This window comes from Lissotriton helveticus, chromosome 11, assembly GCF_964261635.1.
Source record: "Lissotriton helveticus chromosome 11, aLisHel1.1, whole genome shotgun sequence".
NCBI lineage: Eukaryota > Metazoa > Chordata > Amphibia > Caudata > Salamandridae > Lissotriton > Lissotriton helveticus.
The window spans coordinates 733,003,572-734,157,004 of record NC_136072.1 but is presented as its reverse complement, the minus strand read 5'-3'; the positions used below and the strand labels follow the sequence as shown (position 1 = coordinate 734,157,004).

Here is a 1,153,433-nt window from a genome sequence, read left to right as displayed (position 1 = left end):
TTATCAACATACTTTTCATTCTTGTCCTATTAACATTTTTAAAGTAAAATGATTCTGCATTGGATACATTAAAACCTGAAAAGTATGGAAATGTGCCATAAAATGTTTTTGAGCTACCCTTCGGTGGCGTCGGACAATGTTCCCATTGGTTATACATCAGTACATTTCTATGATTTGCAGATTTGTGCAAGAAATGATGACCATAGGGATTATAACAATACATTTGTTCATAATCTATGAACCTTCTAAGTATTCATGATTTGTAAATACAGCAGACATTTCTAAGTCTGACATCATATTATTACAAGTCTCAAAGTCCCAATCACGAGAAAAGGTACCAGATGAAACAAAGTCATTCAAGGAAATCGTAAACTGGTGTAGAATCTTCAACAGCTCCGCCGGGCCAAAAATGTCATATTCAGTTCTATCCCAAGCTATACCACCAGGTATAGGAACGGCTGTGATGTTCACTGATGACAAGTCTATTTGTTCATGATGAGATGATTTGTGTGGCTTGAGGAATAAGTTGATGTTCTTAATTGCTGTGTCCTTTTTTTACATATCTTCCATTTATCAGCATTCCTAAAGTTATTTCCAGAGTCAACCAAAGTAGAAGAAAAAGTACACCTAACACAATCCAAAATTCAATCCATGGTGAAACCAGATAAGTCTTTTCCAGGTGATGAAAAAGGTCTGTTGCTTGTTCTTTAAAAGTTCTTTTTACTGGTGTTGTTTCAGGTTCGCTGGGATCCTTGGAAAATGTATCAAAGTTAATGAAATAGCCAGAGGCAGTTCTGTCAATTGTAGGGATTGCATCAGGATTCGTTGAAATCGCTAGAACCACTTGATAACTTGTTACATTTGTATAGTCATATGCTATTTCATTGTAGATAGGCGTTTCTTGATGAACTGTTATTTGGGTTTCAAGAGGTAGAAGTTCCACAGCTTTGTTGCTTAGTCCTTCATTTCGCACTGCAGATTCTTCAAAAGTGATGAGTCTTTCAGTTTGAACCTCTTGGATAATAGCCAGATTCGGGCGTCTGCTACATCTTTGGAGTCCACTTGGCCTACTGCTTATGATCGGCCACATGATGTGGATTGACCAGGTCGATGGACACGAACTTGTTCTCCTTTTTACCAGCAAGGGGCGGCAGTAATACTGTTCTCGATCCGTGGATTGCTAGGACAGGTACTGGTTGTCTGTAAGAAGGCCCAAATTCCTTCTTGTCCGTGATCTTCTCTCTGACTAGATCCCCAAGATTAGGAATCCAGACAGGCTTTGACGGGACGGTCGGTTTCTCTTCAGTGGCTGTTGGCTTCAGGAACACGTTACTTTGTTTCGTTCTTACTTCATTTAAGTCCTGCAAAACAGGCAAATGTTCTTTGATATCAAAGGGCTTTTGTTCTACCACTGTAGTCTGACAATTGAGATCCGAAATTCTAATTCTGGTTCCAAAAAGGACTTCATATGGAGTGATACCCCCAAGAGAACTTCTTGGCAGATTGTTAAGACTAAGTTGGACACTTATTACATGTTTGACCCACCCGTCCCCTGAGCCTAATACCCTAGCTGTTATAGATTGCCTTATGTCCCGGTATTTTCTCTCCACAATCAAATTTCCCTCAGGATGGAATGGACTAGAGTACCGCAATGCAACGCTCAATTTGGCCATGGCCTCCTTGTAAGCTGGAGAGCTAAACGCAGGACCCTGGTCAGAATGTAGCATGCCAACTCCGTATGTGCCGATAAAGACTTGCAAATCTTTTATAACAGTTCAAGCGTCAGCCGAGCGCTGAGGCCACATCCAAATGAATCTTTCCTAATATTTGTGGGACAGCATCTGTCGATAGGGACATCTGCGTGTAGATAGCCTAATGCTGTCTAACAATGGTGTCTGTACTGGGCTGGCTACACTGTAGTCATGGCAATTAACTACAAATGTGTGAATGTGGGCATTCATCCCTGGCCACCAGTACGTCTCTTTTAATTCTAGAATAGACTTAGAGATCCCCTGATGTATCAGACCCTCTCCCAAATGTGCTTCGTGTATCAAAGCTACTGTACATTTCCTGTTTGGAATTACTCTATCTCCCACTCCAGGGATTCGAGCAAAAGGAACGGAGTTTGCATCAATTATATATGAGTATTTGAGTGGATAGTTTTGAGGTAACGCCGCTCCGCTGCCTTTGCTTGTTGCATTAACAGATAGCATTATTTCGCCGTCTATTTTAGTTTTTGAACAAATGATTGCAGCTTCAGAAGATGTTTGCACAGCTGCCTTCGCGGCTTCATCAGCCAATGAATTCCCAGCAACGTGAACGCCATCACATTGATGACTCAGGGTATGTATCACGTGATTTATGCTTGATTGTGCCACATTTCGCATCTTTGTAACCGTTTTGAATCCAGTTCTGCAAGTATTCATTGTAAGATTGAACACAATAATACGAATCGCACACTATGAGTGTGGGGAAATCGCGGGCTGTATTTTCATGCACCATCTTGAATGCTTGTAGTTCAGCTCGGTGAGCTGTACAATCTCCTAGAGATTGCGTTTTAGTGACCATTGGTCGGAATTTACCAGTGAGCCAGCAACCTTTAATGATCACGCACGCAGCACTATAGGCTTGTTTACCCCCGTAGCGGTTGGGCTGATCCGTATAAATTATACATTCATACTGCTCCAGAGCCAAATTTCAGTAGGCAGAGGACATTCTTGTTCGTATTGTAGAAATGCTTGTGTCTTCAAATATGGGTAAAAACGTATTCAACGTCTGTTGCAGCAAAAGAATTAACTCATTGTATTCATCTTGGATGTAAAGCTTTAGCATTCGGAATGCTCGCTTTTGTCACTGCCTCTAAGGCAGGTACAGGTTTAACAACCATAATGCGCTTACCCTGTGCGAGGGCTCTCTCTTTTGCTACTGCAGTTTGAACCGATGTCAGAATTTTTTCTGTTGAAGTGAATTTCATTTCTGCTTGTGTGTAGTTTGGTGGCGGGACCGGCGCGGTTGTCCGCGCAGGCTGTGGTTCTCGCAGAGTTCCCGTCTATTTCCATCGATGCCTCCCTAGTGCTTCTGGCCAATCTTAAATCGGGTTCGCCATTAGACCCCTGTCCGGCCAAATTTTTGGCCAAGATGGCGACCGTGGTCAACCCTTTGGTCAACCAACTTGTGAATTTGTCTTTGGGGGAGGGGAAGGTCCCGTCGCCCTGGAAAAGGGCTATGGTGATCCCCCTCCTCAAGAAGCCTGGGTTAGACTCAGAGGTTTTGGCCAACTACAGGCCGATTTCCCTCCTCCCGGCGTTGGCTAAAATCACGGAGAAGCATGTGCATGGCGTTCTTTCCAGCTTTCTTGAATCCAGTGATCTGCTTCACCCTTCACAGTCCGGCTTCCGCCCTAATTTAACTACGGAGACGGCACTGTTGGAGGTGTCAGAGATCATTAGGGAGACACTGGATTCTGGAGGCAGGGCCATGCTTGTCATGCTTGATTTGTCGGCGGCCTTCGACATCGTCCCCCATGAGGTGCTCCTCGCCAGACTTTACGACATCGGTCTGAGGGGGACGGTGCTTAACTGGTTTACATCTTTTCTTGAGGGCCGCCGACAAACGGTCTGGGCCTCTCCGAGCTCCGCCGAGATGCCGCCATTGGGAGTCGGTGTTCCGCAGGGCTCTGTGTTGAGCCCGACTCTCTTTAACATCTTTATGACACCTTTGGCGGCACTGGTGGAGTCTTCTGGGGCCCAGATCGTGTCCTACGCTGATGACACGCAGTTGCTCTTCACGTGTGGGAAAGATCAGGCCTTCGATGGTGAGAATATCCGGGGCTGCCTGGAGTTGGTCTTCAGCTGGTTTCAGTTGAACAGCCTCAAGGCCAATTCCAACAAATCGGAGGTGTTGTTCTTCGGCTGCTCCCTTGATCCCGATTGGCGGGCCTGGTGGCCCACAGATATGTGTCCCCCTGCCCTGACATCGTTGGTGGCAAAAAACCTGGGAGTAAAGATGGATAACAGCTTGACGCTGGCATCCCATGTTGGTGGCCTGACGGGCACCTGCTTTGGGATACTCAAGATGCTCCGGAAGTTCTTGCCTTTGCTCACAGAAGAGCATAGAAAGATTACTGTGCAAGCCTTAGTTGGCTCCAGACTGGACTATGCTAACGTCCTGTATATTGGTCTTCCGGATTATCTTGTTCAGCGGCTGCAGGTTGTGCAGAATTCCGGGGCCCGTGCCATTTTTGGCCTTCACAGGCGAGTAAGAGCCTCCGGTTTGGTGCAGTCGCTTCATTGGCTGCCCATCCGGAAGCGGATCATGTTTAAAGTGCTGACCTTGGCGCATAAAGCGCTCTTTGGCGCGGGAGCAAAGTACTTACAACGTAGGCTTGCTTTCTACCGTCCGGCCAGAACTCTGCGATCAGAATCTTTGTTCTTGGCTGTGGTTCCTCGACTAAGGAAGACACGCACTGGGGGGCGCTCCTTTAGTTTGAGGGCCCCTCAGTTGTGGAACACCCTGCCTCTGGCCTTACGGTCTTCCTCTAATCTGCTCCAGTTTAGGAAGAGCCTGAAGACCTGGCTTTTTAACCTTTAGGATCTTTTTTTCTCTCTTTCTGTCTCTGTTGTTCGCTGTATGGTGTTATGTTTTTTATTTTGAGCTGCCTCGATAAAGCGCCGGGACACTCCTCTGGAGTAGCCGTGCGCTATAGAAATAAACATATAACATAACATAACATAACAAGTGTGATTTGTAAGCTATTGGTACTTTTTCACCTTCGTTAAAAGTTAAGTACGGTAATCCGGTATGTAACGTTTACAACGAAATTTTTACAACGCACTACCATTACAACGCAGGCATTACCACGCATACCATTACAACGCATTGCGCTGGGGGCGCTCTAGGATAGGGAATATGTTTAATTTTCTATCCAACACCTTCCCTAGTGTCCACGGGGACTGGAGTTGGATTAGAAAATTATACTTACCACTATCCAGCACCTCTAAGCGCTATGTGTTGTAATGGTATGCGTGGTAAAAACCGCGTTGTAAAGGTATGCGTGGTAAAAGTATGCGTTGTAACGTCATACATCCCGGTAATCCGCTTTGTCCTGGAATGATTCGGATCACTAAGTTGCGTACGTTTACGCGTGTTTGTAAATGTTTTGTTGGTAACATGTCTGCTTGTAATGAACGCAACATTTCTGTGTGTTTTTGAGTCCAATTAACTGTTTTGAAATCAGGTTTGATTAGTTCGTAGAGAGGTTTAACCCTTTCTGCGTAGTTTAGATTGTAAATTCTTCCGAAATTTAGGAAACTTAGAATCGACTAAGTTTTTCCGCATTTTTGGAGGCTGGAGCAGCGCGCATTTCTCTAGAAAGTTTGCTGCCAGGCTTTTGCCTTCACTTGATAATTCATATCCTAAAATGAGGACGTTTAAATGGGCAATTCTCGATTTCTTAAAATTGAATTGATACCCTTCAGAGGCAAAGCCAAGTATGATGGTGTTCACCCTGTTCAAGTGCCTATCCAAGTCATCGTCTGTTAGATAGATGTCATCGACATATGATAATGCCTCATCATCATAGGTTTGTAGTAACTCTGTTACTCTGGCTGCAAATAACCCTGGACTATTCTTGAATCCCTGTGGGAGACGACAGAAGTGACTCTGTGTCCCCATAATTGAGAAAGAGGTCAAATACCTACTTTCTGGTGGAATGTTTTGACAGAAGAAACTGTTAGACATATCTAACGTGGTTTTATTCTTTTTACGCACAATGTTATTCATTAATGCTGCACTGTGTGCCTTTTGTACTGCAAAAGTTTTGCAACACTAGTTTAGATGTCTGTAATCCAATACTAGTCGATATGTATTGTCTGGTTTGGAGACAGGAAACAAAGGATTGTTCATGGACGAGGTGCTTGTTTCAATCACCCCTTGGTATTCAAGTTGATCTAATATCTCCCTGACCTGTTTTTTAGCTTCTTGCCTAACTGGATACTGCCTTTGTGCAGTTGGATGATTTTTGAGGATTTTATGGTGAGGAGAATCCTCATCCCATCTTACATGATGCAGGAGCCTGGGCAACTGCCCATTTCCTGGCATAAGTATATTTTAAATGAATTGGAATGTGGTCAGAAAAAGCTGGCATAATGATTTCTTCACCATGTGGGCAGTCCATGACAAATTGTGGTGGCCAGTCTTTTTCAGCTAGAAGAATGTCATAACCCTTAGAAAGCACTGGGAAGAGTGCTCTTATTTTTCTTGTTATGTCCCCCTCCATCCGGAGTGTTACTTCATATAACTTATGTGGGACATTTACCCTGGTATCTGCAGTTTCAACTTGAATGAACTCATTCAAGTCCCCTGTCTCTAGATGATCTTTCAAGGTCTTGCGAGCTATGGTGACTTCTGCTGTGCTGTCCAACATCTTTTTAGCCCATTCCCCCTTCTTGAGTTGTGTCCTCAAGATCCTCGGCATGTCTGATTTTTAGGCCTGCGACTTTCTTTTTGGTGAATTGAGTTTTCTTATTTTTCTAAACGTGTTGATCATCTTTGGACTTCATGCGTTCTTCCTTGTGTTCTGACCATCCTCTTCTTTCGGATTTATCTGAGGAAGTCTGAAAGGTACCGGAGGAACGTCTATCAGTATCTTGATACCTATCAGGTTTTCTCAAATTATCCCTATTCCTGAGGTCATACCTCCTTTTAGAGGGCTCTTTTTGAGGAGACCTACCTCGGGATTGAGAACGCTTCTCTTTAGAAGTTTGTTTAGTGTTCTTCCACTTCTTTTTGGGAGAAGCAGGAGTGTTTGAATTAAAGACCTTTAACTGTGTAATTCTACTAATCTTTGTATATTACTTAGTAATTCATCGTCTGACATTGCTTCAACGTCAGGGTCAGGTTAGTAGTTGGCTAAAGCTAGCCATGCTGCTCCTGGTCTACCTAGTAGACAAGCCTGGTAATGTGATTTATATGTTTTAGGGTGCCTTTAAACCAGAGCACATTCTCCTGGTAAGTTAGTGGAATCTCTATATCCTCAAAAGGAATGTATTCCTCTGGTGGTTCATCTTCTTTGTAGAAGTGAAACACGTTTGTTCTTGGATCTGCTTCAGGGAAGACTATCCATGAATAGAATACCTCTGTCTGATGATATTCATGTGCCTCTATCAAGGTCTACAGGTCTCTTGAAGACCTGTAAAGTTTAACGTTTGTACGGCATTGTTGCCTGTAGCTCCACCGGCCTCAGTATTGTTATTGAGGGACATTTTTGTTGACTGAAAGTTTTGCAGAGCTAGTTTCAAGGAAACAAAGATAAGGTGCACAATATTTTGGAACTCTGTATTCTTCAACATTGAATAAACCAAAAACGAATACAAAGGAGGTTTCGTCCTACTCAGCTATGGCGGATATTATCCTTTTACCCACTCCAGACATCTATTGGAGTATTTTACGGAAAAATGGGTCTCTGAGAAAAGCACGACTTAGATACTTTAGTATCTAGCATTAAATTAGCGCCTTACCAAACGTTGGGTGCCATGTAGTGTAGTTCCTATATTCCCAAAAGGCTCTGGGCATTGGAATGATATATCCCATAGATTTGACGCAGGACTTATGTCAATAGGTCTCTATCAAATATACTAAACTTAATTGTGTGTGTGCCAGCTAACTCAGAGGTCACTAGAAACTTTCTTGAATACACAAGAAGGGATTAGTTTCTGACACCGCATAAACATGACAACTTTGTTTCCCAAGAATAAGAATATATCTCTCAGAGTCGTGGAAACAATAGATAACTAGTTCACTCAGTCAATCGTGCATGCTTCATTTCTACAGAGTTGCAGAGAAATAGTGAGACATGCGTTTTCAATAAAAAGGGTTTATTGAACAGTCTTCTTTCTCATGCAAGAGAAGTGAACTGCTACAATCGTTAGGCAGACTGCAAAGTATAATGCGTACAGCTTAAACAGTAATATGAAATAATACTGTAAGCGCATTGTATGGTTTCTAAGCCATATAAAAATACACACATAAATAACATAGACTAAAATACTCAACAGGTGCTTCTAAAATACGCCTATCCCAATGTACCTAACCTAAGTCTAGTATGAGGGTAGAAGTAAGTATGGTCTTCTGCATAGGTTTAGTTTTTGCCAGGAATCTATCAAAGGTTTCTCTAGGTTTTAATCAGCTCCATTGCTTAGAATGAAGGAGGTCTGGTATCTCTGTCTCGGGGACTCGATTTCCCAACACCCTGCAAGGGGAGTCGGAAACACTGGAGCTGGGTTTTCGGCAGGAGAAAGGCAGCTTCCTGATCAATGCGTCAGCTGGAGAGTCTGCTTCCTTCGGCACTTGCTGTAGTGAGCTGAGTTGGGCAAGTAGGTCTTCGAACTGCTCCGAACCACCATATCTTGCTATAGAAAGTGAAGGAATATTTATACCTTGAAGGTGTTTAGGAATGCTATAGTTTGACGTAAAGTCGGGCATATGAACGTCATAAATGAACCCCTGGGGAATAGTTGTTCATTGTAAAGTAACTGAGTTCTTGGCGAAATCAATATTCAAGCAAGGGGAAGTTCCCTAACGACTTAAGCTGGTTTTCCAAGAAATTGTTGTGATGTTTGGTGAACGGATGGAAGTAGCCATGCCTGTATTTGGGTAGCATGGGTTATGTCTAAGTCAGGGCTTGATTTCTATGCCTATATAAGGGCAAACGTAAATTGTACCTATATAAGGGCATGTATCGGGAACATGTAATCAGAGCCTAAAACGCCACACAACACTGCAAGACTTTATATGCCTCTTATTAGCACAGAGAGGTTGTGAGCCTCCGAATACGACAAATATGACATATAGATCAAGTGTATACCTTGCATATGTGCAGTTTATTGCAAGGCATTGGTAATTCTATGCTAAGGCATGTGACTGGTAGCACCAGTTAAGGTAGGGTGCACTCTGCTTCTGCTTCCGAGTTATCCTTTTCTTTTTTCAATTGAGATCTTGTTCAATTTGCATTGCACACCAAGGCACGAGGGTGTATAAACTTGCATGGTTTTATGGTCGTAGATTAAGTAGGTTTTTGTAGAGCCTTCCTCTTGATAAAATCCACATAAAGCTATTAAGCTACAATGCTTAAAACAGTTGTATGTGTTGAACCAATAGTCGTTTTGTGTGAGGCTGGGTCTTTTGGAAGATACCCATTCCTTCAGTGGCACAAACAGTAGTTGTGAGCAGAACTCCATGAGCAGATCCCTGTTTCAGTCGTTGGATGGCCCCCTCATGCACAGGAGTAAGACACTGCCTCTGCCCGCATTTTAGAACTCTAAGCACAATCATCAAGAGGTCGCCATGCTGAGGTTAGGAATCCTGAGTGTATTCATCCTCAAAGGCAGCTGTTAGAATCTTGATTCTACAAAGTTGAGGATACAGGTAGTATCAGTAAAGAGTTTGCCGCAATCAGATTCCTTTGTAAAGTGCATAGCAGCCTCCACATTCTCAGTGCTCATGAATAAAGAGGATTAAACCGCCATGTTAGAGACAGGCAGCCCAAGTGTATATGGCCTTAAAGCTTTCATTCGCTTTTTGAACAACCATGGTGGAGGAAAGTAGTAAGTGGCTCACTTCATTTTATAGCGGTGAGGTCTATTCATCCGCTGTGTTACTGAGTTCTTTGCTGTATCTGGGGTCACATTTTCCACATCGGTGGGTCAGGTAGCGTCCTTACAGGTGGCACCCTTACAGCTGCCCAACCATGCGATTCAGTCCCGAAGTGGGCGTTGCTTGGTCCAGTACTCCAGGCACTGTAGCGAAGGTCTTTTCTTCTCACCTCTCTTCTCCTGCTGTCTGCATGCATTTTTTTTATCTAGCTAAATGGTACAAGCTGCTACTTAGATGGTGTAGGGGAGATTAAAGTGTCCCTTCAAGATGGAGCAGCAAGCTCACACCACCAGCTTACTTTCGCTCCAAGCCATGGCCCCACATTTCATTATTGTTTTAACAATTTCAGGTGTCAACCAAATTTGCAGCATGCTTATGAGAGTCAACCATGTCTTATCCACAAAACTAGACATGGTGATCCATGTAATGTAGTGGTGCAGGCAAATCAGTAATCAGTAATTGTATGGCCTGAGTTGTGTGGCACTTCCACTATGCAACATGGTACATCTGCAATGAAATTCTCTTATGATATATTCTCACCAACCAATGTGCACCTTACATAGCCCTTTGAGTGACCATTAGTTTTGTGTGATGCAATGCAAAAGAAAAAACTGCATTGCCAGAATCAACACCAGAGAGCGGATCCTGGATCGTTCCTTGTGTGCACCCATGTAACTTCTATGGTTTGAGACACATTCTGAGTTGTAGTACAGTAAGGAAACATGGTAATTCACCAATAAGTGCAACTTTCCTGGGAGTGTGGTAACAAGGTGTCATACCGGTGAATCTCATTGTTACTTAGTCTTTCACTGTGTGCTGCATTCTGCAGCGAACATACATGTTGAAATATGCCTCACGTGATATATTGCAGTAAGGCACACCTGCAGGATTTGTCATCCTGGATAACAAATAACTGCCTAATACTTAATGGCAGTAAAACAGAGGTGGGAAAATCTCCCTTCATCTGGACATCAGCTTGGTGGCTACAAACATTGGGTACTACCCCCTACCCAAAGAAACAGGTTAAAAACCTGGGTGTGTGGCTAGACTCCAAACTCTCTTTTGAGGCTCACACCAGAAAGGTGGCTAGAAAGTGCTTTGGAACCCTGAAAGTATTACGGATAATTCTGGATGTACTCCCCACCCCAGCTACGAAAACACTAGTCCACACGTTGGTAACCTCCCAACTGGACTACGGAAATGTCCTCTACCTGGGAGCAACAAATAACTGCCTTCATGGCTTCAAGGCATTCAAAATGCAGTTGCGTGCCTTGTTTTGATGCTGCCCAGAAGAACCTCTACCAGGAAGGTTCTTGCTGACCTACATTGGCTTCCAATCAAGGAGAGACTTCTCTTCAAGACCCTGTGCATTAGCCACCCATACTGCAGGGAAAAGGTCCCAGTTACCTGCACAATTGACTTATTCTCTAAAATCCGTCTCGGCTTCTCAGATCAACGGGAACATATTTGGTGAAGGTTCCTAAAGTTAGAAAAGCCAGAATGGGAGCTTGTTCTTTCGGATATCTGGCTTCCAAGAACTGGAATGCCCTCCCTCTCTTCTTCCATGCTGAACCATCAGAATCTCTTTTTCGGAAGAAACTAAAAACCTGGCTCTTCCATTCATAGGTCTTCATTTCTGATCCATTCCCTCCAACAGTCGAGTTTGTGGCTCAGAGCGGGGACACACGAGTAGGTGTAACCCGGTGCTTTACAAGGTTTCCTATTGTTATTATTATACACCAATACATTCCTGCATGCAAAATAAGTACCTCTGCGGTCGGATTAGCCAGCCAAAACTGCCCTTATGAAGGGGAAAATGAATGAATTCATTGTTCAGAATTAGATGCTGACCATTCCTACCCTTTTGCTTTCACACTTAGTAGTGCAGTAGGGTGACTTCCTGTCTTGCACTGGGTGGCCATGCACATATTATACCCTTCTGTTTACTTTCACAGGACAATCTTTATGCAATACTATAATTCACAAGTTTTTGGTTGATACCTGCATTGTGTCATGCAGCACACACTCTCAGTCACCGCACCTTGAGTGGTGCCACACTCCCTAAAGATTGTACTTGAGTGTGTGAGTATGGGCACACACTACCGGGACACCCACATTTACCACGTGCATATTGCTCCACATTGGGAGCCATGTGCTTTGTATGTCTTGTACAGGCACATGCATTATTTTATAATGCACAAATAATTACAACAACATGATGTTGAGCAGTGTTGACTGTAACACGCATCAACAGTCCGGTAGAAGAGGCGAATGAGCCAGCAGGCCTCACTGCAGTGAACCAGGTCTACATGGTCATGTTCACTACTGCAGTTCACTTAACATCACGCTGCAAACCCCACTTTCGTATTGTCTTAGTCCAGTAACAGTGCATCTACTCTGAGGGCAGGTCTTCTGGTTTAAGAAGACTGAACTACATGACACAGGCCTATGTGATGGGACACACTCAAATGCCATTTTCTCAATGTGATGTAACAGGATGTGTGATCCCCTCAACTATGCACTTGTAAACTCAGGGTAGGGGTTAGCAGCTCTTACTATGCAGAAATAAGTTCATATAATATACCATTGCACCTTGTTATATTAGGTGAGTACGTAAACCTGCATTTGTGTGTTACTTGTGACATGGACACTTCACATTTTTTCAATCTTTATATACTCCAGGTGATGTGATTCCTGCAAGAACAGCCACATTGCATTACTTTTCTCTGTAATACACTTTTTGCAAGGTCATCTGTTCATAGTGTAGTGTTACAGACCTTTGAGCCTCATCGCATTCCTGTGCAATGCATGGTAAATGTGTGATTTGTCAACTGTGGCGTGAAATGGTATATAAGACAGAATGACCAGCAATCGAGTCACAAGTGTTGGGTTTTGAGGATGGCCACACATGTGTGTCTGCCTTCTTAACAAAGGTCATTATCACATATTCCCAAGCTACTAGACCTTTGTGCATGACAACTGTCACTTATGATCTGTGATGGTATCTGCAACAACATTTGTTCCAGCAAAGTGCTGCAACTCTGCATGCTACCGCATTGGAGACACACACTACAAGGAGGGGTTTGACTCATGGAAGGACATATTGTGCGGTTTGTGTGCCAACGCTCACTGACACCATCAGATACACACTTTTCTGCTGTAGAACAGAGGAAGACAGCTAGCTGTGCAACACTGCACTGCTGAAGTGTGTGAGGACAGTAATGGTAAATTTGGATGTAGACATGTGGCACTACATCACAATGTATTTCTGCATTGGTAGTTTCGTTTTTGAGTACCATAGCCCCATGTTGCTGAACGGGTCAGTCAAAAGGATAGTTACATGTTGAGGTCTACTGCTAGATCTGAAAATGTGAGTAACCTGATGTTTACAGTAACTGTGACGTAAACCCCAACACAAATAATGAGATAAAACATATATTTTCATGTTGAAGATTTATGTGAATTGCAGAGATATTGCTAATCACGCAAGCACAAAATTAATTAAAGAAATTATGAACATTGTGGTTGTGATGCCGCTGACCAGCCATTGTGTGTTGGGCCTCTCCTCTACCCTCCTCCTCCTTCCCCACCTCCATTTGCTCATGTTCTTCATGTTTCAAGTGCCATAGGACCTTAATATGCCCCCATTTGTTGTTGAGGATGGGACATACCAGTATTATCTTGCACACCGTAGGGGGTGAGCAAAGCATTTTCCACCCGGACATGTTCAGACATCGGAACTTGGATCTCAGTACTCCAAAAGAACGTTCGACCACATTCTGGCCCTTGACAAGTGCCTGGTTGTACTGTCATTGTTGCTCTGTCTGAGGATGTGCAATTGGTGTCAAGAGCCATCGCTGCAGACCATATCCATGGTCGCCTGAAAGTCAAGTAATAAACATGTGTTAATTAATATGCACACTGTAACAGTCACATTTCTATACATGGGTACTGAGTAACTCATACCCTTTTCTTGCAGTTTTTGACAAAATGTGTAATATATATAGTTGAACATTGGGTTTACACATATCTCTTCCAGTTCACTGTGTATTATCGAATGCTGACGATGCCCTGATACTTTGAACACTTCTACATGCTGGCTTTCATGTTTAGGCAGTACATTACTGTGATTTGTATTTAGAAAAAAAAGAGCACTCTATGTTTTGTGCACTCACTGCATGTGCAAATTGTCAACAGCATGTATCTGATTTTTACCCATATGTTCATCCCTAGGTAGGTTGTGCGGTGCCAACATGTTGGACAGTCACACATAAATATGTCCTTGTGTAACCTCGGCTGTATTTACTTGCCTACATGACATTAACACAGCCTTTGATTTGTTCGCTTACTGTCGATTGTGATTTATCTGCATGCCTGTGTTGAATTTCCAACATTTAGAATGGATAGATGCACTATTTGTTGTCCACCTTTGGGTAATGCTTTTTGCCTGACAAGTTGACATGGTGCACTTGGATTGATACATAGGTCTTGCAATACGGGCCGGGCGGAGACCTCAGCTCCACCTGCAGAATGTGAGGAGATTTGCCTCTGTGTTACGCGTAGAAAGCCGAGGAGGTACATTTCCGCTCACTCCGCAGCAGAGCGGAGCTGACCAGCCCCTGCCTCCACCCCCCTATAGTAACAATTAATTTACATGTTTTAAAATTAAATTAAAACCACTTACCTGGCATGCGGTGTCCCCGGGCTGCCCTCCTCCTCTTCCTCGCCGTCTGGGTAATTCTTTGAGAAAACTGCGCATGCATGCGTATTTCATGCTAGCTTATTTTTGCATTATTTGTGACATTTTCTCTCGTGGGTGCTACAACATCTTTTGTGCCCTCCGCCTCATCTGTCCCAAATGTTGCTTAAATATGTTTTTAAAGAGTTGTGCTCTTTTTTGGAAGTGTGGCCGAATTTCTGGGCGTCCTCTGCAACATTGTGGGCTCCTGATCAGAGGAGAATTAGAGCTTTTTAAATGAAGACGTTTTCGGATCTCTGTTCACACAAGGGATATGGCGACCAGGTTGATGAATATACCTGATCAGACTGTCAGAGGATTCCTAGTAAGAGCAGTATCTGTTATAAATCCAGGGGTCCTTGCAGCATTGACCCATTGGATGGGACAGAGGTGCAGGGTCAATTATCAGTTTTCAAAGCTACAATAAAATGCGGGCATGCTTATTTTTTTTATTTTTGAAGTGGGGAAGGGGTTGATCAGGGCCTCACAGAAATGTCCCAGGGTTCCCCCCGAAATGGGCTAGGGCAGCAAGGAAACATTCAATATCTACCTTAGCTTTTGGAAAAAAAAGCAGAGTGGGTTTATTAGGACCTTTTGGATGCCATCAAAAGCATGACTCCCCTGTGCCGTCCTCTCAGACAGTGACCTGACATCAATAGTGAGAGAACTGCCAGGCGGGGATCCGGTACAGAGTGGTCCAATGTCCACATCATCTGTCCTGATACTTGGAGGTCTTCAAGCACTGGGGTGATGAGCCAAAGTTGATGGGGATATTCTTTATTTGTAGAAGCTACAAGAGATTGACCAAGGCATTGCAGCCATACCCGAGGTAACAGTGTCTCCTCCCATTGGCATGGTTTTAGGACCTTTATCAACTCCCTTCTTAGATTTTGAAAACGGAATAGCGTGGAAGAAGAGATGCAGTTTAAATATAGCGGCAGCTTTTCCAGCACCTAGAATAATAACTTGCAGAACGATGGCAAGGAATAAAACATAGACCCTCGCCTTACAGTGGCATTGAATGGGATATAAAAAATGCAAAATTTACTATTTCTATGTGCACCATCACAGCCTCGTCAGTATCTCTCTGTGGGTTTTCACTAAACTCTTAGCTCCTTGAACAACAGTGTTATCCATGGACATAATTGTTTTCGCCTCTGGACATGACACTACGATAACAGTTGATAACGTTTTGAAACCAAAAAGGACCAATTTAAACTGTAATGTTCAATGGCGTTGGTAATACAAGTTCAGTGGCATTGGTAATGGTAACACGTAAAGATGGCTAGCCTGGCAAAAACAGTGAAAATCATGCACAAGTGGACTTCTGTTGGGGGTTCTCACTGATACTCTTGATGTATTTTAGACCGGTCAGCCTTAGGGCGGTCTTCCACAAACTTTTTGTCTTACTCCTCCTTTTTTGCTGATCTTGTTCTTGTTGGCCTTAGGACTCTGTGCACTTTACTACAGCTAACCAGTACTATATTGCATGTGTTTGATCCCTAAAACATAGTAACATTGGCTTACATCCAATTGGCACATTTAATTTACTTATAAGCCCCTAGTAAAGTGGTACTACCTGTACCCAGGGCTTCTAAATTAAATGCTACTAGTAGGCTATCAGCAGTAATTGTACCACCCACTTACGTAGCCTGTCAAACATGTCTTAGGCCTGTCACTGCAACCTGTGAGTGCAAATTCAAGCTGCTGTTTCGACCCGGCAAACCTTTTGTCAGTGCTGATCCTTCCATTTTTTTGGTCGAGCCTATAGTGGCAGCGCGCATGCGCTGCACGCTTTCCGAGGCAAGCATTAATGGAGTGGAAGCTCTGTGGAAGCTCCGCCCACTCTCCGCCCATGCTTTTAATTGGTTTGTGTCATTGTCTTTGCCGTAAATGCTGCTGTCTGATTGAATATGAGGCTTGTTAGTCCCTCCTTATTATGGCCATGTCGTCATTTGTACCCTTCCATGACTACTGGCCCCTTTACTTCGAGTGTTACACAGTACGGTAGTGTTATTTAGACTGTGAGCACTACTTTTCGCACTCCCGTTGTCCGTGTTTCCCCCCTCTCGTTGTCCGTAATGCAATGCAATAGGTCTTGCATACATGTGAGTCCTATTGCTTTGCAAATGCTTGTTTTTTTGAAGGTACTAAAGTTCTGCAGGGCAAGGGGCCTAAGGAAGTAGGGTTTCAGAGCAGGGTTCATGGGGAGGGGGGCAGGGGGCACATTGATTAAAATAATAAACAAGTGCTGAGTGAGTGAGGGAGATGGGTGCGTGTGGGGATGTCAGTGCAGTGAAACAACGCTGGGCAGGTTTTCAGGGGTTAGGGACGAGTTAAGGCTGAGGTTTGAGCAGGTTCTGTAGTGTGTTTATCTAGGATCCTGAATCGATATTTCTATTCTTTGCCCTTGTCCGGTTATAAATCAATAATATCCCTACAACGGCATAGAAACCCTATTCATAATTCAGTCGTAGCGCATGCTGTCACATTAAGCAAGCCTACTCCTCCAGCCCCCTAGAAAGCACACCGAGTTCTTAAACAAATCCAAGCCTCCAGCAACCTGGGAAATCCCCGCTGCCTTTGTTTTGATTTCGTCCAAGAACTCATGTAAAGCACTGTAAGAACGACCAGTTCTTAGTGACATCTTTATTGACGTCTTATGTCCAGCCTTACGTCAAACCCGGCACCTTTCAGGTATAAATATACCAACGTTGCCTTAAGCAAACACACGGTGGTGATGAATCTGGAGCAGCTACTACTTGCCCGAGAGCCCAGCTGATGCGAGAGCCCACGGATGCTGCCCCTCCCTTTTGACGCGCTGAGAAAGACGCTGTCTTTTCTCCTGCCAAAAAATCCAGCCTCCGCCGTTTCCAGCCCACCCTTGCGGGTGACTGGGATATCGAGTCCTGAGAGAGAGATACCAGCCTTCCTTCCTTCTAAATACCCAGGTACAGAACTGACTAAACCCTTACAGAGAATTCTTGAGTCAGTTTCTTGGCAAAACAAACTTAACTTAAACTGCTACTTACTTACTCCTTCCCACGTATTAGGCTTAGGTCAGGTACACCGGGGTAGGCGTAGTTAGAAGCACCAGTTGAGTACGATTAGTCATTGTATATATGTATGTATCTATTTTATCCATTTTAAAGTATCATATGGCTAAGAAACCATATCAATGTTTTTACAGTATTATTTTATAATCCTGCTTTTACTATATGCACTTTACTTCACTATAAGTATTGCAATTGTAGCGATTCATTTCTCTTGCATGAGGAAGGAGACTGCTCAATAAATAACACCTTTTATTGAAAACGCCCGTCTCTCTTTTCTCTGCCATCTGGTGAAACTAAGTATGCACTTATTGACTGAGTGAAATAGCTGTCTTTTGTTTTCACACGACTCTAGAGATACACTCTTATTCAGGGAGAGCAAAGTTGTCATGTTTTATGGTTGTCAGAAACGAAATCCCTTCTTGTCTATCCAGGGAGGTTAAACTCCTCCTCGCTTATTCGAGAAAGTTTCTAGTGAACTTTGAGCTAGCTGGCAAAAAACTTAAGTCTAATATAGTCAGTAGAGACCTAGATAGTCTCAGTCCTACGTCTACACTACTGAAGATATTATTCCAATGCGCAGAGCCTATTGGGACTATAGGAACTACACTACATGGCGCCCAACGTTTGGTAAGGCGATAAATCTAACGCAAGACGTTAGAGTAACTCAGTCGTGCTTTTTCACACAGACCCTTTCTCCCGTAAATACTCCAAAGACTTCTGGAGTGGGTCAATTGTTAAAATCCGCCGGAACATAGTAGGAAGAGATTTCTATGTATAGTTTTTGGTTTATTCAACGTTGAAGGATACAGTGTTCTAAAATATTGTGCACCTAATCTTTGTTTGTTTGAAACTTGATCTGCAACAAAAACCTTCCTGTCAGTAAAAATGTCAGACGGTGAAGAAGAAAGGGAGACAGCTAGAATAGCAGCTCGCCTCCTAGAGGAAGACAATAGTCTCCTGCAAAGCGACCCGAATGCAATTATCATCCCGGTCAACATAAGAAAAACTATAACACTTAAACTTATAGAAAATGGACTAACATCGAGAGGTGGTATAATCGTATTCGTAATTGAGGCACATGAATATCGGCAGACAGAGGTATTCTATTCATGGATAAACTTTCCAGCAGCAAACACTGTCACACACGAATTCCACTATTACAAAATAGAGGAACCTCCGGATGAGTACACTCCTTTCGAGGAGGTGGATATCCCATTAAAATACCAAGAGCACCTGCTCTGGTTTAAAGGCGCCCTAAAACATAATAATCACATCACCAGGCTCGGTCTACTAGGTAGACCAGGAGCAACGTGGCTGGTTCTAGCCAGCTACACACCACATCCAGACATCGGAAAAATGTCAATACAAGAATTTTTGGTCCACCTAAAAGTACTAATTAAAATACATAGACAATTAGTCCAATATGTAATGCGGACTTCAACAGTCCAACCAGCTATTAACATTCCACAGCTGACCCCTCATCAGGGGAACACAAATAAAATCACACCACAGAACATACAGTCATGTCTAGGTAAAGTACCCATAAAATGGGAACAAATTCCATTCTGGTTAGCACAAAAAATCACTCAAATAGAGGCAGTATTTCCGGATACTACCCCTACTGAGAAACACAGAATTCTGACTATCTGTCTTCCAATGGGGATCGCACCACATGTGGAGGACTGTGACACTTGGGGCACAGTCTTTGCTTCCGTTTACACAAAAACACATGGGGTTCCGTCCATGGCGGTAATACCAGATGTGCTAAAACAGATTCAAAATGAATACGGTCCAGAACCTGCTTTAACTCTGGGTATGAAATTACTGAAAGACTTCAAACAGGTCTCAGCTTTATTGTTATCCAACATAAAAGGAGAAGCAGCATCTGTGGCGATCCGCCAGAAATTGAAAGAAACTGATATAGCAGAACAACCATTTGAACTTGCCAGAATCATAGAGAAATCCTATGAAGAACTAGGAAGAGATAGTTTGGGTGGGAAACCAGTAAAACCCCAACTAACTGAAAATCCTGAAAAGATATTTATTAAAAATAATCTAAACACTCCAAAAAAGAGCTGGGATGAAAATAAACAATCCACTCCCAAAGAAAAAAGATTCCAGTCCAGAGGAAGGTCTCCTCGGCGGAGAGAAAGATCTCCGGAACAAGGACACAAGTCTCCCCAGAGGGAGCCCTCTGAGAAAAGATACAACCTTAGAAATAGAGATAATTTGAAAAAACCTGATAGATATCAAGATATTGATACTCGTCCCTCTCGATCTTTTCAGACTTCCTCGCAAAAATCGGAAAGAAGAGGACGGTCATCACAAAGGGAAGAGCACGTCAAGTCCAAAGACAAGGAACCTGCTCATCAAAGTAAAAAATTAAAATTTCCAAGAAGGTAGCCAGCATTAAAGTAATCAAACATGCCGAGGATCCTGAGGACACAGCTGAAAAACGGAGAGTGGGCTCAGACAATGCTAGACAGCGCAGCAGAAGTGAGCATAGCTCGCAAGATCCTGATGAGTCATCTGGAGACAGTGGACACGAATGAATACATTCAGGCGGAAACTGCAGATACCAGAGTTAGCAAACCTCATAAAATATACGAAATAACATTACGTATAGAGGGAGATAAGACTAGGAAAATAAGGGGTATATTTTGGGATAACCTCTCCAAAGGCTATGACATCCTTTTAGCTGAAAAAGACTGGCCACCAGAGTTTGTCAGGGAGTGCCCTCATGGCGAAGAAATGATTATGCCTGCCTTCTCAAATCACATTTCAATTCATAAAAAAGCTTTATATGCAAGAAAGTGGGCAGTAACCCAAGCTCCTGCATTATATAAAAACCATGTTGGATGGGATGAGGACTCTCCTCTTCACAAAATCCAGATAAAATGTCAACCAACTGCACAGAGGCAGTACCCAATTAAGCAAGAAGCTAAAAAACAAGTCAGGGAGATCTTAGATCAACTTGAATACCAGGGGGTGCTTGAAACTTGCACCTCACAAATGAACAATCCTTTGTTTCCTGTCTCCAAGCCAGACGATTTATATCGTCTAGTTTTGGACTACAGACATCTAAACTCATGTTGCAAAACTTTTGCAGTACAAAACTCACAAAGTGCAGCACTAATGAATACCATAGTGAGCAAAAAATACAAAACAACATTAGACATCTCTAATGGATTCTTTTGTCAAAACATAGCACCTGAAAGCAGATATTTGACCGCTTTCTCAATAATGGGCTCGCATAAAAAATTCTGTTGACTCCCACAGGGTTTCAAGAACAGCCCAGGATTATTCTCAGCAAGAGTAACAGAGTTACTACAAATGTATGATGATGAGGCATTATCTTATGTCGATGACATCTATCTAACAGATGATGACTTGGATACTCACTTGAAAAGAGTGAACACCATAATACTTGGGTTCGCAGCAGAGGGTTACAAATTCAACTTTAAAAAATCAAGAATTGCCCATCTAACTGTCCTGTTTTTAGGATATGAATTATCAAGTGAAGGCAAAAGCCTGGCAGACGATTTCTTAGAGAAATGCGCTGTAATCCAAGCACCAAGAACGCTGAAAAACTTACAATCAATTCTAGGTTTCCTGAATTTCGGAAGAACTTACATTCTAAATTATGCAGAGAGGGTTAAACCTCTCTATGAACTAATAAAACCAGATTTTAAAATAATCAATTGGACACAAAAACACACAGAAATTTTGAGGTCATTGCAAACAGACATCTTAGCTAAAACAAAATTGCAAACACGCGATAACACATGCAACCTTGTAATTCGAGTCATCCCAGGAAGATGGGAATTCACATACCTAACCTCTAATGAGGGAGAAACGGTACCAATAGCATACAAATCACATTTGTACACGGAAGCTGAAAAAACATTCAGTATTAAGGAAAACATTGTACATGGGGTTCAAACAGCTGTAGCAAAAGAAAGAGCCCAAGCCCAAGGCAGACGGATTACTGTTTTAACAGCAGAATCAGCCTTTGAGGCATTAACAAGCCCATGTAATCTAACTACCGTGGCATTAAATCCAAAATGGATACAATGGGAAAATTCTCTTGCTACAGACAAAGTGAAATACTATTTTGGCCCGAACATGAAAAAACAAAAAAATCTAAAATATGAAAGAGAATATCCTCTGCCAATCGACATTCTGCCCATACAACAGTACGCCTGTGTAATATATACAGACGGATATGCACAACCCTCAGTTTGGGGAAAACAAGCCTATAACGCCACGTGCGAGATTGTTAAGTACGTATGGCGCGGAGGTAAATTGAAACCTCTGGTAACAATATCACACTCTGTAGAAGACAATTCAGATCAACAAACTGAAGTAATAGCTTTGAAAATGGCACTAGATAATGCCGATCGCGAATTCCCGACACCAATAGTGTGCGATTGGCATTACTGCGTCAAATCATACAATAACGACTTGCAGAAATGGGTTCAAAACGGTTAAAAAGATGACAAAGGTGCCACAATCAAGCAAAAATCGCTTTGAGAACATGTAGTACTTTTACAAAAAGAACTACAAAAGACTCACGTGATACATTCACTGAGTCATGAACGTGATGGCGTTCACGTTACAGGGAATTCATTGGCTGAGACAGCCACGGCGGAAGCAACTAAACCGGCTTCCGTAGCTACAAAAAAGCATTCAGAAAAATACATAGACGGGGAAACCATGCTGGCGGTAAAAACGTCATCAAAAGGCGACTGTGCAGCGCTACCCGTCAACTATCCACTCAATTATACATACATAATCGATGCAGACTCCGTTCCTTTTGCTCAAATCCCTGGAGTGGGGGATAGGGTAATTCCAAACACGAACAGGAGAGTATTGTTAATAGCAGACGCACACATGGGTGAGGGTCTAAGACACCTTAAGATTAAGGAATCTCTGAAAGAATTACAATCAATATACTGGTGGCCAGGAATGAGCCTGCAACATCACAAATTCGCAATAAACTGCCCAGACTGCAACAGAGATCGCAGTGGCGAACCGGCCGGTGTATTGCCATGGCCCTTCGCTTAGATAGGATAAGGCTATCTATATGCAAAACCCAGTAGGATTAATGCGTCATATTAACATATAATAATAATCCACATTTGTAAAGCGCACAATCACCAGTTAGGGTCTCTAGGCGCTGGGGGCCGTCGGGAAGATTAAGCAAGCTATTGCCCAGAGTCACATGGTGCTGGACTAATCTGCCGCCGGTGCCAGGGATCGAACCGTGATCCCCAGCTTCCGGAGTCAGTCGCCCTGGCCACGGCGCCACACCTCTTCCCTAGTTTCACTTAAAAATGTAGACCCCAGCTCTCGGCTGACGCAAGAACTGTTATAAAAGATTTGCGAGTCTATATCGGCATATACGCAATTGGCATGCTACACTCTGACCAGGGTCCTGCCTTTAGCTCTCGAGCTTATAAGGAGGCCATGACCAGCATGGGCTTTGCATTGCGATAATCTTATCACTTCCTTCCTGAGGGAAACGGGATGGTGGAAAGAAAAAACCGAGACATAAAGCAATCTATAACGGCAAAGGTATTAGGTTCGGGTGATGGGTGGGTCAAACATTTAACAAGTGTCCCACGTAGTCTTAACAATCTGCCAAGAAATTCTCTAAAAGGTTTTAGTCCGTACTAACTATTGTTCGGGACTAGAATGCATATCCAGGACCTCGATAGTCAGACTTCAGTGGTAGAAAGAAAATGCTTTCATATCAAAGATCGTTTGGCTATTTTACAGGACTTAAATGAAACAAGAAAAGACCTGAGCAACATAAAGTTGAAACAGCAGCCAACAGCCACTGAAGAGAAACCACCTGTCCCAGCAAGGCCTGTCTGGATTCCAAAGATTGGGGATCTGGTCAGAGAGAAAATCGCGGTGAAGAAGGAATTTGGGCCTTCTTACAGAAAAGCAGTACCTGTCTTAGCTGTCAACGGAACAAGATCAGTTGTACTACCGCCACTTGCTGGTAAAAAGGAGAACCGAGTTGTATCCATCGACCTGGTTAAACCACAATCATGTGGCCAATAATAAGTAGTAGGCCAAGTGGACTCCCAAGAAATAGCAGAACACCAAAGTTTGCTACAATACAAGAGGTTCAAACTGAGAGACTAATCACATTTGATAAACCTACAGTGAATCATCAAGGACTATGCAACAAAGCCATGGAACTTATGCCTCTAAAAACCCAAATTGCAACAGTACGTCAAGAAACACCTGTCTACAACGATGTAGCCACAGACTATGCTAATGAAACGAAGAAAATTCCAAAAGCAAATAAAAATCCAGAAGCAATTCCAACAATTGACAGAACTGCATCAGGCTACTTCATCAATTTTGATGATTTTTCTGAGGATCTGAGTGAACCTGAAGAACAGCCAACAACAAAGACTTTTAAAGACAAAGCAAAAGAACTCTTTCATCAACTCAAAGAAACATATCTGATTTCTCCATGGATTGAATTTTGGGTGGTGCTAGGTGTACTTTTCCTCCTGCTTTGGCTCATCATGGTACTATGCTTGGGACACTTCATTGAGGAAAAATATATTACAATGGACACAGCAAGTCAGAACATCAATTTGGTCCTAAAGCCACACAAGTCTTCACACATCGAGAAAAGAGTACTATCATCAGTAAATTTCACAGCCAATCCGATACCCGGTGGGGTAGCTTGGGACAAAACTGATTACGAAATATATGGCCCGGTCGAGCTCTTGAAGTAGCCACATCAATTCAAGGTTTCATTAAGTGACTTTGTAAAACCGAGCACATTCTCTGATGATTGGGACTTTGAAAGTATTAATGATATGATGTAAGACTTAGTTATGTCAGCAAAATTTACAGAACATGATTATTTACAGGGTTCATCAAATTATGAACAGATGTACTGCTACAATCACTATGCTAACCATTATTTGCATAAATCTGCTCAACCTAGAAATGTTTTTAATTATAATCAATGGGAACATTGTGCAACTCCACCAAAAGACAGTTCGAAAACATTTTATGATAAATTCCCATACGTCTCAGGGTTTAACACAAGTGATGCAGAAACGTTTTATTTCAAACTGTTAAATAAGACAGGAATGAAAACCATGCTGCCAAATACAAAATTAATCTATTCAGAAACATTTTTTGAAAAAATGAATACATTTGGTTTTGATTTTTGGAAAAATAATATTGAAACGAAAACCATCTGGGGTACCAAAGATTGGCAAGTACAAGGTATAGAATCATTATTCAGAGCCTGCAGGATCCCAGAACAAATTATATTCTTGAATGACACAATTCAACAGACAACCTGTCTTGGCCTAGCCAAAATTAAAGACTTAAATAAACCGTCTATTCCAAAGCCAATACCTGAAAGTAATAGCACTACAGATGTTGAGATAGACGTATCCCATATTTTTAACCAAAACAGAACACATCCTGATTGGAAAAAATGGTTGATCTGGCCCACAGACACAAATAACTGTCAAGATAGATTCCTGAACAAAACACAGGGGTTCAAATTGCCCAGGCCAGACCCTAGATACTCCCAGAGACAACATCCAGGGATAGTAACAACATACAGTGTAGGGAAACTCTGCCTCAAATGGCTACAGACATCCACACTGGCAGAAATTAAGCAACACTTGACTTTACTTAAAGAAGGTGCTGACTTGTGTGATTTCATACTGGGACCACGAAAACAGCGTCACAAACGTTTCATAGCGGCCTCTATATATGCGGCATACAATGAAGCTTGGAATGAAACTCAAATTGAAACAGCAGAAAAAATACGGGAAATTGACCGTATCAATTTGGAAAAATCACTTTCTGTTGTGGACAATGGGTTAATGACTCTGTCTTCCAGAATATATTCACTGGACAGTATTGTATCATCTGCAATTGATATAATAGAACAGGACTTACTAATGTTACAACACGGTCAGTCTCAATTACGTTCTATTGTACAGCTTGGCTGGACGTTACAAAATCTGCGTTCAGGCTACGTGCCCGGGCGTTTAATCAACACAACGTCATTATTCTCTATCTTTAACCTTACTGATGCACAAATCAGCTTGGCACAAAAAGGAGCAGAGTATACAATTCTGAGCATTGAAAAACTCGAAAGATTACCATTGACAATGTCAGAACGACCTGTCATTGAATGGATAATACACAGAATCATAACTATTCCGATAACGACTTTCCAATTTCAATACTGCCAAAAGTATATACAGGCAGGCCAGTGTGAAAGGTTGGGTAAAGGATACATTAAGTCATCATGGAAATTACCTTACACACACACATGTTATAGTGAAAAAGGACAGAGTGTATTTCTTAGTGGTAATAATTGTAAAAGATCACTAAGTGGTATACTTCTGTGCCAGGGTATAAATCTACATGGGGCCTGTGAGGGGACTTCAAATAACCTTTCATGCCACCAGCTTGGCACACCTGCAACTCGAATAGAGCCATTCTTTAGGCGGCTTTCTAACGGGAGCTACATTCTAATAGTGGACCACAGATGTTGTGGCTTGGTGCCAGGAAAAGCTTATCTCGTAAGCGTTTCGTCCATGGTCACTTGCTGTATGCAAGTATTGTATCCGAACGACACTCCAGACAGGGAGGGAATAATTTGACCCATTGTGAATATCTCTTCTATTCTAATTGATACTTTAAGCAGAATAAAGTCTGTTCTTCTACAGACGCCTGTGCCCTTGACGTCATCGAAAGAAACGTATGATCTCCAAGTTGCAAGGACAATGACAGAGATACATGCATTATTATCAACAAATTGCCCCTTATATTTCTTGGAAATGCTAAGCCAAATCTTGAACAAGTCAGGTACGAATGGGATCCCACATGTATTTAAGACAATTTTTTCGGGACTGTTGACACCCTTCAAAGCAGTCCTGGGCATCTTTCCTAATTCTGTCCATTCGGTCTTTGGCGGCCTTCCACTCCTGTTGGGACTCGTAGCAGGCATTTTATTTTTGATCCTCCTGCTTCGTTATGGCAAGCCATGTCACAGACAAGACCCCAGCAACAATGCAAGAAACGATCCTAGCTATACGCTATCGGGACGGCATAACTAAAGTCCTTGGATTAGCCCGGCTAAGAGATCTGAATATGACCTGGTTTCTTTCATTCAGACCCATCTGGCAGAATTGTATCTTACCTGTGCTACGATGTATGCTGTGCGGAGAAGAATGGGTGTTAGATGTCTGTCTTCACTACAATCAGAAGTACCATTGGATACAGATACTTTGCTAAGTCCCGTAAAGGCTCATGCATCGTGTTGTCCCCAGCGGTTACCTATCCTGATGACGGCATTCGTGGAAACTTCACCACTGCGATTAAAGGGTAGTGAAGTGCAAGATGAGAGCAGCATCAACCAGGTACAACCTTCTGTGAGCAGTACTGATCCTGTCATCATTGAAAGCAATCATGCTCAAGACTGCATGATAGCGACGTTTTCAAACTTGGTCGAACTTTCACCTGAAGCGGTAGACTGTTTTTTTGAAAGTCTGTCTGAAATGATGTTCTCCCCTGAACAGAAAGAATAACTTTAAAGCAAACAAGCACACAGCATTCCCTGAACTCTGAATTTGGCCTTCAGCTTTGATAAACAAAAGCTACTAATAATATTTGGAACTATTTTTTTCTTCTTCCCCTGAAAAAGTAATTTTTTTTTTTCTTCCCCGATTCCAAAATATTTACCTTTTTTGGCACTTGTACTCTGCTAAAAGTAGAACTATTCTTAGAGAACAGAGCTTCTATTTTTAGGAACTTTAGAGACAATACATTACCTCAGCCTCTGGCATATTTACAAAATATCTGTGTTTATATATGATGGAATGGTCTCGCACTTTTTTTCTGTATTAAGAGCCATTTCATGTGTAATTTCGCAAAATCATTCCGCTGATATATATGCATCCTATTTTATGAATGATTACTCTGCTTGAAATACGTACTGTACCTATACTAATTTTTCATGTATTTCGCATACGCCATTTCAAATGCAAAAAAATTATTTTGGGGTGGATTGGTATACACATGCACTGTTAGATATGTTTACTATTGCTTAGTTTTAGTTATATGGACATGAATTCGTGGAGTGGGTGTAGTGTGTTTATCTAGGATCCTGAATCGATATTTCTATTCTTTGCCCTTGTCCGGTTATAAATCAATAATATCCCTACAACGGCATAGAAACTCCAGCCCCCTAGAAAGCACACCGAGTTCTTAAACAAATCCAAGCCTCCATCAACCTGGGAAATCCCCGCTGCCTTTGTTTTGATTTCGTCCAAGAACTCATGTAAAGCACTGTTAGAATGACCAGTTCTTAGTGACATCTTTATTGACGTCTTATGTCCAGCCTTACGTCAAACCAGGCACCTTTCAGGTATAAATATACCAACGTTGCCTTAAGCAAACACACGGTGGTGATGAATCTGGAGCAGCTACTACTTGCCCGAGAGCCCAGCTGATGCGAGAGCCCACGGACGCTGCCCCTCCCTTTTGAAGCGCTGAGAAAGACGCTGTCTTTTCTCCTGCCGAGAAATCCAGCCTCCGGCGTTTCCAGCCCACCCTTGCGGGTGACTGGGATATCGAGTCCTGAGAGAGAGATACCAGCCCTCCTGCCTTCTAAATACCCAGGTACTGAACTGACTAAACCCTTACAGAGAATTCTTGAGTCACATTCTTGGCAAAACAAACTTAACTTAAACTGCTACTAACTTACTCCTTCCCACGTATTAGGCTTAGGTCAGGTACACCGGGGTAGGCGTAGTTAGAAGCACCAGTTGAGTACGATTAGTCAATGTATATATGTATGTATCTATTTTATCCATTTTAAAGTATCATATGGCTAAGAAACCATATCAATGCTTTTACAGTATTATTTTATAATCCTGCTTTTACTATATGCACTTTACTTCACTATAAGTATTGCAATTGTAGCGATTCATTTCTCTTGCATGAGGAAGGAGACTGCTCAATAAATAACACCTTTTATTGAAAACGCCCGTCTCTCTTTTCTCTGCAATCTGGTGAAACTAAGTACGCACTTATTGACTGGGCGAAATAGCTGTCTTTTGTTTTCACACGACTCTAGAGATATACTCTTATTCAGGGAATGCAAAGTTGTCATGTTTTATGGTTGTCAGAAACTAAATCCCTTCTTGTCTATCCAGGGAGGTTAAACTCCTCCTCGCTTATTCAAGAAAGTTTCTAGTGAACTCTGAGCTAGCTGGCAAAAAACCTAAGTCTCATATAGTCAGTAGAGACCTAGATAACCTCAGTCCTACGTCTACACTACTGAAGATATTATTCCAATGCGCAGAGCCTATTGGGACTATAGGAACTACACTACAGTTCTTGTTTGATGTCATTCTCTTTCACCCCAGCATCCCTTAGGCAGGTCGTATGAGGGTAAGAGGCCTAAAACTGGCTTGGCCATTACCATGGGAACTAAAATTGGTTTGTGATGAGATCAAGGGCGTGAGCTCCCTACCACCTGATTTTGGTGAACTCTGAATTTTGTGTACCAGCATTTCTGTCAACTTTTGTCGACTGGTCATTCCCCATTACAAGGCCCCAGTGGACTTAGAATAGAAAATTGCGCTGTAATGGATAATGCATTGTAATGGAATGCGTTATAAAGCCCTAAGTTGTAAAAGATTTTGCGGAGTAAAATATGTTGGGTAATGGCATGCGTTGTGAACGCTTGAGGAGCAAAGAGACATATTCGCAGTATATAGCTGCATGTTGATATTTATTTCTGCCTCATGAGCAGGGTGTCTTCTTTTATGCATTAAGGGTGCGCGGTATGGCTTGTACTTTAGAACCAACTGTAGGAAGTTATAGACTCCACATGGGTCGGCTCGGGTGATCACATCTTTTGAAGCTCTGAAACTAGCAGCCTTCTCTTGTCCCATGATACAAAAAAACAAGCATATGCAATGCAATAGGTCTCATTTATGTGAGTTTAAGCTATTGGCATTGTAAATGACAATTCCTTTTATTAGTGTTTTAAAAACAAAAACAAAAATAAAAGGCATTGTTATTTGCAATGTCAATGCATTGCAAAAGCTTGTTAATACATTTAAGACATCCCTATGTTAGGTCCTAAACTGCCCATAGGGCAAGGAGCAGTGTATTTAAAAAACATTTACTTTTACGTTTTACATGTCCTGGGATAAAAAATCTCTTACGTTCCTTTTCCGTACTGAAAGGCCTCCCTCTCCCATAGGAAACATTGGGTTACCGTATTACACTTAGTGAGTGATAACTTTCAATTGGGCGTGGGAATGTTGAGTTTGTGTTTAAAGAATTGTTATATAAAACCATTTTTAATGGTACATTTAAATTGTTAGTCACAATCCTGAAAATGCCACTTCTAGAGAGTTGCCATTTTCTTGTCCCAGACATTTGGTGCCTACAGCCTGTATCCTGGGTCAAATGACTATATTTAGCTGGCAGTTGGTGTTTGTACATTTCTCCAAGACAGTGAGACAAAGGGAGAATAGATGTTGGCAGGAAGGGCCATCTCTGGCTTAATAGAGGGGTGTAGCTGTCACCATCACATTTGCACAAACACTCTGCATCAGAACACTTATAAAGAGTTTCACACCAGTATATTATGCCCCAGACAAGCTGGAGCTAGGACAGGGAGGCAGGAAATTCAAAAACATCTTTGTGGGGTGGATCCCTGTAGAAACCTCTCCTATTTCAAAGGTTCCACCAAGGATAAATAGTGGACCCTCATACCCAACTCTTCAGATCATTTCTGCACCTGTGGACAGTGCAAAGAAGAAGGACTTCCCAGATATGATGTCTGCTGTGCTGAATTGCTTGCTGCCCAAGGACTGCTCTTCTGTCAAGTCTTGCTGTTGCTGAACCAGGGCTCTTCTGTTACTGTAAGCTGCCTGCTGAATGCAGATTGCCTGTGTGCACCCAGAACTCTAGTGAATCTCCAAGTTTTAGGTGGCTGGCCCAGTGTTCAAAACCACATGGACATAACCAGCATCTTTGATGTCAACACATGTTCATGCATCTTGATGCAGTGTGACGCAGCCCCCAATTGGCTCCAGCCCAGGGCGACACAGCACGTCTTCGACACCAATGCATCTCATCTCCAGTCCTCTCAAGCACTGATGACTTTGATGCCAATGTAGCCCGGTGCCAACACGGTCTAGTGCGATGCATCTTGTCCCATGTGCCAATGCATCGCAGCACATGTCTCCTGCAAGTGCGAACTGGCTTCATCGATGACAATGCAGGACCTCGCATCACATGTCCTCTTCGGCGGTCACCGACTTCGCTCCTCCAAAATGCATCTTGATGCCGGACCTCGAATCGCAGGTCCTCGTCAATGGATCCTCGACACCGGCTCTTACATCCCAATGTATGGACTTCGCATCTCAAAGCCCAGACCACATGGTGCTTTCTCAGCGAACTGAACTCAGTCCTGTGTCATGCCTGCGCTTCATCGTGGTCAGCCTGAACTTGTGATTTTGAACCAGTCTACCACGGCCAGATAACTGCATTTAGCTTTTTTTGCTTCATAGCCGCTAGATTTTTTTGTAGTGCAGCAGAAATACTTCACAAATTGCTTCTAAGTTAAGCCTGCCTGCTTTGGTGCCAGCTGTCAGAGGTTTAAGCAGAGGTGATTTTGGGGATACTTGTGACTTCACCCTGACAGGAATTATAATTGCTACTTGAGTAGGGTTTCACCCCTCTCAAGCAGTAACCCAATTTCCCAAAATGTACTAATGGGCAGTGGGCTGCAATCAGGACTGGAAAGGCCGATGGAGGGTACACCCTGAGAGACTGTCATGTAATTGCTTTTCATTCGCACATGGTTTGCTTTTTAGTCAAAATATTTCTTGTGGTTTATGCTTTAAGTAGGCCAGCACTAAACAGCAACCTGTACCCTCAGTGTATTCTATGAGCTTTGGTTTCATTTTGTAGAAAGAACTCTCCCATATTTACCTGGGTATGATTCCAAACAGAGTCAGCCTTTCCTCAAGCAGACTTTTATGGTGCAAAGATATGAAAGAGGGGTTTCTTTCCAAGTAATATGACATCAAACTGAGTATATAATTCAGTGACAGAGCTTGGAAGATTCCTGGGTGCTTCCGTAAGTAGTTAATTCGTTCTACATTTTCACTTTGCATTCTGGGATTTGAACTCTTCATTTAGTAAGGATAGAAACAGGACTAGGTACTATACAATGCACACAAAAAATAGCACAGGGTTACTTACTCATAAATGGACAGTAAAATCCTGAAACCTGTGATTGAAACAATGTTTCTCTGCAGTGTGAATATTGGTATGGTGGGAAAGATATTTTTAATGGTGCCTTGTTTACTGTGTATGTTGACACTACTAATTTTGCAGTGGGTATTTAAGAACCATTCCTGTGTTCTGTCTGGGAGAAGTTATTTTCATATTTTAATCATACACTCACCTGGAGGCATTGGAGTACATTGGGCAACTTGTGGGTAGCTTTTTCATCTACTTAGACTAATGTAATGCATATTCACTTAGTAGCGATTTAGAATATATGTTAATTTTAAATATAGCTTTTATTTATTGATGCTATTCTTTTCACTGGAATCCCTTACTTGGAAGTTGCTTCTCATAGGAGTGCTAAAAAGATTGCCAAGTAGACTAATGATTAAAAGATGTGACTTCACCTGATGTTAACATGTCAACGAATATTGAAATTCGAGACATTTTATACATTGTGCTGTGCAGCAGGCCCTTTAATCCTCTATGCTATTTTACAGACCTCTAATTTCAGGGCATTTGCTGCAACTTAAACCCTCTCCTTGATCAAACGAGATATTTTTTATGCTTATCTCTACACATGGACTTTGGGGCAGATGTATCAACTTCCAGATTTGCGAATATCAAATAGAGATTTTTTAGAAATCGCTATTTGAGATTTGCAAATTGGCATGTATGTAGAAATTCATATTTTTTTGTGATTTCTTAAAATACCTTAATTGCAATTAGCAAATTGCGAATCGCAATTAAGGAATAATTTCCCATTCATTTCTATGGGCCAGGAGGCCCATGTGAATGAATGTGAAGTTATTTTCAATTTGCGATTCGCAATTTGAGAATCACAAATTGAGAATAATTTCAAGGGTGCAAGGGTGTCATAAGGACACCCTGATGCACCCCTGAAATTCACATGTGTGCGCCTCATGGCACCTTCACGAATGCAACAAAGTGCTTTTGTGAAAGAAATCGCAAATTACCACTAACTTGAAGTTGGTGGTAATTTGCGATTTCTTAATGAGAAGTCGCACAACTTGGGTGCTTCATACATTGCATTTAAGGAATCGCAAAATTTGCGATTCCATAAATGCAATTGCAAAATAAGGAATCGCAAATTTGCGATTCCATATTTTGCACTCAAATTTGCTACATACATACCATTTAGCGAAAATGAGTTCGCAAACGCCGAAATTCTGCGAATATCGGCGTTTGCGAACCCATTTGAGCTTCATACATATGGCCCTAAGTTCCTTAGTCTTACTCATGAAAAAGTGTCACTCAAAGTGTCATACATTTAGCAGCAGAGTGTCACTCCTTGGTACACAGAAAGCATAGAAATGCCACACATAAGTATTCTGGAAACTTGGCAGCTGTGAGAGGGAACGAGAACCGTTGTTTAAGGGGCAACACAAGATAAGATTGAGTGAAAATTCATACACGACTGTGCTGGTAGTGGCAGATGCTGCATGTAGTGTGGAGTAGGCAGGTATGATGCAGAAAAAGGGAGGTTTATAGCTGTAGCCTCTGTCCAGATAGCAGCGGATGGCGATTCAAACATCGGTGTCCACTGAACTCTTTATTTTTCCCCCATCTTCACATTTTCCCACAGAGTAAATCTGTACCCGAGCCTTTATTGATCCTAGCAGTGACATATGAGTTTCTAGCGAGGCTTTGAAAAATATACCTCTCTTCCTCATCTTTGCATCCCCTACCGTCTCACTAAATTCAACATGAAATGGCCATGGAAGATAACAAATAAGCCACCAGAACTTTAGTATCGTGTATGTAAATTGCTTCTATGGGTGTAGCTTAGCCAGTAAGATTCAAGGGAAGTGAATCTCACATTTTCGAGCTAAAAATCAGTGGGCTGCAGGGAACCAAGGTTCAGCATGAACTCTTTCCATGAGGAGCAGGGTCAGTATTGATTTGCATTAGGTGGGCCTTTGTCTAGAGTTACAGTGGGTGAAACAGTGATAGGTTGGAAAGCTACCTCAAGCAATTGACACTTGTCAGACTATTTGCAAGCTTTCATTCCATCATCTTTCAGGTGTTTAATTGCCAGTAGTATGTCTGGAAATCTGAGCCTTTTGCAGCTTTAAATGCCAGTTGCTACCAAAGTTTGTAAATTCCAAGATGTCGTAAAATTGCACCCATTTAGAGAGTACTATGGATGCAGATTTACTTTTTCTTTGGTAAACCGGTTACTATATACTTTCAAGCTTCCGCTCCAAAAAATGTACAAGTTAAAAGTTATTTCTGAACTCGGAAAACTGACACAGACAACAAATGTGACTCAGACCCATCTGCCAAGCAAAAAATGCATTTGGGCGGTGTCACACCTCAAACGCCCACTCCCACCGAAGCTATGCACCTGCCCATCCCACCTGGGCCTGGTAGTTTTCCGTGGGAGTTCATGGCTATGGCTATGTGCAACACTACAGCCAGAAGCCCCTACCTTAGGATCACTTATGTTAAATGCATTTTTACTGCATGCACTCTTCTTCATCTCTGCTATGAGAAGAATTGATGGTAGAATTGTCAAATAGATGCATTGAGGCAGGGCACCACGTTTCCAGTCCTCGTATTTTACAAATCATTTTATCAAGTGACTGGTGCCGCCATGTAAAAAGCCCATGTTACAAATAGAGCTGGGCAAACCAGCAAATAATAGGGCAATGCGGAGCCAGAGCCGAGCCAATGTTCTGGCTTGTATCTAAGGCAAACAATGAAAACATTTGACATGTAAATTGTGCGGAAAACTTAACTTTAAAAATATGATAAAATCTCTTACAAATTCGAAAGAAACTATTTCTTCAACATGCTGAAGCTTTCACCTTAAGTATATCAGATTATATCACTGCTTACACAGACAGTTATTAGAAGATTTTGGCTCCCCCCCAACGACAACACAATTAGTGAACTAAAAAATCTGGCAGTAAAAGAGATGTAGTTACTGCCAGCATTGCTTCTCGTAAGCAATGACTGTAAGTTCAAAGTGCGTGTTTACGCACAGCTTGCAGGTTTTCAAAATACATACATAAATGGCATTGTTATTTACAATGCCAATAGCTCAATTGCGCGCAAATACGAGACCTATTACATTGCAAAGGTTTGTTTAATAGTGAGGCTCTGTTCAGACCACCAGGATATAGCGGCATGGATTAGCAAATTTAGCAGCACAAAAATGGATATTTAGCAGTACAAATATGGAAATTTAGCGGCAACTTTGCAGCATTTTATTTGGCCATTTTTCCTACAATAAACACAGATATCCTAGCTTTTTTAGTTATTTAACAACATGAAGTTATGTATATTTCGTTTATTCCCAATGTAGACACTTTTTTCCCTTGAAAAGCAAAAGACTGCCCGTCAGCAGCCCAGGGCAGCAAAACAGCATTACAGGCATCCTGCGTTGCGTGGGGAAAGGCGGCGCTTTATAGCGCGGTGTCAGCGCCTCCCCAATGCAGCAGCTGTGCCCAAAATCTTCAACCATTCTGTATCTAGTTTGCAGGTGTGTGACACGCTTAGTACATACAATAGATCATCCAGCAGCGCAAGTTCTGTAGGCTCGACCTAAAAATGAGGCCAGCACAAGACCTATGTCAGAGAAAGAGGTGGAATGGGAGGGGTTTGAAAAGGCAGCACACACAGTGGACGGCACCAGAGTCGACGGTGGAACGATGCACTGGCAAAAATACTCAAACCAGCCCGCTCCTTTTTCTCCTCTTGCAATCTCTTTCTAGCCTCCCATCCATCATCTCCCTTTTTCTCGCTCTTCCTCCACTACAATTGCTTTACAAGGGCTTTAAATGGGCAGGTACTGTCCTGAGTACCTGCTCTTCTTTAGTTTGAAAGGGACCGTATCTGCACTTCTCAGCACTGCTGCATTACACTTAATGGGAGAGTACCAACACTTCTCAGGAGCAAGCCGGTACACTGTAGAGTGAGTACCAGCACTTCTATATTTCCATTTAAAGCACTATCTACCTCCCACTCTCTTACTCTTGAAGCCTCCCCTTTCCTGTTGCAATTAACCTTGGGAGTTGGGGCAGTGGCAGAGGCACCAGGAGCTGCCCAGGACTTTCAAACAAGTTTCCAAGAGCTCTAGCCCACCAAGGCACTGCCCAGTGAGATACAATGGTTATTACAACCCCCAGGAAGTGAATGGGAATGTAGAGTGGGCTGGGTTACAAACAGAGATTGTGCAACAGTTTACAGCCACAGCGTGTTTTATTATAATCATTAACTAACCCACTGCAAGGAGTGAAACAGGAACAAAGTGAGGCAGAAGTGGCATTAAACCTCTGTGAGAAGACTGTCCATGTATTAATGAAGAGGTATTTGACCATTATGGCGTCACACTTACTCTGAATACATCCAAGACAAGACACCTGCCCTCATTACCCTACTTACAAACAGTACCAGGAGCATCGGAAGAGCCTTAGCTGCATACTTACATTTTCAATAACTTAGTTTAACTATCTTTATGAATGCCTAATGAATTAAAAAATCAATGTTTGATTTGTATTGAATGAAAAGCACCCATGAACTCTGACTCAGCCTGTGGAATGCACGAGTGAGGGGTAGAAGAAAACAGACTCCCAAAAGTTCACATTTGGCATCAGAGAAGACATTGAGGGTACTTTGAGTGCAGCCCATTACTTTGCTTTTACAACTCATGCTACCAGGCATGTCCATTCCGTTAATCGAAGCCTACAATTCCCAAAATGCATTGCATTAGCAAATGACAGACAACGACAAACAACGTTGTGTCCTCGGACACGTAGTGAGCTGCTCACCCAAACAACATCTTCATTGCTTTAAACCTCGTTTTCTCAGCTCCATCCCAATCAGAAGCTACCTCCAAGAGTTGGCATGCAGGGTTTCGTGGCACTTACATTTTCAGGGGTACACATGCAGTTCTCCATGAACGGCCAGTCCCCAAAAGTGTGCATCACGTTGCACAGTCGTTCAGCTACAGGTACTGGTGCAGTACCCCACAGACAAGGAGCAAATGAAACAAGGCATAATGAACAATGGGTGCACGCGCCCTCACTGGAGCTTGTTTAGTACTTAAATGCGATAGCAATAGTTTCCCCTAAAAACAGAATACTTTAGCACTGTGGAAGAGTTTCCTAGAGTTGAATTACTACTCACTCCTTGCCCACGCCACTAGTTCTTGATAGGCGGGAGCATAACGGAGTCCCCCCACCCATTTATGTTGTTGACCATCTCTAATAGTTAGCATATATACGGTCGGCTCTGTGGCACATTCCTTACCTGTATTCTGATCCCCAGCCATGCGCACCGACCCATGAATATCACAAACATGGCGCTTATGAATGATGCCCCCAGGATATAGCGGCATGGTTTCGCTTTTGTAAAAATACCACGATTTTAACAAAAGTGACGATTTCGCAGGCACTTTTGTAAAAATCGCGGCATTTTTATAAAAGTGCCGATTTTGCAGCAAACTGCAAAATCACAAAATCCTGGAGGGTCTGTCTGATGTACTTCGGCTGTTTCTCTGCAGCTGAGGTGTGTGCATGATATTCTGTTAGTGAAACTCTGGTGCATGCAACAGGTTCCTGGCAGTGATGCTCGGCTCTGTGTATAGAGTCTTTTTTAACATTGAGGCTCTACGCTCTGTGTACCGTGTATGCTATAATAACCTGCTGCTGACTCCACCTCTGTGCACACATGAATCGGATGCCTTAGCCCCTCTTCCACCCCATAAAAATCACTCCCCTACACTCAGGATGCCACTTCTGTTCGGCCCATTGTGCTTTCTTACCTCTTATTATTATTTCCACATATTGAGAGAAGCAGAGACTAAAGCATTCTCGCAAATAGACTGCAACTGTGCTTCCTTAGCCCTGAAAGCCAGAGACCCATCCAACATAGGGGGCCGCCATACTTTCAGGTCACGCGATAGAGCTCTAATGGAGCAAGAAGTGGCCATCATTGTCCTGGATTGCTTTGAAAGTGAAAGCGTGCATGGCGCGCTGAACATAAAAAATGAGAAGTGGCAGCCATTGTGAAAGCAGTGTCCCGCGAGTGGGGCAAGAAAAGCAGGCGCCGTTGCAGGAAAGCATGTTGTGCCTGCAGTAGGAGAAACTCATTAAAGAAAATAGTGCTCACAGACTGGTAATAAAACATACTGTGGAACAACAGAAGTAAAATGGCCAGTCCTAATGGGAGGCTACAAATGAAATGTGCAGAAATGTAAGGTGCGAGCGCACTGTCGTGTTAGGTAAAAGTTTATATTTTCAAAAAGTTAATTTCGTCAATTTTGTAGCGTGCAAAAACAGAGTGGCGCCTCTTGTCATAGGCGTCTAATTGAAAGTCACAATGTGGTGCTCCCCATCCAACTATGAGAGCATCCCCTGTTGCACAGCTTCAATCCTTCTGGCTATCCTAGAGTTCCTCCAAATATTCAACCAACAAAATATCATTTACTTCTTCCAAATTTATTTCATTCTTAAGCTTTTCAAAAGTTCATTTTTCTTTCATAAATCATTGTTTTTTATGGATTATAATCACTTTCAATACATTCTTCCAATGCATTTCGGTCATATTTGACCTTAATCAGGGACAATCAGCTGAAACAAGGAGTAAAGATACCAGTCAATGAATAGTTAAATTGTCATTTGCAAGCATCTAGTCAAACAAAACATTGTGTTCAAAATTGTGTTCAAACGTGATAAACCCAGTGCTTCGGTGCTATATAACATGCATAACAAAAATAATGCCCACTTGGCACTCACTTGTGCTCATGTTCATCAATCCTTCAATAACGCATCAACTGAAAGGTATGACATGACTGTAAAGTAAAATAACATTGAACAACTCACTTTCTATCTTAAAGCAATATGCTGCTTTCAAAAACCACTAATTCTGATGTTTCTCAAACTTACATTGCTGACGAAAAAAAACGCCTTTCGTTGTCTTCCTTGACTCAATCCAAATGATGCCGGCATTAGCGGGGCATCTGACCTATAGTGTTACATTTGATAACAACGACTTAGCCTCGACAATTAATAAAATAGAAGGACGGGACAACAATCGTTTTCTCCTCCAAAGGGAAAACAATTGGATGTATCTTCTGAACTCCCATAAGCCATTTGGGCTCAATGATCGTACTGAATTCACGTGCTACTTTTAAACTTAAGACATCATGTCATGTTTTACTCTTTAATTTGTAACTAGAACAAGGCACACTGGTGCTCAGCCTTGTCTATGCGGATGGACGTCTGTACATTTACCCAGTAGCTTATGAGACAAGTCCTTATTTTATTACGTTATCATCCTAGTTAAACTTTTATTTGTGTTAAAGTTTTATTATTGTTTTTTCATTCACTTGGAGACGCGGAAATCTTTATGGTCTACTAAGCGGCAAGACGTTCTCATTGGCCGGTTTTCCGATCATGTGATCGGAGTTCGGGCCAATCAGAACACATCATTCTTTTCGAGGCTATGTCATTGTTATCAAATGTAACACTATAGGTCAGATGCCCCGCTAATGCCGGCATCATTTGGATTGAGTCAAGGAAGACAACGAAAGGCGTTTTTTTTTTTTGTTTTTTTTTCCGTCAGCAATGTAAGTTTGAGAAACATCACAACTAGTGGTTTTTGAAAGGAGCATATTGCTTTAAGATAGAAAGTGAGTTGTTCAATGTTATTTTACTTTACAGTCATGTCATACCTTTCAGTTGATGCGTTATTGAAGGATTGATGAACATGAGCACAAGTGAGTGCCAAGTGGGCATTATTTTTGTTATGCATGTTATATAGCACCTAAGCACTGGGTTTATCACGTTTGAACACAATTTTGAACACAATGTTTTGTTTGACTAGATGCTTGCAAATGACAATTTAACTATTCGTTGACTGGTATCTTTACTCCTTGTTTCAGCTGATTGTCCCTGATGAAGGTCAAATATGACCGAAATGCATTGGACGAATGTATTGAAAGTGATTATAATCCATAAAAAACAATGATTTATGAAAGAAAAATTAACTTTTGAAAAGCTTAAGAATGAAATAAATTCAGAAGAAGTAAATGATATTTTGTTGGTTGAATATTTGGAGGAACTCTGGGATAGCCAGAAGGATTGAAGCTGTGCAACAGGGGATGCTCTCACAGTTGGATGGGGAGCACAACATTGAGGCTACAAATGAAGACAAGGTGGTATTGAGGACGGACTAACAAGCCTATTAATGAATCAGAAGCCAGCATTTACAAAGGACAATCACATAAGCCAATGAAAAATATGGGCGGAACTTTAAGTCCATAGCTCAATATAGCATGCCTTGCAGAACAGCGCATGCCCTGCCCAGGCTCCACCTAAAAGGGAACTGAGGCTTACCACCTCACTGTTGGTGTGTAGACTGTGGTTCATTCGAGAGAGGGCGTGTTCATGGAAGCTGCCATCTTGAGGCCAATGGCACCATAACGGCACACCAGTATTAAGCCTGCATAGTCAAGATTTCACCTTATGCCTCTTCAATCCACCATTGGACACTACCTGCTCCTTTATTTATCTCCTGTATGTTCCTTTTCATGGCTGCTTTCTAATTTTGTCGTTGTTTTTTCCCCATTTTTCTCTTCCTCCTTCCGCCCCTTTTCTGTGCTTTCTCCTTCAAGCTCTGAATAAACTTTTCTGAGGAAATATCTGTGCCATCCCCTAAAACAAGTGTCTGTGGACCCCACCAGCAACCACTGGCTCGCTCAAACTGAGCACTGAAAGCCTAACGCCACAGGTTCACATTTCATCAAGGCAGACTAACCCAGGCATTCTTCTAGGATTGGCTAAATGAGTATCATTGGGTACTTAAAGCTCTACTCAAAGGCAAATTCTGAGATAATTAATTCCGGTAATAATCAATATTGTTCTTGTAATTTGTGTTATTCTGTTATTATGTTGTTGCTATCATCATTATTTGTAGGTCTCGCTAGAGTCAGCGCATGCGCTGCCCTTGCGAGAAATTTAGTAGCTGCTTTGAAAAGTGCTACCCAGGCCAGCCACCAGCTTGCTATTATGCGCACAAGTGCTCGCAACGTGCAGAGCATTTTTTCCCATCACGTGCGCACAACTTGCGTCACCACTCAGGTTTTTAAAAAATTTTTATTCAATTTTGCGGTCGCGCGCCGTTACTTTTACGGCTGCGCGGCCAATGCTTGTTTTTAGAGTCATTAGGCAATCACTCATGTAGCAACTATGTATTTAAATAATTTTGCGGTTTTATAAGTGCAATCAACCACAAGGCATCAGTGCGCTCGCTGTATGTTTCACCGGGATGCATGTCAGTGTTAGAAGTATACATAAACCAACTATTGATTCATCATTCAGGTATGCTTTTCAGGCCAGCACTTATCTTCTTAGGCTACATTTTAAATATTGTTCTGCTAACGTCCATGGGCGAGTGGCTCCGTGTCACTGGTGTCACCTACAGATTGACAATTTTACCGAAAGGCTACACTTGCTGTCATGACAAAGTTATTAAAGAGATCTCTAGAGCAGATCATCGCCAGGCTACTCAAACAAAAAAAGCCCCCGGAGCAGCAGACAATAAACCTTTTCTTACCGGCTGGGCAACTAGGCAGATCCCGCTCTGGGTCACCTAAGGCTGCCAGCAATGAGTACATACAGAAAGCACAGCCGGCTAACAACCAATTAGCGTTAAGGAAACTTTTCAGAATAGTGACGTCTCCTAGTATGCCTCTTCTATTGCATTTCTGTCATGATGCTTCCGTTGATTTAATTAATCATTGAACTAAACACAAAAGAAAGACTAAAAACTGGAGGGAATAACCTAAAAAACAAGTGATGTGCTTTGTGCCTTTTTACGCGATAAAGACCGCTGAGTATTTGATGTAAATGAAGTAGCCATCTTGAATACATTATTTACACAGATATACTGTGAAAAGAGTACTCGCATAGTGATTTTTTATCACTGAAATGTACATTTTTCACGTGCAACTAATATATAATCTTGCTCAAAAAAATTAAGATGCTGCTGCATGGACAGGGCGACTTTCTCCCTGTTTGTGCTTTGTGGTGTGGTGGGGGCTAGTTGTACGTTCAGGGAGGTTGTCTGCTTGTCCTGGGGTGCTTCTCAGTCTCTTTAGGGTAAAAGCTATGACATCTCTCACCTGCTTTCATCCTATTCAGTATCCACTCCCTGCCTTCCTTCCTATCCGGCTCCCGACAAACCAAGAGTCGAAGATAAAAGGACAACCTTCTAATTATTATTTGCGCTTTTCTTAGAATTCACCCGCGATACTTTTTAAATGGCATACTGGCAGAGCGTCTGGCGTATCTGTAACATAACTGGCATGTTAACCACCTGCTGTTGCTATCTGCCTACAGCCTTGGATTACCGGTTCAAATCCCACAAGCAGGGTACACTCAGCCATTCATGTTTTATCGAAAAAGAAATTCAGTCATTTAACTGTTCTTTGCTGACATCTGCGGTTATCTACAAGGTTATCAGTCAGTCAGTCAAATAGGCATTCATTCGATAAAAGCATATCTTTAAAAGCAATACATACAACAGGATAAAAGAGATAAAAAGCCAAACATATAAATACAGTCATGACTTTATGCAAATTGAATGGCAACAATAAATTACCTAAGACGGTCTAACATAATGACCAAAATTAAACAATTTCATTGAGCCTTTTTGACCTGATCACCCATGCCCAACCTAAAAACTTTGCCATGCCACATACAAACAAGGGCCGGGTATCGGACTTCAAGATTCGCAAAGCCACAATATAATTTCTGGTACCCAGCTCCTTGCACAGGGGCTTCAGCCACCTAGATCGGGGAGCTTTATAGGCAGGACATTCAAATAGAAGGTGGGGCTCCGACTCAATCCTAAGTGCACAAAAGGAGCAAAAAGGAGTGGTTTGGGCCGGGATTTTCCAACACGCAGTCAGTTCCCCCACTGGAAGTACTCCTATTCTAAATTTAAAATACAAGGCCCTATCTCTAGGTTTTCGAATTATGTCGAGATAGGGTTCTCGGAGTGCCACGTCCTTCACCAAAATAAATTCGCTGGTGGATCTGCATAGGTTGGGCTCAGTGTTTCTCCTATCCGCTACCCAATTCCAATAGACTCTCTCAGGACAGACTTAGGGGAAGCAGTTCTAGTCTGCCATGCATCCCCGAGTCCCAACTCCCCAAGCAGGAATTTAACGTCCCTCAGCCATCTTATTTTTGACCAACCAGACAACGATAGAACCTCTTTCAGCCCTTCCGCGTAACTGGAAAGTTCAGGGACTCTCCATAGGCGGGCCCAGAGAAGAAGGGGGCGCAATTTTGCCTGATCTTTAATTGTGCGGCAACCCATATCCAAAAGCAGGGGCAATGTGGGGGTGCTCTGTGAGAGGATCATCAGGTCCTTCAGAAATGTATTCTCTGAGCAGGATAGCTAATCAACATTCAGGGAACCCCAAAGCTCTGCCCCATAGAGAGCCGCACTAACGCCTCTTGCCATATAAATATCCAACACAGGGGCGATGGGTTTGAAGGTGGATGACCGCTGTTCTTTAAGGAGAGCCCCCACGACCCTTTTGTGACTCAATACCATCTTTTGGAGATGGGGATTCCACCGCATGGTATCACTAAGACGGATGCCTGAATAGTCAAACTCCTTAACCCTTTCCAGGGGCACCATGTTTAATACAGGCGCCCGTCCAAGCTTTTTCGGGGGGTTCTAAACCAAATATTTGGTCTTTTCTAAATTAATTTTTAACCCCCTGTTCACACAAAAGGATTGGAAACTGTTAAGGAGGTTCTGTAGACCCACCGGGGATTTTGAGATCAAGAGAGTATCATCGGCAAACAGTAAAGTGGGTATTCTCCTGCACGCCAGGGATGGTGAATCAGAAGGATTATTCAGAAGATGCTCCACCACTCCGTTCACATACAATGAGAACAGAGTGGGGGCGAGAACACACCCCTGGCAGACGCCCCTGTTCACTGGGATTCTAGCAGTCTTTTGACCCTGCTTACCCCACCTCACCTGCGCGAAGTTCTCTGAGTGGAGCTTCATCAATAGGGATAGTAAATATGCGGGCATTCCCAAATCAGACAATACCTTCCACAGGCAACCTCAGGGCACTAGGTCAAAAGCAGTCCGTAAATCAATACAAGATTATCTACAAGGACGCGAGCTTGAAAAAACAAGCATTGGCCGGCCGCTAGCTCGCGCACGGCCAATGCTTGTTTTTTCAAGCTCGGGTCCTTGTTTTTTGGAAAGCATTGGCCGCGCGCACACACAACTCCCGCTTCCCCCCCTCCCTCACCACATATCGCGTCTTCTAGCCGCGCGCGCGGCCAATGCTTGTTTATGCTGTATTGTGGATTGAGCCAAGAGTAGTATCTTTAGGGAAAGCATTTCCCTCGATTCTTGTGTAGCTGGTAGGAGACTATAGGTTTCTTAATTATAGTCAACAGGAATGGCATGTGGGTGAATGGACAGTGGTTTCCAGTTTCTAGGCTCTATGGTGGATTTGAGCTTTAGTAATACAAGCTCCCTTTTTGTGGAACGCACATTTACCCAGTTCAACCTATGTACCATTCTCATCTAGAAACATTCTGGCAGATGCATCAACGTAGCCTTTTGCTATTCCTAAATAGCGATTTTTAAGGAATCGCTATTTAGGAATAGCAAAAGCCTATGCATGTAGGAATCGCTATTAAAATAGCGATTCCTAAACATTCCTTAATTGCTACTCGCAAATTGCTAGTCGCAATTAAGGAATGCTGTACCATTCATTCCTATAGGCCTCCAGGCCCATAGGAATGAATTGGAGATTGCATGAGCAATTTCAAGGGTGCAAGGGTGTCAAAATGACACCCTGTTGCACCCCTGCAATTGATCTCTGCACATATGTTGCACACACACATGCCCTAAGGGTATGTGTGTGCGCAACATGAAACTTTGAAAAATGCACAAAAGTGCTTTTTATCAAAGTTTTAGCAAGTTACCATGAAGTCCAACTTCATGGTAATTTGCTACTCCTAATTTCGAATTCGCAATTTTTTTGACTTTCATGCATTGCATTTAAGGAATCTCAATTTGGGATTCCTTAAATGCAATCGCAATTTAAGGAATCTCAATTTAGAGATTCCTTAAATTGCGATTTTTGAATTTGGGATGATGCATCCCAAATGCAAAAATACCGGTCGCAAAGGGGCAGATTCTGAGAATCTGCCCATTTGCGACCGATATTTACTTTGATGCATATACCAGATTGTCACATACGATACCTCCAAGATTACTAAACTGTCTTGGGCCTCATTAAGTCCACCTATCATCCCATAGTGCTCGTAACGGTTCCTGTGCCCGAAAAGCATAACAATACACTTTAATGCAATGAACCTACTTTGATGTCTACTCAGCCACTATAACAGCCTTTTAAAAGCTCAAGCAATGTCTCACTGAAATGGGGAAGTTTAACACACTGTTCTGTGTTCCGTCTGCAAATGGGTTTATGTTATTGTCTATTAGCAGCATAGTACCTTTGAAGTGTGTTGTAAAATATCCCACGGACATTTCATCCTTGTGCTGACAGATGGTCACCAACACCCTGCAAATTGACTACACGAACCATGCTGTCCATCATTCAGCCAACTCACTTCCCAGTTTACATACTAGGCCCAACACTCAACATTTTGCAATTTGTTTAATAGCGTTTTATGGAATAGTGGATTGATTATATAGCGGGATAGCGTGAATGTCTCTAGTCGGCTGTAATATACTTTGGACTGGCCAGTTTGATCAGAGCAGGTCCATGCAACAAACAAGCATTGGCACAGCCAATAGGTCTCGCCTTTGGGAGCTTATAAGTGTTTAGCCATGCAACAGTTAATGTTGTTGCAGTAAGGATATTGTGCTGCATAACTAAATACTTATAAGGTCCCAAAGGCGAGACCTATTGGCTATGCCAATGTTTGTTATATCATGCCTCCATTACTGCCATCTTCTTAGTAAACTTGAATTCATGTTGAAATTGACAGGCTTAGGTTGCAGGAAAGGGGTTGACAGGTGGTTCTGCTGATTGGAGAGACAGTGGATGGCAGCGGACGTTTCCTATCTGTAGCCCAACTATCAACTGCTAAATCGTCATTCCTTCTCTGTGACTGGGCGACTCTTCATCTGAAAAGACATGGCAGTATCAAGCACTTCAGGTCCTCAGGAAAGAGTGTATATATTCAGGTAACGCATCATGCTGTACTTAGGTGCCTCCATGCGCTTGCATCGAGATTATAGATGGGTGGAAAGTGCATAACTCAATACAATTCAATAGAAGCCGGTGCATAAACTGCTTCAGGCAGGTTCTAGACTCAGAGGGACTGAGGGGCATATTACCAACAACTAGCGATAATTTTTGTATCTAACTTGTTTAGAGACAAAAATTATCGCCGCACATCGGCGATTTTTATCGCAGATAAACCTTGCTATTAGCAAGGTTTATCGCAAATGCGATAAAAAACGCCCGCAATGCATGAATATCGCTGAAAAGTCAGCGATATTCATGCATTATCGAGCAAATGCTCTTAGCCATGTTATCCACCTCCCATTGGATAACATGGCTAAGAACTGCTCAGGGCAGGTGTTAGCTTTTGGAGATATTCGCGCTTAGCGCAAATATCTCCAAAAGTTGGTAATAGGAGATAGCGATGTTAGCGACTGTTTCCAGTCGCTAACATCTTGGCACGCCCACTTTGCATATCATTAGTGATAAATATCACTGACATGCAAAGTGGGGCCCATGATGGTCGCTATCTCCTATTAGCTGTCGCTAACTGGTGTTAGCGACAGCTTGGTAATAGGGAGATAATTTTATCTCCGCTTTCTTGGCTTTTAAAGCCAAAAAAGCGGAGATAAAACCCCTTGATAATGTACCCCTGAATTAGTGCTATATGGCTCTATTTAGCGAGCATGTATATCAATAGAGATCGCAATCGTGTGGGGAAAACAAAATAAAAATAGCAAGTACCATCTGCACGTTCTCCTGATAAGTGCAGTCTGTAAATCCCAGTGTAATTGAAGCAATGCAACCTTCTGAGTGCCCCAAGGCTGCCATATTAAACCCTCAGTGAGTGACAAACTGCACACGCTGTTATCGGTGCTATGTGCCAAGAAAAATATCCAAAGCAAATAATGCTGTCTTTGGCGCTCTTGGTGAGGCGCTCGGAGGCCATTAAGGTGCAGAGCATTAAACGTTTCTAAGCGATACTCAGAAGCTTGGTGGCATATTAACAAAAGGATTTATCTCCGCCTTTTTGGCTTTTAAAGCCAAAAAAGCGGAGATAAAATTATCTCCCTATCAACAACAGGGTGCTAACATGCAAAATCGCATGTTAGCACCGTTTTTCTCTACGCTCCCCTTTGCATCTCTAATGAGATGCAAAGGGGGCGTTCCAGAGCAAAATAATAGGAGAAATGTCTCTGAGCGACATTTCTCCTATTATCAAGCTTCACGCTAACCCTCTTAGAGATAAAAAAAAGCTGCGCTAACCACAGTTAACAATGCTTTTTAAAGTCTGCTAATTTTCAGACGTAGGCATACCTGTAATGGGAGGTGGATTATGTGACTGTAATCACAGTCACTATCACCAAGGTTATCAATGTTTTTCATTGAGTATCGCTGGAAATCCACCGTTATTCAATGTAAAAATTGCCATATTCCTGCTATCCCTGTTTTTTTTTATCTCCATGGCGCTCAGTGTAGATTATACTGCGCTACCATGGCGATTATCGCTGGCGATATATATTTTTTAATGCTAACAGCGGTCAGCGATAATTTTCGCTGCCGCTTGTTAATATGCCCCTTGGTTTCTTAAAACACTATGGGGCATATTATCAAGGGATTTATCTCCACTTTTTTGGCTTTAAAAGCCAAGAAAGCGGAGATAAAATGATCTCCCTATTACCTAGCTGTCGCTAACACCAGTTAGCGACAGCTAGTAGGAGATAGCGACCATCTTGGGCCCCACTTTGCATGTCAGTGATATTTATCACTAATGACATGCAAAGTGGGCGTGCCAAGATGTTAGCGACTGGAAACAGTCGCTAACTCGCTATCTCCTATTACCAACTTTTGGAGATATTCGCGCTAAGCGCGAATATCTCCAAAAGCTAACACCTGCCCTGAGTAGTTCTTAGCCATGTTATCCAATGGGAGGTGGATAACATGGCTAAGAGCATTAGCTAGGTAATGCATGAATATCGCTGACTTTACAGCGATATTCATGCATTTCGGCCGATTTTTATCGCTTAGGAGATAAACCTTGATAATAGCAAGGCTCCTAAGCGATAAAAATCGCCGCAACACAGCGGTAAAATTATTGCCGCTAAGCCAACATAGCGATAATTATCGCTAGTTGTTGGTAATATGCCCCTCTTAGTTTGGCAGAAAGGGAAACTTAATAGCTCCATAGAGTAAAGGCCTCAATGAATATTCGTATTTTAGATGCTTATGGACCAAAAACAGGTATGCAGAATTTAGTAAAAAGGTAACAAGTCGTTTATTACTACAGCATATTTATCGTGAATGTAGTGCCGTATATCATGTGCCCTATGGGAGGTGCTGTCTGTGGTAGGTTTCAGTGCCTCTCAGAGCCCTTCCCTCACGAGAGGGCAATGGAGTCTGGACACGTGTGCCTGATGCCAGCAGCACTTGGTACATACGGATGCTGTGGAAAAGGTCTTATCAGCAGCAACTTTGCTGGGAGTTCATCAACCAAGGCACACTGATGAGTGTTTATCAATCAATTTATACTATTTCCCTCCGCCGTTGTGGTAGGAGTGTGCAAAACTGTCTATTTTTTCATGGAATTTCACACAATTTTGCAGGACATATGAAAAATGATGTAACTGGCCGAACATTTTATTTTTTCCGGCATCTCGAGTGAAATTTTCATGCAAGGGCATACCTCAAAAATAAAATTCATGCGGATACTGGCAGAAGATAATTAGAGCAGAAATTCCTCTTGTGTAAAAGGAAATGCTATGAATTTTTCATACTTTGATCATCAATTTCATGAGCATACTCAGGGGCATATTAGCAAGAACCTCGTTAAAATTATCGCCGTTTTAGCAGCAGGAAACTGCCGCTAAAATGTCGATATTGGGCTTGCTAAAATGCGTTATAGAATTCCAATAGAAGCCCAGGTTAGATGTCCTGCACATCTAACCTAGGCTTCTATTGGAATTCTATAATGCATATTAGCAAGCCCATTATCGCCGTTTTAGCGGCAGTTTCCTGCCGCTAAAACGGCAATCATTTTAATGAGGTTCTTGCTAATAAGCCCCTTACAATTATTCATGACCCTACCTAATGTCCTCAGATTCCTCACTTCCCACACACATCTGAAACAAACAAATTAGCTGGAGGATTGAAGTGATATAAGAAGGAAAGCACAAAGCAGTGTAGCTTTTCATCTCCTCCCACTTGCAGCCCAGTGGAGTCAAATCCCCCTGTGAATAGGACAGCTGAGAGGGGTAGTGAAGGGTGGGGTGTGATAACTAGTGACTATTTCTGCTACCGGGAATTTTGTGAGTTTTCAGGCTGACCTGGATTTTCTCAAGCAGCCAAAACAAATTTGTACCCGCTGTAGGCGCTGCGCATTGTTTTTCGCTTCTAAACTCAAGGGGCCTTATTTATGAAGGCCTTGCGCCGCCGGTGCGTCACTTTTCCCCATTTTAAAAGTGACGCACCGGCGTCGCAAGGCCTGCATAAATAAGGCCCAAGGTTTAGGGGAGCACCCGAAGTGTACCCCAATCCAATGTAGGGAATGTGGGAACCCACTCATCATACTATTAACAGACTGACATTTGGAGCAAGTTTACTTAGTCTGTGGAAGTTTAAGCCTTCATATTAATAGCCCATTTGAAAGGAAGTATTGACACCTAACTTACACTCCACCTTGTCGCACTTGACTGGGGCCCTTCACCACCCTGAGTATTTGGTATTTGATTGTATTTCATCTTGTGTGAATGGGCACTTAATTACAGGCGAATGGTAATCTTTTGAAGAACAAAATGATGTAAAACGAAATAAATATTTTCTGCATTTGGTACAAGGCAATTCTGGCTTCCGTGGTGTAGAAAAGGCCTTGACAGCTGCATTTCTAAAACTTTGCATAGTTTCTACAGCGTATACTTTCTGGGCTGAAATATTCATCCTCATGACACTTAGTCCATGAAGACTGCTGGTGCTCAGCACAACACTGTTCTGCCTAGCAATAGCTTGACCCCATTTATGAGTTCTGGCTTGTGTCTTAATGATCCACATCCAAGTGACAATTTGCCACTCCAACCTCCCTCTAGTAAAGAAATCGCACCTAGCAGCATGCAATGATGCTTCCATTCATGGTTGACTCAGCACTGAAAATCTGAAGGCGGCACACATTTTGACTCGCCCTGGTTTTCACTGTGCCCCAGTTTGTCATATGTGCTGGGTCTGATGTCGCGCGGGATTACCAGCTCAGTTTACCATATTCACCTGGGCCCATGAGGTAATCAACCTTTACTACCAATTTTACATTCTGAATTTTATTATCACACATACTTTCACTCCGCATACACATTTATTCCGCAAACTTAAAGCCAGCAATACTATTACTCAGTATTTGTATCTAGATATGATCAGAAGGCTGCAGGATGAAGAAAAAATATTCCGCAGATATAATGCAAGAAATACATCTACTCCGCATTTGACTCTAGTTATGGAATACGGCACAGATTTGGAAAGAAAAAGAGAAGCATCCGAAGGGTGCAGGAGAGAAATTAATTATGTACGGAGGTATTAAAAATTACTTAAACGGGCATTGAAAGAAAAAGAATCGTAGATGTTAAAACTGCAGCAGATTGGGAAACTGATAATTTGGATGGTGCAGGGGGATTGTGGGGCATATTATCAAGGGGGTTTATCTCCGCTTTTTTGGCTTTAAAAGCCAAGAAAGCGGAGATAAAATGATCTCCCTATTACCTAGCTGTCGCTAACACCAGTTAGCGACAGCTAGTAGGAGATAGCGACCATCTTGGGCCCCACTTTGCATGTCAGTGATATTTATCACTAATGACATGCAAAGTGGGCGTGCCAAGATGTTAGCGACTGGAAACAGATGTGAAGTGGCTGATGAATATTAAAAATGGCGAAGCAGTTAAAAAGGTATGTATCGGGTAATGTTGAAATAAATTGTCTCTTTTTTAATAACACTTTTGGAGAAAGAGCTAATTCATAATAACAACAGTTTTACTTTGCAACATGTCTTCAACGGGAACGGATGCATGAGAGAACTTCTGAAAGGTAAGTTAGATTTACTATATTCTTATTGATTGAAATTAAAATCAGGTGCCAGTAATTTAATTACAAAATAAAAAAAAAAAAGCATTTTCAAGACTTTTATTTCCGTTGTGAAAGTATACGTTCTTCCAAAATGCGTGATAAATATAGTTTTATATATTAAAATAGATTTGTAGTTGTAATTGCTTCATTTAAAAAAAATGCGGAATAATGGTATTTGCAGACTTAAAAATGCGTTGTGATGGTATGCGGAGTCATATCATGCGGAATAACGTCATATATTCGGCCCATAAACATTCATACATTGAACCGGTAATCCAGCTTAACTTCCTGCCAATCAGAATTTTGTTCACTTTTTTGGGCTTATACCTGTACACCATGACTTACCAAATCCTTGTCACCTGTACTCAAAGTCCTAAAGATCAAGGGAGTTAGAATAATAGATTATAACATTCACCTTCAGGAAATAACCACAGACTCGGGTAAAATGTAAACACTTTATCAATGCAATTTGTTTTGAGTCGACAGCCACAATAGTGAAACTAAAGAATTTTTTTAGTAAGAAAATATTTATTAAAGCAATAATTCTGCAAGACTTTAAAGTTATAGTTTTAGACATTGGTACCTGGGAAGGGTGAGAAAGGGAAACGGTACAAGGACATACCACACAGATTATATTTACCAGGAATGGTGCGAGGACCAACCTTGGCCACGGACTGGGACAAGAAGAAAGGGCACCCTACTAATCAGGTGCTAACAGGACAGGACACGTGCAGGTCAGGACAGGTATACTCAGCTAAGTTCAACTCCAGTGTCACACTCCTCTATGCGGCTAACACTTGGACCCCGACTGGGTCAATCAATTCTTCTCCTTTCAGCAAAACTCCAGATTCTTCTGTCAGAGTGCTCAACCACCCCTCTGCTCTCGATTCTCATTCAGCATACGTTGGGTCAGAATCAGGCCTGTGACAAGTCGGACAATCTAACTGACGAAGCCTACCTTAGTTATCTATTTTCCAGCGCAATGTACCACCCCCCCCCCAGTGTTGCAAATTTGTGTATTCCATTCATTTGACTGGTCAGAAAGACGAGGAGAGATCATCACACCATACCAGTATGAAATCATTTTCATTCAATAAAGTTGACCATATGTTCCTGCCCATAATTTACTTCCCATGTACTTTTATTCCACCCAGCACTATTATTTCATTATTAATATGCAATGTTAAACAAATTTGCAAGTTGTCTTCCTTTCCCCAGGTCATGGGGTAAGCTTCCCATGCGCATTGCAGGTAAGACAGTCTTTTGGCAGGGTTTCAATGCCATCGCTCGAGGTCTCTCAGTGCTCCCAGCACATGCGCAGAGGTATTTCAATATGGAGATTCAAGTCACCCTTCAGGCCCAAATACGAGCTATTAAAGAAGTCAAAGCGAGACACATTAGAATACGAAAATAAATGCATGCACTGTATATCACTTATTTCTACTCTAACCCCATTACTTTAATTTACTTTTGCATTAATAGTTAAGCAGGACATACAAAGTTTAGTTCAAGCAGAAGCATGTGCATAACTGTGTAAAACGTGAAGCAGCCTTCTTGGCACGGCTTTTTAGGGCATGTGCAAAGTGGGCAATTGCCCAGGGCACCACCTTTTAAGGGCCCCCGGGAAAGTGAACTTTATTCCCTTGACCTCTGTCTATTCTATGGGCCTTATTTATGAAGGCTTTGCGCCGCCGGTGCGTCACTTTTTCCCATGTTAAAAGTGGCGCACCGGCGGCGCAAGGCCTTCATAAATAAGGCCTTATGTGTCTAAATCTATCTCTCTTTGCCTACCTCTATCTCTGCCACAGTAACTTCTCTGGAGGCACTGAGGCTTTGCTGTGAGGGCATCATATTTAGTGTGTCCCAACAAAAAAGTTTATTATTTATTCAAAAACAAACCTGCAAAGTGGGAGTTTGTTCTTGAACAACAAAAAAACTAAATGTTATTGACATGTTGAGAATTTTCAGACAGCATGTGGGGGTGAGTTATTTGTTTTCCTTTTCAGAACTGCCAAGCCACCCTGCCGGTACCAAACAGGAACAAGCATTTTCAATGCAATCGGTCTTACATTTGTGAAAGTTAGAGGTTTTGGCGTTAAAAATTACAATGTTTTTTACTTTTGTTTTTTATGTGCAGTGGAGTAATCCTATTTGTATAGCGCTACTGTCATTTGTATGACCTTGTGGCGCTGAAGAACCAGAAAATTAGAAATTGGTTATGAGGGAGCGGAGACGAGTAATATGCTGCCTGAAAAAAAAGTAAGAACATCCTGGAAAATACAAACACTCATAGGGAATGCAAGATTAAGTAAAGCATGTGAAATGTAAGCAGGAACACCATGGTTAACTTAATACTTTTACACTTATCACAGAAATCAATAAGTGTTTTTCCCTGAAAAGTTAAAGACACAACTACAGGGCCCAGAATGGAACAGTTTCAATGTCCATTGCTTTTATCCTTAAAAAAAAAATCAGTATGGTTTAATAAGACCACGCGGCATATTATCAAGGGCCATATCGCTGCTTCAGCTGGACTTTTTCCCGCTAAAGCGGCAATATTTTTATCGCCCTATTAGCAAGCTGTCGCTAACAGCAGTTAGTGACAGCTTTTAGGCGATAGCGACAGGTTTGTGGCCCGCTTTGCATGTCAGCGATATTTATCGCTAATGACATGCAAAGTGGGCGTACCCAAACTGTTAGCCACTGAAAACAGTAGCTAACACAGCTATCGCCTATTAGAAAGGCAGGCGAAGCGATAAAAAAATGTGTGCTAAGCGCGAATATCGCCAAAACCTAATGCCTGCTCAGACCACTTCTTAACCTGTATATCCAATGAGAGGTGGATATTCAGGTTAAGTCCCCATTAGCGATGATGCCTGAATATCGCTGGATTCCCAGCGATATTCACGCATTTCGCCGGTATCGCCGGATATTTTATCGCTTTGGAGATAAACGTTGCTAATAGCACGTTACCTCTGCGATGATATCCGGCGATAAAAAAATGTGCTAAGCACATTTAGCGATAATTATCGCTATTTGTTGCTAATATGCCCCCACATTCCTAAAAAGATCACCGCAGTACACATTTTATAAAGTAAAATAAGGAAAACAGCTGATAAGAATCACATTAAACGTATTCCACTCTATGCATCAACCAGGTATTGCAGTACGTCCAGGAATGGTGTACTTCCCCACCCACTTCCCCACCCAGGGAAAACAATGTTGTTCAAAGAAAGACGAGAAAACAAAAGTGTTTTACTGGCAAACTGTTTAAAGTGGTGCTAATGTGTGTGGGTGTAAAGAACACCTATGTGGTCATTCATTCATTATCTTTATTTCGGTTAAAAACAAACCATAAAAGAATACAATACAATAGTTTAGGGCATCCATCATAATCAGGTAAATGTCAATACATGGGTAGTAGATTTAATGCATAAAATATGAAATATGAGCTCAATACAGGATTAAATCTAAGGGGCACACAATTTGGAGAGACATTAAAAGTTTTCCAGGCACTATATGAGTTCGTCAACATATTCCAACAAATACAAACATCAGTGGAAAAGGAAATAGTGTTAAAAAAGAAATAAATATCATAAATAGTACTAAAAAGAAGAAAATACCAGGAACTGTTATTTAATAGTTAAAAAAAACAACACATTAAAAAACTATTAGATATTAAGATCGTTGCAATTTATGAGATATTACACACGTTTCATGTTTGAACCGGAATGTATTGATGATACTTCTGTGCAAATCCACCTTACTTAACAATATTTCATTCAGTCAATGAAGTTATGAGATCAAAAGATATCTTGTCAATACTTATCCAGGTATTACTGCTACATTTTTAGGCCATTTCTTTTTCGAACTATCGCCACAGCAAGGAGAAATCGGCTCAAACTAAAAACTATAGTCTGTGACGTATCACCTTTGAGCACTCTTTCCCCTTCCTTAATGTACCGGAAGCCTAAAAGCCGACAGATAGGTTTAATCCACTTTTTCCTGGCTTGAAGGTATGCCAGACTTAAAAATAAAACATGGGCCTCATCCTCCTTAATACCCATATCACACAATTCGCACATTTCAGAAATAATGCTTCCTGTAGGGCCTTTATTACAAGCCCACTTTGATGTACTAGATTTAATTTGTAGAATGCCATAACGGTACTTTAAATACAGTGATTTTGCCATAGTAGGCAAAATGTAATCCATAAAGCATTCAAATTTACTTTCAAATTTTACATCAAAAAACTTAAGGGTCAAAGCTCCAACTTTAGAGTTTTGTAATGAACAGTTATGGGCATATTCCCAATACCTTGTCTTTAACAATTTTTTGGAGGAATAAGTTAGGGAGTCAGGGTCTGCCCAAAAACTGTGTAGACCCAACTTTAAAAACCAATTTTCAATGTGCGTTAACCATGCCAACAGAGTAAAATTCTTTATTTGCATTATTTCCTTTTATGTTTCTCTATAGTCCACTAATTCGTCCGTGGACCACAGACGAACCCAATATAATAGTGGACGTAAGGAGGCATGGTCATCAGAACGGCATAAGTTCAGATCCCAAAAGAGTGGTATTAAAGGGGTGTAGCCTGGGACAGCTAATAGTTGTCTAAAAAGCTGTTTTCCTGTACTGAAAAGGCATTTCTTACTACATGGCCCCACAATTCTGCCCCATATAAGGTGGCCGATTGAGCTTTGTATTTAAATAGCTCAATTGCAGGTGATACAGCTTTAGTAAAGCTATGCTTATGCCTTCTAATAATGGGGGCCTGATTTTGTGTTAAGATTAGTTTGGACTTTTCGATTTGGGGCTTCCAGTTCATTTTAGTATCGAGTGTAATGCCCAGGTACTTAAAATGTTTCACATGTTCAATCTTTTCATTATTGACAGTAAAAACTTTGTTAAAACCCTTATGGGGATTGATCATCATGACCTTAGTTTTAGATTAATTAATTTCAAGGTTTTTATCCAAACAATAAAACTGGAATTTATTAAGCAGGTTCTGTAGTCCTTTTGGGGTCTGGGAGATTAAAATAGTGTCATCCGCAAAAAGTAAGGCCAGAACGGCTTGACCACACAACTTGGGAGAGTCATTCTCGCAGCCCAAGAGGGTGTCCGGAATGTCATGTACATAAAGAGAGAAAAGGGTTGGCGCCAGCACACAACCTTGCCTGACGCCTCTCTTCATATTTATTCTCTCAGTTAGCGCTCCATTAGGTCCCCACCTCACTCTTGCATAGTTTCCCTCATGTAACCTGATAAGTTGTTGGAGAATGTCCCCAGGGACACCCAAGTCCCTTAACGATTTCCATAGTTTCCCCCTGGGGACCAAATAGAAGGCCGCTCTGAGGTCCACAAAAGCCACATATAAATGAGAATTCCATATGTTAATATATTTCCAGGTTAAACATAAAAATCTAAATACTTGGTCTACAGTACTAATTTTAACTGTAAAACCAGCCTGGTATTTTGTTAAAATAAGATTATCCTCAATCCACATATTTAACTTGCTTAATAGTTGACGAGCAAAATCTTTTGAAGGACATCTATCAAACTGATAGGTCTATAGTGCGATGGATTAAGTCTGTCTCCCTTCTTAAAAATAGTCACAATTTCTGCGCCCCGCCAGGTCTCTGGAATTGGAGCACCTCTCGCAATATCGTTGCTAAGCAAATTAATATACGGGGCCCACAGAAGGTTCTCGTGTTTCCAAAGGTCCCCATGTATTTTGTCTGGGCCTGGTGCTTTTCCCTGTTTGACTGCATTAATAGCTGTTACAGTGTCAGTCAAACTAAATGTTAAGGGTGTCTTCCATAAATTTGGTCCTATGTATTCCTTTTTACACTATTCATCGTTTCCATCGCATGAATACAATGCGGAGAAGTGTTTGACCCAAATATTTTCTTCCAGAAACATATCCCTGGATGGTATCCCCTCTTTCTTACCCCTAGTGATGAGGTTCCAGAACAAAGACTGGTCTTTTACTTTACATGCTTGTAACAAATCAGACCAGACTTTTTCGTCCCATCCCTTTTTTGCTAACAAAATCGTTTTTTTGTAATGCTTCATTTTTTCTCTAACAGTAACTATATGATTCCCTTTTACAGCATTTATTAGTTCAGATTTAGCCTGACGACAAGCTTTATCATACCGAAGACCTTCCTTCGGACAGATGTTTTGACCAGGGTTTGCCCATTTGATTCCTTTAGAAAGAATCTCACTAAGCTGCGGTATCAATTTCCCATGGACTTCTGTTAGAGAGATATTCTCAATGTTAGTGTCAACTAACGGTGACATGAGCTTTACATAAAGCTCATACATTTTCTTAATACTACTTGCATTACCCATAACAGCAGGCCATTTTAAGGACCTGCGATTATTAGACTCTAGGGGGTCCTGGGACAAGTTATGATTTCGGGGGACCAATTCCATAGGAAGCTTAAATAATGAACAGAGATGGTCAGAGAAAGAGGGAAGTGGTCACTCTCTATCCGATTATCCACCTTCAAATCCAAAATCATTGGCCATAAAGTTAGGGAGACCATTATATAATCTAAATGGCTAAGACTGCAGCCCCTTCTAAAAGCAGGTTTGCTTGGGCAATCAGATGGTAAACGCCCATTACAGGGGCGTAAACTGTATTCCACTATTATTCTTAACAATTGCAGAGCCCCTTTTGTGCACGCTATTGTAGAACTAGCATCAATGCCAGGGATGTTATTAGCATTGTCTTCCACCTCAAAAACATCTTCTAGGCCTGTAATTGGTTCAAACTTCCTATTGAAGTCTCCTCCTATGATTAACATGGTTTCATGATCTAAGCTAGAGATAATATTATCCAGCTGGGCTATGGTTTCTGATTCTTTACTTGATAATAGAGGTCTGTTATAAATATTAATAATACACACCTCCCTTCCTTTGACATCTTGGAATTTTGTGGCCAAAATGTCAGGGCTATTAAAATCTATCTGTTTCAAATCAATGCCCAGTGTAATCTTTGCCCAGATTTTCAAGCCACCAGAGGGTCTTCCTTTATTTAAGTTAATACCTGGTATGTAGAACGACCTGAAACCTACTTTAAAATAGTTTTCTACTGCCCATGTTTCATGAAACAAAATGAGATCCCCACTATTAATATAATCATGCCACGCGGGGTCACTCATGTTTTTCCTAATTCCAGCAATGTTCCAAGAGATTAATTTAACCTCAGCATGAGCCTTACCACCCAGTTTGTTATATTCCATATGTGTACCTGCTTCAGTTAACGGTATTAGAGGGTTAGTATTTCCCAGTTGTTCCAACACAACCGGGTTGCAGACCTCTGAGGCTACTTTAGTAATATTGTACCTATCCTCGCTCCCTTGAGTGAGTGTTGCCCTTGTGTCACTTATTTCTGTTTCTTGGTTTTCTCTCAGTCAGACAACCTCCTCTAGCCCATATAACTCTGTGAAACGATTTTTAGTGATTAACGGAAAATGAGTATTGAAGCCACCTACCATCTCTTCTTGAGACATAATTTGATGGGGCCGGGATATCCGCATGGCCTTCAAGCTATAAAAATAAGTAAGATCTTTTATTCCAATAGGGCCCCTATCCATGTAATGCTGCTCATTACAAATGAATCTTACTACGTTACTATCCCTAAAGTTTACAATAATTGCGTCTGTATGTCATTTGGTCTTCTGCCTACCCAGTTGACTCTTCTGACGAGCAATACTTCTCCCTTCATGTATCTGGAGATCGGCCTATTCCTATTCAGCCAGAATGTCACTTTATTTTTTAGTTCTTGATGGGATTCTGGTTTTTCACTCTTTAGTTCTGGAACACCAGTCAGTACTATTACGTATGGTAATGACTCTGGCGGTAAATCAACAGTTACCAATGGGCTTTTCGGGTTACTGTCATGGTTGTCTTTTATTTTGTCTGCACCATCAGAGCTAATGACCCTCCCCGTCAGACTATTACCTGCAATAGTAGATTTCCCTTGTGCACTTTTACCAGAAGCTGTTTTAGTCTGTTTGTTACTATTTGGACCGTTTTGAGTCCCAACCTTAAATGTCTGAGCAGTGGCTACACTAGTTGCAGCTCCTGTAACAGTTACAGATTCGCTTGCGGAGGGCACGGTATTCTCCGTTCTCCCTCTGGCTTCAAATGTTATTACATTTTTTAATTGGATGAAATTATCTAAAGTTGACTGTTCAAATCTCTCCAGCTTTTCATTTACCACTTTTATCCTCTCTAGGAGGGGGAGGAACAATGATTTAACAACGTGCTCTATATGGGCAATTGATCCTCCAACTTCCTCGGAGGTAGCGGTAGAAATGATTTCCACACAGTCACTTGGAATGACTTGGTTATCTCCCACTTGGTCGTCAACAGGCCTTAGTAAAGTCTTGCCTACAGGTGACCCTGTTTTAGAATTTGTGGGATCCACAATTTTAGGTGTTTTTGCCTTCCTCCCTTTTTGTATAATTTCTATCCTTTTCCTTTTTGTAATACCTCCAGTGTTTGCTCGCGTTTGGGGATATGGATTGGCCGTTTTTCGAGAAGCGTCATTTATAGAAGCCCCCTGCACTGGAGTTATCTCCTTAGATCTTGAATGACATGCTTCTTCATTAATTAGCGGAATTGGTGGCCTATCTGATACATTTGGAGAATTTACCTGCATTAGGGGCCCCAGAGAAGAGCGCCTGGTATACATAGGTTCCTGTGATAGGCGACGTTCAGTGACAGCGATTTCATATTCAAGGACCGATGCCGCCCGAGTTATAAATTGGTCCAAAGTACCAGTCACTGATCCCCCCACCCCTATTCTCTTACCCTTTGGCATTAAAACTACGTACCAAACAGAAATCACAATCTACAATGAGCAGCTAGGAGCACACAACGAAGATTATGAATGAGGAGACTAACAATACAAAACAAAATGGCTTACAGATCTTCAAATGTTATTGCAATGGCCCAGCCCAGCCCAGCCGTGGACGGCCGTAAATGGCCCGCCCTTTGCCCGGGCTTAGCCCGGCGACGCCCGCATGTGTCCCGTGAAGCGGGGGCTTTCGCTGATTTTTAAATGCCTCCGGGCGGGAAGCAGGCGTGGGCGCCTCCCTGCCGCTAGGGACGCTGGATGTTGTAGTCCCCCCTCGCTGCGGCCGCGCCGAGGTTGTAATAGGCTGCGGCAGCGGGGGGAGACTAGCTTCAGGAAGGAATTGCGGATCCGCAGAGGGAATCAGAAAGTCAGGGAACGCCACAGAAGGGTAAAAAATTGCCGCCAAAGTACAGGTTGGTCCACTGTTCTCAAGAGAGCCCCCGCTCCACCGGGGCTCTAGCTGATTTTTAAATGCCTCCCGGCGGGAATCAGGTGTGGGCGCCTCCCTGCCGCTAGGGACGCTGGATGTTGTAGTCCCCCCCTCGCTGCGGATGGGCCGAGGTTGTAATAGGCTGCGGCGGCGGGGGGAGACTAGCGTCAGGCAGGAATCGCGGGTCCGCAGAGGGAAGCAGAAAGCCAGGGAATGCCACAGAAGAGCCAAAAATTGCCGCCAAAGTACAGGTTGGTCCACTGTTCTCAAGAGAGCCCCCCCTATGTGGTCTGTTTGCAACCACTTTTTCTTGCTTTAATTAGTTTTTTATTTATTTTTTGTATTTTGTACCTTTTTTTCTCTCTCTGCCCGAGGCTGCACTTTAGAATAAAAAAATTTCAGAAAAAGATTGCATTTGCAGCAAGTGGTTTTTTATTTTTTGGTTCCATTTCACAGTCACAAATAAAGGAAAGAAGAGGAAAGACAGGGTAAGAGCTGTTTTTAGGTCACATTTTTCATCAAATGAGGAGGAGCAAGATAGACAGAATGAGAGGAAATTAGAGGAAAAAAAGAGAAGGGGAGGTGGAGCAGCTTCCAGCGACAGATAAGGAGAAGTGAACACTGTTAAGAGCTAGAGGTGTGAGATGAGTGGGATGAGGGGGGGAAGGTAGGGTTCATTATATTGAAAAAGGTCCCCTACACCATGGTGAGTGAGATAAATCCATGAGATCGGTTGGATGTATTGTGAATGGAACTAAGACATGCATTTTGACCAAACATATACAAATAAATAAATCATACTTGCTTGTGGATTTAAGAGTTTCTGCATCTTTTTTTCTGTTAACAAGTTATATGTACATTTTGGGGGGGGGGGCGACAGTGGTTACAGTGCCTGTTTGTTACCAAGGCAATGCCTGAAAAAGAAATCAAATGCTGTAGGAGAGGTGGGGTTAGGGTGGCAGAGGGCATGTGTCCTTATTCTTGCGGTCCTGTTGAAGCAGTGCCTAAAACTCATCTTTGTGTTTCAAAGTGAGGGGATTACCGACTGTATGCAGCATGAGGATGTTCAGGGCTTTAAGCATGTGCAGAACAGCAGGGAACATTAAGCAAGCAGGATGCTGTAACAAGCGTTTAAATTCACTGCAAAATAAAATAGCTGATAAGGATCAAATTAAAAGTTTTCCACTGTACTCATCAACCAGGTATTGCAGTACCTCCAGGAATGGTGCACTTCCCCACCCGGGGAAAACAATATTCTTGAAAGAAAGACTGGAAAACGATAGTAGCAGTTCACTGGCAAACACTGTAAAGTGCTTCTAATGTGTGTGGGACTCACTCCGTCCGTAGGCAGTGCAAGTACCTGCTAGATAATGTGCACTGCATCCTTGTGAAAGGAAACAGAGTGCAGAGTCAGCCGTTACCCACCCGTCCCTGAATGGTTGCTGCGACGGCCAGGCTATAGAGGACGGCAGCACCAGGCACAAGTGAGAGGGGCTGGAATGTATGTTTCAGGTTTTGGAACTTTTTTTATATTATGCGCAACGGCAGAACAGCATTTCAAATAAACAAACGTTGCAGCCCTCACGCATAATATAATTACAAAAAAGGTCTGAAATACTTGACGGACAGGAGGTGGTGGTGGGGAGATGGATGGGAGCCGAAGTTAAACCACACCAAACAGCGAGCAAGAAATGAATATTAACAAGCAAGAGGGAGGAGGATAAGACAGCTGCATCCCAAAGAGAGGGAGTATCGGGGAAGTGCGGTCGGGGAAGTGCGTAGCTGTCATGCTTGCAACTCCAGCTACAATGCAGAAGTCATTAATAAAAGAGTACTCAGAAACTGAAAATAAAGCATACTGATAAAGACACATGCAACGGGGCAGTCCTCATGGGAGGTTGCAACAGTAGAAAAGGAGGGACTATGGAGGGACTACTAAAGATATTAACAACACGTTTTGAAGAGACAGTGCAAGTGCAACCTAGGCAAGACCTTAAAAGGTACATCAACATCCGCCCTAAATAGGCCGGAGGATGTGAGGTATTTGGCCAACATTCCAATATCAGTTGGGCCGTTGGTCAAAGCTTTCCAACAGCAGAGTCAGTTGAGGCTCCACTGGTATACACATGATGGTTCTAAAGAGCATGGTAAACCAGGTGTTTGGAGAAGAGGATGCTCTGCCACATGTTTGTCAGAGTACCTTGTTCAATATTCTCTAAATAAGTCCACTAAAGACTCATTTCACGTACCAGTTATCTCCAAAGATAGATACTGGAGCTGGATTTAACAGGCCTTGACGGTATCTCCCCATGATATAATGAGGATTAGAAGTTTCCCACTGGAAAGGGGTAAAACATACAGGTCCAATACTGGGTCCAATTTTGCATGTTGTATGTCATGCTCCCCTAGCTAACATACAGGAATGGGTGAAGGCTGGGTGCAGCAACCCCCCACAGCCCCCTCATCTCCTAAGAGGTTTCAAAGATCGGGGTCTCTGGAGGTTGAACTATTCTATTTGAAGCTTGAGGACCCTCTAATACCAGCCCGAGAGACACTATACTGAGAGAGCGCCATTTACAGTGAAATTTGTAGGGGTGCAGCATATGTACAAGTAGTCAGCACCCGCATATATAGAGGCCTGTTAATCATAGTTAGATGCAAGATGTGAAAAGTGCTAAAGTGAATTGGTACCAGAAATGTGCAGAGCCAACGTTACAAAGTGCAAACCATGCTTGCTGACATATATAGATGCTTTTAAATGAAACCTTCTCCTAATGCAACGTGTGTTTACAATGCAATAGAACTTGAGATCTGCTTTATCTGAAACGTAACGAATTACATATACATATATATATGATTTGCTTAAAGTAGAAGATGCATTTATTGTTACGGTTTGATGTCTAGTGAACTAAGAGAACAAGTTAATGTAAAACGTTGGGCCTAAAACCCAAGCAGAGGCCTAGTTAATGGAAACAGTGCAGGCCTGTTGAGAAATGTCTTGTTTAAACATTGAGCTGTAGACAGGAGGGATAGATGTGACCTTTAAGAATTGTTGCAATAATCATAGACTGCGAGTTATGTGTGTATTCCTTTGCAGGCGCCTCATCAAGCAGATAGTAGAGTAGAAGGGCCCATTGTGTGAGTATGTTAGAATTCTAGACTCAGACATGGAGGAGTAGACCAGGAATTTACAGAAGCAACTTGAAAGGATGAAGAGCCTGAGACCCAAGGACGGCTGAACGGACAAAGATGAATCCTCGCCATGTGGAATTTTACAGAACTCAATACCTTCTAGAAGGGCGTATCTATAGGCGTGTCATTAACATTGTGGGGTTTTGTATTAGGGACAGCACCCCGAGGGTGGAGGCAGAGCAGATGGCTGAGGAGCTAGAGAGAGCGGTAGCATGGGCAAGGAGCTTAGCAGCAGTGATGGAAATTTAGTCTAAGAGAGAAGGTGGCGAACTTCTTAGGAAGTCTCCACGGCTGACACCTTTGGTTAGGTTGGGCTATTGTTGGGTAGGGATGTCATCTAGCATAGAGTAGGGACAGACTAATCTGAATTTATGTCTTTTATCCTGATGAGTATCAGAACTCAAGTTATAGCTATCCTGTTTAGTTTGATGGTTCTGGAGTTGATTCTCGTTCTTTTCATCAGTCGTTTGTGACTTTTCCGTAGGATTATGTTTGTATTAGTACCTGTTTATCTTCTGAACCTCTTGTTGAGGAGCCTGTACCTTCAGTTTTTTTTGGTTATGTAATAAACCCTTTAAATTCAGTCTTTAGGCAGTGGTTTTTTGGGGAAAGCAATTGGGTATTCTGAAATTGATTTATTTAGTTGTGACTAGATTGCCTAAATTCACTCTATGACAGGTAAAAAGGTCCAGTCGACCCGTGACGGGATTCTGGAGAATGGTAAGCAGACTCTAGAGGTGAAATCCCGCCTTTCCAGTTGGTAGCAGATTAGGATGGTTTATCTTCTGGAGTAAGGGTAATCTAGAAGTAGGTTGAGATTTCCCCGAGGCCCATGGAGAAGAACATGAAGAGTGTCCAGAGAGCCACGGACGGAGGATGGCGTTCCATGGAATCTGACGGAGAGTAACAGTGCGGCGGAAAGCAGCAGGTCGGAAGAGAGTGAGTATGAAAAGGGTCATGTGTTGCTAGATTGCGGTGTTATGTTGTGTCATTGTGTTGTAATGTCTTGCGGAGTTGAATGCCTGTAGTGTGAAAGGAGATCAGGTTGTGAGCGCGCGCAACTGGTGAAAATCTTAAGCTCAAGGAGAGTTTAAGTGGTTTGGGTGTATCGAACATCCACAGTAATTGTCGACTGTTGTGAAAGGGGGTCATGAGGTACCATTGATCGCCCGAAGGAGTGTGGGGGTAACGGACGCTGGTCGGAAGTTACCGGAGACAGTTGAGGTGATTGTCTGTTTTCTCGCGGACACACATTTGCCGGGAAAAGTGACAATTACAGTTAGACTGTAGCCGTACAGTCAAGGAAGTGGTTGCTTGATCGGAAGTATTCATTTCTACTGTGTGATTGGGACGCATGCGTGACCGGTGAGACATCGGAGAAAGGAGGGGAACTGCTGCGAAACGGAGGCGAGTGACGTCAGAAGGAGCCGCGCTGTGATAGGGCGGTTGGTGTGAAGCCGCGCTGTGATAGGGCGGTCGGCGTGAAGCCGCGCTGAGATTGGTGGATTGTCATCAGGAAGTAAACGAGGGTTGTAAACAAGGAAACGTTGTGGGTTTCATCATGAAATGTTTTAAAGTATTGCGGAAATGTTTCAAAGGAGAAAACAAGATAGAACCTCGGGGCGGGGAGGAGGCTCCACCCGAGGATACTCCAGCTTATTACATGGCAACAAATGTTGGGTTGCATACCATATTGTGGCTTGATAATTGGTGTAAGATGACAGATGGAAATGAAGAATTGACCTTTCCTAAATATGGAACGTTTAGACTAGAAGTGTTATACCAGTTGAAAGCAATTATGGCTGCATTGCGACCTTTGCCCAGACCAACACAGTTTGAAGCGCTCAATGCATGGATCAGGGCAGCCCACGACAGGAACAGAGACAGGAGACAGGAAAGAGTGAAGCGATCGGTAAGGGCGGTTCAGGAAGCGAGATGGGATGCCATGGAAAAGAGATGGAGGGTACAGACCATTACAGTAGATAAGTTGTATCCGTTACTGGAAAGTACAGGGGATGGGAAGAAAAAGAGTACAGAAGATGAAGACAGCGAGACAGATGACAGCCTGATAGAGAGGCTGTTGTCAGAAAGGCCACCCCCATACAATCCAGAGCTAGAGGGAACACAACAATCGAGAAAGCACTGGGAAGCCCCAACAGGGGAAGGCGGAGTTCCGATGGGGAACGAATGGGACACCTCAGGGGACAAGTTTACCCCAGATAAGGGAGAAAAGGCACCTCCACCCTCACCGGTAAATAGAGTAGTGGGAAGATTTACAGTACAGAATGTAAGGGTGGAAGAGGGTGTCCATTCTCAGAAACTGCCAGACGCACTTACAGTACCGGTTACTATAGGTCCTATAGTATCAGTGTACAATCCAGAACAGACACATCATGAGAATTTACCCCAGATGGGGAGTGAGAGAAGTGCAAGGGATGGTAGAACTCATGTGGCAGATGGGTGGAAGACATTACCTCGACCTGTAGAACGGAGCACCCCATTGGTAACATCGGCAGACCCTTCGGAAGACAGAGGGGGTTGGAGGGGATCGATGGATCTGAGAGGACCAAGGCCGAAGTCGATGAGGGAGTTGAGGCCAGATTTGAGAACCTGGGAAACAGTTGTGGATACCCAGAGCGATAGGTCGAGGAATGTGTTTGGGTCGGAGAACGAGGAGAATAGAATGGTCTCTCACTGTGCAGCTAGCGAAAGCAGACAAGAATGGGAACGAGAAGGTGTGGGAAGTAGGGGGACGTCCCACCACACCTCTGGAAACAGCAGACAGGAGTGGGACTGCGAGACCTGTGAGGGTAGAAGGGTTCCTCCTAACACACCTGAAGAGAACAGGGGAGGGAGTCAGAATGGCAGCGGGAGGGACTCTAAGGAAACTTCTAGCCAAGGCACGTTGAGAGCGGCAATAAAGGCAAGAAGGTTAGATGTGCTGAGACTAAAGTCAGAAGTAGAGGAGATTGTGGAAGGTACACTGCCACTAGAAAGGATTGAATTATACGAACCAGATGAGCTATTGTTTGTGGCAAAGGATGTCACTCGGAAGGCTAGGACTGCTCATGAGAAACTCTCAGAATTAGCGAACAAGTATGAGGTGGATTTGACAAAAACGAAAGCCCTACAAGGGGGCCATAGGTTACAGTACTCAGATCAAGACCTGGAAGAAAAGAGGGTGATCGGGTTAAAGACCCATATCAGGGAGCTGATCATGGGAATCCGAACATGGTCCAACTTGGAGAGATGGGAGGAAAGGTGGTCAAAGAAAAAGACAGTTAGGCGGAGTGTTATTGGGACACCCCCGGGAGGAGGGTTGATGCATGCTGAAGCGTACCCCTTGCGGGAGGTGGCCCATGGGGGATATGTACATGTACCCTGGAGCAGGGGAGACCTGGCTGCCTTTACTAACACTTTCCCAAAGTTGCGAGAGAGCCCAGTGGAATGGTACAAGCAGGTAGAGAGGTTCGTTAAAATCTCAAAAGTGCTGTGGATTGATTTAAACACACTGTTTGACATTGTGGTTCCAAGTGATTTGTGGATAGCGTGCAAAGTCAGTGTCGAATGGCCCACAGCGGAGCCAGAGCGAGATGAAGCCACAAACGGGCCGTCACCTAGGGTAATGGCAAAGTACGAGCAGGCGGTCACGTGGCTGAAGACTAAAGTACCGCCACAGGACATAGACTGGGTAAAAATAGATCGGACTAGGCAGGAACCAAAAGAGACGGTGCATGAGTACTATGAGAGGCTATTGCTGATTTTTAAACAGTACAGTGGATTAGATGTGATGGATCCGAAGGATTTGGGACAGTTTGTATCCAAGTTTGTGCTGGGATTGAGGCCTGATATCTGCCTCATGATACAGCAACATTTGATCTGTTGGCAAAACAAGCCTTTAGACGAGATTTTGAGGTATGCAAGGTACTGCAGTGATGAGATAGTTTCGAAAACGAAGAAGCTTAAGGACAAACTGATGCTAGTTCAGATGCAAGCAGGAGGACAGGGCCAATCAGGAAATGGCACCTTGGGAAGGAAGTCAGGGGGACAGAAAAGAGACAATGAGGAGGGTCCGAGACCTAGGATAGATATAGCGACCCTGAAAAAGACGACCAAGTGCCATCAGTGTCACGAGGTCGGGCATTGGAAACGCGAGTGCCCCCATAATCCGGACAACCAGGTGCAGGAGGAGGAAGAGGAGGAAGTCGAGGGAGTCGAAGCCCCTCCGAGGCGGAAGGTGACAGTGACTAAGCCCCAAATGACAAAAGGGGGGACATCGGCCCCTAGGGCTCCGGTTCCTCAACCAGCTAAGATTTCAGTAGGGAACAAGGTTTACAAGCAGATGCCCTTCATAGTCGAGGGAGATGAGCATTATTACTTTGATCCAGTGTCAGGACGGTGCCTGAATGGGGAGGAAGACTGTACCCTTGGAGCAGTACTAGAGGTAGATCAGAGGGGACCCTTTGTAGAGGCTGACGTAGATGGACACCCCACCACCTTCTTGGTAGATACTGGTGCTTCCAGGTCTACTGTGCGGTCCGCAGTGGTCCCTAATTTGCCCCTTTCAGGACAGACTATTCAAGTAGTGGGGGTTGCAAACAGAAGAATGACAAATCCCCTGAAAGAGCCTGTTCCGGTAAAGATCGGAAGTTTCAGGGATAGACATCAGTTTGTGGTGTGTGATTCTAGCCCTGTATGTCTGCTAGGAAGAGACCTTTTGTGTAAGCTGAATTGCACCATCTATTGTACCCCCAAGGGAGTAGAGTTGCAGACTAATGATGATGATGCCGATTTTAAGGTTACAAATTCGCATGTGTGCATTGAACTGTACCCTGCCATAACTGTGGAAGAACTTCCCTGGGATTTGAGAGACTCAGTCGCACCGGAAGTGTGGGACTTTACGGGGGAAGAGATAGGACTGATCAAAGGGGTGGAGCCTGTTAGAATACAGATAAAGCCGAACGCTGACTTCCCTAGAACGCCACAGTACAAGCTGACCCCAGAGACACTTGAAGGTATAAAACCTGTGATTGAGTCCATGATTAGACAAGGGATCCTGAAGGAGGTTATGGGCAGCCCCTGTAACTCTCCGATAATGGGCTTGCAGAAGCCAAGCGGGAAGTACAGGATAGTACAGGATTTACGAAAAATTAACAACATAGTTGTCCCATGTTGTCCAGTGGTACCGAATCCAGCAGTAATACTGTTTCAGATACCGTTCCAAGCTGAGTGGTTTTCTGTGATTGATTTGTGTCAAGCTTTCTTTTCCATCCCACTGCATGAGGAAAGCCAATTTCTTTTTGCGTTCAAAATAGAGAGTCGCATATTAACATGGTGCCGTATCCCACAAGGGTATACAGAGAGCCCATCGATCTTTAATCAGTTGCTGAAAAGGAATTTGGAGAGTCTAGTACTGCCACAGAACTCAGTTCTTGTACAGTACATAGACGACCTCCTTGTTGCGTCAGACTCCGAAGACGCTTGTAGGATTGACACCATAGCCTTGTTGAACCATTTGGGAGAGAATGGGCACAAGGTATCACCTAGCAAGTTACAGTACTGCCTGCAAGAAGTGCAGTATCTGGGTCACAGAATAGAGCAGGGAAAGCGGAAAGTGTCACCAGACAGAATAGAAACGATCATGAGAATGACTGTGCCCTCGACCCAGAGAGAGGTTAGAATGTTCTTGGGCATGGTTGGCTACTGCCGACAATGGATTGCAAACTTTTCTCTGAAAGCAAAACCCTTGCAGAAACTGACGCACAAGGATGTAATTGATCCGGTACCATGGGACACAGACTGTATGATGGCTTTTCTCGAGCTGCGAGAGGACTTGTGTCCTGCTCCGGCTCTGGGAATGCCAGATTACCATAAATCATTTGCATTATTCTGCTGCGAAAGGGAAGGATGTGCTTTAGCATTTTTAGTGCAGGATCATGGAGGAGTCCGTAGACCAGTTGCCTACTTTTCGGCTACCTTAGACCCAGTAGCCGCAGCGTTGCCCGGATGTCTCAAATCCATTGCTGCAACAGGTGTCAGCATTGAAAGATGTGAAAGCATTGTAATGGGATATCCACTGACAGTGCATGTACCTCATTCTGTGGAATTGTTGATGACCAGGACCAGGACGCAGCACTTAACCAACAACAGGCTCACACGCTACGAGCAGGTTATACTTGCTGCGGAGAATGTGACCCTCAGGAGGTGCTCTGTCTTGAATGCTGCTACTTTGTTGCCATTACCAAATGATATAGACGATGATTGGGAAGACCATGATTGTCTCGATGTAACTGAACTGTGCACCAAACCAAGGCCGGATATTGTTGATGTGCCGTTGACAGACCCCGATGAAATTTACTTTGTGGACGGCTCATGCATAAGAGACAATACTGGTCAGTTGAGAGCAGCGTTTGCTGTTTGTACTATTTCTGGAATAATTAAAGCAGCCTGCCTGGAAGGAGTACACTCTGCACAGGTGGCTGAGATCATTGCGTTGACGCGTGCCTGTTTGGCAGCCAACGGAATTCGGATTACCATCTACACCGACAGCCAATATGGGTTTGGGGTGGTCCATGACTTTGGTCAGTTGTGGTCTCAGCGGGGTTACATGACATCATCTGGCTCCCCAATCAGGAATGGCGAATTTGTCAGGTTATTGCTGGAGGCCTTGCAGGGTCCTGCAGCGATAGCAGTGGTTAAATGTACAGCACACACCAAAGGCACGGACTTCGTGACTATGGGAAATCGTTATGCAGATGAAGTTGCACGTTACTGTGCAGAGCAGGGATATTCATATACTGAACAGACGATCGAGGGGCCAAAGGAGAGAACTGAGCTAAGCATGATGCTTGAAGTGGCAGATACCTGGGAAGAATTGAGAGACATGCAAGGACAGACGTCAGATTATGAGAAAAAGGTGTGGGAATCGGCTGGTTGTGTCAAGGGAGATCTGGACATGTGGGTTTCAGCAGATGGAAGAGCGGTGTTGCCGAATGAGCTGGTGAGTGCGATGGCACGACAGATACATGGTCCTGTGCATCTGGGAAGAGATGCGATGTTGCGTGTGTTCAGACAGACATGGTATAATCCCAAATTTAGACAGGCTGCGGAAGCAGTATGTCAGAGATGTGTGACATGTCAACAGATAAATGTTGGGAAAAGAACACCAGTTACACTGAGTCACATTGGAAGGTCTGGCGGAACTTTTTACAGGATGCAAATAGATTTCATTGAAATGCCGAGGTGTAATAGCCTTAGGTATGTCTTGGTGATTGTGTGTGTGTTCTCTAGATGGGTTGAGGCATACCCTACTCGCAGGTGCGATACACTCACAGTGGCTAAGCTATTGCTGAGGGAATTGGTGCCACGATTCGGGGTTCCGACCTCTCTGGAATCGGACCGAGGAAAACATTTTAATAGCGAAGTTGTGAAGATGCTTTGCTCTGCTCTGAACATTGATCAAAGACTGCATTGTAGCTACCGTCCAGAGGCTTCTGGCATAGTAGAGCAGATCAATGGGACCCTGAAGGCCCGAATGGCAAAAGTGTGCTCATCCACGTCCCTAAAATGGCCCGATGCACTGCCATTGGTATTAATGAGTATGCGCAGTACCCCAGATAGGCGGACAGGGCTCCCACCTCACGAGATCCTGATGGGGAGGGCTATGAGACTGCCATCTATTCCTACAACTGCCTTGCTGAATATCACAGATGACCTGATTCTTGATTACTGTAGGGGACTATCTGATGTCATCCGTTCTGTGTCCCTTCAGGTGCAGGCTGCTGAAGTTCCGGCTGCTAGCGACCTCTGTCACGACCTGTCCCCAGGTGATTGGGTGTTCGTACGGAAGCACGTGAGGAAGAGCTGCTTGGATGTACGCTGGAGAGGACCTTTCCAGGTGATACTCGTGACCACTACTGCTGTGAAGTGTGGCGGATTGCCGAATTGGGTCCATGCTTCTCACACCCGACGAGCTCCAGCACCTAAAGAAGGAACAGCTCCTCTCGTAGATGAGAACAATAACGACAAAGAGGATCCAGAAGAGGGGACAAGTCAAGCTGTGGGGGAGCTGGTAGAAGTTGGGAACTCCCCTGATCAAGCTGTGTATGATCACGATGACAGTGACACTGAATCCGCCCCAGAAGAAGGAAGTGGTGGAGAAGGTGATCTGAGTGCAGAAGAGGCTGACAGGGAGGATGAACAGGGTGTGCAAATGAGAGGCCGGCGAGCAAGAGGTGCAGAAGCTCATTGGCCCGAAAGGCGGAGGCGAATGAATGTGAGATTGGCTTCCGAAAGAGAACTCGCCCCTGTGTCCGAAGAGTCCGATCTGGAAGGAGGAAACGACGGAGCAGCGCAGAGTGGACCTAGAAGGTCAAGGAGGGTGCGAGTGCCGTGCCAAAGATATGCCACTCCAGAGTGGACCTATCCTTTCACAAATGTTAGGATTACCAATGCCAGGGGTACTGAGGTCCGGGAGGGTGAGGTCAGTGGAAGTGACCAGCACAATCCCCAATGTTAAGCTGCAAGTGGTGCTGTTGATACCTGGACTTGAAATTGAAGGTATCCTGACACTCACCATTCCTAATCCCCCTCTCCTAAGCAAGATACGTGATTTACTCCTGGAAAGACTGATTTTTCCTACCTTCGATCCGGACATGCCAGCCTATGATGTAGTTGTGCTTCGCATGGAACTTTTGGATTATGTGTTGCAGGCAATCGGATCAAGCATAATCATAGACTATTAAGAGCGGTAAAATTGAACTTTGGACTTTTGAAAAGAACTTTGAGCTTTAAAAATGTGTGTTGAAAGACTTTTGAAAAGACTGCTGTGAATAACTGTTAAAACTAACCTAGAGCCGAGTGGAAGAAGAACAAAGTAGGGACTTTCCACAGAGGACGGAGAAGGGTTAGGGCTGTCTGTTGATTGAAGAAAAAGAAGAACTGAAACAGAATATTCAAGTTGCCAGGTGTGGTTCAAAAGACTCAAATAGCAAAGAAAGAGACTTGGGTGCTTTCCGAGCACGAACTGCTTGAGCCGAAACCATGGCACCTGGAAACCCGAATCGTAGAGCCAAGTGCATAGTAGGCACCCTTTTAGCAGGAGTGATTCTCCTTATAGTTATAGTAGTTTCAGTTTCCTATTTTGCACCACATGAAACAGTAGAGAAGGCTGAGGGGACGCAGGCACCTGACACCCCTAGCCAGAAGGAAGAAAGAGAAAGAAGAGAGAAGGCCTTACTGGCTGCAGAAAGTCGTAGGTTACATACTGACCTGTCTAAAGGAAATTTTGGACAGAACGCTTATGCAAAACTGTTGTATGAATACATTGATGCGATGGATGCGAAAGACTGCTATGTGTGTATGCAATTGCCAGCCTCAGTAGATGAGGGTATTAGATATCATCACCTTCCGTTGACATATGGAATTTCCTGTAGTTTATTGATTAGCATATTGTATGGTAGAAATCATTTTGAATATTATTTTTCAAATTATGATGCTGTGTTACCAGAAGTCCCAAATTACAAGCATTTGAATAAGTGGGACTATTATAAATCGGAAGACAGACTGGGATATTTTTTCATTCCCACACAAGAACTAGACACACCGTATGCACACCGACACAATTTGACTTGCTTGTTGTCAGAGGTAGAAAAGAAGTTCATTGAGCAGGTGGAAGATAGGTACACGAAGCAAAAACAGTTGCGAGATTCAGGTCAAGGAAAGGTAGATTGGACCGAAGAAGAGAAGAAGCACAAGTCGAAAGGAAGTTACGGTCCAATAGCTTTAGATGAAGTACAGAAAGGGAAGCTGTGCCTCCATCGACCACAGACTTATTATGAGAATGTGTATGTGGGGCATACCACGTGCGAACACACCTTTACATTAGAGTACTACACGAAGGACTTCTTGAAGAGCGTGGTGCAAGTGATTCCTACTGTATACTTTGTCTGTGGAAAGAATGCGTATGTGAGATTGCCAGAGAAGTGGTATGGAACATGTTATCTAGCAATTATCTTTCCCAAGATTTACCATACTGAGGATTTTGCTCTCTTGGAGGGAGGGTCTCAGAGGAGGGTAAAGTGGGGGGAGAGTGCTGGAGCAGTGATTGGAGATGTGTTTGGAGCAGCGATACCTATGTTAGGAGTCATTTTGAATGACATCAAGATAAGATGGTTAGCAACTGTAGTGGATGAACTGTCAATGAATACAGCCAAGTCATTAGTGTTGGTTGAGGGTGAGATGTTGTCGATAAGGACAATGGTTTTACAAAACCGTCTTGCCCTAGACGTCCTCCTAGCAAAAGAGGGCGGAGTCTGTAAACGGTTGAAGATTCAGGAATGCTGCACTTATATACCAGACAACTCTAAGGATCTGGAGACTTATATAAGCAACATTACTGCGATCCATTATGAGATCGAGGACTTGACCCAAGAGAATACATGGGAGACTGTTGGTAAGGGATTTGGAAAGGTTGGAAGCTGGTTTGCCAACATAGGAAAGGGTTTCCTTGGTTTTGTACTGAAACCCCTTATCATAGCAGTGGCATGTGTGATCGCCTTGTGGGGTTTAGTGAGGTTGTGCAAATGGTACAAGGCGAATAGATTGGCGAGATCAATGAGAGTGCAAGAGATGCGAATGGAAAGACTGCAAGATAATCAATACCGCAGTTTGAGGGCATTGGAGATGCTCAAGAGAGGAAAAATGGCCACAAGCTCTGTTTAGTTCAGTTCTTATCCTGAGGATGATGTGAAGGTGGTGATGACACGGGTCATCAAAGGGGGGAACTGAGAGAGCGCCATTTACAGTGAAATTTGTAGGGGTGCAGCATATGTACAAGTAGTCAGCACCCGCATATATAGAGGCCTGTTAATCATAGTTAGATGCAAGATGTGAAAAGTGCTAAAGTGAATTGGTACCAGAAATGTGCAGAGCCAACGTTACAAAGTGCAAACCATGCTTGCTGACATATATAGATGCTTTTAAATGAAACCTTCTCCTAATGCAACGTGTGTTTAACAATGCAATAGAACTTGAGATCTGCTTTATCTGAAACGTAACGAATTACATATACATATATATATGATTTGCTTAAAGTAGAAGATGCATTTATTGTTACGGTTTGATGTCTAGTGAACTAAGAGAACAAGTTAATGTAAAACGTTGGGCCTAAAACCCAAGCAGAGGCCTAGTTAATGGAAACAGTGCAGGCCTGTTGAGAAATGTCTTGTTTAAACATTGAGCTGTAGACAGGAGGGATAGATGTGACCTTTAAGAAATGTTGCAATAATCATAGACTGCGAGTTATGTGTGTATTCCTTTGCAGGCGCCTCATCAAGCAGATAGTAGAGTAGAAGGGCCCATTGTGTGAGTATGTTAGAATTCTAGACTCAGACATGGAGGAGTAGACCAGGAATTTACAGAAGCAACTTGAAAGGATGAAGAGCCTGAGACCCAAGGACGGCTGAACGGACAAAGATGAATCCTCGCCATGTGGAATTTTACAGAACTCAATACCTTCTAGATGGGCGTATCTATAGGCGTGTCATTAACATTGTGGGGTTTTGTATTAGGGACAGCACCCCGAGGGTGGAGGCAGAGCAGATGGCTGAGGAGCTAGAGAGAGCGGTCGCATGGGCAAGGAGCTTAGCACCAGTGATGGAAATTTAGTCTAAGAGAGAAGGTGGAGAACTTCTTAGGAAGTCTCCACGGCTGACACCTTTGGTTAGGTTGGGCTATTGTTGAGTAGGGATGTCATCTAGCATAGAGTAGGGACAGACTAATCTGAATTTATGTCTTTCATCCTGATGAGTATCAGAACTCAAGTTATAGCTATCCTGTTTAGTTTGATGGTTCTGGAGTTGATTCTCGTTCTTTTCATCAGTCGTTTGAGACTTTTCCGTAGGATTATGTTTGTATTAGTACCTGTTTATCTTCTGAACCTCTTGTTGAGGTGCCTGTACCTTCAGTTATTTTTGGTCATGTAATAAACCCTTTAAATTCAGTCTTTTATGCAGTGGTTTTTTGGGGAAAGCAATTGGGTATTCTGAAATTGATTTATTTAGTTGTGACTAGATTGCCTAAATTCACTCTATGACAGGTAAAAAGGTCCTGTCGACCCGTGACGGGATTCTGGAGAATGGTAAGCAGACTCTAGAGGTGAAATCCCGCCTTTCCAGTACCATTTGTAGTTGTACACTGCAGTATCCCCTATGGAGATATTGCTACAGGTACCTGACAGTAAAGATCTTAGAGTTGTAGCAAAGATGTCATGGGACCTATTGAAAGTAAAAATAATGGCTCCCTTTTTCTCCATTTAGATAGAAAAGATAAACATAATTTAGCTGCCGTAGGCCCCTCACAAACCTTGACCACTATGCCACTACAATGACAATTAAAGAACAAATGGCAGTGGTAATACAGCACAGGTCAGCACCCCCGCACTGTCTTCCAAAGAGTATTTAGGTATATATGTACAGGCGTGCTCAATGTAAAACACTGTGCCACTCACCCAGTGATATCCTGTATAGAGAAAAAATAAATTTTCCCAATACAATGAAAGACAAAACATTGATTACAGAGCTCAACCCTAAATAAGTCAGTCAACCAACCTTGTTGTCGGTTGGTTTTAATAAACGCAGCACCATTCAATATATACTATAGCTTTATAAATGCGAATGAGGAGAATTATGATCATCTGCAGTAAAGCTTCTCGGAAGAATTCAGATAACACCCCAAAATAAGTTAAATGGCCAGTTCCTCTTTTTTTGGCTTGAAGCTGGCTTCCAAACTTTTATTATCAATGAGAGCACTATCAAAAGAGGGCCTGGTATTGACCTCTCTGTTTGTCACGCCAAGCTCAGACCCGGCTGGATCAAATTTACTAGATGAATTGATTGAGTTGAATAGAAGCAAGACTACAACTTGCAGGACACATTAGGTTTTGTAAAGAAATGCTTAGGACAGGAAAATCAGAGCCTTGATATGTATCATCTGCCAACCAGGTCCAACATCTCAAGTGCTGCTGGCCCCTAATAAAATAAAGAGGGCCAGAACTATAACTTTCCTTTTTGATCTTAAACAGTCAAATTATGAGTTTCCAATCTCAAAAAGGATCTAGTCATGTACAAAACCATTTTAGGAGTTAATAAGGTTTTACTGATTCCTAAAATCATATTGAAAATGTATACCACTTTGGTATTTTGACGTCCCTTCCAAAAATATCAATTCAGTACCAGGCCCATCAATGGTTTGAGACAGATATTCCGCTTTCAGATTATTGAAAACTCACTGACTCTTAAATTGAGGTTGCATCTTTGTCGCAAAAGGCAAGGGTTCCCCTCAGGGAGTCCTTCAGCTCTGCAAATTGCGGTCCAGAGATCAACTACAAACTCTCACTGAAACTAAAAAAAACACTTTTTTAAAGCATCCTTGTTTCCTTTCAGAAAACCAGAATGCTTAGAAAAATGTTTTCTTTTTGAACAGCAGTCACAGGTGGGATGCTGACTCTTGCAGGCCATCATCCCAGTGATGTTGGCCAATCAATTGCACCCCGCGCTGATTCCTTATTTTGCAAACCAACCTATTAGGCCTTAGGTCAGTTCACAAATTTAGATTCTGGGACCTGATGAATAAGGTTTTACTAGGTGCTAATCTCATTTTAAGAGTCAGCAAACTTTTACTGACTCCTAAAATGGGGCCGCAAATCTGTATGTAATATATTAATGCTTGAGAGCGTAATCTGGTCATAAAACACTACAAAAGGAATGACTCCTGAGTTGGGTTGGTAATGCATTGCAAAAGAGAAGCGGTCCCCATGGGAGCCCTTTCCCTTTATGAATTAAAAAATCTTTGCTGGGGTGTAGACAGTGATCAAGAGGACTACTGCCAACTCTCAAACAGCCCTTTTCAAAAAATGCAATCTTTTAATTTTAAACACAACCCTGTTTCCCTTGAAAGAAAACAGGCTGCATTTGAAAAAGTTTGGTTTTATTTAAATGCGATCACAGACATGGTGTTCTGCTGACAGCAGGTCACCTTCTCTGTGATAGCATCAAATCAGAATAAGTCGCAATTTGCTACCTCCCTTATTAATATTCATGAGGTAGGTCAAATTGCGAACCCTCAGAATTTTGCAAAAGTGGTTTATTAGTTGGGGTGGATTGAGGTCCCCGAAGTAATAAAATCACTTTCTTGTTAGGTCCAGTTAAAGGTTTCAATACGTTAAACCTGAGCTCGAACCCTGCAAGCTGTGGTACAGAGCAGACAGGCTTCACTTAGAAACACATATTTAAAGCAGTTATTAATACCAAAACAGTTAAAAACTAAAAAACATACACATAATAAAATTCCCTCTCAAATGTATAAAAATAGAGAATAATTTAATGGGCTGAATGACACTAAAATGACAAAAAACAGTAAGGAACCCAGAGATAAGAATACCTAAAGATTTAAGTAAAAATTAAATCGATAAAATTGCCAATGGTGGTCAATGGTTGTGGTATACCACGTCCTAGGCGTAATTTCAGTGCTACTGCAATAGAGTGCAGGTCGGGATACCAACAAGGTATGACCCAGTTGGAGGTTTTTCCTTCGGTCTTACCCTTTCTTTCTGGTAGTTAAAAAATCCATCAGTGGGGCAAGTCAGCAGCAGCCGCGGCCTGTGAAGGGAGTTCCGTTGGGCAGGCAGGCGGGGCAGGGGAGGGGCAGGGTGGGGGTGGTAAATTAAATTAAATTAAATTAAATTAAATAAACAAATTTCGTTGCGCGCCGTGCATCGCAAAATGCGATGCAGGGCGCGCTACGAAATTCGTTTTATTAATGTAATTGTTTACTTACCTGCAATCGTCCATATTCTGGTGTTTACCACCCCCCACCTTTCCCCTCCCCACCCCCCCTGTCTGCCCCACGGAACTCCCTCCACGGGCCGCGGCTGGTCACCAGGCTGCATCTGAGGACGACTACACAACGTCAGATAAGTATTGTATGAGGTCCAAGTGAAGCCGTTTATTTTGACAAGAAAAGCCTTGAGCAGAAAAAGTTGAGTTTTGTGCCCAGGAAAGTTCTCTTGGAGGTCAGGTTTTTTTCGCACCTTCGTCCGGTTAAGATTTTCACCTTCAGACTTAGTCTCTTTTTCAAAACTCAAAATTCTCCAGTAAGGCTAGGTTGCAGGCTGTGTCTGACGAGGGCTTCATGAGGCTGGATACCTTCTCGCCAAGGTCATGCTGAAAAGAATTTGCTGCTGTGGAGAAACTCTGAGCTGGGGAAACCTATTTCTTCAGGCCAGGGAGGTCGCATCTAGGGCAGATCAGCTTGGTACTTTGTACCAGTCCTCTGGAAGTCTTGAATTCCAAACTGTTCTTAGTCCAGGTTTTCAAGGGTGATAGGAGAAGTCCATTTAGCCACAACCAAGGGTCCCAGAACATCAGGAACACCGCTTGGGAGTCAAGATTCACACCAGCAGAGGTCATCAGCAGTGTGCAGATCTGGTCTAGTTTGTACTGATGAGCAGGCAGTTGCAGAAAACAGCCTCTCACAGCTTGTTGTATCGCTGTAGCCACATAGGAGGTCGGCCAAATGAGTTTCGGAGTCCACTTCTTTGTCTTGAGTACAAGTAAGAGCATGTCCATCACTTTGGCCCTAATTCACAAAGGTAAACTTACCTTTCTATATAAGTATACAAATTTTTAGAATTCACAAAGGCATTTTATTAGTAGTATCTTTACGACTACGGAGTCTCAGCCCTTGTAGCAGAAACTCTGCACATAAAAAGTCAGGAAGTCGTAAAGATACTACTTATAAAATTCCTCCATGAATTCCCCAAATTTCTAAACGTGCACAAAAGTGTACATTCACGCTTGTGAATCAGGCCGTTTAGCTCTCTTCACATACCTTGAGCAGCAGGTGCAGTACTTCTTCTGTTTCTTTACTGTCCCATGGTGTTCTCAGGAAGGTGTCTTGAGGTGCCACATTTATGCCTGCCACTAGCCTGTGGGTGGGTGTGACTCCTGGTCCCGCTCGATCAAATAGGTTAAAAGGTTCCAGGGGTAACCCTACCCACATCTGAAGCAATTTCTATTTTCCTTTTTGAAAACAATCTCACAGTGCCTCTCACTCACAAATTCTAAGATGGAGAACCCCTTCTTCCTTTGTGCAGGGTAAATGCACCAACCCTGAGGAATGACAAGGGTAATGAGCAGCGCTTCCTCTGTGGTCACTCCAAACTAGTTCTGAGGGCACCCCTCCATTGAATGTGGTGCCTGCCTGACTCAAAGGACAAAAGCAGCAGCCTGTCCAGGTGTCATCTGATATCTTCTTGTGATGGAGGGGCCTGACAGAGAGGCCCTTTTAAAGTAAATTACGTGCCAGGACCCACAGCCCAACTGGTCTTCCTGCCAGGGGAACAATAACACTTACCCACATCCAGGCCTTTGTGTCTGCTATGGGAGCAGTTTCCACACTTCATATGGGCCTTTCATCAGCTGGGTAGCAGGTGAAGACTATTGCAAAGTAGCATGCAGGAGCTTCAGTCCAGGAAAAATAAACTTTCCAAAAGTCCTTTCCCATTAAGTTGGATCTTTATTAAATATTAAAATAGGCACTTTATATTTTTTCTAGCTAGTTCCTAGGTTGAAATAACAAAATTAAAATGTATTATTGATTTCTATTGTTTTTCTATGGACCAGCCAGCCTTCCTACAGTGGAAATAGCTTTTATGTGCTAATCACTGTATGGGAATGTTAACTTTCAATTTCTACATATGTTATTTTTAAATACGATGCACCCTGCCTTTAGGACTACAAGGCCTACATTGTGGTGGCTTATTAATATTTTTTAATGGAGGTTTATCCTACATAAAAGAGTCAGTTTGACAGGTCATGCTGCAGTTTTAAAACTGCAGAAACCAGGCTTTGGTGATAGAACTGGAGTCATATATGTCTGGTCACACTAGTGGAGGGCATAGCAGTGCTGTAGTCCATGGGCAGAATTTAACTTTCCATGCCATGGATTTTGGGACACCATCTACTATGGCCTTATGGGAACATTACAGCCAATTAGGAGTAAGCCAATTTCAACATATTTTTAGAGGGTCAGAGCGCATGCACTGGAACCTGGTTAGCAGTCGAAAAAACATCAGAATCAGCCCATAAAAATGGGGGTGATCATTAAAAAGAAGGCCCTTTCTCACAGGTTGGTTTTCAAAACTCAATTTGGTCGCAAAAATACTGTTTGCAATTTGTGACAAGTGGTTTATACAGCAGTCACCTGGTGGCAAAAAGACTGGCCACCTAATGTGACCACTTTTTGTAAGCAGAATAGTAGTACACCTCGCCCAGAGCTGGCAAAACATCATCTGTGTGTATGAGAAGGGAAGTACCTTCTGCAGTGTGCCTCTTCACTGTCTTAATATTTTCCTCTCTGCAGTGACGGTCGTTAGGTTGTGACGTGATGAGCCAAGCGCGGCGAGTCAATATTCATGGGCTGCAGGCATGTGTGGCGCTGATAAGTGATGTACTGAAGTGCAAGGCAGTGTTCAGATTTCAGCAGTGAACACGGGCAGGTGATTTTAGTTGCAAAACGCGTGCAGGTGCAGTGGCTCGGAGCCTGCAGAGTTGCAAGAGGCCTTTAAAGCATACGTGGAAAGGTCACAGCATGACATTACCTTTTTCTCAGCTCTGTTCGTCTTTTGGTGCAGAAGAAATGAAACATTTCTCACAGTTTTCGATATTGCGCACAGTCGCAGAGGCCTTTTATAGGGGTATTTTTACCCTAAAACTAACGCAGAAATTGGTCTTGGCTCTTGTCACAATGCATCCAAAACCGTTTGCATTCTGTGAATCCTAGCAGCAACAGGAAGTAATAGAAGCTGTAAGCAGCCTCACGTTAAACGTGACCCTATCAGCCAATACGGATAGCTAACGGAAATGTCCACCAATCACAGTTTTACTTTGTTTTGTTTGGGGTTATTTGTAGAGTGCACTTAAATTAGTAAAGCTAATAGTAAAAAAGTACATTAGTAGAAGTAGTAAAAATGGGAAAAAGAAGACATTCGAAGTGATAAAACACAGAAAGTACAGAGCCCTATGAAACCTCAGTCGGAGGATTCCGCTCATCTTTTGGTTATGACCGTGAGCTCTACGTTATGTTTCCAACTCCTGTCTCATAATGTTTACTGCTGTGGTAACAATGTGCATTTTGTTTCAAAATAAATGGCGTGCGCCGTTTGATCTTCAAACAGCATCTTTCATGTCTTAATATTAGGCTGCATCAGGCTGATAAATGTAAAGTACTCCCATATCAAATGGCCCAAGAGATAGATCAGAGTATGCATCAGCCTAACCATAGACTATCAGGTGGTAACCACTCAGGTGAAGTCATGCAGTTAGCTCTTAACGACCATTCTTAGAATAATTGTAAGAAGAATCCCCTCAGGCTGGACTGAGGCAATATTAAAGGTCTGTTTATGTGGATGTACAATTTTGACAAATTGGCACTAAAATGTTAATTATCCATATAAGAAAATTGACTTGTGATCAGGAATTGAAAACCATTAAAAAGACAGTATCCTCGGCATAGAGCAACACCAACATATGTTTTTCTACGATGTCTGGGTGAATCATTTACAAAACCACTTAGGAGTACATCTAACATAAAGTGGATACAAAACAAACAAACAAGCATTGGCACAGGCAATAGATCTCAGCAATGCCAGTGCTATATGCGTTATCAATGTGAATGTCTTTAAGCTAACGATTTTTCACTGGCTCCTGTTTTGAAAATGTGTGTTACAAACATGGTATGAAAAAATCCTTACACTGGGTGGTATTTATCACACCTGACAAATTCTGACTCAGTGGAGTTATATTTTATCTGGCGTAATAAATATCACACCAATTACAGATCACATGTAGTGAGGGCCTGAATTGTATAACAAAGACCATGTGAAGTCACTTCCTGTGATGTCACTTGGTCAAGGGTCACTGTCTCAGAGACCTATGATGCTGCTGTGCTCAAAGATCTGCTGGTGTGGCTTTCACTCTCCAAGCTGTTCTGAAATGTTGATATTCATGTTATATGCAATGTTCTGTAGGAGGTACATTGACTCTCAATAGCTAATTTATGATGGTTGTTAGAAAGTTAGAACTGTGATTCCTTGTTGGCTGAGGTATGCACCCAGGCCAGGCAGAAACCACCACTCTAGTAAGGATAAGCTAGATACACACTAACAGATAACCTGTGCTCACCCTCTGGTAGCTTGGCTCAGGGCAGTCAGGCTTATCTAAACATGTGTCACAATTGGCCTCACTGGGAACCAAACACCCCATTGTAGTGCTAGACTATTAGAGGGTAGCGAAGCGGAGCACTCCAAGTCCTACTCAAGCGAGGTGGTGTGGGCTAGTAATCTCCAATCATTGTCAGACAATAATAACACCCAATAACTGATTGTCCAATCAGTTACTTTTCTTTAGAAAAAGGAGAAGCACATATATGACACACACGCTGCTAAATACTACGCAACAGTTTACATATATGTACATGGGCAGATGGAACATACCGTAGATGATATTGGGTAATCACTGGTGACCCCAAACATCTCAAGTAAGTTCAATTATTTGTTTTGTATTAAACACATTACTTTTGCAGAAATTATTTTCACTATTGTGGTAACCATTTGCAATTGTTATGGTAATCCCATAAAGCGTTTATCACTATTGTGATAATCAATAAATCATATGCAATAGTTATGGTAATCCCATAAAGCATTTCTCAATAATATACCTTGTGTTTATGTATGCTTTCTCAAGTTTGATACCAAAGCTGCAATACAAAAACAGCCCCTAGAGAACATCACATTGAAAAAGCATTAACTTGCAACCATATAGTCAGTCACCAAAGAGCATAACAACATCAGCCCATAGAGAATGAAAGCCTCCCAGCTGTAGAGCAAAAGCTCCAACCATTGGAGAGCTTGAGAAGACATTGCAATCTAGGGGAGGTAATAATGTTTTAGTACATCCCCAACTTAGGGAAAGTACTCTGAAAGTACCTTTAAAAGAAAGGCTGTGTTGTGCTGACTTGAATGGTGGTGGTTCCACCGTCCTGGGATCGCCACAAACAGAGATATGGGATAAAAAGTATTCAAACAGCAAGGCACCGGGGGGTTGAATATGATATTAGCCTCTCTCCAGCTAAGCTGTGGAGCACCGCATAAGTATTGTTCCTTCGTTTTCCTTTTTTTTAAGCAACCTCATGCCCTGCTTTGTTTAGGGTCAGGTATATGAGAGTCGTTAGCAGATGACACAGTGCCTGCCATTTGATCTCGGTCTTCAGTTGTCATGCACATTGTAAAGCCCAAACGCACTGTACTGGGCGTGGGACACATGTAACGGTGAAAGTGACGAGAGGGGTGGGGCCGGAATACAGGGTGGAGCAATTGTATATGAGAGCAGTAGGCAGATGAGACAGTGCCTGACATTCGATCTCAGTGACTGACTACACGGCAAATGTGGTGAGATAAAAACAAAATGTACAGTACTGTTTACAGCGGAGTGAGGTAAACCACAAGTGCTCACCTCAAGTGCTCCAAATTAAAGAAAAAAGTAGTTCCACTAACAGTGTTAAATGGTAGCTACGGATGGATAGTAGTAATTGGTCCATGCTTTTGGGGAGGGCAAAGTACAGGAAGAGGCATGATGCATACACGCCATGGCAAAATGGGGAGAAAGAATATCAGAGCGAAGATGGAACCAGCAAATTGGAAGCCTATGGGCAGGCTGAAGCCCACAAAGTAGATACAATATGTCTCTTCAAGACAGCTCAACTGCTGTGTAGCCAAAACCTAAAAAAGGAAGGGTAGGAGGAAGAAATGAAGGAGAGTGATAAAGGAAAGAAGCAAAGAAAGCGGAGGAGTAAAAGCCAGGTCACAGGGAAATAAATGAAGAGAAAGAGGAAGGGTGCAAGAAGAAGGTACTTGAATGAGGTTTGAAGGCAGGAGTGGAGAAAAGCAGAGTGAAAATGTAAAAGAGGAAAAGGAAATGAAACGAAGAGTTAAGCAAGGGTCATTGAGTAGAAAGATTTGTAGAAGCATGTTTTATGATGGAAACCATTAGTGTAAGAGGCAGGAAGAAAGTGTTAAGACACATGTAACACAGAAAAAGTAAGAATTTTAGGGACAAGTGAGGAATTAGAGAACTGGAGAATTGCGAGGGGAGAGCAATACAAATAAAGGTGTGTGTGGAGCAGAGGAAGTTAATTAACCACATATTTAAATGCACTAAGACTAGAGAAGGCTGAAGATACAAAGAAAGAAAGAAAGAAAGAATAGGAGAAGGAAGGATGTAAGGAAGGAATGAATAATGATATGAAAGTAAAGATGGTAAAAGTCAATCAAGTAAGGAAGTGAGAGTCGACGTAAGGATGGAAGAAAGAGAACAAGAGGAATGAAGGATGGAAGGAACACAATTCAATATATTGATCAGGTGAAGAGGAGTTTTTACAGATAATAAAAGGATGTATGAGGAGAGCACTTGGAAGAAAAGAAAAGCAGAAGTAAAAGAGGCGTGTAGATCGCATAGGTGTTTCGATTATATGGAACAAGTAAAGAAACACACTACAAGTCCTAGTTTTATCAGATTGTTCATCATTTAGAGTGTCCTGATTATAAGCAAGCTCTGCTTGTTAATCACTGGGGAAACAGTCTACTCTGGAATCTGCGTCCTGCTGGGTGGGCATTACAATAGATGACAAATGGGTACTTGGCAGCGTGCACAAAATTCACAGTTTATCCATTCACATGATAACTGGCATACAGTGCCAGGTCAGAAACATGTTCATTAATTTCAGCTAGACACCTCCAGCTCATTTCACAAAGCAGAAGCGGCCTGGACTATATAGAACCCTCTTGTCTCAAGGTAGTCCAGACATTGCATTTTTGCAACAGTGGACCCACGCAAATAGTAGACAACTTTTGTTGCAAAAAAGGGCTGCTTATCCGACCTAGATGTCCTTCTTGTTTTAGCCACCGAACAAAAAGCTAGCACACCTACATAAATATAGTGACTGCATCTCTAAAATATGGGTGGGCAAAGCAGAGAACACATCTACCTTGCAACTTTCCTAATAGTTTTAAATTTCAAATCTGGCAAAGATAAAAACATAACAAAAAAGCTAATAGGTCTAGCCTAAACAAGAGCTATAAGCTTTGGAAATGTGTTTTTTTGTTGTTGTACACCAGTGTGGCTGCTGTTCAGCATTGCTAAACAGTAGTGGCATGGAGTATCGTAGAGTTAAGCAGTAGATGGTCATAGAGTGCATTGGATTGCAGTAAAGTGGGATGATTGAGTGGAGTGGGGTGGATTGTGTGGAGTTGGGTGGATTGAAATTGGGGTGAGGTGGATTGGAGTGGGTGACTTAGATTGGAATGAGGTGGGTGCATTGGATTTGAGTGATAGGACTAGGGCGGAGTGGATTGGATTGGGGTGGGGTGGATTGGATTGGACTGGAGTGGTTTGGAATTGGGTGAATTAGAGTGGGACTTAGTGGAATGGGGTGGATTAGACTGGACTGGACTGGAGTTGGGTGGATTAGGCTGTGGTGGGGTGGAGTGGAGTGAGGGGGGATGGGCTGTATGGATTGGGGTGGGGTGGTCTGTAGTGTGGTGGGGTGGATTGAGGTATAGTGAGGTGGATTGTAATAGACTGGGGTGGGTTTGGGTGATTTGAGTGAGGTGGGCTGGAGTGTTGTGGATTGGAGTGGGGTGAATTGGAGTGGTGAGGGTGGGTGGATTAGGGAGGGGGAGGAATTGATTTGGACTGAGATGGATTGGAGCAGGGTGCATGGATTGGATTGGAGAGGGAGGATGGATGTGTGTGGTGTGGACTGGATGGGTTGGATTGGGTTAGAGTGTGGTGGACTGAATGAGGTGGGGTGGATTGGATTGGATTATCCAGTGGAGTGGATTGGAGTTGCGTGGGGTGTGGTGTGGTGGATTGGAATAGAGTGTGGTAGATTGGAGTAGAGTGGGGTGGATTGGAGTACAGTGGAATGGATTTGGTTGGATTGAATTGGAGTGGGGTGGATTGTATTGGGGTGAACTGGATGGGTTGGATTGGAGTGGGTTGAAATGAATAGGGTGGCGTGGAGGTGTTGTGGATTGGAGTGAGGTGGATTGAAATAGGGTGGGTGGGATGGGGTGGACTGGAGTGCGGTGGATTGGATTGGAGTGAGGTGGACTGGAGTAGGGTGGGGGATAGCATTGGCGTGGAGTGAGGAGGATTGGGGTGGGGTGGATTGGAGTGGGGTGGATTAGAGTGAGGTGGATTGCACTGAGGTGGGATGGATTCCTTTGGGGTGAGATAAATTGTATTGGAGTGGGGTGAATTGGATTGGAGGTCGGGGTGAGTCAGACTAGAGAGGGTCGGATTTGAGTGGGGTGGATTGGGGTGGAGTGTGGTGGGGAGGATTGCATTTGGGTGAGGTGGATTTGAGTGGGGTATATTGGATTGGACTAGAGTGGGGCAGATTGGGTTGACGTGGGACAGATTGGAGTGGAGTGAAATGGGATGGAGTGGGGTGGTTTGGGATGGAGTGAGGTGGATTGGATTGGGGTGAAGTGGGTTGGATTGGGCGGAGGTGAATTGGGTTGGAGTGGGGCAGATTGGATTGGAGAGGGGTGGATTGGATTGAAGTGGGATGCATTGGAGTGGAGGTAATTGAATTGGAGTGGGACAAATTGGATTGGAGTGGGGCAGATTGTTCTCGATTGGAGTTGGGAAGATTGTTTTGGATTGGGGTGTGGCAGGTTGCTTTAGATTGCAGTGGGGTAGATTGTTTTGAACTGCATTGGGGCAGATTGGAGTGGAAAAGGTTGTTTTGGATTGGAGAGAGGAAGATTGTTTTGGATTGGAGTGGGGCAGGTTGGAGTTGGGCAGATTGTTTTGGACTGGAATGAGAAAAACTGGAGTGAAGCAGACTGAATTTGAGTGGGGGAAAATTGATTGGGCTGGATTGGTCTGGTATAGGGTGGATTGGATGATTGGAGGGGGTGAATTGGAATGCAGTGAGGTGCATTAGATTGGAGTAAGGCGAGGTGTGTTGGATTGGATAGGAGTGGGGCAGATTGAATTGGGCAGATTGTTTTGGATTGAAGAGGGCAGAGTGTAGTGGGACAGATTGCATTGGATAGGAGATGGGCAGATTGTTTGTATTGGAGAGGGGCAGATTGTTTTGGATTGGAGTATGGCAGATTAGAGATGAGTAGATTGGATTGAAGTGGGGTAGATTGAACTGAGTTGAATTGGATTGGAGGAGGTAAACTGGGATAGGGTGAGTTGGATTGGACTGGAGTGAGGTGGGGTGGGTTGGATAGGAGTGGGTTGATTGGAGTGGGCAGATTGTTTGGATTGGACTTGGGCAAATTGTTTTGTAATTGAGTCAGGCAGATTGGAGTTAGGCGGATGGGAGTGAAACAGATGTTTTGGGATTGGATTGGGCAGATTGTTTTGGATTGAAGTGGCGCAAATTGAAGTGGGGCAAATTGTTTGGATTGAATGGGGCAGATTGTTTTTGATTGGAATAGGGTAGGTTATTTTGGATCGGAGTGAGGCAGATTGTTTTGGATTATAGTGAGGCAGATGTTTTTGGATTGGAATGGGCAGATTGTTTTGGATTGGGGTGGGGCAGATTAGAGTAAGGGAGATTGTTTTGGATTGGAGTGGGGCAGATTGTTTTGGATTGGGTGGGGCAGATTGGAGTGGGGCAGATAGCTTCAGATTGAGGTGTGGCAGATCGGAGTAGGGAAGATTGTTTTGTAATGAATGGAGCAGATTATTTTGGATTGGTGTGGGCAGATTGGAGTGTGATGAGGTGCACTGGATTTGAGAGGGTTAGATTGGATTGGGCTGGACTGGATAGGTGTGGGGTTGGTTGGATTGGATTGGAGGGGCAGATTGTTTTAGACTGGAGTAGGGCAGATTGTTTGTATTGAAGTGGAGCAGATTGAATTAGATTGGAGTAGGGCAGGTTGAGTGGGGCAGAATGTTTTGGATTGGAGTAGGGCAGATTGGAGTGGAGCAGATTCTTTTGGCTTGCAGTGGGGCATATTGGTTTGGGATGGAGTGGGACAGGTTGTTTTTCATTGGAGTGGGCAGATTGTTTTGGAATTGAGTGGGGCAGATTTTAGTGGGACAAATCATTTTGAATTGGAGTGGAGCATCTTTTTTCGGATTGGTGTATGTCAGATTGCTCCTATTGGATTAAAGTGTATTGGGATGAAGTGGGGTGGATTGGTGTGGGGTAGATTAGATTGCATTGGTGTGAGGTGGATTGGATTGGAAGGAGGTGCTTTGGGATGGAGTTAGGTGGATTCAACTGGAGTGAGGCAGATTGACTTGGGAGTGATTGGAGAGGGGCAGATTGTTTTAGAGTGGATTGGAGCAGATTATTTGAATGGAAGTGGGGAGATTGTTTTGGATAAGGATAGGGCGGATTGGAGTGGGGAGGATTATTTCCAGTTGTGCACATTTGCAATTAGGGTTCTCACTCCTGCCTGAATCACGTAGCCTCTGTCAGGTGTGTAGCACTTTTCTATCAGGCCCAGGACAGCCCTGTTCAATGTTGTGAACCAGCCCATTCTCCCAGTTTCAGCAGAGAGGGCCGTGCAGTCTTCAAATGAAGTGACCTTGCGGCGAAACTCTGTGATGTGAAAACACCCACTGGAGTGAATCACAGCGCCATGCTTTGAACTATGTGTGCTCTGCTCTAGGAGAAGGTCATTGACACCAGCACCAGCAAGACTAGCACTAAGGGAGGAGAGAAAATGAATGGAGCAGTAAGGGTCAGAAAACCGAGAGATTCTGGGTTCTGCACGGAGAGAGAGGAGGAAACACAGGACTTCAAATGATGCTTAACGTACGTCCAATGTTCTCAACCAGCTGTGAGTAAATCTATCCAGCGGCCTAAGGCTGATCAGACATGCCAATAGAGCAGTGAACCTAAAAGGCCTGTAGGGCTGGGGTAGAGTTAGCCACTGCCAGACTTGATGGTGAAAGGTGGAGTCAGCCCCAGCTCTACCAGCCTAGTGTCAGGAAGTGCTCGCCTGCCCTTGCCCTCCCCTCCTTCCTATAAATCCATGCACCCCCTATGTACGCAGAAGCCCCCCCTCTGTAGATGGTGCTGTAGGCCCCAAAACCCACTGACCGCAGGTCTTTGTACCGGAGGGTCACCTCCTACATCTCTTGTTGATGTCCAGTCGGCAGAAGCCTTTCGTTCTTCCCTTCTCATCTCCTCTCTGTGCCAGCCTCGGTGAGACTGGAGGCATTTTTCAGAGGCAGGCAGGTGAGGTGGGACCCTCCCTGCCCCACCGACAGGTATGTGTGTGTGGGGGGTGGGAAGGGGGGAATCTGTCCAGGCGATAGGACACACTCACGTTTCTTATCAGTGACTGATTTGGAATGTGTGTCAGGGACATCTCTGTGGGAAGGCACACTTGAGGGGGAGCAGCAATGAAGGAGAGGCGAGAGTCAGGAAAGTGAGTAGTAAAAGAAGGGGTCAGAAAGGAGAGAAAGGAGGGCGAGATTAGAGTGAGGGATGAGACAAAGGGAAGAAACAAGGTCAGGGAGGAGAGAGAGGAGGAAGACAGGGTGTCACTGTTCAGCAATGAGAGGGAGGCAGGGGGAATTGAGACGGGGTCGCGGATAAGATGGGGAAGTGGAATACATGTCGGAGGTAGAATATTTAAGAAGGAAGAACAAAAAGACAGACGAGATTTAGGAAGGGGAGAGACAAAGATAAACAAGGGGCACACTGGGATGAGGGCACACAACTGACCTTCTCTCTAGAATCAACCCTGGTTTGAAGAGCCATCATTCTTGATGCTTCTGTCTCCAGAAAATCGCATATATTGAAGAGAATCATTTGAAAAATAACGACGCCAGAGCTTTATTGGTTAACAAAAGGACATTGTAATATCAGTGGTCATATACAAAATTAACGAGAACGCATATTTTTGAAAATAAGGATTTGTACACTGAATATTAATGGGCTTAATGATTCTAAGAAAAGTTTTTTTTATCTAAGCTGATTCACATATTACAAATGGATATACTGTGTTTACAGGAGACACATATTGCATGGGAAAAGAGAGCTTTGTTGAAAAATGTAGGCTTAGATTTAGTGGTCTATTTTTATCCTGAGTGGAAAAGCACCGCTACAAGAATAAATCTCCACCAATCCTAGGAGAGTAATACGTCTTTGAAATGTCCTCTTATAAAGACGCTGAGTCGTGATGTACAAAATTCAATGTTCTTTTAATGATCCATTTATAGACAAGACACCAGCCAACGCGTTTCGTTCTGTCAACCAGAACTTCTTCAGGGCGCAATCAGTATTTCAAGGCGTGTAGAGTTTCAAAAGAATTCCTTTTTCAAAAAAAAAAAATTCCCATGTATTTAAGGGTTTTCTATGTTAGGTTATCCTACTGCAGTGGGACCAAAGGTCTGGGTGCTTCAACTGGTTCCCAGGTTTAGATCTAAATTTCTTGTTAATCTCAAATAAGGCTTTCAACCTTGTATATTTCAAAGGTTTGTTCAACGTAGTCGGAAGGTCCCACCTCCTATTCTTTACAGACAACCATAATAATGTCTCCTTACGGCAATTGCCTGTTCGGTCGATCTGGATATCATCAAGTCGGCGTCTCGGTATTCCGACGCTTAATCGTCTCCAATCCTGGACTTAGATTTAGTGGTCTGTTCGAAACAAACTGGGATTAAAAGGGGGGTTGCTATTCTTGTGAAACGAGGTTTGAGGCCTCATGTAAGGATATCAGCTGACAAATGGGGGAGGTGGGGCATGGCGGAACTTAAGATTGAACAAAATAGGTTTACTATATGTACATTGTACGGTCCGAACTTAGATGATTCTGAGCTTATGAATTTTATTAGCACAGAATTAGCTTCATCGACTCAACCGATAATTATGTGTGGAGATTTAAATATTCATTTGGATGTGAGCTATAATTTGAGAAAAAAAATGTGAGCTATCAGGGCAGGAAATACCGGACTTTTAAGGCTCTACGACAACTAGTCCTGGAAATGGGCTAATTGATGTTTGGAATATGCTCCGTCCAAATAAATTTGATTTTAGTTTTTTTTCTGTCCCACACGAAAAGTTCGTCCGATTGGATTACTTTTTTATTTCTTCACAACTTATAGAGAAAGTTAATATTGAGCTACTACCCAAACTCATATCAGATCATAACCCGCTTATACTCAGCTTAAATTTGTCCTTAAAGGATAAAAAAAAGAGAAAACTGGTCTTTCCAAAGGAACTTATTTTTAGAGGATGATTACTGCCAATATATGGCCAAAATAATTGAGGAATATTTTATAATTAACAAAGGTACAGCTTCTACGGAAATTGTTTGGGATGCTTTTAAATCGATAGTTAGTGGTGAAACCATTAGCTATTCGAATTATCAACGAAGAATTAGACGCTCTAAATTTAAGAAGAAAATGGATATGGTCATGATGGCAGAAATCAAATTAGCTAGAAATATAAAAGGGGGCCAGGATATTGAAACCGCACAACGGGAACTAACAGTTAGAAGGCCTTAGTCTATTCCAAAATAGCTGACCAAATTGCACTCAAATATAGACAAAACAAGGCTGAAAGTTATGAATTCAATGAGCAAACCGGTAGGGTTCTGGCAAAAAGATTGCGGGAAAAAGCTGTATTTAACGACGTCACTAAGATACGAGATCTGAACGATGTTCTGCAAGAATCTAAATTTGGTGTACTAAAAGCATTTAAAAACTTTTACCAATCATTATACAGGGAATCAATTGCTGATGACGGTGGTGAGCACGACATGTCAGAGTATTTCGAGAATTTGGATACAGTAGAACTTACAGAACTTAATAAATCTCTCCTTGCTGCCCCAATTACCTGGGATGAAATTGAAATTGCAATACTAGGATTGGCTACAGGTAAAGCCATGGGGCCTGACAATATACCCCTCGAATTTTTGCGCACGTTTCGAAGAATGCCTAAAGCAGAATTGACAGAATTATTTAAGCAGTCTTTCTTGGGTCATCCCTCTGATTCCTGGTCTATGGCAACAATAGTAGTCTTTAAAAAAAAAGGGAAATCTGATATTGAACTGGGATCTTATAGACCTATTTCGCTGATAAATGCGGATAGTAAGATTTTCTCAAAAATCTTAGCCAACCGCCTTAATGAACTTATGCCTTTCTTAGTCTCACTCAGACAGCATGGATTTACTTCGAATAGAGACACAACTGATCACGTGAAAAGAATCATTTCATTATTGGATTGGGCACAAGCTACGGGATCCCCTGTTGCTGTTACCCTGTTAGACGCTGAAAAAGCGTTTGACAGGGTTTCATGGAGGTTTCTTTGGTTTATTTTAATTCGGATGGGATTCCCCAAAGAGTATATTACTGCAGTACAGGCACTATATAATTCCCCGCGTGCTACAATTCGTATTTCAGGGGACCACTCAGATAGTTTGGAAATCACAAGGGTGACGAGACAAGGTTGTCCTTGTTCCCCCTTGTTATTTGCATTATATATCGAGCCTTTTTTAAAAAGATTGGAAAGAGCAAGGGAAATCAAGCCTGTCAGGATACACCGATTGGACTATAAAGTGTTTGGTTATGCAGACGACATTGCCATCACAACTTCGGATATCAAGTGGGCTCTACCAAAGATAGTCGAATTGGCGCAAGAATATGGGAGATATTCAGGTTATACACTGAATGCTTCCAAAACCCAGTTGATCCACTCAGAAAAAGGTCACCCACCTGATTTAGTTTTTTCTTCAGATGCCCTATATCTTGGTATCAAAATATCTGCTAAAATGGATGACATAGAGGGCTCAATGCGGAACCTATATTGGATTCAGTAAATAGAACACTGCAAAGGCTAAACAATCTTCACTTGTCTCTCTACGGCCGAACTAATGTTCTGAAAATGCTTATATTCCAAAAAATGTTGAATCTATTTTGTACCATTCCTTTACTCTTTCCTATCTCCTTCTTTGTTAAGATAGACAGGATATGCTCCTGGTTTTATGGGGGGTATCATAGAAGCAGGAGAACTTTGAAGTCGTGTGTCCTCCCTGGAGGGAGAGGAGGATGGGGGATCCCAAATTTCAAGTTTTACTATTGGGTTGTTTGGCTAAAATATATGGGTATTTTAATTTTTCAAGACGTAGGCTTAAGAGAATTTGCAAGCCCCACGAATTACGAAATGGTGTTGGGTGAGGAAGCTAGGCAATGTTTATTGAAAGAAATCGAGCCTAGTTACTATAAAAAAGCGAAATTTAAAATTATAATGACAGCTTTTCATATCTGGAAGCAGTTTAAAAAAAAATGTGGTTTGAGCTCGGACTTCAATTACTATACACCTATAACTAAATGTTGTGCTCTCCCGGGAGTCTTTAGAGATCGAGTGATGCTGAGATGGTACTTGGCCGGGGTTCGTATCTTAGGAGATCTATACCAGGGCGACCAAATACTCTCTTTTACCTCTTTGCAGGATAAATATAGTTTGCCGAGGACAGACTTCTTTAAATATCTTCAAATACAAAGCTTTTTGCATCATAAAGGTCTTCATAGTTCATCTGTAACGAGTAGGATTGATATATTGGAAGCTGTTAGATTTGAAAGGAAAATTGGTTTAGTTTATCTAGTGATGCTAAATAGATTGCAAGATGATCTATGTAATGTTGAACGTAAATGGCAGATTACATTTGAAATGCGTAAAATAGATATGACTAGAGTTATAGATTTATCATCTAAAGTTTTGTTTAATTGGTCTTTGAAAAGCCAACATTTCATGTCTATTTTCGATCTTTATTACACTCCTGCCAAATTGGCAAAATGGAACCCTTCAGGCGGTTCTAAGTGCAATCGATGTGGGTGTATAGCGGCTGATGCCGTGCATATGTTTTTCAATTTACTAAATTGTCTCAATTTATTATGAATGTTCAGTTTTTTTTAAATTCTAGTCTTAACATCTGTGTGCAATTATCAGCAGAAATGGTCATCTTAGGAACCCTGACTAACCAAGTTGAAAATAGAACGACAGCAGAGGGAGGCTTTTTATTCATATGTATGTCAATTTATCGACTGTGTATTACCTCGCAATGGTAAGACCCCGATCCGCCACTGTTTAATAATTGGCTGTCTAGATTATTAACTACTTATTATCTGGAGCTCGCTGTATATAAATCGAAGGGGGTTAATAAGAAGAAATTTGGTTAAAAAATGTGGGCTCCTCTACAAAAATGGATTTGAACTTCATAATTTGAACTTTGAGATGATCATGTTGACTTATAATGAAATAATTTATGTATTGTTTTTTTTGGCACTGCCTAATATAAATCAATTTTGGGCCTAGCTGTAATAAAGACTGTTTGGTGATGATAAAGAAATAAATAAAATTTAAAAAAAGATAACGCATGTTTTTGGACCGGTAAGCGAGCAATAACAGCTCATTACATAGACTATGCTGCATGCTTTACAAGTTTAAATTAAGCTTCAAACCTACAGCCATAATGTTAAAGTGAATAGATCGTCAGCAGTAATGTTAATGTAAAGACTGGTAGCCGGCACGTAAATGGCTCAGAGGGATGGTTTCCAAAAGGCGAAATTTCAAGCCCAACGGGGCTGGCTGAAGTATCTTGGATAGATCCAGTAGTGCAAACACCCATAACGTGGGTGGGTTTAAGGATACTTATGGCATAGGCAGCTTTTTGTGGCTAGCTGCACACCTGTGCGTGATCAGGAACCTATTTGGGGAAATCGCCATATTACGCCCAGACCTGTGCTAGTTCAATGCCCCATGCCTGCATGCCAATCAGCCAGCCATTTTGGGTCTGGAAAGCCTTTTTGAACTTGTCTTGTAGCAGAAGTAATTAACGGCTCCAGCCCCAGACTGGAGCTGAATTGCACACCAAGATTTCATGCTGGGGGTGGTGATGGTGGGGGAGTAGGGGGTAGAGGGGGTGAGCAAAGAGGGCAGGTATGGTAAAGGAAGCATGGGCTCCTCTGTAATAGATGAGCGCGGTTTTGCTTCTTAGAGCAGCCTGTCATCTGATGTTAGGGTTTGGTGAGTATTATTTGAAAACACCGATGACCCAAGCAGAGGCCAAATGTTTGGCACCATGAGCGTAGCAATGGTAAGATCAGGATGAGCTGCAGCAGCCCAGCAGAGACATGGTGCTGGGACGATGGGAGGCGGCAGCGGCCAACTGCCTCCACGGTACGAAACAGACCACCGTCCGGGGGGGAGTGGTGGGGGGCACTGGAGGCTGCTGGAAGAGGAAGTGATGGCAGCTGCCCCTAGGGACTCAGCCATGGGGCAACAGGAGCCAGGCAGCAGCATGGGCATGAGATAAGAGAAAAAAAAACAGCGCTCGGAGCAAAGCTCCTGAGGAGAGCGTGTAAACTAAGAAAAATGAAGTTCCTAAATTGGGCATAAAATGAGGGATAGTAGAGGGATAGTGTACCTGGTTCCTGCTCTCGCAGTGGGGCAAACACACGAAGAGGCATGACAAATGTATGCCATGGACACATGGAGAGAAAGAGTGGGAGAGCAACAATGAAGCCAGCAAATGGGAAGCCTTTGGGTGGGCTGATGCCCATAAAGTAGATACAGTATCTCTCTACGAGAGAGCACATGATCTGTCGACAGCCGAAACCTAAATAGTATATAAGGACAGAGCCCTAATGCACTTCCCTCATTGAGTGAAAGGCGTCTGTGCACCCCCATTAGAGCATAACTGATTTACAACAAGTTTGTCATGCAAATGTTATTGAAAAACATTGACAGCTAGATCCATGCCAATATCAGCCATTACAAACCAATGTTTCAAGCGATTGACACAATCAAAAGCTTAATTTTGATCCATAAAGACTAGATGAATTATTTTCTTCTTGACATTAACATATCTGGAGATAACCAAATACAAATTAAGACCCTGTTCAATCATAGCCACCCCTTGTCAAAACCATGTTGTAAATCTGTGATAATCCCTCTGTCCGCTGTCCATACTCTGTTTGAGAAACCAAAATCCTGGTTACAACCTTAATAGTTGAATCAATCAAGGAGACTGGATGGCAATATTTAGATAATTTCTATCTCTCTGTTTAAGTGTAAATATCAGAATAAATAGCTATGTACATGTGTCCAGTAAAAAATGTTGGGGCTTGTTACTTATAACCACAGTTGGAAAGGGACCCAATATTTAAACAATTTACTTCATGAACCCCATGGAAATCTGCCAGTTGCCAAAAGCAATCACTTCTACAACCTCATCTAAAAGAAAAATAAACGGTTCTGATTAAAATACAAACTGTTGACCATGCATGAGTAGTGACCTATACGAATGAAAATAAGCAATGGGAAAGTTAAGATGTCTTGTCTTGGCAAGCTGGTGCAAACGTTAGTTTCTAGTGATTTTATTTGCAAGGAAATACCACAAAAATTAAAAGGAACATAACGAAAATGTGTCCACCATATGCTTGCAAATAAAATTATAATTCTAAAAATCAATTACTCATGTGGCTGTTTTCCCAGTGGTGTTTTTAAGCAACAAGCCATTCAGGTGCCGTGCACTTTTTTTACTATCATTATTTGTGAACATGACTAAAATGAATTTCCACTCACCAATTACTCAAATCGCAGGCAGCTACAATGCTGCAATGTCAGTTAAACATTTTTATATCAAACATTTTACAAATGAGTAACGCAAAAAAAATAGTTGGTATCTATAGTTACAAAATGTAAATACAGCTAAAAAGCACACCTCGAACAGCTTTGCATATGAAGAGAAAGGGACTACTTTTAGGTGGATTCAACAAAGTCCACAGGTTTGTGCAGTTATTCAAAGTGGAGACATCCATTAGTAAGAATAGGCAGGCTCCTTTTCCATGCTTTATGGATGTAGTGGGATGAAGAAAAATGTGAGTGACAGTTCAGGAAACCAATAGGTGAACCTTGCTGACCAACAGCGCCACTATGTAGGTGTACTGTGTACGATTTTTAGAGAAGAACAATAGTCCTACAATGATGCATCCATGTAGCTGGCTGTTTTATTCACATCTAAAAACCTACCTTCATGACAGGAGAAAGGCATTTAATTTACATATTTACAAAATGTCTGGTTCTTTATGCCATGAGGCTTTTATTATTGTTTGTGGGATCCTTTTCGTAGTTCCTTCTTCCTATTTTTAAAACAACTTTATAATGTTTTTTGGCACTATATGCCTCCTCCGGTGTTCTTGGGGAACTTCTCGGAGCACACCTCAAAGTTGCGCTGGCATCATTAAAATGTTCGTGAAACAAATCAGAGATGAAGAAATTGTTTTTTTATTGCACGAGACCATACATGCAGCTGACACAGTCTAAGCCAGATTTGACAAAGAAGAAAGAATCCTCTTGCCATAGAAGTTGGAACTTAGAAAGGTAAAAAAAGAATTGGCGAGCAACCTTTTCTTGATCATTAATGAATCTGTACCTATTTTAATCTCCATCTTCGCGAAGTCCTTTCCTTGTGATTACAGTTGAAGAATCCTGCTGAGGGACGGTGGATTCAAACATAGCTATTAATGAATTCTGATCACTACAAATCACTCCAAGTATCTATTTTAAAATCTAGACTCTTACTGCCACATGCATAAACAGAAGGAATTGCGATTCCTAATTAGCGATTTTTAAGGAATCGCTATTTAGGAATTGCAAAAGCCTATGCATGTAAAAATATAAAAATATAAAAATATAAAAATAGCGATTCCTACACATTCCTTAATTGCTACTCTTGAATTGCTAGTCGAAATTAAGGAATGAATTGGAGATTGCATGAGCAATTTGCGAGTACCAGTAGGTACTCGCAAACTGCTCATGCAATTTCAAGGGTACAAGGGTGTCAAAATGACACCCTGTTGCACCCCTGAAATTGATCTGTACACATATGTTACACACACACATGCCCTAAGGGCATGTGTGTGCGCAACATGACATTTTGAAAAAAGCACAAAAGTGCATTTTTCAAAGTTTTTTGGGCACATGCATCATTGTCAATTGCATTCACAAACGGTGTGAATCTCAATTTTCGGCTGTTTGCGAATGCAATTGACTAAATTGGGATGCATCATGTTTTTCGCAATTTTAGAAATCGCAATTATGTTGCAATTTCTAAAATTGCAATTGCATTTAAGAAATCGCATTTTGCGATTTCTTAAATGTAATGCATGAATATTTTACATTTGCGAATTCGCAAATAGGGAGAGGTAAATTACCATGAAGTTAACCTTCATGGTAATTTGCGAAAAAGTTCAAAAATGCAGAAAAGTGGATTTTTGAAAGTTTCAGTTTACACACACACATGCCCTTGGGGCATGTGTGTGTGAAAAATGCACTTAAAGTTATCTTTCAGGGGTGCAGGGGGGAGTCCTTTGGACCCCCCCCTGCACCCTTGAAATATCATTCTCATTTTGCGATTCCTTAATTGCGATTCGCAAAATGAGAATGGCTTCCCATTCATTCTTATGGGCCTCTAGGCCCATAGGAATGAATGGGAAGGGATTCCTTAATTGCGATTCTCAAATTGAGAATCGCAATTAAGGAATTTTGAGAAATCGCAAAAAAATTGCGATTTCTTGATGCATAGCCGTTTGCGACTTCTTAATTGCGATTCCTTAATTTTCGCAACTAAGAAACCGCAAACGGCAACAATGATGCATGTGGCCGCATGCAAATTACCATGAAGTTCAACTTCATGGTAATTTTCTACTCCTATTAGCCAAATTGCTAATTTTTTAACTTTAATGCATTGCATTTAAGGAATCTCAATTTGGGATTCCTTAAATGCAATCACAATTTAAGGAATCGCAATTTAGAAATTCCTTAAATTGCGATATTTGCATTTGGGATGATGCATCCCAGATGCAAAAATACTGGACGCAAAGGGGCAGATTCTGAGAATCTGCCCGTTTGCGACCGGTTTTTCCTTTGATGCATGTGCCTGTTAGTGAATAAATCTGAGGAAATTAATCATAATCAATAAAAGAGGCTAAACATCTAACAGATCGACCCCCTCTGCTCCTTGGTTTACCGATGAGCTTAGGGACCAGAAACAACTTTGCAGGAACAGGGAGAGGCATTGGCGGAAGTCGTACAACGAGGAAAGCAAAACCCGTTATAAGGAGATGCTAGCCAACTATAAAGTTATGATCGCCGAGGCCAAGAGGAAGTACTTCAGCGAACGGATAGAGCAAGCCAAGAACTCTACAAAACAGCTCTACGACACCACCAAGCATTTAGCCGGATACTCCCCCGACTTAAATCCTCCCCCTCTCAATCCCTTTGGTACGCATTGGGAACCTTTTTTTTCACTAAGGTTAACGATATCTATACTGCATTCTCCGGCAATATTAATACTAATAAATCCTCAACAACCACTTACTCCACACCTCCTGTCTCTCTATTTACACAGTTTAAAGGCATCACAGAGGTTCAAACAGCGGATATTATCTCTTCGATTAAAACCGGTTCAGCCTTAGATCCATGCCCTTTTAAAATTCTTCCTCCAGTAATGGATATCTTATTACCTGCCATCACTCAAATCTGTAATGGCATGTTTAGATCAGGGATCTATCCGGAAATCCTGAAAATAACCCTCCTTAAACCACTGCTAAAAAAGCCACATCTTGACAAGGATGACCTGAAAAATTACCGACCGATAGCCAGCCTTCCATTCTTGGCAAAAGCAGCAGAAAAAGCGATGAATTCACAGTTATCTGACTTCATCGAGGAGCATCACTTACTGGATAATACCCAATTTGGGTTCCGTAAGTTCCATGGTACCAAAACCGCCTTGATCAAAGCGGCGGATGACATCAGAGTCATCCAAGATCAAGGAGGAACAGCAGTATTGGTGCTACTTGATTTATCTGCAGCCTTCGACACGGTCGACCATTCGATCTTGGTCGATCGTGTCGAAAAAATGGGCATCCAACAAGCAGCAAAAGATCTACTGGCCTCCTTATTGTCAGGCAGAACTCAGGCTGTCACTTTGGGATCTTTCCAATCGACTAATCTGCCTCTGCCATGTGGGGTCACTCAAGGCTCATCCCTGAGTCCGACACTTTTTAATATCTATGTGTCGGACCTAGCCAATATCATTCGAGCACACGGGATGAGCCTTACCTCATATGCAGATGATACACAGTTAGTCCTGTCCATTAAAAACAATGGACATAAGATGGCCGAGAGTTTCAAAGAATGTATGTTGGCTATTGGAGACTGGATGGCCTCCAATTGTCTAAAACTCAATTCCGATAAGACGGAGGTAGTCATTTTTGGACAACTCACACCAAGCTGGTCCCCTGATTGGTGGCCCGTGTCTTTCGGAACCCTGCCTAAACCCACCTCCAAGGTAAGGAATTTGGGAGTTGTTTTTGACGACCAGCTCAACTTCGTCGCCCATGCCAACCAAGTAGCATCCTCGGCGTTTCATAAACTACGCTTAATAAGGAAAATCATCCCCTTCCTCCCTGATAGTGCCGGGAAAACTTTGATAAGCTCCCTAGTGCTGTCCACCTTGGACTATTGTAATGGTCTTTTTGCCAATGCCCAGGTCAGGGTATTTGATAAAATGCAAACAATACAAAACGCGACAGCAAGACTACTTGCCAGAATTCCCAAACACAAGTCTGCCACAGATACTATCAGAAAACTTCACTGGCTTCCAATCAGAAGCAGGGTCAAGTTTAAAACTCTCTGTATTGTGTACAAGGCTTTGCATAAATAAGGACCTCAGTACCTCAAAGACCAACTGATCCTCTACCGTCCCCCTAGGGTACTGCGATCTTCTACTCTTAACGACTTAGTGGTGCCTCGTACCAAGACTGTCTCCTGGGGAGACCGCCGGTTCCTGGCTTCGGCCCCAAAATTGTGGAATACCCTACCTCAGTCAATTCGGACCTGCACCTCTCTTTGGTCCTTTCGTAAACAGCTAAAAACCTGGCTGTTTAACCAGTAATATATTAGATCATACACAGACAGTGGAGAATCTGATGCAAATGTCGCAGCGCCGAGACGTCTATGGGCATTTGTTTGCGCTTTATCAAATTTCATAAAATAAAAAAAATCTAGCAGAAAAGGTTGGTGTCACATTCTTCATCGTAAAATGAATGTTAATATCTACCAAGTTAAATGTATCTCCAATATCTAGAAAAAGTCACATTTTGTGTGTTATGAAGCAGGCAGATTGAGCAACCTGTTGCTTGGCAGATCTGCCTAATGCTATGTTGTCCCTGCCTTCTCACTTATTTAGGGCCTGTTTCTTTATTGACTCATGTTAGGCCTGTCTTGGCATCTAGTTTATTCAGGGATTAATTTAGGACCTGGCTTGTCTCTACCCCATATCTGAAGCCACCGCTCAGCTTCCCAGTCCCTTTCCTCCTCTCACACCTTCTGAAATGGCCAATCTGACAACATTTTGCCCTGCCAGAAGTCTTGTGAGATTTCGTGAGACAGCAGCTATCTTGTGCACAATTAATTAAATACCACACCCAAGAGGGCGTGGCTTGCTTGGCTTTGTGTCTTCAATAGATAGAGTATTACTGGCTGAGTGTTCTTTCCTTCGTAATCCAGCTCCCGGGGACGGCAGCTTCCAAGTTCCATCTTCACGGCCCTGGCGCCAAGACGTTAACTTTTTCTACACTTGAAAGAAAGAACATTTTAAGTCTCACTTTCATCAAGATGTGGTTAGACGCATTATCATGTGGTGTCAATCACAAAGAAACACAAGGTGAAATGTTTAGTGCATAAACTAAGCTTTGTAAATGACTCTTATGCTCATCCACCTTTGGGACCTTTTAAACAGTGACTTGGTATCCATCTAATGCTGAAAAAGGAAAGGTGCCAGCTTTCGACAGCACCCACTGTGGGGCTGGATGGGGAGCTGTCTGGGGTCATGGAGGCCTTCAGGCTCTCCCTGTGGCCCCCAATGACTCCTTAGAGTGTGTGTGCCCCAGGTGGGCACTGGGGCATCCACCTAAACAAAAAGTTGCCTGGCTTCCACAACAAGACCCTGCTTGGGAGGAGGGCGCCTTGGTGCTCCCCCTACAATCCGAACAACTTCCTACATTATAGGTGCCTCTGGTGGGCACCAGTTCACCTACCACAGAACGCATGTGTCTTAGTTTCTCATAGAATTGCACAGGCCTCCCGTCTGGCAGATGATACATTTTAATACCTTGCTGCCAATCCACAGAGCCCTGCAAGGTACTGGCCCATGGTACTTGAGAGCAAGAAGCTGTTTCTATGTCCATCACAAAAGTCTGTGCTCAGCCGATCTCTTTTTGGCCAACATTCCTCTGATTCATAAATCCAAAATGAGGTGTAGTTCCTTCTCCTTTTTAGGACCTTCTCTATGGAATAATATTCCTCTGGAATTAGGATGCATCACATTCACCCCTCTGTTTCAAAAGAAGTTAAAACATGGCTTTTCTCAAATAACTGATTCTGATCTCCTCTGCCTCTTGGCTTTCCACTGTCAGTGCAGAGTGCCAGGACACTCCTTGGAATAATAGTTGTGCTGTAGAAATGCCTTTTACATTACATTACGTTATCTTTATTACATAAAAAGTCGGGCTCCGGTGACATAAAGAAGTTGTGGGTGCCCCTGGTGGGCACCGGGTGACCCACCTTATGTGTGCTGGCTAGGAAGTCAGCTGGGCTCACGAGGGCTCTGAGGCTCCCCACAGCTCCAAATAAAATAAAGTATGTGGTTGTCCTAGTTGGGAACTGGGACACTCAAAAAAATGTTTTTTTTAAAGAATAATAAATGACAGTCAGGAAAAAGTTATCTTTCAATTCTCTGTGATGAGGCACCCTATAATGCCCTGCAAGGGGAATTTATATATTGTTTTTATTTGGTGGTGTCTCTACAAGGGGCAGTTGCTCCACCTAGAGAAAAGGCAGCAATTCCTCTGCCGGTCGGCCTTGCCATTTCTTTGTAATAAAGACTCCAGCAGCCATCGGCCCCTTCTGCTAGATGTTAGTGGACACTGTTTCAGCATTTTAAAACTTGCTGCCATATATATTTGTACCCTTTTCTAGATTTTCTTAAAATCCTTCCTTGATTGTTATGTTGTTAAAAGAGCCCGTTCCGTAAAAGACAAATGTATATTCGGTCAATTTTTTATTTCAATTCTCTTTTATCGCAAGATTATTGCACTGTCCTTGCACTAATTGGGTTTTTTTTCCCTTCATTTTAAGCCTTTGTATATGTATTCATGAGTCACATGGTTTTCACATTTTGTTATGGTTTTTAGTAATCAAACAATAAATTTGAATTTGAATTTGAATAAATTCAATAAATCCATGATCCAAGGAGAACTGATCATGTTTTTTAAACTTCTCGTAGCCGGAGCTCTATGCTCTGCAGCTGGAGTGCAAGGCCCTATTGTGGTTGTTTTTATGATTGCATTTCAAAGTCTGGAAAATGTTAAAAGAAAGACACGTTGGTTTTATTTGTTTTTTAAAAGCAGTATGTCTCAGAGTCTTTTTTTTAACAAATTACATCCCTCAAAATACAATATCAAACAATATGTGAAAAGAAAGGCTCATAGACATGTTTTTCGTTATTAAAACTTTATTAAACATTTTTTAAATACTCCTCATTATTAAACTTTTCATTGTGTGAATTACTAGTCTGTACATTAGATTACAAATATTGTTGATTTTTGTAGAAAGGTGATAGATCTCTATTAGATATATATTTACACTTTCACCCATTGAGAAAGCCAGTAGGGTCACTGTTTTGCCTGTCAGCCTTAAGGTGGCCTTCAACAAACTAGGAGCTCACACATGTCGTCAGGCCATATTAGCAGCTATGAACCAAGAAAATACAAAGCTGAATACTCGGATCACCAAATTTGTCATCAGTGGTGCTAAATTGCTGGGGAAAGAGAAGGCAGCAATTCCTCTGCCGGTCGGCCTTGCCATTTCTTTGTAATAAAGACTCCAGCAGCCACCGGCCCCTTCTGCTAGATGTTAGTGGACACTGTTTCAGCATTTTAAAACTTGCTGCCATATTTATTTGTACCCTTTTCTAGATTTTCTTAAAATCATTCCTTGATTGTTATGTTGTTAAAAGAGCCCGTTCCGTAAAAGACAAATGTATATTCGGTCAATTTTTTATTTCAACTCTCTTTTATCACAAGATTATTGCACTGTCCTTGCACTAACTGGGTTTTTTTTTCTTCATTTTAAGCCTTTGTATATGTATTCATGAGTCACATGGTTTGCACATTTTGTCATGGTTTTTAGTAATCAAACAATAAATTTGAAATTGAATTTGAATAAATTCAATAAATCCATGATCCAAGGAGAACTGATCATGTTTTTTAAACTTCTCGTAGCCGGAGCTCTATGCTCTGCAGCTGGAGTGCAAGGCCCTCTTGTGGTTGTTTTTATGATTGCATTTCAAAGTCTGAAAAATGTTAAAAGAAAGACACGTTGGTTTTATTTGTTTTTTAAAAGCAGTATGTCTCAGAGTCTTTTTTTTAACAAATTACATCCCTCAAAATACAATATCAAACAATATGTGAAAAGAAAGGCTCATAGACATGTTTTTCGTTATTAAAACTTTATTAAACATTTTTTAAATACTCCTCATTATTAAACTTTTCATTGTGTGAATTACTAGTCTGTACATTAGATTACAAATATTGTTGATTTTTGTAGAAAGGTGATAGATCTCTATTAGATATATATTTACATTTTCACAAATTGAGAAAGCCAGTAGGGTCACTGTTTTACCTGTCAGCCTTAAGGTGGCCTTCCACCCAAACCTTTTGCCTTTCTCCTCCTTTCTTGCTGATCTCGTGTTTTTTTTGTCCTTAAGGCTCTGTGCACTTTAGCACTGCTGACCAGTGGTACAGTGTGTATGCTGACTCCCTAAAATATGGTTACATTGGCTCACACCCAAGCCACATTTAATTTACTTGAACATCCCTAGTAAAGTGATACTACCTGTATCTAGGACCTGCAAATTACTGCAGCACTTATTGTGCCACCCACCTAAGTAGCCTTTCAAACATGACTCAGGCCTGCCTCTGTAGCCTGTATGTGCTGCTTTCAACTGCCATTTCGACCAGGCAAAATAAATCATTTACCAGGTCTAAACCTTCCTTTTTAATACATACAAGTCACCACTAGGGTAGGCCCAAAACAGCCCCTACGGCATGGTGCAATTTTTTTGGAAAGTTGCATATGTACTTTTAAGTTTTACATGTCTTGGTAGTGAAATGCTCTTAAATTAGTTATCACTACTGCAAGTCCTAGCTTTCCCATAGCAATTTATTGGGTTACCTTATTACATTTAAAAAGTGATAACGTTTATTTGGGAGAAGACAGGCTTATCAAGTTTTGTGTATAACAAATTGTAATTAAAAAACCTCTTTAATGGAAAAGTCGGATTTTAAAACACATGGGTCACATGACTAGGCATAGCTGCCAGTTGGTCTTTATGTATTGCTGACAGACAGTGAGACAAAGGGAGAATGGGTATTGGCAAGTGGCTAGAGGCAAGGTGTAAAGTATTTATGCAGCACCTAAACAGTAATAACTTGAAAACACAACACAAGAAAAAAAACACCAATTTAGAAAAAATACAGTAAAGTGTAATAAATAATTTGAGACCAAAACTATCAAAATCCAATATGCAGAACCACAGAAATGCAATTAAAAGAGTTTAGATAAAAATTGCGCTTAAAAGCACAAAGCGGCAACTGTGGTTATTTGGTCGCTCCGGACCATGACATAGTCACAAGTTCAGGCTGACCGGAATGGGGCACCGGCTGGATGCAGGGACCAAGTTAGGCTCACTGGACACATTTTCTTAAATCCTGGTTGCAGAGCATTGTGAGATCCTGCATGGAGGATGTGTGAGCAGCGCTGTTTCCTGTGATATGCAGTCTGTGATGCAATATCCTGAGTCAAAGATGCATTGCGCAGTGGCTCAGAGTAGTAGTAGAGTAGTATTCACAGAAGGCACTTACTCATCAATGAGTAAGTGCCTTCTGTGAAGACCAAAATGAGTAAGTGCCTTCTGTGAATACCATATTGGTAGTAGGTTTAGGATTTTGTCTTAAGTTAGTTAGTTAAGTGCCTTCACAGCACTTACTAATCAATGAGTAAGTGCCTTCTGTGAATACCAAAATGAGTAAGTGCCTTCAGTGAATACCAGAATGAGTAAATGGTAGTAAGTTTAGGATTTTGTCTTAAATTAGTTCTGTGAATCGGGCCCTATGTCACTCCCCTGTATGATACTCCATTGTACTTCATTACAATGTTCACTATTCCACTTTATGCTACTCCAAGGTTTCAGAGCCCTCTGTGTGCTATTTCAGTATGCGATATTCCAATATATTCTCCTGCAATGTACAATACTGTTTATAGCACTCCACTGTACGCCAGTATAGTGGATGCAAATACACTCTACAAAATAAAAAAAAACACAACTCCACTTTATGTTATCCCACTATATACCACTGTAGTGAATGCCACTACACTCTTTACCACTCCAATACATGCCACTGTGCTGTATCCTAATTCACTCTATGCTACTCCACTGTATGCCATTCTACTGTACGCAACTCCAGTACACCTGATTCCACTTTACTCCACTCCAATATACCACAGTATACTGTACCATAGTAGATTTTACAACACTCTCCTCCAACATATTGAACTGCACTCCATTTAATAACACTCCACTCCACAAATATAAACTGGACGAATATTCCACATTTGTTACTAAGATTAGAAAAGCCATTGAAATTCACAAAAAAACAAAGGTTAAAGATAAGTTATAGTTAGAAAAACTATATTTATGTTTGCAATACAAACCCAACCTAAACTACACAAACATTAGAGATTCTAAGGTTATAACTATATTTTTAATTTATCATTTATGCACCACTTTCAAATTCATATGTCATACTTATAACTCACATTTATACTTTTGCACCATCTTAAAATTCTTAGAGCTCGTGCCCCTCCATACACAGTTTTCTCACCTCACTCTACACAATACATTAGGTATATCTTGCCACTTCTCCATGCACTGCCTATACCCTTGCATATTACAGAAATTAAAGCATGTGAAATGATTGCATTAATAACACTTATGACATCTGAGGTTATATATTATGGCAGAACATAGTGCATGGTACAGTGGTGAGTTATAGTTAATGTAGTGTGGCGTTTAAGGCGTGATGATTATGTACGGAGATATGTATATATATATATATTCACTGAAAAAACCATAGGTTATAGACCATATATAGTTAGGAATTAGCATTTACAAAACCTTGAAAATTCACTGACAAAACCATAGGTTATAGACCATATATAGTTAGGAATTAGCATTTAAAAAACCTTTTTTTACTCACACAAAACCATTGAAATTCCATATATAGTTAGTTAGTTGCACTAACTATATATCGCGCACCCGCAATCCACTGCTGATCATGTCACATATTACATCATTCATGACATGGTCAGTGACATCACTGATGACATCACTGATGACATCTCAAATGACAATGGAAGTATACGTGTCTGGACGAAGGATTTAGTAGGTGCATGACTGAATGTATGAGTGAGTGATTAAATGTGTCTCACTGAGTGCATGGGTTAGTGACTAAACTGTCTTAATTTGTGCATCATTATGTCTGTTGTTCTGTAAACTGCTGCATGTGTTGATCCGTAGCTATATGATTAACTATATGGGTTATTGATTGATTGTCCAAGTATTTGTATGGGAGACTGAGTGTGTGTGTGGCTGGCCGGGAGGTGTGTGACTCTGTGCAGATCAATGTGTACTTGTATCAATGATTGTATAAGAGAGTAAGTATGTGTTAGTATATGTTTGAAAATGTAAGGTGCTCTATGTTTAACTGTATAGACAAGAAAATGGAAGTGTGATTGATTCTTTACAGGACTGACTAGGTGTGTGAGTAACTCCATGGATGAGTGGCAGAGTGTGAGTGTCTGTATAGGTGTATGAGTGCATATGATAGTGTTGTAAAGATGAGTGATGGTATGTATGAATGATTGTATGGGTGAATGAGTGAATGTGTGTGTAGACGTAGGAATCTGTGAGTGCGTATGTAGTAACTAGTATTGGTGTGTCAATGGTTTCAAAAATGATACTCTGTATTTAACACTGGGTGTAACAGAGGTTATATTAAAATGTGAGGAGATGCATTGTATTGTCACATGAATTATATCATCAGTAATGTGGTCATTGATGTCAAATGAGATGTCATCAGTGATGTCATCAGTGATGTCATTTGAGATGTCATCAGTGATGTCATCAGTGATGTCACTGACCATGTCATGAATGATGTAATATGTGACATGATCAGCAGTGGATTGCGGGTGCGCGATATATAGTTAGTGCAACTAACTAACTATATATGTAATTTCAATGGTTTTGTGTGAGTAAAAAAAGGTTTTTTAAATGCGAATTCCTAACTATATATGGTCTATAACCTATGGTTTTTTCAGTGAATTTTCAAGGTTTTGTAAATGCTAATTCCTAACTATATATGGTCTATAACCTATGGTTTTTTCAATGAATTTCATTGGTTTTTTAAAAGCTAATATCTATATCTGTAAAATATATTCTTTATTACGTGACGTATCACGTAGCCACGTGAGACGCCTCATGACGCGTCGCATAACCGTGACGTATCGGCTCTGCAGCGCAAACAAAACCCGTAACGTAAGCGCGCCGGAGCACGCTTACAGATATATATATTTTTTTTAACCTTAATTAGACAAAATTCACACGTGCACATATATTGAGGCCTTGCAAAGGCACATCAAACAAACAGTCCCTACAATTTTTCAAAGTTTTCTTGATAATCTATTCCATTATTTTTTTTTTTACTGTTTCTCTTGTTACGCTTACCGGGACGCTACCCGGTACGCGAACCGGACGCTCCAAAAACACAAGATGGCGGACTCCCGTTACGCTGCCGGTTAGCTGCCCGGTTCGCGTACCGGGAAGCGCCTCTACCGCGAAAAATCGCATTTTTTTTTTTTTTTGCCCCGCGGGGGACTTTAATATCCCCCTCATCAATCCTAGGGGGTCAGGAGGGGTTTACCTTTCCCCCTTTCCTTCATTTCCCCCTTCGTTTTTCACCACATCTTGTCTCTCGAACCTACCGAGAAACAAGATGGCGGCCGCTCCGGACTGTTTACAATGTTGACAGCTACGTTGCCGGTTAGCTGCCCGGTTAGCTGCCCGGTGAGCTGCCCGGTTCGCGTACCGGGACGCGCCTGTACTGCGAAAATTTTTCTTTTTTTATTTTTTCCCCCGCGGGGCACTTTAATATCCCCCTCATCAATCCTAGGGGGTCAGGAGGGGTCTACCTTGCCCCCTTTCCTTCATTCTCCCCTTCGTTTTTCACCACATCTTGTCTCTCGATCCTACTGAGAGACAAGATGGCGGCCGCTCCGGACTGTTTAGAATGTTGACAGACACCGGAGAGCCAATCAGCTTCGCTTCGCGAAGTTCCGTTACGCGTCAGGTACGCGAACCGGGGCGCTGCCCGGAGCGCGCTTACAGATATATATCTTTTTTGGAACGTTAATTTCTCAAAATCCACTGGAGCACATATCTTGAGACCTAGCAAAGGCACATCGGGCTAACAGTCCCTACAATTTTGCCAAGTTTCGTGCAAATCCATTCAGCCGTTCGGGCTAAAAGTGAGGCCAACCGCCCTATGGAAATTAACATGGGAAAAACATGTTTTGGGACCCCCCTTTTTTCTCAGCCCCCCCTTGACAAACCCCCCCCAAATTTTCAGTGGCTGCTCAGAAACAAAATGTTCCATTTTCCTGAAAATTTCAGCCAATTCCGTCCACAAACGCCAAAGTTATTAGACATAGAATTTTCAAAAATCCCATAGAGAAAAAATCCTAACTATATATACCTACTGGCGACTGCCAGTAGGTAATATATATATATATATATATATATATATATATATATATATATATATATATATATATACACTGAAAAAAACATAGGGTTCAGAGACGTTATAGTTAATTAGACATTTCACTTGTACAAAACCAGAGAAATTCAAACGTTGTAGTTAGTAGAGCTAACTATAACTCGCGCCCCCGCAATGCATTTCTTATGATATCACATATTACATCACTCATGACATTGTCAGTGGCATGAGTATTTGTATGGGTGCCTAAGTGTTTGTGTGGGTGGGTGGGCAGTGTGTGACTTTCTGCCTACATGTGTGAATGGATAAATTACTAGGTGTATGGGTTCAATAGTGCATGTGGAAATAGCTGTATAGGTGAGTGAGTGTGTGTATCAGTGTGTTGGTGAGTGGCTGTATGTCTCAGTGGTATATGTGTGAGTAACTACATATGTGAAAGACAGTATTTGTGAGTGTCTGAGTATATAAATGACTATATGTGAGAGTGAGTAATCGTGAGAGTGACTGTATAAATGAGTGTGTTCTTGTGTCAGTGCTTGTATAAGAGAGTAAGTATATGTTAGTATCTGTATGAATAGGTTAGATAGTGAATGTATAACTGTATAGGTGAGTAAATGGCAGTGTTCTTGATCCTTTACATGACAGGCTAGGTGTGTCAATAACTCTATGGATGAGTGATGGTGTATGAGTGTTTGTATAGGTGTATGAGTACATATAATAGTGCTGTATTGATGAGTGACTGCATGTATGAGTAACTGTATGCGTGAATGAATGAATGAATGTGTGTGTACAGCTAGGAATTAGTCAGTGGGTATATACTAACTGCTATTGATTTGTCTATGGTTTCGAAAATGGTAGTCTGTATTTTAGAGTGGGTGTATCAAAGGTTATATTAGGGTGTGAGGAGGTGCATCAGATTTTCACATGAATGATGTCATCAGTGATGTTATCAGTGATGTCATTTGAGATGTCATCAGTGATGTCATCAATAATGTCGCTGAACATGTCATGAAAAAATCGCCACAAATGAGAGCAACAACTAACGCTAATAATATGCAGAGTAGGCGTATTTTCAACAAGCAGCCAAATCTGCAGTGGGATCAAAAAACAGGCGATAAGCTGCGTTAGCAGTAGGAATGTAACATCTGCCTTTTACTGGTGTACAGTAGGACGACTACCTACAGTGTGAAGGGGAGCCGAGCCCAGAATCACATCTGAAGACCAACACATGTCATAGAGCTACTGATCATCCACCTCCGACCCCCAAGAAGGCTACAAAACCCACTGCCACCACCCTCAGGACCTCCCCCCGGACCAGACCCCCCTACAACCACCGAGGCAGCGCACAACATGACAGCTGACCTTCCAAAAACGGCATGGCCCCTCAGCCACACAATAGCTGAATGTTGTGTGATGTGGCAACTAAACATGTGTGAAGGACGCAAGTAACCCACCAATAATAATGCACACAATACCAAGTGCAGCAGTGATGTGCTGGACAGACCTCACTATGCCGAGCACAAACCTCTCCATGTGCACATATACTGCTGGTGCTTGTAGTGTTGTGGACAGTGTATGCAACCAAGTTACCTCAGGCAGTGCGGAAGATCTCGGTCATGTACCTGTGTCGTCGTCCCCTGTAAGCGGAAGCGCAGTGGGCTGGCCCAACGTATGCCACTCCAGTGCAGAAGTGTGAATAAATAGTCCAGGGCTCTGGGCATGGTTCACTTGTGTGAAGGCCAACGCGTCTGCCAGAGCGGCAGCCCTCACCATGCCACGTGGCTGCCCCCATGACCACAGGCCTCCTCGACACAGGCCCCCTGCGAACACAGCGGCACAGCACCGCAGAGTTCTGTCTGTACAGACTACTGCTTTTGATCTACACTTCTGACAGCAGGGCTCACAATTCAGATGGAGTCACGATTGCAGATGACCCAGTCCGGTAGGTAAGACACATTGCTACCAGTAGGGCCCACCAGGACCACGCATCATCTCAGGGTGCGCACACGCTGAATGCTTCAGTTGCCACTAACTCAGTGCACGAAAAGTCATCGCCATTTACCCTCATAAAGGCAGAATTCATTAGACAAAAGACATTGCTACCAGTGCGGCCCGCCCGGACCATGCATCATCGCAGGCTCTGCACACCCTGAATGCTTCTGATGCCACTAACTGTGCAGCTCAAGTCAATGCCACGTGGCTGTGGGCCCTTGCTGACCGCTGCCTCTGGCTTTCACTGCGGTCAGCAGGGCTCACAATTGAAATTGAGGCTTGATTCATTAATTGCAGAGTCCAGTAGGCAACTAACTACAACATCCCTAAAACCTACATAATATCCTTTTAGTATCCTTCCTTCAAGAACTTTTTTGATATTAATTATAGCTTTAGTACAATAAAAAATTCATCTTGCAAGTCCAAAGGAACACTGAATGGCAGTCTACACTGTGGACAGCACATTTTACAGTTCAAATTCAGTTTTGATTTGTTTATTGCAGAGGGAACTGTACTCTATGTCGTTGGATTTTCTCAAGAGGAAGTCACAAAAAACATTCTCCATGTCTGTGCTGACTACTGCCTTCCATCTACTATGTGGACAGCAAGGCTCACAATTCAGATGGAGTCGCGATTGCAGATGATGCAGTCCAGTAGGCAAGAGACATTGCTCCCAGTACGGCCCACCCACACCACGCATCATTGCTGGCTGGGCAGACGCTGAGCACCACACCTAACACAAACTCTATGCAGTTCAAGCCAATGCCACGTGGCTGTGGACCCTTCCTGACCACTGCCTCCGGTCTATAATGCGGTCAGCAGGGCTCACAATTCAAGATTAGTATAGATGCAAATTGTGTAATAGACTATAATCGGTTAAGAAAACCAAATGCTCCCAATCTGTGCAGCTAAAGTCAACGCCACCTGGCTTTGGGCCTTTGCTGACCGCTGCCTCTTGCCTACACTGTGGTCAGCAGGGCTCACAATGAAATTCAGTCTTGGTTCATTAATTTTAGAGTCCAGTAGGCAACTAACTATAACGTCCCCGAAACCTATACATTTCGACAATATATTCCATACATATTTAATCTTTTGTTACCTACACTGCGGTCAGCAGAGCTCACAATTTACATTGAGACATGATTTATTAATTGCAGACAGAATTGTACTCTTTGTCTTCGGATTTTGTCAAGAGGAAGTGACAAAAAGCATTCCTGGATGTCTGTGCTGACTACTGCTTTCCATCTACATTGCGGACTGCAGGGCTCACAATTCCGATCGAGTTGCGATTGTAGATGATGCAGTCCAGTAGGCAACACACATTGCTACCAGTGCTGCCCTCCCGGAGCAAGCATCACCGCTAACTGTGCACACGCGGAATGCTTCTGATGCCCCTACCTTAGTGCACCACAACTCATGGACCCTTTGTGATATAATCTTTTGTGTATAGATCTGCTGCCCCTACCTCAGTGTACCAAAAGTCATGAACCCTTTACAATAGAATCTTTTGTGTATTTATTCACATCTGTGGCCCTAACTTAGTGCAGCACAAGTCATGGATTCTTTATGATTGAATCTCTGTGCGTGATCCAATGATTACTGTTGTACTTGTTGCCAGCACCAACCATTCTCTGAGGGCTGGCTTACACTCACCCCACACGCATCCAGCACAGATGTCTATGGACATGTGACCTTGGAAATAAAAAGGAGTTGAGCGCATGTCCCGTACCAAGTTCCACTATCTCTCTAACTGTGTCCGTGTGTTAATTACGTATGCATGATGCTGCTCCTTGGCCCTACCACATTACATTCTGCTGTGGACAGTGCTCGAAACCATGTTACCTCTGGCAGTGGGGAAAACTTGGTTATGTAACTTTGTCTCGGTCATTGTATAAGTACATAGGTAGAGACTGGATCATTAGAGTACTGCAAGGAGACTGTATAGTGAATTTATAAGGGCTTCGGATCTGGCAGAGTGATTGGATAAGTACATATGTTGGCGGAACCTAACTCCCGAGCACAAGCTTGGCTCTAATTGGCTGCCCTCCATGTGCCAAAAAAAGAAATTTGGGCCTTGCATGGCCCTGTATTGCTACAGCTGCAATACTCTGCTAAATGTGCAATAAACATTCATATCCACACAGATATGTCATGTGCACGATCTTTCATGTGTGGAAGTATCGATGAATTTAGGGTCAGTGATTCCCCCTACCTTCCATGTAGGCCATGTTTTGGGACTTGGGTCACCGGGTGACACATTGGTGCTTGCTGCCTGGGTGGCGGCAGCACTACAACAGGGATACCCGCATCAGTTGATTACTCATACAGTCCAGGAAGGAACCACACCCAGAGCTCCAGAGGCATTGTTCACAGCCTCGCGCAGGACTGGCAGACGCCAGGCCAGCCCACTCCACTTACGCATACAGGGAGGGACAACACTGCTACATGGCCCAGATTTTCATTGTAGTTAGCTACTGCTCACAGGTCTAGTTGTCAGTACGCCACAGCCACTCCCTGACGGCTGGTTTACACCCACACCACACCCATCAAGCACAGGCGTCACAGGACACGTGACCTGCCAATATAAAGGCCTGGGTGTACGTGCTTCACGCCATTACCAATTCAGACTTGGTGGCACTGGATGCAAGAAAGCATTCCATCCTTCCAAGGTCAGTAAGCAAATGGCCTCTGGGTAGAAATAGCAATAATTATTTATAGTAATTAAAACTACACAAAGATGTAATGAAGCACTATATAAAAAGGAACATTTTATAATTATGGAGGTGGTAATGCATGTATATGGATATGTTTCTTATGTGTCCTCTTGTAAGGTCTCATGAATTGTTTTTAGGTCTTTCAGCTGTTTGCTGACGAAGATCTATTGTGAAGTATGGCAATACCTGCAGTGGGCTTTGGACCAGCCTGTTGCTTATAATTGCTTGGCTTTCTTGTCAATCTTATTTTCTTGCTTCCTATTCTATGGCTTCTGTCCTCTTTTTGTATCTTTTCCTCCCTTGAGCATAGCTTGTTTGCCATCCCTTTGATTAAATGACGTGTAGCGTTGTGTGATTATGTGCAGTAGAACCTTTGTGGTCCTTCATAGACTCCCTACAAAGTTATGTAATCAGTTGGGAGGTATTTGGGGTGTGTCTGGGTGTTGTCAATAAAGTCTATGATGCAGTGTGGTCAGTTAACAGTTGCATGCTGAAGAATAAAAACATATTCTAGAGCTCAGTGTGTGGCATAGTCATTTGTATGCCACAGAGCTGGAGTGGATGCAACAACTCATCTCCCCCTTTGTAAAATGAAAAATACGGACAACATATATACATTATAGGTTGTCAATCACTTGTCGAGGTGTTTGCACCAATCTTCCAGGTCAAGTCGCACAAGACTGGATGATTCACTTGGGCACTCAGGTGTACTTTGAACAGTCATCGTATGTTCTTTAATTGTCACAACTCTTAATGGTTCATCATCAAATGGAGCGTCTGTCTTGCATTTCCGTTTTTATATTTGACTAGGACCTGGTCTCCTTCCTTGAAAGCCAAGTCCCAAGTGCATCAGTGCTTATCTGCATAGATCTTCATCTTACGTTTGCAAAAAATGTCTGTGACATGAATTTCATCAGTGTCTATTACTCAGCTTGTGGTCCATTGTTAGTAACTTTGTCCCAATGGATCTCCCAAATGGCAAGGTGGCAGGGCTTTCAATTGTTGTGGGTTGGGGAGTCGATCGATAGTCAAATAGTGCTGGGCATAAGGCTGACCAGAGATCGATTCCTTCAAGTGCAGCACATTGAACTACTTTCTTCAGGATGCTCATAAAAAGCCATTTGTCTGTGGCCAGAGAGGTGTACATTTCTTATGCCTGACATTCAACATTCAAGCGTCTAAGGAAATCCTTGAACTCTCTGCCGTTAAAGGGTTGACCGTTGTCAGACTAAAGAATGGAGGGTACACTCCACGCTGTAAAAATATCATCCAGCCTCTCAATGACTTTGTCATGGGTGGTTGATGATAAATCTTCCACTAACAGAAAACGTGAGTACTCGTCAAAAACTACCATGAGATGATGACCATTGTTTGAGGGTCCGGAGAAATCAACTGCAATTTTTGCCCACGCTCATTTAGGAAAGTCAGACATACTTAGGGGATGCTGTGTGGTCTTGGGAAATAAGAAGTTACACAAAAGACATGCTTTCAGTTTCTTCTCAACTCATTCGTCAAGGTGAGGAAACCACACTCGGTCTCTCAGGGCTCGCTTGGTGGCAACAATGCTTCAATGTACTTTGTATGCGGGTTCAATGGCTTGTTGTTTCAAACTCTCAGGCATAACAATACTTGAACCTTTTTGTATAACACCTTCATAGATGACAGAAAGTTCTTCCTGCACATTTTAGAATTTTTTATATTTAACATCATCTGTGAGAGGTCGGGCATGCTTTCTCCATGTTTGCATTCCAATGATATCTTGGAGTGTGAGCATGTCTCTGTATAGGTAGCATCAATGTTCTGCTCAACTTTCTTAATAGGGCACTCACTGTGAAAAATCACAAATGTACCTGGAACAATAGCTGGCCATGACTAAGAAGGATCACAGCATGGTTACATCTTGCGGGGGACAGGTGGATGACAATGCTTGTACTTTTTAAGGGTCTGGAGTCATTCCCCATTTTGCATTTAATGTTAAACCTATATCAGCGAGCAAATGGCATACTTGCGTAAGAGTTTTGTCATGTTCCTTTGGTATAGACCCAAACACTAACATATCATCACTGTAGTTAGAAGCATGTGTGACAAGTTGAATTACTTGAATGACATCCTGAAATATTTCTGCAGCTGACAACACACCAAATCTGAGGGCCTGATTACGAGTAAGGTGGTCCCAAGGCCACTGTACCCGCGGTGGCAGCCCGTCGACCGCAACCTCAGCAGTCCAACCATCCGATTCCGAGTTTGGCGGTCGGACCACCACCAGCCCGACACAAGACCACTGTCACCGCGGTGGGGAAAGCGGTGATATGCGGAAGCAATACCAATGCCGGCACTGCCGTGAAAATTAAGGCCTGCCTTTCTGACAGGCTGTTCAAGGAGGGTACCCCTCCATGAAAATATCAGCAGAAAGGCAGGGAAAGGGGCTCCAAACAGGGGCCCAGGGTGTTTTAGCCCATGGGGTGTTTGTATGGGAGCACATGTTGTGACCCCATCTGTTTACACTGTCATGTGTGTACTGTATGCCATGCACAACATGGTACATGGCACACAGTGCACTGACGTACTACCAGGAGTTCTCACACAATTGTATCCAAACCCAGGATGGCTCCTAAAGCCTCTAATCACTCCTACTGGTGGTATATGCCGCAGTTACGGAAAGGAAATAATTACCTTTATTGTTTAACCCTCACACACCCTATTGGTGTCATGCTTCAGCAGTTTTGCCAAAACTATAGGGTCTTAGGACCATAACCTCTGATAAGACCCGCTTTTTACTATTTTTTAATATCCACTACATCCCCGCTAATAAAGGGATACCTGGGGCAGTAGTAGGATTTTTAATCTTTAAATCCCCCTTGCCTACATCTCCTAAGAGCTCCCTGAAAGACGATCGAGCCCACCCAGACCTTTAGGAGTCTGGGTGAACCCGATGATGAAGCATGATACCAATAGGGTGTGTGAGGGTTAAACAACAAAAGGTGGGGGGCGTGGCCAAGATGGCGATGGAGTAGGACGTGCTTCTGAGTCCCTCCGGTGCCACGAAACCTTTAGCCTTGTACAGCAACCTCTTGAGGCCCTCATCTGCCCGAGATTTTAGCCTGCCTGTGGTCCTGCTGCTGACCAGGATCGACTGGTGGGGCCATTTTGCTCGCTGACCCGGTGATCCGACGCAACTGGCGGAGTGGCCTGCGGCGCCGGCGTGGGGCCTGGTAACAGGGGCACTCGAGTTGGAGTGTACGGCGTGCGGAGGAGCTGCCCGGACGGGAGCCTGCGGAGTCGGCGCCTCTGGTTGCTGTGGGCGCCGGCGGAACACGCTGAGAGGAGCGGCAGCTGCGACTCCCGTCGTTCGTGCGTGTGGGGCTGTCTGCGGGCGCTGAGCGCGGAGGAGCGAAGGCTCGGGGACGTCACCTACGCAAGACCGGGGCTCTTAAGCCTGTATGGGCCTACCCTCCCAGTGCAGCCCGTGGCCCCCCTGCAGCGCTAGAATTGAGGCCGGCACTCACACGCCCAGCTGGAGTGTGTTGGCGTTTACAGCCCTGGGCCCTGAAGGTACAAGAGCAGCTGCAGAGGTGGGGCACTTAGGAGGGAGCCCCAACCCACCTTGCGACGCCCTGGAATAAGTTTTGGTCAGCGTTGGCCGAGGCGTAGTGGTGGACCCTCCCAGGGTGAGAAGACCCGTCCTGTCCCATCCGGTCGATAGCTGCAGAGGTGAGAAGCGGAGGAGGTAGCCTGACGGCCTGCTGATTGGGGCTGTGGATGGTATCGGGTGGACATTTTGGTGGCGGCCAGCGGAGCGCAGTGGAGCCTGAGGGGAGGTGCCGAAGGCCTGTGAGCTGTGGGGGTGAGTGCGGACCCACCCCCGCGGTGGTCCCATACGGCGGAGGTTGAGAGGCCTGAACCGGTCTGCCAGCCGGGGTCCAGCGTGGGGCCTGGAATTCACAGTCGTGGTTGTGCCTGGCCCTCATGGGACCTGTCCACGGAGGTGAGCGACGACGCATGCGGTGGGGTACGACTGTCTGTGGCGCAGCAAAAGGTGACTGTCTGGTGCCCCCCCCCCCGAGTCCACGAGCTGCACGACGGGTCCTGAGTTGTGGTGCTGTGCAGCAGACTTGACCATTTACCTGCCTCTTGCCGACCCTTCTCTGGTCCACGTGTGATCGTAGAAGCAGCACTGCATGCTGGAGTGGGGGTGCGTGGAGCTGATCGGGTGAACTCTTGCGGGCACTCAGGGCCCTACTCGACCTTGGCGTTCCTGTGGGGTGGGTTTGGTGCCACCGGATCGCTGTGGTGCCTGCCCCCGCACCCCCTATACGACGGAGTTAGGCCTAGCGAACTGTTACGATGTCGGCCACCAGACAGAGAAAGGATAAGCCCGCAAAGGAAGGGTCGTCGAAGGGAACGACGCAGCCTGCATCCCCTGGACCGGACAAGTCCCAGCGGAAGAGTGAGAATGAGGAGCCCGCAACCAAGGCCTTTATGATCGAGCTCTTTGCGGCTATTAAAGAGGACATATCAGAGCTGCGCTCCCAACTGGCTTCTGACTTGCGAGATGTAAGGAGAGATGTGGATGGTGTGGGGGAACGTGTCACAACGCTGGAGGAGCACGACTTAGGGACGGCAGAGGACATACATCAGCTCCAACAGGATGTGATCCGCCTGACGGAGCAGAACTTAGATCTGCAAGCGCATGCCGAGGACATAGAGAATAGATCCCGCCGTAACAACATCAGGATCCGAGCGGTGCCCTGGAAAGGAGAGGGGGCGGACCTGATGGAATACATGGAAGGCCTCTTCAAGCACATCCTCAATGAAGACGACCTAACAGATATCAGGATGGATCGAGCTCACCGGGTTGGTTTGCCGCGGGGTCCCAAGGCTCCTCCGCCGGATATATTGGTGTGCGTCCATGATTTTCAGCTGAAAGAGCGGATCCTCCGTAAGGCCCGCGGCTTCACTCCTCTCCAGTTCCGGACCACCGGCCCTTGTTGTTTCAAGACCTGGCAACCTCTACGTTGCTGAAACGGCGGACATTTAAACCAGTCACCTCCTACCTGCGAGAGCGCAATATACCCTACTCCTGGGGGCATCCGTTTCTGCTCATCTTCAGGTGGCTGTCTAAATTGGTCCAAGTGCGTTCTCTGGAAGTGGCCATGGACATTTTGGGTCTAGAGAGCTCGGAACCATCACCCGGAGGCGATACCTAAACCAGCAGAAGCGGCGACGATCGGCGAACTGGCAGAGAGTAGGAGGGCCCGCGTCTGCAAGGAAACCCGACTTGTCCACAAGCTTACAGGAGAAGGGAGCTGCGGTGGCTTACGTGGCCCTGGTGACTAAGGCAGAACCGTCAGAGAGCGAAGTGGGCACGTGAGGTCCTGAGAGGGTTGATTGCAGGTGTCGGGGGGTCGCCCCTGGGAGGTAACATTTGTGTTATGTCCTTACCAGTGAGTGAGTCCTGTATCAGGAACTGGGACGACGATGACTGGTGCCATGTCCCTTTGCCATTGGGGCCTATCCTACGAACTGTCATTTGTTGCTCTCTCTTTGTCCAATTATGTTTCAGTTGTGGGGCTTTTGTTGTCTGTTCCGGGGTGAGGGGGTAAGGGGGGTAGGGGTGGGACTCCGCATCAGCCATGGGGAGTTGTTTGGTGGGGCTGTGGTACCGAAGCTATCTGCCAGCTACAGTGGGGTGTTGAGTCATGGGTCACAGCGTGCGGTCACCACGAGAGCGCAAGGGGTAGATTTCATCCTCTGGTCGTACCTGTGCTGTACAGTTTTCTTCTGGCTGCGTTGGGGACGTTAGATCGTCTCATCAGTGTATGGTGCAATGCCTAGTGAAATGAAGGTGGTGAGCCTTAATGTTCGTGGGCTCAATAATCCTGTAAAACGAGCTGCAGTTCTGTCCCTTCTTGAGAATACGAATAGCGATGTGTGTCTCCTACAGGAAACCCACCTTCTTACTAAAGATGTACGGCGCATACAGGACAAGCGTTTTCCCCTACAGCTCTGGTCCTCGAGCCCGAATAAGAAAAACGGGGTCGCACTGTTGTTTAGCTGTCGTGTGCGTTGTAAGGTCTTTTTCCAAGTTGCTGATATTAAGGGGAGGTTTCTGGCAGTGCGCTTTCAGTGGGGGGACTCGACATTCACGATTGGATCCCTTTATGCCCCGAATGTCCAGCAGGAACCCTTCCTGCGCACTGCCCTGGTGCAAGTTATGTCGTCCCCCGACAAGGTAATCCTGATGTGAGGAGACTTTAATCTTGTGATGGATGGGGGGTTGGATAGGTTACAACATAGGACGTCCCAAGCAGGTACCTGGATGTGGGAGGGGAAGCAGTGGCTTGATGAAAGGGGGTTCCATGATGTATGGCACGCACACCATCCCCAGGAGCGCGACTTCACTCATTATTCCGCTGCACACACCTCATATGCACGCTTAGATCACTTCCTGGCTACGACTTCCCTACTCCCACACCTTTCTGATGCAGACATCACCCCGCGCTCCCTCTCTGACCATGCACTTATATCGGTGAAGTTCACCTTGGCGGGCGTCCGGCCGCCTCCGGCCGGCTGGCGGCTCCGGGATTCTATGTTACACTCTGCTTCTGTAGTCGAGAAGGTCCGGGACAAAATCACCCACTACCTAACTGAAAACCTAGTTGGGGACACTGCGCTGGCGTCCGTCTGGGAAGCCCTGAAGCTAGTGGTTAGGGGGGACTTTATTGCGCTGGCTGCCACATACTCCAATTGCGCAGGGAGAAGCGGGAGGAACTTGAGGGGGAAGTGCGAGGACTAGAAGTGATCCATAAAAGGACAGGAGTGCATAGGGTCTGGCGAGAGCTAGAAACAAAGAGACGCATGCTCAAACACCAAGACCTGGATAGGGCTGCTTATGCCTTCCTCCGGCTACGACATAAATTTTACCTACGTGGGGACAAAGGGGGTAAGATGTTGGCACATAGATTACGCGCGCAAGCTCAGGCCTATGCCGTCACCGAGATTAAGGACCATCGCGGGACGCCCCTAACTAGCGACGCGGATATAGTTAGCTCCTTCCGCCACTTCTACTGCTCTCTATACTCAAGAGAGAGTGCATCCCCTAAAGATATAGCTCGGTACTTGGCGTCGGCCGATGTCACCCCACTCCTCCCTGAGTCGGCGGAGTCGTTGGATGCGGAGATTCGTGCGGAGGAGGTGATCTCTGCCATCTCCCGGCTCAAGTTAGCCAAATCGCCAGGACCCGATGAGTTTACCGCCATCTTTTATAAAACCTTCTGTAGGGAATTGGCCCCATTTTTAACACGGCTCTTTAACTCCTTTCTCGACACTGGTTCGGTCATCACAGTCATTCTTAAACCCGGGAAAGACCCCACCGAATGCGGGTTCCTATAGACCAATTTCGCTCCTCAACATTGACGCGAAGTTGTTTGCAGGAATACTGGCAGCGCGGCTCAGTCCCCTAATGGATGGGGTGATCGATCCCGATCAGGCGGGTTTTATTCCCACCAGGCAAGGGGGAGATAACTCTAAGCGGCTACTCCATCTGATTGATCTGGTGCATCGCTCTAAGAAGCAGGCTTTTCTACTGTCTATCGATGCAGAGAAAGCATTTGACCACGTGGATTGGGGCTTCCTCTTTGCAGTGTTAAGAGTGTTTGGCTTAGGTGACAACTTTCTGCGCTGGGTCCAGTGCCTTTATGCTGCCCCTACAGCGGTGGTTAGGGTCAATGGCTGTAAGTCGGCTCCCTTCCCCATCACCAGGGGGACGCGGCAGGGGTGTCCCCTCTACCACCACTCCTTTTCGCGCTTTATATGGAGCCTTTTGCGCAGAGGATCAGGTCGCACGCTGGTAATTCGGGTATCCACTTTGGAGCTGATGAGCATAAAATAAAGCCTCTATGCGGACAACGTTATTCTGGCGCTACAGGACCCCTTCACCTCACTGCGACATTTATCTACAGACCTGCGTGCTTTTCATACGGCGGCAGGGTTCAAGGTTAACTTTTCTAAATCTCAAATACTCAACATTTCAATTCCGTCCACGAATGTGGAGGATCCACGGTGGGACTTCGAGTTCCACTGGTCACACTCTGACCTCATGTACCTTGGTATTCGTCTGGCTCCGTCCCTGCCCGGAACGCTCTCCTTGAATTACTCTGTGCTAAAGGAACAGGTCGCTAAGTCCCTCTCGGATTGGTCCCGCCTCAATTTAGCTTTGTTTGGTAGGCTGTCTGCCATTAAAATGACCATCCTCCCTATAATACTCTACCTGTTTCAGATGCTGCCCCTGACGCCGCCCCCAGGCATGTTGAACACCTTCCAGGGCATGCTTAATAAATGCCTGTGGAACAATAAGCGACCACGTGCGCCATTCGCCATTACCACCTCCCCGAAGGTGGCAGGGGGTCTGGGTTTCCCTCAGCTCCTGGCGTACTTCCAGGCGTCCTGTCTCCGACATATAGTGGAGTGGAACAGGCCCATGTCCAGTAAACATTGGCTCTTCGTGGACCAAACGGTTGCTGGCTGTAACATCTGGCGGGAGCTTTGGTTGCCGCATAAAAGTAGATCATGGGGCCTGTACTCCTCCCCGTTTACATCTCCGACGCTGAGGGCCTGGGACCAGCTGGCGCTCCATAAGGGGTGGACCTCCTTCCCTTCTCCAATGACACCAATAGTGGACAACCCTGACTTTCCACCAGGTCGCGCTTCGCCGATTTCTCATCGCTGGAGCAAAAAGGGTTGTAAGAGAGCAGGTACGCTTTTTGACTTGAATGAGCTTATCCCGTTCCCTGTATTGCGGGCAGACTACTTCCCCCTGGATGAGGAGGATGCCTTCTCTCACGCGCAAGTGGCGCACTGGGTGACCCAGCCAGCCAACTTAGCCCGTATGTCGCGACCGCTTACGACTTTTGAACGATGGCTCATCGGCAAGGAGAATGACCAGAGCCTTATATCGGAAATATATGCCATGAAACTGCGCTGCTCCCGGAAGCGGCAGACGAAAGCGCAAGTGCGTTGGGAGACGGAACTGGGTCGTCCCCTCTCGACTAAAGAGTGGGAGCAAGTGTTCTACTGCGCGCATCATACGACCTCTAACACAGCAGGGACAGAATCGGCATACAAACCAGCAACATACTGGTATTACACGCCAGCACGAGTCAAGCAGTGGGATACAGCTAAATCAGGTCTCCTTTGGAGGGGATGTGGCATGTCTGGCAATCTGACGCATCTGCTGTTGCGCTGCCCGAAATTAGAACGCTACTGGTCATTGGTACTTGATGAGTTGGACGCTGCGTTTCAGATCACATTTCCTCGACTCCCTGAACACACCTTACTAGGGCTCCCCCATCCTAAATTCTTTCCCTTGCGTTCGCGCCCTGGCAGGAAACTCGCTTTAGCCTTACATGCAGCGCGGCAGGTGCTTCTGGCGCAGTGGGGCTCCCCGGTGATTCCGGACTTCCGGGACTGGTTTCAGCGTCTATGACACATCCTTGCCATGGAGCGCCTCTCCCTAGGAATGGATCGGAGTATGCTACCCTGTGGGCACCGTTCCTACGGCTCTTGTCTAAAGATCTTTGTGAGGTAACGTGCCCAAAGTATCTACAAATCCTACAACTTATCCCTCTAGCCCCGGTTGGCGCTACGCCACACACCTGAGCATTGGAGGGCTTCTACTTGAGGAGGGGAGTGGTTCTTGGGATTCAGAGGGAGTTAGAGAGTGCTGATGCAGAGTGGGGCAGGGGTGGGGCGTTGGGGTGGGGGGCAGAGGATGGGGGTGGAATGGGAGGGGTCTTATGTTATCTTGTTCGTTGTGGATTTTTTTTCTTACTTAAAATAGCGGGTGCATCGCACTCGGTGAGGCGGCAGGGATGTCATATTAACGCATGGTCGACCTCCGGGTTGTAGAACCAGATGCTGTGTATGGATCTTATAGGCCTACACCCTGCTGGCGATTAGATGTATGCAAAAACAACAATTGCTGGACAGAATGCAGAACAATGTCATACATTCACCCCAGTACAGAGATCTGGGCCTAAATCCATCGTTTTTTTGCACTCCACACCACCCCAGGTCAGACATGGCCATATGCAAATCAGCCCTGACCCTGTGCCTCATGGGAACAGTCCACCCCGAACTGCCAAGTCATGTTTTTCCTGGACCGGAATCAAGCATCCAAGGACCGGTTTCTGGCTATCAGCCTTCATCAGCCTGGATAGCTTGACTCCAGTGGTGTGGAGAGCAGGGGACTCACGTCTGAGCATACCCATCCCACTCGGGGTGACAAATGCAAAAACAACAATTGATGGACAGCATGCAGAACAATGTCATACATTCACCCCGTACAGAGATCTGGGCCTAAATCCATCGTTTTTTTGCACTCCACACCACCCCAGGTCAGACATGGCCATATGCAAATCAGCCTTGACCCTGTGCCTCATGGGAAAAGCCCAGCCCGAACTGCCAAGTCATGTCTTTCCTGGAACGGAATCAAGCATCCAAGGACCGGTTTCTGGCTATCAGCCTTCATTAGCCTGGATAGCTTGACTCCAGTGGTGTGGAGAGCATGGGACTCACGTCTGAGCATACCCATCCCACTCGGGGTGACAAATGCAAAAACAACAATTGATGGCCAGAATGCAGAACAATGTCATACATTCACCCCAGTACAGAGATCTGGGCCTAAATCCATTGATTTTTTGCACTCCACAGCACCCCAGGTCAGACATGGCCATATGCAAATCAGCCTTGACCCTGTGCCTCATGGGAACAGTCCAGCCCGAACTGCCAAGTGATGTCTTTACTGGACCGTAATCAAGCATCCAAGGACCGGTTTCTGGCTATCAGCCTTCATCAGCCTGGATAGCTTGACTCCAGTGGTGTGGAGAGCATGGGACTCACGTCTGAGGATACTCATCCCACTTGGGGTGACAAATGCAAAAACAACAATTGATGGACAGAATGCAGAACAATGTCACACATTCACCCCAGTACAGAGATCTGGGCCTAAATCCATCTTTTTTTTGCACTCCACACCACCCCAGGTCAGACATGGCCATATGCAAATCAGCCTTGACCCTGTGCCTCATGGGAACAGTCCAGCCCGAACTGCCAAGTCATGTCTTTCCTGGACCAGAATCAAGCATCCAAGGACCGGTTTCTGGCTATCAGCCCTCATCAGCCTGGATAGCTTGACTCCAGTGTTGTATGTAGAGCATGGGACTCACGTCTGAGCATACCCATCCCACTCGGGGTGACAAATGCAAAAACAACAATTGATGGACAGAATGCAGAACAATGTCATACATTCACCCCAGTACAGAGATCTGGGCCTAAATCCATTGTTTTGTTGCACTCCACACCACCCCAGGTCAGACATGGCCATATGCAAATCAGCCTTGACCCTGTGCCTCATGGGAACAGTCCAGCCCGAATGATTAGATGTAGGCAGCTGGGCTGTGTATGAAGCTGTGGCAAATACCACCAGTAGGAGTGATTAGAGGCTTGAGGAGTCATCCTGGGTTTGGATACACTTGTGTGAGAAGTCTTACTTGGGAGGAGGTATCCATACATCTACCTTTCTTATACCCTGAGGTACCAGTGGATTTCTCCGCTGTCACCCATTGGTTATAGTGCAACCAGGAGTCCCAAGGCCCGACAGGCCACGTACTTACGGAGATCCGAAGATGAAGCAGCTGCAGAGGGACACATACCAGAGGGTGGCCAGCATCAATACCAACATGGCCTCCCTGGTTGAGGTGCTGCAGTACATCAACACTACCCTCTGCAGAGAATTTCCACCTGCATCTGTCCCTTCCTGTGGTCCAAGTATTTCCAGACCATCAACATCTGTGCCCTTGCCCCTTCCCCAATCAAATGCTCTAATCCCAAGCCTGCCCCAAGCACACACACACATATCCACACACAAACTTCATCAGAAACAAGCATCTCTCACAAACAAAAAACACAAAAAAACACAGGCATGCAGCCACTCACCAGAAACACACACCCCTCATCCCGCAACACACCCATACCTCCACACACCAACAGACACAGAACCAATCACCAATCAATCAATAGACTTGGTTTCGGTCGGATGACCCTAAAAGTGCATCATGCAATACAGTACAATACATAATAAAAATAGATAAAAATAGATATAACCATGCAACATATAAAAATATGTTAAAATACCTAATAAAATACATATGTTACAAAATATAAGAGCAATTATCAAGTATTAAGCTGCTAACAAATAAAAGCCCACACTATCAATACCTCCTCCTAAATAGACAAGTAAATCCAATACCAGCAAGAACCTCTAAAAGAGCCTAATATTTGACTAAAAAGGGCCATTATGGTGCAAATGTTTCCTTCTTTGTACAAGTGCATGTTCCTGATGTGTTTCAGCCAAGCTCAAGTGGCCTATTCTCCATTTAACCTGTTTAATCACGTGATGAACACACACACACTAACTATAGACATGGACAACAGACCACATGTTGTTCAGTTTTTAAGCATTCCTTGAGAAAACAGACTTTTCCCTGCTGTGCTGTCTTTTCGTTCAATTACTGTATTGCATCTGTTTCCTCAACATGCTTCAAACTTAATGGATCTAATGGTATACAGTATATGCAGATACAGAGTTGTATAAGAAGCCTCCCCAAGAGTTCTATCAATTTGGAAGAAATTCCAATACTGGGAATTATGAAATGCCAGGATAGTAGGATTAGAGATTATTATCAGGAATTATTAAAGACTCTTCCAGATGATATGGATACAACTGAATCAAAATGGGTAGAAGAAATAGGTGATGGGGAGGTTGATTTGGACATGGCACTTGAATTAGGGATAAAGATCTTTTTCTCGGCCAACCTAAAAGCTCAACATTATAAAACCCTGTATAATTTGTATTACACATCAGCTAAGCTTTTTGGATGGGGGAAGAGGAAGTCGGATAAAAGTCAGAGATGCCAAGCGGACCGGTGTATATTATCCATATGTTTTATTCTTGTACGAAATTGGCATCTCTAAAAAGTGATATAGAGGACCTCTGGCTACAGACAATGAATAAAGAAATAAAGATCACCCCAGTTATGATGTTACTTGGCTACGATAATAGGGCAAACCTTGATGCATCACATTGAGACTTTGTATTTCTAACACTAGCAGTAGCGCATCTGCTGATAGCTACTGCATGGAAAGATAGAGAGCCCCCTTCATACCATCAATGGCTGCACCGACTACTGAATATCAGTTGGCAGGAATTCTCTTTATATAAATGTAAAGGACGGAAAGCAAGGATAAAGGGAATGAAGATATGGGAGCCCCTGATGTTATGAATGAATACCATAGGAGGATAGGAAAGAGTTAATAAATATGTAAATATAAAATGTTTAAGGCAAAGTATCCTATTGTGACTATTGCTTAAAATATAAATACAATGTAACAGTATTAATTCATGTAACTATGTACATACCTCATTTTCAATAAAAAAAAAAAAGAGGGGCACCCTCGCATACAGACCGCTAGGACCACAAACTGGCCCCAGCAACGCCTTCGCCAAATTTATTACCCCGCTCGCCATTGAATCAAAACTATTCCTGGGAGAACTCAACTTCCTCCTGGATGACAAAACCAACACCAGCTCCACCGACCTCCTGGAAAGAGTGGGCACCATTGAGCTCCAGCAGCTACTCACAGATCCCACACACAAAGCAGGACACAGACACTGGACCCTGTCTTCACATCCAGCAACAGAATCAGATACAGCCACACCTCAGAAGTCACCTGGTTGGACCACTCCATCGTACACTTCTCCATCGCTGGGCCCACCGACCGAAAGGACACAGTGCCCACTTCTGCAGCTGGTCTAAGATCACCCAGCAGCAGTGGACTGAAGCCCTCTGCAGCACACAGCCCAAAAACTCCACCAACCTGAACCTGGCAGTCCATAACTTCAAAGACTGGATCACCAACACTGGCGACTAAGGCGCCCTCACCAAACCAGCCAAAATGCACAGACTACCAACTCATTGCATGGAAACAACTCAGTACATCAGACACATCCAAACTAATGAACAAAATTCTCTCAGGAACACTAACCAATCCTTGCCCTCACCAGCTCTTCAAGATCTGCAATAACAAGATTAGCAGCAAGCTCACCATCATCCTCAATAGCTCGTCAACTCCAGATGCCTGGAAACAGGCTGAGGTCAGACCACTCCTCAAGAAATCCTCTGCAGACCCAAAGAAAGCGCCAAAAATACTGACCCATCTCATTACTCCCCTTCTCCACCAAGGTCCTGGAGAAATTCATCAACCTCCAGCTCCAAACACCTGGAGAAGAACAACCGTCTTGACCCCTCACAGTCAGGCTTCAGAACCAACCACAGCACCAAGACAGCCCTGATCACAGCAATGGACGACATTCTCACCATAATGGACAGAGGAGAATCAGCTGCCCTGATCCTGCTTGACCTCTCTGCAGCCTTCTACACGGTTCCCACCACACTCTTATCAAGTGCCTACTACAGATCGACATAACAGGCGACGTTCTCAAATGGAAAGCATCCTTCCTCGCAGTACGCACCGAGAAAGACCAACTTTCCCTTTTCATATCAAAGGCAAAACATGACATTTGTGGCATACCACAAGGTTCATAGTTTTAGAAAATGGGGACCCCTATATACCTAATTGACTTTGCTATACATAGGGGAATAAATTATTTTTGAGAAAAGGTCTATAGCTAAGTCAGTCACTAACTTGACAAACTCACGAAGATTTAATGTTAGGTGAACACCCAATTACCTAGTAGTGAAATACATTAATAAAAATTGTCACACACTTATTGATGAAAATACATATTTTATAAAAAATGTATTAGTTATTTTTTAGAGTTTAACATCAATGTTTACTTATTTCTTTTTATATTCTAATTAAATTCTTTCAGACATTACAAACAATCAACATAGCAATAGAATTAATGAGGATGGAGGCAAAGCTGTAGATAACAAACTACGCACGTTTCGGCTTGTAGGCCTTCATCAGGTTTACCGTCTATTGCAGTAAAAGAAAGAAACACATTGAACGTTGACCTTGAAAATGGCAATTCTTCCGAGGCCAACAAAGGACTGATAGACTCCGTAGATTAATTACCCGGAATCGATTTGGAGTAACCAAAATAGGCAGGTAAATGTTAAAAAGTTGCAGCTCCTCTGATAAAACAGACGTCACAGCTAAAGGTTCTCTTATCATATGCAAAAAGCATGCGGTGCAGAATTTCGCCCAGATTTGAAGCAATAGTGCAGATGGTCCTCAATAATGAATTAACACGATGGAATCACACACGAAATGAAACCCGATAGAGAGAGAGCCGGCAGGCAGATATATCGATGCTGCCACTCGTCAAATTCGAAAGCGTCACAGATGGAGGTTCTCTTGTCATTTGCGGAAAGTCTACGATATAAGATTTCGCCGGAGCTTGGAGCAGTCGCTCAGATGGCCACCATAATGAAAAAAAATTAATACCACAAGGTTCATCCCTTAGCCCTGCCCTATTCAACAACTACATGACACCACTCGCTGACATCGTCAGATCGCACCACATCAAAATCATCTCCAGATGACGACACCCAGCACGTCCAATCCCTCTCTGCCGACCCCACTTCAGCAAAAAAAAACAGCTTCAACAACTGTATGATCCAAGTGTGGATCCTGCAATTTTCCTATTTTCATTCTGTACCTGCTGGGAGCCTTCAATTTCGGGACCTGTTTTTCCCTTGAGCCGCCTACCGCTGCATCCGGTCTCTCCCCGCCGCCGCAGCCTTTCAACCTGAGCGTGGCCGCAGTGGGGGGGGGACCCAGGGGGCACAAGCAGCACTACAATCTCCAAGTGCCTTTGCGTCTGGAAGCCGCTGCCACTGATTACGCGCCAGGAGGCGCTTTAAATTGAACTCTACCCTCGGTGGAGCGGGGGACTGAGTCCAAGTGTGGATCCTGCAATTTTCCTATTTTTATTCTGTACCTGTTGGGAGCCTTCAATTTCGGGACCCGTTTTGCCCTTGAGCCGCCTACCGCTGCATCCGGTCTCTCCCCGCCGCCGCAGCCTTTCAACCTGAGCGTGCCCGCAGTGGGGGGGGGGACCCAGGGGGCACAAGCAGCACTACAATCTCCAAGTGCCTTTGCGGCCGGAAGCCGCTTCCGCTGATTACGCGCCAGGAGGCGCTTTAAATTGAACTCTACCCTCCACGCCGCAGAAGCGCGTGGGCAGCGCCGGGCTAAGCCCGGGCAAAGGGCGGGCCCTCTTAGGCCCTCAGAGGCCAGAGGAGGCTGGGCTGGGCCCATCCCTTTTTTACCCCTGGATGAGCATTTGCTGACCCCATATAACTGAGGTACTGTTTTCATGGCTAAACCTAACCCTAAAGTGTGTCTAGGCTTCGGAGGGGTGGGGACCCTTGATGCTTACCTAAAAAGAGCAGAATCCGCAGTGGCAAAAGAAATCGGGCTAGTGGAGAGGAGATTGTCTTTGGACCCCCTACGGCAAACAGACTCTTCGCCATCATCTGCGGGGATACCTGCTCTTACTGTTGCCCCATTGGCCGATCTGCAGTCCAATCAAGCTCCCAATGGGTCTGTATTAGAGGTTAGCTTGTCGATTTCCCCTGCCCCGTCATCTGTAACAAGCCCAGTCCCTTCCCCCATGGTGATATGTACTAGACAGCTAAGGGCGAGGATAGGTACAACGGCTACAGGGTGTAAAGCCATACCGGGAAAAAGGCAAGCTAAGAACCACCCCAAAGGGAGTTTCCAACAGGCTAAACAGCCAAGGAACACTAATTTTACATCTGGGCTGGGTTGTAAGAGAATACTTGCCTTCCTTCAGGTTGTTGAGGACAGGGGTGCAGGAAGAACTGATCATATTACTCTAGATGTCGATAAAGAGAGGGGGGGATTGTTGAATTTGAATTTAATTTTAAACATATTTGTATAGCGCACGTATACCAGGGCGGTTTCATGGCGCTGTGGGATGGCTCAAATTCAAATTACACACTCGAAGCCAGCTCAGGCCGGAAATGCCTGCAGGAAAAGAAAAGTTTTAAGTCTCCCTCGAAACTCAATGTAGGAAGCTGAGGAACGAATGGGTAAGGGAAGGGAATTCCAAAAGGATGGGGCAAGGACAGCAAACTTGCATCCTCCCGACCTCTTCCTCCTAAAGCGGGGGACAACCAGAAGAGAGAGGGCGGAGGATCGCAGATGTCTGCTGGGAACATAAGGGTGAATGAGGGAAGTTATGAAAACCGGGGCTGTTCCGGCCAAAGCTTGAAAAGTGAGACAGCCGAGTTTGAACAGAGCTCTCTCCTTAATTGGGAGCCAGTGGAGGGAGCACAGAACGGGGGTAATGTGCTGGGATCTGGGTAAACCAAAGACCAGACGGGCCGCTTGGTTTTGTACAAGCTGGAGTCGGCGCAAAGCATAGTTGGGGACACCATTGTAGAGTGCGTTACCATAATCTAAACGTGAAAGGACCATCGCCATAAGGATAAGTTTGAGGGCTGACGGTGAAAAGAAACGTGAGATTTTGCGGATGGTGCGTAAAATAAAAAAACAGGCCGAAACCTCCGTGCTCACATGAGAATGGAAAGTAAGATGTTGATTCAGAGTGATCCCCAAGGTTTTGACAGAGAAAGAAGGAAAAGGGGGGGCCAAACGAGGAGGGCCAGAAAACAGAAGACCAAGGGTTAAGTTTCCCACCAGTCAGGACAAGCTCGGTCTTGTCAGGGTTAAGTTTTAAATGATTAGAATTCATCCAATCCCTGATGAATACCATCACTGACTGGAAGTTAGAAATAGAAAGAGAGGAGTCAGATAGATTAAAGATAAGCTGGAGGTCATCAGCGTAATTGGACACTGTGACCTCCATCTGCTGTAACGCAAAAATAAGAGGAAAGATATAGAGATTGAAGAGGAGAGGGGATAGAGAAGAGCCCTGGGGAACACCGCATTGTACCTTGTGAGCTGTAGAGGAAAAGTCTGCCAAGTGAACGGCCTGGGTGCGATCATTGAGAAACGATCTAACCCAGGACAGGGCGGAACTCCTGACGCCTGCCGCCTCGACACGGGAAAGAAGGATGGTGTGGTCAACCGTGTCGAAGGCGGCAGAGAGATCGAGAAGGATCAGCGCCTGTGGGAGATTAGAGTCCAGCCCCTCTCTGAGTGTGTCCATCACGGATACCACCACCTTCTCGGTGGAGTGCAGGGGGTGGAAACCAGCCTGAGAAGGGGCTAAGAACTTGCTAGTCTCAACAAAGGTACTCAATGTTTTGGTGATGTGCCGCTCAAGGACCTTGGCCAGGTAGGGGAGAAGGGAGATGGGGCGATAATTGGATAAAACTGTGGGGTCAGCCCCAGGCTTTTTTAAAATGGGGACAATTGTGGCGGATTTATGCGAAGTGGGAACAGTTCCCCTTCTTAAAGAGTCATTGATAAAGGTAAGGGGAGGGAGAGGGCAAGCTTGAAAAATTTTACACAAAATGTGGGCCGGACAGACATCAGCTGGGGATCCAGATTTCACAGTTGGAAGAATGGAAAGAAAAGTGTCTTCAGATATTGGTGTGAATTGATCGAAATGATGGGAATTAGGCGGAGGAGTGATATCAACAAAAGTAGAGGAGGGGGGAGGAATATTAGTTTTGATATCTACAATTTTATTTATAAAAAAATCATTAAGGGAATCGCATAAGGGTTGAGAAGGGACTGGTTTAGCAGAAGTTCTGTCTGAGGTGGCCAGTTCAAATACGGTGGCGAAAATTTCCCTCAATTGGCTCTCCGCTCGAAGGATCTTATCGGAGAAATAGGCGGTCTTGGCCTTAAGGATGGCTCTCTTGTACTCCGCCAGAATGGAGTTGTACGAGAGTTTGGAGGACTCGCTGTAATTACGTCTCCAAGTGCGCTCAGCCTGACGGGCAGCCAACTTTTTCGCCCTAAGTTCAGGGCCGAACCATTTGTTCGCATCGTGGGAGCGCTTCACTTTAACACGCCTGAGGGGGGCCACCAGATCGCATGTTGAGGACAACCAACTGTTGATGGCCACTGCCTGAGACGGGATGGATAAGTTGTCGATGGCAGGGCTCGATGTTAAAAGAGAGGAACACAAAGATGGGATGTCCACTTTTCCCCAATTGCGAGCCCAGGTGTTTTTGAGCGAGGGCAACTTCTTTGCTAAACCCAGATCCAGGGAAAAGGAGATCAAAAAGTGATCAGACCACAGGCAAGGAGTGATAGTGGGAGCAGGAATTGAAATGTTAAGGGACCAAATTTGGTCCAAGGTATGGCCTTGGACATGGGTGGGAGTGTGAATGTGGGAAATGAAATTCAGACTGCCAAGAAAGTCAGTGAAGTCTTTGGAGGATGCATCCTCAGCTGGGTGAAAGGGCCAAAAATTAAAATCCCCCAGTACCAAGACCGAAGAATGGTTAACGGCGAGGGTGGCTATTAGTTCTTGAAAAGCCGGAAGAAAGTGAGCCATATTTTTTGGTGGTCGATACATAAGAACACAGGTAATAGGAGTTGAAAACGATGTTGAACGGGCAACTAAAAAATCTACATCCAGTATTGAGGGAAATGAGAGTAACTGAAACTGGATGCTGGAGCGGACCAACCCCCCTCCCATTTTGCCGGGCCGGTCAGCTCGCAAAGCATAGTACGAAGAGGGCAGAGCTGCCAGTAGGTTAGGCAGTGACTCGGGACGGAACCATGTTTCCGTAAGGAACAATAAATCGGGCTTGTGAGTGTCTAAAAAGATAAACAAGTCCGACTGATGTTGTACAGCCCAGCGAGTGTTCAGCAAAAAAGCAGCGATGGTTGGAGGAGAGGTCCCTGAGGAAGGAGGAGAGAGAATAAGGTCAGTGTGGGGGAAAACCCCAACTGGGCGAGGACTGGGCATAAGGGAGGGTAGACTAGAGGGGAGGGCAAGTGAAGAGGGAGTGCGGGCAATATTCAAATGGCTAATATGCTCCCTAATGGCAGGATCTAGACTCCAGGGGCCTTGAAAGGCACAAAGCTGAGCAGGCAAATAGAAATGAGAGTTGCCATAGTGCCGTGCCCCTGGCCCCGTCAGGCCGCGGACGGGCGCAGACGGGCTTACCTTAGGCGCACCTTCGGCGTGCAAAAGGCGTGCCCGCTGCGCTCGTCCGCTGCGCTTCCGGTTACACATGGGCGTTTTATGGAGGGCAGCCTCGGGCCGCTAGACCGCTGCCTGCGGTGTGCGCGCCCTTCCGGCTACCTCCAATATGGTGCCCACTCTACAGCAGTCCGGCACGAAAGCCGCGCTGATAGAGCTGCCCTCCACGCGATCGGCACTGGGAGCCGCGCGGGACCGGGACAGAGGACGCCTGGACTGAAGGAATCGGTAGGTAAAATATGAGACAGATTTAAAATAAGGCAAAACAACAGAGGCTGATAATTAACTTAGTCAGCATTAGCGTGCGCGCGGTTTAAAAATACTAAACAGTAGTAATCACTGCTAGAGATAAAACAGCACAAAGTCAGCAGAGCTGTAATCCAGCATGGGAGCCCCCAATGAGCCCAGGAGCTGCCACCACCTGAAAGCCCACCAAGAACACCACGCTGTATGCCGCTTGTTGTCTGACTTTATAAAAATCATGGATGAACGGCTCAGACTATTTACCTCCCCACTAATGGATAAATTAGAGAAAATAGATGGCTGACTTAATCTAATTGAAAAACATCTTAAAGACAACAAAGGCCTAACTCTAGGGAGCAATGTACCTGTAGTTGTCTCTTTGAGTGCAGTCGCAACTTCTGTTAATAACCTGTTGGATTCCATGATCACCCCATTTTCCCAACCTGCACCACAAGTTGTAGCCCCGGTCACAATATCTAATATTCCATCTTTAGTCCCAGGAGTCACCGGAGCTACACAGGGTGGGAATCAAGGTCCTCGGGGCCCAGGGGGGAAGTAAAGTACTCGGGCATTGTCCTCTAATAGAGATCTGCCTCTGCATTTACCAGCGGAGGCATGCCCTTATACCATAACCTTGGCTAACGTACCAAAAATTCAGGATGGACAGAACGAATATTGGATTACATTAAAAAACAAAGCCCTTCATTATCTGTCCAATAAAACTGTATTAGGTGACCATCTGTATAACAACTTTAAAATGATAAGAAGGGTGCCTTGGGTGGGTAGAGCCAAGAAAAGTTTGGAAGGTGATTGAGTTGTCATAAGTTTTAGGTCTCCCAGATTGGTTGATGACATATTGAGACAAGCTGGGTCGATTAGAACTCAACATGAGTATGTGAATGTGCTCCCTTTGTTTTTTTTATCCCCCTCACAATAATGGGGTAGTGAATAGAGAACCACTGAATGGGAGAGAACCCTATGAATTCTCTGTACCAGTTTTCAACAGATTTGATACCTTTTCAAATCTAGGTGATATCGAGTGACTAGGTTCACCCGTAGTTTTGCTTACTTCTGCCACTCCTTCTACACCCCCTGGCACAGACCCACCACTAAGTAACATTAGTTCTACAGTCGGGCTGGTCCAACAAGCGACGGGTGCAAGCATAAAGTTTGCAACATGGAATATCGCTGGCCTTAAAAATAAAGTAGATGACCCGATTTAGAGAAAATGTATAGGTGAGTCTGACATCATTGGGCTGCAAGAAACATGGGACACTGGGAATTTTTTTAGCCTAGATGGTTACACCACCCACTTTATCCCTGTGGTAGCATTTAACATGGGGAGGGCGAAGGGTGGATTGGTTACATTAATCTCGACTACCATCCCAGGAACACAATTAGACACAGGATCTTCACACTGCTTGGCAGTCCAAATAGTTTGGAGTGGAGTGGGGAGCATGTTAGTTATTCATTTTTATAATTCATATGACAGAGTCACCACGACCGACCATTTGGCCATGTTAAATATTTTCTTGGCAGATTATAAAGAGGTGATTAATCACCAATGTTTCATCATAGTGTTGGGTGACTTTAACATTCACGGATGCCCGGATAAATGTCAGGCACTAGACCAATTAGGCCCCATAGAGCAAGGGGATACCCATTTTGAGCACTCTGCAAAAGGAGAACTCCTTGAAATAATCTTGGCAGATAATGGTCTAATGCTTCCAACTATGGTGGATGAGGAGATACCTACTTTTAAAGGGAACGGAAGTCATTCAGTGATTGATTATATCTTTATTAGTTCTACGCTGGGGGATAAGATCCATGGCTGCTCAGCGGTCTGGTCGCATTTTAGTGATCATAACCCAGTGGTAGCTAGCATTAAGGACCTGATTAAAAAACCAGAGGCAGGTCACAACAGGACGGATAAGTTTGATATCCGCCCAACAGATCAGGCCCGCAGAATTGAATGGAATAGAGTTATACCTGAAGACTTCTTTAATAACCTCTCATATATAGTAGGGACTGAGCTGCACATATGCATGAACGTGCAAGCTGGGAATGAGGAGGTTTTAGAGGCTTACTCAAAATTTTTTACTCAGATCGCAACCGATCTTAGACGACCATGTAAAGTGAAGTATTCCGCTGGGTTGGGTTGGTTCGATCAAAATTGTTCGTCAGCAAACCAAAAGCTGATGGCCACCCTAAAATGTAAACTAGTGGATAAGGCCTTTGTGGCCTTATTGAGGAAAGCCTATAAAAACACACTGGAAGTCAGAAGACGGGAAATTAGGGAAGCGGCCTGGGAAGAATTAACCTCTATAGATGTCCTTAAGAATAGCTCTAAATTTTGGGCAGTCTTATATAAACCTTTCTTCCAGGATTCCTGTAATGGCCAACTGGATTGTGGTATTCAGGAGCAGGTGTGGTGCTCGCATTTTAAGTCAGTCTATGAAGGGGAAAACTTGGGGGAGATGACTATATCCACCCCCACTTTGTTACCCTATACTTTAGTAGTCACTGTGACAGAGGTGGCAGATGCCATCGGGAAGATGGCAAGTAATAAGGCTCCGGGTCCTGACGGCGTCCCAGCCGACCTCTTTAAATCAGACGTCAAGACATGGTCTAGAGTTTTAGCTAAAGTTTTTAACAGGGTATGTAAAATGGGTATTCCGGGTACCTGGTCTGAATCCGTTATTGTACCCATCTTTAAGAAAGGCGATAGAGGGGACCCAAGTTGTTATCGCCCGATCTCACTTATTGACTCCGCGATGAAAGTGTTAGGTCGGGTGGTTTTAGGTAGACTTACTGATTGGCTGGCTGAAACTAATACCCTCTCGGCCCTACAATATGGGGTTAGGAAAGGTCGAGGGACTATAGATCAGAGTCTTAATCTACAATTATTAATTGGGAAATATACATTCGCCCAACAGGGCACTTTATATTTAGCCTTCATGGACCTTTCCTCGGCCTATGACCGTGTGAATAGGTCCAAATTATGGTGGTTGCTCCTTAAGTTGGGTATGGATAAAAACATTGTATATTTTCTTGCTGATCTGCATAGAGACCTCTCGGCTACAGTCAGATTTGACCGCTTGGGTTACAGTACGGGTAAGATTGGGATCACAAATGGGGTTAGGCAGGGCTGCATTTTAGCCCCCCTACTCTTTACACTCTACATTAACGATCTAGGCACTGTTTTAGCTGAGGTGTGCAAGGATATACCAAGGGCAGGCAAGCGCTACATCCCGGCATTACTTTATGCGGATGATGCCGCACTTATCGCACGCACAGCAGGAGGGCTGCAATGTCTTTTAAACTCCTTCGCTGCTTTTATGAAAACGCTGGATCTCAGTGTAAATTTTACTAAATCGCATGTAATGATTGTGGGCAGTAAACCTAAAAAAATTAAGACCCTGCACTGTGAAGGGAATGTTCTGTCTAGGGTGTCAAGATTTCCATATATAGGGGTTATATTTGATGATAAATCCACATGGTTGCCTCAACTGGTTGCTAAACGTAATGTCTTTGCAAGTTCTATCCTGGCCGTCTTGGGTTTCGCCCGCAAACTGGGGGTAAAGCCGTTGCAAGCGGTGCTAAAGATATACGTTGCCAAATGTATCTCGCTAGCAATGTATAGAGCTGATTTGTGGGGTTTTAAAAACGTAAAGGCCATGCAGGTGGCAGAGGATAAGTTTCTGAAATCCATTGTATCCGTCCCCCAGTCAACTTCTGGCTACATCGCTCATCAAGAGTGCGGTGTAGATTATTTAGAGGATCGTATAGTCATAGCCCCGCTTCTGAAATGGATAACAATTTGGCTGAACCCCGAGTTGGAGTTGAACCATGAGATTCTCAGGGACTGTTTAGCCCTTGAGCATGGCAACTCCATCCCCTGGCTGAACAATGTTAAAAAATTGGCAGCTAAACTGGGACGACCAGAGCTGTTTGACCAGCCAAACAACCTATTGAAGGGGGATGTTAAATGGGTGAAAGACACGCATAAGCTGACAGCATTTCTGGCCAGAGAAGAAAAGGAGCTGGGTAAACCAACAGTAAGGGCTCACCAGTTGCTTATAACTTCAAGTGAGATGGAACCCTACTTAAGAATTGTCAATAATTCTAACCACCGATTCTTATTGACAAAGTTTAGACTGAACAAATTCCATCTACTTCTCACAGAACGCCCGGGTTGGACTAAGGAGATAGATTTGGGGATCTGTTCTTGTGACGGATTCTCCATCATGGACACTATGCACTTTATCTTCTTTTGTGAACACCTTCGCCCCATCCGCAAAAGGTTCATCAGGCCTCTTATTAAAGACAAGGGCTTCAGACAAGTTAAACCCGCCCTTTTGTATCTACAGCTGTTGTGTAATGTTTGGGAGATTTTTAACATAGCAAACTTCCTGACAATAGCCATGAGACTTAAGAGGAAAATTAAGTGGACCCATTGTATATAGCGGTGAACTTATGAATTGTGATCTAGCTCTTTGTCTGTTTTTTAAACTAATTGTTTCTCGCCTTTTAACCAGTCTTTTTATATGATATTTGCAGATGTAATGAAATCCCTTATCTATCTCGTTAGTGTATGCTCTTAAATAGGATAATGTATTGTATGGACTGTATATTCGTATAACCTTTTTACTATTTCTTACGGTGGTCTTGACTTTGATGTGTAGTATACTTTTATGGTTTTTGTTATGAACCGAATAAAGTACTTTTGACTGACTGAACTGTATGAAGAACATCTCAGCCTGGATGATGGAAAACTACCTCAAACTCAACACAGACAAGATGGGAGTCCTCAAAGTCCTCATCCTCAACAAGCACTCTAACCTATGGAACAACTCCTGGTGGCCTTCAGAACACAAACACATCCCATTCTAATAAACCATGCCGCAACCTCAACACTATCCTTGACAGTGAACTCTCCATGAAACAAAACCAAAGGGGACGATGGACAGAATGTTGAACATTCAAAGCACTCACCCCCAGTCAACTGATCTGGGTTTAATCCATCATCATTCTTTAACTCACTCCGCCACCCCAGTGCAGACATGGCCTTCTGCAAATCAGTCTGACCCTGTGCCTCATTGGAACAGTCCAGCCCGAACTGACAAGCCATGTCTTCCCTGGACCGTAAACAAGCATCCTGGGACCGGTTCCTGGCTAATCAGCCGTCATCAGCCAGGCTAGCTTGAATGCAGTGCCAAAGGGAGCAATGGACCCACGTCTGGGCATACCCTGCCAACTTAGGGCGAACAAAGTAAAACCAAAGGGGATGATGGACGGAGTGTTGAACATTGCAAGCACTTTCCCCCAGTCAACTGATCTGGGTTTAATCCATAATCATTCTTTAGCTCACTCCGCCACCCCAGTTCAGACATGGCCTTATGCAAATAAGTCTGACCCTGTGCCTCATGGACACAGTCCAGCCCGAACTGACAAGCCATGTCTTCCCTGGACTTGAAACAAGCATCCTGGGACCGGTTTCCAGCTAATCAGCCGTTATCAGCCAGGCTAGCTTGAATGCAGTGCCAAAGTGAGCAAGGGACCCACATCTGGGCATACCCTGCCAACTTAGGGCGAACAAAGTAAAACCAAAGGGGATGATGGATGGAGTGTTGAACATTGCAAGCACTCACCACCAGTCAACTGATCTGGGTTTAATCCATGATCATTCTTTAGCTCACTCCGCCACCCCAGTTCAGACATGGTCATATGCAAATAAGTCTGACCCTGTGCTTAATGGGAACAGTCCAGCCTGAAATGCCAAGCCATGTCTTCCCTGGACTGGAAACAAGCATCCTGGGACTGGTTTCTGGCTAATCAGCCGTCATGAGCCAGGCTAACTTGAATTCAGTAACAAAGTGAGCAAGGGACCCTCGTCTGGGTATACCCTGCCATATGCTACGGAGTGTAGCATATGGCAGGGTATACCCACACAATCTTCAAGTGGCTTCTCATCAACACCAGGAAAACAGTGTACTAGGGTGGATCCCCCAAATGTTGCATGATATGACCTTCGGGTGAGTGAGGGAGACGCTGTGCCCATTGTAAAGGATATGGATACCTTCAAAGCTATCTCTTGGAACATTGCAGGTCTGACGCAGAAATTGATGGACCCTGATTGAATAAAATACATCACTTCTTTGACTTAGTGTGTCTATAAGACACTTGGATAGTGGGTCCTGTTAATATAGATGTCTATAGGTCATATTATAACCCTGCTATTGACTCGTAGGCAGGAAGGGCGAAGGGTGGGATTGTGACACTTTGAAGAATACATTCAGCATTGAGGTCTTAACTTTTTTCAACAGTTGCCAGTATTTCAATCTCTTACTCCTTAAATGGTCGGATGACAATACTATTTTATTAATTAATTTTTATATGTACAAAGTTTTTGCTACTGTGGAAGAAATTATGAACAAGATAACTGGTTCTTGTAACAGAGACCCAACAGTTCTGTGGGTGGATGATTTTAATGTGCACCCCTGTCCTCTGATGTCAACCTCCATTTGTGTTCTAACACATGAGGATGAAGATGGGATTGTTCATTTTGCCCACAACCAATATGGCAATGCTTTAAACAAACTCATTCTTGTAAAAGATTTGGCGATTTTGAACCCCTGGTCAAAACTTACTGGCCTTCTGTGTGATACCTTTTGCTCTACTCAGCATAGCACAGTAATAGATTTTATAATAGCCTCAGCCACATTGGTAGGAGCTTTTAGCAATATAACTGTTGAATCCTCAGGCTTCAGTGACCATGTACCTTTAACTTGGATTATGAAATGGCGAGGTGTTCACGGTACTAACCTCTTACATATAAAGCCAGTCATATAAAAAAAGAATGGGATAGCACTTAAGTGCGAGGATATTGATAAAACTGCCCTTATTCCCCAGGTTGTATCTAGTAGAATGAAGGAAATAGCTATGTGTTTAGACTCAAATCAGGATTCTCAGCCCACGGTAGAGGCCTTCAAAACTATTCTGTTGGAAGTGAAGAAGAAACTTTAGAAGAGTGGTGGGTCACTTAAATCCATAGGACCTAAATGGTTTGATCATAATTGCACAAAGGCACTTTCTCACTTACATCGATCCCTCAAGTCTGTTCCAAGAAATCCCGCTCTGTTGAAACAGGCCCGGCAGAGTTATTTAAGGCTAGGAAGCACAGGTTAAAGATATTGAAAGAAGAGGCCTGGGATAAATTACTGAAAGCTGCAGTTACAAATAATACGCAGGACTTTTGGCTAATGGTTAATGTGCCATTTTTAAAACAAAGCTCCGATCCTAATCTGGACACACATGTGGACGAGGATTCACGGGTAGAGCATTTTAGCAAAATGTTTAACGGTTTGAGAATGGATCGAGAACCGATGGGAGATGAGCTCGACCATCCATACAATATCCCCCTTACTTTTAATAACACGGAGATAGGGGCAGCCTTAGCACAATGTTCTAGTAATAATGCTGCGGGCATAGACGGTACACCAATAGATTTTTTTTTTACAGATTGCCCAGACCTCTGGGGCCCTTTGCATACTAATACATTTAATGCTATAGCCAAAGAGGTACTCCCGGACTCTTGGCATAAAGCAGTTTTAATCCCAATTCATAAAAAAGGGGACAAACTAGCCCCAGGACCTATAGGCCGATTTCTCTCCTCGACAGCACAGCCAAACTTATGAGAAGAGTGTTACTGAATAGACTGGAGGCATGGGCTTTGGCAACTAACATCCTAATATGGATATAGAAAAGGTAGAGGGACCCAAGATAAGTGTCTGAATTTGAGCTTCTTATAGTGAAGTATACCCAAGCTAAGTGAGGCAATCTCTACCTGGTCTTCATGGACCTTAGCGCAGCATTTGACTGTGTATCTCAATCACATTTATGGAAGATAATGAGGGACATGGGGTTAGATAATGGAATAATTAATTTCATAAGACAACTGTATGTGAGGAGTGAGACTTGTGTGAGATATGGCTCCCAGGGTGAATGCACCAGATGGTTCTCAGTCACGAGAGGCATTCGCCGAGGGTAAATTGGCGCCCCCTTTCTGTTTTCACTTTATACCAATGGGGTGGAGTCCCGACAGCTTGAATCGATTTTAGATGTACTCAGAATAAATAAGACGCGCATTCCAATTTTAATGTATGCGGATGATGCATTTTAATGGCATGCACGGGAAGATCGCTCCAGAAATTGTTGAATAATTGTGTGGAATTCATGAAAAGCCTGGAACTTCATACAAATGAATCTACGTCATTCGTATTAATCACAGGGAAGAAGCAGAATCCCCCCTCTTTTTTTATATTGTACCATAAAGTGGCACAGACAGATTGATTTTCCTATTTTGATTACCAAGCAGCTTGAGGGAACATGGTGGCGAATCGAGGGATGTTGCTGGAAAACAGTACTAATGCAATATGCTCTTTTGAAAAAAAATTGGGAACAAGAAACCCAGCTATTGTAAGGAAAGTCAATGGGGCCAAATCTAGTGCAGTAGCAGCATATAGTGCTGGAGTATAGGGCCATTTTAAAGTAAAGGGCCTACAAGTAATAGAGGACAGTTTCTGGAAATCTATTTTGGGTCTCCCCAGTAGTTGTCCCAATTTTAAACTACATAAAGAGCTAAATATCCCTTATAGAACTGATCAGATCAAGGTAGCCCCTATCCTTCTATGGCACTCAGTATGGTCCAGAGATACTGTTCCCCTCTCCAAACAAATAATAACTGACTGCCTAGCCATGGAACATTCTGAGAATATCCCATGGTTAAAATACGTGAAAAATACCCTATATAACTTATACTCTGGAAGTTTGTTTAAATCACCGGGAAATTGTGTATCTGTTTCAAAAAAGGTTTTTAAATCTTGCTTTTTAGCCTTTTCCAATGATTTGAGAATGAATGCACATTATAATAAACCATAAGGGAATATTTGGCCCACTCCAGGTTGAAGGGATACCCTCCTATATGGAGTTTGTTACAATCCCTCAGCACAGATTTGTTCTGTTACGATTCCGCCTAAATTATATCCCGTGTATGCTGGGCTACCAGGGTGGTATTTACTCTAGTAATGATCTTCCGTGCTGCCCTTGCGATGATCTCTCACTACAAACTGATTTGCACATCTACTTTTTTTTGTAAATTTTATTGCAATCACCGTAAAAGGTTTTTAATTCCTCTTTTACGTAAATCAGATAATGTCGTCATGTGTTACATTTTTTAGAAAAGTTGTCTGATCTTTTCAATTGTTTTAGCGTCACCTCATTTTTATGTGCGTCTTTGAGAACAAGGAAACTGACCAATTGCTGATATGAATTGTCTGGTTTTTAGAAACTTTTATCTGTGATGTATTTCTGTAACTTTTAGGAATAATATTTTATTAATCAAATAAAGTAATTTTGAATTGAATTAAACACCAGGAAAACGGTAACCTAGGCCCTCATCCCCAGCCATCTGACTACGGCAACACACTCTATGCCGGCACCACCATCAAACTCATGCAAAGACTACAGTCGATCCAGAACATAGCAGCCAGACTTATCCTCAACCTGCTCAAAAGAACCCACATCACCCAACACCATAGGAACCTCCTCTGGTTCCCTGTTCAGAAGATATGCCATTTCAAGTTCCTGACTCATGCCTACAAAGCCCTTCATAACCAAAGACTACTCAAACCACCACCTACACTTCTACTGGCCTCACAGGAACCTATAGTCAGCACACCTCACTCGTGCAGAGATTCGATTAATTTATCGCAGCTGCACCGGAGTACGTTCCTACTCCCACTTGGCAGCGAAAAAAAGGAACAACTTACTCCCCACCACCTCCACACTGCACCATCGCTGACCAAGTTTAGGAAGGGACTCAAGTCCTGGCTGTTCGAATAATATCAGCAGCAAGTGCCAGGAGACCCTCTGGGGAGACAAGTAGCGCTCTACAAACCTAACCTGATTGATTGACAGTCTCATCGACCTTATCCGATGTGGTCGGAATTGCCTGGTGGTGGGACCACAGCAGTCTTTTATCTATGTAATCGCATGTCTTGGATTACTGTGGTCGGACTGCCAAGGTTGTGGCGGTCAATCCAGTGCTAATGGCACGGCGGTCTTTGGACCACCAAAATCATAATCAGTCCCTAAGTGCAGCTTGTTGGAGGTGTCTCCATATGCCTTGATTGAAATGGTAGTAAAAGCCTTTTATGGCTGTGCAAGAGTACATTTCTAAAATGGTTTGAATAATGGCTTGTTCAAAGTCTATGACATTTTTTGTGGGTAGTAATAATGTGTTTTATATTTAATGTGGTTAGTGTTCATGGTAAGTGATACTTTGCTTATTTGGTAGAAGGGCATATACAAAATAGATATTTGTGTTTTGATATTCACCATATATGGTGTATAATTTAGTGACACGTTTTGAAGGTCCCATCCATCATCCAGGTTTCACAAGTTTGGCAATGACTTTGTTTTAGTGAGTTATCTGCTATAATAAAAATCTGGATTTGTCTATCATTGTTTAGGTTGTCTTACAACAGGAAGTGTTCCTCATTATGTGCAATTTTTAGGTGTTCAGGTATCTCTATATCTTGGTATCTTCTAAGGACAGGAGGGGTATTGCTGGTGGCTCTTTTAATTTGTTCAATTAAACTTTTAAAAGTGGGTATAGGTGGTAGTTGGCCTGTAATGTGTTTGGGTGCTTAATGGAGTGTATCTTTTGGGATTTTCTTTATGGGCTTCTGGGAGCTAGTGCATGCCTCTCTTATATCCTACCATACCTCCCTTACTTCTATTTTGTCACATTTGGTGGGTGGTTGTGTTCTCTTGCATTAATTACAACAACATCTTTTGTAGTGGCAGTCGCATAGCATGCATTAGAATAATATTTGGTACATTTTGCATCAATGTACTTTCTTGGTTAGTGGTGTACAAAGTGGTGATTGCTTTCCTTTCTGAGATGTTATGTATCTTGCCCTTTCTGTCAATGTAGATCCAACAAGAGCAGTACTGGCTCTACCTGGCTGCACACGAGTTATTTCTGTAGTATAAGTAAAATTACACTCAACCTTCTAATGGTTCTACTGCTCAAAAACCATAAATTCAAATGAAAAATGTATGTGAAAAGGGATGAAGGACAGGAATACAATGTCAGTCAAAAATTCTTATTCTAATCATGCAACTGCTTCTTTCAGGTCCATCCAATGCACAAAAATTGTTTGGGAAGCCAAGAAAGTATTATTTCAAATTTGACTTCATGTAGTGAAGCCAAGGCATGTTATTCCAAAGCAGATGTATTATTTATTCTTTGCAAAATCCAACAGCAGCCCAGTCAACATATTTTGCCCCTAACAAGGACTTCATCAGGAATTAGAAAAATTATTGTTCTTCTCTCTTTTAGTGATGCTTTACTGGAGTGAGATATTCCATAAAAATCTGACTATAAGAATTCCTGTAGATGGGATTGGGCACCATCACGCTTAATGTAGCAGGTCCCGCTGGGGATACATTCACTCTAAGCCTGCATTTTTGCATGGGAATGAAAAAAAGAAAAGGTGAAAATAGCATTTAAAAAGAGAAATTGCTGCACAATCACAATACTCTTGAATTTGCTGTCTTTGTTTTTTTAAAGCAAGCGTGGGCTCATGTGCTTGCTTTTAAATAACTGCTGGGTGGGCTAGGTCCTGGAAGAATTTCATAAAAAAAGGAGGGGGTGCCTAGGGACCCTCTCCTAGGGCTTATGAAAGCCCCAGGGATCGCCACCTCCCCCGGGAAACTTCCTATAATGCATGCGGGCCAGCCACCTTCCAGGGGAAAAGTAATAACAATAATGAGGGCCATGGAGAGCCATCTCCCCGGGGCACTTCACATTATATGTGAGGGCGAGTCCACTGGGCCCACCCCGAGCCCCAGGGACTGTTACTTCCCTGGGGTATATGCAAATGAATGCATGGAGCCCCACACAGCCCCCAGCAGCCCCAGGGACTGCCACCTCCCTAGGGCACATCTTTGAAAACTAATCTTAGGGAGCCTGCATGCCCCATGCAGCCCTGTGGACTGTCACCTCACCAGCGCTGAAGTTAAAATAAATGCGGGGCTGCATGGCCTCCCGCCCAATCCTGGGGACTTCTATCTCCCCGGGGCTATTTATCAAATTAATTCAGGGGGCCCCCATGGGCCCACTGCCTCTCTGGGGATCACCACCTCCCTGGGGCAATTTATAAAAAATAAGGGTGGTCACGCAACCCTGAGGCTGGAATACTTTATTGTAGGGGGACTGTCATGGACCCCCAGCCCTGGGGACCACCACCTCCCGGTCGCTAACTTATATGTTGAAGGGGGCCATGCTGTCCCCCTCATGGAGCCATGGATGGCCCTTGGGACTACCACCGCCCAGGGCAGGCCCCTGCTATGTCCTGGGGTGCCCACCCCTGGGACATAGCTGTTTGATTGGAAGCAAGAGCTGTCAAACAGCTCCGGCCTGCAGAAAGCGGAGTGTTCATCTGTTTCTCTGAAGGCAAATATGAGTGCAGACAAAAACAGATGTTGCTTTGACAGACAGGGTGCTGCCTGTCTGTCAAAGCATTGCCGGCTCCCGCAGGAGGTAGGAAGCTGACAGGGACTAAATGGGCCTTGAGGCTCCCCCTGCGCTTCCGAAACACAGTAATAGAGAGGCCGTGCCCCAGGGAATGGGTCACCAGGCCGAATTCAGCCCTGGTAGTGGGACCGCAAAGCCCCCCCTACCCATCTCTAGGCTCCAGTCCCCTACTAGTAATAATTCTTGGTCGAAAGAGCGGTCCCTGTGGCATAGGATCCCCGGGGCCGAAATCAGCACATGGATTGGGTAGTGCGGTCACCCTTCTCTAGTCCAAAAAGACCTGGCCCTGGGGGTGGGTTCCTTGGGCCAGATTTCAGTCCAGGAAAGGGGGCCACCCGGCCCCCTCCCTTAATAAAACAAAATATTTTATTGAAAATGCTAGCCTGCCAAGTTGCGGAAGCCCCACCCCCTTTTACTACCACTCTGAAAATGCACCTCCTGTCACACTACTAGTTGGGGGATCAAGTCCCCTTGGCTCCTGAGGGCCCTTGGGGGCCAACCCTCCCTCCTGTTACCTCCAGTATGTCCCACACAGTGTGATTGCTGAGAGGTCATCAGAGGCCCCACTCCCTTTCTCCACCACTCAGCAAACACACTTTCTGGTGCACTACAGGTTGGGAAATTAAGATTTTGTGGGTGCTGGGGGACCTTTGGGTCAATAAGCCCTTCTGTTACCTCCAGTGAGTCCCACACAGCAGGATTGATAAGATGTCTTTGGAGGCCATGCCCCCTTTCTCCACCACTCTGCAAACACTCCTCTGTGCACTGCTGTATGCTGGATGATGTCCTCTTGGATGCCGAGGTTTCTTGGGGGCTAAAACTAAGCCTGAGCGGAGTTTGGGGAGTTCCAATATGTGCAAAAAAAACTCCAACGCAAGCAGCAGAGTTTCTTTACATAAATGCTGTTCTCGATAATTTTCAGTGCCAGGTGCTTGTTCGCACTGTGCAATCATTGCGAATGACACCATGCACAGCACAAGCGGGAGTGGCTTCCTTTCTGCCGCTCAAGTAGATTTTTACTCGAGCGACAGCTTTCTCAACATAAACAGATGGTTTCTCATCCCAAGCATACGCGATCACTCACAATGAGAAATTTGACCGCCCGAGTTGAGAAATCTCATCAGGAGTTTGATTTTCCAGGCTTGCGCTCACCAACTTGATGTTGACGATCGCAAACGAGAAAAAATCTCGCCAGGAGGTGGATTTTCCTTGCTCACACTCGCGAACATGTTGTTGATGAATGCGAGAGAGGGAAAAACTCTGTTCTGCATAGTTTTTTGTAACTCTGTGAGCTCTGCGTAACGCGGAGTGCAGAAAACTCTGCAAAGTCCACGAGCGGAGTGGAGTTCACTGCCCGGACTTAGCTAAAACCCCCTACTTTTACCTCCAGTAAGTCCCACACAGTGGGAGTGCTGTGAGGCCCAGTCCCCTTTCCCCAATATTCTGCAAACAGGCCTCTAGGCACACTACTGATTAGGGGGTGATGTTCCTTTGGGTGTCGAGGGTTTTAGGGGGCCAAGAACCACTCCTGTCCAGAAAGTCCCACAAAGTGCGATTGCTGAGAGCTGGTGAGAGGCCCCGTCCCCTTTCTCTACCACTCTGCAAACGTGCCTCCTGGTGTAATACTGGTTGGGTAATGAAGTCCTCCTGGTTGTTGAGGGTCCTAAGGGTCCTTAATAAGCATGAGCATAAAATCCGTTCCGCTCGCGGAATTTGCGGATTTTCGGCAAATTCGTAATCCGCGAACTCTAGCGAATTTGCCGAAAATCTGTAAATTCGCACGCAGCGGATTTTTTTTCTTGGTGATACAATTTTGCGGCGGGCGGCGTTCACTTACCGTCATTCAGCGTTTGCAGAGGTGTTTTTCTCAATATTTTGCGAGTGCTGCGCCATTTTGGATCTTGCTGCGGGATCCCGCGGGAGTTTGTCGACCGCGATTACGTCATCGCGCCTTGCCACCTTGCACAGCACGCATCGCGAGAGTTCGCAATTGCGAACACGTAGGTGCGGCGGGCAGCAACAATCTCGCACTCGCGAAATACAGATTTTGCAATTCTGCACAAGAAATCCACCAGCAAACAGCATAAACCTTCAGAAAATGATGATTTTTATCAGAATCACTCCTCAGGTTGACATTTGCCTGCACTTTTTTTAGCAAGGAGTCCATTTTGGAAGGAAGTGCCCCACAGTCTCCAACTTCCTGTTCCTGTCCAGCAGGCTCCTCCCAGTGCTTTCTTCATGTGCTGGTCACTTTCATTTGGACCTTGACCTGGAAGGATTACTCTTTGTGGATGCTGCTGGATATTTGGATTTAAGGCCTTTTTGACTTTCTTTGGATCACTTTTGGATTAGAAATCAACTTTCACAAGTAAGCTTGTTTGGGGCATTACAGTTGCTGCAACTACAATTTTGGAACTTTTTCAGAACATTAAATAAAATATATTGTGGGTAGCCACAGTATCCAGTAGGACCAGGGTTAGTTATGGGTGCATGATACAACTGTTTTGTTGAATTTAAACATCATTGAGGCCATGGATGGGCTGGAATTGTGCTGAATTTTGTGTTTTTTGTCGATTTATTTGGGGCTGCTGGTGGGCTCTTTTGCCCAGGGGTAGTGAGTGGTGCATGGACTGAGTCTGCCTGTGGGCTCTCACTCTCTTTAATGTAAACATCCTGGATGGCATTGGATTGTGGTGATTTTTGTGTGTTTTTCATTTTTTTGGGGGTGTACTGTTGATGGGGACTGGCCATGTGGGTGGTGGTGGCCATCTTGAGTGCTGGTACAGGCAACATGTGCTTGGGGTGCACCCATTTTGCATAACTTTCATCCATTATGCCCAGGGGTAGTGAGTGGTGCATGGGCCTAGTCTTTCTGTGGGGTGTCTTCTTGAATTTAAACATCATTGAGGGCATGGGTGGGCTGGGATTGTGCTGAATATTGTGTTTTTTGTCGGTTTCTTGGGGGCTGCTGTTGTGACCTTTTGCCCAGGGGTAGTGAGTGGTGCATGGACTGAGTCTGCCTGTGGGGTCTCTTTAATGTAAACATCCTGGATGGCATTGGATTGTGGTGATTTTTGTGTGTTTTTCGTTTTTTTTGGGGTGTTCTGTTGATGTGGACTGGCCATGTGGGTGGTGGTGGCCATTTTGAGTGCTTGTACAGGCAGGCCCTCCACATGGGCTTGGGGTGCAAGGGGCCATTTTGAAGACAGGCAGTGTCTGAGGCCTGCACCCATTTTGCCTAGCTTTCATCCATTAGGCCCAGGGGTAGTGAGTGGTGGATGGGCCTAGTCTTTCTGTGGGGTGTCTTCTTGAATTTAAACATCATTGAGGGCATGGGTGGGCTGGGATTGTGCTGAATTTTGTGTTTTTTGTCGATTTTTTTGGGGCGGCTGGTGGGGCCTTTTGCCCAGGGGTAGTGAGTGGTGCATGGACTGAGTCTGCATGTGGGGTCTCTTTAATGTAAACATCCTGGATGGCATTAGATTGTGGTGATTTATGTGTGTTTTTCGTTTTTTTTGGGTGTACTGTTGATGTGGACTGGCCATGTGGGTGATGGTGGCCATCTTGAGTGCTGGTACAGGCAACATGTGCTTGGGGTGCACCCATTTTGCATAGCTTTCATCCATTATGCCCAGGGATAGTGAGTGGTGCATGGCCCTAGTCTTTCGGTGGGGTGTCTTCTTGAATTTAAACATCATTGAGGGCATGGGTGGGCTGGGATTGTGCTGAATTTTGTGGTTTTTGTCGATTTTTTGGGTTGTATAACTGATGCTCCTCTGTCTTTCATTGCTTTTAGGTGCACAAGAGAACCACCAGTGCCAGGAAGAAGTCCTGCTGTGGTGTGTGCAGCACAACGTCACGTGTGGCCACAGACAACTCTGCAACTTGTGCAACTGCGGTCTGCTGTTCTGAGTGACATCTGAAGAAGATGGCCCCCAAAAAAGTTCCCCGTAGCTCCTCTAGCAAGAAAGATGCAAGAAAGGAGCAGAAGAAGCAAGTTACCAAGCAAACTGGTGTGCCGCCCGCCACATTTTTTGGGAATAAAAAAAAAAGTACGCCTGCAGCAGCAGCAGGATCTGCTGGGGACCAAGCTGGGAGCAGCACCCCCACTCCATTGGGCTCAGTGCCACCACCCCCACGCCAACTTAAGTCCAAGCCCTTGAGTGCTGCAGAGGCAGCCAGTCTACTTGTTCAATCACCATCGACCAGTGATGTTGGCTCATCGCAAGAAAGTAGCAGCAATGTCCCTCAATCAACACAGGTTGTTGTAACTCATCTGACGAGTGTTGAACAACCACAGCCGCAACAACAACCACATGTGCAAGTACAAGCCCAAGTACATGTGGAAGGAGAGGCGGCGCAAGGAGAGGAGCAAGCAGAGGCGCATGGAGGGGCACAACAAGTGCCCACAGTAGTTGTTCCTCCAGAAGTAGGGGCACATCTGGAAATCGACAATCAAGCCGAGGTATCATTCGAGAAAGCCACTCCTCCTGATGATCATTCATTGTCTTCCACATCCCGAGCAAGGAAAAGATCAAGGGTGGTGGTGTCTACATCTTCTTCAAGCCCACCTCCTTCTGATGATATGGATCTTACTTGGGAACCAGCACCACTGCCGTCTGAGAGTGAGGCTGAGGCACACCATGATCTGACAAAGGTAGCTAAGCGTAAAAGGAAGGTCGTCGAAACTCTCATAGTTATGGAGTGTGATGACGCTCAACAAGAAGTGGCGTATACTCCTGCTGCTGAAGACTCTCACGACGACGACGCAGTCATCACTAACGTCACTGAAGCCCCAGCGGGCATGCAGCAAACAGACATTTTGACCCTAGCCCGACAAGCTGCTGAGCGTGATGATGAAGTCGACGAGGAGGCAATGGGAACACCACAATCATTGAAGTTAACTAGTACACCACCACCTACCGCTTCCATATTTCTTCCTCGCCAGAAGGGACCTCCATCCACCTCGACCTCAATTAGTGGTGGGCAAAGTGCACAACGTAGTAAAGTTCAGCAATACGCATCCTCCACTTCATCTGGCATTAGCAGCATGACCACCACCAGTATCGCCTCCTCTGGCCCCCCCAGACATTTCAAGTTCGCAGTTTGGGACTTCTTTAGTATTTGCCCAAAAAAGGAAAACCTAGCCATTTGTAGCATTTGCAAGCTTGCAGTTAGTCGTGGTAAGCTTGGTACCAACTATGGTACCGGAGGCCAGAGAGGTCATCTTAAGAGACAGCCCCTTGTCCAATGGCTTGCGCACCTAAAGAAGATCAAGGAAGCCCGAATTGGAAGTCAAGAAAACGTTGATGTTCCATCTGATGATGACGAGGAGGAAGAAGCGTCACACGCTTCACTTGCACCCAGTACCCCTGTCAGCACACCCCATGTGAGCCACACTAAGAGTGTGGGACAGAGTGAGACACCAATGCGAAAAAGTTCATCAGCGAGCGTAACTCGGTCGAAGAAGTCATCATCATCATCCCGTAAAATGGTCCAGGGCAACATTAGAACCATGTTGTTTTCAGACGCGCCATATGAACGCAACCACCCAACGGCGCGTCTGTATAAGACTAAGCTGGCTAAAATGCTAGCGCTGGATCTTCTCCCTTTTTCTTTTGTAGAAGGGGTTGGTTTTCTAGAATTAGTGGCAGCGCTCTGCCCTAAATGGAAGGTTCCTAGCCGGTTCTATTTTGCCAGAGTTGCGGTTCCAGCACTACATGAAGATGTGCTGGAGGTGATTGGGGCAGCTTTGCAGAAGAGTGCTGTTCACACTATACATCTGACAATAGACATGTGGACCAGTGGCGCAGGCACTGATTACATGTGCATCACTGCACACTGGGTCTCTTTTTCAGCGGTTAAAGCAAAGCTAAACGCAGGTGCTGACCTGGACCAAGTTTTTAAAGCTGCTCGGAAACATGCAACACTAGCCATGTTTGGCTTGGAGAAACGTCATACAGCAGAAAACATTTTGAATGAGTTTAACACAAAGGTCTTTCACTGGCTGTCCCCAAAAAAACGCGAGATTGGTTATGTTTCCACGGATAATGGCGCCAATGTAGTTAAGGCCATGGATCTGGGTAACTATTTCAGAGTGCCGTGTTTGGCGCACTGTATAAACCTGGTTGTTATAAAATTCTTAGATAAAGACAGTCCAGCATGCGAGTTAGTGGTCACCTGCCAAAAAATGTGCAACCGTTTCAGCCATTCTTTTAAGGCCCGGAAGCATCTGAGGCGCCTGCTACATGAACGTCGAATGCCAGTGAAAGCACTCATCCAGGAGGTGCCAACACGTTGGAACTCAACCTTCTACATGCTTGAGCGTCTGTATGAGCAGTTTACGGTACTCGATCAGTATTTCCTTACACTGGGTACAGCTGTGAAGGACCTGAGGTTACATGCGGAGCAATGGGAGCTAGTTAAAAGCCTGACAGACATGCTTCGTCCTTTTGAGGTCTTCACGCGTGCAGTCAGCAGGGAGGACTGTAATTTGGGAAAAGCTATCCCATTGTTGCGCATGCTGGAGCACAAACTGAAGGCGGTGTATTCTAAGTTTCAAAAAGATGAAGAAAAGCAAGAAGCTTTTGTTTTGGCGGAGAAATTATAAGAGCGCCTACTTGGCGATGAACGTCTTCAAAATATCCACTCAGAACAGCATTACATTTGTGCTACTATTCTGCATCCACGCTACAAAAAGGCGCTGGCAGGCAGTGCATTATTTCCTTTTGGTGATGAAGATGTTACAAAGTACAAACATTGGCTAGCCTTGTCAGCCATGAGGTTTGAAAGAGAACGGCAGCAAATTCAAGGAAGAGGCAGTACATCACCATCAGCAGGCCATCCCCAGTCAAAAGACTCCACTTCTGCACCTGTGGCTGTGGCAGAAGTGACCTCTCAGCCGTTAAAGACACCGGCAACCGGATCATCTGCACCAGACACAACAGAAATATTGAGTGAAGAAGAGGATTGGCTAGCTGAGCTTGGGTTTGGTTCTCAAAAGGTCAGAGCAAAACGTAAGCAAAGTGGAGGAAACGTGGAGAACCTTGAGTCGATGGTGCAGGACTATCTGAATGACTCAACAGAGGTCTATGTTAATGCTGAACATTGGCGTATTGGCATGGGAAAAAAGAATTGTGGCCAGAGATCACCAACCAGGCTATACATTACTTGTCTTGCCCACTCGCAAGTGTGTCTTCTGAACATGTTTTCAGTGCTGCTGGTGGCATTGTTACTTGCAAACGGACCTGCCTCTCTCCCAAAAATGTGGAGAGGTTAACAATGATCAAGATGAATGAGCACCTCATACCACCAGATTACAAAGTACCAGATTGCACGACGGAAGAAGACGAGGAGGACAGCAACTTAGATGAGGGAATTTCTTCTGTGTTAGGTGACACTGACCTACTCCTGTCTGAATTCTCAGAGTATGAGGACGAGCTCTTCTTCCCTGACACCGAGCCCTGAAAATGAGCCAATGAATCAAAAAATTTCTTTTTCGTACTTATTCACTTTTATTCCTGTGTTTCTGTCTTTCTTTGTTTTGCACAGTTAATATAATTAAAACTTTAATCACCTGTACTTTTGCTTTTTGGCTGTTTGGGGGTCTTCTACTTGTTTTCGCCTGGGTTGACGGCTCTGGGGCCATTGCTGGGAAGGTCTAATACCGGATAAAACTGGTTTGGACAACATCCATGAGGAAAAAGTTTTTGCATTTTCTGACATTTCGCTCAATGTAGCGTTTTCGGGGGCCTGTTTGGGGGGCTTCCTGGTGTTTGTGGGTGGGTTTCAGGGTCTGGGAGCAACGCTGGGTATGGATAGTTTTGATAGCAAGAGGTTTGAAGGGAATCCATGAAGGCAGAGGGGAGTTAGGGCCTAGCTGCAGAACGCGCACTGAGTGATTTGGGAAATTTTCAGGAAAGTGACAAAGTCCACATTTTTGTACTTTTGCTTTTTGGCTGTTTGGGGGTCTTCTACTTGTTTTCGCCTGGGTTGACGGCTCTGGGGCCATTGCTGGGAAGGTCTAATACCGGATAAAACTGGTTTGGACAACATCCATGAGGAAAAAGTTTTAGCATTTTCTGACATTTTGCTCAATGTAGCGTTTTGGGGGCCTGTTTGGGGGGCATCCTGGTGTTTGTGGGTGGGTTTCGGGGTCTGGGAGCAACGCTGGGTATGGATAGTTTTGATAGCAAGAGGGTTGAAGGGAATCCATGAAGGCAGAGGGGAGTTAGGGCCTAGCTGCAGAGCGCGCACTGTGTGATTCTGAAAATTTTCAGGAAAGTGACAAAGTCCACATTTTTGTACATTTACTTTTGGGCTGTTTGGGGGTCTTCTACTTGTTTTCGCCTGGGTTGACGGCTCTGGGGCCATTGCTGGGAAGGTCTAATACCGGATAAAACTGGTTTGGACAACATCCATGAGGAAAAAGTTTTTGCATTTTCTGACATTTCGCTCAATGTAGCGTTTTCGGGGGCCTGTTTGGGGGGCTTCCTGGTGTTTGTGGGTGGGTTTCGGGGTCTGGGAGCAACGCTGGGTATGGATAGTTTTGATAGCAAGAGGGTTGAAGGGAATCCATGAAGGCAGAGGGGAGTTAGGGCCTAGCTGCAGAGCGCGCACTGAGTGATTTTGGAAATTTTCAGGAAAGTGACAAAGTCCACATTTTTGTACTTTTGCTTTATGGCTGTTTGGGGGTCTTCTACTTGTTTTCGCCTGGGTTGACGGCTCTGGGGCCATTGTTGGGAAGGTCTAATACCGGATAAAACTGGTTTGGACAACATCCATGAGGAAAAGGTTTTTGCATTTTCTGACATTTTGCTCAATGTAGCGTTTTCGGGGGCCTGTTTGGGGGGCTTCCTGGTGTTTGTGGGTGGGTTTCCCACACATGAATGACATACTACTACTAAACTAAAATTATTAGGAGAGGTAGGGAGTGTCCACCGTATTAACCGGAAATATGCTGTGCTTGCAATTGCAATACAAACTACTGCTACTATTCATGGTAGTATTTGGACAACATTACAACTTCTTTTCCTTGCCTTTCCTACACTGGAACGGACGTGCGGGTGCGGTGTTACATGCTCTTCAAAGTAACACTTAGTTCATCCAGTGACCATCTACTCTCTCTAGATACACATATGCTATCTAAGAGTCAGATAGTACCATGATCCAGGCATCCATCCATTCAAAGTATATGCACACATACAGTTTCTGTTTCACCCACCAAGGCTGTTCTCCTTCCACCCATCCTTGCTTCATCATTCACCCAGCCATGCACCATACCATATTCTTTCCTTCCCAGCCACCTCGGGGACCAAGCAAACACATATCATTCTTCTTTGCCAGTCATCATTAAATTTCTCGTCCTTCCACACTTATTTACACCCTTCTTTCGCTTTTCGTTCATCCCATCCATCAAGTTCATCTCAGATCTCATTGGGATTCTTCTCGCCAAAAACTTCACAGCTAAGTCGAAGTACATTTAGAGGAGGTAACTACCTGGTTGATTTATAATACACCCGTGAGAAAGCACACTCTGCAGTCTTCAATCTCAATAAGTAAGGAATATATAGCTTACCTCTGCCCGCCACCACCGTGTGAACCCTCACAGGCACATTGGTGTCGTCCGGCACTTGCTCGCCTCCTCCCCAGAAGTGTCCTCCTCATCCAGTACCACCACCTCCGCGCTGGCCCCGCCACCAGATGTTCCATCTACAAAGTACATTTAAGATTGTTAGAATACAACACTCACTACTATATAATATTTGGTCTAGGAATAAAGAAATGTGGAAAAAAAACAGAAAACAATGTAATAATTTGTGACTGTCTAATCTAAAGTAAAAATGTTCCTTTTTCCAGGGAAGGCTCAGTGCATAGAGCTATTGCTGACTAGAATGGGAGTCCAATGGAATTGCCAAATGTGCAATCTTAGTTAGCTACATAGACAGACTAATAAGAATAATCTAGTAATACCACAGAGAGTCATAGTCGAGGCAGGATAAGAATTTAGATACAGTCTACAAGAAGATCAAAGACGATTTAGAAAAAATCGAATGAGGAACGCTAGGAAAAAATAGGTACTCTATATTAAAATGAAAACTTACTGGGGCCAGCAAAGGAGCCCTCGCCTGGCCGATCCTGGCCTTCTACAGCAGCAGCAGCAACCACCTCCTCCTCTGTCTTCTTGCCCCTTGGGGGAGCTGATGTACAACATGAAAGAAAGAAAGACACGAAAACATGGATGATTGTTGTCAACCAAATCAAACATTAAAAAAGAACAATAACAAAATATTTTGGCAAAATAGCAAATAGACAACTATTCCACGGGATATATTGACCGATCCCATGTGGTCTACTACGTTATTAGTATTGCTTGATTTGCGGACCGTCGACTTGGAAAGTTCTTATGTAACTCACTAAACAAACTACTAAAAAGGTTCGCCTAGGACTGGCAGGCAGCAGTCCGCAGCACGCAAAGTGACATACAAAGTCCATCGTGATTGCAGATCAGCAACAACACTAAAAAGTTTCCTACTACATTAACCAGTCATTAAAATACTCAAACTATCAATCCTCCACCACTATTTCTTCTTATCACCATGTGTACAAAGGAAGGACTGGACTTGAGTCTGATTTAGAAGCCCCTTGCGTCTCTTTTGCTCCATTGTTGCGTGACTTTTGTGACGCAGCGGCAGGACAAAAGAGGCGCCATGGTGCAGCGTATATTAACAACGTGACGCATATGGAAGATGCATCACGTTGTAAAGCCCTGCGCCATCAGGGGGCGTTCCGGTGCAAGGGAGGGCGTTCCTGCGCAGGAACGCATCCTAAAAGTGGCTGAGTGACATCTACAAGATTTTAATCGGTCACTTTGAGGACAATGATGCGTGACTCAAACCCTGCGCCTGCTTGAAGCAGACGTACGGCTTGACCCAGAATTGGGGAGATAGAGCACCCCAGAGCATTGCTGGAGCTGCACCATCGTTGCGACGCAACTCCAGCAATGCGCCGCCTTTACGGCACAGAAGCGTAACGCTTCGGTGACGTTTTGGGCACATGGTGCGCCGCATTGTAAATACGGTGCACCATGGGTGGTGGTGGCGTGGCGCACAATTACTGGCGCATCCCTGCTACTTTGCAGGGATGCGCCGGTAATTAAATATCTGACCCTTAGTGTCTAGCATTACACAGTTCTTTAAACTACACTCATGCATAATTTCACAGGCCAATGAAATGAACACAAAATCGAAAACAAATAAGCATAGTAGCAGCACTACTGAGAAGGAGATCAGTGCACCTGAAATGCACAGAAGATTTTGAAATATAATTTACCTACAATGTAATCAGCAGCATTATTGCTCTTGGTAAAAAACTAAAATTTGCAAGATAATAACACACAGAGCAGGAGAAAACAGAGTAGTAAAGAAATAGCTACTACTACTCACCAAGCCCGGGGATCTCAAGGCCGAGCAGGTCCAGCAGATCGCGTTCCCGGTCCAGGATATCCGTCCAACGGTGGGTGACTTGGTTGTAGGTGCGCCGTACCCGAGATTGTTGGTACATGGACCGGCACACCTTCTCCCACCGCTTCCGGCGCTCCCGGAGCCCGTAACCGCTAGCAATCTTGCCGCCTGCCATGATGGTCCTGGGGAGGCCGCACTGAACATAAAAAACTAGTGCGGCCACCTCCTCTGCGCTGAAGATCTCCCGGGGCGCGACATTCTCCCCCCTCAAATGCCCGCACGGGAGCCGGGCACGGGGTGCAGGACCCTTCACCTTCGCGGGCTGCTCCCGACTCCCTTTACCATGGTCTGGGCAGAAAGGAAGCTAAATAATAAAGAAGAAATAGAATAGGGAAGAAGAAAAGCAAAGAGTTTAAAAAAGTAGTTTAAAATTAACAAAAAGTAGCAGAAAACACAAAAATATAGAGCTAGAAAAATAGAGGGATAGATAATAAGTAAAATAGATTAAAAAAAACTTCAAACAAGCAAAGGATGGCAGAGATTCAGAGAGGATACAGAAAGCATGCCCAGAACCATAGCAATGAATGAGAAACAAGATGACCGCGCCCGTTCACGACCGCGTGGGTAAGTTCGCGCGAGATTTTCCTCGCGATCACACGCGAAATTGTACTAGCAAGCTGCACACTTTGCGAGATTACACATAGCGCCCGGAAACGGAATTACGTCACGCAAACAAGATGGCCGCGCCCATGTACGACCGCTAGGGTAACTTCGCGAACCTGTGATTATGAACCAGACGTAGAAACAACATAGTCGCGGCCGTTGCGAGCCGACAAGTAAGTTCGCAATTGCGAACTGGTACACAAACCTCGCAAACTGGCAGAAACCCTTGCGAACACAAAAAAAAAAAAAAACGCAAATTCGCGGGAGTTTGCGGATTTTGTGGATTGCGAATCCGTAAATACGCAAGTTCGCGGATTGCCAATCCGCAAAATCCGCCCATGCTTAGTCCTTAAGTCCTCCTGTTACCTTCAGTAAGTCCAAATCAGCGGGATTCCTGAGAGCTGGTCAGAGGCCCTCCCCCTTTCTCCACCACTCTGTAAACATGACTACCAGTTAAAAAAATATATACATTCACTTAAACAACCAAAGGTTACAGGAATGTTATAGTTAGGAAATAGAATTTGGAAAACCATAGAAATTTCCTGGAAAAAAACGAAAGTTACAAGGACATTATAGTTAGGCAGATATAGTTACCTAAGCTAACTATAACTTACTCCCCCATGCACTGCTTATGACCTAACATAATATATCACTCATGACATGGTCAGTGATATCACAGATGACATCACTGATGACATCTCAAATGACATCACTGATGACATCTCAAATGACATCACTGATGACATCTAAAATGGCATCACTGATTACATCATCCACAGAACCACTCACACAGCCACTCACACTGCCATGCAACCTCTCATATTCCCACACACATACCTGCACAGCCACTCAAATACCCATTCACAGACCCATACCAGTACTTACACACCCACCCAAAATCATCTGCGGTGTTCCACAGGGATCATCCCTCAGCCCAACACTGTTCAATATCTACATGGCACCACTCGCCCACATCTCATGACAACACAGCCTCAACATCATATCCTATGCCGACGACACCCAGCTGATCATATCCCTCATCGAAGATGCCCACACCGCCAAAGCCAACCTTCACAGAGGAATGAAGGCCGTGGCCGAGTGGATGAAGGACAGCAGGCTGAAGCTGAATTCAGACAAGACGGAGGTCCTCATCCTCTGCCCCACCCCCTCAGCCTGGGACGCCTCCTGGTGGCCAACATCGCTGAGATCATTCCCAGAACCCACCGACCACTCACGCAACCTGGGGGTCATTCTCGACTTCGCCCTCTCCATGACCAAGCAGGTCAACGACGTCTCCGCTTCCTGCTTCAACACCCTCCGAATGCTCCGTAGGATCTTCAAATGGATCCCCTCCAAAACGAGGAAAACCGTCACCCAGGTCCTTGTCACCAGCAGACTGGACTACGGGAACGCCCTCTACGCAGGAACAACAACCAAGCTCCTGAGATGGCTGCAATGCATCCAGAACGCCTCTGCACGACTGATCCTCGACGGCCCGACGCAGCCACATCACACCTCACCTGAGAGGCCTGCACTGGCTCCCCGGAACCAACAGGATAACCTTCAAACTCCTCATCCACGCACACAAAGCCCTACACAACGCCGGACCAGCATACCTCAACGACCGACTCAGCTTCTACACCCCCACCCGAAGCCTCCGCTCTGCCAACCTCGCCCTCGCCACAGTTCCACGCATCTGGAAAACCACCGCCGGTGGCAGATCCTTCTACCTCGCCGGCAAGACCTGGAACACCCTCCCTACCAGCCTACGACAGACCCGGGACCTTCTGGCCTTCAGAAGAATTCTCAAGACCTGGCTCTTCGATCAGTAGCAGTCCCCCCTCCTCCCCCCAGCGCCTTGAGACCCTCACGGGTATGTAGCACGCGTTACAAATGTAATGATTGATTGATTGACCCACTCCTCCATAGAGCCAAAAACACAACCACTCATTCACTAATACAGCCACTCACACAACCATTCACTCACTCATACAGCCCCTTATACAACCAGTCACTCACCCTTACAAACACTCACATAGCTACACACTCACCCTTACAGCTATTTCCACACACACTTATTTACCTACACAGTCACTGACACACCCACTCACTCACCCATACAGCCTCTCAACATAGCCACTCACTCACCCATACAAACACTCACTCACACAATCATGCACACACCAACACAACAATTTACACACCCATTCACACATCCTTACAAACACTCATACATCCTCTCACTCACCCATCCATCCACTTCTATAAACAGTCACTCACTCATACAGCCGTTCAGATACTCACTTACTCACCCAAGCAGTCACTACACACCCACTTACCCACCCATAGAGCCACTCACACTGCCACACACTCAACTCACACACCCATTTATACACCCACACAGCCACTCACACACCCATACACACAAGGATACATACAGTCACACAGCCACCTAAATAATATATGTCAGGAGTAGTATCGCTCTCTGGTGGTGCGCCTAGGTACTAATTTAACTGTTGTAGTATGTTAGCATATATGTTTAATCACTGTTGGAAAATACTTGTACTCACTAAATGATGTCATGAGTGATGCCATCAGTGATGCCGTTTGAGATGTCATGAGTGATGTCACTGACCATGTCATGAGTGATGTAATATGTAAGATCATAAGCAGTGCATTATGGAGGGTGCACATTATAGTTAGCTCAGTTACCTATAGCTGCTGAATTTCTATGGTTTTGTACGAGTGAAATCTGAGTCTAGCAATAACATCCCTGCAACCTATGGTTTTTGGAGTGATATATATATATATATTTTGGAGTGAACAAAAAAAATACAAAATATATATATTTATATAATATATATATATATATATATATACATATATATTACCTACTGGCGGTCGCCAGTAGGTAGTTATAGTTAGGACCTAGTTACCATAGGAAAATGGCAACATTCTATTCCTAATAACTTTGGCGTCAATTGACGAATCTTCGCGAAATTCTCAAAAGTAATTCTTTGTTGATATCAGTTCCTATGTTGAAAGTTTGGGCGTGATTCATTAAGGGGGGGCAAGAAAAAAGGGGGGTCCCACAACGTGTTTTCTCCATGTTAATTTCCTTAGGAAACTTTAGACAAGGCTATAGGTCGAATGGGTGAACGGAATTTCCCCAAATTTGACAGGGGAGAAGGGTCTTGGTCTAGAAAGCACGCTTTTGTTTATTTGGTGTAAATTCGTTCAGTAGTTTTTAGAAATGTAAAAATTTATAGATATCAATATTTGGGAATTCTGCCATCTGATTGGCAGAGACATTACAAGCACGAGCTTGCTGCTGATTGGCTGCGAGCGGTGCGAGCGGTTGCAACTAGGAAGTGTTGGCCGCCATTTTGTGATTCTGTTGAAGCGAGTTAGGGGAAAAAAGGGGGAAAATGTGGGAAATAGGAGGGTAGGAGCACTATAACCTCTGTGGGGTGTTTAGGGGGTGCTATAGAGGGGGTGCAAAGCAGAGTATTCACCCCTACCGGTGTGTAAGTGGTAGGCTACAGAAATTAAGTGAGGTATTGCGTAGAGTCTGATGCGGGTAAGGTGAGCTGGTGCAGGACTCGGGGATTAAAGCGTGAGCCCAAATTGAGTGTCTTATGCTGTGAAGTCATGTGCCGTGGCTGCTGCACTACAGTTGTGGAAGTAGTGTCAGCATGTGTTTATAACTACTAGGACAAACTACTGACCCGTACCGGTCTGAAAGTCATGGGGTACGGAATACATGTGAGGTATTGTCTAGAGTCTCATGCGGCTAAGATGAGCTGCTGCCGGAGTCGGGGATTAAAGCGTGAGCTCAAACTGTGTGTCATATGCTGTGAAGTCCTGTGCTCTGGCCGCTGAGCCACTTCTGTGCCAGTAGCGTCAGTATGTAGTTATAGCTACTTGGATGAACTTTTGTTTCGAACATTGTAGCTTGTGTATGGTGCTTAGGTGGTGTTGTATAGGGAGTGCGAAGGTAAATCAATACGGTATTTGTAAAGCGCAAACTACTCAGCAATATGGTTGAGTAGAGCTGTGGATCAAATTGAGAGGTCTGTGCTGCAAAGTGAGATGGTCTGGCCACTGCGCCACAGTTGTGTGGAGAATAACATTTGACGAGGGTCCGGGAGTTGCCGTTATATGGCCCTTAAATAGCGGGCCTAAGTTGTAAGTTATAGGGTGGCTCTAAAAAGCTAGTTGGAGATACATATAAGTGCGGATGCACAGCTTCAAGTTGTTCAGGAAAACTCGGTTTCCCTGATCTGTGAAGTGTACACCATCACTTCTGTATATATCCGCCATATCAAAACGTATGTTGTTGTTGTAGATGGTGCCCATTCTGTGGTCTCTGAGGTATGCAGATACATCTTTGTTGACTTTTTTCCGAGATTTTTCAATCTGAGGACAAAATTGTTTGGACCATTTCCACTTCTGTCTTTGGCATATATTGGAATATACAAAGACAGTTTGAGGCAAAAGTAACATCAGTTGTCCAAAGGTGTCCTTCATAAACATTTCCAAACCTACCCCATTCAATGTGCCTAGGTCGTTTCCACCACAGTGCACAATCATGAGGTCAGGGTGTTGGAGATGCAAACAGGTTTTAACCAAAGGCAGCAATTGGTGCCACTTCAATCCTCTCTTTCTAAACCATTTAATGTCCACATTTTGTAAACCTAGGTCTAAGTCAATACATCTCTGTTCTGCATCCCTCTTGCACCAGAAAACATAGCTATGTCCTACGAGCCACACTAGCATTTTGAAGGTATGGCTGGAAGGTTTGGAAAGATGTCTGTAGCTCATGCAGTTCCTTCGTAGAATAAGAGATATGTTTAAAGATGGGGAACTAGTTTCTTTTCGCATACAAAAAGGTACCTGATTGGGAGATGAAAAGCATTGTTTTTTAAAAGTAGGGTGCACATTCGTTTTGTGGAAAAGTATCTTTGTGATTGGTTAAGAAAAAGCAGTTTGCATGTGGAGTACATATTATAGGATACAATTTGCTCAACTCAACCACACCTGCTACTTACATTTGAAAGGCACTGTTCGAACTTAAAACAATCGTGAACTTTTAACCTGCATGTGCCGTTAAATGTTCGAGAGAATGTTGCAAAATAGGTTTAAAAAAATGGATGAACTTTTAACCTCCACGTGTTGTAGAATGTTCTAGAAAGTGTGTTGATAGAATACATTGCATTTCTGACTTCGATGTGTACTTGAATATTAAAAAAACGGTATGCACCTGTTACAACGCATTCGTTACTCCGCACTACCATTACAACGCGACTTTTATAACGCATACCATTACAACGCATTGCGCTGGGGGGCGCTATAGGATAGGGAATGGTATAATTTACTATCCAACACCTTCCCTAGGGTCCACGGGGACTGGAGTTAGAATAGTAAATTATACTTACCACTATCCAGCACCCCAAAGCGCTATGCGTTGTAATGGTATGCGTTGTAATGGTCACGTTGTAATGGTAGGTAGTTGTAACGGTATGCGGAGTAACGTCATACATCCTAAAAAAACTGTTTATATGGAAAAGTAGAAAGACAATAATAGAAAGAAGTTTTGAAAGCTAAAAGAATCAAGGAGCTATTGTAATTTGTTCTTTACTACCTACTGGCGGTCTCCAGTAGGCAGTAGGTAGTTATCACTGGTACCGGTCTGAAAGTGTGGTGTTGCTCAGAGTGGCATGGTGCTGATATGATATGGTGCTACACTCGGGTATGAAACCGAGAGTTTAAACCGTGAGGTCATTGCTGTAAAGAGATGTGGTCTGGTGCTTGTAGCATTCGTGTGCAAGTAGTGTTAGTAGGCGTTTATACCATTCAGGGAGTGGGAAGCGAACTACTGACGCCTACTGTGTGTTGATAGTATACCGGAAGTGGGAAGCAAAGTAATTACACCTACCGGTGTGAAGATGTGGGGATGAAACCGAGCTGATTGCTGAAAAGTGATGGGTTCTGGGCGCTGTGGATATTAGCCACTGTAGTATAAGTGTGTAAGTAGTGTTAGTATGCGTTTATAATATATAGGGAGTGGGAAGCGAACTACTCACCCCTACTGGTGTGAAGACTTGGGGATTAAACCGTGAGCCTAAAGTGGGAGCTCATTGCTGTAAAGTGATTTGCTTTGGGTGCTGTAGCATACCTGTGGAAGAAGTGTTAGTTTACGTTTATACAATATAGGGAGTGGGAAGCAAAATACTTCCCCCTACCGGTCTCAAGACTCGTCAATGAAACCATGAGCTCATTGCTGTAAAGTCATGTGCTCTGTGTAGTATTCCAAAGTAAGTCATAGTAAAATGTTAGTATGTAATTCTACTAGAATCTAAGTATGTAATGTTAGAATGTAGGGCTGTCATGAGGGGAACCATGCGGAGTTTGTACACTGTGCTGGATTAGACGGTTGCCTTGCTGTCTGCTCCTGTTAGTGGTTGTTTCAGGTGTCTTGTTTTCTTTAAATAAATCTACTTATTGGATCCACTGCTGTCTGCCTCTTCACTACCTAAATTTGACGACGAGCGGGAGAAGGTAATTAGAAATTACCACTCAGCAATATATCAAAATTGCTTGTGTTGTGCTGAAGACCCGTTTTCTTCGTGCAGCTGTTTTTACTCATGCCAGGGTCGTCGGACTTCTGGTAAGATTTAAATTTTGCGCGTTCTCTGCTTCTTCACTACATTCTGGTCACTGTACTACACATGTGTAAGTAGTGTTAGTATGCGTTTATACTAACAAATGCATCATGGTCCTAGGGAGGGCGACCTCTCAGGCGCAGCTCATACAATATCCTGGGATGTGCATTCGCAGGACATTTGTGTTTGCTATTAGAGGGTGGTGGATGGCTTCCACCCTGTGATAGCAAATACTTGAAGCGAGAGGAGGAAAACCTCGTATTGCTTTAATAGAGGGGATGCGGATGGTAAAAATGGAGAGAAAAGAAGAAACAAACACAAAAAAAGCGGGGTCTCACCCGTTCTTTTAAATGAGGCCTCTGGTGGGTAATGTTCCGTGGCCAATCCAATTATTATATTGCAGAGTCTCTGTAGGACTGGGGATCTTAATGTCACATGTAAATTAGGCGCGGAAGTGCACAGAGACGTTTTGCAGCATAGGGGGGCGACACCTTCCCGGGTATTGTTTACTAATTGTTTGTGGGGTTCAAGGCCAATTGAAGTCCGGGGATCGCCACACTATGGAGCTTTATTTAAATATGCAGGGTGGGCCTCGGCAGTCCCTGAAGCCTCGGTGGTCCTAGGCAGTGCCTTATTTGTTTGGTATTCACAAGGGCAGTACTTATGTTGTTATAAAGTGATACACTCATAGAACTCTTGCAGTTGTACAATTACACAGGCTTCATTTGTCTAATAGTCATTTAGATTATGTTTGGTAGGTGCACTCTAATATTAAATAAGTTTGTCCTTAAAATCTCCTATAAACAGATGATGTTCACAATAAATAATAGACAAATGTTGTCAGAAAAAGACCTATACTCTCAGTTATTTATTTGAAAAAAAGTAACCTTTATTACAACACAAATGAATACAAACATAACTTTAATAGAAGAAACAGTATTATAAAAAATGTGGGGTGGAAGCAGCGTAGGAAACGTGCAAGACAAAATCATAAGTATGTGTGCTATGTGGAAGAGGTAAGGAAAGGTAGTCTGAATGACGGACCTTAGTAATACTGGAAGGGAGGGGGAGTGGGTGGAAGGGAGAAGGGGAGGGAGAGTCAAAAGAAGAGAGGGAGGAGGAGACAGAGCGTTGGCCTACTGCACCCAGACCTTAGTGTTTACCCTCCCGTCACCTGTTTGTCTAGGATGCTGGGGTCCGTGAGAAAGAGTGTGGTTCAGCAAGTCCTTAAAATGAAACACATGAGGCCAGAGATCATGGCCTTATTATCAAGGAACGGCGATAATATTAATGCCGCTTTAGCGACAGGTAACTGCTGCTAAAGCGGCGATAGGGGTTTGATAATATGCCCTTGTGAATTCCCATAGCAGCCCAGGGTCTGGTGTGAACCTGGGCTTCTATGGGAATTCACAAGGGCATATTATCAACCCCTTATCACCGCTTTAGCAGCAGTTTCCTGCCACTAAAGTGGTGATAATGTTATTGCCGTTGTTTGATAATATAGTCCTACATTATTAGGTACGGGAAAATCGCTTGCACGCACCTGTGCACCCAGGGTGCTGCACCCCAGCCCCTTCCCCCCGCACTGTGCTCAATTGTAGGTCTTGCACACTGAGGCTTCACTGCTCACCTGCCACCACTGGTGTGTCCCACAACGTGTTGGTGCAAGCTCCTAGTTCAGTTCGTACGGTAGACCACGTCTCCGGTCGGGGACAGTGTCTTGATACCACAATGGAAGGTGTCAGAATGCCCAGGGCATCAATGCGGGGTCAGCTCCCGTTCTGCCCTTCTTGAGGCAATCAATGGAATGTCTGAAAAGGGAGGAATAATTTAATGGTGGAAACGTCTGAAGGTAAATGAAGGTTTATTTCAAGCTTGATAGAAAATAGAAGTTGAGTGCCTCCTTCGTTTTGAAGTACAATCTACCAACTGTTAGTGGTAATCGTGGTTCAAAAAGGAGATGGAGTGCTTAAGAATTCACAAGGTTAAATAATTATACGTTATACGAAGGTGTTTATAGAAAGAAACAGAGGGCATGCTAGAAGCATAATGTGTGCGTGTAATGCAGGGGCAGGAGCCTGTGCGCATGTACACGTAGTAACAAGCTCACTACAGTGTCCTAAAAGCCAAGGACATGTGTCTGTAGGGCAGCGCTGCCCACTGGCTCAGGCCTACAGTACGGTCCAGAAGGTCCTTAACATGAGACCGATGTGACTGAATGAGGTCAAAGATTACTCAATTACGCACTGCAGCATCGCCCTCAACAGGTGTATGTAGTGCAGCGCTGCCCGTAGGCTCAGGCCTACAGTATGGTACAGCAGGTCTTTAAAATGAGGTAGAGCTGTGACTGAATGAGGTAAGAGATCACATCATTACACATGGCAATATCGCTTATTCCCACGTGCGCACTCTGGCTGATGCATCCAACTCCTCCCACAGCACAGCGCTCAAGAGGTGTCTGTAGGGCAGCGCTGCCCGCTGGCTTAGGCCTACAGTACGGTCCAGCAGTTCTTTAAAATGAGACAGAGATGAGACTGAATGTAGTCGGAGATCACATCATTATGCACGGCAACATCGTTTCTTCGCACCTGCGCAGTCAGGGTGATGCACTCCACCGGTCCCGCTGCACCGCGCTCAATTGGAGACCTTGTGCACCCAGGCCGCTTTGCTTACCTGCTGTCATTATTGTGTGAACAAACCTTTCGTCAACGACAGGAAGTAGGGCTCACAATTTAGAGCCTGTGTTGATTGCCAGGATGGTGTACACCTCATGGATCCATTTTTTTTTATTGCGCATTGTGATATGTGAGAAGAGAGACTTGTGGCGTCGTGGTTATCCTATTGATACGTACGCAAGGTGGGCTTGGCTTGCGTATGCAGGCCAGCGTAGGGGTGTGAATAACTATTTCGGGGACCTGGGAATTGTTCAGTTCCTGTCTGGCCAGGAAGTGTACTTATGTGTGTTTCTTTTGTAGATTTGACCTCGCAGAGTTGCAATTTAGATTAGTGTAGCATGCGTTGGGAGGGTGGAAACTATAGTTAATGAGATGGTGTATGAAAAGATTGAATGGTGAACATTAGATGTTGTTGTCAAGGTTGTGGTTATGCGCAGGCACGCATGTCAATGGTGTGCGGTATTATTGAAAGTGTTGCTATTGCGAAGTGTGCTCGGATGGAGGGAGGATCAGCAGTGAGGCTACGTCGTACACAGTGATAACGCTCATTGCAGTCAAGCAATATATGTCAAACGTGAATCTGAAAGTCTCACATATGACACACTACTATACTTGTAAAGCCTGACAACAGAGCGTACAGCGAAACAAATCTATACATTACTGTTTACTGTTTGTTACATGTTTTCTAGGATGTGCACTCTGCAGTGGCTAATGATACTCCTTAGAGCCTCTAATACTCAGGCCAAAAGGCAGCCCAATATTGTGCATACACACACCAGGGGCATTGTGTAACACATATTTGTTTTTTGATGGAATGTTTGAGATGCATGGCAATCACACGTGGAAGGCTAATGTACAGAGCATGAATATTGATCAAGATGATGGTTGCATGCTGTGTGTAGTACTGTATAAGATATGTGTATACAGGAAAACACTTTCTCAAAAAAGCTTTCTAAGCAGAAGAGGGGTCTCTCATCAAACACTGTAGAGAGAATGAGTAAAATGGGTGAGGTCGTCAACTGTTACAATGGGAAATGTTATGAACCAATCAAATGCCTTTTTAAGGTCAAATGGCAATCGCGCACCGAGCGCACAAGGAGGCCGCACCCGACGCGATTTTGACAAAATATATTTATCCTATTATAAGTGTATTACAGTTAGAAATATATAAATGTTTAAAATATTTTAGATTACCGCTTGCTCTCATATACTGTTTAAAGTTATTTCGATATAGATATACTTTTGAGACAAAAAAAAGGGAATGGCGTGTACTCGCATACACGAAGCGCAGCCGGCGCGACCCCATACGTACATGTCGTAACACGTGGCTTGGTACTGCGGACCCGTCAGATACCAAAGTAGCACCTGGGGTGACTTCAGGCGTATATGATGTTATGCGGGACGCGGTGCCACGAAGTCGTGGGATACGAAATGCGCATCATTCATGAGTTTAGCAATAGGGCGGCTAGGATTTGTGTGGTGATTGAGCTTGGTACGCTACTGGTATGGGAGTGCAGTTTTCTCCCTCCCAAAAAAATATGTACATATTTTTTGGGGAAGATATAAAACATTACAATATTTTTTAAGTAAAAAAAAAGAAGTATAACAGAGTTCCAAAACATTAAAAAATATATTTGAAAAAATAGAGGTTTTAGAAATATTAAAATATGAAATTTTCATGACATCAGTGATGTCATTTGAGATGTCATCAGTGATGTCATCAGTGATGTCACTGACCATGTCATGAATGATGTAATATGTGGCATCATCAGCAGTGCATTGCGGGGCACGAGTTATAGTGAGCTGAACTAACTATAACGGCGGAATTTCTCAGGTTTTGTACGAGTGAACTGTCCAACTAACTATAACGTCCTTGAACCTATGGTTTTTTCAGTGAATTTCAAAGGTTTTTTAAATGCTAATTTCTAACTATAATGTCCCTGAAACCTATGTTTTTTTCAGTGAAGTTCAAATGTTTTTTAAATGCTAATTTCTACCTATAACATAGCAGTAGCATTTGCAGAGTGGTGGAGAAAGGTGAGCGTGCCTCCAAACACCTTTTAGCAATCCCACTGGGTGAGATTTAGCTATGGTAACAGGAGGGATAGTTACCCCCCAACATCAGCCTTGGGGACCAACTACCCTTTTTATTATCTCCAGTAAGTCCTACACAGCAGGATTGCTAACTTGTTATATCAGGCCTTCCCCCTCCCTGAACCACTGGGCAAAGGCGCACATTGTAAGGTGGGGGATTAAGTCTGCTTGAATCTTGAGGGTCCCTGGGGGCCAAGTAGCCCACCAGGTACCTCCGATAACTGCCACAGAGCTGCATTGCAGAGAGGTCTCTATTTACACCTCTCTGCTCTGCTCTGTGGCACTTACTGGAGGTACCTGGTGCGCTAGTTGGCCCCCATGGACCCTCAGGACTCAAGGGAACTTAATCCCCCAACTTATAACATGCCACAGGGCGCATAGTGCTGCAAGGAGGGGCGGGGCGTACGGCATGATGTTGGCTATTTTTAAAAAAACAATTTTTAGAAGGGGGGCTGTGTGGCCCCTTCTTTTACACAATGTGGGGCCCTGGGGACCCCATTCCACAGGGCCTGACCCATTTTTTACTAGAAACAAAAAACAGGAAGGGGCCACGTGGCCCCCCCTGCCTAGGCCAATTCCGACCTGGGGACCCCATCCCCCGGGGCATGGCCCGATATTTATCATTTTAAAAAATATATTTTTTAAGGAGGGGAGCGGCGTGGCCCCCCTCCTGAGGCCTCTATTGGCCCAGAGGACCCCATCCCCTGGGGCTGTGCCTCTTTTTTTAATCTAATGTTATTGAGGGAGGGAGGCTGCGTTGCCCTCCTCCCGGGCCACTACTGGCCCCAGGGACCCCATCCCTTGGAGCTGGCCCTTTGCAGCTCCCCTTGCTCAAAAGCAATCCTGCTGTGCTTCCTTTAAGCGAGTGCAGGTTTCCCTGCTCTTGCTTCAATCAAGCGAAGCAGAGTTTGCAATAGCAAACAGCAATGTCCCGGGGGTGGGCACCCTGGGACATTGCAGGAGCTGGCCCTAGGGGATGGTGGTCCTCAGGGCCATCAAGAGCTCAAGGAGGGGGGCCATGTGGCCTCCCTCCCCATGTTTGCAAAGCCCCGGGGAGGTGGTGATCCCTGGGGCCGGGTGTCCATAACGGACCCCCAAATTTGAATATTTGGTGCCCTTGTAGGTGGTGGTCCCCGTTGAGTGTGGGGGGCTTGAGCTCCCCCACACATATATTTTTTTTTAAAAACTGAGCCCAGCAGAGGTGGCAGTCCCTCCCACCCTTATCATCAAAAAAGCCCCTGGAGGCTATTTTTTTGTTTTAGATATATGTGTTTTTGTTCTAAGTAAAAATCTATATTTTTAACAATGATATTTGTGTTCCCAATATTTGTGGTAAAATTAGCTAAGTATAGGAAGGCAATATTTTTGTACTCTATATTTACTTTCCAATATTTTTGTATTTTCATATTGTTTCTCCCGATATTATGTTAGTGATCCCTATATTTTTTACAGTTCTCTACAAAGAGTATCCCACGTGGACTGATTCTTAAAGACTTAGACTGCTAGAATGAATGATTGAGGGATCAAGTAACAATTATGTCTTGCTCTTGTTCTTAGTTCAAATTTTGTTAACACGAAAAGACATCCTTGGGACAAAAACCTGCCCCAAAAGACTTTTAGGACACGTTTTTGGATTTTATGGTATTTAGGATTTACAAAAGTGGAGTGGTGAGTACCTAAAGGGCTATTGATCAGTGGCTGATACCCCCGCTCTTAATTTTCTAATTTCAAGCCCTGGTAAGGTTGGTCGTTTGCAGCAGTAAGGGCATTTAAGATTATACAAATGATATGTCTAGTAATTCAAATTTAGATGATTTTACAAGTCACTGGTTCATACCCGTCATTAGCACTATTCAGTATCTGCACAATCGCCTTCCCGTAAGTTCATCCATAAATGTATTCAGGTGAGACTCAAATTGCCTTACAGCTGAAAACTGGTTCAGGTAGTTTTGTTGCAAATCACATTAATTTGATGTAAAACTGGATGAGAGAATGCTCCCTCTATCTAAACAGGCCAAACACAGAGATCCTAATGTCTGGACGGACTTTACCAAAGTGCAACCCTTCAGATTGACCTATAAATATGGGCTCACCTATGGTCATACTGCTGTATGTAAAATGCTTGGGATCATTAAATTCAACATTCTGTGGAACATACATAAAGCATAGTGGTGCATAAACCTAGGCTTTTCATGGAAACTTAAATTACATAACACCCAGGCCTGAACTCTTCAGTCAAGGACCTCTATTTTTTAAAGAATTAAAACTTCAAAAAGCTTAACCATGGACAACGAGTCCTTGCAGTATAGGTGCTAAAACCCTAGACAGATCTGAACACTAACAAAAGAGCAGGGCCAAACTACTTGCAATGAATCTAGAACAGTTCAAACTGTCATGCAAATTAAATCATCAAGAAGATGATGGTAGTTGAGAAACACATGAAACAGCACATTTCCTCACAGTCTGCATGAATGTAACTACATTTGTTAACGTCCCAAATCCTGTTGTACCCAAAGCACACTTGGGTTGCTAGAAAGTGGTATAACTCTTCAAAAAACAAATAAACAAGGAAACATTGGGGCAAGATGCACACATTTGTTTTGTAGACATAAAATACAGACTTAAAATGGCTATCAGTGTATCATTAAATAGCATTTCACAGTCTTTCTATTCCCTCAGATGATAACTGTTTTCAATGAAACACACAACGAAATATGAATATAACTTTTATCTCTCTCTCTCTCCCTTTTTCTCCATTCCTATATATCTCTTGTTCTCTCTTTATTTATAGTCACTAATGGAAAGGAGGATCTTGAAATTTCTTTTAGGGTATAATACCACTACTATATTTTGAGCCATCATTTGACAGTCTCTAGTGGTCTAAATGTTAAGGTGTGTGCCTCTCTTTGACTATGGTAGTAGTTTGCTGTGTCCTTAAATGTCTGTCTGATCTTGAGGTGTTTGAACACAATGTCTCTTATTTGAAATATAGCATGAGAGCCCTCCCTGCACCTGTATGACCATGCCTCAGGCAACTTTGTGACATGGTGGTCTGGATAACATAGTACATATTGGGACTTCGTTTATTAATTTTAAGTACAAATCGTCATTAGTGATGTTGGCCTGGAGCATTTTGTACCAACCCTGTAGGCATGGTACATTTTTCAAATGATGTAGGTACGCACACACCTAATTATTTTTTTGCACGGCCCCTGTCTTAATCATCTCAAACTCGGACAATTCACATCACATCAATCTGCTAGGCTACATCCCCTGTAAATGACAACACAAACAATCTTAGGTCTGTATTTCAGAGGGTGCTCTTAGGCTCCCAGGTTATGAGGTCTTTGGTAGACAGACTACAATCATCTAGCACTTGTCTTCAACAAGATCTAGTGAACAAACCTCACTTTGGCAGGATGGTCCAAGAACTCATAGACTTATCTGACGACAACCAGAGAACAGAGAAGTCGAGGCAGTATGGCCATTCAGGTGAATACCTTGAAGAAAGCCAATAAACTCTAAGATTAGCATCCAGAGTTCGGTGTATCACTAGTATCAGTGCCCTACCCAAGTACAGATACCTCCCTGTACTGGTGATGAAAGGACCACTTCTGTGATGGCTATCATTAATTTATCTGTAGCTTTCAATATGGACAATCATTCGGTCTTTGACATTCAGCTTGTGTAGTTCTTGTATCTTTCTTCAATCTGTTGTACCTAGGCCTCTTTTCAAATCCACGGTTTGGAAAAACATTAGATGAGTACCTTACAAATCTCCTCACTCTGTCAGTGGGTGCTTCTCAAAAGCCCAGTGAACAAAAGTCAGATTTGCTTCAGATTTTAAATGTCCTAATCTTTTGGAATCCTCAAAGATTCCAAGTATATATAGTCAGGTAAACCAATGACAATTGTCGATTTGTTTTCGAACTTATCTGCATGAATTTTCCATATGCAGAATTCTAACCTAGGGCCAGATGTACGACCAAGTAAACTGCGCCTCGCAAATTGCAACTCTTTTGCGAGTCGCAATTTGCAAGGCGCAATTTACTATGTACAACAGTGTTTTTCTCACTGTTAGCAATTCCCAATGGGTTCGCAAATAGAGAGGCTCATGAATATTAATCAGCCTCTCGTAATTTGTAACCCCATTGGAAATGGCAGGCTCTCACAGGTATGGTGGCCTGCTGGGCTTAGCAGACCACCATGTCTGAGACTGCTTTTAAATAAAGCAGGGTTTTTTTTCACATGCAGCCACTTTTCCGTAAAGGAAAACGGGATGCATTTAAAAAAAAAATGAAACCTCTTTGTTTGATTTTTTAAGGGCCTTAAAAAAAATGTCCCCTGTGCTTGCAAAGGGGAAGGGGTCCCCTGGAATCCCCTTCCCTTTTGCGACCCCATTACCACCCTCTTGAAGAGGGTGGTAATTTTGCAAGAGTTTTGCGCCCGCAAATACGGACACAAAACATCTGTACATAAGGTTTGCGCACGCTATTAGGAAGGGAACGCCCCTTCTTAATGGCGAGTGGCAAAACTCTATTTTGCGAGTCGCAAAAAATTGCGACAAGCGAAATAGGGTTTGTACATACCCCATGTAGTTTTTGCATGCGCAAATGGGTACATAAGGTTTGCGTACGCTATTAGGAAGGGAACGCCCCTTCTTAATGGCGAGTTGCAAAACTCTATTTTGCGAGTCGCAAAAAATTGCGACTAGCAAAATAGGGATTGTACATACCCCATGTAGTTTTTGCATGCGCAAACGGGTTCGCGAACCCATTTGCGCATGCAAAAACCGCTGTACATCTGGCCCAAAGTTTATAACTGCATTATAAACTCAACACAAATGCCCCTTGCACATTTAAGCTTTTGTTCCTTTGACTGCAAGACAAATATTTTTTTCCTATAGAAAACCCTTTCTCTTACCCAAACAAGAAAAACAGGAAAGTTCTCTTTCTATTGACATCTTTGAATTGCACATGTCCCTCCTTGACTTTAACATCAGCAGGTTTGCCTGTGTCTCCTCCATGAGAAGCTTTCTGAAAATTGTGGATGAAATGAGCATTTTTTTACAGGTGGACCCACCTATGAACGTTCAAGCACCTACACCTGAAACTAAATTTGCTAATGCCAAAATCATCCATGTTGGTGAAATTCCTGTTTACCTAAGCACCTATCACACTTGTAAAAGGATTTGAAATTTCCAAATTCAAAATAAAGATTTGCACACCAAAAGGTGACACTAGAGAGCTAATTACGAGCCAAGTGAAATATAATTACTGTGGGGCATTCCACTCTGTCCAATCACAACTCGCTCAGTGGTACTGCTCCTGTTTTTCCTGAGTGCAGGAACACTGGACGAATCTTACCAGTTAGGCAAATTACTTAAGGGCAGATTTATGAAGGCCTTGCGCCGCCGGTGCGTCACTTTTTCCCATGTTAAAAATGACGCACTGGCGGCGCAAGGCCTTCATAAATCTGCCCCTTAATGCTTCTGCTGTAACATCAGTCAGGCCTCGGTCCCATCCCTGACCGACCTCTTTCTATGTTAAGAGAAGCTTGCAATGCTCGGATCCTCCCTAATCTCCTCAGAATAGCCAATACCACGCACAATTATGCACACTAATTCGATACCCGTACAGTTATTTCCCATTATTGGGGACTAAATTATAAATGTATTGTATTTGCCTGTGTTAGTATGCATTATCAGTAAATACTCGTGTGGAATTTCCACCCTGCGTTTACGGTGCAACACGTCGCAGTAACCTAACTGTTCAAAATGCTTCAAGAAATGGGTCTTCAGTGTGCGTATCTAGGCTTTGCCAATGTGAAGAAAAGGTGGCAACCTACATTGAAGTGGTGTGCTGGATGCCATCTCCCATTGCAAGTATTTTTACCAAGCATATGAGACTGGCCATCCTTTCCAGCACCTTAAAATACAGATGGAATGCGGTTGATGCATTGACAGAAATTGCTCTATTGACGTTCTAGCCAAATAGATTCCAGTTCCCATTTCTCCCACCTTGGTAGGAGCAAAGGGCCATTTGTACAAAGCGTTTTTGCAGTCAGAAATGGCCCAAATGGACCACAAAAACGCTTTTTCAAACGTTCAAAGCAGAAATTACGATTCAGTAACATGTTACCAAATTACAATTTGTGTTTGCGATTCAGTATTAGGCAGGGGTGAGTTTCTGGCGTTTCATTTTATTCTCTTTTTAAACACATCCTGTTTTCCTTTAAAGAAATGTGCTGCCTTTTAAAAAGAAAAGATTGCTTTATTTAAAAGTCATCACAGACATTTCTAGTGGGCTGTAAACTGCCACCTACCTCATTAATATTCATGAGGTAGTTTAATATAGCCTTATAGCCCGTCGTAGCGGGCTATACCGGCTATTAAAGGCCCGCTGAATCGTTAAAGGCCCGAGCCGAAGGCGAGGGACTTTAACGAAACAGCGGGACTTTAATAGCCGTATAGCCCAGCTACAAAGGGCTATAAGGCTATTAGAACATTCTGCCACTAGAGGGCAGAATGTTCTAACAAATTAAACAAGGGGTTCTCGAAGCTCGAGGGGATCCCCTCGAACTTTGAGAAGCCTTTGTAGAACATTGGAATGTTGCTCTGCGGGCCTTTACCGGCCCGTAGAAGCAGGGAGCACTCCATTGTCTGCAATGGAGCTCCCCAACATTCCAATGTTCTAATATGCTACACATTAGAAATCTCTAATATTGGTAAGTTTTCCTAAATTAGGAAAAGTGATTTCCTAATTGTGCATTGATAATCACAATTAGGACTTTGCAATTCCTAAATTTTGTAGTGTGACCCAAAGACTTGTCTAGAGAGGATGCGAATTGTGGATTTCAAATGTTACTTTTTACACATGCTTTAAACAGCTGCCTGTCAGTCTGGCTTCTTTGTAGTTTTATAATTACATTTGCATAAAATCTGAACAGTGCACAGTCTTTCAAGTATTCTGCTGTCAGATGATCAAATATATGCAGGAGGTTGTCCATTTCATGCAGGAGCGTGTTAGATTTCGTTTGTTGTTCTCGATGACTTATTCCTGATGGTAGCTTTTTGAAACAATCAAACCTTTTTCTCCTTGGTTGGTAAGTTAAACCATATTCTTAGAATTGATGACATTAGTATGTTTCTGTCCCTTGATCCTCAGCAGGTAGTCAGATCGATGCAGTTTACGCCGCAGAATTTATTTTTGTTGAATCTGTTGAAAAGCATGTAACTTTATCCAAGCGAATAATTGAATTAGGGTCGCCGAGCCTTCCCTGTGGACAGGAAACTATTTTAGTGGTACAGCACTCAAATCAAATGTAAGTGATTGTGTGTACAGCCAAACACATGTATGGTATATGAATCACATCCATTCTTAGTGATGATGCTATGTGAGGATACCAATAGCGCTTTGAGGCCATAGTGATGACAATTCAGCCCTACACAAGTCACTTTTAACAAAACGAGGAGTGCGTGAAGGAACTTCTTACTCTTATGAGAAGGAAACTTTTTAAAGGAAGCGCAAGGGAGGGTGTTTTCATCCTCCTTGGACGCTTTTATAATATTAATGAGAGCAAATGATGTGCAATCTGCCTGAATATATGATTGTTTATGTATTTTTCGCTTTCCGTAATGAACCTTTTAGCAGTTATGCCCCGGGAGACATGTCAAAAGGTTGGGCTGGATTTAGTGTAATGCAGACTAAAATGAGCAGGTTTGAGCTCATTCGATCATTTTGTTCCATAAGAGTTTTGTTGATACATAGTTTTAAACCTCGCCTCATGAAAAATGACCTCGTAACTTAGGTTATTCACATTCTTCTTGACATCCAAAAAATCAGTATTAGGCACAAAAAAAACACATTTGTTGTGCATGCATTAAAAGCCACTGCATGTATAACTCAGAACTAACTCATATGCCCTGTAACTAGATGCAGAATTACCCTTTCCTCTTTCACACTGCACCATTCCAAATATTTACTCTCGTAACAAAAGGGGGTGCACAGCTTAAAGAGCCCGGTAGGCCAAAGTAAGTAGAAAGGTCACTTCTTTATTAGAAAATATTCCTTATATAGAAAACATTCATATCAAACCATCCAGCCAACGCGTTTCATTCCCTTGTAGGGAACTTCATCAGGGTGGGCACAATATGACATGTAAAAAAATATATATCCACCAAGGTTGTAAAGAACTTATTCGTCTCAAAATGGTTGTCGATCCTTTTTCCGACAGAAAGGAATCCCAAATCTGATCCTCGAAATACTGAGAAAGTAAGAAATCCAACTATAATATGTTGAATTCGTCAGGTCTATTTGGTGATCTGGAGGTAGCTCTAATCTTCACCCCGGCTTCTCCAGGGTAGAAAGATGCTCACGGTCAGTCAAGTGACGTTGAGATCCAAAATTTGGAATCAACAAGAATCTGTGATCATATCCGAGCCACTCCAAGGATGGCGAAGGTATTTGATAAGAAGTGTTTTAAACGGAATGGCGACAAAGTAGTACAGCTCCAATTGACAAATATCTGTAATGCAGACCGAGCCACAACTAAGGCGGAAGATATGGCAATTCAATAAAGCAGAAATGAGGAACAGTATCAATAGTGGATAAGATCTTTTGCAATGTGTTGTGGTCATCAAAGGGAAGGCGATGTGTTTAGTTTGAGGCAAGAGTATTGCATCGTGGTTCACAAAAGCTTGATAAGTAATGTATCACGAATTCCTCAAATCCTGCTGCATGTCTTCCACCAGTCCATCTCCTTTTCTAATTTTCTCACTCTAGAGTATCAGATTTTCCATGATAACATAACTAGGCATACTGTAACTTGGTAGGTGTGGTGTGTTAAGTCCACATGTCAACTGGTGTGTGAACTCAACATGTCAAGAGTGAAGTCCACAAGGTGTACTAGAAAGATAAAACTCCGGATACACAATAGTATCAAAGCTTGTACATAAATTCATGCATAACCTACTAAAGAAAAGTATGTCTTCTGTAAGTCAGCAATTCACATTCAATCACAAATGATCTACTGAGAATTACATTTTCCTGTCATACATTTGCCATCTCTCTATGGTGTGCCCTCATATAATCAACATGCTCAATATCTCCCTCAATCAAAAAGTTTTCCTAGACAATTTCAAAATAGATTCTCGCCTGCTGAAAAAGGATACTTGGACTAAGATGATCTTGCCAACAACCATCCCATCTTTTTTTTAAAGAAAAATCCTAATGAATGCAGCCTCTATCCAGCCCCAAACTCTGATCAAAAACCTGGTCCTGGACTGCTAACCTGGCTTCACACCAAGCAGCAGTGTATAGAGTGCCACCCCTCAATTACCTTTCCTGAGTTTCAACAAGAACATAACCTATCTTCTGGTCCTACTTGTTCTGTGTTTAATACGATCAAATATCAGGCAATGGTTGTCTCATTACGCTTTACCAGTATGATCCCTTGATATTTTTTCTCGTACCTAGCCAAATGACACCAGTTCATCTTGAAGGAAAGTTCAAGATTTGAAAAACTCCCTATAAAAATTGTTTGACATACTGACAACACTGCGGTCTCTATAACTATAATGTAAATAGCTTCATACTGCAAGTTACACCCAGCACTAAAATATGTTCTTTAATTCTTCAATAATTTTTCTTTAAAAAGAAATTCAAAGAAAATCAAGATAAGATACTATCAACTCTCAATCTTGAAGAAATTGGCACACTGCCCTCCTGAAACAGACTTCAGAAGAAGTTGCACATTAACAGAGGCAACATCCTACTCTGTGGCCTCCGTGATGCCATACTGGCATCACTGAAAAGCATAGTGCACTCAGTAGCATATCTAATCAAAGGTGTGAAGAAATTGGACAATTTCGCCCCAACCCTGAAGGAACTTCATTTGGCCCTGCTACAAGGATGCATTATATTCATGATTATTGATTTCAAGCTAAAGGCCACTAGAACCAGTAGCAGTGCATACCTGGTTGAAAAATGAATCACTTTAGGCAGACAATGTCAGAAGAGAAGCGTGGATTGCTTTTATTTTTGTAATAATTTTTAGTCCATCCAATTTCTTGACCTTCCACCTTTGACAGCTTACTTGGGGTCTAGTAAACACTGTAGATCATAAACAAAGTTGTGCTACTTTCTCCACCAAGTATAATGTGTTAAAAGAGGCTTGCTGTGGTTGCCTTATGTCTTCCTCTATTATGTCATCCTTCCATATTGAGGATAATTCGGGGTATTTTTTGTCTCTGACCTCGAGAAAGTCCCAGTACAATATCATCACCTTCTTTTTTAATGGACTGACCTACATTACACGTTCAATCCATTCGTCCTCCCTCTCTTCTGACCACTCCTGAGTTGCCCACCAGGATTGTAGCTGAAAATATTTGAAGCTCGTAATCTGACTATCATCATATAATGCCAAATCTTGCCATTCCAGTAATCTAGATCCAACTTTGAAGTCGGCCCAATAGTTCAGTCCTGCTTTTATTAAAGGGCGGCTTAACTGGTTGTCCAAACATTCTGGTGTACCTGGAGAGTCCCAGATTGGGCCTGAAGACGTGCAATATGAAATGTAAAAACTTTTTCTGAAAACAAAGTTCTTAGTCATGCCTTTAAAACCTTCAGCCTAACCTTTTAAAAATATTATGGTTCTCCATATTTATAGAAAAAAGGACTCTCCCAGGCTTATTAGCATCACCCCATATAATCTACCCATTGAAGAGCGATCTGGTTTGTTAGCCAGTTACTGAAATCTTTTATATTGGAATGCATGACAAATAAACTGAAAATCTGGCATAGCCATCCCTCCGGCTGCCAACTTTCTCCTGAGTCTCTTCCATGCTATTCTAATCCCTTTTGAAATCCAGATGAAGCTACTGATTTTACACTGCAATTTATCAATAGACTCTTTTAAGAATGTAAGAGATATATGATTGAAAAGAAATGTAACTTTAGGGAGTATGATCATCTTTTTTTTTTTTTTTTTTTTTTGTTTTTTTTTTTTTATGAAGGGCTATAATGATGTTCATTATATATTTTAATGTTTGCCCTGAAACATTGCTTCCATCTCTTTTGCAGTATTCTATCTCGAATACAGCATACTCTTGATCAGATAAAATACAGTTTTCGACTTTGGATAGGAGTCTGCAAAATCTATCAGTTGAATTAAGCGTGATTTCAACACTAAAGGCCAGCAAGGGGATACTGAATTCAAATGAGATTTCTTAAGCCGAGGCTGAACCAAGAATGGCATACATATCATGATTGTAATCAAATATTCTTTGGAAAAACTGCTGTCAATTGGAAAACAGACGAGATTTGAATCTTATTATTTTATTATGACTAGGAACAGTTACTTACAGAAAAAACAGACTTCATCGTATAATCGGCACATTGATGGAGTATTCAACGTGTCTTTTCAATTTTTCAACACCGCTTTAAATACATGAATTCCAACAATATACAATAAATTAGGGTAAAAAATATTTTGGACACAAGCCAAACTGCGAGTTACCATTATAATTTTTGGGGGAAAAATGTAATGAAAATGTGATTAACTGGGAGGAAGGGCACATTTTACCACCAGGCATTTGGCTGCTCTTCAATGTTGAGCTGAAAACATGATAGCGCTTAAACGGACTTTCTAGAAATGTAAAATAAAAGGCACAGGACACTGAAAATGTGTCCATTAATACAGTATCGCTATTCTTCAGTGGGTAGTGATTTCTGGTAAGTACAACGTCAATTTCTTAAATAATGAAACTAAAAGCTGCATCCAAAGCATTAGCCAACTGTACAGTGAACAACCACAAGTAAACCAGGTGAGTTTTTGGTCAAGTTCTTCTACACGTATGGTCAGACTATATTCAGAAACAAGAATATTATTCCAGTTCTTTTGCAAAATAACACCGCCACAATTTGCTTCCATCCAATTATTTCCTCTTCTTTTTCTTTTCATCTGCAGCAATCTTTTGTTTGACCTCTTCCTCTGGTAGGGCCCCAAGTTTCTTTTTCTTTGCCTTCTTGACTTTTTCTTTGAAAGCTTCAATGTCTATTTTCGTTTCAGCTGAAGCTTTTTTCGGTTTCATCGCCGGTTTCTCCTTTGGTGGTATAAACGCTTTGTTTCTCTGCTCTTGTTTCCTACTGACTGCTTCTGCTTGCTTTGCCTTTATCTCATCAAGCTTCTTTTTCCTCTTCTGGCTTTCTTTCAAGAAGTATTCACCGCTTGCCAATTCTTTATCCATCTGGCTTTCTGGCTGTGGTGGAGGGAAAGGTGTGTATTCTTTCTTTACATTCTTGTTCTTGGGTTCTTTACGTTTGTTCATATTTTTGTGCTTGAATTTAGGCAGAAATCTTTCCCAGTTTTGCGTTCTCAATTCAGGGTCCTTTGCCAATTCACGTTTGATCATTAAGGTCTTAATGTTATAGATGGGATGAATATTTTTCATTGTGTCCAGGACCACTTTGCGAACCTCCTTCAGTCCACCGAAAGGTCCCAGAGAGGACACAGTGTTCCCCTGAACCATGATGTAGCAGTTAGTTAGCAGTTCGAGAGCCTTCAGAGTGGAACCTTTTGGACCAAGTAGCCTCTGTCTCCTTTTGATAAATCGTTCCTGGTTTCTCACCAAGCTGCCTATTTTAATAATGTCGCATGCCAAGTCATCTTGAAGGATCCGCACAGCCTGCTCAAAAGGAACACTTCTTGCTAACAGCTTAATCAAATCTCTAGCCCGAATGATCACATATGGGTCAAAGGTCTTCTTGGTAGTGCTGACTGTCATGCTGCCTTCGATGAGGTCTAGTGAAGCCTTTACATGCTGCTCATCCAGGGCTTTCTGCACTAATGGCCAACATTCCTTCAAGTAGGCTTCTCTGTATTTTGGAAATAATGTTGCAAAGCTGCTTTCTTCTAGGAGTCCCTTTGGGTTGTCTTCCTTGGTAAAGGTTGGTTCTTTCCATCCATCTGGAACCGTTAAAAGTTCAGAATCTGGAACTGGTGCATTCTCCTGCTTCTTTCCTTGTTTTCTGTTCCTCTTGCCTTCGCCGTTCGCACTTTCGGGATCCATGGAGGACGCCATGCTGCTTGCAAAACGAAACTAGTGTAACCTCTGACCCCACCGGAGTATGATCATCTTGACCAAATTAACTCTACCTTAGATTGTAAGTGGCAAAATGCTCCATTTCCCCAAGAGCTTCTCTATTTCGAGGACTACTTTATTAAAGTTAACTTGAGGAAAACCTTTCAACATCTGGGCTGTGTGGACTCCCAAATACTTCATTTGTGGTTTGTCTACCTAAATAAACCATTCGATATTCCATGATATAACCTCTTTTTGTCCTCATTAACCAGATTTCCTGATATTTTACAAAATTCTTTGGCCCTCTTAATTACTCTAGCTATTGCAAATGTGGGTTATTTGTAAATAGTAAGATTTCATCCACATGCAATGCTAGTTTAACCTCCAACTCTGCAGTCCTGAATGGGGAAAAGAGGACACCCCTGTCTTGTGCCCCTAGTAATCTGAAAACAATCTGATAATTCACCATTTACACAAACTGTGGCAGCTGGTCTTTATCCAAATTGTGCATTGTCTTTATCGTGTTATGGGAAAATTGAAAACTCCTGGGAACTTACCAGAGATAATGATAATGAACCCTGCCAAAGGCTTTGACTGCATCCAGTGCCACTATCGTTAGTGGAGATTTCTGGGTATCCACCAAATCCATAGCACCAATCAACAAATAAGTAAGCTTGTTCAGCTGCCATCCCGGAACAAATCCGGATGTTTAATGCTCCTAATTACTCCTACCATCCTGGAAGCTAATATGCCTAAGAAAATCTTGTAATCTATTTTTAACAGATATAGTGTCTGTATGGTTCAAATTTGGAGGGATCTTAACCTGTTTTCATGACTAAAACCACAATAGCCTCTGGCCAAGAACACACCTTTCTCCCCTTTCAAGTATATTATGTTAAAAAACATCTTCCATACAAGTTTGGATGACCAGTTAAGCCGCCCTTCAATAAAAGCAGGTCTGAACTATTGGGCAGATTTGAAAGTTGGATCTAGATTAGTTGAATGGCAAGATTTGGCATACAGGAATTAGTTCCCCCAAAGTTGCCTTATATAACTCAGATTGAAGTCCATCTGCGCCCGCAGCCTTACCCCATTTTTTTCTTGCAATCTGAGTCTTTATGTTCTCTTCTGAAATCTGTAGGCTCAGAGTTTTGACTTGGGCTCTTGTTAGTCTTCGTAGATCCCTACCCGATAGCCAGGCCTTAATCTTCTCACTTCCTGGATATATATCCTCTTTATACAGCCTGCTCATATATTTCCGGGCTTCCCCTCTAATCTCTTTATTGGTACCGAGGGACTGACCTGCTTCTTAAACAACCCATACACGAATCGTATTCCTGGTTTTATCTGCTCTTGCATTCCAAGCTAAAAGGGAGCTACAGTATTCACCATATGAGAAATACAGCAGCTTACTAGCTTTCCATCTGTCCTGAATTTCTCTAGCCAGCTGACTAGACGTTTGGTTTGTTGAATGGAAACAGGAAATTGCAAAAAGGAAACAGCTAAAAGGCCTGCCTTCTCCATCCTTGACCACTTTATATGAAACATCATTCCCATAAACATCAGAACTGGACAATACTCCTGAAATTCAGAAGGTATCTGACAACTCACCTCTTCAGAGAACATTACATTGCTACGTGATAGGTAATTCCGCTCATGACAATTTGCTGCAAATGATTCAAATATGTTTTTGACCTCATGCCTCTGTTCAGCTCTTTGTTGCTTTATCACTAGGTATTAGCATACTACGAATACCCTGCATGGACGCATACATCCATGTAAATTGAGAAATATTTAGGAGTAGTTGTTTCTGTATTTGCTGTATATTATTATGTATGAAACAGTCAAAATATTGGGTTTTCTGATTTCACTGTTTTTATAAAAAACACACTGATGTCATACTGCAAATCATGCACCTTAACACTTGTACCCTTAATTGCTAAACATAAATGAACCTGAAGAACATACATGTAAGCCAAAATAAAACAATAAACATGTTAATAACAGCAACAAGCCAAACTCTAAACTGAAGTGGAGCACCTGAGCCAACCATAGCTGAATCCCATTTTGACATTTTTCTGACCACCCCAGGTCAAAGGTATAAGAATAACTCCAAACTTACTTAGGGGCCCATTACACATGAGAAGTGCCCACGTGCAAAAAATACATATATATATATATATATTACACTTTGTTGTAACATTGATACTGTTGCATATTCACCATTTCTGAGTTGCTACAAAGTGTAGACTTTTATGTCTGCACTCCCTTAAACCGGAGAATCTGAAAAAACATCAATTACTACAGTAAGTTACACCATCAGTATCTTTACAACTGTATTTTATGTTCTGAATATTTGGCAGATCAAACTATGATAAAGTATAGGGAATTTTATAAAAGCTTATTAAAATAGCAAAGATATTTTATGTTAAATATTAATGTGAATTGATTATATACATTTATTTTAAATGTGGACCAATTTTGTAAAAATGCTACAGCACTATTAACCTAATGCTGGATTTAATATTTTGTTCAAGTATATTGAATTGAATTAAACTTGTTTTTTTAACAATTTTTGTTAAAGCAGTTCCATCTAATGCAAAATGTATATATATATGTATTTCTTATGTATTAAACATTACTAAAAGGTAGCTATAGAATTAAAAAAACGTTATCATTAAAAAAATATAGTTACCAATATTTTTAAATTAATAAGGTTATTTAAATATTTTACAGTAAAATATTACTCTTTTATATTTACTTTTTACATTAAATTAAATGTACACACATTTTTCAAAAGTCTAAATAAATTAATATATTTCAACATTATTTCCTATGGAATTTTATTTTAAGTCCCTGCAGTATCTCTGGTTGACCATGTTTGATTTCTGATTTACTCCAGGTCTGAACTGTAGTACGTTTACTGTTGACTTGGATACCATTTTTATGTAGTAACCATATGTGTTTTTTGTGAATAATAATGATCTTTTGTAGGTGGCTGCATGTCCCTCCCTTAATCATTCCCTAGCTCTCCCTTAATCCCTTCCTGTTCCTTCCTCACCATATTTATTTATTTATTTATTTATATTATTTGAAGAGTTTTGTGTAGCGCTGGCTAGACCCGGAGGTATCAGAGCGCTTTACAGGAGGTTTAAAACAATGTTACAGCATTACATCAGATTCCGTTACATCAGTTACTAGAGCAATTAGAGCGCAGGAAAAACAAGAATAACGGAGCAGAAGGGGTAGATGGTGAAAGAGAAAAGGGGCTTTTTACATGAGGTTAAACTGATTTAAAGATTTTAAAACGTTGCATGAAATTACAGTTACATCTGTTACTGGATGAATTAAATGGTCCATATGGCGGAAGAGAAGCTGACCTAGTGGCTAGGAACAGTCTGGAAGTCAAAGGCAACCGCAAGATGGCGGGACCAGGTCAAGGACCCCCAGGACCACAGAACAAAATGGCGGGGCTTCAGGCGAACACCTCCGTCCAGAAAATCAAAAGTAAAAAAAAAAGGAACACCTACCCCATGGGCAGGGCGCATTGAGGAGGGCAGGTCACCAGATGTAGATGGATTGAAGGCTGGAAGACATTGATCCCTCGTAAGTTATTAGAAGCTGGGGAAGAAGTCAGCACAGGCACCAGCTCTGGAGGGGAAAAAGCAGCTACGGTGTAAGGAGGGAGCGAACAACAGGCAAAAGGGAGAGCAAGCTCGGAGAGAGAAAAACAGGGCACAGGCGTCACGGTCACTCTTGTGGAAGCTCCAACGGCGATCCACATGTCCCCGCTGCAGCCGTAGGGAGGTACCGCTTTGGCCGCCACAAGAGTGGCAGGGTATGCTCAGACGTGAGTCCCTTGCTCACTTTGCCACTGGATTCAAGCAAGCCGGGCTGAAGACAGCTGTAAAGCCAGAAACCGGTCCTCGGAAGCTTGTTTCCGGTCCAGGGAAGGCATGGCTTGGCAGTTCAGTCTGGACTGTTCCCATGAGGCACAGGGTCAGACTGATTTGCATATGGCCATGTCTGAACTGGGGTGGCAGAGTGGGCTTCTAAGAACGGTGATGGATTAAACCCAGATCTTTTGACTGGGTGTGAGTGTTTGATTGGTTCAGATGCTCCGTCCATCACCACCCCCTTTTTTGTACTGCAGCCGTAGGGAGGCACTGCAGGAGCCAGGAAACCACAGCATGGTTCCGGAAGGCACGAGTCAATCGAAGGGACCACCAGAGCCGGAAAGACAGGCATCAGCATCGGACGTCAAACGGGAGGTGAGACCGGAAGGCTGGCAGAAGGGCAAGCAGCAGCAAATGAGCCTGATGGCAGGGGGAAGTCCAAGAGAGAAGAACCTCAGCCCTGCTCACCGACGGCCATCCGGAGAACTCTTAGGCATTGGCATCGTCGAGGATGCCTCAGATGACTCGAGGAATGGCGGAGGAGGAAGAAGACAGGACAAGCAGAGATGCGAGGGGAGCTGTGCCCGATGCCCAGTAGGGTAGGTGATGACCGCGGCGAGAAGCCGGAGCCAAGCTACCCTATAACTGTCAAGCAGTGCCATTGGGCATCAGCCATGACTGCTCGGTCTCCACGGAAGAATAGCACCCTTGACCCTGTCACCAGGCAGGTCGCTCCCCTCGCCACCACACAGCCCCTCCTGTGTGCCCTGAGCCCGCTGCTCGCATTGGTTTGTGCCCCGCTTTTCTTGACTGTTTGATTTCTTGCTCTGTCTCTGCGCTGTCATTTATTAGCACTGTATTAGCATTATTGTGAGTTTTTCCCCTCTGTGTATTGTGTTAGCATTATTGTGTTTTCCCCTCTGTGCCCTCCACTTTGCCTTTTGTAACCCCCGCCCGCCTGCTCCCCGATTCGTTTTTCTCACCACTGCGTCCCCTGCGGCCCCACACCCCTGATCTCCCATTCGCCGACCCGCTCCCGCCTCCCATCTGCTCCTCCCTCTCACTTCCTCTCATATGGAGGCTGCACCGCTGGCGTGCTGCTGGCGCACCTAAGGCAAGCCCGTCTGCCCCGTCCGTGCCTGGACCGCACCAAGCACCAGGACCCCTGGCCCCCGCAAACACCATGACACCCACCTCTGCTACGACTCCAGCACCCTCCATGCACTCAATGCCGGACGATCATGCACCTGCTGCCTGGCCGCCCCGAAGCTCACCCAAGGACCCTTCTCCTGCCGGACCTGCAGCTTCACCAGCATCCGGCCCACCAACCCACCTACCAAAGAACCCAACCACCTCAGCTGCATCCTCCTCAACACCCACTCCACACGCAAACATGCCGTTGAACTCTGGAACCTACTAGACACCAACACCCCAGACGTCGCATTTCTGACAGAAACCTGGCTGAACCCCACATCGGCACCTAACATCGCCATAGCCATCCCAGAAGGCTACAAGATCACCCGCAAGGACCGCACCAACGGAGTAGGAGGAGGAATCACCATCGTCCACAGGAAGACTCTCAAAATCTCGACAAACACCGATGACACCCTCAGCACCGCCGAACACCTGCGCTTCCAGATCCACACTGACCCCAACACCACCCTCAGAGGAACCCTTGTCTACAGAGCCCCTGGACCTCGGCAACAGTTCAGCGACTCCATCGCCGACTTCGTCAGCACACACACCCTCGCCTCCACGGACTACATCCTCCTCGGGGACTTGAACTTCCACCTCGAGAACAACAATGACTCCAACTCCTCCACCCTGATCGCCAACCTCGCCAACCTCGCCAACCTCGCACTCAGACAACTCGTCACAACACCCACCCACTCCAACCCCATCTTCTCAGCAAGCTCCCACATCTTCTTCAACCACACCACAGAACTCCACTGGACCGACCACCGTTGCATCCATTTCACCTTCCAGAAACCCACCACACATCATTGCACCCAACAGATGCCTCGCTGCTGCTGGAGCAAAGTCACAGAAGACCAGCTAACCACCACCCTCGCCCGAAGCCCACCCGCAGACCCAACCGACCCCAACGCCGCAGCCCGCAACCTCCGACAGTGGATCAATGACTGCACCAACACCCTTGCCCTGCTCAAGAAACCCTCCAACAGCCACACCAGAAAGAAAGCGTGCTGGTTCTCCGAAGACCTCCGGACCTCCAAGCAAATCTGCCGAAAGCTATAGAAGAACTGGATCCGTGAACGAATACAGGAAAGCTACGCAGCCCACAAGAACCCCACCCGCAAACACCACCTCATCAGATCCGCCAAAAGGACCTTCTTCAAAGACCGCCTAGACAACAATGCTCACAACAGCAAGGAGCTCTTCAACATCGTGAAGGAACTCTCCAACCCCAGCTCCAACACCAACGACATCCCACCTTTCCAAAACCTGTGCGACTCACTGGCCGTCTTCTTCCACCTCAAGATCACAGACATCAACGACAGCTTCAACACCGCGACCACCCCGGCAACCACCGAGACCTCCACCCCCACGACCACCACCCGCACCAGCTGCCTGATCTCCTGGTCCAACATCAACGATGATGACACCATCAAGATCATGAATTCCGTCCACTCCGGATCCCCGTCTGACCCATGCCACACCACATCTTCAACAAGCCTTCACCACCATTGCACCCCATCTCCGGAAAACCATCAACATCTCCTTCGAAACAGCAACCTTCCTGTAGAGCTGGAAGCACGCCGAGATCAACACCTTACTCAGGAAACCCAAGGCCGGTCCCAAGGACCTCAAGAACTTCCGACACATCTCCCTGCTCCCGTTTCCAGCGAAGGTCATCGAGAAGGCCGTCAACAAACAACTGCTCAGATTCCTCGAGGAGAACAGCATCCTGGAAACATCCCAGTCCAGATCCTGCAGCAACCACAGCACCGAAACTGCCCTCATCACCACCACCGACGACATCAGGCCCCTGCTAGGCAACTGAGAAACTGCGACCCTCATCCCCCTGGACCTGTCAGCCGCCTTCGAAACGTTCTGCAACTGCACACTATGGACACGCCTCCATGACGCCGGGATGCAAGAGAAGGCCCTAGACTGGACCACCTCCTTCCTCTCTGGCAGAACACAGAGCGTCTGCCTCCCCCTTCCACTCCGAAGCCACCAAGATCATCTGCGGTGTACCCCAGGGCTCATTCCTCAACCCAACGCTGTTCAACATCTACATGGCACCGCTCTCCCACGTCACATGACTGTACAACCTCAACATCATCTCCTACGCCGATGACACCCAGCGGATCCTCTCTCTCACCAAAGACCCCCACACCGCCAAAACCAACCTCCACGAGGGAATGAAGGCCGTCGCGGACTGGATGAGAAACAGCCGGCTGAAGCTGAACTTGGACAAGACGGAGGTCCTCATCCTCGAATGCACTCCCTTGGCCTGGGAGGACTCCTGGTGGCCGACTGCACTAGGAACAGCTCCAACACCCTCCGACCACGCACACAACCTAGGGGTCATCTTCGACTCCACCCTATCAATGACGAAGCAGGTCAATGCCGTCTCTTCCTCCTGCTTCAACACCCTCCGCATGCTCCGCAGGATCTACAAGTGAATCACCACCAAAACAAGAAGGACGGTCACCCAGGCCCTCGTCAGCAGCAGACTGGACTATGGAAACGCCCACTACACCGGGGCCTCAGCTAATCTCCTGAAACAGCTCCAACACACACAGAACGCCTCCGCACATCTGATCCTCAACATCCCGCTCCAGCCACATCACACCCCACCTGGGAGACCTGCACTGATTCCCCGTCAACAAGAGGATAACCTTCAAGCTCCTCACCCATGCACACAAAGCACTCCACAAGTCTGGACCAGCGTACCTCAACAGTCGACTCAGCTTCTACACCCCCACCAGTCAGCTCTGCTCAACCGACCACACCCTCGCTACAGTCCCCAGCTTCCGAAGAGTGACCGCCGGCGGCAGATCATTCTCTCACCTCGCCGCCAAGACATGGAACACCCTCCCCATTCACCTACGGCAGCCCCAAGACCTTCTGACCTTCAGAAGACTCCTCAAGACCTGGCTCTTTGAACAGTAGCAGCACTCCCCCCTCCCCCGAGCGCCTTGAGACCCTCACATGTACTATCAAATGTGCTAATGTTGTAATGCAATCACACTGGCCCAATGCATATATGTATCACATTCACACATGGTAATACTCGGTAAAGTCATGATGATTCTTTCTTTATTTCGGATTCATTTTAAAATCCATTAAGCGCAATTTACACAAAACACAGGCATAATAAAATCAAGAGCTAAATGACCGCCTAATTCTCATAGTGGAAGATGAAAAAACATGCAATACAGTAACAAGTGTGAGAATTATTCATCAATTGTAAGAACATCATAGCTGGATGCACTTAAGTAAAATTAAACCTCTTTAAAGGGTAATGATAAAAACTCGTCTCGGCTTGGTATAAAAAGCACAGAATAACAAAAAATGGGTCATATTTTAACAGAGACACGTGGCTGCAGCATCAAGGACATGCATTTTTTGTAAATCAATCCAACCAATGGTTGAGGTTAGTTACTGACGTCAGATAGGATACAGCATGAAGAAAAGTTTTCAGTGGTAAATATGCTGAGACAGAGGGCTTAGGAAATTCCAGATACTCCCTTTCGGCCTGGTTCCAGATCAGGAAAGTTTTCCTTGGCCGGTCATTTTTAACAATTTTATCAGGGTTAACAAATAGATCAAGGTGCCCCAAAGGGGTAAACAATTTATCAATAAGATTTAACAAGGGAATGAGCTGTACCCTAACAAGCAAGATGCAATCCCACAGTATGTCTTAAATCAATTTTGTCTCAAGCCACGACTAAATAGTTATCCAGCTTGATAAGAGACGAAGGGCCAATTCATCCGATAGATAATTAATACCCAACTCTTGATGGATAAGTTATGCTGGTGTAGGTTGTGGAAGTTTCAAAAGACTGAAATGTGTTTTCCAGAGTCTGCAAGATAGTACTGTCAACATAACCCTAAAAGACTCTGCCAAAAGCCAGTAGTGGCTGCTGTCGAATAGTGGAGGTAGGGCGGGGAGCAGGGAGTAGGGCGGAATAAATTAAATATAGCACTTAACTTAATATTGCAGACCGCCAGCTGCCGCCTATTCTCTGTCCTCCTCTCTACAGCAGGAAGCTCCCAGGCTCCCATTCTCTCCCAGCAAATCACAACGCTGCCTTACAGCAGCATTGTGATTGGTCTGAGCACCGTGGTTCAGCACTAAGAAAGGGACTGGGAGGCTCAGCATGTTCTCCACCCAGAGTACATGCAAAGTGCCCATGGCAGTTTGGCCTGCCCGAGATGGCTGGGCAAACCTTCATACGCTCTTAAGGCGCAGTCACCACTCCTCCTCCCTGTGACGTTTAGAGCCCAGCCCTGCCTGCCCTAACCTACCCTGGCTTCAACTGCGAGCTGAAAACAAAAAATGAAATGATAATAAAGGAACATTATTATAATTTTTTGTTGTTGTATTCAGCTTGCAGGTGAAGCAGTGGGGCGGCGCTCCTCCACCTTAGTGGAGGAGCTGCCACTGCCAAAAGCAACTGTGGATAGACATTGTTATGTTATGTTATATAGAGTTTTATTAAGCGCTCAGCTACTCGGACCGAGTGTCCCGGCGCTGTCAGACCCAACACAACACAACCATCACGGCCGAGGGGAGTTAATTGCAGTACAACCACGTCTTCAGCTCCTTCCTAAAAGACAAAAGGGTCCTTTGCAGGCAAATTGTCAGCAAAGCATTAATTCAAAGATTTTTCCCTCCAGTCTTGCAGCAAAGTCAGAGACTGAGACAGTTGTTCGCACAAATAGATTTCCAGCAGAATTTAAAAGGGGGGGTCCAGGTACTTTTAGAAATTAGACTCCCATATAGGTTAAAAAGTTAACTGTGAATAATTCCTGGCAACGGACATGAACAGTTCTTGCCCTGGTTGACTAAGGTCCTACTACCATAACATAGGACTTGCCATACTTATAGTCTAATACAGGCTGTCAACGAATGTCATAAATTAATCCAAGAGCTTTTGCACCCCTAGTGCGCTTCTTGCTAATATGACTGCATCACCTGGACCGGAAGTGGACAATTGCCAACTTTAGGGAAATCCATAATTGACCTATATTCATCCTATTGGAATCCGAGGTCAGATCCTTAAAAGCTACGGGGATCAAATTTGTCAATGATCATTTGCTCCCATTCCTGATCTAAACGTATATTGTACAAATCATTTGTGAAGCCTCGGGACACATGCTGCATGTGCATGCTAACTAACCTAGTGCAACACATGACAAATGAGTCATCTACTTGTCAGCAATTGTGGTACTGCAAGCCAGACACTATACAGATGCGATTCATGCAGGTGAACTCTTAATTTCTCTGTTGGTACTACTTGGCTGCTGTGCACAGACCGCACAGAATCTCAAAAAAAGTATAGCAGAGCATTCATACAAACATATGGTATTATTTGCTGGACATTTAGACTCTTGCACTCATCTTTCAGGGTCTTGAAACACACTAGTGTAATGCTTCTACACTACCTAGAAGTTGTGTACAATATTGTTGGCCGTGTGAAAGAAAATATATAATGGTTTCAACACTGGAATTTTCCCAAACCTAGAACCCCAAACTCTGATATGCAAAAAGGGCCATGCCATCGATGTGAGAAACAGTCTAGATACCATTTCTTTACATGAGTTCCCCAGACATGAAGTCTGCAAGAATATCTGACAATAATGAAAGGTATTCCATGACTGCTACTGCCCAGGTCAATTCAAAGTAGCCAAGCGTTCCCTCACCCAGGTCTACTGGTGCAGAACTACCAAGCAAGTCTTTACCAGCTACAATGATGGCCTGAAGCCAATTTCTTCTTATTTCATTAGTAGATGCAGTCCACAGTTGACTTTTTACTTTCCATGCCATGGATGTAGTTGCTACACCATATACTATGGTTTTATATAAGAGATAACTATGCTGATTGAGAGTTGCCAAATTGTTTGTTTTAGGGGTCAGAACACATACACTGTGCACTGGACAGCAGTGCCCATGTGTGCAGAGTCCAAAACCCAGCATTTTGTAAAAAATGGGGTGATCATTAAAAAAGGGGCATTTTTTCAAAGGTGTAATATAGACTTTTGCTCATGTAATGTAATCTGATTTTCATGTATCATACTCTAATACCCTTGGGACACGAGTGTGCTATATAAAAACTGCAAACAAAAAGACTTATAGTATGAAATAAATGAGCTCATTTAAGAATTTTGAAATGTGAGCAGTACGTTTGGACTGGTAATCCATGGTTGGAACGTGAGTGTTCCATTTGAAATTTATTTTCATTCATGGAATTCAGATAAATCTAGATAATTCAGATATATCGTTTAGGAAGAATTGGTTTGACAGAAGAATTCCTCAGAACTAGGATTAATACAAATGCGTGTCGACTGCATATTATGGTGGAATAGGGGTTTACGCTTACAGCAATAGCCCACAATATATTACGGCAGCTGCACTTAAAATTGCTGATCACACAAAGTGATACAATTAACAACTTAAACATTAAGCCAGGTAATATCAATCATGGTTGCCACTCCATACCCTTACATTATGCTGTTGACATTGATTGATCACCTACTACTTCCCACATTCAATCTTCAGAGCTTTCATCATTCAGGGCCACGACCATGCAAAATGCTTTGTGAAACTGTAAGGAGCGAGGCAGTGAGGCTGCATTTTTTTATATGGAAGCTCTAAGGATCATTGAAGGAAGCAACTAACGGTTGCTCAACTGTCAGTCACCTCTTCACTCCTGTGAACATTTCAGCACCATATCTTGTTTCAACACCTTGTGGTTGATATTTCTTTTTTTTGTATAAACTTTTTTCTCCTTTTAGAAGATCGTTCTGCCATAAACCTTAACGTTCATGTTTTGTTTCCTTTTTCTGTAACTTTGTGGATTCCTGTCAGAATCATGGCCCAGATGTATGCAGATAGCATTTTGCTTCCTAATTGTGAATCATAAGGATTTGCAATTAGGAAATCTCAACATGCAATGTATGAAGGTGTATAGTACACCTTTTGTAATTCCTAGGGGGTCGCAAATTACCTACCTCATGAATATTAATGACCCCCTAGGAATAGCAAAAATCACGGTGATGGTGACCTGCTGAGCTTTTCAATAAAGCAATCTTTTTTTATTGTAAAGCCTTAATGGAAAACAAGATGCTTTACAGGAAAGACATGGCTTGGCAGTTCGGGCTAGACTGTTCCCATGAGGCACAGGGCCAAGACTGATTTGCATATGGCCAAGTCTGAACAGGGGTGGTTTGGTGAGCAAAATAATGATGGATTAAACACAGAACTGTGACTGGGGGTGAATGTTTTGCCATTGTGTAACATTCCGTCCATCATCTTGTGTGTTTTGCTGTTCACCCTATGTGGGAAGAGTATGCTCAGACGTGGGTCCCGTGCTCACTACGCCACTGGAGTCAAGCTATCCTTGCTGAAGATGGCTGATAGCCAGAAACCGGTCCTAGGATGCTTGATTCCGGTCCAGGGAAGACATGGCTTGGCAGTTCGGGCTGGATTGCTCCGGTGAGGCACAGGGCCAAGACTGATTTGCATATGGCCATGTCTGAACTGGGATGGCTTGGTGAGCAAAATAATGATGGATTAAACCCAGATCTGTGACTGGGGTTGAATGTTTTGCAATTGTGCAACATTCCGTCCATCATCTTGTGTGTTTTGCTGTTCACCCTATGTGGGAAGGGTATGCCCAGACGTGGGTTCAATGCTCACTACGCCCCTGGAGTCAAGCTATCCTGGCTGAAGACGGCTGATAGCCAGAAACCGCTCCTAGGATGCTTGATTCCGGTCCAGGGAAGACATGGCTTGGCAGTTCGGGCTGGACTGTTCCCATGAGGCACAGGGCCAAGACTGATTTGCATATGGCCATGTCTGAGCTGGGATGGCTTGGTGACCAAAATAACGATGGATTAAACCCAGATCTGTGACTGGGGGTGAATGTTTTGCCATTGTGCAACATTCCGTCCATCATCTTGTGTGTGTTGCTGTTCACCCTATGTGGGAAGGGTATGCCCAGACGTGGGTCCCGTGCACATTACGCCACTGGAGTCAAGCTATCCTGGCTGAAGACGGCTGATAGCCAGAAACCGGTCCCAGGATGCTTGATTCCGGTCCAGGGAAGACATGGCTTGGCAGTTCGGGCTGGACTGTTCCCATGAGGCACAGGGCCAAGACTGATTTGCATATGGCCATGTCTGAACTGGGGTGGCTTGGTGAGCAAAATAACGATGGATTAAAACCAGATCTGTGACTGGGGTTGAATGTATTGCCTTTGTGCAACATTCCGTCCATCATCTTGTGTGTTTTGCTGTTCACCCTATGTGGGAACGGTATACCCAGACGTGGGTCCTTTCACACTACGTCACTGGAGTCAAGCTATCCTGGCTGAAGATGGCTGATAGCCAGAAACCGGTCACAGGATGCTTGATTCCGCTCCAGGGAAGACATGGCTTGGCAGTTCGGGCTGGACTGTTCCCATGAGGCACAGGGCCAAGACTGATTTGCATATGGCCATGTCTGAACTGGGGTGGCTTGGTGAGCAAAATAACGATGGATTAAACCCAGATCTGTGACTGGGGGTGAATGTTTTGCCATTGTGCAACATTTCGTCCATCATCTTGTGTTGTTGCTGTTCACCCTATGTGGGAAGGGTATGCCCAGACGTGGGTTCAATGCTCACTACGCCCCTGGAGTCAAGCTATCCTGGCTGAAGACGGCTGATAGCCAGAAACCGGTCTTAGGATGCTTATTTCCGGTCCAGGGAAGACATGGCTTGGCAGTGCGGGCTGGATTGCTCCCATGAGGCACAGGACCAAGACTGATTTGCATATGCCCATGTCTGAACTGGAATGGCTTGGTGAGCAAAATAACAATGTATTAAACCCAGATCTGTGACTGGGGGTGAATGTTTTGCCATTGTGCAACATTCCGTCCATCATCTTGTGTGTTTTGCTGTTCACCCTATGTGGGAAGAGTATGCCCAGACGTGGGTCCCGTGCTCACTACAGTAACAGGATACCGAATCACAAAATTCGGTTTGCTGCATCAGAAAAGCAATTTTTGCGAATCTGCCCGTTTGCGAATGCAAAAATGTTTGATACATCTGGCCCCATACATGTTCAGTTTAAAAGATTTCTTCTAGTTCATGCTAAGCTGCAACTGTAGAGTAAGGGAAAAAGCCTGGAAGATCAGGTTGTGTGACAAAACAAGGGTTGACATTATTCGTATATATTTTTTGATTGGGTTTAGATTTATACTAACAACAAGCCTTCCAGTGTCATTCCCTTTAAATTATGATAAATATTGTTCAATGTACCACCTCCTCACAGTGTTTCCTTAAATCGCTTGAGTCTTGAAGTACTGAGAGTGTATTCAGCCCTTGACCTTACTGCTACATTCTTGTGAAGTTTTTAAAAGAGGAAAGATTTTATTTGGTGGGGGGAACATTACCTGATTTTCAGTGCCTGTAGAAAAGTGCAAAGCATTTCCCAGATGGAGGGGAAGCAAACTTTACTATGCAGTCTTTTCCACGCATACCTTTATTTATACAGATGGTTTTCCCATGCATGGTAAGTATACAGATATCTTAATCTATCTATCATTGATAAAAACAAAGATTAAAGTAACGTTATAGTTAGATGAAATGTTCAGTAGCAACATAATATTTTTAACTCTAAAAAACACTAAAACTTACCAGTTTTAGTTATAACTATCTCAAGTAACTATAACTCAAGCCCCCGCCATGCATTAATAATTTTATTACAAGTGTTGAAAAGATATTATTAATGATGTCATAGAACATGTCATGAGTGATGTAATATGTGGGGTAATTAGGAGTGTATGACAAGGGAGCGAGTTATAGTTACCTTAGTACACAAATTACAGTTACTTGAGATAACTATAACTGGTGAACTTCACTGGTAATTTGAGTTTAAAATGTTATTTTGTTACTGAACATTTCACCTAACTATAACATCATCTAAGACTGTGTTTATTTTAGTGAATTTCAAAGTTTTTTAAATGTAAAAAAATAATGTAATTACCATATGTAAGTCCACCTCCCGACTGCAGCCGCCCCCATTGTGTCCACGACCTTTGGCTGTGCGCAGTGGGAGTTTGCCCACAATGCTAGGCCTGGGGCCAGGGCCTGTGACCAACCCCCATAAAGGCCGCCTACCCGCACTGCGCAGGGCTTTAGTCATGCACAGCTGGAGTTAGTAATCTTCCCTATCCTGTGGCCATGCACAGTGGGGGGTCAGCCACAAGGCCTGGCCTGTGGCAAGGACCTGTGGTCAACCCCTTCAAAGACTGCCAACCCCACATTGCGCCCGTCTGCCAGGACCTCTTTTTTTTAATGAGGAAAGGGGCTGCCAGGGAGCAGACTAAGGGCTAGATGTAGGTAGGCTATTACCGCTCGGTAACGTCCAAATTCGGCCATTACCGACCGGTTATAGACTTTTCCTATGTAGGAGGCTTTTTTACAGATTCGGTAAATAACGAATCGGTATTTACCGATTCGGTATTTACCGAATCACCATTTACCGATTCGGTATTTACCGAATCGGTAAATGAGATGTAGGAAGCACTGTAAACAGTGCTTCTGGGCTTTAAGGATTTGTTATTTAAAAATAACGAATTCCTATGTAAATGCAAATATGTGCATTTACACCTGTTCCATGTGACAGACATACATGCCCTTAGGGCATGTATGTGTGCAACATGTGCACACAAGCACTAATCAGGGGTGCAGCAGGGTGTCAAAGTGACACCCTGCCACCCTTTATTTTTTCCCAATTTTACCGAATCGGTATTTACCGATTCGGTAATTGACATTCATTCCTATGGGCCTCCAGGCCAATAGGAATGAATGGCAAATACCGAATCGGTAATTACCGATTCGGTAAATACCGCATCTTACTGATTCGGTATTTTCTACCAAATTTGTATCTACATAGCAATTACCGATTCGAAAATACCGAATCGGTAAAATTCGGTATTTGAGAATCGGTAATTTACAATTACCTACATCTAGCCCTGAGTGTTTACCCCTGCTTGGTGTGAGATTAAAAAATGCTCCAGCCAAGTGTGAGCAAACACAGGCTTCCCTGCCCTCGCCAGAGCGGGAAGGGAAACCGCTATGTCCCAGAGGTGGGTTCACCGGGACATAGCTATTGGAAACTGATGTGGGAGCACACTGCTTGACCTCCCAGCAGGTTCGCCCCTAGGCATCATGGTAGAAGCAGTTTGCCAAGTGTGTATACTTGCAAAGTCTCTCGAGTGTTTCACCAGGTGGGTGCGGAATAGTGGTGGCCATCTCTAGACACGTGTTTCTGGATTATTATCCGTCATCAGAAAAGATTAGGCATAAGATTATTTGTGGTTGCTGAGCAGGATGCCAAAGTATTCTTGGGTCACAGTACCTCTCCGGCGCGCAGGTGCCTCTCCACGAGCTCGTCAGCTCAACCCGGCTCGAAGGAGCCTTTAAACAGGAAACTGATATGGGAGCACACTGCTTCACCTCCCAGCAAGTTCGCCCCTAGGCATCATGGTGGATGCAGTTCGCCAAGTGTGTATACTTGCAAAGTCTCTCGAGTGTTTCACCAGGTGGGTGCAGATTAGTGCTGGCCATCTCTAGACACGTGTTTCTGGATTATTATCCATCATCAGTAGAGATTAGGCATAAGATTATTTGGGGTTGCTGAGCAGGCTGCCAAAGTATTCTTGGGTCACAGTACCTCTCCGGACACGCAGGTGCCTCTCCACGACCTCGTCAGCTCAAAGCAGCTCGAGGGAGCCTTTAAACAGGAAACTGATGTGGGAGCTTCACCTCCCAGAAGGTTCGCCCCTAGGCATCATGGGACATAGCTATTGAGCCAGCCAAGGGGATGGGGTCCCAAGGTCAATTAATTGCTCAGTGAGAGGGGCTGTGCAGCCCCTTTCCTTTTACTTACTTTTATCTCCATGGGGGATAAGGTCCCTGGGGTCTTTAGACTCTTGTGGCCCTCTACCCTTAAAATAATACACCAGGCCCCAAGGGATGGCATCACTGGAGTCAACCCCATCCAGGGAGGCGAGTTATGTACCCCCTCTCCCTCAAAATATCTCCAGTTCCCAGGGAAAGGGATCTCTGGGGCTGAAATCAGCTTGGAGAGGGATGTCCTTGTACCCCTTGCCCCTGATAAAGTTGCCGGCCTGAGGGATGGGGTCCACAGGCAGAAATCGGAGAGTGGAGGGGGACTGCTCAAAAACTAGAGGACGGATTGACACCAAAACACAAAAAGCACTAATTTCTGGAGCTATATCTAGCTTTCTGCTACGTTTGGTGTAAATCTGTTCAGTGGTTTAGATAGTAGCTGTGCCTAACTCACTCATACAACTACTCACAAACTCACTTAAGCACCCATGCAGCCACTCACACACCCACTTACACACACTTACAGCCACTTAGACAAACACTCAGACACTGATACAGTCACACAAACACTCAGATCAAATATGTTAGAAATGGTATCACTCATTAGTAGTACACCTAGTATAATAATCAAACTTTTGTAGTAGGTTAATATACATTTTTAACACTAATAAGCTCTTAGAGAACTTTTACACTGACTTAATGATATCATCAGTGATGCCATCTGAGATGTCCTCAGTGATGTTATGAGTGATGTTACTGACCGTGTCATGAGTGTTGTATTATGTGAGATCATAATTAGTGTAGGTAGTGTAGAGTAGGTGCATGAGTGTCTGAGTGGGTCTGGGAGTGGGTGTGTGAGTGTCTGAGTAGGTATCTGAGTGAGTGTGCAAGGGTCAGAGTGGGTCTGCAAGATGGTGTCACAGTGTCTGGGTGGATTTGTGAATGCTTCCATGAGTGTGTGAGTCATTCTGTGAGTGAAAGTGCATGAGTGTCAAAGTGGGTCAGTACGTGGTTGCTTGAGTCTCTTAGAGGGTCTGTGAGTGGGCACATGAGTGTCTGAATCAGTCTCAATGGCTCTGAGAGTGTCTGAGTTGTTCTTTAAGTGGGTGCATGAGTGCCTAAGTGGGTGTGAGAGTGACTGCGTATGTCTGTGAGTGGGTGCATTAGTGTCCGAGTAGGTCTGTCAGTGGTTATGTATGGGCCAGAGTGTGTGAGTGAGTGTCTAAGTATTTGTGTGTGTGTCAGTAGCTGTGTGAGTGACTGGGCCACTAACCGCACCCGTAACTTAATCCAATAAGACTACACAGTTTTGCACAAAATATCTACTTAAGTGGAGTACTTTCTACTGGTTTATTACAAAGTGCTACCTCCTGGTGGTTCTTGGGGCATGAATAAGCCAGAGGAGGAGGGGTCTGTGCACTCCATCCTTTTCATTATTCTACACATGCCTCTGGGACCTGACCAATCAGGGGGCAATATTACAAGCAAGCGCCGAAGTCCGCACTTATTTTTCTCAATTTACAGTAATATACGTGAATATTCGTGAATTTAGCCATGGGAAAAAAAGCTGTTATTTTTGCCCATCAAGGCTTGGGAGTTAATGTATTCATACCCTACCCACTTTTCTTTTCTGTTTATGTTTTTTTTTTTACTCAGCTGAAACCGAGTCCCAAGATAGCTGCCAACACTTCCTGGATGAAGTGTTGGCAGCCAATCAGAGCTGTGCAGTTCTCTGCACAAGCTCATCATTGTTCAGGAAGGCTTCGTGTGAATCAAAATACAGGTGTCTGTCAAATGCACATGCAAGTTTCCGACAAATCAAGTGAATCACAACCAGACATATAAATATTGCCCACATTCAATTCCGAGCTGGGCAAAAGGTACAACCACACCTTATTTGTCTGCGATGTAGACATCTCCATATATCTTGGAGATAAGATCATAACATCCAAATCCTGTTACAAAGTAATTGAAGGACTTGTTAAGCATTGCATTCCCCGAGTGGGCAAAGAAGATTTTCAAGGTCATGGTATCAGATGAAACGAACAAAGATGGTCCCTGCCCGAAAGCCCGTAGTTCAGTCCCAAGTAAATAACATCCCCACAGTGGGATTACATTTTGCATACAGTAAACATGCTACATGAGGAAAACAAAAAATAAGGTGCACAAAATTGAATAGTTCTTATCTGGGATAGAAGAGATCAAAAACCATAGAAGTAATCCATTGTGAAGAAAAGGGTAGGGAGCCCAAAAGGTGAAACATGAGGTCTGATGGTTCCTTCCTTTCCTCCCGTGAAAAGAACATATAGAGAAAATTCTCATACTGTCTCACCTGTCTGTGATAAGTATATAATGTTGCTATATAAAACTATAAATATGTAAGTATAAATACGAATGCAACCTATGTAAATACATATAGGAAAACAGGGATGTAGGTGAGTACGAAATACTGTAAAAGTAGAAAAAGTATAGAAAGTAGAAGAAGAGGAAGAAGAAAAAGAGGAAGTAGATGGAGGGAGAAGGAAATAAGCAAGCAATGAATAGGAAAGTATTGCTGGTGGATTTCATGTAACATTAAAAACATGAGTAGACTAGACTGGATTATCATTAGACATGCTTGTGGAGAAGTATGGTTAATGAGAGCAAAAAACAATGGGAGAGACACAACACTTGCTCATTATATAGGTGGATTGCCATCTCTTCATCGATGTTGTGTCCCCCGGGATACAGGGTGCCTAGGTCTATGATGTACTTAGACTCCTTTTTCCTCAATTACAATTCTCTGTTACCCCCTGTGTGCCAGTGTGGCACTGTTCTATGACAAAGAACTTGAGCTTGGAGCTTTCAGAATAATGGAATGCTTCTAAATGTCTCGCACTAGGATAATGATGGTCTTTGTTCACTATAGCTCCCATGTGCTCAAAGACTTTTTTCTTAGCCATGTGTTTGGTACTGCCCACCTACCACAGGTCTCACAGGCATTCGAGGACATATACCATATGTGGAACTGAATATTGGAAATTGGTTAGTATGAATATTGATCCCTCAGGTTTTATTGAGGTATTCCTTTCTCCTCATGCTGTTGCGGCAAGCCTTGCAGTAACTGCAGGTCAAAAGTCCCTGCAAAATGATGTTGGGACTGGCATATGTGGTAATATCACTATGTACAAGGGTATCTCTGAGATTGCGTCCCTTGCGATAGGTGATAAGAGGTCTCTCAGAAATAGTACTCTCAATGATAGGATCCTTGGCCAGGATTTCCCAATTTCCTGCCAAGATTTTCTGAACATCATTTACATTGTTGCTGCAGGTGAGGATGACCCTAGTGGTGTCACTATCCTCCTGTGTGAGGGTGGTGGTGGTTGCTTTGTTTTTTTCTTCTAGGGTAGTAATTCTAGAGACCGTTTTGACTTTCTCCACAGCTCTGCGGAGAACCCATTTGGGATATCCTATTTCAGCAAATCTGCTTAACATTACAGCCTGCTCTCGCATAAAGGCTTCCTCGGCACTGAGATTGAATTTAGCCCTTAGAGCTCCCTGTTGGTGATGCTCCATTTGAGGTTTTCTGGGTGGCTACTCAGCGCATGGAGTCAACTGTTACCAGCAGTGCCCTTCCTGAATAGTCTGGTCTGTACATGATTGTTGATAATCTCAACACTGACATCCAAAAACTCAATTGAAACTCTGCTCGTGTTGCCAGTGAGTTTCAAATTGATATTATTGCTGCTGAGTTACTGTATAAACTGGATTGCTTCAGATTCAGTACCATTCCAGACGATGAACAGGTCGTCAATGTATCTTAGCCAAATGACGTTCTCTTCAAAATCTCTGGTAAGGTTGGGTCTACCTCTGATTTCTTCTTCCCATGCCATCAGAAACAAATTCGCTAAACTGGGAGCAAAGCAAGTACCCATGGCTGTCCTAAGGGTCTGCCTGTAGATGTCACCATTGAATAGGAAAAAATTGTTCTGTAAACAATAACAAATCATTTCGAGGAGCATATTGGTATGTTCCAGGAAACATACAGGACGTTTGGATAGATACTTGGCACATGCCTTGATGCCACCTTCATGTTCTATAATAGTATGGAGTGAATTGGCATCCAAGGTGACCAGTAAAAAGGTAGTGTGCCAGGGTATATCCAGTATCTTAGTAAGAAAGACTTTACTATCTTTCATGTAAGAGGGTAAGATGGTAACTTCATCCCTCAAAAAGTTGTCAATTTAACGTTAGACATTTTCTAGTGCACGTCCTCTGGAAGACACGATGGGTCTACCTGGAGGATTAGTAGCGTCCTTGTGGACTTTAGGAAGGAGATATAGGGCTGGGAGTTTAGGGAAATCCTTTTTGAGGAAGCAGAATTCTAACCACTCCAACAGACCCTTGTCCTTCCAATCCACCAGGAGCCTCCAAATGCCTCTGACACTGTTCCTGTAATCGTTTTTGGTCACCTTGGTGTAAAACAAGGGATCATCTAGTTGGCGGGTAGCTTCTCTGATGTACATATCTTTATCGAGTGAGACCACGTTGCCCTCCTTATCAGCAGGTCTAATGACAATGGTATAGTCCTTGGCCAAAGTTTTTATAGCTTCTCTCTGTGTAATAGTAAGGTCTTATTGTGGATGGTGTCCCATTTTATAGCCCGATTTACATCTGAAACTGAGAATCAGGCTATCAAAAGGGACGATACCATTGTCATTAGACCTGCTGACAGTTTTTAATATCTTCCCTGTGCTGCGAATTCCAGAGCGGCGCGGGAGGGGCTAAGGGTGGGCGTGGCGCTCCCGTACTTATGACGGCTAATTAGTCCCATGTGGGAAGAGCGGCAGCGGCATGACGGCTCCACACCATCATGAGCACACGATGCCTGTGACTCTGAGCACTCAATGGGTTAAACATCATTATATATACTATTTAATCATATTGTTATTTAATTAAACTATATCTAGAGCTATTAGACAAACCTTTTGGAGTGGTATGCATGCTATATAGGGGTATTGCGTGGAAAAGTGTATTAATACTCCAGTTTAATACTTGACTATTATTTGCCAAAAACAAATTAATTAAAAATAAATTATGGTAGATAAGAAAAAACATAGTGAAATAAATCTGTAAAATACCTAAAATATTTTTAAGCGATAGAACAATATTAAAAGTAATTTTCAGAGATGAAAAACATTTTTCAATATTTTTTATGTAAAAAACAACAGAACTTGATTAAAATTTTAAATATTTACTTAGAAATAGTCTAGAAATAGCAAAAATATGTTATTAAATAACAAAAAGCATAGCTCATGTTACAAAAATAAAATAAATGTATACAGTGCATAGCATATTTATTTATAATTTTTAAAGTATTTTCCAACACTTTCCACTAGACTTTAATGGGGAATATTGTTCATTTCTACTTTCAGGTTTGATATTCGCGGTTGTGTGTCTATTTCTACAGTCGGTGGGGCGTGGCATTCAAGATTGGAAGGAAGGAAGAGCTCGGGTCAGGTAAGAACAATTTCCTTTGTATTTTAAACATATATGTGGCTTTGTTTATTGTGATAAGACAGGGGGAGGTAGGTAGAATTTACAGAGTATACAAGTGCATGCTTTTGCTGATTTAGGCATTTTAACAATCCCATGCAGGTTGTGTTTGCATGCTCACAACAGGATGGTTGTTTTTTTTTTCAAGGTAGGTTTGAAGTTGCAAATAAAATGCTTCTTACTTTTTTAAACCTATTTGAAAATAAAATGCTGGAGAAACTTGGGATTTGTGGATGGATTACTACTAGATGTTTTCCTGGGGATTTCATTTTGGAGAATGGATTTTCATTTTACTATAGGAGATGGATTTTTTCCCCAAAAAGTATTTTGGAATTTGGAGCTTTCTTTGGATGTAGGCTTACCTTTTTCTATTAACTGGAGTACTGAACACTTGGTGACAGGTGCTTTAAAAATCACCAACAATTGAAGAAAGACGACAGCTACAGGTAGAAACACCAACATTATTTTAATTTGTTAAACAAAAAATCTAAAATATCAGTTTAATTATAAAGTGTTGATCAAACAGACAAGTAATTTTAGAGGATGTTAGTTTATGATAGAAGTTTGGTATGCAAACAATATTGTCCAGGTAGTTTGAAGCTCCCATCAATGTAAATTGATGGATTTTAGCCAATAGTCTCTAAGACATTTCTTTCCTTTCTTCTTAATCACAAGGGTTCTGGCTACCGGGCAATGATTGTGCCATTCTAATTTCTCTGAAACGTTGTTCCTTTTCCAAAAATTTCAAGAAATTATAAAGGTTAGGGAAGAGGTCTGCCAATTGATTTGTTGAAGGAAGTGTGCCGCCCCTATAGGGCATTGTTTGTCTTTGCACTTCCCTCTAAGCACGTTGAGTAAGAGTTCCACCAGTCAAGGGGAAATATTGGCTTCCTCCTGTGAGCCAACCTGCGTAGATCTTAAATGACCAATCCAAGTGTCCTCAGATTAATTTAGAGTGGGGTCAATGTGTCCTTGTTTTAGGTAAAATAGTCTGATTCTCTAATTGATGTGTAGAATTCAGCTACACACTCAGGAGGTATAAAGCACAAACCTGTTAGTTTTGTTAATTCATATTGCAGTTTACTGTTTGACATGTAATCCTCACTTTAGGATGTTTTTTTTAATTTTTCACCAGTATGCCTGAGAAAAGTGAAAAAAACAACCTTGAATTTGGGTGTCAGGACAAATTGTGGTAATAGTATTAATTATTGTTAATCCAAACTCAATTATAATGTTCCTATGACTTTTTTCATAGTTTTTGTATTTTATCACTGCTAAAAACTTCAGTGTACATTGAGGATTGCTTGTCGGAGAGTAAGCTGTAAACAAATAGGATAGTTGTGTCATTTATGTTAGCATGAATAGTGTAAATGTGGCTGCATGGATATGGTGTTGACTTAAAAGTCCAATCCATCCTCCAAATTTCGCTATTCTCAAGTGTTGCCAGGTTATGGCTTGTGCTAAATGTCAGTATTTTTAGAGGGTTTTCGTTGCTATGCAAAAGGAAAGTTTCACTAGTGTAGGAAACTGTTAGTTCAGGGGGATGTTCGTCTCAGAATACATTTGGGGGGTTACTCATTGGGGGTTTCTTGCCTGTTTTTTTCTCTGTACCATTCTTATCAAAATGGGTATTGCTGGCATACTGCTAATTACATGTATGGGTATGTTTGGGATGCTTTCCTGAAAACTGAGCCACCGGTCTCATTGGATGTGGATGCAAGCATTTTTATGTGTTGAACATTCTCAAGCACTCCAATCTCCATTGCAGGGCATAGTGGTTATGCTCTGTGGTCCTTTTCACAGTATTACCCAGAGTAACAGCTCTACCTTTGCAATGGGATGAACAGTTCTGTACACACCTCCAATGGCTCCTGGGCTCAGTTAACCTCTCCTTACAATAAAGACATTCACCATACTTGAGAAGCCTATTCCATCTTCGTCACTGTATGTAGCTTGCATGATTTCTTGAAAAATAAATTATCTGTAGAAAAACAAATTTGTTTGTAAATGTTATGCTAGAACATTGTGTTTGTTTTTAAGCTGCACCGGGAAAGGAGAGTAAGTTTTGCATGATTATTTGAGAAATTGTTGTATTGGGTGAAACAATTATGCTAAAATTGAGAGTAAATTATATTTTAATCTTTGTTGCTTGTGGAAAGAAAGTTGAGAGATGTTGATATGCATTGCTTTTTTACATTTTTTTTACCTGGGAGGGTTTTTATTCTTTAGTAATCTGGATTGTGGCAGTTAGGTTAATTTCCCTCTGGGTTTTGCAGCGGATGATTTGTGAATAGTAAAGTTTAAAAATGTGGTGTAGTTTTTTTTAGCACTATACCTAGTAAGGGAAAATGTTTTTCCATTATTATGTCGGACACTGTATTGATGGGAAAAGCAATTGTATTTTTAGTGTGAAAAACTAGATATATTCAAGACTTAGGTGCCCAATAGGATGGCGGGCGGACTTTGTCCGCTCGCCATCCCGTCGTGTAAATGGACTGCCCGCCATAGAGGCGGGGTCCCGTGGGTGCTATAAGGATGCGCGTGCCACAGTGGTGGGCGCATCCTGCATCCCTAACATTGTGGCGGACGGTGCACTCAGCACAGCCCGCCTCAATGTTAGGGAGGCATGTTGTGCACTTCCATGCACAACATGGCAGGCAACATGGCAGTCAACTGCTGGGGGGTACCGTGAGTACCCCGCATGTGCACCCCCCACCCCCCTGCAGTCCCTGGGGGCCCGCAACGGGCCCCCCTAGCAGACTCCACAAGCCTTTCCGTGGCGGCAATGCCACCACGGAAAGGCATTCCTCAAACCACTTTGTAATATGGTTGGCGGTGTCAAACAGACACCGCCACCATATTTCAGCCTTTTCCGCCCGTTCGCAAGTCGACCAGGGCAGAAATGCGGCATACGGTCTTTCCGTCCGCCGTGGACACCCCAGCCATAATAATAAGGTGGGGGGTCTTTCCTACAGGGATGGCGGGCGGACTGCCCCCGCCGGGCCAACGGTGACCACCGCCGGCCCGGCGGGGTCAATCCGCCTGCCATCCTAATGGGCCCCTAGAGTCGGATTTAGATCTTGATGGTCTTACCGCTGTCTCACTGTGGTGGCGGTCTAAAGTACATTGCCAAATCGATTGTCTTTCACCTGCTGTTTTTATATGCATGCAGGCTGACTTGGCACACCACTGCCGGCACATCAGACTCTAATTCAGGTGAATAGTACTCCATCGCCATCAGGGCAACAGGTTCCCCCTGAGCAGATTTAGATTTCAAAGTTTTTGCTGGCGGTCTCCTATGGGTGGTTACCTGATTGAGGGAGTCCATTGAAGGTACACACTCAACAATCCACCATACCATGGCCATTGGATGATGTCCATTGGCCAAATGGAAACACCTGCATACCACACTATAAAATACACTCCATTTTAGACCATGAACCTTTGCCATTCCACTTACCACAACATTTTCTAGCAGAACCTTTACCAGTTAAGTGAGGTTATTTTGTTCCTTTTCCCTGTTTACTGTCCTTTTATCTTCTATCATTTATTCCCTTGTGGCTCATTTTAAAAAAAAATTATATGTCTTTGCAAAATGCCAGACTCCAAAAATCCATGTTTTGCTGAGGGAGAATTGTCAGTCATGGTGGATGAAATCATAAGAGTTGAGCCACAAATGTTTGAAGCTCAAGTCCACAATACACCCATATCCCAGAAAAGGTAAATGTGGAATAGAATAGTTGACAGAGAGAATTCTGTGGCTAACAACCTGCGCACAAAGGAGGAATTTAGGAAGAGGTGGAGCAACCTGCAGTGGAGGGTGCATTTCCTGGCCTTCAAGCCTCATATGGAGGTCCAGAGGACTGGTGGGGGTTCTCTGAGGCCCCCTTTTCAACTCATTCCCTGGGAGGAGAAGGTTTTGTAGATCCTGCATCCTGAAGGCATGACAAGATAGTGTGGAGTCTGATAAGTTACACTTTACAATTTCTCACTTAACCTCAATGTCCTGTTTGTTCTCAACTGAGCTGTTGACAATGTGTTCTGCGCATCTTTTTATAACATAGAAACCTTAAACTATCTGTATTCGAAAATTTAGATTCTTTGTGCGAATGTAGTGTGTTGCGCCTTAGATTACAGGTGTCAAGCTCCATTACATGTCACATAATGGTATAGTGCCTTTAAGTATTACAACACCAAATAACCCATTACTCATATGTGTGCCATACTGTGTCTGTCCCATTTCAACAGCATCATTTACACAGGTATGATCCACTAGTCATTTTGCAAGTGTTGGGAAGTTGTCTTTAAAAATGATTACAACTTCCATGAAGCCCTGTTTCTGTTTTGTTAAAGGAATATTGCTATAGCATAATGCTCATTCTCTCTTGTCTAACATATATCAACATATAGTAAAGTGTCATGTACTGATCAATCTCTATTCAATGCTTTCTTCTGAAAATGGTAGTGTTGTTTTCTGAATGTTGTCCTGTTCTTCTCAACCAATTGAATCGGTGTCATAAGATTCACAAATCAAAATGTGTTGACCAAATATGTAAGGTATAAAAATGACAATGCTGAATATGAGTGGCAATTGAAAAATGGACTCTACACTCTTCACATTATGACTAATGCCAAATATCCATCCAAGGTGTGTAAATCTCTGTTATGAAGTCAGTTAGGCCTTGGAATGTTAGGTATACTGCTTAATCCCTTTATAAACATTTCAGGACATCTTCTTACCTGCATATTTGAAGTTGTACTGTTTGAAATTGCTAAAGGTTAAGGTATTATGTTCAATACCACTAAAAGCTATCATCATAATAATCTCTACATCTTTTTACTTCTATATATCTACATTTTGTGTCTCAAACAATTTGGATTTGTAATAAACCCTTTTACTAATAAAAATTTTCTCAATTTCTCTATAGGTCCAACTGCCAGAGCATGTGGCCAGAAATCTCAATTAAAGAGACCTCCACTCGAGCCCAGGATCAAGCCTTCAGTGAGGACACTACTCCTGGTAATATGGATGCATAAGGATCCTGGTCCATCTGGTCAGCACGGGCAGATGACTCCAGTGAGTCTCACTGAGTCCACACTGACACCTCTCACCCCAGCCGCAACACCGCAGCTAACTGAAGGCTCCACTTCCTGTGCTTCTACCACTGTAACACCGAGCGTGTGCTCCCCAGTCTTGAGTAATGTTGACACCACAGTACAACCAGCTCCAGCTCACCCAGGATTCACTCATATGGGGCACAGTGGGCCAAAGGAACAGGGCAGTGGGGTTAGAGGTCATGGGAGGGATTTTGAAGGCCAGCATAGTGAGGTCACTGGGGCTACTCTCACCCAGACCACCAGTGGCCAAGTCTTGGGAGCCTATCATCAGTCCCAAGACATGATGGTCCATATTGTCATTGAGCTTCGGGAGATGAAGCAGTTGCAGAGGGAGCTCAATTAACAGATGGAGACTCACATCTAGGGGTGGATGGTAAACTCTGCTCCGTCTGAAGAGTTCATGGAGTTTTGCAACTCAGAGCTTTGCTTGGAGTGTGGAGTTTGGCATAAAATCTCAGTGATTTCCTGTGGCGGATAGGAATAAAGGCCCACTGCTTAGGAGACATTGGATTGTTCCTGCCACGGGACTTAGGATTGCAAAATGCCAGAAGAATCACTACCTTTGCTTCCAAGGACGTTAGTGAGGTTGAGAATACATGCTTCACTGGCAACTTACTCCTGGGATAGGCAGCGTGTGCCGGTAGCATAAAATGTGTGTGCGTCCAGCTTGCAGACACATCAACAACTTCATCCAGTTTCCATGCAAGCAGGATTTAGCCAATGTGAAGGGAGACTTTTAAGGTTTGTGCCACCTACCACATGTGGTTGGAGAACTCGATGGCACACATTATGCCTTAGTGCCAAACACACCAGGGAATAGGTCTACCAGAATTGGAAACACTTCTACTCAATCAACATGCAAGTTATCTGCTTACCGGATTTATACATCACAAGCACCTGTGTACATTTCCCAGGCTCTGCGATGATTCCTTTGCAATACGGAACAGCTCCATACCCCTGAAAATGTCACAACTTGGACCAGAGAGGCCTGTCTTGTTGTTCAGTAACAATCTTTCATAATATTTAGGGGGAATTTCTAGTTGAATAATCTGCAATTGTGTTACATTTTTTGGCATTTTTTTGTCTTTCATCTAGGGGACTCGGCATATCCCAACCGGCCATGGTTATTGGTACCACAGAGGAATCCAACAACACCATGGGAAGTCTGCTTTATGAGGCCCATGTTAGAACACAGCGGCCAGTGGAGCGAGTTTTCGGGATCCAAAAGGCAAGATTTCATTGTCTGGACAAAACTGGTGGAAGGATGCCTGAAGCGGTGATAGCTGAGTTTTCAGGTTAAAAAACAAACCTCAATTAATTATATGTATGCCATGTTCTGTTAGGGGAAGCGCGGGTGTCACAAGGGGAATGGTGGAAGCAGACGACCATGCATTAACATTAACAATGCGCTTACGTGTAGTTTTAGTGCCGCAGTGCAGAGGGCATTATTCTGTTTATTGCTTCTGTTGATGGAGGGGGTGGCTTATTGTTGCACAAGGCTCTGTTCCACTTATCTTTGATGTTTACTGTGATAGCCTGGCTCAACCTGCTGCTAAATTTATGCATGCTTACAAATTGAACCACGTGGGACCTGGTCTCTTAACGTGATGCCGCACCTAAGTCAGCACACATGGGAACTCTTAGCGTGATGGGGTACCTAATGTTGCAGACATGGGATCTCTTAGCATGATAATATTCCTAAGGACGCGCGCATGGGATAACTTATTTTTAAATTGTAGAGGAACTCTGCAAGACAGCAACTCATCCTGAACACCTCTCTGTATGAAAACTGTGTCTCGAAACAAGGGTAAAAAGTGAAGGGCGCATGCAGCCAGATGGGGCTGCCACGGGGGGTTAGACAGGAAGGCACACCTGCCTTGCCTATTGCATGCCAGCAAGGCCTGTGCAAACTGAGTGCAGCACAGCGAGAGAAGGGAGGGCACACTCCTCGCCTCCCTCTGTGCACGGAGGGTAATGCAACAGATTTCCAACAGGTTTAAATGCTGCTTCAGTGACACCAGTGACAAGTTCATAGAAAGGCAGCCCTCCCTCTCCTTCAGCTGTCAGTAGTCTCCCCTTAATGGAAAGCACTAATACACCACATGTAAAATTTGTAAATCATGCCTGCAAAGGAGCTGTGCATGGCTGCACGCAGCTTTAATATTGCACCGCGCCACGTATCATAAATATGATTTGCTGCTTACATCTAATGTCACAAGGCTAATATCTGCAGGTATGTCAGTCTTTCCCTGCGCCATCTTTACCCTCTTTCTCCCCCGGGCTGCGTCAGCCTTTCCCTGCGCCATCTTTACCCTCTTCCTCCCCCGGGCTGCTGCAGCTAGTTATTATCACTTGATAGTCAGAAGAACAAGTGTAGGCTGTTTCTCAGCAAGCCATTAACAGTGGCCTTCCTTGACTACATACTGCAGGAAGTGAAAACGCTCAGGCAATCCCAAATCTCCCCACCACCTCTGAACAGGCCCCTAACCTTCTACCTCACCCTTTGCTGCCAGGATTGCTGCAATGTTTGTGCACTCTGTTCTGGGTAGAACACAGCAGCATTTCACTGAGTTTTTACGTCACTCCATGGAATTTCATGGAGTGATACTCCGTGAGCTCCGTCCACCCCACTCACAAATTTAATAGGGGCTCCTTTACACTTTATACACAGGATCAATCTATATTCCCTTTATACATCAAAGCTGCACCATATACCTGCAAATGTCACATCTCTGAAATGGACAAATGAAGATGACATGGTGAAGGAACCTAAAACATATCCCAAAAAAATTACCAATCAAACATAACACAATAGACACATGACAAAGTAAAACTTTGGAGGATTCAGTTTCACTATATAATCAGAGATAAACTGAACACAGTAGTCAATGTGTCAAGAATTCAATCTACAAACATCTTGGGCCTGAATTTCCCTGAACTTGCCCTTCCTAACATATTACCACCACATACTTCTCTCATCATAACATCAATAGTTAGTGTAATGTGAAAGTGATATCATGTAAAGATGTACTTACACTCATGAGAAAAAAATGTCAATTACATCTGGACATAAGTCAACTCCTTCTTCGTCACTACTATCATCTTCATTTGGCATTTCAGGATCCTCACTAGGCGGCTCTTCATTATCTCCATCCTCTGCGATGTAAAGGATATTCAGTTGCAGGGCGATGTTGTGGAGCATACAGCAGGCCATGGTGATTTGGCACACCTTATTGGGTGAGTATAGGAAGGTTCCACCAGTTTTGTCCAGACAATGAAATCTTGCCTTTTCGATCCCGAAAACTCGCTCCACTGGCCGCTGTGTTCTAACATGGGCCTCATAGAAGCAAACTTCCCATGGTGTTGTTGGATTCCTCTGTGGTACCAATAACCATGGCCGGTTGGGATATGCCGAGTCCCCTAGATGAAAGACAAAAAAATGACAAAAAATGTAACACAATTGCAGATTATTCAACTAGAAATTCCCCCCAAATATTATGAAAGATTGTTACTGAACAACAAGACAGGCCCTCTCTGGTCCAAGTTGTGACATTTTCAGGGGTATGGAGCTGTTCCGTATTGCAAAGGAATCATCGCAGAGCCTGGGAAATGTACACAGGTGCTTGTGATGTATAAATTCGGTAAGCAGATAACTTGCATGTTGATTGAGTAGAAGTGTTTCCAATTCTGGTAGACCTATTCCCTGGTGTGTTTGGCACTAAGGCAATATGTGTGCCATCGAGTTCTCCAACCACATGTGGTAGGTGGCACAAACCTTAAAAGTCTCCCTTCACATTGGCTAAATCCTGCTTGCATGGAAACTGGATGAAGTTGTTGATGTGTCTCATCATTGAAAATATAACTTCTTGGTGCATACCACTGAATGTTGGTTGTGACATTACATCAGGTATTGCCACAGTGTATTGGAAGCACCCTGTGGCCACAAATGAAATACAGCCATGAGCTTGACAATTGGTATAATAGATGTGGAATTTCTGTTCTGAGCCTGATGACATAAATCCAGTATAGTTTGCCTATCCAATTTGATAGTCTTGATTATATCGCTTTCTTCCATGGTGGCAAGGTCTGGAAATGGGTGGTACACCTGAGGTTGTTGTCTGTTCACTATACCAGGGTTCATATCTGCATTGGTAAAAAATTTAAACATTTTTCAAAATGTTCGCAAAAACAAATTTGATGTTTAACACTAAAGTCAGTTGTTTTGAATATTTATGGTTTTACTACATATTTTCATAAAACATTTGCCTTTTGTCCTTTATTCTTCACAAATTACATTTATAGCCTAAAATAAATAAAAAGAAATTTGTAAATAATACATTTCAAATGTATTATATACACATTTTTTTATTTGTTTTAATTTTTCCTCCAAAAATGCCAACAAGGGAGGTGTAAAAAACACGTAATAATATTGCTTCTCAACACAGTAACCCACTACATATAAATGTTTATTTTTGAAACAATCGTCCAAGTTTGAATATGTAACCAAACTAGACTCCATTTTGAGTGGTGTTGACGTACTTAACAGTCACAAACACACTATTTAAAACTTTTAAAATGGTGGGTACCTGACCTCACCAATAGGACATTTGGAATCAGAAACCCATGGTGATGCCACGTAGTGGGTGGTAAACTCCACAGCAGACACAGCCATAGGCTGATGATGGTGAAAGTAACATAGGAAGGCCAATGGCTCTGCCCGTCTCCGATGTTGATTGCGTATTCCATGTACATGTATGCAACGGTTGGAAAAAGAGCCCACTTGCCTCCTAACAGTACTGTCATCAAGACGTCCTCCACTTTTGCTGCTGTTACTTAGCTCTGGAAGCAACAATGGATAGTTGAAAAAGTGAGAGGACCTTGCCTTCTCACCAGAGGTGCTAGACTTGCTGTATGACCAGCTCTATGGCTCAACAGAGGGACAGGTACATGTCAGAAATCTATATGGAAATCTGTCTAACTGGTATTTTTCCATTAACACAGGCTACAATATCCCTTTGAGTTCCTGAGTGAAGTGTAGTTAGTGATGTGAAGTGTCATATAATTTTGTTCCTTACAGAGGACAATGAAGTTGTGGATATCTAAACACTTTACAATGTGAAAAAACAACAACATCAGTATGTGTTGTTTGTTTAAAGCCCTAGATTCCAATGGGTGTGTATGTAAATATATATCTATGTATATGTTTGAATTATTTGTGCTACGTTGAAAACTCACATAATGGAAATTAGACAACACATTATATACTCTCTATAAATGACATAAAAACATTTTCTGCACAAAGCAAATAAAAATGATGATAGCTATGTGCATGTGCCCACAAATCACTCAGCCTAGATCAGGGCTCTCCAAACAGTTTTATGAGAGCTACCAGTAGCTCCAGACACATTCGGAGTAAAATACACCCTTGAAGTCATTTATTAGATGGGCAAAAGGTAGTTTTTTCAAGTAAATGGTATGAAAAGGCTGTCAAGATCATCAGGCTTCAGATGACAAGGCCTGACAATGAGCAGTGAGTGCTCGGTTTCATGAGCCAGTTGTGGACTGAATAACAGAGACAAAGAACGGAAGCACTAAGCTACATCAGATTCTGAGTTGTGCATAAAAATATGCCCCTGAATGTTTTTAAATGGACAACAGTTTAAAGGGAGAGTTACATAACTTCTTAAATTAACATTTCCTTTCATTTTACACCCATTTCAAAGTGTGTCATGTCCAAACTGCAGGGCTCTTACTCACAGTGGCCAGCATTCACTGTGCCATAAGTATTTATGTTTAGCCTTCAGTAGTTCACAATCTTTTGCATGGATCGGAAGTAAGTCACATAACAAAATATATTGAAGCCCCGTGGGCTAGATGAATTCACAGGCTTGGATTAGAGAATTTAGGCCATGAGGGTAGTCAACAGATCACTACAAAAGTGTGTATTAAACTATTTGGTTTGGTCAGCATGTGGAAATACAGAAGTTGTACGCTAACTTATGAGTCATGCTAGTGATAGATGTAAAAACATTTTGATACATCAATACAGAAAAAACAAAGTCACAAAACCATAGTTTTTTCTTTCATTTCTTGCATCCATACACGGCAGTGCCCATCAGAAGCGGGATATTTGGAAGAACATCGCCAGGAAGGCCTGGACCCTCGGGGTCTACAAGCAGCATAGCATCCATTACCACAAGAGGTGAGAGTTTCTACGACAACCTGCCCCCCCCCCACAATTGCCCGCATTCTTGCTGTGGCCTATCCAGAGCTTGTTGGGCAGTTGACGGCCCAATAGCAGCAACAAGGGGGTAAGTTCTTATCAAATGATCATGTTACATGATAAATATCTTGTTTCAGCCATGATTTTTCCCATCAACATTGAAGTGATGTTCTGCCTAATATCCCTTCCATTCTGCTAACTCAGGTGTAGAAAGTTTACCACCACAGGCACGTCAGCGGGAAGGCACATTGTGATTGGGTGGCAGTGAAATTGGTGGACCTCCCTCCAACAGCTGCTTTTGACTATCCCACCATCAATGCAGTTGAGATTTCCTGATGGCGATGGCAGGATCATGGCTGTCTTTGATTTATGGGTCCACTAACATCTAAATAGGACAAGTGGACATCCGAAGACAAAAGAAGACCGCCAAAAAAGCCATTATGGCAGAACGGCCTGTGCAGCTAAGAGCGGTGGGGCCTGGTTGAGGGGGGATTCGACAGACAATCACAAGGGAAAATGAAATAAATAATCTATTTTCCCTCATTGTCTGTCGAAATCCACCCCAACCCGGTCCCACCACTCTTACCTGCACGGGCTGTTGCTGCATAGCGGGACTCGATCCAGCAAGATCTAAATCAGGTCCTTAACCCAACCCTTGTTAAAATGAAAATTGCGACCTATCATAATGCTTAGGTTTTTTTTTTAAATCTACCTGCAATCGTTTTTGTTTTTTTACACACTGTTTGAGTTGTATGATAAATTTTCTTATTTTCTCATGTATTTTCTAAATTTTGGGGGAGACTATAAGGTTAGTTGAATAGAAAAAATGTAAGTAATTTGTGGTGAAACATTAGTAATTGTCCCTCCCATATCCCTGTCCAGCAACTGCCCTGAGGTAAGCAACCAGCAGTGTTAAAATAGTAATTTTGCTCACAGTCACTGTACAGAACCTTCCCTGAGGTAAGTGCCTGGAGGAGTTAGAATAGTAATTTTGCCCCCAGCCACTGTCCAGCACCGGCCCTAAGGTAAGTACCCAGTGAATTTAGACTAGTAAGTTTGCCCCAGGTCACTGTCCAGCACCTGCCCTGAGGTGGGTACCCAGCATAATTAGAATAGTAATCTTGCGCCCCAGTCACTATCCACCACCTGCCCTTAGGCAAGCACCCAGTGGTGTTAGAATTCAAATGTTTCCCCTCAGTCCCTGTCTAGGACCTGCCCCGATGTAAGTATTCATCAGAGCTAGAATAGTAAGTACCCAGCAGAGTTAGAATAGTAATTTTGCCCCTCAATCACTGCCTAGAATCTGCCCTGAGGTAAGTACCTGGAGAGTTAGAAAAGTAATTGTACCCCTGGTCACTGTCCAGCACCTGCCCTGAGGTAAGTACCCCATGGCATTAAAATAGAAATCTTTCCCCCCAATCACTGCCCACCACCTGCTCTGAGGTAGGTATCTGGCAGAGTTAGAATAGTAATGCTGCCCCCCTTTTCACTGCTAACTACCTGCCCTGTGTTCAATACCCAGCAGAATTAGAATAGTAATTTTGCCCCATGACACTGTACAGCACTAGCCCTGAGGTAAGTACCCAGCAGAATAGGAATAGTAATGTTGCCCCTTAGTCACTATCTATCACCTCCCCTGAGGTAAATTATGTACCTCAGTCCGTAACCAACAATGTATATTTTTTAGAAAAAGTGTATATTATAAATATCATTTTTTTCCACTTTAATAATTCAGAAAAAAAAGTTTTCCATAGTGATTCACATTATTACGATTCTAATAAATGTATTCAAAGGAAAGTTTGGAGCTATACTGGATTTTATCTGTGAATTTATAAAAAAAAATTCATTAACAAATGATTTTGGAAATTAGCTGGTTAATACTAAGGGTGTTTAATGTAACTGTTTTACCTACTTGTGAGGGTAGATGGCAGGGTCTGCTGAGCAATGTCTTTTTGGCTTCTTCTCTCTCTGACACATGTAGTCAAGAGCAAAGTCAGTGTACCACTGAGCACAAAATGGGGGACAGCTGAATTTATATATATTGCTTTAGGTATCATAAAATTAAAAATAAATGATGTATTGAAACGTAGTTTTTTAACATGGATTAAAATGTTACTGAATGTGTAATTATTTTGTTTGCTGAAAAGATGTTTATTTGACCTTCCTCGCATATAACAACAGCCTTCTTGGTGGGGGTCAAGCTACACGGACATTGTTAAAATAAAGAAAGGACTACTGTGCAAATGTAAAACATATAAAGGCATTTATCAAAGCGTTAGTTGTATTTCAAAATTATTTCATTAATGTTCTATTTAAAATGTGTGTTTGAAAATATTACTGCTCTGCCTTATTTTACATACTGTTCCAAAATGTAATAGTATTTTTTTTAAATGTAAACGTATATTTTTTAATATATTCAAAAATTGTGATGGAAAGGTATGCATGGTACTGGTATGTGTGCTAATGGTAAACGTGGTAAAGGTACTTATAATGTACCCCTATAAATGTTCGTGGTAGTGACATGCATGGTAAAGATGTGCATTGTATTGGTAGATTCATTGTAGAAACCGCATTGTAAAGGCATGTGTTGTTCAGTCATACAGCCATTTGAATGTGCATGGATGTTTTAAGAAGCTATACTTTTTCCACAATATGCACTGTTCTTAAAAGAGGGAGTTCACTTTCACAGGATGGCATCGCCCATTAGAATATTTATCTCTTGGTGCCAGCACAGACAAATGTTATAACTATTGGCTGATGTTTAAATAAATGGTACATAAATAAGTGGTCCCAGTGTAAGAACCATCAAAGGAAAACAGAAAACACAAACTAATAAACGACAGACAGTATTATAATACATTTAAAGATTCAATGTTAATTAATCACATAGAGTCTGAAAGCAATCCATGATTCATAATTTAAAATAAATAATCAAAAAAGTTTCACAATTTAATGGAGGACCAAGAAAAACCCATACACAGTGCCCCGGGACAGGAAGGGGTGGTGAATCGATTAGTGTAGGTTCAGGGAACGATAGAAGGATAAGTGACATAACACTGGTCTAATAGACCCAAATTGTACACAAATATCAATGCGTGTTGGCTTCTAAATACAGCCACATTCAACATATAAATGTTGTTTTTACATTCAATTGGAAAAAGAGCCACCAAAAATAAAAACATCTAAATCAATATAGCAGTATGGTTAATTGATGGGCAAGGTGGAAGATCGTCGACGTTTCGACCCCTCTGGATCTAGGTAAACGATGGACACCTTAGACTGGGGTCTTCATCAGGACAAACACACAGAGGAAGGGGTCAAAAAGCCTACGGGGAAAGGGACACATATGTAAGTCACTCTTCAACATTACAGTGGTTCATATTTGTCAAACAACTGAGGGCATATCATAGTTACCATGGCAGAAATTTTCAACACGGTTTAGAAAAATTTCATGGTGAATTATGGGCCACAGGCTCCAACCGAAAAAAGAGCACTGCTTCTGAAATATAGTAATACAGATATGCATTAGCTATGTTTAGCCAGATTTAAATTCAAATAACGAATATACACAACCATGTAAGTTATAAGTCTAAGAGCTTACATGGTAGAGGGGTATACTGCAGCTATTTGATGTCTGCCTTTCTCACCCAAATTGGCTGTCACCTGACTTACAATCCGGTCGTAGACACTGTACAGGATTTTTACCACCTTTTTTACAAGATTTTGTCACTCTTTTTCATTTTAACTTTTATTTCTGGCTGATTAATGATAGTTTCCATTTCCTCGCAGGCTGTTTTGGTTTTTATCTAACGCCGACCACTCTTTGGCAGCTCCTCCATTGATTGACGGAGTTATTACCCCTCTACCATGTAAGCGCTTAGACTTATAACTTACATGGTTGTGTATATTCGTTATTTGAATTTATATCTGACGTCGACGATCTTCCACCTTGACCATCAATTAACCATACTGCTATATTGATTTAGATGGTTTTATTTTTGGTGGCTCTTTTTCCAATTGAATGTAAAAACAACATTTATATGTTGAATGTGGCTGTATTTAGAAGCCAACACGCATTGATATTTGTGTGCAATTTGGGTCTATTAGACCAGTGTTATGTCACTTATCCTTCCCTGAACCTACACTAATCCATTCACCACCCCTTCCCGTCCCAGGGCACTGTGTATGTGTTTTTCTTGGTCCTCCATTAAATTGTGGAACTTTTTTGATTATTTATATTAAATTATGAATCATGGATTGCTTTCAGACTCTATGTGATTAATTAACATTGAATCTTTAAATTTATTATAAGACTGTCTGTCGTTTATTAGTTTATGTTTTCTGTTTTCCTTTGATGGTTCTTACACTGGGACCTCTTATTTATGTACCACTGTCAACCCAGGTCCCAGTGACTATTTTGGGTATACCCCCCTTTTTTTTGTAACACGATGTTTAAATAAAAGCACACTCTTGGTCCTAGAAAGCAATTTGCCTAGTACTTTTCCACTGATACACTGCAGCTAGTTTAATTCTACTAGACGGAAGTTAGTAGGAGGGAACGGAGATGGAGAGGAAATTTTCATGTGTTGCTTTTGACATCGTCTACACTGAGTAAGAGAGATACTGTGGAAAATGTATCTTCAGAATGCCAAGAACTTGGAAGACTAACAAGCAAGGTCTGTAAATTGGCATGCAAGACCATGCTGAGAAGATATGAAGATTTACCAACTCAGCTCCACAGTTTTTAAAAAGAGACCGGAAAATCAGGCCCAAGAACCAAGGAACTGTTCATGATGGTGTGAACCCTGGCGGAAGCAAAAAACACGGCGGTAATTCATAGGTGCTAGACCAAATACAGTAATTTGTTATTTGTTTGGTTTCTGCTAAACAGTCCTAAGTTCTCATCAAAAGCTCAAAAACCAAATTTAAAATCACCAAGCAGATTTCAAACTCTTTCTTTGACTGGTTCCAGCTGTCATAAATATCTTATTTTAAGAAATCCGTATTTTTCAAACCTCGTCACAGTTTTCATAGAGCCAAAAAGAAAATATAGTGTTCCGTTCAAAGACTTTATTCGGTTATAAAAAATTGATAACCATAAAAGCACATAAAACACATATTTAAACACAATTTGCACAATGTGAAGCAGTTAAAAAGTATATAGGTTATTAAAACACATAGGCTCAGTACAATTAAAAAGAACAGACTTTAAAACATTGTCGATTTCCTTGAATAAAATGCGTTTCTAAGGAATATAGAGACAGATGCTACCGTGAGTATATCTTCTAGTTTCCGGATTGCCAGAAAGGCTGGGCGGCATTGTCTGAGGTTCATATACTTTAAAATTGGCTTGATCCACCTTTCCCTTGGTACTGAATAAAATTTACAAAAAAATAAAATATGAATATCCGACTGGGTGGATGTACCATCACAGGGGCATTTGCTTATACCATATGACCAGTCATTGTTAGCAGGAAAGCTCAATGTTCTAAAAAGAATCCCAAATCTAAAACGTACCAGCAAAAACCTTTCATGTTCCGTCAGCCGCAGGGTTAGGTAAGGTTGAATAGCCTGCGTGATTAAAGTCAGTTGATGAGACATCACTGTTTTTTTGGTCAACTCAGTTTGATCTCTTAAATTCGCAAGATACATGATACATAGCCTTTTCAGTTCCTTTCTCGGGATTTTCACCATTGACACAGGGTCATCATAAAATTTGGGGTGATTAATATTACCACAGAAGCTTTTAATGTGTCTCAGCGATTTCATTCGATAAACACCCTCCAATTTTAGGGCATCCCCTAGTATGAGACGGTACAAATGACACTCATTAGTAGTCCAGACCCTGTGCCACAGGAGAACCGGCTGGATTCTAATGGTATCCTCAATATATACCATACCAAGTTCAGCGTGACAGTTGTAGGTGGATGTACTCTCAGGCGTGGTTAGGAGATATCTCAAAAAGCTATTCTCTGTCAAATGCAAACTGGTGACATTAGAGATGCCCCAAATTCCCGCACCATAAGTTGCCACTGCTACACAACTAGTTTTATAGATGCGTAAAAGCTCGTTAACTGGTTTCTTTCCCATCTTTTTGCTAAAAAGTTTGAGGGCCATTATAGACTTAGTAAACAACATATTTCTCCCCTTGACTGCAGTATTCCACGGGCCTGTGCAGTCAAACAAAATTCCTAAATAAGGAAAGGTAGAGATATAATCTAATGGCTTAGAATCAATGAACATAGTTTTTTTCCTCTGTTTTGTTTTAACGCCACAATTCATGGCAAAGGTTTTGGTGCAATTCACCTTCAGATCCAAACCGGTCATGAGGGTGGAAAAAGAAGTGATCATAGATTGCATTGCTATGGGGGTCCTTGCCATCAGAACGGCATCATCAGCATAGATAAGTGCCGGTATATGACGTTGTGATGCCGTAGGCATATCTATACAGTCACTCAACAAGATGTCCTCTAGCTCATTGATATAAATTAAGAATAAAAACGGAGCAAGGACACATTCTTGTCTCACTCCCCTCGCAATATTAAACATTCTAGTGCACTCTCCATTTAAGCCATATCTGATTGTTGCCCTAGCCCCATTATACAGCTCCCTTAAAAAGCAAATAATATTATCCTCTACTCCCAATCGTATTAAAATTGACCATAATTTGCTGTGATTAACAGTCAAAGGTGGAAGTCAAGTCCACAAAGGTTAAAAACAACCTCCCGCCCTTTGCCTTAGTATACTTTTCCTGTAGTATGAATAAATTAAGTACTTGGTCTACTGTCCCTACCCCTTCTCTAAAACCATATTGCAGGTCACTAATGATCTTATGCTCCTCTGCCCAAGACTTCAGCTTATCCAAGATAACCCTACCAACAATTTTAACAGTTGAATCGAGCAGGGATATAGGGCGATAACACTTACAGCTTGAGCTGTCGCCCTTTTTAAAGATCGGTACTATAATTGATTCGTACCAAGTATTAGGGAGGCCCACTGTGCAAGCTGCATTAAGAAATCTTGTTAGTAGGGGTGCCCATAGTGTTACGTTGTTTTTAAAAACATCTACCGGTACGCCATCTGGGCCCGGTGCCTTGCCCCCCTGACTCAAACTAATGCCCTTCGTTACCTCGTCCAATGTAAAAGAGAGGTTCAAGCCTTCTATATTTGTTGGTGCTTTGGGCGCATCCTGCTCAGTTGGTTCCCTCAGAGGGTCTGCAGGGCTATAAAGGGACTCAAAATGACTCACCCAGTCATCCTCGGCGATGGCAATCTCGACCCGCGCCTTGGTGTCATCCTTAAAATATGGCGCGTTGACTGCCCGCCAAAATGCTATCATATCCCTCCGTTCAGAGGCTCCTAGTAGATCCTCCCATGCTTCCTTCTTTATTTTAGCCCTTCTATTCTTAATGGCCAATTTATAGGATTTCCGAAGCTCCCTGATCTGTTTGTGATCTTTAAAATGCCCGTTCAGTGCCCGTTTAAGTTTAGAGTGTGCCTTTGTGCACTCTTGATCAAACCATCCCTTCTTTTTGCTAATATTATGTTTTTTTCAGGCTGATCCACAGGCTTTCCTTTATACATGTTACAATTGTTTTAAAATTGTTAAATACTTCAATGTCCTTGGACACCATGTCCAAGCAGGTATTGAAACATGTATTACAGACCTTAATTAAATTACAAAGAAACTCGTCAGGTACAATTTTTGACCACTTTAGGGCGTATCCATTCTGTCTAGAGATAATGATATCTCTTGACTGCAACCTAGGGATGCTATCAAAAATGACACGAGGGTCTACAATTTCCACCGGGCCTGCCACGGCGGTGGGTGACATGCCTGCCACGGCGGTGGGTGACCGGCCTGGGCCGGCGGTGGGTGACCGGCCTGGGCCGGCGGTGGATGACATGCCTGCCACGGCAGTTGTGCACCGGGCCTGCCACGGCCGGTGTACAGTGGATGATGCAACGTGACTGTAAGGGGGGTCATGACCTACCATTTCGATATCCATAATTACAAGTATGTGTTGGACAGCACCTCCCCCGCGGAAGGCGTGCACCGCCATGGTGGCGCCACTGATTGAGCATTGTTGCAAATGATGCAACCGTTGCGGAAGTGCGCACTTGCGGTTGCCGATGTGTGACCGTGACGGTACGTGCACAGGCAGCCAATGGGAAGAGGGAACGTGGGGCGCGTATGCGCCATCGACAATGGCGGAAACAGTGCACCGCCACACCAGGGCCTGTCATTGGGCCTTTTCGAATGAGGCTTCCAGGGGGAACCAATAGCTGGCCATGTGTGCCACTGACATGGGCTCTGGGCCCTATATATGTGTGACTGTCACATGCACACATTCACTGCTTTGATCCAGTGCTGCCTGTGACCATCACCTCAACCTGCTGCTGCTGAGCTGACCAACGGCTGCTGCCTGTGACGATCACCTCGACCTGCTGCTGCTGAGCTGACCAACGGCTGCTGCCTGTGACCATCACCTCGACCTGCTGCTGCTGAGCTGACCAACGGCTGCTGCTGTTGTGCCACTGTCCAGGACCTTGCCATGCAGGGAGTGCGAGAGACCCGGTCGCGTCCCTTCACCGCAGCGGAGCTGGATGTCCTTGTGGACGGTGTGCTCAGCCACTACCAACGGCTCTACGGTGCACCCGGACAGGTGGTAAGTACAGTGGTGTACATGTTGTTGGTCATGAGGTGTTCAGTGGCTCCTGTCTTCTGCAGGCCTGGCGGTGTGCTGTGGGACCTTTACATGTGTAGTGCTGAGCATGGCTGCATGTTGAATCGTGTTACTGCGATGTTTGTGCATGTCATACTGTCCACTTACGTTACCCTCTTGTCTCCCATCATGGCAGGTAAAGCTGCACGTTCGCAAGGCCGTGTGGAGGACGATAGCACGTGATGTACGGGCAGTGGAGGGGTTCAATAGACGACACACACACTGCCACAAGCGCTGGGATGACATCTCCAGGCTTAGCAAGAATGTGGCGGAGATGACACTGGGGATGATTCCAAGATCTACACGTCTGGCCCGCCGCACCATGACCCCTTTTATGCACCGTATCATTGCTGGGACGCATCCTGACCTGTCCGCCCAGCTGAGTGGGGAACAACAGCACACTAGCGGTAAGCAGATTGTATGTGTATGTTACTTGGGCCTGCAATGCATGTATTGCTGCTCGGACACAGTAGTGGCTTCCGTGGTGCGTATGTTTTTCTGAAATACCATGCTGGTGCCATTAGCGGAGTAGGCGTTGGCATCCATGTCCGCCAGGTGGACAGCCCACTTGCTTGGAAGTTGAGGGTTCCAGGACATGCCGTTGAGGTCTGTGGTCCCATGGCATGACATGTGTGCAGATAGTAGGGGTGGGACGTGTGCAGGATGTGTGCTACATGTACAATGTATGTAATGGAATCCTAGATCTGTTGTCCTTCAGTACGTGAGTGTGGCACTTACTCACACCGCGTTTCTCTCTATTTCAGCTTTGGCAGAGGGCACTGACCCACAGACGACGGAGATGAGTGGTGGCAATGCTTCCGAATCAGAGGTCACGCACACGCAGACTGACACTGAAGGGGGCAGCCCCGGAGAGGGGGACAGGACCGTCCCTGAGGACTCGCATGTGGAAACACCATCGCCCTCATCCTCAGAAAGTGTTGGTGAGTCCGCACTGTTGGCACAGACAGGGAGTGGACAATCGACACCTTCAGTCGGGACACAGCACACAGGGCCCACACTGCCACCCACTGCAACATGTACTGCTCGTGTTTGCCAGAGGAGGGGGAGCAGAGTTGCCTTTGGTGCAGGAACCACTGCCCTTGCCCCAGTGACACAAAGTGCACTTTGTGCAGAGGCTGTTGATCTGTTGGGACAGCTGTGTGTAGGGCAGACCAACATGATCAATGCATTCCAAGACCACGATAGGAAGTTGGGGCAGGTGGTGGCATTCATGGAGGGGATGCATGGCGATGTTGCTGGTCTCCACAAAACAGTTCAGTCATTGGCAAACACTGTGTCCTCAGCCATTGTACAGTCGCATAGACAGGGTGCTACTGCTGTACAACCATCCACACCACTTGATGTTACAGGGGAGAGTGAGTCTTCAGACCAGGCCTCTTATTCTGGTTATTACACTAGGAGCAGCCACAGGCAGCAAGGCAGGGCACGGAGGGCACAGACACCCTCCCCTAAGCCTGTGATCTCTTTATCCAAAGACGACGTGTCCAACACTGGAGTTGACAGACAGGATCATGTAGGGGTGTGTATGGAAATGGATTCACATGCTACACAGCCATCCCCCACCAACGTGACTCCCAAGCCAAGGCCACCTCCCAAGAGCAGGGACACTCCCAAGAGCAGGGACACTCCCAAGGACAAGGACAGTACCAAGGAAAGGGCACCTCCCAAGAGCAGGGACACTCCCAAGGACAAGGACAGTACCAAGGAAAGGGCACCTCTCAAGAGCAGGGACACTCCCAAGGACAAGGACAGTACCAAGGAAAGGGCACCTCCCGAGAGCAGGCACACTCCCAAGGACAAGAACAGTACCAAGGAAAGGGCACCTCCCAAGAGCAGGGACACTCCCAAGGACAAGGACAGTACCAAGGTAAGGGCACCTTCCAAGAGCAGGGTAGCTTCAAAGGAGAGGGACACTACAATGGACATGTCTGCACCCAGGGACAGGGCACCGGAAAGGGATCAGGGCAATTCCAGGGACAGGACACCTCCGACGTCCAAGGCACATCCCATGGCCAAGGGTTCTCCCATGGACACGAGCACCATCAAGGACAGGCATATTTCACCCCTGGCTGCACTGAGGATGATGTTTAAGGAACATACACTACATGTATCAGCGGTGGAGTCCCCCCATACCTCTACTCCCATCCACGGCCAACTAAAGCAGAGGAAGGAGTACACTGTTGTTGCATCCCCCATTACACATGATGCGGAGGGCAGAAGGCAGGCACACAGCAAACGGCAGGCAGGGTCCAGCACGTCCCCAGAGAGCAGACCACCACAAGCACATGATACACCTTTGATGTCTGGTGATGCCACTCCACTTACCAGTCCAGGCATGTCCGGGGTGCCCCTACGTTTCACAAAGAAATGGAGACACACACCAGTGAGACCTGAACACCTCAATGTCGCTCCAGTACAGCTGTCCCCAGCTCCCAGAGCCACCCTGCCTCCTGGCCCATACAGCCCTGTGGCTCAACATTTCAGTGGTCCTAGTGGCTCAGCTGCTGTTCACTCACATGTGTCAGGTGCAGGCATGGTATTTGTTGGTCAGTGTACAGGGACATGTCCGGCCAGTGTATCTGTGTCTATGGCACATGTGTCAGTCAGTAGATCGGTGGATGTGTCTCACACTCCTGTTGCTGGTGCTGGCGGTGTGTCTGGGTCTATGGCACTTGTGTCAGTCAATAGATCGGTGGCTGTGTCTCACACTACTGTTGCTGGTGCTGGCGGTGTGTCTGGGTCTATGGCACATGTGTCAGTCAGTAGATCAGTGGCTGTGTCTCACACTCCTGTTGCTGGTGCTGGCGGTGTGTCTGGGTCTATGGCACATGTGTCAGTCAGTAGATCGGTGGCTGTGTCTCACACTCCTGTTTCTGGTGCTGGCGGTGTGTCTGGGTCTATGGCACATGTATCAGTCACCACAGCTGTGGCTGTGTTTCACACTCCTGTTTCTGGTGCTGGCGGCGTGTCTGGGTCTAGGGCTCATGTGTCAGTCAGTAGATCGGTGGCTGTGTCTCACATTCCTGTTGCTGGTGCTGGCGTTGTGTCTGGGTCTATGGCTCATGTGTCAGTCAGTAGATCGGTGGCTGTGTCTCACACTCCTGTTGCTGGTGCTGGCGGTGTATCCGAGGCGAGTTGTTCAAGCAGTCCACCAGATTATGTGGTGTGAGGTCTAGTTGCCATCAGTCACATCTCATTTAAGTTTGTGTGTAGATTGACGTATGTAACCACCTATGTTTTATTAGTCTCCTTGTGACGGGTCGCTTGACACACGTACTTGGCTAGCCAATGATGTACCTGCTCTGTTGGGCACGATGCCCTGTTGCTGTTCTGATAATGCATTCTGCCCTTTCACGTGCTGCCTCTGATGTACCTGCTCTGTTGTCCACAATGCCCTGTTGCTGTTCTGATACTGCATTCTGCTCTCTCATATGCTGCCAATGATGTACCTGCTGTGTTGTCCACACTGCCCTGTTGCTGTTCTGGTACTGCATTCTGCCCTCTCACGTGCTGCCTCTGATGTACCTGCTCTGTTGTCCACAATGCCCTGTTGCTGTTCTGATAATGCATTCTGCCCTCTCATATGCTGCCGATGATGTACCTGCTCTGTTGTCCACAATGCCCTGTTGCTGTTCTGGTACTGCATTCTGCCCTCTCACGTGCTGCCTCTGATGTACCTGCTCTGTTGTCCACAATGCCCTGTTGCTGTTCTGATACTGCATTCTGCCCTCTCACGTGCTGCCAATGATGGACCTGTTCAGTGCAATGGACTGTTGATGCACTTAGTCCCTCTCACGTGCTGCCTCTGATGGACCTGTTCAGTGCAATGGACTGTTGATGCACTTAGCCCCTCTCACGTGCTGTCTCTGATGGACCTGTTCAGTGCAATGAACTGTTGATGCACTTAGCCCCACTCACGTGCTGCCTCTGATGGACCTGTTCAGTGCAATGGACTGTTGATGCACTTAGCCCCTCTCACGTGCTGCCTCTGATGGACCTGTTCAGTGCAATGGACCGTTGATGCACTTACCCCCTCTCACGTGCTGCCTCTGATGTACCTGCTCTGTTGTCCACAATGCCCTGTTGCTGTTCTGATACTGCTTTCTGCCCTCTCACGTGCTGCCAATGATGTACCTGCTCAGTTGTCCACAATGCCCTGTTGCTGTTCTGATACTGCATTCTGCCCTCTCACGTGCTGCCTCTGATGTACCTGCTCTGTTGTCCACAATGCCCATTTGCTGTTCTGATACTGCATTCTGCCCTCTCATGTGCTGCCAATGATGGACCTGTTCAGTGCAATGGACTGTTGATGCACTTAGCCCCTCTCACGTGCTGCCTCTGATGGACCTGTTCAGTGCAATGGACTGTTGATGCACTTAGCCCCTCTCACGTGCTGCCTCTGATGGACCTGTTCAGTGCAATGGACTGTTGATGCACTTACCCCCTCTCACGTGCTGCCTCTGATGTACCTGCTCTGTTGTCCACAAGGCCCTGTTGCTGTTCTGATACTGCTTTCTGCCCTCTCATGTGCTGCCAATGATGTACCTGCTCTGTTGTCCACAATGCCCTGTTGCTGTTCTGATACTGCATTCTGCTCTCTCATATGCTGCCAATGATGTACCTGCTGTGTTGTCCATACTGCCCTGTTGCTGTTCTGATACTGCTTTCTGCCCTCTCATATGCTGCCAATGATGTACCTGCTCTGTTGGGCACGATGCCCTGTTGCTGTTCTGATACTGCATTCTGCCCTCTCATATGCTGCCAATGATGTACCTGCTCTGTTGGTCACAATGCCCATGCTCTTGGATTTTCTGTTATTATGCACCTATTATGTTGAATAAAGCTAATGTATCATTTTAGTGGTTTGTCGCTGTCATTCCTGGTTGTATACTTCAATTGTGTATATTTTGGTGCGTTCGTCAATGTATTTCCTGTGACATGACACTCCCCCTCCCAACGTCACAGCCCTGCCAGGTACTCCCCTTCCGGAAGTAAATGGTGTGTAGCGTACCTGCGTCGTCGTCGATGATGGTCCATGACTTGCTGGTGGAGGATCGCGAAGAGTATCGGAAAAGCGTGTAGCGCTGGGTCTATGTGGGCGAGCTGCTTGTGGTGGGTATCTTCGCAATGTGTGGTTTGTTAGCTGTGGGGAATCCGCCGTGTTCAGGTAGGTTGTTTTTCTTCAGCGGTTTTATGTGTGTTTTCCGCCATCGTGATTTGGGACACGGTCGGAGACGTCATTCCGTACGGCGGTGTCTCTGGATTGGTTACGTCCGCCGCGGGGTCGGGTGTAATTCTGCGGCGGTGCGTTCTCTTCCGCCGCGTACGGAGTTTGGACAGTTTTTCCCATCCTAATATGGCGGTCGGACTGTCCGCGGCAGGCGGACGGAAAAGGGCTTTTTCCGCCTACTCCAGGACGGCGGACGTCCTTCCGTCCGCCATCCTAATGAGCCCCATAGTCAATTACAGATGAAAACCCTCTACCACAAAAAGTTGCAGAGAACGGAACCTCTGGTTGGCATAATTTGTTTGCAAAGCCTAAGTCATTCATATAGAGGATCTCATTCAGGGCGTCGCCCTTTCCATTATGTTCGAAGTGAGTCGATATGGACTCCCTGTCCACAGTTTCCTTTTCCAGCTTTATTGCAGAGGACGCAATTAAAATCACCCCCCCCCATATGGCAGCGAACTCCTTTCGTTCATTGCAAATTATGGAATTTATTTCAGAGCTTAACGTTTTAAATACTGGGACTAAATCAGCCAAGGGAACATTATTGTATAAATTTATAATCAGGATACAGAGAGTATTATTCATATGTAGGCCGACAATGTGGTAATAACAGTTATTAGTAAAGACCTCAATGCTTTTGCATTTAAAACAATCAGAAACATATGTGCAGAGCCCTCCCTTGGCTCTGCCATGTGATGAACCTATGGCCGGGGTAAAAAAAAATTTAAAACCATTCAGGTGGTGCGCATCTTTAGCCCACGTTTCTTGCAGGCATATGACATTATGACCTTCAATTAATTTAGACCAAAGCGGGTTATCCAGCTTGGCCTTAAGTCCAGCAATGTTCCAAAAAGTGATAGTCCAATTGTCCTTAGTCCTATCATGTGTGGCGTATCTCGAGATAATGGTCTTAACTATGTTATTATCTGTTCTTCCCTTTTTCACATTTCGACCCCCCGTTTGTATAGCTTCCAACCTTTCTATATGTATGTTTTCTAAGCTGGCCAGAGTCCGTCCTCCTTGATCTTGGGGTTCCACATTTACTAGACAGGCCTTTACTAGAGGGGAATCGATATTTTCTACACAGGTAACATTGCCTGATCCCGTACTGGTCAATCCACCCCCCCAAACCTGACAGGGAATCAAATCTATTATAGATTGGAACATAAAATAGATTCCCTGCCTGTCGGTAATCGTGGAAGTTATACGGCATGAAACCTCCATACGTCATGTGTGCCCTTGGGGCATTAAATCGACTTCCAGTATGTCGATGCCTTACTTCGTGTCGCGAATTATATGGTTTCTGGCTGCCAACAACAACAAAAGGGGCCGGTGGGTAGAAATAACTTAAATCCAGAGAGAAAATTCCACCAGAGTTGTCATAGTTTGGAAAAACGCTAATAAATTGCACTACTCTTGGATCTCTGAAATTTACAATGATGCAGTCGCCACTAATGTCTTTTACTTTAGGGCCCAACCAGTTCGCTCTACGGACATTAATAATCTCCCCACACAGGTCAGGTCTAAAGGGTCTGTTTTTCCCTAGCCAGTACATGACTTTATTCTTCAATTTGTGTGAAGTTTCCTCCCTCTTGTTATTCCACTCCGGTACCCCTGCAAGCACAATTACATAAGGATAGGAGTCCGGGGGGAGATCAACTCTCCTCCTATGTCCTTTGCTACTGGGTGCCACTATTTTATCTAGTTCTAGTACCGTATTATCTGAGATATTGGTTGCGCTTGTTTTAAGGCTATCTAATTTGGTTTGTTTACCAGCCTTTCCATCCTGCTGAGAATCATTAGCTTTTATCTTTCCACCTTCTGGATTTGACGGGTTTTTACTGCCTTGACCCAGTTTTGCACTAGCTAATGGCTTTTGGCTGTTTTTAGGTGATGCAAATGAATTCTTTGTTGTAGGTTTTATATCCCCCAATTTTTTCAACAGGGCTGAATTATCCCGCGTAATTTTCTCCAGTGTATCTAGCTGTTTGCCTATCCTTCTTGTACGTTCCATCAATGGAAGAATTAAAGACTTAACTAAGCGCTCAATATTATCCAGTGAACATACGGTATTTCTACCATGTGTGGGCGGGCTTTCTATTATTTCAACGTTAGGACTTGTATGTTTTGAGCCAGTATTTTCTTCCTGTGTTAGTGTTTTATTCCTATACATGACCCCCTTATCTTGACGCATGGGGAAAGCAATTTTACTCTTTTTAGTACGCGAGCTTTTTTGCTGATTTCCACCACGCTTACGTTTTAAAGTAAGGGCATTGCCCTCTACTAATTCAGAGTGGATGCGATCTAATGGCGGCTCACTGCTAGGTAGCAAGAGGCTTTGGCGCCGGCCCGGCTCCGCTATTGGACAGGCCATATAGGAGTCTAGGCTTGCGTCAATGCCACTTATGTCGAGTGTAGTTGGAAGTTCATGTTCTTGACAGGATATTTGAACATTCTGGGTCAGTGTTTGTTCGGGGGAAGGTACTGTGGCAATTCTCTCCTATGATGAATTCCTCATGAAAACTGGGTCGAGAGATATACGCCGTTCAGTTAAGGCTATCTCCTTCTCCAGAGTGGAGACTGCCTTAGTGAAGAAAGCGTCTATAGTGCCAATTAGTCCACCTCCAACACCCGTAATAGATGTTTTGTTACCATTAGTGTTTTTTGATGCCATACCTATAATGCCTATGTGTTTGCCCCGCTTCCTATAACTGAATATAAAATATCATATACATCAATTAAAAAGAACTGATTATCATATATAAAATAGGATCTTACTAACAATCGGAACATAAAGGGGGTGGCCCAGTCCAGTCTCAGTCAGTCTCTGACGGGCTCAGACGGGCCCGCCCTTGGCCCGGGCTTCACCCGGCTCGTCCCGCGCGCGTCCCGCGGTGCGCGGGTCCGGTGAGGATTTAAATCACCTGGTCTGCTCTGGGCTGGGCGTGGCGGGAGGTTGACACTATGCCGCAGTGCCTTGTGGGTGGCGTAGTCTTTTTCAGGCTTCACCCCTTGGAGGTTTGGGGTGCGAGCATTTCCCGCGAAGCGGGAAACGCAAGAAGGAGCTTGAAAGTCCTTAGGGGGGTTAGCAAATCAGCGCCAGTCCGTGTCTCCCGCTGCTGCTGATCAACGCGACCACAGTCCACACAACAAAGGTTTCCCGTGGTGGGCGGGTCCGGTGAGGATTTAAATCACCTGGTCTGCTCTGGGCTGGGCGTGGTGGGAGGTTGACACTATGCCGCAGTGCCTTGTGGGCGGCGTAGTCTTTTTCAGGCTTCACCCCTTGGAGGTTTGGGGTGCGAGCATTTCCCGCGAAGCGGGAAACGCAAGAAGGAGCTTGAAAGTCCTTAGGGGGGTTAGCAAATCAGCCCCAGTCTGTGTCTCCCGCTGCTGCTGCTCAACGCGACCACAGTCCACACTACAAAGGTTTCCTTCATAGTGGATTTTTAAATCATTTGTATATGGCAAACTCTTTAAAGTAATTTGTTTCACAATGCCACTGTCAAGAAAACTGCAAAGATTAACTACTGAAGTGGCCATAGGATCTTTAGTTCTATATCAGACTCTTTTGATGCCTACTCCTGCCTGGAGCTGTTTCATCATTTCAAGTGTTCTTCACCACAAGCACCAACCAAGCTGGCCTACTATGCTTGTTTTATGTCAGCGGAGACTTTCTCCAGTTTCAGTAAACGTGGCTACAGAAGAGTTTCTGAATGCAAAGGTAACTTACTTCAGAGAGCCAAATTTCAACCAGATTCTTGCTAGGTCCACATGTGACGGCCTTATTATTGAATCCTGTCTCAATAAAAGTCCCCATAACAACACCTTGACTACTTCTTTAGCTGTTTTATACTATCACAGACTTTATTAGCCCCTTCAAGAACCTTCATCACAGGCCCAAGCTCTTAACTCTTTTGGATGCTTTGGCCCTGATTCAGAGATGATCAGAAAAAAGTGAGGTATTTTCCACACCCGCTAAGTGCTCTTACCTCAGGGTGAAGTATTGATCAGGTGCAGTACATGTCTTTTTTTAGGTCTCGCCTAGCGTTGCAGCGAGCATGCGTTGATCGCTTTGCGAGGCATGCAGTATACACTATAGCGTGGAAGCTTTGTGGAAGTTTGCCCACTCTCCACCTGTTTTTGATTGGCTTAGGTGCTACATGCTGCCTTCCCATTGGTTTTAGCCTTGTTAGTCCCTACTCCTGACCGCCATGTCATCATTTGTTACTTCCATGGCTACTGGCCCCATTACTTTTAAAACTATTTTGTTCCTGTGGCTCCCCCACTCCCTTCCTGCATGCTGTGACATCTTGCCCCACCACCACCCCCCCCCCCATTCTCATTCGCGACTTTTTGCCCACCTGAACTCTTGTTTTACATGCAATAGGACTTGTGTAATTGCGCGTTCTATTGCATTGCAAGTGCTTGTTTTTAAAATAGTGCGCAGTCATTTACATTTGACATGCACGCGGTGCCTGACATCACAGCTATTGCCCATTGCCCTTTCTTCCGCACCACCTCTCTCTTTGCACCGGTATAGCGTCCTCGCAACCTCTATTCCGATGGAAAAGACAGTAAACATATACAAGATGGCAACCATGTTTACTGTCTATTCCAATGGAAAAGATAGTAAACATATACAAGATGGCCACCATGTTTACCACATCAGGAAAACTGCCGTTATTTTAGCTTTCATGGATGCAAGCTAGAACCCAAACCATGTCTTTTCAATGAGGTCCAAAAATGAACAATGTGTAGAGTATTAGCCGATGCAACCACAAATGCAGGAAGGAGCTGGTTACGCCAGGTCTGGTCAGAGGCAGAGCTTTGCTTCGAGTCTCCACCTATTGCAGCGCCGACCTCAGCCTCCACCCAAGCAATCGGTTTCCCTAGTGGGGTATCCGCTGCTGACTCCAGAGAGCTGAGCAGACATGAGTGCGCCTACGTTGTGAGCTTTGGTGGGCTTTGGCAGGGTTATTCCAGCTACATCAGTGAGCTCCCAGCCTATAACTTAAATTTTGCAGTGTATTTGGGTGTGCAGTTGGTTCTGCTTTAGTATTTGCAACTGAAAATTAGGAACTCCTAAAAATTCAAAGCGTGTTTGTGTCGTCTCTTTGTTTTTTTCTCTGACTGCTGTGTTCTTAATCTTGCGATTACTGTATTAAATAACTGAAGACAATCACAGTTTCACTCCTATGAATCTAATTCTCCTGGTGTTATCTGCCTGGTGCGTGGATTGTCGGCATCCCGAAAGGGGTGATTTGACAAGTGCACACCTGTCAGTGGAGGAAGTTGTTTAATGGAAAATTATTCACTTAACCGAAAAAACTGGAGACCTTCTTCAGCTTGGAAATCGGCATCTTTGTTTCATGCTAATCCAATGCCGTCCCAGTGTGCTGTCTGTTCGTACATGTCCCCACTCCCCTTGGTGTTCTTTTGCTCCCCGAACGTTTGTTTACACAATGATATTGGGCATGCTTTAAATTTAATTAATACAATTTGTGACCATCAGCATGCTTTTGTAAGAGCCCACACCGAGATTTGAAACCATTTCCCCAGGCCACATCCCTATAAAACATTCGCACTTGGCAAAGCGCGTAGGCAGAAAGGTGTTTCCTTTGCACACAAGTGCATTGAGGGATCGCACAAGCTTTTTTGTTGCAACGCCCCTTTCTGCGCTCCACCCCTCACTGTTGTCCAGGGCTCCCTTGTTGGCAGGGGCGGATTGGCACTGCGGGCATTCGGGCATCGGCCGAAGGGCCAGTGTCTCCGTGCCCTCTGTGGGCCGTTTTTTTTCTCCCCTTTCCCAGTCCACAGAAAGTGCTCTCTGCTGTCTGCTCTCTGTGGACTGGGAAAGGGGAGAAAAAAAACGGCCCACAGAGGGCACGGAGACAGAGACAGAAATGAAAGCGCTTCACTGTGCGGCCATACAGCGATTATCAGCTGTGGCCTCTACTGCACCCCCTGCCCTGCAAAGCAATCACGCTGAGGCTGGGCTGGGGAGGGGTGATTGTTTACAAGAATCGGCCTCCCAGGGGACCAGGTGTTGCTCAGGCCTTAGAGTCATTTTCACCTCGGCCCCTCAGGGGCCCACGCAGCCAGGGAAACAGTGTTAGTCTTATCACCTCGCCCACAGCCCCTCACATTCAGGGCACAGTGGGCGAGGAAGAATGGGTCTTTCTGTGGGGGCCAGGTGATGTTTTGAAAGCGCACAATATTCACCTTAGCCCCCCCCCTGGCTACTGTGGATGACCCAGCAGCTGTGTTTTGTGCTTCCCTGCCAGGACATTGCCCTGAGGCCTGGAGGGCTGGGGAGGGCTGATTAATTTACAAATTGCAGGGGCCTTACTGCTGTTCATGTGCTCCTGAGCTGAAGGTCTGAGGAGGGCTGAGTATGTTAGTAATAGCAGGGGCTTCGCTGCTTTTCAGGTGCTCCTGTGCTGGAGGGCTCGGATAATTTTGTGATGGAAAGGGCCTTGCTGGTTTTTCAGTTGCACAGCATGTAGGCCATTGTCACCTTTGCCTTGTGTCCTGCGCATGAACAGTATCCTCCCACTTTCATTCCTTGTCTGTACATAGGCATAGGTGGCCTAACGCCAGAGTTGCAGAGATTGGGATTCAAGTTTGAGTCCCAGCGTCTGCTTAACAACCTGTGATTCTGGGCAGATCACTTCATCGCCCAGGCCCTTAAATAAAAAATCAGATCATGTGTACTGTAATTGGTAATCATGAATAGAACTCCAATAGCCTTTGTCTTGGGCTGAATTTACACTATATAAAACTGCCAAATGGTAAAACAACTATAAAAAATAACCATTTGTTCATGCTTTATGATTCTGCACAGGGACCATGATAATTAAAGAGGACACTTTATAAAAACATGTCCATATTTTTTAACACAGCTTTTCTGATGCAAAATGTTTATTTTTATTTAATTCCCCTTAGTGCCTCCCTGTCTGGTTTTCTTATGTTGTGGAGGCTGCACTCTTACCCTTAAGTCATTCTGTACCTCTTACTGGGTGCACCATTCTACTTCTATGTTCTTTTTGTTATTCTGGGCGAGTCTAAGCTTGCACTAAGATAACATTTCATAGTATTCATAATTTCCAGTGACTCGCTCCTCAATGGGGGATCTTGTTCGGTGTTTGTGGCCTTCCTTTCCCTCCCCAGCTCCTGCCTCACCTCCATATGGACACACCCCTTACTCACTGCCTGCATGAGTGGGAAAATAGCAGGCCAATAGGTTTCTGTGATGATTGGAGTCTAGGACATAGCTGGTTGGGAAAGAGTATCTAACGACATTGTGCAGGGCGTTAAGACTGCAAGTAAGTATTCAGTTATCAGAACTGCAGTGCTCCTAGTCTTTACCAATGTTACTTGCTCTGTAAGCTTTAAAATGCTTAATTTACTAAATATTTCTCTACGAATTAGACCTCAAAGAGTAACCAAATAATGTTTCATGAAAGGGCACGCCCCTTGAATGTGGGCCACGCCCCTTTGCATGTAGGCCACGCCCCTTAAATGTAGGCCACGCCCCTTGAATGTGGGCCACTTTTTTCGTCAGTGCCCGGGCCAAATTGTGATCCCAATCCGACCCTGCTTGTTGGGCTTGTAAACTGGCTCTGACTTCATCTCCTGGACTGCCGGTGCCTCCATAACCAGCTACCAAGAATTATAGCCACCAGCATTGGAACAAGGCCGTGCAGGTGAGGCGCTGTAGCCGAAGCAGAGAGAACACTAGCCGCTGCTCAAGTGCGTCACTGACGGACGGGTTATAATCCGACAATGTAATAGGTCTCACAATACTGAAAGTTTGAGCTAATACAAAACGTAATGCAATGCAAATAGCTCATGCTATCAGTAATGCAATGCCTATTGTATTGTACTTGCTATGTCACTGCAGAATCATCACAAGTACATCGACTCCACAAAACGAAGGTTTCACTTTCAATTTTATTCCCTGGGTGCCCCATTCTTGCTGCTTGTGTCTGCCACACTGTCTCGCACAGAATCACAATGTTGCAATATCCATACTCACATGACTACTCTGTACCAGTATGGCAGTCCTGCAGAAAATATGCATGAGTGAGATGGGTACCACCATTGACCGCTTGTCCCCTGTATCCCCGAGTGCATGGTGACATGATAACAGAGGACTGGCAGGGTTAAAAGTCTTTCGGAGATAATAATACCCTACAATCACTTAAAGCATATGCCGCAAGTCTCATCACTTGTCTTTCAGTAACACACACAAGAAACCCCGCAGCAGCACCACTGTACCCCATACCGGAGCATAACGTAATCCGTAAGAAATCCGAGATTCACGATGGAGAGGAAGGTGTACAACGTTTCACCTTTGACTCAGCAAAGGCTGTAGAAGATTTCTAAGTTTGCCTGACTTCACCCGAGGTACAGTAAATCTTTTCTGACACTGCTACAGGACAGATTTTGCTTTCAGTTTTTGTTTCTTGACTCAAGGTGCCCCGTTAGGCGACCTTCTCGTGTGGGTTTGACTAGGTGTGGCAGAGAAGGAGGGAAGGGGCACATGGAAGCAAGGGAGTACTTGGGTCTACTGTGGGCTTGATAACAACAAAAGAGTTGACCGGTTTTAGGCCCAAGGTACCATAAGCGTACAGGTGTTGGGGGTTAGGCGGAGAAAGATCACTTGTATGCAAAAGCCTACGGTGCAGTAAGTAGCCCAGGTGTGGGGTAGTAGGGAACCCTGTAACAAGAAACGAGGGACATGGCTAAATGCTTATAAGGTCCAAAAGGCGAGACCGATTGCATTGCAAATGCTTGTTTTATTTGGAAATGAGCATACCAAGAACAATTGGAATTTAACACAGTTAATTACACATAATTTTCCTTTTCTGGGCTTTTTCCCTCCTAAAGTTCAGAATCAAACATGTGAGCCAATTACCACATAACTAAGTATTCTGATCCCTGCACAAGCTCTAGTTTTCATAAGGGTTGGAATGTAACCATAATCAAGACATTAGCTTAATGTTTAATCTGTTTGTCCTTACCTTCAGAACCAAATTTTTTCATGCAATATTTTTATTCTTTTTATAATGGTCTTTGTCTGCAGCATATTTTTTTTATCTCATAACTCTTGAAGATTGTTTGCTGCTTTCTGCATCACCCACATCTTGTTTATTATAAGTTACATGGAGGCTAAGAAACCAAGGACCCCTTAAAGAAATCCTAGTTTTTTATTCACATAGGTAATCAGATTAGGCACAAAAGCCTTTACTTTCTCTTCGAGCAGGTCTAGCCTGTGACTTCCTCTTACTTCCGCTAGCACTAGGATCCAGAATACCAGTGGGAACTTAATGTAATGGTACGGCTGCCCCACTGACTTTTACCCAGGTAAGGAAAGCAAACTAGAAAGCGAAATGTCAACTCTGATTAAAAAATAAAATGTTTAACGTGTCTAGACCAATTTTCATTGAGGCCCCCCAATTACTTAATAAAGAATATATAGGACTGTATGTTGAAATAGCAACAAATATTGACATTGTGTTACCAAAATATCATGGCCAAAATACAGAGGACCAAAAATATAGAGACCGTAATTGCATATAGGTAGTAGATTTACAATACCTAGCTCCACATCTATGTACAGTGAAGATACATAATTGTATAGAAATGCGACATAGTGCTGCTGCCTACTACCTTTGTGCGACTCGTTGTCCCAGGGTACCTTGCTGTGCTGGAAGGGGAGAGGCATCAACAACATGCTTATAGCACTGCCTCGACCCCCGCGGTACCCGATGCCAGAACCTGTTGCCACACACTGCTGCTGCCTACTACCCTGGTGGGACTTGCTGCCCCAGGGTATCTTGTTGGAGCTGGAAGGAGGGAGGTGCCAACCGTGCTCTTACAGTGCTGACTCGAACCCCATGGCGCAGGATGCCAGAACCTGTTGCCACACTCTGGTGCTGTCTACTAGCCTGGTGAAACTGTTGTTGGAAGGCGCCATCTATGTGCTTATAGTGCTGCTTCAAACCCCGCAGCGTGGGTCAGATGTGGGCCACGCCCGGGTGAAGCCCAGGTCAAGTGCAGACCCGTCCTGCACCTATCCGTGACCGGAGGAGGCCGGGCCATCCCCCTAACATCTGTGTCACCATTAAAACCAGGTGAAACACGTGGCGAGCATCGTATGTAAAAGACTGGTTGTTCAAGTACGAGAAAGCGTAAGTAGTAAGTACCGAAATCGCCCTAATTGAGTGAAGGCTTTCCCTGGCCCAATGGTCGCACCAGACTCAGTCAGTAGATTGCTGAGAATTGAGAATTAATGCTACACCTGGCAATACCAGCAGAGACTCAGTTGCAACTCTTGGAGAGGATCCCAGAAGTAACAGCCCGCTAGATACAAACAGTAGAGGTGAATCGAGCGTTAGCACACTCAAATGCACAGCCTCTAAGGGTATCTCCAACCATTATCCCTCCCCAAAACCAATGACAAAACATAAAAAGACAGCTCCTTGTGCCCCGCGTGGTAAAATGCAACCTGGCAAGACAATGGCAGGGGGGGAAAGGGTGCAGCAGACCCTCTTAATTTATTTAACAGAGTTTTTTATAGCACAAACTTGACCCGAATCGGGTATCAGTGTGCTTTACATAGCACCAGTTGCATTTCATGAGGACACATTTCTTTTTGTTAGGCATGGGGATATTAAGTGATTTGCTCAGAATCGCTGAATGTTCAGCGTAATTGCCGAAACTCGAACCCAGTTCCCCAGATTCGAGGTTGACCGCCCTAGCCGTTAGGCCAACTCCTCTCCCCGATGCTGAGATTATGAGTGTTTTAATGAAAGAGTTATTGGATCAGGGTCCAGTACCTATATTGGAGTGGTTGAGAGCAATTGAGTGGCTTCTAAAGGCAAAACCGCTCTTCTGTCCAACTTATGCCAAGAATATGCATACCCTACCAGGGAATAATACCTGTACTGCCACACTATATAAACCCACATAAGGGAATCAAGATCAGCCCAACACAGTTATATCTGCAAATGTTGCTATCTGAGTTGCTCTTTGGCCTGACATAGTGAGCAAGGAGAGGGTGAGAGCTATTTCTGTAACACAGCATGACAGGGTTGTGATATCTTATGTTCATCTCATAGACCCCCCGCCTCTTGAGCCTCCCCCTCCTCACGACTGAACTATTGTATGAGAGAAGGCTAGTCTGGAAGCTGTAAATGATAACACCGCAATTCTGAATTTACCCCCCAAGTTTTGCCCATTTGGTGTGATATTGGCGAGTTTACCGCCATTGAGGAATTCATAAACTGAATCCTGGGAACAGGCCAAGAATAAAGTAACACTCTGGCTAAAGATGAACAAGCATATAACTGTCATTGAGGCTCAAGACATTATAATAGCCAGGTAGGTTGGGTGGTTTGGGCGTGACCCTAAGGGTTTTCCGGGTGACTGAATGGTTGTAAATTTCAGGCACCCAGTCAATCAATCAATCATTTGTAAAGCGCACTAGATACCCAGGTCTCAAGGCGCTGGGCGGGGGCGTGCTACTGATAGAACAGCCAGGTCTTGAGTATCCTCCTGAAGGACAGCAGGTCTTGGGTCTGTCGTAGACTCAGTGGGAGGGTGTTCCATGTCTTTGTGGCGAGGTGGGAGAAGTGGTTGTTCTTCGGATGCGCGGGACGGTGGCAAGTGAGAGGTCGGAGGAGTGTAGCTGGCAGTTGGGGATGTAGAAGGAGAGCCGTCTGTTGAGGTAGGCTGGGCCGGTCTTGTGGAGTGCCTTGTGTGCGTGGGTGAGGAGCTTGAAGTATATCCTCTTGTTGACGGGGAGCCAGTGCAGGTTTCTCAGGTGGGGGGTGATGTGGCCGTGGATCAGTCGTGCCGAGGCATTTTGGATGCGTTGTAGTCATTTGATGAGCTTGGTCGGGGCTCCTGCGCAGAGGGCTTTTCCGTAGTTGAGTCTGCTGCTGACGAGGGGCTGGGTGACTGTCTTTCTTGTATCTGTCGGGATCCATCTGTAGATCTTGCGGAGCATGCGGAGGGTGTTGAAGCAGGAGGAGGAGACGGCGTTCACTTGCTTGGTAATTGAGAGCGTTGAGTCGACGATGATTCCCAGGTTGCGTGCATGGTCTGTGGGTGTTGGGGCTGCCCCCAGTGCCGTCGGCCACCAGGAGTCGTCCCAGACTGACGGGTTGGAGCAGAGGATGCGGACCTCCATCTTGTCCGAGTTCAGCTTCAGACAGCTGGTCTTCATCCAGTCAGCGACGGCCTTCATTCCTTCGTGGAGGTTGGCTTTGGCAGTGATGGGGTCCTTGGTGAGGGAGAGGATCAACTGAGTATCGTCAGCATAGGAGATTATGTTGAGGTTGTGCTGTCGGGTTACTTGTGTGAGCGGGGCCATTTAAATGTTGAACAGCGTCGGGCTGAGGGAGGATCCCTGGAACGCCGCACAGGATCTCGGAGGCTTTGCAATGGAATTGGGGGAGGCGGACGCTCTGGGTTCTACCGGAGAGGAAGGAGGTGGTCCAATTCAGAGCCTTGTCTCGGATCCCTGCGGCGTGGAGGCGTGCGCATAGTGTGTGGTGGCAGACGGTGTCGAGCGCGGCAGAGAGGTCTAGGAGGATGAGTGCTGCGGTCTCGCCATTGTCCAGCAGGGTCCTGAAGTTATCGGTGGCGGCGATGAGAGTAGTCTCAGTGCTGACTGGGAACGGTCCAGGATTCTTTTTTCTTTGAGGTATCGGGTTAGCTGTCTGTTGGCGATTTTCTCGATGACCTTGGCCGGGAAGGGGAGCAGAGAGATGGGTCGGAAGTTCTTGAGGTCTCTTGGGTCTGCCTTAGGTGTTTTGAGTAGGGTGTTGATATCAATGTTTTTCCAGATCTCTGGGAATGTCGCAGTCTCGAGGGAGAGAATGATGACGTTGCGCAGGTGGGTTGCGATGAAGCTGCTTGCTCTGTTGAAGACGTGGTGCGGGAATGGGTCTGATGGAGAGCCGGAGTGGATTTAGCACATGGACCTCATGGTGTCATCGATGCTCACGCTGGCCCAGGCTAGCAGGGGGTCGTGGTCGATGGTGTGCGGAGGGTCTGTTGTGTTGCTCTCTGTTGGGGCTGTCTGAGTGTTGAAGCTGTTGTTGATGTTTGCTATCTTGCGGTGGAAGAAGGTGGCGAGGGAGTCGCACAGGGCTTGCGATGGCGGGATGTCGTTGGTGTTGGAGCTGGGGTTGGGGAGTTCCTTCACGATGTTGAAGAGCTCCTTGCTATTGTGTGTGTTGTTGTCAAGGCGGTCTTTGAAGGAGGTCCTCTTGGCCGCCCTGATGAGGGGGTGGTGGTTGTGGATGGCGTCTTTGTGTGCTGCATGGCTGTCCGGAGTTTGTTCACTCTGCCATTTCTTCTCTAGTTTCCAGCAGAGTTCCTTGGAGGCTAGGAATTCTGAGGTGAACCATCTGGCCTCTTGCTGTTGTCTCTGTGGGGTGTTTCTTCAGCGGGGCAAGGGTGTTGGCGCAGTCCTCGATCCAGCGTCTTAGGCTGTGGGCAGTGTTATCGGTGTTGGAGGGTTCGGTGGGTGGGCTGAGAGCGAGGTTTCCGTGTAGTTGGTCTTCGGTGATTTTGCTCCAGCAGCGGCGGGGTTATGTTGGGTGCAGTGGTGTGTGGTGGATTTCTGGAAGGCGAAGTGGATGCAGCGGTGGCCAGTCCAGAGGATTTCGGTGGTGTGGCTGGCGGAGACGTGAAGGCTTGAGGAGAAGACGGGGTCGAGCGTGTGGCCGGTAGAGTGGGTGGGCGTTGTGACGAGTTGCTTCAGTGCGAGGTTGGCGAGGTTGTCGATCAGGGTTGTGGAGTTGTTGTTGTTGTTGTTCTCAAGGTGAATGTTCAGGTCTCCGAGGAGGATGTAGTCGGTGGAGGTCAGGGCGTGCATGCTGATCAAGTTGGCGATGGAGTCGCTGAACTGAGGGCGGGGTCCGGGGGGTCGGTAGACAAGGGTGCCTCTGAGTGTGGAGTTAGGGTCTGTGTGGATCTGGATATGCATGTGTTCGGCAGTGCTGAGCGCGTCGTCGGTGCTAGTCGAGGCCCTGATGCTGTTCTTGTGGACAATGGCAATTCCTCCTCCAACTCCTTTGATGCGGTCTCTGTGGTGTGTTTTATGTAGTCAGCTAAATATTGATCTTGGTGATGAAATGTTGAATTCTAAATTAGTTGCGTTACCACTAATATATATTTACAAACCTGCCAACAAGATGAATCATTTTGTTTTGCCTACTCTGTTTAACCAGCCTTGTCCAGGAAGTGCATGTTCCAACAGATATGCTCCCTTGCAGGATTGTAATGAAGCTGATTGACAGAAGAGATTATCAGGGCATATTGGATCAGATAGATCACATAATTGTTGGTACTCAATTGGAAGCCATCATGTGAATCTGGCAACTGATGTGCAGCTAGTTGGCACTTCAATAGTCATGACCCCTCCAGTAGTAGATACCTGTTTTCTTAGTGTAGCAATCCAAAGACCAATAAATGTTACAGCCTCAAAAAATAAAATATCAAATACTCAGTGTCCTCTGAGTATATTGAGCTGAAATTTTGCTGGGCTTCGGAATAGGCTGGTGATACCAGAATAGCAAAAATTAATGATATCCCATCATATATTTTTATTGCAGGAGACCTGGGCGATATATTCTAAAGACAATGAGGGTTTTCTCTGTTTTAATTTACCAGCTGTTCCTTGTTGTGCTGGTAGAGCATCTGGGGGTCTATCCATTTGGATCAACCTTTTACAGAGGCTCTTAATGTCCCAGGAAAAGATTTTCATGTTGTTTTATTTAGGGGTGATCCCCCCTTCATATAATAAACTTTTATAATAATGACTTTTTGAATATCACAAACCAAAGATTCCCAAGACTTTCTTAATATATTGCTTCCCTTGTAGAGATTGCATCTGAAAAGGGGTGTTATGTGTATATCTTCATGAGAGGAGTTTTTAATGCCAAATTGCCAGGAACACAGATCTGAACAATATCAGATGGGTCAGATGCTGGGGATATGAGAGGCAGGGAACTGCAAGGTTTTTTAGCTGCATCTGATATGTTGAATATAGTGGATTGGGTAGGGGCTGATCATTCTGCTTTTCCTACTTTTAGGGGTAAGAATAGTGTTTCTGTAATTGATTGTAAAAAAAATTCTCATTATCTTATACAATTCTTATCACAAAGCAACATATTAATATTAACTTTGGGGATCACAACTTTTGAATTGGAGTTTAATGTTCCTCCTGGAAATAATTTAAGATTGGGACTTTCCCTAAAGATATATACCCATCCAGTGATAATTTTAGGGTATGCAGGAAGTTGTCAGATCCTACATCACTCATGAAAACAGTGATTAAGGAGAACAGGGATCTAGCCCCTATGTGTCTATCTGAAAGGGCTGATGTAGGGCAGTTAGTTAGCTATGTGTTATGCTATTAGAAATCTGCTCGCTAAGCCACTTGCGAAGATGCCCCCTGGTTTACTAAGGAAAGCGCTAGAGCAAACTGTCCACTAAGTAATGCCTAGGTTAGGAAACCTAGATATTGGGCTTTGATTATCACTTTGCGGAAACAGCATAATTTGACATTAAATTATAGGTGTAATGAAATCCTAACACAGCAATGGGAGACATTGAGGCACACTGCATGGACTAAAAATAGTAAAATCTTCTGGGGTGCAGTAAATAATATGCATTCAATTGATCAAAGGTTGTCTCATATTGGCTGTCATATAAACCGCAAGGCCTGGCTAATCCATTTTTCGCAAATGTATTCTGCTCCTGAGGAAAGTGGCATAAGTTACTTGGGGAGACAGATGGCTTGCCCTGAATTAATAAAATGTTCACTGCAGGAGGTGGCTATGCCTAATTCACAGAGTGTCAGGGGTAAAGCCGCAGGACCTGACGGGGTACCGATATATATAATAAAAATTAATATTACCATTTGGGCCCCTCTATTAACAAATGTGTATAACAACGTTACAGAGTCCAACGTGCCGGGCTCCTGGAAAGGTTCAACCTTAGTTTTAATTTTGAAGAAGGAGGATGGCTCTAACCCATAGTGTTATCGATCCATATCATTAATAGACATTTCCACAAAGATTCTGGGAAAGATTTTATATAATAGAATCAGTGATTGGGTAGCCGATAATACCACCGTACATACCAACCAATTTGGTTTTCTTGCTAGAATTGGCACAATAGAGCAGCGCCTGAACCTAAATCTAATAATCAGGAAGTACACAGTGGCCAGACGGGTACCACTTTATTTAGCTTTTGGCATTTGACTGTGATAATCAATCAAAGTTATGGAAATGCCTATTAGAATTGGGGCTCTATAGTTATATTTTTAATATGATAGTTGTCCTGCTTGACAATACGGATGCTTTGATAACGTTTGGTCGGGTGGCGAAGTCACAGATAAGTTTAAGATCGAGCATGGAGTAAGACAAGGCTGTGAGCTCGCCCTCCTGCTTTTTATTCTTCATATTAATGACCTCAGCTCACATTTGATTGGTTGAACACAGGATGTACCGAAGGTCAGCGGCATCTTCCTTCCTGCGTTACTTCATGCGGCTGAGGCTGTTTTAATGGCTCGTACCCCAAAGGCTTTGCGACACCTGGTTAACTCATTTGTGGTTTTTATGGCTGATTTGGATTTGCTGACTAATTTTATGAAATTATATATTATGTCCTGTGATCCAAAAAAGTCACACTTATCTGGCATTACTTTTGGGACATTGAGAATTTTTCATATTTGGGAATCACTATTAGGGCCTCTGGATCCTGGGTTCCTCATGTATCTCAACATAGGTTAAAACTTGTGCAAGCAATAGGTTATTTCCTGAATTGACCTAGCCCTGTGGGGGGAAGGTCTGAGAGCCCCTTGTTCTAGATTTATAAAGCACAGTGTCTACCAATTGCAACCTATGGAGCAGAAATCTAGGGTATCTCAGACTGCTCCATATTGCAAAGTGAGGAAAACAGATTTTGCAGTACAATTTTAGCAGTTCCTTTTTTTAACCCCTCATTATGTTTGCCATAGAGAGCTAGAACTGACCTATTTCAGTGATCTTATTTGCACAAGGCCTTTAATGTTGTGGTTGTCTGTTTGGGAGCCGGAGACATTGACATTCACAAAATATATAATTGTTGATTCCTTGGCATGTGATAAAGGATTACTAATTGCACTGGCGGGAATTGGTATTGATCATGCCTTTTCAGATTCCACCTCATGGATAGGGATTGGGTGCGCTCTTTACTGTTGGCAAAGTTAGAGGAGGCCAGGATAAATGCTGAATTTTTTTAACTAATGGTTGCACCCTGCATGAGGTTAAGTGATGAAGCCAGGACTATGACAAATTATATATGAAAGCCCAGGAGTAACTGGGACTGCTCTTTATTATTTCACTTTAGGGCTGACATGCTTAAATACTTATGATGCTTCCTAGTTAGGTTTCAACACAACCTTGATCTATGGACATGCCAGTGTAAGGGTGCTGTTAGACCTGGTTTATCCAGCGGGTTTATCCCCAGACTTTTTGCTTTTTGGTCTTCTGTTTCAAACCTGATCAGTGCTAAAGTGCATATGCTCTCCATGTAAATTGATATGATGGATTGGTGATTTCGTGATTGGCATATTTGATTTACTAGTAAGTCTCTAGTACAGTGCACTGTGTATGCCCAGGACCGGTAAATCAAATGCTGCTGGTGGGCCTGCAGCACTGATTGTGCCACCCACATGACCAGCCTGTAAATATAACTCAGACCTGTCACCGCACGCAGTGTCTGTGGTCAGTTTGGTACTGCCATGTCGACCTGGCAAGTGCACCCACTTGCCAGGTTCTAACCTTCCCTTATCTTGCATGTAAGTCACCCCTAAGTTAGGTCCAAGGTACACCTGTGGGCAGGGTGCAGTGTCTGTCAAAGTTAGGACATGCCCTGATGTGTGTGGCATGCCTGATAGTGAGATACTGCCAATTTTGTTGTTCACTATTGAAAGGCTATCTGTCCCAAAGGATGTAATGGGAGTTTATTTATAACATCTTATAAATATAACTTCCCATTGGGACAAGATGGAAAGATGGAGTTTACTATGCCTGAACTCAGAATATAAAAATGCATTTTAGTACAGATGATTTTTATATTGTGTGTTTGAAAATACCACTTTTAGAAAGTGCGTATTTTTTTGCAAACTAATCCTGTGTGCCTCTACTGGTTTGTGGATGACTGTCTGGCATTTGAATGACAGGGGCTGGGCATGTGCATTCTCTCAGATGGCCATCGAGGGGGGGTTGATGTGTGTCCTGCCTTTCCTGGATGAGTCAAGGCTGGGTTGAATAAACATGGGCTCCATTTAGAGTAGGGGGAGGACATTTCTTTCACACCTGAATGGGCCTGGTCTACCTGGGGCAAAGCTGTTTCAACCTGCTGCCGGGCAGCTGCACCAGAGAGGACAGAACTGGTTTTGGCTGGGTAAAGAGCTTTTCTGCCACCAGAGAACAAAGGAATTAGTTCTATAAAAAATTGGGCCCAGACCTCTGAACTTTAGATTACTGTTGAGCTAAGAAACCTGCCAGGCAGGAAGAAGAACTAGGAAAGCTGGAGGAGGAGTACTGCACCTGTGCTGTGTGCTGTTGGGGTTAGCCTGCAATGGTTGCTTCTTTCTTAGGCAAGGTAAGGACTGGACTGTGCTTTTATCATCCTGCTGCTAGAGTTTCCTTCAAGGGCTTAAAGTAGAATGTGACTCCTGTTGGAAGTCTCAGTGATAGCAAAGACTTCACAGAACCCTTCTGGGAATCAAGAGGAACCTTTGCCAAGGAGATGAGCTGGAGAAACTGAGGAGGAGTACTGCCCCTTTGCTGTTTGCTGTCTTGGGATGGCCTGCAGTGGCTGTTTCTGCCAAGGAAAGGACAAGGACTTTGCTGTGTGATATGTCCCTTGCATGAGGAAGATCTTCAAGGGCTTGAAATAGAGGTTGCCTCCTGTTAAGAAGTCTCAGGGACAAAAAAGTTTTCCTGCAACTCTGCAGTGGCTGTTTCTGTCAATGAAAGGACAAGGACTTTGCTGTGTGCTATGTCCCCTGCATGAGGAAGATCTCCAAGGGCTTGAAATAGAGGTTGCCTCCTGTTAAGAAGTCTCAGGGACACTAAAGACGTTCTGCAACTCTGCTAGTGCTGCTGGACTATGCCATCTGATCTGTGAGTCCTACCCTTGCCTGAGGTGCCTCATGCAGTCAAAAGGCCTCAGAAGTGGGTTTTGCAGCTGGTCTCTACAAGCCTCTGGGAACTGACGTGGGCGATGCAAAGCCTCACCGCTTAGCCCCCAGCACCGATGCTGGGCAACGCAAAGCGGCGCTGAGTCTCACCAGATGACATTAAGCCTCGCCATGCAGCCCCCAGCACCGACGCCGAATGATGCGAAACCTCGCAAAGGGACGCCTCACCTCCGGTGAGCAACACATCGCACTTGGGCGCCAAGTCTACAAGCACACCTGGGCTGCAGTAAGAAACCGAACTGACATATCACCTCCCCTGCTTGGCAGTAAGGAACCGATGCATCACCTGCCCTGGAGTAAGGAACCGACGCATCACCTTCCCTGGGTGTAGGGAACTGACACATTACCTTTCTTCTAGCTGTTTTTGGTTTGTGGCTGTGACGTATCAAAGGTACTTTGTGTGAAAGTGTTGCATCCATAGATTGTGATGGACATAACTGTTTTTGCCTTCTAAGGTTTACATTTTGATTACTGTATTGTGGATTTTTCCTGTTTTGGTCTTGATGGTTTAGATAAAGAGTACTTATTTTTCTAAATTGGTGTGTTGTCCATTTGTAGTGTTTTCACTTATTACTGTATGTGTACACAAGTGCTTTACACACTGCCTCTGAGATAAGTCTGTCTGCTCGTGCCAAGCTACCAAGGGGGTGAGCAGGGGTTATTTTAGAAGTGTATCCGCCTTACCCCGACTAGGAAGAAGGGTTCCTACTTGGACAAAGGTGCAAAGCATTGCCAAATGGAGACCCCCCTTTCTAATAGGTATCTCAAAACAAACAATGATGCACTTTTATCTGCTTTTTACCAAAAAGTAGTTTGTCACCTTGATGAAGACAAGAAATTTAGACATTGAAGTTGAGCTTGTAATTTCCTTAAACAACTTGAGGATGAAGAGTCCTGTGTGTGCATGGGGCTCTTCCTTTGTGCAGCTGTCCGCTCATCAGAATCAATGATTTATTTATTTTTAAACTTGATTGTCTTATTCAAGTTTAGGCTTGTTTTGCACTAGAATTTTAAATCTGATGGATTAATGTATTTTATTGTACTATTCTGATTGATGTTGCTGTTTATGTGCTTTTGTGGCTGTTCACAGCTGAATAAAGTATAATAAAGAAAAGAAAAGTACGTATAGACGTGTAAAAATATACTTATCTATATAAGCGTACCTTCACAATATTTTGGTTCTCAATATTATGTCCATGATATTCTGGCAGCATGACATTCTGCTAAAACATTTGTATTCCTTAAGTTGCAAACCATCACTATTTAAATCCTGTACTGAGGGTATTTTTCCCCGATTATGAATGTAGGTATTATTCAGTAAGACATGGAGAAGCACACGTCCCCCAGAAGACCACAATTGCTATGAAACAATGTCAACATTTGATAAAAGTAAGATTGAACTGAAAGGCTGGGTTGCTTTGAAAGATTTCATTTGCTTGAGTGAGACACAAAACTTATGCTGTACAATTATTTAAAACATTGATATCATCTTCGCCTTATATTTGATTTACTACTCATGTGGCCAGTTAACACAAAGCTGGAGTTGTGTCGAAAAAACACAATGTATAAGGTTTCTGCGTCTTCATCTTTGCAAAAGAACCGCACAATATAAATATTATTCCAACTCTGCTGGGGTATTGTCCGCGCTTTATTGAACTGCTAATAAATAAATAGCATCTTTCACGTACTGTTTAATATCCTTTACTCGGAAAGTGTAGCATGAAGCTCGAGTAACGTATATAAAATGAGGTACGTTTGTAAATATAGGTAACAAAAATGATTTTTGAACGAAAGCAACACAATAATATTGATTCATGAAATCAATCATATACCTGGGATCAAAAAATACATTATTTGATGGATTTTAGTAGAATCGGTGTTCAGTAGCGTAGCTAGTGCGTCATGGGCCCTAGAGCAGAGAAGACAATGGGTCCCCTGGATGCCGTTTGAACTATAAAATACAGCAATGAACAGGGTTCAGTGGGTCCCTCAGGCCTTTGAGTCCAGGGCCGCTGCACCTGCTGCACCAATCGCAGCCATGCCCCTGCCAGTACCAGGGCCGACTGGCCATAGCGGGCACCGGGTGATCCCCGGGTGTGCCGCACGGGGGGCGGTTTTGGGCCCCTGGGGGCCGATTTTGTTACAGGGCCTTTTTTGCAGCTTAGCTGCAAAATCGGCCCTGCAACAAAATCGGCCGAAAACCGGCCCTGGCAAAGAGCTCGGCGGCACCCACAGTGCTCTGGGGGGAGGGGGGCGGCCGAGCACTTTGCCAGGGCCCGTTTTGGTTCCCAGTCCGGTCCTGGCCAGTACCTAAATATGTACACATGTCTGCTTCGGTTCTTCCCTTCTGCCCTCTGTAGGGTCGCATTACAAAGTCGCCAGTGCAAGCCCTGGTCTGACCATCAGATATCAATACAAGGGGTATCGGTAATTCTGGGTGCATAGAGTTAATAGGAATTATAGTTCTCCATATGAATAAGGGGTCCCCCCCCCCCCCGAATCAGTAATTCTAGGATGAATGCCCCAGTAATTCGTAATTTCCCCCTGAAGTTTCAACCATAGATTGTGAACGCTCTCACCAGTTGAAGACCCAGGGGCAAATGTTCCGTAGACCTGGTGATTCCAATCAGGGCTGTTCACACCGTTCTCGGTTCCATATAGAACTGCTCAGAGCCTTATATGTACCATCCGTATAAGTTATATGTACACCCAGATACTACAGATCTGCCTTACAGCCAAACAGCACGCTTCCTTGAACCATGAATATCTCTAATAAAATTATTCCACAATGTTTAAAATCCGAGGAGGTTATTGATAAATCTAAAATGGTTAGTTATTGAACGGAACCTTTACTTTCATGTTGCAATTAAGCAAGGCAAAAATAGTCAGCTGTCTGGCAATTTTGATAGTTTTAATTAAGGATGCTGCTTCTTACTGTCATGTGGCAGACTGAATTCTCTAGAGGCCTGCTAAAACATAATTAAAAGATTGACACACAAGGAACAGCGTCCCTTCTTTTTCCACTTTGTCTGCTTTGTTTTGTATTCCACATGGGCCGTCCAGACAGGAGTTATGAGATTAGGAGCAGTTATGCAGAAGAAAAATCTACAAAGGAATGATGCGGCACACTCCTCCCTGGGCTCTGCGCATGCACTGACATCTGCAGCAGAACTGGAAATAAAGAATGACGTGCCTGCCTCATTCTGGTATTTTATGGGTCTCGGAGGAGGAAAACAGCATTGTGCACAGAGTCTCGCCAATGTACTTCAGCGACTCCTCGACAGATGTAATAAGCACTGAACAACATAAAGGTCTAGCACTTTGATTGTAGTGGAAAGCTTTGGGCTGAATTTGAGAATGTGTTATGTTTGCTCAAGACTCGTGCTGCGCATTGCAGTTGAACAGTAATGTTGACTACGCTGCTTAGTTATAGGCAGACTCCCTATTAACAGTTGTGACGAGACATTTTAGAACGAAGATGGTAGTTGCCAAAGGAATCAAAACATTTATAAGTATTTAGACATGGGTGCAAATATCAAAGAAGAGTTTGCAACATTTTTGTGGCCATTTTAGCACGTCTATTACATTTTTAAAGAGCGCTCAATCCTACTTTTATGCAGGCACTTATGACGCAACACAGATGCATATATTGATATGCATGTTAGGACTAATTTCGTTTATACGAAGGTAAATATTGCTCCCACTATCAACCACCGCCTGTTGCAAATGTGATTTGCAGCTGCAGTGTAAGTAGGCTATTTTATGAGTAAGAACAAGACAGAGGGCCCGATTCACAGAACTAACTCACGACAAAATCCTAAACTTACCACTTTTGATATTCACAGAAGGCATTTAGTAGTCTTAAATTAGGATTTTGTACTAAATTAGGATTTTGTCTTAAATTAGGATTTTGTCCTAAATTAGGATTTTGTCTTAAATTAGGGTTTTGTCTTAAGTTAAACCTAAGTTTAACTTAAGTTTAACTTAAGACAAAATCCTAATTTAAGACAAAATCCTAATTTAGGACAAAATCCTAATTTAACTCCTTCGACGCTCATGACAAGCTCAGCTCGTCATGAGGCACAGTGGAGCTGTGCTCATGATGAGCTGAGCTCGTCATAATGGCTGCGGACGGCCCACACGGGGATAATTTCCCTTCTGTGCGGGGCGTTCCATTGAGTAGGCGGAGTCGTGCAGCATGATGAGCTGAGCTTGTCACGAGCACCCCGGTGCCACGCGCGGCCCCCCTCCCCCCGCACAGGAGGGGCATTAGCCCCGCGGCGAAGGGGTTAAGACAAAATCCTAATTTAAGACAAAATCCTAATTTAAGACTACTAAATGCCTTCTGTGAATACCAAAAGTAATAATCTTAGGATTTTGTCGTAAGTTAGTCCTGTGAATCGGCCCCAGAGTCAGGGACTAAGCAGTGGTTAAGGTGTTACAGCAAGCAGAAACAAAGCCGCCTAGAGGGGACTCGAGTCCATCATTTACCTTCAGTGCCCATTTCGTCATGTACTTGAAGCATCGACCTGCAACAATATTAAAAATCACAATATGAACTACAACTATTTTAACTGTGTTCATCGCCAAGGTAAGTAGAAGTGGATACATGGAGCTATAAGTTGTAAATTTATACTTCCCTATATAAACTCAACTTGACGATATAGTGGTATATGTTGAATATGTGCATGGTTAATATTGCTGACCTCTATTTTGTAACATACATCTGTTTCACAAGGTTTAGATAAAGAAAACGTTAATTAAGACACATTGTTAGAAATGGGGTCTCTATTTGGCAGAGGTATGCACCCTGTCCAAGCAGGGAACATCACTCTTGTCAGGCTAAGCTAGATACATATGAAAAGATAACCTGTGCTCACCCTCTGGCCTGTTTGTTTGCAGTTATACTGGCTAAGAACCATCGGCCAGGACTTTGCAATGGCTCCACAGAAGGCTAGTACTTCCCAAGAAGTGTTTGGAACATGAGGCACAGTAAATTCTCACATGGAAGTACTCGGTATTCGATTTTTCATCACATAGACGACCCCAACTACTATAAAAGGGTACGTTTTAAAATACTTAAAGATATTATTTGTAACTGGAAGGGGATTTGTAAGAAACATTCTGTTGGTTTACCAACAAAGATACCCCCATACGGGTCAATCCTACTTTTCCCCCTATTTCTTGAGATCCAACCTGTAGAATCTGGGCAGATTGCGGAATTATAACAATGGGTCATTTATTTGATCCAAATGGCTTTAGATCTTTTTTGGATTTCAAGATGCCTTCGGACTCTTCCATCATTCTTTTTAAATACCTTCAACTGAGGGACTATATGCAGATGAGCAGTGAACATGCAAAGGTCATCTACAGCTCAGAGATTTCCTCATGCTATTTTAAGCCTGGTATTAAACCTTCTATAAGTAAAATGTATCAGGCATTTTCGCAATTTGTTATAAAAGACACTCCTTTATTAGCATCAAAATGGAGCAGACTCCTCTCGTCTGAGGTATCGGTTGGAGAAATTCAGATGGTTTTAGATTTGCTTGGCCACAACAGTGGTGTACGCTGTTTCTTTTATACAAATCCCCAAATTTAATCTTAACATCGGGAGCAACTCCCCCAACAGATAGGACAGATAGAAAAAGATGTCCTAAGCATACTCTTTTTTCTGCTGATGTCCTGCACATGTTCGCACTTTGCATCTGTTTTCAAAAATTCAGGGAAAGGGTGATGAACCGTAGGTTGCTAAGTCTGTGCTTCTCTGTACAGTTATCTGTTAAAGAGAAAATGATGGGTGTTAAGTATGAACTTGAACGGGGGTCTCAGAAATTAATTACAATTTTGCTGGTATCTGTCTGACTTTGCATTGAATTTCAAGTAATGCTCCCAAAGATTCGGAATGGTGCTCCCTTACCTATCAGATATATTCACCTTCAATAAACCAACCACGCACCACTGCACCCAACAGCTACCTCGCCGCTGCTGGAGCAAAGTCACCGAAGACCAGCTGATCACCACTCTCGCCCAAAACCCACCCACCGACCCCACCAAACCCAGACACCGCAGCCCGCAACCTCAGACAGTGGATCGACGACTGCGCCAACACCCTCGCCCCACTCAAGAAACCCTCCAACAACCACGCCAGCAAGAGAGCCACCTGGTTCACAGACGAGCTGCAGACCTCCAAACGCGCATGCCGGAAACTGGTGAATATATGGCTCCACGAACGGACTCCAGACAACCACGCAGCCCACAAGGACGCCACCCCCAGACATCACCACCTCATCAGATTAGCCAAGGGATCCTCCTTCAAAGACCGCCTGGAAAACAACGCACACGACAGCAAAGAGCTTTTCAGCATCGTAAACAAACTCTCCAACCCCAGCGCCAACGACATACAGCCCTCACAAGAACTGTGCAACTCACTGGCCATCTTCTTCCACTGCAAGATCACTGACATCCAGGACAGCTTCAACACCATGACTGCCCCGACCATGCCAGACCCTACCTCCCCTGTGAACACCACCAGCGCCAACCGCCTGGTCCAACGTCAACGACGACGAGACACGCAAGGTCATGAACTCCATCCACTCAGGATCGCCGTCAGACCCGTGCCCACACCACGTATTCAACAAAGCAGAAGCTGCCATCGCACCCCAACTACGGAAGGCCATCAACATCTCCTTCGAAACAGCGACAATCCCGGAAAGCTGGAAACACGCCGAAATCAACACCCTCCTCAAGAAGCCCAAGGCGGACCCCAAGGACCTCAAGAACTTCCGGACCATCTCCCTGCTCCCGTTCCCGGCAAAGGTCATCGAGAAAATCATCAACATGCAACTGGCCCGCCACCTGGAAGACAACAACATCTTGGTTCAGACGAAACCACAGCACCGACACAGCCCTCATCGCAGCCACTGATGACATCAGGCGCCAACTAGACAACGGCGAAACATCAGCCCTCATCCTCCTGGACCTGTCAGCCGCCTTTGACATGGTCTGCCATCGCACTCTAAAGACACGCCTCCTAGAAGCTGGAATCCAAGAGAAGGCCCTTGACTGGACCACGTTCTTCCTCTCAGGCAGAACCCAGAGCGTCCGCCTCCCGCCCTTCCGATCCGAGGCCACTAACATCATCTGCGACGTCCCCCAGGGCTCATCCCTCAGCCCGACGCTGTTCAACGTCTACATGGCCCCCCTCGCACAAGTGGCCCGCCAACACGACCTCAATATCATCTCCTACGCTGACGTCACCCAGCTCATCCTCTCCCTCACCAAGAACCCACACACCGCCAAAACCAACCTCTACGAGGGAATGAAGGCCGTCACCGACTGGATGAGAACCAGCCGTCTGAAGCTGAACTCGGACAAGACGAAGGTACTCATCTTCGGACCCACCCCCTCAGCCTGGGACGACTCCTGGTGGCCGACCACACTGGGAACAGCACCGACACCCACTGACCATGCACGCAACCTAGGATTCATCCTCAACTCCTCCCTCTCCATGTCTAAACAGGTCAACGCCGTCTCCTCCTCCTGCTACAACACCCTCTGCATGCTCCGTAGGATCTACAAGTGGATCCTGACCGAAACAAGAAGAACGGTTACACAGGCCCTCGTCAGCAGCAGACTGGACTACGGCAACACACTCTATGCAGGAATCCCAGCCAAACACCTACGACGACTACAACGCATCCAAAACGCTTCCGCCCAACTGATCGTCAACGTCCCCCGCCACAGCCACATCACCCCCCACCTCTGAGACCTACACTGGCTCCCCGTCGACAAGAAGATCACCTTCAAGCTCCTCACCCATGCACACAAAGCACTCCACAATGCCTGATCAGCCTACCTGATCAGCAGACTCAGCTTCTACACCCCCACCCGCCAGCTCCGCTCCGCCAGCCTCACCCTCGCCGCTGTTCCCCGCATCCAACAAACAACCTCGGGCAGCAGATACTTCTCCTACTTCGCCGCCACGACCTGGAACACCCTCCCTACCCAGCTACAGCAGACCCAAGACCTACTCGCCTTCAGAAGATTCCTCAGACCTGGCTCTTCAAGCAGTAGCGGCACCCCCTCCCCATATCGCCTTGAGACCCTCACGGGTAAGTAGCACGCTTTACAAGTAATCTGATTGATTGATTGATTGATTGATATATGAATTAGAGCTCACTTTGGCTAAAGCAAGGGGCTGCTCCTCGCTGCTAAAGTTTGATAAGATCTGGAAACATTTTGGATGGGATTTTATTAATGTTGATAATTATTAATTGAAAATGTAAATGATCTAATTTATATATGTGTAAATCCCTGTGATATAATATAATCTTAGCCAGTCTATTAACGTATCTACGAGTTTTTTTATAAATTAATGAATGACCATCAATTATAATTGCACCTACTTCGACTGCTTCTCCTAGATCTTTACCTTGTATGAATTACTTTTATATATCTGTCTTACACTATAATGAGAAAAAATTCAACAAAAAATATGTTTTTTTTAAAAGAGACATCAGCGTGTTGCTGTGCACGTTGAAAGCAATTTACTAGCTGATGAAGCTGCTAAGGCAACAGTGCGAACTGCTGCCATGGGTGTAATTACTCGTTCTAGCACGAGGATAGACAGATTGATAATGATAGCTGTGAATGCTAAGTGGAACAACAGCTCAACGTTGCCAAAATGTTTTCCACTCAAGTACTCCTACAAGTTAGATGCACAAAACATTCTGAATGCTCATATTCCAGGAGTGGAGGATAGAGTAATACCAAACATGGATCGCAGATTAGGTTTCATTCTAGCTGCGCACCAGGGTCTGGGTTCAGCAGACGCAGGTATTGCTGCAACTATTTCAGTAATAAAGCAAAGTTATTGGTTGCCAGGTCTCACTAGACCAAGGGTTTTGTCCTCAAGCACGACATCTGTCAGCAGATAAAGGGTTCCATCACAAACGCAACTACTGATATCAGACAGACCTCTCATATGTGGCTATTTGGACCACTGCAGATCCTTACAATCTAACAGGGCTTACAGGTACATCCTGGTGGCAGGGAATTCATGCACTAGCTTCCATTGGGTTTCACCTCAGCGCTCGCCTGACACATAAACTGTTGTAAAGGATTTACGAGTCAACATAGGGGCATACGCAATTGGCACATTACATTCTGACCGTGACCCTGCATTTAGCTCACGGGCTTACAAAGAAACCTAGGGAAGTTTGGGTGTTGCATTGTAGTACTCCTCTCCATATCATCCCGGGGGGAATTCAATTGTGGAAAGGAAGAACCGGGACATAAAGAAATCCCTAACAGCCAGGGTATTAGGCTCGGGTGGCAGTTGGGTCAACCACCTATATGAGGTCCAGAGAGAACTTAACAACATGCCAAGAAATTCCTTGGGGGGGCCATACGCCATTCGATGTCCTGTTCAGGATTAGAATGTGGGTACTGGACCTCAACTGTGGCTGCATATTGACGGATGAAAAAACATTTGACATCAATGATGTTTGGCTGTTTTACAGGAGCTCAATAAATTCTGGCCATTACAAAGCACCGTCCAAGTAAAATGCACTGCCACTGGGAAAGTGAAATCTGCTCCGGCACAACTTTTCTGGACCCTGAAAAATGAGGGTCCTGGTCAGAGATAAGAATGTGGACAAAAAATAATTTCGGCCATCTTACAGAGCGCCTGTACCTGTCCTGGTTGTTGAAGGAACACAAACAGTTCTTCTTCCGCCTCTTGTCGGCAAGAAAGAAAGAAATAATTTGTTTCAATTGATCTGATCAATCCACACTATGTGGCCCATACTCAATAGTAGGTTGAAGGGGCTCCTGGGAAGCACCTGATCTCCTCTCACTACAATACAGATAGATTAATAACCTTTGAAGATTCTTCTCTAAGAAGTGAAGGAGTTACCAACAATCGAATGGAACTCGTACCTCTTGAAATTGAACAAAAACAAAGTACAAATGAAACACAGATCTCAATTTGGCCTGATAACGGCATTTATGTGAATATGTCTCGACAGGAGACATCTGCCAGTTCCACAAAACCTGCAAAGCTATGAAAGATAGACCAAGCTGCGTCTGGCTACTTCATCGAAGTTACTTTCTCATTGGATCCAAATGAATCCCAGTTACCGCCACCGCCTGTTTCCCAAAGACAACAAATTTGTGATTTCTACCTTTGGGTGAAAAAGACTTACCTTTTTTCTCCCCGGACACAGCTCTGAATTGCTATAGGTCTATTGTTGCTAATCATCTGGATAGGTGTAGTGACTGTTGTTTTTCCTGCTCCTGAATAGACATTATCTCCCAGAACGCTCTGCACTACAACAAGTGAACTTGCCACTGAAACTGTATACATCATCACACGGTGAACAGAGAGAAATGTCCTTAGTGAACATTTCAGCAGTTCCAGTTCCTGCAGGAATAGTTTGGGACAGGGTTTCACATGCTGTATATGGTCCAACTGAACTTTTAAACATACCACACTTGTTTAAAATGTATTTAAGTGATATCATCACCTCCAGTGCTTTCTCTGATGATTGGGACTTTGAAACTCTAAATACTATGCTGTCTGATTTAGAAAAATCTGCTGCATGTTTTAAATGATGAATTGTATGATGAGACATCTAAGTTTGATAATATGTTTTGTTACCAACACTATGGCTACCATTTCTTACACAAAGCAAGTATTACACTTCATATTTTTTCTTATCGTCAATGGGAGCATTGCCCAACACTATTGAAAGGTAGTTCAGCTACATTTGCACTGAAGTTTGCTTATTTTTCCGGGTTTAACACCTCGGGACCAACCTTCTATTATTATAAGCTTGCACCTACACTTGCAAATAAAAATATGCTCACTATCATGAAACAGATATACTCTGCTTCCTTTATTTCCCAACTGTCTTTACAGGGTTCACACTTTTGGAGGGACACTATTGTCACTAATCTGTCTGGAGTACTAAAGAATGGCAAGTTCAGGGAACTGAGGCCTTATTTAGAGCATGCTTCATACAACATCAGATTATCTTCCTGAACAACACAGTGCAACAAACTCCCTCTCTTGGGTTAGCCAAGATCAAGGACTTGAACACGCCTAGATTCCCTCTTTTATACACTTTGAGGGCTGGAAAAATGACACACAACACAGTGAGGATACATTAGATACTATACTACGAAATGGTTCATACAATTCATCAGACACCAATTGGAAGAAATGGTTGGTTTGGCCATTCGACAGAAATCGGGGTCATTCATGATTCAGGGGTACCACCGAAGGGTTTAGTATCCTTAGGCTTGACTAGCACTATGTATAATTAGAACATACAGGAGTGGTGACATCTTACAGTGTTGGGAAGTTATGCCTAGGGTGGCTAAAAATCTCAACACTGTCCCAGGCGAAACAACACTTATACTTACTCTCAGATGACATGGATCTCAGTGATTTTTTGTTAGGTTCCTAAAAACCACGTCAGAAATGCTTCTTATACGCTATATACAATCAGGTTTAGAAAATCTCTCAACAGTAAGATGCTGAGAGACTACATGAAATTGATAGGGTTAACCTAGAAAAGGCGTTTGCAGTGGTCGACAATGGTATGACCACATTATCATCAAGGATTTATTCACTGGGTACCATTGTGCCTTCTGCAATATATATAATGAAACATGATTTGTCTATATACCAACATTGACAATCGTAATTGCGATCCATTCTATTACTGAGCTGAACGCTACACTCATTGCGTTCTGGTCGCGTGCCCTGGTGATATGTCAACAGTACGACTCTGTTTTCTGTATACAATCAAACAGAAAGACAGACAACAATGGCACAAAGAGATGCAAAATATACAATGCTGCACATTGAAAATTGGACAAATAACATTTTACCATGGTTTCCACAGAATGGTTAATCCATGGCCATATTATAATGCCGGTCACGAACATTCCAATTTCAGAACTGTCTACAGTATCAACAAGTAGAAAGGTATGAAGCATTGGGAAAAGGATACATAAATGAATCTTGGGATTTACCATCAAAGTTTAGATGTAGGAATGGGGACACTGACATTTTTCTCAGTGGTTCAGACTGTGAGAGTTCTTTAAGTGGGTCTCTAATTTGTCAGGATATTTTGCTTCAAGGAGCCTGTAATACTTGGGGTAGAAATCTATTGTGTCACTTGAAAAGATCCCCAGATGCCGTGATTCATCAGGTGTTCAAACTGCTGTCACATAGGAGCTATTTGATGTTTAACAATCAAGGTTTTTGTGGGGTTGTACCAGGCATTGCCTATCTTGTCACAGTAATTTCCAGGGTTACTTGTTGTATGCAAGTATTATTTTCACCGACCCACACAGTTAGGGAGGCAACACTATGGCCTTCGTTGGAGGTTCCATTAAACGGGTTGATTCTCTGAGCAGACTGAAAGCCATGCTTTCACAGAAGGATGTGGGCTTAACCTCAGCCAGAGACATTTGATCTCCAGGTTTCAAGGTATTTGGTGAAGATACTGGTGGTAGTTTGATTGAACTTCCTGATCCATTTAGGAGAAATGGGACATCGTATCTTTAACATGTCTGATACGAGTGGGGTCATGCACCTATTTAAGAGCATAGGTTCTAGACTATTGAGCAATTTTCAGACTCTTCAGAATTATTCCAGCATTTATACACTCCATATTGGGAAGTATTTTTGCAGGGCTTCCGCTGGTCCTACCACTTGTAGCAGATATCCTGGTGTTTTAATTTTCCTCCTATGCAATGGACAGCCCAGTTCCACCAGAGATGGAAAAAGTACTCCTTGTGCAATGTTGCAGTGAATGCATGGTACTCCATCTGGGCACACCTTTGCTTCGGGAGCTAAGTGAGCATAGGTTCCTATTGTTCAGATCAGTCTGGGTTGACTGCATCTTGCCTGCGCTCCGCTGCCTATTCTGCAGATACAAATGCATGTTGCATAGATGTCTAATGCTAACGTTGATGTACTACTGGACCCTTTAAAGGCCCACGTATTACAGTGTCCTCTGTGTATTTCCATGTTGATGACAGCATTCTTAGAGCCTCCACGGGATGCTTGAGCTCCTATCAGAATTGACACCACCTCTACGTCAAGCACACAAGTACCGAGTGTTTCCTTAGCGGCTGAGGTGGAAACTGAAGATGTTCACCTTTGCTCCATTGACCTGATACAAGAGGTGTTACAGGGTCTGTCCTCTGTGAATGCAAGCAACAGTGGTGTTGCATCTCCCACACAGGACACATAAACATTTGACTCTCTGTGTGATGGGAACAATTTGGCCTTTTTTCTAAAACAAACCAAATTGGAATTTGAGAACATTGTTTTGTTTTCTTTTTCTTTCGTACTCTCACTGAGCACAATGGCTTTCAATGTTCTCAGTTAGTCTAACAGTATATTGACTATTTAGAGGACTTATAGAGCATTTTTTACTTTTGCATAGTTTTTTACACAGACCATGTTTTTAGATGTTTTTATACTCGTTTTTATAACAATGTTTTATGCTATTTAGGCAGGTATATTTTAGCATTAGTTAATATTATCGTCCTTCAGGTGAGGATTGGGTGTTATGAGCTCCAATGTACTTGAATGTAGGCCTAGATAGCTACACAATCTTTTACCTACATTCCCCCTACCCTGCTCTGCATAACGGTTCTGGCACTGACCTTTTGAATGTCTGACATAATATCGACAGACAGAATATCGACATACAAAAATATCGACACAAAAATATCGAAATCAAAAATATCGGAGTCATATCTTCATAAAGGTAAGTACAAAAATATCGAAAAATTAATATCGTAGTACAAAAATATCGAAATTAAAAATATCGTTTTTTAAATGATTAAATAATAATGTAAAAATAATTTTAAAATACATATAATTTTACAAATATTAAATAAAAACATTAAAACATAATTAAAAAATTAAAACTAATACATATACATTTAAAATAAATTAAAAACGTAATAATTTAATATATTTTTATTTTTTTTAATTTCATTTAATTGATTTAATTTAAATATAAATTTATTTTATTTTTACCCTGTACGCCTGTACCCCAAAAACCCAAAACTGACCCTGAACCCTAAAAATACCCCTTTACCCAAAAACCCAAAACTGACCCTGAACCCTAAAAATACCCTTTTACCCAAAAACCCAAAACTGACCCTGAACCCTAAAAATACCCCTTTACCCAAAAACCCAAAACTGACCCTGAACCCTAAAAATACCCTTTTACCCAAAAACCCAAAACTGACCCTGAACCCTAAAAATACCCCTATACCCAAAAACTGAAAACTGACCCTGAACCCAAAAAATACCCCTTTACCCAAGAACTAAAAACTGACCCTGAACCCAAAAAATACCCCTTTACCCAAAAACTGAAAACTGACCCTGAACCCTAAAAATACCCCTTTACCCAAAAACTGAAAACTGACCCTGAACCCTAAAAATACCCCTTTACCCAAAAACTGAAAACTGACCCTGAACCCAAAAAATACCACTTTACCCAAAAACTGAAAACTGACCCTGAACCCTAAAAATACCCCTTTACCCAAAAACTGAAAACTGACCCTGAACCCAAGAAATACCCCTTTACCCAAGAACTGAAAACTGACCCTGAACCCTAAAAATACTCCTTTACCCAAAAACTGAAAACTGACCCTGAACCCTAAAAATACCCCTTTACCCAAAAACTGAAAACTGACCCTGAACACTAAAAATACCCTTTTACCCAAGAACTGAAAACTGACCCTGAACCCAAAAAATACTCCTTTACCCAAAAACTGAAAACTGACCCTGAACCCTAAAAATACCCCTTTACCCAAAAACTGAAAACTGACCTTGAACACTAAAAATACACTTTTACCCAAAAACTGAAAACTGACCCTGAACCCTAAAAATACCCCTTAAAAAAACTAAAACATATAAAATTTAAAATATTATTATATACTTACCTATACTTACGTTGTAATGGTATGCATTGTAAAGGTACCTGCGTTGTAAAAACATGCGTTGTAAACACATGCGTTGTAATGGTTTTTGCATTGTAAAAATTTCGTTGTAATGGTAGTGCGTTGTAAAAGTTGCGTTGTAAAGGTTGTTTCCCCGGTGGATAGCGTAGGGGTAAAAATTACTATTCACACTCCAGAGGGTGCAACAGTAGGGAAAGCGTTGGATAGCATGGGGGTAAAAATTACTCCCACTTTAACACACAACACACTACACATATAAAAAAGACAATTAATATAAATTTCAATTAATCAATTAATATTACTAAATTGATGTAATTATAAATGAACTAAATAACACATATTAATTACTAATTAATTAACAATAAATACCAAAGAAAATTACAATCTCTTTAATTAATTACATTTAATTATATCACACCCTATCCCCCTATAAACACACAACCCACTACACAGAAATAAATCATATCATTTATTCACTTAATAATTCTTAATTACCAATTAATTATTATTTAACAATAACAAAAAATTTAATATATTAGCACATTAACTCTAAATAATTTAATTACATAATTAATATTATTTAATTACCAATTAATTATTAATTAACAATAACAACACATTAAATATATTAGCACATTAACTCTAAATAATTTAATTACATAATTAATATTATTTAATTATCAATTAATTATTAATTAACAATAACAATAAAGTAAATATATTAGCACATTAGTTGTAAATAATTTAATTTACTAATTAATATTATTTTTTCCCAATTAATTAATTAACAATAACAAAAATTTTTATATATAAAAAAATTACTCTAATTAATGTAATTAACTAATTAATATTAATTAATTACCAATTAATTATTAATTAAAAATATGTACAAAATTATATTAATTCATTAACTAATTAATATTAATTAATTACCAATTAAGTATTAATAAAAAATATTTACAAACATATATTAATTAATTAATTATTATTAAATTACTTCCCACCCTATTCCCCTATAAGCCCACAACCCGCTCTGATACTAAAACGCAAAATGTAAACAAATTTACAAATTTTCAAACATACCTTACAAAACATGTTTAACCGCTTCCGTGCGGCGCGTTAGCCGCGCCCTGTGCTGGACATTCCAGAACAGGGCGCGGTCGTGACGGAACCGTTCTGTCATCAGCACAGCTCAGCCGTAACTGATGACGGAACGGTTCCGTCACCAGCATCGAAGGGGTTAACAAACATATAAACAACACATTAAAATACATAACACTAAACAAAATTTCGATATTAGTAAAATTCGATATTAGTAACATACATACCTTAAAAAAACGATATTCTGTCTGTCGATATTTTGGACATCGATATTCTATACTATCGAAATTAAAACATCGATATTATTGTATATCGATATTTTAATTTCGATATTTTGTCTCACTACCGACCTTTTACCTGGTTATGTGCTGAATAAATGTTGATTGGTTTTCTCCGAAACTGACATCATTTATTATGCATGAGGATTCCTAGTATCATATCTTAATCCCCCGCCAAAGACAAATACAACAGGATTAGCATCTTCTTGATAATAACTCTGTACAAAATGTCAAATGTCATGGTACTTATAGAGCGCACTGTCACCAGACGGTCACCTTGCGGTGTCGCCTATTCGGCTTCCTGGCGCTGATACTCATACCGCTGTGGAACCCCTCCTGGCTTTCCCTGTGAAGTGTCCACTCCTGGGCACCCCTAGGGTGAAGCCTTAGCGCTGTTGAGGCCGGTGTGGAGGCTAAGCAAGCTATTGCCCAGGGTTGCAGTGTGGGGCCCGTTATTAGAATAGGCACCGAGGTGAGAATTAACAGGTCCGTGGAAATTGAGCCTGAGACCCCGCCGAGGCGGGAATCGAACCCTGGTCCCTGGCCAGAACTCTGCATTAGGGTCAGCCGCTCTAACCATTGAGCCGCACTCCTCCACCGCTACTGTCATCCTTGGATGACAGGTCCACTGTACCTAATGGCAAGCCATTACATATCTAGTAAGAACCCGAAGGTACCTTTTGGGTATAAAAGAACCAACGTTTGCAGGGTAACCAGAGGAGAAGCTACCATGCTGACACAAGATGCTGGAGTCCCTGCTCGTATAAATTTCCAGCATGCAGTGGTCTGACATCCCTTGCGGGGTGTCCAGGTCGAGACTAAGACAGGGTCATTCGTTCTCTCCCATCAGGTAATGGGGTTGGCTTTTTCCTAGGAGATTCTGGGCTTTACACCAATATACATCCAAGGTACACTTAGGTACAGTTAGATAGGGTTTCCATCATAGGAGTACGCTTGGTTACTGCCATGTATTAAGATGCCTGTATATATTTACTGTTTTAGCACCATGGTAGAATTCTACCTTTTATTTACTCGGTTGATGTTTGTAATCTTATATATCTGTTTTTGTCTAATGATTGTCGCAGCAAACATGTGTTATACTAGAATGATGCTTTTTCAATAAATACTTATTGAAAACATACCCACCTTTTATTTTGTGTATCTCTTTGAGACCAAGTGAGCATGAGAGACTGAGCAATAAGTAGTACACTGTTTCCATGATCCCTGAAGGATCGAGGGTTGTCATGTTCGATAGTTGTCAAAAACTGTTCCTTGGTAAAGTTACGGGGCTTATGGTGGCACTGTGAGCTAGCTGGTCTGTATTATTAGGAACTACACGACAATGGTTATCTTCACCAGGCCTGATTTTTTAACCAACAGCTCCATGTATGATGAAACTTGTAATTTGAATGTTCCAATTATAATATTGACCTACACGTTGCAGAATGCTTAGTGCTGTTGGCTTAAAAATCAGAAATGGCTGAAAATCATTTTCATAATGTGGCAGTGGTTGACAATGGATTTTTTTTAATAAACTGCTTTTGTGTGTTTCAGAAGAATAATGAATGTGCATATTGTGCCGTAAAAGTGAGTTTTCTGACATTCAGATTAATTCCTTCAGTTTTCCATTGTAACTAAAGGTTTCTACATTCACTTTAATTGCAAGCCTAATGAAGAGTAAAAAAGACTCCAATTAATATATTTTTTTCCTGGAGATGGTGTACTTTATCTGGCAGGTCACATTAGTTGCACATAAAGACAAAAAAGTGAACACAAGTGAGAGATTGACTTCCTACAGTGTTGACATTTCTTTTATTAATCACGGCAGTGAGTTGTTCCTTTAACCCTTCCAACTCTTGAAGAATCTCCTCCTTAGGAGCTACCCCCGAATTTACAATAATGGTTTCATACTTTCGAATTTCCTGTTCCAAACTCAATACTTCCTGGTAATATATTCTCCTTCTGTTAGCCCCCAAGGTTCCCAATCGCCCCCGGAGAAAAGCCTTAGTAGCCTCCCATACAATGTCCAGTCTGGTTGATCCTATATTGTGTTCAATAAAGACCTCAAGCTCCTGTTGAAGGGACAGCATTGCTTCCTGATCATACAAAACTGTGCGGTCTAATCTCCAAACTGAATCCAAATCACATCTCCCAACTTCCAATTCTAAGAAGACCGCTGAGTGATCGGACAAATGAACCCCTACATGTACAACCTCTTTCACTTTATCCGTTATTCTTGCATCTAATAGAAAAAAATCTATTCTGGATCTATGACTGTATTTTTTATTGTAATATGTGTATCCAAGCCCAGTCCCGGCCAACTTCCTCCAAATGTTGCATAACCCAAACTGCTCTATTACATTTTTGACACTGGAAGCCATTTTGCAATTTCCCAAGGCTCTACTATTCGCAGATCTATCAAGCTTGGCATCTAGTACTGTGTTAAAGTCCCCTGCAAGAACTACGTAACCTGACAGCCCTGTCATCTCTTTTGTTAGTTCTACCAACGGGGTAACATCGTCCTGGTTAGGGCCGTAACATCCAATAATATTATATAATGATCCCGCTATCTTTAGAGTCACAATCAACCACCGGCCTTTCTCATCCGCAGTGCTACTCTCTACCTGGCAATCTAGCCCATTTCTAATTATCACAAGTATTCCTCTAGTAACCCTTGTTTGTGGTGAACTATAAAAGTGCCTTATCCACCGGAGTCGACCCATAAATTGTTTACATTCTTCCTCTGTTAAATGAGTCTCTTGAAGGATCATTATGTTTGCTGAAGTATCTCTTAAGTACTTCAAAATCCTGTCCCTTCTCGCTTTTACCCTTAGACCATTAACATTCCATGACATCCATCTCACCATCTATGTTTTTCCCCTCATACTCTTACCCTCCACCATCATATATTTCTTTCGAACTTTTTAACCTCAAGGTGGTCAATAGCACATGAGAACATTTTTGTTTTTCACCCCCCCCCTTCTGCCTATCCCACCCCCCCCACACCTGTGTCCTAACTGTCCCCCCTCCCCTCCGTACCCCCCCTCCCCAGGATAACCCTACCAGATTCCTAAGGCCCAAAGCCTAGGCCCTTTGAGTGCCGGTCACCAGCGTACGTGCTACCCAAACTTCTATAAATAACCCTTTTTTTTGTTTTTTTTGTTTTTATGTTTTATACTGATTACGCAACCCGTGATTTCGTCCTACATCAATTGACTATGCACCACCACCCTGATAGTGCTCCAGGAAGCTGTCCACGTCTTCCAAAAATCTAAAAGAATACATTTTTTTATTCCACATAACTTTTAAGAAAGCTGGGAATTTTAACTGCACCGTCGCCCCCATTTTCCTTAAAGGCTCAATTCGCTTCCCCAGCTCCCACTGCCTATTTGCGGTAACTACCGACAGATCTGATCTAATCTCAATTTTAGCTTTCCCCACCGTTAGGGAGCCCTTCTTCAATGCTAAGGCAAGGATCTTTTCCTTTAGGCTGTAAGTGAGAAAATTGATCAAGATCCTTCTAGGTTTAGACCGATTTGGATTCAATCTAAAGGGATCGCGATGGAGCCTCTGTATATCAACAGCAATCTCCTCTTCCGACTCTTCTATCTGCAATTCAGATTTTAATAAATGAACCACAAAACCTTTTAAATCCTCTCCCTCCTTTCCCTCTGGAAGCTTCAACACTTTCAGGTTATTCCTTCGCTGCATGTTTTCCAACTTCTCTAACCGGTCCTCGTATGCTCTCTCTCTAAATTTAACCTCTTCTAACTCCTTACAGTTATCTTCCACAGCCGCCTGCATCTCCTTAACCTCCTGCTCAAGTTTTCCTGTCCGTGTATTTAAATCGTCAAACTTAGCCTCCAATAACCCCACTGCCTCCCTGATGCCGTCCTGCTCGACTTTAGATTCCTCAAACCCCCCGTGAACATCTAAATCTAATTTTCTTAGAAGGGCTATCACCACACTGTCCGCATACATCACTCCATCTCCTAAAGTGTCTCCCTCCTCTTCAGACCCTTCAGTCTTACCCCCGTTCTCGCCTGCTCCCCCTCCCACAAGTTTTTCTGGCTCTATCGGACTTTTAAATGGGCCACCTTCTATTGGAGTTGCCGACAAGCTGCCATCCTCAGCCTCCATCTCTCCCACTTCTGCCTCTGGAGCCTCCTCCACCTCCAAAATTTTATATCGGTTCGGGCTCAAATGTTCCACCCAATCTGCCCAGCTGTTGTTCAGCTCAGTTGTTAACTCTTCTTGCTTACAACCTCTGGTGAGAACCAATGACTTGGGAACAGGTTTAAAATAAGAATTTAAAGACGGGTTGGTAGGGATCTTTTTCCCGAGAATTTCTAACCTGCTTGTTTGTTTTGTTATTTATTTTTTTTAATTTAGATTCGACTTGCATAAAGTTTTACTCTTCTGCTGTGAGTTATGAGGACTCCAACCCTCCCCTACAGGCTTCCCTGTATTTTTGTGGGCTTTTTCCTTTCTCCTTCGGGCGAGTAACCACCTCCTTGCAGTTATTTAACTCCTTCACAGCCCTTCCCCCAGCAAGCACCTCTCGCCCTGCTGGGTCATGTAGGAGAGTTTCAGAGCCGGGGTGGTCCCTGCTTTTAAGAGGTGAGGAAGCAGTTGCCTGAGAGCGACTCCCCTCCTGTGCTGTCCCTCTCCCCACAGCCGCACCTGCAGAGAACTGAAACCTCGCCACCGCCCGCCTACCTCTGCCTCTTTCCAAAGCGGCGCGACTCCAACACTCAAAGCCTCCCGGCGAAGACACCTCCGATAACGTTCCTGGTGCTTCCTTCTCAGCTGCCTTCACTGCCACTAGTGCAGTGCAGCTTGCGATGCCCCCGTCTGCGATCTCCATAAGCTAGCGCCGCCTCTGCTTCCCGTTTGCCGGCAGAACCTGTCGGGCTCTCAATCTAACTCGAACTCCGCTATACCGCTATACCGCCTTAAGTTTTTTTACCCTCGCACACCCTTGCTCTCACGGGTTAGCGAACTTCAAAAAACGCCGCTATCCATCGCTTTTCGCCGTCGTTTTTCTTCTTTTTACTCGCTCCTGCACACCGCCTTAGACCGGCACTCCCGACCAGTCCAACTAGCTGGCCGCCATGTTCCCCCTAGGTGAAGGAGAGATGGGAGGCTTCCAGAAAGGATCATTTTGAATACGGGGAAAACACAGGCAAACTGTTAGCTTGGAAGGTTAGGAAAGACAGGGTCAGAAATATGATAAAAGAGATCAAGGTTGGTGTAGAAGAAAAAGTAGCCTCAAACACAAATGAGATAGTGGCAGCATTTTATAATCACTTCGAGGAAGTGTATAATGAGGACTTGCATCCGGATAGGCAGAAGATAGTGGAGTGGGTTAGAGTTCTAAAGCCCTCTACGGAAGAACATCGAAGAGTTCTGAATAGAGAGATTAGGCAGGAAGAGGTAGAGGAAGGTATTAAGCAGGCAAAAAAAGGCAAAGCTCCTGGCCCCGATGGACTTCCTGTAGAAGTATATAAGAGTCTAATGCAGGGGTTGGCACCATTACTAACTAAGGTGTTTAATGAGGTGTTTTCTGAAAGAATGGAGATACCTGCATCATGGGACCAGGCAAACATAATTGTTATACCTAAACCTGGGAAGTCCCCGAAATATATGGATTCATATAGACCTATCTCACTCCTAAACTGTGATTACAAGCTGTTTGCGAAGATCTTGGCTGATAGGCTGGGTAAAGTGATTCCGTACTTTATTCACGAAGACCAAAAAGGGTTTGTAAAAGGTAGACACTTAAATGAACTAACGTTTTCCTTGATAGGTAGTATAGATGTTGCTGTCGAGCAGGAGCTCCCTCTGGCGGTGGTGGCCTTAGATGCTGCTAAAGCTTTTGATCATGTAAACTGGGAGTTTTTGAAAATTTTAATAGAACATCTTCAGCTAGGGGAAAACTTTCTGCAAAGTGTGTCACGACTATATCACACGCCAAATTCCAAGGTATTGGTTAATGGAGTTTTTACAAAATCCATCAGGATCATGCGAGGAACCAGGCAGGGATGCCCTCTATCCCCGCTCTTATTTGACCTTTATATTGAACCGTTGGCCTGCAAAATAAGAGAGACAGAGAATATCCCGCTTTCACGTTTCAGGGCTGGTCAAGAAAGATAGGTTTATATGCGGACGATATTGTAATTTTAACATCGAGTCTGACAAAATCACTGGTCGAAATAGAAAACATTACAAAGAAGTTTGGAGAAGTTTCAGGATATCGACTAAACTCCGATAAAACTGAAATTATGGCTTGGAATATGGCTTTGGAGCCTGGAATCTCAAAAAAACAGATTAGATACCTGGGGATACAAGTTACTCAAGACATAAAACAATTAGCAACGGTAAATCTGGCCAAAACAAGGAAAGACATCTCCGCAATTTTGAGAAATTGGAGTTTGATACAACTAACTATGATTGGCCGGGTAAATTTAGTTAAGATGATGGTGCTTCCTAAGTTGACCTTTTTATTTGATTCTATTCCTCTTATGTTTGAGAAAGAGGGATTAGTTAAGTTACAGAGTGAAATCGGTTCATTTATTTGGGGTTCCAAGGGGTCAAGGCTATCTTGGAAAAAAATTCGGAGAAAATATGCTAAGGGAGGTCTAGCAGCTCCAGACTTTCAAATTTATGCGTGGGCTTTTTTGCTTAAAAATTGTAGAATGCTCCTCGGAAACCCCAATAATTTAGCAATAGGGGATCTTTTTGCTGCCATGTTGAAAGTAGAAAAGTGCCACTCGCGGGGTTTTTTGTATAAGTTTGCAGATCCAAAGTATTTTAAAAAAGTAAGGCTGAAGGTCTTAAGAGATGTAGCTACGGCGTGGTACCGTATTAGGCGAGTGACAAAAATCCCATACTTTAGCGCGGCTGCGCCAATCTGGGAGGCTCCGGGGGCTCCAAGTTGGACAGAGGATGCATTAGCAAGGGCATTAAAAACAGAAGGCCCACAGGTCTGGGGCGAGCTGTTCTGCGAAGGAGTTTTGTTACCGTGGGCGGTCTGCGAGGAACTTTGGGGTCGTAACTTTGCAAAATTTAAGTATCTTCAGATACAGAGCTGGGCGGTAGGGAAAAAAAAGTTAATTGGACGGCACAACGAGTTTGAAGAGAAGCTGGTTTCAAACACACGGATAAAGAAAGAAGTTGCAACATGGTACTGGGCAATAGTCGAAATGGAGGATGGCCCTTTTCAACTACCGGAGGTCCTGTGGGGAGATGGCTTGCCGAGGATCGCTACAGAAGAACAATGGCAAGTAGATATGTTGATTCTTTACAAAGTGGTAAAACCTGCAAATTTAAGGAGGAATCACTTGTTCACTCTCCACAGGGCATATTGGACCCCAAAGAGGCTCGCTAAATTTAAGGATGGGGGCTTGGTGCTATGCCCTAAATGCAAAAGCCCAAATGAAGACGATATTCACATGTTTGTGACATGCCCGGAGATTCAAGATTTTTGGGTAGCTGTAAGTATAAAATTATCAAAAATGATGGAGCTAAATATCAAGGTAAGCCCTGAACAGATCATCTCGGGCAGATTGGACACACAAGGTAAGGGCCTTGATGATAATTCTAAGTTGTTTTTTTACGCCATTTTGATTGCTCGAAGAGAAATATGCAAATTGTGGGTATCGCCAAAGCCTCCGACAGACTTAATGTGGATCAGAGCTATGAGAGGCATAGCCAAGTTGGATATGGCCGGCTAATATAAAAGGAAGCACCAGTTTTGGACTTTATTTTTAAATCACTTTGGGTGAGGGGAATGGGAGCTCTAAATCCTATGACATCAATGATGTGAGAAGAAAAATGGTCCAATGATTAAGTCACTTTTGAAGCTCTTGGAGGTCAATGTAGTCTAAATGCTTTGTTACACTAGGCATGGCTGTGATACTTCCCATCTCCCTCAAGCCTATAAGCCTGTAGTATAAGCAGTAGGAAACAACCTCTCATAGTTGAGTTGAAAACCACCTAAGGGCGCTACAAGAAAAGAAGGGGTGGGAAGTGGCGTATGAGGACTTAAAAAAAAAAACCAAATGTTGACATTTCTTTGTGTTAGTCAAACGTCGGAGAAAGATTACAATCAAGGAAAGAAATACACCAAAGAGTAGTTGACTGGCCTCTAGCTTTTTCTTGTAGTGTGTGGTTGTGGGTACAGTAGAAAGCACTCACTACCAAGGAGTAGCCAGAAAATGAAAGTACCCACCCTTTGACCCGAAGCTCAGATGGCACCAAGCGGTGAAGCAAGTGAGCTCGACTCTACCTGGCAGACCCCCTTTGTCTCTTCCATCCAAGCATCTATCCATTTATCCTTTCCCCTTTCCCTCCTCCTGCTTATATACACCATTTCACCTTTACATTGTCATCCATTCATTCTTTTATCAGCCATTCAGTATTCCAGCAGTTCATCCACCGGGTCATTCCATCCATCCATCTGCTTATATCCACCATTTCGCCATTCCATTCTGTCATCCATTAATTTTTTCAACCTATCACTATTCCATCAATTCACTGGCAATTCGGTCTATCCACTCACACATCCATCTATGCATTCATCCAGCCAGATACCTATCTACCCATACATCCGTCATTTGACTTACACATACTGTGAAGAAAGCCTTTCATCTACCAATTGATCCTTTTATCCATTCATCCAGATTTCCATTTACTTTGCCATCCATTCAACTGTCCATTCACTTAGCCATTCATCCAGCCATGCATCCACCCACTCATCCATCCACATTTATCTACCTTCTTCTACATTCATACTTCCTATCACCCTTCCTTTATCTTTACTTACTTTCAAACTTCCATCCTTCTTTCGTTTTTCTCTCAAACTTTACTTCCTCCTTACCTTAGTTATGAACTTGTGTCTGGCCTTCCCCACTGTAGCTGCAAAAGCAAAAGGGCGGGGAGGGTTCACGATGCCCCAAGCTCAAGAGCAACTGCTCGCTGATAATCCAATCTGTTAAGTTTCCAAAAGCGAATTTCTCACTTTTCCATAAAGCAGACAGCTAGCTGGTCATCGTGGCTCTCGTCTGCTCTTATCAACTGAAAAGTAACAGAGTTTTCTTCTGCAAATACACTGCAGAACAGGCTTAATTGACTGGCTTTTGCAGTCTTTGCACACCTCCCTGATAGGCACCACACTTCTGAGACTAAGTGTGAAGTAGAGGGTGTTGGAGGGAACCCCCAGCTTCCATCCCTCGCAGATCCCCGAGTGGCTCTAGTAACAAACCTGTCTCCCCTGGCTCCTTTTCTTGTCGAGTTCAGGGCTTTTCCTGACAGTGCCACGCAGCCATAGGAACACTAGCTTTAATGCTAAGGTGTCTCTCCTGGTAACTAGATTGGCCTGTGCGCCCCAAAATGATTTTGGGCGCTAGGAGAATGGCGCATACACATGCGAGCGCACAACCTACAGGGAACACATGAGTAGGTCACAATTCTGATGGCTGACTCTCACTATTCAGTCTTTTTGATAGACTCAAACAGGGCATCAATATCCTCCACTTTTCAATAATTGCACAACTGATTCTTCCACATTATACGGAGTATAGCCAGGCATCTTAGTTGTGCTTTAGCTCCCAATTAACGGCGGTCACCCATTTTCCTGGCCAGCTTCCGCTGACCCTGATCTGTTGCCTTACAAATGCCTGACCTCATGGTGAAAGTGAACCCATTACTGGAGTAGGAGTAACCTTAGGCGTGAGAAAAAGCTGTTTTACCGCAGTCAGTCAAAAAATTGTCAGGACCTTCCTAGGCGTTTGCTGTTTAGGACTCCTCCCAAGGGGGTCTCTGTGGGCTCTCTATATCTCAGTCTCAAAATTTACATCGAGTCCATCTTTAAGGACAGTTTCTCTAAGAAACGATATTATAAAACTCTTCATATCCCCCTTTTCCTCTGTTTCTGGAACATTAAACATTCTGATAATATATCTCCTAGAATGGTTATCGAGTCTTTCCATGATTTTGTCTTGCCGGCTGGGTGATATCCATAGAGTTTTTCTGGATATCCTGATTAACCTGGATAATTGCGTCTTCCAATACTTTGGTGTGTTCATTAACTTCACCCAACTTTTAACCAAGGACTTGGCAGGAAGGTTGGATTTCAAACTGATTGGCTTCAGAAACCTCAAACCTGTTTTACATTTCTGCTTTAAGGCCCATCAAAATCAATGCAAGCCACCAGCCTGTCTGCACAAGCCCTTCTGATCTTCCAGTTGTCTCACTAGTATTTTTTGTTGTACCATTACTCCCAACTGTTGTGCTCCTCGAGAGCTAAGCTCACTCCCTCTCTCTCTCTATGAGAGGGATGTGAAGATCTCAAAACTATTGCCTATAATTATCTTGGAAGTGGTTTGATTAATAACTGCCACAGAGGGATCGGCCTGCTTGTTTACTGATGTACCTTGTCAATTCATATTTCTAGCTGAAGTCAAACTCACAGCAGAAAAGGTTTTCTCACTCTGGGCCATAAGTACAATGAAGTGGCGGAACCTGTTGTTAGCCTCCAGGGCTTAACGACATGCTTCACCACTTCGGAAATTCAAGTCTGCACCATATTTACAAGAATGTGATGCAGCCTTGCGATTTAACAACTTCGCGCCAACGCTTAACACTACCTTGTACATAAGGCAGGGCCCCTATCGCCACTGGAAGGTCACAAAAAGTGACGTTACCGTGGCGCTAGGGGCTTGTACATATGCCTCTCTGTTCTCTTAGAGTCCCATTAGGGAGACCTCTCTCTAAATTCTGAGTAGAAGATAAGGCCATGGACTTGAAGAAGGAGTTCAACAACGGGGTCACATCAAGATCAGCAGGGTCTTTCTGTCCCTTCTTTGTCCTCAATTACTAATGGATCTTTTTTATTTTACCAGGCATCTCCCCCTTGCAGGTGATTTAGGTTAAGCTTGCCCTACACCCTTTCCCGAACCAATATCTATTTTTAATATGCTTTCTGAGGCTCTTCGGGAACAATTAAGGTTAATCTCTGGGTGTGTTTTAGTGTCAGCAGTAGGTCTAAGGATATGTGTACACAGTAATTACTTGTAGCGTCGATCTGGTTCCTGGTCTTTTCTCTCCATACGGCCCGGAATAGAACAGGTTGAAGGTTCGGAGTCACTATCGGGTGCGCAACGCCCATTGGACTCAAACGGCTTCAGCCCCCCCCCCGTCGTGCGTGTCAGCCCGGGATGAGACAGCTTCCCGGGCATACACACAGCCGCACCCGAGTACTTCACAGGTCTTTTAAAGACCTTTTGCTTGTTAATGAGGCTTTCATGTTTCCTCCCCCCTGCTTAGGGCCCCTGCAGCTCCACTCTGCCTTTTGCCTGAAGAATCAGCCCCCCCTCAAACAATTCTTAGCTCCCCCAAAAATTGACTCAAGTTGCGCATCTGGTCACTATCCTTTAGACCCGATGAGGGTCCTTCAAAGAAGAAGGCCTAATTAATTCCCTCACCTGCTGTCGGTGGTATCAAATTACCAGAATTCAGGGGAGAGCAAGCTCCTGGACTTCTTGAACCTTTCCTGAGTCCTGCTCTTCTGACGTATGCTGTCCCAGCCACACGGGAAACGTGCAAGCACCTCCTTAGCACCTGCAACTCCTGCGCGTGCTCCTCCCAGCAGGGTAATGAGCAAAAAAAGCAGAGACAGAAAAGAGGGCTCGGGGCATACGTGGAGAATGCGTTGGGGTAAGTTTCTTTTAACTTATTTTCGGGGATACCATAACACGGGGTGGGAAGGTCAAAGGGGGAAGGAGTCAATTGAGAAGAGCCTGGATGTGAGCTTCTCTGGTGGGAGCTTGCGGCCCCCATGTTCCCTTCTCACCTCGCTAAACAAACATTGGCATAGCCAATAGGTCTCGCTTTTGGGACCTTATAAGTATTTAGTTATGCAGCACAATATCATTGGTACAACACCATCAACTGTTGCATGGCTAAACACTTATAAGGTACAAGGTTTAGACATGCAACAGCTGATGTTGTTGCACCAAGGATATTGTGCTGCCAAACTAAATATTTATAAGGTCCCAAAAGCGAGACCTATTGGCTATGCCAATGCTTTTTACTTCATGCTGCCAAACACTGACTGCTTACATGAGCTTTTTCATGTTTTATATTTCACTTTGGAATATTTTCCAGTCCTAGTCGCTTTGCATCTGACCTACGAGTACCTTAATTCCCTGATAACCATTCCCTTCATCAAGAGTCTCAGACTTTACCTCAGTCTTCCTCCCTCATGTCATAGCACTGGGCTGTTATGACTTATATTAAACTTAAAATAGTCAAAAGGTGATGGAAGGAAGGGTTGCAAAAAATCTTCCCTCAATAAACTTAGCTACTGTAAAATGCCCAGTTCTAATTCACTAGCTTCTATTGGCCGTGACTGTCTCAGGCTAGTACCGGTTTCCATAGGGCTCCCTCTAACTTCTCTGTTGAAAGTTCAGCTGCTTCGGACCATATGAATGCAAAATTGTCAGAACAGTGATAATATGGCCTTTTAGGACATTTCTAATGGCATTAGTGATATGGATAACATCTATATAGAGCATTAAATCCCTCAAGTCCACTCCATGGTCACAAAGACACCATGCTGTTTTCTCTACTAGCAAGTGGGGCTATGTTTGTTTCTCTGGACGATGAACACAAATTTGATATTGTGCTCTACTTTAGTGATACACGCTTTTCAAAATGTGTTGGTGGCCCCAAACAAAGATCATTATTGTTTCACAAATTGAAGAATATTTGCAAGTTGGCCAAGTTTATGTCTATTTTGTGTTCCTTCGCTATACCGTTTTGGAAAAGAAAGATACATTAGAGACTATTGGGTATATAATCCATTTGGTTTATGGCCATCAGAAGTTTAAGCAGAATCGTCTATGACTTTCACTGAGCTTCTGGGAACTCAAACATTTAGAGTATGAACAGTAGAGTGGGGTCGGGGAATCTACATTGTATTTATAAAAATGTCATGATCTGTGCAACGCAACTGGTGCTATGTAAAGTGCTCTGATACCCGATACAGGGTCAAGTTTGCGCTATATAAAACTCCATAAAAAAAAACTATGTAGAAATGCTGCTGGCTTATTTTTCTGTAAAAGTATGAATATGTAAATGTGGTTAGTGCAGATCCTGAGTTGCTGAATGTTTGCACAGAACGAACATCCTATTTGCGTTCTGTAAATCTGTGTTCGAAAGGTCACTCAGGCTGCTTGTCTTGGGAGAGAGGCAACATCTGTTATGACGGGTAATAAATGGAATTCCTGCAGCTTGCATTGCTTTTGACAGGGTCAGATAATTGGCAGTTATCAAGGAGCAGCTGGACTGCGCACCTGTCTCGCGTTATTAAATGCAGCGCTAATATTCCAGGCAAAGGACAGCGACCCTGTCGCTAATAACAAGAGACGGCACCGCTGGCACCCGCGACTATATTTGAATGTAGAGGAAGACACAATGCCTACCTGAGAGAATATTTTAATTTAGAGGAAGATTTACGGTGGACCTGACAGAATATTTGAATTTCGAGGAAGATAAAACGCGTACGTGAGAGAATAGTTAAATGTATAGGGAGGCTGAGGACTCAATGCGTGTGGCGTACCTGAGACAATATTTGAATGTACTTAAGGACACAACTCGTAACTGAGACAATTTTTTAATTTGGAGGAAGGTCGTTGAAGTAGACAGCAACGGACACAGCAAAAATAAGTTGAAGGTTTGCTTTTTGCCTTCTAGAAAGAAACCAGAGAACCGCGCGTGAAAGTGAAAGCAGCGCAACAAGGTGGGGGAGGGGAGGGGCGGAGGAGCGTGAAAGCAATCAAGTGAGAGGTAAGAAAGATGGCGCCTGATCGGGTGCTGAAAGCTGGCAGTTGAATGCGTGAACGCAAGAGCTAGGCCAACCAAAGCAGCTTGTGGTAGCACTTTTTAAACCCCTACTAAATGCCTCGCAGGGCAGCGCATGCGCTGGCTCTAGCAAGAACTAAAAAAACTCCAAGAACTGTCTGCAAACAGCATGGTAATAAAGTCCATCCAGCCATCTCGAATAGTAAAAAAAATCATTCCAACATGTCATTGAACTAGTGCATTCATGTATGAAGGCCTTCTTGTTAATATTTATTTTTTAATGCTTTATGAAAAAGCATTATGAGATGGCCGCAATACAATGCATATATCTACATGGCTGTCTTGTAATGTTTTTTCATAAAGCTGAAAAAACATTACAAGGTGGCTACTGTGCATGTGTGTGTGTACTTGGCAGCCATCAGGCGAAAATATGACAAAGCCAAGAAATGGGCAGACATGATTTGCCTTGCAATGCCTGTTTACATTTGCCATTTGACTCATAGGGCCATATTCTCAAGGAAGTGGCGGAGAGAGGCGTTAGCCTTTTTGGCTTAACGCCTCTCTCCGCCACTTCGGAAACGCGTGGCTGCACTCTATTCTCATGGATATGGTGTAGCCTCGCGTTTCCCCCTGTCATGGCGCTAAGTTTGGCAACTTAGTGCCAACGCAGGCACCCTTGCATTAGAGTGCAGGGGTGTCTGCAAGCAGGGAGGTTTGTTTATGTACTGGAAGGTGTCACTTCCTGCACATAAACAAACCTTAAATGCCAGTTTGTAAGTTACAGGTGTGCTGCTTCAGGGAAACTTTCCTGTACATGAACAAACCATGGCATTTTGCTTTTTCCGTGTGTGCTGCACAAGGCATGGAAAAAGCAAAAACAAGGAGAAATAAAGCATTTCTCCTTGTTTCGCCACTTTAAGACCAGATTTTTCCTGGTCTTAAGTCTGGTGCTACCTCCTATTTACGCTGCCCTTGTGAATAGGAGGTAGCTTCAAACTCAATGGGTGTTGTAGTGGAACGCCCACCGCAACACCCACTGCAAGCCCCTGTCACGCTAAAAACAGTGTGAAGGGGCCCTATTCACAAGGCAGGGTTAAGCCGCGTTAAGCCACTTGTGAATAGGGCTACGCCCCTATCGCCACAACAACGTCACTGAAAGTGATGTTATGGTGGTGATGGAGGCTTGAGAATATGCCCTTTAGTTTCTCCATGGGATCCCTGATGTACAAAATCATTTTGTGTTTGCAAACCCTGTAATTCATAAAAATCACATGGTTTGCGAATGCTAACTGTTTTTATTACAATATACTGTACCCATTTTGTTAGCTGGAAATGCATTTCCGACTTGCAAAATGAGTTTACCAACCTATACCAAAACACAATTAGAAAAGAGAGTGAAAGGGGCATTCCTGCCTAACTGTGATTAAGTATGCTATGTCTTAGTGGTTATACAATTGATCAGCTACCAACATCTCAAAGAAAGGGGTAATACATTTGTAAATGAAAAGGGGTCCGCTAAGGAACTCTTCATCTTTCAGAATAGTGTTGGCAGACTCATGGAGAGTGGCCAGTTTTCCAGGGTAAGACTGCCTGTTACCCCTGATGTTTCCAAAACAAGAACATTTATATTTTTTAAAGCAGCATAGTATCTTTAAGGAACACAGGTTGCTTAAAAAAAAATCCCCATTTGAGAATGATGGTCTTTTGTCCCTCACAGGCCACTTACCTTTTGTTTGTAGCCAATCACAGGCGGTCGCAAACTGTGACTTGCCTAATAAATACACATTAGGCCAGTCGTTCTGTGATCCTTTGCAACTAGATATTTTGCAACATGACCCAAAACTACATATTTTGTATTATAAAATTAAAGAGTCGTCACAAAAATTCAGTGAGCAATTTGCACCCACTATGTACAACCGTTTTTAGCGGTCGCAACCCGAAACTCGGGCTGTTTGGGACAGCTAAAAATGGTTGAAGCATATTCAAACCCTATTTTGCGAGTATGTCACCTATTACGACTCGCAAAATAGGGTTTGCGAGTCACTTTTAAGAAGGGGGCGTGCCAAGGGCATCCCTTCCTAATAGCGAGCCGCAGGGGAATGTATGATTGTTTTGCGACAGCAAATATGGTCACAAAACAATCACAGTTACCACCAATTTCAAATTGGAGGTAAGCCAGTCACAAAGAGGAAGGGGTTTAAAAGGGGACCCCCTCCCTGTTATTTTTGGAAGCAAAAATATTGTTTTAAAGCAGGCAGTGGTCCCACAATCCATTGCCTGCCCTTAAAATGTTTTAAAGAAAACCTTTCATTTTTTCTTTTAAACACATCGCGTTTTCCTTTAAGAAAAACGGGCTGTATTGAAAAAAAAGTAGCTTTATTTAAAAAGCAAACACAGGCAATCCCTGTGATTGAAGCCCATTCCCAATGGGGTCGTAAATTGCGACCGGCCTTATTAATATTGACAAGCAGGTAATTTGCGACTCCATTGGGAATCGGTAAATGTGAATGAGACACATTAGTACATTCCGGTTTGCGAGTTGGAAATTGTGAGCAGCAAAAAAATCGCAATTTGCAACCCGAATAAGTAAATGGTCGTACAATTGCCACCTGGTCGCTACTGATTACATGTTTCTGGAGACAAGCTGCTAGAGATCTACTGGCCTTCAGAATTCTTTCTCCCGGTTCTTTATCTATCAGGATACCAACAATGCTTGTGGTTATCTTTGCACACTGTACTCAAATATTTCCAGTACTTTGAATGTAAAAAAAAACGTCAAGCACCAACGACAGAATAAAAAAATAAAGGGTAGGAATCTGCCAAAGGCAGCCGCTGCCACCATGAAGAAAATATTTTGATGTAAAGCATATTAGCAGAAATTTCTTTTTTTAGATCAAAGCATCTGTTCAAATCATGTGAGACTGGGATACGAAAAAGCCCTACCTTATGAGAAATAAATTCCAACAGCGGCGTTATTGCACAAAATTGTACTATTAGCTTGCATGACTTAGCTCCATGAAAACACGTTGAATCAATCGATAAGGCGACGGTCCATGAAAATCAAATAATTCTACCTTTGTGTTTTTCAGTACGATTCAATTTAGTTCCGCGTGGTAAGAAACATGTTGCTGAGAACATTCTTCTCACCGGCCATGTGAAAAGAAAATGACAGAGATAAAGATTAGGCAACTGAGCCACGTTTAAAAATTGGGAATATAATGGACTGTTAGAATTCCTGTCTGCAGCAGAGCAAGACACACAGTGAAATAATGTTCTCGCTCGAAGAAGAGGTATCGCCACTATCAAAAATAGTTAACGATAGATCAAATCAAATCAATAATTCTTTATTCGATGTAGGCAAAGTCAATCATAAAAGTACATAACAAGAAATTCAATGATAACAACTTCCATAAAAATGCAAATTCAGATATTACGGTCCAGAGTGAAAAACTCCTGCTAAAACCTTGATACATGAAAAAAGACTTTAACATTAGATAGACACTGTAAATAGAGCAGTGCTGGCTGGACTTGTTTAAAATCCTTATTTACAAAAACTGGGTGAACATACTTGTGTCATAGGGGTGTATATTTATGACAGATAAAAACTATGGGGCTTATTTACAAGCCCCTTGGGACACTTTTGCACAGTTGTTGTGTCACTTTTTGTGACACGGTGGCGGCATAAACAATGTGCCAGGTTGCTCCCTATTTACAAAGTCACGCATCTAGGCATATGCTTCACCTTGTAAACCCCTGTGCCACATTATACCTGTGTAAGGTATAATATATGCAGTGTGGGAGTTTCCCATGCAAGAAAGCCTCGTAGATTTTCCTGCGCCACTTCTAGATCACCACTGCATCAAAACCTCCAAGCAGGCGTAAGGAATGATGCAATGCAATAAGAATAGGCCTCCCCATGTATTGCTGGAGTTGTGTCATGCTTACAACACAACTTCAGCTATGTGTGGGTTTTGCGCCAACAGGTACGCCAGAATTTCTGATGCATTTGTCAATCCTTCCGCCATGATATGCCATATGGTAAATACGGCGCATCTATGGTGGTGCAAGGAAAATAGCACATTGCTGATTTAATGCAGCACTGCGTCAGTTTCTTGTAAATAAGCCCCTTTGTGTACGGTATCAATTGCAATGTCCGTATCTCATGAGCAAAATGGCAGCTAACCATAGATCTTGAACAATCTGGAGCATTAAACAAGGGGCTACAATACAGCAAGGTTGCCAAACCTCACAAAAACCTTTTAGATTTGCCAGTGCTGGGCAGATCCCATTTCAGCCATTAACACAAGTCACCAGTGCATTCAGAATAACAATTATGCAGTAATCCTGATGTTTTGGATATTTTTCAGGAGACAGTTCATGTAATAACACTAGAAGAGTTTTCTCTAAACAAACGTTCCTGGATTTTGAGAAAAAACAACCGAAATTGCTGCTGTAACACACATTTCCATGTTTATTCTCCATACCAGGCCCCATTGTTCCAAGTATGTATTAATACTACATGTGGTAATTCATATACCGTAGTCCTGTTAAAAACCGAATCACTTCAGTGTTTAGTATATATATATATATACTAGCAGCCCGTCCCGACGTTGTCCGGGCAACAGGCTTCCCCGACCCCCGCCCGCCCCGACATTGTCCTGCAGCCCGGCCTCCACCCTGCCCGTCCCCCGCCTGCCCCGACCACCACCTGCCCCGACCCCCGCCTGCCCCGACATGAGTCCCCTTACCTCAGCCTCCGCTCCTCCCGCCTGTCCGCTGCTCGCACCGCCGCTGGCCTGTCCGCTGCTCCTCATGTCAGCGCTCCTCCTCCGCGCCATGTCCGCCGCTCCCTTACCTCAGCCGCCGCAACTCCAGCCTGTCCATTGCTCGCACCGCCGCTGGCCTGTCCGCTGCTCCTCACGTCACCGCTCCTCCCCTGCGCCATATCCGCTGCTCCTCGTCGCGCTCCTGGACGCCGCTCCTCCCCGCGCTCCTGACTTGAGCACGCACGTCGCGGCCGGCGCTACTTCGGAGGGACTTCTTTTTGTTTTACTGTACATTTTTTAAATAACGTTTTTTTTAAAAATGTAAAATGTATGTATGAGTAAAATGTCCAGCTAACTATAACACCACTAAAACTTATAGTTTTTTGAGTGAATTTCAAAGGTTTTTTAAAAACTAATTCCTAACTATATAACTCCTGAAACCTATGGTTTTTTCAGTGAATTTCAAAGGTTTTTTTAAATGCTAATTCCTAACTATATAAGGCCTGAAACCTATGGTTTTTTCAGTGGATATATATAAACATTCAGTTAATATAGCCAATATTATATTACATTTAGAAAGATCATCAAAGTGCCGTATTCCAACAAAATTGTTTTTTCTTGTCTTTGTTATTGGATTGTATAGAACATTTTTGTTTAAAAACTATAGGTCTTCCTAACTACAGTATTGAAAAAGTTATTAGCCCAATTATTCAGAGGGCAAATTATTTCAGATACCATATGTAGCAGATGCATAATTATTACAAATACAATGTGTTTAGTTTTCTGTTCTTTGCAAGAAGCTTTCAATACAACAGTGTTAAGTGCTCTGAAGCCATATCAAATGGTCTAATACATAGTCTAGGTAACAAAGAGCAAAGTAATACTTTATTTTGGTTGCTGCTGAGATTATTATTATTATTATTAGTAGTAGTAGTATTATTATTATTGTGTTGTTACTATTACTATTATTATTATTGTTACTATTGTTATTGCTGTTGTTGTTAAAAACATTACTAACAAAAAAAATTTGAATTGACTTACAATTATTAATAATACTAATGATTTTAACCATCAAAATAATAATAAGAGCAACCTTGAATTCCTGCAGATTTTGAATGGCCCAAATGTTGGGCGTACGGAACGTTCCAGTGTGAAGTAGGGTCTAAGTAATAGAAGGGCCAGACCTTGGACGGCGCAGAGGAAAACCTTGTGTTGTGTTCTAAAATCTCCATGCTATCCAGCCTACAAAGAGATATCTCAATATAGACCTGGGTGCTCTGCACGTGAAACGCCCATGGATTTACCCAATGTGTGATATGCTGTTACTACGTGCATCCCTGTAATTTTTAACATTTACCACAGTAATATTCCATGTGTGGCATTGTTAGAAGTCTTACTCCACAATGACTCTAGCACAGACGTGAAACAGCATTTACAATGGAGTCATTACCATGCACATAATTACAACACAGGCTTTACAATACATACATCTTTACCATGCATGCCTTTATCACACATATTTTTACAGTGAATATGCGCTTACCACGCATGCGTTTTCAACAAAAATCAAAATATTTTGCAGGTATGTGTAATATATATGCATAGATAGATAGATAGATAGATAGATAGATAGATAGATAGATAGATAGATAGATAGATAGATAGATAGATAGATGGACTTATCAATGTCACTTATACAGTGCTCGGCTGCTTGAGAGAAGTGTCCCAGCGCTTAAAGGAGCAACTGAGAACATGACCGGACAGATAAACTAATTTTGATACAAAAAATAGGTTGTTGTATTCTCTCCTGAAACAATGTTCAGACTTGGCCATGCAAAGTTTGATTGGAAGGGTCTTCCAGAGTTTTGTTTTCAGAACTGAGGAAGACTTGCCACCCTCTCAGACCTTAGCAAAACTGGGGAAACAGATAACTCAGAGGTAGTTTAATCTTAGCGGTCTCTCCTATTGGTAATGACAGAGTCTTTTTCTCATAAATTCCAGACTCTTGCATGCAAGAGCTCTGAATGCCGGGGTCAGAGCCTTGAGCTTGATCCTTTATTCCATGAGAAGCCACCGTAACTGCTTCAGATGTGGCAAAATATAATGGCAGAAAGGGACCAGTTAAATCAACCTAGCGGGTGCGTTCTGTATCATCCGAGTGATTGCAGCAACAGCAGAAGTTCGCACTGTCACATTGGCAGTTTCATCAGCCAGTGAATTCCCTTCAACGTGCACTCCAAGAAGAAATCCATTTGAGATATCTAGTGTTGTTTTGTATTTCTTCCGCACAATATTATTCATTAATATGACACTGTGTGCATTTTGTACTGCAAATGTTTTCATGCATGTGTTCAAATGCCCGTCGTCTAAAACTAGAGAATATGAATTATCAGGTTTCATTGCAGGAAACAAAGGAAAATTCATGAAAGAGGTGCAATTTACAACCACACCTTGGTATTCAAGTTGATCTAAGATCTCTCTAGCCTGTTTCTTTGCGTCATGTTTTATTGCGTACTGCATCTGTGGTGTAGGAGTAGTTTTAACTGGGATTTCCTGTGGAACCATCATACAGTTTAGGAAAAGTACACTGGAGACTTGGTTAGCAGGAGCCCAGCACACTTTCAGTCAAAGTTGCACCACATATCGGCACAGATAGAGGAATCAAACAAATCATAACTGATTTATTGAGACATTCGTATTTTCACTGTATTGGCTGTGTGTACCTACACATGCATTGCTTAATCTTTGAGACAATCATATGCAACTGCAGGATCAACCAGGTAGCCGCACCTGCTGGATGGGATTTGGGAGCCACCTACCCATCCCAGACTTACCTCCGTACCCCTCAGGAGCCTGCTGGGGAAGCCCACCCACCTGGGAGGTAGAGGATTTGCTGTGGGGACAGGTGCTGTCACACGGGCACTGGCAGGCTCGACCATCTCCACGGAAGGGAATGGTAAGCCAAGATGCAGCCTGAGTGAGATGAGGTGGTGCTGGTCTGGATGGCAGGAACACCCAATGGAGTGGTAATTTGAAGGGGCTGCAGGAATGCGATGGGCGGAAGGGGCATGCAGGACCTGGCGCAACCTGACCCCTTCCACTCTGGTCGGATTACTGGTGGGATCAGAGTATACGGCGCGCTGGCTGGGCCTTCCCCTACCAGGCCACCGTGCACTGCCTCTTCTCAGGGAAATGCAAAAAGAACAATGTCATACATTCACCCAAGTACAGAGATCTGGGCATAAAGGCATCCATTTTTTGCTCCCCATGCCATTCCAGTTTGAATGCCAGCCATATGCAAATCAGTCCTGACCCTCCTCCCAATGAGAACAGTCCAGCCCGAACTGCCAGGCCAAGTCCAACCTGGACTGGAAACAAGCATCCTAGGACCGATTTGGGGGTTTCATCCCTCATCAGCCAGGTTAGCTTTACTCCAGTGGCATGGAGAGCACAGGATACACATCTGGGCATTCCCATTCCACTCGGGATAACAAATGCCAAAAGAACAATTGATGGACAGAAGCAGAACAATGTCATACATTCACTAGGGGTGGGCGGAATTTGCAAAATTGACTTTCGCAAATTATCGCAAAATTGTTACAAATCTCTGCGAGTACGCGGAACTTTCGTGAAGATGCGGAGATTGCTTTTCCTGCCCGCTCGCGATGTGTTTTTGCGTGCTAGAGGGGAAATGTATCTCCAACTTGCCCCTGAGGTCATTAATGGGCATGGCCATCTTGCTTGCGATGCGTATTTCCTGTTCCGGGTCAAATGACGTGTTCGCTACCGCAAACTCGTGCGGTTTAGCGCGACTGGCTACCAACAATCTAACATCTCGTGGTGAACGCGAACGGATAGGAAAACTTGTCGGCGAATGCAGGGACCCGGTAAGTCGCTACCATACGCGCGAGAACGCATTTATAAAGCGCAAACAAGAAAATACTTCAGTTTTGCGGCAGATTACCAAAGTTTTGACATTTTCGCGCTCTCCCTGGAACTCGGAAATGTCAAAATATCGTAAAAAATTCCGCGAGTGGAACGAAATTTACCACCTAGGCCTAACATTCACATTACTACAGAAATCTGGGCCTATATCCATAGTTTCTACCTGGCTTGACACGTTGGGCTTGACTGTTCCCATGAGGCACATGGTCAATACTGATTTGCATATAGCTGGGCCTCAACTGGGGTGGCGAAGTAAGTTAAAGAACGATGATGGATTCAACCCAGATCTGTGACTGGGGGTGAGTGTCTGAAAAGTTTCGGCACTCCATCCATCATCTCTGTGTGTTTGCTTTGTTTGCACTAAGTTGGCAGGATATGCCCAAACATGGGTCCCTTGCTCACTTTGCCACTGGATTCAGGCTAGCCTGGTTGGCTTGTGAGGGGTGTTACCCTGAAACAGGTCTCAGGATGCTTGTTTCCGGTCCAGGAAAGAGTTGGCTTGGAGCCTCTGGCTGGACGGTTCCCATGGGGCACAGGGTCACGCCTGATTTGCATATAGTTGGGTCTAAACTGGGGTGGTTAAGTGAGCTAAAGAACGATGATGGATTCAACCCAGATCTGTGACTGTTGGTGAGTGTCTGAAAAGTTTCAGCACTCCGTCCATCATCTCCTTGTGTTTGCTTAGTTCGCCCTAAGTTGGCAGGGTATGCCTAGATGTGGGTCCCTTCCTCACTTTGCCACTGAATTCAAGCTAGCCTAACTGATAAGGGGTGTTACCCCAAAACCGGTCGAGGATGCTTGTTTCTGGTCCAAAGAAGACCTGGTTTGGCAGTTAGGGCTGGACTGTTCCCATGAGGTACATGGTCAAGATTGATTTGCATTTAGCTGGGTCTGAACTGGGGTATGAAGTGAGCTAAAGAACGATGATGGATTCACCCCAGATTTGTGACTGGGGTTGGTCTGAAAAGTTTCAGCACTCCGTCCATCATCTCCTGTTTGCTTTGTTTGACCTAGGTTGGCAGGGTATGCCTAGACATGGGTCCCTTTCTCACTTTGCCACTGGAATCAAGCTAACCTGGCTGATGAGGGGTATTATCCCAAAACCGGTCCCAAGATACTTGTTTCCAGTCTAGAGAAGACCCAGCTTGGCAGTTCGGGCTAGACTGTTCCCATGAGGCACAGGGTCAAGACTAATTTGCATATAGCTGGGTCTGAACTGGGGTGGGGAAGTGAGCTAAAGAACAATGATGGATTCAACCCAAATCCGTGACTGAGGTGAGTGTCTGAAAAGTTTCAGCACTCCGTCCATCATCTCCTTGTGTTTGCTTTGTTCTCCCTCATCTCCTTGTGTTTGCTTTGTTCGCCCTAAGCTGGCAGGGTATGCCTAGATGTGGGTCGCTTGCTCACTTTGCCACTGGATTCGAGCTATCATGGCTAATGAGAGGTGTTACCCCAAAACCGGTCCCAGGATGCTTGTTTACGGTCCAGGGAAGACCTCTCTTGGCAGTTTGGGCTAGATTGTTCCCATGAGGCACAGGGTCAAGACTGATTTGCACATAGCTGGGTCAGAGCAGGGATAGCGAAGTGAGCTAAAGAACAATGATGGATTCAGCCCAGATCTGTAACTGTGATTGAGTGTCTGAAAAGTTTCAGCACTCCGTCCATCATCTCCTTGTGTTTGCTTTGTTCACCCTAAGTTGGCAGGGTATGCCCAGACGTGGGTTCCTAGCTCACTTTGCTACTGGATTCAAGCTAGCCTGGCTGATGAGGGGTGTTACCTCAAAACCAGTCCCAGGATGCTTGTCTCCGGTCAAGGGAAGACCTGGCTTGGCAGTTCGGGCTCGACTGTTCCCATGAGATACATGGTCTAGACTGATTTGCATACATATGGGTCTGAACTGGGATGGCGAAGTGAGCTAAAGAACAATGATGGATTCAACTCAGATCTATGACTGGTGGTGAGTATCTGAAAGTTTCAGCACTCAGTCCATCATCTCCTTGTGTTTGCTTTCCTCTCAGGGAAGGCAGGCTTATAGGTAAGGCCAATCGGGAAGGTCAGGGAGGCAGGCACAGAATCAGCCCTCTGGGGGCCACGCTAGGCTGGCCCAGGACCTGGCGTCACTCAGCTGAGAACCACTGGACCGCTTGGGGGTTTGTAATACCTGACCCAAGTATTTTGAAGGTAGTCCACCCCCTTTCTTGTTTCTTGAAATCTGTGTGCACTGACTGACAAAAGGGGACCAAAGGCGTGAATGCACCTGATCTGCTGGAGCCCTGAGTGGGATTGAGAAAGCAAATTGCCCTCATCGGGCCTTCTATGACAGCTTGGCCAGCTAGATGCCCCATTGGAAAGCACGGCGCATGACCAGATGCTCGAGGGGCTCAGGGCAACCAGATGCCTTACCGAAAGGGCTTTTTCTTCTCCTTGGAGAGGAGGGGGACTCTGTAGCCGGGGTACTGAATCTACTATTCTGTATTCCCCCAGATTTTGGATCATAGCTCAGCCGGCACCTAGGGAAACCTAGCCAACCTGTAAATTTCTGAAAACTAGACACCTAGGAATATCCAGGGTGGGCTAACTAGTGCGGCTCTCACCAAGTTTTATTACATAGAATCCCTTGCAAACCTCAAAGTTTGACTAACAAAACACATTTTCCTCACATTTCTGTGATGGAATGTCCTGCAATATGCAGATAGCTACAAAATTATTTCCACCCGATATTACCCCAAGTCTCCCCATATAAAGTTACCTCACTAGTGAGGGTAGACCTAGTACCTGTGATGGGAAACAGCTCATAATGCAACATGGATGCTGTGCATTATTCCACCGAAAACTGGCCGATTTTTACTAATGAACCGATTGGCTAATTTCACTTTCCCTTTTTATTGCGATGAGGTCAGCGCAGCATGGGTGCCGTTCGACATTACACTAAAAAAAAAAGAAATACCTTGGGCAGCAGAGGGAGTTCTTCCTCTGCTCCAAAGGCTGAAAAATAAAAAAGGAAATCCCTTTGCTGTGAACGGTTCCGTTCTCTGCACACGACCACCATGGTGGAGGACAGAACAGCTCCGTCCTCTGCACGGAAGGGATTAAAGAAACAGACCACACTAATACATACAACAGAAGAAATCTCTACACCAAATTGCAGTCAGAAATTCCCCAAAAATCCCCATATGCTGCTAAACTTCTCCTCTTTTTTCTATGAGTGGAAAGGTTACTCTCTCAGCCAATCTAAGGTTGAATACTTCAAATCACTTCGGTCACATCACCTCAGCCTACCTGCACGCCGGACCATTCATCAGCCTGTCTGCTAGCGCCCAGGGACCATTGAACGGGGACCCAGTGCCTCCTCCACCGCGCCTGCTGCCTGCTGTCTCCTCCCCCCGCTGCAGCCCTCCACCACCGGGCCTGCAGCCGAGCAGGGGGAGTAGAGACTCCAACTCCCAGCAGCCTCCGCGACGCGAGCGGAAGTCGCGTAGAGGCTTGGCGCCCGGAGGCGCTGCTTAAGGGGCCGGCCTTGCTGGGGAGCGGGTGTCGGTCACATCACCTCAGCCTACCTGCACGCCGGACCATTCATCAGCCTGTCTGCTAGCGCCCAGGGACCATTGAACGGGGACCCAGTGCCTCCTCCACCGCGCCTGCTGCCTGCTGTCTCCTCCCCCTGCTGCAGCCCTCCACCACCGGGCCTGCAGCCGAGCAGGGGGAGTAGAGACTCCAACTCCCAGCAGCCTCCGCGACGCGAGCGGAAGTCGCGTAGAGGCTTGGCGCCCGGAGGCGCTGCTTAAGGGGCCGGCCTTGCTGGGGAGCGGGTGTCGGTCACATCACCTCAGCCTACCTGCACGCCGGACCATTCATCAGCCTGTCTGCTAGCGCCCAGGGACCATTGAACGGGGACCCAGTGCCTCCTCCACCGCGCCTGCTGCCTGCTGTCTCCTCCCCCCGCTGCAGCCCTCCACCACCGGGCCTGCAGCCGAGCAGGGGGAGTAGAGACTCCAACTCCCAGCAGCCTCCGCGACGCGAGCGGAAGTCGCGTAGAGGCTTGGCGCCCGGAGGCGCTGCTTAAGGGGCCGGCCTTCCCGCGTCGCGGGACCGCGCGCGGGGCCGTGCCCGGGGCTAAGCCCGGGCAAAGGGCGGGCCCTCTGCGGCCCTCAGAGGCCTGAGGAGGCTGGGCTGGGCACTACCCCCTGGCTAATTTCGCAGAGACCACCAAGGTAATACGTTGTGTGATTTAATACATATTGCAAATGGCTCCAACTGCTTCCAAACCCACCACTAAGACTATGGTTAAAAAAACGCCTATTAATACACGTTCGGTTGCAAGGACCACCGCTCAAACTAAAACACCACTACCTACGCTAACTGCTATTGATCGCATGCTTCAACAGACAATCGTAGTGGTAGCAAATGCCATTGAAAACACTGAGAGACGATTGTCTCTACCACCTAGCGCATGTCTAATTCACCGCACACCACAACCTGTTGACACTGCATATAACATTAACATGACAGCGTTATCAAACGACTCCATTCTGATGCAATCTTACACAGGCCTTCCAGGAACTGTACCCCCACCCACAGAAGATATCCCCATATCCCCCACTACACCCCAAGATAGGGACAGTCGTCTGTCCCTAACCCCCAATCTACAGACCAATGTTATATCACCCGAGGAACTGGGCCCTAGTATTGCGCTTAGTGCATCATTGCTTAACTGCGACAATGCAGACACTATGCAAACAATAGATCTAGTTAATAATAGCAGCGACAATAGTACAACCAACCGGGGCACTGTCCATCGTAGAACCAGACGCACTCATATTAGGAAATTACAGGTCCCATTTAGGGGTTGTATGAAACATAAGGGCAAAAGAAAGAAGATCATTTCATCAACACCCCCCACAGAACAATCTAATGGAAGTGTACAACCGGCGCCAAATCCAGGACCTGCACTTAACATGGAGCCCATACTGGTCCAAATCATGGATGCTATGAAACTCCTCATTGCCCCCCTAAATGACAAACTCGAGCAAATAGGTAAAAAGGTGGAAAACCTGGAAAAACTGGGCCTAGCTAAATTAGATATCCTTGAACACCTAGGCCCACAAATTGCACAAACTACCCAACCCATCCCAAATGTACCAACCGTGAATAAGGCAAATACGACTGGCCATATTGTATTTAAACCACAGGCTCTACCTGTGAGAAATACGAATCCTCCAGCACCTACCGGTAAAACCTCAAATTTACAAAGTGGCGTCACCAACGGCCCATCCTCATCTACCTCTCACAGAGTAAATGGGGAGGTGCCCAAGGTCTATACCCCAGTAAGTAGGAACCCACCGGCGCATAGTTACTATAATAATATTATCCCTGCCGTGATCAATCTTCCACCAGAAAGCAGGCCTTTGGTAGCAATTCTTGCCAATGTACCAAAACTCAAACCCTCCCAATTCGAAAACAGCGAAACCCTCAAAAACAAAATTTTACACTGGCTCGTCCATAATTGTGGTTTCCCCTTAAGTGGTGCAGGCCAGATTATTTCTACCCAAAGGGTAGGGTGGGTGGGCCGTGGGTGGGCCCCAGTAAAAAGGAAATAAACGGGGATTGTGTAATTATAAATTACAAAACTACTGAATGGGCACGAGACTCCATCCTGAACGCGCCCATTCCTTCTAACAATGACTATAACACAACCCTGTTCCCTTTGGATTACTTTTATAGAAATCTGGTGGGGCTTAAGACTCCGGTGCAGAATTTTAAACATCCTAGAGCAATTAATACACCTTATCCACCTGCACAGCAGGCACCCTTACAATTAGCTGGGTATCCTTCGTACCCCTTGACCCCTCATGTTTTTAGCAATCAGCATGTTCCACAACCACCTATGGAACTGTACAGAATGCCTAACCCCAACTACCTCAATTATCACAATACAATCGGGTTGGGAAATAACATCTATGGTCAATTCGCTGTTCCAACATCAAACAGATTCCAGGTGTTCAACTCCCTCGATGAAAACGACTGACTCCCGGATACACTTGTTGGAGAAAGTGAAAGTGAATCTCATATAGACAATCCTGCCCTAAGTCCAAACAATCTAACCATGACAGTCAATATCACTTGCACCTGCCCGGTTGAAATCCCTCCTGTAAATGAACCTCCCATAGAGAACCCCATAATTAGCCCTAATGAACTGTCTATGATAGTTAACAGCACCTGTACTGTTGTAAACCATCTAGGCGACCAAATACCACCGCCAACCACAACAGAAATTATTCCACCTCATGTATCCAGGGAAAGTTCATTGAGGGTTATCACGTGGAACATAGCGGGCCTAGCTTCCAAGGTAAATACACCCGCATGGGATGACTTTCTTAAGCAAGGCTATGACATCATATGCCTACAAGAAACCTGGGACAGAGCTGAAGTATATGTCGAGGGATATACCTCCTTCAGCGTGCTGGCTGTGGCTTCGCAGGCTGGCCGAGCCAAGGGGGGATTAGTGACCCTGCTATCCACAACACTGACCGAGTTCTGGGTCAGTAACCATGCAGTTTTGGGAGACTATGCTTCTGTTTTGCGTGTGGCCCATAACGGACTTAAAGACTTAATAATTGTGAACTTTTATAACAACATTGTTGGCCACAGACAGGGGTTGTTTATCTCTGATATCGAGCAGGCCATCGATGCAATGTTATTAAGCTCCTCCAAACCAGCTGTAATCCTATGGGCCGGAGATTTCAACATCAAAACGTGCACTTACGCACTTAAAGGGGCTTGTGGTCATAGGGAGGAATACTCAGGTAGGGAAACTACATGTGTTTTCAATCATTTTCCGCACAACATCCTAGGCAGTGCCTTGAATAACCTACTGGCTAAATATGATCTGGATCTTCTAGAATGCAACATGAATGCAAACAATGTCAGATGTCCAACATTCCATGGAAGGAATAGCCAATCCTTTATAGACCACATCATCGTATCCGGCTCTGCAACATATATAAATGTTTGGGTAATTGAACAAACGGTCAGTGACCACAACAGTGTATCTGTCGAATTATTGGGCTGGGGGTCAAAAAGGAACTCCTATGGTCAACCTATTCAGAACATCTCCGTAGGAAGGCCAAATGGGATGAGGGTGAAATGGACAAAAGTTGACCCTGCCAAAATTGTCACCAATGTAATTACTAACTGCTATGGAGAAGTGGAGTATTGTCTATCCCCAACACCATGCTCAGAAACTTTGCTGTCTAAATTTCTAATCATTACACAAACCGTCGAGAAATTATTGTCATGCAAATCACGGGAGCCAAGAAAAGTCAAAACAGTGTGGTTTGATGATAATTGTGCCCAGTCACTAAAAAGGCTAAAAATTTCGCTAGATGCCAAACCGAGAGACCCCTGTAAGATAAGGGAAGAGCGTTGCAATTACAAAATCGCACTAGCCACTCGGAAGAGAGAATTACAGGACGAGGCATGGGCTAAATTAGACCAGGCTGCAGAAACAAAAGACCACAAACTCTTCTGGGACACTGTAAACAGCCCGTTCTTAAAGAACGACAACATTCCCGAACTTACTTCGCATGTCAGCTGTCAAGACTGGATTACTCACTTCACTGGGATTTTTAACTCTGATTGTTCTTTCGATTGTACTTTGGTCTTAGATCCTAATGTTTTAACCGTAATGCCAATCAATTTTAAATGGGAGAAATTATTGTTTTCAGTATCTTTAAATGAGGTGCGGGATGCGATAGAGAAAAGCAAGGGGGGGAAAGCCCCGGGCCCAGATGGGGTTCCTGTGGACTTTTTTAAATCCAAGATTGATTTATGGGCCCCTATTTTAACACGCTATTTCAATGCTGCTATTGAGGATGAATTACCTACCTCATGGGGTCAATCTATACTGGTGCCACTTTTTAAAAAAGGTTCAAGGGCTGAAGCACGTAATTATCGCCCAATTTCCCTTTTGGACTTGTCACTAAAAATACTGAGTCGCGTGCTTCTGGGAAGATTAAAGTCCTGGGTCGATGATTATAATGTCCTGTCACCAATCCAGTACGGGTTCCGTAGGGGCATAGGAACCATGGAGCAGTGTGTGAACCTTGAGCTTATTATCGGCAAGTACACAAAAGCAAAGGAAGGGAATTTGTTCATGTGCTTTGCCGATCTAAGCTCAGCATTCGATCTAGTGGAACACACACTGCTCTGGCCAATATTACTTGCTATGGGCGCACCCCCCGAAATCATTCATTTGCTGGCCAGAATGTATAGCAGCTTATCAAGTAAAGTTAGATTCGGACCAAACGGAGAATGCACCCCCTTTTTTAAAATAGGTAGAGGGATTAGGCAAGGGTGCGTTCTCGCACCCTTGCTGTTCTCCCTTTTTATAAACCAGGTCGACCAGTCGCTACAAGAGTCTTTTGCTGATGCCCCTATGATAAATGGTAAACAAATACCCGTCCTCTTATACGCGGACGACGCGGTTCTGATTTCCAGGACCGCGAACGGTCTCCAAAAGCTAATTGATAAATTTAATGTTTTTATTAAGGGAAGAAAACTTAAAATCAATAAGGGCAAGACTATGACTATGACCTGTGGGAAGAAATTAAAGAAAAGTAAGTCATTCTTCCTTGATGGGGATAAACTTGAGTCTGTGCAACATTTTTGTTACTTAGGCATTACCTTCTCAGGGGATGGGAGATGGGTAAACGAGCAATCCTGTATAGGCATGAAGATGATTAGAAATACAAACTGCATCTTCAGATTCGCTTCCAAATTAGGGGGGCGTAGAATAAGGGAGATGATTTCTATTTATAACTCCAGGTGTATGTCCTCTGCTCTATACGGAGCAGGGATATGGGGATATAACTCGCAGATCGCCCTCTCCATTCAGCAGGAAGAAAACAAGTATCTTAAACGCTTATTATGTCTTCCTGCTTCAGCCTCCAACGAAATCATTCATAGGGAGCTGGGCATACACCAAGCCACAGACTTGATTGCACTTCGTCCCCTCTCCCTCTGGCGATCCATTTGGGCCAAAAATGAAACCAAGTTTACCCAGGAAATAATTTTAGACTGCATTAAATTGGACCAGCACTTAAAAATCCCTTGGCTAAAACACATTTTTCACTGGTATAATTCCCTTTTTGGTCAAGATATTTTTAAAGACACCCCAACAGAATCAGTTTTATCGAAGCGTGACCTTAAATCCATCTACATGGATCATGCAAAAGGGATTAGAATGAAGGGGTATGCTACACAAAGTACTTTTAAATTGTATCTGGAACACAATTTAAGCACAGGATTCCCATCATACCTTACATTTGTCAGTATTAACTCCCATCGCTTTGTTCTGGCACGCCTGAGGCTGGGTATAGTCCACCATCTGGTGGCCTTCCCTACTGTAAAGAAGCCGGGGTCTTGCCCGTGCCCATGCGATGGGAAATCGAAACAGAGTATCTGCCACTTTTTACTACTTTTTAATTTTTATACTGGTTTTAGAAAGTTTTACCTAAAGCAACTATTTTTAGAATATAGTACGTGCGATATAAGAGCTGCAATGCAACTGTTGTTTGACCTGTCGTCCCCAAATGTGTGTTACCGTGTAGCCACTTATGTTCTCAAATGCATCGGGCACAGGAAATCAATCATTATATGATCTCCGTTGGGAAAGACACCTATTGACCAACTGTGAGCTATTGCCAAACCTTTTGCATTTCTCTTATACACGAACTTTGGTTATTATTATGTTTTTTTACATCCGGGTATCGATTGTTCCCTTGGTTCTGTACCTCTCTGGACTCATGCTTTTTGTACATAATTGTTGCTAAAATACGTAAGAGATTTTATAGACATTGCACTTTAGTTCCCCTTGCATATTTTTGCACATACTATTGCACTTTATGCTCAGCTTAGGCCTCTCTTTGACTTGTACTACCTCAATTAGCCTGTTTTGCACTAGACTTTAAAATTTCTGCTAAATACAATGTTCAATTTTATGTATATTTTGCACATACTATTGCACTTTATGCCCTGCATAGGCCTTTTGTCTAGTACCATCTTACTTGCATGCTCTGCATCAAACGCTTAAAACGGCTGCTACATATAAATGATTCTATGGTATACTAATGTGATATGCTTTGTACTTATTTGCTCAATTGCTGCTAAAATACTATGTCCAAATTTTGCATTTTGCACATATTACTGCACTTTACGTCCAGCATAGGTTTCTTGTTTAGTACTATCGCCCTTGGCATGCCTTGCACCTTATGTTTAAATTGACGCTACATTTAGTGATTATTTTTATTTTTGGTTTTAACTTGATTGGCTGAATAATGTAATTGTTTTAGCAAGTTTCATCATTCTTTAATCTCTTATAAAAGTAACTTCAATTGTATCCATGAATGTTGCTATATGGTTGTACTTGTACAAACCGAATAAAGCATTTTTTGAAACTTTGAATACTTCAAATATAAATTTCTAGATGTGTTTTTCACTTTCTTATTCACAATATGTTTTCCCCTGTAGTGATTGTCTTATGAGTCCAAAGCTGCCCACAGTGCTTAAAGTGCAATAACTGATTTACTGCAGTATATGTATATAGGTCTCTCAGCCAAGTCGCATTCTAAGTGGCAAAGACATCAAAATTAAACAGCATGCAGCAACTTAACCCTGCAATGATCTGACCATATTATGTGCCTAATTAAGAGTTTCATGGTGTTGGAGAGAGGGTAAATCCCCAAATTAAAATAATGTTACTGTGTGGTAACATCAATCAGAACCAAGCAACTGCAAGCTAAGCCCCAGGAAGACCCAGAAATTGTGGTGTGGGCCTGGAATTGCCAGTCGTAAAACCAAAAGGAATTAACAGTTCTGTGGGCTTTAACAACACATAAATTTACCACCTGGCAACAGCAGGTTATAAATGTATGCTGCAATCTGTGTGTGAGGATGGAGAGGGTGTGGGAAGTAGCAGAAGAAAAGGAAAGCTAGGCTGCTGGTAGCAGTAGTTGCTTCTCCTGTCCGAAATCAAAACAGGAAAATAGGCTTGGCTGCTGCTGCAAACAAAGCTTCGTGAGATTTATCTGGGTGGAATTAAACCTGGTGAAATTGGGTCAAAGCTCTAACACCTGTGAAAAACAGATACAGGATCAACAGCCCACCCAGAATGAGGCATGCAAACAACAATCTGTACACTATTCCTGCTCACCTTCCTCTAAATCAGGGCCGAACTCTGCTATCTTTGACAGTAAGAAACTAAGGAGCATATTCTCAAGGGGGGGCGATAAGCAATTTTCACCCCTTTCGCAGCCGCTTTTGGCCGCCAAGCGGCGATAATACTATTGCCCTATTAGCAAGCTGTCGCTAACAGCAGCTTGGAGGCGATAGCGAGCGGTTTGGGGCCCGCTTTGCATGTCAGCAATATTTATCGCTAATGACATGCTAAGTGGGCGTACTCAACCTGTTAACGACTGAAAGCAGTCGCTAACATCACTATCGCCTATTAGCAACACAGGCGTAGCGATGGAAATATTCGCGCTAAGCGCGAATATCTTCAAAAACAAACACCTGCTCAGACCAGTTCTTAGCCATTATATCCAATGGGAGGTGGATATAATGGCTAAGCCTCTGTTAGCGATAATGCGTGAATATCGCTGTATTCTCAGCGATATTCACGGATTTTGCCGCTATCGCTGGGAATTTTATCGCTTTTGAGATAAACATTGCTTATAGCACGTTATCTCAGCGATAAAATCCTGTGATGTGTGGCGATAAAAAAAATTCCGCTAACCCTACTTAGCAATAATATGCCCCTAGTTTATTAGTTAAGAATGATGTGAGCTATTCAAGAAATGTAATGTGCAACTTCTCTTTAATATATGCAGTCTCAGGGTAGTGAAGTAGATCACTCAAAAGCCTACTCAGGGGTGGTGGTGTGGGTTATCACCCCCAGCTCACTTATATGCCTAAACAACACTCAATAAATCATTGTCTATTCATTGCTTTTACTTACAAAAAGGGCAAGTACTTTAATTACACTCATACAACTAAATATAATGAATTAATTACATATGCACAACATTAGGTTGGTGGAAATAACTTTGGTGACACCCTTATGACACACTAAACACTTGGCAGGTCCTATCCTCTATAAACACAATAGCCGCAACAACACTAGAAGCAATTGCACAATGTGAGAGGGTTTCATTATCAATAAGGCAGGGCTAGTCGCTTTGCCAGAGTGCCAACTCATTGGTAAAATCAGCAAAATGGTATAATCCAACATTGCATTACCATTGAAGTCAGTGGGGATAGTACCAGTATTACCAACATTCAATAATCAAACCTTGCATTATTAATCACTAATATAGATGTTAGACCTTCCACCTTTAGGGTGCTCTTTCCCATCTTTTTGCCTCCTCACCTCCACTTTTTGCTGTATCTTTTTGTTGGACTTAGGGCTCTGAACACTTTACCACTGTTAACTAGTGCTAAAGTGCACGTGCTTCTCGCCTAAACATTATTGTATACCTGGTTGGCATGTTTAGTTTACCTGTAAGTCCCTTGTAAAGTAGTTTACAGTATACAGAGGGCCTGTAATCTAAATGGTACTGGTGGGCCTGCAGCACTGGTTGTGCCACTAATACAAGCAGCCTTTCAAACCTGTCTCGGGCTGCCATCGCAGGGCCTGTGTGTGCAGTTTACTGCCACCTTGAGTTGGCATTTAAAATCACAGCATGAAAGGCAACTATGCTATCATTATATATTTACACTTTCGGTATGTATGTCTTTTTGTTTCCTTTCTTTCTTACAGAAACCCTCTCACTAGTACTATACTGACTGGGGAGTTTGATGCTCACTAACCCCGACCCTCCAGTGGTAAATACTTTTGGCACTACATGTGAAAAGGCTGAGCCCATGTTTAGAAACCCTTTGGTCCTGACAAATGCTATGTACCCTACGGGGACACGTAAGCAGAAACATGTTGACCACATTTAGCATGGTGGAGGGACAATAAATATCATATCACAGCTCACTTCTTTTAATACCATGCATTTGCTCCTTGAATAAAATTAGTTTAGTGACAGATGTGATGGTTTTTAGATCACCTCTCACTAATTCACGGGTCACCACTTAGCTTTAGAAGTGCATCCTTGTCTCCAGGTGTATGTCCGCCCTCTATCAAATGAAGTTTATAGAGGGCTTGAACAGCCTATGATGAAGCATGACACTGGGTGGTGTGTGAGGCCAGTCCGTCACTTTTTATGAGATGCCCCCATTGGTGTAGCATCTTGAGGAAACTCTGTGGGGATCTGCAGGAATCCAAACTAGGGACAGCCCTATTTTGTGTATACATTTAAAATCACTTGCCAAGCTTTAAACTACCCTTCGATTACACATACATCACCCTTGGGGTATGCCATGGGTAGCCATATGGGTAGAATGCCATGCAACTAAAAGGCAGGTGTAGGTACATCAATTGGCATATGTTGGGAATGTTGGTGATAAATCCATTTTAGGGTTATAGTTGGATTTGACATTACCATTTTAGAAATCCCACTGTTAGAAAGTGGACATTTCTCTGCTCTTAACTTTGCTCTGTGTGCCTGCAGCCTGTCTTCAATACACTTCTGGGCTGCAAGAAACCTACACTGTGCATTCTAGACAGCAGCCACAAGCACAGGGAGGGATGGGTGTGGCAGAGGACTTATCTGCCTTCTGATAGCCTTTCTGGGACAGAATAGAGAGAGGGGAGCTCACAAATACACATGAAAAGGCTATGTCCTGTCCCCACACAAAGAATTGAGTGCCCACACAAATAGCCTGGAAGACAGGACAGGGTTCAAAGGCACTTTTAGGTATATGTACTGGGTCTCTGGCCCTACCAGATCAGTATACCACTGGAACAGGGAGGAAGTCGGCTGGAGTAAAGACTGCTGTGCTCTAAGGATTGCCACCTTGCTGTGACTGACCATTCTGAAACTGCTTCTTTGCTTTGCTGAGTTGCCCTGCTGCCTGCTGACATGTGACCTGCTGAGGACAGGGGCTGGGCTCATCTTACTTGAGCCTAAAGTGTCTCCAAGGGCTTGCTGGGGGGCTGCTGTGCTCCCTGCAGCCCCAAAAGGCACTTACAAATGTGCTGGTGGTGCCACAGCCATTCCTAGGGCCCCACAAGCACAACATGGAAATACTTTGCCCTGCCCCAGGGGCTTATGGGGCACTTATAAGGCTGGTGTCACTAATATTGACTAGCTTCATTGCGGAATTCTTGTTTTTTAAAAGACAGTTTTCCAATGCAGCTTAAGTAAAAGTTTTCTTTTTTTACAGCCATATGCCCCTGCTCCTATGATTGTGCAGTAGTTCAGAGACAGTGCGAGGAGCATGTGATGTTTGGCCAGCTCCCATGACCAGCATAGCTGTGCATAGAGACAGCATCCTCCTGGTCCTTTGGCCCCAAGCACAGCAGACTTGGATTGTGCGGCTAGGTGCCACTTCCTCCCCCCCCCCCCAGACATGGGCACAGAGAGTGGAGTATATGGTACACAGCGGATTGGTAGCACAGCTGCACTCCCAGTTCTTTGTTTTTTAACCCAGGGGGATGGAGTCCCCAGTATAGCACCTCATACATCATCCCCCCGGGAATTGAGTCACCAGCCAAAAGAGGCTCTGTGGATGGAGCACAATCCCTATTAATAATCAGTAATGAAGAATGCATCAGTTCTTGAACTTCCCTTGGGTTGCCAAGCTTCTGAGACATGTTTCTCCATCCCATATTGGTAGTGTTGGGCTTGTTTTGGTACTCGGTGTGCGTTTTTGCCACCAGCAGCATTTTCCTCAGGTCTCCTGGGCTCTAACTTTGATTTTTTTGTTGGGGAGCTTGATTTTGCTGCTCCCTTCCCAGACCTGCCGTCTGCCTAGCCTCTTGATGCTCTGTCCTGCGTGAGTTGCATCTTCAACAGCCAGCAAGCAGAACACCCTCCCTACTGCACTCCCCAGGTCTCACAGCTTCATGGCTATTTGAAGGGCACCTTTGAGTCAGCTGAGCCAAATGGCATCCCATAAAAGTATGAGGTGAACCTTCCAGGGTTGCACAGCAGGTCCATTTCCCTAACTGTTCTTCAGGGGCATAAGGGGGGGCGGCATTACTGGCTGTCCAGAAACTAATACTAGTCCTGGTGCTAGCTGAAGTTAAAGTCATAAAGTCCACGTTAGAAATGGGGGTCTCTAGTTGGCAGAGGTAGGTACCTTTGTCCAAATAGGGACCCTTGCTTCTTGTGAGGGTAAAGGGTTACACTTCTAAAATAACCCCTGCTCACCCCCTTGGTAGCTTGGCACGAGCAGACTTGCTTATCTCAGAGGCAGTGTGTAAAGCATTTGTGAACACATACTGTAATACAGTGAAAACACTACAAATGGACACCACATCAATTTAGGAAAATAAGTAATCCTTATCTAAACCAAAACAAGACCAAACAACAACAGTTCACAGTTCAGTATTAAAAATAAGGCTTTCAAATGGTAGAAATAGTTCATTTCAATGCAAGTTGTAAAGGCAACTCTTTTCTCACAAAGTACCTGGGATGCGTCACGCAAAACAAACAAAATGGCAGCAGGAAAGGTGATGCATCTGTTCCTTACGCTCAGGGAAGGTGATGTGTCGATTCCTTACTGCATGGGGAGTTGATGCATCTGTTTCTTACTGCGGCCCCCAACGATGCAACAGTCTTGGCACCTCAATGTGATGCGTCTATCCGGAACGATGCATGGTTTTGTGCAGACGCACAGCAGGCTTGCGTCAGAACTGGTGCGGCTATCTCGGACTTCGGAGATTGTTACACTCGATGCATCATGTTGCGATTTCTCAAACTGCAGCAGGCGCTTTGATGGTTTCTTCGGCGATGCATCAAAAAACAAGTGCAGATGCGGCACGCTTCTTTAGTGTTGCGTCGATTTTCAAGCTCCCAGCAACAAACAGTCTCCAGAGGCCCTAAACAGCAGCAGGCACCTCTTTGCAGTTTGAAATTCCCAGCAAGGAAATCCAGGGGAGCTGGTGGTGAAGTCTTTGTGTCCCTAAGACTTCAGAACTGGAGGCAAGCTCAGTTTCAAACCCTTGGAGAGCTTCCTCAAGATGACAAAGCAAACAGCAAAGTTGTTTTCTCCTTTCTTTGGCAGCAAGCAGCCACTGCAGGCCAACCCCAGACAGCAAACAGCACAGGGGCAGTATTCCTCCTCAGTTTACCCGGCTCTTCTCCATGGCAAAGGTTCCTCTTGATTTCCCAGAAGTAATCTAATAGTCTGGGGTCTGGGCCCCTCTTTTATACACCAAATACTTTATTCTCTGAAGGCAGAGAGTGTCTGTACCCAGCTAAAACCAGTTCTGTGGGGCACTTTGCAAGGGCATAACAACCTCCATTGTCAGTGTGAGCCCTGGCTCCAGACACACCACAGGGGGTGGAGCTATCATTGTGGAAGGCAGGCACAGCCCTATTCAGGTGCAGGTGCTACTCCTCCCACCACTCCAAATTCAGACCAGGCCTATTCAGTCCAGCCCTGACTCATCAGACTTCTGGAGCTGCTGCCCCTCTACAGTCTCTGTCATCCAAAAGCCAGACATGCAATACACAAACCTAGCAGAGGCACACTGGATGGTTAGACAAGAAAATGCCTACTTTCTAAAAGGGGTATATTCAAACATAGAATGTAAAAATCACCCTCACTAAAAGATGCACTTTAACATTCTGAGTTCAGGCATACTAAACTTTACTTTTCTATCTGGGTCCCAGGGTCATTTATGTTTATAAAAGGTTATGAACAAACTCCTCATTCTGGCCTATTGGAACAGGTAGCCTTGCAATAGTGAAAAACGAAATTGGCAATATTTCACTATCAGGACATGCCAACACACATCAGGACATGTCCTACCTTTCACATACAATGCACCCTTCCCACAGGGGTACCTTTGGGCCTACCTTAGGGGGTGACTAATATGTAGAAAAGGGAAGGTTTAGGGACTGGCAAGTGTGTGCACTTGTTAAGTTGACATGGCAGTCCCAGACTGCGCACAGACTCTGCAATGGCATGCCTGAGTCACATTTTACAAGCTGCTTCTGTGGGTGGCACAGTGAGTGCTACAGGCTCACCAGCAGCATTTGATTTACAGGGCCTGGGCACACATAGTGCACTGTACTAGGGTATGACAAGTAAATCAAATAGCCAATCATGGAAACCCTAATCCATAACACAATTTACAAAAGAGAGCATATGCGCTTTAGCACTGATCAACCGTGGTAAAGTGCCCAGAGTCATAAAACCCCTACCAACAGGTCAGAAAAATACAGGAGGTAGGCAAAAAGTCCTGGGATGACCCTGCAAAAAGGGCCATGTCCAACAGTCCAAATTTGCAGAGGTTCAGGGTTCTTCTTCCTTGTAGCTGGGCATTATTTCAGCATCACAGCTCCAGTTGCAGAGTCTTCTTAAGAGCCTCCTCATGCAATGCAAGGGTTTTTAAGTGGGGATGGAATGTTCTAGAAATTAGGCACCCCTGACCAATCCTTGAATGCCACATTTTCACTCCACCCTTGCCCCAAACCTCCACCCGGTGTTCTGGGACATTTAAAGATGGCAAAGTCAATTGGTGAATGAAATGACCTTCCCTGTGAGCCTCAGCTTCACACCAACTCAAGCAGCTGCCCAACTTCTTTTGACCAAAGTTACAATGGGATGTCCCTCCTGTATTTGACTTTGGCAGAATGGCCTTCTTCCGTTGTTTATATGGGCTTAGGCTTTCCATATCCAGGTGCAGTGTGAGGAGTTAATTGGCAGATGCAAATGTACTCCTCACCCCTTCCTTTCCAAGAAACTGTGCCAAGCACTGTTAATGGCTCCTGTGTGGGGAATATCTCTGATCCTCCTGATTTCCAGGAGAGTGATGAACTTTGCCCAGTGCGGGGACAAAGGTCAAGAATCAGATTATGGCTGAGCTAAGGAAACATGACAATTTCTGAAGTGCCACAAATAATGTGCATATGGAGAAAGGCACCGTGGTCCTACACTCAGGATGCATGCTTACTCTAAGATTGATACCTCACTGGCCCTTTTGGCATAAGTGGGGCAAAATTGCATTTTAGATCAGATTCCACCTATAATTTGTAGTTTATTTAATCAACAAACTTTCACTAAGCACAACAGACCTATACTATGAATGCTCCCTCATACTAAGAGCAGTGCTCGGGTACGAGCATGGGAGCAATTTCTGCTCCAAATCTCGCTAACTTTTACATATACTACATTAAACACAAGTTTGCCCTCAATGAAGACAATATCTACTGCTCCAACATCAAAAGTTGGAAGCGGTACATTGACAATATTTTTGTTATCTGGACAGGTACAGATACAGAATTCAACGACTTTGTTATCCATCTTAATACAGCCCAAACACATCTCACATTCACGTCCACGACGCATGAGTCATCCATAGCTTTTCTGGATCTCAACATCAATCACGAGAATGGAGCACTCTACACCTCACTTCACAGAAAAATTACAGAAAGAAACACACTACTTTCTTATCATAGTCACCACCCACGGGCTCTAAGGGACGGCCTTCCCTTCGGGCTGTTCCTCAGAATCTGACGTAACTGCACATACAAAGCTGACTACATGAAAGAAGCAGAGATACCCAGAGTTAAATTAGTCACCAGAGGGTATCCCAACAGACTTGTAAAAAGATCACTTAAACGAGCCTGGCATTGCCCCAGGGATGAACTCCTCAAAACCAAAGAAAAATCAGGCATTGATAAAATAGTATGTGTCACCACTTTTGGCACCCACACTAACCAAGTGCGCAACTTAATCACAAAGAATTGGGGCATCATCAAGAGTATAGACCCCACCCTTTAACCACCGCTTTTTGCGTACAAAAGAGGAAAAAATATCAAGGATCATCTTGTAAGATCAGCCACTGACAAAAAAGTGAACATACCAAATACCCCTATGAATGCATGGGGTTTACCGAGAATCAAAGGACACCATAAATGTGGTAACTGTGTGTCCTGCGATTTCACATTCAATACCACGACCTTCGAGCACGGTAACCTAAAACTCACCCTAGATGGCTTTTGTAACTGCGACACACGAAATGTAGTATACTGCATCTGGTGTCCGTGCAACCTTCTTTACATAGTCCAAACACAACAACCGGTAAAGGCGAGGATCAGTCAACACCGAAGTCGCATTCGCAAGTCGGTCCCCAATGCCCCCCTGGTGGCCCACTACAATTACAAAAACCACACGGCGGACTAACTAAAATGGCAAGTGATAGATACAGCGACCCTACCACAAAGGGGAGGGGATTTAACTAACATACTACAGCGCATTGAGTGTAAATGGATTGACAGAGTTAACTCAATTGAGGAGGGCCTAAATTCATCTGAGGATTGGAGAGGCTATGTCACGACATTACACGGATACCTAACTCTGAAATTTTCCCTGAAAATGTAATCTTGATAACATCAGGTGCGCAATTAGCAGATACTAGCTCTCTCCACCACTCACCGTGCCTTCTAGAATGTGAGCACGAACCGCACACCATTGGCTCGTGACAGAAACCTTGTAAATACCTGTACTTAAAATATATATACATTGACACTGTGCTACAAAATGTCATTATGCATAATACACTTAGAATTTCTCCTAATGTATTATATGTGAATCTCGCCCAATATTGGCAATTACTAATGTGTAGAACCAGCAATTCCATGATTTAATATGTATAGCGGTTTTTCACCTGCCCATATAATACATGAAGCAAACCTGACACTGCACAGATTGCTCCGCATTCCCAGTAATAACACACACAACTAAGGAGATCAGTCACACGCACCCGTAAATGGCATCTACGCCAACAGGCTGGGGCCCGGTTACACTGTTTACGAGATACCGATCGGCCGATCGGACTTGGATACCGGGCTCCACTCGCTTCCCTGCCAAACTTGCAGTGCGGGAAGGCGGGAACCTTGGCTTTTAACACACTCCAAGACGAGCGCTCGGTGTCAACACACCGCAGTTAACAGACCGGACTGCAGCATATTCACTCGCTAGCCTTGCTAGACGCGAAGATCGGTTCGCATACCAGCACCCTAGTAAGTTACTCGTGCTATGCTCCACAGTGTACCATTTCCTCCAGGGCACCACAAAACCCTTTTTAATACACACCTTTGTCTCCTTGCAGCAATTACCACGCAGAATCTTCCGGGGCTGGAAAAGATTACATTCACTGAAAAATATGCTACGGATGGAAGCTTGTTTCCTTTCCAGTAAAGAATTGGCTTGGTAGTTTGGTCTGCCCTGTTCCCATGATGCACTGGGCCAGGGACAGACTAATTTGCATGTAGCCAGGTTCTGAACTGGGATGGTGCAGTGAGCTAAAAAACGGTGATGGATCAAGCCCTGATCTTTTGACTGGGTAGGAGTGTTCTGCTTAATTCAGATGCTCTGTCCATCACCACCCCCCTTATATGAATCACGGCTGTAGCAGGGCATCAAAGGAGCCCGTTGACCTTATCTTTGGGAGACAGTCTTCCTCATCGTGAGGTAAGGCTAATATTGGTAAATCTGTCCATAATCTCAAATAGAAGTTATCACCTGATGTAACCTTTAGGTTTCTTTTCTTTTCTTTTACCTAATCACTGAAGAACCCGGCTGGGTCCTCACGTGAGTTTTTTCCTTCACTTCCCATGGGGCTAATCACGTTCACACAGGCTGCGCCCCTTTCACCATACAGGTAACCTTAACTACCATTCCTTCGATAGAGTTTCTCGCATATGTGCTGGTACAATGGCCCTAATGCTTTCCCCATTTTAATTGTAGATGTCCCTACACTAGGAGTCCTGAAGAGACCCCACATTCACAGAAGGGTCGAAACGCCGTCGACAAGTTTATAGAACAGACCATCACACAGCTAGCGTCACTGTATATCTAGGCTGTAAAAAAGTATATTGATGGGTCATTTCTTGGAATTTATGGAAACCTCTTGTAAACTGTTCATTGTATAAAGTCACTTTTTTGGTTCCATTTCACTTGGGGACACAATGCACAAAGTATTCCGCTTTTTGAATCTAAGAAAGTGTTTATACTATTTACTTTGTGTCTATATAAACATCATATAGCAAAACTGTGTAGAAAGTTTATTTTGTTCTCGGATATTATTAGATCCTTCACAAGCCTATCGCGATTGTGCATATACATTGCTTGAATAATTTTTCCTTATTATCCACTGGAACCGCTGTTTCCTTGTATATAGCTAGTACTCTGGTTCCTTGTGAGTAGAGTTCCCCTGTCTTAAGTTGTGCCCTCACACTTTAAAGCCGAACCCAGGCCAGTATCAATCCTTGAAGGGTCCCTTCTTTAACAAGTTACCTGTCTGCAGATACTGGGTTGTGCAAGATGGTAATCTCACTCACGCAACCCACACATGTGCTCACATGTGCTCCCAAATGTGTCCTAATATAGTTGTGTATAACCAACTTGCAGCCCCTTACCCTAGATGTGCAGCAGCTGTCTGTTTTTATTTTAAAGAGCAGACACTAGTAGTCCATATTCCTAGTCAACTTCAACAGAATTTACCATAAGTGAGCCCCAGTTTGTGAGACTCGCTCATAGCAAAAAGGGATAGTGGAAATCATAATATTTATGAGGGCTACATGGGCAGATTCCATTTCGTATATTTTCCAGTTCAGGAGGTGAATTCAGTTTGATTACTGCATGCACACTGCCTTGGCATTTGGAACTCCTTTCCCTTTAGATGTGAGATCTGAACACGACTTCCTGAGGTTCCAGAGGTGGCAGATAAGCCATCTCTTCAAAATATGATCCAGTCGGGACTCAGGTCTCTCAAAAAACATGGGGGCATATTAGCAAGGGCCATATCGCTGCTTTAGAAGCCCTTTTTGCCCTATCAGCAAGCTGTTGCTAACAGCTGTTAGCGACATCTTTCTGGTGAAAGCGACTGTTTTGGGGGCCGCTTTGCATTTCAGCGATGTTTATCGGTAATGACATGCATAGTAGGCATACCCTCCTAAAAGACCACGAAAACAGCCGCTAACAGACCTAATGCCTATTAGCAATGAGACTCCGGCCCCGGTTAGCGACATAAAAAGTTGCACTAACCGGGGATATCGCAGGAATTTTAACACCTGCTAAAAACCTGACTTAGCCATTATACTCAATGGGAGGTGGATTCTAAGGCTGAATCCACCCCTGCCTATTAGCAAGGTTTACGCTACTGATAACATTTTTATCACTGTTTTACTTGTGTTTTTGATGGATTTCGCTGCTTTCGCTGGATCTTTTATCGCATTGGAGAAAAACGTTGGTAATAACGCTCTATCTCCGGGATAAGATCCAGCGATAGACAGCGATAAAAAATTATGTGCTAAGCGCGATTTGCGATATTTATCACACGCCCTTGCTAATATCCCCCAAGTTTTCCCCAATGCACTCTCTCCCTATTTTCTTCGCCTAGCACTTTGGAGTTAACGAAAAGTAGTCTATTATTGTATAGAATTCCTCAGATAATATATCGCCCTGGATTCCAAATCATTGCACCCACTATATGAACTGTTCTTCCCCTTGTGTACTTGTAAATAATTCTGTGGTAGTGCCCATACCATTTCACCTGCGCAGCATCAAATACCTTGTTCAAAACAATGTGTAGGTGCCTCATGCTCAGTTTTTTCTCTCAATACACTAGTTATCTAAATTATGTAGATAATTCACCGATATGTGTGAAACTAGAAAAACACCCTGATTGAGACCACAAAATTGTAGCACATCTATCAGGTATGCAAGGTTTCATAAACTCCGGTAGGTTGCAGCTGAACTGTAGTAAAGTAAAAACACTTGTATTCAGTGTGCTATACTTGATATCAAATCTACAGCACAGGGCCAGCCTTCCACCCTCTCTAGGCCAGATGATTAGCCCCTCAGGAATGTATTGAATGGTTTTGTACAAACCTGAAAAATACACGGATCTAATGGGTGATAGGTTTTCCAAATTGTATTGAATAGTGATGTCTTCATCGCAGCAAGACAAGCATATACTGTACTGCTGTCCCCTAAAAACATATAGAATGTGACCAATGAAGAGCATTGACTATTTAGAGGGGGTAGGTGGTCATTCCATTTCAAACTTCCTGAAATACGAATTTTAGCTTACCTAACTATTATTAAAAAGATAAAAAGGGACTTTTTTAGGACTTTTTTGCATGTATCCCGACGGACCTGAAGTCAACTTAAAAATCATCTAACAGATCGCTGTGCACTGTGGACTTTGCATTTTGGACTATCACAACCCTTTGCACGGGTTTTCCTGCTACGATATATTTGACACTGGTGCGCCTGCTGTAAGACTTTGTAGGTTTGCTGTATCTAGATCAGCGTTTTAATGACTAACAGGCACATGCATCAAAATAAAAACAGGTCACTAACAGGCAGATTCTCAGAATCTGCCCCTTTGTGACCGGTATTTTTGCTTTTGGGATGCATCATCCCAAATGCAATACATCCCAAAAGCAAAAATCGCAATTGAAGTAATCTCTAAATTGCGATTACTTAAATTGTGATTGCATTTAAGGAATCGCAAATTGAGATTCCTAAAATGCAATGCATTAAAGTAAAACAATTAGCGATTTCGTTAATAGGAGTCGCAAATTACAATCAATTTGTAATTGATGGTAATTTGCAAAAACTTTGAAAAATGCACTAAAGTGTATTTTTCAAAGCTCCATTTTACACATACACACACACACACATGTGTATGTGCAAGATGTACTCATATGCAGATTTCAGGGGTGCAATGGGGTGTCCTTTTGACATCCTTGCACTCTTGAAATTGCATGCGCAATTTGTGACTGCCTATTGGGTACTCGCAAATTGCGAATGCAATTCCTTTTCATTCCTATGGGCCTAGGCCCATAGGAGTGAATGGGAAGACATTCCTCCTTAATTGAGACTCGCAATTTGCGAGTCGCAAGTAAGGAATGTTTAGAAATCGCTATTTTTGGGGGGATTTCTACATGCCTAGGCTTTTGCAATTCCTTAATAATCGCAATTAAGGAATCGCAAAAGCCTACCTTAATGCATGTACCTGATAAGGCCTTATTTAGAGTTGATGAACAGGATACTACATCACAAACGTGGGAAGAAGTCCCGTCCACAGTATTCCTTCATAGCCTAGGATGTATATACCATCAAACAAGGATATGCAACATATTTTGGCAGAGTAGCCCATCTGCTAAACTCTCAATAAAACCATGAGTTACAACAATTTTTTTCAAAACCAGAAAAACATGTTTTCCTTTCCCTTTTTAGTTGAAATAGTACAGATCTAGTGGCATAAAGCAGTTGTTCGTTTAGCAGAAAATAAACACATTCACATAAAGACATATTTGAAACCTGTGTCTCGCAGATAGACAGCGTGATTTCCCTGGAAAAGCATGAATTCTGCCGACGAGGGAAGCATGGACTAAAACTTACTTTTTCTGATTCGTCTGTCATCGTTCTTGCCACCGCATTTCGTTCAGCTCAGCACATAACTAGATGTTTGGAAAACTGGGGCACATTCAGAATGCCGCCACAAGATACACGGCCCAGTAAGGAATAATAGTGTGAGCTCATCAGAAATGGATTTGTCAACAGGCCTACACTCTGCCAATATGCTATTAGCAAAATGGAGAACACAATGACATTAGTCTCGACATTTATTAAATGTATCTTGGGTTTATTGTTTCGCAATCTCATTCTGTTACTGTGGGGCCAGCCGCAAGCTATGATTTGGGAACAATGGTTGAAGCTCTAAATGCGATCTTCTACTGGCGACGGTGTTTTTTCGTGTGTACTTAAGTGCTAAAATGTTCCCACATTAGCAGGATTAACAATTTATGACGCACAGAAGTCTTAACATGATTATTCTGGGAGCTCTTGCATGGTGAATAATTACAAGTCAATTATAAATTGTATAATATATCTCGCTTATTTTGTAAACCTGTAATAAATAAAAAAAACACAAAATGAAAAAAATAACTGAATACAATTTAAGAGTAGGGGCGCGGCTTGTGTGGCAATGTTGGCCATCGCGTAGATGTAAATAAGTTCTGCTCCAGCGACCTGCCCATACATCAACTACGAGCATTACTGACCTGTCAGAAAGTCGACACTGTGTGTACTACCACCAAAACTGAAGCAGAGGAGTAGTAGTTAACATCCATAGAGCTCTTAATTCAAGACAAACACTGGTAGCTAGGGAACTCTATACTGCATTGCCTGTAGTTTCCACAAAGTATTTTCACTTGTTGCCACCTCCATAGGTAAGCGGCCAAATGACCCGACAGCTCTGAATTAGGGTGACCAACTGGCATAGGTGCAAATTCAGGACAGTGTGTGTGAAAATAAAGGACAAAGGGTTAAAATTCAGGACAAAAATTCAGGACAGGAGGTCAAAATTCAGGACAAAAGGTAAGTTTTACAGACACATCAGAGGAGGTTGTGCAATAGTATATAAGTAAGTAAATCGACAATCACATAAGTACATGTGAAAATAAGTTTATATTGGGTTTTGACAGTTGTGCACTTCATAGTCTTTCAGTATGCGTGCATTTTTAAGCAAATGTGCAAGTCTTTTTGTGGTAACAAAACCGCCGGCCCCACACCACCTTTCCAGCTCCCAGAGAAAACACCCGATGCACGGTCCGGCCTTGCTACCACCCTCCAATGGTGCCCCTCATCTTCACATAGACCCTCTCTCATGTGTATTTAATTTCTTTTAAATTGCTACTCATCTCAAGTATGTAAGGCAGAGTGTCGGAGTGCGTTACAACACACACATATTATGTAGAGACAATTAATCATATAAATGTGAAAGTCAATGTATAGGAAATGTTGCTTAAGATAATGGGACTTACAATGAGTAACCATACTTTAATCCATCATTCAGTTTTTCACCATTCATTCTGTCCTTCCATCTGTGTGCCCATCCATGTCCATATTCAACCATCTACAAACCTCATCCATCCTTTTACTCATCCACCCATTATCCATCCATCCATCCTTTCCCTTTCAACCTATCCATCCTTACACTCATCCATCCACTCTTCCACCCATCCATTCATTCACTTATCCATCCAGCCATTTACCTATCCAGCCATCCTTTCACTTACTCATTCATCCACCCAGTCACTCATCCTTCCACTCATTCACCCGTTCATCCATCCATTCACCCATCCTCCCTTTCTCTCTCCACCCCCGTTCAACTTAGCCATCCATCCTTCCATCAACCCACCCATCCATCTACTCCTCCACTCATAAATCCATCCATTGAACTTATCATTCATCCATCCTTTCACTGATCCATCCATCCTTTCTCTCATCCATCCAACCTTTCACTCCTTAACTCATCTATCCATCCTTTTGTCCATCTACCCACCCTTTCACTCACTCATCCAACCTTACATCCACCCTTTCACTCATCCGTCCATCCATTCACCCTTTCACTTATCAGTTCATCAATCCATCCATCAGTTCACTCATCCATCCACCCATTCACTCACCCATCATTCACCCTTTCACTCATCCATCCATCCATCATTTCACTCATCCACCCATCCCTTCACTTACGTACTCATTAACCTTTTCACATTATGACCTGCGCCTTTGTCTGTAGAGTTGCAGACAGAGGAGACCCATCAAGAACCCCACTCTCGCTGTAGTTCCTAAAGCAAGGGGTGGGGTGGGGTAGGGCAGGGTTCACTATGCCCCTGGACTAAGGCAATCTGAAAAAGTAGAAGGCATGAGTCATGCATGATGCACAGTGCCTCGACGTGAGGCGACTGTGACATGGTGTTGTTTCCAGAGCTTTAAGTGGGTTGAAAAAACTAGGGGGTCTCTCCAAAAGGGTGTTTGATGTAATTAAGTGCGTGGCTTAAAACACCTCAGCTAAAAATCTGTGCTTAGCATAATGTGCTGACCGACTGGTATTTTTCTTGCTTCTGTCATTGCATCCAGATATATAATACAACAAGTAACGTTACACCTAGAACAAGTAACGTTACACCTACAACATGCTAGAACTATTGGCTTTGTCAATGGTTGTTAGTTGCATAAAATAAAAAAGCAGCAACCATGGCTTCCTTGAATATAATATTGAAAACTGTTGAGACTCTGAAAGAACTATAATCCTTTCCTTTGAACTTCTTTCACCGCCTTCCTTTGATTAACTGGATTCTCATGTAGCAGCAGCAGGGGCGTTTTTGCACTTCAATGTGACAGAATGCCCTGCCCTAGACTGAGGCTGGAGGAGGCCACCACATGCTGTACCGGCCCAGACTGCCCCATTGTCATTCTGTATGTGACAATCAGCCGCATACAGAATGACAATGGGCGGGGTGGGGCTGCTCTTGCACTCACAGGAGTGCGAGGCGGCCCCATCAGGGAGCTGAGGCCTGTCACAGGGGAACAGATCTGTTCCCTGCAAAGCCTAAAAATACGGACAAAAGGCGTCCGTAAAAGGTATCCTTATGGACACCAGACGTGAGGTCCAATTTACGGACGGTCAGTGAAATTTATGAACAGTTGGTCACCCTACTCTGTATACCGCTTCTGAAGGCAAATCCGGAGGCCGAGAAGAGCTGAGTACAGACAGCTAGAAGAGCGTACCCAGGCAGTGCAATGGTAGTTGACTCCCATGGAAAAACCAGATGAAGGAAATAGACAGGGCCGGACTGGGAACCACAACTAGCCCTGGCAAAGAGCTCGGCCGGCCCCTCCTCCCCACTCGGGGGGGTTGGAGGTGCCGTCGAGCTCTTTGCCGGGGCCGGTTTTCGGCCGATTTTGGTGCATGGCCGATTTTGCAGCTATGCTACAAAAACGGCACTGTAACAAAAATGGCCCTCAGGGGCCCAAAACCGGCCCCCACCCATGCGGCGCACCGGGGGATTGCCCAGTGCCCGCTATGGCCAGTCCGGCCCTGGAAATAGACCTGAGCAGTCTAAGGAGGCTAAACTCAAGCTGGCAACATAGGTGAGAGTGAGCCCAGGGAATGGGAGACAGTTGAACCTTACTAAACAGGTGGGAGTGCACCAAGAGAAGAGAGAGAAGGTAGCAAGAGAGAACAGAGCCGAGGAAAGAGCAAGTGGGCAAAATCTCCCTCGACACAAAGAACTTAGTCAAAGCAAGGCAATTAGAAAATGTGAAACAATTAAAGGATTGTGCAACGTCAAGCTAAAAATTGCAGGTGAAGCCTGACATCTGGCAAGGCAGCGTGGCGCTGTGGACAGACGCTAGGGAAAGCAAGCATTAGCAATGCAATAGGTCATGCATTTGTGAAAGTTAAAGCTATTGGTGTTGCAAATGAGAATGTTTAACTCGCAGATCAGGTTTCGCTGTCCACTGTAATGATGTTGCTTGACAGCACGGGGTCACGAATTGGACTGTTGAATATTCGTTGTGTTTTTTTATACAGATCCAGCATTGGTGTTCTTCTTAACGTGAAAAACATAGCGGATTTTTTAAGGTATGATGGTGTTGGGCACACACATCAGGGTCGGGCAGGTGAACTAAATCATGAGGCTTAATATTTTTTTTTAATTTGTATCTTTTACTATATAATTGAGTGAGCCCGTTCCTGTAAGGATTGCATTTTTTTCTACTCCTTTTTTTTTCGGCAGTGAGTATTGGCAATGTGTTGAATTGTACTACACAGGTAGCATGTTTGGGCTTTATTAGGAAAAATCACAGTGGCGTTTCGGACCACTTTGGTCACTGGCTAACAGATGGATGGTGCAGGGTGCCATGGTGTACAGCACAATGGCAGGGAGTGTGAGCCCTTACCAGTATGAGTAACTATGTGACATGGTCTAGGGTGTGTGAGAGCTTTACAATAGACCCTCGGTCGGCGAGACTGGGAGAGAGTTTCCGGTGGCGCTAGAGAGCGAGCAGAGCGAACACAGCAGCAGCAGCAGTGAGCGCGGCGGTGGCGGCGGCAGCGGCAAGCTAGCAAGCGCCGAGCCCTGAAAAAAAGCCGCAAAAAAAGCTGCAGAACCGAAAGCCCGAAAATCAAAAAAAGCCATGAAGAAGAAGTGAGGGGAGTCGCGGGAGAGCCGCGGAGCCGCAGGCGCCGTGGGAGAGGAATCCAGGCAAATTCGGGCAAACTCTGGAGTATTCGGGAGACACCGGCGCTTTACACCTACGCCAAGCCCGAGCCCGAGCCCGAACACCGCCGTAACCCACTCGAACTGAACCAGGGCTCTACACAAACACCCTAGAGACCCCCCTCCCTTCCTAGGCTGGGGGAGGACGAGTGGCAGTAGCAGCGGCGGTGACGGACCTTCTGGCCTCCCAGGCACCCAGTGAACTAGGCAATCAGACATCCAGCCAACCGGCTCTCATCAGGCAACAGCGATTCCCAGTGTTTCCCAGCCGATGGAGGGAGGAGAGAGGTGAGCCGTGGCAAGTGGGCAGGAAGTGTCGAAAGGAGCAAGGTGAGAGCGCAGCCCCGCGCAATAGTCCGGCCTCACCTGTACTCACCAGTGCCCACCTGCATTCGCCCCGGACTGCTAGCACCACAAACAATGCTGACAGGCTACAGTGGCCCCCTCTAGCAATCCCCAAGCAATAGTAGCCACCCCCAGCATGCCGCAGGACTAAGTGGGGCTTAGAGGGGGGAAGCAAGGTGTCGGTCAAGTCAGCAGGTGGTCGCTACCCTTGCGCTGCCCTTGTGTCGGAGGAGGACAGGGGTGAAGAGGGGTGACGAATAGCGGGAGACAGCCCGCAGCTTAGCGGACTAGCAAAGACAGGCAGATAGTCAGCGAGGAAATCAAATTGAAGAACCAGGCTCAAGGACGAAGACCATCTGCAGGAGGAAGAGGAAGAGGGAGCCAAGCTCTTCCATTAGCTGGCTCATAAACTTATAACCTCGCCGCTCATCCTTCATACACTGCTGTGTTGGTCCGCACTGCACCACGCCAAGACGCCAAGACCCCAGTACCCCTTCATCAAGGTTTAGGGGGGTAAGGAGGGGAAAGGAGCGGGCTCCTAGTCCCAGCCGGTGAAATGAGATCAGGGAAAATGCGACACCCGGTGGAAAGTAAAAAGCCCCAAAAAAAACGTAGAAGCCAAACGCAGAAGACAAACCTACAGGGGCCCAATCAAGTCCAAGGGAGAGGCTGGTCTCAGCACCAACGCCCGAAATTACATCAAATCCCACAAGATAATCGGGGCTCCTGAAATTCTTTTATCTAAAGGACCCTATTGCTGCAATTTATGCACCAACAGCTGAGGCCAGCAATTTGCCAAACCCTATTTCCCCAATTAACGCACCCTCCCCACAGGCTAAAAGCCCGCTCAACAGGACCCATGATCAACAAGGGCCAAATCCTCCACCGCAACCCAAGGGCCCTCTACCCAAGGGAAACTCAGCGTTTATTATCGCACAAGTGCATCACCCAAACCCCTATTTAGGGGGAAAAGACCGCGCTGAAATCTCAAAGGACACCGCGGTTGATCCCATCGCAAAGGATAGCAGTCGGAATATAAACAACAGCACAACACTCACCGATCTGGTTGAAGTAATAGATCTTAAAGGTCCAACAAGTCTCAATGAGGGACCGGCAAGTCACAGCAATTCACTCTCAGTATCCCCTCATGACGGAGATCCATGGCTAAAACCGCTGTTTCTATCAAATGACTCCGAATTGGAGGAACTCACGGAGAGAATATCTATGTACTTAGATACTCAAGGCAGAGCACTACGAACCTATCCGAGTCCCAAAAATCATCACTCGAGTCTAGGTTTGGCGATGTCTACCCCACGCTGCCCAGTGGAAAAAAGAAATCATCATAACCTCACAATAAATGACAGTAACACCATGTCAATATATGACCGTCACTCAAATCAAACCTCACCAATAACTATTTCATCAGGTAGCACGATGGGCCCAGATCCCAAAGATTTAAACAAGACACAAGGAGATCAGCCGTTCACATGGATCAAGACCTTATTAAGCTCCTTAGATCAAGCCATAAAAGTCCTGAACTACCAATCGAATAAAATGGAGGTGCAGATTGACCTCATCACCTTAGTGGCGGGCCATATTGCGGGCGTAAACACAAAATTGGACGCAATTTCGTCACTAGTAACAAACCAGGGGAAACTAGATGCCTACACCGGCTCCAACAAACAACAGTGTAATTGCGGATGTGGACTTATAATTGAAAAATTAGCAAGTTTGTCGGCTATCCTGACGGACATCCTAGGGGAGGTAAAACAATCCCGCAATCCGGTCGAAAAAGTAACCGATCTTATTTCGGAAAAATCGCATTCAGTCAACATGTCGAGCAGGAAGGAGCGCTCAAGTAGCAACCTGCCAAAGGATTTAGAACACATTCCAAGGGAAGTGGGGCCAGAAAGGTCAGCACTAGACCTAGAAACAACACAGCCCACTCAAAAATCCATTAAGGAGGAAAAAATACCAACCAAGAGACAAAAGAAAAAGGCCAGGAAAGCCAGATTAAAGTATAAACAGCAACAAAACACAGATCTAGGCAACTTGTTCCGAATTTTTAAAGCAAATACCCTCCAGGAATCCAATGCCTCTTTACTGATCACGCCGCAAGGTGGCAAGGAGGGACCAATTCAGCTGCCAGACAAACTGGACACCCAAATTCTCTTGAGGGACGGAGAACCAAGTCAGGGAGTCACAACAATACCCTCCAAACAACCCTGTACTAAAAATTCCTCACCATCTACAGCCCATAGTGATCAAAGAGAAATAAGTTCAGTCTTAATGAAAGACCATAACCCAAGGCAAGGAATCACCGACCCTACTTATATTACTGATAACCGAGGCACTGAGCAAATAAAGCCCAGACGAGCTATGGGAGAAAACTCTGGTACACAAAGTCCGTCCAAATTGGTCAACAATCACGGTCCGATTCTCACCAGAATGCAGAACACCCCTGTGAAATTGGGAATATCCTTAAATGAAAAACCAGGAGGAACACCAGGACCAAAGTCGAACAACGTACCTTCTCGCATGTGCGTCACAGTTTCGGAAAATGAGCGCAGCTGCGCGCTATTCCAAATGGGGCCCATTTCTTTGCCAAATCAGCAACACAATTCTGGACAAAATCAAATTACAATAAACTCAATGAAGTCTGTGAAAATGGATCAGGAACGAGAAGCCCCCTCCAAAAGAAGCAATTTTAACGAATCCATGAAGCCCCTATCGACTAAAACAGGCTTTTTACAATTGTCTAAAGAACTCCCTCATCACCCTGAATCTCCATATCGTAAGCTAACTTTTATTCCAGAATATCCATCAAAGGGGCCACAGGATACCCTTAATCGAGGCAACCTGTTAAAACTGTTTCACGAAACACCAGCACTAAGCGAGATAACAACACAGGACCTTCTGGCTGTTGAATTTAAATAAAAACGTTATAATACAGACCCCGAAGACACCGTCACAACTTGGGCCTCAAAGGCCATCGCAGATAAGATATTTTCCACAAAAGACCATTTTGAAACATGGGGTATATCGATCGTACGACACATACGCCCAAGATATCCCTACCCGTTAAAAAACAGCTCTCGCAACGAAACAAAGGGGAACGGAAAAAAAGGTTCTCCCTTCTCCTGTCTACTAGGTGCACGTGCCACCTCACCAGTTGCATCAAGTTCAATGGATGGGGTAACCCTGAAAGAAAACAAGCAATCAACTAGTCAACTAGATAGAATGGATTGGTCCTGGGTTCCCACGGTCTTGAGGAATAAGGGTCCCTAACACGGAGCAAAAACTTTCTATGACATCTTGTAGGAGGGAGGAAATGCAGAGCTTTAAAAAACCAACAAATCTCTCAGTTTGCTCATGGAACGTACATGGCTTCCATGAAATGGAGCTGGACCATGACACACAAGCCTTCTTTTACCAACAAGATGTAATCCTGATTCAGGAGTCATGGAAACTATCGCCCACAGTAATACCAGGATTCAAGGATCACCACATCTTGGCAGAAAGACTCTCAATCTTTGGGCACCCCCGGGGAGGCCTATCAACCTACATAGCCCAAAAATACAACTGGGTATCGGAAGTACTGGACGTAGGACTTAATTGGGTGCAAGTGATTAGAATCACAGAAACTCTGACTGTTGGGCCCGAACAGTGGCAAATCATAATTCTCAACGTCTATATCCACCCGGAACGGAAGTCACATCAAGAAAAACATACAAGCCTAACGTCACTGATAAAACTGATGCAAAACACTTATTCAGGATTTCAACTGTGATCTAATTGGCAAAAAGAGGGCAAAAGGAAACATGCCATCGCCCAGTGGTGGTCCGAGGCTAGCTTCCGACCTAGGAGAACTAGGTCTGACGATTCTGAACGGCAACACGAGGGGGGACAGGCCGGCAGGTATTACATATCTGTGTGGAAGGGCCCACTCTACCATAGATTACACAATAGTAAGCGATGAGCTAGTTCCAGGCATCGAGACATTCCAAATTGCTCAACGGCCAGAAAGCGATCATTTCCCGCAAATAACTAGTCTAAACACCGCGCCCACTCTGGCACCGAATATGTCTTGTCTACTACATCACGCATCTAAATTCAACCTAAAGAAATTAAAATGGCAAGGAGAAGGGTTGGAAAAAATTCAGTCCACCGTCATAGCTCGAAAACTCGAGTTAGGGTCGCAAAAAAGGAAGACCTTGTAAAAAATTGGGAGCAACTGATTCTGGACCTGCTCCATAAGTTTCCAGCAACATCAGGGAAACAGAGTAAGTTTACCTTCAAAAAGGAGCCCTGGTTTAATATGGAATTAAGAACAAAAAAAAGGAGGGTAGCAAAAGACCCAGCACGCCAAAAAAGACTGGGGTTACAGTTAAAAAAGCGAGACCTGATTGAAGCCAGAAGCATTTATAGAAAGTCACTAAGCAAGTGCAGGAAAACATCCTAACAGTCGTGACTTTTGGGGCATTATTAATGATCTAAATAAAGGATCTAAACATCATCAGGAAGCAGGTGGCGGAGTTGACTCTTGGTCCCTACACGTACAAACCCTATATTGCACAACAATAGCAGGTCTCTCAAATGGTTTACGGGCAACAAATATAATTGAGGAGGAACTGATTGGAATTAACAACATAGGTACCGAAGGCTTAGGGACGAAGGGGGTCTTAAAAGAGGAGACTGTATTCCCGGAATTAACCACCAGAGGGGAACTGTGTGAAATCATAACAAGACTAAAGGCAGAAGGCGCAGCAGGCCCGAACGGGCTGCCCAACGCCATCTTCAAACATGACCCGGTGTTCTGGGCAGAAACTCTAACGCCACTTTTCAATCATATTTATAAAGAAGACCAAGTACCCGCATCCTGGAAGGGTAATGTCATTCACCCAATATTTAAACACGGTGACCATCGCAATCCAACAAACTACAGGCTTATATCCTTGATAGATGTGGAGGCAAAGCTCTACGCCTCCTGCATTCTTTTAAAGCTGCAAGACTGGATTGAAGAATCAAACAGAATCCCCTGGTTCCAGACAGGCTTCAGGCGGAAAATGGGAACAACTACCAACTTGACTTGCCTGTCATTATTAATGGATAGAATGGCAGCAAAGGGAGCACGGTTGTACGCCTGTTTTGTCGATATTAAATCGGCATTCGACTGAGTTAACAGAGATCGTTTATGGGGAAAACTACAGACCTGGGGTGTGCTGACCAAACTGTTAAAGGCAATAAAAGCTCTATATCAAAACACCTGGGCAAAAGTGAAATTGGGAAACGGAGCCTATACAACGAGGAGTATACCAACGTACCAAGGCCTAAAACAAGGTTGTGTTTTAGCACCCACTCTTTTTAATCTTTTCCTTTCTGACCTTGCAACTGTGCTGGAGATTGATGAAGTTCACCCACCATCATTGTCTAATCATTGTATTCCTTGCTTGCAATACGCAGACGATATAGTATTGCTGAGTAAAACGCCAATTGCTCTACAAAGAGCACTAAATATACTAGCAGCATACTTAAAACAGGAAGGTCTGGACTTAAACAAAGAAAAAACAAAAGTGGTCCGCCTAGTAGACCCAAAAAAACTAAGGTATACATGGATGGTGAACGGGACAAAGGTGGAAGAACAAGGGTTTTATAAGTACCTTGGAATCACAATATCTCAGGGCGCAAAACAAACGGAGCATAAAATTGCAATGCGCGCAAAAGCCCAAACCTTAATTTTCGCTTACCGTCTGCTAAAAACAAAAAATGGACTGTCCAAATTACAAGCACCTGTTGAAAGTCATGTCGGGCCAAATTTTACCCTCTCTGTCCTATGGTCTGGTCACCTGATGTGGCAAGCAAGCAGATTTACTAAATGATCTCCAAATCAAAATCTATAAAGCTGTTTTTAATCTTCCAAGATGTGCCTCAGCCTCGCAAGTCAGGCTTGAATATGGTCTGCAAAACCAGAAATACAGGAGCATGAGTAGCTTCGTAAAACTGTGTTATAAACTTAGATCTGCAGATCCGGAATCCATGGACTGGCTAAGCTGGAAAGTAATAAAAAATCAAGGGGAGACCGGAACCCCGTGCTCCTGGGGAAAGTACCTGAAAATCTGTGTGAAAGAGCTGGAGTTGGAAGCAGCATGGGAATCCGCTACGGACAAAGCAAGTATAAGTAGATTGGCCAACATGGCAGCAAGGAAGAAATCTTTTCAAGAAGATAAAGGGACATTTATAAAACGGCGACACGGCTGGACCATTATCAACTCCTTCAAAGCAGGATTACCATATGCTTACTTAACTTCCCACTTCAACGAGTACTTAAAAAGAGCTTTAACAGACTATAGGATAGGTATGCACATCTCGAAGGATCTATTACCATCCTGGAACGGTAACCATCAGACTGAGCAATGCAGACTATGCGGTTATAAAACAGAAACTTTAGCACATTTTTTGTGTGTCTGCCCGGCACTTACGGCACAGCGGCAACGACTATTAAAACGCATTTTTAACGAGCTAAATATCCGCTCCTGCAGATAAGCTGTAACATGCTGGTTGGGAGGGAGTTCTATTATTATGGCGTGCCGGGGAACAAAATTCTTGGCAGAAGTGAAAAAACGTTTGAGTCAAGCAGAACAGGGGGAAGGTCAAGAAGCGGGACATCTTGGCCGCCTTGAATCTAAAGACTGAAAAAGTTTGCACCAACATGCAAAAACATTCTGCTAATCCAAGATAGGGGGAGTGTCTCTGGAAGAAACTTTTAAAACATCAATCTACATTATTTTTTAACTAAGGAGGAGATATAATTTTAGTGAAATATATTACATTTTGTATTATTATTTATCATGTGAAAAAGTGTAATAATTTTAATTAATTATGCAATAAACCTTTTGACTTTGCCTACAATAGACCCTAAAGGGGTGGCAGAAAGTTGTTGGTAGTAGATGATGGTTTGAACACAGGTATTGACCCATGATTTGGTTTTACTTTAATTATGTTTCAGAGGCCCCTGAAGAAGGGACCACATGTCCATTAATGCATAGGGCACCATGTGAATAAGACGGAGTGAAATCAAAGAAGAAGATTGTATTTATAATTCATATCATTTTGTGTTTTTGGTTGCTTATTGTGTAGATTGAAGTGAATTTAATGGAATTTTCATGAATGATATATAACTATCATATATGTGAACGAATAATAATGAAAATCCAAAGAATTTGTTTGAATATGTTGTTTAAAATCTGTGCAAACATTGAGTAAAGATTGTGAAAAACTCTAGTTGACATATACAGCTGTGCACACAGTTATTCAGGTACATGCATACTTGAACTTCAGTTATAAATTCAAGAATCGGGGTCTGACAGCCTCCAGATACTTTGTAGCACGCCTAACAATTTTGAGAGAGATTGGTCAAGAGCCTATACATAGAGGACTAATAGTAATTATGGGGTGAGCCATTGAAACCAATGGCCATTTGTTTCATAAGTGCACCCACTTGCCAGGCTGAACCCTTCCCTTTTACTACATGTACATCCCCCCTAAGAGAGGCCCAAAGTAGCCCCATGGGCAAAGTGCAGTGTATGTGAAAGGTAGGACATGTGCTGGTGTGTTTTACAAGTTCTGTTAGTGAAATACTTCTGATTTCCTTTTTCACTATCGCTAGGACGGTCTTTCCATAGGTTATCATTGGAGCTGCCTTGTAACATCTTACAAGTGTAACTTCCTATTGGGAAGGGATATAGAATTGGAATCTGGGGTCCCTGAACACACAATTTAAAAACAACATATGTTAGTGAAGTTGGTTTTTAAATTGTGTGTTTGAAAATGCCACTTTTAGAAAGTGGGATTTTTTTTTTTGCTTTACCTTTCTGTGCCTCTGCCTGCCTGTGGAATCCACTTCGGAGGGAGGGTGACAGCTGGGCTCTTGTGAATATACTCCAGACAGTCACACAAAGGGAGCCGAGGTGTGCCTTGCAAATCCTGACGGGCCATCACCAGGATGATAGGCCTTCCTGAGTTAGAGTGGTGGGAAGAGTTGTCACTGACACCTGAATATCACTGTGCCTGTCCTCACACAAAACTGTTTACACCCCATGTAGTGTGTCTGAAGCCAGATGAGGGAAAGGTAGTGTCTTGTGCACTAAAGACTTTCCTTTGAAGTTTGCCTACTTCAAAGGCAGAAAATGGTATAAGTACTGGAGCATGGACAGCATGACTTCAGAACACTTCGAGACTAAGAGGAGATTCTGTCATGAAGAAGAGCTGGAGAAGTTGTAGGAGGGGAACTGCCACTCTGTTTGTTGCCTTGTTGTGCTGGGGTGCTGCTTGCTGATTGTATCTTGGACAGTGAAAGGACTGGAGTTTTCTTTATTCATCCTGCTTGCCAAGGTTCTACAAGGCCTTGTGTGTGCTTGCCTCCTGTTGGACGTTTCAGGGAGATCAAAGCCTTCATCCACATCTTGTTGCAAGAACTGGGACTCTTTTGCTGTGAGTCCTGTGTTGCCAAGTGGTGGCAAAACAACTTCTGGGCCCTGGAAAGGGATTGGTTGTGCTGTAACTCCAAGAAAAGCCACCCCGATGCCGCCATCGAAGCAGCTGCCTGCACCAAAGCCCTGATTGCTTGTGCCAAGCTACCAAGGGGGTAAGCAGGGGTTATCTTAGCTGCATAATCACTTTACCCTGACTAGAATAATGGTCCCTACTTTGGCAGGGTGTAAACCACTGCCAACTAGAGACCCCCATTTCTATCAAAAGAGTAACTGAATGATAGAGTAAATCAGCACAACACTGGGTATGGCCAATACCTGAAGCTAGTAGAGCACAGCATGAGAGTAGGCACAAGAGAATGTTAGAGTTAAAAGACGTGGCCTGGACATAATAGAATACCAAGCAATAAATGGGGTTACCATAGGGTGATCTGTAGTGACCAGAACCTTTGCAGGCGACTTGCATCGCATAACCAGTGACAAAACAATGGCGATGGCAACAGCAAAGGCCAATAGAATTCTCACTCAATATTAAGGTTATGCAGCCAAACACAAATACAGAAAACCTGTGCAACAAAAAAAGGAAGAAGGGAGCCCTGGTGCAGACAGTAAAATGGAGCAGATGTCTACTAACACTGCTCAAGGAGGCTGTACTTCTGCATATAGACATCAACAATATTGAGATAAAAGAATATTGAGGACAGAATATGAAAAGATATGTGCATGTAGGAACGTGTAGATTTAAAATTCCTAACTCCACATCCATGTATCTTGAAGATATATCTACAGTGTAGGTACATATATTTGGAGTTAGGTATAGAAAATCTAGACATAATTATCTGTCAATAGTTTTGGGGGATAGTTTGTCCTTTATACTCCGTCCGACTTATAATGTGGGTTTCCATATTCGGATGCACATCCCAAACATCAGGTCATGCAAAGCTTCATGGGGCAAGCCTTCACTGGCATTTGTGTTCAAATTTACATCAGCCAAATTACACTTTCGCAAGAGGATGAAAGACACCTGAAAGATATGACAAACAGAGGAAAGGGTCGTCACTCTAAAGAAAAAGGCTGCTGAAAGTGTCTAAGTGTCTTAGACATTAAACACTACAGATCCTTGCTCTGCAGGAGCAATGTGTGGACCTACAAGAAAAGCAGGAGGTTTTGGACAATTGCTTGAGAAGAAACAAGGCCAGGTTCAGAGGAGTGGAACAGAAGGAAAGGACACAAGGGCCGATACACAAAAGCTCTTTGTAGCAGGTAAGGAGGAGCCTTGTGACATTCAAGCTGGGCAGAGTACACAGGACAGATACAACCAGCAACTCTAACTCCCTGTCAAAGGACATACTGGTGGGATTCACTACATTGAAGAGAAGGCTATTCTATGTCCGAACTTGTGAGAAGCAGAGAGCAATTGCACATCTACCAGGACCTTTCCATCATAATGCTGCACAACCGAAAAGCATTGAAACCAGCCACCGACCTCCTCGGGAGCAAAACTATCCAGCACAACTGGCGGCATCTGTTCAAAATCGAATTCTCTTGTTTGGGATCACAACATACAATTAAATCATTCAGAGAATCCTTTCGACTCCTGGGCATCCAGGAAGACTAAAAGATCACCGAGTTGACCATCATGACAAGCACTAACCTTATTGGTAGGACAGTAAAGAGCAAAATTAAGAGGAGAGACCCAAAGATGAGTGAACAATAAGCAGAGAAGACAGAAGCCATGCGTCACCATAAGCACTTCAGAGATAAGCAAGGAAATGATCAGGTAAACACTCACACTGAAAAATGATCAGAGAGAAGACGTATTACATTGCAGCAATATATAATGAAAATAGTGTCAAGGGTTCTCGGAGACCCATCTCCTTAATTGTTCAGTAAGGAAAGGGTTGTGGAAGAGGGAGGTGAGTCGCCATGTTGGAGCTATATGGGGCAAAAGTAATAAAACCATTAGCGAAGAAAGGGCCGGTAACAAGGTCTACAACCCCAAACTATCTCAAAGTCATGTGGGGTAGGTAGGAGGAGGCGAAATCGAACCACCGTCCTGAGAGGGCAGGAGAAAGGAGAGGAATGATGTAAACTTGCATTTTGGTTAAAGGCTTAAAAGTTCAACCCAGGATTGGGGCTCAAGGGAGATAAACTGTTGAGGAAGAGGTGGCGAAGAGGGGATCAACAGTGATTCACTGAGGTTGATGGAACAGACATTGTTTATGGCATATGAATAAAGCTAGACAAATCAGAGCTGAAGTTAAAGGTGGCACACCAAAAGTTAGTCGTGGGGATAGTGTCATAAATTTACTGTTTACAACCGTGGAGGTTGAGTAACCCCACTAGGCTATTAGCAATATTGCCTGCGGATGGAAGATCAGAAGAGACTTAGCTTATACTACTCCCCAAGCAGTATCTGACTTCCGGCATAAAAGAACCAGGAGGTATAGACATATTGATATCCAAACAGTTGCCATGCACTGTCCAAGACATGAAAAGGGTTCCAGTGTGAAGAGGGATACTGTTGAATGGGCAATTATAGGTATTCCCACTGCCCCGTGCATCCATTTATTTTACAAATGTGTGTCAAGAAGGTTTCCTATGTGCTATGCTGCAGAGTGATGAAGGCCACTGGACCACCTGAAATAGGTGGAGATTTCAAAATGGTTATAAATGCACTTAAGCATAAGAATAACCAGAGGAATGGGAGACAAGCACTTATAACAGCACGAGGGAGAGGGGGACGGGTGTAGACACAAGCATCCCATAATGCATGATTATTAACACACACACTAGTAATGCTCTATAAATGATGTGCTACTAGATACACACCTGCCGGGATCTCTGAAGTGGAGCATGGTCTGGTCATTCGGTCTGGCAGTGGTCCAGTTTCAGGCACGCCACAAGCCTGCATAAGATGTTGAACTCAAGAACACAAGATAGAAGCTGAATGATTCTCTGCTCAAAGACCCGGTAACTATTTGGAAAATCAGTAAAGACATCTGAGACTATTTATTACATAGCACCCCAGGAGAGGTCTCTCCTGAAGTGAGATGGCTTGTGCTTGAAGTAGTGCTCTGGGAACTTTTAAAATAGAAGCTGCAAAGACGAAAAGAGAGAAAAAAGCACAAACAAAGTCTATACGGCGAGGTTTATTGACAAAGGAAGAACATCACAAACAAAGCCAACCACAGTGCGTCTGGTGGAAAGTCCTAGGGGTATGAGGCCAGGTCAGACTATTGGACATGGAAAAAGTGGAATAAATTCTTAACCACTTATACTATAAGTATTGTGATGGGCCAGTATGAAAGGGGCACTATTTGCTGGTCAGCGAGGATTTACAATCATATATCTGAAATCGAAGGGGATGTGAGGCACTGGGTAGACTCAGAAGAAAAAAAACTGTAAGAGCTTTCAAACGTCTATCAACTATGATTACATGGTATAGAGACACTACTTGGAAACAACATCCCTAGCTCAGATGAGGACAGATGACTGAAAACCCCAAAACTCAGAAATCAAATAATCTATCATGAAAGAACAAAAATTGTATTATTCATTGAAAAACTCAAACTAAGGAGGTCACTGGGCCGAAATGTGTTAACAGCAGGTTTTTAAACAACATTGACCTAAAGCGTGCTTAAATGGTCCTAAAATTATTCAGTGCCTTAAAATAGATGAGTAAATGCCTAGCACAAGGGATGCCACAATTTAACTTTAGAAGAAGCTAGTGAAAGACCCTGAATCGTGTTCCTTTTATAGACCAATTTCCTGATTGAACATAAACTAGAACATTTTTATTGGGGCCTTCATGGCAGACATGGCATGGGCAGACTCAAAATATCCTGTTCAAATGTATTCCCCTGTACCAGACAGGCTTCATTGAGGGGAGACAAAAGAGTGACGACATGAAAAAAGTCCTTCACCTCATTTATAATTAGGAGAAGCAGTGGACGCAGGTGGTACTGCTTTTTTTTGGACGCTGAAAAAGCTTCCGACAGGGTCAAGTTGGTGTTCATGATTGCAGCACTCCTACAAATGATCTTTAGAGAGGAATTGATATGTTGGATCTTGGTGAGATATATGTCAACACAGGATTCAGATAAGGTGCAATTTACAAAACCTATTAGCATGTGTAGAGGTGTAAACCAGGAGAGACCCTTGTCCTTATTTCTTTTTTTGCATCTATGTAGAACCATTAGCACAAAATATCAATTGCAATGCAGCACTGAGGGAATCAAATTAGGAATAGACACAATTAATCCAGGGCTATTTACAAATTGTTTACTCTTGACCACATAAAAGACCGTTGTATCCACGGTGGATCAGTTACAGGAATTTGGCAGGTTACATTCAGCGGCAGGATTAAAAATGATTCCGACAGAAAAAGAGAGACGGATAGTATCACCAGATAGGAAGCACCTGAACACCTACAGTGAACCATACCATGCAGGTGGCCTCTCTTGCATATACATAACCAAGGCGTTAACATAGTAGCCACAATGTGGAAGAGGGCATGTAGTAATTATAAGACCCTTTGCCCACTCATCAAAGTTACACTCCCCAGCTGAAAACTCATCTGACATTATGGGTAGGGTAGATAGCAGGAGTCAAGATGATGAGGCTCTCCAGGATACTTTACAGCTTCCAAGCATTACCCTGGATATGGCAAACACAGCTCTGTAAAATTCAACAACTACTAGAGAGGTATATCTGGGCAGGAGGGAAGCCAAGAATGATAAAAGCACAAAGAACAGTGTTGTTGAAGGAGTGGGATCCACGCACCTTAAACTTAATTCGCTCCTATGAGGTCACTCGGCTTCATTTTCTGATGGAATCGATCATGGGGAAACAGAGAAGGATTCGGGCATGGTAAATCTCACTTTGGCCGGGAAACCATTGATGGAAGTCCTATGGACACAGAAAATCCAACAAAGTGGGAATCTAAACAAATCACCAATACTGAGCACGCAGAGTGGAAGCATTGGTTTGACCATACCCCTTCATCCTTTAAACCACTTTGCGGAAATTCTGATTTCACCTCTCGGCTGAACAGAGAGGCGGTCAAAAACAGGAGGGTGAAAGAGTGCTTTAAGCAAGGAGATATGTTCCCTGAAGGACAGGTGAAAGGATTTGAAAATCCCAAACAACAACATTGGGTGGCACAAGTGCAACGCTTTAGAAAGATGCAAGTAATGCACCAGCATATCAGCCTGAGGTACAACTGAGCTATCAGAGCCCTTAGTGTTGTAATTTAACAGCGATTAGATTAAGCATTAGCAGAAGACATCTCAGTTTCAGCTATTATCGTGACATTCAGTGGACTCCGTTTTGTATTCATGGCAGCCATTTTGTTTGCTACATACTGCCGCGTGTCGACCATGTGCTTTGTCCTATCTTCCTGTTAACTGCGTTTGAAATCTACCCGGCAATGAGTTATATTAAGCATCCCCCACTTTCGCGCATGCCCAGTAGGGTCTACATCTGTTAGTGATTAGTCCCAGACAGGAATGTGTTTACCAGTTCCCAAAACCGTTAGCTCCTCCCACTGATCGATTGTGCCTTTCTATATTACCTTATATGTACATAAAACTTGCTTCTGTGTTTGTACCGCCTTCTTTTGAGCCCCTGTGTGGGTATAAATGGACCATGCTCTTTTAGTCCGGGGTGCTACTTCTTGCAATACCGAAGGGTACTGTCTGAACCGTAGCACCACCTCATGAGGTGTAATAAATGTTATCTTTTCTATTCCAGTTTCTGTGCCAACTTCTTCCTATTGGTCTGAGGACTTTGTGCAGAGAAGGGCGAACCCCTTGCACTGGTGGGCCTTGCTGAGGCCTGCTACTACATTAGAGAGATAGAAAAGTGCATCAGGGACCAGGAGGACTACGCACACTCAGTCTCTAGGTTTGTGGAAACCATCTTTTAAAGTTGATACCAAATATCTTATTTACAGGCCTGAATGACATTGACACAAACTCATTAGACAAATGCTTGTACTTTTCCATGGCGCAGAAAGAAAGATGCATTGACACAAAATTATTAGACAAATTCTTGTACTTTTCCATAGTGCAGAAAGAAAGATGCTCTCGCAATGCAAGACTTGCTCAAGAATCTAATTAGAACAGTATAGGATTCTAGATTAGGCACAGGTGCTTCAGCATACCATATTTAGAAGTAACAATGCTATGTGCTACATATTGCAATCATTTAAATGGAAAGGTATGCAGGCTGGTACATTTCATCATGCTGGACAGTCCCAAAAGTGTCACGTATTCAGGACACCTAAGCAGCAACAGTATATCTGAGACCTTAAAAGATATCACTTTGCTTAGGTCTCCTCTAATTGGACAAATATTCAATGCTTAGTCTGTATTACATGCATAATGACTTTCTTCCTTCTGTGGTTTGTATCAATAAAAGCTGTCAGAAACCTCCGCTCTTTGGAGACTTAGTGGTTATACTGAATGCATGTATTTTCATTTTCTTGTTGACCTATAATAAATTCTATTCATCTTATGTGCTGACAGAGAGTTGGTATTATTTGTTTATTATTTGTTGTTAGAAAGGGGATCTCTGGTTGGCTAAGGCTTGCGCCAAAGCCAGACAGAGACCACCACTCTAGTCAGGGCAAGGGAGTTACACACCAAAGATAACCCCTGCTCACTCGCTTGTTAGCTTGGCATGAGCAGTCAGGCTTATCCCGAAGTCAATGTGTAAAACCTTGGTGCACGCACACAGCAACAACATCCCAGGCACACTACAAAAGGAACTCCACACAAGGTTACATCAAAAATAGCCTTTGTATTCTCATAACACATTAGAATAGTAAACACATAATAAACATGGTGCCACCTGGCACTGGGTCCTATCTACAACGGATTATATACACCTGACAAGGCCCACTGGACCACTGTCAGAACCATCACAAAGCGAACTTAGTAAAAGTAAAACAGATCATAAACATACAACCAGTAACCACTGGTAATCACTGTACTTAGCATCAGCCTGTAACAAACTACATTATGCACAGTATCACATCAGGCGCAAATTACATTCTGCGCCACCCTCACCAGCATAACCACCTTATGCAATCTACACACAGTGAAACATAATCTCATTAGCATAAACCATATTATGCAAAACAACCTCATAATCAGAAAAAATACATTTAGAGGTATAGAACAGGGTGCTTAAATCCTACTACATACATTACATTTTCTAGCACCACATAATCACATTAAGGCCTGGCGCCCTACAAACCTCCCAGTCCCCCTGGCCACCTGGCCATCTCAAAAAAAGGCTCAAATGCCCTATGTCCCAAGAGTCAGGGCTGCTGCCTATGCAGTGAAAGTCAAGGGTCTGCACTCTGCGCAGGCCTAAACGTTGCAGCTGGCACTAAGTGCTGCGCAGCTAGGAATGCCAGGGGCAAAGAAGTGCATCTCACTCCTAACTCAACATGCCCCTGAAGAAATAATAGCCTAAACAGTGCAGCTGCCCACTACTTGCTGGGCACCTGGGAATACTAAAATGAGGCCTGGCACCACTGTGCCTTCTGGAACATTGTGCGCAAAACGTTGCAGCTGCCCTCTGTCTGGTGGGGCAGCTGCGTATCTAAAAATGAAGCCTGGCACCACTGTGCCCTCCTGAGGCTCATCTCTGGTGTTCTTAAACATACTTGCCCCCAAAGCGCTGCACCTGCCAACTGTCAGGCGGGGCAGCTATAGATGCAAATAGGCCCGGCACTACGTTGCCCTCTGGCCCCAACGGGAGCTTTCAAATAATGTGTGCCAGGTTGTAGCGCTGGAGATTTAAATAAACATGCCCCTGATGGAGCCACACACAGGCTCTAAAAGTAAACAACTCTGTCCCGTGTTGGGGCAGCCCTCTGTCAAGCGGGGCTCCTTAGGAAAGTGGCACCGGCGTGGTGCCTCGACTTTGCTACCCCCATCCAGCTCCACTCACCGGCTCTCCTGGTAGGGACTCCTCTCCTCTTCTCGCTGGTTCCTCTTTACCCGGGCCCCCCCCCTGGGACCCAGGACTCTGCACAGAGGAAGTCTCTCTGCGCGGGGGGACCTGGAAACTCCGATTGTCCTCCCTCACGACAGTTCTCATCTAATGCGGCGGCGGCAGGCACCGACAATGTGCCTCGGGCCCCCTCCGCCGCCGCCACCATACTGCTCATATCTGCGGGGCTCTCCCTCTTCACCCGGGCCCACTCCTGGGACCCAGGGCTTCTCAAAGCGGCTACTCACGGCTTCTCTGGTGGGCGGGACTACCTCTCCCTGCTCGCCGGATGTGGGCAAGGCCGCCTGATTTCCGGGCCGCCATGCTCGATCGCGGCGGCTCTTTAGGAGATTTTCATATGCGGGGTGGGCACCCGCTGAGTAAATAAGCGGGGTGGGCATCCGCCAAACCCCTAACGGCACAAGTACGCGGGGTGGGCACCCGCAGGGCAAAGAACAGGAGAGCGGCGTGGCACCTATCTTGGAAGTAAAACACAAGCGGCCATAACGCGGGGTGGGCACCCGCCACAAAGCAAGTAATAGCAGGGGAATCTCCACGCTGGGGGTTCCCTCCCCAAAACGATTGCAGCCCAGCGCTGCAAGGGGGAAGCAGACGCGCTCCTCCTCAGGACCACAAAGCGCTCTGCAAGCATAGAAATAAAGCGCTCACCAGGCGCTAGGTTTAAGGTCCTTAGAGATGAAGAAATGAGGCAAACGGTCCCAAAATGGAAGGGTCTCCCAGGTCCAGGGGCAAGGCAGGGCCCAGGGAGGTAGCCCCCCTGGGCCCCAGCAGTAGCACTCCCCCGCAGGAACAGCACAAAAGAAAACTGAACACTCATGGGGACACAGCCCCTCTATTTATATTAGCAACTCCCTTTGTGTCACAGCACAGGGTTTAGGGATACCAGTTAGAACTGGTATAGGGGAGCGTTGGAGCACTTTGTTTTGCTCAGCTCCTCTCTCCTTTGTCAGGTGGGGGCTCAAGGATTAGATGCACCACAGGGGGCGGTACCAGCATTGTGGAGGGAAGATCCAGTCCTATTCAGGTCCCAGGCGCAACTCCTCCCTCCCATCTACATGAAGATCTCCCTATTCACCACTGGGCAGACTCCCCCTGTCTCCTGGAGCCGCCCACACCTCTCAGCTCCTGTCAATCACAAGCCAGACATGCAACTCACATCAGGCAGGCAGACACACAGGAAACAAAAATGCCCACTTCTAAAAGTGGTACAAAAGGGGGTGGTGATGGACGGAGCATCTGAACCAATCAAACACTCACACCCAGTCAGCAGATCTGGGTTTAATCCATCACCGTTCTTTAGCCCACTCTGCCACCCCAGTTCAGACATGGCCATATGCAAATCAGTCTGTGCAATGTGCCTCATGGGAACAGTCCAGCCCGAACTGCCAAGCCATGCCTTCCCTGGACCGGAAACAAGCTTCCGAGGACCGGTTTCTGGCATTTCAGCTTGGTTTGCTTGAATCCAGTGGCAAAGTGGGCAAGGGACTCACGTCTGAGCATACCCTGCCAATTTATGGCGAACAAAGTGGTACAAAAGGGGGTGTTTTTTTTTTCTTTGTTCGCCCTAAGTTGGCAGGGTATGCTCAGACGTGAGTCCCTTGCTCACTTTGCCACTGGTTTCAAGCAAGCCCGGCTGAAGATGGCTGGAATGCCAGAAACCGGTCCTGGGAAGCTTGATTCCGGTCCAGGGAAGACATGGCTTGGCAGTTCGGGCTGGACTGTTCCCATGAGGCACAGGGTCAGACTGATTTGCATATGGCCATGTCTGAACTGGGGTGGCGGAGTGATCTAAAGAACGGTGATGGATTAAACCCAGATCAGTTGACTGGGGGTGAGTGTTTGTATTGTCAACGCTCCGTCCATCACCCCCTTTGGTTTTTCTTTCTCACTTCTAAAAGTGGCATTTCTCCACAGGTCACCATAAATCTGCGCACACCATTGCACAGCATTTATCCTCACGAGTTCATACATACTAAACTCGCCCCTGCACTCCTCTCATACCAGGAATTACCATGGACACACATATCCCTAATGCATTCCTATGGGAGGGCAGGCCAATCTCACTACACGCACTCAGAGAGCGCACGCACTTTACACTGAGCCCCAGTGCTAAAGTTCGCAGAGGCCAAAAATCACTACCACTATGTCAGAGCTTAAGGCAAAAAGTTCAGGGGTGAACCTGCCTAAAGAGCCAAGTCCAACATTTGTCTCTAGGCTTCTACAGGTTTTTTAAGGCACTGCAGGCAATCAGACCACAGCATAAGACTTCCTTCCAAATTGCTTGGGGACAAAAGAACCAGGAATCCAATTGGGTGGTTAAACATTGACAAGAAATAGTAATTTGGAACACCAATGTTGCTGGTCATGCACAAGTCAGAGAAGAAATCCTAGATCAATGGCATTTTACACCTGCTAACCTTCACATAATGGGTCCCACGAAATCAGAAGACTGTTGGAGGGTGTGTGGAAACAGGGGAACCTTAATGCATATTCTTTGGGTGTGTCATAAGAGCCACTGGATCATTGCAAAGGTCAAGGGGAGTCAGACAACACAGTGTCCAGATGTGATATTACTAGAGAGCCCGTCAGAGGAAAGTTTCCCTCAACACACCAGAAAGGGTCAACTCAGCACACTTGCTCCTAGCAACAAAGCAAGAACTAGCTGCTAATACCTAAAACAAAAAAGTGGCGTTTTAAAGGTAAGTCCCTGCTGGAGACATATTGATGAAAATTTGGGGTTCCCTGGTTAAATTCTAGGATAAAGATCATAGGGATTTGCATTTGTAAGAAAGAAAGAGAGTTTTCTGTATTACTTATGCATTATCTATGGACAATATCACAGATGAGTCTAGCAACAGGCTTAGGTAAGTCGGGGATGAGGATGAAGAGGGAGTTAGTTGAGACGGTTGATGTTGGTTGATTTTGCATGTATTAATGCCATTGTTTATATCATTGTGTACTTTCGCCAAATTAAATCACTTGATGCCAATTTAAATCACTTGATGCGGAAGATTAGTGCAAATACCTATATTATCAAAACCTCATAAAAATCTATGAAAATGACTGAAAAATAAAACAAAGTGTATTTTCCGTTGGAGACAGTTTCTTGAAATAGCACAGTAGCTGAAAGCCAAAGCTCACACGGTACCACATCCTAGAAAGGTTTGTAATATGAAACTCTCAGACTTCCTTTTTTGTTTGCACTTGACACAGGAATTGGGCAATGGCAATATTGTCCATGCCAGCTGGCATTTTTTTTGCTTCTTCGGCTCACAAAAGACAGCCAATTACATAAGTATTTTCCAGGGACCTCTGTGGACACAACAATAGCACCAAGGTGCTGCACGAAGGGCGGCAAATTCCAGGGCGTGCGTAAGAAGCAACAGACAAGAAATGCCGTTTCCACAGCCATTATGTAAATCAAGGTTTAAAATGCAAAACGGCTTCAGCGAACAGTCTGGAAACGCACAGCATGCTTCAGACAGTTCAGTGACTTAAAATCTCACGTAGGTTGTGTCTTTTCCTCACCCCACTCCTCCCCGCCAGCTCACCCCTCCCAGGATCACTCGGTGCCGTTCAGGAGGATAGATATTTCTTCGACGGCGGACCTACTGCTCGGCTATACCATGAATTACGGTAGACGGCGAGCTCTCCTCTGCAGTCTATGAGAGCAGTAGTAAAGTTGAATCTCGCCGGCGAGGCGCACTGTGCTCCCAGCACCGACAAACTGGCGAGGATGCCTGAGGGCGCAGAAGGGGGCACAGGAAAATACCACCCTGGAACTGTGGTCAAGCGTCAGGACTTACAAAACTTGGATACTGTGGAAAGAAACGATCTTGTGTACTAAGGTTCTCTAAGACGTCTCCCTAACGAAGCCTGATGAACTATGTCGCTCTTCCAGATGCCTGGCGGAAGATTTGGACAATAAATACCAAGGTAAGGACCCTCTGCCGCCAACAAAGAGAAATCGGCTTTTTCAAATTAATTGTTCACCTACCTATTTTCATATAGCGAATGCTATCCGCAAGGAACGCTTCAGATAGTTAGGTGCTTGGATTTTTAGCCTTAATGAGTTTATGATCCTAAGCAAAATATCTATACACGTCTTCTATCAAGTTAGTGTTCTGTGAGTATCTTTTAATACAGTGCAGAAATGCATCTTCATCGTCATTCAAGGATAGTACCCGCTCTTATAAATCTAATTACAATTACAAAAGAATAGAATTGACATCCTGTCAAGCAATGAAACGTGTCCATAAAAATGACATTTTAAAGCATGTTCTAGGTTTTGCGTGTCTGACTTAATAAGAGCATTGGCCGGTTCCGTGCACTCTCAATTTGGTGAAGTGAGAAATTTGAGTCGCAGTGTGGCAAAAAAAAGTGTCCAAGGTCACACAATGTGGTGAAACGGGGAAGCCGTGATTAACTAAACAATCATTTGGTTTCATGGTAACAACGCCAAACCAGGGTTTTATTAATCCCGAAGTTTACGTGTTATTTTAGTGCATATTAGACATATGTGTTTAGTAATAATACATAACCATATGTTTTAATAAAGTTCAAAGTGCAATACGAGGTGTGTAGCAAGTTCTACTGTTTGTACACCATAAAATGAGTTAGGCACTAATGAAAGAAAATCATCATCTGTTGAACATAATTGTTTAAATGGGAGATTTACAGTAATCTGTGTTCTGATGTTGCCAAAGAGACATATTGGACTTGAAACCTCATCGACTGCGCACTTTGACCAAGGGTTGTGTGTTTGTTGGATTTAACCCACAGATGCGCACGTTGGTTCCCCTTCAATACAAATGCGCTGCAGTCCTCCGCGAGGCTTCCCTCGTTATCGGCTGTTAAGACCTAGCCAAGAGAGGGATGCCAATTCCCATGATGCACTGCGAGCGCAGTGCAGGCTTGAAATAGTGTATTACACATCGTGCGTGTTTTCTGGCAAAATGCGGTGAAAATATTGATCCACTCACGGGTGTCCTACCCACGTCTGGTGAGAGGTGACTTCCAAAAAGCATGCGCTGCCCTCCCGTCTCTTTCAACTCAGCTTCCAGGGTTATTGGGACTGTAGCAACCACTGCGGCGTATGCACACGAAGTAGTTTAATCTCAGTATAATGAAACGAGGGCCATGATCTCAGAGAACCGCCTCGTTTTAACACACATTGTGAATGCCGGTGCTTAATTTGTACCGGTGGGCGCAGACAGTGGGCACTAGAACTCCTTTTTGGGGACCAAGACTTTGTTTTCATCCTCGGGTTTCGTCCCAGAACAATGAATTGAGGAATAAAAAGGAGATATAAGGTTTGCTATCTGTGGCAATAGGCTGGACCAGTGCTTGGCTCCTAAGAAAAACTTTAGGGCAAGGCACGTATCTTTTAACAAATTAAGCATTTCGCATGCCCAGTCAACAGAGAGCGCTGTTGTAGACCTGTTTAAATGCCTGGCCTAGAAACTTGTCCTTCATGCTAGCCGTAGTTGTATAGAAAAGGAGCATCTTTTTTATTTCAGTAATTAAGCATCGGTGCACTACCTGAGCCCACCATGGACAGCGTACACACACGGTTACAGTCTGTATATGGAAGTTTTCCCAATCCCAGTGTATGATCGAATCACTCTTAAAATGACGTAGATAAAAACAAGTACAAAAAGTTCGAAAAACGTCCACGCGTGGTCATGTGAACCCTCCTTGTGAATAGTATCAGCCTTGGTAGTTACAAAAGGAGCCCTATATGTAACAGTTCATATTAAGCATGTTTTATGTTAGTCTGACCTTTTTAAATCTGCTTCATCCTAATATCAACACAGATGCAAGGGTTCCTTCCTTCGATGCAACGTGCACGGAAAGGCTTTGTTTTAAGGGAATGTGTGTTTTCTCTACCTGTGGCATAATGGTTCCGGCTGCTCTCTAAATCTAATTTAAATATATCTGTCTTTAAATCCCGTAGGAGGCGCAGCAGTGAGTCCCAGGAGGTTGGCGTGTGTACACAACAGGTACAAATCAAACCCTCCGCCCACCTCCCTTAAGGACCACCGCCGTGTTACAGAAACATAGCTTGGCCCTGAAGGCGGAATGCATCAGTAAGCTGCTGCAACGCCAGGACCTCCGCGCCCCCTGAAAGCTCAATCCAATCCTGCAAGGCACGGAGGACGGAGATCCGCCCGCGCGACCAGCTAACATTTTCTCCAAGCCAGCTTTGCCCCTGGGTCTAAAAAGGGCAAATGCGACGTCGAATCACACATGCCAGGGATCTGCGTCCTGAAAGCAGACACAGCACAGCCAGAAGGGTTGTTCACCTCCTTTTTGCCGACAGAGTAAAGCTGGCAATGCTGTGCAAATATGGTATCTAAGAGGAAAGATACACTATCCCATTCTTTTTGTAAAGCACTGAGCACAGAAAACCTTCAGACCCAGAAACAAAATGTGGGGGCTTGCAGCTTTGTGCACAACTTAACCAGTCCTCCAGCACTATCTAGGTAATGTGTGAATGTCCAGATCTGAGATGCTTCTCCCACAGCCCGCCTGTGTCCAAAAAAGAGAGACGAAAAAAAGAGGAACATTATCTGTACAGTGTTGAAACGCCCTAAATATGAAAATTGCACAATCATTGGAAGTAGCTTGTCCTTATGGTACCTCTTAGTGTGGTCCCTGAACTTCCAGAGAGACGTTTTGGCAAAGCAGCGGGGTCTTTTTAAGATGTTGTTGAGTCCAGTTAGGAGGAAGAAATGAATGTGCTGGCGCAGAACTGGAATTACACAACATCAGCATCGTCCAAGCCAGCTCTGTACAAGACAAAATCCGAAAGCATTACCCACATGACAATGGTTTTGCTTATTGAAAACAGGACATCAGAGATCCACTCTGACTGCATCAACTGCACCGAGGCTGCGGCCGCCATTAACATTTCCAGGGCCATTGTTGTTGGGATTGTTCTTGGGGGCTTTATCTTCTTTGGGGTGCTGGGGAATATTTTGGTCATCCTCTCAGTGGCTTGTCACAGGCACCTTCAGACTGTAACACACTACTTCATCGTCAACCTGGCCGTGGCAGACCTCCTTTTGACCTCGACGGTGTTGCCTTTCTCAGCGACCTTTGAGATTTTAGGGTATTGGGTCTTTGGGAGGATCTTCTGCAACATCTGGGCTGCTGTGGATGTGCTCTGCTGCACAGCTTCGATCATGAGCTTGTGTGCCATATCTATAGATCGCTACATTGGAGTCAGCTACCCTTTGCGTTATCCAACCATAATGACCGACAGGAGAGGTCTTATTGCCTTGGTCTGCATATGGGCCCTATCTCTTGTGATTTCCATTGGACCTTTGTTTGGCTGGAAGGAACCTGCCCCAGACGATGAGACAATTTGTCAAATTACAGAAGAGCCGGGCTACGCCATCTTCTCAGCCTTTGGCTCCTTCTATATCCCATTGACCATCATCCTGGTCATGTACTGTCGGGTGTATATCGTGGCCAAGCGGGAGAGCAAAATCTTGGCATCTGGGATGAAGACAGAAAAGTCAGACTCAGAGCAGGTCACCCTCAGGATCCATCGCAAGTACACTCCAGAAAGCGGAGACTCCTCATCTAGTTCTAAGAACAAGACCGCCTTTTCCGTCAGGCTGCTGAAGTTCTCAAGGGAGAAGAAAGCAGCCAAGACTCTGGGAATCGTGGTTGGCTGCTTTATCCTTTGCTGGCTCCCTTTCTTTCTAGTTATGCCAATTGGTAAGTGTTAAGTTAATTTTTCTTCAAACTCAGGCAAGACTTCTTTCTCTTAACCTATTTTGTGCATGTTTTGAAAAAACGTAATTCATTTTCAGTGTTAACACTTCAGAGGCGCCGAACTGTGGGGTTGGAGATCTATTAAGCATCACCCCAATTCCATTATACTTATTTTCTTCACGTTCCCAGAAGTAATGTTAACTAACCTCAAACTTTTGTCAATCCTTCTTTACTTTGAAACTGTGGACTGTTGGATGTACCTTAAAATGAAGAGAGGAAACTGCTCCACCTCCTTTTGTAATGCTGAAAATCCCCATTCAGCCATGTGCTAATAACTGTATCAAATAAATGTGGTGCCACAAAAATATCATATTACATAACAAAAATATTGATGGCTAAAATAACAACGGTGCTAGCATATATACATAAATATAACAATAGCTTTTGTATACTTCACATATATGTATCTTGAACTTATATATAGCTTATATTTATAAATATATAATAAATTCATTGGAAAAAACAAAGATTAAAGTAACTATAAAGTTAGGGGAATTTGTCAGTGAAAACATTAATGTTTTGGACTAAAAAAACAAAGAAATTCACCAGTTATAGTTAGCAGTGCTAACTATAAATTGTTCCCTGCCATGTACTTCTCATGAGCTCACATATAAAATCACTCAAAACATGCTCTATGACATCATTCATGACATCATTGATAGCATCACTGATTACATCATCCAAGCTTCTGTTGTACACATTTCTCTGTAAACTCGTATACCATTAGAGCTAAGAAAGTAAGTGCAAAATTGCTTAGAATAATATGAAGTGTCATTACTACTATCATACCCCCATAGGTAAAGCAAGCTTGTGTTATTTGCAACATTGGCCTATACCATACACCTAATGGGCAGTTCAGTTTATGTCGACTATGAACCACAGATGAAAGGGTAAACCGTCCTGTACACGATGTTCAACCTGTATACAAATGTTCAGGGAAAATCAAGTTTCTCCAGATACTCAAGCCCTGTTCCATAACTAATGCCCTACTGCAGACTCTATTTATCTGTATCAAACCCATCACAGTCACTGAATCTGCACTGAGAAATGAAGTTGATATAAGTAAAAAAGAGATACTGTAAAAAGTGCTTACCCTATAGAGAGAGTTTACTTTTTGCCACACTGCTTGCAAACAATGAAACTTTCATGAGATAATGAGCGAGATGGCCCAGTGGAAATATAGCTCCCTGGGCCAATCAGAATACTCTATTTTTTAAGACTGCGTTTGAGGGACTTTTGTAAGAGTCCTTTGAACTTAACTCTCCAGATATACAAATATATTTGAATCTTAATTTCTCAAAAACTACCGACAGATTTACACCAAATCACAAACACGGCCATCTGCATGCCAAGGCATAGTTTCCTGACAAATATGGTGTAATTCTGTTCAGCAATTTTTACTGTAGCCTTGCCTAAAGAAGTCATTAAAAAATGCATGGGGAATTGGTTTTGGGAAACCCATTTTTTTCTCAGGCCACGCTTTATGGATCACGCTGCAAAGTTCCATGCACAAACTAGTCGAAATGCAGCAGCTTTTTGGAAAGTTTAGTGGATATTTGTTGAATGGTGCCAAAGTTATTAGCAACACAAAAACACATTTCCTCCTGGAATGTTTATCTAACTATAATGACCCGGTTGCCACTGAGTTTTATATTTATTCATTTATATATTACCCAGTGGCAGTAGTCACTGGTAGTCATAGTTAGGTCAGCACTACAAAAGAAAATGTATATCAATATATATATATATATTTATATATATTTATATATATATATTTTTTTCACTGAAAAATCATAGGTTTCAAACATGTCATATTTAGGAATTAGCATTTAAAAAACCTTAGAAAATCACTGAAAAAAACATAGGTTTTAGGGGTGTTATAGTTAGCTGGACATTTCACTTGTACAAAACCGTTGAAATTCCTCCGTTACAGTTAGTTGTACTAACTATAACTCGCGCGCCCGCAATCCACTGCTGATGATGTTACATATTACATCATTCATGGTATGATCAGTGACATCACTGATGACATCTCAAATTACATCACTGAAGACATCACTGATGACATCATCCAGTGAATGTGGTTTGGTTTGATATTTAAATAAGTATAATATATATATATAGCAATCTGCATTAAAGACTGAGTGTCTGTATAAATGTCTGGATGGAGGATTTAGTAGCACTGTGATTGACTGTATAAGTGACTAATTTAAAGTGTCTCACTAAATATATGGAATAGTGATTAAACTGTGAATATCTGTATCACTTTATCTCTTATTGTGTAAACTAGTACATAAGTTGGTTACTAGCTATGTGAAAGTCTATATTAGTTATTAATTAATTAAGTGAGCATTTGTATGGGATCGTGAATGTGTGTTTGGTTGGGTAGAAGGTGTGTGGCTGTCCAAAGATGTGTAAATATTTAATTTAGTAGGTATATGAGGTTAAGACTGTATGTGGAAACACTTGTTTGAGTGAGTGAATCTGTTTATGGGTGTGGTGATGAGTAAATATATTTCTCAATGATACATGTCCAACAAAGTAGAAATAGAAAAGACAGTGTATGTGACAGTTGTTGTATATAAATAAGTATACATAAAACTCAGTGATTGTATGAGTGACTGTATCGAAAACTGTATACTTGTAATAGTCATTTTATAACACACCTAGGGGTCGATTCCGATTCGGGAAAAAAAAACGTCCGTACGATTTGTATCCGGAGCCCTCTCCATACGAATCGTACCCGTCCATCCGAGTCGCGAAGTACGATCTGTATTCCGTGAATCCGTTCGAATCGTCACGATCCGTACGTATTGCAAGGCTGAAACTGTGAACCGTACGACTCGTACACATACCGTACGACTCGTACACATGCCGTACGACCCGACGAGTACGATCCGGACCGGGGTATGAGGACGCAATTCGTACGGTCCACGTCAGGTAAGGGCGAGTCGTACGGAAAAGCACACAAACACATACACACAGTATGGTCCGTACCCCCCATGATTGCAGGGGTACGTACCGTACCCCTGCGATCATGGGGTGTACGAGCCGTACCCCCATTGTACGATCGGTGTACGAGCCGTACCCCCATTGTACGATCGGTGTACGAGCCGTACCCCCATCGTACAACGGGGTACGGCTAGTACACCCATCGTACATGGGGTACGGCTCGTACACCCATCGTACAATGGGGGTACGGCTCATACACTGATCGTACAATGGGGTACGGCTCATACACCCATCGTACAATGGGGTACGGCTCGTACACCCATCGTACAATGGGGGTACGGCTCGTACACCCCATGATTGCAGGGGTACTGTGGTAAATATTTTAGTAATTTACCTTGATCGGAATTTCTATAATATCAATAAGGTCAAGCATGAAGAGCAGAGTCCGTGGTGGTTAGAATTCAGGGTCTTTATTCAGTGACTCGAGTTAAGGGAGAGCTCCGTCACCTAAGGAGGCTCGGGAATAGTCTCTACTTTAATCAATGACAATACAGTATTTATACAGTTTTGGACATAAAAAAGAGGAAGGAGCTTCCCTTTAATGAATGTACGTTTCTCATGTTGCAATTAAACAGAAGTCATGGCAGAGGAGATGAAACTGTGTCACAATAAAGAGGAAGTCACGGTAGAAGCAGAGTGTTGAGGAATAACCCTAGGCTGGTTCCTTAGATAAGAGAGAGATGGTCGTGGCAGGATGTCTGTTGTCATGTTTCAGCAATCGGGGGCTTTGCTTCTCGGAATTGGTTGTCGTGTCCTAGCAAACGGGGCTTATTTCTTGGAATCGGCCCGACCATAAGTGTGTGTGGCTGTAAATGGGGGGCTTGTTCTTGGAATCGGCCTGACCATAGGAATGTACGGTTGTAATTAGAGGAAGAAGTGCGTTGCGTGCAACCTCACGTTTATGTGCCCGGATTTTCTAGTTACCGACATGATGAGCTCGGGACGTGAAAGAGAGGGTGTATAATGGGACATAAACAACGAAAAATAACCATTTTCCACATTCCCTCCTTGTCCCATAATATTCCCTTTTAAGATTCTTTTTTTTAATCTACCTCTATACTCATTAGGTTGTCCACTTGTTCCTGTAACATGATCCTTTCCTTCTCTTTCTTTCTGGATTGGGGTCTGGGAATGCAGGCAGTGATACAGAAACTACAGAGGCTGGGCCACACTGAATACAGAGGCAACAGGTGAAAAGAATGGCTAGAGCAAGACCTACTATCGTAAGGATCTTCCATCCCCATGAGGACAGGAGGCCCCAGAGCCATCCCGTCAGGGACCAGGCAGCAGTGTCTGCGTCTACTTTCTTGGAAAGTACATGAAGGCGGTAAATAGCAGAATACACCGAGGGTGCATTATCTGGAATATATATGCAGCAGCTGGACCCGATCAGTTCACATATGCCACCACGGTCAGCCAATATAATATCTAGGACCATGCGGTTCTGCAACGTCATGAGTATATCAGCAGCCATCTCAGCTGTGATGTTGCTTAATGCACCAGCTGTTTCGTTTATGGCTCCCTGGACTACACGAGTCAGTTGTCTTATGTGGCGGCTGTTGATCATGGGCCCCCAGAAAGGGATGATTCTTTTGAAGAAATCGCCAGCCTCTTGGTCCGCTGTGTCTTCAGCATCTATGGCCCCCCTTCGCCGTCTATTAATTACGGTCAGAGGGTCACTTAGATGGTAATCTGCTGGGGCGGTGTAGGTAGGGGGGAGGAGAAATGCAATGTAGCACTTCCCTGACCAGCCTTGGGGTAGCCAAGTACGTGCGTGAGGTCCACAAATAAAATAAGTGTTGGGGGCAGTGGTCATCGTTAGGAAGTTCAGATCAGGTAGAGTGTATGTCTTATTACACTCACTGTCTCCCATTTTCTGACCCTTGCCCTTTCCTCTTACACAGAATAGGCCCTTATGGGGCACAGCCCATCCTCCCTGTTCTGTTTGTCTCTTTTGGACTGAAAATGTTTCCCTAAAGGAGGTAGTGTCGTTAAAAAGGGAATAACTGGTATTTTCATTATTATCTGCTCGTCCCCATGTCGCGGTGAAATCTACCATCTTTTGAACAGCGCGTACTGTCTTTGTTTTTATCTCGTTCCAGGTACCAGTGTTTTTGGTCTTGGTCTCAGGAATGTTTCTAACGGAAGCGGAGAATATCATGGAGAGAGCATAGGTAGATCCAGCATAGCCGAAAGGGAGAGGGATAAAAGGCATTCCTCCGTGTACGGAGTGTGGCATTAAACCACAGACCCAACAGTTGGTTTTGTTAATAACCATTTGGTATTGGTGAAGTGTGGAGACGAATGTGTTATTGAGAAATTATTTTCTTCTATTTTCGAGATGTGGAGGGAGATCTACATGTGAGTGCATAGCTGTGTTGTTCAAAAGCGTGGGGGAAGAAGGTGGGAAAGCTAGATGAAGGAACCAACCCAGGCAAGCCGTGATGCAGAAAATAAGAATCATTATAGAGAGGAAGATTGAAACTTTGTTCTGTAATAATCTTGCGCATTTAAACATGTTTTCTATGATCGGCTGCTAGTCTGAGTCAATTATGCATACGTGACCGGACACTTCCCAGCAACCGCTTCACCAAAACTACGTCTTGGACTTATTTAGCCACCGGTAGGTCGAGGTCAGATGCAATGTCTCTAGCTTGTTTCTGATGGGATCGCAGCCGCGATTTGTACTCTTCTTGAGGGGAAAGTTCAGGAAGAGGTGAAATAAAGTCTGTAGTTTCAGTGTCTATATTCTTGAAGTCAGCAGAAATGTCTGAAGGAGTTGGTCCGAAGAATCTTTTGCAGTGACTTGCATGTAGATACCCTTTTCGCCCTTCCACCTTGACTGCAGTCCTCGTCGTGAGCAGTACCAGCTTGGGAGACGTCCACCTTCTTTCCAGGGGACTGGTGCGGTCGAAGTTCCGGACTAGAACCCAGTTCCCAGGTTGGATGGCGTTGTCTTGTCTGGAAAGGCTGCAGCCACCTGTGAACGGCAAGAACGTAGTGCAGACATCAAAGAAGCTAGGTAATCTGTCAGTACATTTGAATCAATATCAGTTCGCTTTTTAGGGGATGGGACACCCCAGATATTCTGAGGTCTCCCATATGTGACCTCATAGGGCGACAGACCCGTCCGGGAATGTGCCACCATTCGCATGTAGAAGAGAGCAACCGCAAGGGCTGTAACCCAGTCTATTTGTTTGTCAGCGCAAATTTTGGCTAGTTTGGTCTTTAGAGTCTGATTATGTCGTTCGACTAGGCCTGCCGCTTGGGGGTGTCGAACACAGTGGAATTTCCAGGTGTATCCTAACAGTAAGGAAACAGCCTCCATTAATTTAGAGGAGAATGGTTGTCCGTTGTCAGAGTAGATGACTCTTGGCAACCCATATCGGGGGAAGAATTCCCTCACCAATTGTTTAGCTGTCATCTGGGCACCGTAGTCTGGGACCGGGTATGCTTCAGTCCATCGGGTTAATGTACAGACTACTATGAGGACATACTTATATCCTTGACATCTTTCCATTTGGATGTAGTCCATTTGGAGGACTTCAAAGGGATAATTTGGAGGATGGAACCTTCCTTGTTCAACTGAGACACTTTTCCTGGGATTGAACTGACAGCAAATCATACAGGTTCGTACCTTTTGTTTGGCCGCTGAGCGCAGATGCTTGTTATGCCATACCAAGTTTAGACTGTCTAACATTCCTTTTTCTCCTAGATGTGAGGGACCATGGGCAGGTTCTATGATTACAGGAACCATTATGTCAGGGAGAAACCATTTGAACTTGTCTTTTGTTATCCAGCCCTGATCTGTGTGGGAACCTCCCTCTTCTTCCCATTTACTCTTTTCGGTCTCTGTAGCTTGGTTTTGGATGTCTACTACATCTTTGGTAGGATAGGTAACTGGAAAAACAGTCCTAATAGTAGTTTCAGTATTTAGTGTTCCTGTCTGAGCAGAGCATGTTTAGCTGTGGCGTCTGCCAGAGCATTACCTCTAGTGACAGAGTCCATGACTTTGGTGTAAGGTTTGCATTTCAATATAGCTACTTCTGCGGGTCTGTGTATTGATTCTATTAGCTGAAGGATAAGATCCCCATGCTGTATTTTAGTTCCATGAGAGGTTAGAAAACCTCTCTCCTTCCACAAGATTACGAAGTTGTGGACTACCCCGAATGCATATTGCGAATCGGTGTAGATATTAACTCGTTTCCCTTTTGACCACTCGCATGCTTGTGTAATTGCTATGAGTTCTGCTGCTTGGGCTGAATGCACGGGTATTCTGGCTGCTAAGAGGACCGTATTTTCTGTAGTGACAGCATAGGCTGCTGAAAGTTAGCCTGTTTGGAGGCGCATACAGGTACCATCTACAAACAGTGTGTATTCTGGTGTACTTAATGGAATATCTACAAGATCAGACCGGGGCTTTGTGACTAGTTCGACTATCTCTAAGCAGTCGTGAGTCTGGTTGTCAACTGGAACAGCAGGCAGCAGCGTAGCTGGGTTGAGGATATTGCATCGTTTGATGATAATGTGGGGTTGGAATAGTGTGACTTCATAACCTGTGAGGCGAGCTATGGTCAAGTGTTGTGTCTGTGTCCTATTCAAAAGTAATTCTACTGCATGTGGGACTTGCACTTCAAGAGGATGTCCTAGCACTATGGAATCACTTTGTCGGATTGCCAGAGCCGTAGCTGCAACGGATTTTAAACAGGCAGGCAAACCTTGTGCAACAGGGTCAAGAGTACTGGAGAAATAAGCACAGGATGATGTTTATTGGCCTGTGTTTGTGTGAGTACTGACAAGGCGGTACCTTCCCGTTCCGTGACAAAGAGTACAAAGGGTTTGGCATAATCAGGTGTAGCTAGGACAGGTTCAGAGCATAATGCTTGTTTAAGGGTGTCAAAAGCAAAAGTATGGTCAGGTGTCCATGGCAATGGAGAAGAGGTGGCAAAATCGGAGGTCGTTAGTTGTATCAGGGGTTTGGCCAAGTAGGCAAACTGGGGAATCCACTGCCTACAATAGGAAGTGAGGCCAATGAAGGCACGGACTTCCTTCTGTGTCTTAGGGACAGGAATGTTAAAAATGAGTTGGATTCTTTCAGGTGTGAGTGCCCTACCCTCCTTTGACAGCAGGTGTCCTAAGTATGCCACCTGCTGTAAACACAATCGCAATTTAGAGGGTGAAACTTTGTGGTCATGTTGTGCAAGAAACATTAGGACAATTTGTGATGCTTGTTCGCATTCCGGTTCGGAACGTGCAGTGATCAGTAAGTCATCGACGTATTATAACAATGTTGTATTGGAGGGCAGAAAAATGTCGTCCAACTGTCTTTTAAGTGCCTGACTGTAAATACTGGGACTTTCTGTGTATCCTTGAGGAGCTCTAGTGAAACAGAAACTACGACCTTGTAGTGAGATTCCAAATAGGTACTGACTGTCTGGGTGAATGGGTATACTAAAGAACGCATTTTTAAGGTCAATAACTGTAAAATGTGTGGCATCAGGATCTATAGCTGTTAGCAGAGTACTGATGTCAGAGACCACAGGGTATTGTGGTACCACACATTTATTGAGTTCTCGTAAGTCTACTATGAGTCTGTAAACTGGTGGTGCACCGTCATCTGTTTTCTTTCGTACTGGCAAAACTGGCGAATTACATATGTTGGAAGGTACTTCTCTGACTACTCCTTTTTGTATCAAGTCATCGATGATATGAATAAGGGCTTGTTCCGCATCTGGAGGTAACTTGTATTTTCAGACACGAGGTAGGACAACACCTTCCTTTAATGTGACTATGTGCGGTGTAATATCCATGAATCCTACCTCAGTTGGATCAGTAGCCTATAATGCAGCAGGCCAAGGTATTCTGCCTTTTGATATTCCTATACAGGCTAGGAGCCCTTGAATTGGATGGTCTAGGCAGCCACTCGGGTTTTTCCAGTAACCTCCCACCAACACAATAGTGCTATAGTCTTTAATAGGTCTTCAGTTTACCCCTCATCTCTATCTATCTTTTGAAAAAACATGTGTTTTTTCGAAAAACTTTGTATATTGGTTCAGGATATACATCATTTTTCGCAAGATGTGCGATTTCTATGCATCCCATGGGAATCTTTGTGGTGGCCAGTGTTGGGTGTGACATCTTGTCTACTATCACACGTCTGTTGGGTTAAATGTGTAGAACCATTGGGTTGGGCACTGTAAAGTTGTGTGCTTACTGTGTCTTTTATTTCTACACTATAGAGCGGGGCCTCAAACTCCCGAGCGGTTGCCGGGTGAGGTGAGGTCTTCACCCACACAAAGCTGGGTGAGTATCACTGAGAGGTAATGCCTCAAAGTGATCAAGCTATTATGCTTTTCAGAATGCAGAATGTAAATTATTCCTGCAGGTGTGTCTGCATGGTCTCTGTGTGTGTACGTCAGGTGGATGTGTGATATTTGGTGTTGTTTGACATATTGTCTTTGTGTTCTTTTGTCTCTTGATAGGAAGAAGACACTTTTCTTTCCCTCCAGTGGACATTTAAGTATACAGGTTCCAAGTATACAGGTTCCTGGTATATGTGTAACTCTGTACGAGTACATTTCTGTTTTCCTTCATTTATACACATCATTTGTAGTTGCAGTAGCCATTATTCTGTCAAAGGTCCTGAAGAAAGCTGGGCTAAATGCTCTTATAGCTGAAACATGTCGACCAAACTGCACAGCGCCACAGAGTAGTCTTACTACTTGGCGTGTTTTTAATCTTTGACACTTGGACTTCTATTGTAATGCTTTTCGGAGTCTCGGCAGTCAATTTTATTTATTATTATTTTTTGAGCACTGCACTGTTTTCATTCACATCACTTTAGGGTGTCACAACAAGACTATGTTCTTTACAACCTTTCCCGCATCGACACTATTTGGTGGATCTTGGGATGGTAAGACTAGTGATTCCCATGTGACGTAAACTCCACCACATGGGTGGTCTGATGGGAATTACTTTAGCCTTATGTGACTAATAGTCTCTATTTTTTGCAACCCTTTGTCTCATACACTCACCACCACTGCCTCACGGTCGCTATTGCAGTTACACACCGTTTTCAGACCTGGTCTGCTCTTTTGTGTGTTTTTTACTTCTCTGACTACTCCTTTTTGTATCAAGTCATCGATAATATGAATAAGGGCTTGTTCCGCATCTGGAGGTAACTTGTATTTTCAGACACGAGGTAGGACAACACCTTCCTTTAATGTGACTATGTGCGGTGTAATATCCATGAATCCTACCTCAGTTGGATCAGTAGACTATAATGCAGCAGGAATGTCCCTTAATCTGACATCTAACTCTCGTGTGGTGAAATGACCTTTGAAATCTCTGAGGAATAGTCGTATTCCTTCCGGGGAACAGCATATCGCAGCACCCAGTTCCTTCAGTGTCTGGATGCCAAGTAAATTTTCGGGACAGGACGTAGTAAGTACCAAATCGGTGGAAGTTGTAAGAGGGCCAACCTGAAGTGATACTGGTTCAGAAACTTTGTTGATGACTGGTGTACCTAAAAAACCCAAGGAAATACTATTCGAGCCAGAGAGGGGTACCTTGGGAACTTCGTTGTGTTGTATTGTCGTCCTACTGGCCCCGGTGTCTATCAGAAATTTTGTTTCTTAACCTAAGAGCTTAGCATGTACATAGGGACCCTTTTGGTCGACCGGGACCGGGATCAGTGGACGACTATCGTGTTCCTCCCAGCTGTCTCATGAAATTGTGGGGAATTCAGGATAGGAAGACACTGGGTACTGATAGAGTTGTGTGGCTAGTTTAGTATCAGCTGGGGAAGCTGATGTGGGAGCAGAGGGTCCAGGGGTATAGGTGCAAGGTTGTGTCTTTACAGTGGCAATATTGTGTTGTAATACTGGACAGTCACGTACAAAGTGGCCAGGCCTTTTGCAATAATTGCAGGTGACCCTTTCTTGTGATGCTGGAGGTTGTTTAGAGGTCTGAGGAATTGTATTAGTCTGTGCTACCAATACCTTCATTTTAGTATCCTTTGTCCTTCTTTTCTCCTGCTCTTGTTCGTCCCTAATTCTGTTTTGATGGTACTGGAGCATCTGAAGTGCTTGTGAAGGGGAACTTGCTTGCCAAGTACTTTCAACTTTTAATACTCTATTTTTGATCACGGGTAAGGCATTTTCTACAAATTTTGAAACAAACAATCAACTATAGGCATCTCCACCTGAGGAGAGACCTCTATTGATGAGAAAACATTTCTCTAATCTGGTATAATAGTCCCCTATATCCTCATCTGGTTTCTGTTTGCATGCAGAGATAGCATCCCAATCTTCCTATTTAGTGGCCAACAACTGGGAGAGTATTTTAGGGAGAAGGCGAGGGAGTTCCAGAACTAGAGATCCCAGGCCTTGTCCAGGATCACGGGTATTTTCTTCTGCCTCCAAAGCAGCCCATGCTACCTTTTTCCCTTCAACCTCCCAATCCTTTCCTTTTAATTTATCGTATGTTCCTTGAGGCAGTAGGACTTTGAGGAGAATGTTGAGATCCTTATAAGTGAAGGAACCCATTTGAAGAATATCCTTGAGTTCCCTATGGAAACCCGTAGGATCTTTTTCGTGAGAAGGGACCATTTTCTTCATTTCTAATATTTCTAATTTTGTCAAGGGAGTGTAGACAAATGTTTGTTGTAGCTTTCCTGCAGAATCCACGACAGGGTGTACTTCTCGGAGGGGAAACTGACCTTGGCCGTAGTGAGGGGGATTTGGGTCATAAACATCAGAAAGGTATTGGACATATCGTTGTCGTAGGTCTAGGAAAAAATTGAGGCATTCTTGTACCCTTGCCACCTACCTCCCTTCTAGATAGTCTGGTAAGAGAGGATGTAACTTATTGGGCGGGTAGCTAGTGTCTTCGTACATTGTAATGAGGTGTTGAACCATATAGATGCTAGCTAGTCTTTGAGATGCCAGAGGGAGCGATAAGAACATTTGAGCGACTATATCAGGGCCATATATAGAGTATTGGGATACCCAATGGTTGCTTGATCGAGCAAGTTCTTTTTCTTGTTTGGTGAGTGGAGGTTCGTCGTCCATCCAATCATCCAGAGCTTCTTGTGTTTGTTGGAATAATCTATCTGAAGAAGCTGACAATTTTTTAGTCTTACTCCTGATTTGTCCGCTACCTTGGGAACAAGGGATACGGGAATGTACTGCTCCTACAAAAACAGTTCATTACTCCCTATCTTCATCTGTACCCTCATTCTCGGTTTCCTGGGTAGGGGCATTTTTCTGGTGTGAGTCGGAAACTTTACTGGTAAAGAGAGGGATGAAGAGGTCTATTTCTTTTATTTTATTATAATTTCCGGTTACCACTGCTTGATCTAGCTGAAGTAGATCATCGGGAACCTTTTTACCAGCACTTGATATCATACGGATAAAACAGGTAATCATAAATCGCGAGAGGCATTTCCTATGAGCGATTGGTCTATTTTTAATAGCCTCTTGTAGGGCTTCTAAATTTTCTCCTGTTCGGAGAGCCTCGTAAATTTTATTCAGACAATTCGTGATATTTGGTACCTCCCGTATGCCTTCTAGGGCTTCTCGTAAGCAATAGGAGACATCTGCTTGTGATCCTTCCCCTGGAATCGGGTCGTACTCACATTCTAACATAGGTGGAACACCACCCGAAGTGTCAGGGATGGGTTCCGTCTGGGTAACTACTCGTCTGGCTGTTATTTGATTAGTATAAGCAGGAGGTGGTTCCATTAAATAGGTGGTAATGAAGTCTTCGGGCACGGAAGGAACCTTAGGACGTGGAGGTGCCGTGGGGATATTAGGGTCTGAACTATCCTCGGACCCTGTCTTTTGCGAGAGGACGGGATATATACCGTCATGGAGGCCGAAACCTCCCTTTTTTTTGTTCAAGATTAATATCATCATTCTGATCCTGTAACTTTTTCATCTTACTTTCTTCTGACATTCTTTTTGCTTTCTCCACTTTCCCTTCTTCTTTCTGTTCCTTTCGATGTGCTTCCTTTTGCCATATTTCTACACTCTCTAACATCGAGGGTCTTGCTTTCTTATCCCAACATTTCTTTTCAACTGCCATGATACAATTTAAATCTCATGTGCCACTCTTTGGCCATCTGATCGAAATGTCTAAATCTTGAGTGTAATCTTCCCAAAGATCTAAGTATAAGATGGCACCCATTCCATATTTCGTATACATGAAGTAACCAGGAGTATCCTTTGGGGGACTGGTACATGTTGTTCCAGTAACCCCTTCCGGGTACCCAGTTTACACAATTTAGAAAACAAAGTCATTGTGTCAATATATAAATACAATTTTACACTTGATAAACTTGATATACCCTGAGTATCAGAGTACAAACATACCGTTTTCTAGAAACCTAGAACCCGTCTTGACCGTGTTCTGAAAATCAGAACCCGTCTTGATACACCCCCAGCAGTACTCACCGAGGTGCAGAGAACTTGAAGACCTTGAAGATCTGGTCACTGGTTATTCATCGCTCTTGATCAGGGACTTGTCAGGGTTCTGAAGACCTACGACTCGGCAACTTCACAAGTTTTCGGGCTCTGGGTCGAGACTTCCGCTGTCGTCCTCACCGCCTCGTGTGATGCTCAGACCTCGGTACAGCCTCTCTTGGACACAAAGGAGTTCATGCAGGAACACCCTGCAGCGTGCACTCTTTGAAGTCCGTCGATGTCTTGGAGAGACAGATTCGGGTCCGCATCGCCGGCGTGTGGGGAGAAAGGGAAGTACCTGTTCGGGCGCCAATTTACTGTGGTAAATATTTTAGTAATTTACCTTGATCCGAATTTCTATAATATCAATAAGGTCAAGCATGAAGAGAAGAGTCCGTGGTGGTTAGAATTCAGGGTCTTTATTCAGTAACTCGAGTTAAGGGAGAGCTCCGTCACCTAAGGAGGCTCGGGAATAGTCTCTACGTTAATCAATGACAATACAGTATTTATACAGTTTTGGACATATAAAAGAGGAAGGAGCTTCCCTTTAATGAATGTACGCTTCTCATGTTGCAATTAAACAGAAGTCATGGCAGAGGAGATGAAACTGTGTCACAATAAAGAGGAAGTCACGGTAGAAGCAGAGTGTTGAGGAATAACCCTAGGCTGGTTCCTTAGATAAGAGAGAGATGGTCGTGACAGGATGTCTGTTGTCATGTTTCAGCAATCAGGGGCTTTGCTTCTCGGAATTGGTTGTCGTGTCTTAGCAAACGGGGCTTATTTCTTGGAATCGGCCCGATCATAAGTGTGTGTGGCTGTAAATGGGGGGCTTGTTCTCGGAATCGGCCTGACCATAGGAATGTACGGTTGTAATTAGAGGAAGAAGTGCGTTGCGTGCAACCTCACGTTTATTTGCCCGGGTTTTCTAGTTACCGACATGATGAGCTCGGGACGTGAAAGACGGGGTGTATAATGGGACATAAACAACGAAAAATAACCATTTTCCACAGTACGGTACGTACCCATGCAATCATGGGGGGTACGCACCGTACCCGGGGGGCCGTTCCGTACCTGTTTCGGCACAAACTCTGTTTTTACGGCTGTTTTCAGCTCCCGTAGAAAAAGGGTCGTACGGTGCGTACCCGACACGTATCGTACTTGCTGGGTCGTAAAAACCAGCCGCAAACCGTACAGATGTCACGTACAGCGGGTTCCAAGGGAGAATCGTACAGAGATTAGAGTCGTACGGTGTCTTGTACGACTCGTACGGAGTACGGCTCCTGGTATGAATCGTACTTCGTCGTACGTATGGGGGACGTTGCAGGGTACGATACGTACGGGAAAAACGCTCTGAACGGCTATTCGGAGCGGTTTTTCCCAAATCAGAATCGACCCTTAAGTATGAGTTACTATCTATATGAATACATAAAGTTGTGTTTGTATAAGTGTGTAGCTTAGTAAATGTAAGTATGAGTACTTGTTTGCATAAGTGAGTAGGATGACTGCATAAGTGAATAGGATGTGTGCTTGTTAGACCTGGCATCTTTGGCGTGGTTTCCCCCTATCTTTTTGCCTCTACCTCCTGTATGTTTGATGCTGTGCTGGATTTTGTTTTTGCTGGTTTAGATGCTTTGGGAACTTTGCCACTGCTGTTTAGTGTCAAAGTGCAAGTGCTCCCTGTGTAAATTGTTATTATGATTGATTATCCATGATTGGCATATTTGTGTCACCGAGATGTCCCTAGTAAAGTGCACTGAGTGTGCCAGGGCTGGTGATAACGGATGCTACTAGTGGGCCTTCAGCACTGATTGTGCCACCCACATGAGTAGCCCTAAAATGGTGTCTCACGCCTGCCACCGCAGTGAACTGCCATGTCCTCCTGGTCAGTGTCCTCACTGGCCAGGTCTAACCCTTCCCTTTATGTACACATTGGTCACCCCTATGGAAGGCTCAAGGTATCCCCTGGGCAGGGTGCAGTGTATGTGAAAGGTAGATTATGTACTTGTGCAGGTGATATGCTCTGGTAGTGAATTGCAGCCATTTTCGTTTTCACTATTGTAAGGCTATCTTGCCCCATAGGCTATCATGGGGGATGCTGACTACAGTGGCTACCAGCATATCTTCCCATAGGAGCAAGATAGGACATAAACATCTGGTATCCCTGACTGCTTGTGCCAAGCTACCAAGGGGGTGAGCAGAGGTTATCTATAGAGTGTTTCCTCCTTACCCTGACTAGAAGCAAGGGTCCCTATTTGGATAATGGTACCTACCTTTGCTAACTAGAGACCCCCAGTTCTAACATTGTTGGTCAGCAGTGGGATTTGAACTTGTATTTGTACTAGCTCCACAGTGATTGGTGTACATCACTAGTGAGTGCAGACCATTACGCCACTGCATACTACTGTTTTTTTTGGTTGGTTCTATTTTTGAGTAACTCTTCTAAGCATCGTGTCTGTGAATGGAAAGGCACCCAGTGTGGAAGCAGAATTGGAATTGGAATTTGTCATTGAGAATTTGTATTCCTACAGAGCAAAAGATCTTAGGAAATTCTGCCACGAGTTTGAGTGCCCCATAAAGAGCAACTGCAGAGAATCTTGAAGGCCCATTGGGAGGCACAAGAGGAAAAATGATGCAAGTACTGGGAATGGTTTTCAAACCACAGATCTGCCTGTGAGCAGAACAGGCTCAAGGCCCGGCAGCAGCCATTTCAGTAGGGGCTTCGCCCAAGAAGAGTTACAAGAAAATCAAAGAGTGAGAGAATATGACTTGGAAGTCATGAGGATGAAAATGAAGCAATTGGAAGTAGAGAGGGAGGCAGAGGAGAGCAAAAATGCCAGTGCCCTGGAGGAAACGAAATTGCTTTTGGCTCATGAGTTGAGCATGAGAGAACTGGATATTAAAGCCAAGGAGGTGGATTCCAGTTCAAATGGTGGCAGCGCACAGCCAGTGCAGGGGGGTAAAGTATATATTGCCAAGAATCTGGTACAGAATTACCATAGGAGTGAGGATATCTATGCCTGGTTTACTTCTTATGAGATTGCATTGAGAATGAATGGTGTGCCTGGGCAACATTGGGGGGGCGGGCCTGTGGAAACATTTTGAGGCTTCTGGGAGATGTCCTCTAGAGCCCTTAGAATTAGCAGGTACCATGACCTACCCCAATATGAAGGAGGCCTTATGTCTCAGGTATGGACATACTCCAGAGTAGTACAGACTGCAGTTTAGGAACTCTAAGAAGAGAGAGTCTGAGACTTGGATGGAGTGTGTGAATTTGTACTCAGGTGCACTGGAAGGTTGGATGAAGGGCAGCAAAGTAACTGATTATAAGGGGTTGTTGCATTTAATTAGTTGGGAGCACTTGAGTAGTCTTTGTGTTCCAGAGCTGCGCCAGCATCTTTTAGACAGTAAGCTGACAGACCGCATTGAGCTTGCTGAGGAGGCGGACCGCTGGACCAGTACCAGGGTCCACAGAGGAATTGTTGGTACCACAGCCAAAGGTGGGCAAGGTCCCCAGCAGAAGAGTGGGGGGGCAAGGGTAACCAAATGGAGTTCTCTCAAGGGCCCCAAAATAGTTTCCAGGGAAAGGAATCCCAACCCCCCAGACCTAGACAGCCATGGCCCTCTAGGGGCAGGTGGGACAATAGAGACAACAGGGACAACAGGGGTCCCCCTACCTGCTATCACTGCAATGAGGTGGGCTACCGTGCTCCTAAATGTCCCAAGAAAAATCCTGCACCCACTGGTGCTCCAGCCCTAGGGTTAGCAAGTGTAGCTTTGGGCTAGGATTTGATTTCCAGTGGGGAGGAGGGACTAGCAGTTATGACCCTTGTCTCTTTAGGAGACCAAGAGATGGTCCAGGAAACCTTGCTGCCCCCTAACACTAAGAAATACGAGCAGAAGGTGACCATCAATGGGAGAGAGATAGAGGCTCTGAGAGACACAGGAGCCAGTGTGACATCCATGAGGTGTCAGTGGGTGTCTGAAGAGCAGCTCATTCCCGATGTACTCTGCCTTGTAGTGGCAGCTGACAGCTCAGTGCGCCTCTGCAAGGTGGCACGTGTTCCCTTTGCATGGGGAGGGGTCTCTAGTCTCTTGGAAGTTGTTGTCAGTGATGCCTTGCCTGTAGACTGTCTGCTAGGTAATGACCTGGAGAGTTCTCCATGGAAGGATGTAGAACACAGAACTCATTTGGAGATGTTGGGATTGCCTGCGTGGATCTGCGTGACCACGCGTGCTATGGCAGCCAGTAGGGGTGATTCAGAAGAACTGGAGCCTGGAACAGTAGCCCAGAGACCTGCCAGGTGAGGAAAGGGCAGGGGGTGTGGTAAACCAGCCCCAGCCATTCCCACGGCCCAGGAAGAAGCAGAGCCTGAGGGGAATGCCCTGGAACCTACAGGGGAACAGGTGGCCAAACTGGGCGACCTGCCTGAGCTGACCCATTGGCAGCAAGAAGGTGGGCCCTCCAGGGAGGAATTCTGTAAGGAACATAAGGAGTGCCCTTTTCTCATTGATGTGCGGAAACAGGCTGCAGACCAGGCAGCAGGTGGAGCGGCCAGAAATCACTTCATCTACTGGGAAGATGATTTGCTATATAGTGAGCCTAAGTTTTCTGAGCCCGGTGCAGCCCGTGTGCTGGTGGTACCCGCGCGCTTCAGGAACTTCCTAATTGGTCTGGCTCATGACGTGCCTCTTGCAGGACATCTGGGGCAAGACAAGACCCACCACAGGCTTGTCACCCACTTCTACGGGCCCCAGATGAAGAAGCACGTTGGTGCCTATTGTAGATCTTGCCAAACATGTCAGGCCAGTGGCAAGACTGGAGTGAAGTGCAAGGCACCCCTCCAACCCTTTCCTGTGGTGAGCACCCCTTTGGAGCGGGTGGGCATCGACATCGTGGAGCCCCTGTACCCCAAGACAGCCTTAGGCAACAGGTTCATCCTGGTCTTGGTGGACCATGCCACCCGGTACCCGGAAGCAGTCCCTCTCAGGACAATCACAGCACCCATGGTGGGCCGTTTATTGATTGGGATCTTTTCCCGTGTGGGGTTCCCCAGAGAGGTGGTCTCCGACCAGGGTACCAACTTCTTCTCTAGGTACATGAAGTCTCTGTGAGAGGAGTGTGGAGTAACCTATAAGTTCACCACTCCTTACCACCCTCAAGGAAATGGGTTGGTTAAAAGGTTCAACCGCACCCTGAAAGGTATGATTATGGGCCTAACCGAGCCCATGAGGCGGAAGTGGGACGTCTTTCTACCATGCCTGTTTGCCTAAAGGGAGGTGCCTCAGAAGTCCTTAGGGATCAGTCCTTTTGAACTCCTGTATGGCCACCCTGTTAGAGGACCTCTCACACTGGTGAAGGAGGGGTGGGAGAAATCCTGTGGGAAAACCGCCCAGGATGTGTTCAGCTATGTGCTGGCCATCTGCAACCAGACACAACACTTCAGGAAGCTCGCTCAGGAGAACCTGGAAGCTAGCCAGGAAGAAATGAAAAGATGGTACGACCAGAATACCACTCTGGTCGAATTTCAACCTGGGCAGAAAGTGTGGGTGATGGCGCCAGTGGAGCCTTGTGGGCTCCAAGACAAGGGGACTGGGCCATATAAGGTGGTGGAGCACAAGAGCAAAGTAACCTACCTGGTTAACTTGAGGACTCCCAGGCAGCCCTGAGAGTCTTGCATGTGAACCGCCTCAAACCCCACTTTGAGAGGTCGGAAGCTTGTGCCAACCTACCAAGGGGGTGAGCAGAGGTTATCTAAAGAGTGCTTCCTCCTTACCTTGACTAGAAGCAAGGGTCCCTATTTGGACAGTGGTACCTACCTCTGCCAACTAGAGACCCCCAGTTCTAACAGTGCTGGTGTGTAATGTTGATGAAGGTGTATAAGTATATTAATTAGTATTCTATTGATCTTTGTTGGCATGTATGAGTGAATCTATAGGTAAGTGTTTAGATGTGTGTGTAGATGTAGGAATCACTGAGTGGGTTTTTAGAAACTTGTATTGGTGTGTCAATGGTCTCAAACATGGTACTCCATATTTTATAATGAGTGTTGAAAGGTTATGCTACTGTATGATGAGGTGTATCAGATTGTCACGTGGATGATGTCATCAGTGATGTCATTTGAGATGTCATCAGTGATGTCATTAGTGATGTCACTGACCATGTCATGAATGATGTAATATGTTACATCATCAGCAGTGGATTGTGGGCGCGCGAGTTATAATTAGTACACCTAACTATAACGGAGGAATTTCAATGGTTTTGTACGAGTGAAATGTCCAGCTAACTATAACACCCCTAAAACCTATGTTTCAGATGAATCACTGATGACAGCACACACTGACACACCCACACTCTCACCTACACAAAAACTCACACACCCACTATCTCATGTATACACTCGCTTATATACCCAGTCACTCTTCTAAACACAACTTACAAACAACTCACTTACCCATACCGGCACTTCCACAGCGAGTTACCTTAGCATATATGTTTAACACTCAGTAACGTTTAGAAAACACTCACAATCACTGGATGCTGGCATCAGTGATTCATCTGAAATGTCAACAGTGATGTTATTTGAGATATTCTCAGTGATGTTATCAGTGATGTCACTGACCATGCCATGAGTGGTGTAATATGTGAGGTCATAAGCAGTGATTTGCGGGCGGTGAGTTATAATAAGCTCAGGTAACTATAACTGCTGAATTTCTCTGGTTTTGTATGAGTGAAATGTGTGGGTAACTATAACGCCCCAGTATTCTTTATATATTACACATACCTAGTGGTGGTTGCCACTACGTAGTTATAGTCAGGTCTGCTTTTCCATAGAAAAAAGCGTTTTTTTGGTTTGCAAATCATTTTGGCCCCTTTTGATAAATGTTCCCAAAACCTTCCCAAAAAAAGATGATCCACTTCAACTCCTTTCTGGGAAGTTTTGGGGTGATCTGTCAAGCGGCGGCTGAGAAGAAAAAAGGTGATCCCAAAACATAAAATACCCATACATTTTCCATATACCTCTTTAAGATGGGCTGCAACAAAACATGCTAAATGGATGTACACCAGATTTGGCAGGAAGGTAGCTCTTGGTCAGCAGATTATGCCTTTTGTGATTTGGTGTGCATTTGTTTTGTAGTTTTTGAGAAATTTGGGGTAAAATAAAATTGTATATTTGGGAAGTTGGGTCTGCAAGAGTCTCCAGAGACTCTCGTGGGAGCTCCAATTTAAAAATGGACTGATCACCCTGAAACTTTCTAGGAAGGAGCTGGGGTGGATGAACTTTTTTTGGGAAAGTTTTGTGAAAATTCATCAAATGGGGCCAAAGTTATAAGCAAACCATAAAACATTCTGTCTATGGGAAAGCAGACGTAACTATAACTACCTGATGTATCTATCTAGCTATCTATCTATCTATCTATCTATCTATCTATCTATCTATCTATCTATCTATCTATCTATCTGTCTGTCTGTCTGTCTGTTTGTCTGTCTATTTAAATTTGCTGAAAAATTACAAAGGTTAAAGTAACATTATAGTTAGATTAAATGTTCAGTAACAATGTAATGTTTATACTCTAAAAACCACAGAAATTCACAAGTTATAGTTATTTCAAATAACTATAACACATGCCTTATGGTAACTATAACTCGTGCCCCAGCCATGAACAATATTCTCATCAATAATTTTATTGCAAATGTTGCAGTGATATTGTTACTGATGTCATAGAAGCTGTCAAGAGTGATGTAATATGTGCCGTACTTAGCAGTGCATATCAAGTGCGCAAGTTATAGTTACCTTAGGGCATGAGTTATAGCTACTTGAGATAACAATAACCAGTGAATTTCTATGTTTTTTAGAGTTCAAAAGATGACTTTTTACTGAATATTTCACCTGACTATAACACTACTAGAACCTTTGTTTTTCAGTGAATTTCTAGGGTTCTGTTTACATAAAGTAATATATTATTATCATACGTAAAGCCAAACATGGTTCACTGACAGAATATTGACACAAAAATAAAGATGTAAAAAATATAGAGGGATAAATATAGAATACAAAAATATTGACTCCCTATACTTTAAAAGGTAAGTACAAAAATATAGAAAAATATGTTGATCACATTAATATAGTTGTATTAAATATCGATTTAAAAATACGTATTATTTCAATTCCCTTACTAATAGCAGTACGGAGCATATTTCCCGTACGAATCGTACCCTTAAACATCCCCGTACGTACGATGAAGTACGATTCGGACCCAAAGCAGATCTCCGTACGAATCGTACGAAAGACCATACGACCACAAAAATCCATATGAATTGCATTCGGAACACGCAGTACGCGACGTCCGTATGGATCGAAGCAGCATTTTCTGACCCAGCAAATACGATTTGTCTCATCAACACTGCGTTCTACGACTCTTTCTATGGGAGCTCAAAACGTCCGGAAAAGCAGATTTCGACTCGAACTGCATACGAAATGGACACCCCCGGGTATGGTGCGTACACCCCGTGATTGCAGGGGTACTGTGCGTAGGGGTACGGTACGCACACCCCATTATTTCAGGGGTACGGTGCGTAGGGGTACGGTACGCACACCCCATGATTTCAGGGGTACGGTGGGTAGGGGTACGGTACATACACCCCATGATTGCAGGGGGTACAGTGCATAGGGGTACGGTGTGTACACCCCTTGATTTCAGGGGATATGGTGCGTAATGGGTACGGTGCATACACCCCATGATTGCAGGGGTACGGTGTGTAGGGGTACGGTGCGTACATCCCATGATTGCAGGGGGTACGGTGCGTAGGGGTACGGTGCATATACCCCATGATTGCAGGGGTACGGTGCGTTTGTGATAGAGTGGCTCTCAGTACGAATCGCTCATACGCGATGTTTTCCGTATGAATCGCGTTCTCATTCCCCGGTCCGGATCGTACTTGTCGGGTCTTACAGCATGTTTACGATTCTTACGGTTCACTGTAAGGGTCCGTGTCGTACAGATTTTCCCTTGCTTTTCATACGGTTCGCAACGATTCAGTCGTATATTTTTCAAACGTATCGTACTACGCGATTCGGACAGAATTGTACGAGTTGTACGGAAAGGGCTACGGATTCGATTCGGTCGTACGATTGGTTTACCGAATCGGAATCGGTCCCTAAATACTTACTTTAATTTATAATTGAAAAATATAATTAAATGTATATTTTACCCAGCACACCAAATAAACATATATATATATATATATATCATTGAGAAACTCCTTACTGCTGCTTCTTTCCCTCGCAGGATGCAGACAAAAGAGCACGAACCACCAAGCTTTGAAATGAATTTAGTTTATTCGCCGGTTCAGTTTTACAAGCAAACGCTGGCAGCCATGAAGCGTTTCGTCCCTACTAGGGGGACTTGATCACATGACGCCCTACTACCAATGGCATTCCTTTATATAGATAATCACTTTTTTCTTTTTTTCATTTTATCGTTTTTTAAACCAACACATGTTTTCATTGGTTAAACAGCTATCACGTGACATTTAAAGTGCAAATATAATGTGCAAGTACGCGGTCCTACACATAAACCATCATAAATATCAGAATTTTCATAATTTTGATCTATGGTTTATAAACATGAGAATTGATGTTAGGTTAAAACATATTAGATTTCCGCATACATGCGCTTAATTGTACGGTAACAGTTAAGAACCTTGCTGCATAAATGGCGATCGCAACAAAATTAAATTTGCTAAAATTTCATCACCAATATATATCATATACAAAAAATTCTCAATGTATAAACCGTCATCGGGGCATAAATGGTCAATGGTCTGGATGTACATATTAGCCTTTAAAACAACCTAATTCAACTGCTGGTATAAATATAATTATAAATAAATAATGGAACATTCCAAAGTTAAATAAATACATAAATATATATAAATATATCTATAAAAATACTTTTCTCATATAAATAGTATCATATATGTACATCTGCATTCTGGTGACTGTATATTTATACATCTATTTTCACGTCATGTTAATAGACGTTAGTATTTAACCATACATTGTCTAAACCACCTGGTGACCACCTGGGTTTGACCCGAAGCGGTCGCTCCCCCACGCTCCCTGACTCAGCGCTTCGCCTCCTTGCTGCCTGTTACCTTGCTGCCTGGATTTTTGATCGCGTGAATTTACATAGCGCCTGGTATCGTAGCCTGCTCATAGCAAATAGTGCTCATTTGCGCAGCATTGCCGAGTCATAATTATCGTAGCCTGCTCTTTTAAAAATTTAAATTGTACCTGCTCATTTGTAATTGTGCAAATTAGCGCTGCATTGTCGTGATAGAATTATCGTAGCCTGCTAATTATTATTCATTGCTTGTCCTTCGGCTGTGCCCCGTTTCGCTTTCTGTTTATCAGCCATTTTGTTGTTGTGTCCACTCCTGGCCCGTCTCTCCTCCCCGCTCCCGCCTCCCAGCTGACCCTCCCTCCCACAGACAGAGAAGGCTCGTCCCTTCCATTCTAACGCTGTGACCACCTGGGCTTGCCCCGAAGCGGTCGCTCCCTCACGCTCCCTGACTCAGCGCTTCGCCTCCTTGCTGCCTGTTACCTTGCTGCCTGGATTTGTGATCGCGTGAATTTACATAGCGCCTGGTATCGTAGCCTGCTCATAGCAAATAGTGCTCATTTGCGCAGCATTGCCGAGTCATAATTATCGTAGCCTGCTCTTTTAAAAATTTAAATTGTACCTGCTCATTTGTAATTATGCACATTAGCGCTGCATTGTCGTGATAGAATTATCGTAGCCTGCTAATTAATATTCATTGCTTGTCCTTCGGCTGTGCCCCGTTTCACTTTCTGTTTATCAGCCATTTTGTTGTTGTGTCCACTCCTGGCCCGTCTCTCCTCCCCGCTCCCGCCTCCCAGCTGACCCTCCCTCCCACAGACAGAGAAGGCTCGTCCCTTCCATTCTAACGCTGTGACCACCTGGGCTTGACCCGAAGCGGTCGCTCCCCCACGCTCCCTGACTCAGCGCTTCGCCTCCTTGCTGCCTGTTACCTTGCTGCCTGGATTTGTGATCGCGTGAATTTACATAGCGCCTGGTATCGTAGCCTGCTCATAGCAAATAGTGCTCATTTGCGCAGCATTGCCAAGTCATAATTATCGTAGCCTGCTCTTTTAAAAATTTAAATTGTACCTGCTCATTTGTAATTGTGCACATTAGCGCTGCATTGTCGTGATAGAATTATCGTAGCCTGCTAATTATTATTCATTGCTTGTCCTTCGGCTGTGCCCCGTTTCACTTTCTGTTTATCAGCCATTTTGTTGTTGTGTCCACTCCTGGCCCGTCTCTCCTCCCCGCTCCCGCCTCCCAGCTGACCCTCCCTCCCACAGACAGAGAAGGCTCGTCCCTTCCATTCTAATGCTGTGACCACCTGGGCTTGACCCGAAGCGGTCGCTCCCCCACGCTCCCTGACTCAGTGCTTCGCCTCCTTGCTGCCTGTTACCTTGCTGCCTGGATTTGTGATCGCGTGAATTTACATAGCGCCTGGTATCGTAGCCTGCTCATAGCAAATAGTGCTCATTTGCGCAGCATTGCCAAGTCATAATTATCGTAGCCTGCTCTTTTAAAAATTTAAATTGTACCTGCTCATTTGTAATTGTGCACATTAGCGCTGCATTGTCGTGATAGAATTATCGTAGCCTTCTAATTATTATTCATTGCTTGTCCTTCGGCTGTGCCCCGTTTCACTTTCTGTTTATCAGCCATTTTGTTGTTGTGTCCACTCCTGGCCCGTCTCTCCTCCCCGCTCCCGCCTCCCAGCTGACCCTCCCTCGCCCCCGCCCCCTCCACTATCCATATATGACAGATGCTTTTGCGCGCAGCATTCACGCGCAGCGGGCGCGCCCCATGCGTGCCGAAGGTGCGCCAAAGTTAAGTCCGTCTACGCCCGTCCGCGCCTGGACCGCACCCAGCGCCAGACCCCCTGGCCACCGCAAACCGCACTATTCCCGCATAACGTATGACGCCGCCACCCTCCTAGCCCTTAACCCCGGACGCACACCACAATGCTACGAAGCTGCCCCAGGACGTACCCACGGTCCCTTCGCCTGCCGCTCCTGCAAGTTCGCCTGCATCAAGACCAACACAAATCCAGTAACTCCAAACATAGCTCCGACTCCAACCAGCTGAAGTGCATCCTGCTGAACACCCACTCGGTCCACAGACACGCCACTGAACTCTGGGACCTACTCAACACTGCTTCACCGGACATCGCCTTCCTTACAGAAACCTGGATGAACGCATCATCAGCACCCGACATCGCCATAGCCATCCCGACCGCTTACAAGATCATCCGAAAAGACCGCACCAACCAAACTGGAGGAGGCATCGCCATCGTCCATAAGAACACCATCAGAATCACGACCAGTTTCGACGATAACCTTGCAACCGCCGAACACCTCCACTTCCAGATCCACACCGACCCCAGGACCACACTTAGAGGCACCCTCATCTACAGACCACCAGGAACCCGTAAACAATTCAGCGAAGACATCACTGACTTCATGAGCCCACACGCCCTCACCTCCGAGAACTACATTCTACTGGGAGACCTCAACTTCCACCTGGAAAAGGAAAACGACAGCAACACCACCACCCTTCTGGACAAGCTGGCCAATCTCGGACTCAAACAACTTGTTGACACCCCCACCCATGTAGCCGGACATACGCTCGACCCAATCTTCACCTCCAGCAAGCACATCTCCTTCGATCACACCACAGCTCTCCATTGGACGGACCACAGCTGTGTTCACTTCAACTACAAAACTACCTCGACCCACAACCCCCCACAACCTATTCCGCGAAGAAACTGGAACAAAATCACCACAGACCAACTCCTCATATCACTCAAACAAAACCCTCCCGCCCTCGCATTGGACCCAAACCAAGCTGCCACAAAACTCAAACAATGGATCACTCACAGCATTGACGAATTAGCACCCTTGAAAAACCACCAAACCAAACAGGGTAGCAAAAAGGCCCCCTGGTTCAACGATGACCTTAAGAAATCCAAGAAACTATGCCGTACTCTCGAGAAAACATGGAGAAAAAACCCAACCACTGACAACCTAACCACCTTCAAAACAGCCACCCGCAAACACCACCAATTGATCCGATCCACCAAGAAATCAGCATTCAAGGATCGACTCGACAACAACGCGCATAACAGCAAGGAACTATTCAACATCGTCAAAGAATTTACCAACCCCACCGCAGCCTCAAACGACATTACTCCCTCCCAAGACCTCTGCGATTCGTTATCCTCTTTCTTCTACAACAAAATAGCCGACATACATAACAGCTTTGAGAACATTTCCAATGAACAGTCCACTCCACCCACATCCGAACCTAAACCGCCCTCCAACAACCTTAGCGCCTGGAACCCAATCACCACTGAAGACACCATCCGCCTAATGAACTCCATCCATTCAGGTTCGCCAACCGACCCCTGTCCCCACCACATCTTCAACAAAGCAGACTCCATCATCGCACCCCATCTCCGTGATGTCATCAACTGCTCCTTCAACTCCGCTACCTTCCCAGAAAGCTGGAAACACGCCGAACTCAGCGCCCTCCTGAAGAAACCCACAGCAGACCCCTCTGAACTTAAGAACTACCACCCCATCTCCCTCCTCCCATTCCCTGCCAAATTCATTGAGAAAGCCGTCAATAGCCAGCTCGCCGCCTTCCTTGAATCCAACAACTCCCTCGACACCTCACAGTCCGGCTTCCGAGCCAAACACAGCACCGAAACCGCCCTCATTGCAGCGACAGACGACATCCGAACGCTTCTGGACAACGAAGAAACAGTTACCCTCATCCTACTCGACCTCTCCGTCGCCTTCGACATAGTCTGCCATAGCACCCTCATACAACGCCTCAGCAACATCGGCATACAAGGAAAAGCCTTGAACTGGATCATCTCGTTCCTCGCCGGGAGAACCCAGAGAGTCCGACTCCCCCCATTCAAATCAGAGGCCACCGAAGTCATCTGCGGAGTACCACAAGGATCATCACTCAGTCCCACCCTCTTCAACGTTTACTTGAGTCCCCTCGCATCCATCGCGCAACAACACAAACTTAACATCATCTCTTACGCTGACGACACCCAGCTGATCCTTTCCCTCACCAAAGACCCTAACACCGCCAAAACCAATCTTCACGAAGGCATGAAAGAAGTAGCCGAATGGATGAAAAACAGCCGCCTAAAACTTAACTCAGTCAAAACGGAAGTCCTCATCCTAGGATCATCCCCCTCTGCCTGGGCACGGCACCCATACCCACAGACCACGCACGTAACCTTGGCTTCATCCTAGATTCCTCCCTCTCGATGACCAGACAAGTCAACGCCGTCTCATCCTCTTGCTTCAACGTACTTCGTATGCTCAAGAAAATCTTTCGTTGGATCCCCACCGAAACAAGAAAGACTGTCACCCACGCACTAGTCACTAGCCGACTAGACTATGGAAACACCCTCTACGCCGGAACCACAGCCAAATTACAGAAAAAACTCCAACGCATCCAAAACGCATCAGCCAGACTCATATTGGACATCCCTCGCCAAGCTCACATTACCGGTCACCTGAAAGACCTCCACTGGCTTCCCGTCAACAAGAGAATAACGTTCCGTATCCTCACCCACGCACACAAGGCCCTTTACAAACTAGGACCCGAATGCCTCAACACACGACTGTCCTTCTACACACCCACCCGCCAACTAAGATCCTCCAATCAAGCCCTCGCTGCAGTTCCGCGCATCCACAGATCCACCATGGGAGGAAGATCCTTCTCCTATTTGGCGGCCAAGACCTGGAATTCTCTCCCCACTCACCTCCGCCTTACACAGAACCACATTTCCTTCAGAAAGGAACTTAAAACCTGGCTATTTGATAAATAATGCACCCCCTCCCCCAAGCGTCTTGAGACCCTCTGGGTGAGTAGTGCGCTATACAAATTCCTGAACTTGAACTTGAACACCAATCCCATGCTCAGGTAATTTCCCTTGCATCAGCTTTGGTCTGTTATGGTGTCTGGACCGCAGAATTCTAAAGTGCTTGTGCTAAACATGAAAAAAAGTGAAAAGTGTCTATTAATGCAAAGTGAGTTAAAAGGTAGTAAAAAATAGAAAGGAAAATGTAGGTACAGGGAGGAGGGGTAGACCAGAGTGATATATACAAAAAATAGTCTAATTCATACTTATTTGGGACAAAGGTTGAGGACAGGCAGAGCATAAATATCCCATTCTCCTAAAATTATTCAGTTAACTTGCAATTCATGATACTCAATAGTGGGCCACTGACAAGGTATTACCTTAATGGTTTTTCATCTCGTCAACCTAGAATGTACTGAACTATGTTGTTGTTTTGTCATAGTAAGCTAGCATGTAATTCCTCTGAGCTGTTAAGCCCATTTGGATTCCTACTGTTCAGGCTGAGAATATAATTCATTTCCAATATTCTAAGGTTTTTCTCTCTGTCTCCACCTCATTTGTTTTTAGCGACAGAGTCAATAAGGTAATATTTGAGGTCCTTAGAATTGCCCTCATGATGTTCATGAAAGTCTCTGGCCACTGGGTATGCTTGATCGTGGTTCTTAATAGCTCTAATGTGTTGGAGTACCCTCTTTTGTCCAGGTAAGGTGGTACTACCTATATATTTTAATCCACACGGGCACTCCAACAAATAGACCACATGATCAGTTTTACAATTTAAACTTTTAGTAATTTCCTTATTCGGTCCCCCAAATGGTGTAGGGAATTGTGTGGTGTTTACTCCATGTTGACAGGCTTTGCAAACCTTACATTTGTAAAACCCTTTCCTCTGTGCAAGCCAAGAGCCCTTGGCTTGTTGTCCACATGGGTCATTCACCATAAGGGTATCCTTCATGGATGCTCCTCGTTTGTAAGTAATCATTGGATTTTTGGGGACAGTCATACCAATTATAGGATCTTTTTTGATGAAATGCCAGTTTTTCCTAATAATCTTTCTGACTGCTAGATGTTCTTTGTTGTAATCTAGGATAAACCTAAATGTATTTGGGGTCTCATTTTTAGTTACACCATCCTTTCTAGTTGAGACCCTTTCCACCTGATTGCATTTAATAAGGGCCTTTTTGAGGCATGTATCACTGTAACCCCTTTCTCTGAATCGGGCTACACATTCACCCTGTGCTATTTGCACCATCTCGCTGTTGCTGCAAATTCTTTTTATGCGCAATAGCTCTCCATAGGGGATGCTATGTACCAGATGGGTCGGGTGGGCACTACTTGCATGGAGAATCGCGTTGCCCGCTGTGGGCTTACGATGTAGTTTTGTTTCTAATCTATCCTGGTCAATATAGATTTCAACATCAAGGAATGTAATTGATGTTGGGCTGATTGTTGCAGCGAAATTCAAATTTAAATCATTCTGATTTAACAATGTAATAAAATGATTTGCCTCCAGTTCACTGCCATGCCGGACCAGAAAAAAGTCACCAATAAATCTCCACCAACTTTTTACATGTTTCACAAATGTCTCCACGTGTCTTGCCATGAGGACCTGCTCCTCCCACCAGCCCATGTGTAAACAGGCATAGCTGGGGAAGAAGCTGGCCCCCATGGCGACACCCCTTAGTTGTTGATAGATAACATCCTGAAACATGAAAATATTGTTGGTTAAACACAGTTCAATCATGTTGATGATCATTTTTACTATGGTCATTGTATATGTGCCCTTTTCTCGCCAAATAGTATTTAATAGCCCTCAGTCCATCACTGTGTTTGATAGATGTATACAGGGACATTACATCTAATGCGATCAGTAGGTATTCTCTGTCCCACTCAAAATCTTTCATCTTAGTTAGAAAGTCACCTTTGTCTCTAATGTAAGAGTCCAAGTTCCGAACAAATTCTTGAAGAAAAAAATCAACCTAAATGGAAGTGTTCTCAAAAATACTATTCCTTGCCGAAATAATCGGCCTACCAGGTGGCTTTGCTCTGTCCTTGTGAACCTTGGGAATAAAGTACAGGATTGTGATTTGGTTTCCATTGAAATTTGAATTCATCAATAGTTAGCATGCCATGTTCCCGCCATGCTATCAACTTAATTCTGTAGGATGTTTGGATATTGTTCCATACTGATTTGTTGCTTTTGCCGTAACAGGCTTCATCACTTAATTGACCTATTCCCTCGAGGAGATAATCTTGCCTCTTCCATAGGACGACGTTTCCGCCCTTGTCAGCATTACGCACTATAATTTCTTTATTGCTCTTAATCTTCTTCATAAGTTGATGGTATTGTAGTGCTTTTTTGTTTTTGCTGTTTGGGATTGCCTTGATAGTTGCCTTTTCAAGGTTTTTCAAATCAGTGATGACCTGTTCCTGGAACATATCAATGTTGTATTTGACCATGAGCAGATAGAACTTTGAAGGTGGTTTAAATGGTGTTGCACATCGAATTTCAGATTGTAATGCATCGCCTTCTGGTCTTTCCCTGGCTGGATTCGACTCATGACCCATTTCAAATAATATTTCCACCAACTCCTGTGTATTAGGGTTTTGACTGTTTCTGCTTCTTTCAGCGAGTGGTGTTTGAATACTTGTGTTCTCTGGCAGTGTCCCGCACGGAACCCTTTTTGTTTGCTTGCGCATGGATTTTCGGAGCTTAAGCTTTCTAACATTCTTGTATACATCAACCCTTGATTTTAGTAGTTGAAGCTACTTTCCGGGCAGAATGATAACCCCCAAGGCCAGCAATTGTGCTTCTGCCGCATTGAGAACCATGTCGGTTAGATTGATAACTGTTTTGGTATTGCTCTCCTGGACATTTGTTGGTATTCTTTTTTCCAAAATGTCTCCTGTTACTTTTTCTTTTGTTGCGGTTTTTTGTTGGACAATCCTCCTTCTGCAGGCTTTTCTTCACTCCTGCCTGCTTTTGTTCCTCCTTTGCTGTCGCCTGTTTGTGGTTTTCTCGGCGTTAATAGGCGCTCCCAACATAAAAAATCCACCTCTTCAGTGAGCGAAAGCTTGCGTCCCCGGGTTTGCTTGGCATTGCTCCGTGTACCAGCCTCAGAGCCGCTTTCCACTGCTGAGCTGTCCCCCGATGCTGACGTCAGGTCATTGAGTGGATTTTCATTTGTTGGCCCCTGTTTAGATGCCCTATTATCTGCTTTTAGGGCATCGAAGCAAAAGTGAAAATTCTCCCTTGTTCGTAATCGCAACGATCACGATGAAATTTGAAATATTTTGCGTTCTCTGATTGTAACCTCTTCTTTTTTGAGGCGTTTTTTTATTTAGTTTTTTAGCTTGGTAATTGCTTCCTGATGTTCCATGGCATCCATTTCTGTAGTTAGGGTATCGATTTCATCTACCAATTTTGCACAGTCTTTTTCTGCATATTTCACTAGTATGAATAACAATTTTCGGGAGGAATCCAAATTAGTCTCCGCCCATTCGCGCATAATTTCGCAATCGGGTGCCTCGTAGCTTCGGGCAATTAGGATTTCTCAGTAGAATGTCTTTAAAAAGGGTTGTTGCAAAAATAAGCCTATTGGTGGTAAATACTACAATTTACTCTCAAAGTACCTTCGATGCGTAACGCAAAACAAACAAAAGGGTCGCAGAAAAGGTGATGTGTTGATTCTTCCTGCGCTCTGGTCATGATGCGACAAGATGGTGCTTTGATGCATTGAGACGATCCGGTGCGATGTGACAAAGGGGCGTCTTTGGTGCGATGCGACAACGTGGAGGTGATATGTGCATGCTCGATGGCCGTGTGGCGAAATCGGTAGTTTCCTGAGCCGCGACAGGCCCTGCGACACGCTACTCTGGTGATGCGACCGCGATCAGTGGCAGCGCCGATACGCTTCCTCAGTGATGCGACGGCCCTGCAACACACTTCTTCAGTGATGTGGTGGCAAACAGCAGCGGCACGCTTCCTCGGCGATGCGACTGTGGCTGCTGCGGTGGCGACACACTTCTCCCTCATTGCATCGCGCTTCCAGCTCCCAACAGCAAGCGCCTCACACACGCTAAAAGGCACCTCCTGGTGAGAACTGTGAATGATGTGGGTGGGTCTGCACACCTCAACTAAATCTGTGTAATCTCAAGTGTAAAGTATTGTAATGTATTTATGTGCGTGCGGTGCATAGGGAGAGGGTACCACCCCCCTGGGTACTATATCAACAATGAGTCCTCGGAAACCGGGGACTATGCAGCGCACAGCTCTAAGGTAATTATACCTCAATCAATTGTAAGTATGATTATCAAAGAAATTCTTTTTTATTTGTTTAAACACAAATTCTTCAGGTATTTCAAATATTCAACATAATATTATAGATGCTGCAGTAATTCATAACTTCCATGAAAATCGTACATGCATCCACCAAACTGTTGTACATATATATTAAATCAATAACAATTTTATAGAACAATAAAACGAAACTCTCAAAAAAGAGTCTTTAAAAAACCGGGGACTGCTTCATCCGAGGAGAGTGTGGCCACTGATCAGGATCTTTTGATGTAAAGACCCAGCGCTATATCTGTCTCACAGAACATGACGAAAACGAGAGATGATACAGAAGCCAGTACATCATCTGGACAGTCTTTTTTAGAGGTGGGCCAAGGGGACAAGATACCTCCCGACAAAGCAATCACAGGCGACGTAGGACCCGCAGGGGACAAAACAAAAAAAGTGACACCAGCAGAAACAGGACGACCGAGGAGAGATCTGAAGAAATAAGTCCTGAGGATTCACTAGTGATTAACATTTCTCACAAAACTTTGAACCACATGGAACTTAAGGTGCTCAACAAAGGGATGACATTTGTCCCTACATACAACTCGAATGAGCTAGAGACAGAGGTGTCCTTGTTTAAATTCATGAGGAAACTACGATTACGCTGTTTTGTTTCAAATCAGCTCTCAGCTGAAACCACATTGATTCCTGAACAAGAATTTAAACCCAAAAGTAAGTTTATATCTCCTATTTCCCACAAAACATTAGATAACTTTGAGGTTTTGGTTAAGAAGGATCTGGAACAAGTGAAGTATACTAAGCCAGCTTGCATCAACTTTTCCATTCAAGAAAGAAGAACTCTCAACAAATTGAGACAGGATCCATCTATCACTTTACAGCCTGCTGACAAGGGAGGAGCCTTGGTGGTTTTGGATACTGATTTTTACCATCACAGTGTCGATACACATGTTATGAACGAGGACACGTACATTCAATTAACTCATGATCCAACACATGAATTTCAACAGATTTTATCAAAAATTTTGGATAAAGGATTGGAAATGGGGGTGATTGATGAAAAAACACGGCAATTCTTGTTTAATTCAACTCCACAAATTCCTTCAATATACATGTTGCCAAAAGTGCACAAATGTAGAGACAATCCTCCATTCCGCCCCATAGTAGCACGGTGCGGTTCGATACATGAAGCACTAGGACGCTATCTGGATTACCATCTCCAGCCTTTAGTACAAGCATGGTTTACTTATGTCAGGGATTCGACAGATTGCTTACTGAAACTAGAGGCAGTCAAAGAACATTTTCATGAGGACATACTGTTATGCACCATAGATGTGGTGGCGTTGTATACGGCCATAGCCCACGGAGAGGGACTAGAAGCTACAGAGTGGAGATTATTATCATCAGATCTCACTGAAGATAAATGTGTGTTCTTATTAGAACTTTTGCATTTCGCCTTATACCATTCATACTTCCACTGGCAAGATCACTTTTATGAGCAAAGAACAGGTACCTCCATGGGTTTTCCGGGGGCACCTGCGTATGCGAATACATACATGGCATACTTTGAACACCAACACATCCTGCATCACCCCACATGGCAAGAACATCTAATTTTGTTCATAAGATACATTGATGACATTTTGGTCATTTGGAAGGGCTCAAGAACGCAATTGGAAGACTGTATCACAGAACTGAACACGTTCAACAGTAGGATGCAATTCACATCAGAGGTAGACAATGAAAGGATACATTTCTTGGATATTGAAATTTTGAAAACAGAGAAGGGCTTAGAAACACGAGTCTACAGAAAGCCAACTGATGTTAACCGTGCTTTACACTTTTCCAGCGCGCATCCTACTTCGCTGAAACAACATTTACCCCTCTCACAGATGATGAGGATCAAGAGGATAACTTCGGATGAACGGACTTGTGAACAAGAGATTGAAGCACCGGCAATACAATACAAAAAGAGAGGGTATCCGGACAGCACATTAAAGGAAGCTAAAAGGACACTGTCCACTAAACGAAGAGAAGATTTGTTGAAAAAACAAACTAAAGTCTCATCTAAGAGAGAGGTGTATATAATAAAACACTCAGCACAAGCACCAAAAATCAAAGCCATCATACGAAAAAGGTGGGAACTCATAGAAAATGAACCAGATTTCTTCAACATTTTCACTCAACCGCCCTTATTTGCGCACACTCGAGCACAAAACCTACGAGAGTTGTTGAAAAAACCTTCCAACTCACAAAGCTCTAAGAACTTCAAGGGCATGCGAAAATGCTATAATTGTGGACAATGCGGCAATGTAATCACAGGAAAAGCTTTTCCACATCCGAGAACTGGGACACTAATACCGTTAAAGCATACTTCTGATTGCACAACTGCAAATGTAATCTATGCAATAAAATGCCCATGTGGGCTAGTGTACATAGGCAGGACGATTCGAAAAATAAAGACCAGGATAGTGGAGCATAAAAGCCGCATCAGGAATAAGAACTTAAACTCATCACTGGCAGCACATTGGGTAAATGCCACACACACTATTCCCCAGCTTCGTTTCACTGTCCTAGAACAGATTACACCACATTCAGGCATGGACATCAACACCACTCTAGCCAGAAAAAAGACTGCATGGATAAACAAGCATTTACAATGCAATAGGTCTCCCAGCATTAAAGTTTGAGCTATTGGCATTGTATATTACAATGTGTTACATTAATTTGTTATCAAACTCTGAATTGTTGTATAAAGATGATTTGCAAACTGTCAAATGTTGCTGAATAGTAAGCAACGTTGTGAATAATATTGTTTGCTAGTCATCCTTGGGTACCAGAGTACTTCACTTGAGGCAGCTCACTACTCTGCACTCACTACTCTGCACTCACTACTCACTACTCTGCACTCACTACTCTGCACTCACTACTCTGCACTCACTACTCTGCACTCACTACTGTGCACTCCCTACTCTGCACTCACTACTCACTACTTTGCACTCACTACTCACTACTCACTACTTTGCACTCACTACTCTGCACTCACTACTCTGCACTCACTACTCTGCACTCACTACTCTGCACTCACTGCTCTGCACTCACTGCTCTGCACTCACTGCTCTGCACTCACTACTCTGCACTCACTACTCACTACTCTGCACTCACTACTCACTACTCTGCACTTACTACTCACTACTCTGCACTCACTACTCTGCACTCACTACTCACTACTTTGCACTCACTACTTTGCAATCACTACTCACTACTCTGCACTCACTACTTTGCACTCACTACTCACTACTCTGCACTCACTACTCACTACTTTGCACTCACTACTCTGCACTCACTACTCACTACTCTGCACTCACTACTCTGCACTCACTACTCTGAACTCACTACTCTGCACTCACTACTCTGCACTCACTACTCACTACTCTGCACTCACTACTCTGCACTCACTACTCTGCACTCACTACTCACTACTTTGCACTCACTACTCACTACTTTGCACTCACTACTCACTACTCTGCACTCACTGCTCACTACTTTGCACTCACTACTCACTACTTTGCACTCACTACTCACTACTTTGCACTCACTACTCTGCACTCACTACTCTGCACTCACTACTCTGCACTCACTACTCTGCACTCACTACTCTGCACTCACTGCTCTGCACTCACTGCTCTGCACTCACTGCTCTGCACTCACTGCTCTGCACTCACTACTCTGCACTCACTACTCACTACTCTGCACTCACTACTCACTACTCTGCACTTACTACTCACCACTCTGCACTCACTACTCTGCACTCACTACTCACTACTTTGCACTCACTACTTTGCAATCACTACTCACTACTCTGCACTCACTACTTTGCACTCACTACTCACTACTCTGCACTCACTACTCACTACTTTGCACTCACTACTCTGCACTCACTACTCACTACTCTGCACTCACTACTCTGCACTCACTACTCTGAACTCACTACTCTGCACTCACTACTCTGCACTCACTACTCACTACTCTGCACTCACTACTCTGCACTCACTACTCTGCACTCACTACTCACTACTTTGCACTCACTACTCACTACTTTGCACTCACTACTCACTACTCTGCACTCACTGCTCACTACTGTGCACTCACTGCTCACTACTCTGCACTCACTGCTCACTACTCTGCACTCACTACTCACTACTCTGCACTCACTACTTTGCACTCACTACTTACTACTCTGCAGTCACTACTTTGCACTCTTTACTCACTACTTTGCACTCACTACTCTGCACTCACTACTCACTACTCTGCACTCACTACTTTGCACTCACTACTCACTACTCTGCACTCACTACTCACTACTATGCACTCACTACTCTGCACTCACTACTCACTACTCTGCACTCACTACTCACTACTCTGCACTCACTACTCTGCACTCACTACTCACTACTCTGCACTCACTACTTTGCACTCACTACTCACTACTCTGCACTCACTACTCACTACTTTGCACTCACTACTCTGCACTCACTACTCACTACTCTGCACTCACTACTCTGCACTCACTACTCTGAACTCACTACTCTGCACTCACTACTCTGCACTCACTACTCACTACTCTGCACTCACTACTCTGCACTCACTACTCTGCACTCACTACTCACTACTTTGCACTCACTACTCACTACTTTGCACTCACTACTCTGCACTCACTGCTCACTACTGTGCACTCACTGCTCACTACTCTGCACTCACTGCTCACTACTCTGCACTCACTACTCACTACTCTGCACTCACTACTTTGCACTCACTACTCACTACTCTGCAGTCACTACTTTGCACTCTTTACTCACTACTTTGCACTCACTACTCTGCACTCACTACTCACTACTCTGCACTCACTACTTTGCACTCACTACTCACTACTCTGCACTCACTACTCACTACTATGCACTCACTACTCTGCACTCACTACTCACTACTCTGCACTCACTACTCACTACTCTGCACTCACTACTCTGCACTCACTACTCACTACTTTCCACTCACTACTCACTACTCTGCACTCACTACTTTGCACTCACTACTCTGCACTCACTACTTTGCACTCACTACTCACTACTTTGCACTCACTACTCACTATCAGCAACCACAATAGTGACAGTGGAAATAACCAGATAGAAAAACTAGGAAACCTCCCACCTGTCATTATGAGACCAGCAACGCAGGGCCAAGTTCCTCGACAATTAGCAGGGACCAGAGCCTTTCAATACCAAAAAACATTAAATATACGCAAATCCCAAATTATATGCAAAGATAAAGCTGGGCAATGTTTGCGCCTAGAAGAACGAATGCTACCAGGTGAAGAAGTGGGTAGCATGGCAGCCAATCAGACACTGGGTAAACGGCAGCAGGCCATTGCACACCTACAGGGCCTGCCTACCTTCAAGAAAGAACACCTCCTCTCATGACAATGTCAAGCCCCAAAACGAGGCTACCTCACTCCTAAACTAAAGTAAGCCTGACACAGGAACGTACTTTAAAAAAGCTTACACTACTACGAACACTATTATTTCCGCATTACACCCAAAACCACCAAAAAGGGTACAAGACTGCCCCAACGCCACAAGGGTTACATGGATTGCACTGTAGCCCCAGTGGTACACACACCTGTTCTTTTAGTAAGCTTTGCACATACTCATCCCTTTGCATTCACCCCAAGCACGAGCTGCCTCTGATCAACTAATGACACCACTGAGAGGTGAAAAAAACCGAGCTTTAAAAAACTCTATAGAGTTAAGGATGATGATGGAGTGAAATTCCCCTATGATTCCTACATTTGACCTGTTGAGTCCAGATAGCACTCCACCCACAGTTGCTGGGGATCACAGTGCTGCAAACATCTGACACTCTATTGGCCCACCTTCATGATGCATTCTCAGGCTGTACATGAGCTATTTAGAAGGAATGAGTTCCAAACTGCCTGTGATCCAACCCACATACCTATGAGCAGGCTTCATCACTGAGTTGAACTGTGGAATGTTAAGAAGACTCATCCGCATGCACCCCTTTCAATCGAACCTGCAGGCAAATCCATGACTAACCCGGAAATCAATGACTAACCTGAGTGGAAAGCTACATCATCCCTGGCGTGAGCTCTAAAATCACCTGTTGGGCGCCACATCTGGACCAGAGGACTAAGAAGGGTGATATGTCGCAGTTGAGTGGTCACTGTGTGAAAAGTGCTGAACGGCACACCCGAGGGGAGATCGAGACTGCGGTGCTGCACGACTTTACAAGTGAAGCTTTCCTCACCTTTGAAACTAGGTTGATCCTAATTCACAGTAGTTTTTATGTGAGTCCGGAAGTTGTAGGGTCGCACTCCTAGCTTAGGTGGGACGCGATCCTGGATTTCTAGGAGCAATAGACATTCACTCACAGAAACAAGCTTGATGAATTGGCAACTTAGTGTGTCACAACGTCTAAGGGATGCCTTGCATATTTTCTTATTGTTTACCCGTGAAGTCACACATTAAAGAGGACGCCTTTATTAAGCTACTAAAAATTCTTATCATGGGCACGGAAGACATCAAAACAATGGTACATCATTTTCTACAAAGAAAGATAGTAGGGGCTGACACTCCAGTGACTCTGGAGGTTGTGCGCATGCGCTACTGCGCGCGCACTCCTAAAAACGAAACCTATGGTGGGGGCGGGACTTCCGTTTTGTGAAGCCCACGGAGTGCCTGGAGGAGCAGTGGTGACGCGGGGCTCCCATGCCCGAGGGAGAGCCCCGCGGTCGGAGGCTGCAACCGTCCGGAGTGCCGGTGAGCGGGGAAGGGGGGGATGCCTGTATGTGTGCGTGTGTGTGTGTCTGTGTGTGCGACGGCGGAGGGGTGGGGGGGATGTCTCTCCGTGCGTGTATGTGTGCTTGTGTATGTGTGTGCGCATGCGTGCAGGGGGAGGTGTGCCTGTGTATGTTTGCGCTTCCCAGGAGACAGCCACGGCGAGCGCGTTCGCACGCGCGTGGCCTGCGCCGATCGCCTTTTGCGAAATGCGCGCGGCCAGGTGCTGTCTCCTGGGAAGCAGAGACAGCAACAAAAGATCTCCTGGCGGACACAGCGGTGACGCGCTGTTAAACGCCGGGAGACCTAAAAAACTGGGGACCATAATCCCGGGGGGTCTGAATGACCATTACGAACTTTTATGTTATTTGTAACCATGCAAATATGATCTAGATTGTAAGGGGTTACTCTGCATTCTGAATAATATGGATCTACATTCATTTTTTTCTCATATTCGATTTATTATTTCATGATTATATTTTTTGATTATTCACTTTATTTTCATTCGCTCACATGTGTTCATTACCTTAAACCTTGGTAAGGGCCTTTTTACAGAACTGATAGACTTTATAGTTCACTAAAACACATAACTCATTTACTTTGAATACACTCGGTGCGCTTTCGCTGATAGGGGCCATCTTGGAATACTAATTCATCACAGTCCGCTTTCTATGGGTGTTACACACCGTCGCGTCTAATCCGAGGCCCTCAACCCGACCGGTAACTCACAGTTCACATCGTGGCGAGATCGGGTGCAAGACAGTTCACCTCACTATACAGGTACGTGTATTTTCAATGCGTCACGATGAAACTGACAAATAATAAAGTTCAGTTCATCTACAATATTGTCATGTGTATTTTCTCCTAGACTTAATCGGAGAAGATACAGGCGGAGGTAGCATTTGGCTATTAGAAGATTGGATATTTTCATTACGTTTGGAGTAAGAAGGAGACGCCGTCCCAGTTTGAGTTTAGATAACGTGACAGTGGTGCATATAGGACACTTACATATATATATATATATTTATTCACACGCCGGTTCCTGGTTTCCCAGCCCTTCGAGCGCTCAGTGTGGGTGCGTTTCCCTACGGCGGAACCTCGCCGTTCCAAATGTCAAAACACCTCCGAATTCACGAAAGTAATGGGCGCACTCGCGCTGTCTCTCCACAATATTTTTATTAATTATTTCAGCATGGAAACAAAGATAAACGATCTTTTATCTTTGTTTCCATGCTGAAATAATTAATAAAAATATTGTGGAGAGACAGCGCGAGTGCGCCCATTACTTTCGTGAATTCGGAGGTGTTTTGACATATATATATATTTCTTTAACCAGGTACATATTACCAGATGATCATTGTAGTGAACTAAAAAAGCGTCAGGATTTATTTCTTGAGTGACGGGTATGTATATTCTACTTACGAGTGTATTCTGGTGCACTAGTCTCATTAGGATTATTTTTTGATCCATTCTTGTTTATTTGTAGAGTGGACTGATTCCTTTAAGCGACCATATTCACTACAGAACGTAGTTGGAGACTATACGGTATTCATAACACTTTAGAGCATGTACATATATTTTTTCACCTGAGTGTTACACAAGGGTTATTCATTACTCTCTGTTTTGTTTCACTGGTTATAATTTTTCACTCTATCTTCTTACACTGAACACAGTTATATGTGTGATAGGAGCATGACTTTTTGTGCCGTTCACATCATTAGCAGCACTTTTTACTTTTTATTTTCTAAAGGAGTTCGGCATGGCACACGGTTATTCTTGGGATATAAATTGGTTATTGGGGAGAATGCAAATAATACCCTGGGGTTACATTGAGCATGATTTTCATGAGCTGCCATTGGTTAATATTTAATATTTGGTTTGAGATACAAGTATACATTGTATATTTTCATGAATTTGAATATCACGCATATTTTGTTGTAGATACGATACCTGAATCATCCCTGTGGATTTTGAACTTTTGAACTTTTTGCACATTGAAAATTTGACCGAACCCCTGAAGAAGGGTCAGGAGGGACCCGAAATGCATTGGGTCATTTTGAGAGTTTTGTTTTATTGTTCTATAAAATTGTTATTGATTTAATATATATGTACAACAGTTTAGTGGATGCATGTACGATTTTCATGGAAGTTATGAATTACTGCAGCATCTATAATATTATGTTGAATATTTGAAATACCTGAAGAATTTGTGTTTAAACAAATAAAAAAGAATTTCTTTGATAATCATACTTACAGTTGATTGAGGTATAATTACCTTAGAGCTGTGCGCTGCATAGTCCCCGGTTTCCGAGGACTCATTGTTGATATAGTACCCAGGGGGGTGGTAACCTCTCCCTATGCACCGCACGCACATAAATACATTACAATACTTTACACTTGAGATTACACAGATTTAGTTGAGGTGTGCAGACCCACCCACATCATTCACAGTTCTCACCTTTGGTACCACACTGTGGTTCTAGCACCCAATAAACATGTGGCAAGATATTTCCAGTATCACAACGAATCAAGCACAAACCAAAGCCTATTCAAATGAAGAAGCAGATACTATTTACGCACTAGTCAAGGAAGTCAGGGAATTTGGTTCAGCAACCGGATCTACAACACAGCAGCTTCGACAATTGGAGTACCTCATGAAAAAAGAAATTAATCAACGTTTGCATGCGACTACTCTCATTGAATATCACAAAGTCAAACGGATCCCGCGAGGACTACGGATTGCCCTTCGACCCATGTTATTTAAGTTCGACAAAGCATTCATGGCGCGTTGGTACGCGATCTTCAACAAATGTTCCCTTGATCTGATATTACTGTTAATTGAAGAAATATCCAGTGTCCTGAAGGAACTTGCATTGGACATAGAGAGACTAAAGGATGAATTATCAAGCAGAACAGAACAAGAAGACTGGACGAAAATCTTGGAAAACATCAACAAGACCTTGGATATTCATGCCCGTGAGGTACATGAACGAAAAACACGAAAATTTAGAAGAGATACAATAGATTACAAGCTGGATGAAGTGTATACGTGGGTGGACAACTATGCCCAAAAAAGAGTCTTTAAAAAACCGGGGACTGCTTCATCCGAGGAGAGTGTGGCCACTGATCAGGATCTTTCGATGCAAAGACCCAGCGCTATATCTGTCTCACAGAACATGACGAAAACGAGAGATGATACAGCAGCCAGTACATCATCTGGACAGTCTTTTTTAGAGGTGTGCCAAGGGGACAAGATACCTCCCGACAAAGCAATCACAGGCGACGTAGGACCCGCAGGGGACAAAACAAAAAAAGTGACACCAGCAGAAACAGGACGACCGAGGAGAGATCTGAAGAAATAAGTCCTGAGGATTCACTAGTGATTAACATTTCTCACAAAACTTTGAACCACATGGAACTTAAGGTGCTCAACAAAGGGATGATATTTGTCCCTACATACAACTCGAATGAGCTAGAGACAGAGGTGTCCTTGTTTAAATTCATGAGGAAACTACGATTACGCTGTTTTTTTTCAAATCAGGTCTCTGCTGAAACCACATTGATTCCTGAACAACAATTTAAACCCAAAAGTAAGTTTATATCTCCTATTTCCCACAAAACATTAGATAACTTTGAGGTTTTGGTTAAGAAGGATCTGGAACAAGTGAAGTATACTAAGCCAGCTTGCATCAACTTTTCCATTCAAGAAAGAAGAACTCTCAACAAATTGAGACAGGATCCATCTATCACTTTACAGCCTGCTGACAAGGGAGGAGCCTTGGTGGTTTTGGATACTGATTTTTACCATCACAGTGTCGATACACATGTTATGAACGAGGACACGTACATTCAATTAACTCATGATCCAACACATGAATTTCAACATATTTTATAAAAAATTTTGGATAAAGGATTGGAAATGGGGGTGATTGATGAAAAAACACGGCAATTCTTGTTTAATTCAACTCCACAAATTCCTTCAATATACATGTTGCCGAAAGTGCACAAATGTAGAGACAATCCTCCATTCCGCCCCATAGTAGCAGGGTGCGGTTCGATACATGAAGCACTAGGACGCTATCTGGATTACCATCTCCAGCCTTTAGTACAAGCATGGTTTACTTATGTCAGGGATTCGACAGATTGCTTACTGAAACTAGAGGCTGTCAAAGAACATTTTCATGAGGACATACTGTTATGCACCATAGATGTGGTGGTGTTGTATACGTCCATAGCCCACGGAGAGGGACTAGAAGCTACAGAGTGGAGATTATTATCATCAGATCTCACTGAAGATAAATGTGTGTTCTTATTAGAACTTTTGCATTTCGCCGTATACCATTCATACTTCCACTGGCAAGATCACTTTTATGTGCAAAGAACAGGTACCTCCATGGGTTTTCCGGGGCACCTGCGTATGCGAATACATACATGGCATACTTTGAACACCAACACATCCTGCATCACCCCACATGGCAAGAACATCTAATTTTGTTCATAAGATACATTGATGACATTTTGGTCATTTGGAAGGGCTCAAGAACGCAATTGGAAGACTGTATTACAGAACTGAACACGTTCAACAGTAGGATACAATTCACATCAGAGGTAGACAATGAAAGGATACATTTCTTGGATATTGAAATTTTGAAAACAGAGAAGGGCTTAGAAACCCGAGTCTACAGAAAGCCAACTGATGTTAACCGTGCTTTACACTTTTCCAGCGCGCATCCTACTTCGCTGAAACAACATTTACCCCTCTCACAGATGATGAGGATCAAGAGGATAACTTCGGATGAACGGACTTGTGAACAAGAGATTGAAGCACAGGCAATACAATACAAAAAGAGAGGGTATCCGGACAGCACATTAAAGGAAGCTAAAAGGACACTGTCCACTAAACGAAGAGAAGATTTGTTGAAAAAACAAACTAAAGTCTCATCTAAGAGAGAGGTGTATGTAATAAAACACTCAGCACAAGCACCAAAAATCAAAGCCATTATACGAAAAAGGTGGGAACTCATAGAAAATGAACCAGATTTCTTCAACATTTTCACTCAACCGCCCTTATTTGCGCACACTCGAGCACAAAACCTACGAGAGTTGTTGAAAAAACCTTCCAACTCACAAAGCTCTAAGAACTTCAAGGGCATGCGAAAATGCTATAATTGTGGACAATGCGGCAATGTAATCACAGGAAAAGCTTTTCCACATCCGAGAACTGGGACACCAATACCGTTAAAGCATACTTCTGATTGCACAACTGCAAATGTAATCTATGCAATAAAATGCCCATGTGGGCTAGTGTACATAGGCAGGACGATTCAAAAAATAAAGACCAGGATAGTGGAGCATAAAAGCCGCATCAGGAATAAGAACTTAAACTCATCACTGGCAGCACATTGGGTAAATGCCACACACACTATTCCCCAGCTTCGTTTCACTGTCCTAGAACAGATTACACCACATTCAGGCATGAACATCAACACCACTCTAGCCAGAAAAGAGACTGCATGGATAAAAAAACTGGGGACCATAATCCCGGGGGGTCTGAATGACCATTACGAACTTTTATGTTATTTGTAACCATGCAAATATGATCTAGATTGTAAGGGGTTACTCTGCATTCTGAATAATATGGATCTACATTCATTTTTTTCTCATATTCGATTTATTTTTTCATGATTATATTTTTTGACTAAAAGCATCCAATACCAGGGCTGGCCAAGATGGCGGATTGACACCGCCGTGCGGAGGAACGCTGCTCGAGAGCGGAGCAGAGCTGATTGAGAGGCACCGTGTCTAACTCCTGAAAACGAGTGAGAAACAATGGGAAAACAAATGGGAAAGCGGAATGATTTAGCCCTTTGAGAGAGTCAGACTCAAAGGCTCTTACTGTGGCTAATTTCTGCACGATACAGCAGCGTGTGGCTGGAGCCGAGGACAGCGAAGGAGAGGCTCACTGTGCGGAACGAGTGGAGATCTGCTGGTTACGATTTCGAAACACAGCTCAGCTGGAACCTGAGGGCGGTACACGGCGTGCTGCGGGAGCAGTGTGTTTAGGAACTAGAGATTGAACGAAACGGATGCTGAGATTACAGCTGCTTGAAACCAGGCTGAAGGGGCTGAAGGGGCTCCTTCGTCTCACACAGCTGCAGCGGCGCTTCCTCCCAGTGGCAGCGAGGGGTCGGCGTGCAATCGACTGGCTCAGCTCTAAAGTGATTTGGCGTTCTGTCTTGCTATCTTCCTCGGAGGCAGCAGCAGAGTGCAGGGAAATGGCACCAAAACCACCGGGGCGGAGCACTCGTCTAACTACAGCTACAGCTACTAAGGTGACGGCGACTATCAGCGGTACTACTCCTGTTCATGCTGGGGCTCCACCAGGAAACACATCAGGAAAATCTGGTAGGCAGGAGAGAATGGAGAAATATGATGTGACTGATAAACTGATCTCTCAAATGCCTGACACTACTAATATTAACGCTAATGCTAACGCTAATGCTAAAAATGCCCCTGCCTCTGCATCAGCTTCAGACTTAAATTCATCGCTTTCAGGGATAAAAAGTAATCTTTTGATTCCACAGCTAAACAGCTGCCCTGAAAATGGATGTAATATTATAAATAATCAAGAAATGCAGCGTGGTGACGGCAATGACATAAATATTTCCACTCCTGCTTCCACTCCTGCTTTTGTAGGAATTACTACCCCTGATGAACCCTCTTTACAAATTGTGACTGAGAGGAACTTGAGCACATGTATTACACAGGTTACATTAATTACACAGCCTAGCACTACTCTGATATCAAGAGAGGAAGTGGTATTAAGCTCTGACCTAGGGGGTTGTAGGGGGAGTATAGGAGTAGAGCATTCTGAATGCCTGGAGCAGTTGGAGCACACGGAGGGAGTAGAAACTGATGAGGAGTATTATAATATCTCTGATATGGGAAATAGCAAAACATCACCTTCTATCAAAGATAAAATTACCAGCATTAAGAAAGGGAGAGGCAAAATTAAGAACAAATTTAAAAAGGTAACAAATAAATCTAAAGCCGCTACCATGAAATCAATCGCAGAAAATAGCCCGATAAGACAATGGGTACAGTCTAAAGGTGGCGTTAAAGCATACTTCTGATTGCACAACTGCAAATGTAATCTATGCAATAAAATGCCCATGTGGGCTAGTGTACATAGGCAGGACGATTCGAAAAATAAAGACCAGGATAGTGGAGCATAAAAGCCGCATCAGGAATAAGAACTTAAACTCATCACTGGCAGCACATTGGGTAAATGCCACACACACTATTCCCCAGCTTCGTTTCACTGTCCTAGAACAGATTACACCACATTCAGGCATGAACATCAACACCACTCTAGCCAGAAAAGAGACTGCATGGATAAAAAAACTGGGGACCATAATCCCGGGGGGTCTGAATGACCATTACGAACTTTTATGTTATTTGTAACCATGCAAATATGATCTGGATTGTAAGGGGTTACTCTGCATTCTGAATAATATGGATCTACATTCATTTTTTTCTCATATTCGATTTATTTTTTCATGATTATATTTTTTGACTAAAAGCATCCAATACCAGGGCTGGCTAAGATGGCGGATTGACACCGCCGTGCGGAGGAACGCTGCTCGAGAGCGGAGCAGAGCTGATTGAGAGGCACCGTGTCTAACTCCTGAAAACGAATGAGAAACAATGGGAAAACAAATGGGAAAGCGGAATGATTTAGCCCTTTGAGAGAGTCAGACTCAAAGGCTCTTACTGTGGCTAACTTCTGCACGATACAGCAGCGTGTGGCTGGAGCCGAGGACGGCGAAGGAGAGGCTCACTGTGCGGAACGAGTGGAGATCTGCTGGTTACGATTTCGAAACACAGCTCAGCTGGAACCTGAGGGCGGTACACGGCGTGCTGCGGGAGCAGTGTGTTTAGGAACTAGAGATTGAACGAAACGGATGCTGAGATTACAGCTGCTTGAAACCAGGCTGAAGGGGCTGAAGGGGCTCCTTCGTCTCACACAGCTGCAGCGGCGCTTCCTCCCAGTGGCAGCGAGGGGTCGGCGTGCAATCGACTGGCTCAGCTCTAAAGTGATTTGGCGTTCTGTCTTGCTATCTTCCTCGGAGGCAGCAGCAGAGTGCAGGGAAATGGCACCAAAACCACCGGGGCGGAGCACTCGTCTAACTACAGCTACAGCTACTAAGGTGACGGCGACTATCAGCGGTACTACTCCTGTTCATGCTGGGGCTCCACCAGGAAACACATCAGGAAAATCTGGTAGGCAGGAGAGAATGGAGAAATATGATGTGACTGATAAACTGATCTCTCAAATGCCTGACACTACTAATATTAACGCTAATGCTAAAGCTAATGCTAAAAATGACCCTGCCTCTGCATCAGCTTCAGACTTAAATTCATCGCTTTCAGGGATAAAAAGTAATCTTTTGATTCCACAGCTAAACAGCTGCACTGAAAATGGATGTAATATTATAAATAATCAAGAAATGCAGCGTGGTGACGGCAATGACATAAATATTTCCACTCCTGCTTCCACTCCTGCTTTTGTAGGAATTACTACCCCTGATGAACCCTCTTTACAAATTGTGACTGAGAGGAACTTGAGCACATGTATTACACAGGTTACATTAATTACACAGCCTAGCACTACTCTGATATCAAGAGAGGAAGTGGTATTAAGCTCTGACCTAGGGGGTTGTAGGGGGAGTATAGGAGTAGAGCATTCTGAATGCCTGGAGCAGTTGGAGGACACGGAGGGAGTAGAAACTGATGAGGAGTATTATGATATCTCTGATATGGGAAATAGCAAAACATCACCTTCTATCAAAGATAAAATTACCAGCATTAAGAAAGGGAGAGGCAAAATTAAGAACAAATTTAAAAAGGTAACAAATAAATCTAAAGCCGCTACCATGAAATCAATCGCAGAAAATAGCCCGATAAGACAATGGGTACAGTCTAAAGGTGGTGTGAAATCAATGGCACTACGACTATCTGGAAACAGCCCAGCTGAGCTAATCAACACTGTAGCTGATACTGATGATTCTAATACTATGATGGATTTGACTATTAATAAGGACTCAGCAGTAGAGATAACGGATGGTAATACTCAAAGTCAGATGGTACAAATCATATCAACTACTCCTTCCTGTGCCTCTGCTGATATTTCGAAGAGGAATATTGAGTTAAATCCACTGGGGGAAACTTCATTCCCTCTTTCTTCTATTTCTAATGAAAAGATTTCAGAGAATCCTAATGTGCCTGCTTCAACCACAGTAGTATTATTTGAGACAGTGGCCAACACAGCACCCAGTATAGGACTCCCAAATGATGCAATGAGTGCTGGAGCCAATGATGCACAGAGTAACGATGATCGACATTTAACTAATGAGCCCCATAACAACGCATCCTCAACAGACTGGATGCCCCAAGGGGAGGTGTCCTCTTCATTTCAGATGATACTGAAACTGTTAAGTGAGCAAAAACAAGAGGCTCAATCTCACTATCAACAGATGAGGGAAGATAGTAATAAGACTCAATCCTCCCTACTGGAAATGTCACGCAAACTTGGAACGATTTCTCAAGAGATGGAAGAGCTACAGCAAAGAGTTGTGCTGACGGAAGAAAAATCAACTCGCTCCGAAATAGCGGTAAATAGACATGAATCTCAGCTATGTCAAATGCAGGCCAAAGTTGAAGATTTGGAAAATCGTCAACGTCGACAAAATTTACGCATATTTGGAATTGCGGAAGGGGCCGAGGGAGCTGATGCTAGGGCATATACTGTCCATTTGCTTCAGAAAGCTTTTCCTGAATTATCTGATTGGGATTGGGATTCACAAATTCAGCGTGCCCATCGACTCCCTCTCTTTCAAAGAAATAAAAATAGTAAATACCCTCGCCCAATCTTGATATACATTGGTAACTTCCTGCTGCGTCAGGCTATCACACTAAAAGCAAGACCAAATAGTCCAGTCACTATCGACTCAACTACTTTTTTTGTAAGATCGGATTTAAGTAAACTTTCTATGGAGCGAAGATGGAAATTGAAGCAATATATAGACCCCATAAAGGAGCTAGGTGGTCAGGCCTATTTGCAAGAACCAGCTAAATTGAAAGTGCTTAAAAACGGTCGAACATATTATTTCATGGAAGAAAATGAAATAGAAAGGGCACTGGCGGAATGGAAAATGGAAAAGAAAGCAGTTACTGAATAACTCTTCTATTTTTCTTAAACTCTCTTTCTTTTTCCCAAAATATATATATATTTTTTTTCCCTTAGGGAAAATCTAGGCGAAAGTAGACATGGTGTGTCAAAAGTTCTATTGATTATTTGAATGCTCAGGCCTCGAGGCGGCTAGCTTCGCACTAAAGCTGCCAACAGAACGGCAGCAGATCAATTGGGGGGGCCCGTAAGTAGGGGGGGCTGGGTTGGGACAGGCTATTCCCTGGTAAGGTCTGGGTGGGGGGGGATCAACGTGGGGGAAAAATTGCATCATGGGGTTAAAAGACTATATTACTTGGAGATACAACAAGATGGATATGATCTTTTTTGCATGTGTTAAGAATGGAGATATATACCTTTTTCAATGCATATGTTAAAATGTTTAGTATGGAATGTGGGGGGCCTAAATAGTAGAAATAAAAGAAATCTAGTATATGAAGAGCTTAGGATGTATAATCCGCAGATTGTGGTTATTACGGAAACTCACATAGCCTATAAAGATAGAAAACTACTAAAACAACTTGGCTATGACACTATGGTCAATACGGAATTTAATGCTGCTATTCGGGGGGTGGCAATATTAAAGCATAGACACTTTAAAGTTGAGATAAATAAAACATTAACGGATAAGGCTGGTAGGTGGGCAATAGCACAAATAACATGGGAAGGTCACAAATTTACTATATGTGGGGTGTATGCATCAAATCAAGACGAGCCATATGTTATAGATCAGGTGAACTTAGAATTATTATCATGGGATGGGAAATATATTGTACTTGGTGATTTTAACTGTATTATGAACTATGATTTAGATACGACGAGAAGAAACTCATTTCAGAGAATGAAAAAAACTAGGGCGGCAATTCGAGATCTAGCTGCTATTCATTTACTCAAAGATGCGTGGAGATTCTTACATCCTAGAGTGCCAGGCTATACTTACTATTCGGCAGCACATAAACTATGCTCAAGAATAGATATGATATGGGTTACAGACTCTATTCTGGAAATCAGTACTATCACTATATGTCCAAGAGTCACCTCGGACCATAATCCAATTATCTTGACTTTTAAAATAGCTACAGAGCGACCACCACCTCGCTCTTTTTCTTTTCCTAGATACCTATGCACAAATGATGATTTTATTAAGCAAGTAAAGGGTCAAATAAAGGAGTTTATAGATATACATTTCTGCTCAGCTTCGCCCTCAATAGTCTGGGATGCTTGCAAGGCCAGCATACGTGGATTTACACAGCAATATATCTGGCGACAAAATAAAGAACTTCAATCTGGAAATGAGCAATTGATCGCCGAAATACTTAATCTTGAACAACAACTCTCCGAAACTTTATTAACAGGGGCAGAAAATTTAGAGACTTTAAATTTCAAATTAATTGAACTAAAGGCAGTGATGAAAAATAAATTTAGGGAAAAAAGCATTATTAAATTAAAAAAATACCAACTTAACCAATATGAAAATGGGGAAAAAATTGGTAAAATATTAGCTTATAGAGTGGCTGAAGATCGTGCTCAAAATGTTATTAAAGAGATTAAAGGGGATAATAATCAGATTTTTCAAGATCCTAAGCTCATACTACAGCAATTTGCATCTTACTATCAAGAGCTCTATACACCAGAAGCTGTAGTTAAGGAAGATAATATTAAAAACTACATAATAATAAATAAAGTTAAATCATTGGAGGTGGAACAATCTGATCAGCTAGGGATGGATATTACAGCAACAGAAATTAGAAATGCAATTAATTCACTTGCAAATGGCAAAGCTGTAGGGGAGGATTGTATCCCACTAGAGCTATACAAAAACTGTATGGAAGGGCTAATTCCATTACTAACTAAGGTTATCCATGCAATCGGTAATGGAGAGCAAGCCCCAAAGTCCTGGAATCTCACCCAAATTATCTTTTTTCTGAAGAAGGGTAAACCACCTCAGGAAAGAGGTTCCTATCGCCCAATCTCGCTTATTAACAGCGATGCCAAAATATATGCAAAAATATTGGCGACTCGACTTGCACCTCTAATGTCCTATATGGTTTCACCTCAACAGCACGGGTTTATACCCAAAAGAGATACTATGGCGCACATTAATATGGCCATCTCTGCATTTGACCTGGCAAAGATTGAATCCACCCCACTCGGTATGATTTTACTAGATGCTGAAAAAGCATTTGATCGAGTGGGGTGGGATTTTATTTGGGCAGTGTTACAAGTATTTGGCATAAAGGGTAAATATTTGAAATGGATCCAATCATTATATGATTTGCCGTTGGGTAAAGTTTCTTATATGGGCAAATACTCTGCTACTTTTATGATTGGAAGAGGGACACGACAGGGGTGCCCTCTTTCACCCTTATTATTTGCTTTAGGTATGGAACCTTTTTTAATTGCTCTTCAAAAACAAGCTCTGATTAAGCCCTTTGTAAATGGTTTGAACTCTTTGGATATTACAGTATATGCGGATGACATTGCTGTCTTTTCTACGAATATACCTGAAACTATGGCAGGTATCTTGGTGGAAGCGGGGAAATATGGTTTAGTATCCGGGTATCGCTTGAATACTAGTAAGACTCAAGTTATTCTGAACCATCAATTACCATCACCGATGACAGGTATATGTGCGGTAGCAACTTACTTAGGGGTAAAAATCTCGTCAAATATAGATGAAATTGTGGCAATAAATTATGAACCACTATTGAAGGAAACTGCTGTAGTATTTAAGAAATGGCATAAACTCCCACTTAGTATTATTGGCCGGATTAACTTAGTTAAAATGAAAATATTACCTAAGTATCTTTATCTTTTTCGTTCTATTCCTTTAAGGGTAAACAATTCTTATTTTAGTAGATTAGAGGGTATTATTAGCAGTTTTATTTGGGGCTATAAAAAAGCACGACAAGCTATTTCTCTTCTTAAAGCTCCTTATGATCAAGGTGGATTGGGTCTTCCAGATATTAAATATTATTATTGGTCCTCCTTTATGACTCGTTTTCGCAGCCTGTTGATCCCTGACAAATGTTTGTATTTTCATAAATTTCTGTTGGGAACAAATGCAACTATGTTTTTTTATAGACTGAACGACCCCAATTACTTCAAACGTGTTAAGTTCAAGACGGTGCGGGATACCACTTATATCTGGCGCTCCATTCTTACTAAGAGTAAGATATCTATGTTTCATGATAAAACTCCACTATGGTCTAATCCTGGTCTCCCGGAAATATTTCAAGATATGATAGGTGGTGTATTTTCTAATTCTGGCATTAATTTACTTGGAGATTTGTATGATCATAGGGGATTACTTTCGTTTGAAAGATTGAAAATCTGCTATAAATTACAAGAAGGGGCAAGATTTAAATACTATCAAATCAGGGATTATCTTCTGAAGAAGATAGAACTTACTAGTCTGACTGAATCTGAAGTATGGAACTGTATATATAAGGAAGAGGATAAAGCAATGATTAGTAGAGGGTATAAATTATTCTCAGGATATAATATCAATGATATACATAAACTGGCTGAAAAATGGACTAATAAGCTTACAACGGAAATAACACCAGACTTTATTACTTCTTCTTTTAACAGTCTTAATCTTGCGGTTCAATCCTCAAATCTTAAGTTACAGTTATTTAAAACCATATGTCATTTATATCATACACCAGATCGGATTCTTAAATGGGCATCGAATAATAATAATTTCAGCGATCGTACAAACTGTCCTAAATGTGACTTGCAAGGAGCTGATATTATTCATATGTTTTTTGGGTGCCCTAATCTTGGCGAATTTTGGAATGGAGTAACTAAAATTATTTCTACGAAACTTGGTATTCCTATCACGTTTTCACTAAGAGATGTATTTGTAGGTATCTCAGGGGTAAATACTGTATTTTGTGATTTATTAAATATCTTAGTTGCTTGCGCACGATTGACTATTGCCAGAGCATGGATTCAACAAAATCCTCCAAAGGTTTTTGAGTGGTGGAGCCTTGTTAAAGAAATATATAATATGGAATATGCTCTGGCAAATACTAGGGGTACACAGGCTAAGCAAAAAGTGGACAAAATATGGGGTCTAATTATGTCATAAAATTGTTTCTCCTTTTTATCTTTTTTTTTCTCCTGTAACTGCTTTTGCTTTTTGTATATTGTCTATATATTGTTGTATAATGTGTTTAATCTACCCCGTTGATGCAAAACAATAAAAAAAAGTTTAAAAAAAATAAATAAATAAAAATATATTTTTTGATTATTCACTTTATTTTCATTCGCTCACATGTGTTCATTACCCTAAACCTTGGTAAGGGCCTTTTTACAGAACTGATAGACTTTATAGTTCACTAAAACACATAACTCATTTACTTTGAATACACTCGGGTGCGCTTTCGCTAATAGGGGCCATCTTGGAATACTAATTCATCACAGTCCGCTTTCTATGGGTGTTACACACCGTCGCGTCTAATCCGAGGCCCTCAACCCGACCGGTAACTCACAGTTCACATCGTGGCGAGATCGGGTGCAAGACAGTTCACCTCACTATACAGGTACGTGTATTTTCAATGCGTCACAATGAAACTGACAAATAATCAAGTTCAGTTCATCTACAATATTGTCATGTGTATTTTCTCCTAGACTTAATCGGAGAAGATACAGGTGGAGGTAGCATTTGGCTATTAGAAGATTGGATATTTTCATTACGTTTGGGGTAAGAAGGAGACGCCGTCCCAGTTTGAGTTTTAGATAACGTGACAGTGGTGCATATCGGACACTTACATATATATATATATTTCTTTAACCAGGTACATATTACCAGATGATCATTGTAGTGAACTAAAAAAGCGTCAGGATTTATTTCTTGAGTGACGGGTATGTACATTCTACTTACGAGTGTATTCTGGTGCACTAGTCTCATTAGGATTATTTTTTGATCCATTCTTGTTTATTTGTAGAGTGGACTGATTCCTTTAAGCGACCATATTCACTACAGAACGTAGTTGGAGACTATACGGTATTCATAACACTTTAGAGCATGTACATATATTTTTTCACCTGAGTGTTACACGAGGGTTATTCATTACTCTCTGTTTAGTTTCACTGGTTATAATTTTTCACTCTATCTTCTTACACTGAACACAGTTATATGTGTGATAGGAGCATGACTTTTTGTGCCGGTCACATCATTAGCAGCACTTTTTACTTTTTATTTTGTAAAGGAGTTCGGCATGGCACACGGTTATTCTTGGGATATAAATTGGTTATTGGGGAGAATGCAAATAATACCCTGAGGTTACATTGAGCATGATTTTCATGAGCTGCCATTGGTTAATATTTAATATTTGGTTTGAGATACAAGTATACATTGTATATTTTCATGAATTTGAATATCACGCATATTTTGTTGTAGATACGATACCTGAATCATCCCTGTGGATTTTGAACTTTTGAACTTTTTGCACATTGAAAATTTGACCGAACCCCTGAAGAAGGGTCAGGAGGGACCCGAAATGCATTGGGTCATTTTGAGAGTTTCGTTTTATTGTTCTATAAAATTGTTATTGATTTAATATATATGTACAACAGTTTGGTGGATGCATGTACGATTTTCATGGAAGTTATGAATTACTGCAGCATCTATAATATTATGTTGAATATTTGAAATACCTGAAGAATTTGTGTTTAAACAAATAAAAAAGAATTTCTTTGATAATCATACTTACAATTGATTGAGGTATAATTACCTTAGAGCTGTGCGCTGCATAGTCCCCGGTTTCCGAGGACTCATTGTTGAAAAGGCACCTCCTGGCAGGTCAGAACTCCCAGCATGGAAGGTCAGGGAAGCTGGGAGTGAAGTCATTTTGGTCTTGGGACTTCAAAAACAAGAGGCCAGCTCTTCTCAGGCCCTTGGAGACTTTTCTTCAGATGGACACAGCACACAGCAAAGTCCTTTTTTTAAGCACGGGACACAGTATACAGCAGATTCCCTTTGTCCTCTCCTCAGTAGAAACAGCAAACTGCAGGTCAGCCCCAGACACACAGCAAGGGCAGTACTTCTCCTCAGTCTCTTCAGCTGTCCTATTTGGCAACAGGTTCCTCTTGATCACAAAGTAGTCTTGGAAACTTTATATCCCTGTGTTTCCACAACAGGAAGCCAGCCCTTCTCAGGCCCTTGGAGACTTTCCTTTCAGGACACAACACACATCAAAGTATTTGTCAAGCAGGGAGACACAGCACACAGCAAAGTCCCTTGTCCTTCCTTTGCCAGAAATAGCAACTGCAGGCCAACCTCAGACACACAGCAAGGGCAGTACTTCTTCAGCTCTTCAGCTTTTCTCCTCAGCAAAGGTTCCTCATTGGTTCCAAAGTAGTATAAAGTTCAGGGGTGTCAGCTCTCATATTTATACCCCAAAAGTCTTTGTTCTCTATGTGTGATGGGTCGTGGACCCAGTCCAAACCAGTTCTGGGTGCACTCTGCCAGTGCAAAACTTCTTCCTTTATCAGTGTGGCCCAGGGTCATCAGACGCACCACAGGAGGTGGAGCCAGCATTGTGGAAGGCTGGCACAGCCCTATTCAGGCCCAGGTGCTACTCCTCCCACCACTCCAGATGCAGATACGTCTATTCAGCCTAGTGCTGACTCACCCAGACTCCTGGAGCCACCCCAACCCCTGTCACTCTCAAACCAGACAGTCAATCCACAAACAGGCAGAGGCACACAGAAAGGTTGAACAAGAAAATAGCCACTTTCTAAAAGCGCTTTTTTCAAACACAGAATTAAAAAACCATCCTTCCTAAAATACGTGTTATTAAATTCTGAGTTCAGGGATACCAGACTCAAATTTTTTATCTCACTCCTATGGGAGGATATGCAGGTAAACATGTTACACAGCATTCCCCATTCTGGCCTATGGGCAAGATAGCCTTTCAATAGTGAAAAACGAAATTGGCAGTATTTCACTATCAGGACCTGTTACCCACACTAGAACATGTTCTACCTTTTACAAAGACTGCACCCTCCCCAGGGGGGTTAGCTTGGGCCTACCATAGGGGTGTCCTAGGTGTAAGAAAAGGAAAGGGTAAGGCCTGGCAAGTGGGTACACTGGCCAGGTCAACATGGCAGTTAGCAAACTGCTCAGAGGCACTGTGACAGCATGCCTTAGACATCTTTTTGGGGCTACTCATGTGGGTGGCACAATCAGTGCTGCAGGCCCACTAGTAGCATTTTATTTACAAGCTCTGACACACTCAGTGCAATTTACCTGGGACCTACTGGTAAGACAAATATGCCAATCATGGATAACCAATCACCATAACAATTTACACCGAAAGCTTTTGCACTTTAGCACTGATCAGCAGTGGTAAAATGCCCAGAGTCCTATAGCCAACAACCACAGGTCAGGAAAAACAAAGGAGGAAGAAGTAAAAAGTTTGGGGAGAACCCTGTAAAAAGGGCCATTTTCAACAATGCCCATTTTTAATAACATTGAGTTCATGCCAGGGCTTCAGACCAATCTTTTCAGTTGCTGGCTCATGGGGGGGGGGTGAGGGGGGGGGGGGTGAGGGGGGGGGGGCTGTAAACAGATTAGATGCATACTTGACCCCAAGGGATCAGTTGACAAACCTAAATCAGACTACAAATTGGAGGAGGTGGATCGCATCCCAATACTACCAGGTCCACCATTGGGTCCTGCATCCCTCTGTCTGGCCCTTTGCGGAGATACCCCTGGCCCCGTTCGAAAAATGGTTAGTCTTGAAAGATAATGATAGGTGAATTATCTTTGAAATATATTCCATTCCTAACAGAGAAGAGGCCACCTCTCACACACCCGCAAAAAGACGGTGGGAGGATGAGATTTGAAGGCCTCTTTCTGATGCAGAGTGGGCAAACATACACTACAGGGCACGCCACACAGCACACAATATCTCCAGCACGGAGACAGCATATAAGATAACATCTTACTGATTTTTTAGTCCAGCTCGATTTGGTGCGTGTCAACCTGTGTGCTGTAAAGGGTGCTGGAGGGGCTGTGGGGGTACAGGCACAATGCTACTCCTTTTATGGCACTGCCCTAAACTTGAATGCTTTTGTGTGCAGGTGCTTGATGACATTGACAAAGCATTTGTGACTTCAATCCATAGCTTTCCAGCCTACACGATCCTAGGGCTCCCCAATCCCTTGACGTTTCCCCTCTATTTACGCAGGGGAGAACACATGGCTTTGACACTAGGGGCGGCTCACCGGTTAATCCTTGCTCTTTGAGAAACCAATAGAAGCCCACAATATATGACTTGGTTAAACAAACTGTAGGCTATCCTGGGAATGGAGAACATTTCACTAACATTAGATCAGAGACCTGAAGACTATGAGACAGAATGGGCTACCCTTTATACACATTCTATGTACGGAATTTAGCGAACTAACTGCCCCTCCTATTTGAAGCTATTACATCTGCTGCCCCTTCCTGCTTCTCCACCGACAAGTCTCTGCTCTCCATCCCTGTGATATAACATTTCCACCAATTTTATTTGTTGTGCTTTATCTTTAACTCACACCACTTTCTTACATTGCCAGAAGGAAACAGGGGTGGGGGGGTTTGTTCTGGGGCTTGTTATCTTTGTCCTTTATAATTGTCACTATTTCAAGAATTGCGGACAGCCTCAGGGTTGTAGGCAAAAGCTGTGTACACCTTTTTTTTTATTTCTGATTTTACAATGTGGGTTATAGGCTCCTGGCTGTGTAACACCTGCCTTTTGTGGCTTGGAAAAATAATAAAAAGAAATGATCCACAAAATATTAATGCTGTCACTGACATTTTCACCTAACTATAAAGTTACTTTTACCTTTGGTTTTTTTCAGTGAATTTCCTAAGTTGTTTTTTTTTAAACAAAAACACATCTTTTTATCACACCTAACTATAATGTTACTTTAACCTTTGCTTTTTTCAATGAAGTTCTAGTTTTTTTTAAAACTTAAAGTAACATGTTATTACCATGCATAAAGAAAACCCCCTGCTGTGCATTGTCTTTGGCAATGCTTTGCAGGAATTTCCTGGAGGCCAGGCCCTGCGTCAAATCTCCCACAGGCAGCCAACCCCAAGCTACGCTTAGCCTTTCGCCACGCACAGCAGGGGTTTGGCAACAGGGCCTTGCCGGAGGCCAAACCATGTGGCCTACCCACCCAGAGGCAGCAGACTCTCTTGCAGACAGCCAACCTCATGCTATGCACAGCCTTTGCTCGTATGTGGTATAGGGTTAGTCACAGGACATGTGTTGTGGCTAGGCCCTGTTTTCAAATCTCCATAGGCAACCAATCCCACACTGAGCACATCCTTTGGTTGTGTGCAGTGTATGGTTGATCACAGGGCATGGTCTGCTGCCAGGCTGTGTGGCCAAACCTATAGCAGGCTGCCAAACCCACACGTTGCACAGCATTCACCAGGCACAGCCTAGGATTGGCCTTGGGCCTGAGGATCCCATCCTCTGGGGCCAAAACATATATATTAAGGGGAGGGTCATGCAGTCCTCTCCCTGACCTTTAATTGGCCCCAGAGAGCCCACCCCCTTTGACTAAACACAATTAAACAGGGGAGGAGGGCATGCAGCCCCCTTCCCTTAATAGGCCCCAGGGACCACATCCTCGGGGCCAAATACAATAAAAAACAGAAAGGGTATCCAACCCTGAGCCTTGTAGGCCCCTGGGGATTCCATCTCTCAGGACCCAAATCTAATGGGAGGGAGGCATGCAGCACTCCTCCCTGAATTGTATTTGATCCTGGGGAATATAATAAAAAGGGGAAGGTGGGGCTACATGGACCCCCCTCCCTGAGCTTTATTAGGCCACTGTTTCCTTGGGTCAAACCAATAAAAAGGGGAGGAGACAGTTTGGCCACCCTCCCTTAGCCGCATTAGGCCCTGGGGACCCCACCCCCCAGGGTGTTATCTATTTTAAAGAGGCCCATCTGGCGTTCCTCCCCTAGCCTCATTAGGTGCCAGGTATACCATTCCTCAGGGCCTTTTTTTTTAAGGGAGCATGTGGCCCCCTCCCTGAGCCTCATTAGACCCCAGGGACCCCATTCCCCAAGGCCTTATGTCATTTAAAGGGGAGGGAGCCACGTGACCCCCACCCTGAGCCTTATTAGGCCCTTGGGATCCCATTCCCTAGTGTCATTTATATGTATAGGTCCTGCATAGGCAGCGCATGCGCATGCGCTGCCTCTATGAGGCATCAAGTAATCAGTATTACAACTGAAACTACACCCATTGCATGTGGCCCCCTCCCTGAGCCTCATTAGACCCCAGGGTCCCCATTCCCCAAGGCCTTATGTCATTTAAAGGGGAGGGAGCCACGTGACCCCCACCCTGAGCCTTATTAGGCCCTTGGGATCCCATTCACTAGTGTCATTTATATGTTTAGGTCCTGCATAGGCAGCGCATGCGCATGCGCTGCCTCTATGAGGCATCAAGTAATCAGTATTACAACTGAAACTACACCCATTGCATGTGTCTTTGGTTTGTCGCTTGCCATTGGTGGAATCTGACATTGCTGTTCTTATCTTGCTCATTGTTGGCTTGTGGTCCGATACATCACTTCCTTTTTCTTCTGTTTCTGGAGGAAGCAGCATCAACCAACTACAGTTAACTTACGCTGCTGGCTGTTATCTTTTTATTTAGGGACTTTTTTTTCTTTGCTGCTCTCATTGCCACATCTGGCAGCTTTCTGCACTTACCTGACCCTGTTAATTTATTTGCATTTAATTTATTGACAATTAAATCACGCTTAAATGATGCAGCCCATGCCGAGGCTCGAACCCTGTTTTCCTGCTCCAAAGTCAGCAGCGTTATTTGTTGAGCCACCTCCTCGCACCGTTTGTAGTACTTGGTTTCAGATGCTACATTTGTCCGTCTCAACTGTGTTTTTTTATTGTATCTGTCTCCCCCTCGAAGTGTATTATTTTTTTCAATTTGTCTCTCCCCACCCCCACTCCTCGATCGCTGTGTTTTTTTAATAATTAAATAATGCAGCCCACACTGAGGCTCGAACCCTGTTCTCCAGCTCCAAAGTCAGCAGCTTCAGCAGCGGGTGCAGCCTGCCATCTGTTTTGGGTCAGGTTACAAATGCTTTCACTTTTGCGGCTTCACTTCCGCGCTTGTCTTTTAGTGGGGTCATAAGCGATTCCAGCACCTGACACCCCCCTTATTTGTTTATCTGACAGCCACAAACACTCATATCTGTTGGACCATATGGGGCAGAGTGCAACCCCGCTGAGACCCTATAATTCACGCTATCACTTCAGCACACAGACCCTGTCAAAAGGAAGTGAGGACAGTAGAGGGTTGGCCGAGTTTATAAAAACAAACTACTGCTATTCGGGTAAAAAAAAAAACAATGAAAACTATAAAATGCTTGTTTAACTTTAATATTTAATAGGAAAGGGAATCGCTTTCCAATATGGTGGACGGGCTGACTATGTTGGTCCACATACGCCATGCACTCATTACGCTCTGAACGGGATTACAGGTGGCTGTACTTACCCATGGCCTCTCTCGCCACAGTGCGTCCATGAACATGTGCTGTGTCATTGGGCTGTTCACTGAGATCTCCATTTGTGGCAATTTAAAAACAGTTCAATGATTAACAGACATTTGAGCACCTGGGTCAGCCCGTATATGATGCACACTCAGCTCAGTCAATTATCTTCACAAGCCTATCACGTCACCATAAATATCTATTTTCTTGAACTCTCTTCTTCCGGTGAACCATTTCTGCTTCAGAAAGTCACCATGCAGCACATGGTTGACACAGGGCCTTATCATGAGTGGGTCCTGGTCTTCACTACTTTGTAATCTCTCTATAAGTATCCATGGAATAGCGAGCATGTACATTATTCCTATATTTTATGTGGTTAAAAAAAACCTCAGTTGATTAATTCTTTATTTATTCTTTATTGTTTAATTAAAAAAGTATACATAGTTAATACATTTCCCTGGTCCATGCTTGATGTTCATTTCCCTGGCGACGATAGGAAAAACTACTCACGGGTCTTCAACTGGCAGGACCTGGTAGCACTTTGGGTGATTGTTCTGAAGCGGAAGTGAGAATGACAAGGAGAGGTGTCCTGGCGGCTTCGGACTGCTTCCGCAGTGGTATCCAGGGAAGCAGCGTGCAAACAGGGACGTCTGGAGAGCACTGGCGGTCCAGAAAGATAGCCGCTTTGTTTGGTGGAACGCAAGGGATAACTAATTAAAAGTGCATTTCATTCCGGGCTTGTCCCTATTGCTTCCTGGTGACAGCTCGTCAAGCCTCAATCTGTTCTGGCTGCCTTAAACCTGGTTTGAGCTCTTCATATCCCACTGCGTATAGAGCATGAAGTGCAAAACTCTGATTAAACACTGTCTGTGCAGGGCAAAGCGTTAGGACTGAAAAGCATCTGCTGGCATTGCACAGCACATGAAGGGCTATATCGAGGCACACTGTAAAGCAAGACAAGCATTTGCAATGCAATAGGTCTCGCATTTACGGGAGTTTAAGCTATTGGCATTGTAAATGACAATGCCTTTTATTTATGTTTTAAAAAGTAAAACAAAAATAAGAGGCATTGTTAGTTGCAATGTCAATAGCTCAAACTCGCGCAAATGCGAGACATTGCACATGCTTGTTTAAAGTGTGGCTGCCCTCACCAAGCCAATTTTGGTCCAGGGGAACCACATTCTCACCGGGCCATCTTTTTAAATAGGTGAGTGCCCTGGTGCCCAACCAGGGCACCCATCATGCAGTCAATGGGGGCCACGGGGGAAGCCCCAGGGACCCCGCGGCCGCTAGCAGTTCCCCAAATGGTGCAAAAGCTGTCATTGCTCCCACCCACAAGAAGCAGCGATTTATGCTGCTCTCAAGGCACGAAGCAATACCTTGATCTGTTTCCCTATCAGCATCAGCGCGGGCAGATTAACAGATGTCAAGTCTGCTCCAACCCAGCAGGAGCATTTATAAATTTCCTACCCGCTGAGAGCAGACCTTTTTTTTGCTTCCATTTGGCAGGAGTCTTAAAAATGCTCCTGTGAGATTGGAGCACACACAGGTTTCCCTACCAACTCTGGTGCAGACACGGAAGCTGCTGTGTTCCAGGGGTGGGCTCCCCGAGAAACAGAAAATGAGCCGGCCTTGGGTAAGGTGTTCCTGGGCCTCCTCCCCATACAATATGTTTTAGGCCCAGACGAATGGAAATACTTGCATACCATAAAAAAAATCTACAAAGAACAGCACACTCTATGCAACAGCTGTCAAAAAAGACACAATTTACTAAAAATAACCATGATCTGAAGGTACTAACATTCTACTACTGGCACCATTCATACTACTCCAGGCTGCTTACAAAACTTAGTATGTAATGTGTCGAATCTTTATCCTGCTGAAAACCTTTTCTACAGTACCAAAATACTTATGTGGAACATAATGAACACAAGTCTACTGTTTCCTGCACACAGGGTTACTCTTGAATATAAAGATTTATAATGTGCCCACTACCTCTACACACCAATGGTGCATTAGGAGCACATGTGTTTTCTATCTACTTACACCCATTAGCTGGTCCAAACTGTAAAACATTAAGTGGACAAGTAATATGGTAGTTATCCACCACACTCTTAACTATAAACCAAACAATTACACTCATTGGATGATGTCATCAGTGATGTCATCAATGATGTCATAAGATGTTATAAATTATGTCATACAACTTTTCATGAGTGAGGTATGTTCGGTCATAAGCAGTGCATGGCGGGGCACAATGTTATAGTTAGCGCTGCTAACTATAACTGGTGAATTTCTGTGTTATTTTTAGTTTAATGCTCTGTTCACATTGACAAATTCACCTAACTATAACATTGCTTTAAGCTTTGTTTTTTTCAGTGAGTATATATGTATATCTTCATGGTATGTAGATGTGGAATTATGAATAGTAAAAACGGGGAACAGCGTTTACAACGCAACTTTTACCACGCAACTTTTACAATGAAAGCGTTACAACGACTTGCGCTGGGGGGCGCTGTAGGATAGGGAATAGTTTAATTTACTATCCAACTCTTTTCCTACTATCCACGGGGACTGGAGTTGAAATAGTAAATTAAACTATTCACTATCCAGCACCCCCCAACGCAAGTCGTTGTAACGACTTGCGTTGTAAAACTTGCGTGGTAAAGGCATGCGTTGTAAAAGCATGCGTAGTAACGACATACATCCGTAAAAACGTACTTAACTCATATATACTTTCCTTGTAGCTGTTTTGATCATCAATAGTTTTGCTATATTTTTGTAACACAATGTTTCATGCTCAGTATTCTGAATTAGTGAGGTCTTATTTTTGATGGGGTGCACTAATACCGAAACAGACACAACTCAACTACTAGGTGCCAGGCTGAAACCTCTATTCATTTCACTTTCCTATATGAAACAGCCACTGACCCTGCATCTCAGTTGTTTATCAGACTTTTGGAAACAGAGATAAAAGCCTCATAATAAAGTGGCAAGTTGTGCTGAGCAACCATTTTTAACTTAAATATAAGTTACATATGACAGTAGGTAAACTCAGCAAAGAAAGGTATCAGCAGCACCAAAAGTATATACTGATCCACAAGTCTGTAGATTAGCTTTGCTCTATTCTGTATTGACCAGTGGATGTGAGTTCTTTCAATACATCTTTTGAATGGGAAGAGATGAGGTTTAGTGATGAGGTTGTTTGAGTGTGAACATGAACATGAGTTGCATTCCCGGCTTCCTAACTTGACAAAATTGTCTGATTCTTGGAAATCATATTATTTTCCCGAGATCCTGTTTCCTTATGTGCACAAATCAAGAGTGTTTATAGACACGGGAGTCCAAGCAATATGTATGATATGCAAAAAAATCAATACTCAGCTTTCCGTACACCAGTAATAATTGCTAAAATGTATAACAATGCGTCTGCTTTTTGTTTCAGACATTGCAATTGTGAACAAGCCAATTGGTCTCACATTATGTCTTGTCCTAAAATTAAGCATTTCTGGGAAGAAATTATTGGTTTTTTAAAGACTTATTGTTTGTTATCTGTCCCATGCAATGCAACAATGTTATTATTTGGATATGACCCTGATTGTATATTTTCCAGTCACCTGGCAAAATTGATTTATATTATAATGGCTGTGGCTAGATCTTTATTACTGCCGAATTGGCTTTCAACCTATATCCCGACGCTGCAGGAATGGTTGGAAAAAATGAAAAGGGTCAGGAAAAGCGAACTTTTATATGCTCAAAGAGTTGGGGGTATTAGAAAATTCGATCAAATTTGGGGATGTTATTTTGAGTAAATTGGTTTAACATTACGTTAAGTTGAAACTAAATGTAATTGTTATTTTTCTGTGTTTTCTTATTTTTTATGTATGCTGTATATAATCTGAATACAACTTCAATAAAAATAATTAAAAAAAAAAATAAATACTCAGCTTTCCAACCAATTAATTTTAGAAGAGAATGGCTAGCACTTTTTCGCAGTGCACACCCTGAGATTTAATACATATTTCCACTGAGGTCCCATTTGATGCATTTATAGCCCCTGACAACTGATAGTATGGAGTATTTATGCACACTTAAATAAAAGCCGAACAGAAGGAAGGTGGAGCTTGCAGACTTGCTGGGTTGGCAAAGAGATAGAAAGACTTTTATCTCTTTGTTACCGGTCTGAATCAGGATTCTCTTGGCAGGGAAAAAAATTCATGACTGAATTGACAATACTCTGGAGGAGACTCCTTACTTGGCCAGATACATTTCTACGATCACCTGGGCAACATTTCATTCTTTGCATTTAATGCTTGTAGACTTCTCCAGCACCTTCAAAGGAAGGATGCAACAAAGAAGATTTTTTTTCCTTTTTCTCCTTCTCATACCACAGTTTTTAGGTTTCGCCTAGGCAGTGCATGCACTACATGCGCTGTCTCTTCAAGACATGCTGTATCTTGAACATGGGCTTGAAGCAACTTCCATATTTGTGTTGCCTCCTGTTAATGCCCTTTGTAAATGGTTGCTTCTGATTAGTGAATATGGTTAATTCGCCTTTTGCTGTTTCGGACCCTCCCAGCAGACTGCCCCTTTTACATGTGTTCTTCCTTTTTTATGTTAGTTTGTAGCACTATTTTCTTTTTTGTTTGCCTCTAGAGCTCACTCCCACCTGAGCAGCAGAGAGCACGCATAGGAGGCTGAAGGGGAGAGCAGGGCAGCTTCGTCAGCTAACAACGCATAATCTGATGCATGAATCTAACTTCAGTTTTCACTTTTGCAGTTCTCATCCGGCCATGGCCACACTATTTTTCATCAGCACCGTACATTTTAGACATGTGTTGTGTCGGGGGCACCATCCATGCCTCAGCTACACAGTACTGAGTGAAAATGCACACCCTGTGTTGCACGAACAGGAGAAAATTCTGCAGCACCATAAAAAACACGTCACTGATGTTATCTGCCACATGTGAAGAGCACTCCGTTACTGGTAAGATGGGTCAGCTCTCTGCCCCTCCCTGGACCTCGTTTTTGCTCTGGTCGAACTTATTTTTAGCACTAAAGAAACCAAGATTTTCCCTTAATGTTTATTTACGTGCCTCTAACAGTTACGGACAATGGCCTGTTTTACATGCACAACAAACTAATTAATTAATGCCACCACTGGCTCCTCCCACACAGATGCCAGGTAGCCTCTTGCCATGTGTGACATGCTTGTGCAGCCATTCCCTGTTTTAAGCCAGAAACGCTTTGCTATCTGGGAAATGTAGTTTTGCTTTTGCATATGGAGGTATCGGCATATGGTTCCATGTATGCCTAGAGCAAGTCCCAGGACTGTCTGAAAGAGACTTGTGTGACATGAGGCCACATACAGCTCTGTTTCTACTTCTTGGCATTAGTATATCGAGGATTGCAAAAATAATAGGACCCAGACGCGCCTCAGGCCTCGTTTATTATCCATAGAGACTCTGCTATGTATGAGTTTAGTGCAGCCTCGGTCTTTGTGCTCAATTTGACCTTAATCCGATTTTAGTAAATGGCTTTGTTTTTTTTTAATTCTCACACCTTATTAACTGTCAACGCGCTCGTGCTCACAGAGAAAAACTATTTCTTGCATCAGTGAAGGGTCAATGAAGGCCTGTCTTTAAACAACAGTTTCCAAAGTGTCACCCCCTTTTTGCTGATCAAGACCACTCTGTGTTGAGATTGTTACTACCCCTCCCCCTCCTGGAAATTTTTCGACTTTGGCTTTGATTTTGTTTAGTCCTTGCAACATTTGTTGTGGGATTTTTTGCCAAAGAAATATTTGCCGTGAAGAAAGCCAAAGCCGCCCACTTCTTTTCTATCACCTTCCACCCCAAACCTCCTTTCATCATTTAGTGTTGTTGGAACTCGTGATTAGTGGGAGGTGGGTTGTGCATGAGGCTGGTAGCTTTATTGCAGCTACCTAGGTCTGTAGTGCGCCTCAAGGAGCTTGGGGGTCGGCAGCAATGCCAAGCTATCTGCCTATGCCTGCTTCTTTTGTGCTATCTTGCCTGCCAGCTTTCACCACCGTAGATCATCTTCGTTGAACCAGTAGTATTTGCATGTTTTGGTGTAAAATGTTTCTAGTGCAGCACACTATGCACGCTTTTAGGGGAGTTGTGGTGTGCACTAACACAAGCCACAACCTACATACTTGCAGATTCGAAACACACAGGGCTTTAGTATCTACTACTTAATACATTCCAGATCTGCATGCTTTACCACCTGCCCTCTCAACCTTGAATGCTGCCAGGCTGGCGGGCATGTGAATTGCACTGCATCTGTGACTGACCCCCTGCTCCCGAGAAATGCATTTCAGATAGTTGCACAACCGTATGCCAGTCAGCACTATTGAACATTTGGGACGGCTGAATTGCACTTTAATAGGCCTTTTTTGCTAAGCAGCATGTAGCTTAATATACATACAAATACCCAATACCCTCCAGAACTGACACAGATGAAGTCAGTAAATAAAACTCTCTGATTTAAACGTTGTGCCGATGTGAGATTTTTCCTTTGTAAGAAGTGGTCAGGGAAATTAGGTGCTTTTCTGTGCAAAAGGTCACCAGAGCACACGCATATGCGTCTTCTATAAAAATGCTTTCATTGATCAGGTTATGAAACAACAGTGTTAAATGCTTGCAAACAAAAAAATAAGTTAAAAAGGTTGTCATTTACAACACCAATAGCTGCAGCTTTCACAAATGCAAGACCGATTGCATTGCAAAATGCTTGTTTCGTTTGGCTTGTACAACGAGAGAGTGCCTTAATTTCAGTGTACTGCTGTGTCCTCTTCACAAGAAATCATAGAAATGGGCTCAAATCAGCTCTCGGTTTACGAATCGATGGAGAGAGGCCGATGATTGGATGAGCAATCTCCGGTGCCTGAAGGGTCTCATCAGGGCCGGCTCTAGGGCGGTGCGATCGGCGCCACCGCACCGGGCGCTGACTTAGGGTGGGGGCGTCATGTTCTTCGTTTTAAAAGCACCTAATGACGTGTACATTGTCCCAGCAATTTTCAGGCATCAAAAAAAAGACAACACCGGTGATAAATGTTCTTCCTGAAGAGAGACCGGAGCTTTGTCTAGTGAACGTTTTGACTCATCATAGCGCAGAGGGTTGATATATGCATGCTGCTAAAAACGTATCCCATTCACAATATTTGGGCGAGCAGCCGTGGTTCCTGCGCACTCATAAGTAGGGGGGTGTCAATCTTTCCTGTGCAGAAGTCTGCCATCATTTTTGTCTCTTTATTTTTTATGAACGTTAAGTAATAACTTCATTTTTACACGATTCAATGTGTATCAATTGGTAGCCCTGACGTTATACAAAACAATGCCCCTTCCACACAGAATGTGTTGAGGGCCCCTGAGACACTTATATGTGTATAGGCAGGGTGGGCCCCTTCTTGCACCACAGGGGTTACAGGAGTCTGCATAGCGTCCCTACTTTGTAGCTGCACTATGCTTAGGTCTGTTTTGTAGTTGCTCTACACTAAGGTCCTGTCAGTATGCAGACATTTGCCAATACCAATAATAAAGGAACTTTATTGTGTGATCAAAAGGAAAATCATTGCAAATACAGAATCTTAAAATTTGTAAAAGATACATTTAAAATACGTTTAAAAAAGGGAGACTGATTTAAGTTAAATCCAATGTGAATAGGGACAGCCGATGGAGCTTACCAGAACTTTAAGCCAACGACGGGTCACTGGCTTTTGGCCCCTCGCGGAGTTTTTTTTCTGCGTGGTCCATGAACCTTACCAAGGCACAGTTTAATTTGGTGTTCCTGGGATCAAACCAGGCCAGAGCTGCTGCTCTGCACGATCTAATCATGTTTGTGTTCCAAAGGTGCTTCAGAAGGAACCGTCTTTCATTCAGCAGTTTGGGACAAAGACATAAGATGTGCGTGATGTCTTCTTTGTGATTCCCGCAGAGTCGACAAAGTTCTCGTCCATGATCACTTTTCCATTTTGGGAAATGGGCCAACAAATTCATAACTCCCAGTCTCAATTTTAGGAATTTTGATTTAGTTTGTGCAGTAAAAGATACAGTTAAATACTGCTGTGGAATCAACAGAACATAGGATTGCTGAGTCAACCACCCATGACTTCTTTTTGCCAGCCGTGCCTTATCTTCCACAATTGACAACTTTTTCGTGCTTAGTTTCGCTAGCCGTTTGAATTCCATTTGGCTTACGTGCATGCTCCAAAGTTCATTTAGGCGTAGGGTTGTTAGGCCTTTATTCCAATAATCGTTCCCTGCTCGCCATAAGTTAATTTCGAGACTAGCCCAAAGGTGGTGTGCTAGACTGCCTTCCTTAGATGATCTCAATTTGTGACAGCACACAAGAAAACTCATAGCTCTAGCATATGGTTGATGGCAGATTCCCAGTTCCAACCTGATTTGTGCCGGTGATGTTTGGATTGGTATTTTGAACACTGTTCTATAGATCTTTGTAATTATTTTGTCCAATTGGCCACTGTCCAGTCCTTTTAGGACTTTGCTGCCGTAGGTTATTGTGGGAATGATTTTTGCCTGAGCGGCCTGTAAGGTAGGTGCAAAAGTTGGGCCTTGTAGTTTCTTGTGAATGGATGCAATTGCGAAGGCAAGTGCTGCACCCTTCCTTTTTTGTTCTTCTAACTGAGATTTATATATGTTATTGTAGTTAAAGATGACTCCAAGGTACTTATGGCACTTAGGGCCAGATGTAGGTCACAAAATACCGGTCGGTAACGGTCAAATTCGGCCGTTACCGACCGGTATTTGATGATTGAGATGTAGGGGCCATTATTTTACAGAATCGGTAAATTTACCGATTCGGTAAATTTACCGATTCTGTAAAATACCGAATCGGTAATTTTACCGGTTCAGTAAATCCATTTGTAGGTGACACTCCTAAGAGTGCCACAGGCCCTTAAGAGTCGGTATTTTACCACACAATCCTATTGGGTGGTAAAATACCGAATTCAGGTGTGCATGCACATCTGTGCATGCACACCTGTGCCATGTGACACACAGACAGGCCCTTAGGGCATGTATGTGTTCCACATGTCACACATGCCTGTACTTGGGGTGCTAGAGGGTGACACCCCCTGCACCCTTGCAAGATTCGGTATTTACCGAATCGGTAAATACCGAATCGGTATTGCCCATTGATTCCTATGGGCTTCAAGGCCCATAGGAATCAATGGGCAATTTACCGATTAGGTAATAACCGAATGTTACCGATTCGGTAATAAAAAAAAAAAAATTACCTACATCTTCCTCCTTCATATTTACCGATTCATAAATACCGAATCGGTAAAATTCGGTATTTATGAGTCGGTAAATAGAAGTTACCTACATCTGGCCCTTAGATTCTACAATGCTTTCCTTATTCAGGGTCCAAGACAGTTTCTTGGCTTTCCCTGGATGAACCGCCAAGATTTTAGTCTTCTTATTGTTGATCTGTAGATTGTTCTTATTAGAGTAATCGGAGGTAGCGTCCAGGAGCCTTTGCATGACGATCTTTGTTTTACTAAGAAGAACCACATCGTCGGCGTATAGTATGTTTGACAGCAAGAGACCGGTTACATTGGGAGCATGTGAATTGACTTTGTTAAGAGCATCAGGAAGGTCGGATAGAAATAAGTTAAAAAGTGTTGGGGCCAGGACACAGCCCTGTTTTAGACCTTTTGTCGTTGGAACACAATCGTGAGCCGTCCCCGATCTTGATCCTGACCCATGTATCCTGATGTAAAAGTTGTATGGCTCTTAGGAGGTCAGTTGGAATGTTGAGACTAGACAGCCTCTGCCAGAGCGTGGCTCTATTCACATTGTCGAAGGCCGCTTGGAAGTCAATGAATCCCATGTAGAGTGGGCAGGAGCTGAATTCAGCCTGATCAATCAGGCAGGAAAGGGTCATAAGGTTGACCGAGGTTCCGGTGTTGTTTGATTTGGAGGAATGATAGAGTTGTCCTCTGCCCATGCCCTAAGTGAGTTGAGCAAGACTCCTGCAAAGTACTTTGCTTCATTGTCAATTAGGGCAATGAGACGGTAGTTCCCAGGGGATTTTTTGTCCTCGCCTTTAAAGATTGGAGCGAGGATTGATCCCCGCCAAGAGGGCGGTTTGATTTTTTTTGCAGAATGGAATTGAATAAAGTGCATAGTTTCCCAGCCCAAAAGGCTACATCCTCCTTAAACAAAGCTTGAGGGACTCCACCTGGACCTGGAGCCCCGTCCTTCCGACCCTTTTTAATCAGTTTTCCAATTTCTTGCTCCTGGACTGTTGCGAGATCTTTGCTGCTCCTAGTCGAAGAGCACTCATTTGGTGATTCTATTTCTTGACCGTCGTTGAAGGATTCCTTCGTTAGGGGATTGGTGATGTTCAAGTCAAGTGTCCAACCATCCACTTTCTGTACAGCATAGTCTTCAAGGGGGACATTCTGATGTAAGGTTTTTGTTTTACGATCATTAAAGTGAAAATTAAGGAAATCAACCTACTCCGACTCCAATATGCAAGAAGAAGCTACTTTAGGTACTTGCCCTGATGTGCTGTTGATAGTTCGCCAAAACCTGGCAGAATTGTTTGATTTAATATCATGCTGAAGTCTAGCCCAGAACGAATTCCCTTGTGTTCTACGTTGCTCTCTTTTGGCTTTTCTAAGGTAGCTGCGGGCCTCTCTCAATTTTGTTATTTTTGTAGAATCCATTGGATCTATTTTTAGCACCCGCCATGCACGATTCATAGATCTTCTTGCAGATTGTATCGCTAGATTTGAGTGGGGCATCTGCTTTTGCCCAGTCAAGATTGCATACTTTATCGGTTTTTCATATCTGTCGATGAGTTTGATTGCAAATGATGCCCAGTTGACTATTTTATCATCCGTGCACTTGCTGTGTCGCTCGATAATTTGTTTGGCCTCTGTTGCTACTTGATGAAAATTACTAAGAGTGTATTTGATTCGTTTTAGGTTGATTGTATAGCTCTCGGATGGCAATCCCCTTTCTTCTTCATGTTGAATTAGACTGGTCCTCGGTGATATTTCTTGGGGGCAGTGGCCACTTTCTGTTCTGCTCCCAAGACGATAGCCTGTTATTAGATGAAAGAGTGGAAGGCTAGCGAAGGTGTAGTCAATTAATGAGGCACCATTTTTCGATAAATAAGAGAAGCGAGGAGGCTTGTCTAAGGAATAGCGCCCATTAAGGGCTCTAAGTCCCAGATTTTCTAGGTTGCCTTGCAGGGAACGACCCTTCGAGTCGTCCTTGTGCCATCCTGGCCGTACCTGCGGTTGTATCTCCCAGATGCTGTCGTGTGATTCAGTGACCTCGTTTTTTTGTAGGTCTGACATTAGCCACATATTAAAATCGCCAGATAAGAGTATTTCTTGATTGAGGGGACCTGTTTTCACTCTTAGTACTTTCGCAATCACTTCTTCTGCAAATGATTGTCTTGATGCTGAGTTTGGGCGAACGTAGGCATTCATTAGGATCAGAGACCAATGCTGGCCTTTTCTAGAAGTATAAGAAATTCCCACACACTGGAGGCAGTATGAAGAGCCTGAAAGGTCCCAGGAGGCGACTGCATTTTTTGTTGATATATAGATAGCTAGGCCCCCGCTCCCTCTTCCTGAACGGTTCAGTTTCTGTGCAGGAATGTGGTGAATTTTAAAGCCTTCTATTTGCTGCGGTTCGAAGAGCCATGTCTCCTGTAATAATAATATATCAAATTCCCTAAAGTAGGAGATTATAGATTTATCCTCCAGTTTGTTTGTCAAACCGCTCGCGTTCCATGAACAGATCTTTAGAGGAGACGTTTCTTGACCATGTTCCATGTGGGGCTGTCATCGTAAAAGTCGAGTAGTGTTCAAAGTGCCTGCCAACCATGACCATGTGCTGACCTCTTCCCGATCCCTAGGTGGGGAGTTCCCATTGTCTCTTGTTATCCTTGGTTTTGGGTTGATGGTGGGGGTTTTGTTGCATGCGCGCCTAAGTACTGAATACACCGCTCCGCTCCTCGCACGTCTGTTATCCTCGCTATTGTTTGCCTGTAGAACGTGGGAGTAACCCACCTCCCTACCGGGGTGTATCAGTATACCCCATTGCTTAAAGGTGTCAGCTTGCCCTAAAATGGTGTTCATTACCTCAACTGAACTCCAGGTGACCTTTGTAGTTTCATTTATGTGTCCTTGACACAGTGCAACAAATTCTATCGATGTGATGTCTCGAGAAGTAATACATTTGACAGTCCTGTTTCACAAATCAACTTTAGGATGTTCCCGTGATTGAGGACATCGTGTCTACCTTTGGACTTGTATTCCGGGTAAAAGAAAGTGAAAAGGGGATCGCCACTCGTCAGTGTTCTGAGTGGCCTTAAGGTTGCCTCTGGTGTTTGCGCGCAAGGCATGTGAACTAATTTTGCCTCTGATGTTTGCACACAAGGCGTGTGAACTACTTTTGTCAGGAGACCAGTGAAATGTACCTCATTCTGCTCACTTTTGGGCCTTTCATTTTTTCCTTGGTCCTCGGCGCCTTTATCACTCGCTGGAATTGCGCCCTGTTGATTATTACCCGGGCTTACAGTGGTTACCTGATCTGCGGTCAAGATGCCATTAAGTTGGTTTTTCGGGTGGCTAAAGGTTTGACACTGTACATTTTCCTTCTGCGTGATAGGTGTTTTTAAAGGAGCCGTGTGAGTAGTTGTGATTTGCACTTTTGTCCCACTGTGCATCTTTTTTCCAGGAGGTGGCACTGCTGAATTTTTTTCAGTTTTGGAAGTGCCGCTCGTCCTTTTATTGCTTTCCTGCTTGATTTAGTTTTCTTCCATTATAGTTATTGATTCAAAGGGGTTTGTTGACTCGTCACACTCTGTAATTGCAGGACCTCTGGCGGTGTTAAACAACGGATAGAGTCTTGGATCTTGTTGGCTCCTACTCCTTTTATTACGTCCTTTCTGCTTCCTTTGTCTTTTCCCCTTTCCGACAGAATCACCCAGCTCTTGTTCAATTGAGGAGGGGAGGGTAGTGTTTGCTCCACTGGAGGTAGGTGATGGTTGCTGTTCGCTCATTTGGCTAGCATACACAGAAGGATCGTGGGATTCTTGGATGTTGGACCCTTCAGCCACTATTGATCTTACATTAGTGGCTGTTTTTACTTGAGAATCTCCACTTAGGTCTCCTAGTTCGACGTCCCTGCTGTTCCTAAGGGAGGACTTTGCATTTGCAATTCCTTTTAGGTCTGCAACAAGCTTTTCCATTATCCCTGGGAGTATGCTAAGTTTCTCCACTATTGGTGTACAGTCACATGCTTGTTGCGGGCGGTCAGCTGCTTCTTGAGCCCGTTTGATTAAGCTGTTTAAGTTTGAGATCGTGTCGTCAATTTTGACTACGTACACAGCAAGTGTATTCAGGAGACTAATTTGAATGTCCATTTTATTTGCTTGGTAGGACATTGCGTCAGCTGACCTCTGAAGTATGTCAAGGGCGATGGCCCATGCCTTCTCTTGTGGGGGGTCCTCGCTTTTCTCCTGCCTTTGTGGAGGTGATAACTGTAGGTGTCCAGGGATAGTGTTCCCATATGAGTGCAGCATTTTTCTCCATTCCTCTGAGTCAAGATACGAGAATTCTTTCTCGACATGCTCTGAATCCTCTGTATTTTCATCGGAGGCGGGAACTCTCACTCTGTGTTGTTTATGTTGGGCCGAGACTGTTTCACTGTCCCCAAAAGAGGTGACCACTCCTTCCATGTTCAAGTCCACGGGGTTATCCTTTTTTGATGCGGTTCGGAGATTTACCATTTTGACTACACGGAATGCTGCAGCTGACTTCATGTAGAATTTGGTTGGAGTCATCTAAATTGCTGATTTCAGCTCCATTTGGTTCAATTTGGAGATCAAGTTTGTTGTATTCAGCGTTGGAACTGGCGACAGAGGTTGGAGCAGAGTTATACCTACGCACTCGCTGGATTGAGGTGGTCTTGATTGATGGGTTTCCCATGGCTTCAATTGAGTCTGACACTACAGGCACAGCAAGTTCAGCAGAAATAGTAGATGACGTATGGCTGCTTTGGGGAGTGCGAGTCACCCCATTTGCGTCATTAGCACCAAAACTCCCCTTGATGATGGTCACCATGGGGCTCAGGGGAGTTGGGAGGCCCGTAATATTCATGTTGCTTGAGAAGACTACTGACCCAACATCTTTTAGGAAGGCAAATTTTGATGTTATCTTTGGTTGGTTACTTAGAAGTTTACAGGCCAACCTGTCAGGACCTTTTAAGGAGTGCTGAGTATTGCTGTCTGTTGTATTTTCGGAGTCACTCAGCAGCAGGTTTAGTGTCTGGTCAGAGTCCAAAGTTGTCTTTGCAGTTTTCCCTCTACTTTTCTTTTTCTTTTGTGGACCTGATATCCTCACCCTGCCAGATCTCATCTCAGGTGGACTGGATAGGGCTTGAAGGCGAGAGAAAAGAAACTAATGTCTGCTGGCAAATGTTGAGAGCTGAAAAGATGATATACTAAGATTTACCAGTTGTTGTGCCGTGGATATTACCTTCCTTGCTCTTCCGACCGCCCTTTACCCTTACGGGAGTGCCTGTAGACTCCTTGACTTCACTGGTTTCACTTCGGTGTGTCGTGCGGTGTTGAGGGTTTGACAGCCCCACAGATTGTAAGTGTAATCCCCTCGCCTCCCCTTGCTTTGCCTCCTGTAGCCAAGGAAGAGCTCAAGAGTAGAAACCACGGTGGCGACCCTATCAGGGGCTATGGCTACCGCTTGGTGGGCTCTGTTGTCCAGTGTCCGGTGTGCAAGAAAGCACGGAAATGCACGGAAGCCCCCCCGCGCCGCGATAGTTTTGGTGGTTGTATTGTTTTGCAGTTGACAGAATTAACCGACTGGATACACGGTTAAAGGCTGAACTCCGCTGTAGGCTGTAGGCTCCTCGCAGCCCCCCCCCCCTTGCCTCTCAAAGACCTCTTGCGGTACTGACGACTTGCACCTAGCGCTGGGAACCTACTAGGTGTGGGTGGGGTAAGACGGGTGTGTGAAACTTGGTGTATGCTGGTGAGAGCCGGTACTTCTCACTGCAGCCGCCACCGCCGTGTGGGACCAACTTTTAAGTTGTTTAAGTTGTTTGTTTTGTTTATATGTTTGAATAAACTGTTTTCTGGGTGCTGCTCGTGGATGCACAACCCAGCCCCACGCCCCCACGCCAGTTGCGAGAACTACCTCTGCTTCTGCCGTGGACTCCCTCGCAGATCAGTTTGACGTTGCTCCTCTCCTCTCCTCACGGCTCTCCTCAGCTCCCGCTCCCGCTGCCGCTCCCGCTCCCGGTCCCGCACTCGTGTCTCGGGTCGCGGCTCCGTCTGCTCCATTTTCTCCGCCGTTTGCCCCGCTGGTATGGGCCGCCACCACTGCACAACGACTCAGCTACTCGACAGCTACTCGACTGGTCCACAAACGGCGGCTCAGTAACTGCGGCTCAGTAACTGCTCAACAGCGCCATTTGAAAAATGTATAGTGCCACAATAACAAGTAAGTGCCATTTAAATAGCTCAACAAATTAGGTTCAGAGAAGGCAAAAGCTGGGTAAATTACCATAATTAACAATTATATTGAGTCATTAATATCCTTGTCTGATTTTATCACTCAAAAATTAAACGATGGATATGTAGACCTAAGTATACATTCTGTCACGTCATTACATGCCATTACTACTAGTCAGAATTCTCAGGATAAGAAGGGGATGGGTATGTGAGCATGTAACAGACAGTACTAAGAGACCACAATGACTAGACTGTGGAAAACGGTGCACATTTGATAGTTATTTTATATATAATGTAAATAGGTCAATGGGTTACAGCTTTTGTTAGAGATACTTATGTTACTTGCAGTGTATAAGTTAAAATCTTAATATAGAGCCTTGAACTATTAACTGCCATCAAAGAGCTGCATGCAAACTCCAAGGAACATATTAGAGCTACATATTTTTTCCCCAGTCTTTCGTTGTCCTAATATTGAAAAAAGGGTTCATCTGGGTAGAAATCAATTCTTCTTTTTATTAAAGAAAACCTCTAATAATGGTGTCACATTTGCATTTCTGTATTTGTAGGCCTCTGTCTTATGTAATATCTCCTATATACTGATCTACACACGTATGATTGTCTCTGTGCAATGTGTGTGTGATGTAAAGTGTTCTTTTTTTCAGTTTAAGAGATTTTTATTTTGTTTTAAGAAAGCACAATACAAGATAATAAAATAGTACATGGGAACCGAGTAAGATATAACATGAGGTATAAAAAGACTATAAAATAACAGTTCATCAGGAAATGAGGAGAGGAGGGAAAAAGAAAAGAGTGGAAAGAGAAGATAGAAAAAGAACAAGAAGGAGGAAAGGAAGAGAGGACAGTACAGGAAGAAAAAGAAAAGGAAGAGAAAATCAGAATCGGAAAACGAAGGAGTAAAAGTAATAGGATAAAAGGGCCCAGCAATCAGTCAGGAGAAGTAGACGAAAGATAATTAGAAAAAGGGAGCCAGAGAAGGTCATATTTAATTTTTAAAGAGACAGAAGAGGAGGAAGCAATAGCAATCCTGTGTTCATCACAAATGAAGTTCCACCACGTAAGAACAGATAATTTGGAGTTATCCTTCCAACAGTAGAGGATCACTTTAAAAGCAATAGCAATGAAAAGATCAAGTAATCTTGCACTAGGAGGAGCAATATCTATATCTTCTGAATCAGAGCCTAAAAATACGTTTAAGAATGATCAAGGAACGGAATACTGAAACATGCGCATGCAAACATTCCAAACAGATTTCCAGAAGAAGAGAACAGAATGGCAATCATATAGTTGATGTATGAGCGTACCGGTATGGGAGGAACATGACCAACAGAGAGTAGTGGAAGAAGGCGAAAATTTAGCAATACTTACAGGAGTGATAACAGCTCTATGATAAATAAAAAATAGCGATTGAGTAATACGAGCCGCTACAGAAACTTTAAACAATTTACACCAAATACAATCCCATACATCAACAGGTAGAGAAACGGATAAATCAGTTTCCCAGGCGATCTCAGTAGCTGATTTAGGTCGATCAACAACATTTGATAGTAGTATTTAATAGACAAGGGCAGCTTTAGGTTGATGAAGGGAGAACAGTGGGTAAAGGGGAGTGGAAGGAGAGAAGGCCGTAGGTCAGCAGAAGGAGGAAAGGTTGACAAGTGAGATGTTATAGCAGTAGTAATAATTGTGTATTCCTGGAGACAAGACGCAGGCAAGTCGTACAAATTTTGCAGTTCAAGAAAAGAGAGAATGGAAGTATTGGAAAAAAATTGATGAACAAATACAATATCCTTTTCCCTCCAATACTTGTAGTAGAAAGACTTGCCTTTATACTTGAGGAATTTGTTATACCATATACAAGAGGATAAAAAACACTGGAGAGGAGATAAATCTTTAGAAAATACATCATGCAGCAAAGATTGTGAATATTTTAACACTGGGTGTTTATCCAAAAATGAACAATTGGACATAAATACGGTATGTTGAAATGAAAAGTCCTTTAACAATGAACGTTCAAAAGCAATCCATTTGGGTAAGGGGGTATCAACAAAATCAAATGCTAAAGAAAAGGATTGCCTAATTAGAAAGGCAGAGTGGTACGTTTTAAAATTTGGGAAACAGACTCCACCTTCATTCTTAGTACGAACGAGCTTTAGTAAAGGCAATGCAGGGGTGCTTATTATTCCACAAAAAATTGGAGCAAATGGAATTTAGGCGTGTAAAATATGAATTTAGAATTTTCATGGGGAGCATCGAAACAGTGTAGAGGACATGTGGCGTAATCATCATTTTAATGGTGTCGAGTCTACCCCACCAGGATAAGAATAGGGGAGACCAGAGTTGGAGGAGGGATTGAATCTTCTGGGTAAGAGAAGCAAAGGTACGTTTGAGAGTGTCAATGAGGGATGATGAAAACCAAATTCCAAGATATTTAATTGTGGAAGGACACCATGCAAAATCAGTTGAGTCAAACATGTATTGATAACAGGTAGAGTTTAAGGGTAAGACTTCCGTTTTAGATAAGTTACGTTTATAGCCTGAGACAGAGGAATATAAGTGGACTTCGTTCAAAAAGGGGGGAAGGGACGTAGTGGGGTTGGCCATATAGACTAAGATATCATCCGCATAAGCAGATACTTTTGTTTCAATGGAGGAGATTTTGAACCCATGTATTTGGGGGTTGGAACGGATACGTTCCAAAAAGGGCTCAAGACAAAGTATAAATAGTAATGGGGAAAGGGGGCAACCTTGTCTCGTACCCCTAGATAGGGGAGAGAATCTAGAAAATTGGTTATTAACAAAAATACTGGCATGGGGGCGGAGTAAAGGAGTTTAACCATGGAAATAAAAGAGGGACCAAACACAAACCATTGCAAAGAACGGAACATAAATTGCCAATTAATACGGTCAAAAGCTTTCTCCGCATCCAGGAACAAGGCTGCGAGAGGGGCTTTGAATTGTTTACTATGAGAAATGATATTGGCAAACATACGTGCATTGTCAGCGGCAAGTCTGCCTTTTACAAAACCAACTTGGTCGGTTTTGATCAAAAGGGGAATAATTGAATCAAGACGGGAGGCGAGAATTTTGGCAAAAATTGTACAATCATAGTTGATTAAGGAAATAGGGCGATAATTTTTACATTGGGAATGATCCTTGTCTGGTTTGGGAATAATTACAATGAGGGCATCCAGAAAAGACCCTGAGGCCTTAGCGTCCGCAATGAAAGAATTAAAAAGATGTAGCAGCCGAGGCACAAAAATGTCATGAAATGTAGAGAAAAACTCTATTGGCAGTCCATCGGGACCAGGAGCCTTTGATTTTTTCAAGGAGTTGATGGCCTTAAGGATCTCCTGAGTAGAAATGTCTTGCTCTAATTGACCAAATTTATCAGCGAGAGGCGGAGGAGGGGAAGATCGTCAAAAAAAGAAGATACATTTTGGGTGGTGGGGTGGGTATCATCAGTGTAAAGAGAACGATAGTAGTTATGGAAGACTTCCGCAATGTCTTCATCGGATGTGACAAGTTTGTTTGTAGAGTCATTTAGGATAGGACCCACAGATTTACGTTCAGATTTGATTTTTAGGTAGTTCGCTAGTATTTTACCAGCCTTATTCTGACCCCCATGGAATTTGGATTTAATTTTCAAGAGAGTGTTACAGGCTTCAACCGTGGCAATTTTATTCAATTCAGACTTTGCTTTAATTAGATTATGGAGGGCATCGGTATCTTTAGAAGAGAAATATGAGTGTTCCAGTTGTTTAATGTTCTTAAGTTGATCTGCATATTTAGATCTGTTGAGTTTCTTCTTTTTAGACACATATGAAATTATGAAGGCTCGCAGAGAAGCTTTAAAGGCATCCCAATTGTTGGAAATAGATATATCATCTGGGTTATTAAAGGTAAAAAACTCAGTCATAAAATTCTGAACCTCTTTTACAAACACAGTATCAGACAAAAGAAATGTGTTAAATTTCCAGCGACTAAACTTGGAAAAGGTAAGGGAAAGGTCAAGGGTCGCGTGCACTGGGGCGTGATCCAAAATAAAAATAGAGCCAATATCGGACTGCTGGAGTGCTAGGAGTAGAGACTTACTTACTAGGATATAGTCTATCCTGGACCGAGTATGATGGACATTCGAAAAGAAAGTATATTCCAGAGTGTCAGGATTGCAGGTTTTCCAAACATCGTATAGGGGGCGGGAGGCAATAGCCGATTGGAAACATTTATGAGTTTTGTCAGGATGGAATTTGCTTGAAAAGGGGTCCATCCATTGGTTAAAATCTCCAGCAATCACAATATTAGGACAATCAATGGGAGAAATAAGAATTTTAACATCCTCCCAAAATTTGGGGTCAGGGCGAACAGGACCATATACATTTAATAAAACCATTGGTTTGTTGTGGATCACAATCTTAGCCAGTACCCAGCGACCCTCAACATCCGATTGAGAAGATAGAATCTGGACAGATAAACTTTTATGAAACAGAATCGCAATACCCCCTTTTTTGGTAACAGCAGGAGAAAACACAACTTGACACACCCATTGCCTCTTGAGCTTAAAAGATTCCACATCCAAACAGTGGGTCTCTTGGAGAAAAACAACCTGTGAATTCAGCTTGGATAAATGGGACAATACCTTTTGACGCTTGACGGGGTGTCCGAGACCACGAACATTCCACGTTACAAAGTTACACACGGTGGAAGGTGAGGAAGGGGGGAAAACACCCGGAGTCAACACACTTCAGGAGAACAAATACAAAAAAGATACAATAAACAAATATATTATGGAAGAATATGATACCTAACATACGCACATTAACACAAATAAGAGCGCCCATGAGCACTGAGATCAACAAGGAAAAGAACAGGAGTCGAGGAATAGGAAAGTGAACTTGAAAGAGAGAACGAAGAAGGCTACAAGAGAAAGAAGGAGAGAAAAATTGGTAGAACAGGAAAGTGCAGACTAAGAAGAAGAGAAAGAAGAGAGAGGGAAAGGAAAAGAAAAATGTAGACAGATCAAGGCAAGAAAGCCAGATCTGAGAGGAAGAAGAACACCAAGACATCGGGAGTGGGGAGACGCTGAGGGGAGTACAGAACCAATGGAGCAGCAGGAGAGCAAAAAGGGGCTGTAGAAAGAAGAGAAGAAAAGAAAAGCCTCATGGACAGGATGACGTGAAGGGAGAAAACACAGTGAAGACCGAGCAGTTAAATTGAGAAAACAAATGTAGGCAATAGGAGAAGAAAAAAGAAAAGTCATCCATTATTAGTGTCCATGCTAGGTGAGGGAACACTTTGGAGGGATTCACGGAGCTTCTGAGGATCTTCAAATGAGCGAGTACGGCCATTATGTGTAATCTTGCAGAAACAGGGATGAAGGATTCCATATTGAATGTTCAGTTGCCTCATTTGCGGGCGAAGATTCAAAAATTCCTTACGTCGGGCGCTGGTTGCATTTGAAAGGTCTTGAGAGATAAAGATATTATGACCAGACCATATGAGGCGACGTGTGAGTCTGGCAGCTTTGAGGACAGTCATTAACTCAGTAAATTCGAGGAAAAGAATAATAATACCACGAGGTTTAGATGGATTGGATGTAAGACGACCCAGGCGATGAGCCCTCTGGATATTAAGGGCATGAGAGGCAGGTTGAAGGTCTAAAAGTTCATGTAGGAATCTACGAATGAAGGCCACCATGTCGGACCCCTCAAGATTCTCTGGAACCCCATAAATACGTAGGTTATTTCTACGATTACGATTTTCAAGGTCCTCAGTATGTAGCTTTAGCTGTTGAATTTCCTTTTCCAGAAAAGGTATTTTAGTAGATATATCTTGAATATCACTAAGGCGTTGCTCCAGATTCAAACCCTTGCCCTCCATAACGAGCCATCTTTCTTCAATTTGTTTGAGCTGTTCATTAGTGGCAGACATGAAGGGTTGGAGACCGCGTACCTAGATGGAGTCCGAAACGGGGTTCGAGGAGGAGTGGATCGGAGAAGGGGGGTCCTTTTTGGGGCGTTTCGGTTTGGTGCCGGTGAGTGAAGACTTCAAGCTGCCTGCGTCCTGAGCCATTGTGTACAGCAAATAAACACACCAGAGAGGTAAGAGGAACGCAGGTTGCAGAAAGAGACCAAAACGTCACCAGTCACAGAAATAATGAATAGGATGTAGAGTAACTATGCCTGAAAACACTAATTCAGAGGCAGGGATCAAGCAGGAGGCACAGCCTTCTCAGGTAAGGTATAAGTAAGGCAGGCGCTTAGACTCTACATTAAAATAGGGTAAGAAGATCCTCAGAGAGGCAAAAAAGAAAAAAATAACTGGCATGACAGCAAAGCGTTCACAAATAGTACTTGAAGGGAGGGCCAGAAATGAAACAGCAGAGCTTGCTACCAAAAAGATATGAGAAAAAATACATTGTTGCGCCAAAATTGTAAAATGGCGGCTATTTTCTCACAGAGTCAGGATAATGGAGGCAGAAGAGGAATATACCCGTGTGGAGGGCATTCTGCAGAGCAATTACGCCATACCTTGACGGACAGCAGTAAATTCAGGACAGCTGGTGGGCAGGAATGTCGCAGGAAGAAAAACCAGAGGAGCGATGGAGACTTGTGAGGGGACGCAGGCTCAGCGGCACAAAATGGCGGCCGCCCGCGTCCTGATGCAGCAGCGAGGATGCAACGCTGGAAAACACCCGAAAATCGGCGTCAAATGCTCCATGGCAGTAAGTGATCAGAGCGGACCATATTCCGCTAGCAGAGCACGTCGAAGGCCGGCCCCAGAAGGAAGAAATCAGAGGCTAAAATCTCCGTAGTAGCCCGCAACTCTCGGGAGCTCACGGGATATCCGCCATTCCACGACGGCGCGTAAGCCACGCCCCTCGATGTAAAGTGTTCTGACATTTTAAACTGGTATGAGTGGTGCTATAAGACTAAATTAATCTATGAGACATTGGTTTTGGAGACTTAAGGGTCACTGTCAAATGGTGGTAGTGAGGGAATCCATGGCGGAGGTGGTCGTTGGGGGCGCCAACAAACATTGTAACACAGGGCGCCACCAGTGCTAACGCCAGCTTTGGGTCTCATCTATATTGTTTGTAATGTGGGTCTACTCACTCCATGGCTGGTTCCAATTCAAGTGAGCGCTATCCCGAGTCTTTCATAAATGACAAATCACTTTATTAAATTCAAATACACATGTACAGTGAATGCAGATACAGAGGTGCTCCATTCAAACATTCAGTTTTGAAAACCAATCCACAAAAATCTTAGAAAAAAGTAATAACTTATTGAATGCATACGTTGCTCCCATGAATGTATGTCAACACTTTTTGCCAGTTCACAGACATTTTCTTGCGTTTGTCACCAACGCATGTATCAGTTATGCATTTCCGAAAAGGAAGACTGGAAAGTGACTTAGCTTGTTTCTGTTTACCAAATACATAATTAAATATAATTTCGGCATTGCATATAATATGCATACTGGGTTTATAGACATCACTTATTTTTACATTTGATTAAGTTGTTTATTTATTTACTTCTGTTTTTTAGAGAGATAAAAGGTTTCCTAATTTACACCACTTCCATCAAAGGTTTTTTAGATTTTTAGATTGATTGGCGAGCTTCCACCCAATTGGCACCAAACGTAACCTGATTTATATACATGTAAGTTGGGTGTGCATCTCTGTGTACTGAGAATACCTTTCAAAGTTTATTTTGGTTCTCTGAAAACTTCAGATTATGGGCGTCGACAAAATATGAAAAGCATCCCCTTCTCTGACAGTCTTTGTCATGGTGATAACCATTCTCACCACTTTTCACTTACTCATCATGCAGGGATGTGTACATTATGTACTCGTTGCATATGGTAACCACCCCTGGCTGACCTGCGTTTGACTTTACATTTTTGGAACTTTAACCTTGCTGCCGTTGTGAAACGCTTTGGAATGATTTCTGTGCAAAGTACGCTTTTTTAATTGCCCAAGTCGTCTGTACACATTGAAAGCCTTTCTCAATCGTGGCCATGGTACTTTATCTAGTTAATCTATAGAAGCCAGACATGACTCGAATCTAACCATAACGTGCAATGTCATATCTATGCTGTATACTAATGCCCAGTGATGCTTCTATGTACATTTAACTGCTGTGCATTTAGAAACAGAGTATAGTCTGTTAAAGTTATAAATTGATGAGTTTATAAAAATGTAAGCAAAAACAAGCATGTATGCATTGTCATTTATAGCAATAGCAGAATTCACAAATATAGACTGTGAATAAGGCACATCAGCCCTGATTCACAACAGTAAACTTACACTTTTGTGCAAGTTTGTGATTGTTTGTTATTCACAAATGGATTTACAAGTCGAATCTTTATGAATGGGGAGTTTATCCAGATAAAAATATAGAAGATTCCTATATTTTATAGGGGGAGACTCAGCACTCGTAAAGATACTGCTCGTAACTCCCTTTGTGAATACCAAACAATCGTAAACTTACACAAATGCGTAAGTTTACTTCGTGAATCAGGCGCGTCGTAGGGGTAGAGTTCCATCGGCAGATACGGAAGAAACTCAAAAATCATTACTGGTAGTTAAATAAGATATGCTTCATATCTTTATGGACCCTCCACGGGATGGGTTTTATTCAGATCATAGGTGAATTGGAGGTCCCCATTTTGGAAGTAGTAACTGTGAAAGATTGAGAAAGTGTCCTAAGTTTTTTGAACATGGGTGTTTCATGGGGATCTGAATTCAGTAGAAAACATAGACTTCCACATAGTCTGTTTTTTGCATCATGTACTTTTGGGCTCCAGTGTGAAGAGCTTTGTGTAAAGTTCAGCCCAACCTAAAAAAGATTACTCCTAGCTTCAACGCGTATTAGCAACTGAAGTGTGGTGCAAACAAAAGGTGACCTGTTTGCGGTGTTTTAGTCCTGCACCAGCTCTACATGCTGCAGCGCTATAAAGGTGCTCCTAGAGGTCCAAGATGAAAATATGGACTAGGAACTTCCCAGAATCAAACCTAGAAAGGACTAAGAATAGGACTACTGTTTTGAAGTCTGTTTGTAGGATTTTTTTACCCACACAAAATATATGCTGGCTATGGGCACTTTTTACCGGGAGTTCATGTGTGCTAGTAAGCAAAAAACAGAGATGATGGGGCACAGTGCCATCACTAATGGAGTACTGTGAATCAACTGAAATCAAATGCATTCCATAAGGAAACTACAAACCTACACGTAAATTGAGAGAAGTAATACAAAGACCTCAGTAAATGTCAGGCTAATTCTTGTCAACAACCAAGTATAACATGTGTTAGTCATTGCTTGACTCTGCTATATAAAGGATAGCAAGATGCCCTACCTAAAACCAATAATATGTACTCTCTACCTCCAACTTAAATGCTAAGTTCCAAGAGTCCTTCCTGTCTCCCACCACCAAGATCATCAATTTACTGATTTGAGCTTTAACCAACTGCTAATCAAGAGCAGAGACATAGGCATAGAGTGATAGCCATGTGCTGGAATTAGAAATTAAAGAAGTTGCATACAAAAGTTAAAAAAGATTGCGGAGGGCAATGAGCCTTGTGTAACTCCACATCCCGTAGAGGACAGAGAAGGTGAAAAAAGTTCCAAGCTCTCCTGCTTATGCAACCTTAAATATAAGTTTGGGTCCTGGCAAAGACATTCCCTGTAATGTAAGGCACCTCTAAACTCGCCGGTATCTTGAACTGGTTGATGGTGTCAAGGGCAGCAGGCACATCTGAGAAGACCAGAGCCCAAACACTGCAGCCATTCATTCTAGCCAAAGGTCATAAATTTGTGTCACCAGGACTCACACCATAACTCAACTATGAAAAGGGTCCCAAGAAACCTGTGTAACCACAGAAACACGAAGAACCTCCAAATGGCACATGCAAACTGGTTCAAATGTATCAAGTGTTCGACCTGTGGTATCTATGATGAGAGTTTCTAGAACATGGCCATTAGCGTCTGTATGGTGCAGACTATTAGGCACCTTCTTTCGGTATTTTGTCTAGGGCAAGAAGTGAATTGTTGTGGCTATAGCTGGAGGAGATGAAAGCTCTTTTGCAATCACAAAAAGGTAATTCTGTTATTCTCTTGCATGTCTGCCTTGCTTGAATACTAATGGTCTCTTTTGGAAAAGAGAGCTTTTTATAAAGGAAAAAGACAACTCCCGAGTGCTTCTATGATCAGCTGTTATAGGTGTCACTCCTCTTACTTCCTGCCTGAATTATTAATTTCTTTAGTATTATAGTCATTATATTGCACATTGTAACCAGTGTTTTTGAGTGGGGCAAGTTGCTCAGTAGCAGAATTGACCAAATGATGGAGCTTTTGGGGTTCAGCTGAGAGGCAGTAGTGCTCTAAAGGTGAATTTAGCTTTTTAAAATCAATCCTTTATCCCCTCAAATCCTATTACACTATAGATGGGAGGAAGGAAGTTAGAGATTCTCCCAAAAGATTGATGGAGAACCCAGCTATTTCATAGTCAGACCAGAGAGTAGGGGATTGTTGTGGGGCTGAGATTAGTTCCATATGTATTGGTCTGGAAAATCTTTTGGCACTGCTAATTGTTCCCAACTCAGCTAGCATAAACAAGAGGGGTGATGAGAATGATGCTTCAGCACTACCTACTAATTCAAATCACATACGCTAAGCATATCAAGGAACCCTAGCAGTGGAAACATTAGCAGCCCGTGGAGGGAGTTCCATGAGGTTGCGTCGGGCGGGCGGTGGGGGAGGGGAAACGTGGGGGGTAGTAAACACCTGAATATGGATGAACGGAGGTAAGTAAACAATTAAATAAATGAAACGAATTTCGTTGTGCGCGCTGCAGTGTGCTCAACAAAATTCGTTTTATTTATTTAATTGTTTACTTACCTCCGTTCATCCATATTCCGATGTTTACTACCCCCCACCCTGCCCCTCCCCCACCCGCCTCACCGCCCCCGGAACTCCCTCCACGGGCCTCTACTGAGTGGGAAGCTTGGTTTAATGTTGCTGAAGCAAAAATTTACAGCATAGATGGAAGGGCATTATATCACCAGGATTACCACAGTACATTAGTAGAGTGCACTGAGCAGTGATTGGCTTTGCCCAGATACAGTAATGGATTGCTCACAGACAGTCACAATCACCTTACAATCACCATAACGTCTTCAGGCAGTTGCCCACTTTTTATGTTATTCCACATATCTGTAAATCTGGTATTATTCTGCTTTCATTGGTCCTGAGTTCTTGCCTAGCCAGCTGTCAATAACTTGTAGACGAACAATTTATTATCAATGACGATGAATAATTTCACTGGTATGCTCAGCTACAGACCACAAACTAACTAACCTCGTGGGAGGGTTAGCTGTATTTGAGGTGGTAGAACTACGAGTGTTACTCAGAAATTTAAGACACTACTTAACATCTGACATTGTATAAGTGGGTAGGTTTTTGTGGAACAATCCCTACTGTACTATTTTATTCAGTGTATGATAACGAGGCTCACCTTTTCTTTCATGTATCGACTGGAGAACACTTTTAACCATCAGAGGTGAATCCTCGCACTGCCCACAGGAAAAGGAGTCTCGAGGTGGAGACTGTGTCACACAGCTTGTTGCTCCCTGTGCTGAAAGCTTGTGTGGATGGGAGCAGGTGGGCTTGCCTTTGACGCACTGGAGAATGCTGGAATTGTGGGGCTTAGATCCTGCGTGCAGCAGGCCAGCTCACAAGGCAGTATATGCTGATTAACACTAAACAGCAAAAGTTACCAGTGGCAATAATTAATTTAATTATTTTTTATATTTATAACATTTGTATAAATATTATGTTATTATTAGTAGTATATTTTCTTTTCTCTTTTCAGTTTGCCTCCCCAGATCCTGTATTTAGATTATGCGTATTCCCAAGTCTTTTGGTATATGTACAAATAATTTTACTTCAAAGAGAAAACTCTTATTTAAAGTGATTCAGAGAATGACAGGTATATGTATTCACTTCAATTTCATAGTACGTACATTGGTTCAAAGTTTTTAACAAAAAAATAAAGGAACCCAGCAAAAGCGAAGTAAGAGTCATTCACTAATGAGTGACAGAAATTCAAATAAACATATAAACTCTCAGTATTAAGGTACTGATATTTTGTTCAGGCACCATCAGTTATGTACATACTGTTGGACCTGGCCCTTTTTGGCAGGTTCACCCCGAAACTTTTTGCTTTTGCCTAGCCTGTTTTTGTAACCTGGTGTTGGTGATTTTAGGCCTCTGCGCACTTTTTCACTGTGGTACAGTGTAAAGTGCGTGAGCTCTCTGTGTATGTGTGGTGAGTGACCTGCCCTCCCATAGGAATGCATGGGGAAAATGTGTGACTATGGTAGTTCCTGATGTGTGGGGAGTGCAGGGTCGAGTTTGGTATGTGCGAACTCGTGAGATTGAATGCTGCGTAATGATGTATGTGGCATGGATGTGTCTAGTGTGGAAGTGCCACTTCTAGACATGGGTGTGCGTGTGTAGTGAGTCTGCCGGCACGTGATTGGCTGGAGCCTGGCTCCAGGAGGGTGCCTGGGCCTGCTTGTGGATTGACTGTCTGGTTTGAGGATGACAGGGGCTGGGGAGCCCCCAGGAGGTTGTCTAAGTCAGCCCTTGGTTGATTGACTGCATCTGCAACTAGAGTGGTGGGAGGAGATATCACCTGGGAGTGAATGGGGCTGTGCCTGCCTGCCACAATGCTGGCTCCACCTCCTGCTGGGCGGCTGTCGCCTCTGCCCCTCACACTGAAAGGAGTTCCCTATAACCAGTTGTAGCTGGTTCTCATATTGCCTGCACCCTTTAGACAAAGGATTTTGGGTATAAAAAGGGTGCTGTGACACTCTGAAAATGTTCTTGTTCTTGACTTGAATCCTGCCAGGGGCGTGCTGCTGCTTGGGCCCCGGGGAAGGCTTGCCTCCCTGGGCCCTGCCCAGCCCCTGGATACCTGATGGCCCTGGATGCTGGATGGACTTTGTTTTAGGGACCCCTCTGCTTTGCTTGGGGGGGCTGAAGGACTTCCTTTTGACCCTCCTGCCCTCTGCTCCTAGGAGGGCCTTGTTGCTGGGTCCCTGGTTTCTGAAGGGGGGCCATTCCTGAGGAGTCTTGTGCTGTCTGTGCCCCTCAGCGCTTAGAAGCGCTGTAATTTGTGCTTTAGCGCTGAGGAGCGCTTTATTCTTGTTCTGGCGCCTGGGAGCACCTTATCTGCCTAGCCGGTGCCTACCCGGCATTATGCCCGTATTTGCGGATATCTATATTATATCGAGGGTGCCCACCCCTCATTCTGCCCCCCTCGTTTCACCACCGCGGCCCGAGCCGTCTTTGATAATGGCCGCTGGAGAGAAGCTTTCTCAAGGCGCCGCGCTGTGATTGGCGGGCCGCGGGAGGCTCGCCGTGGAAAGCTGCGCTGCGATTGGCCCGCGGCTGGTGGCCAACTGAAGGGCTGCGCTGCGATTGGCCAGCGCTCGGGGAGCAGGAAGCAGCCTGCGGTGTCCGGCCCGCGGCCCGTTTGCAGAGGAGTCCGCCCGCAGCTGCAGGTGAGGAGGAGCAGAGACCGGAGCAAGGAGAGAAGATCCCCCGCCCACGGAAGCCGGTGAGTCAAAGTCGGCTGGGGGGGGGGAGAGGGAGTGAGGTGGAGCTCTGCCGGTGCCTTGACCTTGAGCAGCCCCACTTGATAGCGGGCCGCTCCCACGGTTGCGGGGCATTTTTGTTAGTAGAGTCCACGAGAAGGCTCCGGGGGCCATTTTAGTTAGAGGGGGCATCGGGGCACATTGCTGGTGCCCGCCCCCTCCTGCCTGCAAGATAGTTGTTCCTGAGAGCCCTGAGAGGCTCCCTGCCCGCAATATTGTTTAGAGCCCTGAGAGGGCTCCGGGGGCATTTGTTCTTTTGAGTCCCCCGAAGGGGGGTGGCTCCACCGAAGGCACCAGCATTTGTTAGAGAGCCCCGAGAGGCTCTTGAGTGCCACATTTGGTTAGGAGCCCAGAGAGACTCAAGGGGGCATTTCTTTGTTCATAGACTGCGAGGCTCCAACGTTGGCCCCATCACCGTCTTCACAGCTGCCCAGCACTTCGTGGGCAGCTGCCACGTTTAGGCCCCTGACATTGGGACACAGGGCGTCCTAGCCCCAACAAGGCCAGTTGTCCTAGAGACTGCTACAGGTGGTGGCTTATGTAAGTTTTTGCGCAATTGTGTGGTTTTTCCTGCACCTCTGAATGTTTTTAGGCATCATGTGTTTTTGCGCTATTGAGTTGTGTTCTGACACCTCTGAATGTTTTTATGCATCATGTGTCTTCCTTGTTCTTACACCTCTGAGTGTTTTATGCATCATGTGTTTTTCCTTGTTCTTACACCGCTGAATGTATGTTTATGCATCATGTGTTTTCCTTCCCTACACCTCTGAATGTTGTGATGCATCATGTGTAATGTGTTCTTGCTTATACCCCTAAATGTATTTTATTCTTAGGTGGTTGTGTTTTGCCTAGTATAGTTATACTAGAGAGGTTATGTGTCCATACGTGATCTAGGCCTATGGTTATTAGTATTGCGTAGTGTGTACCTACCTTTACCAGTAGTTACTGGTTGTGACCTATAATTGTTCTTTTGTGTTACCCTTATTCTATGATCTACAAAGTGCTATTTCTAAAAGTGTTGATTCCTGACAGTGGTCCAGGTGGCCCTGTCTTGTACATAATCCCTTGTGAATATTGCCCGTGCCAGTTGGCACAATGTACATGTGTGATTACTATCTGATGTGTTTTGACAATACAAAAGTTATTTTTATATAACCTTGTGTGGAGTTCCTTTTGTGGTGTGCCTAGGATGTTGTTGTTGTTGTGTGCTGGCGCAAATGCTTTACACATTGCCTCCGGGATAAGCCTGTCTGCTCGTGCCAAGCTACCAAGGGGGTGAGCAGGGGTTATCTTGGCTTGTGACTCCCTTGCCCTGAGTACAATGGTGGTTTCTGCCTGGCTTTGGCGTCAACCTTAGCCTACCAGAAATCCCAGTTCTAACACATACAATATAACTAAATCACATATTTAACTTGGTATTTGATATTGAATCACAATCAAACCATCAACGGTTCAGTTGTCAAGAGCAATTCATGTGCGGGACCATCATCTGGATCAAAGTTAAATGGGCACAAACAACCAAGTGATAGAAAGGATGTTTGAATTAATTGCAGCCATGGGTCACTACTTAGGCCTCATTCTGACCTGAGGACATTTAAGAAGCAATTGAAAACCTTACTTTTTAATTAGATGGCTTAGCTCCTACTTTTTCTTCCGCTCACCCCCGCATTGGTCTATCGCGCCGGGACACTTTTGGGTAGCTTTGTGCGTTATAAATTTGCAGTAACATAACATAACATTCCAGTCCATTTTGTTTCACCCACAAGGTCACGCTAGACAGTGATAAGCCATATGCAAAACAGTATTGCTCCTTCTCCAATAGGAACAGTCCAACCTGAACTGCTAGGGCCTCTCCAGATGGGAAACCAAGTAATCCGAGATTTGTCCCACTTAGACCTCATCATTGAGGTATATCTTGAGTCCTGTGGTACAGTGAGAATGTTTCACATGCGTGGGCATAGCTGTCACACTTAGGGAGTCTAATGCAATACAAAACATAGTGAAGGACTGAATCCATGAATTAATCTTAGACACTGGTAATCACTCAAGCCACATTCCATTCAATAATTTCTCACCAATCACTGTACCTTAGACAGAGACTAGCTATATCTTACCAGTGCCAAAGATCAATTCAAGCATGCCTTTATCTACTCTCTTGTTTGACTAGATGCCCTGAGTGTGAGGTATGCCCAGGCTTGTATCCTATGCTAACTGTAAAAAATGACCTCATTTGCGAGCATTAACGAGGCCGACAGTGATCTGGGTTGTAGGTGCTTCTGCCAAGAGGGACATTTCATTTTGGCCTGGACTGTCCCTAATGAAGCAGGAACAGGACTGAACTGCATGTGGCTGGTTACTGCCATGAGTTACATAATGGGCAAAAAACGATGACATGGAATGTGGCTTGAACAATCGCCAGTGTCTAATAAAAAATCAAGCATTATTTTAGTGTTAAAAAAGTAAATGACATGATATCCTCAAACCAATATAAAACAAGACCAATATACACAAAACAAACAATTACATTAAAAAATAAATGCATTTTCAAGTATGTCAGCATCACATTTATGTATTCAGTGCAGTGAAGACTCTCCAGATGTTATTGAGAGGACTCTTAGCCTGTGCAACTTTCTTCACAAACAGCCAGAACTTTGATTACAGAATACAGTAAAATAGCCGTAAACAAGTAAAAAAACGTTTTAGTCTCTTTAAAAGATCTTCTATCTCCAAGTGAAGTAGAAGATTATGAGTGCATTGTTCTAGTCTTAAATTCAATCCAATTGGAAGATACATTTTTTGGTGATGACCCACCAAAGCATCCTATTGCCGATATATTGGCCACTATTGAACATTTCAATGAATCTCATATAGAGTTAGATGTAAATTAATTAATTCATTTATTTATTTTTGGAACTTGTATAGCGTGCAGCTACCCCCAGCGGGGGTGTCCTGGCGCGCGGACGGTTGGCAGTTGTAAGTATCATCGAGTGGCTAAGGGTTGGTTTACAGTCAGGTCTTCAAGTTGCGTCGAAATAAACATTAAGATTCTGCATGACACAGGGACAGCGGTAAGCTGTTCCAGGTTTAAGAAGTAATAACTGCGAAAGTTCTGCCCCCCATTCTATCTCAACGAAATAAGTAACTATCTCAAATTCACAATAAAGAAAAGTATTGTGAATGTCAATTTCATTGATCTTAAAGTTATGGCACACTTAGACAAATTGGATACATCACTCTTCTACAATTCAAGGAGCCACAATCCACACAAAATAAAAGGCAGTTTGCCATTTGGACACATTTTTTTTAAAAATAATATTTTTATTGGTATTTACACATTATATAGTGCCAACGGACATATTCAACAATTAACATTTATGTCATAAATATAGTTGTACAAAATATTGTTTATTATAGATATATGCGTCTTTCTCTGCTGAACTAAATACCTCTTACTTACTTGATCAGCGGGCTCGTGGAGATTCTTTTCTTTGATACTCCTTGCAGCGTGATATATATATATTTATATATATATATATATATATATATTACCTACTGGCGGTCGCCAGTAGGTAGTTATAGTTAGGACCCAGTTACCATAGGAAAATCTCAACATTCTATTTCCAATAACTTTGGCGCCGGTCAAAGAATCTTTGCAAAATGTTCAAAACTCGTGGGTGCTCCGGTCTGCTCCTATCTTGTTTCGGAGTGATTCGTCAAGCGAGGGCCGATAAAAAAGGTAGGTCCCAAAACGTGTTTTCCCCATGTAATTTTCCATAGGAAACTTTAGCAGCGGCCACAGCTCGAACTGCTGAACGGAATTAAACCAAATTGGGCAACACGGTAGCCCTTGGTTCAGAAAGAACTCTTTTTGTTAAATGGTGTAAATCCGTTCAGTAGCTGCTGAGAAAATTAAATGTAAAAAAATAGTGATATCTATGGCCGCGCAGGATCCATGCACCCTCCAGATCACAAGCTTTATGCTAATTGGCTGTCAACACTCCAAACCAGGAAGTGTTGGCAGCCATCTTGTGCATCGGTAGTACCGAGGCTCAAGAAAAGAGAGAAACAAATGCCCAAAACACAAAAAGGGGGCAGGGTAGAAACATTTTGACACCCTAGGCCTGCTTAGGGGGTCCCACAAGGACCCCCAGGGCCCCCAAATGTCAATATGTTTTTAAATCGCGCGGAGGATTCGTGGATCTGGTCGCAAAAAAAAAAGAAAACGAAGCGCGGGCTCCCGCGCTTCATTTAATTAAAGCCCCCGGGTGGGCCAGGTCCCGGGGGTATGCGGAAAAAAGTGTGAGGGGTTCAATACCCCCCACACTGCCCCGGGGACCCCCACCCCCCGGGGCAAAGCATGAATATTTGCGGTGGGCACATGGCTACCCCGCAGCCCCGGGGACCGCCACCCCCGGGGCTTGTTCGTTTAAAGTTTGGGGGCCTCAAAGGCCCTCGCAAGCCCAGGGGGACTGCCACCCCCGGGACACTAATTAATTATGATTGCGGGGGGGAATACTGCCCCCCGCAGCCCCGGGGACCGCCACCCCCGGGGATCTTTTTAAAAAAAATTTAACCTGCCCCCACACGCCCCGGGAACCGCCACCTCCCCGGGGCACCAAATATTCAAAATAGGACCACCACCCCAGGGCTTTGCATTAAGTGGGAGCCAATGATGGACCTGAAGACCGCCACCCCCCAGGCTCCTGCAGTGTCCCGGGGTGCCCACCCCTGGGACACTGCTGTTTTCAATGACAGGGCGGGAGCTTCGCGGCTCCCACCCTGTCATTGCAAACTGCTTTGCTACATTGAAGCAAGAGCAGGGAAACCTGCTCTTGTTTCAGTGAAGCAAAGCAGAATTACTTTTCCATAAGGGGAGCTGCATGTCAGCAGCTCCACTTGTGGAAAAGCATTGCTCCCCCGCTTCTTTTAATTAAAGCCCCCGGGTGGGCCAGGTCACGGCGGCATGTGAAAAAAAGTGTGGGGGCGTTCAATCCCCCCCACACTGCCTCGGGGACTGCCACTCCTCGGGGCAAAGCATGAATATTTGCAGGGGGCACACAGCCCCCCCCGCAGCCCCAGGCACCACCACCCCCAGGGCTTGTTCATTTAAAGTTGGGGGGCCTCTAAGGCCCTCCCAAACCCTGGGGACCACCACCCCCGGGGCAATAACTAATTATGATTGCGGGGGGGCACAGTGCCCCCCGCAGCCCTGGGGACCGCCACACCCGGGGCTTTTTAAAAAAAATAAATGTAACCTGCCCTCACAAGCCCCAGGGACCGCCACCTCCCTGGGACACTAAATATTCAAAATAGGGGGTCCGTTATGGACCCCCGAGCCCCGGGGACCACCACGCCCCGGGGCTTTGCATTAAGTGTGAGGGGAATCGCCACCCCCCAGGGCCTGCTCCTGCAGTGTCCCAGGATGCCCACCCCTACGACACTACTGTTTGCAATGACAGGGCGGGAGCCTCGCGGCTCCCACCCTGTCATTGCAAACTGCTTTGTTTCATTGAAGCGAGAGCAGGGAAACCTGCTCTTGCTTCAGTGAAGCAAAGCAGAATTGCTTTTCCTGAAGGGGAGCTGCATGTCAGCAGCTCCACTTGTGGAAAAGCAATGCCGGCTTCCGTATGACGCGGGGAGCCGGCGGAACCGTGGGGGATTGCGGACCCCCCACGGTCCCCAACAGATAGGACTGGCCCCGGGGGATGGGGTCTCCGGGGCCATGATAGGCCTGAAGAGGGGGGCCACGCGACCCCGTCTGAAAAATTAAAAATAAAAAAGCAATGCCCAGGCACTGGGGGATGGGTTCCCCGGGGCCAGAAGTGGCCCGGGAGGGGGGCCACGCGGTCCCCCCTCCCAGACAAAATAAAAATAAAAATAAATTAATAAAGGCCGGCCCCAGGGTATGGGGTCCCCGGGGCCAATAGGGGCCTTAGGAGGGGGGGGCATGCAGCCCCCTCCATAATAAAAAATAAATAAATTTGGCCATGCCCCGGGGATGGGCTGGAATTGTCCACAGGAGGGGGGCCCACGCGGCCCCCCTCCCGTAACATTTTCAATATTTTTGCAATACTCTGCAAACGTGCCCCCTGGGGCGTTGTAAGATTGGGAAGTAATTCCCCTTGAACACTGGGGTTCCCTTGGGACCAACTAGCCCACCAGGAACCTCCAGTATGCGCCAGGGAGCTGCTTTGCAGAGAGGTGTTCAGAGGCCACGCCCGTTTTACACCTCTCTGCTACACAGCTCTGTGGCGCTTACTGGAAGTACCTGGTGGGCTAGTTGGACCCCAGTGACCCTCAGGATTCAAGGGGACTTAACCTCCGACTTAAAACGCGTCATGGGGCGCGTTTGCACAGTGGTGAAGGGAGTGGGCAGGGCCTGAGGTGATATCTGTGCAAACACGCCCTGTGGCATGTTTGAAGTTGGGGAATTAATTCCACGTCAATCCTGAGGGTCCCTGGGGGCCAACTAGCCCACCAGGTACCTCCAGTAAGCATCACAGAGCTTGCAATATGGTGGCGGTGTCTGTTTGACACCGCCAGCCATATTACAATGTGCGCTGGGGAATGCGGAGTCTACCTGCGGGGTCCTGTTGCGGGCCCCCAGGGACTCCAGGGGGTGGGGGGTGCACATGGGGGGTACCTATGGTACCCCCTGCATTTCAAAGAACAACGTGGCAGGCACCGCGCGGTGCCTGTCACGTTGTGCTTTGAAATGCACAACATGTATTCTTAACATTGCGGCGGCCGGTGCTGAAAGCACCGCCCGCCGCAATGTTAAAAATACAGGATGCGCCCGCCACTGTGGCGGCCGCATCCTAATTTTTCCCATGGGACCCCCGCCCTTATGTCGGGCGGTACCTTTCTACGATGGGATGGCGGGCGGACTAAGTCCGCCCGTCATCCTAATGGGTTCCCAAGTGAGAGCCTGATACAGGTATTTATATATTGAAACATTACTCTTTAACCCATGTATTCACTAAGATACTCTTAGTCAGTTATGCAATCAATTTTCAACAAAAAAATCATCCATTTAGACACTGATATACCTATTTATTCTTCCATTGACCTTGAGATATACATATATAAAACATATTTACATTTCAGAAAAACACACATTCACTGAATGATGTCATCAGTGATGTCATCAGTGATGTAATTTGAGATGTCATCAGTGATGTCATGAGTGATGTCACTGACCATGTCATGAGTGATGTAATATGTGACGTCATCAGCAGTGCATTGCGGGCGCGCGAGTTATAGTTAGCTGAACTAACTATAACGGGGGAATTTCAATGGTTTTGTACGAGTGAAATGTCTAACTAACTATAACGCCCCTGAAACCTATGGTTTTTTCAGTGAATATATATATATATACATACACACATATATATATATATATAATATATATAATAAATTAATAAATATTTAATATATTAAAGAATAACAATTGAATTTTTTTATTTAATGTACATTTAACAAATATGAAAGAACAAAATGAAGGAGTACTACCCGATGAGGGTAAATGAAGGCTTTTGTCTAAACTCAGGAAACATTGTTCCTTTGTTAGGAAACCCCTCACTCACCACCTGGTGGTGACTTGCTTCATCATCGGGGCCCACCCAAGTGGCCTAGCGTCACTTGGGTGTGCTTCAACACCTGCAATTGCAGTGGAGCTGGTAGTGAAATGTGGGGTGTAAACAAAAAAGAGTGTAAGTGTTAAAATTGTCCTGGTATTCTTTTATTTAGAGTTTAATAAAAAAGTTACTGGACAAAAGTTAAAAATGAAGTTGAGATAGTAGTAGGGAAGTTACGACCTACTTATCTCTGTTTTATGTGTTGGTCGACATGTTTCTACCATCAGGGGAAAGTCCCCGGTATTCCTCAGGACCATTTGGACCTGAGGAATACCGGGGACTTTCCCCTGATGGTAGAAACATGTCGACCAACACATAAAACAGAGATAAGTAGGTCGTAACTTCCCTACTACTATCTCAACTTCATTTTTAACTTTTGTCCAGTAACTTTTTTATTAAACTCTAAATAAAAGAATACCAGGACAATTTTAACACTTACACTCTTTTTTGTTTACACCCCACATTTCACTACCAGCTCCACTGCAATTGCAGGTGTTGAAGCACACCCAAGTGACGCTAGGCCACTTGGGTGGGCCCCGATGATGAAGCAAGTCACCACCAGGTGGTGAGTGAGGGGTTTCCTAACAAAGGAACAATGTTTCCTGAGTTTAGACAAAAGCCTTCATTTACCCTCATCGGGTAGTACTCCTTCATTTTGTTCTTTCATACCTTGACCAAGGGAATCAGGAGTATTCCCCGTCCGACGACTACGGACGCAACTCCTTACTCTCCTACTTGTTTTCCAACATTTAACAAATATAACAAAGAAACTAAATGTTTTTAAAGTTAAACACACATATATAATATTTAAATATAGATATATATATATTTACTTTAAAACAATTATCAAACTGAATGTATTTTGTCATTTTAAAATTATAGAACAATTTAACAAATAAATATATATATGCATATACCGATAACATAAAACATATTATAAATATATTTTTTTCAAATAAACGAAAACATTAAACTATTTAAAAATATATAAACTTACATTTTCCACCCCAGTCAGTGCAACAGTAGGGAAAGTGTTGGATAGCGAGGGGGTAAAAATTACAATTCCCACTCCAATGAGTGCAACAGTATGGAAAGTGTTGGATAGCGTAGGGGTAAAAATTCCTATTCCCACTCCAGTGAGTGAATAGGGAAAGTCTTAGATAGCAGAGGGATACAATTTACTATTCCCACTCCAGTCAGTGCAACAGTAGGGAACGTGTTGGAAAGTGGAGGGGTAAAAATTGCTATTCCCACTCCAGTGAGTGCAACAGTAGGGAAAGTGTTGGATATTGGACGGGTAAAAAATACTATTCCCTCTCCAATTAGTGCAACAGTTGGGAAAGTGTTGGGTAGCGGAGGGGTAAAAATTACTATTCCCACTCCAGTGATTGCAACAGTAGAGAAAGTGTTGGATAGCAGAGGGATAAAATGTATTATTCCCACTCCAGTGAGTGTATCAGTAAGGAAAGTGTTGGATAGTGGAGGGATAACATTTACTATTCCCACTCCAGTCAGTGCAAAATATAAAAACATATTATAATGTTAAATACATATCACAAATACCTACAACTATTATATTAAATAAAATAAAAATAATAATTGTGAAATAAATACATATTTTTATTTAGACATTACTTATTAACAAAACATTAATTATTACATTGATTTAGTCTATTTACTTCCTAGCCTATACCACCACACAACTCACAACCCACATCGAAAAAAAAATATATTTGCATAATTAACATAATTATGAGTTAAACAAATATTATTAATTAAAAAACAAATTAAAACACATAACATTTAATTATGTTCCCACCTTTTACACCTATAATCCCCACAACCCACACCTAAATGTAAACTCTAAAAAAATGAATTACACAATTAATTATTTTTTAAATTCAATTAAATAACTAATAGTATTTAACAACTAATTACAAAGTGAGTAAAATTAATGTACTCCCACCCTTCACCGCTATAAACCTAAAACCCAAACACACAAAAAATAATTAAACATAAATTACTTACCACCATGTACCCCTAATAACAACTAAAATTAATTACACACTTTCTGAATGGAATCGTCAATTGATTAATTAATATTAATTACAACTATTTATTAATTAATAAAAAATAAAACACTTCCCACCCTTTACTCCTATAAACCCCAAAATCTGCACCTAACAATAATTACACAATTTCGTTAAATAATTTTTGATTAATTAATTAATATTATTTATCAACTAATTATTATTTAATTACAAATAACTTACTGCCCACCATTCACCCTTATAAACCTCACAACCCACATCTTAAATGTACCTAAAATGAATTGACATTATAAAATCCTAAATAAATAAATATTAATAAATAAACAATATTAATTCATTTATTATAATTATATTACTTCCCACCCTACAAACCCACAACAAGCTAAGAAAATAAAAAAACGCAAAATTTAATTAAAATAAAATTAGCAACTACTAAAAATCTAACACATATACTAAAAAACATAAACAATGCATAAACAAAAAAAGACATCACATTCATTTAAAATATATACTAAAATACATAACGCTAATGAAAAATCGATATTTGAAACAACTATATTTTGCAAACGATATTAATGACTTCTATATATTTTTACAATCGATATTTCTTACCTTGAAGTCTATATTCTTTGCCAAAATATTCTTGCAGTCGATATTTGAGGTGTCACAATATTAAAAACTCGATATTTATGAAAGTCAAAATTTCTCTTAGGAAAATATAACTTAATACTTGCCATCTGCTCAATGGAAAGATGTTTGCTCCTCTCAAACCCTTGTTTACCTTCAGAAAGACCAACAATTTTCAGACCCATCTTCTAAAGATATACAGAGAACCCCACCATCTGCTCAATGGAAAGATGTTTGCTCCTCTCAAACCCTTGTTTACCTTCAGAAAGACCAACAATTTTCAGACCCATCTTCTAAAGATATACAGAGAACCCCACAAAATCTATCTGTCATGGAAATGTGGGGCTTTGGATAAATTGATGGAAACTCTAAATGTGGCCATTGTGTTGTGTGCCCAAAAAGCAAAAACTGCAAAACTTTCAAATCTAGGAGTTGGGAATGAATACCGAAGTCCTATACAAACAGCAGTAACAAAATCTCATATACTATATTAAGCCACTGCGACAAGTAGTATGATGGTAAAATCATGCACAATATTAGGCATAGAGTCCCCTGTTGAGAATATTTTTAATTAGAATACACTTTCCTAATCTCCAGATGATGTGCCCTTGCTGTTGGATCGCTAAAAAAACCCTGACACGAGTGGCTCTTGAGCTGGCCAAGTCAGCAGGCAAGTGCGGTTGAAGAAGACACTGGTAAGGGATAGAGGAGAGAGGGCATGCATTGAGGGAAAGGAAACATAAAAGGAAACAATAGGGCAAACAGGACTAAGGCAGAGGAGAAAGAAACATGTGACTATCAGTTAGCGAACAGAACTAAATTGAGTACCAAATGTGGCACTGATAGTGGAAAAAGCACACATACCAAGCTCTAAGGCGTACAGAATGTGACAAAGGCAAAACAATAGGGAGGACAAGAAGGCCTTCAAGCGGCATCTAGTGTTGGTTATGGGGTGTGTTTGTGCCTATGGGTGGGGGCAGCATAAGAAACAGTGGATGAGCTGCAACAATTATATCAGGACATGTTTGTATACAGAAGGTATCAATGTGCTTTCACTGCGCAGACTGGATACTTCTCCATCCATTTGTCGAAAGGGGAACTCTCCTTGTGAGGTAAAAACATAATGCTGAAATCATGCTTGCTTTTGTGTAGTCGTTTCGTTAAAATAACAGTCAACTAATACATACAAATTATGACATTATGTCAAGGAAAGCAAACTATTTTAAAAGGTGGCATGCCCCTGCTAAAAGGGTCCACAGAGTCAGTGACAGACACACAGACTAATTCCCATGGGAAGAATTAATATTACTGGACGCTTTTCCCATCTACAGCAACACCACCACCCTGTTGGACAACCTCGGCAACCTCGGACTCAAGAACTGGTGAACACCCCCACCCACTACGCCGGCCACACGCTTGACTCCGTCTTCTCCTCCAGCAAGCACATCTCCTTCAGCCACTCCACCGGACTTCACTGGACCGATCACAGCTGCGTCCACTTCAGCTTCAGGAGAACCACGACCCACCACCACCCGCAACAGGTTCCACGCAGGAGCTGGAGCAAGATCACCGCCGACCAGCTCACCACCTCCCTCAGCCAGAACCCCCCCGCCAGCGCAACAGACCCCAACAAAGCTGCCCACAACCTCACACAGTGGATCGCCAACTGCGCCGACGACCTCGCACCACTGAAGAACCCTCCCAGCAGACCCAGCAGAAAGAAAGCCACGTGGTTCACCAACGAACTCAAAACATCCAAGAAACACTGCCGCACCCTCGAAAAACCCTGGCTCCACGACCAGACTACAGAAAACATGACTGCCCTCAAGAACGCCACCCGCACACACCACCAGCTGATCCGCACCACCAAAAGGACAACATTCAAAGAACGACTGGACAACAACACCCACAACAGCAAGGAACTCTTCAGCATCGTCAAAGAGCTCTCCAACCCCAGCGCCGGAAACAACGACATCACACCCTCGCAAGACCTCTGCGACTCACTCGCCTCCTTCTTCCACCGCAAGATCACCGACATACACAACAGCTTTGGCGCACCGACCACGCACCCAACCACCAAACCAACGCCACCACCCACCACCACCCTACGCAACTGGACCCCGGTCAGCACCGAAGACACCACCCGCACGATGAACACCATCCACTCCCAATCCCCAACCGACCCCTGCCCCCACCACGTCTTCAACAAGGCCGACTCCATCATCGCCCCCCAACTCCGTGACATCATCAACATCTCCTTCAACACCGCCACCTTCCCGGAGAGTTGGAAGCATGCCGAGCTCAGCGCTCTCCTGAAGAAACCGACAGCGGACCCCACCGACCTCCAGAACTTCAGCCCCATCTTGCTCCTCCCTTTTCCTGCCAAAGTCATTGAGAAGACCGTCAACAAACAGCTCGCTGCCTTCCTCGAAACGAACGGATCCCTCGACCCCTCACAGTCCGGTTTCCGTGCCAACCACAGCACCGAGACCGCCCTCATCGCAGCCACCGACGACATCAGATCCCTGCTTGACAACGAGGAAACAGCTGCCCTCATTCTCCTGGACCTCTCTGCAGCGTTCGACACAGTCTGCCACCGCACCCTAACACAGCGCCTCAGCAACATCGGAATCCAAGAGAAGGCACTGGAATTGATCATCTCGTTCCTCGCCGGAAGAACCCTGAGAGTCCGCCTCCCCCCGTTCAGATCCGCGGCCACCGAAGTCATCTGCGGCGTACCACAAGGATCCTCGCTCAGCCCCACCCTCTTCAAAGTCTACATGAGCCCCCTCGCAGACATCGCACGCCAACACAACCTTAACATCATCTCCTACGCCGACGACACCCAGCTGATCCTCTCCCTCACCAACGACCCTGCCACCGCCAGAGCCAGCCTACACGAGGGAATGAAGGACGTCACCGAATGGATGAAGAACAGCCGCCTGAAGCTGAACTCAGACAAGACGGAAGTCCTCATCCTGGGATCATCCCCCTCCGCCTGGGACGACTCCTAGTGGCCCCCGGCATTGGGCACCACCCCCAAACCAACGGACCACGCACGAAACCTGGGCTTCATCCTGGACTCCTCCCTCTCGATGGCCAGACAAGTCAACGCCGTCTCGTCATCCTGTTGCATCACCCTGCGCATGCTCCGAAAGATCCTCCGATGGATCCCCACCGAAACCAGGAAGACGGTCACCCAGGCACTCGTCACCAGCCGATTGGACTATGGGAACACCCTCTACGCGGGAACCACTGCCAAACTACAGAAAGGACTCCAGCGCATACAGAACGCCTCCGCACGACTCATCCTGAACATCCCCCGCCACAACCACATCTCCGCCCACCTAAGAGACCTGCACTGGCTCCCCATCAGCAAAAGGATCACGTTCAGACTCCTCACCCGCGCACACAAGGCTCTCCACGACCTGGGACCCAAGTACCTCAACAACCGCCTCACCTTCTACACGCCCACCCGCGAGCTACGATCGACCAGCCTCGCCCTCTGCACCGTACCACGCATTTGCAGAACCACCGCCGGAGGAAGATCCTTCTCCTTCCTAGCGGGCCAAGACATGGAACTCCCTCCCCATCCACCTACGGCTGACCCAGGACCATCTCTCCTTCAGGAAGCAACTCAAGACCTGGCTCTTCGAGCAGTAACGGACCCCTCCACCCCAGCGCCTTGAGACCCCAACGGGTGAGTAGCGCGCTATATAATTTGTTTGATTGATTGATCTATGGTGTGGATGGGAGAGGAGGGATCTGGGGCTGGAACTTGGGCATCCACTGAAGGGCTCTAAAACGTCAACTGAACTTCCTCAAACTAAATACTGAAAAGACTGAAACTGTGATTTTCCGCTACCCCCCATCACCACGGGAGTCCACTTTTTGGCAAGCAGTACTCAGATCCACCCCCCTCCTTACAACCCATGACATGAGTCTTGGGATAGTAAGAATTGCAACCACAGCCATTTCACAAGTTCATGGATCCAGCACACCAGGTCGGGTGCTGTATTGGCCTTTCAAGAGATCGCTATCTGTCTCTTAAAAAGTACCAATGTAAGATCAATAAACTTGCAGGTGTGCTTATCAACTTTGTTCTGAGTCTTATAGCTAGAAGCCAGTAGTTGGGGGTAAGGAGTATTGTGCTATCTACTACATCAGATAATAGGCCTTTCAAAAAACACTCCACACCTGGTAAAGTATCTGGTAGTTCCACACCATGTGATAAAAATGAGCAATCTGATGATGACATCTAGTGCACTCCAATGAGGCCCCCAGGAATATCCAATGGATGTGCTTCAATGTCAGGTATGTCTGATGTAGATATTTGAATTGGGTGAAATGGAATCATGGATTCCTTGGTATTTCCTTCATATGTATTTTAGCACTCACCCATTGCTTGTCTGACATGACGATGTCAAGGATAGCTTCCCACTTGACCCTAGCCAGTAGTTCTCTCTTGTAGTATTGTGTATGCAGGGCACTGTATATCACAGTGACAGCCTTGTGTTAGTATAATTTGCAGTGGGAGTGATGTATTTGGTTCTGTGGTCTCCTGACCTCAAAGAGTGGTAAGTGCATGGCAGTTGATGTTAAATTCTAGAAAGCGACCGAACCATATCCCATGTTCATCCCTCAAAGATTGAAATGTCCTTAGCTCACCCATAATTGTATGAATCCTCGATCGGCAATAGCTAGCCTCCCTCCAAGAGCACATGGCACTGCAATCTATAAGATCACTTATCATCGTCATCAGCAACCAATTTGACAATTAGCCAGAGTCCCACTTCGTCACATTTAGCGCCAAGACACCGTAAGGTATTTGTGCGCTTTAGAAATTTTAAAAATAAATAAACATGTGCCATTGCCAGTGTTGAGCACTTACTGATGGGGACCATGGCGTTGACAAGGGCTGAGGCGTCTATTGATCAAGGTAGGGCTGATGATTCGTCTCTACGCCACTCGGTCTGCATTGACTGGGGTTGAGCCGCATGACCCGGGTGGGCCCAGTTGTCTCCGCACCCGGTGTGGCTCTCCTTGCTCGCTGTTCTCTCACTGAATCATTCCTAGTGGCCAGGGACTGGTTGCACCCTTCACCCACACCACACCAGCAGGCCTTGCAAGGCAGCAGACTGCCTCCACACCTCAGCGGCCCCACTGTCACCAAATTGCAGGCTGGCACCGCCAAGCAGTCAGGGGAAGTGTCTCTCACCTGCAAAGCAGGGTCTTCAGGGCATCAGGTGCAGGATGAAGCAGGATTCATTCAGGGCTCAGAGCAGAGCTGAGAAAGACACGTCCACACTGGCCGCCATCTTGGCCACGTCCCTTGATACTGCAATATATAAGAGATATAATGAAAGTTGAAGCTAACACGCCCCCCTGTCTCACTCCTTTATCTACAATTATATTCCCCATGATTTCCCCATCTCACCTGGGCATAATTTTCTGTATAAGGATGCCTAATTTAGAGCTGGGTAAACCCAATTCTCTTAGGACCACCCAAAGTTTTAATCTAGGGTTGAGGTCAAACGCCTACTGTAAATCAATAAAAGGTACATAAAGTTGACCCTGTTGCAAAACCGCATTCTTCCAAAGAATAACTTAAAAACGAAAAAGGTGGCCAACAATGCTCACTTTACATCTAAAACTTGCTTGAAAAAGTCGGGTACAGCTTCCATCCAGTCATGTAATTTACTGCAAATCTGTCTACCAAACATTTATGTAAATTGTTGATGAGACTAATTGGCCTATAATTAGCTGAATCGTCCTTTTAACCTTTTTTTATATATTGGAATGATCACAGCCCCACGACAAGTTTCTGGGATAGCTGTACCCATAACAATACCATTCAACAAAACATCTATACACAGAGCCCAGATCAATGACTTCAGAAGGAACAGGGCCACCAGGATATTATCTAGGGCTTGTGCCTTTTCATAGTTCATTTTACTGATGGCTCTGAGAGTATTATCTAATGTGAATTCCAGATCCAGACATTCTGGGGAAGGTTATATTTCAATCGTCGCTAGTATTGACAACAGCCAGACTGCCAGAATATAACTTTCAAAAGTGATTTACCCACACATAGCTGGATTATGTATCAATGTCTTCATTTGCTCCAGAATTGCAATGGGGCACTATATCTCAGAATTCCCTAATATCAGTGCTTAATTTGAGCAAATGGTTTCTGGTGCTCAGCACAGGCACTTAATCATCACGACCGGCGTTTTTCATGAGCATCAGTTAAAGACACATTCATTTACAGGGAGATTCAGTGACATGCCCTGAATTACAGGATGTTGAGCTGATGCTGAGATTGGGGGCTCATAACGATGACCTAAGTCCGCCCGCCATCGTTGCGGTGGTTGGGACCTCCCACCAGTCATGCGGTGATCCCCCCACTGAAATTACGATGCACCCGCCAGTATGGCTGGTGCATCCCGGAGATTGAACATTGAGGACTGTGCTGCTGGCTGCAGCACCGTTCGCAATGTTAAAATGTCATGCAGTGCATTACCCTGCACTACGTGGCAAGCACCACGCGGTGCCTGCCACGCAATGCAGGGAAATGCAGGGGGGTATCATGGGTACCCCCCAGTGCAGCAACACCTCCCCCAAGACAAGGGGGGCCTGCAACAGGCCCCCAACCCAATCCCCGCCAGCCTTTCCATGGCGGTTTCCCCACCAAGGAAAGCCTGGCTAAGGCCAGCATTGTGATGTGGAGGATGGTGCCTGCTACGTACCGCCACCATTCTCCTCCATCTGTCCGCTCCGCCAGGCAATCGTAATGATTGCCTGTGGTAGAAACGTGGCGGGCTGTCTTTGCACCTGCCACACCATCGTAATGTGGCAGGGGGACATTGCCAGTCAGATGGCGGAGGGCCTGCCACCACACAGCTGGCGGTGGCGGGCCTTTCGCCATCCTAACGAGACCCATGGTTCCCCAGCTACAAAGTCTGCAGCTCGGGCCATTGTGCCATATCCTCTCCTCACTTTCATGGTTATTAGTTGGTTCTGTTTTAGGCGTCTCTAACAGGAGAAATGGGCTGGCGCAAGCTACTTCCTGACGAAAGCCCCAGCACTTATTTTTTTACAAATTAACCACTGCCTAATATAATGGCATTTGAGCACCACCAGCAGGTCACTATAGGTTGAGACCTCCCACTTAATTTCTGATATTAGCCTTTTATAGTTATATCTCACCAGCTGGATGGTGTCCCTTTCTTTACTTTTAATTGCTTGTACAGAAGCAGACTTATTTTCCTACAGTTTCAATCAAACAAAGGCATTTTGTTTCCTATTTTTCGCGTCTTGTTTATTTCTCCTAGGAAAAAAGACTCTGATTTGCTTGAAAAGCCAACAAGCAGTTGCCCAAAACACATGAGGAATTTGTAATTATGTTTTGTATTCCATGCCCCCTTCCAATTCCTTATGAATTATTGCTCGGCTATTGGGGTTAGGTTTAATCCTGGCCCATTTGATAATTATTTTTGTTAATAGACAACCCTATCTGCGCATCAGTTCATCTTGTGGCCAGACCTGGCCAAGACCTAATTGCATCAATCAACAACAGATAAAGAGCATTATGATCACTGTCAGTTAATTTGAGTATTTTAATATCCCCTAAAGCATCTCAAAATCATATGTCAAGCAGTATATAATTGATTCTGCAGCTGTGTTGTGGTCTATTGTAAATATGAGAACCCGCTAAATCCGATTTAGTTCTACCATTAAAAGATCTGAGTAAGATAGCTGTACTACTGTTGCTGTCCTGTATTTAATCACTGGAAGATCAAGTTGGGGAATACTCATCTTATTGTTGTTGATTTCCATTATGCTATTAACTTGATCAAAAGCTGTATTGAAGTCTCCTGCAATTATTGGAAAGCACTCAGCTGGGTTAGATTCTAAGCACATTTCCAAAAGGTATATCTTCTCTGACTCAGTGTTCCTGATTATAGATGTTATAAATCAGTGGTGAGAGGCCATTGTGTGTTATTAATGGTAGTCCTAAAATCTCCTAGAGGTAATGGGTATCTGTTTTATTCTGCAGTCCAGCGCTATTAAAGTCCAAACAGTAGGGCTCCTGATGGCCTCACATGATTCCGATGGGTCGCTTTTATATCATAGCTACATTATCCAATTTTATGAACAGGTGATGTTAGCCAGGTTTCCTGAAATATGCAAACATCAAAATTCTCGATGAAGTCACCCCAACTTGGGTCAGCTAATTTTCCTTTAAGGCTTGCTATATTCCAGAAAATAATATTTAATAAATGTTGACTTCAATTACCTTCCATATATTGGTTGTGCCCCTTTGCTTATCTTCTTTCTGTGGATAGCAGAAGACTCAACGTAATCTATGTGTTGTTCATTTAACTTGCCTGCATCAATGTTTGTACGTATAGTGTGTGCATCCCTTTGGTAACATTCATTCGATACTATGGAAACAAGAACAACATTTCTTGTATGTTGTACATTTGAGTTGTCAATTATTTGACCCATATTAGTCATAAATGTATTGTAAGATGGAATTTTGTTGTATGCTCAGTCACCCATATTTCCGTATTTGCCCTCTGTCAATCTTGTGTATCAAAAACCGACTCACAATGTCCATTAAGTCCTCGTTGAGAAGAAAAGGAGTCTGCCCTAGCCCCTACTGATTCAATGAAGACGGTTGATTTTATTTGAACTGGATGGATGTACCATTCCTAGGAGCGTACAGAGATCCAGCCCAACTATCCATCTGCATACTCTCTTTTTTTAAGACTGAGTTTGATATAATCATAGTTAGCTCCTGGTAATGACAATCACTTAGCCACCAGAATGTCAGAGCAGATTAGTGAGTAACAATGGCAGGAGTGCCTGATCCTATGAGAAACCTCGCTATTTCTGTATATTGTCTCTATGGTATTATATTTAGTAAAAGCTAATAAAAAAAAAGAACCTTGATAATTAAGAATTCTTCCTCCCAAGTGCCAGGATGGAATCTGAGGATTCTGATCATACAACGGTGCCTTCCTTCATAAAGTTCTCTGCTCCATTTCTCACCTGATCTGAGGGGCCTTTGTCCCTTCCTTATTAAAAAATACTGATGAACTCGCCCACTTACTGGATAGTTGCTTTGCTACTTCTTTCATATTATACTGCCTGGCCACTAGATACTAGTGACCAAAGTCGATGCAGCATTCCCCCTTTTTATGGGCTCCAAGGTTCTCTGTACCTCCTTTTGCTTTCAACTTGTCACATTCACTAGAGCCATTTTGAATAACGCATAATGGGGGGTTGTGGTTCTGAGGATTAGGTGGGACACAACAGAGAGAAGGGCCAGTGCAGAACAATTGATTTACACATTTTTTACAAGGTAATTGAGTCAGCCGTTGGACCATAGTTAGTTTTCAATTTAGCGAGCCCAGATCTCAGTACATTAACTAAATTCATTAAAGTATACAAGTGCTCAACAGAGGGGCCAAAAGCTAAAGGATGAGGACCCTCCCGGCTGCCCCACCTGTTAACTCGGGGTTGTTCCATATCAATTAATGGGGAAACCATGTTTGTGAGATTCACCATGGTACTACCTGGAAGACAATCATTGTGGCATGACTCAATTCTAGTATGTGATGTAAATCCAGAGTTAGACATGTCCTTCTTGGGGTTCCGACTTCTCTTTCTACTTTTTTTCCCTTCTTTTTTTTTTTTGAATATTGCCAGGACATTAGTCATTTATTTATGGCCAATTGCATCCGACCTGTGCCTAAGCAAGATCTCAACTTCTTTTATAAATACATCAATATCATCACCAGTGACATTTTCTGAGGCATGTTTGACCACTCTCTTGCTTTTGGATTCCCTTTGTCAGGGGTCTGTTGTCATTGTCTTGCCTATTACAACAGATATTTAGTTTGACAGTTATATATATACACAATGTGCTCTTGAAAACCAACTAAAATCACAACCCAAAACTGCTACACGCAAGAAAATAACAATTTGAAAGATACCAGATGAATGAAGCACTCAAGAAAAAACAAAACTAAGTGATGGGGCCCAGCCTCTTCTGGGTAAACACGAGCCAACCCTTTGCAAAGGCTATGTTCGGGTGTAGGCTGGGCATGTCCCACACAGTAGAAAAGCTGAGGCACTTTCTAACAGAGTGTCAAAGGGAGGGCCCATCTTCCCCGCCCCTCCTGGAAGTTGCTAGGTTTCTTGGGACTTTCAGTCACTTTCAAGAGTTCCTTTGTGTCTCGCACAGTGAGAAAGAGGATGCTGCTTTATAGCACAGTGTCAACAGGACGGCCTACCTCCTCCACTACTCCTGGAACCCTCCCTGGTGATCACACGCTCTACAAATACACATACATCTACAAGTGTAAAACAGAGAAGCAAAATATATATATATAAAAGTATATTAATCAGAAAAAACTAAATGCATACATTTTCAATCTTCAGGGAGTTTAACTTTAAGGTGCAAGTATCACAAGTTAGGTTATTTTATGTTATTGTTATATGTATTTGCATTTTAGGTTATATTTAAAAGCGCAGCAGTGTACCACAACAGGGTGCCCAGGCGCAATCCTAACCATCTAATATCATTTACTTAAATGCCTTGACGGCTCCTTCAAACTGGATGGTCTTCAGTACATTCCTAAAAGAGAGATAATCTTGATTTTATTGCAGGGAGCACGGAAGTACATTCCAATGTTTTGCAGCCACATGTCTATAGGATCGATTGCCACATATAGGGGGGCCTGATTTATCACCTGAATCTGACGGTAGAGAGTGAGATGATATATGCATAGGAAATGTAGTCTGGATTTCAAATCGTCTTTGTTCATTTACCGCCTGAAACACACATGAGGACTTGGGGCCTGATTTAGAGTTTGGCAGATGGGTTACTCCATCACAATTATGGCGGATATCAGGTCCATCTTATTACAAATACATTATATCCTTTGGCACTTTTTACGGTGGACGGGATATCTGTCATGTTTGTGATGGAGTAGCCCTTCTGCTAAACTCTAAATCAGGCCCTCAAACATAACTGTTTTGTTAAGTAGGGAGTCAACTGTGTTGCTGTTTGTAGTGTGAAATATGCACATGTCTCTTTAGATCAAATAGCAAGTGGATGTCCAGATTCTGCAGCAGCTAAAGGTTTTTTATATCGACATTTGGCAGGAACCGGTAGAGACCATTACGTTTAGTTCAGTCTTGACAGTATCAAGGCCTGTGTAACTACTAAGGTGCCTTGCGATAGTAGAAAAGGAAGATTTTCTTAAGGAGTTGATAAAAGGCACTGAAAGTTATCTTATTGATTTGATATTGAAATGTCCTTCACTACTTTCTTTTGATTAGGGGTCGATTGGTCAAGGTTAATTGGACACCAAGGGGCCGATTCTGATCTTGGATTTTTATTTTCATACAAATAGGATTTGTATTTATTTCCATACAAATTGTAAAAGTCCCTTCCAACCCGTCTAGTACGATTTGTACGGGAAAAATACATACAGATCGGCCCGATCCTTACAAATCGGATCGGGAAAAGCTGTAAGACACGGACTTGTAAAAAAGACCATACAATTTGTAAAAAGGCTGTCCAACCCGTGAAGTACGATTCGTACCGGGTTTTCAGCATACGATTTGTATGGAAAATGGCCTGTATACGGGGAATGACTCGTACCGGGCAACTAAGCGAACCCCTATACGCCTCGTACCCTGGTATGACTCGTTCTGGGGGTATGACTCATACCGGGGTACGGGTCGTATAGGGGTATGAGGCGTACAGGGGTCCCCCCACATGCGAGGCGTGTGTATGATGCATACCCCAACATCGCGCATGTACGCACCGTACATACGCGATTTTGGGGTACGGTGCGTACATATGCGATTTTGGGGTACGGTGCATACACAGGGGATTTTGGGGTACGGTGCGTACATACGCGATTTTCCGTGTCATCCATACGCACCGTACCCCTGTAATCATGGGGTGTACGACGCGTACATGGGGGGGGTCTGTCTCGTACTGTTCTCAGGGGTGTACAAGGTTTTTGCGGCACTTTTTGGCTCTTGTAAAAAAAAGAGCCGTACGGAGTGCCGTTTGTACGAATCGTACTTGCCGGGTTGTAAACTGCTGCCGGGAATACATGGGAATGTCGCGTACAGAGCAATCCGAATCGGAATCGCTTGTATATACGAGTTGTATGGTCTTTTTTACAATTTGTATGGAGTGCGTCTATTTGTACGGATCGTACTTTCTATGTTGTAGGGGCCTCCTTACAAGTACAAGTTGTATGGGGAAAACGCTCCATACCACGATTTGTACAGCGTTTTTCCAGGATCGGAATCGGCCCCCAAGTATCAGATTAGATCGAGTTGTCAGCTCCTAAAATCAGGATTTATTTTTTGTCCGTATTTAGCTTTAAGCGGTTACTGCAAAAACAACAATGATGGACAGAATGTGGATCAATGTCACACATTCACCCCAGTCAAAAGATCTGGGCCCAAATCCATCGTTTTTCCACTCCACACCACCCTGGGTTAGACAATGGCGATATGCAAATCAGCGCTGACCCTGTGCCCCATGGGAACAGTCCAGTCCGAACTACAAAAGCCATGTCCTTCCCAGAACGGAAACAAGCATCCGAGGACCGGCCCGGTTTCGAGGTAACACCTCTCATCAGCCCGGCTAGCTTGCTTCCAGTGGTGTGGAGTGCCTGGGACTCACGTCTGAGCATCCCCAGTACACTTAGAGCGGTTACTGCAAAAACAACAATGATGGACAGAATGTGGATCAATGTCACACATTCACCCCAGTCAAAAGATCTGGGCCCAAATCCATCGTTTTTCCACTCCACACCACCCTGGGTTAGACAATGGCGATATGCAAATCAGCGCTGACCCTGTGCCCCATGGGAACAGTCCAGTCCGAACTACAAAAGCCATGTCCTTCCCAGAACGGAAACAAGCATCCGAGGACCGGCCCGGTTTCGAGGTAACACCTCTCATCAGCCCGGCTAGCTTGCTTCCAGTGGTGTGGAGTGCCTGGGACTCACGTCTGAGCATCCCCAGTACACTTAGAGCGGTTACTGCAAAAACAACAATGATGGACAGAATGTGGATCAATGTCACACATTCACCCCAGTCAAAAGATCTGGGCCCAAATCCATCGTTTTTCCACTCCACACCACCCTGGGTTAGACAATGGCGATATGCAAATCAGCGCTGACCCTGTGCCTCATGGGAACAGTCCAGTCCGAACTACAAAAGCCATGTCCTTCCCAGAACGGAAACAAGCATCCGAGGACCGGCCCGGTTTCGAGGTAACACCTCTCATCAGCCCGGCTAGCTTGCTTCCAGTGGTGTGGAGTGCCTGGGACTCACGTCTGGCACTCCACACCACTGGAGTCAAGCTAGCCGGGCTGATGAGAGGTGTTACCTCGAAACCGGGCCGGTCCTCGGATGCTTGATTCCGTTCTGGGAAGGACATGGCTTTTGTAGTTCGGACTGGACTGTTCCCATGGGGCACAGGGTCAGCGCTGATTTGCATATCGCCATTGTCTAACCCAGGGTGGTGTGGAGTGGAAAATCGATGGATTGGGGCCCAGATCTTTGGACTGGGGTGAATGTGTGACATTGATCCACATTCTGTCCATCACTGTTGTGTTTGCAATTACCGTATTTAGCTTTAAAGCATAAGGCTTAATCCAGATAGCTATTTTTTAACTGACCCTAGCACCAGGGCAAGTGACTGCCCGACTATGAGTCAGCGGTCCCACCCAGCCTATTACAATCAGACCACTGAGCAGGCAGTCGGAATGTACCATTTTCCACTGCGGGATTGTGCTGCGGCCCAGGAAAAGGGCTGCAGCACAAACCGCAGTAGAAAAAGGCACTTTGCGCACATCCATGCACTGTGTGCCAGGCACCATGGATGTCACTCGTGCACTACCTACCAGTGGCCCCCTGCTTGGGGCCCCCCAAAGTCCTATTCTGTTTGCCTTTTCATCGGGGTAGGACGCCATGAAAAGGCAGTCGGAAAGAGACCTCCTAATCCCTACAGGGGTGCCTGCAGAGGCACTGCCTCTATTGCAGGGAGAGAATACCGACCAATGCCAATCTTGGATCCAGTCGTAGGGTGGCGGTCTTTCCCTCCAAGTTCTCTGCTCTGACTGCCGGTATTGTAATCTGGCAGTCAGGCCGATGGCCTGGATGTCAGGTGGTCCGTTCACCATGGTAATGAGGCCCTTAGTGTTTTTTCTTCTCTATTTATACACCTAAAGTTAAAACCAAAAAGTCTAAAGAAATGTGATATGTCAGTGGGAAATTACGAACTTATAATAATATCAGTTTTCAGTCAGCAAGTAATTATAAAAACCTACCCCTTTTTGATGTTTCTACTTATTGAGTCTGCTATTTACATAGCGCTTTTATACAAAGCACTTTATATAGAACGTTTTTTATACAATTATTATTAGCCAACCTATTGGAACACATTTTATTGACCTCAGAAGAGTAAAAGGCTGTATCGTAATTTTCAGGATTCAAGCCTGGAGATCACGTGCAGACCTCAACTTGCTGAACTTTCTCTCTTACGATAACAGTTCCATCTTTAGCAGATTCAGCGATATTATCAGACTCATGCTTAGCAAGAAAGATCTTATGCTATTTTTTTTTGGGCATTTGTATAGCGGTCTGTCTGCCTTTGTATTGCCTTTTAGCGTTTTTACACACAAGTGTTGATTGACTTCCAAAGGGAAAAGGCAAAGCAGCAACAGTAATATGTTTCCTTAAATAATCCCCAAAACCCCAATCCCTACTTCCCCCTAGTGGACTTTTTTTAAGCGCTTTTTTGTAGAATAACAAATGCTTAATATTTAGAAGGAAAATATTAAACCTGACAAAATCCCCCATCAACACGAATGAGAAAGGCCTCTCGACGGAGCAGGCAGCGCAACATCAGTGTCAAATCAAAGCAAATATTAAAACTGACAAAATTCCCATCACTATAAATGAGAAAGGCACCTCGAGGCAGCAGTGGATGCAATATCAGTGTTACATCTTAAACAAGCAAATGGCAAATATCAGTTCACAGCTAGAAAATGCCAAAAAATGTCTTCTAAGCATCAGCTGAACCACCTGCCACCTCACTCCCTTCCACATGCATACACCTCAAGCACAAACAATAACAGAGGTAAATCTATCAATCAAATGATCGACAACTCCATAAAACCAACAAAGGGGAACAAATTCATAAACCTGTCGTAAATCCTTGGAGAGGAACTGACACACAATTGCAACCTGCAGTCCTGGAGAGTACTAATACAATACGCTTTTATTTTATACTAAACCATGTCAATGATGTAGGGAGTTCGAAAAAGATCAAAATTAACTGCTGGACGTAATAGAACAGATTCTATTTCCTCGATGATCTGTACATCACCAGTTTTTAAAGTATGCTGTATTGCTGGTGGGTTGGACAGAGGAGAGGCGCACAACATAATTTTTTCGGGCGTAGTACAGATTTTTCAACGTTAGAGTGACCGAGTGCAAGAGAGCGAAAGGCACAAACGGAGGACCGAAGGAGGGGGGTAAAATATAAGAAAACAGTGACAAAGAGAGAAAGCTCATCTGATAATAAGAACCTGCAAGAGCAGGATAAAGAGACTGGAAGTTCAGGGTGCTGTCCGAAAGAGACATGAGGTGGAATCAAGTCTGGGCAGCCTTCACATTTGGTGACACTGACATTGGGCAGCAATGCCACCAGCTGCCAAGAAATATGTTGGGTCCCTGCACATAAAGGCTAAATATGGCAATCGTCGTAAATTGTATAAACACAAGTCAGGACGCCAGTAAATTGCCAATCCAAGTTCCTTTATTGAGGAAGAAGATTCCATCCAACATACAGAAAGCAGCTCCTACTGGCAACAGCCATCCCCTTCAAACAAAAACACATTCTCTCGCCTGAGCACTCCGATCCTGATGACATAATGGAGTTCTGTGCACAGGCACACAACAAGGTTGCTTGGATGCCAGTAAGCGACATGCCTAATTACCCACACACCTCCTTCCCTTACTAAATAATCCAATAAAAGAATAAGTACAACAACATCATGAATGCAACCATAGAGACATGAAACACAAAAACAGAAAGCACACTCTTCACCTGGGGTCATTAAAATAAACTTAAAGATAAAACACCAGAAAGAATTAAACATACTCCTTCAAATATATCAGTCTCTTAACCGCACGTTCAGAGGTTCTAGTCTTCCTATCATGCACCTCGTTTCTCACCATCCCACCAGAATCATCAGTATACTCATCATCTACACAACCAACACCATCACACCTTTTATGGAACACCACACGATTCAGATTCCATATATTGACAGCATTGGTAAATGTTTTGATGACCCCTATGAGCTTATAGAACTTGGTGGAATCACCCTTCCTTGGACTTCTGATCATGATAAAGTCCCCCACACACACCTCTGGTTTCTTTACTGCATTCCTGGCATCAGACTCAGTCCTTCTCAACCTCATTTTATCTTCTTCACATCTATGCCATTCAGTGCCACCCACCCTTCTCCCAAACTGCTAGGCATAAGCCAGTGTGGCAAGCATTGTAAGTTGTATAAACACAAGTCAGGACACCTGTAGATTGCCAATCAATGTTCCTTTATTGAGAAAGAAGATCCCATCCAACATATAGCAAGCAGCTCCCACTGACAACTGTTGTCCCCTTCACACAAACACACATTCTCTCGCCTGAGCACTCCGATCCTGATGACACCACTAATTAAGTGACATACCTAGTTACCACATTAAACATTTCACCTCACATGATCCTTCTGTGCAGAAGAGTAGCTTTCTTTTGTTGCACAGGTGCAGTGGCACCAGGGCCCTGAGGAGCCCACTGAACCATAACCATTGCTATATTTCACAGTTCAAACAGCGGCTAGGGAGCCAATGTCCTTCTTTACACTGGGGCCCATGGTGCACTGCCTATGTCACTACTTCTGTGGTCATTTAAAAGTGGGAGTGAGCGGAACTCACAGTTTCACTACGTTGCATGAAAATTCAATTAGATGCCGAGGAGTTCCACAAATGGGTGGTATTAGGCACTTTGCACTGCTCGCACTGATTTTTAGCACATGGAGAGTGTTCTGTGCCGAAAAATCAGTAGGAAAGGCACCACGCGGCATGCCAGAGGACGCCATCTCTCGAGTTGATTTTGCAGCTGCTTGAGTAAATTTTGTACTTTGAGTGGCAGCTTTCTTTCAGCGTACGGTCGTGACTGCCCACGACTGCCTGCGACCGCCCTCTTTGGGGAAATCTCACCAGGTGCCCACTTAGCAACCAAAAATTGCGCTACGAGACACAAAATTTTGCTCAGTCTCACCAACTTACCGCTGACGAGCCTCATGCGAGAAAAAACTCTGCCACATGGGGGTTGGCAAAATGTAGCCGCTACTTTGCGTTACATGTGTAATGCAGCGGCCAACACTGCTAACTCCGCAGGCAGAGACTATTTATCACCCGCCCCTAGTTAAAAGGGGATTTCCCCTCAAACAGAAGGCAAAGGCTGAGGGTGTGCAACACGCTATGCTCAACGAGAATGCCCTCATATAAACCCTCACAATGCTAGGCCAAGAGTCATTCAATGAAATGAGAGAGCAGGTAGTGGCATAGCAAAGCGTGTATTTTGACACAACTCCTGTGGATATATTTTCATAAAAACGCCGTCTTCTCACAGTGATCTATCTTTCAGCTCTGCCTTGCCAATAGTCATATAAATATTCATGAAACTCTCAAAGAACTCTTAAAGATTTCCACTATAAAGTATTAGTCAATGGAATAAATGATACCACAAAGTGATTTATTATTCTTCGTTTTATATTTATATCTACTGATTATTCTTTACCTCCTTAATATATGGTTGTTTAACACAGTCTGCTTTCTTCGAGAGGCCATGCCAGTCTCCTGGTTGACTATGATATGGTTTCCCTGGTTTCCCAGCTTCCTCATTCAACTGTCTATATTAATGAGGATTCCATTTTATGACACATGCACCTTTCTATAGCATCAATGATGTGAAAATGTATCAGTTGGTTGTCAGGAAACATGTTAGTTACCGGCTGCGCTACTATTCCTATGTGGTTTGACATTTGCAGGCATTGCGGCAATTACACTTACATAATTTATGTTATTCATAATGTCGGCTGCCCCCCATTGGTAAATAAATTAAACTCTGTGTGGTCTCAAGTGCATGACAAGGTGTGTACCTCGTGATGCGACTTGTGTTTTATTTTACTATCTTCCAATTGCAAGACTCAAAGTAATTGTCTAGCTCGAAGCCAAAGAATGAGGGGACAACTTTTTTAACAGTCTTTCACTTTTCTGCTGCTTGCTACTCATATATTGGTCTTGAACCAGAGCACTGTTTTTGCTTTTTTAAATATGTTTACCTTTAGCTTTCCCTAGTTTTACTATCTTTATTCCTTGCTATCAATCACTGTTTATTTACATACACAGGTTTTAAGTGCCGACTATGTTTTTCCCTGTCTACAAGATATGAACTTTTGTGCCCACACTTTCGGCAGTGCTTAATTTGTGGCGGAAGTTAAAGGTTGTGTGTACTGGCTTTAACTTTTGGGACCGGGACAGATTGTTCATTATTAGACTTTGTCCCAGAGCAAATGAAAGAAAGACAGAAAAAGGAGAAATAATAGAGAAGAAAAGGATGGCAAAACTGTGAGAAAGCGGAAAATTAAAGATGTAAAAGAACCTGAAAGAATGAGATAAAAAGACAGGAAATAGGTGGTGGTGAAAAAAAGAAGCAGCATATGGAATCATGGACAAGTAGTCCCGTTATTTGGCAACTCCGGCATTCAGCAGCACTGGCAGCATGCTCTAAAGAAAAACTTTGTGCCCATGTACATATATATATATATATATATATATATATATATAAATATATCATCAAAGAAAGAAGGTAGCCAGACTCATGAACAACGTTAACCGGATATCCAGGACCAAGTAATGTGCCACTCAAATATTTAGTACGGTGCTACAGGACAAAGTTTGGCTACCGTACAACCCCAAGACAGAGTAAATGTAATTTTAAACAAAAACAGAGTCCTGAGCACTCAATAGAGTCAATCATCAGTTTCCAAAGTGTCCATAGTTGAAATATTCTTTATTCTTTGGGTATTCCTATTTCATGATTATTCAGTATTGCAGGTTATGTTGATACAAGGTACAAGCAGCCAGGTACAAACAGCCAACACGTGTTTTGTCATATGTGAAAAATGTTTGTCGACTTCCTCAGGGCTGTAGTACAAAAGTTAAAAACTCTGTGTAAGAAATGCTATAATGTTGTGTCAGAGATACACCAGCACCCACAAGAGAAAGGTGACGGTGCATCCCAAACAGAAAGTGAGAAATCTATTCACCTGAAAGATAAGATTGTCACCAAGAAAAAATTAATTCCATGCAGTCTAATGTGACCCTTAGGCAAAATAAAATGCCATTTCAAATTAAATGGAGAATTTCTGCGAAAGATAGTAGTACTCCTAAGACATACTCCCAAAAACTTTGAATCACACAACCAAGTGCAAAAAGAAAGAAAAGGAGTTGATTTAAAGAGCCATTCTATAATAACCTACAATAAAGAGCCACATTGGAAAGTCCTTTAGAGGCCAACATTATCAATTGTCAAAAACGTCAGTGCCACAAAATTTATGTGGGTACCACGATCAGATCATTATGTGAACGCATGCCTAAATATTTTCGTGCTATTAAACAGAATGATGTAAAATATCCCATAGTGGTACACACACTTGATTGTGACACTCAGGGATGTCCTCAAAAGTTCAAATTTCATGGGATTGACCATATCAGATTGGATCCTAGAGGGGCAATCGAGAACTTCAGCTCAGATGATGTGAGGCTACCTGGATCATGAAACGTAGATCTGTGGAACTAGAGTTAAATATTAATAATGAATTACAGTACTTTCTAGTGATTAGACTAAATGTGAAACTATATACACGCATTAGATTGTATTTGACAATATGATTTAGGTCAGCTTTCCATTTTCTTGAGCACTGGCTATGCTGGAACCTGAGGTGGACATATAATGCATTTTATGAGGATGAGAAGTAAATCTAATTGTGTTATCAGAAATTAACTTGTGAATATATTTTGAATTAGTAATTATACATACTGGTTTGATAGGTATCAATGATTCAGAATTATTGGAATTAGAATAGAAACCCGCTGTGCATTATACTTTCGTTCATAAGGCAAATGCCTCTGTTAAAATGTCTGAGGCTATCACAAGTGTACTATATGAGGATAACAGTCATATGAGACTTAACTGTATTAGAAGGGACATCATACGTGACACATGCAAATCAATTTACAAATAATTTTATTCAACTGTACATATTGGTTTTCATGTAAAATCTATAAGAAATATGATTGCAAATTGGAATATAGGTCTGACTTTCATTGTATAAGGTATGATCTATATGCTCTGATAGAGATACTTCATTTTAAAGATTTGTTAAAGGAAAACATGTTTTACTGTCCAATATATGAGATGTTAAAGGAAAACATGTTTTACTGTCAAATATATGAAACCTTGCCTTACACTGGTTGCTTTGTGTCTCTACTGTTCTCCTATTATTGGGCTAAAGACAATCTTGTCTTTCCTGTCCGTATGCTATGGTTGGTTAGATAAGATTTATCACTCTAAGATGGCAGCCAAAACCAGGCAGTCAGTTTACATCAGTCTGGGAGTTATATTTGTTTTTTTTAACTGGAGACACGTTGAAGGGGGAGGAATGATACTCATAATGCTTGCTGACAGGTTTACATGTTTCTGTCAGGGTGACCTTTAGGGAATTATATGATTGTTGTGATTAGTTTGGTATAGTTTGGATGAAACCTTATGGATTAAACAGTATTTTAAGAGGGCCGCTGGATTTCGGTTCCATTTGTTTTGAGGGTCTATGAAATTGGCATGGCAGTCGAACCATTTCAGGGACTTTTTCTTAGATTTTTGTATTATACCTATTGTGATTGTGCCGATTGGATTGATGATAATATCGGATTATATCCCAATGTAGTCATGGGTTTGGGTCTGATGTGAATTCTGCGGGATAGATTGGATTACATTACAAGATAGCTGCCGTTCTTTCCGATACTGGTCAATTGACCCACGCTGATGAGAGTATATATAGGGTACTCAAGATGGCGCTCGCTGTGCATACTGTAATTTAATGGAGTACTCTCCATCGTGGGCCACAAACGGACGGGTGCGTTTGGGGCTTTACATTTGTAGTGAGTTATTAGTTGGTATACTGGGATAAGTTATAACGTAATGACTAAATGCGTGGAACACCGTATGAGCACACCTTCTGTTCGTGTGGTGTTGGAGGAATTGTCGTATAAAAGTGGTAACCATTAGACCTTGAATTGATTGAGGAAGCACTTAGTGGGATGATGGAATACGGTGTGCTGCCTGGGATACTGCTTTTCCTATTGTATTAAGTGTATTTATACATGGCGAAATTACGGGGTTGTATTGCATAGGAATTTAAAGGCATGTATATGTAGGAGTGGAATGATATATATATTTTGACATGTACACATATCTACAATATTCTCCAACAGGTTGATTTTGGATACGAAAATGATATAAGCAAGACTATCACACTGGGATACTATTATGCAGACCATTATATGATTACAGATTAATCCTTTTGCTATGCATAAATTTGCCAAGGGCCTTGTATTATGTGGCATGCGTTTATGTAAGTCACAGAACAGGTAGTCTGGATTTATATGGAAATGCTCACAGGGAAACACTTTTTAGATTGAGTCTCCTTGGCACTATGTAAGCTATGAATGGTTGGATACTATTACGTAGTTGGAGATACAGAGTTTTGGACTCCTTGAATGAATATATTGTGACATACTACTTGTTTTTAACGTGCTACAGAAACGTGACGTTTTTGACGATTGATCATTTTGGCCTCTAAAGGACTGGGTGCTGGTGTATCTATGACTCAATATTATAGTAGCTCGTACACAGAGTTTTTTAGTTTCGTATCGTAACCCTGAGGAAGTTGACAGGCATATTCTCCTTACAACAAAATATGGATTGGCTGTTTAAGCATGGCCGCTTGTACCTTGTATCAACATAACCTAAAATATGTAAAGATCCTGAAATAAGAATGGCTAAAGAATATTTGAACTATGGACACTTTGGAAACTGATGATCGACTCTATTGAGTGCTCAGGACTCTGTTTTTGCATATACATGCACACATATAAATATATATACACACACACTCACATATATTATATATTACCCACTAACTTCCTGTGCTTTAGTTGGTGGTGAGAAAGTCTATGAATGAATAACGCTTCTGGGAATTTAAATCATAACAGTCGTATTCCAAGTAAATATGACTTCCTCTAAGCTAAAGCCACAATCATAATATCTCCTCGATCAGCCTTCCCAATGTTTTTCAGAAAAGACTTAGCAGCCACAAAATCTTTTACTAAGGGAGAACTCTTCAATTCCAGCTTAACTTTGTCCACTGAGGACGCAGTGACACTAATTGCAGCAAGTATATCATATAGTGCAGCCACCGCTAACATAAACAGTGATTTCCATGTCAATGCAGGCAAGCCTCCCAATCTTCAGATGGCCATGAAATTGATTAACATAATGTATTGGTAAGATTTGATTTTTTACAGTGCTTACCAATAGTGGATGAAATATAAAAGTGAATTATTGTTATAACTGTTTACACTGTAAACATACTTTTTTGATTGAACTATCTTCCTTCAAGCATTTTTTCCACGATTGAAGGTGGTTCCTTGATAAACGTTGATGATAGGGCCCACATATGCAATGAATGGAGTCAAAACACAGTCAGCTTTTCAAAATGGAAATTGCTACCAAGAATTTTATCTCGCTCCTTTACATAAAGGTCACGCTTGCATTTAATTGTGTGAGGACAAGATCAAATCTAATGAAAGGGATAGCCAACAGGGCAAGCTACAGGGTGAGTCAACAGTTCATAACAGAGTTTAAAATCTTTACACAGTATATCCCATTTAGACGAAATCAGAAGCAAATAAAACACATTGTCACCTGCAACCATAAAAATGGACCTTGAGATAAACCTTAGTTGACAATCATCACCTGTTTAAAGTGGAAACCTTCTGCGCCACTGGCACAGTCTCTCTAGGAGGGGCCATCAGCTTGCCATTGAGAACAAAGAAGTGTGTGACCTTGCTATCAATAGATGTCTTAAACAACCATTTCTATTTTCTCATGAAAGCCAACATTAATTTGAACAGCACTCGTCACCCACATCAGTGAGCTTTAACTTTGCAGTACTCCTCACCCTCCTTACCATATGCCTATATGAAGCCAGCTGTGCTGTACTTGGCATAGTCATGCCACACATAGAAACAAAGGGATTTTGATTATCTACGAGTAAAAGTTATCATTTTGCCAGCAGTACTTCTGCACTTTCCCTGTATATTTTATCCACATTAGATGTCCCCCTTCTCCAGCAAGACATGAAATTCTGCACATTAGTAACAAAGGGAGAGGGAGGGTCGATAGATTATTCATTTTAGCAAATGTTATACTTGAAGTCCTTCAGCATCATTGCTCCTTCATTAATATGCATAGAAGATCCATCTCCACAAATCTGTGTGGAACATCCCACTCTTAAAAGGAAGGGGGGACTGAGGAGCTACGAACACAAGCTACTCCCTTTAGTGAGTCTTTCAGTCTCCTCATATAATATATTAGCAGGGTGTCTGTCCACGACAAAATAGAGGTGGATATCTCTCATGAGAAGGGTTGAGAGGGCTGAGGACATAAAAGTTCCTCTCTTTCTTAGAGGTGATCCATCCACTGAAAGGTCAAAAAGTGGCTTTGCATAGAAAGCACTTACTTCTGGGGATTCTTTGATAAAAAGGCAAAACACTTGATTCCAAGTGGGAACAGATCTTTGCTTTATCTCTATGAATGACCGATCCACTGAAAGACCATGGGACCATATTGCTTTCACGTGGGTAAAGATCACTTCAGGACATGGGAAGAGATCACTTCAGGATGGGACTCTGCAAAAATATAGATGAAAAAAGTGGGGGATTTAAAGGTGCATTACCTAGCAGCATAATTAAGAAAAATGTACATGAGATTTTTAGGTCTGATGTTAGCCAAGACCGTTTCAATAAAAAGAATATATATATATATTATATATATATATATATATATATATATATATATATATATATATATATATATTACCTACTGGCGGTCGCCAGTAGGTATATATAGTTAGGACCTAGTTTCCATAGGAAATCCGCAACATTCTATTGGGAATAACTTTGACGCCGGTTGATGAATCTTCGCGAATTTCTCAAAGAAGATGGCCCGCTCCGCTCCTTCCCTGAAAGTTTTGGGGGGATTCGTGAAGTGGGGGCTGAGAAAAAGGGGGGTCCCAAAACGTGTTTTCCGCATGTTAATTTCCATAGGACGATTAGACACGGCTACAGCCCGAACGGCTGAACAGAAGTACAAGAAATTTGGCAAAATGGTAGAGTCTGATTCGCAGATCACGCTTTTGCTTAAATGGTGTAAATCCCTCCAGTAGTTGTTGAGAAAATCAAATGTGAAAACATTTATATATCTGGGCGGAGCCTAACCACACATCTCATCGTGAGATCTGATTGGCTGTCAGCACTTCATCCAAGAAGTGTTGGCAGCCATCTTGGGACCAATATACATGATAGCACCTCATTAATAAGCATTGCAGTTAATAGAAGGTTTTAGGACTGTAGTTACATTATAAATCATTTGTTGATGGTACCATACTAATTTTAGGAATTGTGGTGTGTTCTAAGGTGATTTTACCATGTGAAAAAGCCTTCTGCTGGGATATCATGAATCATGTTTGAAAGAAAACTATTATCTCATGCTTTTCCCACAGTGGTTTGGAAGGGGATCTATAAGCTAAACTGTGTCAGAACTCTTAAATACCTTGCTCTTGGCTCACCGGTTCTTGCACAGGAACAGAGATGTAAGCTCCCAAATCCCTTTCAACAATGCTGGTGGGTCTTATGCAGAACCCTCCATCATTACTTTAAGGGAAGGGGAAAATTGGATAAAATAACAAACAGAGAAGAGACTGGTCCAGCGTAGGGTTTCTCAGTCAGCTGTCTTCTGTTCTGCTATTGCTTCTGAGTGAACCTAAAATAACATCACATATTACAAACCTAGCCTACTGTGAACTGGAAACTACTTCTGTTCAATAATCTCTTCTCACCCACCCTTATACTGCTGGACCTTAGCTCCTCTCCTGATAGTGTTGTGGATGTTCTCCTCTAATTAGTTGTCACTGTGAGAAAAAGGCACAATGTATTAATATTTGTCCTTAAGAAATACCTACACTATAATCTTTTTATGTGTAGTAAGGCACTTACTTCACTAATAGTGGAGCCTCCCTTGTTATATGGGGTTCTGTTTTTAACTGTATGAATTGGTTAAGTTCTTCTGTGTCGCTAACGCTCTTTTCCATATAATGTCCTATTCTGGGTGCTGGGTTGCCTTCTGTTGTCTCTTAGTAAGTGTCTTTATTTACATTTATACATGAGTTACATTCTTCTGGCATTTCTTATTCTTGACAAGCCTTTTTAATCAGTTCGTTATAACTTGTAGTTTTGACTGAAAAGCGACTTGCCACAGGGTAGTTTTCTCAAGATTATCACTGTGCGCTAGATTAACTATTTTCACTTAGCTTTTGTCTTCTCTTTCCTCTGAACTCAGCGCCTCAGCTTTCTCAGCTCGCTTCTGGATTAACTCCTCTCAGATGGATGATGCGCTTTCATTGACGCCTCTCTTAGATACTGAACTTGAACTCGCACGAAGCCTTGCGAGGTGAACTCCAAACTGCAATGACTCTCTCCTCAGACGATACTCGACGGGCTCAGAACTCGCGCTTGACTTAATGCGCCGAGTCCTGAAATATACAGTTCACAAGTCTACCACAAACGATTCCATTTAACTATGACTGGCTCTTCAGATTTCACGACTCTCCTGGAAATGAACTTCACCGGCGGTTTCTTCTTAGTGAAGTGCGCATTCCTCAGGCTGCTCACGCTACATATCGAGTTCAACGCCGCTGTGACTCCAACGACTAGAACGCTCACTGTCACTTCTTTTGGCAACCACGGCGGCCATCTTGTATCTCCAGTTTCGCATTCTCATCACCCACATGTTACCAGCAACAGATCGTCCTGTCAGTGTCGCAGTTGGGCAGCCATAAGTAAGACCCAAAGTCTGGGTCCTGACAGTACCCCCCAACAAAGCGGGTCCTCTCTTTCTTGGCTTGGTTGGGAATCGTTGATGAAATGCTCTGATTAATCTTGGCGCATGAACATCTTTCTCTTGCTCCCAGGATCGCTCTTCTGGGCCATAGCCTTTCCAGTCTATTAGATAGTACAACTTCCCTCTAGATTTCTTGGAGTCCAAAATTTCTTTTATTTCGTATTCTGTACCTGTTTCTAATTGAATTGGCCTTGGAGGTAATTGTCTTCTCAAATTTACAGGTGCCTTCTTTAACAATGGTACATGAAAAACTGGGTGTATCTTTAACCTTGGTGGCAGTCTTAGACGATAAGTTACCTGGTTGATTTGTTCTTCGATTGGATATGGACCGATGAATCGAGGTTGAAACTTCCTGTTTCCTTTTAACCTCAAGTTCCTGGTGCTCAACCAAACTTGATCTCCAGTAGCCAAAGACGGCCCTTCGCGTCTTTTTTTATCAGCATATTTTTTATACTTTTCCTTGGCTACTCGTAGATTTTCAACAGCGTTCTGCTGGATTTGAAGCAGATGCGAAATGACCTCTCTCACAGCGGGCACTGCTGTCTCCATTTGTCGGATGGTGGCATTTGGGTGCCTGCCTTAGTTCAGGAAAAAGGGGGAATACCCTGTCGAGCTATTTTTTGCATTATTGTGGGCAAATTCCGCTGTCCACAAATACTCAGACCAATTCCCTTCTTCTTTTAATAAGACCAACCGTAGATATTGTTCTAGTTCTTGGTTTACTCTTTCAGTCTGTCCATCTGTTTCTGGGTGGTAACTTGTGGAGAACCTAACTTCTGTTCCTAACCCTTCCATAAAGGCCCTCCAAAAGTGGGACAGAAATTGGGAACCTCTATCAGAAATGACAATTTTAGGAATTCCATGTATTTTGACAATCTGGGAGCTAAAATGAGTGGCTAACTGTTTGGCTGAAGGAACCCCTTTTAAAGCTGTAAAGTGGGCCATTTTTTAAAAGGCATCCACTACTACTAGGATGGTGTCATGACCTTGACTAATTGGTAAGTCTGTAATAAGATCTAAGGCAACTGTGTGCCATGGATAGGGAGGTGTTGGTAGGGGCTGCAATAACCCTTTTGGTGCCTGCCATTCAGACTTTCCCTGCGCGCAAATCTCACATGACTTAACATATCTCTCAATATCTGATGCCATCTTAGGCCACCAGTAATGTCTTTTAATTAACTCCTTGGTCTTGACTTCTCCCTTGTGACCTGCCAGCTTGTCATCATGACATTCATGCATTACTTGTTGCTGTAGCTCTGTTGTCGGAAGGTACAAGGCATCCTGGTGATAAGGCATTTGTCGTATGATTTTCCTGCTGGCATCCGCCTCCACCCAACTCTGCATTGCCTCTGGACTCATGGCGTCAGCAATTGACTCTTGCAACTCTATGGAGATTGTAGCTCCTACGATCTTGTCATTGGGGATGATTGGCTGTACGTATGTAGCTGTCTTTTGCAACTCTGTACCAATCCTGGACAGTGCGTCAGCCTTTCCATTTTGAGCTCCAGGACGGAATGTGATCACAAAATCATAGTCCGCGAAATACAAGGACCATCTCAGTTGTCGTGGTGTAAGAGTTCTGGCTGTCTTTAGAAATTTTAAATTACGATGATCCGTAAACACCGTCACTTGGTGCCGGGCTCCCATCAAGTAGTGTCGCCACTCCTGAAAGGCATCCTTAATAGCCAACAGCTCTTTCTCAGTGATTGTATAATTTATCTCTGCTTGGGTCAACTTCCTTGATCGATAAGCGACCGGATGCAGTTGGCCGGTGGTCTTATGCCGCTGTGATAACACTCCTCCCACGGCCTGATCCGATGCATCTGTTTCTACAAAAAAGGGCTCCAACGGATCAGCATGCAACAGAACTGGTGCCGTGGTGAAATCTTTCTTCAAAGATTGAAAGGCCTCCTCAGACTCTTTTGACCACTCAAACTTGGTTCCTTTTCTCAGCAATTTAGTGAGAGGAGGAATCTTTCTTGAGAACTCACAGATAAATCTCCGGTAGAAGTTAGCGAATCCAATGAAGCTCTGGACTTCCTTAACACTCCTTGGAGATTCCCAGCTCGTTACTGCTTCCACCTTGCGTTGATCCATCAGAATTCCCGAGGGGGACAAAACAAAACCCAAGAACTCCACCTGTGTAACATCAAATGCACATTTTTCTAACTTCACAAACAACTTATTCTCCTGTAGTTTCCGCAATACACCTTTCACTTGCTCGTGATGTTTTGTCACCCCAGAAGAATAAATTAGAATATCGTCAATGTACACTATTGCACACTGATCAATGAATTCCTTCAGAATGTCGTTGATGAAGTGCTGGAAGGCTGCTGGGGCATTGCACAGTCCGTAAGGCATCACCTGATATTCGAAGAGTTCAAATCTAGTCCGAAACGCCGTCTTCCACTCATCTCCTTCGCGCATTCGAACTAGGTGATAGGCTTCTCTCAGGTCGAGTTTGGTGTAGATTTGCGCTCCTTTAACTTGGTCTAGGAGCACCGAAATCAAGGGTAAGGGATACCGTTTTTTCTTGGTTATCTTGTTGATGGCTCTATAGTCGATGCACGTCCGCAATTCTCCTTCCTTCTTTGGCACGAAAAATAAGGGAGACGAGACAGGCGACTGGGACGGCCGAATGAATCCGTTGGCAAGATATTTATCTAGATACTCCTTGAGGTGTTGGTGCTCTTTTTCGGTCAAGGCATAGACCCGACTGCATGGCAGGTTGGATCCAGGTTCCAATTCTATCTTGCAGTCATAAACTCGATGTGGTGGTAGATGTTCCGCTTCCACTTCATTAAACACATTCGCATATTCTTTATATTCCTCGGGAATTTCCTGATTGTTGATCACACACACGGATTGCTCAATGGAACACAAGGACATGGCTGGGTTGTTCTTTGCGCGTTCCGTCTCTGGATTATAGCAATTTTCTTGACAATAACTCGAATCCATTACTATAGTTCTGGAGCTCCAATCAATAGTAGGATTATGTTCCGTAAGCCACGGAAGGCCAAGAATCAATTGGAATTGAGGAGCATCTATTAAGTTAAACTGGATTTTCTCCTGATGTCCATCACTAGCTGTCAATTGGATTATTTCTGTGTGGCTCACAATTGGTCCCGACGATAGGTTCGTCCCATCCACTGCACGAACTGGCTCGCTCTTTACTTTTCGGATGGCCTGGATTCCAACTTTAGCAGCGAATCTTAAATCACAGAAATTTCCAGTGGCTCCCGAATCAATCATAACTGATACTTCCGCTAGAGTGGTCTGTCCGAATTTTACTTCCATGGTCTGAACTAAGTGCGGAGCCGCCGACTGTAGGGTATTCGCCACTTGATGATCGTGCGGAGTTATTTTTTGAATCGCACCCACCTGCTCAACTCCTCCCGCAGGTGGTGCTGTTAGTTTTCCTTCGGCTTATAAGTTCCCTTAGGTTTCTTTGGGCACTCTCGAACAAAATGACTCCCTGATCCACAATACATACATTGGTTATTCGCCCTTCTTTTCTCTTTCTCCTCCTTGGTCAGAGGGCCTCTTATTGCTCCAATCTGCATTGGTTCGGGTCCTGAATTCGTCTCTGAAGTTCTTGCCCCCTCCGACCGAACTCGGTCAAATCTTGGAGGAATCGACTTAAAGTCCTTCTTCTTTTCTCCTCGCCTTTCTCCTTGGCGGAAATCTATCTCCAACACCAGATCTATGAGTGCTGAGACCTCAGTTGGTCTGTTAGGAATTTTGGCCAAGGTGTCCTTTAATTCATCTCTCAGCCCACGATAGAACACCGCAGCCCTCTTACTTTCAGGCCAATTCGTCTCCACCACCAACTTATTGAACTGGGCCAGATATGCGATCAATTCTCTGTTTCCTTGTCGTAAATCAAGCAACTCATTATCCACCACTTGGGATGTTCTCCGTCGGTCAAAGATCCGTAAGAATTCTCGCTTGAAATCTTCAAAATTCCTCAACAATGGGTCATCTCGTGTAACTAAGGGCATGGACCACGAGGCCACATCCCCACTCAGATATGAGAGTATGAAAGCCACTCTAGATTGCGCGTCAGGGAAGATCGAAGGACGGCACATGAAGTGTAATGAGCATTGAGAGAGGAATACCTGGGCCTTCTGTGGGTCCCCACTAAATCTCTCTGGGGCCGCTAATGGTATGACTGGGGAGAGCGAATGTATAACTTGTGTGGTTGATCTATTCGTAGTTTCTAAAACTGGGTTCATGGCTTCTCTCTCCAAACTACTAGGTTGACGTAGTCTTAACGCCAACTCGGCAGTTTCTTTTCGGGCGCTAACTACTTCTTGCCTCAAATTTTGATTTTCCTCCCTAACCGCTCCCAATTCCTTCTGTATTGCATCTAGAATTGTACCTAAGGAATGGATATCTATCCCCTCTGCCATCTCTGTTCGGGTGCGAAGGCAACTTGGGCACTTCACTCTGTCAGAACTCTTAAATACCTTGCTCTTGGCTCACCGGTTCTTGCACAGGAACAGAGATGTAAGCTCCCAAATCCCTTTCAACAATGCTGGTGGGTCTTATGCAGAACCCTCCATCATAACTTTAAGGGAAGGGGAAAATTGGATAAAATAACAAACAGAGAAGAGACTGGTCCAGCGTAGGGTTTCTCAGTCAGCTGTCTTCTGTTCTGCTATTGCTTCTGAGTGAACCTAAAATAACATCACATATTACAAACCTAGCCTACTGTGAACTGGAAACTACTTCTGTTCAATAATCTCTTCTCACCCACCCTTATACTGCTGGACCTTAGCTCCTCTCCTGATAGTGTTGTGGATGTTCTCCTCTAATTAGTTGTCACTGTGAGAAAAAGGCACAATGTATTAATATTTGTCCTTAAGAAATACCTACACTATAATCTTTTTATGTGTAGTAAGGCACTTACTTCACTAATAGTGGAGCCTCCCTTGTTATATGGGGTTCTGTTTTTAACTGTATGAATTGGTTAAGTTCTTCTGTGTCGCTAACGCTCTTTTCCATATAATGTCCTATTCTGGGTGCTGGGTTGCCTTCTGTTGTCTCTTAGTAAGTGTCTTTATTTACATTTATACATGAGTTACATTCTTCTGGCATTTCTTATTCTTGACAAGCCTTTTTAATCAGTTCGTTATAACTTGTAGTTTTGACTGAAAAGCGACTTGCCACAGGGTAGTTTTCTCAAGATTATCACTGTGCGCTAGATTAACTATTTTCACTTAGCTTTTGTCTTCTCTTTCCTCTGAACTCAGCGCCTCAGCTTTCTTATCTCGCTTCTGGATTAACTCCTCTCAGATGGATGATGCGCTTTCATTGACGCCTCTCTTAGATACTGAACTTGAACTCGCACGAAGCCTTGCGAGGTGAACTCCAAACTGCAATGACTCTCTCCTCAGACGATACTCGACGGGCTCAGAACTCGCGCTTGACTTAATGCGCCGAGTCCTGAAATATACAGTTCACAAGTCTACCACAAACGATTCCATTTAACTATGACTGGCTCTTCAGATTTCACGACTCTCCTGGAAATGAACTTCACCGGCGGTTTCTTCTTAGTGAAGTGCGCATTCCTCAGGCTGCTCGCGCTACATATCGAGTTCAACGCCGCTGTGACTCCAACGACTAGAACGCTCACTGTCACTTCTTTTGGCAACCACGGCGGCCATCTTGTATCTCCAGTTTCGCATTCTCATCACCCACATGTTACCAGCAACAGATCGTCCTGTCAGTGTCGCAGTTGGGCAGCCATAAGTAAGACCCAAAGTCTGGGTCCTGACAGTACCCCCCAACAAAGCGGGTCCTCTCTTTCTTGGCTTGGTTGGGAATCGTTGATGAAATGCTCTGATTAATCTTGGCGCATGAACATCTTTCTCTTGCTCCCAGGATCGCTCTTCTGGGCCATAGCCTTTCCAGTCTATTAGATAGTACAACTTCCCTCTAGATTTCTTGGAGTCCAAAATTTCTTTTATTTCGTATTCTGTACCTGTTTCTAATTGAATTGGCCTTGGAGGTAATTGTCTTCTCAAATTTACAGGTGCCTTCTTTAACAATGATACATGAAAAACTGGGTGTAGCTTTAACCTTGGTGGCAGTCTTAGACGATAAGTTACCTGGTTGATTTGCTCTTCGATTGGATATGGACCGATGAATCGAGGTTGAAACTTCCTGTTTCCTTTTAACCTCAAGTTCCTGGTGCTCAACCAAACTTGATCTCCAGTAGCCAAAGACGGCCCTTCGCGTCTTTTTTTATCAGCATATTTTTTATACTTTTCCTTGGCTACTCGTAGATTTTCAACAGCGTTCTGCTGGATTTGAAGCAGATGCGAAATGACCTCTCTCACAGCGGGCACTGCTGTCTCCATTTGTCGGAGGGTGGCATTTGGGTGCCTGCCATAGTTCAGGAAAAAGGGGGAATACCCTGTCGAGCTATTTTTTTGCATTATTGTGGGCAAATTCCGCTGTCCACAAATACTCAGACCAATTCCCTTCTTTTAATAAGACCAACCGTAGATATTGTTCTAGTTCTTGGTTTACTCTTTCAGTCTGTCCATCTGTTTCTGGGTGGTAACTTGTGGAGAACCTAACTTCTGTTCCTAACCCTTCCATAAAGGCCCTCCAAAAGTGGGACAGAAATTGGGAACCTCTATCAGAAATGACAATTTTAGGAATTCCATGTATTTTGACAATCTGGGAGCTAAAATGAGTGGCTAACTGTTTGGCTGAAGGAACCCCTTTTAAAGCTGTAAAGTGGGCCATTTTTGAAAAGGCATCCACTACTACTAGGATGGTGTCATGACCTTGACTAATTGGTAAGTCTGTAATAAGATCTAAGGTAACTGTGTGCCATGGATAGGGAGGTGTTGGTAGGGGCTGCAATAACCCTTTTGGTGCCTGCCATTCAGACTTTCCCTGCGCGCAAATCTCACATGACTTAACATATCTCTCAATATCTGATGCCATCTTAGGCCACCAGTAATGTCTTTTAATTAACTCCTTGGTCTTGACTTCTCCCTTTTGACCTGCCAGCTTGTCATCATCACATTCATGCATTACTTGTTGCTGTAGCTCTGTTGTCGGAAGGTACAAGGCATCCTGGTGATAAGGCATTTGTCGTATGATTTTCCTGCTGGCATCCGCCTCCACCCAACTCTGCATTGCCTCTGGACTCATGGCGTCAGCAATCGACTCTTGCAACTCTATGGAGATTGTAGCTCCTACGATCTTGTCATTGGGGATGATTGGCTGTACGTCTGTAACTGTCTTTTGCAACTCTGTACCAATCCTGGACAGTGCGTCAGCCTTTCCATTTTGAGCTCCAGGACGAAATGTGATCACAAAATCATAGTCCGCGAAATACAAGGACCATCTCAGTTGTCGTGGTGTAAGAGTTCTGGCTGTCTTTAGAAATTTTAAATTACGATGATCCGTAAACACCGTCACTTGGTGCCGGGCTCCCATCAAGTAGTGTCGCCACTCCTGAAAGGCGTCCTTAATAGCCAACAGCTCTTTCTCAGTGATTGTATAATTTATCTCTGCTTGGGTCAACTTCCTTGATCGATAAGCGACCGGATGCAGTTGGCCGGTGGTCTTATGCCGCTGTGATAACACTCCTCCCACGGCCTGATCCGATGCATCTGTTTCTACAAAAAAGGGCTCCAACGGATCAGCATGCAACAGAACTGGTGCTGTGGTGAAATCTTTCTTCAAAGATTGAAAGGCCTCCTCAGACTCTTTTGACCACTCAAACTTGGTTCCTTTTCTCAGCAATTTAGTGAGAGGAAGAATCTTTCTTGAGAACTCACAGATAAATCTCCGGTAGAAGTCAGCGAATCCAATGAAGCTCTGGACTTCCTTAACACTCCTTGGAGATTCCCAGCTCGTTACTGCTTCCACCTTGCGTTGATCCATCAGAATTCCCGAGGGGGACAAAACAAAACCCAAGAACTCCACCTGTGTAACATCAAATGCACATTTTTCTAACTTCACAAACAACTTATTCTCCTGTAGTTTCCGCAGTACACCTTTCACTTGCTCGTGATGTTTTGTCACCCCAGAAGAATAAATTAGAATATCGTCAATGTACACTATTGCACACTGATCAATGAATTCCTTCAGGATGTCGTTGATGAAGTGCTGGAAGGCTGCTGGGGCATTGCACAGTCCGTAAGGCATCACCTGATATTCGAAGAGTCCAAATCTAGTCCGAAACGCCGTCTTCCACTCATCTCCTTCGCGCATTCGAACTAGGTGATAGGCTCCTCTCAGGTCGAGTTTGGTGTAGATTTGCGCTCCTTTAACTTGGTCTAGGAGCACCGAAATCAAGGGTAAGGGATACCGGTTTTTCTTGGTTATCTTGTTGATGGCTCTATAGTCGATGCACGTCCGCAATTCTCCTTCCTTCTTTGGCACGAAAAATAAGGGAGACGAGACAGGCGACTGGGACGGCCGAATGAATCCGTTGGCAAGATATTTATCTAGATACTCCTTGAGGTGTTGGTGCTCTTTTTCGGTCAAGGCATAGACCCGACTGCATGGCAGGTTGGATCCAGGTTCCAATTCTATCTTGCAGTCATAAACTCGATGTGGTGGTAGATGTTCCGCTTCCACTTCATTAAACACATTCGCATATTCTTTATATTCCTCGGGAATTTCCTGATTGTTGATCACACACACGGAATGCTCAATGGAACACAAGGACATGGCTGGGTTGTTCTTTGCGCGTTCCGTCTCTGGATTATAGCAATTTTTTTTACAATAACTCGAATCCATTACTATAGTTCTGGAGCTCCAATCAATAGTAGGATTATGTTCCGTAAGCCACGGAAGGCCAAGAATCAATTGGAATTGAGGAGCATCTATTAAGTTAAACTGGATTTTCTCCTGATGTCCATCGCTAGCTGTCAATTGGATTATTTCTGTGTGGCTCACAATTGGTCCCGACGATAGGTTCGTCCCATCCACTGCACGAACTGGCTCGCTCTTTACTTTTCGGATGGCCTGGATTCCAACTTTAGCAGCGAATCTTAAATCACAGAAATTTCCAGTGGCTCCCGAATCAATCATAACTGATACTTCCGCTAGAGTGGTCTGTCCGAATTTTACTTCCATGGTCTGAACTAAGTGCGGAGCCGCCGACTGTAGGGTATTCGCCACTTGATGATCGTGCGGAGTTATTTTTTGAATCGCACCCACCTGCTCAACTCCTCCCGCAGGTGGTGCTGTTAGTTTTCCTTCGGCTTATAAGTTCCCTTAGGTTTCTTTGGGCACTCTCAAACAAAATGACTCCCTGATCCACAATACATACATTGGTTATTCGCCCTTCTTTTCTCTTTCTCCTCCTTGGTCAGAGGGCCTCTTATTGCTCCAATCTGCATTGGTTCGGGTCCTGAATTCGTCTCTGAAGTTCTTGCCCCCTCCGACCGAGCTCGGTCAAATCTTGGAGGAATCGACTTAAAGTCCTTCTTCTTTTCTCCTCGCCTTTCTCCTTGGCGGAAATCTATCTCCAACACCAGATCTATGAGTGCTGAGACCTCAGTTGGTCTGTTAGGAATTTGGGCCAAGGTGTCCTTTAATTCATCTCTCAGCCCACGATAGAACACCGCAGCCCTCTTACTGTCAGGCCAATTCGTCTCCACCACCAACTTATTGAACTGGGCCAGATATGCGATCAATTCTCTGTTTCCTTGTCGTAAATCAAGCAACTCATTATCCACCACTTGGGATGTTCTCCGTCGGTCAAAGATCCGTAAGAATTCTCGCTTGAAATCTTCAAAATTCCTCAACAATGGGTCATCTCATAACTAAGGGCATGGACCACGAGGCGGCATCCCCACTCAGATATGAGAGTATGAAAGCCACTCTAGATTGCGCGTCAGGGAAGATCGAAGGACGGCACATGAAGTGTAATGAGCATTGAGAGAGGAATACCTGGGCCTTCTGTGGGTCCCCACTAAATCTCTCTGGGGCCGCTAATGGTATGACTGGGGAGAGCGAATGTATAACTTGTGTGGTTAATCTATTCGTAGTTTCTAAAACTGGGTTCATGGCTTCTCTCTCCAAACTACTAGGTTGACGTAGTCTTAACGCCAACTCGGCAGTTTCTTTTCGGGCGCTAACTACTTCTTGCCTCAAATTTCGATTTTCCTCCCTAACCGCTCCCAATTCCTTCTGTATTGCATCTAGAATTGTACCTAAGGATTGGATATCTATACCCTCTGCCATCTCTGTTCGGGTGCGAAGGCAACTTGGGCACTTCACTCTGTCAGAACTCTTAAATACCTTGCTCTTGGCTCACCGGTTCTTGCACAGGAACAGAGATGTAAGCTCCCAAATCCCTTACAACAATGCTGGTGGGTCTTATGCAGAACCCTCCATCATTACTTTAAGGGAAGGGGAAAATTGGATAAAATAACAAACAGAGAAGAGACTGGTCCAGCGTAGGGTTTCTCAGTCAGCTGTCTTCTGTTCTGCTATTGCTTCTGAGTGAACCTAAAATAACATCACATATTACAAACCTAGCCTACTGTGAACTGGAAACTACTTCTGTTCAATAATCTCTTCTCACCCACCCTTATACTGCTGGACCTTAGCTCCTCTCCTGATAGTGTTGTGGATGTTCTCCTCTAATTAGTTGTCACTGTGAGAAAAAGGCACAATGTATTAATATTTGTCCTTAAGAAATACCTACACTATAATCTTTTTATGTGTAGTAAGGCACTTACTTCACTAATAGTGGAGCCTCCCTTGTTATATGGGGTTCTGTTTTTAACTGTATGAATTGGTTAAGTTCTTCTGTGTCGCTAACGCTCTTTTCCATATAATGTCCTATGCTGGGTGCTGGGTTGCCTTCTGTTGTCTCTTAGTAAGTGTCTTTATTTACATTTATACATGAGTTACATTCTTCTGGCATTTCTTATTCTTGACAAGCCTTTTTAATCAGTTCGTTATAACTTGTAGTTTTGACTGAAAAGCGACTTGCCACAGGGTAGTTTTCTCAAGATTATCACTGTGCGCTAGATTAACTATTTTCACTTAGCTTTTGTCTTCTCTTTCCTCTGAACTCAGCGCCTCAGCTTTCTCAGCTCGCTTCTGAATTAACTCCTCTCAGATGGATGATGCGCTTTCATTGACGCCTCTCTTAGATACTGAACTTGAACTCGCACGAAGCCTTGCGAGGTGAACTCCAAACTGCAATGACTCTCTCCTCAGACGATACTCGACGGGCTCAGAACTCGCACTTGACTTAATGCGCCGAGTCCTGAAATATACAGTTCACAAGTCTACCACAAACGATTCCATTTAACTATGACTGGCTCTTCAGATTTCACGACTCTCCTGGAAACGAACTTCACCGGCGGTTTCTTCTTAGTGAAGTGCGCATTCCTCAGGCTGCTCGCGCTACATATCGAGTTCAACGCCGCTATGACTCCAACGACTAGAACGCTCACTGTCACTTCTTTTGGCAACCACGGAGGCCATCTTGTATCTCCAGTTTCGCATTCTCATCACCCACATGTTACCAGCAACAGATGGTCCTGTCAGTGTCGCAGTTGGGCAGCCATAAGTAAGACCCAAAGTCTGGGTCCTGACAAACTGAAAGCATATTTTCTGTAAATTCACATTATCTTTCTCAGTCATGTGAGAATGAAGTCTGACATTCTCAGTAAAACATGTACATCCAACAAGGACAGAGACTGTCAGATGATTCCTTTGTGTTCTACTGCAGCTTTCCAGAGTGTTCTATAGAACAACTAGAGCGCTAACAGTCCTACTTATTACAAAGATATGGCACACCTGAAGCCATCTTGATTGGAATAAAGTGGTAACTCTTAAAACATTTAATTTGAAAAGGAACAAAATGAGGGGGTATATTTTGCCACAGAAAGTATGATTAGTGCTGCAGAAAGAAAAATTAGGGCACATTTTGAGTGACTTCTCAAATCCTCTTCTATCCATTAAAAAATTCTGACATGCAGTCTCCCAAGATGGCCACCAGGGACAAAAGAGCCCAAATGTAGCCCAAATATCACCCAGATTTAGCCCAAGTATAGCCCAATGACAGAATGTCCCAGAGTGTTCTAAAGAACAACTAGAGCGCTAACAGTCTTACTTATGACAAAAGTATGGCACACCAGAAGCCATCTTGATTGGAACAAAATGAGGGGGTTCATTTTGCCATGGAAAGTATGATTAGTGCTTCAGAAAGAAAAATTAGGGCACATTTTGACTTCTCAAATCCTCTTCTATTTCATTAAAAAAATTCTGACATGCAGACTGAAACATGCACTTTGAATACCAGCAGCAGACTTCCCTGGTGAGCAGTAGCTTTACTACAGTGATCTAATGAGCAACTAGAGTGCTAACATTCAGAATTTATGGCAAATGTCTGACACATCTGAATGCCTTCTTGATGGAACCAAAGTAAACAAGCATTGAAAATGCAATAGATCTCACCCTCGTTTAAGTTAAAGCCATTCTGTTTGTAATGAGGTGGCTTTTTAGCTTTGCTTTTATTAGTGTTTTTCAAACTTTCATGTAAATAACATGCATATGTATGCATATATGTATATGTATGCATGCATTTATATAGATATGCAGATTAAATATGTTTATATATGTATGTATGTATATATATATATATATATATACACATACATATATATAAATGCATATTCATATATATGCATATATATGTGTATATGTGTGCGTGTAGAGAGAGGTAGAGAGGTAGAGGTAGAGAGGTAGAGGTAGAGAGGTAGAGACTAGTAGAGAGAGAAGTAGAGAGAAGTAGAGAGAGGTAGAGAGTAGAGAGTGAGTAATAGAGAGTAGAGAGTGAGTAGTAGAGAGTAGTAGAGAGCAGTAGAGAGAGTAGCAGAGAGTGAGTAGTAGAGAGTAGTAGAGAGTGAGAAGTAGAGAGTTAGTAGTAGAGAGTAGTAGAGAGTGAGTAGTAGAGAGTAGTAGAGAGTGAGAAGTAGAGAGTGAGTAGTAGAGAGTAGTAGAGAGTGAGTAGTAAAGAGTGAGTAGTAGAGAGAGTAGTAGAGAGTGAGTAGTAGAGAGTAGTAGATAGTGAGTAGTAGGGAGTGAGTAGTAGAGAGAGAGTAGTAGAGAGTAGTAGAGTAGTAGAGAATGAGTAGTAGAGAGTGAGTATTAGAGAGTACTAGAGTAGTAGAGAGTGAGTAGTAGAGATAGTGGAGAATATTCCAAAGTTTGGCACAGCACCACTTGCACAACAAGTCCAATCAAATCATATCACTTAGTGTCCTTTTTGAAGCGCTGAATCTTGGTGTATATTCAAATGCTTTTATTTTCCTTAAGTTTATGTACCACAGCCAGTCTACGCATTTCGTTCTGTACAACAGAACTTCTTCAGGGCGTTCTTATTTCCTTCAAGTTATGTCAGTATCCTGTTGTCATATAACTAGATATTTCTTCCAAATGTTAGACGAGTCGTAAGTACATTCTTATTCAAAGTGACTAGGTATCAATTTTACCCACACAATTCGGGCAGACTTGAGTAATTTATAGCATCCTCAAAGTCAGTCTTTCAAAAATTCCAAAGTATAGGACATGATAATCCAAATCCAAATGTTTCACAAGAAAAGTCATTTTCAATCGTTCTGAATATCGGCGTTTGGGCAGATATGACCCACGGACACGGTTTATAACTTTTCTTGAGAAACATTTGGATTTGATTATCATGTCCTATACTTTGGAATTTTTGAAAGACTGACATTGAGGATGCTATAAATTACTCAAGTCCATGGATGCTGCTGGGAACACCCCCAGCAACACCCATTGCACGCCCCTTTAACGCAGGACACTGCGTTAAAGGGACTGATATTTATCAGGCAGGATTGGCCACAAAAAGTGGCTTAGTCCTGCCTGATAAATATCACTCAGTCTTCTGCGCCACTGGAACGTCACAAAAAGTGACGTTCCGGAGGCGCAAGGGGCTTGTAAATAAGGCCCTATAGGTTTCACACTCGTTATAGTTAGGAATTAGCATTTAAAAAACCTTTGAAATTCACTGAAAAAACCATAGGTTTCACACCAGTTATAGTTAGCTGGACATTTTACTCATACAAAACCATTGAAATTCCCCCGTTATAGTTAGTTGTACTCACTATAACTCGCGCGCCCGCAATCCACTGCTGATGATGTCACGTATTACATCATTGATTACATGGTCAGTGACATCACTGATGACATCAATGATGACATCTCAAATGACATCACTGATGACATCATCCAGTGAATGTGGTTTGCTTTGATATTTAAATATGTATTATATATACACTACTTTTCATTGAAGAATGAGTGGATATATAAATATAAATGAGTGGATGGTGGATTTAGTAACAGTGTCATTGATTGTTTCCTTGACTAATTTGTAGAGTCTCACTATATATAATGTGTAGTTACTAAACTGTGTGAAAGTCTTTATTGCTTTGTCTTAATTGCTATGTTAAAGACTATATTTGTTAATGGTTTCTTAACTGAGTATTTGTATGGGTAAATGAATGTCTATGTGGTTTGCTGGGGGGTGTGTGATAGTCAAGAAATGTGTGAATAGTTCATTCAGTAGGTATATGAGGTTAAGACTACATGTTATAACAGTTCTTTCAGTGAGTGTATATGTTTATGGGTGTGGTGGTGATGAAATATTTCTCTCAATGGTACATCTCCATTAAACTTGAAAAAAAGGCAGTGTATGTGACAGTTATAGCTAATTAAGTGTGCCTAAGACTTAGTGATTGTATGAGTCACTATATGGATAACTGTATACTTGTAATAGTGATTTCATAACACACTAAGTGTGAGTTACTATCTATATAAATAGATGAAGTGGTGTTTGTATAAGTGTGTAGGTGAGTAAATGTAAGTATAATCAATTGTTTGCATAAGTCAGAAGGATGTCTTTATAAGTGAATACAATGTGTGCTGGTGTGTAATGTTGAAATAGGCGTATACGTATAATTGATAGTGTTCTGTTGATTATTCACTGCATATAACACTGAATCTATAGGTAAGTGATTAGATGTGCGTATAGTTCTATGAATAACTGAGTGGGTGTTTAGAAATTTCTATTGGTGTGTCAATGGTTTTAAATATGGCACTTTCTATTTTACAGTGAGTGATGAAAGATTATACTAGTGTGTGATGAGGTGTATTTGATTGTCACATGAATGATGTCATCAGTGATGTAATCAGTGATGTCATCAGTGATGTCATTTGAGATGTCATCAGTGATGTCATCAGTGATGTCACTGACCATGTATAATATGTGATGCACCTCTTCACACCCTAATATAATTTTTGATACACTCACTCTAAAATACAGACCACCATTCTCGAAACCATCCACACACCAATACCAGTTAGTACATACCCACTCACTGATTCATAGATGCACACACATCCACTCATTTACCCATACAGTCGCTCATTCATGCAGTCACTCATCTATACAGCCACTGATATATGCAATCATATACCCATACAGACTCTCACACACTGCCTCTCACTCATAGAGTTAATGATACACCTAGTCGGTCAGGCAAATAATTAATCACATTGCAATTTACTCACCTATACAGTTATAGACACACCACCTCACTTATTCATACAGATACTAATACATATTTACTATCTTATCAATCACTGACTCAAGCACACACTCATCCAAACAGTCACTGTCACAATCATCACTTTCACATATAGTCACTTATATACTCCAGCACTTACATATACTGCCTTTCCCATATGTAGTTGCTCACACATATACCACTGAGATATCCACTCACTCTTGAACACTCACTCATGAACCCATTACCCAGTGATTCGCCCCTCACACATCCATGCAGTGAGTCACACCCCCCCACCCACCCACACAGAAACTCAGGCACCCAATCATTAACACCTATAGACACTCATGTAGCTACTCACCAACACATGCGGCCACTTACACACTACTGACAGACTGATACGGACATTGACACAGATTAGTCATTCACCCATGCATACACTAAGACATGTTCTATCACTCACTTATTTAGTCAGTCCCATACCCACCAAATCATCCATTCAGACACTCATTCAGCCACTCATTCCATTTGGCGGGTCGATGGCGGCATCACAGCGTTGCTGCCATTGTTGGAATGAGGGCAAACTGGAGCCTGTGCAGGGGGAAGCCAGTTCGAAGGTTCCAGTCGACAGAACATAAAGCGGGGCAGGTTCCGCCATGGACATTTGCAAATTTGAAAAGGCTGTGATTTCAAGTTGTTTGGAGGCGCGCCCACTGGGGAAAATACAAGGACACTACATCACCCATAATTCCTTGCAAGAGGCCACGCCTTATGGGCGGGTGATATAATTATCGTGTGTGTCTTTATAAGCGCTTCCAGCCATCTTTGCCAAAAAACGCCACTGAAGAAAGGATCACTCCTGAAACGCGTCTGGCGTTAACTTTTGACTTTTGATTATTGCTGCCCTGATGGTCCCTGCTGGCAGGCTGCCTTCCAATAAAAGTGGACCTTATACTTACCCTTGTGTGGCTCTATTTCAAAGGGGTTCCTGTGAGTGTGGACATATATATATATATCTATATATATATATCTATATATGTATATATATATATATATATATATATATATATATATATATATATATATATATATGTCCACACTCACAGGAACCCCTTTGAAATGGAGCCACACAAGGGTCACATATATATATATGTATATATTACCTACTGGCGTTCGCCAGTAGGTATATATAGTTAGGACCTAGTTTCCATAGGAAATCCGCAACATTCTATTGGGAATAACTTTGGCGCCGGTTGATGAATCTTCACGAATTTCTCAAAGAAGATGGCCCGCTCCTTCCCAGAAAGTTTTGGGGTGATTCGTGAAGTGGGGGCTGAGAATAAAGGGGGGTCCCAAAACGTGTTTTCCCCATGTTATTTTCCATAGGACGATTAGACACGGCTACAGCCCGAACGGCTGAACGGAATTACAAGAAATTTGGCAAAAAGGTAGAGTTTGGTTTGCAAATCGCCCTTTTGCTCAAATGGTGTAAATCCGTTGAGTAGTTGTTGAGAAAATCGAATTCGCAAAAATGTATATATCTATAAGCGCGCACGGTACGCGGACATGTACGCGTACCGTGCGTGCACGGTCCGCGTACCATGCGCGTACATACGCGTACGTATGCAGACTTTTACGAGCACGAGCTGCATGCTGATTGGCTGCCAACTGTCTGTCAACACTCCAAACCTGAAATTGTTGGCAGCCATCTTGTGCCTCGGTAGACTGAGGCACCAAAAAACAGGAAAACAAACGTGTAGAACTCAAAAAGTAGGCAGGGTAGAAGCATCCTGACCCCCTAGGCCTGCTCAGGGGGTCCCACAAGGACCCCCAAGGCCCCAACATTTTTATAATTTTTTTTCCGAAAATCGCAGAGTCCGCGTACGGTAGGCGTACATGCGTGTACGTGGGCGTACGTGCACGTGCACCGTACGCGGACCCCGTGATTTTCGAAAAAAAATACAAATTTTAGGCTTTGGGGTCCTTGTGGGACCCCCTGAGCAGGCCTAGGGGGTCAGTGTGCTTCTACCCTGCCCCCTTTTTGAGTTCTACATGTTTGTTTATCTGCTTTCTTATCCCTCAGTCTACCGAGGCACAAGATGGCTGCCAACAATTTCTGGTTTGGAGTGTTGACAGACAGTTGGCAGCCAATCAGCATGCAGCTCATACTCGGAAAGGCATGCTCATTGGCTGTCAACGCTACAAACCAGGAAGTGTTGGCAACCATTTTCTGGCACAAGAAAGCAGAAAAACAAACGTGTAAAACACAAAAAGGGGGCAGGGTAGAAAACCCTGACCCCCTAGGCCTGCTCAGGGGGTCCCACGAGGACCCCCTAGGCCCCAAAAAGTTTTTAAAACAACCCGGTCTGCTTTTTTTAAAATTAGCCCCCGGGGAGACCAAATCCTGGGGGCATAGTGAAAAAAAAATGTGGGGGCCCCCAATCCCCCCCACACTGCCCCGGGGACCGCCACCCCCCGGGGCAAAGCAACGCAGCCCCCTGGCGCGGATGTATGACGTTACAACGCATACTTTTACATCGCATGCCTTTACAACGCGGTTTTTACATCGCATACCATTACAACGCATAGTGCTTTTAGACGCTGGATAGTGATTTATTTAATTTACTATTCCAACTCCAGTCCCCGTGGATAGTAGGGAAGGTGTTGGATAGTATATTAAATACATTCCCTATCCTAGAGCGCCCCCCAGCGCTATGCGTTGTAATGGTTTGCGTTGTAAAAGTTGCGTCGTAATGGTAGTGCGTTGTAAAAGTTTCGTTGTAAAGGATGTTTCCCCCCTGGCGCATACTGGAGGCTCCTGGTGGGCTACTTGGCCCCCAGGGACACGCAGTATGCAAGGGGAATTAGTTCCCCCTCTGCAAACGCGCCAGGGGGCTGTCTTGCAGAGAGGTGTAAACCCAAACATTTTTGGGGCCTTGGTGGTCCTTGGGGGACCTCCTGAGGAGGCCTAGGGGGTCAGGGTGCTTCTACCCTGCCCCCTTTTTGAGTTCTAAAACTTTCTGATCAGGAGCTGCATGCTCATTGGCTTTCAACACTTCAAACCAGGAAGTGTTGGCAGCCATCTTGTGCTCGGTAGACCGAGGCAAAAGAAAGCAGAAAAACAAATGTGTAGAACACAAAAAGGGGGCAGGGTAGAAACACCCTGACCCCCTGTTTTATTTTTTCAAATTACCCCCGGGGGGACAAAATCATGGGGGAATAGTGATAAAGAAGTGTGGGGGTGCCCCAATTCCCCCCACACTGCCCGGGGATGGCCACCCCCGGGGGAAAAGCAACGCAGCCCCCTGGCGCATAATGGAGGCTCATGGTGGGCTAGTTGGCCTCCAGGGACCCCCAGTATGCAAGGGAACTTAACCCCCCAATTTAGAACACTCTACAGGGCGCGTTTGCACAGTTTAAGTTGGGGAATTAATTCCTGTTCAATCTAGAGGTCCCCTAGAGGGAACTAGTCCAACAGGTATCTCCAGTAAGCGCCATGGAGCTGCGCTGCAGAGTGTTGTAAAAAGGAGGCGTGCCCTCTGAACACCTGCCTGCAAAAATGTAGTAAATCAGTATAAAAAAAATAACAATTAATACATTTAAAAATTGTCATTTAAAAAACCTTCGAAATTCAATGAAAAAACCATAGGTTTCAGGCCTGATATTGTTAGGAATTAGCATTTAAAAAACCATTGAAATTCACTGAAAAAAACATAGGTGGTTCAATGGCTGTCCCCAATAAAATGCAACATTGGTTATGTTTCCACGGATAATGGCGCCAATGTAGTTAAGGCCATGGATATGGGTAACTATTTCAGAGTGCCGTGTTTGGCGCACTGTATAAACCTGGTTGTCAAAAAATTCTTGAGTGAAGAAAGTCCAGTGTGCGAGTTACTGACCACCTGCCGAAGAATGTGCACACATTTCAACCATTCTTTTAAGGCCCGGAAGCATCTGAGGCGCCTGCTATATGATCGTAACCTGCCAGTGAAAGCACTCATCCAGGAGGTGGCAACACGTTGGAACTCAACCTTCTACATGCTTGAGCGTCTGTTTGAGCAGTGTGCGGTAGTCGATCAGTATTTCTTTACACAGGGTGCAGCTATGAAGGACCTGAGGATACATGCAGAGCAATGGAAGCTAGTTCAAAGCGTGACAGACATGCTTCGTCCTTTGGAGGTCTTCACGCGTGCAGTCAGCAGGGAGGACTGTAATTTGGGAAAAGCTATCCCATTGTTGCGCATGCTAGAGCACAAACTGAAGGTGGTGTCTTCTAGGTTTAAAAAAGATGAAGAAAAGCAAGAAGCTTTTGATTTGGCGGAGAAATTATTAGAGCGCCTACTTTGCGATGAACGTCTTCAAAAGATCCACACAGAACAGCATTACATTTGTGCTACTATTCTGGACCCACGGTACAAAAAGGCACTGGCAGGCAGAGTATTCTTTCCTTTTGATGACGCAGAAGTTACAAAGTACAAACATTGGCTAGCTATGTCAGCCACTCGGTTTGAAAGAGAACGGCAGGAAATTGAAGGAAAAGGCAGTACATCAGCATCAGCATCAGCAGGCCATCCGGAGTCAAAAGAAATGGAACCCCCTTCTCCATCTGTGGCTGTGGCAGAATTGAGTGATTTTCCCTCTCAGCCGTTAAAGACACCAGCAACCGGATCATCTGCATCAGACACAACAGTAACATTGTGTTGAGAAGAGGATTGGCTAACTGAGCTTGGGTTTGCTTCTGAAAAGGCCCCAGGAAAAAGTAAGCAAAGTGGGGGAACCGTGGAGAACCTTCAGTCGATGGTGCAGGACTATCTGAATGACTCAACAGAGGTCTCTCTTCATGATGACCCATTGGCGAATTGGCATGGGAAAAAAGAATTGTGGCCAGAGATCACCAACCTGGCTATAAATTATTTGTCTTGCCCACTCGCAAGCGTGTCTTCTGAACGTGTTTTCAGTGCTGCTGGTGGCATTGTAACTTGCAAAAGGACCCGCCTCTCGCCCAAAAATGTGGAGAGGTTAACAATGATCAAGATGAATCAGCACCACATACCACCAGATTACAAAGTACGAGAATACACGCAGGAAGAAGACGAGGAGGACACTAACTTAGATGAGGGAATTTATTCTCTGTTAGGTGACGTACTCCCGCCTGAATTCGCAGAGTATGAGGACGAACTCTTCTTCCCTGACACCGAGCCCTGAAAATGAGCCAATGAATCAATAACTTTCTTTTTTGTCCTTATTCACTTTTATTCCTGTGTGTCTGTCTTTCTTTGTTTTGCTAAATCTAAATTAAAAAAAATGTAATCACCTAATCACAAAAACAAGCCCATCAGCAGAACTGTCTTCACTTATTTGATAATTGATTTGAAGGTGCCGCAGTCTATTCCTCAGGTTCACAAGTTCACAAGAACATGCTCCTCTATCCTCCTCCTCCAGACTCCTATTTCCCTCAAAGCAGATGGCTGGCTTACGCCCAATGAAGAAAGACTCTGCACTTGTGGGGGTGTTCTAATTCTTTGCGGGTGAGTTGACGGGTCTGGGGCATGTTTGGGGGGGTTCCTGGTGTTTGTGGGTGGGTTTTGGGGTCTGGGTGCAACGCTGGCACAGTCTAATGTTGATTGCATTTGTTTTACAGGACATCCATGGTGGAGAATTGAAAGAAGGCCGAAAAATATTCCAAGTATGAGATTTTCCATTTTAGCTTTTTGCCTGTTTGGGGGTGTTGTGCTTTTTTTGCGGGTGGGTTGGCGGGTCTTGGGGCATTGCTGGGAAGGTCTAGTACCGGATAAAAGTGTTTTGGAGAAAATCCATGAGGAAAACACTTTTGCATTTTCTGACATTTCGCTCACTACAGCGTTTTCGGGGGCCTGTTTGGGGGGCTTCCTGGTGTTTGTGGGTGGGTTTTTGGGTCTTTGAGCAACGCTGGGTATGGATACTTTTCGTTGCAAGTGGTTTGAAGAAAATCCGTGGTGGCAAAGGGGAGTTAGGGCCTAGCTGCAGAGCGCGCGTGGAGTGATGTTGGGAATTTGCCAGGAAAATTAATGTCCCCATTTTTGTAGTTTTGCTTTTTGGCTGTTTGGGGTCTTCTACTTGTTTCCGCCTGGGTTGACGGCTCTGGGGCCATTGCTGGGAAGGTCTAATACCGGATAAAAGTGGTTTGGAGAAAATCGGAGCCGAAAAAGTTTTTGCGTTTTTGCTCACTATCATGTTTTCGGTGGCCTGTTTGGGGGGGTTCCTGGTGTTTGGGGGTGGGTTTTGGGGTCTGGGTGCAACGCTGGCACAGTCTAATGTTGATTGCATTTGTTTTACAGGACATCCATGGTGGAAAAGTGGAGTTATGACCTAGCTGCACAGCGCGTTTGGACAGAATTGAAAGAAGGCCGAAAAATATTCTAAGTATGAGATTTTCCATTTTTGCTTTTTGCCTGTTTGGGGGTGTTGTGCTTTTTTGCGGGTGGGTTGGCGGGTCTTGGGGCATTGCTGGGAAGGTCTAATACCGCATAAAAGTGTTTTAGAGAAAATCCATGAGGAAAAGCGTTTTTGCACATTAACTTAGGGCTCGTTGGGGTTAGCACTAGCAGCAGGATTGCATGTGTTTCGGGGTGTTCTAGATTTTTGCAACTGAGTTCTGGGGTCTTAGAGCACTCGTGGGAATGTGTAATTTTGGTTGCAAGTGGTTTGAAGAAAATCCATGGTGGGGAAGGGGGGATTTGGCCTAGTTAAAGAAAGCGTTTGCCACTATTCTTAACTTAGGGCTCGTTAGGGTTAGCAGTATTGTATTGCATGTGTTTTGGCGGAGGGCTGTTTGTGGGGAGGTTTGCGAGTCTTGGAGCGATGCTGGGTATGGATACTTTTGCTTGCTTGCAAGTGGTTTGAATACAATCCACGGTGGGTAAGGGGGGATTTGGGCCTACTTTACTTTCAAAGTACGTTTTGTCACCATTTTCTACTAGGCCTCGTTTTTTGAGATCTGATTGAGGGTCTTCTACATTTTTGCGACTGGCTTTAGTAAGGGTCTGGGAGCACTGCTGGGAAGGTCTAATTTTGTTCTAAAACACAGTTTACAGTACACCTAGCTTGAGGGGAAAGATCCGCTAAATTAATTCGCCCATACTTATTTATCCTTCAAAAGGAGACTCAGACAGAGTACGCACTTTCAAAAATATTGTACCGTCTATTAGGAAACTCAAAGTGTGACTTTTTGCACTACACAGCGTACATACCTTATATTTATTTGTCAGTGGTGTTCTAATATCACTTCGAGTTCCATCAATAATTACAGGCCGGGTTTCAGCCTGTGCAATGGGAAAAGGATAAAGTCAGGCTTCACATTAGCGAGCCGCAATTCAGCATCCGCCAGGCAGGCAGTGGGCAGGGTGTCTTCTGGTCACCAACATTGATGGACGGAGCGTCAGATTGAATGGAGGAGTCCCTCTAATAAGAGGAATGGTTGGATGCATCTTACAACTTCCCAAATTCAACAGGACAACTACAACAACATACAGATACAGTATCCGTTCTTTTCTAATTATCTTTGAAGTAATGTTATTGCTGTGAACTTCTATGAGTGTAACTCTGCATTTCTTTGATCTCTGCTTCTAAATTCATCCCTACAGCCATTGGATAGGTTTTACTTCTGCTATTTTTCAAACCTAATTTAATGTACGAAGTGTTTCTCTGAGTGCAGAGATAGGCAAGTGAAAACGCATAATTATTACTGCAGCCCTGTACTGTTGCATTCTTTCATTCACGGTTGTCGTAAGTACTACTTACTTTTCAGTAACCATGCATGCAGTAGTGCATGCACTTCCTTTATGTCACTTAAAAGATTCATGGTTAGCTTTGTACCCAAAGATTTGTTTATCTTCAATTATTGTTTGTCCATGCTGTGCTTTTTTTTTCTTCTCTCAACAAAACTTTCCCAAAAACCCCCATTTCCATCCATTTTCCAAACCCTAACCCTCTTCCCCCGGGCTGTGTGGTTTTGATTGATGTGTGACTAAATGACAGCAATAATTCCACACACTTGCTGGGGAGGATAAGGTCATAGCAACAGGCTGGTGAAGGAATCCGAGGATATATTATTACTCAGCTTGACACTGAGTCACTATTGGCAAATGAAAGCAGATTTTCATGTGCGCCATCAACTTGATTGGTCATCAAGAACATCCTCCTCCTAGACGTGGCAAATGAAATTATTACGCTGCTGTGTCCTTCACCTTCAGTACTATTTCTTGTAATAGTAGCCAATGTCAAAGAAATTCAACGCAAGTAGTAGTTATACTTTCAATACTTTACCATTTGTTAGGCTACATTGTGGCACTGTTCTAGTGTACTGTCACCTGCTATATTCTCTATCGTACCGTTCTAATGCTACGGTAAGGACAAACAAGGTTTCATTTTCTTTTTTTCCAGATGCTGCAACTGCCACTGTGTAACACCACAAGTACCACCGCAATGATGACATTTCATCCGCCCAGGATTGGCAACCTTAACCGCCATTTCGCGTGCAGCCAGCCCTGTGCCTAGCCCTATTTCCAAACACAAATTACAGGTAAGATAAGCGTTTGGGGGGAGGTAGTATAATGGAGTATTAGGAGAGACGAGAGAGTGACGGTCCTAGGACTATTGAATTTACTTACTCTGTGAGAGGCACTTAGTTTTGAAAACATTTGTGCCATTAGTACTTACACATCTTGAATCAAGATGCCACTTAAGTTTCAGGACTGTTAAACCCCCACCCACCAGCCTCAAAAGCAGTAAAAATCACGTATGCTAAGATTAAGTTTAAAGTATATTTATATATCCGGTAACATAAAAAATCTCCCGCAAGACCCAACCCACCCCCCCTCCCGAACCCCAACGAATGTCCCTGAAAACTAAGTCCAAAAAAGTAGAAAACCCAACTCCCAATTCCCACCCCCAGAAGTCTTTAAAAAAGGGGCAAGGGACAGTCTCCTCCTACTGGCTGCTGTTGACTTTTCGGGCCAGGTCAGCATGCTTCTTGCGGAGGGTCTCGAGCAGGGTTTTGGTGTTGAGGAGCTCCTGCTCGAGGTAGGAAACCCTCAGGGAAAGGCGGTGCATCCTTTTTTTGCAACTGCTGGGGGGGCAACCGATTTCTTTGCTGCTCGGCGGTGTCGGGTGGCTGCGGTACCCCGGCTCCGTACCGCTGGAGACCCGCTGCGCTGACTGGCTGACCCAGGGAGCGCGGAGGAGGATGCAGGTGTCGCCGTGGATGTTGTTGACGTACTCTGCGTGTCCTCCTCCTCCTGGGCCACCAGCCGCCGATATTTGGCGACAGTGGCCTCCAGCCTCCGTTGCCGGGCCCTTTCAGCCAGCTCCTTCCTTGTTGGTTTGGAAGGAGCATCTATATGAAGAAAGAAAGACATAGTCTGTAACCAATGCTCTTTAAGATTAACACAGAATGATTCAGCAGAAAGTTGTGTCACAGTAGAAGTAGCAACTTGCAAGCGCAGTACATAACTATTGTGTCCAGTATCTATCTAACCTCCCACTTCTTCATCCTTGCTCTAACATTAGTGGGAGTTTAAGGAATCAATTCTACGAGCACTATGGACTCACTCCATTAGAGTCGACTATGACAGTACACCAGTCTTATTCTTCTTCATCTCTCTTGTTTAGCAAAATTGATACGTTAACTTCTGCAAGTCGGCATAATACCAGCGCAGTCAACTTGCACCCAAGAAAAACAGACGCCCGCCATGATGAGTGAGACAGACTTGCGTTACTGTACCAGTCCAGTACATGCAGGTGGTGATGCTCTTACTTTTCTATTACGGGTGGCACTGAGAATACTCTGTTACAAGGGCTACTGCTTAATTAATTTAACTTTCACCCTACAGTGCCAATGAATAGATACTAGAAAAGGAAAATGAAGAAGATAAATAATCTGATTATCTATCACTGCACATGGTATGTATTTCCTTACATATGGGATGACTTTAGGTGCTTTGCTGTTTATTGAGTGAACAGTGATACATCCACACAAGAATGACCGAGTTCTACTAAACTTATTAACAGAGGTAGTGAGTGGCCATCGTAATAGCCGGATATATGCTGTGCTTGCAATACAAACTACTGCTACTATTCATGGTAGTATTCGGACAAAATTACAACTTCTTTTCCTTGCCTTTCCTACACTGGGACGGACGTGCGGGTGCGGTGTTACATGCTCTTCAAAGTAACACTTAGTTCATCCAGTGACCGTCTACTCTCTCGAGATACACATATGCTATCTAAGAGTCAGATAGTACCATGATCCAGGCATCCATCCATTCAAACTATATGTCAATCATTCTTCTTCATGTCTCCCATCTGGACAAACCTTACATTTTCTCACGGGGAGGACACTATGCAGTCTGTAATCTCAATAAGTAAGGAATATAAGAGCTTACCACTGCCCGCCACTACCGTGGCAACCCGCACAGCAGTTTGGTCCGGCACTTGCACCGCCTCCTCCCCAGAACTTTCCTCCTCCACTTCCGCGCTGGGCCCAGCACCAGATGTTCCACCTACAAAGTACATTTAAGAATGTTAGATGTCACAGACATACACCAATCACTAGTATTTTGTCTAGGAATGAAGAAATGTGAATACAGAAAACAATCTAATAATTTGTGACTGTCTACTCTAAAGTAAAAATTTCCCTTTTTCCAGGAAAGGGTGTTGTCTTGCTGCACTTTTTGGCACAACTGATGAATGCTTGCTTTTTAACACGCACCATTTGTCTCATAACAGACAGAAGCTTCACTTCTAAGAACAAATCATCATCACTAGAAGGGAGGGACCAACGATTCAGCACCAAAAAGAAAAATTAAAGTTCAAACCAGGTGAGGGCTCGGCTCGCCCACAATAAATGTGTGAAATAAATCACTATAAGCACTTTTCCATTTTTAATCAACCCTTTATGTTTTATGACAAGCTTGATTTTAATAAATATTTTTACTTTTAATAAAGCTTTAAAACTTAAATAGACTCTGTGGTTTTTGGTCATGAGTGAATGAGCAAAAGGTTTTGCAATTTGCAATGCATGAGCCCATGCCTCTGACACTTCTGGACTCTGACTCCGTACTCTTGTCCTGCGTTGGATAATCATCATTGGGGATCCATCATCGATGAATTCGGGAGCTAAATGACTCTGCCACACTATCTAGTCAGTAAGGAGATTGGGGGTTCTTCAAAGTCTGATATCACTGAGGTATGTGGAAAGTCTACCTGCGCCTATTATAATTGATAAACAATGCACTATTTAGTGTCCATAGTTCTGTTTGTACAGATTTGTCCCTGCAACAGTAGTAGTATGGATTGTCCTCCTATCCAAACCAAAAGTAAACTAGTATCTTATTCTTTCTTGGTGGTCATTCACCTTTTTATTGTTGGTAATTGTCAAAGCATAAACATTTAGAAGACTTGAAAAGACATTATGGACATTCCCAGAGGACTGCACTCAGTGCATAGAGCTATTGCTGACTAGAATGGGAGTTTTGTTTTACACCTTTTGCCAAATGTTCAATCTTAGTTAGCTACACAGACAGACTAATAAGAATAATCTAGTAATACCACAGGGAGTCATAGTCGAGGCAGGATACGAATTTAGATACAGTCTACAAGAAGATCAAAGACGATTTAGAAAAAATCGAATGAGGAACGCTAGGAAAAAATAGGTACTCTATATTAAAATTAAAACTTACAGGGGCCAGCAAAGGAGCCCTCGCCTGACCGATCCTGGCCTTGTTCAGCAGCAGCAGCCTCCTCCAATGTCCTCTTGCCCCTGGGGGGAGCTGATGTACAACATGAAAGAAAGAAAGACCCAAAAACATGGATGATTGTTGTCAACCAAATCAAACATTTCAAAAGAACAATAACAAAATCTTTTGGCGAAATAGCAAATAGACAACTATTCAACGGGATATATTGACCTATCTCATGTGGTCTACTACGATATTAGTATTGTTTGATTTGCGGACCGTCGACTTGGAAAGTTATGCAACTCACTAAACAAACTACTAAAAAGGTATGCCTAGAACTGGCAGGCAGCAGTCCGCAGCACGCGAAGTGACAGACAAACTCCATCATGACTGCAGATCCGCGACAACACTAAAAACTTTCCTACTACATTAACCAGTCATTAAAATACTCAAACTATCAATCCACCACCACTATTTCTTCTTATTGCCAGGTGTACAAAGGAAGGACTGGACTTGAGTCTGTAGGGGCAGATTTACAAGCCCCTTGCGGCTCTTTTGCTCCATTGTTGCGTGACTTTTGTGATGCAGAGGCATAACAAAAGAGGCGCCATGGTGCGGCGTATATTAACAACGTGCCGCATATGGGAGATGCATCACGTTGTAAAGCACTGCGTCATCAGGGGGCGTTCCATCGCAAGGGAGGGCGTTCCTGCGCAGGAACGCATCCTAAAAGTGGCTGAGGGAAATCTACAAGATGTCAATCAGTCACTTTTAGGACAATGATGCGTAACTCAAACCCTGCGCCTGCTTGAAGCAGACGTACGGCTTGACGCAGCATTGGGGAGATAGGGCACCCCAGAGCATTGCTGGAGCTGCGCCATCGATGTGACGCAACTCCAGCAATGCGCCGCCTTTACGGCACAGATGCGTAAGGCTTCTGTGACGTTTTGGGCCCATGGTGCGCCGCATTGTAAATACGGCGCACCATGGGTGGTGGTGGCGTGGCGCACAATTACTGGCGCATCCCTGCTACTTTGCAGGGATGCACCGGTAATTGAAAATCTGACCCTTAGTGTCTAGCATTACGCAGTTCTTTACACTACACTCATACATAATTTTTCAGGCCAATGAAATGAACACAAAATAGAAAACAAATAAGCATAGTAGCAAGGCTACTGAGAAGGAGAGCAGTGCACCTGAAATGCACAGAAGATTTTGAAATATAATTTACCTACAATGTAATCGGCAGCCTTATTGCTCTTGGTAAAAAACAAAAATTTGCAATATAATAACACACAGAGCGGGAGAAACAGAGTAGTGATGAAATAGCTAGAAATAGCTACTACTACTCACCAAGCCCGGGGATCTCGATGCCGAGCACGTCCAGCAAGTCGCGTTCCCGGTCCATGAGATCCGTCCAGCGGTGGGTGGCCAGGTTGTTGGTGCGTTGGACCCCAGAGTGTTCAAACATGGCCCGGCACACCTTCTCCCACTGCTTCCGGCGCTCCCGGATCCCGTAGCCGGTAGCGATCTTGCCGCCTCCCATGATGGTCTTGGGGAGGCGGCGCTGGACATGAAAGACTAGTGCGGCCACTTCCTCCGCACTAAAAATCTCCCGAGCTATAACTTGCTCCCCCCTCAAATGCCCGCACGGGAGCCGGGCACGGGGTGCGGGACCCTTCCCCTTGCCTGGCTGCTTCCCCGCTCCCTTTACCATGGTCTGGGCAGAAAGGAAGGTAAATAATAAAGAAGAAATAGAATAGGGAAGAAGAAAAGAAAAGAATAAAAAAAAGTAGTTTAAAATTAACCCAAAGTAGCAGAAAACACAAAAATATAGAGCTAGAAAAATAGAGGAATAGATAATAAGTAAAATAGAACAAAAAAAACTTCAAACAAGCAAAGAATGGCAGAGATTGACAGAGGATACAGAAAGCATGCCCAGAACCATAGCAATGAATGAAAAACAAGATGGCCGCGCCCATTGACGACCACGTGGGTAAGTTCGCGCGAGATTTTCCCCACGATCACACGCGAACATGTACTAGCGAGCCGCACACTTTGCGAGATTACACATAGCGCCCGGAAACTGAATTCCGTCACGCAAACAAGATGGCCGCGCCCATGTACGACCGCTAGGGTAACTTCGCAAACGTTGCGCTACAAGCGGCTTGCGAACACGCAAAAAATCACGCGAACAAACACGCCGCAAAAAAAAGAAATCGTGTATTCGCACGAATTTGCGGCTTCCGAAATCGATCTCGCACGAATTCGCGCCCCGCGAATCGCGCGAAATTGCAGAAAAGCGATTTTTGCAAAACTGAAAGCACTCAGCAGGTGCAAAAGTTCAATCTTAACATTAGTAACCATTCCCTCTAGTGCTTCCTGAGGGGGCCCTCCAGAGTTCAGTTGCCTACTTGCAACTATTCTATGACCCTGCTCTGACCCTCACAGCAGGCTCAGAGAATAGCTACAAGTATGCCAAAGTTCCTGCTAAAAAAAATTAGACTGCAACAGAAAGCAATTACAGATAAGGAAGCAGGTGCCAGACTGGAAGTTCAAATTCAGTGACACATTAAATCAGCCCCTAATTCATTCATGTCAGTTGAGGCAGGGCAGGTGTGCTTTTACCCCCATAATCTACAGTGATGAAACAGAGGGTGGCATGGGTGAGCCAGAGGGTGGCAGTGGTGAAACAGAGGGTGGCAGTGGTGAAAAAGAGGGTGCTGTGATGAACCAGACGTAGAAACAACATGGTCGCGACCGTTGCTACCCGACAAGTAAGTTCGCGTTTGCGAACTGGTAAAAAACCATCGCGAAATGGCAGAAACACCTGCGAACCCCAAAAAAAAAAATTCCGCATAATTCTCAAAAGTTCGCTGATTTTGCGGATTGCGAATCCGTAAATACGCAATTTCGCGGATTGCCAATTCGCAAAATTCGCCCATGCTTATTATATAGTTAGGAATTAGCATTTAAAAAACCTTTGAAATTCACTGAAAAAAACATAGGTTTGAGGCCTTATATAGTTAGGAATTAGCATTTAAAAAAACTTTGAAATTCACTCAAAAAACTATAAGTTTTAGGGGTGTTATAGTTAGCTGGACATTTCACTCATACAAAACCATTGAAATTGCTCCTATATAGTTAGTTGTACTAACTATATTTCGCGCACCCGCAATCCACTGCTGATGATGTCACATATTACATCATTCATGACATGTTCAGTGACATCACTGATGACATCTCAAATGACATCACTGATGACATCACTGATGACATCATCCACGTGACAATCACATACACCTTTTTATACACTAGTAAAATCTTTCATCACTCTATGTAAAATACAGAGTATCATATTTGAATCCATTGACACAGCAATACAAGTATCTAAAAACCCGCTCAGTGATTCCTAGATGTATACACACATCTAATCACTTACCTGTAGATTCACTCATACATGCTGTCAATGAACAATAGAACACTGTTAGACCTGTCTGGATTTTTTGCGCAGTCCCTCCTCATTATTCTTTATTTTGTCCCCTTTTTGCCCCTCATACCCTTACTATTTTTCTGTCTACTATTTTTTTATAGGTGTTGGTCAAGGGGATAGGTGTTCTTTCTTCCCCCCATAGTCTTTTACCTCAGGCCCAGAGGCCTGTTCTGACAGGAAAGTTGGAACCACACAAAATGGTGGCTTCCAACTGCCCCAACTGTCGCACCTAGAACTTGGCCACAGCTTAACATAGGGCATTCCAGAACCTTCTGGTCCATGCTGGACCATTGAAGGGCAGCCTATAAAAGGCGGAATGCGGGGCAGCCATTTTGTCTACCTGTGAGAGTCAGCTGGAGGACAGGCTATCTTGAGAGGTGGGGAGAGATTAGTGAAGGGGTTGGTCTCCTGGACTGGGAAGCAGCCTATTAAATCCACTCCTCTACCCTTCCTTTGGGATCCTTGTCTTGTCCCCGCTGTGAAAGATTTAGGGAGACCCTGGGCGCCTGACCAACCCCTAGCTTAAAGAGAGTGGGGTGACTAAGGAGAAGGAGACTGCAGTGCTGTGTACGCAGTCCTCTGCCCAGAGGAGAGGCTTCTCTTTGAGCCTTATTTGATAAAGGAAGAGTTAATCCTTGCCCCCCCCCCCACGTGCGTGGATATTTGCCTTCTGCATCTGTCTGCCGTGACTTTCTTGTGAGACAGAACCGTTTTCTCTTCTTTCCCCCCCCCCCCGAGTTTATTACCTCCTGATTGGGGCGGAAGCGGAGAAGGGCTGTGCAGAGAAGGCTCCGATTCGTTCTATTGGAGAAGCGCTGGATGGGCGCTGTTATAAATGATGCGGTGAGGGGGTGACAGTCCTGAAGTAATTCCTCAGTCCCAGGGAGAGAGGAGGAAGCGGGCAGGCGCTGACGCGAGTGCGCGATCTCCGTTTGAAGAGACGCTGCTTCTGCGCGCATGCCCAGGAAGTCAGAGATCCTTGGTGCCGGAGGGGCCTAAGTTCGAGCAGGCCCGGGAGGGTAGTGCGCCTTCATCGGAGCGGGAGCAGAGGAATCACCGGCCAGCGCGCTACTGCGCATGCTCGCCGGAGTAGCACCTTTGCCGTCCAGCGCTGAGGAGAGGCGCCGGCAGCTTTTCCCAAGCTGCTGAGTAATCGTCTTGTTCCTCCTGCCCAAGCGCCACACTGAGGAGCTGGCCTGGGCAGGGAGGGAGAGAAACTAGGCCAGCTAAAGGTTTGGGGCTTCGTGGTGTCTGCCCTGATCAGTTTCAGCGCGAGTGTAGCGCGGAGGAGTCGGCCTGAGAGGGAGAGAGAAAGCCTCTTCAGCCTTGGTTCTCTGGGCCCGTGTGCACACATTCTTGTCCTCTGGCACTGAGCTATCTCAATCATCAGCGACGCGTGGAGACTGGGACAGCATCGTCTCCACGCTACAGTAAGGAGGTCATCTGGAGGGGGAAGGGGGCGCTAGAGCCTGCACTCAAATACTTATATATTAAGTGTGTTGGTTTTTCTCCTCTACTACAATACATAAGGTGGGGTGGAACTTGAGGAACCCCTCTTTGACTGTGTGCTAGAAAGAGGAAGTTACTAGAACTGCATATTAACCATATCCAATGACTTCTGGAATTTGATTAAATGCACTGTTAATGTTGCTGATTAATTTAACAAATCTGAAAGTGTATTATTGATTTAGGTGATTTAGGTGCTGTACTTGCCAAATGTTAATGTAATGCTGTGTTTAGAAATGATATAAAATAAGCAGAGCACAGTAAATGCTTAACTGAGTAAAAGGAAGAGTAAGAGCTACCTGCCAGTTTTGAGTAAGTGAACTGTCTTTAGTATAAATGTTAGTAGTTAATATGATCTAGAGCTTAAAGTATTCTTACTAAATTCCAACGAAACTGAAATGTAAAGTTAACAGAGAATTCTAATCGTAAAAATACAGAGATATTATTTTTATAAACCAGTACGTATTTTTACAACAAATTGGTGTAGTGTCCTTTTTAAGTGCTATTGCGTGGTTTTCCTTTTGGGTGGTCTGCAACCTTCGCACTGTGCCTCTAGATTTGCTTGTCTTACCCCTAGGCCAGGCTACCCTAGGTGACCTGGCATCTCAGGTTCTAACATTTGGTGCCTAGCGGTGGGATTACTGACTTGGTTGCAGCTACTCACTAGTAATTCAACGCAATACACTAACCTACACCAGGAGTTTTCTCCCTGCGGCCCTCCTAATTTAAATTTTGTTCTTTCTAAATTTATTTCTGGTGGTGGGTGGAGGTTGACCCCAGGACACTTTTGGTTTCCTCCTGTGTGAAAAGTTTATACTCTAGTAAAAATGGAGATAAATGTGGAAGAGCTGGATAACTATACTGTGACCCAACTAAAGGACTGGTGTCAGCAGCAAAATGTGTTTTTTAAAAAGGGTGCCAGGAAAGGCGAGCTGCTGACAAGCATATGGGCATGGGTGGAGGCTCATTCCGGGGAGGTACCAGAATCAGAGGGGAGTGACAGGGACACTGTCATTGAGACTGCAATGCTGTACCAAGCGGGAGGGGGGAATCTACTGACAGGTCCCAGGACACCTCCCAGGGTGGGCAGCAGCGTCTCGGAGAAGGGTTTAACTGAAGCCGAGCTGGAAGATAGGAGGGAGGAGAGGAGAATGAAGCTGGAATTAGCTAGGATGGATATGGAAAGGGAGGAAAGGAGGTTAGCTCATGAGCGAACCATCAAGGAGATGGACTTACAAGCTCTCAACCGTAGGTCTCCCAATCCAGACAATGGTGGCAGCGAAAAGAAAGTGGACACCAGGGAATCCAGACCCTATTTACCTAAAGATGTCATCGCTAGTTACACCCCAGGTGATGACATTGCCAAATGGTTGGCCGCCTACGAAGTTTCTTTAAGGGCTCACGGGATCCTAGAAACTCACTGGGGAGGTGGGCTGTATAAATACATGCCACCTGCTGGCAGAGACACCTTGTTGGTTCTGGAGCAGGATGAGCAAACCCACTACCCTGTCATGAAGGTGGCACTGGTGAAAAAGTTTGGACTTACCCCTGAAAGGTACAGACAGAAATTCAGGGGAAGTCACAAAATGAGTACCCAGAATTGAATAGACTTTTTAGACTACGCCAAGAAAGCTTTGGAGGGTTGGGTCAAGGGCAGCGAGGTAAAAGACTATGAGGGGCTGTACAATCTATTTTTGAAAGAACACCTCCTCGAGAAATGTTTTCCCGAGTTGCGCCAACACCTGGTGGACAGCAAGCTGACCGATCCCCGGAAGCTTGCAGAGGAGGCGGACACTTGGGCAAGTACCCGGGTGTCCTCCAAGGGGACTGGAGGGGATTCACAAAAAGCCGGACAGGGCGCCCCCCAGAAGAAAGAGGGAGGAGATAAAAAGAAGGAGTTCTCCAAAGGTCCCCAAAATAATTTCCAAGGTAAGGGAGCAGGTTTCACCCCTAGGGCAAACCCGCCCAGAAACCCTAATCCTGGCCAAAGCCAGCAGCCAAGGGTTCTCCACTGTTTTGAATGTGGTGGTGTTGGACATTATAAGGGAGATGTCAGATGCCCAAAGAGACCACCCCCTCCCACCGGAGGAAAGTCACCGGGAGTAGCTAGTGTAGCGCTCGGGGAGGAGTTGCCCTTAGTTAAGGGGGGTGAGTGGGCGGGTGTCACCTTAGTGTCCCTGGGAGAGCGGGAGATGGTACCAAAGATCCAGGTGCCCCCAAATACTACAAAGTATGGGCAATGGGTTACCATCAATGGCCAAAGAGGGGAGGCTCTGAGAGATACAGGAGCCAGTATGACTATGGTGAGAAGTCAACTGGTGTCTCCAGAGCAGGTTGTTCCTAATGTACTCCACCCCGCCGCGATGGCTGACGGCAGAATGGGCCACTATCCAGTGGCTGAGGTTCCCTTTGAGTGGGAAGGGGTTGCAGGTTCACTTCGAGTTGCCGTAAGCCCTGCCGTGCCAGTTGATTGTCTGTTGGGGAATGACATGGAGCACAACACTTGGAGAGAGGTGGAATACCGGACGCATTCTGCGATGCTGGGTACACCTGACTGGGCCTGTGTAAGCACACGGTCTGCGACTGCCCGGAGAGGGAGTTCGCCTGGGTTGGAGCCTGGAACAATGGCCCAACCCGCTGCCAAAAAGGGTCAGAAACGGAGACAGGGACAGCCTGCTCCGGCTTCCACGCCCCATGTGACAGATCGGCCACCTGCGGTGGTAGGCCAGGAGTCCGTGGAGGGGGGAGTAGACTCTCTGGAGGACTTACCCATCCCTGCTGAATGGCACGTGGAGGGAGGTCCTACCAGAGAAGAATTCTGTAAGGGGCAGAGGGAGTGCCCTACCCTTGAGGGACTGAGGCGTCAGGCTGAAGCCCAGGCAGCAGGTGATGCTACGGGACACCACCATATTTACTGGGAGGATGGCCTCCTCTACAGTGAACCCAAGGTACCTCTACCTGGCTCATCAAGGGCCTTGGTGGTCCCGCAGCAATACCGAGCCTTTCTGCTGGAATTGGCTCATGCGATACCACTGGCAGGACACTTAGGCCAGGACAAGACCGTTGCACGGCTTGTCCTCCACTTTTACTGGCCTCAGATGAAAGTGGCGTCCAACACATACTGTAGGACATGTGTATCCTGCCAGGCCAGTGGGAAAACAGGGGTGAAGCTAAAGGCTCCTCTGGAACCACTTCCTGTCGTTAGCACCCCCTTTGAAAGGGTGGGCATCGACATTGTAGGGCCATTGGATCCACCAACAACAGCTGGTCACAGGTTCATCCTGGTTCTGGTGGATCATGCCACACGGTACCCAGAGGCCATCCCTCTGAGGACTGTTACTGCACCTGTGGTAGCTAGGGCCCTGATGGGAATCTTTACTAGGGTAGGATTCCCGAAGGAGGTTGTGTCTGACAGGGGGACTAACTTCCTATCCGCTTACATGCGGACCATGTGGAAGGAGTGTGGGGTGACCTACCGGTTCACCACTCCTTATCACCCCCAGTCCAATGGACTGGTTGAGAGGTTTAATAAGACCCTGAAGGGCATGATAAGAAGTCTGCCAGAGAGCTTACGGAGGAAGTGGGACGTCCTCCTACCTTGCTTGCTGTTCTCCTACAGAGAGGTGCCGCAGAAAGGAGTGGGCTTCAGCCCTTTTGAATTGTTGTATGGGCACCCTGTGCGTGGGCCTCTCAGCCTGGTGAAGGAAGGATGGGAGAAGTCTCCCAGAAAACCTCCCCAGGATGTGGTGAGCTACATGTTGGCTTTCAGAAGCCAGATGGCCAAGTTGTGGAAGCAGGCTGCTGACAACTTAGAGGCCAGTCAGGCAGTCATGAAGGAATGGTACTGTGGTAAATAAATAAATAATACCTCTATTTTTGACTAGATATACAATAACAGATAGCTCAATAAATAAGAGTCAAGATTCGAGGTAGTAGGAGTTTGCAGGTTTAATACAGCATAAAGGACAGGAACAGGACAACCTGTACGGGAATAGGATGGCAGCGCTGCACGGGGCAGGGACAAAGGAATGGAATGGCAACTTTTAATAACAGTGCACAAGTATATATACTTAAACAAAATACATGGTATTCAATACAATAGGCGTAACAGTAGGCAGGGCCTATAGCAGTCGCGAGAGATAAGGCAGAAAGTAGGTGTAACAAGAGGCGTGAACAGGGCGTATACATAGACATGTGATGTAAACGTAACGGAATATGTCACAAATGGGCGGAAACATGGAGGGGGCTACCTAAGGAGCCGGGACCTCTAACCTAGTGGTGCGCGCAAGCTGGCAATGACGTGTTACTAGGGAGAAGCTGGGGGCTATGACTTCTGAGCTAGAAGGAGAGACGAAAGTCTGGAGAGTCAGAGCGACATGTACCTAAACACTATCTAGTATCTGATGTTTAGAGAACATGTTGATAGAATCCAAAAGTTATCAGGGCAAAGGCTAACAGACACTAAGACTGGTGCATGCATTATTCTACATGTAGTGTGTGTTGAGGAATATTAAATGACCATAAATACAGTATTTCTCTTACATGGAGACGTAAAGGCTAGACGATGACTGAAACTATTGATGCGATTCAGTAGCTTAGGAATGCAGAGAAGGAGAGCTGGACTGATAACTAAAATCATAACATACTCTTGGCAGACTGGCAGGCAGAGCCAGGCCGAGCCGGGCACTGTGAGGCAGGAAGTAAGTGAAGGGTCAGGGATACAGGTGGGGGCTGTATCGCTCCTCGGAGAGGGTTCAGGAGACTGGAGCTGAATCTGAGTCCGGGCCCTTTTGAGGCCTAGAAACGGGGACTTTCAATGAAATAACGTGCACACTGAGAAACGTGGCAATGTAGCTTTACATAGGCCTAATACTCGTAGCTTTCACGAGAACTGGAAACTGGCATACTAGAGATGGACACAACTGTAATTGCGTCTTTAATCGATCATGGGGAATACATATGCATATTAATCATGCACATATAGCATAAGATGGGGAACACGTAGGGACACAGAACATGGCAAAATTTACTTTTCCACATTCCCTCCTTGTCACTACGTTTCCATCAGGAAACATCAATATTCATGATACCATCTATCATTTCATACAGTATCATTTGCTTGTCTCGAAATTTCTTGGAACGGGATCTAGGACGGGACTTGGGACTAGGAATACAAGAGGTAGCACAAATGCCGCAAATCGCAGGGCCACATTGTATACAGAGGCAGCAACTGAATATGATCGCTACTGCAATACCTAGAAAGGACAATACTTTCCATCCCCAGGCAGAAATTATACTCCAAAACCAACCGGACCATGTCCAGGTGCCTGGATTCTGGTGTAACTGATGGGCAATTTTATGAAGTCTGGTTATAGCTGAATAAACAGACGGCGCGTTATTAGGAATGAAAATGCAGCAACTAGATCCGATGACTCTACATGCTCCTCCTCTATCGGCCAGTATGACGTCAAGAACGAGACGATTTTGGAGCACGACAAATCTCATAGCAGATTGCTCTTCGGTTAAGTTACCTAGAGCAGAGGCAGTCTCATTCACTACTGCTTCAAGGGTTCTTGTTAACCTACGGATTAACTTACTATTCTGGATAGGTCCTATAAAAAAGAAGAAACCTTTATTGAAATCTGTATACTGTTCTAGAGCAGTTTCAGTTTGATCGACAATCGGGGACTCGATCTCCCTTCTATGTCTAATGTGTACTAGATGTGTGTTTCTGTGATAATCAGATGGGGCTAGAAAAACTGGTGGCAGTAGGAAGGCAATGTAACAGGTTCCCTCCCAATCGAGGGGCAGACGAACATATGCGGTCTGACCACAAACAAAATAAGAATGACGTGAAGCTTTGAAAATAGATTTCCCACTGTCACTATACTCGACAATAGTAGTACAATCACTATGTCCTACATGTACTGAAACATTATTTCGGACACATAATTCGCCTTTGACTGGTAATACTGAAATAGCAGGTAAGTCTGGAGTAGGATCAGACTGAACATTCAGAACCATGAAATTCGAAGAATAATTACCCAAATTATAAACTTCATTTTCTAGATCTAACCCTGTTCTGTGGGGAAGACCTTGCTTGTCTGGAAAACATGTACTGTTCAGAAGGGACATATCAGTTGAGGATGACGTTAACGTGGACCATGCTCCACATGAACCATTATGTGAAAACGGATAAGGAAACAGTGGCAGAACTCCCTTCGGTGTCTGGAAAGGGGGGAGTCGACCACACACCCAACAATTAGTGGCATTGCTGGTCTGGTGTGAATAATGCAACATACGGATAAATGTGTTATTGCGCATAGCAAGACGATAGGATAGTTCGTGAGGAGGCAGATCACTAAATGTGTGCTCTACTGTAGCATTAGAAAACATATTTACATGAGAAATTGGAAAACATAAATGAAATGCATAACTCGTGCAGGTAACCATTAAGCTTAAAAACAATATAAAACTTAGAAAAACGATACATCGGATAGAGTTTTGACTAACTCTCTCACTATGGGGCTCTATCTCATACATGTCAGATACCTGTCTAACCGTTTCACCTAGGGGAGGACTTAGACAATTAAACTGGCTGACTTATTTTACTAGACCGTAGCTTACTTTTATACTCCTGCTGCGGAGTTTTCTCTAACAGGGAGGGCTTGATATCAATGTCATTTGCGGGACAGTCCTTAAGAATAGTATCTTGGCAGTCTTTAAAATCTTGACAATCCTTGGAAATGTTCTTGGAAACAGTTTTTAGTCCGTGAAATTTCTTGACGTGTGACAGGTGCACCCACCCCTTCCTGCCTTCCAACTTGACGGCAGTACGGGTGGTTAGAAGGACTAACTTCGGCTCCTTCCAGCGAGGCTCCAGCGGACTTGAACGATCAAAATTGCGGACGAGGACCAGGGTGCCGGGAAGGATCTCGTGTGGCTTGACTTCAGTATTGTCGGGAAATGCAGCGGCAACCTGTGAACGACAAGAGTGTAGGGCAGACATCAAGGAAGCTAGGTAATCTGTCAGCATATTACTGGAAACATCTGTAATACTTCGGGGTCTAGGTGTACCCCACATCTTCGGGGGCGGCCGAATACGACCTCATAAGGGGACAGACCTGATCTGGAGTGTGCGACCATGTGCATATAAAACAAAGCGACTGGCAGAGCAACTAACCAGTCTACACCTTTTTCTTGACAGATTTTGGCAATGCGGATTTTCAAGGTTTGATTATGTCTCTCTACGAGACCGGCTGCTTCTGGATGGCGTACACAATGGAACTTCCACTGGTACCCTAACAAAAGGGAAACGTGCTTCATTAGTTCAGATGAGAATGGCTGGCCGTTATCAGAATACACGACCCTAGGGAGTCCATAACGGGGGAAGAATTCACGAACCAACTGCTTGGCAGTGGTCGCGGCTGTGTAATCTGGGACTGGATATGCTTCTGTCCACCTGGACAAAGCGCATACAACTACAAGGACATACTTGAAACCTCGACATCGCTCCATCTGAATATAATCCATCTGGAGGACTTCAAAAGGGTGGTCAGGAGGTTGAAATCCACCTTGTTCCACCGGGACACTTTTACCTGGATTGAATTGACAACATATCATACAGGTACGGACTTTCTGCTTGGCTGCAGCTCGTAAATGCTTGTTAAACCAAATGTTCTGGATACTGTCTATCATGGCTTTTTCTCCTAAGTGTGCTGGACTATGTGAGGTATTGATAATGACTTGAACCATAGAGTCGGGGAGAAACCATGTGGCTTTTCCCTTCGTCACCCATCCCTGATCTGTCTGGACCCCTCCTTGTTCGGACCATTTCTTAATTTCTTCAGGAGTAGCATGTGACTGGATATCTATGACATCTTGAGTAGGGTCCTTAACTGTCATACAAGTAGTCTGTTCTAGAGTGGATGTCGGTGTCTTGTTAACTGGTATGTCTGGTGTCTGTGCTGTAAGCTTGGCTGTTCGATCTGCTAGATCATTACCTTGGGAAATAATGTCAGTAACTTTCGTATGTGCTTTGCACTTCATGATAGCGATAGCTGTCGGTAAATGTATTGCATCTAACAGAGCTTGAATAAGGAACCCATGCTGAATCTTGGTTCCATGAGAAGTCATGAAACCTCTCTCTTGCCAGAGCACTCCAAAGTCGTGTACAACTCCGAATGCGTAGCGTGAATCTGTGTAAATATTAACTTTCAGGTTCTTGGCACATATGCAGGCTTGTGTCAGAGCGACTAGCTCTGCTGCTTGAGCAGACAGGGTGTCAATACGGTGTGTTTCAATAACTTCAGTGTCAGTAGTCACTGCATACGCGGCTACTAGTTCTCCTGTACTCGTTCTCATACATGAACCATCCACATAAAGTGTCAGGTCGGGGTCTGGTAATGGAATATCTGTCAGGTCTTGTCTCGGCTTAGTCATAGTGTTAACTACTTCCACACAGTCATGTGTGGCAGGATTTGAAGTAACTGACGGTAACAGTGTAGCAGGATTTAGAACGTTGCAGCGTCTGATTTCTATGTGTGGCTGGAACAGTGTCAGTTCATAACCTGTCAAACGTGCAATTGTCAAGTGCTGAGTCTGTGTTCGGTTTAAAAGAACTTCCACGGAGTGTGGAACTTGTACTGTCAAGGAATGTCCTAATACTATGGAATCACTTTGTCTAATAGCTAGTGCTGTGGCTGCAACTGACTTGAGGCACGCAGGCAGCGCCTGGGCTACTGGATCTAATGTGCTCGAAAAATAAGCACAGGGCTTGTATTGTCCTGCTTGATCTTGTGTGAGAACAGATAATGCTGTACCTTCGCGTTCTGTGACAAAAAGTGTAAAAGGCTTACTGTAGTTCGGTGTTGCTAGAACAGGAGCTTGGCATAAGGCTTTCTTTAATTCATTAAAACTGAGTGTATGTTCAGATGTCCAAGGGAGAACAGTCGATACGGCTGCCTCCTGTGTCGTTAACTGTATCAGTGGCTTGGCTAGAAATGCATACTGAGGAATCCATTGTCTGCAGTAAGAAGTGAGGCCTATAAAAGCACGTACCTCCTTCTGTGTCTTGGGCTGAGGGAGACTCGCTATTAACTGGATACGGTCAGGTGTCAACTGCCTACCCCACTTGGACAGTAAGTGGCCTAAGTAGATCACTTGCTGGACACAGAATTGAAGCTTTGAAGGGGACACCTTGTGCCCCATCTCGGCTAGTAAATACAGAACTGTGAGTGACGCTCGCTCGCAAGTACGTTCAGAACGGGCTGTGATCAGTAGATCATCGACATATTGGAGCAGGGCAGTGTCAGTTGGCATGTGAATATTGTCTAGTTGTCTCTTGAGTGCTTGACTGTAAATACTAGGACTTTCTGTGAAACCTTGAGGAGCTCGTGTGAATTTATAGCTCCTTCCATTTAAACAGAATCCGAAAAGGTACTGGCTGTCTGGATGAATGGGGACACTGAAAAATGCATTCTTGAGGTCGATTACGGTAAAGAATATTGCCTCAGGATCAATAGCTGTCAATAGAGATGAGATATCTGGAACAACTGGGTACTGAGGAATGATACATTTATTGAGTTCTCGAAGGTCAATCACTAATCGATATACTGGGGGTGCATTTGGATCAGTACGTTTCATGACTGGAATGATAGGAGAATTACATACATTGGAGTCAGTTTCTACAACTACTCCTTGAGCCATAAGCTCGTCAATAATTTTGGATAAGGCTGCTACAGCCTCAGGTGGCAATCTGTACTGTCTGATTCGTGGTAACACTACACCTTGCTTGAGAGTCACACGATGGGGTGTGATTCGCATGAAACCAACATCAGTTGGACCTTGCGCCCATAGATGTTGCGGGACATTTGACAATCTCGGATCAAAATCTCGTAATACATAGTGACCCTTGAAGTCACGTAAAAACAAACGTATCACCTCTGGGGAACAGCAAATAACTGCACCTAATTCTTTCAGTGTCTTAATGCCTAACAAATTTTCTGGACATGACTTCGTAAGCAATAGATCAGTAGTTCGGGACAATGGACCAACTTCTAGAGTAACTGGCTTTGATATCTCGTTTACAATAGGCTTTCCTGAAAATCCAAGGGAAACATTTCTAGAGCCTGAGAGCGGAGCCCCTGGAACCTCGTCGTGACTAATGGTAGTCCTACTTGCCCCTGTATCAATCAGAAACTTTCTGTCTTTCCCTAATACTTGACTGTGTACGTAGGGACCTTCTTGATCTACAGGAATCTCGATGAGAGGCAAGCCTACCTCCCTCTCTAGGCTGTTTCATGAATACGCTTGATACTCTGGATACTCGGATTGTGCATACTGGTACATCTGCTGTGTAACATGCTGTGTTGCAGCGATAGGCTGCGGTGCTGGAACTGTCTGTTGTGCATTCTGTGGCTGAGAAGTCTGTGAAACTTGTTCTTGTCTAGGCGGACGTGGTCTTTCTTTAGTTTTACCAGTGGCTATATTGTGTTTCAGAACTGCACACTCGTTTATGAAATGACCTGGCTGTTTACAATAATTGCATGTCCCTTTAACGGGAGCTGCAGGATGACTGGCTTGATTCGGACCCCTCTTCTGACTGTCTTGAGGAACAGATTGTGCAACTAGTACTTTCATTTTCGTGTCTTTCATACGTCTTCTCTCGTGTTCTTGCTCTTCTCTGATTCTATTCTGGTGATACTGGAGCATTTGGAGCATCTGGGACGGGGTACTAGCTTGCCAAGTACTTTCGACTTTCAAAACTCGATTTTTAACTTGTGGACTTGAATTCTCGACTAATTTAGTAACAAAAAGATGAGGGTATGACTCGCTACTCGTCTTCAAACCACTGTTTATTATAAAACATTTCTCAAATCTAGAATAAAAATCACTAGTATCTTCGTCTGGTTTCTGTTTACATGCTGAGATTGCATCCCAGTCTTCCTTTTTCGTGGCTAATAACCTAGGCAAAACTTGTATCAATAATGCTGGTAATTCTTTACATTTGTCTCCAAGACCGGTACCTGGTACACGTATCTTATCTTCAGCTTCTAGAGCTGTCCAATCGATCTTTTTCTCTCCCACCTCCCAATCTTTTTCCTTGAGTTTTTCGTATATGCCCGCAGGCAACAGGACTTTTAACATTTTAATAATATCTGGATACGTGTATTCTCCCATACGGAGCATGTCTTTTAATTCTCGGTGGAACCCTGCTGGATCTTTGTCGTGACAGGGAATTAATTTCTTCATCTCTAAGAGTTCCATCTTGGTAACTGGGGTGTAAACAAATACTCGTTGCATTTCACCACCCGCTGTCCTAACTGGGTGTACTTCTCGTAACGGATGCTGTCTATCTATATAAAACGGTTTACTTTCTTGGGGTGAGACATGAACAAAATGCGGATTTAGGAACGTCCTATATTTGTGGCGCTGTTCTAGAATGACACTAATTAAATCGGTGCCTAAACCTTTCCATCTATACTGGAGTAATTCGTTCAGGACATCATGTAACGGACCTGGATCAGAATGTTGACCCTCATACAGAGTAATGAGGTGTTGGATCATATACATACCCACCAGTCGCTGCTCGGCTGGGGGCAGTTTCAGAAACATTTGTGCCACTATTTCGTCTGGAAAAGTGGTAGAATCAGTAATCCATCGGACTGCTGATCGGGCTAGTTCTTGTTCATGCATGGTACTTAACTCACTATAACCGATTCGTGATTTCAGAATGTGATCGGTAGCTTGAAATACTTGTTCTAGAGAACCTTGTTCTGGTGCTGGAAGAGGAACAGTTTTCTTGTGTTCTAGGCGTAAATGTCGGTCTGGAAATCTAGATTTACCTACATACGCTATTCTGGCGGTGTTCTCGTCGTCTACCTCTTCAGTAGGAGAGTCATTTTCTTTCTCGCTTCCTAGAGCTTCTTTGCGTTGTTCGTGTAACCTTATTATTTCTTTACGTATTTTCTTGTACATACTCTCTATACTATTGAGTGTCTTGTGCTTACCCTCGGCTATATTATCACTCCACTTTGTCAGAATTTTCATTCCGGTCGGATCTTTAGTCGGGGAATCTTGTTCCCTAATTAAACAATTGATCAGAAACTTTAACAGCATGAACTGGATCACAGATTTTCTGTGAGACATGACTTCACCAATACTTTCTGGATCTTGTCCTGTACGAATGAAACGATACATTCTGTCTAGATCTTCTTTCATATTTGGTAGGGTGTCCAAATACTCGGTCACCCGTCTTACACGTAAGGAATATATAACCATACTATCATCACCTGGGACCGGATCATAACGGCATTCGGTAAGAGCTCGTCTGATATCTGCAACAGACTGATGTTTGGGCGTGCGCTGTAACGCACGTTCATGTAACTCGACTGACGTTACACGTTTGTGTGGCGGCGGGGTTCCCGGAGGACCTCCTCCCGCGGCCCCTAAACTGGAATCGTCGACTGATACTCTTCGTGCTGGCAGAGTGACCAGTGTAGCGGGTACTTGTAATGTAGGCTGGACCGGGGGTACCGTAACAGGTGCTGTAACAGGTGCCCCGGTGACTGGAGGAGCAGGATTTACATTATTTACAGGAGCTGGCGGAACAGGATTTGCATATTCTGGGACTGTGTCGTCCAAATAGGACGAGAGAAAAATATCAGCTGCGGTCGGTTTGTGACGTAGCTTGGTCGGAACTAAGGGTGGCGGAAAATTACTGGATGCTTCCGGGGTTGCTTTTGGCAAGCCCTCGGCAAGAAGAGGATACATACCCTTAATAAGGGCATTCCTCTGTCTGTCTGACTGTTCGGTTTTAACTCGTTCACCTATTTCGATTAGTTCCCTTTCTTGGGCTCTTTCTAAGGATTCTCTACTTAATTCTGACTTTCTGATTTCTTTTTCGGTTCTTTTATGAGATTCTTTGCACCATAACTCGATGGCATCTTTCGGTGACTGTCTGGCTTTCTTTTTCCATAATGCTTCTTCTACTCGCATGATGCACTCGGCATCCCATGTACCCGATACGGGCCATCTATACTTTTCTTCTAACTGTTTGGTGTACTCCACCCATAAATCTAGGTATAATATGGCACTTATGCCATGCTTTTGATACATAAAATGACCTGGACTGTCCCTAGGCGGGACAGGAACTGCTTCTTCTAACAGACCTTTTCTAGTTCTTAACTGACGTAACTTTGAAAACAATGGCATGACTGGGCTGGAGTCTAGACACAATTACAATACACAATGAACACGATAATTACTGAGGGTACACCACTTTCATACCACGACATTGAAATACATGAATGACATTTAAAATAACAGTTCGGACAAAATACTACCTGGAATACTGGAAACAGAATACATGAATTTCTCGAGAACAGAACGGACTAGAACAGAAACTAGATGCACTGCTAAAACAGTACGAAACTTACCGGTCTCATAAAGAGACACGTCAGGACCCGCATCCACCTAAGTGGACACTTCGTGTTGGATCTGTGTACCCAAACCCACGGACCAGAGACAATGTAATTGACCCTGTCTAGATACTACCCCAGCAACGGTACTCACCGGGCAGCAAGAACGGAAGGCCTCGGACTGGACTGGACTACTACGACGACGGACGGACGAACTTCGGACTTCAGTTACAGGTGGGCCTCCGGATACCTCGGACCTTGGACTCTCGGCTTGGGCTCTGGTCGGGACTCGCCGCGTTCCTCCACCGCCTCGTCTGGACGCTGGACCGCAACCTCCGTCTCCTCCGTGGGCCTGAGGGATACTTGAAGCAGAAATATCTGCAAGTGGCCGGTATGGTTCCGTCACGGCTGCAGAGGATCAGGGGGCTTGCGTGGCTTCACCGGCGCGTGGGGAAAGGGCAAGTCCCTATTCGGGCGCCATTATGTGGTAAATAAATAAATAATACCTCTATTTTTGACTAGATATACAATAACAGATAGCTCAATAAATAAGAGTCAAGATTCGAGGTAGTAGGAGTTTGCAGGTTTAATACAGCATAAAGGACAGGAACAGGACAACCTGCACGGGAATAGGATGGCAGCGCTGCACGGGGCAGGGACAAAGGAATGGAATGGCAACTTTTAATAACAGTGCACAAGTATATATACTTAAACAAAATACATGGTATTCAATACAATAGGCGTAACAGTAGGCAGGGCCTATAGCAGTCGCGAGAGATAAGGCAGAAAGTAGGTGTAACAAGAGGCGTGAACAGGGCGTATACATAGACATGTGATGTAAACGTAACGGAATATGTCACAAATGGGCGGAAACATGGAGGGGGCTACCTAAGGAGCCGGGACCTCTAACCTAGTGGTGCGCGCAAGCTGGCAATGACGTGTTACTAGGGAGAAGCTGGGGGCTATGACTTCTGAGCTAGAAGGAGAGACGCAAGTCTGGAGAGTCAGAGCGACATGTACCTAAACACTATCTAGTATCTGATGTTTAGAGAACATGTTGATAGAATCCAAAAGTTATCAGGGCAAAGGCTAACAGACACTAAGACTGGTGCATGCATTATTCTACATGTAGTGTGTGTTGAGGAATATTAAATGACCATAAATACAGTATTTCTCTTACATGGAGACGTAAAGGCTAGACGATGACTGAAACTATTGATGCGATTCAGTAGCTTAGGAATGCAGAGAAGGAGAGCTGGACTGATAACTAAAATCATAACATACTCTTGGCAGACTGGCAGGCAGAGCCAGGCCGAGCCGGGCACTGTGAGGCAGGAAGTAAGTGAAGGGTCAGGGATACAGGTGGGGGCTGTATCGCTCCTCGGAGAGGGTTCAGGAGACTGGAGCTGAATCTGAGTCCGGGCCCTTTTGAGGCCTAGAAACGGGGACTTTCAATGAAATAACGTGCACACTGAGAAACGTGGCAATGTAGCTTTACATAGGCCTAATACTCGTAGCTTTCACGAGAACTGGAAACTGGCATACTAGAGATGGACACAACTGTAATTGCGTCTTTAATCGATCATGGGGAATACATATGCATATTAATCATGCACATATAGCATAAGATGGGGAACACGTAGGGACACAGAACATGGCAAAATTTACTTTTCCACAGTACGACCAAAATGCTCACCCGGTGGAGTTGGAGCCTGGCCAGAAAGTCTGGGTGATGGAACCTGGAGAGCTAAGTGCCCTTCAGGATCGTTGGACAGGCCCATTTGAGGTGTTGGAGAAGAAGGGTAAGGCCACTTACTTGGTGGATCTTAAGACCCCACGGCAGCCCCTACGGGTGCTGCATGCCAATCGCCTCAAACCCCACCATGAGAGGCCAGAGGTCATCCTGATGTTGGTGACTGATGGTGCTGAGGAAGCAGAAAGCGAGCCTCTCCCAGACCTCTTTTCATGTCAAGAGAAGGATGGGTCGGTGGAGGGAGTGATTCTCTCCCCGTCTCTCACTCCTGAGCAACGAGAGGATTGCCGACAGGTATTGGGGCAGTACTCTTCACTGTTTTCCCTTGTCCCGGGAAGAACCCACCTGTGTACCCATGATGTGGACACAGGAGACAGCCCCCCAGTGAAATCCAAGACCTATAGGCTGTCGGACAAGGTGAAGGCTAGCATCCATGGCGAAGTTGCCAAGATGTTGGAGCTAGGAGTGATAGAACCGTCCAGCAGCCCTTGGTCCAGTCCGGTGGTGCTAGTCCCAAAAGCCGCCCCACCGGGCACCACACCAGAACTGAGGTTCTGTGTGGATTACCGAGGACTGAACTCAGTTACCAAAACTGATGCTCATCCAATCCCCAGGGCGGATGAGTTAATTGACCGGCTAGGAGCTGCCCAATACCTAAGTACCTTTGACTTCACTTCAGGGTACTGGCAGATCTCCTTGACAGATGGAGCAAAGGAAAGGTCAGCCTTCTCCACGCCTGAGGGACACTTCCAGTTCTGTGTGATGCCCTTTGGGCTCAAGAACGCCCCTGCCACATTTCAGCGACTGGTGAACCAGGTCCTCTCAGGAATGGAGGGTTTCTCGGCTGCTTACCTGGATGACATTGCTGTCTTCAGTAGCAGTTGGGAGGACCACTTGCAACATTTGCAAGCAGTTCTCCAGGCGCTGAAACAAGCTGGATTGACCATCAAAGCCAGCAAATGCCAGATTGGGCAGGGGTCGGTTGTGTACCTTGGACACTTGGTGGGTAGGGGGTCAGTGCAGCCCCTGCAGGCGAAGATTGAGGCAATCATGGCCTGGGAACCCCCCAAGACACAGACTGAGGTCCGAGCTTTCCTGGGCCTCACAGGTTACTACCGTCGCTTTGTGAAGGGGTATGGTACTATTGTAGCGCCCCTCACAGAGCTCACCTCTAGGAAACAACCTCGACGGGTAGTTTGGACAAAGGCTTGTCAGCAAGCCTTTGAAAAGTTGAAGCAGGCAATGTGTGAAGCACCGGTCCTGAAGGCTCCCGATTTCTCCAAGGAGTTCATTGTTCAAACAAATGCATCTGAACATGGCATTGGGGCAGTGTTATCGCAACTAAATTAAGAGGGCCTGGATCAGCCTGTAGTCTTCCTATCCAGGAGACTGCTTCCCCGGGAACAGAAGTGGAGTGCAATTGAGAGGGAAGCTTTTGCGGTGGTGTGGGCTCTGAAGAAGCTGCGGCCATACCTATTTGGCTCGCACTTCCTGGTTCAGACTGACCACCGCCCCCTTCGTTGGCTGATGCAAAGGAAGGGGGAAAATCCCAAGCTGTTGAGGTGGTCCATCTCCCTACAGGGAATGGACTTCCGGGTGGAACATCGGCCTGGAGTGGACCACGCCAATGCAGACGGTCTCTCCAGGTATTTCCGCCTTAGTGAAGAGGACTCCCAAGGGGTTGGGTAGTTCTCCCCACTTTCAGCTGGGGGGGACGCGTGTTAGACCTGTCTGGATTTTTTGCGCAGTCCCTCCTCATTATTCTTTATTTTGTCCCCTTTTTGCCCCTCATACCCTTACTATTTTTCTGTCTACTATTTTTTTTATAGGTGTTGGTCAAGGGGATAGGTGTTCTTTCTTCCCCCCATAGTCTTTTACCTCAGGCCCAGAGGCCTGTTCTGACAGGAAAGTTGGAACCACACAAAATGGTGGCTTCCAACTGCCCCAACTGTCGCACCTAGAACTTGGCCACAGCTTAACATAGGGCATTCCAGAACCTTCTGGTCCATGCTGGACCATTGAAGGGCAGCCTATAAAAGGCGGAATGCGGGGCAGCCATTTTGTCTACCTGTGAGAGTCAGCTGGAGGACAGGCTATCTTGAGAGGTGGGGAGAGATTAGTGAAGGGGTTGGTCTCCTGGACTGGGAAGCAGCCTATTAAATCCACTCCTCTACCCTTCCTTTGGGATCCTTGTCTTGTCCCCGCTGTGAAAGATTTAGGGAGACCCTGGGCGCCTGACCAACCCCTAGCTTAAAGAGAGTGGGGTGACTAAGGAGAAGGAGACTGCAGTGCTGTGTACGCAGTCCTCTGCCCAGAGGAGAGGCTTCTCTTTGAGCCTTATTTGATAAAGGAAGAGTTAATCCTTGCCCCCCCCCACGTGCGTGGACATTTGCCTTCTGCTTCTGTCTGCCGTGACTTTCTTGTGAGACAGAACCGTTTTCTCTTCTTTCCCCCCCCCCCGAGTTTATTACCTCCTGATTGGGGCGGAAGCGGAGAAGGGCTGTGCAGAGAAGGCTCCGATTCGTTCTATTGGAGAAGCGCTGGATGGGCGCTGTTATAAATGATGCGGTGAGGGGGTGACAGTCCTGAAGTAATTCCTCAGTCCCAGGGAGAGAGGAGGAAGCGGGCAGGCGCTGACGCGAGTGCGCGATCTCCGTTTGAAGAGACGCTGCTTCTGCGCGCATGCCCAGGAAGTCAGAGATCCTTGGTGCAGGAGGGGCCTAAGTTCGAGCAGGCCCGGGAGGGTAGTGCGCCTTCATCGGAGCGGGAGCAGAGGAATCACCGGCCAGCGCGCTACTGCGCATGCTCGCCGGAGTAGCACCTTTGCCGTCCAGCGCTGAGGAGAGGCGCCGGCGGCTTTTCCCAAGCTGCTGAGTAATCGTCTTGTTCCTCCTGCCCAAGCGCCACACTGAGGAGCTGGCCTGGGCAGGGAGGGAGAGAAACGAGGCCCGCTAAAGGTTTGGGGCTTCGTGGTGTCTGCCCTGATCAGTTTCAGCGCGAGTGTAGCGCGGAGGAGTCGGCCTGAGAGGGAGAGAGAAAGCCTCTTCAGCCTTGGTTCTCTGGGCCCGTGTGCACACATTCTTGTCCTCTGGCACTGAGCTATCTCAATCATCAGCGACGCGTGGAGACTGGGACAGCATCGTCTCCACGCTACAGTAAGGAGGTCATCTGGAGGGGGAAGGGGGCGCTAGAGCCTGCACTCAAATACTTATATATTAAGTGTGGTGGTTTTTCTCCTCTACTACAATACATAAGGTGGGGTGGAACTTGAGGAACCCCTCTTTGACTGTGTGCTAGGAAGAGGAAGTTACTAGAACTGCATATTAACCATATCCAATGACTTCTGGAATTTGATTAAATGCACTGTTAATGTTGCTGATTAATTTAACAAATCTGAAAGTGTATTATTGATTTAGGTGATTTAGGTGCTGTACTTGCCAAATGTTAATGTAATGCTGTGTTTAGAAATGATATAAAATAAGCAGAGCACAGTAAATGCTTAACTGAGTAAAAGGAAGAGTAAGAGCTACCTGCCAGTTTTGAGTAAGTGAACTGTCTTTAGTATAAATGTTAGTAGTTAATATGATCTAGAGCTTAAAGTATTCTTACTAAATTCCAACGAAACTGAAATGTAAAGTTAACAGAGAATTCTAATCGTAAAAATACAGAGATATTATTTTTATAAACCAGTACGTATTTTTACAACAAATTGGTGTAGTGTCCTTTTTAAGTGCTATTGCGTGGTTTTCCTTTTGGGTGGTCTGCAACCTTCGCACTGTGCCTCTAGATTTGCTTGTCTTACCCCTAGGCCAGGCTACCCTAGGTGACCTGGCATCTCAGGTTCTAACAAACACTATCAAAAATACTTATACACCTATATCGACATTACACACCAGCACACAACCTATTCACATATGAACTTATCCTACTCACTTATGCAAACAATGGATCATACTTACATACTTACTTAGCTACACACTTATACAAACACCGCTTCATAGTAAGTCATACTTAGTGTATTATAAAATCATTATTACAAGTATACAGTTATCCATATAGTCACTCACACAATCATTGAGTCTTATGTATACTTATTTATATACAGCAACTGACACATACACTGCCTTTTATTTTTCTAGTTTGTTGGACATGTACCATTGAGAAATATATTTGCTCATCACCACACCCATAAAGATATTCACTCACCCAAATAACTGTTAGAACATGTAGTTATAACTTCATATATCTACTGAATCAACTATTCACACATCTTTGGGCAGTCATACCCCCCCACCGAACCACACACACATTCACTCTCCCATACAAATACTCAGTTAACTAATCAATAACTAATATAGACTTTAACATAGCTAGTAACCAACTGGAGAACCAGTTTACACAACAACTGACAAAGTGATACAGATATTCACACAGTTTAGTCACTATCCACTATATTTAGTGAGTCACTATAAATTGTTAAAGTAAACAGTCAATTACACTGCTACTAAATCCTCCATGCAAATATTTATTTCTATATATCCACTCATTCTTCAATGCAAATTGCTATATATATATAATGCATATTTAAATAACGAACCTAACCACATTCACTGGATGATGTCATCAGTGATGTCATTTGAGATGTCATCAGTGATGTCACTGACCATGTCATGAATGATGTAATATGTGACATCATCAGCAGTGGATTGCGGGTGCGCGAAATATAGTTATTACAACTAACTATATAGGAGCAATTTCAATGGTTTTGTATGAGTGAAATGTCCAGCTAACTATAACACCCCTAAAACTTATAGGGCCCGATTCACAGAATGAACTTAAGACTAAATCATAAACTTACTACTATTTGGTATTCACAGATTGCACTTACTACTTTCGGGATTCACAGAGTGAACTTACTACTTTCGGGATTCAGAGAATGAACTTACTACTTTCGGTATTCACAGAATAGGTTCAAGAATACTAACTTTACGTCCGAACTTGGGCCAGAAATACCGGCCCGGAGGCGGAGCTTCCGGCTTGAGGGCGGAGCTTGCAGCCCGGAGGCGGAGCTTTTGGCTTGGGGCGCAGCTTGCGGCCCAGAGGTGGAGATTACAGCCATGGCTAAAATCCCCACCTCAGAGCCGGAAGCTCCACCTCCAAGCCGCAAGCTCCGCCTCCGGGCCGCAAGCTCCGCCCCCAAGCCGGAAGCTCTGCCTCCGGGCCGGAATTTCCGGCCCGAGTTTTGACGTAAAGTTAGTAGTCTTAAATCTATTCTGTGAATACCGAAAGTAGTAAGTTTATTCTGTGAATCTCGAATGTAGTAAGTTCACTCTGTGAATCCTGAAAGTAGTAAGTGCATTCTGTGAATACCAAATAGTAGTAAGTTTAGGATTTAGTCTTAAATTCAATCTGTGAATCGGGCCCACTGTTTTTTGAGTGAATGTCAAAGTTTTTTTAAATGCTAATTCCTAACTATATAAGGCCTCACACCTATGGTTTTTTCAGTGAATTTCAAAGGTTTTGTAAATGCTAATTCCTAACTATATTAGGCCTGAAACCTATGGTTTTTTCAGTGAATATATATATATATATATATATATATATATATATATATATATATATATATATATATATATATATATATATTACACTTATTGAAAAGGTCTTTCGGCTAGGTGCCTTCATCCATTGTTCTATTGCTGTGTCATTCCGATTTGGTTCTACCCACTACAGCTTGCAGCATGGGGCAGGAGGACAACCCACTTGAGTCACTGGATAACTTCACTTTGAGTGACGGCATTCCACTCTTTCACAAGAAACACATCCAAACACAAGATAGTTCTCTCTAGTGCTAGTGTTTTAATGTTTACCCTATTACTTTGGTGTTGCCTTTGTGTTTAGAGTCTGATGAGCTAGCAGGATGCTTTGTACCAGCTCACCATGTGAATCACAGGGCGCATTCCATCTTTTTTAGATCCTGTCTCCTACTGCTGATGTTGTAAATTCCTTTTGGAGCGGCCTTGTAATCCGACAGCTGCTATTTCACAATATACCAAATTGTGTCTATTTGAAACTGCTCTTCATTAAGTTGTCGTGTATGTTTTTTTAGTATGCATGCAATGAAGTGCATCTCTAACTGCACTCCTGTTCGTTGTGCTGGTTTGTATTTTAATTGAGGACTAGAGTTATATTTGTAAACCAATTTAGTCTGTATGTCTGCTAATATGGCTTTATAGTTAGCTTTCAGTGCTCTTGTATGTCATTATGGGCCACATGTATCAAGCAATTCTCAGAATCAGCCCGTTTGCAAACACAAAAAATGTGTTTCACATGTGTCAACCCCTATTTTGCGATTAGGGAACCTATTACCAAATCTCAAAATGGGTTTGTGATTAGGTATTTGGAAACGGATGTGTTTAGGGCATCCCTTCCAAGTACTAAATCGTATGTATGAATGTTTTGTGACTGTGAATGTGGTCGCAAAACATTTGCATTTTACCACCAACTTCAAGTTGGTGGTAACCCATTCGCAAACAGGAAGGGGTTCCCAAGAAATCCCTTCCCATTTGGGAATGTATGCAAAAACTTTTTTAAGAGCAGTTAGTGGTCCAACGGACAACTGCATGCTCCTAAAAAGTGAATAGTGAACTATTCATTTTTTTTTCTAAACACAACCCATTTTTCTTTAAGGAAAAGGGGCTGTATTTAAAAAAAAAGATTACTTTATTTAGAAGCAATCACAGACATGGTGGTCTGCTGACCCTAGCAGGCCACCATCTCTGTGCTTTTAGCGATTCCTAGGGGGGGTCGCAAAGTGCGACCTACCTCAGAAATATTAATGAGGTAGGTCGATTTACGGCCCCCTATGAATTGCGCTATGAAACTCTTGAAGTTTCATACATTTGTAATAGCGATTACATAACTGTGATTCGCTGAAAATCACAATTAGGTAATTGTTATTACAAATGTTGGTACATGTGGCCCTTAATTTGTAAACCAATTTAATGTGTAGGTCTTACTTGTATTACTTTCTAGATTGATGTTAGTGCTTTTGTATGTCGTGCGTTTATGGACATTTAACTTTTATATTACTAATTTTTGTTTTGCTGTTTCTATCAATCTATCTATGTATCTATGTATCTATCTATGTATCTATCTATCTATCTATCTATCTATCTATCTATCTATCTATCTATCTATCTATCTATCTATCTATCTATCTATCTATCTATCTATCTATCTATCTATCTATCTATCTATCTATCTATCTATCAATCAATCTATCTATCTATCTATCTATCTATCTATCTATCTATCTGTCTATCTATCTATCTATCTATCCAAATAACTGCCTATCTATCTTTCATCCTATGTATCTGGATGACTATCTCCCTATCTATACAACCCCCTCTATCTGGCTGGCTTTCTATAACCGTCTCTAATCAGTCGTTGAAAGCCTCCCTTTTCACCCATCCTTTCAATGCTTTTTACTTATTTGCAACAAAGTTTTAATAAAATATTTTTTTTTAAAACATAAGCAAAGATGCTGGCAGACAATGCAGAGCAGTTGGCCCTTTCCAGTCTGATGTTATCCAAGACCTTTTGATTTTACGAAACTTATGTGTATAACATAATTAGTTATAGGGCTTTTCAGGTTGACTCTATTCATTAGTCTGTTATTATGCCATTCACAATATTCTACGTACCACCGCAGCATGCATCATGGGTCAATGAGCTGACTTCACTGTGAGTTTCGGAATGCTGTCCTTTCACAAGAAAGGAGGCATCACCTTACCCAATAAAAAACGTTTTGCAAAAACCATAACAGAAAAAACAAGAACTACTAAAGCCAAAAGGCTGGTGACCACCGCCAGACCTCGGCTTTGCCAATGCTTGTTTTTGCATGAGGCATTACCCTAGTAACTATAGATGTGGCCTAATGCACGTGGACAGAAATCTCTGATTGTTATGTTTGCATATAAAACATTAATTTACAGTGGGAATAAATGAAAGCATGATAGTTATTAGTATTTGGTAAATTGTGTAGACAATGGAGGACATGTTCATCCTTCCATATTAACTAATTAGAGTAGATTTTAGAGAGATGAAACCTCGTTGTGCTTACTACTTGTGTAAAATGGTTAGGTTTGCACCAAAAATAAAAATGATGGACACACCAAAAGGGCTATAGCTCCTGGATATGCTACTCTTTCAGTTCCTTCCATTTCTTCCTCAACACATTAAATTGCACTGGTTTCAAAATGATTTTCTAATGTTAATTTTTAAAATGGATATTAGTGGTATTCCTGCCATAGGACGCAGATGCCAGGTGTGCATACAAAATGCTATCTCCATTCATTCTAAGTATGGGTGAATTTTACATTGCGCATGCATGTACAGCTTCGCAAGTGTCACTTGTGAATAACCCAATATGTGCTTGCTGTCTCTGTTTTAATGCAAAGGGGGTTTCGGATCTGATAACACTGCAAGCCTGCATCGCACACTGTGTCACACCGTCAACAGCTTTATCATTACTTTCATAATATTTTAATCTTGGAGACTAGCAATAAACGCTCAATGTATTCCTTTTATTACGGCAAACAATTCTTCCTTTAAGTGCTTATTGTTTGAAAAAATCACACCCGGGCAAATTGAATCAATGTAGCGGTATTATAGAACACGGTAAAAATGACAGGCTGTCTGTTGAAAATCGAACCAACTGTGTTTAATTAAATTAGCGGTACTCTAAAAAGCAAATAAGAAAAACACTAATTGGATTCTGAATGTTGGGGTTTTGAATACATCAACAGTATATTCATGTACTACAGCCTCCTGCCATATGGCCACTTCATACTATGGCACGGATGACAAGCAGTTTGCGAACACCTTGCTGGAACACCACACCTGATACTATCCATACCGCACGGTGTGGTAACTTCCTGGTGAGGTATTACTGCCCAGCTGCGGCCGGTGGAGGGAGTTCCGTAGGGCAGACAGGCGGGGAGGAGGAGGGGCAGGGTGGGGGGGATGGTAAACACCGGAATATGGATGATTGCAGGTAAGTAAACAATGAAATTAATGAAATGAATTTCGTAGCGTGCCCTGCATCGCATTTTGCGATACAGGGTGTGCAACGAAATTCGTTTATTTAATTTAATTGTTTACTTACCTGCAATCATCCATATACCGGTGTTTACCACCCCCCACCCTGCCCCTGCCCCGCCCTACCTGCCTACCCCACGGAACTCCCTCCACGGGCCGCGGCTGTTACTGCCCCATTGCGAGGGTCATCCGGAGGAATGGGAAATACCACAGGAAGTGTATTGGACGGGCACACACACAAGCACACATTGTCTCAGCACAAAGTACCTCAGTAACCCATCTGTCTGGCTTGGGGGTCGTCTCTGCAGTACTCGTGCCTTGGGAGAATCCATTAGCGGTTCCTGCAACCCTCCCCAAATGGACCAGGGAAACACATACAAAATCCTCATGTTGTGGTCTAAAGCCCAGGGCCTGCTTCCAAAATGGTGACAGCTGAGGTGATGGCCAGATACACTGTGGACATAGAAATACAAGAAGGATGGTTCCCTTTCACTCCGACCCCCCTCCCCAAAAAATGTGGAAGGTCTGAAGAAAACAGAGACTACCAACTCTCTATCATGATAGAGAGAGAAGGAGGGAGAGAGAAATGGAGTGAGATGGAGAATGAAAGAGAGGAAGAGCAACATAAAGAGGAAACAAATGAAGTAAAGGGAGCAGAAGAGAGAGCAAAGAGGGAGAAATATATGTTATATTACGTTTTGTTACTTACATTTGCATAGCGTACTAAGCAGCAGTGAGGGTATCCAGGTGCTTGAGCAGGTGTGCAGGTGTGCTGTCTCCATAGAGCTGTTTGAAGAGCCATGTCTCCAGCTTCTTGTGGAACTCCAGAGGTAAGGAGAAGGCTCTGATGTGTTGTGAGAGGTCCTCCCATGTTTTGGGTGATATGTAGGAAAACAAGCGACCAGCTGCCATGCTTTTGTAAATGTGGGGGGTGTACAAGTTAGAGTGAGGCTGAGCATAGTTGTCTGGCAGGCTAGTGAAAGTGTATGTGGCTGTTCAGGTTTGCTGACCCAGTTTTTTGCAAGGCTTTGTATGTGTGTGTGAGGAGGTTGAATTGGCTGTGTTTGTGAATGGGAAACAAGTGGAGCACTCTGAGGTGGGGTGAGGTGTGAGTGAGGCATAGGAGTTTGAGTATGAGTTTTGCAATGATGTTCTGGATAGTCCGGAGTGTGTGGGATCTGCTTGGCGATTCAAGTGTAGAGTTTATTTCCATAGTCAAGTCTGCTCACGATGAGTGATTTTATGAAGGTGTGTTCGGTGTTCTGTGGCAGCCACTTGAAGATCTTTCATACTATATGTAGGATGTGGAAGTAGGCAGTGCTCGCTGTGTTGACTTGTGCCAACAATGTTGAGCTTGTCTTCCAGGATAATCCCCAGTTTTCCAGCGTGGTCAGTGGGTGTTGGTGTTGGTACTAACTCTGTCGGCCAGCTGATGGCGTCACATGGGTAAGCCTTGTTTCCAAAGACCAGTACTTCCATCTTGTCGGAGTTGAACTTCAAGCAGTTGATTCTCATCCATTCTGCTACCATTGTCATGCAATTCATAAAGTTGACTCTGGTGGTGGTTGTCTTGTACGTCAGGGAGAGGATGAGTTGGGTGTTGTCAGGGTAGGAGATGAAGTTGATGCCTTGGGATCAGATGATATTGTGAGTGGTGTCATATAGATGTTGAACAGGGCAGGGTAGAGATACGATCCCTGGGGGACTCCACAGACCAGACTTGGTCTCCAGTGTGAAACGTGGTAATCTGACGTTTTGGGTTCTTCCTGTGAGTAAGGAGTAGATCCATTTGAGTGCAGGTCTTTGGGTGCCAGGCTAGTGGTGTCTTCTGATGAGCGTGTTTTGGTAGACAATGTAATAGAAAATATGTATAAGACGCAAACAAATGCCCATAGGCGCCAAGGCTCTAAACCATGTCAAAAGCCGCTGAGAGGATGGGCAGTATAAGGGCCATTGTTTCTCCTTCAGCCAGGATGGTCTGGATGTCGTCAGTGGCAGCAATGAGTGCTTTTTCAGTGGAGTGTTTTTTTCTGAATCCTGATTCAGTTTTGTCCTGTAGGTGATGTGGTTTGATGTGGGTTGTGAGTTGCTAGTTGATGGCCTTCTCTATCTTTTTAGCTAGTTAGAGAAGCAGAGAGAATGGGCGGAAGTTGCTCAGTTGGCTTGGGTCAGGCAATGGCATCTTGAGGAAGGCATTGATGGCTGCATGCTTCCAGTCTTCCAGGAATGTGGCGGATGTGATGGAGAAAGATCAAAAGAGCAAGTGAGAGAGCTACTTATAGGCTTGCATATAGACTGTCAAAAATCCATATGGAACTTTTTTCTCTACACCAGAAACGTTCTAACATCAAAATGGTTCCTCTGCATTCTCCCTTTACCAGGCGATTAGCCATACTGTCAATAATGCATTTTTCACTTCCTTTCTTCCCATTGCATAGCAGCTGGAAATACAAGTGGTGAAGGTGTGTTTAAAAAACAAAATGAAGGTGTGTGTGCGTTTGATCAAGGTTGAGGGTTGGTATTTGTAGAAAGGTGCTCCTTGAAGGTTAGGGGAAACACTTGCGTCTCTTTGATGCAGCTTCTGCGAGCCCTCAGGGCATGCCACTCATTGTACATCAGCTGTTTTTGTGGCCTTGAACTTGTCTTGAGTGCTAAGTCCTGGTCCAGTCATTTAGAAAATAGAAATTCAAATGACTCAAAGGAGCCCATTCTGTAATGTGGTATTTTGATGTTGTACAACGAGATGAAGTACTAACACAATATTTGTAGTTCAGCCCAACAGAATTCAGTAATGCTTTACCTATTCCTTTATTCTCAGCTTTAAAAGCTCAGAATGATTTGTTTTTCCCCTAAGACGTACCTACTGAAAAGTATGCCTGAAAATCCCATGCATGCTGTGCCTATAGCTAGACTTGGAATCCCAATTCAGAAGCAAATTCCTGTTGGACCTGACTCTTTTTGCCAGACTTTGAGAAGGTAACTTTTCAGTGTGACTAACCTGGTCCCTGTATCCGGCCCGTGGTCCAACACCCCAATCTAGTGCAACCAGTTGACCACAAGTGGCGCTTTGTTATTTTAGGCGCTATACCTACCTAAATCTTTGAAACTGGATATCTCAGGTTCTACTGATTGGATCTTTGTCATTCTGGTAATATTTTATTTATTACCTGTGTCTCTATTGTTCTAAGTTACTATGGGGGGTCTTTCTTTCCAAAATTGGGCTGAGGAGGGGAGCAGGCACACGCACCTTCCCTCACCTGCTGCTGGGGCCCTGACGCTGCTCGTTCCCCCTGCCGCCGTAGTTTCCAGCTCCACTGACGCAGTTGGGGGGAACTACAGCTCCCAGCAAGCCTTGGGTGAAGTTCCGGTCCCGCCCACACATTCACCGGATCAGCGCGCCCGGAGGCGCTCAAATTGAGGAAGCTCCCACGGAGGAGCGGGGGTCTTTCTTTCCAAAATTGGGCTGAGGAGGGGAGCAGGCACACGCACTTTCCCTCACCTGCTGCTGGGGCCCTGACGCTGCTCGTTCCCCCTGCCGCCGTAGTTTCCAGCTCCACGGACGCAGTTGGGGGGGGCTGCAGCTCCCAGCAAGCCTTGGGTGAAGTTCCGGTCCCGCCCACACATCCACCGGATCAGCGCGCCCGGAGGCGCTCAAATTGAGGAAGCTCCCACGGAGGAGCGGGGGTCTTTCTTTCCAAAATTGGGCTGAGGAGGGGAGCAGGCACACGCACTTTCCCTCACCTGCTGCTGGGGCCCTGACGCTGCTCGTTCCCCCTGCCGCCGTAGTTTCCAGCTCCACGGACGCAGTTGGGGGGAACTACAGCTCCCAGCAAGCCTTGGGTGAAGTTCCGGTCCCGCCCACACATCCACCGGATCAGCGCGCCCGGAGGCGCTCAAATTGAGGAAGCTCCCACGGAGGAGCGGGGGTCTTTCTTTCCAAAATTGGGCTGAGGAGGGGAGCAGGCACACGCACTTTCCCTCACCTGCTGCTGGGGCCCTGACGCTGCTCGTTCCCCCTGCCGCCGTAGTTTCCAGCTCCACGGACGCAGTTGGGGGGAACTACAGCTCCCAGCAAGCCTTGGGTGAAGTTCCGGTCCCGCCCACACATCCACCGGATCAGCGCGCCCGGAGGCGCTCAAATTGAGGAAGCTCCCTCCGCGTCGCGGACGCGCGTGGACGCCGGGCTAAGCCCGGGCAAAGGGCGGGCCCTCTGTGGCCCTCAGAGGCCAGCAGAGGACGGGACGGGCCACCCCACTTGGATTCTTTGGACGAGGAGGTACCTATATTTTTAACTTTCCTATAATTCTGCCATTCCATTTGTTCATTGACTCCTATATAGCAGTGTTTTCCACTAGTCATGTCCATCTGGGAGGAGCTGAATGCCCTGTGTGGCACAAAGTATGTACCGGAAGCTTTGACTCCACCTAAATTGGGTACAGACGCTGACCAACTTAATTGCACTCTATTTGACGTACCTTTCTCCCCCAATAAAACTCATGCACAAACCAACACCACGTCCCGGGAATCAACCAGCAAAAGGGAGCATGCTGAGGTCAAAAATAAGGTCAACGAGGATAATCTACCAAATGTTGAGGTGGACGAAATGTGCATTAGCCCCCCATTGTGTCCCTCTGACTCAATTTCACCAACACCGGCTAAGAACTTACTGGCTCAGATTGAGCAACTGTTAATCTCGGCTTTATCACCTTTGATCATAAAAATCAACGATCTAGGGGACAGGTTGACTTTTATTGAAAAAACAATAAAAAAGAACTATTCATCAACCGATAAAATTGATGCACCTATTTGCCCTACTCCCTCTATCAATTATGAAAAGTCCAATCCCACTGCATGCAGAAAAAATCAAACTCTGGAACCCCCCTTCGTTACACTCATTCCAAGAGGCCAGAATGCTACCCTTAATCCCGTACCCGTACCATATAGAGCACCAAGGACTACACCTGACAGAAGGCACTGCATCAATCTACCCCCCGAAGCCGCTCCATTCGTGACTGTTCTCTCCGGGGCCCCTGCTTTGAGTCATGGCAAAATTGAAACTCATCAGGATCTGCTTAACAAAGCGATTTTTTGGTTAAAACAAAACAGACCTTTGCCACCTGCATTAGATGGCGGAATCCTGAGTGTCAGGAGGGTGGGGTGGCTAGGTACGCTGCCCAAAGACATTTCGGGGGACTTGATTTTAATTAAATTTAAGGATAGGAACATTGTCCCCTACCTCCGTTTCTCCCACCCGAAAGAAGGGGATGGTCCCATTTGTATTTGGGATCTGCATGATTTTTATCCCAGCCCCCGGTACAAATCGCTACCAAGACTAATGTCACTGAACAATAATTCTTGGTGAAAGGGGATCCCGGGTACCTTGTCCCATTAATTCTTAACTTTCTTCTTACTTTTTTACTTTTTTTTTTGTTTTAATCCTTGAGCATTCACGTATTTTGATCTGATTAGTTAAATTGTTTCTTGTTCATTTTTATCATTGACTTTTTTTTAATCCTGCTAATGATTTGATGAGTTACCTTTGTATGTATGTATTATTCTTTCTTGTTGCTTTTATGGTTTTAAACTAAAAACCGAATAAAGCTTATTTGATTTGATTACTATGAAGTTTTTATTGTGTTGTGTTTTGCTTCATTACTGTGTATGGGATGCACATAAACTTTGCACATTGTTTCTAAGTTAAGCCAGTTTGACTGTTTTTATACCAAGCTGCCAGAGGGTTGAGAACACGTTAATTTAGTGTTTTTTGTGGTTCAGTCTGACAATCATTGTAGCAATTGCTTGAGTAGAGTTTTTGCCCTCCTCAACCAATAGCCCCATTTCTTACTACTACCATTTGTACTCAAAGTGGGGTTCATGCTAGAGTTGTAACAAGGACCAAAATGTGCGAATTAGAGCTAGCCAGTGGTGGTCCATGTACTGTATCAGTGGTGAGTATTAGAATTGCAATTAAAGACCAAAATAGAGTGTGTTTCTCTGGGAGGCCGAGTGCAAGTGTCTTGGAAATCCTGTTTGTGGCCAAAACTTCAATTTCAGTCCAAAAATAATTACAAGTATCCTAGTATTTCTGGCCATGTAGCCACCTTCAAAAGGTAGGTGAAAATATGCCAAGACAAGGGACCAGAAGGATGGAGAAAATATGCAGAAAGTTTTTTGGTAACACCATTTTTGCAATGTAATTCTACATTTCGATATTGACACTAGATATTGAATTGTAAAGGCACAGTAATGCCAGTTGGTATCAATAAAAACCCTTAGTGGCATCGCTATGATGCATCACCAGGCCTTTTGGATCCAGGCCCTACATAGTGTTGAAACCATAGATGGCGTGGTTTGAATTTAGTGTCCCATTGCCTTGTATGTTAATTCAGCAAACCTCTCCACTACTAAATTCAAGCAAATAACATGCCTTTGAAAAGCCAATAGGTCTGGTGTTCGCTTTCAGCCTTTTGGCTTTGTCACTGATTGTTTTGTGATGGGTTTACAAATCTTTAGTGTTGGAGAAGCTGCCAGGCCCACATAAAATAAAAACGTTGGCTAAAAACAAAAAAAAATTCTGGTCTCCAAAAGCATACACGGGCACAGGTGTCTATGGCACTGAAGTTAATTAGTTTGCATGTGCATATGCTGCTTGGGAAAGAGTAGAATGTTGTCTCTCACAGTGAAGCTAGCTCCTGGCTCAAGTGGGTTGACCCTTACCCCATGCTTTATACTGTGAATGGCACACCATTAGACAAATGCATGAGGACGACTGACTAAAAGTGCTTATAAATAAGTATATTAGAAATATAATTGTAGTAAAACCAATAGGTTTTAGCTAACGCCATACCTAAAAATTAGGAAAAATGTGAACATTAATGCTAGACATATGCTTAATGCACATAGATATGACCTTGACCTTAGAGTATTCACGCGCACTGGGCTCACTGAGCTTCATTTATCTTCTGAAAGGATCAAAGAGAGATGCATACTTTCTGCCACTTGCATGAAGTCAAGCCTATTCGTTTTAAAATGACAGCATTCGCCACTCGTAAGTGCAGTCTGCAATTAATTTACTTTGCTTTTGTTCAATGCATACAGGGGAAAATGAGTCATCAGAAGAATGGGAACCTGTCAAACGGGCAAAGCACTTGCCAAAATTATGTGTGCATTGTTTTTTAGACAACAATAAATGACCGCAGCATAGAAAAATCAGGCAGATTATTAAAGAAAAGAAGCCCTTCTCTAATCCCTCTGCGTTTTAATTAAGTGCAACAAATGCTAGGGAGAGGGAGGAAAGAGACTGCGAGGGAAACATTATTACAATAGTTTGTTTTACATGCCGTTTTCTGTCAATGACTGTGACCTTGCTGGGCATCACAGAATTACTGTTACCAAATTCCAAGGGTGGGGGAAAATTTACATTGCAACTTTTTAGGAAATAGCAAGTTGGAATCATTGTTTCCATTCTGTTCCCCCCACATTTTTGCCAGCAGCTGAAATTACTGAATGAATACTAAGGGCCTGATTCGCAAAGAGCCTCTGCTCTCATGATGGAGGCCTGCAGTCATGGTGGAGTCTCTGCACTCAGGGCAGAATCTCTGCAATGAAAATTCTCACTGTGGAGATTCCACCCCGAGTGCAAAGAGTGTTGAGTCCCTTTGTGAATCAGGCCCTAAATGTTAGACCTGGCATCCTTCGTGTGGTTTCCCCTTAAGGTTTTTTCTTTAGACCTGTTTTTGCTCACTTCACTTTTGCTGGCCATAGGACTCTGCATGCATTATCACTGCTAACCAGTGCTAAAGTGCTTGTGCTGTCCCCTACAAGAGGCTTATACCCAATTGGCATATTTGATTTACTGTTACTTATAAGTCCCTAGTAAAGTGCACAATGTGTGCCCAGGGCATGTAAATTAAATGCTCTTAGTGGGCCTGAAGCAATGATTGTGTCATTCACTTAAGTAGCCCTTTAACCCATTCAGTGCTCGCGCCGGCCAACGGCCAACGAGAGCACTACCTTCTGGGTGCCGCGCACGACCGTTGGCTGACGCAGCCCCGCCCACTCCTTAAACGCCCGTACCATGGCGGAATGTCCACTGCGGTAAACGGGTTAAGCATGTCCCAAGGCTGCCACTGCAGTGTCAAAATAAACCTTTTGCCAGGCCCAAAAAAGTAAGGCATGTACCTTTAAGTTTACATTACCTGGTGGTGAAAAACTCTTAAATCAGTTGTTTTTAGGAACATTACACTCTTGTAGGGGCTTACCCATATTTTAATTTGGCTAGAGCTACCACAGGAATAAAATGCATTACAGTAGGATTGCTCTAGACTTATTTTATCTCACTAACTCAGTGCACTACCCAGCCCTCACACCCGCACACATCCAACGGCTTCTTCAAAAGATCTCCGCCAAAGAGCCCCGTTTAAGTGTGGCCATCGGGCATTGCAGCGCCAGCCAGACGAGAACCAAGACCCAATGATGACGCATGACATCCTCCGGGGTGTGTGAGGGCATCACGATGGAAGTCCTTCCTTTCCCTTCCCCTTTCCCTAGGAACTGCACAACCTTTTTAAACACATTTCACCCTGGAGCTTATTTGCAGGACCTGCTTAAATATAGCTCCTGGTTCCCCCTTTTGTTGTGACATTTTTACAAAGCTGGCAATTTTTTGTCTTAGTCATTTGGTGTCTGCAGCTCATCTCTGGTCACATGACTGGATGTAGTCGGCAGTTGGACTTTGTGTGCTCCTCCTACACAGCCATGCACAATGGGAGCTTAGATGTGACTAGATGGACCATCACTGGCAGAATGGGAGGGAGTAGCTGGACCCCGCCTCACGTACACCTATAGAATAGGCTGTGTCTTGACTCCACACAATGGGGCTGCATGTAGTTAGTCTGGAGCCAGGGCAGGGAAGTCAGGGCATTTCTGCACTTCAAAGGCATTCCTCCTGAAGCCTCTACCCACTTAAAAGGCACAACTGTATATAAAAATACCTCAAACACCACCACTTCAGTACACTTGTGGACCTGTGGATACTCCACCAGGAAGAAGGACAGCTGTGCTGCTACAAGGACTGCCACTCTGCTGGACTGCTACTCTAAAGGAACTGCTGTCCTGCTGTGCTGTCCTGCTGCCCTCTTTCCTGGGGAAGAAGAATTGGACCTGCAACTTCATCGTGAACCCAGGCTCTAGAGTGACTCAAAGGGCTAGTCTCACTCATAAAATGCTCCCCAACAAGCTCATGGACTCAGCTGCAACAGGTCTTAAACTCAAAGTGGTGTATCTCAGGTCCTGGACCCTTGGTGTGGCTCATGAGCTCTTGAAATCAAGCTTTTTGACTCTTTGTGATGGCAAACGGTCCCGTTCGCACTGGCTAACTTGAATCCAGTGGTGCAGTGAGCAAGGGACCCATGTCTAGGCATACCTTCCCCCAATTAGGGCAAGCATGAGCAAGAGAAACAAAAGATGGACAGAATGAGGCTTCCTAGAAGGCTTCCTAGAAGATCTTCCTCCAGGGCAGCGCTCCAGGAGTTGCACTGTCTTCCGGTTAGAAGCAGGGTGGAATTCAAGGCTCTTGCCACATGCCACCGTATTCTGAGAGGAAAAGCCCCCGCCCCGTTACAAAGTCTGGTTACCTGGTATGAGCCCACCAGGAGCTTGTGCTCGTCCTGCACAGGACTTCTGAAAATCCGCAAAATAAAGAAAACACGTATGGGGGGCAGATCATTCAGATACCTGGCCGCTAAGCGGTGGAATGACCTGCCGATAGAACTACGCATGGAGTTTTCGGAATCCTTGTTTAGGCGGAAACTTAAGACCCATCTCTTCAGACGCTAACTACTGTTTAGGCTGTTATACTGTTACCCTACTTACCATAGCGCGGGGACACGCCTCTGGGCGTAAACCAGGCGCTTTATAAAACTCCCTAATAATAATAATAATAATAATGCCTAACAATGAACTAGAGTCAAGTTAGCCTAGCTGATGAGGGGTGAAATCCTGAAACAGGTCCCATGAAGCTTGTTCCAGTCTAGGGAGGTCCTGGCCCGGAAGTTCGGGTTGGACTGTTCCCATGGGGAGCAGGGACAAGACTGCTTTGCATATGCCTGGGTTTAAACTGGAATGTCATAGGGAGCAAAACAAAATATGGATTTAGGCCCAGTTCTCTGTACTGGGGTGAATGTTTGACATTGTTCAACATTCTGTCCATCATTCATTCTTTTTGCATTTGTCGCCATGAGAGGGACAGGATTGCCCAGATGTGGGTCCCGTGCTCTCCATTCCACTGGAGTCAAGCTTACCTGACGGATGAGGGGTGAAACCCTGAACCTGATCCCAGGATGCTTGTTTCCAATCTAGGGAGGACCTTTCCTGACAGTTCGAGCTGGGCTGTTCCAATGGGGAGCAGGGTCAAGATTGATTTGTATATGGCTGGGTTTATACTGGAATGGCATGGGGAGCAATGCAATGATGGATTTAAGCCCAGATCTCTGTAATGGGGTGAATGTTTGACATTCTTTAACATTCTGTCCATCAATTGAGCTTTTTACAGTTGTCAACCTGGGTGTGATGGGTATGCCCAGACGTGGGTCTCATGCTCGCCACACCACTGGAGCAAAGCTACCCTGGCTGATGAGGGGTCAAACCCTGAAACTGATCCCAGAATGCTTGTTTCCAGTCTAGGGATGACCTGGCCTGGCAGTTCGAGCTGTACTGTTCCCATGGGAGCAGGGTCAATACTGATTTGCATATGGCTGGGTTTAAACTGGAATGGCATGGGGAGCAAAAAAACTATGGATTTAGTCCCAGATCCCTGTACAGGGGTAAATGTTAGACATTGTTCAACATTCTGTCCATCAATTGTATTTTTTGCATTAAACAAACCAAGAGCCTTATGACAGATTATGTTCTGAGTTTTTAGGCTGTCAGCCAGTAATATTGAGATGACCCCTCAACACACAACAGAAGAACCTCAGAGTTCTGTTATCACAACTTCTTGCTGTGCCCTATCAGCCAAGAGTAATAATTGTGAAAGCTATGACAAAAATTAAGTTTTTGTATTAAGATACATGCCAATCTGCCAAGAATATACTGCATTTTAAAACCACAGGACAATATCCAGCTAGGAAAGAAAGATTAACAGATTATTGACTTGAAATAGTTATTGCAATACAGGAACACTTAAGATAAGGCTTGAAATGTGCATGTGGGTCAAGGTGCCAAGTAGCCTGCAAAGACAATTGCTGTATGTCGAGATTCCTTTTATGTACTTGCTAGTCAATTAACCCTTTAGTGATAGTTGGGAATTTTGCAATTTCCTTGATGGGTATATCCTGGTGGTCATGTCCTGATTACTCAAACTTGCTTTAATGCATGCGACTTCCATATTGAAGGTCTCTTAGCTTATGTCTGTTTCCATACCAACTACTACTCAACTTTTGAGGTAGCAATACCAAGACATTTCGGAAGGAGAAACATTCCTTCCTAATAGTACAATACGGATGGCACATAGATATTGCTGCTTCTTTCTCCCATGAAAAGAATTAATCTGTACTATATTTGTCAGGTTGAAATAGTAAACAAGTAACTCTTACAATAATCATTAATGTGGTAGGAGATAGAAATAATTTTCCTTTTGATTGGCTACTTTCAAGCCCACCTTGATTCTGTACTCAAATAAAGAAGAGGTGAACATTCCTTTTTCATTTAAAAAATAGCATCTGATTCAAGGTAGCTATGTGAGGCATGTACAGAGGAATCCCAGAAACATGTCAGCCAAAGACTCAAAATGTGGGCATGTGGAGCAATGTATTTTTGCAAAGAAGTTTAGTTGTGAAGATGTAATGTATTAAAGGTGTTGCTCCGGTGTTGCTCCTCCTCCTCAGTTTTCAGTTTAAGGTTCATAACTACTTTGGGCCTCATTACGACTTTGGCGTTGCGTTGCCAAGTCTGGCCAGCATTCACACCACCAAAGCCGTGGACAGACTACGTCCTCCTGTCTGGCGTGCTGGTTTTTGGCTTTCCCAAGACAGTGCTGAAGAAAATGGGTACAACGATGGGAATGCAAAAATAGTTCCTACACGGCATGGACTGAAAAGTCCATGCTGTGCAGTAACTGGTGTGAATGCACATAGGGGGGGGGGGCATAAGGTGTGCCCCCTGTGTGCATCCACATGCTGAGGTGGCGGGGGGGGTCTGCAGGGCCCATTTTGTTTCTTCTCTGCCACAGTGTTCACGGAGTAAGAACCTCCATGACACCACCTGCAGTCTCCCCAAGCAAATTGCGGCTTCCTGACCACCACAACACCGCCAGCGAATGGCAGTTCCCTGGCGGCTGCGGAGGGGCTGTCGCAGTCTGACCACGGTCGGGAGACCACCACCTCCACGCCCCCCCAAATCTGGCCTTAGTCTTCATCTCCACTGTAGTAAAAGATCAAATATAACAAACAAGATATTCTAATATAGTGCCCAGTCTCAAGCAAGCACAGTAAAAGGACGTTTTAGATGAATTAAGTAACAATACTTGCCTCCTTGTACAATTAGGACTTTCCAGTATTATACCTCAAATAGCCCAGAGAAATAATGCATTACAGAGTTGTTTTTATCAAATTCAGTGGCAGTGAAATAACATTTACCTCTATATCTTGGTATGAAGAAAATGTATCTGAACATTTGAGTGTAGTTTGTGAGTTTCTAGGGAGTCATGACCTCTCCACCAAAACACCAATGAGCTGTTGTTTATGAATGCTTCAGAGTGTGAGACCCTTTTCGTTAGCATACTGCCATTCTGACTGTCATTTTCTTTAGCAGATTCCATTCCAAGATCCATAAGGAAAGACCCAGTCAGGGCACATAAGATGGCAATAGCTTTGTACAGCTGTTAAATTGCTATTAGTTGCAAACTTTATTTTTGAATTATGCCAATTGTGTCAACAGAATTCAGATGCAAAAACGACCTTTTTAAAAGCCTCCAGGAAAAAAAGACTGTGCCACATCTCAGATCTGGAAGTGTGCCACCGGTTTTGCCCCCTTGATGGTAGAGGAATATCTTTGAATTATTTAATTCTAGCACAGGCCAATGAACTGGAGCCAAATGTGTGAGTTGTATTCTTGGCTTTTTATAGTCCATTGTGTACCCAAAAGCAACACATTGACATGATCCAGCAGAAACAGCATAGGTCTGCCACTATGGTCTACATTTTAGAAAAAAGTGAGGGATACACAATCAGGTCAAGAAGTGGAATTTGCACTGATGTTGATAGCTCTCATTTTGGTGTGCATTAATACTCTATGCTTTTTCCCTAGTTTTAGATTTTGATATAAGCATGCTAGAAAATGACAGTGCACATTAATTCTCCCTCTCTTTGGGTCTATGATTAGCTTAGAGTGACGTGTGCCAAGTACTTGAAAATGGAAACTCTGATATGATTTTAACTAGACCCACCTTTGTGTTTCAAGAATCCTGGGTTTATGAACATCCACAATAAGTGATGTGGAGTACACAATATGATTTGGAGTTGGCATTGGTGAAGAAAGGATGAGTAGTTTGAAACTTAGGTGAACAACTCAACTGATCAAAGCTTCCTGGAAAATCAGTGTTCTCTGATGAACAATTTCCTTGTACCTGCCGGTCATGTGGAGATTTTCATCTTTAGGAGGGCTTCTAAGGATATGGAAAGTTTGTGAATTAATGGAGCATTCCGTGTAGAAAGAACCTAGTACTTATAGTAGGATGCCTGTATGACATTCAACAAAGGACGCTACCAAACCAAAGTAAGTTCTTTAGTCAATGAAACAGCTGAAGAGTGGAGGCAGACTTTTTCAGGCTGCTCGATGACTCAAAATGGCAAGTGCAGTGATGTTGCCAATTGCTAGGTGGCAGCCCAAAACCCAGTTTGAAAGAAAGAAAGGGAAGATGTGGTTGTCTGGGGTCTGTGCAGCAATGTAAGCTTGGTTGAAAAAGGTTGTTAACACTTTGGCTCAGTCCTCCAGAGCACATTTAAATATGCTGGCTGGAAGGCCATTGAGGCCTGAAGCTCCATAGTTATTCATTACTTTTATGTATTTACAGACCTGGGCCTGGTGGTCAGAACATGACTTTCTCTAGCTGTTTGGTTTACAGTCCCCCAGCTAAGGGCATCGCTTGGCCCTATGGGCAGCCTGGTGTATAGTGCTTTTACATGTTGCACCCAGTGTCCTTCTGGAACCGTGTTGCACCTGGTACATTTGGGAGATCTGAGTTTGTTGACATGATTCCAAAAATGGGCCAGGACTTATTCTTGTAGCATTTGATGTATTTTTAGCCATTCTTTTTGTTCTGAATTTTTCTTTGCCTCCCAAGTTAATTGTTTGTATATTTTGTGAATATTAAAGATATTCTTTGCAGAGTTTGCAGTGGGCTTTAGCTTATGAGCACGTTGCCCTTCCTAATGCTCTTTGTGCTGTAATGATGGCCCTGTTATGCAGCTGTCATGGCTGCTCTTTCACGAGGGTCTTAAAGTAATGTTGAGATTCACCTTGATCCCAGCAGATGGTCCCTTAGCTTATTAATCAGGCCATCCCATCTGTACTATGAATGTCCCAGGGAGTTGATGTTGAACTCTGTAATCACTTTTTTCAGCCACTTGCCCACCTTGGAGGTATCTGACACTTGGCATTTGATTCTCCTCACTGGCTTGAATGCTTCGGCCCGCATAGATACACCCACTTCTGGGAAACTGGTGACCATTGCAGCATTTAGGTCGAGGTACTATTAACCTGACCTATTCTACTAAACGGGTAAGTGCATAATTCACTTACTGTAGTTGCCACAACGTGCATCTACCCTTTTCTGGTCCTGAAGAAAGCCCCTAGATCCTATTGGATCCTATTGGACAACGAGGCTGAAACATCTCGACCATCAATGAACCTAAGTGTGCGTAAGATTGGTAACTTGATCTGCACATGCACCAACACTGTTTTTACGTTTTTTCACACCATTAAAGAATCTTCTTAAATGGTGGTGCAGACAATTTTAAATCACCTCACCCGAGCACTGCACTCACTTTTTTCATTCCTTGACACCACTATAACACCAGTTGGTCTTCTTCCAGGTGGAGGTCAGCATCCCTATGCTAAAAACCCAATGATGATGCTGCCACATCAATAACAGGTGGAGAACCAAGACATACCACCCATAACCTGTGTACGTATATGAGCTTTTGTTTTTTTAAGGAACAGTTGAAAGCCAATAGACCCTGGTTACACAGATACAAGTGGTCCATTCTCCCTCTTGATTTGATAGTACTCCATGGAATCCGAATGGACTATAACTTCCCTCCCGCCCCCCTTTTTGATTTGAAGAGTGGTGTGTAAAGAAGCTAGTGAAACTGAGCAGGGGCTCAGAGGTCCAGAAGAAGGGGGTGCACCTGCCCCTGCCTGAGTCAGGCTGCTGGGGCTGTTTTGGAGCTCTCTGCTTGTGCCAGGGAAACTTCGATCTGGGCTTCCAACGTAGCTAGGAAGCAGTCAGATAGCTTTCCTAGCTCCGTGTCTAATATACTTTCCCTTTTGGTTGTCTTTGTGGGTGTCTGAGTAAGGTTTGTCTCCGTTGTGCTACTATATGGCTGAGTGCCCAGTGGTGCCTCCTGTGATATTGTCACAGAAGTGGTACCGTTTGCATATGTTATCACCTGGGTGGTTATTGATGTTATTGCTTTTACCATATGTGATTTTTGGATGCTCGGCAAGACTCCAGTGCTCCAGGACCTCCCGAGTTGGGAGGTTGATTGCCTGCCTTTGTTTATGGACTTTCAACTACATTTGCCTAGGACAGTGTTACATTGTCAGGGGAGAGGTGGATGAGTGGGAAGAGCTCTGAGTGGCCATGGTCGTCCTATCATTGTTTTGGGCAGGAATGAGGCCTCTCAAGTGTTGGCCCAGCTGGAGGCAAGTTTCTGTTTGTAGTGTTCAATAAATTGTCTAGTGCCAGTGAGTTCAACGGGACCAGTAAGAAGTAAGTAGTAGTGTCTGCCTCTCCTGGGGTGGAACCTTGCTGAAGTATTCATTAATCAGCCCCTGTGATGATCGAGCCCCTTGGTCTCCTGGTGTGGTAGGAGGGAGGGCAATGGGCTCGGACTCATGAGGAGTAGTGGCTGATAGAGGTGAAGAGGGGTCAGCTCAGAGGGGGGCCCTTTCCTACAAGGTAGAGTTTTTCTTTTGGGCATGGTCCTATTCCTTTATATGGGTCCTTACTTGTATGGATTGAGTCGGGTTGAGCTAGCGTGGTAGACATGATGAAGCTGACTATCCCAATCCTGTCCTGTCGGCTTACTCAGAATGAATGAGAAGGGCTCGAGCACGCTACTTTGGCAAGGGGTTCCTGCACTGAGCTGATGGGGGCGTTGTAGGTGTTGTAGGCTGTTGTCCCCCGGCAAGGTGTGGGAAGCTGTTCAGAATAGTTCTGATATAGTTGTGGGTAATTATAGTTGAGAATGGCAGTCAAATGAAATGATAGAGTGCAGTGATAGCCCCATCATTGATTCCCAATGAAAAGCAGGTGCAGGTATGGAGAATCTCCCAGGGGGCTTGCAGATCGCACCTGATCCGGGTGAGGTCATCACTGCTTACCCCTAACTCTACCTCAGGTGACAGGCTGACAGCCCTTAAGCTGATACTTCACTACCTTATGCTGCTTGTTTTCCTGCTGCGAGGGTGCTTTGGCCTGTTTAGAAAGTGGCGAAGGAGCGGTTTCTGCCTTCCAAAAAACAAGGGCCTGTCGTGCTTAACTGTGGTCGCTGTTACTTGTTAGCTGAGTAGAGTCAGGCTGTATTTTGTTGTGTAACCATCTCCTGGTGGTTAACACTATGTCTTGTGGTAGTTTGAGACTGGAGGGACTTCAGCTGCTCCTGCTCCAGTCTGCTGGTGTCCAGTGACAGACCCGTTAGGCTTGTAAGACTCTAGGGGGCATATTAGCAAGAAATAGCGATATTTATCGTTAAATGCGCTTAGCGCATTTTTTTTATCGCTGCCTATCTCTGGATTTGTTAGTGGAGAAAACCTGCTATTTGCTAAATTTTTCTCCATAGTGCTAAAATATCCAACAATAGTGTTGAAATGCTTGAATATCGCTGGAAATCCAGCGATATTCACGCATTAAAGCCAATGGGGACTTAACCTGAAAATCCACCTCCCATTGGATAAACAGGTAAGTCATGTTTTTAGCAGGCGTTAGATTATAGCGATAATCGCGCTTAGCGCAAATTTTTTTATCGCTATGCCTGCCTTGCTAATAGGCGATAGCTGTGTTAGCGACTGCTTTCAGTCGCCAACAGTTTGGGCGCCCACTTTGCATGTCATTAGCGATAAATATCGCTGACATGCAAAGCGGGCCCCAAACCGGTCACTATCGCCTAAAAGCTGTCGCTAACTGCTGTTAGGGACAGCTTGCTGATAGGGAGATAAAAATATCACTGCTTTAGCGGCAAAAACTGCCGCTAAAGGGGCGATTTGGCCCTTGCTAATATGCCTCTAGGATTCCCCAGCTCTGCCCTGTCCTTTGGTGTGGTGCACTGTTGTGTTGCCAGCCTTGGCGCCTCCCTTATATGCTCCTTGAGCGCATGGGTTGAAGGCAGTGATGCAGGGGCACAAGCACACCAGCTCAGTGTTCAGCTGGAGGAGGGTTAAGGCAGCAGGACCCAGGCTGTGGGGCCCACAAGTGACCCGGGATGGGATGGTCAAAGGGTGTCTAAGGCAGCGGGCCCCATGGGAGCCGAGCTGGCAAAGGCGGCGGGGGCTGCTAGTTCCACAGCGAATGGCTTACCATAAACAGAAGGAAGAGGAAGGGTGTGAACATTAAAACACTAATAGAGTCCCGTCCCATTACTATGAGCAGACACATTTTCTTGCTCTCTTCGCTCCTCAGGTGAGAAAGCCTTTGGCAGATCCAAAATTCACAAGATCAGCCAAAGGTGGCTAGACTTTTCAAAGGTCATCCCACTAGGCTGAGCGCCTGCACAGCCCCCAGCTCGACTTAATCAACGTACGGAGGCATTTGGATCCCTCACTGAACTTAATGATCACAGCTTTGCTTCCAGCATTTGTCTTTGGGCTGCACACGTTGATAAACACTTTAGGAACAGACGGGCTTGCCTTCTTTTTAAATATAATTAAAAACTGTGAAATAAAGTCAGTGTATCAAATGCAGCATGATATATTTTACAACTTCTGAGAAACAAAAGCAGTTCTAACATTTTGGATTTACAAATGCGTTTTCCTGGATGAATTGTGAACATCATTAGTGAAGTTTAAAGATTTGGTGAAGGGAAATGTAGATGAATAGTCACATAGTGGAAATAGCAAAACATGTGTTAGAGAAGGCTTGGATAGGGAAATAGCGTATTTCATGTTTTAGGTCGATTATCATGTTCTACTACGAGAAGAATGCCACAGGCTTTTTGGAAATAAACAAAGGATTCTAGTAATGAAAGGCTGTCTTTGTTATTTTAGTACCTTGCAAGACTTTGTCTAGGTAGAAACATAGCTTGCAGCAGTGGCAGCTGCTGGGGCATTAAATTGGCAGGGCAGCGCATGGTAGGCAGCGCGGGGGGGGGCAGCTCAGGGGGGACAGCGCAGGGTGCAGCAGGGGGGAAATATTTTTTAAATTGCTTACCTGCCATCTGCACCGTTGGTGCCCTTCTGGCTTCTGCGCCTTGACTCCCGGTATGCCACAGGCTCACCCACACCAATCCAGATGCTGGTATTACCCAGCATGACAGCAGCACCGTGATTGGTGTGAGGGCCCGAGTTAGGTGCTCACTAAGGGACCACGGAGAAGGCCTTAGAAGGCTGGCCAAACCGTCATGCGCACTTAAAGCACCACCTTTTCCTCCTCCTTCTTGCATCTGTGTCATGTCAGAATGGATGGCCCCGCCTTCGGCTGAGCTGCAGGAAATGAGTGAGGAAAAATAAAATGTTAATAACCTTTGTTATTGTAATTTGATTTTAACATTTTCACTGCTGCAAAGCAGTGAAGCGACACTCGCCGTGTCTGCCTGGCAAAAGAAAGGTAATGATGATTAGATACTTTTGTAGTGCGCTGTAACAAATTAAGGTTTCCTGGCACTAAATGTGTGTAATTCTTTCTACACTGAGTAAAAAAGAATTGAGGCCAAAGTAACGTCGCTGTAAATTTTCGAAGTTTTTAGAGATGTAAGGCTTTCAGCTATGTGAACTTAGGAACAGAAATTAAAGTGAACCAGCAATGCAGTTTTCATTTGAGAAAACCAGGGTCTTGACTCATAAAAGTTGAGATTCCATACTCAGTATAGGCTGACTGCAGTGCACTCATTATTCATCTTTATAAATTATGCAGGAGAATTCTCTTTTCTATATTCGTATTACCTCTGTCACCAGGCCTAGAAATGCTATTTAATAGTACAGGTGCCAATGTACAGGTGCCAATGTCCTGTTCACAGTGCAGACCTTTTACGTTATATTTTAGCATTCTTTCAAAGGAGTGTAAACTGAGGACAGAGAAAGTGTAATTTGTAAACATGAGCAATGGTTACATGCATTGCTGTCAAAACTTGTTCACTCACACTGTTCACAGTTTAGCACACTGCTCACTAAAGTGCACTCACACAAAGGAGGCATTAATAACAAGCATTTACAATGCAATAGGTCTCGCATTTGTGAGAGTTTGAGCTATTGGCGCTTATAGTCGTTGCTTATGAGAAGTAAGGCTGGCAGTAAAAGAGGCGCAGACACTGCCAAACTTGCTTCTCGTAAGCAATGATTATAAGTACAAAGTGCGTGTTTGCCTACCGCTTGCAGGTTTTCAAAACACATAAATAAAAGGCATTGTCATTTACAATGCCAATAGCTCAAACTCTTGCAAATGAGAGACATATTGCATTGCAAATGCTTGTTCTATTGCTGTTATCAGTTTCCATCCGCACAAACACTTCAACTCTCCCCAATGAGGCGGGAGATGTCCTCGTGCACGGTGCTTACCTTCCACTTGTCAATGGTGCATCTATAAAACCCGATTACAGCTGCCTTCGTTTTCGCTCTAAAGGACTTCTAAAGTGAAAGCACTGGCACAGCTATTATACAGATAGTTAAAGTGATTGAGAGACCAAGTTACGATACTACTGGAGGGCTGGCTATACTTCCCCATGAGCTCTGCTATTGGCTTGAGAGAACTAAAATTCCTGACCCTGTGCCAGAAGTGATAGATTCCTCGCTGGTGTCTATAGACGTAAGGGATGATGTCGAGAAAAGTAGGGGCTAGAGTCCAGAGAAGTAGGAGCTGATGTCCAGAGAAGTAGGAGCTGATGTCCAGAGAAGTAGGGGCTGGTGTCCGGTGAAGTAGGGGCGGATGTCCAGAGAAGTAGGGGCTGGTGTCCAGAGACGTATGGGCTGGTGTCTAGAGATGTAGGGGCTGGTGTCCAGAGATGGAGGGGCTGATGTCCAGAGAAGTAGGGGCTAGAGTCCAGAGAAGTAGGGGCTAGAGTCCAAAGAAATAGGAGCTAGAGTCCAGAGAAATAGGAGTTGGTGTCTAGAGAAGGAGGGGCTGGCGTCCAGAGAAGTAGGGACTGGCATCCTGAGAAGTAGGGGCTGGCATCCAGACAAGTAGGGGCTGGCACCCAGAGAAGTAGGGGCTGGCACCCAGAGAAGTAGGGGCTGGTGTCCAGAGAAGTAGGGGCTGGCGTCCAGAGAAGTAGGGGCTGGCGTCCAGAGAAGTAGGGGCTGGCATCCAGAGAAGTAGGGGCTAGAGTCCAGAGAAGTAGGAGCTGTTGTCCAGAGAAGTAGGAGCTGGTGTCCAGAGAAGTAGGAGCTGGTGTCCAGAGAAGTAGGAGCTTGTGTCCAGAGAAGTAGGAGCTTGTGTCCGGAGAAGTAGGAGCTGGTGTCCAGAGAAGTAGGAGCTGGTGTCCAGAGAAGTAGGAGCTGATGTCGAGAGAGGTAGGGGCTGATGTCGAGAGATGTAGGGGATGATGTCCATAAACGTAGGGCCTGATGTTGAGAGAAGTAGGGGGATGGTCTCCACAACTCAATCACCAAAAGTGTTTCTATTCAATACATCTAAAGAGGAAAGGATATTTGCAAATGGACAGATAAATTGCCCTAGACAGGGGTTACTTCTGTCATTGGGGGCGGTTATCTGGGTTCTATGGAAGGGGGCAATGCTAGGACCACGAGAAGGCCTCTAGAAATGGACAAGTGGTCAGGTGCGTCCACACTCATAGCAGTCACCCCTGGGGTGGGGTGGTCAGCGATGACACCTCGTGCTCTGTGTGCCAATCACAGCTCTCCCTGGGGTTCATGAGGCCAAATGGATCAGGGTGCTGGTGCCAGCACCTCTCGTCTCACAGACAGTCTCGACAGCGGCTGCAGCGCGCATCCTGCGCTGTACCGGGGACAGAACTGGACCACGTGTCCCAGGTTAGGGCCTGGCTACAGCAGGGGGCTTCAAAGCCAGCCCGCCGTCAATTTACAGCAGACACAAAAGGGGAAAGGTTTCCAGAGCAGTGCAGCTGAGGGGCGATGCATACATCTCTACTGTCCGGCCTGCGCCAGCAGTAAGAGCCCCTCTACCCCCCGCCTGCTCAGCTTTGTAGCTCCCACAAGAACCACTTAACAGCAACCTCGACTTCTCGGGAAAACCTGGAATATGCCATAAATACCGCCATCCGTTTCAGATGTATAACCCCTGATGTACTCGAACACCCCAGCTCCAGCAATCCTCTGCATAGAGACAGGGAGTTTATCTTCATCATCGTCATTCAATTGGAATGAGATACATAACGCGCCCATTAAGAGGGGCCTTGTTGTATGGTGATTTCTCTATCCTCTCTCTTCCCCTGCTCTCTAGCCTGTCTGTGTGGAATGTTGTATATGTCATGGAAGGTTGGATGGGTGAACTGATTCAGTTGGTGACTGAAGGCTGAGCTGCCAGGAGGACAGCTCCTGGTGGGGCGTATTTACAGAGATACTTACTGCCTTACTTTACATCCTGGCTTCAAAATCATTCCTCTTAAACTTATATTACAATAAATACTTACCTGAAACTACCACCTCTGGACCCTTTTATCATTGTAACAGGCCTCCAAGCGCCTTACGACAGAGACGCTCATAAAACAACGGAACTGGTAGCAACACCTCCTAGTATAACTAACCCGCCTAGTGGAAGATGAGAAGTGCTGCCCATTCTTCCCCCCTCCTCGCCTGCTTAGACTCCAGCTTCACCTATGCTCACTCAGCACTGCTGTTACTCGAAATCTCAGAGGGCATAGCTGCCAAGGTTTTGGATTGCTCATGTGTGACATTTTCCTAATTAAAGAGCAATTATGAGTGACATTCAAAGATTATGAGTGACACTTTCGCGCAAGCAAAATCAAGCACTGAAGATGATGGAAATATATCAATATCAGAAATTACACCCATTGAAGCAACGAGAAACTCTAAGAAGATCTTAAAACTGCTACAAGGCACCAGAAATGGAAGGGTGCTAACCTAGTGCCTTTGCAAAGGGATGCTGCATGGAGGCAGTGCGTTGCTGCAGCCAGGCTCCAGAGTCGGCGTTTGAGGAAAGCAGGAGTTGTGGCAAAGGCTCCCTACATGGGATTGCTACCTGGAGACTGTGTGTCCCTGCAGCCAGGCCTCAGTTTCAGGGGATTTGAGAGAAGTAGAGGGGTGTGAGAGAGTTTCACACACATAGCAGCCAAGTTTGCAGATTGTGTGACATTACCATGGTTTCAGTGCACTTGTGAGTGGCACTCAGCTGCCAAATGTGTGACGTTCTGCGAGTAAAACGAAGCAATGAAGTGCATGGAAATAATTAAATATTACAAATTACACCCTTTTGTCACTGAGAAGCCTTCTAAAATATCTTTCAACTGCTTCGAAACACTGAAATGGAAGGTTAAAATAGTGATACAAAACTATTTGTGTACCAAGAAGATATAAAGGTAAAGTAAACATCATAAATGTCCTACACCCCAATGTCGTTACACTTCATTACATCCTAATAAATAATACGGTTAAGTACGTGCTGCAGAGATCAAATAAACAGAGGGTTGGTATGTTGATGTTCCAGCCAGTACAAGAATAAGCAAAAGGACAGCTGGTACATATTTTTACTGTTTATCTGTATACTTCACAAATATAAATAGAAAGCAGTTAGTTTAAATGTGTTCTATCCATGACTAATACAAACAAACACAGAAATTGTACGTTAAGAATGACTAAAATGTAAAATATGATTTTGTCTCCAGACCAGTTAATATGTCATGGACAAGCTCCAGGCCTTTGAAGACTCTTGAAATAACAAGGAATGACCTGTAATTTTCTCTTGGAAAGGTGTGAACTCTAAGCAGCATGCATGACTCACCCGAGTGCTGCCAGGTCTGCAGTTAGAGCGGTGACCGAGCACACAGGGAGCCACAGGCAGGCAGCTCTCCTCAAGAGTTTCAAGCCGCTGTAGTTTTCAGTCATTCAAAGACCCCGCTTAAAGTTGTTTCCCGGCGCCGTGCGGGCCCGCCTTAAGCAGCATGGATGCCTTCCTGGGGCTAGGCAGGATAAAACAGCAGGGGGTGCCAATCACGCACATCAACCACTGCACTGCCTCCTGATTCATTAAGTGCAGGCCTACCACTGCGAGGTGATTTCTTAACTTAAAAAGAACTTGTGTAGGTTGTTCAGTGCAGCCCTGCCAATCTGTTACAGTCACGTCACGTGAATCTGCCCCGCGTCGTGGTGAGAGTGAGAGACTTGCTTCCGATTGAATGTAGCCAACGGAGATCACATCCCCCTGCGGTGCCTCAGCAGTAAATCACGAAACCACTGAGGGCACACCTCGGTATTGCACAGCGACCATCTTGACCCGGTGACGTCAGGCTTGGGCTGTAGTCTGAGTGACTCAGCCGCGCCAGCGCCACGGGCGGGAATTTCAGTGCAGCAGCCAGCTAGTATTAAGCTACATTTGTAGCAGCAGTGAGGGCACAAGATTAACTCTTACTGATGAGCCTGTGCAGGTGGAAGCGCCCAGGCCAGCAAGGCTGCGGGGAGCAGCAGAGCCGGCACAGGTCACAGGCACGCACACTAGTGCTTCAGTGCTGGTAGAGCAGAGACTCAGCCAGTGGCATTAAAATGCGTGACAATGCATTTCAGTGCGGTGTTGCGGAACACCACACTGAAATGCGTTGGCGTCACACCTGATGCGTGATACTTGGCAGGCCTGTCTCAGGGTTGGTGAATGTAATCAAACTAATAGTTTGATGTGCTTGCACCAGGATACCCGAAACCCTGCGTACACAATAAGACGTTTTCCATTTCTCCTTGCACTGAGCACTCAACACAGTGGGAAGGGGTAGAATGCAGGCGCTGTGACGTATCATTTCAAGTGTTTGATATTGCTAATTGGGGCTTACTTTGTGCCTGTGTGTGCCGGAACCTTCACCGGCACCTGTTTTTAGGAACAGGAACTCTTTTGTTCCCTCCTGCCGAAAGTGTTCCAATGAAAAACTTTGTCGGCCAGCAAGGTGTTCTTTAAAGGAAAAAGATTCCTGTGGTAAATAGTAAACCTGTGACACTGAATAAATGCCCTTCCAGCTATTGGCACGCTCTTATTGTTGTGAGTGCAGGCTAAACAAGCCCGCGAGTGGTGCCCACACCGGAAGTCTTCCAGCCATTAGTATTGCTTATCTGCACACGCCAGATGGGTCCAAGGTCACTTGGTCCGTCTGCCTCAATCTCTGCAAGCAGAGAGGGAGCAATAAAAGCGGCGGTGCCATAATCACACGAGGCCTTTTTCAAGGACGCGTGGTAGTGCGCTATTTGAAGCACACAGGCACTTCAGCTAATTTATTGCAGCCATATTCCCTTTTATTTATAACAGAAGCCGCCTAATGTTAGTTGCTGTGGTGTGCTGTCACGCCCCCATGTCGCTGCCTTGTTTACGCTGCTGCACTCATTCAAGCCAATTTATGCCGGTAGGACAGCGCCATGATTTGCACGATCGCTGCTGAGACGTGCCGTGGTCTGCATCTCACAAGTTCCAGGACCTTCATAGACGGCCCAGTCTTTCAACACTCAGAGGTGGCTAAATCGTGTACCTTTACATTGGCTAATAGTAACGCCTGTCTTTTACAATGCTTAGAAATGGCAAGAATGCGATATAAAGAACTACATAAAAAACAAGATATTATTGCACAAATCATCTCTAAAAATCATTGCACTGACTTCCGTCTACCATGGTATGTATTATTATTCTCTGCTACACACAGAAAGCAAATGGCAACTTGCAAAGGAAGCTGCAAGTGTAAATATCGCTTTATACCGCATTCTTCCAGACGGTGTCACCGTGGCGATACTTCAAGAGTACCTGTAATAAAGGCAGGAACAGGAAGCGTAATAAGAAACAAGCCCGCGAACGGTGCGAGGGGTGCGCCCGCGTCACTGCAACACACGTGACGGCCTATTGGTGTCTATTACGCGCACCAAGCGCGTAATAGACACCAATAGGCCATCGGCGGAGCAATGCACCCGCCTGTAGCCTATTGCGTGCAGTCTTTCATTAAAAGACGCATGCAAAGGCCAATAGCTGCCCACAGAAGGAAAAGCACACGCACAAGCATCTGTGATTCGTAGGGCAGCTTACAAACCCCGTTTTTCGATTACAAAATGCGCTCGCGCTGCAAAGCACTGCGACGCAGTGCAACGCAGGGCGCGAGCCCTAAAAAGGAAGTCAGTGCAAGTAATATTCAACTCCTCGTGCTGCTGGTAACAGGAGTTGCCTCCTGCAACACTGAGGTACGTGTGAACACTGTACTCCTGACACTTTCCTAATGCATATTTGTGCAGGTAAAACCTTCTGACATGTATGCACGGAAAATGGGATGGAATTGGAGGGTAATGCAGAGGAATATGTGTGGAAACACCAAAGCCTGCCATTATTCCCCATTCCTGGTACTACAACTAGTAATAGAGAGGAATTCCGGCACTGTGGCATTATCAATCCCACACTGTGGAAATTTCAGGCCCATTACAGATCCACTTGTGATCTGATCCGTCGTCTTCTCGTTGCTAGGGAATGTGTGAGTGTGTGTCTATTGCAGATGGATTCTACGAGTGTATCTTGGAATGAATTGATGTTGTTAAAAGAAAATCACTGTTTTCCTTGTTTGTTGTGTTGGGATTTGCCTCTGTTCACGGAGGGCATAGTTTATGTTTATTGTGGCTGCTTTGCTGACTTCTCAGGGATAAATATTAACTCAACTTAAATTATTAACTTGCTCAAGCAAATTAAACCAAAGGATCTCAACTTTCAAAGAAACCACGAGTGACGGGTTTATTTTTGAATATCACCCAACTTATTTTACAGGCATGAAAAGAGTGAATATTGCACATATCTTGATGAGGACTGGCCTTTCTTGCCATCGTCTAACCCCATAAATGACTGGCAGGCCATTTTGACATTTAGAAATCTGGTCTTCCAGCTGCGTGACTCTATTAAATGGCTACAGTGTTGGTAGTAAGGTCTCGTAAATGGGCACGGTATGCATCGTTTTTTCCCTACTCAGTTGGAAACAGGAGGTACTGCCTTCAGAGTTCAAATATATTGGTTGCATGTGCTGGTATTTATATAGCGCAAATCTAGATGTGGAGCAAGCGAGCACAATATATCAGTTAAGCATTTAGACATTTGCATTTCACAATTACCTGACAGATATTTACAAATGAAGAACATTTTAGGCATATTTACAGTTTGAAGTACAGGGAGATAAGATGAGCTAGTCACAAGGTTAACATACACCAGTGAGTGATTCACACGTTTAAGTTTCACTTTTACATTTTTGATTAACTTCACTGCTTTTGGCAGTTCACCATTTACGAGTATACAGGGTGTGGAACCAAATCATCCAGTGTACTGCAGTCAAAAAGGAGCAGTGGTACGTTTAGCACCACACATGCCCAACCCCGGATACTGTAACATCCTAAAATTGTAACATCCTAATATTGAAAACTGTGGAGAAAGGGACTTAAAACAGAACCCCATGGGAAATAATGTTAAATTAGAATAAGTTATCATGACTTCGTAAATACATAAAGGCCCAGATGTAGGTAATAGCAAATTACCGAATGGTAAATACCGAATTTTACCGATTCGGTATTCACTATTCGGTAATTGCTATGTAGGTAAATAATTAGGAAAAAATACTGACTTGTTAAGATTCGGTAATTACCGATTCGGTAATTACCGAATCGGTAAATGCCATTGATTCCTATGGGCCTTGAAGCCCATAGGATTCAATAGCAAATACCGATTCGGTAATTACCGAATCGGTAAAATTACCGATTTTACAAGGGGGACAGGGTGTCACTTTGACACCCTGTTGCACCCCTGTTTCTGGCTTGTGTGCCATGTGACACACAGACATGGCCGGACTGGCTACCGGGCAGTTGTGTGTGCTGCTGAGCTAGGGGCTAATTTCTCTGTGGTGGGGGCTTATTTCGTTGATGGGGACCTGCGTGCGATTAGAAATAAAAAAAGCAAAACGAATTTTGTTTTGCACACGCAGGTCCCCATCAACGAAATTAGCCCCCAGCATGGCAGCACACACAACTAACTGCCCGGTAGCCAGTCCGGCCCTGCACACAGACATGCCCTTAGGGCATGTCTGTATGCCACATGGCACAGGTGTACATGCACAGATGTGCATGTACACTGGAATTCGTTATTTACCATGGAATAGTATTCCATGGTAAATAACGATTCGGTAAGGGCCTGTGGCACTGATTACAGTGCCACCTACATCTTGATTTACAGAATCGGTAAATTTACCGATTCGGTATTTTACCGATTCTGTAAATTTACCGAATCGGTAAATATACCGATTCTGTAAATAAAATGCCCCCTACATGCCAAATCACAAATACCGGTCAGTAAAGGCCGAAATCGGCCGTTACCGACCGGTAATAGGCCACCTACATCTGGGCCATAATCTTTAAACCGTTATAACCTATAATAATACCTATGATTTTTAATGCTATTTCCCACTACAACATCCTTTGTTTTTTCAGTGAATGTCCAGGTTTTTTAATGTAAAGTAATAGTTAATTACCATGCGTCAATACCATCGTTAATCCATCACCCCTAGTCACGGCCTTCGGCCAAATCCCGCATACAGCCAACCCCACGCTGCAAACGGTCTCTGCACCCAAGCCCTCTAGCCAACCCCACAAAAGCAGCCAACCTGTGGGCAACCTCCCCGGCCCACTTTTCGGAGGGCCTGGAGTATTTTATAGGGGGAGAGGGCACAAGCACCCTTCCCTGCATTGCTTATGGCCCCAGGGACATACCTGGGGTCTGACACCATATTTAATGGGGAGGGAGACACGTGCCCCCTTTCCCCATGCCAATTTTTGCCCCAGAGAGCCTTTCCTCTAGGGCCCAGCACATTTTGTTGGGGAATGGGGGCACATGCTCTCCTTCCCGGGCCGATTTTGACCCAGAGGACCTCATGCCATGGGGCCTGGTGAATTTGTATTAGGTGAAAGAAGCACGTGGTCCCTTTACCTGGGCTGATTTTTGCCCTGCCATTTACGGGAAAATGGGGCACACAGCCCCCTCTCAAGCCAATTTTAGCCCCAGGACCCATCCCCTAGGTTCCAATGCATTATTAACGGGGAGAGGGCAGTAACACCCCTCCCAAGGTTGCTTTTGACCCCAGGGACCACATCCCCCAGGGCCTAACACTATATTTAATGGGGAGGAGACACATGCCCCCCCCCGAGCTGCTTTTTGGGTCCATGTACCCTTCAACCCCAGGGTCGGCACATTGTTTGGGGGAGGGGGGCACTTTGCCAATTTTGGCCCCAGGGACCCCATTCCTGGGGCTCATCAATATATTTACCAGGGGGGCAAGATGCCCCCTCTCAAGCAGATTTTGGCCCTGGGGACCCAATCCTCTGGAACCCGGCCACACTGCAAAAAGTGGGAGGGGCACACAGCCCCCCTCCTTGGGCTGATTTTGACACCAGGGACTCCGTCCTTCGGGGCCAGCCGTATTGCAATAGGAGCAGGGGGCACAGGCAAGATGGCCGCGGCTGGACGGTGTTGAGCAGTCGCACTCACCCTCTCTCTCACTCCGAAAATGAAATGAGTACGCTGAGATTGTTGAGTATGCCCTGATGTCCCCTGTGATCTGGCTACACGCAAGCCTGCTTACAGGGCTAAAGAGCTACAACACCCTCAAGAAGCAGCTCGCACAGCTTAAGCAGGAATTTATCGTGAACCCAAGCTGGGTAAGGGTGAAAGTGGATGCTCTGATGAGCACAATCGGCCTCTCGAAGAAACAGCAACAAGCGGCTAGGATGCCCCCGCGTCCTCCGAGGCATGAGAAGGGGCAGGATAAAGAGAAGGACCAGGCGGCACAGGCACCAGTAAAAACTATTGCCGCAGCAAGTACAAATAAGGTGGCGATCATTGTGGAAAGCGCGCCACGCTCTTCTGGGGCAATACGGAAGACAACCGCCCCCCCTTTGAGGAAAAAACAGAGCCAAGGGGAAAGGCAAACATGTTTACCGGAGGCGGGCAGTGCAGCCCGGTGGTTTGGAAAAACATGACCGCGGCTAAAGCAAATGATGGTGGCGGTGAGAAACCTAAAAATAAAGAAGCAACACTCCGTCAACCCACTTTGGTGGAGGTGTTCTCTCCGAAGGCTCTAGGACATGCCGATGGAAGTGCGAACTGCAGCGGCGAGGCTGATGCTGGTAAGAGCACCCTCGAGGACGCTGAGGACGCAGTGAACGCAGAGCTCAGGGTTGCTAGGCAACGCTCCAGCCCAGACTCAGTCGGCAACTTTGCTCCACTCGAGGAGGCGCCAACAGTACAGACACGGGCTCACCGCAGAAGAAGCTCAGCTCCAGGCTCAGTTCCAGGCTTGGGTAAGCACAGAAGGAGAGGTTGGGCTGGGCTCTCAGGAGATAGGGAAAGCGGACATGCTGGGAGCCATACTGCTGCTGGAAGCCGAGATGAGGACTGTACAAAAAACCGCCAATACCTGGGGGAGTAATGTTAGTCTGGCTGATAAGAACATACTAATCAGTAGGAAAAATTATGAAGGAACGGTAATGGGAAATGGAGAAGGAGTTTCAACTGAAGGAGAGTTCTTCTCACCTAACTAGGACACAGAATCAGACCAAATTACTTAGGGAAGTTCAGATGAGCACACTAGCTCAGGATTTAGTAGCTCAGGCAAAGACATTACCAGGAAAAAAAAGAAAAGAACATCGAATTTAAGCAGGCAGCATACTGAGTTACCAGGGGGCACTGGGAACCGGCTAACCTGGGATTATTCTGAAAACTTCTCAGACGTATCAGGAGCAGGATAATACAATGGAAGCATCCCCCGGGTCTGCAGCGCAACCTGTCCCTTTTGATATCTTGTTTAATACCCTCAAACAAATGCAAACAGAAGCCAGGTCAGAAAGTCGGAGAGCAAGACAGGCTTCGAAAAAAATCCAGACCACGATGAGGAAAATGAACAAGTTATACGATGAAATAGCCGACAGAGTAACAGAAGTTGAGGAACGCACGGGCAAGCTAGAGGATGACGTCGGGAACTGGTAGACTTTCAAGACAACACAGGAAAAGATATCTGAGGACCTTCAGTGAAAACTGGAAGATTTTGAAAATCGCCAGAGCCGAAACAATGTCAGGCTGCTGGGTGTAGCTGAAGGGCTAGAGGGGCAAGATACAAGGCGTTTCGTTGTTAACTTACTAAGGGGGGCATTCCCGGAGTCTGAGTGGCAGTGGGAGAAGGAGATACAGCGGGCACATAGATTCCCTTTCACGCTGAAGAAGGAGCGAGGAGCAGGGGGGGGTGGCCAGGGGCCTCTGCCCAGGGCAATCCTAGTAAATATAGGGAACTTCCTATTAAGACAAGAAATCATCGACAAAGCTAGACCTGACAGTAGGCGAATATTTGAGGGTACCACCTTCTTCGCCAGGCCAGATTTTTGCCATGCTACAGTGGAAAGAAGGTGGAGGATCAGGCGGATGATTGCACCTTTCCAGGCACAGGGCTCAGAAGCCTATCTCCTCTTTCCAGCTAGGCTCAAAGTAATAACGAAAGGGAAAACCAGATTCTTCATGTCAGAGATTAAAGCCCAGCAGTTCCTAGATGAGCTCAAAAGCCAGAAGGGTGGGTAATGTATCAACGTATTCCTGAGGTCTATATAAGAAATGCTGTTGTTAGTAAGGCTTAAGGGCTATCCTGATTAGGACAAGGGGCAAAAGGGGATTATCATTGTTTGGTAGGATTTCGGGTGGGAGGAGGGTGCGACTGTCACAATCCAAAAGCCGCCACACATAGGTCATTTGTGACCTATTTGCCAGTAATGGGGGGGGGGGCAGAAGGGGTGGGAAGGGTAAGGGGGGTGAAAATGGTTCAAATGTATGATTTTTTTGATTTGTCTCAGCACATTGTATTTGTTACTTAGGTTAGTACACAGGGCATATGGCATATAGAAACAGTAACTGGAAGCATAGATGCAGTAGCTACAGTCCGTATTCATCTAATTTGTTTATCTCTGCAGGTGCTCTTCATGTATTTTAATGACTTGTAGGATTGCTTCGATTAATATATGTGGGCTCAATGATGTTAATAGGAGAGTGAGAGTGGTGGCTCTGCTTAAAACTCTACACTTAGACCTAATATGTCTGCAGGAAACCCACATAGAGGGAACAAACTCATACCTTTTGGGTCAACTAGGCTTTACAGTTTTAGCATATAGCAAGCAAGGGAGTAGAACTAGAGGGGTAGCAGTTTTGGGTGGAAACAAGGATGTAGTGGTTAAAAGGAAGCAGGAGGATCAATGGGGCAGATGGGTGATACTGGAAATTGGGTTTAAAGGTGAGAATCTAACTTTGGCAACAATATATGGTTCTACGGAGGACGATCCGGATGTTTTTCAATTTCTGGATGCAGAACTAGCACAATGGCCCGAGCCCATAGCATGTTGTGGTGATTTTAATATTAATGATCATGATAGCTCATTTGTACAAATACAGAGTAATTATGTTGGTTGGGAGGAAAAAAAAAGTCCACAGAGCACTCAAGGACATGGTGCTACATAATTCTCTGTGCGATCCGTGGGTCAAGTTACATCCCTATCTGGATGGCAGCACTTTTTTTTCGGCCCCTCACAAAACCATGGTTCGGCTGGACTACTTTTTAATCTCCAACTCCCTATTTCCAGGTTCTAGGATAGAGAAACATCCCCGCATTGTTTCGGATCATAGTCCTCTGGTGTTGACACTCAAGATGGGCCAATCGCTTAAAAACACTGCTCAATGGACCTTTGAGAGAGCATTGTTAAAAGATCAGGCATATATAGAACACATGGTAGTATGGATTAAATCATTTTGGGATATTAATAGAGGTACAGCACCCCCCGGGGTGGTCTGGGTTGCCTTTAAGGCCAGGGTTCGGGGAGAGACGCTGAGCTTTGTTTTAGCAAGACAGAAGAAGGAGAAAGCGAGGATAGAGGAAGTACGGCAAAAGTTGTTAAAAGAGGAAGAAGAACTAACTTCTGCTATACTTCAAAATTACCCACTTGAGCCGCATTTACTTAAAATAGTGGCGCTCAAAGCAGAAGCCATAGAAGGTATTGCAAAGAAAGCAGCAGAGAATTATCTGGCTAAAAAAGAAAGCGCCTATGAGTTAAGCGAAAGGGTGGGGCATATTCTTGCTATACAAACCAGGCAGAGAGTGGCTACAGCCGATATTAAAGAAATCTTGGATACACAGGGTAACCTAGTCACCAATCCTGATTTGGTCAGGGAAGTTTTTAGGAACTTTTACACAGACATCTATGCCTCAGAAAGCTTAAGGGGTTTGGCGGGTATAGAAGATTATCTAAGAGAAATTCATCCCCCAACTCTGTCCCAAGATGAAAGAGAGATGTTAGATGCCCCATTACACCTGGAGGAATTTATAGTGGCTTTAAGCAGTCTACCCTCGGGAAAGGCAGCGGGACCAGACCAAATTCCGGTTGAGTTCTATAGAGCATTTAAAGAGGTACTTCTAGTGGATATGTTTAACGTCTTGCTGCAGGCACAACGCGGGGAACCAAGTCCGGAATCATGGGGAGGGGCAGATATTATTGTAATTTTTAAAAAAGGGAAGCCGCAGTCGGCACCCGGCTCCTATAGGCCGATCACCATGATGAACTCAGGCGTGAAAATCTACTCTAAAATGTTAGCAAAGAGGTTGGCGGGGATCATTGAGAACTTGGTCAGGCCATCACAGCACGGGTTTATACCAGGGAAAGGTACAACACAGCCCGTTAGAGTGGTGATCACAATGTTCGATGCAGTAGAGGTGCCAGGAGATCCTATGGCTGCCTTGTTTTTAGAAGCTGAGAAGGCGTTCGATAGGGTCTCCTGGGATTATTTATGGCTAGCTATGAAGTGGTGTGGTTTCGGTGAAGGCTTCATAAAAGCTATTCAGGTTTAATATCATGAACCTACCACCAGGATTAGAGTTAATAGGGGACACTCGGCAGTAGTTAAGATCGGACGAGGAACTAGGCAAAGGATTCGTGGCAAAGGAACGGAAAGGAACGTGGGCAAAGGATTCGTCTGGCCCAGACCTTGTTGAGGCTGTACCAGAGGGATATTTCTTATCCCGGATGGACAGATTAGGGCGGGTTGGAGAAGGACTGGCTATCCTTTATAAGGAAAGTATTCAGTGTCACACCGTACCCTTATCGGACCCGCAGGTCAACTTTCAGGCCCTCTACTTCTCCCTAAAGGGGGTCCACGAATCCCCATTTAATGGGATTCTGATTTATCGTCCTCCTGGCCTTAGAGCTGATTTTGGACAACGGTTACTTCACATCCTTGAACCGTACTTTGGTCACGAAAATCTAACAATTCTGGGTGACCTGAACTTTCATTTGGAGAAGTTGGAGGTTAGTGATACGTTCACCTTGCTGGATGCCCTGTCCTCTTGTGGGTTGGCTCAGCTGGTGAGAGGTGCCACCCATCAAGCAGGTCATACGCTTGATGGGGTCTTCTCCAATGATGACAGGTTTACTGTAAAGGACCCTATTCCTCTCTCCTGGTCGGATCACTTCGCCGTACCGATCGAAGTGTCCTCTCTGATAGTTGACAGGAGAGAAAAGGTCCCGAGCAAAATGGAAACACGGAGAAATTTCAAAAATATTTCTAATATCTCTCTTGCCCCCTGGATTCCTAGTATGTACCCGCCCCAGGAGGCGGATGTCCATCTGGCGGTCTCACAGTTTGACAATTCTGTTATTTTGGCATTTGACGAATTGGCTCCTGCCCGGCTGCGCTACTCGGCGAGACAAAAACCGTCAGCTCCGTGGTTTTCTGAGCACCTTAGACTACTTAGACAAGGAGTCAGGAGACAGGAGCGCCTCTGGCATACCAGCTGGGATCTAAGGGATAAAGAGGTGCATAAGATCTTATTGAGGGGCTATAAGGAGGAGGTTATAAGGGTAAAGCAGGAGTACTTTACTGCTCTTACTGTTTCACTCTCCTCCCCGAAAGAGCTCTTCAGGATTGTCGACTCTCTGACATCCCTGCAGACCCCAGATCCTGTTATTGCCTCTCAGGCACTTTGTGACAACATAGCGCTCTTTTCTCAGAACAAGATCGCGGACATCTCTTCAGCCTTAGAGATACAGAGGTCTATAACCTCTGAACCCTCAGTCCCCCTGGCTCCCGTACCAGTTTCTGCCGAGAATTCCCAATTGGGGCGCCTGGCCTCTTTTCCTCCTCTCTCTTTCCAGGAAGTGGAGCACCTCCTGGACAAAACCAGATCGGGCTCCCCTTTAGACTCCTGCCCGCTTAAGATCCTCAAGCAGTGCAGGGAATCCCTTCTCCCCCCTCTGGTTGAGATCATGAACAGGGCCTTGAGGGACGGCATTTTCCCTCAGCAATGGAAGAAGGCAGTGGTAAAGCCACTGCTCAAGAAACCATCTCTCGACCCTGGGGTGTTAAAGAACTTCCGCCCTATATCACTGCTCCCGGCTCCTGCGAAGATGCTGGAAACCCATCTGAATAAGCATCTTGCAGGCTTCGTGGAAAGCTCAGGTCAGCTGGACCACTCGCAGCACAGTTTCAGGAGGGAACACAGCACCGAGTCTGCCCTCACCATAGTGTTGGATAATATCCGTACACAAGTTGATGGGGGTCAGACCACCCTCCTGATCCTGCTAGATCTCACAGCTGCCTTCGACACCCTTTCTCCCTCAGTTTTAACATCTCGTCTGAGGGAGATTGGGGTTGAGGGGTCTGCCTTACGCTTGCTGACCTCCTTTCTCGACCAGAGGGAGCAGAGGGTGAAGTTGGGGGACTTTCTATCTCCATCCCTGTCTGTGCAATGTGGGGTCCCTCAGGGTTCGGCATTAAGCCCGAGCCTTTTTAACATCTATGTGACCCCACTTGCCAGACTTTTTAGATCTTTTGGGATGGAGGTAGTGTCCTATGCAGACGACACCCAGATCCTCGTCTCTCTCTCCAAGTCGGCCAGCTCGGCTGCCTCCAACTTTAGATCTTACATGGAGGCAGTCGCTCAATGGATGATCCATAATTCATTGAAACTAAATGGGGAGAAGACGGAGGTCATGGTGTTTGGAGGAAAGGAAGAGATATGGTCGGCGGATTGGTGGCCGGACTCACTGGGAGTCTGTCCTGTTCCTGCTTCATCAGCAAAAAACCTAGGAGTCCTGATTGATCCCACCCTTAGTATGCGTCAACAGGTCAATAGGACAGTCTCAACCTGTTGGGGAATTATTCATGTATTAAGGAAGATCAGACACTATCTTTCTCAGCAGGCTAGAAAACAGATAGTAATTGCACTTATTGGTTCCCGTCTGGACTATTGCAATGCGCTGTATGCAGGGCTAAACAAGGGTTTGCTGCAGCGTTTGCAAATGGTCCAGAACGCGGCGGCCAAATTTGTTTTAGACCTGCCCAGATGTACCTCGGCCACATCCGCCAGAAAATCGCTTCACTGGCTCCCCATTGAAGACCGGATCCTCTTTAAAACATTGTGCATGACCTATGGAGCCTTGGCCAGAGGTAGGGCCACTGGGATCGGATCCATTCTGTCTTCCTATTGTCCCCCGAGGAACCTTCGCTCTAGTAACAAATCTCTTTTATTAGTGCCCCGCATCCGTAGAGCTAAGTGGGGTGGCAAAGCCTTCTCCACCCTGGTACCTAAGTGGTGGAACACCCTTCCGGGGGATCTTAAGTCCCTCCCTACCATGCAGTCATTCAGAAGGGCTCTCAAAACTCGGCTTTTTGCGAAGTCATACTCGTAGTTGTGTTCTGTCTTCCTATGTTTTGATCTGTTTTGTTAGGCGCCTTGATGCCTCCGGGTTTTAGTTGCGCACTATACATTTTATTTCATTCATTCATTCATTCAGGCAAGGCTGCCCTTCATCGCCGCTGCTGTTTGCGCTGTATCTAGAGCCTTTTCTGCGTAAACTTGAAAGCAATCCTGGGATTACACCAATGAGGGTAAATGGCTGCATAGTGAAAACCCTGTTTTACGCCAACGATGTGGCTATACTAACTCCTAATCCATCATTGGCCATAGTAAAGGTGGAAGCTGAGGCCCAGCTATTTGGACAGGTTTCTGGATACAGCCTTAATAGACCCAAGACTCAAATAATCCAAAATCAATACTCTAGCTGTAACGATATAAGAGTGGTCAACTCAGCTGTATATCTTGGGGTGGCAATATCAGCAAACTTAGATTTGGTGGTTGAGAATAATATAGCTCCATTATTATCCAGGGTTAAGTCGGATTTGGAAAAAATGAATAACCTACATCTGCCTCTACTGGGTTGTACTAATGTCATAAAAATGATGATCCTGCCTAAGCTTCCTTATTTTTTTAGGTCTATTCCTTTGTTTTTTTTAAACTAAATGGTTTAATGCTTTAGAGAGGATCTTGAATAGATTTATCTGGGCCCATGGTAAGACTCTGAGGGCTTATAGATTCATCTCCCTCCCAAGGGAGAGAGGTGGTTGGGGGGCCCCTGATTTTAGACTTTATTATTTGACTGCAACTATACAATATATGCAGGGATTGATGGGTGGTGGGGGTACCAAGAAAGGAGCTATTGCTACTGAAGTGTATATACCAGTTTTGGCAGCAGAGGCAGAAAACTGCTTCCTAAATAGAATTGAATTTGGGTACTATAAGAGGACTAGATTTAAGACGGTCAACGCAGCAATTAAAATCTGGAATGTCTTCTTGAAAAAATCAGGGTTAGGGAGGTATAATAGGTATATTAGGTTATAGAAGAACAGATCTTTCCCGACTGCAGTTTTCACGGATCTAACAATGGCTGGGTGGGAGGAAAAAGGAATTGTACAGATCGGAGACTTGAGAACTCAGAAGGGATAGTACAATTCACGGATCTGATATCTAACTATGGCATCGATAGAAGGAATTTCTTTAAATATTTGCAAGTTAGGAGCTTCCTAAGCAGTAAGCAGGGTGGTCCAGTAGGATACGACAGCAACGAAATCCTAGAGAAGATCAAGTTAGGCGGGGACTGCACGATCACATCATTTTATGCAGTTATCGTAAAGGGAAAAGCTGACGATATGGTTAAACATAGTGATAAATGGGCGGAGAAACTGGGTGAAGCTTCTGTAAGGTTTGTGGAATCATTAGACCTGGGTCGTACAATCTTGTGCTCAGCTCCTCTCCAGTCCCAGCATTATAAAACCCTCTTTTCACTATATTTTACTCCAGCTAGGATTGCAAAATGGGGGGGTACGACGGGTACTTTCTGTCCTTGTTGTAACTTACTAGAAGCGGATATTATCCATATATTCGCTACCTGTCCTCAACTACATACTTTAATTAAAGACATTGAGCTCTTCTTGCATAGGTCACTAGGTATACAAGCAACCTTAACTCCAGCTTGGATATTGCTAGGGGTAGATCCAGTGGGGAATAGCCCACAGAAAGAATTTATGTTTATGGCTATTGCAGTATATAGGTTGACCATAGCCAGGGCATGGCTAGATAAAACCCCCCCACATATGCGCACTTGGCTTGCGAATTTATTGGCCACTTACAATCTGGAGAAATCTATATATGCACGGAAAGGCAGGAGGGGTAGGCTCCAAGGTCTAAAAATTTGGGAACCTATAGATAGTTGGAAAGAGGCTCTGAGGTAGCATTGATATTGTTCTAAGGCCATAGGCACTGCATAGAGATTAGATTTGTGATAAGACAAAGCTGTCTTGGACCGGATTTTTTTTGTTAGTATTATTTCTTTTTTCTTTTTGTGTTAGTGCTTTTTTTTTTGTTCTCTCCTGCCCCCATTAGAATCTGTTATGTTGTAATTTACTGCATTTACTTGATGGTTTATTTTAAGTATACCAGTAGGAGCATGTACTGTTTATATATAGAATTAATGGTTTTTGTACCTAAAAAGGACACGAATATGATATGAAATGGAAAATGTACAATGTGTGTATTCCGAAAAAAAATAAAAATAATTAAAAAAGGAGCAGGGGGCACACAGCCGCCCTCAAAAGGCCAACATCCGACCGGGGACATTATCCCCTTGGGCCCATCCAATGTCCAAAGTGAAAGCACCCCAGGGACAAAGCATGAGCTGGGCCTGGGAGATGGAGTCCCAAGGGCGATTAATGGCGTGGCACCCTCTAATGTTTGCATGCATTGTTGGGCCCTGGGTCTTCAGGGCTTAAATTGGCTCAGGGAGGAGGGATGCGTGCTCCGCTCCCCATTTTTCAACATGGATGGACCTTGGGGTTCGGTTCTCCAGGGACAAACCTGCCCAGGGAGGGAGCTGCATGGCCAACACTTCTCAATATTGGCTGGATCCTGGGGGATGGGATTGCCAGGGATGAAATCCGCCTGGGCAGGGTGGTCATGCGCGTCCCTTGCCCCCAAATAAATATCAATGTTACTTTTAGACATGGCCCACTCGGGGCTTGATCAAAAACAAGAGCAGGAGACCGTGTTTGTTTTTGTTTTAATTTTGCAGTCGATACTCTGTGAATACGAGTCAAAATAAAAATATTAAAAAACTTTTAGGTCCCAGAGGGACCCCACCACCAGGCCTGGGGGACAGGGTATTCCTCCCCTGCCTCCTTGTGCCTTTTTGCATTTTTCTTGGGACTTGGGAGAAGTCCTGAGTTCCAAGAAGGCTGCCACCAATTCCTAGTTGAAGTGGTGGCAGCCAATCATGGTCTTGCTGGCGGCATGTGGATCACACAGATTTACACCAAATTACAAAAGCGATCTTCCTGGACTGAGTTCTAGTTTCCTGTCAAATTTCATGTAATTCTGTTCAGCGTCTCAGGCTGTAGTCGTGTCGAAAATCTTTACAGGAAATTAAATTGTAAAAATACATTTTGGGCCTCTTCACCTCCTCCCCCCCCCTTTTTATTGGCCCCACATGACAAATCACTTCAAAATTGAAAATTGTGGGAAGATTCGCCGAACAGCACCAAAGTTATTATTAAAACGTCAAATGCTATTGTTATGGAAACTAGGTCCTAACTATAACTGACTACTACATAGATATGTCTATATTAAACTGAATGTTACACATAAGTACAATTTGTAAAAAAAAAAAATTTTTTAAAGATATTGTGAATTAATTGTAATTATTCTATGCAAGGTGTATTGTAAATATTAATACATAATAAGTAAATAGTAACATTTTACTTTAAGTGTTTTTTTATATCAATATTTGAAAATGTGTTTTATTTTAATATATTTAAATTAGTTAAATGGGTCTGTAAAAATAGGTTATTAGTTTAAAGTTACTACTGGTAGCATTTCACATGTAAGCCATCGGTCTTCACCAGCAAGTCGTAGAACTCCCTATGGTAAAGTGTAGAAAATGTTTTAAGGGCTTTTTTAAACTTTAAAAAAATAGTAAAAAATACTTTTTATGTTAAGTATAATGCAAATGAAGTTTATATATTTATTTTAAATGTAGAATATAATAAAATAATGCAACAGAGCTGTTCTCTTTAAATTGAATATATAATTGATTTAATTTAATCAAATCAAATGAAAAATATTTTCTGAACATGTATATTACAAAACAAAATCCCACCTAAAGTATAATGTTATATTTTCCTTTTATTTATTAAAAGTACAAGGAATGATTACTATGGAAGGTGAGGGCCATCTGTGAAGAGTGGGTTGGAGACTGAAAGCGTGGGACCTGAGGGACGCGGAAGAGTAGATTCGGAGCTGTAGTTTCGGGAGAATCAGGGATGGGCTGACTCAGCAGTGGTCTTAAGGGAGTCGTACAAAACAGTGTTGCAGGACAGACCTGTCTGTGGAAGAGGCCTGTAGTCAGTTACTGGCACCACAGCATCACCTCTACAATGCTGGAGATAAGGCAGGCAAGTTGTTGGCCGGCTTAGTGGGCGGAAGGCAGTATCCAGCTGTAACTACAGTATTGTGGGTAGAACCTGTGCCCTCTATGTGTCAGGGTGGCCATAGCGGAAACTTTTACTTACTACTTTGACTCATTTTACCAGGCCTGTCTGCTGGCAGATCCCCCAACAGCCGAATATTTGGCCAGAGTGGATCTGCCGGTGTTAACTCCCGTAGATTGGGAAGAGCTGCTATATTACCATAGAGAAAATTGTGGCAGGTAGTGCCAAATTGAAGTCGGGTAAGACGCCGGGCTCAATGGCCTCCATTTAGAGTTCTTTAAGAGGAATTCAGACCTATTAGCCACAATATGCTTGATCCCTTCAAAGAATCACAAAATCAAGGTGGGCTACCACCGGACCTCCAATGTTCATCAATCGTAGTGATCCACAAACAGGATAAGCCTGACACAGACTGTACCTCATACTGCCCATATCTCTACTGAATATCGAAGTGAAGGTGCCAGCCGCCATCCTTGTCACACAACTCCTAATGGTAATTTTCCTGCTTGCACATCAAGACCGGTCCGGATTCATGGCAACCCAGCCCATGCAGCTTAATCTCCAGCGCCTCTATAACTGAATGCAGATGGTTGCCTTGAGAACCGATCCCCGCTTTTTCTTGACGCTAGACACAGTAAAAGAATGTGATGCCATCCATTGGCCCTTTCTCCATCATAAGTTTGACTTCAGGTCCCATTCTCAACAGTGGATCTCCTTGCTATATCAGGCCCCTACAGCAGCAGTCCGAGAGAACAGGGTCCTCTCCTTGGCTTTCCCTATACAACATGGCATCCGACAGGGGTGGACCTTGTCACCCCTGGTGTTAACCTCCTTGAAAATGGTGAGCTTGTGCCATTGGAATCACTCTGACAGGAATACTCCATGCACACCAACCAATTTCTGAAATATACCCAGCAGCATCATGCCAGATTCCTCTCCACTCGAGGGTCTACTTCTACGAGAGAAGTTGTCTTCCAAAGCAATATCCCCTACATATAAAACCATATAGGATAGGTTCCTAAAGTTGAGGGAGAGGTGAGGTCTGGAGATGGGAGACCTAGAAGATGTTGATTGGGAGGCGTCTTTGATGCACACGAGGGAGGTGGCAATAAAATCTTGCCCACACCTAATACAATTGCAAATCCTGCATCGGGTGCATTGTGAGAGGGTTAGACTACATCACATGGATCGTGCATTGTCCCCGAGCTGCCTCCGATGTGGGGATGAAAGGGGCTCATACATTCACACACTTTGTAGCTGCCCGATCGTCCAGGGATAATGGATGTAGGTGGTGGGAGAACTGACCCTGGTGCTGGGTGAGGCCATCTCCCTTCAGCCCAAGTATGTCCTGTTGGGAATACTGGGAGATGGCGACATTCCTAGGGCCCAGCTCTTTTTTTGCAATTTGCGGTTGGTTGGAGGCTAAGTGCAATATGTCAAGATACTGGGGGGTACCAGAGGCCCCAACATTGATGGAGTGGAAAAGAGGGATGGATCTGTACATGGCAGCCAAGAGGGTCACATTTACGAGCAGGGGATGCCCATGCAAGTTCCACAAGATGTGGGGTAGATGGTTGAGACACTATGGTATTCCTCTTTCATAGGGGGCTGCAACTCCCCGGCATTGACGGTGACATTGTGAAAGAGCGTCATTGTTACCATAACTGTGATCTTTTCGCAATATGAAGATGTGGTGCAATTGTCCTTCTGTGATGATTTGGGGTGAGTATGAATTTGGGTGAGGGCCTCATCTTTTGCTTTATTTGTTGTTGTCAGGGGAATGTTTGGCACCTTAAATAAAGTTTGCTGCAATTTCTATGAAATGCCGTAAACCACAAAATCAATAAAGATATTTTTTTAATGTACAAGGAATGAATGTATAGAGTTAATTTTAATTAATTGAATCTTTTTAAATATAAATTAAAATATTACAAAATGTAATCATAAAATATGATTTGATTTATTTTTTCTTTTGACATACATTTTTAAACATTAAAGTAAATGTTTATATATTTTTAAAATGCCAAAGTATATTATTTTATTGGAACATTACTCCAAGCCCATTTTAATAATGTAATTTCGCACTCACCCAGTGTGATGGGTAAAGAAATTAAATATTTACAGTATGCAGATGATACTATTTTACTCAGTCATACTATAATAGGCTTGAAAAGACTAATACATTCATTTAACATATATGTTACCCAAAATGGTTTAACAATTAACGAGAAAAAAACAAAAATAATGTTAATAGGAAAGGGTAAATTAGGGGTAAAGGATTTGACTATTAATGGTCTAACAATAGACTGTGTAAAATCCTACAAGTATTTGGGAATTACATTTGACGATGGACTGTCATTTAGACAGCATTTTAATAATTTGGAGGCTAAAGGAACTTCTCTTGCCTTTGCCTTTTGAAAACTGCGAGATAAGTTATTATGTCCTAATCATGCTCATTTACTTAAAGTTATGAGAGCAAAGCTCATTCCCTCCCTGGACTATGGATCAATCATTTTTAAGGGTAAGGACGTAAAAATGTTAGAGGACATAGTTATAAGGACCTACAAATCAGTTTTTAGGATACCCAGACAGATCCCGCGTGCTAACCAGATTTTGGTCCGCCAAGCCGCATTTTTAAAAACTTTACTGGTATTATCTCGTGCGAAGGAGGGCACGTTAGCGAGTCTGTGCTGGTGTGAGATCTCGAAGGGCCAATGTTCGAGAAGCTGGCAGGATTACCTATCTGAGTGCCTTTTACGTTTTGAATGCCCAAATCTGGTCGATGAAGTGAGGAGCATCATGGCATATAAAAAGATGTTGAATACAACTGTTGCTCTCCTGTCAGAAATTATGGATAAAGATGAGCTAAGAAAAATAACGCACTTCTGGACTATAGCAAATTCTTTTGAGAAATTGTATGCTCAACCATATTTACTTTTTCATTTAAAACCCTTGCTTGAAAAGAAATTTCTGCTCTTACGGTTCGGAATTTATCCAATCAAAGATGGAACCCCTAAGTGGGAGTACAAATGGTCATCAAACATCTGTAGGCTGTGCGGGCTGTTTGAGGAAACTTTGCTGCACATTGTCACACTATTCCCAAAAATGTGTCAGGAAAGGAAGCTAATTTTAAAACCTATCTTTAAAGAATTAGGAGTTTGAACTTGTAGATCTGCATTAATATCCTGTTTAAGTGGCGTTAATGTCTATAATACACAGCAATTTGTACAATTTATCTTTAAAGCTGAAAAGAAATTATGTAAAGCTGATTCCTAAAGTAATTGATAAATCTGCTGGGTGCGAAGTAATGATTTTATAGTTTTTAGGGAGTATGTGGGCAATTTTAAGGCACTTTCAAAACATTTTAAAACATTCTAAAACCTTGCGATATTTTAATGTTGTTTGGTAACTTTTGTACCTATGATCAATTCAATGATTTTAAATATTTGAGTATGGTGCTATAATGTACAGATGAGTTTTAAAATGTATTAGTAACTATGTCATTGTCAGCACGCAGCACTTTAGTTTTGCCAGTGGAAAATGTATTGTATTCTTTAGTTGCTGCTGAAAGCACAGGCCACCTTAGTATTGATGTCGGGATACTATTGTATCGCTGTTGCTAATAGTTATAGTCATTTTAGAAATCTAGTCATATTGGTTGCTTGTTTTTAGCATTTTAATCTTAATTTTTATTATGTGAGCTCATTGCACTTTAACTGGAAATTATAAGCTGCTATCATATGTACTTATGCACTTTCCCTCCAAAACTGGAAAACGGTTAATCTGATGTTGGGCAAGTTATATTTTAACTGGAAATTATAAGCTGCTATCACATGTACTTAGGCACTTTACCTCCAAAACTGGAAAAGGGTTAATCCGATGTCGGGCATGTTATATCTTGGCATTGTATTTATATTAGTGCAATCAGACTTTGTCCTTGTTATGTATTTTTGTTTTTGTAATGATTTTAATTAATCAACAAATAAAGTACTTCACCCTCTACTCCAATGGAGTGTTATTTTAAGTCCCAACCTCCCTTATCTTCAGCGGGAAGATATTAAAGTAACAGTGGTTGGCCTTGTGTGGTGCTGGACGTAATACAGGTCTGAGCTGCAATACATTTACTACTGTTCTGAGTCCTTTTTGGCTGCAGTAACTTTAGGAGTGCAATTTGTGAATAGCACTGGGCATACTCTGTTGTAGGTTAGTGTCTGTCCATCCCTAAACCCGTACTAAGCCCCCTTTACACCCCTCCTTGCTCCTCCCTAATCCACTTCAGTTTAGTAGTAGGTATTTCCCTTTTCTAACCTCTCCCAATTATTCCTCTCACATTTACTACTAAGGGCCCGATTCTGATCTTGTTTGGAAAGCTACTGACCGAATTGGCTCCGGAATGCTTTCCATTCAACTCAGATCGGGGGAGTCCAACCGACCGAGTACCATCGTATGCATCCGGATACGATTCAGTCGGACTCCCATTGACTTCAATGGGAGCCTGTGTTCCGAACATGAACACAGTCTCCCATGGAAGAAAGGAGTGGTTTGGGAAAATTGTGCACCCTGTGGCGGGCACCCCATGGTGCCTGCCACATGGTGAATGGTTGGAAAGGGGGGTCCCTTGGGTACTCCCAAGTGCCCAATAGTGCCCCGGGTAAAGGGGGGCCAGCTACAGGCCTCCAATGACCGATTCCGGCAGCCATTTTGTTCCGGGCAAACCGAATCGAAAAGACTGTCCAAATCGGTCATTGTACTCGCTCGTTCAGCAACCAAGTCCATAGAGCTGTATGATTTGGCTCCGGAAAGGCTAGACCTGTCCGAATGCCTTTTTTAAACTGACCTAGGTCAGCCCTTATGGTTTCCAGGCATCGTACTTGGTCGATTGAAACTGGGAACAAGTCGGTCGGAAACAAGGGCCCCGGATCAGATTCGGCAAATCCGAATCTGATTCAGAGCTCTTCCGACCGACATCGGAATCGACCGTTTCGTAGTAAACTTCCATGTGAGATTATCACATCATAGAAAAGATAGGAGTGGCAGAGGTGGAGATTTTCACTTGTAGGTGTTTCAGTTGCATTTTGTAGTAAGTAACTAGTACTTCTGTATATACTACAAAATGCAGTGAATTGGGACCCCCGTGATTTGCCCACAATGTGACCATTTTCATTCAGGTGTGGAAGTCGGGATTAGAACCTACTTCCCTAGAGCCCAAAGTCAGCAGCATAGCTACCATACATCTCCTGCACATTTAATAAGTAGCTCACAGAGAGACACTACCCTTTTTTCAGCCTCAAAATTTACACTGAGCAAAGTGAGCTTTTCTTTTCATTTACCCCATAGATATATATTCTGTAATCGCGTGCACTTGGTAATGCTTTTCCTGTATTGCGATTCCAAACACAATAGCATCATAAGTGCATCATAATGTTGCTCTGGGGGTGTTAGCAAACTATACTTGCAGAGAAAAAAGAGAGTGAGAGCACTGAAAACAGTAGAGGGTCACCATGAGAAATGCATAGAGAACATCTGCAGAGGCATGCCTTCTGCTGCGCCTTTTGATTCTATTGTTATCCCTACAAACTGATGTATGAAGGATGTCAGACAATGAGGAATATTTCCATTAAAAATTGCTCAACAGATCTCCAGGTCTGTTTAGGTCAAGTGAGAAACATAAAAAACAAGGGCAGAGAGGTGGACATTTCTATGTAAGAAAAACAGTGGCAGAGTACGTAATTTTTTCAAGACGGCTTTCTAAACCATTGAAATTGTATATATTTATTTTTTAAGTTAATTCATATATGACACAGAATTAAGGAAAACCAAATGTGAAAATTACCACACGGCATTTTGCAAAGTAATGTGTACATCAGCTCCTTATGCCATCCAAAACAATATGAGTGTGATTGGCCTGAGAAATAACAGCACATTATCTCCTCATTTTTTTCTTGTAACAGTCCCTACTACACGAAGACTAAGCACCCCCCTATCAGGCATGTTTATTTATTTATTTATTGCATTTATAGAGCGCACTGTCACCTGTCAGGCATCCTGGCGCTAGAAGTGAATGAGCTGGCCTCCCTCCTTCAGGACCTCAGCAACCCCTAGATCTTAGGGAATAGCCATGTTTTTAGCTTCCTTCTGAATGGCAGGAGATCATTGATTTGTCTCAACTCACCCGGAAGAGTGTTCCAAAGCTTCGTCGCAGCGACCTCAAAGGATCTACCACCAGCTCTGACTTTTTTAAATCTAGGGATTCTTATCAGATTTGCCCCAGAGGAGTGCAATGTTCGAACAGGAGCATACCACTCGAATTTGCGTTGCAAGAAGATCGGACCAATTCCATGCAAGGCCTTGAAAACCAGGCAGAGTGATTTAAACTGGATCCTTTGTTTCACAGGCAACCAGTGCAACTCAGCCAGAGCCAAGGATGCCGTGGACCTCCTGGGCCAGCCTAATGCTAATTTAGCTGCAGTAGACTGTAACCTCTGCATCCTGGCCAGAAGAAACCTTGGGGACTCAAGGAGGAGGGCGTTGCAATAGTCAACTCTGCTAAGTACCGTGCTCCAAACTATCAGGGAGCGCACCAGAGGTGGCAACAGTGGAAGGATCTTTCAAAAGGATCGAATGATAGCCAGACAGCAACCTACTACCTTCGTCACATGCACCTCCAAGGAGAGTTCACGGTCAAATGTCACCCCTAAGTTACGAACTGAATTCACTGGCTGAACCAAATTGAGGGGGTCAGAGGGCCAGAAACTACTGGGCAGCCCAGAGGGGATTCTTTCAGGGGAGCAGTAAAGCAACTCGGTCTTAGACGCATTGAATTGCAGCGAGTGGTCCCTCAGCCACAATTTAGTGTCTTGCATACAGCTGTGAAATTCATCAAGAGAGGTTGACTGAGCTCCCTCCAAAGAAAGAATAACTTGAGTGTCATCCGCATAATTAACGATTTCAATATTATGACGCTTGATGACACTCATCTGAGATTTCAGATAGATATTGAACAAAATGGGGCTGATGGCCGAGCCCTGAGGAACACCATGGGAGACACTAGTAAACTCAGATTAGAAGGAGGAGAGGGAGACTGCCTGCTGCCTGCCTGACAGAAATGATTGAAACCACCTCAGGAAACAGCCCTTCACTCCCACCTCCTCCAGTCGTCTCAACAGGATTCCATGGTTAACCGTATCAAAGGCAGCAGACAGGTCAAGCAGAATAAGTACGGCTGCCTGCCCCCTGTCTGCCCGCCTCCGGAGTTCGTCCATCACGGTAACCAGAGCCGTTTCAGTGCCATGGGCTGGTCTAAATCCAAATTGTTCCACCCCCAGGAGCTTAGCTTGTTCTAGAAATGTAGACAGCGTGTTGCTCACCACGCGTTCAACTATTCTAGCGGGGAAAGGAAGGAGAGAGATGGGTCTGAAATTTTTAGGACACTTAGGATCGAGAGAAGGCTTTTTAAGCACAGGTATCACTAGTGCCTGCTTCCACTGAGAAGGCACCACCCTCTCGGTGAGAGACTGATTGCAAATCAGATGAAGCGTAGGGAACAAGACTGCTCTAAATGCTTTCCAGATCTTACACGGCAGTGGGTCTAGAGGAGAGCCAGACGCGACACCCTCAGCTAGCCTCCAGAATTCCTCAGGTTCCAGGGAAGGAAACTCAGAAAGAGAGACCAAAGTAGCCCCCTCCAAGGTTGAATCTGTGGGCCCCATACGGCTATCCTCCGAAGCAGGGATAGTCGTCCCGGACGGAGAATGTGGGACACCACCCAGATCCATAATAATGCCATTGACTTTGTCATAAAAAACCTAGCAAGGCTGTCACAAAGACTTTGGGAGGGAGAAATCACACTCTTAACACATTCTGGATTGGACAAGCTGTTAAGAATGTTAAACGTGCTTCTTGCGCTGCTGGGGTCATTAAGCATTAAGGTGGCAAAATGGTCAGCTTTAGCCCTATTAATACTCTTCCTGTATTCTACAATTTTTTGTCTCCAGGACAACTTGTCCACATCTTGGTAACCATGCCTCCATTTCCTCTCTGCCCGTTTACATTTATGTTTTAGGACTTTTAACTCTTCACTGAACCAAGGGGCGGAAGGACTACCTCTGTTCCGAAGATTCTTAAAAGGGGCATGAGAGTCAAGGGCCAGGGTAATTTTTCTACAAAAGGCGGAGTAGTTCTTTTCCACCTGAACATCCGGGCAGAAACAGTCCTTCACCATAAACACCGGGTCCTGGGCACTCTGACGCAGAAGAGCCTTCCAGTCCCTACCCAGGAAGACACCCGCCCGGTTGTTGCCCCGCTTATCTAGGTTGACAACATTCATGTAGAACTTGACCAGATAATGATCGGTCCAGTCTATCGGAAGGATCTCCCCAATGTACATCTGTTCATCCTCAGAAAAGATGAGGTCTAGCAGATGCCCTCCAGTGTGGGTGGGCTTAGATACTTGTTGCAGGAGGCCCAGACCCTCACATGACCGAGTGACATTGGTCAAGCAAGTGTCCAAGGGGCCATTTGCCCAAAGATTGATGTCGCCCAGAATCAACAGTCTGCGGTGCGTAGCTGCCATGTTGGTAAACATCTCCAGCAACAAATGTTGCTGTTGCACGCTAAATAGCCCCGGAGGACGGTAACAGATAATCCCAGTAATGGATTGGCCACAAAGACTCTTGATTACAAACCCAAAAATGTCAAAACTCCCCCTCCCCCTTGCTCTAGGTTTATGGAGGATTTTAAAGCCCGGGGGGCAGGCAGAACCAAGATCGACATGGCAGTCTGGCTGCGTCCAGGTTTCTGTCAAGCACAGAACTTCAAGCTCATGTACTTCCATTAGTAGCTGGATTTCAACCCTATGCTTGGTCAGCGATCAACGTTTAGAAGTCCACATGGAAGGATATCCTTAGCCAAGAGGTCGGCCAGTGGAGAGGCGGACTCTGCTAAAAGCAGAGCTCCCCTACAACTAGCCTCTCTGTTGATATGGTGGAGTTCTGCACTGGAATAACCAAGCGAGCAACCTACCTTCTCCAATTCCAAGAGCACCAGGGGAAAGGCAGCATGGCCGACGCTGCGCGTGTCCTTAGTGCGGACGGGCGCAGACGGGCTTACCTTTGGCGCACGGCTGCACCTCTTTTTATCTACCCGGCCGCCGACTAGACCGCTACCTTCCAAAGAGGCGGGACCGCTCGCACGGACGGTCCCCGCCAATCAAAGGAGCGGAAGATGTCACGCGGGAATGCCGAGAGCGGAGGAATCACTTCTGCACCCCAGCTGTCAGCCTCTGCCCCCAGGAGTCCGCCCCAGCAGCCCCTAAGCGTCATGATAGTACTGCTAAAATCAGGTAGGAACACATATTTAAAAACACTGGCGGTTCAGAAGTACTAACACCGCCTGAACAGCTCGAGTAGCCCCATGCAGCGGCAGGCCACACTCACTTGCAAAAACCATTAATGTGCTTGAATTAATTATTATGTTTCTCCACCATTCTAAGGTATTTATTTATGGTTTTTAACTCCTTTGTGTCATATGTAGTTCAGATAGGGACTATATATTTTGAATATTTATGTTTTTATTCAATTGATGTACATTGCTATTCATAGATACCTGCATACTTGTTATTGAATACATTTGTATTTTTTATATTAGGACTACTTTCTGATTACACTGTCTTTTTGTCCATTGTCTTTATATTGGTGTCCTGAGGTTCCTTTTGTAAGTGTGATATGTTGTGTGTGGATTGACCCAAAGGGGCTTTTTATGACCTACATCCTAGGGTTTATCCTGCAACATCTGTGGTGTCTCTTTTTGTATTGGGTGCATCCTAGCTGTTGGTCTAGGCCCTTATTTTTGGCTGAGGGATCATTGATTTTCACTTGCAGCCCTTAATTGTCCCTTTTGTTCTGCATCTCTTAGTCGCTCCCTTCCAGTACCATGCTTAGTTCGATTTGCTCCTGTTTTATTAGCTTTGGTTAGGGTTGTTTGACCCATGAATTACTTGAAAGGACATCACAACCTTTTGGAAGAAAAGGAAAATTGGGACCTGTCTCTCATGCCTTTCCACTGATTTATGTTTGTAGAAGTAGAGGCTTTATGAGTCAGGGAGAACCTGTCAGAAAATCTCTTATGTAGAGTTAATATAATAAAGATAGACCCGACCCCCAAATCGTAAACAGACACTCAAGCATAGACATTTTACACTTATATGATTATTTATTATTTAATATTATACTACAAGAATATGATGAATAATGATTGTAAACATTTTGAACAGTTCAGTAAGCAGTATGCACAAAAGGGCAGAGGTTAGATGCCCCAATCCTATTTTATCCCACATCACTCATCAATTAGTCCTACTTAAGTTATAACTAGCTGAGTTTGAGTGATTATTTGTGCCGAGCCATGAAAAGCTTGTCATGACAACATTCCTGAAGTCAGAACTCCATTGCAACCCTCCAGCAACCAGTCCATGTGTCATACCCCACCCCAGTCATGGTATCCTTTATTCTATATTTGGATATGGTGCTGTTGTAGCAAAGAAGGACTTGCACATAACTCCTGATTTGCTACACAGTACAGTAAGCAATGCCTCTTGTGAGATTATAGGAAGTATCCTGCAGCCTACTGATTTGCTATCTTCTCTATTTCCATGAAGATGGAACTTTCAAGTTAGCCATATTTCAGCTACTGTATAAACTATAGAAATTCAGATGTTGACATTTTTGCTTATCTAGCCAGTGAATGTGAATCTCAGAAAAATATCCCAATTGTGTGGGCGGCCTGTCATTATGGGTGGGGATGCACTGCTTCCTCGATTTTGCAAAGCATGATGGGTGTCTGTGAAGCTGAGCAAAGGTCAGCGTTTCAGATACTCACCATGTCAGGGTCAGGCAGCCAGGAACTAAACCTTAGCCAAGCTTTGCCAGGCTGAAAACTGCACAGCCCTGAGGATGTGACCTCATCAGCCTGGCAAAGTCTTGTGAAACCTTCCCCTCGTGGCGAGGGGTAGAGTCACTGATAGACTCAGACCTTAAACCCTGAAGTGCCCTGGACTATCTGTCTATCAGTAATGCCTAATCACAGAGTCGGGTGGGGTCAGAAACTCTCACTGACTACATCCCACTCTGTGGCGAGTTATGGAAGATCCTCCTCTCCTTGACTGACCAATGACAAGATTAGCCAGTGAGAGTAGACAGCAGTGCCCAACTCCTACAAGTGCCTTTCTGCCTCCCTATCCATCACCCCTAGACCGGTCATTACTACAGAGGCACAAAAAATACTATTTTTATGTGTAGGTTTGTGTGCATGAAATGAAATTAAGTGAAAAATTATATTTCTATAGCGCGTAACTACCCGGAGACCTCGCAGCGCTTTTGACTGATTACTGTGGCGAGCTACAGGGTGGATTAACACGCTTTTGCGAACAGATGGGTTTTCAAAGCCTTTCTGAATGCCATCCGGTTATTATTCTCTCTAAGGGTTGGAGGGAGAGAATTCCAGAGCCTTGTGGCGGTATGGGATTTTGAGCGGCCGCCCCATCGGGCTTTGTTGATTTTAGTTGTGGTTGCTAGATGCAGTGAACTAGAGCGAAGAGCTCTGGACGGGGCATAGGGCACAACTAAGGGGAACAGGATGGCAGGGCCAGTTCGGTGAAAGGATTTGTGCACAATGCACATGGCCTTAAACTGTGCTCTGGCAGCCACTGGGAGCCAATGAAGTTCTTTTAGGGCTTTCTTGGCTGACTGCCAGCGGGGGATGTTGAACAGTAGTCGAGCGGCTCAGTTTTGCGTGACTTGCAGCCTTTGGTCACTGTTGCCGGGGCTCCTAGGTATAGAGCGTTTCCATAATCCAGGCGGGAGAGTATCAGGGCCTGAAACATGATTCTCCTCGCCTGGAATGGAAGCAGAGGGAGCACTTTGCGGAGCATTTTCATTAGCCCGACATATGTGGAGGCTGTTTTGGTGGCTTGGACCGAAAAGTCTAGCGCTTTATCGAGACAAATTCCAAGGCTCTTTATCTGAGGTTTGGGGGGGGGGAGGAGCGCCGAAACATGTGGGCCAGATAGAAGCCAGAGTGGTCGGTGGAGGGTTGCCCAGTAGCATATTCTCCGTCTTCTCCCCGTTAAGCTTGAGACAGGAAGATTGCATCCACTTAGCAACAGCCTCTAGACAGGGACCCAAGGTGTTGGACGACCCCTCAGTATGGTTCAAAGAGACCACCAGTTGGTTATCGTCCGCGTAGGTGACGATACGCACACCGAAGGGATGGACTATCTCTGCTAGAGGTCGCATGTAGGCATTAAAAAGAGTGGGGCTCAGGGAGGAGCCCTGAGGAACCCCACAGCTGAGTGGTTGCTTAGGGGAGACTACCTTGCCCTCGAACACCTGGAAGAAACGCTCATCCAGGAAGGAGGACAGCCATTCCAGGGCCGCGCCCGACACGCCCATGCCTTTCAGACGATGTAATAGTGTGGCATGGTTAAACATGTCGAACGCGGCACTGAGGTTGAGTAGTATGATGGCTGCTTTTCCTCCCCGGTCCAGCACAGCTCTAGCTTCTTCCGTCACTGCTAAGAGGGCGGTCTCGGTTCCGTGCTGGGGGCGGAACCCCGTCTGAGAGGCACATAGCAGATTATTAGATTCTAAATATTCTACTAGGATGTTATTGACGTGCCTCTCAAGCAGTTTGCTCATCCAGGGAAGCAGGGAAATTGGGCGAAAGTTGGCCAAGTTGTTCTGGTCTAGGGTAGGCTTTTTCAGTAGGGCTTTGACTATCGCACACTTCCATGGAGCTGGGACGGAGCTAGAGGTGATGGAGGCGTTAAGGACATCCAGGATGACCGGGCGAATGGCATCAATGAACTTAGTAAGAGTCTGCGGAGGTGCTTGGTCATTAGGAGATCCCGAGGTGACTTTGGGGATCATTCTGTCTAATGTGGTGGAATCAAAGAGTGGGAATTTGTCCAGCGAACAGGGGACGGGAAGGTCTGAATCTATTGTGGTAGTGGATTCCGTGTCATCACTGCCGGTGGTGAATGAGGAATTAATAGCCTGGATCTTCTGGGAGAAGAAGGTGGCTAAATTGTTACAACGGGTTTGTGCGCAGTCAGACGACAGACGCTCGGGGGGGGGGGGAATTAGAGATTTGGCAATTTAAAAAATTTCTTTAGGGGAATTCGCAGCTAGATTAATTCTGGATTCATAAAACTGGGCTTGTGCAGATTTTATTTCATTTTTGTAGAGCTTTATTGCGGCTCTATGCTCTGCCTTCTTCGGTTGTGAGCGTTCTTGTCTCCAGGCTCTCTCTAGTCTGCGGCAGGATTGTTTCATAGTTCTGAGGGCGGAGGAGTACCAGGGGGCGACTTTGGATCTTTTTATCGTGAGCAGGGAATCCTTCGGGAGGACTTGGTCGAGGGTACTAGAGATCCAGTTGTCAAAGTTGACGGTGGCAGTGGTGGGATTAGTCACCTTCTGGGGAGGGTGTTCGGTGAGAGCCAATTTCCATTTGGGGAGCGGAAGCAAGGCCCATTTTCTTCCCCAGTGTTTATTGTGGTTTCGTAAAGTAGGGGGGGTACTTGTGGACCATGTAAAGGGTATTAAAAAGTGATCGGTCCAGGGCAGTGGTATGGGTACCTCGACATTTAGGCTATCTAGATTACTATAAATGTGATCTAGGAGATGTCCCTTGGTGTGTGTCGAGTGAAAACCTTTTTGGAGCAGATCGATGGCCTGGAGATTCGATCGGAGACTGTTGGCTGCAGAATCAAACGGGTCGTCTAGATGCAGATTCAAGTCGCCCAGCAAGGTAAGATTTGCCGAGGTGAGCACTAAGTTGCCAGCTATGTCCGTCATAACAGTGACGAAGTCGCTGAGGGTGGCAGGTGGCCGATAAGCTAAAATACCAAAAAAGGTAATGGTAGGGGAGAATTCGAGAGTGAAGTGAAGGCTCTCACAGGCTGGCGTAGTAGAGGGAGTGACACGGCATCTATAGTTATCTCTATAAATGATGGCCAACCCTCCGCCTCTGCCTGTCTGGCGGTCCAGTCGCTTAAGAGTGTAGCCTTGGGGGGTGGCCCATACTGTAGCAGGAACGATATATAGCTGGAGCCATGCCTCTGTCAGAAAGAGGGCTTCAGGATTGAGCTCCACTATCAGCATGGCCAGTTTTGTGTGGTGCTTCGGCAAAGACCGGCAATTGAGGAGGAACATCCTCCACTTGTGCATTGAGGGATGTTTCCCTGTATTTGGGGTGGACATACCCCAATTACATGTCTTACAACGGGCATTCGAATTGATGGGAAGAACCGAATGTAGGCATAGAGAGTTGACGGTAGGGCGTAGTGCATGCAGGGAGGAAGCGCTGTATAAGAGGCGGTTTCCTACCATAGTGCCGGCTAGGACCGGGAGCATCTGGACGCGGACTGGCGCAGACTGGCTTCTATTAGGCGCCTCTTCGGCGCGTCTACGGCGCTCCCGCTGTGCATCACCGCTGCGCAAGTGGGCAGGTAAATAGGTAGATTGGGGAGGAGGGTAGGCTAGAGCGTCACCCTACAAAGATGGCCGCCCGCCGTGGAACAACCAGGAAGTGAAGGCACTTTTCCTCCCTCCACAACAAACAGCAAGAATTGCTGCGGTGGACCGGGAAGTCAGCGCACAAGTGGTAGGAGTAACAAACAATTTAAAAAAATGAAGAAATTAAAAGCCCTTACAGCAATGCAGTTTACAACCAAGCGCTAGCGCAACGATGTTCGTAATCAACTCTGATCGTGCGCGTCGGCGCTGAGCTCTTATGTAGTCAGGGGAGGAGGTAGGCTAGAGCGTCACCCTACAAAGATGGCCGCCCGCCGTGGAACAACCAGGAAGTGAAGGCACTTTTCCTCCCTCCACAAAAAACAGCAAGAATTGCTGCGGTGGACCGGGGAGTCAGCGCACAAGTGGTAGGAGTAACAAACAATTTTAAAAAATGACGAAGTTAAAAGCCCTTACAGCAATGCAGTTTACAACCAAGCGCTAGCGCAACGATGTTCGTAATCAATTCTGATCACTAATATGAATCACTAATATGTGTATTTGCATGCTTGTGGGTGGGTGTGTGCGTGTATGTTTCTGTGAATGGTGGGTGTGAGTATGTGTGTGTTCCCATACCACTATTGATAATAACTATGAGCCACCACTGCACAATTGGGCACATATTAAGTCTGTACAATTTAAGCGACTCTTGTTAGAAAATAAACAGGTCCATTTTCTAGTACCCATGCTTGAGTTATTTTATGGATGTAAAGTAAAATGTGTTCTTATCAATGGCTGTTGAAAGAAATAAGACACAATATTTGTATATATACAATTATTAAGTGGATTTTTGATGTTGTTGCGGTATACAGGAATGGTCAATATTGCATTAAATCATAGATGATTAAATGTACATTTATATAGTGATAGTGTGTCACTAAGGGTATATTTTAGGTATGTTTTGTGTTCAAAGAAATTATGTCCCCTTTGGAAGTGAAGGGTTGCCTCCTTTTTTGACTTATCTGTTTACACCTCCACGTACATCAAATCCTTTGAAAGGTTCCTAGCAGACAGCTCTTTTCCATGTTCCTGATGAATACCCTGAGAAGATACGATATGCTTCAGGAGTGAGGGTGTTGCTTGAACATGAAATAACTTAAAAAACAAGAGGCGTTTAGCAAAACAGGAGCAGTTCATTAATTAAACATAGCTGCCGGGAGAACAGTTACAGGCACAGCATCTGAGGACTGTCTCAATGTACAATCGATCAGTGACGTATATAAAGTTCATCAGAAGCAATATAATGTTTCCGGCAAACCTTGTATGCTGAGGAATGTAAGTTGCAGCCTTTAGAGTCATAAATTATTTGTCTAACGGATAATGCAGATGCGCCTCAGCCTCGTGTGAACACAATGCAGCCAGTGAGTAACGTGTCCAGATGTCCGGCATGGGAGTAGATGATCACTTCATGTGCTGTGTTCCGTTTGGCTGTATGTCCCTAACTCATGTGGCATCTGATTTTATGATGTTTTAGGAGAGTGCTTATCCCCTCTAGCCATGTGTGCTTTATTGGGGCCAATCTCCCTTGACCATTGTAGTGTCCTTTTGCCTATCTGTGAGATTGATCGAAGGATTCCTGTCCATGCGTTTGTCTGCCGGCTGGGTACCACCACACCTGTGACCTATCAATCAGTAACCTCAGACTTAGGTCTCAGTGCTTGCCTGACTACCTACTTATGAACTGGAGTTCACAACGGGTGAATTCATTAATAAAGACACAATTTCGTTCACATAAATGAATGTATGGTTTTTCATATCTAGTGTACACAAAAATGTACCTGGTATCCTTGTCACTTACACTTCTTTTACTTTCCAACAAACCACGCTATATTCCTTTCATGATTTGGGTTATTTAATCACCCTGTTTTTTCAGATTATCATTATGTAAGGAATCTGGCCTTCACACAGTTAAACAGCCAGTTTAAAGACATATAGCACATACATCTATACATAACACAATTTACATTTATACATACAACCAAAACGTATTCGTACCAATGAATAATACTTTTACAGTACTTTTACAAAACAATCACATAAAAACAATACCAATGTTGAACAAAGAATGAACTCTTTTTTTGTTGCACCAAAAAAAATGAGAAAATGTTATTTTCAAGTTTTTGAACACTGTTGTATATTTATGAGGTATCAATTCTTATTCCTTTCTCTTGATCCTGCTTTTTGGGGGGGACCAGCTAAATTAATCGCTGCACCGACGCCTTTCGAGCCTCACTGTTGTCTCTGTGGGCTCTCATCAGGGCATCTTACTTTCCCACATTTGACTCATCTAAAAACACAAACTTTGTAACAGCCGTCACCTTTTTGCACTATTCTTTTCAGTCTTCTACTGTTATCTTACAGGGGTGGACACATACCTGCCAATATGGTAACAAACTTGTCTCTGTGTTTGAACTATTTCTTTAAGCTCACGAGCAAAAAGCGCATTATGTTTTGCTGATGGACCTGTAATTAATAAAGATCTATTTTATAGCGCCTGTATATGTTACTGTTGGTTCAAGCCACCTGAATGTCAAGTAAATAGCACATACCTGAACTCCTGATTGTTCGTTTTGTGTTTACAATCTGTAATTATGGAGCGTTCTGTTTCTGATAGAAAAGAGGAGCACACGCCTAGTGAGTGCAAACTATTCATGGTGTGTCATTTCACTTAATCAAGGAAGGCATATAAGACACATACCTTTGGCGTTTTGTTATTTAATCCCTGCCTCTGCCCACTCTCATGGATAGTTTTTCTTTACTGAAAACGCGACAAGAACCGTATATCAGAAAAAAATTAACATGTACTCAGTCTTCTTTTACCGTTTAAAAGCTGATGGAGCTCTCTGCTTACCTCCGTGCGTTCTTCTCTGCTCGCCTGCCTCGTTACCGCAGCATGTGATGCGCTTCGCGTGCGCATGACCGAGGAGTACGTATGCTGCTGGGATATGTAGTTTTGCCATTTCGCGTACGGGTGCTTCTATAAATTATGATTAATCTTGCCCCCGTGAAATCGTTTTCTTTTTTCAGTTTCGGAGGAATAAGAAGGAGTGAGTTTGAGCTTCTCAGTGTTCTGGATTGACCTGCTCTTACAAGTTTGTTGTTCAGGTAGTTGGGGGCCAGAGAGTGAAGGGTTTTGTGTGTGATGCAGGCGAGCTTATAAATACGCCTCCCTTCCATGGGAAGCCAGTTGAGGGAGTTGAGAGCTGGAGTGATGTGATCAAATCTTTTTACTCCAGATAGGAGTCGAGCGGCCATGTTCAGCACTGCCCTTAGTGGGACTAGGTGAGCTTTTGGAGTCTCGGTTAGGATGGCATTCCCGTAGTCGGTTTTAGAGAGGACTAGGGATTGGACTACTGTCTTGGGGTCATCATGGGGAAGAAAAGGTTTCAATTTCTTGAGGTGTTTTAGCGAGAAAAGAACACTTTTTGCAGAGTTTTTAATGTGGGCCTCCATTGATAAGTTCTTGTCACGGGTGATGCCTAGAGACTTAACTAGGATGAGGGGGCAGTTTAGGGCAACCAGATTCTTGAGCCACCCTTGGATTGGTCGATGGTTGCTTTTTGGAGAGAATATGATTAGTTCAGTTTTATCTGGGTTGAGGTTTAAGTGGTTAGAGTTGAACCAAGTTTGGATCTCGGTTGGAGTGACATTGAGGTGTTGGGTGTCGCTGGGATACTTGATTTTGAAATCAAGTCTCCACCAGGTAGGTCGCTCCCCCTCCGCACAGCACCGCTTGTTTCTCCCTACCCCAGCTGCTGCCGCTGAGGAAGTTTGAGGCCCTCCACCACCCGCAGGCTACCACCTGCGTCTCATCCCTGGTGGCCAGTAGTAGCCCGTAGGTAGGTTTGGTTATTCTACGCTTTATTGTTTTATTGTATTGCCTGTATTTTCATTGTTGTATCTGTGACTGCTGTTGGCTGTCTTCCCCCGCTGCCTGTACGTGGTCCGTGCCCCTTTTCCTTCCCTCTGTACCCCTCGCTGTCCCCGTGCTCTCTCTGCCCAGTCTTTCCTTCTGTACCCCTCGCTGCCCCAGTGTCTCTGACCGGTTTTCCCTTCTGTTTCCTCGCTGCCCCCGTGCCTCGCTGTCCGTTCTGCCTTCTGTTCTTAGCTGCCCCTGTATTTCTGTGTTCTGTATTTTGCCTCTGTGCCACTCGTTTTTCTGGTATTTTTGTGCCCTTTTGCCTTCTGTGCCACTCGTTTTTTCCTCGTTTTTGTGCCCCTTTTTCCTTCTGTTTCACTTGTTTTTTGTGCCCGTCTGCCTTCTGTGCCACTCGTTTTTCCCTCATTTTTGTGCCTCTTTTGTCTTCTGTTCCACTTGTTTTTTGTGCCTTTCTGCCCTCTGTTCCACTTGTTTTTTTGGGCCCTTCTTCCCTCTGTGCCACTCGTTTTTCCCTCATTTTTGTGCCCTCTGCCTTCTGTGCCACTTGTTTTTCCCTTGTTTTTGTGCCCCTTTTGCCTTCTGTTCCACTCGTTTTTTGCGCCCTTTTGCCTTCTGTGCCACTTGTTTTCCCTCAATTTTGTGCCCCTTTTTTCTTCTGTTACCTTTGTTGTCTCTCACCCCCCTCGCTGCTGCGTCCCCGCCCCCTGGCGGCCCACTGCCCATTCGCTTACCCCGCCTTCCACCTCCCAGCTGCTCCTCCCTTCCACCTCCCCATATATGCCGGCCCCTGCGCAGCCGCGCCACTGGCTCGCCTAAGGCAAGCCCGTCTGCGCCCGTCTGCACCTGGACCGCGCCCAGAGCCAGAACCCCTGGCCCCCGCACCCGCCACAATGACCGCCACCACTATGACGACAGCACTCTGCATGCTCTCAACTCTGGACGGAGCCCCACCTGCTTCAAGGCTGCCCCGAAACGCACACACGGCCCCTTCACCTGCCGGAACTGCAGCTACACCAGCCTCAGAGCCGACGAACCACCTGCCAAGAAAGACCCCAACCACCTCTGATGCCTACTACTGAACACCCGCTCCGCACGCAAGCATGCTGTCGAGCTCTGGGACCTGCTCGACACAACATCCCCGGACATAGCCTTCCTGACAGAGACCTGGTTTAACGACTCCTCCGCACCCGACATCGCCATAGCCATCCCAGACGGATACAAGATCACCCGCAGAGACCGCACCAACGGAGTCGGAGGAAGAATTGTCATCATCCACAAGAACAGCATCAGGGTCTTATCTAGCACCGACAAAGCGCTCAGCACTGCCGAACAAATGCATTTCCAGATCCACACAGAGCCTAACTCCACCCTGAGAGGCACCTTTGTCTACCGACCCTCTGGACCCTGCCCCCAGTTCAGTGACTCTATCGCTGACTTGATCAGCACACACACCCTGACCTCCACTGACTACATCCTCCTCGGAGACCTGAACTTTCACCTTGAGAACAACAACGACAACAACTCCACAACCCTGATCGATAACCTCGCCAACCTCGGACTGAAGCAACTCATCACAACGCCCACCCACTCTACCCGTCTTCTCCTCAAGCCCGCACGTCTCCGCCAGCCACACCACCGAACTTCTCTGGACCGACCACTGCTGCATTCACTTCGCCTTCCAGAAGCCCACCACACACCACCGCACCCAACAAATCCCCCGTCGCTGCTGGAGCAAATGCACCAAAGACCAACTACACGTAAACCTCGCTCTCAGCCCACCCACCGAGCCCTCCAACACCGACAACGCTGCCCACAGCCTCAGATGCTGGATTAAGGAATCTGCCAACACCCTTGCCCCGCTGAAGAAACCCCCCACAGAGACACCAGCAAGAGGGCCAGCTGGTTCACCCCAGAACTCCTAGCCTCTAAGCAAACCTGCCGGAAACTAGAGAAGAAATGGCACAGGGAAAACACTCCGGACAGCAACGCAGCACACAAGGACGCCATCCGCAACCCCACCACCTCGTCAGGGCAGCCAAGAGGGCCTCCTTCAAAGACCGCCTCGACAACAACTCACACAATATCAAGGAGCTCTTCAACATTGTGAAGGAACGCTCCAATCCCAGCTCCAACACCAACGACATCCCGCCGTTGCAGGCCCTGTGCGACTCCCTCACCACCTTCTTCCACCGCAAGATAGCAGACATCCACATCAGCTTCAACACCCAGACAGCCCCAACAGACAGCAACACAACAGACACTCTGCACACCATCGACCACTATCCCCTGCTAGCCTGGGCCATCGATGACACCATCAAGACCATGCGCACAATCCACTCCTGCTCTCCGTCAGACTACATTCCCACACCACGTCTTCAACAGAGCAAGCAGCTCCATCGCGCCCGACCTGCGCAACATCATCGATCTCTCCCTCGAGACCACGACCTTCCCAGGGATCTGGAAACACACCGAGATTAACGCCCTACTCAAAAAACCTAAGGCAGACCCAAGAGATCTCAAGAACTTCCGGCCCATCTCTCTGCACCCCTTTCTGGCCAAGGTCATCGAGAATACCGTCAACAGACAGCTAACCCGATACCTCGAAGAAAACAGAATCCTGGACCCTTCCCAATCAGGTTTCCGCAGCAACCACAGCACCAAGACTGCCATCATCGCCGCCACCGATGACATCAGGACCCTGCTGGACAACGGCAAGACCTCAGCACTCATCCTCCTAGACCTCTCTGCCGCCTTTGACACCGTCTGCCACTGCACACTATGCACATGCCTCCACGTCGCAGGGATCCGAGACAAGGCTCTGGATTGGACCACCTCCTTCCTCTCTGGCAGAACCCAGAGTGTCCCCCTCCCCATTCCATTCCAAAGCCTCTGAGATCATCTGCGGCATACCCCAGGGATCCTCCCTCAGGCCGACGCTGTTCAACATTTACATGGCCCCGCTCGCACACGTAGCCCGACAGCACGATCTCAACATAATCTCCTACGCCGACGACACTCAGCTGATCCTCTCCCTCACCAAGGACCCCATCACCCCGAAAGCCAACCTCCACGAAGGAATGAAGGCCATCGCCGACTGGATGAAGACCAGCCGTCTGAAGCTGAACTCGGACAAGACGGAGGTCCTCATCCTCAGCTCTAACCCTTCAGCTTGGGACGACTCCTGGTGGCTGACGGCACTGGGAGCAGCACCGACACCCACCGACCGCGTACGCAACCTGGGAATCATCCTTGACTCACCGCTCTCAATGACCAAGCAAGCCAACGCCGTCTCCTCCTCCTGCGTCAACACCCTCTGCATGCTTCGCAAGATCTACAGATGGATCCTGACAGATACAAGAAAGACAGTCACCCAGGCCCTCGTCAGCAGCAGACTCGACTACGGAAACACCCTCTAGGCGGGAGCCCTGACCAAGCTCATCAAACGACTACAACGCATCCTGAACGACTTGGCATGACTGATCCTCGACGTACCACGCCATGGCCACATCACCCCCCACCTGAGAAACCTGCACTGGCTTCCCGTCAACAAGAGGATATGTTACGTTATGTTACTGTTTGTTTTGTAGAGCGCTCAGCTGCTCCAAAGAGCGTCCCGGCGCTTAAGATCATCACACCAAATACCAGCAGCAAACAAACAGCCATAACAGAAAATATAACCAGAATTAACCATAACAGCATTACAAAGCAAACAGGTGAGTTTTAAGTCCTTTCCTAAACACCGAGAGATTGGTGCATGCCCGCAGCGTCAGGGGCAGTGTGTTCCAGAGGCGGGGTGCAAGGTAACTAAAGGAGCGACCTCCACAGCGAGCACGCTTCACTGTTGGAACGATAGCCTTGGCCTGGGCAGCAGATCTCAGAGGTCTAGATGGAAGATAAAAATTGACCCTTCTCTGCAGATATTCTTCAAGCTCCTCACCCACGCACACACGGCACTCCACAAGACCAGCCCAGCCTACCTCAACAGACGGCTCTCCTTCTACATCCCCGAACGCCAGCTACGCTCTGCCGACATCTTACTCGCCACCGTCCCGCACATCCAAAGAACAACCACCGGTGGGAGATCCTTTTCCCCCCTCGCCGCCAAGACATGGAAAACCCTCCCACTGAGCCTACGACAGACCCAAGACCTGCTGACCTTCAGGAGGATACTCAAGAACTGGCTGTTCGATCAGTAGCCCCCCCCTAGAGCCTTGAGACCCTCGCGGGTATGTAGTGCGCTTTATAAATGATTGATTGATTGATTGATTGACTGATTGAAATAGATTTGGGTGTCATCAGCTTGAAGGTGGTAATTCACTCCAGCTTTTTTTAAGATGATTGAGAGGGGCTCCATGAAGAGATTGAAGAGGGACGGGGAGAGGATCGAGCCTTGCGGGACCCCAAGTGTGAATTTTGTTGGCTTCGAGAGACAGGAGTTGATTTTAATTTGTTGCGAGCGGTGTTGAAGGAAGGAGGTCAACCATTTTAGTACTGTGCCATTAATGCCAGAGCACTTCGACAAGGTCTCCAGAAGATCTGGATGATTTACTGTGTTGAATGCTGCAGATAGGTCAATAAGGATGAGTAGGCAAGCACCACCTTCATATAAAGACTTGTGATTATCGTCAGAGACGTTGAGCATAGCTGTTTCTGTGCTACAGCCTTTCCTGAATCCTGATTGAAAGGTGTCGATGAGGTTGAACTCAATGTGTTTGTTGAGTTGGTGGAGAACGCAGTTCTCCAATGTTTTTGCAAGGAATGGGAGGTTGGAGATGGGTCTGAGGTTGTTAAGGTCATTAGGGTGTCCCGGGCCCCTGGTTTCTTGAGAATGGGTGTGATTTGTCCTGGTTGAAGGAAGTCTGGGAAAGAGCCTGAGGTGAGACAGGCATTGATGATCTTTGCCCAGAAAGGGGAAATGGTGTGGTTGAGTTCTTTTATAATTGTGGATGGTAGGGGGTCCATAGGTGGCAGGAAGGATTTAAGTTAGAATATATACTGAAGACCTTGTTTTCAGACATTAGCTCAAAGTCGGACCAATGCGCATTGTTTTTTAGCTGGAGGCAGACCTGATTGTCCTTGATAAGAACTCTTTCTGAATGGCCAAGGGTGGTTAAAAGGGGGGCAGGTTAAGAGGGAAGGAGGGGTAGTGGTTTGGATGAAGGATTGATCAATTTTGAGACTTTATTAGTGAAGAAGGTGGCAATTTCTTCACATCGCTCTGGTGGCTTTAATTTATTGAGAGGGAGTGCAGTTTGTATGGCTTTTGACAATGTTGAAGAGTTCTCTCAGTCTGTTTTTCACCAGATCTAGTTGACAGCGGAAGAAAGATGCCTTTTCTCTGAAAATGTGTTTTTTGTATGCCTGCAGAGCAGATCTAAGTTGCGCTAGGTGCAAGGTCGAGGGGTTTAGTCTCCAAGACCTTTCCGTTTTTCTGAGTTGACGCCTTTCATCATTCAGATCCACTTAAACCAGGGTTTAGATTTGGTTTGCTTCAATTGTTTGAGTTTGAGTGGAGTTGCTTGGTCTAAAACCTCTGTCATTTTTTAGTTAAAGTGTGTAGTGAAGTCATCGGCCATCCATGATGAGGGTTGGAGTTGAAGATGGGCATGAATCCTGGATTCAAGTTTAGATAAAGGGACTTCTTTGATGTTTCTGGTCCAGTGTTTAGATTTGTCATCACGAATAAGTTGGTGGCTGATAAGTGCGTCAATCTTGAACAGAATGAGGTGGTGGTCAGACCAGTTAATGGGAGAAATCGCTCTCAGAGAGACCAGTTCATTGTTGGTAATGATTGCATCCAGTGTTACACCTTTGATGTGAGTTGGTTTATTGCAGAGTTATTTGAGGTTATATATTTCAAGTAGGTTGGATAGGTTTGTCATCACGAATACGTTGGTGGCTGATAAGTGTGTCAATCTTGAACAGAATGAGGTGGTGGTCAGACCAGTCAATGGGAGAAATCGCTCTCAGAGAGACCAGTTCATTGTTGGTAATGATCGCATCCAGTGTAACACCTTTGATGTGAGTTGGTTTATTGCAGAGTTATTTGAGGTTATATATTTCAGGTAGGTTAGATAGGTTCTGGACAGTGGAGTCCAGTGGATATTGAGGTCACCCAGGAACACGTCTTTAGTGTCTATCATGAACAACCGTGTTATTAGGTCTGTTAGTTCTTCGGGGAAAAGGGTACGCTCTCCGGGAGGATGGTAGATGGTGTGGGATTTGATGGGTGAGGTGCCCTTGGCAGTGAGTTCGACTCCCAGGTATCCAATCGAAAGGTATTCTGCAGGTTTACGTTTGGTAATCTGTATTCCAGCTTTGTGAATGATGGCTAGTCCCCCCCAGTTTTGATCGGCCTGTCTTGTCTGATGATGTTGTACCCTGGAGGGGTAAGAATGTCAAGAATGGGGGTGGAGTGGACATTGAGCCAGGATTCTGTGAGGAAAGCAATGTCAACTTCTTCAGAGAGTAGAGCTTCAGCAATGTCTGTGGCGTGTTGTACAGCTGATCTGCAGTTTAGGAGCCTGCAAGAGACAGGACGGGGAGCCTCGGTGAGGGGGTGAGTTAGGTGGATAGAGGAGTATTGAGCAGGAGGTCTAGGCAAGTGGACAGTTTTAGGGATTCTGTTTGTGCCAATAATAACAAGGATGAGGAAAGGGGCTGACTTCTGGCTCAAAGTGAGGTATGAGTTGTTGATCTCATGAGGTTTCGGTACCGAAAAGGGTTGGCGATCTCAGTTGGGTCGAAGTGCCAGACTCGCTGACTGACTGGAGGGTCAAGGGGTACTCTGTGGGGCCATGGGAGAGGTATTGAGTGGGGTAGGAGCAAATCTACCCTGGGAGATTGAGCACCGTGGCTTGGTCTTGTTGAGAAGGTCTTGTTGTAAGTGTAGAAAATCGGCAGCAAGGGAGTTTATAAATGGGGATGTCACGGGGGTTGTCAGTGAGGTAAGCGGAGGCAACAGGTTGTGCCTGTGAATGTGGGACATCGGAAGGGGAGTGTGCAGTGGTAGTAGGGGGGCGAGTGACCACTGGATTGGAGAGGACGTTGGACAAGGAGAAAGTAAGGGTCGGGGGAACAGGGTCTGTATAGGAGGAAGGGGTAGATTGTGAGGGAGGGTTCAGATTATCAGGGGTAGATAGGAAAGTATCAATACAACAATAACCCTGTCCTCTGGGTGATTTATATATCAGTTTTGTAATTGCAGAAAGAATATCATATACTTATTTCCTCTGCTATGGCCCCTCACTTCTCATTAATCAGGAGGTGCCAAACTGTATATCACCAAAAATTAAAAATTTCAAAAAAATTCTCATTTTATTTTTATTTTTTATTTTTAATGTAAATAACGTTTCCAAGAGACAGTCCAAAGAACAAATCTCTAAATCACAAGTTGTTACACACATCAACTAGTGAAAAAATGTGAAGGACAAAAATGACCTCTCACTGGCACACCACCTTCGGGGTAACTGGCAGGTACTCACCAGATTAGGCCCCTTTTCTCATCACAGGCAGTCATTTAATTGTCCAGGAAAAGAAAAGAAAGAAACAGTGTCCAAACAGAAAAAAGGATTATGTGAATTATGTGAAGGTGGTGTGCCCGTGAGGGGTCATTTTTGTCCCACACATTTTTTCACTAGTTGATGTGTGTAACAACTTGTAATTTAGACATTTGTTCTTTGGACTGTCTCTTGGAAACGTTATTTACATTCAAAATAAAAAATAAAAATAAGATGAGAATTTTTTGAAATTTTAAATACTGGTGATATACAATTTGCTACCTCCTGATTAATGAGAAGTGAGGGGTCATAGCAGAGGAAATAAGTATATGATATTCTTTCTGCAATTAAAAAACTGATATATAAATCACCCAGAGGACAGGGTTATTGTTGTATTGATGCTTTATGAGTGGAGGGCAACCCTGCCTGTTTTTCTCTCTGTGCTCCTGTTGAAACAGATGTGTAGATAGGGAAGTGCCTGTGGGGTTTTCAGTCACAGGAGGACTAAGGTTAGAGACCAAGCTGTCAAGATCGGCTTCGTGGTGTTTGTCAATTGTGAGTTTGTTGTTCCTGGTGTGATCAGTTGACATGATAATGGTGGGTGTTTGGCGACGGAGAGTAATCATAGGGGTAGTGTAATTGCAGTGAGTGATGGTGGATGTCCATGAGTTGAGGAAAGGTTCTTCAGGGCAGGGAGATTGGATCAGTTCCACGTTATTAGTTAGGGTGGAGAGGGATAGGGGAGATAGGGTTTGATGGCCAAGTTGAGTTAACGGGGAGAGAAGTGTCGGGAAGTGGTGGTTAAAAGTGGTGAGGTACGGGTCGGTGGCCTGTATGAGAATGGTTCCAGTTCTGTAGATGGAAATGGTGAGTTCCCCTTTGAAGGTCGGGGATATGGTAGTGGAGATTTTTTCACCATAGGGAATGATTACTGACTTGGCAACTTGAGGTGAGGAGAGAAGTTGTTTTTCCATTTCATTGGGTGATAAGTGTTAAAAATGAAGTTAGTTTTCGTTTTGCCGTTGGTCGCTGAGTGGTAGTTAGCTACAATGAGTGTTTCCAGGTGTTGTTTCAGAGTACTATGCTTGAAGTTCTTTTTTGCATTACTAGTCATTTTGTTTCAGTAGTTAATGGACCAGGAGTTGGGTCCGTAACGCACGAGATTAGAGTTCCGGGTGGGATAGGCGGGCGCATGGTTGAATGGTAGAAATGCTGAGTCTTAATCAGGAGTCAAGCAGTAGGCTGGGGTGGTAGTTACATACAATTATATGCAGTATATACAATAAATTCTAAAGTGGCATATTAACTATAGTATAAAATATGTATATCAGTATAAGCCCTAGACTCAAAAGAGATCATTTATAGCAGTGTAAGCTCTAGAATCAAAAGAGATCAGGGCCCCACCAATCATGCTTTTACAGTAAACATCATCATTTGGCCCAATCCAGGAGGACACTCCAAGCGCATGGGGTGTATCAGCACTTTTAATTTCTGCCATGTTGGGAGGAGACAGTGTCCACAAGCCAACTCCAATAAAATTCCCATAAGTAGGGGGTGTAGGCAGTCAGCCCTTATCAGATTCTATGGTCTGAGCAGGAAGGCCGTTTCATACAAAAAATCCTCAGAGGGTAGTCAGTTCAGGCAGGCCGTTTCATACAAGGCCATATAGGAAACATTCACCACCCACAATGCGGAAATAGGGCAAACAAAGCATAAAATATAAGTGTAAACACAACTAAAAGTTGCTGTTAATATGCTTGACCATCAGGGCAGTAGGGAACATATCTCTCAGGGCGTCTATATTTGGTAGCTGTATGAATTAAATGCGGCCCGCATGCTTGGTGCATGTTAGCATAATTGCTTAGATGCAAGCTTGGCCACCGCACGTTAGTCTGCTCTCCGATAAGGCTACTCAGCCGACTTTTAATATTAGCTTTTGCTGGATTTATTCCTGCAGTGTTCTTTTCGATGCATTAAATAAATTTCCATGATCCATCCAGCAACGACGGTAACTTTGTTCTAAACCCTTCCTTTTCCTTCTGAACCCATGGCACATATGTGATCTCTGCTGTGTCCCTCTATAGTAACAGGTACATTCTTATTTCAGATTACTCTGCTGGTTTCTCCCTAACATGGTGTTCCCATCTTTTTAGGCATTCCTGCATGTAGGGGAAGTTCCACATGGGATCTCCTCCTCCATGCCAGATGCAGTCCGCCGCTACATCCATGTCCTCTGGCTCAAATGATCCCAAGGTCTATCATATTGTTCTCTTTCCACATTCAGTAGGCTAATAGGTGGCAAAACGGCCGCACAAATATCTCATCTTCCTCTCTAGCTATTATTTCCCTCTTATCTTTGTTGTGTACTCGGGTGGAGCAAGGCACATCATCGCAGCTCCCCGTGTGTGTACTCAACGGTGCCATATTTTTCTTCCTGCATCTTAGTTGTGTTAATACCAGGCTGCCTTGGTCTTTTATTTCCTGGTCAGCCCCTCTCCTTTGTCTTCCGATTGGTGAGGCTTCGATCCCTTCTTTAAGCCTTTCATCTATTTCTGCCTCCGATTCCTCCTCTGAGCGGTGCCCTGTTCCTGTCCTTACTTCCCTCCTGTGAAGAGCGAGCAGCTCTCTTTTTTTGCTGCACTTCTTAGGTGCGTGCTCTTTCTCTCTCAAACCTTAGCTCATGCCTTTCTTCATCATCCCATTTAGTTTGTCTCCTTCTCCCTGAGCTGTGCTCTGTTCTTTTTGGCTGGACTTCACCTTCAAACGCTCTCTCTGTGATCTCCTCGGCTACCTAGAGAAATCCTGCAACCGCACCCTCATAATCAGTTTCCGGTGGAGTGGAATTCCCTTCCTTACCCCCACTCATTGAATCACTATCTAGAACCACCACAAACCTTCCTGTCACTCATGTAGGTTTGCCTGAACCAGTGGGGGTGCGTGCTCAGTTGGAGATTATATGTGTTGGGTATGGTAGACGGGGAGTCGTGCATTTAGGGATCTTCCCAAGGTGCTTGGGCTGGGCTGGAAGCATCTGGATTCACTGGCTATTTGGTTGCGCATGTTTGGGCCTAACTGTCTGTCTTTTGGTGGGGGGACCCATAAACTGCTAATGTTGGTGGATTAGAATACCCTAATGCGGGGGGGGGGAGCTGGTGTGAGCACCTCCACACCTGAATATGATGGGGGAGGTGTTGAGGCCTTACCTGCTGTCGGTATTGTAGGATTATCGCTGTGGGCCTCTTCAAAGATGGCCCTTAGTTCTAATAATTTGTGACCTGTATATTTAATTTTTATATGTGTTTTAGTGTGTTCTATCATGTTAGCGTCAAATGTTCTCCCCTTATGCCAGGAAAATATGCGTGTCTTTGTGTGTTCATGTCATTCTTAGAAAAACTTGTTATGCTTTTTTACCTGTATGGGGAACCAGATTTCCATGTGTTTAAATGGGGAATCCATGATAACTCTTGTGGTTTTGTGTGTGAGAAGTTGGCCTGGTATATGATGCTCACTAGTTCTAGTGATCACCTTGTACCATGCCAAGCAACCCTTATAGTGCAGGTTGTAAAGTCAACCTTATAGACAAGCTATCCTAGGGGTAGCATGGACTAAGCAGTCTTAGGCTAAACTCTGTAAAGGCATGTGAAGCAAGCTGTTTTACCATACACAATCCCCTTGAATACCAAATGAAAGGACACCACACAGATATATATTGAAAATATATATAGATGTATTAACTACAAAGATACCCTATACTCTTTATGAGCACAGAAGCACAAGCGTTAAAACAAAACACAGTTTAAATACACAAAAGTTGCACGAATATGGATGAGCCCTAGGGGCCACCTAAACCATATACTAAAATAGTGGTATAAGAACCACTATGAGGAAAGTGAAGAGGCCTAGGGCCTGGGGAATCGCTGGAGCTGTTCAGGACTAACAGTGATGAAGTCGGGAAAGGCCCGCAGGACTCGGGTGCAGTGCGGAAAGTGCACGCAATACCAATGCAGTGTCAATGGTGCGTAAAAAGTACAAAGTTAGTTAAAAAGGAACCTTCCGAGTGACCTAGAAGGATGAAACTTAAGACACAGGCCCTAGAGGTGTGTACCAGTGTGGGAACACCGGCGGAGCTGAGTTACCTCACCCACAGGAAGCGGGTGCACAGAGTCGAAGTAGTGTCGGGTTTCGTCACGCTGGTCGATGGTGCTTGGAGCTGAAGATGCTGCAGGCGACTCGAGGTGAAGAGTTCCGGTGGATCCAAGGGTGGATCTGAAGTCGTGAAGACCTGAAAGCAGAGGGGACAATGTTCAAAGTCACTAGCCAGTGACTACCGTGGAACCAGAGTGGAACCAGGCGATGTCGGGTGCAAACAGGCGTCTAGGTGTAGTTTCTCTCTGCAGCCACGGGGACACAAGGGGTCGAAGACGTTCAGGAGTCGGTCACGAGCTGTCCCACGCAGGCTTCTCGCTGTTGGCGGTGTCGGCAACCGGATGGAAGCAAACAGGCCTTGGCTAATGCAAGCCACGCAGGAATCAAGAAAGGCTTGTCACTCAGACCAGCAAGGTCAGAGCGGGTGCTCCTTTTCACAGGAGCAAGGGCAAATCTGGAGCAACCAGACCTGCAGTGAAAGTTGTAGATTTCGTCGCCAAGATGGCCACTAGCCGCGTGGCAAGTGGACAGGATGGCGCGTCGAGTGGCACAGTGCAAAAGGGCCCCACGCAGATCGTGGAGATGCTGGGGGGCTGATCTTCGGTGCAAGGGCTGCTCGAGGTTGGGGCTTCTCAAACCCCATAGCACAGCGTCGAGGGTGCCTCTGATGCTGGGCAGTCAGCTTTTCGGGAGTCTTCCAAGATGTCCGGTCCCACGTCTCTCGGTGCCTCCACGGGTCCCTTCTTTGCAGGGACTGTGGATCGGGCGGTGAGAAGTCTGGGAGTCTGGGTCTTGTCAGGCTCTGGGCTCGGGCTCCGGCGGGAGGCGGCGGCAAAGCAGACGTCGAGTTGCTGGTTGGTGCCTGTGTTCATAGGGTGGTCACTCCTTGGCCACAAGGGAGATTCTCTTCCGTCTTCTGTGCAGCAGAATGTCGAAGTCCAGTCTTCTTCTGTATTTGAAGTTGATTCAGGATGATCTGAAGTCTCAGGACACAGCTCCCACTCTTATTCGAATCTGGGGGGCCGGATCACCTACTAGGTCCCTCCTCTGGGTGGAACCAGGAAGGGGAGTGGTTACACCCCCTTTCCTTTGTCCAGTTTCGCGCCAGGACTGGGGCTGGAAGGCCCCAGCACCGGTTTGAACTGGCCTATGCACAGGGACACCTTGTGTGCCCCAGGCATGTCTGATTCTATTCAGCCCTGTCCTACCCAATACACAAAATCCTGTCTGGGGTGGTGCTAGCACCTCCCAAGGCAGGAAACCCTTTGTCCAAGCTGCCCTCACTGGAAGGACTCCCAGCAGCAGGAGGTCAGACTTGTGTCTGTGGTGGCAGCATCCATTTTGTGATGCTGAGGCTCTGTTTAACTTTAACCGGGGTTCAGGCTAGGTACATGTCGTGTCCCTCTAGAAGGGTGGAATGCTACCCCCGTCGCCAGAACTGGTGAGGGGGTAGTATTCCAATTCGTATGACACCTTACTCGACATGTTTTGATAAAGCCAAACCTAAGATAGCATTTAACCGCGAGGATTATAATGCACTTAAGAGTATATGGTATGGCAGTATCATGAAACAGCTAAAGGACATGGTTCCGAAAGCTGCAGATAGGCTCAGCTCATGCCAGAGCACCATCTCACATATTTCCAAGCACTCTGCCTCCAGGATTGATGAGGCCTTCCATAGGAGTGACTGATAGGAACATATGTGTCCATTTTAGGTTAGGTATAGGCATACTACACCTAAGTAAGGGGTGGTTACACCGACTTACCCCAGCTGAGTGATCAGCCAGTTGTGTCAAATATAGAGGCCAGGCCAGGGGTGGCACAATACATGCTGCAGCCCCTGGTAGGCCTTGGAAGCACCTATGCCCTGGGTACCTGGGTACACTGTTACAGGGGCCAATAAGGTGAACCAGTTCCAATTTCGTTATGCACCTAAAGTGCATGGGTTACAATTTAGAGAGAGAACAGCAGGCTGTGGGTCTGATTAGCATGCCCACAGCCACATTAAGTCATAAACCAGTGAAGCAAAAAGCAAAAATTTGGGGTGACCATAGGATAGCAGACCTTACTCTCCTACACAACCCCCCCCCCCCAAACGCAGGGACATTAGACTAACCTTGATCAGTTGTGTCTTCATGTTCTAAGTGGAAGTACCTGGAGAGACCATCTGTGTTGCCATGGTCAGTCCCTGGGCGGTGCTCCACTGTAAAGTCCATCCCCTGTAGGGAAATGGACCACCTGAGCAGTTTGGGGTTTTCACCCTTCATCTGATTAAGCCATAAGAGGGGCTTATGGTCGGTCTGAATCTTGAAGTGAGTGCCAAACAAATATGGTCTCAACTTCTTCAGGGCCCACACCACAGCAAAGGCCTCCCTCTCAATGGCTGACCAACGTTTGTCTCTGGGGGTCAGCCTTCTGCTAATGAAAGCAATGGGCTGGTCTTGACCATCTACATTAAGTTGTGAAAGCACAGCTCCCACTCCCAACTCAGAAGCATCTGTTTGGACAATAAAATCTCTTGAGTAGTCAGGACTCTTCAGGATAGGCGCAGAGCACATGGCCTTCTTCAGGTCATCAAATGCCTTTTGACAGTATTCTGTCCACTGAACCTTTTTGGGCATCTTCTTGGATGTCAGATCATTAAGAGGAGTCACAATGGACCCATAGTTCTTAACAAACTTCCTGTAGTACCCAGTCAGGCCCAAGAAAGCTCTGACCTGAGTCTGGGTAGTTGGAGGAGTCCAGTCCTTTATGGTCTGGATCTTACTCTCCAGAGGTTGAACTTGGCCTCCACCCACAAGGTGGCCCAAGTACACAACCTTACTCTGCCCTATCTGGCACTTGGTTGCCTTGATAGTGAGGCCTGCCTTTTGCAGAGCCTCTAGCACTTCCTTCAGGTGGACCAGGTGATCCTCCCAGGTGGAACTAAAGACAGCAATATCGTCCAGATATGCAGCACAAAAGTTATCCAACCCAGTAAGGACTTGATTCACCAACCTTTGGAAGGTGGCAGGTGCATTTTTCAAACCAAAGGGCATCACCACAAACTGGTAATGCCCACTGGGGGTAGAAAATGCTGTCTTGGCTTTAGACTCCTCAGCTAACCTGATTTGCCAGTAGCCAGCTGTCAAGTCAAATGTGCTCAAATACTTGGCAGAAGCCAATTTGTCTATGAGCTCATCTGCCCTTGGAATAGGGTGTGCATCTGTCCTGGTGACAGCATTGAGTCCTCTGTAATCCACACAGAACCTCATCTCTCTCTTTCCATCTTTGGTGTGAGGTTTGGGGACCAGAACCACTGGGCTAGCCCAGGGGCTCTCTGAAGGCTCAATGACACCTAATTCCAGCATCTTTTGCACCTCAGCCTTGATACAGTCTCTGACATGGTCAGGCTGCCTGTAAATTTTGTTCTTTACAGGGAGACTATCACCAGTGTCCACCACATGGGTACACCAGTTAGTCTGGCTGGGTGTCAGGGAGAACATATGTCGAAATGACTGCAAAACCTGTCTACAGTCATGTTGCTGATGTTCAGTGAGGCTGCCATCTAAGGCCACACCATCAACTGAGCCATCCTCAGGGTTCTGAGTCAGCAGGTCTGGGAGAGGGTCACTCTCTTCCTCCTGCCCCTCATCTGTAGCCATGAGCAAGCCCATGTCTGCCCTGTCAACATATACTTTCAGCCTGTTAACATGGAGCACCCTGTGGGGGCTTCTGGGAGTTCCAAGATCCACCAAGTAGGTGACCTCTCCCTTTTTCTCCATGATTGTATGGGGTCCAGACCATCTGTCTTGGAGTGCTGCTGGGGCCACTGGCTCCAACACCCATACCTTCTGTCCAGGCTGGTACTCAGTCAGGACAGCCTTTTGGTCATGCCAGGCTTTCTGTAAGGCCTGGCTAACCTCAAGGTTTTTGGAGGCCTTCTCCATATACTCAGCCATCCTGGAGCGGAGACCAAGTACATAGTCCACTATGTCTTGCTTGGGCTTTTTGAGAGGTAACTCCCATCCTTCCCTCACCAGACATAGGGGTCCTCTTACAGGATGTCCAAACAACAATTCAAAGGGGCTGAAGCCAACTCCTTTTTGTGGGACCTCTCTGTAAGCAAACAGAAGGCAGGGCAGAAGGATATCCCATCTTCACCTGAGCTTCTCAGGTAATCCTTTGATCATGCCCTTGAGGGTCTTGTTGAATCTCTCAACAAGCCCATTGCATTGTGGATGATAGGGGGTGGTGAACTTATAGTTAACACCACACTCCTTCCACATAGCTGTCAAGTAACCTGACATGAAGTTTGCACCTCTATCAGATACTACCTCCTTAGGAAACCCCACTCTGGAGAAAACTCCAAGTAAGGCCCTGGCCACAACAGGAGCTGTTGTGGTCCTAAGTGGAATTGCCTCTGGGTACCTGGTGGCATGGTCCACCACCACCAGTATGAATCTGTGCCCAGATGCTGTAGGGGGATCCATTGGTCCAACAATGTCAATCCCCACCCTTTCAAAGGGCACCCCCACCACAGGTAGTGGTATCAGGGGGGCCTTTGTGGAACCACCTGCTTTGCCACTTGCTTGGCAGGTTACACAGGAGCGACAAAACTCCTTTGTATCTTCTGACATGTGAGGCCAGTGAAAGTGACAGACAAGTCTGTCCCATGTTTTGTTCTGGCCTAGGTGTCCTGCTAAGGGAATATCATGTGCCAAGGTAAGCAGGAAGCCCCTAAATTGAGAGGTATGACCAACCTCCTGGTTGCACCAGGCTTGGGGTCTCGACCCTCTGAATAAAGGAGCCCATCATCCCAATAGTCCTTATGGGTACCTTGAGCATTCCCAGCAGCCTCAGCAGCAGCCTGCTGTCTGAGGGGTTCAAGAGAAGGACAGGATAACTGAGCCTGTCCCAAGTCTGCCCTAGAAGGTCCCCCTGTCCCCAGAAACTCAACCTGATCAGGTTCAAGCTCTATAGGGACAGTTCCTTCAGGGGTCTCAGAATCATCTTCCTGTGAAGGCTGATCCTCGCTTGTAGGCATTTGGGAAGGCACAGCCTTTACCCTCCTGTTCCTTGTCTTGGAAGGTACTTGGTCCATTGTTCCAGGATCCAAGACCTGAGGTTCAGAGAGGCACTTTTTGGCCTGTGACCTGGTCACAGCAAGGACATGTGTGTAGTGTAGTTCCTATTATCCCAATAGGCTCTGCGCATTGGAATAATACCTTCAATAGTATAGGCCTAGACCAGACGTTAACTAGGTCTTCTACTGTCGATATTAGACTTAAAGTTTTGGGTTTGCCAGCTAGCTCAGAGTTCACTAGAAACTTTCTCGAATAGGCAAGGAGGAGTTGAACCTCCCTGGATAGACAAGAAGGGATTTAGTTTCTGACAACCATAGAACATGACAACTTTGCTCTCCCCTAATCAAGAGTGTATCTCTAGAGTCGTGTGAAAACAAAAGACAACTTATTTTACTCAGTCAGTACGTGCATTCTTAGTCTCACCAGATTGTAGAGAAAAGGAAGAGACGGGCGTGTTCAATAAAAGATGGTATTTATTGATCAGTCTCTTTTCTCATACAAGAGAAATGAATTGATATTATCGCAATACTTATGGTTAAGTAAAGTGCATACAATAAAAGCAGAAGTATAAAATAATACTGTAAAAACATTTATATGGTTTCTAAGCCATAAGGTGGTTTAAAATGGATAAAATAGATACATACACATATACATTTGACTAATCGTACTCAACTGGTGTTTCTAACTACGCCTACCCCAGTGTACCTGACCTAAGCCTAATACGTGGGCGGGAATAGAAAGTAGCAGTTTAAGTTAAGTTTGTTTTGCCAAGTGACTGACTCAAGAATTCTCTGCAAGGGGTTATTCAGTTCTGTACCTGGAATCTAGGATGAATGAGGGATGGTATCTCTCGTCTCTGGTCTCGATATTCCAGGCTGCCTGCGAGGGCTACCCGGAAGCGCCGGAGCTGGATTTCTCGGCAGGAGAAAGCAGCGTCTCGTTCTCAGCGCGTCAGGAAGGCGGGGCTGCGCCAGCGGGGTCTGCTCTGGGCTTCGGCAAGTCTGGCTGCTCCGATCTCGTCACCACCGCGTGTGTTTGCTTAAGGCAATACCGGTAATATTTATACCTGTAAGGTGCAGAGATTGACGTAAGGATGGACATAGATACGTCAATAAGGATGTCATACGAGCTGGTCGTTAGCACATTCTTTTGCTGAAGTTCTCGGTGAAATCAAAACAATGGCCGCAGGGTTTTTCCCAGGTTGTCATAGGTTTGATTTGTTTTGAGAACTCCGTATGCCTTATCAGGGGCTGGAGGAATATCGCTTGTCTAATTAGATTGCAAGCGTTATGACCTAATCAGATAACACGTTCCTGTGCCGTAGTGTGGCTTCATCAGATAACGGTTTCTGCATCATGGGATGGCTGCTAGTTAACTTGTTAACCAGAACAGGGTCAGGAATAGGGGGATCGATACAGAACCTATAGGAATACATCACACCCACTCCACGCTAACTATGGCCATATTTACGAATCTAGGCATAGTAAAAACATACTGTAGAGTATCGTGTATACCTTACCACCCCAAAATACATATAATGCATTTCGAAATTATCTAATATACGGAAAAAGCAGTCACATGTATTATATGCACTCACGCTGTAGAATAATGCTAAAGTAATCACGCATATGTATACACTATTGCTAAGTCGTACATGAGAATTTACACATGAAATGGCTCTTAATACAGAAAAAAAAGTTCGAGACCACTTCATCACAGAATAAAAATAATTATGAACATACCAGCGGGCAGCTAATGTCTATAAAGTTTCTGAAAATAGAAATTTTAGTTCTCTAAGAATAGTTCTTACTTTAAGCAGATGATTAGTGTCCCGAAAAAATCGAAAAAATAATTTGGGGCTGCTGAAAAAATTGCTGTCCGTGAACTGGAGGGGAAATTGTTCATGTAATTTTATCATTAAAGTTGAAGGCCAAATTCAGGGTGTTGGGAACGCCGTGTGCTAGCTTGCTCAAACGTTTTCTGCTCTGGTGAGAACATCATATCATTTAGACTGTCGAAAAAGCTGTCAACAGCTTCCTGGGAGAGTTCCACTAACTCGGAAAAAGGTGTAACCATGCATTCGTGCGCATGATTGTCTCCATTGACGTTTTGATTAGTATTGCTGACAGAAGGTCGTACCTGATCGATGCTGCTTTCATCTTGAACTTCACTACCCCTTAATCATAGTGGTGAAGTTTCCACGAATGCCGTCATCAGGATTGGTAGCCGTTGAGGGCAGCACAAAGCATGAGCCGTTATTGGACTCAACAATGTTTCTGCATCCATTGGCGCATCTGATTGTAGCGTCAGACAGGTGTCCAACACGCATTCTTCTCCGCACAGCAAGCACCTTAATACAGGTAAAACACATCGATGCCACATTGGTCGAAATGAAAGAAACCAAGTCATGTTCAGGTCTCTAAGCCGGGAAAGTCCCAGGATTTTTGATATCCGGTCCCGGTATCCAATGGCTCGGATTGTTTCTTGTGAAACAAAAGAGGTCGCTGTACTGTTCCTATGGGAAATGGGGAGAGTGTTTAGCTGGCATGACCACAGATGTCAGAGTAACATCCTGGGGCATCCATTTTGTTGGATATAATGGCCTCACACACCCCGAAGGATGTCATGCTTCATCATCGGCAGTTGCTCCTCGTCGGGGAGGCGGTGCAATCCCCGACGGGCTCACCTCAAAGAGGGGCTCTTTGGCGGAGATCTTTTTCCAACTGCCTTTTGGTGAGGTGGGGGTGTGTGGACCGGGCTAGGTGTGATGATGTGTGGGGTATTAAAATGTAGCAAGGGGTACCTGTATTCAGTTTATTCTGGCGGTCCCCTGGCTGCAGTTAAAAAGAGGGGTTAGGCTCACTAAGAGTCAACAAGTTAGGTCAGGTGACCCTAGATGAGGCTAAAGGTGATGAAGGTCGACATGTTTCACGCTATGGGTCTATTCACCAGCGATTCATCAGGACCGTGTATATGTGCAGTGTCAAACATGCTAGTGTCATGTATGTCTTATGTTTACCTCTGTGGGTGCTCCTATGCCTAAAGGTTGAGGACTACATGCCACATGAGGGGTCGGCGGGAATAAACATCAGGGAGAGCCCAAGGTTGAAGCTCGTTCCTCCTGTGTCCGCGCTGATAGACCTACCCTTCTCCGCCGAGCTCGAGTAGATTGTTTCTTCCCTTGTCGCAGGTGTTTTGTCTGTGACATGGTTTGCCATAACGAAATATAAGGACTAAGAATAGGATTCCTGCAATTAGTCCCAAAATGAGGGGAAGTCCGCCAAAAATCGAATGGACGAAATCTGGAAAAATACCCAGTATGGCTTTGAATGGTGTTAATGCCATTGAAAATACTGTCTTAAATACTTTTGAGACTCCACTGGTATCAGAAATATTTAAGATTTCATTCAGGATTTCTGCGAAATGTATGGGGGAATTAGTTGATAACAATGAGTGAATCTCTGCAGTCGTCCTTGCGACTAGGAGATCATACGTTTCTTTTGATGACGTGAGTCTGGTCGGCGTCTGAAGAAGCACTGTTTTCATTCTGCTTAAAGTATCTATTCGAATAGAAGTAATTTTCAAGTTAGGCCATGCCCTTGCCTCCCTGTCTGGAAAGGAGCTGGGGAACAATAAGCGTCCACAGCACTTGACCTTCGCAGTCGTAGTTACGAGATAAGGAGTCCCGGGCATAAGACTACAACATCTGCGATCCACAATTAGAATGTAACTCCCATTATAGAGTCTTTGAAAAAATGGTTCTATCTCTGTTGCAGGTGTGCCTAGCTGGTGACATGAAAGGTTATTTGAGTTCCCTTCACAGGCTCCATGCAAACTAATTCCGTTACACAGAAGTGTACCGCTTAGTGACATCGTACAATTATTGCCACTAAGAAACACTTTCTGTCCTTTATTACTGACACATGCATGTGAATAGGGCAATTTCCTTGTTGTTTTAATGTACCCTTTTCCCAGTTTTTCGTACATGCCAGCCTGTATATATGTTTGGCAGTATTGAAACCTGAAGGTTGAAATTGGAATATTAATTATCCCATGTATTATGCATTCACTGACAGGTCGTTCTGACATTGTCACTGGTAATCTCTCGAGTTTCTCAATGCTCAGGATTGTATAATCAGCACCCTTCTGTGCCATACTGATTTGTTTATCAGTAAGGTTAAAGATATTGAATAGTGACGTTGTGTTGATTAAACGCCAAGGCACATAGCCTGAACGCAGATTTTGTAACGTCCAGCCAAGCTGTACAATAGAACGCAATTGAGACTGACCGTGTTGTAACAACAGTAAGTCTTGCGATATTATGTCGATTGCTGAAGACACAATGCTGTCCAAAGAAAAAATTCTGGAGGACAGAGTCATTAACCCATTGTCCACTACAGAAAGTGATTTTTCCAAATTAATACGGTCAATTTCCTGTATACTTTCTGCTGTCTCAATTTGAGCCACCTTCCAGGCCTCGTTGTAAGCTGCATATACAGAGGCTGCTATGAAGCGTTTTTGACGCTGTTTGCGTGGTCCCATAATGAAATCACGCAAGTCAGCACCATCAGTAAGTAAAGTTAGGTGTTGCTTAATTTTTGTCAGTGTGGAAGTTTGTAGCCATTGAAGGCAGAGTTTGCCCACACTGTAGGTGGTTATTATCCCTGGGTGTTGTCTTTGGGAATATCTAGGGTCTGGCCTGGTCAATGTGAACCCCTGTGTTTTGTTCAGGAATCTATCTTGACAGTTATTAGTATCTGTGGGCCAGATTAACCATTGTTTCCAATCAGGATGTGTTCTGTTTTGGTTTAATACATAGTTTACGTCTATCTCTTCATCTGTAGAGCTATTGCTGTTTATAGTTGGCTTTGGAATAGACGGTTTATTTAAGTCTTTGATTTTGGCTAGGCCAAGACAGGTAGTTTGTTGAACAGTGTCATTCAAAAATATAATTTGTTCTGGGATCATGCAGGCTCTAAACAATGATTCTATACCTTGTACTTGCCATTCTTTTGTACCCCAAACACTTTTTACTTCAACATTTTTGTCCCAATAATCAAAACCAAAAGTATTCATTTGTTCAAAAAATTAGTCTGAATATATCAATTTCGTGTTTGTTAGCATGGTGTTTGTCCCTGTCTTATTTGACAATTTGAAATAAAATGTTTCAGCATTACTTGTGTTGAATCCTGAAAAGTATGAATATTTGTCATAAAAGGTTTGTGAGCTTCCTTTTGGAGGGGTTGCACAATGTTCCCATTGATTATAATTTAAAACATTTCTAGGTTGTGCCGATTTATGTAAAAAATGGTTACCATAGTGGTTGTAACAGTACATACTATCATAATTAGTCGAACCCTGCAAATAATCATGTTTGGTAAATTTAGCAGACATCACTAAGTCAGACATCATATTATTTATACTTTCAAAGTCCCAATCATCAGCAAATGAGCTTGGTTTTACAAAGTCACTCAATGAGATCTTGATTTGGTGTGGATATTTCAGGATTTCAACCGGACCATAAATTTCGTAGTCAGTATTGTCCCATGCTACCCCACCCGGTATAGGATTGGCTGTGAAGTTGACTGAAGAAAGTTCTCTTTTCTCGACGTGTGAAGATGTGTGTGGTTTGAGGATCAAGTTGATTTTCTTACTTGCTGTGTCCATTTTAGCATATTTTCCCTCAATGAAGCGTCCCAAAGTTAGTACCATGATGAGCCAAAGTATGAGGATAAATGCACCAAAGCCCACCCAAAATTCAATCCATGGAGAAATTAGATATGTTTCTTTCAGATGTTTCAAAAGTTCTTTAGCTTTATCTTTAAAGGTTTTTGTTGATGGCTGTGTTTTTGATTCACTGAGGTCTTCAGGGGAATCATCGAAGTTTATGAAGTAGCCGGATGCAGTTCTGTCAATTGTTCCAATTGCTTCAGGATTACTGTTTCTTGCATATTCGTTTGTTACTTCATTGTAGGTTGGTGTGTCTCTACTAAATGTTTTTATTTGGGTTTTCAGAGGTTTAAGTTCCATTGCATTGTTGCACAGTCCTTGTTGTTCTTCTGTAGGCGTTTCGAATGTGATTAGCCTCCTAGATTGAACCTCTGTGTTTGTAGCAAATCTTGGTGTTCTACTACTTATCGGGAGTCCACTTGGCCTACTGTTTGTTATCGGCCACATGATTGTGGTTTTACCAGGTCAATGGATACAACTCGGTTCTCCTTTTTACCAGCAAGCGGCGGTAGTACAACCGATCTTGTCCCGTTGATAGACAAGACAGGAACTGCTTTTCTGTAAGAAGGCCCAAATTCCTTCTTTACCGCGATCTTTTCTCTGACTAGATCCCCGACTTTTGGAATCCAGACAGGTCTTGCTGGGACAGGTGGTGGTTCTTCAGTGGTTGTTGGCTGCTGTTTCAACTTTATGTTGCTCAGGTCTTTTCTTGTTTTGTTTAAGTCCTGCAAAATAGCCAAACGATCTTTGATATCAAAGCATTTTTCCTTTACCACTGAAGTCTGACTGTCAAGATCTAAGACTAACATCCTAGTTCCAAACAATAATTCGTACGGACTGAATCCCTTCAGAGAATTTCTTGGCAGGTTGTTTAGACTACGTTGGACACTTATTAGATGTTTAACCCACCCAGCTCCCGAACCTAATATGCTTTCCGTTATAGATAGCTTTATGCCTTGGTTTTTTCTTTACACCATCCCGTATCCCTCAGGAAGGAAGTGAGAAGAATCCCGCTTCGCTATGCTCATTTGGCCGTGCTTTCCCACAAGCTTGAGGGCTAAAGTGAAAACATTGGTCAAACGTAGCATGCTCCTAGCGTATATGCCATTTAGACTCGCAAATCTTTGTATAACAGTCCAGACGTCAGCCGAGTGCTGGGGATCTACATTATAAGTGGAAACTAGCCTGTATATGTTAATCGGACGCTGTGCTTTTTACTGTTGATCCTTTCTGGAGTGAAACGCCACGGTAGTATACCATTTCTCTCGCCACTGCGATCTCTGTTGCAGTTCGGGCAGTTTTTTACAAAAATGGTATGATCCAGGCTCATGCCTGGCCACCAGTATACTGATTGTAATTCTTCCAGAGAATCTTTTAGTTTGAGGTGTCTGAGACCCTCACCCATATGTGCGTCTGCTACTAACAATGTTCTCCTGTCCTTGTTTGGAATTACTCTATCCCCCACTCCAGGGATTCGAGCAAAAGGGACGGAGTTTGCATCGATTATGTATGTATAATTGAGTGGATAATTGATCGGTAGCGCTGAGCAGTCGCCTTTTGATGACGTTTTCACCGCCAGCACTGTTTCACCGTCAATGTATTTCACTGTACCCTTTTTTCTAGCTACGGAAGCCGATTTAGTTGCTACCGCTGTGGCTGTCTCAGCCAATGAATTCCCTGCAACGTGAACGCCATCACGCTGATGACTCAGTGAGTGTATCACGTGAGTCTTTGGTAGTTCTTTTTGTAACAGAACTATTTGTTCCCAAAGCAATTTTTGCTTTATTGTTGCACCTGTGTCATCTTTGTAACCGTTTTGAATCCATGTCTGCAAGTCGTTGTTATATGATTTGACGCAGTAATATGAATCGGACACTATGAGTGTCGGGAATTCGCGATCTGCATTATCTAGCGCCATTTTCAATGCTATTATTTCAGTCTGTTGTTCTGAATTAGTTTCTACTGAGTGTGTTTTTGTTAATAGAGGTCTTAGTTTACCTCCGCACCACACTTCTTTTGTAATCTCACATGTGGGGTTGTATGCTTGTTCTCCCCAAACGGAGGGTTGAGCATGTCCGTCTGTATAGATTACACAGGCGTATTGTTGTAAGGGCAGAATGTCGATTGGCAGAGGGAATGTTCTTTCATATTCTAGATTTTTTAATTCCTTTAGTTCTGGATCAAAGTAGTAGTATACTTTGTCCGTTGTAATTGAATTCACCCATTGTATCCACTTTGGATCCAATACTGTTGTTGGTAAATTACACGGGGTTGTTAATGCCTCAAAGGCTGATTCTGCTGTTCTGACTGTGATACGTCTACCGTCAGCTTTATCTTTTTCTTTAGCTATTGCGGTTTGAACTGCATGAACAATGTTTTCTTTAATGCTGACCTTCTTTTCAGCTTCTGTGTACAAGTGTGTTTTGAATGCAATTGGTACCTTTTCTCCGTCATTAGAGGTCAGGTATGTGAATCCGCATCTTCCTGGGATGACTCGAATCACAAGATTGCGTGTGTTATCACGTGTTTCTAATTTTGTTTTTATTAACATGTCAGTTTGTAAGGATCTCAGAATTTCTGTGTGTGTTTGAGTCCAATTAGTTCTTTTAAAATCTGGTTTTATTAGATCATAAAGGGGCTTGACCCTTTCTGCGTAATTTGCAATGTATGTTCTTCCGAAATTTAGGAAGCCTAGAATTGACTGTAGGTTTTTTAGTGTTCTAGGTGCTTGGAGTACGGCACATTTCTCTAGGAAATTGTCAGCCAGGCTTTTGCCTTCACTTGATAATTCATATCCTAAGAACAGGACTGTTAGATGGGCAATTCTGGATTTTTTAAAGTTGAATTTGTAACCCTCTGCTGCGAACCCAAGTATTATGGTGTTCACTCTCTTCAAGTGAGTATCCAAGTCATCATCTGTTAGGTATATGTCGTCGACATAAGATAATGCTTCGTCATCATATGTTTGTAGTAACTCTGTTACTCTCGCTGAGAATAATCCTGGGCTGTTCTTAAACCCCTGGGGTAACCGACAGAATTGTTTTTGAGTGCCATTTATTGAGAACGCAGACAAGTATCTGCTCTCTGGTGCTATATTTTGACAAAAGAATCCATTAGAGATGTCTAATGTTGTTTTGTATTTTTTGCGCACTATGTTATTCATTAGTGCCGCACTATGCGAGTTTTGCACTGCAAAAGTTTTGCAACATGAGTTAAGGTGTCTGTAATCCAAAACTAGACGATATGAATTGTCTGGTTTGGAGACAGGAAACAAAGGGTTGTTCATTTGTGAGGTGCAAGTTTCAATCACCCCCTGGTATTCTAGTTGATCTAGGATTTCTTTTACCTGTTTTTTAGCTTCTTGCTTAATTGGGTACTGTCTTTGTGCAGTAGGTTGTGTTTTAACTGGATTTTGTGAGGAGGAGAGTCCTCATCCCATCCTACGTGATTTTTATATAAAGCAGGAGCTTGAGCTACTGCCCACTTTCTAGCAAGAGTGTATTTTTTATGAATTGGGATATGATTTGAGAAGGCAGGCATAATTATTTCTTCGCCATGAGGGCAGTCCCTGACAAACTCTGGTGGCCAGTCTTTTTCAGCTAGAAGTATGTCATAGCCCTTGGAGAGATTATCCCAAAATAGTCCCCTTATTTTTCTAGTCTTATCCCCTTCTATACGTAAAGTTATTTCATATATTTTGTGAGGTTTGCTAACTCTGGTGTCTGCAGTTTCCACTTGAAGGTATTCATTCGTGTCCACTGTCTCCAGATGATTCATAAGGACTTTGCGAGCTATGCTCACTTCTGCTGCGCTGTCTAGCATTGTCTGAGCCCATTCTCCGTTTTTCAGTTGTGTCCTCAGTATTCTCGGCATTGTTAACTACTTTAATACTGGCTACCTTCTTTTTTGGAAATTGTAATTTCTTTTTTAGATGAACAGGTTCCTTGTCTTTGGACTTGGCGTGCTCTTCTCTTTGTTCTGATCGTCCTCTTCTTTCCGATTTCTGCGAGGAAGTCTGAAAAGATTGAGAGGGGCGTGTATCAATTTCTTGATATCTATCAGGTTTCTTTATATTATCCCTATTTCTAAGGTTGTATTTTTTCCCAGAGGGCTCACTTTGGGGAGACCTGTGTCCTTGGTTTGGAGATTTTTCTCTCCACCAAGGAGACCTTCCTCTGGACTGGAATTTCTTTTCTTTAGGATTGGATTGTTTGTTTCCATCCCAGCTCTTTTTTTGTGATGTTAAATTATTATTAAAAAATACTTTTTCAGGACTTTCAATCAGTCGGGGTTTTACTGGTATTCCACCTAAACTATCTCTACCTAGTTCCTCATAGGATTTTTCTATAATTCTGGCAATTTCAGCTGGTTGGTCTGCTATATCTGTTTCTTTTAACCTTTGGCGGATCGCCACGTTTGCTGCTTCTCCCTTTATGTTGGCTAATAGTATTGCCGAGACCTGCTTGAAGTCTTTTAGTAATTTCATACCAAGAGTTAAAGCGGGTTCTGGACCGTATTCATCTTGAATTTGTTTTAGCACATCTGGTATTACCGAGATGGATGGAACACCATGCGTTTTTGTGTAAATTGAAGCAAAGGCTGTACCCCAAGTGTCACAGTCCTCCACGTGTGGTGCGATTCCCATTGGAAGACAGATAGTCAGAATCCTGTGTTTTTCCAACGGGGTGGTGTCTGGAAACACCGCCTCTATTTGGGTGATTTTTTGTGCTAACCAGAATGGTATTTGTTCCCGTTTAGCTGGTACTTTACCTAGGCAGGATTGTATGTTCTGTGGTGTAATTTTATTTGTGTTCCCCTGATGAGGGGTCAGCTGTGGAATTTTAATTGCTGGTTGGATTGTTGAAGTCCGCCTTACGTATTGGACTAATTGTCTATGTACTTTTATTAATTGTTTTAGTTGTATTAAAAGGTTTGCTGCAGACATCCCATCGATGTCTGGATGTGGTGTGTATCCGGCTAGGACCGGCCACGTTGCTCCTGGTCTACCTAATGGACCGAGCCTGGTGATGTGATTATTATGTTTTAGGGCGCCATTAAACAAGAGCAGGTGCTCTTGAAATTTAAGTGGTACTTCCACCTCCTCGAAAGGAGTGTACTCAGTAGGAGGTTCCTCTGTTTTGTAATAGTGGAAGACCTTTGTTACAGCGTTTGCTGCTGGAAAGTGTATCCATGAATAGAACACCTCTGTCTGCCGATATTCGTGTGCCTCTATTACGAATATGACTGTGCCACCTCTAGGTGTCAGTCCATTTTCTATAAGTTTTAAAGTTATAGATTTTCTTATGTTGACCGCGATGAGTATTATATTCGGGTCTGTTTCTTGCATAGTAATATCAGCTGCTACGAGTTCAGCTGCTATTCTAGCTGCCTCTCTTTCTCCTTCGCTGTCTGACATTTTACTGTCCAGAAGGTTATTCCGTTTGTTTGCAGATCAGGTTTCTTATGGAGACAAAGATTAGATGTACAATATTTTGGAACAGTGTATCCTTCAACGTTGACTAAACCAAGAACCATATTTAGGAGTTTCCTCCTGCGAGGTTTGGCGGATATGACCTTTCACCCACTCCAGACGTCTTTGGAGTATTATGGGAAAAAACGGGTCTGAGTGAAAAAGCACGACTGAGTTACTCTAATGTCTTGCGTTAGTTTTATCGCCTTTCCAAACGTTTGGGCGCCATGTAGTGTAGTTCCTATCATCCCAATAGGCTCTGCGCATTGGAATAATACCTTCAATAGTATAGGCCTAGACCAGACGTTAACTAGGTCTTCTACTGTCGATATTAGACTTAAAGTTTTGGGTTTGCCAGCTAGCTCAGAGTTCACTAGAAACTTTCTCGAATAGGCAAGGAGGAGTTGAACCTCCCTGGATAGACAAGAAGGGATTTAGTTTCTGACAACCATAGAACATGACAACTTTGCTCTCCCCTAATCAAGAGTGTATCTCTAGAGTCGTGTGAAAACAAAAGACAACTTATTTTACTCAGTCAGTACGTGCATTCTTAGTCTCACCAGATTGTAGAGAAAAGGAAGAGACGGGCGTGTTCAATAAAAGATGGTATTTATTGATCAGTCTCTTTTCTCATACAAGAGAAATGAATTGATATTATCGCAATACTTATGGTTAAGTAAAGTGCATACAATAAAAGCAGAAGTATAAAATAATACTGTAAAAACATTTATATGGTTTCTAAGCCATAAGGTGGTTTAAAATGGATAAAATAGATACATACACATATACATTTGACTAATCGTACTCAACTGGTGTTTCTAACTACGCCTACCCCAGTGTACCTGACCTAAGCCTAATACGTGGGCGGGAATAGAAAGTAGCAGATTAAGTTAAGTTTGTTTTGCCAAGTGACTGACTCAAGAATTCTCTGCAAGGGGTTATTCAGTTCTGTACCTGGAATCTAGGATGAATGAGGGATGGTATCTCTCGTCTCTGGTCTCGATATTCCAGGCTGCCTGCGAGGGCTACCCGGAAGCGCCGGAGCTGGATTTCTTGGCAGGAGAAAGCAGCGTCTCGTTCTCAGCGCGTCAGGAAGGCGGGGCTGCGCCAGCGGGGTCTGCTCTGCTCTGGGCTTCGGCAAGTCTGGCTGCTCCGATCTCGTCACCACCGCGTGTGTTTGCTTAAGGCAATACCGGTAATATTTATACCTGTAAGGTGCCGAGATTGACGTAAGGATGGACATAGATACGTCAATAAGGATGTCATACGAGCTGGTCGTTAGCACATTCTTTTGCTGAAGTTCTCGGTGAAATCAAAACAATGTCCGCAGGGTTTTTCCCAGGTTGTCATAGGTTTGATTTGTTTTGAGAACTCCGTATGCCTTATCAGGGGCTGGAGGAATATCGCTTGTCTAATTAGATTGCAAGCGTTATGACCTAATCAGATAACACGTTCCTGTGCCGTAGTGTGGCTTCATCAGATAACGGTTTCTGCATCATGGGATGGCTGCTAGTTAACTTGTTAACCAGAACAGGGTCAGGAATTGGGGGATCGATACAGAACCTATAGGAAAACATCACATGTGATGATATCCCTAACATCTCTGCATGAGTCCTGTACTCAACTTCTGACCATAGAGAGCTCTCCAGGTCATTGCCCAACAAACACTCTACTGGGAAATCAGCACTAACCACAACTCTTTTTAGGCCAGTTACCCCTCCCCAGGAAAAGTTAACAATTGCCACACTATGGGTAGTAGTGACATTGCTGGCGTTGGTCACCAGGTAATTATCACCTGGTATGTATTGTCCAGGGTCCACAAAGCTAGGCGTCACCATGGTGACACTGGCACATGTGTCCCTGTATGCTTGAGCCACTTTTTCAATAATTAGAGGTGTCTGTCTGTACTTGCCCAAGTTATTGGGACTTATAGTAGGGGAAAAATCAATCTCCCCATCACAAATCAGAACAGCCTGTGTGGGGACTCTGCCTAGGTCAGAATCTCCATCAGTTCCCAAGGTGATACCCACTACCCCCTTAGTCTGTGGACCAACACTGCCAACTGTACTAGTGGGTGCAGGTGCCTTAGGGGCTGCAGTGTTGGGGGCTCCACCCTTTTTACAATCACTTGTCCAGTGAGTGGTGTTTTTGCAAAAGCTACACCAGGGTTTTCTTTGACCTTCTTTCTTCTTCTTCTTGGAAGTTTGGGACCCACCCTCAGTATTAGTTTGGGGCCCTGTTGAAGACTTCTGGTCTTTAGCTTTCTGCTCCCCACCCTTCTGGTCTGTTTTCTTTTGGTCACCCCCCTGGTTCTGGTTCTGGTTCTTTTGCTTAACTCTGGTTCTAACCCATTTGTCTGCCCTCTTTCCCAATTCTTGGGGAGAGGTTAGATCTGAGTCAACCAAATGTTGATGCAACTGCTGGTTCTGACAGTTATTTAAAATCTGTTCTCTCATAAGCAAATTGTACAATCCTTCATAGTCTTTAACCTTACTTCCCAGCAACCAGCCCTCCAGAGCCTTAGTGGCACATTCAACAAATTCAGACCAGTCCTGAGTCTGTGTCTTCTGGGTATCGCTGAACATTAACCTGTACTGTTCAGTGGTTAAGCCTAACCCATCAATCAGAGCACCCTTCAGGACCAGGTAGTTTCTAGAATCCCCATCACTAACTGTGAGGAGTCTGTCTCGGCCTCTACCTTCAAAGGAGAGCCACAAGATTGCTGCCCACTGCTCCTGAGGGACCTGCTGTACTTTGCAAGCTCTCTCAAGTGCAGTCATCCACTTGTGGATATCATCCCCTACCTTGTAGGGGGGCACAATCTTACTCAGGTTTCTATTGTCATAGGACCTGTCTTTATCCTTAGGGATATTGCTGCCACCAGTGGGTTCTAACCCACTCTCTCTAGGCTGCCTTGCTCTAGCAAGTTTCTCTTTGGCCAGGGCGACTTCTAATTCTTGTCTCTGGATCCTAAGTTCAGCCTCTCTCATTTTGGCCTCATGTTCCCTTCTCTGAGGGCTAGTCAACTCCCTTCTGGAGTTGCCATGAGAACCTTTAGAAACATGGGAGGTATTGGATTCACCCGAGTTATTCCTCCTCCTCCTATGCTCCTGGTTAAGTCCATTTGGGGGTCTGAATGGGTTGGACCCACCTTCAGTCCCAAATAAGCTTAAGTTAGCCTGGTGAAGCCTGCTGACTAACACCTGGCTATTTCTACCATCATCAGAATCACTGTCTTCCTCCTCCTCCTCCTCCTCTTCCTCAGGCTGAGTATTCCCAGGGGTCTGGTCTTCCTCATCTATCTGGATGACAGGGGCAGGGGCATCAGGGTTATCATCTTCAGAAGGAGAAACCTCCTCACCAGTCCCTAAGGGGCCTGGTTTGGGGTTCTTTAGAGCTTCAGACTGGTCTAATAGCTCTCTGAGGTGTCCTGCTGTAGGAGTAGGACCTGTTTTGATTCCTCTCATGGAACACAGTTGCCTCAGTTCCTTAAATGGAAAGATAGCAAATTTGGATGGTGCCCTTGGAGGGTCACTCTCAACAGAGATGGGTCCAGTGGATCCCTCTGCTCCAGACATTGCTCTAGTGTGGTGGATGTGTTGCAATCTACCTACACTTGTGTTTTCCTACAAAACCTATCTAGTAGTTGTAGTCAGGGTGTGCTACTCCCTATCCTCTACAACAACTAAGTTCAGTAGAACTTAAGTATATCTAGTCTTGTTTTAGTGTACCTATCAGGTACCTGTATGATCTTTCAAATGATATTTTCAAAGACTGTAATGGTAAAACAACAGCAAGCTCAAATCCCGATCCGCTGCTCACCAATGTGAGAAGTTGGCCTGGTATATGATGCTCACTAGTTCTAGTGATCATCTTGTACCATGCCAAGCAACCCTTATGGTGCAGGTTGTAAAGTCAACCTTATAGACAAGCTATCCTAGGGGTAGCATGGACTAAGCAGTCTTAGGCTAAACTCTGTAAAGGCATGTGAAGCAAGCTGTTTTACCATACACAATCCCCTTGAATACCAAATGAAAGGACACCACACAGATATATATTGAAAATATATATAGATTTATTAACTACAAAGATACCCTATACTCTTTATGAGCACAGAAGCACAAGCGTTAAAACAAAACACAGTTTAAATACACAAAAGTTGCACGAATATGGATGAGCCCTAGGGGCCACCTAAACCATATACTAAAATAGTGGTATAAGAACCACTATGAGGAAAGTGAAGAGGCCTAGGGCCTGGGGAATTGCTGGAGCTGTTCAGGACTAACAGTGATGAAGTCGGGAAAGGCCCGCAGGACTCGGGTGCAGTGCGGAAAGTGCACGCAATACCAATGCAGTGTCAATGGTGCGTAAAAAGTACAAAGTTAGTTAAAAAGGAACCTTCCGAGTGACCTAGAAGGATGAAACTTAAGACACAGGCCCTAGAGGTGTGTACCAGTGTGGGAACACCGGCGGAGCTGAGTTACCTCACCCACAGGAAGCGGGTGCACAGGGTCGAAGTAGTGTCGGGTTTCGTCACGCTGGTCGATGGTGCTTGGAGCTGAAGATGCTGCAGGCGACTCGAGGTGAAGAGTTCCGGTGGATCCAAGGGTGGATCTGAAGTCGTGAAGACCTGAAAGCAGAGGGGACAATGTTCAAAGTCACTAGCCAGTGACTACCGTGGAACCAGAGTGGAACCAGGCGATGTCGGGTGCAAACAGGCGTCTAGGTGTAGCTTCTCTCTGCAGCCACGGGGACACAAGGGGTTGAAGACGTCCAGGAGTCGGTCATGAGCTGTCCCACGCAGGCTTCTCGCTGTTGGCGGTGTCGGCAACCGGATGGAAGCAAACAGGCCTTGGCTAATGCAAGCCACGCAGGATTCAAGAAAGGCTTGTCATTCAGACCAGCAAGGTCAGAGCGGGTGCTCCTTTTCACAGGAGCAAGGGCAAGTCTGGAGCAACCAGACCTGCAGTGAAAGTTGTAGATTTCGTCGCCAAGATGGCCACTAGCCGCGTGGCAAGTGGACGGGTTGGCGCGTCGAGTGGCACAGTGCAAAAGGGCCCCACGCAGATCGTGGAGATGCTGGGGGGCTGATCTTCGGTGCAAGGGCTGCTCAAGGTTGGGGCTTCTTAAACCCCAAAGCACAGCGTCGAGGGTGCCTCTGATGCTGCGCAGTCAGCTTTTCGGGGGTCTTCCAAGATGTCCGGTCCCACGTCTCTCGGTGCCTCCACGGGTCCCTTCTTTGCAGGGACTGTGGATCCGGCAGGGAGAAGTCTGGGAGTCTGGGTCTTGTCAGGCTCTGGGCTCGGGCTCCGGCGGGAGGCGGCGGCAAAGCAGACGTCGAGTTGCTGGTTGGTGCCTGTGTTCACAGGGTGGTCACTCCTTGGCCACAAGGGAGATTCTCTTCCGTCTTCTGTGCAGCAGAATGTCGAAGTCCAGTCTTCTTCTGTATTTCAAGTTGATTCAGGATGATCTGAAGTCTCAGGACACAGCTCCCACTCTTATTCGAATCTGGGGGGCCGGATCACCTACTAGGTCCCTCTTCTGGGTGGAACCAGGAAGGGGAGTGGTTACACCCCCTTTCCTTTGTCCAGTTTCGCGCCAGGACTGGGGCTGGAAGGCCCCAGCACCAGTTTGAACTGGCCTATGCACAGGGACACCTTGTGTGCCCCAGGCATGTCTGATTCTATTCAGCCCTGTCCTACCCAATACACAAAATCCTGTCTGGGGTGGTGCTAGCACCTCCCAAGGCAGGAAACCCTTTGTCCAAGCTGCCCTCGCTGGAAGGACTCCCAGCAGCAGGAGGTCAGACTTGTGTCTGTGGTGGCAGCATCCATTTTGTGATGCTGAGGCTCTGTTTAACTTTAACCGGGGTTCAGGCTAGGTACATGTCGTGTCCCTCTAGAAGGGTGGAATGCTACCCCCGTCACCAGAACTGGCGAGGGGGTAGTATTCCAATTCGTATGACACCTTACTCGACATGTTTTGATAAAGCCAAACCTAAGATAGCATTTAACCGCGAGGATTATAATGCACTTAAGGGTATATGGTATGGCAGTATCATGAAACAGCTAAAGGACATGGTTCCGAAAGCTGCAGATAGGCTCAGCTCATGCCAGAGCACCATCTCACATATTTCCAAGCACTCTGCCTCCAGGATTGATGAGGCCTTCCATAGGAGTGACTGATAGGAACATATGTGTCCATTTTAGGTTAGGTATAGGCATACTACACCTAAGTAAGGGGTGGTTACACCGACTTACCCCAGCTGAGTGATTAGCCAGTTGTGTCAAATATTGAGGCCAGGCCAGGGGTGGCACAATACATGCTGCAGCCCCTGGTAGGCCTTGGAAGCACCTATGCCCTGGGTACCTGGGTAGACTGTTACAGGGGCCAATAAGGTGAACCAGTTCCAATTTCGTTAGGCACCTAAAGTGCATGGGTTACAATTTAGAGAGAGAACAGCAGGCTGTGGGTCTGATTAGCAGGCCCACAGCCACATTAAGTCATAAACCAGTGAAGCAAAAAGCAAAAATTTGGGGTGACCATAGGATAGCAGACCCTACTCTCCTACACAGTGGACAAAATATTACTTAACTCTTTTGGAGGATTTTTGTTTGTTCTAGTCATGGGGAAAACGTAGGTTGCTCACTTATACAATTTTACACCCTACGAGCTCAGCGCTATACACAGATGAATCAAACAATTCAACTTGAACAAAATCAATAAAGACAGATAACAATGCATAAGAAGGGTTACAGCATAGATAAAAAAAAGTGCAATTGTTAAAAACAATATCCGAATGATATCAACTCTTTGTGCCAAATATAGTTTGCAAGAAATAAAAGCACAATCATATGAAGTCTTGAGACATAAGTGAGAAAATGCAATATTTAGGACAATCTCATATGAATTCTTGTACAAGTATAGTTTGCAATAAATACCAGCACCATAGTATCACATGTACTTTGCACCCACTTAACAAAGTTTGACAGAAAAAATTATTGCTTTGTCAAAAATGTCTTAGCCCACTCCTAGCGCATTCTATCCTGTTGATGGGTGAAGCTCTGCACGGTATGCAGTACTAAGTGAGTCTGATAGTCTGACAATATCGGCTCCAGGACAAAGGTAATAGTGATAGATACGAAAAAAGGAATAACTCGGGAACCACATGCCCCTCTTGGCCACATACGTTATACCTAGTTTTCCAGTTCCCAATCTTTTTCCTTAATGTCTGAATCACTCCCTGTGTCAAACCCATGGGTCAAGCATACCGTCTGTGCCACACCCAGGGGGAAAAGCATACCATCTGTGTTACACCCAGCGGTTCAAGTGACTAACATCATACTCCTTCAGATACCACCTGTATTAAGAACCCATTTGTGCTGGGAAAACCTTTTAGACTAAAAAATGAGATTGAGATGTCAACTTCACCCAATTAGGCACAAAAATAGCATCCTGGGAGTTATTAAGGGCTATAAAACAATTATTCAACTTCCCTAGCATGCTGACTATCGAAAAAAAGGTGACTTCTGCTGGATCGTACTATGACTCAGCTAGGACATATAAAATAGGTAATATGCCAGATTCCGTCAGTGATAGGGCACTCTGGTTATCTTTTTACACTTCTCCCTAGTTTAGTATACACCAGATGCATTGAAATTAGGTTCTGATGTAGTCTCTTACTATCTGTGACAGCTGCTTCAGGACGGAAGTCCGCCGAGCGGATTCAGCAGAACTTCCAATCAATTGCGGTGTCTCCTCACCTTCCTTGTTTCATAAATGCGAATCCATCTGGGTGGGGCATCCTTCCTTTGACTGCAGTTGGGTTCAACGTACCAATCAGCTTGGTTGTTGGCTTGCAAACATGTTGCTTGAACATGAAATACCTTGAAAATACTAGAGACAAGAGGCGTTTGGAAAAACATGAACAGTTCTTTTAATTAAACATAGCAGCCAGGGGAACAGTTACAGACACAGGGTCTGAGGACTGTCTCAATTTACAATTGATCTGTGACTTTCTTGCATACAGTTCATCATAGGCATTAAAATGTTTCCGGCAATCCTTTTATGGCGAGGAACGTAAAATGCTGCCTTTGGAGTCATAAATTAATTGCCTAATAGATAATACAGGTGGGCCTCAACCTTACGTGAACACAATGCAGCCAGTGGGTAACGTGTTTGGAAAAACGAGCAAGAGCACCGGGTTCAGTGCAAGAATACACAAATCTATCTATGCATTAGCACTAAAGAGAAACAATTCATCATACAAAATTTAAAAAATATATATTCTTTTTATTATTAGCCTTTTTTTCTTTTCTTTTATCAAAAATATATTTCATAAATAGTCATTTGTTAGACATGTACATATACTAGACACATTCTTGCATCCAATAGTCCAACAGGTGGACAATTTAAGCAGAAAACTGAAGATAATGTACAAAGATGATCGGGAAACAGAAATGACAAAGTAACAGGTAATGAAGTGCAGAACAAATCACCAACTGATGATAATTTACAAGAATGATCAAGAAACAGAAATGACAAAGTCACTTGTAATGTTGTGCAGAACAAATCACCAACTCGTTTCGGCCAATGCCTTCCTCAGGATTTCTGGTTTACCAGTAAATGCTGTCTTGTTTATTCTTGAAGAGTTTGTCATGCGGGTAAATGTAGCAGATTAATTAGATCTGGATGGAAAGGGACCTGATGCCAGAATTTGTATGTGGATTCCTTTTTGTGAATAGGCCTGCCCTTCCATTTGTGAAGATTGCAGGGGATATCTAAACTGATTATTCTGAAAGATGCCAAGAAGCTTTTCTTTGTTTTGTTTATAATGGGGTAGTGGCTGTCTGGATCTGCACTACTATCGCTCTGTATGGATTCTATAAATGCTCGTCTCGGTTTAACTATGAGTATAATTACTGCGTAGTCCAGAATTTAGTCGCCCTAGATCCCTAGGTTCTGTCGCTGGGTCACTGATGGTAGGGGTCAACAGTTCAAACAATCGTCTTCATCGCGTCCCACAAAGAGGGGTAACGTGTCCAGATGTTAAGCATCAGGAGGGCGTGACCACTGCGTGTGCTCTGTTCTGATTTGCTATATGTCCCTAACTCATGTGACATCTGACTTTATGTGATTTAAGAAGCACGTATACCCCCTCTGGCTAGGTGTGCTTTATTTAGGCCAATCGTTGTGCCTATTTGTGGGAATGATCTAAGGTTTCCTGTCTGTGCCTCTATCTGCCGGCAACGTGCCACCCCACCTGTGAACTATCAATCAATAACCTCGGGCCTAGGTCTTGGTGCTTGCCTGACTACGTATTTGCTAGTCAGGTTGGATTTGTTAATAAAGATGCAATTTTGTTCACATAAATCAACGTGTCATTTTTCATAACAGGATAAATGTTTCTGGCAGGATAGCTTGAACTTACAAGATCCAGATGGATTGCAGCAATCTGCCTCTACAGTGGCAACTGACCAGTACATTTTGAGGTCAGCATTAAAAAATGCATGTGCAATACTACATTTTGCAGCTGGAAACACTGCGGTTAGTATATGCACTGCCTTATGCTGATTCTGTTTGCAAATTGTTCCTGTCACTGCATCGTGGAGCCCACATCATGCTTGCTCTACACCGTTGAAGCACCTCTTAGCACTTCTTAGTGTTGTTGTTGTCATGTCAGATTGTTTCAATACAATGGTCTACCATGGAGAGACCTGTCTTTCCATCTACTATCAAACCAATGCTTTCGACCTATTACCTTGCACGATGGGTCAGATTTCCATGTTCCTGACTTCCAATTAATCTTCTCAATCGGTTACTCTGAAGTTGCCCTTGGAAATGTTCTCTCTTTCCTTCATTTCTACTGAAAAATCTGTCTGTCTCTGTGTAGGTTGTGTCTATGAATGTCTCCATGGGGAAGTTATATCTTGCAACCTACACACCAACCTGTTTGGGTGTAATGATGAGTCATACATGTTGATGGTCTAAACTCTAAAGTATGTTGGTGAATGGCAATACATTCCAGGGGTGAGATGCTCAGTGTGTTATTCAATGGAGGTCTATGGAGGTCCTCTGGGGTGAGATGAACTGATTTTGGGTTTTCATATGTCATAGTATTCTGGTCATTGTTGTGATGTTAGATATTGGATTTGTGGTTGGATAGGGCATGGGCCTAAGCCAGGCAGAAAACACCACTCTAGTTAGGGCAAGGGAGTTACACACTGAACATAGCCCCTGCTCATCCCCTTGGTAGCTTGGCACGAGCAGTCAGGCTTATCCCAGAGGGAATCTGTAAAGTGTTTGCGCAACACCCACACGCACAGCAGAGACACACTAGGAAAAGCACAAAAGAAACTTCACACAAGGTTATATGAAAAATAGCCTTTGTATTATCCATAAACACATTAGAACATAATGGACACTGTGCCATCTGGCACTTAGGTATCACTTTACAGGGGATTATATACTTGACAGGGCCAATCGGCCTCCTGTCAGAACCCTTAGATCTCACTAGTAGGGAAATCAAAACAACCAGTAATTACTGACTATAATACACTTAGCATAAACACATTATGCATCAATTACATTAGGCATACACCACATTATGTATCATCACATTAGGCAAGACACCCCAGTAACACTAGTAAGGTGCATTCATCCTCTCAGGGCCATGCGCCCCACAGGTCAGTGTTCCCAAGCCGAGGCCCTGTCCTGGACTTGCCCTGCAATGCCCCCTTAAAGTAAACTTGCCCTCACGAGTCCTTCAAACTGGCCCCCCTGCCTGCTGATGCAGGCACTACAATGTGCACAATGTAAAAGGGGCGAGGTGCAACTCATCCTGGTCTCCTAAAAATGAATGCCGCCACTTTACAGCTGACCGCACTCTGGAGGAGCAGCTGTAAAAATGAGCACTAGCACCAACAGTGACTTGGGAGCCCCGTTCACTGGGCTCCTCCTGGTGCAACGGACATCTCACATAGGCACCTGCAGTGTCCATCCCGGGCCCTAGTCACCGGGGGTTTTCCAGACTTCCCTCTCACTCTCCTACCGTCCTCCAATGATGGTTTGCTGACCTGCGGCTGCCCCCAACCTCGCCGTTCAGGCACTCCAGCCCGAGGACACACAAGGCTCCCTTAGATCGGTCCTAAGAGAAGAACAGGCATGGAGTGAAGCCTCACACCTTGCTGGCCTTACCCTCGGGCAGCAGCAGGGCTCCCTGCTTCCTGGCAGAGCTCCTCCCACAATCAGGCCTTCCACTGCCTGGCTTCCGGCCCTTGCATGGTTCGTCCATCTCTGGAGCGAAGTCTCCTTCTGCTTGGCTCCGTCCCGCTTCTGGGATTTATGACCCGTCCACAACCAGGCAACAGCCGCCTGGCTTCCGGTTCGCGTCGCGGCGGTGCACAACATGAGCTCACGCTAGAGGCTCACATATTGGGAGCACTAAAGGAATCCTGAAGCGTCCCACGCACTTTACTGAAGCGGGGGCTAGCTCCTGTGAGTGGGAGGTTTCTCAGTTCTCTTCAAAGCGCGCATATTAAAAATGGTGAAGCCAACAGGGCTCCGCTCACCCTTAATTTCAGAGGGCACAATCCACAAATTTGCAGCCTGTCCCCCTCCTGAGGACAGCGCTCTTTGCCTCCAAGTACATCAGGGAGGAGGCACCTCTTCTAATGAATCCAGCGCTCTCTTAGCGCTAAACCTGCAGGGCAGGATCCGCCCAAAGTCCAGACGGCAGAGCTGTGCACAGGCAGGCCAGCACGTAGGGACCCCCAGGAAGCAGCAGCTGGGTCCCACTGCGGTCCCTCCTTGCCCAGCTGTCCTTCAGCTTCAAGCTCCAAAACAGGTAATAAAAACATAGTGTCACAGCCCCAATATTTATATTGTATGTCCTCTTTGTCCTGCCCTGGCACAGGGCTTCAGACCCAGTTCCAACTGGTTCTGGGGGTACTCAAGCATTTCTTTACAGTACTCACACCCTCCTTTGTCAGGTTATGCTTTGACCCCAACACACCATAGGGGGGTGGAGACAGCATTGTACAGGGCAGGCACAGACCTATTCAGGGTCAGGGGCTACTCCTCCCCCTACCCCAAATGCAGATCTGACTAGTCAGACTAGCGCTGGCTCACCCAGCCCCTCTGGATCACTGCAGCTCACCAGACCCTGTCACTCCAGAGCCAGACATGCAATACACATCAGGCAGGCACAAAGACACATAGCACACAAAAATGCCAACTTCTAAAAGTGACATTTCTAAAATAGTGCTAATAAATCTGCGCACACCATTACGTAGCATTTATTACCACTATTCCAAACATACCAACTGGACCACGCTGCTCCGCTCATATCAGGAATTACCACAGAAACACTTATCAGTGAATCTCCAATGCATTCCTATGAGACGGCAGCCTCACAGCAGTGAGCTACCAAAATGGATGTTTGTCACTACCAGGACATGCCATACAGTTAAGGCACATGTCCTACCTTTTACCTACAATGTACCCGCCTATAGGGCTAGCTAGGGCCTACCTTAGTGGTGACACCACACTTTATGTGCCATGTCACAGCGGCAGTAAACAGCGAGCGCAAGCCCTGCAATGGCAGAGGCCTGAGACAGGTTTGAAAGGCTACTTTGGTGGGTGGTGCAAGCAGCGCTGCAAGCCAACCAGTATCATTTAATTTCATGACCCTGGGTATATGAGATACCACTTTACGAGGGACTGACAGGTAAATTAAATACGCCAAATAGGTGTAGACCAATCTTACCATGTTTACCCCAGAGAGCACACAACTCTACACTGGGCAGCAGTGTTAAAGTGCCCAGAGTCCTAAAACCACCAACACCAGGTCAGAAAGAAAAGACTAGGAGGAAGGCAAAAAGTTCAGGGATCACCCTGCATAAAGGGCCAAGTCCAACAGTCGTGGAAGATGTTTTACACTGGCCTGGCTTTAGAGAGCGTTTTTGAGTAAACATAAACATTGTCCTTAAGTATCACTGTATGATTAGGTTGGTAGACAGAGCCTGTATGTTTACCTATGTTTGCCGTAAATATGTACATCGTGTGGCTACATTTTTCATGCTGTTGGAGCTGCACTTGCCTGATAGTATGAGGTTGTATTGAACCGAACCCTGCACTACTTACAGAGACGTGACCACAACAATCTACCGGGAACTCCCATAGCCTACAGGTGGCCTATTCGCTGTTTCCATGCCTCATCAATTATGTCAGAGTTTTCGATGGTCTGCGTCGCCCCTTTGCTGTGTTTCAGTAAGGTGTGGTGTTGGTAGTCATGGGAGTGTCCAGGATGTTGTGATACATTGTGTTCCATTCTGTTATCGCATTAGAGAGTGTGGTAAGGTGAGGCATCGTCTGTGTAGCCCTGTGTATAGTGGTGCCACATAGTTGATGCAGTGCAGTGATGCGAAAATGCATTCTGAGACAGAGAGGCGTGATATTGCAGGATGCCCAAATGTGTTTACAAAACCACAAATTTCTCTCTTCGGTTCCCCTACTCTTGATGCAAGCCGCCGCCGAACCCACCCCTCCCCTGCTGGGGTAGCTCTGCCCCGAGAGCACAGGCCTTCAGTCAAGCTGTGTCGACATCACGCCGGCTGTGCTTTTAAAGCCCATCAGCTCACCCCGTCCCCTTCTTCCCAGTTCAGTGTGATTCAGATTTGAGGAGAAGTTGATACTGTATTGAGCGAAAATATGAACAGTGTGCCTGAGGGTGATAGTGTATGGTTGGCGCCTCATCATGTTGGTGTTTAGATGTTCATGTGCACCCTATTTAGAAAAGTGGAAAAAAACACAGCTATTGCAGACATTTCTGCTACAATAAACCACAGTCTTAAAGCAGATCTTGGATAACTAAAACTACAAAGTGCACATTGAAGTCTCATGATCTTTTCTCTGCCCCAAACCTAATCCAAAATCCAGCTCCTGCAAATGTTGTCATTTTCTTGCGTCTCTGTGATAAGAAATCTCACGGCCAGGGGCTACGCGGAGTGAGGGGCATTTAAAATTATCTGTACACCTCCCTAACCTTTGTGTCTTTGGAAGAGAAGACAGAGACAGCGGCGCTTGGGTCTGTCACGCCTTAGCAACGCCTCGGCTCGGAGACACTGCTTCAAACCCTTTAATTAAGGCAGCCAGGAGAGGTGATATCCTGGCAAGGCAAAATTAAAGACGTTTAACGTGGAAGGGAGACCCGTGCGTGCTTGCATTGCCTGAGCAGACTGGTTCTTTACGAGCTATGCCATCCTATCAAGCAGCATAATGTCTGTGAGAGATACATATGTATACAAAATATGAATGCGGGCCCTTGTCACCCACTTACCTGAATTCTCCTAGCACAATAGTCACATACCTGATAATACCTGTGCCTTAGTGAAATGATTTGCTTATCCTGGCCACACACAATAGGTCATACATTTGTGGCCATGTGCAGTGGGTGACTTGTTGTCCAAGGCAGGGTTATGTTGGCATGTTATGTTATGATGATTTGTATGGCATGCTACCCTCCTAAGTAGAAGGCAGCCATGATGGAGACCGTTGGAATAGCCAGATTTTCAATTTCTTGTCAAATTCTAAGATGAAACTGGTGGCTGATTTGTAACGGGGGGGGGGGCTTTCCAAGCTTTAGAAGCCAGGCAGAAAAAGGTGGAGCTTCCGGCTCTGACTCTTCGGATGCAGAGAACGTGGGTAAGCAAGAGGTTGGCCAAGCGGAGGTGTCTCGTCGGTGTGTGGAAGTTGATGCAGCTGTTCCGGTATGCAGGGCGTTGCATTTGAAGTGCTTTGAGGGTGTGTGTGAGGAGCTTGAAGAGGGTGCATTTGTGTATAGGGAACTTGTGGATATTTATGAAATGTATGGATATGTGAGGTTGGAGTGGTAGTTTGAGTCTGGCTGCTGGATTATCAATGACCTGGAGTCTTTGGGAGAGTTGTAAGATGATGCTGGTATGCAGGGCATTTCCGTAGTCCAGTTTGCTGGTGATCAGGACATTAGCGATCTATGTTTGGGTGTTTAGCAGAAGCCTTCTGAAAACTTTCTTAAGGACCTTGATGGTGTGGAAACAGGTAATGGCAACCAAGTTGACCAGGTTTCGCACCCAGATTGTCTTACCCACTGAATATCAAATCAATACTATCAATGGGGCAGAATATCAAGGGCAGAATATTGAACATAAAATATCACCAAGTAAGTTTGCGTATATTTTCTATACCTAACTCCAAATATATGTAGCTATAAAGTTCATATATATTTAATGTATGTAGATGTGGAGTTAGGAATAGTAAATCTATAGTTTCCTATATGCGCTTACTTTTCAATATTATATCTCTCTATATTCTGTCCCCGATATTAGTATGCCACAATATTGTTAGTGTCGATATTCAGTTGTACCATCATCAAGATTTGATTGTGGATCATGATCCCTAGGTTCCTGGCTGACTTTGACAGCCTGGGTGTTGGCTCTAGTTATATGGGCCACCAGCCTGAGGACCGGAGAGAGGTGTCTCTTCCAAAGAGGAACACCTCTGTTTTGTCAGAATTGAGCTTCAAGCAGGTCGTCCTCATTCGATTTGTGAATTCAAACATGCAGTTAATGAACTTTGTCTGAGTGTTTGCGATGTCATCAGAGAGGATTAGTTGGGTGTTGTTGGCATAAGAGATGATGCTGAGACCATAGTCTTGGACGATGCAGGTGCGCAGGGACATATAGACAGTGAAGAGCATAGGGCTGATGGAGGAGCCCTGAAGGGGGCCGCAGATCTGGTTGGAGCATTTGAAGAGTATTTTTGGGTGCATTATGTTAGGAATGAGCTGATCCATCAGAGTGCTGTCCACATATTTTGAATTTGTGGATGCGTTGTATGAGGATGGGGTAAGAGATGGTGTTGAAAGCAGTCAAGAGGTTGAGTAGGATGAATGCCACTATGTTCCCCTCGTCCAAATACACAGATGTCACATGTGCCAGCAAATAGGATGGGCTCTCTGATTTGATTAAGTCTGAATTCAGAATGGGAGGGGTACTGGATGAGGTTGGTGATGAGGTGGTTAGCCAGCTGCTTGTTGATGAGTTTTTCCAAAACTATGGCATTGTTTGATAGGAGGGGGATGGTCTGTAGTTGGCCAGTGTCTTCAGATCTGCTAAGAGTTTTTTAAGGAGTGGCAAAATGGCGGTGTGTGTCCAGGCTTTTGGGAATGTGGCTGTGGTAGGTGAGCTGTTGAGGATTCGAGTGAGTGCTGTGCAGATGGGGTTGAGTCTTTTGGTGAAGATTAAGTGGGGGCAGGCCCCCGAGGGAGCTCACACAAGGATGGAGAACATGGTGGTGGTGGTTTCCAGAGGAGGAGGAGGTTAGGGGCGGTTTCTGGTTTGTTCTTCTCAACGGATTGGAAGATGGTGAGGGTGGAGAGGTCCAGTAGATGCAAAGTTGTTTCAGATGGTATTGATTCTGATGCTGAAGTATTGAGTAAACAGGCCTGAAGAGTTCCTGTGAGGGGGGGATGGTCACGGAGTTGGTGGCTGAGGACATGAATTCCTTAAGTATGGGGAAGAGTTCTTTGAAGTTGGTGGAGCTGGTTTGAATCCATTCAGTGAGTACTGAACACTTAGTGGTTCTGAGATGCTGGTGATAGTCCAGAGTGTTGGTCCCTAAGTGTATCTGTAATTGTTGACATTGATGAGTCGCCATGGGTGTTCTGGTTGTGTGCAGTGGCGCTTGGCGAGTCAGAGGACTTACAAGTACCATATTGCCTGTGACTTTGTCCAAGATGTAGAAATGATTTTGATTGGAACCAGGCTGTCTGCGCAGGAGCTGATCCATGTCTAGAAGTTCAGGACAGAGTGAGTCTTGGCATGGCGGGCATTGAGTCTAGACCTCGGTGTTCCAGATTTTGTCTGGGAACTTGCTCCAGATGTGCTGGGAGGTCTTAGTGAGTACAGTTCTTGGTCAGTTCTGCAGCTGCAGGCCGAATCAGACACTGGAGTGGTCATTCCAGGTGAGAGCGTTGTGCTTGTCCAACATGATGCCAGTGAAACTTAAAAAGACAGGGTTGAGGCGGTGTTTGGCTGAAGGGAAAGGGTTGTGCACTTGTTGGATCAGTTCCATTATGCTCAGATCTTCCAGGAGGTTGGAGGGTGCTGGTGTCGATGTGTTTCTCTAGGTGAGAGTTGAGATCGAAGGCGCTGGAGATGACAATCAGTTGGGCAATTTGGTCTGTAAGGGTGGTTCCAAAGATGGATCCAGGTCCAGAAGGCTTGTAGAGTAGCCCCCACCTACCCAGGCTGATATTAACTGAGGTGCTGAGCTTTAAGCCAACATGCTCACAGTGGCCACTGGAGTTTGCTGATGAAATGGAGCAGTTGATATTTTCATTGCAGATGATGGCGAGTCCAACTTCGGGTTTGTTGATTCGATCCTTTCTTGCAATCTTGTATCTGGGGGGGGAACACTCTTTACGACGCAACTTTTACAACGCAAACCATTACAACGCATTGCACTGGGGGGAGCTCTAGGATAGGGAATAAGATTAATTTACTATCCAACACCTTCCCTAGTGTCCACGGGGACAGGAGTTGGAATAGTAAATTAAACTATTCACTATCCAGCACCCCAAAGCGCTATGCGTTGTAAAGGTTTGCGTTGTAAAAACCGTGTTGTAAAGGCATGCGTGGTAAAAGCATGCGTTGTAATGTCATACATCCAACTGGGGGAGATGGCCACTGTGATGTCCAGGGCAGATGTCAGGTTTAGCCCAGTGTTGATGAGAAAAAATAGGTCCAGGGAGTAGTAGTGTAGGAAGTCCCATAGTTCAATGACATGTTTGATGAGTGAATGGGTGTTGAGGAGAAAACATGTCAGGGGAGGGGTGTTTGTTGTGCATGGTCATGCTTGGTGAGGTTGGTAGTGTGCATGAGATGAGGAGGGGGCCAGGGTATGTGGGTTGGGAGAAACGCAGATGAAACTGCAAGTGGCACAGGAGAATGCACATTTGGTGCTGGTGGAACAATCACGGTGCAGTATTAGAATGATGCTGATAGTAGAAAGGTACAGGTGCAGAGTAGGTATGGACGTAGGTATGGACGTTCAGTCTTCATGGAATGGAGAGCTTCTGCCAAGTAACATCTCAGACTACAGTGTGAGGAGTGGTATGCCAGAGGTACTGGTGCTGGGTATGAGTGGGAGCAAACAGGCCCAGAGTAGCTGGTCTTTTCAGTAATTCTGCACACCAGCGGCGCTCCAGCTACATAGGCTCACTGCGCTTCTACACTGCTGCCACCATTAGGAAGGTCCAGGTGGCAGGAGGAGGTGCAAGGAGTGATGGTTGGGCTAGGTGGGGCAGAAGCAAGTGGAGTGATGGTTGGGCTAGGTGGTGCAGAAGGAAGTGGTGGGAAATAGGAGTTTAGCAGGTCAGAATGTGGCTCAAAAAAGGAGGGAAAGACAACATGAGGCTATAGAGGCACAAAAGAATGAAAAAAGAGGCAAAAATGAAGACAAAAAGAGGAAAAGCGACGATAACAAGGGTCAGAGTGAGGAATGGATGATGAGTGAAATGCGGGGGAAAACAAATGCAAGAAAATCGAAGTAGGGCAAAGTGAAAGGGAAAAGTACAGAGAGAGGCCAGGGTGGAAAGCAGAATGCAAGAAGAGAAGTGATTGGAAGGAGTGAGAAAACAGGGCAAAATGGAGCAAAAGGGGCAGAAGGTGAAAAATGCAGAATGCGTAAAAGAGGCAAAAAATGAGAAAAGTGTTAGAGAGAGGCAAGAATGCATGAATTGAGGGGCAGAGGCTAGGCGGCCTCAATTCATAGGTGCTGAGTGGGAGCCAAAAGGGCCAGGACTGGTCGCAGGATTGGACACAGGCTAGGGGTTTTGGCAGGAACAGGCAATGGCCAGGCAGGGCCAAGCAATACCTTCTTAATGGCTGATTCGCTACCATTAAAAAGGTCTGGGAGAAGGAAGGCGATCCGGGGGTTGGTGGGTGGGGCAGGGCAGAGCTGAGCAAGTGGTGGAAGCAATTGAGCAGCAGGTAAGAGTGTGGCACGAAAAAGGCAGTAAAGACAGCAAAAGGATGCAAAGGCATGCAAGAAGAGGCAAAAAGAAGGCAAAAATGATGGCATGAGGAGTGAAAAGCAGGAAAATTGGCAAAAGTGAGAAAATGGAAGCAGGGTAAAGTGAGAGTCAAAGAAAGAGAGCAGGGTGGAGAGCTGGCAGCAGGAGGCAAAAAGAGGACTTAATGGAAAGAGTAAGAAAACAGGGCAAAAGAGGTAGGAGGCATTACTTAATCTGCAGTATAATAAGTGCCAGAGCCCAATCAGGAGACTGCTGCAGCTTGCACCACCCAGTGCCCCCACCAGCACTGCCGTTGATACTATCAATACAGAGACCAGCCATGTGACCATTCAGGCTATTCCAGACCCTCAAAACTATAGGAAGGCCTTAAGTGGCGGGCATTAATCATTTTGTAATGTACATGGAACCAATAAACAACAGTTTAAATTAGGCCATCGGTGGCACCATGTGGCTGACTGTCATAAGTGCCGGTGCTGACATTTAAGTGCTGGTACCAAGCATTGGAAACCACCACCTCAGATTAAGCACTGGCAGAAGATGAAAAATGCAAAAGGAGCGAAACCTAAAACAAAAAGAACAGAAGAGGCAAAATCCGCAAAAGGTGAGACACAATTGAGGTAGGCAGGGATGCCTGAGTCATATGCAGTGAAGGATGCAAGGGGGACTCAATCCATTGAAGCGGTGTGGAGCAGGGTTTAAGATGGCCAGACCTGGTTAGAAGACAAGGAACATGTAAGGCAGTCAGGCAGGGCTGGGCAGTTTTTTTTAATCGGGGTTCACTGCATGGATTGAGTGGTGGCCAGGACTGCAGCCAATTCCCACTGTGCACGGCCGAAGTCTATGCACAGCGGGGTTGGTTGAAAATGAGAAAAAAAACTGAAATTCACTGAGAGAACAAAGGTTAAAGCGATATTATAGTTATGTATGGTAATAAGATCTTCCTTATGTTACAAAATGCAGATGTTCAATGGAAAAAAACAAGTGTTAAAGTGATAATATAGTTAGGTGTGGTAATAACATCTTAGGTTACAACAGAAAAGCCTAGAAATGCACTGAGAAAAGCACAAAAGTTAAAATAATGTTATTGTTAGATGCTAGAATAAGATAAAAACAGAAGTTTAAAAAACACTGAAATTCACCAGTTATGGTGTACTGAGCTAACTATAACTTGCCTCCCCCATGCACTGCTTATAACCTCACATATTACATCACTCCTGAAATGTTGAATGACATACATTAAAGCATCCTCGATGGCACCTCAAGTAAGTGTTATAGATTATATGTTGCTAGAAATTATGTTAAATTATGCTTTTTTTTTAAACAATTCTTTATTGCAGAAATTACAGCAAATTTCCATATTTTTTTTTTTCATTTGAGAAACAACCACCCCCCACCCTCCGCCCATTCCCCCCATACAGGCTTAATTACACGATATGGATAACCATATCGATAGACAAAAATTAAACTAAATTATGCCTTGTAACATTATTTTATGTACTATATTCTATTAATTAACGGTCCTTCAAGTCACAAGTTATATATGATATGCTAAATAATGTGATGGTTTATTAATATTTATAAAATAGCATACATAAACCATGATGGGTTTCAAAGCGCTGAAAAAGAGTTGGAGATGAATTGTGATGTAGGGTGCTAGTAGTGGTGGTCTAGTGGTCCCAGCAAAGATGATGCTTGTGTTCTGTGCAAGGCTCAGTTTTGATGCCATTGGAATAATAAATATTTCACATTTATGTGCCTTGTAAGGCATACATCTGACTTCTCCACGCCGTAAATAAGTACTTGTGAGGATTTCCCTCAAGAAAAATGAACTGAGTGTAAAGCGTTTTCAGTAAATGATGCCTTTTAAATATGTAGGTGTCTCGGATAGTAGAATTTATTCTCTCTCGGATATGTGTAAACAAGCACTCATCCATTTGGAAATGAAATGAGAAGTCATCGACAGATTCTAAAGAGCAGAACTGAATCTGGCTGCATATTACACTGTGAATAATGCATACCACACAATTGTAAGAATAACTATGCTCTGTGGGGTCACAAAACACCTGTCGTTCTAGCTCACGGCAGCTGCAGCCATTACACCCTGCTGTGGTACTTAGGGCACGGATAACATGGCTGCTACGAATACGGTCATAGCTGCCAAGTTTTTAGCATATTTATGAGTGACATTTCCTTATTTCCAGTTTGCATAAGTGTTATACCTACATTTATTTTGTGCAACACTTTGTTGTGGGTATAGATAAGCAGTCTCTTCGGGGGGGGGGAAAGGCAACTTTAAGGACTAAAATGGCTTCAAAACAGGGTAAATTGTCTACTTCCACATCGATTGTATTCCGTCTTTTCTTTATCACAATGTAAAATTTTCGTGCAACTTTAAATGTACCAATTCACAATACAAGAGAAGGGGACAGTATGAGAACTCATTCATTACCTCCACGCCCCTCCTTCGCTGCCATTCCTTACGTAGTTGAGGTATCCCTGCCTCACCAGACACCCATACCACGTGATTTATCATGTGGGGGCTATAAGTAGCCCCCACCCCCCTCAAACCTCCTGTTTTTCTGTTGTCTCACCTATTGAGACACGCGTACCACGAGCTGGCCGTTTGAGGTGCTGCGGTCTTCTCTGGATATCTTCGTTGGATTTCTTCATTTGGTTCCTTCGTGGGTGGGCCTCTCCCGCGATTTCTTCTGCCTGCGGGGCCTGGCGTTGCCGGCCCGGGCAGCACTGAGCCTTTCCACACTGCATCTGGGGTTGGAGGTGCTCCCTTGGCGGTAGAGCGGGCAGGTCTGGCTGATGGAGTCACCGGCCCTGTGTGGCTGGGGCAGTCTTCTGGGTTGGAGGCCTGAAAGGGAAGCGGCGGCAGTGGGGAATTTCGTCTGGCATCCTCGGCTGGCTGTTTCTGCTCCTCTTTACAGTAAGGGCCTTGTGTGAGGCCGTTTTTTATCATTTCATGGGTGGTTTTCGATTGGATTTCTGTATTTTGCAGGGAGGGTTCCACTTTTCTCTCTTTTTTGTTTGGTTTTCTGGGGTTCCCTCCGAGTTTTTAGTGTCAGTTGGTTGGTCCCTGATACTTGACTGCTCCCTATTTAAACTTCTTCAGCTGTGCTTCTGGTTTTTGGGTCATTATGGCTTCCAAGCGCAGGCATGTTTTGTCCTCCTCCTCCTCTGACGATGATGAGCCCATTCTGGCTCGCCGGACTAGGTCCAAGGGTCGGGGGGATTCCGCGGCCCTGCTTTCTGCTTCTGAGGTCCAGGACATGATTGAGGCGGCTATGGCTCGCGCTCTGGGCTCCAGGGTTCCTGCCAAGCACAAGTCTTCTCGTCTGCGGTGGGTCCAGTGGACTCTGAGCCCTCTACCTCTTCCGGGAAGTTTGTGCGTAGGGAGGAGTTTCCTGCGATTATCCAGCACATTAGGGAGAACTTGGGGTTTTTGCCCTTTTCTGTGCCTGAAGGGTCGGATGACATGTTTCCTCAGTATGTTAAACCCCCTGTTCTCGCAATGCCCTTTTATGGGCGCATCAAGGACTTGATTTCTGGGGAACGGCACGATCTGGAGTGCTCATCGGTTCCTTATTTTTTCAGAAACTGTACTCCTTGGAGAAGGGGGAGGTTTCTCTTCCTCACTCTGTCAAAGTGGATGCCATGTTGGCCACCCTGATTGGTCGTACGGCGAATAATCCTGAGAATTGTTGTCCAGCTTATGCTACTGATAAAAAGGTGGATGGGGCGCTGAAGAAGGCCTTCTCTGCTGTTAACTTCTTAATACGTGCTGGCATTTATTCTGCTTATGCGGCTCAGTCGTTGGTGTCTGACTTTGGGATACTGGCCACAGCTGTCCAGGATGAGTCGGACTGCTCCGGCTTGCTTGTCCACATGGAACAACAGGCCAAGCTCTTGGCTGACGTCTTTACGGATGTGCTTTGTTCTTCTGCCATGGCTTCTGGTTCCTTGGTCCTGTCTCGGAGGAACCTGTGGACGCGTGACTGGAAGACGGATTATTCGGAGGAGTCCTTTCTCCTTAAGATCCCCTTTGATGGCAAAATGCTTTTGGGTGAGCGGCTGGACAGTATGATCACAAAAGCTTTTAAGGACCGTAAGCATGCTCTGCCTTACAACGACTGCATCTCATTCTCGTCGCTTCTGGAATTCAGCTCCTTCCTCTGCCTCGTCTTTCCAGTCTTCCTGGCAGTCCTCAAGGGCCTTTTCGGACCGTCGGCGTAAGTTCCAGCCCAAAAAGGCGGCTCCCGTGGCTGGACCCAAGGGTCTGTCGGATGCTTTCAAGCGGAAGTCCTGGCAACAACGGTGTGGCAGCCTCGAGAACTGTGGGCGGAAGGCTGTTGTTTTTTTGTGAATCTGGGGCAAAGTCTCCTGAAGAAACAAAAAGAGATACTACAAAGGACAGAGGTTTTATCTCCCTTACTGGCAATTGATCACACAGTGAGCTCCGATTATATGCTCTAACTTGCACAGTCCCTGCATGCTGCTCCACAAATCCCACCCTTTAGGGGTACGGTTCAGTCCGAGGTTTGAGATGAGGGGGGCTAATACCTTCCTCATAAAATGGATCTGTATTTGCTGGCAAAACACATAAGAGTTTCTAAGTTTGGCAACCAGTTTTGTCCGAACATTTTGAAAGGGCATCCTGGAAAATTAACTGAGGGGCAAATTTATGAATTTTATGGTGCAGGGCAGCGCTGCAAGTCACCCTGCTGCACTGCCCTGCGTCACAGGGAAAGGGCAGGAATGCGCCGCATTTATCCAGTATGGATCACTGACAGAATATAGAATATCAATTTACCAGAATTTCGAAGTAAAAATATCGAATGACAGAATATCGACTCCCTATCTACAAACAGGTAAGTAAAAAAATATATAATAAAAAATATCGATGTTCAAAATACAGAATGTTAAATATCCATGTTTTTAAATGTCTAATATAACATTAATTAAATGATAAATATAATTAAGTAAAACATACTCAAAATTAAGTAAAAAAGGTCAAAATCAATAAATACAAAATGTAATCTAAAAAAAACATACTTTTTTATATATGTATATGCTTTTAATAATATTAAAAAATAATTATTATTTATAATTTTAAAATGTTAAAAACATATTTTTAGATATAATTACATATATATATATATACAAAAAAACTATAATTTAAATATAAAAATAAATTATATATAAGTTTAAACATTTAAATTCATATTTTACAGTACATTAAATATAACAATAGTGAAAATGTACAGCAGGGAAAGTGTTGGATATCGGGAAAGTAAGAAGTACTATTCCCACTCCAGTGAGTGCAACAGTAGGGAAAGTGTTGGATAGCGGGTGGGTAAAAATTACGATTCCCACTTCAAACATTGCAACAGTAGGGAAAGTGTTGGATAGCGGGTGGGTAAAAATTACTATTCCCACTCCAGTGAGTGCAACAGTAGGGAAAGTGTTGGATAGCGTAAGGGTTAAAAATAACATACTTATAAATTAAAACATTTTTGTAATTAAATAATGAATTATCATAAATTAACAATAAATTAATCAAAAATACCAATAAATAAAAATTTATAATAACTTTAAAAACAATTAATTACTTCCCACGCTATTCCCCAATAAACACACAACCCACTCCACATACAATTTCACATATTTACTATAATTATCAATTAATCAAATACTATAAATTAATTACCAATTAATAATTAAATAACAATAAATTAATTATCAATACCAATAAATAATAAACATTATTTACCAATTCATAATTAATACAATTAATATAATTATAAATTAATTAACTAATAATATATAATTACCAATTAATAATTAACAATAAATAAATTATCAATACCAATACATAAAATGTAATCATTACTTGATTACAATTCAACTACTTCCCACTATATTCCCCTATAAACCCACAACCCTCTCCTAAAAAAGTACACTTTTAACATATTAACAAATGAAATATTAATATTTAATATCAACATAATAAATATGTAATACTTTTGTACACAATAAACATAATTACCAATATATTATTAATCAAATTAAAATTATTAATTAACACAATTAAAAATATACATAATTAAATTCAAAATTATTAACTAAATAATTTATGAATTAATTAATTTAAATTAAATTACTTCCCACCCTATTCCCCTAGAAACCCACAACCAGCTATGGAATAAAATTTCACAAAAATTAATTAACAGATAATTAAGTAATTCAAATAAAATCTTAATTATTATATTATAATTTAATTACTTCCCACCCTATTCCCCTATAAACCCACAAGCCACTACGAAACTAAAATACGCAAAAATAATTTAACATAAAATTCATTACTTTAAATAAATTCCAACATACATTAGAAACATAATATATACTTTTAACACATATAATAGCACTTAAAAAAACAAAAACCAATTTTTATAACAACTATATTATGACTTTCGATATTACTAACTTTGATATTATTAAAAACGATATCTCTTACCTGTATTTCGATATTCTGCACCACTACATTTTTGTAAGTCGATATCTGGGCAATTCTATATTAAAAATTCGATATTTTGGCAACTTGATATTTAAAATTCGATATTTAGACTGTTCACCATCGAATATGGCACATTCCTGTTCTTTCTCTTGCGGTGGCGCCGTTTTGACAGCCTAGCACCAATGCAGGCATCATGGTGCAAGGGTGCCTGTGTTGTAGGGAGGATGAAACAGTTCTGAGTGGCTTTTTCCTTTTTTATATATGTGCTGCAGATTGCATAGAAAAATGGAATAACAAGAAGAAATATAGTTAATTCTCCTCATTATGCCTCACCTGGGGGGCATATTTTCTTATCGTATTCCAAGGTTTACAAGGTCTTTCAAATCTGGGACTGTTTTAAAAACCATAGGAGTTGTGTTGAAACAGCCATGCAACCCCCATAGAATGCCTGCCCAGGGCAGAGTAACGCAATGCAGCATTTTGCGCTGTTTTGTATTAGTCCAGCTTTTTGAAGGTTTACTTCACTCAGAGCGACTCAAACCAGTCATAAATCTGAACTCTCAGTGTTCAGTGGTACATTATTTTATTATTATCTTATTATTACTGTTGCCTCTGCCGGGTAGCAACAGTGGGGCGACTCTCTTCCACCTTAGCAGAGCCGCCCCTGGAAGAGTGGTATTGAAACCTGAGCAGATCGTATGAGCATAGTTGGGAAATTGGAGAAATGGAGACCAAGCAGGTTATTTTTAAGGACAAGAGGTCTGCGTGGTGCCGTCATGTTCCCTTTTGCTCCCCTATGCATGCTTCCCCACAATCTCGTTGTCTTGTTTTGCTTGTGTGAAGTGCTATAATTTTCAGAGACATTGTGAATACTTGGGGGCATATTCTCAATGATTTATTGCAGAGTTAGCAGCACTTTATCACAGTCAAAGTCGCGATAAATATATCACCCCATTCACAAGCTGGTGCTAACAGCCGATATCACCAGTTTACATGCGATATCAGCCGCCAAAAACATCGCCCCAGATCACCCCAGCAACTATCGCTAATGAGATGCAGAGTCGGCGTTCCAGCGCAAAAATCTGCGACACCACCACTCCGCAGCATTCTCACCACACCAGCCAGATCCGCGATAAGATCACAAAACAGGCAATAAGGCATGTTAGCAGCAGGAATTTAACACCTGCTCTGACCTGGTGTAAAGTCGGGCGACAACCTGCACCATAAAAGTGAGTCCAGCCCAAAGCCACACCTGAAGAACAACAGATGCCATGGAGCTAGTAATCATGCAGGCCAGAGTCCCAAGAGGGCAACAACACCCACTGCCACCGCCCCCAGGCCCGCTACCCGTCCCCCCGGATCCCCCATGCCCCTTCCCCCAGACTACCACAGAGGCAGCATAAACCAAGACAGCGGTCCTTCAGAAAACACACTAGCCTCACAGACCCAACACCAGAGGATGTCATTTCCCACTACAGGCTCAAAAGTACAACCTTCCTCCTCATCCTGACCATCATTGCCGACAGGCTGACTGTACCCATACAGCGGACAACTAACATCCGTCCGCAGACAAAGCTGCTGGCTGTGCTGCATCTGTTGGCCTCTGGTACCTTCCAACCAACAATTGCCAGAGTCGGAAGAGTCTTACAGCCAGACTATCAGAGTTGCTCACACCAGTCGTGGGTGCCCTCATCAGCTTGATACCCTGCTCAGCTCTTCAGGTGCCACTAACTCAGTGCACCACAATTCATGGACCATTTCTGATTGAGTTCTGTGTTGTGGACAGCTCACGCAGCAATGTCACCTCAGGCAGTGTGGAAGACCTGGGACAATGATGAGGAAGATGATGCAGGTGTAACACACCCACTGCAGCAGCAGGTATATCCCGAAAGGCCACAATGCTAGACAAATTGTTCACATGAGCACGCTCAGCTCTGGTGCCCCAACCTCAGTGCACTGCAACTCATGGACCCTGCCGATTGCATATTGGGTGACCTAGGTACTTGCTCCGTCTACCATCATAATGCTTCGCAGTTGTTTCTGTTATGCTGGTGTTTTCGGTTTCCACTTTAATTGTGATCACTGTTCAAGTTGTTGCGCGCACCAACCACTTCATGAGAGCTGGCTTACACTCACCCCACAAACATCGAGCACAGGCGTCACTGAACATGTAACCCTAGCAATAAAGGTGCCGGGCGCACATGCCTGTAGCCAGTTCCACAAACTATCTGAGAGTGTCTGTGTGTTCATAATGTATGCATGACGGCCCCGGGCCCTACAACATTACATTGTGCTGTGGACGGCGGACGCAACCATGTCACCGCAGGCAGCAGGTAAGACCTTGGACATGTAGCTTTGTTGTCCCCCACTCAATACGCTAGAGGAGTGGACTGGGCCGGTGTACGCAAGCCCAGCGTGGGGGGTGAAAGATTATCCCGGGGCTATGGGCGTGGTTCAGTAATGTGCAAATGCATGAGTCTATTTCGCAGTGTGGGTCTCCGTTGGGGAGTGTAAGTGGTCCCTGATGGGACTTGGACACCCACGTATCTGATCTAGTTTGGCTTCCATAAGGTCAAACACCACCGCACCTGTTCGGCCACCTCCTTCTGGCAGTCTAACACCTGGCCTTGGAATGCGATGTGTGCTTCGGTGGGGTGCTGGGAGCCAGCTGTGGTGGTGGGTGCTTCCAGCTGTGTGGTCTGTGCAGGGGGTGGGGTCTCCCCGATGCAGCTGGGCTGCCCTGCTCCTGGAGGTGGATTGCCTAAGATGTCTATGAACTGTTGTAGGGCATCGGTGTCGAAGGTGTGGAGGTCCTCTTCAGCATCACTGACGAGTTGTCTAGTCTGCTCTGCTGGAGGTGTTGGGCCCGATTCACAGAACTAACTTAAGACAAAATCCTAAACTTACTACCATTTTGGTATTCACAGAAGGCACTTACTCATTTTAGTATTCACAGAAGGCACTTACTCATTTTGTTATTCACAGAAGGTAGGAGTCCTAACTTTAGGACTCCTAAATGCCTTCTGTGAATACCGAAAGTCTTACAGTTAGGATTTTTCTCTGTTTAGGAGTAGTAAAGTTAGGACTCTAGGGGTCCTAAAGTTAGGAGTCCTAACTTTACTACTCCTAAACTGAGAAAAATCCTAACTTTAAGACTTTCGGTATTCACAGAAAGCATTTAGGAGTCCTAAAGTTAGGACTCCTACCTTCTGTGAATACCGAAATGAGTAAGTGCCTTTTGTGAATACCAAAATGAGTAAGTGCCTTCTGTGAATACCAAAATCGTAGTAAGTTTAGGATTTTGTCTGAAGTTAATTCTGTGAACTGGGCCTGTTGTTTGTCCATCTGTGATGTGAAGGGGAGATGCATTTTGACATTGTGTTAACATGTATGTTGACGCATTATTCACATTACATACAGTCTGCATGAGAATGTACATTGTGACTGTTTTGGAGGAGCGGACTTTTTGATGCGGGACAGTGGAAATTTGGACTTCATCACGAATGTGAGGTTGTACACATACATTTTCATCTCACAGTTTCCTGCTATGTCAGGTGTGATTGGCCAGTTTCTACGCACAAGCGGACCCAGTAGTTTCCTCTGTTCTGCAGTGTAAGTGTTGTACTTTGTACCACATTGTCATCAATGTGCATCTGCTGTTATTGCTGTGTGTGTGTGCTGCATTGTGGGGGAGTCACCCCTGCAGCAGTGATTTTGCTGCCCCTCACCCCTTTGAGGCGGTGTGCCTTTGACTTTTGTGCTTTTACGGTGCTGAGATGTTGGTGACTTGGGTCATTTGTGCTCTTGGACGGTTTTTGTTCTCTTGTGCATTGTTTGTCTGCAGATGTATTGTTAACATCAGGGCTTGTTTGTGCACTTAGATGTGTCAGAGTATGACCTACTCCTTTACGGATGTGGTCCACACTCTGCCACCTCAATGTTGTGGCATGCACAATGTCATGATGATTATACTGCAGCCATGCTGATCGTCATGTAGTGTCACTTGCATTGTCAGTGGGGTTCACAAATACACATCTTTGCTATGTTGCACATGTGTGCATGTTTTGGTTGTGAGATTGGTGATGTGTGGGGTGGGACCCCTTTGGGCACATGGTGGACGGAGGCCTACTTGGTGTTTGTATGTGTGCTGCAGTGTGCCACAGGGATCAGGGACATGATCCAGGGTCATTGTGGTGTGCAGTGTGCTACACATGATTGTGCATGTGTGCAATTGCACCCTGTTGATGGTGTGTCAGGTCATATAGAGCTGTGTCCGGACTCCCAACTCCTTGCACCATCTCAACACTGATGACTGTGGCCACAATTTCCTCCAGCTCCTTTTGTGGCGCAGGACTCCCACCTCCAGTCGCCGTGGCTACCTTCCTGTTGACAGCGGGTTTCTGCTTGATTTGGCTTTTCACATCATGTCAGCGCCTCTTGACCTCTTCCATTGACCTCCTCGACACCCCGACTGCATTCACGTTGTTTACGATTAACTGACATGTTTCCGTTTGTGTTGCAAATGACACAGTGGAGGTGACTAACAGTTGTTGTTAGTGTTCTATCTCCTCCGTGACAAATATCCTTTTTTCCTGCGGACTGAACCCCGTCTTCCTCTTCCTCTTCTCCTACCCCTGGGTTTCTCACTGGTGGTCTGTTGGGCTTGTGGGGTTCGCGTTGGCATCTGCACTTGGTCCGGGTGCATCCATGGTGCTACTCAGTGCATTTTTTTTGTTCTGTTTTTATGGTTCATTTTCCTGCATGACGGGTGGGAATTGCAGGCCAGTCGCTGGTTATCACTGATTTTTGTATCGAGATCGGCCTCATCACTACTATTTTTGCGTTCGTGTTTTTTCGGTGTTAATTTTTACGCGGTCATTTGACGCGTCATCGTGAGACTATCACATGGTACCGCTGTGTTAAGAATACGTTAACACAGCATTATTTTCCTGCGATGTGAAGAGCCGTGTTAAGCTTATTTTGCGATAATTATCACATGTTCTTGAAAATATCCCCCTTGGTGTGACTCTCCTATGAACTAATTTTTGAAAACTTTGGATAATTTCTTTTATAGTCATTGTTAAAGAACTTTGTATTTGTAATGTATTGTTTTATGCTTCCCTTTGTAAAATTATTGTGGAGAAGGTGCACAGGCACACTGTTTATTTTCATTTTTGACAGGAATATGCTTCCTTCTCCAAGATGTGGGCAGGAGAGATCTGTGAAACAAGGGTCATTACTCTGTAGGATTGTGAGTTGAGGCCTGAATTCCCATATGTCTGAATGATCATGACAGAGACTGCCTTCAACATATGCAGTGCTCTAAAGTAGATAGTGCCACTTTTAAGCTAATTAGAGATTCCACCCCTTAATACTAGTTGGTTGGATTTCCTGGTCAATAATTTCGCTCTAGGACAAATTTGGTATCTCACTCTGTGGCTTCATCCAGGGACAACATTTCAACCACATACCGAATCAATTAGGTTTGAATGAGGGTTTATCTGTCAATCGCAATTTCTGCACCAAAATGCCATAGATGTCCCTCTTTGCCCAGTTTCTTTCCAAGTGGCATACCATCATGTTTTACATGGCAAAAACTGCACAGGGAAAAATTGAGGGGCATATTACCAAGCAATAGCGATAATTATCGCTATTGCTTGGTTAGAGACAAAAATTTACCGCTGCGGCGATTTTTATCACAGATAAACCTTGGTATTACCAAGGTTTATCGCAAATGCGATAAAAAACGGCCGCAATGCATGAATATCGCTGAAAAGTCCGCGATATTCATGCATTACCGAGCTAATGCTCTTAGCCATGTTATCCACCTCCCATTGGATAACATGGCTAAGAACTGCTCAGGGCAGGTGTTAGCTTTTGGAGATATTCGCGCTAAGCGCGAATATCTCCAAAAGTTGGTAATAGGAGATAGCGATGTTAGCGACTGTTTCCAGTCGCTAACATCTTGGCACGACCACTTTGCATGTCATTAGTGATAAATATCACTGACATGCAAAGTGGGGCCCAAGATGGTCGCTATCTCCTACTAGCTGTCTCTAACTGGTGTTAGCGACAGCTAGGTAATAGGGAGATAATTTTATCTCCGCTTTCTTGGCTTTTAAAGCCCAAAAAGCGGAGATAAACCCCCTTGATAATATGCCCCTGAGTGTCTGCAGTAGTTTTGTGTTTCTCAGAATACTAGCATCAGACACAAAACTGTCTTCGCCATATCCAGGCATTTCTTTTACAATTCACAATGAAGCTTTTATAAGTGTTTGAGATTATTTGTTAATTATGATTCTCTGCCTTTTTGTTTGGGATAACTTCAAAAAATAGCTTTTTTTTGTTTTCATTAAATGTGTCCTTTATATGTTTTCCAGAAATTCAAGTCTTTTCTCATACTTTCAAAGGGCTTTCTTGCAACTGTTAAGCCATGAACTTCCTAAAAAATATCCATAAGTAAATTGTCACACATCAGTAAATTAGACAGCTATGTTTGTTCAGGCTCTATTATTACAATGGCTAGATCTGTCTAATCATAAAAGGGATATTTTCCGACTGTCACTGCACCACAGGATCCAAGCTATTCCTCACTCATGAAGCCTAACAAGATCGAAAATGGTTTGTGATTAATCGTGGTCCATTCTGGAAAGGGCCTCACCTGGCAATTGAGGGTGAACTGATCTCATGAGGGGGCATGGACTGTACTGTATTTTATTGCATTGCAGCATGTGTAAAGCCCTATAAGGGGCAATAAAGTACTTACCTACCTAGACAGCAAGCCATGCCATGTAGAGTGTTTTAATGGTGTCTGTGATGATCTGTGAGCTGCAATTATCATGTTATGGGACCTAGTGCTTAGTGGTGTTTTAAGTGAAGAAGTGTGTGTGAGAAAGAGAAAGAGAGAGAGCCACGAGGAGAGAGAGAGAGTGAGAGTTGCACAGACAGTTTATACTTTTCAATAAGCTGGCAATTTTGAGCAGTTCTGCAGGTGCATTTCTTATAAGCATTGCCTACTTAGCTGGTTACTGCACTGCGTTGTTGAACCTGATATTTTGTTTAATGTATTTGGTCCTGAGCAGGCATGGTGGTAGAGTGAAATTGTGAAGGAGTTCTGCTGGGATGGCATTCTTACTATATTTTCATACCTTAATATAATTGTAAGATGTAAAGAAAATGTCATAGTGTGTAGCTAGTGGGGACCTGCATTGATGGACTAGATTAGACTACTCCAGTTGGCTAGTAGTAGGTGGCACATCTCTTCAATTACTCCATGGCTGTTCAGATGGTGATGGCTGATTTGTTATCCAGTACAGGGTGAGGACCATAACCTGTTGCATATATGTGTTATGTAATTTTAAAACGATTCGGCTATAGTTGGTGGCCGATCGCTGAGCTTTATGGTATTAGTGTTAGGGTGTGCCGTAAGAGTTATATATGAATTTACATTACTGTACAGTGACAAGATTAAAAATAGGTTCGCCATTCTTAGCATACCTCGATATAGAATTACGGGTCTGGTTTGGTTGTTTCATATCTGTGGGTTGTAAACTGTGATTGAACTTAAAAGTGAGGTTATCTTTCTGGGGTTAGTTCCACAGTTGTGGATGATAATATTTTCTTGGGAATAGCCATGTTTCCAACTGTCTATTTTAAGTGTATATGTTCCTGAATGCTTTGATTCTTGGCTGGTAAAGAGTTTTGGAGATTAGCAGCTTGTACTGAGAAAGCAGTGCCTCCTACAGATTTCCTATGATAAAGTGGTATGATGACTTGTGGTGCAAGCCTAGAGCACAGTCTCCTGTTTTGTTGGTATTGCTTGAATATAGCTTGTAGATATAGTGATTATTTTCCTTGGGAGGCTTTGTAAACAATCCAGAGGGGTTTGAACATTGCCCTTCTAGCTATAGGTAGCCAGTGGAGGGAATGCAGAACTGGAGTTATGCATTCTCTTTAATTAATGTTGTAACAGACTACAGAAGGTTACCTATAAACCTGATAGAGACCAGGGTAAATATTGTCATGTCGGAACCTCGTTGGTTTTCTGTGTTTCCAGCAGACTGAACCCGGCTGCTCCAGTCCACAGCTGGTTGATTCCGGCTGTCACCGCAATCGTCTTCACTCATTTGGACACCTCTCCCAATCCAGCCCTTGAACCTTGAGATCACCGACTGGACTATAGCGGATCCCACCACACAACTTAACTATCCTTATTTCGACTAGAAGCCGATTGCTTGCCGTACACACAAATGACCATCGTAACAGCTCCTCTCTGCCTGTCCTGATACTCACCGCATGTCATGATTCAAACCGAGGCCCATGAGTAGACTGTAATTAGGTTCCTGCATCCATTGGCCTCATGGGATTTGTGACTTTGTACCATGCCCGCCGCCCTGGATGAACTTTTGATCAGTGTCTGGCCGCCTTCCCTGACACATACCATGGCCCACCATTAAAATCAATCCACACTGTTTCCCAATGCTGTAGCCTAGTTCTGATGATGACCTAACATTGTATATAGGCCGAAACGCCGTCAACCCCATCAGCGTAATTCACGGCGCCTTTTCTGTGATTGCCCAGAAGAATTAACTTGTCCGTAAATGTACCGACTGTACGGGCATTATAAATGACCACATTGTATATATAACCTTGTTTGCGCCTCTTTTCCCACTGTACAAATTCATTTACGTGTCACCAGTGCTGTTCACCTCTCACGACCACTTGCGCACAGTATCACAGGTTACATGAAATTTAATGTAACACAGTGAATTTATGATTGGTTGTGTATTTATTTATGTTTTGACCGTTTAATTAAATATATGTGGAAAGTAATTCCTTAAACCTTTTCGCCTCACGTTTTTTTGTTTCCCTGTGCCCTTTCCCCTGTTCTCTGCAATTCATTGTGCACGCTAATTCTTTTCCTACCAAATGATACCCCTTGAGACATAGTCTATGCTATACAATTCTCTTTAATGAAGGTTGAGAGGGAGTTTTGGGGCATCATTTTGGATTAGGTATATTTTGCCTTTGCTTAATCTGGGTGCGCTAAGGCTTGGGTTATTTGCATAGTAACACTTGGAGATTAGAAGAGTGAGAATTCTGTTAGTATCCAAGGTATTGGTAGATTCAATGCAGTGTTCCCATTGTGTTGTAGGTGCTGTTTGTGATGTTGTTGACATTTGGTAAGAAAGAGAGGTCTCGAATCCACAGTTGCCCTAATTTTCTGACTTCTCTTGATGTTGTTGAAGGAGCTCTGAGTTCCTTGGTGGTAGGTTACTATTGTTGTCATTATCTGCAGGTCTTTAGTTCTCGCTTTGCGATCTTGAGGTTTAGGAGATTACTCATCATCCAAATGTTTGTGTCATAAAGACAATCGTCACATTTTGAGTTGTAAAGGTCCTCTGGGCCATCCACTTTTAGAATGACTTGCATGTCATCTGCATAGTTGTAACAAGTGAGGTTGAATTATTTGATTAGGTTTGGTAAGGACATTTGGTAGATGCTGAATAATAGAGGCCGGAAAGATCTAGGGTATGTACAGAAAATACCCAGTAAAATCTGGCACAGATATTATTTATTATAATTGGGCAAGTAGGATGGATGTCGATAGGATAAGTATGACTAAAGTGAAATTCTAGAAGACACCTCATGTAGGCACAAAAGTATGAAAACACGACATATCAGAATCCCTCATTATTAACAGCAGACAATCCAAGTTTAAATGGATAAGGGAGGAGGAAGTGCATGTACAGTACAGTGCATAGAATAGCCAAATTTGAATTTAAGGAAAACTCCTCGCACTTCAACCAGTCTAACAGAGGGTGATGTGTCAAACATCACCTGCGCAATTACTGAATGATAGGTAAATTACAATACAAGCTTCGCTGGAGGAGAAGCCAAGAAATGAAAGGCCAAACTCATAAGGGCTTTTCATATTTCTGCACTAAAAGCAGGTTTGAATGTCAGCCTACACTAGAAGAAACATTGGGACGCAAAGTAGTTTTAAATGCAAACCTCTAACAATTGAGTCATAAAGGTGTCTCTGCCAGTGTTCCTGAATATATGAGAACCAATTTACATTGACTAAGGAACTCTACTTACACTCAAATGCTTTGATGATGTCATCTCACAAGTAGTTCAGAGAACAAAAAGCCTGTGAAGAACACCTTAACAACTCCTTTAGAGTAAAACTTGCAAAACATTCAGGGCCAGATGTACAAAGCATTTTTCCAGTCGTAAATGGCCCATTTGCGATTGGAAAAATGCGTTTTCTAATGTACAAAATGCAAAATGAATTTCAGTAACTTGTTACAGAATCGCAATTTGCATTTGTGATTTGGCATTTGGACAGGGCATGCTTGGGGCGTCCCTTCCAAATGCTGAATCGGTATATAGTAATTTCAAGTCGCAAAACAGTAATACTGTACCACTATTTTAAAAGTCGTGGTAACCCATTTGAAAAATCGGAAGAGGTACCTTCGGGACTCCCTGCCCCATTGAGAATGTTGAAAAAATGTTAAGAGCAGGCAGTGATCCCATGGACCACTGCCTACTCTTAATAAAGGAAACCTCAAATTTTACTTTTTTTATTTTTAAACGTATATTCAGGAAATCACAATTAGGCAATTGCTATACCTATCTTCGTACATCTGCCCCTTAGGGCCTTATTTAGAGTTTTGCGCACGTGAACGTCTGTCAAAATGCAGTGGGTGTCCTGTCCACCATGCCACAAGTGCCGTAGGCTGCAATGCGTTTGTAATAGGATGAAAGTGATATCCGTAATGCCTGTAACAAAACATCCCATCCACAAATCTATAAATAAGGCTCTTAGGGGCATATTACCAACAAGTAGCGATAATTATCGCTAAATAGGCTTAGCAACGATTTTTTTATCGCTGCCTATCGCTGGATATGTTAGCGGAGAAAACATGCTATTAGCAACATTTTTCTCCATTGTGCTAAAATATCCAGTGATAGCGGCGAAATGCATGAATATCGCTGAGAATACAGCGATATTCACGCATTAGCGACGAAATGCTCTTAGCCATGTTATCCACCTCCCATTGGATAACATGACTAAGAACTGGTCTGAGCAGGCGTTAGTTTTTGGCGATAGCGGGAATATTTCCATCGCTACGCCGCTAAACCGGCGATAATTACCTATCGCCACCCTTGGTAATATGCCCCACAGTTTCTTATGTGGACCAGACAACTGCCTTGATCTCTAGTTACTGACTATTGATGCTAAATGGCACACAGTTACAAAAAGGTCGACTTGTGCTATGCAAATGAATTAACATAATGGAAGAGCGTTCACAGACCAATGATAAGTGATTCACTACACTGATAACTTCTTTAGTCTTACTCCAGCTTTCTCCCATTCTAAGTTCATAGGAATAGATTAGCATATGCAAAAATTGTGGGAGGTGAACCTATCAAAACACAGGCACAAGTCACGCGTAAAGTACTCAGTTTGTGATGTGACAGAACATTGCATCACCTCTTGATGAGACATTTACAGAAGACAGCTTACAGGCGAGAGTCTGCTGAAGGCATTCAACATCATTCAAATGGCATCAATGCAACTTTCTCTAGCTCGGATACACCTCTGCAAAGGCATGGTTTGCGAACTTGTATAAGAATGAATGTCCTTCAGTAGTCTCCTTAGACGCACATTAGTGTTAATAGCAGTCAGTGATGCAGGACAATAGTGGTCAGGCAAAGCATGACCTCATAGGAGTTTATTGCTCATCATCGTGGCAGAGAATGTTATCATTGACTTGTCTAAATGAGGTAAGTATTACTGAGGCACAAGAGTTCTGCACGTTTATTTTGACTACCTAGTCACTCAGGCAAATATCATTTGAACATGGTGATTGAGGCACCCAGGGACAGTGCGATACCACAGGATCAGAGCTACCATGATCTGCAAGAACCTAGGAGAGTGCAATTTGTAAAATGCCTATAGTGAGGGAGTCACCCCCAATTTCAAACCGGATTCCTGCTGTAAAGAAGTACCTCAATGGAGAGGAAGAGATGACGTATTCCAATAGAAGGGTAATACGAATTGAAAACAGAAAATATTGACATGTAAAATAAACTAAACTACACAATCGAGAGGCCTTTTGCAAGTGTTGTTGTGGGCATAGACCATTGCCTTAGTAGGTCCCCAGTGAATTGTAGTAGTACCTGTGTTGTAAGAGTCTTTCAGATTTGCATAAGGATGGCCTTTGTCTAGTGTGATAGAGTGGGTGATAAATGATGGGTGTTGACTGTGTAAGCATTCCTGCCATCAATTTGTTTGTATTAAGAAGCGCCACAGGGCCACGGGTATGGCCAGACGTGGTCCCTTGCTTACTGTGCTACAGGATCCAAGTTGAACTTCACATATAAGATCTAACAAGGTTGAAACCAATCTGGGGTTGCTTGTGGACTTTTCTAGAGGGGATCTTGCCTGGTAGTATGGGAAGGACAGTTCCAATGAGAAGCAGGGTCAGTACCTATTTAAAACAAGCATTTGCAATGCAACAGGTCTCGCATCAGGTGAATTTAGAGTTATTGGATTTGTAATTTAATGTTAGTTTTTGGTGTTGTTTTGAGCGAGTGCATGTATTGCATATGTATGTACTGGTATTATGTGTGTAGTAAGTATGTGGATGTATAACTCATGTTGCAGCTTGCGAATGGCAATAGTAGTAAGTAGTTTAGTTTGCAATGTTTGAGTACTGCAATGATTAGTTGCGGAGTTTGTTAAAGCACGTGTAGCATTAGCAAGGGTAGTAAATGTGAATTACATTTTGTTTTAGAGTATTACATGTAGTATTGTGTAGTGTTGTAATAAGTAGTTATGTGATTGTGTATAGCAGTTTAAGTGTAGTATAGGTTTTTGTGTGTTGTAAGCATGAGGTATTTGCATATTAATATATGAAGTACAATTGTTGGTGTTTTAATACTGGTTTATTAGACATATGTCTATTTAGCATATAAACATTTTGCAGTGAATAGTTAGTGAATTATGCCTAGATACATTTTTTTTATAGCAAAGCGTTACATTAAACTTGCTTAAATATTTCTGTAATATATCCATTTGAAAACAGTACATTCAAAGTAATTGGCAAGTGTGGCGTTAAAGCGTTACCAAAGTCATCAATGTCAGTACTTATGTCCAGAAAGTCCATCAGAGTAGAATTATTTATGTCCATTGGCTGGAAAAGTTCTGTGCTTTGGACTTGTACTGTAATAGTGCTTATCTCCTGTTTATTTTTTTCCAGTCCATACAAAGTTACAGGTATATTTTCTTGTGGTGGTTGAATGACTTATGGAGGAAAGGTATTAGTAAAATGGTACATTTGGTAAATTGTTTGTTTGTTTTGTCAAAGTAGTTGAAATTTGGATATGTACTTACTGGAAGTTGTGTATAGCGAATCATATTTAACATTTTTTCTCCATTATATTCATGCACTGTTAAATGAGTGATCTTCACGTAGTTTCCGATTTCAATAGGAAAGTCAATTGCCTCTCTCCATAAAGTTATTTTCACGGAGTCAGTGGTATCATTAAAGGTAATGGATTTTAGTGTAGTTTCCTCTCCTCCAATAAATAGTGTTTTTGTTGCTTCTTCCCGTAATATAATAAATATGTTCTGGGTGTGGTTCATTGCAAAGTATATCTTGTTTGAGTTAGACCTTATGCTTTACTCTTTGGGTTGTTTTTTTTTGGCGTGACAGTTTGAGGTCAGTACAGTTCAGGAATGTATACGGTGCCTCATTATTTATAGGCCATACCCTGCGTAGTACATACAGCCTATTGCATACTAAGAAAGGAGATAGATAATACCACCTGAAGCACATTTCTGTAGACTTTATAACCTGCTGCTCGTTACTGTGCCCCCAAACCCCTCCTCACACAGGTAAACCTACTGCGCTGCATTACTATGGCACACTACACAAAACATCGGAAACATAGTAGCCCTTTCCGCAATAGAACTATACAAACAAGGAGCATAGGCATAGAACAGGACAGTAAGCAATTCCAGTAAAGTACAAGTATAAGCATGTGGCGTAATGGCTAGAGCTGCCAAACGAGAAGCTGAAAAACCCGGTTAGAGTCACGACACTGGCGCACTATCCTGTGTATTTAAGCAAGTTAGTTAATCATACTGCACCTCCCAATAAGCATTGGGTTGTTCTGGAATGTTACTAGTTTTCCTGTAAACCTGCGCAATACATTTTGGTGGTGTTTGCACTACATATAACTGTAAAATAAAAATAATCAAAAAGCAAGTAGCCAGCGTACCAGCTCACCAAGCGTGCTACGCATCCGTTGCATCGCTAGGTGAGACCTAAAAATGGGCCTTTGTCTAGGGTGGCACAGTGGGCGAAAAGTAATGGATTGGAATGCTACTCAAACTAGTGCGATTTGTTAGACTATTTGCAAGGATTCTTTCCATCAATTTGTGTGCATTATATATTCTTAATTTTCCTGCTGTAACAACACAGGAAGTGATCCTTTTTTATCTTGGATTACTAATTTAGATTCCCTAGTATATGAAAACAAAATGTCTATTCCTCTGCTTGACTGCACTGGCTCTCCTAAATACCACAGGTAGCAGTTGACTAGCAGTGGCAAGTCCACTACATTGCCTCATAATTTAATCATGTCAAGTCCACTTCAATCTGGGCAATCATTGGCAAAGTCAATATGTTGGCCCATAACAAGCTTGTGTGATGGCTCCTTTTTTTCCTTTTTACTGCAGGCATATGCCACACAAAAAGAAGAAGAAAACAAAATTGCATATAATTTCACTAGCATGGTATGAGTTTTTCCTAGAAGGCAAGTGCACCTGGAATAGGCATAGTACAATTTTCAGTTTTAATGCACATCACAGGAAAGTATGATTGTTGTTGGCACCAAGAAATGTTGCTATTGGCTGTGAATTACTGAGTCCAAAAGACATAGAAGAGGCACAAGGATGACTAAATACAATTAAGAACAAAGCGTTAAAGAATCAAGTATTAGTGGAGTAAAGTATTGTCCATTATCCCTGGCACAGAAGAGCTCTTCTTTTAAGGCAGATCTGCACATGTGAGGGGGGAGAATTACATTATTCAAGGTGTAAGAGGACCAATGGCTGATATGGATAAGGTATCACCCATTGTCTATGCTGTATATTGCTGTGGGCAGAAGCAAAATAAGATTGATAGTGCAACAGAGTCATAGATGAAGAGAACTCATCCAAATTTCTAATCTGTATGTTGATATATTTTTTTTATATTATACATTTTTGTATATTTTATTTATGATATTTTTTATTACAAAAAGCTGGCAAGACAGATAAGATTTTCTCTAAATCGGACATCAAAAATGAAGAAAGCTACCTGAACCTTCCAAAAATCTGTGTAGATTTCCTTCTACTCAGAAGGTCTGAAATCTCTATCTCAAAGCTTTTATCTAATGAGAACTTTTTCTGATCAAGCAAATGCATCACGAACTACTAATAAATGTTACAGTGGTGACCACATCCTTCAAAATTACAACAGTGAACACCAAATGCAGTAGTGATCACCCCAGTGTGTAAGGAAGGGGTTATTAACTATAATGTCCTGAAAAGCTATGTAAATATGAAATATCACCACATGAATAATGAAAGCAAAATCATAGAAGCAGATGCCTTTTAGTGCGAAGGACATCCAACCTTGATTAAACTATAATTCTAATATTGCCTTTAAATACGTTTAGGAAATGCTACTACTTAGACTACAATTGTCACCAAATCACTTTATGAATGCAAACATGTTTTTCTATCAAACACTTTCATTTTGGATTTTTTTTTACTCAATTTTACTCCAAAGAAAAAAAAGAAATATTCCTTCAAAATACTAGTGTTCATTATTAGTAAATAAGTGATCCCTCAACACCAGCATGTAACTTCCATCAAGTAGGAACATCCACAAAGGACATACATAGGGAGATTTTGTCTCTAATGTCCACTTATCACCATTGCATGCTGTGGATCTGTGCCATAATTGCAAGAATGGCTATAACATGAGAATAATGCCAAAGGTTTGCCAAGGGGACCACGGTGTCAAGGAGGCTAAAATGTGGCATTCAGACCAGTATTATTCCAGGAGACTGCCGTTATGCCAGAGATGGGCACAATTAGGTCACAGATCTTTCCAATTTGCCACAGATTATACAAAGAAATTCTCAAAATGCTAAGTATAACCATTATTATGCAAGTGGAACTGGAACTGGAAGACTGCTCAGACAGACCCATTAAAAAAAAGGCCAATCTGCACCGACGGATCTTGTCAACCTCCAACCTATCTCGCTCCTCGCTCTACTGGGGAAGCTTCTAAAGAAACACATAAGCAAATATCTCATAGGCTATCTGGAGTCAAATAGTTTATTAGATCCTTCTCATTCGAGTTTTAGACCATCACAAAGCACACAGAGATGGCTTTGTTAGCGGACCGATTGCATCAAATGCTCTCTCGATGCAAATGTACCTTCAATGCTGGTGCTGCTCGATTTGTCAGTAGCATTTGATACAGTATCCCATCTTCTGATTCTTGTTAGGCTGCAAGATACTGGTATCCATGGAATAGCTTTACAATGGCTAGCTGACTTCCTTTCAAATATGGCCCAAATGGTCATTCTGGGCCCTTATAAGTCTTGAACCATGACTCTGGATAGAGGAGTACCACAGGGTTGTTGTCTTAACCCCACGCATTCCAACTTTTATGTGGCTCCCATCGCCACATTTGTTAGAGTTTTCAGCTTTGAAATCATATCATATGCGATACACAGCTACTATTTTCCTTTGAGAAAAATCTGACTAAAACTAAAGAATCTTTTTCTGCTGGGATGAAAACCATCGCTACCTGGATGTCTGAAAATAGACGCCAGCTAAACGCCTCAAAAACAGAGATTATGTTGTTTGAGATGGCCCATAAATGTTGGTCACTGAATTGCTAGCCCCCAGAATTGGGTATGACCTCCTAACCCAAACTAGTTGTAAAAATCTGGGAGTCCGGCTGGATCAATCCCTTACTATGAAAGAACAAACCTCGGCCACTACATGCTCCTGCTTTTACATGATGGATTTGCTGAGAAGAGTTTTTTCTCCAATACCACTTTCCACAAGGAACATTTTAGTGCAGGCACAGGTCATCAGCCGTCTAGACAATGGCAATGCAGTTTTGGCTACCACCAATGAGAAGTTGCTATCTAAGCTTCAGGTAGTACAGAACACCGCTGCATGTCTTATTTGTAAGTTCCCTTCTGGAACGGTATCTGCCCCTCTTCTAGAGTTCTTACATTGGCTACCTGTGAAAAGCAAAATAATTTTTAAGATCTGCCGTTTAACTCACAAAGCTCTACATGGTAAAAGGCCTACCTATATATCATCAAAGCTCACTTGCTATACCCCCTTCAGACTCTTAAGATCAAGCGACAAGGCTTTGCGTAAGGTCCCCAGCTTCAGAAAGTCCAGATCAAGATGCAGGTTGTTTACCTTTCTTGCCCTCTACTATTGGAATAACCTTCTACTGCAATTACGTGTCTGTGAGGACCTCTTCCACTTCAGGAAATTACTCAAGACTCACCTATTTTAAATGTAGACCTCTTTACCTGTTGTCTTGGTCTTGCGCTGAGATACCTCTCCGGGGGTGATTGATGTGCATAATAAATCAAAATAACATAACAAGAGCCAAACATTTGCTCTGGCTCCTGCAGTTCCACACTCTAGGGAGTTCACTTTGGCTAGTGCTTGTACCCATTTATTCCTGGCTTAAAGTTCACACACACAAAATGTGACAGTTATAGTATTATTTAATGAACATAGAAATACCAGTCTAGCTTGTTAACAATGGAGTGTTAACAATTGAGTTGTCCCTCCACCATTTAGCATGTACTACTTCATACGGGATAGAGCCATGCTTGTGTTTGACAGAGCTTTTAATTGACCCGATGTAGACTTGGCACAGCGCATTTTCTGGTGGCTTTTCCACAGAGTGGCACTTTGTTTTCCTGCATGGCATGTTTGCGAGCTTTCCAGCATTTAGACACACAGCTTATTTGCTCTGCTGTAATTAGTTACATTAGTAAGTCACTCAGAATTAGGAAACAACTAGATACTTAGGTCCTGTCTGTTTGAGAATTTTGTCTAGGCCTACATTTGCTGTGTTGTCTAATTATCGGTTAAAGTCAGAATATCTTTGGATGAATTTTAATAATATTTTTGATAGTTTTATCCTGTAACTAATTGTATTTCTAACATGTTTTTTTATTTTTTGTTTTCTTTCTTTCTTTTAAATTGTTGATTATATGTGACTACCTTTTTATGGCAATCTGCTGGCTAAAACTCTTTCTTGATGATGATAAATGGTAAAGTGAGTACTGCAACATGACCTATCTCCATGTGACTATCCTAGTTTGAGAGTGTTTGTGATGCAGTTTACATAGAGTGACAGTATGATTGAGTGGGCTACCTGCCACTACAAGAGCCTGAAAATAATCACTGCAGCCTTCTTTAATATGTCCAGATCCTCTAACTAATATGGGGGCATATTATCAAGCAGGGCGTTAAAATTATCGCCGCTTTAGCGGCAGGAAACCTCTGCTAAAGCGGCGGTAATGGGCTTGTTAATATGCCATAGAGAATTCCCATAGAAGCCCATGTTCACACCAGAACTTGGGCTTGTATGGGAATTCACAAGGGCATATTATCAAGCCCATTATCGCCGCTTTAGCTGCAGTTTTTGCCGCTAAAGCGGCAATAATTTTAACGCCGTTTCTTGATAATATGCCCCGTAGTGAGTTAGGCTTCTCTTCTGAGAGCTACTTCTAGAGTGATGGCGAGCTACCAGTAGCTCCTGAGCTACTCATTAAAATTACAATTTGCCCCTTAGAGGGATTACAGCACCTGGCAAATACCATTAATTGGTTGTATTATTATTTCCACATTCATTGCTCCACAGCTGAGAAGGTTTCTAAATTAATAATACCTCTTCTCATGTTTTTCCTGTTTCTAGCTGCATGTCTTATAATATTGAATTTTGTCCCCACACAACAACTTTTAAGATTTGTGTAGTGGGTAAAATTGCAGCACATTCACATTACTTGCAATTTGGTGCAAACTGCTCCTTGTGCTTGAATCAAAATTGCCATTCGCTTGGAAGTGATGATTTTTAAGGTGGTTCCATTAACAGTATCCACCAGAAGACCAAAAAGAAATATTCCGTGGGCGTCCATCATTTCCTGAATCATTTTGCTAATTATTAGTACTGGATTAGACAGGCACATTTGTGTCAGAAATCTTTGACCAAAACATCTACCTGCATATTATCTAGTATGTGCAAGTCAGCTAGATGGTCTCCACTTCAATACAAAGGACTGTCCAACTGGACCAGATTAGGAATCATGTCCAGACTTGGCAAAACTGTTCAAAAAAGCCCCACCTCTAATTGTGCAAGCAGGGCGAGTAAGCAAATCGGATGCTCGTCAGTCGATTTGGAGGTGATGCTCTTCTCAAAGTCATTTTTGAAAGAAGCATTGGCAAAGTTAATATATCTGGTCTATGAGGCAGGAGCTTTGGCTTTGTCAGTGCTTGGCCATGTTGTATAGCAGTGCAGTATGGTTTAAACACAAGAAGCAGAAATGAATACCACACATACCTATTTATGAAAAGTAAGCAAATGATTGAGATAATGAAGCAAAGAAATGGCAAGCAATGGGCGGCCTCTAAGCCCCTTGCAAGTAAACAAAATGTTGTGAACACAAAAGCTCATGTGGGGTCTCAGGAAAAACCTAAAAATGGGTCTACAAGGGTCATAATATGACATAGTTTTTAAAATGCTTTGGCTAAGCTTGTTTAAGGCAGAGTCAATGAGGCCCATCTAGTTATATAAGCAGCTCTCTAGCTTAATGTGAATTGTGAATATCAGTTGTTTTGTGGTAATATATGTGTGTATAATCCTCCTGCCCTTAGAAACACCTTTCTATTCCTGCTCTTACCGCTCGGTTACTCCTGAAAACTCAAATAACATTTTACAACTCTGTACCCTTGTCCATCTCTGAACCCTAAACACCCTTCACTTCCCCCTCCATTTATCCATCCCTGAACCCTAAAACTCTGTACTGCCTTATACCTTTACCCCCCCTTGAACCCTAAAAGCCTCTTTCAACACCTTACCCATCCCTGAACCCTAAAACCCCTCCCTACTCTGTCCCTTACCCATATTTGAATGCTTAAAGCCTGGTATTACCCAATACTACCCCTACTGTTGCCCATCCCTGAACTCTAAAAAAACCTTACATACCCATACCCTCACCCATCCATGCCTCCTAAAAACTCTTACTACCCCACCATTACCCTTCCCTGAACCTTAAAAACCCGTTACAACCTCATACCCTTATCCATTCCTGAACCCTAGATACCTCTTACTACCCCTATCTTACCAGTCCCTAAACCATAAAAACCCTCACAAAGTTGTATCCTTACCCATCTGTGAATCGCTAAATACCCTTTCACCCTTTAAATCACCGCAATTCCATTATTAAAATTTGATTTAAAAAGCACATAGCTGCTTGGTAAAGTCCTGTTTTGTTAATTCTCAGAAAATGACTTGTGTGGTACTTACCTGCACAGTAATGGCCGCTTTGTTAATTAAACGAGTAGGAAAGGCAGTATTGTAAAGGCTGTATGCCTTCTAGCTTGAAGCCAGGCCATAAGCCCCTTCCCTGCTGATGACGAGCTGAGCTCGTCATGGCACACAGTGCTCGTGTGCTGATGACGAGCACAGCTCGTCATCACACCCACCCCCCCGGATATCACTCTGGTGGCCGCACCAGAGGGATTCCCTTTTCTCCCCCAAAGCCTCTGGAGCTGGGGAAGAGCTTCCCCAGGTCCTGAACCCCCCCCCTGGTTTCTCTGAAATGACGATCAGCGCGCACGTCGCGCTGACGTAATTTCAGTGAAACAGAAACTGAAATGAGCCAAGAGGCTCATTTCAGTTTCCCTTTCTACGTGCTCATGGGGCTATCTCAGCCCCCTGAGCACGTAGAAAGGCAGGAGAGGTATAGTTGGAAAGGGGAGAATCTCCGACAGGAGGGCGATCCCCAAGCAGGGATCCACCCACTAGACACCAGGGAGGGGGAGCGGCCCCTTGGGCAAGGGCCTTTGCTCCCCCCAATGTTATTTGGCATAATGTAGTCTTTTTGCCCCCCCGCCCGGGTGGCAGATGGGGGCAGTAGCCCCCAATCTGCCCCCATTCGGGGGGGGGGGGGGCAAAAAGCCCACTAGACACCGGGGATTTTAAAATATATTTAAAATAAGGGTGGGGGCTGCCCAAAACGGGCATACCCATACCCGCACCCACCCCCGCAAACATTACAGTGCATTGGCCCCTAATCTGCCCCTTCCGGGGGGGGCAGAAAGCCCACTAAACACCAGGGATTTGTTTTTTCAAGTTTTTTTTAGGGCGAGGGCTGCCCGAAACGGGCACGCCAATGCCCCCGCCCACCCACCACCATTACAGCCTTTCTGCCCCCCCCCGGGGGATAGATGGGGGCAGTAGCCCCCAATCTGCCCCCCCGGGGGGGCAGAAAGCCCACTTGACGCCAGGGATTTTTTAGGGCGCAATTATTTTTAGGGTGGGGGGCTGTCTGAAACGGGCACACTAATGCCCCACCCCCACCACCATTACAGCCTTTCTGCACCCCCCTGGGGGACAGATGGTGCATTGGCCCCTAATCTGCCCCTTCGGGGGGGCAGAAATCCCACTTGACACCAGTGATTTTTTTGGGGCAAATTTGAATTAGGGTGGGGGCTGCCCAAAACGGGCATTCCCATGCCCCCACCCCCTCACTGCAAAAATTACAGCCTTCCTGCCCTCCCTGGGGGGCAGATGGGGCAGATGCCCCCAATCTGCCCCCAGAGGGGAAAAAAGTACACTAGACACCATGTTTCTTATTAGGCACATTTTAATTAGGGTGGGGGCATTGGCATGCCTATTTTGGGCAGCCCTCACCCTAATTGAAATTTGCTTTAAAACATCCCTGGCGTCTAGTGGGCTTTCTGCCCCCCCCCCTGATGGATAGATGGGGCAGTAGACCCCAATCTACCCCTCAGGGGGGCAAAAAGCTCCCTAGACACCAGGGATTTTTGGGGCACATTTTAACTAGGGTGGGGACATCCTAGTGAAAATTTTCCCCAAAAAATCCCTGGTGTCTAATAGGCTTTCTGCACCTCCTGAGGGGTGGATGGGGGCATTAGCCCCCAATCTGCACCCCTGGGGGGTAAAAAAGATCAGTAGTCGCAAGGTATTTTTTGGGGCAAATTTTAATTAGGGTTGGGGCTGCCCAAAACGGGCATGCCTATGCCCCCACCCCCTCCCCCGCAAAAATGACAACCTTCCTGCCCCCCCCTGGGGGGCAGATGGGGCAGAATCCCCCAATCTGCCACCCACTAGACACCAGGGATTTTTTATGGCATATTTTAATTAGGGTGGGGGCATTGGCATACTATTTTAGACAGCCCCCCACCATAATTAAAATTTGCCCCAAAAAATCCCTGGCGTCTAGTAGGCTTTCTGCACCTCCTGAGGGGCAGATGGGGGCATTAGCCCCAAATCTGCACCCCTGGGAGGGAAAAAAGATCACTAGTCGCCAGGGATTTTTTGGGGGCAAATTTTAATTAGGGTGGGGGCTGCCCAAAACAGGCATGCTGATGCCCCCAACCCCTTCCCTGCAAAAATGACAGCCTTCCTGCACCCCCTCGGGTGCAGATAGGGCAGTAGCCCCCAAAAATGGTGCATTGTGTGGGAGGCGCAGGTACCCGCGACAGGCAAGGGCCCCAAACGTAGTGAGGCGTAATCAAAATTGCTTATCTCAAAACCACTTGGGTTTGCAAGGGGGATCACCTGGGCTTTTGGTCCAGTGCTCGGCGGCCATCTAGGGAAACCTACCAAACCCGCACATTTCTGCAAAGTAGACACGCGGGGGCTTACAGGGAGGTATGGCTTGCGTGGATCCCCCAAAGTTTCCTTACCCAGAATTTCCTGCAAACCTCAATTTCAGCTGAAAAATTCACTTTTTTCACACATTTTTGGTTGGGAAAGTGTGGCTTCACTGGGCTCACACAAATGTCCTACCACCCAGCGTTCCCCCAGGTGTCCCGATAAAAATGGTGCCTCAATTGTGTGGGAGGCCCAAGTACCCGCGACAGGCAAGGGCCCCAAACGTAGTGAGGCAACATCTAAATTGCCTATCACAAAACCACCTGCTTTTGCAAGGGGTTCACCTGGGTTTTTGGGTTTGCAAGGGATTCTGTGTAAGGAAACAGTAGGGGATCCACGCAAGCCATACCTCCTTTGAAGCCCCCTGGTGTCTACTTTTCAGCAATGTGTGGGTTTGGTAGGTTTCCCTATGTGCCGGCAGAGCTATGGTCCAAAAACTACAGCTAGGCACTTTGCAAAAAAAGGGTCATTTTTCACTGCGAAATTGAGGTGTGACCACGTTGCGTTTTGCTCCGTTTCCTGTCGCAGGCACTAGGCCGACCCACACAAGTGAGGTACCATTTTTCACGGAGGACTTGGGGGAACGCGGGGTGGAAGGAAATTTGTGGACCCACGCAGATTCCAGAACTTTCAACCACAGAATTGTTGGGAAAATGTGTTTTTTTTAACAATGTTTTAGGTTTGCAAGGGATTCTGGGTAACAGAACCTGGTGGGAGGCAGTCAAGTCACCCCATCATGGATGTCCCTGTGTGTCTACTTTTAAAAAATGTATAGGTTTGCTAGGTTTCCCTAGGTGCCGGCAGAGCTAGGGTTCAAAGACTACAGCTAGGCACTTTGCAAGAAAAGGTTCATTTATCATTGCGAAATTGAGGTGTGACCACGTTGCGTTTTGCGCCGTTTACTGTCACAGGTACTAGGCCGACCCACGCAAGTGAGGTACAATTTTTCTCTGAATACTTTGGGGAACATGAGGTGGAAGGAAATTTGTGGATACACGCAGATTCCAGAACTTTCCACCACAGAAATGTGGGGAACATTTGTTTTTGTTACAATGTTTTAGGTTTGCAAGGGATTCTGGGTGACAGAACCTGGTGGGAGGCAGTCAAGTCACCCCATTCTACATTCCCCTGAGAGTCTACTTTTCAAAAATGTATAGGTTTGCTAGGTTTCCCTAGGTGCCGGCAGAGCTAGGGTACAAAAACTACAGCTAGACACTTTGCCAAAAAAGGGTCCTTTTTCACTACGAAATTGAGGTGTGACCATGTTGCGTTTTGCACCATTTCCTGTCACGGGCGCTAGGCCGACCCACACAAGTGAAGTACCGTTTTTCTTGTAAGACTTTGGGGAACGCAGGGTGGGTAAAAATGTGTGGATCGACGCAGATTCCAACACTTTCCACCACAGAAATGTGGGGAAAATGTGGCTTTTTTGACAATTGTTAAGGTTTGCAAGGGGGGGATTCTGGGTAACAGAACCTGGCGGCAGGCAGTCAAGTCACCCCATCCTGGTTTCCCCTGGGTGTCTAGTTTTAAAAAATGTATATGTTTGCTAGGTTTCCCTAGGTGCCGGCAGAGCTAGGGTTCAAAAACGACAGCTACACACTTCGCAAAAAAAGGGTACATTTTCATTGTGAAAATGTGGTGTGTTCACGTTAGGTTTTGAGCCCTTTCCGGTCGTGGACACTATGCCTACCCACACAAGTGAGGTACCATTTTTATCAGGAGACTTAGGGTAACTCAGATTTGTAAAGCAACTGTTATTACCTATTGAGCTTTGATGCATGTCTGCCTTCCAAATGAAAGACATTGTGTAAAAAAGAAGTCATTTTGATAAATGATCAATAATTCTCATGCTAGTATGAGTATTCCCAATTTTGAAAATGTGCAAATATGTACTGTTTCTAAACTCTATAATTTGTACTCATTTCAAAAATACATAGGTGTATTTCCTACTGATTTCTCCATGTATACATTTTCACAGAATAATTGCTATATTCCCGGTACATAATAAAAAGTCATTGCAAATTGCTACTCAGTTTTTGACTCTGGGTTCGTCTGGTTCTTGGTGAACCTACAAGTCCTATATATCCCCACAACCAGGAAGGTCCAGCAGATGTAACAGTATATGGCTTTCAAAGAGCTGTCATAATTACAAGAAGTTACAGGTGAAAACGTTGACACAAAAAGGCTATTTTGTTCAACTAATTTTCAATTTTTCCAATATTTAACTGTTAGTTTCTATAAAGAAACCTTGATGGATCTACACAAATGACCCCTTTCTGAATTCAGAATTTTGTTTACATTTCTAAAATGTATAGCTTTCCAGGATCCATTATTGCTTTCATACTCATTTTTACCATTAACTGGAAGGAGGTTGAAAGCACTAAAAATAGCAAAAATAGGCTATATCCCAGAAAAATGCAAAAACTGTGTAAAAAATGTTGGTTTTCTGACAAAAGTCTGTCATTCCCTAAAAGCTAGCAAAATGGTGATTTCAGCCCCACAAACCCTTTTTTGATAACATTTGCAGGGAAAAGCCCAGACGCTTTCATTTGCAGCCCGTTTTTCCCATTTTTAAAAAAAACAACAACATGTTGCTATATTTTGGCTAATTTCTGGGACCCCTCCAGGGGAATCCACAAACCCTGGGCACCTTTCGAATCCCCATGATGTTGGAAGAAAAGGATGCACATTTGGCATGGATACCTTATGTGGTCAAAAAGTTACAGGGACCTAAGCGCGCACTACCCCAAATAGCCAAAAAAAGGCTTAGCAGAGGGGGGGGAAAGGCCTAGCAGCGAAGGGGGTAGGAAAACAGCAGCATGTTAATGCCGGCAGTCCAGCCCTGTATCTAGCTTAACTTGCAGTTCTACAAGAAAGTCTATCTCCAAAAATGTGGGAAGTCACTCCTCTTGAACATCTCAGTTGTAATACACGATCAACCTTTTGAATATCTTCCTCGTGCATCCACTCCCATATACCAAGGGACATCTTAAGGAATTTTTGGGGGCCTTTGGCCAAACATATTTTGGTGGTCCCTGTTTGGAACAGCTTTGAATTAATGATCCAATTTCAGGTCTTCAAGGCACTCTTTCGCCAGGTCACTTAAAGTGCACATGCATACTCGCCCAAATTCTAAATGTGTTTATATTTAATATTCAGGGATAGTGACATTATTTCATTTTTTTTACACAGCAGCAGCTCACTAATATTACTGCAAATAATCTATGTCACACTCTCCTATTTCTCATATGTGAAGTTCTGTCTGGATCTAACTGAATTTTTTTAATGAATGTTGCATAAAACATAAACACAACATTTCCCTACAAAATGTATATAATACACTCACACATCATCCACATTAAATATAAACAGTATTTAAAACAGTATTTAAAACAATCGGTTTAAGAATTATTAAAGGTTATCAGGGCAAAACTCTCCGTAGAACAGAGCTGGGTCTAAAGGGGCCCCCTGAAAGTCTGTGGCAATGGGCCAGAGCCCAATTTGCTCATGCCTTAAAATGTCTATGCAGGAACAACTTCACAGTGCGACTGAGAAGCGACTTTAAGTGACTTCGAAAAACCTGTGAATAAATGTAAGAAATGGGAAATGGTGCAAACGTACTGCCCAACCACCTCTTTGTGGAAAATGAACATTCCTCATTTTGTTCATTTAACCCTACGACCCACCATGTCTTTTTCGTTTTTTCCAGGCTTCTGTACTTTCACATTTCTAAACACAATACCCGAAGCCACGAGATCTAACCTTTTGGAAACAGCAATCTCATTTTCCTTCATGGCCCTTCAGGCAGTTCAAGTAACATCCATTTCTTACACTGCATTGGCTGCTTGACTTCCGTGCAAAGACCTGCTGCGTTGTTCAGTCTTCGCTGCAGGTTGCTGGGTGTTGATAACAGCTGAAAGGATGTTTGCTTCGTGTTGTTGGATATGATGGCATCCGCAGCGCAGTTGGCATGCAGCTGCTGTCTCGGGGATCCATTCTAGGAGAAGCGATAAGTACAACGCCGCTTTGAGCGAGCCTTGGTGTACAAGAAAGAGATAACAAGGGCTATGTGGTGTATACACAACTCACTGTCTAATGAAGTGTCAACTGGCTCTGTACATATTTCCTTAATGCCTTGTCTGCTTATCCAGGTTTATGGTCGATGATTTTGAAGGCACTGTTGCTCTCTCTGGGAAATGATAATGTGTTTTGTATTTCGTTAAGGACTTGTTTATTTTTATGCTTTTGCTTTTCACGCATTTCAAAAAATCACTGGCGCATACATTTATTTAGCAATTATGTTACGTTCTTATCACACAGCATCAACAAAAACATACTCTAACTTTTATCAGTGAATGTGCAGGCTTAATGTAATTTGACTGCCATGCGTGGAACCGGGAGGAATCCGGTGGGGGAGTGTACATCAGAGAGTGAATCCGCACTAGTCATTTATGCGTGCAGTGCTTACGCTTCCATAGACCGCATCAAATCACTGGAGAGCGAACCACTAGACTATTGCAACTCGTTGGTATATTTGGAGACTGTGCTGTAAAATCTTTTGGAGTCAGAATTTAGAATATCCAGCAAAATATTAGGAGGGCAGAAATACATCTAGGGCTAGATGTAGGATGCATTTTTGCATTTGAAAACGCCCCTATTCACAGTTTGCGAACACAAAGATGCTTTTTCTAATGTACAAACAGGCACATGCATCAATGTTGACTTTTGCAATTCCTTAAATGCGATTTTTAAGGAATCGCATTTCAAGAATTGCAAAAGCCTATGCATTTAGAAATCGCTTAAAAAATAGCGATTTCTAAACATTCCTTAATTGCAATTCACAAATTGCGAGCAGCAATTAAGGAATACCTTCTCATTCATTCCTATGGGCCCAGAGGCCCATAGGACTGAATGGGAATACATTCTCAATTTGCGATTCTCAATTAGAAAATCGCAAATTGAGAATGCAATTTCAAGGGTGCCAGGGTGTCAAAAGGACACCCTATTGCACCCCCTGAAATTGATCTGTGCACATATGTTGCGCTGACACATGCCCAGGGCATGTGTGTGTGCAGCATGAAACTTTGAAAAATGCACAAAAGTGCATTTTTCAAAGTTTTTGCAAATTACCATGAAGTTCAACTTCATGGTAATTTTCTCCCCCTATTAGCGAAATCTCTATTTTTTTTACTTTGATGCATTGCATTTAAGGAATCTCAATTTGGGATTCCTTACATGCAATCGCAATTTAAGGAATCTCAATTTAGAGATTCCTGAAATTGCGATTTTTGCATTTGGGATGATGCATCCCAAATGCAAAAATACCGGTCGCAAAGGGGCAGATTCTGAGAAGCTGCCCGTTTGCACCCGGTTTTTAGCTTGATGCATGTGGCTGTCATTCCGTAACATGTTACCGAATCGCAATTTGAGTTTTGTGATTCAGTATTTGAAAAAGGGGCGTGTTGAGGTTGTCCCTCGGTAATACTGAATCGTAGTTATGTTATGTATGAATATTCTGCGACCGAAATGGAGCTGAAAAACATTCACAATTTACAGCTAACTGAAGGTTGATGTTAAAGAATTCACAAATAAGAAAGGGTCCACATGGGATCCCTTCCCCGAAGAGAATGGTTGAATAAATATCCCAGGGACCACTGTCTGCTCTTACATTTTTTTTAACTTAAACGTTTTTTCAAATAAGCAATTAAAAACAAGGAAACTTGTCCATCGGGCTTTGGAAAACCGAAGATTTTACAATAACCTGAGACACTAATATATTCAGTAAGTCTGTGGGGGTGGACTTTCACCGTACGGACAGCAATGGGATGGTTCAATTGAGTTGAATTGCTTTTTCCGTCTCTTTCGCCCACCAGGGATTTATGACAAATATGTTCGGAAATTACCTGATAGGTGGACTTCCGGATTTCTAATTTGTGGGATAGGCGGACTTCACATTTTCTAACTAAGAAGTGAGTATACTTCGAAAATCAATGCTAATTATTGACACCAGGGGACAAATAGGACAGTCTATTAAAAACTCTTGTATTCTGTGTATTTGCTTCTCAGAGTATCGGTCGTATCGTGGTCGCGTCTGGCATTTAACTTTAAAAAACAGAACCTATCACAGAAAATATTCTTCTTTGATAGGTTAGTGTTTCGGAACTCCAATCACTATGGACTCTGAGCACAATGGTTGTTTTGCAAGGATCACTTTGGATTTGTTGTACAATACTTGGTAGTGGGTTACTGTTCTTCTCTTTTTTTAATTTTTCCTTTCAGACATGACCAACACATTTTCAGATCACTTACCATTCTTTGGAAATCTCACTCTATTTTGACTTTGCAGCACTTCTTTCTTGTTCTCATTTTGCACAATTTTAAGTGTAAGACTTTTTAGTTAGCCCCATGGTGAAAATGATCCCCTACGAATGGGGTAATTTCATATATGAGCATGAACAATACATGAGACCATACCATTGTCTTTGCAGCCTTGAGGAAGTCACTGTATGTGACGAAACGCGTGTCAGCTGTTCTGCTTTTGGATCAAGACTGTAGAGCCTCAAACATCTTTTACAATTAGCCTCCCAATTGTTATGCCTTTCGAAGAATAAGGGGTCTTTATGGTCTTGTTTGAAAATTGTGATGCCCTAATGTTTTGCTTAAAAAAACACATCTTTTGTACAAATTCATCTCTGCTTGTTATCAGTGATATATTGGGAAAACTGAATTTATTTTGCTTATAAAGGTTAGACATAAAGGAAAAGGGGTATCACTTTTGAGTGCCGGGGTACTTAAATTGTATATTGTACTACATAGTGACTGTTATACAGGATCTTTGTGTTTATGCACCCAAGGGAGTAGGGTGCATCTGTAATCCTGTGTGGCACCACACTCAATTGTTATTTTTGCCCTTTGCGATTAGGAAAATTAAGAATTTCATATTGACTGCCCAGTCTGATTATACATTGTTTTCTGAGGTGTGATCTGTCAGACACTACTAAGGTTCCTTTGTATTTTGACAAAAACAAGTTTCATGTAACCTATGAAGAAGAAACAAAGGACGGTTGCTGGACTGGCCTTTTGGGCAATCAGGCAGTGCCCGATTGTCTGGTCTATCAGGTCAGTGTGTGGGCCAGTTGTTTGTCTGTTTGTGGGCTGGTTTTATGGTCTGCTGTGCTGGTTTTTACTAGGAGTGGGCGTAGTGGGCGTAGCGGGGCCACCCGGAGTGCCTCGGAGACGGAACCAATCTCCGCACACTCCGCGTAGCTCCAATAATCGCCACCCGCCTCCTGCCTGCCTCCCGCCCGCACTATTAAAACATTAGAAATAAGTATTTAAAAGACCTTACCTTATCGGCGGCGTCCCCGGGCTTCCCTAATTCTCCATTGAGACTTGTTCTGGAAAACTGCGCATGTGCGGGCACCTGCGCATGCGCATTCCTCGTGTGAAATGCGCATGCGTGGGCACCCGCGCATTCATTAGAAATAATGAAGACACACGTGAGTCCCCCATTAATTATCTTTTCATATTGTGCCCAGGGAGACATTTCCTATAACATAGAGAAAGCCACAACATGTGTCTTATCTCAGCCGTCTCCAGGGCAGAACAAATTTCCCCCCCCCCCCATTTCTCTTGCCTCGTTGGGTCATTTTACAAAGGCAAAGTGGCATTATGCTCATGGTGGTGTGCTCCAGCCACCAGAAGTGGTTTTATCAAGCCTCCTGACCTCTAAATTAGTGTTTACAGTCTCAGGGAGTTGAGTTTTTACACTCTCATCTGATCAGGGAGAGGTTGGCACCTCTTCTCCTGCCCTTTTGCTCCTTCCATCGGACATGTCTCCTGTCTGGGCACCAAGCATTTATATTAGGCCTGGGGATTTCATCAACCTCACACCCAGGACCTCAAGGTAGAATGTCCACACTCTTCCTGTCCCACGGCCTCTTTTTGCCACTTGCAGGACACTTCTGTCAGCAGAAGCTAGGGTCCCTCTTTTTGGAGGTCACACATCTGCAGGATCAGTACGTAGAAGATCCAGGGGAATTATCCAGAGTCTGCTAAAACAGGTCTGGCCTCCTCCTGTCAACAAGAGAGTGGAGGGGGCTAGTGGCACTGGCCCTAGATAAACACATCTTAGTCTATGGGTGGCAACTGAAATCAGATGTCCTTGAGTCCATCTTGGCAGTAGGGGGTCAGGTGTCTTCTCTCCTTCAGCTAGGCATTCCACAGATGTCACTTCTCCCAGGTCCAGAATGTTATCTTATCCTCTGTCTCTCCCTTGTGGATGGTTTTTAAGTCAGGGTAGAATGTTTCAGAATGTAGGCATCTCATTCCAACCCTAGGGTTACACATTATCATTCCACCCCCCCCCCCAACCCCTCCTGCCTTACATTTTGGGATTTTACAAGATGGTATCCCCAAGTAGTTTGTTCAAAGACCGTTTCTGAGAGCCTACGTTCAGCCTCTAACTCCCAGAGCTGCCTGATCGCATCCCTCCAGATATTCGAAGCGGAGTCCCTCCTGTGACTGGTACCAGAGATATGACTACCATCTTTTATTTCTGTGTGGTTGACCCTTCCCAGTCCAGGTACTGTGTCAAAAGTAATAAGCACATGAAGATTCAGTTCCCACCATTTCTTCTTCCAGGATCAGTCCTAACTAATGTCAAACGGTCCCTTTGTGCGGGGAGGCCTTTGATCCTGTAGCTGGCCAGCAGGGCGATTCATCATAAATTATGAAGTACCTATAAGGAGTATATGTATGTGGAAATTAGTGTCCAATCTGTATTCAACATGCTTATTAATTATAATAATGGTGTGTCAATCTAGTTTTCAGGTCTAACTATGGGGAGACTGTAGTTTGGGACACATTTCACCCGTAGTGTACTATGCATTGTAGCATACACACCTTGGAGTAATATACTACAAATGTGCATGCTCACACTATGAATACCCACCCGTGTTATAATGGCTGCACATGTTAGCACCAATCGATGAAAGGTCCCCTCTGCACCAGGCCATTTGTGCCCAGATATCTGGCTCAGTGGGACAGTACTTTCACTTGCATAGCCAGTACACAAGTGTGCATTGCTGTACTTGGCCCTTTTCGGCAGGATCATCCCCAAATGTTTTGCATTTTACCCTGCACTTTTTGTTGAATTTGTTTTTGTTGGCTTTGGGACTCTGTGCACTTCACCACTACTAACCTGTGGTAAAGTGTTTGTGCACTCTCCTTAAAACATGGTAGAATGGGCTTATACCCAATTGGCATATTTAATTTACTTGTAGGTCCCTAATAAAATGGCACTACCTGTACCCTGGGCACATATAATAAATGCTACTAATACGCCTGCAGCATAGATTGTGCCACCCATTTAAATAGCACTTCAAACATGATTCAGACCTGCCATTGCGGCCTGTGCATGCAGTCAGCCACGGCCCGTGGAGGGAGTTCGGTGGGGCAGGGAGGAGGTGCGGGGGGCAGGGTGGAGGGTGGTAAACAACAGAATATGGATGATTGCAGGTAAGTAAACAATTTAATAAATAAAACGAATTTCATAGCGCGCGCTGCATTGCATTTTGCGATGCAGGGTGCGCTACAAAATTGGCTGTTTGTTCAGTGATAAATTCTCCTTACGCATTAAAATATTTTTGATCACGTCCAGATACATCAAAACAATGATCTTATCTCATTTCTTCCAATAGAACCAGGAACATCATGGTTGGATCCAGAGTTAAATATACTTTATCCTGGCCTACTTGTCAAATCTGTTCCTCATCTTGTGTAAAATGACTCTGTAACACATCTCTTCCATTTGTCCTTCTGGCTTTCAATCCATGCTAAGTTTCTCTTCAAAATCTAATGTGTAACCCATGACTCATTGCATGGTAAAACTCACTTTTTTCTGCCTGTGAAACAGGTATGTAACTGCTCTTTCCACTTCTGCTGCTCTGCAGATCACATTTTTCTGACCCAGATTCCATGTTTCTAGCCATCATTCTGCTTAAAGAAGGTCTTCAACTCAAAGAGACATCAAAATCTTTGCTATTCCCATTATGGAATTATAGTGTTACTTTGCTCACTGAAAGGTGGTTGGCACACAAAGACCAACATTGGTGATTGTGCGAACTGCAAAATATTGCAACACAATATACTGAAAACCTAGGACAAAGTTGTGTACTCTACTGGGATGTTCTTCTTCTAGACAGAGAGAGCACAATGACCTCTTTTAAAGAAATTCAGTTGTGTATATTTAATCTTTAGATTCACAAGAAGTTATTGTCCAACAATAGTGAACAAATGTCCCTCCCAACCAAAAACCTTATTGTGAATCCAACTTCCTGACAATTTCCTGTCCACCCTGACCCTTAGGCTCTCCTAGCCAAATAAGCTGGTAAGCGGAGCAGTTGCATGGAGGCCTCTGGAAGCTTGTTGTCTCCCTGTAGCTCACACAGGAGGTCAGCCAACTGACCCTTGGAGTCATTCTGGCTAGCCTGAGATAAAAGCAAGCAGGTCCAATATTCCTTTCTCAGACAGAAATGAAGTCCTTCAAGCAGTCCTTCTCCTGAATTTTCCACAGGTCCAGGAGTGTTCTAGCGGTCCAATTTTTATACCTATGCCAGCCTTTGTGTGGGGGACTTCCCTTACCTACCCCCAAAACTGTTTGTAGTCAGTTCTTCCTCTCCCACTGGTCCTGGTTCCAAACTGTCTAGGTTGACAAAGGCAAGGACAGGCATGGTGTAGTGGTGTGGCTCACTGGTGTGGAGTGGTGTGGCTCACTGGTTAGAGGCGGCAGACCCGGGAGCAGAGGACAGCCCGGGACCAGGGTTCAATCCCCGACGCGGCAGGGTCTTGGACCAGGGTCAACGGACTCGATAATTCTCGCCTCGGTGCCTACTCTAACTAGGGATCACACTCGGCAACTCTGGGCATTAGCTTGCCTCATCTCCACAACGGCCCCCTACATACGCCGGGGAGGCCTGGTTTCACCTTGGAGATACCCAGTAGGGACCATCTCACAGGGAAAGCCAGGACGGGTTCCCCAGCGGTCTACAGCGCAGAGATACTCCTTCGGGAGTCGATTCTAGCGCTTTAGAAACCCACAATCAATGGTGGCAGGTTCCTTTGTGTGTCCGGCAGGCATAGCCCCTTGAAATCTAATCAGGGCAAGGTACACTGCCTGCATGTCATCCTGTCAGACAGAGCCTCACCCCTTAATCCTAGGCTTCCTTTGCCTCACTGTCTGGAAGCAATCCTCAAGCTCATCGGCATTCACAGGCATGTGATCCAGGCTCTGGGAGAAAGGCACAGTTGGTTTGAGTAGGGAAGTGCCAAGTTTCTGAAAGTGACATTTTTAAAATTCCAACTTAAAATACTACTTAACCATCACAGAGGATTTTAAATTATGATTCATGTGAGTGTAAACATAATTTCTCTACCTACTCCCAATCTGAAGTTAGCACTTATTAAGTGTACTAATGTAGCCCAATGTTAGTCTTTGGGAGGGGGCGCTAGAGGGCGCACTGCGGGATGGGTGCCTCTTGAGACAGCTCCGCCGGGCAGGTGCTAAATATGTAATTATTAGCATCTAGCGGACATGTAAATGACGAAAAACAACTAAACTGGCAATCGCAAGGTGGCGGTAGTAGGACAAGAGCAACGAAACTGTGTAAAGCCACGACGACAGCTGGGAAAAGGTCAAAGTTGCTGGGAGCGGGTCCTGCGCGGACGAAACTAAGATGGCAGCGCCCTAAGGAACGAGTAGTGCTTGTACAAAAATCGGTGCGGCAGCAGGGCAAAAGGCATCAAACCATAAGGCACCGCGGAGACTAATCCACATGAAAGTAAGAACACAAAGCGACTAACTAGCGGCCTCTTTTTAAGCTAATTGCGGAGCACACAGGCAGCGCTGTTGTTTACGATGGATTACACGGATCTTAAAATGGCGGGCGGACGAGAAAGCAGCAACTGTTGAGCTCTGTATAGCAAGCGGAAAGGTTACCGCGGTGCCGCCTAATACTGCTATGACTGAGAAATAAAATCGTAGGCATGCAAGGAGTGCTAGAGTTTACTGAGTGAGTAGCGACCTAACATAGCCACTGTCATTGTTCCAGCCTGCAGTGTGTGGCTTGTAATGCCTGATATTTCTGTATAACGCAAAGCGGATGCGTGCTAAATATGTAATTCTTAGCGTCTAGCGGACATGTAAATGACGAAAAACAACTAAACTGGCAATCGAAAGGTGGCGGTCGTAGGACAAGAGCAACGAAACTGTGTAAAGCCACGACGACAGTTGGGAAAAGGTAAAAGTTGCTGGGAGCGGGTCCTGCGCGGACGAAACTAAGATGGCAGTGCCCTAATGAATGAGTAGTGCTTGTACGAAAAACGGCATCAAACCGTAAGGCACCGCGGGGACTAATCCACAAGAAAGTAAGATCACAAAGCGACTAACTAGCGGGCTCTTGTTAAGCTAATTGCGGAGCACACAGGCAGCGCTGTTTTTTACGACGGATTACACGGAACTTAAAATGGCGGGCGGACGAGAAAGCAGCAACTCTTGAGCTCTGTATAGCAAGCAGAAAGGTTACCGCGGTGCCGCCTAATACTGCTATGACTGAGAAATAAAATCGTAGGCATGCAAGGAGTTCTAGAGTTTACTGAGTGAGTAGAGACCTAATAAAGCCACTGTCATTGTTCCAGCCTGCTGTGTGTGGCTTGTAATGCTTGATATTACTGTATAACGCTAAGCGGATGCGTTTTGGTGAACACAATGCTACAACTGAAGTACATGCACGCTCACAATGGTAGCATAGATGCCCGGAATAAGAACACGCTACGCTGCACTGCACATGAAAATCTAGAAACTGGCTGTTAACCCACGAAGATAAAACGGATGTAATACCTAGAAGGCAGTTGTACAAGGCTGTGGTGACCTGTGACGACTGAGATGTGAGCCTGTTATGCACGCTGTAGCAGGGAAAACAGCAAAAAAACTTGCATATAAACAGAGCATGCTGGAGGTATAGTGCATAAAATATTATTGAGCACTGCGCTGTCACGATAGAATAAGAAATGGAATCCAAAGAAACACCAGAAAGGTCCGAACACTGCACCCGTACAGACAAAAGTGCGTAAATGCTGGGGACCCAGTGAGGTGAGTGTATAAAGGAGGCAGTGAGGATCTGGAGCACTAGAGTAGAGTAAAGCACGACACCTGTGCTCCGTCAAGTAGGCGTTCTGTCTCTCGGACATATACCTAAACGAACATGGGTAAGCCGGACAAACAACAGTCCAAATTACCCTCTGAAGCAAAAAAGACTACCAGGAATACGGCAACTAATTTGGACACTGTACAAACACTGAGGGTGGTCCTGGTACCAGCATTGAAGGGGTACTACAGGCTATCCAACAAAGTCTACAGGATATAAATGGGAAACTGGATACCATAACTCTAAGGGTTGATAACATGGTGGCTAAATTGGACAAACATGGTGAACGACTGGTGGAGGCTGAAACACGTATATTCGCGGTGGAAGACGAATCACACGGCACAACCAAAAAATGCAAAGAAATGGAAAAGATTCTAGATACCATAAAGAAACAGCGGAAGATTTAGAAGCGCGGTCCTGAAGAAATAACATTAGAATTTCAGGAATTCCAGAATCCACAAACACAGGCCGTATCGAAACATATGTAGAAGACATGATCCACAGTGTGTTTGGTACAGAACATCTCTCGACGGTCTTCCTAATCGAATGTGCGCACAGATCCCTGGCCCCGAGACCTAAGCCAGGCACCGCTGCGCGACCTATAATAGCTCGAGTCCTCAATTATAGACACCGGGATGTGGTCCTACGACTGGCTTGTGAAAAACAGCAGATAAATTATCAAGGTAACAAACTAGAGTTTTACCCAGACTTCACAATGACAGTCCAACTGGCGAGAAAGGAATTCAACCCTATGAAAAAGAAACTACACGAAATGGGAATACAATATGCCATGCTATATCCGGCCAGACTGAGGATCCCACATCAGAGTCGAGCTACAATTTTGCAGACACCGAAGGCAGCGCGGGACTATATCAAGCAACTCAGCAACAGGCGGAAGGAACAATATAGAGTGGAGCGGAACCAGAATTCGGAGTAACAATCTCTAAACTGTCAACACTATATGGGCACGCAATATTTTGGTACGGTAAGATTTAAATATGAACAGGAGTAGCAGGCTATGCCACAGAACAAACTGTATAGAACTGAAGACACGAGAAGTACATAATGGCTGATATATCGGCCACAAGTGACTTTAATTGCTGTATACAGGAATATATAAGCAAGGCTAACTCAGTATGAATCATCAAGATTTGCATATTACTCATTGCATTAACTGATGGTAGCTGTTCAAACTATAAGCAATTGGAGAAATAATATGGAGTCCTTGCCCTCTGTAAATTAATACCACGGTACAAGTCTAGGGTCGAGGAGGTGGATCAAGAGGAGATGTATAACTTTTGTGTTATAGAGACTATTTGCTTTGTGCTGTGAGGACAGATAAATATATGCTGCCATGCTGAGCCTGTTGGCTGAACTTTACTGTGGGCTGCGAGTAATGTATAGTGAGATACAGGGTACTTTGCTATATATGTTATGAGATTTCACTATGCAATATAGCTCAATTGTTAAGAACACCTATAGGTTGCGACACAGATTATGTCTGCAGATATAAGGTATACCTGGCCACATCCACTAAGTTGGATGGAGTTGTGTGAACTCGGTGGATCCCCTAGGCAGGTGTACCCCATTTAAAGTTAAGTTATGTTGTCAGTTCTTGGGGTATCATGTCTTTGGCATAATTGGGATGCTGAAGTGGGTGGGGGGAGGAGGGAGGGCTGTTGGACATTGTTTTGTAGACCAATGCACTTGAGAGACATCGCTGTAATCCAAACAAATACAGTGCAATACTGCAACAAAATATTTTCTCTGGGTAATAAGGAAGAAGAGTACTATAGACACCATGAATCATAATGTAAGCTAACAATGGTTAAGAATGTCTACTGAAAAATTGCAACCAAAAAAATTGAAATTGCTAACTTGGAACATAAAAGGGCTAAACAACCCTAAAAAGATAAGACAGGTATTTGCGTATCTAGATCAACAACAAATAGATATTGCTCTCCTGCAGGAGACACATTTGGCACTGAACGGTAATAGCAATATAGGACGTAGGTGGGCAGAATCAATACATATATCGTCATATTCCTCTTACTCTAGGGGAAATATTACGTTGATTAAGAAAGGAGTACAATTCCACATAGATACTTCTGTCTCTGATGAAATGGGGCGATATGTGATAGTACCAGGCACACTAAGAGGCCGTAGAATCGCCAAATTAATAACTATGGACCAAATATTGATGATCCTGATTTCTACAGAGCATTAGAGAGGAAAATACACGATTTACCAGACATTCCAATAATCTGGGGGGGAGACTATAATATTGCATTACAAGATGACATTGACCGATCAGAGACATCAATGGAACCTCATAAGCGAGCATTGGGTAAATTAAAAGGATGTTATGAGTGTAAACCAACTTACTGACATCTGGCAATCCCGCCATCCTGAGCAATTAGAAGCCACGCACGTATCAGCGGCGAACAATTGCTGGTCGCGTATCGACTACTGGCTGGTTTCTGACAATGTCATGCTATGGGCAAGGTCTGTGAGGAATATGGTTAGGACATTATCAGATCATAATCCGGTCATGCTCACAGTAGAAATACCACATTATACGCCACCACTGTATAGTTGGAGGTTTAATGCGAAAGCACTGCTGGCCCCAGTATACACAGACACCATTAGTCAAACAACAACTGACTGTTTTGATTTTAACCAATTAAGCACTAACGATCCTGGGCTTTTGTGGGAAGCATTTAGGGCCACAATTAGAGGTACATGTATAAGCACCACTGCTGGTATTTTTAAAGATGTAAGGAGACAACTCTCAATGTGCGGAGAACAACTGCGTACGCTATAACACGAATATGAGTGCACAGCTTCTACAAAAACACTAGGGGAAATTAGAGATATTTTGTCAGAATACCAAACATATGCAAGAGATGAGCTTAAATATATAATGAAGAGACAGGTGGCGAGATCTTATGGGGAAGGAGGTAGACCGGGCAGAGCATTAGCTGGAAAAATCTGCTCAGGACATGCACCTCAGATAGAAAAAGCGATTAGGGACATTAGCGGTAACCTGAAATACGACACACAGGAAATACTACAGGAATTTATGTACACATTTGGGAATCTATATGCTGCGCAGCATTCAGTTACCTCAGAGGATATATTAGCCTATCTGGCAGATGTAACCATAGCGTGGTTATCTGATGCACAAAGAGAATACTTGGCGTTACCAATCACAGTAGAGGAGGTGACTGAAGTAATAAAGTAATTGCCTAATGGGAAAGCGCCAGACCCTGACAGCTTTACCTGCGAATTCTATAAAACCTTTGTGGATAAACTGGAGACTCATTTAGTGGAACTATATGGAGATGCGCATGAGAAACAGATACTACCTCCGACAATCAGAGAAGTAGTGTTGATTGCACTTTTGAAACCGAACAAAGATCCAGAATAATGCGAATCATATAGACCACTATGCCTAATAAATGTCGATACCAAAAATCTGGCCAAAATACTCGCCACTAGACTTTAACCACTGATGGCTAACCTAATTTTACAAGACCAATATGGATTTATCCCTCACGCTCTACAGCCCACAACACTAGAACATTATTTGCATTGTCCCACTATCTGATTCCGACTACTAAAGCAGCTGCGATTCTTTTAGATGCTGCTAAAGCATTTTATTCTATTGAATGGGAATATTTACACACGGTATTAATAAGAATGGGCTTCCCCCCAATTTTCCTGCAATGGGTGAAATTACTGTACACAGCTCCAACTACACTTATCAAAGTCAACAAATACATATCTAGTGCCATACCAATTACAAGGGGAACAAGACAGGGTTGTCCACTATCACCCTTACTATTTGCAATCACACTTGAACCATTAGCCTGTAAAATCAGACAGAAACATCATTATACAGCACTACAATTTCCGCAGAGACCCTTGCATATATCACTGTACGCAGATGACATGATGCTGTATGTGCGAGAACCGGAAACTCACTTAAACCCTCTATTGAGAGAATATATCAGGTTTGGGCAGCACTCAGGCCTGAACATAAACTGGTCTAAGTCATTTATTATACCATTAAGGGACACTACATCCCCACATACCACAGACTATCCACTGGAATTGCAAGAGGAACCTGTTAGATATTTGGAAATGTGGTATCACCATGACCCTGAGGTTGTGATCCGCACTAATTATGGTAGAACAATTAGTATATTAGAGGAGAAACTCGAGAGGTCGATTCAGGTGCCATTGACGTTGGCAGACCGGTTAGCCATTGTAAAAATGGTTGTCCTGCCAAAACTGTTATATCTGTTTAACAATATCCCGATCAAACCTCCAGCAGAAGTATTTTGCAGAATATCCACAGTGATGCTTAAATTCATATGGGCAGGTAAGCATGACCGAATTAAGTCACGTAACCTGACACTACCTTACTCGCAAGGGGGGTTTAAGGTACCAGACTTTTTACTAGGTTATCTATGTGCCCAAGCACAATATGCACATTACTGGTATCACACAATCCCCTATCTAGCGCATGTTGCAATTGAGGAAGGAGATGCTGCGCCAATTCCACTAAACGCTATCATAACGCACTGTAGACCCTCGCTGCATAACAGAGACATAAACACAATACACACAACAAACAAAGCGTGGCAAATAATAGGCCACTCTATGCTCCCTCTTTGCCACTACATTATCACCCGTAACTTTCAGTTACCCAGGAAGGAGTGGGTTTGACATTGCTGCACCAGGTGGGCATTGATACAATGGGTGATTTATACAGTAATGTTTTTTTTTAAGACAATGGCGGATTTATCATATATAAGTAATCAAACATTGCTGTTCAAATTTACCTATCATCCGTTACAGGATGCAATAAAAATGCTATACTCAACCTACCCTACAGAACCACCACAGCTAGATACGCTACAACTGCTCATTACCACTCCCAACGTTAAACACATGGTGTCTAAACTATACACTAAATTGCAGGAAGAAATAGCGGATACTGCCAGTGAGACAATGGGGAGGTGGAATGAGTGTTTGGATGAACAACTGCCGGAGGAGGAATGGTATATTACTTGTTCATTGACGGGTATGCTGACGCCTAATGGAAACTTAAGGATGTTACACTATAAATGTTTGCACCAAACCTATTACACCCCAGTGAGGTTATATAGATACGGGATGCGGACTGAATCTAGATGCAAAAGATGCCAGGTGGATAATGCAGATTTTTTTGCATTTAGGATGGTCATGTGCTGCAGTTGCACGCTTTTGGGAAGAAGTGACTAAGATGTTGGGGGACATGTTGGACATTGATGTTAATTGATCTGTGCGTACATGTTTACTAGGACTGGTGCCAAATGTACGAGCAACTAAGAGAACATTTTGTGTAATGGCACTGTTAATAGCTAAACTCAGAATATCACTATGCTGGGGTAGTAAAAAGAACCCAAAGGTTAAACAGTGGTTACCAGATCTAACATACTGTAAATATACCTTGAAGACGTACGAAGAAGAACTGCCCACAGGTTCGAAACCCAGAGATTACTGGAAATTCCTAGTTGCATAGTTACAAAAGCATTAAGTGGACTACATATGAGTAATAGCCAAGTTATACTAGTATATTCCCAGAAGATAAGATATGTACAGAACTGGGTATAGGATGTTGTTGTGCAAAGGTCTATATGTTTCTTACAAAGTGGACATTGTATGTCTTTAAAATGCCAATAAAGAAAAAAAATGGTAGTCTTTGGGAGAGATATCCTTAGAACAGTGAAAAATGACTTTAGGGACGCATTGCAGAACGGACGCTGCACTTGGGACTTTGCTGCTTTTACTCTTTCTCCTCTACTCCTCGCGGTACCCGCTCCGCGGGTCCCGCATCGTGAGGGGAGTCTGACCATCGCCGGGGGCCACTGCTGAGGGACAAGCAGGAGAGGACTGTGCGAGGCGGGGCTGCGAGCGCGGGTGCTGGGACTCTGTTTCCCAGGAGCACCCGCCTGCCTGGATTGTGATCACCTGGGCCGCTCTCCCCGACCCCTCCCCCTCCTAGTCAGTGATTATTATATTTTGAGGCCAGTTCTCCCGCGGCGCGGGAGCGCGCGGGGGGGCGCCGGGTGAAGCCCGGGACAAGGGCAGGACCGTCTGTGGCCGTCCGGGGCCGCAGGAGGCCGGGCCGGGCCCACCCCCCTTGTTCGCGTATTTGATTCCTGGACGCACTTCTGGCCACAATCCCCGGCCAAATAGAACTTTGTATTTGTATAATGCCGTCCCCTGCAAAGGAGAGTACTCCACTGAAGCCGGGAGGAGCTAAAAGCAGGACCTTAGAGAATTATTTCTCGCGGGCGGGGGGGGAGGGGGACAAAGAGTATAACCTGTCTCGATTAAGGGCTGAAAGGAGACACTCAATAGACAATTTGAAAAACACCCCCCTTGGAGATCAATCCACTATGCCCAGGGAGGAGCTGTCCTTAATAGACGATGTCCCACTCCTGTTGAGGGGTTGTATGAACACATCACCAGTTGAAGCTATGAGTATAGTTCCAGTTACCAGTCCCAGCCCCACTAGGGTGACTATTGATTTAGTCTCCCAACCACCCCTAGGTCCTAAGGCTAGTAAAGTTCAACCCATACCTGCCATTGCGCAAGGAGCACTTGGGCCTCCCCCTAATAAACGTAGAAGAAAGTCGAAGGGCGTGCAGGGAAGGAATAAACCAAAAATCTCGCGTTTGGACTTTGGGAAGTCTTCTACTAAACCCCCTGTACTAGTAACAAAGTTACCGGTTGATCCACATCCCAAATCTACTGCCCAGGATAACTTAGCGCCCGCCTCAACAACAATAAACGTGGGAACTAATATCTCTAACCTTCCCCTTTCTGTTGTGCCACTTGGGAACCTGGAATTCTTGCTAAGGTCTCTATATATTACCGATTAGCGAGAGTATAAAAAAGATCGAGATCAGACTAACCATACTGGAGACCACATTAGGTAGTCTGAAAATCCCGGCTGATCACCAGAAAAGGAACTTAGAACACACTCCCATTACTTTAGCCCCCCAACAGCCTGTAAATAGGGCTGCAAATACAGTCCCCTCACAAGCCGCAAATACGGCGGTTTCGCAACATCCTTTAAAAAATAACCCTGTATCAACTAGGCCCCCTAAGTTTAACATCCCCATTCCCCCGTCAGGTCCGGTTAATTCGGCACAGCAGGTAGACAGTACCACACTGATCCCCCTAATGAAACTTCCCCCGAGACCACGTAGGCCCAACCTACCCCCCGAGACTAATGATTTTACTGTAGTCTTGGCAGGTGTTCCCCCACTTGAAATAGGTGAAACTGAGGATTTTTGTGCCTTGAAAAGTAGGGTCATTAAGTGGCTAAACACAAATAGACCCCTCCCGTTACACCTTAATAATGAAATCATAATGGTAAGAAGGGTGCCATGGGTGGGAGAACCCAAAAATCCATTATTGGGGACTGCATACTGGTGAGTTTTAGGGACACAGACACAGTGACCTATATATGTCAAGGGAAAAATAGATCTAGGGAATCCACTATTCAAACCCTTCGGGTGTCTTTCTTCTTTCCCATCACTCCAGTCCCATTGAAGCCGCCACAAATGCAATACAACTGGGAGAGGGTTGGCAGGAGGGGGAGACACCAGGATTCTAACCATAGATCTTCATTTGGCCGACCAGAACCACCCATTCACACCTATAATCGGTTCAATTGTCTGAATGATTTAGAGGGGGTTGATTGACAGATGGATAATGCCCCCCAGGGTCATATGGAAAAGAGTGCCTTAGTAGAGGTGTTGGGAGTGCGGAGCTCTTACGTTCAGCAAACTGAAATTACTGGCGTTGGGAAACCAGGGTGCGTCGAACCCAAGGTTACAGCCACAGAATGTACAGGAGGGGGACATGGGCTGGCCATGCAGGGGCCAACACAGGAGATTTTATCAAACCTACAGGAGGGTTTAGAAGGGAGGGGGGAGGGAATGCGACTGATTTCCTGGAATGTAGCGGGGATAGCGTGTAAATTCACCAACAAGGAATGGGTTGATTTCATTAGGAAATTTCATGTCATATGTGTTCAGGAGACATGGGCCTTGGTGAGCAATTACCACCTACAGGGGTACAAGTGCTTTTTTGTTCCTGCCCGAAAATCCAGATCCGGGAGAGCAATGGGCGGGCTGTCCATTTACATAGATTTAGACCTCCCAGGCACCTGGTCTTCTCCAGATTGGAACTCATATGGGATCCAGGTAGCTCGGTTCCTTGGAAAGGGGCTAAGACTCTCTATCTTTAACATCTATAACACTGAGTCAGCAAACAACCATACCCCGCTACTAGCTGAATTAGACCAGAGGCTGGAACAAGAACTAATATCCCAAAATAAAGGGCAGTCTTATGGGCTGCTATTAATGGGAGATTTTAACTGCCATCTCTGTCCGGCATTGGTCACGGCAAATTCAGATTGGTCACAATGCCCATTGGAAAAGGGGCCGCATTTCTCTCACACACCCACTGGGTCGGCTCTTGGTCTACTTCGGCTGAAGTATGACTTAGAACACACCATTACCATGATTGACCCACAGTTGGATGGTACACTTCCTCCAACTTTTAAGGGCAGGGGCTGCTCATCCATTATAGATTATATTTTGGCTTCGAGATCCCTGATAAACAAAATAGTTAGGGCAGGGATAGAATGGAGCAGCTTTAGCGACCACAACCCTCTCGTTTTGGTGCTCTCATATAGGGTGGGTGCTGGAACTAGACCCCGTGGTATAATTGAGGAGAGGGTCACAGACCAAGGTAGGCGACTGAAATGGTCCAAAATAGATGGGGCAAAGTTTTTTAAAACCCTGGGTGATAAGGGCCTACCGGCCATTAACGATTGTCTAGACTTAGAAGTTCAGGGATCAAGGTTACTAGAAGCATTTGAGCAGATTGCTAACCTGATCGATGGCCTACTTAAGTCCAGTGCGCCCCCTCGTAACCTGGTCAATCCTCGGTGGTTTGACAAAGACTGCTCTAAGGCACTAAGGGAGTTGAAATGCTGCCTAAAGCTAAAACCGAGGGACCCCCAAAAAATTAGGGCGTGCAGAGAGAAATATAATAAAGAGACTAAAAGGAGGAAACTTGCCCTGCAGGCAGAAGCTTGGGCAGACTTAAGAGAGGCAGGGGAAAGAAAGGATCTTGCGGGCTTCTGGAGAATTATTAATAATCCGACTTTTCAAGAAAATGATTCCCCGGACATAGGGGCTAACATCCTACCGGAACAGTGGATCTCACATTTCAGAGGTTTATATAATTATGAGTCCGGTACCTCTGCAGAGCCACCGGGAACCCTAAGTCAGGTTTCTCCGGTGGTATTTACTCTTAAAGAGATCACTGTAGGGATGGAGGGTCTGACTAAAAATAAAGCTCCGGGCCCGGATGGGATCCCCCCTGACCTATTTCTCAGTAATATAGATTTATGGGCCCCTTTGATGACCAGGGTCATAAATACTGCCATCTCTTGTGACCTGCCACCATCCTGGTCAAAAGCAATTATTGTGCCAATTTTTAAGAAGGGCAACAGGGACGACCCTAAGTGCTATCGGCCGATTTCCCTGATTGACGTATCGGCCAAACTCTTGGGTAGGGCAATCCTTAACAGACTGTCCGAGTGGACCGATGAGAATAACATCTTCTCGGACACTCAATACGGGTTCAGGACAGGGAGGTCTACCAGCGACCAATGCCTGAACCTTTACATGCTGACTGCCAAATACACTTTGGCTAGTGATGAACCTATTTATATGGGTTTCATGGATTTGGCAGCAGCATTTGACCACGTCAATAGAGGAAAGCTATGGGACATGATGTCAAGTATGGGGATTGAGAGTGGTTTAATCACCATACTAAGGGAATTACATAGCGACACTACGGCCAGGGTCCGATTTAACAGGGAGGGAGGTTTGTCTGACTCCTTTCCATGCAAGAGCGGAGTAAGACAAGGTTGCATCCTTGCCCCTTTTCTGTTTTCCCTTTACATTAACAACCTGGAGCAGTTTCTTTTGGGTTTAAAGGCAGATTCCCCCAGGGTCGGGCAGAGGCATATCCCTGTCTTGCTTTACGCGGATGACGCGGTTCTGCTCGCGCGTACCCCGCGTAGCCTACAAATCCTGATTGATGGGTTCGTTAACTTCATGAGCACCCTGGATCTATCTGTTAACCTGGGTAAATCTTATGTGCTCCTGGCCGGCAAAAAACCTTCCTCAAAATGTATTTATACAATAGGTACCCATATTTTAGAGGAGGTCAAAATGTTCACTTATCTCGGAGTGACTTTCGATGGCGCTTTACAGTTTAACTCCTTGGTGAAGGAACGTTGTAGCAAAATGATTGCCTCAAATGGGGCTATAGCAGGATACGGCAGGAGGCTAGGTAGATGGAGCCTGGAACAGGTGGTGAATTTGTATTGCTCCGTATCATGCTCCAAAGTAATCTACGGGGCAGAAGTATGGGGCTTTGTGAACACTACTAGAATCCAACAGGAAGAAAACAAATATTTGAAATCTATCCTGAGGGTACCAACTAGCACCGCTGGATTTATAGCTCACAGGGAGCTAGGGAGGCCATACCTGGATGACCTGTTAAAATTTAGGCCAATTGTGGCCTGGTTAAAAATATGGGCTAACCCAGAGGCGCATCTAAGCAGAGAAATTTTATTGGACTGCTTAGATAGGACCAACTGCATGCGTATCCCTTGGCTCAAATATGTGAAAAATACCCTCGAAGACTTAGGTTTTGGAAACCTCTTCACGAACCCCACAACAATTTTAGCCCAGCATAAGAAACAAGTAGGGGAAATTTTCCTAGAGCGGAAAATCCATTACAGAGCTGAGGCAGAAACACTCAAAAAGACTGTGAGGGCGCATAATTTGGTGAAGAGTGAGGAGGGTATGGAGCCTTATCTGTATCTCATGCACAATGCACAGGATAGATTTCTTATGTGCCGTTTTAGACTGAATTTACTTCCTTTTATGTTGGCTTCCCCAGCAGGTTTTTCCACATCAATTGAGCAGAAGGGACCCTGCGGCTGCGACAATAGGTCTCCGCAGGACTCCCTTCATTTTGTTTTGCTCTGTCCCTATTTTTCTATGCCCAGGCGCAGTTTTCTTGTAAATATTTTAAAAAATGCCCATCAGGAACATGCCAGGGATGCACTAGTCTTTTTGCAAAAAGCTTCCGATCCCCTTACCCTGTGTTGTATCATGAATTTTATTAAGGTTGCGGTCCGATTAAGGATGACCAGGGGTTAGGTATGAAAGACTTGGACTCTCTATTGTATGCTTATGGATTTGTATATTGATATCTTTTTATCCATGCTAGCTTTGTATAAGGATCTTGACTAATGTTTAATAACTTTTTATTATTGTATATATGTTTGTGCTTTTATGGTGTTTTTTAATCACCGAATAAAGATTCTTAAATGAAAAATGAAATGACTTTAGGGACTTTTCACTACAAGGACATGTAAAACATGTCCTGTGTGAGCCTTTAGGGTCTACTTAAGGGGTTTTACACTTATCTGAAGGCGGGGTTTTCCTACAATAAGTATCTGTGCATGTTTGCTTCTATAAGATGTCTTGCTGTATTATTCAAAGGATCATGTAGAGTAGAGTCAGAAGGATTACGATTCTTTTCCAAGTTATTTAACGTAGGCTTATCAGTCATCACATTCTGGACCTAAAGTTATGCCAAATATGCATTTACTGTTACTCAACTACTACTTTAAACATATCTGTATGTATATTTATTCTGTGTTCAGACATCTTATACCAGTCACCACTATGGTGGCCATGGTATGTATCTATGCCTTCATATTGTCTGAAGCATTTTTAAGGGTTAGGGTTATTGATTAATAGTAACCTGTAGTAAGGCAGACATATGGTGGTTTCCAATAGAGTTCAGGCAGAACAGCTGTTTAAGACTGTAATCTGTTTAGGAGTTGGCAATAGTCAAATGTATTTGTCTTCCTAATATATCATGCACTCCGTTTGCCTTCCAAAATAAGCAGACTCATTTTTAATTGCATTTGCAGGCAAATAGAATGTGAGAGACATCGGGGATATTTGATTCATGACTATATATACATCAAAAGTATGAGATTGATCGTGCAGTTTGTCACTGGCAGCTCTACAGTTGGTAGTGGTATTGATAATAGAAATTGTGAATAGTAAAAACATATTCTAGCTCTTCAATAGGCATTGACAGAGAGAGTGAATGTCACTTTCCCTATAAAACTGCACCACATGGTGGGACTGTGAATTTGAGTTACTTGGCACTAGATTCTAGTAAAGTTTCTACTTCATCATTCAAGTTAATAATTTCCCCTAACACCGCTTTAAACCCTATTTTGTTGAGAGTTGGGCAACCATGTAGAGATAGCCTTTATATTAAACCAGGAAGATACAAAAGCATTTACTAAGTCAGCACAGGGGCACAGTATAGTGCAACCAAAAAGCGGAACAAGAAAGAGGGGGTAGAAGTGAACTTACCAGATGGCGGTATAGAGGATGGGGTGAGGTCCAATAGCTCAACTGTATTGAAAATTCCAATACGATGATTTAATCAGTCATATTATAATTAACTGAAATGTTCTGTGTTTTGAATATATAGCAAAGTTATGATACAAACGTTGTGAAATATTGTAGCTCCTGATTATTTTGCTTACAGTTTACCAATGTACATGCTATGCAATGGCCAATCCATTGTTAAAACCTGAAATGTAGCTGTAAAAATTGGTCTGCCCAACAAAAACTAATAAAGATCTATAAAAAAACGGACATTTTCATTGAATTTTTTGTGAGTGCTCTGATAGACATGAGACAGATTTCGATTGGGAAAGAAATGTTTCCAGCAAAAACAACTGATAAATTTAATTTCTCTTAGTGTGCTTAGTGCTCCCTACTTTGTCAGAAGAAGGATTAAGACACAGGTAGGGTTTTTCCGGGAACGCACAATTTATTATGAAGTCCATTATAATTCAACCTAGACAATTTTCTTTTCTCCACTTGGCTCTCTTGTGACCCTTCTGACCCATTTGTTGTGCAAATTATTGAACCACCTGCATCCCACATAATTTTATGGCACGACACGGAGGCCATATTATGCAAATCTCCTTTATTACCACAGCTCAGTAGCAACAATAGAATGTAGAACATCAATGAACATTCTTAGTAGGAATAAAGTCCCTTAGAAACCATCTCCCATCCTTCTTTGTTGCTGCTGCTCAGAAAGATAAGTACTCTCCCATATATCTCTAGACTTATTTCCTATTGATGCCTATATGTGGGTAATGATTTGATTCCTGGGTGGCAACTGTACTCTACTATGGAAAATTCTTCCCCCTCTCTATACTCTTGTTAATTTTAACAACTATAACGTTATTTTCTCTCAATTTTTGCCCCCCTTTCTCCCAAGAATGCCTGTGTGTTCACTCTACATGTATGTATCGCGTATGCCTGTGAGTTCACTCTACACGTACGAGCGTGGCTCTTAAAGCGCTAATTAAAAGACTGTCTCCGGACCTATTTCGGGCCGGACCAGAAGCACTGTTTACTTGCAAATAGTCGGCGCGAGATCCGACTCCTGCTCGTAGCCGGCGCGAGATCCGACTCCTGCTCGCTCTTTGCCCCTAACTCGGCGCCCCTCATCACTGCGCTCACCTGCCATATCGAGTACACCTCGCACTCGAGCAGCGCCTTTACCGCGTATGCTCTCCCGTCCCTTTTCCTATTAATACTTCCTCCCCGACATCGCGACGCGGTGGAACAGGGATTAGAGGAACGGGACTAAGGAACGGCCGACGCACGCCCCCTACGTGCGTGGCGGCCATCTTAAACACTTGGGATGCTCCCATTAGTTTATACTAGATAACCACCATTGGCAAATGGGTTCCCTCGCTATACTGCCACTCCCTCAACTCGAGTGTCAGTTACATCGATTCCCTCGTCGGACATCGCGTTTCAAACAGCGTTTCAACCGTTTCTCTCCAGAAATCTCTAATCATAAACAAAAAACCCCTATATTTTACCAATATCGACCCTTATAATAACAGCATCTTCATGATGTCAGAACCTATATCTAACATGGAGGGCCACTTGGAAAAGATGGTGAATAAGGCCTTTGAGAAGGTCCTTGTCTCCATTGATGAAAACATAAATAAAAGGTTTGAGGCCTTAACATCCCCACGCCCATCCACTAGCGGAAATCAATCAAGAGCTAATAAGGCTCCCAAAAAAAGGGCAACAGGAGGATCAGATTACAAGGGTTCAAAGAGACCTAAGATTGCCTCCGCCCCTTCACGCCCTCGGGGTGGTGACAACAATGGTGCCTCGGGCACCCCTTCCGGGCAAATTGAAGGCCCAGAGCCCCCTACCAATATTGATTCCGAAGAGAATTCAGATCAGGAAATAGATCTATCCTACTCATCTGAATTTGACACCGATGAGGATGAGGCACGAAACAGGGGAACAGGGAGCTCTGATGGGACACCTAAGGTCCTAGATAAAAACTCAGCCCTACTAGACCCCTTCGGAGACCCTATGTTTGACCCACTCCTAATTAAACACCCTCTATCCCCCGAATGGGCTCCTTCCCAACACGTAGGAGAATACCTCTCATTCTGGCTACGAAAGGAGATCCCTCAGGAGGTCAGAACAAGACTTAGGTCCGAATGTCCTAGACCATCCCTACCTAACAAAATTACATCTACACCAGAACTTGACCCTAAAGTGGTAGCGTTCATCTCAAAGACGGCTCGCGACCCCAGAAAGGGATTAGATAAGGGCCTTAGGTCCTGCCAAGACCGCCTACTGGACTCCATTGGGCCGATAACCAAAATTTTTGAAATGGCAGAAACAGCGTACTTAGAGGACCGACAGGTCGACCCTAAAGAACTAAGGGAGTGGGTCCAGAGGGCTATATGTCTAATTGGGAATGCCAACACTGCCCTATCTATCGAAAGAAAGAAAGGGATCTTATTCAAGATCGACCCTAAGCTAATAGAACTGGCAAAAAACGACGGGGGCCAAAATACTCAGGGCTTCCTCTTCGGAGAGGAATTCATTAAAGACATGGCAAGGTATGTCGGAGCGTTTAGCTCAATACAAAAATCCCAAAAAGATATTAAAAGAGTCTTCCAAGATCGTGTTTTTACTCGGGCCGGGAGAATGCGGGGTCGCTTTCCCGGCCGAGGAAACTCCAATTCAAGACCCTTCATGTCTCGCGGAGGAGGCAGGTTTAACACCAACAACTCCGGCAACTTCGGACAATTCTACCCCCAAAGACAAAGATCTCGTGGCAGAAACTTCAGAGGGGAGAGAAGACAACGTTCCTTCTCTACAGGTAAGAACCTTGTCAGACCCTTCAGATATCCCTCCAAGGGTGGGAGGGAGACTTCTCCAGTTTGCTGGGAACTGGAATCTAGTGACCAAAGACCCCTGGGTACTCGATACCGTAAAAGGCTACAAAATAGACTTTATAGACTTCCCCTTTCAGATAAGGACACCAAGACAGATCGCCTTCTCTACCAAAGACAAGATGCTAATTTCTCAAGAAGTCCAAGAACTCTTGAACAAAGGCGCAATAGTAAAGGCCTTTTCCCCAGGCTTCCTAAGCAATATTTTCCTGGTGGAAAAGAAAAACAAAGAACAAAGACCTGTGATAAACTTGAAAGAACTAAACCAATGGGTGGTCTACCACCACTTCAAAATGGAGGGAATCCACCTCCTAAGAGATGTTCTAAGGAAAGGAGACTGGCTAACGAGACTCGACCTAAAAGATGCGTATCTGACAATCCCTATCTGGAAACCCCATCAGAGGTTCCTCCAATTCACATGGGAAGGCCATCTGTATCAGTTTTGCAGCCTCCCTTTCGGTCTCTCGTCTTCCCCCTGGTGCTTCACCAAGGTACTCCGACCCGTCGCAGCTTGGCTGAGACAGAGAGGAGTGAGGATGATCATTTACCTAGACGATATCCTCTTAATGGCCCAATCAAAAAACACTGTCTCGTCCCATACGGATCTTACAATACGCCTCCTACAACACCTGGGCTTTGTTATAAATCTAAAAAAGTCATGTACAACTCCTTCCCAACAAACCCAATTCCTAGGCTTTCTAGTAGACACTGTGAAGACAGAACTCCGCCTTCCGAGCGACAAAATAAGGAAAGTGAGGAAAGAATTGAGGAAAACACTTCGTATGGAAGTCTTCCCCCTAAGGTACCTAGCCAAGATCCTGGGCCTTCTTTCCTCCACGATTCAAGCTATATTCCCAGGACCCCTTCACTATCGGGCATTACAAAGACTCAAGTCAAGACACTTGAGATCCAACGGTTCATACTCCCAACTAGTCTCCCTAGACCAAGAGTCCAAAACAGAACTACTCTGGTGGCTCAAAAATTTAGAGGCTTGGAATGGAAGAGCCATCTTCGGAGAATTACCGGATTTAATAATAGAATCAGATGCGAGTTTAGAAGGCTGGGGTGCCAGATGTGGAAACTCGTCAACAGGGGGCCGCTGGACCCAACAAGAAAAAGAGTTACATATCAACTGCTTAGAATTACTAGCAGGTTCATTTGCAGTCCGGTGTTTCCCCCTAGACTCAATGAAATGTTGTGTAACTCTTCGAATGGACAACGTGTCAGCAGTTCGCTATGTCAGCAAACTGGGCGGCCCGCATTCCAAAGATCTGTCAGACTTAGCGAAGGGCCTATGGTACTACTGCTTGAACAAAGGTATTTCAGTTGTCGCGGAACATATTCCCGGACTGAAGAACGAAGTTGCAGATTGGTACTCCAGGAATTTCAGGGACTCCAGCAATTGGAGACTGAACAGAGATGTATTCTTATCCATCCAAACAATCTGGGGCCCATTCACAACCGATCTGTTTGCAGACCGTATAAACACCCACCTGAAAGACTTCTTCAGCTGGAGACCAGACCCTCAGGCCACGAAAGTAGATGCCTTTTTACAAGACTGGACAAACCTAGCACCTTATGCCTTTCCTCCCTTTTCAATGCTCCCTCGACTTCTCCTCCATGCCCGACGTTACAATCAGAGCATGGTCGTGATAGCCCCTCTTTGGAGATCCCAAGCGTGGTTTCCAATTATTCTGGAAATGAGCATAGATTTCCCGATTTTAATTCCCTCTTTCAAGGAAATCCTTCTAGATCCAGAGGGTCATACTCACCCCCTTGTAGACCAGGGCCTTCTAACTCTGACGGCATGGAAGATTTCAGGAGACAATGGAGAGTCCCTGGACTTTCGTCAAATGCTTTCAGACTCATTTCTGAATCGTGGGCACCTGGAACAAGAAAGGCATATAGACTGGCATGGAACAAATGGGTTCGCTGGTGCATTCAACGGCATTACGATCCCGTTTCAACTGATTTAGTCAATGCTATCAATTATCTTTCAGATCTCTTCACTTCAGGGCTCTCTTACAGAACTGTTAATGTTTACAGATCGGCAATCTCAGCCGGTCACTCCTTAATTAATGGTCTTTCTGTTGGACAAAACCTTCTTACTAAAAAGATAATGAGAAGTATGAGGGTTCAAAACCCTCCTGTCCCAAAATATACCACCCTGTGGGACGTCACTCTTGTTCTCAGGACTTTAGATTCATGGGGAGATAACTCTTCTCTATCTCTTAAACGCATTTCCTTCAAGATTACCGTCTTATTGTGTCTGGTGTCTTTTCGTAGAACTTCTGACGTTAAGGCTCTGGACATTTCTAGTAGGGCTTTCCAACCCGAAGGAGTTTGCTTCTTCCTTAAGAAAAGGACAAAGACCTTGTCTTCCTCAATTTTCTATCCCTTCTTCCCTACGAACGATAGACTCTGTGTGGTCAGATGCTTAAAAGAATATGAAAAAAGAACTAAATGTCTTAGAATGAATGATTCACAACTACTGATTTCTTATAGACCTCCTCATAAAGGAGTCTCTTCCCCAACCTTAGCCAGGTGGGTTAAGAACGTTATGCATGAAAGTGGTGTTGATATTTCTATTTTTGGTGCTCATTCTTTGAGAGGTGCTTCAGCCTCTAAAGCCTTCTGCCTAGGAGGAGGGTTACAAGACATCCTTAGGGCTGCAGATTGGTCCAATGATAGTATGTTTAGAGCATGTTATTTCAAACCAATACCTAATGTGATTGACAATGTTCTTAATGCACTTTAAACTTGCATAATATGGCCTCCGTGTCGTGCCATAAAATTTAGATTTTTCACAGCCTGCTGGGCAGAAAATCTGGATTTTATTAAGGACACGGAGGCTAATATTATCCCACCTCCTTGTTATACCCTCCCATTTATGATGTTCACTTTTCTCTTTCAGAATAATGGGATTCTGGATTTTAACTATGGATTTTGGATCTTCAAGTTTTTGGATCCTCCAGTTTGTCTCAAGTTGATCTTTCCTCGCAGTCCTAACAAAGAAGGATGGGAGATGGTTTCTAAGGGACTTTATTCCTACTAAGAATGTTCATTGATGTTCTACATTCTATTGTTGCTACTGAGCTGTGGTAATAAAGGAGATTTGCATAATATTAGCCTCCGTGTCCTTAATAAAATCCAGATTTTCTGCCCAGCAGGCTGTGAAAAATCTAAATTTTCCTCTACTCAACCTCTGTGCCTCTACCATCTCTCCCTGCTATCATCTCCTTCCTAAAGAGGCTGTCCACTGGTCCCTCCACCTCTAAATGACTGCAGCCCCTCATCTTTCTACTCCTACCCATGTTATGTTAATTTAAATTTGTAGAGTGTGGCTGATCACCCCTGAGGGTATCCAGGTACTGAGGAGGGCGGGCCTGAGGAGGGCGGGCCTGAGGAGGGAGGAGGAGACCATGCCTGCTTCGTCTGGAAGAGCCTTATCCTGAGGTTCCATTGGAAGTCCATGAGGGAGGGGGAGGTTCTGAATTGTTTCAGGAGGTTGTTAATCAACTCACTCTAAACGTCTTCCCTAAATTTTTTGTTCTCTCAAATAGTTGGCTCCCACTGAAAGCTCTCCTTCGCAACTGCCCTCATCAGGATATCTACTTCATAACCCCGTCACATCAGAACCAACTATCGTGCATAGCCATCCTTCTTCTGCATTTTTGGTTCAGTTGACTGAAATATTCCTTGTATGTAAAACAACAGGAGAGAGAAAGGGATTTGCACAATGTGGAGGGGAATACTCCTGGTCCCCTTAATGGTCAAATACACAAACAATAGGAGGAGTACCACCACAAGACCTATCAAGGTCTCAGAAATGTGGGGAGAGAAGAGATGCACAAAAAAGAAATTGTCCTTTTTTAAGAAGACCCCTCACTCTCCGACCTAGTTGGTGACATGCTTCATCATCGGGGTCCCACCCGAACAGCCGAATGCCATCCGGGTGTGCTGCGACACCTGACTACAGTGGAGCGGGTTGTTTTTTTTGTGAGTGTAACTGAAAAAGTGAGTTAAAAATTGTCCAGATATAACTTGTTCGAAAATTTTTATTCTGGAGCTACTGGACAATGTTATAAAGGTTCTTAAGATACTTGTATCAGTTTAATTGGCCATTAGTATCTGTAAAAGGTGAGGAAGTAGTGCAAAGGAACGGTCTACATGTTTCAACCTGTATCAGGAATATCCAGGTTTTCATCAGGACCAAATGTGCATCTCTTCTCTCCCCACATTTCTGAGACCTTGATAGGTCTTGTGGTGGTACTCCTCCTATTGTTTGTTTATGAAATATTCCTTGTACACCTGAGCTCCACAAGCACAGCTCTTCTCATTCCTATCCCACTTTGTTGACTGCTCCCAGGAAGCTCATCAGCTGTAAACATTTATTTAGACTATTTATAGAATATTAGGTACTACCTTCCAATTACCTGAGAGCGATAAATGAATTACAGAAAGATGAAGGTTACAGTACAATTAATGAAGGATGGTTGCTGGCATGGCCTGGGTAATTTTTTTTATGTGCCTGTAATATTGTGTTAATCGGGATTATTAGGTTTCCTGTATTTTTCCTAATATTCGTTTTTCTCATGCATTTAATTTTCACGTAGTTTATGCTTGTAGGAGATTGATTAAAGGAGAACCAGTATGTAAAACTGAATTTTTGACCCGGCTACATGCGCTGTGCACACGTGTGACATTCAGTGTATGGCCTTAGAAACTGTATGCAAAATATATTGAACACGTATCTTGTATGACTCTTTTACAGAATGACGTACAATTTTCACAGAGGCAACCACTCAAGTCTATTGATGTAGATTAGGTAATTTTCATGAAAGTTGTGCATATTATCCAGGGGATAAATTCTGTTACATCACCCACCTCTTGTCATGGTCCGGTAAGTGACCTCTCCAAGAATCTTCCCTTTCTGACACTCTCTACTAGCTTGACAGAACTTCCTTCAGAGAATTTATTATCTAATTTAATTTGTCCTGCCACCTCTCTGCTTATCACAGACACATATTTTTTCTCTTTCCCCTGCCTCACAATTTCCTTGCATAGTTATGCAGCAGCACATCTGTGCCAATGTTATGTCAGCCATGAATGTCAGCCAAATGCCCAGCGCTTTTAAGACCCCGCTCACCTGCTAGAACATGTTTTTAAATAATAAAACAGAAGGCGTGACCTATTCCTTTGTGATGCAGCTAACACAGCAAAACCACTAATTAGTGTCAGATGCTGTTTTCTTCTTCCTAGCAAGCACATCTTCTTAATTACGAGCTGGTGCTTAGATCACAAGCCACAAAGAGACCACGAGAATGTTTTGTTCACCAGCCCCATAAACCCTTCTGACATGCCTGCATGTGTAACTCGATATTTCCCAGAGGTAGGTAAGTCACTGAAGGCACTGGCTGAGGATTAGCCAGAAGTTGTCTTTGGCACTGGAGTAAAAAAATAGGATAATTTTCTTGTAGCTTCTGCCTCCCTCTCGCATGCTGTCAAATCATGCTCCAAGCTCACCTGGGTGCATCGGAAGAAGGGCTAGTCAGTGTGCAGCGCTTTTTTATTTAATTTTGGTTACCCACTATGGAGGTGACATCTGCACCACTGCCCACTGATGTTTGTGGGAAAGAAGGAAGCCAGAATACCGAAGTGGTGCCAGACAAGTGTGCAGGTGTTTCCTCAACATCTGAGAATATATAAAGAACAAGTGGCTATGCTAAATGCTTGCACAGCATAAGCAAACGTATTGGGTAGTGAGTGAGCTCCAAGTCTCACAAGTGAGGAAAAAAGGAAGTCCTTTTGGTGGTGCTCGCAAGTGTGACACATCCAGCCACCTAGGGCGCGGATTACTGTACAGTCCGGACAACTTGAAGGGAAAGCACCAAAGCACACACGCTACTGTTTGCGTGAATGCCTTGCTATGTCAATAAAACAAGTGAACAGGTAAGTCAGATTCTTATGTTTATTCGTTAAAAACTTCTGAGGATTGAAAAAGTCCTGCGGATGCACCACGTGTCGGCTGCTTCTATGGTGCAAATGTTCATGCCATGCTCAGAAACCTGTAACCAATAAACAGCAGAATCTGACTTACCCTTCACTTGTTCCATTGACTCATCAAGGAATTCACGGAAACAGTAGAGTGTGTGCTTCGGTGCTTTCCCTCCAAGTTTTCTCAACAACAGTTCAGGTGCCCTAGAGGTGGACGAGCGACCACTGGAGAAGGGCTGTGAGTGAAAAAACAGTGAAACGCGAGACCCTTCTATGTCAAGGTTGCAGAAGCCGTCTCCCACACTGACTCTTTTACCCCCACCACTACACCCTGCCCTCTCTTTCACAACCAGTTTGTGATGCCCCATGGGGCTAATGATGTTTTCCTGATGTGAGAGGGTGGGGCTTGATTATTGTGGTTCTTCTAGTGAAGCCTGTGGTGGGAGTGTTGTGGGGAGATGAGAGCTTGATGCCTGTTAATGGGCTGTCCTGAAGTATTCTCATCTTCAATGCAGGCTTTCAGTCTTGAATAGATGCAGTGATTTGGAACACATATTTATAGAAGAAAACAAAATTTCATATTCGGCAAACATTATTTTGAGAAGGTTTCACTACACCACACTTCAATTTCAATACATAGACCTGCTCACTCGATCACGAACAAACACCAGTGAAATGTATCAGCTCAAACGATTCTCGCTGCCTGCATTCTATCATGAAAGCAGGCGACACGCCTACATTTAATTCTGTCCTATTTAGGCAGCGTTTTACTGGTTAGCCCACTGGAAGGTCCAGCAGACCACATAGAAATGGTATCTGTTGGACACAATTGCTTGTGCACTTTTTATTTTAAATTTAGTGAGCTGCCATTGAGACAATTTAAGTTATTACATTTGTGCCTAGAAACTTATTTTTAGGGCCCAATGTATGCCCTCGTATTTATAGTTAAAAAGTAGAAATTCGATATTTTTTTTCAGATAAACTATAAAGCCCCATGTTTAACCCCCTCCTTAAGCTGCTGCAATTCAATCCAGTAGAAACCATTAGTGACTGGTGAACTGGGTTTTGCAAACATGTGCAAAGAGATTTTGAGGATTCACAAGATTTCTTGCTAGCCCAGGTCATGTTTGATGTTTTGGCTTATAGTTCCAAGCCAGGCCATTGGCTCGGCATCGGCTCAGCTTTTCCCATAAATTCTTTATCTGGCCCTGCTCAAATATATACATACATTCTCAATCTTTCCTACTGCTGAAAAGGCAAGACAAAAACACAGCTGTCCGTCTTCGAGACACACACCTACAGGTTTAACACAATCATGAGGATTGCATTCGGTAAACTCTCTAAGAGCAGATAGATGATGATCAGTGTGCAGATCATTTGCGCCGCTTCCAAGCGATACGTTCAAATGTTCACTTTTTCAGTGCATCCTGATTAAAATCAACGATGCCTTTTTCTGATGTTGCATTCATGCTTTTTTAGGTCTTGAATTAGCCAAGAGATTTGATTTTACTAAAATGATGTACATATACTTACTTATAATGAATTATAGTGGGTGTCAGCCAGATCTCTTCATTTTTCTTCCTCCCACTACAGCGCAGGGCAGTGGGTCAGCCCTCTTCAGCCCCTGGCTCACTTCACTTTGAGTGACCGCATTCTTCCCTTTCACAAGGGAGCACATCCGCATACAAAGAAGTTCCCTTAAGTGCCATCAACTACAATGACAATGTGTGTTTTTGAGACCAAAAAATTACTTTTAGGCAATGTTTTTTTTAATTTTTTTTTTAGATTTACTAGTGCCTCGCTGCTTTCCCAGTAATAACATTTTGTAAAAACTATAACAAAAGAAAACAGCATTAACAAAGTCAAATGGCTAGGGCTCAGACCACACCTTTTGGTTATGCTACTGAGTTTTTAACAAGCATTGGCATAGCCAATAGTTCTTGCCTTTGGGACCTTATAACTGTGTAGCCAGAGCTATTGGCTTTACCAATGTGTTTAAGCGATGGTGTAGAGCAGTGTGGCTGCTGTGCAGCATGTTAAAAAGTTATAATAAAAAAAGTGTTGTAAGTATTTTTACTAGCCTATATATAACCAAGCAGATATCATATACAACAGAAGACCCTATAAAAAAAAGAATTACCATAAAAAATGTCTTCGGTTTTCTATTTGTTTTTGCAGTGCTGGCAAATTCTTCCTGCCTGTTCTAATGTTTGTTATAGCTTTTTTTGTTATAAACAGCGCTGGTAGTGAGGTGGTGCTGCACTGGTGCAGAGCTGGTGCTGCATATGTGCTGAGGTGGTGCTGAGATGGAGCTCCACTCGTGAGGTGGTGCTGCAGTGTGCTGAGGGGAAACATCCTTTACCACGCAACTTTTACCACGCAGTGCTTTTACAATGCAGGTTTTACAACGAAAACCATTACAACGCATTGCACTGGGGGGCGCTCTAGGATAGGGAATAGTTTTCATTTATTATCCAACACCTTCCCTACTATCCACGGGGACTGGAGTTGGAATAGTAAATTAAACTATTCACTATCCAGCACCCCCCAAAGCAAAGCGTCGTAAAGGCTTGCGTTGTAAAACTTCCGTTGTTACAGCATGCGTGGTAAAAGCATGCGTTGTAACAACGTACATCCGTGCTGAGGTGGTGCTGTGGTGGTGCTCAGGTGCTGCCCGTTGATGCTCAGGTGACGCTGCGGTGGTGCTGCTGAGTGATGTAGAAGTGGTGCTGACTGAGTGATGCGGACTGGTGCTGCACTGATGCTGAGGTGGGGCTTAGTTGGTGCTGAGTTGGTGTGACATACAATGTATAAAACGCACACTACCAATTCGCAAATTGATGGGTCAAAAAAGATAATAGCTCGGGACTCCTAACACTTAAATCAAGCTATGACATTCAGCCTATCACTTGTGCTTAACCTCAGACCCAATTATGGACCACGCTGTAGAATGGTCATATTGGAAAAGTTGGATTTAAAGGTAATAGGCATATATGCCTAGAGGAGCAAATTGCTTTAAATGCACTATGTCTTCTGTAAAATAAAAGTACAACTTTCACTAAATACAATGAATCTGCTAACCTGAGCAGAGTCAGATTTCAATGCACACTCCTGTTAGTCTGATTAATGACCAACGTATGATTGTGTCTAGAATTTCATCTTCTTCCAAGGAATAAAAAACTACTTGTTTTGTTGTTATGACTTAAGGTGTTGATACACCATTTGCAGATGAGTACATTTAATAAAATAAGTGTTTGTTTTCAGTAGATATAGCTAATACTTTTCTATCTTTTCGGTCGGTGTATACTTTCCCCAACTTCTAGCCTGTTGCTCTAGCTGCTCTGTCACTGTGTGTATCATGCTAGTTCCTCTTCTATGCCTGTGATGCACGCTGTGTCTGTATATCACTCGCTCAGTGGAGGAAGGATGTATTGAAGCTCAATTTTGATGTGCAAGTCAGTGTTTCCCCAGGGCTCACTGGTGACATGATGGCCAACATTAGCTACGGGGCTGTTCTTCTGTTGAGACCCCATATGTCAATGTAACTAGCCCCAGCTCCATACATGGACGCATGCATGGTGTTGACTCGATGAGTCGTGTATGTGGCACTGCACATGCGCTAGAATTGTTAGGGCGAGATTGTGGATCATTAGTGGTTTAATGTCTGTACAAGATGGGATTTGAATATTGTCATTTTAATTGGCCAATCAACGCATAACACGATAATGCAGTTTGTCTACAGTCAAAAGCTAATGGATTAGTAGTGATGCTGGAATTGGAGGTTGAAAGCCGGTCTGGGGCCACAGTGGGAGGCCTGCCAGTGGATTGAGCTGGGGAGGAGGCCACTGAGTGTGCATCGGGACTCGGGAGTGGCACAGATGGTGCAGTAATGCCACAGACACCGTCAGGTGAATGCATACCTTTTTTGCATCTATGCTGTCAGTTCTAGTAAATCAAAGAGCACAAATTAAAGACCTGCATACATGTTGCCACTGAAATAATGGTGAAAAAAGTCCCTCAGAAGAAAGCAAAAAAAACGGAAGCAGACAAGTCCTGTGGCAATACTCTGGAGCCCACAAAGTACATACAACAGATGATCCTTCAGCTCAAGTGCTGTAGGCTCAAACTAAAAATGTACGAAGTGCAAGTCTTAATCAGCATAGTTATACTAAGAGCAATCTCCCACATGCAAATCTGGTACGCGCTTATTCATTCGACTTGTAATGATGGCCCATTGTGTCTACCAATCAAATGAAAAGCATTCTTACTCATCCCACTACCACTAACTCATATACGTCTGAGATATTTCTTTTTTGCCAGGCAAAATTGTATGCTTTATCATTTGACTTCATGTGTCCTGCAGGTTTGGACAAATGCCCAGAAATCCAGTATTTGTTTAAGACATTTAACCTTCTGAGGTATTTATGGCTCTGGCTAAAATGGCACAGTCAGTATATTCGCATTGCAGAGGGATGATATATTTACTTCTTGTTAGAGCAGCTCCAATAAAACAGCATGAGGTGTGTACATGTCACAAGACCAGACAGCCAATGGAGCTAAAACATAGAAAATCCTCTACGATGATAAACAGATAAGTATTTAACTGACTAATTTGACAACCACAAGAATCCTGCTTAATAAAAATGCTCTGTAGGCATCCATAATGGGTTTAACCAAGGTTTTGCATAATAAGGGACGCTTGAGGCCTGTTGTTTACACAGCCCTAAAGTCTCTAGCTTGTTTAGTGAAACCCCTTAACTAAATCTATTTCCACATTGATTTCTTTGCTGCTCTATTGATTAAAACTCTATTTACCATCCATTATTCTAGTCTCAGTTCTTTTCTAATTAAATTCAAGGCAAGTGTCTATAGCTCTATTGATTTTAACTAATCTATGGAATGTCAGGCCAATAAGTATTGTTGTGTCTCTGGGATCTAGGGAGATGGCCTTCTGCCTTTGATTCCCAGTTCCAAGACCTTTTTCAGCATTCAGGTGAAAAACAAACGTTTTAAATATATTGCCTTCCTAAATATTTGGGACCTCACTAGATACAATGTACTGCAAGTAGTACATTTTTCCCGCAGGCGGAACCACTTGGGCAGACAGCGATTACATAAATTAGTTTTTCTCAGCCAGCTTGGATGTGAAATGTATTTTACACATCAGCGGTTATTGCTTCTTGTTGGTTCTGTGAAATTGTTTCCACTGATAAAGAAATGTCATTTGTTTCTTACCTTCTGGAGGAGTGGTTTATATAGTTATGACATTTTTCTCTTGCAAAATTCCTCCTATTATCACAAATACTGTGATTGCTACGAGTAAGTTCGCAAAATTCTCTGCATATTTTGTTTTAACAAATCAGGACTTTCCCAACCCTTTTAAACTGTTTTGAGAAAAAGGTTTGTCAACGTCCATCTATGTTGAAAGTAGCGAGGAAAAGGGTTTTAAAGTTAACTTGTAAGAAAATGGCACTTTAATTTTCAGCAGCAGCATTTGTGAGGAAATATTTCCCTTTTGCTTAGTAAAACCATGTCAGGACAAACACATAGGAAAATTTAGAAACTTGGTGAACCACGAGTAGACCAATAATGGAGATGTATACTATATTTTCATCACGTAATAAAAACTTTGCACACTCTGTGTTCGACCCGTTGCTCCTTCGGTGGTAGTGGTAGGGGTCCCAAAGGGCCACCCACATCCCAGTTGGGCTATCTGCAACCTGAAGGTGCCAAAGGAGCATAATGCTAATATTTAGACCAGGTTAATGCTGCTGCTCTAAATCTGGGCAGCACTGGCACAGTAGATCTAAACTGATCTTTGCCACGGGAGTTGTGGGCAAATGGGGCAGCCTTTTCACAGGGACAGCCTCAAAAAATGAGACTGTCCACCTGAGGTCATCAGAAGCGAATCCCAGTGGTACTGAGTGCTTACTTACATAATGAAGGTCTATGCTTCATGCTCTTTCAAGTCTTATGACATGAAGACTACTGGAGAAGTCATGTAATCGTGCACCTCTGGCAATGGTTTTCATGTCAGGGTTCTTTCCTGTAGTATCATTCAGGAACTTGACATTGTCTTATCTTGAGGATCACATTTTCTTTCGGTGTCTTAGTTACTTGCTCATAACTGCGGGTGCTATTTGGCGGATAAGCAGGGATGGTGGTGGGGGCGCTAGAGGGCGCACGGCAAGAAGGCCGCACATCGGTGAGGCTCTGCCAGACTAAGCTGAAAATCCGTTATTAATCCGCATAATCTTGCCACTTTCGCTTTCTGCCCCGGTGGATTCTTGTGCTCCATTGCCTGCGGTGCAGATTGAACCCGGTGACGGGGACCCGAGACCCTGATTTGATCATTTTGCAGCCTTCCTGTGCCGGCGCGGTCTTTGCCGCGTGGATTGCACTGGGTCGCTAATATCCGGGCCTGGTCTGCCGTCGGCCGCCGGGGTTCGCCTCGCTGATCTGAGCTGCGTACATTGGGAGCGGAGTGTGAATCGCTGTCCCGGCAGGCTACGGACCGTGACGGCTGAAAGTGTCGAGCCCTGCTGCTGGGGAGTGTTTTGCAGGCACCGACGGACCTGTGCGCTGCCTGGGCTGCCGGCGGCATGTGACCTGGACGGAGAGCAGTACTTGAGGTCGGGCCTGGCGCTGCTCTGGAGGATCCAGCGCGCTGCTGCAGAGGACTTGGGCGCGGCGGACAGAGCCCCTGGTGCCGAGACGGAGCTGTCGGCTGGCGACAGGATCGGGCGTCTGCCCACGTTGGTGGCGGTGAGTGGGGCTGAGGCCTGGTGGTAGCGGTTGCTGCGGAGGCGGGGTTCGGCTACCCTGGGCCTGGCCGCGCGAGCTGAGGCCGGCGGGGGTGGGCTGCTGGCTGGTGCAGGGGGCTGAGGACTGCGGTGTGCTTGTGCTCCCCTGAGGGCTTGTGGGGACTTATAGACTTGGGAGTAGGAGCGCTGCTGACCGATCTGCCCATTGGATAGCGGCGACTGCTGAAGGGTGGTATTGTGGAGGTCAGTGCTACGAGTGAGAAGTGTCCCTAGCTTGTGCTGACTAAGGACGGGAGTGCCTACTCGCTGGGTGTTTCATCCCTGTGAGGGACTGTGTTCGGCCACCCCATCTGGATTGCAGTAGGACATTACCTTTGTTTGCGGCAACCGTCATCTGCACGTGTGACCGTGTTCCTGCTAAGCTGGCACCACCATTTTCTGATACACTGAGATTTCCTAGTAGAGGCCTGTGTGTTGCTGGGGGGAGTGTACTGTATTAACAGGTGCTATGGGTCAGCCTGAGAGGAATCAACCTAAGCTGAACTTTGAAACGCGGAAATCTGCGGCGCCCCCGTCGCAAGGCATGTCAGACATTGAATCAACAGGTGCTGCGGGGGGTACGCCAAATCTGGAGGCCACGCTAATAGCCATGCAGAAAACACTGCAATCCATAGAAGGCACTATGGAGGTGGTAAACCAAAGGTTGGACCATATGTCCACACAATTTGAACGGCAGAACGAGCGAATGGATGAGGTAGAGCAGAGGGTGTCCGCAACGGAGGATAGCCTCACCACAGTGACCGATAAAGTGTTCAGTATGGAAAGGGTGCTGGCGGTAATACAAGCTAAGAATGAGGAGTTGGAGGGGCGGTCCCGGCGCAACAACATCCGCGTCACGGGCTGCCGGAATCCACAAATGTGGGCAGGATGGAGGACTTTATGGAAAGACTCTTTGTGGATATATTTGGATCTGACCAGCTCTCTAAAATGTTTATTGTGGAGCGAGCGCACCGCTCTTTGGCAAAGCGTCCGGTGCCCGTTGCGCCTCCGCGCCTCATAATTGCACGAATTTTGGAATTATAGGGACAGGGATGTTCTGCTGCGCATGGCGAGGGAGAAAGGCACTATAGACTATCAAGGTAGTAAATTGGAGTTTTTCCCTGACTTTACTATGGCTGTGCAAGCGGCGCGGAAGGAATTTGCGGGAGTGAAACAGATTCTTAGGGCAGAAGAAATTCCGTATGCTATGTTGTACCCAGCTCGGCTGCGGATAGGTGCACCTGCGGACAACAAAATCTTTACCTCGCCTAAGGCGGCCATGGATTATGCGAAAAAACAGAAGAAGCGTAAGAGAGACTCAGCTAGGGCGCAGGAAGGAGATGCGGAACTGCTTGAAGATAACTAACTGTCCTCCTGCACATAGGGTGCAAGCATTTGCTTGCTATCGAACTATTGATGCATTGTCAGATGGAGATGGTTCTCCTTTATTGTATTATTAACCTTTCTCATTACAGGAGGCTGCTCTGTTACAGTATTACAGGTCTTCGCGCGTTGGAAGCTTCACGGTCTGAGAATTCACTATTCCTTTTTGGCATATACCCTTGACAGCATGGGACATTGATGCAGCTACTGTGCTCATGGGGTTCAGGATCCGCCTGCCATACTGTTGGAGATGCTGTTTTATGGTTTACATACCTTGCCTTATGTTCCATATGCTATAGCTCTGGCTCCTGTACGTAGTGAAGCGACTGTGGGACCTCTAAAGTCTGAACTGTGTTGAGTAGTTTGGGGTGTGGACTGGCAATTGTCGGTCCCTGCGGGGTTGGCATCTGCCATCTCCTGTACTACAGATGGGCAATTGTTGGAATGACCGAGGTAGGTAGGGGGCGACGGTGGTGGATTGCTTATCCTGATGGCTTAGTCACCTCCTGTTTCTTCTGAAAACAGGAGTTCTGTGCCTCTACGCCCCCACTTATGGGAATACCCCACGCTCTGTTTGCAGTTTGGCAGGGGGGAGGGAGCTGGGGGGGGGCTTGGGTTTGCTTTGGCTGATTGGGGGGGCCGAAGTGGGTGGGGGGAGGGCAGGTTTAGTCCTGGGTAGTTGGGATGGTTTTGGTTTTGCAACTTGGTCTGTCTTTGCATGTGAGACCTCTGTGGGCAGCAGAATGCTAAGGGCGGGGGGTTGGCTTTGGCAGGTTGGGGAAGCTGTCATGGGTTGGGGGGTGGGGTGGATGCGCTGTGGAATCCGATTTTGTTGGACTGCATACACTGAGGATCGCAATAGGGACTATGTACAATATACAGAAGCAGTTAGCTTGTGGGGCTGGGAGACGGGTAGCAAGATCCCTGCTTGTTGGATGAACGGAGAATCACCGGATATTTGGCTGGACATACACCTTGAAGACACCTATGGTTAAGGGAGGGAAAGTCACTTGGCTAACATGGAATGTGCGGGGTATCAACAGGCCACAAAAGACCAGACAGGTGATTGCATATCTGAACAGGCATGATGTGCAGGTAGTCTTCCTACAGGAGACGCATCTTAGCGGGCAGGCAGCGGACACAGTGGCTAGTCGTTGGGCGGGCAAGAGAGTGGCCACCTCGTATTCTTCGTATGCCAGGGGTGTTATGATCTTGATTAAAAAGAATGTCCCCTTTGTATGTTTGCATGAGGAGGTAGACAAAGAAGGCCGCTATATTATTTTACATGGTAAACTATGTGGCACGCTGGTAACGATGGTTAACGTGTATGGGCCGAACATCAATGACCCCGACTTTTATGTCACTTTATGGAATAAGGTATATACTTTGCCCCCCTTCTGCGATCATTTGTGGGGGGGATCTGAATGTGACGTTAGACCGGGCTTTAGATAAAATGGAGGCACGACAGGCTACAGCAAAGCGAGCGAGTGGGGCGGTTCAGGATGGTATGGATGTACTGGGGTTAGTGGATATGTGGCGTCTTGGGCATCCAGGTGTGAGAGAGGGTACCTGTTATACATCTGCACATGATACCTGGTCGCGCTTGGATTACTGGCTGGTGACAAAAGATGTTAGTGGATGGGTAGCGAGGACGGCGCATTTGCCCAGCACGTTGTCTGATCACGCACCTGTGTTGATGGAAGTGTGGATGCCAGCGCATGCGCATGCTCCGTTTACATGGCGAATGCCACCTGGGGTTTTGACTGATCAAGTGGTGCGTGAGCAACTGCGCAAGACGATTGAAGTCTTTTTCGATAAGAATGTTGGTTCGGTGAAAGATGCGTGTATTGTCTGGGAGGCATTCAAAGTGACGATGCGGGGAGCATGTATTGGAATGCAAGCTGGAGTGCTCAAATCGCTTAGGGACTCTATGGATAGATTGGAGCGCGAACTGATGGGTCTGGAGTGACAATGCGAGCAGCGGCCGGCCGATGCTCTGTTGGCTGAGATACGCTCGAAAGTTACTGCGTACAATGACCTGGGAACAGGAAGTAATCTATTTACCCAGGGCACGGTATTATGGTGAAGGAGGTAGACCCGGAAGGGGACTGGCGGATAGAATGAAAGATCATTGGGCTAAACACTGTGGGGTACAAGAAATTAGGGAAAGTGACGGATGTGGATGGTATATTAGAATGTTTTACACAGTACTATACAAACATGTATGCATATAGGGAAACTGCTGACGAGGAAGACATTGCGACATACTTGGAGGATATAGCGTTGGTCTGGCTTTCGACAGGGCAGCAAGACTTCTTAATGCATCACATCACAGAGGGGGAACTTAGGGATGCGATTGCGGCGTTGCCTAATGGTAAAGCTGCTGGTACCGACGGTTTACCGTCCGAATTCTATAAAGAATATGTGGACTTGCTGCTGCCACATTTGGCGATGGTACTGGAGGAGGCGTTTGAACAGGGACAACTTCCAGCGACAATGAGAGAGGCTCTACTAGTGGTTCTCCCGAAACCAGGTAAACCGCATGACCGATGTGAGTCGTATCGTCCCTTGTCCCTGATGAATACGGACGTGAAGATCCTCGCCTAGGTGTTGGCCACACGCTTGCGATTGTTATTGCCCGTTATGGTACTGCCAGATCAGTCAGGCTTTGTACAACTGCGCTCGACGACGCATAACTTGAGAGCGTTGTTTGCGGTCCTTCATTTACTCAAGCCTGAGCTAGCTGCGGTAGCGGTCCTCTTGGACGCTGCCAAGGCGTTTGACTCTGCGGCCTGGAAATATATGATGGCGGTGTTGCATCGCATGGGTGTGCCGTATATTTTTACGTCCTGGATCACCTTACTCTACACCGATCCGGTAGCACGAGTGCGTGTTAATGGTCGAGTGTCAGCGCCTTTTGCTATACAGAGAGGTACGAGGCAGGGATGCCCGCTCTCACCATTATTGTTTGGTATTATTCTGGAACCCCTAGCTTGTATCCTGCGGCAAAGACATGCAGCCTCGTCTTTGCGTTTTCCTCTTCGTTCATTGGCAGTATCTATGTATGCTGATGATATGGTGCATTATATCCGGGAGCCAGATAGATATCTCGAAGGGATGATCAGAGAATATATCAGATTTGAACGCTTCTCTGGATTGGCAATAAATTGGGAAAAATCTATCATACTGCCTTTAACCGATATTACCCTCCCATTTTCGATAGAATTCCCTTTGGAATGGGCCTCGGAGCCGGTTCAGTATCTAGGGATATGGATACACAGAGACGCCCAAGAAATAATCCGTGCTAACTACGGAGTGGTGATTTCAAAGTTAGAAGATCAGGTTGCACGCTGGATACGATTGCCTCTGTCATTTGCGGATCGGGTAGCCCTGATTAAAATGGTGGTGCTCCCCACGTTTTTATATTATTTTGTAAACATTCCACTTGCTTTGACGGCTAACTTTTTTACGACGCTTCGATCCTTGTTAATCACTTTAGCCTGGGGGGGAAAAAACCTCGAGTACAGTGGGACACCCTGACAAAGCCCTATGAGCAGGGCGGGTTTGCAGTGCCGGATATGAGATTGTATTATCTGTGTGCTCAAGCCCACTTTTGCTTCCTATTGGATCTCGGCACCACCGTACACACCGCATGTAGCGATTGAGGCTGTGGCGCACTATCCACTGCCCTTAAAGGCGATGGTTGTGAATCCACATTCGGTGTACGAGAAGGGCGAGGTGGACACGGTACGGTGCACGGCGCAGGCGTGGCGGGACTTAGGGAAACGTGCCGACCGTTTGCCATTGTATGCACGGCCATGCCTTTGTTGCATCATGCGCACATCTCGGTCTCGGACGATGCAGGCGCACTTCGGTAGTTGCAGGGTGCTGGGATACACACCATGGGAGATATTTTCCCGGCTGGCCAATTTATTGGCTTACAGACAATATTGGACCAAGCGGTCAATGGCACTATGGCTACATTCACCTATGTTAGGCTGCGTGCTGCGGTCCGCGATCACTACCCGTCCTTTCCGATAGAGCCACCTACGTTGAATGCCTTGAAGTTGCTGTATACAGCGAACTCCCGAGTGAAGTTGATTTCGCGATTGTACAGGATGTCGCAAGACAATGAAAGTGGTGTGAATGTGCCTGCAAAGGCTAGATGGGACGCATGTTTGCTGGAACCGTTGTCGGATGATGACTGGGCTGAATGTTGTACTATGACTGGCAGTTTTGCTGCTAACGGGAATTTTAGGCTCATACACTATAAATTCTTACAACAATGGTATTACACTCCGGAGAAACTTTTTAAATATGGGCTCCGTGACACACCTGCGTGTTTGCGTTGTGGGGTGGATGTAGCCAATTTTCTAAACTTGGCTTGGGTGTGTCCCTGAGTGTTTGCCTTTTGGACAGATGTAACAGTGGCGCTGACTGAGATGATGTGTGTGACGGTTGATATGGACCAGCGCATTTGTCTGCTGGGCATGGTGTCTAGTGTGCCGCTGGGTGTGAGGCGCTTGGTCGCATTAGCGCTGCAATTAGCAAAGCGCAGAGTGGCAGCCTGCTGGGGAGGGAGGAGGGCGCCTGATGTAAAAACTTGGTTACAGGAAATGGCGTATTGTCGTGATCAGCTGACATGTTATTATGAAGAGCTGCCCTCTGGGTCATGCCCTAGAGATATTTCGGGACCTTATACCACATACATGTTGGCAAAGCTCTCTGATGATGACTGAGCTTGGTCTGTGCTTTTCTCATGACACGCTGCCTTAATCATATAGGCACTGACTCGTGTGTTGCAGACTGCCAGGCGGTTGGTGCTCCTCTGTTCGTACCTCTCTGATGCTAATCAAGACGTGAGCCTGTTGTCCCTCCAGATGCACAACACTCCCGCTGCTGTTCTCGCTTTGTGATGTCCTCCTACATTGGTGCAGGTATTGGATGTTATTAAGCTAAGCTTTAGGTGTAAACCTACTGTGCGTATCTCCATGATGATGTGCTTCTCGCTCGCCTCACTTGCTTATCCTTCTTTACACGTGTGGCTGTCCAACCAGATCCTTAGATTGTTGGGGGGTGGTTGTTTAGTTCATAAAGTTAACTATGATCCATTGAAAATTTAAGGCTACAAGGAGATTTGTCATTGATACTGCAAGCTTGAGTATGGTTTTTCACTGTTTGTTACGCCGCCGGGCCTTTGGCTGTTGGCATCACGGCTGTGTTCTACTAACTGAATGAACGTATGTTTCAAATATTTGCCGCTGGCCCACTGGGTTGTAGGCCAAAAGCTGTGTTCTTGCAGAATGGTGCAATAAAGGTCTTCGCAGAAAAAAAACAAAAGCAGGGGTGGTGGTGGCCGAAGTAAATAAAGGTAAAGTGATTGAGTGATTGAGTGAGTGAGTGAGTGAGTGAGAGAAGAGGCACCTTCCTTCAGTATGGGGCTAGATTGAAAATCTTTTTGCCAAAGATGTTTTGAGCAGAGCACGCACGTTTCTTGTGCAGAGGATGGAAGCAGAGCAGTGTGTAATAAATAACAAGGCCAGATTGTACCTTTAAGCACCCAATGCCAACTACCTTTAGTGCCTTTCTGACTCAGGCCCCCTCATATCTCAGGTGTGCCCAAACCATGAATTAGGCAAGAAGGAAACTGGCCCCGTGTAGGTCCGGATCTGGAATGCTGCTGTATTATCAATTTGCATAAATGATCAGCAGTCTAACAAGAATACTGACTTGGCAGTGATTCACACAATTTTGGAATCAGGGTATGCAAAGTCCTAAATGTTGTGAATCAGAATTGTTTCCCTTGTTTCATGGATTCACTGTTGGTAGCGGCAGGGAATAACAGTCAGTCATATTTGGCCAACACCCTCACCTCTCAGAACTCCTGCAGCTAATTTTTGATAATATTTTGTTTCTTCTTTACTTTCCACCTCTCCAGCATTCTCATACTTAAAATTGTGTGCTTGGACTGATGCTCTACAACCTGCATCTAAAGGCAGTTGCTAGCACTGGGTGCAGAGCTCTGGTTAGTCCTGAATCCATGCATGATTGATATTTATCTGTAAAATATTTCAATTGATCGATGAAAAAGAAGCTAATGCATACCGATGCCAGTGGTGCTCCATTACTTGTTTACTATTTCGTAGTGGTTCTCTTTGCTGGATATGGTAAGGTTGTAAGATATTGACAATGTCCAATGACAAAGAAAGAAATAAGTATTGGTTGATGTCATGTGTGGACAGGTCATCAAATTAAATGTTTAGTTACGCTGTTTGCTAAGTGACGGAACGTTGCTGAGAGGGTGTACCCCAAATACTAAGGGTACTATGATAATTTGCACATGTTCTTTGTAAGGTTTGTTTATGCATGATTCATAAATACTAGGCAAATTGTGTTAAATCCATAATGTGTGCAGTGCAAACTTTAACAAACCTCACTTCTATATAGTCTCAGTTCCATGTAAGTGCAGGTGCTTTCTTCTTTTCAATGTATAGTTTTTTTTTGACTTTGAACTTTGATTTGATTTTGGAGCTGCCATCTGATTGAAGATAAGAGAGCTGCCTAAAGTCTGCCTAAAGTCTGATGTACCAGGGAAGTGTAAACAGCCAGGGTTTTTAGGAGTTTTCTGAAAATAAGGAAGTTGGGCTTATTTCATAGATACCATGGCATTTGATTATAGAGACGGGAAGTAGCATGGGAGGCACTTCTGCCACCCTAAGAGGCTTTGTGAATTTATGGAACAGACACATTCCTAGCTCTGGCTGATCAAGGCGATTTATTAGGGGTGTACAAGGAGATTTTTTCTTAAGAAAAGCAGGGCCAGATTGAGTAAGCGTTGTGTGTGCTATGCTGAGAGCCAATGTAGTTCTTCCATGGCCTTAGCGACTGGTTCAAATTTCTTAATATTTTCAAGAAAACTCACTGTGGAATTTTGCAGTCTTTGGAATTTTTTTTAAGATGACCTGCTGAGCACCAACATAAAGGGCGTTACAATAGTCCAACTTTGATAATGCAAGACCAGTGACCACTGTTTTCTGAAGGTCTAGCCGGCCGCCGGCAATCGATCTGGGCCCCGCCTGATTCCGCCGTGATGCCGCCTCTGGGAGTCGGGGTCCCTCAGGGCTCTATTTTGAGCCCGACCCTCTTTAACATCATTATGACCCCTTTGGCGGCGTTGGTGGAGTCGCATGGTGCCCAGATCGTATCCTACGCGGACGACACCCAGCTCCTCTTCTCTTGTAAGAGAGGAGGCGACTTTGATGGGGAGAGTATTCGGGATTGCCTTGGGGCTGTTTTTCATTGGTTCCATCTAAACAGCCTTAAGTGCAATTCCGACAAGTCCGAAGTACTTTTCTTTGGGTGCGACACAGAGCCAGATTGGCAGACCTGGTGGCCACTGGATATGTTCCCTCCGTCCTGCTCCTCTCAGGTTGCTAAGAATCTGGGGGTGAAGATGGATAACAGGCTTACCTTGAAATCCCAGATCCTGGGGGTGTCGGGCATTTGCTTTGGCATCCTCAGGATGCTCCGGAGGTTCCTTCCTCTGTTATCCGTGGAACATAGGACGCTGACAGTCCAGGCTCTGATTGGGTCCAGGTTGGATTATTCCAACGTTCTTTACCTGGGCCTTCCAGAGTACTTGCTGCAGCGGCTTCAAGTGGTACAGAACGCCGCTGCCAGGGCAATCTTTGGCCTTGGTAGGCGCTCCAGGGCCTCGGGCTTGTTGGCAACTTTACATTGGCTTCCTATCCGCAAGAGGATCGCCTTTAAGGCGCCGACCTTGGCCTACAAAGCTCTGCACAAGGAGGGAGCCAAGTACCTCCAAAAGAGGCTGGTCTTTTATCATCCGACCAGGTCTCTGAGGTCGGAAGCCCTGTACCTTGCTGTTGTCCCCCGGGTAAAGAAAGCGCGCCTCGGAGGCCGCTCTTTTGGACTGTTGGCATCTCAGTCGTGGAACTCTTTACCACTGGCCCTGCGGGGAGCCACCAGTCTACTGGCTTTTAGGAAAGGCCTTAAAACTTGGCTGTTCACTCAGTAGCCGGTCTTCCGTGAATCTTTGGCCCACTCTTCTGTTAGTTTTTTTTGTCTGGTGTTATGTTAGTATGCTGCAGTTGTGTCTCTTTCTCCAATAAAGCGCCGGGACACTCTCTTTGAGTAGCCGCGCGCTATAGAAATAAACAATTAACATAACATAACATAACAAGGTCGAAAGGTAAAAATTAAAAATTACCTATAAGGTTTTTAAAACAAGGAAACACAAGGAAGTGAGTTGACTGGTCTGATCTCTAAAAGAGAGATTAGAATCAATGATGAGTCCCAGTGTCCTGTTTTTGGTACTGAGATGGGGAGAGAGCCGAGGGATTGTGGCCACCAAGCATCATTCCGAAGGGAGGTATCCCGTCCAAAGAGTACCACTTCTGTGTTTTCAGAATTTAATTGAAGACAGTGGGAGATCATCCAATTGACTATTGTGCTCATGCACCTATTGAATTGTGAGGCCACCTCATCTAAGTTGTTGTTCACAGATACCACAATGTTGGTCTCATCAGCATAGACGATGGTGGAGAACCCATAAGATCTTATCATTTTCAGAAGGGGAGCCAAATTTATACTAAACAATGTGAGACTTAATGAGGACCCTTGCGGGACACCACAGGGTAAGGTGAAAGGCTTGGAGCTTTACTCTCCCATATTAACTATTTGCTCCCTTTCATCAAGAAAGAAGCATAGTTGCTTAAAAGCTGAGCTTTGAATACTGGTCTCGGTCAGCCGGCGGTTCAAAATCACGTGACTCACCATGTCAAAGGCTGCGGATTGGTCCAAAACGATCGCCACAGCCTTGCCACCCTTGTCCATTATGTCCCTAATCCCCTCTGCAACTGATACCAGCACGATTTCAGTGCTGGGAGCTTTCTTAAAACCGAACTGCGCTCTATCCTGAATGCCAATCTGGTCCACAAATTGAGAGATAGAGAGAGATGTTTAAATGTTTTTCTCGAACTCTAGCAAGTGTAGGGAGCAGGAAAATTGGCTCGTAGTTCTTTTCCTCTAAGGGATTTATGGTTAGATTGTTTTAGTAAAGGCAGAATGGAGGCCTTTTCCCATGCTGTGGGAAAATAACCGGACTTCAATGAAGCCAGTGGGGGTGCGATGAATTCAGCTCGGTCTTGCAACATCTTAGTGGGTCAGGGCTTCGTTTGGGCTCCGTACTTAGTTAAATTTATCAACTTGATCATACCTTCTGTCTTGATAATCTGAAACTCACAGAGAGCTGGAAGGCTGGGGTGTTACAGAGAGGCTGCTTGCGGAAATGATTCGGTATTCGTGCAGAGGTTAAAATCATTGTAAATTGCCTCTACTTTATTTCTAGAAGTATTTGCTAAATTTTTGCAAAGCTGTTGTGTGGGTAATATCTTGGCGGCAGCAGGGAGAGTGCATAATCTCTGTATTGTTTGAAACAGTTCCCCAGGCGAATTTGTGGCAGACTTAATCTTTTCATTAAAGTATCTTTTCCAAAAAATTCCACTTTGCTAGACTGGAGACCCTGCTGAGAAGAGTTACATTCTGCCTCATTACCAGAGCATCAATGAGACTATCTCAATCCAAATTTAGTCAAATCGTATGCTTCCAAGATGAAAACCCTCAGTGTATTCATTAACAAAAATCTGTCCGCGAATCTTCAGGTTAACTATATGTCTCACACATTATCAATTCCTTTTAATTATCGGCTTCCCTAGTCATACATGTGGTTACTGTCTTTGTCAGTTCATTACTGGATTATGCCAGCTACCTGTAACTTCTGTGCTGAAAGTTTACCAGAAATTTCAAGCATTCAGAGAAGACAGTGAGCTCTGCTCATAGTCAGGCACAATGTGGACAAGGGCTATGCTCAGCGCATGTTTAATCTTCCTCGTCACCTAGAATGCACTGACGTTTCTGCGCTCATAGTCACCTGAAGGATTGTCCTGAGAGCTGTACAGCGAGGCTGGTGAGGAGCAGCAGAGGTCTGCAAACTTCAGTGCTAGGCAACAGATATCAAACTTGGGCTTCTTTTTTGTTTGTCAAACTGATGCAATGAGTTTCAAGAAAGGAATCAGACAGTCCTTATAAAGGACCCTTTCCGACAAGATGGTCTGTCCAGAGAAATGATATCAGTTTCTATTTGAAATACATTTAAGGAGGGTTGTATCAGTGATGGATGCATGCCAATGTATTTGTTCCCTTATCTTTCCTCCTATTCTTCATCCCTTTGCTACTACTTCATCCTTGATTTTTGCTTCCTGCAGTTGGAACTTCTACTCTATTTACTCCTGCATGTTCTTGTTTTGCTCTTTCCAGTGGTGTAGCTAGGCACTTTGCCGCCTGTGGTGGTCCCTGCCTTTGCCGCCCAGTGGGTGCGATGAAGGGGGTGCTGGCGATGAATTGTGCACTTGCTGCCCCACTGCAAACTCCTGTAAAAGAGGGGGGAGTCACTGCTGTCCCCAAAACTCGTGCCGCCTGGGGTAGGCCGACCCCCTTGCTACGCTGCTGGCTCTTACCTTGTCACTGTTGTCAAGGAGAGTGTGGAGATGCCTTGCTACTAACTTCTGTAATAATATTCATATTCATTCAAGACCGACAAGATTGTCAAGAAGGTTTTTTCCCATCTTGTCTGAGATCCTCTATAGGAGGCACCTGATACCTTGTGCAGGTGGCATCATAGCCACTCGGGCGAGTCACTAATACCTCCAGCAGGAGACTCAACAGACCTTCTCAGCATCTGGTCTTTGACACTCCCTGTACATGAATATGTTCAAATGATTGCTCAAAATCCAGGAATCATTTAAGAGGCAGATCTCATCTGCCAGACTAGAGTCACAATAGCTGGAGGTTTCATCATCTCTAAGTGCATGTGTGTAGCCCTTAAATGCATTCATTCTTCTTCTAGTTTTCTACTTGTCAGATAAACTGTTTTACTATCTGCGCACTAGAAGACTGAAGGGACATATTACCAAGCATGAGCGAAAAATATCGCTCACCTTGGTTAGCGGCCAAAATTATATCGGCGAGCATCGCCGATTTTTATCGCTTAGGAGTCTTGATATTATCAAGGTTTATCTCCTAAGCGATAAAAATTGGCCGAAATGCATGAATATCGCTGAAAAGTCAGCGATATTCATGCATTACCGAGCAAATGCTCTTAGCCATGTTATCCACCATCCATTGGATAACATGGCTCAGAACTGCTCTGGGCAGGCGTTAGCTTTTGGAGATAATCGTGCTTAGTGCGATTATTTCCAAAAGTTGGTAATAAGGGATAGCGATGTTAGCGACTGTTTTTTGTCGCTAACATCTTGGCACGCCCACTATTCATGTCATTAGCGATAAATATCGCTGACATGCAAAGTGGGCCCCTAAATGCCCGCTATCGCCTATTAGCTGTCGCTAACTGGTGTTAGCGACAGCTAGGTAATAGAGCGATGAAATTATCGTCGCTTTAGTGGGAAAAATTCCCGCTAAAGCGGCGATAAGGCCCTTGGTAATAGGCCCCTGAATTCGTGTAATAAGGATCTCCTCCTCTGCTCTACTCCTTTTAATGTTCCACTAAGCGTGGTAGGGGGTTTTACCACCTAATTAGCCCATAAGTGGAATTATTTACTTGGCATTGAAACGTAGTTGTCACTTTCGTGCCTAAAGGTAGCTTTAGCACATTACTCCTCTATTAATTCTGGTTTTTGTTTCTGCAGATAAGGGAAATTCCAGCGCCTAGTGGCATTTAACATAAAGTAATCTTAAAAAGAGTTATCATTATCATCCTCAAATCAAACCCAGGCATTTCCAGTTCTGTAGCCGGCCATGAAACAAATTGCATTGCAAATGATAAATGGTAATTTGAGTGGTAGAATAAAACAGTTAAATATAGCAGAATAATGGAACATTTTCAGGACAAAGGAGAAAGCAAAAGCATATAATCACATTAAAACATCCCATTAAAGTTTAACTATTATTCACATTTTGTTTTTTAAATATAAATTGCATCGGATGATTCAACAGCTGAACTCTGCCATATATCTTCATTTATTCTGTGTCTGGATGGCTGCCATGCAGATTGGATTAAAGATTGTCTGCTAGACTTGATGGCTATCGCAGAAAACTGGCAACCTGTGTCGTCTGGCCCAGTTTTGGCTTAAGTCACTCCATCAGGCAATAAAACCCTTCAATAACATACAATTACCCACGCTCAAGGGGCTAGGGAGCGAAACGAAAGTTGATCACTTTATTGCAAGGGGATCTTTGGCACCTCAATGTCTTTCCAGTCCTTGTTACTCCACCCCCCTACCAGCGTACGATGGCAAGATTTCAGACTTGAGGGCCGAGTTTATCTCATCTTTAATGCTTACTTCCGGGTGAGTAATTATTCATGAAAATGTAGACTGTTGAGCAAAAGGTATATATTCTTCCAATGTTCAAATTCTTATTAAGAATATTGGAATAGCTGGTCTACACTACAAGTTTCTGTAACAATGCATTCTTAGGGTTGTACCCTTGACTTCTTTTTTCTTCAGTCCCAAATGTTAGATACTCTTGTAATTGCTTTCTTATATGGTTGCACCTCGGTGAAATTTGCATTGACATGACTTTCCTAAGTACTGTTTTTTCCCAGTGGCAAGCTGTTATAATACTTCTGTCAGCTATTCTAAACTCATTTATAATTCTTTGGTGTCACTTTTTGTCTTTGCTGCTCTTAGTTTCGATATAAAAAAACGTATTCGGGCCCAGATTTACAGATTTTTCATGCAACACACCGTACCAACCATATTTCTTGCTTTGCGCTGCATTGGACAAGGGGACAATACAGCGCACAATCATATTGAGAAAGATTGGCCTGTTGCTGATGTCATTTACTACTCTAGGGTGTATATTTACTAAGCTTTAGTGCAGTGTTTGCATCACAAAAGTGCCGCAAATCGCCGCAAAATCTTTTTTTACTTATTTACTTTCCAGGGCAAAACTTGTTTTTCGCTGGAAAAACCATAGCGCTGCTTTGATTTACTTAGCTTAGCTTACTTAGTTCCATGGGTGGTGCATGGGCGTTCCCATGCAACTACCCAAGGCTTCTGATGCAAAGCCTTAATTATTTACTAAAAAAAGTAGATAGAGTTTTGCATCAAAAAATAGCGCCCACTTCAACCAGGCCCTATCACGAAGAAATGCTTTTATTTCTCTTTTCTTTTCCGACTTTGCATGTGTGCTGCACTATACAGCACACATACAAGGTGAGAAAAGTTTTAAAGTTTGTTTAAGCATAGTATTTTGTACTGGCAGAGTATCCATCCAGCGCAAATCCTATGCTAGACTCGCTCAGACACCCTTGCACTCTGTGCATGGCGCACAGCAGCAGATTTCTGCGCTGGTGCTAGGGAGAGGGGAGGAGACTGCCATGTTTCTGTGTTGGAAAGTCATCCTGTGTGCCCTGTGCACCCCTATTGTTTGTTGACTGGTACTGGTGGTAATGGACACTGCCGGTCCCTGAGCCCTATCTAACCAGGCCCAGGCCAGTACTATACTATACTGAAAGCAGAGTGAAAGCACACATATGCATTAGGGTACGCTATGTTTTACAAATGGCATGACCTACCCTATAAGCTCCTAGTACATAATAGTGAAGGAGGATTAAAACTACCTGTAAGTCCCAAATATATAATAGAGCATGGCCGTTTAGAGGCCAGCAGCCCTTTCTGCCCTTGCATGTGTGCACTGCTGAGTGCCTGAGGTCATTTCTAAAGCAGCCCTGCAATGCAGCACTGTTTTTAAAAGAAAATGAACTGCAAACTCAACTTTGGTGGTAGGTTCACTTACAAAGTGATGCAACTATATTATTTGTACATATTAGATACCCCCAGGGTCTCCCCTAGCTGTCCCAAGGGTGGGGGGGTCATGTAATTATAAGCAGGGTCCCTTTAAAAGATGTTTTCTCTGCCCTGGTAATAGAGACATTGGACATTTCACTTCCCCCATTGTTGTAAAGTGTCTCCCAAAATCGACTTTGGTGCTATGAGCACTGTTGAGCGAAGATCTACACCACTTGTGCATATTCAGGACACTCAAGGTCACCACTAGGTGTCCCAGGGGTGGGGTGTCATGAAACTATAAGCAGGGCCCTTATAAAATATGTTTTATATCCCCTAGTGATGGAGAAATTGCACAGTTCATTTTCCCCACTAGAGCAACGTAAGATAAAATTACAATTGTTTATGAAAACATAAATATTGCTAGGAATTAAATATTATCATTAAAAGACTTAGCTGAATGGCATTGATAAATCCAACAATATGTCATTGTACAATTTATCCTACATCGTACCGAAAAGAAGTTATAAGACTTTCTTATCTATAAGCCAAAATGTAGCCTTCCTGTAGTCTTTCCAGATTAATTTCAGCCATAATGAATTTTGGAGGAATAGTGCTTTCTGGGAGAAGATTATGCCACTCTTTGGAGGGAGTGGTCATGCTTTGTAGTGTTGCCTTGCACCTCATCCGACAGGGGTGCTCCCTTGCTTGCCCCTAGAGAACATTAAATACATATGTGAGAGGTGCCGAGTCTCTCAGATCTGCTGCTTGAAACTAAGAGAAGAAGGACTGCCATGCTAGAAAGATAATTTGCACCACCAGGCCCTGCATTCTGACTGACTATGCCAGCTGCACAATCTGGAACTAGAGCCCTGTGGAGGTACCTTGTTTCAAAAGGATTCAAGAGTGGAGTCCCTTGCAAGCTACAGGTTAATAGAGCTCCCCTGCATCACCACAAAGAGTCCCCGGCCCAGAGTGCATCCAGTGGACTTTTACGGGTTTTGGCCAGCTGCATTGTGGGAATTGTGGTCCCAAACCTTCAAGGACGATCCTGGAGCTTCCAGACCTTGCGTTTTGGACCCTTTGGACCCTCAAGAGGGACTTCAGGAAGAAGTTTGGAACAACTTTGGAAAAAAAGCTCCATAAGGTGACTAAGTGCTAGAAAGTGTTTGTTCTTTAAAACAATCACATCTATGGTTCCTTACATTGGATTATTGTTGTTTTGGTGCCAATTTAAAGATAAACATATTTCCTATTTTTATACTTGGTGAAAGATTTGTATTTTGTGTTGTGTATTACTTATTTGATTCATTTTTGTTTTTAAATCTTTACATACCTGTCTCCTAAATTAAGCCTGCCTGCTCACAGCCAATATACCAAGGTTCGAGCATGGGAATAATATATTGAGACGTATACTGGACCCTACTCTGGGTCGGTGCTTTATTGCCAGTAGTGGATGCCTACTTACCACTACTACTAACCCACCTTCCAACAATCTGTAAGTATGGCACTCTCCTTCTCATGATAATTTAGTAAATCTGGTCCTAGCTCTCTAAAAACGTTGCCTTGCACAATACACAGCCTAGCACCAAGGTGCAGGGTTGAGTGTATATTGGCTAACGTAGGATCTGTACTGGAAGCACACCTGGGACTCAGACGGATCTTATGCACTGGATGTGTGTTGTGCACTGAAGCAAACATGAAATGTGTTTTTGAGAAATACATACATCAATTTTTAAAGTAAAATCCAATCTGGCTATCATACTAGATCAGTTTTAAGTCAAAAATTGTGCGTGTCTGCACTGACCCGCCCCGGTAGTGCCCCCTTGGCGTAAAGTGGAACAAAGTGGCACACAGCATTTTTTCTCTCTGAGAAACTGTCTCATTTTCAGGCAAACCATCTTTTTCACTGGAAAGTAAATAGCTTGCAATGCTTTAAACGCTTTGCACCAGCGCAAATGTTTAGTAAATCTGGGATTGGGGATTACAGTTCTCACATTCAATGCTCTTTAGAATGGGCAGTTGAGACTGCTTCCTAATAAAATCTTCAAAAGTGGTAAACGTTAAGAAGTATATGTTTTTTCTTAAGGATTACACCTTCCAGGTTTTAAGTTCTCTTCATGGTCCATTTCCAGAGAGAAGTTAGGGTTGCTTCTAAAAAGCGAGGGTGAAAGGACAAATTATGTTGGAAATCACTTCTACAGTTCTATTAAATAATACTCAAGCCCAACCACAGATTTAAAGACTTTTCAAATCTTTAGTGTGTTTTCATCCATGTTTTCCAATATAATTGTATACATTTTAGCAGACATGAATTCATTCTTAGTCTGCCTTCTACGTTTTTTTCTACAATTCTGTGGTTTCCCAAAACCGCTGGTAGCTGGCCAGTTTAGTTATCTCATTCTTTTTAGAGCTAAGCCTGAAATAATTGGTGCTAATGAGTAGGGCCACAGGAATTATGCGGCAATTGAGAGCCAAATTATGCAGCATGATGCTGCAAATTTTTGGGGCAGTATCAGTTCGCTATTTTGTCATTTGTACACATTAACAATGTTTGGACAAAGGTTTCATCTTATTAGTGCTAGTTTAACATCCACATACAGCAATATGCAACTGAAAGGTGAAGAGTCAACCTTTGCAAAGTGCCTTCGTAAAGTGAACCTTTGTGCAGTGACACAACAAGCTTTGCCTGATTTTTGGCAACTTTTGCGCCTTTCGTGCTAGAAACAGATATTTTGCTGTTAAAATCTGAGAATTATGCAGCAGATGATAGGTTATGTGGCACATGTGGCAAATTCATACACTATGGCCGCAGAATTGCATAATACCATAGTCTCTGCTAATGAGTGACTCATGACATCTAGAATTGTACAGTGACTAAGAGTGACATTAGGAATTGGCCAGATCAAGCACGAAAGAAAGAAATTGATAAACTGTGCAGAGACATGTATACTCCATATTCCAAAGTCTTGGGACAGAAGGTATGCGGTTATTCTTATTGAGCCTCTCAATAACTGTTTGAGTTATTTGGCGTCATCCTTAATTATAGGGTCGATGATTTCATTCCTCCAAGTATAATACTAAAATGTTATTCCTTTGATAAAGTAGCACCATTTGTGCATAATGTCAATGTAAACACAAACAGCTCTTGTAAATCGATTTAGCAACAGGAAAGCATGTAGGGGGTGAATGTAGAGGGCGCACATGAATTTACACAGGATACATTATATTCATAATCTAGGTTGTTAATTACTGTTTGAAAGGAAGGTGAAACTAAGGGGGAAAGAAGTGCTTGATTTACTGTTTGGCCGATGGGAAGTCCTTCCAAACATGACGGATATCCCGTCCGCCTTATTGCAAGGTCATTTTATGCTAATGCACTTGTAATCCTTGTAATGCTTGTAATGAGGTTGATGGCATATTTGTCACCTTGGTGAATGATTACCCGTTAACCAAACTCCAACTCATACCATCAGTCTTGACATGACCTTTACCTGAACTCCAAAACAATGATATCAATCTAGACCCTAGAGGTAAAGAAGTATTTCTCCCAGGGACCTCAGTTTACACAAGGTAGTGTTTAGCACATAAAATGGCCATGAAGACACATTTAATTGTAAAATATAGCACCATATGCCGGCATTGCATTTCAAGTAATAAGATGTAATTTGCAGAATTGTTCCACAATTTCGCGTAGTTATGAAAAAGCAATTACATGAATTTCAAACACCCCCATTGTATGCATCTATGCTTGAGGTACCCAGCAAAAATAAGTGCACACACACAAACACAACTGGGGATGTACACAAATATGCTGCAGATGTATTCTCACCCTGAAAACACAAGTACGTTTGTGAGAATTGAACACAAGTGTAAATGTGTTTCAATTGTGGGAATATTGAAGGAACAAACCCGTTAAGTATGTTGTAGGGTATGAGACTAAGAAAAAAATATGCTAATGTGTATTTGTGTTTTATTTATTGAAGCAGACTTAGGGCCTGATTACAACTGTGGCAATCTGTAAGTGGGCCGCCGCTCCAGCACACTACTCCCAGACCGCCAAAGGCGACCACTTCCTGCCTGCCAGATTACGAGTTGTTTTGTAGTCTGGCGGGCAGTTAGTGCAGCGGTCCTATGGCACCACAATAGGAGCACCACAGCCCTTACCTGCACAGCATGGACTATGCAGTCCATGCCATGCAGGTACTGGGGTGTGCATGCATACAGGGGGCACACATGTACCCGCTACATGCACCTCTATGAACAGGAGCAACAGGGGGCCTACTCTTTCCACGCTGCCACACTTTTCATGGTTGGCTCACGGTCATGAAAAGGCTGGCGTGGGGAAAGTTGTAATATGCTTGCCAGTGCTGCAGCGGGGTGCAGAGTATTAATATCGACGTAGAAATATCGTCTGACATTAATATCTCTGCAGAAATATTGAGTTGAATAAATATCGACAACAAAAATATAGTTTGACCGGAATATCGACTGACAGGTAAGTAATATTGATAACAATAATATAGTTGTAATAAATATCGTTTACAAAAATATAGTTTACAAAAATATCGATTTATTAATAATGTTATATATTTTAGTGTTTTAAATGAGAATTGTTTCTTATTTTATTATATGTTTTGGAATTGTATTAGTTATTAATGTTTTTTATGATTAATTTTGTGTTATTACTTCCGTAGCGGGTTGTGGGTTTATAGGGGAATAGGGTAGGAAGTAATGTAATTATATCAAAAATTATTGATTAATTAATGTGTTAATTAATTAATAATAGTTTAATAATTAGTTGTTAATTAATTTCAATTAGTCAATTAATAATTAATTATGTTAATTGTTTAATTAATTTTAGGTGTGTGTTGGGGAGTTCATATGTGTAAATGGTGTGAAGGGTGGTAATTAATTAATTTATTATTGATTAATTAATAAATCATTTTTTAATTAATTACCATTAATTAATTAGTAATTATTGATTGTAAATGTGTAATTAATTTTAGGTGTGTGTTGTGGTGTTTTTAAGTGTATATGGTGTGAAAGCTGGTAATTAATTAATTAATTAATTAGAAAAAACATTAATTTTCATCAATTAATTAGTAAATATTAAATGTAATTGTGTAATTAATTTTAGGTGTGTGGTGGATATTATAGTTTTAAATAATGTGTAATTAATTAATTTTTATTATCTTTGTTAATAATAATATATTTAAATGTATATATTAATTATGTTTATATTGGAAATTAAATTTTAAAAAACTTTTGATAGTTTTTCTATTGTTTTGTGTTCCAGCGCTTTCCTTACTATTGTATTCACTAGAGTGGGAATAGTCCTTTTTACCCATGCGCTATCTAACGCTTTCCCTACTGTTGCACTCTCTGGAGTGGGAATAGTAATTTTCACCCCTACGCAATCCAACGCTTTCCCTACTGTTGCACTCTCTGGAGTGGGAAACGTAATTTTCATCCCTACGCTATCCAACGCTTTCCCTACTGTTGCACCCTCTGGAGTGGGAATAGTAATTTCTACCCCTACGCTATCCAACGCTTTCCCTACTGCTGCACTCTCTGGAGTGGGAATAGTAATTTTTACCCCTACGTTATCCTGCGCTTTCCCTACTGTTGCACTGTCTGGAGTGGGAATAGTAATTTTTACCCCTACGCTATCCAGTGCTTTCCATACTGTTGCACCCTTTGGAGTGGGAATAGTAATTTTTACCTCTACGCTATCCAACGCTTTCCCTACTGTTGCACCCTCTGGAGTGGGAATAGTAATTTTTACCCCTACGCTATCCAACACTTTCCCTACTGTTGCACTCTTTGGAGTGGGAATAGTAATTTTTACCCCTACGCTATCCAATGTTTTCCCTACTGTTGCACTCTCTGGAGTGGGAATAGTAATTTTTACTCCTACGCTATCCAACGCTTTCCCTACTGTTGCACTTACTGGAGTGGGAATAGCAATTTTTACCCCTACGCTATCCAACGCTTTCCCTACTGTTGCACTCTCTGGAGTGGGAATACTCATTTTTACTCCTACGCTATCCAACGCTTTCCCTACTGTTGCACTCACCGGAGTGGGAATAGTAATTTTTACCCCTATGCTATCCAACACTTTCTCCACTGTTGCACCCTTCGGAGTGGGAATAGTAATTTTTACCCCTACGCTATCCAGCGCTTTCCCTACTGTTGCACTGTCTGGAGTGGGAATAGTAATTTTTACCCCTACGCTATCCAACGCTTTCCATACTGTTGCACTCTTTGGAGTGGGAATAGTAATTTTTACCCCTACGCTATCCAACATTTTCCCTACTGTTGCACTCTCTGGAGTGGGAATAGCAATTTTTACTCCTACGCTATCCAACGCTTTCCCTACTGTTGCACTTACTGGAGTGGGAAAAGTAACTTTTTACCCCTTCGCTATCAAATGTTTTAACTACTAATATTTGTATTTTGGTATTAAATGTATCTATTATTATTTTTTAATACTTTAATGTGTTAATTAAATATAGAATATTATTTTTTATTCAAAATGTTTTATATATGTGTTTATTTTATTTTTATATAATTATTAAAGTTTATAAATTAAATAAAAATAATAATAAAATGTAATTAAGAAAATATATGTATATGTACACATTTATTGTGTTTATATTCATTATATTAAGTTTATTTGTTATAATTAGTTAAAATATAAATGTAATTTAATTTATTTTGTTAATATTAATATTATTTAATTAATTAATTTAAGTTATATTATTTTCTAAAGTCGATATTTTTTACATCTATATTTTTTATATCTATATTTTTGAGTCGATATTGTTGTACTTACCTGTTTAAGTATAGGGATTCGATATTTTTGTAGTCGATATTTTTACATCTATATTTTTGTTAACGATATTTTTGTTCACGATATTTAAACATGGGACCCTGCAGCGGCACGGCCAAGCATATTACTTCCCGTAACGGCCTCGCAACCACCAGGGATCGCAGACCGTTGGCAGTTGCAGAGGGTCCATGGAGGTCCGACTGCCAAACTCATCATTCACGGGTCAGACCGCAGGTGCAGCAGTCCCCGACTGCCACTGCACCCCCACCGCAAGTACAGGAGTCCTATGTACCATCCTATGGACTGCTGTACTCGTAATTTTTTAAGTACTTCCATGATCCTTTTTTTTTAGTCCCATCACAGTTGGAAATCTGCTTCAAAAGTCGGAGTAACTTATAAGAGAAGATTTCCGTTTTTTAAATGTGGGCCTGTGTGCTGAGAAGCAGGCAGCAAATGTTGATCGAGAGATTAATAATGGATGAGGGACTTATGGATGGTTCAAAAACTCAAGGAGGAGGAAGACACTTAAGACTGTTCAATTCCTAAATGGATTCTCATCTATTTTCTTCATTTTTTAAGCTTTAGATTTAATTTCATGTGCTTTGCAAGCGTTTTCACTATGGAGAAAGTAGACACAATGCTCATAAACATAATCCAAATTAGATAGAATAGACAAACAGAAAATAAAATTCATTAGCTTCGAATTCAACAGTGATAACAAAAGACAAGCATGTTCGGGTACTGAATGCGACAAAGAGCTGATAACTGATTTTACCTGCATTGAAAAACATGAATTCGAGGAACGTGATAAATGTTCTCATAATTGGACCCAAAGGCATTAACATTGATTGCTCGTCTAATAGAGTCAGAATCTTTCAATTCCCCCATCCATCGATGGGTAAGTTAAAGCACATCATTGGTTTCTTTGTGATCAAAGCACTTGATACTGCTTCGACCGGGTTGTATAAACATCGCACTCTTACAAAAATAAAAAAAGGAATAGTCTTTTTCTTAATTTTTTCATATTTCATAAAAGGGAATAGAGCAAACTGCTTTTTCTATAGACCAATAAAACTGTCAATTTTTGTAACAGGGAAAATGTTTTATTTGTTGGGTTCACCTAATAAGGATATACATTCCTGCTTTGGAAATGTGAAATATTCAATTACATTAGGAGAAAAATCACCACGTCCTATTTTAACAAAGGTTATTCAGTGATAAGGGTTTTTATTTGTAAAAAACAAAAAAGCAAACAAAAAAAGTACACATTTAAACAAGTATGCAACACTATTCGGTAAACTGAAACAAATTATGCAAAAAACATTTGCTCAATTTATGTACCTATTGCAAGTTTTTGTAATGTCCTGTTTCCTTCACATCTACAAAATTTGGCTAATGAGTTCTTGTCAAAAATAAAAAATATCATTTTCTGAATGTTGAATTGATGAATGACACTCGCTTTACTGACCTTGGTAAAATGAGAGATTATGCTAAGGGTACATGCTGCGATTCGATCTGTGACCTTCGGGTTTGTAGAGAGCCATCCGGGCTCTTCTCAACAATGTAACAAGCATGCACTCCTCAGGGCGGGCTCGACGCTAGGCGATATAATAAACAGTGTGAGACTGCTCGGGGTCTTCCCACCAACGTACAACCAACAGTGTGGTGTGCCCCTTTATTTCAGCGCTGCACAGGGCCCTGTCACCATGGGCCCCACCGCGTTATAATGGCGACGAGGCTGATGAGACTCCGGTGCACTGCAACGCTGAGCCTGCTGCTGAGTGTGCGGTGCCCACCCATGACACCCCATTGCCCGAAGAACAGAGGGACATCACCCCCCCCTCGTCCCTGCTATCGGTGGCCTGGGCTGTGCTCCTGTGCCCTGTGCTGCCACCTCGCTGTGTCTCGCCTCACCTGCCCTCGCCACTGGCACGTCTGGTGTCGGGCTGCTCCGGCCGCAGCAACTTCCGGCCCGGCGACGCCACCTTCCAGCCGTGGCTCTGCACCCTGCACGAGCGGCATCTGTGAGCACGTTCAGCAACCTGCCGGCATGCTTCCAGGAGGCGACGGGGAGCGTGCTCAAGTCGGCGATGCGCGCCGCCAGAAGACGAGGCAAGCTCTGGTAAATCAGGCAGCCTCTGGGAACCGCCTTGGTGACGCTCTGCAGCGCGGCAGGCCTCAGGCACTCTCGCATGAAATAGGATGGCCTCACGTGACTGGCACATCCCGCTCTGAGCAGTGGTGGCAAGGAAACAGCCACAGAGAGCCGTTCGGGCCCTGCAGGCCTTAAGCACTGTAAAGAAAATAAAAAAACAAGCACACACTCTAAGGTGGAGCCCTCCTGGACCAACAGGTTGCACACAGTGAACAACCTTTACAACGAAACTTTTACAGCGCACTACCATTACAACGCGGTCATTACAACGCAAACCATTACAACGCATTGCGCTGGGGGGCGCTCTAGGATAGGGAATATATTGAATTTACTATCCAACACCTTCCCTACTATCCACGGGGACTGGAGTTGGAATAGTAAATTAAATAAATCACTATCCAGCGCCTAAAAGCACTATGCGTTGTAATGGTATGCGATGTAAAAACCGCGTTGTAAAGGCAGGCGTTGTAATAGCCTGCGTTGTAACGTCATACATCCGTTGCGCACTGCCACAGCCCAAGGGACAGCCTGCACACTGCCACAGCCATGGGAAGACCATGCAAAGTGGCACCCTTTTCTGGCCACAAAAAGGGCCATTACAACAAGGACAGGCAGGCACAGTGCTTTGCACCTCCTAAGGCCCACCAGTCACGTGGCTACCAGCCACCATACACCTCGCATCCAGGACCCTTAGGGGAGACGCTGCACCACCGCCACTGCGCCCAAGCCCACCGATGCCATGAGCAGGCTGGCCACAACAGGCGCTGATGGCTAGCAGGCCGGAGTGAGCGGACCACGTGGAGATGATGCCGGCCCACCACCAGGTCACAGCCATGTGGTCGTTTCACCACTGCAGCCCTTTAGCGAGAACGCTGATCCGGCCATGGCAGCCCCACGATGGAAAACATGAATTGGACAATTAAACCACTATTTCAGGGGCTCCAGGGAAACAGACGCCACTGTGAAAAGGTCACAGCTCATATACTATGGAGGCGCGGAGATCTACAATCTGTTTGAGACATTGCCCAACATAGGGAACGATGATGACTAGTATGCTGCGGTCGCCCCACTGACCAGGCATTTCAATCCTCAGCTCAACCTTGACTTCGAGTGGCTTAAGTTTTGACAAGTGTCCCAGTCAGACTCAGAGTCTGTGGACATGTTTTATGCAAGGCTGCGTAGGCTGGCGGGCATGTGTGCCTTCACGGACCAAGGGCGGAAATACGTGGACAAGTCATCCAGGGATGCCGTCAGCGCTGCTATGGAAACTGATCCTTCGACAGCCAGGAATCTCTCTCGATGAGATCCTCATCCTGGCCAGGTCCCACGAACTCTCAGATGCACAGACGGGCGAAATTGAAGCTGCCCTGCATAGGACTGCCTCAGAGCCACAGACACTGAGGTACATGCCCATTAAGGAAGAGAGAGTCGAGGCCATACAACGGCGCCTGAGTACAGCCCGTCCTGAACTGCTGCCACCTACGAGCAGGGGGTGCGGCAACTGTGAGGTGGAACACCCATAAACAGCAGTATGAGGAGCAATGGGAAAGATGTGCTCCCGCTGTGAAAAGGTAAATCATTTCGCCAAGGTGTGTAGAAGCGTCCGGTCCCGACAGACCTACACCAGGCATAGAGGAATGACGCAACATCTACGCCAGGTGTCACTCGGCGATGCACAATCACAAGATGACAAAGCAACGCGGTGGCTTGCCTCATGCTCGAGGAAGATGACGAAGAGGTGTTTGCCATATCCTTCATCAGCAGGTCGGACAAACACCGAAGGCTGCTGATGATGTGCTCTGTCCTGGTAGGAGGGTCTGCAGTCTAGGCGCTCATCGATACGGGGCCATCGTAAATGTCATGGAGCAGTACGAACGGCTGTCCCCAAGACCCCCTCTTGCACCTACCAAGGCGCGGATCTACACCTATGGAGGTACTTACCCTCTGCCCCTCAGAGGAGTCATTGAGGCTGAAGTTACCAGTGGTGAACACAAAAGACTCACAATTGATGGACGGGAAGCAGAACAAATCAAAACATTCACCCCCAGTCAAGAGATATGGGTTAAATCCATCATTCTTTTGCTCACAATGCCACCCCAGTTTAGACCTAGCCATATGCAAATCAGTCTTGACCCTGTGCCTCATGGGAACCGTCCAGCCCGAACTGCCAAGCCAGGTCCTCCTAGGACCGGAATCAAGCATCCTAGAACCAGTTCCGGGGTTTCACCCCTCTCCAGTCAGGATAGATTGATTCCATTGGCACGGTGAGCCCAGGGCCCACGTCTAGGTATACCTGGCACACTGAGGGTGAGGCAGCAAAAGACACACAATTGATGGACGTAATGCAGAAAAAATCAAAACATTCCCCCCCAGTCAAGAGATCTGGGTTAAATCCATCATTCTTTTGCTCACCAAGCCACCCCAGTTTAGACCTGGCCATATGCAAATCAGTCTTGACCCTGTGCCTCCTGGGAACAGTCCAGGCCGAACTGCCAAGCCAGGTCCTCCCTGGACTGGAAAAAAGCACCCTAGGACCGGTTTTGTGGTTTCACCTCTCTTCAGCTAGGATAGCTTGATTACAGTGGCACCGTAAGCCCAGGACCCACGTCTGGGCATGGCTGGTTCACTTAGGGCGGGAAAGCAAAAGACACACAATTGATGGACGGAATGAAGAACAAATCAAAACATTAACCCCCAGTCAAGAGATCTGGAATAAATCCATCATTCTTTTGCTCACCATGCCACCCCAGTTTAGACCTGACCATATGCAAATCAGTCTTGGCCCTGTGCCTCATGGGAACAGTCCAGCCCGCACTGCCAAGCCAGGTCCTCCCTGGACCGGAAACAAGCATCCTGGGACTGGTTTTGGGGTTTCACCCCTCTTCAGCCAGGATAGCTTGATTCCAGTGGCACAGTAAGCCCAGGACCCACGACTGGGCATACCTGGTGCACTTAGGGCGAGAAAGCAAAAGACACACAATTGATGGACGGAATGCAGAACAAATCAAAACATTCACCCCCCGTTCAAGAGATCTGGGTTAAATCCATCATTCTTTTGCTCACCATGCCACCCCATTTTAGACCTGTCCAGATACAAAACAGTCTTGACCGTGTGCCTCATGGGAACAGTCCAGCCTAAACTGTCAAGCCAGGTCCACCCTGGACCGGAAATAAGCCTCCTAGGACTGGTTTCACGGTTTCACCCCTCTTCAGCCAGGAAAGCTTGATTCCAGTGGCACAGTGAGCCCAGGACCCACGTCTGGCATACCTGGCGCACTTAGGGCGAGAAAGCAAAAGACACACGATTGATGGATGGAATGCAGAACAAATTAAATCATTCATCCCCAGTCAAGAGATCTCGGTTAAATCCATCATTCTTTTGCTCACCGTGCCATTCCAGTTTAGACCTGGCCATATGCAAATCAGTCTTGACCGTCTGCCTCATGCAAATATTTCAGCCCGAACTGCCAAGCCAGGTCTTCCCTGGACCAAAAGCAAACATCCTAGGACCGGTTTCGGTGTTTCACCCCTCTTCAGCCAGGATAGCTTTATTTATTTATTTATTTATTTATTTATTTATTTTAGTGTTTTATAGAGCGCAAACTTGACCCCTGAGATTATCAGAGCGCTTTACAGGAGATACAGAGGAGTACAGACAACGTTAAGGTGCGATAAGATACAAACTGAACTGTGTAGGGGGATGGCGATGGGCCAGGGAGAAGGGAACATGGGCATGCTGTTGATACACATTACAAATGCAATCATTTTTAAAGTCGGCAAATAATAGGAATAAAATAGTAAACAGTAAAAGTAAAAATAAGGGACCCAAAAGTTCTCTGCGAGAAGAGTTGGTGGTCTACGGAGAAGCACTAGTCTGAGAAACATCAGACTTATGGTCAGGTATGTCAGGCAATTAGACGAGGAATATGCCCATGAGGAAGGTTTTGGCCTCCTTCTTGAAAAGTGCGAGAGAGGGGATTCTTCTGATGTTGGGTGGGAAGGAGTTCCAGATTTTAGGGGCTGCCCCAGTGAATGCCCTATTATAGGTTCTTTTTTTCTTGTGGAAGGCGGGTTGGAGTAAGAGGTTTCTGGCGGACCTGGAGTTCCTGCTTCCTCCAGATATCACAAGTTTTTGTGCCAGATAAGCAGGGGAGTTTGAGTAAAGAGCCTTATGAGTGATGCATGCCAGTTTCAGCTGAATTTTGGCCTCTATGGGGAGCCAGTTCAGTGCTTTCAAATGTGGAGAGATGTGCTCGAATTTCCTGGCGCCGTGAGTAGTCTGGGAGCCGCGTTGAAGCAAGCTTTTAAGGGTGCAAGGGAGATCTTGGGTAGACCAGTGAGGGTGGAGCACCCATATTCCAGTCTGGAGATGACTAGTGCTTGCACTGCCATTTTTAAGTCAGCATCTTCCATGAAGAGTTTCAGTTTCCAAAGATAGCTCAAGTGGAATCTTGCTGATTTAGCCATTGAGTTGATGTGATCCAGCATGTTCAAATTGCAGTCTAGGATTATGCCCAGAGATTTAGCAGAGTCCACAATGGTCGGCGGGCAGTTTAGGGCTGTGATGGCCTTGATCCACATCTGAATCTCAGGGTTGGCTTTAGAAGGGGAGATTAGGAGAAATTTGTTTTTCTGTGCATTGAGTTTTAGTTGGTTAGCGGCTAGCCACCGGACAGTCATTTTCAAGGTCTCGTTCAGGGAGAGGATCTCCTCCAATGAAGAGATATTAATGTATATTTGGGTATCGTCCGCGTACATGTGGTAGAAAATGTTGGCGGTACGAAGAACTTCAGCGAGTGGCTCTAAATAAAGATTAAAGAGGGTGGGGGACAGGGTTGATCCTTGGGGGGCTCCAACCATAACCGGAGAGGGAGCTGATAGGTTGCCGTTGATGAGGAATCTTTGTGAGCGATTATGGAGGAAGGACCTGAACCAATCAAGGACCACACCATCCAGACCCATCCTGAGATTGAGGTGTTCAAGAAGTTTATCATGATTGACCTTGTCGAAGGCGGAGGATAGTTCTAAAATGATCAGCAAGCAGGTTTTGCCTTGGTTTAGGGCTTGGAGGGCATCATCCACGATGTGGAGCATAGTGGTTTCAGTGCTATGCCCCGGTCTAAACCCAGATTGGAAGTCATCAAGTAGGTGGAAGTTACTGATGTGCTGACTTAGTTTTAGCTGTACGCATTTCTCGAGTACTTTGGCTAGTAGCGGGATATTGGAGACGTGTCTGAAATTGTCGGGGGAGGATGGATCCAGTGTTGTTTTTTTTAAGATGGGGAGGACTTGGCCAGCTTTCAAGGGGTCTGGAATTGATCCCTGCTGAAGAGAGGCGTTTAATATTGTAGTCCAGTAAGGAATAATTGGCCCGATTCACAGAATGAACTTAAGACTCAATCTTAAATTTACTACTATTTTGGTATTCACAGAATGCATTTACTACTTTTGGCATTCACAGAATGCACTTACTACTTTTGGTATTCAGAGAAGTTAGGATTTTGTCTTAAGTTTGTCTTAGGACAAACTTAAGACAAACTTAAGACAGACTTTAGACAGACTTAAGACAAACTTAAGACAAAATCCTAACTTCTGTGAATACCAAAAGTAGTAAGTGCATTCTGTGAATACCAAAATAGTAGTAAGTTTAGGATTGAGTCTTAAGTTCATTCTGTGAATCGGGCCCACTGAATTGTGAGGCAGCATTGAGGCAGTTGGAGGGTAGGGGGCCATTAAAGTGATTGTTTGGTTTTAGGGTAGAGAGGATTTTGGAGATGGAATCTTCGTCATAATATTCAAAGTCAGACCAATAGGCTTTATTTTTAGGAGAGGCCATAGAGGGCGGTGCGGGGAAAGGGGGCAGGTCAGGAGAGGGTTGTGAGTAGGCGGCGGTGATGAGTTCAGTACCTAACGCTGTGATTATATCCGTGTAGAACGAGGAGAATTCCTCTGACAAAATTAGAGATTTGGGAGATTCTTTAGGAGTTTTAGCCAGTTTGTTAGATTGGTGTTTGACCAGTTCAAAAATTTTACGGGGTCTATTCTTGGCGTTGCCCAGTTCAGATCTGAAATATTCTTTTTTTGAATTGAGGATGTGCTTGTTGTAGGAGTTTCTCGCCTGGCGGAGAAGTTTAAGATGCGTCGCAGAGGGGTGTTGTCTCCAGTTTCTTTCACATTGCCGTAGGGACAGCCTCTCTATGTTGAGGGATCCTGTGAACCAAGGATTCCTGTCTTTGATTTGTGTTCTTTTTAGCTTTAGAGGGGCAAGTTCGTCCAGAATGATTGAGATAGTTGATGAGTAATGCTCATTTAGGTCTCTGATCGCAGTTATGTGCGGAGGTGGTAGGAGGTCAAGCTTGCAGCGAGCCTCCAGTTCCGTAAGGTTAAGGGTTTTAGTGTCTCTGGTCCAGCGTTTGGGGATCACCGGTTGCAAAGTCTTAGACTTGCGGGTCCCAGGCAAAATGAAGGAGATGGAGTGGTGATCAGACCAGTCACATGGATCTATGGAAATGAGCTTGACTGAGGATTCCTTAGAAATGATCCAGTCCAGGATGGCCCCTCTTGAGTGAGTTGGCTGAGAACAGGCTTGGGTTAGGGCTTGGTCAGTTAGAAGGATTTTGATAGCGTTGACGTGGGGGTCTTCAGAGTCATTCCAGTGCAGGTTGAAATCACCCAGGAAAATCTCTTTAGCTTTGGAGGAAATCTAAGTTGTGACGATTTCCAAGAGGTGATCAGTGAAGGAGTCGTTGGAGCCTGGAGGGTGGTAGAAGATGTGTAAGTTGCAGAGATGAAGTGAGCTGCTGCAGATGGAGAGTGCGAGATATTCGCAGGAGTCAGTGCAGTCTGCCAAGAGTTCAGTGACAAGGAGGGAGGATCGAAAGATGTAGGCAATGCCTCCACCTTTCTTGTGGGAGCCTCTGTCTAGTCTAACAATATTGTAGTTACGGGAAACTAATAAGTCCAGGACCCACGTCTGGGCATACCTGGTGCACTTAGGGCAAGAAAGCAAAAGACACACAATTGATGGACGGAATGCAGAACAAATCAAAACATTCACGCCTAGTCAAGAGATCTGGGTTAAATCCATCATTCTTTTGCTCACCATGCTATTCCAGTTTAGACCTGGCCATATGCAAATCAGTCTTGACTGTGTGCCTCATGGGAACATTCCAGCACGAAGTGCCAAGCCAGGTCCTCCCTAAACCGGAAGCAAGCATCTTAGGACCGGTTTCGAGGTTCCTCCCCTCTTCAGCCAGGATAGCTTGATTTCGATGGCACAATGAGCCTAGGACCCACGTCTGGGCATACCTAGCGCACTTAGGGCGAGAAAGCAAACAACACACAATTGATGGACGAAATGCAGAACATATCAAAACATTCACCCCCAGTCAAGAGATATGGGTTAAATCCATCATTCTTTTGCTCACCATGCCACCGCGGGTTAGACCTGGCCATATGCATATTAGTCTTGACCCTGTGCCTCATTCAGCAGTCCAACCCGAACAGCCAAGCCAGGTCCTCCCTGGACCGGAAATATGCATCCTAGGACCGGTTTCGGGGTTCCTCCCCTCTTCAGCCAGGATAGCTTGATTCCAGTGGCACAGTGAGCCTAGGACCCATGTCTGGGCATACCTGGCGTACTTAGGGCGAGAAAGCAAAAGACACACAATTGATGGACGAAATGCAGAACATATCAAAACATTCACCCCCAGTCAAGAGATATGGGTTAAATCCATCATTCTTTTGCTCACCATGCCACCCCAGTTTAGACCTGGCCATATGCATATTAGTCTTGACCCTGTGCCTCATTCAGCAGTCCAACCCGAACTGCCAAGCCAGGTCCTGCCTGGACCGGAAACCAGCATCCTAGGACCGGTTTCGGGGTTTCATCCCTCTTCAGCCAGGATATCTTGATTCCAGTGGTGAACACATCACGAGGCCCCGTTTACCCATCACAGAAGGAATAAAAGGCACCCTTCTCAGTTGCCACACCGCAGAGGACCTCGGTCTGGTCTTCTTCGCTCGTCAAGTCCATGTCTTCCATGCTGAAGCCATCTTGCACAAATTCCTGGCACTGTTCACAGGGCTTCGCAAGCTGAAAGGGAAGCAGTTCAAGCTCCACATTGACCCCACCATGAGGCCTACAGCCCTGAGACACTGGAGAGTGCCGTTCAACCTCCGCCCGCAAGTAGAGGCAGAACTGAAGAAACTCGAGGACCTTGACGTCATTGAGGTGGTGTCAGAAACCACCCCGTGGGTATCCCCGTTGGTCGTGGCCCCCAAGCGGAAACAGCGTGGTGCCATACGGCTGTGTGTGGACATGAGGCTCCTAAATGTAACAGTTAAAAGGGAACGTTGTCTCTCCCCCACCACGGATGACATTGTGGCGGACATGAACGGAGCCAAGGTGTTCTCGAAGTTGGACCTGAACGCAGGGTACCACCAACTGGAGCTTGAGCCTGAAAGCAGGTACATCACCACGTTCTTTACCTACGTCGGCCTTCGGAGGTAAAAAAGCCTGAGTTTCAAGGTGTCGTTTGCAGCCGAGGTCTTCCAGAATGCCAACCAGGAAGCACTGTGTGGTCTGCAGGGCGTCATCAATCTGAGTGACAACATCCTGTTGTTCTCGAACACCTTGGAAGAACAAGACACCCACCTCCAAGCCAGCGGCTAGAAGACTTCAGATTGACCCTCCACAGGTCCAAGTGTTCCTTTTACCAGGAGTCAGTCGACTTCTTTGGCTAAATCTTCACCACAGACGAGTTGAGAGTAGATCCCAAGAAAGTGATGTCCATCCGGGTGGCGAGCACCCCAAAGTCCCCCACAGAGGTCCACAGTTTCTTCGGCATGGCTACCTACTGTGGCAGGTTCATTCCGAACTTGGCCTCTCTGTCGCAGCCACTCACCTGCAGTGGCCATCAGTGGGGATCGACTATAGCTGCCAACACAGCATTCAATACCATCAAAACGGCCCTCATGGACAAGACGGTGATGGCCTACTTTTGCCTGGGGTGATGCACGGAGTTGGTGGTGGTAGGTGTAGGAGAGGAGCATGACCGAGCCGGGCGCTCTCAGACACCGAGGCCAGATACGCCCAGATCGAGAGGGAAGCTCTGGCTATAAAGTGGGCGTGTCAGCACTTTCACCTCTATCTGTATGGACAGGACTTCCAGGTAGTGACGGACCACCAGCCGCTGCTCCCACTCTTCGCAGGGTCATCAAGACTGGTGCCTCCCAGGATCAAAAGGTGGGCTGTTCAGTTGCAGGCGTACAACTTGAAGGTCATATTCCATCCAGGGGCTCATAACCCAGCAGACTACCTCTCACGGCACCCCTAGACGACGGTCGCTTGGGCCCTGCCTACGGACGTAGCATACTCAGAGGCATTCGTGAAGATGGTCTCGTACGAGCCAAGCCATGAAATTAGAGGAGATTGGCCAAGCCACGGCTGCAGACGAGACGCTTGCCAGGGTGAAAGATGCCCTACTGAACAATGGGTGGACCCACTTCCTGGATGGGACCCAGTTGCTCTGGGTGGAAGATAGCCATGCTCGGCAACAGCCCTGGCAGATCCGACATGAGCTGAGTGAAGGGGAACAGGGAGTCGTTCTGGGATGGCTTGTCATTGTGATCCCCAGGACACTGCAGGATCGCATCATCCAGCTGGCGCATGTGGGGCACCAAGGGATGGTAAAAACCAAAGCTCAGCTATGAAACAAAGTCTGGTTCCCAGAGATAGATACCCGAGTGGAAGACATGGTGCGACAATGTCACTCATGCACCATCATGGGTGGCGACCCAGCACTAGCCCCGGTCATCAACGAAGAGCCACTCGAGCTCCCATGGTCCAAGTTCAGCATCGACTTTGGGAGTTTTCCCGATGGCGGCCACACGCTGGTGATCATCAACTCATTCTCCAAGTTCCCAGTGGTGGAGGTGGTAGCATCCACAGCATTCCCGCATGTCAGGAAAATCCTGGACAAGACGTTCACCCTCCTAGGCCTGCTGAATGAAATCTGTTTAGACAATGGACCTCCATTCCAAGGCCACGAGTTTCAAGAGTTTCTGGAGAACAAGGCGATCCACCACAGGAATATCACTTCACTGTGGCCTCAAGCCAACGGAGAGGTGGAACGATTTATGCAGACCCTTAACCACGTTTTGCGAATAGCAGTGGATCATGAGGAAGATGTTGAGTCGGCACTCAACCAATTTCTAAATGCATGCCGGCAAACGCCCCACAGCACCACCAAGTGTGCTCCCGCTGACCTGCCCTTCAAAAGAGCCCTGCGGGATAGCGTCCCAACAGATTCAGCATGGAAACCACCAGAGAGAGACAACGTAGCCACACAGGCCAGGAGGATGGTGACCAATCGGAGGGACAGCGCTGTCAGAGGGGCAAAAGAACCACAACTGAAAGTAGAAGACAGCGTTGTGGTCAAAGACAGACACCCCGACTGGAAATTCAGGACGCCGTATGAACCGGAAGAATGGACCGTCGTCAAGGTGCAAGGGACCATGGTCACCGGGCAGAGGGGACAACAAGGTGTCACCCGGAATGTATCTTGCTTCAAGAGGGTCTGTGGGCCGGGCACCAGCTCAGGGGAGACGGAAGACCTGGGTGAGGCTCCGTGTCATGCGCCTGTTGTCTCGCCAGGGCATTTGACCTCCACACCAAGACACATGCAGGCAGGAAGTGGAGACAATGTGTCTGCCGCTCAAGGGCCCAGCCAAGAAATTGTGACTGAAACACTTCCACACACCCAGGCAGATGCAGTGGTCAGTTCCAACTCCCGGAGCCAGAGGTATGGTCTGAACCCTGCACCCAGCCTGAAGCTGAAGGACTTCCCCTAAGCATGCAGACTATGGTGGGCAGTCACTAAAGAAAAGGAGGGTTGTAGAGAGCCACCCGGGCTCTCCTCAACAATGTAACAAGCATGCACTCCTCGGGGTGGGCTCGACCCGAGGAGATATAATAAACAGTGTGAGACTGCTCGGGATCTTCCCACCAACGTACAACCAACAGTGTGGTGTGCCCCTTTATTTCAGCGCTGCACAGGTCCCTGGTACCCTGGGTCCCGCCGCGCTACAGGGTTGAACACAGATTTCTACCTGATACTCTGTAAAATACACATCCATTCACTTGCTGGAAGGCCTCCTATTTGTCTTTCTTCCATGCCCTTTCGATGTCCCCCTCCTTCCGCACTCGTTACCATTATTTACGCAAGCTACTTCTCCTACCACCTTTATTAAGATGAAACCCAAATTCTTCTGGTTTACTTCAATCACTCCACAAGTCCACACCTGAATTTCTTTTTTAGTTTTAAGTTTATTCAAAAAGAAACAGTACATTTCAAGGAATAACAGCATGTACAATAAAGTATGTTACATTAAGGTAACAATTTATCAAGAAACATTCTATGAAAGTGAAGAAGGAAAAGATGGGTAGGAAAGGCAGGTAGTGAAAGAATCAAGGGAAAGGAAAATATGTATATTAATATAATCTTAGCACTATTATAATCTTACACGAAAAATAACACATGGAATTAATTCCTGTATGCATCAAAGAAAATTTAAAAAGTAAAAACAACAAATTGTAATAAGGAAAAACATCGAAGGGAATATTGATGAGAACTTATTTAAATGAACAAAAGACAACTACTGTATCCAGGAGGTTTCCGAACTTCATCAGAGGTTTTGACTGATGGATCACTATGTGAGGTAATATAAGTTAAATATGTGGATATAGGGAGCCATATATGATCTCTTTTAATAGACACAGACATAGAGGTAATGTAATTGGTATCAAGTCTGTGATGAAAACAAACAGCATTCCACCATGCTCTAAAAGTGACTTTGTCGGCCTGTTTCCAATTAGAAGTTATTAAATGAAGAGCTATTGCCAATATCAAATCTACTAGTTTAACATTTGATGGAGACTGGGATCAGGAGGCTGGTAGGGAACCTAGAAAAACATTGAAGAGGGAGAAAGAGACCTTAGTTTTGAAAATGTTGTTAATTTGAGACCATACTAATTGCCAAAAGCAATGCACGGGAGCACAATCAAAAAACATGTGTTTTAAATCAGCATTTGTGCAGGGGCAAGACCAGCAAGTAGAGATAGAGTTTGTAGAGAAGGAGGCTAATTTTGCGGGAGTAAATAAAATACGCTGGTAAACAAAATAAAGGGTTTGAGACGTGCTAGCAGCCCTGGATGTTTTATGTATTTTTTAACCACAATTTATCCCATAAAGGAGTCATCCAAAATTCCATGAGATCCTTTCCCAGGCCAATTCAGCCTTTGTTTTGTGCCTATCAGAAGAAATAGAGAAGCATTTATATAAAGATGAAGCTGAGGAGGGAATAGATATTAAGGGAAATAGCATGGAGCATCTGGAAGGAGGAGACGGCGAGGATGGTAAGGATCTAAGGTACTGGGAAAGGGAAGGATATAAAAGATCATATTGAGTTCTACATGAAGAAGGTAAGGAAAATTGTTTTTGAAGATCCAAAAAGGATAAAGGGATATTATTAAATAATAGTTGTGAAATCCAAAGCAGACCCTTATTTCTCCAAGATTTCCAGTAAAGTGTGCGATTTTTAATGCAAAATAAATTATTATGCCATAATTGGCTGTTGATCCAACAAAGAATACAAAGAGCATGAGGAGGGTAATAGAGGAGCCAGAATTTTACGAGTGTGAGAAATGACTGGAGCTCGAAAGGAAGACAATATTGTTGGTAAAAAGCAAGAGAATCTATACATTTGAAAGGAAATATAAAATAGTTTTCTATAGACAACCAGATGGGAGGATGTATATACTGATCAGGAGAGAGCCAACGAGAAGACTGTTTTAAAGAGAAGGAATAATGATAGTTTTTGAAATCAGGAAAATTTACACCACCAGAAGTTTTATCCACCTTCAAAGTGGACAGGGCCATTCAAGGAGATTTGTTCTTTTAAAGAAATTTTGTTAAAAGAGAATCAATTTTTTTTCAATAAAATCCAGGAATATGTACAGGAATCATAGAAAGAATATATAGAATCAAAGGAGAAAGCATCATTTTAATGGAGTCTAATTGTCCCCACCATGAGAGAAAAAGTGGGTGGCAACGACCAATAGAGTCAGATAAAGTTTTATTAATGTGGTAAAAATGTAGTTTTAGCCTTTCTGGAATGTTTGAAGAAAATCACAGGCCTAGATATTTTATCTTAGAAGTTTGCCAAGAAAAACCGGTAGAAATGAAATCTTGTTTAAGGCAAAGCACATTAAGGGGAAGAACTTCACACTTGTCTGAATTAAGAGGTTAACCGGATAATTGAGAAAATGTATCAACCTGTTTCATAAAAGACGGAATGGGCGTAGAGGGATTAGAACACTATAAAAGAATTTCATCTGCATAAACAGACATTTTTACATGGGAAGTATCAAGTTGGAAACCGGTAATCTGAGCATCCTGTCTGAATTTAGATAAAAAAAGGTTCTATTGCTTTCATAAATAAAAGAGGAGAGAGGGGGCAACCTAAACGTACTCCCCTAAGAAGAGGAAAATAATCAGAGATTTTCTCATTAACAAAAATAGAAGCTTTAGGACCTGAGTACAATAACGAAAAAAGGGATATTAATTTAGGAGGAAATCCTATCCATTTTAGCGCCTGAAACATGAAATCCCATCCAATCCTATCAAATGCTTTCACTGCGTCCAACGCTATAGCTGCAATAGGGTAATCAAGGGAGGAAGCTTTACTAAGGATATTAAAAAAAGACTCTGGAATTATCAGATTATACACAGCCTTTTACAAATCCCGATTGTTCGGTGCCAATGAAATTAGGCAAAATGGGATCAATACGAAGAGCAAGAATTTTTGCAAATATCTTATAATCAAGATTAACTAAGGATATTGGGCGGTAATATTTGCAAAGAGATGGGTCCTTGTCGTCTTAGGGTATTAAACAGATCATGGCTTCTTGGAATGTTTCAGAAGACGCGTCTGTTGAAATAAAGGAATTAAAAAGTAATAAAAAACGTGGGAGAAGTATATTAGCAAATTGCTCATAAAATTCAATAGTAAATCTGTCCGGACCTGGAGCTTTCCCCCTTTTTAAGACTGAAACTGCATGAGTAATTTAAAAGAGGGTGATATCAGTTTCTAAAGATGTAAAGTCAGTATTATGGGGTGGAGGTTGATCAATAGACTGAAAATAAGTAGAAAGATTAGTTGAAGTCGGTTGTTGTTCGGGAGTGTATAGATTTTTATAAAAGGAAACAACTAATTTAAAATATCGTTATCTTTAAGTAAGAAAGTACCGGCATTATTTTGCATATATTCTATTTTAGTCACTTCACGTCGTATTTTCAAGTAATTTGCCAATAATTTCCCCATTTTATTTTGCCCTCCATAATAACGAGCACTGTTTTTTGAAAGATATGGAGAAGCAGCTTCTAAAATAAGTTTTTTTAAAGAAGATTCAGAGTTCGAGTGATAATAAATATACTCAAGTTGTTTGATCTCAGCAAGCATTTGAGCATTTTTATCTTCAGAAGATTTCTTCTTCTGAGAAACAAATTTTATAATAAAGCCTCTGGCCGCAGCTTTAAAGGTGTCCAAGATCATAACGGTAGAAGAGTTCAGAGTAGAATTGAGGGAAAAGAATTAGGAAGCAAAGGAGGTGAATTGGCTTGTAAAATTAGGATCAAATAATAAAGTATTATTGAAACGCCATTTACGTGCATGAGGAGTAAAGGGTAACAAATTAAAATCAACATAAACTGGAGTGTGATCTGATATTAAAATGGAGCCGATTTCAGAATAGGAAACCTGTTGAGATTAGGATTTACTAATGAAGAGGTAATCTATTCGGGATTGTGAGTGATGAGAAGAGGGCGTTAAAGCTATATTCTCGAGTCTCAGGGTTACAAAGCCTCCAGATATCAACTAAGGATTTACGTCGTATGGTGGAGGTAAATTGGGAATATATCTTAGTGTTAGAAAATCGAACAGAAGAGTGTCTATCCAATATGAGATCAAAAACTTGATTACAATCAGCACCAAAAGTAATATATTTATTGTCAAACAAAATGAGTTTCTCAGATACATGCGTCCCAAAAACATTTTCAACAGTAACTGGTGCATAAATGTTAAAAAGGTCTAAGGGTATTTGGTTTAAGAGAAGCTTGACTATTATCCAACGACCTTCTGAATTCCGTTCTTGATGAGTAATTGATACCTGATATTTTTTATGACGGGGTCCTTTTTGACGAGAGGGGAGGGGAAATTGGGGACCACAACAGAAGCTGAAGAGTAATGTTGTAGCAAGATCAACATCAGCCCTCTTGGGTTTCTCTAAGAGGCTGGGAGCAAGACCCTTGGAGGCAATGCTAAAGATCTATAAATCTAAATGTTTGGCGATTGCCTCCTACAGTGCATCTTTATGGGCCGATATCTTGCCCTCGCAAGACCTCTGCGACTCACTCGCCTCATTCTTCCACAATAAGATCGCCGACATACACAACAGCTTCGGCGCCCAATCCACGCACCCAACCAAGCACCCTACAACGGAACCTATGCCCCCCACCACCACCCTCTGCACCTGGACCCCCGTCAGCACAGCAGACACCACCCACGCGATGAACACCATCCACTCCAGCTCCCCATCCGACCCCTGTCCACACCACATCTTCAACTAGGCCGGCTCTATCATCGCACCTCAACTCCGGAACATCATCAACAACTCCTTTGCATCGGCCACTTTCCCAGAGACCTGGAAACATGCGGAGATCAGCGCCCTCCTGAAGAAACCAACCGCGGACCCCACGGACCTCAAGAACTTCCGCCCCATCTCGCTCCTCCCCTTCCCCGCTAAAGTCATCGAGAAAACCGTCAACAAGCAACTGACCGCCTTCCTCGAGACAAACGGCTCCCTCGAGCCATCGCAGTCCGGCTTCCGAGCAAACCACAGCACGGAGACCGCCCTCATCGCAGCCACCGATGACATCAGGTCCCTGCTCGACAACGGGGAAACAGCCGCCCTCATCCTCCTCTACCTATCAGCAGCATTCGACACAGTCTGCCACCGCACCCTAACAGCCCGCCTCCACCACGCCGGGATCCAAGGAGAAGCTCTGAAATGGATCACCTCCTTCCTCTCAGACAGAACTCAGAGAGTCCGCCTCCCTCCCTTCCGCTCTGCAGCCACGGAGATCATCTGCGGTGTCCCCCAAGGCTCCTCACTGAGTCCCACCCTCTTCAACGTCTACATGAGCCCCCTTGCAGCCATCGCATGCCAACACAACCTCAACATCATCTCCTACGCTGATGACACCCAGCTGATCCTCTCCCTCACCAACGACCCCGCCACCGCCAGAGCCAGCCTCCGGGAAGGAATGAAAGATGCCGCGGAATGGATGACGCTCAGCCGTCTGAAGCTGAACTCGGACAAGACGGAAGTCCTCATCCTCGGACCATCCCCCTCCGCCTGTGACGACTCCTGGTGGCCCCCGGCTCTGGGCACTGCCCCCATCCCCAAAGACCACGCACGCAACCTGGACTTCATCCTGGACTCCTCCCTCACGATGACCAAGCAAGTCTCGTCTTCATGCTTCAACACCCTACGCATGCTCCGTAAGATCTTCCGGTGGATCCCCACGGAAACCAGAAGGACGGTCACCCAGGCCCTCGTCACCAGCCGTCTGGACTACGGGAACGCTCTCTACGCGGGTACCACAGCCAAACTACAGAAAAGACTCCAAGCATACAAAACGCCTCCGCAGGACTCATCCTGGACATCCCGCGTCACAGCCACATCTCTGCCCACCTGAGAGACCTGCACTGGCTTCCCGTCTGCAACAGAATTACATTCAGGCTGCTCACCCACGCACACAAGGCTCTTCACGACATGGGCCCCAAATACCTCAACAACCGCCTCACGTTCTACACACCCACCCGCCAACTCCGATCCACCAGCCTCGCCTTCGCCACCGTCCCACGGATTCGCAGAACCACCATCGGGGGAAGATCTTTCTCCTACGTGGCGGCCAAGACGTGGAACTCCCTCCCCACCCACCTACAGCTGACCCAGGACGATCTCACCTTCAGGAAGCAGCTCAAGACGTGGCTGTTTGAGCAGTAGCAACACCACCCCCCCCCGCCCCCCAACGCCTTAAGACCCTCACAGGTGAGTAGCGCGCTTTACAAGTACGAGTGATTGATTGATTGATGGAGGTATACATCTTTAAATAAGATAAAAGTCGTAGAAAACAGGTTTCTAAGAGCCATCCTGACACTTCCCCAGTTGACCCCTACCTACTCCTTACACACAGAAATAGGATTGGGCTATATCTCAGATCAGTTAAAAATGGCACCATTGATCTGTTGGGTGAAAACGTGGTTAAATGGGGAAATCACCCTAAACCACCAGATTCTAAGTGACTGTGAAGCTCTTGACAAGGCAAACAGGGTTCCCTGGCTAATGTACGTTAGAGCGGCGTTCATTAAGCTGGGGAGACCTGAACTGTACACGTCACCTGAGTCTATAAAAAAAGAGGATATAGGTTGGATTAAGTGTAACTTTCTGAACATGCTGGAGATGGAACGGGAGGAGCAGGAGTTAAGTAAACCATGTGTTAAAAATAATTATGTTTTATTAACTTCCCCCTCAATGGAACCGTACTTAAAAATTGTAACTAAGCCTGTCCATCGCTTTCTGCTGGTCAGATTGCGGTTTAACTTAATTCACCTCACCCTAGGTACCTTCTCAAAGTGGGGAAGACCTGAAAATTCGGCGCCGTGTTCTTGTGATAATTTCTCCACACAGGACACTCTACATTTTGTTATGTTCTTTAAGCATTATTCAGTGATTCGGAAAAAAAATTTACCCCGATATTACGAGAGGCGGGTTTTGCACAAGTGACGCCCGCCCTGCTGCATTTGCAAATGCTTACTAGCACGCGTGATATTTTTAGCGTGGCAAGTTTTCTGATGGCTGCGGCCAGGATCAATAACACGAAGATTGTCTGTGTATAACATTCTAGCTGGTCCCATATTCGGAAAAATGGTTTAATCAAATCCTTGGTTTTAATCAATGATGAATTTTTGTACTGTAAATATCACACATATTGACTGTAATAATTGAATGCATATTAATCTTAACACATTTTACATTTTTATGTAATATGTTTTTATGCCGTCTTTATGATTTTAATTAATCGAAATAAAGAGTTTTTGACTGATACCTGATATTTTTTATGACATAGAATAGATACTCCATTTTTCTTACCTAGAACTCGGGAAGAAAAAACATCACCTACCCAACATCTTTTCAATTTCAACCCTTCAGTATCAGATAAATGCATTTCTTGAATTAATGCTATATCAGTATTTTATAGGGAAATAATGTCTTTTCATTGGGTTACTTATTCCCTTAACATTCCATGTAACAACTTAAATGTAACCAATCAAATTTAACCTGAACGGTTATTATGTAAACAATAAGGAAACAACATTCATTACTGAGAGAATGATAGAAAGTAGAAAGAAAAAAAATGAAATAAGAAATCCAGATTAGAGCAAAAAAGGAATAAGAAATGAGGAAAGTATCACCAAAAAGAAAGGGAAAAGGAAAAGGAAAAGGAAGAAATGGAAAGGGAGAGAGATGAACAGGTATGGAGACAACACTGAACAGGGATAGCAAACAAGTCAGACATTTGATGGTGCGAAAAAATTTCAAAAAGCATACCACAAAGAGACAATAAGAATGGGGATGGAGGAACCACATAAGGGAGGAAGCACACAAGACAGAAGACTCCAAGAGGGCACAGCAAAGGGAAAAACAGCCTCCAGGCACACGACAAAGAGGTCATAAATCAATGGATCACTGAACCGCACCTGATAAAAAGAAAACATTAGGAGGGTGTCTCACAACGTAACATAATACAGCAGGAAAAAGGATGTATACAAATAACGGCAAACATTAATGGGACAGTCAGGACAATTATCATCGGGTAGTGTCCATGGAGTCATCTCCGCAGGTGTTCAGGAAGTGTCGAAGATGCGCATGGTCTTCATAATTTGTTGTTTTATTATTGTAAGTCACTGTAAAGAGACAAGCATGAAACAATCCATAGCGCAGAGCAGGTCTCATTTCTAAAAACTTTTGCGACGATCTGCAGTAGCTTTGGCCTAAAATTGAGCAAAAAAGAGATTGGAGCCGTTCCAAGTAAGTTTTCCCTTCTGTTTGGCAGCCTGGATAACTGTGATCAGATATGTGTATTCTAGAAAGTACTAGATGACACCTCTAGGTTTTGCTGAAGAGGATGAAAAGGTGAATGATCGAGAGAGTTGACCTAAGCAATGGGCTCGCTGAATATTCAATGGAGGAGAGTTTGGAAGACCAAGAAGTGTTGGCAGGAAGGATTGGAAGAAGGATATTGGATTAGGACGTTTGAGACCTTCCACAAGACCGTAAATACCTAGGTCTATTGCGTCTATGCGGTTTTCCAAATTTTCAACCTGTTGCTTAAGATATTGTATTTCTCTGTGCATACCTGGGACTTGATCTGAGACTACCTACACTGAAGGTACTTTCTGTCAAGATCCACAACTTTTTACTTGGTATGACACCTTTTATCTTCAAGGCTTTGAACACGAGCATTTGTTTCGCCTATATATGGTTTGAGTGAACGTATTTCTTCAAGTAAAAGCTCCATGGAAATGGAAGAGGGAGAGTTAGTAGAGAAGGAGGATTTGTCTTCACTTGTTTTCCTGATGTGGAAGGTATTTTGGAGCCAGGTTTAGAGCTTGGATGAGAAGTATTAGGAGTGGGGCTTTTTATTCCAACAGACTCATTAGTTGTTTCATCCATATTATCCTGTAAAACACTAAATGGATTATTGTCCTCTAACAATGTGTAGTTAGTATTACTTGTAGTTAGAGGGAGCCATTATCCCAAAAAATATGTATGAAGAAAAGAACTGGCAAGTAGGTTCAAAAACCTAAAATGGCCTCAAAGTTTAGACTGGAAGTTGCTGAGGAGAGGTGAACAAACCAACTAATACATGCCAAAAACCAACATACCATCCATATGAGTCCAATGACAGATAGAGCCAAGAAGAAATTGCTATTAGAATTCAGTAAGCATATTAGAAAAACACTGCCAGGCAAATAAAAAAATTCTAAAATGGCGTCTATGAGTGCACTGCTGAGGAGACATGAAAATCCAATCAATGTGTGCCAAAAACAAACTGTTCATGATAATTTGGTGACAAGAAAAAACGAGAAGAGAATACTGTTTAAATTTCATTGTTTGTCACAAAATTCCATTGAGCTTGTTTCAGGGCAAATTACGCTGCAGGAGGCAAGGGGAGCGACAGATAAGTAAAATGGCGGTCGCGACATAGTAGCAAGCCGCGGTCGGAAGTTGAAACATAAAAAATATATTTCATGCTCACCTAGCGCTTACGTGCTGTACTCAATTGAGGCAGGAGAAAATCCGCTTCATGAAAATGCGGCTCAATGGATCTCACATCCACGGTGAAATCCTGGAGGAGTCCCGTCGCTCTAAGCTCTCACCGAGCACCCGAGAGCGGCGGCCATTCCCTCTGGCTCCTAAGCCATTCCCTCCACACTTGAATTTCTGACTGTTGAACGCGTGCCATCCACTGGATGGTCTTACACTCCCTAATTCTCAAATCTTCTAAAACAGAAGTCATCAATTTATGTAAGTCTTTCCCCTTATCAGCCTTCTCCCGAATTCGCTTCTTACAGGTACTTCCACTGCAACCCAGAGTTAAAAAAACTTTAGGATATTTTTCCACACGCTAATGGGAGCATTCCTTTTTTTCCTATCACTGAAGCCAAGTTCGAGATTCTTAATATAAAAAAAAATTAGCCCTACTTTCCATTTCTCACAGTTAAATCTCTCAGTGCTGAAAAACGATATTACTAAAAGTGAATTAAGGATCCCCATAAACCCCCTACTACACATTTTGTTTTTTTGTTAGACTTCTTCTGTTTGTTTTTTTTTTAAGAAATTTTTTATTGAGAGTTCATAATCAAGAAATAAACATTACATGACACAGTAGCAGCAGAGATGATGCAGTACGAGTGAAAAGTGCATGTGCATAAATACAAGAATATTTACATGACATAATGCTAGTAAAATTAATACAAATTCAAAAGATGAGAATCAAAATCTAGGCCCTACTGCAACTAGCTTCATTTATATACACAGACATGTTCAAATTTCAACAGTTTGGATCTTAGTCATAAAGTGTAGTGTGCACAGTATTATCATACTAACGATCTAGGAGGCTAAAATTAAAGGGAGTTGTTAGGAATGGATATCAAAGGGGATCAAACTAGAATTCGAACTAGGATTCAAACACGCTCCAGTATTTGTCGTACTTCTTAAGTGCCCCTCTCAGTGCATATTTCCTTTCCCTACCCAGAATTCGTAATAATTATGTCTTCCATGCCTGTAGGGTTGGTGCTGACTCTAATTTCCAGGTCTGCAAAATAAGAGATTTAGCTATGAGTGAGGCTATGAACAAGGTTCCATCGTGGGGAGTGTGGCTCGGGGAACAACCCAGGACTAAAGTTAGCTCATCAAAAGCAATAGTGGATTTAATCATGGTTGAAAGATATTTTTCTATTTCTCTCCACAGTGGCTGTATTTTAGGGCACTCCCAGACAATATGCTTCCAAGTACCTTTTTCTTCACAACGGAAGCACTTTTCGGCAACTTGAGGATAGATACTGTGGAGGAATGAGGGAGTTCTATAGATTAACCGTTTATTATAAAATTGCATACGTTTGAAATTCGCGCCTCGAAAAATGGTTTTATTAAATTTGTTAATCTTATCCCATGTCAGCTTGCTAATTTCAATGTCTTCCCTCTTTTTCCACCTTTTTATATTCTTATCAAAAGAATCGATTCCAATGTCATCTTTCAATAATTTAATCCAAATACTGATCTTCTTTTGTGTTGGATTATTTATTGCTGGAGACAGATCTTTTAAAAAAAATAGTTACCTATATCTAACTCCCTAAGATCCACATGGAGCAAAAAAAAAGACCATTTCAATATTGTAAAAGCTTGGTGGATCTGTCTAGAGATTTCCTCCCAAGATTTCCAAGAAGTCCTCAATTTTTTGAAAGCCATTCTCCTTCCAAAGTCTCGTTATGTTATTATCCAATCCGCGCCCCTCACCAAAGCTAAAATTAGCTAATTTCGTTGTACTACTTATTTCAAGAGCTGTGTTTTCTGTTTAAAGACCCACTGAAGGGACTTATAACGAACCTTTTTTGGATCCTTCGTAATTGTAACAGGGTCAGTAATTTTAGATTCCAGCAACATCTTCTTCATAAAAAAATTGTCTGCCTCATGATCGTCTAATAAAAAAAAAAAACCTGAAGCTATGGTGTGCAAAAGAAGCAAAGTAATATTCTCTAACGTTTGGGAGGGACAACCCTCCTTGTGCAACTGGGAGATATGAAGTGCTAAGTGCAAGCCTAGAAATTTTTTTTGACCAAAGAAAGGAGGAGATCAAAGCATCTACCTTTTAAAAAAATGAAACCTGAATTGCGCAGGGGGCCGCACTAAAAAGGAAGTTAAAAAGAGGTAAAATAGACATACGTATTAAAGCTGCCCGTCCCATTATAGACAATGGTAGTAGATTCCAGCGATCTAAATGGGACCCAATCTTTTTTTAACAGAGGTATATAATTTAGCGAATACAGATCTTCAAACTTATCCGAGATAATTATTCCCAGATATCTCTTTGAGCGTGTGTTATAAATCTTCCTAAATTCCGGCAATAAAGTGTCTACAGTGCAGTTTGCTAAGATTATTTCCGTCTTGTTAACATTTATCTTATATCCCCCTAGCTTTTGAAAGTCAGAGAAAATATTTAAAATTTTCACTTGACTTGAAGGTTTTGAATCTAAAAAAAGGGCAATATCATCAGCATATAGTTTTATATTTGTCATTCCAGCTACCGGAACTGTGTCGGTCCTTATGTTCCTAATTGCGATCGCCAATGGTTCGATAAATAATGCGAATAATATTGGTGACAGAGGACATCCTTGGCGCGTGCCTCTGCTGACCTGACATGTCCCAATATTGGTGTTATTGATGATAATCTGTGCCCTGGAATTCACATAAAGTTGTTTTAAAAGGGAGATAAAAAGTCATAAAATCAAAACTGTGCAAAATAGAAAAAAGACAGTCCCAAGACACCAGATCGAAAGCTTTCTCCGCGTCTAAAAGCCAGATTTGAGCTTTCACCTTATTAGTATTAAAATAATCCAGTGCCTCCAATAAACATTTTGTATTTGTATGGAGGTGTCTGCCTGCTATAAAACCACACTGATAAGGGCCTATAAGGGACCCTACTATTTTATTCAACCGGTTCGCTAAAAGTTTCGTAAAAATTGTATAATCTGTATTTAAAAGATTTATGGGACTATACAAATTTATATTGTCCTTATCCTTTCCTTTTTTTTGAAATGCTAACCACCACTGCTGAATGGAAAGAATCCGGGGGAGGTCCTTCTTGTAATAAATAATTAACTAGAAGTAAAAGTTCTTTACGAAGAGTACCTTCACATTTTTTTTAAAATTCGGCCGGAAAACCATCATCGCCATTGGCTTTAAAATTGGGGAGAGAACCTATAACCTCATCTAATTCTGACTTTGTAAAGTCCTCGATCAACGATTTCTTATCCCCATGGTCTAATTTGGGTATTTTTAGTGACTCTAAAAACTCCCCAATGGTTTCCGGTGAGGCCCCTTCTGCAGCTTGATAAACTCTATTATAATGTTTTAAGAACAGGTCACCAATGGAGGCAGTAGTTTTAGCATTAATCTTAGTGACAGGGTCGGTTATTTGCTCTATCCTATTTCGGGCCTGCTTTTCTTTGGCTTGCCAAGCCAGTAGTTTCCCTGTGTATTCACTCTCCTTGTATATCTTTTGGGCATAAAGGTTGTTGTTAGAGTCACCTAAATCATAGTAAAAATCCTTCATCCTACCCTTTGCTTCAGATAGCCTTTGCCCTGAGAGTGCAGATCTTACCCTGTAATGTTCTTCAGTTGCCTGCGTAAGGTTTGATTGTAATTTAATTTTCTCCTCCCTACTTTTCTTCTGCTTGGGTATTTCTTTAGACGTTATTATCCCCCGCATAGTGGCTTTAAATGCGTCCCAGGTCGTATTTAGTGGAGCTGTGCCTCTGTTCTGTGCAAAAAACTGTTCAATCTCTTCCTCAATATCTGCACACCATTGTGAATCCAAGAGGTTCAGTTTATTAAAATACCACCTTCTTGCTGACTCTGATTCTTGTCTCCCCAATCCTCCATAAAAAGTGCTGCATGATCTGAAAATGCGTTTGGTAGATGTTTGTCTTGCTATTCTGTATACACCTATTAACAGGTAAGGCCCTCTATTACTGTGTTATGCATCAATTATTAAAGAGCACGGTGGGGTTCCAGAGAATTATAATATTTTACATATATTTCTGGAAGACTAGGTAGGATACCCATTTTAGGACGATATGTGAAAGAAACAGATTACTCTGCAGGGCTATATTCATAAAGAGGTGCATAGTAATTCAATTTTTGATACATTTCCACACCATTTTTGGAATAAATGGGCAATGGTCTTGCCACAAACACACAAAGCTGAAAGACAGAGAAGAGAAAGACAGAAAACCATCACAAAATCAGAAAGCAGGAACCTTAAAAAGTAAGATGAAGGGCAGGGACAGTCTGACAGTGACTTAAAGACCCATGAGGTTGATTTAAGACTACGGAACCTTGGTATTCAGCGTGCATATTTTTAATTGCACCCACCTCAGGACCCTGAGCAGAGTTTGGCCACCGCACCAGTCCTCATTCATTTGCAAATTAAGCACTGCTGACTCCTATATTTCTGAAAAGTTGCAGATGGATGAATTTTAAACCTTTGTGAAGTAAAGGGCGTACAAGTAGTTCCAGAAAAAAATAGCTTTATTTCCTCAAGGGCGGATATAGGGTAACACATCCTTCCATCGCAGCGTAGCAGCAACTGTGCCCAGGAGAACACTCCTAACATTAAAGAACTCAGAACGTAATACGAACATAATCATATAACGTGCACAAGGCTAGAGCGTGTAACTTATATAACACAGCACAAGCCCAATAACAGAGCACAACCTCACTAAAATGTAATCTTTTTTGTGAGAAATGGATACCAAAATAAGACGTGATCCTATTTACATCATTCTACAATAAAATCTTTTAACCAGGAAGGTGGTTTACAAATACGTTTGCCTGACTTATTCTCATCTACACCAAAAAGAGAAAACTTCCACGTGCTGAGGCTCACTCCTGCTTATCTGAGAACTTTCATGAGAAATACTGGGATCATTTACACCACTTGCGGAGAGAAACTAGATTCCACACCATCCTCTCCATTGTCTACAACATCATCCGAATCCACAGTCATCTTTCTACAATTTTCATCAGTATCCCAATGCATATGATTATTGCATAATGCAACTCATTTGACATTCCATACTTTGCTTTTCTCTAAGCAAATTGCATTACGCAAAATCTCAATAACTTTTTCTGGCCTAAAAAACTGTACTTTGCCCTTTCGGAATGAAACCAGGCTTAAGTATACCTACCAAATCTCCCACTTTAACACTAACAGGCTTGGATTTTTTTATTTATTATAATAACTTTTATTTATTTTATGTGTGTAAGAGATGGTATTCCTAAATGTCGCAAAAGACCACGATTCAGCACTAGAATTGAATAACCAACTAGCGGTATACTTCGCTCTTGGTCTGCCCCCTCTCATAATAAAAAATGGAGGAATTCCAATAGCGTCACTGTCAGTAATTCTCTATGCCCAAACAGCTTTTAGTAATTCAATTTCCATTTGTTTTTACTGACACAAGAAGATTGTATAACTCCCTTAATGACAAGGTTTAACCTCTCAACCATGCCATTTCCACTCAGGTTATAAGGAGAAGTGGTCTATAGTGCAATTCTCATCCTGCTACAATATTTTTTAAATGAGTATGTTTGAAATTGCACTCCATTGTCACTCAAGATGGAAACAGGAATCCCTTCTAGACTAAAAAGCGCATCTAAAAATAAGAGAACAGCATTAGTATCAGCTTTCTGTACACTTTGACAATAGGCCATCTTAAAACAATAATGTACATCTCTGATGGGCCAACGGGTCCCATAATGTCAATAGGGACAGACTCTCACGGATTCTTAGGAAAATTACCATCACCATTGGAGGTCTAAAAGTTTGTAAAGATTTGTTTGCTTTTGAGCAGTCAAGACACTCTCTTACTATGTGCTCAACAGCTGATTCAACTCCAGGCCACCAGAATTTTTTTTTAAATGCAGATTAAGGGGCCTATTACGATTGCGGTTTTCCCGCATCCTCCGGGCCGGCGGAAGCCACCGCCGGCCCGGAGGATCTGGGAAAACCGCCGCGGAGCCTTGAAAGACCCACCGCCAAATTAGGATGGCTGGTGGGTCTTGCAATCTGTCCCCAGCTTTTCCGCCGCGGTCGCCTTCCGACCGCGGCGGAAAAGCTTTAACATGGCTGGCAGTGTCTATCAGACACCGCCAGCCATATTAGGATGGTGTAGAATGTATGCTTTTCCACGGCGGCTTTTCCGCCGTGGAAAAGCATACGGACCTTGACTTCGGGGGCCCGTTGCGGGCCCCCTGGGTGAAGGGGGGGTGGGGGGTGCACATGGGGGGTACCTATGGTACCCCCCTGCATTTGCGTGAACAAAGCAGCAGGCACCGCGCGGTGCCTGCCGCTTTGTGCACGCAAATGCCGTGCATGCATTTTTAACATTACAGCGGGTGCAGCTTGAAGCTGCACCCGCCGCAATGTTAAAGATAGAGGATGTGACCGCCACCCTGGCGGTCACATCCTAATCTGCACGGAGGGAACGCCGCAGCCCATGCGGACGTTCCCTCCTACTGTGGGGTCGCGGACGGACTCAAGTCCGTCCGCGATCCTAATCGACCCCTTAGTGTGTCTAATAGCAAAATGACCCTCATGACATAACTGCAAAATGTCCTTACGCAAACTTATTGGAGGAACAATTATTTCACCCCTCAACAACATGTGTCCACCCACTGTAAGTTCTGATCTCACCTCCCAAAAAGATCTAACATTAGCAGGTAAATTCCTTTTATTAGGCCAATTATTTCCCACAAATGAGGTGATTTCCTGTAACAAGGTATCATTTTCATATTCTTTAAACCAATCTACTTTCTTAATAGTAGGAAATCCTGAATCATGATCTAAAGCAATCTGACAACCGTTCCACTTCTCATCCTCACATTCCTCAAACAGTGTTGGCATCCGGGACACAAATCGGCTACTACATGAACTATTCTTGATTTATTTGTAATTTTGTATATATAATCTTGCATATGCATGGAAATACGCGCTATTCTGAATGATGCATTAGCAGAGCCCTCTGTGGTCAATAATTTTACTAATGGCTTATGGTTACATTTTATCAGAACAGGTCTTCTCCAAACAAATGCATGACAATGCTCAAGTGCCCAAGAGCATGCTAAAGCCTCCTTTTCAATTGTGGGATACTTTTCTTCGGTGCTAGATATGACCCACAAGTAAAGGCTTTTACATGTTCCTGACCTTGCCTATCTGCCTGAGATAACATGGCACCTAACCTCTTATTGCTTGCATCTGTGGCAACAATACAATCAAGCGTAGATCAAAACTTTGTAACTTGGTAACATTAGAAATGGCATCCTTAATAATCCTAAAGTCATTCTCGTACTGTTGTGACCATGCAAACTTACATCCTTTTAAAAGTTGACAAATGTAACAGCGTTTTTCAGAAAAATTAGGTATATTTGGCGCAGTATTCAGATAAACCAAGAAAAGATTGAACATCGTCCTTGGACTTAGGAGTAGTGGCATTCTTAATAGCTTGAACTAAAGAAGATTTGGGTTTAACTCCAGCTAAATTATATGGCCTAAATAGGTAACACTTTTTTCTGCAAACTTTTATTTATCATATTCTACAGTAAGCCCTTTACTCTCAGGAACAGAAACAGCTTTCATTAATTTGGCATCATGTTCTTCCTTGTTCTTTCCAAAAACCAAAATATCATCCTGAAAAAACACCAAATTATTTTCTTTAGAGAACAGATGAAACATCTACCAATAGAAAACTGCAGAAACAGAAGCAAGCCCAAATGGCACCTGCTTGTACTGAAAACATCCATACTGGGTGATAAAAGCAGTACATTTCCAGGAGTCAGGGGTCAAAAAAACTTGATTGTAAGAGGAAGGTCAGTCGATGGTAGAGAACCACCAAGCACTTTTGAGTAATGCCGCCATTTCATTAATTTAGGAAGTGGAAACTTACAACCATAATATAATTATTCAAGTAGCGTAAATCCACACATAATCAGATTTTTCCATTATTGCGTCTAGTGATCACAGCTGGAGAAATCGATTCCGATATCTCTACAGGTTCAATAACTCCCGATTCCATCAATCTTTCCAACTCTTTGGATAATTCCTCACGTACAAATTTGGTAAATTTCTGATTCTATAAATTTTGGGACAAGCATCCTTCTTTAAATGAATCCTGTGCTCACGTGCCACTAATTTACCTAAAGCCTTGCTAAAAACTCTGGGAAACTTCATTCCTACTTCATCAGCGACTGACGTGCCTTCTTCAACAATTCCTTTCTATTAGGATCTTAAATGATATGGAGATCTCTCTGGTCTCGCCATACTAATATAGATGTTTCTCACCATGCTTTATACACTTTTCCCCATGAGGTCCTATGCCTGAATTTAAAAATAAACCACCAGAAACCCAAAACTTCAATTTTTTTCTCCCCCAAAACACTTTGGGTTTATGTCTGCTTCCATTAGATATTCTCCAAAATTCTCCACAAATTTCTCCTTCTGTATCTCTTTACTACCAATGGTATATGGAGATCTAGAATCCGAATAAACGGTCAACCCCACACCACCAATAGACATTCAACCTTCGGGTTTGCCCTTGCAACAATCCTCATTCACATTCAAGATCAATTTTTCTCTGACATACATTACAAAATCCGAATTGTCACCCTCTTCTCCATGTTCTTCTACAATTCCATGTTTATCCTGCTCACATTTAACACATTTCTTCTTCCTGCAGACTTTGGCATAGTGGCCCTTTATACCACAATTGCTACACTTCACATTAATGGTGGTGCAACCTCTACTATATCACATCTGTAACATCTACTATTTTCTCATTTACCTTTAAACTTACTGAAGTCCTTGTTTTGCAAACTGCTCCCTTTGGCGCGATAATTCTTGAACAGTCTATTAACAGAGACTGATTATTTTTCATTCTCTTGTAAGGCTATGGCACTCTTCCCTGACATTATAGCCTTTTCTTACAAGTGTTAAAATACTATCTAAAGCAGCTCCACCATTTATCCATAACCTCTCTTGTATTACAGGTTTGCTAGCATTCATCACTGCTTGAGCTCTAATGAGATCATTCAATAATCCACCAAACTTGTAATCCACACCTAACATTTGTAAATCTAACACAGGTTCCATCTTAGATTATTTACGTTGAAAGAACTTGTACCTACTTATACTTACACAAACTTTCAGTGCAAAAATCTTTGTCAAGACCTTTAAGAGTAGCTAAAAAAACATTGGTATCTCCCATTACAGGTGTATTTGGTATGGGAGAGAACATTCTTAACTTGAGTCCGTCCGCGATCCTAATCGACCCCTTAGTGTGTCTAATAGCAAAATGACCCTCATGACATAACTGCAAAATGTCCTTACGCAAACTTATTGGAGGAACAATTATTTCACCCCTCAACAACATGTGTCCACCCACTGTAAGTTCTGATCTCACCTCCCAAAAAGATCTAACATTAGCAGGTAAATTCCTTTTATTAGGCCAATTATTTCCCACAAATGAGGTGATTTCCTGTAACAAGGTATCATTTTCATATTCTTTAAACCAATCTACTTTCTTAATAGTAGGAAATCCTGAATCATGAACTAAAGCAATCTGACAACCGTTCCACTTCTCATCCTCACATTCCTCAAACAGTGTTGGCATCCGGGACACAAATCGGCTACTACATTAACTATTCTTGATTTATTTGTAATTTTGTATATATAATCTTGCATATGCATGGAAATACGCGCTATTCTGAATGATGCATTAGCAGAGCCCTCTGTGGTCAATAATTTTACTAATGGCTTATGGTTACATTTTATCAGAACAGGTCTTCTCCAAACAAATGCATGACAATGCTCAAGTGCCCAAGAGCATGCTAAAGCCTCCTTTTCAATTGTGGGATACTTTTCTTTGGTGCTAGATATGACCCACAAGTAAAGGCTTTTACATGTTCCTGACCTTGCCTATCTGCCTGAGATAACATGGCACCTAACCCCTTATTGCTTGCATCTGTGGCAACAATACAATCAAGCGTAGATCAAAACTTTGTAACTTGGTAACATTAGAAATGGCATCCTTAATAATCCTAAAGTCATTCTCGTACTGTTGTGACCATGCAAACTTACATCCTTTTAACAGTTGACAAATGTAACAGCGTTTTTCAGAAAAATTAGGTATATTTGGCGCAGTATTCAGATAAACCAAGAAAAGATTGAACATCGTCCTTGGACTTAGGAGTAGTGGCATTCTTAATAGCTTGAACTAAAGAAGATTTGGGTTTAACTCCAGCTAAATTATATGGCCTAAATAGGTAACACTTTTTTCTGCAAACTTTTATTTATCATATTCTACAGTAAGCCCTTTACTCTCAGGAACAGAAACAGCTTTCATTAATTTGGCATCATGTTCTTCCTTGTTCTTTCCAAAAACCAAAATATCATCCTGAAAAAACACCAAATTATTTTCTTTAGAGAACAGATGAAACATCTACCAATAGAAAACTGCAGAAACAGAAGCAAGCCCAAATGGCACCTGCTTGTACTGAAAACATCCATACTGGGTGATAAAAGCAGTACATTTCCAGGAGTCAGGGGTCAAAAAAACTTGATTGTAAGAGGAAGGTCAGTCGATGGTAGAGAACCACCAAGCACTTTTGAGTAATGCCGCCATTTCATTAATTTAGTAAGTGGAAACTTACAACCATAATATAATTATTCAAGTAGCGTAAATCCACACATAATCAGATTTTTCCATTATTGCGTCTAGTGATCACAGCTGGAGAAATCGATTCCGATATCTCTACAGGTTCAATAACTCCCGATTCCATCAATCTTTCCAACTCTTTGGATAATTCCTCACGTACAAATTTGGTACATTTCTGATTCTATAAATTTTGGGACAAGCATCCTTCTTTAAATGAATCCTGTGCTCACGTGCCACTAATTTCCCTAAAGCCTTGCTAAAAACTCTGGGAAACTTCATTCCTACTTCATCAGCGACTGACGTGCCTTCTTCAACAATTCCTTTCTATTAGGATCTTAAATGATATGGAGATCTCTCTGGTCTCGCCATACTAATATAGATGTTTCTCACCATGCTTTATACACTTTTCCCCATGAGGTCCTATGCCTGAATTTAAAAATAAACCACCAGAAACCCAAAACTTCAATTTTTTTCTCCCCCAAAACACTTTGGGTTTATGTCTGCTTCCATTAGATATTCTCCAAAATTCTCCACAAATTTCTCCTTCTGTATCTCTTTACTACCAATGGTATATGGAGATCTAGAATCCGAATAAACGGTCAACCCCACACCACCAATAGACATTCAACCTTCGGGTTTGCCCTTGCAACAATCCTCATTCACATTCAAGATCAATTTTTCTCTGACATACATTACAAAATCCGAATTGTCACCCTCTTCTCCATGTTCTTCTACAATTCCATGTTTATCCTGCTCACATTTAACACATTTCTTCTTCCTGCAGACTTTGGCATAGTGGCCCTTTATACCACAATTGCTACACTTCACATTAATGGTGGTGCAACCTCTACTATATCACATCTGTAACATCTACTATTTTCTCATTTACCTTTAAACTTACTGAAGTCCTTGTTTTGCAAACTGCTCCCTTTGGCGCGATAATTCTTGAACAGTCTATTAACAGAGACTGATTATTTTTCATTCTCTTGTAAGGCTATGGCACTCTTCCCTGACATTATAGCCTTTTCTTACAAGTGTTAAAATACTATCTAAAGCAGCTCCACCATTTATCCATAACCTCTCTTGTATTACAGGTTTGCTAGCATTCATCACTGCTTGAGCTCTAATGAGATCATTCAATAATCCACCAAACTTGTAATCCACACCTAACATTTGTAAATCTAACACAGGTTCCATCTTAGATTATTTACGTTGAAAGAACTTGTACCTACTTATACTTACACAAACTTTCAGTGCAAAAATCTTTGTCAAGACCTTTAAGAGTAGCTAAAAAAACATTGGTATCTCCCATTACAGGTGTATTTGGTATGGGAGAGAACATTCTTAACTTGAGTCCGTCCGCGATCCTAATCGACCCCTTAGTGTGTCTAATAGCAAAATGACCCTCATGACATAACTGCAAAATGTCCTTACGCAAACTTATTGGAGGAACAATTATTTCACCCCTCAACAACATGTGTCCACCCACTGTAAGTTCTGATCTCACCTCCCAAAAAGATCTAACATTAGCAGGTAAATTCCTTTTATTAGGCCAATTATTTCCCACAAATGAGGTGATTTCCTGTAACAAGGTATCATTTTCATATTCTTTAAACCAATCTACTTTCTTAATAGTAGGAAATCCTGAATCATGAACTAAAGCAATCTGACAACCGTTCCACTTCTCATCCTCACATTCCTCAAACAGTGTTGGCATCCGGGACACAAATCGGCTACTACATTAACTATTCTTGATTTATTTGTAATTTTGTATATATAATCTTGCATATGCATGGAAATACGCGCTATTCTGAATGATGCATTAGCAGAGCCCTCTGTGGTCAATAATTTTACTAATGGCTTATGGTTACATTTTATCAGAACAGGTCTTCTCCAAACAAATGCATGACAATGCTCAAGTGCCCAAGAGCATGCTAAAGCCTCCTTTTCAATTGTGGGATACTTTTCTTCGGTGCTAGATATGACCCACAAGTAAAGGCTTTTACATGTTCCTGACCTTGCCTATCTGCCTGAGATAACATGGCACCTAACCCCTTATTGCTTGCATCTGTGGCAACAATACAATCAAGCGTAGATCAAAACTTTGTAACTTGGTAACATTAGAAATGGCATCCTTAATAATCCTAAAGTCATTCTCGTACTGTTGGGACCATGCAAACTTACATCCTTTTAACAGTTGACAAATGTAACAGCGTTTTTCAGAAAAATTAGGTATAAACTTGGCGCAGTATTCAGATAAACCAAGAAAAGATTGAACATCGTCCTTGGACTTAGGAGTAGTGGCATTCTTAATAGCTTGAACTAAAGAAGATTTGGGTTTAACTCCAGCTAAATTATATGGCCTAAATAGGTAACACTTTTTTCTGCAAACTTTTATTTATCATATTCTACAGTAAGCCCTTTACTCTCAGGAACAGAAACAGCTTTCATTAATTTGGCATCATGTTCTTCCTTGTTCTTTCCAAAAACCAAAATATCATCCTGAAAAAACACCAAATTATTTTCTTTAGAGAACAGATGAAACATCTACCAATAGAAAACTGCAGAAACAGAAGCAAGCCCAAATGGCACCTGCTTGTACTGAAAACATCCATACTGGGTGATAAAAGCAGTACATTTCCAGGAGTCAGGGGTCAAAAAAACTTGATTGTAAGAGGAAGGTCAGTCGATGGTAGAGAACCACCAAGCACTTTTGAGTAATGCCGCCATTTCATTAATTTAGGAAGTGGAAACTTACAACCATAATATAATTATTCAAGTAGCGTAAATCCACACATAATCAGATTTTTCCATTATTGCGTCTAGTGATCACAGCTGGAGAAATCGATTCCGATATCTCTACAGGTTCAATAACTCCCGATTCCATCAATCTTTCCAACTCTTTGGATAATTCCTCACGTACAAATTTGGTACATTTCTGATTCTATAAATTTTGGGACAAGCATCCTTCTTTAAATGAATCCTGTGCTCACGTGCCACTAATTTCCCTAAAGCCTTGCTAAAAACTCTGGGAAACTTCATTCCTACTTCATCAGCGACTGACGTGCCTTCTTCAACAATTCCTTTCTATTAGGATCTTAAATGATATGGAGATCTCTCTGGTCTCGCCATACTAATATAGATGTTTCTCACCATGCTTTATACACTTTTCCCCATGAGGTCCTATGCCTGAATTTAAAAATAAACCACCAGAAACCCAAAACTTCAATTTTTTTCTCCCCCAAAACACTTTGGGTTTATGTCTGCTTCCATTAGATATTCTCCAAAATTCTCCACAAATTTCTCCTTCTGTATCTCTTTACTACCAATGGTATATGGAGATCTAGAATCCGAATAAACGGTCAACCCCACACCACCAATAGACATTCAACCTTCGGGTTTGCCCTTGCAACAATCCTCATTCACATTCAAGATCAATTTTTCTCTGACATACATTACAAAATCCGAATTGTCACCCTCTTCTCCATGTTCTTCTACAATTCCATGTTTATCCTGCTCACATTTAACACATTTCTTCTTCCTGCAGACTTTGGCATAGTGGCCCTTTATACCACAATTGCTACACTTCACATTAATGGTGGTGCAACCTCTACTATATCACATCTGTAACATCTACTATTTTCTCATTTACCTTTAAACTTACTGAAGTCCTTGTTTTGCAAACTGCTCCCTTTGGCGCGATAATTCTTGAACAGTCTATTAACAGAGACTGATTATTTTTCATTCTCTTGTAAGGCTATGGCACTCTTCCCTGACATTATAGCCTTTTCTTACAAGTGTTAAAATACTATCTAAAGCAGCTCCACCATTTATCCATAACCTCTCTTGTATTACAGGTTTGCTAGCATTCATCACTGCTTGAGCTCTAATGAAATCATTCAATAATCCACCAAACTTGTAATCCACACCTAACATTTGTAAATCTAACACAGGTTCCATCTTAGATTATTTACGTTGAAAGAACTTGTACCTACTTATACTTACACAAACTTTCAGTGCAAAAATCTTTGTCAAGACCTTTAAGAGCAGCTAAAAAAACATTGGTATCTCCCATTACAGGTGTATTTGGTATGGAAGAGAACATTCTTAACCCAATAGGTCCCAAAGAATGTAATAAGATTCTTTTCTTCTGTGCTGTAGACATTTCTTCCTCAATGTCAATAGCATCGATGTAATTTATGAAATACTCCTTCCATTCAATCAATTTAAGTTGTGGTTCATTTCCTGATGACCAAAAAGACTGAGGCAGACTGATTGTGAAATTTGTAATACTCATTTTAAAAAGGACTAGTTCAGTGTTCAAACTTAAGAAAATTTACACTGTCCTTTCTTCGCCATTGAAGAAATGAGTACAGAAATAACTTACTTTTATGCGCGGTAATGGGACAGCAATCGGCAACTAAACGACAATATTTCAGTTTTAAACTGCCGAAAGGTAGTACTGTAAGGTGAAAAAAACATGGAGTTATGTAAGGTCTTTCACTTAACTTTTTCACGTCAGCTTGCACATTGTTTAAATTGTTAAACAACTCGGAAACGGCGTGTATGTAATTGGACTGCAAGAAACGCCAATGACTGCTGCTAGGCAATGTGTATGGCAATTACGTTGTGTGTGTTGCTCTGCAGGAAATGTCGACGACTGTTGCTGGGCAACACAGTCTGCTGAACGTAGGCAACATGTATTGTGAGTGTGCACAAAAGCACGAGCAGCGACTGAACAACTCCCCAAAACAAATTTCAATCCAGCGACGGGAAGAAGACTCACGAAACAGAACGGTTACCCTTCCAGATAGCCGATCCTCATAAGTAATGCTGAACACATGAAATTCAAATAGAGTCCAGTAAGGTTGCAAAATATTGCACACTATCAGGAAATCAATCCAAAAGGAGCGAAGTGTCTGTAAGCACTCAAGGATACCTCGTCGTCAATTTGAAGTGAAGGGCGTACATGTAGTTCTCCAAAAAAGTACTTTATTTCCTCAAGTGCAGATACAAGGCAACACGTCCTTCCAGCTCAATGCAGCAGCAACTGTGCCTAGGAGAACACTCCTACCATTCAGAAACTCAGAACATAATACAAGCATAAACATATAACACGCACAAGGATAGCATGTGTAACTCATATAACACGACACAAGTCCAATAACACAGCACAAGTCCACAACACTTTGCTCCGATCGCAACCCCTGAGTGAAGTTTGCTTGAGCCATTTATTGTTTACCCACATCAGTAACTCATGAGTTGCCCATATTTTATTTTAAATGTATCAAGTGGATCATGAGTATTGTTTCATTTTAGCTTTGAATATTATTACATTTCATATTCTTGCGACTTGAGATCTTTACAAAAAACTAGAGTTTTCTGAATACCTGCTATTTAAATAGACAGGTATGTAGGTTTGTAGAACTCGCAGAGCCAAAATGATCAAATGTTTGATTAAACATTTATCATGATTATTGGTTCTCTAGGCTCATCTGCATGTTTCTCCACAGACCAAGAGGGTACACTTTTAATACTGCTTTTTCTCACAATCAGGTTTTCTGAATGGATGGATCAAAACATACAGTAAAGTTTGCCATACGCAACCTGAGGATTCAACAAGCCAGTGCTCCTAAACAACCAGCAGGCTAGGGGCAGAATCAATCACAGAGTACACTAGCCAGGTATATAGCGTCACTGCTTAAGCAGAAATATCTTGATTTCCCTACTGACTTTTGGCATCATCGCACTATGACATTTCCAAAATGCAGAGATGCTCCTTATTTCCAATAATACAGTGCACACCTGTGTTTTCCATAGTGCTGTCTCTAAAATTAGCTGCCTAGTGTCAATGCAGACACCCTTGCACCATAGTGTAAGGGTGCATGTATGGCAGGGAATGATTGTTTATGTGCAGAAGGGTGTCCCTTCCTCCGCATAAACAATCAATAATGTCAATTTGCTACTGCTATTGCAGCACACAGAAGTAGCAAATTGTCAGTATTTAATGATTGTTTATGTGCAGGGAAGGATACCTTCCTACACAGAGGCAATTATTAATGGCATTCTGCAGCACATATAGACAAAGTAAAAATGAGGAGAAATACAATTATTTCTCCTCGTTGCGCCATTTTGGTGCCTGCTACTGCATGGCGTTAGTTTTTGATGCTGCTTCAGATTTAGACATCCTTGTAAATCTGGAGCAGCGTCAAAATGCAAAGGGTGTTGCGGTGGGACGCCCACAGCAACACCCATTGCACACCCCTTCCATGCAAAGTGATGGTTCTAAAGGGTCTGCATTTAGAAGACAGCGTTCAGTCACTGAAAGTGGCTGAGCGCTGCTTTGTGAAAATGGAGAAGGGCAGATTGCTACCAGAACATTGCTAAAAGTGGCATTCTGGTGGCAGAATCCCCTTGTCAATATACTCAATAGTGTGCATAGATACACACAATGGCCTGTGCCATTCTGCTACAATGATTGTGAAAACTCTGGGGTATATTTACAAACCCCTGGAGCCACGGAGCATCAATTCACACAGCCTTGTAAATGTGGCCCTCTTTCACACAGTATTCTGCGTTAAAGGGCGTGTCATGGGTGTTGCTGTGGGTGTTCCCATGTAACTCTCACTGCTTTTTGAAACAGCCACAGATTTACAAGGATTGGTAAATCTGAGGCAGCACCAAAAACTTTCAAGGGGAGGCATTAAAGTGGTGCTATCAGGAGAAATAGTTTAATTTCTCCTTGTTTTCTCTTTCTATGTACACAGCACATATAGAAGGAGCAAAATACCGTTAATTATTGTTTTTGTGCAGGAAGGTGTCCCATCCTGCACAAACACAATCATCCCTGCAACGCAGGCACCCTTGCAGTATGGTGCAAAGGTGCCTGCGTTGGCGCATACTGCTGTTTTAGTGCAGGGGAGAGCAAAGGGGTGTTCCTGTAAATTTGACTCATGCCTTCATTTTTGATATAACATAGTTTAGCACAGCAAAATTGCTTTAGGCCCATCGCTGCACCATTTCATTGTAAATATCTGCATCTGTGTTGATATGTGTATGACCATTGCCAGTCTGCCATGTACCTATTACAAGTTGTAAATGGTGAGCTTGTTACTATCACAATGCATTCCATTATTCTTAAAGTGAAGACAACCTAATGCACTCACATTGTTTGATCTAGCCACTGAGAGTGCTTGAGTTTTCTCACCAGACAGCTCTGTTTCTAAAGAAATTCAGACAACGGGATTGTTTACGATGTCATTCGGAAAGGCTCCTAATGGCATTCGATAAGTTCGAATCCGATTAAGAAGCCTTCTTTCCCACCGATTCGGAAACATTTCTGAATGACAGATCATGATGTTCGAAAATCGTTCAGACTGACCAACTCGGTTCCCAAAGGCACTTGGAGCAACAGAGTCGTTCAGAGGCAACTTGGACAGGTCTACGGACCGCGTTTCCCGATGAGCGATTAGGATTTCAGATTTTGACAGCCTTTCCGAATTAGTTGTTCCGACATGGATCGGCTGTCAGAATATGACTTTGGGGGCCCATAGCAGGGGGCCTCCAAATCTGGCATGTGGGGGTGCCCAGGGGTCCCCCCTTTCCAACCATGCACCTTGTGGCAGGCACCTTGGGGTGCCTGCCGCAGGGTGGATGATTTTCCCCATCACCCCTTTCTTCAATGGGGTCCTGTGTATTCGGTCGGAACACAGGCTCCCATTGAAGTCAATAGGAGTACGACCAAACGGTGTTCGGAACCATCGTAATCAGTCGGACGGAGTCCCCGAAAACAATTTGGTCGGAAACCATTCCAAACCGATTCGGTCGGAATCGTTTCTGAACGACATCGTAATAGATCCCAACGTACTTCATCAATTGATTTGTTAAATTGTAATTCACATTTTGCTTCCACCCACCACACCATAGATCACGGCCTGTGGGTAAGCCCACTTTACCCATTGGCTCCCTTCACTTTGTGTGACTACACAAAGCCTGTGCACATTGTTTATATCCCCCTAAAAGTAACTCCATTCTCTTTTGTTACAAAGCTGGTTGAATGTGTTTTATTTAATTTTTATATTACCTTTAAATAGCAGCTATTTATCTTGCCTGCACTCCATGTGCTCAGTTAGAAGTGTTTAGGAGGCATTGCAATACTGTACAAGCTGAGGGTTTTGTTGGGTGATGTATTCTTGCTTCCTTCATAAATAATAATAGCCTAATGCATGGTACAACTGAAAGGCTTGTAATTAAGTACATTACTAGTCAATTGGCCTCATTAGTGAATTTTACTAATGTTTTCATTTTAATATTTTAATTGTAAGGTTATAACAGCCATGCTTTGGCTGCATATTTACTTTTTCTATTTAGTTTGGGATATACACTTGGAATAAAAAAATAATAAAATAACCATTGCTTCAGTTTGTCAGGGCCGGATCTACTGGCTTTTCGTATAATTTATGAGGCATTGCACTGTGCATTTTCCTGAACTGACTCTCCTTTCCACTGCTAGTGGAAAGTGTACTGCTTGCAAAGGGGTAGGTTTTCGTTCCTTGCGTATTCATAAGCCAAGACAATTCGTTTAACAAATATTGTGTTAAATATGTAAATCCCATTTAGTTATTGCAAGTATTGTGCAGTTTCTGTGCACACCCTTAATCTACCTCAAAGATTTATCAATAAATTAGGTTTGTTATCACCGACTAAAAATGGTTACAATATACCCAGAAATACAATTTTAACCTAAAACAATTACTTCAAATAAACCCACAACTTATAATAAACAACAATAATAAATTAAAAATATATTACATTAACCAAAAATTTATCAAACACCCCAAACAAATTGTACACCATAAACACATAAATTTAAAAATATGAAAGCAATTATTATCTATAAACATATAGGCACATTCATCAATATTAATTGATATATACATATACACACACAACATAGTTCATATATATGTAAAACAAACTATATATTATAATACAAAAATAAAACATAAGTTAACATTTACCAATAAGATTTGACTGATGAAAACAATTCCAAACTATTCTAAACCAACCAATAAAATAACAGTATAAACAACTTTAACCAATAAAACAAACAATTAAGCCTACAAAATACTCCAAAAACAATAAATGCTGCAAGAGGTAGAAATTCTGCCAGATTCTCACAAGAAATGAGTAAAACAGAAATAAATCATCACTACAACTACAAATTCAAGTAAATAACATATATATTTAAACTACTTCCAAAACCCAACTTCCAAACCAACAAACTGCTAGAAAATATCAACTATAACAAAGCATCAAGAATATATAATAAAGTAGGTATGTGCAAATAATAATTTAAAAACTCCCCAAATGACCACAAATAAACATAACTCTCTGACCTTAGACAAATTTGCAACAAAATACCATACCCAATTTCTCTTTTAATAGAAAATTCAGCACCTGCTCCATGTTAAAATGAGGTAAAAAGCTTCAAAACCCTGCAAAACATCTCAACAAAATACATAAGTAAGTAAATAAATGACAAGTAGCTGCATTTTTAAAAATATTAATAACAAAGAAACAGAAGTCAATTTATTATGTATTTATACTTTAACCCTATTTACAGATACTAGGACAGAAGAGGCTAAATATATTACTTCACAGAAAGGGAAACAATTATTAAAGCATATGGGCTACGCCTACAGCCAAGAACATGCATCAACAGAAACTATAAACTGGAAATGTACTAAATATTATTTGAAGGCATGCTACGGGAGAGCAATTACTAAAAGATAATTTAGTTATAAATGGAAAAGAGCCTAACTACCCCCCGCCCCCAAATGTTACAGAAATAAAAGTTAGAGAAATCTTACAAGATATAAGCGAGGCAAGCACTAGCTCCCAGGAACCTACAAGCAAAATCATGAAAGACATACTACCAAAAGTCCTCATACATGTACCAGGCCAACTACCACCTATCCCCCCTTTAAAACACCTAACTGACCACACTAAAAAAGCAACCAGCGATACCCCAACTGTCCATAGAACATACCAAGACATAGATATACTTGACCATTTAAAAATATCACGTAATGAGTAAACCTCCCTTTTACATGGCAATTTAAATAATGAAAAATGGAGCTTAATTTTCACTACAGCAAACAACTTAATGAAACTTACCCAATGCCAAAATTGGTTGCTGGATGGAACCTTCAAAATGTGTCCCAAACCATTCACTCAAATATTCACCATACATGGTGAATATGAAATACACCAATATCCCAAGCAAAGCAGCACCTACTATAAACTCCTAAATAACATAACACAACATACAAATAAATACTACCTCAAACAAAAATCATATACTTTGAGCAAGCTATGATTCAAGCAATTCTAAAAAATACCCCCACACAGCTATACAAGGCTGCCACTCTCACTTTAATCACAGTCTATGGCAACACCTTCAAATATCTACACTTATGGCCCGATTACAAGTCTGGCGGTCCGAGGACTGACAGACTCAGGTCGTCCAGCCACCGCCACACCGGGGGTTCCACTGCACCATTAGGAATTGGGCAGTCAGACTGCCCTGGAACTGCCACCAGGGAACCACTGTTCCATTGAGGTGGTGGAGCTGACAACGGTGCAATATGCCTGATGGCATCGCCGCGGTCCCGCCAAGCATATTACAAGTTTCCTCTCTGCTGGCAGTGACATGGAGGTTTCTACTTCATGTCAACCCTGGTGGAGAGGAAACACCAGTGCCTCCTCCGCTTCTGCTTGCACACAGGGGGGTATAGCATGTGACCCCTGTGTGCATAAACAAAGAGTTCCTGCACGGCACAGACTTTTCAGTCCATTCCGGGCATGAACTGTGTGAGTCTTTCCCACTGCTGTACTTTATTCAAATGCAAAGCAGCCTTTGAAAGAGACACCGCCCTAGGAACACCATGTCGCCCGCCCGTCACACTACAAATAACTGGAGTACCAGCCACCCCCACACCCCTGAACCTCGTAATCCGGCCCAATGTGTAGAATACTCCACTAACAGCAAATTTACGTTTCCTAATTAAAAAAATGATAGCACTAACTTACGTCCTTGTCACATAGGCAGTGCTTAATTTGTGCCGGTGCTTTCTGGTGCTTAGCACCGGCACTTAATTTTCAGAGCCAGGTCTATACTTATTGCTGCACGTTATTGACCTTGCTATCAATTTACCTCACTACTGGACTGTAGTGTGTCAGAGTGTTACTGTTGCGTAAAGTTTGTCCGCAGTAACTGCAGTCTGCTCCTGAGCTCGTCCCCTGTCTCCCTAATCCCACTCCCGAGTTCCGACAGTTGAGTTTCCCGACTGGAAGTCATGTGACGGTCACAGATGAGTAAGTCCCACCTCCCGGTCCCCACTGTCCCAGACAGACGGTACAGTACTCCAGGCGAACTTGCGGGCAGGGCCGGAATTCATATCATATCCAATCTTCTTCTCATCGATAATTCCCCGTACAGTAGTAAACTGATCAATGTGTGTTCAATGATCATCAATCTGTAATGGCCTCCCTTTGTCAGTTCAGTCTTGCTTGCTAGCGCCCGGTCCGATGCGCGGTGTGGGCATGTCGGGAGTCGGGACCAACTAATCTGGGCTGTATTTTGGGTTGGGGCTGTACGCTCTGCGCAGATTTCTTATTACGCATCGCCATGCCGGCCCATTAACTCCCCAGCCAGCGCGACCCAGTACTGGCACGACCCAACGACAATGTTGGTTGAGGACTGGCACTACTGTAACTGCTGGCAGCGCAGCAGTACTAGTAGAAGTCAGTAGTGTGTGTGTAGTAGCCAGTGCCGGCGGCAAGAACAGCAGCTGCAGCACCAGGTGAGGCGGCTCTCAGGCCAGTGCCCTAATGATCAATTCTCGATCAATGAATGATGATAATGTTCCGTGAGGGAGCGGCCCTGGGCCTTAGTTTAGTGTTGCTGGCCCTGCACTGTGTATGTGCGACTGTGCGTGCATGAATGATTTAGTGATTTGGGCCAGATTTTGGGTTGGGGTTGTAGCGCGACCCGACGACTACGTTGGTGCTCAGGTGCTGAGAACTCAGGACTGGCAGCAAACCAGTAGTAGTAGTAGCCAGTGCCACTACTTGACCGTACCTACTGCTGTGGCAACAGCACCAGAGCAGACTCTAAGTGACTACAACATTTTTTGTTCTTGGTTGTTTACAGCGGACACGCCTTGAACTCTGAAGATAAAGTCAAACAGAGCTTTAAAAGGCAAACAGAAGTTACTTTTTACTGATGCTCGTTTTGTTTCTAGTTTGTGCTGCCTCTTTACTGTACTTGCTAATTGAATGTCGTTTAACATAGTGACATATCATGTAAGGATGTTGAACAGTTAGTTGGTGTATAGAATATTAGAGTATCTTTTTTTAGAAACTCGGAGTCTCTTTTCCGTTTTCCACCTGTTCACGTAGACTGACAGAGATCAGTTGTGTTTGCCGTTTCTTGCCTTCAGAAATCTGTTTGCTGAGGTACTTTGAGCTTGGTGAGAGCAGTTTAGTATTACACTTGCTGATCGTTTTCCTTCACGGACCAATTAATTAATGGGCATTGGCACACTTTACGAAATGCTGAGGATGATTTAGCCAATCTGAAGGCTTGGAATGTATGCAGTTGTTTTTGTCGCTAAGTGACTTTAAAGCACGTATTTTGTATTCCTTTGCATTCACATCCATGTTTTATGTATTACTTAAAGTGTTATTGACCCGTGCTTAGGGCATTAATATCTGATAACACCCTCTGCTGAGCGCATGAACGACTGTTAAAGGCCCTAAGGCGATTGCATAGAAACAGGGAAAGAGTGGTCAACAGTCTTTAATTGCAAGGCAACATCTGGGCAGATATGCCTTTCAAATCTCCCCTCCATTCGCATCTCAAGTTATATCCTTTCCAGGCGCTGGTTATGAGTATGGTTTTAAATTTAATAAGCCAGCATGCAAAGTGCTCCTGACTTTAAAATGGCGTAATGGCCGTAGCTGCCAACTTTGGAACTGGGGATCCAGGTTCGAATCTCGGAAGTGGCTAAACATCCTGGGGCAGATTTATGAAGGCCTTGCGCCGCCGGTGCGTCATTTTTAACATGGGAAAAAGTGACACACCGGCGGCGCAAGGCCTTCATAAATCTGCCCCCCCTATATTTCTGGGCACATCACCTAACCCCTCAGTGCCTACCACAAATTAATGTGTCCTCACATTATGTAACTAGTGCTCGTTTAAAGTGCTCAAATACTGTTGTGTCGAGTTCAAGCACTATAAAACCGCAATAAAAAAACAAAATGTCAAGAGGGCTCGCCTGCCATGGGGTCTCATGTCAGTTATGATAGTAATCTAATCTTTGAAGGTGTTGTCATAGTTTAAGATAAATGGGGGTGGGAGGGAAGTAATCGGTACGAGAATAATGAATTAGGGCACAGCCCATGAGGCTTTGATAACGCATGCTTTCCATTTATTCATTTAAGTATGTGCACAAGGCAAGTTGCATATTTTTTGACAGGAAATTCCAAAGATGTCAACTTATTTTCAATTATAAAACACGCCGAGTGTCGTGATCTTGAAATCTAATGTTGTATACCCAAACTCTCACAAAATAATTAATGATACGTTATGATACAATTACCAAGGTTATAGTGCAGCTGTGATCGAGAAGTTCTGAGGGGAAAGGTGGCCTTGCAGCCATTGGGATATAGCATGCTCCATTATAACCATGTTTGACTGCTCATTTGAATCTTAATACTGGGCTAAAAAAAAAAAAAAAAAGACATTAGCAGGCACACTAATTCTTTTGAATTTCCCTGAGTGTTTACTTTCTATGACGCACACTAAAGTCTCAAACCATTTTTGACACAAATCACTTGGGGGAGCAGCGCGGCTGTGAATTCTGCAGAGCATGCCTCTGAAAGTGAGGCTTCAGTGAACTGTTTTAGCATATTTACTTTCCAGTTTATCCAAGGGCACTATTTCACTGCAGTGTAAACAAAAGGGAACGCGTGAGAAAATTACACTCAAGATGCATACAGAGCGCGAGTGAGGCCTCCTTTCAAGGTGAGGTGCCCTAATTCAGGGTCGGTTGTAGGATTTACGGGGCCCTGGGCCAAAAGGGAATGTGCGAGGCCACTCTAGTTTACTTAAGTGACCCCTTGCAAGGAGACCATTCAGAGACACTGCGGGAAGCCCATTATCCAGCATTTTAGTGCCTTCACAGTTTTAACTTTTAGCCCACAAGCACTTCTCACACCTTCAGCCCGGTGTGAGAAGTGCTTGTGGGCTAAAAGTTAACCTCATCACTGCGGCACGAATTCCGCAGCAGTGCTGAGCATTCTAATCGCGGGCGTGGTCATGACGGCTCCCGGCCGTCATCAGCACACGCCCACCGTGACTCATGACGGCCGGGAGCTGTCATCAGCATCGATGAGGTTAAAACTGTGGGGGTGCTAAAATGCTGGACAATGGGCGTCCCGCAGTGTCTTTGAATGTTCTCCTTACAATTGGGACAAGAGGAAGCGTCTCCCTCCCCCTAGGCCCTCCCGAGGGGCCCTCTTCCATGATCCTTAATTGCAAGGAGGCACCTTTCTTTTAGTTGGATGGGCAGGAAAACAACAGGACACACAATAAGTGCGGGCCGAATGCTGGTAGGCTGAGTGCGAGGCCCTGGGCAGCTGTCCACACTGCCCACGCCTAGCAGAGGCCAGTACTGGCACCAGGTGAGTCTGGCAGGCCTAGTGTGCTCTGCTGTCCCGGCCTAATCTGTTAATAAAGCAGCAGCCTAACTCACCGCAGTGCACTGTCTGCTGTCAGTCTGGCCCAGGCAGGCCGCCAAGCGCCGCAGAACGGATGTTTTGATTGAAAATGATTTTTTTAATCAAACTTCAGACTCAATGGTCAGGTCAGATACCACCAGTCACGCCATTCCCACACCAGGGTCCAGGACACTGTCACACCAGGCAGGGATATCCCCACCACATCCCTGCTTCAGCGCTTCTGTTCGCACTGCCTTCTTGTCTCTTCTTCATTAAAAACTCCTGGCCTGCCTGATTCAAAAAATGGAATCGGTCAGACTCATAGAAATAATGCTTAGGGCCAGCCAGGGAATATAAGATTAAGATCTCACTTTAAGGGGATGATGATGCTACTGTCACTGCGGGCTCCCCTGCACACACCACTTTCAGTGGCTTTTGGATCTTCTTTAATCTTTTGAGCTGGTCTCCAGACTCCAGGGTATAAAATCAACTAAGATAAATTGGAGGCATTACATTAACACTGAGGGGCGAAATAAAAAGTGGTTTTGTTAACCGCATGCGTGCGACGGCTTTTTTCGTGCTGTGCGGCTTTTTTTAAAAAGCCGCGTTACATGACCAGCTGAGCTCGTCATGAGCATGCAAGCGGCGCAACTCATGACGAGCTGAGCTCGTCATGAACATGGAAGGGGTTAAGAACTTCACTTCCTTTGAGATGGGCAGGGCTAAGTCCTCTATTAAATACCTAGGTGTTAAAATACATAAAATTCCAGGGGAGCTTTTCTCTGTCAACCTAGGCTAGCTCCCCCCTTCCCCCACTAGCAGACCTAATGAAGGACCTGGAGGTACAGGGAAATTTGATTCTCAACTGGACTGGTCTAATAAACACAGTAAAGATGTTCACCTCCTGTGCCTCTGCCCTCCTCTACATATTTCAAGCACTGCGGATATAGCTCAACAGAGCATACTATCTGATCTTTGCTGCAGCCACTAAAACAATTTATCTGGAGAGGTAGAGCATCATAGATTCTGCAAAAGGTCTAACTCCCTCTTGAGTCAACAAAGGGAAAGGGGAGCGGGGGTGTCACAGCGCCTAGTATTCCCTATTATTACGCAGATGCCCAGACAGCTACAGACTGTTGTTGAATGGTCAGGGTCCATGTTAGACTCTGAAAAAAATAGGCATGGTCTCTCTGGGATACTAGGTGGCTAAGAAACATCGGACCCCTGAATGCCAATCTTTGTACTTACTCCAATGAGTACCACGTTGAAAACATTTGACTGCCAGTGCTATATTACTGCGAGGAGGTCGGTGACAGACTCGTCACAGGCAGCACACTGCACACACCTGCCCTATACCCTACCTTAGAAGGTCAAGCTTTTAGACGTTATCGCAGGGTTAGCGGTCAGATGATTTCTGATTACACGGGTGGCTGCTCCAAAGACCATTTTGCCATGTGACATGTATTTTGACCTCCCCAAAAAAGAACACATATTATGCCCAAATTCATCACTTATTCGCTTGTTCGCGTCACACAGCCACCAGAGACAAAACCTCATTCAAAACACTTTTTCCCAAGGATGAAGAGTACTAGAGGCACCATTTCTAATCTTTATGGAATGTTACTGTCATTGAATGCTCCCACCTTCCACAATATGCACATAGTGGAGTGGTGTGGCTCACTGGTTAGAGGCGGCAGACCCGGAAGCAGAGGACGGCCCGGGACCAGGGTTCAATTCCCGACGCGGCAGGGTCGTCGACCAGGGTCAGCGGACTCGATAATTCTCGCCTCGGTGCCTACTCTAACCAGGGATCACACTCGGCAACTCTGGGCATTAGCTTGCCTCATCTCCACAACGGCCCCCCACAAACGTCGGGGATGCCTGGTTTCACCTTGGAGATACCCAGTAGGGACCATCTCACAGGGAAAGCCAGGACGGGTTCCCCAGCGGTCTATAGCGCAGAGATACTCCTTTGGGAGTCGATTCTAGCGCTTTAGAAACCCACAATTAATAGTACAGCATGGGAATGCGCTTTGGGGAAACAGATTACATTGCACCGAAGAGAACAACTAGGAAGGGCTAGCCACTCATCTTCTATGTCAAACTGAGGCACAGGGTCAGACTGATTTGCATATGGCCATGTCTGAAATGGGGTGGCTGAGTGGGCTAAAGAATGGTGATGGATTAAACCCAGATCAGTTGACTGGGGGTGAGTGTTTGATTTGCTCAAACGCTCCGTCCATCATCCCCTTTTGTATCGCTTTGTTCGCCCTAAGTGTGGCAGGGTATGCTCAGACGTGAGTCCCTTGCTCACTTGGCCACTGGACTCAAGATAGCCTGGCTGATGAGGATTATGAATCCGAAACCGGTCCCAGGATGCTTGTTTCCGGTCCATGGAAGACATGGCTTGGCAGTTCGGGCTGTACTGTTCCCATGAGGCACAGGGTCAGACTGATTTGCATATGGCCATGTCTGAAATGGGGTGGCTGAGTGGGCTAAAGAATGGTGATGGATTAAACCCAGATCAGTTGACTGGGGGTGAGTGTTTGATTTGCTCAAACGCTCCGTCCATCATCCCCTTTTGTATCGCTTTGTTCGCCCTAAGTGTGGCAGGGTATGCTCAGACGTGAGTCCCTTGCTCACTTGGCCACTGGACTCAAGATAGCCTGGCTGATGAGGATTATGAATCCGAAACCGGTCCCAGGATGCTTGTTTCCGGTCCATGGAAGACATGGCTTGGCAGTTCGGGCTGTACTGTTCCCATGAGGCACAGGGTCAGACTGATTTGCATATGGCCATGTCTGAAATGGGGTGGCTGAGTGGGCTAAAGAATGGTGATGGATTAAACCCAGATCAGTTGACTGGGGGTGAGTGTTTGATTTGCTCAAACGCTCCGTCCATCATCCCCTTTTGTATCGCTTTGTTCGCCCTAAGTGTGGCAGGGTATGCTCAGACGTGAGTCCCTTGCTCACTTGGCCACTGGACTCAAGATAGCCTGGCTGATGAGGATTATGAATCCGAAACCGGTCCCAGGATGCTTGTTTCCGGTCCATGGAAGACATGGCTTGGCAGTTCGGGCTGTACTGTTCCCATGAGGCACAGGGTCAGACTGATTTGCATATGGCCATGTCTGAAATGGGGTGGCTGAGTGGGCTAAAGAATGGTGATGGATTAAACCCAGATCAGTTGACTGGGGGTGAGTGTTTGATTTGCTCAAACGCTCCGTCCATCATCCCCTTTTGTATCGCTTTGTTCGCCCTAAGTGTGGCAGGGTATGCTCAGACGTGAGTCCCTTGCTCACTTGGCCACTGGACTCAAGATAGCCTGGCTGATGAGGATTATGAATCCGAAACCGGTCCCAGGATGCTTGTTTCCGGTCCATGGAAGACATGGCTTGGCAGTTCGGGCTGTACTGTTCCCATGAGGCACAGGGTCAGACTGATTTGCATATGGCCATGTCTGAAATGGGGTGGCTGAGTGGGCTAAAGAATGGTGATGGATTAAACCCAGATCAGTTGACTGGGGGTGAGTGTTTGATTTGCTCAAACGCTCCGTCCATCATCCCCTTTTGTATCGCTTTGTTCGCCCTAAGTGTGGCAGGGTATGCTCAGACGTGAGTCCCTTGCTCACTTGGCCACTGGACTCAAGATAGCCTGGCTGATGAGGATTATGAATCCGAAACCGGTCCCAGGATGCTTGTTTCCGGTCCATGGAAGACATGGCTTGGCAGTTCGGGCTGTACTGTTCCCATGAGGCACAGGGTCAGACTGATTTGCATATGGCCATGTCTGAAATGGGGTGGCTGAGTGGGCTAAAGAATGGTGATGGATTAAACCCAGATCAGTTGACTGGGGGTGAGTGTTTGATTTGCTCAAACGCTCCGTCCATCATCCCCTTTTGTATCGCTTTGTTCGCCCTAAGTGTGGCAGGGTATGCTCAGACGTGAGTCCCTTGCTCACTTGGCCACTGGACTCAAGATAGCCTGGCTGATGAGGATTATGAATCCGAAACCGGTCCCAGGATGCTTGTTTCCGGTCCATGGAAGACATGGCTTGGCAGTTCGGGCTGTACTGTTCCCATGAGGCACAGGGTCAGACTGATTTGCATATGGCCATGTCTGAAATGGGGTGGCTGAGTGGGCTAAAGAATGGTGATGGATTAAACCCAGATCAGTTGACTGGGGGTGAGTGTTTGATTTGCTCAAACGCTCCGTCCATCATCCCCTTTTGTATCGCTTTGTTCGCCCTAAGTGTGGCAGGGTATGCTCAGACGTGAGTCCCTTGCTCACTTGGCCACTGGACTCAAGATAGCCTGGCTGATGAGGATTATGAATCCGAAACCGGTCCCAGGATGCTTGTTTCCGGTCCATGGAAGACATGGCTTGGCAGTTCGGGCTGTACTGTTCCCATGAGGCACAGGGTCAGACTGATTTGCATATGGCCATGTCTGAAATGGGGTGGCTGAGTGGGCTAAAGAATGGTGATGGATTAAACCCAGATCAGTTGACTGGGGGTGAGTGTTTGATTTGCTCAAACGCTCCGTCCATCATCCCCTTTTGTATCGCTTTGTTCGCCCTAAGTGTGGCAGGGTATGCTCAGACGTGAGTCCCTTGCTCACTTGGCCACTGGACTCAAGATAGCCTGGCTGATGAGGATTATGAATCCGAAACCGGTCCCAGGATGCTTGTTTCCGGTCCATGGAAGACATGGCTTGGCAGTTCGGGCTGTACTGTTCCCATGAGGCACAGGGTCAGACTGATTTGCATATGGCCATGTCTGAAATGGGGTGGCTGAGTGGGCTAAAGAATGGTGATGGATTAAACCCAGATCAGTTGACTGGGGGTGAGTGTTTGATTTGCTCAAACGCTCCGTCCATCATCCCCTTTTGTATCGCTTTGTTCGCCCTAAGTGTGGCAGGGTATGCTCAGACGTGAGTCCCTTGCTCACTTGGCCACTGGACTCAAGATAGCCTGGCTGATGAGGATTATGAATCCGAAACCGGTCCCAGGATGCTTGTTTCCGGTCCATGGAAGACATGGCTTGGCAGTTCGGGCTGTACTGTTCCCATGAGGCACAGGGTCAGACTGATTTGCATATGGCCATGTCTGAAATGGGGTGGCTGAGTGGGCTAAAGAATGGTGATGGATTAAACCCAGATCAGTTGACTGGGGGTGAGTGTTTGATTTGCTCAAACGCTCCGTCCATCATCCCCTTTTGTATCGCTTTGTTCGCCCTAAGTGTGGCAGGGTATGCTCAGACGTGAGTCCCTTGCTCACTTGGCCACTGGACTCAAGATAGCCTGGCTGATGAGGATTATGAATCCGAAACCGGTCCCAGGATGCTTGTTTCCGGTCCATGGAAGACATGGCTTGGCAGTTCGGGCTGTACTGTTCCCATGAGGCACAGGGTCAGACTGATTTGCATATGGCCATGTCTGAAATGGGGTGGCTGAGTGGGCTAAAGAATGGTGATGGATTAAACCCAGATCAGTTGACTGGGGGTGAGTGTTTGATTTGCTCAAACGCTCCGTCCATCATCCCCTTTTGTATCGCTATGTCAAACTGAGGCATGGAAATTCATTACAAAGTATGGTACGGGTGGCATCACACAACCCATACCAGGGATTAAATGAAGCTTATTTATGCCTCTACTTTCTTAACTTCATTATTACTACCAGCCGCAGAAGCAAGAGAGAGGTGAGGTGAAGTTAGAATACCTTAGAAGATGATAGGGAAGGGAGGAAAGGGTAAGAAGCAGAGAGAGAGACAGAGGTAAAGAGTGTTGAGCTATGAGGTCACATACATGCATTGATATCATTAATAAATAACAACTAGCGATGTGGACTAGCTACTTAACTGTCCAAAGCATCAGCCGATATGTAGGAATTCTACCACAGCACTGGATAGAGCAGGAAGTTGGGGCACTTGGGGTTGGTGAGTTTAGGATTGTGGAAAGATCTGGTTCATACAGTTCAAACTGCCAACACCCCTCAACAAGCAATGGTATTCAAAATGCTCCACTGCAACATACCTAATTACACCCTCACCACCTCCGTCGGAATGGACAAGGCTCATTTGCTATGTTTGTCCTTAGTGTGATGTTTCGATTTTTCACAATCTTATGACTTCTTTAGTGATGTAACATTGAGGGCAGCACCAACAATCTGAATATTGTTCCAGCGCCACGGGCTTGGGCGCCTTTCTTTGACATTTTCATGCATTCTGGCCTTGGTGCCTTCGTGTGACATTTCTATGCTTTCTGGCCTGGGAGCCAATGTGTGATGTTTCCATGATTTCTGGCTTGGGTCCCTTTGTGTGACGTTTTTATGCTTCCTTGTCTGGGTACTTATGTGTGAGATTTCCATGCTTTTTGGCATGGGTGCTTATGTGTGACATTTCCACGGTTCATGGCCTGGAATGGATGCTTATGTGAGACACATTTCCATGGTTTATGGCATGGGTGATTATGTCGGGTCATCATTTACGATTTGCTATGCTTTGAAAGTTAATATGCTTTGAAAGTTAACACAGCTAAATATATATTAGAAAACGTATTATGCACCATTGGTTTTTCTTTTTACAAAATGTTCTTGAGGGGAGAATTCCCCACCATTCAAACTCCTCTAACAGTCATTAAGCTCTCTGCGTTCACTTGCTACGCACCGTATGGGGGCTGGTTCAACAAAAATTGCCAGGGCTGCTTTGGGTTCCCAGTACGGCCCTGCATGTCGAATAATTAATAATTTTTGTCAATCACAGTGTGTAACTAACTCTGCTTTTGTTGTAATATTGGAAGCCAAAGCTTAAAAAAGAAGCAAGCTTGGCTTCCTTTCTGAAATTCAGATCAGTTATTACATCTGACTTTTAGCAGTGGCAGTTAAAGATGTGGGTGGAGCTAATTGAGTAAGTGGGTGGAGCCATTGAGGAGGTGGGTGGGGCCATAGAACAGTAGGTGCGGCCTCCAACCAACCTTTCAGCACCTGCACTTCATATTTTACAAATTAAGCATTGCACATAGGTAGTCAACCCTTTTAACTTACTAATAGATAAGCCATTGTACCAACAAAATGAAGACAAACTTAGTCCCCTACTGGACTACTTGAAAGATACAAATTTTGGCAGACTACATCGGTCAGGACACAGACACCAAGCCAGGTACCATATGCAATGATGGAATGCCTATGAGCGCACCTTGGCACAAGAAGCCAAAACAAACAATGTAGTGGAAGGATGGCACAATACCTTCCAACCCATACTAAGTTGACCTCAATCTACATTATACACATTTATTGAAGCATTACAAAAAGAGCAAACTAAAAGAATGTACGACATGCCCAATTTAAAGTGAAACTCTGTAAAAGTAACAAAGGACGGCTTTACTTACAAATGATATCCAAAAGCATATTATAAATTAAATATAAACCTAACAAAAACCTCAAAAACCACAACAAGCTGTAATCCCAAAATTCAAATTTTTCTTCTATATTTAAAGTTTAAAATAAATATGATGTTATTACATCAGTGATTCTTTTTTTTAAATCACCAGGTTAAAAACACAAAAAACAATATTTAAAAAAACAATATTCCACCAACAAACGTAAACTAATTCAATACATAACATCAAACAAATACAACACATAGTCAAAACAAATGCTCATAATAATAACATACATGAAGCATAAACATTAAAATATCACATTTGCCACTCACACATCAAAGTAAGAAATAAGACTTCCCTGTTTTGTTGTTGCAGATCTTTCTCCATCCCCACATAATAAAAAATAGGAATCCACAAAAAAGAAAAAATCAGAAGGTAAAAAGACCCAAAATATAAATTCAAACTTATAAGCAATCCAATCGAAATCCCTAAACAAATGTATTTTAAAAAAAGAACCGTTCCAGAAAACAAGAAAAAAGGAAATCTATGTAAAAAACACTGTTGTAAGAAAAACCAACACGGATTTCCTTTTCAAAAAAAAGATAAACTCCAAAATTCCATAGAAATTGCTCAGGAAGAAAAACCTGAAAAATTAACAATAAAGACCCGCCCGCATAATAAATTACAGTCCCAAATATACAAATGCACATCATTTAGTCATCAAAATATAAACAACATCACATAATATAACATAAAACATTTATACATTTTCATCATATTTAAAAGAAAAGCCAAATGACAGAACAGTGCAAAACACCATCAAAACACATCTAAATATTTGAAAAAAACTAAAACAAAATAATACTCAACTTTTCAACATGTATCCTAAATCCACCCTACCCTCAAAACCATAAAGAATATTTAAAAAAGACTTACTTGTTCTAATGAACACCAGCACCTAACCATCACTTTGTTTCCTGGAAAAATGACCCAAAATAACAAAAATAAACTACAAAATCAGCGGTAAAAAAAAAAAATTGTCAATAAACAAACAAAACTTTCAAAAAAAGAATATCTCCCCATAGAAATCAATAGGAAATTTAGCAAAAATGTTAAATAAATGTTAAAAAGGTATCACATTTTTAAAAATGTTAAACTTCTCAAACAATGTTGTAAAATTTTCTAAAAACTTGTAAAATATAAATTAAATAATAGAATAAAATATCTACAAATATTTACAAGATAATAATACAAAGTTGTAAAATCTTGTGTTAAAATGCAATGAAAAAAGTTAATACATGTATAAAAATTGTAAATAAAGAAAAATAACAATTGAAAATGTACATTACACAAATATAGTTGCCTGTTGCTAGGGTTATAGGACTATAAAGTAGGAAGTAAATTAAGCAATAATGAAATAACAATAAGTATGAATGTATAATTAAATATTTAATTGAAGAATACTTATATAAATTGTGTAATGATTATAGATTTTAGTCATTTTTTAGGTATGGACTGCTGGGTTTGTAGGGTTTTAGGGTGGGAAGGTGATTTGGTATTTTTTAATTAAAAATTAATTATGAATTGTTAACTTGTTATTTAATTTATTATGAAATATGTAAATTGTGTTATACATATTTATTTTACTTATAATTAAGTTGTGGGTAGCTAGGTTTGTAGGGGTATACAGTGACAAGTTAAATAAGTAATAATTAAATAACCGTTATTTTTTATTGGAAATCAATTATTACATTGTTTTCATAATATACATATATATATATATATATATATATATATATATATATATATATATATATATATATATATATATATATATTTCATAAACATATATATATATTTTATATATATTATATTTGTATTAAGATTTTCATATAACAATTTCAAAATTAATAGGGTTATTCAACTATGTGATGTGTATGTGTTTGAAGCAAAGTAGTTTACCTACTGTTGCTCAGATTTGAGAGAGAATGTTGAATGTAACACCTCTGAAGTCCAATGCTTTGCCTACTGTTGCACAGACTGGAGTGGGAATAGTAAATTGAACCACTCCGAAGTCCAATACTTTCCCTACTTTTGCACAGACTGGAGTGTGAATAGTAAATCATCTTCCTCCGTATTCCAGCGCCTTCTCTACTGTTGCACAGACTGGAATGGGAATGGTAAACCATACCCCTCTGTAGTCCAACACTATCCTTACTGTTGCACAGACTGGAGTTAGATTAGTAAATGTAACCCGTTGAAATCCAACGCTTTCCCTACTGTTGCACAGACTAGAGTTATCTTACTCCTCAGAAGTACAACACTTTCTCTACTGTTGCACGGACTAGAGTGGTAATAGTAAATCAAAACCCCTTCGAAGTTCACCACTTTTCAAGAATATTGCATTGTTTGGAGTGGGAATAGTAAATCTAACCACTGTGAAGTTTTCCCTACTGTTGTGCTGATAGGAGTCAGAATAGTAAATCTAACCCCTCTGAAGACCAATATGTTCCCCACTGTTGCTCTGACGGGAGTGGGAATAGTAAATGTAATTTCTCCAAAAGCTAATGCTTTCCCTACTGTTGGTTAGACTGGAGTGGGTATAATAATTGTAACCCCTCCAAAATCCAACCCTTTTCATGCTGTTTCATAGACTGGAGTGAAAATAGTAAATATTATCCCTCGGATATCCACTGCTCACCCTACTTTTGCATGAACTGCAGTGGGAATAGTAAATATTACCCCGCCGAAGTCCAAAGTTTTCACAACTGGGCACAGATTGGGCTGAGAATCGTAAATCTTACCCCTTCATAGTCCAATATTTTCCCTGCTGTTGAACAGACTGGAGTGGGAATAGTAATATTGCCCCTCCAAAGTTCAACACTTTTCCTACGATAGCGTGCTATTGTTGCATAAACTGGAGTGAGACTAGCATATGTGTTATTCCCAGATGCCAATACTTTTCATAATATTGGTGAGACATATTTGTTGTTAATATTTGTGTACACATTTAATTTTATATTATGCATTTATATTTTTCTTTCGTTTAAGATTTTTACATTTTTCGTAAAAGTCCTATTTGTTTTTTATATGGGTTGCTTTAATGGGCTTTTGTGCTACAGTTGTCAGGGCCCAGTCTTGGTGATGGCACGTTCCTCACAAATGGCTACATCCAAGAGCCATTATGGGGTAAGTCTAGAGATAGGGGGAGGGTTGTGCCTTCCAAATTTATATGAATTTCGGTGGAATAATTACCAATCGTTCATTTATAATTTTTAAGTGCATATTATTTATTTATATTCTCATTGTATTCAGAAAACCAACACAAAAAGACAGCCGACGCGTGTTTCACCCATGTGGCCCATCCGCCGGGGGCTCTTTTAAGGCTGGGTAGGTATAAGTATAGAAGAAAGGGGTGTTGGAGTTATGGGTGCAAGGACCGTTAAAGTATGCGAGAGCAGTTTGAAACAGTGGGGATATAGGAAGAAAAAGAAATAGTGGACAGAGGAGTGTGACATGGAATAGGTATAAGTAAAGAAGAGAGGGGTGTTGGAGTTTGTGGGGAAGGTAGAGAGAAATATAGAAAGGGAGATTTGCAATTTGAGGGGGACACCACATGAGAGGATGAAAGGGGAGGGAAATGGTAGGGCACAAAAGGGAGGGAAAGGTCACAAAATTGATCATGGTACATTATTATACAGTTTAACAAGTAATCATCTAATGTGATTAATGTATTGTCGTTCATAACTGTACATATTCAGACATATGTAGTGACAAAGTCTTATAGTTACTACATGGTGCCTTCTTCCACAATTGGACACCTAATTGCGAGCGTAGTATTGAGAATCTAACCCATGGTATAATGAGTCTCTAACTACCATAAGGAAAATTTGTAAAAAAATGGAATGCAAATGGAGGAAATCGTATGATCCAGAAATAAAGGGTCAATACATTGCCGCACAAAAAACTACCACAGAACAATATGTAAGACTCGAGCTGCTTACTATGCCAAAGAGATCAGGCTGAGCCCAAATCCCTCGAAATCTATTTTTAAGATTCTGAAGGATCTCAGTGCCAAAAAAGCATCAATATCGGTGACTGTCTCCGAAACACACTGTGAAAAATTGGCCTCCTTTTTTGTAGATAAAGTGCGGGTGATCTATGGATCCATTTTTATCTGCACCTTGTTCCACCCCTTCTAGTCCTGAGTCGATAAACAAACTCACGACAATTCCTGAAATGTCCCAGGACGAATTTCTTAGACTAAGTGGGAAAATCAAATCAGGCTCTCCTGCGGATCCCTTAAAACCTGACCAATTTAGAGAGGCATCTGCGCTTGTGCTTAACCCCGCCGCCAGATAATTAATTCTTCCTTTGAATCAGTCGTGATACCGGCAAGATGGAAACAGGCTTAGGTATCCCCCATTATCAAAAAAGCCACGTTGGACCCTACCAAGCCTGAGAACTTTAGGCCTATTTCCTTGCTCCCCTGGCCGGCCAAGGTAGCAGAATCACACGTCAATAATACTCTGACGAGCTTTCTCTGCTCAAATAAAATTCTGGATGCCTCACAACATGGTTTCCGAGCAGGCCACAGCACCGAAACGGCACTTTTGAGCATGACGGAACACCTCCGGACCATCTTGGACGCGGGTCAGACGGCGGCACTGATCTTGCTGGATCTGAGTGCCGCCTTTGACACGGTCTCACATGCGGTTTTGCTGCATCAACTGGAGGCGGCCAGTGTTGGAGGACTTGCGCTGGAGTGGTTCAGGGCTTTTTTAACTGGAAGATCCTTTCGGGTCTCCACACTCCCGTTTCTGTCTAAGGAACAACCTGTTGAGCAAGGAGTCCCCCAGGGCTCGGCACTCAGCCCTACGTTATTTAATCTTTACGTCCAGCCACTGGCTGAGGTCGCCAAACGGTGGGAGCTTTTAATGGTCTCATATGTGGACGACACTCAGTTAGTGGTGGCTCTGAGTGACGACTCCGCTTTGAGCGCATCTAAGTTTAAGAGTGGCCTAACGGCCGTGGCTATCTGGATGACCTCAAATTACCTACAGCTAAATGCCAGTAAGACGGAGGTCTTATTGGTGGGAAAAAATGCTTCTGCATGGGGAAAAAAATGGTGGCCCGAGATTCTAGGAAACCTCCCGACCCAAAACCAGAAGTAAAAAACCTTGGAGTCTGGATAGATTCCTCACTTAGTTTTTATCAATCACACCAAGAATTTGGCAGCCACCTGTTTTGGGATCCTACGGAATCTCAAACCTATCTTAAAATTTTTCGACTCTTCTACTCGCCAGCTCATTGTGCAATCGGCCATCCCCTCTCGCTTGGACTATGCGAGCTCCCTACTTCTAGGGGTCAACCAGGCAGAGGTTGGAAGGATGCAGCAGTTGCAAAATGCGGCAGCTAGAACCCTGATAGGCCTCCCCCGCTTTCATCCGGTTGCGTACACCTTGAGTAAACTCCATTGACTGCCTGTGGCCAAACGGATCCAATTCAAGGTTCTTTGTCTTTCATTTAAGATCCTGAAGCTCGCGACTCCACCTATGCTCTGCTCTCTCCTGACCCCATACGTCCCCCGACGATCCTTGCGTTCGGAAGGCCAGCACCTGGTAGCGGTCCCTCGGGTAAAACGCTCTCGTATGGGCGGCCGCTCATTCTGCTATCTGGCTGCGAAATGGTAGAATGCCTTACAGTCCCAGCTGCGTGGCTTAAATGATCTCCTGACTTTCAGGAAAGCCATTAAGACTCATCTTTTCCCCTTAGACCAGAACCCCTGTTACTGTTATGTTAGGGCCTGCCGCACTGTGCTAGAGGCAGTTCTCTTCCTACAGTTTGAGAAGCGGGACGCCCCTTAGCTGGGGAAGCTGAGCACTATATAAAAATATGTAACATAACATAATAGAATGAGTTTGACACGTGAACATTAAGTATGAATTAATGTATAGTCATTCATTCATAATAGTACATATTCAGACATATGTAGTCCTAAACCCATATTTTGGCGGGTCCCTTGGGTCACCTCTCGCTTTGGCCGCCATCTTGGGGGGAGATTTGACGCCTGGCGGCACCATTTGGGTTAGCAGACCAGCTGTCACAAGGACACGCTGACCTGCATATAAGGTGGGCATTCTAGGCGAACTCTCCTTTTAGTATTTACTCGTACGCCTGACCTGACAGCAGATAGCAGATAGCGCGCTGCAGGGCGGACTAGTCATTTACGCGATAGCGTTTTTAAAAATTGCCGTTTTGTATCTTGTTTAAATTGAATTGTATTTACCTTGCTTTTATTTGCGCCGTCCCTTCACCTGCATATAATTGTTCAGCAACGTGCTTTGGCGGGTCCCTTGGGTCACCTCTTGCTTTGGCCGCCATCTTGGGGGGAGATTTGGACGCCTGGCGGCGCCATTTGGGTTAGCAGACCAGCTGTCACAAGGACACGCTGACCTGCATATAAAGCAGCCACTCTACGCGCAGCGTTCTCGCGCAGCGTTTTGCGCCGTAGTGACGCCGGAGTCACGCCAGAGTCCAGCCCGTCTGACCCCGTCCGCGCTAAGGACGGGCTAAAGGGCGGGAGACTCTGGACTTTGGGGTGTATTCGATATGCCTCCCAGGGCAGGTCCTTTATATTCCTATCACGATTTCACTCGTTTGAGACCTGCTCAGCTTCCATGCCATTTCTCCTGCTCTCCAGACACTCTACGTGATGCTTTTTACTGTAATTGTTTTAGCACCTATGGTAAGCTTCCGATTGCTTGCTCCCCTAGACCTCCTCTTTCTGCCACCTCCCCTATGCTGTCTCCCCGGAAGGAATTGGGATTTTTGATTAACACTAGATCTTTGGTAAAGAATAAAATCGCCTTTCGGGATTTTGTTACAGCAAGAAAGCCCACATGGGTGTTTCTCACCGAAAATTGGGCCACTGAGTCTTCGGGACCGGACTTGGTAGAGGCTGTGCCTGACGGGTACTCTTTAGTTAGATTGGATAGAGTGGGCCGTAGAGGAGGCGGCCTGGGTATTCTTTACAAGACTTCTCATACTTGTCATACCATCCAACTCTCCAGGCCCTCCGACTCTTTTCAAGCCCTCCACTATCTTATAAAATCTCTGGATGCCGCTCCTTTTGTAGACATCCTGGTGTATAGACCCCCCGGGCCCAGGACAGATTTCTGCCAGTCTCTTCTCAACATCCTAGAGCCCTACTTCGGATCTGCTAATCTGACTGTCCTGGGTGATTTAAATTTCCACCTAGACAACCCTGATTCTAAAGACTCCCTGGCCCTTCTGGACTCACTATCAGCATGTGATCTTGTGCAATTGGTCAAACATCCCACTCATCAGGCGGGTCATATTTTGGATGCGGTATTCTCTAATGACGACAGGCTCACAATAGAGGTGCCCGTGCCATTGGCCTGGTCCGACCACTTTGCCGTCCCCTTGGAGTTGCAGACTGCTCCGCCGCCGGCAAAGATTAGTGCCCCCAGTCAAACTCTATCTAGGAGGAACCTTAGAAGTATTATGAACGCCTTGCTGGCTCCGCTGATGCAAAATTTCAAAGCGGACCTCTCTGAGGATGTTAATTCTGCTGCTTCGGAACTGTCCATGGCCATTAGTGCAGCAGTTGACGTGCTGGCTCCCCTGTCCTCTTGCTATTCTGCGAGAAAAAAACCCTCGGCACCCTGGTTCTCGGAGCCTCTTAGGCTCATGAGACAGGGGTGCAGGAAGCAAGAAAGGGTCTGGCGGAAGAGCTGGACTATCAAGGAGAGGGACAAACACAAGAATCTCCTCAAGGAGTATAAGAGGGAGATCATCAGAGTGAAGCAAGAGTACTTTGCTAACCTGACAGTCGCTCTCTCCTCTCCCAGGGATCTTTTTAAAATAGTGGACACGCTCTGTACGTTACAGATGCCTGATCCCGTAGTAAGTTCCCAGGAATTCTGCGATAAAATCGCAGGTTTTTTTCACTCAAAGATCGCGGACATCTACTCGGATCTTGAATCACAAAGATCCGCTATTTCTCTCCTGCCCGTCCCCGCCGTCCTACTTGCGAAGGAAGCTGTACCTACCATCTCAATGACTCTTACGGAGTTTCCGCCTATATCTTATCAGGAGGTTGATCTGCTCTTGAATAGGTTAAAGTCGGGGTCCCCACTTGACCCATGTCCTCTTAAAGTCCTGAAGGAGTGCAGAGACTGTTTATTGCCCTTATTGCTGGATATCATGAATAGGGCTAGGAGAGAGGGCATTTTTCCATCTCAATGGAAGAATGCGGTGGTCAAGCCCCTTCTAAAGAAGCCTACACTTGATCCCGAGGTGCTTAGGAATTATCGCCCAATCTCTCTGCTTCCAGCTCCGGCAAAGATGATGGAGACTTATCTCAATCAACACCTGGCGGCTTTCCTGGACTCCTCGGGTCTCCTGGATCAATCCCAACATGGCTTCAGGAAGCACCATAGTACCAAGTCAGCCCTTGCGGTTGTTTTGAATAACATCCGTATGGAGGTAGACCAGGGACACACCACCATCCTGGTCCTTCTGGACCTGACAGCCGCCTTCGATACCCTGTCCCCTTCGGTTTTAACATCTCGCCTGAGGGAGATAGGGGTGGAAGGGTCGGCTCTGAATCTGCTGGCCTCCTTCCTGGACCAGAGAGAGCAGAGGGTCAAGCTCCATCCCTACCGGTGCAATGCGGGGTCCCACAGGGGTCGGCATTAAGTCCGACCCTGTTTAACATCTATGTGACCCCGCTTGCCAGGCTTGTTAGATCTTTCGGGATGGAGGTAGTCTCCTATGCTGATGACACACAGATCTTGGTGTCCCTTTCCCATCTGGGTAACTTGTCGCCGTTCAGCTTTAGGAACTGCATGGAAGCAGTTTCCTTGTGGATGAATCACAATTCACTAAAGCTGAACGGCAAGAAGACTGAGATCTTGGTGTTTGGCCCTAACCAGAACATCTGGTCGCCTGATTGGTGGCCGCCCTCTCTGGGAGCCTGTCCCACGCCTTCGGAGTCGGCGCGGAACTTGGGAGTGCTGATTGACCCCGCTCTCTCCATGACTCTGCAGGTAAACAGAACGGTTGCCACCTGCAGGGGTATTATTAAAATACTACGAAAAATAAAACATTATCTGTCTCCTCAGGCGCGGAAACAAGTGGTTGTAGCCCTTGTCGCTTTGCGACTTGATTATTGTAATGCCTTATACATCGGCATGAATAAGAGCTTGCTACAGCGTCTCCAGACGGCCCAAAATGCGGCCGCCAAATTTGTCTTGGACGCTCCTAGATTAGCGTCAGCAACAGCAGCCAGGAAGGCCTTACACTGGCTTCCCATTGAATCGAGGATTACATTTAAAACTCTCTGCCTCACCTATAATGCCCTTTCTGGTAAGGGTGCTGGGGGTGTTAAGAAGTTGTTACTACCATACATATTGGGTAGAGACTTACGCTCCTCTGCAAAGAACTTGCTTGTGGTACCTCGTTTCCGCAGGAATAGGTGGGGTGGTAGGGCTTTTTCTTTAATCGCTCCTAAGCTATGGAATACTCTTCCCTGCGAAATCAAATCTAAGCCCTCTGCTCTGCTTTTTCGAAAAGCCTTGAAAACTTGGCTGTTCGCTAGGGCGTACCCGTAGTTACTTTATATTTGTTCTTATGATTTTGGTGTTAGGCGCCTTGATGCCCTCGGGCTTAGTGGCGCATTATAAGATTCCTTTCATTTCATTTCATTTCATATGTTTACTACATGGTGCATTCTTCCACAATTTAACACCTAATCACGAGCATCGGGCTCGATTCACAGAATTAACTTAAGGCAACATCCTAAACTTACACGTTCTTTTGTGGACTCAAGGGTCTCCAAGGTTAAGTGCTAGTCAGCTATCTCATATAGCACCTCCAGTTAATAACTCTTCAGTTGCCCCGCATAACTATAGTGCGCCATGACCAATTACTGACGTCAGTGAATGAGTAAGTGTATTTAACTGCGGCGTTGCCGGAACACTTCTTGTTTGGGTCGACCGCAGAGACTTATTTGCATCTTTTAACAGGTAAGATGGAACCTCAGCCTTGACTGAATCGGCTTTCCTGCCCACACAATTCTATTCCAACTTCAAAACCTTTCTCACCAAATTGAACTTGTAATAATATCACTGTAGTTTATTCACAATGATAAGATGTTCAGACACTATTTTCAGGTGCCTCAAAAAGGCAGCTTCCCATGCTTAACCCCTCACTCCTGTGACCCCTTATCTTAATGGATCAACAGACACCGCACTTTAATTTCAGCTTTAAGGGCCTTTCTTTCTCCTGCACCCATAGTTAATATTGGATGACAGACTTTTCCTTCCCTAATAGACACACCAAGCAGCACTGTACAGCTATTTTGCATGTTTCCTTGCCTACACATAAACGACTACTCACCAATTAGTTACTTTAAGTGTACTTCTCACCTTAGGAACACGATTGTCAGCCAAGAATCCCTGGTAAGCGCCGTGTGTAAAAATTTATTATTTTTTTTAATTTTTTTAGAGAGTTTTATATAGCGCGAACTTGAACCGAACCAAATCAGTTATCAGAGCGCTTTACATAGCACCAGTTACGTTACATGAGGACACACTTTCATTTTTTAGGCACGGGGAGATTAAGTGATTTGATGATGATGATGATGAAATAGAAGGGGGTTCCCCGGGGGGCTTATTAGGATACTGGCAGGAAGGGGGAAATAACAGCACAATAGAAAAAGGAATAACCCTGCCAGGGTTAATTTTAAGGTCCTACTGGAGAATCCTCATATCAAATGAAAGGTGACAAAAGTTACCGTATCAGAGCAGACATAGAATGACACAAGGTCCATACAATTCTCTAGAAAAAATAGATGTATTTTATTTGTGATTGATCAAAAATAAATTCTAAATATACAATATATCACACGAGTTTATGAGTCAAAAACATTTCTTCATATCCCACTTACTCCCGCAGTCATCCAAGGCATATATTCTCATTCATAACCTCAATCAGCACAATATTTACACATTCATACAGATACCATAGAGGGGATGCATGACAGTCCGGAGAAAAGAATTTTTCAATGGCCACTAGGACTGAAACTATAACATGGAGGCATGGCACAATAGATAGGATGGAGAAGCTTGCACTACACAGAATGCCATCCAAGTAGATCACGCCGACGCGCGTTTCGATGCGGTGCCTATTTAGGCTGCATCTTCGTCAGGGCGAGGAGGGCCATGGGAGAGGGCAGGACAAGAACACTCTTTTCACACTGGATAGGTGCAAGACATTAAATCAGAGTCCAGGGGCAGTCCGATTCTATTTCAAGGAGGTCGCTGCAGAGATATAGGACAGATCCTCTATCCGAGGGATAATCCTTAAAATGGGTGGGACAGACAGATGGGGGCGGACGGCTATCTCGGCACCCTGAGAAGACGCCGCGTCGCGGTCCGCCCCCATCTGACTGGATCCAGGACCCATCATGATACCCGCCTAGCTCTGACTGCATTCGCTAGAACGGAGGGCGCCGCGCGGCCCATGCATTGCATCCTCTATTGAGGCCCGTCCGGGATATCAACCGGCACTTAGGTGGACCGATTATGACAGAGCATGCTGTCCCGCTGTCCGCACCTATCATTTTTAAATAAGGACCTTTTGTGATTTCTGCCCATCTTTGAGTGTAATCACTAGAACTGAGGACGTAGCATCGTGGTGTATATTCCCCACCCCCTAACAAGGACCGCCCGGGATATCGGTCGTTGTTTTCCTGCATGTATCTGAACTGAGGACGCTGCCTTGCAAATCTCGTCCACCCTAATCAGGACCGTATGGGGCACCTATCATCAGTCGATCTGTATTGGACGAGAGACTGTCTGTCCCACCCATTTTAAGGATTACCCCTCGGATAGAGGATCTGTCCTATATCTCTGCAGCGACCTCCTTGAAATAGAATCGGACTGCCCCTGGACTCTGATTTAATGTCTTGTACCTATCCAGTGTGAAAAGAATGTTCTTGTCCTGCCCTCTCCCATGGCCCTCCTCGCCCTGACGAAGATGCAGCCTAAATAGGCACCGCATCGAAACGCGCGTCGGCGTGATCTACTTGGATGGCATTCTGTGTAGTGCAAGCTTCTCCATCCTATCTATTGTGGCGTGCCTCCATGTTATAGTTTCAGTCCTAGTGGCCATTGAAAAATTCTTTTCTCCGGACTGTCATGCATCCCCTCTATGGTCTCTGTATGAATGTGTAAATATTGTGCTGATTGAGGTTATGAATGAGAATATATGCCTTGGATGACTGCGGGAGTAAGTGGGATATGAAGAAATGTTTTTGACTCATAAACTCTTGTGATATATTGTATATTTAGAATTTATTTTTGATCAATCACAAATAAAATATATCTATTTTTTCTAGAGAATTGTATGGACCTTGTGTCATTCTATGTCTGCTCTGATACGGTAACTTTTGTCACCTTTAATTTGATATGAGGATTCTCCAGTAGGACCTTAAAATTAACCCTGGCAGGGTTCTTCCTTTTTCTATTGTGCAGATTAAGTGATTTGCCCAGAATCACAGGGGGCTTTTGGCGTCGTTACCGAGACTCGAACCAAGTTCCCCAGGTCCGAGGTCGAGCGCCTTAGCCGTTAGGCCAACCCCTCTCCCCAATTTACATTTACATTTTAAAATTTACATTTTCATTCTCATAACGGTGCATCTGATCCTGGCCGTGTTTTTGTGCTAACCACTGCTGCAGAGGGAGACTGCAGAGGGAGACGCCAAAAGAGATGCCGAGCCGCTGAATCACAGCTGCTCGGCGGATCGTGGTCCAGCAAATCTCATTCTTGGCCCCTCCGCTGGTCCCTATCGGCCCGTTGACATCACAGAGTCACGTAGAGTCCCGTAAGCCCCCACGCAACCTCGTGGTGGTGAGTGAGCCATGGGGGGTGGGGACAGCGAGCTCTTGCCGCAACTGATTGCTTTTCCAGCTCCAGCTCCAGCTCCACTTAAGGAGTGGGAGCGGAGGAGCAGAGTAGGCAGGAGTGGTGCCTGGGAGGCCCAGGAAGGCCCAGCTGAAAAAAAAAAGAGGAATAGAGGAAAAGACATAGAACCAGGACCAGTGGCTGGCAGCTGTACTGGAAACTCATCATTAAACTACTGCAGCGGAGGGCGCGAGTAGGTGGCAAACAGTGAGCGGTGATTGACAGCGGCTGACAGTACTGACCGTGGAGCCCAGTAAAGAGCAGTAAAGAGCACAGTTAAGGAGTGGCTTATTAGACAGTGCAATCTAAACTGAGGAGGAAGCACTCGTGCTGTGCGGTACTGTGTTTTGTGGTGAACAGCGGTGAACCGTTCATGAGCGGTTTCACGCCTGCCCCGCCGCTGTAAAATTACATTTTGCACGGCCCCTCCTGTGCGCTCGTGACCCCCCTGTGCTGCCCTCCACTACCTTGAGTCCGCCGCTGGCTCTGCTCAATTGCTGCCTGATCGCTATTCTCTCTCTACCTGCTGCCTGATCGCCAACTGTTCTACCATTATTGTTTTGCATCTGCCCCCAGCGCCCCTTCTCCTGCCCCCCCGCCGTATTCCCATCCCCGCTTCTTGCCACTGCTCCCCTGTGGCCCCACCCCTTTTTCCTTCCGTGACCCGTTCCCGCCGCCCATTCGCCGCCCCGCTCCCGCCTCTCAGCTGCTCCTCCCTCCTCCCAGCTGCTCCTCCCTCCCACTGCTCCTTATATGGAGGACGCCACAGGGAAGCGCAGTGGACACGCACAGCAGGCGTGCCACTGGCACGCTGAAAGCGCACCAAAGGCAAGCCCGTCTGCGCCCGTCCACGCCTGGACCGCGCCCAGCGCCAGAACCCCTGGCCCCAAGGCCGCCACACCCCCAGACTGCACTACGACTCCGGCACCCTCCACGCACTCAACCCCAGACGAGATCCCACCTGCTACCAAGCCTCCCTGAGGCGCACCAAAGGACCCTTCACCTGCCGAAACTACAGCTTCACCAGCATCCGGCCCACCAAACCTCCAACCAGAGAACCCAACCACCTCCTATGCATCCTCCTCAACACCCACTCCACTCGCAAACACGCCATCGAACTCTGGGACCTCCTAGACTCAACCACCCCCGACGTCGCCTTCCTGACGGAGACCTTGCTGAACACCACCTCGGCACCAAGCATCGCCATAGCCATCCCGGAAGGCTACAAGATCTCCCGCAGAGACCGCACCAACGGAGTGGGAGGTGGAATCGCCATCATCCACAAGGACATCCTCAGAATCTCAACCAACACCGACAACACCCTCACCACCGCCGAACACATGCACTTCCAGATCCACACCGTCCCCAACACCACCCTAATAGGAACACTCATCTACAGGCCACCCGGGCCCTGACCACAGATTAACGACACCATCGCCGATCTCGTCAGCACCCACGCCCTCGCCTCCACAGACTACATCCTCCTGGGGGATCTGAACTTTCACCTCGAGAACAACAACGACGCCAACTCCACTGCCCTGATCGAAAACCTCGCTAACCTCGGACTCAAACAGCTCATGATGACACCCACCCACGCCGCCGGACACACACTTGACCCAATCTTCTCCACAAGTCCCCACCTCTCCTTCAACCACACCACTGAACCCCACTGGAAAGACCACAGATGCGTCCACTTCCCCTTCAGGAAACCCGCCACACACCACCGCACCCAACAGATGCCACGCCGCTGCTGGGGCAAAGTCACCGAGGACCAACTGACCACCACCCTCGCCCTGGCACCACTCACCGACCCCTCCGACCCAGACACCACTGCCATCAGCCTCAAAAAGTGGATCAACGACTGCGCCGACACCCTCGCCCCACTCAAGACCACCACCACCAGCCTCACGAACAAGAAAGCCGCATGGTTCACCGAAGACCTCCAGACCTCCAAGCGCACCTGTTGGAAGCTGGAGAAGAGCTGGCTCCGCGACCAAACACCAGATAGCCGCACAGCCCACAAGAACGCCACCCGCAGACACCACCAACTCATCAGGACCGCCTAGACAGCAACGCACACAACAGCAAAGAACTCTTCAACATCGTGAAGGAACTCTCCAACCCCAGCTCGAACACCAACGACATTCCACCGTCACAAGACCTGTGCAACTCACTGGCCACCTTCTTTCACTGCAAGATCATCGACACCACGACAGCTTCAACACCACCACTCCCTCACCCACCGCCGAGACCACCACCCCTGCGACCACCACCCACACAAGTCCCCTGACCACCTGGTCCAACGTCAGCGACGAAGACACCATCAAGACGATGAACTCCATCCACTCAGGATCCCCAACCGACCCATGCCCTTACTACATTTTCAACAAAGCCAGCACCGCCATTGCACCCAATCTCCGGAAAACAATCAACATCTCCTTCGAGACGGCAACCTTCCCAGAGAGCTGGAAGCACCCCGAGATCAACGCCCTACTGAAGAAACCCAAGGCAGACCCCAACGACCTCAAGAACTTCCGGCCCATCTCCCTGCTCCCTTTCCCGGCGAATGTAACGGAGAAGATCGTCAACAGACAGCTGACCCGCTACCTTCAAGACAACAACATCCTGGACCCATCTCAGTCTGGCTTTCGAGCAACCACAGCACCGAGACCACCCTGATCGCCGCCACCGACGACATCAGGATCCTGATGGACAAACAGTCCTTCTGGACCTATCGGCAGCCTTCAACAAGGTCTTCCACCGCACCCTAACAGCATGCCTCCATGAAGCCGGAATCCAAGAGAAAGCCCTGGCCTGGACCACATCCTTCCTCTCCAACAGAACCCAGAGCGTCCGCCTCCCACCCTTCCGCTCCAAGACCACCCAGATCATCTGTGGCGTTTCACAGGGATCCTCCCTCAGCCCGACGCTGTTCAATATCTACATGGCACCACTCGCCCATGTCGCATGACAACACAGCCTCAACATCATCTCCTATGCCGACGTCACCCAGCTGATCATATCCCTCACCGAAGACCTCCACACCGCCAAAGCCAACCTCCACAGAGGAATGAAGGCCGTCGCCGAATGGATGAAAGACAGCAGGCTGAAGCTGAACTCAGACAAGACAGAGGTCCTTCTCCTCGACCCCACACCCTCAGCCTGGGACCACACCAGGTGGCCGACATCACTGGGAACAGCCCCAGAACCCACCGACCACGCACAAAACTTGGGGGTCATCCTTGACTCCGCCCTCTCCATGACCAAGCAGGTCAACGCCGTCTCCGCCTCCTGCTACCACAACCTCCGAATGCTCTGCAGGATCTTCAAATGGATCCCCTCCGACACAAGGAAAACCGCCACCCTGGCCCTAGTCACCAGCAGGCTGGACTACGGGAACGCTCTGTATGCAGGAACTACAACTAAGCTCCTGAGACGGCTGCAACGCATCCAGAACGCCTCGACACGACTGATCCTCAACGTTCCCTGACGCAGCCACATCACACCCCACCTGAGAGGCCTGCATTGGCTCCCCGCCAACAACAGGATCACCTTCAAACTCCTCATCCATGCACACAAGGCCCTACACAACGCCGGACCAGCATACCTCAACGACCGACTCAGCTTCTACACCCCCACTCGCAGCCTCCGCTCGGCCAACCTCGACCTCGCCACAGTTCCACGCGTCCGGAAAACCACCGCCGGCGGCAGATCCTTTTCCTACCTCGCCGCCAAGACCTGGAACACTCTCCCTATCGGCCTACGACAGACCCAGGACCTACCGGCCTTCAGAAGACTTCTCAAGACCTGGCTCTTCGATCAGTAGCACTCCCCTCTTCCCCCTCCCCCCACCCCCAGCGCCTTGAGACCCTCACAGGTATGTAGCGCGCTTTACAACCGGTTTGATTGATTGATTGATTGATTGATTGATTAATTGAAATATCGTAGGTCTTGGATATTTCCTAGATGTTTTTCTGAGACATGCTTTGCCAATGGATAGGATCTTTATTTCTTATTGCTTGTAGATGCTGTTATATCCTTAGTTTTCGTTTATTGATGGTGCGCCCAACATAGAGTTTTTTACAAGGACATTGTAAGACATATACCACATATTTTGGATTCACACGTGATATGTTCTATAATCCTTTCCCTCTTTCCGTTTGGCAGTTGATATGATTGTGTATTACATCCGTGTTCACAGGCCTTGCATTTGGAACATTTCCAAAAGCCGGAGTTGTTAACCATGTTCCTTCTTCTTTCTTGATTGTTTCCAGGTGACTGTGTGTAAGAAGATTGCCCAATGAGACTGTCTTCCTATATGTTATTTTTGGAGTAGATGGTAACTTCCTCTTTAATGACTCATCAAGCATTAGTATACTCCAGTCCTTTTTTGTGATGTTTCTTAAGCACTTGTTTTCCACAGAATGAAATTTAGGATAATATAGGTTGTGTCATCTTTTTCCAGTTGTTCTTGCATTTCTTGCATTTCTGGTAGTTCTGATCTTGGTTTTCTGTTACTCTATTCTTGGCACTTTCAATAACATCAAATAGGTAGCCCCTTGCAAGGAATCTAGTACTAGTTTCAACTAGATTTTGCACAATGTCTCTAGCTTCAGAACAGTTCCTCTAGGCGCGGAGCATCTCTCCATACGGAATGCTCCACTTCAAGTGTTGTGGATGTCCATTGTTCGCGTGGAGGATACTGTTCGTGGCGGTCGTTTTCCTATGATTTTAGTTCAGAGCTTTTGTTTTTGTACAAACACTTCTTCATCCAGATAAATCACTTGTGTTTTGCTACAAATGGATGTAAAGGATAGATTGTATTCATTTTGGTCCAAGCTTTGGATGAATTCTTCAAGACTCAACAGACCTCCTTCACATATTACAAATAAATCGTCGATATATCTCATCCAAGATTTGATGTTCGACTTGTACCTGCTCTGTAGTATACCTTCCTCCCAGACCACCATGAATAGATTTGCATAAGTTGGGGCAAATGATGTCCCCATTACTGTGCCTTGTCTTTGGAGAAATATCTCCCCATTGAAGATAAAAACATTATGCGTGTTCCAAAAAGCTCAATGATCTCATCTTCAAGAACCTACTGACTTCTGTGAAGCCGTCTTTATGGAGAATTCATGTATTCCTCAAAGTTGATCAGTCCCCTTTCCTTCCAGGTTAGCAGTTGTGCATGGTATTCCATAGTCCATTTTTCCATTGGGTTTCTCTCCAGATTTTGATAGTGCTCTTGATTCCTTAGTTGCCTATATGCCTCAGAGATATAATTGTTCTCGATCTTGTAGGACAGTATTCCCGCCTTTGTCGGCGGCCTTCAGGACAATTTTAAAATTTTCCTTCAGTTCTTTCAACGTCTTTTGTTCTTTTGGTGAGAGGTTCCATGATTGTTTGTTGTTTTTCTTTTTCACGGATAGCTGATTAATCTTTTCCACCACAATCTCATGAAACATATATATATATATAGAGGTTTTGGTGCATTTCTACAACGTGTTCGCCAGTGACACGTCTCTGGAAGCTCCCGCATCACAAGTTGGCTCCGGTCTCAGTGGCGTGGGCGGCTGCGGCTGCTCGTTTGTAGTTTGCCGAGATATCGAATGTTCGGAGCCGACCTACAAATCTGGGAGTAATGGAAGCGATGCTGAGGCTATTATTGCCTCACACCGGGCCTGATGCATTGCCATTTGGGCCCTCGTGAAACTCCTGGAGGCAAGGTGGATGCGGTGTGGGGACTCAAGGGGGTGTTTTGTTTTTTACACACATCAGGACAGTGGCAGTGTTCCTTTTCCCCCGAGTCTCATCGAGCCTCCTGGATAACTTACCTGGCACTGAAGAAGGCCTAACGGCCGAAATGCATTTACCTCGTGTATTTTAAATAAAGCAGCCTCCTTGATGTTCCTCCGCTGTGGCTTCCACTCTTTTTTCGTGAAGGAGGTTTTGGTGTATTTCTACAACGTGTTCACCAGTGACACGTCTCTGAAAGCCCCCGCATCACAAGTTGGCTCTTGTCTCAGTGGCGTGGGCGGCTGCGGCTGCTCGTTTGTTGTTTGCTGAGATATCGGATGTTCGGAGCCCACCGACAAATCTGGGAGTACTAGAAGCGATGCTGAGGCTATTATTGCCTCACACCGGGCCTGATGCATTGCATTGCCATTTGGGCCCTCGTGAAACGGACTCCTGAAGGCAAGGTGGATGCGGTGTGGGGACTCGAGGGTGTGTGTTTTTTTTACACACATCAGGACAGTGGCAGTGTTCCTTTTCCCCGAGTCTCATCGAGCCATATTGTTTTTCACCCAATCCAGCATCGCCCGGGACCAGAACGATGCATTCTGGGACATGCGGTCCACTGCTACACAGTGGACTGTTACTTTGGGCACACCAATCCACTTGGAAGGAGAGTGACAGGGTGAAACCAATGAGCTCAGAGCGGGATATATTTCATCAGGGTCTGAGCACGCCTCCTGGATAACTTACCTGGCACTGAAGAAGGCCTAACGGCCGAAATGCATTTGCCTCGTGTATTTTAAATAAAGCAGCCTCCTTGATGTTCCCCCGCTGTGGCTTCCACTCTTTTTTCGTGAAGGAGGTTTTGGTGTATATATATATATATATATTCTGTTGTTTACCTCAGAAACTTATAATCTAGTGGTTATACCCACTAACTGTATGGATTAGCCCATCGAGGGGCTTTATTGTATAACCTGTGATAGCTATAAGGTTGCACATACTGATATTCCAAAATGGCGCCTAGAGCGACTATAGTGGGGTTGTCCTCTGTCTATTTCAACACTTAAAACAAGAAAGTGAAAATGGTGTATTTAATCCACCTAAAAATGTAAATCATTGTTACCACACTGATGAAGGCGACACGCCGAAACGCGTTTGTGGAGAGTGCCTGCGAGAAATAAACCTGCACGTTTGAAAATAGCTCTCGAGTGCTGTTGTCTTCTTTGGAAATCGAGAGGATTTGGAGCGTTATGTTATGCGGTGTCCTGCTAGCCGCTGACAGCACCCACCCACGAGTGAGCAGTTTTTTCGAGCAGGAAAGGAGCGTTTTGCAAACATAAACTGCGCACCGCCGCCTCCCGCCATCAACAGAGGGAAGCGACTTGCTGAGGGCGGAGTACGGAGGAAGACGACCGGCTGCGGACTGCACCTGGAGGCTTCCCGAGGAAGGCGCCATTCGGTAAGCGCTGTTAAAGGATGTTTACCCCCACTGCTTGTACATGTGTACAGTGAAGCACACAGCAAAGTGGGTATTGCGGCAGGGTGTCCGAGAGCGAAATTCATACACGCAGGGACGCAGGCACTCTCACTAAGTCTCAGCGTAGGAAAGAGTGTTTCGAAACTACACACTGAGACGTGGAGAACTAACTCTGCCAACATTTAATGACATGTTTACCGATGCCGAACGCCACACAGCGGCACAAGGAATGTTTCAACGGCGAGAACAGCCGCCAGCTACAGCAGCAGCCACATCAGCAGAACCGGTTTGTGACAAGTTAACAGCGGTCATGGTGAAACTCGAGAGGCTCTACGAGCGCGAGATTCGCAAATGGTGGGAGGCGACCAGCCTCACCAACTATGTAGAAGAAGGAAGGGTACCCAGGGGCTTGAGGGTGCATACAGTCCCATCGTATGAGCACCCGGATCCACAACTGCTCACTGACTGGTTCGAGCATGCAGCCACGTACTGCGAAGGGACCCTGAAAATCCTGATCAAATATGCGTGGAGTGACCGCGAGAAAGTATTGGCTGAGATCTCATTGATTAATGATGAACTAGATAAAGAAAAGGACTCAAGCATCATACTGTCGATTACATAAAAGAGAGAACAAATGAAAGCTCGTTTGGTGAAATATGAGACCAAAATAAGAAATCGAAAACAGGAAAAGTACGAGCGAGATGCAAATGACTATTCAACAGGACGTGTCCTTACCTACGCCAAGAAATTTGATGCCCCACGCAAAGCCCTACTGAAAAGCTCAGGTGCAATCACTGGAACATCCATAACACCAGACATCGCCACCTCGGAATCTGAGGTGACTGAAAACGAGTCAGGCGATGAGCAAGCCGAGCAATCACAACAACGGGGGCAGAATCGCGGAATGCAGCAGGGCAGGAGCAAGAAAACCCCTTTTCAAGTAGAGTACGAAGTAATCAAGAGCTCGTGGCTCCGGGGAGGAAAGAACAAACCCCCGGACACGGAGGAGCCAGGATCAGGAGCACCAGGAGGACGAGGAGGTTAGGGGGAGGAAAAAGGAGGAAGAGGAGGGACAAGGAACTCCCGTTGGGTCAACCGCAACCGAACCAAGAAATAGCAACATCAGATGCGATTGGCCCTTAAGAACAAGCCAACCTAACAGTTGTTAACTTGACGTCTAAACAACTGACTGACCGAGAAACTGAAGTTCTCAGCTTAGGACTAACCTTTTGCCCCAAAAAAGAACTGGAATACACCCAAACCAGGATCGATCTGTTTCGCTTCACGCGTAAACTCAAACTTCATAAATATTTTAAACTATGATCCCACACCCAAGATCTTAATAAGAAGGGGGCCAGAATAACAGCAACAGATGCACTGAGCAGTAGAGATCTAGCAACAGCAGAAGCTCTGGAAGACCTTGAAAGAGAAGAGACACTAGATGTGCAACATTTGGATACTGCTCAAAGGGCAGAGATGCAAGGGATCGACCAAGAGAGGGAGGAGAGCAATCTTAAACCTCCCTCCGTATTTGTTCCCCAGTCCCCGTGGGACGCGGTGGATGCGTTTAGCGAAGCAATGACAAATTACCTCATGAGATATCGCAAGTCTAACCATACCAGTCACAACTTCAACATCACTGAACAGCAATATGAGGCACTGATGAACCTAAAGAAAGACAACAACATTGTGGTGAAACCTTCCGATAAAGGTGGGAACGTTGTTTTAATGAGTAGGGACTATTACAAGACCGAGGCATTGAGACAGCTCTCTGATGACAACTTTTACACTAAATGTACTATGAATACGTACCAACAGAGCATCAAAGAGTATGATACCCTTATCAAAAAATGGTACGACCTACAGATGCTGGGTAAAGACGAACACTTATTCCTACGTAACAACTGTCCAATGATTCCCACCTTCTATCATTTACCCAAGCTGCACAAGAGCAAAGAGAGTCCACCCGGACGCCCCATTATCTCTTCAATTGGCAGCTTGACGGAGAACATGTCACGCTTCATAGACAATATTCTTTTCCCTTTGGTGTCAAATCTAAAATCGTACGTCAGGGATACGAAGGATTTCCTGGTGAAAATTCAAGATCTACAGTGGAATCCAGGGTACCTGCTTGTGGTGCTTGACATCACAAGCCTATATACAATCATTGAACACCAACAGGGCCTGAATGCAATAAGACATGCTCTAGAACAGCGCCAGATGCGCTTCGCCAGACACAATCTCATGATACTTGAATTCGTTGAATTCTGCTTAACCAATAATGTATTCCTGTTTGAAGAACAACTGTATCTACAGAAGTCAGGGAAGGCGATGGGTACTTGCTTCGCTCCCAGCTACGCGAATCTTTTCGTGGGCTGGTGGGAGGAGCAAGTACCCAGGAGCTGTAAGGTTGGGCAGGAGGTGGGCACCACCGTGTGTTGGCATCGCTATATCGATGACCTTTTCATCGTCTGGAATGGTAATGCTACAACAGCCACTGAATACATCAAGTTGCTTAATAACAACAACCTCAACTTACACTTTTCGGGATCCATTTCTCCTGTGGCAGCGGAGTATCTGGACCTGAAGGTGTTTGTTGAAGATGGGCAACTACACACGAGCCTATTTAGGAAGAAGACTGCTGGCAATTCTACACTCTTTGCCAGCAGTAGCCACCCACCACAATTAATCAATAGCATCCCCTACTGAGAGCTATTGAGAATTCGTAGAAACTGTTCTAGAGATTTGGATTTCGAGGCGGCTGCCTCTGAATGTATATCCCGCTTTAAGGTAAGGGGATATGGCGAAGACCTATTACATGACACGCTGAGTAGGGTAAAAAAGATACCGAGAGGAAGCTTACTCACTGCCAGATCAGATGGATCAGGCCGTGACAAAAACAGAACCACCACCATCAATAAATTTCAGTTGATCACTCCCTATTCCACCGGAGCAAATGACCTGAAAAGAATGCTAAAAAAGAACTGGCACATTCTGCAAACGGACATCGTATTAAAGGATGACCTTCCGCCCAATCCATTAGTTACATTCAGTAAAGCAAGGTCCGTGGGTGATATGCTCGTCAGGAGCCATCTGGAAAAACCTCCCCCTAAGACGAATACCTTGAAAGATCAAAAATGGTTTTTCCCTTGCGGGAGATGTAAAGCGTGTGCGAGTAGCAGAAGAGTCTTGTCGTACACTATACCAGATACTGGAAGGATCATACCAATTAAAAGGTTTATCACCTGCAGTACACAATATGCTGTTTACTGTCTGCACTGCCCATGCGGTCTCCGCTACATAGGCAGCACCATTAAAGAACTGAAGCTAAGGGTTTTGGAACATTTGAGAGCCATCGACAAGGCAGATCCCAACTACCCAGTGGCCCGCCACTTCGCGGAGGTCCATGGACGAGACCGGAAATTATTACAATATTTCGGCCTTGACACTGTACCACCCAATGTGAGGGGCGGAGATCGCCTCAGACGACTCCGTAGACTTGAATCCAGGTTTATTATAGACCTCTCTACGAAGTTTCCTAGGGGCTTGAACGCTGGGGAGGAGATGGCTTTTCATCTGGGTAAATAAAACATAATAGGACTACGTAGTCCCGTTAAGGCCATGTAGCATCCAAGGTACTTCCAGTTTTGCATGATTTAACAGGATAGCACAGGAGTAAGACTCTCGGATGATCGGAGAGTCCTCAGATAACTTTGAAAATAGCCTTAATATGGTTGTAATGTGATGTAGATTCCGAGGCTCACTGCAGTGGCTGTCAGCATGCCTTGTTTAGGTAATGATAACTGTTTATTGAGCATTTACCTTTTAGGCACTACTGTCGCTTAATATGCATAACACTCACTAGATGGACACACAACATCATGTCGAATGTACTTTGACTATTGTATTAGAATTCCCCTCCTTGCTTAGAACCTTCATATGATTTAGCTTCTAATATCGTTGTGTTCTAGGGATTTGAGAACTCTTTCTTTCTTATTCAAGAATGTTGATGAATTGAGGTTCAAACGATGTGAGTTGTATTGCTTTGCGACTTATACGGTAGCAAGAGATGTTAAATGTCTGCAGGTAGTGGTGGACCATTATGTGGTCTTTTAGATAGAGGACCCTAGCCGATCCACGGCTTTATTCTGTTGTTTACCTCAGAAACTTATAATCTAGTGGTTATACCCACTAACTGTATGGATTAGCCCATCGAGGGGCTTTATTGTATAACCTGTGATAGCTATAAGGTTGCACATACTGATATTCCAAGATGGCGCCTAGAGCGACTATAGTGGGGTTGTCCTCTGTCTATTTCAACACTTAAAACAAGAAAGTGAAAATGGTGTATTTAATCCACCTAAAAATGTAAATCATTGTTACCACACTGACGAAGGCGACACGCCGAAACGCGTTTGTGGAGAGTGCCTGCGAGAAATAAACCTGCACGTTTGAAAATAGCTCTCGAGTGCTGTTGTCTTCTTTGGAAATCGAGAGGATTTGGAGCGTTATATATATATATATATATATATATATCACAATGCTCGTTCTCCACTCAGCAACGGAGCACTCTTTATGCGGGTGCGGCTAGCGGTAGTGGAAACCCGCTAACACATGACTCTCGAGTTTGCCAAGATCTTTCCCCCGTGTGAGTGCGGCTTATTTTTGCTTAATTGCAGCAAGATTTGAGCGTCATATATGTATATATATATATATATTCACTGAAAAAACCATAGGTTTCAGGCCTTATATAGTTAGGAATTAGCATTTAAAAAACCTTTGAAATTCACTGAAAAAACCATAGGTTTCATGCCTTATATAGTTAGGAATTAGCATTTAAAAAACCTTTAAAATTCACTCAAAAAACTATAAGTTTTAGGGGTGTTATAGTTAGCTGGACATTTCACTCATACAAAACTATTGAAATTGCTCCTATATAGTTAGTTGTACTAACTATATTTCGCGCACCCGCAGTCCACTGCTGATGATGTCACATATTACATCATTCATGACATGGTCAGTGACATCACTGATGACATCTCAAATGACATCACTAAGCGCGTCTGGTCATGTGATCTGAAAATAACACTTTTCATTGGTTCAGATCAGTTTTGGTTTCCAAATGATGAAAGCCCGGATCATGTGACTTGAAAATAACACTTTTCATTGGTTCAGAACAGTTTTGTTTTCCAAATGATCAAAGCCCCCACCTTTTTTCCTCATTCTCACTTTGTTATTTGAGTGAGGAAGACCTGCTTTTTCCTTACAGAGATGGCTACAGTCATATCAGCAGCTGGAGCATCTGCCCCACCACCACCACCACCATCAAAAAGACCACCAGAAGATCACATTGGTGGTCAAGAAGAAGAGCAGGAGGATGATGAAGAGGAGGAACAGACAAGGCAGTTCCTGCCTGAAGATAATCCCCCATACAAACGAAAAGAGCACTTCATATGGGAGATTTACAAAATCCAAAGGGGTTTCAAAAAAGTCAACCCTGCGAAGGTGACTTGTCTGATCTGTGGTGCTGAGCTGTCCAGGGGGAACCCTAACAAAAAATATTCCTTTGGGAATCATACTATGATTCGGCACATGATGCGTTTGCACCCTACCAACTATTCTGCAGCAGAGGTAAGGGACCTCTGCAGTAACCTACCCCAATCAACATCCAGACCCTCAACATCCAAAGAACCCACTCCATCGGGTCCAGAGGCAAGGGAGACGGTCCCAAATATACAAACAAAGTTTGGGGGATACAAAATTGTTTGTATATATTGCAACAAAACAATTAATTATGGTCAGCAAAGCATCACACTAATCAATGTTGCTATGGATAACCACAAATGCCCGAGGAAACCATAATTTTTCCAGATTTTTTTGTGCTCCAGTTGAGCCATTTTCAATTCCCTGTTTTTGTTTCTCCCCAAAGAAAATACAAAAAAATATAAAACTGTTCAGAAAAGCCAAAAAAGGTAAAAAAAATTCAAAAAAACAATAAAAAATATAAAACAACAAAAAGAATAAAAAAAACAGTTCTTTTTAGAACTGCCTCTAATCTAAAAAAAAAAACATTTTTAAAGAACTCTGTCATTCTTTTTTCTCAACGGTACGCGTAATGGTACGCTCCCCGGTACGCGTACCGGGGCGCGCACCAAAAAAAATAGAAGAAAAAAAGAATGAAGGAGTGAGCATGAGGGAAAGGGACAGAGAGAGTTATGTTAAGAGAAAGAGAGCTAGAGGGAACAATACAAAGGGACTGTGTATTAAATAGTAAAACAGTGAGGGAGGATTAGAAAAGACATTGAGTTTCTTTGCTGTTGGTTTGTGTCATGTTTTTTGATAATGGTTAAATTTCAGTAGTGAAATTGAATGCTTGTACATAGGACTTGTGCTGTGTTTCTTAAATGTGATGTGAAAAACGATTTTGGGGAAAATGAATGGCTTTTACATTTTTGAGAAGGAATAAATAGTGTCTGCATGATTAAAGAAATACATTTGAATCTTTTACAATGATGTCACCTGTGTTACCTCATACTAGGAAGCACATTGAGCTTCTTTGCTATTGGTTTGTGTCATGTTTTTTGATAATGCTTGGTATCAACATTTGCAAGATAGAGGATTTGTATTCTGTGAAATAGTGAGGTTTCAGTAGTTGAATTAAATGCTTGTACATAGGACCTGCGCTGTGTTTCTTAAATGTGATGTGAAAAACGATTTTGGGGAAAATTAATGGCTTTTTCATTTTTGAGAAGGAATAAATAGTGTCTGCATGATTAAAGAAATACATTTGAACCTTTTACAATGATGTCACATGTGACTCTGCATTGGTACCTACATGTTGGTACTTAAATCACCCACACAACACAACAACTCTATTCAAAGCTACCCTACCTTTAAGCACTTTAAATTATTATTTTACTGTTTCACTGGGTTTTCCCATTGGTACGCTCCGTGGTACGCTCCCCAATGCGCGTACCGGGCGCTTCCCACGCAAAAATCTTTTTTTTTTTTTTTGCCCCGCGGGGACCTTTTATGGCCCCCACATCAAACCTAGGGGGTCAGGGGGGGGTCTACCCTGCCCCCTTATGGTCATTTACCCCTTAGTTTTTGCCACCTCTTGTGTCTCGATCCTACCGAGACACAAGATGGCGGCCGCTCCGGACTGTTTGGAATGTTGACAGACACCCGAGAGCGAATCAGCTTTCCGCGCGCGAACTCGCGTAGCGCGCTGGTACGCGCCCGGTGCGCGTACCGGGGCGCGCTTATAGATATATATTTTTTTTTAACCTAAATTACTCAAAATCCTCTGGAGCACATATCTTGAGACATAGCAAAGGCACATCGGGCTACCAGTCCCTACAATTTTGCCAAGTTTCGTGGGAATCCATTCAGCCGTTCGGGCTAAAACTGAGTCCAACCGCCCTATTGAAATTAACATGGGGAAAACACGTTTTGGGACCCCTTTTATCTCGGCCCCCGCTTGACGAATCCCCCCCAACCTTTCAGGAAAGGAGCGGAGCGCAGCGAGGCAAATTTGAGGAAAATTACAGGCAGATCCCTCAATCTGCGCCAAAGTTATTCCCAATAGAATGTTGCGGATTTCCTATGGAAAACAATCCTAACTATAACTACCTACTGGCGACCGCCAGTAGGTAATATATATATATATATATATACATACATATATAAACATATATAATCTGTATATCTATATATATATACAAATATAAATGCATGCATACATATACATATATGCATACATATGCATGTTATTTACATGAAAGTTTAAAAAACACTAATAAAAGCAAAGCTAAAAAGCCACCTCATTACAAACAGAATGGCTTCAACTTAAACGAGGGCGAGATCTATTGCATTTTCAATGCTTGTTTACTTTGGTTCCATCAAGAAGGCATTCAGATGTGTCACACATTTGCCATAAATTCTGAATGTTAGCACTCTAGTTGCTCATTAGATCACTGTAGTAAAGCTACTGCTCACCAGGGAAGTCTGCTGCTGGTATTCAAAGTGCATGTTTCAGTCTGCATGTCAGAATTTTTTTAATGAAATTGAAGAGGATTTGAGAAGTCACTCAAAATGTGCCCTAATTTTTCTTTCAAGATGGCTTCTGGTGTGCCATACTTTTGTCATAAGTAAGACTGTTAGCGCTCTAGTTGTTCTTTAGAACACTCTGGGACATTCTGTCATTGGGCTATACTTGGGCTACATCTGGTGATATTTGGGCTACATTTGGGCTCTTTTGTCTCTGGTGGCCATCTTGGGAGACTGCATGTCAGAATTTTTAAATGAAATAGAAGAGGATTTGAGAAGTCACTCAAAATGTGCCCTAATTTTTCTTTCTGCAGCACTAATCATACTTTCTATGGCATACTTTCTATGTTCCTTTTTAAATTAAATGTTTTAAGAGTTACCACTTTATTCCAATCAAGATGGCTTCAGGTGTGCCATACCTTTGTAATAAGTAGGACTGTCGCTCTAGTTGTTCTTTAGAACACTCTAGGAGGCTGCAGTAGAACACAAAGGAATCAACTGACAGTCTCTGTCCTTGTTGGATGTACATGTTTTACTGAGAATGGCAGACTTCATTCTCACATGACTGAGAAAGATAATGTGAATTTACAGAAAATGTGCTTTCAGTTTAGCTTATAGATCCCCTTCCAAACCCCTGTGGGAAAAGCATGAGATAATAGTTTTCTTTTAAACATGATTCATGATATCCGAGCAGAAGCCTTTTTCACATGGTAAAATCACCTTAGCACACACCACAATTCCTAAAATAATTATGGTACCATCAACAAATGATTTATAATGTAACTAAAGTCCTAAAACCCTCTATTAACTACAATGCTTTTTAATGAGGTTCTATCATGTATATTGGTCCCAAGATGGCTGCCAACACTTCTTGGATGAAGTGCTGACAGCCAATCAGATCAGATGTATGGTTAGGCTCCGCCCAGATATATATGTGTTTTTGAAGTTAATTTTCATAAAAACCACTGGAGCAATTGTCACCAAATATAGTAAAGGCACTCCTGCGTACCAGTCCCTACAATTTTGCCAAGTTTGGTGTAATTCCGTTCAGCGGTTTGGGCTGTAGACTTGTCAGAACGTCCTATGGAAATTAACATGGGGAAAAGACGTTTTGGGACCCCCCTTTTTTCACAGCCCACTTCTCGAATCCCCCCGAAACTTTCAGGGAAGGAGCGCAGCGGAGCTGGCCAAAATACTGGAAAATTACACGCAAATTCCTCAACCGGCGCCAAAGTTATTCCCAATAGAATGTTGCGGATTTCCTATGGTAGCCAATCCTAACTATATATACCTACTGGCTATCGCCAGTAGGTAATATATATATATATATATATATATATATATATATATATATATTTATTTATATATATTTATATATATATACACACATAAACACAAACACACACACACAAACACATATTTACACTTGTGTTTGTTTTTACCATTTGTATAATAACAGTCTTAATGTTTGGAAACAATGGTAATATGAGTTCTCTGTACACAAATTATAGTGCGTAATTTATTTACCAAAATCAAACGAAAGGCAGAGTTTTCAGCAACCAGAAATGAACCTGTCACCTTTAGTTCGGCCTCAGTTAACCACAATATGAACACTGTTCACCTAGGTGAAATCTGCTTCCCAAGTGTTTCCATTGATAAACTGGCTTAGGATATTAGCCACCTGCTGATGAGATGAAGGTACTTGATTATTTGTGTGCATCCAAAACCTCTTGGAGCAATGCTTCCAATATATTGTCTACCTTGTTAATGAACCTGCTTAAAATATCTGTGTTTAATCTGTTCGAACATGAGAGGTTAACCAGTCTGATCTAAAGCACCCTGTGTAACCTTTCTAGGACAGTTTGAAATCCAGAATGAGGTGGCACAGTCGCCTAAAGCACTGAAAGGGACAGTTAAGGTGAAAGAGCGGGACAGGAAAGAGTGGGAGACAGGATTGAAGGAATGAGGAAAGTGCATTGTGAATGTTATAATCTCAGTGGAGTCAGCAATGATGGACCAAGTTTGTTGGTAGAATGGCCGGGATGAGTCAATGTTTTTATCTTTTGGATAGGGAAGGAACATAGCTAATTTCTCTGCTTCATTTCTCTGCTAATAACATACACGTTGCCTGAAGCGAGCCCAAATGCCTGTGGTTCCTCACTCATCATTCCTGTCATCAGCTTTTCAGTTTTACCCTCTGCTTTTGAAAGATGCAATTTGGCTTCTCAGCAAGATGAATATGTGACAACACAGCAATCTGGGAGCGACGTCTGCTGTATTGTTTATGCTGAAAACCAAGCACGAGAGTGCATTTACAGAAAGCACTGAATTAAACAAAATTGCGGGGTCAAAGCAGAAATAAAGAGGGTTGTTGAATTTACATTTATAGGAAATAATGTTTTAATTGTATCTGAAGTGAGCAAGCACGGCAGCCAAGAAGGTCTGGCACTCAAGGGGTTTATGTCAGGATTTAAATAGTGCAGCTGCTTGTAATGTGTCTATTCAAGGACTATATGTTCCCATACCCTCTTGGGTGGAGCCCATGGAGTCTCAATGTAATCTAAACTTTATCAAGCAGTTACATAAGAGGCATAACCGTGCTTAATCCCTACGCAAACAAGCAGGACCAAGAACTACGTTCAACAAGCGGCAATAGTTCTTAAGTATGTTGTAAAGTATAATCACATGTTTATAATCCTTCATTTCCGCCTAGCTTGAGGCACAACATTTCTCATGCTGTAAGAGACGTTCATGCACCCAGGCCAGTGAACTGCGATGTTTCTAGAAACTGAGAGAGATTGGTTGCCCCACTGTGTGGGGGGGAGGGGCAGGATGTCGTGACTGCAGGCTAATCTAATTGGTCACTGATCCCTGGTTCTCCTTCCAGACACTCCTAGCAATAAGCACAAATATATAGAGATGAGTCATGGTCCCATGACTAGGTTAAAGACCATGGTATTAGGCATTCTAATCCAGATCTCTCCATTCAAGAACACTGTGTGATCCTGGTCAATGGAGTACAGTCTCAATATTTTGTGAGCCAATGTCTATTACCTAAATCGTTTTATTCCAAAGGAACATGTCATACAAACAATAGTTTGCTCTACCTCATCGTACTTGCAACATAGTGCCAAATCTGAAGAATCCCTTGTCTTGGGCGTGGCAGCGCAAGCAAAGGGCAAACAAAGAGATCTTTGGGGAGTATCCTTTTTCCATAGCTCAAAACGAACAGAAACCTTCCAAGTCAAGGTATTGGAGATAGCATGAATGGTATGTACTTTCTGCAAAGCATCCACATTTGTCTCATCTTGAGATGGTCATTTGCGAAGCAGATTTTCCACCCAAAGCAAGCCTTGTAGTGAAGCAAACTTTCCCCAAATTGAAATGGAAATTTCCAAGAGGGGCTACAACAAAAGTGTTACATCTAGAATTGCTGTAGTTATAAATCTTGAACTTAAGGATTCTCATGAACATATAGATGTGTAACTGCTGTAACTTGCCCCTGAGGCAATTTATAGTGAGTGAGAATCTGAACGCAACCCCTTGCAAATACATGGTATAATATATTTCCATGCCTAGAAGTTTGCTAAGAGACTCCTTTAATGAACAATGGAACCTAGGTGCCTAGGTATATTGAAGCTGGCTAATTGAACATTACACTTATAGTTATACCTTTTCTTTATAAACAGCAGGGCAAGACTACTAGCCTCAGCTCATGCTTGATAAAGAAAATGAATTTCCTTGAACCACTAGCCTGTACAAGGTATAATGATTATGTTCCCTGAAAAACCCAATGTCCCTGATTACCAGTGTCCTGAATCAGGTTGAGGTAGTTAAAACAACCACATTTAGATAAATACCTCGTATTCCATAGTTCTCTCAGAAATTGTGCATAATATGTGGAACTGAGTGTCTACCGAGGAATCCCATATCTCTTGGTAATTACTGGACATATGTCCCACTATAAATGTTCCACTAAAGGGGGATAGGCTCGACAGACCGGATCCAGGCAGGGCCTTCATATATAGTGTACGCAAGAATATACCTGGTGTCCTTGTCACTTACACTGCTTTATTTCTGCATAACGCACGCTATATTCCTTTAGTGATTAGTTATCTTTAATAACCCTGTTTTTTCAGATTATCATCATTTTTCTGTAAGGATTCTGGCCTTCACATAGTTACACAAACCATTTCAAACCATATAATACATACATTTATGCATGACACAATTTACATTTAAACATACAACCAAGACAAATCCATCACTAAAGAATACTTTTACAATACTTTTACAATGTACACAAAACAATACCAATGTTGAACAGAAATCAAAACTCTTTATTTAGCTGCACCAACCAATGATGGTAAAGTGTTCTTTTTTACAGTCTTGAACACTATTAAATATTTATAAGGTATCAATTCATGTTCCTTTCACTTGATCCTTTGTTTTGGAAGGGACCAGCTAAATTAATCGCTGCACTGACGCGTTTCGAGCCTCACTGTTGTCTCTGTGGGCTCTCATCAGGGTATTTTACTTTCCAACATTGGACTCATCTATAAACACAAAAAAATGTAACAACCGTCACTTTTTGTTGCACTATTCCTCCAAGTCTGATGGGTGGCGGTCGATCTTTCCACACTGCCCCCAATCCTAATGTGGCAGGCAGTCATACAGTCACAGCTGGCAGTGGGACAGCCACTGAAGGGCAAAATGGATAGAGCTTTAGAAATAGCATACATTTAATGTTTGAGATCAGCAACTCAGGACGGTGTTCTACGTACAACCCCTTGAGTCATAAAGCTACCTGCAGAGGCAAAGCAATGTATGATCCTTTAATGAAATGCTTTCAACTAACGAAATATTTGTAATAAACTTATATCCACATGTTTATTAGCCTCAAGCAAAAATACATGCTAAAGTTTGTTCGAGGAAAATCACATATATTGCTTTCAATTTGTCGGTTCACTGACAAAATATTTAGACCAAAAGTATTGTTATATGAAAATATTGTGTCAAAATATCAATCACAAAAATATCTTTTCCATATATGTATAATAGTAAGTAAAAAATTATCAGGAAAAAAATATTATTTTATACTAAGGTCAAAAAATGTATACATAAATATTGTTTTTTAATATATACATAGTTAAATACAGTGTATATTTAAGTAATATTTAAACATATAATGAAATACAAATATATTTAAACAAACACACACAAACATATGAATGTGTGTTTTTATATATATATATATATATATATATATATATATATATATACATATAATAAAAAATATTTTTTTTAAATATTAATTATAATCAAAATTCTAATTTACAAATATTTTTCAATATAATGTATGTGTGTATACATATATATATATATATATATATATATATATATATATATATATATATTAATCACCAAAAGGAACCTAATGTCCGCACTCGCTCAGTGTATAGATTAGGGTTTATTAGCGCAGAGACTTACAAACAGCCCCTTCACCTACGCGTTTCGACCGCAGGTCTTGATCACAGTGTTGCCACTAGTCCATCGACTATTTTTAATTTATATACCTTCCCACCCACCAGCATATAATGATGCATTCTTTAAAAAAAAGGAAAATCAAATTGCACAAAATGATCATAATGTTGGTACCATTGATGAGAATGAAGCGCGAATTACAATTGCTGAGATTCCAGCCATGCGCACTGCATTTGAACTGGCAAATGAGATAGAGGATTCTAGTATAACGGACAGTCAAATGTTACAAAATATGGGACAAACTATTGATCAACATCAAAAAACAAAATTCAAGAAGCAATCCAGATTTTGTCCAACGCTTTATCCAGGCAATAAAATTGACACGTTCTTTGAATTAGTAAATGCAGACCTTGAGAAAATGAAAAAAAATGCACATGAAGGCAAAAAAGAAAATATGTCTGTTGCAGAACGAAAAGCGCTACAATCGTTAATGGAAAATGACTTACTTGAAATCAAACGTGCCGACAAAGGCGGGAATATAGTCTTAATGGACAAATTAGACTATATACAGGAAGCCACACGCCAACTTAGTGAAACTATAAACTATGAAAAACTTAAGAAAAATCCAATCAATGAACTGATTTCGGAATTAAACACTAAGTTAACTAAATGGGAAAATCAAGGACTATTAACAAATCAGGAAGTACAATTTCTGACCACTGAAGATCCTGTCATGCCCACAGTGTACTTTCTGCCGAAAGTGCATAAAACCTTAAAGAAACCTCCGGGCAGGCCCATTATAGCAAGCTGTGGCTCATTATATGAGAATCTTTCCATCTATATAGACCACTTTCTGGCACCAATTGTCCCCACCTTAACATCATATATAAAGGACACAGGAGACTTCTTACGGAATGTGATGAACATCGCATGGGTTGATGGTTACAAACTTGCAACCATTGATGTAGTATCTTTGTATACTTCGATAACACACAATATGGGCCTAACAGCTATGGAATTCTTCCTGAAACAAAAACCTTTGGAAGAACTACAACACTGGCGGATGATTAAGGAAATGACAGAATTATGTCTTAACAACAACGTTTTCCTGTTTAACAAAACATACTATGTCCAACAATGCGGAACCGCCATGGGAGTTGCATTTTCACCGAGCTACGCCAACCTAGCAATGGGTTGGTGGGAGAGAACAGTAGCTTGGAGGGAAGAAAATGATCACCATACCTCAAAAATCATAATTTGGCTGCGTTTCATCGATGACTTGTTCCTTATTTGGAACGGAACCGATACAGAATTCACTGAGTATCTAGAAGTACTAAATAACAATGAAATGGGGCTGAGATTTACATCAGCAATCAGCAACAAAGAAATTGTATTTCTAGACACCAAGGTCTATGTGGAAAATGGACAATTAGAAACTACAGTTCATCGTAAGAGTACTGCAACGAATAGTATTCTACACGGTGAAAGCTTCCATCCCACTAACCTAAAGAGGAGCATTCCCTACGGTGAATTCATCCGTATGAAAAGAAACTGTTCGAATACAAAAAAGATGAACCAGAAGTACAAAGAAACTACCAAGAGATTCCTCCAAAGAGGATATAAATATAATGATGTCAAAAAAGGTGAACTTAAGGCAAGAGACTTAAGTAGAACACAAACATTGATCAATAAAAGGGAATCAAATGTAACACCTCTAAAATCAGAACCGATCAGGATGATTATCACGTACAGTAAAGAAAGTCAAAAAGTAAGGAATATACTCAATAAATATTGGAACATAATTCAAAAAGATCCTGATATTGGAGAACAATTAGGCAATCACCCTCTTGTGACATTCAGGAAACCACCCTCACTACAAGATAAAATAGTGAGAAGTCATTTTGAGATGAAAAAGAAAAATGATTGGCTCACATCAAGACAGAAAGGATTCAAGAAATGTTTCCAATGTAAAGCCTGCACTATAGGTGAATCAATCAAATCTTTGAGAGATCCGCAGGGGAAAACATTCAACATAGAAGACACCATCACATGTAAGACCACGCATGTGGTTTATACCTTAACATGTGCTTGTGGTAAGAACAACATTGGAATGACTACTTGTCCATTGCATAAAAGAATCCTGGAACATATTAGATCAATTCAAAATGGAGACATGTCCTATGCAATAGCCAAGCATATGTCACAACATAAAGGAAAAACTTGGAAAGACATATGATATAGTGGAATAGCGGCAGTACTTCTAAATGAAAGAGGGGGCAACAGAAAACTGCAATTAAAGAGACTAGAGTCACGCCTAATCATAAGATTCCAAACGAAAATGCCTAGAGGATTGAATATGGACGAAGAGATGCATGTCCACCTGTGAACTATTAAATTGAGGGACAGAATGAAGAAAATGGAGAAAGAAAAGTAAAAAGACTTTGATGTAAAAACCATGACCCCCAGGACTTTGTTTCACTCACTTATAATTTTCATGGGCACTTAGCCCATTACGAACAGACAATTAACTAAAAACTAAAAATTGGTCAGATTATTTTTGAAGTCGTATAAGGCACTTAGCTTATACTGTATAAATCGCAATATTTATAGCACAAATGTTTACTTAAAGGAATTTATGCTTATTGCTTATCGGTTGAAACCCATACTAGGGTGAGATAGGAATTTTCCTATACTCTTACCGTATTACGAAAACTTCAAAATATAATATACTGTATAACCAATATGTGACTAAACAAAGTGAATAACATAAGCTTAAAATGTTACAAAGTGAAAATTGTACATACGATATTGTTTCCAACTGATATTTGAAACTACCTCCCCCAGAATGCATCATTATATGCTGGTGAGTGGGAAGGTATATAAATTAAAAATAGTCGATGGACTAGTGGCAACACTGTGATCAAGACCTGCGGTCGAAACGCGTAGGTGAAGGGGCTGTTTGTAAGTCTCTGCGCTAATAAACCACAATCTATACACTGAGCGAGTGCGGACATTAAGTTCCTTTTGGTGATTAATTTGAATACAGGGAGACGTTCGTCCCTGTTGTCCTGCACCAACCGTGCAAAGCGTGCACCTCCTGAGAACGATTTGGTGGATAAATATATATATATATATAGTTTCAACAGTTCGCAGCCAATGAGCCACAAGCTCATGCTTGTAACGCCTCAGCCAATCAGATGTCAGATTTCTCAAATATCGATTTCTGTAAAATTTGATATTTCTCAAAAACTACTGAACGGATTTACCCCATTTAAACAAAAGCGTGCTTTCTGGACCAAGACTTTTCTCCCTGCCAAATTTGGCATTTACCTCCAGTAATCGCCGCAGAGCTGCATTGCAGAGAGGTGTAAAAAGGGGCGTGGCCTGGACCGCCTCTCTGCAACGCAGCTCTGTGGTGCTTACTGGAGGTACCTAGTGGGCTAGTTGCACCACTGGGACCCTCAGGATTCAAGGGGACTTAATCTCCCAACTTAAAACGCGCTACGGGCGCGTTTGCAAAGTTGTGAAGGGAGGGGTGAGGCCTGACGTGACATGTGTGCAAACACTTCCTGTGGTGCATTTAAAATTGGGGAATTCATTTCCTTTCAATCCTGTGGGCCCCTGGGGGCCAACTAGCCCACAGGTGCTTCCAGTAAGCGCCACTGCGATGCGTTGCAGAGAGGTGGTCCAGGCCACACCCCTTTTAACACCTCTCTGCAACACAGCTCTGTGGGGCTTACTGGAGGTACCTGGTGGGCTAGTTGGTCCCCAGGAACCCCCAGGATTCAAGGGAACATAATACCCCAACTCAAATGCGCCAAGGGGTGCATTTGCCCAGTAGTGAAGGGAGGGGGCGGGGCCTGAGCTGACATGTTTGCAAACACGCCCTGTGGTACGTTTTAAGTCGGGGAATTAATTCCTCTTCAATACTGAGGGTCGCTGGGGTCCAACTACCCCACCAGGTACCTCCAGTATGCGCCACTGCGCTGTGTTGCAAAGAGGTGGTCCAGGCCATGCCCCTTTTTACACCTCTCTGCAATGCAGCTCTGTGGCGCTTACTGGAGGTACTGGTGGGCTAGTTGGACCCCAGGGACCCTCAGGATTCATAGAGACTTAACCCCCAACTTACAACGCACCAGGGGGCGCGTTTGCAGAGTGGTGGAGAAAGGGGGCATGGCCTTTGTCTACCTCTCACCAATCCCACTGCGTGGGGCTTACTGGAGGTAAAAGGTAGGCTAGTTGACCCATAAAGGACCCCCAGCAGACTTCAATCCCCATCCAAGAGCGTGCCAGGGAACGTGTTTGTAGAGTGGTGGGCAAAGTAGGCATGGCCTGGTATGAGTACTTACCAGTGCTGCTGTAGGGACTGACTGGAGGTAATAGTTCGGGAAGTTGGACCTCAAGGATGTCCTTGGGGGCCAAGACATCTTCGTAGGCCATGGCCCCCTTTCTCTACCACTCTGCAAATGTGCCTCGTAGCAAACTACGGGATGGGGATGAAGTCCAATTTAGTCCTGAGGGAGTTTGGTGCCAAGAATCTCTCCTGGTACCTCCTGTAAGTCCTACACAGTGGAATTCCTGAGCGTGGGTTGGACGTCCAGCACCCTTTTTCCACCACTCAGCAAATGCGACTACTAGTTAAAGTAGCATATTTCTGCACCTCTGACTTAGAGGTTGTGTAAATCCCCCTGCCCTATTATGTACTAGGGCCTTACAGAGGAGGTCATGCTAATCACAGGGGTACCCGAACGCATAGTGTTCCCTAGTGTATGTAGGTGTTTTCACTGTATTCTAACTGTCTTTTAGCATAGCCCTGGTTAGTCAGGGACAGTTACCACCAGTACCCATCTGAAAAAGTTGTGGGCACAGGATGATTTTGCAACAAGGCCTCTTTCTGCTCATCTGTTGGTTCTTTCTGCACATGTCTTGCTCCTTCCTACACTTTTCTTCATCTTTGTGGACTTCTGCTGCTTCTTTCTGCATTTCTTTTGCTTCTTTTTGTGCGTTTTTTCTTCTTTCTTTACATGTCCTACTTCTGTAGGCATAGTTAGAAACTAGCATTTAAAAAACCTTTGAAATTCACAGAAAAAACCATAGGTTTCAGGCACATTATACTTAGAAATGAGCATTTAAAAAACGTTAGAAGTTCACTGAAAAAGCCATAGTTTTTAGGGAAAGTTATAGTTAGTTGGACATTTCACTCGTACAAAACCAGAGAAATTCCCCCGTTATAGTTAGTTGAGCTAACTATTACTTGTGCCTCCGCAATGCACTGCTGATGATGTCACATATTACATCACTCATGACATGGTCAGTGACATCACTGATGACATCACTGATGGCATCATCCATGTGATAAATTGATGCATCTTCTCACACCCTAATATAACCATTGATTCACCCACTCTAAATTACAGACTGCCATTTTCAAAACCATAGACACTCCAACACCAATAACTAAATACCCACTCACTGATTCTTAGGTTTACACACACATCCACTCACTCACCCGTATAGTCAAATAATCACATTGTCATTTACTCACCTATACAGTTATACACACACCAGCTCTATTACTCATACAAATACTAGCACATTCTTACGCTCTTATATAATCACTGATAAAAGCACACACTAATCCATACTGCCACTCTCACAATCACACACTCTCACTTATAGCCATTTATGTACTCCAACACACATATATACTGCCTTTCACGTATGTATTTACTCACACATGTACCACTGAAATATACATTCACTCACTAACACACCCATACACACTCTCACCCACCCCTACAGTTCATCACAGATGCACTCTTGAAACCATGCACCCAGTGAATCACCTACTCACACATCTATGCACAGAGTCACACACACGCCACCCACACAAACACTCAGGCACCCATACAGATACTCAGACAATCAATCAATAATTCATATAGACACTCATGTAGCTATTCGCAAGCCCATGCAGCTGCTTACACACCAACAGACAGATGGATACAGACATTCACACAGTTTAGTCACTAACCCATGCATTCAGTAAGATACGTTTAATCACTCACTTATAGAGTCAGTCACGCACCTACTAAATCATCCATTCAGACAATTATAAACCCACTCATTCTTCAATATGCCTTTCCCTATATATATTAAACATATTTAAACTTTACAGAAACACACATTCACTGGATGATGTCATCAGTGATGTCATTTGAGATGTCATCAGTGATGTCATCAGTGATGTCACTGACCATGTCATGAGTGATGTAATATGTGACGTCATCAGCAGTGCACTGCAGGGGCGCAATCATAGTTAGCTGAACTAGCTATAACGGGGGAATTTCTCTGGTTTTGTACGAGTGAAATGTCCAACTAACTATAACTTTCTCTAAAACCTATGGGGTTTTTCAGTGAAAAAAAAAAATATATATCCAGTTGAAGACTAAGTATAGTCGAAACGCGTAGGCCGTCCTGTTGCTAATGCACATGGTGTTTGTGGAAAAATAAAAGAAACTTGAGCTTATCTGCTGCAGTGGTGCCGTGACTTCTGTGGAAACTACGTGAACCCAGGGGATTTGAAGTGATATATATATATATATATAGATATCGCATAGAAACAGAGTACCACCAAGCACTTGGTTCAAAATGAAACACAGGGTCCAGGTTCTTTAAGCCAAAGTCGTGAGGTTTATTGTAATCATAAACCTTGTTGTGACATGTTTCGCGCTCCACGAGCACTTGTTCACACAACATTCCAGCATAAAGTTTGTGCTTAAAAAACATTACATTCACGCTACGATACTGGACATGGAAAGAGGACTCTGGTTTTAGCCTCCATCTTGGAGTGGCTTAAACAGGAATAACAAATACATTTCGTACATTTCACTGTATCATTATGAGAATTCGACGTCTCTTGTCACGCATAAAGTGATGCAATCTTTCTTTGTGTGCTAGATGCAATATAGAACAAATGAAACAAAAGTGAGGTATCTGGGGCATGATCGGTGCATTCTGGTACTCGGAGTCTGTCGTCAGTGTACTACAGCTCTCGTCACTGTTGCTGTGTATCTGGCATATCAATACATGGGTCATACAACTGAGCCGGGGGGGTAGTGGTATTTGTGTAGGTTACAGCATAAAGATTCTCAGGCGAACTAGCTGGCATACCGCTCATCGTAAGGGACTATGAAATGCTGCATAGTGGTTCGGCAATGTGCAGCAAGTCCGTTACACATCTATCGTTATTTATGTGTTCGGTGACCAGTGAAAGTAACGCCTAGTGGCTAAGCATAAATTGTCACAGTTATGCTGCTCTCTTATGTCTGGCTAATTTGCAAGCAGCACGAAGACTCCAATGTATTATGCGTTCTACATGTCGTGTAGTCGCATCTGCCCAGAAGGGTTGTGAGTCACGTGTGTTGCCTTGTTAGTGCCTTAATGACCCTAGGTACCATTCTAGCTGGTTACTCCTCTATGGGTCTAATTCTCTATGTATCATCCTATTCCATCATGACACTTGTGTAAGAGGAACCATTCATGTTTGGCACCCACCAAGTCTTTACAAAAAACACGAAAATGAAACCTCATTTAGACAAGAACATTCATTAGTGCATGTGAAGAAAATCTAAAACCGTATACTTTCATGGAAAGACATACTTTACATACTGAACAATAGATGGAAGATGAATCACGGAGAAAGGTTTAGGGTGCAGGTGTCGCAAGCCTGTGACAACACCCCTCCCTTCCTTCCTGTGAAAAAGAGAGAATAGAAGAAAAATAGAACAACAGAAGAAAGTTACTAATGGACCATTACTGAGGAGCTCAGCTGCAAGTGAAATGTTAGTGTACAAAATTTCAGTACGATAATATGTTCAATAACAAATGCACAAACAACACTGCAACTAAGAACAAACTAAGAAGTGCGATAATTCATGGCCTTGCTAATTGTATCCTGACATGCCCACAATACCCCTGGAGGGAAGACAAGCGAGGAACATTAAGCAAAATTGGAAAATTAATCATTCTGTAAGTGTATGGCCATTTCCTCATCCATATTATGTCCCTAAGGATAACGAGTGCACATGTTGATGATATACCTTGATTCTTTTTGCCTCAGTTTCAAAATGCGGTTGCCACCCCTTTGCCCAAGATTAACCTGTTCTACAATGAAATATGACAGTTTGGTTTGATCAGAGAAGTGGTGGGCCTCGAAATGCCTGGCAATAGGGTATTGTTTGTCGTTTTTATTTAGGGCCCTTGTGTGCTCTAAGATTCTTTTTTTGGGCCATATGTGTAGTACTGCCAACGTACTTAAGGTCACATGGGCAGACTAACACGTATATTACAAAGGCACTGACTGGTACATGTCAAGAATTGTTTGATTTCAATCATACTATTGGAACTGGGGTTCCAGTACTCTTTTACCATGTGGCTGTTGTTACAGGCTTTTACAGTGCCTACACGGATAAAAACCACAAAGATCAATACCTCTATTTAGTTTTGTGCTGCCGATGTTGTTGCGCACTATTATGTCTTTCAGGTTTCGGCCACGTCCGTTTATTATACTGGGCCTATCTGGTAAGGTGGCCCCAATTATTGGGTCTCCCTTGAGAATGTTCCAATTTTTACTTAGGCATTTTCGTATTTGATCAGAATTGCCATTGTAATTCAGAATGATACGGGTCTGAGATGTCTCTGTGTTTTCAGTTTGTGAAGGTAAACTGGTGTTGAGTAACGTTTCACGTTTCACCATTTTCACCTTGTCACTAGCTGTCTTGATGACCTATCTCGGATAGCCTGTTACTAAGAATCTTTGTGTCATGACTGTCTGTTCCTTAAGAAAGTCTGACTCTGAGCTGCAGTTCCTTTTCGCTCTGAGTAGCTCGCCATAAGGAATGCTCCATTTGAAATTTTCCGGGTTTGACCTAACTACAACTTGGGTCCCCGCAATGTACTGCTGATGATGTCACATCTTACATCACTCATGACATGGTCAGTGACATCACTGATGACATCTCAAATGACATTACTGATGACATCACTGATGACATCATCCCATTTCTGAGTGTTTTTGAAAAGTTTAAGAATGTTACCAATATATAGGCCTAGGTGTAATGAAGAGTGTGTGGGTGTATAAGTGTCCGAATGGATGATTTAGTAGGTGTATGAGTGACTGTACAAGTGAGTGATTAAACATGGGTGAGTGACTAATCTGTGTGACTAATCTGTGTGAATGTCTGTATCAGTCTGTACAAGTGAGTGATTAAATGTGGTTGAGTGACAATTCGGTGTGACTAATCTGTGTGAATGTCTATCAGTTGGTCAGAGTCTGTCGTGGGTGCGTGGTTGAGTGACTAATCTGTGTGACTAATCTATGTGAATGTCTGTATCAGTCTGTCAGTTGGTATGTAAGTGGCTGCATGGGTTGGTGAGTAGCTACGTGAGTGTCTATATGGGTTAATGTTTGGTTGTCTGAGTACCTGTATGGGTGCCTGAGTGTCTATGTGGGTGGGTCGGGTGTAACTCCCTGCATGGATGTGTGAGTTGGTGATTCAGTGGGTGTATGGGTTCATGAGTGCATCTGCGAGGAGCTGTATGGGTGAGTGAGTGTGCGTATGGCTGTGTGAGTGAGTGAATGGATGTCTCAGTGGTATATGTGTGTGTAACTACATATGTGAAAGGCAGAATATGTGAGTGTTGGAGTATATAACTGACTATGTGGGAGAGTGAGTGGCTGTACAGATGAGTGTGTGCTTTTGTCAATAATTGTATGAGAGAGTAAGTATGTGTTAATTTCTGTAAGAATAACTGAGGTGGTGTGTGTATAACTGTATAGGTGAGTATATGGGAGTGTGATTGATTCTTTGCATGACTGACTAAGTGTGTTAGCAACTATATGGATGAGTGGCGGTGTGTGAGTGTCTGTATGGGTGTATCACTGTATATGTCAGAGGCGGTATTGATGAGTGACTGTGTGTATGAGTGACTGTATGTGTGAGTAGGTGTGTGTAGACCTATGAATCAGTGAGCTGGTATGTACTAACTGGTATTGGTGTGTCTATGGTTTTGAGTATGATAGCCTGTATTTTAGAGTGGGTGTATCAAAGGCTATATTACTGTGTGAGGATGTGCATCAGATTATCACGTGGATGATGTCATCAGTGATGTCATTTGAGATATCATCTGTGATGTCATCACTGATGCCACTGACCATGTCATGAGTGATGTAATATGTGATTTTGTCAGCAGTGCATTGCGGGGCACAAGTTATAGTTAGGTCAATTAACTATAACAACCGAATTTCTCTGGCTTTGTACGAGTGAAATGTCCAACTAACTATAACGTCCCTGAAACCTGTGGTTTTTTCAGTGAATTTCCAAGGTTTTTTAAATGCTAATTTCTAACTATAACGTGACTAAAACCTATGGTTTTTTCAGTGAATTTCAAAGGTTTTTAAATGCTAATTTCTAACTATAAAATCCCCAAAACCTATGTTTTTTTCAGTGAATTTCAAAGGTTTTTTAAATGCTAGTTACTTACTATAACATCCCTGAAACCTGTGTTTTTTTAATTGAATTTCTAAGGTTTTTTAAATGCCAATTTCTAACTATGTCTACATGGGTAGGACATGTGCAGAAAGAGAAAGAAAGGTGCAGAAGGAAGCAAGAGAAATGAAGAAAGAGTCAACAGAAGTCCAGATAGAGGAAGAAAGGTACAGAAAGAAGCAAGAGATGTGCAGAAAGACCCAAAACAGGTGCAGAAAGAGGCCTACTTTGACTGTACCTTACAACAGACTCATACAAAGTAGCCTAATCCCTAATCCATCCATGTTCCTCATTCATTGTGGGTACAGCAAGCCCAATCAGTATGTTGCATTCTGCCTGGCTTTATGGTGACAGTCTGTGCTGGGGTCAGACCTCCTCCTCAGCACCACTCACCATTTCTACTTTTCAAACACTTCTTCTGGAAGCCAGCGTCCTTTGCTAAAAGGGGTTTAGTATTTTCTTGAGAACTCTTTGAGAGTCATAATACAAAAAGCCTTGCTTGCTCCTCTATCACCATCATTCCTTGTGTTCACCAAAAATGTGAGATTAATTACAATTGTTTAATGATGTAAGGCCAGTGATGAAGCTAAAACTGTCTCTATCTCAGACCTGAAAAAACATACACTGCCCATTACTGTGTCCAAAGTTAAGAATGGCATGCAAAGCACGCTTGGTGAAATGTAGACGCAGAATGAGGCTGTGGGTCAAATCATTGCACATCTCTATAAGGTAGCCATCAGATCAAGCAAGGCAATAATCTCTCCTATTTAGGGCCAGATGTACCAACTTTTTTCAGGTGGCAAATGGCCCAACTCACAGAGACATTTGCAACCGGAGAAAAGCATTTTCCCCATTTACCAAACCATGCTATGTGATTCAGTAATCTATTACCTAATTGCAAAATGGGGTTGCGATTCACTATTAGGAAGGGGCATGTTAAGGGCATCCCTTCCTAATATCAACTTGCTGCGGTATGTGTGAATGTTTTGTGACTGAAAGGTGCTCGCAAAACATTCGCATTTTACCGCGAAATCCGAGTTGGTGGTAACCCATTCGCAAATGGGAAGGTGTCTCCAAGGAACCCCTTCCCTTTTGTGAATTTTTGTAAAAACGTTTTTTAAGAGCGGGCAGTGGTCTCTTGGACTTTTTATTTTTTGTTTTTGAAATGCATCCTGTTTTCCTTTGAAAAAAATGGGCTGCATTTAAAAAAACAAAATACATTTTTTTTTTTTTTAAAGCAATCGCAGACATGGTCTATTGGGCCCAGCAGGCCACCATTCCTGTGATTTTAGCAATTCCCAACGGGTTACAAATTGAGATCTACCTAAGGGTAGGTCTATTTGCAACCCACTGTGAATCGCAAACAGTGTAAAACACACTGTTATGCATCACTGTTTGCAATGACCTAATATTTATCCATACTTATTTTGTGTTTTGTGAACAGATGAGAACTTGTATATTTCTGTATTTATTTAACAGATAGACAGATGTGCACTCACTCATACTTTGATACCTGTCACGTTTTAGCATATTACAGTCAAAAATAATAAAATAATAAACACACATAAATAAATTGTATAATAGCACATATACATGTTGAGATATGCAGTAATTTAACCCGTTTGTTGCTTCGAACGTTCTGCGCCAGTGCTGAACGTTCGAAGAAACGGGTGCGTCGGCATCGGCCGACGGACGTGCGTAGCACTGGCAAGGTAGTGCTCGAGACGACCGTTGGCCGACGGCAGAACTAAAGGGGTCAAACAAATCTCAGCGAGCTTTGTAACACCCCACACTGCCAATGTCTACAGCTATTGGCCATGTCGCCAATATTTATAACTAGTGGCATGAAAATCATTAACCTCATCATGGCGAGTCACTCAAAAAAAGACAAATTATCCGTATTTTTCCACCTTTAAAAATAAATACAAACAGGAAAGACAATGTTGTCTGTCTGTATTTATCTGTAAAAATCTGTAAAAACGGAAAACAGGGAGCCCTATTTATAAATGAGGACGAGGGTGACATCAGTAGGCATAGGTGAAGCCACATGCTACAGCAACCTTGAAATGTTCCGGATCTTAACCGAGAGACTCATTAAAGGGCCTCACATGACGTTAACCGCATCGCTGCGGTGGCTATTCCGCCGCAGCGCTAAGGGGGCGGGGCGGCCGCATGCTGGTGACGGAACCTCTCCATCACCAGCCGCGGTTGGGCTGTGATGATGACGGAGCGGTTCCGCCATGGCCCCGCCCGCTCAATAGAAGCCCAGCGCAGGCGCGGAATCCGCGCAGGCGCGGCGGCCGGGCCATGACGGAACCGCTCTGTCATCAGCACAGCGCCACCCCAGCTGATGACGGAGTGGTTCAGTCATCAGCATAGAAAGGGTTAATGACCTGAGCCCCACTTTAGCATCTGGCACCCTGGAGTTACGGGTGTATTGATATGTGTTTCTATCGCTCTATTTGTACATGGCTAACCAGCTTGGCAGGACCGGAGTGAAGAACATGGGAGGGGGCCATTGTGTGACTCGGGTCGTGATGTAGATGACGGAGAGTCGGTTTTTATGTCTGACGGGGTCCATATGTGTGCGGTGTCGCTCAGTAAAGATAGGCAATGTACACGCTCGAGGGGCCGCCAGAGGCTGTGATCTGCCATGTACAACACACAAATGTATTTTCTTTATGCCTCTCACTGTGAGATTATTTATTTTTACTGTTCCTTAAGAAGGCATATATCTTGTCGAGTAACTTTTAGAGGTACCTGGGGCCTAGTTTCCTGGTGCTATTAAACAGCGAACAGCTCGTGTTCTATATTCTTATACTTAATTGAACGCGATGTAAATCTCTCCTCACAAAGCCCACAGCGCACAGTCATTTGCATGGCTTTCTCAGCCACATAAGTCTGTCTGCCTAAACACAAACCACACTTTACTGCGAAACCTTCTAATAACCATATTTACGACCTCGATTTACAACTGAACGTACACTTCCAGCTACTGGCAGACTTTGGTGGTGGAGGTGGAGGCGGAAGTGGGCGCGCTCTTTGTGCTGCTATCCCTATTGGCGCAGGTAACAACTTTGTGATGACACTTCAGTCACGTCACCACCCAGCAGGTGCCTACTTTGCGAACCCTAGTAATCTTGGGGACAGGCCGCTGCCTGCCACAAATGTATTTAGTCATCCCAGTGATTGAGAAAGCTGCACCTTGGAGGTCTTATGAGGTGAAAGTCAGCTCCCGAAGCAGGAAGAGAATTACCAAGAAACCCGGGATAAGGTGCATGCCTCACAGCAGCTCATGCAGTAAATAACTGACACTGCATGGCACTGATAGGTTCACTCATTACAATATGTGTTAGCAAGGGTAACGCTGACCAAGTAACTAATTTATGTAATTTTACTTCTCATGCCGTTAATTATGTCTAAAACCACACTAAAAGTAGTTAAGAACAGCAGTTACCTAGCTGAGTTATGACTACAAACTCAATGGAAATAATTCCAATGTTCATTCTATTTAATTGAATTTTCAAGAAATCCAAGAAACATAACAAAAATGTTAATTATATCCGCTAAGTGCATAATCCAATCAATGTTGCGCAGCTCCAGTTCAGCATTTATTTTGGAAAAGTAGTAGAAATTGCTGGGACTGAGGAGGACCGGTAAGGATATCTGCGCATGGTCAGCGACTAGCTGCCGCCTCCCCCCCACTCCGGCACCCAACACCCAGGAACGTGGACACGAGACGTGTTTTACTTTTTGGAAGGCGGGCGCTAGTCGCCCGGCCGTATTTATTAAAGTATGAAATTAAAAAAGGTTTTAATTGCATAATCAACAATGAATACAAAAATCAGCAGGACATTTAGTTATACAATTGTTATCAACAAGTTTGAGAGCCTGACCTTAACAAAACTCTAATACATGTTGTTCCTAGCTTAAACTAAACATCCTAAACTTCATTTTTGTACATTTCTGGCCATATGGCAGGGTCACTACCGGTGTCAGGTCCTACAAGCTGCGCCTCCCCCCTAGAAGTGCGCATGCGCAGTGTTACCCCGGGAGTTGCCCGGTCTACGCCCTAAACTCCATTTACCCACTAAAGGAGGGCCCTTACTCTGCGCCGGTGGCGTCATGAGTCCACGCGCGCGGGGTGGCTACCAGCCTAAGGAAAGCGTGAACTACTCCTACCCGCGCTCCTTTGCCTATTACCTTGCCCCTGGAGTTCTGGGAGTGGCCCGCAGGCCCCTCCCCCTGGGCGGGAACCTCCATAGGATGATGCCCGCCCCCTCAGACCTCAAATATGTGCTCACCGATAATGACCTTACCGCATGCCCCATACCTAATAAATACGACGACCTATGGAAAAAATTCTAAAGGACAACTACACTGGCTAATAAATAACAGTATCAACGTATAGCTAAAAGGGAAAAAAGGCCTAACGACACATGGCATTAAATTACAATTCGGTTCACTCATGTTTCGCCAAATAACAATATCAACGTATAGCTACAAAGGGGAAAAAGGCCTAAAGACACATAGCTTCAAATACAATTCACTTCACACATCTTTTGCTACAAAGGGGAAAAATTCCTAAACAAACGCATCACAAAATACACCAACAGCCCACTCTCACCTGTGGTCCGTACCTTCGAAACTTATCATTAAACCATACATAACACTGCTCAAAACTTTGTTCCAAGGGATGGTGGGTGGGAAAACAAAGAAGCCCCGAACGCGGGGCACAACGTTCAGCGAGGGAGCGCCCAGGGACAAGGGGGTCTCCTGGGCGCTCCCTACCTCTTATTCCCGAGGGGCCGGATGGCCCCTCCTATCGCCCGCCCCACCTGACCCGGACCCACTAAATTGAATCCGGGTCAGGAGGGCCGCCGGCCAATCGGCGGTGGGCCGCACCCCCCCAGGGCACGCCCCCACCGCCGAATGACCACGAGGGGAAAGGGGGGGACGACGGTCGCCGTGCCGCCATGCGTGCGGGGGGGCCGAGGGCCCCCCCTTTTCACATGGTCAGCGACTAGCTGCCGCCTCCCCCCCACTCCGGCACCCAACACCCAGGAACGTGGACACGAGACGTGTTTTACTTTTTGGAAGGCGGGCGCTAGTCGCCCGGCTGTATTTATTAAAGTATGAAATTAAAAAAGGTTTTAATTGCATAATCAACAATGAATACAAAAATCAGCAGGACATTTAGTTATACAATTGTTATCAACAAGTTTGAGAGCCTGACCTTAACAAAACTCTAATACATGTTGTTCCTAGCTTAAACTAAACATCCTAAACTTGATTTTTGTACATTTCTGGCCATATGGCAGGGTCACTACCGGTGTCAGGTCCTACAAGCTGCGCCTCCCCCCTAGAAGTGCGCATGCGCAGTGTTACCCCGGGAGTTGCCCGGTCTACGCCCTAAACTCCATTTACCCACTAAAGGAGGGCCCTTACTCTGCGCCGGTGGCGTCATGAGTCCACGCGCGCGGGGTGGCTACCAGCCTAAGGAAAGCGTGAACTACTCCTACCCGCGCTCCTTTGCCTATTACCTTGCCCCTGGAGTTCTGGGAGTGGCCCGCAGGCCCCTCCCCCTGGGCGGGAACCTCCATAGGATGATGCCCGCCCCCTCAGACCTCAAATATGTGCTCACCGATAATGACCTTACCGCCACAGGCCAGCATTGTTAACCGACGATCTGGCCTCCCCCTCTAGCCCCTGCCTAAGGACCCCCTCCTCCTTTCAAAACCCTCTAGCCAGGCCCAGATATTGTCAGACCAAAGGACATTACCCTCCTCTGTCAAATGCACCCCGTCCTTCAAGTAATACTTGTGACCCCAAATGCACCCATGAGGTATTGACTGTAACAAGGGGGTTCGAAACAACCTATCCAACCGTGTGTTGATCCTCTTTACCGAGTGATTCAACGCCCTGACCGAATGTCCCCCCCGCAACTGTAGTCGAGGTATGAGTTGTGACCATACTAGTGTGCACCCGGGGCAGGTCCTAGCCATCCAACCCGCCGTTGAGATAATCTCCTCAATCAGAATGCGCCTGCCCAGTGTTGCCAAATCATTCTCCCCAAGGTGAAGTATCACCACTGACGGTGGAGACTGCTGGCGTGCTAACAGCCCTTGGAAGAATCCCCTAAACTCGTGAAGACACAACCCCCCTCTGCCAAAGAACGTGATGTCCAACCCTAGTTGTGCCGCCCTTTCCTTTTTGTCACCTGACAGGAAGACACATTCTGCTCGCTTCACATATGAATGACCAACAATCCAGACATTGTTCCTCATTGTTTCCTGGTCGCCGCTCCGTGCTGATGAATGTTGCCGGTGCCCGACGACAAATTCCTCCCCTGCGTAACAGGTCTGAGAAACTGTAAGAGAGTGGAAAGAGACCAGGCGTGAGTGACAAGTAATCATAGCATGTCAATCCGAACATAACGTTTATAGCATTCTGAAGACCATCTCCCAATTGTCTTTACTCTTTCCACCGGGAGGCCCCCCGCCACCGCCTCAGTTGCTGCCCCAATCCTGAAGGAGTGAGAGCCAAAATCTTTAGGGTCAAGACCTGCTTTCCTGACCCCCATCTCCAACACTTTCCTGAATTGATACCTGGTCAAGGGGCTCCCGTCGGCGTGACAGAGCAATGCCCTGCCCGCTGAACCTACCAACAGTCCGTGGAATAATTCTACGTGCTTCACCGGGCAGCACGGGTTGACGGGGGCCCGTTGCAGAACTATGGTGTGACCCCTAGCTTCTTGGTCGGTTTTTGATTTTTGGATAATCACCCACATGGTGTCCCCCATTATCGTCACACCAGCCTTTTGCAAGCCTGAATGATCAAGGCGCGTTATCGGGAGACCGGTGATAATTCCGTCCCGGTCCTAATCGGGATGTTTATGTTTGTAGGAGAACGGTACCGAAAGTAATCGGTTGCCGTTTCGTCAAAATGGGGATCGTGTGTAACAGTTCACACAGCGTCGGTGCTATTCGGGCTGTTTGCCCGTGGGTTGAGCCGAGTGCAGCTCCCGCATTCGGAAACAGACATAAACATCCCGATTAGGACCGGGACGGAATTATCACCGGTCTCCCGATAACGCGCCTTGATCATTCAGATCAGCCCTGAAGATTCACAGCCACATGCTGTGATGAAACACGTGTAGGCTAGAGTGATAAGCACAGTGATTCTGAGGAAAGAACACTGTTGAACAATAAAACCGTTTTGAAATACTTATGCGTGTTTGATCTATCCCATCGCTTCAACCATTTTGACCATTTGAAGATTGAAATTAGATTTGATACACTAAGTGTGCTCTGGATTCCTGTCCAATTACATTAGAGAGAGGTCCCAGAACCTCTTCTCTTACAGAGGTTAAGGTTTTCCTCTGCCAAGAAGCACCTAACTCTATACCACGACACTTTAATACTTACCGTGACTAGTTGTGCGCCATATTTCTGAACACTTAAAAACCTGTTCTCTGACTCTATAAAAAGCCTTTTGCAAGCCGCCCAGTAGGTCTGACTTGGAACCTGCCACAAGTTCGCTAATTCTCAGCGCCCCATAGAATGCCAAGGAGAATGCCGCCTTAAAAAGAAGCACCTCCCACTCCGAGCTACAAACACTCTCCAGCGTGCCCAGTAAGGCTGTTAGCCGGGCCAATCCAATGGGCTTTCTCTTATCCTTCTGGTGTCCCTGAATACGGCGCCATCCCCTTAAAGCCTTACGTACCATAAAGGTATTAGTGGGATCCCGGAAGCCCCTAGCTTGAGCGAAGAATGACACCGCTGCCCTATGTCTGGTCGCAGCTGCCACAGAGCGCCCCTCCTTATGCATCCATTCTAAATAGGCTGCAAAGCCATCCTCATCCGCCCAAAGCGCTTCCCACTGTGGCCCCAAGAAAGAACAATAAGACAGAAACGCCCCTTCGTAAGCCGTCTTGGTCCTGGGGGCTAGGCTAGCGACCACGAGGTCCTGTAATCTGGGGCACCAATCTGCCAAAGTACTGCTGGGAAGTCTGCTGGCGAGGGGTCTGCTGTGGGAAGATGCTCCCTGAAAGCCTGCATTTTGAAGCGAGAAAGGGAGTCAGCCGCATTGTTTAAAATACCAGGGACATGTTTGGCTCTAAAATTAGCATTCAGTTTAAGGCACCGCAGAACAATTTCCTTGATTAGACGAAGTATGAAAGGACACCGGGCCCCCTGCTGGTTGATACATTCCACCACCGTCATATTATCTGACCAAAACACCACTGATTGGTTACATAGGTGTTCGGGCCAGACCATCAGTGCCACCCATATTGGGAAGAGTTCAAGGAAGCCAATGTTGCTGATCAGACCCCATGTCTTCCATTCTTCTGGCCACCGTTGAGCGACCCACCTGTCCCCTAGGATGGCGCCAAAGCCCACACTCCCGGCCGCATCAGTCCATAGGCCCAACTCCGCTGATGTTGTGAGCGGGCCGGGCCAGACCACCCTACCGTTAAAATCCTCCAGGAATGCCATCCAAATAAGCATATCCTGGCGAATTTCAGACGATAGGCGCGTGCGGTGGTGCTTTTCCCCCAGCCCCCTCATCGCGTGGGCGATGGAGCGGGAGAAAGGGCGAGCCATGGGGATGATTCTCAGTGCGAAATTCAATTGCCCTACCACCTCCTGTAATTGCTGCAAAGTGACCTTCTCCTTCCGGAGGCATAACTGTAGCGATGTCTTGAATTTGCACACCTTGTCCTTAGGTAATCTAAAACATCCCTCCATTGAGTCAATCTCGATGCCAAGGAATTCTAAGCAGGTGGTCGGGCCCACAGTCTTCCCGGGCGCAAGGGGGACCCCAAAAGCCCGCATGAGCACGCAAAATTCCTGCAATGCCAGTGCGCACTCCTGAGATCCCGCTGTACCCAGGAACAGGAAATCATCTAAATAATGCATGACCCGCTGATGGCCCGTCACCTGTCTCATGGCCCATTCAAGAAAGGAGCTGAACATCTCAAAGTAAGCGCAAGATATAGAACAACCCATAGGCATGCATTTGTCCATGCAGAACCTGTCCCCAAAGGCGAAACCTAAAAGATGTTGGTCCGCCGGGTGGACTGGGAGGAGGCGAAAGGCTGATTCTATGTCTGATTTCGCCATCAGCGCCCCGGGTCCCGTGGCCTGTAATAAGTTAACAGCCTGATCAAAAGAGGCGTACTTAACACTACAGATACCCTCGTCAATGGCATCATTCAGTGACGTCCCCCTAGGTGTTGACAGGTTATGAATCAATCTGAATTGCCCCTTCTCTTTTTTGGGGACAACTCCCAGCGGGGAACACACAAAATTGGGTACTGGCACTTCAGAAAAAGGGCCAGCTATCCTGCCTAATGAAAGCTCCTTGTCAATTTTGGCGGCCACAACAGCCGGATTGTGCTTGACTGACAGTTGATTTCTACAGTGCGCCCTGCCTGTGTATCCCCCGGCTGGGATCCTAAAACCCTTAGAAAAACCTTCTTGGAGTAGGGTGGCCGATGTGTGGTCTGGGTATCTGTTCAACCATGGAATCATTGCCACCACATCCACTGGCGTGGGGGGGCCTAACCTGTTTGACTTATAGTGGCTTTCCCCTACCCCTCTGACCTGTGTTACCTTGCTTGGACCTACAGGTAGTTTCTGGATGCGAGGGGTGCCCACAGGAGGAACATGCATGTCTAAACTTACACGCGGCCCTTGTGCAGGTGCGCCTATTAAAATCCCAGCACACCCCCTTTTTCTCTGGCCCACCTGCCCTAAATTTCCCAGGTACCTCACTCGTTTGGGGGGGCCGAAAGGGCTGATGCGGTCTAGTGAACACCTTGACCGCACCGAACTGAGGGGGAGGTGCAGTATCGGAGAACTGTTTGTGCCAAGCCATGGAATCTACCGTGTCCCATGGCAATGATCTATTGAATTCCAATGCCTTCCTGAAATTGACATCATAACCCTTCCATGCTTCCCCAGAATACTGTTGACTCCACCCCACAATCCTGCTCGAGTAGCATGCCAATGCTGCCTGTAAATCTGGAGGGCGCTCAGCTTTAACTGCAGTGAATACAGCCCATGCTTGCATCCAGTTGTTGAGATTTTCCTCAACCCTAAATCTAGTACATTGCGCCCTCCATTCACTTGGGAGCATCCACTCCTTTAGTGCTTTTGCCTGCTCCATTTCCCTATTATCTAACAACAAAGAGTAAATGTACACATATTTATCCGCCCAAATCATCTCTTTCACAGCTAATGACACATGTTGAGCCAGATTCTCACTCCTGGAAGGTACAACACCGTCCCCCAAGAGCGGCAATGCCACTTCCTTACCAAGTGCGGGCACCGTGGGCGGCTGCCCTTTAACTCCGTCCGGCTGGTGAACACTTGGACCTGCAAGGGGAGAAGATATTGGCAACGCAACACTGTCGGCGACCGGTGCCGATCTGATTTTCTCCACAAACCTCGCCGCCTCTGCCGCATGGTCTGCAGAATTGGGGAAGGCTCCCCCTTTTTGGAGCCATGGCATCATGGCCGTTAACTGAGATAACAATTCGGGTGGCATTGAATCTACATTACCCCCCGGGACAACAGGTACCACTGGGGTTATGCCCAGTGGTCCTGGTACTGCTGGCAGGGCGGGTGCCGGATGTGGCCAGCCCGTACCCGGGATTGTGGGCACCGGTGCGGGAGCAGACCCAGCGTCTACTGGTTGACCTACCGGCACCACGGGGGCAATGGGTGTAGGCACATGCAGGGGTGGGACTACCGCCGGCGGCGCGGTAGGTAACGGATCTACTGGACCTGGGGTGGGGGCCGCATCCCTGGGTCTTTTGGACCTAGATTTCCCGGGCGGGGTGACAAAATCCCCCTTTGGCACTGGTGCCACCCTCTTGCGGATCGGCCTCCCGGATGGGCCCGGGGCATCACCCTCTCTCTCATTGAACCGTGCTTCCAGCTCATTAACTTTCCCTAGCTGTTGCTTAATGTCAATCATCTCCCGCATCATGGCCCGCATCCTAGCCTCCATGTTGGACCCCCTTTTTCCACCCCGTGGACCTGGCATGATGCTAAACCAAAAGAACACCCGCTGCCTACTCTCTTAGTCCCAACAGGCCAACTGTGTGTACCTTTCAGATGGAGGGTCACCAGGGGGCTTTCAGCACCATGCAACGGCGACCGCAACACTAGCGGCTTGTCCGCTTATGTAAGGGGTGAGTAAACCTAATGTAGACCCACCCGGCGGCCACCAGGAGCGATGAATGCCAGCCCCCCGCACCCCTCTTACCGGTCAGTCCTGCGCACTTGCCGGCGATCTCCTTCTGTAACGACGCCCCACACCAGGGTGCTGACTGACCTTACGATCTCACGCCTCTCCAGATGAGAATCTGCACGAAATAGCGATGTTAGATGCCTGGAATGGATAGATGTATTAACACCGTGCGATAACAGCAGGATCAGACTTTAGGACAGACCAATTTAAAAACAGTGGAGGCTTGAACACTCTTCCCACGCCTGCAAAAGGACTGGGAGGATCTTTGAAATAACTTCTTACCCTCAATTGGATCTAATACAGTTTTAGATTAGTAAGTGCAAAACACTCATAAAAAACCCAGTTTACTGACTAATACTTGTTTTCCCTCCAAAAAACAATCCTGCAAAACAGTCATCCAATTACCAGTGTGTTATCCTAAGGGGTCTCCCATCCAGGTGCTGCCCTGGTCGACCCTGCTTCACTTCCTGCACCGTATCCTGAATAACACTGCCCTGTGGCCACAAGCAAGTAAATCAAACGTGCTAAAATGCCGTTCACATTCAGTGTACACGATAAAAGACAGCTCTTAAATGAGCATCATTGCCCAGCGCTTATAATAGTAATCCACTTTGTAAAAGCGCACGATTTTTGGCGCCCTTACACATTCAGTGTACACGATAAAAGACAGCTCTTAAATGAGCATCATTGCCCAGCGCTTATAATAGTAATCCACTTTGTAAAAGCGCACGATTTTTGGCGCCCTTACTGAGCACCGGAGCACCGGAGCACCCCTCCGACCTTCGCTCGGTATGTAGCAGCCGGCCCGCTGCTCTTCCCTGTCCCCCGCGCCAACAAATACCTTACGCGGACGCCGTGCACACAGTCAGGTGGCGCGCCGCTTTTGTATGATACTTCCAGGGCTGGCCGAAAGCCTCCGCTACCGCCGCCTCTGCTGCCGCCTCCTGTTGTCGCTTCGCGTCCCTCGCCGACGGCAGTCACACGTTGATTTCGTGACGCGGCTGGCGGCTGGCTCCACACGGCTGGGGCGGTGATCTCGCGCCGCGTCCAGAAAACCTTTAAAAATACCCTGAAAAAGAAATAGACAAATATACACTGTCGCCTCGCGTCCCTGGCCGACGATCGTTTGGCGATCCCTCAACACGGCTGTCTCCGCGCTGCTAGGCTCCTGCTCCGCTCCTTAACCTGAAAAAGAAAAGAAAAACAAAGAAGCCCCGAACGCGGGGCACAACGTTCAGCGAGGGAGCGCCCAGGGACAAGGGGGTCTCCTGGGCGCTCCCTACCTCTTATTCCCGAGGGGCCGGATGGCCCCTCCTATCGCCCGCCCCACCTGACCCGGACCCACTAAATTGAATCCGGGTCAGGAGGGCCGCCGGCCAATCGGCGGTGGGCCGCACCCCCCCAGGGCACGCCCCCACCGCCGAATGACCACGAGGGGAAAGGGGGGGCGACGGTCGCCGCGCCGCCATGCATGCGGGTGGGCCGAGGGCCCCCCCTTTTCAGTTGATCAAAGATCACTGCGCGATTGTAGATCATATGTTTGCCTAGAACCGCACAGCAGTTTCCTCTGGTCTGGCTCTATGTGATGTGATTTCCTATGACGTCATCAACAGATCTAAGTCTCGTGATGCCATTTTTAGAAATGTCCTCCTTACAGTAATTGATTGTTTTGTAGCCTGAAAAAATACCTTTTTATCAATGACTGTTTGCAGGTATGCAGATAGCGACACACAAATCAACAACAAATACACTGGCTTTATAGGGTGGACTATTCCAGGGTCAAGACTGATTTGCATATGACTCAATCCAGACTGAGGTGGTATGTGAGAAAAAGAATGATCGGCTGAAATGCTAACACAAGCCAGAGGTTACATGTATGGCAAGCATCCTCCCTAACTAGTGTGTGTTTCATGTAACACACTAAATGGACGAGCATAAGCCCAGACATTGGTCCTGTGCTCACCGTGCCACTGAAATCAATCTGCATCCAGCTGAAGAGCCTAAATCAGGGCAAAACCGGTCTTGTTTCTGGTTCTGGGAGAACCTGGCCTGACAGTTTTTGGCTGGACTAGTTAGTTCTATTTGAACAGGGACAAGACAGATTTGCATATGGTTCAGTCCAAACTGTGGGGCATGGTGTGCAAAAGAACGAACAGCTAAAATGCTACCTGAGCAATTGCCATTGGCTAATTCCATTGCAAGCATCATCCCAATAATGGTTTTGTCTTTAATACAAATCAATTAATTAGTGAGAGAGACGAGAATTGGTATGGCACAGAGAAAATGGGATTCTGGAGATAAAGTTCCAAACTTTATGTGAGAGTTGCCCATTTAAAGACATGCTAGAATCTAAGTGGATATAGTCTCCATGGAGCAAAGAAAGAAACAGTTACATGAAACCTAACAAGTTGTCAGGATTATTTGTAGGGGCGACACACTCAGACCTAAAGTTGCAGCCCCTATCCTTGTTTGTGTAAGTGACACTGTCTATGCTGCTACTTGTAATGAACTGGCACAACTCAGCCTTTAAGAGCTTGAGAATGACTGTTAAAGTGGGAGGGCTTCTCAAGTGAATGTGGGGAGTTCATAGGAAATAGTTAGAAGGACAAAAGTGGGACCTACATATTAGGTATGAGCCAAGTCTCATGTCAGACAGTCAAAAAGATTGGTCAAAGCAGAACAGGAAGAAAGTCATGCTTATGCTGAATGACATCACTTGGGCAACCTGTCGCACATTCTCAAATGTATAGGGCCCAAAAAAGACTATGCCTTCCAGCCTCCTTGCATGTATTCATGTGTAATAGTGCCAGTGTTATCACACTAGTCCAGAACACCAAAGATGGAAAAAGACAGACCTGGAGGCTGAGCAAGTGTGTTCAGTGGCAAGGTGGCATTGGACATGCAAGGCGATTGCCATGGGCAGCCCATAACCAAGTGTGATAGCTGCTACTTCTGGCTTTCCATTTCACACTCCTGCCACTGTCCTTGTTACCCCTCGTGTCCAAGCACGGCTATAGGCCCTAGGAACCATGTTTACTTTCTGTGCATTTCACTGCTTGTCCCTTTCTTAGCTTCACAGTTATGGATAGATTGCTGGTTTGGGGCTTACGGTGGAGCAAAAGGACAGCTCTGTGTCACCGGTTGTGATCGTTTGTGTGGAGTCACTTCTGCTACCCTTGACATTAAGTGAATCATTGTTTATTTTGAACAAAGGCCTAAATCTTAACTTCAGTGGCCCTTTGAGGAAATGTATGACATCCTTCTTGAAAACACATTCCCCCTTTACTAGCCTCACAGACTTTGGGCTCCTTGTGATCACCAAGTGACCTCTTCGTGCCGAGAATCTACATTCTGCGACGACTGTCTACGAGCAGCTCCAGTGCAACCTGCTCTTCGCACTGACAATGACCATCCATGGCGACCGGCAACACGAGACCTGAACTTTGTGCCAACAGCGAATGTCCTCCACGATCAAACGTGAAGCTCCAGCGACAACTAGCTGTTTGCACTACAGTAATGACTGTCAGCGACACTCGGCCGCTCCTTGTGCCAAAAGCCTCCTCCTCGCTGCCTTCAATGCAAATGGAACTCCTCGAGCCAGACTTCAGAAGGTAACTCTTCATCAGTACTAACCTGGTCCCTGTAACTGACCCGTGCGCCATTGCAGTTGGCCTGTATTTGAGACTTCCCCCTGGTTCAGCGAGAGCAGATAGCCACTAGCGTGCTTAATGGTTCTCGGCACTATTACCACCTAAAACTTAAATGATTAATACACCATTTCTGCTGATTGGGTTATGTTTGTTTTTGTGATATTTCATTTACTAAAATGTACTCTTTTTTAAAATTGGTTTGGGATTTTTATTGTGTTGTGTTTTCATTACTATTTGAGTACACACATTGCCTCGATATTAAGCTGACTGCTTTGTGCCAAGCTACCAGATGGTTAAGCACAAGGATTGTGTTTATTAATTGAGTGGGGCTTCAACCCCTTTCAACTAATAACACAATTTCTTACATATAAGAGCTGAAAAAGTGCGGTATGTTTGCAATATTTGCTATCCTGATACGGGTGCAAACTCGTGATTGCATCAAAATCAGGATCAGTGACCCACTTGCAATGAGAGCCTAAATGTTTGTGTGTCTGACAGTCTCCCTGTCTTTCCGCATCCGTCCTTGATACTTTCGGTATTCAGGCACCGTGCACTGCCTCACCTCCTGAGCCTATCATTCCTCGTTATAGCAAAATGTGTTCTTAACCCTGCAGCGCATGCTTACTGCATTTTTTTTTACTTATTTACAATTTTTGAACAGCCCGTTATCAGCTTTAACTTGAGTCAGAGAAAATCAATGGAGCCATGAAGTGGGGGCACAGCAGTGCACCTCTCTGCATAACATAAAATGAAAACCCATTGGTGGTGCACGACCCCTGCATTATCATTCCAAGGACAGAAAACAAGTGACTGACACATCTGAGATGGAAGGACACTGCCAGCAGGTTTAACATATTGGTATGCCGAGCCACTCCGCCAGTGTTTATTCAGTTAATCTGCCTGAATGGCTTTAAAATGTTTGCATTGAACAGTAATCCGTCCTCGCTACTAACATAATCTATCAATCTATCTATCTTTCTATCTGATAGAACTTTATTAGATTTAGATAAGGTTGAATTGTTAGAGGTCACACTACATTACCAGGCAAAAACATGAGTTGTCCACCACTGAAACCCCCCAAAACGCTTGCAATTTGCTAGTTAATGTAGCTCTGGTATCTTATCTCCCCACATGAGCACGCAGTGCTCAGTACCAGGCATCATGTCACAAATGATACAAGATGCTGTATGCTTGAACACATTGGGCTCACAACACAGTTGGTGCTCAGCTATGGTCTTACCAAAGGCGACACCCAATTGCTAATCCTTGATAGACACAGCTGTAGCCATGTCCTGCAGGCTGTAAGGAAAGTGTTGTTGAGTACACGACCTGGCTGAAGACCAATCCATCCTCCTGGAGCCTGCACCATACTGAAAAGTTAAGCCTTAAGGGCTTTAGGGGAAGGCATGAAAAGGACCAGGCCTGGCTAAATGGATAGCCCTCTGATCAACATGTCTGTCATGTCCGAGGACTGTGTCAAGTGGGCTGTTCAGATGGAGGTGCTGAGCACAGGGCTTTCTGAGAACGGGCAACCTCCATGTCCTTCCCCCACAGGGCTCTGGAATACAGTGCCACTGTGCAGCTCTTACAGTTCCACTGAGCACCTCCAGTGAAGCCTTGAGAGTATCAGTGATGATGTGATAGGACCACACTCTGAACCCAGTTCTTGTGCCTCTGTGTCCACAAAATAATGATTGTTATCACATTCTTAGCTGGCAGAGTTGTGGTACAACTCAGTGCTCAGCAAGTAACGCTATCATTATAAAAATTGCAGTTATTTGCTAAAACTTGGTTGTAGTATATTTATGCCCACATTGTTAGAAGTAGGGCAGAACTCGCAGAGTTTCACTCTGTGGAATTCCACGGAGTTACAAAAAAATGCAACAAGATTCCATGAAGTTCCTCCAATGGGCTGAAAATATGCAGCTTGTGATACAATTTAGCATCAATAGCATGAGCAGAGCTGAACATCAGCGCGAACTGCACCATGCATTGTGCAAGAGCAAGCAGCCATTCGAGCTGATTTTGCTGCTGCTTGAGTAGAAATCTACTCGAGTGGCAGTAAATCTACGCGAGCTGCAGCCCTCTGACCACGACCGGTCGCAAATGCCGGCAACCACCTGTGTAGGAAAATAGGGCTGGGGTAGTCACATCTTGTTTGTGCTCTCCAGCTCACATATTTTGGAGCCTCGCAGGAGAAAAATTCCACCACGTGGCGATTTGCAGAATTTGACAGAACTGAGTGGCCAAAATACTGCCAATTCTGCGGGTGAAACTGAATATTCTGCCCACTTCTAGTTAGAAACAGATGTGTTTGCCTGAATCAGCTTTCATATTATCATAATGATGCTTGCTTATGGGTGTAAGCATATGTAATTGTCATAAAAATGGTGACTTTTCAAAAGCTTTCTACCCACTCTTACTAATACCATGTTTCCAGGTTGTAATTGGTAACGGAAGGTCATTCTTCCAGATTATTGTTTCATGCTTAGTCAACAGGATTCCCAATTCGCATCTTTTTTTCAGAAATACTCAACTTCTTGCTAGCAGCTATACATAAATATGCATAACGTGTGCCTACGTACTGGACCTTCCGGATTTTAATGTTTTTCTTAAAAACTGTTGATGAAAAGTCGTCAAACATGGAAAGGGCATGGAATGAAGCTAAGTGCCGTGTGCTTGCCAGATCTGGAGTATTTTGTATTCAGCCACATCTAGAGTTATCTGAGGTAACATTTGTTACTCTTATAACTTTGCTGTACACCCCACCCTATACGATCATTCTGCAACAAATATGGCACAAGCATTAATGGTAAATCAAACGCTTTCTTTCAAATTCTTGATGCAGATATGTGTATGCGTTGCAAAATGATGCAAAACGTGCCGTTTCTTAAAATAATATCTCAAGTTTATTTCCAGAAATAAAGACCCAATAAAAAAGCACAGATTTGGAACCTCTATATATTTGATGACCACTCTGCACCAGATTTTGCAAAAAACTATTTGAGGGGACTGAATAGTGTTTGGAAAGGATGGTGCTGATTCATCAATGAAAGCCTAAGTTAAGTTTAATAACAAATGTGCTTGTTTCAAGGGAAATCAGATTTCAAGCTTATGCTACCTCGCTTGCATAATATGTTTAGTTGTGGTTGAGATGCTGGGTTCACAGCAAAATATGTTGCATGGTGTCTGATAACTTCGGTACCGTTTGGGGGATCTTTGACGGATTTTGAAGAACCTTGGTTTAACCACTGGTGACTAGCTTTTGCCATTATGTGTTGACTCATTCATTAGTTATTCAGAAACTCCTAAATGTAAAACATATTTTGCCTGTTTGGAATAAACCTTGTTCACAAGTATGCCCACTGCTGACTGAGCATTGGCAAGCTGTATCCTCTTTCTTTGGGGACCAGGGGCAAGACATGACCAAAGTCCACACCTTATGGCCAGTGAATTCCCTGTGAAAGGACTGCTAGGAATATAACAGTAATAACAAAAAAAGTGGAACAAAAAACAAACTGTCCCGAAGGAAGATTTTGGTTGTATACTGAGCTGAGAAACCATACAAATGTGCTGACCACTAAAACCACGGAAATGTACTAATAGTCAAGAGCTATATAACCACTGCTCTTCCCTAAAGTGCTGCTCTTGCAGACATGATTTCAAAGATGGCATCGCAAATGACATAATTGATGACATCACTAGTAACATCACACATCACCATTGACAACATCAATGGCATGTCATTAGGCCACAGTTAATTCCTCATTTGCTGACACTATAAAACCGTGTTACCAAGAAATATAAAAATACAAGATAATAGGTACCAATTCCTGAGGATCTGTCAGGCTCACAGCATTGATTCTTAAACGAATAATATCTCTTTTTGAAATAGTTTAAAGGGGGTTGTATTCGCACAGTTTTTGCACAGATTATCATAGGAGCATTAACACACTACTATACTGCCCTTCTGAACCTCCACCACACTTGTACAACGTGACTATTTTTTGTAGGAAGTTCCTATGTTTGCAGGACGTATTTTTGGTGTTGCAATGCACAAGCAATTATGCTTGTGCATTGCAACAAAGCCATGTACTGAATTGATCCTCTTGTGCATTCCGAAACCCAGGCTCTGAGATTTCATCAAGGGTGTTATGATGTGAAAGGGCCATTTCATAATACATCATGTATGGTCATAATGAATATTTTTCGAAGATGTGCCCTTTCAAATATTGAATTGGGTTTGGAATTAATATTATGCTTAATATACCTCAAACATCAATCTCTCTAGTAGAAATAGGAAGCAGAAGGAGGCTAAAATCGTTGCTTAGAACTGTGATTTCTGCATCGGAAATTTGAGACGTTTTAAAGCAGAGGTTTAAGTGTTCTTTTTCGATTTCCACTTGCAGAGAACATTTTCTGCAATATGTTTGTGCTGGCATATAGACGGAACCAGATGGATACCCATCCCAGCAGTTATTCTTATGCAGGAACTGGGTTCTGGCCATAGTGAATCATCCCGAGTCTTGTTACAGTGTGGGACACATTACAAAATATGCTGCAGTGACATTTGTAGGAAACTAGCCCTTTTTCAAGTGGCCACCCCCACTTTTTGCCTGGTAATTGAGGTGATTTTGACTGGAAGTGCACTGGGTTCCTGCTAACCAGGTCCCCAGTGCCAGAGCTCTTGCCCAAAAGTGTACATTTGTTTGCCCGATTGGCAAAATCTTTAGCCCCCTCTGTAAGTCCCTAGTAAATGGTACCCCTGGTACCTAGGGCATAAGGTACTAAAGAGTGTCCGTAAGGGCAGCAACACAATTGTGCCACCTTAAGGGACTCATCAAGCACATGCAAGGAGGTCATGTATACTGCATGTCTTGGTGCAGTCAAAAGTGAAAACATGTCATGGCATATGTGTGCCATGTCCCCTAACACTGCATGAGGTATGTGTAAGTCACCCCTCAGCAGGCATGACAGCCCTAAGGCAGGGTGCTGAATATTGCGTGTAAGGGCATAGCAGCAGGAGCAGATACGCCCCTGGGCTTGTCAGTCCTATTACTGCCAGTGCAAGTGGAAAGGTAAGCCATTTAAAAAAAATGTGCTGTACATTGGTGAAAATGAGTTCCCCTGCTACATGATGAATTCACAGAAAATAGGGCTATTTGGTATCAAACATCTTGTATTGATAAACCCACACTGATTCCAGCAATGGATTTACCAATACATGCACCCAGAGGGCACCTTGGAGGTGCCCCTGAAAATCTACAAGCCTTTGGTGTGCTCCATGACTAGTTTCTGCCAGCCTGCCACCCATGCCATGTTCTGACCCCCTAGAGTGAGTTCCTCTGCTCTCAGGAGGTCCAGAACAAAAGCCTGTTCAGGAAGAGTGTGTAACACAGTCTCTCACAGGATGACGTACTTATTAGCCTCTCCATAACAAGCTTCAAAGAACTGCCACCTTTGGAATGCAATTCAGACTCCCCTCACAGGGGAGGAAGCCACATCCCTTTGTCCAGGACCCCCTTGACACCCGGACAGCTGGGAAAATAGGCTAGTCAGGTAGACGTGCCAGGTCCAAGCTGTTACCACCCCCCTAGTGTGGGCTGCACTGAGGTGAACATGACTTTTCAGAAGTGGCATACTTATGAATTCTGGGACAGGGTTATGCCCACTTTTCACAGGAATTGCTCATTTAGGGGATGTAGTGACCCTAAGGGTCAGTATCCCATTGGCTACTGCCCTACACTCCACTAATGCCCCTAAATTCAGTTTTTAGGGGAGTCCTTGGCACAAGAGAAGCAGAACCTGATTACCTAAGAAGAGAGAAGTCACTGAAGAGCCGTAAAAACAGAGAAGAGAGAAGAAGCAGCTGACCTGGTACCAGCCTGCCTGCTTGTCTGCATCACTCGTCAAACACTGCGCCAAAGTAGACTTATTCTACAGGTCCAAAAACTTGGCACTTGGAGGACTTGGGAGGACTGCCTGCCTTTGATATAAAGAACCAAGACCTCCCATGGGACAGCAGACATGTTCCCTGCATCTTGCATCAACTTCAAAAGAAAGGACTCTGAGTCCACTGGAACTGCCAAAACCTGACACCTGAAGCCACCACTGCACCCGTCGCTCCAAACCTAAGTCGAGTTGGGCCAGTGGTGCCAAGAAGGTCTCCAGCCCTCCGTCGCTCCAAACCTGAGTCGAGTTGGGCCAGTGGTGCGAAGAAGGTCTCCAGCCCTCCGGATCCTGAGTCCATCCTGGTTTCAAGCCTCTTGGCCTGCAGCCTCTGCAAGCAGGCCCCTCTACTGCAACTGCTTCAGTAAGAAACAAAACAGATGCCTAAGGACAACCCTCCCCACACGTGACCCCTGGGCCATGCAGAAGAGGACCAAAGGTGGCCCCACGTCCCCGAGCATTGCAAGGCCTGAGCCCCCTGTTGGTTCAGCCCTACTGGCCTTTCAGGCAGGAACCTGCAGCCTTTTTCCACAGAGACCAATCTCCATAGAATACCATTGGGCTCCCGTTGCTGTTTTGCACCCTGCACCCAGCTGCCCTTGTGCCGCTGGTGGTGTACTGTTAGTGCTGCCTTGGTTGTTGCCCACCACTCACCTTAACTCCGGGACATTGGTCCCATAAGTCGCTATGCTATACATGTTTGCAGAACTTGTTCTTCCTTCCATTTGATAACATTGCAGAACTGAATTGGTATTTAAAAATGTACTTACCTGAGGGATTTCTCTCTGATGCCTAAACATACATAAATATGCTCGCTATTAATATAAATTGGTGTCGATCTCCTTCTTGAGTTGTGTGCCTCGTTTATTGAACATTGTGTGTATTTCCAGATGTCTTGCACTTCTCTCGGTTAAGTCTAAGGTTGCTCGGCCATGCTGCCCCTAATAGAGCACCTTGGGATTGCTAGAACGAGCCCCTGTCCACTTATAAGGGAACCCCTGGACTCTTTGCATGGTCTATCAGATTATGGATCGCATAAAAAGCCAGCTTCCTACAACATCTATGGAGTGTGTGATGTTCTGAGCAGAAGAGAGCTGCCTTCTTGGCCTGAGGGGAATGGATACATTTTTTCTGAATGATGTTCTTTTTGGGATCAAGTATCAGAAATCAAAGTCAGCACAGATGCCTACTGCTACATCTTGCCAGCAGACTCAGCAGCCAATCACAGTAGCAAATATGCTCTCTGCATATCATTCCAGTGGGTGGAAAGAGATAAGCCAAAAAACATACTCATTTTTTATTTATAAGCACGGAATTCATGTAAGTGATAAAGATCTATGATAGCATGTAAGATACGAAAGTTTCTGTGCCCAATTAAACTAGTAATAACCACTTACATTCTATACAGTACAAGACTCATTATTTTTTAAACTGAATAATAGGTGCTATTTGCTACCTATATTAAGGGTAGCCATTTGTCAAACGTACAAGAATGAACAAGTGCCTTAAAACCTGCAAGAATTAAAATGCATGTCTTACAGGTTTCGTTCAACTGTTTGAAGTGGGTGTATAATTTAAGTGAGCTATTTTGCTAAGATAAAAAGACATGGCTTTCAGGTCATCAAATAACTCCTGCAACAAACACATTCACCCAGCTATCTCAGTAGGAAGACACATTTGTAGGATGGCGTTTCTGCATCAGGCTCATTAACCCTCTTAGTTCATTTATGCCAATGTAAACCAATGAACAGCAGGTTACAAAAACATACCTTCAGAAATTGCATTAACTACCTGGCCGACCATACCTGAATGATTGCATGACACTTGTAAGTGATACCCTTCAAACTGGTGCCTTTTCAAACCAAAGCTTTCCTAAAATCCATTCTGTCTGCAACAAATAAAGTAAGGCATAACAGCTTTAATACTACATTTCTTCTTTCTCACAATTTCGTTGGAGGCACAATTACTGAAAATAATGCATATGCTACTGGTTGATCAAAAGCTATCACTGACACCACCTCTCATGACTTTACCATTCCTGACTCCACCCTTTCTCTGCTTCCCTCTCCTCCGCATTTTGTGGATTCCCCCATGGGTATATTTACAACAGTATTGAACCACAGGAACGTCACTTTTAATGATGATCCTGTGGCGCAATGCCCTGCTCCATATATACAAGGTGGCATTAAGCCACTTAACAAGGTTTAGCGCCAACTTGTAAATACGCCCCTTACCATAGAAGTCCACTGTGTCAAAGGGGCGGGCAATGGGTGTTGCTGTGGGCATTCCACCGCAACACCCATTGCTTTTTGACACTGCCCCCTATTTACTAGAGTGCTGTAAATATGGGGCAGCGCCAACAATAAGACCAGGGAAAACTTTGTCTTAAACAGACACAATGGGGAGAAATGATTAATTTCTTCTCGTTTTTGCTGTTTCATTATGTTCACTATTGTGCAAGGGTGCCTGGGTTGGTGCTATACAGCTAAATTTAGCGACAGCAGAAACATAGGGGTGTGCCGCTTGTTTGTAGATATGGCAAATCCCTGCGTTTTGAAACTGTCGGAGCACGGCGTTAGCAATTTTGGCTTAACGCCACGCTCCGACAGTTTATGTAAATATCCCTCCCCCAGTGTGGATACCAGGGTGGTTGAATTTTGGGTTCAGCTCACTTCTAGACTTGAATCTTAGTGGTAGTACAGCCTTCACAGGTGTCTTCTGTGTTACCCTAAGAAAGTGACAGTGTTTCTATTTTTGTGCTCTTAACACTGTTGGTTGCTGCTGGACGGATTTTCAACAGGGCAGTTAATAGAAAAAAAGGCTCTGGACGAGGCCGCAGCCTGGGGGGGGGGGACTTGTGTTGGAGGGATCGGGCACGGCTGGGACCAGGTGGAGGATGCTTCAAAAGAAGAGTCACACAGAGCAAAAAAAAGTAACCGTCCATGCACAAGCCTATTCATTGAGTAAGGACAACTGCCCTCTACCCGCGCAAGTAGCACTGTGGACTCGACCAACAACAGATTTAATTTGTAACTGATGTAACTTGGTAACAATGTGGAACCTCATGTAAAGCACTCTGATACCTCCGGGTCTAGCCAGTGCTATATAAAACTCAAATAAATAAATAAAAATATGCCAGCACCCAAATTTGTCTTAATAGAGCAGTAGCAGATAGCCCGTTTAATGCTTCTTAATAGAGCAGTAGCAGATAGCCCGTTTAATACATTATTCATAGCTCGATATTCTTTCAATCAACAATTTACCTAACAAAGTATCAGCAAGCCAATGCCTCCAGCTAGTTTTTGTCTTTCTAAAAAATATAATTTAAATGGGTATAATAAGGAAACATGGATGCGTATTTGTCCTTTTTGATTAGGGGAGAAATTCTATCTGAGAAGCACATACAAAACTGTACATCCACACAATGTAAATTATTAATCAAAATGAGAAAAGGAAACAGAATCAAAAGATTTTCAAACATCAGAAAATTGTCAAATTTCTGATGAGGTAATTGTGAAGAACACATTCTAATAGAAAGCCTATTAATTTTAACAATAGTATAACTCTTTTTGATATGTAAAGTAAAAACTGGGGGAAATTGTGAAGTGCAGCACAAAAGACAAAGTGACAAAGAAAGTTCACTCACAGCACTCTGTTGAACATTTTTGCAGTGTGCAGAACATTTGCAGTTAGTCCTTTCCTCTTCTTAAACTAATGTGAATTTACTTGAATACATGACAGTCCAGAACCAGCACAGGAGTTGTGCAATGCCACCCAATATTTCATTGTCCTTAGATGCTCCCTTGTATCTCTTTTTTTGGGCAGTGTTTGCAGAACCTGTAATCCACAGCGATCACTCAAACTTCAGATCTGAGGATTCCCAGGTACACCCTTGCAGTGCCCAGAGAAAGGGGAGAACCTCCATTAATCTCTCATTTCTTTTTCGGCTCAAGGGGTGATACTCTTGGCCCCCTGGGTGACGACAGCTCATTTTCCATTTTGTGGTGCCGTGGTGCGTCTCAAGGAGTTATCTACTGGCCCCCATCTGTACAATTAGGTCCAGAGGCTGCCGCTAGATGGGAGCGTTTATGTCTGTATTGTTTTGGAATTACTAATTTTTTTGCCAACATTATTTGCAATCATCATCAGTATAACAATCAGAACAATAGAACAAATGACGAAGGGTAATGTTTTACTAACAGGATCAGTGACCCTGCTAATAGGATTACCCATATCTCATCGCAAACAGTTATATTTGCCTCAGAATGGCATTTTCATGATAGAGGCTGAGTACTTTTAGAAGACGACAACGTATCCTCTTGTTACCTTCTTTGTTTCCAGGTTAGTTTAAAGAAATCAACATAGTTTTCCACCACAGCAGTCTGCTTGGAGGTATATTTTGGCCTCGCACCACTTCCTCCTGAACAGGACTAAACTAGAAGGTCCTGCTGAATCCGTTCTGGACTCCTTTACTTCTGACTGAGTCCTGCCTAGAAAAACTGACCTTGATAACTTTGGTGATTATAGACATCTGCTGACCCTTTTGAATGCCTCATCAGTTGAAGCGCCAGGTCAAATTCCCTTCCTGAAGTGGTTCAGTGAGGGTGAAGTGCGAAGGTGGAGGGTAAGGTTGTTACAGGTTTTGGCGGCGAGGTGAGAGAAGGAGCGTGGTTCAAGTAGCTTGGGCCTTAGATGAGGGCTTTGAGGGCGTGGGTCAGGAGTTTAAACTGGTGTCTCTTCTGGACGGGGAGCCAGTGGTTCTGGGTGATGTGTGTCCTCTTGGGCAGGTTAAGGGTCAGTCTGGCAGCTGCATTCTGGATTGTCCGGCATCTCTGCATGAGTTCGGTGGTGGTGCTGGCATAGAGTGCATTGCTGTAGTTGAGCTGGCTGGTGATGAGGGCCTGCATCACAGTTTTCCTTGTGCTGATGAGGAGCCATCAGAAGATTTTGCAGAGCATGCAGATCACGTAGAAGCAGGCTGAGGCGACAGCATTTACCTGATGTTTCATAGAGAGTTTGCCGTCCTGTATGATGCCATAGTTGCAGGTGTGCTCTTCCAGCATGGGGGTAAGTCTGAGCTCAGCTGGCCACCAGGAGCCATTCCAAAGGGTGATGTGTTTGTCGAAGATCAGAACTTATGCTTTGTCCATATTGAGTTTAAGTCAGTACTCTTTCATCCATGTCATGTCGTTGTGCATGCAGTTGTGGAAGTTGGTCTTTGTCAAGGTGGGGTTTGCTGAGAGTGAGAGGACGAATTGAGAGTCGTTGGTGTAGGAGATGATGTTGATGTTGTGTGATCTGGCGATATCTGCAAGTGGTGTCATCTAGATGTTGAAGAGGGTATGACAGAGGGATGAGCCATGGGGCACTCCCCAGATGGTGTGCTTGGGTAGTGAGGTGAAGGAAGGGAGGCAGACTCTCTGGGTGCATCCCATGAGGAAATATGTCATCCATCTGAGTGTGTTGTCTGTGCTAACAATCTGGCATAGTCGATCGATGAGTGTGTGGTGGGAGAGGTTAACAAAAGTAAGCCCGGGCGGAGATTGCCTAGCAGTGCTACGTGGAACTCCGCAAAGCGGCAAAAAACCTCTGCCTCGCTATTCGGAGTTCCGCTGGCAGGCAGAGTAGTCACTTCAGTCTTTATTGACATGCAAAACCAAAGTAAGTAACCAAAGTGAAATATTTGATATGCCACACTGCCTGAACAACGTGAGAAAGGAGACGTCAGCAGCATACAGCTCACCTGTGGCAGCGAGAGAGTGAATCGATCACCCACCACACAAGTCTTCCAGTATGCTGACCATAGTGAATTAATTCATCAGCAGCATATCGTACAACTATGTCCGACCTCCCTGTGCCATTTCGCTGTAATTTGAAAAGGCTTCCGGGTTGCAACGAAGTAACCAATCCCACTGCATTCTTCTGGGGAAACGCAGTGCAATGTGGTAGGTGATCAAGGATTCGAGAGTGAGGGCACCCCAGACAATCCCACTGCACAATACAGAATTCTGAAGTGTGATTGGAAGTGGTGCCCGCAAGTGCTTTTGCTCATTCCGTCCTTGCTCAGTGATGTTTGTTACTGCTGGTGAGAGGGGCCCTTGTTGGCAGGCGTTTTATGTATGCAAACGGAGTCGACTTTTAACAGCCTCATGCTTGTCTCGACTGTTCTACAATAGAAGAGTTTGCTTTTTTCTGATGCTTGTGTGAACCAGCAGCACCAGCAATATAAGGCTAATACTGGGTGCTTGTAAATTAACCCCGCCTGCCAGCGGAGTTAAGTTTGTGCCAAATTCTGCACTCCAAAGCGGAGTGCGGAGCAGCAAAACTCCACAAACTCTGCCGGCAAAGCAGAGTTCAACGCCCACCCTTAGTCGAAAGCTGCGGAGAGATCAAGGAGGACGAGGGTAGCTGATTCTCCCATATCAAGTAGTGCTCGTATGTCATCTGTTGCTGCGATTATATCTATCTCAGTGCTGTGGTTGACTCTGACGCCCAATTGGGATGGGTCCAGCAGTTTCTTTCTTTCCAGATGATCTGTGAACTGCAGGTTGATGGCCTTCCACAGGACGATGACGGGAATGGTAGGAGGTAGAAAGGGGTGGTAGTTGTGGTGCTCTATGTGGTCTGCCAAAGATTTCTTGAGGGGGGACTGACCTCCATGTTTCTCCATGCATCAGAAAACATGGCTGTGGCTATGGAGGCATTGAGGATGGTAGTGTACTGACTCCCCAAAGTTGCTTCAGTGAGGTATTTAATCTAAACCGCAAAACAAAGACATCACGAACACCTAACACGTTTCAGCAGAAAACCACTCCCCAACATCCTTTTTAAATGTTAATCTTGGTGTAATGGAAATGGAAAAAGGGCTGCAAAATTACAATAGCCCACTTGGGCATGATTTTTGATGACATGATATTGGTTTTCTATTCGCAATCTTCATTATTTTGATTTGAGCAGTTATGATGATGTTTTGTCCATAAACACAGCATGCATCATGGTTTATTTGTTACTACATGATTTACAGTTTTGCTTTTGTCCTGTGTTATAAAGCATATAGAGACTTTGTATTGAAAAACTAAAGTGGATTTAATGTTGGCTTATTTTGAACACACTATAAGATGCCTGCCACAGCATGTTTTTCTCTTTGCTGTTATTTTTCAGCCCTGCTATTCAGGTGTTACTTCCTTAGAATGCACACAGGACACAACTCATTCGGTTTCACAAATCATGGGGGATCTGAACATAGGTACTAATCTGGACAGTGACAGTGGTCTCAAGTTTAAGTCCAGGTTCACACCATGCCTACCAATGGACAATGTGATAGACATTTTCTATCAGAAAGGAGTTATACAAACTGGAAAACACATATGCACAGTGTCACAAACATATGACAAACATATGACTCAACATTACTATGGAGGAGAGACAGGCCCTACAATCTATCTCGATGGAATCTAGTATTGTCATCAAGGAGGCAGATAAGGGCAGGAATGTTATAGTTGTGCACCAGGTTGATTACAACAAGGAAATAGACCGACAACTGTCAGATGTGACTACATATCACAAACTCACACACATCCTATTAAAGGACACCAACATCATCATAGAACACAGACTCAAACATTGGAAAGAACAGTTGTTAATTTCAGAAACAAGAGTACCGCTAAAAACATAACTGCACACCAATGGTACCCTGCATATACATCTTCCCCAAAATACAGAAGAAGGGGGTGTTTCATCTGGTAGGCCTATCATATCATGTATAGGATAACCAACTGAGAGACTATTCGAAAACATTGACCTGTATCTGCAACCATTTATCTGCAATCTTCCTTCTTACATCAGAGACACTAAGGACCTTCTCAGTAAAGTTTCTGACTTTGAATGGACAGAGGGGAACATGCTGGTAACACAAAACCTGTGTTCACCGTATTCAAACATTCCCAAGTAATAAGGCATCTCCACTGTCCAACAATTCTTGGACACACAGGATGACACCATGTTTGAGAATACTGAAATGCTGCTAAACTTCATCAAGTTAGTCTTGGATAACATGTGTTTGTACATAAAAGGTGTGGTATTGGCAATTACAAAGTGGGCTAAATGTTCATTTACAAACATGTATATGGGACTATTTGAGAGAATACATATTGGACCACAGAACGTATAGAACACATAATCTATTGAGGTAGGTACATACATGATGTGCTTATGTTTTGGTCAGTTGATATAGATGCACTTAATCTTTTTTCCAACTCCTAAATGATAACACTTACGACGTAACGTTCACATACCATTACAATACACACAAATTCAACTATATTGATATTACTCTGTATGTGTAGGGCCAACACATAGGTTCTGAGCTATTCAGAAAACCAGGATCAGACATAATTGCAGCAAAGACTCCCAGTTTCTACTTGAACCTCAGAGAATTGAGACTAGGTTCAAGACTAGGGAGTACCCAAATGAGACTTGGAATGCAGCCAGGAGCAAGATTATGAAGATTAAACTAGAGGACTTGCTCACTAACTCGAGAAACAGTAAGAATAAAAAACACAAAAGGCTCACATTCAGTACGTCATACAGTACATTGAGCACAGAGGTTTACAAAAACCTCAACAGACACTCATATTTACTTCTTTTGGGCAGCACCATCAGAGGAGTGATCTGTGCTAAACCTGCTCTAAAGCATGGCAGAGGGAGAACACTGAGGGAATCACTATGTCCCAGTTACTTGGCATCACGCATACAGAGTACTTGAATACCACCACCCTCATGGCCTTTTACAAATGTGGGTTGTGCAATGTCTGTCGATTCACTAGAGACAAGACTGTGATTTTCCAGTATAATACCAACAGAGTGCACAGAATCACTACATTCATGACAAATTTGTTGTCTATTGTATTGTGTGTGAGTGTGGTCTCATTTATCATGGCAGCATCATTTGACCTCTGAAGGAATTAATTCAGGAGAGCCTCAGGGCAATCAGGAATAACAACCCCAGCTACCCACTTGCGGTGCACTACAACATAGATCACAGACAACACGAAATCATTAACATCAGGATCCCTAGCATAGATACCACAGGTCCAATGCCCTAAGGAGGCGACAGAACACTTGCCCTCAGACGGTTCGAGAGCAGATGGATAATTCAGCTCAGATCAGCAGACACGGGTCTGAACATAGATATAGAATTGCTTGCATTTCTGATGGTTTGACTCCCCAAATAAATGTCTGCATATGACATATATGAATTCAAATTTTCAGCATTCCAATGAGTTAGTTGTTGGTTGATGGTCTTTTAAAAATATATGATTGAATACCGATGTAATTATGTGCTTTTTTAGTATGCTTTTTTTTATATATATTTGTAATGTGTATAGGATATGGTAGGAATTTACAACATGTTGTAATTGTATTGGAAATGGATCCTGGATCCCTGCAACTGTTCTTACCTCACCTGTGTAACTATGTTCTAACACTTCAATACTTTCTATGACATGCTCACTGTGCCAAATGGTCGGCAAGTATGATCCGCACAACATTGTCCCGCAACACTGCTCACTGGGCTGCGGGGGATCATTGGTACAACAGCACGACACATAATGTGTCATCATCGCTATTATCACTCCCGCTTTAATGGGTATCACATAAGCATCACATAGATATTGGACTTTTTAAATCACAGAGAGGGGTGAGGCAGGGATGCATCCTTGCCCCTCTCCTTTTCACCTTATATATAAATGCACTTGAGCCAGTGCTCTCCACCCTGGGGGCCGACGTCCCACGTGCAGGAGAGATTAACATCCCGGTCCTCCTGTACGCGGACGACGCAGTCCTATTGGCCCGTACGGGCGTGGCCCTTAATAAATTATTGGCTTCCTTTGGGCATTTTATGACCTTGTTAGATCGGAAAATAAACACACAAAAATCCCACGTCATGATCACGGGACTCAAGGGCAGGAAAAAGAAACCCATAACTTTTAGTTGCACAGGAAAGGAAGTACAAAGGGTTTCTTCCTTTACCTACCTGGGCGTGATCTTTGATGATAAAGGAACCTGGGGCGCTCAACACAAGTCCAAATCAAATGCAGTTACCAGATCCGCTGCAGCCCTTTTGAACTTTGCTAAAAGAATGGGGTCACGCCCAATGGAAGCCATTCTTAAGGTATATAAAGCCAAATGCTTAGCAATCGCCATCTATGGAGCCTCAATATGGGGATATACAAACCCAGTTATTATCCAGAGGGCGGAAAATGGATTCTTTAGATCACTACTTTCCGTCCCCCAGTCCACTCCCACTTTTACCATCCACTCAGAGTTAGGCACTGGGTTTGTTACAGACTACATAAAATCTGCCCCTATTATCTCCTGGCTAAAAACTTGGCTAAACAAGGAAATCTCCCTAAACCACCAAATCCTCAAAGATTGCTTGGCCGTGGATGGAGCCCTAAAGATCCCATGGCTGACCTATGTTAAAACTATGTTATCTCATGTGGGACACATTGATCTTTTCTACTCCCCCGATAGCATTCAAAAAGAAGATGTCATGATGATAAAAACATCATTGATAAACTCCTTTATAGCAGAGCGGGAGGAAAAGGAGCTTAAAAAATCGACTGTTAGAAGAAATTATTCCCTCATTACTGCCCCAGGCCCAGAACCCTACCTGGTCTTTGTTAATAAACCATTCCACCGTTTTCTTTTAACTAGATTTCGTTTAAATTTGATACACTTTTTGTTAGGCACCTATACTAGGTGGGATACACCTGATAACGCAAGTCCTTGTGACTGTGATCACTTTTCATCTCAGGACACTTTACACTTCATTATGTTCTGCGATCATTACGCACAAATCAGGAGAAAATATCTTTTACCAATTCTTCGAGAGGCTGGCTTTTTACAGGTCAGGCCAGCACTCTTATTTTTGCAACTTTTGCACAATGCACAAATAACTTTTCATGTCGCAAACTTTCTAGTAGCAGGAGTCTGTATAAACAAAAGGCGTAACAAAGGAAGACAAGGACAAATCTTAAACGAAATATTTTAACATATTTTAACATATTTTAACAAATTGAGATGTTTTAAATTTTCTACGTGAATCGACCTTTCTTTCAGGCTAATGTAGTACGATGTATAACTTGTGTATATATATTTTTTAAGAACTAATGAAATCTGTTGGTCTGATGTATGATATATATTATGTAGTTATTTTTACTGTTGTACTTTATTGTCTATTTCATGATCTATATCCTGTGTCTTTTTGTGATTTTTAAAAATCGAATAAAAGTGATTGACTGACTGACTGACTGGGTACCCAGCACACCCCAGTACAAGATCTGCATTACATGAATCAACTTTTTGGATGTCACTGACGTTTTCATTAACATCTTGTTGTCCACAAGTTCTCATTTTCTTAATTTTTTATTAACCTATTTCCTCTGCCCCACATAGTGAGCTGAAGCACAGCTAATAATTCAACAATAGATTCCATAATGATTACACCACTCGACCGTCATGGCGACCGCCTGTTACCTTGTTAGGGAACACACCACAGTACTGTTTCTATGTCAATACTTTTAGACATGCCGTAAGCCTATTTATTTACATGCCGAACACGTTGTTCAGTCTGCATCTTCTTCAAACACAAACTCCATGCTTGAGGTAAGAGGGCACTCCTACTCTGCCACTGTTGGCAAAAGACTTGTCAATAGCCTCTGCTATGGATACAATGGCTTTGTGTAAATTTAACGAATAAATCATTTTAGGTGTATCATGGTCCACGGTAACATGCTGGTATCTTGCCGGACTCGGCGTTCACTTTGCTGTGAGATTAATCACATGTGGGAGGAAAGACGGCTCCGTTATTTAGATGCCGGCACTGTTATTTGCATAACATTAGTCTGCACAGAGTATACAGATGGTTTTAACTTTAGGAAATGTTCATTTCTAGGCACATTCTGACTTACGTTGCCACTTGGAGATTCTTCTGATTTTACTTTTGCTACAGGTAAGACAGGCAACTATACTTACTATGCCACATTTTAGTCACAGAGGTTTCTCTTTACTATATTCCAGGCATAACATTTCTCTGGGGGCTCCCAGTGACAGACATTGGCACTTTCGCTTGATCACTGGGTATTAGGGTGGCAGCGAGTACAATTCACATTATTGCCTTTAAATTACATACATTAGGACTCATAATTGGAGTGGCACTGGTGAGGACTTGTTGATACTATCCTTTTAATTGATACAAATAGGACACTATATGTGTCATTTGGGTCAAATATATGACCGTAAAGCACTAAGGACCAGATTCTCAAAAAAGCCACGCAACTCCGTGCAGCACCCAAAGCGGCTATGCTGCATTGCATGAGAGTGACAGAGCAGGAGAGTGCCATATATACAGAGATATGGCTCTCTCCTTACCCTCTCCCTAGCCCTGGCACTGATTTCAGCTGTTGCGTGCGGGGCACACACTTTAGCGTCATTTCGCTTGTGTGTGTGCCTGAGTTTAGCATAGGGTTTGTAGAGGAAGGGTAACCTTCCTGTACAAAATACTATGCCTAGACAAGTTTAAACACTTTTCCTACTTTGTATGTGTGCTGCAGAGTGCAGTACGCATTCAAAGTCAGAGAAAAAAAAGGAGAAATAAAAACATTTCTCCTGTTAACGCCCCCCTTGAAGTGGCATTCATTTTTGGCACTAAACCCTATCTACAATTGTTTGTAGATAAGGTTTTGAGTCAAAAGTCATGGGTGGTTGCATGGGAGCACCCATGTAACTCCCCATGGCACTAAGTAATGCAAAGCAGTGCTTTCAAGCCGCCCAAAACAGTCATGCAGCCTGCATGGAGATTATCCCAGGCCCCTATTCCCTAGTTGAGCGTCGAACCTGGATGCTCAAAACCAAACCCAAGGCTGCATTGCACCATTGTGATTGGTCAGGCGAGTCTGGGTGCCTACCAATCACAACACTGTCAGAATCATTTGTTGCGGTAGCCATTAATATTTTCACCTCCTAATGTTGTTTACTAGTTTATGTCCCACTCAGGAACTGTCCTTTGATTTTATTGATTAGGTTTCTCTGTTACTGTTGCAGGCCCACTGCTTAATCACCAACACTAGGATAGTCCAAAGTTTTTCCTAGGAGCCTGCAGCCAGAACTTCAAATGTCGAGGTTGCTTAATACCAAGACTGTTTAATCTTGATTCAACTTCATGACTCTTTCTTCCACCATCGTTCACTGCCTATGTTTTTTTAGCTCACTGTTTCCTTTTCTTTCCATTCCTTTTTTTCCCTTTGCTGCCTTTCTGTCTCTCACTCAGGGTCCAAGTCTGATGATGAAAAATAAGATTTAGCCTAACACATGACCAGCAGACTCAAAGTAAATCGTGTGTCCTAATTTTAGAACAAATAGGGAGGCCCCTTATAGATTTCAACCCTTAGGCCTTGTGAATCGTTGTCATTCAGTGGCTAACTCAGCAGACTTAAGAAACTTTTATAGTTGTTTTACCACGAGTTCCTAGTCAATGGGAGGGAAGTGAATTCATGAAAAGAAAATGTACAAGTAAAACCTTTGCAAAATATTCCAGAACTTTTTGGAAATCCAAAATCCACAGCCATCGCCAACAAGACTAACATCTTGGTGCATAATCTGCAATGGGACTTTGTGTTCTTTCTCCTGGTACCTAAAGCATACTGCTTTGATGACAGGAGATGAAAATCTCTTTTTTTCTTGCTGCTAAAATATTCAGTTGAATAAGGTAGCTGATATCCAGGACTAGCACCCGGATGTTTCTCGTGACCGTTCTGATATTCTTCACCACTGCTGTTAAGGAGACCTAAGGGAACGTTGTTTTGATTTTTTTTAAAGTAATTTTAGTGTGAAATTTAAACGTAACTTCTTTTTCAAAAACGTACACTTGCAAGATTGATTCTAAACTTTTAAATTGCAATTGCTGTTCCTGGCCCTGAGAAGGTTGTGTCTATCTAGTTGGCAGTGGCAGGTGGTGATTTTTGAAAGATGTGGGGCGCAAAACCGGCCAGTAGTTCACCTAATTTTTTTTCTGAAATTTGCCTGACTGCCCACTCGCTCTCACATTTCTTCTGTGCCCTCACACATTCTCTTGTTTTCTTATTCTCACTCATATGCACTCCAACTCATTTTTACAAACAAACATACTCATTCCCACTGGTTCTCATTTTCATTTCCTAGCACACTTACACATACTCACTGAGTCTGGGCTCTGGTGCAAATGCACCTGCTGCACCGATAATAGTTACACTCTTGACTCACACTCCCTCTCACACCCTCCAATCAATCACTCATTCAAACACACTGATACTCTTTTACTCATTCCTACATACTCTCTTTCACTTATTCATACACGCTTTCAAAATCAGATTCTCACTCACTTTCACTCTCATTGACACTTTTAATACGCTCATACACACACTTTCACTCAACCCCATTCACTCTCAATCACTCACAAACACACAGAGGAATGCATAAAGAAATAACATTTTACTTCCCTTGTTTACTTAATTGACAACTGAGAGGCGCCATGGCAGCTGTAGAGCAGGAATCTGGTGCTGGAAATTGGAACCAAGCCATGATTCCCAATTAAGAGACAGATAGAGCAGCAAGGGCAGGTTTGAAAAAGGGAATATCCACCTCAATCCCACTGGAAGCACAGCCCTATAAGATGCTGAGATAGTACTGGGGATCTACTGCTCTGTGTGGGTTTTCATTTGCTTCATGGTTGGACTGATGTGCGCCCTGACATCCACATTTTAGCAGATATACTTCGCTGCCTGAGGCATGCGCAGTGTGTCTGCTAGATAAAATGGATTGTGCCTGTGCGAGGGGATCATAGTTCAACTATGTCCTTCAGTCATGCTCAATCCAGTTATCCACCGGCAGAGTATTTATTTGAAACAATGTCAAGCTTACTGAGAGAAGTGATTTAAAGATCGCACATCAGCAACAATACTGTTAGGGTTAAAGTAACAAAATACACATCTGAGATAATTAAAAAAAAGCTGACCATGGTGCTCACATGGTATCATTACACACTGCTACCAATGGGGTGTATATTGATTGTGAACTAAAAGCTCACCATGCAAAATATACAGAAGCACACTCCAAACCATAGTCCAAATAGTCACGCTGATCAGTTTTTCAAGGTTTGGTCCAAAAATGAAGTGTAATTGAAAATAAGCCATAAACAGTCCCACAAGTTGTGCTTGACAATTCATATGTTGCGCTACTGGCCGATAGGTGTTTTGTCTAGTTGTGACTTTTACAAGGCTTAGTAGAATAAGGTGCCACCAATAAACAGGAGGGATCGCGGTAGAAAAATTCCAAAAAGTATCACTTGTAACGGTGTGCGGTAAACTCCACTCCGTGGATGGAGTTTGTGGAGTGCGGTGCGCTGAGTGCAGCAATAGCCGCGTGGTGAAGATTTCTAATGTTACCAAGTCCTTTGCAGCCAATCCTGATTTCCACTCCTTGGCTCTGAGTTATTTGCTGCTTTCTAAGGCTGGACTGCAGGCGCTTCCTCACAGATCAAAACAGCACCTCTAGTCTTCCCTCAGTGGAGTCCATCACTGCCAAGGGCACTGCACTCTCAGGCACAACCCACAAAACTACAATCAGCTTGTAAACGTTCACTCAGCCAATTCTAGGTCTCTATGCAGGCCCCCTGAGCCTACAGCCAATAAAAAAACAGAGAATAGTCCCAATAGAAATCTTTAGTGTATATTTGTAGGCGTACATAGCCAATCAGAAAGAAGCCTCCTGCGGCATTCAACTGTTCCTGCAGTCCCACATGCAACCTACTGACTGCAAAGGGCACTGGACTTGAGGGGCCCCTATACAACGTAGGGAGATGTGAATGCCTATAAACATTGGGACGTGTGCCTGAGGTGAGAGAACTTCCTTCACAATGCGAAGCGTTCTCAGCTGATGCTAGGCCGGAAGAGTAACCCTGGGTGTGAGATACGACCCACAGTACCACAGAAAAGAGGGATTGACCAGGCTCGGCTGGGCCGACGGAAGTGCAGCTCGTGTGAAAAAAAGCCAGTTGTTTTTTTCTTCCACCCCCTATTGTGCTTACAGAGCTGTGCATGCACTCTTGAGCTCAATCGATGTAGCACTGTACATGCACTCTGAGGTCTATCGAAGCACTGTACATGCACTATGAGCCCTATCATAATAACGCAGCGCATGCACTCTGGGCTGCATCACTAACACATTGCAGGAGCTTTATGTGCATGTGTGTTGTGTTGTGTTGGTAATTTAGCTGTGGTGCTGGATTCATTCTTAGTAAAGTGCAGTTCATGCTGTATTGATTGACACAGTGATACACATTCACACCGTGATGTATTAGCAAGGTGAAGTGCACACGTGTTGTGGTGCCATTTATCCTGTTTGCAGATGCCGCTCACATCCATCCATGGCCGGGCACACTAGTGCCCTCTCCCTCCTCTGAGTCTCACGGTCACCTAACCTGCTTCAGTAACAACATGGTCCCCGATCTCCCTTCTGCGGATCCGTATCTCTGTAGCTCTGAAGGAGAGTTTCTCCGCCGTATTTCACTGTATGGCCAGGGACTACCGGGAACCCCCCCTTGTGTTAACCAACATTATTAACTTGACATGAGAGGGATTTCTTTGGAGGCGGGGGGTCGTACAACCCCCGGACGTATTTATTAAAACATAAAATCAAAGAAAAGTTTTAAAAACCAATATTTACACACGTACGCAGAAAACGTTTCATAACATTTGATTACAATTGATATAAACAGATATCATATGGCTATCCCTAACATAATTCTAGTACAAGGTACTTCCTATCCGAATCTAACATATGAACCATAATCATACAGTAATTACTTTTCTGTGTATCCTATTTGGGCCTACGGCAAGGTCACTAACTGGTGTCAGATCCTTATCAATTAACCACGCCCTCCAGTTGGAGTGCGCATGCGCAGAGGGCCCATTTACCGTGAGGGTACATCCCCCCCAGTTACCCTCGTATGCTCTATTAACTCCATCAAAGGGGGCCCTTGCATCTCTGCGCCTTTTACTGATGTCATTGTGCACGTGCGGAGTGGCCATCCAGCCTAAAGTAAGCGTGACTCCCCCTCCCCCGCCAACCGGCTGTACTGCCCCTGGAGTTCTAGGAGAGACTACTTGTCCCTCCCCTTGAGCGACCTCATTCAAGAATGGCACCGCCTTTTAAACCTTAAATTTACTGCTCACCAATCATGACCTTACCGTCTCAGGCCAGCGTAGTTGACTGACTTTCTTGCCCCACTACCCTCCTACACTGAAAGGTCATGCCCTGCCTTTAAAACTCACTAGTCAAGCCATTATATTTTCTAACAGGATTTAATTACCTATCCTAGTCAGATGGACCCCGTCTTTTATGAAGCATGGTTCCCCCCTGATACACCCATGTGCGATCATCAGTAGCTGAGGGGACCTGAACAATTTGCCTATTTTATTGTTGATCCTCCTTACTGAATGATTCAACACTTTCACAGAATCTCCCCCCTCCATTTAAATCTGGGTACCATCTGACACCAAACTATGGTGCATCCCTGGCACGTCTTAGCCAACCACCCCAGTTCTGAGATTATGTCCTCCATCAAGCCTCTTCTGCCCAGATTCACCAGGTCGTTCCCCCCTAAGTGTAAGATAACTTTCCTGGGTGGAGCCCCATGTCCACTCAACAGGTCAGTAACAAAACCCCTGAACTGACTAAGGCAGAGACCCCCTTTTTCATGGAAAGATACCCTAAAACCGTCCTGCTCATCTCTGTGTCTGTAATTTCCTGATAGAAAAACTGCACTCAGATGTCTTACATAGGAATGACCAATGACCAAAACAACATGTGCTCCTGCGCCTTGTGGATGTGCCCTTCGTTGTGATGTATCTTGTTGCTGGTGCGCCGACGCCAGTTTCCCCCCTGCGTGACAGGTCTGAGAAACTGAAATGTAAGCAGAAGATGGGACAGGCATCAGTACAAGTGAGCAATGCCACACTCACAACATGTGTAGCCGCACATAGCGCTTATAACAATTGGAGGACCACCTCCCAATTTTCTTCACATTGCTGCTGTGCAAACCTATCGCTGTTGCTTCTGTGGCAGCCCCTATTCTGAATGAATGTGTTCCAAAGCACTTTGGATCCAAGCCTGCCCTGTCTATTTCCATGTCCAATACCCTTTTAAATTAGAATCTGGTGAGTGGGGTACTGTCGGCATGTATCAGTAGTGCTCCCCCCATTGCACCATTCCTCTGTCGGAGGAACTCTTTTAGCTGAGTCACTGGGCAGCAAGCATTATCCTGTGCGTGGTGAAGTACTATCCCTTTGCCACGGGCGTCTTGGTCTGTTTTTGATTTCTAATGGATATTAGTAAGGCGTCGCCCTGTACCCTTGCATGCTCCAACTGCAGTTCTCCTTGCACGTCCTGCTTATTGCGTGCCACTAGCTCCCCTATCCTCAAGGCTCCATAAAAAGCCAGCAAAAAGTGGCACTGAATAGCAACCCTTCCCTTGTTGAGCTGAAAATGCCACCAAGGGCTGCTAGCAGTGTTGTCAGCAGCTCTATCCCAATTGGGCATCTTATGTCTGGAGCTACCCCCTGGAGGCACCGCCACCCCTTCAGTGCCTTTCTAACAATTAAACTATTAGTGGGATCCTTGGTGTCCTTGATTTGTGCGAAGAAAGACATTGCTGCTACATGTCGCCTGGCTGTTGCTGCAGAGTGCCCTTCCTTATTCAAAGTATCTAAATACCGGAGGAATGCCTCTGTCTCATGCCAGCTGTGTACCCAATCCTGCCCCAAAAAAGCACAGTAAGACTAAAACGCCCCTTCATAAGCTTTCCTGGTCTTGAGAGCCAGGCTAGCTGCCACGAGGTTCTGCAGCTGGAGGCACCAATCTGCCAGAGTACTTCCGGGAAGGGTGTTGGTGTTGCCTCCGCAGAGCGAAGGTGTTCCCTGAAAACCTGCATCTTGAAGCGAGAGAGTGCATCAGCAGCATTATTCAACACCCCCGGGACATGTTTAGCCTTAAACTGTATGTTCAGTTTCATACATAGCAATACTATTTCTTTCAGCAGGCAGAGGATCATTTTACACCGTGCTGCCTGTTGGTTGATGCATTCTACCACCGTCTTGTTATCTGACCAGAAAATCACAAATTGATTACGCTGATGGTGAGGCCAAACAGTCCGTGCCACCCAGATAGGAAATAGTTCCAGGAAACCAGTGTTAGCTGTTACACCATTCTCCACCCACCAAGCCGGCCAATGCTGTGCCACCCATTTGTTCCAAAGTATGGCACCAAATCCCATACTGCCCGCAGCGTCGGTCCATAAACCCAACTCTGAGGAAGTAGTGGGAAGACCGGGCCACACTACCCTACCGTTGAAACCCTCCAGGAATGCCATCCAAATACGCATGTCCTGGCAAACCTCAGACGACAGTCTTGTGGTACGATGTTTTTCTTTGAGGCCTGTCATAGCCTGTGAGATGGAGTGGGAGAATGGTCGTGCCATAGGTATGACTCTTAGTGCTAAGTTCAACTGCCCCACTGTCTGTTGTAGCTGATGTAAGGTTACTTTATCTTTTGTCAAACAGTGTTGCAGTGCTGCTCTAAATTTCACAATTTTTTCTTTAGCTAACCTGAAACACCCCTGTCCAACTCAATGCCCAAAAATTCTATTGTTGTTTCTGGACCCACCGTCTTCCCCGGCGCCAGTGGAACCCCGAAAGCACGCAAAATTCCTGTAATGCCCAAGCGCATTCCAGGGAGCCCGCCGACCCCAGTCGCGCGCCTATTGACAGAGCGCATTTCTCCAGAGGCGGAAGCCGGGAGCAGCATTTAGCACGTTTGAAAAAAATTGTGTTTTTAAACTGTTCTGATTGCTCGTTTTGCACATCCCACGTACCCTTTCCTCATTATTCATTTGGCCTGTCCCTCTGCAGCCGATTAGGCACTGGGAGGGGAACTATTAGCAAGTTGAGCCACCATCTATGGGGAAGGTTCTGGTTGACGGTGCAGTTGGCCGGCCGCTCCCACCCCTGTCAGTACTTAAGACGCCCACTCAGTCGTGCGCCTATTGACAGAGCGCATTTCTCCTGAGGCGGAAGCCGGGAGCAGCATTTAGCGCGTTTTTAAAAAATTGTGTTTTTAAACTGTTCTGATTGCTCGTTTTGCACATCCCTCATACCCTTTCCTCATTATTCATTTGGCCTGTCCCACTGCAGCCGATTAGGTGCTCGGAGGGGAACTATTAGCAAGTTGAGCCGCCATCTTAGGGGAAGGTTCTGGTTGACGGTGCAGTTGGCCGGCCGCTCCCACCCCCTGTCAGCATAAAATGATTACATCATCCCGGCCGCCCAGCGGACGCGCGCAGCAGGCACGCGGGCGCGCCAGAGGCGCACCCAAGGCAAGCCCGTCTGCGCCCGTCCGCGCCGGAACCTGGCCCTTGGCCAAAACCCCTGTGCAAAAATTAAAGACCGGAGGAATATAAGCTATTCTAGTCAAGAACTCCGCTCACTAAGACAAAGGGTTATTTGCCCTGTTATTAAGATGCACCAGGAAACTAAAAACTGTCCAGATTGCACTTACACCTTTAGTTTCTCACCCATTGGTGCACCGCTCCCGCCCCGTACTCAGTCAAACAGAGTAGATTGCAAACTCACCACCATTAAGGCCGGTTTAATTAATGCCAGGTCGCTGGTGAAACACAACACTCATACGGCTGAATTGATCGAGAGCCAAAATTTGGATCTACTGTTTATTACAGAAACCTGGGCAGACAAAGCCTCTGACCTTGACTTGGCCTTGGCAATTCCACAGGGCTTCTCCATCTGCAGAGCAGACAGAAAAGAGAAACGAGGGGGGGGACTAGCAATTATAGCTAAAGATAGGTTCAGGGTCAAGAGTTCGGATAAAGGCAGCAACCCGAACTGCGAGACATTGATCTTTCAGATCAAGGACACCAACAATTTCACGTTTAATAGACTACTTATTTATAGGCCACCCAGTGCCAAAACAACTTTGATTGATTTATTAAGTCCATTTTTAGAATCGAGTGTAACAGGCCCTGACTTTACGATATTGGGAGACTTCAATTTACATCTGGAGAAAAGTTTAGATCCCAAGGTATCCGCATTTAAGGATGCACTGGCGAATTTTGCCTTGGAACAAAAGGTTTTTTTAGATACACACTGTGCTGGTCATTCCCTGGACGGGATTTTCTCGTCCTGTCAAGGCGTAAATAAAGTGGACACTCTTCAAATTCCATGGTCTGACCATAAGGTGATTACTTTTTCACTGGAAGTTAAGGAAGATACCGGCAGGCCTGTTGAAGTTCTCAAGCAGGCCATATATCCCGACTGGTCAAAGACCAATTCTCAGACTCTCCTAGATAAGCTTCATTTATCTTACCCAGACCTTGCCTCAGACAGCAATGTAGCCCATGAGCAATTTACGGAATGGATAAATGCTGCAGTGCTGGTTGCAGTCCCATTAAAAAAAGTCATTTTCAAAAGGAAAACTCCTTCGCAGCCGTGGTTCTCGGAAGCACTTAAGGCCCAAAAACCGAACTGTAGAAGAGCCGAGAAAAAGTGGAGAACAAACTACGACGCTAGGCTTAAAGAACAGTATAAAGTAACTGTAGCTAGTTATAAAAAACTGATTATAACTGAAAAAAGTAACTATTTTGTGCAAAAAATTAATGAGTCAAAAAAATCTGAGAATAATAGCACTGAAGCAATGACGTCAGGTTTCTGCAACTTACTGTGCAAATTCTTTGTTAATAAGGTATCTACAGTATTTGATTTCTTTAAGAGCCACCACTCAGCTATTTCCGCTCAGGCTCCCTCTTACCCAACAAAAGAAGCTTAGCAGTCACCACAGATTCCATTGTTTCAATTTACTCCACCTACTTTAGAGCAGATTCTTCAAGAGGTGAACACCACCAGTTCAGGTAGTCCAATGGACCCCTGCCCGCCTAAGGTTATGCAGTTATTCCCAGATTTGTTAAGCTCACTTTTGGAGAAATTAGTCACACAAATCTTGAAATCTGAGATCTTTCCAGATGCCTGGAAAACTATATCGGTGATGCCACTTCTGAAAAAATCAAATTTAGACTGTGAGGAGCCGGGCAACTACAGACCCATAGCCAGGATACCATTCGTAGCAAAAATCCTAGAGAAACTTTTAAATAAACAGCTGTCGCGGTTCCTGGCTGAGGGTAACTGGCTTGATAACTCTCAATTTGGTTTCCATGAGGGACACAGACAGAAACAGGACTGCTAACAGCTGTGGAGGAACTCAGGAGTGTTCTGGATGACGGAGGGAAGGCCGCCTTGGAATTATTAGACCTTTCGGCTGTGAGAAGTTGGCCTGATATATGATGCTCACTAGTTCTAGTGATCACCTTGTATCAGTCCAAACAACCCTTATGGTGATTGGTTGTAAAGTCAACCGTATAGACCAGCTATCCTAGTAGCGTGGACAAAAGCAGTCTTTTAGGCTAATCTCTTTTGGCATGTGAAGCCAGCTGTTTTACCACAATATAACCCCTTGAATACCAAATGAAAGGACACCACACAGGTTGTTATGAAAATAAACAATCTATTTATTAATAACAACACCTCTGAGCTCTTTATGAGATCAGAGGGCTAAGCACATGACAATACTAAAAAGGAAATACGAGTTCGCACAATATTTACACGTGTGCCTTAGGGGCACGACAAACCATATACTCAAAACAATGGAATGCGAGGAAAGAAAGTACTGTAAGGGGATCCAGAGGCTAGAGGATCGCTGGGAATACGCTACGAACTAGGTAAGTACGGAGCAGGAGGCCCACGGGACTCACGTGCAGAGTGGAAACTCTCACGCGGGATGCGTACCAACGTCTATGGATGCAACAGTTTACAAAGTTACGGATTCCGGACGAACCCGGCTGGATGGAGGGAAAACAACAGTGGACCTGGACACTAGGATAGTAAACCCAGACTTCAGGACCTAGAAGCTTTAGTTACCTAACCCACAGGCTGCGGGTGCATAGGGCTGAAGTAGTGTCGGGTTTGCTGTGTTGATCCCGGTGATGCCTGAAACAAGAAGTTGCTGGCAGGCAGCCAGATGGAGGAGTCCGGTGGTTCCAAGGATGGAACTAGGAAGAAGGAAGTCCTGAAAAGGAAGGGGACAGAGTCTTGGTCACTAGCCAGTGACGGTGCTGGAACCAGGAGGGAACCAGGTGCTGTCGCCGCGTTCAGGTGAAGGAAGGGTCGCTTCTCTCTGTAGCTGCGCGGACCAGGAGCTGTTCTTCACGACCAGGCTGGAGGCATGAGCTGTCCCACGTAGTCTGCTGCTGTTGGCGGTGTCGGATCGTCGATCTGCACAACAGGCCTTGGCTAATGCAAGCCACGCGGTGGAACAAAGATGGCGTCTGGTGTGGACCAGGAGGGTCCGGGGTGCTTCTCTTTCACAAGGGAGCAAGGGCCAGTCTGGGGGAACCAGACTAGCAGTGTCGAAATCTTCGGGGCGTCGTCTCAGAGGTCACTAGCCAGCCGTCAAGTGACCAGACAACAGGAAGGGCAGCAACCAGGTAAAAGCACCCAACGCAGATCACGGGGATGCTGGGGGGCTGGTCTTTGGTGCAGGAGCTGCGTCGGTGTAGGGCTTCTCAGACCCTGATGCACTTACTCGGGGGTCACTCGGGGGTCGTGCTGGAAGCGCTGTGCAGGTTTCTTCAAGATGGCCGTCTCCACGTTGCTCGTCGCACCCACGGGTCCCAGCTGTGCTGTGGATGTGGGTAGAGGTCAGAGAGGTCTGGAGGTCCAGGTCTTGTCGAGCTGAATCATTGGATTCCAGGCTGGAAGGACTTTGCAGCAAACCGCACAGAAGCTTGATGGTGCCTGCGAAGCAGGATGGTCACTTCCTGACCATAGGGGAGATTCTTCAGTCTTCTGGTGTCCAGGAGGTCGAAGGTCAAGAGTTCTTCGTGGAAGTTGTCAAGAGTAATCTAACTGGGAATGGGACCAGCTCCTACCTTTATTCAGCTAAAGGGGGCTGCACTACGACTAGGTCCCTCCTCTGGGTGGGACCAGGAAGGGGGGTGGTTACACCCCCTATGCTTTGTCCAGTTTCCCGCCAGAGCTGGGGCTGGAGTGCCCCAGCAACTGGTTGGAACCGGTGTATGCACAGGGCACCTTGTGTGCCCCAGGCATGTCTCATTCCTTTCAGCCTTGGCCTACCTAATACACAAAATCCTGTCTGGGGTGGTGCTAGCACCTCCCAAGGCAGGAAACCCTTTGTCTGAGCCTCCCTCGCTGGAAGGACTCCCAGCAGCAGGAGGTCAGATTTGTGTCTGTGGTGGCAGCATCCATTTTGTGATGCTGAGGCTCGAGTTAACTTTAACCGGGGTTTACAGTTACATACATGTCGTGTCCCTCTAGAAGGGTGGAATGCTACCCCCGTCACCAGAATTGGCGAGGGGGTAGTATTCCAATTCGTATGACACCTTACTCGACATGTTTTGATAATGTTATACCAGAGTTAGCATTTAACCGCGAGGATTATAATGCACTTAAGAGTATATGGTATAGCGTTTTCATGGAACAGCTATTAGGACTTGGTTCCGCAAGCTGCAAACGGGTTCAGCTCACGCCAGAGCACCATCTCACATAATTCCAAGCACTCTGCCTTCAGGATTGATAAGGCCTGCCATAGGAGTGACTGATAGGAATATATGTGTCCATTTTAGGGTTAGATATAGGAATACTATATCTGAAGCAAAGGGTGTTTACACCACCTTGCCCCAGCTGTCGTGCAGCCAGTTGTGTCTGTTTTGGATGGCCAGCCAGGGGTGGCATAATACATGCTGCAGCCCCTGGTAGGCCCTGGGTACACCTATGCCCTGGATACCTAAGGTATACTGTACAGGGACTGATAAGGTGGCCCAGTACCAATTGGTAAATGCACCTAGGGTACATGGTTGTAATTTAGAGAGAGAACAGCTAGGCTGTGGGTCTGATTAGCAGGCCCACAGCCAGGGAAAGTCGTAAACCAGTGAAGCAAAAAGCAAAAATCTGGGGTGGCCATGGGATTGCAGACCCCACTCTCCTACATACCCCCCCCCAAACTTAGGGACATTAAACTAACCTTGACCAGGTGAGTCTTCTTGCTCTAAGTGGAAGTACCTGGAGAGACCATCAGCATTACCATGGTCAGTCCCTGGGCGGTGCTCCACTGTAAAGTCCATCCCCTGTAGGGAAATGGACCACCTAAGAAGTTTGGGGTTTTCACCCTTCATTTGATTTAGCCATAAGAGGGGCTTATGGTCGGTCTGAATCTTGAAGTGAGTACCAAACAAGTATGGCCTCAACTTCTTCAGGGCCCAAACCACAGCAAATGCCTCCCTCTCAATAGCTGACCAACGTTTCTCTCTAGGGGTCAGCCTTCTACTTATAAAAGCAATGGGCTGGTCATGACCATCAATATTCAGCTGAGATAGAACAGCTCCCACACCCAACTCAGAAGCATCTGTTTGGACAATGAAAAGTTTGGAGTAGTCTGGACTCTTGAGAATAGGTGCAGTGCACATGGCCTGCTTTAGGTCATCGAATGCCTTCTGACAGCTAACTGTCCACTGAACTTTCTTTGGCATTTTCTTACTTGTCAGGTCATTAAGGGGAGTCACAATGGTTCCATAATTTCTGACAATTTTCCTGTAATAACCAGACAGGCCCAAGAAAGCTCTGACCTGTGTCTGGGTGGTTGGAGGAGCCCAGTCCTTTATGGCCTGTATCTTGCTCTCCAGAGGTTGAACTTGGCCTCCACCTACAAGGTGGCCCAAGTATACAACTTGACTCTGCCCTATCTGGCACTTAGTAGCCTTGATAGTGAGGCCTGCCTTTTGCAGGGCCTCTAAAACTTTCCTTAGGTGGATCAGGTGGTCCTCCCAGGTGGAGCTAAAGACAGCAATATCATCTAGATATGCTGCACAAAAGTCATCCAACCCAGTGAGAACTTGGTTCACCAACCTTTGAAAAGTGGCAGGTGCATTTTTCAAACCAAAGGGCATCACCACAAATTGGTAATGACCTCCTGGGGTAGAAAATGCTGTCTTGGCCTTGGCATCCTCAGCTAACCTGATTTGCCAATAGCCAGCTGTCAGGTCAAATGTACTCAAGAACTTGGCAGAAGCCAATCTGTCAATATGTTCATCTGCTCTTGGTATTGGATGGGCATCTGTCTTAGTGACAGCATTGAGACCCCTGTAGTCTACACAAAACCTCATGTCTCTCTTACCATCCTGGGTGTGAGGTTTAGGTACTAGAACTACAGGACTAGCCCAAGGGCTCTCTGAGGGTTCAATGACTCCCAATTCCAACATCTTTTGTACTTCAGTTTTTATGCAGTCCCTGACGTGGTCAGGTTGCCTGTAGATCTTACTCTTTATAGGCAGACTGTCTCCAGTGTCCACCTCATGTGTGCACCAGTTTGTCTGACTGGGGGTCAGAGAAAACATTTGTCTGAAGGATTGAAGGACTTGCTTACAATCCTTTTGTTGATGCTCAGAGAGGCTGTCAGAAAAGACTACACCATCTACTGACCCATCATCAGGGTTCTGAGTGAGCAGGTCTGGGAGAGGGTCACTCTCTTCCTCCTGTCCCTCATCTGTGGCCATGAGCAAGCCCATGTCCTCCCTGTCAACAAATGCTTTGAGCCTATTCACATGAAGTACTCTGTGAGGGCTCCTGGGAGTTCCCATGTCCACCAAGTAGGTGACTTCTCCCTTTTGCTCAATGATGATGTGGGGCAAAGACCATTTGTCTTGGAGAGCTGCTGGGGCCACTGGCTCCAACACCCACACCTTCTGTCCTGCATGGTAAACAGTTAGGACAGCCTAATGGTCATGCCAAGCTTTTTGAAGTTCTTGGCTGGCCTCCAGGTTTTTAGATGCCTTCTCCATGTACTCTGCCATCCTGGAACGGAGACCAAGTACATAGTCCACTATGTCAAGTTTAGGCTTTTTGAGAGGTAACTCCCATCCTTCCTTCACAAGACATAGGGGTCCTCTTACAGGATGTCCAAACAAAAGCTCAAAAGGGCTGTAACCAACCCCCTTTTGTGGGACCTCTCTGTGAGCAAACAGAAGGCAGGGTAAAAGGATGTCCCATCTTCGCCTAAGCTTTTCAGGTAACCCTTTTATCATCCCTTTGAGGGTCCTGTTGAATCTTTCAACAAGCCCATTGCATTGTGGGTGATAGGGTGTGGTGAATTTGTAATTTACACCACACTCCTTCCACATAGCAGTCAAGTATCCTGACATGAAGTTTGCACCTCTGTCAGAGACAACCTCCTTAGGAAACCCCACTCTGGAGAAAACTCCAACCAGGGCCCTAGCCACAACAGGAGCTGTAGTGGTCCTAAGGGGAATAGCTTCTGGATACCTGGTGGCATGATCCACTACCACCAGTATAAATCTGTGCCCAGATGCTGTTGGGGGGTCTATTGGTCCAACAATGTCAATCCCCACTCTTTCAAAGGGAACCCCCACCACAGGTAGTGGTATAAGGGGGGCCTTTGTTGTGCCACCTGATTTGCCACTGGCTTGGCAGGTGACACAGGAGCGACAAAACTCTTTAGTGTCCTCAGACATATGGGGCCAGTGAAAGTGTGGGGCAAGCCTGTCCCAAGTCTTGTTCTGGCCTAAGTGACCTGCAAGGGGAATTTCGTGGGCTAAGGTGAGAAGGAAACCTCTCAGAGACAAGGGGATGACCAGCCTCCTGGTAGCACCATGCTTGGGGTCTCTTGCCTCAGAGTATAGGAGTCCATCGTCCCAATATACCTTATGGGCACCTGTAGCATTCCCTGCAGCCTCAGCAGCAGCCTGCTGTCTGAGGGGTTAAAGAGAGGAACAGTCTAGCTGTGCCTGCCTCAAGTCTGCCCTGGAAGGTCCCCCTGTCCCAAGAGACTCAACCTGTTCAGGCTCAAGCTCTTCTAGGACAGTTCCTTCTGGGGTCTTGGGGTCAGTCTCCTGTGAGAGCTGATCCTCCACCTGAGGCAGGGGGGAAGGGTCAACCTTACCCCTACTGCTCTTTCTCTTGGGTGAGTGTCTGGTCCATTCTTCCAGGATCCAGCACTAGTTCAGCTGGGCATTTCTTGGCCTGTGACCTAGTCACAGCAAGGACATGTGCTGACAAACCTAACATTTCCACATGAGTCCTATACTCCACATCTGACCATAAGGAGGATTCCAAATCATTGCCCAAAAGACAGTCCACTGGGAGGTCTGAACTAACAACAACCCTTTTGAGGCCATTTACCCCTCCCCAGGAGAAATTAACAAGTGCCATACTATGGGAGGTAGTGGCATTGCTAGCATTGGTCACCAGGTAGTCTGAACCCAGTATTACCTGGTCAGGGTCCACAAAGTTTGGTGTCACCATAGTGACACTGGCACAAGTGTCCCTGTAGGCCTGAGCCATTTTTCCATTAATCAAAGGCGTTTGCCTGTACTTGCCCAGAGTACTGGGACTTATTGTAGGGGTCATAGCCATGTCCCCAGTACAAACAAGTACAGCCTGAGTAGGTGTCCTGACTAAGTCAGAGCCCGCCTCAGTTCCCAGGGTTAAAACCACTATAGCCTTAGGAGGATTACTACCACTACTAACTGTACTAGGGGGTGCAGGTGCCTTAGGGGCAGTAGTGGTAGGAGTTGGGCCTTTCTTGGTGCACTCACTAAACCAGTGAGTATTACGTTTACAGTATTGGCACCATGGTTTCCTCTGACCATTATTCTTCTTCTTTTGGGAATTCTGGGAATTCTGGGACCCACCCTCTTTAGGTTGTTGGGGCCCTGTTGAAGACTTCTTGTCATTTTGCTTATTCTCATTACCCTTGGGATCTGCTTTCTTCTGGCCACCACCCTGGTTCTGGTTCTGCTGCTTGACCCTTGTCCTGACCCATCTGTCTGCCTTCTTTCCCAATTCTTGGGGAGAGGTCAGATCTGAGTCAATAAGGTGCTGATGCAACAACTGATTCTGACAATTACTTAAGATTTGTTCTCTCATAATTAGATTATACAATCCTGTGTAATCAGTAACTTTACTTCCCAGTAACCAGCCTTCAAAAGCCTTAGTGGCACAATCAACAAAGTCAGCCCAATCCTGAGACTGAATTTTCTGGGTGTCTCTGAACAGCAACCTGTACTGTTCAGTTGTTAAGCCAAACCCATCAATCAGTGTATTCTTCAGGACTTGGTAATTGTTAGCATCCTCAGCTCTAGTAGTGAGGAGCTTATCTCTACCTTTACCTTCAAAGGAGAGCCACAGTATAGCTGCCCACTGACTCTGGGGGATGCACTGGACAGTGCAGGCCCTCTCCAAAGCAGTCATCCATTTGTGGATGTCATCCCCTTTGTTTAAAGGGGGGCACTATCTTACTCAGTTGTCTAGTATCAAAACTCCTGTCTTTATCCTTAGGGATATTGCTGCCACCAGTGGGGACTGCCCCATTCATCTGTTGCTCTCTAGCAAAGGCAAGCTTCTCCTTGGCAAGGGCAAGTTCTTCCCTCTGAATCCTCAGATTAGCCTGTTTCATCCTTGCTTCATGTTCTCTCCTCTGAGGGGAAGTCATTCTCCTCTGGGGAGAAGTCATTCTCCTCTGAGAAGAGGCATGAGAGCGCACAGATCTATTGGAGTCCCTAGAATGAGATCTATCTCTTCTAACTCCAAAGTTAGGCCTGCTTAGGGTCAGTACTGGGGGTCCCCCAGATCCTTCCCTATGTAGGTCTAAGTTGGCCCTAGTAAGTCTGCTGACTAGCTTAGGACCATTGTCTGCCTCATCCCCAGAAAGAACCTCTTCATCCTCCTCCTCCTCTACTTCTTCAGTTTCAGGGAGGTCAGGATAACCAAGGGTCCCTTCTAAGGCTGGCATGCTCCCATCTGTATGAGTAGCTTTTCTAGCATCATATGTCTCTAAGAGACCTAACAGAAAGGGAGTGGTAGGGTTAGAACCTTGTTTCAATTTCCTGGAGGTACACAATTGTCTCATCTCCTGGAAACTGAGAGCTGCATATCTGGAAAGGACCTGTGGAGGGTCACTAACCACTTGGGGAGTCTCTGAAGACTCTCCATGGGTAGACATGCTTCTAGTGAGGTGTAAGTGATGCACCTACCTACACTATGGGTTTTCCTACTGATCCCTTGCTAAGAGTTGTAGTCAGGGTGTGCTAGGCCCTTTCTACTACAACAGCTGGTTCAGTAGAACTCAGAGTATTTCTAAGCTTGTTATATATACCTTGGTACCTTATGTGATCTTTCAAATGATATTACAAGATTGTATTTGGTAAAACAACAGCAAGCTCAAATCCCAACTGCTGCACACCAATGTGAGAAGTTGGCCTGATATATGATGCTCACTAGTTCTAGTGATCACCTTGTATCAGTCCAAACAACCCTTATGGTGATTGGTTGTAAAGTCAACCGTATAGACCAGCTATCCTAGTAGCGTGGACAAAAGCAGTCTTTTAGGCTAATCTCTTTTGGCATGTGAAGCCAGCTGTTTTACCACAATATAACCCCTTGAATACCAAATGAAAGGACACCACACAGGTTGTTATGAAAATAAACAATCTATTTATTAATAACAACACCTCCGAGCTCTTTATGAGATCAGAGGGCTAAGCACATGACAATACTAAAAAGGAAATACGAGTTTGCACAATATTTACACGTGTGCCTTAGGGGCACGACAAACCATATACTCAAAACAATGGAATGCGAGGAAAGAAAGTACTGTAAGGGGATCCAGAGGCTAGAGGATCGCTGGGACTACGCTACGAACTAGGTAAGTACGGAGCAGGAGGCCCACGGGACTCACGTGCAGAGTGGAAACTCTCACGCGGGATGCGTACCAACGTCTATGGATGCAACAGTTTACAAAGTTACGGATTCCGGACGAACCCGGCTGGATGGAGGGAAAACAACAGTGGACCTGGACACTAGGATAGTGAACCCAGACTTCAGGACCTAGAAGCTTTAGTTACCTAACCCACAGGCTGCGGGTGCATAGGGCTGAAGTAGTGTCGGGTTTGCTGCGTTGATCCCGGTGATGCCTGAAACAAGAAGTTGCTGGCAGGCAGCCAGATGGAGGAGTCCGGTGGTTCCAAGGATGGAACTAGGAAGAAGGAAGTCCTGAAAAGGAAGGGGACAGAGTCTTGGTCACTAGCCAGTGACGGTGCTGGAACCAGGAGGGAACCAGGTGCTGTCGCCGCGTTCAGGTGAAGGAAGGGTCGCTTCTCTCTGTAGCAGGCTGGAGGCACGAGCTGTCCCACGTAGTCTGCTGCTGTTGGCGGTGTCGGATCGTCGATCTGGACAACAGGCCTTGGCTAATGCAAGCCACGCGGTGGAACAAAGATGGCGTCTGGTGTGGACCAGGAGGGTCCGCGGTGCTTCTCTTTCACAAGGGAGCAAGGGCCAGTCTGGGGGACCAGACTAGCAGTGTCGAAATCTTCGGGGCGTCGTCTCAGAGGTCACTAGACAGCCGGCAAGTGACCAGACAACAGGAAGGGCAGCAACCAGGCAAAAGGGCCCCACACAGATCACGGGGATGCTCGGGGGCTGGTCTTTGGTGCAGGAGCTGCGTCAGTGTAGGGCTTCTCAGACCCTGATGCACTTACTCGGAGGTCACTCGGGGGTCGTGCTGGAAGCGCTGTGCAGGTTTCTTCAAGATGGCCATCTCCACGTTGCTCGTCGCACCCACGGGTCCCAGCTGTGCTGTAAATGTGGGTAGAGGTCAGAGAGGTCTGAAGGTCTGGGTCTTGTTGAGCTGAATCGTCGGATTCCGGGCTGGAAGGACTTTGCAGCAAACCGCACAGAAGCTTGATGGTGCCTGCGAAGCAGGATGGTCACTCCCTGACCATAGGGCAGATTCTTCAGTTTTCTGGTGTCCAGGAGGTCGAAGGTCAAGAGTTCTTCGTGGAAGTTGTCAAGAGTAATCTAACTGGGAATGGGACCAGCTCCTACCTTTATTCAGCTAAAGGGGGCTGCACTACGACTAGGTCCCTCCTCTGGGTGGGACCAGGAAGGGGGGTGGTTACACCCCCTATCCTTTGTCCAGTTTCCCGCCAGAGCTGGGGCTGGAGTGCCCCAGCAACTGGTTGGAACCGGTGTATGCACAGGGCACCTTGTGTGCCCCAGGCATGTCTCATTCCTTTCAGCCTTGGCCTACCTAATACACACAATCCTGTCTGGGGTGGTGCTAGCACCTCCCAAGGCAGGAAACCCTTTGTCTGAGCCTCCCTCGCTGGAAGGACTCCCAGCAGCAGGAGGTCAGATTTGTGTCTGTGGTGGCAGCATCCATTTTGTGATTCTGAGGCTCGAGTTAACTTTAACCGGGGTTTACAGTTACATACATGTCGTGTCCCTCTAGAAGGGTGGAATGCTACCCCCGTCACCAGAATTGGCGAGGGGGTAGTATTCCAATTCGTATGACACCTTACTCGACATGTTTTGATAATGTTATACCAGAGTTAGCATTTAACCGCGAGGATTATAATGCACTTAAGAGTATATGGTATAGCGTTATCATGGAACAGCTATTAGGACTTGGTTCCGCAAGCTGCAAACGGGCTCAGCTCACGCCAGAGCACCATCTCACATAATTCCAAGCACTCTGCCTTCAGGATTGATAAGGCCTGCCATAGGAGTGACTGATAGGAATATATGTGTCCATTTTAGGGTTAAATATAGGAATACTATATCTGAAGCAAAGGGTGTTTACACCACCTTGCCCCAGCTGTCGTGCAGCCAGTTGTGTCTGTTTTGGATGGCCAGCCAGGGGTGGCATAATACATGCTGCAGCCCCTGGTAGGCCCTGGGTACACCTATGCCCTGGATAGCTAAGGTATACTGTACAGGGACTGATAAGGTGGCCCAGTACCAATTGGTAAATGCACCTAGGGTACATGGTTGTAATTTAGAGAGAGAACAGCTAGGCTGTGGGTCTGATTAGCAGGCCCACAGCCAGGGAAAGTCGTAAACCAGTGAATCAAAAAGCAAAAATCTGGGGTGGCCATGGGATTGCAGACCCCACTCTCCTACATACGGCAGCCTTCGACACGGTCTGCCATGAGACACTCCTGACTCGTGTCACAAAAGCCAGAGTCCACGGCTCGGCATGTGCCTTCCTTGCATCCTACCTAGGTAATAGAACATTCTAAGTAGAGCTGGGAGAGGCAGGTTCCAAATCATTCAGCTCACCATGTGGGGTACCTCAGGGGTCTTCCTTAAGCCCAACCCTTTTTAACCTGTATGTGGCACAATTGGCGGAAATTATAAGGAAAAGTGGTTTCACCCCAGTCTCCTATGCAGATGACACCCAGATAGTGGTGTCTATTGGCAAGGATGTGAACGAGACGTCAGAAAAGTTCAGATTCTGCATGTCACAGGTCAGCGAATGGATGCTGAATAATTGCCTGAAGCTTAATGGGGACAAGAGTGAGGTTCTGGTGCTGAGGGGTGAATCAAACATCTGGTCCCCGGCATGGTGGCCCGAGAGCTCAGGCAACTGTCCAGATCCTTCAGAAAAAGTAAAAAATCTGGGCATGACCCTTGATACTAAACTTTCTTTTGACTCCCAAGCCAGCAAACTGGCCTCTTCAGTTTGGTACATCCTGAAGACGATTAAAAAATTACTGCCGTATTTACCAGATGACACATGAAAGACAGAGGTGACGGCCTTGGCCTTGTCAAGGTTGGATTATGGGAATGCCCTGTACGCCGGAGCCAAGGTACAGATTCTTTCCAAATTACAACGTTTGCAGAATGCAGCTGCAAGGCTGGTACTCGGCATTCCTAAATATGAGCCAATTTCCCACAAATTAAAAACCCTCCACTGGCTCCCAATTGCAAAAAGAGTGCAGTTTAAATCTTTATGCCTGGCCTATAAGGGGTTACATGGATCTGGCTCACAGTTCCTGAAAACCCACTTGAAACTGTATGAACCCTCTAGAGTCCTTAGATCAAGCTAATCAAAATTAATCACGGTTCCGAAATTTAGACGGGCAAGATGGGGTGGAAGAAGTTTTCTTTTGCACACAGCTAGGGCTTGGAACTTGTTGCCACTCACCATAAAAAATAGCCCGTCTTTAGGCTCCTTTAGAAAAGCAGTTAAAACATGGCTCTTTACCGCGATACACTAGGCTACCCGTTCCAGATTCTTGCGGTCTGTCACAGCGCCATGATGCCCTTGGGCATTCGCGTGCTCTATAAATGGATAAATCAAATCAAATCAAATCAAATCAAAGAGAAAGTCATCCAGATAATGCATGACATGTTGGTGCCCTGTCACCTGTCTTAAAACCCATTCCAAGAATGAACTGATTTTTCAAAATAAGAGCAGGAAACAGAGCAACCCATGGGCATGCACATATCCATGTAGAATTAGTCCTGAAATTTAAAGCCCAGAAGGTGGTGATCCAGAGGGTGTACAGGCAGCAAACGGAAGGCAGACTCAATATCTGATTTGGCTAGCAAGGCTCCGGGGCCCAGAACCCTTAGCAAATCCACTGCTTGTTCAAAGGAAGCATATTTCACGCTACAGATTTCCTCATTGAAGGCATCATTCAATGAATTGCCTCTATGGGCTGACAGATTATGAATCAACCTGAACTCCCCAACCTCTTTCTGGGGGACCACTCCAAGGGGTGAACAAACAAAATTGTGTACTGGGATGTGATCAAAAGGACCAGCTATTCAGCCAAAGCGTAATTCTTTTGCAATTTTTGCAGCTGCTACCCCCGGGTTGGTCCTTACAGAAAGCTGAATTTTACACTCAGGTGTCCCTATGTAATCAACTGCAGGAATCCTGAAGCCATACAAAAAAACCTTCCTGTAATGTCCTAGCCGTGGCATGATCTGGGTACCTGTTTAACCAAGGAGTCATAGCCATAACATCAATGGGTGAGTATGTTACCAGTTGTGTCCCCTCCTCAATCCTGTTTCTTCTTTCCCCTATAGCCTGATTTCGTGAGGCATTTAGATTCTGGGTGGGAAGGGTTGTTGCAGATAGAATATGCGTGTCTGAACTTACAAGTGCCTTGGGCCCTGGTGCATGTCCGTCTATTAAAATCCCAACATGTCCCTTTCCGTCCCCCCTGTCCCTGGACTAGGAACCGTGTTCTTAGTTTGGGGCGGCCGTAAGAGCTGTGACGCTTGAAATGTGTGACCCTTGTTCAAATGTTGGACTGCGTTACCCGGCTGCCCCGGCCCAAACTGATCCAACCATGAGAGCGTGTCGACTCGGTCCCAGAAAAGTGATGGTCAACTGCTTTGGCCTTCCTGAAATTCATGTCATAATCCTTCCACCATACGCCCCATATTTGTCATGAGACATAGTAATCCAGCTCTGGTAACAAGCAATCTCTGCTTGTAAATTAGGTAAACGCTCAGCTGTTATTGCCATAAATACAGAGAAGGCCCTAATCTAGTTGCTCAAATTCTCCTCTACCCTGAATTTCAACAGTTCAGGGCGCCATTCACAAGGAAGCATCCAATCTTTCTGTTTCCTTGAATACTCCATTTCCCTATCATCCACCAGTAGGGAGAAAATATTAATGTAAGCACAGACCATACCAATTCTTTCACTTCGCGTGTTACATGTCTGGCTAAATCTTCCTTTCCTATGGGTAGCACACCCGCGCCCAGTAATGGCAATGTCACTTCTTTACCTATTGCCACCACTCCAGCTGGCTCCGTCACTTTGTTTTTTCCATTGCTGGTCGCTGGCACCTCTTTGTTGTCTCCTGCTAACGGAACCACCCCTGTTGGTTGTGGGAGAGATGGATACCCAGCCCTTCGCCTGGCTTCCCGCTTGGAGCTGCAATAATCTTTGCCACCAACTTCTTTGCCTCCGCCAACGGGTCCTCCCCTACTTCCTTTGCCCCCACTGACATTGGCAACATCCCCCCTTCCTAGCCAAGGGAAAACTGTAACTTTCTGTGCCACTAGCTCCTGTGGGACCTGATTGATGCTTGATGGCACTGTGACGGGAGTAGGGTCCACCGGACTCGGTACCGGTATCACTGGACTAGGTGTGGTGACAACAGGGATTGATGTGGGGACCACCGGGATTGGTGCGGGAGCCACCAGACTTAGGGTGGGCACCACTGGGATAGGAGCAGGGACCAGTGGAATATTTGCACGGATCACTGGTATGGGTGTAGGGCTCACTGGTGTTATTGAAACTCCTGACCCGAAGGAATCTCCCCCAGAGGCTGACATGGCATGAGGGCTTTGTCCTAATTCTTCCCCTTCCTGGGCCTTGACTCCATCATATGTTCCATGTGGGAACGCTTTGCGCCACGCTTACTGGCCATAGCCCCTGAACCAACAATTGCAAGGTAACGTATACATTGATAGGCAATAACAGCGCAAACACAATGTAATCTGTTACCTAAATGATTTCTCTCGCTGAGAGCCTCCCCACACAGTTTGCCTGACCTGGAAACCTGTCCAGGTCCTTACCTGAGCACCGTTGGGGGTACACAAACCGGCCGTAAACACCATGCAACTGGAGCCGTGCCACACCAGCTAACCTGGGTGTTGGGTGGGTAATCTCATGCCCCGCGGCTCACAGAAGCAGTGAAGTGCAGGTCTGTCTGTGACCCCTGTGAGGGAAGCCTCTTTCCCGTCTGATATGCCCCATGTAGAGTCTTTGACCACAGAAGCCACATTTCCTAACTCCAGACACAGATTGTACTATATTCAACATGAGTTACAGAGTTGGTACTGTAACTGTGTGAAAAAAGGTTTTCATCTGGCAGTTTCTGTGTCTGTCCACAATGAACAATAAGGAATGAGATCTTAATTTAGGTGCATCCTTGTTTCACAGTCGAATGTCATTTAGCCCAAAGTTCTGAATCAAGGCTGGTCTATGGTCAATTTGGCCTATTGGGTTTCCTCCAAGCTATGCTAGTGGGTTTCTCATGTTATGTGAGCCAGTGGCATAACACAAAATGATGGCCCGAATGCAGAAGCCTCATATATATCTCACATTCATTGCCCTTGACCGGAATCGGGCCCTTTAGAGTGCAAGGGGGCACTGGAGAGTTGGAATCCCCCCACCTCCACTGCAGGGGCTGCATGTGCCTGTGTTATGCCCCTGGTGTGAGCTGCTAGGTAGTGATTGTGATCAGCCATGGTTACATTTTCCCTGTATCTTTACATTGTGATCAGAGTCTAGTTGTAGGCAGCTGTTAGTATTTTGTCAAGCGTTGCCTCAAGCGTTTCAGTACATATACCAAACTCTATGGTCTCATTTTTTGGTTTTCTTCTTTTGCAGTTATTTTGAAGCCCACAAAAGCAGGCATTACTTTTTGGTCCAACCTTGTTTTGTTTTCACTCAAAGTTGCAATTCTTTTACCAATGATCAAATGAACTGCACACAGACTTAGGTTTTCAAAATTTGTAGCTAAGTGTATATGCTTAAATCAGCGAGAAACTGTTAAAGATGGACTCATGTTTCAGAAAGACAAGTGAATGTGATAAGAAACTACAACTCTACAAACGTAATGTGCACATTCAAATACGCTATAATACACACTGGGAAGAGCATAGAAATCATGTGAACTAGATTTACTAGCCACGAGCAAATGTGGGGTGTTTACATAAGGCAGTGGAACATTATAGGGGTAATGATGATGTGGAATGTAGAGAGATCGGAATGTTGCTGATGCTTTGTGAAGGTGCTATGATAGTTGGTGGGAGCAGTCATGCTGACAGGACGTGTCTGGTGGCCCCTGTTAATTAACTTACCTCTTCAAGTTATTGAGTCTTGCTGTCACCAGAGGATTGGTGGCCAGCATGAGGTCTCAGCCCTTCCTCCCTGGCCAGATGATGCAGCCAACTGGGATTCGGGGGGAAACTCTGAAGCTGAAGCTGTACAATGCGTTTTCGGCGTGACTGTTTGAGCCGACACCCTCCTTAGTCATGCCTGAGGCTGGCATAGAGCACAGAAACTACTGGGACAGAGAGTAAAAGCTGGGAGAAGTAGGGCAGGATATAAATGTGGAAGACTGAGCTGCTACCATAGCGTCATGCCTTAGGACCGCCCTAAAGGCTTTATAATGGAGCACCTGCGGTGATTCCAGGATTGCAGCAATATGAATAGCAAGCCGGGTCCCACCACGGAGATGGTTCTAAAGTCAGCTGGTTTATAGTGGAGAGCTGGTGGACTTCCAGGTGCCTCACTGATGTAAGGGAGGCATCTTGTCTCAAGGAATCCTTGCAGTACATCTCCACTGCTCAGAATCCTCCTTGAATTCCTACTTAAACTCTGCTGGCGTAGAGATAGACAACCAGCCTTAGGATGAAGAAATGGGGGCGACTGGGGCAAATGACAGCCAGGACTTAACAGAGAGCGTGAAAAGTAATGACAAGGGGGGGGGGGGCAGGACTATTCCCTGTTTTATAAGACTGCAAGGCATGCACAGGGCTGCGTATTTAGACCCTACAGACGTAGGAGCTAGTAGTAACTCTGGTCCCCCTGTCACTTTTATATCAGCTAATTTGACTAAAGCAGTGAAGGAGCTTATTCACCTTCACTCCAGTCTCAGAAGGACTTGGAACCAAATGTGGCTTCATCTGTTTCTAGCTCTCTATCGTACGTAGTCTGTCCAACAACAAGGGCAAGCAGGGACAAGTGTGATAAGTAGCCCCCCATCCCAGTCTCAGAAAGTAGGTGGCTAGATATTGCCATCAACTACAACACCAAAGTCAGGTTTTGGCCCATGTAGTTGAAGTGTCTTTTTGAGACCATCCTGGCAGACATCAGAGATTTGAAGGCACAACAGGCTCAAGAAATGTCTGTAGTACATCAGGGACTCGAAAAAATAGATGAGATAATGCAACAGGTTCTGGAGCAAATCTAGACAGTAGATCAGAGAGTATCCAACCTAGATGATCTATCCTTCAAATGGGATGAGGACTTTGATGTTATACAAAAGAAGGTACAGGCCTCACAGAACAAAATTAATGAAATGGAAAATTACACAAGAAAGTCCACCTAGCACTTCGTGTGACCGTGAGAGCCCACTTCAGTTTATGGAAACACTGATCAAGGCGCACATCCTGGAGAATGCCCCCGCAGTCTTACCATTATGCATGCTCACCTGGTCCCTGCTGAACTTATATCCAATGCTAAGTATCCGCAAACAATGATTGTCAATTTTATGGATTACCTGATTAAAGAGGATATTCTTTCAAGAGCCATACAAAAGAACCCTCTCTTGCTACCTGATAAATCACAGATTATGTGTTTTTATATATGTCAGCAGTGGCTGCTCACCATCGAAAATACTTCCTGAGATTCGACAGGTCAATTTAAATCTGCTGTGGCACACGCCTAAATAGTTCGGCAATCTAAATTGAAAATTCTATTTCAGGGAAGTTGTATCTATGTGTTACACTGGAAGAGGTGCACAAAGTTTTCAATTCGGTTCTCCTAACACCATGAGCCAGAGTCCCAGGGAGGCTAGGTTGTGAATCATCACTAACAAGGAACATATGCTGCATTAGATATATGAAATAGTGTGTATTATGCACTAGACACGTAGGTTATATTTTGTATTTTTAAAGAATATGTTGGGCTTCGACATTCAAGACATAACGTCAGTAAGTCGGTGTAAAATGAAGTTAATGGCTATGAGCTATTCCTAACGCTTTTTTCATTGTTATATTCAGCACTAAGCACTTTTTACAAGGCCCTTTGAATGTTCTGCTTGTGAATTCACATCGTTATGATGCATATGCAGATTTCTTCCGAGTTAGCAGGCTTTAAAAATGAGGTTTTCAATTTAGAACTATTTGTAACCTTTTCATTGTTATATTTTAGCACTTTGCATTTTTTCAGTCAGTAGGTCTAAAATCAAGTTAATGGTTATAAGTTATTCCTAACCTTTTTCATTTGTTATATTCAGCACTTTTCACTAGGCACTTTGAATGTTCTACCTGTAAATTCACATCACAATGATGTATATGTCTCAGTTGATATGCTACACTATGCATATTATTTCAATTATATAATTTTTCGTCTATTGGCTTCAATAATGCCGAAGATTTCATAAACATCTAAGATTTCTTTAGAGTTAGCAGGCTTGAAAAAACGAAGTTTACAGTAAAGAACTATTTTTAACCATTTTCATTGTTGCATTTTAGCACTTAGCACTTTTTCATTATGCACTTTGTAAGTAGATCTGTGGAATTTGTAGTCATATGAATAGTTGGTACTTTGCAATTTACACATTATAGTATTAAGATTTGGTATTAGGTTCTTCAAACGCCAGGAGCTAGAGGCTCTATGGGCGTGGGAATACAATTCTTCACTAACAAGAGGTGCATGCAGCAATTGATATTTGTGGTATTGTGCATTCTGCATTAAATAATTTGACATTTGGTAAATAGCATTTTGCATATTAATATTAAGCTGTACTTAGACACCTAAGATACCCCCCTCTGTCAGTAGGACTAAAACTGAACCTAATAATCCTGTGCTATTTCTAACCTTTTTTTCATTTCTACAGTAAACACTAAACACTTTTTACTAGGCACTTTGTATGTTGTATCAGTGAATCCTCATCAATATGAGGGTTTACAACAGTAGGTATCTTGCACTTTAAACACCATTGCATTTAGATTCTTTTCCGGCTACTGGCTTTAATAATGTCAGTGATTTCTCTGGAGGGTGTGTTTCCTAGCACGACTTAGCCCTCTCACATGTTAACAGTTAGGGGAGTGAAGCTGGTTTCCATGAGCACAGGTAAGGCACAATGACAAGGCACCTCAGAATTCAGGTTGTGCTGATAGGGAAGATGGTGGGTTTACCGCCCCTTCAGATGGGGTGGGGGAGCAGTGTTGGGAGCAGGGTGGGTCACAAGCAGTAACATTGAGCAGGTATATATATAAATGTTGTACTGCTTTTTCAGTAATCTAAGTGATTTGTAATTTGAGGATGATATATTATAATGCCAATGGAATTGTAAATTGTTGTTTATAAGGGAGGCTGATGTCGTTCTGCCATGAAGTGATTTATCTCCAAGAGACCAATTTAAAGAGTAAGAATCCAAAAATTGATATTCCAAAGCAGTATTCCCAAACATTCTTTGCATCTTCGGGGCTTGCAATGTGTAGGGGGGTCACCATTTATTTGAGCAGCAGGATTGGCTGGGACATAAAGGATGTTATTAGGGATCACAGAGGTAGATAGCTCTGGGTGAGAGCCCTGTCTCAGGGGATCCCAGTAAACTTAGTAAACTATTATGGCCCCGTTAGTTACGAGATTGATTCACTATTGAAGTTACATAATATCGCTATGGGAACAGTAGGGTGTATTATCGCCAGGGGTGACTTGAATAACATTCACAACCTCTCTCTGGACACGTCCAACCAAGTAAAAAGCAACTTAGATCTAAAACAAAGGAAATCTTCAATACCATAGAGTTTGATTTTCAATTAGTAGATGGGTGGCAGGAAGACCATCCTGGGCTAGCTCAATATACCAGCATTATGACTCAATTGTTTCTTGGTGTCTCAGGCACTTAAGAAGACCACTTAGCAATCTCAATTGCTTTTGAGCTAGTTTTGAGCTTTGAGAAGCCCCGATGACAGCTTGAGAGGTATCTGCTAACAAATCATACTGGGTGTCAGATATGGGGGTTTTATAAAGGAGTTTTTTTTGATTCATTGTAATACAGCAGCAGGCTTTGTAATATGGAAGACCTTTAAAACCATGGCATGAGGGTATATTATATCATATAGGACTAGTCAGAATAAACTGTGGACATTACAAATAAAGGAATTGCTGTTAACAGGGAATATAGTTACAGTGGCTTGTAGAAGGACGGGGGCCTTGATTTAGCTAAATAAGGACTGGAAAGGACCAAGCAAAATCTCAGGGACTGTTTTGCATTGGAGGAAATAAATAGCTCAAGGGCATTTAAACAACATATATTTGAAGAGAATCAACAAATTGGAAAACATCTTGCTTGGGCCACTTGAATTAAACAAGACAAACAAGTAATCAGGCAAATTGAAAATCCCAATACCAATTTCCTAGTTTCTCAGGAAGATGCTGTGGCCCAGGTTTTCTTGCAGCACTGCAGCAGAATACGGGAGGATAATTATCCAGTTGCAGTTTCTTTCACTGAGCAATAGCATAGCTCAATTCATGCAATTTTGGCGCAGGTAACAGTCTCTGAGGTTAAAGAAACTCTACAAAAAATGCCAAATGCAAAGGCTTGTGGGAATGATGGTTTCCCCTCAGAATTTTATAAGACTTTTGCAAAGGAATTAGTATACTTTTTAGTGGATGTATTTAATGGTATATTGAAGAAGAGGAGATCCCCTCTACTTTTAAAGAGTCCACAATAATTTGTTTTTTGAAGAAGGACACATGTCTGACGAAAGCCAGCTCATACTTGCCAATAAACTTGCTTAGTTTGGATTACAAGCTGCTTACTAAGGTCTGGGCTGCTCAGATTACCCCTGCTGCTGAATTGTTAATACATAACATCCACAGTGGGTTTGTTGCCATTCGACTAATGGCATTGAATACCAATGTCCTAATCCAGGCAGCTGATTAGCTCACACAATCAAAATGCAGCAACAATAATAATGCTGGATACGGGAAAGGAATTTGATTTAGTTGATTGGGATGCCTTGCGCTATAGTCTGGGCCAGTTTGGATTCCCTTCTCAGTTTATAAGAATTGTTAGGAAAGTATATCAAGGGGCACAGGTCAAAATAGTTAGCAATTCCAAAATTAGGGTCTCTCTCATAATCAAAAGAGGGACTTGACAGGGCCATCCACATCTCCTATTTTATTTGCTTTTGTCATCAAGCCACTGGCTGTATAGATTCACAGTAAGGAGGAAATTCATACACCCATTGCAGGCATGTCCAAAATAAAGCTATTTACAGATGGTATTATCGTGCATTTAAAACCAGATGCGGTAAATATACAAAGGGCATTCAATTTGATTAAAAAATGTACTCATATAGGGGGATATAAGAGTAACGGAAGTAAAATGGAGATCCTTCTGTGTAACCCCTCATTGGGGGATCTTCCTGTTCTTCTACAGCAACAGGCTAGCTCACAGCGACCTATTCAGTAATTGGGAATATTGGTGGCAAAAAGCTAAGTTCAGCTATTTCAATTAAACTATGTTAAAAAAAGCTCAAGCACTATTAGAAAGATGGTTGGTTCTTCCATTAACTTTGATAGACTGTGTCTCCCTTATCATGTTGTCCATTCTACCATTATTTCGTTTCCTTTTCAGTAATGTACCTATACAAGTTACCAGTTCTTATTTTCACAAATTGGACTCTCTTATGAGAAGCTTTGTATGAAAGAAGAAGGGCCATAGGGTGAAGTAGATAGAAGGGGGACTAGTACTCCCCAACTTTCAAACATTTTACCAGGCAGCATCGCTGGATATTATGGTACAGTTGATTGACGGCAAAGAGCTGCTGGAAGTTTCCTTGTTGAGAAAGATGGTCCAGGAATCTGCAATAAATCTCCCAGCTTTCAATTAAACAGCAATATAAGTCTATTCAGGAGATGTGTTGTAGGATGCATCTCCTTTCTAGAGGCTACCGGATGGCAGCTGGTTATAGTTATCTTAAAATGCAGGAATGTAACTCTTTTGGGTTAAACCTATCCAGGGCAGTGATAGGATTGCAGAACTTTAAAGGATTCTTGGAGCCAAGCGACTTCGTAGTGAGGGGTGATTATATTAATTGGAATGAGACCTTATTACAGTATGGGGGAACAGTGTATTAAGCTTTCCTTGATTCTTGACCTATGAACTGATCATTCACTTTTAAAATGGCAATATATAACAAACATGTTTAGAAGATCATCCGGCCTGGCGTGCTTTAGTCAGGAGTAGTCCTATAAGCATTGGTTCACAACCTCCCAGCCCAGGAATTGACTGTTGATTTCAGGGGACATTGTTTTAACAAGACACAATGTAGACTGTTGGAGGAAGATTGGCAGTTAATTGCTGAGCTGGGATATAAGTTTCTAAGTGCAGCAAACTATAAAATGATGTCATTTCTGTCCCATATGTTGGCATATTACATGCCCTAAGCCCTTCATGAAATGTTCCCCTAAGTCCCGGATCAGTGCTTTTCTGTCACCAGGAAGGAGGTTGGGGGGGATTGGCTTCATAAATTCTAGGCATGCCCAAAACTATCTACGTTTTGAGAAGAATTAGTGTCAGCCATAAATAAAAGTCTGCAGTCTAGGGTCGAAATAGAGGCAAGAGTGGTGCTCTTTGGGACCTCTTAAGAGCCCGTAAGAGAAATAAATATGGACAGTATTTTATTTCAATCTCATTCATGATAGCTCTCTCATTAATATTGCTAAATTGGAGAACACTGCTGGTTCCAACACTCCAGGAATGGTGGGCGAAAATGTTAAGAACTGTAAAAAAAAAAAAAAGCTGGAAGTGTTTGGGGAAGCTATTTGGCAGCATTTTGGACCCCTTGAATTTGATTAGGTGTAAAATCTCTGAGTATTTCGAAAGGGGTTCGGGGGTACAGTGGACCATAATAAGCACAAAAGAATTAGCATCTGCACTTTCTCTTTGTCTTCCATAAATTAAATTAACGGTATTATTGCTTTTGTTGAATATTTGCACTCTGAACTCAGCTAAAAGCTCCATTTTATGCTCCGACTGATGTAGCAGCATCAATCTGTGGTTACAGTTGTACACATTTATAGACCTAGGTTTAGGAAACTTATGCACTAGCAGTTTTTATTATGGTTTAGCGACAAGCTTGATGTGTCATTGCTAACTACTTGTATTGTGTAAGCACAAAGAACTAGCACTTTCTGTGATTTAAGCATGTTACTTGGATATTCATTCCAACTTATGATATGAATTATGTCTTTTTTTAATTAGAACATGTTGATTATACCTGCTCAATAAAAAATAAAAAATTAAAATTAAAGTTATTGAGCCTTCTCCTTAGTCACCGCAAAATGTTATTAAGAAATGTTAACCACTTCAGGTGAGGGAATTCTCTTCCTACTTATCTTTCTTACATGACAGGATCTTTTTTTATTCTTGAAGTTTATTAAACTACATTTCTCCATTGTTCATAATGTACTTCTTAAATTGTGTTTTATGTATTGGGAGTCCCTCTGTTGTTTTTAAATCTGATGGGCCGTAACTTCCAAAATGGTGTATTGGTGGGTGTTTGCAAACTTCTAGTTGTACCCCCATCAGTTGGCAAATAATATAGGCAGAAACAATTCAACTAACTGTACTGATAGCTTGGGTTTTATTAAAAATGTGTACATGCTCACCAATAAAAACTTTTAGGAGTTATGGCCTTCAAGTAAGAATAAGAATACCAGAACCCCTCTCAATACAGTTCATCTACTACCGGTATAAAAAGAACCGAATGGAGGGTCAATTTGGACTTTCCCTCAGATGAGGAGCAAACACTATGATGAAGCATGCGATAGCATGTGATGGAGTGATTGTATCCTTTTTATGCACATGCCATGAACAACAGGGCTACATTGATTTTTGCATAATGCATAGCATTCCTATCATCCCCTGATATAGCCCTTTAAAGGAATTCTATTTTATTTGTGTGTACATTGAAATATTGCGATAGCAAGGCACCTCCTGGTATACTGCAAACAAATCATGGAGTCTATGAAATTTCTGTGGCATGCCTTCTCTGCATTCTTGTTCACATAGATTGTCTCTGACATTTCTGTTATTACGAGATCATGCTAACTATGTGCAGTGCAGTGTGGTGTAGGCCTTTGCTCATTTCTGGTGTGAAAGTGGAGTAACGTGATTGGTTGCTGTCATTATCAAGATATGATCAGATGTTGGTGGCAAGTATGGTGTTTGGCTCCCCTTGGAGCTTGAACTTTGGTGGCATGCCCAATTTTTCTGATGCATCCCAACAGTGGCCGTTCCTGAAGTTTTCTTCTTGTGTTTAGATGATCTGTTAACATTGTGTTTCTGGTTGAGACTTTTTCTTCTCTAGAGTTAAGCTGCTGATATTCCTTTCTGTTACATGTGGAAGGAGTTCAAAAAATCAATTTAGAGCATGCAGTAACAGCGAAAACACTGACCACCATCACTACTCTGTGCTTGTCTCGTATGCTTTGGTGTTCTGGAGCATGCTGCAGCTTTTGGTCTGCTGACAAAGTGCGTTCCTTCTATGAAGACATTGTTTAGGATGTGTTCTCTTTCTTGTGAATTTGTGTGTGGAATTCACAAATCTTGTTGTGGACTGGTTGTACCATACTTTCCGTTATGTGTTCCAAACCTAGTTATCTTGATAGAAGCAGGATCGATATTACTTACCTTAGCAACGATAATCTTGACATCAATATTCTTGCAGACAATATTTCCATATCATGGTATTTAAGATTTTGTCTGAACGCCGTATAGTTCTGAAACGATTGAGGGATTCGGTGTGCCTGGATGGGCCATCAATTGGCCAGCGATGGGCACAGCCTTTCATGCAACTGAAGAGGCTGTTCCCTGCCTTCCAATAAATCGCTTGCCACCACTGCATTGTTCATTCAGCCAGTTTGGAGCCAGGGCATGGGGGGCACGAAACTTCAAGGACTTCAAAGGCAAATTTCTAGAAACTTCACCATATTTGACCCTCAGACCCAACTCTTAAGTACACTCCTGGACTTGTGGATACTAAAGAAGAATGACTGATGTGCTGCTTTGCTGCCTGAGGGACTGCAGCTCTGCTGCCCTGTTACTCTTCTGCTCTGCTGCCAGCTGTGCTGCTTGCTGAGAAGGAAGACTGGACCAGAACCCTTTATTCCAGGCTCCAGTAACTCCAAGAGTCCCACATCTGACCTCCTGTTCTTAACTACAGGAACATAACCAGTTTCAGAGGCTCCCTGCAACTGGACTGCTTAAGTCATGCTGGCTTCTGCTAGAGTGAGTTCCTGATCCCCAAGAGGTGCCCTTCAGGTCCTGGACATTTGGTGTGGCATCAGTTGAACTCTACGCTCAAGAAAAAGAGAAATCCTTACGTTTTGGGTTTGTTGTGAACGTGAAGGGCTCCTTCGCACCTAGACATTGCCATCTATGCCACTCGCCAATGCAAAGTTCAAGTGAATTTAACTCTTTGCGCCTCAGCAACCGCTAACAATGCCCAGCTTTGAGAGATCTGCACTTTGTGTTTCAACTTCAACAGTTTGCAGTGACTGTCAATGCAAAGCCAGCAACGATCATACATGGTGCCAGACAGGATCTTTGGGTTACAGCAACGACTATCCAAGATGCCTGGCCTGCTCTTTGTGCTACTTTGACAACTATCAGTGACGCTCTCTGTGCCCTTCGCTACATCTTCCAGTGGAAAAAGAAGTCTTTGAACTGGACTTTGAAGGTAACTCTAATCTGGTCCCTGTCTCCAGCCAGTGTTCCTTCGTGGTCAACCTGAATTTGTGACTTTCACCCAGTTTCGCACGACCAGATAACCATGAGAGGCGCTTTGTGCTGTTATACACTATCCTTACCTGAAATTTTTCAAATTGCATATCTCCCGTTCTACTTATTGGATTTTTGCCATTTTTGTGTAAAACAATTTATTAAATGTTAGTCTATGTTTCTAAAATGATGTGTGATTTTTCATGTGTTGTGTTTTCACTTTATTACTGTTTGAAGTGCTGCATAAATACTCTACACATTGCCTCTAATTTAAGTCTGACTGCTCTTGTTTCAAGCTACCAGAGGGTTGACCACAGGTTAATTTGGAGTTTTCTTGTGTCTCTCCCTGACAGAGATTGTGGTTTCTGCTTGAGTAGGGCGTCATTCCCCTCAACCAGTAACCTAATTACCAACACAGCTTTATTTGTCTTAAGACCTCATGTTATCAATTCTCTAAAAAATTACAATAAGAATAGAACAGAGCGAGGTGAATATTGGTCACCCCCTTCCGCCATTGGTTTCATGGGTTTGTTCATAGTTTACCATTACTTGGATGCACTGTCTCCCAAGGCCATGGCATTGTGCGATTGGTCTCCACAAAAGAGAGAGAGAGACTCCCTTATACGCCGAAAGGGACAGGGTAGATATGTATCTGAAAAAGAGGTATTCCCTTTGTGCACCTATTTTGAGTGGACTGTGGATTTACTTCCCAAGAGCTAATTAAGATACACTAAACACTTAGGGCCTTACTTAAAAGCCCCTTGCGCCACCCGTACATCACTTTTCTCATGATAAAAATGATGCAAAAGTGGATCAAGCGGCTTGTAAAAAGGCCCCTTATGTTAAACACTAGAGAGCTGTATTAAAAGAACATACGTTCAGAAACACAAATAGACTGTGTTGTTATACGTAAAAAGATATCTATATTTATTTATGACAATCAAGTTCTATATTCCATACAAAAGTCATATGCATATATTAAAAACATGTTTCACAGATTTTCCACGATGATCATACATCTCTTTCTCTCCTAGGATTCTTACTTACAGCACTATTGTTTTGTAATCAAAAAGTGTTGTTTGAAATTTGGTTTCATGTGTGGTTTTTAATGTACGAGTATCTGGTTTTTAAATTAATTGCATTGATGAAAATAAAGTAATGATTACATGTTTGATATTTAGCTTTTTTTCCAAATAAAGATATGCATGCACATGGGTTCATTTAAAAATGCAACAAACATATTGGAACTTTGTAAAAGGTATCTACTATGCAACACTTTGCTGTGTACGACTTTTATGTTCAGCACATACAATGCCGAACTTCATATTTTGACTCATTTTATCATACTATTATTTTAATATAACTCTGATAATGCAGTCTACTCAGGGAAGAGTCCCTAATCCTAGACATTATTTCATTATGAACATTTCTTTCTTGGTCAGCTGGGGTCAACACATGCAAAGTCGCCTGACTTACTGTAGCAAAAAGCCAGATCAACTGACTTTACTAATGCAGGTGTTATCAATTTAAGTAACTAGACTCTATATAGTGAAGGACACACACACATGCATCACAAGAATGTCCTTTCACACACAGCATCATTGTACAATGCCTCAATGACCCACTCTGCTTTATGTTATGCGTCCTTCCTCCCCAAGCTATTTACTGCAATGGTCCTTAGTTACAGCATTCATGTTGGAGATGTCCTGCCGCTCAGGTGAAGAAATAATTAAAAGCACAATGATGTGTTAAATTTTCCCTTACCTCAATGTTATGCTTTTTTGTGCATTCAATGTCTGCCAGAGAAAGATGAAGGCTCTTTAGGGTGACAAACTGTTGTTTGTCTCTGCTGGATCTCAAATGGGCAAAATCGCTCAGCGCTCCCAGGACGGCCACATTTCTCTTCTTCTGGGTGGTGTTCTAACAGCCATCCATCATCTGTATAGATTTGTATTTTAAAAAAACAAAAGGCGAAGGCTTTCTAATCTACTTCTTCCTCACAGCTCATGTTTCATTTGCTGCATAGGTTTTCACAAACCCTTGTTCAAATAAGTCTGCTTTGTGCAGCTCATATGCAGCGCCTTCCCTCTTTTCAGTACTTTTCTTGAAACATGCCCATTACTTTTGTCTTGTTGAACCGCGAAGCCATCCCAGCAAGTGTACTGAGGAAGTGGTGCGATTGTGCTACCTTAGGACGCAGAGCAACGCCAAACAAAAACATTAGTATGCCTGTCTTTATTTTTGTTTTGCTGCCCATGCCCAGTTGTCCTTTTATACAATTCAAACATGCACAATTTTGTACACTTTGAACATGTACTGTAAAGCATGGTTTGCACATCTTTGTAGGTGGGTGTACTGGTCTTGATATTTTAGCACCTTTTGCTGTGTGGAGAATGGCTTTTAGAGGAGCCAAGATGGATTTAGGGAGACTTGAAGATAGGCCTGAGCCCCACCATGGGGCATGTGGACCAAGGTGAGCACTTCTGGTCTGAAATAAGAGTGGGGTATGGAAGTTTGGAGTTTTTGGAGAGGAAACAGCAGATTTAACACATTACATTAAGGGATTTTGAGCAATGGTGAAACCCAGCAATTTTGCCTAAGGGATAATTTTGGGCAAGATTTCAAGGTGTAACAGTCGAAGAAGACAATTCTGTACTGGAGGAAGGGTTTCTTTGCAGTATAGGAACAGGAATTCAGTTGTAAGATTCAGTTTCAGAAGAAAGAACTCGCCGAATGTGTTAGTTTTTCGAGGTATGTTTTCGAGTCTTAAATTTCGAATTGGGTAAAAACTCCAAGATTAAAAAAAAAAATACAAGCATCAATAGGAGTAAAACCAAATGTTGTGATTGAAATTGTAACTCTGCTGAGAAGAGCAATTATTAGAAATTGGTATGTGGTGCATGATGATAACATGCATGAGGTGTCTTACAATCATCTGATATGGCAGTTGTGACATTGCCTGTGAATTTTCTCCTACTCTCCTATGACCTCAAGAGAGTGGCAGACTGCCTTCCCTACAGGCCCACAGACATTCTTATACTGTTGGCATGACTTTTTATTTGGTGAAACATGAATTCACAATTTCACCTTTTTGATTATGATCGTCCTAGACAATAGCATACACTCTACGCCTCAGAGCAATACATGAGTAATCTTTCATTCTCTAGCACGTAAAAAGAAATAATTGAAGCCTTCAAGCTGGGTTATCATTCTCCCTACCACATCTGATGCTCGCTAATGGAATCCCTGGACTAAACGTTACCGCCTATGTGAAAGATTAACCGCCATACACATTATTTAAACGTGCCTTGATAAATGTATTTTGTTGGCATATTGCAGCAAAAGAGAAATGCTACTAGACATTGCATCTTTCCAAGGTACAGTGAAATCCACATGTGCTTCACCACAAGCCCTGTCTTACAGAAATAATTCACCCGGTTTTCATAAGCAGTTACTCTATAGCGAGGGAAATGGTTGGTACAAAACGAGCAACTTATAGACACAGGTATACAGGCCCAGTCCTATGATGACATCACAAAAGAGTGAAGAGATTGGAACAAATTCTAGGAGTAAATCAGAGAGCAGACTGACCTACTATAACCATGCACCACAGTAATGGTCTGATCATTCCGCAGTATATTTCAGTATAACGAACCCTCATACGAGGAGGTGCCATCGGGAAAGATCTGGTATGGCCAAATCTCGTTCTTGGAGGAAATCCATCCTAAAAAGTGATTTGATAACTGCTCTGGCGAGGGATCCCCCTGATGTGGTATCTGATTCCAACGCTGTAGCCAGAAACTTTGATATCTGGCTCAGTGCAGCAGTAAATACGCTTTCTCCTGAAACCACAAAGCATTCCCGAAACAAACAAGTTACCTCACCTTGGTACTCGGCTGAGCTCTGACAAATTAAAGTTAAATGCAGACACAAGGAGCGTATTTGGAGATCGGACTATAGTGTGGATTATAAAAAGGAATATAATATTACCTTAGAGGAATACAATATAGCTATAAAAACATGCCAAGTCAGTATATTTCACAGCTAAAATTCAGGAGGCTAAGAATTCATCAAAGGAGTTGTTCAAAACTGTGACAAAATGTCCGTGTGATAGTGGATTCTCTCCGGACCAAAATTTTGTAGACCTGCCAGGCAATAATAACATGCTAATTGCAGGGGACATGAATATGACTTTCGAGCCACTATCTATTGAAGACTGGCAACCGGGAGAGGAGGCAGACTTGGAGTGGGGGGTCCCTAAACTGGGTTTAGACCCCGTGAGTAGATGGTCCGCTGAAGTTATCCAGATGTATGCCCTATGTAATGAAAGGAGGGTAAGAGCTCTGAATGGAAGGTTACCCAGTGACGAACAGGGGGCTATCACCTTTAATAATGGACGATGGCAAAGCAGAATAGATTATGTTTTCTGTAATTTGGCGATCTGGCACTGTATGATTGACATGAGGGTGACCAGTAGGCAGGAGAGCGACCACAATCCTTTGTGTGTCACTCATAAGTTATGGGGTGGGGTTGAGGATGGTTTAAACACCATAGAAGTGGGGATAGTTGAGATCGTTCCAACGAACGATATGAGGAGAGTAAAATGGCCCAAAGTAGTGGTGAACCAAGAGGCCTTGGACAGTATCAGCAAAGAGCTGGCGACTACCACGGTCGCCATGGAAGGCATGCTGGAGATGGGAACTGAGTGAGGTATAGTAATGGAAGACATCACTAAACTCCATTGTGAATTCTTTAGCCTCATAAAAAGTCACTTCTATAAAACAGTACGTGTGCTGACCGGTAAGAAAACCCCTCCACGCCAAGCAGGGTGGTATAATGACCAGTGTAGGGCAGCAAGAAGTTCACTGGGGAAGGCCATTAAGAATAGTGACCCAGCTGCCGTGAGGGAGGCGAGGAAGGTGTATAAGGCTAGTGTTCTCCATGCAAAAAAGGATTGGGACGAGCAACATTGGTTAGACCTTAAGGCCGCTAGTTCGGCCAAAGATTTCAGACTATTCTGGAATATAGTTAAGTGGGGGAAAGGTGGTATCCCCGAATCGCCATCAAACTATGTTTCGCAGAGTAGCTGGATGGATTATTTTGGGCCCCAATATAAGTGCCGGCCGGAGGACATTCTGGGTGAATCCGTGATAACTACTGCCTTTAAAACACCACCTTTTACCAAAAATGATGTAGCAATGGCCCTAGATTCAGTAGCGCGGGGTAAAGCCCCTGGGCCGGATGGGGTGCCCGCTGACGTCTTCCTTCACGATAAAACCTGTTGGGGGAAATACATCCTGAACTTGCCGAATGGGATAGCTCTAGGGGTACCAGTGGCAAAATCATGGATGGGGGCAGTAATAATACCCGTATTCAAAAAGGGGGATAAAACCACACCTGGGAACTACAGGCCCATTAGCCTTATAGATACGGTCCAGAAGGTTGTAGGTAAAATGACCCTAATAAAAATCATGTATTGGGTGGAAGAATTTAATATATTATCTCCCTATCAAGCGGGCTTCCGTAAATTGACCAGCACAATAGACCAGATTTTCCGGTTTACTTTGTTATATTGGAAAACAGTGCAGTTGGAGAAGGGTAGTCTGTACGCCGCTTTTATTGACCTGCATGCAGCTTTTGACTTAGTACCCCGCTCCAACTTATGGAAAGTCTTAAGCGAAATGGGCATGCCGGTTGAGAACCTCTCCCTGGTCATGAGATTACATGAGGCTAATCATGCAAAGATCCAGTGGGGTAGGCATGGTCAGGTAACTGAAGAGTTCCCAGTGGAAAGAGGGGTACGCCAAGGCTGCGCCATGGCTCCAACGCTTTTTTCCTTATACATCAATGGTGTTGTGGAGCGTATGTTGTCCGCGTCTGTTGATGCTCCAATCCTGGAAAGTTCCAAAATACCAATACTACTTTTTGCAGATGATACACTGATATTATCTAAAATCCCTAGTGGCCTCCAGCGTGCCCTGAATATTTTCGAGAACTTTTGCAGGGATCGTGGGCTAGAAGTAAATGTGGCCAAAACAAAGCTCATGACTTTTCATCCTCACTCCAGCTTCAGAGGGAGCTTTTTCATGAACGGACAAAAGGTGGAATTAGTATCAGACTTCGTTTATTTGGGAGTCCATATAGATAAGGGTGCTAAGTGGAGGAAGCATATGGAATTGGCAGCCCTCAAATTCCACCAAAATACAGGTGTCATAAGTGCTGAGCATAAAAAATCATTGACTAGACCAATCAAGCCAGCACTTCAAGTATATGAGGCCAGAACAGTTAGTTCTGCATTATATGGCGCTGAGCTTTGGGGTTATGACAACCTTGCCCCACTAACACTTGCAGAAAACAAATTCCTCCGAAACCTGACTGCCGTGCCCAAAAGTACACCCATGAAACCGCTGCGCTACGAGTTGGGCAGGAAAGCTATATCTGATATGGCTAGATGGCGACCAATTTTATACTGGCGACGCATCTGGGTTACTCCAGAACTTGCCCATTATGCAAGGGGCTTCCTGGATGTAATCAAATGCGACAAGTTCCACAGGATTGGATGGTTAGGGGACCTGCGTAGATCACTGGGGATTCTGTGTATGAATGAGCTTTGGGAAAAACCAGAGGAGGCCCAGTTCCCGGCTAAAGAAGTTATAAAAGCAAAGTACTGGGAAACAGTAAACCAAAGGATATGGAATGATGCTGATGCTTCTACTCTTGAGGGTCAGTACCTTGAAGTGAAATGTTGCCCTTCCCTTGAGCCTTACTGGGACATTATAACTAAGCCCCAGGAAAGGAAGTTATACTTCCAGCTCAGGGCGGGGTCTTTGCCTATCAGATTGCTAACTGGAAGATGGGCAGAAGCCAATTCCTATATTTGTCCATCCTGTAAAATCTGCACAGAGACTATTGGCCATCTATTGTTTGCATGTGCAGCCTATTGTCTTCCACGACGGGTCTGGTTGAGGGCTATGTGTAAACAGCTTGGCACAAGGGACAGTGCTGTGGCCCTCAGAATAATATGTACCAATTCCTCCTCTACCATTGCTGTGGCTGTTGCAAAATATCTGGGCTGGGCTTGAGCCATTAGAAGAACTTTCCTGGTGTAACAATAGGATGCTCCTAGGAGTGCAGCCCCTTCCCTGCCTTTTTATTTAGCCAACATGAATTTGCTTACAAATTGATATTATACTTATTGATTTATGTGTTTTAAAATGGATTTTAAATGGAAGTCTTGAAGCTTTATTTTTTTAACATTCCCATTCTTGTAAATAGGTTTTAAAATAGTAGTATTAATGTTACGAATGTGTGATTTTATATGTGTTCTGCTTTTATGAGTTTTTTATCTCGAATAAAGCTTACTTGACTTGACTTGTTGCCTCCTTTTTTCAGAATAAAGTCCATACAGTCTATAATGCACTATTGACCTCAGCAAGTGATCCTGAAAGGAACAGTGCAGAGCTTTTGGAGGATCTTCCATCCCTGCATAGCTTGTCACGTTTTTCTGCTCTAGTGGCAGATCAAGTAGCAAATTTGTTGCTACAGACCAAGTCCGGTTCTACACTGGACCCCTGTCCCCTGCACATATTGCATTTGGTTCCTGAGGTAGTTAGTCCTTTTTTGACCCCTCTACTAAAGGAAATCACTAGCTCCGGGGAATTCCCTTCTTCCTGGGAGAAGGCATGTTTCAGACCCAACCTAAATAAGGCTTCTTTAGATCCTACGGAGGCTAAACACTATCGCCCAATATCCTGCCTTCCGTTACCATCAAAAATTCTGGAGAAACCTCTGAACTTGGAATTGACAGACTATTTGGATTGTAATAAAATCCTTGACTCCACCCAACATGGCTTTAGATCTCGGCATTCCACCGAATCAGTCTTAATTATGTCACTGAAGAGATCCATAAAGTGAAGGATGGAGGGGGTAGAGCTGCACTCATCTTGCTCGATCTGACTGCAGCTTTCAACACCGTAAATCATGCAGATTTGCTACGCCCACTGAGGGCAGCAGGAGTTGAGGGTGCGGCGTTAACTCTACTTATATCGTTCCTAGGGAACAACTGATTCACCAGGACGGCCTTCAATCAGGAATTTTCCACCTCCCATGTGGAGTCTCACAGGAGTCGGCCTTGTCTCCTACACTGTTTGACTTATATGTCACACCACTGGCAAGATTAATCAAAGATCATGGTCTTAGGCTGGTGTCGTATGCAGACGATACCCAGTTATTGGTGTTGGTGACGCAGAGTGTGGATTTAACAGCTGACAGGTTTCGCAACTGTCTCATGGATGTGATGGCTTGGACAGACTCGAACTTCCTGAAGCTTAACACTGAATAAACTAAGGTCATTGAGTTTGGTCAAAAAACAAGGAATCAAGCATGGTGGCCCACTGATGGCGGGTAACTGCCCGGTCCCGGTGTCAAGGCTAGGAACCTTGGCTTTGTGTTTGATAAGGATCTGAAACTTGCCCCACAAATAAACCAAGTCTATTCTACATGTTTCTTCACATCAATATTCTGCCATTTATTCCTTTATCACTTAGGAAAACAGTAGTCGGAGGTCTGGTTCTTTCTAGAGTCGACTACTGTGCACTCTATATTTAGGTGCGGAGAAAGGACTGATGACTAAACTTCAGTCACTTCAAAACACTGCTGCCCTGGTTTTGCTTGATTTACCCAAACATCACCCCACGTCTGCTAGTATTAAGCAGCTCCATTGACTTCCAGTTCGTCGGAGAGTGGACTTTAAGGCACTTTGTTTTGTGCATAAGGCTCTGTATGGAGGAGGAGCTGCAGACATTCAAACCATAATTCTTCTATACCAGCCGCAACGTTGTCTCAGGTCTGCCAATGCAGGATTGGTTCAGGTCCCTACGATAAAAAGAGCCAGATGGGGAGGAAAGGGTTTCTCATATCAAGCAGCCACTCTGTGGAACTCCTCCCCATGATGACTAGATTACGATCAAACAGGGCCCTTTTCAGGAAATTCATAAAGACATGGCTCTTCTCAATGCCCTAAGATCCATCAGTGCCTAGTTGGTTTCCACTCACCTCAGCGCGAAGACGCCTCGGCAATAGTGCGCTTTATAAGCTATCAGTCAGTCAGTAATGTATGGTGACGTGCCTGCTTTTTCTCTGACCCATTTTAAGAACCGCATTATGCACCACTGTCACGAGAAAAACAAGTCACATGAGAGAAATGCTGCTGTTTGTCCCTCCTGGGTATCTCAGGCCCATTGTAGTATGGCTTTACTCGAAGTAAATGAAATCTCTCTTATTAGTGATGGTTCATCAATTATACTCATGCCACCCTTTGTATACACTTCATTTCCAATGCTTTATAACAATCAAAAGATAACAACTTTTAGTTGGCTTCTTCCTCATCAGAGGCACCACTTTTTCCATTAGCTTGACTACAGCCAGGCTAGAGAAGCAGGTTTGTGGTCATGGATTTCTGTACTTTTTTCTCTTTTTATTGTTTTTCTAAAGTTGTGACTGGCTGCATACTCGTGAGGATTCATACATTAAAGAGTTCACATGTGTACATACATGGATCAAGCTTGTTTCTATTTACAAACATTGCCAACTTATGGACTTAGTAGTCTTTTAACAGTTTCTCTTATATTTCATGAACTTGTGACCGTTAACTCAATGGGTCTTTCTTTTCTCTTCATTATTTAGTCTCGAATCCTGAGACTGAAGCAGAAAGTATCTACCAAAATCAAGAAGCGCTGCAAGTCCCAAAGAAGTGACACCTCCCAGATCCTTATGACAAAGGCTAGGCTGGATTATAAGAGGGCTGCACACATAGCCAATGCTGACTCCGTAGAGTTTTAGATTTTTAACTCATACGGCAAAGTAAGAGCCCCATAATTACGAAGGTTAAAGTTGGCTTTCTCCTTTGACTCCAGATCTCGTTCTCGTTTTCTGTTAATTCCCTGATCCAAGTTTGCCAAGTATTTCTCACAATTATTTAGTGTTGCAATGGCATCAGTCAGCTGTCTTGTTAATGCAAACCATCCTGTGGGGAATCAAGCCCACATTCTATGCTGAAGATTACCTTTCATCTGACATGGTAAATAATCTTTCTCAGCCCTAACTCATGCTCTGGCAGATATTATTACATCTTTATTACCTGCTGTAGAGGGCTATAGGAGCCATTAAAGGCCTGAGCCGAAGGCGAGGGCCTTTAACAAGGGAGCAAACCTTTGATGGCTGGTATAATCCAGACATGGCGGGCTACAAAGTTATTGGAGCATTCCTCCCCATCAGTGCAGAATGTTCTTATTCATAAAACAAAGGCCTCAAGTGGGTTAAAATCCCCTTGGGCTGCGTGTGGCCTTTTTTCACAGCTAACAGCCGCGCGCAGGGCCATGGCGGTTAGCTTTTGAACATTCACACCAACAGTACAGTGGTGGCTTCTTGCATTGCAAAGTGGTGAGGAGGAGGGGAAATACAACAAAAAGCATGGAAGACAATTAAAAAATATATAGTTGTACTTAGCTGCTGCTCAGGCGGCTGCTGGCTTGTTCCTCTCTCCTGATTCTCGCCTTCCAGATGTCCATGAACTGCTGCATACTGTGCAGGCTCCCAGATGCCAACCCCGATACTGCTCTCATGCTGCGAATGCTATTCCCAGTATGAGAGAAACGATGGGATGCGTCTGTGCTGTTTCTCCAATCCAGCTCGGGTTGGAGAAGCTAAGTGAGCATTTCTGTTTGGCCAGCCTATGGGGGACGTCCCCACTGACATGCACACTTGCAAGTGTACCAACAACACCTCCTCCCAGTCCATGCCCTGTTAAGGATTGCCTAGCCCCGCCCGCTGTAGACTTGCGTCGACTATCAGACATAGAAAAATAAAATGATAATAACATAGCTTTACTATCATAATATTTTTCTTCTGCTGGCTTTTAGCAGGTGGACAAAGCTCCTCCTCCATTATGGAGGAGACTCCGCTGCAACAATAGTGAACAGGGGCTAAAGTCAGCCCCTGGTTTTCCCCGCCTTCGCTGAATTGCTTTTTGTAGTTCAGCCAAGCCAGTGAGACCTAGGAGCCAAACAGCATCCCACCTGCCTCCTTCCAGTGTTCAAGTTACTTTGAGCTAGGGAGGAGGAAGGGAAAGCCGTCGTCACTTCGATGAAGAACAACTACAACTAAACACCAACAAGTCAGAAGTTCTCATCATGGGCCCAAATCCTGACACCTGGAACGACACCTGGTGGCCCCCTGCCCTCAGAAACACCCCCATCGCCACGGACCACGCACGCAGCCTGGAAATCATCCTGGACTCCGAGCAAAAAATAGACCGACTCCAAGCAAAAAATAGACCGCCAGATCAACTCAGTCTCGGCCTCCTGCTTCCACACCCTCCGCCTCCTTTGTAAGACCTTCAAATGGATCCCCATCGACCATCACTCATGCCCTCTTCACCAGCAGACTTGGCAACGCACTCTATGCCGGAATAAACAAAAACCTCACCCGCAAGCTACAGAGCATCCAGAACGCCGCAGCAAGACTGGTCCTCAACCTGCCAAAAGACTGCCACATCTCCCAGCACCAGCGCACCTTCCACTGGCTCCCCATTGAGGCAAGAGTCACTTTCAAGATGCTCACCCACGCACGCAAGGCCCTCCATGACACCGGACCAGCATACCTAAACAACCGACTCAAATTCCATGCACCCCAAAGGACCCTACGATCTGCCCAGCTCTCCTACGCCATGGTCCCACGCACCAGAACAACCATATCGGGAGGCCGCTTCTTCTCCTACCTCATGGCCAAAGCCTGGAACGTCCTTCCGCTCCATCTCAGACAGACAACATCGCTTCCCATCTTCATAAGAAACCTCAAAGCCTGGCTCTTCGACAGACCCCCTCCTTGATGGACTGGAACCTAGTCTTGCTTAACAAACACCTGTTTGATTGATTGATTGAGGTAGAAGACTGCAGGGTGCCCTGCAGCACAGCCTCTACTTTTTACTTTCTCCTGCACCCTACCTGTAATTTTAGGGAGGCAGGGAAAGAGAGAGGCAGAGGGAAAGAGAGAGGCAGAGGCTGTTTATTAGAACTTTGAAATGTTGAGCGCAGCAGGCCTATACTATTTCATATAGGCCATCTCTGCTCCATTGTCTTCAACTGAGCTGTCAACAGTCTAATTTTCTAATATAGCCGGCTGTACTAGCCATTAAAGACCCGCTCCAGTGTTAAAGACCCGAGCCAAAGGCCAACTATGAAGGGCAATAAGGCGCTTAGAACATTCTTTCACTAGAGAGCAGAATGTTCTAACAAATAAAACAAAGGCCTCACATTGAAATCCCCTCGGGCTTCTTGAAGCCTTTGTTCACAGTAACAGCTGTGATTGACAAAATTGGAATGTTGAAGCTCCGGGCTTCTACTGGCATTAGAAGCTCGGAGCACTCCATTGTTTTCATTGGATCTCCCAACATTCCAATGTTCTAATAGCAGTTATATTTTCCAAGGAATGTCTGGTGCATGTATAAAGCATCGGTCGACCATCTTCTTTTGGTCGACCGTGTCCAGCTTGCTGGCATCTCAGAGGTGGCCTTGTGTTGGATCTCCTCCTGGGGAACGTCGTTTATGACGCAACTTTTAGCATGCAGTGCTATTACAACCCGGTCTTTAAATTGCATTCTATTACAACGCATGACTCTGGGGGGCGCTCAAGGATAGGGAATACTTTTAATTTACTATCCAACACCTTCCCTAGTGTCAACGGGGACTGGTGTTGGAATAGTAAATTAAAATATTCACTATCCAACACCCCTTTCTTTTATGCGTTGTAAAAGAATGTGTTATAAAAACCGCGTTGTTTCAACATGCGTGCTAAAAGCATGCGTTGTAACAACGTACATCCCTCCTCCTTTCTGGAAAACCGTCACCAGGCGGTTCAACTTTCCTCCTTTTCTTCTACCCCTCGGGGGGTAACCTGTGGTGTTCCTCAAGGTTCTGCCCTTACTCCCCTTCTCTTCAACCTTTATATTTTTCCTCTTATTTTTGCTTTAGGTCAACGGAAGGTCACAGTGTTTAATTACGCTGATGACCTTCAACTTATTTTTAAGTTTTCTGCTTCTCCTGATTCTATTTCCCATTTTCAGAACAATATGATTTTTATTCAGGACTGGATGAGCTCAAACCACCTTAAATTAAATCCCGATAAGACGGAATTAGTCCTATTCGGAGGCTCATCCAATCCTTGGTCCTCTAACTTTTGGCCCCCCTCTCTTGGTCCTGCCCCTTCTCCCGTGAAATCTGTGAAGAGTCTGGGCATTAAAATCAGTGACGACCTTTCTATGCACACTCAGATTAGTAGTATGGACGTCGCTTCCTGTTTTCTGTGTCTCCGTACCATTCGAAAGGTTGCCCGGTTCTTTACCATTGATGCTCTTAAATTCATTCTCCTTGCTCTTTTAATCTCTCGGGTTGACTATGCTAATTCCCTCTATATCGGTATCCCTGCCTATGAACTACGCCGATTACAGCTCATTCAGAATCAGGCAGCTAGACTGATTTATAGTCGGTCTAGATACCATCATGCTCTTCCACTTCTGAGGCAACTGCACTGGTTACCGATCACCCATGGATGTTTATTTAAATTAGGGTGTCTCATTTTTAAATCACTAGCGAGTTTAGCTCCTTTTTATGTAGCGTTGTTGAAGTTAGGACTGAACACGGGATAGAGATAAACAGTTTATTTAGTTATAAACATAAGGCTCACGGGGAACCAGCAGAGCACCAGCGATCAGTGTAATGCGGGACAGCTGAATCCCGTACGGAATGTGTGACGTCACATAAATACCATCTGGGGATTCCAAGATGGAATTATGTGACGTGACACAGTAGACCTAGAAGAAAGAGAACAACTAGAACGAAAGAAGAAATACATGTACAACATCTCTCTTCCTTATAAATGAACAAAACAAAACACATTTCATAAATACTGTCACATGGATAGAATAATCATTCTAAAACAAAGCTATCATAACGTTTGGGAATACATATTTCCCTACCAGACCTAGTATGGGTACGTATGTCAACACATCTGTTGTCCATTACATTCTCATTTGTTTTGCAAACCCCTCTTTCTTTGGATTTTATGGAAGCATGTAATGTTGCATCAGAGTTCTCCTGTCCACCATCCCTGTTTGTAGCTCTCACATCCTCTTGTCCCTGAGTATAGTCTATATCGTTTGTTATTTGTATTTGATCATTGTGGTGCATGGGCACTTCATCCCATTCTAGAATGCTGTCCTCCATTAGGCTTTCCTCATCCTCCATTCCCTTCATTATAAGCGATTCCTGACCTTTTTTCAATTTCACGATGTCATCCTTGCTACGCCAACCTTTTCCATCAATATACACTGCCCCTTTGGATGCCTTGCTCACTTGTTCTGGTCTACTGAAAACTGATTCACCCTTGTTCACTCTGAAAGGTTTACGTACAAGAATCCAGTCACCTTTTTCCACTTCTTTGTTCCTTACTTTATTTACTTCATCAGAATATTTCTTTGTCTTTAACTGTTTATTCACTATGTTCTCCCTCACCTTGATAGTTTTGTCATCTATGACCTCCATAGATACATCATGTTTGTACTCTTCCCCAAATTTGGGTGTCAGTTCACTCTTACAACTCCTTCCTCTCATTAAGAAAAACGGGGTGAATTTAGTTGTATCGTTGGGCGTGATATTGTAAGTGTTTACTTTATCCTTTAGGAAACTTTTGACATTTAACTTAGAAGCAATTGCCAACTGTATGCCTTCCTTCATGAATTTGTTCATGCGCTCAACTTGGCCATTACTTTTAGGGCTGTAAAGAGGTGTTTTTTCTTGCCTCACGCCAATACTTTCCAAAAAATCCGTCATTTGCTTAGACACTAGCTGTGTTCCATTGTCGGACACTAGAGTTTTGGGTTGACCTTCTAAAGCAAAAACTTTCTTCAGATATTTTATCACAATTTCAGTGGTCACATTTTTCACAAATTTAAAGTAAATCCATTTCGAATAGTAGTCTGTCAGAACGATCATATACCTTTCATACTCAGATAGCAAATTAAATGGCCCTGCAAAATCAATAGCTATTTTCGACCAGGGTTCATCAGGTATATCCACCATCTGCAGTTCTGCCTTGCAGGTCTTCCAGTGTTTGTCAGCTTTCAGACATTGTACACATCTGTCAATAAAATTGCACACATCGTTGTCCATTCCCGGCCACCAGTAGTGTTTTCTTAACAGGCTCTTTGTTGCACTACTTCCAGGGTGGCCCTTGTGAGCTAAAGATATTAATTTTGGCCTAATGTTCGCAGGTGGTACAAATAGATCACATCTTTTTAGGAACCTTCCTTCGATTAACAATTCATCGCCAACTTGTTGGAAGCTTCTCAACTCCTTATGAAGATTTCTGATTGGAGGCCACTTTGTTTTTACGTGAAACAAAACCTTTTCCAATATCAGGTCTTCACTCTGACACTTCAGCCATTCTTCCTCCTTTATTGACCCGTTGCACATTTCTGTGGCATCAATCCATGCTACCACGCATTCTGTTTCATCGAGAGTGCTTTCAGAATGACCCTTTATAGGCAGCCGTGATAAACAGTCAGCTCTGCAATTCAAGCCCCCTTTTATGTGATGTATAGTGAAGGTATATTCTTGCAATTTCGACATTAATCTAATCAATCTGGAACTCGCCTTGCCATTACCACGGCCTTCCCCATCCATCATGTAAATCAATGGTTTGTGGTCTGTGATAATAGTAAAACTTTTTCCCCACAGGTAACTTTTGAGCCTTTGCACTGCCCAAACACATGCGAGAGTTTCCCGCTCAATGGTGCTATAGCTTGTCTCAGCCTCGCTTAACCTTCTGGAAATGAAAGCAATTGTGTTTTCCTTCTTCCCTTGCTTCTGACAGAAAACAGCGCCTATGCCCTTTGCACTGGCATCCACTGTGATAACATTGTCTAAATGTGGGTCATATGGTTTTAAGGCAGGTGCCCCGGCAATGTCTTTTTTTATTTCATTGAAAGACTTTTCTTGGTCATCTGTCCATTGGTAACTTACATTTTTCCTGAGAAGTTTTCTCAATGGCTCGACTTTGATAGCATAATCTTGAACAAACTTGGAATAGTATTCACTTAATCCTAGGAATGATTTTAATGTTTCCTTGTCTTGAGGCTGAGGTGCCTCTCTAATTGCTTCCACAAGATGATCCTTTGGCATTATACCATTTGAAGTCAACACGTGTCCCAAGTATTCAATACTATTTTCCATAAACTTGCACTTGTCTTTGGACACAGTCATTCCCCTCTCATTTAATGTTTTCAGTACTTGGCCAATCAGTTTAAGATGCTCTGCTTCAGTCTTTGAATGAATCAAAATGTCATCTTGGAAAGCTTCAACTCCACTTACATCTCCAAAAAGACTGTCCATGAGTTTTTGAAACACACCTGAGGAAGAGGCAAGACCAAATGGCAGTCTGACATATCTGTAAGCTCCAAAAGGAGTCACAAAAGTGGTCAGTTTTTTCGATTCTTCAGTCAAGCTAACCTGATGATAGGCTGCTTTCAGGTCAATCAATGAAAAGTACTTTGAACCAGCTATGGACTGTAGTATTTCTTGTATCATGGGGAGCGGATGGCAATTTACCAGTATGTTTCGGTTAAGCGATCTCAGGTCCACACACAGCCTTATATCTCCAGTTTTCTTTTTCTTGGAAACGACAATTGCTGACACCCATTCAGAGGCATCAGTTTCCTCTATCACTCCCTCTCTTTTCAGTCTTTCCAGTACCTCCTTCAACTCATTTCTTATAGATAAAGGTACTGATCTCAATTTATGCTTGGTTGGAATGGCTCCATCTTTCAATTTAATAGCATGTGTGAATCCTCTTACACAACCTATTTCATCTCTGAACACATTTTCATATTTTTTCAGGGGATTCTCTATCCCGTTTTCCATAGCCTCAAGTTTAATGCAATTTATAAAATCTTCTCTTAAAATTATAGGATTTTCAGAACCTGGTTGCAGGATTACTCCAATTTTTGCTAGATCCTTCCACCCAACCAGTATTCTACCTCTCTTAGCTACGTATACTTTGGTCTCAATGGTTCTTCCTTTAAAAGTTACAGTGTCATTGAAGTAGCCTACCATGTCTATGTCCTGTTTCCCAAATGCCTTTGGGTTAACATCCGTTTCCTGTAGTTCAACTCCACTCCACTTTTCCTCGAAAACCTTGTCTGATATAATCGTAATAGGTGAACCAGAATCTGCGGTAAATTGTAATTTCACATCTCCTATTCTACCTTCACCAATTGGACCTTTTGTTTTGCCATCTACCATTTCTACGTATAACACTATGTTCCCACACATTTCCTCATCAAAATCTCCAACAGCATTTACATTGACATTACTAATTACTTTCTTGGTTTTACATAATGAGGTGTAATGACCATATTTTTTACATTTCATACATTTCTTTCCAACAGCAGGACATATTTTAGAATCAGCTAAGTGTTCTTGAGAACCACATCTATAACAACTCACATTTCTGCCTCCTACCTTTTTATCACCCCATGTTCTCTCATTACCTTTGCGTTCAAATCTCTTCTTGTCCTGTAAGTAAAATACATTAGAATTACCACTGGTACCAGACAATTCTTTAGTTGAAATTAATGATCTTTCTATCCCTTTGGCAATGTCCACTACTTCTTGTAGAGTTGGTTTCCTACACGCTAATAGTCTCTCCTGCACTTTTTTAGAATAGCAGTAAAACACCACTTGGTCTCTTATGTATGTGTCAGTCAAATCATCATATTCACAATCCCTTGCCAGAACTCTTAGACACGCTATATATTCTTCTACAGTCTCTCCTTCCTCTTGCTTCCTTAAAGCAAACTTGTGTCTTCCCACCATTATATTAGTCTCTTCATCATATTGTTTTTCGAGCCTTTTTATGGCCTCATCATATTCATTCATAGGTATAAATACACCAGGTGGATATTCGAATTCAGGCAAGCTGTCGAAGACTTCCTGACCAACTTTCCCTAAAAGGCCAAATAATAGCGACTTCTTCCTTTCAGCATCATATTTCTTGCCGTCTATGGACACTATATAATTTTCAAATGCCCTTAACCAACTCTTCCACTTCATAGCTGGCTTTCCTGGTTCTTCCAAGAAAAGTGGTGGCACACATATGTTATTACTTTGAGCCATTTTCCTGTTATTATTCAGATGACCAGCTGTGCTTCTTATTAAAGGTTATACGCAGTTTTTATTTATAAATTATGCCACAAGATGTCTCACACTTAAATTCCGTTCTTTATTCTTCACATTAAATCACTGGATGATACTCCTTATTATGTCCATGAAAATTCACTCGTTTTCATGAAAACACTTGCAAGACAGACGCGCTATTTATTTACCATTGTTATATATGTCAGTTTTTTTTGTCAAACGATTATGCTTGTAAACACTTCAGAATCGAAATTGACCTGAAGAAAATGGCCGCCAAAACACTGCACAGGTGACGTATGAAGCCGTAGAACCAATGGCAGTGGTTAACGAGCTCGCGTCAATCCCAGCATGCTTCACGCGTCGATCAGTCAGGGTTCCTGTCACACTTCAAAACTCCTGATCTTCATGCGCCTCGCTTGCGATCAGCTGTGCTAACGCGCACACGTCAATTCACTTACTTCGCTGATAATGCTTAACGTCTGAAATCTCAAGGTCTGACACTGCAGATGATTCCCTTCAAACCTGACGGTATTGCCCTTCGTGAGCCTTTTCGTCCTCGGATCCGTTTCGTTACCCTCGTCGCCACTTGTTGAAGTTAGGACTGAACACGGGATAGAGATAAACAGTTTATTTAGTTATAAACATAAGGCTCACGGGGAACCAGCAGAGCACCAGCGATCAGTGTAATGCGGGACAGCTGAATCCCGTACGGAATGTGTGACGTCACATAAATACCATCTGGGGATTCCAAGATGGAATTATGTGACGTGACACAGTAGACCTAGAAGAAAGAGAACAACTAGAACGAAAGAAGAAATACATGTACAACAAGCATCCAGGCTTAGAACCTACATCCCCTCCAGAAACTTACGTTCCTCCTCCAAGAACCTTTTGGTTGTTCCTCGGTTTGTCAGGAAAAAACATGGGGGGCTGAGCTTTTCTTTCCAGGCCCCTCGATTTTGGTACTCTCTTCCTGACTATCTCCGGTCTTCCCAATCATACATGGAGTTTCGTAAAGATCTGAAGACCTGGCTTTTTACTAAAGCGTTTGAGGTCTAAATTGTCGCCCTGTTCTGCTGCAGGTCTGATTAGCGCCATGAAACCTTTTTGGTGTACGAGCGCTTTATAAATTCCCCCAACTTCAACTTCTAAGTCTTCGTCCTCTTGAAAAGCTACATAGTTGATGTAGCTATTTTGGACATTTTTTGTCCAATTCACTCCCCTGCCATCCTTAGGAAAAGTTAAGGAGGCTCGTTTGGCAGCCCACGTACCATAATTATGATGATGAAGAAGCAAGTGAGGCATTTCCTGTAAGTTTTCATGCTGAGTCTGGTACTGTCACTGCCACGATCAAATTGCTGGATGACACAAGTATGTGATGATGGAGATATATGTTTATCACTCTTCTTTGGAAGCTCTCCTTCTTTTCATATACTTGATTATAGAGCCCTCAATAACCTATTAAGGGACAAAATGGATTTTGGTGGCTGATCCTGGGTTGATTTCCATAATTTTAAGCAGAATGATTTCTGATGTCAGAAGTGGGACAATCTGATCAAAACTTGCACTTAAAGCACAATTTGTGATGTCTAAAGTATCCATATTTATCCAGAGCTTCTTCAATGTGTTTATGGAACTCATTGAATGTAATTGTATGAATTGGAAATTCAGTTCATTTTTGTTTTAAAGGCATTCAACTCTGGCTATGTGTGTTGTTTCTGTATGAAGATCACCATCTTAGTTTCTTCTCCGTATAGGGATGTACATGGATCAGCACTCCTTCAGATTGAATCTGGCAAATACTTAGGCGCTACTTACCAAGAGCAAAGTCTTTAACTTTCCTGTTCTAACATGGAAGGAGAACCTGAGGCTCTTCTGCACCAAGGTTGGGGCCAGACCACATTTCTGCACTGCACTGCACTGTGCAGGAAACCCTATAGTGACCAAACACCTTATCATGGCTAGCGGGCTCTCAATACATTAGTTACCTATTATGATGATAATGATTTAAACAAAAGTGAGCAAAAGTCATAAAAAATAATGTTTTTTTGTAAATCTAACATTGAAAGATGAATAATCACACTTTTGTTCCATAAATGTGGTGTACAACTGTTGCTATCTTGGGATAATCACTATAAGATTTGACCCCACACATTGATATAGATAAAGTTAAAGTGGTCCTTATTCACATAGCTAAACTTACAATTTTGTGTAAGTTTACAATTGTTTGCTTGTCACAAAGATATTTTGAGGATAATATATTTACTACTGTGGAGTCTCCACACAAAAAGATGTGACTGTCCGGTCTTTTTATGTTTGAAGACTTCACAATTGTAAGAATATAACTTGTAAAATAACGTTGTAAATAGCAAACAATTGAAAGCTTACACAAAAGTGTAAGTTTACCTTTGTGAATCAGGTGGTTTTTCCAACACGGATCGGCTGCCGGGATCTGACTTTGGGGGCCCGTTGCAGGCCCCTCTTCACCCAGGACCCTCTGAATCAGGACCTTGGGGGTACCCATGGCTAACCGTTTACCTGCATGCACAGTGTGGCAGGTACCATAGGGTACTTACTACAGGGTGCAAGGTTTTCCCCAACCACCCCTTTTCTCGTTCGGAATACAGGCTCCCATTAAAGTCAAAGGGAGTCCAACCAAAAAGGTGTTCAACACACTGTAATTGGTTGGGTTGGTTGGACTTCCCGAACCTGAGTCGTTCTGAAAGCATTTTCAAATCGATTCGGTTGGACCCCTTTCCAGACAACATCATATTAGGGCCCTAAGTAGTAAACATAGATGGGTGAGGATCATCCCATAAAAAGGTAGGAGAAATGGAGGTGGAGTTTTACACAACTAAATAATGCAGTTTCTGAGTAGCATTCTTAGTAAGTAGAAAGATCATTTTGATGGAATGCACGTAATCCTATATAATTTGGATAGCTTGAAAATATGGCACAAATCCATCTGCTGGGATCTAATTCTGGCAAGAAAATCAGTCACAAAAACAACAAGTGATGGACTGAATGTGGATCAATGTCACACACTCCCCCAGTCAAAAGATCTGGGCCCAAATCCATCGTTTTTTTGCACTCCACACCACCCTGGGTTAGACAATGGCGATATGCAAATCAGCTCTGACCCTGTTGCCCCATGGGAACAGTCCAGTCCGAACTACAAAAGCCATGTCCTTCCCAGAACGGAATCAAGCATCCGAGGACCGGACCGGTTTCGAGGTAACACCTCTCTTCAGCCCGGCTAGCTTGACTCCAAGTGGTGTGGAGTGCCTGGGACCCACGTCTGGGCATCCCCAGCGCACTTAGGGCGGCAATTGCAAAAACAACAAGTGATGGACTGAATGTGGATCAATGTCACACACTCCCCCAGTCAAAAGATCTGGGCCCAAATCCATCGTTTTTTTGCACTCCACACCACCCTGGGTTAGACAATGGCGATATGCAAATCAGCTCTGACCCTGTTGCCCCATGGGAACAGTCCAGTCCGAACTACAAAAGCCATGTCCTTCCCAGAACGGAATCAAGCATCCGAGGACCGGACCGGTTTCGAGGTAACACCTCTCTTCAGCCCGGCTAGCTTGACTCCAAGTGGTGTGGAGTGCCTGGGACCCACGTCTGGGCATCCCCAGCGCACTTAGGGCGGCAATTGCAAAAACAACAAGTGATGGACTGAATGTGGATCAATGTCACACAGTCCCCCAGTCAAAAGATCTGGGCCCAAATCCATCGTTATTTTGCACTCCACACCACCCTGGGTTAGACAATGGCGATATGCAAATCAGCTCTGACCCTGTTGCCCCATGGGAACAGTCCAGTCCGAACTACAAAAGCCATGTCCTTCCCAGAACGGAATGAAGCATCCGAGGACCGGACCGGTTTCGAGGTAACACCTCTCTTCAGCCCGGCTAGCTTGACTCCAAGTGGTGTGGAGTGCCTGGGACCCACATCTGGGCATCCCCAGCGCACTTAGGGCGGCAATTGCAAAAACAACAAGTGATGGACTGAATGTGGATCAATGTCACACACTCCCCCAGTCAAAAGATCTGGGCCCAAATCCATCGTTTTTTTGCACTCCACACCACCCTGGGTTAGACAATGGCGATATGCAAATCAGCTCTGACCCTGTTGCCCCATGGGAACAGTCCAGTCCGAACTACAAAAGCCATGTCCTTCCCAGAACGGAATCAAGCATCCGAGGACCGGACCGGTTTCGAGGTAACACCTCTCTTCAGCCCGGCTAGCTTGACTCCAAGTGGTGTGGAGTGCCTGGGACCCACGTCTGGGCATCCCCAGCGCACTTAGGGCGGCAATTGCAAAAACAACAAGTGATGGACTGAATGTGGATCAATGTCACACACTCCCCCAGTCAAAAGATCTGGGCCCAAATCCATCGTTTTTTTGCACTCCACACCACCCTGGGTTAGACAATGGCGATATGCAAATCAGCTCTGACCCTGTTGCCCCATGGGAACAGTCCAGTCCGAACTACAAAAGCCATGTCCTTCCCAGAACGGAATCAAGCATCCGTGGACCGGACCGGTTTCGAGGTAACACCTCTCTTCAGCCCGGCTAGCTTGACTCCAAGTGGTGTGGAGTGCCTGGGACCCACGTCTGGGCATCCCCAGCGCACTTAGGGCGGCAATTGCAAAAACAACAAGTGATGGACTGAATGTGGATCAATGTCACACACTCCCCCAGTCAAAAGATCTGGGCCCAAATCCATCGTTTTTTTGCACTCCACACCACCCTGGGTTAGACAATGGCGATATGCAAATCAGCTCTGACCCTGTTGCCCCATGGGAACAGTCCAGTCCGAACTACAAAAGCCATGTCCTTCCCAGAACGGAATCAAGCATCCGAGGACCGGACCGGTTTCGAGGTAACACCTCTCTTCAGCCCGGCTAGCTTGACTCCAAGTGGTGTGGAGTGCCTGGGACCCACGTCTGGGCATCCCCAGCGCACTTAGGGCGGCAATTGCAAAAACAACAAGTGATGGACTGAATGTGGATCAATGTCACACACTCCCCCAGTCAAAAGATCTGGGCCCAAATCCATCGTTTTTTTGCACTCCACACCACCCTGGGTTAGACAATGGCGATATGCAAATTAGCTCTGACCCTGTTGCCCCATGGGAACAGTCCAGTCCGAACTACAAAAGCCATGTCCTTCCCAGAACGGAATCAAGCATCCGAGGACCGGACCGGTTTCGAGGTAACACCTCTCTTCAGCCCGGCTAGCTTGACTCCAAGTGGTGTGGAGTGCCTGGGACCCACGTCTGGGCATCCCCAGCGCACTTAGGGCGGCAATTGCAAAAACAACAAGTGATGGACTGAATGTGGATCAATGTCACACACTCCCCCAGTCAAAAGATCTGGGCCCAAATCCATCATTTTTTTGCACTCCACACCACCCTGGGTTAGACAATGGCGATATGCAAATCAGCTCTGACCCTGTTGCCCCATGGGAACAGTCCAGTCCGAACTACAAAAGCCATGTCCTTCCCAGAACGGAATCAAGCATCCGAGGACCGGACCGGTTTCAAGGTAACACCTCTCTTCAGCCCGGCTAGCTTGACTCCAAGTGGTGTGGAGTGCCTGGGACCCACGTCTGGGCATCCCCAGCGCACTTAGGGCGGCAATTGCAAAAACAACAAGTGATGGACTGAATGTGGATCAATGTCACACACTCCCCCAGTCAAAAGATCTGGGCCCAAATCCATCGTTTTTTTGCACTCCACACCACCCTGGGTTAGACAATGGCGATATGCAAATCAGCTCTGACCCTGTTGCCCCATGGGAACAGTCCAGTCCGAACTACAAAAGCCATGTCCTTCCCAGAACGGAATCAAGCATCCGGGGACCGGACCGGTTTCGAGGTAACACCTCTCTTCAGCCCGGCTAGCTTGACTCCAAGTGGTGTGGAGTGCCTGGGACCCACGTCTGGGCATCCCCAGCGCACTTAGGGCGGCAATTGCAAAAACAACAAGTGATGGACTGAATGTGGATCAATGTCACACACTCCCCCAGTCAAAAGATCTGGGCCCAAATCCTTCGTTTTTTTGCACTCCACACCACCCTGGGTTAGACAATGGCGATATGCAAATCAGCTCTGACCCTGTTGCCCCATGGGAACAGTCCAGTCCGAACTACAAAAGCCATGTCCTTCCCAGAACGGAATCAAGCATCCGAGGACCTGAAGAACATGGCTTTTGTAGTTCGGACTGGACTGTTCCCATGGGGCAACAGGGTCAGAGCTGATTTGCATATCGCCATTGTCTAACCCAGGGTGGTGTGGAGTGCAAAAAAACGATGGATTTGGGCCCAGATCTTTTGACTGGGGGAGTGTGTGACATTGATCCACATTCAGTCCATCACTTGTTGTTTTTGCAGTTGCCGCCCTAAGTGCGCTGGGGATGCCCAGACGTGGGTCCCAGGCACTCCACACCACTTGGAGTCAAGCTAGCCGGGCTGAAGAGAGGTGTTACCTCGAAACCGGTCCGGTCCTCGGATGCTTGATTGCGTTCTGGGAAGGACATGGCTTTTGTAGTTCGGACTGGACTGTTCCCATGGGGCAACAGGGTCAGAGCTGATTTGCATTTTGCCATTGTCTAACCCAGGGTGGTGTGGAGTGCAAAAAAACGATGGATTTGGGCCCAGATCTTTTGACTGGGGGAGTGTGTGATATTGATCCACATTCAGTCCATCACTTGTTGTTTTTGCAGTTGCCGCCCTAAGTGCGCTGGGGATGCCCAGACGTGGGTCCCAGGCACTCCACACCACTTGGAGTCAAGCTAGCCGGGCTGAAGAGAGGTGTTACCTCGAAACCGGTCCGGTCCTCGGATGCTTGATTCCGTTCTGGGAAGGACATGGCTTTTGTAGTTCGGACTGGACTGTTCCCATGGGGCAACAGGGTCAGAGCTGATTTGCATATTGCCATTGTCTAACCCAGGGTGGTGTGGAGTGCAAAAAAACGATGGATTTGGGCCCAGATCTTTTGACTGGGGGAGTGTGTGACATTGATCCACATTCAGTCCATCACTCGTTGTTTTTGCAGTTGCCGCCCTAAGTGCGCTGGGGATGCCCAGACGTGGGTCCCAGGCACTCCACACCACTTGGAGTCAAGCTAGCCGGGCTGAAGAGAGGTGTTACCTCGAAACCGGTCCGGTCCTCGGATGCTTGATTCCGTTCTGGGAAGGACATGGCTTTTGTAGTTCGGACTGGACTGTTCCCATGGGGCAACAGGGTCAGAGCTGATTTGCATATCGCCATTGTCTAACCCAGGGTGGTGTGGAGTGCAAAAAAACGATGGATTTGGGCCCAGATCTTTTGACTGGGGGAGTGTGTGACATTGATCCACATTCAGTCCATCACTTGTTGTTTTTTCAGTTGCCGCCCTAAGTGCGCTGGGGATGCCCAGACGTGGGTCCCAGGCACTCCACACCACTTGGAGTCAAGCTAGCCGGGCTGAAGAGAGGTGTTACCTCGAAACCGGTCCGGTCCTCGGATGCTTGATTCCGTTCTGGGAAGGACATGGCTTTTGTAGTTCGGACTGGACTGTTCCCATGGGGCAACAGGGTCAGAGCTGATTTGCATTTTGCCATTGTCTAACCCAGGGTGGTGTGGAGTGCAAAAAAACGATGGATTTGGGCCCAGATCTTTTGACTGGGGGAGTGTGTGACATTGATCCACATTCAGTCCATCACTTGTTGTTTTTGCAGTTGCCGCCCTAAGTGCGCTGGGGATGCCCAGACGTGGGTCCCAGGCACTCCACACCACTTGGAGTCAAGCTAGCCGGGCTGAAGAGAGGTGTTACCTCGAAACCGGTCCGGTCCTCGGATGCTTGATTCCGTTCTGGGAAGGACATGGCTTTTGTAGTTCGGACTGGACTGTTCCCATGGGGCAACAGGGTCAGAGCTGATTTGCATATTGCCATTGTCTAACCCAGGGTGGTGTGGAGTGCAAAAAAACGATGGATTTGAGCCCAGATCTTTTGACTGGGGGAGTGTGTGACATTGATCCACATTCAGTCCATCACTTGTTGTTTTTGCAGTTGCCGCCCTAAGTGCGCTGGGGATGCCCAGACGTGGGTCCCAGGCACTCCACACCACTTGGAGTCAAGCTAGCCGGGCTGAAGAGAGGTGTTACCTCGAAACCGGTCCGGTCCTCGGATGCTTGATTCCGTTCTGGGAAGGACATGGCTTTTGTAGTTCGGACTGGACTGTTCCCATGGGGCAACAGGGTCAGAGCTGATTTGCATATCGCCATTGTCTAACCCAGGGTGGTGTGGAGTGCAAAAAAACGATGGATTTGGGCCCAGATCTTTTGACTGGGGGAGTGTGTGACATTGATCCACATTCAGTCCATCACTTGTTGTTTTTTCAGTTGCCGCCCTAAGTGCGCTGGGGATGCCCAGACGTGGGTCCCAGGCACTCCACACCACTTGGAGTCAAGCTAGCCGGGCTGAAGAGAGGTGTTACCTCGAAACCGGTCCGGTCCTCGGATGCTTGATTCCGTTCTGGGAAGGACATGGCTTTTGTAGTTTGGACTGGACTGTTCCCATGGGGCAACAGGGTCAGAGCTGATTTGCATGTCGCCATTTTCTAACCCAGGGTGGTGTGGAGTGCAAAAAAACGATGGATTTGGGCCCAGATCTTTTGACTGGGGGAGTGTGTGACATTGATCCACATTCAGTCCATCACTTGTTGTTTTTGCAGTTGCCGCCCTAAGTGCGCTGGGGATGCCCAGACGTGGGTCCCAGGCACTCCACACCACTTGGAGTCAAGCTAGCCGGGCTGAAGAGAGGTGTTACCTCGAAACCGGTCCGGTCCTCGGATGCTTGATTCCGTTCTGGGAAGGACATGGCTTTTGTAGTTCGGACTGGACTGTTCCCATGGGGCAACAGGGTCAGAGCTGATTTGCATATTGCCATTGTCTAACCCAGGGGGGTGTGGAGTGCAAAAAAACGATGGATTTGGGCCCAGATCTTTTGACTGGGGGAGTGTGTGACATTGATCCACATTCAGTCCATCACTTGTTGTTTTTGCAGTTGCCGCCCTAAGTGCGCTGGGGATGCCCAGACGTGGGTCCCAGGCACTCCACACCACTTGGAGTCAAGCTAGCCGGGCTGAAGAGAGGTGTTACCTCGAAACCGGTCCGGTCCTCGGATGCTTGATTCCGTTCTGGGAAGGACATGGCTTTTGTAGTTCGGACTGGACTGTTCCCATGGGGCAACAGGGTCAGAGCTGATTTGCATATCGCCATTGTCTAACCCAGGGTGGTGTGGAGTGCAAAAAAACGATGGATTTGGGCCCAGATCTTTTGACTGGGGCAGTGTGTGACATTGATCCACATTCAGTCCATCACTTGTTGTTTTTTCAGTTGCCGCCCTAAGTGCGCTGGGGATGCCCAGACGTGGGTCCCAGGCACTCCACACCACTTGGAGTCAAGCTAGCCGGGCTGAAGAGAGGTGTTACCTCGAAACCGGTCCGGTCCTCGGATGCTTGATTCCGTTCTGGGAAGGACATGGCTTTTGTAGTTCGGACTGGACTGTTCCCATGGGGCAACAGGGTCAGAGCTGATTTGCATATCGCCATTTTCTAACCCAGGGTGGTGTGGAGTGCAAAAAAACGATGGATTTGGGCCCAGATCTTTTGACTGGGGGAGTGTGTGACATTGATCCACATTCAGTCCATCACTTGTTGTTTTTGCAGTTGCCGCCCTAAGTGCGCTGGGGATGCCCAGACGTGGGTCCCAGGCACTCCACACCACTTGGAGTCAAGCTAGCCGGGCTGAAGAGAGGTGTTACCTCGAAACCGGTCCGGTCCTCGGATGCTTGATTCCGTTCTGGGAAGGACATGGCTTTTGTAGTTCGGACTGGACTGTTCCCATGGGGCAACAGGGTCAGAGCTGATTTGCATATCGCCATTGTCTAACCCAGGGTGGTGTGGAGTGCAAAAAAACGATGGATTTGGGCCCAGATATTTTGACTGGGGGAGTGTGTGACATTGATCCACATTCAGTCCATCACTTGTTGTTTTTTCAGTTGCCGCCCTAAGTGCGCTGGGGATGCCCAGACGTGGGTCCCAGGCACTCCACACCACTTGGAGTCAAGCTAGCCGGGCTGAAGAGAGGTGTTACCTCGAAACCGGTCCGGTCCTCGGATGCTTGATTCCGTTCTGGGAAGGACATGGCTTTTGTAGTTCGGACTGGACTGTTCCCATGGGGCAACAGGGGCAGAGCTGATTTGCATTTTGCCATTGTCTAACCCAGGGTGGTGTGGAGTGCAAAAAAACGATGGATTTGGGCCCAGATCTTTTGACTGGGGGAGTGTGTGACATTGATCCACATTCAGTCCATCACTTGTTGTTTTTGCAGTTGCCGCCCTAAGTGCGCTGGGGATGCCCAGACGTGGGTCCCAGGCACTCCACACCACTTGGAGTCAAGCTAGCCGGGCTGAAGAGAGGTGTTACCTCGAAACCGGTCCGGTCCTCGGATGCTTGATTCCGTTCTGGGAAGGACATGGCTTTTGTAGTTCGGACTGGACTGTTCCCATGGGGCAACAGGGTCAGAGCTGATTTGCATATTGCCATTGTCTAACCCAGGGTGGTGTGGAGTGCAAAAAAACGATGGATTTGGGCCCAGATCTTTTGACTGGGGGAGTGTGTGACATTGATCCACATTCAGTCCATCACTTGTTGTTTTTGCAGTTGCCGCCCTAAGTGCGCTGGGGATGCCCAGACGTGGGTCCCAGGCACTCCACACCACTTGGAGTCAAGCTAGCCGGGCTGAAGAGAGGTGTTACCTCGAAACCGGTCCGGTCCTCGGATGCTTGATTCCGTTCTGGGAAGGACATGGCTTTTGTAGTTCGGACTGGACTGTTCCCATGGGGCAACAGGGTCAGAGCTGATTTGCATATCGCCATTGTCTAACCCAGGGTGGTGTGGAGTGCAAAAAAACGATGGATTTGGGCCCAGATCTTTTGACTGGGGGAGTGTGTGACATTGATCCACATTCAGTCCATCACTTGTTGTTTTTTCAGTTGCCGCCCTAAGTGCGCTGGGGATGCCCAGACGTGGGTCCCAGGCACTCCACACCACTTGGAGTCAAGCTAGCCGGGCTGAAGAGAGGTGTTACCTCGAAACCGGTCCGGTCCTCGGATGCTTGATTCCGTTCTGGGAAGGACATGGCTTTTGTAGTTCGGACTGGACTGTTCCCATGGGGCAACAGGGTCAGAGCTGATTTGCATATCGCCATTTTCTAACCCAGGGTGGTGTGGAGTGCAAAAAAACGATGGATTTGGGCCCAGATCTTTTGACTGGGGGAGTGTGTGACATTGATCCACATTCAGTCCATCACTTGTTGTTTTTGCAGTTGCCGCCCTAAGTGCGCTGGGGATGCCCAGACGTGGGTCCCAGGCACTCCACACCACTTGGAGTCAAGCTAGCCGGGCTGAAGAGAGGTGTTACCTCGAAACCGGTCCGGTCCTCGGATGCTTGATTCCGTTCTGGGAAGGACATGGCTTTTGTAGTTCGGACTGGACTGTTCCCATGGGGCAACAGGGTCAGAGCTGATTTGCATATCGCCATTGTCTAACCCAGGGTGGTGTGGAGTGCAAAAAAACGATGGATTTGGGCCCAGATCTTTTGACTGGGGGAGTGTGTGACATTGATCCACATTCAGTCCATCACTTGTTGTTTTTGCAGTTGCCGCCCTAAGTGCGCTGGGGATGCCCAGACGTGGGTCCCAGGCACTCCACACCACTTGGAGTCAAGCTAGCCGGGCTGAAGAGAGGTGTTACCTCGAAACCGGTCCGGTCCTCGGATGCTTGATTCCGTTCTGGGAAGGACATGGCTTTTGTAGTTCGGACTGGACTGTTCCCATGGGGCAACAGGTTCAGAGCTGATTTGCATATCGCCATTGTCTAACCCAGGGTGGTGTGGAATGCAAAAAAACGATGGATTTGGGCCCAGATCTTTTGACTGGGGGAGTGTGTGACATTGATCCACATTCAGTCCATCACTTGTTGTTTTTGCAGTTGCCGCCCTAAGTGCGCTGGGGATGCCCAGACGTGGGTCCCAGGCACTCCACACCACTTGGAGTCAAGCTAGCCGGGCTGAAGAGAGGTGTTACCTCGAAACCGGTCCGGTCCTCGGATGCTTGATTCCGTTCTGGGAAGGACATGGCTTTTGTAGTTCGGACTGGACTGTTCCCATGGGGCAACAGGGTCAGAGCTGATTTGCATATCGCCATTGTCTAACCCAGGGTGGTGTGGAGTGCAAAAAAACAATGGATTTGGGCCCAGATCTTTTGACTGGGGGAGTGTGTGACATTGATCCACATTCAGTCCATCACTTGTTGTTTTTGCAAGAAAATCAGTCACCCACACATTACTCATCGTATTAAGCACTATGAAAAAGTATCTTCTCGTGGACTTTATTAAATCCATTGATGGTGAGCACAGCTCTAAAAATGTAGTGGAACTGAAATACACTACAGTGTCTGCACCTTGCACTTCATGTCCTCCCTTCAGGTACTTTGCTCTAATTGTTTCTGAGGAAAGCAGATCAAAATCTTTTTAATGGCCTATCTGGCAATAGATTGAAAGGTTTTAATCAACACAATAAATAAAGGAGTCTGTCGTGCAAGAACGGCGCCCAAACGTTTGTTGGACGCTTTTTGCAATGTTAAAAGCAATATAATTTATGTTGCTCAGATACATGCACGTTTTCAGAGGAGGAATTAGGTTCGTTTTTTTTCCAGAAGCACAAAATAGTGTAAGGAGTTTGAATATTTTTTAACTGCAATTTCAGTATAAGGCTTGGCCTCTTTGTGGTTTTATAATTACTTACATGTTTTAAGAAACAGAGGGACAAGGTCAATATGTATTTATTTATTCACTCACTAGCTTACCAGTCGCGCGTTGCTGCGATCTCCGAAGAAAGGAAATTCAGGGAAACTCGTTATGATAACATGCAATTTACATTGTGTCATTTTTATTGAAACGTATTCATTTTAATATGGAAAACATTACAAAGTGTCCTTTTAATTCTATTTATTTATTCAAGTACTTGTGGATACACGATTTTTTTCTTTTTCCGTCTTGTGCGTACATCAGTATTCGAAAGATTATGAGGGCCCTGGGGGGCCGATATTTAAAAAAAATGTATGCCAGAAACCTTCGCAGGAGTGTACTCATCAACTTCCTAAAGTTTCATGGCGATCGGATGAATGGTGTTTTAATTCTATTTATATATTCGAGTGCTTGTGGATACACGAATTGTTGTTTTTCCGCCTGGTGCGTACATCAGTATTCGAAAGATTATGAGGGCCCTGGGGGGACTATATTTTTAAAAAATGTATGCCAGAAACCTTCGCGGAGTGTACTCAACAACTTCCCAAAGTTTCCTGGCGATCGGATGAATGCTGTTTTAATTCTATTTATTTATTCAAGTGCTTGTGGATACACGATTTTCTGTTTTTCCGTCTTGTGCGTACATCAGTATTCGAAAGATTATGAGGGCCCTGGGGGGCCGATATTTAAAAAACTTTATGCTAGAAACCTTCGCGGGAGTGTACTCAACAACTTCCCAAAGTTTCATGGCGATCGGATGAATGGTGTAGTAATGCATAAAGGACAAACAGACATATATAGATATGTATTTATTTATTCACACAATTTTACATAGCTAAGCCATTGACTAAAGGCTTTTATTGCTTGACAGTAGGAGAACAAAATCAGTGCTGGATTTGAAAAAAAAATACTCTGGGAACCTATAAATTGACGGTCAAAGTGTGACGGGGGGGTCGAGTCATATGGGTGGAGCCTGAAAAGCAGAGATCCAGCAGTCAACGTGACAATTTATATATTTTTTAATCAGCTGCAAAGAAATTGGTAGCAAGGACAAATATGACAGCATATCTGTTTTAGCTTATTTAATTGGTGACAAAGAGACTGCATTTGAAATATCTTACAGGGTTGAGATGCCTGCTGTAGATATGTTTGTGTGATGAGCACTTTTGAGGGGATTATAATAGCGGTTAGATAACTCTGGTGGTTAATGCAGTTCTTGTAGAGTTCTTTGTGTTTTTTAATCACGTTCTTGACTCATGAAGATGCATAGAGGGTTAATGTGCCAACTGCAAAGCACATCAGATAACATGCTGATCACAGATTTGTATTTTATGTAGCTAGGTAAACTGGCAACTGCTTTTGACACTGGGATCATTTTGTTACTTCTAGTTCATAAGTTTCAATCCTTCTAAAATAGCACAGTGACCAATTTACCAGCATCAAGGAGTTGCATACAAACTATAAACTATGGGTTTAGATCCTTATTGGTTTTTTCTCAACCTGTTGCTATTCTAAAATGGCAAAGATGGTCTCCTCTGGGAATTAACAAAATCTTGTTAGTATAGACAGCTCCTATCACTGCCAAACGTTTTGTATCCTGACTTTGTGTTTCTCCTGACCATTCACTCTCAAAGTATAATTTCTACAAGTATGGATGATATCTGATTCCTGCTCCTTGTAATCCTCATTGTCTTAAGTAACATGTCCTGTACATTCATTTACACACTTATATTATTTATTGTGTCTCTGTGTGTGATGTAAAGCGCCCAAATGCCCACAACTGGAATGAAGAGCACTAAATAAAAAATAAGTTAGTTGGTGCCATTAAAATCATTATGAGTGTAATTACTTATACAGACAGGTAAATCATGCTCTCCGACAGAGCAGGAACATCTTTTACGTAGGGGTCTTGAGAAAAGTTAAAAACCTGCCTCCAAGTTATAGTTTCTCTAAAGCACTTGTGAACTGATAAGGTATGTCCCTTTGTTTCCTTCATTGAATTTACATCTGGGTATTAGACACCAGATATAACTCTCAGCAGGGATAATACCTAAACAAAAGGAAAAGCTGGTGGCCCTTTAAATCAGACCTTTGTTTGTGCCCGGCTGGAAGTGTAAGTAACACAGCCCCTGCCTGCAGGTTGCTGCTCTGAACGGAATGCAGATAATGTGCAGGAGCTGATCAATTGTGTCTGGGTGTCGGAAAATGACGTCAGGACAATTTGAACATATTTCCCTGGGTCAGCGTAATCCCAGAACCAGCCTAAAAACAGCTGCTGGAATCGAGATCTGGCGTGATCCCCTACTTTCCACCACTGAACAAAATTCCCAAAATAGTAAAATAAGCATGCAAAGATAAAGACCAGAAAACGTCAAAGACACAGTAAGTCACACATTGTGGAGAGGAAGATGTATTAAATTCTATTGAGTAGAAGAACTAAATCAAACTGATGTCGCACAACTTTTATAAACCTTCAATCATAACCAAAAAAGAACTTAACAAAATTTACCACAATATTAAGTATTTGGTTCATTACCTCGTTGTCCCTCTTCCTTGTCTCAGACCTCATTTACTTGAGGAGGGACACCTGGGGCCTTATTTATGAAGGCCTTGCGCCGCCGGTGCGTCACTTTTTCCCATGTTAAAAGTGACGCACCGGCGGCGCAAGGCCTTCATAAATAAGGCCCCTGGAATTAGACATTATTGACTTGGGATACTGACAATTACCGGTACATGATTACCGGTACATGATCAGAACATTGATCTCAGATATTTAAACGGAAAGAGATGGCCTTTTAAGATTGGAACCCAAAACCACCTTTTTATGCGCATTAATCAGCACTGAGGGTCCCTGCACTCATTTATAGTCAGATACAGAGTTAGTTAAAACCTACCTGCATTTTATATTTGCAGGACAACTGGAACAGACAACCCTTACACTAACATTTAGTTCTGCTGCGCTCTCAGTGGGGACAGCTACCCTCCTTTGTTAAGTGACAGTGCCGGGACGCCCCTTGGCTGGGGCAGCTGAGCGCTATACAAATCCATTTAACATAACATAACATAACATTTCCAGAACTAAACACTAACTTAGAATGGATAATGTTCTGGATACCGCTAGCTATCACCGAGCAGAACAACCATCTACAAAGATTAGCATACAACTGGCATACACTGTGAGACAAATGTTGCTCAAGGTCTATACAAAAGGGCACCCAGATGAAGAAAGCAGCGACCCAAGACAAGATGAGAGCACAGCTCCGGTCACTCAGCCACAGCAAATCACTTCTCTCATGTCCCTTCAATTTCAAAACTCTTACAATCAAGAACCACCCCCCTTGGTGTAGCATGCTACCTGTCTGTTCTATTGTGCTTTGGCATTTAGTCAGGGGTATGGTCGCCTATATAGGTGCACACAATACAATCTGGGTATGATACAAAACTATGGGGCATATGTACAAGCCCCTATCACCACTGGAGAATCACTTTTTTTACACTCCGCTCTTCTAGCACCATTTCCTATATTTACAATGTAGTGCTAAGACATTTAAAGTGGCTTCACACCACCTTGTAAATATGCCCCTTTCTGCCGCAGTCCTCTGCGGCAGAGGGGCATGCAATGGGTGTTGCAGTGAGCACTCAACTGCAATTTATTTATTTATTTATTTATTTTTGTGATTTTTACAGCGCAGCAATTACCCGTGGGTGTCTCGGCGCTAAGAGCTAGATCCATTACCAGTGTTTTTAAGAGCAGGTGTAGCGATCTATGTCTAAGGTGCTGATTAGTTTATTGAGAAAACAACCACGTTTTCAGTCGCTTCCTGAAAATAAGCAATGTGGGACTGGATTTTATTTGGAAAGGAAGAGAGTTCCATAATCTTGCTGATGCGATGTTAAAACGTCTGTCTCCCCAATTAACTTTCCTTGTTCTGGGAAGTTGGAGCAAATTAGCAGTGTTGGAACGAAGCGTTCTGGGGGTTGGTAGAGGCTTAAGAGAATTTCTAAGAAATTTGGGTCCCATGTTGTTTATTGCCTTATATACAATACATAAGGACTTAAATTTAATACGGCTCCTTACTGGGAGCCAGTGTAGTTGAGGTAGTTGTTGAGAGACAGAAATAAATTTTGGGACACCAAGTAAAACTCTTGCTGACGCATTCTGAATCATTTGCAGTTTGGATATAACTTTTTCTTGAGCGTTGAGGAAAAGGGCATTGCAATAATCCGTACGTGAAAACACCAGGGTAGAAATAAGAGTTTTGCCAGCAGTGGTAGGAAGGTATGGCAAAAGCTTCTTAATTTTTCGCAGGATGTTGAAAGACGATGAGACTACCGAATTCACGTGATCGTGGAACTGGAGTTTGTCATCGAAAATGACTCCCAAGTTTCTCACTCTGCTGACTGGTTCAGGTGGAGTGCCCATTTCCTCCGGCCACCATAAGGGAGACCAGACCGGCTGAACCTTGCCGAACAGCATTACCTCGGTCTTAGAGGAGTTCAATTTAAGACAGTTGGAAGCCATCCAACTGCTGATTGCCCGCATGCCGTCTTTAAAGTTGGCCGCTATAGTGGAACCGTTTTTATGAATAGATAGTACCAGCTGGGTATCATCAGCGTAAGTGGTCAAATTGATGTTATACGCTTTTATTACCCTCGCTAAGTCCGACACATAAATATTGAAAAGGGTCGGACTCAGCGAGGAGCCCTGTGGGACACCACAAGGAAGGGCAAATGTCGGAGAGGTAAATGAGCCCAGCTTGACAGCCTGTTTACGGTCGGCCAGGAAAGATGCTATGAGATCCTTGGCCTTGTGTTTAATACCGATGGCCTCGACACGGCCGATCAGAGTAGAATGATCGACCGTGTCGAAAGCCGCCGATAAGTCCAGCAGAATCAAAACCGCCTGGCCGTCGTTGTCCATTGTGGTTCTTATTTCGTCAGCGGCCTTGATCAGAGCCGTTTCTGTCCCGTGACCTTGTCGAAAACCAAACTGGGTGTCATCTAAAAGGTCATTCGTTTGAATATAGTCAGATAGTTGTTCATTCATGACAGATTCAAAGATCTTAGCAGGAAATGGCAATGATGCAATGGGGCGATAGCTGGAAGGTTCAGAAGGATCAAGCGATGGTTTTTTCAGGAGTGGTTTGATTATTGTGTTTTTCCAAATATTTGGATAAACACCTGATGAAAACATGATATTACAAATGTGGGTCAGTGGTAGAGTGATAGTATCTGAAATAGTATGAAGTATAGAGGGATGACAAGGGTCCAAAGGGGAGCCAGATTTAATTGAGGAAATTAGTTTGTGTATACTATTTGAATGTACCTGAATAAAGTCCGTGAAAGTAGATAGATTCCGTTTGGATTCTGTATTCGTGAATGTCATATTAATGGAGTTGGGGGTGAAGTCCTTAAATATAGAGGTGACCTTATCTGAAAAGAAATCAGCTAGTATGTTGCATAGAGTTTGTGATGTTTCAGTGGGAGGGTTTACTGGTTCTGAAAGATGGTTCACTACTTCGAACAATTTTTTCATACTACATTTCGCCTGGTCTATTTGGGTGGTATAATAGATCTTTTTCCCCATGGCTACTTTGTGCTTGTAGTCCAGGAGTGCTGCTTTGTATGTTAATTTGTCTAAGGGGTTATAGTGTTTGCGCCAATGACGTTCTAAGTTACGGCAATATTGACGCTGTAGCCTAAGAGGTTCTGTAAACCATGGGGCTGATGGTGTTTTCCTATTGCGTTTGGAGATTCTCGGGGGGGCTAGCGTTTGAAATGTCCTTTCCAGGATAGAAGTGTATGTGGTAGCCGCTATGTTTGGATCCGTTTCCCCGTCAGTATCCGCAAAGGCATCAGTGAGAATCTGATCTAAGTAATTATGATCTATATTACGCCAATCTCTGGTGGTAAAATAAGCATTGTGCGACAACCATTGCTTTTTTGCCCATTGCTTTTTGACACTCCCAGACTTACACGGTTGAAGCAGCAACAAAAACGAGTGTCAGGGAATTCCTGGTCTTAGAATGGTGATACAAGGAGAAACTATCAATGTTTTGCAATGTTTTTGCAGCACACATAGAAAGGGCAAATTGCCATTATTGATTGTTTATTTGCAGGAAGGTGTCCCTTACTGCACATAAGCAATCGCCCTGCAGCACAGGCACCCTTGCTACATGGTGGCAGGGTGCCTGCACTGGCACTAGGCGGCTCTTTTTGCACCAGTGCTAGTAGAAACACAGGGTGCACGGTATCCTTGTGACTAGGGCACATCGCTGCGTTTAAAAAATGTCAGAACACGACATTGCCAAATTTGGCGTAGCACTGCGCTCCAGCATTTTTTTGTAGCTATGCCCCCTTGTTTTTATATGATGCTTCATAATACAGTTTTGATTCATAATTGCCTTCGTGATTAAACATCAGACTCTTCTTCATTTTATGTTTTTGGGAACATTTTATGGTGTATTTTCATGAAAGTTTTCATTCCCGATTTTGAGGGAAATTAGTTTTACCAAATGCACACCACCATTAATGTTTCATCTACTGATGTGTGTGTTTAAGTCGGACTTTTCTTAAAATCTGTCCTTCGGCAATACAATAGTATATTGTTCTGGAGGAATTACTTTATTTTGTATTGATTTTTATTAGTGATTTTTACCAAATCGTAATATGACTTTTAAAATCTTGTATGAAATCTATCTTGTTATTGCTTATTTAGATCAATTGCTTTGTAGATGTCTAGATGTTTTTAAAGTGTACGGTTATGATTGCTATTTAACAATCGAAGAAAGTTAGATTTCACTTAAATGTTATGGTATTCACTGTACTGAAATTAGAAAGATGGAAAACGGAGTTTGACTTACCAGGCTTCAAATCTTTGACCTGCATATCACAACAAATGTCAAAATAAAGTATTTAGCTCATTTAACCATCTTGCCAGCTAAACAGATCTACCTCAAGCAACACATTTGAAGTTTTCCTTAGCAAAAACATTACCACTGAGGCCGAAAGGTTTTATAATTTCATGAATCCTGAACCCAAGAAAATGTTGTTTGTTGTGCAGATTCCACTTCAGCTTGGTTCCAGTAACATCAAACCCTTGTTATCACTGCATAATGCTGTCAATGTAGTTCATTCTTAGAGGTCTCTTGGTAAGCTAGAGTAGAACACTCTGACATCAGCAAAGAAACTGTGAGAAGTGTATACTTATGAATGGCAACAACTCACTACCAAATGGTCAAAAAGCTCCCTTCATGTGATTTTGCCTTACAGAACACATGCAAACACTTGCATCCTGGTTTTGTGATAGTTTCATTTACGTCTCTGTTACTATGTGCTTACACATTCCTTCATTGATACTCTCCATTACACCTCTGCTCTTTCCTGTGAGGTGTGTGTCTTATGTGATGTACAAGCCTAGCAGATATGTCCTCTCTAGGTGCTATACTTCCAATGTATGTAGCAGTCTACTGTTCCAGCGGATCAAGGAGTCTAGGCCGGTTATGGAATTCGGCACTCCAAAGTGTAATTAACAGGTTTGCCTCAAACACCATCTGCACGCTGATGGTGAATTGCACTATCGTGGTTCAATACATATCAATGTGCCTCAGAGAGACAATTGTAAATGTGCAATTTAACACCCCAATGATGGTGGAGACATCACACATTGCATAAAACGTTGCTTTGAACGCATGTATTGTCTGTATGTGTGTTGGAAACAATATTCTGGGGGCTATGGTGAGATGACGCTCCTGATCTGCTTTAATGCCTCACACAAAGTGGGCTATGACATGGGATGTACACTTCTCATGGGTCCCGGACACGTATCACAGACAGCAACATCATAGTGCAGTGGTTCCCAAAGTGTGCGCCGCGGCACCCAGGTGCGCCGTGATGAGAAGCCAGGGGCGCCGCAGCGCCGCGCAGGATGTGGGGGGCTTGAAAGAAATGCCACCTTCAACACGCATCGCACGTGCTTCAAGACATTGTCACAGAGCGGCGCGCCTTCTCTCCACCTCCCGCCCCCATCATCGAGAGGCAAAACGCGGAGGAGCGCCACAACAACGGAGAAAGAGGGTGCATGAACGTAAGGGGCACCACGAGAGCTGAGCCAAGTCGAGGAGCTGCCACCAGGAAGCAGGAAAAAAGCGGAAAAGAAGCCAGCCGAGAGGAGAAAGAGTAGGCGCAAGATGGCGGACGTCTCGGAGAGGAAGTAAACGGACCACCGAGCCACCAAGTAAGAGCACCCGGCCCCAGGCGCAGACCCCCCCGGGCCCATAGAAGGGAGGAGAAACAACCCGCTGACACCGTATGTAAAGCGGCAAGCAGAACAACCCCCCCCACCCCCTCGCCCCGCTGCCCACAGACGAGGAAACGAGGCGGCCATCTTGGTGTGGGTAGAAGCGAGGGGCGACCACCACACCGCGAGGAAGGCTCGTTCCTCAAGTGGAACACTCCAAGGCGCGAGGGAAGACCGCAAAGCAAAAGCGCGAGCGGCAGAGACGAGTGCGAACAGGGGAGGAGGGGCAGAAGAGGCCCAAGGAGAAGCGGTAGCCGGGAGGCGCAAAGCCCGCCACCAAGTCGCCTGGGAGAAGTGCTCGGGGCTGAAGCGGAACCCGCCAGTGGAAGGCAAGTGCCGATGCACGGCAGAGGGGAAATAAAATAAACAATATAGTCCGAAGGGGGAACGCTCATTGTAACCACGAGGGAGTGGCACAGAAGGGGGCGGCCATCTTAGGAGAGGTGCTGAAGCGAGCAAGCGGCCATTTTGGAGAAGGCGAAGCGGGGAGCACACCCAGAAGCGCCACACGAGCACCCGGGGAAGAAGCAGCTGGGGGGCCACCAAACCAGCGCAGAACCACCCCAGAGAGTGATCAACCCCCAAACGGCAGAGGCGGGGGGCAGTGGCGGTGTGCAGGCAGCAGACGCAGAGCAAGCAAGGTGTGAAAGGGGGAAGCCCAGGGAGTCGTGGGAACACCAAGCCACAGCCAGGCCCCACACCCCCAACCAACACGCAACAGAAGAAGCAGCAGAGGGTGCAGAGCCACGAGAGCGAAAGCCTGAGAGAGTGCAAAAAGGCAAGACAAGGGGTGGAACCGCAAGAGGCTGGCGGAGTACAGGACAAAAACTAGAGTGGTCAAGTGGCCACCCAGGTTCAGAGACAACCCCCTAACAGCAATAAGTACCCTGAGAAACAAGGAAGGAAAGGGGGAAAACAAGGCCGCCACAAGACAACAGCTAATAGAAGGGAAACCCAAGACTCACCAGGCCAGAGGAGGCACCGTCGCCATGGCAGGGAGAGACGGGAAACAAGGCACAAACGACCTGAAAAAGAGCAAGAATGAAACCCCCGCCTCTCCGAGCAAGGAGCGCAGCGGCCAGGGTGACGGGACCATCACACTAGACACTCTCCTGAAGAAAATAACAGAAGGAAACGAGCTGGCAAAAGCCACGAAAAAGACAGTGGATAGCATCCAGATGGAACTAATAGCGATTAGAGCAGAGCCAAGCAAAGCCAATGGCAGAATAGACGAGGCAGAGAAAATGATAGGCCTGCTGGAGGACAATGCCAACATAACACACAAAGACCTGGGGCTGGTGATAAAGAGAACCACGGCGCTACAAAAGGCCAAGGCGGAGCAGGAGGACAGGAGCCGCAAAGGCAACATAAGACTCTTGGGAGTGCCCGAGGAGGAGGAAGACACACAGGGGGCATGCGCCCTAATGCTGGAGACTCTAATACCCAAGCTCACCGGACTCAGTTTCGACAAACGGCTCGAAATCACCAAAGCGTATCGCATACCGGCCAGAAAGCAAGCGAATAGCAACGCCCCCAGGCCTATAATATGTAAACCGCTAAGAGACAATCACACCGATGCGATCTTCTCCGTAGCCAGGAAGGGACGCCCGATGCTGGTAAACGGAAGCAAAGTAACAATCACCCAAGACTTCTCCAAACTAACAGTTGAGGTGAGGAAAGGCTTCCTAGCCCAGAGGGAACACCTGCGAAAAAAGAACATCGCCTTCACTTTTGCGGGCCCGTCCAAAATGAGAGTGACAGACAGGCACGGAAGCAGAATCTTCGATGACCCCAACGACCTACACAGATACCTACAAGGCCCGGCACCAGAAGAAATGGAGCTACCAAGCCCGGGGGCGAAGCGAAGAGCATCCTCGGATGAAACAAATGAAGGGGAGGAATAGGAAAGGGAGTCGTTGTGTAGCATGCACGCGCAACTTTGAACTTCAACTTTGAACTTAAACGAACAATCTACCTCAGACAATCACACACAGGAGCAACCGCAGCTACCTCAGCAGTGCCACCGCAGCCACGGAAAGAAGGGGGAGAACAACAACAGCCATATCCTTTTTAGCTATCGCCTGATCGAACGAAGAGACCCTTAGGGCTGGGGGCCAACCCAACAACAGAGACTAAGCAAGGACTTGGGGGGGGGGGGAGTGTGAGGACCCTTGCTGTCGCACACCCGAGTTACTACTGACGGGGGGAGGGGGGAGGGGGGGAGGGGGGCGGCCAAGGGGGGGAAGTGGGGCAGGTGGACAGGACAGTACATGATACAGCCACCATCTGTGTAATGAACAAAATCCCTTTACACTTTCTTTTTTCTGCATACATCCTTTATTTTTTCCCTCTCTCTATTCCCATCCAAACCCCTGGGGGGGGCCGCATAATGCACCGGGGAGAACGGACATATAGGCCAGCGCCAGACCGTGCGAAGATAACAGGCATCAGCGACAACACCAGACCACCATGACAGACCCAACAAAAGCTGGCCTGTCTACTGACCTGAAGATAGTATCCATGAACGTTAAAGGACTGAACCACCCGGTCAAACGAAGGAAAATATTAGAACACCTGGCCAAACTAAAGGGAGACGTATACACGCTGCAAGAGACCAAACTCTCAGAAGAAGAAGCAAAGCAACTCAAGGCTAGATGGATAGGGGAAGTACTCTGCTCACCGGCAAAAGGGAAGAAAAGAGGAGTAATAACGATCCTGAGCAAGAGGGCCAACCTAATAACACAAACAACGGACGTAGATGAGGACGGCCGCATGCTAATAACGAGCGTCCAGAGAGGGAGCGACAGAATACACGTGCTCAACATATACGGCCCCAACTCTGAAAATAAACAATTCTGGCAGGAAGTGGACAGCAAACTATCCGGCCTGCCCCAAGAGGACCTCCTGATCATAGCCGGGGACATGAACAGGACAATGGACCAGGCAACGGACAGGCACCCAAATAGACCAAGCCATAACTCCAACAACAACAACAACACCCTGAAAGACCTGTGCATCAAACAGCATCTAGCAGACCCATGGAGGCTACAGCACCCAACGGCGCGTGAGTACACTTTCTACTCACACCCACACAACTCCTACAGCAGGATTGACTACATACTGATGTCCAACACCCACACGCACCTTATAGAAGAAACGGAGATAGCTCCAATAACTACCTCGGACCACGCTCACATAACACTCACTCTAAGTGGCAAACACAACGAAAGCCCAACGAGAAGATGGAGGCTCAACGACGACATCCTCCAGAACAGAGAGAACGTGAAAGAAATTGAAGCCACAATTAAAGAGTACCTCAAGCACAATGATAATGGCGAAGTGGGGAAGGACATCATATGGGACGCCCTCAAAGCAACACTAAGGGGGAAACTAATAAACATCAAATCCAGGATGAACAGAAGCAGAAACAAGAAAATCTCTGAGATAGAGGAGGAGATAACAGCACTGGAGAAAGGTCACTGCGCAAACATAACAGACAAGAACACGCTCACCCTGCTCACAAAAAAGAAATATGAACTGAACAAGATTTTAAGCGAAAGGGCAGGGTCCTGGTTAACAAAGTTCAAATCAGTCAACTTATGCGCAGCAAACAAAGCAGGGAAACAGCTGGCATCCTACCTAAAGGCAAAACAGAGGCAGCACACGATAGCAGCAATAACAGATCAAACGAACAAGTCCCAAACCACGAACAAAGGAATACTAGAAGTCTTCAGACAATTCTACCAAGAGCTATATGCCGAAGATAAGAACCTGAGCAAAGATGCAGGACTAACTCTGCTCAATGACACCAATCTGCCAAAACTCAAGGAGGAGGAGAGGGAGTCGCTCGAAGCCGACATAACGGAAAAAGAGATTGAAACAGCCATAAGCCAGCTAAAACAGAACAAAGCGCCAGGACCAGATGGATACTCGACAGCGTTCTACAAAACCTTCGGCAAACACATTAAAACGCTAATGGCACAAACGTACTCGACATGCATCCAGAACGGGAAGATGACGGAGTCCATGAGCGAGGCCAACATCACCATAATCCCCAAGGAGGGGAAAGACCCACAATACCCCCAGAACTACAGACCAATCTCGCTACTAAATGTCGACTGCAAAGTCTACGCAAAGGTCCTGGCCAATAGACTAAACAGAGTTCTGCCAGACATCATCCACACCTCACAAGTGGGATACATCAAAAACAGGCTATCACAGGACAACACAAGGATACTGTGCCATCTGATCAACCACACAGCAAGGAGCAATGAACAAGCAGTCATGATAGCGCTGGACGCGGAAAAAGCCTTTGACAGAGTCTCGTGGCCCTTCCTGAGGAACTGTATGGGGAGATTCGGACTGGGGGAAAAATACACGGCAATGGTTATGGCCCTCTACAACAAACCAAAAGCAAAAATAGTGGTAAACGGGAGCGCATCCGAAACGTTCACGCTGGGAAGAGGCACCAGACAAGGATGCCCCCTCTCCCCCGGCCTCTTCTTGCTGGCTTTAGAACCCCTTCTAGCCAGAATAAGAGACAACACAGGTATAACAGGCGTCAAGATCAAAGAGAAGACAGTCAAACTAGCGGCGTACGCAGATGACATCCTAATCACAACAGCAAACCCCTCTCCGTCAATAAAAGCGCTCATGGTCACAATAGGAGAGTACGCGGGAGCCTCAGGCTACAAACTCAACAAGGAGAAATCGGAGTGCAAGCCAATGAATGTCCACACCACAAGAGAGGTCCTAGGCGACTCCGGACTGGCATGGCAGACGAAACCACTAAAATACCTAGGACTGCACTTTGGAAGAGACCTCACATCAACGCTCCAACACAACGAGGACCTCACACTGAAAAAAATAAAAGAAAGGCTGGAACTATGGTCGCCAAAATACATAAGCTGGTGGGGAAGAATAGAAACCATCAAAATGATGATAACCCCAGCGATAAACTACACGCTAACAATGCTACCACTCCCAATGACAGAAGTCTTCCATAAAAAATTAGACCAACTCATAAACATCTTCCTATGGAAAAACAAAAAACCCAGGATAAGCCTACAAAAACTAAGACTGACAAGGGACCTTGGAGGCCTCAATCTGGCAAACTTCAAAACATACCAAACGGCATGCCTGGCGAGACAGGGTATTGCCTGGATAGACGATACACAAACATACAAACCAGTATGGCTAGAGGTTGAACAAGACATCCTGGGAGGGCTCAAGCCAATAGCCCTTCTAACAGCAAACAGACACCCACAAAAGACTAACGCCATACTGAAACACACGAGGGAAGCACTGATGAAAGTAGACAGACGCATGGCGCAGAAGCTGAAAGGCACAGCATAGGAGTCTATCTGGTTCAACACAAAAGTAACCTATCATGGAGCGACAATGCACAACGACATATGGATCGAGAAAGGTATCAGCCTTCCCAACCAGACGGAAACCAAGCAAGGACCGCTGACATTCCAGAACCTACAGCAGCTACACGACCTCCCAAACCAAGAGCTCTACAACTTCCTCAAGATCAAGACAGCCATAACGAAAGCGAACTTACACAGAGGGGAGCCAAGCATCATCAAGTACCTGCAAGTCCTCAACTCAGCAGGTCACCAAACTGCAAAGATCTACAAGCTCCTGAGCCCCTCCACGCTGGCGCAGAACAAGAAAGCCACCAACGCATGGGAGATGCTCCTGGGCAGGCAACTGAATGAAATAGAACGGGCAAAAATGTGGAGCTCAGCGACAACAAACAAAGTCACCCCACAACTAGCGCAAACAAAGTATTGGCTACTCCACAGGGCCTACTGGACACCATCCAAGCTCCACAAGGTCGGCATCGCAGAATCGGGCAACTGCTGGAACTGCCAGAAAGAAGAAGGCACCCTCGAACACCTCATCTTCACCTGTGTGAAAGTCAAGAGGTTCTGGACACAGATCAACACCTTCATAAACGATATGCTCAAAGCTGACCTAACAATCAGCTTCGTAAGCCTGGCGACAGAACACCTGACCGCGAACCTAAAAAGTAGAGAAGAGAGAGAACTACTAGACCTACTCCTCACAGCAGCCCTTAAAATAATCCTGACTAACTGGAAGAACACAGCCAAAGCAAACTTTAAAACATGGATTAATTGGGTCACCTTCCTGAGAGGGGCAGACAACATCACAGGCAACTTCTCGAAAGAACACAACGCCAAACTACACATGTGGGGCCCACTCGACGACCACCTGAAGAAACCCCAGTAAAGGACAACGACCCCCCCCCTCCTCTCTCTCTCTCCCTCTTTCTCTTCCTTTTTTCTCTCCCTCCTCGTAATTGAGGGAAAACAAACGAAAAGAGCGCGCATCCACAAATGGACTGTAGATATAAAAAACCGCTAATGTACACTCCACCTATATATATATTTTTGTATGTTTCTGTTTATTCGTGCTGATGCCAATAAAAGCCTTTAAAATAAAAGCAGTTATGACTAAACCCGTCTGTAAATTACCCTGGAAATTAACCGTCGATCCTGTCAGGGTGGCCGGCGGGAGGGGTAAGATGCATTTACGGTAAGGAGTACTCAAGGCAGGAACTCGAGGTGTCTGGCTATAGCAGGAATCCTGGACTGAGATTTCTTTTGTAGCCCTCCACGTGTGTGGGGGTGATCATCATTAGCCCTGGGAAATGGAAGAACACAATCCCAGCGAAGGGCGCACAGCGGTGAGGCAGGATGCCTTATTTCCTGGGACCTGGATGGCATGTGAGCAAGCCAGCCAGGCGGGTGCCTAGTGAGCACTTCCGATTCAGACAAGCCAACAATTTATCAAAATAAAATAAAAAGCAATTGAGGAGGTTTGTTGGAACTCGCAATTTTGCCATTAACTGTACTCCTTCCTCCCTCTCAGCTTTTTAGTTTGCTCCCCATGTGCCCTGGACATTTATTTTTTATGACTGGGTGGATCTTGGAGGCCTCGAGGAAAAAAAAAGTCACAGAATGTCTTCTCTGAAGAAAGTCAAATTTGTATGCCTCTGCCAAGTGTCTCTTCAGACGTGGGAACACACATCGCCACATTCCCAGTACCCCATGATCTATATGAGCTAGAAACAACCCCTCCGTCAACATCTGCAGACTATGCAGCAGATGGCGAACCATGCAGCTCATCCCCAATCCTGCAAAAAAGCAGCTTCAGCAAAATCATACCACTCCTGCGGCGCTTTTCAAAACACAAACCCATGCAGCTAGTACCACGACGGGTGAAGCACTCCTCCTACATCCATACAAATGCAGGGCCCCAAGTGGGATGAAAAAAAACAAAGGGGGGGGGGGGCTCAAAGGGGCGTGGCCAATGCAACAAAGGGCGTGGCCTAAAACACTCAAGCCAAAAATCCGTGCCTAGCACAATGCGCTGCCTGACCCACCGGCAAAAAAATGATGGGGGGCCACGGCCAACCGCCAACCCGGTCAAGGGAGCCACGGGTCAAAAAAGTTTGGGAACCACTGTCATAGTGGGATGACTGCCCATATGCCAATGTAAGCTGCTTTGCCTCCCCAGTGCATGTCATTTGGTTCAGGGTGGTTTTCATGTCCCGCTGATATATACTATATATTCTCTGGATGTAAAGAGAGGTTTTAGACCTCTCATGCTGAGCCTGGACCTTCTCCTCAACCTAGCAGGTTGGAATGCCCTCTGTTGGTGGGATCCATGCTGCTGTTGTAACTGTAGAGGGTCTAGCAAGAGCAACATTTGCAGTTCCTGTAGCCTGAAGTTGTGCAGAATGTATGCTTGTTTCATGGTGTTGTCATATTTTATAGTCCTGAGTGTCAAGCCGAGTCCCCTTAGATGTTAATTAGTCCCACTTATCCTAATGTATGCCAATGTAATTTGTAGATCTGTGAGTGTTCAAACTGTTTTGCCTTCATTTCCAACTTATATTGTATAATTGAGAATACCAAGAAACATAACATCTCATCTGCCGAAAACCGGGATCGAACCAAGAACCTTTCGAACTCCAGTCCAACGCTCTCCCAAATGAGCTATTCCGATTACTGGGCTTTGAGGATTTAACTTAGTACTTATCCCTAAACTCGACCACATACAGGCCATTTGAGTACTAACCTCGTTGGCCCGCTCCTCTCCGTCTCCTGTGCTGTGAGCCCCCCCCACCCCCCCACCCCCACCACGGTGCCCGCAGCAGCTAGCTTCAGGCTGCGACCTGCTGGGCACCCGAGGTGAGAGAGCAAAGAGGGCTTCTCCCTCGTGTCCAGGGGTATACAACACTTTCCCTGGGGGGGTCGCCTGCGCACATCAGTGACACCACTTAATGCCTGCCCTGCATATCACATTTCCTGGCGGCGACCCCTCCCACTCCTCTCCCCTTACACTCAGCAGCCTCGCTCCCGAAATGCCACTAAAGGCACCCCTCTCTAGGCGCGGGGGTGCCTCTTATTCCTTGTATCTACCTTTCCAACATTTTTTTGTGGTAAGTTGTCATGATGTTCCAGATACTTTATGTTAGGGGAGCACTTAACTTACATTTTCCCGATAAGCTGCAACATGTAATGAGATTGAGTGATTTTACACCCAGTAACCACACACTGGGAATTACTTGATGCAATCTCTCACGCCTCATTCCATACACTGGAAAAATGTAAATATGTGGCAACTATTAACACACTAAGGGGCCATATCTACAAGGAAATGGGACAGCACAGCACTGCAGCAAATTTTGGGGTGCTGCACTGCGTCATTTACAAAATTCAGGGATGTGAAGTATTTACTACAATACGCCACACCCATGTGTTTTCCCTTGCACTGTCGCTAACAATAGCTGCTTAGCACCAACACAGACACCCTTGTGCCATAATGAAAGGGTACCTGCATTGCAGGGAATTCAGCACGCATAAAAAAAGCAAAAACATGGATAAATAAAAGTATTTCTCCTCGTTGCACCATTCTAACACTTCCTTTTACATGGCATTAGTTTTTGGAGCGGCTTCAGATTTACAGATCCTTGTAAAACTGGGGCAGCGTCAAAACGCAATGGGTGTTGCGGTGAACCGCCAACAGCAACTCTCATTTCACGTCCCTTTCATGCAAAAAACTGTGTGAAATGGTAACATATTTACCAAGCGGAGCTAAGTCAGGTCAAGTAGCATAACGCCATTTTGTAAATATGTTGTGGTGCAGGGCATTGATCCACCAGAACATGGTAAAATGTGACGTTACATTCCGGTAGCTCAATCCCCTTGTAAAAATGCTCCTAAGTTCTTTCATTGAGCATTAACAGCTCTTCCAGAAGTGAATATTACTGGATACTTGCGTCTCATGGAGTCTAATGTCACTTTCAGTGCGGCATGGAGGGTTGAACAGCGGGAAAGAGCTACAGCATGAGAAATGTGTTAGTTGCATCCTCCAGTCCTGATTAGGTGACAGCTCACCCCATTACTCACAGTCTCAGTGGAATGAATATAGGTACCCCTTCAGCTGACAAGGCCTCCCGCCTAACGAGTGCAGAGACACATTTGTATTAATTAATGTTTTATTTGATTTACCCGTCAATGCAGAGCTGAGCTAGAATTGGATCGTACATCATTAATTACTTGTACAACCACAAAGTGGCGGGGTAAATGGCTTTTTTTCAGAAAGGAGACATGCCGTCATATGCTGGTTGAATGATCCTGCTTTCCCTCCCTTGTTTATGGTAATTAGACAAAGGAAATGTGGAACAAAGCACCAGGAAGAATCTTTTTACAAGCACTTTCCAGTTAATGCAGTCTTTTTAGTTTCTTCATTTTCATTACTAGCCTTGAAATGGCTAAAAGCTGACAACATACCATACACTAATAATGTAAATAATCCAATACCTACGGTGCTGATCTCTCACATGTGTTGCCCAGTGCAGAGAAAGGAAATTAAGAACCGATGCCGATTTCAATAAATTCTCATGTTTAGTGTTCAGTCTTAACAAATTGATGATTTTTTTTGTCAAAGCTGATTTCAAAAAGACCTCAGGATATACCTCGAGGTAGTATTCAGTTATTCCTGAGTTTAATAAGTTGATTTTAACCCACTTGATTACATTGAAAATCAGAACGAGGGTTAAAAACCTGGTTGATCTCTGGCTTCACATCCCAGTAGCGGACAAAAGGACTCTTTGGGGCATATTTACAAAGTGGCAGAGCGCGTTGTTAGCCTCTTTGGCTTAACCACACGCTCTGTCACTTCTGAAACGCAGGGCTGCACCATATTTATAAGAATATGCTGCAGCCCTGCGTTTCCGTAAAGTTTAACAGCTTAGCACTAACGCAGGCACCCTTGCACCATTGTGCAAGGGTGTCTGCGTTCAGGGGAAGATTGGTTATGTATGGGTAGGTCCCCCATCCGGCACATAAACACTCTTTAAATGCTGCTTTAAAGGCTGCTTTGAAACTTCTATGTGTGCTGCTTAATGCAGCACACACAGAAGTTGCAAAACGGCATTTAAAAGAAATTATTGTTTATGTCCAATAAAGGGGGACCTTCTGGTACATAAACACTCATTGGCCTTTTGCTGTTTTCATGTGTGCTGCACAATGCAGCACACATGAAAACAGCTAAAACGAGGAGAAATGAAACATTTCTCCTTGTTGCGCCAGGGTAAGACCAGGTTTTCCCTGGTCTTAATTCTGGAGCTGCCTCCTATTTACGCCTCCCTTGTAAATAGAAGATAGCGTCCGAATCAAGGGGTGTTGCTGTGGAACACCCACAACAACAATCATTGCCCTGCCCTTTCACGCTAAGCATAGCGTGAAAGGGGGCCTTATTTACAAGGCAGAGTGAAGCCATTTTAAGTGGCTTAATGCTGCCTTGTAAATAAGGCGAGGCCCCTATCACCATCACATCACTGAAAGTGACGTTGCGATGGCGATATGGGATGTAAATATGCCCCTTTTTCTGCTGTTTTAATATAACGTGAGGAAGCATGCCCTTACCTGGCCTTCCCCCAACCTCGCCTGGGTTTTAGAGATCAAAGAAAATGGTGAAAAAGTTAGCACTGAACTGCTGATGTACCGGCGTCTCCAGCAACCTGAAGGAGGTGGTTGATGGTAGATAATGGACAGATACCTGTTGTTCCTTTCTCCACTCCCTTGGGATGTATGTCACTACAACGCATGCTTTTACAACGCATGCCATTATGACACAGGTTTTACAACGCAAGTCGTTACAATGACTTGCATTGGGGGGCGCTGGATAGTGAATAGTTTAATTTACTATTCCAACTCCAGTCCCTGTGGAAAGTAGGGAAGGTGTTGGATATTAAATTAAACTATTCCCTATCCTAGAGCGCCCCCCAGCGCAAGTCGTTGTAATAACTTGCGTTGTAAAAGTTGCATCGTAATGGTAGTGCGTTGTAAAAGTTGCATTGTAAAGGATGTTTCCCCTCCCTTGGATCCCCACAGACCTTAGAATGGCAGTGGAACACAGGTGACATAAGGCACCTCCTCTCCTCTGTCTCCCTTGGATCATTGAGAAATTGAGGCTGACAGGGATCTTCTTACCATGATGTCAGCAACTGTAACAGAGCTGGTGTCAGCACAGCACATGCTTGGCACTCTTTTACTGACAGCAGAGAGCCCTGTCACTATAGTTGGAAGGTAAAGAGAAAGCATAGAGGTAGAGGGAGCAAGCACATCGGCACGTGTATTGTTTAATACTTTGCGTGGCAGGAGCCATCAGGGTGGGACTATGGATGGCAAGATGCTGGGTTTCATTTTTAGGTCTCACCTGTCAATGCGCATGCGCATTGAGCTTGCGAGACTATGGGGGCTTAAACAGACTTTAACCAACTTGCAAGTCGATGGCGATTCCTTTCAGTGCCCGTGAAATTCAAGCTCAATGCGCAAGCGCATTGACATTAAAAGCGCGTGCACATGCCACCAGCCGCCTGCCTTGCATTACACATCAAAGGCAGCCCAGCCTCCCTCCCGCAGCCCCTGCTGCTTCACACCCTCATCGCAGCCTGAAATCGCCGCCTGTTCCCTCAGCCGCACTCCTCCCACACCCCCGCTCCGCCCCCTCCCCTGCCTGCCGTGTCGCATTTCTCCTCCCCCCTCCCCACAGCAATGCCCTCCGTCTTGGCTCGCTAAACTACTCGCTGCCTTCTCCCGCTCTCCTTAATCCGCTCTCCCTCCTCCCACACCCCCGCTCCGCCCCCTCCCCTGCCCGCCATGTCGCATTTCTCCTCCCCCCTCCCCTTCTCTGTCTTCCCTCCGTCTTTTTACATAGTTATTCAATCATGCATCAAAGCTGATTTTTACAAAAAAATAACTGAACAGGCATTGTGCTCTTGGAGTGTCTGTTCTCTTTCAAATCCCATCTTTTAAGTAAAATTATGCTCCCTGTGACATTTCTCCTACCCCCTCCCCACAGCAATGCCCTCCGTCTTGGCTCGCTAAACTACTCACTGCCTCCTCCCGCTCTCCTTAATCCACTCTCCCTCCTCCCACACCCCCGCTCCGCCCCCTCCCCTGCCCGCCGTGTCGCATTTCTCCTCCCCCTCCCCTTCTCTGTCTTCCCTCCGTCTTTTTACATAGTTATTCAATCATGCATCAAAGCTGATTTTTACAAAAAAATAACTGAACACGCATGTGCTCTTGGAGTTTCTGTTCTCTTTCAAATCCCATCTTTTAAGTAAAATTATGCTCCCTGTGACATTTCTCCTCCCCCCTCCCCACAGCAATGCCCTCCGTCTTGGCTCGCTAAGCTACTCGCTGCCTCCTCCCGCTCTCCTTAATCCGCTCTCCCTCCTCCCACACCACCGCTCCGCCCCCTCCCCTGCCCGCCGTGTCGCATTTCTCCTCCCCCTCCCCTTCTCTGTCTTCCCTCCGTCTTTTTACATAGTTATTCAATCATGCATCAAAGCTTATTTTTACAAAAAAATAACTGAACACGCATGTGCTCTTTGAGTGTCTGTTCTCTTTCAAATCCCATCTTTTAAGTAAAATTATGCTCCCTGTGATGTTTTAATTTAATGAAGGTGAATATTTTTATGTCATTAATTTGCTGAACTCATTCAGAATTGGCGTGACCACGATGTCCTCAATCCGATACAATTACTTACGTGTCTCATTCCATTGTGACCGGTGTGGCTCTAATAAAATCACCCGTCTGTCTGACCACAGTAACTAGATCAGTGCTGGCCTGCCTTCCCTCCGTCATGTTTTTTGTTTTTTTTACCCGATCCGCCCCCTCCCCTGCCCTAGGTATGGAAAACCAGGGACAGTCACCCGGTCATAAGTAGGGAAGTGAGGGGCGCAGCAGGGAGAGCAGCTCGTCCATCCCTCTCGGTCTCAAGGGGTCTGTTAAAAACTTTGTAATGAGCCCTTAATGGTACGAATTTTAGCAATAATTAAAAGCTGCGGGGGGACACCAAGATTCGAGCCAGAGTCTTGCAGGTTGCACACAGACCTTAGAAGCAATGCCCATATATGAAAGCACGTGTGAAGTAGCGTAAATCTAGCTGTAAAGCAAAACAACTCCCTACACAAGCTGCATCAAGTGGATCTGCAATGTCCTCAAATGTCCTGCATTAGTGCCGTAATTGCTCCCATTTACAATGATATTAAAAATTCTGACCCGCTCTGAAGTCACGGTTGATCTATCCCATCTGCTTTTTATTCTCTTTAACTGATGAATATATGAAATTATTTGATATTAATTTGACTGATTATATTGTTTTACAGACCTTTTGCTCTAACATCGATGATTTGTAAGAGGAGCGCTCGCTGCTCTTATTTGTGCATGACTTGCGCGCCACGACTTTAAATCTTAACAGGACTGACCCAGCCTCTCATCTTTCCGAGGTCTACTAATCGGTAATATGTAACAGGTGCGATTTTCAGCTCTTGGGAACAGCAAAACTGCGGGCACCCCCCCCCCTTCCCCCACCCCCTCTCCCCTCCGCGCACACACAAGCAGACACACTCTCTCTATACACGCCCAGGCACACAACACACACAATTCCTTGCTCCTTCGTATACCTCAGCTATGTGCCTTTCTTGCACCCCACAGACCCATTCACTACTGTTTTGCATGCCTGTGTTCTATTTGGATGCAATCTAAGGCGCTTCAACTTCCCCTGAGGGAAGTAAGCGCTATACAGATGCAATTACAATCACAATAGAATCAGCAAGAACCCTTTGTCCCGCCCTCTCTACAGCCAAGGTGGCAACACAGCAAGCAGTCCAAGGGCAACTGCTTGCGTGCTCACAACAGAGGTGAATCCTTCACACGTTAATGGTGCTGTTTTACCATAAGAAAGCCAGGCCCGGGCTCATCTTACCTCTCCTAAGAGGCTTGTAAAGCAATTTAAGAGAGAGGAAATGATACAAGTACTGTTCGATCTTGAGAAAGGGGACATTCATGTTTAAGCTCGTTAGGAATTGCAGAATTGGCTGATATTCCACATTGTCACCAACATGTGGAATAATAAAGCTCATTCGGGTGTAATTTACATTCATCGTGACTGTGACTGCAATTTAGAGGAAAAAAAGCAGGGGGTTGAAACAGAATGCTCTCGTATTCCTGTATATTTTATTTAGAAACGGTTTCATAGCAGCAAAGTGGCATCATCATATTGTCATTCTTGTCACCTTTAGACAGTTTTTGTTTTTTTAGGCCACAGAAGGCTGCACGTGTAGTAAAAACATTTTAACACTGAAAACGCCAATCTTTCAAGGAGCTGCTAACTAAAAATACAGGGACTAGTTAATGGCAGTTTTCAGTCAAAACGGATTACACGTTTTGCAGGAACACAAGAAGACATTTTCACTAGGTAAATCCTGAAAAAAATGTGTGCGTGGAAAAGCAGCCACGTATTTATGGAACACACTGTGGAAAGTTGTGTGCAGAATCACAGATTGTCGTTCGATATCTCAATTGCGCACATTACAAGAAAAAGCGCCTCACCGGTAAATCTTGGCAGATCAAATCTGCCAATAATTTTCGGGTAGAAACTTCCGTTTAAATACAGGGGCATGCGGATTTTGGAGTGGTCAGTGCCAAAAGCTGCATGTTATTTCCAATTTTCAGTGAAACATTTTAATTGGGTGCTATTTATTGCTCCTGATAAATTCCCACTCTGCAGAGTCAGATTGTGTCTGCTGCTATAAAGATCACGCCTTTGCCTCCACGTTCTTCTTCCTGGCTCTAGTCCTTATTACAAGATGTTAGATTTTTACGTTGCTGCACTCTCCTGCTCTCTAGAGATGTGGCCTAACGACCAGAGCTGCCATCTAAGTCACGTAAATACAAAACATGTTGCATTCCAAATGCTATAGGTGTCACATTCACGAAAGTTATAACTATTGCCATTGTAAATGACAAAGCTATCAATTTAGCTATTTTAAAAACCAGCAAATAAATAAAATATTTGTCATTTACAAGACCAATAGCTCCAACTTTTCTAATGCGAGACCTATTGCATTTCCAATGCTTGTTATTATTTGGATGGAGGCTGTAGTAAAGGAAGATGCACAGTCCAGCTGTGTAGGTTAGATAATCCTTTATTGAAGATCCCTTCTAGGTTAGATGGATAAGACAAGATAAGTAGTACAAATATAAACCCCACCAGGAGCAAGCTTTAAACAGCTCAGCCTGAGTTGATCAACTGACACTCTGAGCCAGAGAGAGGCACTGTGAACCAGAGAGTCACCCAGGCATTCTATGATGTAATGAACATTCTATTCAGTGAAGAACAGAAGAGAAGTAGTTTACTACAGAGGCGTGTGAGGAAGAACATTTTGTGTGTCCCTCACAGAAGACTCGTCTCCCCCTGCATAGTTAATATTTGGCATCAGCCTACAGAGGGGGGATGCTTTGGAAGGGCCAAACATTGCCTTAAAATTGTACGTGGACCAGCTAAGAATTTCTTTCTCAGAGTTCCAAGTGACATAATAGACATCTCGAGCATCAAGACCATTGTCTATGATTACTTGGAACCCCTCAATAGAAAACATCCCTACAGTCGATAGATACCCAAGTACAACTTCATATATCATTATGCAGCTCACTGAAGACAGCAGTATAAGGGAATATGGCCTCTCTCACAGAAAGCATTGACCCATCAGTGTAAGCACTGTATTGTTGATATGCAAACAGATATATGGACCAGTCTCCAGACACACAAGATGATGGTGTGATAGGTTGCCTGAAATTAAGATGGCATGAGGTAGAGCTAACAGGAAGACAAATGTACTTAATTTTAGACATATGTTGAGTTTTCCAATACGATTGGAAATTCACTTAGATTTCTCATTGCGAGTTTGTCATGATAAATACCATTAACCCAGGGTGAGGTATTTACCATGTGGCGTAAATACTTCCTGTTCTGACTTTTTAAAAGGGAAATGGGGCATAACGTGTAAGACTGATTTTTAACATCACATTCTGCTTTCTTTCTGGTGATTTCTCTTTAAAAGATTTCAGCAAGTTTGACGTGCCAGAATGTATCAGATAATAACAGCGAGGGCGTGATAATTATCTACAAACAAATATTCACACAAGGATTGGAATTTAGCCCTTAACTCATAACGAGGACCACATATATTGCTTATACAGTCCACATTTGCCATTATAAATAATAATGTTTTCATAAATATCAGGTCTCCAAATGTGAGTACTATATGGACTATTTACAAAATGTATCTCTACTCACACCATTATTTTAGAATGTAGTAAAAATAAAAGAATGGCTTGTGAGGGCTTGCAAATATTCCAAACTATAGCTTTCGTGTACCCTGCACATATTCTCCTTGGTTCAATATGGGTTTCTCCCTCAGTGGCATGGTAGTGAGTAGCTTGCCAAGACACCAAGCGATAGCCATCTTAAAAACAAATGTGCTCAGCTTATAATAAGCATGGCCTTGGACCTTCTTTCCATTAACATATTTTGGGGAATATTATTCCTTTTACGGAGAGCCACACTCTAAGGGAAAGGTCTCAATCAAAGGAGTGAGTTTGTCTGGGTTGGTGGGTGGGTGGGGGCATGAAGGGGGACTGCCACACTGGATTTTGAAAACATGGTTACGGTTCAAAGGCCAAGTAGTGAAGTACTATATTTAGCTATGCTCATATCTATCAATAACTACCAACTGGGTATGTTGATTCACAAAGATATGTATGTGTGTGTTTGAATTACATGGAAAATATCTTCTCTTACAAGCACCAAACACGTTTTGAAATGTATACAGAAATTACTCACACAAAGGTTTCTTTATGGGTAGATCTACTCGTGTGGGAGGGGAGGAGGTGATAAATGACCATGAATATGCAGTGGTGGATTTGCTAAATCGAATGAAAAGGCAATCTGAATGTTCACCCAGTATATTCAGTCTGCCTTCCACTGTTTGCATTTGGCATGCAAAGCTAATGGCAAAAGAGAACTATTTTGAGATAAGGCGTGAGCCATCCTACAGTCTATCAACATGTATGCAATATCTGTGAGATAAACTCTAAAAAAAACAAAAAAACAGCCTATTTAATAACAGAGGATGGACTGGTCTGCAAAGAGCATTCCCAATCTCTTTAATATATATTTTTTGTTATTAACCAATAGCTAGGAAAATCCCCCCCAAGCATCCCTGTGCCACCCTACGCAGGGAACCTCGCCATGTCACCGGTACCCAATTTCATCATGTGAACATCTTAGATTTATAAACAGGAGATAAGTAAGATACATTACAATCTAATAACACCTTTACCTTGCTAAACACACATGGGAGAGGCAACGCCCCGTCAGAATCCCAACATTGCAATAAACTAAATTAACCTAGTGATTATCCTACCCCAATACAAGAAGAAAACATTGGGAATGGAGCCATGGAGTCTCAGGACTAAGTCCCAGGGTTATTCAGAGGAGCAAAGTTCCATGCTGGCACCCGAGCTACTGTGAGGGGGGAAGCCCTAGCTGCGGCCATGCTCTTTTGACTGCTGTTGCATTTGTAGCTTCTGCACAACTCCTGCACCGCAGTGGGAGTGTCAAAAACCCAGGATTTGCCCTCACATGAAAGCGTGCTGGGTATAGCATACCGTACTTGAGTCCCAGATTTCAAAGAGCAGCCTTAACGCCATTGTATTTGCGCCTCGCCTCTTGAACCATTACTGTAACATCAGGGAACAGGGCCAATGTCGATCCCTGCCAGGCAATCGTGCTATGCTCTCTTGCCAATCACAGTGCAGTGTTCCTGTCTCAAAAGTTCATGATGCCCCCAAGGTCTGGGAGGGCATCCAGGAATGGGACAATGGCCCAAGGAGAGATGTACACGCTCCACGACAAAATCAGGAGTGAAAGCACCCTTTCCAAATAGGTCAGTCAGCAGAGTTTCGACAAAAAGATCCATTCGGCTGGTATTGGCTGACTCAGGATCCCCAAGGATGTGTATGTTATTACGCCTACTATGCACCTCCAAATATTTGTTTTTTATAGCAACCTCCTTGAGTATCTTTTCCATGCATTCTAGGCGCTTCATTGACTGGGCCGTCCCAACTTCTAGATCTGAAACCCTCCCTTCCACTGTATCTAGCCACTTATCATGAACCTCTATTTTGGCAACAAAACCAGGAGCTATTCCAGGGCATCAAACCAACCATCCAGCACCCTGAAGCCAGCTCTCAGCTCCTGTAACAGGGAAATCGGGCTTATAGAAGAATCGCCTGTGGGGGCTGCATCTTGTCCACCTTCAGCCACACTGCCACCCGCTTCCTGCACTTTCTCAGCGGCTTTCCCGAACTGCAATAGCTGTTGCTTAGGGTCGTTCCGTCTCATTTCTTCCTGCATATGTCCGGTGAATGGGTGCATCTATCTTCCACAAGGTAAACAGTCATAATATCGATTCCAAAATATAGAATGGACATAATATCGAATGGACACAATATAGTGGTTAAAAATATCGAATTTAAGGTAAGTAATATCGATTTTCAAAATATCGAAGTATACAATATAGGCATTAAATATATCGATTTTTAAATAATATCAATTTTTTTAAAGTGTTTTGTATGTTAGTATATGTGTGAAAAGTGTATATTAATTTTTGTAATGTATGTTTAATGTATTTTAAGTAATGAATTTTATGTTATTTAATTTTTGCGTAATTTAATTCTGTAGCGGGTTGTGGGTTTATAGGGGAATAGGGTGGGAAGTAATTTAATTATATTAAATTAAAAATTAATTTTTAGCAATTATTATTAATTTTTAATTAAATGTTGCTTTCTAGTTCTGTAGCGGGTTGTGGGTTTATAAGGGAATAGGGTGGGAAGTCATTTAATTGTTTTTAATTAAATATATTTATTTAATTATTGGTATTTATTTTGAATGTATTGTTATTTTTTAATTGGTAATAATTTTTTATTAATTGCCAATTAATTTGTATTAATTGATTAATTGTTAATTATGTTAATTTTCTAAATTTATTTTCTGTAGCGGGTTGTGGGTTTATAGGGGAATAGGGTGGGAAGTAATTTAATTGTAATTAAGTAAATAATTTTTTTCATTTATTAGTATTGATTTTAAATTTATTGTTAATTAATTTTTAATTGGTAATTAATTTCTATTAATTAGCAATTCATTTTTATTAATTGGTAATTATTTTGTATTAATTAAATATTTGATAATTATGATAATTGTAATAATGTACTTTCTTAGTGGGATGTGGGTTTATAGGGGAATAGGGTGGGAAGTAATGTAATTGTAATTAATTACATATTAAAAATACTTTTTTTGTATTGATAATTAATTTACTGTTAATTTTTAATTGGTATTCATTTTTATTATTAATTAGTTTTTTTTATTGAAAATTAATTAGTTGGTAAATAATTATGAATAGGTTATTAATTTTTAATAACTAATATGTAGTTGTATTTCTAATTCATTATTACATAATATTAAATTGGTTATTAATTTCAATTAATGTTTTATTGGTATTGATATTTAATTAATTTTTAATAATATATTAAATCATTACTTTCCCTACTGTTAAACTCACTGGAGTGGGAATAGTAATTTTCACCCTCCCGCTATCCAACGCTTTCCCTACTGTTGCACTCTCTGGAGTGGGAATAGTATTTTTTACCCCTACGCTATCCAACGCTTTCCCTATAGTTGCACTCTCTGGAGTGGGAATAGTAATTTTTACCACTACGCTATCCAAAGCTTTCCCTACTGTTGCACTATCTGGAGTGGGAATAGTAATTTTCACACTCCCGCTATCCAACGCTTTCCCTACTGTTGCACTCTCTGGAGTGGGAATAGTATTTTTTACCCCTACGCTATCCAACGCTTTCCCTACTGTTGCACTCTCTGGAGAGGGAATAGTAATTTTTACCCCTACGCTATCCAATGCTTTCCCTACTGTTGTACTCTCTGGAGTGGAAATAGTAATTTTTACCCTACCGCTATCCAACGCTTTCCCTACTGTTGCACTCTCTGGAGTGGGAATAGTAATTTTTACCCTTATGCTATCCAACGCTTTCCCTACTGTTGCACTCACTGGAGTGGGAATAGTATTTTTTACCCCTACGCTATCCAACACTTTCCCTACTGTTGCACTCTCTGGAGTGGGAATAGTAATTTTTACCCCTACGCTATCCAACGCTTTCCCTACTGTTGCACTCTCTGGAGTGGGAATTGTATTTTTTACCCCTACGCTATCCAACGCTTTCCCTACTGTTGCACTCACTGGAGTGGGAATAGTATTTTTTACCCTCCCGCTATCCAACGCTTTCCCTTCTGTTGCACTCACTGAGTGGGAATAGTATTTTTTACCCCTACGCTATCCAACGCTTTCCTTACCGTTGCACTCTCTGGAGTGGGAATAGTAATTTTTACCCCTAGGCTATCCAAAGCTTTCCCTACTGTTGCACTCTCTCGAGTGGGAATAGTATTTGTTACCCCTACGCTATCCAACGCTTTCCCTACTGTTGCACTCACTGGAGTGGGAATAGTATTTTTTACCCCTACGCTATCCAACGCTTTCCCTACTGTTGCACTCACTGGAGTGGTAATATTAAATGTTACCCTCCTGCTATTCTACGGTAAAATGTTGTACATTTTTTATTAATAACTTAAATTAATTATATCCTAATTTTAAGGTTATTTGAGTATTTTTAAGTATGTTTTAGTTAATTATATTTATTATTTCGTTAATTTTAAATTACTTTTAAGACATTTAAAAAAAATCGATATTTTGACTGACTATATTTTTTACAGACTATATTTTGGATTCGATATTTTTGTACTTAGCTGTTTGTAGATAGGAATTCGATATTTTGTCATTCTATATTTTGGTAAGTCTATATTTTGTCATTCTATATTATGTCAGTGATCCCTTCCACAAGCCTCTGATTTGAATGGCTAAGTGCCTGTTGTACATGGTCCAAATACGATATGTGTGGGATTTACAAAGGACCATCCAGGCCCTGCTCGGTAACGAACATAGTCCCAGACACTGTGAGGAGTAATTGCGCTGTGGCCAACATCATCCATCTGAGCCAGCTGTAAAGACAGTTTGCATGCCCCCAGCGCTTCGATCCAGAGCACCCTTGTTGTCACATATAGAGCCTAGCTTCCTGAATTGCCCAAAGGGTTTCTAAGCATGGCGACCAACTCCTCGGGCTGCCACACTTCCGCTTGTGCCTCGTTGCAGCCCTCGCTCCCAGTATACTGAATAATTCCACCCTATAGAGCGGGCGGTGTGGCCGCAGATAATGGTGCTCCCCCGGTTAGGCCGATCCGAACAGCTGGGCGGCTGCCTCCCAGTGCCTCCCGCGGTCCCTATCAACCCAGGGCCTCCAGGAGCATTAAGGATCAGACGCACCCGCACTAGCAAGTGTGAGTCTGATGTGCACGTAGAGGAGGCGTGGGGTGCACTCACCTCGCTCGTAGCAAGAGCAGGACCCCGCTCATCCGACGTGGCAGCCCAGAGCCTCCAGTCGAGCACGGGCAAACAATGAGGCCCTCTCCAAGGCCTCACTGCATAACAGCGGCTGGCTCCTCCCTTGATCCGGTGCAGAGCTCACAGCGGGCTGCTTTCTTTAAGTGCAGCAGCTGTCAGTGGCTCTCCGTGAACACCGCTACGGGAGTTGCATGGGCATCCGTCCCGACTCCGATTAAACGTGCATTTTCATTAGATAGGATATGATTGCTGGGATCTTCTGGCGGAGCTTCAGCGCTGCGTGGCCATCTTGGTCGGCAGCCTGGCCACGCCCCCATCTCTTTAATGTATTTGTTGAGATTTTTTAGACTAACAACCTGATTATGATTTGGGCATTTAATTCAGACGCATGATTAAACCCGTTTATACATGGGTTGGAATAACAAGTTCAAGTCAATACTCTCTGTTTATTTAGACCATAGTCTTTGAACACAAAGAAGATCTCATAAACAATAAAACCATACACAAAAAGATCACATGAACAGATAAAACCAGTTACTTCCTCAGAATTAATTTACCTTAATGCTTAAAAAAAGGGGACCGGTAACCACCTTCCTAGGGCCTTGCCCTCCTCCCGATCCCACTCTCCTTTACCACTTAGAAGGAGTACTTCTGCCCCATACAGTACTTAAGATGGGATCATAGCTTCATAAGCTTTTAACAAAGGTTTATGCGACATATCCCCATAATCTTTATACATTTCTTCAACCCACAGATGGAAGAAAAAACTCAAGTTGTTAGGTATTTAACACATCCAATAGTTATCGAATTCGTTCAATTTCAACAGGTCAAACATGCTGAAATGTAATGGGGGAAAGCCATATGGTATTAACAGTTTCATGTGGATTTTGGTGCGCTTAAAACCAAAATCTACATGTTATTTTCCATGTAATTTTCCAGCAACTCATGTTAGGTGATATTTATCACATTCGATAAATAATGTACTTGTGGCATTGTTATTTATCATGTGCAATATAAGGTACCTATACTCGTAAACTGAGCTTAAATCAATTAGAGCAATGATTAGAGTAAGAAATGTAGAGCAAGAGAAAAAGCAGAATAAGAGATGAAAGGGAAAAGAGAGAAAGAGTGAGACAGGTCAAGGAAGAAGTTGTGAAACAAGGATTAGCATCAAGGCTTAGCAAGAATCAAATTTCCTGCATAACCAAAACCAATACAAGGTATCAAAATAACCAACGTGCATTTCCTAACACAAAAATATCAGGATGCTACCTCCACCTGAGATAGGGCAACGTGACCAGATAGGCAGTTCAGAAGTTGGACTCGTCCCAAGCTAGTCACATGACAGGATTTACTCCTTGATGTTGAGTAAAATCCTGTTATGTGACTAGCTTGGGACGAGTTAATGTTATCGCGAGACCACGTTAATCTTACACACAGCGGTGTTCATTTGCTGCGATTCAAGTCGAGACGCGACGGTTAGCCTCGTGCACATTGTTGTGAAGGTTTTTTACGTAAACACTGGCTGTCATACCACAAGTTGAATTTGGTAAATGATTCAGAAACGTTATTGACTTAAACTTGATCTACAATGTACGTTCATTATTAGTATTATTCTTGTTTTATAGCCACACCCCTGAAGAAGGGACAAGTCACATCCGGAAATGCATTGGGTTTTTTACTGTGAATTTCTGTTAAACAAATTATAATATGCAATTACAAAATTATTTTAACTGGAGAATTGTTAAAGGCTAGAGAAATACAATATTGTGTAACAGGTTGTGCTTTAAAAATTGCCTTTGAGATAATTACTTTGCATGTATTGAATAGTTGAAGAGAGCTTAAAAGTATCCACGATAATGGAGTATTGTTTTTGAAACGTGAAAGTAAATCAATTTAAGTAGTGTGCAACTGAGTCCAGTAGTCAGTGGGACTACTGGCCATTCTTTCTGATCTTTCACAGGGGTTGCCAAATGAATTGTCCAGTGGCTATTAAATAGGCAGACCACAATTTGCCACCCCCTGTGAGTGGCTGACAATGTAGGGACAATATGGGGACAAAGCCCAGCAAGGACAGCAGACCTTCATCTCTGAATTTGCTTTGTGAAACAAGAAGCATTTTGTTTAAGCAGCCAGCATTCATTAAAGGCACAGGTGCAACTCTTAAAAAATATTTCTCTTTTGGGAAGACATCTGCAGAGCAGAGCAGGCAGTGGTCCTTGGGACAACTGCCTGCTCCCCGTGAGGCCGCCCACATGAATTACAAAGGGGAAGGTGTTCCAAGGGAACACCTTCCCCTTTGAGAATCAGTTACCACCCCATCCTTGGATTCTGGAGCTCATCAATGGTTTGAGACAGCAGTGTTACTCACAAACTATTGATTCATTCCTTCCCAAATGGCAAAAAGGATGGGGGTGCCCCTTTAATGGTCCTTCTATTTGCGAGTAAGAAAAGATCGCAAACACAAGAATTACCTGACTAGCAAAAGGTATTTTGTAAATTAAGAAACACCTTTTTGTGCTTGCCTACACTGTGATTTTGTGAATGGCAGGGTTTGCAACTTCTAAATGGCGTTATACTTCTGGCCCATACAGTACTTAATTTGTAAATAAATAAGTGCTGTGGTCCTCGTCAGGAAGCTACTGTAGCTTCCACTACCAATTGCCCCTACCAGCGCTGACAGGGTCTGTAATAATACAACTAATAACCTAGAAGTGTGACATTTTAGACTATTCCAGGGCCCCAAAACTATAGGAATGGCTTGGTTGGGGGGTATCAGTCGTTTTTAATGTATATTTAAGTAATGGACAACTGCTATTGTGCTGATTTCTAAATTAGACAAGCATCGCCACTATGTGGCAGGTATATGGCAGCCTGTCATAAGTGCCGGTATTGACAATTAAGTGCAGGTGTCAAGCACCGGGAACCACTGGCTCAAATTAAGCACCGGGCCCATAGTTCTATAGAGTTCAGTAGGATGTCAAGTTGTAAGTCATTTGTTTTTGTGCATAGTACACCACCCTGTATAATGTAAACACACACACACACAGACACACAGACAAACACACATCCCTCAAATAAGTATTAAACATAGAGTACCTCTGTAGGTAAACTAAATTGTTTGGAATTCCATATACCGCAACTACAAAACCGTAAATTGAAAAAGTTAAATAAGTTAACATTCTCATTCCAATTTAGGTGCTCTTTTAAAAGGTAATTTTTATAACATGTAAAATAAAAACCTATGTGAACAAATTATCTTAATGTATGGAAACGGGTTATGTATAGGATTGATGGAGAACTTAATCTCTCCCAAGTCAAAGTTAGCAGAGTTGTTTTTTAAAACTACACAAGCTTACCAAAGTATAACAACCCTGCAATCATACCAAGTGCATGGTAGTTCAGGGCCGGCTCTAGGGAGGTGCGATCGGTGCCACCACACTGGGCGCTGCTTGGGGTGGGGGCATCAGTTTTACAAGTATATTATCATTTCAAAGGCACCTGCTGCCGCGTTCCTGGCCTCCAGCAATTTTCAGGCATCAATTAAAATGTTAAGATAAGTCTGGTGATTAATCATCTTCCTGGAAAGAGACAAGTTTTGTCTAGTGGACATTTTGACTAATCCTGAGGTAGTGCAGAGGATTAAAATGCCTGCTGCTAAGAACGTGTGCTATGCAGATAACAAAATAAATATAATGTAACTAGGTCAGTGTGTTACTGCTTCTTTAAGACAGCTCCTTTTGTAACTTGTCTTTTATAAGTCAAAATCCTAATACCGAACATTGAGCTATTAACTGTCATCAAAGATCTTTATGCAAACTGCTAGGTATATGTTAGAGCTATATGTTTTTTTGCCCTGTCTTTCATCATCCTAATCTTGCGAAAAGTGTTCATTTGGGTAGAAAACAATTCCTATTATTAAAGAGAACCCCTAACAATGATAGTACATTTTAATGTCTGAATTTGTGCTTTTCCAGAATAAGGACTCTTGAACCTTATTGCCTACCAGTATTGATGACATGTCACTCCTAGACCTTGTAGACCTGTCTGATGTAATATTTCCTGTACACGGATTTACACACATATGATTGTCTCTGTGCAATGTGTGTGTGATGTACGGTGCTCTGACACCTTACACTGGCATGAGTGGTGCTATAAAATTAAATGAATCTGAGAGACAGTGCTTATGGAGATTTGAGGGCAACTATTAAAGGGGGCTAGTAAGGGAATCCGTGGCAGAGGTGGTCATTGGGGGGGCTCCAACAGACATTGTCGCCTAGGCCACCCCCAGTGTTAAAGCCGGCCCTGCGGTAGTTTGTTATGTCATGTTAAATCCACCTATTAAACCGCAACAAATCACACCCGGAGCTGTATCTCAGCACTCGGCCTACACATTGCTTGCATCTAAAAATTAAAACAGCCAGTTTGAGCGAATGTTCCCCAGTTATTCGCATTGAAATTACACAAGTGCATAAAACGTCCATGAATAGAACCTTCATGTGTGTAAAACATGCTTTAAACTTTAGTATTACGAAGGTGGATCTGGCTGCTACACGGTAAACTCATACATTTCTTACCAAACGTCACATTTAAATACCAAAAAGGGATCAGATTGCAGCCTCCTACTAATTCCTTGCCTGTAGTGACACATGGCTGATGCTCTGCTCATGTGATGATATTTTCGCTCCACATGTATATGACAAAAACCCATCGCTCCAGCACATATGTGGCTTTTGACTTTTATGCAGTCTAGGCAGTTTCTGTGCATTTGTGCATAAAATACTCCAAGAGGCCAATACTCCAGCAGGTCAATTGATATAGCCTCATTGGTTATCATGTTTAAGGAAAGGTACATGGAGAGAGAGCTTTTTCGCAGTTTCTTCTTGTCATTCTGTTGGACTTGGACCTTTTTGGATAAAGTTCCCTACACTTTTTGCCTTCCCCCTAGACCTTTTTCTGACATGGTGTTGCCAACTTAGATGCTTAGAGCACTTTGCCACTGCTGATCAGTGTCAAAGTGCAAGTGCTCCCTGTGTAAACTAAAATGGTAATTGGTTGTCCATGATTGGTTAGTTGGCCTTAATATTAAAGCCCCTAGTAAAGTGCACTAAGTGTGCCAGGGCTGGTAATGCAAATGCTACTAGTAGACCTGCAGCACTAATTGTGCCCCCCATACCAGTAGCCTTAAAGAGAGAACTCAGGCCTGCCTCTGCAGGACCTGCGCACAGTTTGTTAAACTGCCATGTTGTCCTGACAAGTATACAAACTTGCCAGGGCTTACCCTTCCCTTTTTATGCACATCAGACACCCCTATGGTAGGACCAAGGTACCCCCCTAGGCAGGATGAAGTGCATGTGAAAGGTAGGACATGTACTGAGGTGTGTACCATGTCCTAACAATGAAATCAATCAAGCATTTGTATAGCGCACTACTCACCCGGAGGGTCTCAAGGCGCTTGGGGAGGGGGGTCTGCTACTGCTCGAACAGCCAGGTCTTGAGCTGCTTCCTGAAGGCGAGGTGGTCTTGGGTCAGGCGGAGGTGGGTCAGGAGGGTGTTCCAGGTCTTGGCGGCCAGGTAGGAGAAGGACCTTCCTCCTGTGGTGGCTCTTCGGATGCGGGGGACGGCGGCGAGGGCGTGGTTGGTCGATCGAAGCTGGCGTGTGGGAGTGTAGAAGTTGAGGCGGCTGTTGAGGTATCTTGGGCCTTGGTTGTGGAGAGCTTTGTGTGTGTGGGTGAGGAGACGGAAGGTGATTCTCTTGTTGACCGGAAGTCAGTGCAGGTCTCTTAGGTGTCCGGAAATGTGGCTGTGTCGGGCGATGTCGAGGATGAGTCTTGCTGAGGCGTTCTGGATCCGCTGGAGTCTCTTCTGGAGTTTGGCGGTGGTTCCGGCGTAGAGGGAGTTGCCGTAGTCCAGTCGGCTGGTGACGAGGGCCTGGGTGACCGTCTTCCTGGTCTCGGTGGGGATCCACCTGAAGATCTTACGTAGCATGCGCAGGATGTTGAAGCATGACGAGGAGACGGCGTTGACTTGTCTGGTCATGGAGAGGGAGGAGTCCAGGATGAAGCCCAGGTTGCGTGCGTGGTCTGTGGGTTTGGGTGCGCTGGCCAGGGCGGTGGGCCACCATGAGTCGTCCCAGGCGGAGGGTGACGGGCCTAGGATGAGGACTTCCGTCTTGTCTGAGTTCAGTTTCAGGCGGCTGTTCATCATCCACTCGGCTACGTCTGTCATCCCTTCGCGTAGGTTGGCTCTGGCGGTGGCGGGGTCGCTGGTGAGGGAGAAGATCAGCTGGGTGTCGTCGGCATAAGAGATGATGTTGAGGTTGTGTTGGCGTGCGATGGCCGCGAGGGGGCTCATGTAGACGTTGAAGAGGGTGGGGCTGAGCGAGGAGCCTTGAGGAACGCCGCAGATGACTTCAGTGGCTTCTGATCTGAACGGGGGGAGGCGGACTCTCTGTGTCCTTCCGGCGAGGAAGGTGATGATCCAATCTAGTGCCTTCTCTTGGATTCCGACGTTACAGAGGCGCTGCACTAGGGTGCGGTGGCAGACAGTGTTGAATGCTGCGGAGAGGTCCAGGAGGATGAGGGCCGCAGTTTCTCCGCTGTCGAGCAGGGCTCGGATGTCATCGGTGGCTGCAATGAGGGCGGTCTCGGTGCTGTAATAAAATAATCTTCATTTCTTTTTTCACTGTTGAAAGGCCATCTTGCCCAAAGGACAGAATGGGTGAGGCTGTGTAACATGTTTCCAGCCTATCTTCCCATAGGCTTAAGATGGAGAGGTGTAATTTAGTGTGCCTGAACTCGCAATTTAATAACACATCATTTTGTGAAGGTGGTTTTTGCATTGTGTGTTTAGAAATCACTCTTTTAGAAGTGGCTGGGTTTTTGTGTTTTAACATTTCTGTGTGTCTCTGCCTGGATATGGATTGACTGTCTGGAATTGAATGTGATAGGCTCTGGGGAATGTCTTGACCCAGGGGAGGAGGTTAGACAGCAACAGGCTGACCTGCATCTGGAGTGTAGGGGGGAGGAGTAGCCCTGGAGGTGATGAGGCCTGGGCTGCCGCAATAAATCAATGGCTCCATCTCCTGCTGAGTGATTGAGGATCCAGACCCTCACTATCAAAGAAAGAAGGTGTGATTGGCAGGGAGACACCCAAAACTGGTTTGCACAAGGGTCAGTGCCCCCCTGAACACAAAGACGTTAAAGAAATTCAGGGGTATAACTATGAGAGCTAAAACCCCTGGATTTTGGATTGCTCAAGATTGAAAAGGATTGAAACTACTTTGTGGTCAAGAGGAACCTCTGCCCAGGAAGAAACAGCTGAAGGATACTGAAGGAAAGGACTGACCCTTGCTGTGTGTTCTGGGGCTGGCCTGCAGTTGGCTGATTTAACCAAGGAGAGGCTAAGGGACTTTGCTGTATGCTGTCCCCCCTACTTGGAAGGACTTTGTTGTGTGCTGTATCCTGCAGTAACTTATCCCTAAGGGCCCAAGGAGAGCTAGCTCCCTGTTGTGGAAACTCAGGTACGCTAAAGTTTCCTGTTGTGTCTCAGCGACGCTGTGTGCTTGTGCTTTTTGCAGCCTGAGACCCTCGTAAGAATTGCCCTGTGATCGTGGGCACCAGGAGTCCAAGTGAGTCGCAGCGATGCTGTGTGCGTGTGCTTTCTGCAGCCTGAGACCTTCGGGAGGATCTTCCTGTGATCATGTGCACCCGGAATCCAAGTGAGTCTCAGCGATGCTGTGTGCGTGTGCTTGGTGCAGCCTGAGACCTTCATGAGGATTGCCCTATGATCGTGTGCACCCGGAACCCAAGTGTGTCTCAGTGACGCTGTGTGCATGTGCTTTATGCAGCCTGAGACTCTCATAAGAATTGCCCTGTGATTGTGGGCACCAGGAGTCCAAGTGAGCCTCAGTGACGCTGTGTACTTGTGCTTTGTGCAGCCTTAAACCTTCGTGAGGATGGTCCAGTGATCGTGCTCACCCGGGATCCTAGTGAATCTCAGCAACGCTGTGTGCGTGTCCTTTGTACAGTTCGGAATGCAACAATCAAGCAGTTTGTTATGCAATAAGAGAGCTGAGACCTTCGTGAGGATCGTCCTGTGATTGTGCACACCTAGAATCCAAGTGAGTCTCAGCGACGCAGTGTGCATGTGCTTGGTGCAGCATGAGACCTTCGTGAGGATGGTCCTGTGATCGTGTGCACCCGGAACTCAAGGGAGTCTCAGCGACGCAGGTTGCGTGTGCTTCGTGCAGCCTGAGACTTTTGTTAGGATTGTCCTGTGACCGTGCACACCCCGAGCTCAAGGGAGTCCCAGCGACGCTGTGTGTGTGTGCCCTGTTGTAACCCGAGATCTTTGTCATTGCCATCGGCCCGGACCGGCATCCCCAGAGGAGCTGTGCCGCCGGCCCGAGCCTGCCTTTGCCAAGCAGGGACCTCGAACCATCACCGTCGTCGGGGGGCCCCCAAGTTCCACTGCCCAAGTAAACAAAGTCGCATCAGACGTCCAAGTCGCGAGGAAAGTAAAGGAGAGCGAGGTCGTAACCCCCAGATAACGCTCAGCGAGTGTGCATTTGTCGCCGCCTGGTGCGGAGTGCGGTCTTGGAGAGGAACAGTCTTGGCCTTTCTCATTCCCACAGTGCGAGCCTCCGCTCAAGCTCATATCGCGGCCCGTACTTGCAGAGGAGTGGCAGTACCAAGGCCGGAGTGTGAAGCTACACTTTATTTTACACCATACCCGTGTTGGGGGCATATTGTGGCAGTAGTTGACCGTGTGTCAGCAGGAGCGGCATAGAGACCGTCCTGAGCACCGTGATCGGTGCCCGAATACATTATTTTAGTATTACGAACTACCTGATTGTTGCATTACGCAATACATCATTTTGGTATTACGAACTGCCTGATTGTTGCATTACGCATTGCAATATTTCTGCATAAGAAACTACCTGATTGTTGCATTACACATTACATCAGTTTGGTATTACGAACTGCCTGATTGTTGCATTATGCATTGCATTATTTCTACATAAACGGTCTGCCTGATTGTTAGATTACGCATTGCATTATTATTGCACAACAAACTGCCTGATTGTTGCATTCCGAATTGCATTGTTTTGACATTACGAACTGCCTGATTGTTGTATAACGAACTGCATTATTTTGACATTAGGAAGTGCCTGATTCTTGCATTATGATCTGCATAGCATTGCATTAGAACTGCTTTAGATCATAGAGAATTGCTCATTAATACTACAAGAACCTACAAGGGTAGGCTGGCCTAATAACTGGCCAGGTGAAATATTACACATATGCATGTGTTGGATTTTTATCCTGTGGTCTCATCATATATCTTTTATATAAACATATACTTGATTTTATGAAACTCATGTGGAGTCCATTTGTGGTGTCATCATTGGGTTGCTGAGATCGTGGTTGCAAATACTTTACACATTTGCCTTGGAGATACGCCTGGCTGCTTGTGCCAAGCTACCGAGGGGGTGAACACGGGCTATCTGAGAAGGTGTCCTTCCTTTCCCTGACTTAGAAGCAAGGGCCCCTATTTGGCATAAGGTACCTACCTCAGCCAAAGAGAGACCCCAAGTTCTAACACTTTCCAAGTTCATAATAAGTTAAAAGCAAATTTATAGACAGACAAGAAGTAGGTCGATTTTCCTACAATCTGAAAATACCATTATTGTGTCCACCTGACAGGCGCGGTGCGTCCATTGGGGCGTGGGGGCGTAGCCCCCCCGCCCGCAGCACCCTCGGCATCTTTGAACTTAAGTAAACTCAGTTTACTTAAGTTCAAAAACGCCGAGGGAGACCGGACAATCATGTCAGTCAGCATGACGTCGGTGGCGTCATGTTGACTGACATGATTGTCAGAGTGGGGGGCAACAGGCAGCAGCACAACACAAGTGCGCATGAGTGGGGACGGAGGGCGAATTTTCGCACCGTGCCCACTCATGCGCAGTTGTGTTTTCAATTGTTTGCGCATGCCCATCAGGAGCCCTTTGGGCTCCTAATGGGCAGGCGGCGGGCGAAGAATAACCGTGCCCTAAGAGTGCCAGGATTGGCTGAGGGGGGCTGCCATTCCAGTGCCGACGTGGCGGGACCGGCTGTGGTAAGTAAGTTGTCCTGTTTATATTTTGTTTAACTCCCCGCTCTCCCAATCTCCCCCCCCCACGCGAGCCACGACTGTCTCTGTGTTCCTCTGCATGTGCCCGCCGTTCCTGCTCTGCCTCTCGTCTGACAGCATCAGTAGGTCGTTGTCACAGTTCTGTGCTGATGTCCGAGTGTGAAAGTTAAGTGACCCTTTCCGAAAGGCCGAGTGACGCTATGCCAGTGGCACTGTGCTCCTGTCTGTCAGAAGCAATGTGACTGACTCTGCGCTGGTGTCAGTGTGTCCCTGTCCGCCATTGCGCCCCTGCTCTGGTGTCCGGTGTTTGACCACCTGCTATTTAATTACTTCCTGCTCCACTGTCAGTGCGTTGTTTCATTGAGGAGTGACGCGACGAGAGAAACCTGCGAGTCAGGGGGCGCATACTGATCATTGTTTTGATGTGATTCTTTCTGGTGGCAGGTACGTGCATGAACTGCGAGTTAACAGAATGCATATTCTTACTGCGTGTGGGTGCGCGACTGAGGCTGCAGTCCAGCCATGCATATCTCAGTCTCAGTCTTTGTGTGTGCCAGCTGGTCACTCACTGCGCGTAGTGGTGCCACCTCACTGGAGAAAAATACCAGCCCATTATCTACTCACCTGAGCTCTTTCTTTTCCATTTTCATTTCCCTTCCTTCTCTCTGTCCTCTGACTTCTCCCACTTCCTTTCTCTTTGCCTGTCTCTTTCCATCCTGTCTTTACCCTCTTCTGCTACTGCTGTTTGTACTTTCTCTTCACCTCTCATTTTCTTACCATTTTGGTATCTGCTCGTTTCGTTTCTCAAAAGGAGTGACGTTTGGGATAGAAAAGCTTCAGGACTTCACGCACCCCTCATTGTTACAGGCCTGGGAGGCCCTAGCAGCAGGACTCTGGCCTCTGGAAATGTGGCCATGCCATGTTGCTCTTCTGCCAATACACATATCCACAGGCCGATCCCTGTCGGTCCCCTCACATGAGTTCAAGGTGTGGGATCCCCTGCTAAAGACGAGGGCCTACCTGCTCAGCTCTGCCTACAGCCTGGCCTACATGACCCTTCACCTAAGGCTCCAGTTCCATTATTTTATTTTGGGGACGGTTGTGTGCCGTCACGGTCTCCTAAATAGGTGCACAAAGCTCTCAATCGTTCATCTTTACCGGGACATATTCAGTCTCCATCAGACCGCAAAGGGTTTCATAATGCTAAGATCTCACCATAACTGAATAGTGTTGTGATCTGATACAAATATTGTGTTTCCGCTTGTCTGGCGAACAGGCTATTTGAGAACGTGTTTCAAATACAGAAAAGCAAATATACACTTTCATTGAGATGGAGGGATGGATAGATAGATGGAAGGGAGGTTGTCGGAAGATGGCTGAATGCGCTGGTGATTCGCCAGTGGTGAAAGGATAAATAGATGAATGAGTGGGCCGAAGAGTTACAGGAGAGTGTGTCCAGAAGGATGAGTGAATGTATACATGAATGAATGCTCCAAATGATGGACAAATGACTGGAAGAATTTCTAGTGAATAGATATATGGATGGATGAGCGAAGGGGAGAGTCTCTAGAGGGACCGATGGATGGATGAACAGATGAATGCAGTGGATGATAGAAACATGGATAAATGAATGGTGGATGATTGGGTGAACAATGCATGGGCTGAACACCTCTTATGTCGGCCGCACTCGCTCATTACGTAAAAATCAGCCCCAACTTTTACGCCTCACCACTTTCAAATGTCACCAGCCACCACTGCCACCTGACAGGCTGTCTGTGATGAGGCCATTAACAAGACAAACGTGAAAGCAAAATTATAGGTTTTAGTCTCTAACCAGGTTTCAACAACAGCCTTTTCCCTAGATATAAAACCAGAGGTTAACCTACAGGCTTTCTATATCATCCACTGGCCTGAGTGCACATTTAGGGTCATGGTCAGGCATATACAAATAGTAAGGGACCAATGCCACACATTTGCATTTTGCACATATTTTCGCCCTCAATTATTGCATGCTTTCAGAGCAAGCCTTTACTTTCACCCAAGTTTTGAAAATTGTGCTTCACACACAGCTGTTTGCACATAAAAATAGCTGGTGAATTGTGTCGGCGTGAGAGCGCAATGGGAAACATTGTCAAAGGAAGAGACAGAGGCAGAAGTCATGAAAACCTAACCAACACTGTCTGGAGATTTCATTCCAGTGAGAGCTGGGCAAAGAGAACAACTTTGTAGGCTGTCAAGTTGTTACATTTGTTCACGTCGCCCACGTTTTCTTGGAGGTAAAGATTTCCATTTATCTATTGTAGAGCTCTTTCTGCACAGATTAAAGCTCTATGCAGAGTTTTTCAGACATTTATTGTAAAGTTTATGAACTTAAGAATGTCTAACAATGTGTTCTAAGTTTTTAAAAATATGTCAGGGAATTTACATAGGTGATGTTATACAATACGGGTCACTCTTAATGTTGATTCAGTTCAAACATTAACTTTTCATTGATATACATTCTTATGGATGAATGTTTTGGAGGTAGACAATAAAAAAACAATTTTTTAATAACAGGAAGGGTAGCAAATTCAGGGCCTATCGTTCTAAGAAAGTGCCTCCTGACAGCTGTTAAGTGATAGTCAGCACAGAAACTACTGGTTCGCGGGAAGGGCCACATAATTCTTCAAGCTGAGCACCCTTCCTTTCCTTAGGGTAAACAACCATCTTCAGGCCCAACCCCACTGCTTTACCACCATGTCAAGTCCCATGAAACATTGTAGGTCCAAACTAGTGAGGATCATATAGCAAGCACAGAGAGCTATTGCAACACTACAGTGTACCGCACACATGTATCTTAACACGTGTTGTAATTTGCACTGAAAGCATTGGCAAACCACATAGTGTATTTATTTAGAGCCGAGTCATATTAGCATTTCCAATGCTTGTATGTTAAAGCTCTTAGGTGCACATGCATCAAAACTAGAAAAAGCAATTCCTTATTTGCGGTAAATAAGGAATCACAAATAAAAAATCGCTAACCGAAATGCATCAAGAGAATCACAAAAAAACTGCGATTCGCTATAAATCACCAAATCGAGACCGAGTACACAATTGCGACTCGCTAATACAGGAAATCGCAAAAAGCGATTTCGGTAATAGTGATTTCTGTATTAGCAAAATCGCTATTAGCGAAATCGCGAAAAACGGGTCGCACTGGAAGCAGGCTAATGACATCACAACAAGGAAGTCATCCAGTTCATGCGTCATTCAGTGCCCTGAGGAGCTCAGAGGAGGAGGCCGATAACTAAAGCTGAACTGAGAAACCTCACACTCTGTATCCAGCCACTGTTCCCTGACCCAGGATGGACAAAAACGATGCAGGGAAGAGGAAGCTGAAGTTCTCTGAGAGGGAACTTGAACACTTGTTTGAGTGTTCAGTAGTAGCCATGATAAATTTTTGGGAAAATTGTCGGGTCGGGTGCTGCAGCAGGGGTTCCAAATCTGCTATGAGGCGCATTATCATAGCACGGTTCAGCCGGTACTTATCATATATTTCGCCTTCATTTTGGCCCAGCAATATTATGCGCACTCGGAATACCCTGTCCTGTATCCTCCTCCGCACTGGGCTGCTGCATTGATCCTCATCCTCCTTGCCAGCACGTAGAGGGCTGCCATTGTGAAAGGCTTACGGGGTCTCCTGAGGGATTTTTTAAGGGTTTCTAATTGTTTGCACCTGTTTTGTTTTTTAACATTACCTCCTGCTTGAGATTCCCCTTATTCTGCTCTTGCTAAATAGCGAATTTCATTGAATTCGCTATTTGCGATTCTTGATGCATTGCTTTGCAATTCTTTATTTGCTAATTGCTATTTGCGGTTGCAGTTGTATGTTTCGCTATTATGGTTTCACTATTTTGCTTATCGCTAAATTTGCGAGAGCTTTTTTTGCGAATCTCTTGTTTTTTCGGTTTTTCGGTTGATGCATTGGAAAGTTTCGTTTTGCGGCCGCTAACGGCCTATTTTGCATTTTTGCTATTTTTGCCAGTGCAATTATGCTTGATGCAAGTGCCAGTTAGTCTTTAATTACCAATCCATGAACTCCCATTGTTTGCAAACAAGTGAGCTCTGGCTCAGTAGAAGAAAGCTATTTTTAGAAGATCAGATAGGGACGCTTGAAGCTTTTGAAAAATCTATAATCAGAACCAAACTCCAACAACTGCAAATTAGTCACTGAAGGCAGACAGAGAGACATGTGAGATAAAAGGCAGGTAGATAAGATGTAGGTAGGTAGGTTGGCTTGAAGACCAATGGTGCATGCAACAGAGTTTGAATGTTTCTTCTGTTATAGGAGACTTGAAAAAGGGACATCCTTCCCACTTAGGAGAATGTGCTGGATAAGTCTCTATGATGTCTACACAAAACATTGACGGATGGAATGCTTGAAATAATGTCAGCCACTGGTAAACACTCAGGGCTGCATCCCAATCCATTGGTATTTTGCACATCATGCCACCTAAGTTTGAACCCGGCATTATGCAAATCAGTCTTGACCCTGCTCCAATAGGAGCAGTCAGCATCTATGGTAACACCTGATCCCCATAATGCAGAGCACCCCTTACAGTGCAAGGAAAAGGGTGGAGCGCAAGCCCATGGGAGCAGCTTGAATATCTTAACTGTCAATATTAACTAACATGAGTGGGGAGTTTAATGTGCAGTTTCAGAACTGGATGGGTAGCACATCTAGCTTTGGAATCAGCCCATGCAAGAATTATAGAATACTCTACTCACTAGTTTTTACCTGAAATGTTTTTTATCTTCTGTTCCCTTATCTATCAAGTCCACCATAATTTTTGTATGTTTCATAAAATAGTAATTGGATTAACCTTTCTTTGTGCTTGATATCGGCCAATAGAGTGTGGTCAGTCAGACAACAGTGAGGTTGCTTGCACAATAAGGGTCAGTTTGCGTGAGCCTCCCCTGCACAATCGCCACCTCTAATGCCCAGACACTGACCGCCTAGCTAAAACACTGGAGGCTATACAACATATGGAGGCTCTGCAACCTACACACTAGTGTTTACTCCTTCTATACAAGTTACACATCCTCATCGATCATCTAGTGGGCACACCAGAAACACTTCCCCACATAACACACATTGATTATTTAGATTGTACCCACTCAGACCATAATCCACAGCACCTAGACCTGAACTGGGACTCAACACTCCCCCCAATCCCCAAATGGTGACTATAACCCTCCTTTCCGGTCCTCACGGGAGACATCCATAGAAGAACCCTTCAAACTGAATGCTAATACAGCCTCTTCCTGCTTGCTCGATTTCGACCCTGTTGAGACAGTAATTAGGGGCCACTGTTTGGGATACACGTGGAATGTAAAGCAGTTACTCGATAAGGACATATCCCACATTGAATGTGACTTACTGAGCCATGAGTTGCAAGCTATTTCAACCCCAAAACACAGAGAGAGGCTACTTCTGGTGCAACGAGAACATGTGGCGCTACTGGGATGTCTTTGCTGCCTCAATTAGGCCACCCATAAAGATAAAACTCATGCTGGGCACACTTTTAGCACAGCTTGTTCGTCAGGAACCACCTACGTTTCCCATATTGGCTCTTCGGTCATCCAATAACACCCTTCTCCACATCCAATCGGCAATTCATCCTGAAGTTACAAGATACTACACCTCTGTGTACGTATCTACCACACCTACTGATTTCGATGCATTCAACTACTTTTTAATTTCCACGTCTCTACCCACCATTTCCCCTAGACTTGAACTTGACCTGGATAACGCCATTAGCCTATTCGAGCTCCAGGAGGCCGTGCACGTCCTGGCTACAGGGAAGATGCTGGGTCTGCATGATCTTCTGGCTGAATTCTAAAAAGCATATGCCACATTACTATCTCCCCCTGGCTCCAGACGCTTTACCATGAGGCCCTCCATACAACATGCTTGCCACCCCCACTTCCCAAGGCACTACTTATTTCCCTGCCCAAACCGGATTGTGACTCCTCTGTCTTGAGCTCGTAACTCCCCCTTGCATTACTCAACACAGATTATAGAATTTTAGCCAAGCTATTAGCAGACCACCTGCCCTCACTGGTACCTAGGCTAGTTTAGCCCGATCAAGACTGGGTTGTTCCGGGTCGGAATACCTCGCTAAACCTAAGGAGATTTTTTAGAGTTATGGAGAACGCACCTTGGGATTGGCCACTCTCTGGGTGCCTAGTCCTAAACTTAAAGAAGGCATTTGATTCTTTGGAATGGGAATTCCTAGTCACAGATTTGCCCCACTATGGGTTGGGCCTCAGAATTATTAACTGGGTTAGACTGTTATACACCAAGCCACTGGTGAAGGTAAAACTGGTGCCTTGATTTCCAATTCCGTCACAAGCCACAAGGGCACCCAGCAAGGTTGCCCACTATCCCCTCTCCTCTGTGTACTGGCCATTGAACCATTAGAATTGCCCTTTGCACCCATGGACAAGACTGGGGAATACTAATAGGAAAAGGGACAAACTCAGAATCCCTCAATGCTGTTTTTTCTGCTCCTATACTTTTGCGATGTCCACGATATCACCCCGGACATAGCACCTACATTTCACAGATTTCCTGGCAGCCCATAACATTTAGATACTTACGTATTTGCATTTATAGGGATCTTGTTGTCTTATTTGATGGTAACCTTACCTAAGTGGTGTCCTTGATACATGCACCATCAGCACAGGGCAAGTGGCCTCCTCAAGATGGTCATGTGGTCCCACTAACTGTCATATTTTGGCAATCTTCCTCTGTACTTTCCTAAATCCCTTTTCCGCACTCTTGACAAACTCACAAGATAACTCCTTTTGCATAATATGAGATGTAGAGTAGCACTTCACAAACTCCAATTACCTACCACTGAAGGTCCCCAACTTTAAGCAGTATCCTCTGGCTTCTCAGCCGCAATGGGTGGCCAAGTGGCTATTAGGCCTCCAACTAACAGACACCGGCATAACTACCCCAGCCTGGAGCCATTTTCATATTTTTCACCTATTCATCCATATCCCAGACAGCCAACACTCTCCCCTGCACTACTACGAGTAGTGCGCCCCTACTTTAAACATATTCTCTTCATTACCAAGAAACTCCACCCATACGCCCCTGCCATCCCACTCCTGGGCGCCCCCAGGGAAGGTCAGGTCACATCTGCGAGGGAACTCACTGCCTGGTATGATCTAGGCTTACACACACTGGGGGATCTTTATTAAGACGTTTCCCTCACACTGATTGAAACACTAATAACAGATGATGGACTCCCGCCTGGCTAGTTGCTCCTCTACAACTCTACTGTCGGAGCACTTGACGCATGCTGGGAAGCATGCAACAGGCACACCCAATGCACCTCACAGTCCAATATCTCCATGTCTTTGAAGCAGGCCAACACCTGACACAGTGATTTGCCGAGCCATTACGTGTGCTATTCTGATAGCTGTGCGGGCCTGAAATAATCCAAATTGGCACACTTGGTGTGATGGTTAGTAGTTATGTTGGTACTGTCATTGGCAGCGCTGGCGGAGGCAAAGTGTGGTGTAAGCTGCAGTGATATCCTGACAAGAGTATTGCCACTTATTTTTTTTTTTACAAACTAAGCACTGGATTCAAGTGATATGTAAAAGGAGTTGCACAGCTTCAAATATCTCTCAGTGAAGCAGTTCTAAGAATTCGGAGAGCGAGAATGGGGGCTCGGTCCTTCAGCTATCTTGAAGCAAAATATTGGAATGGGCTCCCAGAAACCATAAGAATGGAACCATGTGAAGGCCAATTTAGGAAGAAACTAAAAACCTGGCTATTTTCCTCTGCATACTAAAGTATAAGAGAATCATAAGATTGCATTAGTGGCAAATTATAGCTAAAGCTCTCAAAGTAGGTCCTAGTTGTGAGTCTACTTAGCGCGGGGACACGCCAGTTGGCGTAACCATGCGCTTTAGAAATGTTAAATAAATAAATAAAATAAATAAATGAAAATAATTCCAGGTGAGAGGAGCTGCCAGAGGTCAAAGCAGGATATGCCTGCCAGCCAAAGGCAGTGCCTTCCTTCTTGTTCATTCTCTCACAGATGGACTCCTGGAGCAAGGTCATGTGAAGCAGAAGGAGGTATCATGAAAACATTTCACTCCCTCCTAGCAGCTTGGTAGACGCTCACAGCGATGACCTTTACAGATTAATTAAATATTCAGAGCAGTGTAAGTGTTTGTTAAGGATGAAGTTGAATGTGAAACATTGAAATGCAGATACGTTTCATAGTTCTTGTTTCTTGTGGATGTTGACAGTTTTAGAGTGGGACATCTTGAAAGAATTTCCAACAACTATCCATCGATATTGCCTTGTGTCGCCCCTTCCCCTCCCTTTCTCTCTAGACAGTAGCATGCAGTTTCTCACATATCTGAGAAGCAGGTGAACCATCAGCCATGCATTCATGTGGCCTGGGATTTCTCACACAATATTGTGGGAGAGAAAGGTAAATTTGGGGGTTGCAATTGTACACACACAGATGTAGGAGACACTCACATTTGTTCACTGAGTTGGCTGAGCTTGATACCTCCCTGGCATGTTGAGAACAAAAGGGGGTTGGTTGAAGTAACCAATAGGAGTTGAGGATTGTATTACCTTCAGAACAACTGGGCAACCAAAAAGGTCATGGAGGAGATGGCCACAACAGCTAGATCCTTCAAGATAATTAGGTAGCTAAGCTCGTACGTTTGATGCCTGTTGAGAAGGCCAAACTATCACCGCACTGAGCCACTGTGCCACATGCTCTTCCAATTAGCGCGGTGCTGTCGGGGGACAGGAAATCTCTTCTCGCATTTTGTTTTCACTGTTACACTGGTAGTCGGAGCCTTCGCTGTTTTTCTGCTCTATTTTTCCCAGTCCTTTAGGAATACCCAAATCTGGCCTTGACATTGGCTGTTTTCTATTTTTAAACGACTTGGCAGGGCAGCCACATTCCATTAAAAGTGAGCCAAAAGCCACAGTGAATTATGTTTATCTGTTTACAAACCACTGCAGCAGTGTGTGAGGAAATGACTTCATGAATTGCTTCCTCTAATCCTGGGTGCTTTTTTCACTGCTTCATAAACTACTCTTTATCATATTATTAGCCATCCCTGTTAGAAATGTTAGCATCAGTAGCAAATAAAAAAAAATAACTATCATCCCATTAAAATCCTTGAAAGTGCAAACTCTATAATGGATAACACAAACAAGGACACACATATAAATGCCATTTGCAGTTATTTTATTTGTCCCCTCATGTTTCATCACCTTCCCTGTCCATCTTGTTTACATAACGCCTCTAACTAGTAGCTACATTTAACCTTCGGATCCTTACGACAGCAAATTCTCTAGATGATGAAAGTCCATTTTCTTACGAACAAAGTACATTTTATTGATTGTTTACGTAGTCCAAATTAGCTTCTTCCATAATGTGTCATAACAGGCCCTAAACCTGTGGATACATTTGCCACATTATTGTGATTCCCACAATGCTGCCTAAAATTCATGCAGAGCCTTAAAACAGTGAAGATTCATGAATCCCTACAGATCCTAGCGAAAAAATACACATCAGCACAAATCCTCACCTCGCCTGCAGAGACTTAAGTTGGACATCTGAGAGGCAAATTAAACCTGCTGGATATATCCATCCACAAAATATGAGGGGAACTTTGTGCCAGCATTCACCTACTCTCCCATATTACCACTGAGATGAATGCTCTTGCTATGCAAACTGACACCAACAGGTCTTTCAAGACTGTGTGGGTCATTCTTCAGCAGGCAACATTTCTACTGCATTGACATAAAAAATATGCAAGTAGATAAAAACAAAACCAAGCCTACCACTCGTTTAGCATGAAGTGGGTCACAAAAAATAAAGAATAAAAATGATACCAAAGCATCCTTAGTTATTACGACGTAGTCCAGAAAAATACGTAAGATGCCACCCATCTTACTTTATCTATCAAATCCACTGTAGTTTGTGTTAGCTCCTCGAAATTATAACTGGAGTAGCCTTGCTTTGTATCAAAGCTAGATGCTAGAGTGTGATCCGTCAGACAACAGTGATGTAGCTTGTAAAGTAAGGGTCAGTCTGCGTGAGGTTTTCCTTGCACTTAGTTTACCAGGTGCAATTTGAGGAGTGGGGCAATCAACGAAGCGAGTATAGTCGGGTATCACTGAACGTCATAATTGGATATTAAAACAGAGTAGTGGAAAATATCCCTGAGAGTTTTTAGGGACATGTATTGAACAGGATACTGAAGCAGTATGTACTCCACTTTTACCAGAAGGAGCTGGTAAGGAAACAGATCACAGAGGCCTCCTCCATGCCATCCTTGTTTCCCTTGTATATATGTGTCCGTAGTGCCTTGCCAATGGAATGTACTTTGGAATCACGGGACCAAAAATATCCAAACATGATATTTGGATGCATGGGCCCACACATAAAGAAGTTGTTACTCTCCTTATATGGCTTGCACAATGTATGCATGGAAAGACTTACTTTTTGTGAATGGATCGTAAAAATTGACAATATGCCAACGGAAATATGGCTGAGCTCTGTAGGAGCTACACAATCGTTCAGAAGACTTTCTTGAGCTACAGCAGTTGTTATCCCTTGGGCCCACAATACCATATTGACGCCTCTGTTCCACCCAATCACGCAGTGCCTCAGGTAGTGATGAAGATGTCACCATTTAATCATTCTTCCTTGTCAGTGCCTTTAGCTAGTGCCCTGGAGTTTACCTGATATTTGCATCACCCAGAATTACCGATACTAGGGGGGTGTATGGCGGAACCTTGCATGCATTTACCCTGCATGCATTTACAATGCAGTCACTACCCCAACTACGACATTGCCACAAATTACCACACAAGCTGTTACAGTGGACTTTGGAATAGCATAAATGACTATTCCAACTCCAGTCTACACAACAGAAGAGGTGTTGAATTTTTAAGTCTGTTAACGCGGGATTTCTGGTCTATTGTTATAGATCTAGATCCCAACTCCGGTCGACTGAACCGTTGGTACCTGTCATAGAGTAAAAGGCAATCCACTACTAGGTCAATCAGTTAATAACTTACTCCACTCCAAAGAACCAATTAAGCTTAAAAAGTTTAAAAGTTTATTACAAAGCCAAACTTAACTGGAGATACAAACATCGCAATATAAGGTTCAAAAGATATACGGGTATCAATACAAACATGAATTTTCTAAATGCTCTTAGTCGGCAGAATAATATTACCAAAACCAATTCAAAAATCATCAAAGTTGCAAGAATAGACACAAGCTGTAGCTTATGAGTCATTTACAGAAAGGAAAGAAATCAGATTAGACTGTCCCTACACTAAACTAAGTGACATCCCTACTTAGCAAGATCTTAACCTAAAAAGGTGTCAGCAGGGGTGACTTCCAAAGAAGATCACACACTTCCCTTAGTCTTTGTTTCAAAAACGATGTCTCGCAGTTCCCTATCTGCCTACCCATCCGCTCTCTTAGGTTCCTCAGATCATCTGCCTTAACTCCACCCTGGGGTACTGTCCCTAATACAAAATCACATTTACAATGGAAACGCCCTTTGGAGACGCCCCTTAGAGACGCCCCTCACGTGGTGTTGGTTCTGGTATGTTCCATGCTGGTACTCCTCTGGACCCTTCGTTAGAGTTGACCTTGCTTCCCAGGCTCCTCTCCGGCAAGACGGTACCCCCAGGAAATTCCTGAAGACTCCTCCAGGCCTGTGCCTGGCTCTCTTGAACAAAAGTCTATTCATCACTCTCTTGATTAAAACCTCCTCGCACCTGCAAACAGACACTTGTACTGTGGGCCCCAAATTCCAGCCTCCACCGTATCTTCCAAGTCGTAAACCATTCGAACAGGCTCCACAGTTTGTGCCTAACACGACCTTTCTCTAACGAGCACATGCAGATCAAAAGAAATGACTTTGTCTATTCAGGCCTATTAGAATTACATGAACGGGCCTGTGCACTCTGTAAAACATTTAATTTCTTCTAAACAGTATTCTAACTTATTACACACAATGATTATATGAAACACTTCTATAAAACATATTTTTCAGTTCTATGATCGATAATACTTTGAATTACAATAACATCAAAATCCACCATCGTGTAAGAGTGTAACAGCATCTTGTACTCTATGTGAACTGCCATGTGGCCTACACATTTCTACGTTTAGCAGAATTACATTTTCCCCTACCACCGCCACATAACATAGGATTTCAACATCATTCTAACATCACTACAAACATCTACATTAGATTTTCACACTTGATATAAGTATTCTATTTTAATTAAACACTCTTATGTATTTTCACTCTATAGATTCGACACTCTTATATAAATTTTACTAAACTAATACAACGTGCTTGTAAATATGGTGCACTTCTATATTTTTCTTGATTTGCGCTCTCTCAATCCCCCCTTTGATGACTTTTAGTAGTCATCACCATCACAACACCATCCCTGAGGTATGGTCTGAGTCAAACTGAAGTCGTTGCAGTACCCCCTCGTTTCATCATCTCTAGAGCCTTCAGACTCCTATACTGATTATCCTGCATCGCAGTCAATCTCCTCTCTTGCCTTCTCATGGTTCTTTGCAACCTGTTTGATCTATGCCATTGGTACAGCCGCACCAATCCCCACAAGGTGATTATACAAATCACTATTATGATGATAAGTTTCAGTATGTACCAAATGATATTCCTTCCTAGGTTGGCAAACCAACCTCCAACTTTACCCATTCCTTGACCTACCTTTTCCCACACTGTTACCTTTGTCAAATCCTCAATCTCATGGTGTATTTCAGTAATGTTCCGAATGTACTTTTCTAAAGGTTTTGAGTTGTCTGGAATGTAAGTGCAACATTCCTGGACCTTCAAAGCCTTACAGACTCCTCCCTCTTTGGCTAACAGAACATCTAGAGCAAGTCGGTTCTGAAGAACCATTGCCCTTATCGATTGCATCTCCCCCTCCACCAGCATTAATGACCTAGCAGTACTGGCGGACAACCTATCTACAACTGTTGCCAATCTTCTTATCTTGACATCATTTAGTGCTATCCCTAAAATAGGAAACATAGCACCAAATACGTCTCCGACTACCTCCTCAGCGCTCACATCCCTTCTTCCTCTAGCTTAAGTTCCTCCCTCTATAAGTTCCAAATCCTTAGCATGGTATATTTTGGGGAAGACAATTGCCAAATAACATGATCCATACCAATTATCTGGTAATTTCACGTATGCATTTCTTCCACACACAAAATATACATTTGGGATCACCTGCATTTCCTTCAAGAAGTCTTTCGAATAATATTCTAATTGGAAAGCATGTTCACAACTCACTTTTCCCACAAACACATTCTCATAATAGGTTTCACCCCTATGTATACACAGTTTCCCCTTTTTCTCCCGATCTAAAGCTATTGGACCATTGCTACCCTTTCTTTGGTGTGCCCTTTCTTCCTCGGTCCAATCTGTTTTCCATTGACCTGAAGCTTTTAAAATCTTCTGTCTCCGGTATCGATCATCCACTTGTCCTACAAACTTTTTCTCAATCTCTGACACTTTACAAGTCAAATTATTTCTTCGGGCGTGTGAAGTATCTAATGTTTTCCAGGGAAGGAAAAATTTCTGTAATCTGTCTTCACTCTTATAATAATCCCACTTATTTAAATGCTTGTAGTTCGGCACTTCTGGTAAAATAGCATCGAAGTTTGAAAAATAGTATTCAAACCCATCATGTTCATAGAATATACTAAGCAACAAACTACATGTGATTCCATAAGTCAATGGAAGATGATGATATCTGATACCTTCATCTACAGAGGCTGGCAATTTCATGCAAACATAACAATTTTTGGCCTCCATAGCATCAATGTATTCATAAAGCAATTTAGCATATGCATTCGATTTAAAATTTCCCTGTGATTCATCTACATGTAACCTACGAGTCTCAGCTGCTAGTAAAGCTTTGTCTTTCTCTGTATTGTTCCCCTTTTGACCAGCAGTAGTAGGTTTCTGTATCGATGCAATCTTCGCTTCCTTTGATGTTTTCCCTTCATTTTCATGTCCCACTATATATGATATAGTAACTACTAAAACTATAAGAAAAATCACTCCCACTAAAAGTGTGCCTACTATACATTTGGCAATGCGGTTCGGGTTGCCAACCTCCATGATCTCAAACAGTGTAGTTCCAGTTTTCTTTCACAGCACAATGTCCCTTTTCGAACCACACCTGGAAGCTGATAATCTTCTCCGCAAGATCAGTCTTTGTGTTCTATAGCAACAGACAACCCTAGCCCTTCTCCGTCCACTAAATGGAAGTCCCTAGTCTCTTCTTTCTTTTACTTGGCGCTAGGTTATCTCTCAATTTGTTTATTTACAAAGTCTTTCACACAGTCTTTTAGCAATCCGAAATTATACGTGTTCCAGCGACTCTAATCACGGCTTCTAATATTTCCAAACGAAGAAGGACCTCCCCAAGTATTGACCTCCTTGGACAACAAGTCGGGAAATCTATTCTGTTTAAAACCAGGTCTCTTATTCCACTCAGATAAGGAGGATAGGGGATATTAAGTGTCAGCAACCCTTCGACCTCCACTCCCGGTATCAACAACACTATTTCCACTGTTATGATGGGGTCAGTACTGATCAGGGTCACTTCCCTCACCCTCCCAGATCCCTGTACACTGGACATCTGCAGCGAGGTAGGTCCACTCAGGAGTAGCGTATCTTCTGCAAGGCACTCGCACCCTCCTCGATCTTCTCGGACCTTCCTGTTCCTGTCCTTGTGCACTTTCGTCCAAATCCGAGTCTTCTGATACAGGGGCAAGAGTTTTCTCTGGAGCTGGCTTCAAGCTTGGCCTCTTCCTTCTTTCAGGCCAACTATCTTCTCCACGCCTTGTTCTCCTGTATCTTGTCCTCCCATTCAGTTCTTGATCACTCTGGGCTTGATCTGGGTCTGAGCCGTATTCACAGCAACTTTCTCCTTCTGTGGCAACTTCAGTTTCACTGCCGTCCTGTCCCTCTTCTTGATCTGTAGCGCTCCCAACTTCTTCCGACACCCCCACAGCTTGACTGATCCCCTCTATATGTTCGCCGTCCACAGCTGGATTTTCATCTGTGAGAGGAGCTGTTTCTTCCAGGGGTGCTGGAACTCTTTGAGTATGGGAAGCGTGAATCCAGTTTGGCAGCCCTCCACACTTCACAGCGGTATTCGTTGTCAGGATAACTTGATAGGGGCCCTTCCAACGCACGTCTAAGCAGTTCTTCCGGACGTGCTTCTTCAGCAGAATCCAGTCACCTGGGCACAAGTCGTGACATAGATCTCTTGAAGATGGAACTTCAGCAGCCTGCACCTGAAGAGACACAGAATGAATGGCGTCAGACAGACCCTTGCAGTAATCCAGGGTCAGGTCATCTGTAATATTCAACAAGGCTGTAGTTGGTACAGACGGAAGTCTCATTGCCCTCCCCATTAAAACTTCGTGTGGAGAGAGACCTGTCCTCCTGTCTGGTGTGCTACGCATACTCATGAGTACCAAGGGCAGAGCATCAGGCCAACTTAAGGAAGTCGATGAACATACTTTGGCTATTCGGGAATTCAAAGTGCCATTGATCTGCTCCACGATACCTGAAGCCTCTGGTCGATAGCTGCAGTGCAACTTCTGATCAATGTTCAATGCAGAGCAAAGCATTTTCACAACTTCACTGTTGAAATGAGTTCCTCGATCTGATTCCAGGGAGGTCGGCACCCCGAAGCGCGGGATCAACTCTCTAAGCAACAACTTTGCTACTGTGAGTGTGTCGCACCTGCGTGTAGGGTATGCTTCGACCCATCTGGAAAATATGCATACAACCACCAGAACATACCTGAGGCGGTTGCTTTTTGGCATCTCAATGAAATCTAATTGCATTCTGTTGAAAGGCCCCCCGGACCTCCCAATGTGACTCATTGTAACTGGTGTTCTTTTCCCTACGTTCAGTTGTTGACAAGTAACGCATCTCCTACAGACTGCTTCTGCTGCAATCCTAAACTTAGGGCAATACCAAGTCTGCCTAAATACCCTCAGCATGGCATCTCTTCCTAAGTGTACTGGACCATGTATCTGTCGTGCCATTGGATTCACAAATTCCTCAGGTAATACTGCCCTACCATCTGCTGAAACCCAGAAGTCCATTTCACTTTTCACACAACCTGCTGTTTCCCATGCCTTTTTCTCAGAATCAGGTGCATTCTCTTGCATATCTTTTAAATCCTCCCAAGTATCAACTGTTTCTAGCATCATATTTAACTCTGTCTTTTCCTGAGCCCCACCTACTTCCACCTCCGTGAAAGAATATCCGTGCTCAGCACAGTAACGGGCAACTTCGTCTGCATATCTATTGCCCTGCGACACAAAATCTGTATTTTTGGTGTGGGCTACGCATTTGACAATTGCAATTGCAGCTGGACCTTGTAATGCTTCTAACAACAGTCGCACAAATTCCCCATTTCGAATAGGCGAACCAGAGGAGGTGATGTAACCTCTCTGAGACCACAACTGCCCAAAATCATGAACTACACCGAAACCATATTGGCTATCCGTATAAATGGTGACTCTAATTTTGCTACCTGCTGTACAGGCACGCGTCAATGCAATGATTTCTGCTACCTGAGCGGAGTGTACTCCTTCCAGGCAAGCGGCTTCCACAACTCCAGTAATGGTGCAAACAGCATAAGCTGCTCTCAACTGACCAGTATCATCTCTTAAACATGAGCCATCAACAAAGAAAATGTCATCAGGGTCGATCAACGGCTCATCCACGATATCTGGTCTTGGCTTCGTGCATAGTTCAGTCACATCAAGGCAGTCGTGATCTTCACATTCCTCGCCTTCAATATCATTTGGAAGTGGCATCAATGTAGGAGGATTCAAAACAGAGCACCTCTTAAGGGTCACGTTCTCCGCAGCAAGTATAACTTGCTCGTAGCGCGTGAGCCTACTACTGGTCAAGTGCTGTGTCTTGGTCCTGGTCATTAACAGTTCTACAGAATGAGGTACATACACCACTAACTGGTGTCCCATGACAATATTTTCACACTGTTCAATGCTGACACCTGTTGCAGCAACGGATTTGAGACATCCGGGCAACGCAGCGGCCACTGGATCTAGGGTAGCCGAAAAGTATGCAACTGGCCTACGGGCATTTCCATGAATCTGTACCAAAACTGACAAAGCACAACCCTCTCTCTCGCAGCAGAAAAGTGAAAATGGTTTCTCATAGTCAGGCATCCCCAAAGCCGGAGCGCGACACAAGTCCTCTCTCAGCTGTAGAAACGCCATCAAACAGTCCTTGTCCCATGGTACCGGATCACTCACCTCCTTGTGCGTCAGTTTTTGTAAAGGTTTTGCTTTCAGTGAAAAGTTAGCTATCCACTGTCGGCAATAACCAACCATTCCTAGGAACATTCTAACTTCTCTCTGTGTCGTAGGCGCGTTCATCTTCATTATCGCCTCTATCCTATCTGGTGACACTTTGCGCTTTCCTTTTTCTATCCTGTGACCCAAGTACTGTACTTCTGTCAGACAGTACTGCAATTTGTTTGGAGATACCTTATGCCCATTTTCAGTTAAATGGCTCAGCAAGGCAATGGTATCTGTCTTACAAGCCTCTTCCGTTTCTGACGCAACAAGTAGGTCGTCTATGTACTGGACCAGAACCGAGTTCTGCGGCAGTACCAGACTTTCAAGATTTTTCTTCAACAGCTGGTTGAAAATTGATGGGCTTTCTGTATACCCTTGTGGGATACGACACCATGTTAGGACACGATTTTCCAGCTTAAAAGCAAAAAGGTACTGGCTCTCCTCATCTAATGGAATTGAAAAGAAAGCCTGACAAAGGTCTATCACTGTGAACCACTCAGCTTGGAATGGTATCTGAAACAATATCACTGATGGATTCGGTACCACTGGATAACATGAAACAACTATGTTGTTAATCTTTCGAAGATCTTGCACTATTCTAAATTTCCCACTAGGCTTCTGCAAACCCATAATCGGGGAGTTGCATGGACTTCCCACGATTTCCTTCAGTATTCCCTGTTTTATCATAGAGTCGATTACAGGTTTTATTCCTGCAATCGTCTCCGGGGTCAGTTTGTATTGGGGCGTTCTTGGATATTCAGCATTTGGTTTAACCATAATCTTCACTGGTTCTACTCCTTTGATCAGTCCTATCTCTTCTCCAGTAAAATCCCATACCTCTGATGACACTGCATCTCATAAGTCCCAAGGAAGGTCCTCCACAGTCAGGGTAGGATACAGTTCTAGGCATGTTCTCGAATTCGTAACTTTAAAAGTAGCATCATCATCTGTAGTCTGTACCTCCACTCCCTGAGGTGTGCAGTATATTGTGCAGTTCAGTTTGCACAATAAGTCCCTTCCTAACAGACACACAGGACTAGAATCACATACCACAAACTGATGTTCATCCGTGTAGTTTCCTATTTTCACTGATACTGGTTCCGTCAAAGGGCTATTCATTCTCCTATTTGCAACTCCAACCACCTGAATCGTTTCCCCCGACATTGGTAGATCTGGAACCACTGCCGATCTCAAAGTTGATCGAGTAGCTCCAGTATCCACCAAGAATGTTGTAGGACACCCTGCCACTTCAGCCTCAACAAACGGTCCTCTTTGATCCACTTCTAGAACTGCCCCGAGGGTACAGTCCTCCTCTCTACTTACACGTCGTCCCGTCAATGGATCAACGTAGTAACACTCTTCTTTACCTGTGAAAAAGGGCATTTGTCTATAGACCTTTCCTCCTGTCGAAATCTTTGGTGGCTGCGGGAACTGAGCTCGTGGAGCTGAAGTCCCCCCTTTGGCCAACTTACCCTTTGTCACGGTCACCCTTTGAACTGGAACTTCCTGAACTTCCTCCTCTAGAACTTCTAGTTCTCCGTTTTCAAGGTTATAGGGACACTCGCGTCTCCAATGTCCCATCTGGTGACACTGGTGACACTTTGTCGTTTTTTTCAATGTAGCAAAGTCTATTCTAGGTCTCGGATTTTCCTTGTTGTCCTTATTCTGATTGTTTGATTTCCGTCCCATTGTCCCTGTTCCCTGTTGCTGCTGTCCTCCCTTTCCAGCTGACTGCATCTGCACCATCATCAGTTTCTCCTTTAATTTCTTTGCTTTGGACTCTATCTCATCACTGCAATATCTTGCGTATCTCAAAATCTCATCCAATGGTTTGTTTTGCCAACAAATTAAATGCTTCTGAATCATCAGACAAATATCAGGTCTCAACCCCAAGACAAACTTTGATACAAACTGTCCTATATCCTTGGGGTCCATTACATCTAGTCCACTGTATTATTTGAATGCTTTCAGCAATCGCTCATAATACTCATGGACTGTCTCCTTTGGTTCCTGTCTTGTTCGGTCTATTTTTACCCAATCTATGTCTTGTGGTGGCACCTTCTCCTTCAGCCATGTCATTACCCTATCGTATTTTAACATTACTGTTTCTGACGGTCCATTAGTACGAGTATCCCTTGCTGGTTCTGCAGTTGGCCACTCGACACTAACCTTGCATGCTATCCACAAGTCTCCTGGGACCACAATGTCAAACAAGGTGTTCAAATCAATCCACAATACCTTTGGGATCTTCACAAACCTCTTTACCTGCTTGTACCACTCTACAGGGTTCTCCCTTAACTTCGGAAATGAGTTGGTAAAGGCGGCCAAATCTCCCCTACTCCAGGGTACGTGTACATAATTCCCATTCGCTATTTCTCGCAAAGGGAATGCCTCCATCTGCATTAGTCTTCCCTCCGGAGACATCACATTCGCACTCCGCCTAACAGTTCCCTTTTTCGACCACCTCTCTTCCCATTTGTCCAGATCTCTCCATGCTCTTATTCCTATGATCAATTCCCTTATGTGTGTTTTTAATCCAGTTGTCCTCCTCTCCTCTAGGTCCTGGTCTGAATAATGCAACCTGTGGTTACCCTGTAATGCCTTGGTTCTGGACAAATCTACCATATACTTGTCTGCCAGTTCAGACAGTTTCTCATGAGTTGCTCTGGCCTTTCGAGTGATGTCCTTTGCTATAAACAGTAGCTCATCTTGTTCGTACATGTCGATCCTTTCTAAAGACAATGTACCATCTATTATATCGTCCAGATCAGATCTTAAGCTGGTCACATCGAGTCTTTTGTCTTTTATTACAGCTTTCAGTATGCCATCTCTAGAGAGTTTATTTACATCTCTCCCATAACAGCTCTGAGTCCTACGTCTAGGCTCAGGCGAGTTATGGGGAGTCCTCCCATGCTCCCATCTCTCCAGGTCCCATGCAGTTCCATCCTCTCTGGGTGTATGGTGAAACACTCCCCTATTTCCCATTATCCCATATTTCTCATTCTGCATGGTTTCTCTAGGTGCATGGTAAGACATCCCATTATTCCCCATGTCTTCACAATTCGCCTGTGACCTCTGATCACTCGACGCATGGCAAGATCCTTCACTGTTCCCCCTCTGACCCGCAGGTGCATGGATCTTAGCGCTGGGATACCTACTGGTGACTACGTGCTTTATAAAAGGTTTTAATAATAATAATAATAATGTTCCCCGTGTTCCCACGATTCCAGTGCTGTACGTTATCATTAGGTGCATGGTGAGTGCACCTAAACCTATCTCTGTATTCTTGGGTCCTTTGGTCTCCCTCACTTTGAATGGGACGAGATGTCTCTCCATACTCTGTACTTCTGCCTCTTTGCTCCTGCCCATTTCCTCTGTCTGTATGACGGGTAACTCCTCTACTCTCCTGACTTTTACCTTCCCACTCCTGACTGCTTTCGCTAGCCCCGCAGTGAGATAATATTCCATTTCCTCGACTTCCCCATTCTGCTTCTGCTCTTGACCTGTTGCTCGGTACTCCTGTGGACCCATCCCATTCCCTCAAGTCAGCCCTCAACTCTTTGTAGGATTTCGGCCGTGGTCCCCTCAGGTCCATCGGTCCTCTCTGACCCCCCTGCTCTGTTTCGGGATCCACTGCCGACTCCAATGGGGTGCTCCTCGTTATTGGTCCTGGCAATTTCTTCCAGGCATTTGTTGTGTTATTCCTTCTCTCCATCTCAGCTCTTTCTCTGTCTAGCCGTACCTGTTCTTCCTCTCTCCCTTTCTCTGGGTGATAAACCGACACTATAGGGCCTATGGTAACGGGTACTTGAAGAGCATCTGGTAATCCATAAGACTCAACCCTCTCTGTTGCTGGCATCTTCTGCACCACAACCCTTCCGACTACACTCTGTACTGGACTATGTTGAAGTGTCCCCTCGTCTTTGGCAGGAACCCAATCCATCATAGGAAGTGGCCTATTCCCTCCTATGTCTATCCCATCTTCCCTTGGGAGCTCCGTACCTTCCGTCTCCCTATTGTCCGGAGGCGGTCTATCTATCAACAACCTATTTATTAGGCCTTCCTCCGATTCGCTCTCATCATCCTCTTCTATGGGTTTCTTTCCACCTGTAACCTCTCTCATGGGGTACAACTTATCCACCTCAATCACCTGTACCCTCCACTTCTTGGCTTCCGCATCCCATTTGGCATCTTGCACTGCCCTCACTGATCGCCGTACCCTTTCCTGGCGTCTGTTCTGACTCCTGTCGTGCGCCGCCCTAATCCATGCATTAAGCGCCTCAAACTGTGTTGGTCTAGGCAAAGGTCTCAATGAGGACATAACTGCCTTCAACTGATGTAACACTTCTAATCTAAACGTTCCGTATTTCGGAAAAGTCAGTTCCTCATTCCCCTCTGTAATCTTACTCCAAGTCCCAAGCCACAGTATAGTATGTAACCCAACATTCGTTGCCATATAGTGAGCTGGTGTACCCTCCGGCGGTGCCTCTTTCCCGCAATAAGATTCTCTTCTTTTTCTCTTAAAAATCCCTCTCAAACATTTAAAACACTTCATGTTCAAAATCTACAAAATTTCTATTTTCTCCGCGTTCGCTTTACTTCCTGATGACAATCCACCAATCTCAGCGCGGTTTTCACTAACTGGCCTATCACTGCGCGGCTCTTTGCTGACGTCACACCAACCGCCCTATCACAGCGCGGCTTCACACCAACCGGCCTATCTCAGCGCGGCTCTCGCTGACGTCACTCGTCTCAGCGCGGCTGTACACACCGACCGCCCTATCACAGCGCGGCTCTCACTGACGTCACTCGTCCCCCTTTCACAGCAGTTCCCCTCCTTTCTCCGCTCGTCTCCCGGTCATGCATGCGTCCCATTCATACTCTGGAAAATGATTACTTCCGACCAAGCGATCACTTTCCTTGACTGTACGTCCACAGTCTACCTGTAATTGTCACCTTAACTGACGAAATGTCTTTCCGTGTACGTCCAGACAATCGCCTTCTCTGATAGGTTACTTGCACACGGTAACTTTCGACCTGCGTCCGTTACCCACACACTCACTCTTGCATTCCCCCTATCTCGGTCCTGCGGGCGATCAATGGTACCTCATGACCCCCTTTTCTCTGGTCGACAACTACTCTGGATGTTCGATACACCCGAACCACTTAAGCTCTTCCCCGAACTTAAGATTTTCACCAGTTCACCGGTTCCCCCGTTTCCCAGGTTACCAGTTTACCAGTCTGCCAGGTTGCGCGCGCTCACAACCCTCTCTCATTCACTCTACAGGCATTCAACTCCGCATGACATTACACTACAAATACAACACAAAACACCGCAATCTGTCCACGCATGACCCTTGTTATACTCACTCTCGTCCGATTCTGCTGCTTTTCTCTCGCGCCGTCAGCACCCTCTTCGGCGGGCCACCTCTCGATTTCTAGGGACCTTGGGGTAAACTTAACCTAGTCTAGATCACCTTCCTCAAGAAGGTAACCATCCTCACTCTGCTACCAACTGTTAACGCGGGATTTCTGGTCTATTGTTATAGATCTAGATCCCAACTCCGGTCGACTGAACCGTTGGCACCTGTCATAGAGTAAAAGGCAATCCACTACTAGGTCAATCAGTTAATAACTTACTCCACTCCAAAGAACCAATTAAGCTTAAAAAGTTTAAAAGTTTATTACAAAGCCAAACTTAACTGGAGATACAAACATCTCAATATAAGGTTCAAAAGATATACGGGTATCAATACAAACATGAATTTTCTAAATGCTCTTAGTCGGCAGAATAATATTACCAAAACCAATTCAAAAATCATCAAAGTTGCAAGAATAGACACAAGCTGTAGCTTATGAGTCATTTACAGAAAGGAAAGAAATCAGATTAGACTGTCCCTACACTAAACTAAGTGACATCCCTACTTAGCAAGATCTTAACCTAAAAAGGTGTCAGCAGTGGTGACTTCCAAAGAAGATCACACACTTCCCCTAGTCTTTGTTTCAAAAACGATGTCTCGCAGTTCCCTATCTGCCTACCCATCCGCTCTCTTAGGTTCCTCAGATCATCTGCCTTAACTCCACCCTGGGGTACTGTCCCTAATACAAAATCACATTTACAATGGAAACGCCCTTTGGAGACGCCCCTTAGAGACGCCCCTCACGTGGTGTTGGTTCTGGTATGTTCCATGCTGGTACTCCTCTGGACCCTTCGTTAGAGTTGACCTTGCTTCCCAGGCTCCTCTCCGGCAAGACGGTACCCCCAGGAAATTCCTGAAGACTCCTCCAGGCCTGTGCCTGGCTCTCTTGAACAAAAGTCTATTCATCACTCTCTTGATTAAAACCTCCTCGCACCTGCAAACAGACACTTGTACTGTGGGCCCCAAATTCCGGCCTCCACCGTATCTTCCAAGTCGTAAACCATTCGAACAGGCTCCACAGTTTGTGCCTAACACGACCTTTCTCTAACGAGCACATGCAGGTCAAAAGAAATGACTTTGTCTATTCAGGCCTATTAGAATTACATGAAAGGGCCTGTGCACTCTGTAAAACATTTAATTTCTTCTAAACAGTATTCTAACTTATTACACACAATGATTATATGAAACAGCATCTTGTACTCTATGTGAACTGCCATGTGGCCTACACATTTCTACGTTTAGCAGAATTACATTTTCCCCTACCACCGCCACATAACATAGGATTTCAACATCATTCTAACATCACTACAAACATCTACATTAGATTTTCACACTTGATATAAGTATTCTATTTTAATTAAACACTCTTATGTATTTTCACTCTATAGATTCGACACTCTTATATAAATTTTACTGAACTAATACAACGTGCTTGTAAATATGGTGCACTTCTATATTTTTCTTGATTTGCGCTCTCTCAAGTCCAACAGCGTGCCCGCTAAAACAAGTCTTTGTTATAGATGACATGGCAAAGTAACATGTGGCAACCTTGCAGTTAGTAGTGACTGCGTTGTACAGGCAGGTTGTTGTGACTCCGGCGTGAAGGATGTTTCCCATACTGGGGTCATCTGTGATTCTGAGCAGGAGGTGATAATTATGAGGTGTACCTTAAGGGTACCTAAAGAAATGGGGAATTGCCATGCAAATTGGTAGTTCCACACCTGATTACTCTAATAATTCGCAATGTTGTCCCTTTGTTTCGAAAGGAAATTTCTGCTGCTTTCAGCTGCTCAAGTATTCTGATTAAACACACTTATTCCGCAACATAGCCATGAATCTTGAAAAAGTGTCAGTAACTCATATTATTGGCCACATCAGAATAACCAGCTGATTTGTAATAGGGTACATATGCCCTGGCGTACTAAACTTTTCATTGGTGACATACCCCACTAGTTGCAAAATCAAAGGACTTGTGACTGCAAAAGTGTTATTTCTAATTTACAAAACTCATTTTACGAGTCAAAAACGTGTTTGGGCCTGATTCACAAAGGGCTTCGGCAACTGTGGCGAGGCTCCACAGTCATCGCGGAATCTCTGCAATTAGAACTGCAGTGCAGCGATTCCGCCACGACTGTGGAGCCCCCGCGCAGGCTCTTTGTGATTTGGGTCTTTTCTGTTTCATAAAATGGGTTCTGTGACTCACACTGAATTGCAGTTTGGAAAGGGCATATAAGGGGCATGCCTCCCATATTGTGATTTGGTAAAGAATATATCAATGGTTTGCAACCTCAATTTAGGTCACAAACCATTGACCAGTTACTGGATCCTTAAAAGAAGTAGTAACTGATTTACTAAGAGTAAGCGGTCCCCTTTGAAACTCTTCCCCTTTGAGAATCGGGGTGGCAGACTCAGTGGGAGCAGGTAGATGTGCAGCGGACAACTGTCTGTTGCCCCTGAAGTTTTTCAACACACCAAACCTTTTTTTTTAAAAGCATAAATGCTTCTTTTAAGGAACACAACTGCTTTAGAAAAAAAAAGTTTTCCATTTGGAATGCAATCACAGGGATCACCTTCTTGAAGCAGAATGCTTGTACCAGTCATTATTGGCCATTAGACACTTCAATGTCTTCAGTAGAGCTCTCAATATTCAAACGATCTAAAGTAGCTTGTATTTCAGCAGCCATGTCCCAGACGTGACATTCTTCACTTGCTTACCGGCCTCCACAAGGCAGACTTATAGTCTGGTCATCTCTTTGATATGCAGGAAGCCTTGTCTCCTGTCTCCTGTCTTTTTGCAATTATGCTGTGTGAAGTGATTGTACCTCTTTCAGCACTCACTACATCATTATGTGCCTCTCGTATTGTATTCCTGAGTGCATAAATGCGCATTGGTTTCCATATTTTGTCAGTAAATTTGATTTATGTAGAATTTCTGTTTAGAGATTCAGTGCAGGTGGGAGCTTCATTTGATATGGAGATGGGTGCTCCTATGAATCACTAATGACCTTTTGGACAGATTGTTCTCTGTGCATTCAGTAGAAATACATCTTTTATATTTGCACCATAAAATATATATGCAATACATAGGGTGGCATTTTATTATAAAAACAAAGTCCCTCTACTGTGTTATTAAATCTGTTATTATTAGATACTCCAGGAATGACATCAGGCTGGAAGCTGATCTCAATGAATTCTTACAAAAGTATAGAAGTTGTGTCTCGGTAGTTAGTTCCCTTTCTGTAGCTGCAACCTCCTGTCTTCTTGTTTCTACGTTCTCCTTGGTGGGGGAACACAAGTTGTACCATCACTTATTTCTTCTACACACCTCTTGGTAACACCCACAGCTTTATGTCTTTGCTGTATACTGGTCCATTTTTAGGTCGAGTATTCAAGACCTCTTGTACATACTTTAGTATATACTTATATGTGTATGTACTTTGTGGGCTCTGGAGATCAGCACTAGGACTTGTCTGCTTCCGCTTAGGGACTTTTTGTCTGTCAAACTGCCTCTATTTAACTGTCTTGATGGAAAACTACCAGCAGAGGTAAGTAAAATACCAGAATTTCTTTCTGCTGCGGAACTTTATTTTTTCAAATGTTTCTGGCAAATACCTTTATTTAACTTTCTGGATAGAAAACGACCAGCAGAGGTCAGTGAAATACCAGAATCACTTAATATTCTCTAGATTCCAGTCCATAGAAATGATCGTACACGAGCACCCGTAGACAATAAAAAAAATTCAAATCTTGTATTTTCAGTGACATGACCACCAAAGGCCCTGATTTTATATTAAAAACAGAGCTTGGGCTATACCATTTTCTGCTGAAAGGCAATTTTTCTCTCCATGTGTTCCCATACCTGGAGTGTCACGCAGTTTGGTGCCTACTTTCCCTCCATGTTAAAAAACAATAGATGTTTCAGCACCCCGGCTGATGTGCTGCATAGCTAAATACATATAAGGTCCCAAAGGCGAGACAGATTGCATTGCAAATGCTTGTTGCTTTTTGTAGCCTCAGGAACAGACATCGGAGATTACCCAAAGAGCTTCACTGTTCAGAGACTCCACAAAACATTCTAACTCTTGGTCGCTAAATTTGCACTTCCTGCTCCTGCCTACCTCCCCACGTTGCTCCTGACTGTACATGTTAGTTACAAATCCTCCTGTGATGTGACAGAAGTTCTCTTTCTACTCTGCAGCTGAAAGTAAATGTACTTCCTGAAATAGGTGAGGCCATCACTCACTGCCCGTATGACAGCCGCAATTTACGACTCAAATTGATTCACAAATTTTGCTTCGATATTTAAACATGAACAATACTTACATCTCACTAACTGCCTACAGAAAAGGTACATAAGTCATATTTAGCTATTTGTATTAGTTGCAATTCAGGAATTGATAAATATAAGTTTTGTACATCAGGCCCCAGATCTGCACTTCTGCAGAGGTTCTCCGTCTCAAACATTGTTGTCTGTGCCTATACAGTTAGGGATCAATTAAATGCAACATAACTCTTGGGTTCACCCCAAAAAGGATGATTCAGCCTTAACTGATAGGCCACGCACTTCCTTTAGGGCACTAGTATGCTTCCTCCTTGATTGAACTCCTGCTTTTCATAATGTATACACAACATTTCCCCTCACTGCTAGATGATGAATGAATACTCGAGTGCCACTGTTTAACACGTTTCTGTGCTTTACTTTCTTCTTTTTCTGCTTTTGGGTCTTGAAATAGATACTTGAATGTTTTAAAATGGTCACAGCTTAAGTTGACGACCCCCCACTAATAAATAGATACGATAAGGCGCACCACAGTTTAATTTAGCATGAACTTGAACTTCCCATTTCTACAGATTTGTTCAATGTCTTTCTTTTGTGTTTTTCCTCTGGCCCAAGGCACGAGAACTTTAATGTCCAAATAGCTGTGATTGTTGATCTGGACTGACATTGTTGAGGAGGCTTTCCGAAACTGACATGTTAGGGCAAGTTATCACTGAGTGGGCCAGTTCCTCACACTATTATAATATTTAATGTGTGTAGAAGAAACCACAAATTGATTTTCCTCGTGACACATACATAATAGGTACGTTTGTTAAAAGCTACAGCCATTTGTTTCAGCTATTTGAGATGTGCCAACTGAGCACATTTGTGAAGCAGACATTGAATGTTTCTCTTGTTTCAATTGTTCACTTAATAGCTGTACCTGGTTGTAATGGTTCTTTTATAGAGCAGATTGTACTCTCATATTTTGCTCGATTATTAGTTGTTTCCTGTTTGTGCTTTTAATGTGCAGTAATGAATGTTAAATAACAACCAATGTATTGACCATTTTGTGAAAAAGTCCAACATGTTCTGGGACTCAAAAAGATGATCTGAGCAGTGCTTACTTTGTAAAATGGTATGTGCCGGTGCCCAAAGTTTTTCTTAAAAGCCTAAAGTTGGCACTGATGAGTGTCGAGTTTGCCGAATATCAAGGCTGCATGGTTTTGATTCCACCTCAAGACTCTTTTTTTTTCCCACCGTAACACACTACCTGCCTCTTTAATTCACTCTTGCAAGTTCTTTTTCATACCTGCTTTCTCCTTTTGTCACTGATCAGTCTTTCTGTTCATCCTGCTTTGTTCCGTTTGTGCTTGCCTTTCTCTTGCTCATTGTCTACTGCCTGATGAGGAAACGTAAGTGCTGATCCCCAAAAATAGGTGGTGATGGGCCCCACCTGCAACCACTTGTTTTAGTTAAGTTCTATACCTAGTTTATCTGCAGTAGCTCCTTAACCTTGTGAGCTACTTAACATAATACTTGCATGTATTTAATTTGACAGACTTTCTTGCAAGCCTAGACGGAAAGATCCTCATACGTGGCAAATATCCTTTTTTTGCGTTTTTTTAAAGGGAAAACTTATCATAATCTCTCCCCTGGAGACGCAATAAAAATTACATGATGTGGTGGTACTCTACGCATCCAAAGCAGGGATTATTCTGTTACTGTCACGACAGAGGTCATGTTGCTCTGTTTCTGTAGAGTCCTGAATGTGAGTGGGATAGTAAATTCCAGGCAGTTCACAAATTCTTGTTTTTGCAGAGATCGTTGTTTCAAATACTGATGTACATAAAATCTCCCTGTCAATTGCGGCAGCTCAAACTCACGCATATGAAATTTTGAGTGGAAAATACCCAATAGTGTACCTAATTCTTTATTTTACAACTGAGGGGTATTTACTGTACAAAGAAAATACCACAGGCCGGATTACACATTATCACTGTTTGGGGCAGGTTCACCTTTCAAAAGGTTGCGCAGGGCGCAAACAGTGATAATGCGCCCCATTATGGTGTATGTGCTGCCCCCAGGGAAGCTGCGAACTCGCGCTGTCCTGTGGGCAGCGCTTTCATGTGAAAACACGGAGCAGACGCTCCGTGTTTTCGGAATGCAGGCGGCATCCTGCATCCGCCTGCACTTTCAAAGAGGTTTAGAGATCCCCTTGCAGGCGGGTGCAGTCAGTGACTTCACCCGCCTGCAAGGTGATGTCTGGGGGGGGCCATGGGATCCCCTTTACTCCCTGAAGAGGGCTGCTGTCAGGAAGCACACTGACAGTGCGCCACCTTTTTAAATGTCGCACTGCCAGTGCGCCTCCTGAGGGCTTCTTTGACTCTGCGCCAAGTCTGTAATAAGGTGTGGGCGCAGAGTAAAAGGAATTTCCTCATTTGAATTGGGCACGCCCTTGTGCAAATGAGGGAACACCTTCTGTTGATAGTGTAAGGTGCGAGGTCAGGGCCTCGCACGTGGGTGCTACACGGCAATAATGAGACACAGAGATGAGTTACTCGCTGGTGCCGGAAAGACCCCGAGCGGTCTTCCGCCCGTTTATTTATACCTCGGGACGAGCCCGCCCCGAGGGTGTAGGGCTGCGTGTATAATATGGTTACAATGTTTGGTTGAGGCCGGGTGGCTCTCTACATCTCTCCTTCAATTTAGTTCGTTACAAACAGTCAAATCAATGGCTAGGGTGATGCCCAGGCGAAGTCTCTTAGTCTCTGACTTGGTCCCGGATTGGGTCTCAGGTGGTATCGGTTGTTGCGGCCAACTGGGGAGCCAACAACCCCAGCCGGTATTGCGTTGGCACTTCTCGTCGGAGACGGGGGTTGGGTCGCAGGGTCTGGAGGCTCATTGTGGTGGTTGTTGCTTTCATCCTGTCTCCGCAGACTTCAGCGGAGGAGCGGGAGCCCCCGCTCCCCGTCCTTCCTCATCTTGGACCTCCATCTCAGGGGGTGTGGCTTCAATGATGGTCTCGGGATGGCCGTCCGGCTCCCTCACTCTCTTGAAGCAGGATACTTTCCGGGTGACTGTCTGACGGCCTCGGCGCGCTGTCACCATGGTCCCTTGTACCTTTTCCACTCTCCACCTCTCTGGCTCATACGGGGTCCGGAACTTCCACCCTGGATGACGATCATGGACCACCACGCAGTCTCCTTCTCGTATTGTTGGCTGCACAGCATGTCGTGTCACGCTCGCCTTCTGGTTGGTAATGATTCTGCGTGACTGAATGGCTTCACTGTCTCTTTCTTCGGGCATCCAGGTGGATGCTGACGGTATATTGCCTCGGGGCGCTCCTTTGAATAGCACATGTGCCAGGGCGCACTTGGTGGTGCTGTGTGGTGTCTGTCTGTAAGCACTTAGGAATTGATCTAGGGCAACCTCTGGATCAGTCCCATTGTCTGCTGCAATCCTGAGTGCTCTATTAATGGTTCTCATAAGTCTTTCGACTTCCCCGTTCGCTTGAGGCCATAGCTGTGTTATTTTCCGGTGTCTTATTCGGAGGTTGTCGAGGTATGCTTGGAATTCTCGTCCTTGAAACGGTGGTCCCTTGTCCGATTTTATTTCTTCTGGGAGTCCCATCGTTGCGAAGATTCGATCTAGAGCTTTTCTGACTTGAGAAAACGCAATTGACGGGACGACCTCTACCATGGGGAATTTCGAGAACGAGTCCACCACTACCAATGTGTGGCGACCATCAGGGAAGCTTCCGAAATCGATGCTCAGGTGAGTCCATGGGTTTTGGGGTGCGTCTTCTGTGATGACAGGGGCGGGCGCTTGATCTCCCCCTGTGATTGCGCAGGCATGGCATGATCTCACCATTTCATCTACCATGTTGTCCATGGCCGGGAACCAGACTTTGTGTCGTAGCCGTGCTTTTGTTTTGGCCATGCCCTGGTGGCCTACGTGCGCTATGGTCAGCATATGCTTCTGAAGGCTCTCGGGCACAACGATTAGATGGCCTCGAAGCACGACTCCTTCGTCTCCTACGCTGAATTCATGTCGGATCTGCCACATCTGTTGTCGGGCATGGCTCACCTCTGGTCGCAAACCCTGAACTCCGTCTAGGAATCTGGCCCAGCTGTTGTCCGCGAGGGCTCGTTTCACTCGCGACAGTGTTTCGTCTTCATTGGTGGCTTCCCCTATCTCCTGGAGCGAGAGTGATTCTGGGCACGCCGCTTGAGTTATCATGTGGACGAATTCCTCAACTCCTTGTCCGTCGGCGAGCGGGAGTGCTTTCTTTGTCACATCCGGGTGTCTGGACAGATAATCTGCGGGGTTGTGGGCCCCAGGACGAAACACCAGGGTGAAGTTGTAGCCTTGAAGTTGGACCACCCACCTCTCGATGCGCGGGGGCGCGAGCCTGGAGGAGCCTGTGAAGAGTGGCAGCAGTGGCTTGTGATCAGTTACAACAGTAAAGTCTGGCAGCACAGGTATAGATGAAAGTGCTGGCATGCCAACTTGATGACAAGGGCCTCTCGCTCAATTTGAGCATATCTGGTCTCAGTGTCAGTGAGCGCCTTGCTGGCGTAGGCCACGGGTTTCCACTCGTCCTTGCCGTATTCTTGCAGCAGCACGGCTCCCAGACCGACTGGGCTAGCGTCCACAATGAGCTCTGTCTTCCTTCGTGGTTGAAAATACGCCATCACGGCCTTGTCTAGGAGGCTCGCCTTAATGTTGTGGAAAGCTTGATTTGCCAGGCACGTCCATTCCCATTCCTGATCCTGGAGCGTGAGCGCCCTCAGGGGTTCTGCCAGGGCGGCCAGGTTGGGGATGAATCGGCCACAGTAGGTGGCCATGCCGAGAAAGCTCTGCACTTCAGATGGGTTTCGTGGGGTGCTCGCGTTCTGTAAGGCCTCCGCCTTTTTCGGGTCCACTTTTAGACCGTCCCTGGTGAAAGTATATCCGAAGAAGTCGACCGCTTCCTGGTAGAAGGCGCATTTTTCCTTGTGCAAGGTTAGTCCTTGGTCCGCCAGCCTTTGCAGTGTGGCTCTTAGATGAGCGTGGTGTTCCTCTAGTGTATTCGAGTAGATGAGTATGTCGTCGCTCAGGTTGATGACCCCACTCAACCCCGACAGTACCTCTCTGATCGCGTTTTGAAACACCTCCGCGGCAGAGGAGACACCGAAACTTAGCCTTTTATATCTCCGCAGCCCGACGTGAGTTGAAAAAGTTGTTATGTACCGACTCTCCGGTTCGAGCTCCAGTTGGTGGTATCCCGCATTGAGATCTAACTTGGTGAACCACTTGGCTCCATTTAGGTCGGCGATAATGTCGTCCATCGTCGGCGTGATGTGGCGCTCATGTTTCACAGCCACGTTGGGAAGTCTCATATCAACGCATAATCTGATAGCGCCAGGCTGCTTGGGTTTCGGCGCTACGACAAGGGGTGACACCCAGGGGGTCGGTCCGGAAACTTTTTCGATTACTCCGAGGTCCTCCAGTCGTTTGAGTTCAGCCTCTACTTGTGGTCTGAGGTTGAACGGCACCCTCTGGTGCCTTAGAGCAACTGGACGCACTGTGGTGTCGATATGTAGTCGTACTTTCTTTCCTTTTAGTTCCCCCAGGCCGCTAAAAGCGATGGGAATTCTTGTAGAATGCTGTCTGCGTGGGATTGGTGGACCTGGTTGGCAAAGAACACTAACCCTAGATCTTCAGCCGTGTGACAGCTGAGGAGTGTGCCTTTCTTTCCTTCCGTGATGTGGAATCGAGCTTCTGTTGAGTAGTCGCCGTTGACGATGACAGTGCTGATGACTCCTCTCAGAGGTAGAGGGTCGGTGCCCCCGTAGGTATATATACGCGCGCTGGATGGTGCCAGCGTTGATTTGGGCGACATCTTCTCATATTGTTCAGAGTCCATCACGTTCACTGATGCTCCTATGTCTATGAGCGCTCGCATTTCAGTCCCTTCTACCGACACGGTGCACATGGGTGGAGGCCTTCTTCTGGTGGATACTCTGCTGACGTAGGATATTACATACACTTCGTCGTCCTCATCATCTTCGTTGTATGGTCTCCATTCCTGAGCCTGGCTGTCTGGGGGAGGACGTTCTGGTTCCAGCGATAACTGTCTCACTCTTTGCGTCACAGATCTTCTTCCATATCCCCCTCGGGATCTCAGGGCGTTGGGCTTGTATCTTCCACCTTGACACACCACTGCGAAGTGGTTCATGCGCCCGCATTTCAGGCAGGTTTTTCCTTTTGCACTGCATGTCGCGTTCGTTGGGTGTTCCTCCCCGCAGTAGGCACATTGAGCGTCTCGCGGCTGCCACTGTCGCGGGCGATTGTTCTGCGGCCGTCTCTGTAGTGCGTCCACCCTTTCTTCTTTGATTGGCGCCATCTTGGGGGAATCCGGACGCACCATCGGGGATCGCAGCGCTGTTTCCATCTCTTCCTCCCTTGCGTCCGAGAGTTCGTGGGATCGAGCGAGGATAAGTATCTCGTCCAGGGATATTCCTGGTTGTCGGAGAATCAGTTTCCTGAGCAGTTTTGACCGACAACCCATGATGATTTGATCCCTTATTTCCTCCCTCGGGTTGGTGAAAGGGCAGCTCGCGGCCAGGCGGCGCAGTCTCGCGTAGTACATGTCCATCGACTCGGTCTCCGTTTGCCACGCCCTCTTGAATTTGAACTTCTCAAAATCCAGATTTAGTTGGGGGTCAAAATGTGCGTTGAGGGCGTTAACCGCTGCATCGTAGTCATCTTCTTCGCCCGTGTTCGGTAGGGTCTCGAATAGGTCATATATTTCGGGGCCTCCATAGAGGATGAGGAGATACCTCATGACCGTGCCATCTGTTTCCCAGGTACCTTTGAAGTATAAGTTGAGGCAGCCCAGCCACGCCATCCATCGGGGAGCCGCAGTCGCCGGGTCAGCCGCTTCGCTGAAAGGCGGGATGGGAGCCACTCCTGTGTGGGCATGACTGTTCACCTGTGGTCTCACGATGAGCTGCTGGGCTGGCCCTGCGGGTCCAGGGTTTGTGGCTGGCGCCGCCTGCGCAGCTCCCTGCGACACGTCAGTCATCACGCCTTATGCGAGCACGTGCGTACCTGGGGGGACCGGGAAGCAGTCTAGGCACCGGGCAGAGGCAAGTACGGGGCAGCAGTGGAAGCTGAGGTAGGCGAATCACTGCCTTGCTGAGGCTATGAGCACGTGCACCGGTACATATATGTAAATAACCACACTTGACTCTTTCATGCGCCAATGGTTGTTGGCTGCAGAGGGAAGGAGGCCTATACTGAACCACAGGCGTGGAGGCAGGGTAGAGTCAAATGAGGCAGGTCCCACGCCAGTAGGAAGGTGCAGGGCAGCCAGATCAGCCCTGGAGCAGACGTGCACCGTCGCTCGACTTCGCCCCTCCCCCACCGGGGCAGCGCGCGTCAGGCAGCGCGCTAGATCAAGGCCCAGAGCGCGCTCAGACAGGGGGGGCCTGGCTAGGCCGCGGAAACGCCGTGCAGGCGTGACGCGAGAGGGCGCACTCACCCGGTCAGAGCACGCGCCGAGTCCCGCCGGCTGAACACGCTCCCGAGGAGGAGGCGCGTGGGCGGGTCTCGAGCAGGCGTGGGCCGCAGCGGAGACACAGGCTGAAGGGCGGGCAGCGCCGGAGATCTCCGCAGTCGGATCAAGGCGAGGTGAGGGACTGCAGCTACACTTCAGCTGAGTGAGGCACAGCACGCGCGAGGACAGTACCGGCCTCGTCGCCAATGTAAGGTGCGAGGTCAGGGCCTCGCACGTGGGTGCTACACGGCAATAATGAGACACAGAGATGAGTTACTCGCTGGTGCCGGAAAGACCCCGAGCGGTCTTCCGCCCGTTTATTTATACCTCGGGACGAGCCCGCCCCGAGGGTGTAGGGCTGCGTGTATAATATGGTTACAATGTTTGGTTGAGGCCGGGTGGCTCTCTACAGATAGTGGTGGTGCTTTAAGTGTGCCTGCGCCATCGGTATTCTAGAAGGGGACGCACGAGCCTCTGCATCCCCTTCTATAATACCAAAGTGCCCCGGGGGCGCACAAAGTGGGCACAAACGCCTGTTGCGCAGTGGCGTAACGAAACTCGAGGGGGGAAACCCTGCAAAGTACATGGAGGGGCCCCCTTCCGGCTCACTAAGGAGCTCTCAGGCCAGCATACTTTGCTGATGGGGCCCAGTGGAGTTCGAGACCCTCTGCACTGCGGGGGTCTTTGTTATGCCCCTGCCATTGCGCCCCCAGGGCACCATCTGTAATACGGCCCCTGATGTACAAGGTCCTTTTCCTCATTATAGGCCCTCACCTAAGGCTCAGGCCTTTAACTTCAGGGCCATTAACAGCTGCTATAGCCCTTGGCAGCGGGCTGTAAGGATATAATAAATAATGCATTCCTTATTCATTAAAAAGAGTGGTCATTCTGCATCAAGAAATTAAGTTTCCTACAACGGAATACCTTGTTATGGGTGCTCTGATACAAATTCCTCTGAATTTTGAAACAAAGGAAGCAATCAGGCCAAGAAAAAGGATTAGAGGCTCACAGTACTTGGATTTCAAAAAAGAAATAGAATATATAGGTTTGGACCTATGTATGGAAAAAATTTGAGAATTTGACAAGGATTAAAACATAAAACCATTACATACTGCCTAACTTAAAGTATATTCTATCAAGCTGATGAAGAAGCAACAATGTTCAGACTGCTGACTGATTAGCTAAGTTATTTCAGTTGATGTTTGATGACAAATTATTTGTAAACCCCTTTCCCTCTCGACCTTCTGATGCACTAATATTTCTTGTGGCATCAAACAAATGATCTGTATTATCAGCTGTGGAAATAACATGTGGTGAGTCAGAAAAACATTGTACATTTTATGTTAGGATCGCCTGATATCCAAGGACCCACAAATACGTAGTGGCATCTAACGTCACTAAAACACAAACCGGTGCATGTTTCTTAATTCAATTCAATATCCTTACACATTTGACAGAATAACTTCAAAAACTGAAACACAGAGACTATGATAATGGTTGAATGTCAGAATATTGTGTGCAGAAAAATAATTTTACATAAATATGGTGAACTAAGTATCGTTTGCAAAAAAATATTGTTTTCATTGGATGGAAGATTTTGTATTTCTAATTGTAATGAGGCAATATATTTGTTTATTTTATTTATTTATTTCAGACAACATTCTGACAATAATATTAGGTACCATGCATATAATAAAAGAGTTGAACTATAGAGGTTCTAATGGCCATCATTGTGCTAAAAGTGGGAACCTTGTTACTAAAAAAACGCATACACCTCAGTTTGATTCTCTCCTAACTTAAATATGTTTGTCTCTTTGTCATCCAGTGCTAGAGAGACGCCCACTCCCTAGAGCATAGTTTTTTCAGGACTAAGGGCATGTCCTTGCCACTGTGCTATGCACTCAAGTCTATTGCATCCACCCTGTCTTTCACCTGCCCCAGTTCTCCCCTATCCTCGTGTCCTCAATCTATCTCATCGTCCCTTTCAACTGCAGTGTGAGACCATCATCGCCTAAGTCACCATCTAAGTATGTTCATCTCTAGCTTCACTATACAACAGCCTCCTACTCGAAGACTCAAAGTCCTGAAATTTGCCACGCACACTTTTTACAAATCTTTATTAAGATTCACCCACACCGTCCACATCAACAAAGCCTGACTCGCAGTCCATCACAGGCCAGGATGTTCCCTATCCTGGTGTTCATATCCCTGTTTGCGATTGACCCCTCCACACAATCTCTGAATGCAGATACCCACAAACCACCTCCAGAATCTGTGCATTCTGACTTCTGGAACCCCACTGCTTCACCACCATGGCCCTTTACCTGGCAGATGCCTGCCACCTTAACACCATCGAGAAAACCTTCAAAGAAACTCCTCTTCGAACTCAAAAGTCCCCATACTGCAGATGCTGCAAGTACCTAGGACACACTAGCTGCTGCTTAGATTTCCATGGGTAGTGGCCAGTGTCACTGGAATTATGCGGTATAGCAGCCACAGCGAAATCTGCTTAATAATTAATGTGTTGCTTTCACCAAATAATCTATCATCTGCGCCATAATTTGCAGATTTTAACACAAAAAATGGCTCATGGCAAAGCGAATTTTAAGGTATTAAAAGCATGGCTACAAGTATTGCTGTGCAGTGGAAAGCTCTTTGCAGAAGTTTACTGGTCACCTTTCAGTTACTGATGTCTCTATTTGGGTGTTGACCTGGCACTAATAAGGTTAAACCAATACCCAGACAGTGTTAACATGTAAAAATGGCAAAATAATGAAAGAATGCTATCAGTAAATGTGACATGTTATGCCGCATAATTTGCGTTTTCTCTTTGCATAATTGAGTCAGTGCAGCTGTATGATTTGGGGCAGATGTATCAACATCCTGATTTGCGAATCTAAAATAGCGATTTTTTAGACATCGCTATTTGAGATTTGCAAATAGGGATGTATGTAGAAAATCGCAATTTTTTTGCAATTTCTTAAAATTCCTTAATTGCGATTCGCATATTGCGAATCGCAATTAAGGAATAATTTCCAATTCACTTCTATGGGCCAGGAGGCCCATAGGAATGAATGGAAAGTTATTCTCAATTTGCGATTCGCAATTTGAGAATCGCAAATTGAGAATGATTTCAAGGGTGCAAGGGTGTCATAAGGACACCCTGATGCACCCCTGAAATAAACATGTCTGCGCATATGGCGCACATACATGCCCTAAGGGCATGTATGTGCGCCATATGGCACCTACACAAATACCAAAAAGTGTATTTGTGAAAGAAATCGCAAATTACCACCAACTTGAAGTTGGTGGTAATTTGCGATTTCTTAAGGAGAATTCACAAAAATTAAATGCTTGTTGCATAGCTTGTTGCATAGCATTTAAGGAATCGCAATTTGTGATTCCTTAAATGCTTACGCAAAATTAAGGAATCGCAAATTTTGCGATTCCTTAATTTTGCGATGCGATTTCCCTAATACACACCATTTAGCTAATTTTTTGTCGCAAATGCTGATTTTTTGCGAATCTCAGCGTTTGCGACTAAAAATTGCCTTGATACATCTGCCCCTTGGTCCTTTCCTATCGCATAATTCCAGTGGCTCTGGTAATGGGTAATGTGTCTACTTCTAAAACGATGTATCCTCTCCTGCTATTCTGGCCTGAATAAAGGTGCACTGGAGGGTGATGTGCTATTTACCCAAAGTGACAACATGATGCCCCAAGGATTCGAGTTCATTGGGTATGATAAATAAAACCTATTGCAAGTTTATGCCTAAACTGAGAATACCATGCGGGTGTTTGTACTTTCCACACTGATATCTGCATGTCCCAATACTTATCAAGCCATTTTCACTCGCTAAATTTCAACTGCTTTGACCTGCTAAAATTGTATAGGGGAAAACTCTAGGGATACGGAATGTATTGCACCTGGTAATTACTGAGTGTGAAAAACACATTTTGCATTTGCAATGCATGCACAAAAAGGGGTTTGTATAGACAATTTTTAACAATATTGTGGAAACTGGAAGTAGCTCTCATTGAGTGATGTTGTACCTGGAGTTAGCTCTTGATTTGGTATGGTGGCTAATACCCTGCTATATTATTGTATGAATAGGTCTGCTGTAATCTCGTTGTTATTTTAAACTGCCAAGCGCTCAATGCACAAGTGTACTTGAGGATATTCAGTTGTAGTGCTTTGGTTAGCTCTAAATTATGTTTTGTGATTGATGCAAAAGGTCACTAATAGGATCGTGTGACATTATAATGCCACTTCAAAACCTCATTTTTCTTGATTGTGTTTCTCTTCATTTTCACTAACAATGGCAAATGTATTTCTCTGCTATAAGTGGAAAACTAATACACTTCATTCTCTTTTTCCAGGATCCATCTTCCCAGCAATGAAGGCCTCTGACACAGTTTTTAAAATAGTATTTTGGCTCGGATACTTCAACAGCTGTATTAACCCGATCATCTACCCATGCTCGAGTCAGGAGTTCAAGAAAGCATTCCAGAACATCCTGAGAGCACAGTGTTCCCAAAGGAGACAGGCCAGCAGCAAGTACTCTTCTGCGTTCAACCTGAACAGCTCAGCTCAGCACAGCCCAGCAGGGCCGCGGGACATGGTGCGCATTCCTGTGGGATCTGGTGAAACCTTCTACCGGATCTCCAAGTCTGATGGGGTGTGTGAGTGGAAATTCTTCTTGCCAAGCACATCAGCCAAGCAGGCCATCTCAAAAGACAGATCAAACTGTTGCACCCCCCAAGTGAGGAGCAAGACGTTCCTGAGAACATGCTGTTGCATTGGCTCAACGGGAAGCCACAGTCAGGGCGGCCATCGTATGCCCACCATAAAGATCCATACCATCTCCCTGAGCGAGAACGGAGAGGCTGTGTAGTAGGCCCAGTAATGTTAGGTGACAAGTGAACAGTTCACATTTTTGATGGCTACAAATATATCACAACTTGAACAACCTCAAAACTCTTTTTTTGGAAGAAAGGGGCTTCCAGGGAAGGAAAACACCAACTTGGCGGGCACAGCGAGCTATTGCCAGTGGTCTTTGGGCTGTGGGATCTTCAGCCCATTCAGGCTTGAAGGCAGTGTGGAGGAACCCCTGCACAATTTTCATAATGACATACATGGTTTGATGATACAGGGGTATAATACTTGAGTGCAGGGAGCCAGAGCCTGAAGTACTGAAATATGTTTAAAGCTTCTGTTCAGAACTACCAAAACAAAGGCTTATTTATACAATACACTTGGAAAATTGTGCTGTGCAATGAAATTGATTCTCCCTATTTTTAAATATACATTGTAGCTGGGAATCCCCCATACTACCTTGGAGATGGTTGCTCACTTGCACGTGCTCACTCAGTGCACTATGGGGTTGGTGTTAAGTATTTCCCACAGCTGCTTGTAGTCCCCAGTGTGGCACAGGGTTCTTCAGTCAGCCCTCTGAGGGCATTCGTCCATGCAAGGAAACAAAAAAAGCAGACAACGGCAGCAGTGCTTGTCCACAAATATGGCAATGTGTAACGAAGGGGAGTATTGTCGCCTTGCTTCTCAGGCTTTTTCTACAACTCTGGTTCATGGTTTTTGGTTCTATTGTCATTAAGTTGCCTTCTGCTGTGAATCTGCGTCCCCTTTCAGTGCAGTGGCCGAGTCATTCTGCATGCTCCTTGTCTGTGGCCATCTCGTGACAGAATTTTCGAGCAGGCTTTGCTACCCTCTGAATGAGTAACATCACAAAGGATTATCAGCTCTGGAAGCAGGCAATTGCAACATTCACTGTGAAAATTCCAGAATGACTCCTCACGCCCAATTCACTAAGCAAGTAATAACTGTGGAACAGGGTCAAAAACAGCAGTCGAAAGTGTTGTTTTTCACCATACATTAACTAAATAAAAAAAACACGAGACAGATGTATTTTTGAATTAACACTAATGAATTTGCGTAGCCTCTCACTCAAAACAGCATTATTTACTTCCAAATGTTGTGCACCCAATTTTCCTTTTTCGCCAAATTCCAATAAAATGGAAAGTTAGAATTTTTTCCTCAACGGTTGGGAGAATCTTTTACTTTTAACTAGGGGTGTGCAGTGTTTTTATTAAACAAGCAACGTCTTGCGTATAACCCAGTTATTGGTCTAACCAAGGTTCATCAGTTAAAAAACAGTTTTCCTTGAGAATTACAAATTTTAATTTCATACAACTTGAATGGGGCAGAAAAGTTCAAATTTTAATGTGAAAACCACTATGAAGAAAATGTTGTAAAGGACGGTTAGTAATTGTAGTATTCACAATAACTATTGGAATTTCACGAGGGTAATCTTTGCAACCTCGCACACCAGTAGAATCTTTAGCAATTTCTCTCCTAGGCCCAGTCATCAGCTGTGCATGAGGAAATCATAGTGGGGGTGTATCGGGAATGGCGCAAGCACTCTTCTCTGATAAATAAAATGGTGGACGGCAGGCCTGTCATATTTGGGGCCAGTACTTATGTTGGAGGAGCATATGTGTATATTCAAAATCCGTATTCCAGAATTGCAAAATAATTATTGGAAAACAAAGTGTATGTAAATTAACATGTTCTTTCAGTTGAGTTTCTCAGGAATCTATTTTGGTAATAAAAAGTATGCTGACAAAAATGCTTTAATGAGTGCACATTTTTTCCAAGCTTAAAAATGGGGCCTCATAGGTATGGTGTTTGCATATAGACTGGAAGGTGTGATTTAAAACTGCATTACAAGATCCAAGACCCATTTTGATCTACATTGGTAACTATCTGCTTCGTCAAGCCATCTCTTTAAAAGCTCGCCCCAATACCCCAGTTAATATTGAGTCAGTAACCTTTTTTGTGAGATCGGATTTAAGTAAACAGTCGTTAGAGAAAAGATGGAAGCTAAAACAGTTTATAGATCCGATCAAAGAACTTGGATTTCAAGCTTATCTGCAAGAACCTGCAAAGCTAAAAGTGATAAAAAATGGTCGTTCATATTTCTTTTTGGATACAGATGAGGTCGAAAAAGCAATTTCTTCTTGGAAAACTGGGTAATGTTTGAGCTCAGGTTTAATGCTAAGTAAATACTGGCGTAATAGGGGTGCTATACTTCCCCTTTTTTTTGTGGTTCTATTAGTCTAATTAGATATATTGAAGTCAATATCTTTTCAGTCTCTTGTCAAACACAAAAAATTTTCGCGGGATATTAAATGTGTGCTTATATGACAATGAAGAGGTTAAATTTAAGACAATGTGAAATGCGCAATACTGTGACTGTGTCGTGTGGACTAATTATAAATACCTGGACTTGATTGGCGTTCCATCCACCCACCGACTGCCAGGTGAACGGCAGTCAACAGGAAGGGGGGATCCACAGGTAAACACGGGGTGGGGGGAGGTAGTACTAGAGTGTGGGGTGGGTTAGGGGAAGTAATGGTTTGGGGTAAAAAATGCATCAAAGGACACAAAAATGACAAAGAAAAAATTAAGACGTTTTACAAAGCACTGATTGTGATTATTTTTGGCTACATAGGTAAGGAAATATATAATTTAGAATGCATTTAATAAAGTGCTTAACCTGGAATGTGTCAGGATTAAACAACAAAATTAAGCGCCGGCTTGTCTATGAGGAACTTAGGATGTATAGCCCGCAAATAGTAGTTCTAACTGAGACACATATTGCCTATAAAGACAAACAATTGATCAAACAATTAGGATTTGATCCAATAGTTTGCACGGATTTTCATGCTTCAATTAGGGGAGTAGCGATTTTAAAACATAAAGGATTGAAATGTGAAATAACTAAGACGATAACCGATAAAGCTGGCAGATGGGCGATAGCGCAGATAAAGCTAGGAAATTTCAATCTTACAATATGTGGAGTTTATGCTTCTAATCAAGATGAGCCTCTAATCTTTGACCAAATTAATATGGAACTACTGGGATGGGGGGGGGAGATTATTGTGTTAGGAGATTTTAATTGCATAATGAATTATAAATTGGATATCACAAGAAAAAACGCTTTTCAAAGGATGAGGAAAACTAGAGCTGCTATTGTGGATTTGGCAGCAACTCATCTTTTAAAAGATGTATGGAGATTTCTAAATCCCGAGATAGCTGGATATACTTTTTATTCTGCTGCACACAGGGTATGCTCACGCATTGATATGATTTGGGGCTCAGGCTTGATTCTTGATAAATGCAGTTGCTCAATGGATATACATCCAAGGGTTACATCTGATCACAACCCGATTTCTATAACGTTTACACTTATAACTGAGGAAAAAACTACTCGCTCCTTCTCTTTTCCACGTTATTTATTTTCTGACGCCATGTTTATAAATCAGCTCAAAGAGCATATAAAAGAATTCATTGACATTAACAGAGAATCGAGCTTGCCATGGATAGTCTGGGATTCGTGTAAAGCTAGCGTACGGGGATTTACCCAACAATATATTTGGCGACAAAACAAAGAATTTCGAACTTTAAATCAACAAAGGTTAAACGAAATTAGGGATATTGAACTCCAGATATCTGTTGCTATCTGTAACAATGTTTTAAACTTAGAAGATCTAAACTTTAAATTAATTGAGCTTAGAACTGCAATTAAAAACCTTCTGAGGGATAAAAGCATTAATAAATTGAAAAAATATCATTTAGAACAGTATGAAAGTGGAGATAAAAGCGGGAAATTACTAGCTTATAAAGTTGCGGAAGATCGCTCCATTAATATGGTTAAAGAAATCAAGGGGGACAATAATCAATTATTCTGTGATCCAAAATCAATTCTACAACAGTTTGCTTCTTTTTATCAAACTCTTTATACACCGGAAAATGCTATCTTAGATGACTGTATTACTAATTATATTGATGATAATAAAGTCAATAACTTAAGTCCAGATCAATCGGCTCAATTAGAGGCCGAAATCACGCCATTAGAAATTAGGGGAGCAATTAAATCCCTTGCAATGGGCAAAGCTGTCGGGGAAGATCTTATTCCTTTGGAAATGTATAAATATTGCACTGAAGAATTATCACCACTATTCGCTGATGTAATTAGTGCTATTGGTAAAGGGCAACAAGCACCTAGGTCATGGAATTTAACTCAAATTATTTTCTTTTTGAAAAAAGGTAAAGCACCACAAGAGATGGGATCGTACAGGCCTATTTCTCTTATTAATAGTGATGCAAAAATCTTTGCCAAAATACTGGCTACTAGATTAGCTCCGTATATGTCCCAACTTGTCTCTCCTCAACAACATGGATTCATCCCTAAGCGTGACACCACAGCACATATTAATATGGCTATATCAGCTTTGGATGCAGCACGGATTAAACACACCCCACTCGGTATGATTTTATTAGATGCTGAAAAAGCATTTGACCGGGTGGGGTGGGGTTTTTTGTGGGCCGCATTACAGTCATTTGGCATTAAAGGAAAACATCTACGATGGATCCAATCTTTATATGATAATCCTATGGGTAAGATCTCATATATGGGAAAATGCTCTTCTTTGTTTTCCATCAAAAGAGGGACAAGGCAAGGGTGCCCTTTATCACCATTACTTTTTGCTCTTGCAATAGAGCCTTTTTTGATTGCTTTACAACGTCAAACACTAATCAGCCCTTTTTTTAATGGATTAAACAAACTAGATATAACTGTATATGCTGACGATATCGCAGTTTTTTCCCCAGATGTCGCTAAAACTATGAAAGGTATTTTAATAGAGGCTGGCATCTATGGCTAAGTTTCTGGCTACAAACTTAACACCACCAAAACCCAAGTCGTCATGAATTATCAACCTAGCACTCCTGTCCCTGGAATTAGTAACGTAGCCACTTACTTGGGTGTTAAAATATGCTCAGATATTGATTCCATTATAGGACTAAATTATGAACCTTTATTAAAAGAAACTGCCATGCAACTTAAAAAATGGCATAAACTTCCTGTTAATATGATTGGGCGAATAAATTTAATAAAAATGAAAATATTGCCAAAATTTCTGTATCTGTTCCGAACAATTCCATTGCGGGTCAATAATTCCTTCTTTACCAGACTAGAAGGTATCATTGGAAGCTTTGTATGGGGATATAAAAAAGCCCGTCGGGCTGTATCATTGCTTAAACTTCCTTTTAGCCAAGGAGGACTGCTTTTTCCAGATTTTAAACTTTACTACTGGTCTGCATTTATGACCCGGATTTGCAGTCTGGCAGTTTTGGATAAATGCTTATATTTTCACAAATTCTTACTAGGATTAGATGTCAATATGTTTTTGTATAGGATGAATGACCCCAACTATTTTAAAAGGGTTAAATTTAAGACCATAAGGGATACTGTGAATATCTGGCGATCTATTATGGCTAAATGCAACACATCTCTTTTTCATAGTCAAACACCTTTATGGGGCAATCCCGGCTTCCCTACTATTTTTCATGACTCAGCGTGTCAAATGTTTTTAAACTCTGGTATCTGCCTTTTGGGGGATTTATTTGATCACCTTGGCTTTATGGCATTTGATAAGATGAAACTCTGCTACAACCTACCAGAAGCAGCTAGGTTTAAATACTATCAGGTCAGAGATTACTTAGTAAAAAAAATAGAACTCTCCACAATCTCAGAATCGGAGATATGGGACTGTATCTATAGGGATGTTGATAAATCTATTATAAGTCTCGGTTATAAGCTTTTTTCTGATCTCAAGACCGGTGATGCTACTATTTTAACAGAGAAGTGGAATAGGAAACTGGCAATGAGTATTCCCACAGATCTAATTGCCACATCATTTAAAAGCTTAAACACGTCAGTTCAATCTTCTAGTTTAAAATTGCAGATGTTTAAAACAGTCTGTCAATTATATTATACTCCTGAAAGGATACTTAAATGGGCAACGAACAACACTCATTCAGATAAAACGAAATGCCCGAAATGTGATTTGAGTGGTGCGGACATTGTTCATATGTTTTTTACCTGCCCTCACCTCAAGGAATATTGGGAAGGAATAACTAAGGTTATCACTGAGAGGTTGGAACAACCTTTCTTATTCTCAAATATCGATGTTTGTGTAGGCGTCAATGGGGGTGAAGTGTCTAAAGATCTGCTGAATATCCTAATCACATGTGGAAGGTTAATTGTTGCCAGAGCATGGATCCAAAAGAACCCTCCAAAAGTTTTAGAATGGTGGAGTTTAGTAAAGGAGATCCATAGTATGGAAGCCGCTATTGCAGATTCTAGGGGAGTGCAGGCCAGACGAAAAATTGACAGAATATGGGGGTTATTCATGTCTTAGCAAATATTTTTCAAAATACTTGGTTACTGTTTTTTAAATTCTTTGTTTTGCACTGTATAAGCTTTACTACAAAGTTATCTAAATGTAATTATGGAATTCTGTTATATCCCTGGTTCTTTTGTAATTCTTGGAAAAAATGAACTGTTTATTGACTATGTGACCCTTTGATGCAAATAAAAAATATTTAAAAAAAAAAAAAAAAAACTGCATTACAGAGTAGACTTAAAAAGGCAGTGTTTGAAACAAAGAGGCATAACTGTGGAAAAATTAAATAGCAAAATATTGAATGCAATCACTGCAAAAGTGGCTTGGTAGCCAAAAAAATCTGAACCAATCTCATAATATTGTAATTGACCATTTTACACAAATCCGGTTGAGACATTTTTGCCTTATATAACGTATTTACCCGAGCTCAACTGACCATTGGGTTTTTCTCCTGTTGTTTTCTTTTTGTCAATCTCATAATAAAGTGTCAATGGCAGTAGTGGCAGGTGTTTGCTGTAAGCGGCGGGCAGGCAGTGGTCAGGGGGTCATAGTGGTCGCAAAGGGAGGGTGGCAAAATAAAAAAAACAAATCATTTAAAAAAAGAAAACTTACCTTAAGCCAACCAGCTCCCGTGTCACACTCATTTGCTCCTCTTCTTCAGGCACAGGCTCCCAGCCTGTCCAGCGGCCAATCCTGAAGCTGCTCTCACATGAAGGCAGCTTGAGGATTGGCCTGAGCGCTCTTGATTAGCGCTCCAAGACAGACTAGGAGTCTGTGACTGTTTTCACCAATCTCAGCAATGCAGCGGGGGTTGGAGAGCGTGAGACGTCCAGCCAAACAGTCATGCGTAGTGAAGGGAGTGCACTACCACTCCCCTCTGTGCTGTCACCCCCCAGGCGCAACCCCCAAGTCTCTGCAGGAAAGGAGAAATAAAACAAGTGTTGTTTTATTTATTTTTTCTTGCCGTTTATGCGGGGGGGAGGGGGTGGCACTCCTCTGCCATAGCAGTGGAGCTGCTGCTGACCAATGGGACTATGAATATAGTCTCCCTGAAAGCATTGTCAGGGGCGTAATTCAAAATGACGCCCCAATTTCTCAAGGATATTCATTGGCCTTGGTGTAAATGGGGGCCTTCCAAGAAGGGATTGCCCTAGTGCTTAATTTGAGCTGTTGGTTGCCAGTGGGAGGCATCAGTACTTATTTTTCTGCATCAGGCATTTACTGCAAGCAAGAGATGAAGGAAAAGAAAGACGGAAAAGCGTTACTTGCAAAGGGAGAAACCAGAAAGCTGCAACAGGGAGCTGAAGGGGCAGGAAGTGGCTGTAAATGGATTAAAGAGGCCCGAGATGGCTTTAGGCTAACACTGCCTCAGTATTCTGTGCTTGTGCATTTAATTACAGAAACCACGTGTTTCAGAGAGACCTTTGGGCACCGGAACGATTTTATTTACAAATTGAGCACTAGATTGCCCCCCTTGCCACAAGGGCATCAGTGGCCTGTGTTATGCCCCAGATAAAGGGCAAAGGTACCAGTGACCCCATTGCTATGGGATTGTTATGCCCATTGGGGGCTTCGTGATCAGCAACGTTGAAGCAATAATTTTGCACGTTTTCTTTATTTCAGCTCAGTGAAAAAAGGCTTCTAATAGCTGTTGCTTTTCAAGTCATCACAGGTGCAGAGTGGGCCCCCCTTGGATGATGAAGTCTGGCCCATTCCCCTCCCCCCGCCGTTAGGCGGTGGTTGCTGGGCCCTACGTTACGGCCTGAGCACTGTACGACCATCTTGCCTTCTTCCTTTCAGTACAGCAGTGTTGTAATCATCCTAAGATTATTCTCTGGTCCTGCTTGTGTTCCTCTGCAGGAACCAGTCATTTACATATTTTAGGGAGGTTGTGGTACTTAACTTCCTGCAGGTTCTCGGATCATATTAATACGTGTACCTTACATGGGTTCATTTTTGGGTTGCTGTCATAAAGTTTTAATTTTTCAATTTAAAATATTAGTTATTTAGACACATTGTGTAAATAATACCATCCTTAAAACCCAGTACAAATTGATAAAGTGACACTGTAACTTCTAATAATGGCATAGCTCTTAAAAGCTCATTCACAGGTCTCCTACCTAAAGCTGCACAACAAATAAATATCAAACGAAATGCAATCTTGGTGCTGAAAAAACTAGCAAACAATGAATACATGGATTATAGCCATTTGTGGGTGGACTTCACAGGCACAGTAGCCGTGATTTGTAATTGTTTATTTTATTTATTTATTTTGGACATTTTTAAAGCGCCTGGTTACGCGGACCGGCGTGTCCCCGCGCTGTGGTAAGTGAAAAGAAATGCAGCCCCACCCACCCTCAGGGAGATCTACCTACTGTATAGGTGAGTTTTAAGTCTTTTTCTGAACGTGGTCTCAGATAGCTCCAGTCTTAAGTCTTAACTCTAATTGCCACTTCCCAAGACCTGCAAGGAATGAAACCCCTCAACCTTTGCTGGAGTAGCTCATTTAACAGACAAGCATTTGGAAGATTATAGTATATGGAAGCATTTTAGTGTACCTCAGAGTACCCAATGAAAACACCATAAATTACATTTCAGTATCATATACAAGATCCAATAGAAAATTCTTTACTATTGCAAATTTAAAAAGTGCCATCTGTAACCCAAAATAATTTGCAAATCCTATTTGTTACATGTAGAAAAGAATCATTCTAAGACATGTAAGCATTTCTAAACTGGGGGACTAATTGACAATATGTTGATGCATGGCAGCAAAGCAAACCTGTGCGTCAAAAGAACAGGGCAGGAATGTGTCGTACCTAAAAGATACAGCAGATTTCTGTTCTTTTCCCCTGCACTGGCGAACAATGGGTTGCATGTCCCAATGCAGGCACCCTTGTATCGTGGTGCAAGGGTGTCTGCATTGTATGTGCCCTGCAGAATGCAGCACACATAGAAAAAGGAAAAGTTAGGAGAAATAAAGTTATTTTTCCTCAATGCTCCTTCCTTACACCTCCCTAGGGAGGCATAGGAATCTGACGCACTCTCAGGTTCCCAAAACCTTGTAAATCTGGGAATGCATCAGGTTCCATGGATGTTGTGTGAGAGCACCCACAACAACACCCATGAAACACCCCTTTCATGCAAAGTAATGCATGAAAGGGGGACATATTTACAAGGCCATGTAAACATGCACAGGCACACTACGCCGCCTGTGCATCAAAAGAAGTGATGCACTGGCGGCGCAATGGGATTGTAAATAAGCATCACAATGTCAGACTCATGGTCACCAAAAAGCAATATAATGAAGTGAATATAGGATATATTTTCTCAGATTGCCTAGTTGTGGCTTGAAACTGACAACTCTATCCAGGCAAAACACCCCAGCTCATCACATGAGGTTCCAATTGAATCGACTGTATCCTTCCCAGTCAAGCGCAGAGGAACGCCTGGAGACACCGACGGAGAGAGCGGTGCTCCTCATTTACCTGAGCTGCAGCCAGGTGAGGTGAGGCGCGATCCCCACACAAATTGTATTGTGGTGGAGCATCTGTACCTGACAATCAGGTGATATGATTCATTTTAATTTTTGTCACTTATTTTCAGCAGTAGCACGAACTAGGTCCTGATGAATGCATGGGCACTACCCTGTATGCAGAAACATGTTGACCACCCGCTGAGCGGATATTCTGTTAAATCTGCTTTCACACTTTTTTAGATTTAGGGAGCTGAGAGAAAACATTAAAAGTCTTCCTTCTACTCAGTCTCACCTAATTTTATATTCTCACTAACACACTTATTTGCACAGCTTTTTCAGTTGTCCTACCACACTGTTTTTCGCTTACTAGACAAGAACGGTGGGTCTTCTTACCCTCACAGTCCACTCTTTCGTTTTGTGTGACTGTGATTGCATTGACTCCTGGGCAAGGAGAACCCAAATGATGTAAACGTGGCGGTACAGTTAGACAACTGATGGGAAAATTCTTACCTTGAGTATGTGCTTCACGTGAATGTGGTGTCCTTATATCACGTGGTGCAATTGGTTAACACAGCAGCCACCCCTCTCTTAGTTGTCACGTCAATAGTTGGTTGTGATTAGATTTCACTTTCACTTGTAGACTCCTAGATATTCTTTTGTGTAGACATATTTACAAGGCCATGTAAACATGCACAGGCACACTACGCCGCCGGTGCATCAAAAGAAGTGATGCACTGGCGGCGCAATGGGATTGTAAATAAGCATCACAATGTCAGACTCATGGTCACCAAAAGCAATATAATGAAGTGAATATAGGATATATTTTCTCAGATTGCCTAGTTGTGGCTTGAAACTGACAACTCTATCCAGGCAAAACACCCCAGCTCATCACATGAGGTTCCAATTGAATCGAATGTATCATTCTACTAGGTAGTAGCCCCAAGTGCCTTGGTGTAGTTGCGGCCTCTAAGGAGTCCCAATTAATCTTGTCACCTAAGGCCAGAAGTTCTGAAGCAGACTTCCACTCAAGGAATTAACATATTATAAGGTGCCTCATAATGGAAAAGATTTGACTCTGCCTTGCGTTAAGATAGTCATCTCAAGACAGACTTCAATAAAAAGTAACACCCAGATATTTATGCCAACGAGCAGCCTCTAGCTTAACCCTGATAAAAGCAAGATGTAGTTATACTTTAATCTGTCTTTTTAAATGGCAGTATCTTTGGGCCTAATTCTGATGCCAGTTGGACCAACATCCATAGCCTCGTAGGCGTCGGTTGGCCTGCCGCTGTTTCGTTGGAAGTGGTAGGACCGACCGGCGAATTACAATGCTTGTTGAATGCAGTCCCATTGACCGCTAGAAGACCGCTGACTACTGCAGCTTTTCTTCAACTACTGAGATGGTGGTCAGAGAAAAGCAACAGCCATAGAGCTGTACAGGGAGTTCTGACGACCTCCAATTACGATGTGCATTTCCGATGAGTCAACCGTGGCGGTCTAACTAGCTACCTCGACTCGTAGGAAAGGAAGGATTTGGGGTACATACTCACCCAAATTCTCTTCTCACCCACAGTCTCCGGCAGGGATCCCTTTGTCCAGGTACTCCTACACCACGGCAGATGAACCCCAGTGACTGTAATGCAGGTAAGTCCATAGGTAGTATGTATCCCCATTCATTGGACTGTACACAGATCGCCACACTTGCAGCGACATATTCGGGGAAATGTGCCCCAACGTGGATGTGACCACCTTGGTTAAATCGTAATACGGCAGAGGGAACATTTACGGCCTCGGTGGTCGAAATCAGACCGCATGCCGTGGCGGTCGGACAGACGGTCTGACCGATATCGTAATGAGGCCCTTAACTTTTTGTTGTATATTTAAAGATTATCAGCAAGGCAATAATTAGAAAGAGCACCAATTAAGTCATACCATACACCAATTTTTGGAAAAAAGATCTTATATTAATAGTTATACTGGGGAACTCTACCAAATATAGCTCAATCAGGCCTGATGCTAATGTACAGCCTTCCTGGAGCCCTCCAGTGACCTCAACCACCTTAGACAATGTACCTGTTCTTTCTAACTCTGTAAGGATCCAAATTCCAGAATAAAACAATTGAAGCACATCAAGGAAATAAAATTAAAACTGTCATTTTGACCATAGAATTACATGTTCTACCTTACAGAATGTTGCTTGTAACTCGACAATGCAGCAGTGAAGCAGGCGCCCCTGCCACTCAAACTGGCCGCTAGGCAACTGCCCAAAGAGCAAGACAAATGTTAATTGTGCTTTTTGTACTTGAGACGCACTCTGGCTCTACGGGATTATATTATGATCTTCTGTCCGATACTAATCATTGCAATACTACTGTTGCGTGCACTTTCGACTTTAAATTGAGACAAAAAATAAGACAGTAATGACCAGGACCATCACACAGCCCTTTCTTATGCGATGAGTTATGATTGTCCCTTCCAAACTGTGTATTACTTCCTCATTTAATATTACAAGTTTGAGAAAGAGACCAAGGAATATCATCGGAGACTGCAGCAAGTGAGCATTCCATTCCGATCATTACCCTCTTGATGGTAATCGAATCCATTAAATATAGCAACTCAGAGACTGACGAGTACTGACTTGAAAATAACATTTGTCTCATTTGGAACTGGGTTATATAATGAAGGAAACAATTAAATCCATGTTTGCTCAGCTACTACACACTCATAAAGAGCGTGTTAAGCACTGTGGGGCTTATTTACAAGCCCCTTGCGCCGCCGGTACGTCACTTTTCCCCATGTTAAAAGTGACGCACCGGCAGCGCAAGAGGCTTGTAAATAAACCCTCAAATTTGCATTTACGACTCAAAAAAACAAATCAGAATTATCGTTTTCAACACTTCATTCATTTTTCGCACTTTGACACAAAAAATACATTGATCAGTGCCACAATTTCGAAAACTATATCGTGAAACAAAAATATTTTTTAGAAATATATTGTTTCCCTATAATTATACTGGTAAGAAGAAAAATATCGAAAAAAATGTTTCGCACTAATATTGTTAAGAAACATTCAAAATATAGTTGTTTTTTATACATATAGTTTAAAATAGTAAATCTTAAATAATTTTATATAAAACATTAATATTTTGCTCAGGTATAATACATTATTATTATTATTATTATTAGGGTTTTGTAGAGCGCGTAGTAACCCGTGAGCATCCCAGCGCTGGAACCTAGACAGTCGAGAGGGTGGGTTGCAGGGGAAGTCAGAAAGATCAGGGAAAGAGGAGCGTTTTCAGTGATTTTCTGAAAAGGAGGTGATTAGATTCCATCCTTAATTTACGGGGGAGGGTATTCCAAAGGTTCGCCGTGTTCACAGAAAATCGCCGTCCCCCCGTGCGGGCCTTTTTCACTCTGTGAACTGTAATGAGGTGCTCGTGGTCCGACCGGAGTGATCTGGTGGCTTTGTAAGGGGTGATAAAGTTTTTGAGGATGGGGGGGCCTTTGTTATGAAGGAGTTTATGGGCCAGGCAGAGAGCCTTGAACATCACTCTTTCTCTAACTGGCAGCCAGTGAAGTTGCTTTAAGGCTGGCTTAGCCGATGATCTGGGCGGGGTATTAGTGAGAAGCTGGGCAGCGGCATTCTGAATTCTCTGTAAAATATTAAAGGTGGCTTCGGGGGCTCCCAGATAGATGGCATTGCTGTAATCCAGCCTAGATAGAATAAGGCCTTGGATCAGCAGTTTCCGGGAGATGGGAGGGAGCAGGGGGAGGATTTTCCTGACTGACCTGAGAAGCCCAAAGCAGATGCCCGCAGTTTTTTTTGCCTGTGTTTTGAAGGACAGGTCATTCTCAAGCCAGATTCCCAGGCTCTTGACCTCAGTTTTGGGGACAGGGGGTTCACCTAGGCAGGCCGGCCAGATGTTAGGAGGAAGGGAGAGCCCTTTTTGTCCAAGAAGCAGAATTTCGGTCTTGGACCCGTTGAGTTTCAACGCTGAGTTGTTCATCCCCCCCTGGATTTCCGAGAGGCAGCTGTGGAGGTTGGATGGTTCTTGGTTGGGATGGGAAAGGGTCACCACCAGCTGGGTGTCATCGGCATAATTGATGATTTTCACTCCAAACGGGGTGACCACCTCCTCCAGTGGGGACATGTAAACGTTGAATAACGTCGGGCTTAATGACGAGCCCTGCGGCACTCCGCACTGGAGGGGAACTGCTGGGGAGTGGTTGTCGTTCTCCCAGACCTGGAAGGAGTGGTGGTTGAGGAATGATGCGAGCCATGCCAGGGCGATGCCCTCCACTCCAATGTCTCTGAGACGCTGGATTAAGACCCGGTGGTTAACAGTGTCGAAGGCCGCACTGAGGTCCAGGAGGATCACTGCCACTGATCCTCCTGTATCCAGAATGCATCTGGTCTCCTCCACTGCCGCCAGGAGGGCGGTGTCCGTGCCCTGCCCTGGGCGGAATCCAGTTTGTGAGCTCCTGAGTAAGTGGTTGGACTCTAAGAATAGGGAGAGCTTTTTATTCACTAGTTTTTCAGTGATTTTACTGACCCCAGGGAGGAGGGAAATTGGCCTGTAATTGGCTAAGTCCTGCGGGTCTAGAGCAGGTTTTTTAAGGACACCTTTAACAACGGCCGCTTTCCAGCTGGAAGGGACCTTTCCCTAAATTGATGAGGAGTTGATGAGGTCAGTTAACGGCGGGGCAATGATGGGGGCCACTTTTTTCAGGAAACGTATGGGCACCGGATCGCTAGGAGAGCCACTCTTGATTGTGGCGAGCATCGCTGAGACCTCTTCAGTGGTTACCAGGCCGAAGGTGTCAAGGTGAGGAGCAGGGGTATCCGGATAAGGGCTCGTGGGGGGGGGGGGATTACAACGGACACCACCTATGACACTGGTGTTGATTAGGGGTAGGGAGGCGAGAATTTTCTGAATTTTCTCATCCAAAAATGTTGCCAGTTTGTTGCATTTGTCCCCCGCGGTGTTAGAGTCAAGGGATTTCGCTGGGGGATCCGGGACCTTGAGAAGTTCTTTTAAGATAGTAAAAGTTTCCCTAGCGGAGCAGGAGGAGTTTTTTATTCTTTCCTCATAGAATACCCTTTTGGTGTTTCGAAGCGCGAGTTTGTAAGTTCTTATGGATACCCGGAAGGCGGCTTTCTTGCCTGCCAGCTTGTCCTTCCTCCATGCGCGTTCAGTCCTTTTACATTCCTTCCGTAGGGCGTTCAGTTCAGGGGTGTACCAAGGGGATGGATGGGTTTACTCTCTTGGCTCGTTTAAGGGTACTAGTTATGGTTAGAAGGCTGTCCAATGATTGGGTGAGCCAGGAATTAAACTCAATATCGGCGGTTGCGGGGTCCAGAGCAGGGGGAGGGGGACATTCCCTGAGCTTAGAGGCCCATTCTTCCGGCACAAGTTTGTGCCAGCGTCTGTTGATGACCCGGGTTTTGGGAAGTTGGGGTAGCGGAACCTCGAGATGCCAATCGATGGGGATCAGGAAGTGGTCTGTCCAAGGCAGAGGGAGAGGAGTGCGGGTTTTGGAGTCATGGATATTGGTGAAGATGGGGTCCAGAAGGTGGCCTTTGTCGTGGGTAGCCTGTGAATTCATTAAACGTAGGCCTACGGAGGTAAGATCCAGCAGCAATTCGGCTGCCGTAATGTCCTTGGGACCGAGAAAGTGGAGATTGAAGTCTCCTAGGAGTAGGAAATTAGAAGATGTCATTGCCCTAAGGGTGACAGAGTCAATGAGAGTGCTAGGGAACTTGGCTGGTGCCCCTTGGGGGCGGTATAACAGAAGCCCGGAAAGAGAGGTTACAGGTGAGATCTGTAAAGCGAAGTGGCAGCTTTCGCAGTCTTCGATATTGCCATTGTCAATTCTACAGGCAAGGTGATCTCTCTATATTATGGCCAGGCCACCTTCTCTGCCGAGGGGTCTGTTTAGAGAGCAGATTTGGTAGCCAGGAGGTAAGGCATTTATGATATCGGAATCGGTGTTAGGCGTGAGCCACGTTTCCGTGAGGAACAGAATGTCAATGGCAAGGTCTTGGATAAGGAGGTTTATCTCGTGGGCGTGTTTGACAAGGGATCTACAGTTAAGAAGGCCGAGTTGAAGGCTGTGGCATTCTGCCTCAGCGCAAGCCGGGTTGCAGAGATCGCAGTTAATAAAGGGATTGTCTCCTGTATTGATGTATTTACAATTAGTGTGTTTTAGCGGGTTTAATCTGAGTAGCCTATCTTGGGTGTAAGTTAGTCGGCACTTCGGAGATTTGGGCATAGTGACAGGGCCTAGGGCCGTCCGGGCCCGGACGGGCCCAGACGGGCTTGCCTTAGGCACGCCTTCGGCGCGCAGACGGCGCGCCCGCTGCGCCCGTCCGCTGAGCGTCCATGGAAAACACATTATTTGTCGGGGTGTGGCCTCTAATGCGAGGGCGTGTCCTGCACAAGATTTCCCTCTCCCGCGTCAGCGCTGACCTCGGCTGCGCGGGGGGGCAGAGAGGAAGTGAGTGCCCTGGCGAGCAGCGCTCAAGGTAGGAACAGGTTTTAAAATCACAGTATTACAGAAAGTTTTAAAATAACAGCAAAACAACTAAGAGCTCCCGGCTGTGCCTCAGGAGTGACTAGATTCTGTAAGCGGCTCGTATTCAGCGCGCTTAAGAAGGCGGGGGGCCGTGGCCTTGGCAAAAAGGGCGTGGTTACCAGTCAGGCAGGGAATGGCGCCTGCACAAGATTTCCCTCTCCCACGTCAGTGCTGACCTCGGCTGCGCGGGGGGGGCAGAGAGGAAGTGAGTACCCTGGCGAGCAGCGCTCAAGGTAGGAACAGGTTTTAAAATCACAGTATTACAGAAAGTTTTAAAATAACAGCAAAACAACTAAGAGCTCCCGGCTGTGCCTCAGGAGTGACTAGATTCTGTAAGCGGCTCGTATTCAGCGCGCTTAAGAAGGCGGGGGGCGTGGCCTTGGCAAAAAGGGCGTGGTTACCAGTCAGGCAGGGAATGGCACCTGCACAAGATTTCCCTCTCCCGCGTCAGCGCTGACCTCGGCTGCGCGGGGGGGGCAGAGAGGAAGTGAGTGCCCTGGCGAGCAGCGCTCAAGGTAGGAACAGGTTTTAAAATCACAGTATTACAGAAAGTTTTAAAATAACGGCAAAACAACTAAGAGCTCCCGGCTGTGCCTCAGGAGTGACTAGATTCTGTAAGCGGCTCGTATTCAGCGCGCTTAAGAAGGCGGGGGCGTGGCCTTGGCAAAAAGGGCGTGGTTACCAGTCAGGCAGGGAATGGCGCCTGCACAAGATTTCCCTCTCCCGCGTCAGCGCTGACCTCGGCTGCGCGGGGGGGCAGAGAGGAAGTGAGTACCCTGGCGAGCAGCGCTCAAGGTAGGAACAGGTTTTAAAATCACAGTATTACAGAAAGTTTTAAAATAAGAGCAAAACAACTAATAGCTCCCGGCTGTGCCTCAGGAGTGACTAGATTCTGTAAGCGGCTCGTATTCAGTGCGCTTAAGAAGGCGGGGGCGTGGCCTTGGCAAAAAGGGCGTGGTTACCAGTCAGGCAGGGAATGGCGCCTGCACAAGATTTCCCTCTCCCGCGTCAGCGCTGACCTCGGCTGCGCGGGGGGCAGAGAGGAAGTGAGTGCCCTGGCGAGCAGCGCTCAAGGTAGGAACAGGTTTTAAAATCACAGTATTACAGAAAGTATATATATTCACCAATCTTGCATTAAACACAGGTCTTGATACATTAACATTTGTTGGACCCTGAATACCAAGGTACCCAAAGGCTGAGCTCGCCAGGGGAGTACCCCATCCGGGGTTGTTTGTTGTAGTGTGCCTGGGAATAGTGGGGTCATTCCAGACTTCTGGGGCAACCCCGCTAATGCCCTCTGTACTCCTCCCACACCACCCACACTTTCCCCCACTTCCTGGGACAGCCTCAGCTTTTTGATAAACAACTTTTTCAGCCTCACTATTCCAGTCCAAGTATTGTTTCCAGGCGTCAGGATTGGTGGGAGATCCGCTCCCCAGGCCCTGTATGTTTCTCCTTGCCACCAGGGCAGAAATCATAAGCCACTTCTTCTGGTATTTGGGCCAGGCTCTTCGCCCTTTACATATGTAAGCCATCGTGCTTCTAGTGGGATCTCTATGCCTGTGACTTCAGACATAACCCTTTTGACCCATTCCCAATACCCCTGGATAAGAGGACACTCTCACAATACGTTGAAGAAGGACCCTACATCCCTGCAGCCCCTAGCACCTTTATTGGTGTCACTGTGTCCCATTTTATACATAAGCAACCTAGAGGAATAGGACCTATGTAGTGTTCTCAATTGCACAAGATGTAAGCGAAAAATAATGGCCATCTCCCTTAGACTCTGGAGCGCCACAGCTCATTTCATCCTAGCAGTCCCATGTTTGTGTCCCAGGCCTCTCTAAATGCCCCCAAAGGATCCAGTGAATTGTTTATGATCTTCCTATATGTAAGAGAGATGACCATGGACACCATAAGATCCAGCAAAAGCCTGTCCTCCAAGGGCGTGAACTCCATTAATTGCCCCCCCTTTGTGATATGTCTTTTTTAGCACGTGACCCAATTGCAAATAGCGGACGATTTTTGTGTTCACCATACTATATTCTTCTTGAAAGTCCTCAAAAGCGATCAGGGCCTCGTTTCTCCAAATGTCACCCAGTGTGCCTATCCCCAGGATTTCCCATTTGTGGAATCCCTCTAGGCTTCCCACCTCTTTTAGTAGATCACTGTCCCAAAGGGGGTTTTCTCTGTCAGTTTGCCTGCACACTTCAAATACCGATGGATCTTGTGCCATATTTGGATAACTGTCTGGGTGCGCAGTGACATCTGTCATATTCCCTTCTTGTGGTGTAGCGCCACTGGATAACCCCACTCTCCCATCACCTGATGGTCTACTCATAAGCTGGCTCCTCTCTGTCAGCATTCACCCACGCGTTGACCGTGGTCAACTGCACTGCCCAGTAGTACCTCCTAATGTCTGGGACTGCCAAACCTCAATCGTACGCCCCCTCTGCAACTTATATGACGCAATTTTAGAGCTCCCCCAGTCCCAAACGAGCACGCGCAGCTTATCGATTTTCGGGAAGGATTCGGGAAGGACCCTGTAGAGCGAGTTTTGGAGAATGAGAAGGAAACGGGACAGGGCCATCATTTTAAATAGGACTGCCTTGCCCATCAAAAACAAAGGGAGGCTTCTCCAATGTGCCAAATCCACCTTAACCTTATCAATCAGGTGAAGGAGATTGTCTTCCATGAAGTCCTTGGGCTCCCTGGAAATCTAGATACTGAGATACTTAAACTGAGTCTGCACCATCAAGGGCGCGCCTCTTGCCAATCTAGGTGGGGTGTTACCCAAAAAAAGGAAGTAAAAGTGATTTGTCCCAGTTGATCTGGTAGACTGAGTAGCTACCAAAGAGCCAGAATATGTGAAGCAGCCTAGCCACTGTACTATAGGGTCAGGAGGCAATGAGTAGTATGTCATAACCATAGAGCAAAATATGCTCTTTCCACTCTCCAGTCCCTTTAATGCCACACACTAGGTTGTCTTCACCAACCCATGCCGCCAAGGGCTTGATTGCAAACGCAAAACTCATAGGGGACAGCGGGCAACCCTGTCTCATTCCCCTCCATAATGCGAATGCTCTGAACACTGTGCCCTTAGTTCGTACCCACACCCTCAGGTTGCTGTATAGTAGCCTGACCCATTTAATAAATTCCAGGCCAAAGCCCATCCTGTCCAGCACAGAGAACATGGAGAGCAAGACGCCTCCTCCCCACGTCTTTTATGAACCATGTGCAATGCCTCATATAATCATCGGAGGTTCAATCTGGTACTTCTGTGAGGCATAAAGACTGACTGATCTGCGTGTACCACTGAGGATATTACTCTACCTAGTCGAGCTGCCAGGACTTTCAACAAGACCTTGATCTCCAGGTTAAGTAGTGATATGGGGGTGTAGGAGCTACACTCTTCTGAGGCTTGCCCTGTTTAGGTATGACCACAATGGTAGCCATACGTTGGTCTTCATGGAGACACCCCATCTCCCTGGCTGCCTGGAATATATTTAACATATGTTTCACCACCATGCTTGCAACCCCTTTAAAAAGTTTGACTGGAAGGCAGTTGGGGCCCGCTTTCTTGCCCAACTGCAGGTCTTGAATGGCTCCCACTATCTCTTTTTCAGTCAAATCTTGGTCTAATGCATTTTTATCATCGTTTCACAGCATTGGGAGAGATATGTCTTGTAGGAGTTCTGCACAGTGTTCAGCAGTGTGCGTTGAGGCTGGTGTAGATAGTTGCTCATAATAATCAGCGAAAGCTCCCGCTATCGCTTCCCCAGTTCCATGCACTAGCTCCTGAAGCTCGCAGACCCACTTCCTGCCCTGATCTCTCCGCTCGAGCCATGCTATTTTGTTTGCTTATCCCCCACATCATAGATCCTCCTCTGCATCGCCAATGCTTGTGCTTGGGCCTTGTCTTTTGCCAAATCCCTCATGTCACAAAAGAATCTGATGAGGAATAGCCAATGTCAAGGCACCATCAGCCAGTGCAGCCAGTTCCAGCTGACCAATTTCTCTCTTGAGCTCATCATATTTCAGTCGCTGCTCCTTTCGTCTACTCCCCAGCATACCTTGAGCCTGGCCTCATATGACCTTTTTATATGCCCCCCACAGTGAACAAGTGGAGGAGATCGTCCCCTCATTCTCTTTAACGTACAGTTCTGTCTCTTCCCTAATCTTTTGCCTGAAGGTATCATCCTTGAACAACCAATAGTCTAATCGCAGGGGAAGAGTAGAGTCTCGTTGGGGGCCCGCAGCTGCACTTCCACTGGGTAGTGATAAGAAATTCCTTATGCCCTATGGGTCGCAGAACAAAAGGAACCAGCATGCACATGAAACGTGAGGATATAGTCGAGTCTGGAGTAGCTACCATGGGAGGTGAAGTAGTACATATATTGCTGCTGCATAGGGTTATGGTCTAAACACAGGTCAAGCAGTCTAATCACCTCACAAAACCTTTTAGGAGCACGGCACCCACTCCCTCCCTGGAGCTCAGGGCTCTATCACTCTCTGGGTCCATGGCCACATTCACATTCATGTCACCCCCCAAGACCAATATGCCCACTGGTAGGTCGAGCAATTAAGCACCCAACCCCAGTAGCATATCACTGTAAAGCCTAAGGGAAATATAAACCAAACAGAAATTCACTGTCACCTCCTCCCATGTTCCAGTCACTACAATAAAACTACCCAAGGTGTTGTGACATTTCTGACCTGCTATGAACAAAGTGGAGGCTCAGGCTAATGCACCTCTAGAGCCTGTGGTGTAATCTGCGTGAGCAAGCAGGACATAGCTATAGCAGTTTAGTGCTTTATAATGTTTTCCTTTCATTTGGGTTTCTTGTAGGAGGATCACCTCAGGAGCGCATATTTTAACATACTGTAGAATGATTATATTTTATTTTGTTTCCCAGCACATTAACGTTCCAGGACATTATCTTCAGCCTCACCCTCCCATGGGGCCCCAGTGAAGGTGTCTCTCATGTTTCCTCAACATATACATCATGCTCATTGAGGACTATGAAGTGGTGCCCCGCTTCCCCGAGGCTGATTAGACGGTCGGACGTTCCTCTTGTGTTGGTGTGTGTACCAGTCCCTGTGTTGTGATAGTTCCTGAGCAAGTCTAGGTCCTGCTTGTTAAGATAAAAGAATTTGATTGCAACAGTCCCCAATACATACATCTCCCCTCCTTGTTACCCTGCATAATGGGTTTAGAACCACACACTTCCCCAACTTGCATAGTCCATGTTGTCCGCTCACTAATATTAGTTGCTTCAGGGTGAGCTAGCTTCAACCCCTCCACCCTCAGAACAACTTAGATCACCAAACTTCACAGCAGAGTCTATGCCTTCCCTGCTTGGGCAATTCTCTATTTCACTCCCTTTCCAACCCCATGGCTCGCTCCCACTCATCCATAGACACAAAAAGATATAGTCAAAGCTCAGCTGCAATGTCCGGCAGAAGGCCCACAATCCTGGACCCTTGCCCAACCAGTTGCTCTCCATGGGTGACTTTCACCCCGCATCTTGGGATACAGTGGCCTCCTGCTACTCCTCTCCTGCCTGACTCACCCCAATCCAATGGCCGGGGTCATCTCAATTTCTTGCTTGTTTAGGTGAGTGATGTCCCACCATTTGCCCGCCATCAAGTCATTCCCAAGTTTACTCTGGCATATGGAAGTGCCATGTTTCCCCCTTGACTATGACCCGCAGCCATGCTGGGAATAGCATCATGTACTTGAGTTCACGGATACGCAGTTGTCTCTTCACAGCTTCAAACCTCCATCGCTGACGTTGGACCTGCAGTGTGAAGTTTGGAAAAACTGAATCACTGTGGTTTCATACTGCAGGTCTCCATGTGAGTGAGCAGCCTGCAGAATAGCGCCTCAATCCCAATAGTTTAGGATCCGTGTGATAATTGTGTGGGGAGGAGCCCCAGGTTTCAGCTTTGGGACCGGCACCTTGTGCACCTGCTGTACAGTGAAGAAATTCGACAGGCGGAAGTGATTAGGAATTAGGCCTTCCAAGAAGAGGTCCACACTGGGTCCCTCCACCCCCTCCGGGACCCCCACCCACATGCATGTTATTCTGGCAGGCTCGTCCTTCTTGATCTTCCAGTTTCACCACCAGAGCAGCTTGCTTGAGTGATCCACTCGCTCCTTCAGACTCTTGGACGGTTGTTGGAGTTGCGGAATATAGGCTGTGGCTGACCTTGTCCAAGATTTTATGGAAATCAACCCTAAGTATATACACAACTGCATCTAATTTAGACTCAAGGGTGCCTTTCAAGTCTGCAAAGGCCACAATGACAGCCCAGAGGGTGGGGACGCGGGCCCAACCTGGTCTGGCTGGCTCTCCATTTCCGCCACCGAAGCTTTAGTACCGCATCCGTTTTGTTTGATTGGGCTACTATCTGGCCATTGGACTTGAGAATGTTTGACTCCATGGCTTGGGGTGAGCCTGGCCCAGGCAGGTTGGCCTCTGTCATTATCAGCTTCTCCCACCCACTCCTCTGCAGGATACTGCTGCTTCAGGATCCTGTCTCTGGCCCTGCGATGTTACTATGGAACAATGGTATTCCTCCAGGTCCCCCTGATGTCGCTGGAGCTATGGCTTCACTGCTCGCTTATTGCAGGAGAACGGAGGTGTAGGGCCGCTGTAACTCTGTGCTCCTGGTTCACTCCTATTTCAGCCCCCACCCTATGCACCAAAGCTATTTCCCCTCAATCTGGCCCTTCAGGCATTTGCCCCTCATGTTATTTTGGGTGTAATTCAGGACCCTGCTTTTGCTTCCAACATGCCTCACTTATTCAAGGACCCCAGCTGTGTTCAGGTGCAGTGGGCCTCCACAGGGCCACAGCCGCAGGGGAGCAGGCCGTTCTCTGTCATCTGATTCCACTGTTGTGGCCTAGCCACTCCCATCGCAGTGAGTTCCTTCTGGGACTTGCTTCTCTCCTCCAGAGGAGAGCCACTGAATCCGGCCCGGGCTTCCCTCTTGTCACATCTTCAATCCAGGCCGGGTGGACCTTCAGGCCTCCCTCGCAGGCCAAAGGCCCCTCGCCGCCTCAGACGCACCTTTGCACTCTCAGCTCCAGGAGGTACCTCTGCCTTCGCTCTCGGTGTCATGCAGGCTCTACGTGACCCATCGGGCCAGTCTCTCCTCGAATGTGGAGCTCAACCAGCATCCTCGCTGTCTCCGATCATCGTCTCAGGCTGCTAGACTGCACACCCATGCAGCCCATTGTAGCTCTCTGCCATCACTCTCCACAGCCTCCTCAGCCCGCACTCTTGCTGCACATCGCAGTCCCCAGTTTGGTGGGTGAGGTCGAGGGGGGAGGGAACAGACAAGCCACCACAGCACTCCAAGCAGTCCACTCTCTTAATTACGGTATGGTCCTGAGCAGGCACGGATCAATGGGCGGATGTGTGCGCCAAACTGTGATCTCGGCTAGGAGCTCCTCCAATCAGTGGCCATGGGGGTCATCATCTTAGCCACGCCAATTATCTATTTTAATATTATACTATAAAAAGCATATATATATATATATATATATATATATATATATATATATGTATATATATATATATATATATATATATATATATATATATATATATATATATATATATATATATATATATATATGTATATATATATATATATATATATATATATATATATATATATATATATACATATATATATATATATATATATATATGTACGTATACATATTTATATGTCCACAACATTACTTCAGCAGAATGAAGCCGCACTCCGTTACAGGTAAGGAAACTTCCTTTTTTTACATAAGCCAGGCAGCTTCCAATCCCGTATTTCAGTCCCCTTGGCTAACGCGTTTCAAAGAATTCCCTTCTTCTTCAGAGCCAGAGTAAGCAATTGGCAATTCTGTGCATGACTCCAGGACCCTGCGTGCTCATTAGAATTCAATTAGGCCTCCGGTGTGCCTCTTCATTTATTTGGATTCATTTCGCATTGCACGCAGGTAACTGAAGTCTTTAAATGTGCATGATTTTTGCCCTCCGGTGGGTTTCAATGCGTACTGTAGTACGAGGACAATTTAGTCAGCCCACATTGAGCCTCTGGATCAGACTCTGCCTGGCTGATTTAACCACCTGTAGCGCCGCATTCAAAGTGATTTTTCACCTTGAGTGGCCCCCTGTCTTGGTGTCTGAGGGGGGTGCGTCGCTCCCACAGCCTGAAGTCGCCGTGTTGTATGTCCAAAACATTACTTCAGCAAAATGAAGCCGCACTCCGTTACAGGTAAGGAAACTTCCTTTATTTACATAAGCCAGGCAGCTTCCAATCCCGTATTTCAATCCCCTTGGCTAACGCGTTTCAAAGAATTCCCTTCTTCTTCTTCAGAGCCAGAGTAAGTAATTGGCAATTCTGTGCGTGACTCCAGGACCCTGCATGCTCATTAGATTTTAATTAGGCCTCCGGTGTGCCTCTTTATTTATTTGGATCCATTTCGCATTGCACTCTGGTAACCGAAGTCTTTAAGTGTGCATGATTTTTGCCCTCCGGTGGGTTCCAATGCTTACTGTAGTACGAGGACAATTTAGGCAGCCCACATTGAGCCTCTGGATCAGACTCTGCCTCGCTGATTTAACCACCTGTAGCGCCGCATTCAAAGTGATTTTTCAACTTGAGTGGCCCCCCTGTCTTTGCGTCTGAGAGGGGTGCGTCGCTCCACAGCCTGAAGCTGCCGTGTTGTATGTCCAAATCATTACTTCAGCAGAATGATGCCGCACTCCGTTACAGGTAAGGAAACTTCCTGTATTTACATAAGCCAGGCAGCTTCCAATCCCGTATTTCAGTCCCCTTGGCTAACGCGTTTCAAAGAATTCCCTTCTTCTTCTTCGGAGCCAGAGTAAGCAATTGGCAATTCTGTGCGTGACTCCATGACCCTGTGGGCTCGGAGAAGAAGGGAATTCTTTGAAACGCGTTAGCCAAGGGGACTGAAATATGGGATTGGAAGCTGCCTGGCTTATGTAAATAAAGGAAGTTTCCTTACCTGTAACGGAGTGTGGCTTCATTCGGCTGAAGTAATGTTTTGGACATACATATTTATATATACATATATATATCAAAACAATAATAATAGTATTGTTTTGACTTATACTAGGGACAAAGCTAAACCTCTCTGAAGAGCTATAATGACAGCGAAACACGTGTCAGGGGTTGTTTTTATTAATTTCAGGTTGGCTTGGATGGTATTTTACCAATCCAAATCTGTAATACTGTGCCTGGAGTGGTAAATAGGTTTTGTCATTTTACAGCTCTACATGGATAGCCCTGTGCTAATCCTACGCTTAGACTTTGCTGTAGAAAAGGCAAAAGACTTTATCCCTTTCTATCTTGGCATGGATAGCACTTTGCTAATCCTATGCTTAAAAACGTTGATAGAAAAGCAGACATTTGAGGAGAGGAAATTTAGAGTGTTGCTGGTGTTGTGGCTGTTCTATACCGGTGATGCCTTCCTCCTAAACTTGGGAACTACCCAGAGTTCTCTGCTTCTTTTTTACATAATGTATGTGTCCCTCTATGCCTACAAGGGTATTGTTTTGACTTATACTGGGTGTCCCTTTGTGTCTGGACAAACCTGAACCTCTCTGAAGAGCTGTAATAACATCAAAACCTGTGTCAGGGGTTGCTTTTATTCATTTCAGGTTGGCCTGGATGGAATTTTACCAATACAAAGCTGCAAAACTGTGCCTGTAGTGGTAAATGGCTTTTGTCACTTTACAGCTCTGCATGGATAGCACTGTGCTAATCCTATGCTTAAAGACTTTGCTGTAGAAATGGCAGAAGACTTTGTCACTTACTATCTTGGCGTGGATAACACTGTGCTAATTCTATGCTTAAAACTTTGATAGAAAAGCAGGCATTTGAGGTGAGTAAATTTAGAGTGTTGCTGGTTTTGAGGGTGCTCTATACAGGAGCTGCCTTCCACATCAACTGCTTCTTTTTTACACATATATAATTTCAACTTTTTTTATACTAATTTCTAACTAAAACGTCCCTGAAACCTATGTTTTTTTCAGTGAATTTCTAAGGTTTTTTAAATGCTAATTTCTAACTATGCCTACATAGATAGGACATGTGCAGAAAGAGGAAGAAAGGCGCAGAAAGAAGAAGGAGAAGTGCAGAAAGAGGCAAGAGAGGTACAGAAAGAGGAGGAGAGATGCAGAAAGAAGCAAGAGAAATGCAGAAAGAGGCAACAGAAGTCCAGAAAGAGGAAGAAAGGCGAAGAAAGAAGCAGGAGATGTGCAGAAAGAACCAACAGAGGTGAAGAAAGATGCCTACTTTGACTGTACCTTACAACAGACTCATACAAAGTACCCTAATCACTAATCCTTCTCTCAAGATGTTTTAAACCTAATTTTTCTCTTGAAGGTTCACTTGTAATCGACTGCTCAGAATGTTATTCCTACCAAACATAAAACAGCAATCCTAAGCATATCACTGTTGTAAGTCCGATGAAGGTATGCATGCATGTCTATGCTTTTACCTAGTGACATGTTAAATAAAAATAAACATACAAACACCTGAATAACTGTGTTTCAAACAGCATACTCCGTAAATTTGTGTAAAAAAAGGTGTATGCATTTCTTTCTGCTCATTATACAGGGCACATGGGTATTCAATAATATATTTGAGGGGCTTTATAACAGATATATACATAAGACATGTCTGCCTGTGCAACCGAATGACAGAGCAGAACTAAGAAGATTTGACCACCTATAAGAGAAGCTACCCGCTTTTTAAGCTATCATCTTCATATGCATAACACGTGAGAATACATGTGCAATTAGACATATACCTCAGTCACGAGAGCATGCCGACCTTTAAACTTGACAGCTTGCACTATCCATTTGAATATAGCAACATGTGAGAGAAGTACAGAAAAGAGCAAAAGAATTGCAGAAAAAAACTAGAGATGTGCAGAAAGAGTAAGAAATGTGCAGAAAGAGGCAAGAGAAGTGCAGAAAGAGGCAATAAAAGTTTAGAAGGAGGTGTGAGGTGCAGAAAGAGTCTAGAGAGGAGCAGAAAGAGGCAAGAGAGGAGCAGAAAGAGGGAAGTGAGGTACAGAAAGAGGCAAGAGAAGTGCAGAAAGAGGCAAGAGAGGTATAGAAAGAGGGAAGAAGGGTACAGAAAGAAGCAACAGAAGCACAGAAATAAGCAAGAGAAGTGCAGAAAGCAGCAACAGAGATGCAGAAAGAGGCAAGAGGGGTGCAGAAAGAGGCAATAGGGGTGCAGAAAAACAAAAGAAGTGCAGAAAAAAGGAACAGAGGTGTAGAAAGAGGCAAGAGGGGTGCAGAAAGAGGGAAGAGGGTGTGAAAGAGGCTTGAGGGGTACAGAAAAAAGCAAGAGGGGTACAGAAAGAAGCAAGAGAGGTGCAGAAAGAAGCAAACGGGAGTTAGAAAAAGGGAAGAGGGGTTCTGAAGCAGGTAAGGGGGTACAGAAAGAAGCAAAAGAGATGCAGAAAGAAACAAAGAAGTGCAGAAAGAAGGAACAGCAGTGCAGCAAGGGAAAGGTGGTGCAGAAAAAGGGAAAAGGGTTGCAGAAAGAAGCAAGAGAGGTGCAGAAAGAAACAAAAGAGGTGTAGAAAGAAACAAAAGAGGTGCAGAAAGAGGCAAGAGGGGTACGGAAAGAGGAAAGAGGGGTGTGAAAGAGACACAAAGGGTACAGAAAGAAGCAAGAGGTGCAGAAAGAAGCAACAGAGAGACAGAAAGAGGGACAAGGGATAGAGAAAGAGACAAGAGAAGTACAGAAACAAGCAAAAGAGATGCAGAAAGGGGTAAGAGGGGTGAAGAAAGAGACACGAGAAGTGCAGAAAGAAGCAACAGAGATGCAGAAAGGGGAAGAGGGATGGAGAAAGAGGCAAGAGAAGTGCAGAGAGAACCAAGAGAAGCACAGAAAGAAGCAAGAGAAGCGCAGAAAGAAGCAACAGAGGCACAGAAAGATGCAAGAGGGGTATAGAAAGAGGCATGAGAAGTCCAGAAAGACGCAACAGAGATGCAGAACGAGGCAACAGGGATGAAGGAAGAGGGGTGTAGAAAGATGCAAAAGGGGTGCAGAATGAAGCGAGAGGGTCTGAAAGAAACAAAAGAGTTACAGAATGAAGGATCAGAGGTGGAGAAAGAGGCAAAAGGGGTGCAGAAAGAAGCAAGAGAGGTGCAGAAAGAAGCAAGAGAAGTGCTCAAAGAAGCAATAGTGATGCAGAAAGGGGGATATGCAGTGGAGAAAGAGGCAAGAGAGATACATAAATAAAGAAGGGAGGTACAGAAAAAAACAAAAGAAGTGCAGAAAGAAGAAACAGAGGTGCAGAAAGAGGCAAGAGGTGTGCAGAAAGAGGGAAGAGGGGTGTGAAAGAGGCTTGAGGGGTACAGAAAAAAGCAAGAGGAGTACAGAAAGAAGCAAGAGAGGTGCAGAAAGAAATAAAAGAAGTGCAGAAATAAGGAACAGAAGTACACAAAGAGGCAAGAGGAGTGCAAAAAGAGGGAAGAGGGGTGCAGAAAGGCACAAGGAGTACAGAAAGAAGCAAGAAAAGTACAGAAAGAAACAAAAGAAGTACAGAAAGAAGCAACAGAGGTTCAGAAAGAGATGAGAGGGCAGCAGAAAAAGGGAAGAGGGGTGCCAAAGGAGGCACAAGGGTGGCAGAAAGAAGGACCAGAGGGGCAGAAATGGGGAGGAGGCGTGGAGAAAGAGGCAAGAGGGGTGCAGAAAGAAGACGCAAGAGAAGTACAGAAAAAAGCAAGAGAAGTGCATAAAGAGGCACCAGAGATGCAGAAAGGAGGAAATGGGGAGGAGAAAGAGGCAAGAGGCATAAAGAAGCAAGAGAGTTGCAGGAAGAAACAAAAGAAGAACAGAAAGAAGGAACAGAGGTATAGAAAGAGGCAAGAGGGGTACAGAAAGAGGGAAGAGGTATGTGAAAGAGGCATGATGGGTGCAGAAAGAAGCAAGAGGGATAAAAAAGGGTAGAGGGGTGCAGAAAGAGGGAAGAGGGGTGCAGAAAGAGGCACAAGGGGTACAGAAAGAACAAGAGAGGTGCAGAAAGTAGCGAGAGATGTGCATAAAGAAGCAAAAGAGATGCAGAAAGGGGAAGTGGGGTGGAGAAAGAGGCAAGAGGGATACAGAAAGGAGGTGCAGAAAAAAGAAATGAAGTGCAGAAAGAAGCAACAGATGTGCAGAAAGATGCAAGAGACCTGCAGAAAAAGGTAGGAGAGTTGCAGAATATATAGTTGCAATTCCAATAATTTTAATCAAAGTAGTGTCCTTCTTGGTCAGGATAATTGTCACTGAATCTTTTGGTATGGGCTCAGTCGGTACTTATAGGAGCAGAATGTTAAGTTTAAAGTAGAAGAGAACGATACAATAATGGTATTGCAGAGAAACGCATTATGAATTTATAATGAATTTATATTGATTGAGTGTTGGACCCGGTCCTTTGGGCAGGTTCACCCCGTGACTTTTTGCTTTTTCCTAGCCTGTTTTTGGAACCTGGATTGGTGATTTTAGGCCTCTGCGCACTTTTTCACTGTGGTACAGTGTAAAGTGCGTGTGCTCTCTGTGTATGGATGGTGAGTGACCTGCCCTCCCATAGGAATGAATGGGGAATATGTATGCCCATGGTAGATTCCTGATGCATGGGGAGTGCAGGGTCGAGTTTGATATGTGTGAACTCGTGGTAAGGAATGCTGCAGAATGGTAAAGGCGGCATGGCTGTGTCTAGTCTAGAAGCGCCACTTTTAGAAGTTGGCATAATTGTGTAGTGAGTCTGCTGGCACGTGATTGGCTGATGGGCCTGGCCCAGGCATGCCTGGGCCTGCTGGTAGATGGACTGTCTGGTGAGTAGGACGGGGTCTGCAGGGCCCTGGAGGAGGGGGGTCTGAGTCAGCCGTAGATGAAAGGCCCCCATCTGCTGTTAGGGAGGGGAGGAAAGAGCGTCTGGTGGAACCAGGCTGTGCCTGTCGGCCCACCCCTGATGGCTCTCCCTTCTGATGGCTCACTGTCACCTCTGACCTGAGGCTGACAGGAGAGGGAAACCAGATACACCCAGGGCTTAGGGCTCGCTTACACAAAGACTTCAAAAGACTTCAAAGCCTTTTCTGTGTATAAGAAGGGGCTGTGTTCCCTTCCAATTTGTTCTTGTTTTCTGACTTGAATCTGCCAGGGGCGTGCAGCTGCTTGGGCTCAGGGGACTCCCTGAGTCCTGCCCAGCCCCTGGACTCCTGATGGACTTGCCTGGATTCCTGGGGGACCCCTCTGCCCTGCCTGGGTGGATGGGGGGACTTGGCTTTGCCCCCTGGGAAACTCTGGGGCCTTGGCAGCATGGAGAGGCTGCATTTCCCTGGGGAAGAGTGCTGGAGCTGTATTCCTAGCGCCTGGAGGCGCTGTGCTTCCCCCTGAGCGCCTGGGAGCGCTCTGCCTGTTGTCTAGCGCTTGGGAGCGCTTCATTTTCCCCAAGCGCTTGAGAGCGCTTTATCTGGACTTTTCCTAGCGCTTCGGAGCGCTTGATGTCCGCTTATAGCGCTGGACGCGCTGAGGTACGAGAGCCCACCTCGCTTTATCATTTACTTTGATCGCCGCCCGCCTGCCTGTCTGGATCGGGCCGCCGCGCTGCCCGCGGCGACCCGGAAGGGATTGACCGGCCGGCCAATCCTGTCGCGGCCGGCCGGAAGTCCCGCCCCCCGCAGTCGGCGAGGAGGAGAAAGGAAGGCGCGGGAGATGGCGGCGGTGGACGGGGCTCCTCTCGGCTGAGGGAGCCCCAGGGAGACGAGGCAGCCGGTTGGCAGGGCTCCCGTGTGCCGAGGGAGCCCTGCAGAGGGGAGAAGACTCGTTGTCGGCTGCTCGGGGCTCCCGGGTGCGGAGGGAGCCCCGGTGAGGAAGAGAGAAGGCCGGCGCGAGGCTCCCCGCATGGAGGGAGAGCCTCGAGGGAGCAGAGACCGGCTGTCGCCCCGCCCGCGATGGGCTGCCGGTAAGTCTGGGCCGAGTGGGGCAGAAGAGGGGAGGGGCGCCGGGGCACGGTGACGGTGTCCGCCCCCCCCAGTGGCGCGAGCTCGCGCCTGTTGCCAGTGTGAAGCCACGAGGGCTTCAAGGGCGGCCCCAGTTGGCAGTGGGTCGCCCCAGCGTTTTGCGAGCCCAGAGAGGCTCAAGGGGCCTCATCTTGTTGGGCGAGCCCCGAGGCTCGTAGGGGCACAATGGGCTTTGGTGCATCTAGGGCGGCCCCAGTTGGCAGTGGGTCGCCCCAACGTGCGTGAGCCCTGAGAAGCTCAGAGGGGCCATGTTCTGGTTAAGAGCCTGTTTGGCTCCAACGACCCCCACAGTTGTCCTAAGAGCCTGCTAGGCTCAGGGGGCATATTTTTTCAGAGCCTGTGTGGCTCCAACCTTTTGCGCAGTGTTGTTTCTAGGGCCATGAGGGCCCCGGCGCAGTTTTGAATCTCCAGCTGCCCAGCAATTAGTGGGCAGCTGCACCGTTTAGGCGCAAGATGGAGAGTGAGTCCCTGAGAGGGATAGAGATGGCACAGAGGTGCCCGGCCAGTCACAGCTGCGCAGCACTTAGTGCCAGCTGCATTTTTTAGGCCCTTGTGAGTGTTCCCAGGGGCCCAGCAAGTAGTGGGCCCCTGCATCGTTTAGGCCCCCTGACATTGAGACTCAGGGCATTCTAGCCCCAACAAGGCCAGTTGGCCTAGGGACTGCCACAGGTGGTGGCTTGTGTAGGTTTTGCGCAATTGTATGGTTCTTGTACCTCTGAATGTGATTTCTTGCATCATGTCTTATTCCTGCACCTCTGAATGTTTTTAGACATCATGTGACTATTGTGCTACTGTATTATTCTGGTACCTCTGAATGTAATTTTATTGCATCATGTGCTTTATTCTTAACACCGCTGAATGTGTAGGTTTATGCATTATGTGTTTTTCTTGACTACTCCTCTGAATGTATATTTATGCATCATGGGTAATGTGTCCTTTCTTAGACCCCTAAAACGCTGTGTGCTACTTAGGTGGTTTTCCTTTACTACTCCTCTGAATGTGTTTCATACATCATTGGTAATGTGTTCTTTCTTAGACCCCTAAATGCTGTGTGATACTTAGGGGGTTGTTCTTTTTAGTACAGGTGGTCCTAGTGAGGTCCTGGTCCCCTGCGTGACAGTCTCCTAAGGGGTTTAGGGTTGCGTAGGTGGTACTTACCTGTTCCCAGTAGTTACTGGATGTGATCTATAACTGTTACTTTGTGTTACAGTGAAGTTTCTATACTTTTATTCTAATTACTGACAAGTATTTCTATATCTGCAAAGTGTTGATTCAGACAGTGGCCCATGTGGCCCTGTCTTGTAAATAATCCCTTGTGAATATTGCCGTGCCAGTTGGCACAATGTACATGTGTAATTTCTATCTGATATGCTTTGACAATACAAAAGTTATTTTAATATAACCTTGTGTGGAGTCTCTTTTGTGGTGTACCTAGTATGTTGTTGCTGTTGTGCGCTGACGCAAATGCTTTACACATCGCCTCCGAGTTTAGCCTAGACTGCTCGTGCCAAGCTACCTAGAGGGTGAGCAGGGGTTATCTGTGTGACTTCCTTGCCCTGACTGGAATGGTGGTTTCGGCCTGGCTTTGGCGTCAGCCTTAGCCTACCCGAAATAGCCGGTTTCCTACATTGGTGGGTCAGCGGTGCGGATTTGGACTTGTATTTGCACAGTGCCATAGCAACAACTGGCTACATTACAAAAACTCTGCGTTTTTCAGATAGTCACATATTTGGGATTATTGTTTTTGATTTTGTTTTTCCTCAAGAGTGTCATTTTCAGATGGTGTTCCTGCGCTTTATGTTTAGTGGCAGGGGAGAGAAAATGACAGGGCGGGACGCCAGTAGAGAGGGGAGGTTCCCATAGATTAGGAATCCCTTGCTGGGTCCAGTGTCCAATTCCCGTTCCTGTCCCTGTGTGGGTAGATGGAAGAGAGGGAGGGTGGAGGAGAAATTGCTTGCTCAGGAGGGTGGGTATTCCCTGAGTGTAGTGTGTGTCTGGATTCCCCAGTATGGTAGGATCCAGTGGTGGCAGCTTAAATGTGTCCAGTGCGTGAAGTCCCATTCCCAGTTCCCAGAGTATGGTGCCTGGTGCTCAGTAAGAGAGTGACAGGTTGAGAGTCAGAGGCAGTGAGGAACTGTCTCACCAGTCTGGAGGGGGAGTGTGTGGATGAGTGGTGTCTTGAACTGGAGGAGTTCGTGTGAGTTTTTTTTAAGGAGCTTGCACGTGAGGTGTACCTCTGGTGGTGTGCAGGACGACCTGCAGAGGCATTGGACAAGAAGGTGGATGTCTGGCGGTGTGCTAGATGTCTTACAGAGACATTAGGGAGTGATTCTAATAGTAGTGGCTTGTGTATCTGATGATCCTGTGTAGGTGAAGAGGTTCCTGTGTAGCCCGGCTAAGTCCCATTAGGATGGTAGAGGTGTAGGGGCTCACGTCCTGTCTCAGTGGAGGCGGAGTGAGTGTGGGACGGTGTGTCCCACGGTGGCCCGAAACCCTGTCTCAGGGCCTGGAGGGTTCCCTAAGGGAGCGCCAGGTCAGGGGCCTAGGCTGTACTTATAAGTCATTTGAGGAGGATCTTCCTGTGTCTAGAGGACGGGGAGTGTCTGTAATCAGAACTCCGGCGGTCCTGGTGCTGGTAGTACCGCTCCTAAGTGGAGGGTGCAGAAGTCCTGGTTCGCTGGGCATTTGACCGTCTAGAGTGCTTGACCATTTGTGGGGCCTCTGGAGGTCGTTCCCCGAGGAGGGGGGGAGGCCAGGTTCAGGTTCAGCCTGACCTGGAGGGAAGGGCATCGGTAATCAATGTCCTGACCGGTTGTTGGCTTCCAGGGGTACCGCTCCAAGGTGGGAGGGTGCAGAACTCTGGAGGGGGGTGCAGAGGGACGGTGTCCTTACTTCTGACCCCGGTGGGAGGAAAGTGTGTTGCTGATACGCTGCTGGCGTGTGCTCTGTCTAGCCTGGATTATACTGAGAATCACCCTGTGATAGGGAGTACTGGAGGAGAGTGTGTCACTGCTACGCCGCTGGCGTGTGCTCTGTCTAGCCTGAGACATACTGGGCCTGTGATCATAGAACTGGAAGGGGGTGCAGAAGGACGGTGTACTTCTGACCCCGGTGCAACTTGAGGGTTTAAATCCTATGTTGGGAGATTAGGAAGCTTCCAGGTCAAGAGGAATCTCTACCCAAGTAGATCAGCTGAAGAGACTGAGGGGGCTGCCCTTGCTGTGTGCTCTGGGGCCCACCTGCAGTTTGTTGTTTCTACTAAGGTAGAGGAAAGGGGGCTTTGCTGTGTGCTGTGCCCCCCACCTGCTTGAAGAGGGACTGTGCTGTGTGCTTTGTACCTCAGAAGTGGAATAGTTTCCACGTGGTAGACCAGTGACGGAGTGAGGTCCTGATCTGGTAGGAGAGTTGTGTTCTGGTGAGTGCTTCCCTGTGAGGGTTATTCCTTCACCCTGACTAGAAGCAAGGGTCCCTACTTGGTCTAAGGTACTTACCTCTGCCAACTAGAGACCCCCAGTTCTAACATTGGTAGAATAGAGGTAGGGTGGAGCATTCTTGCCGTGACCTCTGGTCAACCTGAGGGTGTGGTCCCTAGGTTGAAGGATCAGTGGTAGTGTAGCTACACTGAGAGAGAGAGTGGAGATTGGCTATTGTGTGCCAGGGGCTTCTGCCCCCACTCTGTGGATTGGTTAGGACCTGTGATATGTGGATGGCCTAGGGCCTGGTCCTGGCTGTGGATGACTAGTGTGTACCAGTGGGGTATCCTAGTTGTGTCAGAGAGCTTTTGTTGAGGGAAATCCCTGTGGGTTCAGAGTGGCGAAAAACTGTAAGGTGGCCCTGCCCTGCAGGCCCGTCTCCGTGGTTTTGTCGCCCAAAGCATGGAAGACCATCAGTGTAGTGATTGGTCTACCCTGCATTTTGGCTGGAAGGGGGATGTGTTGGACCCGGTCCTTTGGGCAGGTTCACCCCGTGACTTTTTGCTTTTTCCTAGCCTGTTTTTGGAACCTGGATTGGTGATTTTAGGCCTCTGCGCACTTTTTCACTGTGGTACAGTGTAAAGTGCATGTGCTCTCTGTGTATGGATGGTGAGTGACCTGCCCTCCCATAGGAATGAATGGGGAATATGTATGCCCATGGTAGATTCCTGATGCATGGGGAGTGCAGGGTCGAGTTTGATATGTGTGAACTCGTGGTAAGGAATGCTGCAGAATGGTATATGCGGCATGGCTGTGTCTAGTCTAGAAGCGCCACTTTTAGAAGTTGGCATAATTGTGTAGTGAGTCTGCTGGCACGTGATTGGCTGATGGGCCTGGCCCAGGCATGCCTGGGCCTGCTGGTAGATGGACTGTCTGGTGAGTAGGACGGAGTCTGCAGGGCCCCGGAGGAGGGGGGTCTGAGTCAGCCATAGATGAAAGGCCCCCATCTGCTGTTAGGGAGGGGAGGAAAGAGCGTCTGGTGGAACCAGGCTGTGCCTGTCGGCCCACCCCTAATGGCTCTCCCTTCTGATGGCTCACTGTCACCTCTGACCTGAGGCTGACAGGAGAGGGAAACCAGATACACCCAGGGCTTAGGGCTCGCTTACACAAAGACTTCAAAAGACTTCAAAGCCTTTTCTGTGTATAAGAAGGGGCTGTGTTCCCTTCCAATTTGTTCTTGTTTTCTGACTTGAATCTGCCAGGGGCGTGCAGCTGCTTGGGCTCAGGGGACTCCCTGAGTCCTGCCCAGCCCCTGGACTCCTGATGGACTTGCCTGGATTCCTGGGGGACCCCTCTGCCCTGCCTGGGTGGATGGGGGGACTTGGCTTTGCCCCCTGGGAAACTCTGGGGCCTTGGCAGCATGGAGAGGCTGCATTTCCCTGGGGAAGAGCGCTGGAGCTGTATTCCTAGCGCCTGGAGGCGCTGTGCTTCCCCCTGAGCGCCTGGGAGCGCTCTGCCTGTTGTCTAGCGCTTGGGAGCGCTTCATTTTCCCCAAGCGCTTGAGAGCGCTTTATCTGGACTTTTCCTAGCGCTTCGGAGCGCTTGATGTCCGCTTATAGCGCTGGACGCGCTGAGGTACGAGAGCCCACCTCGCTTTATCATTTACTTTGATCGCCGCCCGCCTGCCTGTCTGGATCGGGCCGCCGCGCTGCCCGCGGCGACCCGGAAGTGATTGACCGGCCGGCCAATCCTGTCGCGGCCGGCCGGAAGTCCCGCCCCCCCCGCAGTCGGCGAGGAGGAGAAAGGAAGGCGCGGTTAGATGGCGGCAGTGGACGGGGCTCCTCTCGGCTGAGGGAGCCCCAGGGAGACAAGGCGGCCGGTTGGCAGGGCTCCCGTGTGCCGAGGGAGCCCTGCAGAGGGGAGAAGACTCGTGGTCGGCTGCTCGGGGCTCCCGGGTGCGGAGGGAGCCCCGGCGAGGAAGAGAGAAGGCCGGCGCGAGGCTCCCCGCATGGAGGGAGAGCCTCGTGGGAGCAGAGACCGGCTGTCGCCCCGCCCGCGATGGGCTGCCGGTAAGTCTGGGCCGAGTGGGGCAGAAGAGGGGAGGGGCACCGGGGCACGGTGACGGTGTCCGCCCCCCCCAGTGGCGCGAGCTCGCGCCTGTTGCCAGTGTGAAGCCACGAGGGCTTCAAGGGCGGCCCCTGTTGGCAGTGGGTCGCCCCAGCGTTTTGCGAGCCCAGAGAGGCTCAAGGGGCCTCATCTTGTTGGGCGAGCCCCGAGGCTCGTAGGGGCACAATGGACTTTGGTGCATCTAGGGCGGCCCCAGTTGGCAGTGGGTCGCCCCAACGTGCGTGAGCCTTGAGAAGCTCAGAGGGGCCATGTTCTGGTTAAGAGCCTGTTTGGCTCCAACGACCCCCACAGTTGTCCTAAGAGCCTGCTAGGCTCAGGGGGCATATTTGTTCAGAGCCTGTGTGGCTCCAACCTTTTGCGCAGTGTTGTTTCTAGGGCCATGAGGGCCCCGGCGCAGTTTTGAATCTCCAGCTGCCCAGCAATTAGTGGGCAGCTGCACCGTTTAGGCGCAAGATGGAGAGTGAGTCCCTGAGAGGGATAGAGATGGCACAGAGGTGCCCGGCCAGTCACAGCTGCGCAGCACTTAGTGCCAGCTGCAGCGTTTAGGCCCTTGTGAGTGTTCCCAGGGGCCCAGCAAGTAGTGGGCCCCTGCATCGTTTAGGCCCCCTGACATTGAGACTCAGGGCATTCTAGCCCCAACAAGGCCAGTTGGCCTAGGGACTGCCACAGGTGGTGGCTTGTGTAGGTTTTGCGCAATTGTATGGTTCTTGTACCTCTGAATGTGATTTCTTGCATCATGTCTTATTCCTGCACCTCTGAATGTTTTTAGACATCATGTGACTATTGTGCTACTGTATTATTCTGGTACCTCTGAATGTAATTTTATTGCATCATGTGCTTTATTCTTAACACCGCTGAATGTGTAGGTTTATGCATTATGTGTTTTTCTTGACTACTCCTCTGAATGTATATTTATGCATCATGGGTAATGTGTCCTTTCTTAGACCCCTAAAACGCTGTGTGCTACTTAGGTGGTTTTCCTTTACTACTCCTCTGAATGTGTTTCATACATCATGGGTAATGTGTTCTTTCTTAGACCCCTAAATGCTGTGTGATACTTAGGGGGTTGTTCTTTTTAGTACAGGTGGTCCTAGTGAGGTCCTGGTCCCCTGCGTGACAGTCTCCTAAGGGGTTTAGGGTTGCGTAGGTGGTACTTACCTGTTCCCAGTAGTTACTGGATGTGATCTATAACTGTTACTTTGTGTTACAATGAAGTTTCTATACTTTTATTCTAATTACTGACAAGTATTTCTATATCTCCAAAGTGTTGATTCAGACAGTGGCCCATGTGGCCCTGTCTTGTAAATAATCCCTTGTGAATATTGCCGTGCCAGTTGGCACAATGTACATGTGTAATTTCTATCTGATATGCTTTGACAATACAAAAGTTATTTTAATATAACCTTGTGTGGAGTCTCTTTTGTGGTGTACCTAGTATGTTGTTGCTGTTGTGCGCTGACGCAAATGCTTTACACATCGCCTCCGAGTTTAGCCTAGACTGCTCGTGCCAAGCTACCTAGAGGGTGAGCAGGGGTTATCTTGGCGTGTGACTTCCTTGCCCTGACTGGAATGGTGGTTTCGGCCTGGCTTTGGCGTCAGCCTTAGCCTACCCGAAATAGCCGGTTTCCTACATTGAGTATTCAGTATTTATATTAAATTGGTTTGAGCATGATGTTATTTAATTTTGTGACCAATGTGTTTTAGATTTACAACATTGTAAAAAAACAACAAGTCTGTCTTCTAATACACTCATTGAGTAGTTGTTCACGTGATATGTCACAAGGTGTATTTAAAATGTTTGAAACTTTATTGATATTTGTTGGTGAGCAGGCCTGCTAGGCAGGTGAAACGCGTCCGACGGCCGACAAATACATCCTTTATTTGTTCCAAACAAGGCGTCATCATCCTTGGTGTTCGAGGTATTGGGAATTTTGACCGGACCTTGCTTGGTTGGTCCGTTATCGCCGATGCGCCCTCTGTTTTGGAGCAGCATCAGGGTAAAAAACAAGCAATGGATGTGGAATATATATATATATTTGTATATACTGAAGACATCCTGTCCACCAAATTCTCGACAGCGGACCACAGGCACGGACCTCCCAACTCCAAGGAAGAAATCACAGACTCCCACACAGCATTAGTGGGTGAAGCAGTGCAATTTATTCAGCAAAAATAGCACGGGAACAGTGCCCTTCATGACCATATATATATATATATATATATATATATATATATATATATATCTATATATATATATATATATCTATATATATATATCACCTACTGGCGGTCGCCAGTAGGTAGTTATAGTTAGGACCTAGTTTACATAGGAAATCCGCAACATTCTATTGGGAATAACTCTGGCGACGGTTGAGGAATTTGTGTGTAATTTTCCAAAATTTTGGCCAGCTCCGCTCCGCTCCTTACCTGAAAGTCTCGGGTAGATTCATCAAGCGGGGGCCGAGAAAAAAGGGGGTCCCACAACGTGTTTTCCCCATGTTAATTTCCATAGGACCTTTAGACACGGCTACAGCCCGAACCGATGAACGGAATTACACCAAACTTGGCAAAATGGTAGAGTCTGGTACGCAGATCACGCTTTTGGTTAAATAGTGTAAATCCCTCCAGTAGCTCCTGAGAAAATTAAAGTTGAAATCAATTATATATTTATAAGCACGCACCGTGCGCGCACGGTGCGCGCACCTTGCCGTGCACGAGCTTAATGCTGATTGGCTGCCACTGTCTGTCAACACTCCAAAACAGAAATGGATGGCAGTCATCTTGTGCCTCGGTAGACTGAGGCACAAGAAAGCAGAAAAAAAAGTGTAGAACTTAAAAAGGGGGCAGGGTAGAAGCACCCTGACCCCCTAGGCCTGCTCAAGGGGTCCCCCAAGGCGGAAAAAAAATAATAATCGAAAAATCGCGGGTTGCGCGCACCCCATGATTTCTCCCCCCCCCCCAATTTTTTTTTTTTTGCCTTGGGGGTCCTTGTGGGAACCCCTGAGCAGGCCTAGGGGGTCAGGGTGCTTCTCCCCTGCCCCATTTTTGAGTTCAAAAACTTCTCGAGCACAAGCTGCATGCTCATTGGCTTTCAACACTTCAAACCAGGAAGTGTTGGCAGCCATCTTGTGCTCGGTAGACCGAGGCACAAGAAAGCAGAAAAACAAACGTGTGTAACATAAAAAGGGGGCAGGGTAGAAGCACCCTGACCCCCTAGGCGTGCTCATGGGGTCCCACAAGGACCCCCAAGGCCAAAAATGTTTTTTTTTAAAAACCCGGTATGTTTATTTAAATATTACCCCCCAGGGGGACCAAATTGTGGGGGCATAGTGATAAAGAAGTGTGGGGGGTGACCAATCCCCCCCCACTCTGCCCCGGGGACAGCCGCACTCCGGGGCAAAGCAACGCAGCCCCCTGGCGCATACTGGAGGCTCCTGGTGGGCTAGTTGCCTCCCAGGGACCCCCAGTATGCAAGGGGAATTAGTTCCCCCTCTGCTAACGTGCCCGTGGGCTGCGCTGCAGAGAGGTGTAAAAAAGGGTGTGGACTCATTACACCTCTCTGCAATGCAGCCCCCTGGGGAATACTGGAGGTTCCTGGTGGGCTAGTTGGCCCCCAGGGACCCCCAGTATACAAGGGGAATTAGTTCCCCCTCTGCAAACGCGTCAGGGGGCTGCGTTGCAGAGAGGTGTACAAATATTTTTTATCAATTTATATTAAAAATATGTAATGTAATTTAAAAAATAATATATCTAAAAATAAAAAATTTATAATAATATAGTAAATCAGTATAAAAAAAATAACAATTATTACATTAAAAAATTTTCATTCACAAAACCATTGAAATTCACTGAAAAAACCATAGGTTACAGCCACGTTATAGTTAGGAATTAGCATTTAAAAAACCTTTGAAATTCACTGAAAAAAACGTAGGTTTTACACACGTTATAGTTAGGAATTAGCATTTAAAAAACCTTTGAAATTCACTGAAAAAACCGTAGGTTTTACACACGTTATAGTTAGGAAGTAGCATTTACAAAACCTTTGAAATTCACTGAAAAAACCATAGGTTGGACACATGTTATAGTTAGCTGGACATTTCACTCATATAAAACGATTGAAATTCCACCGTTATAGTTAGTTCAGCTAACTATAACTCGCGCGCCCGCAATGCACTGCTGATGACGTCACATATTACATCACTCATGACATGGTCAGTGACATCACTCATGACATCACTGATGACATCTCAAATGACATCACTGATGACATCACTGATGACATCATCCTTGTGGAAGAGTGGCAGATCTTCTCTCACCCTAATATAACTTTTATTAAACACATTAAAAAATAGAAAATAACATTTTCAATACAATAGACATACCAATGCCACTTACAACACACCTATTTAGTAATTCCAAGATCTATACACTCATCCACTCATTCATCAACAGACATATACAGTCACTCATACATGTACTCACTCATCATATGTACTCATACACTGATACATCCTGATCATCCTGTTACACACCGGCACTCATCCATAGAGTTACTCACACATAACTCATATGTACTAGTTTAAAACATATGTACTTACTCACAAATACACTATTAAAACAGTCATTCATTCACTAACACACCCATATATACACTCATCCACCCATACAGAAAAAAAAATGATTACCTATATAGCTACTCACCACACACACTCATCCACCCATACAGTCCTGCACTTATGCTGCCTTCAATACATACAAGCAGTAAGTCACTCATTCATGCATCTATGCACTACGTAAGACCTCCCAACGAAGAATACAGACACTCAAACACTCAGACACTCCTACTGATAATCAAACAAACAATAACCTATATAGACACTCATGGATCACTCATATAGCTACTCACCAACACATGCAGCCACTTATACAGAAAGTGAGAGACTGATACAGAAATGTATATATTTAAACATTACTCACTAACCCATGTATTCATTAAGATACACTTAATCAGTCAGTTATACAATCAATTTTTCACCAAAAAAGCTGCCATTTATACACTTATCTACCCATTTCTTCTTCCATCAACCTTCAGATATACATTTTTAAAACATATTTAATTTTCAGAAAAACACCCATTCACTGGATGATGTCATCAGTGATGTCATTTGAGATGTCATCAGTGATGTCATGAGTGATGTCACTGATCATGTCATGAGTGATGTAATATGTGACGTCATCAGCAGTGCATTGCGGGGGCGCGAGTTATAGTTAGCTGAACTAACTATAACGGGGGAATTTCAATGGTTTTATATGAGTGAAATGTCCAGCTAACTATAACATGTGTCCAACTTATGGTTTTTTCAGTGAATTTCAAAGGTTTTGTAAATGCTACTTCCTAACTATAACGTGTGTAAAACCTACGTTTTTTTCAGTGAATATATATATATATATATATATTTATATATTCACTTTAAAAACAAAAGGTTACAGGGACATTATAGTTAGGTCCAGATTTATCTTGTACCAAACCAGTGAAATTCAGCAGTTATAGTTACCTAACTATAACTTACACCCCCACAATGCACTGCTTATGACCTTACATTTTACATCACTCATGACATGGTCAGTGACATCACTGATAACATCTCAAATGACGTCACTGATGATATCATCCAGTGATTGTGAGTATTTTCTAAACGTTTCTAGAGTGTTAAAGATATATTGTAAGATACTACAAAAGTTAACTTAGGGCCCAATTATGAGTCTAGCGGTCCAAGGACTGCCAATCTTTGGGGGGGCGTGGTGGTTGCAGTCCAGCCACCCCCGCACTGGTGGTCCGACCACCCCATTATGACTTGGGCGGTTGGTCAGCACAGCAGTCCTAAGGCTGCCTTGGACCTGCCAAGCATATTATGAGCATGTTGCCTTCCACCTCAGAGCCAAAAGTCAGAAATAGACCCTTAGTATACTTTGTGTACTACCAATGACTAATACTATTTGTAATGTATATTATGTGAGTGGCTGTGTGTCTGTGTGTTTCCATGTGTGAGTAGGTGTCTGAGCGGCTGTACGGGTGTGTGTGTGATTGTATGGGTGAGTGAGAGAATGTATTGGTGTGTGAGTGGCTGTATGGTTATGTGAGTGACTGTGTTTCAATGAGTCAGTGTGTCAGTGGTATAAGGGTGAATGAGTGGGTATTTGGGAGGCCATATAGGTGAGTGATGGTGTGTGTGAGTGACTATATGGGTGAGTGAGTAAATGTGGGAGTGGCTGTATGGGTGAGTGTATGCTTGTATCAGTGACTGTATAGGTGAGTGAGTACATGTGTTTGTATACATATGAGTGAGGGGATGCATGCGTGTCTATATGGGTGAGAGACTGGTTGTGTGAGTGGCCGTATGAGTGAAAAGATGTGTGAGTGGCTCTATGGATGAGTGATTGGTTGTGTGAGTACTTGTATGGGTATGTGAGTGTTTGTGTAGGAGTGGGTGTATGAGAGGTTCTATGGGTGTGTGAGTGATTCGGGGATGATGTCATCAATGATGTCATCAGTGATGTAATATGTGAGATCATACGTATTGCGTTGCAGGGGCAAACATTTTAGTTAGCTCAGGTGACTATAACTGCTGAATTTCACTGGCTTTGTAGGAGTGAAATCTGAGCCTAGTTATAACATCCCTGTAACCTTTGGTTTTCTTTCAGCGAACTTCTAAGATTTTTTAAATTGTATTTCCTAAATTGTTATCGTCCCTGTAAGTTTTCTTCTTTTAGTGAATTTCTAAAGTTTTTTTAATTCGATTTCCTAACTATAACATCCCTGTAACATTAGATTTTTCTACAGTACTTGCAATCATCATTGTGTGGCCAAAGTTGCATGTGGGCTTCTGCTGAGTACACTGTAGTAGGTAAGTAAGTGAGCACATGAAGTGCTTAAAATGGAAAGGTAACAACTACCAACCATTTTGGCATTCAAAAGGGGATGCCAGCACTTCCCACCAGGGATTTGATTTTTGGACTAGGTAAGTACCATCACTTCTAGGTATTAAACAGGTTATTTGAGATAAAAAGTATATGTGCTTCTGTATTTCCATTTCCTGCACTGAGCATGTGTGTCTGAGAGCCAAGTAAGATCACATGTTGCACTGAGTAGAGTGAATGGATAAGCCCACATATAGCCTGCATAAAGTACACAAACCATTCTGAGGAGATTAAACAGGTGAACACATACACAACAATGCTGAGTACAGCTCAACACCAGCCAAATGTACACCACTGAGTAACCACGTGGCAAGTATCTGCAGGAAGACTGCCACGTGCACATCTGTATATTGATGCGCCATCATGCGGGACACAACACTAACTTTAAACAGTGCCTTTCTCTCTCACCTGCAAATGCATCACATGACAGAATTAGCATTTGGCTTTGGTTTTTTGTAGATCTTTCAAATCAGGATGCTATACCGGATGTCGCCTCAAATCCCTTTTCATTGGAAAACACAATGGATATATACACAATGCATACAAACAATAAGAAATCACCAAGTAATTAGCACCTTGTGTGCTCCGTGAGGGATCAGCGCCATGTTACCTCCACACATTGCTTTTGCAATTTGAGTAAGAAATTCAAAGTTTTCCAAACATGGCCTCTCTGCATTATAGTGTCTTGGGTCTAAGTGATGTAAGCAGTGGCCAAGAAATAAGTGCCTAGTGTGTGGGTCAGGTATTTTTAACCCCTTGGGCGTGGCCGCGATTCTGCACCTTTGCGGCCATTTTAATGAGTGGGCGGGTTCATGGCGGCCCCCAGCCGTCATCAGCACACGCCCACCGTGATGCATGACGGAAGGGGGCCGTTATAAGTATGGAAGGGGTAATGGAAAGGGGGGGGCTGAATATACAACTGCCACAATACAAGACCAGAAATGGGAAAGTAACCTCACATACTAAGACTCTCATTACCACAGCAGAATGAACACCATTGCTACTTGTGCATACTTTTAACCACCCAAGCAGGAGACGCACAGGTGCAGGGTCTGCAGTGTGCAGGTCTGCCCACACCAAATCCTGTAGCCACATCCTGTAAATTTCTCCCTCCCACCACCTCCTGACCCTCACTTGGAGGGGGCAGGGGCATGCATGCTCTGAATGGAGTGGTAGCATGTGAATTACCCATGCAAATCTCCAGCAGTTCAATCATGTTTTTTTGCCCCTAAAGCCATCCTGTTGCCTCTAGCTTGTGACTTATTAGCAGAGCCTGGATCAACAGAAAATTGCTAGATAAATGTCGAAAGGATGCCCATTTGAATTCTGAGACCCGTTTAGGGATCCGCAGATGGATGGCTTTCAGGGCCAGCAAGTGCCTTAAATGGTGACTAGTGTGGGTGTGGTTTGGTGATGAAAGCTGTGTTTGTAAACTTGAACTGCTGATTTGAGGGGGGCTTGCGGGCAGGTTCAGAAGGAGAGTTTGGGGCAGGTACATTGGGTGGGTATGGTGGGGAGCTTATGGGCACGTTTTGAGTGTGACACAAGAAGCAGTGCTGCAGTTCCTGGGATTTTGAACAAACCTAACAACCTTCTACAACACTACAAATTACTATTAGCAAAGAAATTAAAAATGACATTTCAATTAAATTACAAACTATATTAAAAAATATGAACCATTATAGAAACAATAATACATGAACTAAAACATTAAAATAATAAAAAATGATATTTTTACAACCTTATAACTAAAAATGATATCTTTACCAACGATATTATTTACCTGAAAAAAATGATATTCCTAACAACGATATTTCTTCACCATGATATTTTTGTATCACAATATTTTATCCAATATATCTTTCTCCCGATAATTACAACACTATATTTTGTCCAAATACCAAAATAAACATTACTTTCATCTAGTAAGATTGTCATAATTAAGTTTACCTGTTCTTGTAAGACTCAATTGATTCAGGGTCCTGGTTGTTGCTAATTTTCCTCTGTAAAATTCAAAACCCCTGCTTTGCAAAGTAACCTTTCCCTAACAGAGCAGGAGCTTTTACTATGGGCTTCAAATATATAGTTGGATGTTGTAATTGCTGACCTGTTGAGATTCCTTTGAATAATGCCATTGTTATTCTGTAAACTAAAAGAAGGGAGGTCTCCTTAAAAAATCCGATAGGGGACAAGGAGAAAGATATAGTGAAACAAAGTGATCCCTACAGTATTACCAACTAGATATGGTTATTTAACACAAGAAAAAATGTTTTTCTTATAACATCCACTGACCTCACACAACCCAAAAGTACCGCAAACAGTATTACATATTCATAGTGAATAATTAAAACAATATACTGATCAATAAACAGTGATATTTAAAAATACATGGTTTATTCAATAACAAAACATTATTCTGTACAGAAGTACCATTTAACAAGAATTAAAAAAATGTGTCAATTCACATAGACATATTAAAAATGTAAAAACAGAAAACACAAGTTGTTGACGCAGCGTTATAGTACATGTTTTACACCTTCGTCAGGACCGTTTTCTCACAATGATTGTTTTTTCTCATTTAAAGCTCCACTGTAGTTTGAAGCTCTTTTATCAGTTTCCACAAACCTAATTTCATCAGTTTGATGGAGGAGGTGTCCTTTGTAGTTAAACACCTTGAGGTTATCCTGTCTCTTTGATCTATATATGTACGTACAAGGGAGCCACCGAGGTCTGTATTTGTTCTCGCAGGGTACGGGTGTTAAAAATACAGGGTCAATATTGTCCTTATAAATGGAAGTCGGGGGTATCCTCCTTTTGTGGCTTTTCAATTGACCATCTGTTAAAATGAGTCCGGCTCCACTTGTACTTCTGCCACAGTTGTGCATGTAGCCTTACCTGAAGTGTATTGCAACACATGGAGCTGGTTCAGGAACCCCATATTGCCCACATAGATCTCTAGTACAAGTTGGGATCACCCAAGCATCCCCACATACGCTTTTCACAATGGCACTGGAAAAACCTGAATGAAGTAATGATGGCTGCAGCTAAGATTTGAAAGTACCCCAGAAGGTTCCGCGGGGCAATTGTAGGATTGCATTCTCCTGTTAGGACACCTGGCAGTGAAGGTGAGGAACAGAAGGTCTGTCAGTGCACTGATCAGGAAGCTGTGGTCTTGTCCTGGGCACAGAATAGAAGAAGGAGTGATGATCCACGGTGGTGGCCGGATTTGCTGCTATTTGGTGACAAGCTGTAACCCCACAGAGCTGATTCAGCAGTGCTTGGGTTGGACGTGTGCCGCATGAAGAAAGATGGAGTTCTTCATATGGCAGTGATGGCCTAGTCTTCGGACTAAGGAAGCAAGACGCTGACAGATGTAGAAGGCCTGGTCACCTAGGCATTGGACTAGAGCTTGCTGGACTTGTGAGTGGTCCATGGGAGTAGCGCTATGATAGAGAGGGGTCTGTTAGTTGATGTGGATTGGTGCACCACCCACTAAATAGTGACTGAAGCTGATACAGCAGTATGAATTACCTGAAAGTCGAGTGGGAGGGGCAAATGTGCGACAGGACTGCCTCTGGCTTAGTATGGTGGTTTTGGGTGCCCTCCTCCCAAATGCTGGATACTGTGATATATTTCAGGGATGAGTGGATGTGCTGCACATTGAAGCAGAAAAGCATCTGAGAACACACTCTGCTGCTACCAAGCTGGGCACAGTAGGGGGGAAAGATAGTCCATAAGCTGGCAAAGCTGAAATGACTGCTGAATGCCATGTTACTGGGCGGTTCCAGTATAGTGCTTTCTTTACGTGCAGCAGAGGTGAGGTAGAAGGGGCCACATCCCCTCAAATTAACAATATTGCCCATTACACAATAGCAGAACAGTGCTCCTGGGCCAACATTTCCGCAAAGAGGGAACAATTAGCAGTAAGAGTTTTTCAAACAAGAGGGGTGGGTCTACTCTAGATATGTTTTGTAGAGTGAGGTAGTCATGAAGAACAAAGTTTGGTTGGAGGAGTTGCAGGACAATACATGGTGTCACTTCAATTTAAAGAACATTTTAAATACTGGAATGGAAGATTGCTTGCTGAATGTGCATGCACCAGCATCAAAGTTGTTTTTTTCTTGAAAATGGTTGCAGTGGTAAGCCATGTTTGGGTATGGACATGATATGGACAGAGACGTAAGAGTATGATGTCCAGAGCAACTGATCAGCATCCCTGAAAACAGTACCCTTAATAGTGGTAGTGGGCGTCATTCTGTGAGCTCACAGTTCTGGGTGCCAAATCCCAACAATCTAATAAGCCCCAGTAAGGCAGATACACCGAATTTTCACTCTTGACAGATCGGCTCCATGGTTTTGTCGATTTTGTGACACCACTCTCTTCCTTCAAACTCCTCAAATTATCAGAGGATGAAATAACATAATCAAATAGTAACTAGGACTCAATAACTAAGTTGAGGCTAGATAAGAATATAAGTTTTAAATATTTATTATAAGAAGTCTTTAGTAAAAAGCATCTAAAAATAGGATAATGCCATGAAAACTCAGATACGGAATACAAAATCAGAATCAGAAAATGAATCCCATTTTCAGTATTTGAAACTCCCTAAAAACGAAATGTAAGACTCATAAGAGTACTAAATGCATTCTAGGTAAAGGCAAAATCTTGAGTAAAATCAGACAGAGTCTCGGGAGGAGAATAAGGAGTTGTCACAGATCCTCCAAAACCAGGTGTTTTTTTACATAAATTAAGCATAAACAATGATCAAAACTGCAAATTCTGCATGGTATGATAATGATTAGTTCACGTTGGATACATCAGACGAAACTGCTCCACAGTTAGAACCCTTAACACAAACCCATTTCTTAAGGTAAAGGAAATCTTCTGTTTGCTTCCTCAGCAACTGCAGTCCGCAGATGTAGAATGCAATATGAAACATTCTAAACTAAAGCTCCTACAAAATGTCTTTTTCATGTATACATCAGAACTTCCAGCAGATGTCGTTCAAAATAATACATAGGGAACACAATGAGATTCTCATTCACTATACATGGTTTCTGAGTAGGAACACCACGAATGTGATACATGCTCTTGTCGGTGGAAACTGTGAGAAGGGAAGTATAGCAGTGGTTCACTGAATGGGAAGGGGAATGAGCAGCAGAATAGTCTGGAATTTCCTGCCTTGTTCCAGTCTCTCTGCAGCCATGATAGGTCAGTGTGAATATGTTTGTATGAGAGCAGGGCACAGTCTTTTTAAGTGCACTTTACCATTAAAGAGGATTTTAAAAGACACTTGTTTAGGCACTAAACAATACTTTCCTACCTGTTTCTAATCAAATGTTAGCATTCATTAAGTATGACAAGGTATCTGAATGTTGATCTCTGGGAGAGGTACGGCTCAGAGTAGTAAAACACAAATGTAGGGGGTTTTCACTACCAGGACATGTAATGTACATGTACAACATTTTGATTGCACTGCACCCTGCCCCATAGGCTGACTAGGGCCTATCTTAGGGGTGACTTATATAAAAGAGAGTTTAGGGCTTGGCATTGTGTTATTTTGCTAAGACGAATTGACAGTGTAAAGATGATTGCAGACTGCAATGGCAGGCCTGAGAATTGTTTTATGGGGCTACTTAAGTAAGTGGCACACTAAGTGCTGCATGACCACTAGTAGCATTTAATTTACCAGCCCTGGGATAGCCTATACCACTTTACTAGGGACTTATGAGTAAATTAAACATGCCAATCAGGTGTAAGCCAATTTTACTATATTTTAGGGAGTGAGCACAAGCACGTTTGCACTGGTTAGCAATGGTAAAGTGCACAGAGTCCTAAAGCCAGCAAAAACAAATCCAGAAAAGTAGAAGGATGAAGGCAAACAGACTGAGGGAGGAAAGTTCACGCCAAGGCTGACAGGCCCAGCAGGCACTCATTCACCAGAGAATAACCCTCCTTGATTTCATCAGCTTCTCTTTACAACACTGTAGCTAGGTATACCCATTCAGGTGACGGGTAATTTCAATTGGGGACTCTTTTCCTGTTTGAAATGTTATCAGCAGTCGATTTAATCTCACTTGTTTCAAAATCAAATTTTCTCACTAGGATCTTTTTCTGGTTCACAATGCTTCTGTTTGCAGGTTATTGTCCTCAGAATATCTTTAACTTGTTCTTTTTTGACCACAGCCTTTTGTTTTTCCCAAAACCTTGCTTTGATATCAATCCTAAACTGTGACTTGAATTTGCATTTGACTAATCTTGTCTTCATTCTGTCTGTTCACAGTAAACTTCTTCCTTCCACGAGGAGTCTTTGTAACTCTGATTTTGAACTGCAGCTTGAAAGTGTTATGCTCCGAAACTACTCCTTCTTGCTGCCCCCATGCTTTGATCTTTTGACTTGCAAAAGCTCTTCACTCTGATCTCTCTGAAACTCGGCTTCTGGAGTTTAAGGTTCTTCATCAGAATTCTCACTCACCTGAAATTTCACCCCTTCTGTTCGTTGTTGTGTTTTGTCTTCGACTTCATCAAGTCATTCATCATTCACCCACATCTGGATTCACGTTGCAAGCTCAAGCTTGCTCTGGGTCCCACTAAGCACTGTTTGTATGAGATGTGTACCTTGATCATTTGTTTAATCCTCTGCTTCAGCTACTCTCACTCTATTCGTGTGAGCAGCAGTGATCCACTGAAGCACACCAGCATATTTGACAGCTGTATTTGTTGTTAACACAACTTGGAAAGGCCCCTTCCAGCTCTCGTCCAGGCAACCTCCCTGAATATGTTTGAGGAATATCACCCAATCACCAGCATTCAGTTCATGACTGGGTAATTCCATACCTCTTCTCTGACAGTATGTCTGAAATGCAGGGGCAGATCTTCTTTAGTCAATACTGAATATAATTCAACCCTTAAATCTTCTGTACAGAGTTTAAAAACTGAATCTGTATCTTGTGTTTAATAGTGATACCATCTAGTGTACAGTAAATTATGCAATTGCTCTTACAAAGTAGATCACTTTCAAGTAGATACACAGGACTTGAACCAGATACAACTGGCGTTTATACTCCATCAGACAAATTTTAACTAGGACATCTGCTGTGACCTGATTCACAACTTTTTTTTTTACTGATCCCTTTAACGTCGACTTCTCTTATGGGCAGGAATAGTTTTGGGATTACCAAAGAAAGAATTCTAGAATGGGTAGCTCCCATATCGATCAAAAATGAAACGGAGTGGTCTTTGACTTAACTGTCAGCGCATGGATCACTTTAGTCTACCTCTAGGACTGCTTCAAGTAGGTAATCCTCTTTCCACCTAAGGCATTATCATTGTGAACTACTCCCTGCAACTTCATCATTCATAATCATTGTATTCTGATGATACCCTGCATTGTATGGTATTTTATTTCTCCTCTCAAGCAGCATCACTGGAGCTTTTGGCATGGACACTCAAAATGTTTTCTGATTCTGTACATTCAGTTTTGAATTATACATATTTGAAATTCCACCAGTTTTCTGCATCTGTGAAATTTGTTCTGAATTACTGTGAATCCTATTTGGATTTTGTCTACACTCCCTTTTCCAGTGCTCGATTCTCTCACAAAAATAACATGTTGTATTCTTTTTCAACATCTCAACATTCATGTTTACTCCACCATTCTAACCACCTTGCATTCCCTAATTGATTCCATTCATTCTATTCTGTGAAAAATTCATATTTAAACCCATTTGTTTCTGGTTCCCTTCCCCAAAATGCTTCATTTGATCAATCATTAGCTTTTCCTTGAGCCCATTCTGTTTTGCTTCAAAATAGTAATTATTTGTTGCCAGCATCAAGATTTAATTTATGCTCTTTGTGTGCTAATACAATTCACTTTGCTAAATAACATGGGGCAGATTTATGAAGGCCTTGCGCCGCCGGTGCGTCACTTTTTCCCATGTTAAAAATGACGCACCGGCGGCGCAAGGCCTTCATAAATCTGCCCCCATGTTTCTCTGGATTTTTTACTATACTGCATGTCTTGTGAACATGCATCACGTTTCTCATTAAAACAATGCACTTACTCCTTCGGCTCTCGTGTAGTTCTCAAAATTTAGTGCTAAGTTACATCTCTCTCAGGAGTTATTTTTCAAATATTCAATCACAGCCTTATATTTGACTGCTATTTCTGTAGCAGGTGCATTATTGAGAACAGCTCTAGCCAATTCTAATGTCATCCAATCAATAACAACTTTACATTCCAACAAGAAATCTCCAGGAACCGCAATTTCAAATAACAAGTTCAAATCTGTCCACAACATCGGAGAAAGGTGTATCAACTTATGTATTTCATCATACTACTTTGCTAGGTCTCATGGATTTGGGAAGTTATGCTTAAGTGCATGCAAATCAGCTCATGTCCATGGCACATGCACAAACTTTCCAGCAAGAATCTCTCTCAAAGAGAACTCCAACGTCAAACCTGTTCCTACTTCAAAGTCACTTGCAACATTCCTCGTCTTCCCCTCAACACCTTTCATTCTCTTTTTATTTGTTGTGCCTTTCTCCCAATCACTCCAGTCCCGTGTTTTGTCAATTAAATCTTCAATATGTGCTCTCAGAGTGATCAAGTTCATTTCTCTCATGTCATCATGTGGCAAAATCCATCTTATAAAATCGCATCACATTTTTCCTTTTGCTGATGTAAACTTTTAATTCATCAACAAATTCTTCTAATGTATTGTGTGCTGCATCAGCAAATCAAACAGCTTCCTTAATCAAATATCTAATTTCAGCAACATTTTATGTTAAAAGCCCATTCAAATTCACATTTCCTTGCAACATTTCACCTAATAATTTTTTTTAAATGCCAATACGAATGTCTGTAGTGGCAGAATAAATTGTCACTGGTCTCACAGGAGTAATCTGCACCTGTATTTAAGGCTGTACTTATCCAATTGTACTAGGGTTTGGGGCTGGCATTATCACTTCAGTAGATGTACTAGATATCACCTCAGACTTCTACCATACAACACCATCTCCCCAGCTCCTGGGTCAACCCCTGCCGCACACATAGTTGTTTCTAATGGTCTAGCTGTGTATGGTAGTGGTCTAGAATTCAAAAGCTCACCTTTTAATTTTTCATCTTCATGTGTCTTCACAGCTTGATCATCATTTTGTCTTACTCTTTATTTACCCTGTTCCCCTCATCTGAGACCATAGCATGGAAAGCCGTAATACATTCGCTCATATCCACTCTCCAATGCTTTTTCAAGCGATCTAATTAAATCTGAAGCAATGTCTAAATTAGCTCTTTACTTCTTTAGAAGCTTTCCTTCTCTCTATCTATGTAGATATGCTATTCCATTTATTTAGTACATCAAACTATGTGGGTCTAGGCATCAGCTTAATTTCATACATAGTATGTCTCATAAAATTTAATTCTCTAACATTGAAGGTACCCAAGTTTTAAGTTTCAAAAGACCTTTATTCGAATTTCAAAAAATTCATAAAAGTACCACATAAAAACAATTCATTTACATAGCACATCATACAAAAATTCATGATTAAAATGTAATACAGTTCTGGTGAGGCTAATTTCAGGGATTTTCATCATTTTGCGCACTCGTGTTATCAGTCTCAAGAAAGTGCTAGTGCGAAAGATTAATTCATCTGAATCCAGGGAAACCAACATTAAATAAGACTCCTCCAGCGATAGGGGTCTATGTTTCCTAAAATATGAGGTTAAAAACCATTTAATATATCTTAGATAAAATTTACAGAAGAATAGGAAGTGCAAATCATCCTGTGTACTAACACCATCACACGGGCATGGATTATAGTCAGTGCTATGTTGATAACCCAAAGGGAAGGACAACAAAAATGTCACTGAACCCACTCTTAAATGAAACAAAAGTGATCTCTCCCAGTTGGTCATGGGTAGAGTAAGGTAGGGTGGGAGTGGTTGCCTACACAGTTCGTTTCCCATATATTTTACAACAGTTGATTTTGATAATTCTCTTCCCATCCGTTCAGATTTATAAAGTGCATACAGTGCGTGTTTAACCTCAATATTGTCCTTGAGCTCAATCTTGGCGGGGTCGGAGAAAAGATTACCGCTGTCCACGGCGCTTAGTGTTTTAGAGACTCCTGAGAGCCATGGAATCACCATGCCATGGTCACAATTTAAGCAATCCTTTATAATGTTTTGTGTGAGGGTGGCTGAGTTGTTCCTCCAAACCCTAACCCAGAATAGTGCTGGTCTGGCTCTGATAAAATCACATACATAGGGGAGGTTTAATTCATTATTACAGATAAAATCAGAAGATGAGATTGGGGCCCCCAGTATTTTCCTGCAAAAACGACTTTCTTCCCGCTGAATGCATGGGCTACTTCCCAACCCCCAAACCTCAGCTCCATATGAGGCTACTGGTAAGTATGGGCGGATCTAGCGGATCTCGCGTACGCGAACTTGCGGATTTACGGATTCGCAATCCGCGAAGATCCGCGAACTCTAGCGGATTTGCGGATTTTTCGGTTTTTTGTGTTGGCGCGTGTTCGCGCCGATTTTGGGACAAGTTCGCAATTGCGAACTTACTTTTCGGCTCGCAACGGCCGCGACTATGTTGTTTCTACGTCTGGTTTATCATCACAGGTTCACAGCACCCTCTGTTTCACCACTGCCACCCTCTGGGACACCCATGCAACCCTCTGGTACATCCTCACTGGCACCTATTAGGTTTATTTATCACTGTAGATTATGGTGGTTGAAAAAAGCAAGCACACCTGCCCTTCTTCAACTGCCATCAATTAATTTGTGTTTCATTAATGTGTCAGTAATTTTGAAAGTTCCAGTCTGGCTGGCACCTGCTTCCTTCCTTATCTGTAATTTGCTTTTTGTTGCAGTGAAATTTTTTTTTCACAGGACCTTTATGGTCTACTTGTAGCTATTCTATGAGCCTGCTGTTTGGGTCATAGCAGGGTCATAGAATAGTTGCAAACTCTGGAGGGGCCCATCAGGAAGCACTACCTTGAATGTTACTAATGTTAAGTTTGAACTTTTGCACCTGCTCATTGCTTTCAGTTTAGCTAAAATCGTTTTTTCTGCAATTTCGCGCGTTTTTTGGGGCGCGAATCCGTGCGAGATCGATTTCGGAAGCCGCGAATACGTGCGAATACAAAATTGTTTTTTTTGCGACGTGTATGTTCGCGTGATCTTGCGCGTGTTCGCGAGGCGCTTCTAGCTATACGTTTGCCAAGTTACCCTATCGGTCGTACACGGGCGCGGCCATCTTGTTGGCGTGACGTAATTCCGTTTCCGCCCGCTATGTGTAATCTCGCAAAGTGTGCTGCTCGCTAGTACAATTTCGCGCGTACTCGCAAGGAAAATCTCGCGCGAACTTACCCACGCGGTCGTGAACGGGCGCGGCCATCTTGTTTCTCATTCATTGCTATGGTTCTGGGCATGCTTTCTCTATCCTCTCTCAATCTCTGCCATCCTTTGCTTGTTTGAAGTTTTTTTGATCTAATTTTACTTATTATCTATCCCTCTATTTTTCTACCTCTATATTTTTGTGTTTTCTGCAGCTTTTAGTTACTTTTAAACTACTTTTTTAAACTCTTTTCTTTTCTTCTTCACTATTCTATTTCTTCTTTATCATTTAAGTTTATTTCTGCCCAGACCATGGTAAAGGGAGCCGGGAAGCACCCTGAGAAGGGGAAGGGTCCCGCACCCCGTGCCCGGCTCCCGTGCGGGCGTTTAAGGGGGGAGCAAGTGGTCCCGAGGGAGATCTTCAGCGCGGAGGAAGTGGCGGCACTGATCTTCCACGTCCAGCGCCGCCTCCCCAAGACGATCCTGGGAGGCGGCAAGATCGCGACCGGCTATGGCATCCGGGAGCGTCGCAAGCGGTGGGAGAAGGTGTGCCGGGCCATGTACAAGATCTCTGGGGTCCGGCGCACATATAACCAGGCCACCCACCGCTGGACCGATGTCATGGACCGGGAGCGGGACTTGCTGGACGCGCTCGGCGTAGAGGTCCCCGGGCTTGGTGAGTAGTAGTAGTAGTACATTTACTACTCTGTTTTATCCTGCTCTGTTATTTGCAAATCTTTGTTCTTTACCAAGAGCAATAATGCTGCCGATTACATTGAGGTAAATTATATTTCAAAATCTTCTATGCATTTCAGGTGCAGTGCTCTCCTTCTCAGTAGCCTTGCTTGCTACTATGCTTCTTTGTTTTGTATGTTGTGTTCAGAAGCATTTCATTGGCCTGAGAAATTATGTATGAGTGTACTGTAAAGAAAAGAACTGCGTTATGCTAGACAGTAAGGGTCATATTTTCAATTACCGGCGCATCCCTGCAAAGTAGCAGGGATGCGGCAGTAATTGTGTGCCATGCCACCACCACCCATTGGCCCAAAAGGTCACAGAAGCCTTACGCATCTGTGCCGTAAAGGCAGCGCATTGCTGGAGTTGCGTGCCAACGATGGCGCAGCTCCAGCAATGCTCTGGGGTACCCTATCTCCCCAATGCTGCATCAAGCCGTACGTCGGCTTCAAGCGCGCAGGGTTTGAGTCATGCATCATTGTCCTAAAAGTGACTGATTGACATCTTGTAGATTTCCCTCAGCCACTTTTAGGATTCGTTCCTGCGCAGGTACGCCCTCCCTTGCGCCAGAACGCCCCCTGATGGCGCAGGGCTTTACAACGTGATGCATCGCCCATATGCCCATATGTGTTTTTTTTTTAATATATACGCCGCACCAACACCATGGCGAGTCTTTTGTTCTGCCGCTGCGTCAGAAAAGGCACGCAACAATGGAGGAAAACGAGCCGCAACTTCCGCAAGGGACTTCTAAATCAGCCCCAACAGACTGAAGTCCAGTCCTTCCTTTAGACACATGGCTATAAGAAGAAATAGTGGCGGTGGTGGCGGGTGGATTGATAGTTTGAGTATTCACTGATCTGCAAGCAGGATGGACTTTGTCTGTCACGTGTTGCGCACTGCTGCCTGCAGTGCCAGGCCTAGGCAAACCTCTTTAGTAGTCTGTTTATTGAGTTACATAGGAACTTTCTAAGTCAACGTTCCGCAAATCAGGCAATACGAATAACGTAGTATACCACATGAGATAGATCCCGTGGAATAGTTGTCTATCTATTTGCTATTTTTCCAAAATATGTTGTTATTGTTCTTTTGAAATGTTTGATTTGGTTGAAAAATCTCATCCATGTTTTCTGGTTTTTCTTTCTTTCATGTTGTACATCAGCTCCCCCCAAGGGCAAGAGGACACAGGAGGAGGGTGCTGAGGATGCAGGCCAGGATCGGGCAGGCGAGGGCTCCTTTGCTGGCCCCAGTAAGTTTACATTTTAATAAACAGTACCTATTTTTTCCTAGCGTTCCTCATTCGATTTTTTCTAAATCGTCTTTGATCTTCTTGTAGACTGGATATAAATTCTTATCCTGCCTCGAATATGACTCCCTGTGGTATTACTAGACTATTCTTATTAGTCTGTCTGTGTAGCTAACTAAGATTGGACATTTGGCAATTCCATTGGACTCCCATTATATTCAGCAATACCTCTATGCACTGTCTCCTTACTGACTAGATAGTGTGGCAGAGTCATTCAGCTCCCGAAGTCACCGATTATAGATCCCCAATGATCTCTAGATTATCGTACGCAGGACAAGAGAGTAGTACGGAGTCACAGCACAGTCAAGAAGTGTCAGAGGCACTCATGCTTGCAAAAATTCCAAAACCTTTAGCTCATCCACTCTAGTCTAGAGGAACAAAAACCACAGAGTCTATTTAAGTTTAAAAGCTTTATTAAAAGTAAACACATTTATTAAAATCTACTTTGTCATAAAACTATTTAACTGTAAACGGAAAAGTGGTTAGTGCTGACGATTAATTGGACACATTTCTTGTGGTCGAGCCGAACTCTCACCTGGTTTGAACTTGATCCTGGTCGTGTTCTTAGGACTCAGGAGTCAAGCTTCTGTCTGTTAGGAGAAAAAGTGGTGCGTGTTAAAAATCAAAAGCAAGCATTCATCAGTTGTGCATAAAAGTGCAGCAAGACAACAGCCTTCCCTGGAAAATGGGACATTTTTACTATGGAGTAGACAGTCACAAATTATTACATTGTATTCTGTTTTTTTAACATTTCTCCTAGACCAAATATTATATAGTAGTGAGTGGTGTATTCTAACATTCTTAAATGTACTTTGTAGGTGTAACATCTGGTGACGGGGCCAGCGCGGAGGTGGCTGTGTTGGACCAGGACTCGGAGGCCTCTGGGGAGGAGGCGGCGGTAGAAGAGCTGGCGGACGTTCCTGTGGGGGATCAAACGGTGGTGGCGGAAACAGGTAAGCTATATATTCCTTACTTATTGAGATTGAAGACTGCATAGTGTGCTTTCTGCACGGGTGTATTACAATTACAAATCAACCAGGTAGTAGCCTCCTCGAAATGTACTTCGACTTAGCTGTGAAGTTTTTGGTGAGAAGAATCCCAATAAGTTCTTAGACGAACGTGATGGATGGGATGAACGAAAAGCGAAAGAAGGGTGTAAGTAAGTGGGACGCGAACTTGTATGATGGCTGGCAAAGAAGAACGATATGTGTTTGCTTGGCCCCCGAGGTGGCTGGGAAGGAAAGAATATGGTATGGTGCATGGCTGGGTCAATGATGAAGCAAGGATGGGTGGAAGGACAGCAGCCTGGGTGGGTGAAACAGAAACTGTATGTGTGCGTATACTTTGACTGAATGGATGCCTGGAGCATGGTATTCTCTGACTCTTAGATAGCACATGTGTATCTAGAGAGAGTAGATGGTCGCCAGGTGAAGTAAGTGTTACCTTGAAGAGCATGTACCACCGCACCCGCACGTCCGTTCCAGTGCAGGGAAGGCAAGGAAAAGAAATTGTAAATGTGTCCAATACTATCATGAATAGTAGCAGTACTTTGTATTGCGTTTGCATTCACAGCATATATCTGGTTATTACGGTGGACACTCCGTACCTCTCTTAATAACTTTAGTTTACTTGTAGTACGTCATTCATGTGTGGGTGTATCACTGTTCACTCAATATTAAGCAAAGCACCTAAAGTCATCTCATCTGTCATTAAATACGTCCCATGTGAAGTGATAGATAATCAAATTAGTTAGCTTCTTCATTTTCCTTTTCTAGTACTCATTTGCACTGTAGGGTGAAAGGTAAATTAATTAAGCAGTAGCCCTTGTAACAGAGTATTCTCAGTGCCACCCGTAATAGAAAAGTAATAGCTTCACCACCTGCATGTACTGGACCGGTACAGTAACGCAAGTCTGTCTCACTCATCATGGTGTGCAACTTTTTTTCTCGGGTGCAAGTTCACTGTGCTGTGTCCATGTCATTCTGCCGGCTTGCATAAGATAACGTACCCATTTCCCTAAACAAGAGAGAAGAAGAAGAATAAGACTGGTGTACTGTCATAGTCGACTGTAATGGAAGTCCATAGTGGTCGTAGAATTAGTTCATTAAACTACCACTACTGTTAGAGCAAGGATGCAGAAGTGGGAGGTTACATACATACTGTCCTCAATAGTTATGTACTGTGCTTTCAATTTGCTACTTGTACTCTGTGACCCAACTTTCGGCTCAATCACTTTGTGTTATTAATAAGGAGCATTGGTTACAGACTATGTCTTTCTTTCTTCATATAGTTGCTCCTTCCAAATCAACAACAAGGAGGGAGCAGGCTAGATTGGCCCGGCAACGGAGGCTGGAGGCCACAGTCGCCGAATATCGGCGGCTGGTGGCCCTGGAGGAGGAGGAGGACACGCAGTCGAGCGGGGCAACATCCTCGACTGTGACCACTGCATCCTCCTCCGTGACTAAGCCAGCGGGACCGAGCCGGGCTAAGAAAGACGACCGCCACCTCCAAGCAACCGAAATACCAGCTGCCCCCCACAGGAGCTGCAAGGAACGCCAACGCCGCCTACGAGTCCGCATGTCCAACCTGGAGCAGGAGGTCCTGAGGTATAAGAACTTGGTTAAGGGCCTCCGCTCCGAGCTTGCCACCCTCCGCAAGGAGTATGATGCCCATGCCGCATCATGCACCAGCACCAGCACCAGCACCCTCCAGTAGTGGAGTGTCCCTTGCCCTTTTTTTATAGACTTTTGGGGGGTGGGATGTGGGAGTTGGGATCGTTTTGGGACGTTTCAGAGACAATCGTTGGGGTTAGGGTGGGTGAGGGAGATTATTTTGTTAGGGCTAAATAAATATATTTTTCAACTTTATCTGACCATACCTGTTTTTTACTGCTTTTCAGTCTGGTGGGTGGGGGGCGGGGGTGTAACAGTAACTTTGTTTTCCTGAACAGTCGTAGGACTTTAGTAGTACAACCGTCAATCTCTTGTCTACTCCGAAATAATACTCCATTATACTACCTCCCACCAAACGCTTATCTTACCTGTAATTTGTGTTAGAAATTAGGGCTAGGCCCAGGGCTGGCTCCAGGTGAAATGGGGATTAACGTTGTCAATCCTGGGCGGGTGACATTTCCTCATTGTGGTGGTACTAGTGGTGTGACACAGTGGCAGTTGCATGCCTATGGAAAAAAAGAAAACGAAACCTTGTTTGTCCTCCTTACTGTAGCATTACAACGGTTACGGTACGATCGAGAAAATAGCAGGTGACAGTACACTAGAACAGTGCCATAATGTAGCCTAACAAATGGTAAAGTATTTGCTTGCAAGTATAACTAGTACTTGCGTTGAATTTATTTGACATTGGCTACTACTACTAGAAGATATAGTACTGAAGCTGAGTAAGTCTAGAAGATATCCTCGTATTCCTTCACCAGCCTGTTGCTGCTATGACCTTATCCTCCCCAGCAAGTGTGTGGAATTATTGATGTCATTTTAGTCAGACATCAAGCAAAACAACACAGCCCGGGGGAAGAGGGTTAGGGTTTGTAAAATGGATGGGAATGGGGGTTTCTTTTTGGGTAGGTTTTGTTGAGAGAAGAAAAAAAAAGCAGAGCATGGACAAACAATAATTGAAGATACAGACAATCTTTGGTTACAAACTAAAGGTAAGCACATGCAGTCACACTCATAGAATAAAAGACAACAATGGATACTGTATCTGTATTGCGTATGTTGTTGGAGTTGTCCTGTTGAATTTGGTAAGTAATAAGCATGCAGCAAACAATTCCTCTTATTGGCGGCACTCCTCCATTCCAGCTGACGCTTCGTCCATCAATGTGGTGACCACTGACAGAAGACACCCTGTCCACTGCCTGCCTGGCGGATGTTGACTGAAACCCGGCCTGTAATTATTGAACGGAAAACAGGAAGTGCTATTACAATACCACTGATAAATAAATAAAAGGTATGTACGCTGTGTGGTGCAAAAAGTCACACTTTGATTTCCCTAATAGACAGTACAATATTTTAGAAATTGCGTGCTCTGTCTGAGTCACCTTTTTAAGGATCAATAAGTATGGCCAAAATATTATAGCGGATCTTTCCCCTCAAGGTAGGTGTACTACTGTGTTTTAGAACAAAATTTGACCTTGAAAAAAAGGCTGTTCCTTATGGATTTTGTCCAAAACACTTCTATCCGGTATTAGACCTTCCCAGGAATGCCCCAGGCAAGACCCGCCGGCGCCAACCCACCCGCAAAAAACCACCCGACAACACCCCCAAACAGCGAAAAAGCTAAATCTCATACTTACAATATCTCTCGGCCTTCGGTCCAAATGCGGCGCTGTTCAGCTAGGTCATCATCATCATCAATCATCATAACTCCTGTTTTCCACCACGGATTTCCTGAAAAGCAAATGCAATCAAGATTAGACTGTCGCAGCAGTGCTTCGACAGAGACCCCGGCCGCAACCCACCCACGAACAGCAGGAAGCCCCCCAAAACGCTACATTGAGCAAGATGTCAGAAGAAATAGCAAAAAAAAGGCTGTTCCTTATGGATTTTGTCCAAAACACTTCTATCCGGTATTAGACCTTCCCAGGAATGCCCCAGGCAAGACCCGCCAACCCACCCGCAAAAAAACAACCGACAACACCCCCAAACAGCGAAAAAGCTAAATCTCATACTTACAATATCTCTCGGCCTTCGGTCCAAATGCGGCGCTGTTCAGCTAGGTCATCATCATCATCAATCATCATAACTCCTGTTTTCCACCACGGATTTCCTGAAAAGCAAATGCAATCAAGATTAGACTGTCGCAGCAGTGCTTCGACAGAGACCCCGGCCGCAACCCACCCACGAACAGCAGGAAGCCCCCCAAAATGCTACATTGAGCAAGATGTCAGAAGAAATAGCAAAAAAAAGGCTGTTCCTTATGGATTTTGTCCAAAACACTTCTATCCGGTATTAGACCTTCCCAGGAATGCCCCAGGCAAGACCCGCCGGCGCCAACCCACCCGCAAAAAACCACCCGACAACACCCCCAAACAGCGAAAAAGCTAAATCTCATACTTACAATATCTCTCGGCCTTCGGTCCAAATGCGGCGCTGTTCAGCTAGGTCATCATCATCATCAATCATCATAACTCCTGTTTTCCACCACGGATTTCCTGAAAAGCAAATGCAATCAAGATTAGACTGTCGCAGCAGTGCTTCGACAGAGACCCCGGCCGCAACCCACCCACGAACAGCAGGAAGCCCCCCAAAACGCTACATTGAGCAAGATGTCAGAAGAAATAGCAAAAAAAAGGCTGTTCCTTATGGATTTTGTCCAAAACACTTCTATCCGGTATTAGACCTTCCCAGGAATGCCCCAGGCAAGACCCGCCAACCCACCCGCAAAAAAACAACCGACAACACCCCCAAACAGCGAAAAAGCTAAATCTCATACTTACAATATCTCTCGGCCTTCGGTCCAAATGCGGCGCTGTTCAGCTAGGTCATCATCATCAATCATCATAACTCCTGTTTTCCACCACGGATTTCCTGAAAAGCAAATGCAATCAAGATTAGACTGTCGCAGCAGTGCTTCGACAGACACCAAAAATTACCCACAAACCCCCGGAACCCCGCCAAAGAGCACCTCAAAGGCAAGCAAGTCAGCAAAAACGGCAAGAAATTTCCACCTCATATTTGGTCCAAAACACTTTTGTCCATTATTAGAGCTTCACAGCAATGGGCCCAAATCCGTCAACTCACCCGCAAAGAAGTACAACACCCCCACAAGTGCTGAGTCTTTCTTCATTGGGCGTAATCCAGCACTCTGCTTGGAGGGAAATCGCAGTCTGGAGGAGGAGGATAGAGGAGCATGTTCTTCGGAACTTGTGAACCTGAGGAATGTAGACTGCGGCACCTTCAAAGCAATAAGCAAACAAGTGAAGACAGTTCTGATGATGGTCTTGTTTTTGGGATTAGGTGATTAAAGTTTGAATTAAATTAACTGTGCAAAACAAAGAAAGAGAGACACAAAGCACACAGGAATAAAAGGGAATAAGGACGAAAAAGAAAGTTCTTGATTGATTGTCTCATTTTCAGTGCTCGGTGTCAGGGAATAAGAACAAGATTTCGTCATCATACTCTGCGAATTCAGGCTGGATGAGGTCAGTGCCACCGAACAGAGAAAAAATCCCCTCATCTACGTTGCCGTCCTCCTCGTCTTCATGCGGCGTGCTTTCTCGTACTTTGTAATCAGGTGGTATGAGGTGCTGATTCATCTTGATCATTGTCAGCCGCTCCACATTTTTGGGCGAGAGGCGGCTCCGTTTGGGAGTTACAATGCCACCAGCAGCACTGAAAACACGTTCAGAAGACACACTTGCGAGTGGGCAAGACAAATAGTTTATAGCCAGGTTGTAGAGCTGTGGCCACAATTGTTTTTTGCCATGCCAATACTGCAATGGCTCCTCATTAAGAAAGACCACTGTTGAGTCATTCATATAGTCCTGCACCATCGACTCAAGGTCATCAACGGTTCCTCCACTTTGCTTACTTTTTGCTGTGGCTGTGACATTTTTTCGAGAACCATACCCCATCAAACTTAGCCAATCCTCCTCCGCAGCCACTGTTAGTGTTGTCATTGTGTGTGGTGCAGATGATCCAGTTGCCGGTGTCTTTAACGGCTGAGAGGTCACTTGTGCCCCAGCCACAGGTGCAGAAGTGGATTCTTGTGACTGGGGATGGCCTGCTGATGCTGATGCTGATGTACTGGCTTCTCCTTCAATAACCTGCCGTTCTTTTTCAAACCTATTGGCTGACCAGGCTAACCAATGTTTGTACTTTTGAACATCTGCATCATCAAAAGGAAAGAATGCTTCGTCTGCCAGCGCCTTTTTGTAGCGTGGATCCAGAATAGTAGCACAAATGTAATGCTGATCGGACTTGATCTTTTGAAGACGTTCATCACCACGTAGGCGCTCTAATAATTTCTCTGACAAAATGAAATGTTTTTTTTTTCCTTCATCTTCTTTTTCAAACTCAGAAGACACCGCCATCAGTTGGTGCTCCAGCATGCACAACAATGGGATAGCTTTTCCCAAATTACAGTCCTCCTGGCTGACTGCACGCGTGAAGAACTCAAAAGGACGAAGCATGTCTGTCAGGCTTTTAACTATGTCCCATTGCGCCGCAGTCATCCGCAGGTCCTCCTTCTGAGATTTACCCTCTGTGAAGAAATAGTGATCGAGTACCGTATACTGCTCATACAGACGCTCAAGCATGTAGAAGGTTGAGTTCCAACGTGTTGCCACCTCCTGGATGAGTGCTTTCACTGGCATTCTACGTTGAAGTAGCAGTCTCCGCAGATGCTTCCGGGCCTTAAAAGAATGGCTGAAATGGTTGGACATTTTGCGGCAGGTGGCCATTACCGCGAACGCTGCACTGTCTCTATCACTCAAGAATTTTTGAACTACCAGGTTGATACAGTGCGCCAAACATGGCACTCTGAAATAGCCACCCTCCGACATGGCCTTAACTACATTGGAGCCATTATCCGTGGAAACATAACCAATCTTGCGTTTTAGGGGGGATAGCATTGTCAAGACCTTTTTGTTAAACTCTTGCAAAAGGTTTTCTGCTGTGTGACTTTTCTCCAAGCCAAACATGGCTAGTGTTGCATGTTTCCGAGCAGCTTTGAAAACTTTGTCCGGGTCAACACCTGCGTTTAGCTTTGCTTTAACACCTGAAAAAGAGACCCAGTGTGCAGTGATGCACATGTAATCATGGCCTGGGCCACTGGTCCACATGTCTGTTGTCAGATGTATTGTGTGAACAGCACTCTTCTGCAAAGCTGCCCCAATCGCCTGCAGCACATCTTCATGTAGTGCTGGAACCGCAACTCTGGCAAAATAGAACCGGCTCGGAACTTTCCATTTAGGGCAGAGCGTTGCCACTAATTCAAGAAAACCTACCGCTTCTACAAAAGAAAAAGGTAGAAGGTCCACAGCTAGCATTTTAGCCAGCTTAGTGTTATACAGACGCGTCAGTGGGTGGTTGCGTTCATATGGCACGTCTGAAGTAAGCATTGTTCTAATGTTTCCCTGGACCAAGCATTTACGGGCTGATAATGACTTCGTTGACCCAATTTTGCTCGCTGGTGAACTTTTGTGCGTTGGTGTCTCACTCGCTCCAACACTCTTAGTGTGCCTCACATTGGGTGTGCTGCTGACAGGGGTACTGGGTGTAAGGGAAGTGTTTGACACGTCTTCTTCCTGCTCGTCATCATCAGATGAAACATCAACGTTTCCTTCAATTTGGCCTTTCTTGATCGCATCTAGGTGCGCAAACCATTTGACAGTGTGCTGTCTCCTAAGATGACCTCTCTGGCCTCCGGTACCATAGTTGGTACCTGGCTTACCACGACTAACTGCTTGCTTACAAATGGTACAAATGGCAAACTTTGGATTTTTTGGACAAACAGTAAAGAAGTCCCAAACTGGGGACTTGAAGTGTCTGTGGGACATGGAGGAGGCGGCGATACTGGTGGTGGTGGTCATGAAGCTAATGCCAGATGAAGTGGAGGATGTGGATTGCCCAACTTTTGTACGTTTTGCACTTTCACCGCCACTAATTAAGGTCGAGGTTGACGGAGGTCTCTTCTTGCCAGAAAGAAATATGGAAGCGGGACGAGTTGGTGTACTACTTAACTCCAATGATTGTGGTGTTTCCACTGCCTCCTCATCGACAACATCATCATCACGCTCAGCAGCTCTTCGGGCTAGGGTCAAAATGTCTGTTTGCTGCATGCCCGCTGGGGCTGCAGTGACCTTTATGATGACTGGGTCGTCGTTGGCAGAGTCTTCATCAGCAGCAGTATCCGCCACTTCTTGTTGAGACTCATCACACTCCATAACTCTGAGACTTTGGACGAGCTTCCTTTTACGCTTAACTACCTTTGTTTGTTCCCAAGTTTGATCCGTATCATCAGAAGGAGGTGTGCTTGAAGAGGATGTAGACACCACCCTTGATCTCTTCCTTGCTAGGGGTGTGGAAGACAATGAAGGATCATCAGGAGGAGTGGCTTCCTCAAATGATACCTCGCCTTGATTGTCGATTTCCTGATGTGCCCCTACTTCGGGAGGAACAACTATTGTGGGCACTTGTTGTGACCCTCCATGCACCTCTGCTTGCGCATCTCCTTGCGCTGCCTCTCCTTCCACATGTACTTGGGCTTGTACTTGCACATGTGATTGTTGTTGCGGCTGTGGTTGTTCAACACTCGTCAGATGAGCTACAACAACCTGGGTTGATTGAGGGACATTGCTGCTGCTTTCTTGCGATGAGCCAACATCACTGGTCGATGGTGGTTGAAGAAGTATTCTGGCTGCCTCTGCAGCACTCAAGGGCTTGGACTTAAGTTGGCGTGGTGGTGGTGGTGGCACTGAGCCCAATGGAGCGGGGGTGCTGCTGCCAGCTTGGTCCCCAGCAGATCCCGCTGCAGCTGCTGCAGGCATACTTTTTTTTTTACTCCCAAAAAAAGGGGCGGGCGGCACACCAGTGTCCTTGGTAACTTGCTTCTTCTGCTCCTTACTGGCACCTTTCTTGCTAGAGGAGCTACGGGTTACTTTTTTTGGGGCCATCTTCTTCAGAGCAGGTCAGCAGGCAGCAGTTGCACGAGTTGCAGAGGGTTCTGTGTCCAGACGTGACGTCGCGTGACGTTATGCTGCACACACCGCTGCAGGACTTCTTCCTGGCACTGGTGGTTCTATTGAGTCTTCTTGTGCACCTAAAAGCAATGGAAGACAGAGGAACATCAGTTCAGTTATACACCCCAAAAAATCGACAAAACACAGAAAAATGAGCACAATCCCATGCCATCCATGATGTTTACATTGAAGACACCCCACAGAAAGACTAGGGACATGCAAGTATGCAACACTCACTACCCCTGGGCATAAGGGATGAAAAGTAGGCAAAATAAGTGCAGGCCTCAGACACTGCCTCTCCTCAAAATGGCCCCCTTACACCCCAAGCACATGTTGCCTGTACCAGCCAGCACTCAAGATGGACACCACCACCACCCACATGGCCAGTCCACATCAACAGTACACCCCCAAAAAACAGAAAAACAGCCAGAAATCACCACAATCCATTGCCATCCATGATGTTTACATCAAAGAGAGTGAGACCACACCACAGGCACACTCAGTCCATGCACCAGCACCACCCCTGGGCAAGGAAAAGGCCACACCAGCAGCCCCCCAAAAACGACAAAAAACAATAAAATCTGCACAATCCCAGCCCATCCATGGCCTCAATGGTGTTTAAATTCAAGAAGACACCCCACAGAAAGACTAGGCCCATGCAACACTCACCACCCCTGGGCAAAGGGCCACACCAGCAGGCCCAAAAAAACGACAAAAAACAATAAAATCTGCACAATCCCAGCCCATCCATGGCCTCAATGGTGTTTAAATTCAAGAAGACACCCCTCAGAAACACTAGGCCCATGCAACACTCACTACCCCTGGGCATAAGGGATGAAAAGTAGGCAAAATAAGTGCAGGCCTCAGACACTGCCTCTCCTCAAAATGGCCCCCTTACACCCCAAGCACATGTTGCCTGTACCAGCCAGCACTCAAGATGGCCACCACCACCACCCACATGGCCAGTCCACATCAACAGTACACCCCCAAAAAACAGAAAAACAGCCAGAAACCACCACAATCCAATGCCATCCATGATGTTTACATCAAAGAGAGTGAGACCACACCACAGGCACACTCAGTCCATGCACCACCACCACCCCTGGGCAAGCAAAAGGCCACACCAGCAGCCCCCCAAAAACGACAAAAAACAATAAAATCTGCACAATCCCAGCCCATCCATGGCCTCAATGGTGTTTAAATTCAAGAAGACACCCCACAGAAAGACTAGGCCCATGCAACACTCACCACCCCTGGGCAAAGGGCCACACCAGCAGGCCCAAAAAAACGACAAAAAACAATAAAATCTGCACAATCCCAGCCCATCCATGGCCTCAATGGTGTTTAAATTCAAGAAGACACCCCTCAGAAACACTAGGCCCATGCAACACTCACTACCCCTGGGCATAAGGGATGAAAAGTAGGCAAAATAAGTGCAGGCCTCAGACACTGCCTCTCCTCAAAATGGCCCCCTTACACCCCAAGCACATGTTGCCTGTACCAGCCAGCACTCAAGATGGACACCACCACCACCCACATGGCCAGTCCACATCAACAGTACACCCCCAAAAAACAGAAAAACAGCCAGAAATCACCACAATCCAATGCCATCCATGATGTTTACATCAAAGAGAGTGAGACCACACCACAGGCACACTCAGTCCATGCACCAGCACCACCCCTGGGCAAGGAAAAGGCCACACCAGCAGCCCCCCAAAAACGACAAAAAACAATAAAATCTGCACAATCCCAGCCCATCCATGGCCTCAATGGTGTTTAAATTCAAGAAGACACCCCACAGAAAGACTAGGCCCATGCAACACTCACCACCCCTGGGCAAAGGGCCACACCAGCAGGCCCAAAAAAACGACAAAAAACAATAAAATCTGCACAATCCCAGCCCATCCATGGCCTCAATGGTGTTTAAATTCAAGAAGACACCCCTCAGAAACACTAGGCCCATGCAACACTCACTACCCCAGGGCATAAGGGATGAAAAGTAGGCAAAATAAGTGCAGGCCTCAGACAATGCCTCTCCTCAAAATGGCCCCCTTACACCCCAAGCACATGTTGCCTGTACCAGCCAGCACTCAAGATGGACACCACCACCACCCACATGGCCAGTCCACATCAACAGTACACCCCCAAAAAACAGAAAAACAGCCAGAAATCACCACAATCCAATGCCATCCATGATGTTTACATCAAAGAGAGTGAGACCACACCACAGGCACACTCAGTCCATGCACCACCACCACCCCTGGGCAAGCAAAAGGCCACACCAGCAGCCCCCCAAAAACGACAAAAAACAATAAAATCTGCACAATTCCAGCCCATCCATGGCCTCAATGGTGTTTAAATTCAAGAAGACACCCCACAGAAAGACTAGGCCCATGCAACACTCACCACCCCTGGGCAAAGGGCCACACCAGCAGGCCCAAAAAAACGACAAAAAACAATAAAATCTGCACAATCCCAGCCCATCCATGGCCTCAATGGTGTTTAAATTCAAGAAGACACCCCTCAGAAACACTAGGCCCATGCAACACTCACTACCCCTGGGCATAAGGGATGAAAAGTAGGCAAAATAAGTGCAGGCCCCAGACACTGCCTCTCCTCAAAATGGCCCCCTTACACCCCAAGCACATGTTGCCTGTACCAGCCAGCACTCAAGATGGACACCACCACCACCCACATGGCCAGTCCACATCAACAGTACACCCCCAAAAAACAGAAAAACAGCCAGAAATCACCACAATCCAATGCCATCCATGATGTTTACATCAAAGAGAGTGAGACCACACCACAGGCACACTCAGTCCATGCACCAGCACCACCCCTGGGCAAGGAAAAGGCCACACCAGCAGCCCCCCAAAAACGACAAAAAACAATAAAATCTGCACAATCCCAGCCCATCCATGGCCTCAATGGTGTTTAAATTCAAGAAGACACCCCACAGAAAGACTAGGCCCATGCAACACTCACCACCCCTGGGCAAAGGGCCACACCAGCAGGCCCAAAAAAACGACAAAAAACAATAAAATCTGCACAATCCCAGCCCATCCATGGCCTCAATGGTGTTTAAATTCAAGAAGACACCCCTCAGAAACACTAGGCCCATGCAACACTCACTACCCCAGGGCATAAGGGATGAAAAGTAGGCAAAATAAGTGCAGGCCTCAGACAATGCCTCTCCTCAAAATGGCCCCCTTACACCCCAAGCACATGTTGCCTGTACCAGCCAGCACTCAAGATGGACACCACCACCACCCACATGGCCAGTCCACATCAACAGTACACCCCCAAAAAACAGAAAAACAGCCAGAAATCACCACAATCCAATGCCATCCATGATGTTTACATCAAAGAGAGTGAGACCACACCACAGGCACACTCAGTCCATGCACCACCACCACCCCTGGGCAAGCAAAAGGCCACACCAGCAGCCCCCCAAAAACGACAAAAAACAATAAAATCTGCACAATCCCAGCCCATCCATGGCCTCAATGGTGTTTAAATTCAAGAAGACACCCCACAGAAAGACTAGGCCCATGCAACACTCACCACCCCTGGGCAAAGGGCCACACCAGCAGGCCCAAAAAAACGACAAAAAACAATAAAATCTGCACAATCCCAGCCCATCCATGGCCTCAATGGTGTTTAAATTCAACAAAACAGTTGTATCATGCACCCATAACCAACCCTGGTCCTACTGGATACTGTGGCTACCCACAATATAATTTATTTAATTTTCTGAAAAAGTTCCAAAATTGTACTTGCAGCAACTGTAATGCCCCAAACAAACTTACTTGTGAAAGTTGATTTCTAATCCAAAAGTGATCCAAAGACAGTCAAAAAGGCCTCAAATCCAAATATCCAGCAGCACCCACAAAAAGTAATCCTTCCAGCTCCAGATCCAAATGAAAGTGACCAGGAGATGGACAAAGCACTGGGAGGAGCCTGCTGGACAGGAACAGGAAGTTGGAGACTGTGGGGCACTTCCTTCCTCCCCCCCCCCAAAATGGACTCCTTGCAAAAAAAAAGGCCATGCAAATGTCAACCTGAGGAGTGATTCTGATAAAAATCATAATTTTCTGAAGGTTTATCCTGTTTGCTGGTGATTTTCTTGTGCGAAATTGCAAAATCTCTATTTCGCAAGTGCGAGATTGTTCCTTTCCGCCGCAACTACGTGTTCGCAATTGCGAACTCTCGCGAGGTGTGCTGTGCAAGGTGGCAAGCCGCGAGTACGTATTCGCGGGCGACAAACTCCCGCGGGAACACGCAGCAAGATCTAAAATGGCGCGTCACTCGCAAAGAAAAACAACTCGGCAAACGCTAAAATGACGGAAAGTGAACGCCGTGCACCACGCCGCGCGCCGCAACCAAGCAAAAAATCCGCCGCGAGCGGATTCACGGATTTTCGACAAATTCGCGAGCGTTCGCGGATTGCGAATTTGCCGAAAATCCGAAAAATCCGCGAGCGGAGCGGATTTTACGCCCATGCTTAGCTACTGGTAGGCACTGTAGTCTAAAAAATTTTAAGATAGCTCTTGTGGCACCTATTTTCTTCGGGCGAGGCAAGCTCAAGATAGAATTGGTGGCTTTCGAGAACTTGCTCGTGGCGTGGGCCAAATGCCCACTCCACGAGCCGTTCGCAGCGAAAACCAACCCTAAGTAAGGAAATATAAGCACAGGTTCGAGTTTATCTGTCCCTATGTGTATGGTGTTGAGCTTCCGTTTCCCAGGGCCACATGACATGATAAAAGATTTTTTAAAATTTACACGCAGATCTAATCCCTCCATATATTGGACAAAGCTTTGAACAAGTAAGCGGAGGGCATTTGGTGTGCGACCCATAAGCACCGCATCGTCTGCGTATAATAACACTGGTAGAGGTTTCCCCAGGATTATCGGTACGTCACTAGTAACTTGTTTAAGACTACCGGCTAAGCCATTAATGTAGATAATAAACAACAGGGGTGCTAAAACGCACCCCTGTCTCACCCCCTGCCGATATCAATAGCTCCAGAGACTTCTTAACCCATCCCAATCCTGACCTGTGCTTTAAGATCAGTATGGAGGTAGGTCAGGAAGTTAACAAGAGCCTCGTCTAGCCCGTAATTCAATAACATGGTCCAGAGTTTAGATCTGTTCACTAAATCAAAGGCGGATGAAAGATCCATAAAAGCAAGGTAAATAGGAGATGATCGAGCAATGCTATACTTGTCAATTATCAATTTTAGGTTCAAGCATTGCTCAACTGTCCCCACCCTGCTCCAGAATCCCATCTGACACGGGTCCAATACGTCTGTGTCTTCAGTCCATTCAAGCACCCTGTTATAAATTACTCGCCCCAAAATTTTTAAGGTGTTATCCAAAAGGGAGATCGGACGATAGTTGACTGGGTCCGACCTGTCTCCCTTTTTAAAGATTGGGACGATGGTGCTGGTTGCCCAAGTAGTAGGCATAGGCACTGTTGGCAAGCTGTTAAAGACATTAAGAAGAATTGCTGCCCATAGATTTGGACTGTACTTAATAATATCAATGGGCAAACCATCAGGGCCTGGTGCCTTGTTTCCAAGGCTCTCTTTTATAGCTATTTCTACTTCGTGGGCATCGATCTGTAGGCCACACAACTGTCCTGGGCTGAAAGTCATCGACTCCTCAGGTGGTGCGGCATAGATTTTAGAGAAGTGGGCCTCCCATACACTACTAGTTATATTACAGCTAATTGGTGTTAGCTTTTTACCCCTTTCTCTTGTTTTCCTGACTGCAGACCAGAAGGGCCCGCTGCCCCCCAGATTTGCGCTGGCGACCAGCGACTCCCACTGTTCCGAGAGTAGTGTGGTCTTTCTTCCAGCTATTTTAAGTTTGTACTGTTTTCTAGCTGTCTGAACAGCCGTTATACACCTGGGTTTAGTTGTAAGTGCCCTTCGTAATTCCCTATTTGCCAATGAACAAGCCGAATCAAACCACCTTGGTTCTTTCCCTTCCTTTGGTAACGGCACTGACAAGAGAGTTTTTATGATTTAACACAATTTGCCAAAGTCAGCAATTATCCTGTGGTGATTACCATCCATGGATAGGCAGGAGTTAATCAGGTGCGGGTATTTAGTTTGTACACTGTCCAAAATTACCCCGCTGTCAACCCCCCTCCATTTTAGTCGCAAACCATCAACCGAGGGTGTGATGTCCCTTGCGCCATTTAAGTTCGTGTAGACCAAACTAGGGGCTAAATCCAGAGTTACTGTAAGTGGATTGTGATCGCCAAACGATGTCTCCATCACTGTAGACTTTACTACACAATCTATTAAATGGGGCGACATAAAGATATAATCAATGATGGAACTACTATCCCTACCTCTGAACGTAGGAGCATGAAAAGCACTAGAAGTGTGGCCTGTTTCCATGGCATCACCAAGGGTGAACTCAGTTAGTATGTTGGCTAATTCAATGCCCCTTCGTTCCGCTTGATCTAAGTGGGTCCTATCCTCAGTCTCGTAATTCTTTAGTATCTTTGCATTGAAGTCACCCACAATTAAGATCCCTGACCCAACATCAGCCTGTGGGCTAAATTCCAGATTGTGTAAGGTCTTTGAAAGTGCCTCAAAGTTCTTATTAGGTACACAATAAAAGTCATTATTATAAAAATTGATTAAATAAATCCGGGTCTTTAACTTGTATTCAAGAATTTGCATATTCAGATTCCCTCTAGACAAATCTCTGATTGTGCCACCAGCCAATATCTTAATCCCAATAAACAAGCCGCCCACTGCTCAGCCAAAACTAGGTTTGGGCGCTGTTACACTAAAACAGTGATAGCCCTCTATGTGTAGGTTCTCAACAGCCCAGGTCTCCTGAAACATAACAATGTCTATGCCATCGATTATCTTGGCCCATTGGGGATCTGAGAGCCTTGATTCTAGCCCAGCTACATTCCAGCTAAGAATTGACAAACCACGATGACTGGGATGTCTAGTAGGCTTGTTCCCAAGACTCCTCACTATGTTCACATCGGGTTCGGGCAATGTGGGAATTTTGTATTCATGTGTGGTTATAAGTGTAGCAGTGTGGTCATGTATTAGTGTTCCCTGGGTGGCGTTAGCTGGTGTTGCTAGTAGATGTTCCTCGTTAATGTAGCCAACTCTTGGACAACCACTATTGCCGTCCATATCACCAGTTAATCTTTCCTGAGTTGTTCTATCTTCTGCTGATAATAGATATCCCTTGTTGTCATTGCTTGTATCTATACTTCCAATGTTGTTACCTACCCTATTATCCAGTCAGTCCTGCTCATCTAAAATTGAAAAGGCATATTCAAACCTATTATAGGTTGGAATATTAAATAGTATGCGTATACTGATTAGGGATGATTGTTGTATGTAACCTTTCCCTATGGTCGTACTGGGGCATTGTGGGAAAGTGAGGGTAATACAACGGATATGCGGGCATTGGGGCCTGATCGCACTGGACAGGGCCCTTCAGGGGATTGAGATCTTGATTCTGGTGAAAGAGTGGAGACTTAATCCTAGAACAGAAATTTGGGTACTGGTAAGGCACAACAGGTCTATTCGCCATATTCGACTTAGGGGAAATCAAGTGTCTATAAAAGTAACCCTATGGGAGCAGGGTGGTGTTAAATTCCCATGGTGAGGGTAGTGGTGCACTAGCCAGAGTTTTTTCGGCCCATTGGGGGTTCTTAAAATTTACGGTTTTACAGTCCCCCTCGAACTTTTTCCTCAGTGGGCCTACCCATCCCACTCTCTGGGTATGAATGATCTCCCTTGCCCCTTCCATTGGGAAGTTACAATTTGTAATTAGCCAATGTAGGGTCTTATTCTTAAGGGATGTGGGGGTTTCTTCTTGGTCCTTCCTAAGTTTGGGAACATTAACTAGGATCAGCACGTACGCCCCGCATTCAGGTGGCAGGTTGTTGCGGGGAGGAATCTGCTTCATGTTACTTGCCGTATTTTGGGCGGGCTGAGCCCTTGGGGGGTTTTCGGCAGAGTTATTAGTTTGGCTGTTTGGAATCCCCTTGCTCTGGGCAGTATTTTGCCCCTTCCCTAACTGTGTGGCTACCTTGGTCATAAGAAGATTACCGGTAGGATTAACGATAGTATTTGCTGCCGGTTGGTTGGCAGCAGTTCCTTTACATGGAACTTGTGGGGTTTTGGGCTTTGTAGTTATAATTGGAGCTGGGGGATTCTTGGGTTTAGGACATGTAGGTTTTGAGGAACTTGATTTAGGTCCCACACAAGTTGGCGCCCCATTGCTTGGAGTGTTTTTAATAGGAGTGCTTAATTCAGCTAGTTGCTTTTCAATGCGTACAAGTCTGGATTCTATAGGGGACAAATAGATGCTAAAAAGTTCACCCATTCTTTCCAACAGTTGGTCATTTGCAATATTTGCGTCAAGTTTGTCCCCTGTGCCCAGCGGCATCCCCTGAGACTCTTCGCTTTCTATCTCATAGTTACATTTGTTCCATCTGCGTTTGTGTGTGAGCTAGCGCCCTTCCTAGGCTTTCGCTTTGGCGCGCTATACTTTCTAACCTTAGACATACTAAGCTGTGTTATGTGTTTTGTTTGTTTCCGTATGGCACCCTCCCGCCTACCCCTTAATTGCCTTGTACTGTCTACGACTGCTTCATCTGGTGTAGGATTGATGAGCAGGTCCGGGGTCCTTTCCCGTCCATGCTAGTTTCTGAATCTGAGTCTATTAAGGGGTTTGATGCTGATAAATTAACCTCATTTGGTATACTATGAATATCGGCACGGACATCAATTGTAGGTCCGGTATTGATATTTCTGGCCTGGACTGGTGTTCTTGCCGATGCAATGAGTCCAAGGGATGATCGTTTTGCTCGGGCTAAATCTTGCGAAACCCTACGCTCCAGGAGTGAGATGCCCTGATCTATGGCATCATTGGCCCTTGTTATAAAGTTATCTATTGGGCCTATCACTGGAACCCTCCCAGCTGCTGTTTTGCTTCTAGTGCCCCTAGTAGACATAGTGTTGGTTTGGAAGTGTTTATGTTATCACAAGTAGGGTGTTACTCAATTCCAAACAAAAAACAAAAGGTGTTATACTGGGTTGGACCCTCCCACTCTCCCCGCTGAATGGCAGTGATGACAAACGGATCCCCTGTAGGGAAACTATTGCACAGAAGCGGGTGGGTCGGGACAAACCGAATACCGAACTAAGCGCAGTATAGGGCACAGGTACAATACGGAATATGCAGTAGTTATAGTCACTCAGATGTGTCACCACCTGTAACTGTAAGGGTAGGAATTGGGAAGATGCGAGAAGCAATATGCCGTACAGCTGTGCGTTATTTCCCTCATATGGTAGGTACAATATGTAGCTGTCCGGCAGTCAATCCAGATGAAACGAGGTGTCAATAATAGGGGGGTGCACCCGGCCTGGCCTCCTCGACCTCTGAGGGCCTAAGAGGGCCCGCCCTTTGCCCGGGCTTAGCCCGGCGCTGCCCCGCGTGCTCCCGCGACGCGGGGAGTTGCGCTGGTATTTGAGCGCCTCCTGGCGCGATAGTATGGTGCGCGGCTTCCGGACGCAAAGGGTGCTGGTATTTGAAGTCCCCTAGTCCCGCTCTCCACACAGCGGCCCCACTCGGGGTGGTAGAGAGCGCGGCGGCGGGAGGCAGGCTGGCGCAGCGACCCCAGAGACCCAAAAAGGACAATTCGGGCTCCCAAGGTAACAGCACGGCAGCTCCCGATTGTCACTGTCAAGTTCCCCTGCTCTGCCGGGAGTTGCGCTGGTATTTGAGCGCCTCCTGGCGCGATAGTATGGTGCGCAGCTTCCGGACGCAAAGGGTGCTGGGATTTGAAGTCCCCTAGTCCCGCTCTCCACACAGCGGCCCCACTCGGGGTGGTAGAGAGCGCGGCGGCGAGAGGCAGGCTGGCGCAGCGACCCCAGAGACCCAAAAAGGACAATCCGGGCTCCCAAGGTAACAGCACGGCAGCTCCCAATTGTCACTGTCAAGTTCCCCTGCTCTGCCGGGAGTTGCGCTGGTATTTGAGCGCCTCCTGGCGCGATAGTATGGTGCGCGGCTTCCGGCCGCATAGGGTGCTGGGATTTGAAGTCCCCTAGTCCCGCTCTCCACACAGCGGCCGCACTCGGGGTGGCAGAGAGCGTGGCGGCGGGAGGCAGGCTGGCGCAGCGACCCCAGAGACCCAAAAAGGACAATCCGGGCTCCCAAGGTAACAGCACGGCAGCTCCTGATTGTCGCTGTCAAGTTCCCCTGCTCTCCCGGGAGTTGCGCTGGTATTTGAGCGCCTCCTGGCGCGATAGTATGGTGCGCGGCTTCCGGCCGCAAAGGGTGCTGGGATTTGAAGTCCCCTAGTCCCGCTCTCCACACAGCGGCCGCACTCGGAGTGGTAGAGAGCGCGGCGGCGGGAGGCAGGCTGGCGCAGCAACCCCAGAGACCCAAAAAAGACAATCCAGGCTCCCAAGGTAACAGCAAGGCAGCTCCCGATTGTCGCTGTCAAGTTCCCCCGCTCTGCCGGGAGTTGCGCTGGTATTTGAGCGCCTCCTGGTGTGATAGTATAGTGCGCGACTTCCGGCCGCAAAGGGTGCTGGGATTTGAAGTCCCCTAGTCCTGCTCTCCACACAGCGGCCGCACTCGGGGTGGTAGAGAGCGCGGCGGCAGGAGGCAGGCTGGCGCAGCGACCCCAGAGACCCAAAAAGGACAATCCGGGCGCCCAAGGTAACAGCACGGCAGCTCCCGATTGTCGCTGTCAAGTTCCCCATCGAAGGTACCCTAAAATGGAAATTGTAGTGCTTTATTAAAAGTCATATATTTATTACAGGACATGAACATTTTTAAAATGCTTGTCCTACTTTCTAACCACACTGCACCCTGCCATCTGGGCTGTTCAGGGCCTACCTTAGAGGTGACATAATAATAAAAAATGAAGGTTTGGGCCTGCAAAAGGTTTATTTTGCCAGGTTGAAATGGCAGTTTAAAACTGCACACACTGGTTGCAATAGCAGGCCTGAGGCATGTTTAAAGAAATACTTAAGTGGGCGGCACAATCAGTGCTGCAGGCTCATTAATAGCATTAAATTACAGGTCTTGGGTATATATAGTACCACTTTATTAGGGGCTTATACGTAAATTAAATATGCCAATTGGGCATAAGCCAATTCTACCATGTTCAGAGGGGAAAGCACATGAACCTTAGAACTGGTTAGCAGTGGTAAAGTGTGAAGAGTTCTAAGGCCAGGAAAAATGAGATCAGCAAAAATAGGAGGGGTTTGTCAAAAAGTGTGAGGGAAGACCACCCTAAGACTGAGAGGTCAAACAACCACTATCCATGATTAATGCTGATTTAATAAATATCAATTTTCCCACCAAAACCGTTAAAAAATAAGCCAACCTTGAGCACTTATTTTTCCCATCACTCATCAGAGCAGGAAGTGATATCACTGGATCTCCCATTATCCACCTGCATAGGAAGTGACATCACTAAATATCTCATCATCAACCTGGACAGGAAAATATATTACTGGTTTTCCCACCAAAACTGCCTTTAAAAGAAGAAGTTAAGCAATAGTACCACATTCCCTACTACCTATAAGCCCAGGAAATTATGCCACAACACCCTGCACTCCTCCCGCGTCCCGGACCTTTGTAATGGCAGTTGCAACAGAGATGTGCCGCAGCTTCACCGCTGGTGTGCCATAGCATGGACTGCGACCAGTGCCAGGAACGCTAGTCCAATTGCTGCTCAGAAAATATACACAGCACTCCTTAGGTCATCAGACCACTCATGCTGTTCTCCCAACTGCTGCAGTTTCTCACACCACAGTAGGAGCCTTTACCTGCACCCACTGCTGGCTCTCCAGCCACCATTTACCTACAGCCCCCATGCAAATACTAACAATGCTCTCAACACCCCCTTTGAACACACACGCCACACAAGCTCCAACAACGCCCACACCGCCACCCTACACCACGTGCCAGAGCAAACCCTTACATCAACACCCACTCATGCATGCTCACACGATCACCGAGAAACCACACAACCGAAATATGGGACCTGCTGAACAGCGCTGCACCTGGCAACCTCTTCATCAAAGAGACCTGGCTCAACCGTTTCTCGGCTCCCGACATCGCCAAAGAGATCCCAGTGGGCTACAAGATCGCTCAAAAGGGTCACCTTCACAAGCCAGGAGAAGGACCTGTGATCATCTATAATGAATCCATTAAATGCTCAACATCTACAGAGGTCGCCACCCATTACATGGAACATCTGCATTTCTAGAGGCAAATCTCTGAAAACTTCACCCTGAATGAAACCCTCACCTACTTACCAGCTGGACCACCAGGCCCCTTTACTATCCTTATCATCAACTTTGTCACTCGGGTCGCAATCTGCTCCAGAGCCTAGATTCTCCTCTGTGACCTCAACTTTCACCTGGAAGACCAAAATGACTGCTGCTCCACAGCACTCCTCGAAAGCTTGAGCAACATCGAACTTACCCAGCTCATTTCAAAACCTACATACCGCAAGACACGCATTGGACCCTGTCCTCACCACAAGTGAATGCAAAATCACAAATTTTTACAGCAACTTCGTACACCAATCCAACTCAACCATAAAGAACTCACTGCTAACCTACCCACCACTAACCAAGATGGCCATCTGTCCGAGGTCAACCCTCACCAGAAATGACACAGCAACAATCATGAGGACCATCCATCCAGGGGCCACAATTGACCCATGCCCTGACCACATCTGCAGCCTGGGAACATCACCAATCAGCATCACCCTTACAGACTTCATGAACACCTCCATCAAGTACATTTCATACTTATACTCCATATGAAAACTGTCCATATGAAGACATTGAAGTTCCGCTCACCTACCAGGAGCACATAAACTAGTAAACAGATAAAGTAAGACTCAAGCCAATCAGCAAAGATGGAGTGACTTCACTGGTCCTAGAGGCTTACACACTGCATTCAGACACTGACACATTGCCAATAGAAGACTTATGTCCACTTCACAAAGAAGTAATAAACTTTACAAAAAACTGACACAGAGAACACTCACACTGCAACCAACAAAAATTATTCCAGCAGGGGGGGCATTGTTGGAGTAGAAGTGGCCCAAGCGGTGCAAGGACTTACCTGCAGCCCTGAAAGACGCTGTCCTGCCAGAGTAGCTCCTGGGTGCCATACGCTGTAGTCTCCACGCCGTTTCCAGCACCATCTTGCGGCCAGAGACTACAGCTCCCAGAGAGCTTAGCGGGGACTTCCGGTTTTCGCCACGATCGCGCCCAGAGGCGCTATAAAAGTTCAGACGCTCCCTCGGTGGAGCGGGGGGAATTGTTGGAGTAGAAGTGGCCCAAGCGGTGCAAGGACTTACCTGCTGCCCTGAAAGATGCTGTCCTGCCGGAGTAGCTCCTGTGTGCCATACGCTGTAGTCTCCATGCCGTTTACAGCACCATCTTGCGGCCAGAGATTACAGCTCCCAAAGAGCTTAGCGGGGACTTCCGGCTTTCGCCACGATCGCGCCCGGAGGCGCTATAAAAGTTCAGACGCTCCCTCCGCATCGCGGGACGCGCGCGGGACTAGCCGGGCAAATCCCGGGCTAAGGGCGGGCCCTCTGTGGCCCTCAGAGGCCTGAGGAGATTGGACTGGGCCAGGGGCTCTACATCTTTTATTCTGGATTTCTATTGTGTACCATCTACGTGAGACTTTATTTCTTTATTTTATTGTACTTTTTGTGAGTGAGTGAGTAGTGGTCCTTTGATGATCTTACATACTGCTTTATAACCAAATATAAGATGTCTAAATCTAAAAATGGGAACCTTGCCACAGGCTCCGGCACCATTGACAATTATTTGGTCAAGAAAGTAAGCCAGATTAATAATGAACGACGTGCATCTTTAGGGAAGGGGATTCTGATACAGGATTTGCAAGAGTTGTCTCCACAAGGGATGACCATAGAGGCTGAGGCTGAGGCTAACACGAGTGGAGTGGTTAGAGTAGATCCGCCGACGCCCACTACGGTGAGTGTTGAGGTACATTCAGACCAACACGCCCGGTCAAGCGAAGAATCAGGAGAAGCTCCGCCTGTTATAAGGCCGATGCGAACCTGTAGGAAAGTTCAGCAAAAATGGGGGGGGAAACAGAGCACAAAAAGAAGGGGTTTGGATGGGAAAGAAACTAATGGCCCTGTCATAAACCCCTTTGTGTTCACTGGAAACAATGAAAGCGGTCTTAATATAAATGTTGAACAGTTTGCATCTCTTATTAAAAATATAGAGGTAAAATTAGAAGCAAAAATAGAGGAGATGATCTAACCGCTGACTACTCAGATAGACACCCTGGTTACGGAAGTGGCTAGGCTCGGCGGACTGCTGTCTACACACCTGGCTGAAGCCATTAGTGTAAGGTCTAAGGCTGGGGGAGGAGGGCAGGAGGTGAGGAATGCTAAAGCTGATCAGAACACTTGTAATACTGTTATAGCAGCTACTACTGTGAATGAGGTACTGAGTACACCAGTCGCTCCGGTAGTACCTGCTTTGTTGACACATCCCAATTCAGCTCCAAGGAGCGGACTAGAGCCAAGGCCCCCTAGGAGTATTCGATACTTGAACTTACCACCTGATTGTGCACCGTTTGTGGCGGTATTGACTAATGTTCCACCTTGTGGTACTCATCCTGCCTCACTCTATGATGAATCTCACGCCTCACTGAAAAACAAGACAGTTGCCTGGCTTAACAAAAACTGTGGTTTTCCTATTTCTTACTCAGATCAGATAATGGCAGTAAGGAGGGTGAACTGGGTAGGCCCGTCCAAAAAACTGGGAAGTGGGGACTGCATTGTGGTAAATTTTAAACATCCCCAACATGTGGCAACTGTCCTCCTAAGAGCATCCTCATTAGTATACAATGAGAACAGTATATGTGTGCGCCCATTGGGGTAATTTTACGCCCATCTGTGCAAATCCCCCCCCCCCAACAAGGGTTAATTAGGCGGGTGTTTGAACCTCAGACCCCGGTTATGGACACACAATTTTTATATAATCCATGCGGGCCCGGAAACACGGCTGAAACCCACAACAGGATTACCAGTGCTGGACGCTACCATCATGGGTTCAATGTCAACACACAAAATAGGTACGATGCCCTGTCTGGCATTGAGATGTGTGATTGACGTGAGGTACCTGTGGCCCAGGGCATTGTGGCTTTAGGTGAACCTGTACCCGCAGTGAACTCACAGGATTTAGTACCTGGATGTCTGGTTCTCTCGTGGAATATTGCGGGTTTGGCTGCTAAAATGGCTGACGAAAACTGGGTAAACTATATTAAGCAATTTAAGGTCATCTGGTCAGTGGAGAAGCGTGGCTCAGTGGTTAGAGGCGGCAGACCCGGAAGCTGAGATCGGCCGTGGACCAGGGTTTGATTCCCCGCCTCGGCGGGTCTCGGGCTCAAAAAATTCCACGGACTCGATAATTCTCGTTCCGGTGCCTACTCAACTCACGGGGTCACACTCTGCGACTCTGGGCAATAGCTTGCTTAATCTCCACTATGGCCCCTCGCGGCGGGATGCCTGGCTTTCACCTTGTGGACACCCTGCCGGGGTATCTCACAGGGGAATACCAGGACGGGTTCCCTAAGCAAGCGCTTAGATACCGTGTCGGTGATTTGCGCTATATAAATACATGTACATTTACATTTACATCTGTTTACAAGAAACTTGGTTGGTAGAGTGTGATCTCTTCTTGGAAGGGTATAAGGCCTTTTACGTGCCAGCTACACCATCAATAAGAGGCAGAGCAAAGGGGGGAAGTGTGATTTTTGTTTCTATTTTAGTTTCTTGTAAAATTCGTATAATTGAATCACAGTATTCTGGAGTGATGGGTATAGTTTTAAATGGAGAAAATTGTCTGGCTGGTTTGGTGAATTTATATGATGCGATTAATGTCAGTGCAGCTTCTAATCAAATATCTGTACTGAATGCTTTTATTACCACTTCTATGAAGGATTTTAGTCATAACCTCATGATCATGGGTGATTTTAATGTGCATCCGTGTGGTGATCCCTTGAAGAAATGTTTAACAGACTTGCGCTGTGAGTGCCTGGGTGGTTTACATATGGAACATACAGTGGATGGGGAACTTTGTAATGACCTAATGAACAACTTTGACCTCTCACTGGCTATGACACTCAGGGACCCGTTAAAATGTTTTGATGTTCCTAGTTTTAAAGGGCATGGAAGGGGCACTTTTATTGATCATATGTTAGTCTCACTGACGATGCAGACTTACTTGGATTCGTTCTGTATAGAGCATAATGAATTCAGCGACCATAACCCTTTAAAATTTTGTCTGAAGGGACCTTGGGTTAACAAGGAAAAACAGAACTGTAGCTCTGGTAGGCTGTGTACAACAGATGGGAGGCGGCGACTTAAATGGTCAATGGTTACCCCAGATTTACTATACAAAAATATTGTGGATAAATGTACTGAGGATATTAAGAATTGTACACATGAGGGAGGAGATCCCAGACAGGTCCTTACTGCATAACAAAACCTGTCGGAAAAGGTGTCAGAACTGATGATGGTTCCTGCGAAGAACCTGGTGAAAGGGGGACCTAGGTGGTTTAATCACGATTGTTCCAAAGCAGCACGTAACCTAGGGCTAGCTCTGTCAGTTAATCCAAGAAATCGGGAGGATGTGAAACTGCGTCGGAAAGAATATAAGTCTGTTATCACTTCTCATAAGGAGTTTTTAAGAAAAGAGGCTTGGAACGAGATACTTGACCCCTCCACCTTAAAATGTAGCTCTAAATTCTGGGCGCTAGTTAAAAGACAGTTTTTGGCTGAAGACCCGGGTGATGGTTTAGATTGCTGTATAACTAAGGAGGAGTGGGAACTTCATTTTAAACAACTGTACCATTCAGGGGACCCTGTAATAGTTGATGTATCACCTTATGACAGGGGAGGCACCATTAAATTTAATATAAGTGAGGTAATGGAGGCCATAGAAGGACTCACAGCTAGGAAGGCACCAGGACCTAATGGAATCCCTCCGGATCTGTATAAATCTGATCCAAGTTTTTGGGCACCTATTCTGGTAGCTGTATTTAATGCAGCAGCTATAGTGGGCTGTCCTTTATCCTGGGGTCTATCAACAATTGTCTCTGTGTTTAAGAAAGGAGACAAGGGTAGCCCCCTATGTTATCGTCCAATCTCATTAATAGATTCCATGGTCAAGATCATGGGGAGAATCCTACTGCAGCGAATGTCAAGCTGGACGTCGGACAATATTATTATGTCCATCTCTCAGTATGGCTTCTGTAAAGGCCGTTCCACCATAACCCAGTGCCTTAATCTTTTCCTTATACTGAGTAAATATACTGTTGTGCAGAAGGGAACTGTCCACCTTGCTTTCATGGATCTGTCATCGGCCTTCGATTGTGTCAACAGGGGAAGGCTGTGGCAGACCATGAGGGAGAAAGGTGTGAACATAGGGATTGTTGATTTTCTGATGGACATGCACAGTAACACCAGTGCAAATGTAAGGTACTCAGCAAACGGGGACACCACTGGCAATTTTAATATTAAAAAGGGAGTGCGCCAGGGTTGCATTCTGGCCCCATTTCTTTTTAATTTTTACATTAATGACTTAGATGCTGCTTTACAGGAGGTACAATCAGACTGCCCCAGAGTTGGCAGGTGGGGTATTCCAGTTCTTTTATACGCAGACGATGCGGTTTTAATTTCTAGAACGGAAAAGGGTCTCCAGGCGCTTTTGAATGCTTTTAATATCTTTATGACTAACAGAGACCTATTGGTCAACAATTCCAAATCATATATCATGCATGTTGGCCGACAACCGAAAAAGAATTTTATTTTTAAACTAGATGATGTTTTGATCCCCACTACACAAACGTTTTCTTATCTGGGTGTCATATTTGACACAAAGCTCAGCTGGGGTTCTCACCTGGCTAGAAAGAAAGGGGAAATGACAAGGGTAAATGCCTCTATTTTTAATTTTGCAACGAAATTGGGGAAGAAGCCCAATACTGCAATGATGAAACTTTATAATGCTAAATCAATAGCTACTGCTGTATATGGCAGAGAGTTATGGGGCTACGTAAATGGAGAACAGTTACAGGTCATTGAAAACAATTTTTTAAAACGCCTTCTCTGTGTTCCAGCCAGTACATCTAATCTGGCGGTACACGAAGAACTGGGGACACAGTACTTATGTGATATATTTGCTATAAGACCGCTGATATGTTGGGTAAAATTGTGGTTAAACCAAGATATACCGCTTACCTACCTGATTGTGCGAGACCTTGTGTCTCAGGACAATTCAATGTGCGTGCCCTGGCTAAAATACCTGAAATCTTGCTTTTCAAGGCTTGGATGTTTGAACTTGTTTGAAAACCCTAGCGGGATTGTAAAGGGGGATGTGGCAGCACTTAAGCGAGCTTTTCATATGGACAGGATCACCCAGAGAGAAGGCGAGGAGCTTAAGAAACCTAATATTAGGAAATATGTTATGCTAAAAACCTGTGACACTATGGAACCATACTTAACATGCACCTTTACTTCTCATGAAAAATTTCTGTTGACGAGGTTTAGGTTTAATATTTTTCATCGTCTTTTAATTAGACCAAAGTCGCATATTTTTAATAAAACTGTTGCTCCCTGTGGCTGCGACGGGAAGTCTCCACAGGATATGCTGCATTTTATATTTTTATGTAGGTTTTATGAATACCCGCGCAGACGTTACCTTGTTGCTCTTTTAAAAAAACTAAATTTTAACCAAATAAGACCAGCACTAATGTATTTACAACTTTTGCACAGTGACAGTGTTCTTCATGTAATAGAATTTTTAAAATTAACTGTCAAACTGAGAAATTGCTTGGATCTGTGATTTTATACCTCTTAAGGAAACTGAGCTTATTTATTGAAAGATCTTATATCATGTTGTAAACCCAGTATTATTTTCATTTTACTGCTGATCTTGTCTATTTATCCAGTAATGAAATATGTATAATATGTCTTTTTTATGTGATTATGATTTTTAAAGATTGCAATTTTTTGTGCTTATGTGTACTTTTATGGTGTGAAACAAAATCGAAATAAAGTCTCTATTGAATTGAATTGAATTGAATATTCCAGCAGGTCAACTACAAGGGACCGCAACTAAAATTACCCCACAAACACTCAATACAGTTATGGGAAGGATGACCACTAAACATGAGCAAATGCCATTCTGGATAGCACAATAAATCACACAGTTAGAACCATGGTTCCCACACGCAGGCCCTCACGAAAAACACAGAATGCTAACAATCTGCTTGCCAATGGGGATAGCTCCTCAGATAGAGGATTGTACCTCTCAGGGTACAGTTCTCACTGCCATCTAAACCAGAACTCATGGCATCCCTTCAAAAGCAGTGATACCAGATGTATTGAGACAGATTCTGAATGAGTATAGAGTAGAACCTGCTCAGAACGTAAGGATGAAATTGTTAGATACAATTATGTTGGCACAACAGGGGAATAAATTACCTAAAATTTTTAAGTTACAAAGGCCAAATTAGGTAGAGATAATTTGGGAGCTAGAGCAACAAAACCTCTATTCATGGGTGGTCCTGAAAAGGATAACACCAAACAAGCACCTGATTCTTCCAAAAAGAAATGGGATAATAAACAACAAATGAATAGAGAGAATAGATCACAATCAAAAGGTAGGTCTCCTCAACAGGAGCCCTCCAAAAGGAGGTATAACCTTAGAAATCGTGATAACATAAAAAAAACCTGACAGTTATCAGGATACTGATACATGTTCCTCTCATTCTTTTCAGGGTTCATCAAAAATCTCAGAGAGGGAAGGATGGTTAGAACACAGACACGAAGAGCGTACAAAATCCAGGGACAACCAACGCACTTCATACTATAATATCAAAAAAGAAGATAAACCAAAATCAAAACCACAATTTAAAAAGAAGAGAGTGGCAGGTCTTAAAGTAAGAAATGCCAAGGATACTGAGGACTCAACTTCTGAATGCAGAATGTGCTCTAATGATGTTAAACAGTGCAGCAGAAATAACAATAGCTCGCCCGAAGCTGATGGAATTTCTGGTGACAGCGGCATTGAATGAACATATCACGGTGGAAACACCTGATACAAGGGTAAGTGTTCCACATCAGTTATATTAAATTACTTTCCAAATGAGGGGGGCAATCCCAGAAAAATTAAAGGTCTCTTCTGGGAGAACCTGACTTTTGGATACAACATCCTTTTGGCTGAAAAAGATTGGCCGCCTGAGATCATTATGGATTGCCAAAGGGAGAAACAGTAATTTTACCAGCTTTTTCTGACCTAGTTCCAGTGTCACTAAAACATTCATACGTGCAGGAATGGGCGGTAACTCTTGCACATGCATTATGTCACCTCACCATGTAATCCCAGTAAAAACTACTACAACTCCACAGAGACAGTACCCAATAAAACAAGAAGGAAAAGAAACAAGTCAGGGAGATCTTAGATCAACTTGAATACCAGGGGGTGATAGAAAACTGCACCTCTCCAATGAACAATCCTTTGTTTCTCATAATGAAGGCTGATATTTCATAACATCTAGTTTTAGACTACAAACATTTGAATACATGCACAGCGGCATTTACAGTGCAGTACACAGTGCTGCATTAATGAATAACTTTGCATGGAAAAAATACAAAACACTAGATATCTCAAATGGCTTTTTCTGCCAAGAGATAGCACCTGAAAGCAGGTATTTGACAGCATTCTCAGCCATAGGCTCTCAGCGTCAATTTTGTAGACTGCCTCAAGGGTATAAGAATAGCCCCGGGCTGTTTTCATCTAGGGTAACAGAGCTACTTCATTATTTTTGATTTAGAGGCATTGTTCTATGTAGATGATATTTATCTGATGAATGATGATTTATTGGATCATTTGACCACGGTGAGCAACATACTTTTGGGATTCACCTCTGAGGCCTATAAATTCAACTTTACAAAGACAAAAATAGCCCACCTCAATTTCCTATTTTTGGGATATGAGTTATCAAATGAAGGAAAAAGCCTAGCAGCTAACTTTTCAGAAAAGTGTGCTCTGTTCCAACCTCCAGAAACTCTGAAAACGTACAATCAATATTGGGATTCCTTCATTTTGGCAGAACAAACATTTTGGATTACACAGAAAATGTTAAACCTTTCTACGATTTAATCAGACCTGCTTTTTCAGTTCGACATAGGACATAGGAACACACGGATATCCTTTGTTCCTTAAAAGCTGACATGATGGCTTCCAAACACCTACACACATGTGTAAATCCCACAAATCTGGTGTTCTGTGTAATTGTGGGTCAATCTGGGTACACTTACCTAACCTTTAATATAGGCAAAACGATACCCATAGCATAAAAAGCACACTTGTACACAAACGCTGAAATGCATTTTACTTCTACAGAAAAAACAGCAGTACAAACTACCGTAGTGAGAGAAAGAGCACTGGCTCAGGGTAAACAAATATTTGTCGTAACTCAAGTACCAGCCTTAGAGGCTGTCACAAGGCAAGCGATCCAAATGCAAAAGCTTTACATTCGCGATGGATACAATGGGCTAATTCTCTCACTGCAACACATGTAGACTACATATTTGTTTCTACATGAGAAACACATGCATTTCGGCAGTACGAACAAGAACATCCTCTCCTGAGTGAAATAATGCCTCTAGATCAGTATGAATACATTATTTATACTGACAGTTCTACCCAGCCAGCCATAGGAAGTAAACATCAATACTGTACAGATGGTGCAATTGTAAAAGGACGTATATAGGAAGGCAAGTAGAAAGATACAGTATTTAGGAGACTGCAGGGCACAGCTGGCAGAATTAAAAGCACTATTACTGCCACTAATAAATATGGATCGGGAATTACCTACACTTATTGTGTGTGAATCATTTTACCCTCTCCAGTCATACAATGAATATCTTCACTACTGGGGTCAGAAGGGGTTTAAAGGCTCAAAAGGTTGCACAGAGGTGAAAAAACTTGCAGAGAGCTCACGTGATACACACGCTAAGTCATCAGTGTGATGGCATTCACATTGAGCGGAATTCATTGGCTAATGAAACCGCCAAGGAAACAGTGCGAACTGCTGCCATAGCTGCAATCACTCATTCAAAAACGAGGATAGAAGGACAGATAATGGTTGCTGTCATCGCATCACACAAAAACAGCAAAGCCATTGCCAAAAGGTTTTCCACTCAAGTACTCCTACAAGTTAGAAACGCAAAATGTTTTGTATGCTCAAATTCCAGGAGTGGGGCATACAGTAATACCAAACATGGATCGCAGATTAGGCTTAATTCTAGCAGCACACAAGGGTCTGGGTACAGCACACACAAGTATTACTGGAATGGTTTCACTATTGAAACAACGCTATTGGTGGGCAGGTCTAACGAAACAAACTTGTCCTTAAGTGCTACGTCTGTCAGCATATGAAGGGTTCCACCGTAACACGTTCACCGCAAACATCACTGTTGATATCAGACAGACCTCTTGCTTGTGTTTATTTAGACCACTGCGGCCTCCTACAATCTGATTGGGCTTACAAGTATATCTTGGTGGCAGTGGATTCATGCTCTAGATTCCTGTGGGTTTGGCCTCAGTGCTCGGCTGACACCCGAACATTTATAGTGGATTTGCAAGTCTTTATAGGGACATACGCAATTGGCATATTATATTCTGACCGTTGTCCTGCGTTTAGCTCTCGGGGGCTTACAAGGAAGCAATGGGCAGTGTGGGTGTTGCATTGTAATACTCATCTCCATATCATCCCGAGTGAAATGCGATAGTGGAAAGGAAAAACCGGACTTAAAGCAATCTTTAACAGCAATCACCTATATGGGGCCCAGAGGGTCGTTAATATCATGCAAAGAAGTTCCCTAAGAGGCTGTACTCGTTACAAGGTACTATTTGGAACAAGAATGTGGGTATCTGACCTCGATTTTGGCAGCATTATGGTGGATGAAAAACCATTTGACATCAATAATCGTTTTGCTGTTTACAGGAACTCAATGAATTCCAGGCACCACAAAGCAACGTCCAAGTAAAACGCACTGCCACTGGGGAAGTAAAATCAGTAACGGCAAGACCTGCCTGGATCCCAAAAGTGGGGGATGTGGTCAGAGAAAAGATTGTGGACAAGAAAGTTTTTGGGCCATCCTACAGAACGGCTGTACCTGTCCTGCCTGTCAAAGGAACAAGAATAGTACTTCTTCCACCTCTTCCTGGAAAGAAAGAAAAAAGATTTGTCTGCATTGATCTGATCAAACCACACTATGTGGTTGAATATGAATAGAAGGCCGTGTGGGCTCCTGGGTAGCCGCCGCTCTCCTCTCACTACCATACAGGAGGTTCAAAAAGAAAGACTGATAACATTTGAAGAGTCTTCTATGCATAGTAATGGAGTTACCAACAATTAAATGGAACTGGTTCCTTTTGAAATTGAACATCAAATCAAAATGAAACACAGACAACAATTCGGCCTACCACCGACATGTATATCAATATGCCTCTACAGGAGACTACTGCAATTTCAACAAAACCTGGTGAGCTACCAAAAATAGATCAAACTGCATCTGGCTATTTGATCAATTTCTACTACTTTTCTCTGAATCCAAGTGAACCACAGTTACCGCCAGCTCCAGTTTCCCGCAAAAGACAACTTCATAATTTCTACAGTTGACTGAAAAAGACGTACCTTTTCTCACCATGGCTTCAGCTTTGGATAGTAACTGGCATACTGTTCCTACTATTCTGTATAGGTTTAGTGACTGTCTTTTTCCTGCCTGTGAATCTATAGTATCTCCCAGAACGCTCTGCAGTACCACATGTGAACTTGGTACTGAAACCTCATGCATTATCTCATCGTGAACAGAGAGACCTTTCCTATGTGAACATTACAGCAGTTCCAGTTCCTGACTGAAACGTTTGGGACAGGGTTTCATGCAATATATTTGGTCCCACTGAACTTTTAAAAATACCACACGTATTTAACATTTTTTTAAATGATATCATCACATCCAGTACATACTGTGACAAATGGGATTTTGAAACTGTAAATAGTATGCTGTCTGATTTAGAACTGTCTGCAGCATTTTTGAAAAATGAAAAGGGTCATGATTCATTTGATTTTGACACCATGAACTGTTACCAACATTATGGTCATCATTTTTTTAATAAAACAAGTGCACCGCATAATGTTTTCACATACCATCAATGGGAAGATTGCTCAACACCGCAGAAAGTTAGTTCACAAACATTTGCACAAAAGTTTGCTTATTTTTCTGGGTTTAATACATCAGATCCACGGCTCCGATTATTACAAGCTTGCACCTACATCTACAAAGAAAACTATGCTTACCAACACAAAACAGATACCTCTCCATCCTTTATTGCCCAACTGTCTGAACAGGGTATTGACTTATGGAAAGAAACTATAGACATAAATTCCCTCTGGAGTACTAAGGAATGACAGGTTCAGGAACCTGAAGCACAATTTAGAGCATGCATCATACCAAAACAGATTATTTTCCTGAACAACCCTGTGCAACAGACTTCCTGTCTTGGTTTAGACAATATTAAGGACTTGAACACACCTCATATTCCCTCGCTTGTACAATTTGAGGGATGGCATAACTATACAGAAAATGGTAAGGGTACACTAGACGACATCATGCATGGCGTTTCATACAATTCGACATACCCCAATTGGAAGGGATGGTTGGTTTGGCCTATCAAAATAAACAGGTGTCAGTCAAGATGCAAGGGTACCACAGAAAGGTTTAGTATCCATAGATCTGACTCACACTATGTACAACAAGAACATCCAGGGGTGGTGACATCTTACAGTGTATTCATCTTACAACACAAGCAGTCACAGTTAGATCAATTATTTTATTAAGCTGCACGCTACAATCATTGCGCTCTGGTCATGTGCCCTGGCGATATATTAACAGTGCGTCTCTATTCTCCGCATATAATCTATCAGAGAGACAGATAAGAATGGCACAAAGAGATGCAAAATATACAATGCTGCACATTGAGAAACTAGACCAATTACCTTCCACCGTGGGAGCATCACCATCCACAGAATGGTTAATTCATGGCCATTTAACATTGCCAGTAACAACTTTCCAATTTCAGTATTGCCTAGAACACCACCAGGTACGCAGATATGAAGCAATGGATAAGGACTTCATCCATGAATGTTGGGAACTACCGTACGGATGGATTTAGATGCAGTAATGGGAGCACTGAAGTGTTTCTCAGTGGCACAAACTGCGAGGATTCATTAAGTGGATCTCTCATTTGCCTGGATATTGTGCTTCATGGGGCCTGTAATGGTTCAGTTGCAAACTTATCCTGTCATTTAAAAGGGTCCCCAGCTGAGGTGATTGATCAAGTGTTCCAGCTGCTCTCAAGTGGGAGTTATTTAATGTTGAATGATCAAGGTTGTTGTGAGATGCTTCCAGGCTTCACATATCTAGTCACAGTAAGTTCCATGGTTACTTGTTGTATACAAGTATTGTTTCCACCGACTCACACAATCAGGGAGGCACCATTATGGCATTCGTTGAATGTTTCCTTTATACAGTTTGATACTCTGAGCCGAATGAAAGACATGCTTTTACAGAAATGTTTTCCCTTAACCTCAACCCGGGAGACTTTTGATCTTCAAGGTTGCAAGGTCCTCAGTTAAGATACATGCACTGGTACGAACTAACTGCCCTTTCCATTTCTGAGAAATGGTACAACGTATCTTTTACATGTCTGATACAAAGGGTATAATACACCTATTTAGGTAGTCTTCGGAGTGATTCCAGCTTTTAAACACTCTGTATTTGGAAGCATTTTTGGAGGGCTTCGGCTAATACTGCTACTTTTAGGGGGATCCTGATTTTAATTTTTCTGCTACTCAATGTGCGCCCGAGTCACCAAAGAGATGGAAAAAATGCTCTTGGAGCGATACTGTGATTGCATGGTACTCCACCTGGGGTAACCTTGACTTCAGGAGCTAAGCTAGTTTTGGTTCCTATTATTCCAACCAGTCTGAATTGACTGTGTTTTGCCTGTTCTCCGCTGTTTGCTCGGCAGCAAGAATGCGTGTTGGATCTCTGTCTAACACTTCCATTGGTTGAGCCACCGGACGTAGATGTATTGCTGGACCAGTTAAAGGCCCACATAGTGCAGTGTCCTCGGCATATTCCTGTTGATGTTGGCATTCTTAGAGCCACCACAGGATGCTTCAGCTACTGTTGGATTGGATACCAGCTCTGCTACAGGCACACAAGCTTTGGATGTTTCAAATGCATCAGCTGTGGGAACTGAAGAAGATCATCTTTCCTCAATTGACCTGATCTGTGAGGTGTTACAGGGACTGTCGTCTGTGAAGGCAATCAGCATTGGTGTTGCGTCTCCCACACAGGACACATAAACATTTGGCTCTCCTTGTGCTGGGAAGGATTTGGCCTTTTCCAAAACAACCAAAATTGGAATTTCAAACAATTTTTTTTTCTTCTTTACTCTTATTGAGCACCATGGTTTTCAGATGTTCTCAGTTTCTCAACTTATATATATGAACATATTTTAAAGGACTTCTAGGGCTTTTTACATATATAAAGGATTCATAGTTTTTAGACATTTTTTATAAACTTTTAGAAATTAGTATTTTATTCTGAACAGTTTAACGATGTTTTATGATTGTTTAGAAGGACATTCCCTTCTTTTAGTATATCGTCTAGTTGGATGAGGAGTGGGTGTTATAATTTATAATGTATCCCAAGATAGACTTGGATAGTCACCTAACCTTTCACCTACATTTACTGTGCCATTGTACTACATAACAAGTGTGTGCTGACATTTTACCTAGTTAGGTGCTGCATAAATGTTGTGTGGCTTTCTCCGAAAACTAGCCTAATTTATTATGCATGAGGATTTTCAGAATCAAAGCAGGACTACCATCTTCTACATCTTTTGCATAATAACTATGTATAAGGATCATCCCTTTCGTCATCCTTGGCTGACATGACACAGCAAGGTAAAACCCCTGAGGGTATCTTTTGTGTATATAAACACCATATCTTTGCTGGGGCAGGCAGAGGAGAACGACTTCCATGCTGACACAAGTTCCTCCACGCAGACACTCCAGCTCACAGTGGTCTGACATCCCTCTCGGGGTGTCTGTTGGCGACCAAGATAGGGTCCTTCATTCTCTCATACCAGGTAAAGAGGTTGGCTCTTTCCTAGGGGGATTCTTGGCTCTACATCTACACACATGCTAGGTACATTTTGGTACATCTGGTTAGGGTTAGCATCATAGGAGTACGAGACGGAATTTCAAATCTGACACAACAGAAGTACTGGTCTTCGGCAACATGACTCCCAGTGGGACTCCACATGGTCAGATCTAAGACCAAAACTCATACCGACAGACCACACAAGAAATCTAGGGATCCTCCTAAATGATAAGTTCAACATGACAGTTCAATCCAACACAGTCCGCTGCTTCTGCTTCCACATCCTCTGCATGCTGTGAAAGATCTTTAAATGGCTGCCTCAGAACATGAGACAGATAATTACACAAGCACTCATTACCAGTAGGCTGGACTACGGCAACACTCTTTATGCTGGAATCTCCAAACAACTCCTACACAGACGCCAGGCCATACAGAACACTACTGCCTCATGCTCCACCTCCAACACTCTACCCACATAACACCGCACCTCAGGAAGATTCACTGGCTCCCCATTCACAAGTGCAGCCAATTCAAACTTTTCACCTACAAATACAAAGCCCTACATAACCTGAATACCTAAACAGCCGCATACAATTTCACTAACCCACCGAACACCTATGCTCTGTTATGTTATGTTAGGTTATTTTATTTTTATATAGCTCAAATCACCACTGGTCTCTAAGCGCTTCTAGAGAAAGAACAGGTCGATTAGCATAGGCAGGTCTAGAGACTACGGAGGCGGATCTTAGACAGATGTCAATGTCGCTCTAAACAAGTGAGTCTTTAAAAGCTTTCTAAAGGAAAGCAGAACCGATTCCTTTCTCAGGTTCTCTGGTAGGTCGTTCCAGATCTGTGGAAGGAGAACCGAGAACGCTCTGCCCCCTTTGGTTTTAAGATTGTACCTGGAAGAGGCTAGCCTACAGGCCTCGGAAGAACATAGAGCACGGCCGGAAACGTACTTTTTCCCTCAATCATTTATATATTTTGCTGCATCCCCATAAATCGCTTTGTGGGCTATACAAAGACTCTTAAATTGCACACGCTGTTCAATGGGCAGCCAGTGCAATTTATGTAGTAATGGAGTGGCTTGCGTTCTCCTACGGTGTCTAAAAATGAGCCTGGCCGCATCATTTTGTGCAACTTGCAATCTACTCAAGAACTTCTGGGAGATGCCCAGTTCGAGGGCATTCCCATAATCCAGTCGAGAGATGACTGTTGCGGAAGCAATTGATTGTAACACCGAAGTAGAGAGGAGAGGGACAACTCTCCACAGTTGCCTAAGTAAGCCGTACAGCTGCCCACAACTGACGAAACCTGACAGGACATAGACAAATCCGTGTAAATTTTCAGTCCCAGGCTTTTTACTACTGGCACTGGGGTTGGGACCACCCCTAGTTCTGGGGGCCAGAAAAGATCACACCAAGAGCTATTATGAGCTAGAATAATAAGCACCTCGGTTTTATCCGGGTTGACTTTCAAGGAATTGGCAGCCATCCAGTTAACAGTAAACCTAAGTAGATCTTTTACTGACTCTTGAACCTGGCTGGTGTTATCAAGCCGGACCTGGAGTTGGGTGTCATTGGCGTAGTGAAAGACCTGGCAGTCTCTGCGTGTGAGAGCCTCTACCAAGGGCTGCGGATAGATATTAAAGAGGAGTGGACAATGCAGAACCCTGGGGAACTCCACAGGTCAGGGAACCCAAGGTCAACAACTGCTCACCCATTTGGACTCGCTGAGTGTGATCAGTCAGGAAGGATCTTAGCCATTGAAGTGGTTGCCCCTTTATTCCCAGATTCGACAAACGGTTCAGCAGAATGTTATGGCTTACTGTGTTGAATGCTGCTGACAAATCTAATAAAATCAGAGCACTCGCTGTTTGTGGTGAACAACCTTTACAATTAAACTATTACAAGGCACTACCATTACAACGCGGTCATTACAACGCAAACCATTACAACGCATTGCGCTGGGGGGCGCTCTAGGATAGGGAATAAGTTTAATTTTCTATCCAACACCTTCCCTAGTGTCCACGGGGACTGGAGTTGGAATAGAAAATTATACTTACCACTATCCAGCACCTCTAAGCACTATGCGTTGTAAAGGTTTGCGATGTAAAAACCGTGTTGTAAAGGCAGGCGTTGTAATAGCCTGCGTTGTAACGTCATACATCCGCTGTTTGTTATTGGCCCTAACTCTAAGCTCGTCCAGGACGGACACGATCACCAGCTCAGTACTGTGGTGTGCTCTGAAGCCCACCTGTCTAGTATGGAGCAATTGGTGGTCATCTAAATATTTTGCAAGTGTTTTCAAGACATGTTGTTCCACAATTTTTGCTAGAAAGGGGAGCTGTGAGATGGGCCTGTAGTTTTTTAACCCGTTTCATGCGTCGAACGTTCAGCGCCAGTGCTGAACGTTCTAAGAAACGGGTGGGGCCGCGTCGGCTGTTGGACGTGCGCAGCACTACGGAGGTAGTGCTCGCAACGTCCAACGGCCGACGGCAGCACTAAAGGGGTTAAGGCTGTCGTATCCACCCCTTATTTTTTCAATAGGGGGGCGACCCTTGCTTCCTTCAAGTTAGTTGGTAAGTAGCCCTGGGCTAAGGACTCATTGAGTAATCCCAAAGCCTGCCTTTCCAATCCCGGGAGAGCCATTTGGAAAAGCCTCGGAGAACAGGAGTCCATTTGAGAGCCTGATTTAATTTGTTTTTCTAAAAGTGGCAGAATCAAAACTTGGGAAGCTAGACAGCTGGCTGCTAGGGCAGGGGAGGCTAATTTGATCCAGAGAGCTGAGGTCAGTGGGAGTTGTGGTGATTTCTGCAAAAATGTCCAAAACTTTCTGGAGAAAGAAATCTTGGAATCTATCGCAGTTCGGGAGAGCAATTGTGGAAATGTTTTCCCCTTTTTGACTCAGTTCCTTCAGAATGACAAAGATCTCTTTTTGTTTATTTCCTGCCCGGGCAATCCTTTCTTCGTAAAATGCTGCTTTCCTAAAGAGGATAGCTGATTTATATGTAGCAAAGAGGGCTTTATAGCCTCATTCTCACTCTCACACACTCCCCGCAAATGCGGAAGCAAAACTGGGGTTACTTACTCTCCTACATCGTAACTTAGACATGGAACTACTTCCCTCAACATACTGGAGCCACCTCCTCAGTTCTTGAATGTGGCAAGAAGCAGAAGACCTGGCTCTCCGTATAAGCACCTTGGATACAACACACCTACACACCTGCCCAATTTCCTGAATTAGTGCATGATACAAATCAACATAACATAACAGTAAATAATAGTAGGAAGACTGATGAGAATATAGTTAATCTTTCAAGACTGTCATATGTTAGACACTACGTGGAGGGAGTCCGGACTGACCATGTTATGGTGTCTCTTGAAATGGAGAAAATATTTGATTCGATAAAATGTGAATTCCTATTTGCAGCTCTGACAGTTATATAATTTGGTTCTCTTTGCTCTGGGGTGGGTGCGCACATTGTTCTCCAGTGTTAGAGGCTGATTGAAAAACATTGGTTTATTTTCAGATAGTTGAGTATATAAGGGTAGCCGATATCTTTAACCTTCTTTGCCCTGGCCATGGAATTATTGATATGGTCAATAAGATGGGAATATGGGAATAGCAAAAGTGGTGTATAAAAGTGGCAACACAACACATGTGGTATCCTTCTATACAGACAATGCACCTGAAGTACTGTAGTTATGAGAACTGGATAGAGCTGTCCGTTGACTCCTTTAGTGTAAAATAAAAATAATAAATAAATAAATAAATAAATCTTAGGGCCTCTTCTATGGGCAACGCGCCAGGTCTTGCTAATGCACTGCCCTACGGCAAAAGAAAAGGGCAGGAATGTGCTATATCTATTAGATACTGTGCATTCCTGTCCTGTTTCCCTGCACCTGTGCACAATGGCCTGTTGTGCGCCAATGCAGGCACCTTTGCATGGTGTATAAGGGTGCTTGTGTTACGGGATGATTATTTTTGTGCAGAAAGGGAAACTTTCCTATACAAAAACAATCACAAGTTTTTTTTTTCCTTTCCATGTGTGTTGCAGAATGCAGCACACATACAAAGAGGAAAAACAAGGAGAAATAAAGATATTTCTCCTCATTGTGCCTCTATTACGCCTTCCCTGGGGAGGCGTACATTTTTGGTGCTGCCTCAGACTTATAATTTCTTGTAAATCTGGGGCAGGGTTAAAAAAAACATGGATGTTGCTAGGAACGTGCCCAGCAACACCCATGGAATGCCCCCTTCACGCAGTTTTCTGTGTGAAAGGACCACATATTTATATGGCCAAGAAAAGCCATGTAACATGGCTTTACGTGGCCTTATAAATATGCCAGTGGCACATTGCATCACCGGAACATCAAAAAAGTGATGTTCTGGCAGCGCAATACTGCAGGTAGGGCCTCGTAAATGAGGAACCGTGGTCCAATGAAGGGAAAGTGGTCAGAGAGACTTGCCACTGGTACAGCAACCATCAGCTCTGAAACATCTGGGGATCCAGGTAGCTCACACTGAGAAAGCCAAGTTATCCCTTACAAGGTAGGGCACTGGAGTGGCTTTCACAGGTCTGTTATATTCTGAATAAATTAGCATCAATATGTCTTCCAGAGAGTAATGTATCTGATCGATGTATGATATTTGTCGAGCGTACCGCATGTTAAATGTATTTCCATGGCTCAACACGCACTTGAGAATTATCTAAGTCCAACATAAATTTAAACAGGGTGGCATGGTGTTGCCAGATTTTAAATTTTACTACTTTGCATCCCAGCTCCACCTACTACGCCAGTGTATAGAACCAATTCTTCACTGGGAACAGTCACTCTCAGCTGATTCTTATATGAGAGCATCTTTGGTTAGACAGTTTATGTCAACTTGAGCAGTCAGTCTGGGTACTCTGTAGCTTATGCCATTAATTCCCTGTGTTTGACAGAGAGCAGATAAGTTGGTGATTAAACACACTCTATTTGCTACAGAGGCTGCAAATCTGTTTTTTAAGCTCTACAGTAACAGAAGGATGAGTGTAGAGGAATAGACTAAACAAGGACGCTGTACATTAGGATATTTTGACACTGATTACAGGTTCTTGAAATTTAGGAAGGCTCTGTGTCACTTTGGAATACCAGACCAGGTCCTACTGTATGTCCAGCTGGCTGGGGCAGTGAGGTGCTCCCATGATAGATTCATGGGCAGATCCCTGCAAATGAAAACACTTGCAGAAAAATATACCTAACTGAAAGGAGATAGGCCTGTCATCCCTATATACAACCATAAGCAGGGACAAATGGTTGCAGCACTGGGCATAAAGGCAAAATGGGAGAGGGGTCTGGAAGAACAAATACTGTCAAAGGAATGACACATAATGCTCCTGTATAACAAATTGGTGACAGGTTTTGATACACACAATATACATTCATTCATAGAAAATACCTTATTTCTAAGATACTATGATTATTATATACAAAGCTTTTTTTGTGGTTCGAAACGTTTTTGACTGCAAAAATGCTTTAACATATGCTCAAAGCACACATTGTGATTCGGTAATCTGTTACTGAATTGCAATTTCTGCTTGCGATTCAGTATTTGGAAGGGGCGTATTTTGAGCGTCACTTCCAAATACTGAAGCTGAATGGCATATATTAATGTTTTGTAATCAAATTTGGTCACAAACATTAATACTTTACTAACTCCTTGCAGAAGGTGGTAACTCATTCGCAAATGGGAAGAGGTCCCACTGTGACACCTTCCCCTTTGAGAATGGGAAAATATTTTTAAGACCTGGGACCACTACCAACTCTCAAAAAAATGTATTTCAAAGTTTCATTTTCCTTTTTTAATGCATCCCAGTTTTCCTTAAGGAAAACAAGCTACATTAAAAAAAAGATTGCTTTATTTAATCACAAACATGGTGGTCTGCTGACCCCAGCAGGCTACCATCCTTGTGTTGCCTATCATTCCTAATGAGTCACAAATTGAGACTTACCTCATTAATATTCATGAGACAGGTAGATTTGCGACCCACTTTGAATCGCTATAACTATTGTGATTTGGTAAGAATTGCAATTGGGAAATCACAACTCTATATTCTTGTACATGGGGCCCTTAGTATATTGTACTCAACAAAAGCAGGACACTGCCCTTGATAGGCTAAGCATTATGGTGACTTTGTCCACATGGTCTGGCACTGCACAGCTTCACACTACTAGAATAGAATTGTATCACATATAATAAAGTTGCAGGAGGAGCGCCAACTAAAGATTGAAGCATTGTAAATTGGTACTGCGATCATAGACCATACAAATATAAAGCTAAAATAAAAACGTGTGACCCTAGTCTTTCCTTAGCAAAGAGTTGATTAGTATAAAGGCCCTTTATATTCAGCCTGGTTGGGAGAACTTATGGACTGGCGTATGGAATCTTCTAACAGAGAAGTGTCTTAGATCATAAAAGAATCATAATTATGTCAAACAGTAATCATATTTATATGTTTACATAATCTGGAAATCCACTGTCGTTCCACAGCTACTCTGTTGGTCTGTGACTGTTTCAAGAAGCTAGAGAACACTCTCGTGGCAGAACACTGAGAAGGAAATTATTGGCCACAAGATATAAAGGAATCAATATCTATATTAATCTCTCTCTCTTGGCTTGAGAAGGGATTACTCAAACTATTGTTAGGTTTTTATTTTACAAACATTTGAAAGCTGAGAGATCACAATATACTATATATACACTGTTAAAGAGGTAACCTGGGTCAGCAGGTGGGATGAAGGTAATGGTGGGATGGGTAAATGGAAATCAATGCTATTCATTTCGGGCACCTGTGATAAAGATGGTCATCACTTATAGATCCCAATGATTATATTAACTTGCTCTTAAATAGCATTTCCTAATGCACTGTTGATGTTTTAGGCACTGCAAATTTGTTTATCATATATTTAGTTTTGGAGATTTATATAGTGTCAAACATGTTGCTTTACATAATTAGCATATCTACTATCCAATTTACAAGAGTTCAATTTACTGACTTCAGAAGAATAGAAAGCTTAGCCTTCTTAGCTGTAAACTCAAACATGTGACATTGAGACTACTGCAGCTTTCTACAATAAGCATTTTTGTAATATAACGTTTTTCCCAGCTGGATCTCCTCAATATGAATGATAGGTAATAGGTGTGTTATGCCTCTTGTGGAAAGTCATCCTTGCTGCCCTGGTCAACCTCATTTATTGGCCGATGCTGGTAGTTACTGGCTCTGAAAGCGCCCTGGCTCTCCTAACCAGGCCCAGGGTAAGTGCTCTGTCCTCTAAAGGTATCTGGTAATTGTTATACTTTTAATTTGCCAAGACTTCCTACCTGTCAGTCCCTGGTATATGGTAGGGCATGTAGATTTAGAGTCTCCAGTGGACTTAGTGCACTTAAATGTGCACTGCTGTGGTGCCTGGGGCCACTGTAAAACAAGGCCTGCCTTTCAGGCTCGTTTCAAAATAAAATTTGACTCTGGAATAAAAAGTACTTCCAAAGTCTAAACTACCTTTTACAACATGTAAGTTACCCCTAAAATCTGACCCAGGTGCCCCAAAGGTAGTGTGCATTGTTATAAAAAGCAGGGACTGTATAAAAGATGTTTTATATGCCCTGGTAGGCAAAAACAGCCAAAGTTGTTTCCCCATTGTAGAGCAGCTAGCCCATAGGCTAACATGGGAATGATTTACAAAATGTAATGAAGTCTATCTTTGCTTAGTAACTAGCTGGCATTATCATTCAAAGTATCCCAAGAATGGTTACAATAAATCCAACAACTTGCTATGGTCTGATTTATTATGACTATTAAAGTAAAGTATATTTAGAGCTTACTGTCCTGAACTCCTGTGCTCAAAGCAGCCCTGTAACAGCCTCTTCTATTTGGTCAGCCTTTGACAGCCTGAGCCAAACTGCCCCCTAGAATATGTGAAGAGGCCTGGGGCTGGAATAATACAGTCATTTTGTGGGTGGAGATTTGCTTCTTGGAGAAGCTAGGTAGAGGAAGGGGCCTGGGTGATAATCTGGACTTCAAAGGCAGTAAAATAAATGTCACAGGGCCCAGTCCAGCCCCATTTTCTTGATCCCCAGCCAGATGGGTGACCCCTAATTAGATTAGGAGAGGGGCTGAAAAGGGAGTATAGTCAGTTGGTAGCCACCACTTTGAGTTGAGTTATACAGAGACAACACCATGGAGAGATTTTCTCTATTTTGATTTTGGGGAACAGTACATTCTATGTCAAAAATATGCCACAATTTGCAGGAAGTGGTCATAGCAGAAGGAGTTAACTTTACCCTCATTGGTTGGGGTGCCCGCTCTTGCCACCCCACAATGGAGAATAAGCATGGGAAAACTGCAAGTGTTCATCATAACACTGCCTGAAACAGAAAAAGAAGAAGGATTGTCCTGCTGGACCCTTGGACTGCACCACAGAAGGCTTGAACTCAAAAGGACTGCATCTGCTGTACTCTCAAGGCTCCCCCAGAAAAGGACTGTGCCTGACACAAGGTAAAAGGTGTGTACTCCCTGATCAGCAACAGGTACAACAGAGTGGAAAGATGTCACCTGCAACCCCAAAGAGAGGATCGCCCCAGCTGCAACTGGATTTTTCCTGGACTGCACAGGTGCATTGTGTGAAGTAGAGTTCTAGACCCCAAAACACAATCCAGAGTGTCTGAATCCTTTGAAAGAGCTAGTGAACACGTATTTTTCCCAAAGGAACCAAGAAACTTTAAGATTTAAAAATTTGGAAACTTTCCGGAACGTTTTGCAGGAAAGTTCCAGGAGGAGAACAGCTTGACGTCGAGAGTCAAGTTGCCACTTTTATCTCAGGAATCGGTCTGACCACGCTGGTCTGTCCTGCTGAAAGCTCCAGAGCTCTTAGTCATGGATGTCAAGGGAAACAACTTCCTGAGACTCAACAAGGATTCACACTGCAGTTGGCTGTTGTTGGTGACTTGAACTTTTGGATCCGAGAAGACCGAGGACCTGCCAACGAGCCTGTTGAGAAAAAAGCTCCAAGAAAAAATCTAAGTCCGAGGGTAAACTTTTGACTGAGACCTAGCACTATCCAACCTGTGCCCCATTGCAGTCAGTGAAAACATTGACTTTATCCTGGTCCAGAGCGACCAGATAGCCATGAGTGCCCCTTTCAGCTTTTTTGACGCTAGAATACACACTTTTTTGTTTAATCTTTTAAAATGAATATCTCTGGTTCCCTACATTGGAATTTTGATGTCATTTAACAGATAAAATAGTCTCTATATTTATAAATTGGTGCTGGATTGTTATTATGTTTTGTCTTTAACTCAATTACTATTTTGGTGATATTAAATCATACACATACCTGTCTCTTAAGTTAAGCCTGACTGCTCGATTGCTAAGCTACAAAGGGTTGAGCTAGGATTCGTCTATTGAGGCTAGCTGAAAGTGACTACCCCCACCGACTAATAATTTACTTTCCTACTCCTATCATGTTTTTTTATCTGTTCACATAGCAGTAGCTTTGTTTGCAATACACAAAATGTTACATTCTCACTGTTGAATAATGTGTTAGTCACTCTGTGATGTGAAGTTGTAACATCCCCACCACTTTTCCCTTTGCTACAAAACTTTGCTTTTTGGCAACACTTTTGGAACATCAGATTCTTTAGTAATCAATCAAACTACAATTATTGTGACCAGAGTGGAGGGAGACCCTACATATCGGCTAAGAGGGATAGCCCATTTCGGCTCCCTCAACACAGGCCTTGGCTAGTGGTAGCAAAATTTATTATGGATGCAATCACTGCACCAAATACTGAGAATTATTTTTCAATCTACCTAGTGGCGCACAGGTCACCAACTTGCAGAAAGCAAATACAACTCATCAATGATTTTGTGTTCTATTCAACTGATTTATATGCATATTGCTTTAAAGGCTTCCATTCTCTTATTAACAATGTATTATTCAAAAGTCAGAACAGACTTGTGTAATGATTTTATCAATTACTTTTAATGTATTTGTGCAAACCAAATGGAAACTAATCATAATTTCCTCTTATGGAGCTGTATTATACATAAGCCACATTTTTCTTGATTGTGCAGGGGCACCTTTTACAAAGTGCACACGGTGCAATCAAGGAAAATGCGCCATATTAGGGTGAATGCGCTGCCCCCAGGGCAGCCGTGAACTTGTGCTGCCCTAGGGCAGCACATTCATGTGAAAAATAGAGCGGCTGCTTTGAAGCTGCTCTGTGTTTTCACTGTGCAGGGCAAGTCAATCATGTTTGGGGCACAAATGATTGAAAGTAGCTCTTTTTAAGTAAGCAGCTTTGAGCCATGCCTGTAGGAAAAGGGACAGTGCTGTGAAATGTGAAGCAGCAGTCTAAGATGATGATGTGGTCCAAGGGAGACCAAATAGGGGGTATAGTTAAATCTTAAGAAGGTAGTGGCGGGCACCACACTAGTTAAAATGTGGGGCATCTGGCTCACCGCTATGCCATAGGGGATGTGAGCACGAGGGGGAATATATGATGTTACAATGCAAACAATTACAACACATGCTTTTACAAAGCAGTTTTTACATCGCAACTACCATTACATCGCATGATTTTACAACGCATGCCCTTACAACGTATTTTTTAAAACTACCATTACAACGCATTCCATTACAATGGATACCATTACAACGCATAATAATTTTAGGGCAACAGTAGGGTAAGTGTTTGATAGTGTAGGGGTAAAAAACTACTATTCCCACTCAAGTGAGTGCAACAGTAGTTTAATTGTTGGATAGTGTAGGGGTAAAAATTACTATTCCACTCCACTGAGTGCAACAGTAGGGGAAGTGTTGGATAGTGTAGGGGGTAAAAATTACTATTCCCATCTACCCAAAAACCCATACCCACCCTAAAAAAAAACATCTCTATTACTTACCTTATAATGCATTGTAATGGCAGACGTTGTATTGGTATGCGTTGTAATGGCATGCATTGTAGTGGCATGCGTTGTAATGGCATGCGTTGTAATGGCATGCGATGTAAAGGCAGTTGCATTGTAACAGCTGTGTTGCAAAAGCAGTGCGACGTAACGACTGCGTTGTAATGGATGTTTCCTGCTAGAGGTATACAACATTGACACAACTAAATCACCAAAGTGGTACCTTTTGAACATATGTGATGAAATGGATCTAACCAGCAAAAAACATCTCTCGGTGACATTGGGGTTCATGGTGGCTAAGCGCAGTATAGCCAAGCTGTGGAGAGCCACAACAGCCCCTACACTGAGTGAATGTGGGGCGGATATGGATTGGTGTATGCTTGCAGGGAGGGCAGTCTACGAGAGCAGAGGCTGTCCCAACAAAAGGACCAAAGTTTGGGGGCAATGGAATGAGCACAGGAGAGCGATTTTTTATGCTAGTGGCTCGTGGCAGGCATGGGGAGTTGTTTGGAAGGCCTGACGGGTGGAACAGGAAAAGTGGGATGAGGAGGGAAAGATTAAGATATGTGAAAGGTATAACAGTTGACGCTATTTCCCTACTATCTGACTGTGTCTCAATGTATTATGTTGGAAACACATATGTCATTGTAATGCAATGTTTACTTTCTTTAATAAAAAGATTTCTAAAACAAAACAAGAAGGTAGTGGCGGGGTAAATGCAAGGTACTTTTGGAGAGTAATTGTGACTGAAGCCTCTCTCGCTGCTCCAGCCACCTGGACTGTAACATCCCCTGCGGCATTCCCTTGCTATACTGTATGAGGGTGGTCCCGCATTTATGAGGCCCAACATTTTTTACTCCTTATTAGAAATAGGGGTCTCTTGTTAGAAATGGTGTACACCTTTGTCCAAATAGGGACCCTTGCTTCTAGTCAGGGAAAGGGGATACACTCCTGAATAGCCCCTGCTCACCCCCTTGGCAGCCTGGCACGAGCAGACAGGCTTATCTCAGAGGCAGTGTGTAAAGCATTTGTGAACACATACAGTAATACAGTAAAAACCCTACAAATGGACACCACACCAGTTTAGAAAAAATAAGTAATCTTTACTAGACTTAACACAAGACCAAACGACAAAAATCCACAATACAGTATCAAGAATGTGACTTTAAAATTGTAGAATTAGCTTAGTTCAATGTAGATGGTAAATGCAACACTTTACTCTCAAAGTACCTTGGATGCGTCACGCAAAAAAACAAAAGGGTCACAGGGAAGGCTATGGGTCTGTTCCTTGCTTCGGGGAAAGTGGAGCACCTGTTCCTTACTGCATCACCGGGGAGGCGATGTGTCTGTTCCTTACCGGAGAGGAGGCAAAGCGTCTGTTTCTTACTGTGAACCAGCTCGATGCGACAAGATGGCACTTTGATGCCATGCGACCATCCGGTGAGATGTGCCAAAATAGCGTCTTGAATGCGATGCGTCAACGTTGGATGCAATGTGTGCACGCCTGACGGCCGTGCGGCGAAATCGATGAATTTGGAGCCGCGACAGGCCCTGCGTCACGCTTCTCCAGGGATGCGACGGCGACCTCCGCAGCGGCGCCATGCTTCTCCGGTGATACGACACGCTTCCTCTGCCATGTGACGGCGAACAGCTGCGGCAACGGCTACATGCTTCTCGTTGCGTCGCCCTTCCAGCTCCCAGCAACATGCATTCTCTCAGAGGGCCCAGCCAACAGCAGGCACCTCATTGCAGGTAGATTTCCCAGCAAGGGAATTCAGGGGGAGCTGGTTGTGAAGTCTTTGTGTCCCTGAGACTTCAGAACAGGAGGCAAGCTCAGCTTCAAGCCCTTGGAGATCTTCCTCAAGATGATAAAAGTACACACAAAGTTCCTTTTCTCCTTTCCTTGGCAATAAAGTAAGCACTGCAGGCCAACCCCAAAAAGTCACTTTTGCAGGGGCAGTCTCCTCCTTCAGCTTCCTTGGTTCTTCTCCTTGGCAAAGGTTCGTCTTGATTTCCAGAAGTGGTCTAAAGTTCTGGGGTCTGGGCCCCAATATTTATACTGCAAAAATCCTTTGTTCTCTAAAGGCAGAGAGTGTCTGTACCTAGTCAACACCAGTTCTGTCCTCCTGGGTGCAGCTTTCTGGCAGGTGGTGGAGACAGCCTTGTTTGAGAGTGGACCTGGCCCAGGTAGGTTAAAGGAAATCTCCTCACCCTACTCTCTATTCTATGAGGGTGCAGGTCAGTGAAAGGAAAGCTCCGCTCCCTACTCTCTATTCTATTAGGGCTCAGGTCAGTGAAAGGAAATCTCCTCCCTCTACTCTCTATTCAATGCAGGTCATATTCAGCCCAGCCCTGACCAATCAGACTGCTGGATCCAAGGTCCTCTCCAGTCCCCTGTCACTCACAAACGAGACATGGAATACACAAACCCAGCAAAGACATACTGGATGGTTAGGCAAGAAAATACCTACTTTCTAAAAGTGGTATTTTCAAACACAGAGTGTAAAAATCACCTTCACTAAAAGATGTATTTTAATATTCAAGTTCAGGCATACTAAACTCGAATTTCTACCTTGTTCCCTGGGTCAGTTAGGATTACAAGATGCTATAATCAAACTGCCCGTTCTGGCCTATGGGAACAGGTAGCCTTGCAATAGTGAAAAGCGAAATTGGCTGCAATTCAGTATCAGGACATGCCACACATATCAGTGCATGTCCTACCTTTTACATGCAATGCACCCTGCCCATGGAGGTACCTTGGGTCTACCTTAGGGGTGACTAACATGTAGAAAAGGGAAGGTTTAGGGACTGGCAAGTGTGTGCACTTGCCAAGTCAACAGCAGTCCCAGATTGCACACAGGCTCTGCAATGGCAGGCCTGAGCCACATTTTACAAGCTGCTTCTGTGGGTGGCACAATCAGTGCTGCAAGCCTCCCAGCAGCATTTGATTTACAGGCCCTGGGCACACATGGTGCACTGTTCTAGGGTCTGAAAAGTAAATCAAATAATCCAATTATGAAGTCACTAATCCATTACAACAATTTACAAGACTTGCACTTTGGCACTGATAGCAGTGGCAAAGTGCCCAAAGCGTCTAGACCAGCAAAAACATTGCAAAAATACAGGAGGCAACAGCAGAAAAATAGTAGGGAGACCCACACCAATGGTGCCAGGTCTAACACTCCTCTTGTTCACTTCCTCTAGCATATAATTATTAACGTTTTACTTGGTCCTCTGATGGATCTTGCTCATCACATTGAGGGGTGAGGGAACTTAGGGTGGTTGATCATTGGGTACCCAACAAGAACCAGGAATTGGTATCCAATTTATAAGTTACTAACAAGATTTAAATGTAAAACCCTCAGGACAATACTGTAAAGGTATAAGATGGCTACAGGGAATCCCAACTTCCTAACAAAGTTGAAATGGGTTAGGATCACACAGAGCAACAGCACTGCTACTGTTATACAAAATTATAGCACTAACACTTGGTGTTCAGAGAAAAATCTATTGTTACCTCTATTACACAATAGAAAACTAAAAATCACATATACAACATTCATAAAGATCAAGAAACTCAGACGTTAAAGGAGATCAGTTTTAGATTTATAATTAGCTGTATTAATAAAGCAATCATTGATCAACATTGAGATAATGCAGTAAAGAGTCTTTCATGTTCGGGAACGCTTTTACTTGTTTGAGGCGCTTTTTGTGTGCTCGGGGAGAAAATATTGCGCGAACTTGCGCACGTGGTCGCAATGGGCGCGGCCATCTTGTTTTCACTCTATTGCATGGTTCTGGGGCCTGATTTTCAATCTTCCCTTTATCTTTACAATCCTTTGTTTCAAGCCACTTTTTAAATCTTTTTTTATTTATTATCTCTCTAACTATATTCCTGCTTCTATATTTTTGGTTTTTGTCTACTTTACTTGTGTTTTTTAGCTACTTTTTCACTCTTTTTCTATTGCCTGCTATTTCCTTTACTTACTTTTTAAATGTTATTACCTTTTCTTTCCCGCCCCGTCTCTCTCTCTCTCCCCAGAACCATGCCAAAGGGAAGGGCTCGCCGCAGCCAGAGCCGGGACCGCTTTCCTTGCGGAAGGTGGCACCCACAAGGGGTGCAGGCACGGGCCTTATTTGGGGAGGTGGAGTTGGCTGCATTCATCTTCTTTGTGCAGCGCCACCTCCCTTCAACCCTGGCAGCAGGTGGCAGGCCTGGGTCTGGGTATGGGCTCCGGGAGCGTCGACAGCGCTGGGGGAAGGTGCACCGGGCAGTGTTCCGCTGCTCTGGGGTCCGGCGCACCCAGGCGCAGTTGAAGCACTGGTGGTCCGACATCTTGGACCGTGAGCAGGACCTGCTGGACCTACTAGGAGTGGAGGTCCCGGGTTTTGGTGAGTAACTATTTAATTGTTACTACTTTGTGTCTGTTCTTCTGCTCTGTGGTATATATTGAGAATATCTTTTTTTCTTCCAACCAGCTAGAATGTTGCTACTTACATTCAGGTTAATTACGTTTAAAAGTCTTCTGTGATTGTTATGACACAGGTGCTCCTCTGCGCTACAACTAATCTTACTTGTTTGCAACTCGCTTAACGTGATTATGTAAGAGTTTATTTTAGAGAAATTAAGTTACGTAATGCTATAGTGACTCTAGTCCTTACTTTGTCCTGTCACTAAGAGATAGGGGCGGATTGATACTTAGGTTTAGTTACTTTGTATGAATTTGTAATTTTTTAGTGGTAAGCGTGATGCCCCCTCAGTTACGTCATTTGCTGCCAGTACCCCTGTTTTTATTAGAACCTTTTCTACTTTGTTCAATGAGTGGTGGTAATAGGCTTAGCACTAGCAGAACATCAGCATCAACCAACCCACAATTTGGTGTATACAAAAAATGTAGTCATGTGTCCTTCATTTGACCATATGCATAGTTGAGGACTAAAAGAAGTGGAAATGCATAGTTAATGGACAATTGGCATGCCTGGAATAGGTGGGCTAGGTCGGGTGGTACGTCGTATTTATGCTTAGTCAGTATTCTGGAATCAGACTGGAAGACTGGATTAGTGTTGATAAATAGTAAGTAGTCGATCCGCGAATCCCTCGATACTACTTGTTGACCAGATGAGATAGGTCAATTTAGTTATTGCAATGGTTGTTTACATAAGTGTTTTTTGACCGTTCTTTAAAAATATTTTATTTGTGTGACACCATTCATCAATGTGTGTCTCTTTCTTAAATCTTTCCTGTTCAGCACCCAGGGGCAGGCAGACAGAGAGTGGGACACAGTCGGCGGGAGAACAACACCAGGAGGACACCAACGAGGGCTCCTCTGCAGGCCCTAGTAGGTCTTGTTGTTTTTAATAATAATCCTTATTACAGAACTTTTACAGCACCATATTTTTCCCAAACTATTGTTTCAGTTTCCTGATGCTATTTTTTACCAACAACTATCCTTCGATCTGTACTGTTTCGAAAATCTTGTTATCCCTGCCTCTGCTCTGATGACTCTGATGACTCTCTGTACTACTACTACTATTAGTCTGTCTGTACTGTAGTAGCTAAGCTTGCCCAGTTGGCCACTCTTTATTTAAAAGGTTGTAAATAAAACTTAGATTCACCGGTAGCGCTAGCCATTGAGTCCAGTCCTTTGGGTCGGCCTCTTGTACTACTTCTAGCCTTATTGATCTTGAGTCTTTGTTAATCTTGAGGCTTTGACAATTCACACCAACAAATGCCCAACCAGATTTATTACTATTTTGATATGATAGGACATACTACTACTGTTGTAGGGATTTTGCACGTACAGAACTTTGCACAAGAAAATAGGATGTTGGTGATGGTAGGTTGGACCTTCCTCACACACCTCAATCAGAAGTTCAGAACCCAGCACAATCCCCTGCCAGACTAGTTATAGTAGTGTCTTGTCATAACTATGAGCTCTCCGAACCCTCCCCCCAAGATACCCAACAAGTAGGCAACCCAGAACATAACATAACACACCCAACCTCTCAGTCGTGGAAGCAATGCACATGCATTGCAGACCCTTCCTTTAATTTGCTCACTCGTGTAAGTCCACACCAAATACCACCAAGTCTATGTAAGTTCAACATTTTTATTGTCAAGCTCTGTACGTTGTTCTATTATAGTGCAGCACCAACAGGTAAATCAATAACATTAAAACAATAAACATTGTTACATTTACTTACAGTTGGGAATTAAATCATGATAACTGAACAGTGGTGGAAGCACCACCATCCCCTAGGTAGGAGTTTAGTTTATATAAATGTATAAATGAAGATCTCCGAGTGAAGGGACCCCTCACCTTAGAAGAACCTAGTACTGGTAGTTGTTGCATCATAAGCTCTGCAAAGCTCTGTTTGTAGAAGGGAAACTTCCGTCTGTGTTGCGAAAAATGAAATGGTTCGCATTAGTATATTGCAAGCATTTCTCAGCCGTGCCAAAAAGTGTAGCATATATGGATAAGCAATATGGACTAACAGTACACCAAAACTTCATAAAAAAGAGGCTTGTTTTGGTTGACCGTTTGTACGCAGCGCTTAGACAGTAGCAGTGTGAGGTCATGTGGGCTCAAAGGTGTCTTATACAACAAGCTGCAAGGTAACGTCACATGTGCAAAAATAAAAGACACAAAGGTAAAATGGTGGCTACTAGTGTCTACTCTAATACTACATGATTTGTACTAGTGATGTATGTTATATACTATTCACTCATTTTTTCAACCTTGCTACTGACCAATAGGGGGAGGTGTATATGATGCCTAAAAAATGTGTAATGTTTTTTAGGCGCACTACCGACCACGACCACCATTGCCGGGACCAGCCAAGGCAACACGGAGTGAGAGGATGCGGCAGTTGCCGACGATACCGATGGAGCGGTAGGGGGGAGTGCCAGCACCAGTGGCGGGCGGTGGTAAGTTAGATTCATAATCCTTAACTATTGTTAACATTACATTCACTGCAAGGGTGTACTGTATGTATACTGTACTGTTGATACTTAGGGCCCCATTAGAATTAGCATCCTAATTGTCCCCATGGGACCCCCGCCCTTATGGCGGGCGGTCCCTTTTTAGCGTGAGGCATCCGATGTCGAAAGTATGTAAGAGTTTTTGTGAACGTTTGAATAGTGAAGACACCGTTTAATTGGCATAGGGGCAGGAGTATTGAGTAACCAATAGCCTCATCTATCTGTGATTTCAACTCCGCTTTGAAAATTTTATGCAGAAGACTAAAAGTCAGATCAGATCACCTGGTGTTCAACTAAAAAGTGAAAGACGGGTGGAAGGAAGAAGGACGGGCGAGATTTAATAAATGTTATGTACTGTGCTTCATAGTGCTTCCATGTTACTATGTGTCTAATTAACTTGTCTTACTATTTTTCTAAGAGTATATTTTATAATTGTCTTGTTTTTTCTTTTAGATATACAGCTACTCTTTCCAAAGTTGATAGGAAGGAGTTGGCCACCAAGGCACGGTGCCGGAAGCAAGAGGCAATCCAGCGTGAATATCGGCGGCTGGTGGTCTTGGTATAGGAAGAAGAGGAGACTGCTGCAGCACTTGGAGCCTCCTCCAGTGCCCCGGGCCCCAGCCACCGCCCTCCAGCAGTACGGCACCACCGTCTGGCGGCTGCCCACCGCCGCAATACCATCTCTGGTGCCCCCTCACTGTTGCTCCAGCTACCGCGCTCTCAAGCGCCGTGTCACCCGTTTACAGGAGCAAATGCGTGTCGTCCTCCAATCCCGCCACTCATCTTAGAGTCCCTGTTGTCGGGATTGCCAGTAGCCCAGGAATATATAAATGCCACTAACCTTGTCCTTGTGTCCAGTGGAGACGATGTCTGTGAATAGGCCCCCCAATTCCTCCTAGACACGACCCCCAACAAAGGAGTCTGTACACCCTCTGCATGGACTCGTGCCCCGGGGAAAAGGGAAGTGGATAAAATAAAAAACTAGCTGTGGGTTCTGTGATTCCCTCAAGGTCTGGTCAAGAGAACTGCTAGGTACCAGGAAGGACGTCCTCACTGCATAAGAGGATGACAAAGCATAATATATCACACCTGTTCTCTTCTAAATATCTATAACTAAGTACCCAATGTCTTCTCACTCCTTACCAGAAAGTCATACAGCCAGACAAAGTATTTCCTGTCCCTTATGTCCAAAAAACAAAAATATTAAAATAACAAGGGAATAATAGTCCAACTCAAAATAGTTCTGTAGCTGGTACGGTGTATTCCACAAAATGCGCAGTCTGAACTTGCTGCTTGAAAACGTGTAGAGTCACAATGTCACCACAAGAGTAAACACACCCAGGATGTGTTCTTTTCCAAGTGCGATAGCGTTGTTAAAAGGGCACAACGCTAATATTCATGAACTGTTCTTTTGGTGATTGTGATCACCGGATCGATAACCAAAATAACTGAAGCAACAGTGTTCAATCACGAGTGAGAGTTATACACAGGAACTGCAGCCAGAGGTCACCAACAGAATGCAGTAAACAAGGCAGCTCCCCCTGAATTATTGCTAAAAAGGAAATTACACAGAACGCGTCTTATCATCAGACGCGTTCAAAAGCAATAACCTTCTCACTCCGCTGAATGCTATGCGAACGCTAACTAGCGTGTTTACATTACACCGCGGCTATCACTTCTAAAACTAAGCAAAGGTGCAAGGCGAACGCGGAGGAGGTGAGCCCGCACTCCTTCCGCTGAAATACCTGGCTCGATTTCAGACTCAGAAATAAACGAATGTCCAAACCAGCACGGCTTCAATCTTCAATCTACAAGCTGAAATCCGGCGGGGAACACCATCCGCCATTCCCACAGAAACAGGTTGATTGGCAAGCACCTTCCCAACGTGAAGGAAGTGCTTTTGTAAGTTCTGCCCTGAGCCTCCGGGTGACGTGTCCCTAAGCATGCTGGTCGCTGTAGTTTTCCAGTATTTTACCATCATCTCATGTGGGACAGGTAAATAGCAGAGACTACGTGAATGATATGGTTGTAGCCCCCTTGACATCGAGATTGCTACAGAACCCCCTCTTGAGTACTGCCGACCCGGCGGTCGTCCAGGCCTACCCGGATGCAAAGCATGGAAGAGATCCACCAGCTCAGGATAATGTAGGTTGTCCACAGGTTCCCATGTCCTTTCCTCGGGTCCATAGCCCTTCCAATCCACTAGATACTGGACCCTTCCCCTCACCAACCGGGAGTCAAGGATTGTCTGCACCTCATATTCCTCCAGTCCATCTACCTCAACAGGAAGGGGTTTCTAGGGTAATCTCATATCGGAAGGACAAGGCTGGAGCAGGAAAACATGGAAAACAGGATGGATCTGCCAAGAACCAGGAAGGGAGAGTTTCATTGCTACAGGGTTGACGACCTCAACTATACTGTACGGACCCACATATTTAGGTTTCAGTCTGGTAACCCCTTTTACATGGAGATTTTTAGTGGAGAGCCATACCCTATCCCCCACCCTGTAGTCTGGTTCCGGGGTTCTGTTCCTGTCGGCAAACCGTTTCTGTGTGGACTGAGCATTGGCCAGTTTGTGTTTTGCGGATATAAGCACCGCTCGAAGATGTGCATGATGTTCATGTATACTATTTACAGGAGAGCGAACAGGCCAATCAAAAAGGAGAGCGTTGGAGTGGTAGCCCTGGAGACAAAAAAAAGGTGAGCAACCCAAAGTTGTGTGCACAGCGTTATTATAGGCGAATTCCGCCATCCATAACAAAGTAGTCCACTCCCTATTATTTTGCAGCGTGAAGCATCGGAGATACTGTTCCAGCGTCTGGTTCAGACGTTCGGTTTTACCATCAGTTTGGGGATGGTAACTGGAGGAGAGACGAGCATCAATATCCAATGTCTTACAGAGAGCCCTCCAGAATCGAGACGTGAACTGAGTCCCCCTGTCAGTAATCAAAACACAAGGGATACCATGAGCCCGTACAATGTGCTGGAGAAACACCTCTGCCAGTTCCGCAGCTGTGGGCAATCCTGTCAGTGGTACAAAATGCCCCACTTTTGTCAGATGGTCAACAACAACCAGAATCACGGTCTTCTCGTCACAGAGTGGCATCTCGACTATGAAGTCCATAGATAGCGTATGCCAGGGTTGTGGAGGAATAGGCAAAGATCTGAGGAGTCCCACAGGTTTTGTATGGGTAGCCTTTCCTGGTGCACAGATTGCACAGTTCTTAATGTAGTGTCGCACATCATCTCGTACTCGGGGCCACCAAAAGGAACGTTCCACACTGGCAATTGTTTTATACGTTCCCAGGTGTCCACCCAACATAGAGTCGTGGGTCCATGCTAACACTTGCTGTTGCAATATCACTGTCGGAATAAATAAAGCAGTGCCATGATAGGCAAGATCATCCTTTTCAGCACGATGCTCCGGATCTTCTTGGACCCATTCCTGAACGTTCATATTTGCTAAAGCAATCCTCACTTCTTCCAAGAAGTTCTGTGAGAACAGTAGGGCTACCGCTGGGGTCAGATCGTCCACTTCAGTCAATATGAAAGGTGGCTCGACATCCACGGTTTCTCTCTGCTCGTCTACTTCTCCTATGAGGGAAAGGACATCCGCTTTCCCGTTTTGCGACCCAGGTTTATACTTGATAATAAAGTTGAAATCAGAAAAGAACAATGTCCAACGTAATTGCCGTGGGGTCAGTGCCTTGGCGGTCTTCAGAAACTAGATTTCTGTGATCCGTGTAAATTTCTACAGTGTGCACCGCACCCAGAAGATAATGACGCCATTCTTAACATGCTCCTTTTATAGCAAGGAGTTCCTTGTCCGAGATGGTATAATTTATCTCACAAGGCGTACGTTTTTTCAAGAAAAAGGCAACCGGATGTACTTGGCCCGTCACAGGATGTCTTTGGGATAACACACCTCCCACAGCACTTTGAGATGCATCACTTCAAGTATGAATGGCATTTGCGGATCAGGATGACGAAGGATTGGAGCCTGGGTAAACTGCTTCTTTAGGAACTGGAACGATATTGCTGCCTCCTCGCTCCAAACAAAGGGGGTATTTTTCCTCAAAAGGCTGGAGATTGGATGTATTATCTTAGAGAAATCTTTAATGAATCTTCTATAATAATTTGCAAAGCCGAGGAAGCTCTGCACTGATTTGACATTTCGAGGTGTGTTCCAATTAGTGATGGTATCCACTTTATTCGTGTCCATTTGAAAGCCTTGTGCATTGATTACATACCCAAGGAAAGAAACTTCCTGAGCATGGAACGGACATTTCTCAAGTTTTGCATAAAGCGAATTCTGCTGTAATTTGCCAAGCACAGTCTTCACGTGGGTTACATGCTCCGAAAGGGTAGAAGAGTAAACCAGAATGTAGTCTATATATACGACGCAAAAGGTTTCCAGACATCCTCGCAGCACCTCGTCCATAAAAAACTGAAACGCGGCAGGGGCGTTACACAGCCCAAAGGGCATCACCCCATATTCAAACAACCCAAACTTTGTTCGAAACGCCGTTTTCCACTCGTCCCCTTTTTGGACCCGGACCAGATGATATGCCCCACGAAGGTCGAGTTTGGTGAAATAACGGGCTCCTTTCAGTTGGTCCATCAGCACAGGTATTAAGGGGAGAGGATATCGATTTTTGATTGTCACACGATTTATTGCTCTGTAATCGATGCAAGGTCTTAATTCGGCGCACTCCTTTATGGGTATGAAAAACATAGGGGATGAGGCTGGTGATGTTGAGTGTCTGATGAAGCCAGTCGCAAGATTATCCTCAATGTAAGTCTTTAGGTATTGTGTTTCCTTCTCGGTCAAGGCATAGACTCGACTGCACGGGATGTCTGCTCCGGGCACCAGTGCAATACGGCAGTCATATACCCGATGTGGTGGCAGAGTGGTCACCTTCTGTTGATCGAACACAGGGATATATTCTTTGTACTCCTCAGGAAGGATGGTAGCACAACAATAGTGTTCTTGGTAACTTTCCATCGCCAGACACACTAAAGGCGTTATGCCAGGGGTGTTGTTAACAGGAAGGTCCCTATTGCAATGTTCCTTGCAATAGTCAGATGACAAGGTAATGGTACGTGCCGCCCAACTTACTTTGGGATCGTGAAGGGTCAAACTCGGCATACCCAAGATAAGCCAGAACTGAGTTGCGTCGATAAGATCGAACTGGATGTATTCCTGGTGGATTTGGCTGGACTGCATCAACAAGGAACACGTATGATAAGACACAGGACCGGAAGACAGAACGGTCCCGTCGACTGCTTTCACCAGCTCCGGTGTTTCCTTCTTTTCACAGAGGATTCCGGTTTTCATGGCGTATTCCTGATCAAAATAATTTCCTGTGGCACCGGAATCCTTATTACAGAACTTTTACAGCACCATATTTTTCCCGAACTATTGTTTCAGTTTCCTGATGCTATTTTTTACCAACAACTATCCTTCGATCTGTACTGTTTCGAAAATCTTGTTATCCCTGCCTCTGCTCTGATGACTCTGATGACTCTCTGTACTACTACTACTATTAGTCTGTCTGTACTGTAGTAGCTAAGCTTGCCCAGTTGGCCACTCTTTATTTAAAAGGTTGTAAATAAAACTTAGATTCACCGGTAGCGCTAGCCATTGAGTCCAGTCCTTTGGGTCGGCCTCTTGTACTACTTCTAGCCTTATTGATCTTGAGTCTTTGTTAATCTTGAGGCTTTGACAATTCACACCAACAAATGCCCAACCAGATTTATTACTATTTTGATATGATAGGACATACTACTACTGTTGTAGGGATTTTGCACGTACAGAACTTTGCACAAGAAAATAGGATGTTGGTGATGGTAGGTTGGACCTTCCTCACACACCTCAATCAGAAGTTCAGAACCCAGCACCATCCCCTGCCAGACTAGTTATAGTAGTGTCTTGTCATAACTATGAGCTCTCCGAACCCTCCCCCCAAGATACCCAACAAGTAGGCAACCCAGAACATAACATAACACACCCAACCTCTCAGTCGTGGAAGCAATGCACATGCATTGCAGACCCTTCCTTTAATTTGCTCACTCGTGTAAGTCCACACCAAATACCACCAAGTCTATGTAAGTTCAACATTTTTATTGTCAAGCTCTGTACGTTGTTCTATTATAGTGCAGCACCAACAGGTAAATCAATAACATTAAAACAATAAACATTGTTACATTTACTTACAGTTGGGAATTAAATCATGATAACTGAACAGTGGTGGAAGCACCACCATCCCCTAGGTAGGAGTTTAGTTTATATAAATGTATAAATGAAGATCTCCGAGTGAAGGGACCCCTCACCTTAGAAGAACCTAGTACTGGTAGTTGTTGCATCATAAGCTCTGCAAAGCTCTGTTTGTAGAAGGGAAACTTCCGTCTGTGTTGCGAAAAATGAAATGGTTCGCATTAGTATATTGCAAGCATTTCTCAGCCGTGCCAAAAAGTGTAGCATATATGGATAAGCAATATGGACTAACAGTACACCAAAACGTCATAAAAAAGAGGCTTGTTTTGGTTGACCGTTTGTACGCAGCGCTTAGACAGTAGCAGTGTGAGGTCATGTGGGCTCAAAGGTGTCTTATACAACAAGCTGCAAGGTAACGTCACATGTGCAAAAATAAAAGACACAAAGGTAAAATGGTGGCTACTAGTGTCTACTCTAATACTACATGATTTGTACTAGTGATGTATGTTATATACTATTCACTCATTTTTTCAATCTTGCTACTGACCAATAGGGGGAGGTGTATATGATGCCTAAAAAATGTGTAATGTTTTTTAGGCGCACTACCGACCACGACCACCATTGCCGGGACCAGCCAAGGCAACACGGAGTGAGAGGATGCGGCAGTTGCCGACGATACCGATGGAGCGGTAGTGGGAGTGCCAGCACCAGTGGCGGGCGGTGGTAAGTTAGATTCATAATCCTTAACTATTGTTAACATTACATTCACTGCAAGGGTGTACTGTATGTATACTGTACTGTTGATACTTAGGGCCCCATTAGAATTAGCATCCTAATTGTCCCCATGGGACCCCCGCCCTTATGGCGGGCGGTCCCTTTTTAGCGTGAGGCATCTGATGTCCAAAGTAAGTAAGAGTTGTTGTGAACGTTTGAATAGTGAAGTCACCGTTTAATTGGCATAGGGGCAGGAGTATTGAGTAACCAATAGCCTCATCTATCTGTGATTTCAACTCCGCTTTGAAAATTTTATGCAGAAGACTAAAAGTCAGATCAGATCACCTGGTGTTCAACTAAAAAGTGAAAGACGGGTGGAAGGAAGAAGGACGGGCGAGATTTAATAAATGTTATGTACTGTGCTTCATAGTGCTTCCATGTTACTATGTGTCTAATTAACTTGTCTTACTATTTTTCTAAGAGTATATTTTATAATTGTCTTGTTTTTTCTTTTAGATATACAGCTACTCTTTCCAAAGTTGATAGGAAGGAGTTGGCCACCAAGGCACGGTGCCGGAAGCAAGAGGCAATCCAGCGTGAATATCGGCGGCTGGTGGTCTTGGTAGAGGAAGAAGAGGAGACTGCTGCAGCACTTGGAGCCTCCTCCAGTGCCCCGGGCCCCAGCCACCGCCCTCCAGCAGTACGGCACCACCGTCTGGCGGCCGCCCACCGCCACAATACCATCTCTGGTGCCCCCTCACTGTTGCTCCAGCTACCGCGCTCTCAAGCGCCGTGTCACCCGTTTACAGGAGCAAATGCGTGTCGTCCTCCAATCCCGCCACTCATCTTAGAGTCCCTGTTGTCGGGATTGCCAGTAGCCCAAGAATATATAAATGCCACTAACCTTGTCCTTGTGTCCAGTGGAGACGATGTCTGTGAATAGGGCCCCCAATTCCTCCTAGACACGACCCCCAACAAAGGAGTCTGTACACCCTCTGCATGGACTCGTGCCCCGGGGAAAAGGGAAGTGGATAAAATAAAAAACTAGCTGTGGGTTCTGTGATTCCCTCAAGGTCTGGTCAAGAGAACTGCTAGGTACCAGGAAGGACGTCCTCACTGCATAAGAGGATGACAAAGCATAAGATATCACACCTGTTCTCTTCTAAATATCTATAACTAAGTACCCAATGTCTTCTCACTCCTTACCAGAAAGTCATACAGCCAGACAAAGTATTTCCTGTCCCTTATGTCCAAAAAACAAAAATATAAAAATAACAAGGGAATAATAGTCCAACTCAAAATAGTTCTGTAGCTGGTACGGTGTATTCCACAAAATGCGCAGTCTGAACTTGCTGCTTGAAAACGTGTAGAGTCACAATGTCACCACAAGAGTAAACACACCCAGGATGTGTTCTTTTCCAAGTGCGATAGCGTTGTTAAAAGGGCACAACGCTAATATTCATGAACTGTTCTTTTGGTGATTGTGATCACCGGATCGATAACCAAAATAACTGAAGCAACAGTGTTCAATCACGAGTGAGAGTTATACACAGGAACTGCGGCCAGAGGTCACCAACAGAGAACAGTAAACAAGGCAGCTCCCCCTGAATTATTGCTAAAAAGGAAATTACACAGAACGCATCTTATCATCAGACACGTTCAAAAGCAATAACCTTCTCACTCCGCCGAATGCTATGCGAACGCTAACTAGCACGTTTACATTACACCGCGGCTATCACTTCTAAAACTAAGCAAAGGTGCAAGGCGAATGCGGAGGAGGCGAGCCCGCACTCCTTCCGCTGAAATACCTGGCTCGATTTCAGACTCAGAAATAAACGAATGTCCAAACCAGCACGGCTTCAATCTTCAATCTACAAGCTGAAATCCGGCGGGGAACACCATCCGCCATTCCCACAGAAACAGGTTGATTGGCAAGCACCTTCCCAACGTGAAGGAAGTGCTTTTGTAAGTTCTGCCCTGAGCCTCCGGGTGACGTGTCCCTAAGCATGCTGGTCGCTGTAGTTTTCCAGTATTTTACCCTCATCTCATGTGGGACAGGTAAATAGCAGAGACTACGTGAATGATATGGTTGTAGCCCCCTTGACATCGAGATTGCTAGAGAACCCCCACTTGAGTACTGCCGACCCGGCGGTCGTCCAGGCCTACCCGGATGCAAAGCATGGAAGAGATCCACCAGCTCAGGATAATGTAGGTTGTCCACAGGTTCCCATGTCCTTTCCTCGGGTCCATAGCCCTTCCAATCCACTAGATACTGGACCCTTCCCCTCACCAACCGGGAGTCAAGGATTGTCTGCACCTCATATTCCTCCAGTCCATCTACCTCAACAGGAAGGGGTTTCTCGGGTAATCTCATATCGGAAGGACAAGGCTGGAGCAGGAAAACATGGAAAACAGGATGGATCTGCCAAGAACCAGGAAGGGAGAGTTTCATTGCTACAGGGTTGACGACCTCAACTATACTGTACGGACCCACATATTTAGGTTTCAGTCTGGTAACCCCTTTTACATGGAGATTTTTAGTGGAGAGCCATACCCTATCCCCCACCCTGTAGTCTGGTTCCGGGGTTCTGTTCCTGTCGGCAAACCGTTTCTGTGTGGACTGAGCATTGGCCAGATTGTGTTTTGCGGATACAAGCACCGCTCGAAGATGTGCATGATGTTCATGTATACTATTTACAGGAGAGCGAACAGGCCAATCACAAGGGAGAGCGTTGGAGTGGTAGCCCTGGAGACAAAAAAAAGGTGAGCAACCCAAAGTTGTGTGCACAGCGTTATTATAGGCGAATTCCGCCATCCATAACAAAGTAGTCCAGTCCCTATTATTTTGCAGCGTAAAGCATCGGAGATACTGTTCCAGCGTCTGGTTCAGACGTTCGGTTTTACCATCAGTTTGGGGATGGTAACTGGAGGAGAGACGAGCATCAATATCCAATGTCTTACAGAGAGCCCTCCAGAATCGAGACGTGAACTGAGTCCCCCTGTCAGTAATCAAAACACAAGGGATACCATGAGCCCGTACAATGTGCTGGAGAAACACCTCTGCCAGTTCCGCAGCTGTGGGCAATCCTGTCAGTGGTACAAAATGCCCCATTTTTGTCAGATGGTCAACAACAACCAGAATCACGGTCTTCTCGTCACAGGGTGGCATCTCGACTATGAAGTCCATAGACAGCGTATGCCAGGGTTGTGGAGGAATAGGCAAAGATCTGAGGAGTCCCACAGGTTTTGTATGGGTAGCCTTTCCTGGTGCACAGATTGCACAGTTCTTAATGTAGTGTCGCACATCATCTCGTACTCGGGGCCACCAAAAGGAACGTTCCACACTGGCAATTGTTTTATACGTTCCCAGGTGTCCACCCAACATAGAGTTGTGGGTCCATGCTAACACTTGCTGTTGCAATATCACTGTCGGAATAAATAAAGCAGTGCCATGATAGGCAAGATCATCCTTTTCAGCACGATGCTCCGGATCTTCTTGGACCCATTCCTGAACGTTCATATTTGCTAAAGCAATCCTCACTTCTTCCAAGAAGTTCTGTGAGAACAGTAGGGCTACCGCTGGGGTCAGATCGCCCACTTCCGTCAATATGAAAGGTGGCTCGACATCCACGGTTTCTCTCTGCTCGTCTACTTCTCCTATGAGGGAAAGGACATCCGCTTTCCCGTTTTGCGACCCAGGTTTATACTTGATAATAAAGTCGAAATCAGAAAAGAACAATGTCCAACATAATTGCCGTGGGGTCAGTGCCTTGGCGGTCTTCAGAAACTAGATTTCTGTGATCCGTGTAAATTTCTACAGTGTGCACCGCACCCAGAAGATAATGACGCCATTCTTAACATGCTCCTTTTATAGCAAGGAGTTCCTTGTCCGAGATGGTATAATTTATCTCACAAGGCGTACGTTTTTTCAAGAAAAAGGCAACCGGATGTACTTGGCCCGTCACAGGATGTCTTTGGGATAACACACCTCCCACAGCACTTTGAGATGCATCACTTCAAGTATGAATGGCATTTGCGGATCAGGATGACGAAGGATTGGAGCCTGGGTAAACTGCTTCTTTAGGAACTGGAACGATATTGCTGCCTCCTCGCTCCAAACAAAGGGGGTATTTTTCCTCAAAAGGCTGGAGATTGGATGTATTATCTTAGAGAAATCTTTAATGAATCTTCTATAATAATTTGCAAAGCCGAGGAAGCTCTGCACTGATTTGACATTTCGAGGTGTGTTCCAATTAGTGATGGTATCCACTTTATTCGTGTCCATTTGAAAGCCTTGTGCATTGATTACATACCCAAGGAAAGAAACTTCCTGAGCATGGAACAGACATTTCTCAAGTTTTGCATAAAGCGAATTCTGCTGTAATTTGCCAAGCACAGTCTTCACGTGGGTTACATGCTCCGAAAGGGTAGAAGAGTAAACCAGAATGTAGTCTATATATACGACGCAAAAGGTTTCCAGACATCCTCGCAGCACCTCGTCCATAAAAAACTGAAACGCGGCAGGGGCGTTACACAGCCCAAAGGGCATCACCCCATATTCAAACAACCCAAACTTTGTTCGAAACGCCGTTTTCCACTCGTCCCCTTTTTGGACCCGGACCAGATGATATGCCCCACGAAGGTCGAGTTTGGTGAAATAACGGGCTCCTTTCAGTTGGTCCATCAGCACAGGTATTAAGGGGAGAGGATATCGATTTTTGATTGTCACACGATTTATTGCTCTGTAATCGATGCAAGGTCTTAATTCGGCGCACTCCTTTATGGGTATGAAAAACATAGGGGATGAGGCTGGTGATGTTGAGTGTCTGATGAAGCCAGTCGCAAGATTATCCTCAATGTAAGTCTTTAGGTATTGTGTTTCCTTCTCGGTCAAGGCATAGACTCGACTGCACGGGATGTCTGCTCCGGGCACCAGTGCAATACGGCAGTCATATACCCGATGTGGAGGCAGAGTGGTCACCTTCTGTTGATCGAACACAGGGATATATTCTTTGTACTCCTCAGGAAGGATGGTAGCACAACAATAGTGTTCTTGGTAACTTTCCATCGCCAGACACACTGAAGGCGTTATGCCAGGGGTGTTGTTAACAGGAAGGTCCCTATTGCAATGTTCCTTGCAATAGTCAGATGACAAGGTAATGGTACGTGCCGCCCAACTTACTTTGGGATCGTGAAGGGTCAAACTCGGCATACCCAAGATAAGCCAGAACTGAGTTGCGTCGATAAGATCGAACTGGATGTATTCCTGGTGGATTTGGCTGGACTGCATCAACAAGGAACACGTATGATAAGACACAGGACCGGAAGACAGAACGGTCCCGTCGACTGCTTTCACCAGCTCCGGTTTTTCCTTCTTTTCACAGAGGATTCCGGTTTTCATGGCGTATTCCTGATCAAAATAATTTCCTGTGGCACCGGAATCAAGCAATGCATCTATATCCAATGCTTCATGGGAAGTTACCCATAGCGTGACTTTGAGGTTCATATGTGCGACAGCGGGATGTAACGTATTGGCAAGCACTGGGGAGATCGTTGAAGGTTGGTAACCCAAGGCAGAGACCTCTTCCTGATTTGGGTTTTTTAGTTTTCCGCCGGCTCTCCTGTCTGTACAATTGCCTGAACACGAGGCACGAAAGGGCGTCCGGGTAGCGCATTTCTGGCTCTGCACTCCTTAATGAAATGTCATGCTTTACCGCAATACAGACATTGTTTCAACCTTTGTCTTTTCTCCTTTTCCTCCTGTGAAAGGGGACCGCAGAACCCTCCTATTTGCATAGGTTCTGTGCCTTCTGTTGCCTTGGGACGGTCTTCAATAGGGCCTTTGAAACGGGGATAGACATATCCACCATCTCCCCTGTTTCTATCCCCTTTTCGGTCAAGGAGTCTGTGGTCCAACTCGACAGTCAGATCTATGAGTTCTTCGCAGGTCGTAGGAAGCTGTACCACTTGTGCCAGGACGTCTTTGAGCTCCCCCCTCAAGCCTTGATAGAACAGAGTGATTCGTTTATCCGGAGGCCAGTCAGTTTCAACTACGAGTCTATTGAAGGACGTAATGTAGGTCAACAGGTCTTGGGAGCCTTGACGTAGTGTTAACAGTTCCCTGTCAAGGGTCATCATATGGGACTTCCTATCAAAAAGTTTCCGTAATTCAAACAAAAATTAGGAAAGCTGTGCAACACAGGGTCATTTCTCTCCAATAAAGGAATGGTCCAGCTCGCAGCGTTACCACCCATATATGACATCATGAATGCCGTTTTTGCTGGGTCATTGTTAAACACCCCAGGTTTGCATAAGAAATGTAGTCTGCACTGGTTGAGAAAGGTCTCAAACTTCCTGGGATCCCCAAAGAATCGTTCAGGGGGTGCCAATGGTATTCCCATGTTTTGTAAGACATGTACTGTGTGGACAGGGTCAGTAGGAGGGACTGTGGCAGGAGGAGGTACAAAGAACCCACCCCTTCTGCTCCTACAGAGGGAGTGTGACTGGTAGAAACAGGAGCTGACAGTGTGGCTGGTTTAATATAGGGAATCCCTCCAGTACTTTTAAGTGTTAGTCCTGCTACCTCTCTCCGCAAGGAGCCTACTTCCTTATGCAGTATCTGGTTCTCAGTTCTTGAAGTGTGTACCTCTTGCTGTAAAGCTGCCAAGCTTTCCACCACAGAGGCCAACACTACATTGATGTCCATCGTCTAGGCCGGGCTTGTATACGTGGGCTTGCCAATCTGTCGGGATTGCCAGTAGCCCAAGAATATATAAATGCCACTAACCTTGTCCTTGTGACCAGCGGAGACGATGTCTGGAGATAGGCCCCCCAATTCCTCCTAGACACGACCCCCAACAAAGGAGTGTGTACACCCTCTGCGTGGACTCGTGCCCCGGGGAAAAGGGAAGTGGATAAAATAAAAAACTAGCTGTGGGTTCTGTGATTCCCTCAAGGCCTGGTCAAGAGAACTGCTAGGTACCAGGAAGGACGTCCTCACTGCATAAGAGGATGACAAAGCATAAGATATCACACCTGTTCTCTTCTAAATATCTATAACTAAGTACCCAATGTCTTCTCACTCCTTACCAGAAAGTCATACAGCCAGACAAAGTATTTCCTGTCCCTTATGTCCAAAAACAAAAATATAAAAATAACAAGGGAATAATAGTCCAACTCAAAATAGTTCTGTAGCTGGTACGGTGTATACCACAAAATGCACAGTCTGAACTTGCTGCTTGAAAACGTGTAGAGTCACAATCTCACCACAAGAGTAAACACACCCGGTAAGTGTTCTTTTCCAAGTGCGACAGCATTGTTAAAAGGGCACAACGCTAATATTCATGAACTGTTCTTTTGGTGATTGTGATCACTGGATCGATAACCAAAATAACTGAAGCAACAGTGTTCAATCTCGAGTGAGAGTTATACACAGGAACTGCGGCCAGAAGTCACCAACAGAATGCAGTAAACAAGGCAGCTCCCCCTGAATTATTGCTAGAAAGGAAATTACACAGAACGCGTCTTATCATCAGACGCGTTCAAAAGCAATAACCTTCTCACTCCGCCGAATGCTATGCGAACGCTAACTAGCGCGTTTATATTACACCGCGGCTATCACTTCTAAAACTAAGCACAGGTGCAAGGCGAACGCGGAGGAGGCGAGCCCGCACTCCTTCCGCTGAAATACCTAGCTCGATTTCAGACTCAGAAATAAACGAATGTCCAAAACAGCACAGCTTCAATCTTCAATCTTCAAGCTGAAATCTGGCGGGGAACACCATCTGCTATTCCCACAGAAACAGGTTGATTGGCAAGCACCTTCCCAACGTGAAGGAAGTGCTTTTGTAAGTTTCGCCCTGAGCCTCCGGGTGACGTGTCCTTAAGCATGCTGGTCGCTGTAGTTTTCCAGTATTTTACCCTCATCTCATGTCGGACAGGTAAATAGCAGAGCCTACGTGAATGATATGGTTGTAGCCCCCTTGACATCGAGATCGCTACACCTTTCTTCTGCCCCTTTTTTAATTCTTGTTTGGGTGGGTGGGAATTGGGCGTTGGGGATTTGGACATTTGGGCTTAAGTTTCTTACGGACATTGGTTGGGGTTAGGGAGAGGGGTGGTTTAGCTTTTGTGCGTTTTACATAGTTTATTTTTGTTAGGGTACATTAAATCTATATTTATACTATACATGCAATGTTGTTAATGTTTTGTAGGTGGGGTTACTGTTTTACATCACACTGTTTCCTTGCTGGTGCAGGTCCACCCATAGCCAGTGTTTGATTTAAATAATTGGCTGACTGTGTAAGACACAAACAGATAGATGCGACACCCCTCACTGATTGAGTGTTCCTACCAGTACTTTCAGACTCTCTCTTCTGGTCTATGCATTCTTTATCTGGACTCAAAGGGGTGTGTGGATTCATTGAAAACATGTCCATTATTAATTATGCGTTCCCAAAACTTCTCTTAACTTTGCATGATTGGGGTGGTGGTGGTAGTATAGTAGTAGTAGTAGACACTGGCCGGGCAGCAGCATTTGCAAAAAAAGAAAATGAGACAGTCAGTCACCTTTGAGAGACTGTTTGAGGAATAGTAGAATGAAGCACAGTACAGAACTTACCAAACAACAATAATATGCTAAAATATGTTACAACAAAATATAATGGTGGTGGGGATAGCCTACTAGACAGAGTTACAAACTATAGTTGTGTCGAGTCACTTGACTAGGCCTACAGCGTAACAATTAGTGCTGTGTATGAGGATGATCATGACAACAAATCCAATCATTAATTGTTTGGGATTGACACATGCTTTCTAATTATTGTAGATACCCCTGAAGAAGGTCCAAAAATGACCGAAATGCATTGGGTGAAATGTATGAGACGGATAAATGAAGTTTACACGTGCTTGAGAATAGGCTCGGATGGGCAATTCCTGTGCAAATGAAAATGCGTGAAAATATGAAACTTCATGTCCTTGACATGACAGACAAAACATGGACAAAACATTGAGAATAAAGTGGAGGAACTTTTGAGAATAATATTGAGTACATGGTTAAATTTGTTCACAAATGTGTATCAGGCTGTGCAACTCTTTCATGACACGCAATGATTGTGTCACATACTGGTGATAGTTTACATGGCGCTAAAGGAACGGAGTGCTCAAAGAGTGCTTGCACGCCAAACTTGATAAAGATAATCAACAGAATCTTCCGGATAAACAATAAAGGGTGCGCTTCAGGCTCAAGTCAAACTTAAGTACATTACTGCCATTATCTGTGGCAACAAAACCAATACTAAGCCCTCTTGGGCGCAGCCATTGAAAAACCTTGCTGCAAAACTCTTGCAAAATGTTTACAGCAGTATGAGATTTCTCCATGGCGAACATGGCAACAGTTGCATGTTTCCGAGTAGCTTTACAAATCTCAGCTGTGTCAACAGCACCTCGTTCAGATAGCTTATCTCTAACCCCCAAAAAAGAGATCCAGTGTGCAGTCATGCATATGTAATCTGTGGCTTGGCAACTGGTCCACATGTATGTTGTCAGGTGAATGTTGTGAACAGCACTCTGCTGCAAAGCTTGTCCAGCCAATTCCAACACATCATGATGTAGTGCCGGAACAGTAATTCTTGCGAAATAGGAATGGCTGGGAACCTTCCATTTAGGGCAGATGGCTGACACAAATTCAAGGAAACCCACCCCTTCCACAAATGAAAAAAGGGAGAAGGTCCAGTGCTAACATTTTAGTGAGCTTTGCATTTTACAACCGTGCCGTTGGGTGGTTGCATTGGAACTGCCCCCCAACCTAAGCATGCTCTCAATGGTAGGCTGGATTACTTTCCTTTGTGGTGCTGTTATTTTCATTAACCCACTTAGGGTCAACGACGCAGTTTGTCTCATTGCGGTACTTGGTCACCTTGATGTCTCAGCCTGACTCTGAGTATGGCTCTTACTACGGTGCCACTCAGATGTTACTGAGGAGGATGTGGGCGGTACCAATATACTACTGAGGAGAGGGCTAGAAATGCCGCCCTCTCCTTTACCTTCCATCGCAATAATATCGTCCCCTGATTCTTCCTGACCAACTTCAATGGGTTGAGTTTTTCTACTTTGTTTTAACTGAAGTAGGTGATTCTCCCACACAATAGTGTGGTGTATTCTGAGATAACTTGCTTGGCCTCCGGTACCAAAGTTTGTTTCAAGCTTCAGTGTCGAACACCTGTGCGACAAATTGAGCATATTGCAACGTTCTCCTCCTGGGTGCTAACAGAAAAGTAGTCCAAAACTGGGGAGGAGACCTTTCTGGCACTGCTGGATGTGCCACTTTCAATACCAGATGAACTGGAGGGTGTGCTTGGAATGTGACTCTGTGCAGCTACACTGTGACTTTTACTACTACTACCTACTTAGATGGTTGAGCTGGATGTAGGTGCCTGCCGGACCTTGGAAAATATGGCATCTGGAGGTCGTTGTGGTGTAACCTGCGCTGGTGGTATCCGTGCTACATCCCGCTCAGAAGCATCCTTTCTGGTTAGGGTGAGAATGTTGGTCTCCATCCCTTTTGGGGCGGGAGTGATGTGCGTGATGACTGGCTCGTCTTCATCAACATCATCCCCCTCTTCTACATCTACCTCCATAACTGTAAGTTTTTCGGGAACCTTCCTTTTCAGAAGCATTGTCTTCTGGCGTGCATCACTCTCAGACTGAACTGGTGGCTGCCAAGTGGCATCACGGTCATCAGAAGCAGGGCTTGAAGAAGAAGATGATGGACTAAGCCTCCTTTTCCTTGCTGGTGGTCTGGAAGACAATAGATCTTCCGAAACAATGGTTTGCTCCACATTGTGTGCAGGAAGCTCAATTTCCTGAAATGCCCCTATGTCAGGAGCAACAACTCCTATTGTGGGCTGTTCTTGCGGCTGCTACTGTTGTTGTTGCGGCTGCTGCTGTTGTTGTTGTTGCTGCTGCACACTTATCTGCTGAGTTGCCTGCGTTGATTGTGTACTACTTTGCGATGATATTTCAACATCGCTACTCGTTAGTAGACTGGCTACCTCTGTGACACTCAAGGGCTTGGGCCTAGGTTGGTGGGGTTGAAGCGCTGGTGCGGAGGTGCTGCTCCCAGCTTGTTTCCCAGACAACGCTGCTGCAGGTGTAACTTTTGTGCTCCCAGAAAAAAATTTGGACTGCACACTAGTCGTGGTTAATGACGCTTCCTTTTTCTGTTCCTTCGTCTCACCAGCAACTTTCTTGGGACTGGACCTAGTACCTTTCTTTGGGGCCATCTTCCTCAGATGTCAGGCAGGGCACAGATGCACAACAAGTTGTGTTCACACGTGGACGCAATGTGCAGCAGGACTTCTGTCTGGCTGGCAGTACAACAGGTGATGATGATGACATCTCCTCCTTTCTCTTTTTGTGCACCTAAAAGCAAATAAGCCCTGAGAAGAACATCAGTGAAATGTTGCATTTGTTGCTGTGGTTCAGTTACTTACTACTGTACGAAAGATAGTCTAGCCATTTCTGAGACTTTGTCAACAAGAGCTATGTTATACTACTGTGTATACACACACTACACTCTCAGGAAGGATAGGAAAGAGAATAATAACCACCAAATAAAAAATGTAATGGAAGTGGGGTGTACCCTATTTGCCATTAAATTATTAGAGCATCACATCATTCATGGAGCTGTTGCTGGCAAAGGGGGTGGATGGATGGAAGCAGTAAGCCAATAGGAAAACCATGCAGGCCTATATGGCAAAAGCAGGACACTAATAACTCGCAACACAAAGAAAGGCCACCAGCCACATGGAAACTCAAAAAATCACAAGCAACAAGCAGGATGCATTGCATACCAACACACACCAGACACACACAACAAAGGCATGTCTTTAAGACGCCCGACATCAGAAAGTCCACTCCAAAAAAACACACTTGCCTACTCAATCCAATGCCATCCATGCCCTAAATGATGTCTAAATTCAACAGACCACACAGAAAAACTTGATTAATAAAGCTGTGGCTACCTGCTCTGAGCCTACTGGATGAAAGCAGGCCTGTTGGCAGACAAGGCCAAACAAGCTTGCAGGCCTAGGCTTCAAAATGGCCACCAGCCACATGGCCAGGCCCAACAACATCAGAAAGCCCACCCCAAAAAAACACACTTGCCAACTCAATCCAATGCCATCCATGCCCTAAATGATGTCTAAATTCAACAGACCACCCAGAAAAACTTGATTAATAAAGCCGTGGCTACCTGCTCTGAGCCTACTGGATGAAAGCAGGTCTGTTGGCAGACAAGGCCAGACAAGCTTGCAGGCCTAGGCTTTGAAATGGCCACCAGCCACATGACCAGGCCCAACAACATCAGAAAGCCCACCACCAAAAAACAACACACTTGCCAACTCAATGCAGTGCCATCCATGCCCTAAATGAATGTCTAAATTCAACAGACCACACAGAAACACTTGATTAATAAAGCTGTGTCTACCTGCTCTGAGCCTACAGGATGAAAGCAGGCCTGTTGGCAGACAAGGCCAGACAAGCTTGCAGGCCTAGGCTTCAAAATGGCCAGCCACATGGCCAGGCCCAACAACATCAGAAATCCCACCCCAAAAAGCACACTTCCCAACTCAATCCAATGCCATCCATGCTCTAAATGATGTCTAAATTCAACAGACCTCACAGAAAAACTTGATTAATAAAGCTGTGGCTACCTGCTCTGAGCCTACTGGATGAGAGCAGGTCTGTTGGCAGACAAGGCCAGACAAGCTTGCAGGCCTAGGCTTCAAAATGGCCACCAGCCTCATGGCCAGGCCCAACAACATCAGAAAGCCCACCACCAAAAAACACACTTGCCAACTCAATCCAATGCCATCCATGCCCTGAATAAATGTCTAAATACAACAGACCACAGAGAAACACTTGATTAATATAGCTGTGGCTATCTGCTCTGAGCCTACTGGATGAAAGCAGGCCTGTTGGCAGACAAGGCCAGACAAGCTTGCAGGCCTAGGCTTCTAAATGGCCACCAGCCACAAGGCCAGGCCCAACAACAGAAAGTCCAAACCAAAAAAAAACACATTCCCCAACTCGATCCAATGCCACCCAGGCCCTAAATGATGCTTGAAAATGAAATCCATTCAAAAAACACCAAAGGAACAGTTGCTTCATCCTGCACACACCCATGAGGCCATGACTAGCTCGGGCCTACTACTGACTACTATTACCCACAACATTTAAAAAAAAAAGGAATGATAGTTACCAAAACTAAATTGTAGTTGCAACAACTGCAATGCTCCCAATCAAACAGACACAACAACCACTTACTTGTAAAATATCCAATTCAAAAATCCTCAAATCCATTTTGCAATGATGCAGCAGACAAAAAGAGTGATCTTTCCAGCTCAAAATCCAAAGGCAGAATGAGCTGGAGATGGACAAAGCACTGGGAAGAGCCTGCTGGACAGGAACAGGAAATTGGAGATTCTGTGGCACTTTCTCCCTCTCCCCACCTTTTTAAAAAAGGACTCCTTGCACAAAAAAGGACAGCCAAATGTCAATCTGAGGAGTTTTTTTTTCATCCACATCATCATTTGCAGAAGGTTTCATACTGCAGGAGCTGATTATTCTTCTCCAAATTGAAAATTTTACATGTTCGAGTTCTCGAGCTTCAGATTACTTCCGCAGGATGTCGATGACGGGTCCAAAATGATGTGATTGCGTTCTCTCGCTCTCTGTCGCTTTTGATATGACGTGTTCAGGCTCTCTGGTTCCTTGTCGCGTTCGATATGACGTGCCCGCGTCCTCATGCACTCGCTCGCGGTGGAGAATGACGTGTTCAAGATCTCAATCATTTCATACTCTCGATGTGCATGATCGCGAGAAGAAAGACGTGATTGCGCGACGAATAACGTGATCGCGCGTCGAATGACGTTAATACGCGAGATAGCGCAAATGGCTACAACAATCCAACATCTCGTGGAGAACGCGACCAGATCGGGAAAACTTGTTGGCGAACGCGGGGATTCAAGTAAGGCAATTGCGCGCGCACAAGAATGCATTTTTTTACAGTGCGAGCAAGACAAACATTTCCGGTAAGATGCGGAATGCGGAAATCTTGACATTTTCGCGCTCTCCGCGGAACACGAAAATGTCAAATTATCGCAATATTTGCAAGAGGAACGGAATTTGATGCCCACCCGTAATTTTTTCTCAAGATCATTGTCGTTTTCTTTATACGTGTGCACGGTGTGCATTCCCTTCCTGTTGATTATTATTCTTATTGTATGGTCTTTGCTGTGTAAAGAATGAGCAGTTTTTACACTGCATCAATGCAAAGAGACTGAACTTGTGGAAGTGGAGCAGTATCTGACCCAGATATCACTTTTAGCCTTTGAGCCTCTCATGGTTATGGAGGACATGGAGGTACAATTGGCTAAGTACCAGTCAAAGTCAGGCACAGCACCATTCTCCAAATGATTTATGCTGACATTTTAAAATTCAAGGAGAGATATGATGCCATATATTGTGCCAAGTGTAAAATGTCAGGTGATAGGAGGGAGCCAGCTGTAAAATAGCAGGTGATAGGAGGAAGCCAGCTATAATGCTGGTACTTAAAAAGGCTGCATGGAAGATTATGCGGGTTGCTGCTCAGAGTCACCATTGAATGGTAACCAAAAGCGATTTAGTAGGGTCAATTTACTTGCCAGAGAAACTGATACTCAGCTATGGGTGTGATAACAGACGCAAATACCTGATTTCATAACGAAACAAGATCTGTGTACCAGTGTCTTGTGTACTATGTATTAAGACCTAAATACTGTCAGTTAAAGCTGAATTCCTAGACATAAGTTCACAAAACAGTGATGGATGGAAAACTTAAATTAATCTCAGCCACTGGCAATCCTTCTGGGCTGGGATCCCAATCTATTTTTATTGTGCACACCATGAAGTCCTGAAGTCTAAGTTTACCTTTGTCAATTGGGCCTTAGATTTCAGGTATAAAGTTCAACTTCAGGTCTGATAAATAGGGTCTAACATAGACTTCAGGTCAAAACATAGGGCCCAGTTCACAAAGGTAAACTGAGACGAAAGTCTAACTTTACGAATTTCGGTATTCACAAAGGGCATTTACAAGTAGTTAAAGTAGACTTTTGTCTCAGTTAAACTTAAGGTTTGGTCTTAAGTTTAAATGAGACAAAAGTCTAAATATAATACTCGTAAAGGCCCTTTGTGAATACCGAAAGTTAGACTTTTGTTTACCTTTGTGAATCTGGCCCTTAGACTTTAGGTCTAAGTTTACCTTTGTGAATCAGGCCCTCCATGTCAGCAGCTCTCATGCACACGTATCAAAACTAATTGTAGCTTTACCTCAAACTGGGAACTGCAGTTGTGCAACTGACCTGCCTCTCTTTCCTATTCCTGCAGGTATGGTGACATGATGTAAGTCTGCAGATAATGATGGTTCCTCCATACTTTGCTTTCTGTTTTCCCATTCCATGTGGCAATTAACCTTCCCTTGTCCTTGGGACCTCGCCTTGAAAGTATAGATGTCAGGTCTTCAGAGTGAATACACATCTTGCATTTGGCAAAGCAGTTTCTACCTTCCACAGTACATGCACACCTCTGAACAATTGCTATGCTCGCCATTGCATAGCAAACCGACGACCCTGTCTGAGAGAGGCTTGTAAGAATCAGAGGCAGATTAACATCAGCTGTTACAGTCTCTCCTACCTCTGCCCAGCACAAAAGTCTGGAAAGATGCACTCTTTCGTAATTGGCTGGTGTATTCTAATTTTAAAGGACCTAGAAATGTGTTTATTTTTTCTTGAAGGCAAATGGTTAATACTCTTAAATAAAATATAGTTACGTCACAGTACATATATTTTATGAATTGTCATAGCATTTCAGGTCAATACCGTCCTACTTTATTACTGCGGTTCCAAAAACAATAGGATTAAATCTACCCCAAATATTTAGAAAGTGCGTGGTTGGATCACAGTCATTCAATTGCTTCTTAAATGAATAAATATCAAAACCTTCTTGAATCCATAATAGTAGATTAGGCCATGACATTTCTTTCCAAGGACGAGGCGAATAATGACTGCAATGAAAATCAGTAGAAATACACACTCAGAACTGAAGCTTGAAGTGTGACCTAAGATAATTAAGTGGACTTCTTAGGTCAAGTTTATTTCATAAAGCAGATAAATCGTATCTAAACTGCATTCGCAGTACGTTCGATTCCCAGGGCAAGTTGCAAGCAGGCGAACTCTGTCAAAGGCTATCACGTGACATAGTGGACCGCTGGCTATAGTTCTCGGCTGCCATTTGCAGATTTTTGTAGATATAACAAAAAAATCAAACAAATTTAACCAAGGATGATACAGAGAGAATGCTCTGAGTAAGATGGTGAATTGCTTGACTGAGATAACAGTATCTGTCCAATTAGATCACTTGCCTGCCCAGAGTGTTAGACCGTCTTCGGTAGCGTCTTAGGAGCTGGTGCTGGGCTGCTATTTATAGGGCAGTTTCTGAGCTGCAGGTATTAAAAGATTCTTGGGTATATTTACAAACCCCTATCGCCACAGGAACGTCACTATTAACAACGTTCCTTTGACGATAGGGGCTTTGCTTAATTACAAGCCGGCGTTAATGCACCCTTTCACGCTAGGGGTGGGCAATGGGTGTTGAGGTGGGCAGTCCGTCGCAACACCCAGTGATTTTAACGCTGCTCATTAATTACATGGGTGGAGTAAATAGGAGGCAACGCCAAAATTAAGACCAAGGAAAACCTGGTCAAAATATTGAACATTGCATAGATACAGAATGCATGATCGATCCAATATGTGAATCAGTTAGAACTAAACACAGAAATACGTGAAAACATCAAGCTGTCATTAGTTTAGTGAGTTGATACAGTCCATAATCAAGTGTCTTCTTATTGGGGTAGGTGGAAACAACGGAGGCAATGGGTTCTCCAGCGTCAACGTGCGTTTCGGTGTCTAACTCTGGTATGGGTCACACCTTCATTAGGGCAGTCAGATCATGTGTGGGACACAAGAAAATATGTGTTTGGGTTTAAGACCTCTAAAACGAGTACCTGTAGTCAGGAAATAAAAAAAATGGAGAGCTCAGCCCAGGGGTCGAGGTAGTAAACTAGACACAGCTGAGGTAAAGTCAGGTATATACGTCACATTGATCTGAATGTTGAATAAATAAGATGTGAAGAGGTACAGATAATCCACGCTCCACAGGGCCAGCAGTTAAATATGTGAATTCAGTAGAATTTAAAGTTCATCCGGAATGCTATGAAGTCAGCGGCAGAGATAGCCATTCGACGACTGGCAGGGGAAGGAAATCCACCGATAACAGAATCAGCTGATTCTGTTATCGGTGAGATATCCTTCCCCCGCACACCGCCGTATGGCTATGGCTGCCGCGTACTTTATAGCATTCAGAATGGTGGAGAGCAGCATTAGCTAAACTTGGCTTATACACATTTGGCACATTTAATTTATGTGTGGTTCTCCAGTAAAGTGGAATCCCATGTACACAGGGCCTGTAGATGAAATGCTGCTAGTGGGCCTGAATGTGTGTTCAGTTTTAAACTGAAATTTTGAGCTGGTAAAATAAACCTTTTTCCAGGCCTGAACCATCCTTTTTAATTCATATAAGTAACCCCAAGGGTAGGCCCTACACAGCCCAGAGAACGGTGTGCAGTTTATTTAAAAAGTTGGACATGTACTTTGACATTTTACATGTCATGGTAGTGAAATGCTCTTAAAATCATTTTCACTACTGCAAGGCCTATTTCTAACATACGATAACTCTGGATTACCTTATTACATTTAATAAGTGTACACTTTCAATTGGAAGCAGATAGACAGGTTATGTAATGGTAAAATGTTAGCAGAGTGCCTGGTTACGCATTCAGAGTGTCCCCGCGCTAGGATTTCAGCCCCACAGTGGTCCAATACACATGGCTAGGCCTATTTAGGACTGTTGAAAAATCTAGGTCTTATGTTTCATCCGAAAGGCCACTTCTGTTCAGTCCTGTCTCAGATCGTCCGGGAGGGTATTCCACTGTTTGGCGGCCAGAAAACTGAATGAGTGATCTCCCATTCACACTTTGTCCACCCAAGGGATCATCACAGTGAATGCTGCTTCTGTAGACCTGAGACATCTGCTAGGATGCAAAGGCTTGATCAGGGGATGAAGATATCTGGGTCCTTTCAGGTTCAGGATCTCATGGCAAAAGCATAAAGCTTTGAAAGATACTCTTTTCCTGATTGGAAGCCAATTCATTTGATGAGAGCTAAGCCTGTCGAAGAGTATCTAGGAATGTTTAGCAGAATTCGAGCTGCAGCATTCTGTGCTCTTTGAAGCATTCGTAGACTGCCTTGAGTGGCCAGAGATAAAGTACATTACAATAGTCCAGTCAAGAGATCAACGGGGCTTGGGCTACTGTCTTCCTCGCAAAGACCCAGGATCTTGGTAGCATTTTTAAAATGTCAAAGCGGCCTCCGGTAAGACTGGCTGTCTGCCTGTCAAAGTAAAGAGTGTTGTCTAATCAGATGCAGAGGATCTTAACTTTCAGTTTAAGAGTTGGGGTCAGCCCCAAAGCATTTGTCCATCATGCAGTGGACCAGATCAAAGGCTGTTTCCCCACAACCAGGGCCTTGGTTTTCTCAGAATTTAGCTTTAGACAGCTGCGGTCCATCCATTCTGCTAACCCTAGCAGACATGATCTAAAACAGGCCACAGAAGTGCCTTCATCCTGCATGAAGGTGATGATTAGCTGTGTACCAGCAGTGTATGATACAATTTTAACACCATATCACTCAATCATGTCAGCAAGGCTATGCATATATAAAATAAATACGGTTAGGCTAAGAGCAGAGTCTTGCAGCGCTCCCTGCTGCAGTGAGGAGATCTCAGACGTACGCAGCTGTTGGATCACCTGAAAGGTAAGGTTCTAAAGAAAACTAGCCAGACATCTCAGAGCTAGGTACCCAACACCAAACCACCAGAGCTGATCATGAAGTAAATCATGGGATACAGTGTCGAAGGCAGCGCTCAGGTCCAACATTACCAGCGCTGCCATCTAACCCCCATCAGCAATGAGTCTCAATGACTTTGAGGCAAGCAGTAGCAGGGAATCGGTGCTGTATTTACTTCCAAACCCCAAATGCGTCTAGTTTGGTGTCTAAAGAGTTGTAAATAAAAGCCATCTTTAATGGCAAAGTTGAATTTTCAGCCACAATTCTGAAAATGTCACTTTTAGAAAGTTGGCATTCTCTCGTGCTGGCAGTTGGCCTTTGCGTATTGCTCCCAGACAGTAACATAAAGAGAATCTAGGTGTTGGCAGGATGGGCCAATCTGAATTAACAAGTGGGAGGAGTTGTCACCTACCACACTTGCACATCACAATGGCTCTGCCTGAGTACTCTCACAAAGAGTTTATCACTAGTTTTTTGTGTCTCGAGACAAGCTGGGAATTTTGAAAAAAACTTATAGCAAACAAATTAATACATGCCTTGTATATATATAATGGCAAAAAATATATATATTTTTTTGCCATTATATATATACAAGGTCGTGTGAGTGTTGTAGCTATATTCACTATTGTATGAGTGAGAGGTTTTGGCATGTATTAATTTGTTTGCTATAAGTTTTTTTCAAAATTGTTATTTCCCTACCTATAGCAAACCTATTAGCGTAGGGGTCCCCTGTTTTCCAAAATGTCGAGACAAGCTGTGGCCAGTGTACGGAGGGAGGGTATGACTTACACCTCAGCAGGGTGGAGGCCTCTAGAAGCTTCTCCCACTTCAAAGTGGGCACTAGGTATAAATATTGGACCTAAGACCCCAACTCTTCAGTACACATCTGGACCTGTGGAAGACTCAGAAGAAGGACTGCTGTGCTGCTTTGCAGCAAGAAGGACAGCCACTCTGCTAGACTGATTTGCTGCCCTGCTGCCATGCTACCCTACTGCCTGAGTAAGAAGGACCTGACCTGCACCCTTCATTCCAGGCTAAAATTACTCCAAGGGTCAATCAGCTGAATTCTTGTTCTGAGCTATAGGGATATAACAAACTCCAGTGGCTCCCAGCAACTTCCCAGCTGACCTGCCACCTGCACCTGCAACTGGACCTGCCTGTGTTCTGCTAGCCCCTCTGATGGTGTGAGTTCCTACCTCCCAAGTGGTGCCCCTCAGGTTCTGGACCCTTGGTGTGGCCTCAGTTGAGCTTTTGGACTTTTCATGCACTAAAGCAACCACCAATGACGCCCGGCGACACGAGAGTGGCACTTCACATTACAGCATTGACAGCTCATGGGGACCCCTAACGCAAAGCTCCAGCCATAACTGTATGCTGCGTCCGACATGATCTTTGCACTACAGTGGTAATTGTCTGCAATGTCTGGCCAGCTTTTTGCCCTACATCAATAGCCGTCCATGACATTCTTTCTACTCCTTGCATTCCCTTCCTCTGCAAACAGAACTCTTTGCACTTTCCTGCACTTTCCTGTGAAGGTAACTCTTTCAGATGGAATAACCTGGTCCCTGTATCAGACCTGTGCCTCCAACTTGGAGACGCACAACTTCATATTTGGGCACGATTTAATAGCCTTTCGGGAAACATGGGCCACCCAAAATTGTCCAGTGATAGGCTTTATTGAATACTTGAAACCTGCAATTAGAGACCGTATTTACGGCCACCCCAAAGGTGCTCTGTTGATCTATGTTTCAAACAATCTAAAAGGCCCGATCGAGCTATTGAATTTCGATGAGGACTGGTTACTCGGAGTTAAAATCAGTTCATGGAGCGCACAGCGATTGCTTTTACTTCTTAATGTTTACATTAATCCGAGCACGCGTTCGAAAAAGGAGCATTTAACACGCTTAATTAAAATCGTATGTGACCTGGCTGTGGATTATCCTCATTCAGACTGTATGATCAGCGGAGACTTTAATACCAACCTCTTTCAGGGAAACCCTGCTGACTTTGAAGGGCTTTTACCATCCATATCAACAGAAGTAGAGCCACAGTCCAAACCACCAAACCAAGCATATTGTGGTCTAGGAGAGCTTTGTGTGTTGCAATTTTACAGTGCCGGCTTTTTGGTAATGAACGGTAGATCTACGAAAGACATTCCACCAAAGTGGTCTTGGACAAATGGTCGCAAACATTCCTATCTTGATTATACCATCTGTAATTTAGCCCTGTTCCAACACTTGGTAAACTATAGCACTCACCCCCGATCGGAAAGCGACCATTGCCCACAAGTCGCCACCTTCAATGTAAAGACAGTGTATCATAAATCTGCCTCAACAACATGCAAAGGAACTTACACTGAAAACCTTAAACGACTAAGATGGAGCGAAGACATCTGCTCTAACGTTATGAAGGAATGTTTGGCCTTTACAACAGGAGGCACTGACTTGGCGGCCTCCCCCACTGTTTCCTGGTCCATCTTCTATTCCCATTTGATAAGCCTTTTTCCATCTAAACAGCCTTCCCATAAGGCTTCCTCTAGTCCCCAGTTTTCGATCTCAAGTCAAACTATGGCACTGAAGAAATCTAGAAACATTGCCTTGCGCACCTTTAAAAAATCTCCAGGGAACAGTGAGCTCTTAATTGTGTACAAACCCCCCCCCCAAAAAATGTAGACAGGCTCAACAAAAAGACAAACAACTCTACCTAGGTCAATTCTGGTATAAACTACTATCGGAGAGCAAAAATCGCAACCCAAGAAAATTTTGGGTTTTAATCCATCGTCAAAACTCTAGATCATCCACCTTTGGGTGTGCAAATATTGCAGAAGCCGACTGGTCTGCCTTTTTGATTGACCACTTTAGGGCCACAGAGGGAGCAGCTTCTACAGACATATGTGCTCTCAACCCGACTAAAGTAAGCCCGAGTAAGGGCTGGAGCAGCTCCACTGAATTTTCAGAATCTCCAAGTGAAGATTTGCAGATCTCCCAAGAAATGGTCACCAAAGTACTAACAAAAGCAAGAGCAGATGGAGTGCCTGGCCCAAATGGCCTACCACATATTTTGTTCAAAACAAATATAAACCTTTGGTCAGGATATTTAACTAATCTTTTCAACTTTGCATTAAGCAGTTCAACCATACCGGTTTCTTGGCGCGGTGCAATAATCCACCCGATCTACAAGTCAGGCTCTCACGCGTCTCCAAACAACTACAGACTAACCGCCCTTTTAGACATTGAGGCAAAGTATTACGCAGGTATTCTACTGGAGGAGCTGAGAACCTGGCAAGAGCAGAATAATTTGATCCCCAGGAACCAAACTGGCTTCACTGCAAATTCTGGCATCATGACTAACCTACTGACACTGTCTATAATTATTGATAATGCACTTATTACATCTAGGGCTGTTTTTTGCTGCTTTGTAGATTTTAAAGCCGCCTTTGACCGAGTCCCCAGGGCTGCTCTTTGGGTAAAGCTAAAAAAAATGGGGATCCCAGCTAAATTTCTGGAGGCGATTATCCAACTGCACTCCGGCATATGGATACAAGTCAAGCTGGGGACTGGCACACATCTCTCTCGGAAAATCATGACAACTAGAGGTGTTTAATTTGTTTATAGCAGACTTACCAGCCACCCTAGAAGAAATAAATAGCCACCCTCCCAAGATTGGTGGTGCATCAATAAGTAACCTTTTATACGCTGATGACTTGGTCCTTTTTAGTCTCACCCGGGTAGGGCTGCACAGGCTACTAAACAAACTACCCAGCTATACCATCATGAATATTTTAGAGGTTAATTTAAAGAAAACCCAAGTGGTTATCTTTGGTAGAAAACGCAACCACGGTGGTGGATGGATATACAACAATATGAGTCTTACAATAGGAAAAACATATAAATAGGGGTCAACTTTGACTCTAGGGGTACCTTCGCCAAACAACGTAGCGAAATATCAATAAAAGCCATGAACCTTCAGGTGAACCTTTCTAAGCTCTCAAAAAAACTGTCTGGTCCGAGTTTATCACCACTGTTGGAAGTCATGAGAGCAAAAATCGGGCCTACCCTGTCGTATGGCATTGACATTTTTAGGGGAAAACTAAACGCCAACATAAACCAACATGTGACCAAAATTTACAAAAAAGTCCTTCACATGCCTAAAGCCGCCTCTGCCGCACAGATTAGATCAGAACTGGGCTTACTAAACTATGAAATTTCAAACACTGGCATGTATTTGAATCTGTGCCGCAAACTTAGGCAAGCAGACCCAGGTTCCTTAGAGTCCTTACTTTGGTTAGACATTTCTCAGATAAACTCAGGTGTCTCTTATGGCCGATTTTTTAAGGACTCCGTCCAGCAAATGTCTGCGGGCGATCTAGGGGATCTCAACCCCAGCAAGGCAGTTTTTAAAATCAGCATTAAGAAACACATTCGAATGAGGTCCCTCATCACTGATAAAGCTCACTTTGCTAAACGTAGACACGCATGGGCAATAATGAATTCTTATGGGCTGGCCTCTCCTCATTCTTATCTGTCCTGCACTTATCCCTTGTACTTAAAACTTAGCTTTATGGCTCTTAGATTAGGTGAGTGGCAATTTTTAAAGGATTTACCCTCCTGGCGTCGAACGTCAGAGGATCTATTGTACAGAGGGTGTGGCAAGACGGCTGAAACCTTGGAGCATGTAGTATGTCTTTGCCCCGCTCTACTGCCACAGCGCAGATGAAAATTGAAAATTGAGTGGAACAGGCTGGGAATCCGGACCCGTAGACAGGCAATTATCGCAGCTCTGACTCCTGAAAATACAGCTTTAAACATAGGCCTTACAACTTTTATTCGCTATGCATACCGTAATTTCACTCAGTAACCTGAAGGGCCTGACAATGCTTTTTTAAAGAAACCAACATGGGACAAAGCTAGATTTTAGTACCAATATTGATACATTTTTCTTTTCTCTTTTTCTTCTTTAAAAAAAGCAGTCCCATCACATTTGAGTTATTTTAAATGTTTATTTATGTATAAGCTTGTATGTACTCCACTTTTATGATTATATTTTTTTAATCAAATAAAGTATATATTATAGACCTGTGCCTCATGGTGGTTGGCCTGAACGTGTAACTTTGTTCTAGTCTTGCATGACCAGATAGCTGCGAGTGGTGCTTTGTGCTTTTTGGCGCAATTTTATTCACATATTTAAAATTGCATAACTCCTCAGTTTTACTGATTGGCTTTTTATTATTTTGGTCTTAAATTAGATATTAATTTTTATTTTATTTTTATAAATCAGTGTGGGATTTCTTTTGTGTTTTGTTCAACTTCATTTTTAATTTGAACAGCCTGACTGCTTTTGTGCCAAGCTAATTGAGGATTAAGTACAGGCTAATTTGGAGTTTGCTTGTGACGTCAACCTGACATTGATGGTGGTTCTTGCTTGGGTAGGGTGTCACCCCCTTAACCAGTAACCCCATTTCTTAAACTGGTGTTCATCATTTAGGAATAGGACTATTTTGTGTTACACTAAAAATCCCAGCTAGGTAATCTGGGGACAATTTGAGTTTTTTAACTTCTCCCTAGTTTTCCGATTGGCTATTTTTATCTCTTTCTAAATGTAAGCACCCTCCCTACCTCTTTGTCTCATACCATGTAGCCGGAGATGCTCAATATGGACAGCCTCATCAGGGCTGATCTGCAGATACTCTGCAAGGAGGGGGTGGGGAGGCCAGAAAGAAGGCAACAAGCTAGACCTTCAAACAGCCCTCTCTGCTTGTGATGAGGTCCCAAGGACACAATCCCAGCCTGAGGATCTGAAGATGAGGATTTTACAGACAAGGATCCTCATGAGGGGGAACTCGATTTGGGAGCAGAGGATGGCCTGGATCTGAGCCCTGAACCCTGAACAGGAAGTCCCAGTGGTGGGAGATCATCTGCCCACTGAAAGAGAGCCCAATGTGACGGCAAGAAACTTTTCCTCAGAGGAGCTGGAGCACATGAAGGCCAAAAGGGATTTCTGGCTGCAAGTAGCCAAGCTCAAAATAGAGGGGAGGAGAATTGCCTATGAGCTAGATCTCAGGGAGATCGACATAAGTGCTAGGCAAGCAGAATCCAGCAATGTTGGTGGCAGCATACTTGCAGTGTTTGAGAGACACAAGAAAGTCTGCATCCCTAAACATCTGGTGCCCATTTAGGCTGTGGGAGATGATTTTGACAAGTGGTTTTCTGTCTATGAGATAGCTACGAGGGTGCACAAGGTCCCAGAGAAGTAGAAGTGGGTACCCTGTAGAAACATATGCATTAAGTGGGGAGGGATACACTTCTCACACTTGAGGTAGATGACCAGACAAAGTATGCCCCTTGAAAGCCATAGTTCTTTTTATATGTTATTGAAAGTTGTTCAGTCAAATAGCATTCACGCAATGTAGAACAGCATTCAGAGCATATTAGCAACACACAATATATCATGTTAAGTGTGAATCAGATCAGGTAGAAATTGTCACAGCTCTTCTTAGTTTCTCTCCCCAGCAGTCCCACCAAACTCAGCCATGTCCCACCGACTGGTGGGAGAGGCACAGATATTACTTACCCCTGTGGCCATTCCATTTACCCCACAGATGGTCCCAATTCCCAGGACATCCTCTATTTCTAAAGACGTCTTTTTCTTGCTTAGTTTAGTTATGATTATACCCAGGGTAATCCGTGTTTGCATGAAAGCCATACTTTTTAGTAACTTTGGGCTGACCCCTGAGAAGTACCATTAAAGTTTCAGAGACAGCCACAAACTCCCAAACTAGTCTTGGGTGGATTTCTTTGATTATTCCACCAAAGCACTGAATGTCTCAGTGAGGGGCAGCAAAGTTAATCATTATGTTGGGCTGTTCAACTTGATTTGAGGGAGCACATGGTCAATATTTGTTTTACAGAGCTATACAAGCACCTGGTGGGTAGCATGCTGACTGATCCCAAAGGGCTTGTAAAGTAGGTGGACCTCTGGATCAGTACCAAAGCGTTAAAGAGGGTACTTGGGAGTGACCCCATGAAGGGTGGTTCAGGTACCCCCTAGCAAAGTGAGAGGGAAGTTAAGGATGACACATATAAGTCTCAGAATAGGGGAAGAGAAGGGTTCCCATGCACCTTCTGAGAAACAGGAAGGATGTTCTGGTGGTCAGTGGTCCAGTGTTCCCCATTTCCAACCCCACTGAGTGGCCAATAGAACCATGGGGTAAGAGGTCCTCTAGAGTAGGAGGTAGATCATGCCCTAATCTCCCTTAGTAGGGAGGTGCACTGAGAGAGTAGACTGGTGATCCCTTAGGCTGGTAGTCATCACTTTCACCAGGTCAAGGTGAATGGGGACCCTATCACTGTTCTGAGGGAGACTGGGGACAGTCAGGCAATGGTAGTGGAAAGGCTGGGTTCCGAAAAGTAATACACTGTTCAGGTGTGCAGGGTAACTCGGGCTTAGGGGCAGGACTTTTTCCACCCCAGGGTCCTGGTATCCCCGGAGAGGGGTGGAGAAGTGTCACAGAGGACGGTCAAAGTTAGTTCCCAGATGCCCATTAACTATATTCTGATGAGTTAACACCAGTGATAGAAGCTAAGAGGGGGGACCACTCAGTGTGCCCTGAAAACTCAGATATCTGTGCATACCACCCCCAAGTAGAGGGTGCAGAGGCCCTGATGGGGGGACAGAAAGAGGAAAGACTCATCCCTGTCCCCTGATCATCTTTTGGTACAGACCCTGAGCAGAGTGGCCTGTCTCATGCTACCACCCCTGGACTGGTAGGGAGGAAAATGAAAGAAAGGTGCCTAAGGACTGTTGCCCCCCACTCTGGCAAACCTCAAAGGTCAGAGAACCCTGGATAGCCTGGGTCCTGGCTCTTGGCACTGACAGTTAGCGATGGCTTCTGTTGGTTACTGTACTTATGGGCAGAGTTTTCCTTGAGTAGGAGACAGAAATCCGATCCAAGGGGTGTAATTGGCCACGCACTTTGTAGGCCATGGTGGTTCTGTGTCCCTACTGGGATGCATCTGTGAGCAAGT

General features: G+C 44.4%; 1 protein-coding gene and 1 pseudogene across 1 annotated transcript; one reads left to right on the top strand and one right to left on the bottom strand.

The window, feature by feature from the left end:
* Positions 1–183,359: 183,359 nt before the first annotated feature.
* On the bottom strand, positions 183,360–185,102 carry LOC144791836 (KRR1 small subunit processome component homolog pseudogene; annotated as a pseudogene).
* Positions 185,103–343,870: 158,768 nt separating this feature from the next.
* Positions 343,871–1,008,864, top strand: ADRA1A (adrenoceptor alpha 1A). Its single transcript, XM_078666616.1, has 2 exons — positions 343,871–344,935; positions 1,006,612–1,008,864. Exons 1-2 carry the CDS (start codon positions 343,942–343,944, stop codon positions 1,007,124–1,007,126), a joined length of 1,509 nt encoding a protein of 502 aa, XP_078522742.1. The 5' UTR covers positions 343,871–343,941; the 3' UTR covers positions 1,007,127–1,008,864.
* Positions 1,008,865–1,153,433: the final 144,569 nt, after the last annotated feature.

What these genes read in the sequence shown, in the direction of transcription:
- ADRA1A (XM_078666616.1), top strand. Translation starts at nt 343,942, where the DNA reads ATGAATGTGCTGGCGCAGAACTGGAATTACACAACATCAGCATCGTCC. An exon ending in CTTTCTAGTTATGCCAATTG is followed by an intron (nt 344,936 to 1,006,611) that starts GTAAGTGTTAAG and finishes CTCTTTTTCCAG; the next exon opens with GATCCATCTTCCCAGCAATG.